General features: G+C 38.4%; 2 protein-coding genes, 1 long non-coding RNA gene and 1 pseudogene across 11 annotated transcripts; 1 reads left to right on the forward strand and 3 right to left on the reverse strand.

Moving 5' to 3' along the window:
* Positions 1-15448: 15448 nt before the first annotated feature.
* Positions 15449-699530, reverse strand: TAFA1 (TAFA chemokine like family member 1). 7 transcript variants are annotated; one of them, XM_032458120.1, is made up of 7 exons: positions 699357-699530; positions 697130-697281; positions 627267-627417; positions 439561-439681; positions 117635-117772; positions 23802-23926; positions 15449-17920 (listed from the first exon to the last, which is right to left on the reverse strand). In XM_032458120.1, the coding sequence occupies exons 4-7, from the start codon at positions 439676-439678 to the stop codon at positions 17831-17833; spliced, it is 471 nt and encodes a 156-aa protein (XP_032314011.1). In that variant the 5' UTR covers positions 439679-439681; positions 627267-627417; positions 697130-697281; positions 699357-699530; the 3' UTR covers positions 15449-17830. The 7 variants fall into 7 exon arrangements, with proteins under 7 accessions (XP_032314011.1, XP_032314008.1, XP_032314006.1 ...); XM_032458117.1 differs by having other exon boundaries at positions 117635-117775; positions 627270-627417; positions 699357-699529; XM_032458115.1 differs by having other exon boundaries at positions 117635-117775; positions 699357-699529.
* A 60-nt stretch (positions 699531-699590) lies between these two features.
* On the forward strand, positions 699591-943147 carry SUCLG2 (succinate-CoA ligase GDP-forming subunit beta). Of its 3 annotated transcripts, XM_032458113.1 has the most exons (11): positions 699591-699742; positions 749145-749286; positions 816909-817008; positions 817911-818001; positions 822444-822596; positions 823890-823979; positions 831127-831223; positions 839920-840081; positions 842236-842378; positions 922965-923085; positions 942041-943147. In XM_032458113.1, the coding sequence occupies exons 1-11, from the start codon at positions 699659-699661 to the stop codon at positions 942154-942156; spliced, it is 1299 nt and encodes a 432-aa protein (XP_032314004.1). In that variant the 5' UTR covers positions 699591-699658; the 3' UTR covers positions 942157-943147. The 3 variants fall into 3 exon arrangements, with proteins under 3 accessions (XP_032314004.1, XP_032314005.1, XP_014421157.2); XM_032458114.1 differs by lacking the exons at positions 922965-923085; positions 942041-943147 and adding an exon at positions 847693-847828; XM_014565671.2 differs by lacking the exons at positions 699591-699742; positions 749145-749286 and adding an exon at positions 789573-789612.
* LOC116657086 lies at positions 849576-868198 on the reverse strand. The gene is made up of 3 exons (XR_004312020.1): positions 868188-868198; positions 863935-863936; positions 849576-849663 (listed from the first exon to the last, which is right to left on the reverse strand). It is a non-coding gene; the product is annotated as an uncharacterized LOC116657086 (long non-coding RNA).
* Positions 943148-1095229: 152082 nt separating the features above from the next.
* On the reverse strand, positions 1095230-1095802 carry LOC102516827 (annotated as a pseudogene).
* Between the last annotated feature and the right edge of the window lie 57631 nt (positions 1095803-1153433).

The following is a 1153433-nucleotide window of genomic DNA, read 5'->3' on the forward strand; positions in this document are numbered from 1 at the left end:
GATTTCAACATAAGAATTTGGGGGACACAAATATTTACTCTGTAAAACACCCCCACTCCTGCCTCCCTATTCTGGGCCACCGTCATGTCTCACCTGGATTGTGATCCCAGCCTCCTGACTGTCTCACTGCTTCCATCCTTGTACTTCACTCTCTATAATCTATTTTCAACAAAGCAATCAAAGTGAATTTGTTTTAAAGAAAATCAGAACCTGTCCCTCTTCTGCTCAGTACCCTCCCGCAGCTCCCCTCTCACTTGGAGTGAAAACCCAAGTCCTCATTATAACCCACAGGTTCCCACATAATACAGGTGCTCATGACCTCCCAACCGCACCTGCACTGCAATTTACCTCATTCATCTGCTTCTGCCACGCTGATCTTCCTTAGACTCAGCAGGTAAGCACCCACCTCAGGGCCTTTCCTCTTGCTGCTCCCTCTCCTCCAGAACGCCTCCCTTCAGATACTCTCAGGGCCAGCACCCTCATTTCCTAAGGGTCTTTCCCCTAGAGTCACTTTTTCATTGAGGCCATCTTTGACCCCCTGACCTCAACCCCATTATCTGACAATTCCTTCCTTGCTTCCTATTATATTTGACTAGTGTGTCTGGTTTCTTCTGCTAGAATGTAAATTTTATGAAGCAGGAATTTTGGATTCCCTCTTGAATCCTCAGAGGCTGGATGAGTACCCGATACATAGTATGTGTCAAAAAGTATTTGTGGGATAAATAAATGAATGGATAGCTAAAATAGAAGACAGGGACACAGAGTGGAGAGCTAATCTGAGGACGTGTGTGCGAGATGCTTCAGAGAAGGTGTTGCTCCAAACCGAAGAGAGGGAATGGCTTTATAGATGCAGGGAACAGCAAATATGTACGAAATAGTGCTAGGAGTTAAAAAAAGAAGTTGAGATAAATATACTGATATAGAACAATCTTGAAGATATACTATTTAGTAAAAAAACACAGAGTAATGAACAAATACAACCTTATTTCTATAAATAAATAGGAAAGCAAAGCTCTAGACTTCCGTATGCCTATTTGTGTCTTTGTAAACATATACACAGACACACACCTAGAGAAAGGTCTGGAAGTCTATGCCAGCACTTAAACATTTTTTTCTCTAAAGGGCCAGACTGGAAGTATTTTAGGCTTTGCAGGCCATATGACAGTTTCTGTTGCATATTCTTCTGTTTTTGTTTTTAAGCAACTCACTCAAAATATATTAAAAAAATTCTTAGCTCATGGAATATATAAAAATAAAATCCTATGAGCTCGCCGGTGTTGACTCTGGATCCAGACTTGGGTTAGTTACGGTGAAGGCAGTGGTATGGGAAGTGGGGAGGGGTACCGCAGCTTTTTTTCCCTCTGTATGCTCTCTATTGTTTGAATTATTATTATTTTTTTCAGGGCATGTATTCCTGAAATGTATGGGGGAAAAAAAAGTGTAATAAAATAAATGAATGGGAAAAAGCTTGGTGCACAGTAGCTATTCAAGAAATGTTTTTTCAATAAAGGAATGAATTTTGAATGAATGAATAACTAAATGAACAAATGAATGCATGGATTCATGTGTTTCCAGTGCTTCTGTTCCTCTATGTTTTGTGTGGAAGGAAGGAAGTGGTTTGTGATGGTCTGGGGTTAACAGTGGAGGGCCCAGGAAAGATCACATAAGATTTTCAAATTCCACCTACTAACTTTGCATTTTTCGACATTATCGGTTTGCCTAATATTAACACTGGAAAACCTGTTAAAGAGTCAATTCTTTGCAGTAAAACCTTTTAACCTAATGCATTGCATTAACCTTTGATTTGCATCAGGCTTTAGTGCAACGCACTGGAGGAAAGCTTAAAATAATATTTGGTTACTTCCATGGTTTTGTTCCAGTGGCCATGAATATGTATTCATATTAAACCCACTTGTCTAGGTATGAGCTGCTCTGTATGCTCAATGTATTAAACATTTTGTAGAAAAAGCATTTTAAGGCTTCTTGGATTTTTGCAGAAACCTTTTCTTCAGTGGCCTCTTTGCAAAGAAGCAAAACAAAACACATGCACGTCTGCGTCCTCGTGGAGACAGGAAACTGTATTTTTGCTTCTTCAAAATGCTGCTTATATTATAATACTGTAAATTTCAAATTGTCCTTGAGATTAGTGTCTAAATTGCTAATAATTGTTTAAAACATCCCTTTACCATGCTTTAGCACGCAGCCCATGTGGTTTCATAAAAAAGCATATTTATCATCATCAATATAAATCTCATTAAAAACACACATTAGGCACCCATCTGTACTGTTCTGGTACTGTACCAAAGGACTTTGGGGAAAAGAAATCCACAATGTAAGTCTGGGAAGGCCTTTAAAAGTCACTGTCAAGATTTATTTTAATTCCTGAAAGGTTTTAGTCTCTTAAATATCTGGATGTTTTCCCCCACCTTTATTGAGATGTAACTGACATATTACATTGTGTAAGTTTAAGGTGTACAATGTAATAATTGATGATTAAATATCTAGATTTCCTCCCACCCCCCCATATTTGTGGAGAATTTTCACTTTCTACTCAGTTGATTTCCTAATTTCGTTTTTTAAAAAAGTATTTGACCAGAGTCCACATTGCACTGTTTTAGGCTAGAGTTAGCACGGTCACATGAGCGTTTCCTTTGGCTTTAATTGAAGCTGCCAAACTTGCTGGGTTGAATTCCCTTTAAAATAAATGCTAAAATACAGCATTAACTATCCATGAGCAAATATCCTACCACAATATGTGAACCACCCAATATTTTCTTATCATACTAAAAAGTGTGAATTAAATTATAATATGATGAGAAACTAGCAGTTCGTAGTAATTCCGACTGTGGCAATTCTTCACCAGCGCATAAGAATTTTCAGTGACTGTGAAAAACAGCAGAATGGTTTGAGCCTTGAAGCTTTCTTCCAACAACCAAAAAGGACCCAAAACAAGCAAGCATAGCTAAGCATTTCATCCTGGGAGCAGCTTACTGAATTAATCAGACAAGTCAATTAATATTACGCTCTGTTGCTTCAGGATAAAACATAAAAATGGAAAAATGTGGAGCTGTTTACCATATTGAGATCAAGCCACTAGGAAGACTCTGAATAAAACATCCTCCTTTCTATAAGTACTAAAGAGTGACTTGGCCTGGCTTCTGCTATGAACTGCTATGAAATTCATTTGTTAAAGGACTAACCCCCAACGTGACTGCATTAGAATATGGGGCTCATACAGAGTAATTAAGTTTATATGAGGTCCTAAGAGTGGGGCCCTGATCCAATAGGATTAGTGTCCTTGTAAGAAAAGACACCAGGAAGCCCACTCTCTTCCTCCCGTGAGGACACAACGAGAAGGTGACCAGCCACAAGCTAGGAGGTGGGTTCTCACCAGGAATTGAATCCACCACATCTTGATCTTGGACTTCTGGCCTCCAGAATTGTGAGAAAATAAATTTCTGTTTTTTAAGCCACTCAGCGTGTGGTGTTTCATTATGGCGTCTCAAGCTGACTGACACAGACTCTCCAGTTCTTCTGTTTAGGGGCCTGGAGGAGAGGCGGTGGGGGACACCAGCTGGGGGCTCACCGACTGGTTCTCTTCTTCCTGGGGACACAGCTAGACTACATTTCCCAGCCTCCCTTGCAGTCAGGCAGGTCCATCAGCTCGAGTTCCGCTTCATGGGATGTGGGCTGTCCTATTTCTGATCAGTTCCATAGACGTCCTGCACTTGCTCTCTCTTCCCTCCCTGCAGGTGGGAAATAGAGGCTCAAATGGAAGTTTCCATGAGCTCAGAAATGGTCGAGCCTTTCAGGAATTTTTAGCCTTGAGTCCGTGGCTGCCTGATCTATGGATAAAATTCCAGGCGTTCATGAGCTTGGCTAGAAAAATATTCCACCTCTATTTTTCATGAAACTCTAACTTAAATTTACCATTTCCTTTTGTGATGAATGTGGACAAACAACCACAATGATGTAAGCACTACCTATGACTGTCATCTAGAGAAATTACTGACACTTCACATCATGGTACCGTCACTGTAGATACTTTGAAAATTTTTTTCACTTACTACTGTTTTAAAATCATGGTAGTTATTAAACTCGTTGCTAGCTTTTGTTATTGGATGATTTAATAAAGAAGCAGATATATTATTATGTCACATTTAAAAAATACTTTGAGAATTGAATTTAATATGATTTTCTTTAAATCCTATATATTGTATTTTACGCATTTAAAAACTATTGTCTTGAAAAAGAGTTGGCAAACTTCATCAGACTGCCCAAAGGGCCCAAGGCACAAATACATTAAGAATCTCAGTGCCACATGAAAGGAGCCTGTGACGTGATGCTGTCAACATCTGTTGAGATAATCCACTGAGACTTCGAAATTGTTGTATTTGTTAGACTTTTGACACAAAAGGATTTATGCCTTCCAAGACATGGGTTGGCAAAGGTTTTCTGTAAAGGGTCAGATGGTAAACATTCTGGGCTTTGCAGGCCACACATTGCAATAAATTGCAATTTTTCAGTTCTGTCCTTGCAGTGCAAAGACCACCACAGGCTGCATGTAAATGAACAGGCATGGCTGGATTCCAATAAAACTTTATTTATAGACACTGGAATTTGAATTTCTTGTAATTTCGACATATCACTAGTATTATTCTTAAAAGTTTTTTTCAGCCATTTACATATATAAAAGCCATTCTTAGCTCATCAGTCATACAAAGGCAAGCAGGGGACTGTAGTTTGCCAAGCACTGGTCTGAGACACGGGTCAGGTGGAACTTCTGGGGAGGATTAGGGAGTGTAACTGTGTTAACTGCCGAACCTGCTGGATGACCCAATTCAGCCACGCAGACCTTACTGGAGATGTCCCCAAATGGCCATGTAGAGCAATTCTGCACTGACTGCTCTTCATCAATCTAAATGCTTGTAACACCACATATGTCCTTAATTTTTAGTGATTCCCCACCCTGGCTGTGCTTTAGAAGAACATGAGGGGAATTAAAAAAAAATATGGAGGCCTGAGCCTTACACTGGACCCATTCAGTCAGGATCTCCGGGCTCTAGAGCTGCACACTGGCGTTCTTCCAAAGCTCCCAGATGACGGGTGTCCAGCGAGGGAGGGAGCACCACAACACACGTGCACCGTCCCTGGCCCGTGCCCACAACGCGGCGTGAGCCAACATGGACATTCTCTTCCCAGGTCCCCACTTTCTTTCATTTCTATTAGGTTGAAAACAGTGCATATTTTGGTTAAATAAATAGAAAACTTCTTCTCTAACACGCACCATGTCATCAGGCCAGTGCTGGTGCCAAATATGAAGGACTGGAGGTAGCCTTTTGTCCAGAAATTGACAACTGGTACTTCAAGGAACAGTTTTGTCCACTTGTCTTTTTAAAATTCTTTTTCTGCTCTTCCTCTTTCTTTTTTCCCCCTTCTCAGGCTCTCTGCCTCCATCCTTCTCTCCTTCTTGGCTCCTTCTCCATCTCGTCCTTCCAACATATATTTACTGAGAATTTATGGTGTGATGTGGATTCTAGATGTCCTGAGAGTTGTTTTGGTTTGCCTGTGCATAGCCTTAAAAAGGTTTAATTATTTCCCACCATTTAAAAACAGGGAGATTTCACTGAACCACTAGAGGAGATGGAGATACTGAAGCTTTCCTCTTGGTCACAGTCAAGTTCAGCTGAGTAACAGGGTCCCTTTCCACTGGGAGAGAAGGTTCTTTCTACGTGGCTATGTTCTCACTGTTTCCAAACCTCTTATACACCCCTACACTTCTTCACGTAGCTGGAAGTTTTCACCCTGTAGAAATTTGAGCTGTGACCTCCTACCTGAGCCACTTAAAAAAAAATCCATAAGCTGCACCTTTCCTCTCACACCTGCAACTAAGTGCCGAGTTCCTATGTGAAAGCAAGACATTCCATCATCATCCGTATCAGAGGTCTGCCAGCGATAGCTTGCACACCAAATCTAGCCTGTCGCTTGATTTTGTAAATAATTTTGTAAATAAATTATATTGGAATACAGCCCAGTCCATTTGTTTACGCATTGTCTATGCCTCCTTTCACGCTCTGATGGCAAATTTAGCAGCTGCCTACAGAGTCTAAAATAATCACTTTCTGGCCTTTTACAGACAAAAGTTTGCTAACTGATGATCTAGGTATCTTATGTAAAAAATTTGTATATCTGGACGTCTGTTAGCACCTGGTTGATTTCATGTTTAGCTTTTCCTTCAGATATTTCAGATTGTGGCATCCACTTTTTCTCACGTGGCCCATTAGCCACGCAGAGGTCCTGGTAGGGGGCAGCAGCATCATTCTCCCGTCTATTAGGAGACAGCTTCAGTAATAGGGAACCAATGCGGAGAGACGTTACTGGCATCTGTTGTTATTCTTTTACTGAAATACCTTTGCCTTCATACTAATTTGTCACAGTTATTTTTTTTTTCAGTCAATTGTTCCTTGAAAGAGCCATTAAGAGAAACATTTTATTTCATCTTATTATGTAAATGTTACTTTGCTAGGAGAACAAAATCATTGCTCGACTTGACAGCACATTCCCACTTACTCCCAACCTCATCGAACCATACTGTGCGATAGGAACTGTGATGGAGGGAAAGAGCTAATGGGTGGAGGGCACCAGACCATTTTAAACACTAGGACTGCAGCTAATCGACTTGAAACGTGGGTAGGATATTATGTTTATTTTATGTCTCCAGTCAGCAGGAAAAAAGATCCAGTTTATTGGGTTAGAGCAAAAAGCTTGGCAGCAGGAAGACACCCATCACAGGGCTTAATCCTCCTCCCAGGAAAAGCTAGTCTGACCGGAAAAAAAAATTTTTTTTAAGTTTCTTCTTTTATCTCCATCTTCTCCCTACCTCTGCTCAACCAAAAAGGGCTCATGAAAATAAGATTTGTTCCCTATAAAGTGCTCACTCTGTAACGCATTCCCAGTCTGCCTCTGTCCTAGGCAACGGGCTTTCTGATGAACTTCAGAGACTGTGGTTCCAATCAAGAGAAAACATAACAGGATATAATAACTCCCCGACCCCGATTAGTTTGAAGCAAATCATATCTTCAATCAGCTGTCATGGATGGAACTCATGTGAATCTTGACCCAAAAGATTCACTGAAAAATTATAAAACAATCAGAAGGACACAAACATCACTGACTTGGTATTTGATGATATTAACGGCACTGTTGATTGTTTATTAGTTTTGAGAATCATATTGTGATGATTTTTGAAAAAAAGAAATACCTTATCTTATACAGTATGATATATTTACAGATGAAATAATATGATTTGCTTTGAAATAATCTGGGGTGGGGGGAATTGGTGGGGATGTGGATGAAACAAGGTGGGTCATGTACTAGCATTTGCTAAAGCTGGGTGGTGGGTAAACAAGTATTCATTGTATCATTTGATCTTCTTTTACTTGTGCTTGAAATTTTCTATATTAAGAAAGGCAAAAAGAACTCCAGCACGGAACAAAATGGAACCGGAAATCTTCAAGCTTGTTCCGGGGCTTTGGCCTTAGAGCTGCAAGTTCTAAGAGCACACAGGGTAGAGTGAGGACTTGAAGACTCACTTTTTAATCAAATGCTTAATTTAGGTTTGCAGTTTAGGACTTCAAAGCCCCCTCTATTAAATCCATGTGTCTCACATAACTCAAATGTCACTGAAATCTATTAAATATCTCAGAAGTTACAAAACCAACGTAATGACCACCATTTTCTAGCAAATTGAAAGACTCTCCCCAATAGACTTTTAGCCTATTCTGAGTTACTGTAAGAGTGGGTTTGATCTGACCCAAATCTTTATTCTTAGAAATCATCTTGAATAAATGTGAAATGCTGAGTGATCAGTTTGAAATCTGAATTTCACCTTCATCAGAGAGATGATGAATTGTATGTTCGGATTAAAATACTTGACAAAAAGAATTTGTATTTCCAGTTGTAGAGTTTCCAGTGCTTATTTTAGGAAGCCAAATGGAATTATCATTGAAAAATTTCAGACATGTCTCTAACCCTACTGAGATTTAGAAGTCTACTACGGTGTTTAGGAGGAGAAAGGCATTTTTTAATAAAATGCCTTCTTTTCTCCTCTCTTTGGGACTATGGTCAATGTTTAAGCCAAATTACTGTTTCATCAAAACCCCATCAAACATGCAGATGTGGTTCACACGAGGCTGTAGAAAGCATTTTCACAGTGATTTCGGTCAGTGGCCAACAGGCTGGGATACTAGTTTTGAAAAAGTCTGCGCTTCCTTGCCCACCTCTGCTAAGTTACTCTCAAGGCATATTTTATTTTAAAAAAGAATTGCAAATAAAAATGAAGTATTTGGAGAATTTTAGACTCTCACTATTAGAGACATCCTTGTGTGTACCAAAACTTAGTTGGGGAATTACTGACTTAGATCCTGATTTTAAGCCTTCAGCGCTTGGAACGGGCCAATTCATGCAACAAAAATCTGAAAAAAATTCTTTTTGTTTTCTTTCTTTTGTGACACCAGTAGCCTCTGGTGCTACCTCAGCTCTGCAAACAGCTACTTAATTTCACATCTGAAGCCTTCCCATGCCTTCAGGCTCTCATACCTGCTTTTTTAAAAGCAGAATCAAGTCAGAATAAAAAGTCTTTGAGAAACAGAAAAACACCCTAAATAGCTGGGAAGTGCTTCCCCTCCACCACCCAATTTCAAAGCACCCTTGAACTATGAAGTTGTTGAGTTCCTTCTTGAGAAACATATCATCGTTGAGCCATTAAGGGATGTTGCAAATTCTGACAAATGCCACGCATCCTAATAGTATTAATTTAAAAAAGAAAACCCAAACAGAATCCTGTGAATATTCCATGGGTCACTGGGTAAGAGTACATTCTACATGGCTATCTTCAAAGTCGAACGGAACGAGAGAGAGAGGCTGGTGAAAGCAACTGATACAGCAGCTTAAATAGTCCTTGAAGGGGTCCCTAAGCGGTGGTGAGTGGTGGCTAATTATCAGTTTGGAAATCCAGAAAGTCACAGTGCAGAGTGTTTACATGCTTTGATTCTTTTTGCATGCTATTAAGAACATAGCTCTCAACGAGGGCAGTTACCTTACCCTCAGGGGCCGCGTGGACACTGGTGCAGTGATTTCTTGTTAACAGGGGGTCATGGGCTGTTACTGCTATGTGGGAGGCGGGGGGAAGTGCAGTGCAAGAGAGAACTTCTGCTCGAGGGAGAATTACGGTCCCGGTGAATTCTTAATGTTGCACTGAAGATTAATATAAGTGAAAAACCTGTTTATAATGATCTGAGCTCAGAACTGAACTCAGATACAAAAAAGTAATATTTTTGGATATGTTAAAAAAAATCGAGGCATAATAAGCATCCATAAAATCCACCCTTTAAAACAGTGTATCAGCCCATGGTTTGCAGTCTATGCACAAGGTGGTGCCACCATCACTGCTGTCTAATTACAGACCATCTTCATCTACCTCGCACGGCCGATCAGCAGTCACTCTCCCATTCCCCCTCTTCCTGCTAGCCCCTGGAAAGTAACCTACTTTCTGCCTCTATAGATTTGCCTGTTTTTCTGGACATTTCATATGAATAGAACCATACAGCACGTGACCTTTTGTGCTTGGTTTCGTTCACTCAGCAAGTGATAGCCAAGTTCATCCACGCGGTGGCATGTATCAGTACTTCCTTCCCTCTTGCGGTCGAATCACAGTCTATTGTATGATAAGCCGCGTTCCGTTTCATCCGTTCAACTGATGGACATTTGTGCTGGCCAGATTTTGACATATGCTAAAATCACTCAGAAGTGCAACTGCCATGTAAATGAAGGCAAGAGTGTCCTGTTTTGCTCTGACTTTTACTAAGACTTAGTCACCATTTTGGAAAAATTATATTACCAATAGGTACATGGATTGTGAATTTGAGTCAGTAATAAACCTATTTGTTTGTATTTACAGATGTGTTTTTGGTTTTATGTATATACACCTTTTATTTAGTCTGTATTTTAAACTATAGTGTATCAACAGTACCTGGATGAATTTTACTTCTCTTAAATCTAAACTTACGATGCTCAAACCTTTAGGTATTTCATTACATCTATGATATTATATGCTAGAGAATTTACAAAGTAAAAGAAATGTTATTTTATTACAAATTGATTCTTTCATTTGTTTTATATTTGTGCATTATATTAATTTTTTTTTGAAATTACACAATTGGGGAGGTCATACTATCCGTGAATTTCATTTCAGAAGAGTGAAGTGATGTCCGAAGGGGCCATTGGATCTTTCAGGGTTGATAATCACTGTATCAAGGCAGGACTATAAAGAGATTATCTTGCAGGGCGATGCCCCTTTGACATAAGCCACACGTGTCTTTGGCGGCATTTGTATGCATTCAGGCCTTGCTCAGCTCCTGAGGGTATTTGGGAAAGCGTTCTGCATTTTGCTGTCAGACGCTGGATAAATTCACCATAAGGACAAATTAATTAGCAATGGTCATGGCCCCTCTGAGTTAGCACTGACTGTTCGCGTTTAACAATTTTCTTCCACATAAGGAAAACAAAACTTGCAATGAAGTAAAGAAATATCTGATGGTCTTTTATTTAGGCATTCCTGAAAAGAACACTGAGATCATAAGTAGTGCATTAAAAGTGAAATGTGAAATAGAGTTGAGAGATTTTTGTCTAGACAAATTCTCACTTACCGAATTAGCCACTACTCACAGATCTCATTGCACTTTAAAATCTGGTACATAATTAGATGATGTCTGTAAGTTGATAAACCACTTAAAGACAGTGGAGACATCCCCGGCTAAAATATTCAGTGACTTGCTCAATTTTACATTTTTAAACAAATTCCCGCCTTCAGCTGTTTCGTTTTTGACCTATTTGGCTTTGGTCTGCTTCCCTGTTATCCAACTTCCAGCTGGAAGTTGTAGCTCTACCTGACCGAACATCCCTGAGGTCTTTTGGCCAGTCTCTGTAACAAGGGCTGTTGATTTATTATAAAATTACTGTGACTCCAATTCATTTTCATCATCACCCCCTTAATGCTCTGTCTGGTTAGTGATGAAGCTGGCTCATTCCAGGTGTGGCCAACTTACTCTGAAGAAACAGATGCCACTGAAATTGGGAAGGAGGACCTTTTATTTCTTTGCTGGTGAACAATGCTTCTGGGGCAGGGCAGGGACATTTGTCTGTCTAAACCAGGCCATCTGGTTACAGGCAGTTGGAGCTGCTCTTCAGAATTAAGAATTTGTTACATCATAAGCATCTGACATTACAGAGTATCTTTAATTCCGTTTTCACTCTACTGATAAGACATTAGGCTCAGATAATCACAGATGCTGAGAAACACAAGATTCCTTCGGCACGAATCCTTCTACAGCACCCCTAAGCATTCTCCTGGTCTAGGTTTGAACACCACTCATAACAAGACACTCACAACCTACTAAAGAAAGTCAATCAGGTAAGTTGTTTTTAAACAGAAATACATTTAGTTATAAATTCTACCTGCTCTTTAGAAACTAATCCTTCTTCTAAATGGTAGACCTTCAAATATGAAAGTGCAGCTTCTCATTTCTGACCTGCTAGTCATCGACCTCCCTGAAGTGTTTATAATCAAAAATAAATGCTTTCCTCTGTCTACTTGCTTGAACTTGATTTAATCATGCGAGGTAGTCCACGACCAGTTTGACTGTGGATCTTCTGTAATACTGGTCTATATAACCACGTCAACACTCTCTTTCACACGGTTGATAAGAAAAAAATGCCCAGGACACAGCTGGGACAGAACTCAGGATTCTGCTACTAGAAATCTTTCTCCAGGAAACAATTATTCTGTAAATTCAAAACATCTAAATATGACTATTCATCATGCCATTAGCTCACGTAACTTTTTACTATCATCCAGCCTTCTCTATAACATACCAGGGAACAGTAGACTATAAAGAACCAAACAGTAAATATTTCAGACTTTCTGAGGATAAAACCTCTGTTGCAGGCACTCAGCTGCTGTTGTAGTGCAAAAGCAGCGACAGCCAGTATGTAAACGCGTGTCTATGTTACAATGTAATTCTCCTTACAGAAACAGGCAGCGTGCCAGATTCACGTAAGGCCATAGTTTGCCTAGACTCAGACCTGGCAAATGTCCAGATATAACACGTCCCTCAGGTAAACAAACAAACAAACAAACCTTAGACTAGTTAAAGAAAAGAGAGAGGGCAATGAAAAAGTTGTCTTGCAGGGTATTTTTCTCAGTAAACCCAAGTTGGCTCCTGGTGATCACTGTTTCCCTAACTATTCCCCACAAATTCCTTAAATGATCTACTCTGGAATTTTGCCCTGGGCTGACCTCAGGGTCACTGGTCTACAGTTTTCAGAATCCACTTTCTCCTTTTGACAGTTGTAACTGTATTTAACTTATACCAGACTTTTGGCGCCTCGCCCAGATACTTCACAATTCCCTAGAACTGGCATGGTAATTATATGACAGGTTTTTCTCCCCTTGGTACTAGAAATGCGATTTCCCTTATGCACGCAGTGATATGCTGCAGCTGGCTCTCATTGGCTTGCGAGGGTCAGTCATCTCTTCCCCATGTGATGTTGGCAGCCTGAAATCAGCCATGGTGGGAGTATTTACACCTCAGAAATCCTAACGTGCACAAACCAGGGTTTTATTCCTCCCCCCATCCCTGCACGCAGGGTGCCTGAATCATTGAGGAGAGCTAGACGCTGTCTTACCAGTCTCTTCCCCGACCTTGAGTTTACTTCTCTCTTAACAATATTCCTTCCAGACATTTTTGCCAGAAGATAACTTTTGTTGACATAGAAGAAACAGAAATAATATAGTTGCTTGAGAAAAACTTGAATTTTCTATCACTTATACATTATTGGCTTCACCCAGTAGGTGTGTCCTACTTGCTTTGAATGTAGCTACAAAAAGTTTTTTACGTTGACCTTAACATTTCTGGAAGTCAATTTAAGTCAATCTGACTCCTTACATCCTTGTAGGACAATATCCTTAGAAGACTCCATTACTCTTATAGTCTTTCCTGATTATTTGCCTTTGCAAAATCTTCTACTTATGCTCTTTAAAATTTCAAACTGGTACTTTAACTAGTTCACCATGTCCCCCCATTGTTATGATGTGCGGTTGCCTGCACAGAATCCCATTTCTGGGAACCCCTTCAAGAAGTTTAAGTCTGTCAGCACCAGCTGGTGGGATCTGCTGACCTTCCACTGCTTCCTTCCAGTCCCGAAGCTGGTGATCCCAAAGGCTGAATCAATGGAAGTTTAATCCACTTACTCTATTTCAGTACAAGTGGTTGACCTCTTTTTGGGAACTTGGCATGCCCCCAGTCTAGCATAACCAGTATCCATTGCTGTACACATAGTGTTCTCAGGGGCAACAGCAGGAAAGGTTGCAGGTTATAGGCAGTGGACTGCAAACTAGCTCTATTTCCATCATTTTTCTTCCCCCACCACCAGAGGAAGCACGTGAGAATGCAAATCCATGAGAATAATGTGATTTTAGGTCAGATTTGGAAACTTGTGCCTCATAGACAGAAAAGTCTTTGGTCAATCTTTTAATTAAAGTTCAATTGGTTATAAATATGTAAAATTTGGAGATTTTATATAATCCTCTGAATTTCTGGATTTTCTTAAGAAAAATCCCCCAAACAGAAGATCTGGGCCATATTAGCTCCCTAATGCTGCCTGGCAGCAAAAGGCTGGGGCCAAGTGCTGGCTGCTGGAACCAGCCGTGTGCCACTCCTCCACCCTCCTCACTGTGTGCTGAGACCTTACGGGTGACCCTGGTTAGCTACCTTGTGTGACCTGGCTAGCTTCTCTGGGCATCTATGTCTTGTAGACCCTGTTTGAGAACTACCCATGAACCAACAATAATTGCTTTAAAAATGTATATTGCTTTAGGGAAAGGAGCTACTTCCAACTCACTTCATGAAGAATGGCCACATATCCACGTGTCACGGCCTAAAGGTTGAGAATCACTGTCTTAAGGAAAGTCTGGGCTCAGGTTTTCCTCACGGTTTGCATGGGAGTCTACCTCTGGCTACAGCCTCTCTAAGCAGATGGAATTAGGGCTGGATGAACATCCCCTGATCTATAAATAAAGCTGGTTATGGTTGGGCTCCTGGCTTTCATGTTTGCTAGTTGGTTATTATTTTAAAAATTTTTAAATTGAAGTACAGTTGATTTACAGTGTTGTGTTGGTTTCTGGTGTACAGTGCGGTGAGTCAGCCATACATATACGAACATTCTTTTTCATCATAGGCTATTACAAGATATTGAATACAGTTCCCTGTGCTATCCAGTAGGGCCTTGTTGTTTATGTGTTCCACATATAGTAGTTGGTTATTATTTTTTAAATAATGTAACTGGTGACCAAAATCAATAAATGAGAGCTTAACATTTTATAAAAAATGAAAACAAGCTACTTAAGTAAATTAAATAAATATGAGCCATTTATGGACCAAAGATGTCAGCATAATACAACATCCACTGAGATGCTCCTGAGAGCTTTTACAAGGAAAAAAAAACAAACCTGGCCAAGTCACCCTAAAATGTGTGTGTGTGTGCGTGCGTGCGGGCATATACACAATTAGTGGCTTCCTCTTTAATTTACTTTGAAGTATGAACATGATTCTATTTTATCACTTCTGTATCACGCCCGTGAGTACTAGGAAATCAGATTCTATCACTGTGCACAAGACCTGAGTTCTCACATTCCTTAGTATGCTTTTTATCTTGTTTCCTTATATTTAGAAACTAGAGGGAAGTGGCTTGAGCCCTAGACTTTGCAAGGCACTAAATCTTTTATTTAGAAGGTAGGCAGCTCGTGAAATGAGACATGACACACATCTTTGTCAAGCAAATTGGAATAGATTTTGAAATGGGACCGTCAAACTTAATTAAAGGAGAAGCTCATATTATGACACAATATTTAACCTTCTAGGAAGAAGTGTGTATCCCACAAGGTGAGGAATGTGTGGATCTCCTCACATAAACAGTTTTTATACCCTTCGTAACTTACTTTATCAGTGACAATGGCAAGGAGGCATAACATACTGCACTATAAAGTCACTGTATTGCTTGGGGAAAGTTACACTGGATTTGATCAGAAAAAGATGTGAGTTGTGTGTTGGTGGAAACATTCTTCATCATTCTATAATGGAAGAAAAAGATCATAAAACTTCTCGATGTGCTTCCTAATCCATTAGTGGATAAATGTAATTACACACACACACACACACACACACACACACATCAAGAAATAAACTTCACCTTACTTGAAAATCTTTGCCTTATGAAATAAGTCCTATTTCCCTTTTTACCAAGAGCGGGGCTCTGGATGAACCCTTGGCATTTGCTCTAATTATGTTACGATATTATTCACTGTACTTGACGCAAAAACTTAAAATCAGTATTAGTCATACCACACTGAGCTCTTTATTAACCAGAAATACGTGATATCAGTTTTTAAACCATACATGTTCAGATTCCATAGGCAGATGGTAGCTAGTGAAAATTCCCCAAACTGGTGCAAGTTAAATTTAAACACAAGTTGAGGATTCACGCATTTGGGTAAAGGACTTGGATAAATCCAAATTGAATTTGGTGACATCGACAAATATTTGCACCTGCTTTATTGGATGGTTGTTTGATTCTGATGTGGTCTTTTTTTCCCCTCTTCTCTCTTCTTCCAGGTCTTTCCAGGGAAGCTATTACATTAAGCGACCAACAGGAAATGAACTAACAGATCTGGACCTCTAGACCAATTCCTTCATCGCCATACAGGCTGTAGTCACAGAACAGAAAAAGCTCTGAGCCCCACGTACTGTGAATCCTGGCAATGGTCTGTATGCTCGAGACCACGGGAAGAGAATATCCCTTTATCTTCCCATTGCATTTTTAGTCAGGACTAACGCTATTCAAAGGAAATTCCAGAAAGCACTCATCTTCTAGAAAAGGCCACGTGGTTAGGACATTTTGGCCAATAATGAGGCTTGCAGAGTTTTTCAAGGAAATAATCTCATTTTAGCTAATCTTAGTTAAGAATGTTAGAAGATTTTATGAAAAATCCAGATTTCTGGTTCTCTTGAAAAACTGAAGACATGACGATGCAGTAAAGATATCCTCAGACAGAAATAATTTCTGGTAACTTCCCATCAGGCAGGCAATGAGTTCTTCATTAGTCAAGGGACCACCCAACATGCCTGGATTCTGGAAGTTCTTTACTTGGCTCCCTCTGGGCTAGTCTTTCCTGAAGATACACAGTGTCTTTTGGTAAATTAAAGGCTTTTGAGGATTTCTATTTTATCTTGTTGAAAACCTTTTCCTCGATATATTTGAATATAGTTTTTTGCCTCCACATTTTGGGATGTACTGTCCTAGATCATTTTTTGGGTTTAGGATTTCAGTTTGCACTCCAAGATTTACAGATGAAAATCAGTTTCTAATACATTTCTTGGTACATGGGTATCGGCCAGAAATTCAAGGAATTCTGATTTGCTGGTATGAATTCTATGCTGCCTTCTGGCAAATATTTGTGGAAGTGTCTGGGAAGCTCAGATTTTGCAAGGAGGATTCCATTTCCACTTTTGGATGCTTTTACAGGCATTCAAGATGCAGAATAAATATACTTGGTTGGAGTGTTTATACAGTTAATTAGACTTAAGTGTATTCTGGGAGAGATGAAGGAGCCTCTGGATTTTACCTGAAGTTTAACTTAAAAAATCCACATTGGGGGACCCACTGTGCTGCCGATCCAGTAAGAGCCCCTAGTAATATCTATTCTGGAGAAAAGGCTTTGGAGAAAAAAACAGATAAACCTCCAATACGATAGGGAAAGTAACAGGGGTATATAGGGCTATTATCCTCTACCAGGTAAACTAGAACTTAACTAGAAGGAAACATAAGCATCAGCTGAGTAACTCTCAAAAAAAGAAGATGGGCACGGATGTATTTTTTGGGAGGTGAGCGCATTATGTATCATCCAAGTGACCACTATGGAAGCCTAATAATAGGATTTGACATTTCATCTTGCTGGCTGAGGACACTGAACTTGTGGGAATGGATTTCTAGTTTTCAAATTATTAAAGTTGCAAACACTGGTTATGATGGCAGCAGTGACCTTGTGCAAAAAATTCTGGCGGACTACGTGTCCCTGAGCATGTGTTCTCTGAATTTGGCTAGAGCTGATACAGGAGAAATAAAGGGCAAATAAAGAGGACAAGTAGATTTAGAAAGAAGTTATTTACCACTTTAATAGGCCTGTCCAACATTTGGTCACATAGATTGTTCTGGAACCTCAGGGCTTTAACGGTCTTCTCATCTCACCAGAAGAGATCTGAACACTCTTGGAAAAAAAAACAAACCAAATATAGAAAGAGGTGCGTTGATAAGACTTGTTGCTACAGCACTATGTACTTCAATGATGTCAGACTTTGGGTTTAATCAGAGGACATTTCTGCAGTCTAGGACGGCTATGCAAAGCCTTAACACGTTGTATTTACATAGCTGAATACAGGGACCCACATTCTACCATAACTCGGCCAGAGTCTTGACAGCATGGTGGAGCAGTGCCCTCAGGAATCCTCACTTTTCTTATCTGTGGAAAAGCTAGTAGTTCTAAAAATATTTTCCTGGAAGAGGTTAGAAAGGTTATTATATACCAGTTGAATATAAAGTGTGGTTAAGTAAGCCAAGCTTGCATGCTAATACTGCACAGGGTGGAAAGCAATAAAACAGGACGCTGAGCTCCTTGGCCATCCGGTAGAAAGAGAAGGAAGCTCCTGATTCAGAATCGTTATGATGCCTCAGATTCCAGGAGTCCACATGCAGCCGGCCGTCCAGCGTTGAGTGCCACGTTGACCTCTCCAAAGGGCACATATTTTTCCTTGCCGATAGAAAAAGAAAGGACAAGAAAACAAAACCAAACGTCCAAAACTCAAAGAGGTACGCCAGTCTCCTCAAACTGTGGTACTGTTCGTTTTTTGAAGAGAATATATAATATTTCAAAATATTATATATATACATATATTTCAAATGGTACAAAGTAACTATAGATCCAAATTAGAAGACAGTTGATTGTTCTTCATAATCCCAAAAATTTGCATTGAGAAACTCCCCCCCCCTTTTTTTTTCTTAAACCCACTTTCCATGGTGTTGCCCAAAACTCCAGGTCTTCTCATTATAGGATACTTCGTGACACACAGTGAAAGCACTGTGATTATCTGGTAACCAGTCAAAGTGCAAGTAAGAAATCCATTTGGCTTCTAATGTATAAGATGTTTTAAATTCTTAAAATGTATTTTCCGCAGAGGTGGTTTTCCTTTACTACTATAACAAATGCTTCCGTTAGGTTCTTGGATGAATCTGAAACCAAAGAAAGAAAGAAAGAAATTTCAGGGAGAAAAGAAGAAAAAGAAGGGACAAAGAAAAGAGATTAGCAGAAAATGAAGACACCTTGAAATTTTAGGATGTTCCTTCTTTCAAGTGAACTGAAGTGAAAAAATGTTAAAGGCTGGAGCAGTAGTTCTCAAACAGTAGTCAAAGCACATGGACGGGCCACCATATTTTTATCAATTCATTAAATTAATTTTGCAACAAGTTAAGGAGATAGAATCTTGGAGCGATGCCTAACTGGGACTGGGGTCACAGGCATGTGACCTATGAAGCTGCAGACAGCCCTTTGCTGAAATGGGCCCCACATTTGGTTTAATGACCAAATTGAAATTATTAGTAATTTTTGAACAAGAGGCCATGTGTTTTCATTTTGCACTGGATCCTCCCTGCAAATTATGTTGTCATTCCTGTGTCTGTCTGATGAGAATTTCATGAGTAGGAAACTCCATGGCCTTGTCATGCTGGTCTGTTGTAAGATGCAGAGGGGTGACATAAGGTGAACTCATTGCCAAGGTTAGACCACATTTGTTGAGAAACCTGAGAGATCTTTGTAAGGTGAGGAACTGTTCCACTCAGACAATGACAAAGCACAATCAAGGGTGTACTCTTATAACTACTAATGCCATTTAATCCACTCAAATATGGTCCCAAAGATTCTTATATTCAACAAGATGCATGCACAGAGAATCACTGGTTTAGAGTATGAATGATGATTCTAATAGAGTTGAAGATTCTGCTTTGAAGTTCTAGGACAGCAGGCATTTATCTTCATCATCTCTTAATTCTTTATAGCCTTAGAAAAAGAGTGTTCTGAGTCCAGGAGTGAAATCCATTTAAAGCTTTCAGGGTTAGGTAAGAACAGTAATACGAGTCTGCATTTGAAAGTTGGTTGGGCCAGGGGCAGAATGTATGAGAAATCTTCACAAATTTCTATTTATTCTCTCCATATAAATAACAGATCCTTTTGAATCTTGGTTTCCTACATTCCAGTGGTCTTTATCACATTTTGTGCTCATTGTCTTCATTTTAACCGAATGGAAGGAGAAAGTGACATTTTCCAAAGCTAAACAGGAATTGCCTTTCTTTTATTTTGTACCGAACCCCGCACGGTCCCATCCAACCTTAGGTACAGGGCAGAACAGGGGCTCTGCTATGTCCACCACCTCATGCCCAAGACCTTAACTTTAGATAAAAGAGGCTTCATATTATTTATTGGTTAAAGACATGAATGAGCTCGCTTTGCTCCAACTGGGATAGCATAGTTTATTCTTTAAGAAGATAATTTGCTCTTCCTTCCTACAATCCCTAAAGACCCACAGCCCCTCCCTTCAGCCCCAACCTCTCTCTGACTAAAGGCATTTCTTGCAAAACGAATAGACTAGCAATCAGGATCATAAAGGCTCTCAGAACGTTTCAGACCTGGTGGAATTTTGAGTGAAAGAAGCTGTAATATGTCCAAGCTGGTCCTTTACCCTTCAGCAGTATAAAAAACCATCAGGGTGATTTAGAATGGGTGGAGATACGCAAAGTCAGAGTCACTATATAGAAGGATGGGCCCAGGAGGCTGTGGACAAATGATTGTGGTGAGTTGTGTTGGGCTAGTCATTTAAAACACCAAATTTGACAAGACAGCTCTTGTGGTTAGCTGTGTAACCTGAGATCTGTAGCTTGCCCTTTTAGGGGGTGAAACTTGACTCTACATTGTGCACTGTTGATTTCCTCCCCAGTCGGAAAGACATTAATGTATTGCGTTGGAGGAAATCCAGAGTTGCTTGATACTTCCCAGGGTATTAGACCAGATTATGTTCTGGTGTTTTAATCTGCTAATTTTCCTTCCCAAGTGATTTTGGATTTCTCTCCATTTTATTCTCTTCCTCTTCCTGTCCCCAAACAACCAATGTTCACTTTTTACATATAAATTATTACAGTTTGTCAAACAACTTATTTTCTCTGCGGGGTACTTTATCTTTCTAAACTAAGTCATTGATCCTGAATACAAAGATTATAGATATATTCCTGGACATACAGCGTATAGCCTTCTCAATTTCAAACTTATGTTTTTTATATAGAAGTTTAAAGAAAAGAAATACATCAATGGATATCTAAACTATAGGTAAAAACCTCTGGTTAATATTTGGGTTGGTTAGTCTTGCTACAGATTACTAACAATGCAATTTAATAAAACAATAGAAGCAATGATCAAGCAGAATGGGGTTAAAATTTAGCCAAGAAACTTCACCCAAATGCACCAAACTTCTCCCCAGAAAGTATGTTACCAGCTTTACTGTACCACGGGCTGGATTTTTAGAAAACCTCTCAAGCATGGCCATTTTCTCTGTAGGGTGGCATTCAGGAAGCTTCCTCTTTCCCTATCACTTATTCTTTCGAATCTCCTGAAAGGGAAGCTTTCACTTAATTCTGTGTATCTTTTCTCCTTCCTTCTGAGTTGCATTTTCACCCAAATCCATTTTCCCCAAGCTTTTCTTCAGAATGTGGCCTGTTACCCTGGCTAGTCCACATTCTTGGGTGTCTGGTTATTTAAATGAAACACTGAATTCCTACTCTTCCTCATCCTAAAAAATTAGCATCATAAAAATATAAGTTAGACCACCCTTTGAACCGTCTTTTGTTTATCCACAGTTCAAAGACTGCTGAGAATTTTGGCTCAGGATGATTGATTGGGAAGTAACCCACATAATAGGAAGGTTTTGGGGTGAAAAAAAACTATACAGGGAGAAAGAATGATGTCTCAGGAATCTTTCTTGCAAATTTCTTTACACTGGAGCTACTTAAAAAAAAATAACAGTGTGAAGGAAACTCCCAGTTGCCATTAGCAATCTGGGTATGTTTCTTCGAGTTTTTGTTTTAATTTTTTCCTGAGAGCACTCTCTTTCAATCAGGCTTATACATAAGAACAAAAGAAGTGATTTTCTTTATTTTTCCTTTCACTTTAATAAGAACTTGAATGCTTTACCCTGAAGATTCTTAGATAAAGAACAATGAAAACATATGATGCATAATTAAAGCACATCTGTGAATTACATTGTTTCAAAAGCTAAATTGCTAGAGTCAACATTTGAAGTGTGTAGGCATATTTATACTCTGATGGGGAAACATACACAGGGCATACTCGAAAAACTCACATAAAACCCATTTTCAGGGCATATGATCTAAGGACTGGTGTTCGCTGTTTGTATAGAATGGAGCTCTTGTACGTATCATCTGGACTTAATTGGTGCCTTTTAAAAGTGCTTATTTCATTGTGAATTTCTTTGTAAGGAAGTGGGGAGAAACTGTAGGTCAGTAGTAGCGTTTGGGTTTTCTCAAGGTTTAAAACGATACAGCTTTTTCTAATGTCATCTTTTTCTGTCTCTAAAGACAGACTCGAGAATTCTTAGTTGACCTGTGTGCCACTCACAGGGCAGTAGAGTAGACTCTTATTTCCATGCCTGAAATGAATGCACACATCAGAGCAGGCGCATCCTCTGCTTTTAAACTGACTGCAAGGACAATTTATTTCTCTCGCACACTCAACTGTCTGGACTGCATTCGGCCCACCCAAGGCCATACTGAACCCAGTGTGTACCAGGCTCTTATACCCTGATCAGATTTTGTACCTCCACCTCTGTGATGCTGGAGAATGTCCGTGATGTATTTACAACATGTCTGATGGTTTCAAAATATACTTTACAAAGTGACGTAAGTCACCAAAAAGTAGCGTTAACAATTTCTGTGTTCTGTGTGCTTATTTTCAATCTGCCCAAGAGTTTCCTTGTTGGTATTCTTGGGAGTTTCACATGTTTAAATTCTGAAATATTTTGACTTACATTATTGTTCTTTACTGAGTTTCAAGTCTAGAGGCACCATTGGAGCGGAGCTTACCATCCATAAATGGTGATCAGTTATCATTTAGAATAGGGATTGGACATTTGGCAGAGAATATGTCAGCAGTGCATTTATAACAATCGTGACTGGATTCCACTCACACTGGCCAAAATTCAGAGTAGCTTAAAACTAATTTGTGAGGGTAACTTCAAATTATTTGGCAAAATCATCTTCAGGCAAAAATGTAACCAAAGGGAAACCTGAAATCCATACTCCACCAGCTAATTAAGGTGATTCCTGGGGGTAAGCGGCACAAACGGGGCTCATTTTTGCATACTCTCTTCTGTAGGTGTCTCACTGACATGAAGTATGATCAACCGGTGCATATAACGTGCACATTAACAAGCGAGGACAGTTTAGGCATCACTCCTGCTGCAACCTAGGGAGGTAGAGCTGCTCGCTGGCTAACCTGGTCAATACCAGCAACGGAATTTGACACACACAGTCTCCACTTATTTTATATATGGAAAAATGACTTATAAGATATTATATTTTTTGTATCCCAAAGATGCAAGAACTGATTTTTTTTTTTTTTTTTTTTTTTTTTTGGAAAAGACAGTGCAGCGAAGACTCATGATACAGGGGCTGGAATCAGAGATCCCCTTTTAAATCTGAGTTTCCCCCTTTAGAAGACTATCTACTGGGATCTGTAACTGGTGGAGCTTTCTTTAAAATATGCCCAATACCTTAAAATACATACACACATAAACAGGGCTGACATTCATGTCGTATAAACACATATCACCTTACGGGTTGTTAAAATACTGACAAATGTTTGTACTAGTGAGTCAGTAGCTACTGTTTTACGTGCCCTCAGCAACCCCTCTCCACACCCTCATTAGAATTCCCGGGCTCTCTTATGGTCCAGGATTTGTCGGGTCAATGGCTGGCCTAGCTGGGCCTCTACAACCTGCTCCAGCATCATGACACCGATTTTAATGAGCTGGGTAGCCCTCACCATACAGGTTGGTCTGTGTTTTGAAGCCAACTCCTGACTTAACCAGAGAAAGCAAGGAATGATTATTCACATCAGAAAACCTTTTCACTTCCCTAAAAGGGCATCAAAGAATTCCTTTAAAGGACCTTTAGAAAATGGCTGTACTTAAATGCAGAGCTTTTCAGCAAACCATCTGAATGAATTAAGCAAGACCCTTATTTTATTATCTGTTCTGAGCACCATAAATGTCAGATGAATTATCCAAATAACTACCTTCACTGCTCCTCTCCCCTTGGGCTCTGGCAACCCAGCTTTATTTAACAGCAACACTAAACTGCAACAGGATGAAGAAGTCAAGTTCAATGTCTAACTTCTCTTTGATGGATGGACATTGATCTGAATGGTTCAGAATAATTTCTGTTGGGGGGAAAGGCTTCTTGCTCTCCTGCTTAAAGCTTCTCTGGGTGCTGTTCGTTCAACACAAAGGCAAACAGTGCAGTTGGCAACATGCAAGAGATATTTGGAAAAAAAAAAAAAAGAGAGAACTTACTCTCGTGGTCTTAATTTTATTGCCTGTGGCGCACATCCATCCGGAGTTGTCAGGAAGCGTCTTGCATTCTTCTCCTTCTAGACAAGGCTCCATCTCACACCACCATTTCCCAATCACGATGGAGGCTGCGCAAAGACAGGAAACAGGTATAGCTGCAACTCATCCAAACAACCTGGGCACGAGGCTGTGTCCCTCTACAGATGTTAATGCTCTTTGAAACATGTTAGGTCCTTTTTAGCCTTTCCTGATTGGCTGAGAATGTTCTATTAAGAAGAGCAAGATTTTAACTTAAAGGTCTTACAATGCAAATATAATTATGCTGTCCGGTTTCATCAAGCCACATTTCACCCAAAATCTCCTTGTGTGATGAAAACATATGGAACGGGGACACATTTTTTGGAAGAACTTTTGTATTAGGTTTGCAGATCAAGGACCTTGTACTTTTTTTTTTCCCAGTGAAAGGGACAAAAGTGCTAAATGTTCCTCAGAATGACTGACTGAGCTATTCTTTTCAGAGAGGCCAGTTTCTCTACCCAGCATTAGGGTTTCTCTCCCAGCCTAGGGCCTTTGAGAATTTCAAAGGTCTACCAAAAGAAAAAAAAAAAAATGACTGAAAGTACAAAAAAAAAAAAAAAAAAACAACAACAAAAAACACCCTGTGAAATAAAAACCAAGTGTCATAATGAATGAAACTACTTGTTTACAGTCCAAAATATATTTGATATGAGCTGTGGTTTCCTTCTAATATGTTTGATGTGCTGAGGGGGACTTTCAAAACATGAGCCTCTGAAGAACACAGCCCTGCTTTTCAGGGTGATACCAAGGATGACTGTCTTAGGAAGCTGGCAATGAATTCAGGGAATGTATGTACCACACCTTTTTTTTTTGATAATGAGATTTTATAAAAGTAGGGACTAAATTCACTCAGTACAAATTAAGCAGCTCCACATCTTCTTTAACGCCTTGAATGAAAATTATTTCTGCACAAGCACAGGTCATTTCTCAAGCTCCTCAAGGCATCAGATTTTTACAAATCCACCTGGGCTCTTTCTTGCAAAATCCTCAAATTATCTGCGATTGTTTCTTTCATGACCCTTTCCAGCTGGCTGTCTTTACACGGGGCTGGAACTCTGATTCTTTCCACTATTCCTCTCCCAACCCCTCCCACCTCAAAGATGAGTCTCCACCATGACGTTTAAGTCTTACAACCTCAAAGAACCTCAGTGACATCTCTTAATGTCACAGAGAATTAATAATAAAATGAGATAGAATCATTGCTACGGTGAAGCAGAGGCACATAATAATTTTCTTTGTCTGGTGTTCACTAGAGGGGTTAGATTGCTACCTTAAAAGCAGCATGGTTTAAGCATCCAGACATCTATCTGCATTCAGGCTTCCTCCTGCTACATTTTTCTTATTTCAGTCTTCCCCTCCTTTTGAACCCAGTCTTCCCCAAGCTTTCCTTCAAAGAATGATTACTCCACAGGATTTCATATGCAAAATCATGTCTACTCTATTATACGGTCAATTTAAGGATTTTTTTCCCAAGGGTAACTTTGCCTGTATTTGATGGACACCTTCTATGTGGTCCAGACCAAATCACATAAAATGCAGCTCCATTGGAGAGGGCAAGCAGAGGAAGTAAAATCTCATGAATAGTTCTATCCATATGCAAGACAGCATGATATTTTGGTAAAACGCAGGCTAAAAAGAGAAAATACAAGTCCTCCACAGGGTCTAAAATGATTATGAAAGTTTTGATTGTTTTTCTTTTTAATAGCAGGGCTCTGCGTCAGGGCATGGAGTCAAGGAAGATTCTAATCATGGGTAAAAGAGGCCTTATTTACGTGAATTAATAGGTGACAATATTGAATAGGAAAGTACATATTTTGGCAACAAGAAAAACATATGCAGTGTGGAAAGGCTACAAAAACAAATGGCAAAGCTTCCAGTAGCGTCAGATACAAGTCTGACTGAGGGTGTTTATCAAAGACCTCCATTCTGAGGCTCCCTAGTGGCTAGAGCTCTGTCACAGAGAGGCCAGTCACATTGGCCACACTTGTCCCCTTAAAGGCCACCTAACATTTCACTATTGCTGCCCTGAATCTAGACCATCAAGAAGGGAAACCCTCTGATCTGAGCTCTGAGGGGAAGGTGTCCTTTCCCCACAGTCTTCGATTTAGCTTTTGTCACAGAGGCACACAAATAATGAACCACTGCTGCTAAGGTCAGCCGTCAGCAGCTTTGCCTCTTTCTAAAGGATCCCATTCCATTTTCTACGCTGCTCTCTGCCCTCTCACAGCTGACCTACTTGGATCCAAGCTAACAAAGCGGTTTCTCCTCTTTCTCTCAAGCATTCATATCTCTTACATGAAAATGTAGACAGTGGGGAAAAGAATGCAACTCAAAATCTGCGTAACGCCTTTAATTCAAGTTTATAAAGCCCCACTAACTCAGAGGGCAAGAGAAGAGGCTTTCTAAGAATAAAAATGTCCCAGGCCTGCCTCTGGTCTCAAAATGCACATTCCAGTTCCTCTGCTAAATGGACTTTAACGATTTGGCACTAGCGTCTGGCTTAACAGAATCCAGTTCATTCTTCCAGTGTTGCTTTTCTAAAGGCGTTATTGGACCTGTTTTTTTTTCTGATTGGTGTATTACATGGTGATTTTAATACATATTATTTTATGTCCTACGTCAAACTGTAGTCTCTCATCCAAACTTTTTAATAAACTCCTATTTCCCTAATAACTTAAAAAATTTCACAGAGAAAGGATTTTCAATTTGCCTCTTCTTCTATTAAATTGGAAGCTACTGAAAAATCTTCTGATATTTGAACAAGGAGTGATCAATTGGATTTAACAGAATGAGCTAATATTTATTCTGTTTAGTTGTTTTTAATAGTTTTTTTCTTAGAGATGTAATTATAATAAGAAAAATGTAAATATAAATAATTTTAAAATATCTTGAATTACAATGGTCAGTTCAATAATAAAAATGATAACTGACATTTCTGAATGCTTCTTATGTGTTCCTGTGTCTGGTACTTTTAAATGTATGATCTTAATCTTCAAAGCAACTCTATAAAGTGGGTATTAATATGAACCCATTTTCAGATGAAAAAACTAAAGCCCAGAAAGGTGAAGTAACTTTCCCAAGCTTACACAGGTAGAAAGTGCAGAAATTAATACACGAGTCCAGGCTTGCTTAACAACAAAATCCATGTTTTTCATCACGATGGCGCTAATTCATTCTAGCTTTGTGTTCGAACCTCATAGGTCTCTTAAAGAAAAACATTTATTGACTGCCTGAGTGAATGAATGAGTTCTCTCTGCTCTGTCATTATTGAAAATAAATTTCACATCAGCACAAACACTTGTGGAAAACCAAAACATTTATTTTCTTGTAAGATTAACTTAAAAAAAATAATCTGGGGAAGGGATGGTTGATCAGACTTGTTTCTTCCTAGTCTGAGCTACACAGTGCTGGAGTTCATTAGCTGTAGCATTTTGACAGAAATTCCTGCTAGACAACACTTTCTGAATCCATGAGAAACTTATGAGGTAGACAGATAACTGCTCTAAAGACTTTTCTCTCTTAGAAGAACTGAGTTAGTTGAATACCAGCTGCAAAACCCAACTCTTTCTCATCTGTGGTGATTATGAAAGAGGGTCTTAAAAGTCCCTTTTAACCCCGAGGTCCTGGGGTTCTCTCTATGAATGTGCCATGTTCAGGAAAATATCTGATCTTCAACTTTTTCAAGAATCTTCATTTTTCCTTGAGAGGTTCTTAAAATCACTAAAGCCACTTTAATCATGTGTCTTGATTTCGCCCTCATCCCAGGTCGTATTGCTGTCCAGCAGAACAGAATAGGGACTGTAAAAGGAGAGTTGATCCATCTTTCAGTGGTAAATCCTAGATCAAGCAGAAATCCCTTTCTTTTGGGTGTTGTTATTGCTCACTTTGAGGAATTTTCCCATGGAAATAGAATGAGATATAATAGGCAATGAGTTTAATAAATATGGAAATAAACATATTGTCTAAGAACTGCAGTCCCTTTTCCATTGTAGTAGAGAACATTTGAGATTGCAGTTCAGCAAATGTTTACTTGGTACTTTGCACAGTCAAATCACTACCTGGTTTACTGAGAGAGATAAAATAATGAACATGATATAATCCCCGTCCTCAGAGCTTATAACTTAGCACAGGGTTTCTCAACATGGCACTGTCGGCATTTTGGCATGAATTACAGTAAGGAGATATTAACGAACGCAGTGCTCCTCTAGTAGTAAATATGTTACGTGCTAGAAAAGCAGACTGCACACTGGGGAGAAGGAAAAGAGAAACCCTTAATAAGATTGTAGAAATTCCTGAAAGCAAGGAGCTTAGGCTTTAAAAAGTACATATTTTTAATTAATTTTTTTTAAAGGAAAGGCGAGTCATTGAAGATTTGAGATTCTGTGAGCAAAGGGTGGACATGACGACAGATTTAGTTGGAAAAGATGAATCCAGCAGTGAAATGCAAGATGCAAGAAAGAAGAAGCAAGCACCTGAAATGCCAGGTAAGCACCACTGCACTTAAACAGAGAAGGGGTAGGTCTTCATTTGCAGCTGCCTGCTCTAGACCGGGGAAGAAGGGCAGAGCTTAAAGAGATGCTAGGATAATCAAGGAAACAAACATTACTGCCAGTATCCCCATCACACTAACTGTAACCCTAACCACACTGGACTGTAATTACCAGCTTACCGGCTCACATGCCTGCCTACTGACTAGGCAGTGAATGCCTTGAGGGCACGGATCATACCACATTCATCTCTGAATGGCAGAGTAGCTCAAGACAGGTTTAGCATTTATAAATGAATGAATAAAAAAAGAAAGGAAAAGAGAAAGAAGAAAAAGAGTACCTATATCGAAGGATTGTGAGGATCACGTGAGAAAGTCCACCCAAGCACTTAGCAGAGTGTCTGGAATTCAGCAAATGTTTGATAAATATTAGCTATTATTATTATTAGCAGCAGCATTTTTATTCCTCTAAAGAATAAAATTATTTCTAAAGAGAAGAGATAATTCTTCACAAAGTTAGTGAGGACACCATTGTTCTTCGATAGATACTATGCCAAACTCTCAGCTTGCTTCTGTGACTTATCAGAGTTTGAACATAAATTAAATGGTTGAACATATGATTGCACTCATGTTCCCAGAAGTAGATTATAAGTACATCAATCAAGACAAATTTCCAGGCTCATTTCTGTACAACCTGTCATGCAATTTAAAGCAATGGCTGGGACTCCGCTAGAGGGGCGGGACAGCTCTCCAGCCTCCCTTTTTGCACAGGTTGTTGAAACAGCTGTTATGATGCTCTTCTTCAAAAGACTTGCAGCGACTCCCTGTGTATTATTGTCTTTGTCAAAGCAAACAGAAAATTAAAGGCATTGAATAACATTGCCTGTAGACATTCTAAGCTCCCTGTTTTCCTGTCACGATCACATTTAAGGATAGGATCCAGTTTGGAAGCATGAGGGAGTGATTCAGACTGTAAGCTCGTGGGTATGTGATAGGGTGATCTGGATTTGAATCTTAACTCCACCGCTTACTGGCAGGATGACTTCAGAAAGTTCTTTGCTTCAAGTCTCAGGTTCCTGAGTCATAAAATGGAGCTAATAAAAATCATGACTGGTTATTGTGAATTTTAGATGAAATAAGGTACTTAGCATAACACCTAATAAACTTTATACTCAACACATGGCATTTATGACTATTATTTATCCATGTGTCCTCCATCCAGCTACAAACGCATCCATGCAATTATCTTCATATGCCTTATTTTTAATAGATGCATATAGTTCTGGGATGCATTTTTTTTTTTTTTTACTGATTAGACTATTTCTTCATGGGATCTGCAATATATTTCAGAGACGCATGGAGTTAATCGCTGATGATGGGATTGATTAGCATTGCTTCTTGTCTACAAATTCTATTCTAGCACTTTTCAAACTGAGGCAATTTTATCTTGGTGAGGGTGGAGGTGAGGATGTGGGTTGTGAAATGGGCAGTACTTAAAACCACAAGATAAGTGTGGGGCAGTTTCCTTGAGTGATTGCTTTCCTTGAAGGTATTTGAAGACAAAGGTTATCTTCTATTTATTCAAAAGCTGTTCATTCAATACTGTGCTGGACATGAAACAGGGACAGTTCCTACCCTAAAGTGGTGTACAGTCTCTTGTCAGCGATAAACAGTATGTGTAATGGTGGGATAATATATATTGACAAATTGTGATACGTAAAAAATATGAGGTGCTTTAAAGTCAACAAAGTCCTCACTGAGGAGGTAATTTACCCACTAAAGAATCAATCAAACTGTTTCCATATTAAAGCAAATAAGTATATTTAGTAAAGGGGTAAAGGGCTAACTTTTGCCAACTTAAGGAAGCACTAGTTCCTGCCAAAAACACTCTTCCTCTTTGTGGGCTGGACCCCGGGGCTGGGGCCCCTGGCTTATTTTGTACTTTTAATACGTGATAACTCTATTCATGAATCCGCTTAGAATTCAAATATTAGATGTTGGTCTTGCTTTCACTAAATTGATGGTTTTATTTTAGAAATAAATTCAGCTTTTTTTTTTTTTGCATTTGTGGTTAAGAAGGAACACAAAGAATCAGTTATTAGATAAATTTCCTACTGAACATCCCTTATATTCTCAAATTTAACAGTCTGTATTTAAAGAGTGACCCTGAAGTTACAGTAGACAATAAGTATAATTTTGTTGAGATAAACCATTTTGATGTTCGTATTTTTACCAATCAGAGTAAACTTTACATTTTCCCTCCCTAGTTTTAAAGGAATATACATTCTTTTCCAAAATTCAAAGCCAACAGATCATTAGCAAATCTAATGAAAATATATGTAACTGCATTAGGCAGAGGTGAATGGCTACATTTGGCTATGTTTTCCCCTGACTTTCTCTCTGACTATTCCTGACACAGCATCCAGGATGATCTTTAAAGACGCAAATAATTTCATATAAAACGCTCAAGGGTTTCCACCATACAGAATAAATTCAAGATTCCTAACAATGGCCTTCAAAGATCCACGTCACCTCAAATCTCCTCCTACCTCTCCAGCCACGTTTTCCATCATCCCCGCTCTCACTTGCCATTTGGTGCCAATCTTTCTGTCCCTCTAGCTCTTCTGCAAACCCATAAATCTCTTTCAGGATTTCGCTAAACCCTCTGACTGGGTCGTGTTCTCCCAGAATTGACATTCACCAGGCCGCAGTTCAATTGGGCATTCTCAGAATGGCCTTGCTTGACAACTTACCCAAATTCACACCCACGTGACCTTGCCACTCTCTCCTCACATTCTGCTTAGGATTTCTCCTAGCACATACTACAACCCAAATTCACAGAATCGGTTTTGTCTGCTGGGTATTTTTTTTTTCCTTCCCAGTTGATGGTAAGTTCCATGAAGGTTTGGAATTTGTATTTCCAAATGGCTAGAACAGTGCTGGCACACAGCAGGCGATCAGTATCTATCAACTTAAAGTGGTTGAATACACGTATATACTAACACGTACATAATATAAATAATTCTTGAAAAAAGTCAGATCATATCACACACGCTGTCTTGTACCCTTCTTCTCTCTTTAAAACCTAAACACTGAATCATAAACATGCCCCCATGCTTATTAATAAAGAAAATGAACCATTATTTTAATGTCTGCCTCATATCCCATAGGAGGGTTGCGTCTTAATTGGTTTAACCAATCCCCTACTGTTGGAAATTTAAGTTGTCTCTCTCTCTCTCTTCTTTTTTTTTTGTTGGATGGTTGGTTGCTATTAGAAAGGATGCTTAATGAACAACTTTGTATATATAGATATATATATCTTTGCAAATATAGTTATTTCCCCAGAATGAATTCCAAGGAGTGGAATTTCTGAGTCAACGGGGTAAAAACGTTTACTACTTGTGATGTGTGTATTATAAAATTGTCCCTGAGAAAATTTGTAATAACTGATATTTCCCACCAGAGGTACCCATTTCTCTGAACAGCTTCATCAACACTGGTTACAGTTCTTAATGATTTTAGTGAGACATGAATTTTGCTCATCTTTTAGGGGTGCACTGATATTTCTCGGAGGTCCCTAACGAATAGGCTGTACCCACTGCATACGCATCGCTCAGGTAAAGCTAACTCAGAGTGGGGAATCTTGCTATTTCAGAACAAGCAATGCATTTATGTTCATCCTCCTGGGATTGTGTATCCCTGTGATTGCACGTTTGTTTGATCCACTTACATTCATGGCAACAAAATGGGGAGAGGGGTAACCTTGATGTGGGTGTAGAGAAGAACTCCAAAGTGGTTCTGCACTTTAAGCCATAGGGAAAATCAGATTTGAAAATGATATTTACAAGCAGCTTTGAAGCCACACGTACATCTGTATACCTTCTGGGTGCTGGGTCTCTGTGTTCTTACTTTAGAAGTGCATCCTTGAAGGAAAATACTTGGATACAGGCATTTTCTCCGATTTGAAAAGGTACTTTATAAGATGATGATTAGATTCTACAATAAAGTTCCCCCTAGAATCGCCACAGATTTACCATATTCAAATAATGTTAGTGAAGTGTCCTTTTTTTTTTTTCTTTTCACATGTAAGGTAATCACTTCTATAGTTACTGATATATTAAAGTATCAGTTTTGGTTGATTCCATTTTGCAACCAATCCTGAAAATTAAATTCTCCCCAGAAAATTCCTGGCATTAAGTTCTGCTGCAAAACCAGCGCTCGCAATCTTGGCAGTAAAGGGGAAGTTGTGCACTGATTGCAAGGTCTTTCATTTTAATCTCACGCCCACTAGAGAAGATTGATATAAATAAAATTTAAATAGAAAACACATTTCAGATGCCAGCAGTGAAAAAGACTTTGTCAGCCTAATGAAAAGGTATCAATTTTCTCTATTTTATTCAATAAATTGTGAGTCATTTTCTAAGTGGATTAGATTAAAGGAAAATTCAGACTCCCAGAGAGATGCTCTTGGCTCTGGCGGAGATTTTAGACAAGGGAGAAAGAACAGGGCACACGAAACCTCTTAGGTCTCTTCAAATCTATAAAAATGGATAGCAAATAGGAGTGAAGTGTCTCTAACTCTGAAGCCACCTATTGCCAAATCCTGGGGAACTGAATGGGAAACATTATTCCTCTTATTCTCTTAGGATTATTCTCTTATTCTCATAGGTGGTTGATGGCATTACAGCTGAGAACACGGAAATGTTGGGACGAGTGAGGTCTAGATGGAGAGCATGTGGCACTCAGTGCTTTATGTGCTGGTCTTACAGATGCTTGATAAAACAAGACCACAGCACGCTACAATGCACTGTGCTCACACAGTCTTTGGGGGAAGACTTTGATGCCTTCTGATTTATTATAATTAAGTTAAATTCAGAAAATATAACCTGACTTTCATGTGGGGATGAAATGTATAAACACTGATCACGGAACACTCTTGGATCTAATTTTATTTGTGTGTATGTGTTTGAAATGGCAAAATAATGTGACAGTTGGTTATTTTTTGTAATGTGCTAAGAACTGCCCAATATCTTTCTGGTCTATGCTTCCACTCACCAATCCTATGAGAAACAGAAAATAATAATCACCTGCTTTCTTTACTTTCTCCTACACAACGCCATAAAACTAGCATGCTTATTTTGACGGAATTGCTGGGGTCATTTGGAAGAGTTCAGTTCTGCTTACTAGAAAATATTTATAGGCTATCTGCTCTGTGCTTAGCACCACTCAATACAGGCAGTCTGAGCTACAAAAAGCATGTCAGAGCTTTCACATGAGTTTTAAAGTAGGTGAGCATGTGAGAGATGATATAAGGTCCTTCTTTTTAAATAATTTCTCTAATATCACACAGCTGCACTTAAACAGCCAGAATGAGCCTTTAGAAACTGCCAACATACAAGGGAAATTTCACAATATCGGCACTTTGCAACTAACCTTCATGTCCATGATAGGATCAGGAAAGCCGGAAAATCAAAGAAAGCCAGGAGTATAAACATAGCAATGATTTCGACGCACCCTGTTGCAAAAAGTTCAGAATCATCATTCTACTGCCTCAAGCCACATATCCCCTACACTTCTTGCTAAATTGAAAAACTGTAAGTTTAGCTAAATTGGGGGCAGGATGTAATGCATTGCCAAAGTTCTACAGCAAAATCTAGAAACTAGAACAGTTTTTTTTTTTTTTTTTCCAATCCGAGGGCTAAGATTCTCTGAGGGAGGTGGCGAGGGTTGTGGTTTAAGGTAGTTTGAAAGGCTTTCTTTAAGAGCAATAGTGATGTAGTAATTCTGATTCATTTTTATTTTTTGTATTTACCGCCTCTATATGTCAGGTGATTCTAAATTTTCTGATTGTAAAAATGGCCACACATTCATCCTCTCTCTCTACGTCCACCCCTTGGTAACGTCACTTTACCTCTCCTCCCATCAGGAAGTGGAGTCTACGTCCCCAGTCCTCCTGTCTGGGTTTGGGCGTGTGCTTTGTTTGGCTAATGAGAAGTCAGCAAACATTACGCAAGAAGAGGTTTGAAAGTACTTTTGCTAGGGGCTTGTTGCACTTTGGAGCCCTGGACTGACCATGATGACAGGTCACGTGGAGCAGAGAGGAGATGTCCTATCTGAGGCCCTCCTGGACTCATGGGGCTGCCAACCATCAGACACGCAGCGAGGCCATCCTAGACTCCAGCTCTACCACGTCACTGCTTGCCTGATCCTCAAGGCTCTGACTTCTTGTCTTGAATATTTATATGACAGCCACAACTTCAATGACTTATCATGAAGGAAAGTTCAGGAAAATTGCTTCAATGCTGACATTTATGTCATTAAACCGATGTCAGTAACCCACACCTCTGGACTTCCTGTTATCCAAGAAAAGTCAATTCCTATTACTCAAGCTACTACAGTTGAGTGTTCTATTCCTTGCCACCTGACACAATCCTAAGTACAGCTGAAGGTACACAATAAATACTATGGACTAACTGAATGAAACAGATGAATCCTGTTACTCATATCAAGGCCAGATCACTGCCATTTCTACCCACTTAGTACTAAATATTCACAATGGCCAAAGAGTGATTTTTTTTTTTTTGGCATTAAAATTCAGAAGTAGGGTGGGAAGGGATCAATTGGGAGTTCGAGATTTGCAGATACTACTCTATTTAAAATAAATAAACAACAAGTTTCTACTGTAAAGCACAGGGAACTATATTCAAGATCTCATAATAACCTATCATGAAAAAGAGTTCAAAAAGGAGTATGTATATGTACATGTATGACTGAAACAGTACGCTGTACTCCAGAAATTGACACAACATTGTAAACTGATGATACTTCAACAAAAAAGAAAAAGAAAAAAGAAAAAAAAATTCAGAAATTCAGCTGACCTATAGACAATCCTGAGATGGCTTTCTGTCCCCATGATATGTCTCTCCAATCTGCATGCACAGTCACAACGCACCAGATGCGGGAGGCAGAGAACAGGCATAGCTGTATGTAAATCAGGCATTTTTCCCAGAGCATTTCAGTGTCAGCGGTAATGTTGAGTTTTCTTAATTACAATCCAGATCTGCTCACAATGGAGTAATACTAATTGTTATGGTCTAGAGAAGCTAAATTCAATTTTACTAAACTATTAAGATTCAGTTGGATGTACTATTTGGGCAAGAAAAGGAGAGTATATAGAAATTGCTTTCGTGGTGAAGTATTTTCTGAGGTTTGCTGCAGCAAACCTCAGAAATTGGGAGAGGAATGAAAATCAGCCATCAACAGAGAAAGGGATACAGGGCAACTAAAGCAAAGGCTTCTAATATTATCTATTGTTGATTTAACACCATTTCCTGTTCTACCTGTAGCAGGCTGAAATCCATCTCTGCCTGAGTCTGAGCCCTGGGGACAGAGTTTGAAAATCTTTTTGAATCGATACAATTTAGGGAGAAGGCAGGTCTAAAGAATTTTTCTTCTTACGCTCTGAGTTTCTAGGCTGACTCTAGCCCAAGCACCAAGATCAAAAACCATTTTCATTGTACTTTCTGAGATGACACCTTTTCTCAAAGTGAAAATAATCACCGGCACAACATGGCTTAACATGAAATTTTGTGCAAACGCATACTGATTTGTGTTACAGGATTTTGTTGGTTCATAAGAGCCCCTTTCCACAAGAAGAAATACACCAAAATTGCCTCCTTTCAATTATAAATCTTATTATGCAATAACTCTGGTGAATAATCTCTCCCCTCAATTTGAAAAGATAAAGCACATACAGTATGTAAATCCATAAAATACATGCATCCTAATATCAATTCATTTCTGAAGTGCCTCAGGCCATGCAATGCAGTTGATACAAAACTCCGAGGCAATCGTCAGTAATCTTCTAATTAGCCCTTTCCTATTTGTGGTTTAGACCAAGGAGCCCAACATCTTGAAACAAAGAGACAAGTATCAACTCATATTATTTGGGAGGTGAGAAAAATTACTGATATTCCGAAATTAGCTGTAGTCTTATCTATATTGATTGCTAAAGTTGTTGCCATGCAAAGATGTAAGAAGCAGGCTTAGGGGACAAATAAAAATTAAGGTGAAACCAGTATTGTCTTTGTCTGTTATTTGGCCTCCTTCGCAATAATTCAACATCTCCCCTCTCCCCCGATAATGATACTTGGGTTTACCTTTAAGGAAACAGCCTTTCAGTCTCTCCATTCATGTGCATGTGACCTATTTCCAACCTCTTTGCATATCCCCTCCTGTGTGCCTCTGCGATTGGTTCAGATGTGAATGAAACTAGCCAGTGAGTTCTAGAACTTTGACTGGTCCTTTTGGGAGAAAGAAACTCTCTTTCCCATAAAGTTGCTAAGCTGAAAAGTCATGTATCTGAAGTGTCCAGGACCCGTAATACAATGTAAGTGCTATGTAAATAGTTGTAAATACTACGTCAATTCAAGTTTTGCAATTGGAAACTTTCTGGAATTCTTTTTCCTGAATATTTTCCATCTGCGGTTGGTTGAATCCACAGACGTGGAACCCCTGGATATGAAGGGCCAAGATACATATAAAGGTACAGACCAATGGCTGATAAAAAGCAAGTCCTCAAAAACCTCAGCCCTTGCTATTATGATACAAGTAAACGTCAGCTGACCTCATACAGTTGTAATTCAATTAAACATAAATATACTGCATTCCTGGTACTATACTGGGGCTGAGGACAAATTGAAAAAACCGCAGTTCATGCCATTAAGGAGCTCTCAGTTTAATAAAAGATATTATAGCTTAATTGTAATCAATGTCAATGGTCAGTATAGTGATAAATTAATGTAAATAAATTTAAATATTTTGAAATCATAACATCTATGGGGCACTTTCTGCAGGCCAGGCTCTGTGCTCACTGAATCGTGCCGATCCTATAATGTAATTCTTATAATGGTCCTGGGATGTGAGCACTGTTATTATCCCACTTTATTTTAATTTCTTCTTCAATTAAAAAATAACTTTAAAAAATTAAAATTTACTCTACTTTTTTGTGGGGGGAGGTAGTTAGGTTTATTTATTTTTAATGGGGGTACTGGGGGTTGAACCCAGGACCTCATGCATGCTAAGCATGTGCTCTGTCACTGAGCTATAGCCTTCCCCGACAAAATTACTTTATTATTTTGCCCTGTTGGTGGGAATGTGAAACGGTGCAGCCATTATGTAAAACAGCATGGTAGTTCCTCAAAAATATTATTATCCCATTTTAGAGAAAAGGAAATTGAATGAAAGAAAGGTTTACATAACTTTGCCCATGTTCACACAGTAAGGGGCAGAATTGTGAATCAGGGGAAGCAACTTCCTCCAGAGCAAATTAAAGGTTTGTGAAAATGGTGTCTCAGATTAGTGCTGCAAGATGAATAGTAATTTGCAAAGTAAGCGAAGTAGTGATGGATAATCTCTTGGAGGTCAAGCTGTGCACAACCTAGATGTGGGAGCTAGAAGGCTGTACTCCAGGAACTATTAGAGATTCCGCATTTCTGGAGCAAAGCACGTGTGCCTGTTTGTGAGTGAATGAGGGAAGGTCAGGTTACATGTGTTGTAGGTACTGTGGAAAGTGATCAAGGTCTTCTTAATTAAGTAGGCTTCACAAAAATGCAGAGGCTGTGGCAAATCAGAGCTGCCCGGAGGACAAGGGAAAGGATCACTTTTGATCTGGAGCAAGCTCTCTCTCATCCTAGGGGACACTGTTTCTCTGTCAGATGAATTTCTTCTCCTGGGCCATGGTGCTGCATTTGGAAAAGTGCAACTGAGTGGATGGCGCTGGGGATGGATTAATTCATTTGGCAGAAGCAAGCAGTCTGTCCACATCGAATATTTCCTTCAGTTCAGATCTCCATCAGGGGTAGCCTGGAGGGTGTCTGCTCAGCGTCTGTATCACTCCTCCGACTACAGGTCACATGACCACAGGCTTCCACAGCTTTCCCTGCACCCAGGCTGCAAAACAAACTGGGCATCCTTACTTTCTAGACAAGGAGCCAGGGCAGAAGAAACTGCAGGAACCCGTGACCCAAGGAAAGAGCTCTACCTGAATTTTAAGCCATCGGGGACTGCTTTTAGGAATTGCTTCTTTTACTTAAACAGTTTTATATAAAAAGGGAACTTTATTTCCTTGCGATCAGTGATAAACCAGTATCATTTGTTCTAAGGTCAAAAATATAAACTTAGAATGAAAAACAAGGTTACTGCATCTAGTTAGATACTGTTGTCCTCCTAAAGTGATGTCCTCAGTCTGCTTTAAAAAACTGGCAATGAGTAAACTGTAGAGAGGTGTTAAAGACACAATAGCACCAAACTGAGCCATTCTTCTTCAAGATATCAGGCAGACAGGAAGAAAGTGAAAAAGGAATATTAATGAATATTAATGAAGTAATGATTTGTTGTTATTTAGTGCCATGTTCCATCATTACCTAAAGTGATCTCATTTATCGTCAGTGGTATGACCCCTGCACACTGGACACAATGAAACAAATCTTCTCTCTCTCACTCTCAGGCTCTCCATCTCTTTTATCTTCTAGTAACAGGAGGGAGAAAGAACTAGGGCTGTCCTTTGATGCCACACAATATCCTGATTGCTTTCAATCCAAGACCACATTTATTTAGATCAAATTCAAGAACTAGACACATTAATTAGAGAGATAAATAAATGAAGCTTTAAAATAAGAAAGAGCTGCAACATTAGTAGCTTAAGTTTTTCAGCTGGTGTTCCCATCAAAAAAAAAAGTGTATGAACCAAGGCTAACATTTCTTGAAGGACAGCTCAGTTTCAGCCTTGTCTCCGTGATGAAAAGCACTGGACGGAGAAGTCATCGGTCTGGTATTTTAAGACACATTTCATTGCTGGATTTGGAAGACAGCTTCCAGTACCTGAATGTCCAGGAAAAAATATTAATCAATCAAGTTTTATTAGTGATGACCAATAAAAGAGAAAAGCTAAATTCAGCCCTAAAATTTCATTATTACGATGGGTTGAGCGACCTCCAATATTCCTTAAAAGACTGATGGCCTTGAATGCTGAGCATTCTGAGAGAAATGAATTTTGGAGATGAAACAGGAAATAGTATGTCACCGCAGAGATGCACAGAGGCACCCTCTCACGTGAACAGAGAGTGAACAAACTGTATCTGCCTTTATTGATCGAAGCAAACAATGTGAATTGGATTTTGGAAAGTAATAGCCAGCGTAGCCCGCAAACAATGCTTGGTTTCTACACATTTAGAAACCTCTAGGCTACTGCGTTCCATGCTGCTCTCAAAGGGGGTGCTGATTTTAAGAGTAGCTCATGTTTACAGCTGAAGAGTTTTCATTAGGAAAGAGAGGGGTTTCACATGTGTTGAGCAAACCTTAAGTGCTTTATATACAGAGTATTTCATCTAATGCTTGTAGCAACCCTAAGAAGGTTATTATTATCCACATTTTACAGATAAGGATGGAAAGGTTCAGATTTTAAGTAATTAGCCCAAGCTAATGAATGGCCAAGAAAGGATACAAACTCAGGCTTTTGTGAGCCCCCAATTTTTACGTTTTTTTTTTTCTTAAATTCCAGAATGCTTGTTGGAATCACAGGTTTGGTGATGCCAACATCAGTTTGTAACATACCTGTTGTTTTTACAGATCTAGCGCCTGCTCCCTTGTCTTTTGCTAACAATAACCCTAACTTCCCTTTGGGGAACTACTCTCCTTACAATGTTAGTCTGATGTTTTGGATGGAGCTGACCCCACCCCTTGGAAACAGAGATGATATGATCACACTTATCCAGTCAGATCACTCTGTTTCTCTGGAGGTCAAAGATTGCTGCAAGAAAAAAAAAATATTAGCTATTCCTCTCATTGAGAAGTATCATTCCCCTCCTGCTGAAACTGGGCTGGTCCTAGCGACCAACCAAATGCAGCAGAAGTGATATTCTAGGATTTCTTAAGGTGGGTCATAGACAGACAGTCTGGTGGTTTCTACCCATGCTTCTTGGAATCCTCCCTCTGGGATTCCTGCTCCATCTTGTTCAAAGTTCGACTACCCTGAGACTTCCACGCTGGGAGGCAGAGACACATTGTTGATCATCCCGGCAGAACCCATCTTTCCACCCACTCACTTCAGGCCAAGGTAAATGAGCCATTTTGGACCAGACCAGTCCAGTCTAGTCACCAGCTAACTACCACACTGTGACCTCTGTCAGTGTCATCTGAAACAGAAAAATCAACCTGCTGACACATCCAAAATACTAATAAAATCATAGGACATAATAAAACTTCTATTGTTTTAAGCCACTAAATGTTGGGGTCATGATGTAGCATTAAAAACTGGAACAATCTCTTTGGCCACAATGACTGGTTTGGAGATGGGCTATGATCTGAGTCAACCAATGACACTCATTCCAGGAGTCTTGCTAATTCTATTGGGAAAAAGAAACTCTCCTTTCATTGTTAGGTGGTGACCTGGTAAGGTATGAAACTGGCTCTGCGGGTGGCATGTTTATTACTACTGGAGCACAGCTTGTTTGAAACAGGCCAACAGAGAAGAAAACAGTAGAAGTTTGGAGAGAGAGGGAGTGATGTCTGAAGACACTTGTAGCCTTGACCTTTTATTTCACAGCAAAATGAATTTTTTGTTTAAATCAATTGAATTTTCTTTCTTGCCACTGAGTACATTAAAAAAAAAAACAAACCTAAAAAAACAGCCTTCAAAACCACAGAACTGATACTTATAAATCCAAAGAGCCAGAGAGATAGAAGTAAAATGAATAAGAGGAACTACTCTCAATTAAAAGAACAAGAGAAGTTGTTGAAATTGAAAGAATGACCAATGAAATAGACCTCGATAGTCTACTATTTACTACTTTTTGAAGATCATGACTTCAAAAAGGGGGTAATAAAAGCACTAAAGGAAATAAGGGAACCCCATCCAAAAATGGGCAAAAGGACCTAAACAAGCAATTCTCCAAGGAAGAAATACAAAAGCTCAACAGGCACATGAAAAAATGCTCAATATCACTAATTATCAGAGAAATGCAAATCAAAACTACAATGAGGTATCACCTCACACCAGTCAGAATGGCCATCATTCAAAAATCCACAAATGACAAATGCTGGAGAGGCTGTGGAGAAAGGGGAACCCTCCTACACTGCTGGTGGGAATGCAGTTTGGTGCAGCCACTGTGGAAAACAGTATGGAGATTCCTCAAAAGACTAGGAATAGACTTACCATATGACCCAGGAATCCCGCTCCTGGGGATAAAGCAGAAGGAACCCTACTTCAGGATGACACCTGCACCCCAATGCTCATAGCAGCACTATTTACAATAGCCAAGACATGGAGACAGCCTAAATGTCCATCAACGGATGACTGGATAAAGAAGAGGTGGTATATTTATACAATGGAATACTACTTAGCCATAAAAACTGACAACATAACGCCATTTGCAGCAACATGGATGCTCCTGGAGAATGTCATTCTAAGTGAAGTAAGCCAGAAAGAGAAAGAAAAATACCACATGAGATTGCTCATATGTGGAATCTAAAACAAACAAACATAAATACAAAACAAAAACAGACTCATAGACATAGAATATAAACTTGTGGTTACCAAGGGGGCTGAGGGTGAGAAGGGATAGACTGGGATTTCAAAATGTAGAACAGATAAACAAGATTATACTGCATAGCACAGGGAAATATATACAAGATCTTATGGTAACTCACAGAGAAAAAAATGTGACAATGAATATATATATGTTCATGTATAACTGAAAAATTGTGCTCTACACTGGAATTTGACACAACACTGTAAAATTATTATAAATCAATAAAAACGTTAAAAAAAATTAAAAAATAAAACAAAATTTAACCTCTCAATTGCACTAGGTACATTCTAAGGACTTAAGAACTATATTTGGCTGTGGGTACCATGTTGGACAGTACAGAATAGAGTATTTCTATCACTACAGAAAGTTCTATTGGACAGCACTGGCTTACCGTACCCAATATTCCATCTGCCCAGCATTTATCAGACAGCCCACCTACACCATCACCAGCAGCAACCCTGCCCTTCCTGAAGGAGTTAGCAACTCTGATCACTACATCTTTTTCATGTCTTATGCTCATCAGTATGAGGCCCTTCTGGAGGTCATGTAAAGTGGAATTGAAATCATAAGAAGACCTGGATTCTAATCCCATGTCTGATACTGAAGTAGGTGACAACTTCAGCCAATCATGTTTGTTATTAAATTGAAGATTCTCACCTGTAAAGTGGGAATACCACTCACTATACACAGTTGTTGTTGAGACTGTAGGAGAGAACATTGGTGCTTTGAAAAATGTACAAAGGTCAAGATTAACAAAGCTCTTGAAAAATTAATTTTTTTTCTCAACAGGAACTTGTCAAGATCCAATTTTATAGTTAACCCAGTCAAGATCATGAGCTCTGACACTGGATAAAACGATTATTTTTTAAAATTTGTTTTAAATCCCATTTGAGTCACTTACTACCTGTCCAATCTTGGACAAATTTTTAAGCCCTCTTAACCCCATATTCATCATAAAACTGAAGGCAAGAAACCACCTAATAGTGATGCTGTGCTGATGAAGTGAGGTAACTTGATTTTAGAATTGTCACTGGCGCACAGAATGGACTGAAAACCATCAGCTAACCCTTCTGGCCCCTGGGTGTCCCACAGGCCACTGCATGGCTTTCAATCAGTATATAGGCAAGGTGGTTCCAGGAGTGTATCTGGACTTCTGATGGTGGGTAAAGAAAATTACAGAGAGCTAATGATACTAGTATCTAAGTTTTTAAAAGTACTTTTTTTTTTTTTAAGCTCGTTGCTCCTTATGCGTTATATTGATAAAATAGTCTCTACTTTTAAAAGTGAATGAAGAATTTTTTAAAGAGTAAGTTTTGTGCAAGTGCCTGGGTTCTACACTGTGCGAAATCTAAGTCCACTGTATGAGGAGAGAAACAGAACGCACTCTGTAAGCAGAGCGGCAGGTCGCGCCGCTCCGTGGCTGCATGGGAAGAGATTGGGACTTGAGCGGCGGGATCAGCGAGGCCTAGGTTTATGCCGCTTGGATTAAGGTATGTGACGTCTGTAAACCTTGGTGGTGTCCTCTTTCGTCAAACAGGAATAATCATAGTGTTCCTGCCTCAGAGGGTTGTTTGAATGATTATATATTAAACAGTTACTATAGAAAGAACTTAGAGGAGGGCCCGTCATATGTAAGTGCAATAAATGTTATTAATCAGGATGATGATGGTCGTCACTTACATTATCCAGAATCATAACTGGTACATAACAGGTGCTCAGGTAAATATTGGATGTCACCTACTATTTTCTACCATAATTCTAAAATGATTTATTTCATTTTAATTTTGACTTAAACTATATTGAGAGTTACAATAAAGACAGACAAATGATTTCAGTAAATTAAGTTTATCTAAGGTACCTAAGACTACCAGGAAAAAGTTAAATGGTTGTAAATCTGGGGAATATTAATCTTATTTTACGAGTAATATTCTTTTAAAATTTAAAACTGTGCATTGTTTTTTTTCACCATGTAATTCTTAATATCTATGTTCTTAGAGTAATTAAGAGATTCCTCAAAATCATTTTACAGGATGAAAAACTCATGATATTTACCCAGCTCACACCCCACTGCCTCTATTTAATTAATTTAGATTTTATTGTTTTTGATATAAGAAAAATGATTACCTTTTCCAGTGTATCTCTAACCAAGTTCTAGAAGGAATACGAAATTTCAACTTGTCTGCTCCTAGAAATACGTGATTAGCAACCCAGTGAAGCTATGAAGATAATTACGTTAATCACATTTATGGCAACTGCATTTGCTAATAGTGTTATTTTCACACTTCTTTTCAGACCTATTGCTTCATGTTTAAATTCATCACAGCAAAGGGCTGAGCCTTATTTCCATATTTATTGCCATCCAGATCCTGATACTATATGTTTATTTAAAAAACAGCAATGGGTGTAATCTTGAATGCGCAAAGCAAATGAAATATGATTGCAAAAGATCTAATGAGTTTTTTCCCCTTTCAAGGGGCAAGGCAATAGCTGGCAGAGTGGAGAGATGTATTTGCATTTGAGTCTCCTTAATATACATCCTGGAAAAATCAATACAACAGGTACTTGACCTTCCTCTTGTTCTTCTGAATAAGCAAGAACACACTGAAATCAAAAGGTATAAAATCATAAGGAATGCAACGAACTGATTTACATTAGGGAGCAAATTTCTAACTCATACTTATCTGATAGCCAAAGAAGAATAAGAACTTGCCTATTTCTTCCCCTTACTCTTTGGTAGAGCTCAATAAATCTGCCAGTTCCCTGCATTTTTATTTTTGTTTTATTCATGTTTTCTCTTTACTATGCAAAATGATACAGGGGAAGGAACATTGACTTGGGAGTCCAAATTCCCCAGTGTAAGTCTACAGTCTATTGTTAATTAACTGTGTCACCTTGTTTGACTTACTCAACTTCTTTGAGTCTCCATTTCTGTATCCTAAGAAGTGGGTGAACTCTGAATTTTTAATACAATATAAAATTTGGTAATATCACATGGATAGTTAGGAGCATAGATGCCCTGACACGTGACCGGGATGTGTGATGGAACATGCAGTCAGCAATGAATGGCCCTCTGGGATAACGAGGAAGCGAGCTACTCTTCAGCAGACAGGAGGATGAAATTGTGCTTCCTCTAGCTCCAGGTGGTATGAACGGGACAGAATTTTCTCTTCAGAATTCTCTACTTTCTGAGTGGAAGCAAAATTATCAAAGGGAGGCTCTGTACATGTGCGTCTGTGTATGAGTGTGTATGTGTGATCATACGATCATCTGATCATCTGAAAGTCTCCGAGTGCCAGGCACTGGAGATACAGGGATGGCCAAAGTGCTGTCCACCTTCATCCTCTGAGCTCCTCAAAGTCAAGGGGAGACAGTTGAGTTAATGGGCAATTGCAATTTCGTGTAATTAGTTCTGTAGCAGAATAAGCAGCGCAGGTAAAGGGCACCAGAAGGTCTTGGAGGGTGATTAGGAAGATTTCTGTTAGGAGATAGTGATGCAAAGGAGGAAAGGAAGGAGCACTGGAGCAGAAGGACCACCTTTGCAAATGCCTAAACATGAAAAGCAGCAAGGAGGTGGGGACAGATCATTAAGGATCTGAAAAGGCATATTGATGGCACTGGATTTTATCCTGTGATCATGGGGACTCCAAGTTACGTATAACATGGGTCTCTTCCACTCTGAGTCCAGAAAGGACATAAACTAGTTGTAAAAGCCCTCTGGAACCAGATGCCTCGGCAAAATGGGTCTGGTTCCTTTCAGCCTCATTTTATTCTCCGTTTCAAGATCCTATTTTTTTGCAATGCATCTCCCATCTCCTACCTCCTGGGCAGTGTCCACATTCTGGGGAACCTTCCTTTACTTTTCCTTGTGTAAGTTCCCTGACATTTTCTGAACGGGAATGAACAAGAAAGTACTCTCACGGGATAATGGCTGATGAGACTAGATATACTACCTTTCCAAGGGGCTTTGGGTTTTTAAAACAATTATGCTCCTTCATATCTATGGCGGGTGGCTCTCCCATGTTTCCAGGAACATACTTTGACCTTCAGTGTCTGCTTAATAGAACGCCACTCTTCTAACCTTCTACGAGCAGCAAGACACACTCTGTGCCTAGCACCATATAACTCACACATTTTATAATCTGAAAGCCTTTTCTCATAAACTTTGTTTGTAAGTAGACATCCTCAGCTTCATCAGGAGTGACACTTATTTCTTGATCATAGTTTGATCCTTTGAGGATTGTGATACACCTGTGTATCATAGCACAAGGGTTAAACTACCAACCCTGGACCTTGCTGCCTTTGGAGATACTTCTGCTTTTACTGGCCGCTGATATTTTTGGTGATGAAGATGGGGAAACTTTTAAAGCTCGTTAGCTTAAAGGTTAAGAGGTTGGATGGTAAATCTGTAATAAGGGGATAAGAAGAGGGTTGGCAGCCACCATTCCGATTTGGTAGAGGATTTCCTTTGCCTTTTAAAGAGACTGAGTCAGATGTCAGGACACTGATATATGGTGACATGAAAGGGACAGCTGCAGGTCTCTTGTGATTGTGTGCTGTGTGGACCAGGTGAAACTCATCAAACCAGTGAAAGGCCCTGTGGCAGATGGGGCAGGAATGATGTGGCTGCCATGCTTGAGTCCAAGTTACAATTCTAGTTAAGGTGCGCTGGGAACACAGTCTGAGCCCGGGGAGGTCGTCCCCAGCACCATGGCAGATAAACGCGTACTGCCTGCTCGGCCAACAATTTGTGCCAAGAGCAACTCAGCTTAGAATGAGGGCAAAGGAGCCCTGCTAGTTTTTAGAACAAAGGTCTAGGAAGCCGTTTCTCGTAGGCTCCACCAAGTGAGCTGGGCTAGGGGAGCTTGGGTGTACAGGACAGATCCTTGTGGAAAAATGCCTAAGAGGATATACAAACTCCATCGCTGGAAAGATTTACCCTTCCCTTTTTATGTGGTTGTACATAAATGAGACTAAAATGTAGTTATTCATCTTTTCCTGGTCCCTTCACCACAAATTTATGCTTTAAACATAGACCCCTCCGAAAGAAAGCACTCCATTAAGTAAAATTCAGTTTGCTGTGCAGTGGATTAACTTTTTTCCTGTGATTATCAAGTTTATCCAGATTCAATGATGATGATGACCATGGCCATCGCCATCCTGGTGGTTAACACCATCACCAATTACTTACTGAATCATTCTTTCTGCATTTCAAATTTCATTTGTGTTTTAAATATAAAAAGAAATCCATCAGAGCCGTTTCACTGGCTTCCTTTCCAAAATACGTATTATTAAAAAAAGATGCCTCTTGTGGGAGAAATGGACACATATTAGCTTTTTGCCAGAAAGGTTACCCTGGCAGGAATGATCCTTGAAAATTTTTTTTAAATTATAAAGATGAAATTCACATACCTAAAACACACTATTTTTGCCATTTAAAAGTATACAATCCAGTGGATTTTAGTGCATACGAAATGTACAACTATCACAACTACCTAGTTCAAGAACATTTCCATGATTTCAAAGGAAACCCTGTTCTCATTAAGCATCAGTCCTCACCCCTCTCTCATCACAGCTCCCGACAACCACTAGGCTTCTTCCTGTCACTAAAGATTTGTCTATTCTGGATACTGCATATAAATGGAATAATAGTGTATGCGGCCTTTTACATATGACTCTCTCAAAAAACATACTTTCAAAGTTCATCCATGTTCTGGCATGTTTCAGTACCTTATTCCTTTTTATGGCTAAATAACAGTCTACTCTATGGTGGTATCACAGTTTACCTATTTATCCACTGATGGATATCTGGATTATTTCTACCTTCAGGCTATTAGGAGTGTCACTGCTAGGAGCACTTGTGTAAGAAATCCGATTTGAATATAGTTTCAGTTCCTTTGGGTCCTGGAGTGACTTTAAGGTTTGGTTTTGAGTCTTCGGACTTGTCAAGACCAGTTCTGGCAACACCAGAGTGTTCTGCATGTTATGTGTCTAAGAGCATTAAGGAGGAGCTGTTTGATTTGGCAGGATTAAGGTAGCGGAGTCAGGGAGGGAGGTGTAAACAGAAAGAGGAGGCTGGGTCTTCCATTAATAAATATAAATTTCTCGTAATTTGCTATATTGCCAGGCGTTTGAGATTGTATCTACTCGCCTATAATTATTAGACTGACCGTCTATATTCATTTGTGTTTCCAGGAATGTGTTCTGTTTCTCTCCAGTTACTCAATGTTTAGCAATTCACCAACTGTCTGAAATAATTAGGACTAATCATCACAAATCAGGATATGTGGGCCCGGCATCTATTAACAACTCTTTCGTGTTTGATGACAGTCTTCGTTTCTGTGTGTTTTAAAGCACAAGAAGACCCATACTTATTTTTCCTGACAGATGTTAAAAAGTGTAATTATAATACTTATCTGTAAAATGGAGTGAATAATAGGGTTAGTGTGAGGATTAAGTAATTTAAGAACCTTTAAATTAAAAGACATCGCCCTTAATGAGTCGCTCATTGTTATCATCATTACTCTTCATTCCACACACAGCAGGAAAAGCAGTATTTTAAAAAGTCAATCAAACCATGTCATCCATTTGCTTAAAACCCTTCACTGTCTTTCCAAGTTTACTAACTCAGTAAAGAATCCGCATGTACGAAGACCCTGCCTGGATGACTGGGCCTCTGACTTCCCAAATGTTTTTGGAGTGTTTTTCTTCTTGCTTACCCTGCTCCACCCACACTGGCTTTAATTCCTAGAACAGAGTAAGATTTCCCTGCTGCAGGGACTTGGCACCAGCCTTTTCCTCTGCTGGGAATATTTGTCCTCTAAGCTTCTCTTGGCTTTTTGTGGAACTTTGCCTTGATAGTGCTTTCTCATAGCTGCCTTTTGCTAAAGGAGATCTTCCATTATTAATCTCTATTTCTTCTCCCTTTTCTGGAGTCAGATGATAGCCTAATTGTAAGTGGTAGTGATTTTATTTCATTACCCACTGACTACTGTTTTGTTCATCCTCCCAAGTCTCTCGAAAGATCGGTATCTAGCAAAGTGTTTAGATATTCATGATACATATTTAAAATATTTTCTAAATAAATAAAATCTCCAAGTAGTTTTTAATTTCCATTTCTGGAAATTAGAGTTAAATAATTATTTTATAAATGTAACTACTTTATACATTATCATGGTAGGTATCATCAATTCTTTTATCATAATGACATTTTTAAATTATTTATTTGTTCCTTTGCATATTTTATTTCTCTTCAGTCCTCAAAGGATTTGAGATGACAAGTTTTTGAAACTTGTGTATGACCTCAATTCACTTAAGGCGTGTTTTGACTTGGCAGTATTCGTTTTTAAGTAGAATCAAGAAAAGAGGAAATTAAGAGTGAAAAGATCTAAATTCTGTACTAAATATTTGAAAGCACTTAGCTTCCTAGAATAATTTTCCCATTCTTTTCATAGCTGAATCTCAATTTCCTTTTGAGAATCACCCCACTGCTACTCCCCATCCATGTGCTTCACGTGTGGGCATGTGACTTTTTTTGGCCAATCACAAACCACTGTCTTCTGGTCACAGTGACTACTTAGAATAGGAATTGGCACACTTTTTTCTATAAGAGGCCACACACTAAATATTTTGCCCTTGCAGGCTACACAGTGTCTGTCCAACTCCTCAGCTCTGCCATTGCATCATGAAAGCAGCACAGACGATATGTAAACAAACATGGCTGTGTTCCAATAAAACTTTATTAACAACTGGTGGGGGACCAGAGTTAGTCTGTGGATTGTAGGTTGCTGATCCCTCACTCAGAGCACTGGTCCTCAAAGTGTGACAGTTTGTTAGGGGTCTACAATAAGATAAGTGCAGAAACTGAGAGTAAATGTTTACAAAATTTTATATCACTTTGACAGAGTAAATTTATGTTTGTGAAATCTAATAAGAACTTGGGCTTGTATTTTGTAAATCCATTTTCCTTTCATTTTTATGCTAATTCGTTTTTAATCGCATTTTACAAAATTATTGGCTCAAGATATATTGGATATTTTTTAAAAGAATAATAAAAAGTTCTTCATGATGGAGAGTTTGAGAAGCACCAGCTTAGAACACAACATGACTTAGGCCAAACTCATCAGCCTGAACCAAGCTGACCCCAAGACTCACATGAAGAGACTCATTTTCTGCCTTGGCACTTAAACCCAGAAACGTGTGAGCCTGGAGCTGTCAGGGACCACCTCAAGGAAGGAAATATATTGGAAGGCACAACCAAGAGGTAGGACCTGAGCAAGATGACACCATTTGAGACCTTGATAAAACCTGTTACTGTTTACTTGTGTTTTGTCTGTTTCCCCAACTAATAAATTTTACCACTGGACTTTGCTTGTATATAAGCCAAAAAACTCCCCCTTCTCCTTAAAAAAAAAAAAAAAAAAAGCCAGCTGGCACGGTATTTTCTGTCACTTGTAATCAAGAGAAGCCTGACAAATACAAATTTGCTTACCTTTTCATTCCATTAACTAATTGTGAGATATTGGGAGAATCACCTCCCTTTTTCATATATTCATTTCCCCATCTGTAAAAATAATGGGGTTTTACCAAATAATACCTTATTACTATTAGAATTTTAAGATGTACTATTATATTTACCTTTTTATGGTTAATTATTTATGTTCTAAATTTAACAGATGAATTTAAGAATTTTAGTTTGTAGTGTGTACTCTGAGAAAAAAAGAAAGAATCCCAAAAAGAAAAATAAAAAGTAAAAATACCCTCCCTTCCGAGAATTTAAGTTTCAGTTATGTCATTGCCAAAATACTTTAAGAAAAATTTGAATGTTTCAATAAACAAAACGTTTAAAAGAAATTAACATATAAAGAGTTTCCATGGAAAATACTGCTCCAAATATTTGTTATTCCCCTCAGTTTGGCCCTGACAAACAAAATGAGTTCCTCAGTATAAATGAAAATTCTGCATGAATCTCAAAAGATATTTTAATACCCAGGCTGCTTTATGAGAGTTGGGAGAAAATGTATCTCTTTGATGATTTCTACAGTTCCATTTTAATGACATGAAGTTGACTTTTTGGCTTTGACCAGGATAAAGGAAAAAATTGTTGCAAAAGCAGGAGAGAAGACATTTACTTCTAGGCTCCAGCCAATCCATGTCAAAAATCCCATTTGCTGGAGATGGGCTTTCAAGGTCCCAGTACCCAGTAAGTATTTAAAAAAAAAAAAAATCTCCTGGACTCATGAAAGTCCCCAAAGACCATTTTGAAGCCAATCACCCCGGCAGCTGAATGCCTAGACACAGGCTTGACTTCAAATGTTTCCTTCTACGTGATGGCCCCTAAAAACCACCAAAAAACTTTGGGAGGTAATTTTAAGATCCAAAATAGGCTTTTAAAAATCCTCCACTTGAACCAGCTTTTGAAGGAAAGTTATCTTTGAGTCTTCAAACTGTCTCACATTTCCAGTGACAGCCTGATCTGTGCAACTACCACGTTTTCAGGCAGGGGTCCCCTTGGCCTTTTTTTTCTGCTTAAAATAATAAACTCTGCTTTAGAGAGATGCAGCCTTTTGGACCCACTGAGCCACAGTGTGCTTTTCTAATCTGGTATTCATATTTTGCACAGCTGTATCACTGTATCCACCTCTCCACACCTGTTTATCCCTGTGATTTTTAACCCAATGTTTGTAGATTATAAGTATCTTTGAGAGTGGGGACATGAAGTAATTCCTTTTTGAATCCCTGTGCCTGGCTCAACAGATATGTGTGGAATGAATGATTACAAAATAATAATACTTATTATGATCGAAGATTCTCTCCATTCCAAGTGCTAGTACAAATACTTTCCATACTTCTAATCCTCACTGCAACCCCATGAGGTAGACACTATTCTTATGCCCATTTTACAGATGAGGAAACAGAGGCACAGAGAAGTGATTTGTCCAAGGTCATACATCAGCCAGTAAGTGCTGAGGCAGGATTCAAATTCTGACTCAAAATCTCTTACTTTTTTCACGATATTGAGGACTGAACTGCAAGCCACGGTTAGTGACGAGTGTACTTAGTACCAAGAAAGGGATTGGTAATCTGAGTCATGAAAGGTAATGCTCTCTGGATTAGCATCAGATCCAAGAGGATCCTTTGAAAAATTCCATTAGTTAGCTACCTATTGAGGATAATCATCCAGTGGCGGGTGACTCCTGAGTATTTCTCTCCATTTATGCTTCCGCTTCCTGGTTCAAGCTATTATTCTCTTCCTCCTGGGCTAGGGCTAGTGCCTCTAACACACATACCCCTCAAGTCCTTTCTATACCCAGCCACCTAAACAAACAAACACACCTTCTGACTACGTCAATTCCCTACTCTAAAACCTTCACCCTATTCTGCATACTCTTAGGAAAAAGTCAAAATCCTCATCTGACTGTAGAAAGTCCAGCTTACTTTTCCAGGATCCTATCAAGCTTCTTTCCCTGTATGTAGTCACTCTCTGTCTACTTTCATTTCCTGGAGGAAACGTGCTCTTTCCTAGTTCAGGATGTTTATTCAGGCTGATTCTTCTGCCAGCCATACCTACAGCCCCATGTTTCCTCCCACCCCACCGTGTCACTCTGACCTGCTGGTATATATATGTCTACTCATCCTTCCTTTTGGTCTCAGACTGGCAAGAAAGGGCTTTCTTGGTACATCTCAATCTCAGATCATATTAGATTCCTCTAATTTATAAAAGCATAGCCTTGTCTTGCTTCTTTCTTTTTTCAACTCTCATTATACCCTTATGATGACTTGTTGAATATCTGCCTGCCTTCCCTGTCGTATCTCCAGTATCTATCCTAAGATCTGTCATACTGCTGATACTCCATAGCTGCTGAATGTATTAATGGGCATATGTTAAATAATTAAAATTGTTACTTCTAAGAGCCATTACCTTAGAGGTGATAAAAAGGCTTAAACTATGTCTTGAAAATGTGAATGGTTGGAGGAGCACTAGAAGCATTTACCTAGGAACGTTGACAATTAGAAAACAATGGTATCATAACAGCTAATATACGCCGAACATTTACTATGTCAAAGGCATTGTTCCAAGCACTGAACAAAAATGGCCATTTTGTTTTTGGTTTCCACTGGCTTTTTCCTGAAGATCAAATCAGAGATCTCTCTTTCTCCTCCTAAAAGCTGGTAAGAAACAGCAATAAAGCAACAGTAGCAGTGGTGTTGGTGATAATAAAGATGATGTTGATGGTGGTGGTGGTGGTGGTGGTGATGGTGATGGTGATGACGACAGTGTTTTTGGAGATGTGTTCCTATATGCTATGGTCTTTATATATGCAGCACAATCATATGTGGTCCCAAGGACCACCAAGTGAGACAGGTAACATTATTACCCACACCGTAGAGATGAAGAAACTAAAATACAGAAGAGTTAAGTACTGCCTATATTTATACTGATAACACAGGCAAAGTCAGGATTCACATCAACCCAGTCTTGACATTCATTTAGTGGCTGAAATCAACAATGTATTTCCATTCTGTGAGTCGACAGGGCTCAGCTGTGTGGCTCTCACTTGGTGTCTCTCCTGAGACCGTAGTCAGCTGGCATCTGTGCATCTGTGGTTATCTAAATGTCTGACTGTCTGGAAATCCATAGTGGCTTACTTGGAGGGTGGGCAGCTGATGCTGCTGTTGGCTGGGAACTCATTTTGAGAGTGTGGCTGCAGGACCTACACATGACCTCTCTGTGTGGCCTGGGCTTCTCACAGCGCTGAAGCTGGGTTTTTGATATGGATCATTCCACCAGGGGTTTTCCATGGTATCAGGAGAAGCGGCAAGACTTCTTATGACCTGGCCTTGGAAGTTCAGAACATGACTTCTCTGACATCCTATTAGCCAGGCAAACACTAAGGAAATCCCAGGTTGAAGGGGAGAGGAATTAAACTCAACCCCTGGGCATGGAGAGAAGCTTATGTGAAAAAAGAGAGAAGAAACTAATGAAGGCCATCTTGGCAACTATCTAGATACCCCAACATGCTATCATTTCCCCTAATTTATTTACACTTGGTACTGTCACTCTCTACAGTGATCATGTTGGATGAGAAGGAAGGCCTTGCTACCCTCCTGCCAGGTCTCAAAGGAGAGTGACTTCAAGCATCCTTTAGACAAACCATTGACACAGTGGTATTTGATTTGAGAAGTTCTGTTGCCTTTTTTTTTTTTTCCTGCTTGAGGGAAAGAAGGTTCACTATCATTCTATTTCAAGAGGCAAGTGGGAAAATCCTGTAGAACAAACAGGAGCCCTTCAAAGGATGCCTCTTAAATCTCTGTCCACGGAGATCACTTTTCCTTTTAAGCCTGTGAAGAAAGTTGGGCATTGCCTAACTTGCTTTGATGTTAATTCCTTTCTCGGTTTCCTTTCTTTCTTGATCCACATGGGAGCCCAGGGAGCATGTGTCTTTCTGAACCCTCACAGTCAACCCTGAGTTGCTTTAGATATCTGTCCTCAGGCAATGCCTGCAGCAACGGAGACTCCGGAGGGGATGGAAAATGTGCCCCCTAATTCAAAATGACTGAGAATGGCAGTCGGTAACTGAGCTGAAAAATTCAGTGAAAACAATAAATGACAAGTTGATACATACACCTCATCTACATTTCAGTATAACTTAAAACAACTAACCATATACACTTAGTCACCAGCTTGCAAATGTAAAGCCAAGGACTTTTCTGGGATTAAGAGTCTAGATTTTGAGGTTCCAAGTAGTCATTCTTGCATAAACTACACTTATTATGCACCGTCCTTGGTGCCATTTTTCTTTTCCTTTAAAAAGTAAAATGAGAACTTAAGGTACAACACAGAATATCTCCAACTTTTTTAGTGATTTTTTTTCCCCTATGTGCAAAAGAGTACTGTTTCTCTCAGAAGCAGCTTTTCCAAGGATTAAATTAGGTGTTTTATATAAAATCAAATTATGGTATGTATGTATATGCGTGACTGGGACATTGTGCTGTACACCAGAAATTGACACATTGTAACTGACTGTACTTCAGTGAAAAAAAAAAAAAAGAAGAAAAAAATTAAATTACGAATTTCAACAGCAGATACAACAGGAATGAACAGACTGGAAACACTGGATCTTGCCAAGTATACAACTCAACTGGTGAGAGGAGCGGTGCTCAGACAAGCTAGAAAATGACCTGCTAGTCAGAATCTCCACTGTGCTGCTGGTTTCCACTGGGGTTTTTGAAAGAGGGAATGGAGAGTCTCCATTCACCTGGTGAGTCAGTTATAGGTCAGTTAAGAGAGCTTCTGCTGTGTTCCTTTGTTTTTCACTGTGGCTGTCACTTAACCTTATGGAAAAATCACATTGTCCACAGCCCAGAAGAGAATTACACTTTTGCCAAGTCCTATGGAATCTAGGCCTAGTTTAAATAAAAACGATCATTTTAAAAATCATTTTCTATGTGCCAGGCACTGTTAGAAGTGTTTCAGATGCTTTATATTATCTTATCCCTACAAAATCCCTATAAGGTTAGTGTATCAGTTAGACATTGCATTAAGCTCCTAGTGCAGGAATAACAGGATAGTAATAATACACACAAGTTTTCTAAGGAAAATAACTTACAAGGTAAACAGCTCAGCGCTTGGAATTAGGAATTCATTCATCACGTGTGACTTCCATTTTCAAGATTATTGCACAACCGAGATGACTACTGGTGTCTTCATAACAGTTTTCTGGCAGCAAAGGGGAGAAGGGAGGAAAGTTCTCTGGGAGAACTATCTAAGATCTAGAACTTACACTGCAAAGGCCACACCTGTCTATGAGGGATGTTGGGGTTCTTTTTTAGCTGTGTGATTTGATACTCAGTGTTAAAATCTGGGTTCTCCTGCAAAGGAGGAAAAGGGTGGATATTGGGTAGCAACTAGCAGACTTATTACTATCTCTGTTGTACAGAGAAGGGAACTGAAGCTTATCAAGGTTAAGATCTCAGTCACCAAGGTAGCAAGTGAAAGCCTGAAATTTATACCAAGTGTGGTGTTATATTTAGTCCTTACGACCAACCCTGCGAGGTTACTAATGTCAACCCTCATTTTCAGGAAGCTCAAACTTAAAAGAGGTTAAGCCCACAAACAATTACATGGCAAATAAGATTAGAGATGGAAATGGAATCTTGGTTTATCAGATTCCAAAGAAGGAGCTCTAAACCATTAGACCACACGAACTCCATGGGGTGCTTTTGGGAAGAGTCAACACAAATTCCATGTAGCATCTTATCCCTCTGTGCATGAAGCCCCCAGGGAATGTTGTTTAGCGCAGGAAAATATCACGCATTTTCAATTTGCAATTAGCAATATGGTTCATTATCCTGAAACCTGTTTTCCAGCTTCCCAATCACTCAGCCTGATCATAAAAATCACCTAAAGTATTTGTCAAAAAATAAATTCCCAGTTCTTTTCCGTAGAGTTTATAGTCAGTAGATCTGGGGTAGAGCCAAGAAATCTATATTCAAAAACTGCCCTGGCTCATCCTTCTAATTAGGCTTATGTGGGAAATACACGTTTTACACGGCTTAAACAAATGCTTTCTCCTTTACTGCTGAGTTCACAGGGAGCTGGAAGGTGAAAATGTTTTCCCACAATAGTCTGTTTTTTTTTTTAAGGCTTTCCTTCCAACAAGAAAAAAACAACAACAAAACGTTGCTTATTCTTGATTTCTCCTGTTTTCTCTACAAAATAAATATGGAAACATCAGAAGCAAACTATCATTCAAACTCCAAAGTCACTTATCTTGAAACTTGAGGATTAAAAAGTCATCCATGAATAAAGTCAAGAATGAAAGACTACAATGAAATGATAGAGAACTTGAGAAGACACTCCTTTCTGATTCATCCATTGGTGTCTTCTTTCATTCACAGAGAGATCAGATGCACTCAGGGAGAAGCGAGGGAATGCAGACTGTCAGAACAGCAGCTTACTCAGAAATGCTCTTTGTAGTCTGCATTCCCTTTGCTTTGCTGCCTTAATTTTTATACGAGAGATTCTCAGCGACATACAGGCCTGCCCTGTGTGTTTTGGAAAGACTTGATGCAAAAAAGGGGCACTGATTGAAATAGAAAAGGGTCAGGAAGAGGCCCTACTTCTTAATTTATCAAGACTCAGGAGGAAGGGGAGTTTTTACAAATCCATTTCACAGAGCAATGCAGCTATAACTGGAGACCCACATGGACCAGTCTCTATAGACAGGCGAAATGTAGAGAACAGAGAGCAACTCATCCTCCAATTTCTACTTTTTGCGCATGTTTCAGTTTCTATCTGGGATTCATAAAATATTAGTACAGAAGTGCTGGTATCTAGATTAGATAAATATACAAGTATATATAAATCGAGGGTATGTTCTCAAAAAAATTTTTTTTAACTAATGAGGTTGGTAATCAACACAATTTGATGCAGAACAATGCTTTATCTTCAGTGAGCTTCAGAATCATGTGAGAGGCTTGTTAAAATGCAGACTTCTGGGACTTACATCCAGAGTTCCTGGTTTAGTAGGTCTAGGGTAGAGGCCATGAAATTACATTTTAAACAATTTGCCAGGTGGTGCTGACACTACCCATCCACACACAACACTTTGAATAGCATTATTCTAGAGCAGTGCTTAGCATACAATTTGGTCTCAGGGTCTTTTTATATTCTTAAAAATGGTTGGGGATCCCAAATAACTTTATCTCTTGCTAGCTACTGAGGCTTACTGGATTAGAAACTCAAACTGAGAAATTAAAAAATATATTTATTTATTAACTCATTTGAACATAATAATAATAAAAATCCATGTTAACATTTTTTATTTTAATGAAAAATAACTGTATTTTCCAATACAAAATAATTCACAAGAAGAGTGGCTTGTTTTACATTTTGCGAATCTTTTTAATGTCTGGCATAATAGAATAAAGTTGGAGATTCATATCTGTTTCCATGCTTGGTTCTTTGTGATATGTTGTCTTCCTTAAAGTAGAAAAAGTAAGTCTGGCTTCCCATAGATATGTAGTAGGAAAAGGTGGGGTGGGGATATGATATTATAAAATAATAATAAGAGCCTTTTAAGATAATTGTGGATATTCTTTGATACCCGAAACTCAAAAAGTAGTCATTTCTCTGAAACCATATCAGTGACCTTTCCACACTCAGTTACATAGAGTTCATTCATCTGTCTTTCACTTTGATTAATCTTGCTTCTAGCAAGATTTTGTAGTACCATGAATTGTTCACTAGAATATATTGATTTACTGAGTTAAGCAGATTCTTCCAAATGTTGGCATATGTCATTATACCGTATTTTTAAAATTGCATTTGTTAATATAACTACCAATCACAGTAGAAAAGTCTTTAAGTATTGAGAACCTGTCAAGCTTAAGTTTTCCAAAATTCTAATTTTTCACTTGAAAGCTTCAGCTTTATCATTGGCAACAAATATTGTCAGTTGTTTTCCTTGGAAGCGACAGGCTTACTTTTTTTTTTTTTTTTTTTTTTTGAGAAAATGTCTGCCAAACACCAAATCTGAATAACCATAGTTTGTCAACTTTTTTGTAAAAATCATGTTCCATACAAAAGGTGGCTAGTTCAGCTTGCTATCTGACCCATTATACTAGCTCTTCTCCTCGAGAAAAGAATTTTATGTAAATTTACCATTTTATCACATGGACTATTTAAAAGATACGTGTTCAAAGGTTTACAGTAAATAAATGAATAATTTTTACTGCTTTATTAATAGCATCCTTAAGTAAAACTGATATCTTAAAAAAATTTTTATTGTGAGCCTGTGTTAGTGAATAAAACAACGGTTACTGGTATATTTTGGTGAAACTGCCGTAATTCATGCTAAGGCAACAAGCAGTTTTACCCACGACTTCTTTTGTACCATTAGTGCAAATGCAAATGCAACGCAAAAAGTATTTCATTATTATTGTGAAAGTAGTTTTGAACATGCAGCTGGCCTAAAGGTATCTAGGGGACCCCTGGGGTCTACATACCACTCTTCAAGAATCACTGTTCTGGAAAATAATATAAAATTGAACTTGGCCTGCAGATATATTTTTCTTTGGCTATTACAGTGTTTAAAAATAATATGAATTAGCGGCACACATTTAATAATCAAGAGCTTTCATATCAAAACCTGAGTTCTAGACTCTTCTTGAAAGATCACAGACCTGGTAGCGTTGGGTCCTTATTCCTGCACGGGGATAATGAGTTAGCTATCCCTTTACATGCGGCAGGCTCCTCTCCAGGTGCCATAATCCCCACTCAACTTATTTCATTCATTATGTTTATCTTCCTAGGTTCAAATCCGTTTGAGTCTGTAAATCCTGGTATTATGACAAAATGGTGCAGAGCAAAGCCTTTGGAGTTGAATACACAAGAGCTAAAATCCCAGTTTTTCTATGCACTGTCTATGTGACTTGTGAAGTTAGCTCAATCTTTCTTAGTCCCAGTTTTCCAATCTTCTGAATGGGGATAATAAAATGAAAGTTGGGGGGATGAAATGAGAAAGAATCTTGTTCAGAGTCTGTCAAATCCGTAAGTGCATACTATATGCTAGTTCTCCCGGTGATGCCAGTTATAACACAGCCATATACTCAGCCTTCACAAGGACCCTAATCAGGTACATGATCTTATTTTAAAGATGAGGACAATGAGATACAGAAAGGCAATCAATAAACAGCAACCTCTCTAAAGCCACCTGAAATTACCAGACAATAATAAATGCCAAGTACTGAGCACTTACCATATTGCAGATAGTATGCTAAGTATCTTATATCCATCATGTCAGTTAACCTTTACAAAAGCCTGTGGTAGAGGTATTTTACTGCCACTGTACAGATGGGAAAAAACGAGGCTCAGGGAATTTAAGCAATGTGTTCCAGATCAACAGGACAGCCTGGTTGTGAACTCACATAGGGCTCTGAAGTTTGTGTCCTAAGTAGTGCCTCCCACACACGGCACTGGTGTGGACTGAAACGTGCTTAGATCCATCTCTACTTGTCATGAACTATCAACGGTGGGGGTGCCCACAAGGAGGACATCTGTGCTAATTACTGCAGGCCTGTGGACATCCAATCACATAGATGCTTCTCTCTGTAGAAATTCTCCAACACACGCCAATGAAAAGAACAAGCAGAAACATCCACAAGACTAAATGTTTCAGTAAGATTAACTTGTAATTTATCACATCACCTTTTTGGTAGAGAGAACAGTTTGACATTGACAGGAGTTTCAACATTTATAGAAAGAAACACACACTTCCACCTTCACAAATATGCCACAATTTGTGAATCATATAAAGAGGCATAATTAACTGGCTGTGAAAAATTAAAACCATGAGCATGGTTTTGTCAAATCTAGAGGTTTTAAATAATGAAAGAAATTCATGATATGGTAAAAAGAAAAGACTTCCCTGATTTCTGACTGTGATTAGAACCACCTGAACTTTGCTGTGGAGTGCTGTCACGTTTCCCAACACCTTTCCTGACATTAGAATATTTTGGTCACATTTCCAGGCAATTGACATTCTCTCTTATTTGCAATTAAATTCTGAAGTTTTCAAACATTCTCTGACCCATCCTAACACTTCCATCTTTTCATAAGTTTAAGAATAACCTTGCTTGGGTTAATTGGATCCCAAAGGGCTGTAATTCTTGATATTTTTATTTCACTTGGTCCTTGGTTGATTGTCAAAACTTACTGGAAATAAAGTATCATGATAAATTCATACTTAGTTTTAAATTGTTTCAGAAGTAAACATACCAACAACACATAGGGTGAGGCCAACTGCCTCTGAAAAGCCACATAGAGCCCTGCTTATGATGACAATAGGCCAGTCAGCCAGATGAGAAATATGTAACTCAGTTGTCCAAATGCCCAGATGTCAAGATTTGGGTAGCTAATTAAATGCTTACCTTCTCTAAAAATTAGTGCTGTGTTGACAACCTTAAACATGAGCCCATTTCACAGATTTGAAAGGTCATCATTGTTAAATGCTTTGCTACGTGCCATGTATTGGGTAAGTACAACCACCTTACAAATGGCCTCTAAAACAGTCAGTTATGATCTTCAATTGATAGATGAGAAAACTAAGGCTTTGAAGATTAAGAAAGTTTGCAGAAACCACTGAGCTAGTAAATGACACAGCTAAGATCTGAACCCATGTCTGTCTGATTTCAAAGTCCAGGCTTTGCTTACGGTGGAGATGTGGTGTGACTCAGGGGCTGCAAGTGGAAATGCTCCCAGGGGCCCGGCGGATGGCCTGAACCTGTCAACATGGTCATGTTTCAAACTACAGGGGATAGCCTGAACTATAAGGACCTGGAGATTGCCTTGCCTGACAGCTTTCAACTCTAAGGTTCTAAAAAGGACCGCATAGGCAAAACATAACATAGTCGCGTGTTCTTCCCAGGTCTGTAGTCTGCTGTCCCGAGGTCGATAAAACAAAGCAAAAAGAATCTCATAAATATGGGTTTCTTTTCATGTAGCAACTCTCACTTAGCCCAAACGAGTTGTTTAGGCAGCTGAAATCTGTTTTAATAAGAACTGAGCAGTGAGAAAAGGTTTCCTTGTTACCAAATTTGAATGAAATATAGGTTAAACTTTTTAAAGCAGGGCCTGGAGTGGAGTCAGTGATTCTGAGCTCTTCCCTGAAATCCTTGCAGTGGCTTTTGGCTGTAGCAAATGACCATTTCAGTATTTAAGTTTCCTGGAAATTGGAGTTCAAGGTGCTAATTAGTGGTGAACTGCCCTCAGGCAAGTGGCCAATGAGAGGGCCTGTATCAGCTAATGAACAAAAAACTGGGCATTCAAATTTAATTGACTTGATATTAAATTCTTTATCAGGTAGACCCAGAGCCTTTTGCAATAATTCTAATTTTGGCTACATTTTTTTGAAGCGGCAAGAGACAGAGAAGAATGAAAATACCTTAGCGGTTCCCTGATATATATGGTAGGTATAGACTGGGTTTCAGTACTGCATCGAGATTGGTTCAGTAAATTCCCATCAGGTATATCAGTCTTAATATCTAAATTCTGACTTTACCAGGAAGGGGAAACAATCGATTGATTGCCTTTTCCTAATTCTCTAAGGAAGCCTGTCGCATGTGTACATTCAGATGTATCTCGACCACCATTACGTATGGAGTGTGTTTTGGGGGTAGAGTGACTTGATGTCAACAAGTGGTTCTTCTGAAAACAACTGGCTGGAATCAGCTCAACATCTGGTAAAGCCAGCTGGCGAGTCTGACAGCTATTTTGCCCTTCTCCCCCGGCTGGCTGGTGTGTGATAAGGTAGTGTGGCTATCAAAGAGATTTTGTAGCCTGTCGCCATGGAAATCGTTAAGACAAGAAAAGACAGTTATTTGTTCTGGGCGGATTAGAAGTCCTAGAGGCTGGGGACTGTAACCAATGAGCCCTTTTATAGCTTCTTCGAATGTGAACATACAGCCGCCTCCACTTCCTTGAAATTTCAATAATCCCCCTACCTTTGCGAGGGCACCTGCCGCCATGGAAGGCAATCAAGGGATGGGTTAAAACAGCCCTGGTTATGAGCCTTGCCTCGAAATTAAACCCCAGCAAACAAATTGTTTCCTTTTTCCCTGAGAAGATTTTAAATCCAATTTATTTGAGGTTTCTGTTTAAATGGAAAATACTGTAGCACCTCATGCAAAGTGAAATCAATCTCTTCAGAAGCAGGAGGAGGTGAAGGGAGAAGGGGAGAGCGTGGGCCAAGTATATGTAGATTAAAACTTGCTTCTTCAAAGATTTTGAAATATGAGAGACTACCTTTGCCTGTAAGATTAATGATGGATCTTTGGGACAGAACCACTCTGTTTAACTGCTTGCCTGGATGCCTAATAGGCATTACAGACTTAACACATCTAAACCGAAATTCCTCATCCGACGGCCCAGCTTCCCCTCTCCTAGGCTTTGCCCACTCAGAGAATGGAACCAAGTTGTTTGTACCAACCCCTAGAAATTGTCTTTGATTCCTCTCTTTACCTCACTCCCCAAATCCAATGCCTTAGCCCTTACCTCCACGAAACATCCCAAATTAATCTCTCTCTGCTACTGTCACCCTGGACCAGTTCCTTGCATCTGGACCAGTGCCGTGGCTTCCTAACTGTTCCCCTGGCTTCCACTCTGACTCTCGAGAATCCATTCCCCACACAACAGTCGGAGTGATCACTCTAAGACTGCACTGCCAACATGGTGGCCATTAAATAAATAAATATAAGTGGCGATCAAGCCGTGGAAATGTGGCTAGTTCCAACTGGGTGGTGCTGTAAGTGTGAAATAGATACTGGGTTTCAGAGACTTCCTACAAAAGGAAAAAGAACGGAAATTATCTTATTAATAATTTTCATAATGATTTCATGTTGAAATTATAATATCCTGGATGTGTTTGGATTAAAGAAAATATATTATCAAAGTTAATTGCACATTTCTTTTTACTTCTTGCTGTGGTTGGCAGAAAATATAAAATCACATATTTCTATTGGATACCACTATAATAAAATAGATCAGATCAAGTTCTTTATATCCCAGTCTATAAAGCCCTGTGTGACCTGGCCCCTGATGTTCTCTTGTGTTCCTCTATAAACTCTAGGCTCCAGGCACACTGCCTTTTGCCTCTTTTTTAAATGTGTGAAAGACATTCTCCTCTTAAAGATTTTTGCTCTTGCTGTTCTTTCTGCTCTGAAGGCTTCTATTCCAGGCATTCACCTGTCTTGGCTTCAGAGAACCGTTTTCCAGAAAGTAAATTTTCCAAACCATTCCAGCTAGAGGAACCCCCTGACTCCTCCAATCATATCATGCCCTTCTTCCTAACAATCAGCATTATCTCAGATTATCTTGTTGGTCATTTGTTTCCTGCCAAATGAAACAGAGACCTCCCTACCCTACCCTATCCCAATTGGGACAAAAAGCAGGATAGTGTGTGTGCTAAATGTGGCTTCACGTCTGGAGGCCGCACAGAGCCTGTCACACAGCAAGTGTTCAGTAATATATTTGTTTAATGGAATAATAGACAATTTGTAAATGTGCTTTCTGCCCCATGAAGCACTGCATAGATCAGGCGTTGGCAAACTGTGGCCCACAGGCCAGCTCTCCCACCCATGCTGTACCATGTCCTGCCACGCCCTCCCCCACCCCAGCCATGCTCGCTGTTTGCATATTCTTTAATGACTACTTCCCGACTACAAAGGTCTCGGAGTTGATTATTTATAAGAGGCCGTATGTGCCCTCTGGGCTCACAAAGCCGAAAATATTCACTATCTGGCCCTTCACGGAAAACTGATTAATATTTTAAAAACTTATACAAGATCCCTTATGAGCTGGGCCTTGTCTGTCTCACTGGCATCCTCTCAAGTCACTTTGTCTCTTCCATCCTGTGCTGCAGCCAAGCCAGACCACTTGCAGAGGCCTGCATGCACCATTCTCTCCTGGGGCTGAACCTTTCCACTTGTTTCCTTGGCCAGAAGTGTTTTTCTTCCCTACATCTGGTGAAGTCCTATGTTAGCTGCAAGAGACAGCAGAAATGACTGACTGGCTTAAGAAAGCAGTTGAATCCAATGGTTCCAGTAACCACTCTGGGAGGAGTAACTTTAGGAATCGCCTGGTCCAGGGGTTTAAACTATGTCAGCAGGAGCTGGTTTCTTTCTCTCCATGGCTGTGTTCTTCTTCCTCTGTGTTGCTTCTAACTTCAGGTAGGTTTTCCTCTGGTGGTTGCAAAAAGGCTTCCAAGAACCCCCAAAGCTATAAGGTTCCAGAAGTCCCAGAGAGACTGTTCTGAATTGGTTCTAATTGAACCCCACGCCCATGTTGGAACCCAGGACAAAGAATGTGTTGTTTTAATTAGCTCAAAGCTAGGTTAATTGTCAGTCCACTGAGTGTGGTCTTCAGACCATTTTATCAGAAGAGGGAGAGTGGGGAAGGTGATCTTCCAAAGGAAAATCAGGAGAAACAGGAAATGAAAGCTGGGTGGCAAAAATCACGGATGTCTGCTACCTTGTCCTTGAAGTCTCAGAGGAACTGCCTTCATCTCCTTTTGGGAGCCTTCACACATCCCTTCACCACCCGGTCTGGTCTCCTGTGGCCCAGGGCTTGCTTCTAGGTCAGCACTGCTACTCCCTACCACATAGTAATTAGTGGTTAACTGGCCTCTTTCCAGCAGAGGCTTCCAGCTTCTTGAAGTAAGACTTTGCTTTTTGCATCCACAGTCTCCAAATACAGTGTCTGGTATATTGGAGAAGCCAAATCCACGCTGATCAAATGTTTCTAAATATGTACCTGAACCGCTCTTTCCTTGAGTCAGGAATAACCATACACAGATCGCATTTTAGGAAGATTACTCTGGCAGTGACTTGTAGAGTCAAGTTAGAAAGATGGTGGCTAGAAGACCATCGCTGTATTATGGAGTGAGATGAAGAGGGGTCAGAAGGGCTGGGCCGTGACAGTAGGAAAAGAGATGAAGGAGCCCGATGTCTGGAAATTCTCTCTCTGTGCCACTCAGCTAGAACAAATCCCTACATTACTGATCAGAGGCTTAGAGCAATGCAAAAAGATACTGTTTATTAGTACCTGCCTATGTGTTAGACACATGTATTTGCCTCATATAAATTAACAAATTAAAATTCAGAAGTCCACAAATGACAAATGCTGGAGAAGGGGTGGAGAAAAGGGAACCCTCCTACACTGTTGGTGGGAATGTAGTTTGGTGCAGCCACTGCTGGAAAACAGTATGGAGATTCCTCAAAAGACTAGGAATAGACTCACCATATGACCCAGGAATCCTGCTCCTGGGCATCTATCCAGATGGAACCCTACTTCAAAAAGACACCTGCAGCCCAATGTTCATAGCAGCACTATTTACGATAGCCAAGACATGGAAACAGCCTAAATGTCCATCAACAGATGACTGGATAAAGAAGAGGTGGTATATTTATACAATGGAATATTATTCAGCCATAAAAATGACAACATAACACCATTTGCAGCAACATGGATGTTCCTGGAGAATGTCATTCTAAGTGAACTAAGCCAGAAAGAGAAAGAAAAATACCATATGAGATCGCTCATATGTGGAATCTAAAAAAAAAAAAAAGAAAAAAGAAACATGAATACACAACAGAAACAGACTCATAGACATAGAATACAAACTTGTGGTTGCCGGTGGGAGGGTGGTGGGAAGGGATAGAGATAGACTGGGAGTTTGAAATTTGTCGATACTGACAGGCATATTTAGAATAGATAAACAAGATTATACTGTATAGCACAGGGAAATATATACAAGAACTTGTGGTAGCTCACAGCAAAAAAGAATGTGACAATGAATATATGTATGTTCATATATAACTGAAAAATTGTGCTCTACCCTGGAAATTTGACACAACATTGTAAACTGACAATAACTCAATAAAAAAAAAAATAAAGTCTCTCAATACCACTTGGGGTAAGTATTTTAGAGACAAGGAAAGAGTTTCAGCAATGATAAGCAAGCTGTCCAAAGTTATGCAGTGAAGTGGGGTAAAATCTAGATCTGAACAAAAATCTGCCTGTAAAGGCTGCACTGTTGACTCAATAGATTTCCTGGATAGAGCCTGGTAAAATCAGAATTCAGGTAATAGTCATGAGCTGAACAAAGAGCTCATGGCTTTGTTGTCACAGGATGTGATATTAACTATCAGATCCAGCAATCAAAGAGACATTGGACATCAATCATGCAGGTTCAAAAACATAATTGTGAGGCAGCCAAGCTTACAAAGGATTCTTGTAATACTTATACATTCATCATTTGCTATATCAAGCAACAGATATTGACAACTGATGGGCTATCTGGCCCATTTCTTGCTTTTAAAAAGCTTACAATCTAAAAGGAAGGAAAGAGACACCTAGGGTCTTAAGAGATTTGTGAAGTTCGTAGAACACAAGAGCTGGAAGGGATATCCCAGATCATTGAGGCCCAACAGTCCCAAACTTCAGCGTGCTACAGAAAGACCTGCAGGACTTCGCTGAAACACAGGTTACTGGGCCCCATCTCCAGAGTTTCTAACTCAGTTGGTCCTGAGTAGACCCTGAGAATTTCTATTTCTAGCAAGTTTCCAAGTGATGCTGATGCTACTAGAATGTGGACCACACTTTGAGGGCCACCGATTTAGGCAAAGTTTCTCATTTTGCAAATGAGATAATCCAAGCCTAGAGAAGTATAAGACTTGTCCCAAACCATGCTTGCTAATGTCACAGCTGAAAATGAGACAAATGATAATTTGTGGGCTCCTCTCCAACGTGGAGATGTCTGCATGAGTTTGTGTGAATATCAGTGTGCACATGTATGTATGCATTTGCTAATTACTATTTTTCTGCCTCTGAAGCATCCACTACTCATTCTTTTGGTCATAACAATGCCTCCCTTCCTCTTTGTTCCTATGATTTGGGTAGAGTTGACATCAAACCCACCTGCAGAGACAAGCATGTGAGGAAAGAATTGGAAATGTCTTCAAAATTTATGTAAACCCTCTGACTGAGCATGCACATTTCCCAGAATCTATCCTGCAAAGACAATCTCATGTTATGTAAAGATATCATACATGGAAGTTTATTCTAGCATTGCTGTCATAGGAAAAAATAGCAAAGAACCAAAAGGTCCATCAAGAAGAGAGTGTTCAGCTGAATTATGGTGGATGCCTGTAATGGAATCTTATGCAGCAATTTCAAAAAAATAAGAGAGATGTGCTGACATTGATTTCTGAAAGTCTTGCAGAACTCTTACTTAGGACATTGAAAAAACTGTAAGATCTGAGAAGTGAGAAAAAGAAAGCTATAACACAGTGCATAGAGCTGCCATTTGATTGGGTATAAAAGTACATGTATTCTCATTAATACACACATAGCACATCAGTGTATGTGTGTGTGTGGCTACCATTTGTAGGGTAGAGCAATATATATATTCTTATATGTGTTTATATCCATACACACACATATACAACATATTACTATATTTGTGATTAGTATGAGGTAGTATATATTTAAATAAAAAATTATAATTTTGGGGTCTCTTTTATAATATACAAGTACAGAATCTGGTGACACTTAGTAGGCACTTTTCAGACTCATTCACTCATGCAAATAGTGTTTTTTGACTACTGTACACTTACATGTTATAGTTCAGGTTGTTCTTATTTTAATGTAAAAAAAACAGTGCTGTTTGCTTCAAAGTGGAACAGAAGGTGAGGACCACTTGAAATAATGTCTTAGAATTGATAGGTTTAATCTACATAAACTTATATTTATTCATCATTTCTTATAGCTTATAAACCACCATGGCACAGAGATGATTCCAGAATTTGAGGGAAGAATGATTATTTCAGCTTTCAGCATCTTAGGGGAGGTGAATAAATATTCATCGACAAAGAGTCCCATGTTTTTCAGATTCTAAGCCTTACCAAAAATAATTTCTACTTGTCTTGTTTTCTTACTTCCCCTTCATGTCATAGAAGTTGCTAGATTTTTTTTTTCTTCTCAAACAGATCGCTGGAAGTCTTGCAGATCTCTCATTTAGGAAGGACCTGCTGACTTTCTTGCTGAGGAGCATGAACAGACCAAATAAATATGCACAGGTGTCCTGAGCACATAATAAGCATCGCTGAGAATTCTCCTCAACTCTACTGTCAACGTGCCACCCCATGTTCCGATTTGTTAAACAAAGAAAGTGGCAAAGTTGGGAGTACCTAATGAGACAGCAAATGCTCCTGCTGTCACCTAGGAGAATCCAAGAATCACAGGAAGTGTGTCTACTCATCCCTCCAAGGACCATCTTCACTCTTGATCTCAGAGACGCCTTCTAGCTCTAAAATCCATTTTATGATTAAAAAATTTCCTCCCTTTTCTGGTGAATAAAGCATAAGACCCAAACCTTTTGTTAATAGATGAACGATCCCCAAGCTGTAGGAGAACTGCTTTTACATTATTAATGGTCCATGCTCTTCATTCTAAACTCCCAATTCTCAAACTCAAACAACAATGAGATACTACTATAGATCAACAGTGTGATGTAATCACCCGACTCCACCAAACTTTTTGATACTAAGTATTGGCAAATATGTGGCGCAACTCAAACTCTCATTCACTGCTGGTAGGAGTATTAGTTGGTAGAATATCTTTGGAAAATTGCCTGGCAGTGTCCTCTAAAGCTGAAAAAAATGCATATTCTTTAACCCAGAAATTTCACTCTTCAGCTTATATCTAGTAAAAATATTCAACATGTTTGCCAAAAGGCCTGTATGTCTATAAATGTACTGTTCATAATAGTCCCAAACTGGAAGCTACTTGGATGCCCATCAAGAGTAGAATAAATCAATAAAACATGGTATGCTCATTTTGTGGAGTCATACTACACAGCAGTGAGAATTAAGATACAATTATTGTATGTAACAACATGGATGGATCTCACAAACAAATCAATTTAAGAAAAAGACATAAAAGAGTATGTATTATATAATTTCATTCATGTAAAATTTTAAAAAGAGTTAAAATTAATACATGATGTTAGAAGTCAGGAGTAGATGGCATGGGAGAAGGAGAAGTTGAAAGGTCACATCTGAGTGCTGCTTTTATGGGTGTGTTCATTTCATGTAAATTCCAGCGGTTTTCCAGTACTATGTTATTAACTGATAATTGAGAAAACGAACAAAATAGCTATTGCAATAGAATTTATTCATCATATAACCAGTATTAAGTATTTTAATAACTGTAACTAACATTGGTATAACACTTTCTGGGTTACAAGTGTATTTTATATCTCCTTAAACATTTTTTTTATCCTGGCCAAGAAAAATTTTTATGAATTTTAAAAGACAGGAAATAATCCACTCGGGGTTAATTCAGGCGAGGCTCAGTTCACACCATGCATTGTAGCCTCAACTGCTGAATAAGCAGCAGGCATCTCACTATGAAGCCATCCTAAGCCAGTTCAGAGAAATGATATTTATCGGGTTTCCTTAATCATCTGAAAATATTCATTCTCACTCTACACTTTCAGATATGTAGTGAGCGGTGAGTAAGTGTAAACTTTCAGATGGTTAAACCTGAATTCTTCACACATTGGCATATCATCTCAAATTCTCTGGTGCTGGGTCTCTGTTTTTAAAGACTAGTTGCCATTTGTGACAGCATGGATGGATCTTGAGGGCATGATGCTAAGTGAAGTCAGTCAGACAGAGAATGACAAGTACTGCATAGTATCACTTATACGTGGAATCTGAACAAAAAAAAAAGTCAAACTCATAGAAACAGAGAGTAGAAAAATAGTTGCCAGGGGATGGGGTTGGGAGAAATGGGGGGCGGGCTGGTTAAAGGGTACAAACTTTCACTTATAAGATGAATAAGTCCTGAGGATCCAATGGGGAACATGGTGACTATAGTTGATAACACTGTATTATATAATTAAAATTTGCTAAGTAAATAGCACTTAAATGTTCCTACTCCCAACAAAAAAAGAGAGATATACATACATCAAATCAGCACAGTATACACTTTAAATATGTTACAATTTTATTTGTCGATTATACTCAATGAAGTTGGGGTTCATTGAGTATAATGCTGAGTTCCATGCTTCTCTTTTAAAACCCCTTGTGCCAAACAGGATGGGTTCTAAGCACTTTCTTACTGTGTTGAATGGCTGCAGGTTTCTGAAGACAGTGGCTGTCTCAGACCTAACAGCTTAAGGTTGGGCTCTGCAAAATGAGAAGCCAACATTTAAAAAGTTGCTCTAGCACGTGGTACCAGGACCTTTTCACATATGACCTTGAACAAGAGGGATTTTCAATTTCAACATCTACAGTAAACGCAAAGGAACAGAGCCTCTTTGATAAGAAAGTAGAATCTTAGCTAACTGGTTCAGCAGATCTCATCTTGGCTGTAAGAAACTCCCCACATTTCTAATATTCAACAGAAAAAAAACACAGTCATACGGAAGAAACCCAGCCACACTAATGTGATAAACAAGATCTTTGTCCCAGGAGTCAAAGTTATCTTTGCCACTTACATTGCTTCTCTCTCTTGTGCTATTTTTTCCCTTCCGCTAGAGACCGTATCTTAGAGATGATTTATTTGGCTCCCTTTGTCTTCATCCCTTTTCTGCCTTTCTATATATGACTCCTGCTTGAATTTGCTTTCCATGGGAAAGTAATAGAAATGGTTGGGAATATAGTTAGGGAAATAACCTTTAAGGATTTATGAAACCAAGATGCTAAACCTGCGATATGTCCAGGTTCTTTAGACAACCATCTCTCTGGAAACTGCATTTAACTATTTCTAATTACCAAAGACCAAGTTTGCACAGTGAATATATCTCTTACTGAGACAGGAAGGAAGAGGGCAGAGCAAAGCCATTAAAGGAATGATACAGCGATTAGCATCAAGATGGCAGAAAATTCAACTCCCAGTTGACCTTGAGGCCCACGATGGCAGGAAATTTAGACTTCCAGTAGACCTTGAGCTTCATTATAAGCTCAATGTAATACATTAGCATGGTCAATGACACTCCCACAGGCACCATGACAGTTCTGAGGCTGACCATAAAAGGTCAAAAAGTGAGCAATGGCCCAGTTCCTGGGAATCCCCACCCCCTCCTCAAGGCAGTTGGAATAATCCTCCCAGCTGTTAGCATATGAAGCTACTGAGCCCATAAAAACTAGCAACACCATGCCTCACAGCCTCTTGCTCTCTCGTCTTCCGAGATAGCCTGCACTCTGCCTATGGAGCATGTGTCTCTCTGAATAGATCTACCTTTGCTCAACTGTGGCTCGCTCTTGAATTCTTTCCTTCATGAAGCCAAGGACCCTCACTTGGCGGGGCGTGTCCCAGGGACTCGACCGAGACCTGGGACATGGCCATCCTTTTGTGCCCCATTTTTTTTCCTGTATCATTACTGAGCTTGACCCTGGTGACTTCTACCAAACCACATCTAAAGCTTCTGGATGTGGATAAGCTTCTGATGGCTGGGTAGCTCTGACCTGCTCCTATGGCTGGTAATAGCCAACTCACCATTGTTTCAGTAACAGGACAGAGGTGTGGAAATCAATCCTTAGGCAAAGTCTCAGATTCTCAAAAGGATGAGTGAACAAGTGCTTCATTCTTATTGCAACCCCTGTTCCTAGCCCCTTCGGAGAAGTGAAGGCATCTGGAACAGTGAAAATGCAGGCTCTGGAAACATAAACGTACATCCTGAGTAATTTCAGTAACATTGGTTTACTCACTTCATCTCCCTAGCCTTTGTTTTGTTATCTATGTATGGGATCAATGATACCTACATAGTGGCCCTATGATATTAGGAAACACCTGTATGAAGTACCTAGAAAATGGTTTGGCACTTCCACTGTAGTCAAGACTTACAATGACAGCTTGGCATTTTATTTATTTAGGGTGATACATTTTCTTACAAATGTATCACTTCACACTAGGCTGTGAGCTAATCTACCTTGTCCACGGTGATCTTCTCCTGGAAGCCTTTCCTTATGCAACAAATATTTCTCTGGTATTTTCTATGTTTCAAGTGCTCTAATCACCGAAGATTTAGATTAGAACGAGTTAGGAAAGGTTACATCCCTTGTGGAGATTATATACTATAATATGTAAGGGAGGGGATGAAGAATAAACAAGCACATAAGTGAATAAAGAAAATGGTTACAGATTGTGATAAGCTCAAGGAAGGAAATAAACAACAACTACATAAAAAATGCTGTATTAGATAGAGTAACTGTGGTTGGGGAACTTAAGTAGAGAGCCTTTTCTGTGCATGTAGCAAAGTTGAAGCCAAGGGATGAAGACCTGGAATAACATTTTTGCCTGAGGCTCCTTGCTTGCCTATCCTACCATAGCAGACAGACTGTAGACCTGAGGCTCCTTGTCTCAGAGAGTCATTCTAACTCTGGTCAATTCCACTTGAGAAGGAGGCAAACCCAACAGGTAAGGCTGTTGCTTATCTGGTGGTAAGCTTCATTATGGAAACAATGCTGTCCACTAATAAGACCAGTAAATCACTAGTGTCAGGGGATAAATGCTGAATATGAAAAAAAGATTGAAAAGTTAAGAAAAATCCACTTAGCAATTTATGCAACCAGAGACATGACAGAAAATTCTTCATTTCCTATCTACGCTGCATTTTCTGTCATCGATTCACATCACAATCACCATCACTGTTGTCTTTGCCATTATTGTCATCATCGTCCACCATCATCACCCCCTTCTACATTTTCTATTTGTCACTGGGAAGAAGTTTAGAACACTAATTCCATTCCCCATAGGTTTTCTGGTTAGATACAGTCAGTGAGAGCCGTTTGAGGGAAGTTTTGTAGGTGGAAGAGACATAGAAGCTATTATTCTCTGGTGGAAATTTCAGGCAGACAGTTCAGATCCAGCTTTCCTGGGCCACTGAGGATTCCCAGGTAGATGAGATAATGGACAGTGGTTTGCTTTATCTCTGTGGGTTCTGAAAATCAACCACTGCGATCTTGAAAGCAGATGGGATCATTTGCTTTCATTTGTTTGCAAATACTTCAAAATTTCTTCAAAGTGCTCTCTCAACCATTTCCTGACTCTCCCCTACCTTAGCCCTCATATCATTTAGGTGAGCTGGTAATTCCTGTATTGAATGTCTAGCTAGTCAAAATATCTAGAGTAGCTTCTATTTTTCTGTTCAAAGCTTGACTGATATACCATTTCCATTATTTATGTGTTGTTGAATCTCATACAAGAAGCAGTCTTATTAGTGAAAGTAGCTCATTTGAAAAGCAGACACTTAGCTTAAAAGTAGCTATCATTTACTGAGGACTTATGATGTCCTCGGCATTGAGCTAATTACTTCATGTGCTTTTTGTTACTTTTTAATTGAGGTAACTTTATATTCATATGCAGTTGTGAAAAACAGAAATCCCATGTACCATTACCCAGTTTCCTCTAATAATAGTATAATATCATAAACAGGATCTTGATATTGATACAATCTACAGATCTTATTCAGATTTCCCTAATTTTACTTGTGTGTGTGTGTGTATGTGTGTGTGTGTGTATGTGTATGTGTGCATTTACTTCTAAACAATTTCAGCACATGTTGCAGGCTTGTGTATCCACCATCACAGTCAAGATACCAAACAGTTCCATCACTATTGGGACTACGTAGGTGCTTTTAAAGTTCAATCTCTACAGTGTAACTGTAGGTGCCATTATTATCTCCATTTTTGAGGTAAGAAAACTGACACTTAGACATTATAAGTCAATGGTCCTAGGTTATGTAATTAATAAGTATTAGAGCCAGAATTTGAATTCAAGTTATTTAACATCTAACCCAATAGGAGAATGGAATTGCCCCCAGTAAGGCAGCCAGTGAAGCTCCCAGTATCTCCCTGAACATCTCTCTGACTTTTCGAAAGAGAAACTAGGAGAACCAGCCTTGAAAGTGAGTAACAAATGATGGATGAATCATGCTCCATTCTTCTCTTGGTTAACATGCCTCCTTTCCATCTGGAGAACAATTAAGTCTCCTGACTCTTTAATAAATTCTTTCTTTCAACATTTAATAATACTGAAACAAAACAAAACATAAAAATACGCCAAATGCATTCTTTTCTCTGACTTCTTAAGTCTTTACCAGCTTTGACCTTAAAAACTGCTTAGAAAAAGGTTGCAATTTGAGTGACTATGGTATACTACTTATTTCTTCTTCTTCTTTTTTTTTTCCTATGACTTTCCAATGAACCAACCACTTTGACAAGGAATAATTTGACACTTTGTGGAATTTATTTCATACTAAAAATGATGTAGCTATTGATGAGTTGGCAGTTTTTAAAGTCATGCAGGCAGCAAACACATGTCTTTCATAGAAACCAGATTTGAGGATAATAGAAAAGTGCTGATAATGTGGGCCCCGAGCCGGATGTAGCTAACCAGTGAGAGAGCGCCATAAATCTCAACACTATTGCCAACTCTCAACTCTTGATGGTAATAGGGGTCCAGGAGAGCACAAATACTGTAATTGAAATCCAGTGATAATCTAAAAACTTCATTTTATCCAATAGGTTCTGTGCCCTCTTGGGCCAAGCTCTTGACAGGAATAGATAACAAGCAGTCAGTGTGACTGATTTGAGTTTCATCTCCTTCCTTCGGTCTTGGCACAACCTAGCAGAGGAGGTGCTTAGCCTGAGAAAGTGCATAATGTGGGAAAAAGAGTCTGTTCTTGAGGGGCTGGGAGCATAATCTGGCTTGTATTCTACAAATACAAAAGCCATCAATATAGATTTCTAAACATATCTCCAGATAAAGTTTTGGACACATAGTCTCAATGTAGGATTGAAAGAAAAATACGTTTTTCATGCATATTTAAGCTTCTGTGCCATTTCTAGACCACCACATCCCTAGTCAAAGTATCATGAATGAATACTTTTTACATTTCCCATTCTTATGGTGTTGTATTGTGCCACTTTCATTTTGTGTTAAATGTTTACATTGTTAGATGTAAGTCTTTAAACTAGTCTAAAATTTTTGAAACACTGTTTCAGTATCTCTTGACTTTCTTATGTGTCAGGACAATCAAAAGGCTTGTGGTATTGGAAGAAAACTGAAGAGAATTTATGAGGGACTGGAGAATTATTTCTTGACATCACTGTAAGCTACATAGTTATCTTTGCTTTTCCAAAGAGAGAGGATATCCATTACGTCTTACTATAATTTATATAAGGCTTACAGACCTCTCTAGTTTTTGGAATACTTACCTACCAATTAACATCGTCTTAGTATGATAGTTCAGTGGTTGACAGGCTAGTGTTCAAACAAAAATATTAAAATCAAAGGATTTGTATAACTGAAAAATTGTGCTCTACACTGGAATTTGACACAACATTGTAAAACGACTTATAGTATACCTCAATAAAAATATGTTAAAAAAAAATCAAAGGATGTGATGGTCCAGTAGGACTTGGAGAATATATAGTTTATTCAATAGTATTCATCATTAGGATAAATAATTATCTCAACATTTAGACTGGAGTATGGAGCACCGGAAAGACTCGTTTTTATATCTAAAAAGGATCCGATGTTTCAAGGTACATAGTCTGTCATATATCATTTACCTTCTGTGACTGCATGAAGGTAGGGATGGGAATAGATACAGTTCAGGATTGTTATATTTTTAAGAGAAAATAAATGTATCAGTCAGGATTCATGAGTTAAGCCATAAAAACAAACTATCCCCTAATCTCAGTGGCTTAAAACAAAGATTCATTTTATCACTCATATGCCCCCTCCATGTTGGCTGGGGGGGTCTACTCCATCTCATTGTTGTTCATTGTCTGGGAATTAGACCAACAGAGTAGCCACCATCTGGAACATTCCAGCTACTGTGGCAGAGGGGAAACTCTCCATATCACCTTATATCAGCAAATAATGCTTTCCTGAGAAGTGAAGAAAGTCACTTCACTCATACCTTTCTCAAACTCAAGAGTGCTACGAAGAGCATAAGTCTACCATGTGCCCAGAAGTGGAGAGAGAAATCAGAAATTTGGCAGCCAGTTCAAGTACAGAGCCTGACACACTCATCAAATGGTAGCTGTTACAACAGCAGATCTACAAGATAATCAGCTCTCAGTACGCTGATGATTGCGGGTCTTTTGGTACAGCTATCTGGCAGAGAGACTGCCTGCTATCTCCCTACTCTCCCAGTATGTTATCTTCTTCTTCCTTTTCAACCAATTCTCCAAATGTTACCTTGATACAGAGATTCCTAGCCAAAAGATAGTATTTTCCAGCCTTCTTGGCAGCTGGAAGTATTCATGTGACTAAGAGCAAAGGTGATATAAATGGAAATGGTTACTCTTAAAAGTAAGGGCCATATCCTTCTCTGTCTTCCTTCTTTTCTGTTGGTTGGAATGCGGACTTGGTATCTGGAACCTTGTCCCACTAGGTAAGTTTGTAATAGAGTTCACTAATGGTAGGAGAACAAGATAGGAGACCTGGCTTTATAGTCCTGTAATATTTCAACCAGACTTTAATTCAGAAATAAACTGCTATATTGTTTAAATCACTACTATTTTGGGCTTCACTGCTCCATTCATTGTTAATTATGAAGAACTGGACAGGGCTTAGCAAATTTACACACCAATATATCTGTTAGAATGCATTTGGGAGAGTGACGTCATGCAGTGTGAGTTGTTCCTTTTTTCTCTCCTCTTTGATTTACAATTGGACATCCATAACCAAAAAGGGTGCCTCTGCACAGCATACCAGGTCACTCAAGAGATCCATACATCTGAGCACCCAAAAGTGGGTGGACTGGATCCTCAAGGATGCAGTGGAGCAGGGGGAGTGGTGGCATATCCAGAGGTGGCAGTGGCACGTCCAGAAGCAGGACAGCACAACCTTTCCGCAGAGGAAGTAGAAGTTGAAAGCAGTGAGTTCGGGTCTGCATAATCGTATGTTCTGCAGGTGGACAGACCCATCACTCTCTCTGAAGAGAGACTGTAGTAAGTGGGGGTGGGCAGTGAGGAAAACGGGACATAGACAAAAGAGATCTGAAGGAAAGCGTCTCCTGCTGTCTGCTCCAGCATTTGGGCTCACAGACTTCTGGGATCTCTTGATTGGAGGATTCCCCTCCTGGGCCGTGGGCATATCCAAAGCCCCAGGCACTAAGTAAAACTTCCCCTACTCTGCCACCATTCTTTTTTCTTTATTTTTTTAAGTGTACTCCCACTCCCAACCTTAGGGGCAAGTGAGAACTAGTAAGAGAAACCCCAAAGTGTGCCATAGCGCCATCTCCTGGAAAACAAAAGGAAGACTAATTTCCAATCGGTGCAACTGTTAGAATCAAAGTAAACAAAGCTTTGCCTAAATAAGAAAAGGGTTCATTACCTCAAACATGATGACAGAGACACTTTTCATCAAACATCATAAAAAATCATGGTAACATGGTATCCAAAAAAAAAAATTTCCAGCAACCAAACCCTAGAATATTATGAACTAACAAATAAAGAATTCAGAATGCTGTTATGAAGAAATTTGATGATTTATAAGAAAACACAGAAAGGTAATACAATGACCTCAAGAAGAAAATCAGTGAACAGGAGGAGTATTTCACCAAAGAGACTGGAATTCTAAACGAGAATCAAACAGAAATTCTGGAGCAGAAGAACTCAATAAATGAGATGAAGAATGCAACAGAATGCATTGGAAAAGAGCAGATCAGATGGAAGAGAGAATAAGCAAGCTGGAAGACAGAAATTTAGAAATGCTTCAGCTGGCAGAGGAGAGACAACTAAGACTTAAGAAAAAGAAAAGAAAAGAAGAGAAAAGAAAAGAAAAGAAAAGAAACCCTATAAGAATTAATAGGCTCCATTGGAAAAGTCAATGTAAGAATAATGGGCATTCCAGAAAGAGAAGGGGTGGGGAGTCAGAGAGTTTATCTTAAGAACTAACAGCTGAGATCTTCCAAAACCTTAGTAAGGATGTGGATAGAACAACATATTATGCCAATGCAAAAAGACCTACTCCAACACACATTATATTAAAATTGTCAAAAATCAGTGATAAAAAAGAATTGCAATGGCAGTTGAAGAAAAAAAGACAATAGCCTACAAGGGAATCCTTATTAGGCAATCAGCAGATTTTTCAGCAGAAATGCTATAGGCAAGGAGAAACTGGGATAACATACTCAAAATACAGGGGGTAAAAAACCCTGCCAGCCAAGAACACTCTATCTACGAAGTTATCTTTCATATACGAAGAAAAAAATAAAGGCTTTCCCAGACAAACCAAAGCTGCAGGAATTCACCAGCACTAGACCCACCTTACAAGAAATGTTGAAAGAAGCTCTTCAAGCTGAGATGAAAAGATGAAAGCACACACAACTCTAATTAAGGTGCTAAATAGTCAGAATTAGAAAACTGTAACTCTTTTTAAGAACAGCATTCTGAACTCTTAATTATTACATAAAGGTTAAAGGAAAAGAGTATTAAAAATAACTACAGCTCTTGAAAGTGGAAAAGGCAGAAAATAGATTGTCTCCTAGGGTTTCCAGAAGTAACCAGTCCTGCTGACACTTTGCTGTTAGCCCTGAAAGACTTCTTTCAGACTTTTGATTTCAATAACTGTCAGAGAATAAATTATTGTTGTTTTAAGCTAAAAAAAACCCTATACAACTTTTTAATAAAATCACAGTATAAAAAGAGATAATTTGGGAAATTAAAAATATAAAAGGGGAGAAGTGAAAGAATGGAAACTTTATATACAAATAAAAACAAATTGCTATCAGCAGAAAAAGGACTGCTTTATCTCCAATATATACATTTCTGATAAACCTCATGGTAACCACAAAGCAAAAATCTAGAACAGAGACACAAAACATTGAAAAAAGGGGGAGATTCAGCAAATCACCACGGAAAACCACCAACTTACAAAGCTAGACAGAAACAGAGGAAAAGGAACAATGGAGAGATAAAATAACCAGAAGATAAAAGGTAGTAAATCCTTACATATCAAGAACCACCCTAAATGTAAATGGATTGAATTCACCAAACAAAAGGCATTAAGTGGTTGGCTGGATTTTTTTTTTTTTTTTTAAATAAGACCCAACTATATGCTGCCTACAGGAGACTCATCTCAGCTCTAAAGACATATATAGGCTCAAAGCGAAAGGATGAAAGGTGATATTTCAAACAAAAAGAATCCAAAAGAAGGCAAGTGCAGCCATACTTAAATCAGACAAACAGAATTTAGTCCAAAAAGGGTAACAATAGACAAAGAAGGTCATTACACAGTGATAAAGGGGTCAGTACCTCAAGAAAGTGTAACAATTGTAAATATATATATTTCCTAAACCTGAGGATCAAAATATATTAAGCAAATAAGAACAGATGTTAAGGAAAAATAGACAACAATATAATAATAGAAGAGGGCTTCAATACCTCACTATTAGCAATGGATATACCATCCAGACAGAAAACCAACAATGGAAATGTTGGATTTGAACCACACTTTAGAGCAAATGAACTTAATGGACGTATACAAAACATTTCAACCACCACAAACAGAATATACATTCTTCTCAAGTGAACACGAAATATTCTCTAGATGGAATCATATAATAGGCCACAAAACAAATGTTAGCAAATTTAAGATGACTGAAGCCATACCAACTACCTTTTCTGACCACAATGTTATGAAACTAGAAATTAAAAACAAAAGGAAAGTGAGAGGACCTATAAATATGTGGAAACTTAAAAACCCCACACCTTTAAACAACCATTGGGTCAAAGAAAAAATCAAAAGGGAAAAAAATTATCTCAAAACAAATGGAAATACTGTGGGGTACAGCAAAAGCAGCTGTGACATAAAAGTTTAGAGCAATAAACACAGATATTAATAAATTGTAGAAACCTCAGAAAAAAAAATCTAACTTTACACCTCAATGGACTAGAAAAAGAAGAACAAATTAAGCCCAAAGTTAGCAGACAGAGGAAAATTTAAAAATCAGAGCAGAAAGAAATGAAACAGAGACCAATATTATCAATACTGAATCAATAAGACTAAGAGCTGATTCTCCAGAAAAGAAACAAAATTGACAAACATTTAGCTAGACTAAGAAAAAAAAAGAGAACAAGTTAAAATAAATAAAACTAGAAATGAAAGAGGAGACATTATAACTGATACAACAGAAATATGTAGAATCATAAAAAACAACAATGAATAGATAAATACCACCAAATTACATAACCTAGACGAAATGGGCACATTTCTAGAAACACACAACCTAGTAAGACTGAAGCAGGAAGAAATAGAGAATCTGAACAGATCGATAGAGAGTAAAGAGACTGAATCAGGAAGGAAAAAAATCCCCAACACAGAAAACTTCAGGACCAGATGGCTTCACTGGAGAATTCCACCAAATGTTTTAAAATCAATGTTTGCAGAATTAACAACCTCCTCAAAACTCTTCCAAAGTATTGGGAAGGAGGGAACACTTCCAGACTCATTCAACATAGCCAGCATTACTTTAATAACAAAACCAGCTGAAGATATCAAAAGAAAAGAAAGCTATAGACCAACATCTCTGATGAATATAGGTATAAAAATTCTCAACAAAATATTAGTAAACTGAATTCAAGAATACCCTAAAAGGATTATACACCATGGCCAAGTGGGACTTATCCCTGGGATGCAAGAATGGTTCAACACACACAAATCAATAAATGTAATACACTGCATCAACACAATGAAAAGTAAAAATCATATGATCATCTAAACAGGTGCAGAGAAGTATTTGACAAAATATAACATCCTTTCATGATAAAGACCCTTAACAGATTTGGCATAGAAGGAACATACATCAACAGGATAAAGGCCAAGTATGACAAACCCACAGCTAATGTTATACTCAATGGGATAAATTGAAAGGATTTCCTCTAAGATAGAAACAAGACAAAAATGCAAACTCTCATCACTTCTATTCAACATAGTACTGGAAATCCTAGCTAGAGTAATTAGGAAAGAGAAAGAAATAAAGGCTTCCAAACTGGAAAGAAAGAAATTAAATTGTTGTATTTGCTGATGACATGATCTTATATATAGAACATTCCAAAGAATTAGTCAAAAAACTGTTGGAAATAATGAACAATTTTAGTTGAGTGGCAGGATACAAAATCAACATACAGAAATCAATCTCAATCGTTTACACTGATGATGAAGCAACTGAAAAAGAAATAAAACTATCTCATTCACAATAGCATTAAAAGCAATAAAATATTTGGGGATAAATTTAACCAAGGAAGTGAAATATCTATACAATGAAAACTATATGACTTTGCTAAGAGAAATTGAAGAAGATACAAACAAATGGAAAGACATTCCATGTTCATGGATTAGAAGAATTAATATTGTTAAAATGGCTACACTACTCAGAGCCATCTACAGATTCAACTCAATCCCCAACAAAACACCAAAGGCATTATTCAGAGAAATAGAAGAAATACTGCAAAATTAGCGCGGAACCAGAAGACCCTGAATAGCCAAAGCTATCTTGAGAAAAAAGCACAAAGCTGAAGGTGTCATGTGCCTGGATTTCAAACTATACTACAAATCCCTACTAATAAAAACAGTATGGTACTGGCATAAAAATAGATTCATCAATCAATGCAACAGAATAGAAACCCCAGAATTAAATCCCAGTATTTAAAATCAACTAATATTCAACAAGGGAACCAAGAATGCCCAATGGGGAAAAGAGAGTCTTTTCAAAAAAAATGGTGCTGGAAAAAAAATTGGAGACGCAGAAAAATAAAATTGGACCCCTATCTCACATCATTCACAAAAATTAACAGATCCCTGAAATAGATCAAGGATTTAAACATAAGATCTTATACCATAAAATTCCTTGAAGAAAATGTAGTGAGGAAGCTCATCGATATTAGCCTTGGCAATGATTTTTCGAACATGATGCCAAAAGTACAAACAACAAAAGCAAAAATCAACAAATAGTCTACATCAAACTCAAAAGTTTCTGTACAGCAAAAGAGACAATTAACAAAATGAAAGACAACTTACAGAATGGGAGAAAACTTCTGCAAACCATACATCAAATAAGGGGTTAATATGTAAAATATATAAATAACTCAGTCAACATAATAACAAAAGCCAACAATTGATTTGAAAATGAGCAAAAGAATAAAATAGACATTTTTCCAAAGAGGACCTCAAAGTGGTTTACAGACACATGAAAAGATGTTCAACATCACTAATCATCAGGGCAATGCAAATCAAAACCACAATGACTTATCACCTCATACCTGTTAGAATGGCTCTCATCAAGAAGATAAAAGACAACAAGTGCTGGTGAGGATGTGGTGAAAGGGAACCCTTACACCTTGTTGATGGGAATGCAAATTGGTTCAACCACTATGGAAAACAATACAGAGTTTCCTCAAAATATTAAAAATAGATCTACCATATGATCTAGCAATTACACTTCTGGGTATATACCCAAAGGAAATGAAAACAGGACTTTGATGAGATATATGTCCTCTCATATTTTTCTTAGCTTTATTCCCAATGGCCAAGAAATGAAAACAACCCAAATGCTCAACAACAGATGAATGGATAAAAAAGATGTCATACTTTTTAAAGAATATTATTCAGTCATGAGAAAGGAGGATATCTTTCCTTTCTCAATAGCATAATGTACTCAAGGTCCATCTATATTAAGTGAGTTTAGACAGAAAAAGACAAGTACTGTATGATATCACTTATGTGTGGAACCTAAAAAAGTTAAACCTGTAGGAAACAGAAAATAAAATGATGGTTACCAGGGGTTTAGGTGGGGAATGGATAAGAGTGATGATGTTTTAAGGGCACAAACTTATAACAAGTAGCAAATAAGCTATAGAAATCTAATGCTCAGTATAATGAATACAGACAATAATATTGTACTTTAAGTACATAATATGATAAGTATTGCTACATTGGCAATCATATTATAATATATAAATGTATCAAAGTAACATGCTATACACCTTAAACTTATACAATGTTACATATCAAATTTATTCAATAAATGAATTTATGAGTAAATGCTTTTGGTTGCAAGAAACAGAACACTCAAATTAATTGTGGCTTCAACAAGAAAGACACTAGGAAGTGTCTAGATGTGGACGACTCCACAGTTTTCATGCACCATAGACTCAAATTCTTTCTTTCTGATCTATGATCCTCATCATGTTAGATCTGGTTACTGTATGGTTATAAGACGGCTGCAAGTTATTTCTAATAGTACTCAAGGCATAAAGAGGAAGGAGACCTTCTGTTATCTCTGTTTTTATCAGGAAGCAATCATATCCTTTACAGAAGTTTGTGATTGCTCTCTGCTCCTCTCGCCTTCCACCCACCTCCTGCCCCAAAAGGAATCGTCTCCTTCCATATCTAGAATGAAGCCACTTAACCTCCTCTAAACCAGTCATTAGCAAAGGGGACTGGAATTACTCTTTCTGGTGTAGGCATCATGACTCATCTCCCAGGGCTGGAGTATGGGCTGCCCTTTCCGGAGAAGAATGCTGTCCAAATAAAATCAGGATTCTATAGATTAAGGAAGAAGGGGATATCAGTGTCTCCCTCAGCAGGAAAAGAACCTCTTTGCTTTCCAACTTTGTCACTTAGCAAGCCATACGGAGCCACATTTTTCCCTGAATGTAGAGACCCACAACACGAGAGGGTCGAAAGGACATCTTCTTACTGCACTTCCTCTCACCCATCCTCCGATCTTCAACTTTTTCTCAAACAGCAGGCATTGGCTACGTTATTTTATAAACAAGTCATACCATTTTGGCTTAAAAACCCACCTAAACCTTCCCATTTCCTGGATGAGAACATCCACACCTCTGTGCTCTACAAGGTCCTACTTGTGACCTGGGCTTCCCTCAGTCCAATGTCTCACAACATTGTCTCCTTCTCTCACTGTTTTCCAGCCAGAATGGACTTGTGGGTGTTCTCCCAAAGTCATGAACTCCGTCCAGCCTTGGAGATCACGAACCTGCTGTCGTGTCTCCCCACAAAGCCTTTTCCTAACTGGCTCCTTCTTGTCCATTCAGATCTCACTTCAGATACGTCTTCTCTGAGAGCTCTTTTCTGGCCATTCAGCGTAAAAAAGCTTCCCCCTCTCCTATTCCCTGTACGTTTCCCTGGCATTGTTGTCTTCACGGTAACTTCACGACTGGAAATGATCTTATTTCTGCATTTATAATTTGTTTTGCATTCTTATTTATTGTTCTATCCCTATTAGACTGCAAGACGAAAGCAAGCCAGGGTGTTGCCCATTTTCTTTGCCTACATAGCTCTAGCCAGGAGATCAGTAGCTGGTATGTGGCCGGTGCTCAATAAAATGAACACATGAACAAAAATTTGAGTGATGGTGATGGTTTTCACGGATCATCCCTACCTACCTAAAGGAAATGGCATGCGATCAAGTTTCCTTTACCTACAAAAATGCAATGACACCCTACCTCATCAAGAGGGTGCTGACTCAAATCTGTAAAGGGTCAGGTGGAGCACAGGGTTTTTTAAATTTTTAATTTTAATTTTTTGATTTATAATGTATTAGTTTCTAGAATACAGCAAAGTGATTCAGATATATATATATATATCTTTTTCATAATCTTTTTCATTATAGGTTACTACAAGCCATTGAATACAGTTCCCTGTGCCATACAGTAGGACCTTATTGTTTATCTATTCTGTACATAGGAGTTTGTATCAGCCAATCCTCAACTCCCAATTTATCCCCCACCCAGTACTTCCCACCCTGGTAACCATAAGTTTGTTTACTAGAAGCATAGCTATTTTTGAAATAAAGTGAAAATCATAAGCCTCTCCATTCACTTAAGGATTAATACTATTTTTAATCTATATAGTTCATTGAATTTGTATTAAACCCATGATTCTTTTAATTATTTATTTATTTTATACCAGTATGCATCTTATTCATGATGGCTATTCAAGAGGCTATGAAATTGCCTGTTAAGCTATGGCCCCATAATTCAGCAGAAATGGCTCAAGGAAAGGAAACCTGAATGCCAGTTCCACAAATCAAACAATATATGTCATCAGATTCTACCTTCACCCAATACTATACCAAATATCAACTGGCAGAGCTTCATCTTAGTTATGCGGACATGCTCAGTTATTATACTGAGCTGTTCTTTTCTGTGTAAATCTGGAACACAGGATACAGACTGAACGTGGAGATGCAAAGAGATTTCACACATGAAAAAGATGGAGAAGACAAGCAATACAAGTCAGCAGGCAAGGATAGGTGGGGGCAGATCCTGGGAGAAAACTAAACTGATTAAACAACTAGAATTTGCATTCAGTTGTCAAGAAAAGGGCTAATAAAAAAAAAAACCAACTAAAATAAAACCTTTTGATAAAAACCTTGTAAGTGACTAAATTTGAAATGCAAGCTGTTTGCATCAGCTCCAAGATAAAACAGTGGTTTTTCCATTATGCTTCAGGAAATAGATGCTTGCTAAATAACTCCTTTAACTTTTCTCTGGCTTCTATTGATTATATCCATAGAAATTAAGAAGAGAAGGCAATTAAGTTTAAAATTTAATGGTGTTCTGCTGCTGTTAATTTACTGGCTGACTCAATCAATGCGCCACCCTGGATAGAAATCTATGCTCCCCTCCATGTGCTAGAAAACTCTGGGATGCCCTTTCAGCCAAAATTATAATAATCACAAGAAACCAAAGAACTAAAAGCAGATACAATACAAAGAGGTGAGAGAGGGACTACAGTTGCTCACAACAGTTTTAATCCATATTTTTAAAGAGGCCATTTAAATTGAAAATAAAAAATGTTTTGAGTGGTTTTGTTTAATCTTAGTACTTACCAATTTTGGAATTCATGAAATGGTGCATGAGCCACATTCATAACAAAAGGTAAATTTTCCCTACCAATAAGAGCTAAAATATATATGTCTCATGGAATTTCAATCTGTTTGTCAGGCAATAAAAAGTTCTGGGTAAGTCATGATTTAATCTGAAAAATGCATAGTAACTTTCCAAGGAGATTATTCCATTTACCATAAGATATCAGCATCTCAGATAACCCCAAAGCTTAAACAGTTTGTGACAATGAACTTCCCTCATGACACAGTTTAAGACAAAACTAATGGTAATTAGATACAACTATAAATAACTAGAGTATCTTACTGTCCACAAAATAAATCTGTTATCTATTAGGTTTACCTAACTTGATTTTCTACTTAATTATATTTTATTAAAAATTAAGTTATGTGTATATGTGTATATATACATATATATTCATGAATACTCAATAATAAATACATAAATAAAAAAGCAAAAGTCTTCTGTTCTCCTGACCTCCCTTGTTTTCCTACTAATATACTGAGAATTTTCCCAAAGTCTTTAAAAGTTTACCTTTTATGAGCCCAAATTTATTCTGTCTTATCAATGCCTCACAATCACTGGCTTTCCTATTTCTGCATAGTGTGATTTTCCCACTTTTGCTACCACGAACTTCCTTGTTGCAACCCAGAAAACAGATCTAGGAGCAATTATTTCTTTTTTCCAAAGCTATTAACCCATTATGCATTAATGGCCAAAGGCGCCTCCTGAATTCTGGCTGTCCTAGGACAAGCAACCAGAAAACCAGCTCAGACAGACATATCTACACAGGATGGCACCACTGGAAATACCCATGATTCCATTGGAAGAGGACAAATAGGATCATGAGGGCAACTGGCCTCTTGCTTGTGAACAGGTGAACATAATAACCAAGATAGGTCATTCTAAATGACATTAAAATGATATGTTGGTGGTAGGTTTGGGCTCTGTCTAGCACCAGAGTTTCCATAAGAACCATAGAGGCCATTGTTATGGAAGGGGTATAGAAATATGGTGAGGGAGGCATATGGATCAAGGCTTCAATCCCATTTCAAGCTCTTACTCCTACCAAGATCTGGGAATACAGTGAGAACAATCAGAGAACCAGAGAGAAGATTAGATGCTGGTAGGAAAAAAAAAAAAAAAAAAACTGGGTCACCTAGCCAGGTCCAACTAGCTAAAACATTTTACATGAAATGTGTACATCTATGCAGCGTAATTAGCGTGGAGCCCTTGAGGACATCCTGGCCAGGTTAGGTGCACTCTTTCTCTTCCCTCTCTTGGACCCTGAGAACAGATTCGATCTGCTTTATATTTTGGATTTTGGAGAAAGATTTCACTTTAAGATACCTTTCTCTTTTTAAATGTATCTAACATTTTTTTTTTTTTGAGAGTTTCTAGTACAGCGGTTCTCAGTATGTGGTCCGAGACCAGTAGTAAAAGCATCACCTGGGAACTGGCTGGAAATGCAAATTCTTAGGCCACAGTCCAGTTCTAGGGAATCAGAAACACTGGTAAGGAGTCTCAACAACTTGTATGTTAATAAGCGCCTCCAAGTCCTGTCTCCTCTTGCCCCTGGCATCCGTGTGGGTAAATGTTCATTCTCTGTGTTTCTGGGCTCCACTCATGGGAAGGAGCAGAGGATGCTTTGAACCTGAACATAGGGGAGAGGAGGACATTCTCACAGAGATCTTGCCTCAGAATGCAGTATCTAAAAATATCATTCAACTTCTTTTATTGGGATGGTTATGCTCCCGCTGGCACCTACCTTGTACTTACTATGCTAAAAGTCTGCCTCTTTCTTGGGCCTGAGTGACAGGATTGAAAGATAAAAATCCTTTATTCATGGAGGAACCAGACTCCAGAAAATGAGTGGTGAGGGGAAAAATAAAATCATCCTGCCATCCTTACATCAATTTCTTCCATGAGGTAAGAGGCAGGACCCTGAGGAATCAGATGGTCTCTGAAGTTTCCTTCCAAATCTGGAATTCTGAGATCTGAAAACGTACATTTTGTCTCTTTCCTTTTTTAACTTCACTAATGTCAGCTAGAACCAATTTCCACTTAAATTTTTGCTGTAGGGAGAGGAGGCATGAAAAAAAAGGCAGCTTTCATTTCCCTTTCCTTCTGAGACCTAAAAATAGTTATTTGTTAAACTTACTTCCAGAGTCGGGGGAAAGACCCTAAAGTGATCCTCTCAGAGATGATGGAGCAATTGCTTACCTCTCAAGCCACCATAAAGGGTCTTAAGTGCATTTATTTGCCTTAATAACAAAGTGGTGATGAATTACTGAGTGAATCTGAACAAACTAATATTGAAAACACAGCCCAAGTTTAAAGATAATGAGCCCAACACAGCTTCAATACGCTTCCCAGAGCTTCAGGTATTTCTGATTACACATGAAAAGCTTATCTTTATTTATCATTTTCTTTTATTTCACCAGGGAAATACTTCATGAGCATTTGACTGGGGCATCTTCAAATCAAAGTCTTATATGGGCAAATGGGGAATTAGGGAAAAAGCAGCACTGAGATTTCTTTGTATTGATCTTATCACTCATTTCAAAGATGAGATAATACTTTCTATCAACTGCAAACACTTTCATTTAGCTCCCATAAAACTAGTATTAGTTCCATTTATTTTGTCCTCAGAACCAGGATTTAGATATATTTATCCAATTCTCAGCACTTGTATTTTGCAAAAAAGAACATTCAAAGCTGAATCAATGGTTACTTCTCCTAGTGCATGAAAAGATACAGAGAACAACAACAACAAATCATGTCTTTGAAATTACTCCCTGTTTAAAAGTTTTATTTCTGTCTAAGATGTAGATTCTGAACTCAAGATCAAAGTATATCAATGTACAAATTTTTCAATAATTTCAAGCTCTCAATACCCTAAAACCTATCTATTACTTTTCCTTTCAAATGTTGTATTGCTTCGTGTCTTAAAGATTGGCAAATTATTACTTGTGGTGTATTCTGTGGCTGACATCCCCCTTCAGGACCATGAGGCTCATTCTCCTGGCCATTGAGATGCCTAATGGCTCAGTGGGAATTGCCCTCAGCTGAAGAGAACTTCCTTGTGCAAAGTCATACTCTACATTCAATGACTGGCCAATGTGAGGATGACAGGGCCTGATTCCTTGCCTAAGGAAAAAACACTCTGAAGGGCAGTCCCAGTGGAATGACTGAGGCTTTGCAATGACTATCCTGCCACTCAGGTCCTTCTGCCAGCCCTGCTTCTTTGCTCCACCTCTCCCACAGGTGCTGATTCTGAGAACATTACTTAATATACCTCCTGCAAGCAAATGTGTCTTAAGGTCTGTTTCCCAGGGAACCTAGTGCCTAAGTTATTACTAAATATAACATGGTTTGCCCTTCCCTGTAAGAGTAGTGATACAGTTTTGAAATAGTGGAAATCACTATTCAAATACGTCTCTACTCCAACCATATACAATTCTCACCTGAGCAGCTCTAAGGGACCTACCTAGGGAGAATATCTGGAAATGTCACAATAGTAGTTGTCATGTTATTTATTCCAAGTCGAGACTCTGTAGAGCCTCTTTGGAAGACTGAGGTGAAGGATACACTTAGAATTGAAATTCAATGTCCTAGTATTGAATTAAGTCAATGTCTTTGGACTGATCACTTCACTTTCCTGAGCCTTCTTAATAAAATGATAAAACAGTGAACAAGTGAGTGATCCTTGTGAAAAACAAAGCTGTAATTCTGGCTTATCAAGTATCCATCTACTAATTCATACAATATGCATCTAATAAGACCAAATGACTAAAACACTTCATGGATTCATCTCCTTAGCCAGGAGGGATGGGGTAAACCATTTCCAAGCATGGTGACCAGGAAAACTTCATCAGAATTACCCAGGATGCTTGTTTAAAATGAAGATTCTTGGATGCCCCACCACCAGACCACTGAATAAGAATCTCTGGGTGGTGATGTTAGGGAAATACCATTTTAAGGAAACTTTCTTGGTAACTCTTATGCAACCTGAAAAGCTGTGGAACAGAGGTGGGTGTCGGGGCTCAAGAAGGGAAAGAAGGTCTGACATAACAGCTATTATGGATTAGCTTTAACAATAAAAAAGAATTGCCACTGAGAGCTCAGGTGAAGATGGATGAAATAATTTCACAGAGTGTCCAAACAAGCCAAGACTTTCTGTACTTCTTAGAAGCTCAGGCACGGGTCTGACGGTAATGGGCTTTTCTACTAATCCAGAGTTGGGGGATGCAGCAACTAGGATACAGTGAGAGAACACAGATATGGAAGAGCTATGGACTGCCAGATTCACAGTTCTGGTGCAAGGCTGTTTAAAACAGCTGACACCAAGATCTAAGACTGGGGAGGGTGGACTCCAAGACCAACTGGGAGCTGATAGACTAGGGGAATACAGAGGGGCCAGAGGGTTCCCAGGAGTGGTAAAATCAAGTTCAGTCGAAGCCATACAGTAGATGAAAGGAACAGAAATTTACAGACAGAGAGGAACATTTAAGAGCCGAAATACATATGGCGACCCTATTTCTTAAAAAGGTGATGCTAGAATCCTGGAAAAGCTGCTGCTATTCTTTTGCAATTCCTAAGTGGACTAAATAGATCTCATATGTTGAAGTTGTGGAATGCTCATTTAAAAACACTATTGCAGACTCTGCTATAAATTTCCAGGTTGCTACAGATGCCCCATTGGTAACAAACATCTGTTAACCTGCTTCTACCTTCACGGGATGCAAAGACTTAATTTTTCACTTCAGTCCTTCTCCTTAAGTTTCACGTATTCAGATGTACCCAGAAGTGGAGTTCAGATTTCCAGCAGAGTGCCAAGGTGAGGAGCCCTAGAAGTTACTGCATATTTATCAATAAAAAAAAAAAAATAAGCATGCAGAGGGTTATGAGGAATGTGCATGCCTTGACTACAATGTAAACCTTGTGGCTAATTGTCATTTAAATCATGGAGTTGATGAATAACATCCCAGGAATAATGAGGATTCAGCTTGACAAATAGTTCTTTAAAAAATTATCTAACACAATTTTGGCATCTTGCTGTTTGTCAAATTATTTCTGTGCCAGATGCTAACACAAAATCTGTTGCCCATTGCCAAGTGGCCGAGCTGCACTTTTTCTCATTAGACAACATTGATAGTTTATGCAGAGAATGTATCAAAATATAACTGAGGACAAAGAAATTTGTATTTGTATTCGACCCTGACAATGCCTGTAGCCACTCCACACCTCCACTGATCTGCTGGTTCAAGCACACTTACACCCATCTTCTATTTTGGGCATCCAGAATGCACCAGTCACTGTGTACAGGACTACAGTGTGCATGTTGATCAGAATGGGAGTGAAAAGTGGCTTGAAGAGGAGCAGTGTTTATACCGTGCACAATTCTCATCATTTTTGAAACATGCTCTGTTTTCTGATTGGAGACATTTTTACATCCTAATATAGGACCTGTCACCTCCTGGCACAAATTACAGGAGGGTGAGAGAAGTCTGCAATGGCTGTCTTGTCAAGACAGAGGGTTTTGGGCACCACCTCTGACCTACTCAAACCCCATTATTCTTAAAAAGAATTCGAAAATCTTGAGTTGGTAACTCTCAAGGTTAGCGAGCACTTACATCTCTAGAGATTAATCCAGTTTTTCAATCTTAGTGAAATAAAGCAATGCCTTAGCAACGAGGGGAAAAAAAGATGAGTATCTGGCTACATGTTTCAACTGAATTTGTATTATCATTCAGAGAGGCAAGTAGATGAGCCCATGATTGACAACTACAGTATTCAACATTTACAATTCCCTCTTCAGGGATATTCCGAATCGATTCAAAAAGAATGCAATGTTTAGGAACTACTCAGGGGTACTTTCAGTAAAATGCTTTAAATAATGACTGTCCAAAGCTTGCTAGATACTTTGTAAATGTCAGAAGCACATTAAATATGTTAAATGGTCATGTCCAATGTCTAGAAAACAACACAGGTGATTTTCAATCCATTTCATACTTGCCCAGGAATGTCTCCCTGGTGGAAGACAAAAATGTCCTCTCTGACTGAGCACACCAATCCCAAATCTTCATCATGGTAGTAGTTCAACTTACCTGGCTACTCAACACACAACATGGGGTGTTATCTGGAGACTAAGGCGTATGCTTTGGAGCCGAATGAAAGTTCAGTGTTCAGTGTGCCCTCCGTGGCAGAGTAAGGATAGCAGGAGGTACATTCATCCTACTGAAGTGGGGTGTAAGAAAAAGGAACTTACCTCCTTGGAGTTCAATTTCTATTCTCTGACCACAGACCATGTCCTTCAGGCTTTCTCGGGCTCTTGCATCCCTACTCTTCGCCATCATCAGGGCGCTCAGGGACCTGGTCCTTTTCTTTTCTCCAAGCCCATCATCCCTTCCTCTGCCTTCTTATTCCTTCTGGGATGGTCATTTGAGTCATTTTCTCATAAGCCATCTGGATTCCTTCACAGTTCCAACCCACCACCCATAGTTCCACATATATCCAGAAAAACCTTGATTCAGAAACAGCACTAAACTGATCTTTTCACTATAAACTATTTGGTCTCTAACCCCAGCGAATCTGAACTCCTCATTGTTCCTTTTATTTATCAGCCAACTCTGTCTCATTCTGTAGTGGTCACTGACTATTCCCAACCTCTCCCTCTCCCCTCAAGCTCAAACGACTCTCACTTGGCATATGGCCCTCACCCCTGTCTCATGGAAGAGTCTAATTCATCACTATGGTCTTTCTCAACTCTCCATCCTGTGTCTTTACACTTGTGTACCTGTGTACCTCTGTTTTTTCCTGTTTCAGCGGTTGACTTTTACTCCTTTTTTTTTCAAAGCCAACCCCTCTGCACTTAGAACTTTATAATTACTCAATAAATACGTTTTAAATTTACAGATGAATGTACAGATGGAGAAAGAAAATGACAGGAATATGAGCTCAGGAATAAAGGTCTAATAGCCTTTCTTTTCTTTGTGATGCAGGAATGCCTTTATCACCATCTTTTTCTCCCTCTGAGAGATCACTGAATCAGTCACTTACTTCCAGCTGTACTCCTACAAGGTTCTCCTCTACTGACAAATTCCTTTAAATCTTAATAATATGTTAAAGTCTTTACCATTCTAGGTACCAATTTCTCTTCTCTCATAATCAACATTTCTCATGCATTGATTTAACAAATGTTTCTTGAGAGCTTATGAACTGTGATACAGTGTGGTTCAAAGAATTGTCAAGGCTCACAATATTTATTTCTTGACTGCCTATGCTTTTTACTAGTGGAGTGACCAGATATAATTGATCATCTCAAGCAGCTTCTTGGATAGGATGTGGGGACAACAGGCATAAACCGAGTCACCCTACTTACTACCCACTGAAGTATGAAAAGATAGTCTAGAAGTAATGAAATCAAGAGCCTGGATCCTGCAGTTAGTCTGCCTGAGTTTGAAATTTTGGTTCCATCACTAACTTGCTGTGTTTCCTTGGGAAAATTACATAGCATGTCTGTCCCTCAGTTTCCTCACTGTAACATGGGGATAACCATAGTACTTCATAACATTATTGCTTTAAATGAGTTAAAATGCAACACACTTAGGACTCTGTGTGCCATGTAGAAAGTGCTATGTCTTTAAGATTGTTATCTGACACTCTCCTTACAATGAAGTTGCTTTCACTAAGATTAACAACAAACTCCGAATTTCCAAAATGAATGGATTAACTTCACCTCTTACTGCATTCAACATTTCTTAAAAATTGACACCCTTGGCCCCGATAATGCCCTCATCTCTGGATTCTTTTCATTCTTGTATGGTTTTTTTTGGGGGGGGGTGTCTATTTCATGGGATCTACTTCTTAAATGGGCTGCTCCCTCAGTATCTGCCCATAAACCGTTCTTGAACCTCAGGCTGTCCCTGACTGATGGAATTCACTCTTACGGCTCCACCTGTCAACCAGCTGCTGATGAGTTAAATCCAAACTTTTAAGCCAGATCTCTCTCTGCTGATTTCATGCTCATGTACCCAACTTTCTGCTAAATATTGACACTGCACGCCCCAAATTTACCTCCAGGTTAGTATGTCCAAAACTGATCTCATCTTCTTAACCCACAGTCTTCCTTCTTTCTTATTCCCTTAGTTGACTGAACCACCACTAACCTCCATGTACAAAGTAGAAACCAGAGAAATCTTCCTTTTCCTCTCTTACCCTCAAAGCCAATGAATCATGACCCTCATGATCACATCACCTGTGGACTGGATAAATCCACTGCTCCTTTCCAATCTCAGCACCATAGCCTTAACTCTCACCCTTCTCATCCCTGTCTGCATCGTAGCAATCAGCCAACTCTTCTCCCTGCCTGCAGTTTTGCTCCATGAAATCCATCTTCCATGAGTCCCTCAGTCCATGCTGTCTCTGGCAGGAGGGGCTGCAAACTCAAAACTCAAAATTTAGGCAGGTATTGTGAGGGAGTGACATATGCTAGCACAAGAAAGGAAATGTTGTCTCTCTTCTTTTTCTTAAAGCACATGGTCCTCTTGATCTATCTTTCACTTTCCCACTTATGACACAGACATGAGTATGAGGAAATATTTCTTTACTATAAGAAAGATGTGCTATAAGCCTGACAATAAATGGCCTCACTTATGTGGGCTCAAGGTTGGCAAGGACACAAAGAGGGGAGGGACCAGAGCCACCTGGAAAGGCCATGTCCAGTCTAAGTGGGATGTCACTAGTTAGCTAAGGCCAACAGATGCTGCATGGAACAGGAACTCAGTGATGTAGGAGCTTCTTTCCCAGAGGGTCACCAAGTTGCAATCTTTTCTTAAAATGTAACTTTGACCATGTAAATCACTTATTAGAGTCTTTCATTCCCTACAGAATACGGTCTAGGATCCTTAGCGCTGCAGGTGAGAACTCCCATGTTCTGACCTCAACCTCTACTTAATCTCTTGAAAATCTCTCTTCTTTCTAGAACTTCATGCTCTGGCAACAGCAAAGTGAGCCTCCTTTCCTGCATTCATATGTTCATACCTTACTTCTGCACTGTTTGTTATGCTGTCTCCTCTAAGGGTAACATCAATACCTCTTTTTATTTTTTTTTGCCTGCATAACTTCCATTTAACCTAAGGTTTGATGCATCACCTCTTACAGGAAGTCTTCCATGCCTCTTTGTGCATTTCCCTGTCACTGCATTTCACTTACTATTTTGTGGAGATGTGTCTGTCTTTCCCGCAATATACTCCAACCTCCTTGAAGGCAGTAACCTGTCTCATTCATTTGTACTTAGGCATGAGACCTATCCTAGTGTGGACACACAGTAGGCAGACAATAAAAAATTTTTTTAAATAGTATGAATGAAAGCTGAGTAACAAGTAACTCAAATTCTTCTATTACCTTGTAGTGGCTTCTTGAGTAATAGTCAAACTCTCTCAGCATGAATAAAAGGGTTTACAGTGTATAGAGTCATTTCCAACTAAGTTATTTTTTCTTTACGTTATTCCTATGAGAGAAGTTTATTCCCACTTGACAGTGAGAAAATGAAAACTCAGGGATGTTAGGAGACTTATCAGGTGATAAATTCTACTTCTTCTGCCTTCCATATTGTTTTCCTTTTATAACATCAGAGCTACTCTTAATGCAGTTCAAAGTTTCAGTGGATATAATTTAGAGGAACTGTGACCTTAAGTGAGAAAAAAAATTGACATCTTCACCTTCATTAACCTTTAACTGAAATTTAGCATCTCCTTTAATTATCTAAGAAGGCAACAAACCACACTCAAATCAGCAGTCTGTGACTCTGTCACCAATGGAAATCACAAAGATTTTCATATCCACAGTAGAGTCGTTGCAGAGTCTTTGAAATGTTGTTCATGCTCTTTGATATTCCAAACTACGGCTGCTGTTAGAGTCACTGACGGATCTTGTGACTTACTGCGTTAATGAAGGAGCACGTACCTTACTCTTACAAATTTACTTCTAAAAATATTTTGACAATTGGATTCTTATACATGTGACTTTCCTGGTTGTCCCATGTGTTTTGTTTTATGCATTTAAAACATTATTCTGTGAAGGGGTCTGTGGGTCTTACAAGATCTCTAAGGGACCCACAACTCAAAGCAGATTAGGGGGTCCTGAGACTTTCTCACTGTGTGGCCCATTCAGTAGGAGGGTACCTCAGGGATGCAAAGGTCTGTCACACACACCCCTGCTCTGTCTGGCAGAAATGATCACACCTTCCACAGACTCAGCAGCAGACTTCCTGGGCTCACAGCCCAGTTCTGCAACGTAATAATATTCAATATGTGGATGGAACGAATCAATGAAATTTGGTGCTTTGGTTCTCTCATTTGTACCTACTTCATTGGACTGTTTCAAGATTAACCAAGTTAATTCGTTTAAATTGTTTAGTTCCATACCTGGCAAGTTGTGTGTCCTGTTTGATTTTTCTGATTACTATTTTTCATATTCTTTCTTTCCAAGCCAGAACAGAGCTTCAGAATCGTTCTCAATACAGCATTGCATCTGTCACTAACAACTGATCACGGGGGACTTGAGAGGTGGCAATTATTTGTCAGCCTTGGAATGATTCCATTTATGGGTCTGGGTGAGCTTCTCCATGGTTTTGAGTTACATTACTCTATAAAAACATACACTTTAAAAAATTTCAACCACTGTCCATACTCATCTACCTATTGTCTATATCTTCAATATAAACTTTTGGCTTGGTAATGATCAGACTAGAAACTAGAGAATTTAGGAGCAAAGGTCACAGGTATTGGGGGGTTGGGGTATTTCTGTAGAGTAGACAAGAGGCTCACTAGCAGAACAGGTGGAATCAGAGAAAGTGATACATTGTGGATGAATCCAGTCATCACATCCAGAAAATTCAGGGCAGGGAATTTGCTGTGGGCAGAGCTGAGTAGGCAGTAGGTTGGCTGTTAGTCCACAGTTCAATCCTGCTCTGGCATTCACACTCCAGGAAGAGTGGGAGAACCCAGGGAAGTCCATTTAGCAATCTAAAGCTCAGTTTTCCTTTCTGTAGAATAGAATAACACTACTGCAAATGCCATGGGCTGCCATGATTTGTGTTGTAGCTGATATGCATAACTTTAAGAACAGTACATGGCACATTTAGGGATATTCAACAAATGCTACTTTCCTTTCCTTTTTCTTACTTTTAAATCATGGGACATTGTTCCAAGATTATAAAGATCCTCTTAAAGTTTCATATCCAAATGGAAACAGCAAATGACTTAACATCACCAAAGAGAATCTGATTCTTCAACTTTTACTGTTGGACAAACTCAAAAAATGCAACGGAGAGATGCCCCTAAGCATGATGATCAAAAGCCAAGGAGTCACCACAATGAAACAGACCTCTCCCTTCTGACTACACCACGCCACTGGAGATTACCTCATCAAGTAAGGATGGTCAGAATACGTGGTTCTGTCCAATGGACACCTTGTTTTACATTTCACGTTTCAGCTGCAAATGAGCGTGTGTGCCTAATTAACTAGACAGGGCAAGTGAACCATTTGTCATTTTGACGGAACCCCTTCGTCATCTCAGAAGGGAAAGCCACTGTGTTTATTCGAGGAGTGAAAAGTTTGCGATGAAAGCTGACTCTATGATTCTTTTTAGATGTAAGTCTTCTATCTATCTAGTAGAAATTGGGTACTGAAGTGTGTAATTCAATTCTCTTTAATTTTCACTCCTTAATGACAGGCATGTATAAATGATTTGTCCTTATAATTGACTGTGCTGCTAGTGAGTTCATAGCTGATCCCTAATTAAAGGTAATGCAGTGAACATAAATGAGTGCAGATGGAAAGGAAGGGGCCCAGTCTCCTGCCAACCTCCTCTATACTCACTTCCCTATTCTCCAGCCAAGGGTCAAACAACTTTTTCTATAAAGGAACAGGTATTAAATATTTCGGGCTTTGCAGCCATATGGTCTCTGTTGCGACTATTCACCTCTTCCATTAAAGTCTGAAAACAGCCAAAGACAATGTGCAAACAAATGGGAGTGTCTCTGTTTTAATAAAACTTTATTGACACAAACAGATGGCGGGCCTGACTGCAGGTGCGAGATGTAATTTGCCGAGCTTGGCTTCAGGCTAGTGGTTGTTACAGGGGCATCTGAAGAGCAGCAGCAGCAGTGCCACTTGGAGGTTTATTAGAAATGCACATTTCTGAGCCTACGCACATGGAATCAGAAACCAGGAAGACGAGGTTCATCACTCTGTGTTTTACGAAACCTTCTAGGTGATTCTGATGCACCACAACAACTGCTTTAGCCTAGGGGACCGTATGTCTGATCCAAATAGAATTCCCTCTTACCCAGTTTATAGCTGGAGTTCATTTCAAAAACTTCTCATGCTGAATGCTAATTTTAATGTCTGCAACTGCATCTGTATTTATATATTTGTTCAGTATAAATTATCCATGGAGAATTCCTCAGGGAAAATCAGTTGCCCATACTTCATTGCTTAGATCATTTGTTCATTTGTTGACTGATTAAAACAATAATCTTGTAAAGCAGATAATCCTTCAGTGCTAAATTCTACAAAGGTGCACATCTTATTACCACACAAATTTGGAGCAAATTATGCATTGTTTGGTGCACAGTCAGAAGATTTTCTTCCAACAGGATTGGACTGATTTCAGATTGCTAAGAAATGGTGACTGCTGTATCCTTCCCTTTCTTCCCTGCTCTGAAAGGGAGATTTTTAATTGATTCTGCCCCTGCTCCAATATCTATGTACTTGGTATATGGGGTCGGGTGAGGGACAGATCACTCCTGTTACGGTTTCTGGGAGGTGAGACTAGAAGAGGAGTCTCATCTAGACCTGATGAAGAAATGACTCATGACTTGGTGACTCTGGACTTCAGACTGTCTCTCTGGTTGAAAGGAAGGGTGTGTTTTATATATGGGGAGATCTCAGGTGGCTGGAGAGAAGTATTGTGGAACAGACACCTAACCAGTTTCCAGATCTCCTGCTCTTACTTCCTTGAGCAGAGGTGTAACTGGGAAGAGGCTGCCCTGCTAGGGACTCTATTTTCCAGCTCCCTTGCAAGTTGGGGCCATTCACCAATGCAATGTGAGTGTATGTGATGTGGGCCATTTCTGGGCCAAGGTGGCTAAGAAGTAGGTGGACCTTCTCCACTGTCTGCCACTTGCTGTGGATGCCCCCAGTAGCCATATGTGACAGAGCCACAGCAGGGAAGGATTGAGGCTTCTGAATCACCTCATGGAGGAGAGCCACCTGCCAGTGAATCAGTGAATCAGTTTTGATGTGCGTGAGAAGAAACTACTGTTACATTAAGCCAATGAATCAAAGAGTTATACAAGACTATGACATCAAATTCCTGCCCCTGAACTCTTATCTGATGCCTGGTGGAGAGAAAGTCTTTAGGAAAGATTGTCTGTGGGAGACCTATTTTATTCCCTTTTCTGGCACTAAAATCTACTTCTGGTTTCAGTCAAACTAGCTGAATACTGATGCCTGCACCAGGCCACTTTGCACACATAACCTCTAGGATTACTTTTACTGACTTGTGGGAGGCCATCAGCCTACACTGAGGAATGTTGGCAAAGCATCCCAGGAATTTTGTGATCTATAGTACAGGTGCCCTCCCCCTCTTCTTTCTTCCTCTATTCACTTACTAGATATGTATTAGCAGCCACTAAATGTCATGCACTCTACTGGGGTGTTAGGGTGTGATGAAGACATTACTCTTTTATATAATATCCTCTTTATTTGAACCTGGAGATAGTTCTCTCTAGCACTATTCCAGGAATATCTGTTTCTCTCTTAAGTGATTGCCTGGATTGAGCTGAGAACTTTCTAAATCTTGTAAGCAATCTTCTTTCCTTCTTTGCATTGCTTGGTAGAAGGCTTAAAGCCAATTTGTGGCCCACTGCTGGCATATTAATAGGTCCCTCTAGCCTACTCTCAATCTTCACTACACTTGGGGCCTCCTCTTGAGTCTTCTACCTTCCTATTCCCTGTATCCTGACTTTTTTCACATCTGTATTACATTTTATCTGTGTTAGATGCTTCCATAGAAGTCACTTTAATCTTTTTTGGAATATTTATAAATGAAAAGGGAGAAGAATAGAAACAGTTTTCAGCACCATGGAGAGGTCCCTAGCAAAGTGGGCCAAATCTGGACAACAGAAGTGGACTTGGCTCTGTCTGTGAATGAGAGCCAAGGGGTCATGAAGACGAGCATCTGTCCCCCTGAGCACCAGGGATTATTAATACCCAGTAACTTGCTGTTCATTTTGGAAGCTCTATGTTGATTTAATCTCACCTTTTCACAGAGACATCTGCTATTGGTTCCGCATTTTGTGTTCAATTCAAATCAGAGCCCAAGTTTTGGAATGGACTCTGAGCAATCCTTTAATTTATCCTATTTCGTATGATATACACCTGCTTGCCTCACATTTGGGGACTATGTTATCAGATGATCAATTAATGAACACTTGCTCAAATTTAAATATTAGCTTGGAACTCAAGAAGGCAATTTGGCCCCAACTTGCCTTTCTAAATGTTTTTTCCTATTACTCCCTGAGGCACCAGCCAAACTATTTGGTGTCCTTGGAATATGCCTTGTGATTTCCATCTCTCTATCCTTGTTTCTCTCATTAACTACATCTGGGTTAGGAATAATAGCTTACATTTATTGAGCACTTATCTGCCAGGTGTTTGTAAATCACTCTACTTGTTAACTCATTTAATCCTTGCGTTGATTCTATCAGGGACATGCTATTATTTTTCCCACTTTTACAGATGAGGAAACTAAGGGCAGAGGGGTAAGAGCTAAATTACTTTCATGTCTATATCGCATTTTATCTTTATCTTGCTGTGTTAGATATAGCCATATAAGCCACCTTTAATGCTTTATGGGGTGTTTAAAAATGAAAAATTAAAAGAGCGAAATAAATCCATTTCCAGAAAGAGCTGGAATTTCAACTCACACCACCTTCATCCCCAGCCCAGGCTCTTGGCCACTACAATTTTGGTTCTCAACTCTGTTTGTACCTTAGTATCTCTCATGGAGATTTTAAAAAATACAAATGCCCAGGCCCCACTCTAGCCCAATTAAATAAAAATACCTAGCGATGTGGTCAAGACGTTGATATTTTTAAGAACCTCTCTGGAAGATTCTAAAGTGCAGCTGGATGAATTCATTGTACTCTTAAGTCCTCCTAGCCTGAAGTACCTCCTCTTCCCAGAGGGTAAGACATCATACTCCCAGTTCCTTTCACTTTTTCTGAGCAGAAAAAACTCTTCCCTTGCCATAGTGATCTTGATGCCTTACCAAGAGTTTACCTGAAGAACCTTGTAATCCTGATCTAGATCTTCGGAATATGCAGCACTCAGGGCTTTCCAGTCCTCTGGCTAATTAGATGCTAGGATTTTCCCTGGGATGCACTTCTCTTGCATAATCTGAGTTTTTGCCAGCAAATCTGATATACTTTTGTTTATGGAGCATAGACTCGAATACCAGAACTGACCTGCATCTTTTCTGGCATTTCTTGGGTTTATTCTCACTATTGCTTAGAAACGTAAGTCCAAGTACAAAGAATAGCAGTTATAGTAAAAGCAACTATCTCTAATTCCTTTGTGAGGTAGTAACTCTAAGAAAATCTAATCATGTCATTTGCTGGCACAAAATCCTTTAGTGCCTGACTCTGTCACTTCTGGACAGAGTTCTAATGCATCAACATGGCTACCAGGGTGCTGCATGAGTTCACCCTCATGACCACTCTGATCTTACCTCTTCCAGACCTATCCCATGGTCTCTCTTCTCTCCCCAGGCATACTGAACATCCATCAGATCCTTGAACTCATTGAGCTCTTTCTTGACTCTAGACTTTTATATATACTGCTCCTTTTGCCTTAAACATTTCTATCACATCGTCCTATCTGGATGCTTAGATCTCAGTTTGGATGTTAATTCTGCTGGGAAGCCATGCAGAGCCCTCTTCTACCCTGGGTTAACACCCTAGCCTCTGCTCTCAGATTATCCTGGGCTAATCCTCATCACAGGACAAATCACAGAGCTTTGAAATCACCCCTTCACTGTCATCTCACCTGGACCTCACAGTTATTAAAATAAGGACCATGTCCAATTGCTCCCTCTATCACTGATGCTCAGCATCAAAGAGCTTACATCGGTATTTGTGGACTGAATCTTCTGATTTGGGAATATTCTTGGACCATTTTCTCTACCATTTTTGCTTTAGATAGGAGGTAGCATTAGACATTTTTCTCTTGAATTCTACATATCCTGCAAGATGACATCCTAAAAAATGACAGGTTTTAGACAAACGATTTTAACTCTGAAAGTTATACCAAAATCCTATCTGTCAGTTAGCAGGCTGCAAGGCCATTTGTAGAGTTAACCCATTATTGAGTATATTGAATAATTCCACCTTTGATAAAAAGTTCTGCTTAGATTTCATCTTTATATGTTTTGTCTCCACTTGGAACACTGGGAATAGTCAACAATGGGATATACTCATGCTTGAGGTATTCTTTTTTGTTTGCATTAAAAGGGAATAAAAATATTCTCAGCATATGAACACAAGAAAAGGGGTAAATAATGTCAAGCTCTTTAACGTACTTTCAAACATCCATCTGAGGTGCAGGATCTGATGAGGTTCTACAATGGTATCTGTTAATACACCATTGCTTGTAAGTAGTAGCCAAGAGAATATTTACACTGTCTTCTAATGAGTGTCGCTTTGTAACAAGCTCATAGCTAGAAGAGGTTGCATTTAGACAGAAATAGAGAGGCAAGGGATATATAAATCTTCCACAGAAAAGTTCTTTAATTGCTGTAAAAATGAACTTAGTCTACACCAGCCCCAAGTTACTATAGCACACACCACTAGCAACTCAAAAGTAACACAACATAAAAACTCATTTATTTGTTTTAGGTTATATAAATGTTTAAAAGAGTTAATCACTATGAACAAAACTAAGTTGACAATCATTATCCTCTCTATGAAGTTAAAAAACACTCGGCTTTTGATTGGCTTTACCCAGTACAAGGACTTCATTTTTCCTCTGCTTTTACCAGAAAGAGAAAACGGAACCATCCTACACTGTTGGTGAGAATGTAAACTGCTGCAGCCACTATGGAAATTAGTATGGAGGTTCCTTAAAAATCTGAAAATAGAGTTACCATGTGATCCAGCAATCTCAGAAAAGACAAAAACTTTAGTTTGAAAAGACATATGCACTCCAATGTGCACAGCAGTACTATTTACAATAGCCAAGATATGGAAGCAACCTAAATGTTCATTGACAGATGAATGGATAAAGAAGATGTGGTATAAATGTGTGTGTGTGATGGAATATTACTCAGCCATAAAAAAGAATGAAATAATGCCATTTGCAGCAACGTGGATAGACCCAGAGATTATTATACTAAGTGACATAAGTCAGACAGAGAAAGATAAATATCTTATCACTTATATGTGGAATCTAAAAAAAAAATGACACAAATGAACTTATTTACAAAACATAAATAGACTCACAGATGTAGAAAACAAAATTCCAGTAACCGAAGGGGAAAGAGAGGGTAGGGATAAATTAGGAATTTAGTATTAACAGATACACACTATCATATATAATACAGATAAACAACAAGGACCTACTGTGGAGCACAGGTAACTATATTCAATATCTAATAATAACCTATAACCACATAATTACAACTTCCAGTTCCTGTAGTCATTATTATCATTTTTCTATATATAAGGGCTGCTAGTACAGTAGAGAATTTTTAGAATATACTTGTGGCTTTAGTATACTGTTTCACAACCTCACGTGCTTGAAGACTTTTGAAGGGAGCAGGACCTGGTGACATGAGAAATAATCAATTTTCCATTATTTCCTTCTTCACAAAATAGACTCTCATGATGCCCATATACCCATTTGAATTTTACACACTACCCTAGATTTTAGGGATGGGCTGGTGAGGCATCCTTTGGTATAGGTATAATGGAATCCTTTTTTTTTTTTTTTTCTACACAGAACACAGCATTGTCAATTCATAATGAAATGAACTGCAGTCAAAGAAAATACATGTTAATCAGGAAGAAAATAAACTGACATGAGCCTGTAGTTAACCACCATGTTTAAATACATCTCAACTTATCAGCCCCTTTACCTGGATGCCCTTTCCAGTATAATGAACCTACTATTTCAAATGTTATCTCAAGTCATACAGTAGAATTAAAATGTGGTGACTTAAAATTTCTATCACAAAGTTTTGGTTGTATGACTTGAGGGTGGTAGTGAGCATTCTTTGCAGCAGAGTGAGTGGTTGAGAGTAAGGAGAGAGTGAGACATTCAGGTGACAGCAACCATGTGGGTAACAGTGTGTGTGGAAGGCAGTGATATCAAAAAGGCCATTTGATTTGCTTTGCTTTGGCATTGTCTGAAGTGTTTGCATGGTGGTTTTGAAATCTGTTGTCAGGTACCACCTAGGGAGATTTTTGTCTAACTAGAGGGCTCTCAAGGCTGTCTCCTCACTATCAAATTCCAAGTTGACTTACCATCCAATTTCCCACAGCAGATTCCCGCATCGCTGCCTTCTCTAAGTATGTAATTAGCACATCTCAGTTTCAAGGACTCAATCTGGAACTGAGACACACAGCTCAGTTACAACACTATTGTTTGGCCCCTGCCTATGTTTTCAGCCTCCTCCTTCAGATGATCTCAGTGTTCTTTGAGTCTCAGCCACAATGGTTTTCTCAAGTTCTTGATCAAAACCCAAGACTTTCGCCCATGCTGTTCTCTGCCTGGAATGCTCTTCACCCAAGTCGCTTAAATTATACCTCACATCTCAGATCTCCTGTCACTTCTCAGAAGACAAAGCTTCCCAGCCTCCTCCAGATTCTGTGTTACCCCTTCCTCTTTGAGGACTGAATCCCTTTGCTTCTGAGCGTGTGGTTTCTACTCGAACAGTTTTATGTACGATTAAAGTAAGCTCTGCCTCCCCTGCTGAACTGTAGGCTCCAAGAGAGCAAGGAGCTAACTGTGTTCGTCCTTATGTGACTGAGTGTTTGGCATAATTCCTGGCACACAGTCTATGCTCTGAAAATAACTGTTGAATGAATGGGTGAGTCTTTCTAGCAGAGAAAATCACAAGTCAACAGAAGATTATACTACATTACGGTAAATTATGATAGATATTATCCAGGTGCCTGAGGGATGCAGAGGAGGGTATCTGTTAGTTTTGGCTGCAGTGGTTTGAGGGAGGACCTTTGGAGGTGGTGCTATAAGTTGGGTAGTGAAGTCAGAGTCAGGTGGGGTAGGAAAGGAGTATGGAGGGCAGATTTTAACCAGAGTGATTAATTAGGGTCAAGTTAAGAATCTACACTGTGGCAGTATTAAAATTAGGAAATGGTGTGAAAATGATGGGTTTGAAATATATGGGATGTGAATGATGATGGTGAGTATGTTGCAAGCTGCTTAAGTAAGCCGAGCATGCTTGCATGGTGGTGTTATTCTCCAAGGACAGGAATGCAAGAACTGGCAGGTACTCTGAACCTTTCCTACCCATGGTCCTGATGCTACCTCCTAACCATCATTGCCGGCAGTTCTTCACTTGGGGTCTCAGATCTCTGGCTACCATGTCTTGGAAGAAATGACTTAACTTCTCTAAACCATCAGGCTCCCCCTCTATAAAATGGGGATAAATAATAATAGTACCTATCTAATATGGCTGCTGTTGTTAAAAATCACAAAGTAATACGTGTTAATACACAGGGTCTGGCACTTAGTAAGGACTCTATAATTATATTAAACTGGTACTGTAACTAGAGTCCCATATAGTTGAAAAGACCACTGCCAGCTGGCAGGGACAGACTTAATGCCTCAAGTTTGCAGAGAAAAGAGAATGAGGTGGGTATCCAGAAAGAGCCCAAGAGGAAAGGTGAGTATCGTCTATGAGAAAGAACTATGAGGACACATACGGCCTCGCTCAGTTTTAGCTGCCTTGAGGCCTGGTATCGTGCACTCTCTGCTCTTGGATCCAGTGACCCTGGTATATTCTCACAATAACTTCCCTCTTCACTTGAGCCACTCTTGAGATGGTTTAGGTTTCTTGCACCTTGAAGTGTGTTGGTGACAACAGGCATCCAGCATAAAGCAAAATTAGTGTGTAGGCACCAAAGGAGACGATGAATGACCTTTTCTGAGTTGGCACTAACAAAACTTGAAGAAATGTGACCTCCCTTTGAATGAGTACTGGATAACCACCCAAACATTTTGCCAGCCTAAGTAATGTTAGCTGATACTGGAGGTGGGTCCAGTGATTCTTATCATTAAATTTTTTTTAAAGTGACACAATAATGAAAATACCAAATAGTACCAGGGATTAGAAGTGAAATAGATGGGATGGGGAAGGTGAGACTGTTCTACTGATGCCCTAGCTCAGCTGGAGAACTTGGCTCCCTTGGGTCTTGTGTAGTTCATGTGTGGAATTTCCTTTCTATGTCCACCCTACCAGTTAAGGAGCCCAGGTCCCCTCTTCTCACTTCCTGGGGTTCATAAGTTTCTCTGAGGTCATCTGTGAAGGGTGGGAGGCTAAGGAGGCTGGTGGCTATGACTCCTGTTGGACAGTCAGTGTGCAATAAACTAGCTGCTATTCATGGATGGTCTTCACTGGAAGGCAACCAAAAGGACATGAAGAGTGTGCTGAGCTACTGTGTACAGAGAGAGGAGAGAGGAGAGAGGCTCTTGGCTGGTGGCTGGAGAGCTGGGCCCACAGGTGGTGACACATCTCTCAGGTAGCAGGGCAGATAGCCTTTGCTCCAGTGAATCACAGTTTTCCTACCCATGTGGTCCTTCTTTTCTCCCTCCCTGGACTCACAGCATCCATATTAGTTTGGGGGCAAAAAAAAAAAATAACCTAATCCTTCAATTTTAGATGAGTTTCTGAATGGCCTCTGAATATAAACCTTAAATATTTGGGCCTCTATTTTCCCTGGTTAGTGGGTTTTCTTGTCTTGCTGTTTGGGCCAACAGTAGGCCCTCAAAAATTCAAGGAGCTTGAGAGGATGGAAGAACTTTTTAAAGTGTTATTTTTCAAAGTGTTATTCATCTGCATCAATTTCTACACAGGCCTCAGAAGGGGACGTAAGTTTTACCACCTCCTTAGATGAAGTTATCAGAATCTTCCACAGAGAAATGGACCAATATCCTCAGCAGCTTCCCGTGCTGTTGCAGAAGGACAGGGCTATAGATTTTACTAGAAGGGTGAAATAATTCACAAGCCTTGCTCGTTATTCATATGGACAGCGCATTAATAACACAGAACCCTGAAATCTTGCCTTATCTAGGCTGGAGCCCAGCTAGAGGGCTGAGGAGCTGACTCCTTAGATTTAGAACATCTTCCCCCATTTCTGAAAAAAAAATTGATTAAAAGTGCTCTCGTATCTGACAAAAACAGGTCTTTGAAAACATTAAGCTTTTTGGAGATAAATGGAAACCAATGACTTTGGAGTTATGTTAGGGAAAATTTCCTGTTGATGATTTTGGAATTCTGTGTAACAAAGTAAATTCCTACTAGATAATCGACAAAGATTTGGGATGTGCTGCACTATAATCACACACACACACACACACACACACACACACAACATACATACCATGAGATGTTTGTGCAGAGAGTTTTTTATTTCTCGAGTGACTATGTAGATGGGCTTTGCAATGGGACTTCCTATATTTAGGTCTAAGTATATGCACTAAATAAATGCACTTTCATGTTTAGTTTTCCCACTGGAAAGGACATCAAAATTCTTAGACATTTTCTTAGGTGATGTCTAGATCCATGAGCCCAATCACGCTGAGGAAATGCAGTGAATTATACGTACAAGAACTGAGGCTAAATAAAGTCACTGTACAGACTTACAATGTATGTGATTTGTACTATGTTCCACAAACATTCAGACTCATCACAAAATTTCCTATTTATCTTCTCCCCTTTCAGTGAACCAAATAAAGAAAGGTGGCTAACTAATTGAGTTTGCAAGCCGTTTATCACTGAGTATGATTTATATGTAATTTTTCTCCCCTCCCTCCTTAATGCTGGGTATTACCAAACGTTTCATCTCTGCACATATTTGACTGATGAAACATTATACTTCAGGGTTTAATTTACATTTCTTCACTTGAGTGATGTTGAGCGTTTTTTTCCATGTTTACCAGCCATTCTTTCATTGAAAGAGTGAAGTGTTCAAGATATTTCCTAATGCTAAAAAATATACCATTTTTTAATAATTTTTTAATAATATGACATCATTTGGATTTACTGAGTTTTATGTGTGTGTATCCAGAGGCTGGCATGTGCATAAATATCATCTGTATGGATGCACAGAAATCTAGTAATGATGGTTCCCCTCTGGCAATTAAGATGTGAGAAGACCAGTGGGAAAGAGGAGGAGAAGGAGGATTACCCTTATTTTTATCCTTTCTTTGCTGTTTTTGTGTATATATATATATATATATATATATACACACATACATAAATATATATATATATATATATATATATATATATATATATATATATATTTCCATTTACACCAGGTTATTACTTTTATATCAAAGAGGAGACTTTTTCCCAACAAATTAATGTCCTTATTAACTTGAGAATAGTAGGAAAATGACTCTGTGAACTAGGAACCATACATTCCACTGTCTTCAGGGATCAGGCATTATTGTGCCAGAGCCAAGTGTGTAATAGGGAGTGGTGAGGCCTGCAGGAAACTGGATTGTCCCATCTAAGAGCACGCAAGGTCAAATTTTCCATTACTCTGCCTAAGGAACAAGCCTGAGGTTAGTTTCTGCCAGTGGGATATCAGTTGGAACCTACTGCTTTAAGCTAACAACAACAAAAAAGTAATGTCCACTTTTGGAATTATGCGAATATCTCAAGCTGAATTCCCATTCTCTTCATTACAACAAGGAACAGAGAGACTTTCTATTAGATAGTCTAAAAAGCCTCCTCAGTTCTTATATATCCTTCCCCTCCTTCCATCTCCTAATTCAGACTTGGATCCCTTACATACCTGGGTGAGAAGAGGTACCAAGCAGGGGAGCAAAAGAGAATTTATATATAATTCAGAAATTATGCCTGGAAATGCCATGATCTCATTAATGATGCTATAGAAGATCCTCTTCTAATAGGAACAACAGAATCTCCTTTCAGCAATGCCTATCGATGAAACCAGCTGAAATCAGTATTCTGTCCACTGAACAAGCTAGAGTTTGCCTTGAAATAACAAGGCAAGTTTCAGAGATAGTCATGAAGGGACCAGAGACAGCTACTGTGGCATGTGGCCCTGAGCCACCACAGCAGTTCATTATCTTGGTATTTCATTGCCTGCGGATGACAAGTAACAAATGGTAGAACCAAAGTAGGTCATCTTCCCTGTCCCCTAAAACATTTAATAACTGTGAATAAAAATAAGGGCTTAAGCTTTTTCATACTGCATTTCTCTGGGAGGTCTCTAGATGATTTCCAAACTGCAGCTGAGCTTGACACATCACTGAGATACTATAAATCACATTACTACCAGGACCCATTGTGCAGTTTTTGGTCAGCCAGTCTTAAGAAAAAGACTGAGCTATGGGCAGAGGAATCATAAGCTAGATTCAGAAGACTTAAAAAAATATTTCTGGAAATAAAAACAAAGTCCATATGGTCTAATACCAGCATGGCCCAAAGTCCATTTCATGGAACATGGGGTCTGCAGGATATAAATAAGTGTTAAGTATGCAAAGGTTCTCTGGTCCAAAAGGTTGTGAAATACTGCTCTGAAGTTCTACAAGTTCCTTGTCTGCAGCACTTCTCAGAGTCTTAAATATGCTATCATGTTTTAGAAGGCTAAGAAGAAGGCATTTATACGCAGTGTTTCTCATATGTATTTCATGCTAGTCTACAGAAAACTCTTGCTGACTTTCAAATTCCCTTCAGTTCTCAACCCTTTTTCTCCATCATGGCTGTCTCTAGGGAATACAATGGTCTGCAGTCAAGAAAATTTTATTATGTATTTTCCAAAGCAGCAATCTTTAGAGGCAATCTTTGTAGGGATTCTGATACTAGAATCTCATACAATGTCACTTGAAAAAAATTGAAGTCTCAACCTACCAAATACATTTTATTTTGTTAAAATTAGTTATACACTATGCGACTGAATATAAACAAGTTGTTTGGAAAAAATGAATGAAGTCATTTTATGGATGGGTGTTTTAATATTCCTTCTAAGCATCCATTGTCTTATCTCTCTCTGTTATCCTTTTCTCTCTGATTTCTTGTTCTCATGCCCCTCTTTGTACATTCCTCCATCTCACTGACTACAGGTCTTCTTCCCTATAATTCTGTCTGCCTTCCTGGGTCTACATCTTTGTGTATTTTTCCTGCTGTCTCTTTCACTCTTATCTTGGAAGCTAAGTATGATAAATGAGAAGCAAAGTATCCTGATATATTGTGGGTTTTTTCTTCACATAAATATCCAGAAGCATGATGACTTTTTCATTATATTCAAGGTATACTTATGGTTAAAGACAAAATAATCTGGAATTTCCATAGCTGTGAAGGTAAGAAAGTTTTGTGATATAAGCTGATCTCTTTTTGTTGCTCCCTCTGGCTGGCAATCCAGCGTAAGAAGACAAGAATACCAGGTAAAATTTGCTGGTAATCAGAGTCATTGAAATGGTCACAGTTTACACTGAATAATACTACAGAGCTACAGTAATCAAAACAGCATGGTATTGGTATAAAAACAGACATATGGATCAATGGAACAAAATAGACAGCCCAGAAATAAACCTACAGATTTATGGTCAATTAATCTTTGACAAAGGAGGCAAGAATATACAATGGAGGAAAGACAGTCTCTTCAGCAAATGGTGTTGGGAAAACTGGATAGCAGCATGTAACTCAATTAAGTAAGAACACTCCCTCACTCCATACACAAAAATAAACTCAAAATGGCTTAAAGACTTAAACATAAGACAAGACACAATAAACTTTCCTAGAAGAAAGCATAAGCTAAACATTCTCTGACATAAATTTTAGCAATTTCTCCTAGGGCAGTCCACCCAGGCAATGGAAATAAAAGCAAAAATTAACAAATGGGATCTAATTAAACTTATAAGCTTTTGCACAGCAAGGGAAACCATAAGCAAAACAAAACAACAACCTAGGGAATGGGAAAATATTTGCAAATGATGTGACTGACAAAGGATTAATTTCCAAAATATATAAACATCTCATACAACTTAATAACAACAACAACAAAGACAAACAAACAAACAACCCAATCCAAAAATAGGCAGAAGACCTAAATGAGCAATTCTCCAATGAAGACATACAAATGGCCAATAGGCACATGAAAAGATGCTCAATATCACTAATTATCAGAGAAATGCAAATCAAAACTACAATGAGGTATCACCTCACAGCAGTCAGAATGGCCATCATTCAAAAGTTCACAAATGACAAATGCTGGAGAGGCTGTGGAGAAAGGGAAACCCTCCTACACTACTGATGGGAATGTAGTTTGATACAGCCATTATGGAAAACAGTATAGAGATTCATCAAAAAACTAAAAATAGACTTACCATATGATCCAGCAATCCCACATCTGGGTATATACCTAATTTGAAAAGATATGTGCACCCCAATGTTCATAGCAGCTGTATATACAATAGCCAAGACATGGAAACAATCTAAATGTCCATCAAAATATGACTGGATAAAGAAGTTGTGAGATATATATAATATATATATAATGGAATATTAGTCAGTCATAAAAATAATCAAATAATGCCATTTGCAGCAACATGGATGGCCCTAGAGCTCATCATTCTAAGCGAAGTAAACCAGAAAGAGAAAGGAAAATACTGTATGATATCACTCATATGTGGAATCTAAAGGAAGAAAAGAGGACACTAATGAACTCACCTACAAAACAGAAACAGAGTTGCAGACATAGTAAACAATCTTATGGTTACTAGGGGGAAGCGGGTAGGAAGGGCTAAATTTGGGACTTTGAGATTTGCAAATGTTAGCCACTATAAGTAAAAACAGATTTAAAAAACCAAATCTCTTCTGTATAGCACAGGGAACTATATAAAATACCTTGTAATAACCTTTAATGAAGAATATGAAAATGAATATATGTATGTATATGCATGACTGGGACAGTGTGCTGTACACTAGAAATTGACACATTCTGACTATATTTCAGTTTAAAAAACCAAAACCAAAAAAACAAAAATGCTTCTAATTACTCAGTGACAATGACCTCAGGAAGGGCAATCAATCAACCATCTCTAAAACACAGAAAGGGATGGGGCAGGTATTGCCCAAAGTAATGGCTGGGCTTTGTTTCTCTTCTCACCCAGATATTTTGGCACCTTGTAAGTAAGCCTTTGGAATATGACATGAGTTTACGTTAGACCCTGATTTGCCCCCACTTGATAAATGGAGTCCCTGGAGTCAGACAGCCCAGTGAGATCTTCCAGCTCTGCTCAAACCGGCTATAAGATTTTGAGCAAGTCACCAAGTCTTACCCTCAGCTTCCTGGAAAGTAAAGTGGGAAAAATAGAAGGCTACACCCTGTGGGGCTGGAATTAGAAGTAAATGAATAAACAAGACTTGAAGGACTTGGAAAAATGGTACATGGTAAGCCCTTGAGAAAATGTTACCCATTATTTTTATTACTATTATGGTAACTGTTTATAATTATATTCCATTATTTTTAAAACTTTGAGGTTGGTACCCTTTTTATGCCATCATAGATCAATTAGAATAATGAAAACATTACTTCACAAGCCCCCTAGAAATTTATTTTTGTTTGTTTTACATCATCTGCTTGGAAAAAAATTCTTCCCTTAAATAAATAATTATGTTTGAGAGTCATCATCGTCTTGTTTACGAGTCTTTGCATTTTAAATCTAGTCCCTGGAAAGTAACTGGAGATTACAGAAAAACTGTACATTAAATTTTCAGTTGGTCTCAACCAAAGATATTGAGTAAGGTGCCCCCCCACTATGTATTTTGAGTTATAGAATAAATAATAAAAGATGACATGGTGAGAATGAGGGTCTAACAACCCATATTCCCTCAGAATAGTGCTAGGCACACATCCAAGGATATAACGCTTTTTAAAATATTTAGAAATGACTGTGCCAAAATTTAAGGTGTCGAGTGTGTATTTTTGGTATTTTCAGTTATTATGTAGTAGAATATCACTTTTAAACTAAAAGTCCACTACTTAAAATTTTCTCCAAATATCACCTATTATACCTTTGAATACATTGTTGCTAGGATTATACTTCAAAATTTATGTCCCACTTAAAATAATCTCATCTCAGGTTTTGAATCTTAAAACAATCCACTATAAGGGTTTTTTTTTAAATCAGAGCTGTTTCTCTCTTTTTGGAAACACCATAAAAAGCAACTGAACTGCAATTTCAGAGGAAAGCAAATAACAGCAATTGGAACACTCACCATGGGAAATGCACTATGTAGGCCAGAACATGTTTAGGACAAATGTGGTGTATGGATTGTCCGCTGCTGTCATGGAGAGAAACTGGTTCCTACCCATTTTTAAGATGAGAAAGGGAAATGCATGAAACATCATAAATGTGCCAAAGTGAGGGGCTAATTCGGTAAATGGTGGTGTATCCACCCTTGAAGTCTTATATAGCTGTTAAAAATAATGTTTTTAAGAGTACTAAGTTGGAAAATGTTCATCATATATTAAATGAAACAAGCTGTTGAGAAAAGGAAACTGTAACATTTGAGTTCAACAGAACCACCTACTATGTGAGCTTCTCTTCAATGATGGGTTAAACCCTGAAGGACATGTACATGCCTTCTTACAAAGCAATGATAATCTCTGAGCAGTAATATCATGGGTGATTTTCATGTATGGATTTTTTCTGTGTTTTTCAAAATTCTGATAATGAGCACACATTGCTGAAGGTGACTTAGGATCTTTAGTGATATCCAGGGGAATTGGTTCGAAGAAATTCCAAGAAAAGATGGTGGCTAAAATGCCAATGTGTTAAGTTAACGTGAAACAAAACTTCATAAAATAATGTCTGCTTCTAAACATCACCCACGCTTCTTAGTATGATAGGAAATTGATACTGTGGGTTAGTGAATACTTGATGGGAACCACACATTATACAAAGCACATTGTACAGATAATTTTCCTTAGTCCTCACCACAACGTTATGAAGCAGAAACAATTATCCCCATTTTACAGATGAAGAAACAGGTTAGGAAACAAATGTGACTTGCCCAAGGTCACTCTATTAGTAACTGCTACAGCTGAGGTTCCACTCTTATCTAATTTCACAGTTCGTGATCTTCGTAACTACACTGGAATTAAGTCATATACCCACTTCATATTTAATTTGCATTCAGAGATCTAGACCATAAAAACAATTTTGATCAAAGCCCACATATGCCAATGGATTCAAAGATCCTGGAAGAGTGGGATGCTATGGAAATGACAAACTGCTTGAGGCCACAGAATACTCTACACTGTATAGATTTTTGCTTGGAAGATAGAGATTAACAGCTCTCTTGCCTACACTCACCACATTAAAGGGCTCAGAGTTTCCAAAGTCAAACTTGTTCTGAGAGACAAAATGTTACCAACATGTGGCTTAACTTTCCAGAGAAACTTAGAGCCAGATGCCACTTCCCCCTCCGCCAGCAAAGACAGTGCAGCCCTTTTTGTGTCTTGCAGCCAAATCCTGAAGGCAATTCTATTTCTAGATCATTAGTGATAAAAATGAGCTGGAAGCAAAATGGGGATTTAGAGTTAACAGAAACAATGCCTTCTTTGGCAGAGAAGAGGAGAAATCATCATGGTTTTATAATGTTTATTGGCTTTTAGGGCCAAGAACGTCCTCCTGTCAGAGGATGAAATGACTTTTCTAGTGCAGCTGCCTGGCTTCCCTGCAGTGGAGGTGCCTCAGTGTGCTGACTGGGATCTAGAACACTAAATAACTATTGTGCAAGTTTCTGAACCTCGGCTCCCCAACTGACATCAAGGGCTGGGTGATGCTTTATTGTAGGAGATGTCCTGTGCATTATAGGATGTTGGGCAGCTTGCCTGGCTTCTAAACGCCAGATGCCAGTAGCATCCCTCTAGTTTTAACCAGTGTCTAGACCAAAACTGGTCTCCGGACATTGCCAAATGACCTCTGAGAACTTCCCTGATTAAGAACTGCTGGTCACAGTGTATCCTTAAATCTGGCTTTTTCAGCTTTTTTTTTTTTTTTTTTTTTTTTTTTTAAGCTTGATCTTCCCAGAGTTTGTCATATGTCACTCTGGCTGTAGTTAATTGGGCAAAGATTGACATGTGACCCAAGCTGAGTCAATCCTATTTAATCTTTTTGGAAAAGGCACTTAAGACACAGGAAGTGAGTCAAATATACTTTGGCAATACCCTGGTGCTGAGTGAGATCAGAGTTGGTACCACTGAGATAAAAGCTTCACACCAACCCCTAAGGTGTGGGGGAATAAAAGCTAAGATCCTTGAAGAGGGAACCAGTCCACACAGAGGAGAATGAGGGAAACCAAGATCAGCAACAAAGAAAACAAGATGACAGCTACCTGAACAATGTATGAGGTTTGGATAGATTTCTTATAATTGGGTTCCCTAGGATTCTTCTATTTTCTTTAAAAAATATAACTTTCTCCTTTCTTGGTACAGCTTGAATGGGCTTCCCTTCTAATCACCTAATAATGTATAGTGAAAACACATAACATGAGCTGATCTAGGAGGTACCCTTCCCCACCTATAGCTAGAAGTGTAACAGTGGACCCTAAGGCAAGAGACTTAGCTTCTAATTCCTGCTGTGACCTGAACGAGAGACGCTGCTTCTGAATTCTGATTCTCTTACTGAAGAATTTGAAGATCAACTCGTGTTTGGCTCTAAAATTATGAAAGATAAAGATGGGGAGAGATACTTGTGATCTCCTTAAAACTTGGACTCTGTTTGACAGGACATATAAATTGTCTTAAAGATGGTGGTCAAGACTCAGTATTAGAATCAGTTACTTTCATCTCAAGAATTAGTAGAGCTATAACTGACCAGTCAGGGGACCAATGGAACATTTCTTTACTCTCCTAAGCCTCAGTTTCTTCATGTTTAAAATAGGAGAGAAAAATGTATCTGCCCCAATGATCTTTGTCTCCAGGTCTTTAAGACTTTGTCCTCTGCCCCCATGCTGGAGAGATACGGCTACCTTGTATAAACAGTAGGATATTGTGAAAATAGTGAAGAGTAACTTCTGAGGTTATGTCATAAAAGATTAGATCACTGTGGCATCTATTCTGTTCTTTCGGATCACTCGCTCTGGGGGAAGCCAGCTGCCATCTTGTGAGGACACCAAGCTCCTTTGGAGAGCTCCATGCACCAGGGAACTAAGGCCACTTGCCAACAGCTATGTGAGGGAACCATCTCAACACCATCCTCCAGCATCAGTCAAGCCTTCAGAACTTGACTGCAAACACAGAAGGAACCCTGAGCCAGAACCACCCAGCTAAGTTGAATCCTTGACTCACAGAAACTATGACACAATGTTTGCTCTTTAAAGCAGCTAATTTGGGGGGAGAGGGGTGTAAATTGTTATACAGCCATAGATAACTAAGATGGTATTGTGAGGATGAGTAAATAAAACAGTACATGAGAAATGTTTAGGACAGGGTTTGGCACATGGTGAACCCTCAGGGCACTTCTATCTGTTCATGAATGTATGGGAAGTATACAGAGCAGTGCCAGGCATAGAGTAAATGCTCATTAAATATGTGTCAAATGAATGTTAGATATTATTACCTTTACTACCATTATCATCACCATTACATAGAACCTCAATCCAAAGTCAATTCCCAAATGAACTGGACCCTCAAATTTACTGACTTGAAAAAATTCCTTTGCATTATCTTCTCAGTACAGCTCTTTGAACAAGCCAATTCCAGAGAAACAAGAATTCAACCTCTGTGCCGACGGCCTGCACTTGTATAACATTCCAGCCCTTTGGGTGCACTTCCTTCATTATCCTGAACCATATTCAGATGAAACAGAACATATGTGTTATGCATGGTGAAGATGTAGGCGAACACCGAGAGAGACACGTGAAACCAGCTACTTACCATCGACGCAGGAAGGTCGGTTTCTTGTCGTTCCAGCCACTTTACCAGGTAGACAGGAACACTTTACTGTTTGTGACCGCTCCTCAATGCGGTTCTTATTACAACATCTGTGTGCGGCTATCACTTCACACGTCCCTCCTTCTGGCAAGAGAGAGAGAATCAGGACATTGATTAGAAATACTTTAGGGGCCATTCAGGCCTGTCAGGGTATGTGTAGAGGGGTTGGAGAAAGTGAGGGAATAGTTTCCAGGAAGCACAATTACCATGGGATTCTCTCCCACTCTGCCTCAGTGTAACATATAGATACATGCGTACATACACATGTATACAAGATTATATACAAGATACGTGTAATCTCAGAGAAGATAGGCATTACAACATTACACTTTAAAGACAACAGAGAGCACCAACAAATAGCCATCAAGAGATGACACTTCCAGGCTGTGTGTACTGAGAGGCAGTGGAGCAGAGAATGCCTAGAGCTAACACAAATAAAGATGCTATCAGATTTAAATGTGTTATATTTTGGGGGCTCACCCCTGCATTATCTTTGCATTTAGAATTCTCTGAGCTCCTGCTAATGACAAGCAACTGACATGCCAGTGATACAGAACCTACGGTGGCAAGAAAACTGCCCAGAAATGAGCTCTCGCTCCCAGTGACTGCTCATTGTCAAGGGGGTTGAATAGAAGATCTAGTTGGGGAGTCATTTCCCCAATCCTGATCTCATCCAAAAGTGTTGGAAAGAATCACTGGAGAAAATCAGTAAGTGCTTTAAATGGAATCTCAAATTACAGACCGAGGCACATGGCTTCACCTAATTGTTACAGGTCAGCTATGCATCCATCAGCATTTACTGGCAACCCAGTGATGCCACTCTCTGCTAGGCTCTTAGCAGCTGCTTTGCTTGACCTGTCTAAAGGCTGGTGAGATTCACATGCAGCTTCTCAACCTGCAGGGCAGCAGGTAAGCCAGTTCTCCAGGGACACTAGATACTCCAAGTGATCCGAAATCAGGAATTGACTTTTTCAACATCAAGTTTGGATTCAGGAAGAATGTTTTCCATTTGACAAGAATGCACCCATAACATTTAGGATTCCTGGCATTAAGGATTCAGTTGACAGTGATTCCTCAAGCATTTGTTAAGTAACTACTGTCTACAAGTTACTGGGTTATAAACTATGAGGGATGTGTCTCCAGCCTGTACATGGTGGGCCCTTAGGAAACACTGGAAAAAAGAAGAGGAAGAAGAGAAGAGAGGAGGGAAAGAAGAAACTTAACACAACTCCATCCTGTCCTGAGACCTTAAAGTGCAAAACAGTGGTTTTCAACTCAAGGGCGGTGTATGGGGTAATTTTGCTATTCACCTTCCCCACCAAAGAGATGTGGCAAAGTCTGAAGATGTTTTTAATTGTCATTACTGGTGGAGAATGGGAGCTAATGGCATCTTGTGGGTGGAGGTCAGGGATGCCTCTAAACATCCCAAAATGCACAGGACAGCCCCCACCCCCAATAAAGAATTATCTGGCCCAAAATGTCAACAGTATTGAAAAGCCCTGGTTTAATATGAAGGGAACACTCACAAGATCTGACTTAAGGCAGACTAATTTTGCCTCCCTTAGCAGGAGGAAAGAACTTCGGGCTTTGAAATCAGCCTGTTTAGTCTGAATCTCAGCTCTGCCCCTTACAATCTAAGTGCCTCAGTTTCCTTATTTATAAAATGGAAATAATAATAACCCTGCCTCATAGGGTTGTGTGAGTATAAACCAAGATAACGTGTACAGAGGTTAGCCCTGAGCCTGACACAGAGGCCGTATCTTCTCCCAATAATGGTAATATCCAGGTACATGAATGTTATATTTCTCTGGGGATGCCATCCCACTTTATGCCCCATAATCTCTGCAAATAGGATTTCTCCAATGTCCCATCCCTCCAGCCACCACCCACAACTCTAATGCATTTACTCAGTTAACTCTCCTTTCAAGTGATTGCAAAGGTCAGTTTCTTAAAGGATATCTCCTCACTTCCACCACTGTTCATTTTGAGCATGCTACACACTTCCTCACACAACTGTGACCACATGTCTGTGACCCTAGGCCAACTGTAAGTTTAGTCAAGGTCAAGGTTGTTGCTTGTCTCCTCACAGCCCTGTCGTCAATAACTGGTATGGAACTATAAACTACTGATGAAGGAAATTAAAGAAGACTTTAAAAAATGGAAAGATAGCCCATACTCTTGGATTGAAGAATCAATTTTGTTAAAATGGTCACACTGCCCAAGGCAATCTACAGATTTAATGCAATCCCTATCCAGTTACCCAGGACATATTTCACAAAACTAGAACAAATCATAATAAAATTTATATGGAACCATCAAAGACCTAGAATTGCCAAAAGCATTACTGAAGAGAAAGAAAGAGGCTGTAGGAATAACTCTCCCAGACTTCAGACAATACTCTAGAGCTACAGTCATCAAGACAGCATGGTATTGGTACAAAAACAGACATACAGACCAATGGAACAGAATAGAGAGCCCAGAAATGAACCCACAAACTTTTGATCAACTAATCTTCAACAAAGGAGGCAAGAATATACAATGGAATAAAGACAGTCTCTTCAGCAAATGGTGTTGGGAAAACTGGACAGCAGCATGTAAAGCAATGAAGCTAGAACACTCCCTTACACCATACACAAAAATAAACTCAAAATGGATCAAAGACTTAAACATAAGACAAGATACAATAAACCTCCTAGAATAAAATATAGGCAAAACATTATCTGACATACATCTCAGAAATGTTCTCCTAGAACAGTTTACTCAAGGAATAGAAATAAAAGCAAGAATAAACAAATAGGACCTAATGAAACTTACAAGCTTCTGCACAGCAAAGGAAACCATAAGTAAAACAAAAAGACAACCTATGGAATGGGAGAAAATTTTTGCAAATGAAACCAACAAAGGCTTGATCTCCAGAATATATAAGTAGCTCATACGACTTAGTAAGAAACAGCCAAACAACCCAATCCAAAAATGGGCAAAGGACCTAAACAAGCAATTCTCCAAGGAAGACATACAAATGATTAATAGGCACATGAAAAAATGCTCAATATCACTAATTATCAGAGAAATGCAAATCAAAACTACAATGAGGTATCACCTCACACCAGTCAGAATGGCCATCATTCAAAAATCCACAAATGACAAATGCTGGAGAGGCTGTGGAGAAAGGGGAACCCTCCTACACTGCTGGTGGGAATGCAGTTTGGTGCAGCCACTGTGGAAAACAGTATGGAGATTCCTCAAAAGACTAGGAATAGACTTACCGTATGACCCAGGAATCCCACTCCTGAGCATATATCCAGAAGGAACCCTACTTCAGGATGACACCTGCACCCCAATGTTCATAGCAGCACTATTTACGATAGCCAAGACATGGAGACAGCCTAAATGTCCATCGAAATATAACTGGATAAAGAAGATGTAGTATATTTATACAATGGAATACTACTCAGCCACAAAAACCGACAACATAATGCCATTTGCAGCAACATGGATGCTCCTGGAGAATGTCACTCTAAGTGAAGTAAGCCACAAAGAGAAAGAAAACTACCATATGAGATCGCTCATATGTGGAATCTAAAAACAAAAACAAAAACAAACAAAGCATAAATACAAAACAGAAACAGACTCATAGACATAGAATACAAACTTGTGGTTGCCAAGGGGGCGGAGGGTGGGAAGGGACAGACGGGATTTCAAAATTGTAGAATAGATAAACAAGATTATACTGTATAGCACAGGGAAATAGACACAAGAACTTATGGTAGCTCACAGAGAAAAAAATTTGACAATGTACATATATATGTTCATGTATAACTGAAAAATTGTGCTCTACACTGGAATTTGACACAACATTGTAAAATGATTATAAATCAATTAAAAATGTTTAAAAAAAGAAAAGAAAAAAAAACTTGTGTGGGTACTCCGTAACTGTTGTCTGAATGAATAAGTCGATTAACGAAAATTAACACCATAATGTTAAGTATCAAGGTCTTTGGACACTGAAGGACGGGAAGACCCATTTGATTTTTGAAGAATTAAGAAGGCTTCTTAAATTAGGAGTTGAAAGGTAGGGCTTCAACAGGGGACGATAAAGGGGGAGCATTTCACTAATGTGAGAAGCTGGTGCATTATTTTAAAACAATCTTTAAATTGTGGAACAGTTTTGGATTTATAGACATATTGGGAAGATAGTACTGGGAGCTTCCATACATGCCACACCTTATTACATATTTCCTATTTTTATTCCATTAATATTACTATGCTACATATGTTACTGTTAATGAACAGCTAGTGATACATTATTATTAACTACAGTCTAGGCTTCATTCCAATTTCCTTCACTTTTACATGATGTCCTTTACCGTTCCAGGACCCATTCAGGACACCACACTAATTGTAGTCATCTTATTTCTTTAGGCTCCTCTTAGCCATGACAGTTTCTCAGACATTTCTTCTTTTTTTGATAGCCTTGACAGTTTTGAGCAGTGTTGGTGAAGCATTTTATAAAATTTCCCTTGAATGGGCTTTATCTGATGGTTTTCTCATGAATAGACTCCAGTTATGTGCTTTTGGAGGAAGACCACAGAGGTAAAGTACCATTCTCTTCCCGTCATATCAAGGGTACGTATTATCAACATAACATCATTCTTGATGTTGACCTTGATGACTTGGCCAAGGTAGTGCTTGCCAGATTTCTCCATCATTAAGTTTCCCTCCTTCCCCACTCTCCATACTGTCCTCTTTGGAAGGAGGTCACTGTGGGTAGCCCAGCCTTAGAGAATAGAGAGATAGGCTCCACCTCCACCTCCTTCCATGAGGTTGTAGTATCCACTACCATGATTGGGAATTCTTCTGCATGGCAGCTGGTCTTTTTTCTCCCACTCATTTATTTATTCAATCATTTACATCAGTATGAGTTCATGGCTCATTGATATTTATTTAGACTTTGGGTCATAATCAAATACTATGTTTTGTGTTGTGTTGCTCAAAATCGTCCACCTTTGGCCATTATTCCAGTTGGTTTCTGTGTCTTCTTCTTTCTTTCTTTTTTTTTTTTTTTTTTTTTTAGCACTTCCTTACTTTCTGATCCTATGAGGTCCTCTTGGCAAATCTTGTATATTTCTTGCCCCAGTCCTAGAACCAGCCGTTTCTCTAAGGAGCCAGTCATGGCACTTTAAAGAATACATTAGAATAGATGGAACTGAGGACCTGACATGGATTAAATGGAAGAGGGCTTCCTTCTCCAGGGAGAGAACCCAGTCTCTGGCAGTGGGGACTATGAAGTTAAGGGCTGATGTGATCTGGATATTGCTCTAGAGTGACAAACATGGCTGCTGTGTTTAGGAGGGTGAAGCAGAAGAAACAAAGGGCCACTGCACAATTCTCAGCAGGAAGGAAGCAGGCTTGAACCTGGGTCACAGGAAGAGTATCTCCCTCTCACCACCTGCCCATCACTGGGCTGACAGTTAATGGAACAGCAGGGCTAACCACACATTCACTCTTTAACCCAGACACCGGCAATCATGTTGCTTTAGCTTCTAATTGTCAGCTACAAGTGCCCCCAGTCAAGTCAGTAATAGCTAGTTCTATACTTCATGAAAATACCACCAATTTTAAAGTCACCACTTCGCTTCAATACAAGACTGGAGCAACGTTTATGATTGAAAATGCACAAGGCATACGAACACTCCCAGGATGTAACTTGAATCTCATCTGATTTACAGTCAAGCCAACAGACACGGTGACAGACACACCAGATCATCTGAGTTATTGACTGAGTTGAATAATACAGACAACGAAGTGGCCACCGGAGGCCCATAGCCAGTTTCTCACCGCCCTGGTGTGATGACGAGTCAGCAGAACTGTGTCATCTCAGTGCTCCTTGCCATGTAGTGAGCTCCGACTTGGAAGCTGTACTTGGCCCCTTGCCTCCATTAATTATGAACCTCCCCAGAACTGTACAAGGTGTTATCCCTATTCTACAGATAAAAAGGAGGTGGAAAAACTTGCCCAGAATCACACAGGTGTGACCCAGTTCTGTTGGACTCCAAACTCATACTTTTTTGTATCTTATCACAAGTAGTCGTTCTTTGTTGATGAAAAACTTGCAAAAGGAGATCTGACACTTTGCCTAGGATAGGTAAAAGGTTGAGTGTTCAACCTGCCCCTCTTCCCCACACAGTGTTTCTGACCTCACTTGCTTCCCCCCTTCTCTCTTTCCCTCTGCTACAGGGACACTGGTCTCCTTGCAGGCTATTGCCTGAACATGGCAGGCATGATCCCTCTTGAAGGATGCTCTAAACCAGTGAGGTGACGTTCTAAATAATAGCCTCATCTGGTCTTGACAGGTTGAACTATGTAGCCCCTAGGATACTCTTCTAGTGGATCTCTGGCTCCCTCTAGCCTTTTCCACCTGTTCTCCGAAATGTCATTTCATCAGAGACACATTTGACCACCCTACTGAAATCGTAATTCCCTTAGCCAGAACCCAGGATCTCGCTTTGTTCTGTGCCATCCCCACCCTGTCACCAGGATACCTGAAACTTTCAATTATAGTATATAATCTATTATTATACTCATTGTGTGTTCCCCACTGCAATGTAATTTCCCCAATGACAAGGATTCTTACTGTTTTCCTTATTACACATTATCTGGCATATTGTTATTAGGATTTCAAAAGTACTTTTAATATGTGTTTCATTTAATCTGCAAAATTGTTCAAAGATAGCAATAGGACTATCAGTGAGCAGGCAGGCTTAAAGCAGCCAAATGACAAAGACACCAAACTAATGGTGTTAATAACAGTGTTCTAGGAATTAACCATTTATTGACTATTTACCATGTCACTGACATCATGGTAGATGCTGTATAAACCTTCCATTTATTTTATGCTCACAAAAGCCCAATGAGATTATGATTACCTTCATTTTACAGAGGAGGCAATTGAGATTAAGAGCAGCTTAAACATCTGCCCACATTTTACTTAGAAAGTACTTGGTACCATCTGGACCAGAACCCAGATCCTCTGACCCCATGTATGTGTTCTGTCCCCAGTCCCATCCTGGCACACACACTGCCATTTCTCTGAAAAGAGCTCAGTGACTGCAAATTGACAAGCGCTCCATTTTCATTAAAACCTTGTATATAAAGTCAATGACCCCAGACCACATCTTCCGCAGGGTCATGGATGATGGATCTGCACACTGGAAGCCAGAGACGCCTTGCTCTAAATAACAAGCTCATCTGGTCTTGACAAGTTGAACTATGGCTTCAATTACACCTGCTGCTCAGGTACCCCCACGTGGAGACCAGAACCAGGTCTCAGAGGACCAGAGGTCCCTGCCATTGGCCCATCACACCCACATCTCCAGATTCCCAAGCTTTATATTTGTGACTGACCTAGCCACAGTCAGAGAAATTTTATCTTTCAGTTTATCCTAACTACAAAACCCTGGTCCACTGACAAAAAAAAATCAGATCTCTGGTAGGAAAAAGTTCACATCTGCAGTCCTTTGATCCGAAGTTTTCAAGTTACTCCTAGCAGGGCTTCACAAATTATCTGAGGGGGCTCAATTAAATCTACCAGAAGAAAGGACAAAGTAACTTTGGATAGTTTATTTTTAATATTCTGTATGGTACCTCAATGTTTTATTTAAATGTTTATTTTAACATTTGGTATAGTCCTTTCAGTATTTTGTTTTTAATATTCAGTGTAATCTTTTCAAGAGATTCCTCTGCTAAGGAAAAAGTAAAAACAACTGTACTGAGTGGATGATCAACTCTAAAGCTAGTATCAAATGACAAGTATTTGTACGATGGCTGGATGGATGATTGAGCAAGATGAAAAATGAACTATAAATCTGTCATGGAATATTGCACAATCAAATGACATGGGACTGACTGTTTCTTGAAAAGTTTGGATGTCTTTGGCATTGTAGTGGATAGTGAGCTGGTAAGGTCTACTTTCCACTTCCAATTTCTATGTGTTGTTTTTTTTCTTAAACTTCATAGCTTTATCAGGAGCCCACATTTACAATGAAAGACTGATCAAATTCTGTGCAAAGAAATAAAATTCTGGACTTCTAGAATAACCACAGGGATAAATTTTTTTTCAAGACCTCTGGAACTGACTGTAGGCTTATTTACTTATTGTCCTCATTAGCTGTTTGCTTGAAAATGGCAACTGGAAATCATGATGTGCCCCAGCCTTGTCCTCCCTGAAAGGGAAGAGTTAGGTTTGTCATAACCCTTTCTGGGCATTAGAAAATTATTCCTTTAAAATTATTTTATCTGCATTTAAAAAAATACCTTGTGAACTGTCCTTTCAAACCTAACTGTCAAGGTTATTGCAAAATGATAATGATAATATTTGTCATGTAAATGTCTTTCAGACTCTTCTTTGGCGCCAATGCCAGTCCATTCCTAAATTTTATCTCAATCCAAGTCAAAACGATTTCAAGATGATCTATGGCCTCTCAAAGCAAAGTCATTTAAGTTGCTCAGAAAATTGTGCTTTCCTTTTTTGCTTATGGATTACCTGGAAACTCAGTTCTTTTCTGGATTTCACACAGCATCTGTAGACCCAGCAAAGAAGACAGGTGAGCTAACCTACTAGCTAATGGTGGAGAATCTGTCATAAAGCACAAGCCAGTATGGAGTTTGTCCGTACTATTCAGACTTCCCAGGTTGTTGTTCGTAGTATCACTTCACCTTGTCTATAGAAAAGACATCTAAGATAAAATATAAGAAATTAGCCTTCTACCCTACAGCTAGCCTTATAAGAGGTCCCATTGTTCTTCCAGGTTAGAAGGCAAATGCAGTAATTATCTGGCTAATGTGGGCAATCAGGAAGAGTTAGATGTGTTAGGTGGACAGTTCTTCCTCCATCACAAAATTTTAAAGCAGTCACTCTGCTTCACACTCCCTTTGCCCACGTTCTCCCAGATGGTGATGGGTGAGTCCCTGCAGGGAAGCTCCCCGGGGAAGCTCTCCACTTTCCTGCCTGCTCTTTTTCTTGGATTTGTCAGCACTCTGAGTACATTATCAAAACCTATTTTTAACAGGAAGAGAAAGTTTCTAATATCCAAAAAGAAAAAAAAAAAAAAAAAGACAGCATTTCAAGATTATTTCTGGCAGCAGCAACTTTCTCTGAGCTTGAGAAGTTAAAAAAAAAAAAAAAAAAAAGCCAAGCCCAAAATGCTCCCAGCAGTGATTCCTCCTTCCCAGGTCCATGCACTACTGTCTGGCCCTATTCAAGGGAGGAAGCACAAAGATGAATTGCTAGAGATAACATTTCTTTTTAAAAAGAGTCCCCACTGATGACAACTATATGCCATGATGGAAGAGGAAGATGAGATTAGGAATGACTGGTAGGGAGAGAGCTAAAATGTGGAAGGTTGGCATCATAAAACAGTTTGCCCCCAAATGGACATCTAATAGAAAGAGCTTGTACCAACCGACTGGATTGCTCTGAGCAGGAAACTGGGTCAACTGTTTAAAAACGGACACTTGTGGGAGGCTGCTAATGTCTCATCCTTTTCATCTGCCAGGGAATTTGACATTCAGTAGTATATTTTGGTGTTGATGGTTTCAGGTCCGTGACCAAGCATAGCTAAGCAATTCGAAATGATCACATCGCCAAGTTGTCTGGGAAAGAAGATCCTAGGGGAAAAGGCAAAGTTGGAATGGAAGAGATCTACCCCTTTAAAAAGAAGCTAATGTAAGTCTAAACTCCGTATTTGGTGTGTGTGTAGGGGGGGTGGGGGTGGGGGTGGGGGTGGGGGTTCCTGTACTCACTATTCAGGTCTTCTTTAGATGGTCTCCTTAAATCATACTATAAGTTAGATCCACTTGCTACAATCTCATATAATTATCCCATAATAATATTCACAAGGCATTATTTTGGACTTTTAAAGAATGTTTTGCTTTTCTTGTAGAGGGTAAGAACAGCAAGTTTTCTGCTTCCCCGCTCTATTCTCATTATTGGGTCCATGTCTGGTCTGCAAATATCTGTTGAATAAAACTCTCCCCCAAAGACTAGGTTTTGCCCCTCACTGTATGTTCTCTTAAGCAACCCAGACTTTTCTTTAGAAGCATGTCTCCTAATTGGAATGCCTGGTTCACTGCCTGTCCATCCTGTTGGGCTGGATACTTCATGGTGGCCAGGACCACATCTTCTTTACTTCTTTATCCCTAGTGCCTGGCATAATAGTAGACATTGACATACTTGCTACACTACTGAATAATTAAATGACTGAATGATGGAAGGAAGGAGAAATGGAAGCAGCAGATGAAGAAAGAAGGAAGGGAAAGAGTGAGATGGGGGAAAGAAAGAGGAAGAAAGGAAAAAAATAAGAGAAGGGAAGACGAGAGAAGAAAGACTGAGTATAAATTAATCCCCTCTGGGGAACCTTTCCTGAGTATCTATTATGTGGTCTTTTCAGAAAATGAGCTTGAATGATAAATGTAGCTTTGCAAAGAAGTGACCTTCTAATACACCTTCTTGAAAAATCAACGTGGAGCTTGGGTTTGGGGGAGAGCCAAAATGTACAAAGGAAAAGCTTTTCATTCTAAGTGAAATGACTGGAAAATGAAATAGCAATTAAGAGGAACCATAAGGAAACTTCAATCCTCATTAATAGTTAAGCCAGGATATATCTGCGTGTAGTCGAGACCAACTTTTGGAGGAAATGAATAAAATGTGATTAAGGCATGTTAAGATTGACGTGATTATTTGGATCCTTGCATTTTTCACTTTATTGCAAATGGTCCCTTTCTTTAAAAGCTGTTATGTGTAAGAAAAAGCACAGGTTTTTTGAGATTCACTTTTATAGGCCTTCTTGATCAAGGCCTTATAAATAGCTCTCTTGGAGTCTATTGTAGCGGATGTCAGAAATGCATATTTAAGACTGTGTTAAAAATGCTTTATTGACCCAATGGACTGGAAGGAAGCTCCAAGTGTCTTTGTAAATCATTGACAAGAGAGACACTAATGGATCTTTAAGCATGTCTTGGTTGAGGAGGGCAAAATGGTTGCTTGATTTGTTTACGCTCGAGATTAAACAAATGGCCATTTCCTCCATTCTAGGATTCTGGCGTAGATGGAGGATAAACAAATGTGGGGAAAAGAAGCAAATTCTGGGCTGGACAGCCATGTCTGAGGCAGTATAGCATAATGAATAAAATACAATATTGTAGAGTCAGGCCCCCAAGGTGCAAGTCCAAGATTGGCTGCTTTATATTACTCTCCACTCTCTGCCTCAGGGTTCTCCTCTGTAAAATGTGGGTAATAATAGCATTAACTTATTAGGGTTGTTTTGAGGACTAAATGGGTATGAGAACTGAATAAGTACAGGCAAAGTAATTATAATAGTACCTGGCTCAGAGCAGGTGTTGAGAGATATTCTGCTGTTAGTAATACTACTAACAGCATTATCGTTATCACCAGATCAGGATTATCAGGGGAAAGAAATCGGACTCTCCTCACCAGCATGGTCCGTTTCCCACCCCCATCTCCTTACTCTCAGCCCAGGCCAATGATGGAGAAACAACGCTTACACTTCACTCTTCCCAAGATAAGATTGCTAAAAGTAATGTCTACCACAATAAAACCAACACGCATCTCCCAGATTTTTCCTTAACAGTTTTTAAAGAAGAAAATGACTTAAACATAGGATATGTTCAAACTCTACTGTGGAAATCATTTTTAATACCTGCTCTAACAACACGGAAATAATGCATCTTTTACTCAAAGATGTACCAGTGGGGTTACAAGAAGAACATTATTGAATCTTTACTGTTCTTTAAATACTACAGAACTTTTACTTTTTTTTTTTTTCCCCTCCAGTGAGGGTGCCTTGGATAGCATTAGGGAGGGGAATCCAAGTAATATTTTGGCTATCAGACTGGCTTGGTGCTATTCTCAGATCTGCCTGAGAATGTTTGGTAAAGTGAGACTGAAAACTTAACATCTCCTTCTGTCTGTTTTCTGCCCCCAAATTTGCTTGCCTGATCTGGATTTGCCTTCAGTCCACTGCAAATTAATACGATCATCGAAATGATTTACTGCCCAGTAGGGAAAGCCACTGAAAGGCAGAGTGGCCACTGAAATAACTGAAGGGGATGCTACTACCTCAAAAGTGGGACATTCACCCTGGATGTTGATGTGAGTTTCTGGAAACTAAATCACAGTATCAGTGCCTTTCAGCTTCCCTGGGTGATGATCTAAAATAAATAAATTGAATTCTATTATTGTGATTAGGCAAAGAGTTGGAATGAAACAAGGCTTAGGAATATAGCTCTGTCCACTGTTCCCCAGTGGGGTGCAACATCCTCAACTTGAATCCTACTTGGATCTCTCCCAGCTCTATGCTTAACCCGACGTCACTGATGCAGCTAGGGGAATGTTTTTCAGGTTTTCCCTTTCCACTGCGAGCCTTCAAGGCTGAAAACGACGTGCAAAGAATTTCTTGAAAAGAAACAGGCAACCCTATTTTATAGGAACCTCACTTCTGCCTATGCTAGTTTCTTTAACATCACCTGAAACACTGACATGAAAGGCTGAATATGCTCATATTTAAATGGTATCTCCAATAATCAACATCATTTGCAAGATGCAATCTCTAAGCCCTGGTCCCTTGTAGGTAAAATGCTTAACTTAAGAAATGTTGTGAGGGTTAGAGATTGTGTATTAACAGTAATTAACACGCTGAGCAGCACACAGTAGGTATGCTATAAATAAGAGCTGACATTCTTCTCATTGTTAACATAAAAAATGAAAACCAGTTTCATAGACAATGCTGGAGGCAGTCTCACCTGATGTGAGTTGTGATAGAAGGACAGAACTGTGAAAGGCTGGAAAATGGAGGCATTCAGCTTTCAAGCTCTAGGACCCTCTCATCAGATGTCTGAACTGTTTGTGCAGTGGTGGGTGATCTAATATGCTTTCTACTTTGCATCTTTGCCTCATCTACTCTTAAGCGTTATTCATTTTTATTCTATGTTTATTTAATGGCATACAAGAAGGGAATACACTCTGAGAAGAAGCCCAATAATATTCATAAACTTCAAAAAATTCTCTTAAAATGCGGTTCTTCTATTATCCTCCACGGGTAAGAGTAATGGATGTTAAAAGGAACATGGGTGATGATAATACACAAACTCCATTACAAAAACATAAAAGGACAGCAGGCAATGTGATGATTTGAAATCCATCACCTAAACACCATAATTATTTCATGACATTTTCCCTTCCAGCTAAACAGCAATACATGCTCATGGAACAGCACTCCCGAGTTAGCTTAGAAGCAAAGACAAGAAGATCAAGATATAATTTGAGATAATCGAGGGAGAAATGGCTATAAAATACTATCCCCTGAAAGAAGCACTTTCATTTTAGGGTCTGATGTCCCCTGGGGGGTCCTCTCACTGAGTCATAAGCTGATCTTAAATTCTAAGTCCTTTTTGGTACCCACAGGAGAACCACATGAAAATCCATAAACATTAGCTTTCACTTCCGTCTATGGTCTGATGACTCTTAAACTTCTATGTGAATTATTAAGTATTATGGAAATCTTTTATACAAACACCAAAATTAGTATTTTTCTTGTGTCTACTGGATTCTATAATTAAGGGTTTTGTGAGGAAGTGGTCCCAATGGCTGGGGCTTGTGTAAGTCCTAGAGAGTCTGTGTGTGGTAGAATGGTTAAAAGCATAGCATGTGAGATTGGATTTTGGAGCCATATTGCCTGGATTTAAATACTGCCTCCACCCTTTGGGAGCCATATTATCTCAGGAAAATCATGTAAACTTTCTATTTTTAGTTTCCTCATCTATCCAATGGGGAAAATAAGAGTCCTTTCGTGATGAGGTGTAAGGATCATGTGTTGCACAGTCCTGCAGTGCACTTAGAACAGAGCCTAAAGTATAAGGACAATCAAGGGTTTGCAATGAATATTCTTGCTGTTATCAAATTTTGCTATTGTAGCTACTAGGGCTTCTCAATGACTGTCTCTGGCTCTGCTGCTCCTGGGCTTATGGCAGCTCCTACTCCTCTTGTGGGAGTGGGGCCATGTGACTCTTTCTGTGTTAAAAGAACTGATGTGTCACTTTAATGCCAAGCATTTAATTCCTTGTGGAAGACTCTCCAGGGCTCTCTTCCTGTGGGTGTGACAACCCAGGTATTTCAGATCAGGGATCAGCAAACTTTTTCCCCTAAAGGTCCAGATAGAAAATAATCTTTGGTTTTCTTGGCCATCTGGTCCCTGTGGCAGCTACCAAACTCTGCTGTTTGAACATGAAAGGAACCACAGACAACATATAAACAAAAGGTGTGGCTGTGTGCCAATAACATTTTATGTATGGAAACTGAAATTTGAAATTCATGTGCTTTTTTAGATGTCACAGAATATTCCCCTTTTGATTTTTTTCCCAGCCTTTAAAAAAGGTAAAGTTCATTCTTAGCTCATGAGCTATAAAAAACAAATGGTGAGCCAGATGTGGCCTGTGGACCGTATTTTGCCCACTGCTATTTTGGATATTTGCTGCTCCAGCAGTTCTAGTTCCTGGCAAACTCCTGCAAACACAACCCCACTGATGAACCGCAATGGGCACGTTGCTTGGTTAAGAAACAAACCTTCATTATTTTAAGCCAATGAGAATTGGGGGTGGTTTGTTATTGCAGCTTAATACAGCCCAATCTGACTAATGGATTATTCTTTAAGATGATGAGAATAAAAGAGGGGTAGTACCCCCGTAAGAGTGCTTAAGTAACTTCTGTAAATATGTTTAATGATAACTAGGGTGGAACCATTCCAAGGCTTTCCCCCGTGAAATGCAATCTTTCAAATCGATGCCTTCCATGAAGAACTGGAATGAGATATAGCTGCTTAGTTTCCTCCTCTGTGCATAAACTTCATCCAAGCCAAGGATCTGGCCATGTCATCTTGGTGTTTTATTGGTTTAGCTGAGAGGTAATCATGAAAGTCTGTATTTCTTTATATCATGAGATTGTGCCTCACATCCACCGCCAGGGAGATCAGAAAACACACATTTAGGGGAAAAGAAGGCAAACAGAAACTCTGATTTGTGTTACACATTGTAGAAGTCATTAACTATGACTCAGGTAGAAAAACTTATTACTTCTCTTTTGACAGTGATGACAATTTAATAGTATTTGACTCTGCTGAGTTACATAAAGCGTCCGGAGGCATTGAAAGGGACTCGTTTATCAAGATGATAAACAAGGATTCATTTCCTCCCTAGCTGCATGGATGTGATCAGAAGTCTAAGGCCATCCAAAATCACTGAGTCTGGCCACCAGGCAGACGTTAAGCTACCTGGGACTATCTGCACTGGAAATGAACTTCATTTAATGGATCTGCTCTATCAGGTCAGCACTAAGGGAGGTATGTTTGCACGAGTGCATGAGCACTGGGGCACGCAGGGTGGACTTGGAGGCTGAAGGGAGGATATTAGTCCTACTCCAGCCCTGCTCTCTGGGAATCTCATACTCACTAATTTCAAACCACAGAGCCAGTTTTGCCTTCTGGGTTGGGTAAAGCAGGCTGGATAAATTCTCAGCATGCTAGGAATGTAGAATGAGTTTGCATGGGTAAGAATAATAAAAAACCCACAAAATAAGTGTTTGTTCTCAGTATCATCATCATCATCATCATCATCATCATCATCATCATCATCATCTGTGGCAGCTATTAATGCCATTCATCATTTCTACTCTGCAGTAGGCCCCTGTTCTTTTACCTGCCCAGCAAACACTCCCACTTCAACCAGTGGCTGCTTCACTGCCTTCTTCCCCATTCTCAGCTCACGGAGTTTTGAAGTTACTGGTTCTACCTCTGACCCAAGAAAGGGTACAAGACTCAAGACTAGCTAAGTGGACTGTGTACTCTCTAGTGACCAAGTGATCGCTACAAGGGCTGGTACCTAGCTCAAGCCATACACAGTGAGATCTAATTGTAAACCATTTATTCTTGGAAAGTATAATTTTTTCCTGCAAGTGTTTTTGATGAAAGAAAGCAAATCTGGAGCTTGCCACTACCTCAGGACCATGATAGAAGAGCATGCAGATGAATGGAATCAAGAAAGAGGGAGGCCAAGTGGGAAAGTGGAGCACTTCCTGCTACCGCCGTCAGTGCTATTTGATACAGCTGTGCCTGAAGCTGAAAGCCGAACTTTAGCCAGTTCATGCCTTTTTTATTTATTGTTTGTATTATATTACCTACCACTTGAAATAAAAAGAGGCATGAAGTACAGTCATACTAAAGGCAGTGAGAAGATTTTCTGCAATTATCCTTCCTTCTTTTCTGTAATTTTCGTTACATGCAGGATCCTATGGTAGGTGCCAAAACTGAACCAGATATCACCTTAAGTGCCACTTCCTGAGTGAAACCTTCCTTAACTTCCTTTATTAGGTCACTCACATCTCCTCCCTCCCATTCTAGACTCTCGGAGTCTTACCCACTTCAGCACACCCATAACTGAGAATTTACATGTGTTTGTCAATACTTTTATTATTGTCTACTTCTTCCTCTAGTGAGTAAAAAGCTCTGTGAGGAAGGGACTGTATCTGTTGTCATTGATCATGTTATCCTGAATACACAGCATAATGCCAAACTGGGAAAATTGCTGTTGCCAACTCTTTACTTATTCTCTTCTTTTTCATAGAGCTAGAATGATTTTGATCAGAGTGCCCATACACCTACACATTCAAAAATATTTTCCTATTCCTCTTAAAGCCATGATGGACACATGACCCAGTTCTTGTCAATGGGATACAAATGAAACTCTGCTGAGGCGATCTAGGAAGACTTCGCTTTCCTTACATAATGACTGCCCCTTCCAATTTACCATTTTTCCTTCTTCCTTCCTGAAATGGAGGCTTGATGGCTGGAACTACAGTAGCCATTTTGTGCCAGTGAGAGAAATGAAGGTCAAAGAAAAAGGTCTATGCCAAGAGAATCACAGAGACTTTAACTTTGAGAATGTTGGGCAAGGTCACCAAATGTACCTCCAGATTTCCTAATGCATGTGAAAAAAAATAAATACCTACCAAACTGCTTAACCTACCATTCACTTGACATTTCTATTACTTGTAATCAAATGTAGTCCTGCTATATTGATGCATGTTAGGATTTTGATAAATACTTTAAAACATATGAATGAATGAAAGGAAGGAAGAGTCCTTGGCTTCAAAGACCTAGTTAGAGAGTCAAGGCAGAGAAAATAAAAATACTTCAAGTAGAAAGAAATAAATATCATGAGAGTGTAGACTCTCTCCATTATTAGGGTTTCTGAGGAATTAGAAGGTATTATCTTCAGTATTATCTTTAGTATTATCTTTAGTATTATCTTTACGCTAATGGTTAAGTAAGACTTGTTGAAGTAAAAGAGTATGATTCAGATGCTTGGTTCTTCTAAGATGATTTGTTCTTGTGGTGATGGGAGATGGGCACTTTAGGTACAAAGGATAGGTTGAGCAAATACCCAAGGATGGAACCTGTGACAGACGGATTCTAGAGTGGCCTCCTGTTCATCCTTTGTCTAATTCCCTCCCCTTGGTGCAGGCAGTACTGTTAGAATATAGAATATAGAATACAGTCAAGATGGTAAGATGCTACTCCTATGATTAGGTTATATTCTGTGGCAAGGATGCTACGATGTCACTCCCATAACTATCTTTTATCTGTATCTCTATCTATATCTGTATTGTTATCTCCATCTCTATCTCATAAAATCTCATTAGCATGCACTACAGAGATTGTATTTCCAATCCTGGCTTTGAAGACTTAAGCTGTGAGAGTCTATGGAAATGTCCACATGGCAAAGAATTGTAGGTGGCCTCAAAGAGCTGGGGTGGCCTCTGGTTAGAAGTCATACAACTTCAAGGACATGAATTCTGCTGAGAATCTAAAGGAAATTTGGAAGTGGCTATTTCCTCGGTGGATCCTCTGAGGGAGAGTGCACGTGTCTGTCATCTCACACCCAATTAGCACATTCTTCCTTAAATGCTTTGGGATCAGGTAGGTAATTTCAGGCTAAAAAAAAAAAATCTCTACTGTATTTGACATTTGATTTCAGTTACCAAGGACATTTCCTAAAAATCAACAGCACTTATAAGATTTAATTTAAACAAATATGAAAACACAGATTTTTGGTCTTTAAGAATCTGATTGTTCACAGAAGAAAACAACTTAATAGTTTTCCTTTACTTTCTTTGTTCTTTTTAGTGTTGTGATGATAAGATAATGGAATATCCCGTCACAGGGATCCAAGTGCTGTTGGTTCCTTAGGGTTGAAATAAAAAGCAGAAGCAATGAAGTTCTCTTGAAAACATTACATTTATAAAGACTTTGTCTCTAGAGATGCACTTTGGCCACGTGATTACCCCCAAGAGTCCTTGGCTAGAATATTGGCTTTATGTCTCACTAACTGGCAAATTCTGACAAGTCACTTAAACTTCCGACCTTTAATTTACTTGTCTGTAAAATGGAGATATTGACTATCCCATTCTGTAGTTAAAACTCACTGTTAATACTTGCCTACATTTTATTCTCTTTTCTTCTGATCACCACGTCAGGTATCCTCTGGGAAATGACCACCCCTACTTTATTTCAGTCCATGAAGAACAGGTGAACAAAGGCTTCCAGGGGTGAGTTTGTGACCTAGATCTGGCCAAACAGCATAGTCCTTCTCCAGCCATAGAGACTGGTCTGAGGATGGGCTCTTGATCCAGGTTGGTTCAATCATACTAAACTTGAGGGCTAAGTGAGAATACTGGGGTGGGAGGAGGCTTTCTTTTTATTGGACTAGAAGATGCAAGCTAAACTTTGGAGAGTTCCTGTGTGAGACTGAGCTGACATGGAGAATGGTGAAGAGATGTGATAGGAAGGGACCTGGCCCTCATGACACATTTGAGCTGTGGGATCCAACGGTGCTGGCTGTACCTCTGAACTCTTTCTTTAAATGTGCCAAATGCATTCTCTTCCTTTTATTTGGATTGGCTTTAGCCATTTAGAATTTTGTGGGGTTTTGTTCATGCCACTTCTCCAACTCTCCAACAACAACTGGTATCCAACAATTCAATTCAATTCATCAATTCAATTCAATTCAATTCAGTTCTGACACTAACTACGTGGAGTTTCTGCAGACTCCACGGTTTTTAACAACTCAGTCCTACAATAGGGACCTCATTTCAGAAAACAGTTGCAATGGGGTGTCCAAACCACCTGCACTTCTGCCTGATTTGGTGATAAATTCAGTTCTCATGACACCTCAGATTCAATAACCTAGAATGGCTCACAAAACTCAGGAAGGCAGTTGACTTACACTTAATGGTTTATTACAAAGGATTCAACTCAGGAATAGCCAAGTGGAAGAGACGTATAGGACAAGATATGGTGGGGGAGTGGGGGGTTGTAAGTGGAAACTCCATGCCCGCTCCAGGTGCTGTTGTCTGCCAGCACCTCAGTGTGTTCACCAATCTAGAAGCTCTCAAAATCCTGTAATTTTATGGAGGTTTTATTACATAGATGTGATTGATTACTGGCCACTGATGATTAATACGACCTCCAACCTCATCTCTCTCCAGGGGCAGCAGGATGAGGATGAAAGTTCCCAATCTTCTAATTATGCCTTGGTCCTTCTGGTGATCAGCTCCCTTCCTGAAACTATCTAGGATCCCCAGCCACCAGTCGTTTGATTAGCATACAAAAGACACTCATTACTTTAGAGAGAGTCCCAGGGTTTCAGCAACTGGGTGCCAGAAACTGGGTACAAAGACAAAACACCTTTCTATGATACCACAGGAATTAAGTGTTAGGGTTCTAACACCGTACTTCATAGAATCTTTGTGAGAAGTGAATTAAAAGATGCACATAAAGCATTTACTACAGTGCCTGAAACGTAATAGGCACACAAATTATACAGTCATTTTTGCTACTATTATTGTTACTATAATAATATTTTCCTTATTATGAAGTGACTGGAATTTTATTATGCTAATGTACATATGGGTCTACAAGAATTGTTGACTATCTCTAAATTTACTGAGAGCAATTGGGAAAGAGAATCAATTAGATATGGATTTTCTGAGACTCCTACTGCAGAAAATGTCCAAATAACTCACCATATTGATTCCTAGCAATTGATAGTTAGACAATCAGGTGAATGGCCTCATGGTCAACTGGATGGGTGAGCCTCTGTTGTCAAGGGATTCCAAAGAGCAGAGCTATGACATGATTGGCAAAATACTACAGTGAAGACTCCTGGGCTCAGTAATCTGCCAAACTTGAGTTTCAACCCCAACTCCACTGCTTAAAGGTCATGTAAAACAGATGCATTTCTTAAACTCTCTGAGCTTTGTAAAATGGAGCTATAAGAACATCTTCATAAGATAATTGTGAAGAATAAACAGAGTAATAAATATGAACAGCTCAGTACAGCTTGACTCAAACTGTAAAACTTCATCATTATCATCACTTTGATGTTTTAATTATACTGACATGAACACACTAGTTCAACCCTAAAGTGATGTAAATTAGATCTTAACATTTTTATGACCAAATAGTATTGATTAACTGTCATTTGAGCAATGCAGAAGCAACATGCAAAAATTGATTAATTTAGGCTTTAAGTTATTTAGAGTAAATGAGAAGTTTCCCCACCTAATGGAAAAGAAGGCAGTCTTTAAGAGTCTCAGTTTATGCCTTTAGATAAGTCATACATAGAGAGTGAATGACCTTGCTGTGAAACACCTGTAAAAAAAAAAAAAATGACCATTCTTCTTTGGTAAGATGTCAGTTTGTCAGCAAACATTTTATGAGTGACAATCTCAACAGCAGAATATGGTCACTGAAGTTTTGAGTTCCCTGAAGAAATAGCCATGTAAGTCAATGATTATAATGAAATAACAGGAAAAACTGGCTGAAAAGTACAGACATTTCAACCTAAGGCTGAAGTTTTCTTCTTCATAGCAAATTATATTCAGGTTAATGGGGTCAACATGGGAATTGAAGCTACTGAGGAGGCACATACCAAATTTCCACTGCTCTCAATAATGCATGAAAGACATTGGGGAGGGATGCTGTTTCCAGTGTTTGTGAAAACGCAAGGTCTTCAGAGAAGAGTCAGATAGAAGGAATGCCTTTCTCCCTCTTCCCTTCATAGATTTACTTGGACCTTTGTCTTAGCCTAGAATGTCTTCCTTCCTACCCAATAACTCCTCACCTCCTAATCTCTCAATCCTAAACTCATCCCTTCACTTTTTCTTTTGTTCAGCATGTTATCTTCAGAGGTTAGAGAAGTGATATAAAATGGAATCAAGAGAACAGATTCTGATCATTCAGGATGTGGTTTCATCCTCAGTTGTGGGATTAATTTCACTGTGGAATCCTTGATAATTACTCTCATGGTAGGTTTCCTTATCTGTTGAATGGAGTTGATTTAAAAAAGAAAGCATGTAGAAGAATAGCCAAAAACACACTAGGTCAAAATTACCATAGGAAATTATTAACTCCTTCATTAGACTGGAGATGCAAACAGTGAAGGAGGCTGTTTGTTACAAGCATTAGAAATACGCGGAGAACAGTAGACTCGGGACTGCCATCCCTTGTCCACTCCAGGGCATTTCCAAGATGACTCATAAGAGTTTGCACTATGTAAATTGTTGTTCATTTGTATTGGCTCTCTTTTTCTTGACCATTTGTGGTTGAACTGAGTATGGTCAGTGCATTCAGAGGGGTACCGCCACTCTTCGTGTTGGAAGTTTAGAGACATAATCAGTTTTACTCTTTATTACTGTTATATTTTAATTTTAAGCCATCAAAAATTTTATGGAACTTTGTTTTCTCTTCACCTGCCTCATAGTCTCAGTTTTGCCTTTTGGCCCAGAAAGCCTAAAGTGTTTCTATCTTGCCTTTGTCATGGAGGAAATCTTTTTCCCTTCTAAGTTCTTTGGCTGATCTAGTAACTAAAATGACATAAAGCAGATTAAGATTAAGCTCTCGTGTGTAGAGAGTTCATAGAAATTTGAGACGCACAAGGAAGGCAGGTAATTAAGGCTTACACAACACCCTGTGATAAGGAAAGGGGTAGGGGCTTGGCGATACAAAGGAAAGGAAGGCCATTCACAGGAAGATGAAAGGAGGTGACTGGAAAACTAAGGTTGCCCTTCGAGGCAGGTCAGTTGATTAGGTGAAAAGGTCTCTCTGGTAATAGCCCTCTTTCCGGCACAGGCCCCCTTTCCAATGTAAATGTAGGCATTTTGTGGGGAGGTAATCTGCTGAGTTTTGATTGCCTTGGCTCAACATAATCCTTAGGCCAAAGAGACATTTTTTGGGGTAGCACATTCTGATCCCTTCGCTCTTTACGGAAAAAGTTTGCTGATTTCTGTTTTAGGTGAATCCAAACTCTAGCTTTTTCCTTAGGCACTGGGTAAATGGAGCAGTGGACAGTGGGAAATGAGCATTTTTGCTGCTGGGTGGAAAAAGCCTGATCTGCCCCGCTCTTCCTCTGCCTCAGAGACTGGGCCTGAAGCTACGGGAACAACAGTGACCATGAACACTGGTAGATCATAGCAGTTTAAATGGTCAGACGTTAGTTCATTTAATCTAACAACAAACCTCAGACTTAGTTACTGTTATTACCTGTTTTGAAAATGGGAAAACAGACTCAGCAAGACTTTCTCAAGGGCACAGTTAGTAAGGATTGGAACTGGGACTCTAACCCAGTTAATCGTGGTATCATGGATGAATCCAGTTAATGGAAATTCATTGAGATATTCACTCATGACTGGTGTGGCTTTTCTCACTGTATAGTATACTTCAATTAAAAAAAATTTTAAAAGAAGCTAATATTGGAGTCTTTTAGCCTTCCTACTTTTAAGAACTCCTTCATCTCAACCATGTTTTCACTCTAAAATAAACAAAGAAATAAATGAAGAAAAACAAAGACCCTCACTTATAACCAGGAAATGTAAGTAAAGCCAGAAATACTTTTTCTTAATCTGTTTTGTAAAAAGGAAAAAGAAGGCTAATATCTAGAGTTTATGTAAAACTCTGTGAGCTTATGTAAAAGCAGACACTCTCAAACACAACTGCAGAATTATTAACAGACATTTTTAGGGGGCACTCTTTGCCAGTATTTAAATGGAGACACTCTTTGGCTCAGTAATATCAATTCTAAAAGTCTCTTCTACTGATAGCCTTATAAAAGTTTACAAAGCTGTATGTACAAAGTTATTCAATGTCACCTTATTCATAATGGATCAAAAAATGAGATAGTTATTAAAGATGATATAAAAATTACTAAAAAGCTTTAATTACAAAGAGGCCAGGCTGATGAAAGTGTTTTATGTGTTTCTTCTGGTACAAAATATGAGCTTGAGCAGCCCTGTCAGATACCGACTCTGTTTAGGCACAGATGGAGTAATTGACAAATCAAGGCAAAGCTACATCACAGACTTACAACTAAACACAAGGTCTTCTGGATCCAAGGTAGACGTTATCCAGGCATGTTGTCTAGAATAGATGCCTACATTTATAAACTCTAAAAATACAGAACTGGCCTTATCAACATGGACTATATGTTAAGATGGCAGAATCCATGATTGTATCTTTAATTAAACAGTTATTTGTACCCTTTGACTCACGGTCAGAAATAGTTTTCTTATTTTCATTGTGAGACAGGAGGAAAGGGGGCAGGGCACAACCACTGAGGGAACGACACAGCCACCAAGGGCAGGACAAACTGGTTAGAACCAAGATGGCGGAAGACCGGACTTCCAGGGGACCTTGAGCCTCACGGCACACCCACAGGCACCACGAAGCTCCTAGGCTGACTATAAAAGGTCAAAAAATGGACAAGGGCCCGATTCCTGGAAATCCCTGCTCCTTCCCCAAAGTAGTTGGAACAATCCTCCCACTCATCAGTATAAGGAATTACCAAGCCCATAAAACCTAACAACTCCGCACCTCGTGGTCGCTCTCTCTTGCCTTCTGAGATGGCCCGCACTCGTCTATGGAGTAAGTATCTATTTTGCCTTAAACTAAACACCCTCACACCTCATGGTTTCTCTCCCTCTTCCCTTTTGAGATGGCCCGCATTCTGCCTATAGCATGTGTATTCCTAAGCCACTCTCCCTTCTGAGTGAGATGGACCGCATTCTGTCTATGGCGTGTGTATCTCTCAAAACACACTTTCACTTTACTATGCCTCGCTCTGTGTGAGACAAGAACCTATTCTCCAGTAACATCTTAGACAAGAACCTATTCTCCAGTAACAGCTATAAAAAAAAGTTCACATAAAATGTCCAATTAAAGTGACCTGTATTGTGGTTCATTAACTTTCACAATAAAAAACCCTTTTCTAAACCACCAACGTACAGTAACATTGGGCCAGTTTCCCAGATAAATACCACTTAACAATGCAAAAAATTACAACTTAATTTTCTACAAAACAGAGTTTCCAGGTAAAGCTAAAGTACTGATGGCTAATCACAGGGAGATCTATGTCCCATTGGATAAAATTGTTGGCAAATTATTAAACTTCAGAAGGACCATTCAAAAGGCCCCTTTTGTCCCTTAAGTCTGTATTCAAAAGAAATCAGGTGGCCATCAACTGTTTTAAAAGGAGCATGTCTTCATTAAGAATGGTTTTGTCTAGTAGAATTGTCCGTTTCACTGCTCTGGAATGCAGGCACAAAGAGGTCCAGACCTTGGGTGATGAGGACCCAGATGGGGTGCTATCTAAATCTGAAGATGATGAGGATCTATTAGGGAGAGGAAATAACGAGGATGCTAGTGGTAAGATGTACAAAGAAATTCATGGGCAGGATAATGAGCTGAATCCAGCAAGAAGGTAATAGAGATAAATGTTAGATACCACATATTAGAAAAAAAAGTAAGTATAAATGGAAAAGAGGCTTAACAGCAGTGTCTGGAGAAAAGAAAAAAGAGAGAGAGGTTTAAATGGACAGTGAATTCAGGATGAAGCCTCTGTGTGATCTGGTTACTAACACTGCTAATGTGCTTTTGGGCTTCATTAATAAAAGTTTAGTACCTAGTTTACTGATTCCAACCATTATTTTCCTCAAATCCATTCTACCCTTTTATAAAGGTAAGGTTTAAATCTAGTGACTCTAACATACATTCATTTAGTGGCATAACCCCTCCAAACCCCTTTTAAGAAGGATTTTTTTCTTTTTTTGCATCTCTCTTCCAGACAAGATCTCTTTGACCCTAACTTTCTGTAATATGAGTTAGACATTAGGAATTTTATTTGATTTCTAAATATATTGCCATGCTGAATATGTCTTTTAAATCTATACAGACTATGCTAATTTTGTGATTAATAATTAATGTTTATTCATAAAATAACATGCGTTTCTTTCATGGTAAGGAAATGTTACCTTCATCTCAGGCATCAGTTTTAATGATACAACCACAAATGGGTGAGATACTTTAAAGACTATAGTCATTGTTTCATATGAAAACATAGAGGTGAATGAAGCACATATTATAAATCACTCTCCAAGGCTGTGGTCTCAGAAAGCGACAGTGAGTTCCTTCACCAAAAAAAAAAAAAAAAAAAAAAAGAGATTTTCATGTTACCGTCAGAAGCTTCATGTACTACTGATGACTCTGTCAGGGAATCCTTAACTATGACAGACAACTCACAAACGACATCCTAAGTGAGAGAAGAAGGAAGATTCTCTGAAATAAATGGAAAATCTGGGAAAATAGATCAACCTAATAACCCCTCAGGCTTCTGTTTCCCCAGCACACATAATAACGCCAGGCATGGAGTGATTTCTAAGTAAGCGTCTGCTGAGGATTGAACGCAAGGTAAAATCGAATCAAGAGTCTCCACTGAGACAGAGTATTTCCATGGTACACTGACACACAAGCACCATGTACGAAAGGTGCCTGGATGGCACTATGTAATATTTTTTTAAAAGGATAAGTAAGTGCTAATTGGGCTTTATAAATACTTTATTGAATAAATGATCCTAAGGAGATGATTTTAAATAACTGGAAAACTCCAAAAATCACTTGACAATCTAACAATGTCTTTCTTAGTATTTTGAAATAGGTCCCTTTTGCAAACTGAGCTGCTGACTGCCATTTTAAATCTAGCACAGAGGACTCAGACCCATAAGGAGCCTAATTATTACTGGAAGCACATTGTTGGGATGTACAGTCACCCGAATTTTCAGTTCTGTTTTCAGTCAACAACAAAGACATCTTTCTGAAGGTGTCGATTTGAGATTCACTCCATCACACTCTTTTTGTGCTTAAGGGCTTCATCCTTAAGAAAGTGTCTATATGCAGACACCAAAAAAGGAACATTCAGGCTGATAGTGTATGGATTTAATTGCTGACTGTACAAAGAAAATTCTGAGCACACTGGCAATCCAGATGTGGGGCAAGTGTGTGTATTTCCATATCAAACCAACAGAGACACTAGAAAATGATCTTTCTTCCTAAACTAAAGGGTCTTGCAAATTAATCTCATGGGAAATTTTTCCTGGGACCTAATTCTTATGCATATAATATATCTGAAAAATGAATCAAAGGGAAATCATACTTTCTTAAACAAAATAAGCTCCCGGCAGGCAACATTTCAGACAGTCAACATTTCAACTGGCTCACACCTACTACCCACGGAGCAGACATCCAGGAGGCCAAGAGGAAAGACAGCCACGTTCTACAATCACAATTCACCAGCGACACAGCTGGACTTCCGGAGGCAACGCTGTTGGTGAAGGCAAATTTTCCCTCCCGGGAAGGGGAGGATGGATACCAATAAAGATGGAAGCGGGAAAACATATCTGTAGCCAGGCCAGCATTACTTGGGCATGTATGGCTAGACCTACATGACTTCTCAGCTCAGGTTAAATAGAACTGATTGGCCCAAACGTGGACTTTTTAAATATGTTCTCTGTGCCAACTACATACAATATTAGAGACAAAGTGAACCAGTAACTAGTAACCACTACATCACTACACACCATCAGAGAACTATCTAACCTAATCTGAGAAATGTGTGTTTGGAATCATGAAAAAAAAAAAGTGGTTCAAGTTATGTCTGTTATTTACTATTGGTGTGACTGATACGTCTATTATTTTATATAATAACTCTAAAAGGTTTTGCTGCTTCTTATGCAAAAGAGGGATGACAACAGTAACCACCTAGTGCTACCGACAGAAAATGTTTTTCATGTTGTGGGGATTAAACTTAGCACAGTACCCAGCTTATAGCAGAGGTCAGCAAAATTTTCTATAAACAGCCAGAGGCTAGATAGTACAAACCTGGGGCTTCAGGAGTCATGTGGTCTCTGTCTCAAGTCCTCAACCTGCCCCTGAAGCCCCGAAGCAGTCAGAGACCACATATAAATGAATGGTGTGATCGTGTTCCAACTGAACTTTATTTACAGAAATGAGATGTGAGCTGGATTTGGCTCAGAGGCTGTAACTTGTAATGGTTTCGAGATGCTCAGTTACAACATTATGAATAAACCTAATTACATCAAATATTTGAAACTGCTTATAATACACTGCATACGATGCTAAGTGCTTCACCTGGATTCATTCATTCAGTTGTCCTAAGGTAGAAACTATTACTATCTTCAATCTGATAGGAGGAAACAGGCCTAGAGATGTTAAGTCACCCACTTCAAGTCACACAGCCAATAGGCTGAAAAGTCAGGATACTGCCCAAGTCCTCAGACTTGGGAGTCTGTCCTCTTAGCCACTCACTGTGGCACTGACTGTTACCTACTAACTCCTCCACTGGAATGCAGTTAAATGCCAGGGGAAAAGCCCGTTTGCCACTGAAGTTCAAACAAAACATGAATGTTGCTCAAGTTTGAGAGAATGTACCATCCATCTTTATGATGAAGATCAGGCAGGTGGAAAATTTCAAGGACCTTCATTAGCTTTACCTTTGACTTCTACCATCATTACATCGGTAGTTTTTCCAGGAAGGTGTTTTCTACCTGTAAGTCACTGTGTACGTTCTCTCAAGGCTGTGAAATTATTTGAAAGACAATGAACTCATGATGATGCTGACAAAGATGGAGAGGGTGGTCTAAATTATTTAGGCCAAAAAGAACTTTAAGAATGATTTATTATAGAGTATTTTCACCTGAAAAGAACCAACATATGATAGTGGAGAATTCATTTAAAAACTTAGAAAAACTTGATTCACCAAGGACTTTGACCTGGATTTCTCCTAGGGAAACAAGTTTTTATGGTCATTGGAAACGTTTTCAAAATGATAAGCAAAAGATTTTCCCTTCTGTGGGGAACAACGTGGAGGACAATTCTTTGCCTGTTTTTCATAACAGCCTAGATGCACGTGCAATCTCATTTCACTCTCAGGCTCTGTTATTATCTCCACTTCACAGATGAGGAACATGAGGTTCAGAGAGGTTAACTTGCCCAAGCGCATGTACTTTATAAATTATGGCACAGTGATGTAATCCCAAAATACTGAGTTCCAAAGTTAAATGATGAAGCAGTTAAACTCTACACTGCAGTGTCCCTTTTCAGCTGAAGAATGTCATATAATTGACAGAGATTGAGAATGTGGAGCTCAAAGGTCCGCATTCCACTTAAGACCAAAAGACAAACCAAAGATAGTTTGACACAGAGTAAATGGTCAGTGAAAAAACATCATCTCATTAAGATAGTGGTTCTCAAACGCTCACTGGGCAATGTCTCAGGGAGGCTTTAAAAACATACAGATGCCTGGGCTGCTTGTCCAGGGATTCTCATTCATTTTTGGACTGGGGAGGAGCTAAAAGCACAGGTCTCACCCCTGACTGTGCATTGGAATCACCTGGAGGATTTCTGTATTTATGTATTAAAAAAGTGGGTGACAGCAAGGGTCTCAAACTTGGCCATATATTTGGGTCACTTATGTGTATTATGCATGTAATTATGCATGTATTATGTATGTAATTATGTATATATTATGTGTATTATGTATGTAAAGGACTTAACACAGAGCCTGATACACAGAAGGCACTCAAAAAGATTAGTTATTATTTTTAGTTAAGAATGTTAAAAATGAAGTAGTAGACTTATCTGTTTTAATGAGTTGAGTTAAACCAGGAAAAATGATTCATAGTTGTCCTTGGAAATCATCTATAAGTTAATCTGATATTGACTTTTTCCAGACATGAGGGTTGATTGGACTTATTTATATACAGAATGTACAGCTCATGACTGCTTTAAGGTCAGGGACAGCATCTGATTCATCTCCATTCTCTTGGCTCGGTGACTTGTATGGTCTAAGCATACAGTATACATTCACTGAGTTGATTCCAAATGTACTTCACGTAGGTAACCCAGAACCCGTCATTTTAATCAACTGTATCCATCAAAATAGGTTTAGAAATTATTTACAAAGTAATAGGAAGTCCTGATAGACATTACCAGCTGATAACATCACTGGCTGGAGCAGGAAACACAAGAGAAAACAGTCCTTTCCTGAACAAAGGGAAGCTCTCACCTTACAGGACAATGGCTGATCAGAAAGCAGAATGAAACACAGGAGGCAAGAAGGCTATTTATGTTTGGGAGGATTAGTGACTGGGTGAGAGCTTTGGAAAAAAAATCTGGCAGAGTCATATCAAAAGAGGCTCTTCTTCCACAAATTTCGGTTTTGATAAGATCAGCACCACATACATTTATCCCCAAATACAAGGATGCTAAAATGTGATTAGCCTATGGAGAGTCAGCAGTGCCACCATCAAGAGAAAAAGGTGGTTGTAGATGTGCTTTTTTTTTTTTTTTTTAAACTTTTCCACTGGACGATGATTTTTCAGGCAGGGAGAGAAGAGGTGTTGAAAGTAACAAGGTGCATAATGAACGTATAGAGAGAGCTCCTGAGGTCATTTAGAAAATATGAAAAGGCTGAGCTGGAGTTCCTGGAAGGGATGGAGACACTCCTCTTACAAGAAAGGATAGTAAGTAACCTAACAACTGGGAGCGCTGGAAGTAAGTGACTTTCATCAATACAAAATCATCAGGTACATGCTTAACGTGATGCTGACACAGTGTGGTGATTTGTAGAAACAGATGGGGAGGAGTTACATAATGTGAAGTAATTGTGGGAATTTCAATAGTCTTTTTACGCATTAAGGCAACACTGAATTCTAGGGTGTTCATGGAGCCAACTTATTTTAATAAATATTAATCTGTGAAAACATTTACAATCAGTAAACTCTCCCTCCAAATCCCACTCTGTATTTGATCGGACACTACAGGGGTATTTTTCTTTATATCAGTGCATATAGACCACAGCTAAGAGGGCAACAGAGAGTGCTTAGTCTGCTCAGAACCCACTCTCCCTCACTCGCCTCCTTCTTACAGAGATAAGCCCCTTATCGCTCTGATCTGCCCATATGATTATAGTGCAAACAATCATGTTCATAAAACTTGACCCTTACATCCCCAGATGATTGGCCAGGAATGGGAAACTGACCACACAGACCAAAGGGAAGACAGGATTCCTATATCTACCTGCTGGGTCTCTTGAATAACCAGGTTTAATCATAGAACTTGTGGGTTTTACCACATGAGTTGAGAAACAGAGGAAGCTATTTTACAGAGTGGAGAGATGAGAGAGGAGGGTGACCCCATCTTTGGTCTATTTCTGAGTCTTAGATGCATTCCTGCTCTTAGGTTCAAGGAGATACTCTATATCCTTATAATAAATTTCCTTCTTGTGTTTTATTCTTGCTCAAGTGGGTTTCTATTCCTGTCAAACAAGAGCCTGAATTAATATAGAAATGGGCTCTAGCTGTTTGCAGAATCCATTCGCTTTTACTCATGAAAGAGGGTTCTGACAAAATGAATGTTTGCTAGGCAGAGTGACCCAAGTGTTCAGTTTGAATGCTGATAAGCATTTGCCTTACATTGGAGTTAGATTTGAAAATCTGGTCTCAAATTAAGATTGGCATATCTGGTCTTCCAGATGGTGGCTCGTGTCTTGATGTAAAATGAAATGACTTCTGCCTCTTACGGTAGCTCGGACATCAACATTTATTACACAGCCAGAGTGTGCTGGTGGTTGCTGTGTAAAACACGCTAGAAAAGGTACCATTTGCCAGGGCTTCCGTGAGGAAAACAAAGCAGCAACGGGGACTGTGGTAAAGGGCAGATGGCTTAGAGTAGATTACCTGGATTGAAGGCTTCTGTTTCTTTGAATAGCTTAAGTCACTTCCCATAAGCTTATCTGAATGAAGCTACACAGAATGGTATGGAGAAAGGAGTATGCTTTTCGAGTTAACTAGGCATTGGTTCTAATCTCACTTCTGCCACTTATGAGTAGTCGCGGGGCTTTAAGTCAGTCCGCACACTTTCTGAGCCTCAGTTTCCTCCTCTGTAACCTGAAAATCATACTATCTTCTTCCCTTAGAGACTTATAAGAAAGATTGGGTGAACCTGGCACGCAGTGGTGATTTACCACACGGTAGTTAGGCCAGGTTGAGCTGCTGGATTTAAATCATTTTCAACTCATTTACTTCTTCTTTCCTTCCACAAGTATATTTTTTTTTTCTGTGGTCTGCTATGTGTCAGGCACTGTCTGAGGGCCTGCAATTGCATCAGTGAACAAGAGCGACACCCATGTCTTCAGGGCATTGCCAATTCAAGGGAAATTATAGAGATGTTAAAAACAAACATAATGAAGGATCAAGCATCTTGGTCTTTGGAAGCCCCTACGAGGTTTTGCGTGAGCAGGCATGCGTCCCCTCATTTGCCGTCATTTTAAATGCAGTCTGTGTGTGTGTGTGTGTGTGTGTGTGTGTGTGTGTGTGTGTATTTTTCCCCCTCGTGCTCATTTTTCAACTACCTGTATGAGGGTTTAATTATTCAGACAACTTTCTCTTGGCCACAGCTGCAAGGCAATGACATGTATCTTCTTTGTAGGCAGCATCCTAGTACTCAATACATGGTAGCGGAAACTTGCAATTGAAAATGGGAGAGACATAGTAACTGCAAACGTTACATGTTGAGGGGCCAATTTTTCCCCACTGAAGCCAAACAAATCCATTTCCATCTCTAGTGGGACATTTGCCCACTGACGGATTGAGGACCTTGCACCCCGGCTACCTATATAAACCTCGACAGTTTTTCAAATAAGTTTTTGTATTTTCCAACAGATTCCTGAGTTCAGCTTCTTGTTAAGGCTACTCCTTTGTATCTTTCACTTCTTTTTTTCTAATCATCAATTTCCTTCAGTGCTGGGTTTATTTTTTTGCCCCTTGGATTGGCTGTGCTATTGCATTTTATTAATTCAAACTTCGTTGCATGCAGGTCTTTGCACTTTATTCCTGAAATTGTGTTTTTCTAGTTCAGCTTTCACTTGCCTCTATCTGGCAAGGCTATGCAGTGTTATGCCCTGAGATTTCTTTACACTGCAATTCCGCACCACCTGCTGGTTCTGTATTAGGCTATTCGTCATGTGATTAGCAATTAGCAAATGGCATTTTGAGCACAAGCCCAGAGGAGCACCAAAGATTGGTAGTCCATCTCTAAACCCACCTGGCCCCCTTCATCAAAGTGCTCATTAACTCACAGTTTGGGGTTCCATGCTGTCAGATTCCAAGATTGACTCTTTTCCACTAGAGTTAGCATCCATGAAAGACTTGCTCTTTACTAGTATGTATTTTCAGCTGTTGCTGACCCGTCACCCAGCCACCAGGCTCTAGGGGATCTCCCAAAACTGCAAGGTTATGGTCTTCCTCTGGGTTTGCCAGACCACACACACATCAACGCTGTCTTGCTGTATTTCCAAAACAAGCAAATGACACCTGATTTCTGTGTTTCTTTGATCTCTTATGAGGCATCTTAAATAATTTAAGTATTTAATTCATAATCAAGTGTGAGAGAAATAAGGAGGTGCTTTCATTAAATATTTTCTATATGTTCAACCACACATCTCTAACTGCCTGCAAAAATTGGTCCACGAGATAATCAATTTGCCTTGAGGTTTTTAAAAGTTTGAATTAGGCACAATCTAATTTCACCTAAGAATTGAGATTTCTAGTTTCTCTGAACAGTATCAGAAGGTTCAGCAACCTTGCATTATCGTGCCCAGGGGAATAATTAGCTATGCTGAAGCTGACTAGTAGTACACATCCCAACTAAAATCAGCATGTGCTCACTTTTTTACCCCAGTCCCCACCACTCCCTTCTGTCTCCAATTTGACCACTGTGGTTATGTTTTCATTTTTTGCATCCTGTATGCATTTGAGGCAGCAACATCTGCATTATGTGATTTCAAGCATTTTAACTTTATAACAATCCTGAGAAACAAAGGCTCAGAGAGGTTTTGTTTCTAATAAGAGTGAACTCAGGCTTATTTATATTGTATCCATGGGGAAAGGGAAAAAAAATCACAATCTCCTCTTAACAGAAGAGTCAATAAGAAAAACAAAATGTCTCTGGCTTGTTTGGCCTGGTATATGTTTTCTTTACTGATTTCTATATTATTATATTAGTTTAGTGTTACAGTTACAGGAAGAAATAACTAACTCAAAATAGGTACAGAGGTGATGGAAGGAAAAGTGGTGTTCTGGAAGATTATACCCCCAAATATCTTCTTCAGACCACAAGATTCAACCACATGATGACAGGCAATTAATTTGAGAGACTTTTTTGTCCCTCTGCTGGACCAGGCTGCCTGGTTTCTTCCCTCTTTGGCGAGAAATTGACACCGTTTGGCAGGTGTCTCAGCACACTGTGTAAGGGGAATTGTGTAAGCATCGATTCTAAGTGCTCGCGGCCTTCTCCCTAGCATTACTTAACTTCTTCAGTGATTAGAATGTCCAGACAATTAAAAAACAAACAAACAAAAAACACACGAAAAAGGAAAAGAGGTTTAACAAAGAGAACAGCCACTCTGCAATTTTCTAAGAGAATTTTTGTGACTCTCACATGTGGTTTCATGAAGACAAGTTCTAATTTTCATAAGGTTTTGGACATCACTTCCCTTCTCTCACACACTTACAAAAAGAACTCCACTATCCCATTTGTAACATCTATTTTCTTTAAGTAGTCAAAGATGCATTTAGATTTTTTGCAACCAAAGTCCAGCCATTTCTTTCATTTTTGTTCAATTCATACTGCAAACCCCCTTTTTTTTTAAATAAATGAAAGTGCTGTAATTTAAAACAAATATGTATTCAGGCATTAAATCTCTTGAGTGTTTTAAAAGCTCAAAGCTCATATGGGTGGTCTTATTTTCTTTTCTATCATCTTAAGGAAAGACTTCTTTTGTCTTTTGAAGGCATGGCACTTGCAAATATGTTGAGAAGGAACCTGGATTTGTTCCTAATAAGAATTTTAGAAAGAGAAGCCCTTGTTTAACAAGAAGATATTTGGAGAAACAATGCAAGAAGCAAAGCCAATTTATATTGAGATTGAAAACAATGTGAGAGAGGGTGATGGCAAATCCCTAAGAAATTGAGGATTTAAATGGAACAAGAGCTATAAAAATAGAATCAGTGAAAGGAGAAAAATCACTCAGAACCCATGTGGGACAATCCTGTCTTTGAACTGTAACTACTGTTGGCTAATAACCAATGGGATGAAGTTGTTGATGGTACTAATTTTTAAATTTGGGTCTCATAAATTTTTTGCCAATTTAAATAATTTGTTTATAAATACACATATTACCTTCACTGATGGCATGATTTCTTTGAAAAGAATAAATAATTCACTTTATTTTTTGTACAATTTTGTTGAACTTCAGCATTAATGTACTGGCATGCAACGTGAGCTAATATATCACCTTTTTCTTCACATTCACTCTAAGAGAAATTCTGATCCAAGGATTTGTCAGAAGCTGATCAAACTGTTACAATGGTGGATGATCTAACAACTTTCCATTACAAAACAATTTATATGCTAGACTCATAGGTTCTATTTGTGTGTGTGTGTGCGTGTGTGTGTGTGTGTGTGTTGTGTGCATGCATGCAAACTATACTGATGTCCCAGAATATCTTTCTCCTAACTACGCAAGTGGAATTGGAATTACAAAAACTGCTTTGGAGAAGTGGAGTATTTGCCATAACAAAACACATGCTATATATTGTATATAATATCGGAAGTTCACAGTAAGTGACACAATATCCATTTATATATATTTTGATACCTCCTACACAATAAATTTAATTTTCATCAGATACTTCAAGTGATTTTGTAACTGCACCACACACAGGTCCTGGGTTTAATATGAAGTTATTCACAGAGGAGACAGCAGAGAAGAAAAGGTATTAACTAAGAATTCAGAATACATGTGTGACAATGTCTGGTTTCTAAATTGCAGCTCACTCCACTGATCTGTTGTCCCCAGCTTCCCTTGAGTTTGGAAAGGGGCTTACTGGGGAAGATGCTGGTGGTCCAGATGGAACAGACTGTTATTTTGTGTTCTCTTCCCATTTTTACCTATACAAATAAGTAAATCTAAAAATGATGCTGAGGAATTGAAGGAAGGATTTGAGAAAATACTAAAAAATCTCAAGATGGTTTCAGGTTACTCAACAACTTGACATTCCAGCTTTCCTTATGAAATACTTCTTTTTATTCTGTATAATAAGATTTTACTTCCTTAGACTATGTCATCTATTTGGTACACAGAGACTTAATGGTTTTAAGGCCCATCAGAAATGATTTCAAGGTCTAGTAATGAGGTCAGTGGTACTTGTGATTCCAAATATTACCTTTCACTGGGAACTGAGAAACACCTACTCTTCTTACTGGACCAAAATCTATAATGTTCAGTGCTTTCCTAGACCAAAAGATGAGTGACCAGAGAAAACCTACATTAATCTAATGCTAATCTAGTAGGTTTGCTTCATCTAATAAATTTCATTTGATTAAGAAATTATAAGAGATATTATAAGAGACAACAATGAGGTTGAGCACATTTTCAAAGGCTACCCAGACTGTCTGAACTTGTGGGGAAAAATTCCTAGCTGTTTCGCTTGGGAATGTGAACAAAATGAAAATTCCAGGTAATTAACTGGCAGAATTGCATGTATATTTACACACAGGATGGCTTATTTTTCATTGTAATTAGCTTTTAGAGCAACATTAGGGATTGAAATAAATGTATGGGAACGTGTACATATAAATAAACTGTTTGCATTTGAGTTAATTTGCTTCACCACTAGATACAGACAGCAGCTAAGTGAGGCATTAATGTTGAACATTAGTTTTACAGACAATGGAACCTGTCCCTCCATCCAAGTTGTTGCCCTTTGTCGTTCTGTTTCCATCCGAGAATCTGCCTTATTAAAACTTTTATATCCCATTTCGTAACTGTGTCTCACAATGGAAGCCATCTGGGGGAGCTTTAAAACTAACCAACCAACCAACCAACAAACTAGTATGTAGGTATAACCACAGAGAGCCTTGTATTTTGTCTGGGGTATGGCCAGGCTACACTATTTTTTAAAAAAGCTTTTCAGGTGATTCTAATGTGTGTCTGAGGTGGTAGAACACAGAATTTCAGTTTGGGTTTCATCAGACTTTTAGAAGCATCACCTTGATGACCACAGCTCTTCCATCCTTATCTCCTCACCTACTTGTATTGCCCTGGGCATGTTTATCCTTTCCTTCCTGAGGGAGAAAAATCAAGGCTTAAGACCTTTGATGGAGACTGCAAGCTGTTAGAAGATCGTCTGATTGAATTTTTGTTTCCTTTTGCCCTATTTTAATCCCACCATTGCAACATAATTAAAGCTGAAAGAGATCTTGCATACTTTCTAAGACACATGTACCAAGTTAAGCAAAGGGCCGCTAAATGGATCACAATTATTTAAGAGTGGTGCTGGTCGTTTACAAGAATTCCCATTTCCAAAGGAGGACCTAGAAGACGTTAGACTCCTAGAGACTTCTGTGCCAGAAACACTCCACTGAAGGCTTCAGGTAGGACTTTAAAATAGACAACATGACCATTTACGTAGTGGCAATGTCCAAAGTGCTCTGTATGTTAAAATTCACTGAGGCAGATTAACTCTGTCATTATCCCTGTTTAAGAGGAGAGGACACTAAGGTTAATTTAGAAGAAATGGAAGATGTGGACAGTAAGCTCTAGAAGTTTGACTGAGTCATGGTGAACGCTCAGGGTGTAATAACTGATGAGAGGTCAGAAAATAAACACCTTTGAATATATCTGGCTTCCTAGTTTTTCATTCAAAATCTTTCTTCTATTAATTACAATGGGTCTTATTTTTCGCACACATACGCTTCACCAGGCACTGTTCTAGGCACTACATAGTCTTTATTTTCCCTACCTCCACAAATCCTAGATAGGTACTATTATTCTTCTTGATTTACAGAAGAGAAAATTTTGGCCTAGAGAAATTAAGTTACTTGTCCAAAGTACTAACTTGGGTTTGAACTGTCTGAACTGTCTGAACTTTAAACTTGTATTCTGAAACTCTGCCCCAAAGGGGAAGGAATTAAATACATCTGTATTCATCATATTTCACTGCTTTCTGAGTCTTTACATTTCCATCCATCCTTTACTATTTCCATTTTAAACACTTCTGCTTAAGAAGAATCAACACCACATTGTATCATGGTTTGTAAACAGAGACGTGATGTAGAGAGGTTAAAAGAGGACTGTGAATTTCTGTGTTTACACCAGCGTCACAGGGCCTATAACCATTTCTGGAAGTGAGAATTCAAGTCATTTCACTTCACACTCAGTCCTGCAACAGTTCTGTCAGGCTCAGCTACCACTTCTAGTGACAGGATGGAAAGAACACCTACCATCTTTATCTGTAATGTCCTGCATGGAAACTTACACCCTTGATATTTTGGGTCAGTGTCCCCTCCCTCCCTTTGCACTCCTCTCATGGCTAAAATTTTCCTACATTCCATTGTTTGAGCACCTTAACAAGCCTTGCCTTCTTCTGTAATTTGGAAGTTCCACAAATATATTCAGATACAGAGATGCCCTTGGTAGCTCTGGTCTTTGCTTGAATAGTCATGTATAACTCTTGGGTCTCAAATCTGAGTGCCGATACCAATTCCATAAGCAGCATAAATATAGTGTTCAGGAATGAGTTTTGCAGTAAGACATACCTATATTCAGAATCTGGATCCATCACTACTTACTTGTGTGACTTTAGGAAAGTTACTGAGGATCTTAGAAAAGAATCTGTTTCCCCATCTGCAAAATGGACCTAAGCATACTTAGTTCACTGGGAAATTCATAAGACAATACATATGATGTTCTAAGTATAGTGCTTGCTTAGTATATGCTAGCTGCTACAATAAAAACAACCCCAATTACTATTATTCTCCCATCTCCACCTACCCTGCCCGAATAAAAGAGTCTTTCAGTTTTATGATCAAGGTTAAGAGCACAAGCTCCTTCACAGACAAGCTGACTGTCACCCAAAATAAAAATTCTATGTAGCAGTGACTGTGCAGCAAATGTCTGGGTTCAAATCCTTGTGCTGGTTCTTTCTGTGTGACTTTTGACAGATTAATTAAATCCTCTGTGCTTCAGTTTTATCATCTATAAAATGAGGATAAGATATTTACATGGTAAGGTTGTTGTAAAGATTCAGAAGTTAATATGAAAAGTCATCAATGTGAAGTCCTTAGAATATTGATTGCCTGGTACATAGCGAGCAGTATGTCAGAGTGAGCTATTTTTATTATTATTTCAATTAATTTCACCCCAAATTCATACTGCAATAGAAAAGTGAAGAATATATAGTCTACGATATTCTTCAGTATATGTCTAAGTTCCCTTACAAACCTATATTTTATGTTATAAACTTTGATGCCTAGAAGTGTTTCCCCTGAAATGAATCTTTGCCTTGATTATCCTTAACCTCCGTAACTAAGCCTTTGCTTCACCATCTTCTTTAAGGTGTCATTTTGTAACATATTATCTGACATTTTGGTGATGTGTCCCTTGAGCCGAACACACTTTGTAGGCTAGGAAATGTATATTAATTGCCATGGATCATTGTTTTCTAAAGTTTTCTGCCAGGAATCTTCAAAAATTCTCGTGAAGTACCCAGATTACCTGGCCTTTCCTTGGGAAATCCGAATTTAGCAAGTCCGTGATGGATCCCAGGAACTGGTATTTTTAAACCCTAGGATACTCTTACCGCTGGATCCTTCAATCCTAATGGCTGACTTGGAGCTGAGGTGGGAGATAGTTACAAGACTTCCAGTTAGATTCATTCTCATTTCACTTTCCGTTGCTACTCGTCCCAGCCCCACTGGGTACATTTCTCAGCTTTTTCCTGTGAGCGATTACTCTCAAACACACAGTGCAATCTTCACTTCTGAGATTCCTAACCTCTAGCAGCTCATGCTTTCGAGCCCCCCAAATCCATCAGGTGGAAACAGTTTTCATGGCATGTTGAACAAGACAGAAGCAATGCGACTCCTGAGACTGCACGGAGGATGGAAAATAGGTTTAAAAAAAATCGTATTTTGGCATCACTGCAACCTTGAGAAGTCCAGTGAGGCCACCTGCGTCTTAGCTTGAGTACCCATACGGAAAAAAGCCATAATTTGCCTTTCTGTTCAGGCGCATTGCACAATTTCACTGGTTACTCTAGGCAGAAAAAGAGCCAGTGCTTTAGAAAGAACCAGGATAGGTCTTCTAAAGAAAATCAGGCAGAAGGCATTTTGAAAATTACCCAAAAATTTTTTATTTATGTTTCCTTCAAACTGCCTTTTTGGATGAAATGCTTAGAAGAGGCAAGGATTTCACTGCCCTGCTCTGGGAAGAAAAGGCTAGCTTAGAGGGCAAGAGTATGCCACGACTCCATGAACTAGCTATGAGACCGTAGAAAAGTCACCTGGCTTCTTTGAGGATTGGTTTTCTCATCTAACAAGTGGGGACAATATTATCTACATCATAAAATTTAGATCAAACTGATTTTGGATTTAGACAACTCTGCAACTCACTAGCACTGCGAAAAATTCACTATCCTCTTGGAGACCAATTTTCTCATAAAATGAGAATAAGAAAAAAACATACCTCACAGATTTTTTGCATCACAAATAAATAAAGCATTATGCAAAACTACCCAACACAAAAGGTAACGAATCATGTATGTTCATGAAATGTTGGTTCTTTCTTTTGCCCTCTTAGGTCACATCCAAGTCTGATATGCTACCATTTAACCCTGTCTATTCTTGCTTAACACTTACTAGAGGCAACTAGTGGATACTGACTCCTCTCCTACAATTATTTAAATATTTGAAGACTATTCTGAGATCATTTTTCAGGTGTTAGTAACTAATTTGAGTTTCCAGCAAAGCTAGATTTTGCCTTATTTACTTTTTAGCATAAAATTGGACCACGCTTTTTCTCCATCATAATAGAAAAGACTAGAAACTTCTATTTCTTGTGAACATTAAACTCATTGATTTAAAAGCCTCTCCCATCTCTCTTTAATATTCAATGAATAATAACTGATAGGAATGAATTTCAGCTTTCATTAGAGTACTATAAAACTTTTCCAGGGTTGTATTGTGTTGTCAACAGGCTCATGTATAGCGTAGTGATTTCTGTTTTAGCGTAAAATGTAAGCATTTCCATATGAGTCAGTGATTTTAGCCTTGTTGTGCCTTCATATGAGGCCAAGCTGTGAATTTAAATAGTAGCATATGTCATATTTATGTGTACAGACAGTATTTCAAATGACTAACTATGAAAATATTAGTGATACCAATTTGAAAATTTCAACCCACCGAGGGAACACTTGTGAGTTAAAAAATCTACACTAGATGACATAGCCAGTGAGTAGCTAATAAGGTGAATTTTGCCCTTTTCCTTCTACCCACAGCCCACTTCTCTGTAAGTGTGTGTAGGGTTCCTAGGCAACTTGGCATCCTGCTCTGGGAGGAAAACTGGAATTAGTTATGCCAACAGTAGTGCTGGGACGCCATGATGTCTGTCACATCGCACATTATGGCTGTAACTAGGCAGACAGCCTTGTAGAGAGGACAAGCATCTATGTTCTACTAAACATTTATATTGTTAAAAGAGCTGCTTTTCGTGGTGCAGTCAGGATTCTCTGGATGTTGTCGGCTTTCATGAGGGTCTGTTGAATAAACAATCTTTGCCAAATCACCATGGCGTTTAACATTGGGAGGCATGGAATTGAAGAGCCACTGAAGTTGGTTATTTACTCATATTGTTCGAGGGGTGAATCTGTACCAATACGCAATCATAGCTGTGAATAATGCAGTGGCATGGACTGAATTCTGATAAATGTAAATTGGGGTCTAAAAACATACACAGCTACCAACAAGAACGGTGAACCCACAAGCCCTTTTGAGACAAGAGTTTCTAAGGGAGGGAAGACGTGAATTTTCTTGTTCAAGTTATCCACGTTTTGTAAGTACATCTCATATCAAGGTCTCCACCAATGGAATCTACAAAAATCGGTGTTTACAAGTATAGGAAAGGTGGTTCCTTTGATGAAAACAGCCCTCTACTTTGACACTGAAATGAAGTTTAGTTCCAGTCATGGTCTGGTAATCTAGGAAGAGGTATTTGGTGGCTGTATTACTTTCCTATCTTGTTGTTAACAAATTATCATAAACTTGGGTGTTTAAAAAAACACAAATTTATTATGTCACAGTTCTGAATTTCAGAGGTCCAGCATGGGTCTCTCTGGGCTAAAATCAAGGGGTTGGCAGGACTGTGTTCCTCCCTGAAGCCTCTAGGGAGAATCTGTTCCCTTACCTTTTCCAGCTTTTAGGGCTGCCCATATTCCTTGGCTCCTGGCCCCATTCCTCTACTGTCAAAACCAGCAACCACAGACTGAGTTCTTCTCACATTCTATTACTCCAGTCTTCTCTTCTGCCTCCCTTTTCCATTATTAAGGACCCTAGTTATTACAATGGGCCCACCCAGAAAATCCAGGATAATCTCCTTACCTTTATGTCAGCTGGTTAGCAACCTTAATTCTATTTGCAACCTAGATTTTTCACTGTTATTTCAGGTAGCATAGTTACAGATTCTCAGGATTAAGAGGTGAACATCTTAGGGGGTAATTATTCTACATACTACATACTACATACCCAAGAATCAGTAGAATCTGTTTGGCAATTTCTGATAAACATGATTTTAAGAATATGTGCCTTTTGCTATAGAACATATAGGGAGAATTTCACATATATGCACGACGTGTTAACAATAAAAAAGGAGATATGTCTACAGAGAAGGGTCCCATAATAGATACATATCTGACCCCAAAGTAGGTGATGGTGCACTGGGCACAAAATTTATGCTGTCAACTGGATTCATGCAAGAAAAAGACTTTTTTTCAAGTGGTGAGACACAGCTATATTTTAGTGGTGGATTAGACACAGCCTTCACAGAAGAGGATACCCGATTAATTCCATGTGTTAAAGTAACTTCTGCCTTAGGCAGGATTAGAGGTAAGTTGAAATTTGGAAGCAGAAAATCAATTCAGAAGAGTCAATGGGTACCAACAGCTTAAAATAACAGTCGTGGAAGGATTCTTGTCTTTTCCATAATGCAGTTGTAAATTTGATACTTCTATATCTAAGAGCCATAATGATATCACTAACATATGCCACAGGGGCTATAATATTGAAGGCTATGAGGTTTACTTTAATAGATGGACAGCATTCATTCATCAGCATTAACTGCAGATGAGGGTGTGGCTGTCTGCAGTGATGGGGTCAGAGACTGGGGGATGGGGTTGACTATAGATTTGAGGGGTGGGAGATGAGGGCAATGTGGACAGGAATGGGGTCAGTTCAAGTCATAAGAGGAATAATGAGACATCGATATGATGGAAGAATATTCAACCATGTAACAAGTGAAGCCATGTCCTATTGTGTTTGATAGATTCCATCAGTTCATGCGTCCTTGAGCAAGTTAATCTATGTCTCTAAGCTTCAGTCCCTGCCTGTAAAACAGAGATGATGATAACATTGGGATAATGCCTCAGATTTGCTGAAATACTAATGAGATCGTTGATGTAGATACCTTAGTACAGAATCTGACATATGATATGTCCTCCATAATTACTGGCTGTTTTTAGCATTATAATTATAAATAGTATTATTAGCTCAATAAGAAGACATGAAAAGACTTCCAGGATACGAAAGTAATGAAACTTAAGATGGAGAACAATCTCATATTTTTTGTAAAAGCAACTCAAAATTATGTATATGGAGAATTCATGTAAGTGTAGAAAAATGTCAAAATACACACACCTACCTGTCAGTGGTAATCCTTAGAGGAGGATTGGATACAGACGTCTTTTATTACCAAGGTAAGAATAAGCAGCTTTGTTGAATCCTGGCTCCCTGAAAATACCACCAAAACAGCCTACTGCTAAGAATCCAGTTAACAAACATAATACTTTTGTAAGAACAGCAACAAAGGATGTAGACCAACATATAATGTGTATCTAAGCACTTCTGTGTAGTATTTGAAGTCTTTCAGAATCTGATCTCATTCTAACATCTTTCAGAGAAAAATCGTCCCTTCAATTTACAAGATTCAAAATCTAAAATAAAATGGAACATCTTCCTCATAATTCCTTGGGAACCAGAATGAATGTAATTGGAAATCCACAAGTTCAAGGAACATTTCCAGCAGGGATGTAAAAACGCCGAATCATTCCACCCTCAGGCTGCCTTTTGCACAACAAACAAGAATCAGAATGCTCGGACAGAATGCAATGGCCCACGGCCATTTCCTTCCCCTGTGTTCAGACTCAGTAACACTTCTTTAACCAACCAATTGTTTAGTTCATTGGCATTTTCTGTGTGGCTGGCTTGGCAGAGAAACTTACATTGATCAGTGTAGGGAGATCTATCTTCACACTAGATAGGGGAGAAATTGCCTAAAAGTAAACAAAGTCATCAAAGCTTTTGGAGGAATTAAATAACAACAATAAAAATAAAACCAAAAAACTACTGTTGTGTCCTCTATCAGCCAAGCGTTTTTCTCTTTACAGAAAGTTCTAGTTATCTTTCTGAGCACTTTGACGACAGGCACCCATCAACAATTACAGTGATAATATATACATCATGACCACCGCTTTGCTTCATGAAGAAGAGCCAGGTTCCACTGGAGTAAGTGGCTGAACAAGAAACATTTCTTGGTCAACCTGTCCTTTTTGAAGATTTCTCTGGGTTTAATTAGGAAAATAGTTATTCCGTTTTTCTAAGTTCTGCATGGTGTCAGGAGACAGATGAAACAAATGTTATAGATACAATTCTAGTCTACTAAGAACTTACAGTATCACTGGGATGGGGAGAGGTATACTTGGCATCTTTATCTCTGTATAACAAAGTCCAGAGTGACATCACCCTTAAAGATTTTGTTCATTTGTTTTATAAACAAGGAGACTGTGCTAGGAGCACAGTGGTCAAACATCTGGTCCTAAAGAGACTTGGATCCAAGTGCCAGCTGTGCCATTTCCTGTGTATGGATTGTTAAACAAGGTATTTACGTTTTCTGAAAAAGTTTTACCTATAAAAAAAAAAATAGCTGGAGGAATTAAAGGAAGTGATGCGTTAATATTCTTAGCACAGACTCTGTCATGTGTAATAATCTCTATATACGAACAGTTATACATTGCAATCATCCTGAGTCAAAAGGATCTGCATTTGAATTCTGTATCCACCACTTTACAACCTTGGGCAGATTATGTAATTTCTTTAAGCTTCAGTTTCGTCAGTACGAGGGCAGTGGGAGAAGCCACCTCTTAGGGTGGTGACGAGTACTAAATGAGATAATGCACACAAGGAGTTTAGCTGGGAACCTGGTGCATGCTTAAGTGTGCAGTGATGGTAGCTATTGATTTTGGAGACATCTTGCTCTCCGGGAGGCTGACACAAAGTAGCTGTTTGGCTGTACTTGAGATGCTGGCTCTACGTGACTCCTTCCCTGCAGCTAAAGAAAGAAGGCAGGCATCTGTGTGTCCCGCTTCTGCCAGACGCAGAGCCTGACTTCTTTCCATTTACACTTATAACTATGCTCTGGGGCAAGATTTAATTACACAGCTGGGGAAACTGAGACTCAGAAACAGTGCTTTGCCTGGGGCCATGCATGCATCTGAAATCTAGGAGTCCATGAGGCAGTAAGCTTCATACCGCTCAGTATCTCAGTTCCTTCTTTATTCTTCTTCCACGCTTCCTGAACTAACCTTTCCCAAGTCATCAAATTCAGAAATCCGGGGCAGGACATCCCTCTACAGTCTGCTGTTCAATGGAACTTTCTGTGATGATGGATATGTTCTATGTCTACTGTCCAATAAAGTAGCCACTAACCATTCGTGGCTATTTTTATTAGCACTTAAGTGTAGCTAGTATCATTAAGGAGATGAATTTTTAAGTTTATTTAATTAAAAATTTTAATTTAATTTTTATTGAAAAATTTTAATACTCATATATAGCTCATGGCAACCAATCTGAAGGCAGATCTACAACCTTCCTGGCAGACAATCATCCAATCTCTGCTCAAACAACATAAGTTACAGGTTGTTCATCACTTAACCAGAAGCCCATTCAGTTGCTTTCTGTCTATGAATGTAAGAAAGACCTTCATCATGTTGAAGCAACATCTGTTTCCCTCTAACTTACTTATTTGGTCCTAATTTTGCCCTGGAGCTACATAAACTATGCTCAATCAAATTCACAAAATAGTAACCCCTCAGATTTCACCATGTTCAGATCTTCATAATTACAAAGCATTCTGGGATCAAGGTATTTTCATGGGGCTATCGTGGGGTTTCAGCATCCTGAAATGATGATGACATGATGATGGTAATGTTCATTACCATGTCCTAAGTACTTAGTTCATGCCCAGCACTGTTTTGACCCCTTTACATAGCTTAGCTCATTTATCTATTAGAACAACCTTAGAGACTAGGTCCTTACTGTTAGCCCAATTTAAGAAAGGGAACAGAAGCAAAGGGAAGTTAAGTGAATTGACCAGTCATACCACTTAGAAGTGGTGAAGCCAGCATTTCAAACTGGGTAGTTTGAATTCAAATCCCATAGTCTTAACCACACTGCAATCTGGCTTCCGAAGACCCAAGTTAAAGGAACTAAAAGAGCACAAAAATCACGCTGCATTTAGGGCTTGGGATTTGGAACTCCTCTGTTCAGTAAGATAGAGTTTAAAGAGAACGCATTATAGAACCAGTTTGCATGAATCGTATGTTTCCCTGAGAATGCTGGCCTGACTGCAAACACTGCTTCCTCAAATGGTCACAATGAAAGGAACCAGAAAAGCTTCCCTTGCTGGGGGATTTCAAACCAAAATGCCTACAGATGCCAGGAAGCTCATAGAAATAAGAGAAGTGGGTTGGTTATTTAAATGTATCTTTATTTTCTCAGATTCATTTTTGTCCTTTTTTTTTTTTGGAAACATGATGTCAAGCTGTCTTCTGATTTCTCACTTTTCATGGAGTTATGAGGACAATGAGTGGCTCACAGCCTCTTGATTGTACCATACGTAGCTGGAGGTGCCAGGTGATGGTAATGGCTACTGCTACTTGGCCCCATTGTCTAGGAGGCAATAGGGAGTAGAGAAGACTGTGGCAAACAGGAGGGCACATGCCCCATCTGAAGGGGCAGTGGTGACTGAGCTTCGGCTTATCAATGCTATGATCAAGTTTATCAAGCTATCCATACAGGACTCTTGTCATCAGATCACCTAAGCTTTCAAGGGAAGTGTGAAATCCAGATCTTGTATGGGAAACATTTCATTTTTAAATACTGACAATTTAATTCCACTTAAAAAAAAATCACTCTGCTGTAAATGCATTATGGTATCCTAGACTAGATATAGGGATAGAGAAAGGACACTAGTGGAGAAACAAATGAAATTCAGATTATTCTTGGTGTTTAGTTTTTAAATAAGTTAAAAAAAAAAAAGATGCTGTGGCCACAACTTGAGGGTCAGCTAATACCTAAGCAGCCCTCCGGCTGCTAATATGCCATCTCCAATCCAGCCCAAGTGTCACATTTAATGATCAGGAAGCTGAGGCCCTGAGATCAAAAAGACTGCTCGAAGTCACGCGAATTAGCCGCAGTGTTTTGTTAGAAACTCCATTTCGTACTGCTCAGGCTGGGACTGATTAATTCTGGAAATGTAATAGAACTTTCTCTTTTCTATTCCACACTTGGAATTTCTCTTGTGCAGTGAAGTACTTATGCATTATGCCTTATGCACGTCACTCGTCAAGCACTTCACACCTGGTAAGACATTATGTGACTGAAATGTTGTGAATCCGGCTGTAGTTTCTCTGCTTTCTCTTCTTCCTTCCCCGCTGGCCTTCCTCCCCTGTGCTCTGCCTCAGGCTTGATTTTTTTCCCTTACTACTTTATTCCTGAATATTTAGAGTTTTCCTTTTATTGTTCCCTCCTTCCCTGTAGCCACTGTTGCATGAAAAGCCAGATTATGCAGCAAACAGTGGCTATGAATACAAAACGGCGTACTTATCCATAAACCTAGTTCAGGAACACCCGTTCCATTAAAGCATCGAGAAGTTTTCAAACCACAAAATAAGAATTATTACTAGAGTGCTCACGCCACAATAGTCACGTTATATTCTTGTGCAAGTGAGCATAAAATGGTAAGGCCAGAATCAGCTCTCAGTGGTTAACAGAATATATGTGTCTTCACTTAAGAAACAGAGATGCTTGCATGCAAGTCCATCTTGACAATGTGACTCCTAGGGAACAGAGAGGGCTTCAGGATACAGACTTCTCATTTGTCCAGAGATGGAGCAAAGGCTTAGGTGAAGTGCTCAAAGCAGGTGGGAAACAAGAGAGTGAAGACTCAGAGCCTTGATATCAGTGGAGGAAAGCAATAAACTTGTGGAGTGAGCTTTTCTTCTCCACTGGGCACAATTCAAGAACTGATAAGGCAGTAACTTCATTTGTCTAAAGGGATGAGATTAGGGTGACAAAGAAGCCATTTTCCAAGTGTGGTGGTTTACTATTGGGCCAATTTGGCTAACCTGGAACTACGTTTTCCAGATTCTCCTTTGCTTTTTGGAACCAGAGTTAGAGTTGGTCAGAACAGAAGTGTGAGTGACATTCTAAAACTATCATAGTTAGAGGTGATCAAAGACAGATGTGGACTCCTGGCTGTCCTCCCTCTCCCCTGCTGATCCTGCTGGTCACTAGTGACCCCAGCTCCACCATCGGACTCTGGGACAGCAGCCTTCCTTCCATGGACTTCTCCATCAGTGGCAGTGGTGCCTCCCCATATTCCCATGCATGCTTCTCCTTGTCCCCTTTCACCAGAGCTTCATGAGGGCTGGTTAGTGATTTTCTCAGATCTTCCAACTCCTCTGAAACCTTCCTTCTCCAGCTTCTGCTGCCATTGTGTAGACGTACTCCTATTATACGTCTCTTATTCCCTAGCACAGGTAGCATTCCTCCCTCCCACAATGAACTCTGCTTGATGTGCTAAGGAATTCTCTGGGTGGTCTTTCCCCGCATTCACTTGACCAGGACAATCACTTCAGTTTCTTATTTAAAACACAGATTCCCAGGACGTACCCACTCCCAATGGATAAGAATGTTCAGAACAGGGGTTTGCTTGTTAAAAGCATCCCAGGTAACCCTTCTAATCAAATAACCTTTTAGCTATACATTCAGTACTTTGGCTGCACATTAAAACCACCTGCCTGGGGGGATTTAACAGGAGCTACTGCTGCCTGGGTCCCATGTCCAGTGGTTTGGAATCCGTTAATCTGGAGCATGGCCTGGACATCAGGACTTAAAAGCTCCCCAGTGACGTCATTGTACAGCCAAGGGTGATCAGCCCTGTCCTGCTGGAATAAAGGTGAGGCACCTATTAAGAGGGAGTATTTTTCTTCCAACTCACTAGCAGAATATGACAGGCACCATATGTCCCAGCACAGGATTCCTTTTATAGAATTTTAAATTCAATGTCCCAGCTACACAGGGTCTCAGTGGCCATTTAACAAAGCCTCCATTTCTGCCCTCAGGTTAGAATACTGGGGCCAGAGAGGTTAATGGGCTGGTCCAAGGCCACACAGCTAGTTATCAGAAGACCCAGCACACGGGTCTTTCTGCCACAGATAAGCAATCCTTTCATCAATGCTTAATTGTGTCTGGAATAATGTTCTTACATGTAACTGACTCTGTTATGAGAAGCACCCTGCTGCTTTTCTCTTAAAAAGGAGGTTAAATTATGTTCGGTAAACAAAAAGGAGGTACAATACCTAAATCTGGTTTTTAGGAGCAGTTTTGCACATTCTGCCACATATGCCAAACACCTTGGGAACTTTTAAAAATGCAGATCCTGGAAGGTAGAGTCAGGAAATCTGTGGTGGGCCCAGGAATCTGCAGTTCCTATCTAATTATCAACCTGCACCCCTCCCATTCTGCATAATTCTGAGGCAAATAGTCCAGGGGCCAGGCTTTCAGAAGCTCTGTCCTGTCATTTGATTCCAAACACTGGTGTAAAATATTCAAATGAAAACAGAATATAGCTCTCATTATGTACAACACAATACTCGACTTTACGTTTTTCCAAATTTGTGCAGAACAGTAAACTCTGAGCACTTCTAGATCGGGGATTATATCCATAGCTTCTAAAATAATGCTCTATCAAACAAAGCCAACTGTAATCATTATTCACCCTCCCTCTCATCTCTATGTGTTGGAATATGACTCTATGGGGTTTAGAAGAAAACGTATATTTATTTCTATAACATCTTTTCATAAGAGAATATCATGTCCAGAAAAATGGGCACTGAAGTACTGTGATATTTGACAGAAAAATTTTGCAATTAGAAAGTATTTTGCTTGTGGAAACAAAGAAAAAAGCAGGCACAAAGGATTTTGAATTTGAAGACAGTAAAGATTGACTTAAGAAAAAAAAATCTCAAAGAAAAGGTCCAGCCTAATAACATGGCCTGTGGGAGAATCTACCTCAAATTTTATGATGCCTTAGGAAAATTTGCAAAATTTCCTGAATACATAGAGAGTGATTCAGGAGAAATTTCCAGGGGAAAAAATCCCCTACACATTATTCCCCTAAAAAGAAACAAGAAGAGGGGTAGCATCAGCCTTCTAATGAGGTTTCTAATTTTTACTTTCCACTTTATTGAGAAATAATTGACATACATCACTGCATATGTTTAAGGCATACAGCATGGTGCTGTAATTTACATGTATTATAATGACCACTGATAAAGTTTTAACATCAGAAATCCAGTTCGTTTTAGGTGCAAAAGCCTTCTAGAACTTTTATCAACCAGGTTTTAAAATTATTAAAAGCCATCCCTATTGCTTTTCCCCCAACCTTCTATTTTATAAGAGTCCTTGATCTTTTCTACTGCAGGTTTTCCAGCCATGCTACTTTTCATGAAGGAACGTGATCCCTGTGGCTGGTGGGGGATTGCAGTAATTCATTCTTACATTTCATGTTGAGTTTTAAAAATTGCTTTCAAAGGTTCTGAAGGTAGAGGAGAGAGGAAAGAAAACAAGGGTCATAAAGAAGGTTGGGCTGAACCATTTCAGAATTGTAGCAAGAAGGAAGTCCTTGATAATTCACTGGTGTTTCAGCTACCAAACTCAAATTTAACTAATACCTTAGGGAAAAAAAAAAGCTTGACTTGGGTTTTACAGTCTGAATATCCCTCTCAAGTGTCCCCAAGGTTAAAATTAGGAATAAAGATCTCAGGTGGCTTAAAATTGGGATCCTATCCCCTAAATTTCTACCTCAAGAAAGCATATGTGTAAGATGAACTAGGCTCTGTTATTCAGGAAGTCAAATACACTTGATGGTAGAAGACAGCTAAGCAACTGAAAGTACACCAGCTAGAAAAAAAATTTAAATAAGGAAAACCTGAGACATGTACTGTATCTAAATCTGTACTCTGGCTTAGAATTTACGAAGCATCCCATAATCATAAATAGAATGATAAATAAAAAGAATAAGTTAGTATAGACTTCAAGGTAAAAGCTCAGCAGTGAGCACTTTACATACAGTATCTCATTTAATTCTTACAGGTTATTATCCTGTATTACTGGCAATGACACTGAGGTGTAGAGGTGAAGTAACTTACTTGAGATACAGCTTGTAAGAGGTGGAAGCCGGAATAAAAAAACTCCTGCCCTTTGTAGCTTTACTGTGAGGCATGTTTGTTTTATAGATAAAATATGTGAACACTCTGAGGAATCAGCGTCATGGAATTCGTAAATGTTAGGAACGAACGGGTCTTCTGACATTGGTGCCCTTTAATGCCACCCCCTTCCCCAACTGAAAATCTTGCAGTCAGCCATTCCAAATAGAGACAGAGAAAGAATCTCAACAGGAGAGTAGTTACTCAGAGACATTACTGGCAAACAAGCTGCAGAGAAGGATAATAGTGGAGACCCCCCAAAAGACCCTTTCAAAAAACAGATGACTGTTGCTAGAATATGTAATGTGATTAAAAAGTAAAGTTCTTATGCTAATGAACTTATCTAGAAAACAGAAACAGATTTACAGACATAGTAAATAATCTTATGGTTACTGTGGGGGAAGCGGGTAGGAAGGGATAAATTGGGAGTTTGAGAATACCAACTATTATATATAACATAGATTTTAAAAAAACAAATTTCTTCTGTATAGATTGTGAGGTTTCCTGCAAGAGGACTCTATCTATAGATTTTATAGATATTCAATATCTTTTACTAACCTATAATGAAAAATATGAAAATGTGTATGTGTATATGTATGACTGAAACATTATGCTGTATACCAGAAATTGACACATTGTAAACTGACTATACTTCAGTTAAAAGAAAAAAGTAAAGCTCTTACACTTACACACACACACACACACACACACACACACACACACACACACACACACACACGAATGCTAGAGCCAGTGATTTTAGAGTGGAGATCAGCAAACTGTGGTCCCATGGACCAAATCCACCTGCATGGGCCAAATGCAGTCTAATACCTGCTATTATAATAAAGTTTTATTGGAACATAGCCACGGTCATTCATTGCTACCATGACAGAGTTGTTCAGTTGCAACGGAGACCATATTTACTGTCTGATCCATTACAAAACAAGGCTACCAAGCCCTATCCTAGAGAATAGCTAACTGTGTCACTCAGGAAGTATTATGGTGCTACACCACAGGGAGATAGGAAACAGAAAGTGTTATGATGTTGCACAACAGTCGAACTGTTTCTAGCTTGGATTTGAAGGCAGAAGTGAGGTTTCCTGCAAAGAGGAACAGGATTAAAACCTCTTGCTCTAGCACCGGGGAGCCATGGAAAGCGCTCAGTCTCTGTAGGGTAAGAGCATGAGAGCAAGAGGGAGCATGTGTGCAGGAGCTGTGGCATGTTCCGAGATATCGCTGTTAATTGGTCAACAGACAACTAGAATTTGCTGAGTGGGTTAAAAGGAAGTAAAACCTTCCATAAAGGCTCATCTAGTGAAGACCGTACTTTCTGCTAAAGTATAAGCACTAAGAACATCCCAGGTGAACAGATGTGTAATAATGGCTGTCACTCCAGAGCTGGTTATCTCAAGGCAGGTGGCATGGGATGAGAGCAAGATCGCAGAACTCTGCGGGAAAACAGACTGGCCCAATACCAAAACCTTTCCTTAGTTAAGGAATGATAGCATCAGTTTCCTCTTAGGAAGATCTGGAGATTTTTACCAGAATTTTGTCCCATGCCTTCTATAGTCTCATCATTTTTTGTAGGTGGGTTTGTAAAGTAAAATGTTGCAAGTTCTTCCCCCTCAACTTCCCAACCCAGCCTTAAGTCAGAACTTGGAAAGTTACATCACATAGATCTTATGTCATGATACTGATTTCATCAGCCCTCCAGCTGCCTTATCAGTTGAATGACTTTACTCCAGCATGATATAAAATATATACACAAATTATATATACATATAGTATATAATAGATAATTATATATTTGTAAAGCATAAATATAGATTATATAATTATACATAATAAAATATATAATTATATAAAATATATTTATAAGTATAAATATATATTATACATAATTAATCTACATAAGTATATATTATGTATGATAAAATATATAAATGTGTGTAAATATAAATATGTCAGGGACAGAAGTTGGGAAACTGGTACAGCTCATTATTTAAGACTATAGAACAACTCTAGCCAGAAAATTTAAACTTGTGCAACTTACTTTGTGGTTTGCAGCCTCTGAAGGCTGCCCTGGAATTTAAATGGGATAATGTGTATCAAGCACTGTGTACAGTGGTGGTCAGAACACAGGGGTTCAAAAAAACGTTAGAAATCATTGTCAACCAACTCTTCCACTGTCTTCAGAAAAATCGAGACTTGAAGAATGTCTCCAAGTACTCTCACTTAGAGACAGTTGTGCCGGGGCCCCTTTGTGACAATGGTCATTGAGATTCTGGGGCCCAGAGAGGGAAATGCCAGGTGAAGTAGCAGCCCCTGCTCAAGAGTGACTTACAAAGAAGCGTAATTCCATTTGGGTGGGCTACTCGTTCCTCTAGTACTTCTACATATTTTAGCTTTTCAGACAGCTCTGACCCGTTGTGTAGCCAGTGAGGTCCCAGAGAAATTCTGTATAGCGAACAGCAACTAAGCAGCCAGACTTTCCTTCTAGAACAATTCTTAGCAGATTTTCAGTTGGCTGGGAAAGCCAGATATGGAACTTAACAAGCTACTCTCTCTTGCCAATCTTTCCCATCTTTGTGCCTAAGAAAGAAAATGTACATTTCATTATCAAGAAATCTCAGTACATCTTCTGACTCACTTTTTCCTACATCCATCCTCCCCCACCAAAAAAAAAACAAAAAAAATGAATTTCTAACAGGATTTTCCAGACTCTTCATTAAAAGGAAAAACAAACAAACAAAAAAAAACCTCCAACACAATCACCCGGTAAACACAACACTTTGCTGAGGCCTCTTTTTAAAAAAATATTTAAAAATTTTTAGCTATAAGAGTATTTTCCAGGCCAGAGCAAAAATATGAATGAGATGGTATCTTTCTGCCTTAACAAAATGCTTGAACATGATCCCCTGGGTCTCCTTGTCAAGCCTGGATGTCACTCTACTGTTCACGTCAACATTCTGCCAGTTTCTCACGTTCCTCTCTGACTTCTTACACTCTGAGTGCTATTAATCCCTCCTTCCATTTTCCTCAAGTCATAGGGTTTTCCTGTGTGAAAGAACAACTCTCTTTCTATATTTGTCCCAGTATATAAGGAAGGGCTTCTATGATGAGGACTCCAGGCAAATGGGAACTACACCGCCACACCTGCCTGGTCCTGGATACAGACTTCTTGGCCTTTTTGCCTGGACTGGGCAGAGATGACATCTGGCCCTGGTTGCCCACTTTGTTCTCATCTTCTGTGGCCTCCTGCCTCAATGACACATCTGTGGGGATGTATCAGGACATAGTGTCTTGAGAGGACACATGTTGGTTTGACCTAAAGTGATGGTCTCTTCCAGGTCCTGGATATAGACTGTTAGAGAAGACTAACATTTTCTTAGACTCCATGTGCTTGTCAGTTGCCTGAGATCTAAATGTGAATGAGGCACTCCATTTTACTTTTTCATTTTAAAAACCTTAAAGGAAGCTAAATGAATTTATGTATCACAATAGTAGTCGGTAACTAAGTGCACAAGTTCTGGCATTGTAAAGCCCGTGTTAGCTTCACCCTGTTATATCTGTTTGCACATCTGTGAAAGAGGAATAATAAAAGAAACTAATTCAGGGATATCTGAAGATACAATAGAAATAATGACACAAAGCATTTAGCAGAGTGCTTGCCAGGTACAGGCACATAGATGTTTATGACTGTTCTCTCTCTTATCTCTGTTATTGGACTCAACTAAAACCTAGTTTTTTTAGAAGCTAAGTGATTGAGCCCCAGTCACACAGCTGGATAAGAGCCAAGTCTGGCTTAGAATCAAGGCCACCTGATATTCAGTTCAATCTGACCATTGGTAGTCGGGGGAGAATTCCTATTGCTAAAGACTCAGACCCCAGATCCTGTCACATCAGAGCTGGCTCACACACACACCTGTACTCTGGAATCCCTCGGTGAGATTTTGATCTAAGAAGCATTGGTGTGTAGACATAGTGTGCAGAGGAGGGAGACTTGGGCTCATATTTTACTTCTACAGATTCATGCCTTAAACCAGAGGTTCCCAAACTTTGTCAGGTCAGTGGCACCCATGGTATCTCAGCAGTTTCTTCACAATACATGCTAGGCCCAAAGAATACTTAACATTTCCATGTCTAAGTCATTACTCCAAACAATCTAGTAAATATTTGTGTCCCCATGGCTTAACAACCATTTCAAAATATAATATACATAATCTGAAAGACAAAATATTTAAAGGCATATTTTATGAACAAAATAGATATTTTGCATATTAATTAATTAATATAATATTTAAACAGATAAATATACACAAATTATCAAACATGTACAATATCATACATGGAATATGTACAACATTTTAAATATGCAAATATTCCTATAAATTTGCAAATATTATAAAATACTACAAAATAATATTGCTGCACAACTTCTGATTCTAATTGGAATCAGACTAGACCCCATCACCCTCATTTCTTGCTCTTCATTGATTTTTTTTTTGATGATAACATGCTTTGGATCGCAGTGACTATTAAAAACCCAGCTATACAGAGATCTGACATCATCAAAAATATGTAGCAAAATACAAAAGATATGCAGTTGAAACTGAACTACCTTGAACTAGAAGTTGGCTTGGTATTTAAGAGATGCTGAGTATCACTCTATCTTACCAGAACATTTAAAATATCTTATAGGCTCTGTGAGATCAATGTAGTGTCGGGGTGACTCAGCACACAGTTTGAGAACCAGGGACTTAAGCCCTTCTCAGCCTCATTGTCCTTACTGACAAATCTGGGGAAGCTACTATATATATATATGTGGCATTTGTGAGGATAAAATTAAATAGTGCAAATGTCAAGCATAGAAACTAGTAAGTCTCAATATTTAGCGTGCATAAGAATCACAGTTCTTTTTTTTTCTTTAATGTGAGTTATTTGTTCTCTATCCTCCAAATTCTGACTCACTGGGGTTGGGAGCTCCCCCAGGAATCAGCATTTTTATTCTCTTTGGGAGATTTGTAGGGAGGCGGTCTGATGACTACGCTGGGAGAAAAACTGCTTGCGGTGTAACATTTATTTATTTGGGATGCATGAAAATGCCAGCCATTTAGAGAAGGGAGTTAGCCGATGACATTCTCTTCTTAATGGGTAATGAGAAAGCTCAGAATGACTCCAGGGGCTGGCTAAGTAAGTTTCTTTCATAAATCCCCCAGGTAATCAGTCTATAGACTCTCACCCACTCCTACAAAGTCCACTTGATAGCCCTTTGGTAAAACAACTAACCTATAGGAAATTTGATCCATGAATAAAAAAAGGCCTTGAAAAGAAAAAGAAAGATGCCTTGAATGTGTGAAGACTCTACTATTAAATCTTACAGGCTGCAGTGCATAAAGTGAAATGATTGTTATTAAATTCTCCACTGATTACAAGGTAGCAGCAGCTCACACTGTAAAGGCCAGATTGGGCCTTTGTGATACTTAACGTTCTAAACACAAGGGAAGTAGACTTGGCCTCTTGAAGGATATTTGCCTACAGCATAATACCAATAATGGAAATAATATCAGATCATATAAAGTTGAGGCTTTTATATTCTCCGCAGAACTGAGAAATGATGAGAGAAGCACCCTGGGAATTTTCCCCTTAGATTAAATATTTGAATCATGACTGTCTGAGACAATCACATTCAGTTTGAAAATTACTTTGCTATCTCAAGCATGCTGAGAATAAAAGACACTTTCGGTATCACAATTAAGACATGAAAATCTTATTTTCTATGGGATTTGTACAGTTAAGGAAAGAAAAAAATATTTGAATGGTACTTAACATTTAAGCTAAACTTAACTAGTTCCATCTTGCTGCCACGGTACGGGAAGAAACTAATTCACAGCCTTTTGGAGATGATTAAAGACACTCGGCTGAACTTCTTAGTTCTAAATACGATCCGACAAGAGAAACAAAACAAAAGCCAACAGGCCAACCATTCTGCTGTTCCACCATCAAGGTGGCAAAACTTAAGATTTTGTAGCATCGTCTTACGTTCACTTCCAAACTCACTTGGGTCTCCAATTCCACTGACATCTAATAAGACCAAGGCCATGCAGGGCAGGGCCAGCACTTACTTTGTGGGTTTATTTCCTTTACCATATTTTTGCCAAGGTCAGTTGTCACTGCTTATAAAGGCCAACCAGCTTGCAGAGGAATTGGTCAAAAGGGTGGAAACATTCCATCCATCATTTATAAGTGTGACTGGCCTTAGGAGAAAGGGGTAACCATTTGATGATGCAATTTCCTTAGCAAGATCCCCTTCCCCAAGGTACCCTCACTCAACTGTCACCTCTCAGTGCTGTTCATTCCCAAGCCACCTTGGTACTGAAGGCTCTTTTAATATGGCTGAACCTTAATTCCATGTCTCCTCTTTGCCTCTTTTATTAAACTCCATCCAAACCGAATAACCATGATTTCTTAGTCTGTATGTGCTAGTCCCCCATCTCTGGACCTTTACTTCTGTGGCTGCTTCTATTTGGGAAGACAGTTTTTGTCGAGTGTTTGATACGACTTCCAATCCATCTGTTTATGACAAAACCAAGTTGTTTTTATAAGTAAAGGTATTTTGATATAAAAGGGAAGTGATTGTGTCAGGATGCAGTCACCAACACGTATGGTTGCCAGTAAGCGTTCAGTAGGTAAGCTCCCGAGGGGGAACACCGGGGGCTTACAAATAAGAATATAGGAAGAAGCAAGTATGGTGAGGGAAAATTTAGACTTTAAATACCCAGAGTTTGTGAAGGCTCTCCAAGAGCATTTGGTCTGAGCAAAGTGACCCTTTGCTGATCTAACCAGCTCTCTGATGACCTTGGGGCATTAGTTCTTGCCTGGGCGACTCTTTGCCAGGTAGTGGCAAAAACTGTGCAATGGGGCCCCACACATGAGATCATCTTGCCCACCAACACCTGCACCTTTGTTTCCTAGCAACATTCTTCAACAGCAAGGGACCTGTGCTTTTGCACTGTCAGTTGGACATCAGCTCTTGGTGGGCTAAGTCATCTCTGCTGAGAACCAACTCATAGAAATGTACACCTTGAACTGAATTTGGACTCTATTCCTTTCATCTCCCCTTGCCTGGAACAGTTGTGTAATTAATCTATCATTGGTTTCAAGTATGTTATTATTGACTTACTAAGAGACATTATCATTTGTACTATTAGCTTGTGAAATGTTTGTAACTCCCACAGTGAACCTGTGCTAAATAAAATGTTGGCAAAGACAGTCTCAGTCTCTGGACATAACTTGCTATGAAACAAAACAACTATCTCACTTTTCCCCAACATCTAAAAGTTAACCTGTTACCCATTATTAATGCTACCTCTTCGAGGAGGGATTCTCTGACTCCCAGCAGTGGTGTATTTCACCTTCCCACCACACTGATGTTGGTTCTGTCCGTATGGAAGGAGGTGGAACCTACAGTGTGCCTCTTCTTTGTCCAAGTCCTCAAGAACCATTGTGTATTAATCTTCTGTTCCTTCCACTGACCATAAGTAGACTATGCCCTAGAAGCTTCCATCCTTTATCTCGAGCCCCAGAAGGAGAAACATGGCACAAACTTGAATCCGACATAGCCTGGATCCAAGCTCAGACAAGCCTATCTGAGAACAGTGAAACTCCAGGCAACTCAATGACCCCTGAGTATACAATAAATTCTTATTTAAATGAACGTTTATTTCAAATAGGTGAGTTTTGATGTAATGAGCTATGCAACGGTATAGTAGCAATAGCTGACTAATTTGGTTATCAGCCATTAGGCAGAAGTAGAAATGATTGGAACTTTTTAAATGACAGTTTGATAAATCAGCCTTGGATAGACTTTGGAATGTGGAAGCAAAGTTTTGAGTCCTGGCTCAAATATTTGTTGCCCCTTTAGCCTTTGTTTTGTCATCAATTCAAAGAGGACAATAATATTTATTCCACAAGTTTATGGTAAGGATGAACTGAGAATACCCATCATAAAATGATTCTTTATAAAGGGCTCAACATAGACTATGGAACATAATAAAAGCTAAAAAAATTTGATAGCTGTAAGTATTATTTTTACTTAACAGCATTTATGGAACATTTACTACTTACAAAAAGCACCAATACTAACTGAAATCTGGAACAGAAGCCAAAAGCATATTTTTAGTCTGGAGTCAGAAATCACTAATAAAACAAAATCACCTGCAAGGCAAACATACTTGGTATTGACTGTAGAGCACAGCCAAAGGCAACTGTTTTGGAATTAAACACAGGTTTGGAACAGGAATTTAGTTTTTGAACACCGCTAAGCACTGACCGTATCAAAAATTCTCTGTCAAATTTGATGGATGAGTTCCATATGTAAGTAAAAATTAAGGCATGGCCTTCTCCAGGTATCGGTAACAAGAGGCACTAAAGATCTGTAGCAGGTAGCCCAGAGCTTATCAGGGAGGAGAGTTTTTAGCAGAAGCTGGGACCGCAAAAACAAATACCCACATCATTAAATGAACCCCAAGCCAAAGGACTTCAACATGGGTTAATCCAATTTGACAGAAACTCACTAAGTGATTAGAGAACTCGACCACGTGGTCTTCAGTGAATTAATGAAACTGGTTGGGAACTCAGTGTCTTAGACATGCCCTAATGCTCTTTTTCAGATGGAGGAAGAAAGATAGGTAAAGAATGTAAAGATAGTAAAGAGTGTAACATTTAGATGGGTGTGTACCTCAACTAATAATGACTCTCCTTAAAAGTCATACTGTCCCCTGTCCCTGTGTCTCCCAGATACTGTTTCATGATTACTTTCAAAGGGCAGCACTGCAACCAGTCTAAGCTGTTAAACGTTAGAAGGCACAGAATCATCTGGAAAGCTTCCTTAAAATGCATATCCTACACAGGACCCAGATACCCTGATTCAGTGGTCTGGAGTGATGACTGGGACTTCTGCTTTCCCCATGTGTACCAGGTGACTGCCAAGCAGACAGTCTGAAGATCATACATTGAGGGTTATTGAACTAAGCTAAGCTGGTGGTCCATGGGCCAAAGACATGCTCTCTGTGCCTCACAGATTTGTTCCCTCTTATGGGTGCCAAAAAGTAGGAAATTTCACAAAATCAAATTTCTGGATTTTCTTTAAAAATTAAGGAGATACAGCAATTCCTGAGCCAGATGTTTTGCATAACAAATATGCACTGGAGGCGAGTGATGGCAAGGTCAGTTGGGAGGATCCTGAAAACGTGAAAACAAGAGACCAAAGGTATTTTCCTGGTAGGGTGGGCTGTCAGAGCCATGGCTTTCAGGTTGAAAGCCCAGAGCACCTGGCATTCTGATAGTCACAGCCACATTTAAAGAAGGCATGCAATGAGCTGGACTTTGTGCTGGAGGCTTTCTGTATATTGTTTCTAATCCTCACAACCATCCTGCAAAGTGGATATTATGTTCTTTATTATAGAATTAAAAAGTCAATGATCAGAGAGATTCGGTGTTGTACCTGAGGTCACACATCTGGCAAAGGATGGTGCCAGCTGGTCTGCCTGACTCCAAGTCTCCCCTTTCTTAGTGATCCATCACTTCCCTAACTCAGTGTATTAAGGAGGAAGACAAGAGCAGAACAAATGTTAAGAGCATAGGGATGGGATTCAGGAATTGCAAAGATTTGCAAATCAAAATTTGAAAAAGCAACTAAATCCTTTCCATAACTAAAGGTTGTCATTCATGTGACTTTCTTCCTTTCTAATGACATTTTTGTTTAAGTAAATAAATCAAAGGCAACTTGGCAATCATCCTGGGAACTGACATCATCCATTACTGATCTTTTAATTTTTAGAATTAATGGAAATTCTTATAATAAGTGGACTCAATGAACTGCTAAGTTTGGAATGTGAAAATGTGCCTTCTGATGCCAGTGTGTGTGTGTGTGTGTGTGTAAAACCGTACATCATAAATTTTATAGGATATTCTTCAACTAAAAAAAAAATTGGCCCCACCGTTCCCATAAACTACTGGAATGGCCTGGAAATTTCAGGTTACTCAGCATCCAAATTCCTTTCTAACTCAACTGTTTTAAAACTAAAAGGGGAACAAAATTCTTCATAAGATCATGTGTACTAACCTCAGGTACAGAAAACTTGGTCTCTATTTGGGTAATCAGTTAATTGTCCGCCATTGATCAGAGTTAGAAATTGGCAGGGGTGCCACGGAAAAATTCATAGGGTGGAAGCCAAAATAGCTGAACTCCAGACTTGATATTCCTGTTCTAGAAAGAAAAGTGATTACCTTCTTTTTATGCCTCTATAAATAAAAGGGTTGGAAATAACTTCTACAATTCTTTTCAGCTCCAAAAAACTCTACCAGACTATAAGAATTATTAGCTTATCCTGTGAGGAGAAAGAAATATTACTCTGAACTTTCTTGTAAATAGAAAGCATGTAACTAAAACCTTAAGGCAAATGCATTTCTTGTGAAACTTGTGAATAATGACTTATGAAGTGTTATGGTCACATGATGAAACCCCATGCACAGTCCCTCAACATGACAAATTACTAACAATTCACTAATATACGGTTCTGTCCTACTTCTGAATATACAGAGGATTATATTTTTCTGCTTCCTTGAAGTCATGCTCATGGGAAGACTAATTCTGGCTAATGAAATATGATTAAAAGTGACATTGGACACCGTGTGGTCAAAGTACCTAATTGCTGGGGCTCAATTCTAACCATCTCATTTCCCACCCTTTGGACAGTTCAGGTATGAGATGGTAGATCCTCCACTGATCTGGGTCCCTGAGTGACTCTGCAGAGCTGAGTATCTCACTGAACCTGCACTGGACACAGAGCATGAGTAAGACATACAACACGAGTAGACACAGAGCCTGAATGTCAAATCACGGGAATGCATCAAAGTGGAGTATAGGATGCAGCTGCGTCGATAGCACTTGGGAGATTGTTAAAAAATGCAGAATCTCAGGCCACACCCGGGAACTACTGAGTCAGGGGCTGCAAGATCACCATGTGGTGTGTACACAAGCGAGTCTGAGAAGCATGGAGAGTCTATTCTGATTTTTCAGTGCTTAATTAACTTTGCCCAATGAAGATACACTTGAAGTATCTAGCTCTGCCTAACAATCATGACCTTCCCTGCTTAAGGATCTTTTTCAATACACTTCAGAACTGTCTCACAAATCTGCCAAATGCAACAAAGAAGTGATTGAAATATATCATGTCAGCGCTGTATCAAAACATACCCATGAATGTCCTCTGTTCCTATCTTGAATCAAGAAAGGGAAATGCATATAAATAGTCTTATACAAATGTGTTAATGACCACCTAGAAGATGAGTGATTTCAGCTTCAGGTTCTCACAAAGAACATGTTTCTCTGCAAGAGAGGTGAGTAGAAGTCTAGTGACCAACTTAGCCCATGATTTTTTAAAAAAGTCTGCTATCTTACTAGTGTCCATTCATTTGTTTATTCAACAACTATTTTGGAGTACCTACTATGTGCTTGGACTATTTTTTTGTTGCTAAAATTCATGCAGCACAAGATTCACAAGTTTAGCCATTAAAAATGTACAATTCAGGGGCATTTTTAGCACATTCACAATGTTGCACAACCATCACTACAATCTAGTTCAAGAACATTTACATTAACCCAAAAGGAAACCCCAGACCATTTAAACAGCAATTTTCTATTCCTTTCTCCCTGCAACCCTTGGCAACCACTGATCTACTTTCTGTCCATATGGATTTGCCTATTTTGATATTTATATAAATGGAATCATACAGTATGTGGCCTTTGTGTTTAGCTTCTTTCATTTAGCATAATGGTTTGTTTTTTTTTTTTTTGCTATGACTCATATAGCATGTATCTGTACTTCATTTCTTTTTATGGTTGAATAATATTTCTTTGGATGGATATACCACATTTTGTTTATACATTCATCAGTTGATAAACATTTGGATAGTTCCCCCCTTTTAGCTACTATTATTAGTGCTTCTATGACAAGTTCTATGTACAAGTTTTTGTTTGAACACCTACTTTCAATTCTTTTGAGGATGGAACCATTTTTAAACCCTAAGACAAACAGATGAAGTTCTTTGTCTTCAAGGGATTAAATCGAGTAAGAGAAAAAGATACTTAACCACTGAAAGTAGAAAATGTCAGAGCCATTGAGAATAGGACCATTAGGTAGTCTTTTAGTTAAATATCTCAGGGCGAAAAATCTTCCATTAAATCAAACAAACAAACAAACAAACAAACAAAACAATATTAGAAGGCGTAGTATTAGTTATATCTGACTCCAACCCCTGATTTTATCTACCACTTACTAGGGGTGCGACTCTAGAAAACTTACTTAATTTCTCCAAGTCTTAATTTTCTCTTTTGTAAATCAAAAATAATGATAGCATATCCTGTTTCACAAAGTTGTTTTGGAGATTAAATGTGATAATATGTGTGAAGCATGATAAAAGCTCAATAAGTGGTCATTACTATCACATGCATCTGAAAGCAAAATGGAGCTGAATCAAGATAAAGCAGAAACATGGTGAGGACCTGGTATATTTCTGTCCCCAGATTTCTCCCCCTTATTTGATTACTGAAATCCTCTACACACACAGTAAGTAATGCTTTTTATGCAATTTGGTGAGACTGGCCTCATATTCCAGTCAAAGAAATGAACACATGAACCAGTTTGGCCAGTCCAAGGACTATCACTTCAGGGAATGGCAAGTGACCCAAGCTGAACTGGAGTTGAAGATGAATTTTTTTTTGTAAGGATGCTGGCAGAGGAAATCATCTCTAGTATCTACAGCCATAAAGAGGATATAACCTATAGCTTCTTTTGGCCATTTACCATGCTGCATGGACAAAGCCAGTTGCATTAAGAAAGTGGTACTGAAAGATGGAGCTGGAGATTCCACTGACATCTTTTGAGCCTCGGGATCCAGCTATGCCTGCAATGAGGCACTAATAGATACTTTATTTACTTGAGTTTATGTATGCTTGCATGCACTTACTTATTTTGCTTAAGGAAGCTTGAATTGGGATTGTGTCACCTTCACCTAAGCTAAGATGAATGCAAATTTAACACAGAAGCGGGTAAATTAACCTGTTTACATAATTCTAAATTCATGAGGTATAAGAAACTTGCCCTTTCTCCATCTCTCTGCCCAGGGAATGATCATAAACATGATAGTTCAGAGATCACTCACACACTGCCATAGGCTACCTATGGTTCTCCTGTTTTCAACTTTACAAATGTAAAAGGCGAAAGATTTGTACAATCTGAAGAGAAACCAGAGTATAACTTTACAAATGTAAACCTCTTCCAAAGAGTATGGTTTACTGGCAACTAATAATGAAGATGCAGAAAGCCAATGGTCATCATGTGAGACTGAGGGCATTAAACAGCAAACACACAGGAATTCTGTTTGAATAAAGCCAAAAAAAAAAAAAAAAAAGACTCTATCAAGAGGAGTCAATGCAGCTTCTGAGCTTTCAAGCCAGCCTTCAAAAAATCATTAACTATCACAGCCTAGAACAGATTTATTCTGAGACAGAATATGGTTTGAATGACAATATTGGGGCAGAGTACCCATGAGGGACAGTCTTTGGAAGCTGAGGCACCAAAAATGGTAGATTAGCTTTTAAGAATGGCCACAACTAAGATTATGCTCTACTCTTCCAAGGATAGCATCACAGTACGTAGTAGCATCACCATGTTGTATTTTTTTCCATTTTGCAAATAGCGTGGAACCAACTTGCCATTTTGTTTTTGCCTTCCTGGTTTTTATTCCATTACATTCTGTTACTTCTCTTGGTTTACCACGAACTCTCTTTTTTCTTAGCTTCCGTGCTGTTATTTCTTACCGTTACGCTCTAATTTCTAGTTTAAATTCGTTTGTTTCTGCTCTTTGGAGCTATAAGGTTACACACATATTCGTTTTATATATAAAGAGCTTATTCTCTGAAATGAATGAAGAAATAAAAAGTGTTCAGAAATCAGTGTTGCCTCAGCATTAACTCACAGACAGAGTGAATTCCAAAGTACACTGCACAATAAAAACTGGGTAATGTATCCATGCCTCATGGTAGCGTGCTGGTTTATGCAAGTCCCTGGAAAATGACCTAAACAATTTGTGATAATCTGCTGAAGCTGAAATGTGCACAGGGCAGCCACACTGGTTTGTTACCTCTCAGAAAATGGCTGAAATGCTTCAACTAGCTTCCTGACCCAGCAGACACTTTTCTCAGCAATTTTAGCTCAAGGGGCTTCAAAGCTGTGTAATAACTACTTTACCCAAATACAAATCTGAAACTAAATAGGATCATCAAGAAGAAGAGACTGTCCTTCTGAAACTGGGTAGCAATTGCTGTGTACAATAAAAATAGCATCTCACCCAACATCAGAAGCAATTTTATGAAATTGGTAATTTCAACGCTCCACACAGCCCAGGCCAGACGCTGGGGAATGCATTTGTGAGAATGGCACAGAATCCCAGTTGATCACCAATCAGCTGATTCATGAAAACGAGGCATGTAGAAAATATAAAAGGCCAGCTATCCAGTTAAGCCCGATGAGAAAAATGAGATCCTAGGCAGCAAAGAGTAGCATCTTTCAAAACCAACAGATTCAGAGGTCAATAACCAATGTTAAACTAAGGTAAGCAGTGAATATGCCCCTGAAGACATCAGATTAAAAAGTTAACACTCTATAATCAGTTATTTCAAAACCCAGATGCCTCCAGTTAAAACGTTCCTCATATTATAAAAAACTGTAGTAACAGTTGTCAAGGATTTGGAGGATGACTAGTATGTGTAGATTATCTTGGTCTATTTATTTCTCCTGGTGGAGACTGACAGCAGATTAAGGCAACCCTATGGCTTGCTTTCAATGATACGATCTATTTGAAAAGATCTCTTCAATGAAAAGTCCTATCATTAATGAGAGGTTGGACGTTTTCATGCATTTTAGTTAATTACAAACAAATGATACTGAACTTTACTCAGAGTAATAGCAACACTTCAACTAATACTGTTTTGCTGAGTGTTTATTTTGTGCCTAGTACTGCACCAAGGATTTATATGAATTAACTCATCTCATCTTCTCAACAAGCTTATGAAGTTAGTATCGATATTGCCCTTTCACTGATAAGAGAATTAAACCCTAGTGATGTTGAGTATTTTGACCGGAGTTCAATGCTGTTAGTAAGTGGTGAAGCCAGGACTTGAACCCAGGATGGTCTAGCATTGGAATTGATACTTATTTTGCCTCTCCTTGACTACACATGCATTTTAGTTTCAAGCTTTTATAAAATTTATTTCTTGCTAAAACCAAGTGGTAGGCCTACAATTCCCAAGGTGTGTGGTCTCTCAGTAAGTCCAGTTTTTACTGACTTGTTAATGTTTCTAGTATTCTTAGGTGCTCTTTAGCTGTACTGACAGAGAATTTTGAAATACAGTCGTCCCTTGGTATGTGTGGGGGTACTCACTCTAGGACACCCTTGAAGATACCAAAATCCTTAGATGCTCAAGTCCCTGATATAAAATGGCATAGTATTTGCATATAACTTAGGCACATCCTCCTTTATACTTTAAATCCTCTCTAGATTACTTATAATACCCAATGCAAAGTAAATGCTACATAAATATGCGTAAATAGATTGTAAATGCTATGTAAATAGTTGCCAGCCTGTGACAAATTAAAGTTTTGCCTTTTGAAACTTTCTGAAATTTTTTTTCTGAAGTATTTTCCATCCATGGTTGTTTGAATCCATGGATGTGGAACCCCCAGATACGGAGGGCTGACTGTATTTTTTTTTTCATTAGGTCAGGGTAGTTTTAAATGAATTACATGTACTATCTACAGCCATAACTCTTAAAAGAAAGTGTATTTATCAGCAAAACAGAGTAAGCAACTATAATAGGGAAGAATAAATCTGACTCAATATTGGATCTATTTCTTTTACTTTAACCTTCGTGTTCTATTGCTTTTGTATAAGAATGTTGCCTATAGCCTGAAATATAGAGGACGGCCCATTCTCAAACCTCTGACCTTTATAGGTGTAACACTTTTCCATTCATATAGAGATAAAAAGTTGCAGAAGAAAGAATAACATTTGTCTTGCTAGACGTTTACAGGAATATTGTAACCTATGTGACCTACATGAACAGCTGTAAGAACAAAGGATTCCGACCACAAGAAGTTTGCAGCAACCAGCCCTGCCCCCTCCCCTTTCAGTATAAAAGAAGCCTGAATTCTAATTCCAGTAAGACAGTTCTTTGGGACACCAGTCCACCATCTTCTTGCTCTGCCGGCTTTCTGAATAAAGTCACTATTCCTTGCCCCAGCAACTCTCCATTTATTGGCCTGTCATAAAGCAAGAAGTACAAGCTCAGAACCTCTCCCCTTCCCGAGCTAAAGACCCTTACAAAAGTATGATTGATATTATTAGTTTAGCTTGATGACAAAATCTCTATTGTTCTTATGTTTTCTATTTCATGTTGGCATAGAAAAATCTTTCCCAGGGACCAGCACTGCCAGGAAGAGAGCTGGGCTTGGAGACTAAAGCTTATACAATTTGGGGGTGGAAGGAATTGTTGAGGAAAAATACCAAATTAGGCCAGATGTGTGATAGTCACTGAGGATGAGAAAATAAATACAAGAATTCCTGGAGTCTTGGAGATGTAGGTGCCCTTTTTTTCTGATATTCCTTTAGGCACTTTATCAGAAATGCTTAGACAGAAATTATTCTTGATTGCAATCTGGCATGCCCTCCCCAGCTGGAAGGCAGTACAGGGGTCTGTGAAAGCGGAGAGTTCCAAAGCTAAAGTTGCATTTGTTCCATAGTAAATCCACCAAGTGCTGGCATTTGGTAAACACTGCCTTATGTCATGCTGCTTCTGAGAATTATTTTTCAAGAAACGAACTCCAACTGATCTCAGGGGCTAAAGGAATAAACAAATATTTATACCATTTGGTTTACCTTCTCTGTCTGATACTTGGCTATTCTTCTCCCATCCTTTTCAGCTTACAACAACTATGGGCATTTCAGCCTTAAAAAATTATAATTTTGGCATCCCAAATCACCTAGTTTCCTATACAAACAGGCAGTTCAATAAATTTGGGCCAGAGAACTGTCAGTCACTGAACTGTGGTTAACTTGGATGTTCTTGCTTCTTTTCTTTGTAAAATTCAACGTTTTATTTTGTTTGGTTTGATTTCTAACTGCCCTCGGTTTTCCTGTGCATTTGTGTTGGCTCCTATTTCCTGTCTCTTCAACCTATTTCCAAGTTCTGGACACTTGAATCTATTCATTTCAGTGAATTTTACACAGCTGGGTAGGTCTGCAGGTGGCAGCTAATGTATTATACAGGCGGCTGCATAAATCCTGATTCATTTCATCTAGAGGAGATAGCGTCTCTCCCTGGGATATGTTTAGTTCACCTGGATCTAGGGCAGACAGCCCTGGTCACAGTGAAGCCAGTGTTTAAGGTGAGATGAAACTTGGCAAAATTACATCAGAATTTTATGTAAATTTTTTGAAACATCTTTTAATATAAGCAATGGTACCACTTTCAAGACATTATAATTATTGATTATTGATCCCAACTGGCTATGGGTTTCCTAGAGGTAGTGAGGCTGTGTGATACTATGGGAGGAACTTAGACCCTACTTAGCTCACCTGATTTGCTTAACTCTCGTCCAAACTTTTGTCTCTAACTATATGAAATTGACTGGGCAAGCCACATCACTCCTCCAATTCTGCAGATGTTAATGAAATGGAGACAATGACACTGATACCTCAAGACTGTGTGAAGGAATTTGCATAATGACTCTCTGGACTATTTTTTTTTTGGAGGGGGGAAGGTAATTAGGTTTATTTGTTTATTTATTTAATGGAGGTACTGGGCATTGAACCCAGGACCTTGTGCATACTAAACATGCACTCTACCACTGAGCTACACCCTCCTTCTTGGATTTCATGAGTGAAGTGTGTGTCTTTCCAAAGGTATATGATGGAGGAAAAGGAAGACGTGGATAGAAATGCAGCAAATCTTACTGAAGCATTAATGTTACTTAAAGATTGAGCTTTAAGTAATATAATTAGTAGATAGGGTAACATCCTATTTTTCTATTAAAACAATTACGGATTTTGAAGCAAAGTGTGAATGCTTTCCATAAAGATATATAGAAGGTCATTTTGGTTTATGGCCCCAGGCCCACCAAATTAGGAAAATAGCCTTCTCTGCCATTAGGTATTATTTGTAAAACTCATTTGTATTTATAAGGTACTCTGTGAGGTTCTGGAACAATCTGAATGCATACATGGCTGTGGAAAAAGATCCCTCTGCCTTTGATAATGGATATAGCTGAAATGCATGGAAACTTATTTTAAGATGGAAATACATCTTTTATGAATGACATTAACCAGGGAGAGAAGAAAGTGATTATTTATTTTTAGGGCCTTTCAGAAAACCTTGGAGATTGCAGTTGGTTATTTCCTTTAAGATGGCAGACAATGTCCTCTTGTGGTTTTCATAGCCTCTAAGTCCAGATAAAGACTACAGTGGGCTGTCAGAGGTAATAAACTTAGAAGACAGGTGGGAAGAGGTGGAGGGGATGGATAAATAATGAGGGAAATGCTGTGGGGGGAGGGTCAGAGAAGAAAGGACCTAGAGAGGGAAAGACAGTAGGAGCAATAAATAAGAGCAACAATGGCTTCCCATTAGCCAAACACTTAGAAGGCATGCAGCTTCCTAAAACTCCCTAGGATTTTTAATTTTCATCTTGTTTCATTATTCCATGTCATTCTTACTTAACAGTTCTCACATACACTAGGGCTCTTTTCCTATAGCTCTCATGTATAATGTGTAAAAAGAAAAGTCTTGAATGTTTGATTCTTACATATTTCAATTTTCAATGTATTTATTAACATACTTTTACTTCCCTCTTTTCTTTCTCCACCATCAAGAGGCGTATTAATTAAAGACATTCCCAAATGAGGTGACAGTAATAATAGCTAATTTGCTGAGTACTCATTACATGCCAGGCAACGAATGCATTATTTCATTAAAACTTACAACTAACCTATGAAGTAGGTGTACCATCATCCCCCATTTTATAGGTGTGACCAAGAGGAATAATAATAGTAGCTAAATTTGTAGGGGGTTTCCCAGGTGCCAAGCAATGCTCTAATTGCTTCTGTGTATTAGATTACATAGACCGTGTAATCATCCTGTGATGTAGCCATGTTATCCCCTATTTTATAGAAAGACCTACGTAAAGATGGGTTAATTGAATTGCCTACATAACTCCGCCAGTGAGCAGCGGGTCACATGTTTGAACCCAGACAGCCTGGCTTTGGAGCCCACTTTTTTAACGATGGTCTATGCTGTCCTCAATGTTAGAAGAAACAGAGAAACTTCTAGCTCACGCTCTGGGAGGAGATAAATGGGGTGGACCTTCTTCACCTCCTCCTGCATGCCTTCCCTCTTTGTCCCCGTGGGAAGAGGGGTTCTTATCTGACAGGGGACCCTGGGGGAAGGAAAGGAGCAAGAGCACTTCTGGCTCCCACTGAGGAAGTGCCTGTTCTCACTTTATCTTCTCGAGATCCAGCCTCTGTGGGGCACCCTTGAGTTGTGGGTAAGTGTCAGTGTGAGGTTCTGGGTGACTGTAGGTGTGAGAGAGTCTTTAGAACATGGCCTTCATCAGAGAACTGCTTGCAAAGGTAAGAGAAGAGGTGTGAAGCTAAAAGAGAGATGGAGATCGGCAGCAGCAGGGAGCTCTGTCTGGTCCTGGGTCAGAAGAGTGAAAGGAGGAGTTTTTAATGGAGACCTGAGCTCCAGAGTCTACCGGTGGAGGGTGGAAGCATGGCCGGCCACTCCAGCAGGGTCTAGAAACATGGAGGAGACAGAGCTGCTGCAGAAGACACTGCAGAGGCAGAGAGGGGGAAACACCCTTGTTTCTCCTTTCCCAACACTTTCCAACCTCCTGTCAGTTGAACCCAGTGGGCACAGGATTCAGGGAAACGCAGCCTCACTGCACAAAGCAGAGCGAGGGAAGGGTGACACGTGGATCTGAGGGTAGGAAGAGTCCAGACCCACATGGTGGGCATGTTCAACATAGAAGGAAAGACACAAGGAAGCCAGATTGTGGCCACATACCTCAGCTTTGTTCTCAACTTGGCTTTATCATTAATAAAGCTAATGTATTATTATGATCTTCATTTGTATGACTTAGATTATCTCTCAACTAACTGGGAGAGAAGAAAAAGGGCTTAATTATTACCTTCTGTCCCCAGACTTATGGTTAAACTATAAGCATTGAAGGATTTCTTTTACTCATATACATATATATATACACACACATACATACACATATACATACATATTCAAATTGGACATGAAGTATTCAAGTGAAATCATCATTTGAGAAGAAACACTATTTTAGTAGTAGTCTCATTACTTGCTTTATCAAAGCTAACAACTATTTTAATGTTACTAGGAAATACCAATTATTTTTATGATAATGAAGACTTTAAATAGCTCAGTAGGATAAATTGGATCCAAACCATGGCTTAGCTAGTTCCTTCCATCTTTGTAATACTAAACTAGAATGAAGGATTTAATCCTTCTAATAAAGAAATGTCTCTTTTGAACTATAAAGGGAAAAAAAAAGATACCTCTCACTCTATTTTGAGGATGATGAATTAATTCTGAGATAGGGATGTGAAAAAAAATGATTTTTACTTGAGGAACAAAGCCCAGAACGAATTTAACTTTGTCAAAATCCTTAGTGGTAACAACGACAGACACCACCAATGCATGTCCAGGTGATATCATTGGATAAACCTTGACCACTTTTTTTATAAGTCACCCACACTGATGCCTTGGATGGCACCTCTAGGTAGGTTTCTTAGCCTCGCGGTACTGACATTTTGGGTCACATAATGGTTTGTTGGCCACGGGGGCTGTCCTTTGTAACACAGAACATTTCACAGCATTCCTGTCCTCCACCCACTAGGTACCAACAGTACTTTACTCCCCATTAAGTCATGACAACCATGTCTTCTTCAGACATTGCCAAATGTCCCCTGAGACGGGGGGGGGGGGGGAGTGGGGCAAAATAACCCTCAGCTGAGAATGTCTGCTCTAGACATTTACTATTATCTTACTGGTGCTATTGTTGATTGTGATGGCACTTTCATTGGATTAGTTCAACTTTAAGCTTTAAAAATCATACGCATTGAACAGGATTCTACTCATGTAGAAGCAATACCCAAGGATCAAATCTTTGTGGGATTAAATCTTTTCATAGGTAACCCATACATGCTCTTAAAGTGAACCAAAAATTTAGTTTCAATATGCCTAATGGGACCCAAGACACCTCAAGTTAAAAGGATGTATTTGTTGAGGATGCTTTGGTAGGAAGGGAACAGAAGGAGTAGAAAAAAATAAATATTCAAATAAAATGCTGTCTTCTGAGATATTTCAACTAGAGTAATTTGTTGAAAAAATGGACATTTATCCATGTTATGAGTTTTGTTTTCTAGCTATGAATTTAAACGTTGGGGTCCATTCCTTTTGTCAGTAGATGCATTACTTGCTGCATCTTTATTGAAAAAGACAATTCAAAATGCTTAAATTCAACTGTTTCTCAGGTAAACAAGCCTACCTGCATCAGATTACCTTAGAATCTTTTAAGCAATCAAAAGGAAAAGTATATTCTTCAGATGTGCAAAGAAACATGTTTCATGTAAAACAAATTTCTCAAGCAGCCTAAGAAAAAACATGTATTCTCTCCTATAACTTTTAATGGAAACTGGAAACAAAAAGCAAATTAAACACCTCAGGAGGAAGAAAAACAAAACAAGAAACCAGTTTATTTCTTATATAAAAACAGTGTAATATTAGACAGTCAGGAAAACTGAATTCTTGTGTATACTAACACACTGTAGTATGATCATGGATAGGTCACTCTATTTTTACGGGTTCGGTTCCTTAGCAGTAAGACGAGAGAGTCAAATTAAGAGATTGCAGGGAGGGGATCTGGGAAGTTGGTTGGTTATGGGGTAGGGCTTCCAGGCACATGTGCTGATCTGTACTCACCAGCAAGAATCCCCCTGCCTGAGTGATCTTGAGATTAAATAGCACCATATTAGAGATTGAGAGAGAGAGAGAGAGAGAAGGGGGTGGGGAGAAAGGAAAATATTTTATATTTCTCCAACTCAAATGGTATTTTATGCACTATTTTTGAATAAAGGGCCCCGCATTTTCTTTTTTGCACTGGGCCACACAAATAATGTAGACTGTAGCTGACTGTCATCAAAAAATGTTTAGAGAGCACCTGGCCTGTTCTAAGTACTGTGCTAGGTACAGGGGACCTGACTGTGAGCAAAAGAAAGCACACCCCAGCCCTGGGGAGTTTGCAATGACTTCAACATTATTACCCTCCCTCTCCTTGTCAAGACTCCTGATAAAGACATTCCCTCTATGCTGGTGAGAAATTAGGAAAATTAATTGTGGTAGATTGAATTACTAGCTTATCAAATATTCTAATTTCCATCCATGGGTAGTACTCCCCCTCCCAGTAGCAGGAAGGTATCTCCTCTCCCTGGTGAACCCAGGAGAGGCCAGGCAACTTTCTTTGACCAATGAAATGTGGGCAAAAGGGTCGTATATGTCACTTTGGGACACAGGCTTTCAGAGCCAGCACACAGTTCTCCAGGGCTCTTTTCTTTCTGCTGTAGTGACCAGCAATATTCTTAACACATGTTGGTCCTTTATCCTGGGTCCCGGGAAGGAAGTGACATAGAGCAAAGCTGCAGCTGAAATGTAGCTTGATTGAGAAACAAACCTTGGCTGTGGCAGGTAACTGAGATATAGGAGTTGTTTGTTAATGCAGCATAATCTAACCTACTCTCACTAATCCACAAATTTATCACATTTCACTTGGGGAGAGGAACCCCTAAAATCTCCAGAGATTTAGCACAAGAGATGGGACCTCCAAACACATAATGTCTCTACCATATCCACGAAACAACAGTCTTTTAAACAGAGTATTGGAATCCTTTTTCCAAATAATTGACTCCCCATCAATCATGTTTAGAGCCATCTCCTGCCAAAACTCATCACCCAATTATTGACTCTTCAATGAATATGTATTCAGTTTAATTATTTTTTGTCTTATCTAGTACCATCTATCTCAAATGTTAACTTGGCACTGGGTCAGCCATGTGCCACCATCACATTGTAAAGGGAAAAACACAAAAGGAAGTAATGGAAGCATAGTCCTAACAAAAACACTTGTGAAATGTTTATTCATTAACATGTTCTCATGATTTTATTTTCATATTTAAAAAAAAACAGACCAATAACGGACTCAAGTCATCAAATTCAAATAATGACACATGGTTCTACTTCACTGATTCACTCTGTACATAATTTATTGAGACCTACTATGTGCCAGGCATCAGTCTATGCACTGAATCCCCTAGTGCAGCATCACGAGTGCACAAAAAGGCCAATAAATATTTGTTGAAAAAATGAAATGAAAAAATGAATTTTAGTATGCACTCAAACCACCTCATAAAAACTATAAGGTTTTTAAATATGTTTTCTAGATCCATTACTTTTCCTTGTCTGAAAGGAAACACCAAGAAAAAGGAGAGAGAAAAAGTCCAGGACATTGCAAGTTAGCAACCTAAAGGGCAGAACATTATGAAAAATTCAAACATTATAAACACATTATTCGGGGGAAGATTTAAATCTAAAGCAACATGAAACAGTATTGATAAAGAATTAGTTTGGTTTCCTTTTGACCTATTCTGAGATATCTTAGGATGGGTGAAATTTCCTGGCCACTGTAATGTTATTTAATCATTTTGATCATTTCTCTCCAGTAGGGTTAAACCTCCTCCTCACTCCCACCCCCAGGTATTATTCAGTTTTGTCAACTTTACAAGTTTAGTAGTACAAGGCGAGTTTAAAATAAACCATTTCAATACGTGCACTGGTCTGGTGATGAGGCAAAATCGTCTTAACTCAACGTTGATGAGTGAATCCCTCATTTAATTACAACTGCAAAGGTTAGAAGCTTTTCATCATACACACATATTCTCTGGGAATTATCTGGCTCAGAAATATAATTAATCATCCTCTGTCATGCTTTCATTATATGCACTGCTCTCTAGAGCCGTCGCTTTCTTCTTTCTTCATTCATATTCCTCTGACCTTCCTCCTCCCTGCTCCCACAGACCTCAGGTGAATTTCATCGACTGCTCAGAAATGACTGGATATTGTTAAACCCATTTGTCAACCACATTATCAGCTCACAAACACAAGATTTCTGCATATGTTTAGCCTTTCCCATATAGAGCCGTTCAAGTATTAACATGGATGGCATCTGTCAATGTTGACAAAAATTAAATTTCGACACTACTGTAAATAATAAAGCAGTCATATAAAGATTATTTCTTGGGAGCATAAGCTACCGGTAAACACGATTTGCATATTGTGCTCACAGCTGTTTCAACATGAGCTGTTTGCTGTGGTTCATTAAAATGATCTGATTTGTCAGATTCTAAGATAGTGGAAAGTTTGATGTGGAACTGTTTAAGGAAGTTCAGGGAAATTTTTGATTTTTACAGCTGTTCACATCTGGCATTAGAAGAAGAAAGTGAATTGAGTCATGTATCTTTGTGAGAACTCATCAGGGTTTTAAGGCTTGAGGATACATCATGAATTCAATTCTAAAGGACTTCAGGGAAAACCAAGTTCCCTGTCCCAGCAAAGCTCACACACTAGCCATGCACAACTCACGGAGTAGGATGGCTCAGGGGTACCATTCTCCACTTAGCGTGAGAGGACGTGTTGGCTTTCCACACTGACTACTGAACATGAAAGAATCAAGCATGCTTTCACCAACCTGGTAGCCATATAAACTTGTCTCTGACAGTTTTCTGTGAAATTGATTTAATTCGACAATCTTATAGCTCTCCTATTTCATCACTTTCCAATCAGAAATCAGAACTAACTGCTCAGTGGAATGGATAAAAAGATGTGGGTTGGCATCCTTTCCTCTAGCAAGAGAACTAACCTTTTCTAGAAAAATGATTGGAAAGTCTGGTTTTCATGGCTTCCAGGGAAGAATGTTCGATGGCTTCGTACTCACTGAAGTCCTCTTTAGAAGAATTTTTTTTTCATGTCTAACTGATGATTTTCTTAATCTATTTTATCCTCTTAATCAATGTTAAGATATATATGTAATTATCACTGTCACTGTCTATTTAATTATCTTGAGACTCAAGAATAATCAGAGTAAATCTACTTTCAGCCAATTCTTTCAAATGATGGACCTGAGGATATTTTTAAATATTATTTGGGATCTTTTCTGTTCTAAATGTTCTCTTGTTTCATTAAAATGTAGGGGACAGGCTGAACTCTCTTATAGGTCACACATTTAAAGACAACTTTTAATATTTTGAATATAAAAGCACTTGCCAAGTGCATTCACAAATGAGATAACATTAGTGACAAAGTGACTCTCATTCATTGACTGGTAGTCATCCTAAATGATTGTTTGGGTGTGTGCAGCCCCCCCCCCCACCCCCGCCCACCGCTGCTTACATCTACTGCGATGCTCTTTCAAAAGTCAATCCCATCAAAAGAAAAATTTGCTAATCTTTTCTTATCCACTAATATGTGATTTTGATGTAGGAAGAATTATATGTAGAAATTAATTTGTGGACCATTAATAGCAGGAGAATCAGAGTAAAAATAGTGGACTGAGGAAGTGATGGGAATGATTATGTGTGGACAGGATGAGTGTGCTGCTAACTCCGCTGTAAAAAGGCAGATATTAATTTCCTTCATGAATAAAATATCCAAATAAAACTGTTCTGAACATAGGAGCAACTCCTCTGTGAGCAGGAACAGGTGTTCCTATTTGAATTTTATGAAGAAACGTGCATTTGCCTCCTCACCCACATGTCAACCATTGCTATCTCCTGGGACCAGGTGTTCAACCTACAGGGTCGTTTCTTCCTTAAGACCTTTCACAGGCTATCACAGGAAAAACAACGATCTAACACCAAACTAAACAAAACCTTCAAGCCTAGGAAAAGTAAAACAGACCTGGAGTCATTTTAATGCCTGACTATGCAGGGATACTCAGACATAATGGACTGGAAATTGCAGTTTTGCTTAATGTTGAAAAATGGATTCCTTCCTACATTTCTACTTATTTTTGTAATCAAACTTGCAAGGCACATTTGTTATTTCTGCAGACTAGTATTTACATCCTCTTTTTTTTTAATTGAATTATAGACGATTTACAATGTTGTGTTAATTTCTGGTGTACAGCACAGGGATTCAGTTTTATATACATAAATATATATTATAAATATGTATATAATATATATATTGCTTTTCATATTTTTTCATTATAGGCTATTACAAGGTATTGAATATAGTTCCCTGTGCTATACAGTAGGACTTTGTTGTTTATTTATTTTGTGTACAGTAGTTAGTATCTACGAATCCTGAACTCCCAATTTATCCCTCCCCATACCCTTTACCCCCGGTAATCAGAAATGTGTTTTCTATGTCTGTGAGTCTATCTCTGTGGCCAGGAATGAACTTATTCACAGAATAGAGACAGACTTACATGCCTTTCTTAAAGCACAACCACCCCTTTACCCCTAGCCCAGGGGCTTCTATTGAAATTGACTTTAACCCCAGGCCCTTAGAGTACAGGGAAGGCCCATAATAACCATCCATGCTCTAGCCTCAGTGACTGGCTTACGCAAACAACCAAGCCAGGCCATCTAGGGCCAAAGAGATCGAGTCCTGCGGCTTCTTTTGCTCTCTTTCCAGGGTAGTTGTGTTCACCTGTCCAGGCTGTATACCGAGGAAGGATATACTGAGGGGGTACCATTTACATTGATGTATCTTCATTATTTTGACATTTTTTTCTTATTTTATCATAACTTTGTTAACTCCAGCAGAAATGATTTATATTTACTTTAACAAAAAAAAATTTTTTTGGCAGATGGTGCTAGGATGTCTTGTTCTAAGAAAATCAGCATATTACGACAATTTTCAAACAGATGAAAGTAAGACTATTGTTTAACGCTGTAGATACAGACCATTATTTATGCATTGACATACGAAGGATAATCAAGTATGAGGATTAAGAGACTACCAGTTTAACATCAGCAAAAACAATGTGTGATTCTAAAGAAGGAGCTTAAAAAGTAGATTCTGGGATGCAAGACAGTACTATACTTCCAAAATTATTCACTTACAAATGTGCTTGCTTAATATTAATTTGGTATGATATTTAAACAAAATTAATGTACGCAACATGATGAGCAACCAAAATTCAGCATATATAAAACATTTGGAACCACTAAAAGAAATAAGAAACTCTTTGAAGAAAAATGAAGTCATGTTTTCAAAATATATACAATCAAAGGTATATCAATGTGAAATATTTTAGCATTAATGTTGACTTTTCCAGCAAAGAAAATATAACTCATTTCAAATATGAATACTGTGATTATACCTTCTGTGATTCAGAATTAAATTTTAAAATACATTTCTTGTTACACTATATTTTACACTAACATGTAACACCTTTAAAGTACAAGTTTATAATAGTTTATGATTCTGTTTGATGAGTTATGTGAAATATTGCAATAATCATGAACTACTCCAACAAGGTAAAATATAAACTTGAAATCGACCAAGGAACATAGTCAAGAACGTGATATTGAGGGGACATCAGAATCTGAGGAGCTAAACTTACACATAGTTTTCTAACCTTCAGCATGTCTCTTGTTATAGTATGAAAACATTCACGGTAGTAATCCACCAGAAAACAATTCCAAATGCTTTGGTCTTAAAACATTTAAGATGTAGTTAAGTTAGTCGATATTGGTCACTGGTCAAGACTGTGATTTCTCAAAATAAAAACTACTTTCAGTCTCCAGCATCACTAGAAAGACGGTGAAATCTATGGTTTGTTGGTGGAGACAACATTCGAAACTATCCTATTTTGACTTTCTGAAAGGAAGATATGTAATTATGCATACCAATTAATATACAGTAGTGTCTTTGCATTCTTAATTTTTGTGATTAAAATTTACACATTCTACTGTATTACTTTCAATAGTATGGTTTCTGTCGATGGTTAGAGTGCTTTATGTATGTTCCAATAACTATTATTGATAAATCACCCACCAACTTCGGAAATTTCTTTGCGAAAGGGGTACCTTTTTCTAAGTTGCACAAATGTACCTTATGGGCTGGCAGCAGGCGTGGCTACTGAGGAAGCAAACTTCCTCTTTCCCAGTGACATGAAGGAGATTATGTAACGCCTGGAGCTGCGAGAACTACCCACCTGCCATGTTAACACCAAGGAAGTGGAGTGTGGAAATGGAGAGAAAACCTGGTCCTGGTGATATAATCTGAGAACTAGATTAAGCCTCCTTTAGTGCCATTCCTCCAATCTGTTCAATTTTCTGGGCTGATACAATTGTTTATCTTATATTTTTGCTCAAGCAGATTTAAGTGGAAAATTCTACCACTGCTAACCACAACATCAAAAATCTAAATAATACAAATTCCATAGAGAGTATTCATTCACAAATAACCATTTCTGGCAGCTAGAGGGAGAATTATTAGGTAAGTAAATCTGTCTTTGATCTCTCATTGTACATATCCTGTGTTTCCACATTTAAGAACATGATTTTGCTATAAGACAGATGTGAGTTCAAACCCCTCTTGGCTACTGATTAGTGCTGTGGCAGAGCCAATGTGCAGATTAAATGAAATAATTTAGGCATATTACCTCAGTTTTAGCAGGTGCTTTGTAAATGTTAATCATTATTATAGCTTATTTCTTCCTTTCCTCTTCAATACACTAGCATCTTTGTCTATACTATGGTTGATTACTACTGAATTATAGATTCATTATCACATTTGACAAATAATCCTTCAGCACCAGCTATATACTTGGTGTGTTCCAGACTGAGGGGACAGTGGTGAACAAGATTGATAAGGCATGCTTTCTACTTTCACAGAGCTTCTGTTAGAGTGGGTAAAAGTGAACAAGAAAACAAATTAACAAACAAAACTTCAAAGAGGGATAGGCACTATAAAGATAATAAAACAACAGTGTGGAATCCACAGCCTCTATGGTGAGGAGTACCTTACACTGGGAAGACTTCTGAGCTTACATATAAGAGATGAGGAAGAATTAACCATGTGAAAATCTATGATGTGAGTATTCCAGGGCAAGGCTGAGGGCTCTGAAGGAGGCTTGGCATTCTAGGAACAGCAAGAAACTGGTGTGGCAGTTAACTTACTGAGGAAGCAAGGTAATAAAGATGAGAGCTGTAGGTAGGAAGATCATTAAAGCCATGTGGGCAACGGTACTAAATTTGGATTTCATTTTAGTAAAACCAATGCTCTTCAACCATCTGGTACTATCAGAGGTGTATATGTGTGCATGTGTGTGTGTGTATGATGATTCAGCCAACTTACTACTTTCTAACAGCACTTTTTTTCTCTCTGTGTGGGAGCGATGAGTTCCAATGCCAACTTGGAGGGTGATGGAAACAACCCCATTGCTGCTGAAGGTAGAGTGGCTCATGGGGTTTTATGAACCAAGAAGAAAATGAGAAGCTTTTCTTTTCTGTATTGCTATAAAGACAATTTATTACACTGTCTATTTTATGCGGTCTGTACAGGAGATGACAAATTCACTAGGAAAAGTAGGAGAGAGTATAGGGAAAAAATAAAAGTAGAAGAAATATTTTTTTTAACCACAAAATGAATATAAGCACCTCTTTAAAGACTAGTAACTCAGAATATGACCATGTGAAGGGCGGCAGCATTTTAACAAAGACAGAATGCAAGAGAGAAGGTGAATTTTAGACATCAAGCAGTATATGTGAGCCAGTTACCTTACGTATGAAGCCTTCATGGGGGCTCGGAATTCTCACAATATTATTGGTTTGTAAATCCTAAGTTTTCAGTACCTGAATGTTCCATTATTTTAATTGCTCATTTTCAAATTAGGAAGTGAAATTGCCATTCAGATCACCAACTTATTACTGTAGTTGGTATTTTGGGAAATGACTACACAAGTTTATTCAACACTCGGCAATATTAAAACTTAGCACTCTCTTTTTAAAATAGATAATTTTTTTGGTAACATTTAAGAAGGTTAACATAGTCATATCAGAAATCAATGAAGTAACAAGGGCAATCATGAATCTCTGGTTCAGTGATTAGCCATTTCTTATGCATCTTTACATACTCCTAACCCTGACCTCAGACTCACCATCTCACGTCATTCCAGTTCTGGCTAAGTTAGTCTCTCACAAATGCTTAAATTCTCCAGATGAAACAAATAAGCTAAATCAAGAAAGGAGACTAGGGTATAATTCAAACCTCCAATTATTTCAAATGTTTTGCCCTGCTCAGCTAAACAAAGCAACAATCAGATAAAACAGATAAATGCAAAAGTTGTTTCAAGGCAAAGCAGAGGCACATTTTCAATAAAACGCACAAATGAGAACTGGATAAAACCAGTAAATTTACATCCAGTAAATCTGAGAAAATTAAGATGCCATGTAATTCATATGTATTATTGGATGTTACTGCTGAATGTAGTAGATGTTACTGATCCAAATATCATATTCCTGGAACTGTAGAATTTGTAAGCTATTCTGTGCTTATATACTTGGAGATTAGTTTATATATAAGACCATTCTAGTTTGGCAATGGGATACTAGAAAAATTATTCAAACTGTCCATCTTCTTTCTCATTTTGCATTCTGAGATTTGGCAAAATTTCCTCCTCAAGCTAACTCAGATAATTCCCAACTTTTGAATAATGAGGTAAATAACAATTTGTAAGAAATTTGCTTCTATCATTGTATTTTAAAATAGACTTTGGTCTTGGAAAATATGGGATGAGAAATATTAGCTAAAGTTAGCAATGTTGATTAGGTGTATTGCTATGTGTTGGGCAATGTATTAAACTTTTAACATATACTATCCCAATTATACTATGTTATTAGCATTTTATAAATAAAGAAACAGAACCCCATATAAATTAAATGGCTTTCCAAAGTCATATGGTGGAGCTGGCATTTGACCAGTCCTTGCTGGCTCCCAAGATTGTGTTCTTAATCACTACTGCCTTGAAATGTCACCAAATGTTTACAGAAAAGGGCGTGCAAATATTTGGCACAAAGTGGTTGAAAACATGCAAATAATTGGTCTTGTGGGGAAGCTTGAGGTGAGGCTGCTGCTGGAATGTGGAAACTCTGGAGAAAGATCCCTTCTTGTACAGTGAAGATTCAGCACCAAGGAGAGTAACCTAGGAAGTATGACTGCTTTCTAGGACAGTCTGGTCCACAGGAGCCTACAATGTGGTTCAAATGCGGGAGACAAATAACTGTTGTTGGAATAGGTTTTCCTATAACAGGGATCCAGAGACTAGCTGGATCTCCTCTGAGATCTGGGTCTACCCAGTGGAGAGAATCAATCAATTTGTATGAGACCAAATTTAAACTCTTCAGCCAAAATATATTTTTGACAGTGTATAAAGTTACACACACGTGCACACACAACATGTGTATTTGAGTTCAAAAAGTGTTTTTTCAAGTTTGAAAGTTACATTTAGGCAAACTTGGGTGGTATGTAAGTCTTGGATGTTTCACAGATAACAGCAGCCTGATAATTACTGTCATTTAATTATGTTTTTTGCAAGGTCAAACTCACAGTTACTTATTTCCCTTGAGGCACAAAATCCACTGGAAAAAAAAAAACTACTCAGTAAAGATGAGGTCCAATGTAACACAACTTTAAAGTCATGCATCCCCCTAGGTAATAAGCCACAAGGTCTCTGACTAGACAGTTATCAGGTACTATTTAACTAACCTTTAGCGATCTCCCAACAGTTCAATCTACTCTTGAAATCTGAAAATTTCTAGTTTATATTTCCTCTGCAAGAACAACTTCAGAGATCTAGGAATTTCCCTTTTCCCTAAGCTTCTGTTATGGATTGAATTGTGACCATCACCACCTCTACTTCCATCCCCTGCCGAAGAAAAGGATATACTGAAGTCCTAACCCCTGGCACCTGTGAATGTGACTGACTTATCAATAGAATCTTTGCAGACAAAATCAAGTTAAGAGGAGATCATTAGGGTGAGGTCTAATCCAATATGACCGGTGTCCTTAAAAAAAGAGGGAAATTCCAGAAGAAAGAGACACACAGGTAAAACACCTTGCGATGACAGAGGCAGAGACTGGAATTATGCAGCTGCACGCCAGGGGGTGCGAACAACTGCTGACCACCACGAAAAGCAAGAAGGAAGTAAGGAAGAATCCTACCCGGTATCTCAGAGGAAACATGTTTCTGCCAACACAACGATTTCATATTTCTAAACTTTAAAAATGTGGAAGAATAAATTTCTAATGTGCCAAGCTGCCCAGTTTATGGTACTTGGTGTTGGCAGTCCTAGGGAACTAACACAGACGTTTCTGTTCTATGTTTGCTTGTTTGCGTGGGAGAAGTAAAATTGAGACATCCCGATAGGGGTTAGCTACTATGTTATGCGGTCGACTCCAGTGACTTTTTGCCTGGCCAGTCAAAACAAACAAAACAAACGAAAATACCCAAGCAACCAAATAAACCTTCCCTGGTAAAGTTTTCCCCCAGTAACAGCACTTTTACTTCCTCTTATGAACTGACCAAATAATTTATTAGCACCAAAGGGAATTTTATTTTCTTGATTCTCCATTTTAAAACAGTGACCTTGTCAAATATCTCTTCAACTTCTTTAAGTAATAATTTTTCTACTGTATTTTGGTGGCCATTTGAAAAGAATAAAGTGGAACAATTTATACAAGATTTATCATATTTCCTCATTACCTGAGGAATGGTTAGTCTTCTGTTATTAATAAAAACCCTGGAAATACGGTATTCTCCTTAAACGTCATGGACATCCCAATGTCTAGAGGGCACATATGACATGCTGCAGATCTAAATCCCACCCCATATTCATAGTTACAGACTAAAAAAAATTACAGACTAAAAAAGTTACTGATAACAGAAAGATAAAATGTTAACCAGGAAGACCTTCAGCTCAAATATACAGAAAATTTCAAAAAGATTTCCACTGTGGTTAGGTATCTGCTTGTACTGACTTGGGCTTTTACAAATAAAACCTTACAGCATCTGAATTTTGGACAGTTTATTCTAAATGCAACCTTCTTCTTAATACATGCTCACATCAGGCATGTATCATTTAAAGCACACAGCTATTGAATATTTTCTACTTTAACGTGAGACGGGATGGAAATATGCTTCCACATGATTTTAGACACCTTCATTTTGCCGTATTTAAATATCCAATTTCAGATTTCTATTATTTTGAAAGAGCTCTGCCTTACTCTTTGTGGGTAAAACTATTACCATACACTTCAATTTTCCACTAATGTAACGTCTACCTTTGTAAAGCAAATACTGTGTTTCAGGTGCAGCCCTAATATTTGAAATTCTAGTGGGTATATTTCCAAGGTAACACAAGGAAATAAAAATTGTTTATTTTTTTCTTAAAAAATGTTTTAATAAGGGGTAGGATTGTGGTTTTTCTAACTGCTTTCATATATATGCCGGCAAACCAGCAGCATCCTATAAGAATTTTGTGTCTTTGTGACATATTTTCAATTCTTCCTAAGAATCTCCATAACCAGAGAATTGGATCAAAAGGCATTTTCTTGGATAAACAAGTTTATAATGTATAGCACAGGGAAACATATTCAATATCTTATAGCTCACAGTGAAAAAGAGTATGAAAATGAATATATGTATATTCATGTATGACTGAAGTATTGTGCTGTACACCAGAAATCGACACAGCATTGTAAACTGACTATACCTCAATTAAAAAAGTAAAAAAAAAAAAGAGGCATTTTCTCTGTACCCTCTTTAGACACTATAAATGGCAACCTTGGAAGTATTATATTAGAGTTGATCAAAAGTCCCCTTTTCCAAAATCTCACGTCATCAATATGCCATTACTTGGAAGGATCTTCATTACAAGTTTTATTAAGAGCACTGTGGTTCTAGAATCCTCGTGCTAGATGACAAATGCGTGTCCTTAAGATGGGTAATACGGTAATCTGGAAATGCATACCGCCGGTGTAGTCATTCATACCGTGGAAGAACTTTCACTCTATCTAATCTGATTCTCGCACTAATGCTGGTGACAGGAGTGGCTTATATTTACTGAGCATTTACTATGTACCAGGTACCTTGCTACATAATGTGAAGGGGATATGTCATCCTCCCAACAATCTTATGAGACAACTGTGTTGCAGAGTTGTAAGTGGCTTGCCCAAGATTGCACACAGCTAGTAAATAGCAGAACTGTGATAGAAGTTGGATATTCTGGCTTTAGAATCGGTATTTTGAGCTTGAGTCATTAGTCCCATTTTACAAATGCAGAAACTGAAGCTTAGAGATTATTTTCCTGGCTGGTTTACGTAGTCAGCAAATGTCAAAGGGGGACTGGGAATTCAAGTCTCCTGACTTCTGGTCAGGGGGTCTTTCTTGCTGGTCACACTGCTGTCTTGATGCTACGAAATCAAAAGGGTTTACTGAGTTCATTTATGTGCCACGCTTTGTCCTGGGTGTGGGGGACACAATAGTGAACAAGACAGGAAAGGACTCTGTTCTCTTGCAACTTTCATGTTCATGTGTGGGAGTAAGTGCTAGGTAAGCAAATGAATAAGAGGATAGAGACACGACATTTTTTTTTTAAAGCTAAGAAGAAAATGAAAAAAAAAGAAAAGGTCATGTATAAGTGGCTGGGAAAGCTCATTGCCATGGTCACCCACCAGCACACACACTCCATTTTCCATAGCAGTTAGCAGTTATTTGGAAATAACAGCTGTGGTTACCAAACAACAGCTTTGCACGAAGAGGTCATGGTAAATTTCGAAGGGAGAGACCAGGGGATTCTTTGAGTAAGAAATCCACTCTTGGACATGTAGATAGTGTCTGACAAATAGGAGATGCTAAAAAAGATTCAGTGAATTTAACTGCCTTTCTCAGGAACTCTTAGAATCTCCGAAATAGTAAAATGTCACTGGGCTGGCTTGGGAAAGAACACCTCTTCATATCTAGCACTTTTATTAATGAGTTGAGGTGTAATGTAATTATTACATTTGCCTTTTAAACTCCAGCCAAGATTATTTAGGGTAAAAGAAAACATCTGTTCCTTGGAAATGATCACTGAAGGTATTTTAAATGGACTTAGGCTTGTATTATATGTGTGTGTGTGCGTGTGTGCGGGTGTGTATACGTGCCCAAGGCAAGCTATAGAACAAATTCTGAATATCTATTGTTTTTCACAGATAAAATAACAAATTTAATATTAGTAATTAATAAAAAATGAACCAGGATAAAATGAACAAAGAATACAAAGCAGAATAAATGTACCAAAAAAAGTCTATCTCTAAAATAGGTACATTTAATGTATCCATCTTTCTGAAACATAATCTCTCTCTCAACTTGGCCTGGACAGTTAAGTGATGTTCTTTCTTGCTTTCCCACATAAGCACCAACTGCCAGTCATCTGATAGACTTCAGACAATTTTCAGAGGGCTGGCTGGGTCTCCAATGCCAATTTTTAACTCAGTTATGACCCCCATCATCTTAAATAGTTCAGGTGAATGCTCACTTTGATTAAAAGAGTCATCTTTTCAGTGCAGAGTTGTACTCTTGCCTTTTAATTCTGCTTTACTTACCTGCTCCCAGCCAGGTAGCTGCTTTGCTCCTCTCTACCTGATACAGCTGCCCCATTTTAATGTCCACATCTAGACAGTATCTGCTGAGCTTTTCCTGAGACTCTCGTTTTATGAGATATATCACATCTTGGTTTTCTGGCATAAAAAGCCACTCAAAGACTGCTTAAGTAAATTCAACAGGCAGTGTTCATATAACGGGATGCTATGTACCTATAAAACAAATGAGGAATTCCTTGTAGGAAAATACGAAATGCTCCCCAACATGTATTAAGGGAAAACAGCAAGAGGCAGAATCATTTACATAAGTGACCTAAGTTTTATCTAAGGAGGATAAAAATAAAAATACACGTTACTTTGCTTGTATTTTCAAAAAGAATGAATGGACGGAAAACCCTAGAAACTAGTCAGAGTGACGATTATGGCAGGGGACAAGATGAATAGCTGACAGGACGTGGATTTAAACGTTTCATTGAATATCTTTTAGTGTTAATTCACTTTGATTTTCAACTATGTGAATATATTACCTTTAAAAAAGATGTGACAAATTTGGGTGGTGGGTACATGAATCTGTGTCCTAATTTTGCAATTAAGTCTAAAATTATTTCAAAACTGAAAGCCAAAAAATAAAAATTTACTGAGTCAGCTCAGAATTTCAAGGAATTAGCACTATTGAAAAGAGAAATAAAACAGACAACATCAAATGAGATAGATAAGGAAGAAAGATAAATAACAAATAACATTTGGGAGAAACAGAGGGATCTAACTATTAACCCAATAGAGAATTCAGGGGCAGGAGTGAAAGCTAGATGGACTCATGATACGATAAAACTCTTCAGAGTAAAAACAACTGCTCTTCATCCCCATCTTTTGCTGGTCTCCCTCACTTTTTCCCCACTTCTTTTTATCTTTATTTCTTCCTCTCTGTCTCTCTCTGCCCCAGTATCTCTTAGTCTCCTTTCTTTCAACCTCCCTCCTTTCCCATGTTTTCCTCCCTCCCTCCCTGTGTTTCGATCCCTCTTTCTATCCATTCCACTACCTCAGCCACAAGATATTCCATCACTGCCATAATTCCCTTCAATTTCTCCTTTCTGTCCCTTCCTGTCAATTTCATATTAATTTCCTTTTCATTTCATTCCATTGCCTTGACTTCCCCTCTCCCAATGGCTTCTCAACATACAGCATACACAATCACTAGTCCATGGCTATTCACAGCCCCTCCAGCCCCAGGACTATAAGGCTTCTCATTTCAAGTAGTTTAAACTAACTAATTAGATAGGTTGAATTCCTACTTGAAATTCTTTGAAGCAGCATCTAAGTGGCTCTTTTTAGAACTGGTGTCCACCTCTGGCTCACTTTTTGTTTATCAAGGAATGTGGGCACAGGCTCTCCAGGAAGGTTTCAGCAAGTACAGACACCTCAGTCAACCTAAAGGTGAAAAAGGACTACCAGATAAGGACAGGGAGAAAAATCGCCAGGTCCAATGAATTAATTCAGCCTGAGATGAAACATTTTTGTCTTATCTTTGAACTGGTCAGAAAAAATAATATCGATTGCAAGAAAGTATTTGAACTAGAGCAAGTTCTTACTGAATGAGAAACAAGATAAAAATAGCACTAGATTCACTGAGCTTGTTGTAAAATAATTAAGTTTCAATACAAATAGAAACACTGACTTATAAAGGATCAAAATTTTTCAAGAAGGAAAGCAAAAGAAAGGATATAAACATGTAGACATATTCTTAATTGAGAAGACCCTAGGAACTTCAAAAAATAAAATCTCACAAAACCCAGTGGTCCCAGGAGAGGAAGATCTGGCTGTAAACCTCTCCATTAGATCATTTCCAAAAGCAGCTGGTAAAATTATCTAGTCTACTGAGGTTGATGTTATCTATAAATAAAAGGGTGATACACAAAACTAAATTTCTAATGCAACAGGTCCCAGGATGTATTGCCCATCAGAATCACTAGCAAAGGTTTTAAGTGATAAAGATGTCTGTGCCCCACCTCAGATCTATGGAATCAGAAACTCCAGGAGTTGGCGGACGAGGTCTTATCATCTAATTTGTTGTAAATCTCACCAGGGGCTCAGGATGAAGATCTCAAGTTGAGAGTGACTATTCTAAAGACCTAAGGAGAAGATTCCACGTTAATTTGTGGTTTGCTTAAAAAGCCGAAGACAGATGTGTGATTGTTTAAGTAGTCCCAAACAGCCTTCGCTAATGAAAAGGAATGCCTTACTAGAATGGGTATTAGAATGAAGATCAGATTAGACTTAGATAAAGACTTAAAGATCAACATTTGAGATGGAATCTACCAAGTCCTGCAGAGTCTGGTCCCTGCCTACTCCTTCTGTGTCATACTCCTGCTTGCTCGCCAAGCTCCAGCTAATGAGTTTTCTTTGACTTTTTTGAATGTCCCATCATGCTTCATTTTACCTCAGAGCTTCCACACATGCTGTTCCATGCACCTGCAAGGTCAACCCTCCTTCTCTCTCCTATGTTAATGTAAAGGCACACACGTGGGCAATGCATATTTTCAAGGAGGAAGTGCTTCCATCTGGCTAAGTCAGTTCAATCACAGAAGCCTTCCTGAACTCCCTAATTAGGTAATTTCTTCCCTAAATCCTTCAACATCACTGTTTCTCCCACCTTTTTATGTTACCTATGACAGTTAACATCTTTTCATTTGATTATTTCATTAACAGGTCTCCCCAGTGATAACAAGCTCCCTAAGGGCAGTAGCCCTGACTGTTTGTTCTCCACACAACCTGAGCACCTAGCAGTGTTTGTACATGGTTAAGTGCTATGGACTTAATGTTTGTGTCCCCTCAAAACTCATAATGTTGAAGCCTAAATCCCCGATGTGATGGTATTCAGAGGTGGGGCTTGGGGAAGGTAATTAGGTCATGAGGGTAGAGCCATCACTAATGGGATTAGTGCCCTTGTAAGGAGAGAGGTGAGAGGGATGATTGGTGTCATGCTGTCCACCACATACTGACAGAGTGAGAAATACAGCCATCTCGAAGCCAGGAGGAGGGCCTTCACTGAGGACCTGATCATGGTGGTACCCTGACCTCAGACTTCCAGCTTCCAAAACTGTGGGAAATAAATTTGTGTTGTTTAAGCCACCCAGTCCATGACATTCTGTTACAGCACCCTAAACCAAGACATGACAGTCATGCAATAATTTTGAGCATATTAATGTAAAGGCACACAGGTGGGCAATGTGTACGTTGAAGCAGGAAGTGCTTCCATCTGGATAAGTCAGTTCATCAGAGACCTAAGGGTGAGCTGGCTGAAAACCAATGCAGGAGGTATTTTTGATTAGGTGTCTTTCTGAACCCTTAAACATCACTTGTTACCTTGTATTCTTCTCAAGGGTAATCTGAATACATAAAATTGATTCTATCTTTCTGTAGCCACTTAGCACAAAAACACCTAGGTGGATTTTCATCAAATTCTAAGGTAATGTTTTGGATTATGTGGTGTAAATAGAGGCTTTAAGGTACATGTGACAGAAATTCATTTAGGGGGCTCCAGGGAGCAATTCAACCGAATAGGTAATAATTCTCCAGAAATGCTGAAACTGAAATTCAAGAACTTATCTACATGGAGAGATATGTCACATATTTTAAAAGGCTGTAGATAAGAACAACAAACATGCATGTCAAATATGAGTTCACAGAAAAAGTTATCAGGGCAGGTGATCCCAATATTAAAATTACATATTTGGCTTGGATTTTACTTATCCTGGGTAATGTTGCTCTGAATTACACTATCCTATCAATTCCTGGACCACTGGGAGAATTATGTATGTAGAATATTACAATTTGAATTTTTGCTGTTGTTTACTGCCTACTTTGACAATTACAGGTATTCTCATGGACTCCCCAAGATAAGGGAAGATCCAGTCAAGAATCCAAATCAGAGGCAATTTTCTTAACTGCTGAGAGGATGGTTTGGTATCATTCCTCTGAATGCATTTCATGGCAAATAAACAAACAAAAATCCTAAATCTTAACCGATAGTGATGCACAGAGATTCTCTGTGCTTTGATCAGGTTCTGCTTCTTTGTGCTTTTTGACAAGGTTCATTTTTCTCCCTGACCTCATTCATAAGAGGGTTGCAAGGAGCACCACCTGGTTGGCCAGGAAACGAAATGAAAAGGGCTTTTCCCACCAGAGTTCTTGACCTGGAAGTTACTCTTCAGATTCCCACAAAGGTCGCTGAAGACTAGCTCCTTTGCCCTGGTTTCCATTCCCCCTGAAAAGCCTGAGACATTAAATAAATACTAATGCTTTATGAACAGAATAACAGCAAACATTAAGCTCATGTGCTAGGCAACAAGCTACGCCCTGTTACATGCAATATCTCATTTAATCTTTACGGAAACCCAAATACACTGATGCTAATATTAGCCAGAAGTCTAGGAGTGGATAGTCTGCCTGTGGTCACATATCTAGAAAGAGGCAAAGAGGAGGTTTTCATCCTTGTCCACCTGACATTTTGACAGCATCTAATTATTTTTCCCTAGGGAGAGAAACTATAACTTTTATTATACTATTAAAGCACCTTATCAACTAGGAATGGTTAAGCACCTTTGGTCTACAGAGAAGTAAATTTTCCAACGCACTTTTTTTATGATCAGGTTCCAGTTGTAAGTACAAACCTAAGGCATTTAGAAGAAAAGAAAGTCAGTCTTTTTATACTACCACTTTAAAGAAGGTACAAAATTGAATATGTAGCTTTTTGGAATTAATGAAGGAGCAGAACAGAATTAATCAATGAAAGGTCCCTTCATCTAAGCTGTGGATAAGAATAGGGAAGTGATTACTTCTTCCTAGGAGCTCTCACAAGATGGGAAAGAAGAGAGAAGCAAAAGATTATAAAAACACTTGAAACCTAAAACTGCAGGTTTCTGAGAACCTCAAACATTTTGAAACATTGCTGGGGAGATGTATGATAAATGAGAAGACCCAAGATTATACTGTATAGCACAGGGAAATATACACAAAATGTTACGATAACTCACAGAGAAAAAAATGTGAAATGTGTGTGTATATGTCCATGAATGACTGAAAAATTGTGCTGAAACTGGAATTTGACACAATATTGTAAAATGATTATAAATCAATAAAAAATGTTAAAAAAAAAAAGAAAATGAATGAATAAATAAAAAAAATGAGAAGACCCAGAAAAATAGCCACAGAGAAGATAGTATGGAAAATGTAGACAGATGATGTCTGGTCCTTCTCTAAATCTCTAGGTAGGCAAGACTAGAGAATTGCATGCAGCTACTAACAATTACATACCCTAAGTCGACTAACTTTGTCTAAGTATGCTTAATTGAATATTTAGAATAGACAATATTTGATGTAATGTGTATGGAAAACATTACAACTGATGCCTAGGCAGACTTTGGCTGGGAGAGAAAACAGTAATGAGAGTGTATACGACATGAATGAAGACAAACTATATTTCATGTTTGCACAAATACAGAAATAAGGTTCTAAATCTTTGAAGGGTATAATTCTCTGAAATTGTGCTGAAATCACTGTTAGAATCCTTACAAAGTTGCAAGACAAGGGTAGCATTCAACTTTTGTAAGAATCTTGAAAAGCAGGTTTCTCCATCAAGTATAAACTCCTTGTCTCAGAAACTTCACTTTTTCTCTCACCTCCTATCAGATCTACCTCCGGGCGGGTTGGCTACCTTGAGTTTCCTCAGAACGAATGGTAGGTACACACTGTACTCATCTTCCTGTGTACAATTTAGCCAGACTGTCCAGTTAGCTTACCGGTTCTAGCCCCATCCAGATGGAGAACCATCACTTATGAAGCACCTTTTGCAAAACCCCACATCCTCCTTGTTCACGCCCCTCAGGAAGGGTTTTGCTACCACCTATTTGACATGTGGTTATATTCTTTTCAGTGTTGGTCTAAAATGACCACATTCATTGCAGCCACCTCTTATGTTTTTATGGAGAAAATAATATACGTGTGGAACTGTATTATTTCCCCATCAGACTATTAACTTTTTAAAGGCAGGGACCTGCATATCATTTCTGTGATTCCTTGAATGGCTGCTGACCCAGAATTCTCTAAATAAACATGTATCTTTCAAAAGCAACAGTCTAGTGAGATTTGTGGTTTTTAGGGATATAAATATCATTCTGGTTTATGATACTTTAAAAATTCCTTAAATATTGCCCAGATTATCTGGGGAGGGTGGACATGTTATTTCAATCTGCAATGTTTTACTGTGTAGATCCTTCTCTGTTTCCACTCTTTCTTTGATATGATGACTTATTATATAAGATTCTTTCAGTAGTAGTACTGAGAGAGGTTAAGACAATGGGGTTCTGCAGGCTGACAGACTTAGCTCAAAACATACCACCACCACTTACTAGCTCTTTGGTTCTTGGGCATGTTACTTAGAGTCTTTAGGTCTAATTTTGTTTTTCTTGTAAAATAGGATCCGTGATGCTGCCCACCTCAAAGGGCTGTTGTGGATATTAACTGAGATGATGCCTGTAAGGGTTTAGCACAGCACTAGGCAAGCGGAAGCCATAACGTCCTTCTCAAAAGTGTCTTCTAGATCCACTAATTGTTTGTAGTTATGGTGTCGAATGGTGTCTAAGGCTAGATAACATCTTACGGCCCTTGACTCTGGTTCTAAATATCTCTTCATCTACTAATGTAATAAAGGAAACTTCAAAGTGAATTTAATATTATTTCAATTGAACAAATATATATTGACTCACATTACTGTCAGATACAAAAGTTTTTATAACTGAAACAGACAAAACTAATATTCCTTGCACATCTTATATGGGCCAGATTCTGTTCTAATCTTTTTTTACATGCATCATTTTTATTTGAAGTTCATTATGACCCTAGGGTTATTATTTTGCCCATTCTACAGATGAGAAAAATAAAGCTTAGCAGGTGAAATAAAACTTGCAAGAATTTACAGCTATTAAATAGAAAGTGGGTTAGAACTTGAAGAAAAAGGAGAGTTTGCTTTAAAAAAAGATTCAATCTATTTTGAGTTGCAGTTTTGAGAGTTATCTATTACTGACATCATCATGGTTGATAACACGAGTAATTTCTCTTTATAATTATTTCTTACATGCAGATCAAAGGTTACAAATGAATAGTTAGACATACTGGGCTAGTGTAATTTCTTTTTAAAGCAGCAATATAGATATCAATTAAATAGCAAATTAGATATACCTTTTGACTTATGTGCAAAGAAGAGAGTTGCTACAGTATTAAATAGTTCTTAACTACTTGGTAGTCAGGTAATTAGGAAGCTGTCAAAGCTTGTTATGTTATCTTATAGCTGTTGGTGTTCAGAATATTTCTTGCTACTCCTGTCTGAATGGGATGTGGTTAATATGCAGCCTCAGTCAACAAAGGTTCAAAGGGGACAATTTAATTACGACTCTGTAACTCCTTAATTTTCAATTATTATGACACGGGGGAACTGCCCTTGAGAAAGGGCAGTTAAAAGACATTTTACCACTTGCATAAGATTGCAGAAATAGATAAACTTGAACAACAACGATGTTTACTGCTTGTCTATTTTTTTGAGTGTTGCAGTAAAGCAGTAGTCTCCAAGGTGTGTGTGTGCTCATTTTAACATGTTCACATGGTAGCAGATTGAAGAACAACTTTCCTAAAGATTATTCTTTACGAAACGCTAATACTAGTTTTGTGGGATCTTAACAGGCCTTCCTCTAAGAACACTTCTATGGAAAAATAAATTTGAGAAATACTGGGTTAAATGAAGCCAAAGAAGTAATTTTTTCCTTGCAGAATTTCTCAGAGATTAAGTAATGTATATATTAAATCATCATGGGAGTTAATAAATAAAATGTCCCAAATTAATTGACCAGAAGATCTTTACTCTGTTTTTCTATAATACTTTGAAACTAGACTTCAATGGAATATTCTCTGGATTATGTTGGTAGGACGAATAAGAATTAAACACCAGGGTACTCTAGTTCTACCAGCGACTTATTTTTTTTTTATCATGAACAAGTCCATTGGTTCACTCGCTCACTCATTCATTCATTCATTCTCATAGAGATGAGTCATATCAACCTTAATCTGAACAAAACACAATTCTTCAGTTTGCTCTACAAATCTTTTTTGGTTTTGGTCTGTTCAATCATAATCAATAATACCATCACTTGCCCAGTTGCTCACATCAAGAACCAAGGAGACATTCTCAAGTTCTCTTTTTCTCTTCCCCATCTGTGAAATTTGAAGGCTCAACTTCTGAAATGTATCTCAAATCCTGCCTCTCCTCTCCATTTTCCCTGCTGCTGCCCAATTCCCGGGCACAATCATTTCTCACCTCAACTACTGAGGCAGAACATTCAAAATGTTCTCTCTGCTTCAAGTCTTGTCCATCTTCCGTATCACAGCCAGAAAGGTCTTTATAAAAGATAAACTAGCCACGCCAAGCCTCTTCTGCAAATGTTCTAGTGACATCCTGTGGCTCTCACACTGACACCAAAATAAATTTCTAGGTGAATGCAGACCTAACTACAAAGGACAAGCAGTAAGTCTTCGAGGAAGTAATAGTGGAAACTATCTTCATAGGGACAAATTTTTAAAATAGGATACAACTCCTCCCCTCCCCTACTAACTACAGCAGAAAAGCTTAATAAATTGGACTGCAATAAAATTAAGAACTTCTATTCATCAAAAGACACCGTTATAAGAGTGAAAATGCAGCCTATATAGTGGGCTTTTATGAACATATATGAGAGCAAGGATTCGTATCTAGTGCTTATAAAAAATGTACATAAACACCACCTATAAATCATACAAAAAGCAGAAACAACCCAATAGAATATGGGCCAGAGATGTGAACAAGTCACCTTAAAAATATACTATTTCTTGACCATACACTTAGTGATAATTCAGTGAGCTATATACAGCTTTGGTATGTGGGTTTTACTCCAATAAATATTGCAAAAATTACAGACCCAAACTCTTCAAGACATGAGTGAACTTCCTTGGAGACTGAAGTAACTTGGCCTAGTTTCAATACTTAGTTGTTATCTCTGCAATGGTCTTCACAAAGCAAGTCAATTTTTTTCTTTGAAAAGATAGACATAGTTCATTTTTTTTTCCCTATAGGGTAGTACTAGCAGAGCATTTATGAATAAGAATTGTATGATTATATAAAGCCCTCGGCATCATGGAACCGTTATTAATAAGTCATGGAATCTGCCCATACAGCAGCATTTAATACAGATGGAGGACTCGCTGTTGTGCTTTGCATAAGATGAATAAACAAAGAATCGAAGAGCAAGGGATATTAATATTTTAAGTACAATATTTAATTTGAAAAGCAGGACAGGGAGGCATTAGCACTGAAATGCAGATAGGATGAGAAATGGAGAAGAGACGTCATTAAAAATGTGGGCTAGGTAAGACCACAAATACAGAGAATTCTAGCCTCACTTGACAAATGGCTGCTCTAACTTGTAGCAAAGGGCAATGTAATCTTCCAGGGGCCAATTCTCCATCAAGCCAAGCCAAGGAAATGGAAGTTTCCCGGAACAGATCTGCATTTTATTTGCCTCATTTCTGCTTTCACGGGATACTTCAGCTTCAAGGCAAACACTAGCCCAAGGATATCTCGATTTGAGCAAAGCTGCTTAAAAAATAAATAAATAAATGTTCTTTTTGTGCCTGGGGCAATTTCAGGGATCACACGTGGGCCTGGAACCATGTTCCGTTTTGCCCTGTGACAGCTGAGCACCCACCAATGGCAGAGAATGATTACCTTCAGGAGCATATTTCTCTATTTCTGCTAATTCTGGGTTAGACACAGCCATGAACTCTCAGCCCTGCAAGGAGAGGAAAGATCACCCATGACCGGAAAGAAAAGTAACGGGAACCGAGAGCCAAGGGGCTTTCAGAACCCAAGGAAAGGACTTCACTAACTGGAGTGTGCACTGGCTCCTCTGCAGTGTCCTGTGAAAACTGGTGTTAAAGTAAATAAAATACGAGGCCTCCAGTCATTTGGGGGTTCTCAGAAAAATAGTAAAAATAATCCCTCTCCCACAGAAACAAAAATAAAAATCAACCATCAAACAAAAATCTTCCCAACATGAGAAGTGTGTCTGGTGAAAGATCTAGAAATGTCCTTCCTTTTAAGGAAATAAGCAAATATAATTAGATTTCACAAATGGGCCTCCTTCAGGGCACGGTGGAGGGAGGGATAAAGAGTCCTGATTGAATGTGTGTACAGTGACACAGGCCCGGAAACACCCACTATTAAAATCATTTCCTCGCATATATATTTTTAACACACTTAAAATGCGTATGAAACCACCAGGAGGGAAATTTAAAGCCCACAGCGGGAGGGACAAGGCAAAGCTGAGGCCCTTCAGTCTGAGCATGGGGTATAATGATCTCAGAGGGTGCCCATTAGCCAGGTTGTTCTGTTTTGGACTTTAAGGGACAGAAAGCAATGCTTAATGCTTCCTGTACCATCAAGGCACAGAAAAAAAACCTCCTTGCCCCTAACTGTGATTTTCACACACAGTAACTTAACTCCGAACAGAACTCATCTGTCTGCTCCTGGAGCCGGGTGGGGGACAGTGCAGGTCAGGGCAGAACAGCAGCAGTGAAAACAAAGCAGCTTGATTAGGTTTTCATAGTTAGCAAGTGATGAATGAAGGGCAAAGAGAAGCCTGTTCCCCATGTAATAGGGTGATCACAGGCACCTCATTTGGGCTGCAGCAGTCCACTTTGGCTGGTGTCAGCTTTTCCATTACACACACAGCTTTTCAGGAAGGTGCTAATAATTCAATCCAGGAGTAAGGAAAAATAAAACCAAAGTAAATTAACTGTGGGCCAAGACCTGGCCAACAGGGTCTCCACTCGGGCATGCAGAGCCCAAGAGAGTGGATCACTTTTAATTCAGTGCTGGAGAAATTACTGTTTTCTGGCATTTTGTTTTTCAGTGTGGTTGACTGCAGGGCCCTATGACTGCTCAGTTTTCCTGCTTGAACTGCAGTGAGCCTCTCTTCCCACTGTAGCACCCTGAGGATGGCCCTGTATGACTGAAACATTATGCTGTACACCAGAAATTGACACATTGTAACTGACTGTACTTCAATTAAAAAAAAAGTGCATTACCATTGAAGAAATGTTTGTTTAGGTCTTCTGCCGATTTTTGCATTGGGTTGTTTGTTTTTTTCATTACTGAGTTGTATGAGCTGTTTGTATATTTGGAAAATTAAGCCCTTCTCAGTCACATCATTTGTAAATATTTTTCTCCAATTCTGTAGGTTGTCTTTTGGGTTTATTTATGGTTTCCTTTGCTATACAAAAGCTTTTAAGTTTGATTAGGTCTCATTTGTTTATTTTTTCTTTTATTCCTATTGCCTTGGTAGACTGCCCTAGGAGAACATTGCTATGGTTTATAACAGAAAATGTTTTGCCTATATTTTCCTAGGAGGTTTATGGTGTCCTGTCTTATGTTTGAGTCTTTAAGCCATTTTGAGTTGACTGGGACTGTTAAAAGTGACACAACTGAACTTACTTACAAAACAGAGAAACTCACAGACATAGAAAACAAATTTATGGTTACCAGGGGAGAAGGGAGGTAGGGAGGGATAAATTGGGAGTTTGGGATTTGTAGACACTAACATATAAAATAGATAAACAACGAGGTCCTACTGTATAGCACAGGGAACTATATTCAATACCTTATAATGGCCTATAATGAAAAAGAATATGAAAAGGAATATATCATATGTATAACTGAATCACTATGCTATAAACCAGAAACTAACACAACACTGTAAATCAACTATACTTCAAAAAAAAAAAAAAAAAAGTGCATTGCCAAAGTGCCTGGCTCTCCCAGCAAGATGGTTTCCTCTTGTTGTATCAGATCACGGAGTAGACAGAGCTTTCAAATTTCCCTTTCTGTTTCACTCTTTTTTCTCGCCTACCCTTTTGGTAAGAGTTAATATTCAATGTTTTCATCGCTCTACCGCCGCCTCGTGCTTCTCCCCTAACAGCCCACTGGGATTGCCCCAGGAAGATGTCAACAATGGTCTCTCAACAGCCCAACTCCAGGGCCTACACAGTGGATGCTCAAAAAATACTTGCTGAATGAAATTCAATTCAAAGGATACTTTTTGCAAATCCTCACTTTCCTGGGCTTTCTGCTTTTTTCTCTCATTAACCCTTCTTAGCATCCCCCAGGGTCTCTATTCCCACTGTCTACACTTTGAGCGTTGGGGGCCCTTTTGTTCTCTTTCGCTGATCTCTTTCAGACTCAGAGTCTCACCTTGAAGGGCCAGAGATTGCCCCCTCCTTTCTCTCCAGTCCAGACCTCAAGTCATGAGCTCTCAGCCACACAGCCAACAGTTTCCTTTTGATGTCCCACTGGAACATCAAGCTGTGATGTTCTAAAAATGGACTCACTTAACTCACCCCTCATGTCACTCTGTTACTGCTTTATTATTTTCGTGCTACGTATTTGAGGCATCTCGGTCATAAAATGGGACTTTCCTCCTGAAATTCAACATTTGGCCTTTTTTTAATCTCATCTCTCTGTTCACACTGTATTGGTTGAACTATTTAATGCAAATCCCAAATACCCTATCATTTCATCTTGGGTCATAATACCCTTATCACAACCTGACAATTAATAATATTACACTTAATATCATTTAGCAACCAGTCCACATTCAGTTTTCCCCAATAACTCAAAAATAACTTCAGTTAAAAAAATCAGGACCCAAAGAAAATCTACATAAAATGCATTTGATTGAAGTTTGTTCAATAATTTTTAATCTGTAATAGCAATCTGTTACCTTCTTTTCTCATGTTGTGTATCTGTTGAAGAAACTGGGCATTCTGAAGGTCATTTCCTGTGATATATCTATGTTAACAAATCACTTCTAGTACAACATACAGGTTTGGGGAATTTTTTGAGGTATAATGTGGGTATAGTAAAGTCTACAAGTCTTTAAATCACATCATGAATTTTTACATATTGGCACCATCCAGATCAATATTGAGAACATTTTCGTCCCCAGAGAGATCCCTTGTGCCCCTTCCCAGTCATCAGCTTCCACCCGGAGGCAAATACTATTCTGACTGCCAATAGTGTAGATTGTTTTTGCCAATTCATGTAATTCACATTAATGGAATTACACTTTATGTACTCTTTAGTAACTTGCTTCTTTCATTCACCATAATGTTTTTAACTCTAAGACAGTGATATTCCCATACTTTAAAGGACAAAAATTAATCTTTTAAGGAAAAGCTAAAGAAGAGAGAATCTTCTTAGGTTCTTAAGGTTAAATCCCAGCTCTGTTTCAGACTACCTGTTAGATCTTGGACAACTCAGTTCAGCTTTCTAAATCACAGTTTCCTCATCTATAAAATGAGGATACAGTCCTGCCTACTTCAAAGATTGTGGTCAAGACTGAATAAGGTAACATACATAACATGCTTAGAGTCCTTAGCTCATAGTAAGTGTTAAAAGTGATAAGTAAGGAAATAGAGCATGGGCAAAAACAATTGGGGAAGTAGTGGGAAAGACAGACCTGCCATCATAAGTTGCTAAAAAAAATAGCTACCTTCAGCCTTAAAGAGGCAGCATATACACTGAAAAGGACCTTAAAATAGTTTTCATTTTCCTGATGCTCAAAGGGGTGGTTCGAATGACTTTGATAAGAAGGAAGAACCAAGTAATGCCAGACATAGGGCCGTTAGGGCTCACAAGATACCAGGGTCAGACGAGATTTCTTCTACAAGTACCAGGAGACGTCCACAGTTTTGTTTTAAATTATATCAGGAGAGGCAGCATAATCTAGTCTCTAAGAGAATGTGTGCTGGAGCTTGAAAACAGGTTGTGAACTCCAGTACTACCATTTACCTGCTATTTAAACTTGGAAAAGTCACTCACTACCTACCCTTTAGTCTCTGTTTCCTCCTATAAAAGGGGGATAATATCTGTAACCACCCCCAGAAAGCAGCTGGGAAGACTAGGCACAAATGTACACACAGTACTCAGAACAGTCCCTGATCAGCAGTAAGTTCCCAACACATGTTGTCCATGATCATCACCACCAGGAATAATAATGAAACGATAGCAAAGTGATCTCACTCCCTTCCAGGGATCCAGAAAAAATACTGACAATTTATTCTAATAGAAAGCAACAAAGTAGAATGATGGTGCCACAAATCCACTCTTGTGAGTACCCTGAGCAATATAAAAACTTCTCATGGAAGAAAAAAAATACAAATTCATCTACTCCAACAGAGCTATTCTATCAAATACAAGGCCCCCATGACTTTTACTGAATTTTAGAGCCAATGACAGATTCTTATGATCAATGGCCTGGATGATTGGAAAATCTGAATATGAATGCAAAGTGGGTTGCAGTTCACCTATATCACCACTGTGCTATATATATAGACTAGAATTAAATGTCATAATTGCATTCTCCTGGTCCACCTTGCCAAATAGTAGCTATATGCTTTGTTAGAATAGTTAGTGTGAAAATTGGTGCCAGGCAAAATCAAAACACCTTAAATAACTGATTCTAGGGCTTGATGTCACAGCATATTTTCAGCATTTCTGATCTGAAAAACACTAAAAATAAAAATCTTACTATGGTAAGAACAACCTCAAGGGCAAAATGGTTTAGTGGAAAAAAGCACTGAGTCAGAAAATGAGGGTTTTAGCCTCATAACATCATTTCTTTTTGTGCAACTTTAAGTTGCTCTGTGATGTATAAGGCTGCCAATTTAGAGCCATTCTTCTCTTTAACCTCCCTGAGTCTCAATTTACTCATCTGTAAAATCTCATTTAAAACATTTATCATGCCTATTAAATATGGTCATCATAAAAATTGAAGGGAACTATGTATATAAACTTTAAAATACTAACATATTATTAAATCTTCAATTGGAAAGGTATGGATTTTTTTATTCCATAAGAATATACCAAAATATTAAGAAATAAGTGCATACCAAGATCAAAATCTTTCTAATCATCTCACTGTGCCTCAAAGACAAGGCAAGCAACTCAAGGACCTGCTTGCTCAAGGCTGGATCAACTCCTTTAAGAGCGAAGGTAGAATGTTTTTAGTGATGATGGGAGGCTGCCAGTTTATACTCATGATTCCTATTAACCAGTAGGTTATCCTGCCTAAAAATCACTCTGCACTACCTGAGGAATTTCCTAATTCACTTACCAGGCTGCATTTATCAAGACAGAATGTTGAGACCACCTAACAGTGAACCACAAAACAGGGCAGAAGAAATGCCACTAACTTTGTAACTTACAAAGAGTGATTGTCAGCCACTGTTGTTAAAGGGATCAATGGTATTGAAAGAATGAGTTGTGGCAAGTGGAGTATCGACCATTGAAAAGAGTGATGGACAATTATAGCCCCAGTCCAACAGCAGTGTGATAAAGGTCACCGCTGAAAGATGTCTCAGTTCTCCCTTCGAAAAGTCCTTTGATGTTTGAGTACCGTTCTCTTTCCTCTCCATTATTCTGTTTTCCCAGGTGGTTCTTTCAGAATCTTAATGACAGTGAATAGCACCGTACAGCAGACATTAACCATATCACTTACATTATTAGGATTTCGTGATTTTTACACCCTGTGTAGAAAGCTGTGTAAAATGAGAATTTGGAAAAATAAGAATGCTATGGAAAACTGCAATTGGCACAGTACTTAAAAGGCAAACACTATTTGTACATTATTAAGACTACAAATTGGAATTTTCCCCTCAAAGTTAAGGAATGAAGGGGGGTTATGGTTCTCTAGGTGGTGTTCATTTCCCACTGTCATATGTACTCTGGAATGAACAACATGTGTCATACCGGCAGGCCTAGCTAAGATTCAGGCATATAACCCAAATGAAAGTCCCATATGATGACTTAACGTTGGACATAAAAAACCATCACCTTGGCATTTCTATGCTTTTATGATATTTCTTTTTGAAATGGGAAATGTCCTATTAAGTAAATGTACTGAATGAAATTCTAAAAAGGAGGAAAGAGAAGAAATTTTTTCTCCAGTTTCATATTATGGGTTGATTACGTGTTTTTTTATGTCTATGTCTTTCACCAGATGATTAGGTCTTGAGAAGGACGAGTATCTCTAATCCGACTCCTGATTCATCTCTGTGTGACCCACAGCCTCCAGCATTGTCACGGAAGAGGTCAAGGTAAATACATGTGGCTGGATACTATGGACGGTTTAGAGAGGGACCAGGTGAATCCAGGGAAGAACATCTGTGCAGCACCATCCATGCATGGCATGTAACGGAGTGGTTTGAACACTCCCCAGTGCACCAGAATGGACAAAAGAATTGTCTGAAAAATAGATTCTCAGGCCCCACTCCAAACTCCATGAATCAGAATCTCTCATTGGAGGGCCCTGGAATCTAAATTTTGAGAAAAGTTGAATATTTTGCAGCCAGTTAGGTTCTAGTCTGTGGAGTGATATTTAAGCATCTTTAAGATCAAGGAGGCCCCTGTGTCTAGGTCAGGCTTAGCCAATGGATTCACCTCATAAGCCCTCTCTGGCAGTGGCCACTGAAGACCTAGAAACTCAAATTTGGCCTGTGGACCAGCAGTATGCCCTGGAGGCTTGCTAGAAATGTTGACTCTCAGGCTGTGTAGCAGATCTATTGAATAAAAAAAAAAAAACAACCTGCAATTGAATGTGATCCCCAATGATTCATATGCATAATTTTTAAAAATATCAAAAAAAAAAAAAAAAAAGAAAAGAAAAGAAAAGAAAGGCTAAAAGGAGCCTGGGTTTCCAATGGAAGTATGGAATGAATCAGCCCTGAATGGTTCTTTTCAAACTGTATTACATAGGCAAGATAAAGGCATTCGTTAATAGTTTTCAGATTTTTCTGTCACTCACAGCAAACAATTCTTCACCAAAACATCACTTAACTATCCAGGGATCCAGGTACATCTGGTATAAGGAGAAGTACGGTACACATACTAACGTATACGCAGATAGGTTTCACCTAAAGAGGCACCTTGTATACCTGGTCCACCATGAATTCTCAGCTTTAGTGCAGTGCCTGGCACAAAATTTAATGAAATAAGAGAATCTATAAAAGAGTAATGTACACAGTTACCTCTAGATTGTGGGATTATGGATGATTTTAATTTCCTTTTGTACACTTGCCTGTATTTTCTGAATATTTAAAATCAGAAAAAAACCTAAAGCTATTTTAAAAAATTATTAAACTCCACGGGAAGCTGTGTGGTACAGCTTCATGATAAAGTGGAACTGTGTTATTCCACAGATTTCAACATATTGCAAATCAAACCTTTCCCCCCTCCGCCCTCCCTTCACAAACTACTTAAAAAATAGAATAGAAACCTGATAAAACTCAATATACATGACGAGAATTGGGCTGATGCCCCATCAGGATGATAGAGGAGGTTTGGTTTACAATTACATTACATATTTATAAAGAAAAATTTTGAAAGTGGTTTCTTTTACATTGATGGATGCCTGAACACTCACCATAAAAAATAATAAAAAATTAAGCATCTTTGTGTCTGCTGCTACGAATGCATGCAGGATGTACAGTATTTCAGCTCAGGGGACATATTTATCATACCTCTTGGGTCAACTTTGCAGACAAACCAACTGAAACCCCTCTGGGTGGTACAACTTCTGCAAGATTTTTGAAAGTGTCATGGCATGAATACTTTTATACTGGTGGTCTCAACTGCACCGTACAGCAATATCTGGAGGCATTTGGGGTTGTCACCACTGAGGATGCTACCAGGTACCTTATGGGCAGGGGCAAGTAACGCTGAACAATGCACAAGAGAGCCCCCGTGACAAAGAGTTGTTCAGTCCAAAATGTTACTAGTCCTGAGATTGAGAAATGCTGCTTTATACATTTTTCCCTTATCTTGCTTCTTAGGCTCCATCCACCCCTACGAGTAACTTGACTGCTTTGACTTCTGGATTTTTTATTGGGGTATTAGATTACAAATTGATTTTCAACATTGAAACTTTTTTTTTTTCTAGTCTTAGAATCTTAACACTGGATAGATGACCACTTTATCTCAGAGAATCCTTCACACAACAAACAAACTGAGTCTTAACAAGTGCCAGCCAGCGCCTCAGGCACTGAGTGCGTAAAATGAGTGAGCAGACGTGCTTTCAGTGCCCTGGAATTTACAGTTGTATCAAGAGAGAAAACGCTTCTCAGCCTTGGGAAGCAGGAGGCCCAGATGGGTGATGGCATTTGAGGGCAGTGAAATGAACTCAGGGCCCAGGTCCAAATTCCAGTTAACCATTTCCTTGTTTATGTTTATCAAACACACAGCACAGTCCTGCTTCCTGGTCTTGGCATAGTTCTCTCTTCTGTCGGAGTTACCCCTTCTTCAGATCTCTTTTTTACTGTCGGATCTTTTGCGTCATTCAAGTGTTGGCTCAGAAGCCACCTCCTCGGAGAGGCCATTCCCGATCATCCTAGCTACTGTCTCCTGTAGGCTTTCTCTCTCCCACCACCCAGTTTCATATTCTTTATGCAAAATGATCTTGCTTAGTTGTTTCAGGTTTGTCTCTCCAACGATGACTTGGAAAAAAAAGTGCCGTAATCCTTCAAGGCCTTGGATGATATAACAGCTGAGGATGTAGGTGGTCTTACTGGAAGCCTCCCTGCCTTCCTTCCCTCCGGTTTCCTGCCACACTGGTCTTGTTCTGCTTCTTCATCAGAACATGCTGTCTCTGAGCCTTGGGACATCTCTTCTCTCCTCCTAGAACTCTCTCCTCATCTTCTGACTAATAGTTATTCATCCTTCAGCAATGATCTTTAAACATGACTTCTTCCACTATCCACAAAGACTTCCTTTCATTTCTACGTTTCTCCCCAACATTACTGATTACGTTTTAACTGCTGGCCCCCTCCACCTGCCTTCTCTTCTGCTGAGAAGCCCTATAAAGCCTGAGTCCTTGCCTTCTGGTTCACTGCTGCTACCCCAGTGCTTACCGTAATTCCTCATGATACACGCTCTACAAATATATGCTGATTAATTTACTCCATCCTGCAGACCTGAAGCTAATTTTTAAAATAAAATCTAAGGGGGTGGTGGGAAGGGACAGATTGGGATTTCAAAATGTAGACTAGATAAACAAGATTATACTGTATAGCACAGGGAAATATATACAAGATCTTATGGTAGCTCACAGAGAAGAAAATGTGACAATGAATATATATATGTTCATGTATAACTGAAAAATTGTGCTCTACACTGGAATTTGACACAACATGGTAAAATGATTATAACTCAATAAAAATGTTTAAAATAAAATAAAATCTAATAAAACATTTAATAACACTTTTATCTCCCCTGCTTTTTTCAAGAAATACTAACTTTATAAACCCACTTCTTCAGTGCTTATGCAAATTGCATCTGGACTGAATGTTAATTTTGCAACAACAACAAACATGCAAACAAGGCCCTTTGCTAACAGGATGGTTTCTAGAGGATGTAACTAAACAAAGAAAGAGGATGCATACAGAGTCATAATCTAATTACACTGAGGCAGAAGCACGTAATCAAACTTCCGACTAAAGCGGCTGACACACATAGACACACTCTACACACACACAAGTTATATGTGAAAAACAATACAAACATCAAAACTTGCACTATTTTTGTGTGGTCCTGATGATTAATGGATGGTGTAACTATACAGTCCCCCAAAGCCCTCCCAGTGAAAAACATTGCTTCCCACTGCAATGCAGGCAAATTCCTGGAGTATCCCAAGGGTGCCACGTCTTGTCCTTGCAGATATTAGTTGTAGAACGATTTTTGCAAAGCACGCAGAGAATCTCACATTGATCTGTGGGCAGTGTTTGAATCTGTAGGCACAAAGGCACTTTGGCTTCTTCCTGAATGTATTGGCATCCTATACTGTTTTGCTCTTCTACTAATTTACCATTTTTATCTCAACACCAGAAAGAAAAATGCTGGAGGAGGTCCATGGCTCTTTTTCATCCTTTGCACTTCTTCATGAAAATCATCATCCTAAAATCATGGAGTGAAACTTAACACTCATAATCTGATTGTATGAAACTTATACTCTGAGTTTGGAACTGGAAAGTCATTTGTCTACCTGACTGAATGGACCGTTTTGAAGCTATTCCAAGTGTAACATACAGAAGATAACAACATTTCAAGGCCAGCCAACTCCCACGGTTCTCTATAAGACATGCACTAATTTCTTACATCTTTGGCTGTCAATATTCCCACATCTCTGCCTTGGGAAAATCCCTGGGAACTGTCAGGGCAAATCATTATGTCTCACCAAAGCCTAAAGGATTTGATGGAAGGCTTGGTCTGGTTTAGGAATATTTATAGGTTGGGACAAAATGTTGATCTAGAAGAGTCCTTAGAGATTGCATTCTACATGTGATGAAACTGAGTCCCAGAGATAGAAAGACATTTAATCAATTCTCACAGAAAGGGGTAAGGCTGGAACATTTCTTCTTGTGCACTATATTATCACCACCTAATGTAGCCCACATTGTCTCTTCTATGGATGTCTCTGACAATTTTCTAACTGGTCTCCCTGCTTCCACTCTTGATACCCTCCCATCTGTTTCTCTACAGTAGCAAAAGTGGTTGTAAACTGTAACTTAAATCATTCTAGTCTCCTGCAACAGTATTTCAATGCACAAAGAAAACTATGCAAGTTCCTGACAACACCACAAGGTCATGTATGATGTGGTCCCTTCCTTTCTCCAATCACATATCATATTACTTTCTCTCCCCAACTCATTACGCTTCAGACATATTTGCTCAGTTCCTCAAATATGTGCTGATCATTCTTACCCCAGGCCCTTTGCTTGGAATGTTCTTCTTTCTCTCCTTTGCGTGCCTGATTCTTTATATCTTAGCAAGTTTTACCCCCTTTTAGAGCCCTTGCTAAGTGGAGATGTGCTGCCCCCATTGGTAATATTTCTGTTTCTAATGTTTTCTTTCCTTCATAACACATAGCATAATTTATAAATGTTTTTCTGTTACATATTTGTATCTCTTTCCCCCAGTTAAAATATAAGCTCTGTGCTTATCACAAAATGAGGGACAGAGAGGCCCTCAGTTACAGAATGAAGGAATGAATATGACTTGAATTCAAAGCTCTGACCTCCCAATCCAGTACATTTCCAACTGTATGAAGATGAAGGTATTCAAAGAAATGCAATTATATTATTTCAGCAGGTTCAGCCACAATTAAATCACTGCAGTAGCCTAACATTAAGCTTTACTCTGTCTCAAAAACATCCAGCATGCTCTTAAAAATGCACAAAACTAAAGGTACCAAAATGTTTTATTGAGAATCTTAGCGTTTTAAAGTCTGAGAGGATCCTAAAGATTGTATTTGAATCTCTTATTTCATAGATGAGGAAACTGCAGCTCAGACAGGTGAATTCGTCATTCTAAGTGAAGTAAGCCAGAAAGAGAAAGAAAAATACTGTATGATATCACTTATATGTGGAATCTAAAAAAAAAAAAAAAAGACAAAAGAAGATACTAATGAACTTATCTACAAAACAAAGACAGACACACAGACATAGTAAACAAACTTATGGTTACCCAGGTCGGGGAAAGAGGGTGGAGGGATAAACTGGGAGTTTGAGATTTGCAAATCTTAACTACTATATATAAAATAGATAAAGAACACATTTCTTCTGAATAGCACAGGGGACTATATTCAGTATCTTGTAGTAACCAATAACGAAAAAGAATATGAAAAGGAATATATATGTGTATATGTATGACTGAAACATTATGCTGTATACCAGAAACTGACACACTGTAACTGACTATACTTCAGTTAAAAACAGGCAGAATCTCAGGCCCCACTCAAGACCTACTGCATCAGAATCTGCATTTTAATAAGGCCCCCAAGTGATTCACATGCTCATTCAAATTTACAGTAGACTGGTCTGGAACTCTCTGGCAAAGTGTGGTCCTTGGTCAGGCAGCATCAACATATATGGGAGCCTGTTAGAGATGCAGAAGGAGGGAGGGAGGAATGAAGGTGGGAAGCAAGGTAAGAAGGGAGGGACAGAAGGAGGGAGGAAGGAAGGGAATTATAGGGTAAGGAAGGGAAAGGAGGAAGAAATACCTACGCTAGCTGGAAACTCTGACATGCCTGAGGTAGTGGGGTACTGAATTAATGTTAGTTCAGTCAAGCAAGGCAGCTTAGTGTAATGAGTTAGTGTCAGCCACTCTGAGAGTTTCCATCTTTTTTAATCATCATGATTACCCAACTGACTGGTTTCTTCCTAACAGCAGGAAAAGTGCAGGGAACATGTGAGTTAAGCCCCTACAGCACATGCAAAAGGAAAGCAGAGTGGAAATGTCAATCAGGCAAGAAGTGGATATTTTTAAGTTTCTAGAAGAAAACCAAAGGGCTTCATCTGACCCTCTTCTCCCCGTGTCAGGGTATCTGGCCTCTACCTACTATTCATCCATTGTCTTCTTTTCTATCATTTTTGCCTTTCATTTCCCTTCACTGTATTTTCTCCCAGTGGGGGAAAAATGATGATAATGCCTGTCAAGGAGAGGTCAAGTAGCGCAGGAACAAAATATCTCAAGGACTCTAATATTTCACTGACAATTGAACTGTCCACCCACCCCCTCCACCTCTCAGCACCCACCGTGCATTGAATCACGGGGGCCAGGCATTTTTTTGGTCTCTGGTTTGGATCTGCTCACCCTCAAAATGTCAAAGTTTAGGCAACGTCTGAAAATAAACCTTACTTCATTGAAAGTGAAATAGTGCAAGCTTCCTTCTTCTTTTTTTCTATCCTGACCTGACCTATCTTTTTTTAAGAATATTATCTTTTGGAGCCAAAACTTTGAACATCTTTTCTGAATAAGAAGGACTCATAATGGCAGTCAAATGCCTTAGAACTTTATTTTTGGGGATGGTCTTATAAAAGAGAGGGACAGAATGAATCTGAAAATATGCCTCACCTTTCAAACACCTCTTCAGTAGAGTCAGAAAATTCCAACACAGAGCAACTAAAACGCATTGTCTGGATGGCCAATGGTGAGGGGGTACAGCTCTTCTAACGAGTTCAGGACCATAAACAACTCCAGAACTAAGTGATCTTTGCCAGTTGACATTCAGAGTAGCATCTAGCAACCTTAATAATATCTGACACTTGTCTAGCAGAGATTTATCTAGTAGTCCTCTCACTAGAGACTACTTATGTGAAGAAATAAGATGAGTCACAGAAAAAGCACTCAGGGGAAAACTAAAGGTAGAATGGAAAAGGTATGTACGCAAAGAGTAATGTAAGGTTTAGCTCTCTCCACGCCTGCCCCTTAAATATTAAAAATGAAATCCTTCAAACGCATGTGCAGCATAGAAGAAAATTTCCAGGAGTCAACAGAGAAATCTTAACACCATCAAATGCTTTCATGAAGCAAAGTCTGCACAAACCTACTATACAAACTCACTTAAATCAAGGCGGTGATAGAAAGCTTTCGTCCATACGGGGGGATTATTCCTGGGATCACTGGGGACACACGCTCTAAGACCCCATGGCTACACTTCAGGTGTTGTCTTCACACCTGACTTTCTGTGTAACTTGTGTGAGCTGCTTGAGCTTTTGAGCTTGAGCTCGGTTTCCTCGTCTGAAATGACTAATCATCTGTCATAGCTCTGACATAGAATTGTTTTGTTTGAATAAAATAATACACGTTAAGTACTTAGTCTGTAAGTATGGGTTCAGTAAGTCTTTACCTGTGTGTTCTGATGGACCAGCTCACACTAACGGGTAGGAAGAAACCTGGACTATTGGGAGTGGAAACTCAAGCTTTGTCCTGTTAATGTACCCCCTGGGAAGGAGGATTGTTTGCATGCCGGAAGTCTAACAAGGAGAAATTGTTTTTATTGGCACCCGAAGCCCCCCTGTACCTTTGGCAATATTCTTGAGAGAAACTAGAGTATATTAATCCACAGAAGCTGCTTTTGCTTGACTGAGCCCAAGAGTGGATATGCCTCATTAAAGACTAGTCAGGCAGGACACGTAGCTTCAAATTATGGTAACAAGCCAATTAAAACCACACACTTACTCCCGGGAGCTGGGCAGCATTCCCTGGAGAGGAGGGCTGCAGAAGGCGAATGCATTGCAGGACAAGGGCAGTCAGGCTCTTTGCATCCCTTTCCCCATCTTCTGCCCGACCCCAAGCATCAGGGATCTGTGCCTGCCTCAGCTCTCATGATAGACCCCTTACTGTCTGTCTTCTGGAACGTTCCAGGCTCCTAATCCACATCAAACAGCTTGAAGCCCTATGTTCTAGAAACGTAGAATTTCAAACCCGAAACAAACCTTGGTAAAGGCAGAATAACAATACTGGGTACACCAGAGAGGTATAGATTAAACCAGTGTCTGTGAAAGCTCTCTGTAAACCTATCCCCCCTAAAAAAAAAAAAAAAAAAAAGAAAAACATGAACCAAATGTCAGCACCATTAATGATGAGATGGAAGTGGGGCTGAGAGTTACTTAGGGTAACTCTTAGGGTGACTCTTAGGTAAAGACAGTAGTTATATGTCTTGTAAAACTCAACTTCACAACACGTGTGGCAATGCTCTCTTCAGTTAAAGATTGTTTCTATCTCAAGCTCATTCTTTGAAGCCAAAGGTTGAACTTCACTCTCCGCCAGCTGCAGGGACCACTTTATCACAGGGTATAACGTGTAAATGATCACCCTGGCTGTAGAGTAAGTTGCACTACATGAAAAAGACGACATTCCACTTGTCTCGACTGCAGCCCAACACGGACCGCTTGTTGGAAATGTTATCCTCACTGTGTATGTTTTCTTTTCCTTTTGAAGTGAATGTTTTAGGTCCTTAACGGCAGCAGCTGGGCACGTGCAGAAAGGACAAAAATTTGCTGACTGGGTCTGGGGAGCCTAATCTAACAATGCAATTCAATTTGGAAACTCAAGATGTTAGCATTTCACTGACTGTATAGTTATTCCTTCTTAATATTCAGAACTTCTACTTCCAGATTTAAACCCTGTAGCATGACCCACTAGAGCTGGGAGGTGTCCCGGAGAAACAGTCCAATGCTACTCCAGCCTGGCACTTTAATTAGCCACGTCCCAGCCGTGCAGCCAGACCCTTCTAGAGGGCTCATTCAGCTTCCTTGGCTCTCAGCAGCGCTCACAGACCATGGGAATGAAGGGACCTGGGTGTCTTGGGCCAGTTCTGTAACAAGCCTCACAGAGACATGCCTTCAAATTGGCTGCAAAGCTGTGCTTTTCTGTTCGTGGGATCTTTCTCAGGCTTGGAGAGGAACCCAGTTAGTTCAGGCTTCCCATCCCATCTGTGCCCCAGAGAAGTTCCTCTCTCTCTAGAGGGATAGATCAAAACATTTTTCTGAGAATTCTGAATTCATAGACATTCCCCCTGGGAACATAAAGTGTGACGTGGCCAAAAAGTCAACAGGCTGGTCTTGATGGGCGGCTGGGGGCGGGGGGTGCATCCACATCCTTAATTAAGGAACAAGTTGCCCTTGATGAAGGGGAGTCATTTTCACATGAAAGGACCTCTCAAATTAGGCCGATGCTGAAAGCAGCAGGGCCCAGGCCCCTTTGGAATACACAGCGAGAACGCTGTGGTTGGATTTCCTAGCAAGAAGTGATTAAGACAAAGAAAATGAAATCAACACATGTTAATAATGGCTGAGGAAAATTAAATAGAGACCTAAGTGATCAGAGCCTCAGAGAGGGTTTTTGATGAGACTCTTTAAAAAGAGGTTCCAAGTTCAACAGAACCATGATGAGATGAAAATAAAAATTGGAATGATGGAAATTAGCCTAAATTGAACACGTTTCTTGCATTGCCAGCTGAACAGCATGTGAATGTCTAACTTCAAGTATGCTATAAAAATGTCCCAATTTTTGTGTACATTTTCATATAAATATGCTCATTTCAAATGGAGAGACATATGTTATTATAGCAGACTTTAATAATTATCAATAAACTTTATGTCTTTTTTCCTAGTTTTATTGAGGTATAATTGACAATAAATGGTTAAGATATTTAAAATACACATTTGATGTATGTAGACATTGTGAAAGGATTTCCCCATTAAGTTATTTAACACTTCCATCACCATACATATTTGTCTCTTTTTGTGTGTGTGAGAACACAAGTTCTACTCTCTCAGTAAATTTCACGCATACAATGCAGTGTTATTAACTCTAGTCACCACGTTATACACTAGATCCTCAGACCTTATTGATAAACTGTAGATAGTGATTCAGTGGCTGTGGGGTGGGGCCTGAGGTTCTTAATTTCTAGAAAGCTCCCAAGTGCTACCGGTGGACTCCGGACTGCATTTGCAATGGAAAGGTGCTAGCGTAGTTTTGATAATATCCTCAGCAAAACATGCCCTGAATGGTGCTGAATGAGAAGCCTTTCTATGTTAGGCATATTTTAGTTGTTACATGACTTTGAAACCGCACCATCAGCAACTGGTCTTTCTTATGCCCTGGCATTAACTTTATCTGAAATTTTGATTTAAAAATAGTCATCTAACACTTAGATTCACCATGACAACCACTCAACAGAATGACTGCAGTTTCTTATTATTTTGGAAAAAGTAAAGAAACATAAAGAAAATGTTCTAAAGAGGAAGTTGGCTATATATTTTTGAAAGTAGAGCCTACTAGTAATATTCAAGAAGGTCAACAACATGCCACATAGGAGCCCTGATTAATAGGAACCAACTTGCGATGTCAACTTAACCATGGCAGCCTTAAACAACCAGGGTATACTAACCAAAGGTCACCCCTGAGTTCTGGCTTAATTTATCTATTTAAAATTTTTTATGTTGTGATCATTTTTAGACTTAGAGCAAGTTATTTCAGAGAGCCCTTGTATACCCTTTTTTAGGTCTGCCTTACTATTAACATCCTATATTACACAGTACATTTATCAGAGCTAGGAAATTAACATTCATACATTACTATTTTTTCCTCTTTTAACTTCTTTTATGGATGTGCATTTCCATTTTTCTAGGGTAAATACTTAGGACTGAAACTGCTGGTTCATGATGTGGTAAAATGTATGTAAATACACATTATATGACACTACTCAGGAGGTTTTCAAAGTGGTTGCTCCTTTTACACTCCCACCGGCAATGTATGAGAGTTTTGGTGAAATCACATCCTTGCCAACATTTTGCATTTTCAGTGTTTCAAAATTTTAGCCATCCTAGTAGGTGTACAGAGGTTCCTGCTAACTCTCTTAATCATCAGTTCACAGTCTAGTTATTATTTTTTCATTTGTTTTGTTTCTTAAAGAAATTAGGTGAGGAGGTCAGAAAAATGGCCCAATGTTCTGGGTTTGTCTGACTGCTTCCTTATGGTGTAGTTTAACTTGTTCCCCAACCCCTTCATTTCTTGTAAACACTTCTGGTGCATTTCATTGTTTTGTGTACATCTATGTTTTTATCTGGTTTAATTTTACATCTGCATGAAAGACGTACTGCTATATTTCTTACAGGGAAGATCTCTTGGTGATATATTATTTCGGCTTTTGCATGCGTGAAAAGCCTTTATTTTGCCTTTGCAAGATATTTTAGTGGAATAAAGAATTCTATGTTGACTATTTTTCTCTCAGTTCTTTAAAGATGTTGCTCCATTGTCTTCTAAAGACAAGATACCAAGTAAGATTTCAAACAAGAAATCTGCTACCATCCTTGCATTTTTCCTCAGTATGTACGGAATGCACCTTTTTTCCTCTGACTGCATTGCTTTATCACTGGTTTTAAGAAATTTGGTTGTGATTTGCCATAGTGTCATTTTCTTTGTGTTTCTTGTGCTCGAGTTCACTGAACTTCTCAGATCTGTGGCTTGTAGCTATCATCAAATTTAGAAACTCTTAGCCATTATTACTGTAAATATTTTTTTTCTGTCCCCTTTCTCATTTTCTCTTTTAGATTTAACGTTGGTACATTACTGTTAAGTAAACTACAGCCCTTATCTGGTTTTCACCAGTTTTCTCACTTTTTCCTTTTCCAGGATCACACATAATATTTAGTAGCTATGTCTCCTTATTCTCCTCTGGTTTCTGGCTATTTCCCTGTCTTTCCTTGTTTTTCATGATCTTGAGAGTCTGGAACAAGTATTTGACAAAATACTCCTAAAATTGGGTTTGTCTGATGTTTCCTCTTAATTAAGCTGGGGTTATGCGTTTGAGGGGAGGATATCAAACAGGTGAAGTGCCTTTCTCATCACATCACCTCAGGGGGTGCAGGATAGCAATGCCTTAGCATTCATTATATTAACCTTGATCACTCGGCTAAGGCAGTGTCTTCCAGGTTTATTCATCGTAAAGTTACTATTTTTACCATTTTTTTCCTTTCCATACTCTCTTCTTTGGAAGCAAGTCATTAAGTCTGGCCCATACTCTAGGGGTAGTGTAGCCACCTTTTAGAGGTATCCAAGAGTCCTTTCTAGGCCCACTGTGTGAAGATATATTCTCAATTGTAAAATGGGAATTCTAAAGGTAATTAACTCCAAAGATTATTGTGTGGATGAAATAAAATCTGGAGTGCCATGCACTTGGCCCTGTGCTTGGCACACTGGATGTGTTCGTTGGTTCCTGCATTCATCGACTCAACAGCTACTTATGAAGTACCAACCATACATTACCCTTTGAGTCAGAATACAGGGGTAAAAAACCAGACACCATCTCTGCCCTTACGGAGTTAACTGTCTACTGGTGAAGATGAATGTCAAACAAACTCATTGGAAAGCATAGCACCACAAATTGGAATAAGTTACACAAAGTAAAAGGTCATTTTCCTAGGTGAGAAAATTAGCCTTATGGTAGGGGGAGGCTAGACTTCAAAAAAGAACTAAGAAAGTTATGCTTAGCTGAGGTTGAAGGATGACTAGGAGAGATATATAGTGTGATAGAAAGATGTCCATGTAGAAGAACAGCATGTGCACATGTGCTGAGGATGGAAATACCTCACGAACCAGGGAGAAGGAGGGCAGAGTCAGAGCGTTCTGAGTGAGGGGAGAAGGAAGATGAAGGTGCTAAGCGTGGAAGTGACACGAGGTGGTGGATGATCAGAATAAATCACACTGTCTGGGAAACAGAGTGGAGGAGGAGACGGGACTGTTGTGGTTAGTACAAAGTTTCAGGGGAGAGATGGTAGCAGCAGAGAGAGAAGGAGAAACGGACGTCCCCACTTGATAAACATACGTCAAATCTCCTCCAGTTGTCTTCTTTTCCCACATCACCTAGCTTGACTTATATTAAAATGAACCCTCCAGACTTACAACCCTACAGTTGAATTTGCCGTCTTCCTATTCCCACAGTCTCCAAATAACATTCTTCGTAAAGCCAAGGCCATCTGTATTAAAGTAGATACAAGACTATGTACATTAAGCAATTCAAAAATAATTTTACAAACAGAAAGCTTTCCATGACATCTTTATCTCTTAGAATAGACACCGGAGACGTTTAACAAAGACCACTGCTAATTATCCTAACAGAGAAATTATTCTCTCAAAAAGACAGTAACTGCACATAAATAACAGCACAGATCAAGCACTATTTTAAATGTGACTTTATACTACAGTGCAAAGAGATACATACAAATGATCACCCCCACTTTACATGTGTGCAAACTGAGGTACAAACATGTTGCAAAACTTAACAATGTCTTGATCTCACAGCCAGTCTATTTGCTCTGAGCCAGTAGGACGTATCTCAGTGCTAACGGAGTTTTGGTTTGAAGAACCCCTGGCATTTCCCTGTGGCTAAAGGAAGACATTTTGAGGTGAGAAAGTATATTTAGAAAATATGGAAACTGTTTGGCAACTGGGCACCAGGACCTCCTGCTGGAAGTCATCCCCAGACCAAGTGAGAATAAAAATACCCTGTATTCCATTCCACATCTGAAACGATTGTTACACTATCCCAACTTAAAGGTAGCTAGAGCAGCCATCTGGCCTGATGTTAGAATCTAATATTTGGGAAATGTTTTAATGTAATTTTCTGGCGCTGATAAATAGTACGTATTGTAGTAATTAAAGCTAGTATTCTGAAAGAGGGCAGTATTAGTAAGTAGAGTCATTAACAAACTGATTCATTAGCCTCTTCTCTGGTAATTAAAAATATGTTTGGTAAAACTGAAATTTCAGGTTTTTTTTTTTTTTTTAACAGACTTAACTGTTTTTGTAAGCCAAAGAGAATGGGCCAGAAAATGTCTGGACTTTCTCTGCAGACACATTAGACAAAAGCAAATCCCGAGAAGCTCAGAGTCCCCTAAACAAATAAGTTATTATCCCTCAGGAAACAAAACAGGCAAACAAACAAAAAAAACTACAAAAATCTCTAACATGGACTTTACTTCTTCTATAGTGATTCCTTGTACTGAGGCCACTGAGCCTGGTAATCTCTAAATGGACATATGAACAACAGTTAGCTCACAAGATCAGAAATAAACTAAGATATACAGATTCCTTCCCAACAAATGTCACATTAAAAAAAAACAAGCCAAAACAAACAAACAAAAAAAACCACTGTCAATGGCTGATCACACATCAAGATCCTCAATTCACAAAACTTCGGTTCACCGAAAGGTTGGTGAATGTTTTTACTTTTCTAGATTTCATGATTAGTTGCTATCAGAACCAAACCAATAAATGTAAAGGGATTACATTTCTCTAAATTCAACACAAACCAGATTTATAAAATAAAGGCTGCCACTTCCAGGGCTACTTTGACTCGGACTAACAAATTTCCTTTTCTATTTATCGTGCTATCTCAGCTGGCACTGTGGCTTTGGCTTGCTGCCAGCAGGATTAATTGGGCATTCTCTGCTTAATCAGACAATCTCATTACTCCTTCCTCCCTGCATGACACCATGACCCTTCATAGAGTCGAGTCAGAAATAAACATTCTAGAAGGTCACTTTCAGAAAACTGGGACTTAATTGTGGTAGACTCACAGCTAAAGATTATGGTTATCTGTCCTAATATTCCTGTGTATCTTTAGCTTTCTTCCACAGAGGTAATAACCATCTATCACAGGATGTCTTTGGTTCCCATATGGATAAATTCCAGCAGTAGTATTTGGAAAGCAGCCTCAGTAATTGCAGCCCCACTCCCCACCATGACAGGCATATGGAAAACTGTTTTATTTCAGAGACTTATGCAAATGATGGCACACGTATCTTCCTTCCAGGTTTTAAAAAATTATTCCGAGATTTGACTGAATTTTAGGCATACATTCACTGACTTTAGTGAAAAATACTTTGAACTTTCCAACCCCACTAACAAACATCATATTTGGTTCAATCTTTATGTAACTGATTTTCACACTTTGCCAACAACTCATTTCATCATCTCCATTGCATAACCTATTGTATGTTGAATTCTCATGTTTTGTCTTTTATCCAGGTTGAAGATCAAGGCCTAATATGATCGATACTAATTTCTCAACATACATATAGCTTCCAGTATAATGTTCAGAACACCAAACAAACTGATCTGGTCTTTTTTTCTTTTTTTAACAGATTTGCCAATTAGGTTTATAGGTTCTATAAGGTAAGAAACAATTTAGTCATAACACAATTGCTACATGATAATGACCTTCAGTTTGGAAGTAGTATCACACAGTACTGACCTTCAATCTGCATCAACCTATATTAGAGGAGGTGAAAAAATTGGTTCCACCCCGTAACTGTGTTATTTATAACTGGCTATTTCACTATTCCACTGATGAAAGAGAAACCTGACCTTCTAACTTAGTTCTATTGGCCAAGAAAAATGTCATGATAAAATTCCCATCAGAGATTTCAGAAGATAAATTCTGTACTATATAGCACGGATGCCAACTATCTGCCAACAAGTTGAAACATGACCCAATCATCGCCCATCACGCATCTCCATTAGGGTGCTCCAATCTGGACAGAGAGCTAAACCAGCACAAGACAGGTAAATGCCAGTGGAAGAAGTAGATGAGTGCACAGAGTCAGTTAGAGGAGTGACAGCCAGAGAAGCCAGTGAAGGTTCCATAAAGGGGGAAGATGTGAAGTAGATTTTAAGAGGTGGGTAGAATTCAGTAATCAAAGAAGACGGGATAGGCCACTTTGGATGGAGGATTAAGGTCCACAAGGTTAGGGAGATGGGATTGTAAAAGGTTTGGTCAAGTATATCAACTAACCGAATATACAGCATGAATTATAAACAGCAATTTTTATAATTCCACAATCTATTCTGAACAATTCTATAATTACTATATCCACCCATTGTTCTAAGTGCATGTCCATGTATTAATACATTTAGTCATCACACCTGGGATATGAGGTAGGTATCATATTGCCTACATTTTCAGGGCAACCATAGAGAGCTTAAGTAACCAGTCAACTTAGGAAGATTACTACGTGTTAAAGGTAGAATCTGAACCTGGGCAGTTCCGCTCCAGATGGTACTTAGAGCCACTCTTCACAAATATTGCCAAAACATGTGAGAATGCCTCCAGGGACCAGACAGGTTATAACTGATGCCTGTGGGTGTGTGACTGTGGACACTGGGGAGAACCACTGAGTTCATATCCCATACAAAATCGGCAGACACCACTCAGCTTCAGCCTTGTGGGAACAGGGACCCAGTGTTGTCAGATCTGGTTGCTTTTAAACAGAAGCCATTAAGCTAATTGTTATGTCATTTTTTAAAAAAGAGCATGTGATATGATCTGACTATAGCCTGCAGGTGACCAATGCGAGATGTTAGGGAAAAGGAGGGATGAGACTGAAAAGGTAGATGGGTACCAAATTGTTGAGGATTCAGAAATCTTGAGCAGATGGAGAATATACAGCTTGAAGCTCAAACAGTAGCTAGACCAATGGAAAAGAAAAAAATACATTCCATGAATTTTATAAGGAACAATTAATTAGATCTGTGACTGGAAGGGGAGATTTGGGGAAAGTTAATTAAGGATGAAGATGAGAAATCAGTCAGCTGAGATTTTGAGTGAGGGAATATTGACAGACTAAAGAAGTTAGTTTCAAGGGTTAAGCTTATTTTTAAAGGCAACAACAGAGCATATACAGATGGAATTACCAACTGAGTAACTGAAAAGCTACGGTGTGTTTATAAATGATTAAGGTTTTGGAATTGCATAGACTCTGCCCCGGCTCTGGGGTTCTCAGATGTGTGATATTGATGAGCTATTTAACATCTCTTTTGTTTCAGTTTCCTTTCAGGTAAATCATGTCACTGCCCTGCTGTCACCCATGTATGGCTTCCCATTTTCCTCAGAAAGAAATTCAGAGTCTTTACCTGGCTTAAGAGGCCCTGGGCCCTTCTTCCAGCCCATATCCCTCCCACCCTACTCAGTATATTCCATTCACAGAGGCAATGTTTTGCTCTTCCCAAACCCTATCTAGCCCCCAGGACCTTTGCACATGATGATCCCTTTGCCTGGAATACTTTCGCCCTGAGTTGACACCATTGCTCTATTTAGGTCTCTGTTCAAGTATCATCTCCCTGACCCTTTCTCCTCCTCTTCCTCCTCCAATTTCTTCTCCTCCTCCCATTTTCTGTCTTCCTCCTCAACTAGAATGCAGTGTTTTTTTCTCATTGCTATGTCCATAGCACCTAGGGTAGGGCCTGGCATTCAATGAGTATTCACTGAAGTGTATGCAGGAATGGAAGTAAGATGCCAAAGAAGGGAATAATAAAAATCCTAACAGAGAAGTGGTAAGTAAAGTAAATGAGACAATGTGTGTGAAGCACATAGCCAGAGAGAACTTTCTTTCAAAGTAGATGAAAAGGATGGGAAATGTGAAGATGGGGACAGGGAACTGGAACTTGGAGTCTGAGATTGTGAACAGGTTTCTGGGCAGTTGCCTATATCCGCTGTCTCCACCCAAACTCTCAAGGTTCTATCCTCTGAATTCTTGGGGAGATTTTTGAATGTTACTCAATGAGAAGTTGATGAGCCACAATGTTGTGCTATTACCTAATCATTTGTTTTGTTTTGTTTTCCTGCTTAAAGATAGCCTACAAACTACCACTTACTGCTGCTTTGCTGATACACTGGAGATTTGGGAATCACATGGTATTAAACCAAAAACAATGAGAACTTGTAAGGAAGCAAATGCCATTTCTATCATATGCACTGTAGTTCTTCCAAAAATTACCATTACATTACCATAATAAGAGAAATTGGGTTCCTTTTCTGATTGTTATGTAATTATGCCCTTTATGAATAGTAATTGACTTTAAAATAGTCCCTTGTCCTACAGGGTTAGGCTCCAGAAAAAAAGGAAATTACTAGAAAAATGCCTTGAAGGATCACATAGCCTTGCCCAATTTGACTACAAAAATTCCATATCTTCTCTGAATTCCCACTCCAGCAATTTTCATTTGGCCTTAAGGGCTGGGAGCCTGAAAAAGAAATAATAAGTGAGAATTTTAAAGTATGCAAGGTAAGTTGTCACTGAGTACATCAATGTTTTGGAAAGAGAGCTAGTCTCTTGAGACTAGGAAACACCACTGGTTATTCCTAAGACGCCTGAACAGTCAAAGTGGGGACAAACCTTGGAATAAAATAGGTACCAGGAACCAGGGTGAGGCAGCAGTACTGTGACTCCTGGTCAAGTTCCCAAGACCCTAATATTGAGGGTAAGAGTACTCTATCTTCTTGCAATACTATCAGCAAGTATGCCTGATTAGTTCAGAGACCGCTTCCAAATGGCGCTGAAATGCCTCAGAATAATTACAGCCAGCGTAGGGGTACCCTAAGTCAGGTACCGTGATAGCAAACCTCTGTGGGGGGTATTATTATTATCCTCACTGGACAGATCAGTGAACTGAGAGCCAGTTTTCTCAAGGATGACACAATTAGCAGGTGGACAAGTTTGGAGTAGAATCATTCCACCAGACAACGAGGCAGGAACGTGACTATAGGTGATGAGAGCATACTGTTACTCACTGAAGTACTTTTTCCTACATTTGAGAGAGAGAGAAAGCTGAAAGAACAGTAAATGTCCAGAGAGCCGTTTCTTCATTGTTCGGGGTTATTCAGAGATGTGGCCTTTGAAGCATATGTGACTGAAACACATGTGTCACACTAGGGGGCCCGCACTTTGGTCCATGCTCCACGTCTGAGGCTGGAGGGCACTTACAAAACACCCAACCAATCTCCTAGTCAACGATTCCTCTCAGGACCATGGTGTGCCTTCCAAACTTCCGGTATGATTTTCCCTTCTCAGTTTTCTTTTTCTTCCTGAGCTCTTCTTGCTTACAGCCTTACCTTCTCCTAACCTATGTCTTTCCAATCTAGCCTTGGCAGATGGGTGGTGGAGGTTGTCACCATGTTGTTTTGTATCCTGAGCAGAGTGGCCACTTCCCCATTTTTTGGTAAAAGAACTTTTAATTTCCTCTGGGGAAGAAGTTCTATCCTTATGCCATTTGATGCAATGGACAAACAGCACTGAAATCAGGCCCTGCCACCTCTGAATTTCCCAGGGACTGTCATTTGATCTAAAGCAGATAACTGACAGCCTCAGAATGGTTACTGACACACCTGGAAAAGCATTTTCCTCCCAGTGGAACTGCTGAGCTAGCAGGGTTGAAGTGCGGAACTCTCCAAACATCTTGACTTGATGGGAAGGTTCTCCCCAGCAGTGAAACCCACAAGAGGAAGACAGAGTTAGGGACCTGGAGGGATCAAGTCCTGGAGATGTCATTAGTTCATGGGTCTGGTTTTTATTTCTAGATTATTTTAGTCACTTGAGCTACTATATTTCTTTTGGTGCTTAACCCAATTTGAAATCGGTTTTGGAAGGGAGGTGGCTTGTGTGGCGGTTATCTTCTGACTAGGCATGCCAGTTTTAAAATGATGTTTACTTTGATGTCTGGTTTCAGTCACTTTATGAACTTTTTTCTTTCCAAGTGGTTTATCTCATCCTTAATTTTTTTCTTAAGAATTTAATTTAATTTCTAGAAATGGCAAGCCTAAGGCAAACTGAAGTCTTCTCTCCACTATTGATCTACAATTACATAGCTTTATCAAGTGTTTTCACTCTGTGGTTCTTATTAGGGTTTGAATGAACAGAACTGGGAATTTCTTAGTTTCATAAACTAAGTAGTCCCCACCCCTGACTTCACAAATAAATCTGTATGTGATATTGCCACTGCATAATGGTTGTTAGGAATTAATGTGATGAATATTTTTAGTGTTTTATAATCACTTCAGCGTCTATTTAACAATCATGCATTAAAAGTCCTGTTCTAAAGGGTCACGTGCACCCTATTCTCAATGTCCAGACCTTAAAAGGATCTTAAAATGAGATTTCCACCCCCCTCCAAAGTTCTGCAATTAAGTAATCTGGATGGGGTTATCTTTAATTTTGCCCATTATCCAACAGTGGTTTGATACTAAAATTAGCTTCAGTTTATAAGGAATATAAACCACAGCCTGAAAATTTAAGTTACCTTTCCAAAATTAGTAAGGGCAGAATTCCAACTCATTTCCCCACAAATGAAGAGAAAGAGTGATCAGACTAATTGATTTGGGCTTGGTGCAGAACACTGCAGAGAGCTCAGAGCCCAGGATGCCCAGCAGAACCTGATCTAATCATCTGACAGATTTTCCCCATTCCCATTCTGTGGTAGAGTCACAGCTAAGGTTGCTGTTAGGAAAAAAAAGAAATCACATAGATGATATTCCTTCCTCCCATAGGGTTTTTCATTCAGCTGGAGTTTAAAAGGAACCTGCAAAAATGGGAAAAACCCAGAAAGCACACATAAAAAGAATAAGGGCAGAGTGAAACATGACCATCCTTACAGCTCTGCAGAACCTGGTCCCAGGGTGCATGGATCCTGACCAGCCCGTCACCTCCAGGCCCCTCAGCACAACCGCACAGCATGAAGGGCTGCAAGTGGCTTCAGGCAAAAAAAACACTGTGAAACCGACAAAGTTCCAAATGCAGTCCCTTTGAGGAAGTCCGCCAGAGTTCACCAGAGCCGGAATGAGGACAGCTGTGAGAAAAAGAAAACAATCTTCCCACACCATTTTGTTCTGTTTTGTTTTTGTGCTCTTTTTTTTTTTTTTTGGTTTGTTTTTAAAGCAGAATAAATTAGAGAATTTCTAGCAATAATGAGGGGAATCTCCTCCAAAGAAAGGGAGATTTAGTTACTATCTGAGGGAACACTCCAGGTGGCCTTTCTTCAAGATGACATGCAACAAAATTCTGTTTCAAATCACACCCATCTTTCAAGATCCAGGGTAGGGAAAGGGAGGAAAGAGAGAGGCCCAGGTAAGAGGTATACACGAGGCAGGGAGTTGTAACAATGGTAATATTATAGCACATATTTACTGAAGTTTATTATGTACCAGGCATTTTGCTAATCATTTTATGTCATTTCATTTCATTATCACGTAAGTCCTGTAAACAATCATACGGCACATTCCTGATGCAGACGCAGAGGCAACAAGACACTCAGCAGAGCTAGTGTTTGAACCCAAGCAGCCCAATTCCTTGTTCTCATCTTTATCATTCTTCTGAATCTTCAGATTTACCCAGTCTTGCCCCTTCTTTACATATGAGAAAGATAAAGCTTTGCCCAGTTTCAAAATATTTTAATTCTGGCATTATGACTCAGATTTGAACCAGTCAATCTGAACAGAAACAGAGATACAGTACTACTTCCATGTAATAGCAATGACAGTCCTCTTTACAACTGGGGACAGTGCTTCATTATTTGGAAAATTCATTCACTGCACAGTCACATTTCATACTTTCAACAGACCAGTGAAGTCTAAAGTCATTTCCTTACCCTATAGAGAAAACACTGAGACCAAGGGAGGGAAACTGAATGACTAAGATCATCCAAGATTCTTTTCTTGGTTCAATTTTGTTCCCTAGGAAGGTCAGGACCACTTGGGAGGATTTTTGGGGTGGGGGGGAGCACAATGAAGGTAATAGGTACCTCGGGGACTGGAGCCCCCTGCCTTAGGATGAAGTGTGAAGTTCTAAGGCACACATGGTTGATTTCACTACCTTACAATCTCCACATGCAGATGTGGAAACAGGAATTTAAACAGACTGATGGGAGTGCCTGATACTGTTGTTGACTCCGGAGATAGAGAAGAGAACCAAACACACGGATCTCATGTCCTCAGAGAGCTTCCATTCCTGGAGACTTTCACATTAACTTTGACCCACACCTCTGCCCTGTCTGATGCCTGAGATGGGCCGTCTCTTACGGCTGTTGTGAAAGACCCACATATTTACTCTTGCTTTCAAAAGACCAGCTCACACATACCACAAAACAAGAAAACAATCAAAGCTAACTCTTGAGGGCAAAGCATTTATTTTCTTTGTGATTTGCACTGGCAAGATGGGCAGGTTTAGAACGGGAGGCTATTCAAGGTCATTCAGCAAGTAATCAGTAGAAGAATCAAAGCAATTCATCATCTGATTTTTGCTTTATCCATGAGAGTTCCTATTTGCAAAAGGTGACCAAGTACCAAATGTTTATGAACGAAAGTAGAACTATGATTAAAAAAACCCTGCTAATCCCCTTCCAAGCAACATATGGTACTAGTGACCCCACAGTTCACTTTGCTTTAATATGCAACATCTAAGCAAGCCTCCATGAAATGAAAAGCAGCACATCAGAAATGTATGGAAATAGAGGACATAACACGTAAATCACAAAGAAATCATTACTACAGGTTAATGTCCGGGGAAATAGCCTATCAAGATTTTTAAAAAGAATTAGCGACTTAATAAATAAGGAAAGTCATCCTTAGCTACATGACCTTTGTTAAAAATCAAATGGCTCTGCCAGAAAGAGAATAAAAATAGCATATGATATCACTTATATGTAGAATCTAAAAAAAGACAAATGAACTTATTTACAAAACAGAAACAGAATCACAGACATAGAAAACAAACTTATGGTTACAGGGTGGGAGAAGAGGGGAAAGGGATAAACTGGGAGTTTGAGATTTGCAGATACTAACTAATATATATAGAATAGATAAACAACAGTTTATGCTGTTTAGCACAAAGAACTATGTTCAGTACCTTGTGGTAACTCACGGTGAGGAGTCTGAAAACGAATGTATGTATGTTCCTATATGACTGACGTATTGTGCTGTACACCAGAAATTGACACATTTTAAACTGACTGTATTTCAATAAAAATATATTTTTAAAAAATCAAATGGCTCTGGGAGAAGTTCTGCTCAATTACAAACTGAATGAAAAGGAGCCAAAACACATCAGATGCTCTGTCTGCCACTATTGGCTTTGCAAAGAGTCTTGGTAAAAACGGATACCAGATGAAGGTACCATTTTATTTTCTAAAATGGTTATAGATAGTATGGCAAATGACCGGCCAAATTTCAGGCGCAGACTCCAAGCTTCCAGATGAATTCTTGAGCTGGAGAAACATATTTTTAAGGGTCTGCCAAAGAGAACATCAATTCTTACTGTACAACATAATCAGGACTTGAAAGATGAAACACTTTGATTCTGAGCTTCCTTTGGTGAGAAACCATTTTAGTATTAAGCATGGTATATGCTTTCACATCAGACAGACCCAGATTCTATCTTTACATCACATCACCTTTGTGACGCTGAATGTGCCTCTTAGTATTTTTCAAACCTTAGTTTCCATATCGCTAAAGAAGCTAATAATATTGCCTGCATGTTTTTTCCCCCTGCAAATAATAAATGGTTAATAATGCAGGTCAAGTACCTGCAGAGTTAATATGCTTGGCACAGAGTAGGTGTTCAAACTTTTCTATTTATTATTATGTAGCACTTGTAATTTATTTAAGGGCTATATATATTTTTAAAAAATCATGCTATAATTTAATGGAGGAGGAATAACCTTTCAACAGATGATGGTGGAGTAACTAGACATCACAGGCAAGAGCCATGAGCTCATACCCTACGTACACAAAAATTAACTAAAGATGCATTATGGACTGAAATCTAAAACATAAACCACTAAAATCTCTAGGAAAAAAAGCAGCAGAAAATCCTCAGGACCTAGGACTAGGCCAAGAATGCTTAGACTTGACATCAAAAGAACAATCAATTCAAGGAAAAAATTATCGAAATATAAAACTTCTGCTCTGCAATAAGACCCCATTAAAAGGATGAAAACACAAGAGACTGAAAGTAAGTATTTGCAAATCACACGTGTGATTGTATATACAATCGAAGTGTGCATTGAAGAGATGAAGATCTTCAAAACTCAACATTAAAAAAGCATCTAATTAGAAAATGGGTAAAAGACACAGATATTCCATGGAACAGAAAGATATCATCTTCAGTAAAATGACAAATAAGCACATGAGAAAATGTTCAACATGATTAGCCACTAGAAAAATACAAATTAAAAACCACAATGAGATATCATTACACATTTAGCAGTGTGGCTAAAATAAAAAATGTTGATCATACCTAATGTCGGTGAGGACTCAGAGGAACTGGATCACTCAAACATTACTGCTGGGAATATAAAATGCTACAGCCACTCTGGAAAATAGCTTGGCAATTCCTTTAAAAACTAGAAGTGGACTTACTGTATGATCCAGAAATTGCAGCTGGGTATTTTCTCCAGGGAAATAACAAATTATTTTTTCAGAATGTGCATAGCATCTTTATTCCTAGTAACTAGTAACTGGAAACTACCCAAATGTTTTTCAAACTGTGGTACATCCATACCATGGAATATTACCAAGCAATAAAAAAGAAATCAACTATTGATACACACACCACCCCAGATAAACCTCAAGGAAATTATGCTGAGTGGAAAACTCAATCACAAAAAGTTGTATACTGTATGAGTCCATTTATATAATGTTTTTGGAATAACACAGAAATAGAGAACAGATTAGCTGTTGTGAGGGGCCAGGATGGGAGAAGGAAGTGGGTATGATTATAAAGGGGTCGCATCAGGGAACCTTGTGCAGACAGTGCAATTCATAATCTTCATTGTGGTGCTGGTTGTTGGTGAAGCTACACATGTGATGAAATTGCATTGACCTACACACACACACACACACACACACACACACACACACACACACACAAGTATACACAGAGCTAGTGTGATCTGAACCACCTCTATGGATTGTACCAGCGTCAACTTCCTGGTACTGATATTATACTATAATCATGCACAAGGTTAACATGGGGGGAGGTTGGGTGAAGGATACATAGGACATCTCTGCACATTCAGTTACAGCTTTCTATGAATCTATTATTTTATTTCAAAATAAAAAGCTTAAAACATTAGGCTGATTTCAAAGCCATCCATTTTATGCAAAGTTCCAGTATGAAACCTGAAGCTCACTGGTGCCTTGCTGTTCAGGAGAGTATATATCAGCTTAAAAGGCCTCCTGAGAAACAGGAGATGGAAAGTGGAGTTCACTTCATCACACTGCTTGCATCGCACATGCACACACGTCTCTGCATCTCACATCGCTGCTTAAGAGTCGCCATCTGTTCAGTGTTATATACAACACACGGAGCGAGATTTTATGTAGACTACATCAGAATTACAGTTTATATAGCAATATATGCCTGCACTTAATTCTCACCAGTAACACTGAAACCAGGAAAAGAAACCACATTTTCAGTTCTATAGATTTGTGATGATAGGCAAATTGCTCCAATTCTCAAATAGTTTTGAATGCAGTGATTAAACTAGGTGATATGAAAGAGTCTAACCTTAATTAAATAAAACTTAATTACTAGGAGTGAAAATTCACTAGCCACAAGTCCTAGAGATGTATTATACTTAATGTACAGTAAAAGCTCATTAATTTAGACTCCACTAATTTAGAACTTGCAACAACTTATGGTGGGTGCTACACATGTCACTATTTTTAATGTTTAAGAAAAAAAGGATTTACTATCTAAACAAATTGTGCAGAGAAGTAGCTAAGGGGAATATTTTAAACGAGCAAACTTTTTAAAGTATCAGTGAGCACTTCAGAAGTTCTTGTGGGTGAGCAGGAATGGAGGAAGGGAGGATGTAGCTCAAGTGGTAGAGTGCATGCTTAGCATACACAAGATCCTGGGTTCAATCCCCAGTAACTCCTCTAAAAAAAGTAAGTAAATACACCTAATTACCCACCCCCCTCAGAGAAAAACCCTAAAGAATGGAGGCAATTATTAGAAACCCTTCTTATCTATTCATCAGGTCACAGGAGGACTTAGGATAGTACAAGAGTAGGGACCAAACCTTAACGAGAGAGTCCCCTAAACTCTCTCATGCTGAGGAAACCCTTTCCTCTGAAAAGCATCTCCAGCTTGCCAGTCTACTAACATGGCCTTGGGCTCAATCACTGCACATTTAGGTAGAACAAGAGGACAGTCAGGCCAAAACTCAGGGCTGGTAGGATAAAAAATAGAATCAACATGACAAAATGGCAAAACAAAATCTCTGGATCCAAATTTGTATGTGTCCCTGCTCAGATAACTTGCCAACTTGCAGGATTTTCCAATTACCAATTTTTTAATGTCTTTCTCACATCCTATGCTTCCTGTTGGTCCTGCTTTTGGCATTGGCTCTGAAATTAACTGGACTTTTGGGGGGGTTTATTCTGCTGGGGAAGAAAAATAAAACCTTTGAATCAAGCATTAAATTCAATTTGATGCCCACGTGCCTGCTACACTCTTTCCCCTGTCTGGTCCCATATTCACCCCCCCATCACCCCCCCCAAAGAGGAGCAAAGTGGTCATTCTCCTAAAAACAGTCATATGAGAGTATAATGATCAATTCACAAAAAGTTAAGATGTGACCACCCAATGAGTCCCACCCAAGCCATGCTGGGAAAAGACTAATTATTTCCTTGGAAAGGCATATTTATTTGGAGTTTAGGGTCATGTTCTGTGTTTTACTTTAAAGTGCTAATATCCTTTGGAAGAATTCATTTGTAAGCTAGAGACAAATTGTTTAAAAGTCATGAAGAGATGGACTTCTCAGCATAGTTTCTTCCATGACATACTGAGTCCAGAGAACCTTAAAAACAAAACACTATTGGAAACCATGTTATTTGTCAAAAAAACATCTCCAGAAGATACTTGTGCCATCTTAGGGTATCTGGAAAAAAGAGCGTAGAAAACCACCAAGCAACTGCTGTATCCTCTGCTCTCTCTTTAAATCTGTAATTAACAGACATCACTCATTTTGTGCTCTTTCTAACCAGATCAAGCATCACAATTTCTATATGAAGTAAGTATTCTAATGGGCAGTTTTATGAAAAAAATAAGTATTATTTTGTAACCCCAACTTTTCCCTTATACCACTGAGAACTGACCTAACCACTGTGAAGACATAAACATTTCATACTCTAGTTTTAAAAAGGCAAGCCAAAACTATTCTGTGATGGTTTTTATTCGTGAAGATCCCCCTCCCCAATCAAAGAAAAATATGAGAATATCCACACCAGAGCTGACTTTATAGCCTCAAAGCTTGCTTTGGCAGAGATAAATGTGGCTGAAACTCAAAATTATTTAAGGCTTTTCACAATTCTGTGTCCAGGGCTGAGCTGCTTTCTGTCTCTGTGCAACAAAGCCTTGACTGAGAAACAGAGGCATGTCTACTTCCCTCCACTTCCAGGACAGACAAATTCATAAGGGACTATCTATGAGTTCTTTAGAAAAAAGTCTTTGTGAAAATGCAAAGCAGCTTCAGAAGGTGTGCTGAACTCTAAAGGGATACAACTAAGACTTCGTCTCCTTATTCCCTGCCCACTTTGCTTCTTACCAAAGAAGGGGGATAGACAGTCAGTGGATTGGCTTCCAGGACATCCAATGTGTATGTTACAGATTCAGGACTCCTGAGTTCCAATAACTTACGGATGAGCTTTCTAACACCAGCTTAAGTCAGCATTAAACTAATTCTTGGACCTTACTTTCTTCTTTATTACATATATTAATAGTAAACTCTTAAACAAAGGCAAAGTGAGGTAAAGGCGAAGGACAGAAATTAAGATGACTCCCTACCTCCCACTTGATTAAGGTATCCATTAAAGTTAATTTTGGTCCATATAAGTATAAGCACACATCTCTGCCATGATTCAAGTCTGTGCCTCACGAAATCACTCCCTAGCAAAAATGTAACAGGCAAAGGGTGATATTTGGCTAAAGCATTTCCATCTGGGAAAACTTTCTTGGCAGTTAGCCTCAATCAGTCCATAAATAAGAAAAAGTTGGGGTATGTTTTAAAGTTTTCACCCCCAAAAGAAATCCACAGACCATTAATTTTCACATATTTCAAACTTAAATATCTATCTAAGGCAAACTAACATTAATCTGTGGATTTAAATACTCATTAAGAAGGCAACATTTCCTTTGGGTAAACTTTATACAATTAGGTACGTATTGATTGGCACCATGGTGTGAAAAGAGACACAAAAATGGGTGTAGTATTACAGTTGTCTGAAATGTCTACTTTTCAGTTAAGACATTTACAAAATATTTAATCACCAGCCATTATTTTGACAAAGGAAAGGATTAACAAAACAATTCTATTCTTCCCTTGGGTATTTAGTCACCTTCTGCCAGCAGCTCATTCTGCCACAGTCTCATTTAAACCCCTACCAAGTTGTCATCATCAGAAAAATGAAACTTTCAAAAAATTAGCTGAATTAGTGGATCATGTAATGTATTATGCATGCAGCATGAAAGCTTCATTTCTAGACAGTTCACCTGAAGGAAATGCATTAATTGGTGGTAGACTCTTGCTGCCTGTCATGACATTTAGCATCAAGTTGCCAATCCCACACAGAGAGTGTCCTGAATTTCTACGCTATCCAGTCTATGTAGCCAATAAGGAAAATTAGCTGGTGAAATTAACAAGGGCCATGAAACCCAAGGTCTAGGTCTCAGCCCCAGGGAAGGGAAGTTCTTCTAGAGTGCTCTATTTCAAGCCTAAGGGTAGTGACTTTTTCTTCTGTTATTCCCATATTACAGTTCCCTTTAGTTCTTAGTAACAAATGTCTTGATACTCCAATCTCCTATTACAGTTCACAAATCTTTATATTGAACTTCCTGTTCCAATTACTCTGTGGTTTCTATTTTCTAACTGGACCCCTACTAACCCAACATCTTTGGATACTTTTACTTTTTTATAATGAGTAAGGATATATTTGTAATTGAACAAAAACCAACAAAGAAAAATTTTAAAGTAAAAAAAAAATGGGAAGGTAAGAAAAATACAGATTCTAATTATATATGAGATCTCTAATTATATTGAGATAATCTACCCCACGATGTGTCATTCCCCAGGATGTCATGAGTTATATCAAAATCACATGAGTTCATACGTACATGCCTAGTTATCCATATGTACCTGATAAAATGTAAATGAGCCAACTAAGGGTCTTTAGCTACTTGAAGATGAATAATCTATGTTATGCATCCTGTATTATAATGCTAATATATGCTAGTGATATTATTCAATGGCTTACTTTTTAATGAACAGTCTGATTTTGATTAAAGCAGCTGATTCATCTCTGAGATTCCTGTTGAGGCCACATTAATTCCAACGCTCGTTTTACAAGCTCTTATTGATGCGCTGTCAATAATCCTCCACAAAGGATTCCATGATCATGCTCTCATGAGAAGGTGCTCCTTTTCCCAACATCACTCAGTTCAGAGGGTCAAGGAAGAGGTTTAAGTATTGCCATCCTTCCATGAAACCACATTTACAAAGCCAAACAGGGACAGGCTAATGGAGGAATAATTAAAATCCACTTTAAGACGTACATTTTCCCATGAATAATATTAATTCACTCTGAATATGAAAGACCACAATTAAAATATTTAGTGCAATAGAGGCTTTCAACAACTCCACCCTATCATTCTTTTTCTCCATCATGTACTTTATTAGCTAATATGAGTCTCCTGAGTAGGTTGGGTCCATTAATATTTCCTTTCAGCACATCTTTTTGTTACTATGACTGTCATAGAGGACATTATCAAATAATGAACGGGAATGAGTTTAACTGGCCTTAACTTAGTACTTTGGTCTCTATAAGAATGCCACTTCCTAATTTCAGCAATGATAGTAATTTATAATTTCATTCTGAACAAGCTAGTTTGTGGAAATACATTTTTTTGAAGTATAAACTATCGTAATCAATCTACAACAAAAACAATCTTTCCAGAGTTTAGCATTATTTGTTTTTTTTAACAAAAAGCTGAGAGTGTTACCCGGTGTGCCCTGAGGAATTAGAGGTGCGAATAATTAAATGGTTCCAGAATTCCCATCTTTTTTGTAAAGTGATCCTTCCCCTTGATTCCATTCTGCTTAATTCTGAGCTTTCAGATGTTCAGACTTTATCAAGCATCAATCTTGCAGAACCCAGTACATTGACAGAGGAGTATGATGCTGTGGTGGTTTCACTATTAATAAGTAAGTACGGCAGTTTGTTAAGACTCCCAGCTGCAGATGCCAAAAACCAACTCAAAGTAACTTAACCAAATAATGGAAATTTATAGTGATCTTAATGAAGAGTCCTGGAATGATTTCAGTTTCTGGAATGAGATATTCAAGCCATGTGATAAGGAATCCATCTTTCTCTTTGCCGTATCTCAGCTCTATTTTTCTGTGCTTTATCTTCAGTCTCAAAAAGTTTCAGTGTGTGTAGTGGTTCTTGGAAGCTCCAGGTTTATGCTCTCCCAGCTGTAAGACCAGCGGAAAGACAGTTTCCTTTTGCCAACCTATCTAGGAAGGTCCCAGGCCTAAGTCTTATTGAGCTACTGTGGGTCACAAAAAGATTTGATTGGCCAGACTTGATCTAGAGAGTGCAGATAAGAGCTGCACCACCCAGCTCATAAGGACCCCCTAGTGTCTGGGAAAAATGGAAATGTGTGTTGTATAGACATATACAGAGTTCTCAGTTTCCACCAGTTATAATTTATTTTAGCTAAGAGCCAACTTACAAGTCAATATTTAACCCTCACAATACTACCCATTTCTCAGAATCACTATATGTGGTTTAAGGATGAGACAGTTGATGTTCCAAAAACACGTAAACACACCCAGGATTTCATAGCTGGTACATGTTAGAGCTGCTGTCAACATAGTAGAGACAAAGTGATCACTCCTGAAGAGCCCCACGGCATGACAGCCTGATCTCTGAAATGCTTTCCACAACTAACATGGTATAATACAGGAAGGAAAGGTGTTCAACTCAAAATAATACACTTATATTGATTTAAATAAAAATAAGATTTCTACATAGCTAACTGAACTCAAAGTCTCTCTACAGAGTTGCCAAATTTGAGGCAGTCAAATACTTACGACCCTAACAGATGCAGCAAATGGCCCCTTCACCTTGAACTGAGGTGAAAATGCTTGTTGCCCTTTAAGGGCCAGACCCTGAAAACACCAGGGAGTATGTGTGTGTGTTCATCTGTGCCCCTCATTCATTCCTTCAAGGGTGTTTATTGAGCGTGGACACGACGCTGTGCCAGGAATTCAAAGCAAGTTGCGCCCAATAGAGGAAAGCTACATGGCTTTAATTGGAAAGTGACCTGTGCTGCCCCTCTGGTTTTCACCCTGCAATTTTCAGAAACTGAGTGGCCAGAGGAAAGCTAACTACATTTACCCCAACCACCATAAACACTGTTTTTTTGTTTCATTTTGGTTTGTTTTTTGTTTTTTTGTTTTTTTTTTTTTTAGCTTCCCAAGGCTGAAAATAAAATATAGGAGAAATGAACCTGCTAGCGAAAAACCTGGGAAGAGATGACTCCATCTTGGAAGGGTAAGCAGTGCTTTGATGGGCCAGGTGACAGTCGTGAAAGGGAACCCAGGACAGAGTCACCTGTGACTGAATCAACAGCCCATCTTTTTGGAAAGAGAAAAGTGGGAACTGTGGCTGCACAGCAGGTTGGAGGGACTGGTGCTTTTTCACACTTCCATTGCACCCAGAGTTAATGAATCCCAAACACTCTCCCTTGGGTTAGCACTGACAACTTTATCTCCAAAGGAGAAGATACTCAACGTGTGAAGTTGGCATTCCCATAGCTCCCCCAACCCCCATATATATCTTCAGGGGATTTTTTTTTAATATAAAAGGAACCTAAACCTGTTTGCTTGGAATCCTGCCAGACAAGCAACTCCCCTCTGAGAACACCAGCAACATCCCTCATCACCCACCAAGTCAGCATCTAGCTCCGTTCTGTGGGAGGCCAGTTCCAAATGCAGTTTCCAAACACCTGCCACTGCTGTTCTTTGATTTCACTCTCAAGTGCCATCCTGGGGAATCTGTTCAAGCAATCACCACTCCGGCTGATACACCACAGAAATATCAGCTGCTGGGTAATCTGTACATATTCCCCCATCCAGTGATGTTCCGCAGAGGTACAGTGACAGTCAGCAAAGCCAGCTTTGGAGCAGTGAGCAAACGGGTCCACAGAAGTCTCCTGGCTGGATCCCACCACTGTCATGGCTTTCTGGCCACTTTCAGTCTTTCCTACTCCTTTTTCTTGCCTTCTTTTTTCTCATCAGTAAAATGGGAGTGATTTAGCGCTGTGGACATAAGGAATTAGCGGAGGCATAAACTGCGGGGAGATGTTTCCGCATATAACCTCTGCTTCGTGAAAAACAGGTCCCTCTGGTTTGAGACAGTTTCTTCGAGATCTTTGTAACCCTGGGAGTCAAAGTATGGGTGCACCCCCAGGAATCCTTGTTATATTGGTCAAAACATATGGCCTTTCAAATCTAGAGAGACAGAGAGTAGATTTGCAGTTGCCCAGGCCTGTGGCTGAGAAGAGGGAGTGACCACAAACTGGGTGTGAGGAACCTTCCTGGGAAGATGCGGATGTTCTAAAATTGGAGAGTGGTGATGGCTGCAAACTCTGTAAATAAGCTAAAAATGATTGTACATTTAAAACAAACATGGTTTATAAATTTTATCTTAATAAATCTGTTAGCAAAAACAAGAGGGACTGAGGGATGGATGGACTGACTGAAATGTGGTAAAGCAAATATAATGAAGTGTTAATTGTCTGAGCTAAGTGTTGGTAATGGGTATTACTGTACAACTTTTGTGCTTTTATGAGGATTGGAAACATTCATAATAAAATGTCAGATAAAATATATTACAAAAACTGGTATCTCCATGCTCAGTGGAAAGGGTTAGGCCTTCCACTTTTCTTTATTTCTGTGTAAATACACAAACCCACATATATATATTTAAATAAACAAAAATGTAAACAAACAAATCCTTACTGTCTTTGAGAAAAATACAGTAAATGTGGTCAGATTCCTGTGCTTAGAGATAGCACTAAGTAAAGAGAGACTGACTGGTATTTCAGCAGCTATGAATTAAGGCACCGCCGTATCTTCTTCGCTGTTCTAAGGATTTTACATATATTATCACATCTAAGTTGTCATAAATAGCTGTTTGAGGCGGACACTATAAATATCTCCACTAGACAGATGAAGAAGCTGAGAATTAAGGGATTTAAAATGCACATGTAAATGGAGGAGTTACAATCTGAAAGACTTGGAAGAATTACTATACTCTGGTCTAATGAATGCACACTGAGAGCTGCTAAAATCATGACAATGATCTCAATCTTGTTAGTCTATTTTTCCCCACCCACCAAAAAGGATGACTGATAACATAAAAAACAAAAAAACAAACAAAAAACTGTCACTATCTTACAATGAGCTCGGCCATGCTGTAGTTTCAGCCTGTTTCTACATTTGAAGAATATTTTGCAACATTGGCAAAAAATATATACACAGTGTGCTACTACTCCGGTTACTGTGGGGTATTTCCCCCTATTTCAACCACAAATAAGAGAATGATGAAGAGATGGTATTTTAGCATTAGGTTTTTTTTTTCTCCTGTTTTAGAGTAAGATACTCTAGCAAGAATTTAAATTGTTTCCGCTAACATATAAGGATATCTTGTATATGTTTATTTCACAGAGGTAATACTGTTGTTTTTGAAGGCTGAAAAAAATAAGAAAGAATAATAGGAAATCCTACTTGCGTGCCTGACTGCCAATAAAGCAAACCAAGGAAGAAACGTTCAGTATGACTTCCAAATCTACTTCAACACAAAATGTTGCTAAGACTCTTGTGCCTACTTGGTTCACAAATCTAAAGGCAGTAGCCAAGATTTCTCAACTTTGATGAATATCAAGCCACCTGTTTTTCAGAAGTTGAGTCAAATGCCATATTTGCCGGGGGCAGAGAGTAGGCGGCCAGGGGGTTAGGAGAGGCAAAGTGAGTGGGAAATCATCTTGGGTAAAATGCATTCTTCTGGGGTAATCCTTTTGGACACAGTCCCCGCCTCCTAGTGTCCTCTTTTCCTTCTTTCTCCCAATTCTGCTTTCTTCAACTTTTACTTAACCCTAGATCTTTGATTGAGACCCAGTGTAGGGATGGAAGAAGGGAGCCATCCTGGTCTGTTTCCTTTGTAAGTTCAACATCAGATCAGATGGTTTTATTCCAGTCTTGGCACATTTCCCAAAGTATTTTGCATGAAGAAGCAAAGAATTGCCGCTTTCAAGTCAATTAAACTTGTGTACACCGAGAACAAGAAATGCTCCACCCTGTGCTAGGCACCAGCACTAGAGAAAAAACAGGAATAGACTTATTTCTTGAAACATTCATAGAGTAACAGGAGAAATGAGCTGGGAAGCAAATTACCAACAAGTCCAGCCAGAGCAAATGAAATAAGTTCAAGTACAGAGCTGTATGGTACTCCTATACAGAACAGAAAATATATGGTAATAATGTATTTGTTTTCTATAGGAGTATTTTTGAGTCTACTTATTGGGCAACCTTGATATACTACTAGTTATATTTATTAAGGGCTTACACCCTATCAGGGGATGTGATGGTGATATTTTTTTTTTTTTTTTGGCCAGGAAATATTTTATTGATCTCATTTTTTTAATGATCTCATTTTATTTCCACAATTCCCCAGTCAGGTCACTACTGTTATTTCCCCCATTTTTACCAATGAGCAAGCCTCAAATACACCTTCAGGCAGTGTTCTCTCTCTCCATCCTGGAGGGCCAGCAGCAAGCTAGCTGCCTAGGCACTTGTCAGCCTGTCTCCAAGTTCAACCCTTTGCTGTTTTCTCCATAAGGCAGCCTCCAAAATAAAGTATGTGCTCAACTTTAAGTTACAGCTCACGATAAAAGATTTCCTTCTGAGGAATCACTTTTCAGTTACAATGTATGGACCTTGCTCCATGGAGCATCTTGGGGTGGGAAAAAAAAAGAATCATTTTAATAAAATGAAAAACCCCAGATGCTCCCAATATTGAGTGATAAGTTCACACCCTGTTTGGGAACTCACCAAGGATTTAAGCCAGATCTGCTGAGAGAAAGTTAACATCTAAGACCAACGTTAGGGGGAAAAATATAACACTCTCTTCTCTATACAGAAGCAATCAGTATTATTTTTGCTATTTTCCATTCAATCTTTAATTTTTCCCCTTGCATGTGGTGGTCTTTTGTGGTCTAGCATTTCCCCCAATTTGCTGTATGGAGTCTTGCTATGCATGAGGTGGCATTCTGCCTTTGAAGTATTCATCCTCTGTGTTCACCTGGAGATTGGCTGTCTCTGACTTGGCAGAGCTTAAAAGGAGCTGGCTGAATTCCAGCCCCCCTAATTATGTTCTAATCTGTCTTTATTCCCTCTCCTCATTTTTCATGTAATGTTCTTAACACAGCTCAAACCACAATTTCATTGCTTTTTAGCAGGAAGGGAAATTAATGGATGTACTGTGAGATTATCTAATGACGTATGATTTATTTTCCATTCTACTCCTGTTATATGAATCCTAAACAGAGATTGCTAGGCTACGAGTTAATCCACATTTTAAAAATATTCTTCTATATGAAATACATTAATTTGCATATAACTAAGATATATTATATATCATAAGCAATTATATGATATGTAATATTTGCATATGTCAGATCTACTAGAAATATTTGCCTCCTGTTTAAAAAAAAATCTTTACATATTTGAAGACTAGGTGGTGCTAGTAATAGTGACACTTACAGAAACTCATTGGTCCATTCGTGTACATCTTGGCTCCCTCATAATAATAATTCTCTAAATGACAAAGGCCAAATCAGCTTCTCTGATGTGCCCTGTGATACCTCGGACAAGGCTGAGTACCCTTTGCTCCTGCAAACTTCTAGCTGGCTTCATGGTGGCACTCCTGGGTGGTCACTGCCTTTTTTAACAATTGTTTTTCCAAGTGTATGCAGGATGGGTGTACCGGAATGAAGAAACAGCGACATCAGGAGGGGCTGAGCTGGGAAGGGACCAGTGTCTGAGAATTACTGGCTCTGTGACTTGGGCCAAAACCCAAGTTTTTCAGATTTCAAAAACAAAGAAAATAATTCATGCTATGTCTACATCTCAGGGCAGTCGAGAGTTGTGAGTAATATAATAAATATTGAAGTATAGTGTAAAATGTGTACTACAGTGGAAGTTAATATGAAGAAGAGGAGGGTGGGGGAGAAGGGAGGTAATGATTAAAATCCTCTCCTATTTAAATTACAAGCTCCTTGAGGTCAAGGATAGTATTTCTCAAGTTTTATGTTTGTTAATATCGTGTGTCTCCTATACTGGAGCCTCACTGAAAGGCACGAAAGAGACACCAGGTCGGGGCGGAGGGGAGTGGAAGCCAAAGAAACATTTTGAAATGATCATTCATAAGCCGGTATAAAATCAAGTCCCTCGGAAGCATGAGAGTCATTCACCTGAGCATGAAACAGGGGCAGACACCCTGTGGTTGGTCCTCGCTCTTTGTTAACAGGGATAAAAGCGTGTCCAACACTTCGGAGCACGTCAGCCCACCTAAGATAGGAAAAGCATTCGTACCTGGCACAGAATCATTTCATTTTGAGCTAAAACCTGACCCCTTGTTTTTAACTGTCTGATCAAGAAGTGCTTAACGGACAGCGGGGGAAGTGCGGCCACTTGTGACCAAGACAATCACAACATTTTCCCATCAATCGGGCCGTCCTTCTTTGAACATAATTAAATTGAACTCTGAGGATGAAACCTGAATTTTACTTCTCTTAGTAAGAAGTGAGTGTTCTGATAATGACTACTCTTTTTGGTGAAACAACTTTTTCAGTCATGTCACCACTATATGTCATCAGTTTATACATGACAGTATCTTCTCTCTCCATATTGCTGGATGGCTTTCAAAGAATTTTCATATGCATTATGTTTATTTGAAGCACACGGCCACCCTGAGATGCAGGTAGTATTCATGTTTCCCTTTCACACTTAGGTTATTGGAGACACACAGACATTAGAGAACTCGCTCAAGATTCCACAAGCTGCCCACTAAGAACAAAGACAAAGAATTTAAGATGTGGAAAGTCAAGCTCAGAGAAATGCGAGAGCCTACCTGAGGTCTCACGGTAAGTAGAAGAGGCAGGGCTTGAACCCAAAGACTGACTGCATGCCCTCCTTTCTTCCCACACTGCTATCTACCCTGCCTACTGGATGCCTGATACAGCACCGAGCACATGGTAAGCGCCCAGGAAATATGCATTTCCTGTCGCTGTGGGTATCCATGCCCTGAGGTGGAGAGGGAGGGCAGACATGTTTAGAAGAGATATGACCTCTCCAAGGTCGCCAGCTGGCCCTCCTTCAGTGGTACCATATTGCCACCACAGGTGGAACTCTAAGGTGATCTGTTTTGACTGTTGCTCTCGTTGGATTTGTTTGGTGGAGGTAAATTTAGTTTAAATAGATGACTCTCTATTAGTTGCTACGAATATATGGGCACAGGATCCTGATTAGACATTAGAGGTTGTTGAAAACTCCCACCGGCACCTCCATGAGACTACAATACACTGAGTCAAACCCAGCTAAGTCAACTGCCATCCCAGCGCCACGCAGTGTCACCACCCCAAGGTTTCTGAAATGTGAAATACCAAAGAGCATAATCACAGACCCACTCCCCCGTGCCTTCCACCTGCCCCACTACACATCTAGGACCCCCTCTTTTATTATTGACTGTTAAGATGAGTTAAAGGCCTTTCAGAAATCATTTGGGTTAAAACGCCTCATTTTAAAGATGAGGGGACTGAGGTGCCAAGCGATGAAGAGGACTGTCGAACACCAGAGCCTGCGAGCCTCAGCCAGCAGGGTGACTGCTGGCCAGTTTCCTCCCTAAGCTCCTTTTACCACGCTGTGTGCTGCACCCTGTAATGAAAGCCACAGGCCACAAAGTTTTCAAGAACCAAGCACACATCTCAGATTTAACATCCCTCTCATTCCTGGATTTTTAAAATACCCAAGCGTTTGCCACAGAAACCAAAATTAAATTAGCAGCCCTTCAGCTTTGATTACAACATTTTTTTAAAAAGAAATTAAAATTTACCTAAATAAGGTGATTTCCTCTGTCAGAGCCTGGACCTTTAAGAGTGGGAGATCAGAGCAACCTCTTACATTTGAAGCAGAGCTAAGTAAGCTGGGGTCACAGCACTGGGAGCAAAGAAACCCACTTAAAGAAATGTCAGCGCTAGTGTTAGTCTTAACTCTTTTGTATAAGCTAGTCTTAAATTTGCCTACATCTACCTTTATTTCCTCAAGGTGATTTAGACATGCATTTAAACCTTTCCCAAGTATTTTAGATTTTATGTTAAATGTGAGCAGTAAACCAGAAAACATTGGTCAGGGAGGGAGATATAAAACACCCTAAAATACCAGCAGATTGTCAAGACTCGCATGGTTAATGGCCATAAAATTTGTGCTCAATAAATTTTATTCTCATTAACCATTTTCCAGAAAAAGAAAACAATGGATTAAGGTTGAGTCAAATGAATCTATTTGATGTGGAGGTATTCATATAAACATGGCCATGCAGCCTTGCATTTAAATTTAAATACAGAAGTTAAAATAAACCAGGGTGAAACCCAGAAAGCTTTGATCAATCACAGATTTCAGCTAATAAATTTGGCTGTGTCATGAATTACGTTTTCCCTGATGAGCATCCATCATGGCCCCAGATAAACAACAGTTATTGATAAGACAAACATTCGTTCAAAATTCTTCATCCAGTCAATCGGCACAGAGGGAAAACTCTTGGATGGCTAAATGTTTGGGATATCACTTAGGAAGTTTGGAGGACCTCTCAAAAATTCTTTTAATTAATTAAATTAATTCATTCAATTAATATTATCCATTTCTTTGTAGGTGAGATTCTGTAAAGACTTAGATTTTTATTACAAGGGCATGGCAATGACATGAAATGTGCATAAGAGTCTTACGGATATATATATATATGTTCATTTACATACAAATTTTAAAAAATTAGAAATGATTTTAAATTTACTTCATTGCTATGACTCAGTTACCTTGGTGACACCACCAAATAACACAATGTGTATAGAGTGCTTAGACTCATGTCTGGGACATAGTAAGTGCTTATTTACTGAAAGAACACTTTGAGTGCGAACTCCAGTTGCTTATTGGCACAGATTTCCTTTCAAGTGTACGTGGAAATATTGAGAGGCTTGGTAAGCACTTAAGTACTTTGGAAGTGCCTAAAAAAAATCACTGAATGGGCCCTCAAAGAAATGACACTGATGACTTAAGTTAGAAAGAGGACCACCCATCCTGATCACCTAAGGTAGTTACCAAACTTGTGTCTGAAAGACTTGCTTTCTTCCAAAAGAGAAATCAAGCCCTAAGGATAAAAAGTAATGCCATAATTAAGGATGCTCAATAGAACATGAATCATATTTTAAAAAACAATACTCCTCATTGCTCAAAAAAATAATCTAAAGGTATGAATTAGAGTAATAATCTGTCAGGATCAGTTGCCACATTGTGAGGGGGAAAAAAATCCTGTACCAATAAACTCTAGAAAGTTAATTCAAAGACATTAATGGATCCAACAGATATTGAATATCCTCCAGGTGGGGGAGAAATACTAGGCTAGGAACTTCAATGGTGAGATGACATGGAAATATAGAGAAAAGTAGCCCCACTCATCACAGAACTCAGAATCTGTGAGAAGACCAGCAGGTAAGGACCAACTCAATTGCCTTCCTTGAAACTCTGCAAATAAAGATACAGCAAAAGAAGAGACGGGAAGGACAATATAGTGCTTTCCTATCTGGCATGAAGTTTTTCTTGTGAAAAGAACAATTAATGAAGGCAGACTTCTTTCTCAGTGACATCAGGTAAAAGTTGCCCGAAAGAACAAGATGAACCTCAGCAGCCTCTCTTAAGCATGTTGCTTGTCTTTCTAGAAACACATGGCACTGTGTGGGTTAACTTTTCACTTGTAAATCAGAAGCACAAACTTAAGTAAGTTAGGCTTTCTCCTGCGTTCTTCTCACCCTCAGTAAAATCATGAAAGTAAAATGAAAGAGTTAGAGGAGTTCTGGCTGGCTCAGGACCAACAGTTATTCATCTAAAGGGAATAAGCTCTTGACAACTGGCCCCAACGCAACCTCCAGGTGTCATTCCCTATTATACTTCTGTGTTCAACAAATACACCATGAATTCTCAATCTACTACACCAATCAGAAACAACTTTTTTGTGCTCAGTTTATATGGCAAATTATTATGAATTTTAGTGGTGCATCTTAAGAGATTGGAAGAATGAAACAACACAGTCACATCATATTTATTGGGTATTATACTCACTGAAAATCTCCCTGCGGTGTATTTGCTCATCCTGTTCCCTCTACCTAAATACTCAGCTAGCAAAATACTATTTAACCTTTTCTAAGATGATTTTCAAAAACATTAATATGCTTTTCCTCTTTTCACTCTGACTTTTTTTTTTTTTTTTTTTTTTGACTCTTACCTCTTTTGTTCCAGTTTATCCATTTGTCTCAAGGTAGAAGAGGAGGGATGTTAGAAGTGTAGGAACAGAAGCCAGACAGGGAGAAAGATAACTTTTTGCTTCTGTTATTAAAAAAGAAAATCGATGTTGTTGCAAAACACTTGCCTTCCAAGCCAGGCTATTTTCTTGAAAAAGTATAATCGAAATTATTTTATTTCTCCTTTAACGTGTCAAGAGGCAATCTAGTCTCTTTGTGTTAGGGTTTTATACAAGGAAGATCCAGACAGAAGAGGCATGGGGACAAGCTCACCTTTTTTTTTTTTTTTTTTTTGAAGTCCTAGGAAATAAGGGGGAAAAGAACAGATAAGAGGAGGGGAGCAAAATTGAGCCCCAGCTATCTTCACTGTAGCCCAAACCAAAATGAATAGAGTTAACCAGATGAACAAATGAAAAACGATGTCTGGTACTGGAACCAGATGGCCTTTGGGGGCCTCTTCTTACACCAGTTTGAGGACACCGTGTGACACAAGATCAGGTAGAGGGAAGTCCAGAGGCTTAGTACCCCTGAGACACATCCCTGAGAGGCTGCTAAGGATGTAACGGAGGGGCCCTGACAGGGGTGCTATAGCAGGAGTAAGAGCTCTGTGGCCACGGCTGGAACGCAAACCATTAAAGCCAGATCTTGATGGAGGTCACACCAGTCCGCACAGGCAGCCATGGTACCATGGAAACGATGTAAGGTTAAGTCAGCCGGGAGCACCACGAGCTTCAGTGAAGCGGAAAGAGACCAAGTCAAGAATCCCATCAACCACTCCTAAAGCCAGCCAGCCGCACAAGCACCAAAGAGATGGAGAAGGGATATGGCACTCAGCAGACAGAGGAACCTGAGATCACCACGACCCAATGGCTTCAACCCATCTTCTCCATGGAGACTGAGAGCGCAAAACCCTTTCACCCACACCCCTAGACACCATCCTAGAGAGCATCTTGGAGGTGGTGATGGAAACCTGAGAAACTGAGCTCTTTTTTCCTAGTCATTTCTGTACAAGATACTGAAATCTCCCTAAAGAGACTGTTGGAACTAACAGATCAGACAGACCCATAAACCTGACTGCACATGCACCCGGAATTATTTTTCACTTCACTAGTAAGTGAGTAAAAGGTTTACGGAAAAGACCATATTAATTATAAATGAATTAAAGAAGCTACATCTCTGCCCATTGAAGTTGTAGTGAGTATTAAATCTGTTACCCAGCTCTGCTCCCAGTCTCAGCACAAATCTCTGGGAATTAACTCAGTTTGAATTAATCACTTCCTGACCTGAGAGCCACAAGATCTCACTTTAGCAATGATTTCATTCAGCCCTGTATTGAAGATAATATTTATACATTTATGTCACAAATGATAAGCTCTTTTAAGCCATGTGTAAATAATATAATTAATACACAATTAAGGGGCCATGTGAAACTTATCACCCGATTTATCAAAATAAATTCACAAATGATTGGAACAGACAAAAATCTCCTTATGCTTTGATAAATGCTATAGCTCTTGTTTTGTTTGCCAAGGTGTCCTGTTTGTTCTGGTAACAAGCTCTAATCCCCAGACTCACAACCAACGCTGAGCCAAACCCAGTACCCATCTGAGTGGGGAGAATTGAGAGTGGCCCCCAAGTTTCCTGCACTCTGGTGTATACACTGCAGAATCTCTTCCCTTGAGTATGAGCAGGATTGGTGGATATGAGGGGAGAGCATTTCCCTATGAGATGACAAATCAGCTGACTGTAAGTTGATCAAAAGGGACATGATCCTAGATGAACCTGACCGAATCAGGTGAACTGTTTAAAAGGTGAAGAATCAGAGACATGTTCTCTGGCAAGGCTGGAAGAAAGCAAACAGCCATGTGTGAGAAGAGGGACCTCCAAAGGGCAGAGTGACTCCTGTCCGACCGTCAACAGGAAAGCTGCTTGCATGCTAGTTGCATGCAGGAACAGGGCTGGAGTGAGAGGTTATATTGACACCTGTGTTTATGTACAACTGCTGTTGGCAGAACTGAAAAAGAGGAGTGACAGAGTGCTCCAATATCACTCCTTCCTAAGCACTGTGCTTTCTAAACTGTATTTTGATATTCAATAATGTCTGTATTAGTAAACTACATTCACAGGTGGATTTAACTCCTCTGGGTTTTATTTTACTATAGTTCTTGTCAAATTAAAATACTTTAAAAAATGTCTTTGGGTTAGAAGGAAACCTATTCTGGAGAGGAATATAAAGTTCATTTCTCACTGTCAAGCTATGCCTAAGATTTATTTTTTTTAAGATATAATAGCTGCAGTCATATTTCCCTAGTGATAAAAAGAAATCCCTTAGTAATCCCTACCAAATCCTAAAGTGCTAAAATGCAATGAAGAGGATTTCTAATGGTAAGTTATAAATCCTTTTAGAGAACATCTTGGTTTAAAATAATTTCAAAAAAAAAAAAGTGCTTAGGAACTGAGTAGTACTATTTAGACATCCTTCAGCAATATCAAGGGCACTGAGAAAGGATTTCACATTCAGAATGGAGAATGTGAAAGGAAGGTCTATTTGTGATAGCCATTGGGCAGTAAGAAACTAAAGCTACCAGTGAAACACAACTGTACAATCTTAAAGCTGCACAGAAATTCAGGGGCCATTCATTCAGTCCATCCCAAATTCACATACTCTTTTACACCAGCTATTGTAGACAGAGATCTAGATGCCTCATGAGGCAATATATTACTCAGGTTAATTAAGCAGAAATTTAACTCAATGTAAGTGATAACCCATATATAAACTTTGCTCCCTGGCACTTGAGAGCATAAGTTCTCTCTCTCTTCTATCTGGATGCACTTCTAATATTTGAATGTAGCTGTTACTATCATAAACTGGGCACCTATAGGACCAGGCATGAAATTTAACAAAGATATGCACATGTAAGACCTAAAGATATGGGATAAGGGTAGTGGTGAGCACTGGGGCAACTTTAATACCATCACACCCCCCTCAACTAAAGGACCAACTGCCACTCATTCCCCTGCCCCACAGGTGGTAATTGGGGAATTAATCACAATAAAGCAGAAATCTGGGTTATCAAGAATAACATTTTCCTCTTTAAAAACTGTAATTAACCTCCGTATTAAGAAGTCACATTTGATCCTTCTAACTACATCGTTCCATCAAAACATGCTGTAAGCTGAGACTAGAACACCACGTATATCTTAAAGCTACTTGTCATTCCATGTTCAGAAGATAACTCAAAATCTACTTCTATTTAAAGACATAGAAAGGGAAATCTTGGGACCCTTCATTAAGTTTTTACAGTTATGTCCTGAAAAGGTGGAATTCTTTACACTGAATTAATGCTGGAAAATTGAAACATCATATCCTGTGGGATGTTGATTCAATGTTCAGGGAACATATGGTTTAAAGATCAGAAGGCATGGTGATACTTCAGACACTCCTCCCAGAAAGCCAACCAAATACACAGCCTTTCGCTTATTTTTGGAGGTTTACCTTAAAGGGTATTCATTTTCTTTAAATCGCAATACCCTTCAGAATAAAAATGATAATAATAACACATGTTAGGCCAATGCAGAGGATTATCATGAATATTATATGAGAAAATAAGTACACTCATTATATAGAGTTTTTGCAAGGATGAAATAAATTAATACATGTAAAATGTTTGGAATGTACATTATCTTAATTATACCAAAATCTCTACTTTAAAAAAAATTAACTATTTTTTAAGAAAGAAAAATACCATAAGATATCACTCATATGTGGAATCTAAAAAAAAAAACAAATGAACTTAAATATAAAACAGAAACAGACTCACAGACATAGAATACAAACTTGTGGTTGCCAGTGGGGAGGGGGTTGGGAAGGGACAGACTGGGAGTTCGAGATCTGTAGATACTGACAGGTATATATAGAAAAGATAAACAAGTTTATACTGTAAAGCACAGGGAAATATATTCAAGATCTTGTAGTAGCTCACAGTGAAAAAGAATATGAAAACCAATATACATATATTCATGTACGACTGAAAAATTGTGCTGTATACCAGAAATTGACACAGTATTGTAAACTGACTATAACTCAATAAAAATAACTATTTTTTGAACAGAAAAATTATGAAGATAGTAGAGTTCCTCCATCCGCCACACCCACTTTCCTCTATTATGCATATCTTTCATTAGTTTGGTACACTTGTAATTAATGATTCAATAGTGACACATTATTATTAACGAAAGTCCATATTCTGATCAAAGTTCCTTCGTTTTTTTCCCCCAATATCCTTTTCAGGATACCATCCAGGATATGTAACATTTAAACGTATCTTCTTGGGTTCCTCTTGGCTGTTAGTTACTCAGACCTTCCTTGGTTTTTGATCAGCTTGACAGTTTTGAAGAGCACTGGTCATAGAATTTGTAGAACATTCCTTAATTTAGATTTATCTGAGGTTTTTCTAATGACTATATTGAGATCACGGGTTTTTAAGAAGACTAGAGACCAGGCTTCCATTTTCATTTCATTATATCAAAGGTACATACCATCAACATGACATCACTGTTTATGTTAACCTTCATCATCTGGCTGAGGTAATGGTTGTCAGATTTCTCCACTGTCAAGGTCTTCTTCCCAGCCCCCTTTTCCATACTGTTTGCTTTGGAAGGAAATCCCTATGCACAGGCCACACCTAAAGAGTGGCTAGTTATGCCTCCTTCTCCTTGAGGGTAGAGTATCTACATTATGTATTTGGAAGTCTTCTACATGGTAGGTTTGTCTATTCTCTTCCATTCGTCTATGTATTCCGCCATTTGTTTATATTAGTATGGACTCATGGATCTGTATTTTAAACTCTGGGTCATAATCCACTACTACTTATATTCTTGCTCAAGTTTTTTCCAGTTCTGGTCATTGGGAGTTCTTTTTGACTCCATTAGTGAGGAGTGTTTGCTTTTTTTGTGCACTTCCTCACTTCTAGCATGACAAGATGTCCAAGGCTCATCCTTGTGTATTTTCTGCCCCAGTCCTTGAATTAACCACTTCTTCAAAGAGCCCTGGATCTTTTTATCAGATGGTAGTATTAGGAACCAGGGTCTGGGAATTAGATGTGTTTGCTGCTAGTGCAAGAAAATATAGGCGTGTATACCACACATCCCCACGTATATGCACATCTAGTCCATACTTCTGTGGATACATCTTTATCAACTAGAGTACAGTGTCTATGTATAGTTTCTTTTACCATTTATTTTACACACTTCACTTATTTCCAAAATTACTTGTCAGTGTTATTTCCCCTACTACTTTCAATGAGGCTGTTTTATGTATTTTAATATGATTAATTTTTTTTATCACTTCTACATTCATCCAGAATCACCCTGAACTCTCAAATGATTTTTTATATTTGCACACATTAAGATTTACTCTTTGTTTTGTAAAGTTCAATAGGTTTTGACAAATGCATTTTGTCAGGTATCCACAATGACAGGATCATACAGAATAGCTTCATGTCCTTAAAAAAAAAAAACCCTGTGCTTCACCTATTCAACCGTGGTTCCTCCTGAATCTCGGGCAACCCCTGATCTGTTTACTGTCTCTAAAGCTTTACTTTTCCCTGAACGTCAGATATTCGGAATTATTCACTCTACAGCTTTTTCAGATTAGCTTCTTTCCCTTAGCAATATGCATTTAGGTTGCCTCCATGTCGTTTCATGACTTGATAGCTCATTTCTTTTTATGGCTGTGGCTTTTGTAGTATAAACATAGCACAGTTTGTTTATATATTCACTTGTTGGAGGATATCTTGGTTGCTTCCAGTTCGGCGTGATTACGAACAAAGCTGCTGTAACATTTATGTGCAGGTTTTTGTGTGGACATAAACTTTCAGGACAGTTAGGTAAATACCTAGGCGCATGACTGCTGGGTCAGTTTTACCACATATATGTTAAGCTTTGTAAGAAACTGCTGAACTGTCTCCCAAAGTGGCCGAACCAGTTTTCATTCCTACCAGCAATGAAAGAAAACTCCCATTGCTCCACATAATCACCAGCAGTTGCCAAGGTCAGTTTTCAGGATTTCAGCCATTCTCATGGCTTGTTGTCCTTCACTGGGTATTTGTTCTGCACATATTTTCTCTCACTCTGTGGTTTGTCTTTCCATTCTCTTCATAAGATCTTTCACAGTGCAGGAGCTTTCTTTTAATAAAGCCTAGTTCATCGGTATTTTCTTTCATGGATCATGCTTTTGGTGTTTTATCTAAAATGTGTCATCAACCCACTGTCAACTAAGATTTTCTCCAACCCACCGTTTTTCAAGAATTATATATTCCTAGTGTGGGAGATTAGTTCAGTGTTAGAACTCATGCTTAGCATGTGTGAGGTCCTGAGTTCAATCCCCTATATCTCCATTTTAAATTTTTTTAAAAAATTTTTAAAAAGAATAACATGCTCCTTTTTTTTCAGATAGCAGCATTAGAATGTGAAGAATAACTGGGTTGATGTCACATAGCTAGAATTTCAACTCGGTCTGTCTGATCCCAGATCCTATGTTCTTAGCAGATTTTTATGTCTCTTGAGATCTGTGTTGCTTAGTGTGAAGAAATCACATGATGCATGGAAAGTTCTCTGGGCCTATGGAGTACGTCTATCTTTCCATTTATTATGTTTTGTTATTATGATTCCTCTTCAGCATGCAGGTTTTGATTTCAGTTATAAGGACACTAATTCATAATGAAACCTCCTTGGCACGCTGGACTGATGGTGCATCACTGAATTTAAAGTAGTTTTACAGAGCTTTATACTGATGTGATTAAATAATGCCGAAACCAGAGTGTCCTTCATTTCACAGATCAGCAAGAGTGTATACAGCCTCTAAGCCAAACTATAACTATCTTCCTTATTATGACACTTGAGTTAAAATTGTAGAGAAGTTCCCATCTGCTACCTGGAGTCTCTCTTTCCTCATCACCATCAAAAGAAAACATCTGGCATTTATTATTTAAAAGATTCTTGTATGAATGCAATAAACAACCAAAGAAGATTCGTATGAGAGGGGACTAGGAATAGCTTATGAAGCATGTTGTAAGGGCAAAATGAAGCTGCTGATGGTAACTTAAAACATTTTTTGATCTCTTCTTGTGTGCTAGACACAGTAAGGAGAAGTTCACATATATAACACTACCTAACCTCAGTTACTATTATTATATTTATTTGAAAACTGAAACAGAGGCCCAAAGAAATTAAGTAACTTGCCCAGGTCACACAGTGAAAAACAAATGGCCTGAGGATTTGAATTGTGGTCTCTCTGAACCCCGAGCCTGTACCCTGAAGCACTCTGTTCTTCTGCCCCATGGAGATCCTGTGGTTAGAAGGCCGAAACTTTATCATGTCAAGTTTCCTGCAAAGGGAAAGACCTCACAGCACCTAAGGAATTAAATGGGAGAATTTTGGAAGACTCCCCAAAATGTTTTACCTATCCCACTTGGCCAGGAGAGTGACAAAGCACCACAGCTTCTATACAGTGAGCTTAATTCCAGGTTGGTTTTATAAGTAGGCCATATTGTCACAAGAATGCTTGGCAGGTTAAGGAATTGATTGTATTCTACAAACAACCAGAAGGAATGAGAAGGCAGACAAAAGCACCTGGACTGTGTTGAGTACTGAGCTGTCACGGTTTGTCAAAGAAAGACTGAGCGCCTTAGGTGAACTATTATTTCAAACAAGCTAATCCAAGAAATCAATATTGAAGTCTTTGGGATAGTTAGACTCAACTGAGAAATAGCTCAATACAACCCAATGGTATAGCACAGTACGTACACACTCACACACACACACACACACACACACACACACACGTGATAATGGAAACAATATTATCTACTTCAATGTCATCCCTTTTAGATAGTCATATGTTCTGTGTATAACAATCCCCATCTGAGGTTAACATAGGCAAAAGTCAAACACTTTTTTTTTATTAAAGTCAAAGTTGAACCAATTCAACATTGGAAGCATATGCTAAAGGCTATTCTGGATTTACATGGAACTTTCTAGATGGCTCCAATGGTAAGAAGATTTAGGCTGGGCACACCCTCTAGTCTCGAGCATTTACTGTGGGTATAATTCCTAAATTGGAGGTTTATTATACAGAAAGATGTGGCATGTGAATTTTGTAGTTTACTGATCAAATTACCTTGAGTATATAAGTTGAGTGTCTTCCTGGCTGGGTGTGGGATTGGTAGAACCCATGGCTATCATCACACCTTCTGTAAGATTTAGTATCTTTCATACACCCAACACCCTACCTTCTGAGTCCGTATGGATTTGGGGGTAGAAGAAGGGAAAGGAAAACTATAACCCTGATTTCCTCCTGAAATATTACTTTTGAAAACTATAAACTGCCAGGCTAGACGGCCTCTCTCTTAATATTTTTAATATGAGGAAGAATGATACAAAAAGGAAAACAACAGCAAAAAATGATGGCATCCATTTATTTCAGAACTGACAATTTGAAGAGAGTAAATAAATGCTACCTTTTAATTCATGGACAGGCTCTGATTTCTGGTTTATATATTTTGATTTTCCCCCCTCAAAGTTGTGTTTGCAACATTCTCTTCAATTTCCCAAGACTCCTGGTGGTCATCCAATAAATTCATTTTCTACTGTATTACCTGGACTTAGTTTCTTTTTCACTGGCAACAAAGAACTGTGAGCGATTATATCACTCAACAGAATCAGGTTTCAATTTCTTTATGAAGTGCAGAGGAACTGATAACATCACTAGGATTGTGTCATATTTTTTTCTCTGTCTAAAATGTTTTTTTATAAATACCATCATCTGCAAGTCAAGGATGCTGATCCCTGAGGAAGGTTACTGAGGGAGACTGTGGAATATCCTGAGAGCTTCTAAAAATGACAGCTCCCCCTTTGGCTGGGAGGGTGGGCTATAATCCCACTTGGCAGGTTAATATCTAATCAACCTCAGCTCTGAGTGTACACATGCAAAACTAAGGAAAGATGCTTACCTGGGTAAGAGATGAGTATCTCCATAGCAACCATCTCCTTTCTCCAACCTCCCCACCATTGCCTCAACTTCTCACTTTGGCTAGCATCATTTAGACATACTTTTAAAAAAGTGATTGACTTTTCAAAAGTGATTATGGTAAGAATAATATTCTACTAGTAGGAGACAAAAATAGTAATTGCCCATTGCAAGGTGAAGACGTCTTGTTCTAAAGCTAAAGACACATGGACCTACAATAAGACAAAAAGAGGAAGAAGATAGTAGCTGAAACTGACCATCTATCTTCTGTCTAGTGGCAAGACCGATGAACAGAACGCATAGAGACCATCCTGTTGCTTCTCTACTAAAACTTCTCCGTGGCTCCCATTGCATTTAGAAGTGACCCACAGCACCCTGTGTGATCTGGCCAGTTTCTATCTCTCCAGTCTACTTCCTACCCTCTCCCCTCCACACAGTGTGCTTTACCTATTCTGGTATTTCTTGAGCTCTTGAATAGGCCAAGTCTTTTCCCTAAAGGCACAAGACCTTGCTCTTTCCTCTGACTTGTCCACCACTCCCCACAGCCCGCACCTGCCCATGTTCACATCACAATTTCCTTAATCATGCTTTTGGTCTTGGGTTAAAAGTGATCTATTCATCTGTGGCTACCCTATCTTATGTAACCTCCACTTGTCAGTTTTTTTCTATCTCAGCTCTTACTCCTTTTCCTTATGATGCTCACCATAACATCCATTTACTTGTTTAGAGTCTGCATCCCCTGGAAAATAAGCTCCATGAGGGCTGGAATCCTGCCTACATCAATCATCACATTGTGTTTGGTGCCTAGAATGGCGACTGGCAGCCAGTAGATTTTCAGTAATTATTTTCAAACATCCAGATTCAGACAGATTCAGATATTAGTATCGTGAAAGTGAAGGCATCAATTAGTATGTGCGGAATCTACTCTCTTAGGTACATCCTTCAAGTCAGGAAAATTATCTAATAATTGAGAAGACCAAGCATAAAATACACTTTGTAAGCAAAAATTATTATGATATACCTACATCTGGTAGTTATCTTCCAAGATGGCCCCAGTGATTCTTGCCCTTGTGTCATTCTCTCCTACACTGAGTAGAGCTAACCTATAATAAGTAAGATATTATAGAAATGGTGGTGTATGATTTCCAATGCTGGGTTACAAAATACAGAGCTAAGACTGCCTTGCTCTCCCTTGGATCACAGACTTTAAGGGAAGCTAACCACCACATTGGGAATAGACCCTAGAAGCTCCATGGAGAGGTCTGAGTGGTCAGGAACTAAGGCCTTCTTTCAGTAACCAGCATCAACTTGCCAGAAATGGTGTGCGAGTTCATTTAGAACTGGATCCTCCAGCCCCCAATAAGCCTTCAGACAATTGCAGCCACGAGGTGCTATTTTGACCCCCACTTCATCAGACACCCTGAGCTGAAACCACCCAGCTAAGCCAGTCCTGGATTTTTGACCCAGACTAACTGTGAGATAATAAATCTCTGTTGTTGCGTTAGCTGTAAGTTTCACGGTGATTTATTATGCAGCAATAGCTGACCAATATACTACTTCCTAGTGTCTGGAACACAGTAAATATTACAAAAATAGTAACTAGCAGCAGCTGCTGCATTAAATAGCAGTGACAGCAGGGTGGCTACTCAGTTGGGACTGGGGAATAATGGAATGTGTGTAAGGAAGAGAACTGTTAGGTATTTATAATCTTGGTCAGCCCTGGGAGGCTGAGACAGTGCATAGTGGACATCAGAACTGGCTCCCTTCATTCCACCAACTCAAAGGGTAAATAGAGGTGACACATTGGAACTTTTAGGTGGTTCTGTCTCTGTTTGGAGGGTAATTCCATAGGACATGATCCCTGGGGGAGCAAATCCCAAGATAACACCCATCAGATTTCACTAATGGATGAACAGCAAGCAAAGCCCTGATCAGAGAAGTGTCTAATTCATGGATATTAATGTTGCTGATCATGGTGGTAATATCTGAATTCTTAGGATGGTCCCCTGAGTTGACATCTATTAATACACACTTTTGTTTTAGAGAAAACACCTGAAGAAACAGGCCTCGTGACAGGCTTGGTTTTCCTGACTTGTGCTGAAATGTTTGCGATGACATCTGCTAAGCTGGATTCAGTTTTTTCAGGTCCTGTTAACTGAATCACACTTCTAAGTTAAAACAAATGGAAGGTGTTAAATAATAGAAAAATCTTCAGAAATAGGACTTGGTGGTAATAGGAGATAGAGTTCCAATTATTTTCTCCTTTTCTTTTCCTCTCAAACACCAGCTCATCACAAGTACAGGTCAGCAAAAAGAAAAAAAATTATCAGGGAGTATGGTGCTTCAAATCATATTTAGCCATGCTTGAGAAAAAAATTAAAATCTAATGTTAATGAGCTTAAAAGTTAGGCCTACAACTTCAGCTACTCTAGCTTTCACATCTTTTGATTTGGAGTGTGTATTTTTGAATTTCAATCTGAGACATTAAATTATACATAAACTTTGTTGGCCTTTATGCTATTTACTATGGCTATTTCTGTACTGTAAAACAACAACAACAGAAATAAATTCCCTAAAACAGCAAACAGGAACAACATAAAGGAAAAAAGTCTTAGGGATGGTGCAGTGTTTGTTGATAGAATGATAGTGTTTCAATAATTTAAAAAAAATCAAAAGCTACTACCTTATTTTTGAATTATTGTCTAAACACATTGGAAGCCAGAAAATCACAAACTGAAACTGCGGAGAACGGACGTATAATATAATCTTGCATTGGGAAGTGGCGAGTAAACTGGTTAAGAAGCAAGAAGGGACAATGGATAATAGGATAAGCCACCCTCTTAACTGGGTTGCCTGTGAGAATCACATTTCTGTGTTGCATTCCATTTGTTGTGAAACCACATTATCTAGCTTTTGTGTAAGAGTCTTGGAAATTACCACTACATAATACAGTATTTGGGAGGGAAGTTTAAGCATTTTCCAGGCTGTATTAATTTTCTATTGCTGCGTAACAAATAACCACCAGTTTAGTCAGTTTACTGAGTTCAGCTCAAGAGATAGTCATTCCCTTAATGAAAGAATCCTAGTTGTTTGAGTAGCTTTTCTCTGTTGGTGACAAAATGGCAGTGGTTCAGAGAGTATTTGGGTCTTTCCTCAAATCTGGCAGGACCCTAACCTGCACAGAAAGGGTTCCCTGAAACTATGCATCCCAGAGAGAAAAGCTGTTCCCATATATACCACAACCATTCTGTCTGCTGTAACCACTTTACCGAAAGGAATGGGAATGTGGCTAAATAACTGATCCAATCAACAAGGTGAGCCCCAACGTTAGAAATGCATGATGCACTCTACTGATACTTCGTGTTGCTGAAATAAAATTACTAAGTTTGTACTGGTGCACAGATCACAGGCAGATGGAAAGGACAGCTCTCAACCTCTGCATCCTCTACACAGCAGTGGTTGGCATACTGCATTTTACCATGGAAAATGGCAAATGTTTAAAAATAATTCCACCTTCTCTTTTCCCATTCAACTAAAAATAAAAATGGACAACATTTACATTCAAGCAAATATAAAGCCAAACAATGAAGGAATTTCCTATCTCTGAAAGCCTGAGCCTCCTGTCACTCCACTGCTATCGGAGGAAGGTACATTTCCAAGAGACAAAACTACAGAACGGGATGGAGGATTAAAGGAAGTGGTGTTATTTACTAGCTGTGTGATCCTGAATAAGCACCTCATTTTTTCCCCTCAATGTCCTCTTCTATAAAATGGGAGTTATAAGAGCGCTGAACTTTTATAGGTGTGATCATCAGATGAGATACGCACAGAGTCTGCCATATAGTAAGAGATTAGCAATTAATCACCATGACTGCTACTGCTAGTACTATCAGAGTAAAGATTTTAATGGAATTTTTATTGCTGTAAAATTGTTGACAACAAATTGCTTCTTGATGATCAGTTGGTGGTTCTTAATGGGTAGCAGTGGGTAGCAGAATCCAACCTGGAGCGCTTGATTTACCACAAGTGACTGGGACCCACTCCCAGAGTTTTTGACTCAGTAAATCTGGGGTGTGGACTTGAGAACTGACCTGACACGTTTATGATCACTGTCTTCTGTGAAGTTTGTCACTTCACTAAGGGAATAGGAAAAAATCATCAATCCCTGTAGTCATATGATATTCTACTGCACAGGTAAACCTTTAACATGTGATATTTTCCACTTTTATGAATTCTTCTGATGGCCTGTGGAAACAGTACTAGTTTTAATTAAATGTGGCATTTTTTGTATCATTTAACCTGGAACACCCAGAGAAAGCATCAATGTGTTGGATCTGGAAGCCGTGCTCAAGAATAGGAAAATTTCAGACAAGAGTAAACATATGGATCTTGGTTACTAAGAAATCATTCCATATTATTCAATAGAGGGAAGTCTCCTCGTTTTTGGTAATCTGGGACTGATAAATGCCTGTTTTCTAAAAACCATCAATCATACTGTTAAGTATTACCAGGCAACTTAGTATTAACCTTGACCTTAAACTTTTCGTTTACTACATACTACATATGTACAGTTTCTGGATTTTATTGATGTTAAATGATTCCACTTTCTTAAAAAAGCATCCCTATCATTTTGAGGAGGGGAAGTCATCTTTGCCAATACAATTTTGGTGTGACTGACCCCAGCTCCCAGCTTCTTTGGAAGTCCTGTGACTTAGATCTGGGTAATCAACATAATTCATTCTTTAAACTACAGTAACCTGTTAAGGTACAAGCATGTAGCCCAAGTTGGTTCAATGAGATACAACACCAACACTTCGGTTGCAGTGAATTGAAAAACAGAACTTCTCTTGGGCTCAAGATAATTAAGATGATAGAATGTAAATCAGGAGCTGAGGACAGCTCCCTTGTGTTCACACAGAAAGACCTTGCCAGACAGCAAGACCGTCTCAGAGGATAGCAGAGCTCAGAAATGGAGCACAATTCATGGTGACATCAATGTCAGCAACTGGATCCAACTATGCCTGAAGCCATGATATCATTTTTGTTTATATGTATGTCAATACATCTTTTTTTCCCCTTATGGCAGTTTAACTTTATTTTTCTATCTGCAACTAAAAGTGCCCTGAATATTATCATTTAGAAATGGTTGTATTTTGAATAAAACATGAATAACTTAATGCATAATTGATAATATTTTACAGCATTTTATGACAAATCAGAGACATATTAAAGAGAAAAAAGACACAGTATTTATTTCATTTTAAGGCTGTCAACTAGCTATTATCTATTTGCCATTGGTTGTCATATCACATATTCTTCTGTTTCTGAGACAGTAGCATATTCTCTACATTGAAAGAGGAGTAAATTCCAATCAGCCATTATCCCACTCACGTAATAAACACATAGTGCATCTCTTTCTTATGTCATAACGATAAACATATTTTAAAATCTACCCCAAATTTATTACTCACCAAAGACTGCCTGTTATTTACGTGTAAACCTGTGGTTTTAAAGTAAAACACAGAATAAAGAATTACAACACTTAAAATCATTCTAATCGCTATGTGACATGTGGAATGATTAAAAAAAAATTTTTGGACCATATATTTAATCATATGGTTGCTGTGTCAGGGTGACTGTATTCTCACTTCCACTGCAAAAGATTCCATTGCACTGTAACTACAGAATGTTTTTGCATGTTTCCTGAAAGCTCAATTGAACTGAAGAGAAAAATCTGTACAATACTTAATTTTGACCCTTTCTCCATATTAATATTATGCTAACCTAACAGATTTTCTTATGAGTGTGAGGAGGACAAATCTTATGACTAATTATTCTTTTTCCTTCATCCATCTTTAGGTGAACAGTAATTCTGGTTTTCTGGTACACAGCTTGCAATAATTTATAGTTTACTCTTTATAATCTATTTCTGTAAAAATTCACATCAACTACAAACAAATGCAGTGGTTTGAAGTTAAGATTATCTAGGGATACTTTCCAGTCTCTGTGAGTCTAAAGTCAGGCTATTGTCTGATGACAGTAACTTAGCTACCAAATACTGATTGCTGGTGTGTGTGCCTTAAATATCCACACTTTACAGATGGAGAAAGTGAGACTTGGAGACGATGTGCCTTGTCCAGAGTCACATCATCCTGATAGACTCCCAGCTTTATTTCCTTTTCCATTCCTCAAACTCCCTTACAGTCATTTACCTCTTCCTAAAGCTTTGAGGACAAAGTCTAGAATATCGCCATGGATACTGGCTGGACAACAGAGATTGTTAAGAGTGGCTGTGAAATGAACACAGCCGGAGCCTCGTTCCTTGCAATGATTTCCATTGGGTTTATCGACTAAGAGTTTCAGCTCATAAAGCACAAACCCCTGTTATTGAACTGATTTAAATCATCTCAGGAAGAGTGTGGTGTCTAAAAATCACCCGTACCTTACAGAGTAAGTTAAAAGAAATCCTCCCTCACATAATCCTTGCATTTCAGTGTTATTAAGTCATGGTTCATTTTCCTGGGCTTACCCAGGTTATGGAATTCCAACACATTATGCACAAGGTCAGTTTTATACTGCACATGGAACTGTAATTGGCCAATCTACTTTATAATTCTGTAATAAAATGTGATTTACTAAATGGGAATAGTTATGCTTGAAGTGAGAGGAAAGAAAGGAAGTGGGTTATAGGGCATCTGGGAGGCCAAATGATACGGTGGGAATAGGCTCTAGGCTAGGAAACTGTAGATCTTGGTTACCTCCTAGATTAGTCATTAACTTACAGGATGACCTTGAGCAAAACACTTCAGCCTTGACAATTGCAGTTTGCTCGTAAGGGAGCTGGAAAAGTTCACTATCAAAATCAATTAAAATTCCACTCAGGAAGCTTGTGAGAGGGAATAGAGTGGACATCTGGGCATCTGTGGTTGTTGCTTTCACTTTGCCCTTCCTTTTGGGATCTGTCCCTTTTCTACTCCATGTGAGTCCCTTGGGCTGTCAGTCCCAGTGATATCTTCCCCATCCCAGTGATGACACACGATTCAGGCTGATATATCAAAGGATTCCTCCCTCCCTTCTTCCAGACACAGTTAGTGGTTCAGAGGTGAGCAATATCACAAAATAGGGTCAATCCGAGTCACTTTTGGACATTCATATGCACATATGAGATGAAGGACTGGAATAATTTTTCTAGGATTTCTCATTTTAAGGCCAGTGTAAGCATGGACCTTCCCATCACCATCTTTGCTACCAGGTAAAGAGATTTTCTCCAATAATTAAACCAACCCAGAGGAAAACAGAGATTCCAAAAAAGGAAAGAGAATCAGAATCCAGATTATGTCATTAGGACCTCTGGATCTGGTTATACCTGGGGTCATTTCTCCTCCTCTGGACTTCCTAAAATGTACAATAAGCGGCCCTTCTTCACATAAGATCATTTGAATTAGGTTTTGGTCACTTGCTACTGACTGAGCTCTGATTAATACATCCAAAAATGATGTTATTTTATCTCTAGAACTGACTACCATGCTGCAATGAAGCAGCTACTCATTAAATCTGTGTTGATAAATTGAATGAATAATATATGCTATGAATGGTTCTGTGGTTCTAGGAAATATGCATACGTCCAATCTTGAAATCTACATTATTAAGTAACATGTGCAAATTTTCATTTTTAAAGACTAACCACAATTCATTCTTTCATTCACTGAGTACTGAACAACTTTTCCATGCTGTGTCCTGAGGATACAGTACTGAACAAAACCCACAGCAATCTCCATACCTACTGTGCTAACATTCTACCTGGACCAAAGTTACATTATATTTAATTACATATAATGTGCATCTCAGAAACATTCAATCCACCTATATTCAGGAATCCCAAAATACAAAATTAACATTATATGACTTACAGATCTCAGCTTTGGAAATGCTTTTCTTTCACCAGTGAATATAGAACCAAGGTCACCATCAGAGCCTAAGGGTATAATATTTGTTAACTTTTTTTTTTTTTAACAAAGAGCTCCTGCTTGCTATTTTGGAAAAGATATATTCATACCTTGTCTGATGGCACATTTCCATAGGCTAATTTTGAGTAATCCCCAGCAATGAAGTTAGATTTAATACAACTACCCTGCCAGCAAGAACTCAACCACCGCAAAACTGACCTTGCCTTCTTTATGATTAAGATGCTGCCACTGAATGGAGAATGAAGACACCATGGCCCTGAATTTTGACTGTTTCCTGCTCCAATACTCATTTCCCGACCCCAGAGGCACTTGTCTGTCTGCCTGAACTGTCAAACTTGCCAGGTAAAAATCAGGTAATTCCAAAAGATACCCCTGATCTGAGAGAGGCATATACTCCACACCGTACCCACTTAGCTCTCTTAAATTTCACCATTTTATTGTTAGGAAAAGCAGTACTGTATGCTGGGAAGATGTATTTTGCAGAGCATAAACGTTCTATTTATGGGCTAGAAAACTTTTCATGCACTATGCTGGCAAATCATCCTAAATAAACCAGTGCGTTGGTAACACCTAACATAGTAAATTATTACATATTTTCTTCAGTTCGTGGCTATATATATATATATATATATATATTCACCAATTACTGCTGGAGTATAAAGCATAATTTCAGGCCTTGCATAAGACAGGCGAAGTGACACATGCTGAAGCTGTGACAGGATATCTCACATGCTGGGCATCCACTATGCTCCCTTGTCCAACAGTTTTTTCAGTACTTTCTCCTAGTGATGAAATACCTCTTCCTTCCGTGCAGGTGACTTGGGCTACCTCTACCTCCCCCAGCCAGAGGGATGGTCCTGTGGTTGGCTGTGATCAAATGACCCCATGCTCCCGGCCAACATGATCTACTCAGTTGCTGGTAAATGACCCACATTAGATGTATTGAAGTTCTTCTTAAGGCTGTTCTAAACAAGTTATGGGGTCTTGTCACTTAGCAGGCACTGAGATGTGGCCATCTTGCCCACTAGGTTGAGACAGCCAGTCTGTGAGATGGGCAGAGACATGGAGCACTGTTTGAGCTCCTGGTTCCAACCATAAACAAAATACAACACAGAAAAACAGAAAGGGGAGGAGAAATGAGAGACAGAAAAATGACAGTATCATTTTTGCTCCCCATAGGCAATGCCACACTAGGTCTTTGAAAATATTTGAAGCATTAATCCTCCCTTTATCTTTTTTCCTTAAACTAAGTGGAGCTTTATTTCCCCAGGCAGAAGAGTACTGAATGTACACTGGGAACAGGTGAGCCAGAACAAATATAAACCCCACGTAAGTATCATCCAAATTGACTGATTTATAGACTGAGTGGCTGCTGGATTCATTCAGTCATTCACACATGCACTGAACACCTACCACGTTCCAGGTGCTGAGGGAAAATCTTTTCTTATAAAGTGAGACACAAGCCCTTTAGGAGTTCACTGTGGAGAGGGAAAGGCAGATGTACCAAAAAGGTATTCTAGTATGACGAGATGGCAGCTTTCACTGCACTGTGAGGGTACCGTGAGGATGAGGGGTCTGATGGGCACATTCCTGGGGGTGAGAATGCTTCCAGAGGACAGGAGTACAGAGCAATCAGCTCAACCCAAGTTATCCATTGATATGAGATTATTATCACCACTGAACTCCTTTTGAGAGCTTAGGGGAAAAATAACAAGTTATATACAAGGGAGCAAGGTCTGGGCTCAGTGGTTGCTGCTTACACTCAGATGTGAAGGGGAGAATCAGGTGTCTGATTCCTGACCAGTTTCCACCCTACCCATTTTTAACGATCATTTCTTCCCCCAAAACCTCAGCTCTCAGATGTGTCACCCACCTTCTAAGAACACTGCTGCCTCTGAAATTCTATGCATTTCTGATGCCATTTGCAGCAAAAGAAAATCTTTTTCTATCCATGAGTGGCCAAGTGCCATGGACACAGGTCATTTTCATAGCAGTAGATTTCATCAAGGAACAGTTACTTAAAATTACTGTGTTCCAGGACCAGTGCTAGGAGCTAAAGGGAATACACAAACACCTAAGATATGGGTTTGCATGGAGAGACAGAAGGGGAAAAAATTAAACTTACATGGTAATGACCCTAATGAAAAGTAGAAATCTCTGTGGCCTGATACAACCAAACCCAACTTTATCATCCTGGGCATGGCTTAGAGCAGGGTTTCTCATCCTTAGCACTACTGACATGTTGGACCAGGTTACGGTGTGTGGGACTACCTTGTGCACTATAGGATGTTGTTCAGCATCCCTTATCTCTACCCACTAGATGCCAGTAGCATCCTTAGTCATAACAAACAAACAAAAAATGCCTCCAGACATTGTCATGTGTCCCATGGGGGATACAAGCATCCTTGGTTGAGAACCATTGGCCTAGAGGTAACGATGTTTAGAAAGGGAAAGTTCATAATCTGAAATTCCAGCTAAGACATGGTCATAAACATCTGTACAGAAATTCTCAAACTCTAATGACCAACCTAGGATGTTGATAAACCCAGGAGTCAGCAGCAGTGCACTGCGGGTAGGGAGAGTGAGGAGGAACAAGAAGCCTTATGTTGTAAATTCCCAGGGCCTGAACTTGCACTTTGAGAATTGAAAAGGACATGAAGCAATTCAGACAGTAACGCAGGGGGCCCAGATTTATACGTAAGCAAATGCATGTGTATTACAGGGTAAACTCAAATTGAGGAGAAGCTTGAAAGAACATTTCTAAATGCTGTGGCCTATTTCCTGCTATATCCCCAACCCCTTCAAACACACACTTACCCTCCTCTGCCATCAGGAGAACGCTGAAGAAGCACGTGAGGACCCAGGCATAAATTAACATTGGGGGACACATCTACGTTAAATAGATTTATAGGAAATTAAATGGTGGTACTTAGAGACTGAGTATCATGGAGAACCTGGGAGAAGACAACGACTGCTGATTGATGGATGATGCTGATGCTCATGCTTCTGCTGCTGCTGCTGACTACAGCACTGACAATGCCTCACTTGTAAGGAACACTTCCTATATAGTGTTCTCTATGAGATGCACTCTCCAAACGAAATGTTACACCAACCCAATGGGACAGCTACCGGCATCGCTGCCATTCTAAGGAGAGAAAACAAGTATTTCACATTTGCCCTCCAGTAGCCATAACAAATTATCCCAAACTGGGTCTCTTGTACCAACACAAATTTATCTTCTTGCAGTTATGGAGCCTAGAGGTCTGAAATCAAGTTGTTGGTAGGGCCATGCTCCCCCTGAAATATCCTGGACAAAATCCTCTCTTGCTTCTTCCTAGCTTTCTGGTAGTGGCCAGCAATCCTTGGCATCCATTGGCTCACGGCTACAGAACTCCAATTTCTGCCTCCCTCTTCACAGGGCCTTCTTCTAAGTTTGTGTGTGTGTTTAACTCCAAATCATCCTCTAACTCCAAATTATCCTCTCCTTAGAAGGACACGGATACCCTTGGAGTCATTGGATATAGGGCCTACCACTCAACCAGTATGACCTCATCTTAACTTGATTATATCTGCAAAGACTGTTTCCAAGTAAGATTTCAATCACAGATACCAGGAGTTAGGACTTCAGGATATCTTTTGGGGGAGACACCATTCAACCTACCAAAGAAAGGGCAATGGAATACTACTCAGCCATTAAAACCGACAACATAACGCCATTTGGAGCAACATGGATGCTCCTGGAGAATGTCATTCTAAGTGAAGTAAGCCAGAAAGAGAAACAAAAATACCATATGAGATCACTCATATGTGGAATCTAAAAACAAAAACAAAAACAAAAAACAAACAAACAAAAAAAACAAAGCATAAATACAGAACAGAAATAGACTCATAGACATAGAATACAGACTTGTGGTTGCCAAGGGGGTGAGGGGTGGGAAGAGATAGACTGGGATTTCAAAATTGTAGAATAGATAAACAAGATTATACTGTATACACAGGGAAATATATACAAGATCTTATGGTAGCTCACAGAGAAAGGAATGTGACAATGAATATATATATGTTCATGTATAATTGAAAAATTGTGCTCTACACTAGAATTTGGCACAACATTGTAAAATGATTATAAATCAATAAAAAATGTTAAAAAAAAAAAAAAAGAAAGTAAGGGCAGAAGCATGACTCCACTCAGGACTCATCTGTACTCTCTATCTGTAAACCTTGTTAGTTAACAAGCATTTATTAAGAAACATTACATGCCAGACACTTTTCTAAGTGTGTTGTAAGTTCTCATTCATTTCGTTAATCTTCCTATCAGCCCTGAGATCCAGGTGCTATCATTATCCCCATGCACAGAGGAGGTATCAGACAGAGAGAGCAGTAGCTAAGCTACTGACTAACTAAGGTCTAAACTAACACTTAGCTAAGGTCTCTCTAGTCTGGCTCATACCCACCCTGCCCTCCTGAATTCTCAATTTGCAAACTAGATTATAAATAACAATTTAAACCCCTAGGACCTAGTTGAGGGTCACTGCAGGTTAAAAAAATATGTATTTTCCAAGTGCAACAAAAGAGTGTCTAGGTAAATGCAATACATGACTGACATGTGACAAAACTTAGTTCCTTTTGCTTTTTTAGCTCAGGTAACCCATAAGGTGACCCTTGGCCCTGATCACCCCATTACTATTTTTAAAAACAGTACCACTTTCTCAAAGATAACTTGAAGGGTAAATTTACTGAGTGCTACCGAAGTCTGCCTATGTTTGCCCATTCAAAAATAATACTCTTGACTTTATTATTCTATTGGAGTCCTAAGCCAACCTCAATCTTGGTTAAAAAAGACCTTTACTAGCTAAAAATGACCAACTTGTTACTTGAAAAAGGCTCCTGATATTATATCATTTCTGAAAGTGATTCATTTCTGATTTTACATTTCCAAATGACTTACAGCATACAAATATTCTTTATCCCTGAAATAATATTCTTTTTAGGTGGATATTATGTGGTCAAAATATCATAGTGTTTGATCATATGATTTAGTTAAAATTTCTGAGTGGAATGTATCTTTGATCATGATTAACACAGCTCTTGCTGCTTAATCATTTGTCATCAGGTCTTCCCTTAGCATATCTGCACAGATACTTCTCTGGTTAATCAAATCCTTTACATTTTTTTCCCCATGATGGTTAAAGAGCTCCAATTTGTGCACTGGGATAGTGTAAGAGGAAAAGGCAGTGGAGACTTCCATTTAATGACAGTTTAGCCATCAAGGTAGATTGGATTATTGTCACCAATGCCTCATTCTCTCCCTATGACAGAATTGTACATGCCCTTTGTCAAATGACTTGGTAATGAGTCCCCTAGTAAGAGGCAGAGTGTGCATCCATCCCTGTCCTATTGATTTTGAGCTTGGCCATTTTATTTGCTTTAACCAGTGGGCAGAAGGGGCAGTGGTTTAAGCCATGGCTTTAAGATACATTGCAAGATACCACCAGCCCTCTTGAGTTTCAGCCCTTTGCCACAGGAAAAGAATACCCCATACAGACTTTCATCTTTCCAAAGTCTTAGAGTGAAGACACATAAAGCCAATGTGAACCTGACACAATCTGAAATATATCCTAACCCAGCCATTTTCCTCCAAGACCAGCTGAATCATGATTGAACTGCAAACCCATGAACTTGTAAATAAATGTTTACAGTTATCAGAAACATGGATTCAGAGGATTGCTTGTTACATAGCATTAGACCAACAGTAACTTGACTAACACAGCCACCATACAGGACAGATACAGAGGAGACTAGTTCATTTTTTTGTAAACTAGCTTTAAAGCCTAGGTACCCTGAGAAACTTGGGAAAAACAGAATTTCTATAAACAAAATCCTATTTTCCTATTGACTCACATAATCATTTCAGACATGTTTTTGCCTGGGGGAAAATACTGTCTTGCAAGCAACAATGAAAGTTATTCTCTCAAGAATGTAGCAGACTCAGGAACTCTGCCTAAGTCCTTGTTCTTGACAATGCAAAAAATGTTGAGTATGAAAACGCACCAAGGAGAGAGGGTCACTGGAACAACACATAGCCTGGCTTTTCTTGTTTCTTGCTGTTTGTTAAAAGTTTCAAAGGAAATCTTTTTGGGGCAAGTTTTCTCTCTATACATTCTATTTCACTTCTTGGTCCCTTTCTGTAATACAACATTCTGTGGTGACTATAGAATTAGGCTGAGCTGATGAGTAAAGTCCAACTTACTGGCATAGAACTTGACCTATCCACAAGCATTTCCTCAGGTATTTCACTCCATCAGTTCTACAGGTAACTACACTAGAACTAAACCAATAAAGATACAAAGATGTCCAAAATCATTGGATAAAACTTCAACCTAGAATCCTTAGTGTACCACAAGATTCAGCTTCAATTTACATGTGAAAATGATTCACTTTGCCTGCAGTCACGGTTTTGTGCTGCTTGAACAGGTTTAATCAATGCTTCCATGATACTAGCATCATGGAAATGCCTTTAAGCTCTAAATCAATGATACACGCTACCCTGAGTGCACTCTCAGCTCTTTGCCTTGTTGTTGGGGATTCTATTGGAGGGATATTAAATGAGAAAGTACACTATATAGACCAACAAAGTATTATAATGTATTTGCCACATTATAATGTAAATGCCACAAATTTAAGAATGAAAAAACCAAACAGAACAATAACAAGATATACACACCACAAACTCATCATAAAACAGCATTCACTACTCCTGCCAAGTGTAGTCTGAGGACCACTCAGATGAGATTTTCTTTAGGGCATGTTTGAAGTCCCCACCTCAGACTAGCTGAATCCAAATCTTGAATTCAACCAGCTATGTAGATGAGTTTTTAAGGTCTCTAAAATATGAATACAATACATGGAATAAATGAAACAACTAGGATGCCAACGTGAGGTGCAGGTATCTGTTAAAATTGTGTCCTGAGATAGATACTTTATGGCATTCATACACTGGTCTCACTGGAAGTTCCTATTACTTTGTTTGAGGAAGCACCAGATGCGTATTAAATTAGAAATAAATGAAGAATTTATATTTTCCTGGTTCATAAAGATACATTAAGTAAAATACTAATAGCCCATGTGGTGAAGTACATATTCTGTTCTCACAAAATCCTCTCAAACACACATGCATTTATTTACTACAATCAGGGTTAAGGCTGTGGTTCTCAAAGTGAATGGGCAGCAAAATCACATGGGTGTCTCCTAAAAATGCAGATGTTCCCACTGACATGCAGCTTAGGGTTGGCACGTTTAACCCACATCCCAAGTGATCCTGAGGCCAGTGGTCTGAAGAACATTCTTTGAGAAACACAGACCCCCTAAGAGGGTACTGTTCCTACCTCAATATTTTCTCTTCAGAAAATAAAACTTATGGAAATCAAGTTCAAATGGATGGGTGGAAGCTCCTGCAGGAAATACTGGGGAATGTTTTCTCAGTGACATACTGGTATCACCTAAAGCTTACCCAACAGTGTAGCCAGCCTCCCCCTCTCAGCAAGATGGCCAGGCTGTCATGTACTGAATGCTAGATAAGCAGTGATCTAATTAATCACTTCTTCCACTGCCGGGTAATATAGCCCCAAAAGAAGCTTCTGATGACTGACAATGCATACGGAAGGAAAAAAAAGATAAAGAATGACAAGATGTGAGGATTCATTAGTATTTCTTCCTGACACCATTCAAAGCAGAGAACAGGCTGAGTCCACTTGACTGATAGTGATTTCTTTGACAGAATCTCCTTCAGGTGGACAAAGACAATTCATGGAGTCACAGCAGCTGGATGTAAGTATCTGTGAAAATTCACTTGCTCTGTTCTAATCCATCCTCACACCAAGCAACCCTCTTCTCTGTAACCAGATCTTCACAGTTCACTCCCATGCCAGGAGACATTCCCTGGATACAGATGACTCATAAAACCAGTGGTGCCAATAAAAATTACAAAAGCGCCAAGAGCAATATTAACGGCAGCTCCCTTTGCATTAGGCCAATGTCCTGCAAATCCAAGGCATCTGGATGAGGGACGTCTAATTATTGTCCTCATTTTAGAGATGAAGAAACTGAGGCTCAGAGAGACTGAATAATTTGAAGGAAGGTCACATTGTAATTAAGGGGAGCCAGTGATTCAGGCTATTTTTATCTGAATATAGAAAATATCTTGTATAATTCTTAACTTGCTCCCCCTTCCTTAATAAAGTACTGGGCATTAACTCATTTTGTGAACTCATAAAGGGCCAGTTCTGAAAGCGGGAAGCTCCACAGAGGCCATAAAATCAGGGTGTTGGATAGAGCTTTGAGTGGGCAACCGTAATTGATTTATGAACTGACATGGGTTCCCAACGCCAGAGCTGATATTCAAACTGGGAATACAGAGCCAGGAATTTGTGACACAGAGATAATAAGAAGAAGGGCAGGGTTCGATGTTATTGAAGATCAATCAGTACGAAGCAACATTTAAAACAAAAGTTGCTCTCTGGGGCTAAATTTCTTATACCAGAAGATACTGGCATGTGAGTAAGTATGTTGAATTTAAAGATTCAAGGATGGGACAGATCATGCTAATACATCATTCATTTTTTTCTTTCATTGAGCTAACATTTACTGAGTACCTACCATGTCACAAGCTACTGTAGATATAATGATGAACAAGACATAGACCCCAACTTCTTTGAATTTCCATTCTATGATTTTACATTCCAAGATTTCAGATCATTTTACAAGGATTTTATTTGGTATAAATCAGCCCCTGAGTACATAATCACTAGTGGTGATCCAACATAATTTGTCTACAACTGACAACTACAGTCAGAACCTAAGAAGACTTGAGCATGGTCCCAAACCACCCCCAACCCATGGCATACACACCTGGTCATTTATCCATTAATGAAATAGAAATGGCAGGCCACAAACAATGTACTTGACTAAAATTACCTGGAATAATAAAAATTAACCCAGAAGAAGCTTTATAGAAGATGTTGGTCAGTGTCAAAATATTATCTTTCCTTACCTATCAATGGTTTGGTCCCCAGTGCAAAAAAAAACCATGGAATCCATGGAAAACAGTGTGGAAATTCCTCAAAAGACTAGGAATAGACTTACTGTAGGACCCAGCAATCCTGCTCCTGGGCATATATCCAGAAGGAACCCTACTTCAGGATGACACCTGCACCCCAATGTTTATAGCAGCACTATTTACAATAGCCAAGACATGGAGACAGCCTAAATGTCCATCAATGGATGACTGGATAAAGAAGCTGTGGTATATTTATACAATGGAATACTACTCAGCCATAAAAACCGACAACATAATGCCATTTGCAGCAACATGGACACTCCTGGAGAATATCATTCTAAGTGAAGTAAGCCAGAAAGAGAAAGAAAAATACCATATGAGAATGCTCATATGTGGAACCTAAAAAAAAACAAAACAAAAACAAACAAACAAAGCATAAATACAAAACAGAAACAGACTCATAGACATAGAATACAAACTTGTGGTTGCCAAGGGGGTGGAGGGCAGGAAGGGATAGACAGGATTTCAAAATTGTAGAATAGATAAACAAGATTATACTGTATAGCACAGGGAAATAGACACAAGATCTTGTGGTAGCTCACAGAGAAAAAAATGTGACAATGAATATATATATGTTCATGCATAACTGAAAAGTTGTGCTCTACACTGGAATTTGACACAACATTGTAAAATGATTATAAATCAATAAAAAATGTTAAAAAAAAAAACATGGAATCCAATTTGGAGTTAAGAAAACCTATCCTCCCCTCTGTCTAAACCACTTAATGCTTAATGGGCACCCCAAAACGACTTTTCAAGAGCCAGGGTTGCTCTTCTGAACATTAACCAATAGAGGAGATACTAGTTTCCAATGGCTATATGGAAAAATATTTAGAAAGACTGCTTAAGAACAGCAAAGAATGTTAAAACAGGCAGGAGAAGAGTAAAGGAAAATTAGTGTATTTCAAAATTCTATTTTTTTAACATTTTTTATTGATTTATAATCATTTTACAATGTTGTGTCAAATTCCAGTGTTCAGCACAATTTTTCAGTTATTCATGGACGTATACACACTCATTGTCACATTTTTTTCTCTGTGAAAAAGCCCAATGACCATTTAAAATAAACAGCCTAGTAAGTGACACAGAGAACCAACATTGCTCTTACAAATGTCTGAGAAAGTTAGGCAGTATCGAATTAAGTTTTTCCTAATTCAGGATTTCCTACACAGGGTGAAAAAACTACTTAGAAATTTGACGGCATTAAAGTTAAAAAAATTCCATTTATTGTAAAAGCAAGCAAGCAAGGAAATACCCTTAAGACAACGAAAAGACAATCCACAGAATAGAATATGCAACACAGATAAGAGAGGTCTTATACTCAGGAAACAAAATAACTTCTACAAATCCATGAGACAAAGCTAGAGAACCCTTTAGAAAATGGTAAAGAATTTTAAGAAGATCTCACAGAATATCTTAATGGCCAGTAACTGTATCAACAAGTGCTCAATTTTATTAGTAATTAATACAATGTCAATTAAAGCCAAAATACCACTGCGATACTCATTAAAATTGCAAAAAGTTAAAAAGACGGACAGAACCAAGTGCTGACAAAAATGTAAAGCCAAAATAATTATCATATACTGTTTCTAGTGTAAATGTAAACTTGGATAACATGTCAGAAAACTGCCTGGCATTTTCCGCTAAAGAGAAAAATGCTTATTGCCTATAATGACCTCAAATCCCACTCCTAAGTATGTACCCAATAGAAATGCATGCTTTCAATACACATGCAATAAATTTCATGGCACTGTTAGTTATAATAGCCCCAAACTGAAATTCAGTATTACAGAGGATATCTAGAAACTGTCATGTAATCATATGAGCAATGACAAACTACATCACTCAAGATAATCAATTTCAGAAACATTTTTGCTGAACAAATGGAGCCACAATGTGTTAGCCCATCATATAAAGTTCAAAAATAGACAAAACTAATTCGTAGGGTTCAAAGTTATGATAGTACCTTGGGCTGGGGGTGATCAGGAAGGTCTGAGAAACACTTCTCAGTCACTGAAAGTTTTATTTCTCATCTCTGTGTTTACTCTGTGATCGTTCATTAAGCTATACATTCATGATTTACATCCTTCTGTGTGTGTTAAGTTTCCAGCCACAAAAATTTTAAAGATACCCTGAGAAGCTGCTTATACAGAAAAAAATGATGTCAAATTATGTGGGGAGTAGACAAAATGGCCACACTCATGTTTTATTCTTTATCCACTCCAAATAATGATCCACAAAGGAATGCAGCTTGAGGCTGAGGGCTTCATTATTGCAAACATACTCCTAATTTCCATGGAAGTTTGGCCCAAAACAAAGAATGAAGACTTAAGATGGGATGGATAGTGAGGAAAGGGGCATGACTCACTGCCTTCCTGAGTTTCACATGTTTTCAAAGATCTGCAAATTACCCACAAAGGAAAGGAGGATGGATGATTTTTAGGAGCCTACTTTATGGGCAAGGCCTACTGGTATGTTTGGAATCGGCCAACTCCTAGCAAAGGGGGAAATTAACATGTCATTTTCAAAAGCCTGAGTTTCCTTGGCAACCTAAAGGAATGTGATACATCCTGAGCACTTAGTCATGAGTCTGGCACACACTAATGTTTGATGAATGAATGGGAGATGGAGAAAGGCAGAGAGGGGAGCAAGGAAAAAGAAGGGGACAGAAACAGAGAGAAGGAGGGGGAAGGAAGGAAAGAAGAGGGAAGGAAACATTCCAGGCAGGTTAGGTACCTGGATAAAGGAGGAAAGTGAATCAGAGGTAAAGATACCTACAGTAGCGTCAACAATGATTTCCAGCTCCAGGTGGGGATGAAACAGCAATTCATTTCAGCAGTGGACACGGGACCCACAGTCCAACACATAAAACACAGAAGCTGGGTGGCTTTGGTTAGAATGAGTAATGCGAAGGTAGAGCCCTGCTTCCTTAGTAACTGATGCCACCAAGGGTTGCTTAGAAGCATATTCAGCAAAGAAGTATCAACGCCTTGACAATTCAAAGGCGCATTTTCTTTCAGAATGAGAAACCTAAAAATGCATGTGTTAGAGGCCACTAAAAGCCACCCTTTAAACGCAATGACTGTGTCCACTTATTAACATCTATTTACTAACCACGACCCTGTGTCCATCTCTGTGCAAGTGATGACGGCGGGGTACAATGGGGAAAGGAAAAAAAAGCCTCTGCTCTCATATCTCAGTAAAACAGGTTTTACTCAACGGTCTATTATTATTATAATGAGAGGTGGCTGTATCACGCTTCAGAGCCCAACAGTACACGTGAAAGAGAGTCTGAGAACTCAAAGACATCTCCACGGTGCTTCTTTGGTTTCAGGCTGTTCTGGGCACTTCCCTGGAACAGTTAGGGGAAGCAAAGCATGAAGTGTTTAAAAATCCTACAACGGTTTCTAGCTGCCCTTAGGACAAAATTCAAAATCTTTAGGATATATAATAATTATTCCCCAATAGTGAGAAATGTATTATAGAAGACATTCAAGGTAATAATAGGTAGTTCTCCAAGGGGGTGGTACATGGCTAAGGCACTAATTCACTCTTGCATGCATTCCACTGATGAGAAAATTGTTGGGTTTTTTGCTTTCTTTCCAAGGAGGAAGTCTCATATTGGGGCTGAGATAACTTTGCCTCCTTCCTCACACTTGCTCCTTTTGACAAAGAGCAGGCTCCAATGCTTAGCATCTTCCAACAGCAATGACACTGAGTTGGAATTTAACAAATTTATTTTGTTTTCCTTCAGCTCATTTTACAAGTGACCTATTTACATGAGATGATACTTGTATGGCATTTACGTAGTAATGTGAAGCTGTCCTTGAAAATAAATTTGCTTAAGAAGAGATGTACAGCAATGTACAATGATACTCAGGTGGAAAAAACAATGTACCTCAACACTGGTACACACAGGTTTATAATATCCTACAGTTTTCACCTCTGCCCAGCCTCCCTTCATGCCACAAATGTCTCCTACTCCCCTTTCCGAACTTTTAAATCTTTTCGTGTTTCAAATCTACCCTTTATTGACTCTGGCCCACAAACGTGATTTCCTCAATTTGGAAAAGTCCCTTCTTTTTCTATTCCCCTCCTTGCCTTCCCGTGACTGGCTCCTATCCTTCAAGGGTCCTTTGAATGTCACATCTTCAGGGCTGCTGTTCCTGCTGTCCCGACAAAGATAAGTTCATGTGCTTGTTTACTGCATGTTTAGATGTTTCTCTTCCCTAATATCCTGGGAGTTTCACAAGAACAGGGACTTTGAGACAACTCCCTGAGCAGAGTTCCTGTCACATAGCAGCATTAAATATTTATCAATCTGAACTGAATGGGGAAAAACAGCATTCTAAGCAGGAAACAATTTATACCAACAGTTGCTCAAATGAAGGCTACAGAACAATTTTCTGGGTGTCTGTACAGAATACACTTTTCTAGCCTTCTTCCCCTTTGAATCTGCCTCATTACACTGGGTTCAGGCACCAACATAATTCGGAAGTAAAATGGTGGTCCACAAGCCATTGTGAGAAATCTGAAGTCTGCACATATGACCATCAACATCTTTTGGGCTTGATACCTTTCTTTTACTGGAACAATTCCACAAGAGTGAGTAGTTAATCTTTGCTCATTTACTCAAACCTAATATTTATTCAACACCTGCTTTGTTAGCAAATGGGAGCTTCTATGCTCCCAGTATACACTTGAGCTAATCAATAGTCCTGATTTAGGGACAGAAGAAAAGATATCCCTTGAACCATGGTAGAATTTTGGATTATCTTCTTGGGGTAAAAGGTAATTTTTATACTTACAAAGGATAAAATTGACTATTATTCTGTTTTTCTTATACATACACGTACACACACACACACACAGAGCTCATCATTTTAAATGTTAAAAAATATGTTGGTATCCCTTCTAGCCATGGTATTTCCAAAATATGAACTGTAATGATTTTCTTAGCCTCCAGCCCTCCAAAGCTCATCAAATCTGATATTTGCTTTCGTGTAGGATTTAGGATGAGATTGCTGTTATGTATCTATTTTACCGCTACAGCCATCCTCTGTCAATCATCTGAGTTATAAATGTTAGTGTCAACTCAGTCATTCGATTCCTTATTCACAGAAATGCATAGAAAAGTTCAGGGAGACTACAGTACATGTCCACTTTCTCTGTCCATTTCCTTTCTGAGGCATATGAATGCAAAATGTCATAGTGACATCCCGGAGAAAAGCAGCTTAATGTTACTGTTTGGATAAGATGTTTGCATTTATTGTTCAGGTTACGGATTAGGAGCAATTACCTTAAACTGTGATGAAGGGCAGTATCTTTCTGAGTATATTAGCTTTGCATTACAGAAAGCCAAGGTTGGCTCATTATCCCTCATTGTGGTTATCTCTGAAGCACATAGCACTACACTGCACATTTATGCATCCATTTTCCCTGACATGTTAATGATGGTTACGACTGTTCTGTATGCATGAACTCCCATTCTCAGAGCAAAGACAGAACTATAGAATTGACTCTGATCTAAATAGAATGTGCTTAGTAGCAAATATGCTATCTTAATCCCTTATGTTACCAAAGCAGGTTTGAAATCACCACACAGGAAATGAAGAAATGGACAGTCCTTAAATTCAAATGTGATCCATGACCAAAAAGCTGTTGCAAGTGGACTGCACAAGCTCTGAAATGAGCAAGTAACCTTGTCTTTCAAGGTTGAGGGCAGCAAACAAATAGTAATAAAGATAAACAGTATCAAAGAGTGTCCTCCAAATCATAGCAGTTCAAATCAGAAAGTCTTTATTATGCCCAAAACATAGTTCCTTCTCCAAATGGGAACTTGACCGAGCTATTAATATGCACCTCACTTTATACCTCACTTGAGACAATACATCTGAAACATAATAAGTTGCTGGAGTCTTCTAATGCATGATAATGCATGCCTTCTAGTTCATTATTTCCTGGTGTTATGACATGGCTGTCCAATCCTGGGCATAATGAGGAGCTCGAGATCTTATATTATCACTTAATGAAGTCCAATTAAGAATTGTTAACCTTTGATCTACGCCGCATACTTAACAGACAATGAGTGGTCCCCGGAAAACTTTAAAGGGCGAAGTTGGGCACAATTAGTCAAAGGATTTTTTGAAAAATAAAAGCCCTCTCAAACCATCATTTTCACCTGAAGCAAGGGCCAGGTGACGCTATTGATTGATGATAAAACTACATTCACACCCCTCAGGTCAAATGTATTGAATATTGCAAGGATATTACGAGAGGATAATTATGTGGGAGGGTTTGTGGAACCACCTGACAATACAGAATCATGATTTTGATCATTTATGTTTTTAACAGTATATCTGTGAACTGCCTGAAGTTACACACAAATCATATTTCTTTTTATTTTCAACTAAATCCAACCCATATTTATCACCACCACACACATGCACACATGCCTCTAAGATAAATAACAGTCATAAAACATGACATTATTAATGAACAAGAAACTCGGTCAAAATTACTAATAAGTGGATATAATGCATAAAGCAATATACTTTTCATAAGGTTTACAGGAATGCAACGTTTATACAAAGAAAACAGTTTGATGGCTACACGACATTAAAATCTGTGTATATGAATAGCAATGCACTTTAAAAGGATGCTCAGGTTAATCTGAAAAATTCAGTATTTCACTTGGAACAGAGAAATTAAGTAATAGCAGAGACATGAGCTGAAGCAACAACCTATCACTAATAATTTCTCCCCATTTCGATATTCAAATATATTTAGCCGTCAAAGTAGTTTTGAATAAGATACTACTGCCTTGTATGTAGCCTTTACTCAAATAGTACAACTTCAGAAGCTGAAAACATGCATGGCACTATCTTATTCATTTAATCTCCAAACTGAGCACAGTAACTGGTACAATACAGGGGCTTTTACAAAGCCTGGTAAATACAAAAATGAACAGTACCCTATTTTCCAGCTGAGAAAGTGATACCGAGTAATCCACTGAGGTTATACAACTTATCAGTAAGAATCACATCTGGATCTTTGCAGGCTGAGTTTCAGCCCTGCTCTGCTTCGTTCTCAGATTCCATCCTACTTTACAGATTCTAGGAGTTGCAACCTCCAGTGTTCTCCCAGCACTTACTAAGAGGAGCCCATGCCAAGTGTCTACGCGATGTCTGGGAGTCTGGTATCTTGGGGACTTGGCATGGTCATCAGCAGCTTCCAGCATTTTTTGTGTCTGAGACACACTTTTGATCATCAGACTATTTGGAAGCACATCTGAAAGGGACTTAAACAGACAAACTCAAATACTGAAAAAAGTAATATCCATAAGCATTTTAGTGTAACAATCTCTCACGACAGTTAACTCCCCCTTGGTCACCCTCCATTCATTTCAGTTACTGAGGACCTCCAACACCAGTCATTATACTGAAACTATGGTCACGGGAATAGAAAAGTTGACAGCCTTGATTTATGTAATCCCAAGGCAAGTTTTTTTGTATGTGCTAGTCAATGCACCATCTTTCTTTGAAGTAATAAGGTATATTATTTATCTATCGCTGCATAACAAATTACTCTGAAATTTAGCAGCTTAAAACAATAGAGTTTCTGTGGGTCAGCAGTCTGGGTCCTCTGCCTCTGGGTCTCTCACAAGCTGCACTCAAGGTGTCAGCCAGGGCTGTGGTTTCACCTCAAGGCTCACCCAGGGAAGGATCTGCTTTTCTGCTCACTCATGTGGTTGCTAGCAGAATTCTATTCCTTGTGGGTTGCTAGACTGAGGGCCTAAGTTCTTGGCTGGCTCTTGGCCAGAGGTCACCCTTGGTTCCTACTCTGTGTACTCCCCCAACATGGCAGCTTGCTTCACAAAAGCAAGCAAGCAAGCAAGCTGGGAAGGCAAGACAGAGGGCCAACAAGGTGCAGGTCGCAGCCTCTTATTAACTAATGTCAGAAGAGGTGGTCCCTAGGTCCAGCCCGTATATGAGGCAGGAGGATTATACAAGGGAGTACAGCTAGGAGCAGGGCACTGTCAGGAGGTCATTTAGAAGCTGTCTACCATATAGGTGATGTTACTGTTCTGCTGGTCAGACACCTAAAAGGCTGCAGAGGTGGGAAGTAAGCCAGAAAGAGAATGAAAAATACCAGATGATATCACTCATACTTGGAATCTAAACAAAACAGAAGACACTAATGAACTTATCTACAAAACAGACTCGCAGACATCATAAACAATCTTATGGTTACCAGGGGGAAAGGGGGCGGGAAAGGATAAACTGGGAGTTCAAGATTGGCAAGTATTAACTAGTATATATAAAATAGATACACAAGTTTCTTCTATTTAGCACAGGGAACTATATTCTGTATCTTGTACTAACCTATAATGAAAAAGAATATGAAAATGAATATGTGTATGTATATGTATGACTGAAACATTATGCTGTACACCAGAAGTTGACATATTGTAAACTGACTACTCAATTAAAAAAAAAAAAGACTACAGGGTCCAGCTAAGTATTGCAAATACTTAAAGCATGTCATACGCTAAGAGAAATGAGGAGTGACAGGGATTACGGCAAACCAGGGGGTAGGTGACGCCTCTAGAAGGGGCAAACAACACACAGCTCTTGCTCTTATTGGCCAAGCAAGAAGGAGGGCTCATTTTTGCCAACCAACTGATTTTTCTAGGGAGACTGTAAATCCTAGTTTCTGTCTTAAATCGTCTGAATTTCAACTGTTGGGACAGTATGAGCTGGCCAAAGAAAATTTGCCTACACCTGGTTCAGCATCCTTCATCTTTTATTTGCTACAACGTCCTCTGCCATTTCTGCTTACAATGTGCCAGCTCCATACTGAGTCTCAGCTCTAATTAAAATACTCTATATCCTAATTTATAGGCAGGAACAGATCTTACACAAGCAACAAAATTTGATGTATACTAGTTGACTAGTACTACATAATGGTTGATGATTTATTTGTGTTCACATAAACACACTAACGAATGGGTGAGGTAGATGAACACACAGGACCCTGTTCTCCTAAATTTCAAAAGCATGTATCTAACCAAAGTTGCCTTATTTGACTTCAAACTCAATTCAAGAGAAGCTATTTTCTACTTCACAGCAGTACATCATGCAACTCATTTATCTGATAACTAATAAACTGAAAAATCCTAGCATTGTAGGGGTATATCAAGAACAGACAGATTAGCTGATGTTCCTCTGGAAACTTTAAAGAGGAAACATTTTCAGTGTTCTCCAGGGGCAGAGCTGCAAATAAGGAATACCTTGAATAAAGCACTAGGTAAGTGCTTGTTACTAGATTAATATTTAAAAATCCAGCAACACACAGCAGAAAAAGAAAACCCTCGGTTTGGTTTCTACAACTTTAATTTCTCTGAAAATACAGGCCAAAGTAAAATGAACAGAAAGGAAAGATGAATAAAATAAATAGGGAAAACATGATGCAAACCAAAAAATCCTAGCGAGACTCCCACTCACTTAGTGATGCTGAAGTGCTAAAAGTTCTGAAGGGTGTTTAGTAGTACAGTGTTGTATCATGCCTAAAAATATTTTCAACCTAGGAAGGAGAAAATTAAGAGAAATATGCTGGTCTAGTACATGTCCTTGAATTTTAAATTTTAAAAATACCAAAAGTGGTGTTTTTGTGCAGGGGAAGTGGAGAGATGTAGAATATAGTTTTCCCAGAAGTAAGTTATGACCTAATGAAATTATGAATGATGCGGTGAATCCCAAAACAACAGTTAAGTGCCCCTCCCCTCCTTCCCTCTCCCCTCTCTCCACTGGTAAACAATAGTTTATTCTATCTTTTTTGTTACATTCATTAGTTTGTTGTATTTTTTAGATTCCACATATAAATGGTATCATATGATACCAGTGTTTGTATTTTTCTGTCTGACTTAGTTCACTTAGTGTAATACCCTCAAAGTCCACCCATGTTCTTGCAAGTGGCAAAACTTTATCCTTTTTTATGGCTGAGTATTCCATATATAGTATATATACTATACACACACACACCCCCCCTACATCTTCTTTATCCATTCATCCACTGATGGACACTCAGGCTGTTTCCACATCTTGGCAATGGTAAATAATGCTGCTGTGAACATTGGGGTGCCTGGATCTTTCTGAATCAGTGTTTCTAAACTTCTTACATGGGTAACCAAGCCCTGGGCTGTCTTGTCCTACTTTCCTTCTTCAGGCTACCCTCCTCATTCTACCTCACCTTCCCTGTGGTAGGTCCAACTCATCTTCTTTCAGATCCCTGGGCGTACCAAGCTCTTTCCACCTCAGGGCACACACACCTGCTGATCCTTCGGCAGGAGTGCTTTTTCCTGAGCTGTTCTTTCAAATACCCTTTGTCCCACAGTTATCAGCTTTATAGATACTGCCTCCTGGAAGCCTTCTCTGAACATTCTGAATTACCATGCCCCTCCCCCTTGTTAATTTCCATCTTAACCCCTTGCTTGCTTGCTTTCTAATGCCTATCATAATTCATGATTATTTGTCTGATGACTTCTTTCCACCAGATTATTAGGTAAATGAGAAAGGGACTCTGCCTACCCTCGTCACCATTGTCCCAGCATCTCATCAGAGTGTCTGGCACAATGGGAACAACTGATACGTATGTGGTGTTTGAGTGAGTAAATGAATAAATAAATAAAATTGAAAAGTCGTTTTACTTAGGCTACTAGGTAACATAAGAATAGCCACCATGTACCAGGCACTGTGATTTGCAGAGTTATTTTAATTTAATAACAATTCTCCCAAGCAGCTACTATTATCACCATTACATTATGGAAACAGAAACAGAAACAGAAGTTTAAAGGCTTTAAGTTATTTGCCCAAAGCCCAGACAGATAGTAAAGGGAGCAGGAACAGAGCTTGAACCCAGTTCTGTCTTCCCCAAGAGTTCCAGCTTGTAACTGTTACACACACCATTAATATTAAGACCCTGGTTGAAAATCATGAGTTTCTAATTATTCATATTGGGACTGCATTTTAGATAACTGCCTAAAACCACATTTAAACTTGGACCCAAGATGATGATGTATCTAATCACAAATTGACTATAATAGGAGTTGATTACTACAGCCAGAAGTCTCAGGGTGGCAAGTTTCTCCCTTCAAAAGAGCAAAGTGATAATAAAGGAGCATCTTTTCTATTTAGGGAGGTTTTCCCTTTAGATGCTAGTTTTGTAGCTACGTCTGAGGAAAGTCAAAAGTGAACAGCAGTTTTCTAAAAGAGCTGGATCTAAACTTTTCTAAGCATTAATGTTGATTTACCAATTAAATGTCCCAGAGCAGTTCACAGGAGCATGCTTTGGTGGCTCCTTGGCAGAAAAATACAGGCAACCAAAGAATTCATGGTGTCCTACTTCAATGAAATATGCTACCGTTTCTGCCTAATTAGAATTACTTTTTTCCCCTTTTAATTGCATTCCTATGCATATTTGTCCCCTTTTATGTAATATAAACAGTAGCACCAGGTGAGTTACTGTAATACTTGCAGTTTGAGTAAGGTTTATGAAGACATCCCTGAAAATACCAGTTCACGATGATCACCAGTCCATAAAACATCTTAATTCAAATGCCACCGAGAATCAGATGAGAAGTACAGCGAATCATAAACAACCAAATCAATTTTCCCACACATTCCTCCCAGATCAGGCAAACAATCGACTCCCAGGTGGAGCTTTTGTGCTGAGTCTCATTCCAGAGCACAACTTTACAGCAGAGTTATAAACCCCTAAATTGCTGATACAGCCTTCATTACTGCTATGCTGGTGACACTGTTCTAATGAACTCTTTGCTATTTTATGTGGCCTGGGTATCCCAGAAGGAGCATTGTCTAAATGTACAAACACACTGGTCAGGGTTTAGAGCGATAGTTTTGGAATAGAGTATTGTGGGGGGGGGGGGTAGTGCAAATATGAATTATGTAAATTTTACTGAGTATGGAATCAAAATGATGACAGTGTCTGCCATTATACAAAAAACACTTGAAATAATGTCAGTTCCCTCAATTTACAAAATTTACTAAGATTAAAAAGGAGACTAAATGATCTGTCAACTATTTTTATATTTACATTATTTTCTCTATTACCATCAACAGCAATAATTTGGCTTTCAAATTATAATACCAGCCACCATTTCTCAGTTCCATGCAAAGCAGTGCTTCTCAAAGTGAAATGTGTTTACCAAGCACTATCTGGTTAAACTTCAGATTTTGATTCTGCATATCTGGAGTGGGGCCTTGGATTGCGCATTTCTCCCAAGCTGCTGGTCCACATCACTGTTTACTTGGAATGGAATTTTTACAAAAGATTTTGGTTACCATTGTACTATTTTTATAACATTCAAAAATCACTTTGAAAATGTATTGGGCGACAGATTCACACACAGAAATATGTGTGTTTTTTTTTTAATTGGAGATACAGTTCCTTAAAAAATGAAGTATCCTGCAACTGGTTACCTAAACATGCTTTAAGTAGTGGTTCTAATACCATTAAAAATCAAAAACAAAAATAGAAAACTTCTGAAAATAATGACTCTGGAAATGAAAGGAGTCGCTAAAAATACCATGAAGAAAGACAAACAACCAGTATGACACGCCACACTGCTCATTTAGGAAAAGAATCCTAAGGAAAAAAAATTAATGCTGAGAAGACAAAAAGCAACACGAAAGTAAAGATTCACATCTCCCATCCTTTATATGTATTCTCATAGGGAAATGAATCTTGAATCCTTCAGGTTTATTAAGTGTTCAAGGTTTTCAAAATATACTTTCTGCATGAAATTATGGACCCTTATATACTTAAAATCTAGGAAAAGATAAAACAAGGAACCTCACAATATACTATTTCCCTGGTTTCTCTTTGTTTCTCTTCAAGTTTGACATCTCAAAATGACTAAATTCTCTTTCACAACATGAGGACAATCTATTACCTTTAAGGAAAATCTTAGGAGGTGGTGGACTCAAAGGCTATAGTCCTTAAGGTCAGTATAAAGCAGCGTCACATAGATATTAGGCCACATTCTGTGACTATAGATTCTAATTTCTATTCTGAAAAAAAAAAAAAAAAAAAAAAAAAAAAAAAGACCAAAGCAATGAACACAGAACACTGCTACTATGCTTGGAGAATTTGCTCAAAATACGTACCTTTATTCAAATATACTGGGAAATTCAAAAATCAACCACACAGGAACATGAGAGGCTGTTAAGTACACTATAGAAATAAACAAACGTTCTATTTTATTTATTGGAGGAATTACATCTCCAACTTGTCAGAAAACATGTATATCTCTAGGTCTGAATTGCCACTCAAGTACCTGCAAAATGCCTTTTGAATGGTTTGTGTGATTCACAACTTTGACATGGTATCAAATGAAATGTTAGTGACATAGCAACACACACAGTAATTAACATGATACGCAGTCAAAGTTTGTGGTACTTCAGATACTTTATAGCTTACGTTTCAGGGATGATGCAATTTTGTTGGGGAGAAATGCAGGGGTCTCAAGGGAAATATTTAAAAGACACAGAGATATGTATTTAAATAGAAAGTCCTTAGAAGATCTTAGAGTAATACAGCTGAAAAATAGTTCAGAAATCACCTAGTCTGGGGAGTTTTACACTTTCTTTTTAAAGCCACACATTGAACAATATCTAAAACACACAGAATCAATAAAACCTGAACTGCTCAGGTTGGGGTCCTTTTGTTTTCTTGTCTTCTCATATTTCCCCCACAGTGTGCCACCTTCTACAACTCCTGAAGATGATAATCTGGACTAGACTGCCCCACCACTGCTCTAATATAACCCCCATATTTTACTCCAGAACTAAGACATGATTTGTCAAATAGCACACGTGAACTTGCAGTCAGAACGTGAACGAGGATTCTAGCTGGATTCTCCTCGTTCTTGGTCCGCGGCAGCATTCCCCCTGCTACTACGTTGCCCCAGTTGATAGGACAGTTCGCTGTCTCTTTGAAATTGTTCAGTTAAACGTTTTGCTCATTGTACACACCAGAGCAGTGATTTCATAGCTTTGTTCTGGTTCCTGAATTCAAATTGCTACACTAAACCCAAATTACTAATCATTTTAATGACATGCTATTTAAGAATTTGAAAGTTTTTTCTTTTTTAAAAACAGCTTCATTGAGATATAACTCAAAAGCTATTAAATTCACCCTTTTGAAGTATAAAGTTGAGTAGTTTTCAGTACATTCAGAGTTTTGCAACCACCACTGCTAATTTTAAAACATTTCATGAGCCCCCAAAGACCTATCAATTAGAGTATCAGTCACTCCCAATTCCTCCCTACCTCCAGCCCTGAAAACCACTAATCTATTTTCTATCTCCATGGATTTTCCTATTCTAGACATTTCATGTAAATAGGATCATATATTATGTGTCATTTTGATTGACTATGTTCGCTTAACATCATGTTTTCAAAGTTTACGCACGTTATAGCATGTAGCAGCACTTTATTCCTTCGCGTGATCAAATAATATCCCTTTCTAGTGTAAATCACATTTTGTTTATCCATTGAGCAGTTTATGGGCTTTTGAGTTGTTTGCAATTTTGGGCTATTATGAATAATGCTGCTATAAACATTTGTGTATAAGACTTTGGATGGATGGATGCTTTCAGCTCTTTTGGGTACACATCTTGGAGTGGAATTGCTGGGTCATGTGGTACTACTCTAAGCATTGGTAGCTAGAAATTTCCCTCTACGCAGCTGCTTTCATGACATCCCATGTTTTTGTATACATTCAGATATATTAAAATGACAGTGTTTTCTAATGATTCTTCTTTGACCTACTGACTACTTAGGACTATGTGTTGTTTAATTTGGAAGTTTTGTCAATTCCCCAAATTTATTTCTGCTATTGATTTATAAGTTTATGCTCTTGTGATTGGAGAACAAACTTTGTATGATTTTGATCCTTTTAAATTTATCAAGACTTGTTTTTACAGTCTACTATACGGCCTCTCATGATGAGTGTACCACATGTACTTGGGAGAAGCATGCATATTCTATGGTTGGTTGGAGTGTTGAATAGATGCTTGCTAGGTATATTTGGTTTCTAGCATTTTTCAAGCTTATCCTACCCATTATTGACAGTGAGGCACTGAAGTCTCCAACCTCTGTTCTTAATTGTCTATTTCTGCCTTCAATTCTGTCAGTTTTTGCTTCATGCAGATTGGGGTTCTGTTGTTAGGCCCGTATTTGTAATTATCTTGTGTTTCTAATTAACTGGCACCTCTATCATCATAAAATGACACCATAAGATGTCACAAAGCTTGCTTTTCTTCCTAATATTCAGCTGTTTTTTTTTAACTAAGTACTTCTTTTGTGGAGAGAAAGATTTTTGGAGGTCCTTACTCCACTATTCTAGAAGGGATTCCTCAAAGGTCCTTTTAAACCTTCAAAATTTATTTTTTCTACAACATACCTTATCATTACTAGGACATCAAACCTTCTGACTAATCACTGAAGGCAACCAGGATTCCACCTTTTGAGAATTTACCACAATAAGTTGCTTTCTTCTATCTCATCACCATGATCTATTCTTGTAGTATCTAGTTAAAAACTAATTTCTCTCTTCACATAACCAACTGAATGAGATACAGATTCATGATCATCACAGAGTTTGGCATGTATCCAGTGCTTTGAACCTTTCATGTCATACTCTTGCCTTTGGTCATGAAATTCTATATTTGTTATCTATTGTTGAGAAACAAATTATCACAAAATGTATTGGCTTAGAGCACTGATTATCATGTATTAGCAATAAAATCCTATCTATTAAACAGATGTTCAGGGCTCTGTGATCAAGCAGCTATTGCTGCCTGGTTTCTGTGGAAAAGGAAATTGGAGCTGCCTGACTGGGCGATTTCAGCTTGGGTTCTGCTGTGCTGCAGTCAGATGTTGATTAGATCTAGGTTATTTACTCCCAAGATGATTTGATCACAAGCCTGGCAGCTTGGTGTTGGCTTGTATTCAGGGGTCTCAGCTCCTCTCTACATGGGCATCATCAAAGGGTGGTCTGAGTGTCATCATGACATGGCAGCTCGTGTTCTCCAGAGTGAGAGATCCAAGAGAACAAGGAAGAAGCTCCAGTGCCTTTTATGACCTCGCTTTGGAAGTCACGCATCACCACATTTGGCACATTCTGTTGGTTACACAATGCCAGCTCTGCATCAATATGGGAAGGGCACAGATACATGGAGATATGAATCCTTTGAGGACACAGTGCAGGCTTACTGCTACAATATCTATTTCACTTAAGACCCTGTGCAGGAAAGGGCATGTGTTCTATCAACAATACTACGACAAGTAAGTGTCATAAATCAAAGAAAGATTATATACTCTGAGAATTGACAGAAGGTAGAGATGGCATCCAACTTCTTTAACAAGGAATTTGGACTAAGAGGGACACTTGGCTATGACTGAAAAATCAGGAAACAGTTGTCTATTTATTAGTCCTAAAAAATACATTTTCAGATATAAAGGAAAACATGCTTAATTGAATTGCTTAGGTCAGAAGCAGATTTGGACTCCTTGAACTGTAAGTTTTCGTCAAAAGACTTTCAACCTAAAAGCAACTTCAAGTTATCACAAATAATTTTGACCTAAACCATCAATACTACAAGTTATTATTCACCATTCTCAACTGCACTAGGATCTAAAAACCAGTGTCTTCTGAATTTCAACTTTCCTAGACTGGAGTAGAGATTAACCAGATACTATTTACAACCAATCAACATCTAAATTATGACTCTTTCCAGAAACATAAAGTTGTATAGTTTTTAACTATTTGTTTTGAACATTGGCAACTGTTTAAATATAAAATGGAGAATTAATACGTGGTTACTACACTATCTGCTTGAATATTCCGAGACTTCAGTAAATGATTTGCCCCAACAATGCTGTTTGTTGCATTTGATTCATAGGTATACACTTACTCATTAAATTTTGAAATTAATGGACCTGTAGTTACAGCAAATGCTACCAGGCTAAGAGGAAAAGAAAGGTGTAGCAATTGCTACCAATTGCTTTGAACCCCAAAAATTAAGCCTATATTCTTTTGCATCTGAGAAGTTTATTGGGACCTATAGACAGCATTTTCTAAACTCATAAGTAATCAAGTGCCCCTAAAATCAGAAAATTTGCAGTTAAAAACTGCATAATAGAGGACTCAGTCTCTGACCAAGGACACTGAAAATGACCTTTAGACCTGACCCCAAGTTTGACGTTGCAGTTTTATACAGGTTTTCCTTTGTTTTTAAGATTTATCCTGGGAATAAATTTAGACTTCTAGAACTTTTACTAATTATCTCAGCCTATGTTAGGTGTTCTTTGCTGCAGTGGTTCTCAAAATCTTCTGTGGTAAGAATTCTCTCCAGTGCCATTGTTAAACACGCAGATTCCTGGGATCCTATTTCCCGAGGGGCTGATTGGGTGGGGGTCTCAAATTTGCATTTTATCTCTTACCAGGCAATTCTGAAGCAACCATCTAAGACGGCACTTTGAGAATTAGATTATTGCCGTATGGCAGTTGCACTTTCAGAGCAGAGAAGGAACATCCTAGGTTCTCTTTCTGCAGACCTGAGTTCATGTCCCAGTCACAGCACTGACTAGCCGTGTGACCTACAGAGGGTCCCTTCACCTTCCCAGGACTCCTTCCTAATCATGGTGAAATTTTCTGTCTTGTGCTGGTTAGTGCTGAAGACAAAGAGGCAGCATTAATGAATGCCTCTGCAAACAGTAAAGCCTCCATAAGTGATAGAAGAATATTCTTACTGCTGAGGCATCTGCCAGGTGGCGAGTTTACATCCTTAATCTTATTTATCATTTAGAAGATATTTACGGCATGTCTACTCTGCATAAGGCTTCACGGCGGATGTACTTCCCCTGGCCTTTCTTCAACCCTGCAAGGGGATTTCACGATTCACAAATAGGCAATTAAACCCCAGTCTCTTCCTGAGAGTTCTGCCCTCCATTTGATATGCAAACTACCCTTTGATGATTAAACTGGCACCTCTGTTCGAAAATGTTCTCTTCCCACCAACCCGGGGAGGGATGCTTTCTCCCATTACGAGCTCCACCAGGGAGGAGCATGTCAGGCTTGGCTTTACAATGCACACTGTTCTTTTTTAATGTGGGAAACCAGACTCCGCCAGCTTTCTTTACATTACTGATCGTGCTGCTGGCCTCTCACCCACTATGTGATGCCTCCCTCTGGCCGCTCCAGAAAGGTGGCTCTTCCTTGCTAGAGATCTTAAGATGGCAAGTTGTGTAGTTAGTGTTCAAATAAGGGGCACATGGTAGAACTCTGTTCATTGTCAGGGAATGCTCTTAAAAAGGCTTAAAGGAATGCTAGCCTGTGTGATTGTCCACCCGTGAGAGACAAAATGTACCAACAGGAAAGAAAAAAGCCATGACCTACTATGATGGGGATAGTGGAACCCTGAGTACAGATGGGTTAAAGATCTACCCTGCTTAAAAATCTTTAGGAATCCCCAATCTCCTTAGGAAAGCAAAGCCTTGTCCCTGGCCAGTGAGACCTTCACAATCGAGTTCCAACGCCACTGTCTACTCTCTGAGCTCTGGTCACACTAAATCTCAGTATCTGGACTGAGCTACAGTCTTTGACACCTGCCTTTGCTTGGACTTTTCCCTCCTCCATTTGCCTTGGCTGCTTCCCCCTCTCCACACTTTTCTACTTTGAGCCCTTGCAGACACAATGAACTATTCCCTCCGCGGTCCTCCCTGATCACCTTCACCAGGTAAACATTTCCCCCTTTGAAGCACACTTGTAGCCCTTGTTTTCCTCCTAGTCATTTTCACTAAAATGTCCAAATATTTACAGAGTACATACAACGTGTCAGGTACTGTCCTCAGTGCCAGGGATATGGAAGTGAACGAAACAAAGCCACTTGCCTCCCAAGCTGAACTACTTGTGCAATGCCTATTTTTCCTGGGAGACAGGAGAGCAGGGTCTTGTCTGTTTAGTTCATCACTGTATTCCCACAGTCTAGAATAGTGCCCGGCACATGGAAAACACTTAATGAACATTTGCAGGATAAGGAAGCTTTTACTTCAATACTGAATTGTACCAGAGGATGCTGATCAGGTACCTGTTTTCAGTAACAGATTACAGGCAATTTATGAGTGAAGGCCCATCTTCTTTACCTTTGACATCCGCAGAAGCAGAGCCACGTACCTGGCATGGAGTAGATATTCTTGAATAAATGATACTATCTAAGCTTTTTGTTTTAGCTACATTCATGCATTTTATACTCAGAAGCTGATTGGCCAACTTAGACAATTATTCATCCTAAGACAGCTTAAGATCAAAGTGTTACCCTAAGAAGTCTTTTTCTAAATGTAGGACCTCAGACAGATACAGGAATAGACAGAATCTGGGGGTGGGGGTGCTCATTGCTGTCGATTAGGTGGTTTGGTGGCAGGTTTGGGGGTTCCCACTTTTTGCCACAGAGATTGTTGCAAACTCAGCTCTATTTTTCACTGTTAGGAAGGTTGGCTGACTTGGGGAGTCACTCATCATGTAGAAGACTCTAAAATTTCAATAGTTGATGGTTCTCCACGCACTAAACTGCATAGAACTCTGGGCTATCCACGTATTTTCAAATTCTCTTTTGAGGGGCTGCACCATGGCCTGAACTTCTTCCTCTCTGCTCTCCATTATCAACACTTGTGCAGAGAGTTCAGGTAGGAACAGCCACCCTTGTTTATTCACAATACGCAATGAAGGGGACAGACACTACCAAGTAGTAGCAGATACCCACAGCATTTAAACAACTGACCTTAAACATATTTTATGGACTTTGGAAGACAAAATACATTCTTGAAATAGTACACCTCAGGGGATCTACAAAGGACTTCTCAGTCACTAAATGTGTGTTAGAGTCGGGGAAAGAGGCAATTTAGTCATAATCCAGGTAAATGGGAAAAAGTAAAATTGTAGGAAAAACATAGACAATTCACCAAGTGAGTAATTGTATGTGAAAACTTGAGAGCTGACTGTAGGAACTGGGTATTAATTTAATTCTCTATGTAAATACCTCTTACACACACACATATGTTTTGCAAAGAGAATGAACGTGGTAGATGAGGTCATGAGGAAAAAGCTAAGAGCAAAAGCCAGTGGAAAAGGGAGAGATAATTCAATGAAAAAAAGGAGAAGAGATTCTGCAAAAATGAGAATCTGTTGAATTTACAGAAACTGGGAATATTCTACATAATACACCCAGGGCAGTTCCCAAGGAAGGAGAAAAGGATCTATTCAAAACTTGCCTGCTGACACCTCCATGATCAAGTGTCAACATTTCAGGTAATAACGTAAGTTACAGTGCCTGAAAGCCCCTTTTCAGAATTCCACTGGAATGTCTCATAGTAGTTCACATACACTCAACAATGTGCTTTGAGATTCTGTTGGAAAAGATACCATTCAGAAGCAAGACCTCCTGTGATAAGTTTCCACCCTCAGAGAATGTTTATGGCCAAATTAGAAACCCTGGAAAAGAGAGATTGCAATGAAGGTGCTGATTCGGCAGTGAATTGCAGAATGGCAATGGGATACAGTTTTAATGATGCTGGAGCTGAAATGCATCATTCCTGAGATTAGCACATCCGTTAAAAAATAAAAACATTCAGCCACCCAAGCTAAAGCATTTTGCCAGTGGTCAGCAAAAAGGGGATTTTTGCATACATAGGAAGACTCGGAGATAATGTCAGGAGATTTAAAAAGAATTAAACAGTTTAAAGACTTAAGTAACTGAGCTGTGATTGTATTCAGTCTCTTTTTGCCTAACATCTTCCAGAAGGGTGTTTTTTAGAAACAATCCATGGCGGATTTTAACACTGTTTACATGGTCATTCCCAATCTTCCAGTAGATTTTCTAGTTTATTAGCAAAAATTACGATATCCTTTATTAGCTCATCTATCTGAAATTTATTTAGCATCCACCATATACCAGGTACTGGGGACACTCTGATACTCAAGATCAGGTCCTACCTCCAGGAACAGCCAACACAACAAGTCATTTTAGCCCAGAAGGAATTATGCAAAAACTGAGGTAAACAGAGAGAACAATGGGAGCTCAGAGATGAGATACCTGAGCTGGGTTGGAGGAGGTCAATGAAAGGAAAGGTTTAAGCCTTGACTTCAGGACCTTAGGGCTCACTTGGCCTTTAGCACACTTTTCTAGAATGGTGAACTAGGTTTATCTAGGTTCAGAGTGCAGCATCAGCTTCAGACACTAGAAAGAGTTTAATGCTTATATATGGGTAGAACCAGCTGACGGAGCAGAGAGAGTAAGTGTTGGCCTTAGAACCAGACCGGTGCTGCAACGTGCCTCACTGTTTACTACTTGCACGACCTTCAGTAAGTTTGTTAGCCTTGAGCTCCCATGAAATAGGAATAATAATACCAATTCATATAAACACTCAGAGATTTGAAGGACATAATTTATGTGATGAGCCTGGGGAGCGCACTAACAATGTACTCAGTAAAACAGTGGCTGCAATGTTGCATCTGCTGTCACAGGCACTTTGCTTACTGGTGTTATTAAGATGTAAGTAATTATGGTTTCAGGTTCAAGTCACCAGGTGCAGGAGAGTTTTCTTGGATCTGCCTATATTTTACATTTCTTAATATAGGATCAAAAGACCCTGCTCATCAAACTAGCATAAGGCAGTGCTTCCTATAAACTTATGATGAAAATGGTTATATTGTAGTTACTAGCCACATGTGGCTACTGAATGCTTGAAATGTGGCCACTGTGACAGAGAAATTGAATTTTTTACTTCATTTTATCTTAATTGAAATATTAATTTAAATAACCATGGTATGGTCTGAATGTTTGTGTCCTTCTCAAATTCCTGTGTTGAATCCTAATCCCCAAAGATGATGGTAACAGGAAGTGGGGCCTTTGGTCAGGGTGGTCAAGTCAAGGGGGTGGAGCCCTCATGAGTGGGATCGTGCCTTACAGAAGAGGCTCCAGAGAGACTCCTAGCCCCCTTCTGCTACATGAGGATACAAGGGGAAGTCTGCGACCCAGAAGGGGGCCCGTACTGCATCATGTCACGACCCTGACCTCAGACTTCCGGCCTCCAGAACTATGAGAAATAAATGTCTGTTGTCTGTAGGTACTTTGTAGAGGAGCCTCAACAGATGAAGACAAACCATGAGTAGCTACTGGCTACGGATTTGGGCAGTGCACTTCTAGAGGGATTGCTGAGCAAAGATACCAGGATCCCGCCAGAGACCCAGTCAATCAAGAAGAACGACGAGAATGTGCATCTCTGTCAAGCACACTAGAAGATTCTTGAGCATGCAGCATGCAGATATTGAGAACCACTGCTCTGTTTCTCTCTGTGGTTTTCATTTCATAGCCATGCACTTGTAGAAAGGCCCTGAGGTTATTAATTGAGAGAAATGTATTTCCCAGGAGGGTAACCTTATGCTAGGAACTGCAGGCAAAACAGAATTTAAGGATGTTTCCATTTTAAAGCAATTTTTGGTATTCTGTAGCCTAGTCAAGGCTTCTGCAATAATTAGGGGAAAAAAACTATTTTAAAAGGATAAAAAAATAGAGAATTTGCACAAAAGAAGTTGCAGGTGGATGGTCACTCTCCTGTGGAGAGATCAGGAAAGCCATCCTGAGGCACGCATGAGGAGAGAAACTGAAAGGGCAGGAGTGGGTGTGGTTAGAACACCGATCTAGAGACAACTGCAGTACTACTAACAGACCTGATGTCTCGTCCAAATAAATGGGGTAATAATAACTATAATATTAAATGAGCATTTACTTTATGCAGAGACACTTAACCTGTGATATCTTAATTTTCCCAATGACCCTAAGAATAGGTACTACTATCATCTTCCATTTCACATCCAAGAAACTGAGTTAAGTAACTTTTTCAAGATCATAGAGCTTGGCCAGAATGGGATGTCAAAGTCAACCAGGGGAAGCAGCAGATCCAGGGTCCCCAGGTAGCTGTTTAATCTTAAATGAGTTGGATTTAAATACTAGTCAAGTATTTGTTGCAGAAGAGATACTGAGAAGACACAAAAGCTGGAGTGACAACATCAACAACAAAACAGTAGCAATCATTTAGCGAGCACTCACTACTGCCCAGCACCCTGGTAGGATTTCATATTTATTACTCACAAATTTCTCCCGGCAATCTTCCAAGTGCTCCAATACAGAAAAGCATGTACCAGCAAAGAGAAGCAGATAGTGCCAACGTTATAGCTCAGTTCAAGCTTTTGTACTGAAATGATACATTCTGTTGATTTCTTAAACATGGAAGCTGTGTCTTTCACTTCTGGGTCATATTAGTTAGTGAATTCAGGAGACTCAAGGGGCATCTTCTGATATGTCAACACCTGCTTGTAGTTTTCCATTATGTGATATTAAGATATTCCTCTATGACCCCTACCCAATACAGAAAGCTGGGAACAGAGAAGAAAAATATCTATACATAATATACTGGGGTGGGGGTCAATTTCTTTATCCTCACAATCTTTTGAACATTAGGCAAGGCTTCCTATTTAATATATCATGTACCGAGTTTCAAACAGACTATATAGTATTTAATCAGAGCTACAGGCAGGGATCATGCTTCAACAGTGACCAATGGTAAATGTATTTTAACAATTATAATTTTTATATCTCCCACATCTCCCAGGAATTGCTTACAAGGACAAGGCAAAGTTAAAACTTTCACTGTAATTTTCTTCTCCCCCAAATAACCAAAGTATTCATTCCTCTGGGTTCTACCCACATCTTACTTAACATATGCAGTCTTGAAAAAGTGGGTTTATTAGAATATACATGAAGAAAAAAAATTAGCATGATACTACCCACCACCAAAGAAACCAGAGATCATCTATTGTTCATTGACAAGTGGTTTCAGTTTATATAGCAGCTCCAATCCCTTGATACTGATGGCTTAGAACACTCAGTTGAGAAAAGTTTGGGGGTTGGCTTTGCGGAGAAGGAAGGTATAGGCATGGACCTATGATGCCTGCAGTGGGGAAAGCAATGGAAGTGGTGGGGCGATTATTTCATATTACTTGCAACTAATTCTGTTCACATTTTTCCTTGGTATTTAATAAAGTGTCTCCCACATGGAAATGTAGTCTAATCAAGGTTCTACAGCAAGACCATAGCAGAAGTGGTATGAAGACGCTTGTTGTCTGCCTCCCAGATCAAAGGCTCACCCACTGCATCAAGGTGCAGTCATCCTGTTTTTCTTTTTGTTTCAAAAATCAACAGTACTTTGTTAAAAATCTAACTAAACACACTGGAAAAGGCTGATCAATACATAGACAAGAACAGTCCTTCAGAAGATTACACAGAAAGCAATTCTTTCATTGCTATGCCCTTGAAAGAAAAGCTACTTTTATTTAAGTTAATAAAGCTTTACTTGTTCTCTAGCCATTAAGTTTATAGAAATTAAAAGTCTTGACTATTTGTCTTTTGCCAACATGAATTTAAAAGTGGCTTTAAAAAATCTCATTAACGTTGTGTTCCTTTTTTCGGTCCCAAGCTGATTCAATACAAAACAGATTACCTCCTGTCTGTGCCACTAAAGTGCACATAAATATTTCACAAACCAATTTATCTACAAATTTTGTCGTTCCTTATTCTGAGTCTGGACGCAGAGCTCACAATAAAACACATAACGTTTTTCAGATAACATCATCATTGAGGCAAGAGTTTATTTCCTTTTTTGATTCTTGCCTGGGTTCAAAATATTCCTATTGGGGTGTTTTCAGAACTTCACTCTGTCAGACTGGTACACACAGAGTAAACGGCACTTCAAGAGAATGACTAGAAAATACTTAATTGAGGTCATTTGATGGTTAGAATGCTGACAGAGTCCACACTATTGAGCTCTAGTGGGGAGGGGCAAATCAACTTACCGTCTCCTGACTCAGGTGGGACAAATGATACTCCTGACGTGAATGAGTCATCCCATGCTTTGTGAAACACATGTGGACAAAAGGTGAGGAGCCCTTATTGCTGAAGTTAGTTAGGAACCTGAAGTTAACAGCTCTTTTATGCTACCATCTCCGTCGAAAGTGAAGTCAGACATCTATCACTTTCAGACGAGTGATTTCAGGCAAAATTTTCTGGAAAAGGTCAAAAAGTAAAGAATTTCTGCTCTGCGGGCCATAGAACCTGTTTCAACTCTTCTGTTCTGCCGTAGCAGTGTAAAAACAGCTGCTTGTAGATAATGCTTCCACAAATGAGCGTGACTGTGTCCCAATAAATCTTTACTGACAAAAACAACGAGTGGGCCAGATTTGGTCTGCACAGCTGTGGCTGGCTGACTCCTCTTCCAGGGGACTGAAGACCATGGGTCTCAAGTGGCTTCTCTCCTGCTCCTGCCCCCAGGAGCACTGCTCTCCCCAGGGCTTCCCCAGATTACTTCTGGTCACCTGGCTTCCTTGCTATCTACCAACTTTCTCCTCCTTCAGACCGGACTGTGAGCTCTCTGAGAACAGAGTTTGTATCCTTCTCATCTCTCTCCCCAGCAAATTAAACAAAGCTTACAGTTCGAGAGGCACTCTAATTGCTTACTAAATGAGTGAGTGATTGAACAAAAGCCAGGCCCTCTCTCAGTGTTTTAGACTCTTCCCTTTAGTCAGCATCTGGCTTGGCTAACTTCAAACATGCGGATATTCCCTTATCAAACTATAGGATTCTCTCCTTACCTCTACACATGCAAAATGCCCTCTCCTGATTTAAAACACATATGTGAAGTTATAGCAAACATTTATTTAAATTACATGAAATCAAAGACACTTACTTTGTAAAAGAAAAAAGGAAAGTGCGAATGGGAGAAAAAAGAGAAAAATAATTTCATTTAGTGGTTAATTCCTGAGCTCCTCTCAAATTTAGGTCATCTCATATCAATGATTTCAGGATTTAAGAGTGTATTTTTCATACTGCATGGCCCTCTGAGCAAGCCAGTAACTGCCATCTTTCATTTAATGGAAGAAAGAGTAAACTTACTATCAGCTGCGGGAGGCTGAAGAGGGATTCGAGGAGGTGAGCTGCCCAACTGGAAAAAGGTGCCAGGAGCCGACATGGAGCAAAACAGCACTATATTGCAGTATAAATGGGGTGGTGCGCGCCCTCAGACATACACACTTCTCCTTTTTTATGCCCACGCATGCGTATTGTTCATAATGCTTACCCATGCTACTAGCGCATGCGTACATTTACCTCTTACCACGTGCAAGTTATTGTGAACTTTGGCCTGGATCCCACGGCCTACTCACTTAAGACTGCCGACACTTACTAACTCTGAAAATTCGTCTGGGTAGGACTTTTTGATGGATGAGTCCTCATACCCATCTCTGACCTGGCATAAATAGGGGCCATAACGTGTCTGGTAGCCAGGTCACCAGGATTCAATAAAGGGATATTTACATCACCTGTGTGAGCAGTTTATACATTTTACACGTTGCAAGCCGAATTTGAAATCAGCACTTGGAATAGAAGCCATTCCACAACACAGTCAATGCTGCAGACGTATGAAGAAGTAGGGACTCCCAGGGAGTGCTGGGAAGCCAGCTGCTGGGACCACGCACTGGAGTGGGCTAGGCGCTTCTGAACTGGCAGTACCGCAGAGCAACTATGGCGGGGCGAATGCCCGTGTAAAAGATGTGCTCAAAACTGAAGCCTATTTCCTGTCAATCTCAGCTATCAGAATAAAGGACCAGCAAAACCATTTGACTGGGGCCGGGATATCTGAGCTGCTCTTCAGGGCAGGTTTTGTAAGGGGGCTAGGTGAAGCCTCAACACAGATTTTAATTTCAGCTGACTCTTACTGAAGGTATTGATCTCTAGAACTTGTTAAATCTCAGGCTAAGAGGATGCATCTGAGAGTGAAAAGACTCAAAAAGTGAAAGCTGCCCAGATCTCACAAGGGCTCCCCATGAGCCAAAATACAAGATACAATTTTTCATGATCACAACCCAAAGCTTTTAAGCCGAGGAACCTTATTTTTGTTAATAAGGAAACCAAAGGAGATGACTAGCTACCCACCTAGCAAGTGATTATGATAAGGACAGTTCTAAAATGAAATATGCAGCCAGAGCTATTTGGAGATAAACTAGAGATGCCAGCCCTCTTTGGAAATGACTGACGAGTCCACATTTGAGTTTTTATTATCTTGGTTAAATAAATGGGAAACATAAAACCTGGGAGATGAGACCATAGGATATTTTAGTCATTTCTATTGATTGAAAGATGGCTCCAAGAGGATTCCAAACTACTAAAAAACAAACAAAATGTATTTTTTCCTGTTTGTGTGCTTTCCAAGCAAGGTTTTTTTCCCTCCTCTCTACAGCAGTTGGGAGAACTCCATTTCCAGTAAAGAAAACATTTATTTGTCAGATGTTCTTGATAGAGCAGTGATCACCTTTTATGCAATTATTTTTAATGTCTGTGGCAATGACTTTCTGATTTAAGACCACAGACCCATCAAAGTTTCCTACTCGCCACTGAATATCGACTTAAGCATGGATGTCAACGGAATGTTTAAGAACATGTTTTCAAGCACAAAGACAGCAAATAAGAACACAGAAAAGCTACTAAATAAAAAAATATATATAATAATCTTCCCAGATCTTTTCTGAATGTGCTCTGAACCCATGTTTTCAAAACCATACTGATTACTTCTGAAGTCAATCTGAACCAAAACACACACGTTAAGCTAGCATTACCTACCACCTCAACATAAAAGTTTAATACTGAAAAAAAAAAAAAAAAGAGGACATTTTCCCCAGGGTTTATGAAGTCAAAAAAGCACAGTAGTTAATGGTGATGGACTCAAGATACCTGAATTCTAAATCTCTGTCATTTATTAGTTAAATATAAACTCTGTGCCTCAGTTTTTCATCTATAAAATGGGGACGTTCACATCTACCTAGTTTAGGGTAATATGAAATAAAGCTAACATAAGACTTAATGTTTTCCCTGGCACATCATTTATACTCAACAAATTGTGGCATTTATTATAAAGGTGAAGATAATAATAATGTTTAGCACTTCAAAGTTTAAATTCATCATCAATCATCCTAGCTCAAAATGTTGGTCACCGAACTGTTTCCTCTTTTGGAGACAATACAAACAGGTAAAAAAAGGTTAACATTATGGATCCACTTACTGTACAGCAGATACCGTGCTGAGCAACATGTACTCAGCTTCTCACCTAGTGAGAACCATAGCCCTATTACCCATTTCCATTTTGCAAATGAGAAAACTGAAGCCTGATAAAGTCATGTAATTTGCCTAAAGTCTCACATTTAACACAAAGCAAATCCAGGAGAAAGCAGCCCCAACAACGGCGCTAGCAAGCAAACAAACAAAATATCGCCTCATTTCAAATTGGACGCTTACGACCTCTAAGTACCAGTGCCTGTAAATTCAGCTCACGTGCCTACCTTTGCGTCTTCATTGCTGCTTCTTTGCTTCTTCCCTGCTTCCCAGGGGCTCTGGATAGAAGGGGTGGGTCTCTCCCTTCCTCCAGACCTCTTCTCAGGATCCTCTTCCCCAGTTCTGCCCCAGCAAAGCTGTTTTGGTGCTTGTGCTTAACTGACCATGGTCTCATCTACTAATGCACCCTGCCACAGCTCCTAGTTTCTTCAAAAGAACTCCGGAATCAGAAGCAGTACCCGTGGGCCAAATGCACCCTGCCTGACACAGGGGATTTAGACCACCTGGTACTTGAAGGGGGAAAAAAATGTAATAACCTAATTATTGCAACCACCTGCCTGCCATCACGGTTGTGTTCTTGACTGCTGCCAGGTGCTAGGCTGGCAGGCTTGGATCAATTAGTAAAATTGTAACCGAAGCTGAATGCAATTAATTATATAACTTTAAGCTGTTCACGTTAATAAACCCCAAATTACTTCACGAAACTGAGATGTAATGGAGAATTGCAGCAAAGAAAGGAAAATAGCTGTGAATAAAGGTTCTGTAAGTATTTTCTTTGGGTTCGGATCTAACTTAATCCTCATATATCTTGTGCACACCCAACTCATTTTATTTACCTATTATTAATAAAAAAGATTCATTAATTTCCAACTTGTGCCCCATGACAGAACGGGGTGTGGCTATTCCACTCATCTCCCGTGATGGAGGATGACTCTTCCTTTGGGCCCTGTGATAGGTCTTCAGTGAGGTATAGGGAAGTGGAGTAGATTATGGACAATGAGGTTTCCAAGTTTAGGGTTTGAGTCCTGGCCCCACCCTTAAATAACTGAGCAAGTGATTCAGCCTCCATTTCCTCCACTGTAAAATAGGGATAATATTAACACTGGAGAAAGTAAGCAAGACAGAGTCTACAAACTGACTGACACAATGACTGGCAGAAAGTCAATACTTGATAAATGCTAAGGGGCCACTACTGTCTGCCGACCTCTGCAGAGTTGAGGGAACTTGGCAAACCTTTAACTGAGGCTCTGTCATAGCTGTAGCTTACCAACCGACCAGGTACTAGAGTGTGATATAGTTGTTAATGACTCAGAAGTCTATCGTATATGGGTTTTTGCCACTTAATGAGGTGTATGTCTAGGCACCAGTAATATAACGTCTTCAAGTCTCCATTTCCATATTTGAAAATGAAGAGAAATGTTACCTAGTTCATAGGGTTGGCTTGATGATTAAATGCAGTAAGGCATGGGTCTGATACACACGACCAACACAGGCAACATATTTATGTATGGGATGATACTTGATTGAAATCATAATTGATATATTTTTTCTCTTAGTATTTCCCCCTGCTTTCACTTCACAATGGTAGCCAAGCCTTTCTATGCTTCTTGCTCCAGGGCTTTTGGTAGGGCAGAAAGAAGTCAAACTAAATGTCTTAAGGGCACTGAAGAGACAATGCTGGAAGTATGAGTGCGTGCGTGCGGGCGTGCGTGCGAGTGTGCGTGCGTGCGTGTGTGTGTGTGTGTGTGTGTGTGTGTTGAAGGCTAGGAGAAAATTATTTGAAAAAGACAGAAGTTTAAAGAGAGAGGAGAACTTACCCTCAGGACAGTAAACAGAAAGGACGTCTGTGGGCTTCCAAAGCAGAGAAATCCACACGTTTTCCTTGCAAAGCCTAGAGCGGTAGCAAGAAGACTAGGTAGGCGACTACATGGTTCCCCAAGAAGGGTGGACCCAGGGCATCGTAGTTTCCAGCCTCAGGATGAGGCTGGGGATCAGAGAAGAAAAACACTGGCCTCAAGAAAATGATGTGGCATGGGGGAGAGGGTAAGATGAGCAGCTGCAACCATAGTGGGCTAAAGAGACCCCATTTTGCAACTGAGTTCCCCAGATTTTACTATAATCTACAAGCGAAAAAAAACCCTCATCATGACTGTAGTGGCTGAATACTCACTAAACCCTTTTCTTGGTCTTGCGTGGACAGAGAAATTACCTTTACCAGCTTTACTGATATAAAAATACTTCCTTGAAGTTAAGGTGGGGCCTTGCAGCTAGATCTGGCCAGTGGAATATGGGCAGAAGTGATGTACACAACTTCCAGGCCTCTAACAGTCTTCAGCTGATGAACTGTCCTCTTCCTCTTTGCTCCTTAGCTGACGGAATGCATAGGACGCACTAGAGGAATCTGAGGGTGTCTTAGAAAACGGGTAGAAGGATCCAGGATCCCTGCACTACTAGATGAGAAGTCACTTGCCAAATATGCAATAAGACTACTGTAAGACTGAGACATACAAACGTATGATGTTAAGCTGCTAAGAATGGGATGTTGTTTATTAGAATGACTACCCTTAATTACTATGACTAATAAAATGCCTGACATCGAATTTTTTATCCTCCCTAAAAGGTGGAGGATAGAAAACAAAATTAAGGTAATTTAAGGGGCATGTAGGAGGTCATATGCATAGATTTATTATTACCAAAATTGGATTTTCTGTGCAGCAATCTAAGTAATCTATGGGCAATAAGTATTACAAAGAGCAAGTATTTTACAGCATGAGTTGTTCTAATAACAAATTCATCAGAGTCATGTGACACGGTTCTCTCACTAAAGAAAAATGTCAAGGTTAGAGTGGCCGTCTCGGCCATCTCACCAGGAGGACACCTAGATTGATCAGACCAGCATCTGAATTGTCACTCACCCCCTTGAGGTCCTCTCTGCAAATATGCATAATGCTAATACCTGGAGGTTTAAAATAAATAAAATATGAACAAACAAAATAAACTTGTCTTTGAGAGCTCAATTTCAAAGCCCTTCAAAGCTATGAGAGTGCTTTTCAAATTACACCTAAGAAATACATCATCTCTCTCCATTTCTTTCAGCTTTCCATTCCACCCAGCCCCTCATCTTGCCAGTTTTCAGATTCTCCTTATGACTACCCTGCTCTCTTCAACCTGCAGCCATTTCTAGCTGGTCCTTGAAAGTGTCCTATGACCTATCATAAACCACTTGACCTATTTCACTGATTTGAAGCATCCGGGAAGTAAATTGTTAGAACACCAAATGGGTCTGGTGTGAACAGTGCACTATTGATCTATATGGAGACACAGCTGACAGAGCACTGGATCACATTAGATTTGATAACATTTAAAAATATTTGCTAAGAAAATCATGCTACATCTAAACGGAGATGTAGGAGACAATGAAGTGGAGCTATGAGCAGAGTGTAGCCTGTTTTATCTCTTCATGGGTAAGGATTCCCACTGATTTGCCTGTCTGACATCTATCCCCCTTTCTTGCAGTACTATGACCCAACCTTCCTTTCAGGAACCAAGCCTCCCTCACTCTCAGTTCATCTGATTCATGAGTGGCTGATTCCACCTTCCGTTCTCTCTTCCTCCCAGTTTCAGGACTGTGGACAAGATCCAAGTTTGGCCAGATCTGGGGAGCATGTCACCCTCTGTCTTCTTTTTGGTTCAAGGAGGTTATGGTAACAATCCAGCTTTTGAGGGAGTTAAGTTGAAAACCAGCTTCATTAGTTTCCGTATCTTAGGTAACTGCAGGTGTGCGAAAATGAATTACACAACTGGTAAAATAAAATTAAAAGCAGCTGCATGTGTTTACAAAACTGCAGCCGCAAATTACAGGTATCTGTAGCATCCATAATTCATCCATAATTGACAATTTTCATATTACTGGAATAAAGAATCAAGTCATGCAGATGATTACTGTATTTGCCTCTCAGCACCAGAGATTTTGCTTCATTTCCTTTGCAGCATCTCAGATGAAATAAATTAGTTTTTCAGGTGGAGTTGGACCTCCAGGTAAAGAACCAAAAGACTGTAAACAACCTAGACCTCAGTTCCGTCTCCCACACCTCCAACTTCTGGTTCTCCGTCAAGCGAGAAGTGAGCTCACACACAAACTTTAGAAACACACACCACGTCCAACTTTGACACTGCTACCTAACTCTAGAAAATTGAGGTAAGTTTTCTATGCCTGTGCCTCAATTTCTTCATCCATTAAATGGGATAATAATAGTGCCTACCTCACAATATTGTTAAGTTTTATTGAGAACTTATTTACAAAACAGAAAGAGACTCACAGACCTAGAAAACTCATAGTGGGAACGGGGGTGGGGAGAGATAAATAAGGAGTTTGGGGTTAGCAGACACACACTACTATATATGAAATAGATGAATAACAAGGTCCTACTGTATAGCACAGGGAACTATATTCAATAGCTTGTAATAGCCTATAATGAAAAAGAATATGAAAAACAATATATATGTATAACTGAATCACTATGCTGTACACTAATACAACATTGTAAATCAACTATACTTTAATACAATTTTTTAAATTTAAAAATTAAAAATTAAAATAAGATTGAGTTAATGCATGTAAAGTGCTTTGAGTAATGGCTGGCACTGAGTAAGTAATTAGTGAATGTTTAACTATTAACAACTCCAAGCCTCAGATTCCTTAACCATCAAATGGGGGTAAAAACCATCATCTCTCAATGTAGTTGTCAAGACGAATAAATGACATAAAGCATGGAAGTGCCTAGTTTACTTCCAGGTACACGTGCAATACTCAGTATTCTAGTCAGTAGTAGACACAGTAATGGCAGCAGATGTACATGAAAAGACAGACTAGTATTGCTAATTAAAAAAAAAAAGTGTGTGTGTATGTGTAAAACTCCCAAGCCTTAAGCGTATAATTTACTTACAAGATTTATTTTTCATTTGCATGTTCTGATGCAGATACCATTGGGGGACTGGATTTTAACAAAGTATCTTGCACTTGAATAAATGTAATCTTAATAAAAATCCTTGTATGAAGGGATGCCCTGTGCATTGCTGGGAGGCCCTCTAGTTCTTTCTCTGCAAAAAGGGCTGACCAGAGCTGCACATGGAATTCTCTGCTACTTGATAAGAACGAATCAGGAGGCTGCTTTAGAAAATCCATCAGAGTTGGGAGAAAAGCTGAACACAGCAGGGAATGCAATGGAGACAGAGCTGAGAAGCCACAGGGGCACAGGCCAAATGCTCTTCTGAAATCTCTGTGACATTCCCCAGAACCGACTCTCAAGTGCCCATCATTTAACAGATGAGAAGTCAGCGGTCTGCCTTGACGTTAAGTATTTTGGTTCCTATCACTGAAATTTAGGAAGATAGGACAATGCAAATACACAGTAACATCAACATAAAATCTCTTAGGCAAACTAATCTGAATGTGTGTCAAAGTTTATTGCCCATTAGTGAAGGACCCAGTAGGTAGAAAACGCTTAAACAGAAATAGACTCACAGACATAGAAAACAACCTTGTGGTTCCTGGAAGAGAAGGGGGAGTAGAGGGATAAACTAGGAGTTGGGGATTTGCAGATACTAATTATTATATATAAAATATATAAATAGCAAGGTTCCAATGTATAACACAGGGAACTATATTCAATACCTTATAATAGCCTATGATGAAAAAGGCTATGAAAAAGACTGAATCACTATGCTGTACACCAGAAATTAACACAACATTGTAAACCTATTACACTTAAATTTTTTAAAAAATGACATGGGAGAGAAAGGTTAAATACATAGACTTCTAGCAAAGTACAGACTGCTGTGTTACTTTAAATAGTCATAAAAAGGTTGGGTTTTTTGGTCACTGATTGAATAAATTTGTGGCACAGTACGGATGGAGCCTTCTTCTGACATGAACCATTGGTCAGAAACAAGTAATCTATAAGAGAAGCAAATGATAAGCAAATCTATCTGTGGCTGTGTATTAGACACACCAGGTAACAAAGTTTCTCCTGCCTCTCCACGAACAGCCAATTTGGACCCAGGCGCTCGGCAGAAGTCAAATACAAGGAGACCGGCAGAAGCAGAGAGTCCTGCCTTTACTCAAATTTCTGCAGCATATAATCCAAGATACCAAACAATGCACTTAATTCTCAGAAAGGTATATGCCATTTTTCTTTCACAACAGGAAGGATATTTCGTAAGGTTACATGTGTTTGGGACAATAGTTTACCAAGTGTTTTCTCTGCAGTAGATCACGCTTACTTTGCATGAGAGGTCTGAGAAGCAGACAGGGCAGGTCTTGGCCCCATTTTATACCCAAAGAACATGAGACTGAGAGGAGCTAAATGTCTTTGCTGAAAGTCTAGTGTTAAATGAATAAAAGAGCCAGGGATGGAACTCAAGTCTAGTACAGCGATGAGAAATTTTTCTTTCAAATATTTTAAGGGTGGTAAGGAAATTCTCAGGTCAGAGCCTGCAGTAAACACAGAGACATGCAATCAATAGCATAGGAGGTTTTGAGGGTGTTTAAAAGTCTTTGTGCTCTGTCCCCACCCAATCTGTCAACTCCAGTGTCTCCACATTCCCAGCCTGACTTAAGACATTTAAATCTGTTTAAACAAGACACCTATTGTATAAATGTAGGCTGAACACTTCAGGAGTTATCATCTTTAGCATTTGCTGTGTCCTCAGATGAAATACTTCAGCTACTGGGACGTCCCCAGGGGAGCTCTGTGAGTAGAATTTCCTCCTGCTCCCCAGTGTCCCTGCTACACATTGGAATCACTTGGGGGAAAGTTCCAAAACTACTGAGGCCTGGGTTCCACCCCTAAGACTCTGATATGACCCATCTACTCTAAAGATACCTGCAGAATACAGAAGGGAAATTCTGTATTAAACCACATAAAGTGTTTTTATGTGTTTGCTAGTTTCTTTATAGTAGGATTTCTCAGAGCTTTTAATGAATTCATGCACCATGTGGGTCTCCAAGACGGGAATTTTGTAGTGTTCAGCAAATTTATTTCACTCCGGGATCCTTTGGGTATTGAACTTCTCCTGGGACTCTTGTTCTACACTGACTTATTGAATTCTGGGAGAGGAGAAGGGATATTTCAGTGGAGTCTGAATTCAGAAAGTGCCATAAGACACCTCCTAAAAAGAAGGAGTGTATCCAAAGAAAGATGTGATGGAGACAACCCTTCTAGTCTAGAACTTTGCTACACAGTGTGGTCCCTGCACCAGCCTCAGAGGCAGCCCGGGGAGATCGTTAGAAATGCAGACTCTCGGGCCCCGTTAGACCAGACTCTGCATTTGGACAAGATCCCCAGGGGAGTCATAGACATGTTAAAATTTAAGAAGCCCTGCTCGGATCCATCAGTGTTTTCAGCCCCTTCCTGGGTTTCGGCATTCTGGCTCTGAGGAAACCTTTACATGTCATCTGTAGGTCCTTCCGTAGCATGGCTTCCACATTCCACCAACAGGCAGGAGAAGCCGGGGCTGTGGCTGTGCTGCTCCAGGGGGCGCCAGTCACATAGAACATAATATGCACAGTGGCCCTGGAGTTGTGTCAACCAAAGAAGTATTTTCTTTTTTTCAAACTGACATTACGCTGTGTGGAAAATAGAGCCTTTGTAGATCCATTTTGTCAAAGAGCTTTAATTCAAGTTCAATAATTCAATAAGAGTTAATAATTTTTGAGCACTTAATAGAGTCTAGACATCTTGATGCCACTTTACAGACAGTATTTTATATTATCAACAAAACGTTCTAAGATATAATCTACTATTATCCCCATTTGCTAATAAGGACATGAGGGTTTCTAAGGGTTTCTAAAGGATATCACACTCAAGGTCAAAGAGCATTAAAAATAGTAGTTGAGATTTGACCCTAAAACCTAACTCCAGAGAGTATGTTCTTACTACAGAAAAACTGGATTTTAAAAAATCTGTAAGATAGACTATGGAGATGGGAATCTACAGGAGAGTTTATGGATCTTATTTGAAGAGAGAGATGAATTATAAAAAGTGTGGTTAAGAGTATGAAAAGGAATATATGTATGTTCATTATGACTGAAGCATTATGCTGTACACCAGAAATTGACACAACATTGCTAAGTGACTATATTTCAACTAAAAAAAAAAAATATATATATATATATGGCTAGAATATGTTCTTAGGGGACAAGGTCTTGGTTTTCCCCAATTTGAATCAAGAACCCTGCATAAGTGGACAATGATGAAACAAATACTTGCTAGGTGATTACAACATCTAATCATATTGATGAATAATTTGCACAGCCATCTTGAAATTTACAAATAGCTACTCTCTGTTTTATCCTCACAGAAGTCTAGTGAAAGGTTTACCATTTCAATTTTGAGGGACAAAGTAAGACCCAGAAATTTAAGAATTTTTTTTCTATAATCTCAAAGTCCAGAAGCAATGGTGATAAAATTCAAAACAAGGTCTTAAAATTTTCAGGTCCTGAGTTTCTTCCACTGCAGCACAACCCTCTTCCCAACCATCATTAAATGTTAGAACCTTAATAATAAAAGACTGTAAGTACATTTTTCATTGGCCAGCCCAGCCTGGACAGCTGACAAACAGCAAACGAGCGGGTTCACGGAAATGAACTGATAAAACAACAATGACAAAATTTAGAAAATGCCTTCCAAGAATTTTTCACACTTCAGCAGACGTTTGGTTCTAACAAATGGTCGATTTTGGTACCTAAGAGCACAGAAAGTTATTTTTCCACAGCCCTTAGGTTTGATTTTTTTTCTCTCCCTTTCAAAAAAAAAAAAAATGTTTTTGCCAAGTTATCTCAAAAAAATAAAAATAAAAAAAAAAAGAAAGACTCCTCCAGGCTTCCTGCCGACATGAAGGGCATGCTGGCTGGTGAGCTGCCTGACAAGCACTATCATTAGCACAGGCCCACAGGGACAGAAAGAGAAAGGAACTAGGCCAGGTCATGGGTAAATAGTGTCCAGGAGTTCTAGGATCAGCGGGGATCTCCAGGGGTCAATTAGTCCATTCCTAAGTCTCCAGGAATGGCTGTCCCTTCCCCAGTAATTTGGCCCACGATACAACAAATTCATTCTCTTTTAGAGAATATTGAGAAGCAGACTTTTCTGTGGATCAACACCTGAAAACACCTCTCCACACTTATATACCTACTCTTGGTCTTGCTTCTCAACTGGGAGTGATTTTGCCCTCCCTCCTTGTCAACTGGCTAGTCACCCAGGGGACATTTGACAATGTCTGGATATTTTCTGATTATTGCAGCTGGAGGGGATGTTACTACTGACATCTAGTATGTAGAGGTGTTTAACACCATACAATTTCCAGGGTAGCCCTACAGAAAAGAACTACCTGGCTCCACAGTGAACACGCCGAGGCTGAGAAACCTACAGAAGAAGGATGGGGAGGGCATTGTGTCTTGCATGCTGCAGTCAGTGTTGGCAGAAGGGTAAACAATGTGATATTTGTCAACACAAGGACCTACCTAGAGTGGAACTAAAGTTCTGTAGTTCAGATATTTCTTCATAAGATAATGTGGAACCCATTGTTTTTGTTTGTTTGTTTGTTTTTGTTTTTTGTTTTGTGTGTGTGTGTGTTCAGAATGACCAGACTCTTTACTGATTAGCTAGTCTTAGCCACTGGACAGTAAGTTCCATGAGGACAGAAACCATATATGATTGACCTTTTATTCCCCAGGGCCTATCACAGGGAATGTCATAGAGTAGATAATTTCTGCAAATTTCTATGTAAAAATTTAAATCACTTAGTTACGTAAAAACAGCTAGATGGAATATCACAAAATCAGGGGCATGTGATTGAGATGGTCTATCTTAAAATTACAGGCTATTCTGTATACATGGTATTTTTGCAAGGCATCTCAAAAAGATGGATAGTCTTCCAGAGTAGTTGAAACCACGCGGTCTTTGTAATTGGGGCAAAACATGCCACGTGTATGAAGATTTTGTAGATTCCAAAAAATAATTGTGGTTCCCAAAGGGAGTCCCAAAGTGAAAACCACAAGGCCAGATTCACCAAATTGTGGATGTTGGTTTTCTTTTCACAAGAGTAACCCTACTGAGTCATGCACTGGTCCACTGCTTGGAAATGAGCCACCTCTGGGAAGAGTGTCTTAAGGAGAATCAGAGCTGGGCAATTCATGGCATAGGGTGTATTTAAAGTGTGCTTGGAAAGCCACCAACTACCAATATCACAGACACAACCCATTTCTGTTTTAACAGGAACTGCTTTAGCCCATCCTGTTAGAGTAGGAGGTTTTGCCAACTTCCTTTAGACTTTAATTGATAACACACAAATCTGTTGCCGCAGATGGTTGGGTGGGCAGCATCTGAAGCTGAGGTCTGGAGAAAGGCTTCCCACCCCCGGCAAATACAGAACATTCAAGAAACTTAGATGCAGGGTGCACCATGGAAACACAAGTGAGGGAAGAGTGCTGGGCGCTACACCAAGGCACAAGGTCTGGATTCCGGGTGCCCCTGCATGAAGAAGGTTACAGACTTCCAGCTTGCCTTTCTGTCATGAGCAAATAAGATTATATGTTTTTGAATCCCAGATACACCAGCCATTAACTATGTCACCTTGGGCAGCTTATTTAATTTGTCCAAGTTCTGCTTTTCCCCATATGCAATAGAGATTGATATTAATACCTCTCTTTTGAGCCTTTAAGGAGCTTGAACGAGATACAAAGCAATAGTCTTTAATTGTATTATTAGTATTACCTCATGTAGAGCTATCCTGGAGAGGATGTCTACTCTTCTGGTCTTAGAAAACTTTTCACTTTTTCCCAATATAACTTTCATGGCCTTGGGAATTCTGAGTGAAGTCCAAGGGCCAAGAAGCTCAGTGACCTCAGATTCTTCAGAGACAACTGATGGAGTCTTATATAATGCCAAGTGTTACCAAAAAAGTAAAAATGACCTAGGAGGGCAGATCTCAGAACGAGGATGGAATTTGCTGAACTGGTCCCTTTCAGTGGCAGATGATTGAAAGGTCAATTAAAACTTCCTGAAGAAATAAACAGGAAGACATTATCAACTCTCATCGTAGATGAGAAGCACGATGGAAAGCTTCAGGCTAGGTCGTATCCAGTTGCTCAAAAGAGATCATCAGAAATCTGCCTTTCCATCTCTTGGCTTTGCTTCCTTTTGTGTTGGCTTCACCCTCAGCAAGGCCCTCTGCAGTGGTGACACCTAGTTGCTCCAAACATATATTGTTCCACTGTCAAGGCTAGGAGACTTAAACGTATCTTTCTCAATCACTCTGGTGAAAGTCTCAGGATTTAGTCTGATCTGCTCAGGCCTTGGTCCTCTGCCTCATCCTGCAGTCGATATCATACCTGAAGCAAGAAGACTGAGAGAGTGTAGGAGTAACCGGGAAAAGGCAGAACAGGTGCTATTCAGGCAGGAACGGAGCATCCGCTGCACCTGCTGACCACATACGTTCTCTTTCTTGACAAAAGCCTTACCTCCCTTCTTTCCTCCTGTTATATTATGTGTGAGTTGAGTTGAGCAACGGTTGAAATGAGAATAGATTGTGGACAGTTGGACTGGACTGGAAGACATTTCTTGTGAGCTATTTAAGTCCCATTTTTAAATGTCCTCCTTGGAAATAGGTGTCGTGTTGCCTGTCTTTCCTGGATCATGAGAAAAGCAGACTCTCACAAGTTCCTGCCAGCCACTGACCTTTGGCTCTCCTTTGACTATTCTCAGACTCTAAAGAGCTAAGGCTGTCAAAGCAAGAACAGGAGACTTAGCTTAGGTGCAAGATTCCAAGAACAAATCCCTGGTCTGATAACCTCATAGGCAATTAGAAATTTGAACTTATTCTAGAACATTTCTTCCATGTCCTTCTCCAACACAAGTCTAGTATGTTTATTCTGAAACCTCTTTGGGGTCACTCCAACTGGCTTTTAAGGATGACAGCCCCTGAACTCATAGTTGGGCACGGTTAATCCTAAGAAGCTGTACCATTAGGTAGTAGAGGGGCTAAATGCTGAGATTTTGAAGTGAGGCAGAGTGGACTCTAAAACTGTGAGCAAACTGCCTTACTGTCTGGGGACCACTTCCTCTCGTTTAGAGATCATGGCAAAACTGGCTCCTTCCCACTGAGCACTTTCACTGTGCCCTACACTACTCTAAAAATGAACTTTCATGCATTGAATCCTCACACCAAATTCCATGAGGCAGGTACCATTATCATCTCCATTTTACAGATGATGACACAAGAGGTTGAGGAACTTGACCAAGGCTGCTCCTCTAGTAAGTGGCAGGAAAGGACTCAGCCCAGGGCCTCACACATAGCAGGCAATCAAAAAAAATTCACAGAGTGGAAAAAAGTTGGTGATACATGCACTTCCTCCATCAAGAAATGGACAATCCAAAAGTAGCAGGTGTCATTTAAGATGACTGAGGAGCAAAGGGTATGGTTCTTAATGGGGAAATGCAGTGGTTTAATTGGGAAGGGCTTTCTGGAAGAGGAGATTTGTTTGGTATTCTAGTAAGACAGCATCACACTCAGCTACCTCTGAAAAGGGTCTGGTCCTCTTACTTCACAGCTTCAGGAGGAGATCACCTTTATAAGCGGTGAGTGAGGAGAGGCACTGGCCCCCAAGCCAGCTGCATCTTCTGCATCAACTTTGATAATCAATGTCAAACGTTGCTGTCACCAAATAACCCTCCCAACTCAGTTGTGAAGAGACAGATGGTATGACAGGCTAGAATATGAGACTGCTTTCCCTCATTTCCATTATGTGTTGTTCACTGCAATTTGAGATGCAAGTGTGAGCTCAGAGTACCACAGGAAAGCCGTGCTGAGTGACAGCTAGTGTTTAGGGGGGACTTAGAATTTCACATATGTTATTTCATTTCATCCTGACAACTGCCCTGTGGGCTAAGTACTATTATTATCCCCATTTTGCAGATAAGAAAACTGAGGCTTACTGAGGGACCTGGTCCAAAGTCACACAGCGCTGGCAGGCAGAGGAGCCAGCCAATGATGCAATGCCTGTACTTGTAACCATTAAATGCTCAGTTTCCCATGTTGACATGGATTGAGGCAGAGCAGGAGATGAGTGCAGATAAGTAAGATGAGCCTTGCTATTGATTGGGAGAGATTCCTATACCAGCCTCCAGGCATCATCAAAATGCAAACGCCAGATCTGGAAATCTGCATGAGCTTAACTTTTTCATGACCTTATGGTATCAAGGTCTTAAAAATTTTGTTTTATCTCAAGAAATTTTCTAGTTCATACTATAAAAAGAAGCAACATAAATGTTCCAATTACAGTAAGCAGTTCCACATATTTAGTTTCAAAACAAGAAGAAAAGGAGAAAAGAAATGGCCACAGACTCTGTCTTCATCATAACTAGACTCCCCGTGCCCACAGTGAATCAATATTTTCCCACAATGTTACTTGTATCCCACTGAATTCCTGGCAAATTCTACAGAGGAAAGTAATGCTTACAGTACATTATTACTTTGGTGTTTCAAGGGGAATTATTCTTTCCCACATATCATTGAAAGAGTGTTCACGTTATAGAACCTATTCCCAACTCTAATTTCCAATGGTGCGTATTTCTCTTCTTACTGCTATTTAAATACATAATTAATTTCTAGGGTTAATTGACCTGGTGTTTGGTATGTCAATGTTTGCATGTGTTAACATAAATAAATATTATCTATAATGATGGATGTAACAACACAGTAGAAATTCACTTCCCCATGGAACTCCCTAACAACAGAAATATGTTGATAGTTCCCAGAATTCTAAATATAACATCAGTGCAAATCTAAAATAAAGGACAAAAACAATCTGATTCTACGTGGCCACACTCAAGGGCAGTAATTCACAGAGCAGAGGAATGCTCATATCCTAGTTCATTTGGAATTTTTCTCTTTGACGGTGGCATTTGGAGTCCCAATTCCACCAGTCCTAGCAACTTCCAGCAATGCCAAACATATCCTAAGTCTACCCTGAAAGATTTGTAATGATTCAGTGCCCTGCTAAATGCAGCCTCACTATTACAGAAACCAGCTGTCAATAATAACAATGAAAAGGACAACTACTAGTATTGCCGAATATACACCATGTGCTCAGCACTAAATGCTAAATGCTTTACACTAGTTATGTCATATAAACTATGCGTGTGTAAGGAGTCTCTACATAACACATAAAGAGACTGAGGCCCTGAGAGAGTAAATAGTTTGCCCATGGTCTACCAACTCGTAAGTGGTAGAGTTGGGATTCCAGTTCAGCTCTGTTTAACTCCAAAGTCTACAATCTTAACAACCGCTCTACAACCAAGTGGCTGGAGAAGCTCAAACTTGGTAACAAACACTGCAGGTTTACTAGTCAGGTTAGGAGAAGCTGTGCTGTGGTAACAGAATAACCCCAGAATCTCCGACTTCAGCCACGAAGTCTGATGCAGGGCAGGCACGTCTCCTGGACACCTGCAGTCCATACATTTATATGTATATTTTCAGTATGTGTTCCATCCTTCTACCCTGTGGCTGCACCACGTACCATGATTCCCACGGCAAGGAAAGTAAAACCTGGGGGACCTCGCACTGACTCTTAAATGCCTCACAAAGAACACGTCCGTTCTGCTCTTAGCCTCTTGGCCAAGACTAGTCACATGGTTCTGCCCAGCTGCAAGGAGATTGGAAAATGTAGGGGGTGAGGCACATGGATATTCACTGAACATCAGATGTCTCTGCCATGTAACTCTTTCCATGACTCTGAGGTAGGAAGAGTTATCCGTTGGGCGTTTGCAAACATTGCATTACATATTTTCAAGTTCGTTGCCCTAATATTTGGGAGGTAAATATCTCGTCATTGAATCCATGTTTTTTTCACTCTGAACGGTAACTAAGATCAGTCATGTGTGTTTGCAGTTAGGGTGTTTGGTGACAAGAAAATACTTCTCATAAAGGTATCTCTGGAGTGGCAAGAAATGGATTTGGACATCTTTATTACCCCATTACCAACACAACAACATTGCCTTTTCTTGCCAAATATCACAGATCCAATTTTCGCTCAACAGTTTTTACGGGAAAATATCAAGCTTAAGTGTCAGCCAGATGTGAGGACACCCATTCGGGCCTTTCTCTACATCCCTCCAGCGATTTACTGTTCATGCCCCTCTTTCTAACCACACTCAGCTGACGGACCCAACTACAGGGCCAAAGGGCGTTCACATCAGAGGAGACAACTTGTGTGACAGGCAACCTTTCCATTCATCCTTCTCTACTTCAGTCCCGAGCCAAGCTTTCAGAATAGGAAAACCTCTGCAGCCACCAGTTTCCCGATCTGAGTTTCTTTTGCTTTTTGTATATTCCAGGACTTTCTATTTTCTAGGACTTGTGCTGTATTACACCTCTGACTGCTGTTGTTCCATACAGGCATGCTGCAATGTGGAATACACTTTCTGGATTTAAAATCCAACTCTCTTTGGCTGAAGACAATCTGATGGGATAAATTATTTAAGAAAGCCACAGCATTGAAGGAAGGTCAACACCCAGTCAATGCTTCCTCTTCCATTTAATCATAAAATTGAAAGAATAATGGAAAAATAGAAGATTTGGAAAGAAAAACAATCAGGGCATTTATATGAAATTGTTGGAAGTGACTGAATTCTTGAGGGGTTTTGTGTGTTTTGTTTTCCTAGTTAGAGGAACCTCTTAACTTATACCACGTGAACAGAGAGATTTTCCTACAAAGTACTCCTATTTCTAGACCTTGAGAAAAGAATTTAGAAAACAATATCCCTCTGACATAATGGAAGATCATTCATTCTAGTGTTTTCACATATCTCTTCTGAAAACACTGTTCTAAAATTTTCCCCTCGGCCAACTGCGCCAGGCCTGAGTGGCTGATGACAGTCTTTAATGAACAGCTGAAAAACAGACTGACATATCCTTGGAAATTTCACCAAACCACTGGGGCCAAAACTTAGTATCGACTGAGATACAAATGAACTGATCCAAACCATACCTCATCAGGATGTTCACTGATGGAACTGAGAATCCAATGTACCAGGTCATTTTTGATCATTTCTATTTGACCCGTATCCATCTAAGAAGGAGGCCAATTGAGAAAAAGAAAAAAAAAAAAATCCTCTGCTCTTCACCCCAGGGTCTGTTGCTCCATCCCTTCCTCCTTTGTGAACTCAAAATGTCTATCCTCCACTTTCTTCCCAATGTGTTCATTTTAAAAAGAGAGACTTCAGGATGGCTCCCTGTGCACAAGGTTGCCATGGTGAAGCTGTTCCAGGTAAAGAATAGTCACTATAGGCAGGTGGCATGTAACTTGTCAGCAGAAATGCTGTAGTAGCCCCAGAGAGATCGTCATTTCTGCCCCGACTAATTTAAATACAACACGATTCTGTGGGTCTCCAGAAAAGGCTCTGCCCTTTTGTGAGTGTGCCTGGCTTTACCGAAAAGCTGTATCCTGATGATTTGGATTTAAATGAAAGCACATTTCAAAACCAGGTACACAGTGTCATATTTAATAGAACCCTAATGGCAATCTTTTGTTTAAAGACTTTTTCTCCTCCTAAATAGGGTTTCAGTGCATTGAGTTTTCTTACAGTGAAATAAACCTGTCCAGTTCTGCCTTCCCCTTTCCCAGGGTGAAGAAAACACAGGTCCATTGTGTGCTGCCTCACTTATACTTTCTTTCATTCTTTTTTTAAACGAAGTATAGTTGATGTACAATATTATGTAAGTTACAGGTGGACAATATAGTGATTTACAATTTTTAAAGGTTATACACCGTTCATAGTCATTATAAAACATGGGCTGCATTCCCCACGTTGTACAATATATCCTTGTAGCTCATTTTATACCTAACAGTTTGTACCTCTTAATCCCCATGCCTATTTTGTGCCTCCCCTCCTCCCTCTCCCCACTGGTAACCAGGAGTTTGTCTCTCATTCTTGAAGAGAGGCATCAGCCAAGAACAGAGCAATATATACAAGTCAGCCTTTCTGAAATCCAATCGTTTTCTCTGCCGGTTGAGCCTTTAAAGAATATGCATGCAAATTAAGATTTCTTTATTAGACTTCAGCATAACTGCCCGAGTTTTAATGAAAGGAAATATATTTCTGTGCACATGAGATACACACACACACTCCTCTAAATATGTGTGAAACGTCCATCTATGGTCATGTGTATGGGTATTGGAATATAAAATGAGAAGAAAAATTGTGATAGCTTGAAAGGAACGAGGAAACAGGGACTGGGATTCCATAAGAACTGTGAAATAAACTGCTCAGCAAGCGCAAACGGCCTAAGCCCCAAAGAATCAGCTTCCAATACTGAGCCTTCAGCAAACACCATTGAAATTTCTTAAGCATCTATTACTTTCCAAGCACAAGCCTTTATATTGCTAACTGCATTTTCTCCTCAGAGGAACTCTATGAAATGATGAATCATAAATAAGAAAAGAGAGACTGAGTGTGGTTAAGCCATTTGCCCAGGTTTCTTCTTTTGCACTGGAGTCCCACTGGGGGTTTGAACCTGGGTCTTGGACTCTGGCATCTGTGATTCCTCCTCCATGCTGCCTGGAAATCAGGAAATGCCAAAGTTCAAATGCAGGACTACAGTCATGCGAAGCACATGTCCCCTCACTGAGTATTGGGACCACGTCAGAGAAGGAATTACAGGTTTCGTTTGGCCAGAACTGGGTACCCGGGAGACATGCAAAGGCTGATATTGCTAGGTGAGTCCCGGAAACCCATCTCCTTACTCTTAACTAAGAGGTGGTGGTGCGCCGAGCTGAACAACTGCATTTACCAGGCTCTCTTACAGATGTGTGTACCTAGTGAGATGGAATTGGAAGTTTTGGGCTAAGGTTTTTTAGCAAAGCTTTTAAAAGGGGTTCTATTTGGCTGACATGTGCCCTTTTCCGCCTGCCTTGTTCTCACTGTCTGGAACACCCATGCAAGGGCTGAAAGGTGGGTGACAAGTCCTAACCATAAAGCAACTCAGAAGGAAGAAACCATACACTAAGAAACCCCACAAACCTGAAGACAATGATTCTTCAAGTCCGAGCTGTAAGTTAAGTCAAAGAAAATTACCTATGTCTTATTTAAACCGCTATTATCTGAGGTTTCTGTTAATACAAAGTCAAAACCAGTCCCAACTAAAACATATGTTGTTAGAACAGGAGAGGGAAAAAGTCAGCATTCACATCCTTGTCTTCACAATAAGAGGATAATCTCCTGGAGGTTAGAGACCCTTCTTCTTGTATCTGCTTTTATATCTCTCCCAGCAGCTGGAGTTTTCCAGATAAACAACACGAGGTTTACGTTTACTTGTTTAGTTGAATCAAGTAGATATTTTAGAGGAAGCATAGAGGAAGGTCTAACTTTCTGGATGCCATTTTTTTAAAAAAAAAGCTAAACCCAATTTAGATACCCTAACTATAAGAAAATGTATTCTGGAGAGATTCCAGCAGGCCACTAACTCTGACTGACAGCAAGAACCAACTGCTCCTCAACCTGACGAAAATACAACCCAGAATCAAATTTGTCTCTAAATGACAGTGGCTCACAAAGGAAGTCTGTGGATCTTTAAAATACACTTGGCAAAGAAACAATTTTTTATACACACACGTACACGCATCAGAGGTCCTGTCAGAAACTCATCCCATTAAGAATTTGAATGCAACTTGAGTGTTGACCTCCTGAATTAACCCCCTCCTTCCTCTACAGAACTCCGTGTCCTTGCTCCACTTCAGACCATCAGACCTATTTGCTGTTGGAACCTACAAATTCCCCTCCAGTCCAGTGCCTCGTTTGCATACTCTCTCTTCCCTTTTGCACATGCCATTCTAGAAGGCTTTCCTCTGCAGCTATGGAATTTTCTCTAAAGCCACAGTCTCCCCGCTGGTAATGGGAACACCACGAACACAACTTCATCCAGCTGATAGGAAGATGAGATAAGATCATCGATGAACTTGCCTGGCGTGGTTTCTGCTACATGAGAGGTATTCAACCAGTAAATATTGGTGGTCTTGATTGTGTGACTCAATTAAAAGTCAATTCTCCATTTTCACTCTTCCTTTATTCCAATCAATTAGTCAATGTATCAATCTATCCATCAATCAACCAATCACAGATTTCCCTGCTAGTTTTCATCATGCGCTGGCCATTTCACCTAATTCCCACCCTTGTCCTGAGGTCTAGCCCAAATCCCACTGGCTCCAAGAGGCTAGTTCTGGCTACTCTAACCTTGGAAATAGCTGCATCTTTTGTCATTCCTTTTTTCCTTAATGCTCAGTCCAATCAATTGCATTTTTACTGAGAATTCTCCTTTTTCGTATGAAATTCATGTCTGCTCAGCTGGTTTCCAAGGTCTTTGAGGGCAAAGATTGGGTCCTCCCCCTCTTTGACTCCTACTGCCTGGCATGGTGTCTAATACACCAGTAAGCTTTTGTTAAATGAAGGCAATTTGTTTGCTTTGGGACTCTGAATTTCTTTGAAACTGGTAACAGGGTAGCTTCTGTGAGAAGGAAACAGAAATACATGTGACCCAAAGAAATGTCAGTGTTTACTGTCTCCCAAGTCATATTTTGAGTGCTTAGGACACGTCAGATACTGGGTTACATGTTTCATATGTTGCCCCTAAGCAGATGGGGAGGTTCTATAATGATTCCTATTTCATAGATGAAGAAACCTAGGTACAGGAGTGAAGTAACATAACCCAGTCCACATCTGCTACATGGCAGAGCCAGTACTCCCATCCAGGCCCCTTGAACCCTAAAAGTTGAACTCTCATCATGATACCAGTGATTCTAAGATAGAAGCTTGAAGGCTGAAGGGTTTTGTGCAGCCCAGCCCCTCGCAGTGGGATTCGCAAACCTTCCAACTTAGCCTGCCCCATAGCTCAGGCCTGGACTTACTCTTTGTGGATTTAATAGCTCACAGCAACCGCTAAAAAGTTTGCTTAAGCTACCTTGGAGCAGCACTAATAAGAAGAGCAGCAGATTGAAGAAGGGCAGCGGTGTGATGGTGGGAAGTCTAAAAATAAAAATAAGGATGCAGGAAGGTTGAGACTTGAAGGTAATTAACCTACACTCTTCCTCTGGGGAGAACAGAAGTCGACTAATTGGCCAGCTTAAACAGTCCTGACAGCCAGCTTAAAACCAGGCTCTCCTTTCTGGGATGAGTGTGTGTTTCCAGGGATGATTACAGAGAGACGACACTACACATCACCCGGAGTGAAGGAGAAGGCGGGATCCCCTAAGAGAAGCTATAACAGAGTCACTGATGAGTAAGAAAAATAACCACCACTTAATGATGACCACACATGTGACCGGTCACATTTGGTGCAAACAATTACCTTGGGAGAGTATAGTACACCAATTCATTCATTTCATATGGATTTTTTTTCCTAAAATGTTTATGTTTTCATTATTCATTAAAGAACCACTATGTGCCATGCTAATTATGCAGGTAATGAGGATGAAATGGTGAACAGTCAGAAAGGGTCTCTGCCTTCATAGACCTTTGTCTTTTATTTGGGAGAGATGGACAGCTAACAAGACAAACAATGGATGAACAAGAAAATAACGGTGTTATAAAGGGAATGGGACAGGGCAATGGGCCAGAAAGAGCCTGAGAAGGCAACAGGGAGGGTTTTATGGGGGAGGTAAAATTTGAGCTGAGACATCCAGGATGGGATGGTACCATCTCTGCAAATATCTGTCCTGTAGAGAATCTTTCAGGCAGAAGAATCCAGAGGTGCAAAGGTCCTGAGGCAGAAAAGCGTTTTCATGTGCTTGAGGAATAAAGTAGGACAGGGAAACCAACATGAGGGGAGTTTGAAGTGGGACAGGAGCCAGATAGGAAGAACTCTGGAGGCTAGGGTATCAACTTAGGGTTTTATTCTAAGAAAAGGTAAGTTTCAGAGGGTTGTACAGGAGAGCACCATGCTGTGCTGTGGACTGCAGTTTAGTTTCTGGGTGGAAAACAAGTATTCAAGGGAACAAGAAGAGAAACAGGGAGATCCTTGAGGAGGCTGTGGGGGAGGCCCAGGTGGTTGGGGGTGAGTGTGGCAGCTGCAGTGATGGAAATAAATGACAAAGTCTGAGCTGTATCTTGGATAAAGAGGAACTCGTGCCTTTTCCCCCAAGACTTCACTACTCCAAATGTCAGCAGCAAACTGCTCAAATGCCTGCAATTTGGGGAATTAAACAATGAAAAAGATAATGAGTTATGTTCAAAACTCCTTCAAGATAAAGATTTTTAAGTGAAAAGACTTAAGCTTTAAGCTTAAGAAGCTTCAGCTTCTTAAATGAATGGCTGCTTTGTTGTTGGTCGACTCTGGAACCTCACTAAAGTGCATTGGGCTCTACATCTACTGGGCTACTCGGCAGGCTAATTGTGAAATTTTAATTAACTAATAATAAAGAAAGTAAAAGGATTTAAGGCTCCCTGCCAGTTGAAACATGTTTCCCAAGTTGAAACATGTTTTCTCAAAGAAATATAAAAGGAAGCACTTCCTAGTCAAATACATGTATGTGCTTCTGTATTGCAGGACTTATCAGGGCCTTTAATGAATTAATGAGCATGGCTCTTTAATGAACTAATGAGTCAGCAATAGTGTACTGTATTTCTCACTTATTTCAAGAAGGAAATTTTTCCTTTCCAAATGCCTGGTTACAACTTCTGTGGAACACAGTTTGGCAAATATTGTGTTATAGAGAAAATGTAAATGACTATTTTTGAGACCAGGAGAGAAAATATATTGTGACTACATTATAATTATCTGTGCTTGGAGAAGAATTACCAGGTTAGGGAATCAACATCTTGCCTAGGTGACAAAAACACAAGGTACTAGTCACAGAATGAAATAAAAAGGGATGACATCCTGGGGATACAGTCTTCCTGAATCCAACAAGAAGCCTCTTTGATCCCCATTTAACAGATGGGAAAACTGGGCCTTGAAGAGGTTGAGTAACCCGCCCAAGTTCATCCAACTGATGTGTAAGCAACATGTGTACTTCTAAGCGTTATACCACGTGGCTCTTCTTAAATGCTCAAATTGAATGTAGCAGTGGTTAGGCTACTATGACTCTGTGCTAACTCTAACCACAAGTAGCAGCAGAGAGCAGAGCAAGGGAGTCAAGGGGTTTAAATCCTGGCTTTCCCACTTACCAACTATGTGATGTTAGGTGAGTCACTTAACCTCTCTGATCCCTGGCTAACTTATCTGCATCTGACAGATAACAGCAATGACCTCACCCACCCTTAGGTTTGTCTTGAGAATGAAATGGAACAATGCAAGTCAAGTACTTAGCCCAGCTCCTGGTAAAATGGGAGCCCCTCTTAATTGTTTGGTCTTATTAGTTTGTACAGTATCGTTTGTGTAATTCAGCATTTTTTTGAGGGGAAGATGCTCTGAAGGGGATGATGGACACCAAAAGTTGAGGAAAAGTTGTGCCCCTTTCAAAGTTTTGATTACCATGATTTATTCTGATGTCAAAGTCCAGGCTTAAATGACAAAGAACAAAAGCTGATATAATCACTTAATCTGGGGAAACTACCTTTTTCTAGAAATCAGCTTTGAGTAAAAGATTTTCTTTTTCTCTCTCTCTCTCTCTTTTTTTTTTTTTTCTTTTAATCTGGGAGTACCCGGTTTGGAGTTAACTCACTGAGCCTGAGTAAGATGAGGAAAATTGGAATCCTAGTGAGAGGTAAGGACTTAGCCGCTGATGACTAAATGATTCCCAAGATACTGCTCTAAGTACCACAGATTTCCTCTCTATAGAGCAGATCCACATTATATCAGGTGAGGATAAGAACAGGGAGGATGGGTGGTGAGACTTGCTAGAAAATCAGGAATGATTTCTGTGCATGTGTAGGGAGGGGGTCTGCTCTGACTACAAAGAAAGCTGCTGATTTCAAATTACAATATATTCTTGCCTTCGTTAGATCTACAGGAAACCAGCTTTGACCTTTAAAACACAATATCATCTTGTTCACAGTCCTTCTGCAAGTTGCTTTTTTACTTAATGAAATTGTTGCCTGGCTAATAAAGTTGTGGTTGAAGTCTTGCCTCTTAGCCATTAACTTCAGGATCTGAGCACAGCTTTCTATTCATTACACTCTTAAGTCCCTTAGCAGCAGGATGCAGGGTCTTGCTTAGAATTGAATTTGGATGGTCTCTGGTCTTGATGAGTTTAAACTGGAGTATAAGATGTAGATTAATATAAAGACCACGTGGAATTAAGTGTCTGGATTCTGGAGTTAGCCTGCCTGGGTTTGACTCTTGGCTCTATTATTAACTGTATGGTGACCTCTCTAAGCCTGTTTTTCAGCTTTGAAACTTGAAAAATAATTATAGTAATGATGATACCTACCCTACTTCAGTGAGTGGTTATAAAGATTAAAGGAGAAACATAGTGCCTGGACCATAAACACTAACTAACACTGTTATCACCACCATCATCATCACCACCAATGGCATTATCAGTAGCAGCAGAAGCAACAAAAATGTTACGGTCCACTCAAACACATTAGCCCAATTCTCCAAGACCCACTGAATGTCTCTTTCTCTTCTTCTTGAATCCAACCATTTTTCTTTTCACCCAAATCCATTTCACTGATTCTCAAGTTTTCCACACTACAACTAGAAGCAGCTGTAAAACTAACAAGACATTAAGCAAAAGCCATTGTGGCAGGTAGCGGAGGTCTTTAACGTTTCCCATTTTTGTCTCTTTCAGATGGCTTATTTCAAGTGTTCTGCCCTTAGTCCATTCTCTGTCCCTCATCTGTTGTCAATGGCCTTAATATTTTATTATGAATCACTACATAAGACTCATTCTCTTTTCAAAATTTATTTGTAAAGACTTCCTCTTCCTCTTTAGTGACCCAGTGAGTCACAGATCTGCTCGGGAACTCCAGAATTCTGATGAGTGAATTTTGCTTATGGTCTGATCAAGTTAAAAGTTTGTTAAGACAGTTCAATCATGAGTTTCCAGCTTGTACTAACTGTTCTTGCAGTGAAACCCTGTTGTACACATTTTATATTTTTAGGCTAGGTAGTAATAATCAATATTCTAAATCAATATCCAGAAACACTGAGTTCATCAGATTCTGCAGATTAAATGTTCTAAAATGCAAATCTGCCCCCTTCAAAAAGGCTAAAATTATGAACGTATTGCATCTAAGAGTTCATGCAAATGAACCTGTGTAACAAAGCAGGGGTATGACCACACTTTAAAGAGCATTCCACATTCTCAAGTCATACTGGGAGGGCTGTTGTGTTACTCTTGGTACCAAATGAGGTGTGTGGGCAAATAAGCCCCCAAATGACATGACGTGCCTTGGATTATAACCTCCTAGCATCCAAATATCGCTCCATAATGTTGTATTGACTATGCATCTGGTCTATAACCTTGTAAGAGGTTTGCATCAAACAGTTCCCCCTCATCTGTTATCCCACCCTGGGACAAGGCCCATAACAGAAGACCAACAACTATTTGCTGACATGTAAAACATTTTTATCTTTGGAAATATACATTTTTGTAATGATAGAGAACCATCAAATTGACCAATTTTTTTTTTCCCTTCACGATTGCAGGGGAAAACTGAATGTTTGCCCGGACTCAAGATGGAAGTACCCTGGTAAGCCACAAGACCCTTCCAAGAAAGATATTGACAGCCTGCTGCCATGTTTCTGGTACAGCATTTAGTAAATCAAATTGAGTGGTACCCAACTGATATACTCATTATCAAGATCTAAGAAGCATGTGTGTTCATTTGTTCATGGAATCAGTCATTCAGCTAGCATTTGCTGTGGGCTGATGGTGTGTCAGACACTTTCCCAGGCACTAGGAACTCAGCTGCAAAGAGAAGAAATGGGGTTTACAGGAGCTTTGCACAATGACACTGGCTTCAGCATTAGGGTTTTAGAATAGCACTTGTCTTGGTTTGGGTCCCAGAAATCAGAGGCTGAGACAAGGATTTATGTACAAGTGGCTTATTTGTAAGGTAATTCTGTGAGACACAAGGGAGAGGGCAGGGAGAGTGATACAATGACGGAGCAAAGCTCCTATTAGGGAGTGTTTTGAATGTCTCTCCTGTAGGCAGTGGGTGCCTTTAAGAAGCACACAGAGCACCTTCTAGAGGGTGGAGGTATCCCCACGGGTTAAGGGTTTCTTTGGGGCTACTCTTACACACAGGATCCCTTAGTGTTGGAAAAGAGCTTGCACCGGACAATCTGAGCATAGTACCTGAGGCAGGTGCTGCCAGTGGGAAGTGACTCTGAGCCCCCATGGCAATGCCCACCCCAGCGGTGGCTAAAACAAGGGGTCAGCTGAGGGAATGAGACATGGGACACCAAAGACAGCGTGACAAGCATTGTTTCACCAAGTTTTTAGTGAAGGCCTGCTTCACTGACTGGCCCTGTGCCAGGATCCTGTTCATGAGCTTAAAAAGACAAAGGGCTTCCACGTCTCCAATTTCACATGTCTACAGGCAGGGCCCAGACTTCTCTAGCCCATTTAGAGCATCCTTCAGCTCACAGCCATAGACCAAATATAAACAGATTTGCTGATAAGATTCTTGTTCACTTTTTAAAGCATATTAAATTGCTAATTTTCAAAACAACAACAAGATGGTTGTAAAAATAACAATAGCAGCAAAATCACTCTCTCTAAGTACTAGGCTTTGATCTAAGTGCTTTACTTAGATCACCTCTTTTAATCCTCACAATCATTCAATGACACAGATACCATCATTATCACCCAGTTTTACCAAGGCACAGAGAATTGATTAAGATATGCCCAGGGCAAAACAGCTAATGAGATGCAGGGCTAAGATTCAAACATATTCAAGATTCTGGACTCACCCCATTATTTTACCTAAGTCCAATGCAAAACCTAAGCCCAAGGCAAAACCCAGGCCCCCATTCCAATCATCTGTATCACTTACCTACCTATTCCTAGTACACAATCAAGAGTTTTCAGATATTATAAGAGCCTCAGTCAATGCCTGGTGGAGATAGACTTAGTTTTTACTCCAGAACTGAAAGGAAATACAGAGCTCATCAATTGAGACCCCAACCCCAACCCTTCATTCCTTATTCATATCCTCATATCCATATGAGGAGGTTCCATGACCCCTGTCTAATGAAGGGAGTGGGAGCTCTGCCTCTGGACTCACGCTTCCTGGGTTCAGATCTTGATTCACAGAAGCAGGAAACATTGGTTTCCTTATCTGCAATTTGGGCATGGTAACAGTGCCTAATGTGATAGATAATGTTTGTAAATTCTATAGCACTGTGTCTTAAACATGGAAAGCAATGGCTATTATCATGATTTTTCCCACCGGCACACATTCTTTGTGAAAGGAGCCAGTGCTCTTCACTTAGAAGGTCATGATGCCCCATTTAAGAGTCCATGATGCTATGGACAGGCTTCCCTCACAAATGCGTATATACGCATAATTTCATACATTCTCAGAAACATCACAACTCACTAAGCATCTCTATGGTCCAAATAGGGGTATCTTTAGCTAGAGCCTGTGAAGAAATTTCCTGTATTAATTAATCCACAGGAAATCTTACCCAAGGAAGCGTTTCAGAAAATATAGGGTGACCAGAGGCTGCATCAACTGCTAAGAGCAATGGGTACAGAAAGGAAAACAAAAAAAAAAAAGAATAAGCTTCTCTCTTTTTAGCCCCTACTAATTATAAAACCCCTATTACCAGTGAGTGGTGAAGCTTAAAGCCAGCACAATTAAAATTTTAATTAATTAAGCCGAAGGCAACATTAACTTATTAAAAAAAAAAAACCTTCTATACATAGTGATTAACATAGGTCAGCAAATCAGCAAATACTGCAAGGGTTTCAACATTAAAAGGACTCTGAATCCTCACACTTGACTTGTCCAGTAGTTTGACTTACAGAACCCAAGAAAGCTCAAGGACAGTGATTCATAAAATTTCTAGTGAATTAACCACTTAAAAAAATTGTTCTTTATCAGAGTACATCAGTGTAAATACTCTTATAGTACAGCTGGTTAAGAAAGTAAAGGTGGCCTGGAGCAACAGTAAAGACAACCACTCTTTGTTATCAACCCTACAACCAAATATCAGGCGAATAACTATATGGTTAGAAATATTTCCATAGTGGATACACCATTATACCAGTTGGTTATTAAACCAACTCCAGACCAAGCCACTGTATTAACTGGGAAGAGATGAACTTATGCTGAAGGAAATAGATTCAACCATTATATTAAAGCTATCATCAAGAACAGACCATGTGCCATTTCAGACTCAACCTGGAAGTCACTGCAAAGATGACGGACAGTCCACCATATTGTCTCGGGCACACGATAGGGAAAGTCCTGTATAATCTCAGGCAGGACCCCCCATAAGGCTGGGTAACTTGTGCAAGAGGAAATGACTGCTTTCCATTCTGCACATTTTTCTCTTCAGTGTCCTTCATCCATCTCTTCCTATTAGACAACATCCCTCTCAGGTACTCTGGGACATATTTAAACTAAGTGGAGCCTTTGGCAAACCTTTAAATGGAATCCTAAAGGCAGTGGCCAACTCTTTCTATGCTTCTTTTCCACCCTGCCCCCCGGTGAGTACTTCTTACCATCTTAACCTTTCTGCACTCAAAACACATCTTAGCATCTAAGGAGGTGAACCTGAAAATTAGTTTGATGGAGGTTTGACAAGGGAGAAAAATAACACACTTTATTATAGCAAGAGGAAACTTTCCTGCCAGAGCTGTCTTGGGTAGGGAGGGGTGGAAGGAAGGGAGGAAGAAAGGAATGAATCTACAGAAATATTTTTAAAAGAGAAGGTTCTTAACCTCATTATTTTCTATACTGCTATTTCTAGTGGGTCACCCCCACTATCCAATGAGTCATGAAATGCCAGTGGGCCAAGAAAATACACACACAAACACACACACACAGATATGCACACACATTCCATGAAGTAAGTTACGGTGAATAAGAGCAACTGAAGTCTTAATATAAAAATAAATAAATTTCTCATTTACTTCATGTTCTGCTTATGGAATTTTAAGCAACTTGCTTTTTTCCAGGCTTTGCATTTTACGATGAAGACATAAACTACGCCAATGGCAAAGTACTAGGCTTATCTTGACATTGGTTTTCATTAGAACGTGATCCTAAATTCACATTTAACTCATTTTCTCTCCTACAGGAGTAAGTGTTCCTGCCATGTGGATTGCTTAACTTGCACGTTACACTTAGCTCCATATAATCTTCTCATTCTATTATCTACATCTCATTTGCAATTCTTTTCCAATCCATGCGTCTCCTGGGACATATGTGATTATTTAATTTTTTCTAACTTACACTGCATAGAAGACAAAATTCCCTCTGGGCCACTGCATCTATAAATAGGATGAAATCTGTACATTACTAGGATAACTCCTCCCGGTATGGGTGTCATTGCCATGGAGGTGATGAAAGACTGGCTATCTATTTGAATGGGCAATCTTTAAAATCATTAGGAGACTTAAATTATATAGAGAGCCTCAGAACTAAATAGCATAAAGAAGAGTTCTATCAGAGACCCAGATAATGTAGGAGCATCATGAAAATTCAACTCTGGAATTAGGTGAAATGAAGCTTGAATTCCAGATCCGTGACTTATTAACAGACCTCAGCTTTCTTCTTTATAAAATGGAGATAAAAAGAACACCTACTTCATGAGATAGAAAGGGGACTATACACCTAAGGATTTAGAAGAATGCCTGGCACACACTGAGTACTCTAGAAACATTAGTTGGTATTATTATAGATACAAAGGACCAAAATACAAACATCTTGCAATCAGTCACCCCTCTCTGCTTCCAAATGATGATTCCTTGCAAAATTCAGGCTCTTATCAAAAATCATAGGTAAGCTTCTTAAGTGAAGGACATTCCATTTTAAATTCATTGTCATTTGCTGTTAGAAATCACAGTGTCTGCTATATTTTAATTGATCTCGATGGCAAAGGTACAATACTGAATAAAATAGTAAATTATGTCCACTCATGATAATACTTCTATATTCAACCATGAACACTGCCTCATTTTGAGAGAAATGGAAAACACACGATTATTGAATTAGGGACACCATGGAGAATTTTGTATCCCAGCTGGTTCATTCGCACTCCAAACACACACTGTTCTTATTCAATTACAGCTCGTACATTCAGTTCAAGAGTGTTCTTCAAAAACCTTGTTAGTGAACTTCAGATTTTTTGGAACACCAAAAATAAGCTTGCATATGTGAAAAAACCACTGACACAGAATAATAAATTCTGCTAGGGTATTTAAAAACAGAGGGAAACATTCTTATTTTTTCTCCATCATTTACTAATTATCAAGCCATAACGTCCTGAGTTCACGCACATAAAGTCTCCACTCTAGTGAGGACTAAATATATATGTTCAGGTATAACATCTGAAAATTCTAAATCAAATCATACCCTATGAATAATTACAATGAAATGCATTATAAAAAGCATTTTACAAAACTGCATTGAAACATTATCAGCAAGGGAACTAAAATATACCTTTCTTTATTAAGACTTGGAGAAATTTACATCCAGGCTTGTTATTCCAATACTGCTGACTCGGTAATGGAGATTAGCTGAGACACAACAAAAGAAGAAAGAAGAAAGACGATTGAAAGAAAGAAGAGACGATTGACTCCATTCCGGATTTGAGTTGCAATTTTGGCTCTCAATCCAAGCTACAAAGTTCTTAAATTGTCTTTAATTAAATTTTCAGGCATTGGTCAGTAAAAATGGAGCCAGACCCTCATGTTCCTAAAGGTGACAGGTCCTTGGGGAAAGTAATTAATCCTTTTAGTATTTCATACAATCCTTTTCATTCTCTTAGGGGAACTAAGTCCCCTGGAAATATCTATTACCATAGATTGTAGAATAATAATCCTCAAAGAAATAAGCTTCCTCCATGAATTTCATGAATTTTCATTCCTGTGGATATCCATATGCAAAAGTTTGATCCTAACTTTATACCATATACAAAAATTAACTAAAAGTGGATCAGATCTAAATCTATGAGCTAAAAATATAAAACTCTTAGAAGAAAACAGGGGATAGGCTTTCTGATATTGGATTTGGCAATGATTTCTTGGATCTGACAACAAAAGCACAAGAAACAAAAGTAAAAATAGACACACAGGAATGCACAAAATTATAAATTGTGAAAAGACAACCAATGGAATGGGAGAAAATATTTACTAATCATATATCTGATAAGGGGCTAATATCCAGACTATATAAAGGACACCTACTACTCAACAACAACAACAAATAATTCAGTTTAAAAATGATAAAAGGTCTTGATTAGATAGTCTCTAAAGAAGGTGTACCAAAGGCCAATAAGCACATGAAAAGATATTCAACATCTCTACTCATTAGGGAAATGCAAACCAAAAGAACAAAGAGATACCACCTGACAGCCATTAAGATGTCTACTATATATTTTTTTTAAAAGATAGAAAATGACAAGTATTAGAGATAGAATCTGGAACCCTTCTGCACTGTTCGTGGGAAGGCAAAATGGTGTATTTGTTATGGAAAATGCTATGGAAGTTCTTCAAAAAATTAAAGATAGAATACTATATGATCCTGAAATTCCACATCTGAGTATTTACCCTAAAAGAAATAAAAGCAGAGTCTCAAAGAGATATTTGTACACTCATGTTCATAGCAGAATTATTCACATTAGCAATAAGGTGGAAGCAACCCAAGTATCTGTTGAAGGATGAATGGGTATACAAAATGTGGTATATACACATAAGGGAGTATTATTTAGCTTAAAAAGGCAGGAAATTCTGACACATGCTACAACATGAATGAACCTTGAGGACATGATGCTAAGTGAAGTCAGTCAGTCACAAAAGGACAAAGATAGCATGATTCCTCTCATATGAAGTTCCTAGAGCAGTCAAATTCATAAAGAGAGAAAGTAGAATAGTGACTTCCAGGAGCCTGGGGGACAGAGGGAAATGCAGAATTGTTGTTGATGGTATGGAATTTCAACTTTGAAAGATGAAAAGGTCCTGGAGATTGGTTGCACAACCATGTGAATATACTTAACACTGTGGAAATGCACACTTAAAAATGGTTAAGATGGTAAATTTTATGTGATGTGTATCTTTACTACAATTGAAAAAAAAAACTGTGTGGGTCACTTAAGGACAAATTGAAAGTAATTTTGACTATATGACAATCTTCATTATGAAGTAATGAAAACCTCTAAAACCTAACTCTTACATTACATTGTGATATTCTACTATATTTTCTGGCTGTTACCAAGTTTTCTATTTATAAATCAATACAATTATAAGGAACTATAAACATCAACAAACCTCGACTTTTTTTGCTACTAAAGAAGAAACGGAGAAACACTCACTTGGAGAAATGGTCTACTGCCCAGTTCATAGACAGCTAATGGGATTACAGACCTAGAAATCAGTCCACATGGTACTTTCTGTTAACTATCTATTAAAAGACAGTGTCCTTCATCCCTGGATGCTGATAACCTATCATTAAATCCAACTGGGGGTTAGAACAAATGATACTTGCCACTCTAATATACCACATTCCACCCTTATTAACTTGGTTTTCCATTTAACTCATAATGTGATACACTACTGCCACTCTTCTGAGAGTGAAAGAGAGCTGGAATGAATCTCATAGTGTGTAATTAATGTGCTCCTGAGAAACTGTGCGTAAACAAATTCACATACTCCCATATCTCATTGTTCTTTAGTATAACCAAGACCCCAGATGGGCTTCAAGAGAAAATGAAGGGCACATATTAACGCAATGAGGGGGTGTAAGTTTCCAAAGAGAGACCACAGTATACTGAAACAATTAATTAAGGGTAACATGCAAAAAGAGAACTTATTTGGGCAAGGGAGAGCTGCTTAGAGACACTAATAAATGATTATTTCATGTATTCAATATTCAACAACTATGGAGAACTCACTGTATTATAGCCATTCTTCTAGATCAGGGATTAACACACAGTTTCTGTAAAGGAGCAGATAGCAAATATTTCAGGTGTTGCCAGCCAGATGGTTTCTGTCTCCAGATCACTCAACTCTGCCACTGTAGCATGAAAGCAGCTATTTAAATCAATGGGCAATGCTGTGTTCCAATACAGCTTTACTTCTAAGAACAGGTAAGGGGGCTGAATTTGGCCCATAGGCCATAGCTGCCAATTTCTGTTCTACATAATTAGAAGACAGTGGTGAACTAGACCCAGAGTACTTATTTGCATGAAGCTTATATTCCAACAGAGAGGCAAGGGGAAAGCAAAGAGAGAGAGAGACAGAGACAGAGGTAGAGAGAAGGCAGGAAGGCAGAGAAAGAAAGGAGAAAAACTTTAGACAATATGAAATGATATATTTATCTCCTTTTAAAGAGAGACTGCTCCAAAATCTTCCAAACTAACGATTTTCAACCTGGCAATTAAATAGATTGTCAAAAATTCAGATTACCGGGCTTCATTTGGGGAAAACTTTCATTCACTGGGTGTAGAGTAGAGCTTGGGGAACACCACTATTAAGAAGTTCTGCAGGTGAGATAGCTGGTCAAACAACTTTTGGTTCTATAGGTATTTCTGAGAATAATTAAAGTATTAATGTTAATTTCACTGATGAAGAAACAGAGAAATAGCGAAATTAAATCAATGATCTACTAATGAATTTGCTTCCTCAACACACAAAAGACAGCATGTGTGCACTATAGATAGCACAGCCGATAAGAATACTTACACTTCACTTATGTAAGAAAACTAATTCCATTTGCATTATGTGTATGATCTAAATTCCATATTAATGTGTAAGAATCTCTCAGACTGAGATATTTTATTAGAGGGTAATTTTACATATCAGTACTACAGGGCACTTCATCCCCAAATTTTGTTTTCCCCAGGAATGTTTCATGGTGACAATAGGACAGGTGTTACACAAGCATTACAAGCAATTCTAAATCATCCTTAGATAGACTGAGTAGGCTTCGATTAGACAAATAAACAATGTTCTTGTCACAAAAAAATGAGAGAGGAGCAGCACCTGGGGAATGAACTGATAAGGTATAAGCACTTTCTGATTTGCATCCTGCCGTGTTTTCTGCTAACATGTCTGTGAGGCTGAGAGGCAGGAAGGGACACACCTGTAGCATGACTCAAGCTGCCCAGGAAGGATGGAGCAAAAGACGCTAAGGGGCACCTTAGCTGATGTAAGATGCTGCCCAAATCACATCAAAACCTCAACCTGGTCCATCAGTGTCATTTCTCACTAATTCTGGGGCCCATTACTTGGGTTGTGGTCAAAACAGGACCCTCCACAGATACCAAAGTTAGTGGATGCTGAAGTGCTTTATATAAAACCACATGAAAATGTCCACTCTCCTGATCTGCAATCCGCCTCTATGGGTTAGTTGAATCCTTGAATATGGACAGCCAATCGTACTAGCATTCTACCTTAGCATTCAACATTCCAAAATGCTAAAGGAGGACTTAAATCCATCTGGTTTACCAAATTTTTTGCTGCATTGACAAACAGGTAACAGTAGAGGGATCAGTAACAGGATGTTGGGTTTCACAATTGCCACTCTTAAACTCCCATGATGCCTCCCTGGGTCTAACATTCCAACTGTGAAATATAACATGCTCACAGCAAATGCCTAAAATATTACTGTACTAATTAATACATTACCACATAGCAAGGCTTCATGTAACTGTCACTCAAGTTAAGAAACAAAACTTTCCCAGCATCCCAGAGGGCTCCTGCTGCTCCATCCCAATTACAGCCCCCTCCCTCCCTAATAAATGTAACCACTGTTCCTGACTTTTATACTTACCATTTTTTTTTTTTTGCTTTTCTTTATACTTGAATCTCCTATGAACTGTAAATTACTATCCAGTTTAGTTTTCACTATTTTTGAGCTTTATATAATTATAAAATAATTATAGTATATATTCTTTACATTGGACCTCCTTTACCGAATTCATCAAGTTGCTGCTTTTAACTGGAGTTTCTTTTTTCCAAGCTGAAGTTGTTTTCATAATTGTATAGTATTCCATTGAAAGAATGTATCACTATAGTTTTATAAATTGATGGATATTTGGGTTGTTCTCACTTTAAGATTATCATAATATGTTGAATCGAACATTTTTGTATCTGTCTCAGTATACAAATGCACATTTTTCTTTTAAATATGTATCTAGCAGCAAAATTGCTGCTCTATAAGATATTTGTATTTTCAATTGTCTTAGCCAATGCCAATCTGTTCATCAAAGTGTTTTATGTCAACTTACATTCCCACCAGTACCATATGAACATTGAATTTGCTCCATATCTTTATCAGCACTGGCATTGTTCATCTTTAATTTTAGCCATGCTGGTGGGACTCTCATTGTGGTCTTGTATTTCCCTAATGAGTGATGAGATCGAGCATCTTCTTATGTTCAATTGGTCATATGCTTATTGGTCATTCATATAATGCTCTTTTGTGCAGGATCTGTTTAAGTCTACTGCCTTTTGCTATCAGTTAACTGTTGCTGAGTGACAACCTATTCCACAACCTAGTGACTTAAAACATACTCAAAGGAGAAATTTTTAGCACTTAACCATTAAGTATAACATCCATGTGTGTTTTCTGTGAATATATTAAAGAAATTCTCTTTGTTATTTCCTAAGAATTTTTTAAACTATGAAATAACATTTAATTTTCTCTAGTTTCCTTGATGCCTGGATTCTTTCATTAAGTAAATTCAATCAAACATTTGGGGAAGAAGTAACAATCATCTTAAACAATTTCTTCCACAAAATATAAAAGATTGCAACAATGCCCAGCTACCAAAGGAAGCCCATTAAACCTTTCAAAACCCCAGAAAAGGGAATTACAGAAAAGGAAAATTATAGGGCAGTCTTATTTATAATACAGATGAAGAAATCCTAAACAAATATTAGCAAACTGATTCCTGCCATATGTCATGCCTTGCAGGGTTTATTCAAAAAATCAAGTTGCTTAAGTTGATTGATTTTTAAGTGTCATACACCACGTTAACAGAATAAAAGAGGGAAGTCATTTCAATTAATGCAGAAAACTGACAAAATTAAATGTTATCTCAAAGTTTAAAAAATTCTTAGGAAACAACAAAAAGAGAAATTCTTTAATCTCACAAATCATATTCACCTAAAACACAAGTAGGTCATATACTTACTCAATGGTCAAATGCTGAAAATTTCCCCTTTAGGTTTGTTACTTTTTTGTTCTCAATTTCTATGTCTATTAAACTCTGGTCAGAGGACATACAGCCTACATGTTGTTGTTTTTTTTAATTTGTAGAGACATGATTCTTCTAAAATAATCTAAATGTTATAACTACACTATATGTGCTAGGGAAAAAAGTGTTTCCTGCAGTTATTGGGTATAGTATTAAACACATCCACTGAATCTTTCAAATCTTCTTTACCCTTACTGATATTTGGTCTGCTTATTATATTACTTACTGAACAAGAGGTGTTAAAACTTTTCCACTCTTCACCAGAACCCACTGATTAATCATATGCCTCATGAAGAGTTGCAATAAAAAGGTATACAGCACCATCCAAGAAGGAATCTAGTCTAAAATAAACTGAACCTGAGTCAAATCAAGTGTGCAGAACTACCTACATATTTACTTGGGAAAGAAAGGGAGAAAAACAAGGGTAAACAACATTATGAAGAAGTGATTGGTTACGCACAGAATACAAGCATTTCGCAGAGTGAAGGCTGCTGTTTATTCACCAGAACAATGGCATGGAAAACAAATAAAAAGGACAAGGATTGTTAAAGAACAGAATATACTAGAGACAAGTTTTTTAATCACTCACTATGATTGTGTGATTATTTCTGCTTGTCATTGTAACCATTTTTCTTTATGTATTTTGAGCCATTTTCCTAAGTGCACACATATTTAGAATTGTTACATCTTCCTGGTGAACTGAGTGTTTTAGTGGGATGCTATTCCCCTTTTTTGCCTCTGGTAGTGTTGTTTTATAGTTGCTTTTATGTTTTATGATATTACTATGGCTACACCAGCTCTGCGTGGTTAGTGCTTTATGGGGTATCTTTTCCTATTGTTTTAGTAAAAATAACCATCTGAAAAATAATTGGCTTTTAATTGGAGCACTTAATGCAATTACTGGTATATTTGTGCTTAAATAATCTATCTTGTTGGTGCTTTAGATTTGTCCTGTCTTATTTTCCCTCTTTCTCTCTTTCCTTCTCTCTCTCTTTTCCCCTATTTCACTATTCTTTTAAAACATTATACTGTATATTTTGCAATTATTTTAATTGTTGCCCCAGAGTTTAAAACATGAATATTTTAACATATTTTAATCTAGTGTTAATTGGTATTTTAATTTGTACCCTCTTCCCCAGGAATTTGAGAATTTTAGAACGCATTAGCACAACTGACCCTCATGTGACTTATATGCTATAATTATTACATATATTAATTCTATATACACAGTTTATATTCATAATCTATTTACTACTTCACTCAATCTTTATTCCTTCTTAATTTTCCAGCATTCTCTCTGGTAACATTTTCTTTCTGTCTGTAGAACTTCCTTTAGTTTTTAGTTTGGATATTAGTGGCAAAATCATTCACTCTTGCTTATTAACATTATTACTTGGTTTTCCTTTTAAAGGCTATTTTTATTGGTCACAGAATTCTTGATTGGCCACTTTGTTTTTTCTTTTTGGTACATTGAGGAAAGTATGTCACTGTTCTCTGGCTTCTATTATCTCTTGAGTAGTCTGCTGATAGATCTTTCCTGCCGAAAATGCGGACCAGGAAACAGCAGCATATTATGTTTTCTTATATGCCTGGTTATCTTTGATAGTGTTGTGGATATTAAAGTGTCATTTATAGAAATAATTTGAGCTTTATAAATATCCTATATTTCTCCATGGAAGACAGTCATTTTTTTTTTTTCAGCCTGGCATCTGGGCCCTAGCAATTTAGGATCACATTAATCCTAGTGTTAGGGACTGAGATTTGGGGGATGACTCAAACAACTCATACTGTGACACAGTCACATCTGGTTTACTTTTGGCCCATCTTCACTCCCAGAATGCCACCCTTCAGGATTCCAGTCCAAAGCAGAAAGGGTTTGTAATGCACTCCACCCCTAGTGGGTCCTGGACTCCAACTTTTTCCATCTCCCCAGTGCTATGCATTGTAAGAAGTACTTCTTGGTCAGAGACCCTCCTCTTCTCAATGGAAAATGGCCACAATTTCTCTTTCTATCACACTTCACAATGCACACATCAGCAAGTCCTATGTTCTGCCTCCAACATACATCCATAATCCATGATTGCTCTCAGTCTGCAATGCCCTCATCACCTCTTCCCTCAGCACCATTCCACCTTTTCTCCTTGTTTCCACCCCTGCCTTCCTTAGTTCATTCACCAAACACTTAAAATCAGCCACACAATCATATCAACCAGATTATGATGTTCCGGGTTTAAACCTCTCTAAGAGCTTCCCCCTGAACTTGGAGTGTCTTGTTTTTCTAACATCAAAACTTTTTACCCTGGCCTTCAAGGCATTCCATCACCTGGTCCCTGCCTTCTCTCTATACATACTAGAATTTTTTTTCTATGAATAATCCAAATTAGTCCAGCCTTAGTTTCTTTGTACTCAGAGTTTCCTTTATTTGATTAAAAAAAAAGTTTCCTTGGTATATCTCATGGCTGGGTCCTCTTGGTCAGTTTCTCCTTGAATATGACCTCTGACAAGAGGCCCTCACTCACCATCCTGTATAAAGTCCTCTTCCCTCAGGAGCTCTTGGGCATCACTTCATTGAATTTTGTTCATAGCATTTACCACAATCTGAAATTATGCTCCGTATTCCTTGCAACAAACCTCAGTCAAAGATATTGTGAAAAGACCTCTTTATTACATGCAGGAGACACTGCTTGAAAATGTCATAATTGATTACAAAACTAAGTCAAAAAAGAAAGGAAGAACATATAAAAGCATGTGGCAGAATGCTGGCACATAGAAGATATTTTAAATATATTTGCTGAAACTGAGAACACAAAGCTCTGTATATTACACATAAATCAGTAATTCAATCATGATCTTTTGAATTCATCCTTCCCTTTGATCCTTCATTCCAAATCTCTCATTTTAATGTCACCCAATATCCTTCCAAAGTAAACAGCATTTTTTTCAAATAATCTGCTTCTAGTAACATATGCAAAGAAACAGTCACATTAGTAAACAAATAATTGGCACAAAAAGGTGTACTATGATGGGGGAAAAATGGGAAAACTAAATATTCTTAAAGACGGGTTCAGGTAAGTACATTATAATGTATCTTAGAGCCTAATTATATGCTGCCTTGAGGAAGACCCATAGATATTTTCATGGAAGAATTTAATGATAAATCATTCATTGAAAAAAATTGTAGATGTAAAAATGATAACGTTTTAATTTTTTAAAATAGATCTCTCTATTTGTATATATATGTAAGTTACGAATACTGAGTGAAACTGGCATTGGGCAAAGACGTTTATTTTGTTTCTACATATCTGCTTTGTTTTACTATTTTACTTTACATATTATATTTTTATCATAACAAAAGACCAGCAAAGCTACTCAGAAATTTAGAATATCACATTCTATTTAATTTCGAACATCTCATTTAGCTGTATTTTTACATCTTTATCTAATCATCAATGACACTGTTCTCAAGGTGTTAAATGTGACTAATGCACTTGTAAGGCTTTCTGCTGTCTAGATTAATTTGTTCTTCTCACTTCATGTCTAGTCTGGCAAGCTCCTCCAGGAAACTCACCACTCACCGACCAATGCTGTGATATCCAGGCACAAATAGGTAGGTGGGGCAGCCAGCAGCTAGAGCACGTCTTAAGGCTTTACTGCATTCAAAAATCTCCCCACTACCTTATCTTGGCTTTATTACCCTGGACATTCTAGAGAGAAAAATTACCTAATTTGAACATATTTTGCCCTGTTTTGTAGTGGGGGAATGTGGGACCTATTGATGCATTAGAAAAATATATTATTTATTACAAGACAGTTCAGCTGGTATACTGCATTTAGAAAAACAGCTCCCACACCCCTTGTCAGAGCAAGTTTCTACATTTTATGATACGAAATAAACACCTGAGACAACAGAAATAGTAAGCTATCATACAGTCACGTGCATCCCATAGAGCTATCCAATAATTATCTACTAAAGGTGATTTTTTTTAACTAACTCAAAATTCTTGAAAAACTTGGCCAGAAATAATGAAACACAATATGATTAGAAAAACCCAATCAGCCTGTTAATCTCTGTATTCCCTGACCCACACATTTTAGCACTGAATCACCAGGGTTAGTTAGGCATGAATAGGTAATTTGGTTTTTAATAAGTGTTCAATAGAATTAGTACCCTAATGACTAAGACAGAACCATCCAATGTCCCCTGTAAAATCAATAAAAACAGAAGTAGTAAATTGGAATAGACACTAAATTATGTACTAAAAGGCTTTAGCCCTTTGAATTGGGATTTGAAACCAGACTTTGTTATCTGATGCCATTGTCTGAGTATCAGAAATCGTGATAATATCAAACCACTCCTAGGAACTTGGCAAAGAGGGAGAATTCTGAGCTCTTAAGTTTGATGTAAGATGCAGCATGTCTCTAAAAACCCATTTGATGGATTAATAGCAACCATACCCTGCCTGGTAATTCAGGAGTACCTGTCATACTCAAAGAATTGGGGTGATGTGGAACCTACTGGAAGACAATGTTGTAGATTCAGGTCCCAAGGAAAATATTTAGTTTAATTCATGTTTGTAGTTTTATTTTTAAATGAGAGAGCAACAGAGACAGGGACTCCTTCATCAGACTATCAACTTCTCTTACATGTAGTGATTGGTCTCACATACATTTTCAGAACAAATTCTTTGTAGAAGAACAAAAAACTACAACACAGATGTTTTTCTGTAGGAAATCTGTTCTTTTTCTAAATGAGGCTCAGTGAGATATAATTTAGATACAATAAAACACACCTGTTTGAAATGTATAGTTCAAACATTTTGACAGAGGTATATATAGTTTATTTTCATCACCCCAAAATTCCTTTGCACTCCTCTGTAGTTAATCCTCTTCCCCTACTCCCAGCCCCTGCAACTACTAATTTGTGTCCCTATAATTTTGCCTGTTCCAGAATGTTGTGTAAGTGGAATCATATAAAATGTTAACTTTTGTGGCTTCTTTCACTTAGTCTAATGCTTTGGAGACGCATTCATGCTATTGTATTTATCAGTACTACATTCCTTTTTGCTGCTAATATATCCATGCACAATTGATAGATACTTTCTTTGTTTCCAGCTTGGGGCAAGTATGAATAAACCTACTACAAACATTAATGTGTAAGTATTTGGATAGACATATGTTTTCATTTCTCCAGCACTGCAGTTGGTAGGCTATATGCAGTGCCGAAACGGTAAGTAATCAATAATTGTATCCCCTCAAAGGAAACTTTTATTTGTAGCATTTGTCAATTTCTGTAATGTAAATACTCAAACCCTAGCCATACTTCAAGCTTCCAATGTGGCATCACTAAACGTGGAGTTAGAGACAGATGTGAATGAGTGGTTTTCAAGAGCTGGTAAGGACTGACTCCAACACAGCACTGGTCAGAGGTGAGTACAGATTTTACTTTATAAGAAACTGCTCAACTATTTTCCAAAGGGGCTTTCACATGTCATGTTTGGACCAGCATTATGAGACTTCAGTTGCTCTACATTCTAGACAACATTTGTTATTGTTCAGATTTTTTAAAAATTTATTTTGGCCATTCTCTCAGGTATGTAATATTATATCATTGTGGTTTTAATGTGACTTTCTCTAATGCCTAATAATGTTGAACACCTTTTCTTGTTCTTATTTGTCTTTTATATCTTTTTGTTGACATGTCTGTTCATTATTTTGCCCATTTTGTTTTCTCACTATTGCATTTGAGAATTTTTTTAATATATTCTCAATACAAGTCTTTTATCAGGTATTTGGCTCTAAATATTTTCTCCCAGCCAGTGAATTATCTTTTCATTTTCTTACCAGTTTCTTTTAAAAAGCACAAGTTTTGAGTATTGATAAAGTCCCATTTGTCATTTTTTTCTTGTTGTTTCTGCTTTTTCTTTTTTTTTCAGTTTTATTAGGTAGAATTATTAGTTTGACTGCACATATACATTATATTGCATGTAAATACACATATACAATATCCTTCAATTTTTTTTGGTTTACATATGTGTACTGATCATTGTTTCTAAGAACAGATTAGAGCTTTATTTTTTATTGTTTCTGCTTTTTCATCCTATCTAAGAAATCTTTGCCTAACCCTAGTTAAAATATTTGTTCCTGTCATTTTTTCTAAAATTCAGATGTCCAGTGCAATAGCCATCAGGCACATGTGGCTATTTAAGTTTAAATTTATTAAAACTAAATAAAGTTAAGGCTTCAGTTCCTAAGTTGCACCAACCACATTTCAAGTGCTCAGTAGCCTCACTGGCTAGTGGCAATCATATCAGACAGAGCAGCTACTGAACATTTCCATTATGGTTCAGTCTTCCTTTTGGAAGGCAGTTTCCTAGAAACTTCACAGGTTTAGGTTTTACATTTAGCCTCTGATATATTCCAACTCAATTTTTGTATATGGTGTGAGGTTGGAGTACAGTTTTTGTTTGTTTTTGCATATGGATTTCAAATTGTTTCAGCAACATTTTTGAAGTCTACTTTCATTTTTATTACCATGTAATTTTTGTGTGTGAAAGTTAGACACGAGGATTTCCCTTTGGCATTTAAAACATTTCTTTCCAAAAAAGGGCACACCTGGGGATAAGATATTAGAGACCAAAAACTGTGGTTGAGTCAGTGCCACCAATTTCCTAGGTGAAAATCACATTCTCTACTGCCCTTTGTCTCCTGAACCAACATCTCTTTCTGACATCCTGTCTGCTAGGGCTTTAGGGGATGGATCTGTGAATATCAGGTAGATTAGGCCTGGCTTACAAAAGGAAGCAGCTCAAATGCAAGGGAAATTTTGCCTTTTACAAAGAAACTAATTAAACAATCTAATCAAGGTAGGAAAATGCCATTTTGCCCTCTTACTATATAAAAATGCTCCTCTGCAAATGGGCCTTTATTAGTGGGAAACAAGTGCCAGTGGCTTTTTTTTTTTTTTTTACTTTAAGTTAGTTTATTTAGTAGAAACAAATGTATTTCTTATATGAATTTTGATATTTATATTTTCCCAGTTTAATTATACTTTAGAGAAAAAAATGAATACTTGATTCTGGGTTTTATTGCAAAGCCTCCCATGGTTTTTGTAGTCTTCCGTTTCTCTGTAGTAAGTAAATTTGATTGACATATCTTTGCTTAAAGAGCAACCGTAGGATTTAGCTGTCCTCACCTTGATTTTGCAAGGTTTTTTTAAATCAATGTGGCAGTAAAATAAGACATGCATTTTTAAACTGGCTGAACATTTTAGAGTTCAAAAATTGTTTTCACACAACTGTGTTCTAGTCCATTTTCAGCTTCTCTGGTATTAGGGAGCTCTAAATTATCATTGGAATATATGTCAACCAACATTTCAGTTTCAAAAACTGTTTAGAGTAGGAGTCTTCAAATTTTTTTCCATAAGCACTAAATTAATAGTAACTATTTTAGCCCTTGCAGTCCATATGACCTCTATCACAAGTCCTTGCTTGACTCTGCTGTTGTAGCACAAAAGCAGCCATAGACAATGTATAAACAATAAGCTTAGTTGTTTTTCAATAAAACTTTATTTGTAAAAATGGGCTATAGGCTTGATTTGGCCCCTGGTTTAGAGTTAAAGTTCTCCACTCCTGTTCCATCAAAAGAGAGAAAATTTATTCCAATGCAATTTATGTAAAAATAAATAAAATATAAAGGTAATTCATTTCCTTTAAAGGTGACTTTATATATTCTAGGATTGTGATATTTTTAATCACAATATAAAAATAATTTTTTCTGTTAATGTATTTCATAATTTTTACTTATCTTTTTCTCATTTAAAAATTCTGTATTTTCCCACACATTGAAAAAAAAACAATAAAATTTTAATTGAATGATGGAGTAATTCTTAGGGAATTGTCCTTGGAATTTCTGGATACCAGTTTATCACTTTGGTAGTTAACGAAACAAACACAGTAGACTCATATTAGTACGAATGTTGGCAGTCTCCCAAGCCTCTTAATGATCAGCATAGGAGACTGGTATAATCGTGGCTACTGAGTTTAGAGTGTGACAATTATAATAAAAAAGGCAATAAAGATGACTTATTATACACAGGATGGTCTAATGTTAGACTTCAAATTCCTATAGTGCACTGGAGTCACATGAATGATACATCAGTAAATTATGTTGATGAAAGACACATGCAGATAAAGTGGGAGCCCTAAGTGAATGGGAAGGAACAATCAGAGACGTGGGTTCAATTGTTGACTCTGCTACTTATTAATCCTGGGATTTGGGAAAATCATTTACACTCTCTGAGACTCAGTTTTTCTCATTTTTACAATGAGGGTAAGAAAAGAAGCTATCTCGTATGTTCTATGAGGATTGAATTATTTGATCCATGTAAGGTGCTTAGGACAGAACCTGGTATAAAGCAAATCTTAAAAGAATATTAACTACTGCTATTACTTACTATTATAGTGCTGAAGCCTGGAGCTTAGAGATTCAGGAAATTCCAATATTCTTCCAATCACTTGCTGATTCACCACCAATAAAACTTACTAAACCTCTGTGCTTTTCCTCTGAGCCTTGGTAGGTGACTGGTTAATGGGCCAAATGCATACAAAAATGTTAATTGCTGCTGCTGCTAAATATGTATGTATTAGCACCCTAAAGAATTATCCATATTGCACCAAATAGTCAATGTCTAAACTTCAGGAATGAATTGCTCAGGCTGACATCGCTGTGACATGTAGTTAATGAGCATATTTGAGAACAAGAAAACTGTTAAACATACTTTCTTCACAACACTTCCTCCTCAGAATTGTTCAGTTGCCCTTCTAAAGAGCTGAGCAGATGATTTTGGACGCCAAAGTCCTTCATCTCCACCCCGGAAATATTTACCCTTTAATCACCCTATCTGTGTATATCTCCAACATCCTTTCCTTACCTTGAGGGAATAAACTCAGGAAAAAGAGAGCCTAAAAACAGGTTCAGGGCCATGTGTACAGAAAATCCTAGGGTCTCAAATATCCAGAGCATGGTGTAGAGGGGAGGGCATGGCTTCTGGAGGGACACAGTCCTTGGCCTGAAGATCCCCATGGGGAGGGGCACAACCAGACGAGGACAGAGCCAGACCCTAACAGCAAAGCCTGGAGCAGGGCTAGTTGGCCTGGGTAGGAGGGTGCAAGTGACTATCAATAACTGATGAAAAATCTAAGAACTAGAGTGTTACGTGACTTTCTTTCTGTCAAGTGATTGAAGTAGATTACTAACTGAGATGGCTTGCAAGTCCAGACATCTTTTTTCCTATCTTCTCAGAAATTGATCAGTAAAGTTTTGATAATCATAATATAGAACAGCAAATTGCAGATTTTTTTTTACATAAGTATGGGTTCAAGACTCAGTCCTAGCTAAAGTTTTACATGTATATATAGCAATTTACTGTGGGGATAAAACAAAGAGAGCCAACTTCTTATGCAGGTTATTAGTTAACTGACATTAAGGCCTGTACCCAGTTCCCCTATTAATTAGAGTAGTGTGAAAAGAAAAAAAAAAAAAAAAAAAAACCCTCCTATACTCATAATTGACGCTTGCACAGCACTACGAGGATGTTGCAAAATTGTAATCCCACAGTTACCAGAGATGTAGGTAATTAAATGGAAGTTAACCAGCAGGTTTTTAAATCCTAAGCGCAAGGTCTTTAAAGAATTGGAAAGTGGTTTGAAGAACTTTTGTTGGGGGAGTGTTTAAAGCCTTCTAAACTTTAAGAGATCCCATCAGCCTCCCAGCTCAAGACAGTCTTGATGTTTCTACCTGAAATGAATTAGCACAGAAGGAAAGGAAGCAAGCATTTCTCTTGAATCTCAAGCCATAACCTCCAGAGAAGAAATGTCAAAAAGTTACTAGTTACCACAACCCCTTTATCTGTATTCTTGTAAAAAGTAAACCAGTCTGGGATACATTTTTGTCTTTCACAAGGCATTTGATTTTTAAAGTAGTCTGACCCTAGCCCGTCTCTGAAGACAAAATCCAGGCTCACCTAGCACTATTTATGCAAGTTCCTCCAACTCAGAGTTGACTATGTTGAGATCTGCATTAACTTGGGTCCCTGTAAGGTATTTTAGGAGTAACTGGCCGCACAGGCAACAGGAGCTGTCTGAAGCTGAGAAACCATCTACTCGGATGTAGGGGAGGAGAGTTGCCAAAGTCTGAAATGGCTCCACTCTGAAATGCCTGAAACCCCCAAGGGAAACCACCCCCGATAGAACTTAGCAGCAACACCACCTCTCGGCTGTATTTCAGCCTCAGCCTTCTCATAAGAGCTGGGCACTGCTGCTTTCTTGTTCCATTCCTGCTCTCCTTTTTCCCTCTGCTTGAAAAATGTTGGTGGCCCTTTCTATTGGATAGCTTCTATAATTCATCATCCCAGGACTAAGAGATCTCACCTCCCTTTAGGGCCTCGCCTGGCTTCTTTCCCAAAGCCAGAACAGGGTCTATAACTCCAGGGACTAGAGTGGTCGGGCAGGTCACTAAGCACACGGTGCAGGTAATGTGTGAAAACACCAGCTTATGTCATTCCCCAGACTTCAGTTTCTGCTCATGGTCTTACCGTGTTCTGACTTGGGCTATAGCAACCTGCACTCTTCTTGCATGATTTCTTAAACTGGGAGCTCCTTAAGGAGAGGGATGGAATTTCACTTATCCCTGATTTCAGAGCAGAGTACCGGGAACACAATACACACTCAGGAAATATCCCTCTATTGATTCGCTGAAAGAATATCAGGAAATATCCTTTTGTTGATTAATAGATTGCTGTTGGGTAAATAGACAGCTGGAATAATGAATGATGACACTGGGAAAAGAACTGAATTGAGCTGAATGCAGTTAAAACATTCATAGCAGACCTACTGACAAGCAGTATCAAACACTAAATTCGGGATTGGGATTAGGAAAGCACAGAATCCATCTGGCAGACCTGACAGCCCCAGGCTACACCAAGACCCTCTTTATAAACATCTGACACTCTTAGAGTCTCTCTCTGCCATAACTATCCTCCCTTATAATAATGTGTATAGGTGTCTGTTCCCCCCACCTCCCTATCACATGCTTCTTCAAGGCACATATCCCATCTTATGGCTGGCATGATGCATTGTATATAACCAGTGACTAGTAAGTATTTGATGAATTGATGAACCAATGAAGGAGGCCCTAGGCAGACATAGGTTCCTTAGGAAATCTCTGAGATAGAGAAATAAATGCCTTTATACATTTATTTTTGGTCTTTGCATTTTATAGCTTGCGGCACTGAAGCTTAGGGAGTTCCAAGGGTTACCCCCAAATGACAAGGGTGGAGCAGCACAGCATAATAGAAAATTATGCCTTTTTGAAGAAAACACTACTCATTTGGATGCATTTAATGGAAATGTTTGAAAAATAGTCACACTTTAAAATATCTTGAGTTGGGAGGCTGTGATTTGTTTTCTTTTTTCTATTTGATGCATTCAGTTATTGACTTCCACCATGAGTCTGCTATGACACTGAAGCCACTGCCAAGTTTCACTTGAAAAAAATAACATGATTCTGCACAATAAGAATCAAACCAATCTTTTGTAGTCAATGGCAATTATGGGTAATGAAGGATTAGCATGTGCTGGTCACTAATAGCGTCCCATGAATCACTTACCATTTCACATTTGAGAAAATGGGAGGGACAACCTGTCAACTCTTTCATCCCTAGTGTGTGGGGAAGCGCGCTCTGGGTCCATATTTATCTGACAGTGGTGGCATGTGGACTGCCATGCTGTAGGGGTTCTCCTGCAGGGAGGCTGTCAAGAATGGCAGAGAGAGCTTCTGCCTTGGCCGTCTGTTGGGCCAAGGTACTATACATTTCCATGGCTCTCTGGTCACCTCTCTATCATCATCCTCACTATACTTCACTGTGAATATAGTCATGTAGCAAGTATTTATTGAGCACTTATTAAGTGCTAGGCTCTGGGCACAGAAGTAACAAGACCAATAAACTATCCTAATCAGTCCTTCTGCCAGACTATAAGGCAAGAAACACATTGCCCTGCCTCCCTCTCTCCTCTCATTATTGAACGAATGAGATAATTCAATCTATATGTATTCAAAGCACCAGATAACTTGTTCTGAGACAACAGAATACAAACCCCAGCTGTACATAAAGAGACATTTCATCTGATGCTCCTTTTAGGACAAACGAGAAATGTTTTGTTTTGCTGTGCCATGCAGTGAACGCAGGCTCAAACACAGACTGGGAAGGAAAACAGAAACAATCATTTATTTTGTTTGGTTAGGAACTAACTGCTCTTCAACCTGAATTGTTGTGGCCTTGAGGCAGATAGATGTTCATTTCAAATATGGGTTACTATGGGAAAGAAGGGTCCTGGGTAACCCTCTCTGTTAATGAAGCTGACATTCTGTAATTATCATCACAAGAAACCCAACCCAGGTTATACTTCCCGTTATGATCTGCACTGTGCTTGTGTGTCCAATGATCATTTCTCTTAGGATGTGCTCATGGTGAACACGGGATGCCAACTGATCTATGGCAACAAAAGACAGAATTCTTTTGCTTTAATAAGAATGATCCCAGAGCATCTGTTATTAAATCTCTCAGCTCAGAGAAACTCGGTGTAGGCAGAATGGTACATTTAGGGAAAGAAGTATTCACTCAGGTCCCCAGACACCGTTTTACCAACTGAGCGTGCCTGGGGGTAGACACATGCTGGATGGTAATTAGATGCTTTCAAAGCACTCCAATCCATCCAATTGCTCTTCACCATGACTTCTGAGAAAAACTTTCCCAAGCTCTCATTTCTAAGCTATATAAAAGTGCTTTATGATTATAACTCTCTGAAGGTATAGGGTATGTATGTGTATATATATACTATTTAGACTTGTTCCATGGTGATACAATGTTTTTTTGGTTAGACATCAAGTTCCTATAATAGTTTCATTTAAAATTTAAGAGAACAAGCTTTATTGTTTCAAATCCCAGCTCTGCCATTTACAAGCTGTGTGATCTTGGAGAAGTACCTAACCTCTCTGAGCCTTAGTTTCCACGCAGCTGGAAAATGTAACAGATCCTCCAATCTTACAGAGTTGCTAGAAGAACAGAATAAGATAATGTATCCAAAACATTTGTAGTACAGTGGGAAGATGGACATCTTTCTGAAGTCTGCTGTACTATTTTGGCAAGTCATTTAGCCTCTTTGAGTCTTGTTTCCTCATCCACAAAACAGGGACACTAAGAGTACCTAATCCATTGGCCATTTTGCCAAGATTAAATTAATTAATGCATGGGAAGTCTTTAACATAGTGTCTGAGACATAGTAAGTGCTCAATAAATGTTACCTATTAACACTGTTGTTACTATTACTATCATCAGCACCACCATCATCATCGTTGAATAATCTGTTGGAGGGTAAGGACCATGGCTTACAAATGTTTCTTCAGCCCAGATCTTGGGAAGCTAAATATTCCATAACATTTTTGGATGATAATCATGGGAATTGCCGGGGGCAGGGCGGGGAGGGGGTGAAATTTCCACAAAGACATGCCAACAGGGAAGGAGGTCCCTGACATTAAATACTCAGATATTAAATCTATAATAAGAAAAGCCAATGAGTTCCAGTATTAATATAAAAAGCTTTTCAAGTCTGAGTGCCCACAGGCTTGAATAACACCAGGCAAAGGTATCCCATCGCAAAAATATCTCTGAATACTACTCTTTGAATTAATAAAAACTTTTTTTTAATGGCAAGACCACTTCAAAGAAATTCAGGCATGTTTCCACTTGAACTAATATCAAGATCCAGGAGTTCTCTCTCATGGGAAGTGAGAAATGAGAGAATTTGTAAGCAGCAGAATTCAGAACCTAAGAGCTATATAAAACATGGGCAGAATGAGAGTGTCCAGGGAACTGTAAACACACTTTGGAAACAGCCAATCAGATCTCTCTGGCTTGAAGACGAGGGACCAGAATGCTGCTTGCTTGAGGCCAAATCACTGAACGGCCTCTAAGAGGGTTACAGCCCATTTCCTGTGATGGGTGGCCTGTGTACACAGCCATAGGAGTGATTCTCTGGGACCATCAACAGTTATATTACAGAAAGACTCCTCATTAACCAGAGAAAAATGTCCACCAAGAGCTAAAGCAAATTCCAGTTATAGCTGAGACTAGAGTTCCTGTTCAATTTCTTCTTTTCACCATTTATTCCCCTGATTTTTCAAATCATTTTATAAGTTGATACCTGGGGACGAGGGACAGAAGGAAACTAACATTCAACGAATACCTGTGATGTGCCAGGTACAATACTATAGGATAGGTAACCCTCTCTTCATTTTACAGATGGGACTACTGAGACTCATAGGGGTTAAACAACTTGCCCATAACACCGAGCTAAGAATTGGCAGAGCAAGAATTAGAATTAATGTCTCTCCTTCTCTCCTTCCGTGAGAACTGGTACAGGTCTATTTGTTCCATGTTGAAACCTCAGTACCTAATAGCCACTTTCTATGCATTCTTCAATGAATATTATGATGACAATTTACTTTCTCACCTATACGCAAGACCTGACTAACTCTTTAATATTTGTTGCTAAATGGACATAGCGGAATTTGTTTCTTTTATTCATTCATGGTTTATTCATTCAACAAATAGTTATGAGACTCTGTTATGTTCCAGGCACCAGAGATACATCAGTGAGTAAAACAAAGATTCCTGCCCTTGTGGATCTTATATTCTAAAGGAGGCAGTGAGATAGTAAGTAATAAACTCAATAAATAAACAAATTATTTAGAATGTCAGAGGAAGATTGGTTAACTCAGAGGCGGTGAATGATTTAAACACCCAAGAACCCATCAAAGTTGGAAATCATGACTGGATGGAATTGGAGTTTGGATAGGTATAATATTATTGAAAATATTAAACTGATGTACTTTTCATTCATCTTAAATCACAATACCCTGGGGCCTTCCTACCCTAGTGGGTTTCAGTGCCTCAGGGAAAGGGCAGGCATCACTGAGAATAACAAAATCCATGCTTCATGTTGACTGTCGGATTAGATTTACTTTGAGTCTGTAACAAGATAATGGTTCTAACAGTCAGGCTTTCTCAAAAGAAAAAAAAAAATTCTCAGAGATCCCTTTCCATATCAAGAGACAAGTCTGGTGACTGTGTCCATGGGGCTTTTCTATATGCCATGGGTAGAGAAAATTCAAGATAGGATATAATATAAGTTCCCATCTAAGGGGAAATAGAGAATGCTTCCAGGGACGTCAGAAACTAGAGTTCTTATTTCTCATCAACCTCTAACCACCCTTGGGGGCCAATGGTCAAGGGGAATAATAAAAACACAAGATATATTGACATAGAATGCCATAAGCCGCTTTCTACCTATAACTCGAAAAAAAATGCTACTAGCAAGGTGCACCCTTCTGATACATGGAAGCTGCCACAGAAAATAAATTGCCACATGGCATCATTGGTCAGAAGGTGACTCCATTAGATTGACCTTCTTCCCCAGGACTCACCACGGTTCTCCATGGATTGCTTATGACCTGGGAAAGATCTCTAAGTATCCCTGGAGTACAACAAATGGTAGCTGAGATTTAAGAACCAAGAATCTGCCATTGATCTTTTAGGGTAATTTTTAGGGTCTCTGTCAAAGCTGAGATGAGGACGATGGACATCAGTTTAACATCATCATAGAGAACCAAGAGGGGTCCCCTGAGCCAGCAGGAGCCAAACAAGACCAAGTCACCGAGTGGCCAGTGGGAAGTGGAAAGGAGAACCAGCCATTGTGCAGAAAGAGAAGTATCACCAGTTGTGGACTTGCATATAGGAAATGATGTTTAGTCACTAGGCTGGACAAGAATGATCTAAACGCAGCCTAACTCTCATCACAAGGAAAAAAAATTTTTTTCTGTTTCTTAAATTGTGTATCTATATGAGACAATAGATGTTCACTAAGCTTACTGTGATGATCATTTCATGATGTATGTAAGCCAAATCATTATATTTTAGACCTTAATGTGATACAGTGTCATCTGTCAATTATATCTCAATAAAACTGGAAGAAAGGAAAAAAATTAAAAAATAAATGTAGCCCAGTAAGAACCCAGGGGATGGTCCAGCCTCCTAGACCCACTCCAGCCTTCCTTCCTTCATCATCACGAGTACACAGAGGCTTTTTTAGTCGACATCTAACACCATCTTGGATTTTGAGGATGGACAGGGAAAACTTAGGAGAGGAAATAAACACACACAAAAGTGACTTTCAAATATTAAGTTGTGAATATTTATCTAAAAAGAGACTGAGCTCATCTGAAGGAGACTGTTTAAAACTAGCAGTGAATGAAATGCCTAAAATGAAGCTATTCCCAGCCAACTTTGTTTAGCTAGAGACCACAGAGCTGAGTTGTAGTATATAAATCCTGATCCCTGGATAAAAGGGCTACTGACTCAGCTATTATGATTTATCCTGCGTTATTCTGTATGCACGTGGACCCAGCTTGGCACATCTGGGGAGTACAATTGCTATTCTGGTAGGTGTCCAGATATTAAGAATTTCTGTTTATGATATCTGAGAGATTTTTTTTTTTTGGAAGGAAGATGTGTTCTTTTGCCTGCTGAAGTACTTAAGTCTTTGAGGAAAAACTGCTTAATAAGCCCCATGAAAGATTTACTTGAGACAGAGGGAAGAATTTATGGGCAGAACAGGGCTCAATTCCCTTCTTCCATTTTTTTTTTAATGTTCTACCTTCTTTTTATATGTTCTGGAATAGCTTATAGCATTTTATTTCTTTTATTTTTTCGGAGGGGGAAGGTAATTAGGTTTATTTACATATTTAATGGAGGTACGGGGATTGAACCCAGGACCTTGTGCATGCTAAGCATGTGCTTTACCACTGAGATATACCCTCCTTCCTCAATTCCCTTCTTCTTTTCTTGCCCATTTTGTCACAGGAGATCTCTCCTTGGTCTAAAACTCTTCTTTGAATAAGGTGAAGTCTTTTCCCCTGCTGGTAACTATTCTTCGTAGTGTCCACCTAGACACATGCAGATCTCTTCCCCAATCATATGCTGATCTCCATTTGCTCAGAGCCTTCTCCTCTGAGAGTCACTTAGGCCTTCAGATCTTTCTGATTTTTGCCCTGAAACAAGTTCTTGTTGACTAAGCTATGTTCCTCATCACATGTATTTCCATTTTAGTAGGTTTTATTCCAAATCTGACTCAGCAATTCAATCAGTGAAGAAATCTTTAGGCATCAGGAAAAAAAAAAAGTTCTTTCATTCATTTGTCAATGCCTTCAAGCCAAAGAGCAGCCAGAACACACTTTAGTTGAACAATGTTGGGTTTACTGTCTTATTGCAAGGAGAAAGAGAACCATGGGGAACATCATGGGTGAGTGGGGTGGGGGAGGCATCAGAAAGGGCTTATTATAGGATTTGGAATGAGGTTATTTGGGAGATAGTTCACAGAAATAGGACCTGGCTCTGATAGTTCACAGAAGTAGGATTTGGCTCTAAATTGGACACTGTCAGGGAAGCTGGGATAATTCTCTGATTAAGGATCTTAATAGTTCTTACCTAGAAGATGAGAGAGAACACACGGCAAGGCTAAAACTGATTTGTAAAAAAGCAACAGTCATACACATTTGGTCTTTTTTGTGATTTGGACAATGTTCATGTTTTTGTCTGTGCTCAAAAATGATTACAGAGTCATTACCTTGATCAGTTACAGTCACAGAAAGGCCTTGCCTAAATGCTGATATTTTGTGAAATTCTTTGTGCTCAAAACCAAGAAAACCAAGGCCCATATGTGTGTGTGAGGCCACCTCCTGCCTCTCAAGGCTGCTTTTCTCTCAGTTTGTTCATTCAATCACTCACCTGTAGTGGTTTATCAAAACTGATAATTATTTAATTCAGTGGTCCACTTACTTGGTATTTTGTATCTTCCTTATATTATTTTTTAAAAAACTCTATAAAGACAGATACCATGTCTAACTGGCTCTTCACTTTATCCCAAGTGACTGCTCAGTGCCAAGGAACAAAGCACCCAGCAAACTGAGAAATCTTGGAAGGTCTTAAATCAGACCCTGATAAGCAAGTTAAATCTTATGGCTCAGAGCACTGAAGAAATGAGAATGGTCAGAAAGTCAGCCAGTTATTTCAGACTCCGAAAAGCAAAACTTTTCGATGAAACATTTTTAAGATATATTCTTAGAAGCTAGCCATTAGGGTCCACTTCTTTATTACACTATTTGTTTCAGATAACTTGCCAAGCTACAAAATGCCAAGTTACCAATGTTCCATTATCCCTAGAGGGAAGTCTCTGTGGGTGACCTGGGGGACCACAAGGGAGGTTTGAGAAGCATTAACTTATACTGTCATTTAAAAGGGAAAATTATTCAACTGTGATGATCAGTTGATTAGAACAGCTGACTAGAACAACACTGGAGAACCAAAAAATAATAATAATAGTAATTCTTTAAGAAAGCTACTCTGGAATAGATAGTTCTTTCAGACCTGTTGTCAAGACATTTCAGTAGTTGGCCCGATTGATATTTAACTCATTAGATTGTTTTGAAGAATAATATCTTTTTCCCATGTGTTCAGTCACATATGAATTTTGGTTGTTGTGGTGGATGGAAATCTTCATAAGGAGTATAGATTTGGGCTTAGAAAAGCAAAGATCTGACTGACACTGATTTTTAAGTAGTATCACCACTAACATCCTAGTTTTCTATGAACTATCACAAGGTTGATTAATTGATTCTATCATCCAAATAAGACTCATCCAGACTCTCTTGATGCCGGACACTTTGCCAGATGCCATAGAAGCAGTAGTGAATAGCAGATGTTATTTTTGCTCTCTGAGGTCTGAGGTTATAGTCACAAAATAAAGGCGACCCTAAGGAAGGAATTACTAGTGAGCTGAATGTTAAAAAAAAAAAAAAAAGAAAGGTACCCAAGGATGACTAGAGCATACAGACGGCCTATCCCAACCCATAGGGTCATAACTGGAGGGGAACAGCATAGGGTACAACACAGGGAACACAGCATTAGCTAAGAGGTCTTTGTATGCCTTTAGAGTTGTACACTCCAATCTTATGTCTGTCATTCCAGTGACTCAAATCTTAATGTAATCTCAAGGTACCATTTCTTAACATAAAAATGAACTGTCAATATCCTGGCTGCAATATTAACTATAGTTTTGCAAGATGTTACCATTGGGGGAAATGAGTAGAGTATACAGGATCTTTTTTGGATATGAATCTACAAGTATCTCAAAATAAATGCTTAATTTAAAAAAAAATGAAACCGATATCTTGCAGGAATTTGTTTCATGTGTTAGAGAGAAGATCTTGAGTTATCAGCCAATGACAGCTTGGCCATCACCATTCCAAAAACACTGAAATTCTCAGCTACTAGGATGTCTGGCTCATATTAATTGCTGATCACAGCTTTTGTGATTCAATGAATGAGAAGGAATTCTTAGTGAGTAGACAGGCTCAGGCTGCATAACATTGGTCATTATAGTGAAATATTCATTTATTGTTTAAGAGGAGCTTTTAGGAGGTTAGCCAGCCAATTCCATTTTCAGAGATAACACATATAACAGCTTCTGTGAGTCATGAACACATTTTTTAACTAGAAATTGTAATTCAAGTCAGGATTGTTTATATTTCTCTCTTTAATATTTTATCCTTCATTCCTAACAAGGCCTAGCCCAGACATCGAGGGACCATGTAAATACAGATGGCTGAATTATTAAAAGCATTCTCTCTTAGCACCTCAAGGACTACCGAAGGCTTTTCTAGTTAACATTTCCATCTAGGCAAGGAAGGTCAGGACCGCACTTCAACCACAAAGATTAGAGTTGGCACAGTCAACCATGATAATATGAACCTTGGGATTCATGGCTCAGTTTCCCAGGAAAGTGTAATTAATAACTCATAGTTACTAAACCTCTAATCTAAATACTTTTGAGGATCTGCTTTTTCTCCTACACCCGTCATATCCTATACTGAAACCAGATGAATACATGTTTTCTCCATATTCTCCAAAATAAGCCAAGCCTCTGTACTGGGTTTTAAAAGTGTTCATGTTGATTAATTAATTCATCAACAAAGCATCTATCCATCCACTTATCCATTCATCCATCATCATAATGAGGAGGAGGACTCAATGTTTATTATCCACTTACTAGATAGCAGGCAGTGTGCTGAAAACTTTATACAATTTATATTCTTTCATTTAATCTTAACAGAAAAGCATGATACCAATCTTACAGACAATTAGATTGAGGCAAAGAAGGATTAGTTGCTTTTATTCAGATCACTTAGACAATGCTGATAATTCCCAAATCTGAATTGCCAACTCTGACCTGTCTCTCTCGAGTTTTAGACTCATATATCCAACCTCACACTTGAACATCTCTAGCTATAAGTCTAACAAGCACCTCACAACCAACATGTTGACCACCCTCCCCTCTACCTCCAGCACTTTGGTCCCTCCTACCTCCATTGGTCCCTCCTGTCCTCCATCTCAGTGACTGACAACCAGTGACTGACAAGCTAGTTGTTCAGGCCAAAAACCGTAGAGTCAACCTGAACATCTCTTTCCCTCTCACCCGACATCCTAGCCACCAGCATATCCAATCAACTCTACCTTCAAAACAGATCCAGAATGTGACTATTTCTCACCACCTCCGGTGATGACCCAGTAATCTCTCACCTAGTCAACCGTAATTGCTTTCCAACTGGTCTTTCCACATCCACGTTTGACTTTCTATAGTCTATTCAAACACACATAGAGATAATAACCTTTCAAAATTTTAAATATCAAGTCACTCCTTGGTCCAAAGCTCTCGCTGTACTGATTGTTTTGTCATCCCTATCTCTTGGCATAACTCTGACAGATGTACTCAATATTCATAAGAGGGTCCTAGGCCATTTCAGTGGTAACTTCCAGTAGAAATAATGAAAAACCTACAAGCTAAGAATGGCTAGATTGGTAGAAATGAGGAATTATCTAGGAATATGTTCTCATTTACAGAGCAGGAGACTGAAGTTTAGGAATATTTGATGACCACTAAGGGTCAAGTAGCTAAGAAGCAGCTGAACTCAATTTCATTCTGAGCAACCCCCCCAGCTCCTGGCCAGTGTTTTATACATGATATCACATGGTCTCCACCTACCTAGTGACTAGGAGTGGAAACCTCTAGGTGTGTTAAAACTGCAAATGATCAATAAAACTAAAATCAATGGAAAGATAAATTCTATGTATTTACCTGTATTACCAGTTTACTCTGGCTGTGGAGACAGTCAAATAATACAATTGTTATATTACTTTTCAGTTGAATTAATATAAACTATGGATGTTTTGTGAGTACATCTTACCATTTCCAAGTCTGTATATAAATCTTACATATATGAAATCTTTTAATGGACTTGGGAAATAATAACCAGAAGTATTAACTGTCTAACTGATGACAAAGACTATCTCAGTAAAAACAAGTGCTACTCTCAACTAAATTTAAGTGATCTTGTTTTATTTATTTATCATGGACATATAGAAAGACAGAAATATGAGCTGTTTCTAACATGGTTGTAGCCCCAGTATGTGGCGCATGGTATCAGCTCAATAAATATTTATTGAATAAATTAATGAATAAATTAGATTTACCACAGAAGTGTTTGTAATAGGCAAAAATTAGAAACAGTATAAATGCCCAGTAGTAAGAGATCTGACATATAATTTATGGAACATTGATACAATGAAATAAAATTCCCATGAAGTAGAAGTATATTTATTTGCTTGAAAGATACTCCAAGGATGATGCTTCATTACAAAAGCAAATTGTAAAAAGTTTATGTTTAATATAACACCTGGTCTTAAATACAAGGATGGATGGACAGGAAGGAGGGGTAGAAGAAGAGCAGAAGGAAGGAAGGGAGGAAAGAAGGAAGGGAGGAAGGAAGAAAAAAAAGAAAGAAAAGAAGGGAAAAAAAGAAAGAAAGGAAGAAGTCTAGAAGGGTATTTTCTAAAATATTTTCTCTGGATGATAGTTATACATAATCTATGGTTTACTTTTATGTTTTTGCATTAATAAAATGGATAACTTGTATGGACTTCATCGTTTTTTAAAATGTCTAGCACACAGAGTCAAATTTTATTGGCAACCTCATGTCTGCTAAATGAAATGCAAAATATTGAGGGTAATTAATTTCTTTCACAGTCACAATAAACAAAAAACCCTCCAAACCAAATGAACATCTATTTCCCAGCATTTTCAACTATTGTTTCAGAAAGATTTCTACTGAAGCATCTGGGTATGAGAGCTTTATGGATTTTTGAAAATCAGATTCAATTCCTTTCTCAATGCAACTCCTGTACAACAGCAGGTATCCAATGGTAACTAAGCAGAGCTATCTGAACAATGCATAAATATTTTATAGTGTGCAAAGAGCCACAAATGCCAAACTCTAAAATGTCTGCAAACATGCAAGATTTCCAGTTCCAAGAGTGTAGTTATTGTCTTGGGATTTGTGGGGTGTCTTGTTGAAGACCCTTTTTATTTTGATGAAACGATGATTTTGCAAGGAGAATAGTGCCCTAACATCTCCAGTTAACCTCAATGATCCTGATCAAGGGGAAAGATTCCTTTTGTAAATCATTTAAGAGAACACTACCTAAAGCCTTTTGTTATCCAGTAACATCAAAGAATTCCTCTCCACCAAGCTACTGTCTGGGAAAATGGGTTTATATCACAATGGCTATGTGGCCACAAGTCTTACAACTTCAGAATCACATATTATTGGCAACAAGCTTTCATTACTCTTTAGGCTAAACTGTAAGTAAATAATAGTATTTCATCTTCTCTTTCCCACACTCACATTACAGAATAAACGGTTTTTTTAAAATAAACCAACAATTCAGATACAAATTTCAAAATCAGAAGAGGAACTTATAGTCAGAATGCCCTTTTATGCAGTAGGTCAGTCTTATGACTTAATAAATGAATATGAGAAGCAACAATTCTGTTTTAACATGCAACAGGCAGAGACACTGACAACATTCAGGCAATAGAGACATATACAATTCACAGCTCACACTGCAGAAATGAAAGGGCAAAGAGAAAGCTGAGAAGTCTGCAAGTGGTATGGACCACCTGGAAAATAACTTGCATCTTCGTGAGTCTCCAAACATAACCAGGACCCTATACAGTGATTGACATCTGACACGGGTGGGGTCCCTCTCCTGGGTGAAGGCAATGTGCCCTCAACAACATGGGCCATGTTCTGGAAATGTATGTGACCACAGAACACTTTGGGAAGTAAGAGGAGGTGACCTTAGGAGGTCTTCATTTCTGGACTACTAAGCAAATCAGCCCATCAGGCAATCCTCCACTTCCAGATGTTGGGATTAATGACTGGCCATTTTAGTATTTACAAATGGTGAACAAAAAAAAATCCCTTCTGGGCAGTAGGGAGAATTGTGAACAGAAAAAAATCCCTTCTGGGCAGTAGGGAGACTTGTGAATTTCAAGTATCAGATGCTGGTTTTCTTCAGAATTATTGCTCAGTTTTGCAATAAAGATCAGGACCTGAGGCTAGAGCTGCCTGTGTTGGGCACATCTATTCCAGCAAGGATGCACGGGAAGCCAGAGTTGCACATCAACGTGTATATCAAATGTGGAAAGAGATTTGAGGGGGAAGCACAGCCCCCATAAGAACACTTCAGAAGAATGATTCTCAAAGTTCTCACACTGGGGGAGTTTATTGAAAACCTGTTCAAACTACTGAATATCTAAAGTTGTAATAAGTCTTTCTCCTAGTCTCTAAGTGACTAGGTAGTCCTAGTGAATTCTAAATATGTGACAGAAACTTGCATTTATTGGCAGAGGTAGATACACTCTTTGAAACGGACAGAAGTTCAAAACAAATAAAATTCACTGCTAAGTGATACAGAATGTATCTTCATCTTCAGTCTCTTCCAAGGGTCGGGAGTGGGGATAATCTGCCCAAAGTCAAATTTGACCACTTACTACAGAAATCTGTTTTGGTGAGTGAGCTAACCTGATGAGAAAGCAGAGACCATGAGGAAACAGAAGCGGAGAGAGAAAATATATCAAACAAAAGTTGAATGAAGGCTAGTTGGTAATGGACCAGAAGCAAGAAACACATCAAAAGAAGCCAAGACCAATAAAGTGGCTGAAGCCTGTAACTGCTGGAGGGAAGAAGGAAAGACTGCAGAGGTCTACAGTGATGCTTTTCCCTCATCTCCAAGTCCCATGAACCTCAACGGTGTAACGGTGCCTGCTCGGATTCTCAGGAGAGCCCCACCATAAGCACTCACTCAGCGGTTCCAGTTGGAATACATCTGTTCCACGCCACTGAAGGAACCTAAATTAAAGCAAGTTTAGGATAAGAAAGAGCAAAGATATCACTTAAAATCTTGCTGCTCACACATAATGGTCATTTTGGAGTATTCATCTATGGTCTCTTTGATGTATAATTTTATTTTAAAAGATTTTCACACAAAATCACAGAAAACAGGCAATTAAAATCCAAATAATTTAAGCAAAGGCAAAAGTAATGATCACCTACAGAATTTAACTACTTAGAAATTAATAGGTGAGGGTTGGGGGTTGCTGAGTGCAGTTAAGTACCCCAGTGAACTTTCTTACTTCTGGCAACGCTTTTTCTTCCTGGATAGGACTCTCCTCTGATTTGAGAGACACTCTCTTATTTGATGTGTGCATGACATAAGGCTTGGCCTTCACACTTTTCTCATTTGGGCTCCTTAAGCTGGTAAGCATTTTGCAACTACAGAAAAAAAAGGAGCGAAACGGAAGGCTATGAACTTCATTAATATTAAATATTAATCCCTCACAAATTGAGGTACAATTTTCCATTAAATGTTAAATGCATTCTTGCAGCATGTCTGAAGGGCAGGTAGGATACCTCCTCCTTATATAGGAGAAAATGGATAAACCAAGAGAGGCAGTGACTTCCTCAATGTCAAAGAGCAGCAGAATCGGTAACAACAAGCTAGGGCTTAATTGCTCTTAAAGTCCAATTTATTCAATTCAGTCCTACATTTATTAGATGCTTCCAAGATAGCTCAAGCTGTGTCAGTCTCTGGGGACACAACAGAAACACAATTCGATCCTGTCTTCAAGGCTTTCCCTATTTAGCGGGACAGGTAGATATGAACAAATTATTATAACGCACTCTACAAAGGAAACTGTCACCATCATCATTGTCATCATTACCATCTTCAACAACAACCTGGGTACCCTTTAGAACTGTCTTATTTTCTTCCCTTGAATTTTATCCTTCCGTCCTCAAAGCACCAGAAGAGTTTAGGCACCATCAGTAGCCCTAGTTTACAGATATGGAAACAAGACTTGGAGAGATTAATAACTTATTTGATGTCACAAAGCTAGATCATGTCATGCTTAGAGCCTGAACCCAGGCTTATCAGGAAGCAAAGTTCATGCTTGTAACCACTGTATTGATGTGTTTCCTATATTTAAGGCTTAGATAAATTGCTCCAGGAACAAAAATGAGGACTAGGTTTAATTAGGAATAGGAATAATGCAAAGACTTCTGATGGCTTACTGGTTTTTGTCAGGGCATTTTGGTATATTGCTCTTTTTTATCAAACTCTGATTCCCAAAGACAACTAGACCAAGAGTCAAAAGACCTGGTCTCTGGTCCCAGCTCTTCCATTCAACCTTCACTAAGAATGCTCAAAGGACAATAGACTAACAATAAAAGCATCTCACAACCTTTCCATGATGCTCATTTAATTCTGCTGATGGAGATTTTTCTTAAATGATGGGGGGAGTTTTTTTTTTTCTTCTAAGAGAAAGAATAGTTCTTGGTTCATCAATAGTAACGCTGACATCGGCTTTATTTTTCTATCCACTTGAGAGAACTGGAAGATGTCTAAGGGTTAGAAGGTTAACTTACTTGGACAAAATCTTAATTGCTGCTTCTTCACAATGTGTAATAAAAGAGCATTTACCTTTAATAACCCCCTTGTTAAAGTCCTTGGGACTTAAAACGGTGTGAAATGAAAGCGATTCATTATAATTCTACTGAAGTGATCTTTTCTTTGTGGAGTTCAGTGTAACATCCTAGTTAGGTTTTCAATATTCTTATCACAAACTACAAGTTGGTTTCTGAATCAGCTAATGGAAAAGGAACAGAGAGGATGAAAACTCATTGAAGATGACTAATAGTCTATTAGCCTAGGAGTAAGAGTCAGAGTCACAGGGTCCCAGACTTCAATGGAAAGCCAAAAACCAGCTCATTTTACCCCCAGTTAGCCAATTAGTAAGGAAGGCGGTAACTATGCAGCCCCTATAAAGCAGAGTCCAAAAGTGGCCAGTCTCAATGCAATATTGTACACAAAGGAAGCAGTCGAATTCATAGTTTTCAAAAATGTTCTAACAGTATATATTGACCCTGGAGCTATCTTCTGTGACTCTGTTTTGTCTAGCTTTCTGTCTTACATGCTAACTGTGCACCTTTTGTCAACTGTCAGTTTCCTGGGAGAGGCCAATCACCCATGATCCAAAGGACAAATGTTTACAACAGAGACATCTTGCTGCAACAATTCTAGACGATTCAGAAATGGAACATTCTGTATGTTAAAAAAATGTCCTGGGGTAACAAATGCAAAGACACCTACGTAAGATGCTTTTCAAGATTTAAGAAGCAACATTCAAAATTCAAGACTGTAATAATCTATCCAAAATAACAAGTACACTGTGATTATGAACAAGTTTAGGAGTCAGACAGGTCTGGATCTGAATTCCGGGTCTACCATAAAACATACTTGTGGATTATTTAATCTCCCTGAGCTTCAGTGTTCTCCTATGTGCAGTTGTGGGTAATAAGAAAGCCTCCCTCACGGAGTCTGGGTTATAAGCTTTGCCAGATGCTTTATATGCTTCCCCCCCCCCCATTTTAGTCTCACTACATCCCTTTCATGTAGGCACTTTAATTTTCCTTATTTTTACTGGTGTGGAAATTGAGACTTCAAGAATTTAAGTATTTGCTTAACGTCATATAGCTAGGAAATATTTGCACTGGAATACAATCCCAGGAATTTGAACTCGAGTGTTAAAGTTTTCAATTATATTCTATACAGCTTCTTAGGTGTACAATGTCTGGCCTATTGAAAGCATCCTCACCATGACCATTGTAATCATTATTACTTCTACTGCTATAATTCTCCAACAGTTACTACCATAACTTCTGCAACTGCTCACTACTGTTTCTACTACCACTACTGTAACTAGTATGTACTCAGGAAAAGAAGGATTGTGCAGGAAATTGTGCCATGTGTCTTTTAAACATGGAAACATTTTAATCCAACAGAATTTTATAGCCAAGTGCTACAGTATGAAATTAGAATGCTATGTTTCCCGGAGAAATTCCCAAGCCAACATGTCCACCCTGTAGTGCTGCATTTATTCATATTTTTATGTTCTCCTTAGATATAAGGTAAATATTAGAAAGGGAAGAAAAGAATCAAGAGGTGCAAAGATAGATATATTTCAATACTGAAACATGAGAGTCAGCACGGAACCCTGGAGAAGCCCACCGTCCCAGTCGAATGGACATCACTCCTAGCATCTGGTCTCATCACGCATTTGCTGTGGAAACTAAAGTAAACCAGTCAGCCTCAAGAGACCTATGTTTTCCCCACAATTAATATAATATTAGGTTGCTTCTAACTCTAATATTCTGTAAATCCATAAAAATGCCTTTTCTTATAATAAAGCCATAAGTATAAGTAAACCTCCCAGACCCCACAACAAATAGACAAATCTACCCAAAGGAGGTCTCTTCTGCTTGTTTATCTTACTATCTAATTAACCAAGAATGAAGATGGCCTGTCTGAAAATATCCTTTGCAAGACTAGAATTTAGATGCAAGTCACTGCACATAGAGTTTTCTCTTCACAAATCCTTCTAATGAGCTGGGGAAAGAGCACAGTGGTCCTTTTTAGAAAAATTTCACTGGAGTTCTTTGTATTCTAACATAAACTAATTATTGCAGAAAGCTGTGAGAAGAGGATAACAGTGCTCTGAGTGCCTTTTATTTGCAGTGTTCTTTTTGGTTTACCGGAGCTTTCGTACGTATTAGGTCATGTGTCCCAAACTTCAGACAACGAGGGGCTCAAACTTTAGACCTGTAAGGTCCAAATGGCTGTAGACATCTCTATGTGCACATCTCCTGGGTACCACAAAGTCCACAGTCCAAAACTAAACTCACTGAGTCTGCCAACACTGTTACACTTCATCTCAGTTAGTGGCATTGCTGTTCGCTAAATGTTCAGCCAAGACAGAAACTTGACTTTTGACCCTCTCTCTTTCTTAACTTGCCCTCAGACAATCAGGACCTGCCTATTTAATCTCTTAAGCATTTCTTAAATATCCTCTCTCTGTCCTTTCACTAGTGTTCGTCTTTCATCTCTTCACCATCTGTCACCTGGAGCCCTGCAGGTCCTCCTAACTAGTGCCCTGGTCTGTCATCTTATTTCCTTCAAACCCATGCTCCACAGATCCACCAGAATAATATAAAAAATATCATCCTCTGATACCCCTGTGAAGGAATCCACAATATAAAACCCAAGGACCTTCAGGACCTGAGCCTCACCTACTTCTAGCCTCATATCCACAACTCTCTGCTCCAGCAACTTGAGTTTGTTTCCCACCTCTGTGCTCTGCTGGGAATGCCACCTGCTGTTACCACATCTGGTAAGTGACCTGGCAGACTCCTCCTCATCCTTTAAGCCTCAGCTCAAGGATTACACCTTTGAATAACAAAAATACAGTAAGAGCAAATAATTAAATCATACTTATAATGTGCCAGGCTAAGCAAATAACAAGTATTAATTCATTCAGTTCTCCCAACGACCGTATTAGTCTAGTGCTATTTTTATTCTCATTTTCTATTGTGAGGACCCCGAGGCACAAAAGTGCTAAATGACTTATTCAAGATCACACAGCTAGCAAATGATAGAGCTGGAGTAGGAACTCAGGCTGCCTGGCCTCAGAATTCTGTTCTTAACCGCTACACCTCACCTCCTCCTGTGAGCCTTTCATGATTTACCAATATCATTCCACCCATCCTGCGGGTAAGACATAGCGACTGGCAACTCAGGCTTTTGTTTTCCATCCCGGGGATTTTTGATGCATATGTATCATTGTTTCCCAACGCACAGTCCTAGCAACACCTTTATCAGAATGCTCCTGCCTGTGTGTTAAAAGCTGTGGAGTTCAAGTTTCTCTTCTTCTTAAAATCATCCAGAAAATGCAGAGTCCTGCAGCTCACTCCAGACCTACTGATTTGAAATCTCGAAAAGGAGAGCCTTGGTATCTGCATTACAAACAATCTACATGGTAGATTCTTATGTGCAAAAACATGGGGATTAAATCAGATAAGGCATGTAAGGCACTCAGCCCATGGTGGTTTACAAAGTAAATGCTCAAAATGTTAGTTCCTGTTGTTATTCTTATTGTTTTTACTACTGTTCTATCCAAGGAGAAGAAACAAGAACAACTTTTCTATTCACGAAGAAAAGGTGGGAAAGGGAGACAGCTAGCATCACACATGGGGTCTTCCTTTTTTTTTTTAACATTTTTTTTTATTGAGTTATAGTCATTTTACAGCTTTGTGTCAAATTCCAGTGTAGAGCACAATTTTTCAGTTATACATGAACATACATATATTCATTGTCAGAGCTACCACAGATCTTGTACATATTTCCCTGTGCTACACAGTATAATCTTGTTTATCTACGTGGGGTCTTCCTTGATCAGACAAAGAATAATCTGGAAGGAAATAAGAAGTTTGTGGTTTCCAGTTCCATGTTCTTTGGGGTCCATCTTAGGGAAACCACAAGGGAAGAGCAGACACAGATACATTTTTATTTTAGCAGCTCTATTCCTGAGAATAGTGGCGCCTACTTCAGTAACATGACCCCCAAGTACAGGAATTGGAGTGATTAAAGATTTAAAAGCTCAGAGCCATCAGCATTGTCATACTATGATGTCTCAAGCCTCAGAGCAGCAGAAATAGCCAGCTAATATAAACAAGAGGAACCTGTCTGAGCTGGAAATAAGTGTCTGATTCTGAAAGAGAAGATCTACAGTGAAGTTAACCCCGTGAGGGCATTAAAGTCCTAGATGGACAGAAGGACATCTTGAATACAGTAGTCCACAAGTTCAAAATCTCGCTCCATGTTGTATTTCTTATTTGATAGGCATCAGTTATTCAACTTGCCTGTTACCTATTAGTCAGTATCAATTTTTTTTTTTAAGTCAGAAGTGTTCATCTAGTGTGGATTAGTTCTTAATCTCTAGTCACTGGTGCCAAAAGCCGGTGGCTAATTATTTAATCAATCATGTCTACAAAATGAAACCTTCACAAAAGTCTTTAAAAGACAGGGTTCAAATTGCCTCCAGGTTGAAGAACACATGCACACGCCAGAAGGGTGGTACACTCCAACTCCACAGGGACAGAGAGCTTCTGTGCTGGGGACCTTTCCGGACCTCACCCTCTGTACTTTTTCATCTGGCTGTCCATTTGTATCTTTTATAATATCCTTTATAAAAAAACTGTTAATAGTAAGTAAAGTGTTTCTCGGAGTTCTGTGAATCATACTACCAAATCATTAAGTCTAAGGAGGGGATTGTAGGAGCACCCAGTTTCTAGCCAGTCAGTCAGAAGTATGGGAGGCTTGGGATTTGTGATTGGCATCTGCCGTGGGTAGGGGGACAGTCTTGTGGGACTGAGCCCTTGACCTGTGGGTTCTATGCTAACTCCAACTAGTTAGTGTCCCAACTGAATTAAATTGTACGACATCTAGTTGTTGTCGAGAGAATTACAGAACCATTTGTGGAGAAAAATATGTCACACAGTTGGTATCAGGAGTGTGGGTGAAAACACCTTCAAAAGAAATAGGTTCGAGAGACTATGAGTAAGATTGAAGCATCAGGCAAGAAAGGTTGCTCAATGGTATGTTTACCTCACAGTAAAGACCTCAGTGCTGGCTTTACACGCAGAGGCCAAGACACTAGGGACTCTCTCAGTCTCTCATTTGGTGCCCTTGTAATGTGCTTCCAGAACACCTGACACATTGCCCATCATAGACAATTTCTCTCATTCTAGTTTAGAAAATCTCCTCCCAAAGATCTCATGTTCAGATTTATGCAATCAAATAAGAAGCTAATTTGCAATCATCCTCAGTAAGCCCCAAATAAAACAAACCAAAACAAACAAAACCTCCTATGATATAAAAGAGAGGTAAACCAAACCTGAAAAACTGCAACCCAACAGCAAGGTAAATAATGGACACTGAGAGGTGCTTCCTGCCCCTGGGAGAGACAGAAGCTTTCTGGTCTCCCCAGTTCTGTTGAGGGCTGTTGTGATTGGGATATAAGACACAAACTAATTGAATATTTGACCAATAGAAAATCATTGGCTAAGTACAAAATTCATAGCTTTGTACATGTTTTCGCTCTGCTCAATGGCTCTCAATTCACTCATGACCCCGTAACACTAGGAGACAACAATGTGAGTGGAAAATGTACACTTACCATGGCAAGTGATAATTAGCTAAGATGTACATATCAAGGCAATTTTTTTTCTCTCAAAAATGCAGACATTTCCCGAAAAGAGTAAGGAAAAAAGAATCTAAATGAAGAGAAAAAAAATAAGGCACTCCTAGGGCTTGTATCTTTGTCTCTCTTACTAAATTTACAACATGAAACAATTTTATCATCAAAATTATAGAATGGCATCAGCCACAAAAGGATACTTCTTAGGCAGAAAATGGAAAACAAAACAAAATACACACACACACAAAATGTTTTCGGAGGAGTTAAGAAGCTTTCCTGGCCAAGTTATGTTACAATAAAATATTAATGTGTGCTCATTTATCATGTGTTAATTAGCAGAATAAGCTGTAGGAAGTCCGGATTACCATGCAAATGTTAATTAGGTCATAATTTATGTTAAGCATTTCTAAGTTTAGGAGCACCGCGTCTCATTTAGCAGCAGTTGAACTTTAGAAATCATTTGCATGTGCAACTGCTCGTTTTCAATTTTAACATGACAGTCACTTCATTTTAATAAATACAAGAAACCGCATTTAAATAATAGCAAATTCAGAGCTAATTTGGTCACAGTCAGTACATTTCCTTGGGAGATGGAAACTCTGTCCTTTAATCACCACCCAGGTGGAAAAAAAAAAAAAAACTTCCAAAGACACTTTTTCTAAACAGCTAAAAGAGCCCTCCCCGCCCCCCAGCAACTCTCCAGAATATTGACGCCCTACTTCTTTTTTGGAGAAATTGTGCACTTTAAAGGTTTTCATATGATCCTGCTTGACCATCTTTACAACCCACTTGATCACGTTTTTATCTCCTCATTTCGGTTTGCTACAGATGCAGCCACACAGCAATATTCTGTCAGTTCTCCCTCACTCTGTTTTTATATATTTGAACTTACTTTTTCTAAATACTTTAATTTTATACTCTTTCTTGCTCTGTTTCACAACAATAAATGATCTCAAGTACTCCTGAATTTTCATAAGAGGACGCTCCAAAGAAAAGGTTGTCCTCATCCCAGATAAGAAAGCTTGCAAGAATTAAAAAAGCAATCCCAGCATTTCTGGAGTGGATAAACTTTTTATCTACTGGCTCAGAGCAGGGCTTCTCAACTTTTTTCATGTCATAGACCTCTTTGGTGATCTGGTGAAGCCAATGGACCCTGCTCAATGTAATGTTTTTAAAACTTGAAATAAAATATAGGATTACAAATGGAACTAATTACAGTAAAATATTATCTTTTAAAATATGTGATATAGTAGTATATGTACTTGTTTATGAATGCATTGAAGAACATAACTGACAGCAGGGTGCTAACTACTGTGATTTTGAAGTATCTCTAGTAATAAACCTAACTGTTATTTCCAGCCATCTGCATTTTAGCAGTACAAAAACACCCAGGATTTCAGCTGATGACAAAGACACAGGGGTACGCCTATGCTTCTGTGGTTTGATAACTATTTCATAATTGAAGGAAATGCTACACTTCAGTTAGAGGATAAAGGAAATAAAGATGTAATTATGTTTCTGCTCAAGTTCACAAAAACTTGAATTCTCTCAGGGTTAAACTACCGATTTGGAGGAAAAATTTTTCAAAACTTCTAAAAAGATTTTAATTAATGTTTTCCTAATTTAAATTTTTACACCATAATTATGAATCATAACGTTTGAAAAAAATCTTTTTTACACTCGACATCTATCTGCATTTTAATACTTCATGTCCATGTGCATGCATCTTTTTCCATATTTGTAATTACGATGCATACCGAATTTATTGTATTTCCAATCGTTTCCCATTACCAGTAGCAGTAATAGTTCAGATACACTCTCAGATGAGAGACGCACTCTGGGCTCAAGAAGGAAAAGGATGTGGACTCAAGACTGGAAAGTGGGTAACATTCCCTTCACCCTTCAGCCTCTCTAAGCTGCTTTTACATATGGGCTTCCAAATAAGCTTTGATTCACACTTTTCTTTTTTAATGTGAATGTGCTGCCAACATTTAAAAACCGTAACTTTCAAATAAAAACTCAGATTTCCAGCTTCTTATGGGCAAGGCTGGTGCTGCATTTCCACATGGCAACAGTCCACTGGAACTAAGCCTGGTTTTTATATAGATTCAACCTCTAGATTTGGCTTCTTCTCCAACTTAATTTTTTTTTTTTTTTGGTTACCTGCCTGGCCCCTGTGGACACTGTAGTTGGCAACCACCTCCTAGGGGATAAAACTGTTACTCCTTAGCTTGTCATTTAACATTCTAAACAACCAGTCCTCTCAATTAATTATTTTCATGAGCTTTTTACTCAAATCAAATGGTGTCACCACTGCCCCAGGAAAAGAACTGGTAACTTTTCCTCTCATAGGGTTTCTTTGCCTTCATTCAACTATTAAGACTGCTTCTTCATTACCTTTTGCTCTGAACCAGGTCATACTTATATTTATAATCACAATTCAAACATTACCCGCATCCGCCTTCCACGAATCCTCCTCTCCTAGTCCAAACTGAATTATTTACCTCCACTCTCAATGTGCATTCAGGGCCTGGGGTTTCTTAGGACATGTCCACCTCCCCAGCAGTTGACTAGACCAGCACAGGGCTCCCCAGTTGTCCTGCCCCACTGCACCCCACTTTTGGGGGAACATGGAAAGCCTCTGCCTCCAACTTACCTGCCCACTGCCCCTCAGGCTGAGCACTGTGGCATTCATGAATCCTTGACCTGGTAGACAGCTTATCTGAGCCTTAACAGAGAAAACCAAACTTAAAAAAAAAAAAAAAAAAAAAAAATGGGGGGGGGAGGGTTTAGATTTTCAGTTCTAAATCTTACGATTTTCCAGTGGACAAAAGCTAGGTTCCTGTGCATATATAGAAAGTCATTTTAATTACTTTTTGTTATTTGAATCAGTTTAGCTAGGAAACCTTTTTGTTTTGTTGATGCTTTGTGGCTGCTGTTTATTTGTTTGGTGTTAATTTCCCACTTAACAGATTATTCTCCGGAAGTTACAGACTAGTATTTTGAGGCCTGCACGTTATTTCCAAAGATAGAATTAACTTTGTTTCTTTGACTGTATTTCTCGCATCTCTTAAAAATATTCATACAGAGTCACAACATTGGGCCTGCAGCCCCCTGGGGCAACTGCTGGCTGAAACTGAGCAGCAGCCTCCCTTAACAAAGGAATCTGACCTCCAGCTGGCTACGGAGCTCACCATTCCCTACTGAAATACACTCGGTCCACCTCAGTGGTCTACGTTACTTGCTGGCCCGTCTCCTCTGAAGCATCTTGGTTTGAGACCACCTAGTCTATGCAAAGATAACATTATTAAAGTAGAAAAAAACATAAATGATAGTCAACTAAGAAGTTTGACTGTGACAAGTATAGTAGCAGAAGATAAACTGACAGCTTCCAAAATAGAATACAAGCATTATTATGCCTGTTATGCATTTGCTGGGAGCAATGGAACTTTTACCAAGAACTTGAGAACAGAGACAATATTGTTTGAGGTGTCATTTCTACTTCTGCCAATAAAGAGGAAAATCCCATTTTGATCAGGGATAAAAGTCATATATCCAGGAAACAAAAAGAGAGAAGCCATGCTTTACCGGTGGTTTACCTTCCCCCTCCTTCCCTGAAGGGTGTTTTGTGGAGAAAAATGACCTCATCCTCAAAAATAGAGATATTTCCTGAACGCTTTTAATGCACCTTTAATCATCAACTACAGTTTTACTCTTCACTTACTTATCTGCTCTTCTTTGGAATCCACATCTCTTCTGAGCCACTGTAGATGATCAATAGTGCTTATGATCTGTGCAAAATGCATCCGTTATTCTAGTCTTAAATCACCACTTTCAAGCTTTGAACAAAACCCTCAGGTTTTAGCAATGTGATAAACAAGGGCACATTTATCATGCCTGGCCCTTTTCTAATACTGTGGATGTACGTACCATTCCCACTTGGACCTAGTATCCCTATGCTGATTCCCACTGTGCCTTTTAGCCTCTGTTTCTCATAAAGAAACCACCCCATCACGCTGCAATTATTCAATCCCTTTTCTCAGGACTTCTGCTTTCCCCATTCTCCTTGAGGCAGATGGACTGAATGTAGAATTGTTGGTGTGAAAGGTCCATATGAACGGAGAAATTTATTAACCACCATACTTTTTTAAAAAAATGTCATTTTATGTCATTTTCATAATCAAGATGTAAACCCTCTTAACTTGAGACTTAATAAATGTCCTCAAATTCTGCCACCAGAAATACGCCATCTGCACACAGCACTGATGAGAATGACAGACTCACACATTGCCCTGTCACAGAGCTTTCCACTGGGAAGAGTTTTATGGTCTCTGCCTTGGCTATTGTCCACTCAGTTCAAACAGGTATTTACTTTCTACAACTGTTAGCTCCATCTCCAAACAAAGCTGAAAAAAAAAAAATCCAGAAAGAACACACACACTTGCTAAAAAGGAATGTGAACCTATGTCAAATTTGAACCTACGTCAAAGCACACTATGGGATCAAGACGAATCGTCCATCTTGACAAGATGCTTTGTGACAGTGGGACTTGAAGGATCCACATTTTCATTATATAGAGCCTACCCGCTAAGAAGAGCAATCAAAAACCAGCTAATTGAATTATCCATGAGCCCATTTAAAGAAGAAATACTGCTCAATAAAATTATACAGCCTCTCCCAAGCCCGCCCCTCCAACTCTTTTATCTTTCCTTGAAGGCATATGTGCCTGACATCCATGACAAAGACCCACGGCTCAACAGAGAACAGGCCCAGGATGCAGGCACAGTTGAAGCCAGTTTCTCCAATGCACAGGGGCCAGGGCAACGTTATTCATCAGAAAAAAAAAAAATCACTGTAAAAATACAATGCACAGATTTCCCGTGAAAGGCCCACAATCTACTTGCTGGTCCAGAATATTCCCTCACTCTCCTGTTTTCTGACTGAAATTCCCCCCAATCTATCTTCTTCCCTCCAAGGTAAAGTGTCATGGCCTCCAACAACATCTTTCGAAATAAAAATACCCATCCGGGTGGTAACAGCCTAAAGCTGTATTAGTTATTTGTATACCCAGCATCTGCACATGTGCACGCAGACCAGCTGGTAAAAGAGCAATGGTAAAGGGGGACAAGGCAATGTGGGATGCTGTATGTCTATCAACACACATCCACATGGTTGCAGTGGTGGGCTTTTGAGGCAGTGGCACCGTAGGTTCAAGGAAAACATGGAGGCATCAAAGATAAACTTCTCTTTCTTACCAGTTTTGCTTGGGCAAGCCCTGATTATCAAAGGAGTAAGCCCTCATAAGCATTCAGCACCAACTCTCTCACTTTAGTCCCCCGAATAGGATGTGAATAGCTGGTTCATCTAGCCCCCATGTGGGGAAGCCAGGAACAAGACTGTGAGCCCCTCACTGCCTCACAGAAATAGATTTATTTGCACCCAGCAACGTAGGCTCAGGTGTTCTCCTAAGTAAAAACAATTACGCTCACTCTGCCATGGCACTTGGGTTAATAATTCCCAACTGAGTCAGTAAATCAAATGAGCACATTTTAACCAAGACCTTATTCCCTCTGAATCTTTAATTTATTTCATTAGGGCTAGCCCTTGGCTAAATGGTGGCATAGACAAAGATTAGCCACAGGACCTTTCCTTTCTGTTTGCTTCCCTATGTCCCAGGCCCCTTCTGTCATTGCACAAACATATATTGAGTGGCCTCTGCTTAACACAGAGATCAGGGACCCTGTGAGGATACCTCATCTGAGCCTGTACTCTCTACCCAGCAGTCTCCCTTTTTGCTCTCTAAACTCGCCTATCCTGTACTCTGCTCCCTCAGAGATTTGTACTTTACCTTTCAAGGTAACTTATTAGTGGGTAGGAAGGTTGACTCTGGGGCCAGGTCACTTGAGTTCCAGTTCCAGTTCTGCCACTTACTATCTCTGTGACCTTGAGCAACTGATTTAGCCTCTCTGCCTCAGTTTCTTCATCTGTGAAATCAGACAACTAACAAGTCCCACTTTACAGGGTTACTGTGAGGAATAAGTGTATTTACGATTAGAGCAGTGCCTGGCACTCTGCAAGCACTCAGTAAGCTTTTGCTATTGCTACTATTACTATAAACGGCACCCAGTGCAATATTCGTCTTATCATACAGTTTTCTTTTTCAAGTCATTAGCGTGAATTTTCTCCAATACTTCTTCTCAGTTCCTGTAGGAAATATGAGGTTACACGTTGATATCGTTCACACCCTGAAGGTGAGAGGAACAATTACTTATTACACAGCATGTGGGCATTTTATATATAATAGCAAACTTCTGCACAATTTGGTCCTATCTTCAGCAATCACTGGGTGGTTTCTCATCCTGAAACATCTCACTTTATGACATTATTTTTCCTGCCACCAGGGCTCATCTCTCTAGGTAGTCAGTGACTGAACTCAAATAGAGAGCAGCCGTATAGAATATTATATGAGACTTTTCCTCTGGCTTAATCATTTAAAAGTAGCCAAACTGTTAAGTTCTGAAAGACAGAAAACTTAGATATCAGTGTTCAGCTCTACCCAAGAAGCCAACTGCATTCTGAGACATTCCTGAATGTGTGGGGCTCTGCATGTGCCCTTGCTGAAGCACATTTGTGTTTTCCTTACCTCTGGAATTCAGCCCTTATTTCAACATATTTTCAATATCAACTCAGGAATGAAAAAGAGCACTAGGTTAGGAGCCCAACTCAGCTGTGCCCACGAATGACTCAAAGACCTTGTGAATATTCATTATCCCCTCCATGATTCTATGTGTCCATCTGGAAAACGGAAAGGAAAGAAAAGAGGGAAAAAAATCTCACAGGATTAATTCAAGTTTAAGCTCATATATATGAAAATACTTCAAAAAGTATGAGATCATCACAAGCATAAAGATCACTATCTTTATGTTACATCCATAATAGTCAATGTTTTTGAGCTCTTATTATGTGCCAGGGACTCTTTTAAATGCATTATATGGATCACCCTATTCAATGCTCATAACAACAATGCAAGACACGTATCATTGTGATTCCCATTTTACAGGTGAGGGAACCAAGACTCAGAGCTGTGACATAACTTTCAAAAGGTCACATCGTGAATAAGCCATAAAGCCATGGAACTTCAATCAGTCACTAGATTTTTGGCATTTATGCTATACTTCCACCAGAAACAGAAACATCCCTGTCGCCATGTTAGCTCCACCAAATGGCTGCAATCTGTTATACCCTGTGTATCAGTTTCATATTGCTGCTGTAACAAGCTACCACAAATGTAGTGGTCTAAAACCACATAAATAAATGATATTACAGTTTGAGAGGTCAGCAATCTGAAGTGGGTCTTACATGGAGTAAAATCAAGGTGATAGTAGGGATGCATTGTTTCTGAAGGTCCTAGAGAAGAATTCATTCTTCACCTTCTCCAGCTTCTAGAAGCTGCCCATCCTGCTTGGTTCATGACTCCTTCCTCCATCTTCAAAGCCTTCAGTCACATCACTCCAACCACTGCTTCTCATCATATCTTCTCTGACTCTGAATGGAGCCTCCCTCTTTCACTTGTGATTACATTGGACCTACCCAAATCATCTAGTATCATCTCCCCATATCAAGATCCTTAATTTAATCACAACTCCCAAGTCCCCTTTGCCATGTAAGGTTAACATATTCATGGCTTCTGTGGATTCAGATGTGAACATCTTTGGGGAAACTATTATTTTGCCCAACAGACCCTTCAATTGCCACATTATAAAATCACAACTGAAGAATTGTTTCTAATATATGAAAATGGAAAGGAAGTAAATTGCTTCCATCCTACCATCTTTTTGGTGACAAAGATTCAGCTTTAAATGAGGCAGTGAGATTGACGTGGTCTAACCAAGCTAGTAGAATTGTTTATGTGGTCAGCAACAGAGGAGGGAGGAAAATACAGCGCATCACCTCTTCCAACATTAATGAGAGGAGACTGGTTTTGGGTGGAGCTCTGTTTCAAGTGCTGGCATTCGGCTGATGGTACAGCCAACTGCAATGTCTCCAGCTATAAAACATTAGACACTACTTGAGTTATCACAGTGGAAAATCTGTAAACGATCTGTTTCTATCCTTGGCTCCTAATTCGGGGTTGTGGACCATCCATTGATTCTGATACAAGAAGGGATGCTCTCTCCTCACTGGAGGAACAACTGGGACCAACAGAATAGCTGGCTGAGGGTGAGAGGAATCAGAAATAGGTGATAGAGGACAGAGAGGTTGACTTCAATTGTAGCTCAAGTTTAATAGCCAGGATTGTACCTTCTCCCCATTAAACCTCCTGTTGCTAGTTGTGTCCAGCCAACCCATTACTATGACAAAGTCAACTTATTATGGGTCATAAGTGCATCCTAGTACTTCCAGGGGTGAGCGGTAACAAATGTCATATTGCTTCTCTACTACCTTCCACATCCTTTGGTGTCTCCAGTCACATTCCAACTACCAATCTCTGCATCCCATGTCCTGAAAGGCTTTTTCTTTTTTCTTTTTTTTCTGGAACTGCAGTCAGGGCATCCTGACCATCATTAACAGGCCGGAAGTGCTTAGAATTTAACACCCTCCAGGAATAGCTCTTCCCAAGCTCTCTCATGAATTGATATGCAAACCTCCCAGTGCCCTTCCCTCCCTACTGGGAAGTTTCTGTACAGGTGTTTTGCCTAATTTCCCAATTTCCCATGAGATTAAGATCTGATTGCTTATGGTATCTAGTTTAATCCTGTCTTGATTGGCTATCTCCCCTCTGCTGTTATCATATTAATGTGTCCTGCACCTCCCAAGTAAACCTGGTTCTACCTTAGGATCTACCTCTGGGGTAATAAGACAGAAGCAGAGGGACCAACTACCTTGCTTTGCTGAGTATTTAGGGGGTTCCAGAACATAGAACTCTCAATTCTAAAATCAAGTCAGTCTTGGGAAAACCATTCCATGTTTGCCAAAACTGAGGGCTTCTTCAGGATGTGGAGCTTTCAGTGCTCCAACCTAAGATAGTGCTGGGCAAACCAACATAAACTAGTCACCCTCGTTGGAAACCAAAGTTCTAGGAAACAAATCTTTGGAATTGGTTTCTGCTGTCAAACTGGCAAAATGGCAATACAATCACCGTTGCTGGTAGTAAGTGGAGGGGTGTGCTGTGATATCACATTTACTAAAACTCTCACTTGAGACTGAATTGTGGTGGGAAACCGCTGGAGGAGGATGCAGCAGTTCACACAATCTCTCTAATGCTTGAGGGATATAATGACAATGACCACTGGAAGGGCTGTGGAATTCGACAGTTGTGTCAAGGACCATCAGTGAGCTGAAAAAGAAAGTGACAGGTACAAGTGAGCTGCACACCAAGCCAGGGCATGTTGGGACAGCCAGAATGACTCCTTCAGCATTTAAAGAAACGTTCATCTTCTTCAGGCTGAGGGAAGATCATGCTGAAAATCAGGGCCAGGACCTGATGCGAGAGAACTGTAGGGAACGTTTAAGTCCCAGCACCAACCAGCCTGCTACATTACAGTCAGGGCACTATGTTACAGTCATGGGACCCTTACATGTGGAATAGGGTTGTCTGGGTAAATGCACTCTAGATACTTAAAAATCTCAGATTCTTCTGAAACCTGTGGGACTGCAGAAGTCACCTACCTCCCATTCTTTCCTCGCCTGGAGATCAAGCAGAAGCTTCACTTGGGAGAAGGTCTTACAGGATGAGACTTTCCTTTCTCTGCCCCTACATTCCTACATACATCAGGAACTATGGTCAAGTTTCAGTGTGGCTTGACTGGAAAAGTACTAACTCTAGCTCGGGAAGAAAAGATTTATTCAGCAACAGAGCTTCAGGACCTGGCTAATAGTTACGTGCAGAAACCAGGTAACATACCTGGTAATGGATCTTGACAGTGCTACACTGTGAGGTGGGGGAGGGGAGCAAAATTAAATCCTGGATAAGGGTGAGTTTATAGATATCGGGTCACCTCCCACACACAAGAGCGGCTCAGGTAATGACTCTTGGGTGTTTAGTGTATAAACATCCCCACTCTCTTGCCCCTTACATGAACCACTTCTGACATGGGTTTGGCACATTTCCCAGAGTTTCCCCATGGGATTAAGTTCCAGTCTCCCACTAAGGCAGGTGGCTCAGTAATGCAGCTCTATTGACTGCTTCCCTTTCTTACTTCTTGACTCCTGGGGGTGTATTCTTTAGCAAATAAAATATTCGAACCCAAATCCTGAGCATGGAGGCCTGAGAGTCTGCTTCTGGGAGAACTCAACCCAAAGCATGGAGGCAAACATCTCATTACTAAAGTTTTAGAGCATATTCTTTAATCTATCATCTCAAAAATTAAACAAAAAGAGAGTAATGCACTTAGTACCAGATTAAGAACTTGATCATAAAATTGTTTCTCCTACTATGCTGTAACCCAAGGTCTTAGAAGAGTATCTGGCACATAGTAGCTACTTATCAAATATTTGTTCAATAAATGAATAAACAAAAGAATAAATGAAAAGGTTAACTCCCACCAATTATGCAGCTCAGGAGTTGGCAAAACTTTGCCTTTAAAGAGCTGGATCATAACTATTTTAGGCTTTGCAGGTCACAAAGTCTCAGTCATAACCAGTCATGTCTGCTGTTGCAATGTGAAAACAGTCATAGGTAACATGTAAACAAGTAAGTATAAGTGTGTTATAATAAAATTCTATTTACAAAAAGAGGCAGCAGGCCAATTTGGCACATGCACCATAGTTTGCTAAACCCTGGTGCAAATCAAAATTAAAACCATACCAAAACTTCAAGTAAGTGAAGAGAAGTCCAGAAGAAATTCTGATTTATCTGATGGCTATTTTGACACTTTTAAAAATATAATTTAAAAAAAACCAGATTTTTTCATTTTTGGTGGCCCTGCTTTGCTGAAAGCTTAAATTTCCATTTGGGTAATTCTATACTACACAAACTACTGTAAAATAAAATTTTATAAAATAAAGAGCAAAGACAGATTTCATTGCATAAAAATAAAATAAATATACCTGAAACTTATATCATATTGTAAATCAACTATACCTCAGCTAATAATTAATTTAAGCAACCTAAATGTCTATCGACAGATGACTGGATAAAGAAGTTGTGGTATATTTAAACAATGGAATACTACTCAGCCATAAAAAAGAATAAAATAATGCCATTTGTAGCAACATGGATGGACCTAGAGATCGTCATTCTAAGTGAAGTATGTCAGAAAGAAAAAGAAAAATACTATATGATATCGCTTATATGTAGAATTAAAAAAAAAATGACAGAATGAACTCTTCTACAAAACAGAAACAGACTCACAGACATAGTAAACAATCTTATGGTTACCGGAGAAAGGGGTTTGGGAAGGGATAAATTTTGGGAGTTTGAGATTTACAAACATTAGCCACTATACATAAAAATAGATTTTAAAAAAGTTTTTTCTGTACAACACAGGAAACTATGTTAAATATCCTATAATAACCTTTAATGAAAAAGAATATGAAAACAAATACATATGTATGTATACGCATGACTGGGACATTGTGCTTGCTGTACACCAGAAATCAATACATTGTAACTGACTGTACTTCAATTTAAAAAATTAAATTTAAAAATTAATTTTAAAATATAAAAAATAAAATAAATTAAAAAAATAAAACTTCTCGAGTGTTAATTAAACCTGCTCTTTTTTTACTTAGAGGCAACTTGTTTCACCCCTCTAACTCCAACACGGGTAAGGTAATAAAAATGGCACTAATAAAAGAAAAACAAATAAAAATTAATATTTTCTAATTTTACTATTAAATAAAATAATATGTAGATATTCTAATTTTATTCATAAAAATGGTAAATTATCCTATGGAAAGTGTGCTCAACATTATGAGCAATCATTGATAAAATTTAAGACAATTTTAAGGTACTGCTAGATCTTTACTAAAGTACTAAAAATAAATAAAATAAAACTGTGTTAACAGTTATAAAAAAATATGGACACCAGGTTTTGGGAGGAGAAATTAAAAAGAGATGGAGTAGACTAGTCAGTAAATCTGATTTTGTTTTTATTTCTTTTGGAAAAGTACCAGTGGACTCCACTAGTAACCTATACTTAGTCCCTAAATGTCAACGTTTTCCACTTATAGAGTAAGTTCTTTATCACAGCTGTTAACATTTAAATAGGTAATCCTGGGAGTATTACTTTAAATAATTCTCAGTTGGATTCTTTTGCCTCTTCCATCTAAAAATTGTCCCACCCCCACCCAGCCACCCTCTTGCACAGCACACTGTTTTGTTCATCACTACACTCATCATTTTCTGAAATGCGTATTTGGAAACTGTGTGTGCTGGTGTTAACAGAAGTTGTGAAGGCTTTGAAATGAACCAAAAGTGACTACTGTCAAATGCTGGATCCCACAGAAATAATCTGATTACATGGAGTGTACACCTTTGATTGTCTTTTGCCAATCTGTTTTGCAACTATGAGAAGAAAAAGTTACATTTTAGATGATGCTGCTGAAATAAATGTTTTCTTTAGAGAACACAGCAAATTGTTCCTGCTTGCAGCAAAGCAAATGAATATTGTCTGGTAGAGATCATAAATCTTTGTAAATCCAATTCTCATTTGAACCAATTGTTAAATATTACTGGTCCCCTCGTTAATTAATGAGTTAAATAAAATCTGTGATGTGCTTATTTTGTATTTGCATGGGAGTCATGGTCTTCTCTTTTCATAAATTATCCTCTACCACTAGGCACAAGATTCAAAAGTCAACCAGACAGGGAACTTTGTCTTGTTCAGTGTTATGCAGTCACATAGAACAAATTCAATAAATATTTGTTGGTGAAATAAATAAATGAATAAACTAAATAGTGATGTCCCAGTAGGAAAGCCAGGGGACAAGCCAGAATATAACTTTCAGGAGTACACTGTAGGGTGTACAAGTTGTGCATTGCTCAGGAGCCCCCAATCAAGGCACTCGGTACTGGTTTATGGTGATGTGTTTTCTCAGAGTAAATGAAGCCTTTCTTCAAGTAGCCCAAAGATTCCACATGGTCTAGGGGAGGATGTAAGGACACTGTGAGGACATTAGAAGACCCAGAGTAGCCATGGGAATCTGGGGAGTTTGAGATGAAAGTTGAGCACCAAAACAAAAGAGGCTGTCACTGATGTTTTGATGGAGATGGCTTACTTAGGGCTGTTGGGTTTTTTTAAATAAAGATTCTCTAGCAAATTCACCTGTCAAGCTGAGAGAAGATCTCAACATTTAAAAATAAGAGAAAGAGGAGGGTCATGGTGATTTCTCGACAGTGAAGAGCTATTAACAATCACTCCAAGGTGGTCAAATTCAGAACACAAAGCATTTCGAATTGAGATAGTCCACTTCAAAAATCATGCTGTCATAATATTGAGAGTTAAACAGGTATAAATAATAGTCTTGCACACTTCTCATTGCCAGATACCCTGGTAATTTATGGAGAAAAGGTTTCCTTAAATCACAACAAAGATGACAGATTTGGGAGGCTGTCCTCTATCATCTCAAACTGTCCTAGATTGATAGAAAGATATGGAATGTAAAGAACATCATTTGTTTTGATAAAAAGATTCTTTAGCAGTTAAAATTGTTTTTGAAGAAAATAAAGCATGTGGTTTTGTCAACTAGGCACCTAGTGTATCTTTTAAATGATAATGTCATTCAAAAATATAGTACTCCATGCTTAAATCTATTTATCTTGACAAAATATTTCCATGCATCTTTTTGAAGCCTGTGAACCAGAAAAATCACGATGACAATTGAAAACTCATGTGAAAAACTGTGACATGCACAGTGCCAAGTGTTAGAGGGTAAAAGTTTAGAAGTGACATATTCTATCTAAAACAAGGTTTTTCAACCTCAGCGCTAGTGACATCTTGGGCCAGAGAAGTCTTTGTCGTACAAACTGTCCTGTGCATTGTAGGATACTTAGCAGCAAGCTTGTCTCTACATACAAGACGCCAATAGTCCCCTCTCCCCTCATTAGGGCAACTCAGAATCTCTCCAGACATTGCCCAGTGACCTTAGGAGGCAAAATCATCCCTAGTTAAGAATAACTGACCTAACAAGCACACACAGTTCTACTAGGTTATTCAAATTTAACTGGTAAATATTTGTGCCAGATCCAAATCTTAGCAAAGATCTCAAGAACTATCTTTTGCCCAACAGAATTCCATTGGGTTCTTCCAGTGAAAAAGCAAAGCAATAATAGAAATAAAAAGGAATGTACTAGAAACATTTATTGAGTTCCGATTACATGCCAGACACTATGCTAGGTCTAGGACATGGATCAACTCATTTAATCCCCACAACGTTATGAGGCAGGTATTCTGATCATGCCTACATTACAGATGAGAATACTGAGGGTTACAGAGAATGAGTGCTTTGCATAAAGTCATCAAAGTAGAAAGTATAAGAGCAGAGATCCAGCACCAGGCAGGTGACACAGACTCCACTTTTACTGTCCCTGCTCTCCTGTCTCCTGTGAAGTTAACACTGTTTTTAATCTCACATTAGATGGCTGTGGAAAAGGATAAATTGCCTCATGGGCCAAATAATAGTCCATGGGTCAAATCTAGCCCCTCGCCTGTTTGAGTAAGCAAAGTTTCACTGGACACAGCCATGATCACTCACGTTTGTTTTGTCTGAGACAGCTGTTACTCTAGAAAGGTAAGTTGAGAGGTCGAGACAGAGACCGTAGGGCTCACAGAGATGAAAAGAATTACCATCTGGCCTTTTACACATAAAGTTTGGTGATGCCAACCCCTGCTTTAGAAACTGAGGAGCTGGTCCCTCCAATGGTACTAGGTAGAGCCTGAATTTGAACCCAGCCCAATCCCATGCCCAGGCTCTAACCCACACAGTCAGACTGGCAGCAGCACAGAGCTAGAGCTTGCTAGTGTCAGTCACTCCTCTTAGTGTTCATATGTGTAAACCCACTGAACCCTCTGAACAATCCAGTGAGGCATGATGATGTGTCCTAGCTGATGCTGTTGGTGCCCAGCCCATATCCCCTCAGCATTCATGTCTACACACTGAGGGCTTTTCTTCCATTACCTGGAGAGCACAGGGCAAGTGGCAAGCACCAGAGGATAAATGACACATAAGCAACCTCCAACAGCTCAGCAATAAATTCCTGAGACTTTACCACTGTTGCTGAATATATGTGAGGACTCTTCTGCACTCACTCCCCAGGTTCCCTGTTTCCCACAGTGGTAACTGGTTTGATAACACCCCTTTTCTTGGCTTTCTTCCTCCCCTCTCTCACTTCCCCATTTCCCGACCCATGTTTCCTAGAAACATTTCCCAAATAAACTACCTGAACTTGATTTCTTATCTCAGAATCTGTGCCTGAGGGAATTCAACTTTCTGTTATTTTCAGAGGCAGAAAACTAAGGCCCAGAGACGTTATGTAACTAGCCCCAAGTCACACAGCTGGTAACTGGTGGTATTAGGATTTGAACCTGGCCATCTGGCTTTAGAATCCACACTCTTAATCAAACTACTCCCAAGTAATAGCCACTTATGGGGACATTCTGGATATTTCTGTTCTCCTTTCTCTACTGTACAGGAAAAATAGACTACGATGAACACTCTTTCAGTTTATTCAGGGAATAAATGAAAGTCATTTCAGAGGGACACACAGATAGAATGCCTTCTCTCTGCTTCTTCCCTGCCCTGTCTGGTGGAGGGGGGCAGTCAGTTTCCATGCCAACACCCAACAGAGAGGGGCATACGCAAATTTTCCTCTCTCTAGTCTTAGAAAGCAGTATCTATACAATCCTTTTGCTTGTGCTCCATTACCAGCCCTGACCCAGAATCTTCCCTGGAGCTCCAAGTAAACCAGCGGGGTTACCATTTCCCCAGGCCTTATAATAGCAGTGAAACTCTGTCCAGATTCCATTACCGAGATGAAGAATCCACGTGTGCCCACCAGCACAAACCACATTTCTATTCATCCCCAGTGTGGGAAAACAAACAGGCTATCATTCTCTTTTCTCCCAGGGATTAAAAAAAATCACACATTTGATTGATATACCACTACCGTAATTCCTCATGTGCAGCCCACAATCCTCATATAATGAGAAGCATTGAAATCATGCTGTCATGCGTACATCCTGCCTGGTGGCAAAGAACTGCTCCCCAAGGGGAAAAGTCCTTCTTCGATAGACACTTCTGATTTGCCCCTACTCCAAGCACTATAGGCAAAGACTTGAGGTTTATTTTCTTTTAATAGCCTAGGTGTTATAAAAAGCAAATTTCTAAGAATATGAGTGGTTTTCGAAAGAGAAAATAAGGAATTAAGCTAGAGCCAATACATAGAGTTGTACATTGTAGACTGTGTGACTGGTACTTCTTAGAATTGTGAGTGAATAATCTGTCCAACTACTCATGGCAGCCCTGCCTTAAACCCATCTTCAAGGTCCATGAACCCTGAATATATCTGTCTTGCCCAATACATTCATCTAATCATGACTATTATGTTATTTAGTATTACTGATTTTCATAAAGAGTATACGAATGCATCCACTTGGCAGTAACAGAGTGCTCAACTAACAGCAGTTATATGTCATAAAGCAGGAAGAAAGGAAACAGGGCATTCTAGGGTTTGTTACCTTAATGATTCTGTGATATCTGCGCTCTGAGCTTATTTCTCTGCAATTACCTTGGCTTCTGTCTCTTGGTCACAAAATGGCTACTGCAGCTTTCAGTATCATCTCCCACAAACACCTGGCCAACTTTATCCAGTCACGTAGTCTGAGAGGCCCTCACAGTAATTGAGTGTCCATCTCATATAGTAGAGGGATAGAGTCAGAAGCTTAGGTTTCTAAAGTTGTAGAGGCATCACATATCCAGAATTACCCAAGAGATGGTATCCTTCTAAAGACTGGATGTTTTGTTCCCTGGTTCCATATGAGTAAAATTTTCTAATAAATCCCTATCCTCCATTACTTAATATAACTGAAGTAAGTTTCTGTTCCTTGTAACCAAATTGCTATAACAAGTCAGTTGGCTGCTATGAGAAAAGGTCATTTCCCTCACGACAGTTTGAAACCAGCAAAATTGCATGGCATTCCAAAAGAGAGAATAGAATCCATGAATTCTAGGGCATCCCAGGGATGGGGGCTTTCAATTCTCATTAAAAGTACCTGCTACCATATAAAATAAAGTTTCCCTGTGATCTTCCATGAAAATTCAGTTGGCTACTGTGCTAATCCTTTGTGATGAACTCCTTGAATGTATTTATTTTTCTCATGTAGTCTGTGTGTTTGATTTCAATGGGAAGAGTGTTTCATAATTGTTTCATACCTGAGCTCAGGTATGTGAATTTATGTCACCATGTCAAAACGGTCATTTTGAATCTGTACATGAGCTTCCTATGTTGGAAGACATGACAGTACCCCATATCACATCCTAGAGTAATCTGAAGGAGAGGAAAACCCTTCTAAGTGTAAATACTTAATGAAGCTAATATGTGCAAACCCACGGCTTGCTTATCTTCATGAAGATGAGATAGTGAGGAGATAAAACTCGACTACTTTGAATATTAAAGCAGTTTTTTATGGCTATTACCCTAGAATGACTAATGAGGCAAAAGCGTTCGATCTTTATTAAGAACAGCATGTACATAATATCTCTATCAATTTGTGATACAACTGGTGCATGCTGAACTACATTTTTCTTCTAAAAACCAATATGCTGTATATAATACTACTTCCCAAGGATAAAGTCATATCAATAGGTTTATTACAAGCATGCTACCTATAGTAATGCTGCCTACAGTAGCAGCATCTACAGCCCAGCTTAGGATCTGGAATCAGTCTACCTACATTTAGTTCCCAGCTCTGCTATTTGTCAGCTCTTTAACCAGCTAAGTTACATAACTTTGAATCTTGGTTTACTTACATATTCAACTGGTATACCTACCATATAGGGTGTTTTGTGAATTAAATGAGATAATCCACGGTCACATTTATCATGATGTTTGAACAAAGTAAACACTTAGTCAATATTTACTGTCATCACAGAATCAGCATACTCAACACTGATCTTAACAGGAAGGCAATTAGACCTTAACCTGGTCAAGATTGTTGATGAATTTCTAGAATGCTTATTTATATGCAATCAATTGCTTAAAAAGTTGAAACTGTATCATTGCAAACTCAGAAAGGGTTATGCGAGATTATTGTGATAACAAAAAAAAATTTAAATAAAGTTGAAATTAAGTAGATTCTCAGATTAAGGAAGCTACCACTTTCAAGAGTCTACATAGCCATGTCTTTGTTTTAGGATGAATTATTTTATATTCTTTAATCAGAGTCACTTAAATATAACCTTACCATTATAGGCAACAATCAAAAATTTTTCATATAGACCTGTTTTTCAATTTTTCATGTAATAGAGAAATTAAATAAAGGTATGGATTGGTTTCAAATTCTGAAAATCACTGACAAAATAACTGTATCCTGTCCAACTTTTATGGTTGCAAAAGCAAATATCCTCGATGGGAATATGGCTTACACAAATAATGGAGATAAGAGAAAAATGAAGGAATTACTGTAAGCTTAACAGGAACCATAAACCTATTAGGGAAAATATGCTGCCAATGGGGCAAGTTAATTAAAACATGTCACTAAGCTAATTCCCCACACTTAAGTAATTAATTTATGACAATATTGCTAGAACATTACTTCAGATTATTTATAGCTCATAGTCATTTATGAATGAAATTTCCCCTAGAATACAAGGTGTTCTTGCCATAAGAATGTTCCCCTTTGCTAACTTTAGTATATTTTCAAAATGGAATAAAACTTGGGAACATAATAAAATGAATGATTAAAGAGCTGAAAAGGATTTAAAAGAACATCTAACAACAAATAAACAACAAACAAATCATAATAAATAATAAATGTAAATCACCTGTGCCATCACTCCCCTCTGTAGTGCCCATGCTAGACATAACCTATCTGAGTGGGCTGGTTCCACAGCTCACAGCCAAACCTCCCAGACAAGATCAGCTGACCCCTAGTTGCATAAATGAGCTACCTAAGGTCAGTTGTAAAGTGCCCCCAGTCAACCTAAGAAGGCTGAAGGAAAAAACATAGTATCTTATGCCCTGAGATTATGTGGATGCTTATTATACAGCAGTAGCTGATTAATAAAGGTACAGTGCACATGATGGTGATGATTACTATCTCAAACAACTTCTATGTGCCAGGCATTTTGCCATTTTATGGTCTAATCATCACAACATTTCTGCAACAACAGTATTACTATTCCCAGTTTAGAGATTGGGAAATGAGACCCAGAAAGTTTTAAAAATATGCCCAAAGTCCAACAACTAGTAAGTGGCTTGTCTATGGTTTGAATTCTGGTACAATTCCCAAATCCCATGTTCTTTCATAAACACAAGACTCAGTCTCTCTCTCTCTATCTAGCTATCAATGTCACTATATCACTGTGAAACAATACAATTTCCCTGAAGAAACTACATACGCTTTTTTAACTGTAAGAAAATCCAGATCAAGGATAAAAAAGGGGAAAATAGGTATTAAGACATGAGGTCAGAGAAGTGATCAAAGGCTGGGTTTTCCAGGAATACCTTGGAAGACCATGTAGAAAGTTCAGATTTTACTATGAGCAAAATGGAGGGCCAAGAAATAGGGAACACAGAAGGTGTTCATCCAAGTATTCACTCAGCAGATACTTAATAAGCACCCTGATAAACAGCAGGTTTCCAATGGTGAGCAATGAAAGTACAAAAGTCCTGACATCATTGAGTTTACAGGGCAGGGAATGAAAGCAAGACATCAATTGAACAACCAAAAACAAAGGTAAAAATAGAACTGTCCTAAGCTAGAAGGAAGAAGTACACCATTCTTCCAGAGCCTGGAGTAGATAGAAGTTGAATGAATGAATAAATGAATGAACAAATTGATAGAAAGGATTCCCATCCAAATCTAAGGGCATGACATGTTTGTTATACATGGTACCAAATGTGGGTCTTCAAAGAGTAGAATCCTGGAACTGAGGGCTGTGAATATCCTCACCTGTATGCTTGAGTGGAAAGGGTAGCTGGGATGATGGAAAAAGAACCAGGTCAGAAAACAAGAGTGATTTTCCTTGAAGAATGCCCACATGCATCCCTTAGAAAAAGCTTACTTCAAAACAAATGCCATCAGCAACAACATAGGCAGTTTTTGAATCTGGCAAGCAGCATCCAAGTGCCTATATAGAAGGACTCATGAAGAAAGAAATCTAGGAGAGAAAAAAAATGGCTCCTACCAGCAACATGAGCCTCTTTTAGGATTCAGAGGGGGAAAAAAGCAAAAACTCCAGCCTCAATTTTAGATGCTAGAGAAAAAGAACTCATAGAAAATTCTGTGAATAATGAACTTGCATTTTTATTTTTCATGTTGTGAATTCAGCTTTTTCTTCAGAAGCAAAAGCAAAATCAATCCACTTTGAAGAATTCTGATCCATATTAAGGGAAATGAGTTTAATTTCTAAAATAGACTAAATACTTCTGTGTTTTGGCTTGGCTAATCTTTTAATCACCTCTCTTAAAAACATCCATTAAAATAAGTATTTCACCAAATACGTATTTCACCAAAAATAAAAATTGTAAGTAATTTCTTAGAAAATAAATGATATTGCCTATTCTATCTGGAGAGCTCTTTACTTTGGAAAGAAATTTTTTTAGCAAGTTCGTCTTCCAATCAATTCTTAAAAACAATTCTTCTCTCACCCCAAATATAAGAACTTAAAGAGGCTCATGGGATCTAGGTGGATTTAAAATGAACAGAACTCAGAAATTATTGAGAAGCCAATTTTGACAGTTTCTTCTCTCCCTCCAATATCACTACCTTTCCCTTCAAGTAAGCAGTAGCAGAGTCAGATAGAAAACAGAGACAAAATATTGAACCGCTAGTTTTTTTTTACATAAAACACCCTACTCTACTCTTCTTCTGTTAACAAAGAAACTCAGAACAGCACAATATAAATGGCAACTGAAATGAAAATTTATGTGCATGTGAAGTTTTGAGAACTAAAACTACAGGCATAAGCCTCTGTACCTCTCATCTGTAGAACAAGAGAAAAATAGCACTAATAGAAGAGACGTGTAGTGAGGATTAAATGAGTATGCATACCTCTATGGGTAATGCACACTATAGCTGATGCTCCATTTAAATATAAATATGTAAAATTTGACATTTCCATTAATCAAAATTGAAAACAATATCTGCTCTGCATAACTCACAGGAACATAACCACTAGATGAACATAAAGGATTATTATGATCTCAAACAACTGTGAATACTACATATTGTTTAGGTTCCCGGATAGGAAATGAAGGCAATAAACAGAATACCTTATAGGCTCAAGGCAAGGCATATAAATTAGGGTAAGAGAAGGGTAGCCATTACACTGGGAGTGGTGGAGTCTATGGGTGAATTACAGCCATCTGTGGGAAAATGAAAGCTCATTGTGCCTAGATCTGCCAATTTTTCCAGAAATGCTAGAACTCTGGATTGTTCTGAATTTTTAAAATATTTGCAAACAACTCAAAAAATTGTAATATGATGGCAATGCTGATAATATCCTGCAAAAGCTCTCTGTGAGATATGTCTGCAACCTCGAGGCTAGGTCAGTTTTCAAACTGTATGTTGTGAAGGATTAAGAGCTAGGTTGGGAGATTAGAAATCATGGTTTATGGTCAACAAACCATACTTTTTTGGGTCCCCAGTATTCCCTTTCTCTGGAATAACTGAATTTTTATCTTCTACATACTGAACTTCCAGATAAGATACATTTTGAATCAATTGGTTCTACTCTTGTAAGAAGTTGGAAAAACAATGGTGCATAGAGGAGAATGTACTAGGGAGCACAGTTTTTGACCATCTTGGACTAGAAGCTCACTCTGTGTCTGTCCTCTTTCGCCCAGCAGCCCCAGCACCTGGTACCATGCCTAAAATAGTAGACACCCCATAAATATTTTTCAATGACTGAATGACATAATGAGCAAAGTGTTAGGTTCCAAACCCTTTTAGCTCAGGTTCATTTTTTGAACTTCTCCACACTTGAGTTATTCCTATCTATTCCTAGTAGGGAAATGGGAGGCAAAATGTATCCTTCAGAGAGAGAGAGCAAAGATTCACAAAATAACCTTGATGAGTGGTTTCATGAGAGTTTCCAGACAAACTCAAAGACATACATGTGTGTTCTCCATGGAAAGCACATAAGTTGAATTCTGATAAACCAAATCAGTTACTTTCATTATTTTTTAACCAGATTATTTTACAAGCAAGAAGGATATGTTTTATGTAAAAGAACCTCAACAAAGAGACTATTAGGAATGTGAACAATCACATATGATGATAGGAAAAGGTGCTGGAATAAAAGTTTTTTTGGTTTTGGACTATAGATTTCTTTATGAGACACATGCCTTTATTATAACTAGCCACAATATTTGTGAATATTGCCACATTATTCTATGAAAATATTAAAATTTAAAAGGTATAATCATGAGATAATTTCTATGGTTGCAATAATCCTTGAAAAACAGAGGCATTGTCTTAATACGATTTTCAAAATAACATTCTGTTTTCACAGTTGTGTAGTCCATAAAGGTGCAAAGATTAAAAGTACTGGAATCTTCATTAGTGATGTGTTAGTGAAGAAAAAAGAAACTGTTAAAATGGAAAGGAATCTGCTATTTTGCTCAAAAAACAGAAATTTTATTTTATAAAAATTAATTAGCCATTAAACACTTGGACAAATGTAAATTGTAAATGACTACAACTGTCGTTTTAAAACTTTAGTGTTCCTCAAAATCTCCTAGAGGGCTTGGTAAAACAGGACTCAGCAGAGTCCCACCCCAGGAGATTCTGACTTGGTAGCTGTGGAGGAGAGAAGGCCCAAGAATGTGCATCTCAAATAAATTCCCAGGTGATACTGATGCTCTTAGTATGAGGATCACACTTTCTCAGCCTCTGGACTAGAGAAAACCTAACACCCTTTTCAAAATGAAGCTGTGGTGGCTTTGGATAAATCATTAATCCACCATTTGAGCACCAGCAAAAATTACATTCTGCATAGTCAGTACTAAAAAAGACATTTTCTTGGACACATAGATTGCACTGAGCTTCAGAGTCATTAGAACAGTGACTGCATTTTTTGACTATTCACTTGAGATCCACCTATAGGAGCAGTAAACGTCCCCTGGGAGAAAGTTACAGAGTTGGATTGTTTATCAAGAGGTCCAGAGAGTGTTTCAAGGCAATTAAAGTAAATGGCTGACTCAGCAGGAAAGGAAGCTCAAAAGGAATAGAAACAGTTCTGGATAGAGCTGAACAATGCAGCAGGTAAGACTGCCTTGCAAAAGAGTGTTTTCCACAAGAACACACACTGAGCCAAAATGCAGGGTCCCGTTAATGAAATACAGACTAAAAAAAAAAGAGAGAGAGAAAGAAAAGATCTATGAATCTAAGAGCTAATTCTTTAAAAGGTAAACAAAATATGTAAGTCTCTAGCCAGTTTTATCAAGAAAAAAAGAAGGCCCAAATAAATAAGTAAAATAAATAATATTAGAAATGAAAGAGAAGTTACAACCAATACTACAGAAATACTAAGAATCATAAGAAACTACTATGAACAATTATACCCCAACAAACTGAACAGCCTAGAAAAAATGGATTAATTCCTAGAAACATACCATCTCCCAAGTCTACACCAGGAAGAAATAGAACATATGAATAGACTAATTACTAGGAATGAAATTTGAATCAAAAATTTAAAAAAAAAGAACTCCCGACAAACAAAAGTCCTGTCCAGATGGCTTCACAGGTGAAATTCACCAAACATTTAAAGAAGCTTTAATACCTATCCCCAATACTCCAAGAAAATTAAAGAGGAAGGAACAATTCTAGACTCATTTTATGAGGCCATAGTTACCCTAGCACCAAAACAAGGCAAAAACTCTACAAAAACAAATTACAAGCCAATATTTCTGATGAAAATGGATGCAAAAAACTTCAATAAAATATTAGCAAACTCAATTCAACAAAGGATCATACAACATGATCAAGTGGGATTTATTCCAGGGAGACAAAGATGGTTCAATATCTGCAAATCAGTCAATGTGATACATCACATTAACAAAACAAAGGATAAAAATCGCACATGATCATCTCAATAGATGCAAAAAAAGCATTTGAGAAAATTCAACATTCATTTATGATAAAAACTCTAAACAAAGGGTCTGGAGGGGACATACTTCAACACAATAAAGGCCATACAGAACAAACCCACAGCTAACATTATACTCAACAGTGAAAAGCTAAAAGTCCTCCTCAAAGATCAGGAACAAGACAAGAATGCCCTCTTTTTCCATTTTTATTCAACATAGTATTGGAAGTCCCTTCTACAGCAATCAGACAATAAAAAGAAATAAAAGACATCCAAACTGGCAAGGAAGAAGTAAAAGTATTTGCATACAGCATCACTCTCTATACAGAAAACTCTAAAGACTCCCCCAAAACTATGAGAATGAATGAATGAATTCAGCAAAGTTGCAGGATACAAAATTAATATAAAGAAGTCTGTTGCCTTTCTGTACACTAATGACAAACTATCAGAAAGAGAATTTAAGGAAAAGAAACCCATTTACAAAGGCATCAAAAAGAACAAAATACCTAGGAATAAAATTAACCAAGAAGGTGAAAGATTTGTACTCTGAAAATTGTAAGACACTGATTAAAGTAATTGAAGATGACACAAGTAAGTGGAAAGATATAAATGCTCATGGATTAGAAAAATTAATATTGTTAAAATGTCCATAGCATCCAAAGCATTACAGATTCAATGTAATCCCTATCAAAACACCCAGGTAACTTCCCAAGAACTAGAACAAATACTACTAAAATTTGTATGGCCCTCAAAAGACCCGAATAGCCAAGGCAGTCTTGAGAAAGAAGAACCCTTATCCAAGGAAGCTGGAGGTATCATACTCCATGACTTCAAACTATACTACAAAACTATAGTAACCAAAACTGGTACTGGCATCAAAACAGACATATAGGTCAACAGAACAGAATTCAGAACCCAGAAATAAACCGACAGTTATATGGTCAATTAATCTATGACAAAGGAGATAAGAGTAGATAAAATGATAAAATCCTAGAAACACAGTAAGACCTATGACACAGGTCTTAGCAATATTTTCTGGATCTGCCTTCTCAGGCAATGGCAAAAAAAACCACCCAGTAATAAACAAATGTTACATCAAACCAAAAAGCTTTTGCTCAGTGAAGGAAATGATCACCAAGATGAAAAGGCAACCTACTTATTGAAAAAAGAATATTTGCAAGTGATATGCCTGATAAGGGATTAATATCCAAAACATAAAAATAACTCATACAACTCAGTACCAAAAACAAATCCAATTTAAAAATGGGCAGTGAACCTAAATAGACATTTTCCCAAAGAAGACATGCAGATGGCCAACAAGCACATAAAGAGATGTTCAATATCATTAATCATCAGGGAAAGGCAAGTCACAACTATAATAAGACATCACCTCATATCTCTCAGAAAGGCTATTATAAGAAAGACAAGAAGTAACAAATGTTGGTGAGGATGTGGAGAAAAAGAAACCCTCATATGCTGCTGGTGGGAATGTAAATTGATGCAGCCACTATGGAAAACAGTATGTAGATTTCTCAAACAATTAAAAATAGAATTACCAGATGATCCAGCAATTCTACTCCTGGCTATTTATCCGAAGAAACAAAAACATTAATGAGAAAAGATATATGCACCACTATATTCACTGCAGTATTATTTACAATAGCTGAGAAATGGAAGCAATATAAGCGTCCACTGACAGATGAATGGATAAAAAGTGATATAGATATATATATACACACACACACATACATATATATATACGATGAAATATTACTCAGCCATAAAAAAGGAATGAAATCTTGCCATTTGCAGCAACATGGATGGAGCTAGAAGGTATTTTGCTAAGTGAAATAAGTCAGACAAATACTACACGATTTTGTTTACATGTGGAATCTGAAAAAAAAAACAAAGAACAAACATAACCAAACAGAAAAAGACTCATAGATACAGAGAACACTCTAGTGGTTGCCAGAGGGTAGGGAGATGGGGGGATGAGTGATTAGGAGGTACAAAATTCCAGCTATAAAATAACTATTTCATAGACATGTAATGTACATCATAGGGACTATTTATAGTCAACAATATTTTAATGGCTTTATGTGGGGACAGATGGTAACTAGAGTTATCATGGTGATATTTCAAATTGTATAAAAATATTGAATCGCTATGCAGTACACCTGAAACTAATATAATATTGTAAGTCCACTATGCTTCAATTAAGAGACAAAAGATGCAAACCAAATTGATAACTACGATCCTCTCTTTAAGGAGAGGTGATTGGTAAAAAGTACTTAGGCATTATTTATAATGTTTCCATTTTTTATATGATGAATGTATTTATGCATTATTCTATAATTAGTAATACTAAAATAATTTAAAGTATGTGTAATTCCTAATATTGATATGAGTAAAACCACTTATAGATGCTCCTGTGAAAAACATACATTAAAAGTCTAAGATTTTAACAATAGAAGATTAAACATATGAATGATGGTATTCAGAAAATAAGAAACCATGCAATCAATACAAAAAAAGCAGTAGTCATCAATCAACCAGTGCTGAGGCAGGGCCTGGACACAGTGCTGAGGACAAGGGAGGCAAAGTTCTTGCCCATCTAGAGTATCCAGTCTATTGAAGAAGAAAGACACTGAGGCAGAAATCACATACAGTGTAAGTTATATACGAGTTAAATGCAGATATTTGTGATAGAGCAGTAGAAAAATACAAAATAGTAGGTACGATAGCATCCCATTTTCAGAAAAACAAATGTAAAACTAAGTAAGTTGATGCATTGTAAAGAAGACGGGAGGTTATATAATGAAATAATAGTAGTAATAACCCTGCGTAGTGAGATTCATTCAAAATCATCTTGGTTAAACATCTACAAGGATCTAAAATCATTTTTTTCTACCTTTAATATAATTTTCTCCTACAAGCACTGACCTTTGTGAAGTTTTTAAGTTTTTTTTTTCTAAAATAGCTTCTACTTTAAACTACTTGTAGTTCAGAAGATTTGACCAATTTCCATCTTACCCAACATGAGACCTAGTTTATCCTTTTGCTGTAGCATCCTTGTTTTGAACTGTTCAGTGGTTAGATCAATACTGCAGCCATCTAGGCGTCATTCATTCATACAATTTATATTTACTGAGTTTCTGCTAGAGCCCACGCTCTGTGCCACATGTATACGCAGAGAGAGACATGGATCCTAGCTTCATAGAGCTTACAGTCCAGGAAAGAAGGCTTATTATGCAAACCACTAGATAAATTATTATACTGACCTTAATAGAGAACTCTACATTGGATACACTGAAATTAGACCTTTCCAACAATGCTGACTAAAGGTTCCTATGACACAAAACCTTGGTTTTCAAAAGCTTTTAATTACTTGCCTCGATTTTTCAAATTCTTTTCCCATCATTCTCCCAAAGTGACTCATTAGAAAAGCACAAGGAAGACTTTTCAGACTCAGTGATCTATTGTTCTTAAATGTGACAATGACAGTCTTTAAAATTATGATAAAATATGGTAAAGTATTCTACAAGGCAAAACAAGAGTACATTAAGCTAAATATACTGTAGGCAAAATCTAGCAGTGGCCTGGAATTTCCTAATGCTTCTTCTGTGGTCTGTTAATGGCACAATCAGTAGAGAAACGTATGTAATATAATAATTCAAATGACATCAGACCTTTATGCAATTATATGGAAAGGTTCTTTGTGGTTTTCTTTGTCTTTGCTTCTGTGTTTCAGAGAGAAGAGATGAGAGGGATCACACAATTTTGTTCGGATTGCATCCCCACTGGCATAGAACGGAATACAGTGAGAATATATTTTCTTCCTCTGTCGTCCTGTCTGGCCATAGATGCTTAAAAAGGATTTGCTACAATTAAGCCTCCAGAGCAGTAAAATATATCTTGCCAGAGACCTTCCCTCTCCATAGTGCCTCTGGAGTGATCTTTCTAAAATGCAAATCTCACTGTGTCTCTTCCCAGCTGAAACCCATTTAGAAGGACCCCTTCCACCTACCGCAGGAAAAGATTAAAATATTTATGGGCTGAATTTTTTTTCACTAAAATTGAAAATAGTTTCACTGAAGCCCATGCATGCACTGCATATTCTTCCAAAAATGGATTGCCTTCTTTACTGAATAGAAAAAACAAAAAGCTAATCCCTAGACATTTTGGGGAAGCAGCAACTGAGTGTAGCTTTCTAACTTTCCAACCTGAACCCAGATTGTGGACTCAGGTACAGTCATACAGGACCCAAGCTTGTGGGTTACTCATCACAGACTTGCTGGATAAAAGTACAAACACCTTGGCATGATACACAAGGCCCTGCAAGCCTATCCCTCACCTCTTTGGCGTCATCTCCAGACGCAAGCCCCTTTATGTGTCGCCTTCCAGCAATTCCACACTATCACAGCTCCCGAGACCCACTGCGCCTTTCACGGCCCGGTGCTCCTCTGCTTCTTCTTCCCTCTGTCTAGGGAAAAGTGCCCTCCTCCCACCTTGCTCTGTCTGGAAAAAATGTACTCATGCTTCAAGACTTACTGCAGCTACCATCATTTGGGTTAATTCTTCCCTAACCTCTCTCAAGAAAAAAATGAATCACTGCCTCCTCCTAGTTGTTTGCAATTCTGTGGTTATCATGCTGCATCCAACTACTGCATGTCTGCCTGTCCCATGTGACTATGGACTTCAGGGGGCAGGACTTAGCTCTACTTTGTTAAGTTCCTGGCCCAGGACTTGGCACTTAGTGGTGCTCCATAAGTGTTCAATAAATGAATAACTGTACAAATGAAAAAACAAAGGGATTCCAATGTGACAGAAAAGTATTCAAAATCCTGTTGATTTCAGTATGGCCATGGACTAGGTTCTTTTTTTCCCCCCTCCAAAAAAATGTGCACCCTTAATTTGTCCCTTCCCACCTCCTCCTCCCACTTGGTAACCACAAGTTTGTCTTCTATGTGTGTGAGTCTGTTTATCTTTTGTTTATACATTCACTTGTATTATCTTTTAGATTATACATATGACTTATATCATACAGTATTTGTCTTTCTCTGACTTATTTCTGTACGCATAATATTCTCAGACTAGGTTCTTCTTAATTAAAGAAATGACTTTATTATAAAAATTTCTGGATTTCTGGGAAACATACTGGCCAAGAAATGGGAGGGGTTGCCTGAGAAGTCAGCATCTTTTGGGGGATCCACAGAGTAGACTCTGTGCTCTCACATTTCCTATGGAGAAAAGAGAAAGGTTTGAGGGCAGAGCAGACAGATGGGTAGGAGAATAAAGGTAGGTGGGCCACCTTCAACAACACTTGTGCAACTAGCCTGACCTCACAAGGACTTACCATGCCCTCCTGACCTGAAGGTTACCTACATCTAAACAGTGACACACCCAGGAATTGATGGACTCATAGAGTGGTACCCACCTCAAAAGACAGAAGGTAAAAATAAAGATAGGTGACACGCTCCATGATTTTAGGCAAAACATACAATCAACTTACAAATGATGCCAAACCATCTTTTTGTTTTATATCTTATTTACTATTTTCAAACTTGCTTGCAGTAAAATTTATTCCTTTTGATAAACTATTCTATGAGTTTTGACAAATTCATACAGTCATGCAGCCAACACCACTATCCCAATATAGAGCATTTCCATCACTCCAAAAAAACTTTCCTCGTGCTGCCAACTAGTAGTTCACCCCACTCCCAACCCTAGCCCTGGACTGCACTGATCAGTTTTCTGTCCCTAGAGTTTTGTGTTTTTCAGGATGTTCTACTAGTGGTATCATACAGGATTTCACCTTCTGTGTCTGGCTTCTTTTTACTTAGCACAATGTAGTTAGCACTTAGCACTAAGTAGTTATTAGCTTAGCATGCAGCCATGCTACTGCATATTTCAGTAGTTTGTCCCATTTTTATTGCTGTTGCATTGTGTAGATATATCACAGCTCTGTTTATGTATTCCCACCCACTAAAGGGCATGTGGAGTATTTTCCCTTGTTAGTGATTGTGAAGAAAACTTCTATAAATATTCATGTCTGGTTTTTGTGTGAACATAAGTTTCATTCTCTTGGGTAAATACCTAGAAGTGGGATTGCTGAGTCATATAGAAAGTATATGTTGAATTTTATTTAAAAAAAAAAAAACTGCTAAACTGTTTTCTAAAGAATGTGTGCCATTTTTCATTCCTATCCAGTTGCTCCACATCCTCAGCAGCAACTGGTATTGCTAGTTTCAGGGGTTTTGTTTTGTTTTGTTTTGTTTTGTTTGTTTTGTTTTGTTTTTGGATTTTGCCATTCTATTCACAGGACCATTGAGAAGGGATACTTGGAAACAGAAGGTGATATTTTAAATAGGTAAACAAAACTTACGTACAATATGATAAAAAAGCAAAGTAATGATATAGTAACAATGCAGAGTGTTCTTTTTACCACATATGTTAAATATTTAACAATATAAGGAAAAGTGTGAGGGAATACAGACATAGAGAGTCTCGGGTTTAAAAAGAACATACGCTTATAGGTGAAGCAACAGCTTTATGCTAAGTGAGAAATGTCTCAACACTGCACAAACGAAATAGGAGTCTTTGGGCTGATAAGACCACAGACTAGACTGGACCACAAAAGTCTGGAAAGAAAGATCTGATTTCAAATAATAAATCAGAGAGATGCCTGGTTTCTTAAAATCCTACTGAAATAAGGGAAGATCTGGGAAAGGAATTATAATTAAAGACTTAAAAAAAAGTCAGGCTGGTGTCCTGGTGGGATAGAGAGATGCCAAAATCCACTGCATCAGCAGCCTTATCTGTAAATGTTGGATGAGTGACTCGGAGGCATCATCTCCAGGTAGAAATAAAGAGGTTTTGTAAATTGGCCCTACGATGCCTCCAATCTGGGCACCAGTATAAGGATAGATGTGTAAATAATAATGAGTAGATACTACGTGTGTAGATTTTTTATTTCCTCTTTTTAAGACAATGTCATATATTTGTCCATCCACACTTTCAGCCAAGCACGCATCCCTGAACTCCTGTCCTCACCAGCTGATACTGCTCCCCTCTCTCTCTCCTCCAAACCGTGACCTGGACAGGGGCAGAGGGGCCTTGGGCCTTATGTCCTGGAACAGAAGGTATTCTCACTCACCAAGCAAGGACATGGAAGGAAAACGGTGACTTCCTCATTCTCCATTCCAAGAAAGACAAGAGCGAGAGGCTGAAAGCACCACTTCATAAAGAAACTCTTCTAGGTTTCCTGCAGGAGGCCAGGCGGGAGTAGTCAATTGAAGGTAATCTTTAAAAGCCTGAGGTCTGGAATCAGATTCTTTGGGCTCAGATCTCTCTCCCCGATATGAGGCATGTGGTGTCTCTGGGCAAAATATGAAGAACTGTATCCTAGTTTCCTCTAAATAAAATGGGCTTAATGATGGTAGTACCTTATAGATTTATGGTGAGGATGAAAGGCATTTACACAAGTAAGGAGATTAGAGTAGCGCCTGGAACATGTTAAGTGTTGCATGTTAGCTCTTATTACTTTTAAGTTGATTGTTATCATAGCATCATCATATATCAAGTGAAGAAGTATCCTAAGGGATCCAAGTCCCCTTTTATGCTAAAATCATATGGCTTTATTTTTACTGTAAGCCCAAGGTACCATTTATTTGGCTCAATCTGTAAATGAGGGCATATCTACGCTTAAGCTAGGGATGGGTTAGCAAGGAGGCAGGGCTACACCTACAAAAGACGCTGCTGCATTCAGCTTGTCGATCAAAGGTGAGCGGTCACTTCGCATTGACTCTCTTTGCTTCTAACTAAACTGTCTTGCTCTTTAGTCAGATCACATTCTCATTTGTTTTGTGGTGATACTGTCACCTGTCCATCCTGCTATTAAAATGACTGATCTCAAAAGGACACTGAACTCCAAACTGAAAGATTCTATTGGAAACCCAATGATAGTGTCAATTTGTTCACCTAGTCTAAGCCAGGGGAGGTTGTAAAGTATATTTCCAGTGTTTATACACTGATAAACGTGTCCCGAACTAAAGATTTTTTGACAGGGAAACATATTCCAGTTACACTGAAGAATAAATACTGCCTGCTTTCAAAAAAAGATTCTTTAAATGCTAGTTTTTCTATCCTATCTATTGCCTTAGTGAGGAAGTGTCCAGCATACATTTAATCCAACAAATCATAAACTGATATTTGTCATACCATGTTGGCTTATATGTATACAAAAGCAGTATGCTATCAGGGGGAGCAGTAAAATTGGATGACGAATGCTCTCATTTAAAAGAGAGACATCTAACATATAATATAATGTTAATATCAATGTCAGAAGTTAAATACTTGCATTATGAATGCCTTTAAAAACACACAGAAAAAAAAAAACCACAACTAAAAAATAAACCCCTAGTAATCCAAGGCTACTAAAAGAAAGACATAAAAATGAATGACTGAGATATATTGTTCCAGATATTTCAGGTGCTGAAAGTAAAAGTACAGTCCCCAACTGTGAGGAGAGAGAGAAGGTGAAGATTGGAACAGCTGAGCAAGTTGGCAGCAAAGGAAGTGAGTATAAAAGCCCAGACATAGAAAAATGTATGAGTCCCCAGTTTCATAAAATCAAATAGCAACTAGGTCAGTGGAAAAAAGATGGAAAACTACAAGAGACGCTATCTATTTCTGTTGAAAATTGAAGGCAATTTAGCCACTTTTTCATTATTGTAAAAGTGTTGCACAACTAGGCATTGCCTTCCTAAATGACTGTTAAGTATATATATTTTTCATCGAATACATATATACATATATTTTCTCTGACTTAATTTTAGAAGAAATGAAAGGATATTACACACAGGAAGGGAAAAAATGGAATGAAGGATTGGGAGGGAGAGAGAGAAGGAACTAAGATGAGGAGGTGACGAAGGAAAAGCAGCAGAGCAAGTGATTAATTCACAAGTGTTAACATCTCCCGAGTTTGTAGACACATGGGTCCTAAGAAAGACCTTTTGGTGTTACTGGGCAGGATGGTATGAGGGTTAGTTTCCAGAGGAACAGATTTCTGTGCTTGAGAAATGGCTTGGGTCTCCGTTGAAGGAGGGGAGAAGCAGGGACGGGAGGGAGGTGAAGAGAGGGGAGCAGAGCAGAGCCAGGTGACGGGGAACAGGAGTGGTTTGGGGTCTGGAAAAACATGGACAAGGACACAGGCAGCGCAGCTGCTTGGAAGCCTGGGCTGAAAAGGAGGATTTTAACAGAGTCTTACTCTGTGTTAAAAATGTGTAATTCCCTTTGTATGACCTCTACAAGAGACTGTCAGTCAGCAAAGGCATACATTATCTTCTGAAACTTTTGCCATCCGGCTGGCATTACTTTCGGATGTGTTTGTGGGATGAGATGGGCTTTAGGATGGGAGCTCGATGTCTACAACTTATATGGGGTGAGGGACACAAGGAGGGAGGACATGGGAATAACAGATCAAAACAAAAGCAGACTAAACGTGCCCTCATTTTATCATTTCATAATTTTAGCATCCATATCCTTGTATATTTCCTTTCTTCTTTTGCTTGCTTGTTCATCTAGAGAGAAGATTTGTCTACCTTTGAGAGCATTATAAAAATACGAAAGTATTTTGAGAGCTTCAACTAATGAATCTCAGGTACAAACCAGATAAACTTTTGGTTTGTTCTGCAAAGAGGAGGCAGCCCAAACCCAGAAACAGTCTGAAAGACAAAATGGTACCTGCTGGAGGCTTAAGAGTAAAAACACAATGAAAGCTCAGAGAAAAGAAAAATACCAAGACTCAATTTCTAGTGTGTCCAATAAATAAATAAGTAAATAAACACTGCAGCTTAGAGAAGGAAAATCTATAAGAAGATTCATATGGGTATAATTTAGAGATTAAGTATGAAAACCATGTCTCCTCGATTCTGGCTCCGTTTATCACAATGGGATATGACTCACACAGTATTTAGATGAGAACTGAAAACAGAGGCCATGGGAAATACAACAGAAGACACAAGTTGTTGAAACTAGCCCTCTGACAAAAATAATATAGCTCAAAAAACTGCATTTGGAATGTGTGTTTATGAGAAGAAGCCTGATGTGTGGTTTTTTTTAAATAAAACTTTTTAAATTGATGGTTTCATTTATTCATGACACTTTTTAATTACTGGGTATGATGCTAGGTTTGGGGATTTACGACAACCCCCACCCCACCAAATAGGGACAACTAGCCAAATGGAAATGATTATTCTCATCTATCTGATGGTCTACCCCTCTGCCATTTACTCCATGAAGGAGTCTTCCCCAGCCCTCGGGTTAGAATCATTACACCTCTATTCAGAGTTTCCTTCTCCTTGACTCATATTATTATTCACTCTTTAGGCATCCCTCACCACATTGGAAGAGCTCTGGTGATGAGGTCTACTTTTACTCATCTTTTTTTCCAGCACCTAACAGTCTTAGCACAGCACCACATACGTGTTGGAAGAATGAAACTGGAATCCAGGTAGGACATAAAATTACTCAGCAGCCACCCCAGGAGCACATTACTTTCACATCAGCTTCTCCATGTAGATAATTCCAGGCCCCAATACATACTGAATATTTATCACTTTTCAATAATGATTGTATTAAAATGTTTCGAACTGAGACCTGCAGGTTTCTGCTCCTAAATAAGCATTTCCTCCTAAAATTGGCTGGGAATTGACTCTGAATAGGAACTTCTGAGTTAAGAAACAATTCCAAAGCTTGGAACTGATGCATGCCAGCCAAATAGGAGCAGTATGTTTTAGTAGCCTGACCACCTCAAGAGCAACAGTGGTTTGTGTTGGTGCAGTTCTTTCTGGTATTGAATCTAAGTCCTTATAATGTAATATATAAGCTAAATTGTGGTCTTTTCAAAACCACTGAAAAAGGGACATCCTTTCTCTTCCCAAGAAGGGTACATTTCAGCCAAGGATTGCTGTTTGGAACAATCAGCATCTTGTTTGCGAAGCCTCTCAGGCAAAATGTACTATTTAAAAGATGGATGGCTTAAACCTCCATTAAGTTGTGTGCTGGTCAAAAGAAAAAAAGCATAAACTTACTTTATCTTTATAACGTGTTTTACTGATGTGACATTACCGTTTGCTGTTATTAATAATGCTATCCATTTTATTTCCAGTTATATTCATTCTCTTGACATTTTAAGTATATTCTCTTATTTCTTCATCTTACAAAACATCAAGTTAACGTCCTGAAAAGAAGTTAATTAGAGGAAGTTAGAAGGGCATTCAGATCATGCCTGATGGAAAGCTGAAAGCAAAGTTCTGCCAAGGTTTTGGGCACTGGATCTCTTTAGACTAAACTGGCTTCTTAGGCAAACATTTTCAGATGTATTTTCCATTGGTTTCCACCTCTATCATCCCGAACCAACTTCTGTCAACTAGGACAAAGGCAAGGTAAGAAAACTAATGTGAATTCAGATGGAAAACCCTATGGGGGAGAGATTTTGTCTATCTTGTTTATTACCATATTTCTAAGTCCTGACACACTGGAGGTGCTCAAAGATACTTGCAGAGGAAATGACAAAACTTAATGTTACTTAAAGTTGTCAGCACTAAGTAACAGAGCACAGCAGCCATTATGTATTACAATTAATATTTAATAATTGAAGGAAGTTCTAGTATTGCATCATGCAAGAGAGTAGCCATGAGTCACATTTGGCTGCTAAGGACTTGAAATGTGGCTAGTGAGACCAAAGAAGAGAGCTTCCAATTGTATTTAATTGATTTAAATTTTAAAACTGATGTGTGATTTCTTACAAGAAAATTTTAAATATGTGTGAAACGACTCAAGTATGTAAATCAATTTTGTCAACTTTAAATTTTATAAAATCTCAATCGAGATCAGTTGTCTCCAATGCAAATTTAGTATCTGAATTGATATGTGCCGTAAGTATAACACACACACCAGAATTCAAAGACTTAGTACAGAAAAAAAGAATGTAAAATAGCTCGTCAACAAGTATCATATTGATTACGTATGGGCATGATATCTGTAGTGGGCTGAACGGTGGTCTCCCAAAAGACACATCCTTGTCCTAATCTCCAGAGCCTGTGAATATCATCTCACGTGTAAATGAGGGAAGACTACCTAACACAGCAAAACAAATGTGATTAAGAATCTTGAGAGGAGGACTTTTTCTGGATTATCCAGGTGAACTCTAATTCCATTGATCAGTTGCCCTTTTAAGAGTGAGGCCAAGAGATATTTGACAGACAGAGAGGAGGAGGCAATGTGGAGACTGGAGAGACGTGGCCACAAGTCAAATAACACCAACATGCAAGAGAAGTTGGAAGATGCAAAGAAGGGATTCTTTTCTAGAGCCTCCAGAGGAGCTGTGGCCCTGCCAACACCTTGATTTTGAGCTTCTGTTCTCCAAAACTGTGAGAGAATAAATTTCTATTGTTTTAAGCAACTATAATCTGTGGTAACTTGTTTCGCAGCCATATTGTGGATATGTCAGATAAAATTAATCTTCTCCATTTTTTAAACTTTTCAACTTTTTAAAATGTGGCTACTAGAACATTTTATACCACTTATGTGGCTCTCATTACATTTCTATTGCTATAGAACAAGCTATCAGAGACTACCTATCTTTCTAAATATTTTTCCTGGAATTTCCATCTCTTAGGTCATATATATAAGCAGAAGCTTAAAACCTTCTTAAATTCACAAAATGATGAAATGTTAGCATGCTACCACCATTCCTTGAATGTGGTTATGTGCAATTCATATTTAGGAACTAATTTTTTAAATATTTCATTTGTAGATATCTCCATTAATTCAAAAACATTAAGCTGGGCAGTCCAGTTAAAATATTAGATGAGAGAACTGGAATTTTGAAAGATTCCAGTAAGATGAAACGAAAGTTGAAATCTAACAAGATAGGAAGTAACAGGGGCAAATGTGAAGTCCACACTGGGGTCCAAAGAGCCAACTGTGAAAACAGGGACTTGAGGAGATGTGACTTCACTGTGGCGTGTGAAAGAGACCTGGGGGTTTTCACTGATGATAAACTCAATCTGAGTTGGCAGGGTGGTAGAGCTGCCAAAACAGCTAATGTGACCTTGGGCTGTTTAAATAAAACCTGGGGTTCCACAGCGATTGTCCTGTCCTAGGTCACAGCTGCACTATTTCATATGACAATCAGTTAGCCTGGGAAAGGATGACCTAGGAGAAACATACTGTCTTTACACCTAAATGGCTCTTTTACAGAAGTCATGCTGAGCTTGCTCTGAAGCCTGCCACAAAACTAAAAGCAATCCAGATGTTCTCCCCTAGGATTCTGCTAAGCAATGTGGCAGGGGAGAAATCTAATCACTTCAGCTATCCAGTATTGAAACAGGCTACCAGAAGAGGTAATTAACAGCACAGATCTTAGAGAAGACTAGCAAAGTCGGTGACTGTTGTTCATTTTACCTAAGAGTGACACCCCAAGATTACTGTGTACCCCTTTCCTGAAACAAGGTCACACAAGTAAGAGTTAAGGCAGTAGTCAGGAGCAGAAACTGTTGTCTAGCTTTGACTCCTAGCTCTGTCATTTGCTACCTGTGTGTCGCTGGGAAAATTACTTAACCTCTCTGAGCTTCTATTTCCTCATCTGGAAAATTGGGATGATAAAAGTTCCTACTTCAGGTTATCGTCACAAGGTTTGGCCATGGACTGGGGGCTTCAGGCCAACCCCTGGGCTCACTCCTGTGGCCAGTTCATGGGGCCATGACCACTGACGCTAGAAAAGAATCATCTCATTTTCAACAGAGGGCTGCAGGCTGGAGAGGGGAATATATGAATACATAATATAACATTTGATGGGATGTAAAAGGAATGGTTTCTCTCTCTCATGAGGTCGTAAAATTTCTTTTACTTATTCATTCATTTAGGTAACGAATGTGTGGTAAGAGCCTTCTCTGTGCCTGTGATAGGTACATCAGAGACCAAAACTGACAAAAATCTCTGCCCTGGTGGAACTTAGATTCTACTGGGGAGAGACAAATAATAAAGGTAACAAATAAGTGAACAGTGCATCGTGTTAAAAGGCAACAAATGCTAGTGCAAAAGGAGAGTGGAGTGAAGGGGAATCCGATGTGCTGGAAGGAGGGTGAAATGAATTAATAAAAGTGGTTATGTGAGCCCTCTGAGGGGAGGCGATATCTGAGTAGAGACTCGAAGGGGGTGAGGATGTGTCCCATGCAGATATCTGGGGAAGAGCTTTCCAAGTAGCGCAAGAGCTGAGAAACAGAGAAGTGGGTCTGTCCTTGAAGGGACGGCAAGGAGGCCAGTGTGGATGTAGGAGAGAGAGCAAAGAAGAGAACAGTAGAAGTTGTCACAGTGGTAATGCGGGCAAGGTAAGGAGCGCTTGGAGTCTGGATATAGTCTGAGTTTAGGGAAGTAATCGTTTTGCTGATGGATGGAACATGAAATCTGAGAGAAAGAAGGGAGCAGAGGGCAATTCCAAGGTTTCTGACGTGAAGAATTGGAAGGATGGAATTGCCATTAATGAGATGAAGAAAACTGTGGATGGAAGAGCTTTGGGGGTGGCGGCAGATTAGTTTTATGATTGTAAGAATTTTACATAAGTCAAAGAAAGGAGTCCCGATTTCAGCATACCTCAGAAGAGTAAACCGGAGGATCCAACTAGTGAATCCACAACCACTTGACAGGGGATGTTTTGAGGCAAATAAAGTGTCCAATGAAAGGTTGGTCTAGATGGTTGCTAGAGTAATTGCTAATTCTTAAGTTACCTAAGTATGATTTTTAAGTAATTTAACAATGTATAACCGAATATATAGGGGGAGGTGGGGGTGCCTGGGCCATGTCCCAAGCAGATAGTCTTGAAGGTCCTTTAAAACCTTGACAAAATAATTACTTCAGCCTTATTCCACCTCTGCGAGGTTAGAGGTTAGATACTGAAGCCAAGTTTAACAAAACTAAACCTGATTTGTGAATGTTTTCTTCTGAACCATCCATGGGAAACAGTACTCGCTAATGACTTTTGTGACAGAAGTGTGGACGGACCAAGCTAGTCTTCCTATATTTTCTTCTCTTCCTTTAGACACACAATGGTGAATGACAGCTTCTTCTGCCTGTCAACACACACTTTTTCAGCTAATAAGAAAAAAAAAAAAAAAAACCCTGTTTGTTAAATAACAGCTCTCAGGAAGCCGAAATCTCCCTGAAACAACTTTTCTTCAGCTGAGGTCACTATGGATTATGGGAGCACTTAATTAAAGGAAGGAGGAGGGGAATGGAACGACTATACTCCTAGGGTTTGAAAATAAGTCATTTAGCACCTAAAATTGCAATGTTCTCTGCTATCTCTGTTTTGCGGGCTTCATTAACTTTTTTTTCTTCCAAAGTCAGCAACCATCTTTACAAGCCTTTCTCTCCTGCTGTCATCAGAGCATTTATATGCATTAATCCATGACAAATAGGTGCATTTGATCCATAACTGATTTCTCTGCCTGCCAACTAGAAACAGACATAGTTCTGAAAAAGACAATAAGAAGAATAAAAAAAATACCTAGGATAATATAAAAATAACATCTACTTTCTAAGTATGCTGTATAAATGTTTCATCTAAAGCAAACAGCAGCATCCCAGATGGTAGAGGATTGAATGCTTTGACCTTTCAGTCACAGGGGGCAATTCTTCTTAAAACAGGGATCAGTTCACAGATGAGATTCACATAAATGAGAGGATGGAGGGAGGGAAGGAGAGTGAGCAAGCAAGGCCGTTAACTGTTCACTATGGAAGACTTTGAGTCTTCAAAAAAGAAAAGTGCAGGATCTCCCATGGCCTCCAAGGTTTGCTATCCATTTACTCACATGAGGAGTTGTGCCCTGTGACAGCCATTCATCAAAAGTCAGCTATGTGAAAACAAAACAAAACTGCATGCTTGGAGTCACACTGCATTTTGTCTTGTTTTGCTTTTCTGGATTCACTGACTGAATTAACCTCTTCTTTACAGACTGAATAACTGAAGCCTCTGGAGCCTTAAACAAATACTGAAATAAGCGAAGGTATCTAAGGTTGGATAGCTAGGAATGAACAAGCGCTGTAACAAAGAAAATACTATTTCCTAACCACTGAGGCATTTTATGGTTGCCATCAACGCTGTTCACCAGATCCCTCCTGCTATCTGCCTTCTGGGAACATGGTAGGATAGCACTTTCTGGCTCCTTGCCGTTGGGTTGCACCATATGACCAGGTCTGGCCAACGAGTTGTGACTGGAAGTGACATGTGCCACTTCTATGATGAAGCATTTATTGGCTAATGTCACCTTCAAGCTCCCTCTTTTTTTCTGCCCTGGTGAACAGTAGATGTTGCTCATAATTCTGAAGTGAAGATCGCATTGCAGCACAGCCTCCAGCCAACCCCAGTGGACAGCAGAATGAGCAAGAAATAACTTCTATTGCTATAAGCTCTCGAAATTTGGAGGCTGACTGGCTACCATAGCATCACCTAACTACTCTGGTATACGCATGTTTCCTTCTTAATTCCGTCCATCACAACTAAAACTAATGATACTGATAGATGCAAAGAATTTTAGTATTATAGTCATTAAGAGCATGGGATCTGGAACCAGATTACCCCAGTTCAAATCCTAGCCTCACCACCTATTAGCTGGACACTTTGGGCAAGGCATTTAAACTCTCTGAATCTTATTTCCCTCATTGGTAGAAAAATAAGAACAAGAGTAGCTGCTTCGCAGTGTTAAATGTATGGATTAATGAAATAATACAGAATTCTTAGCACAGTGCCAGGCACATAGTAGGTACTTAATAAAAATGTATATTTAATATATATATAAATCTTAGACACAGTGGAAGGGGAGGAGTGCTAAATTAATTTTTTTCTTCCAAAGGAAGCTCACACACTTTGTCTCCTATTATAGTCAAAGCATTTAGGTGCATTAATCCATGACAAAGAAGTGCCTTTTCCCTGATCTGCTGGTTTCCTTCAGATTTTTTTAATGCATCCTCCTTTCTGCCTCCAGACCTTCAAAACGCTGTTAGCTTTGCCTGGAATTCTTTGCTGCCCAAACCCCACCTCTAAATCTTGGTCTGGTCCTTCCTAGTTTTTCACGTCTCATTTAAAGCACTTTCTTCACGGAAGATTTGACCCAGATCTTGGACCTTTCCCCCAGCCAAATAACCCCTTCTAGGAAGGAAAGGGGGGACGAACAAATGGTCTTGGAGCTCCTTGGGACGCATGGTAGGAAAACAGGGGTGTCTGTCTTGGCAGGAACCCCACTGTATTTATCTAACACTGGATATGAGATTACAAATACTATGTGAAGCTTCCACCTCCAAATGTTCTATTACAATGACAACTTTCTTGAATTACCATTTTTACGTTGCTCTCAGTTGATGAATAACACCATACCCACTAAAAGGAACTTTACACCAGATCCTATTCACACAAACAAGTACATCAATAGCGCTTTCTGCTTATGATAATAATAAACTACCCTTACTTGTTTTCAACAACTTAATTAAATACAATTAACTCTAGTTTGTTTTGGCAACCTATTAATGTCACAATTGAATATAAATAGGCTCATGAAAAGATTATAATTAATAAATCCTTTACACTACTGTAAAATTACTCTGATGCTCTGCTTGCTAGAAATACTTAACAGCATTTCTGAAGTATGTTAATGAGGACAGTAAAAAAGAGATAATAAAATTTTATCAAATAACTCGTCAAGGCGTCTATAAGGCTTTGACCTCTTCAGTAAAGAGCTCTTACATATTGGATATGGTTCTTAAGAGACTCTGAAACACTAATTGCAAATTTATCATCATCTTACAGTATCTTTAATCCATGCTTCTAACTGTATGGGCTATTCTCTCATGCTAACTCTAATTCCCTAGAGTCTTAAAGCATACGAAACTGACTATTAGCACTTCACTTTTTGTTGTTGCTTTTACTAAGGCTCAAAATATTAGACACCATGTTACTTAAGCAATCGTTAATACACAAATATATCATTTTATATTCAGAGAAAAAATATGGGGTATACATAAGCATACACAAAAATGCTACCCTGGGATTAAAACCCAGGGACATTTAGGTACTAGCGTGTTTATCAGTATATACCTGGGTTTCTTCCTTTAATAGTTGGGTCCTATGATAAAGAGGTGATGGGTTATTATTAGGAAAACACTAGTAACAAAATAAAGTAAGTGAGAAAGTATGGATAAATGGTATAAGAGTTCAGTTGACTAGTGGCTTTTCTAATAGAGTTTTAATAGAGTTATAATCCATTCTGAGAATCACAAAGCACCAATGCTGACTTTTGCACCACTTCTCATTAATGAATTATTGGCCAGATGTTTAAATTAATTAACCAAACTTCCTTATTATTTGGTATCATACAGACTCTACCAAATTACTGATTAGAACACCTTCATCGGTAATTCCCTACACAACCTGCTATTGGCAGGAAGGATACTGTAAGTGTTGACCCGTTCATATTGACCTAGAACTCATGGCTAGCCATTATGTATTCAGAGTGCACTAGCCATAAAATCCCTATCTTTTGCCAGTTCTGAGTAGATAGATTTTTACTATCAAAAGACTCAGATGCGCTCACAAAGTGAGTAAATAAGTCCAAGCTGTAAAATTTCTATATTCATCATTTTTATAAAATAAAATATTATGGGTATATGTGTTAGCATAAATCAGTCCTTGCCTTGACATTTGTATATTTACATAACAATATAACAAGATGCCTTGTGATGGACACCTGCTGTATGACAGGTGTAGAACAGACACCGTCTTTATTCCTTACTTAAGACTTGCCCACACCTGGAGCAAATCATGTGTGACTGAACTAAGGATATGAACTACTGGTTTGCCTAGTCCACCAAGCTGCTCCAATTCCTACAACTTCTTTGGCCAAGAGTTCTTGGTGGCAAGGAGGGTAAGGTCAGGTAAAAAAAACTTCAAGTAGGTCAGCTCTATACCTGATTCCCAAAGGTATATATAGATTCTACAAACAGGGGTGTAATTATCTTGTTTCAAGAACCATCCTAAATACTTCACATGTATTATCATGCTTAACTGTTTAAATCATTATTTTAAATGAGTAAGATGGCCCACCTTGGTGGGGAATTCAACTACATATAAGAACAGCCTAGAGCAAGAAGGGGCAATAAGCTTCACCTCAAAATTAAACAGGTAAGTCCAGGTAAGGCACTACGTGATATTGTAGGTGCTGGATGATGATGGTTCTGGAGGTGGTGGTTGTGGTTGTTTCCGAAATCATTCTGACCTCCTTTAACAATCCAATGATTGGAGCACTGTGATTGGAAGGATTCAGAGGTTGACTCTGGGTTCAAATACAAAGAGTGACATAACTGATTAGCAATGTCTGCAACAGCGTGATCATAGGAAGAGTGGGCTATGTGTCAGGATTTGTTTCAATGACAAGAGGAATTTGAAAGGGAGACTTCTGGTCTGATTCTGAAAGCAATTTCTACCTAACATGTTATTGAGCTACGGGTCTAGCACGTTTCATTTGAAAGACAGCAAAATCCGTATTTTGGCAAAAAAAAGACACTGCTGCAAATGATCAAACCACTTACCAGAAAGGTCAGGCCACTTTACAACATTCTACATAATTTATAAAGTCTCAACATGATAAATGCCAAAAAATCTTATCAAAAAGTTAAATTGCAGTTAGAGAGAATTCTTTCCCAGTGTGAATGATTTATAACTTCATTTTAAGTAAAACAGAAAATCCACACTAAGACTGATCTAATAAATGCAGATTCATCCTATGCTGCTGCTTCCCCTGCCTGGAGCACAGAAAGGGCCTCCAAAGTCCAAAAAAAAATTTATCAGGAGACAATAGCCTTGTAAAAAATATTTGAAAATAAGGTGCTGTTAATCCAACAAGCAAAGAAAACATGCTCTCAGCCAGGCCTGCTTGGAAAGCAAAATTAAGACTAAAGCATTATTCAGCCACAGCAGTTAACACTATTGCATGATATAGCCAAGCCTAAGACACAGTAGCCTGCTAGTGCAGGACAATGCCCTAAAACGTAGAAATTTGCTTTGTAATTAAATTAAGCAGGGGCTAGCTTGCTGATATTCCTAAAAGCAGTCTTGATTGTGGTGGAAAGAGCGCCTGACTGCAAGTCAAGACACTACCCAAGTTTTCCTCTCAGCTTTAGAACTATTATCCACACTTTGCAGTGCTTTATACAATGAGGACTGCAGAATGACCATACAAGGTTGTAGTACAGATCTTGTGTCCTATAGGAAGGAACAGTCCATATCAGTGCCTACACACGGCAGGAACTCAGGAAACGGAGCCGTCATTCAGAGGCCGACAAAATTCCCAACTTTCCCTTCCCACGCTACATGACCTTGAAAAAATGGAATTATTTTATTCTTTAAGATATGCTCTATGGGTAAAATGGAAAGATGTTCTACCTTGCCAGGTTATTGTGAGGATTCAATGAAATATCAAATGCTTAGGATCACTCATGCTTTCACTCATTCATCAAGGATTTAGCCCTTACCCTGTCGAGACACCAAGTCAGGCATCCCCAGACTGCGGGCTCCCTACCCTCACAGAGCTGACGACCTGATGGAGAAAGGCAGTGTTAAACTAGTGATTTTCATAAAGAGGCACTGCTGTTGCTATTGGGGAAGTGTAGTTTTCTCCACCTAGTAGCTGGTCAGTAAACTTTTTTTGAATAACAGATATTGAATTTATTGTGTGTTAAAAATTATTATCCTTAGGTTTTGATTTAGAGATGCACAGTTTCCTCTAATTTAAGAACCAGACTTTAAATAGCAGCAGTAGTAACATATTTTGTCTTTTACTATACAAAGGGAACAGGAATTGAAAGGTGTGAAGGCCTCATGGGACTCAGAGAGTCTGGCCAGAATACAGTTGCTGCATTTTTGTTAATTAACTGACTTGCTCTCCTCAGAGACTCAAATTGTGGCTACCGCACTTCTTTCTTCCATTTTAACCAGCTGTTCATCTGTGATCACCAGTGTATCTTGGTAAGGCGGTCTCTAGATTACAAAAGAATCAAAACAACAGAATTTTGCTTTCCCTTTCATTGCGATGATACAAAGTTTCTCCAACTAGTTCAGGGCTTAAAGCCATTTAGGTCACTGCCCTACCTTATCCCCCTTACTTGGCACCAAGACTCTAATTGCTCTGTTCCCTTTGGTTCAATAGGTTATCCCTGATCTTTTCCCACTAGCTGACTTCCCATCCAGTGTTCCAATCCCAATACAAAATCCACCCCTTCGGAGGACTTCCCAAATCCTCTCTGCTCAGAATGAATTGCTTCAGGCTTTAGGATCAAGAGCACCTGTTCGGTTAGAGCTCCTATTCCAAGTACCTTTGCATCATTGGCATAGAGAAGAATGGGGAGAGGAATCAACATTTCCAGAGGTAATAAAAAGAAAGTTTTGCAACTCTGAGAAGTTGATAGACTCACTAAAGATCCACTGTCTTAAACAGGAGTTACCAGACAGGTGTGGCTTTGTAAATTTAAATTTGATTTAATCACACGTGGGTTCTTTTTCTTGTTTTTTAATGAAATGTTTGATGGCATGCATTTTTGGATAGGAGAGGGTTCTAGAGATGATCAATCAGTGAACCCACATGAGGGACAGTCAAAGACTCCTAACTTGCGTGCTGGTGTCAATCAATTGATAGGTGGTGCCTGGAGAGGATTGAAACAGATTCTGAAATCACATCTAAGCTCTGTGGGAACCATCACTGTGATTGATTACCTAGGCCTGCAATAGATGGAGGGCTGGAGACTGGCAGCTTGTATGCCATAAATCTGCTCTTACTTAGAAACAATCCTGGGAGTAGCTGTCAAAAATGTTGCCCTACAAATGTTCACCCAGTGACCTAGTTTCTCAAGCACATGTCCAGTATGTGGCATCTTGCATTTTCATCAGATAAAGAGATGTAAGAAGCTACAAAAACAACTCGACTTAATAAGACCTCAACTGGGAAGTTTCCAAACTGCATCTTTTCCTGTCTTATATCTTACCAATTTATTTCAGAAAAAAAAAGCCTCTATTTTAGTATTTTTATTTTTTGCTATGTCACATATTTTTAAATTCAGAGTTAACAGGCTGGTCTCTAGTTATAATTTCTTGTTAAAACAGTGGTGTTCAAACTTTCCTGATCACAGCATCCTGAGGAGGTGAAATGTCCAATTCCTACCTATTGCCACTTTCAGTGGGAAAATACTTCAGTAATAAATACTTAGATGCATTTATGAATCACTCATTATTTTTATAAAATAAGATGAGCCTATTAATATGCTTATATATTATAAAACAATGCTCTACAGACATAAAAATAGTTGGAAAATATTACTTACTTTGAGAATTTATGTTGCATAGGTGGACAGGCAGTATATAAACATGACACTGGACATTTGTCATCAAACAAACAAGTTTGAAAGGGATTACATATACATGTTTTACAATAAGGATATAGATGAATCTTTTCTGAACCACAACTCAAGAATGTCTTAAAGTTTAATCTTTAGCAAATTTAAAACCCCCATATGCAAATACGCATCATTACAGACTATAGGGCTAATGAAACAGCCCACAGCAAACTTAATTGATAATGATGAAAATAAACCAACACTAATTTATAATTAAAAAGCAAGGACCACAGCAATTGAAAATCACTAACAACGCAAACAACACTCAAGATACACTGATAACAAATTATCTTCCCCCAAATTGCATGAATTCTAATTATTTGCATGCAGGCACTTTGCAGTGTGTCCAAGAGCTGGCAGCCAGTTTTGTTAGCAGAATACTGAATTAAGGAAGCTCAGTAAACCTTGGTTGCATGTCACTCTTGTAGAATGATAACTCAGTCAGTATACTAATAGGTTGCCTGTGTTCATATACAAAATGAATGTACATAAAATCTTAAATCATTTGCTCAAAGAACAACAGCAACAACAAAACTTGGGTTTCAAAATAAATTTATACCCACTAGTGACTGCAGACTAAATTTTGAGAACTTTAATAAACTATTAAATTAAGGGTTTTATATAGGCATCTCCGTGCCATCTGATGCTTCCCCCTGTTTTATTACATTTACAGATTTCTCTTTCTCCCTAGCCTTAAGGTAAAGGAAAGCTAATTGATTCTTAGCTTAGATTCAAATGGATTCATAGTATAAATCCTCTTTGTTTATCAGGACCCACCCGCCACAACCCCGAGATACCAGTTAGCTGCTTATAAAAGGCTCAGAGACACACAGTATTTTAGCATGTTGACTATAACTCAGAATAGGACTAAACTGTGGGCATAATCTTAAAGCAGGCCAAAATACAGCTGCATAGAAATTCCCTTTTGTCCCCAGTGCCTTCACCTTTCTCCACTGTGTGCATTGCATAAATTCATTAGGAATCATAAAATGGCGAGGGAGACAATCTTGTCTGAGGTCACACCTGGACAGCCTGCAGGTAGGATACAGCCCTGAGTCAAGTTTTGTTTGGCCCACCTGACATTTAAAAGAGAAGGAAATTACACATAAAATTCTAAGCTTCTGACTCGCCTTGAAATATCAGATGAGCTGGTCACAATGAGCCTGTCTCAGGTGTGCTAAGGATGTGATATGCCCTCTAGATGTGCATATGCTCTTAGGTGGCCACAGGTTTCAGCATTTTATAATGTCCGTTATCCAGGCTGATCCAATTATTTTTGTTAGGTACCTGGTCTGTGAAGGTATTTGCCTTCTTCGTCTATGAAATCATCCAGGAAGTGTTCAAATAGCTTTAGCAGAAGGCTTTTTGAATAGACAAAGGTGATTTTGTAATGCATCTTGCTCTATCAAATGGATGAAGTCAACGAATCAGTTCCTTGGGTGGCTTGATGCTTCCTTACTTGGCAGAATACACTTTACTATTTGTGGAATGCATAGATCACCTCCCTGGAGCTGCTAGGCACAATATGAAAACCGCTGATTCCTTCCAACCTTTTTATCTGGAGCCTTGCAGCTGACAACTTAAATGAGATGATCAAAGCTCCAGTGTCCTTCTCCTACTCAGGTGTTCTTTCCTCATCACAATTTTATTTATATATATATATATAAATAAATTATATATATATATATAAATAAAATATATTATATATATTTTAAAGGCTTAAAGTGTTGCTTTCCTGCCAGTATTTGCATTTTTAAAGGATAGAAAGTTCTTACCCAGTTGATCACCAAATATTTATTGAATAAAACACACAATATTTATTCAGTGGGAAGGATGACCTGCTGGCCTGCTGACCCTAATCCAGGATGTTGTCAATTTCAGGAGATTTGAAATACTTTTTCCCCCACACGTGTGGGAATTTATCTAAATCTGGGAGCTGGCATTTATTCACTTCAAAACTTATGACTCAAAGTCGGAGTTAAGGATTTGCAGATACTAACTACTATATATAAAATAGATAAACAACTCCTACTGTATAGCAAGGGAACAATATTCAATATCTTGTAATAACTGATAATGAAAAAGAACATGAAAAGGAATATATATATATATATATATATATATATATATATATATAACTAAATCACTATGCTGTACACCTGAAACTAACACAACATTGTAACTGACTGTACTTCAATTAAAAAAATATGACTCAAAAGGTCCATTCTTCATCCACACAAGTGGGAAATAAGAAACCCTCTGGATGTACACAGACTCAGTGGGTATATATTCTTTGGTATAATAAAGCATACCTAGAAGTGAAGGTAAACACAGGTAACTGCATCAACAGAACAATGGTCTTGGCTGAGGATGTTGGAGGCCTTCCTCCCTTCTAGACTCAGGGGGAGGTTTGGTTGGACTCCTTCCCTTCATGGAGGAAGGATTCACTTAATGAGTAGGCAGATCACTCAGCATATCCATTCATCTGAGAGAAAATCGCTGTGATAATATCATTTCTCTTTTCTTTCTCTGGACCTTTATTACATAAAGTTGGGGAAGGAGAAAGAAATAGTGGGCCAAGAAGGGGTTCCCTAAATGCGTTGAGGACATTAACTTTCAAGAATCCAATTAGTTTATACAAATTGTTAACAAAATAACTCATCTTCCCTTTATCCCAAAGAAAAGAAAAATTGCTTATCTGGTGTTGTTTTCTCCCTGTTGCAAAGATGAAATGAATTTTTCTCAGCATATCAAAAGATTTGAAAGCAAAAGGCCTTTCCCTCTTTGCTAAGCAAAATTTCCTTTTCAGACCTTCAAGACCACATCTATAATATTTTCTTAATTTATAGAAAAAAACATATGCATGTAACTGAAAACCTTGGGGATTCAATTTTTTACTGCATTTGTAAGTATAATCTTTGGCCCATTTCAATTAATGTGATGGCCATCAAATATTGACTAGAGTCAAATATCTCCCCAAAGATACTGCACAGATACAAGCATACATACATACATACATGTATGTATCATATGCAAAAGGTACACTGAGAACTTAATGTTTATATCACTCTCCATTTAAGGTATCTCCTAATCAGAAATACACACACAGACATACGTGCACCCAACCATATACACACAAACACTCACACACAAGTAGGAAAAAATAGAGGAGAGTTTAAGATTTCAAAAGAATAGCCATTCCTTCTTTCCTCAATAATTTAACACATATTTTCTGATCACCTATTATATGCCAAGTTCCTAACTAGAAGTGAGAGATAAAAAGATGAATTTTACAGGATTCCAAGATTATCCTGGCCCACGCTTCTCAATGCATATGACATGATTAGGCACTGTAGATGTTGTTCAAATAAAAAAAAAAGTTTGAAAAATTTTAGTTAAACACAATCAGGAGTCCTATCTGCAAATCTTCCCAGAACTTTCATCTACTCACATGCACTGCAGATCTCCAGGAGAAGATCGTAACATGCAGTGAATGCTTCCCCAACAGTTAATACTTTCTTTCAAGGAGCAGCTTGAGGGAGCAGTGCTTTGTGAACTAGGCAATGCTGGCCTAAACATTTTATTGGATTAAGACTCTTGGAAGGAAAAGGGCCTGATGGTACTTTGCTACCAATACGTCCTCCTTTCTCCTTAAACTGGGAACACTGTTTGATACATTTCTAATTTGACCATAAAACTCTCTATAGCTAATATTTTCAGATTTTCATTAAAAATCAATATACACCCATACTAGAAATGAATCCCAGAACAATCAGAATTATAGGAAATAAAAAGGCTAAGTCATTCCAGTCCTCCCACCAGGTTTAACTAACAGTGTATAAAGAATGCTAATATCTTTTTTGATATTTTTTTTATGTATGTACAAATACTTATTTTCTCCGAAACTATTTTGAAGCTGAGTATTCTGTGCCTTGTTTCCTTCATTTAGCAGTAAATTATGGGCACTTTTCCATAAGAGTGCATTTAAACGTATCTTATCCATTGCAATGGTTACACTGAATGCCACTGAGCAGGCACACCATGATTTATTTTACCTGCAGTCCTCTTTTGATGGAGATGAAACTCTAATTTTTTGCCATTAAAATTATTGTTGCAATGACTAACCCTTAAACATACATCTTTTTAAACCTGTCCAATCATTTTCTTAGAATAAGCATCTAGAAATGGAATTGTGTCAAGATTTGCACATTTTACTTTCCCTTTTGGGACTCACTACAAAATTGTTTTCAAAAAACAGTGTACCAATTGACACACTCAAGCTTCGAGATTTTTATACAGAGTTCAAAATTGGAAGAGTTTAAAATGGAGGTAAGTTTTCATCATAAATGAACTCATAGGAAGTTCAGGCTAATGATCATTTGTGCCACTTTAAGTATTTATTTGCAGTGTTGTATAAAATCGAGGCCATAGGCTTGAGTTCACATAAGTAATAGTATTTATGTAGCATTGTAATAATTCTCTTAGAAATTCATGGGATTAGCAGGAGATCTTTATTTGCATCTACAGTTGATTTTGATATTTTGGGGTCTTATCAAATACCCATAACTGCACTCTGACTCTGGAATGAGGTCAATATCATCAATCAGATGATCAATGGATTATCACCAGCACCAGTTACACCCAATAACAACCTGTCTGCTTCAATCCTTAGGCCAATTCACCACACTTAGCAATCTAGTATTGGTACACATTCTTAAAATGCCAACATGCAACCACTGTTGTTCTCACTATTTCTTTTATACTATAGCTCTAAAACAACCCTGTATTGTAATGCACCTTGCTATTCTAACCCATACTCCTTAAGCAGCTTTCAATAAAGCGACACTGAACAGTGAGGTAAAAATAAGTAAAAGGCATACAAGAATGCTTTTTAATGTTTTAACCAAAAATATCACACTTTAAAATGGATGATGATGCTCAGGATGTAATAATTAGGTCACAAAGGAATACCTCGAAATACTGTTTGCTTCCTATAGCTTTAAATCAGGCCCAGTACAAGTTACCCGGACAATTCTATTTGGAGTCATCTTTTTATACTTCCGTACACCCTTGTCAATAAAATAGCAGTGACTCAAGAATGAATGATTCATTAGACATTTATAACTTCTTGTCTCATGTAACTTATCTTTATAATTTTAAATTACTAAAGAATCCCAAAGATCTTTTCTCACTGAAGTATTTTGAAATGATCCATATTTTATTAAGTTCCAAGGACAACCCTCTACAACTCACACCCCCACACCCCCTACATTCAAAATTAAGTAACCTTTAAAATTGCTGTCATAATTCAGATACACATCAGGGGAAAAACTAATCCTATATTAGAATGTTCCATTTAGCAAACCATTCATCTTTTTTTTTTTTACATGTGACACAACTGGTGATTATCAAGGAGCTGAAGCTATCTGTTTTAATTTCCTGAAACAATGGAACACCACTCTGAGTTTTCATTGTTTGGTCTGTCTTTTTAAAATTAAGTGTCTTTCTTCAAACTTTACTGTATATATTTATAACAGGCCTGAGCATTCTTGAAGTTATTTTGGTAATTTCCTACATAGCTTCCAAAATAAAAACTTTATTTAGCCAAATATTAAATTATTGCTATTACAAATCTGTTAATCGATATATAGCACATTTTACTTATTTCTGTAATTTTAAAATTCACATTCATTGGATTGACTGTTTTAATCTTCCTTAACTAGTGAGTAACTGAAAATAAATGGTGCATTCCTAATACTATAAATATGAAAAATAGGAAGTACTTAGGGACTGCAGGAGAATATATTAAAAATCAGTCCGTTTTCTGGTTAACACATTCTCATTCTGTTTGTGTACAAACCCACTGCATTGAGAAGACAGATCACAAATTCATGGCCTCACAGAAACAGTGTCCGGATATCATGTTCTGACAGCAGAAATTGGCCCAAATCTCTAAACATTTCCCCAAAAGGACCCTGACTGGCTGGTGCCATCCAGGTGCGGCACAGTCTGAACGAGGGGAACATCGCATCAAACTCCACTCATCTGTCAGTGTGGTGGATTATTTCTTGAGAGACTGAGATTGGCTGCTTGGGATCGGAGCACCATCAATCTCACTGTGTAGGGGACAGCGAAGCTGCCAGTAAGAGCCTGGAGAGAGGGGGACCAGCCGTTCCTAAGCAGGTGAGGCGGCAGCTGTAAAGCTTTCACTCTCCCTCCATCCAGGGCTCTGAGTGAAAGATGTGTCACTTTTCACATTTCCCAGATACTTGCTATGCACATGGTGTCCACCCGCTCCTGCTTTATGAAAGAGGTGATTTTTCAAGCTTAGGCAAATGTGGCAAAGCTCAGGGTCTGCTGGTGTCTCATTTTTTCTCATCATGTCACTTGTTTTAACCGATTGGAGAAAATGAGATTATGTTTTTCCCTTTTGCTCATTTATCCAGCTATTTATTTATTTATTTGCTCATTTAAGGGGGGATTGTCACAGATAACTGGCCCTGATTTCTCCCTTGTTTTCATACACATTTCATTAGTGCCCTGAAGATTTAAGACCCTCAGAGAGAAACATCACAACTCTCATCTCAAAAAGCATATATTTACTCTTAAAATCAAAACAGAAGATTGCATTAAAGAAGATTGTATTTCTGACTGAAATAATCTAGAATATTGCGATGTCCAAGATCTATGGCTTTAATCTTTGCAGCTATTGTTGAAAACCCAAGAAAGCTGAACAAACGTATTACACAGAACCATTGGACTTTCAGTTTAATATCATTTTCATCTTTCTGCATCTAGAAAGGAGTATTTATAGTTTCTTCATTTCATCAATGAATTTGAAATGGGTCTCATGTGTATGAGCACTTGGGGTTGAAACTGGTTTTGGTCCTGCAGTTTCTTGGGGCATCTGATGTATAGATGGACCACACACTGATGATAATAAGCAATTATTAACAGTAGACACTAGAGACAATACTGGGTTTAATTGCAGACAGAACCTAATGAGGTGTTTCTCAGTTTAAAATTGCAGTATTTTGATAATAAACCCCATAAAGACATAAGTTTACTTGTAGTTACAAGTATAACATAGCCATAACCGCCTACCAAAAAAAATCTAATGTGTTAACTGATTCTGAGGCAGTCTATGTGAAGGTTCATTCCAAACTGTACTATATTTCTTGACTGTATGCTTAGAGCATAAAATAAGACAGGTAGCATTTGGTGGTATATTCTAGCCAGGTACCACCTAGTTAAAAATAACAAGAGTAAAAACAAGATTGTGGCCAACTACGTGGATTATTAGCCATGTAAACAGCAAAACTAATTCAACATCTGTGACATTCACATCAGTAGTCTATTAAGTGGGGATGCCAATAATTCCTGATACTTATGAAGAACTTTACAAGTTACAAAGCACTTTCATGAAGATCATTTTGTTTGCAGTCCCCACAATATCCCTAAATGGAAAACTGGGCTCAGAGAAGAAAAATGACTTGCCCAAGGTCAGTCACTAATACTAAGTGACAGGGAGGATGGCCCAGCCTGAGTTCTGTCATCGCCACATGCCAACACTCCTCAGCTCTGCCAACGCCTCCTTTCAGAATGGTCTGCAGTTCAAATGAGCCCACGTTTTGAACTCACATGGAAGTTGTCATGAATTACGTGAAGGTGCTCACACCTCCTCTAAAAGGCTACTTGGTATGATTATTCTCTGCACTGGGAGACATTTATCCTCCTTGGGAAATGGGCTATGGAGGTGAAATCAGACCCACGTCTCCAGTGGCGGTTATTTGCTGTGTGATCTCAGACAAGTCACCTAGACCCTAGGAACTTCAGTCTCCTGGGCAGAAGGGAGAGAAATTACACCTTCTTGGATAAGGATTAGGCCAAACCTTGTGAATTAACCTTGAGAGCGTACCTAAAACACTCACATTAGTTGTTTTTGTTATGTACACTTATTGTTAAGTATTACCAGGATTGCAGATTTCTCGTATTATTTGTATGACTATGTAATAAGTCAAAGACATTTTTTTGCCGGAACCGATTGGTGAGCTACTGATTGGAGGTAACCTGGGGATTCCAAAACCCACGTTTGTTTTTCCTCCAACTCGGCACTGAAGCCTCGGACTCCCGGCGGTGGCCGCTCTAGACTCAGGACCCGCGAGGCAGAAATCACAGCGCGCAGCAGCTGCAGAGCCGTTTCTATGCCCACCTGCAGGGGCACCAACGCCCCTTCGCCTTCCTTTCCCAACCCAGGGCGTGGAGAACGAAGGCGGCTGGGGCCCAGAAGCAGCCCTGGGCCTCTGCCCCAAACTCAGCCCCCGCCAATCCCCTCCACCCTGAGCGGCCCAAGCTCCAGCATCCAGCTGGCTGGCGCGCTCGCCTGCAGCCCAGTGCCGGCGCGCGGGAGGAACCGGGCTGCACTCGCGCTGTTGCCATCCTTTCCCCAACCAGGAAGCAGAGCCCCGGGAGGCAGCAAGAAGCGCCCTGGGAGATGTTGCTGGAGGATAGTGCCGAAGAGCCCAGGATCGATGCCCAGACAGACTGCGGAGCCAGGGAAAGGCAAAGGCATAGACGCGGAACCACGTCGCTGGAGGAAGCCGGGCCGATGGGAGGAGGCAGGAAGGGATTTGGAGAAGGGGTCGGGGAGGAGGGGAGATGGAGACCTAGGAGCACTAGAGAACTAAGGATCCGGAGCTTGGCCGCGCAACTGGTCCCCTGAGCCAGGACTTGGAGATCAGGTTTGGTGGGGAGGGGTGGTGAAGATACAGGGTGGAGTAAATGAATGCAAAGGCTGAAGCAAGGCAGAAAATGGAAGGAAATCTTTCCGACAACCAGGGCAGGTGAGGACAATCGAGCTGGGGAAACAGTAATAAGAAAGCTGGAGAGGCAAAAGAAAGGAAAATCCAGATTGAAGAGTGAGGCCAGGGAAGGGTCAGAAAGATTCCTTGAACAGAAAAACGAAGAAAGCAAAATGCATCTGGAACTCAAAATTCAATATAGGAAAAGAAAATGAATCACACTAAAGGGAACTTGTCCCTGAAACTGCCAAGAGGGAGAGAGGATTTAAAAAAAACAAAAAAGGCATGGAGCATACCAGAAGAACAGAAAGAGAAGGAAGGGAGAAAAGAGAGGAGACAAATTAAACCGGAGAAGAAATAGTAAGTTACTTTTTAATTTCTTTTTCACTGACAAACTACTTCCAAAGTTAATTCTGGCACTAACATCCCCACAAAATCCTTAGCCATATACACACGGAGATTATGGTATCTTATACCAGATAAAAATGCATCCCAGGGACATGCACACTTTATCAGTTGCAAAGATCATATTTTGCCTCCCTAAAATATCCTCAAGTCTTGAAAGTTATCCTACATTTGCAGGATATGTTGCTATGGGCCAAAGGATCCAAAAACAAATGACTTCTACATTTTAGGTGAGTGCCCAGGGGTGGGGGGAACTCTTGGAGAAAACCACCTTTTCTGAGAAGAGTTTTCTTAGAAATACCTCCAAGGCATTTTAGTATCCCCCACCCCTTTCCCCAAAGCATCCAGCCAACAATATGTCTTAGAATTCAGAGGCAACCTCCCACTGAAAAAAAAAAAGCTGTAGCATTTTCTGTCACTTGCCTTCAACCATCTGTTAGAAGACAGCGGTGAGAGTGGAGGCTGTGGTGGAGGCAGCTTCTGACTTACCTGGTCTGTGCAGGTGGTGCTGCTGGAAGGTGTGTTGAAGGGATCCGTGGCAGAGCAGCATCGCACAAGCGCTTATCCACAGATACAAGACCCAGGACATCGCAGAGACCATTGCCATTCTCTAAAGAGAACATTAGACAGGAAGGATTACCCCCAGCTCCTTCAAGCCCCCAGCTCCGTCAGTCCCACTGATGAGAGAAAAGGGGGGTCTCAAACGTCATGTCCCTTTGCTACTTTGCTGGCTGGAATTAATGACCCTGCAGAGGTCATGCCTTGAGTGGGACTGAGGGAAAGCACTTCCCAGGCAATCAGGAATCCAGTTTTTGAAATCCTGCAAAACCAAATTCCTCAGCTCGCCAAAATGCAGAAATAAAGTTTCTGAATATCAGTTAGGCAGTTTGAAACATGGTATTCTGACTAAACAACCTATTTTACACAATAATCTTTAAACTATAGTTATTCCAGGCATTGACTGCACACTCCCGTTCATTCTAACTTCATTGCAAGTCTGACATAAGCCTGGAAGGAAAGAGTGGATTCTTTTTTTTTTTAATTCTACAGTCATGAATTTTTAATTCCAATGCTGTCTTCTAAACTAAGTAATCATTTCTCAGAGGCATGCTGTAATCTCCTGATAGAACCGGTCTTTTTGGCTGGACTTAAAATCAGAAGGAATTGCCTTCAGCCAGAATGAGTTTCAGATACAAGATCTGTGCTTGCCTCCTAGAGCGAGCCATAATTTACAATATTGCTTTGCCTCCTAACATCCCATTGTGGCATTTGTTGTAGTGCTGATGAATATGCATAGACAGGTGGTGTATGTATTTATGGACGAACACCCACCTTTTCTCAGGCTCTGAAACTTTGACAGTCTTATCTGTACCTATAAGAATCTTAGGAGCCACAAAGGCTCAACTGCACTACATATTGTCCAAATTCTCAAACAACACCTTATGCTGCATTTCATCTCTGCCAAATAAATCGAACTTGAAGCATCGTCCTTACTCAGCCAATGATGTGGAAGCATTTTCAATACAAGAGTCCAGTTAAGTATATGCTTTTCCCTTAGAGAGAGATTTTGGAACCAAGGTTGTTTCTTTCTTTTTCTTTTTTTTTTTTTTTTCCATTTTTCCACTGTCAAATCATACACTTCAAGTATTTCAACAGTACATTTAAGACCTCCTAGTGACCACCCAGTGTGGCTTCTTTATTAGTAGAAATTGGTACTCTTTCAAAAACTGTGATGTTCAGAAAGCAAAAAATATACATTATATGTGTGTGTGTGTGTAGACATAATACAAGATAATTTATGGGTTTTAGGAGAGGGAGACTTGGTCTGTAAGAAGGGGTTTTAGAACTATAATAGACAAATGGCGACAACCATAATTAAGTGCAAAGTAGGAAAACATTATTTTCAACAGCATGGTGCCTTTCATGCCCCAGTCTGTGATTCAGATGGACTATCACTTTGTAATTAGTTTCACAGCCCACTGTTTACTTTTGTGTACAACGGATTTAGCTTCATTGTCTTCAGAACTATCAGTATAACATAGATGCATTCTCTTCAGTAAAGATAAAGAGCAACACCCCTCCTCTGAATTCCGAAATGAATTCATTTGGGAGCCTTTTGAAAATACCCTGCAAATTATAGAAAGACAAAATAGACGTGATTGTGGCATGCAATGACTGTTTGTGAATTTCAGCTAAAATGCACGAGGAATTCATCTAAACTTGAAACAAGCCTTCCACAATCAAAACTTAACAGTTTTTCAATGACTGCTTTCTCTTGCTTGTTTCTTCACCCACATAGATCTTAGCACTCAAAACGATGGCTGTGGCTTGACATTTGCAGTATTTTCCTCCTTTTTCTTTTATTCATTTAACTTTCTTTAAGGCTCAGCATTACTTCCAAGGTTCCTGCCTATTGCTCTCTGTGCTCACTGTCTTACCAAGAGGTTGTCTCTCTATGAATAGGTGTTTTCCCCCACATAATGCAACCAGCCTTACACAGTTCTCTAGATCTTACTCAATAGGTTACAAATCTGCTTTCTGAATCTTAAATCCTTAAAGAGGCTTCTTACCTGAAAAATCCAGCCAAGAGCAGAATACTCTATTAGTGGTCATTGGAAAGCTCTAACACTTTCTAAAATCCATCTGTGCCACAATTTGAGATTTTTTTTTTAAAGAGCTTCCCACTAATCTTCTTTATCAGGATTAAAAATATATATGTTTTTCGCTTCCGATGCTATTTCCACAGTAAAGACATTGGGTTCATCCAGATTGTTTTGTCAGAAGAAGAGCCAAGGTTGGAGTGCTGGAAACCTTGTCATTTTCACCTTTAAATCATCTCCTGGCGTCACCTCTGCCTGACGAGACCTTTGAAGTGGTGGTGAGATAATGTGCAGTTTCCTGATGAGAATCAGTTTATAGTTAATGATGGACCATCCCCACTCCAGTGCATTCGGGGCAGAGTAAGGCAGCAAAATGTGGGAGCAGGCTGCTATACAGTGCTGTAAGTAGCAATAGTCTCTTTCAATACATCCCTCCTCTGTAAAGTATCACATGTCTTAAAGTGACATTACCCTCTATTACAGCTACAGTGAATTGTAATACCTGCCCACTAACTCTTCAACAACTCAAGCAGCACTTTAACACTGTATTGCCTGGTATGTTCTGTAAGTTTTTACCCATAACGTTCACTTGCTGCAAGAGCAACGAGGGAAGGAGAAACAAAGGAAAAAAGCATCCTGCAAAATACTGATAGTGTTCATGGGTGTTAGACTTATACCAGCAAATGGGAAAATGAAATATAAGCCATTTCTTACCTCTTAATGTTCTTTTAACCAGTAAGTTAACCAAAAATACTGTTGAGTTTATACAGATTTAAGTCTGTCGATTGTTTTGGCAGCTAAATCTGAAAATATGATTTATCTAGAATACAATATAGATGTTTATGTGTGTAAACCCACAACAAACCTTCTGAGTTTTTGAACATGTTTAATAAATAGAAATATGTCATTTTCAGCACCGACAAAGGAATTTTGACAAAGGAACATGTTCAAGGCATTTTTTAAAAATTTCCTTCTCCCTCAAATAACATGCTGGGCTAGGGGGAAGAAATACTCAGAAGTTTAACATTTTGTTTCCAGTACTATGGTCTAGACACTTTCTTCTTTAGACATACAGTATGATTGTAGCCAAATGTCAATGACGCATGTAAGGTGACCTGGTTTTCACTTATAGATTGCACTACTAGCAATGATTCATTCAAAGAACTCATTCGGTTATTTCATGAATCACTTATAAAGCACCTACTATGTGTTAGATGCTTGGTAACAAGGCAGAAAACAAGGCTGATGTGATCTCCACCGTCCTAGATCATACTGTCTAGTCTTTCATGTTTTTTCCCCTAAATCAAGGTGGTTCTCCTAATATTCCTTCCTCAAAAACATTTTCAAGGGCCTCAGAATACTCTCTTGCCTTTCACAGGTGTTATAAAGAAGGTTTGATGCTACAGTGCATCTTGGGAAACCATTCCCTTCTCTCCCGTTACACAGAGTGAAGGAGAGAGAGACCCTTCAGACGCATCAGTCTTCCCCACTGCTCTTGCACAGCTGCGTGATACACACAGAATAGCTCTTCGGAACACAACGACTAAAACTTATCATTAAACAGTTTTCAAGATAACAGTAAATACTAATCTTAGAGTAAGTCAAGAGTGCCAATGTTCTAGTTGGCATTGCATGTTTCATTTCTGTGGGTCGTTATTGTTGTGCTGGTGAGTAGGTACAGAAAGTTTACAGTGACTTGCAAAATCAAGACAATAATCATAACAGCAGTAGCAGCAGCTAATGTGTATTAAACCTTCGCCATATGCTAGCATTGCTCTATAGTAACAGAGTAAGGTGTAATTTCATCCTTTTTACCAACCCTGTAAGATAGGTATTACTATTACTGCTGCTGTTGTTGTTGTTGTCTCCATTTCATGGATGGGGAACCAGAGGGTGAACAGAGAGATTAAGAACTTAGCTCAAGGTAATATAGCTACTAAGTGTTGGAGCAGATTTCAAACCCTGGTCATCTGGGTCACGAGCCCATCTCCTAAACACGACGATAAAATACTTCATGGAAAAAACAACCCTCCAAAATGAACTATTGAATTTTCTTATTTCTTTGCCATCAAGACAGTCTCAAAAAAAACTCTTATTCATTCATTAATTCAAGACATATATTCAGTACCTCCCAGGCATTTGAAATATTGAAATGTGGAAGACAGTCTTTGCCTCAAGATTTTTTGGGTTTGTTTTTGCTATGCTAATACATTAAAATTGAAAGGAAGTTCCCATTTGCTAACAAAAGCTACCATTTTGAAAACTATAAATTATGTTTTTCATTTCTAGGGATTAAACTAAGGTTCAGCATAGTTACTTATCTACAATTCAATTCAATTTCATAAACTTGAAACACATACTAATGGATTATGTTCAAGGCACTCAAATAGGCATTGTTAGATTTTTTTTAAAAGACTGGAATAAAGACTTTCGCTTTCAGGCTCAGGTGGATTTCTATATATGTGTGTGATGGAACAAGAATATCAACCTAGTTCCATTTTTTTTGTTCCAAATATTTTGTTGTCCATTGTATTGCAGCCAATGATCTTTTTTCCTAATAATACAAGCATCAAGAAATATTGACATTTAAGGCAATTTAGTCTATTCTCCTAACTCAAAGCAAAACTACTCTCACACCTTTCAAAGAAGTTGGGTCTTCCTACCTTCTGGCCATGGTAGGATTCCATCACCTGAGCACTATATTGTTGGATGGGCCATAACGTTCTGGCATATGAGGTGTCAGCAAAACTGATGGTACCTTTTTGAGGCGGGAACATTTAATTGTTGAAGCAACACCCTCTACATCTCTCTTTGCCTCTGGAACAAGGACTAGCTGCACTATCTGCCTGGATCCTTGAGAGGCTACAAAGAGCAGAAGCCCTCCCCTTGCCCCACCAACCCACAGGGATGTACACAGTGAATAAGAACTATTCTGTTCTTTACACAATTGGGATTTAGAAGCTATTTGTTATTGCAATATAACCTAGTCTGTCCTGACTGATGAAGACTTTACCCTATATTGATCGTGTATTAATCAAATTTTTATGTTCCATATACTGCCCTAAGCTCTGAGGCGATAGCAGTATACACACCAGACCCAGTTCCCACCTTCACAGAGCCTCCTGCTATAGAAATCCATTGGAGATGTTTGATCAGAGCAGTGATAAATCCAAAGCACTGATTATTGAAGCTGGAATCCCTTAGAGTTCTTATAAGCCAAAAGTTATAAACTGATCACTCCTGTGGCCATGCCTGGCTCGGTCATTTAGTTATATAAGCACAATGTTGCAAAAGGCAAGGTCTATAGCATGATTGTTTTAGCCCTTCCAGCGTCTTGAATTCAAGGTACTTATGCAGCTGGGCTGAACTCCTTAATGATATACATTTCAAACACAGCATCTGTGTATTTGTTTATGTAAAAAAGAGAGAAAATCCTATTCATCAGAACTTCTCCCCATGGAGAAATCCACATTTATTCAAAAGAAAGTCCCAATGAAAATAATCAGGGGTGAAAGCTGTAACACTCAGAATGCTTAAATAGCCAAGAATGTTCAGCACACTGCCCTGCACAATAAAGGCAGGGGGAGAGAGGGCTGGAGGGGTAGAGACTTTCTATATCCTGTGGAGTGTGACTCTTCTCTGTGTCTCTTCAAATGATTATAAAAGTCTTAAAATACAAATACTTCGTGTTATTAAGTTAATTGGGAAACCCATTGAAGGGGTGATATCCTGGATCCAGGCCTAAAGAACTACCAGTAAATCCATCATTCCCCTGGTTACCATGCTTTGCATTTCTGGCATTAGAAATAAAAGCCCTCCTTACTTTAGTCCAAGAACCATCCACTTAATAATTTGGCTAATTTGAATTCACAAATGTGCAGGGCAAAAAAATTTGAGACATGCAAGATTTTTAGTCTAGGCACATTTCTAAATTGAAAAATAACTGAAGGAATTTAAATAAATTATATCTGGACTGAGAAAGGTGCCAAGTTTCAGTCCAATGCAAATTAAAGTGGCTTAGATGTGCGCCATTTAAATCAGTTCAAAGTATTTCTTGAAATAACACATTTTGGTTATGGTTTTATAATGCTGATGTTTTTCCTTGTTCCATTTCAATTGGCGGATGGAAAGGACAGCACGGATAAACGTATCACTGTCCAGGCACCTTACCTCTAGTCCCTATGCCTTATGTAGCACTGAAGCCCAGTTTCTCTTTTCTGCAGTCACTGCAGCTACCCACCAGTTGGTTGACAATGTCTATTTTCAAACCCTGATCATGAGACAACAGTATACTTTTTCCCTTGGCTAAGTAATCATGTTACCCTATCTTTCTCCCATAGCCCGACTGCATAAATCATTTGTGTTATATCAATTTTTTTCTGGAACTCACTGGAAATTTTCCTGTCTACCATGGTGTCCTAGTGTGGGCACCATACCAGATGCACAGCAACATCCCTAGCTTGTCAGTCTTACTCTGGGACCCAACTAAAGGGTATATCCTCACTTTACTTACTTCTCTATTCTGTGACCTGCATTATTTCAAAATATATTTAAGCTGAGGAAGAGGATAATGAAGAGAAAGCAGATGAAGTACAGCAAGAGAATGGGAGTTAAAATAATACATGATATTGATGATGACTGATGATCATATAATAATAATGATGCAGCCGCTGCTGTTGTCTTAATACCTATTTGGGGGTGGGGGGTGACTCTCTCTATGTGTCAAGCCCTGGCTAAGCATTTACATGCAGTGTCTCCTTTAATACTCACAAAAGTGCTGATAGGTCTATATTACAGTGATGTCTATATCATGGGTGAAAATGCAAATTTCAGAGAAGTTAAGTGACTAAACTAATGTCACACCTCTAGTAAGTCTGAAAAACTACGAATCAAACTCATATTTGATTTTTGGAGCCTAAGCTCTAAGCAACCAAATTCTAGGCCAGCAATTTTGGCAAGAAACGATAAATTTTAAGTGATAAAGGTAAAAGTAAAGTAAGACGAGCTTGACGTGAAGTTTGAACATGGAATGCAAATCATCATGAGATACAGAGGAAGCACTATTTTCACTCTAAGCTTCCTAGCAGTAGATGTGAAGAAGAGAAAAAATATTTCTTGAAAATCCACAGCATCCATGAGGAAAACAAACAAACAAAAGCAAACAAAGAAACAAACAAAAACGGCAAACTACTGCTTATGAAAGAATAAAAATGATTAATGGTAAGAGAGAATGAACAGGGGCTGAATCATTCATTTTCTGTAAAACTGGTGATTCTCAGTTCTACAATTTGGATCTGGATACATAAGGCAGAATTTTCAGTAACTGTAAGAAAAGGGAAAGGGAAGACACAGTTTCTGTTAGGCTGGAAGAAAAGATAAACTTCATGCAGGAATCTCATTTTTCACCTCCAACAGGCTATCTCTACAATTACTTTATCAATTATAATTCCTCATTGCTTATCTTGTCTGTCTTCCAGGCAGAAGAAAAAGAAAGAATAAGGTCATTTCTTTTGTTCTTCCACATCTTGTCTCTTTATTCTCTTTTTAGAACGGAAAGAAAGTTGAAACCACAAACAGCTTCACCTCCGTCTCACTAATCAAAGTAATAAATAAACCGTCTTGTTCGAGACCAAGGGGTCTCTTTACTACAAGAAGATGAATATATATTCTAAGCACAGAAAGGTTGTGAAAATGACTGCTTTGATGATAATAATAAAAACAGTAACATGATTTCTATGGTTCATGAAACTCACAGAACCACAGCTGGATTTATAATCACTATCCCCCTCATACCCACTCTGATCTAAGAAGTGGCCCTTCATGCACTCAGTGGTTCAGCCAGAAATGAAGAAGACTGCCATCTCTCTCTGCATGAAATCCTCCATTCAATCAGTCACTTCCTATTTATCTGACTTCCTGTCTGTGTCTTGAATCTGTCCATTCTCTCCCTCTCCATTCAAATATCCTCACCCAAGCTACTATCATCTCTCACCTGAACTATGACAATACTTCTCTAACTAGTCCACTTGCCTTCAGATGTGTACCTCCCACACATCTCTGTCTCCACTTTGCAGATGGAGAGAATTGTGTTTTAGATGCATGTTGATCATGCCACCCTTGTTACTGAATAACGTTTTAATGGATTTTCATGGAGCTTAAAATAAGGCCCAAATCCATGACCATAGTGGAGAGGGCTCTGCGTGAGCCGGCCCCTGTATATTTCTCAAGTCACTGTGGCAGATGCTCTTGCAGCCCTCAAGATATAGTCTCTGTAGCCTTAACTACCCTTGTAAGTAACTAATTCTGGAATTACTTAATTGATACCTGCTTTATCTCTTTACCAGAATCACCATGAGAGGAGATCCAGCATCTTGTTCACCACTGGATCTTCAGAATCAAGCACATATTTACTACATGGTATATAGTAGACATTCAAACATTTGCATGTGTAATGAATAATGATGAATGAATCAAAAATAAAATATAAGTTCACTATCAAGATGGCCTGTACAGTGAGCTGTTTTTCTAGAAATAAGCAGATTTTGTGCTCTCCCCAAGAATTTATTCATTCTTTTGGGTAGCACACGTGTATGAAGTGGTGATACATATTTAGGATTACTGCCTTGTTCTGTTTGAGTCTATAATTATGACACTAAGTAAAGGAAATTGGCCCCTATTTTGTTTAAACCCTTACCTACCTACTTCTAAAACCATGTTGGATTTTTTTTTTCCTAGAGGGGAAAAAAAAAAAAATGAAACTGTCCTAAATTTTCAGCCCTGGTTCTTGGTATTTGATGATATCCAGGTATGATCTGATGGTAGAGCTCACAGCTGATCCCTAAAGAATAAAGAAAAGTCTACAAATGTTAAAAATCAAAAGAAAGCACTTAGAATTTCATTACACTGAACCTAGAAGAGACCTTCCAAAAAAAACCTCCCAGCCCGGCCTCTCTGTTCTAGAGGAAATAAAAAGAGCTAAGAAAGGGAAGAGGCTTACCTGAGGGAACACAGTGAGTTCACTGGTGTGGGTCACATCTGAATACAAGTCTCATCATCTGGTGTTCTCTCTGTCTCTCTGCCTCTCTCTCCCTTACAGCACTACCCAGTAGAACTTTCTGTGACACTGGAAATGTTCTGTGTCTATGCCAGCCAAGATGGTAGCCACTATCCACTCTGTGACTAGCAAGCACTTGAAATGTGGCTAGGGCAACCAAGGAGATGAATTTTTTTTTTAATTTTAATTTTTATTTCAGTTCATTCCATTCATAGCCACATACGGTTAGTGGATTCTGTTCTAAAATATACCAGCCAGGTTAAGGAAAATAAAACATTCAAATAATTTTCAGTAAGCTAGAAGAAAATAATTTGTAGCAAGCTAGAAGAAAATAATCTTCAGTAAGCTAGAAGAAAAAATTGAATTACCTGACAGTAGCCTGCCAAAACAAGGATAACATAGAAGAAAGTAGAATGTTACAAGTAATGGAAACAAACAAACAAAGCAATTCAAACTGAAGTGAATAATAAAGAAGGTATATGGTTTCTTACAGGTTGACAGTTCACAGGTGGGGCTCACCTCCAGGTGAGTTTGACTCAGTGACTCCGCTAAGCCATCAAGGATCTAGCTCATTTTCAACTCTCCCTCTGCCATCCAAGGTGTCATTCTAAGGCAGGTTCTCCACTAGGGATGAGACATCACTGCCAATAGCTATCTGGGCTATGAGCTTCTCCATCCACATAAAGGCAGCACAAAGGACTGTTTTGAGAAGCTCTCTCAGATGAGCAAGGAAGAGTCTTTCCTAGCTCCCCTCAGCAAACCACTTCTCACATCTCCTTAGCTTAACTTGGGTCACTTTGCCCTCCCTGAGCCAAAGACCTTGGCCCGTGGGGAAAGATCACAGTGTTGGACTTACAGCCGCACCACAAGCCCCAGACCCAAATCAAGAGACAAATCAGCTTCCTCCAAAAGAGATGCACGGAATGAGAGGGGTTTGATATGGAAAGGAAAACGAGGACAGTAATGAGGAAGAAAGGATGAATATTAAAGACGTAATCATAGACGTAACCACATGTGGATAAATGCCAGACGTAACCCCATGTGGACAAATGCCATGTACTTTTAGGACTAAGGTACTTTGCCATTTTTATCATTTTTTCCTACTTACAGAGTAATATAGTCATCTTTTGGAAAGATAGAAAACTTAAGATCTAAATAGAAAGATTTTTAAATCATCTAGAATCTGTCACACACAAGTTACCAGTACTCACATTTAAGTGTACAGCCTCTTAACACATTTCCAAACATGCCTAATTGGTTTTGTTGCTTTTTAAAAAATTGTCCTTTAATATATAATACGTTTTATGATTTGCTCTTTTTCTCTGAAAATATCACACTTTCCAATGTCAATTACTATTCCTTTAACGGTGACCTTAATCGACATAACCAACCTAAGGTACTTTTCTTTTTCTAAACATTCCACATCCCTTTATTGCTTGTAAATTGTGGTTAATCTTACTTCTGTGGCAGTAAATTTCCTCCTATGCAAAACAGAGAATTAGCAACAAGAATATTGTTCTTTTTTCTATAGGATCCTGTATGACACCAGTGGTTAACTGCAACAGAAAAACATAAATTCCCTTTGCCTGGTGTGGGCTTAAATTCTATTAATTTTTCTTGACACCCAAGGTTTGTATCTGGTCTGCCTTCAAGTAAATTTCTCTCCTGGTTTTTGTCTTATTATTAACATGGCTGATTATCTGTTCTCTTTTGTCTGGTTAGAATTTTAATTATGGAAAAGAGATAATTTCCAGAAATAGAAAAAATATAGAAAAATAGGAACATATATCTTTTAACCCATATCTCCTTGGGCCTCCCTCCTTGTATTTCTTTATTCTTTGACTTGGTCAGTGAGGCAGTATAACAGAAGAGCTAAGAGAATGGACTCTGAAGTCAGCCGGCTTGGGTCCTACATTCAGTAACAGCTCTTACTGTCGAATCCTATTCAAGTAACTTCACCTAACTCACTTCACTGATACCTAATTCAAAAGATTATTGTCAGGATGCACATCAGAGTGTCTGGCATATAAGTCTCTACATACTTTTAAAATTAAATTTGATTTCTATGTTCTAAGATTTAGCTTTAAATTTTAAGGTGCTTTCCTACCTCTCTCTGCCTTTGCAAATTCAACTTTTTCAACCTGAAACACCCTTGCTCCTTTTCCATTTCCACTTACCTTTTCTGTTCCCCTTCCTTCTCCTAAATCAACTCACTTGTTTACATTTGGTTCTGGTGCATTATTTTTATGGAGTTTTTTCCTGGCCTCGCAAGTCTAGGTTGGAAACCCCTCCTCTCCACTTCTGTAAGACTCAGTGTCAGCCGCATTTGCTTCAACATCTACTGCTCGGTGCCATGTCTATTTACTATTCTCTTCACTTTACTAGACTATCTTTCATTTCCACATCCCAGGTAAAGCACAGTGCCTTTCAGTTCTTCAAATATTATGCCTCTTGACTCAAAGGTTTTGCACATTCCGTTCCCTCATTCTGGAATATCCTTCCATCTATTTTTTCCCCACATGACTCTTTCTTATCCCTTTGGTTTCAGAGGAACTTTCCCTGACCTTACCATTCCGTGTTTGAAAACATGCAATGGTTTTCCAACTGACAGAATACAAAGTCTGATTTTTTTTTAAACCATAGACCACAGGGCCCAGCATAACCAATGTCTGCCCATATTTTCAATCTGAGTATTAGTCCATTCTCCTTACCTACTTCCACATCCACCATGCTCCAGTCACTCTGGTCTTCTCTCAGTAGAACATTCAGGTGTTCATTCATTCAGCAAGTATTCATGCAACAAACCCGGTACAGGGAACAGAACTCAAGAACCGGTACCCAGGATAATCACTGGCCCATCTCACACCCTCTGAATACTCTCTAGATTCAGAGTCTTTGTACATGCTCTGAACTCCTATTTTATTCATCACTGTTCACTCACCATCTGGCAGTGTACCTGGCACACAGTAGGTGTTCAATCAATATTTATAGAAGAGATGAATAAATGGGTGTGTGAGTAAATGAATACACATAGCCATTTCTCATTTATTCATGTTTTAAGTGTTTTGTGAATTTGCAGCAGTATTCTAAGCAAGCGGTTGGCAGTGGGCTGAGCAGGGAGGAGGCTGGAAAGAATTTTAGATGATGTGTCTGTATGTGTATGGGTGTTTGTGTGGGAATCTGAGTCTGAAAATGCCTAAATGTGCATCTCTGACCACATCCCCGTCCTGGTGAGAAAGGCTTTTTGCATTGCTTCTTGTTTTCCCTCATCCACCCTTCTGTCCTTTTCTCCTAACACACCATATTGAAAGTAGGCCTTCCCCACTCTTGGTTTCCACCCTCACGTTCGTACTGCAATGAAGAGCATGTGGTATCTCTGGGAGTCCCAGCCTAGAGAAGAAAATCAAGCAGTTACTAGTTTAGAGTAGAAGAGAAGAGAATTATGGAACAGAGTTCAAGGGAAACCTGGGACATGATTGGAGGGGGTAGGACAATGTACTTGAGCATGCTCATACTTGGATCCCCTATACCAGAGGTCTTCAGGCTTGACTGCGAGTTGCAATAACCTGGGTAGTTTTTAAAACTCTAAACGCCCAGGAACCTACCCCAGAGCGATCAAATCATGATCTTGGCAGGTGAGACTCAGGCAACAGTATTTGTCAAAGCTCACTGGGTGGTTCCAATGTGCAGCCAAGTTTGAAAACCACTGCTCTAAAACACAAACTTACTGCAGTATGTCTCTGGTCACTATGACAACCCCATAAATACCTGTGATTCCTTGTTAATTAGTTGCCAACTAATAGGCATGTTCTTTGTGTTTAACAGATTTAAGGTGAGTCCAGTGTATGGATCTTCATTGAAAACTTACTATGTGCTTCATGTGATAATAGTTACCATATAAAACCTCTGTTTCATTAATCTGGGGTCTTTTTTCCTATCTCCTATTTAACTGCATAGATTATGTGAACCTTAGATGTTCCAAGCAATGGTTAGTAAACTTCATGATTGCTTCCCTTACGTACATATCCCTCCTCCTTGATTTTCTATCATTGAGCGACAGCCCCCTTGGCTGAGCTAACTGCTGGTTCTAGGAGTCTCCCCTGTGGCTCACAGTGGCCCCATCCACTCACGGTGTTCTGAGATGAGCATAAAAGTCAATTTGTGCCAATAATATGTGAGGACAGGTTTGCAGAGATCTCTTAGACACTTTTTCATTCATCTCATAGTTTCAGGAAGTGATTTTTTTCTCTTCATCCAGACCTGAATAAGGAAGTAGGTCATTGACTAAGAGTCATTAACTGGAGACCCTGAAGGGGTGCCAACCTTAGCACGAAGCTGATACTGTGGAAAGCAGAGTGAACACATAGGAAAAATGTCCTTGGCTGAATCAAATAAACTCTGAAGTCCACTCAACACTAGACTTGCCCAGTAATAGTTTAAGGCAGTTTGAGTGTGGCTTTCTGCTACTTGCAGCCAAAAGCATCCTAATTAACAGAGCATTAAGAGACAACAACAATGGAAATATGAAACTAAAAATATCCTGTAGATTACTTAACCAATGCTATCATTTTAAAAATAAGATTAAGCCCCAAGGAGCTGAAATGACACATGTAAGGTAACACAATCTACCTGCCCTGATGTTACCTAGAATTGGGCCTCCATATTCCCAGACTGTTGCTCATTCTACTGAAGTATAAAGTCTTCTTCATTGCAAATATTTGCTTTAATTTTCCCATGTTGCTAAATTAGCTGGGATGACCCTAATTTTTAAAATGTCATTCAATTTCCTTGGAAGGAACTCTCTCTAGAAATAGAAATTCTCAGCCCTCTCTCAAAAGACATGCTCAAAGCCTATAGAGACAGTCTGATTTTCAAATGTCGACGTCATGAAAGAATATGCAAAACTGTTGAAAATATATATCACACAAGCCACCCCCAACCAAAAAAAAAAAAAAAATTTAAAGTTCTATCCAGCTAGGCTGCTTCACTAAATGATGTTGCTGAATATATAAAATACTTGAATCTAAATTTAAAAATGCTCCCCTCCCCTTGATTAACCAGATTGTCCCCTCCCCTATATATAGGAACGCTATGTGCCTGAGCCCACTTGCCATCTGTCACCACATTTTCCAAACTTCTCTTCCACCCCCTCCTCTTACACAATCTTATCACATAAAAATATTAGATTTCAGGGATTTGTATAATTTCATTAAATTTTCTGAGCCAAGTAAAAATAGAGCAAGTACTGGTATATCAAATTGACTCCGTTTTTGAGTGCCCAATACATATCCATGGTACCCAGTGATGCCCTTTACGCAGAACTCATGCGCCCAGGAGTAACAAGAATAAATCTTTCCCCTTATTATGGTATTTCATATTAGGAATTTGCAGGTGTTTCCCATATTGCAGAGAGGAATTTGGATAGTTTCCAGAGAGTCCTGACTCATATACCATCATATTGCTTTGTTTATTACCTTTTGTAAAGTTTTGTTAGTTTTCTCAGATCATTAGAAAGACACTTACAAGCCAGTTGGGAATTATCCATGTTGCTGTTCCCCCTCCACAGTGTGGGAAATGATTCTTAACCATCTGAATATAGGGCACTGTATTCATTTAAGTGCTTAAAGACAGAAGCTTAAGAGTCTTCTCTGGTTGCTCTCTTTCCTGCTTCTCACATACAATCCGTCCAGAATCCCAGCTGGTGCTTTTGTTTCCAGACCCCACAGGAGGACTTTGAGGAATGACCAGGGAGATTGGATATAAAGTATCAAGTCTGCTACACAATGGAGAATTGTTTAGGGATGGCCTTCTGAGCCAGGTTCTTTCCTGCTTCTCTGCATATTCAGTAGAAAGGAAGCTTACAATGAATAGCCTTTCTGCCTTTCTCCCCTCCCTACCCACAGTGGTTTTGAAAGGTTCATCAATCACAGTGCCTCAACCATTCTCTGATCACAGGGGTACTCACATGACTGAGGCCTGACCAATCAGAAATTCCCATGCCTTGTCAACAGAGATTGGTCCAAATGTAGGCATAGTACCCAAGAAGAACCCTGGGGAGAAAGGGGTTTGCTTCCTTTCTAACACAGACCTGGGGCTTCTGGTGGCCATTTCTACCTGCCATGAGGAAAAATTCTGCCCATGGCAGCAGAGAATACAGTCATACACAGAAGAGAAAGAGACAAATTAGGACTGAAAGACAGAAAAGGAGAAGAGGCAATGGGATAAGAATAGAATCTAAATCAAGGGTTGGCGAACTATGTCCTGCCTTCTGTTTTTGTAAATTAAGTTTTATTGGAACACAAATACACCCATTTGTTAATGTATTATCTATAAATGCTTCTATGCTACAATGGTAGAATTTAGTTGTAATAGATACCAAATCCAATTGAGAATGCCTGAATGAGGATATATGAAGTATCTTGTCCTTTTCAAAGATCTTGTAATTTACTGAAGGACTAGAAATGCAAATACATATTTTTAACAAATGAGGTAATGGGAAAAAGCAAAATACAGAATAAAAATAACCTATAATGAAAAATAATATGAAAAATAATATATATATAATTGAATCACCTTGCTGTACAACAGAAGCTAACACAACATTGTAAATCAACTGTACCTCAATAATAAACCCCCCCCACAAAATCTAACAAAGTAACAGTGATAACAAAGATGTTAAAAATACTACTGATGATGGCATCTACCATTTATTGATTGCATATTATGTTGATCCTTTACATAGACTTTCACTCATCCTCTAAACAATCTTGCAAGGTAAATGTATCAGTTAGGATAGGACAAGTTTTGCTGCAATAACAACCAACCAAAATATCTCTTGCTACATATCCATGGTGGATCAGTAGAAGGCTTGGCTTATTGTTAACAGCCAAGATTCCCAGATGATGGAGACTCCTTCCCAACACATGCTTTCATCTTTGCCACACTTAAGGAAGAAATCATAGCAAATTGCATACTGCCTCTAAAAAACTGTCCAAAAGTGAAAAACAGCACTTCCACTCAGATTGTATTAGCAAAAACAAGTCATGTAACTATGCCTAAATTGAAAAGTGCTGATGCAATGTAATGATACCAGGTGCTCAGAAGAAGAATACCAGGAATTTTCACCCAAATAAGTACTGGGTAAACACCTTTCCAATGAGGAAATACATTAAAAGAAGTTAGGGAGACATCCTCAAAGCCAGAGCTAATAAGCAGTAGTGTTTGAATTGATCCCAAGTCAGTATGACTCTAAATTCCAAGCTCTTTTTATGTTGTACCATGTCAGTGCCCTTTCTTATCACCTTTGTGTTGGAAAATAGTAGAGTTTACTGACGAAAGGGATAGTAGGCTTATATGACTGAGGACCAAGAAAGAGATGTAAAATATTTAGACTTGATGAGTTTTCCAAGAGGAAACCCCTTTATCTTTTTGATAAGGACATTTTACATCATGTAAGCAGTCTTTAAGAAGGACATGGATGGCAGTTTTGACTAGAGAATTGGATCTGGGGTGGGATGATTAGGGGGAAGGGAGGGCAATATGGAAACATAATGAAATAAGGCAATAAAAAAAGACAGGACTGGAAGAAAGATAAGGGAGGTTGAGAGAGAATTAGTAGTTGGAAGCGAGATTTTAGACTGAGGCCATCCGTGTTCTTGAGTACTTTAAGCATAATTCTTTCCTAAAAGGTTCAGGTTCAAATATTTATGGGACAGAGTTACTATTTCCTTTAGAGGCTTGTCAAAGTATACAAGAGGAGGAAAAATCTGTTTGTGAAGGGAGTTTACAGTATACTTAAAGTTTATCTTAAAAATAAATAGGACTTGATAGATAGGGCAATAAACAACAGGCCCCACCAGGAACCTGCCAGGAGCACTAACAGGAAGCACCTGTAGGCTGCCAAGAGCCAGAAATAAGAATGAACAGTTCTTCCTGTCAGAGAGTCACAGCAACATTCACAAACCAAAAGGATATTTGGGGTGTAGCATCTCTAAGTTAAGATCCTCTCTGTCATGAACACACTCACAGTTCACGGGGAAAGCACCCACACAGGTAAAGTCACATCTGAATCAGATGTTGCTGACTCCCTTTAGCTATGTTTGGTTTTAGCCTGAAATTGTGACATGGCATACAAAAATCTGTACAGACTTTTAGAGAAATTTAATACCACAGTGATAAAAAAACTTTGCATGACCTCAGTAATTAGGAAGCATATATGACCAGAAAAGAGTCTGTGTGTGCACCCCAGATATTTATTATTTTAATATTTATATTTATTAAATTCCCAAAGTTAGGGATAATTGTGTATATGTGTTGGGCATGACCACAGGAGTTGAGGATACAGATGTGAAGAAGAAAAACAATCTCTACCTTCATGGAACTGCCTATTTTAGTGGAGGAGAAAAATGATAAAACAAATAAACAAGGTGACTAAAGATCAGACTAAGCTATATAAAGCTATGGAAATAATTACATAATAGCAAACCTAAGGACAAAGAGTGGGACTGACTTTAGGCAGTGACCAACCCTTCAGAGGGGGGAGCTTGAGCTAGGACTGGAAAGGTAATAAGCCAACCATGTGATGACAAAGCATGATATATATTTGGTCCTGTTTCAATTAATAAATACTTTTTTTCTGGAGACAAAAATATAATAGAGCTGAGTTACAAAGCTCATTGGATGAGGACTCAAGAGATCTGAGTCTCTTTTCTGCCACTTAATAGCTGTATGCCCTTAAGCTAGCCACATAAACTTTACGAGCCTGGATTTCTTCATCTGTGAAATGTCTGGGTTGGACCCAAGGATATCTCAGGTCTCTTTTGGCACTAAAAGTTTGTATTACTTCTTCTCCTATTCCTACTGTATGTATGTGTGTAAGAGTACATGTGTACACACACACACACACACACACACACACACACACACACACACACACACACAAAGGACATACTAAGTCTTCTATTTTCTAATTATTGAAGGGAATGGACTCTGGGCAAAATAAGAAATGCTAATTCAATATGATTTCAATATAAGTGAAAACCATCATGCTTACCTGTAGCCTCTTCCCCAAATTCCACTTTTGCTGAAATACCACATTAGCTATTCCACAAAGGTCCCTGGGGATAAATGTGACTACCATATCTTAGAGGATACATCCACACCCCTCTCCCAAACTACCTGTCGTTGGCCATAGCCTCTGATACTCCCAAGTACATGTGGCTCTTCCTCCTTACTCTTCCCCCAACACACCCCAGTTCAACCTCATCTGTGTGGACCAGAAGTGAACATCCAATCAAGGAAAAAGCTAACCATAGGCTGGCTACTAACCTGGGAAATAAAGGGAACAGGTGAGTCAGGCCAACCAATCTACTTCCAAGGAATTTGGGTTTGGGGTAGGGAAACATTAGGTTGGTAGCAAGACACAAATTAAGGACACATAAGGGGCTGCCAAGACATAATGATGAAAAAGCATTCAAGTGAAGTCTGTGGACTAATTACTGTGGAGGCCCCCAGAGCTATTTAGATCCAGACCCACTCCCCAGCTTCATCTCCCATGAGGCCCTGGCATTACAGAATTTCCTGTCCCCTATTTCTATGCAATTTCTCCGTGTCCTATCAACAATCCCCATTTCTACTGAACCAGCTTAACTGGATTTCTTTCAGCTAAATCCCATTCACTAAAACAAAGAGTGGCTCATTCAATAAATAAGCTAGACTCCATGGAGATGTTAACAGGGAGCAGATTTAAAAATAGGAGGAATTAATGAAAATGGGGGAAAGGCTCTGCTTTCAGGAAATAGAGGTCAGACAGCCAGGAGATGCCGGCACAGGGAGGTGTGAATGGCACCTGAAGTAGAAATGGGTTCCAGAGAACATGCAGTTTGGAGGATGCTCCAAAATTGGTCTGGAAGGGCCTAAAAGAGATGAAGATGATGGAAAATTTTGACCTACAATTTTGCTAACGAGCAGTGCTTAACTCTGTAGGAAATAAACAGCCCCCCAAAGCTCTCAGACATGCTTGTCTTTCTCTCCACTAACCTTCCACCCAGCACAATGCATAATATATAGTAAAAAGAGGAAAAAAAGAATACCCATTAGTCTGTCTTTCAGGAAGCACACAGGAAGACATTTTCCCCGAGTCTCTTTTTAAAGAACACTGTATTTTCCCACCCCTGTGTAAGTAACTCTTCAGAAGTTTGTCTTAATTCCCTGGCTTAGGCTCCTCAAACTTGAGGATCACGGGGAGGCAAAGCAAGCTCGTCGTTTTTCAGAAGAGGATGGTAGGGAGTGATCGTCCAATAGTCACTTCCAACTGCCATCTGTGACAAGTCTGTAAAACATTCCGTTTGCATAATATATTGGAACTCTATTAAAATACAGCACACTGTTACAAGAAGTGGGAATATTCTAAGTCAAATTATGTCTCCTCATAAAACCATCCCCCTAGTACGGCAACAAAGCAGCGTTCTCCTGTATCGCTTTAAATAAGAAAATCCACTGCTCAAGGAATTACTGGGCACTAAGCTTAGTTTCATCCAACGCTGTGGACATGTTGGGAACCTGCAAGAGAGTAAGGCTGAGCAAAGGTCATTTAGCGGAAAGATGCCTGTTTGGATTGAACATCTTCTCTGCTCTAGGGTAAGCAAGGACAGAACAGCAATCAGTTTACAGAAGCAGGCACTAGGTGCCATCCATAATGCAGACCTATATATCTGACCCAGAAAGGCTGTAGCTCCTGTTTCCAGAATAGAAAAGTGTATATCAAAAACTTCACCTGTAAGAAAAGATCTTTATGTTTAGTAAGAAGTGGGCCAGCAAACTGATATCTTGACAGCATGCTGAGGATTCTAGCAAAGGAGGATGGCGGCTACTTGGATATTTTTATTTTTCCCTGCCCCTGTCTCTAAAATACCGATGACATCCTTGCTCTAAAAAAGGACACGTTGTCTAGGTCGAGAATTTTTTTAAAAACAGCTAATACTCTTACAGCTTCATACCCAACTGCAGCTGTAGTTTTTTAAAAGCACCAGGGTAGCAAAGACCATGGTTGTTAATTAATGACCACCTGCAACACCCCAACATCTTATCCATATTTCAGTGACCAGTTGGGGGAAATCTGAAGGAGAAACAGGACAGGAGGTAGGGTGGAAGAGGGTTTCTTACCTTCAGTGTTTTATTAGCCCAGTCTAATACAGTCATTTGAATTATCAATGAATGGCTGTAACTTTACCATGAAAGTATTTCTATTGAAATGCAAGCCCTGGAAATAACCTTAGGAGGCATTTTTTTAATAGTTTGATTCCAACTCTGTACCAGGCACTCAACCTGGGGCTGGAAAAATTTATAAATGGTTTTCCTTCCCAACCGCTGTAATGACAGCCACTCCCATGTCACACTTCTCCCAAGACAGATGGTGAGAGAGAGCACAGTTTACTGTTCAGTTTTAATTCACTGCTGTCTTTTGTAAGGACAGCCTCTAAAGAGAAAAGCTGAAGCCATTCTGCCTAATTTTAACAATACCGGGATGAAACCTCGTGTTTTAATACTATGGGTCACTTCCCTGGAGTGTTTTATGAAACTTGCCTTAAATGTGTCACCCAAAATTCATAACTGATCAAATTTAGACACTCCCCTAAAAAATAAGTACAAGAGAAGGCTGTCATTTTCTGTGCCATTCCTGACAACCGTCCACCTCTTGATTTGGGCAGGTGTTTCACATTTTCACATCTGTGGCTCAAACTGTTTTCATGGCTGCAGCTCGTCTATCCTATGAGGTCACTAAAGAGAAGCAGAGGTCCACCAAACTCTTAAATAAGCCACATCTAGATTTGTGCTGTCCTTCAATCAGATTAGCAAGTGCTGACCAAGACCTAGCCGCAGTGCTAACTGCTTACATTCTTTAGCTGGGTTCATCTCACAAAGCTGAAAGATTAAGGCCATTTTATAGATGGGAAAATGGGGTCTCAGAGGGGTTAGGTACCTCTTTCCAAAGTTATATGGTTCATACATGGCTAAGCAGAAATGCAAACTTGGGTGTAAGCTCACAGCCCCACTTTCCCACCTACCTCGCTAATCAGCTCTTTCACGAATTCCATGACTCAGGGGCATGCTTACTGGGGGCTTCTTTTCCTTCCCTCTAGCGTTTATCTCCCGATAGACTCCATTCATTTTCAGTTTCCAAGTGAAATTACTCATTGGTCATAAATTGAAAGAACTGCCCCCAAACCCAAATCTAGAAAATAGAGAATTAAGGACATAATTAACACTATAAATAGGATATTTTTTTTGATGGGAAGATGAATAGGATAAAGAAGTAAGCCTCTTTAGGATATTTAAGTATTTATTTACCAACAATTCATTTAATACGTATAGGTCCATAAAAAATTTCAAGAAAAGGTACTTAGGTGTATGGATTTTCTATATAATAAAATTAGTTTTCTATCAGTTTGTCTCCTTGCCCCTTGCATCACATAAAAAAAATCTGCATGAATTTTCACTAATTTTGGAGAATACAGTTTTGATGGTCTGAGTGAAAAACAGCCTACGTTCTGCACCTAAAGTTGGATTCCTCCACAAAGAAGCCTGAGACAAAGTCTTGGGAATTTATCTGAGAGATGATTCCAGGAAGGAGGAAAGATGAAAGGAGAAAAAGCCATAGCTGTATTACTGAACTGGTGATGGCTGTAAGTGACTAGGTTCATTCCTACTAAGGACCGTCTGAGAAGAATGGAAAATGTGTTTCAGAATTCTCCCACCAAAACCCAAAGAGTCTGGGACATTTACACATAGACTCTCATCCTCCATTAGTTGAGAGTTGCTGTGGGTATTACCTTCCCCGCATGTAAGAACTATTCATGGTTTTAGGAAAAGTCTTGAGACAGAAGAACAGAGAGATTCTGGGGGCATTTGAGGTAAGATGCCATCAGCATCTTAGGAAATCTACAGCTGTAATTACAGATGGACTACAAACACACATATATATGCCAAGTTATGTATCCAAAACTGGGACCTATCAAAAAGACAGAATCTCATCCTTCACAGCAGCTAGAAATGAACTGCGGCATAAAGACAAATTTATGAATTTGTTAATCAAGAGAGAAAAACTATTATCCTCATATGCATGCCAGTTCCGTTGGGTACTGCCTATGTGCCTACGTGAGTTCCACATGTTTTACATGTATCATTTCACTGAATCCTTCCCACAACTTTATGCCACAGGCACTATTTTTATTCTGTTTTACAATAAGCAAACTAATGATGGAGGAGGTTAAGCCACAGCATTTTAATACACCAAGGGGACAGAACACCAACTCTGGTTCAAAAACATGCTCACATCAAATGTCATCAGGGAAGACACCTTGAGTCTCACACACTGATTTGCTGCAAACAGCTTCACAGGTGGACAGCCCTAGAGAATATTCCCAAGCCAGCAGCTTTAAGGATATATTTATTTAATTACAGTTTCTGATTCTCTTCAGCAGTGATCAGCACACTAGCCACTCACAAATAAAAAGTTTTCTCAACATCTAGTCAAGTTCTCTGGGAAAACAGGACTCAAGTCAGAAACGTCTCATGGGTATTGAACTGTCAAGAAACACACCTACTGCATATCATAAGATCCACTCATAAGAAAACAAGTGCTTATGCAAGAGTACCTGAAGAGAAGTTCACACTAAAGGGAATTATGTTCTTTAAAAAAAAAAAAGTATTTTCCCCTCCTGCTGTGTAGTACCATTGTGAGGCTCGAAAACCGAAGCAGGCTTTTACAATTTGTTAACTTAATACCACCACTTGAGTGTCAAAGACTTGTGAGCCCCACGCAGAATTTACTTCTCTTTCATGGTAACTAATGAACTCCCCCACCTTCTTCTTTCTTGGCTTCCAGTACAGGTTTTGAATGCCGTGGAGGAAAAAAATGGAAAAACAAGAGACAATGGAAAAGAAACTGCTGAAAAATAATGGGTAAAGTTATATCATGTCACACTGAGCGTTTTTATTCTGATTCATTTAACTTTTTGAAGCAGGTCAGGTGGGTAAACGTTGTGGGCATGACTGAATGAGTCCCAGTGGGTGATACAGTAATTTGAAATACTCTTAACGATGCCAAACCAAACTGTTACAACATGATGCTTGGCAATTAAGACATTTATCCACCCAGATTGGTATTATTTTCTTCACTGTTTATGATAGATCTTTTTGCGATTTGAGTTTCAATTTTGGCTCAACTAGAGGAATTTTGTTAAATTGTTTTCAATTCTATTCTATTAGTTACCCAGTTAATTCAATTTCTGAGGATATGAAGTCATACTGACAAGCAGACATGCACACTGCCACAGAAATTCTTTCTGTGTTGCTTAAAAGTATAAAAGTGAATAAAATAGAAAGAAAAATTACACACCTAAACAGCATAAACATAAAAGGCTATGGACTTAGGTACAATATGAAAGTTGGCTTGTCCAGCCTGTTAACACATGGTCAGAGATGCCAGTGTCTTGTCTGGCTCTTTAATTTTTCTCAGAAGGTCTTAATTTGCAAAGCGTATGGTTCAGTTAATAACTGGCCAAAGCATACTGGCACACAAATTTTTTTTTAAATCAGAGCCTACCACAATGAGTATGTTTCTCTCTTTTTCACGATAAGGGGGAAATGGACACCTTGAGTTTTTTGCTTAGTCTTCAGCACCTCTCTGACACTCTGATACTGTGTGCTGAGTTATGGGTGGACATAATCTGGGGGCAAGGGCCATAGTTTTCATTAAATTCTCAAAGGGGTCTGGGACATTTCTTTATAGCATATACATACACGCACACATACATACACGCACAACCACAAAGCAAACAAACACAAAACAAGAGCAGGAGAAAATGAACAATCATGATGAGATGGTCTGATCTTTAATTAGTTTTGTGGAATGGGTCTTAAGTGACAAACCACTGGCCTTCATCCAGGAGTAACCAGTCACCCATTCTATGCCACAGTGTCTGATCCACATGAGAAGAACTCTCTGGGTTTCCATTTCAGCAAAATGTCCTTCTCCTGAATCCCTGGGCAGTATTCATGTTTTGATGATAGCCAGTCTTACTAAGTGCTTGAATAGTCCTCTGTGCCAAGTTCGTGGCTCACATGCAGCAACTATACGAGGCTGTAAGATCTATGTTTGTATGACTGAACTTAATCCCAGAACGTAATGGTTTTCCTAGACTTACGTCCGCCTCCCTTGAATATTTATATAATTATTCTGTGCCTTGTGTATTTCTCCAAGATGCTTTAAATTCCTGTGCAAATTGAAATCATGAGATAAAGTTCCTTGTGAGGAAAGTTAAACCTGAGCAGTTAGGTCATTCCTATTATTTTGGTGCTGACCTTGCTTCATTTTCCCTCATTGCACTTACATCTAACCACCTGACATTACATTACACATCAATTTGTTTATGGGTTGTGTCTGTAACCCCAAAAGACAGTAATGGAGTCATGCTCAGGCAGGACATTGCCTAACACGTCCAGCATTGTATCCCCAGTGCCTACAATAAACTGTCACTATTATAGGACTTCAGTGGAGATTTTTTGGAATGAACTCAATTATCTGAGTTCACAGAATAGGTTAGTGACCAATTGTTCCCCAGGGCCCAGTCAGCTAACTTGTTCCTCTGGACTGCTTTGATTCCTCCTGATGAACTGTCCCAAATGTTCAAACAGAATTGCATTTAAGTTTTGCAATCTCCTAAATTCAGACAGAAATCTGTTCTATATAAGTGAATGTTCCTTATTTAAATAACAATATAATTCTTACCACTTGTTTTAAATGATCCTAAAAGGAGGAAATCACTGGCTTTACAAGAATTTTATAATTGGATATCTGGGTACCTTTTTGCAAAGGCTAATGGATAAGTATTTATTTTTCTGTACAGCTGCTTTTGTATAGTGCCTTGAAAGGAATTCTTATTAAACTTTTAAAGATATTCAAAACAAGCTCTCTTTTATGTTTCTAAAGAAAATGAACATGTTGTTTGTAGCCTTTTACCAACTTCAGTTTCATGGCCCTTAAATCATCATTTACGCACTCTCAGTGTTCAGCAAAGAACAAAATAAGTCCCACAGAATTTGTGGTTTGTTTTAAGGACACATGAGAGTACAATTGAGAACCATGCAATTCATAACAAATTCAATCTAGACAAGACAGCATACCATTAAATGCAGCTCCACCTCCTTCTCCTTTCCCGCAAGAGACTGAGGCATGGAAGTCATTCGTTCAAATATGAAATTCATGAAACACTTTAATTCTACGGCAGCCATACACCAAGGACCAGAAAAATCATTTCATCTCATAATGTTTTAGAGACCCCAGGCAAATGTAAACAGAAGATGCCATTAGACATTAAGGATTCATTACAAGCGCTAAAGAGCTAGACTGAAAATCTACTGATTTATTTGGAATTCCATGGGGTTCTGGTGGGAGATTTATTAAATTATTTATTAAACTTCAACAGAAAAAAATTACCACTTACGGCATCTGAACATAGCACTTATAGGCTTGCTTATTTCACACCATGGTTTATATTAAGTGATAAAATACTTGGTAAAACAGCACCTAGTGTCTAACATTAATTCACCAGTAGTGATTCTTATTGCAAGGCTGCAGCTCTTCTGTAAGCTGACTCTCTAATGATTAAATATTCCTAGGATCTCACAGTAAGATTTACCTTTTGACAGTGAGACTTGTCTGGATCCCAGAGACCAAGATTTGATTTTTATACAGAGAGAATGTTCCTCTGTCAACCAATGGCCTCTGAGAAAACTATCTACGTAATTTTATCATAATTGGTTCTATATATTCATCTTCCAAACTTTTCAAATATGTAGCACAAGCACTAGATACTAGTGCTTCTCTTAAATGTGTTCTTGCCAAATATTTATGCAAATAAGTTACATATAATTCTAGGTATGTGTTTGCATACACATTCATATATTATGCATATCTGTCCACGCACCCAGCTATTGGGAGCATCTGTATACATCCAGAGATTGTGTGTCTGTACACACACAGACATTGTGAGCAAAATGGAAATGGGGAACTAGAATTAAGCCAGGTAACCCTAATGAACAGTAGGAATTAAAATTAGAGGATGGGATGAAGAACACTAGTGGTGATACACAGTAATCAGGCAGACAAAGGATCCAACAGTATAGTTAAAAGATTATGGGTTAAAGTCCCCAAAGGACAGATGACCAAATGAATTTGATCTCAGATAAATCTGGGGAATAGGGCCTCTAAGCTGATAATGAAATAGAATTTAAAAAGTTATCTAAATGAAAACAACAGTCCTTTGCAGCAGGACCTGTGGCTATTAAGACTTGATGACTGAAAAGATGGGAAGAGATGTGTAAAGCTGATCACAGGGAAGACGGGGACAGCACAGGGGAACTGTGTCTCTGTGATGAAGGCTGGTTGTTGCATCGGGGGTCCTAATAAGTGGGAAAGGGAGACAAGAAAGAGAGGGTATGTGTTAAAGTCAGAGGGAGAGCTTAGAACATGCTATTTTGCTGGCTTTCAAGATGGAGGAATGGGGCCACAGCCAAGAAATGCAGGCAGGACCTAGAAGCTGGCAACGGCAAGGAAATGGATTTTCCTCTAAGGTCTCCAGAAGCATCCCAGCCCTGCAGATCCATTGATTTTTACCCCAATGGGATTTCTGGTCTACAGAACAACAACAACACAAAGTGTTTCTCTTTTAAGCCACTAAGTTTATGGTAATTTGTTATAATAGTAATAGCAAACTACTACACCCATTCTTACCAGCAGTACCCACTTTCCACATGAATTTTCTAAAACTATCTTATTTTGTACTCACTGGACCTAGTAAACTAGAAACAATATATTTGGTTTCAATAAAATGTATTTGTCTTCCATTCTTCCTTCCAAATCTTTAAATTATGAATGAATGATTTTTTTTAATTTGTGGGGAATTTTTTTTTTAAGCTAGAGGGATCCAGAGAATTTGTGCTGTCTACCAATCAAATTTGGCTGTTCAAGTCTTTAAGCCCATGAGAACTCATATTAGTTTAGATACATTACTTAAGATAAATTTTTTAAAACAGTTTAATAATAAAGGGAGAAGTTGATTTTTTTCATTCATTAGCAAGCAATTAAATTAATTCAATTTTCTTTTATGTAATTTTAAAATTATTCAGTCTATTAATACTATGTCTGTTAGATTAACGATCCTGAAATGTGTTTGATCACGCGATGCTTTTGCTGGGAGATAAAAGTTAAGCTATGGTGTCTCTAAACTGAGAAGAAGCAAAAAGTCATTTTCACACTCTATTTGACATTCTTTCTCTGTTTGGTCTTTCAGTCAATTTACATGTCACTCAAGGAGGTGTGTTTTGATATATTGTCCATTGTAACCCAGTTAATGCCTTCAGTTGTATGTTTATTCCCACTAAGATAAACAGACCAGGGCTCTCTGAGGCGTCTTCCCAGGACTCCAGAATCATAAAGCTTGGACTGCCTCCTTTCTGTGTTGGCATTTGCTGCCAATTAGAGTTTAGATTCAGCAAATGCCTCCAATTCACCTTCATCCAAGACTAACCGAAAGGACATAGTTTGTAATCCTTTTCCATTGTCACTTTGCTTTTAACAACCACCACAACAACAAAACTAACAAGGAAAGCAACAGAACACAAGAACGAGCACACTAGTTTTGGAATCAAACTAGCATTTATACACCGGTTCTGAGTCCACCTGCCATGTGACCTTAGACAAGTAAGTTAATCTTTACCCATCTTTTACCTAGTAAGGGAGAAGTAACAGGATTTCTTTTAGTTGCTCATTATGAGGATTAGATGAGATATCGTCTTCAAAGCTTTTGCACAGCTCCGGTCTGGGGCAATTGCTCAATAAAATGCCACTGTTACTCTTTCCTCTCTTAAATTTGAGTGCAAGACATGACTTTCAACTTTTTTGAGTGGAATCTTCTTCATCCGTTAAGTAAGGGAGTTTGACTAGATAATGATCTGCCATTTTCCATTTAACACTGAAATTCTAAGAACAATATAAACATGAAGAACACAGTTGCAAAAGTGAAGGGATATTTAGGTAAAGGATGTGGAAACACAATAACAGTATTTAATATGTTTCTACCACTGTTTTTTATTAATAATCACTCCCATACTAGCAATGAAGTTCTATTGTACCATAGATCATTTGGAAATACAATGATCTGTGAGGTTTCTTCAATAAAATTTTATAATAAATTAAAAGCTAGTATTTATTATTTATGTCTGACACTGTTCTGTGTTACATACATACTAACTCATTTGATTCTTGAAAAACTCTTATATATACATTGGGAAAGTAGTATATGTGTGTATATATATTTACATACAACATTTATAAAGTTATATATGTATATACATATAAAATTTCTCTAAAATAATACCCTAATATATATTACATATATTATTGTATATATTTATATATTTTATAGTTGTAAATAATTAATATAAACCCTAACATACATGTATATCTACATGGGGAAAAATATATATATACACATATATTATATATATAGTAGATAAGGAAACTCAGTCAGAACCTTCCCAATGTATTTATTCAGTAAAATTTTATTTTATCACTGAATTATTATCATTAACATTAACATTTATCATTAAGTTCTAACCTTGCAGGATAAAACAGATTTGTGATCTAACCCTCTCTCTACATTTTTACTTTTTTTTTTGGAATACACTGGACTTTTAGGACACACCTGAAATTCTAATTTGAAAATCATTTCAAATAAATTTTTAAATAGCATACCAGGGTTTCGATAAAACTGTAGAGTGCCAAATACAGTAAATAAACAGATGACTATGTTAATATGAGGGTTAATTATGGGCATAAAAGTTTCAATCACTTTAAAAGAGAAATCATGGTATATAAAGAGTGAAATAAGGAAACTATGCCCAAGAAAAATGACAACTCTAGGGCAGTACGGTCCAATAAAAATGCAGTGTGAAGTATACCTGTGAGCCACGTGTGTTATTTTACATTTTCTAGTAATCACATTAAAAAAATTTTTAAACAGGTAAAATTGATTTTAATGATATGTTAATAAACACATTAGATCCAAAATATTTTCACTTCAACATGTAATATTATAATTATTCATGAGATACATTATGTTCCTTTTGTCATACGAAATCTTTGAGATCCAGTGTGTTTTTGATCCTTACAGCACATCTCAGTTTGGACTGTCTACATTTCAAGGGCTCACCAATTACATATGACTGGTGACTACCAAGCTGGACAATATAGGTTTAGGTCTGTCCAAATTGTGGCAAATAACTAACAATAGGTAAATCTATAAAAATCATGTATTTACTTCAGTTTAGAGATTTAAGAATTGTTTTAATAAGGTACCTCCCGTTTATATAGAAATCCCTGCTAGTTATAGGTAATAGGTTCCAGCCTCACAAGTTTGGGGATTTGCAGGAGGGAAGGGAAAGAACACGTGGCAGAGGCAGGGGGTCTAGAATCAAGTCTTGGCTTGATTAAGTTATTTAAAATGCATATAGTTCCTTTCTCTCACCTCTAAATTGGGGGAAATTACATATTGTATGTACTTCTCGCGCATCGTTTTGAGGATCAGATGAAATAATTTAAGTGAAATTGTAGAGGATACGGTATAAAGAATGGTAATGATTGATTGTTGTTGAGATAGTGGTGATGATTAATGGTTAGTGATGTCAGCATTGTTGTTCTTCTTAAACTAAAATCTACATTAAATAATCCTTCCATAAGAAAAATAATTCTAAAAATAGATCTTAAATCATTAAATTATAAAATTATTTAAAGTAGAATTGCCAACCAGTTACATAATTATTGAATTTGCTAAACAGTTGCTTTTATTTTATTTAGTCACCAAAATTAGATCTTTAGTTCTAAAAGTACGTCAAGAGATAGAGGAGGTAAGCACGAGGAACATAATGGAAAGGGTGATTTATATTTCCAGGAGTTGTATGAAATGGAAATGTATGACAGGCAAGGGAAAGGTCATTTTGACTATACTATCCTAATACATCACTCCGTCAGCATTCTGTGTCAATGAAACAGGTAAACTGAAGGGATATTATATTTTACCAGGAAGCAGGAAATTTTAATAAGAAATAGTTTAATTAGTTAATTACTGTCATTAGTTGGATTGTTAACAATCCATTTATTCTAGGTTGGCTTATCACAAACATCAAATCCTTTTCTAAGTAAGAGTACATGATTATGCATGTTGGAAAGTAGTTAAAGAATTTTAGGGAAAGCCTGCAGTTAAGTATGTAAATTGTAATTTACACCTTCACTTTTGGTAACAGAAATGTCAGGCAAAGCATCATGAGAGAAAAGTTTGGACTAACTCACATTTTTGCAGTTTCTTCCAAAAGTTTTGTTATATTAGTCCAAATAAAGCTGAGGATACATACTCCTGATTTGAAAAACAACAACAGTGTATCTTAAAGTTCTATATCAAAGAATAATAAACAGGTAAAGTATTATATATCTGAGGACAAAATACATCCTTCATCTTTTGATTTGGTTTAGTTAGAGGAATTGTGTTCTCAAATAAAACATTTTATAGAAACTCAGTATGTAAAACAAACTAAAGTGTAAGTTAATTTTATGTTCAAATTTATATTTTCTTATTAGTTTCAATCAATATGAAGGCAATTTTGATCAGTTAAAATATTTAAAATCACTTTAAGATTTTTATCAAGCTTAGATTTTCATTCTCTGTACCTTTATATACAAATAGATGTAAACATTAGGATAAACAATGTGAAATTACTGATACTGACCAGTTATAACCAATTATTATGACAACATCATGTAGTTCAAGGTAACAGTGATAGTTGTGTTTGTTTGTGTTTCTTAAGTATTTCCATCTGTGACCTTTCTATTGGGGAAATTTGTTTCAAAGTTAAAAAAAAAAAAACTAGCAGCTATCTGCTATTTCCAGGAGATACACCTAAATTTAGAGATTCAGAAGAAGTTAAAGACAAAGGATAGATAGGTAAATATTAACTAGAAGAAAATGGCTATATAAATAAAAATATTAGACAAAATAGACTTTAGACAAAAATAATTCATAAAAATAGTAATAGTTTAACACTAAGCATGTCAACTACAAGATGAAAAATTGGCAAGTTCACCATCAGAGTGGAAGGATGATGTACCTTTGTACAAGCAGTAGAAGAGTTAGCAGGGATATAGAAGATTTAAACAACACAATTAGCAAGCTTGATCAGGTATACCTAGAATCTACTTGGTCTTCCTGAATTCCTTGACCTGCTTTCCAGAGGAAGGGGGAAAATCCACAGCTCCCTGTTTCCTTGATTGTGTCTAAATTTCTGCATACATAGACTACAGAAGAAGTGTGGGAGTGACAGAGGCACAGTCAGTCCTCAACAAGCATCACATGGATACCCCTGGTTAGCTCCCTTTTAACAAAGTGGTGCACAGTGACCCAATTCATGACAACAAGTAAAGTCCAATTCTACATTCTATCATGCTTAAAAGCATTGCTGAAACTATCCAGAACAGGACAGTGCCAGCACATATCACACACATTCTTACCACCTCACTATGTGCTGTTCTGCCCTTAGGAGACCTATGCCACTGGCATTTCACTGAGTTTGTTCTCACCCACCTAGTTTCAAATGAACAGACAAGTGAGTTTCTGAATTTTTATCCAATGACACTGTGCAGAGCTAAACAATCCCTGATCATTAACATGTTCTCAAGATTTTCACACATGGTCTATGCATTGAAATAGGGTGTGTGTGGCACAGGGAACTATATTCAATATTTTGTAATAACCTATAATGGAAAAGAATCTGAAAAAGAATATATATGTGCATAATATATGTATTATGTGGGGTCATACCCCTGCCAGCAAGTGTACAATCCAAGAACATGCACAAATAACTAGCACACACACACAAACACACACCATGCATGATATATGTATATCACTGAATCACATTGCTGTACACCTGAAACACTGTAAATCAACTATACTTCAATTTTTAAAAATTAATTAATTAACTAATTAATTTTAAAAGGAATAGGGAGTGTGTATCAGAGGGTGGGGGTGGTATTTCAAAGTCTGCACAAAAGGAGTTTGCGAACCTGGAATTTCAACGTGTTCAAAACTGGTTCCAGGTATTATGAGAGTGTATGTTGGGTTTTATTAATTTTTTAGGTACTTAAAAATACAGTTAAAAATAAAATAAGAATAAAATGTACTAAGAACCATTGACGCACTCTCAGCAGAGCCCAGCTCAGAAAACCACCAGGCTATGATACTGAAGACTGACACATAGACACACAGGAAAAGGAAAATATACTTATATTGGGTATTTCCTACCAAGGAGTTCATTTCAGCCATCATATGTTTATTAATCATGCTAGTCAATGTGGGGGTCATACCCCTGCCAGCAAGTATATAATCCAAGAACATGCACAAACAACCAGCACACACACACAAACACACACCACGCATGACTCAATGTTAAATACTAAGTGCAGGAAAAATTTCTGCCAACATTTATTCATTGATTGGTTTAGTAATTCAGCTCATATTTTAAAGCTCCTACCAAGTGTCAGGCACCATAGTAGACACTGGAGATGCAACATTGACCAAGACAGATAAGATTTCTGCTCTCATGGAGCTTAAATCCTAATCAGAAGAAAGACTAAATCAAGAAAAGAATGAACGAGATTGTTTCCAAGAGTGCCAAATTCCTTGAAGGAAATAAAAAGACTATATGCTGGATGCAGTTTTGCAACTTCAACCCTATTGACATATTATGTCAGATAATTTTTTTTTATGTGGTGGCTGTGCATTGTTGGATGTTTACTAACATCCCTGACTTCTACCTTCTAGATTCTAATAGCACCTTCTCAGTTATGAAAACCAGCAAGATCTTCAGATGTTGCCAGATAGCTATAGGGGGACAAATTCCTCCCCAGTTGAGAACCACTGTGCAGGAGTGGCTGGAATGAGAGTGGATTTTTTGGTTTTGTTTTTGTGGGTTTTTATTGGATAGTCAAGAAAGACCTCTTTGAGGGGGAAAAAAAAAGCCAACCAGGAAATATTTGGAGGAAAGCTTTCCAGGCAGAGTTGAACAATAAATACTAAAGCAATAAGGTGATAATGAACTTGAAGTCCTAAAGGAGCAGACAGAGGCTTGTTTTACGAAAGCATGGGGCGGGAGATGGTATCAGAGAGGCAGACAAGAACAGATAAAGCTTTACAGGCCACAGAAGAGAGTTTAGATTTTTTTAAAAGGGTGATGAGAAGTCTGGAAGAAGGAGAGAATTTCAGGTTAGCTGTAAAGAAAGAAATGTTTCTAGCGAGACCTTTAAAGGCAGACAGGCCTGGATTTTTAAAGGCTGGGGTGAAAGACAGCATATACGGGTATTGAAAAAGGATCAGAGAGGAGAGAATGTGGCTGGGGTGGGGCAAGGTGCTGAAATAGAATTCCAGAATTGTCAGAAATGTAGAATCTAATGCAGGAAGAAGGGACTTTTGAGGGGAATCTTCATTTCCAACCACCACAGGGATAACAACTCAGAGGAAAGCTCTCAAGGAGAGAGTGTTCTAGGCAACATATTGACAGCAGCTGTGAGCTGTGGGACCCACTGTATGCGTATGGACTGTGGCTCAGCCCCAGACGTGCCCCTTTAGGGAGGGAGAGCCCAAAGCCAAGTGCAGGCTGAGCTACCTACTAGGAGCCAGAAACCAACAGTTCAGGGACTGGTGACGAACAGCACAAAGATGTCAAAAGCTTGATTCTAATACATTCTTTTTTTATATTGAAGTATAGTCAGTTTACAATGTTGTGTTAATTTCTGGTGAACAGCATAGTGATTCAGTTATATATACATACATATATATTTTCATATTCTTTTTCATCATAGGCTATTATAAGATATTGATTATAGTTCCCTGTGCTATAGAGTAGGACCTTGTTGTTTATAGTATCCCAATTTATCTCTCCACTCTCCATTTTCCCCCCTGGTAACCATAAGTTTGTCTTCTAAGTCTGCGAGTCTGTTTCAGTTTTGTGAATAAGTTTATTTGTAACTTTTTTTTTAGATTCCACATATAAGTGATATCATACTATACATTCTTGTTAGAGGTTCACAGAGGCAACATTCAGACCAGTAAAGACAGAGGTAATAAACTGAAGCTATTGATTGCAACTCCCTCATTGTTCCATTACCACTACCAATTTTTAAAGTATTGGCATGTATGAGGCACTGTTCTAAGTGTTTTTCTCATTTAACCTTCTGAACAATCCTATGAGGTAGATTCTCTTATTTTCAGCATTTAAAAAAAAAAAAGGCCCTCTGGAGCCTGGAGATATTTTGTTACCTGCCCACAGAATCTGAAACCTAAGTAGTTCTGACTCAAGTCCAATCTCTTACCCACCACATACTACTCAGATAAATCAATCAGTACCATATACTGCTCAGATGAAGCAGCTGACAAAGGTGGAATCATGTGCCAAAGGTCATACCCAGCTAATGTCTGTTTGAGGAACAATTTGTAATAAACTGCTAGCATTTGAACACCTCACAGTGTCAGTTATTTTTCTAAGCTCTGTATATGAACTATGTTGTTTCATCTTCACAAAACCCATGAGAAGGTCTTATTAGTTATCTCATTTTATAGATGAGAGACCTAAGGGCTAGAGATCTTAAGCAACTTGTCCAAAGTCACACAACTGCAAGTGGTAAACTTGAGATTGTACTTTAGACAGTCAAACACCCAGGTTTTCACCATGAGCACAAAGCAGGAGAACCCAGCTATCTTCCAACAACAGGAAACTATTTCAGAAACTCTTACATTGTCTTATTTGGTCAAAATAAGTCATATGATTAAACTAATGCAGCATTATTTAAAAGAATTTCACAAAGAAGGGCATCTGATAATGTTCTGAGCAAAGGCAATCCCTTGGAAAACCTCCATTACTGTGTTTCTGTTTGTGCAGAAGTTCTAAAAAAATATGATAAATTCATTTGTTAATTCATTTCACACGATACCTTAACTCCTAAATAAGCATAGGGAATAAGGGCTTGGTATATTGATTCTGCAATCTCTTTTTAATGTACAGGCTAGTTAATGAGTTTAAATATGTCCAAGTTACTCCAGGTAAAGGTCTGCCCCCTACCCAATTCATACCCCCCACCTCCAAATCTTCTAACCAAACACAATTTGAGAGTCAACAAAGCCGCCGAGTTGCAGAAGCTACAGTTTTGGAATCTGTGGTTCTGCCTGATGTAGGAACGCAGTCTGTTGCTATCTATGTGCAAGCATACTTCCCGTGGCACTGGTGTGATGTAAGAGATTTACCTAATCTGTTGGTGATCCAATCTGGTGAAAGGTGTGTATTCACACACAAGAAAACTGAAGGTATTTAAAGGCACCTATGAAGCAGTAAGACAAAGCCAGTACTTGGCATCAGAAGCTGCAGATTTGAGTCCAGTTGCACCATTTACAAGCTTTAATATTAGGGCTTTTCATGATCCTGGAGGCAACATAATCTGGACCCTGACTACCAGGCAGATTGTAGTGCAGATCAATAAAACAGTGTGTGCATGGGTGGTTTCTGGACTGTATGATGATGGTCTAACAACGAAGGACGACATTCATAATAGAGATGCCGAATAGCTGTTACATTGCTGACTCCTCACTGAACTAGGGAGAGAGTCTCTCTTCCCTGTCCCCAGGTCCCCAGGTCCCCAGGTCTTTTTGACAACGGCAGGGAGCTGGAGCCAAGTTGACTCAGGCCTACATGTTCTGGAGCTGGAGGAGAGACTAGGTCCATGAGAGTAAGATATTTATGCTTGTGGCAGCTGCTCAAGATAGAAACTGAAATTTCTCAGTGTTTTAAGGCATTAAATCCAACCTAAGTACAACAAGTGTGAATGAGATAACCTTCGCAGACCTGGCAGCAACATCTTTGAACTCTTTAATACTAATTATACCAATAACAGTAATAGCAGCTCCTTTATCAGTGAACCACTTTTGCAGGCAAAATGCTTTAAGGCTCCTAGGCTTAAGAACAATTATTTACTCTCAGTTCTCTAACTGCATATTGGCCGAGCTCAGACAGGCAGTCCTGACTCAGACTGAGTCCCACTGGGGCTTGACTTCTCAACCTGAGTTGGACTCAGGTGTTTTCATTCTGGAGCCTAGGAAAAGGGGGCAGCAGCTACCAGGGGCAAGAGCTTGGCAAGGCAATGGCAGAGGGGCCAGGGAGCCTGTGTGTGAGCACATTTCAGGCCTCTGATCAAACCTGTCGAGGTCATATTCACCAGGCACTTACTATGTGCTCAAGCAACTGTGTACTAAGAGCTTTACCCCCATTCTTCCATATAATTTTCACAACAACCCTGTAAAGCAAGGCCTATTTTTATCCTCATTTAAAAGACAAGGAAATGAAGGTAAAGAGTAATTAAGAAGCTTTCCCAGTATCCTGCAGCTAGTAAACAGCGGGGTCAGGATTTCCAGAGAGGCAGTGGGACTCCAGGGACTGCAGAATTTACCACTACATTGGATCAACTGCTCACATCCTACCCTAGCAACACTGCCATTAAAATGGAACTAGTTTCAAAGTGTTGAATATATATGGGTTCTCATACCATGACACTTGAAAATTATATGAATTTTGTTTTATTTATGTTACGAGATTTTTTTAAGTTTTTTTTTTTACCTGAAATGTAGTTCATTTTACAATGTTAGTTTCAGGTATACAGCAAAGTGATTCAGTTATACATATACATACACATATAGATTTTCTTTCAGATTCTTTTTCATTATATGTTATTATAAGAAGTTGAATGTAGTTCCCTGGGCTATACACTATGTTCTTGTTTACTTTATACATAGTAGGGTGTGTGTGTCTGCCAATCCCCAACCCCAAATTTATCACTATATAACATGCATCAACCTTAAGATGTCCAATAAAATCAACACATGAATTTACTACCCAGAAACTAGAATATTGCCAATATCTTTGTATGCTCTATCAACTTTCTGCCTCCTCCCTGAAGGTAACCACTCTCTTGAATTTTCTGTTTATCATCCTCTGGCTTTATTAAACAGATGGCTCATATATGTCTGTGTCAAATAACTGTGCTTGGTTGAAACATCAACTGTGCTGTCATACCTATACACAGTTAATCCATTTTTTATTTTTGTATAATAGCACATTTAGTGACTATCATAATGTATCAGTTATCCTATCAATGAATATTATGCTATTAAAAATAATGCTTCTATGAATAATCTCACTAATAATGTATTGGAATTCCTTGTATGCCACATCCTGGCCAACACTTGGTATTGTCAGACTCATAATTTAGGGGAAGTAAAATAATATTTTATTGTGATGTTAATTTGTATGTCCATGTTTACTAAGAAGTTTGGGCACATTTTTCTTAGGTGTGTATGTTTTCTTTTCTGTCAACTGCTTATTCACAACCATGGCCAATTTTTCCATTGGGTTATCTTCCTTACCGATTCATATCAGTTATGTATATATTATATTTATTATATTTATATAAAATTGTCCATTATATGTATTACTAATATCTTTTTTCTGATGCATTTTGTCTTTTCATTCTCTTTATGGTATTTATCAATCTTTTCCTGCATAGTTGTACTGACTAGAATAGTGTCTCCCCCAAATTCACGTCCATTCAGAACCTGCGAGAAAAGAAATTTCTGTGTTTGTAAAGTACCCAGTTTGTGGTAATTTGTTATGGCAAGAACAAGAAAGTAAAACAATGGTTAACAATTTTTGCGTTATAAAAATTTTTTAAGTCCTAAAGCTGTAAAAATATTCTATTTATTATCTTCTAAAATTTTAGATACTTGCCTTCACATTTAAGTTTTTAATTCATCAAGTACTAATTTTGTTTATGGGTACGAGGTAGGGATCCCATTTTATTGTTTTGTTGTTTGTTTTTCTGTTGGGGTAATGAACTGTCCCAGCACCATTTATTGAAAGGTTCATTTTTTTCTTTAAATTTGCAACAGTTCCACCACATATGAAAGTGCCAGTTAAGTTTGAGTTTCTTTCTGGGCTTTCAAGTCTGTTCCATTGGTCAGATTGCCTATCACACTATTGTGAGCTAATTATTATAAATTTATTATACTTCTTTTATGGTAGAGCTAATGCTTTCATGTTCTTCCTCTTTTTTTTCTTTGGAAGTCTCTAGGTTGTCCTCAGACATTTGATCTTCCATTAAAATTTAAAATCAGCTTGTAAAGCTCTTTTTTTAAAAGTCTATTGGGATTTTGATTAGAATTTTATTTAATCTGTAGATTTTATAATATTAAGCCTTCTTAGTTATAAAAGTGATTGTATATTACTATTTATTTTTTAAAACAAAGTAATAAAGTACTATACTTTTCTGCCTATATCTTGTCTTGCACATTTATTGCTGAATTTATTTCTAAGTTCCATATATCCTTTGTTACTAATGTAACATTATCTTTTCAAAATTGTGTTTTATCAATTTTTGATTGATATAGAGAAACACAAATTTTTCATTGTTGGTATTACATCCACCTTGCATGGTTTTGATTTGCATGTTTCTCATGATTCCTGATGTTGAAAACCTTTTCAGATATCTGATGGCTATCTGTATATCTTCTTTGCAGAAATGTTTATTAAGTTATTTTACCATTTTTTAATCAGGTTATTTGGGAGGTTTTGCTATTGAGTTGTAGGAGTTCTTTATTTTTTTGGGTATTAATCTATCCTATTCATGTCCTAGTGAATATGACCTTATATTTTTTGGATATTAACCCTTTATCAAATACATGGCTTGCAAATACTTCCTCCCATTCCACAGGTTGCCTTTTAGTTTTGTTGATTCTTTCCTTTGCTGTGAAGAAGCTTTTTAGTTTGATGTAGTCCCACTTGTCTATTTTTGTTTTTGTTGCCTGTGCTTTTGGTGTTATAGCCAAGAAATCACTGAAGAAATATTTAATGTTAATTTACCTCTGAATCTCTGGAACCAGCTATATTGAAAAGATTAATAAAAGAAATAACGTCTAATAAAATGGGCACATGCCAGCTCTTTAATAAGTGAGAATGCTGTGGAACTGTCCTAAAGTGATATTAAAGTGTCTCTCTCTGTGATTCTAACAATTTTTGCTTTATATTTTTATCCTATTTTGTGAAGTGCATACATGTTTAGAATTATTACATCAACCTAGTGAGTTGAGACTTTTACTTTTATTTAATGACTTTTATTATTGGAGTTATTTTTTTCCATATACATTTACAGGCATAAACTATACATGTTTATTTTCTAGCACAGTTCCAATGTCAAAGAGCTGGCCCTACTGGATATAAAGATAGACTTTTACTTGTCAAATATCTGATTATTTTTGACAGCTTCAAAAGTTGCTTGCTCATTTTTATTCCATCTTTTGTTTTCATAACCAGTCCATATAGTAATTTATATTCTGTATCTGATATTCCTACATCAAATAACTAGGTGTTTAAATTTGATGGCTAGCTTGCTTTTGCTGACCCTCACTCATGGTGGCTTATGAGCTACTATCGGTTGACCTTAATGCGTTGGGAACCTGAGGGTGCAACAGTGAGGATACCATGTAGGATTTGCTTTTGCTTTTGCTGCAAGTCAAGGGATACTATTAGCCTGGGATGACTTTATATCTTCCCAGGCCACAGTCTTAATCTAAGAATCTCAGGCTCTGCTTGTCTGATCACCCTTGACAGTCATGCTCTTGTGAAATCTAGAGATAAACAGTACACAAGTGTATATACATACATAATCTGTGACAGTGTATCAGATAACTATTCTACAGCAGTTTATATCCTCCTTGTCCCATCACTCATTCCAGCTCCTGATGTCATGGTGGTTTTCTTCCAAGTTTTGACCAGATTTGTGCTGGCGCAAACTCACAGCGACTCACTTTTTTCAAAGGTTGGCTCAGTTTCCAGCATTTTATTCTTTGCACTCTCAAAGTCATGAAATGGCTCCAAGGGTTCCTTTAATATGAAGGTTTTGCCAGACTTCACGTATCTCCTGCTTCTTTCCCCAAATTTTATCTAAGTAATCGTAACATGGGGTAACTAAAAGAAGCTGCTTGATTCCTGGATCTGTGACGTAGTTAATGTCCATGGGGCTACTTCTGACCTTGGAGGCTGGGAGCAGATGGATATCTGTGTCTTCATCCTTAAGATGAATAGCTTAAGTAAAGCCCTAATCTATTAAGATTATTAAGATTAATAGCTTTATAAGAAGAGAAAGAGGAAGATCTCTATCTCTCTCCCTGTATGCAAGCACACAAACAAGCATGTGAACACACAGGGAAATTACGGTCACCTACCAAACAAGAAAAGACGCATCACAATGAAATCTACCTTGTCAGCACCTTGTTCTTGGACTTTCCAGCCTCCAGAACTGTGAAAAATAAATTTCTGTTGTTTAAATCATCCAGTGCGTGATATTTTGTTATGGCACTCCAAGCTGAGTAAGACAAGGTGTTTTATTTCTTTGTTACAAAAAAATTGTATCAAGAGTAGTTTAAACTCCACTTGTCTTCTTCTTTGCATCACAGAACTTATGATACTGAGCCAGCATCTTTCCATGCCTTGGAAAATTGTCAGACTCCTTTCTAAGTATGAATCACCTTGTAACATTTTATCCTTGAGTTTCAATGTTGTGAAATATCTCCAAGAGTTCCTTTAATGTGAATTTCTTTTGCTGATGTCACTTCCTTTAGGACACCTTCATATTTTCATCACAATCCCTTTCCTGATTTGTGTTGAGAAATTTGCCTTCACTAAGTTCCTCTCCTGTACATTTATGTAGCTTAAATGATGGCATTTTTATTGTTCAACAATTTGAATCCTACGTCTGAAAACTATTTGCTATGTGACTTGACAAATGACTTATTCTAATTTTTTTTGAGTCTTAACATCTTCATTTGCAAAATGGAGCTAATAACAGCAATTAACATCATTTTTTAATTTTGTTTTGTTTTTGTTATCATTCATTCGCCACTTATATACCAGCTAGGATGCTAAAAATATTAATATGGTAACACCTAGGAAAAATTATTTAATTTTCCCTTTTCTTTATAGATGTATTTTACATACAGTTTGGTAAATGTGTGTTTTCTTTAATTGAAGTATATTTTATTTACAATATTGTGTTAGTTTCAGGTGTACCACAAAGTGATTCAGTTATATACTTCTTCAGATCATTTTCCATCATAGGTTATTACAAGATACTGAATATAGATCCCTGTGCTATACAATAAATCCTTGTTACTTATCTAGTTTATGTACAGTGGTTTGTATCTATTGATTCCATACTCCTAAGTTATCCCTCCTGTACCCTTTTCCTCTTTGGTTACCATAAGTTTGCTTTCTGTGTCTGTGAGTCTGTTTCTGTTTTGTATGTAGATTCATCTGCATTATTTTTTAGATTCCACATATAAGTGATATTATATAATATTTGCCTTTCTCTGACTCACTTCACCAAGTATAATAATCTCTAGGTCCATCCATATTGGTACAAATAGCAGTATTTTATTCTTTCTTATGGCTGAGTAATGTGGTTTCTGTTTTTTTGGTTTCCCTCAATGTTGGTTTACATGTTTAAAAGACACTCTGCTCATACCAGTTGCTGTTTATCCATAAGATTAGAATACTGTTCAGGAAAGTCATGACCTATATATGAAAATGAAAAGATTCATATGGCTTATTTTCAAAGAATAATTAAAATAATTAGTGTTTGAACTGTACTTGGCTCAATACTTGTTGTGATCTTTCCTTTAAGGTTACTAGAAATGCACCAACTCATATAATCAAGTCAAAATTATGTCATCTGAAAATAACCATATCTTTGATTTATAAAGTCTTTTGCAACATAATTCTTACACTGATAAGCATCAACTTTCATAGTCCTGCCACCACTACTCTTCTTTGTAGAGTAATACGGTCCTTCTGTAATTTCTATTGTATTAACTTTTTCTTACCTATTTATAATTTCTTGAGCAATTCATAAAATGCTATCACTGACTTTAATAATTATACTTCCCTAATCAAATACCAATGAAAACTTAAATTATCCAAAAAATCACATACTCTCTAGAGATTTACTATTTTGATAGTTAATTTTTTGAGATATAAAACTGGAACTTCCTTATATACATGGCTTCTTTTTTAACTAAGCATATGCTAAGAAAAGGAAGCCACAGGTGTTTCTTCCTCATAGAATTGGATTGTAATACACAATGCTGCTTTGAAAAGACTGTTTTCAAACTTAAATCAGAACTTGATCATATTTAGGAAAGAAAACCACAAGAATCAAAAAAAAAAAAGATTGTTGCATTAAAAAGTTTGTTTTTTAAATGAATATAAAGCATGGGTTAGTTATTCCTAAGAGTTTGACAAGGGAGGAATTAAAAAAAAAAAAAAGCCACAAACCTAGCTAACATAGCTTTTCAGTTAAATCTATAATTTTCCTGGGAAACCTCCTACACTGCTGGTGGGAATGCAGGTTGGTGCAGCCACTGTGGAAAACAGTATGGAGATTCCTCAAAAGACTAGGAATAGACTTCCATATGACCCAGGAATTCCGCCCCTGGGCATATATCCAGAAGGAACCCTACTTCAGGATGACACCTGTACCCCAATGTTCATAGCAGCACTATTTACAATAGCGAAGACATGGAAACAGCCTAAATGTCCATCAACAGATGACTGGATAAAGAAGCTGTGGTATATTTATACAATGGAATACTATTCGGCCATAGAAACTGACAACATAACGCCACTTGCAGCAACATGGATGTCCCTAGAGAATGTCATTCTAAGTGAAGTAAGCCAGAAAGAGAAAGTAAAATACCATATGAGATCACTCATATGTGGAATCTGAAAAAAAAAAAAAAAAGAACATAAATACAAAACAGAAACAGACTCATAGATATAGAATACAAACTTGTGGTTGACAATGGGGAGGGAGATGGGAAGGGACAGACTGGGAGTTCAAAATTTGTAGATACTGACAGGCATATGTAGAATAGATAAACAAGATTATACTGTATAGCACAGGGAAATATATTATAAGATCTTGTGGTAGCTCACAGGGAAAAAGAATGTGACAATGACTATATGTATGTTCATGTATAACTGAAAAATTGTGCTCTACACTGGAAATTGACACAACATTGTAAACTGACTATAACTCAATTTTAAAAATGTAAAAAAAAAAAAAACAAGAAATTGTGATATACGTATACATATATATGTACATATAATGGAATACTACTCAGCCATAAAAAAGAATAAAATAATGCCATTTGCAGCAACATAGATGGAACTAGAGATTATCATTCTAAGTGAAGTAAACCAGAAAGAGAAAGAAAAATAACATGAGATGACTTATATGTGGAATCTGAAAAATTGACACAAGTGAACTTATTTACAAAACAGGAAGAGACTCAAAGACTTAGAAAACAAACTTATGGTTACCAGGCGGGGGAGGGAGTGGGAAGGGATAAATTGGGAGTTCAAGATTTACAGATACTAACTAATATATATATATATATATATATAATAGATGAACAACAAGTTTATACTATATAGCACAGGGAACTATATTCAATATCTTATAGTAACTGCTATAAGAATATGAATATGAAAAAAAGAATATGAAAATGAATATATGTATGTTCATATATGACTGAAGTATTGTGCTGTACACCAGAAATTGACACAACATTGTAAACTGACTATACTTCAATAAAAATAAAAAATAAAAAAGGAGATAAAGGAGTGGGCTAAAATAAAAAGCATTTTATTGCCTTTGTGATATTATCAAGCTTTATATTTTCTAAGAATGCCTATATGAGGAATCAATCTATATAATGTGAAGAGAAAATTAGATTCCAAGGAAGGCAGCTGTGCTACCAAACGTTGAAATATCTGATTTATAGACCCAGAGCCCAGAAATAGTTGGGTCCTGCAGGAAGCGATGGTGCAGATACAAGCCGTCGGTTCAAAGATCACAGGCCATGCCTACTCAGAAGCCAAGTTATAGGAATAAGGACTCTGCATCTCTCAGAGTTATGCCTGTGGCTTGATGATTGCCTGTCTAGAAATTAGCCTTGAAGATAGTTTATTGCACCACAAGCACATCTAAATTCCTTTAAGCAGCCAGTACAGAAAAAAAAAATCCTAAATTTTTGAAACAGTTTTTAGTCTGTACCGTATATTAAAGAAATACAGGTTGTTTGGGTTTTTTTCAATACATTGGTTTGTTTTCATTTTACCACCCACTTCAGATGATGCTAGCTGAATCCTAAAAGTTATCAAGCCAATAAAATAGTAGCAAATCATTAAAAGAAATTGAACCTGCAGGTCTTTTTTTAAATAATCAGATTAAATTCTCAGTGCATTTTCTATCATAAAAATTTCAAAGCACTTAAAATCTGGCACAGATTTTTTTCCAGCGATGTTACAGGAACTAATGTGGGAGGAAGAAGGGGAGGGGAAGGTGGAAGAAAAGGAGGAGGACAAAGAGGAGGGGAAGAAAGAAAAAAAAGAGGGGAGAGATGAAGAAGGGAGCAGAGTGAGGGTAGGAGGAGGAGAGGGGAGGGAAGAAGGAAGGCAACTGAGGTAACTTACTCCCAACACTTTCTTCCATGAAGAAGCAATTATACAAGAGAGAGACTCTTAGATGGCTTCTGAGGACTACGATACATTCTTATATGGATTTTAAATTAGAAGATTACTGGGCATGCTGGTTTTATCACAGATGAGGCAGCAAATATTCTTAGAACACCAGCAAATGGGCTTCAGAGAATTGTATACTGAAGATACAGTGATTGCTACAAAACTAAACAAATACTTCTGGCTTATTTCTTATTAGATGAGAGGCTATAAAATGCTGACCATTTCCAAAGAGAAATCTGATACAGAAAGTCTGTCTGAGGAAACATTACCTTGAACATCTGGGGGGATGGGGATGGGAAACAGTTCACACTATTTTTTTTACCTCTGTTATATTTCTTCTTCCTGATAGTTTTGGGAATAGCATCATGTCCTATACTCCTCCAGTTACTCCAATGCTCTGAACTTTCTGTTTCTGCCTGGCAGGGATTCATCAATCCACAATTTTTCCACTATTAAATCTACTTCTCAATATAGGTCGTTTGAGTCAAAATTACTCAGTTATGGATAAAATATAACCCTCCACTAGAGGGACATTTTTATCTCAACATTCAGAGAGTTGCCTTCCTAACATTCCCCAGTGTTAATGGAGGTTAATATGCATAACTCCTCTAGAAGACACTATAATTTAGAAATCTGCTCTCCCCTTGATAATTAGGCATAACTTCCATTAACATAAAATGAGAATTATGTGACTTAGAGGAGGCATGATGAGACCCCTTAGTTTAAACCAATAGTGAAAGTTGTGACTTCTCCATATTGTGAAAGTCTCCTCTGACAGCCTACCAGCATTTATGAAAATAACATTACCCCCATAGCTGATGCCTTGAGCCCAAACAGTGAGCGAAAGATTAAAGCAGTCTATAGCAAGCTTGCATGTTGTCAGCATCATTGAACTTCCCTCATCTTTTATTTTAAATAATGGTTTGTTGTATTTCATAGTAAGAGAGATTGACTTTGCTAGTATACAGTTGACCACAAGTGACAGATTCATTTTTTTAATCATTATCTCTTATTGCTTTTTACAGAAGGACCTGATGAAGCTTTTACCCAGCATCCTAACTTAAGGTTAAATCACTATAAATAGGGACTATTGTACATATTTAGCAAGATATAACTGCAAATTTGGGCATCTATCAAACACTAAATGAAAACCATAACACTTAGACAACTCTGATCAAAAAATAAGTTTTTATAATATTGAAAAATTCACTACATATCCAGGTGGCATACTACAGACGTCATTTAGGAATTGTTACCTTTAAATCCTCATGTTTTCCTGGTCATATTTACACAATCAAAGACAAGCATATTATCCATATCACCTGTTTCAAAAACTGACATTTAATACAGCCCCACCAGCTGAGCTCATGGATTTAGGAGACATCTTATGGGAATAGTTCATTCAGACAACCCTTTTAAGTAAATCCATACATGGAATTCAACGGGGAGTGAAGGATTGGGAAAAATTCTTATCGTAAACAACTCTGAGGCACTAAAATGTATAAAATAAATCAGCTAATGTATTTTACTCCTAAGAAAGTATACTCACTAATGAATTATGTACTCTTATTTTAGACATACTTAGAACAATTTTAGTTATTTCACTTCCGTGTATAAAAGCTACTGAAAAAAACAAATGAGAAAGGGAAGAGGGGCCAGTAAGACACACTTTCAGCAAGAAGCGGCATCTAACACAGGGAAGGAAGAGAAAATAATATAGCATCTGACACAAGCATTCAAAGCTCTCAGGGATCAGAAAGGGGATTTCTGGGATCTCATGACACCACTGTTGTCCACAGAGTTCCATAATAGCAAAAAAAAAAGATAATCCTAAATTATCTTACACAAAACACAAAATTCTGTTCAAAATACTGTTTAAGTTGGCAGAGAAAGCTATAATTCATTGTAGAAAGGCTTTCATTTTATGGCTAAGTTTTTGTTGTTGTTTTAAGGCTTTCCTCATAGAAGAGGCAACTATAAGTTGCAAGCAAGTAGCTTATGAGGACTCAGACTTTCGAACATCATAGAGTCAATAAGGTTACTGTGTGTGCTGTGATTATGAACTATCAGGAATCTATTTTACTCAACCCATACAGAGCCCCTAACCCAAAACAACTGCTAAGAAAGGTGCATGGGGAATGAATGACCTTACTAAAAATACTAGTTAAATTTCTTCTCCATTCAACTTCATTCATTCATTAATCCAGTTGCTGATGACAATGGCTGTTAGAAATGTTTTAAACCTATGTCATATATAGTCTTCCACATCATACCAAAACACAGCTTTAACAAGAAAAATGGACTACAATGATGACAGCAAACACTTCCCTAGCATTAGCTAAGTTTTCCATATTACTTCATTTAATCCTTACAACCTTCCTGCAAAATAGAGACGATTATCACTCTTATTTTAGAGATGAGGAAACAGACACTCAGGGACTCACAGACAGTAAGTAGCAAAACCAGGATTCAAATGCCAAAGTTTCCTCCAGGGAAGAGACAGTCAGCATTTCCACTAATAAGGATTTTCAAAAAACATAAATGAACTATTTTAAGTATCATGAGTGCCAGTTATCCTAGATTCAGATTTATCAGTGTGGTGTATTTAAGTTTAAATAAAGTTTTATATATAAAGCTTTCCAAAATTTGTCATCGTTTGCTCCAAAGGACTGACATTGCCTATAAATAGTTCAAATGCAAATTTCCTCAGTGGGCCTAAATGTCAGAAATATCAGATAGACTGGTATGCAATGGCCTAAGAATATTTTCTGTTAAGTCTGGTTTATCACGCAACATTCAGATATTAACATCAACAATGGATCATGAGAAATAAAACTGCAAAAATACAGGAAAGTGCCAACCATAAGAAATGAAAACAGTGGCATGTATGAGAAAAGGGTCTTTCTCAAATCACTGTTGAAAACGCTGGGTTCTTTTGGTCGCAAATGGCAAAAGGAAGTGTGAGGGATTTTTTTTCCTGTTTTTGTCCTGAAGTTTTATGTTTTAGGACTTATATTTAGATTTATGATTCATTTCCATTTAATTTGAGAATGGTATGAAATAAGTTATAGAAAATTGACAGAAACTTGCTGGTTTAAAACAACATAAATTAATTTTCTTACAGTTCTTTATGTTAGAAGCACAATATAGATCTCACTGAGTCGAAATCAAGTTGTCAGCAGGGCTGCGTTCCTTTCTGAGGCCTTTAGGGGAGAATTCATTCCCTGCTCCTTCTAGCTTATAACGCCTGCACACATTCTTTGGCTCATGCCCTCTTCCTTCATGGTTCCTTTTAAAACCAGCAACACTGAGCCCAGTCTTTCTCACTTTGCCATCTCTCAAATTCTCTTCTGCCTCCTTCTTTCTCTTTTAAGGAATCCTTGGGATTATATTGGGCTCACCCTCATAATTCAGCATAATCTTCCTATGTTATGGTAAACAAAGTTAATTCCATCTGCAACCTTAATTCCTCTTTGCCATGCAGCCAAACACATTCACAGGTTCTAGGGATTAGGATGTAAGCATTTTGACGGGACACAGGGCATTATTTTGCCCACTACATCAACTCTACCAGGACCATTTTGTTGAAAAGACTCTCCTTTCCCCACTGAATGCGTTTGGCAACTATGTGGAAAATCACTTGACCATGGACATTCGGGTCTACTTCTTGTCTCTATTCTGCTCCTCTGATTTGTCCATCTTTTAAACATGACCATAATATGTCTTGTTCACTGTCCATTTATACTAAGATTGATATAGCTTTGAAATTAGGTAGCATAACTCCTTCAACTTTATCCTTTTTCAAAATTATTTTGGCAATATCAGGCCCCTTGTATTTCCATATAAATTTAGAAAAAGCTTGTCACTTTCTACAAAAATCCTGACAACTTTGGTGAGAACTGCACTGAATCTATCTATCATGGAGAACTGACATCTTAACACTATTTCGTCTTCAGTCTGTGAACATAGTATCTCTCTCCATTTATTTAGGTCTTCTTTAATTTATCTCAGCAATGTTTTGTAGTATTTAGTATAAAGATCCTACACACCAATCTTTGTTAAATTTATTCCTAAGTACTTTGGTTATTTCAGGTGTCATTGTAAATGGAATTTTAAGTTCATTTGAATTTCATTTTCTAACTGTTCATTACTGACTGGTGTTAGAAATATAGTTTTGTATATTGACCTCATGCCCCATGAGGTTACTAAACTTACTTGTTCTAATAGTTTTTAAAATATTTTTCTTAGAATTCTCCACACATGATAATGTCATCTGCAAATAAAGACAGTTATCTTTCTTCCTTTCCATGGATGCCTCCTATTTCTTTTTCTTGTCTCACTGCACTGATTTGGTCCTCCAGTATAATATTGAATAGAAATGGTCAAAGCAGACATTCCAGACTCATTCCAGACTTTAGGCAAACATGCTTAATCTTTTACTAACTATGGTGTTTACTGTGAATTTATTTGTAACTGCTCTTTACCGAGTTGAGAATGCTATGTGAGGATTTCTATCATGAATAGGTGTTAAATTTTTTCTCAAATTTTTTTTAACTATTGAGATGACTGAAACATTTTTCTCCTTTATTAATATACGTTAAATTGATTAATAATGAATATTAAATAAATCTTGAATTCCTGGGACTAAACTTTCTTATTTATGGTGAACAACTATTTTTATATAGTGCTGAACTTGATTTGCTTGTAAAACGTTAAGGAGTTTTGCATCTATATTCATGGTAGATATTGGTCTATAGTTTCTTTTCTTGAGCTATCTTAATCTACTTTTTGTATCTGTGCAATCTTGGCCCCATAACGTGTGTTGGGAAGTGCACTCTTCTACTTTCCGAAAGAGTTTATGAAAGATACGTATACTTCTTTAACTGTTTGATAGATTTCACTAGTGAAGCCAGAAGGTCTCACATTTTTCTTTCTTGGAGCATTTTAAAATTATGAATGTAATGTCTTCAGTGGACGTACAGCTATTTCTTCTTGAAGTTGTTTTGGCAAATTGTGTTCTTCAAGGTATCCGTCCATTTCATTTAAAGTGTCAAACTTATTGGCATAAAATTGTTCATAATATTCCCTTTCTTGATTTCTGCTTTTATTTTTATTATTTCATCACCTCTTACAGAATTTAATTTGCTCTTTTGCTAGCTTCCTATGGTGCAAGTTTGGAGCTCGATTTGAGGTGCTTCTTCTTTTAAACACAAGCATTTAAATCTATAAAAGTGCTGCTGAGCTACACTTTAGCTATATTCCCCAAAATTTAATGTTTTGTTTTCATTTTTATTATATTCAAAAAATTTCTATTTTTTTCTTATAATGCTTTTACTGTGGAAAATTTTATGTAATATAAAATTTACCTTTTTAATCCTTTTTAAATGTACAGGTGCAGCTCATTCTACTGCACTTTGCTTTACTGGACTTTACAGATACTGTGTTTTTCACAAATTGAAGGTTTGTGGCAACCTTGAATTATTAGATGATGGTGAGCATTTTTGACATAAATGCTATTACATGTTTAATGGAATGCAGGATAGTGTAAACATAACTTTTATATGCACTTGAAAACTAAAAAAATAACGTGTGACTCGCTTTATTGCAAGATTTGCTTTATTGTGGTCTAGAACTGAACCTGCTCTCTGAGGTATGCCATACAGTTCAGTGGCATTAAGTTCATTCACACTGTTATGCAACTACCACTTCCAGCCGTCTCTAGAACTTTTACATCTCCTAAACTGATTCTCTGTACCCACTAAACAGTAACTCTACTTCTCCTTCCCCTAGCCCCTAGAAACACCATTCTACTACTCTGTCTCTCTAAATTTGACTACCCTAGATTTACCTCATATAAGTGGAATAATACAATGTTTGTCATTTTCTTTCTGTTCTGTTACCAGAGAACGTCCTTCATAGGATTTCAGTACCTTTGTACTTACTGAGACTTGTTTTTTGCCCCTGAATCTGTTATATCTTGGTGGAATGTTCCATGAGTTCATGAAAAGAATGTATATTCTGTGTTTAGGTACAGACTGTTTTATGAATGCCAGTTTGGTCAAGTTGGTTCTTTACTGTTGTATATGTTTACTGTTGTTCTATTTATTCTATCAATTACTGAGAGAAATATCGAAACTTCTAACTACACTTGCTACTAGCTGTTAAATTGTCTATTTTTCCAGTTCTGTCATTTCTTGCCTTATTAGGTACATAGAATCTATAATTGTTTTATTGCCTGTTATATTAATCTTTTTTGCACCAGGTATCTCTCCTTGTCTCTATTAGTTTGTCTTAAAGTCTAATTTATATGATATTAATATATCCATCCCCTTCTTTTTTTCTTACTATTCAAATACTATACCATTTTCCATCCTTTGACTTTCAATATATTTGTGTACCACATACGAAATGCATCTCTTGTAGACAGCATATATTGAATCCCTTTTTCTTTAACCCAACAAGCTTTGCCTTTGAATTAGAATAGGGAATCTATTTATAGTAATGTGATTGTTGTATAGCAGTATTTTAATCTGCCATTGTGCTATTTATTTCCCATTTGTCTCATCTCCTTTTTGTTCCTCTTTTCTTTCTATCCTATCTTCTCTGGTCTTCTGAAAATATTTTTGTAATCCCTATTAACTTTTTTCCCCAAAACATGAAAAGTTTAATCTGTAACATAAACTCAGAGGTGTTTACTGAGTGAGTCAGATATGATTAATGCATATGATATAGTGATTTAAAGTTTGCATGCTAATTAAATCACTTGTCACTGTCGCCTAATTCCTTAGCAGACTTTATATTTACCAAAAAAGAGAAGTCATACTTATCACATTATCTTTTAATGCACATATATCACTTAAATCTTATTCCCTGCCATTTCTTTCTATTCTATCCTTACTGAGTTACTGCTATGTAATATCTCTGTACCTTTGCCCATAAAGTTCTCTCTCACTGCAAACCATTTTCTCTCTGGCAAATTTCTACTCATACCTCAAAATCTAATTCAAACTACCACCACTCCCTGAATTTTCCCATAGCATTTTGTATATACTAAACACTATTAACTTTTGACTATATTTCTTTAACTAGTTTTCATTAGTTGCTAAGGAATAACAACATGTATTGTTAACTTATGACAATCTACTTACATTTAATATTGAATTATTACTTTTATTAAAATATCAGGTCTTGAAACAGTGTAATTCCATCTACCCACCATCTTTTGTGCCATTGCTGTCATAAACATTAAAGCATCTTGTAAAACCTACACTGCATTTTTTTTAAGAAATTAAGAGGAGAAAAAAATTACTTGCATAATCTTTTATATTTTACAGAAGAATCCTTTCCAGTGCTTCTTACTAACCTTGTTACCACCTGGTGTCATTTTCTTTGAACCTAAAGAAATTCCTTTAGTATTTCTTGAAGGGCTAGTTTGCTAGCAATATGTTTTCTAGGTTTTTCTCAAAAAATTCTATTTTATTGTCATATATATAGAATACCAACACTAGCTATCGATTTCTTGAGTGCCAGGGGGTTTTGTTTGTTTGTTTGTTTGCTTGGTTTCATTTGTTTGTTTTACTTATTCTGCACTTTGAATATGTAAGTCCAATGTTTTCGGGCTGGCATCACTTCTGGAGATATACCATCTATTGATCATATCGTTGGCTCTCTGCATGCAAAGTGTCTTTATTCTCCTGCTGCTTTCAACATTTTCTCTCTATCTTTGGTTTTCAGATGTTCTACTATAGTGTACTGAGATTGAATTGTTGGGTATGTTTCTCTCTGTGTGTGTGTGTGTGTGTGTGTGTGTGTGTGTGTGTGTGTTTATTTGAGCTTACCTGAGCTTCTTGGATTTCTAAGTTAATGGATTTCCCTTACCAAATTGAAGAAGATTTGACAATCTATTTTTTCAATTTTTTTTTTCTTTTCTCTCTCTCTTTGTCTTGTGGGACTCCATTTGCACATATATCAGACTATTAAATATTGCTCCACAGTTCTCTGGGGTTTTGTTCACTTTTGCTAAATATTTTTCTCCATGTTGTTCAGACTGGGTAATTTCTACTGATAAAACCTTATTCACTGATTTTTTTTTCTTTTGCTATTTCAAATTTTCTGTTGAATTCACATAGTGAGATATTCATATCCAGTAACATACTTTATACTTCTAGAATTTCCATTTGCTTTTTTTCTTCCAGCTTACATCTCTCTGTTGAAATTTCCTATCTGTTTACTCATTAATATTATATTTTTCTTCAGTTATCTGAATGTGTTTTTTATTGAGGTATAGTCAGTTACAATGTGTCAATTTCTAGTGTACAGCATAATGTTTCAGTCATACATATACATACATATATTTGTTTTCATATTCTTTTTCATTATAGGTTATTATAAGATATTGAATATAGTTCCCTGTGCCATACAGAAGAAATTTGTTTTTTATCTATTTTATACATAGTAGTATTGGCACATACCAAACTCCCAATTGAATATATTTTAAATTGCCTCTTTGAAATCTTTACTCAATACATTGTCAGGGCACACTTGGTGTCAGTCTCCACTGACTGTCACTCATAGTTAGTCAAAGTAAGGCAAATCCAACTTAGGCACTTTCCTACTTCTTTGCATATCTAGTAATTTTTGCTTTGAAACTGTATGTTATAGGGTATATTTTGTACTGATTCTGGGATATTCTGAGGATGATTGGGTTTGTTTGTTTGTTTTTGTTCTAGTAGGCAATTTACTTGCCCAAAATTAAACTGTGAAATAGTCCTTCCTGTGATATGCAGCAGCTGGTATTTGATCAATTTTTTTGGCTTCCAGCTGCTGGCTCCACCCCTGGGAGTCTCTGTGCCTGAACAGCTATCAGCCAAAGATTTGGGTATACTTTACATTCAGATTTCAAGGTTCACTCTCTCTGTGGTTATTTTGCTTCTTGGGTTTTCCTCTAAATTTCCAGATGTTTTTCCAACCTGGATTTTACACCTCTGACACTTAAGAGAAGACACAGTTCTGTTTTCTGCCACTCGGGTTGTGTGTGATTTGGAGAACACACTCAGTCAGAAATGCAGCAAACTCACAAACCTCACCAACAGCAATTCTGAATTTTAGCGGCAGCTGATTCTCTAGTTTCTATTTCACTTTTTTCTGGGCTTCCTTAATTCCAAGTATATATAGTTTTGTGGTCAGTTAGGAATTTGGGTAAAGTTTATACTCAGATTTTGGACTTTAGTACCTTTGCAGCTTTTCCATTTTCAAAAGTTCCTCTTTGATATTAAGAAATTTCTGTGCTCTGAACTCAATCATTTGTTTCTTCCTACTGGTAAGGGTAGTTTTTATTGAGATAATCGTAAATTACCTGAAGTTGTAAGAAATTATAGAGAGTATCCTTGTATGCTTTACTCAGTTTTTCTCAATAAAAACATTCTGGAAAACTACAATACAGTATCACAACCAGTGTATTGACACTAATATAATATACTTATCTTCTTCACTTAGCCCGATTTTACTTGTGTGTGTGTATTTCACTCTATAAAATTTTATCACTTGGGTTGTAGGTCTGTGTATCCACCACTACCGCTAAAACACTCAACAGTTCTATCTCCACAAGGATCCCTTGTGTTGTCCTTTTATGATCATCCACCTCCCTCCCACCTCATCCCTTCTTAACTCCTGGTAACAACTATCTGTATTCCATTTCTACAATATTGCCATTTCAAAATATTACATGAATAGAATCTCATATTATGTAATCCTCTGAGACTGACTTTTTTCATTTAGCGTATTTCCCCAGAGATTCATCCAAGTTGTGGGCTACATCAATAGTTATTTTCTTCTTACTGTTTAGTAGTATTCCATGGAATAAATATACACACAGTTTGTTCAGCCTTCACCTGTTGAAGGACATCTGGCATGTTTCCAGTTTTTAGCTATTAGGAATCGAGCTACTGTAAGCATTTGTGTTTAGTTTGTTGTTTTTGTGTATTTGAACATAGGTTTTCATATCTCTGGGATAAATGCCCAAGAAAATAATTGCTGCATCATATGGTAATTGCATGTTTAGTTTGAAAAAAAAACAACTGCAAACTCTTTTCCAGAGTGACTTTATTACTTCTCATTCCTACCAGCATGAGTGATCAAGTTTCTCCATCTCCTCATCAACACTTGATGTTGTTACTATTCTTTATTTGAGCCATTCTAATCAGTGTATAGAGATATCCCATTGTAGTTTTAATGTGCATTTCCCTGGTGGACTCATATCTAGAATATACAGACGACCTTAACAAACAATCAATCAGAAAATAAGCAAAAGACATGAAAAGACACATCACAGAAGAGGGCATACAGATGGCAAATTCTAGATACAAATCTTTTTAAACTATTTTCTGCAGGAGGAATTACCTGACACCTTCATGTCAACATCACTGAATTGAAATTACATAGAAAAACATGTATAGCCTTTGTGTAATGTAGAGTTTCATTATGTATCTGAACATACCACTATTTGAAACAAAAACAGGCTGTGTAGATAAAAGACTAGAAAATATATTCCAAAAGATATAATGATTGTCCTTTTTTATTCTAACATCAGTGCTTTTTGTTTATTTTCCATTTCTTTGTTATAGTAGTTGGTTAGAAAGTTATCCCCATAATTACTAAATTATTCCAGCATTTTTATTAGGTTACAAATTAAGGTTCAAAATGTGTTTCTTAAAAAGATTAATGAAAATTCCATCTCAAATATTATGTATCATCACAGAAATTTCTACCTATTCCTCAACTCAACTTTGAAAAGGTAATACATTTCCCTAAATCTTCTGAAACCACAAGGGACTTCAGATAGGAAAACATATAACTTTTCTATCATTAGTCAAGCGTTTGGGTAATGCTTCCTTATGGATTTAGTGGTGTCATCCACGCAAATAACATGCACATAGCATATTATTAACTATAGTAGCATCTCATGAATAATTGGGGCAAGTTTTAATCATCTTTTAAAGAAAGGACTTTAAGGCTGGCCTCCTAAAATATTGAAATCAGTATGCAATCAATTAAGGTGAAATACATCTAAGGAATATTATACAAATAGAAGGTATTTTTTTAGTTGAACATTTTTAAAAGTACTTTCACACATGATAAATAAACATTAAGTAATGAACTAAAACTTTTATGGACATTTAGGCAGTCTCTTAGAATAAGCTGGGCCCTGGGCAACTCTTTCTAATTTGCTAAAAATGACACATTCAAGTCATAGTGAGTCAATTAGAATTTCCTATAAATGCAGTGAAAATTCTGGATTTGCTTAGACAAATCTGCATAATCCATTTAAAATTTATTTTGGTTTATTTTCCCCCTAGGACCAACAGAAAAATCTGTCCTCCCCCCAAATCAGTAAATCCAGCATATTAAGTTCAGACTTTTAGACTCAATTATTATACATAACATTCCAGAAAGTTTGCTTTTAAATTTATAAAAGTTCTTAAACACCTATAATTAAAAGAGAAGTAAAAATGACTTATTAGATAATCACACCATTCTCATGTCAAGACTGCAAAATTCTGAAATCCCTGGGTGGAATGTATAAACCTTTCATCTTCACCATAAAGCCATTAACATTTAAAAATTGGCAAGGTTGGCATTTCATGTAGTAAATAACTTCTTATAATACTGCCATCCACACATCAACGCCAGTGGCCCATGTTCCAACTTGACCTGACTGCTTACTGAAGTCGTTGAATATTACTTTTAAGAATGTTCTTTTTGCCTGGAATAGGAGTTTGGGAGAAAATCCTGAGAGTACAAAATTAATAGTTCATGGGCTGATGATTAGTGTAGCTTTAAGAGCTCATAAATTTGAAGTTCAAATCATGAATACTGCAAACACTCCTCTAACACACGAGCTCCTAAAAACACAGTGGACCATAAGGAAAGAGTTGAGAAGGGGTAGTTTTTTAATTTTATATATTATTCATTTCCCATTGGTTTTTATAACAAACAACTATTCAAAGGAAATAAGCTGTCAAAGAAAAGTTACAGTTAAAGTAATCTTGGAGGTGGGACTAAATCAGGGAACAAGGAAGACATTTATTGGTACAGAAAAGCTTGCCCCCAACAGGTAGAGCAGTGGCTGGAATGGAGGAGCTCTGGTTTCCTTCCTGTCTCCAGGGGAAGAGAGCTAGGCATTTAACTCACTGCTTCTGAAAGACGTTTTAAGTTATTCGACAGGAGTGAAACACGGCAATATGGTTACACTGATATTACAAACCTCAGCCAGTCCTTCAAAGATTTCTCAGGCAGCCAATATCCTCAATTTATGTCATCTAGTAAAATGTTAGTTTCTGCCTTAGGGACCTTATTTTAATTTGAAGACATCCCATTGAGTATTACGCATATATGATGACTTTATGCCTGAGGACTTTTCCCTCTTGGTGCCATTTCCATTTAGGAAAATGTGACTGAACAGGTACATATTATACCTTGATTAAAAATACCCAGTTGGCTGCTTAGAAGGTAGCAGGCACCATATGATGCACTGGTCTCATCATTTTTTTCCAGGGACACATTTTGCAGGGACAGACTTGAAGGACTCGGGGTTTGTACAAGCTCACTCCCAGGGCATTGAGGTCTCTGACAATAAACATTTGTGTATATCCCCAGCAGTGATACCCATTGACCTAATGCTAGCATCCTACAACACACTTCTCTAAGATACTCCAAACACAGATGGATGGTCTTTAATTTCCAGTTCTTTGCTTTCACCGCACAGGCACGGTGACCTTGCAGGCAAATCGCTTCCAATGACTGCTCTGTCAGTTACAGTGTCACCACGAGTTTGAGGTGACATCTGTCAGTTTTGCAATAATGTTCAGGGAGATAGTCTACTAATTCCTCATTTACATTTTTGAAATTAATTAAAATTCAAAATTATGAATTATCTGTAACTATCCAACTGTGGTTAGTAAGACATACTTTTTAGAAATGTGTTCACACTTCATGGAGGGGTGTTTCATCACAGGGAAGCAACGATAAGGGAAAGGATCAAGTGAGGCAGAAAGGAAGGGAAACCATGACCAAGGAGTAGATTACCAAGCTGGCCTCCACTTCTCCAAAGAGCACAGTGCATCATCCAGGCACTCAGAGGTCCCATGGGACAGATATGAATTAGAACATCAAGGGCAATAGTAGCAACACTTTATTTGATGGCCCATTGCCCTCTCCTGTCACTCACTGGCCAAAGTTCTCCTCATGCGCTATTTCCCTGCACCTTTGGGTTATGGTACAAAGCCCTTCCAGGCAACTACTGGCAAAGCCAGAGCTCTATGGTCCAGACCCAGGGCTGGGAACTGCTATGGATTCTACCATAGTGAGTGCAGTGAAGTTCATGCAGTGGTCTGGCTTTTGCCCCCAGAGAAGGAAAGTCCCCCAAAACTTTAAAAGAACAGGAGCCTCCACTGCAATCATTCTAACAGAAAGTCAGGCAAGCAACTGACACCCACAGTGAGAGGGTGCAGGCAGGCTGAGCAGGTATGCGGAGGTGTGTAACCTGGATCTCATACTCGCTCTCATATTAAGAATCCATGGTGCTTCCTACGATAGAAGAATTTGATCAAAGTACTTTTCCAGGTGTCTTTGAGGAACAAAATGTCATCATGATTATATAGCAACAAGCGCTAACTGCACTATTGTTTGACCAATTGAAACCCTAGATACGGGGAACTGCAGTAAGATGTCAATAATCTTCTTGACTTTCAGGTGTTTTGATCTTCAGAGCTGCTTTCACACGTTAGTGAGTCCAAGTCAAGCGTGCCGGTTTGTGATGGCTGAGGGGCATGGCTGCTTGGAAGCAGGGGATGGATGCAAATGACTTCTGCTACTACCCTATTTTTAAGAAATGCTGCAGGCACTGAAATCTAAAGCAACAGGTAACATTCTGCAAAAAAATATGTCCCACCAGCTGGTGCCACTAGTTGGTCCTTCTCTCTTATAGTTTTTTTGTATCAAAGCCTCTCTAGGGTCTGGCTGGGCACATAGCTGACTATGCTGTGCCTGAAATCACTTTCCTAGCTCTCCGCCCAATTAGGTGCTGTCCCCTGCCTTCTTCCACAAAAATGTACTTGTCCTCAACCTCCGATTGACATGCACAGCTCACTATTGTGTCTTATTGTCGTGTCTTCCCGAGATCTCTAACTTCCTGCCTAAATTAGTCCTTTTTGCAATCAGGAGCATATTACCTATTTTCTAATAATGGCAAAAAAAAAAAAAAAAGCTGCTTCGGTGGCAGTGACAGCAATGAAAATGGCATTAAAATTATCTGTTTCTTCATGTGTGTCAGCTTGAAAAGCTCTTCAAGGACAAGAACCATTTCTTACTTAGCTTTGTATCCTCACTCAACACCCAAGCCAGAACCTGCCATATTGGAACTAATCAATAAATACCTGTTGTATAAATGAATGGCACAGACAAGGTGGAGAAGATCTGCCCTAAAAAGCACACTTAGAATAGTAGGAAGAAAATTCATATTTTCATAAAATACAGCTATGTGAATAAACACCATGAGAACTATATACACCCTAACATGGAAATTTGGTTGAAAGATCATATAATAACAAATATATTCATACACACATATAGAGATATATAAAGGAAAACATTTTTAAAAATACAGCCAAACATAAACAATAGATACCTGTGGCCAGTTGGATTATAGGTAATTTTTATGCTATTCTTTATATTTTTCAGATTTTCTAAAATGAACATGTAGTATAATTTATAATTTGACAAGTGATGCTATAAAAAGCCTGCCCAAAATTCAATGGAGAATAGAGGAGAGTGAAGTAAAATAAGAAAAAATCATCTTATAATTTATCAAAATATAAGAACTGTACCTATTAGGGTACTACAAATAATAATTATAATAAAGATAAAATAATGTACTGGACATCAGACTGAGGGGGAGCAAATTCTCTGCCTCAAATATACTTCTGTTATATGGTTTTCTAACATCCCAAGACCTGCACCATGAGACTGGTGAGGATAGAAGAAACTCCTCAAAAAAAAATCCTAGAATGAGGATGTGGGGCAATAGGATAATACACTCAACTACTGCACATGTTACACTCCCAGCTAGAAAGGGATTCAGTCTCCCTAAACAGAGCCTTGCTTCCCAGTGATAGAAAGCCATGTTGTGCTCCTTGTTCCAAATTCTTGCTCTGTGTAAATATCTGAAATCTTCTTTTTTTCAAATCTTAACACAACACAAAACCAAACAAGAGGATCAAACGGTCTGTAGTATCAGCTGCAGGACTTTAGAGGAGTGGTTCTCAACAGGAGTTGATTTTAGCCTTCAGGGGACATTTGCTGCTATCTGGAAATATTTTTGGTTGTTAGAGCTGGGGAGGGGGACAGGTGCTATGGGCCTCTAATGGATAGAGGTTCAACATCCTACAAATCTACAGTGCAGCCCCCAGGATGGAATGACTTGCCTCAAAATGTAACACTACTTTAGAATATCAAAGAACAGGTTCAAAATGAGAGTTACTGCCTCTACCAGTGCCATGAAAGTCGGGTATTCAAAAACCACAATGGAATGGCCACCTCCAGGCAGGGAAAGGCATAGGTAACAGAAAACCACCATCATCACAACTGCTGGTCTCAGAGCTACACCCTGCTTCCTAGATCCATAATGCCAAGAAGACAAATGGGATGTCCTTCGCCCTAACCTGAAACTACAATCCCATATTCACTCACTGGAGCATCTCAAGAGAAAAATCAAGGCTTCCCCTGGGGGGCTCTTGAGAAGAGCCAAAGCACGGAGGAAGAACAGAAATCAAGAACGTTAGCACAATCTAAATCAACAGATGCTGGGGAAGGAAGGCTCTACTTTCCCAACTTGGCACTATCAAAGGAGTGCAGAACAGAGACTGACTGAGTTACCTTCCTGTATCTACAAGATCTTTCTTATATTTATATTTAAATGCAATCAGTGTTCCCCATTGGACCTGCTGTCATTCCTGGCTTTGTCATTCCTGAATTCTCAGTCTGACTGGTTTCTCAATTGGCTGGCTTTAGTTTTCAAAATATTTTTCTTCCAACAAGGAAGATACAGTGTAACATAATTACATTCTCTGACTTTTTTTTTTTTATGTTTAATAATGTCTCTCTGTAACCATGAGAGATAAAAGCAACTTTGTCAGGTACTATTTCCTTGGGTGGTACCCTCTCCGTGTCAGAACACTACAGACACTGCTTCCTGTCTGCTGGCATTCGACATTGCCATGTTACCATGGGAAGGTCTGAGGCCAGCCACATTCCCTCCACGAGCACATGATTTTCTCTTTATGCAGAGAAATCTGAAGGACTGAATGGGTCCCAGGGTCAGTGTGTCAATGTGTGCTCGCTGATCTGCAGGTGTGGTTCTTTCTTCATTTTAGGCTTTTTTTTTTTTTTCCTTCTGGAGAAATAGCCACCTCAGAGAAATCAGCCCTTCTTAGGCTAGTTCTTTTAGTTTTATTTATCTCTTAGCATTCTTACTGTTTTACTCTCATCAGGATTCACTATGATTATGTTTAGTCTCCCCTCTATGTCAATAATTTAATCTTCAATGTTGATTCTCTTCCTCAGTATTTCTAATTACTGTGTCTGATCTGTAATAGCATCGTTTTAGTACTAGATTTGTTTCCTTGGGTCTACAAATTACTTTGTTATTTGTGTAAACAATGACATAGAAAATTGCAGGACTCATGAAGACATACAAATGGCCAATAGACACATGAAAAAAAGCTCAGTATCACTTATTATTAGATAAACGCAAAGCAAAACTACTATGAGGTATCATGTCACACCAGTCAGAATGGCCATCATTAAAAATTCCACAAATGATAAATGCTGGAGAGGGGTGGAACAAAGAGAACCCTCCTACACTGTTGGTGGGAATGTCATTTGGTACAGCCATTATGGAAAACAGTATGGATAATTCCTCTAAAAAAATAAAAATAGACTTAATCCAGTGATCCCACTCCTGGGCATATATCCAGTGGAAACTCTACATTGAAAAGATACATGAGCCCCAATGTTCATAGCAGCACTCTACAATAGCCAAGATGTGGAAGCAATCTAAATGTCCATCGACAGATGAGTAAAGATGTCACACACACACACACACACACACACACACACACACACACACACACACAGGAATACTACTCAGCCATAAAAAAGAATAAAATAATGCCATTTGCAGCAACACAGATGAACCTGGAGATTCTCATATTAAGAGAAGTGAGCCAGAAAGAGATAGAAAAATACCATATGATATCACTTATATGTGAAATCTTAAAAAAAAAGACATGAACTTATTTACAGAACAGAAAGAGACTCACAGACATAGAAAACAAACTCATGGTTACCAGGGGGGAAAGAGGTGGAGGGGTAAGATGGGAGTTTGGAATTTACAGATACTAACTGCTATATATAAAATAGATAAACAGCAAGTTTCTTCTCCCTGAGTCTACAAGGCTCACACATGCTACAGCATGAAGAACACAGAAAATGAGAAAATACAGTTAATTCAATTGGCCCTGTAATGAATGGCTTCCAAATAGACAAACACAGAATCTAAGGAAACAGAACAACCAACTCTTAGCATGTCAGGTTTTGGTGATCTAGGTCCACACTTTAGGATATGGGCTAAGACCAAGATTTTAGTTGAGAAGACTGCACACATTTCTGGAGGCTGGCAAGGATCCCCAGTGTGAGGAACATTTTCTCCGCATTACAAACACTGTTAGCCAAGGTGCCCTGCCCTCCCCTGGCCTGTGGAGAACAATTAGACAGTTTCCCCAAGTATATGGATTTTAAGAGAAACAATTCAAGATTGGAATCCAGTGGCCCTATTTCATCACATCTGAGGGGACCCGAAATGACTGGTCATTCGTCCATGCCCCCTAAATCCCTGACATTGATTTTTGTCTTTTTCTAAGCCTTAGATATGGCTATTCTCTTGACTCTTTGAGCCATACCATATTTTTCCAAAAAGTTTTTTTTCTAACCCAAGTTAGACAGAGTCCATTTCTGTTGATTTCTATCAAATAAATGTCTTCTCTAATAATAATATTAAAGAGAAGCAAAGGGAAAAAAGCTTGACTAGTAATTCAGCGGTGTCAATTTCACAGTCAAGTTGTGTTTCTGTGACGTATTGGGTGCTAAGAATCACAGATCGATAATATCTTAGTAAAGTACAATCCTTCATTTTGTCGCACTCAGGGAAGAATTCATTTTGTTTGGGAGAAGTCAATGAAAGAAGGTAACTAATAAAAATTCAGTGTTTCCTCATAGTGATTTAGGCTTTTGCTGAATTTGAAATTTTTATGCCAATACTCGTTGGGTCACTGATTTAGACAAATTAAAGGCATAAATCATATGAAAGCTATAATTGCTAGAGTGGTGTGGTTTTCACTTTGTATTTATAAAATCTATTTGTCCTGCTCTATTTTATTGTGTCTCTTTACCTGGCTTTGCTGTTCTGCTAAAACAGTTTCTTCCTTTGGATATCCATGTAGGCACTGCTTAGAAACTATGTTGAATCATAGTTGGGGCATGCTGGGCTGTTCTTGTTTGCCAAACAGCACTAACATCTTTAAAAGGAAGCCAGCTTTTCTGCGGTAACATTCATGATATTAAGGATCCATGGAAAAGTCCTTTGGGAGATATCTGGGTTAGTAAGTACCTAGCCAGAACATTACAACGTAGAATTCTTTTTAAGAGATTTGTTTCCTAATTAATAAGTAATTATAAATAATAGCTACTGTATTAATTTATTGGGCATTTATTATATGGTAGGTAATGATAAAATTAAATTTATTTTCCTATGTAACTGTCTGATTTAGGAATTCATCATGCTCAATTTATGGATAAGGAATGTGACACTTAGGGACCATAAGCAAAGCTTCAGAATCACACAGAGATAGAGCCTGGATTTGAAACCAGATCTGGATGACTCAAAACTCATTGCTTCCAACAACTCTACCATTTTGGCTCTTCCTCAGCTTCCTGTTTCCCACTTAAATGATTCAAAATGTGTGTATATTCATATTTTACACTTCCAATAAAATGAAAGCACACATCTTTCTGTGAGTTATCATAGAGAACTGAAAATTCTCTGCTGGGGTTCGACTCTTTTAACACTCTGGGCCATCTATCCAATTTCAGCATGGTTGTTGGATATTTATATGTGGATACCCTATAGGCGTTGAATAATTCCTTTGAGAAGAGCTCTGATGAAAGGACACTTTCCAAGCATTTTTGAATTTGAACCATCAGGCCACCCACACTCTCCAGTAGGGCAGCAAGGGGACCATAACAGTGAGCAAGACTGACCCTTTTCTTGGCTGAATCATGTTCATCTTGTAGAAGAAAAGAAAGTTACATGATAGAACTTGAGATCTGAGAAGACTCTCAATACAGTCCATCCTTTCATTTTCCATAGGATGAAACTAAATCATATTCAATGATACACATTCTTCTTAGCATATTGTAGTTTTTTTTTTTTTGCTCTTACTTCCGTCTATGTATTTGTGCATTTATAAATGTGACACAATGGAGTGTGCTAATTAAACACAGGCTCTGAATTCAGAACACTTGGACTGAAATTCTGGCTTTGTCACTACTAGTTGGATGTCCTCAGAGCATGTAATCCAACTGCCATGTGTCTCAGTTTCCTCATCTGTGAAAGGATATCAAAGTTTCTACTTGTTTCACAAAGCTTTTGAGAATTAAAAGGGTTAATACTTGCAAGACATTTATAAACATTTTAAAATTATTATCAATTATTGATGAATGTTGGCTATTATTTTTATTTTGTATACACATCCAGATAGGTGTCTCAAAGTGTTCAGAGAGCATTTGATATTGAAAAAGTACCCTCATAAAATGACTTCCAATAAGAATCACCAGACACACTGGGCTCAGATATCAGTTGGCCTAGGCTAACTTTTACTGCTGTGCGAAACAATGCCAAAATCTCATCGGCTTGCAACAACAAAGTTTAAGTTCTGGATCACACTTCACATCAGTGTCAGTACAGGTAAGCCCAGGCTGCACCACATCTCATACATGCTTCATCTTTGAAGGAGCAGCCCATGTCTGGGACTTGGCCAACTTCATGGAGGGAAAAAGGAAGTACAGGGGAACCAACAACATTTAAAGTTTTGACTTGAAAACAATACATATCACTTCCACTTGCATTTCACTTACCAAAGCAAGTCACAGGGCTTAACCTAAACTCAAAGGATCAGGGTTGTATAATCATCCCTCAGAAAAGAGAAAACATTGTGAAGAATAATTATATTGCTACCATACCCAATAATAATAAGCATTTATTGAGCAACTGCTGTATACCAAGCATTGCTCTATATGATATGAGACACATTTTATCTCATGTCCACGAAATTCTGGGAAGATAGCTGTTTTTGTTCCTTCTCTATGAATAAGGAAACTTACACACAGGAAAGTCTGATTTATTCAGCCACAGTTCTTGCATTAGGCTCGGCAATGAGCTGTGTATTACATCTCACTGTGAAGGTACAATGATAACCAGCAAAGTCATGACCTTTATCTGCAGGGAACATGAGATTTGCAGCAGAGACTAGTTAACAAATAATTATTTGATTGCAATTGTGACAAGGGCTCAGAGAAGAGGTACAGGAGGCTATGAGAATAAAGGTGGAGAGGAGTCAAGCAGAGTTTCTGAGATCTTTAAGCTGAGGTTTTCCCACCTACTATCTGTGCAGAATATAGGCAATTTATTTAACCCCTTGTAGCCTCAGTTATCTCAATTACAAAATGGGAAGAGAAACGATACCTCCTTTTGACTTTTGTTAAATGAGTTTGCTTTTGTAAAGCACATAAAACAGTGCCTAGTACACAATCTGTGTTTAGTAAATCTTAGCTTTCCTTTTTGTTATTAAAGCACACAGAACAGGAAACACCGTGGCATATCTGTTGAGCAATCAGGTGTCAAGGTGGTCAGTTAGGATTAGCCAAAATGACAGCAGCAATCAAGACTTCATTCACTCCCTGTGTCAGCGGGACTAAGACGCAGAAGGGAGGCGCTAAGTCCCCACAGTTCTACTGCCCCCACCCCAAGGGACTGGATTGGGCAAGGATCAGGTGGACTCAGTGCACACGGGGTAGAGTCATGTCACCCTGGAGCCCCGAACAGAAGGCTCCTGAATCTTTATGGACCCTTGGGCCAGGGGAGGGGAGAGAGAAGGAGACAGGGGCAGGAGTGGAAAGGTACCACGTCCAAGGGGAGAAGTACCTCAGCCACAGCCCCTGTTTAGGAGGTGTCAGCAGAGGCGTTTGGGGTAGGAATCAGATGTGCAGAAGAGCATGGCTGACCCAGGGCGCCCGAGCCTTGGCTGCAGCTCCCTCCAGAAGACTGCAGTGCCTGCCTGTGTGCCAAGTCTGGTGTAGGGGGAGAAACACCTGCCAGGAAAAGCCCGGTCACTGTCTATGGTTGGGTTTGAGAGAGCATACGTTGAATTTGGCTTGGAAACAGACTCCTGCATTTTTGGTCAGAGCTATGAATTTGGGGGGCTGAAATTTTCCCCGTGAATTTTCCCAGCTGCTGATCTGACTGTGAGTGGAGTAAGAACTACAGCAGGTCAGCTGGAAGGGTCTCTTTGCCAGTATCATTGTTTGCCTGTTTGTTTCTTTCAGTAAGATCCACCTCATCTCAGTGGTTTTGGAGCCTGACTTTCCAGCAGGTGGAAGTCATCGCTAAGGGCCCCCAAACAGCTCAGTGTCAGGCAGGATGAATTTCCCCAGCTGTATCAGCCCCCTAGGAGTCTGGGGCCTAGGCCCCCATAGAGACGAATCCTGCAACTTCTTTCAACAGAGCAATTAAAAGGCCAGTGTGACTGAAGTGAAATTAAATGACAGCTTAAGATGAGGCTGAAGAACGGAAAGGGACAAGAACAAAGTGTAAGTGAATCAACCAATGTCATATAGCTAAATCAAGAGGGAGTCAAAACGCAAAGCCATGTGTGCCTGGTTCCAAAGCCTTGTTCAGTGTGTTGAGCCAGATGAGAAAAAAAAAATCATTTGAAGATGATGATGGCTGAGCAAACAGGGAACAAAAGGAGAACGTGGTGCTATTAAACAGAGTTCCTTGTCAAAAAGAGAGAAAATTTTCATTTGAGATCCTAGAATCACATTTTGATCTTTTGGTCTTAACAGTGGAGAATGAAGCTCACAGGGCCATTGAGCTGGTGGGAAATGACAAACCAGATGAACAACCTGAATCCAACAAGCTATGAGGGCAGATGTGGCTAATACCCTCTCCAGCACTTAGACTGTCCGTGCAACACAATGAGGGAAAAAGTAAATCTGAGTCAATGATACATCTGTTCATAAACTTCCATTTGTTAAATATGAAGTGAAATTCTGACAGCCATAAAACAGGGTGAACAGTTGTGTGTTTGTATTAAAATATCATTGAGATAAGCAATAACCAGCAATCCGAGCAAAGGAACATCTGTGATATCATCGCGCTATTTCTGCCTGAGTCATCTCACGATGGGAGAAAACACAGGGAAATGGAGTTCTCACTGCAGTGTTCTTAACTGAGTTAAGAAAAGGCTCTGTTTTTTTGATCTTCCCAGGGTAGGCCCTAGAGATGCAACAAGTATTATTTAAAAATAAATTTTTAACTGATTGTTTTAGTTCTCGGCATAACAGGGATTGCAACCTACCAAAAAGAAAAAAAAAAAATCTGCCCTGACAATTCTGATCTCCTGGAGTGAAATGTGAGTGCCTAAAGTCTTGTAATTAATGAATCTGTCTCTAAATTTCTAGTTTTTGGAAAGACTTCTTTGTTTGACCTCTGGAGAGGAGAGTAGTACCTCAAACATATTTGATAATGCTGTTTCCCACGTTCTTGCCATTAAGAAAGTTTAACTAACAGGCAAAACACACTTCCACAACAAGTCGTACTAAGATGCTCAGTCATTTGTTAACTAACTCCCTTGAATAGGGATGAGAAAAAAAAGACACTCATTGCACCTAATTATATTCCTTAGAAGAGTATTGAATTAATAGAATCAAGGTTCTGTATTGCAAGAACCCTTAGAAGTAACCTATGGTGGATTTTTCATTATATAGGTGGTAAACCTGTACCTACAGAAATGAAATCACCTGCTAGGTCTACACAGCTGGCAGATAGGAAGGCACTACAAAGTTAGAGAAAAACTTTGAGGTCTACCATGACTAGATGTAAACAATGAATTTGTGGCCTTGAACAAATTATGTAATCATTCTGATCTTCAGTCTATTTGTCTATAAAAGGGGGAAACCTTACAGAGTCTTCTCTTGTAGGATTCTTGCCTAGAATAAATCAGATACTATACTTAAACTGCTAAGGCACAGCACTCTATTTATAAATACTCAATAAATAGTTCTTATCACCCTGGATAGAGCTGGGGAAAAAAAAGTAGAACCCAACATAGCCAGTTCACTGTATTGTTATTTCTGTACATACATTTAACAAAAAAAAAGAAAAAGAAAAAAGAAAGTCAAAGAGATCTATATCTTGAAACACTCTGTCACTTTTTCTGGATGTATCTACCGAGCTAGTGAGAAGCAGAAGCATATTCTTCTAAGGGTTACCAGTATGCCCAAGACAGTCTACAGTTGAAATCACAAGGTATTTAGCAAGACTTTTTCAACTCAAACTTAACCTGAGGATTGACTGAATGCAAAGAACTAACTAGATTGATCAGATGATCCTGCCACTTAATTATCTAGGTGGTAGAGAGGAACAGGTAATTTTTATCCTTATCCCTGACAAGGTAAATCTTACCAGCTGGGTTTGGTACAGTCATGCCTTGTATTCACAGGGTCTGAGTCACAGAAGACCTCAGTCTTCCTAAATCTCTATCGAAAGCAAAGAGCCCAGAGCCCAAAAGTCCTTCATGCAGGCAAATTCAGAGTCAGACACATAGACAGAATGTGGAGCAAAGTTTAAAGGCAATGATCTGTGTGCTCCTCCATTAGATTATAGGGATCCCTTTAAAAATGACTGTCAAACAGAAAGATACAAAATAAATCAGCTGGTGACTTGAAACAGAAATTTACTTTTAAGTAGTACAAACTCAAGTCATCAACTTAAATTTGTGTTCTTTAATAATATAAGCTGCAAATTTGTACAGTACTTTTTATGTATACTTTATTGATTGGACAGCACATTAGAAGTACAAAACCTTAAATAACTCATTAGAAATACTGAAGGCTTAGAAGGGTTTCTATACTTCTAGTACATCATCCTATTTAAATATAAACTACTCGATTTACAGATGTAATAAATTTATACCTTTCTTCCAAATGCTCAGCCCCTCTACTAATAAATTGATCTTCATGATATCTCTAAAAAGTCAGAATGCAATGAAGGTGTTTTACCTTCATGTTCTATGTTGCACACCATGGAAAGAATTACTAGTGTGAATGATGTTCATTGTGGCATAATGGAACTGGTGCCCCCTGGAGGTGTGCAGTATAACAGCCCTGTTTGCTTCCCAAATGGTGGCCTCCTTTTAGACATGTTAATCCCAAATTATTCCAAACTTTTGTCACCTGTGTGTTCTCCTATAAACCCTTGCTTTGACACAGACAGCATCTCTGTTCTTGCTTTGTTTTGAGTTCTTATAGGTGTTGATTTCAGCGAACACCTGAGAGATGCCCAGCCCCCAAGTTCTAGAAGCTCCATGTACCTCAGAGATCTCCCTGGCTGCCTGACAGAAAAAATATCAGAGATATGTAACGCTATCAGTATGGCAACTCAATAGCCAAGAGTTGGCAAAAATGAAACCATCCCGACGTGAAAACCTAAACTACCTTTAAAATCTCACAGGACTCACATTTCCAGCATCTGCAACCCCATAAGGCATTTACAGTCAGTTGCTGGTATCCATAAAAATGTGCATAGAATTTGGCAGGAATTGTCGCCAGCAGGCATCCTGTAGACAATGATGGTCTGATTTTTAAGTATTACTTTGGATTTTTATTTTTATAAATGTATTATTTAACATCATACAGGAACCCATTTGTCATCCTTAATTATAGTTTACATTAGCGTTTATATTGATTGCTTTTTGATTGACTCTGAACTCTTTGTCCAGTGACAAAAAAGTAATTTCCATGAGAAACTGCCATTAGTTACTTTCTGTGCTGTTTAAAATATGCCTTTTAAAAATGCATGTTTTCTGATAGCTTGGGCAACAATCATTTTTTAGCTACATCTAACCTCTAGTCATTAGGTTATGTGAGTAAAATAATATAAGCTTTACACGTAATTTCTAAAATAATTTAGAACCTACACTTGCCAACTGGTGTTAATGTTTTGCAGTCTGATTTTCCCAATAATGGAATTTTTAGTTACATTATCGCAAAATGTTTGAATTTATATTTATACCAAATGAAAAAGAAACACAGGCTAACACACCATTTCTCCACATATGGTTTGGAATTCCATGGAGGAGTGCTTTACAAATCAGGGGCTCCTTTTCAGGCCTAATGAATCAAAAACTATAAAGGTTATTGTGATGGATTAGTGTTTGGTTTTAAAGATGAAAGATAAATATGATGATGATGGTGATGCTCATTTTAAAAGTAAGGAAATAAAGGTTCATTAAGTGAGAAACATGTCCTAACCCACTTACACACTGAGTAGTAAGGCCGGGACTTAACCCCACATGTGTCCAACACCAAAGCCTATACTTTCCCCCACAGACCTTCAAGATACACCAAATTATACAAAATTTATAAATGTATACAAATTTATATGAAAGATTTACAGAGAACATAGGTAAGACAAACAAGGCAGTCAATAACAACCTGAAAAGGGTGGGAAAACAGAAAGAGAAGTTTTCTCAGGACACGATAAAGAATTCCTATTGACCCCAACTGTAGGTTCCTGTTAGGTTTTAAGATTTAACTCAGGGAGCAAGCTCCATATTGGGAAACATCTTAAGGGTCAGGTTGAGGAAAATGCTGTAAGCAGTATAGCAGTTTCTGACTAAGGATGCTAGTCTGCCTACTTCTCTGGACACCCTCACTTCAGACACCATCACCTCTCCATTGGACCATGACAGCATTCTAAGCAGCCTCTCTGCCTTCAGTCTTGCTTTCCAAATGCTCCTGCCAGGCTGTGTTCACAGTGTGATGGTTCCAAAATGAAAATTTCATGTCATTTCTTTGCTCAAAACCCATCTTGACTTCCTGTTCCCTTCAGGATAATGAAACCCAAGGTATTTCCCATGCCTTCCCCAGCCTTTTAAAATCAGGCCTGACCACACCTGCTTACTTGTCCAGTCTTTGTCTCTAGCAATGTCCTTCCTCTGACTCCACCCAGGCTTCCGGTCGCCCAGTACACTCTGACACCAGACATACAGACTTTTTTCATTTCTTCTCAAAGCTATGATCTTTTCTCCCAGTTGGCCCTTCCATATCCTGGTCCCTTTGCATAGAATCTTTTATATCATTCCTACACATTTCACCACCAACTCTCACTTTTCCTTCAGATCTCCATTTAAATACCATCCTCCTCGACCCCAAACCCATCTGCCAGGCACATTTACATATTATCTCCCTTACTTCTTCTAACATTTATCTCACTGTGTCATAACAAGCTTTGTGATTACCCAAAAACCCCATTAGAGGTAGTATTCCCTTAGGGTGGGCTCCAGCTCTGTCTTATTTACTAGGGAATCCCTAGTGCTTACTACACTGCCTGCCAGTAATTTCTCAACAAATGTTATTTGTCAAATAAATGAAGAGATGGATGGATAAATGAATTTTATGGAGGAATGTGACAAGACAGATGAGAGGGGGTAGACGTGACAAACATAACAAAGCAGCTTGGTCACCTTGGATACCGGAACCAAAGAACAGTATATTTAAGACCACAATATATGAAAGCACACTTTTAAGGAGAAAAAAATAATCTATTTCTTCATGTTCCTATGGGTGTCCATAAAGTCTGGAAATACCAATAATATTTTATTTCCTTTACTTTGAAGATTTCTTTGATGACATTACATAATAATAGTGATATATTTGCCTATGTTTCCAGATTCTTTTGGACATCTATAGACATAGGTATTAGGCAAATGACTTTCACAATCCCTGCTACCCCAAGTTCTGCCTGATGTGGAGACACTTGCAAGCTCTTCTGGTCAGAGAAAGGGGAGAATTAATTGACAGGAACAGGCTGATCTGGAATGTTTTATTTATCTCTACCTGCGGGGTGGCCTTTTCTATCCATGAATTCTTCCCACCTCTGTCTCTAGCGAGTTGCTGTGCTGTGACAGGCTCGGGGAGCACACTGTTCAACAGAATGTCTGGGGTCATACAGATCTAGCTTCAAAGCCTGGCACAGTTAGTGTGGCTGTCGAACATTCTAGGTCTCAGTTTCTCACACACAACCCTGCACACCCAAATATTTCTGCAGCACCCATGCACTGGGACACGGACTCATCCCCTGATGTTGTGTTTACTGGAAAGAGGACCATCAACAAGGGATGATTTTCCTCAAAGCATCCTCCTGCTTTTTAAAAAATTACATTTAGAAGGAAATTGTAAGTTACTCTAGGGTGAAGGGATAATACGGGAGGAGACAAATTGAACAAAAGGCTTGCCTACTTAGAAACCAGACAGTTGTTGACCATAGCAGGTCATAGAGGCAGAAAGGAAATGAAGATCTAGAAATTTCCAACAGTGCAAGAGAAAAAAATCTTACGCATGAAGGAAAGCATCCTCCATGTATGCTACAAACTCAGTACAACCACCTAAAAGTATATACAAATCATGGTTAACTACATTTATCCAAGTGAGGGAAACTTTTCACATTGGCTTCATGTGCTGTTTACATTTGTTACTTTGACAATGTATTACTATTATTTAAAACAAATGGAAACGTGCTAGGGTGAATTGTTCTGTAAAAGGAGGGACCTCAGTCTATTATTCTTAGTTCTTTCGCTCTAGGCCCAGAAATCTTTCCAGAGTTTCTTTTTTTTTGTATTTTTATGGCAATAACCACTTCGAGATGTTGTGCTGTATATGCATCTCTTTAAAAAATATTTCTCAATCAAATATTAAATTCTTCAGCTTTTTGTTAATTTCTAGAATATTTCAGGATTGTGGTTTATACTACCACTCCTTTTCAAAGGAAAATCACTCTTTGCACATTTTGCCGTTAGAGCAAGAAACATACTCCTCTTCAAATTGCCTTTTTTATTTTTTATTGTTGTGTTACAGCACAACCTTCTGTGTACAGCATACAAATGATAGGTGGAAAAGATATTGTGGGTTTGCATGCAGAATAAATATGGTTTCATTTCAGTAGTTGGTGAACGTTTCATAAAGCAGGAGTTAGAAAATGGAACCATTTGAATATTTGGGGAGGCTTCGATATGTATTCACTGTGCATGCATATACATATTTACATGCAATTTTCAGCACTCTTATTTATAAGCAAATAGCCAAAAAGGCAATTATTTGTATGTGCGCCAATATGACACAGTCAATGGTTTGGAAAATATAGGCTAGTTAACTAACTCATTATTGTAAGTAGAAAATGCAAGTAAGGTATATCAGCTATTTGAAATGTAAGCCACTGAAGCCAGAGAAATTCCTTTAGAAACAAATTTAGAGGCTATGTTTAGATATAAGTCCTCTCACTTTTGTAATATTTAAGAGAACATGGAATTACCAAACATTTTGAAAAAGGCATTTTAGAGTAAAATGTAGCCCGGTACCTTCCTAGGAAAGAAGCCAGCAAATCAAAACCAACAGATTTCTTGTGATTTCATATTTTAATTCGTAGGCATATGATGTCAGCTGGACTGAAGCTTCTAATGCAGTTAGTCACCTGAATCACGAATGGTCACACCTGCAGAGAGTGGTAAAATCCACCTAATGAGCCCTTATGTTAGTGTTAGAGTCTCTGTTGAAGTCACATATTTGAAATTACCCCAAAGAAGTATCACGAGGAGACAGACCTACTAAAGGAAGAGTTGCTTTGGCAAGTTAAGGTGTCATACGTGTGCGATGGACACAGCCAGTGCTTTGCTGATGCCCATCCTGCTGAAACAGTGAACGGAGATGACGGATCTACCATTCGCATCCTCTTTTCAGTCCATCACCAGAACATTATTAAAACCAGTCAGGCAAAACCCATTAGAACAGCACTCATGTAGGAAACAATGCCCAGGTCTGCTTGGTTCACCATTTTTATGCACTGCTACAGGACTATAAATATTCATCGTAATGTAACTGAAAATTATTGAAGTGAGAAAAAAGAGAAACAGGGAAGCCATTTGCTTCAATTCATAAACAGCATCTGTTGGGAAGTTATTCATAGATTGCTTCAGGGCCTGCCGAGCAGCAAGCCCACGGAAAAGGATGCCATTGCAAGCAAATTGGCACAAACTGCATGGAGATGCTATTAGACATGATTCACTGACAGCCAGGAAGAGTGATCAGGCACTGGGTTGTTTTATGTGTTCTTTTATCACTGGGACACAGAACTACCCTGCAGCCAAAGTCTCACACAGTTCAAATTAGAAGACCAACCTTCTAAGTGTATTAAGGCCTACGTAGCAACCAGAGAAAGTTAGAAGCAGCAGCTAAACTCTGGATGACAGAACTTGTCCATCTGCCCACACCTTAGGCACACTTCAAATTCTGCCTGTACAACCTGGCAGAGGTGAATGTCCCTGGTAATACACTGCCCATCAAAAACATTCCAGAAAAAAGTTTCTTGAAGGTTGAGGCTCAATTCATGGTGTGTTACCCTGAGAGGAGTGAAACTGAATGCTTACTGCTTACCAAACCAATGTTAAGAAGAAAAATTAGCAAGGAAATTTTTCCAATTTGGCATTAGCAGTAAAGTCATATTTCATCAAAAACAAAAAACAAAAAACATGGATTTATGGCTTCCTAGTCAAAGCCCCAAATTCAGTTCAAAGAAAATAAACACAGCAAGAGCTTTCAAATGTGAAGTGATCATGAATAAAATAGATGGGTTGATTTAGTAACTGTTTGTACTGGTATACTGATTTATGTGTTTGTGGTAAAAAGGCATCTTCAACACTGAGAAAGAAAATATTTGTCTCAGATTTGGGGTGTTTTTTTGGCAATGCTGAATGTCATCCATTTCAGGCTGAACCCACTGATCAATCTCAATATCAGTAAAAGAGAAAGAACCAGACATAATATATCCCCTCATAAGAGACCCATGTGTATGCATGGACACACACGCCTACACACACAGAGAACCGCAGTCACATCAAGGCTTTGGATCTAATTACTGTTTTATAGGAAAAAACAGGGGACAAGAGAACACACTGGGAACACCATGGAAGTGCAACCAGCAAAATCCAGACTGTGGAAAACTACAAGACAAATAACCTGGGTTCTCCTGCAATAAAATTGCAAAGAAAATAAAGAGGGTACAATGTTCACAGAAGCACTATTTACTTGTTTCCTCAGTACTTCATCTGCTCCTTCCATCCCCACATTGTTTATTTTGGAGACTATACTGCAAAATGTCTCTAAAAGATAAGAACTCTAAAAATATAATCACAATACAAAAAATACTAAGAGTAATTTCTTAAAACCATCAACTCTCCAGTCCATGTTCCAATTCACCTGATTACATACCTACATTTTTTGCAGAGGAGGGGATGTAGTTGGTTTATTCAAATCAGGATCCAAACTAGATCTCATGCATTGCATTGTTGATATATCTCTTAAGTCTCTCAATCTCTGGGTTTTTTCTTGCCTGGTTTGCATATATCCAGAAGGAACCCTACTTCAAAAAGACATCTGCACCCCAATGTTCATAGCAGCACTATTTACAATAGCCAAGACATGGAAACAGCCTAAATGTCCATCAACAAGATGACTGGATAAAGAAGCTGTGGTATATTTATACAATGGAATACTATTCAGCCATAAAAATGACAACATAATGCCATTTGCAGCAACATGGATGTCCCTGGAGAATGTCATTCTAAGTGAAGTAAGCCAAAAAGAGAAAGAAAAATACCGTATGAGATCGCTCATATGTGGAATCTAAAAAAAAAAGAACATAGATACACAACAGAAACAGACTCATAGACATAGAATACAAACTTGTGGCTGCCAGAGGGGAGTGGGGTGGGAAGCGACAGACTGGGAGTTTAAAATTTGTAGATACTGACAGGCATATGTAGAATAGATAAACAAGATTATACTGTATAGCACAGGGAAATATATACAAAATCTTGTGGTAGATTACAGTTAAAAAAAAAGTGACAATGAATATTTGTATGTTCATGTATAAATGAAAAATTGTGCTCTACACTGGAGATTGACACAACATTGTAAACTGACTATAGCACAATTAAAAAGAAAAAGAAATGTGGGCTCAAACGTAGAAGTATTTATCAATTTTATAGGTAAAATGGTATCTTGTTTTCATTCTTTAATTATGAGTGACATTGAGTATCTTTTCATTTGCTAATTAACCAATTGTATTTCTTTTCCTGTCATATACCTTTTTTCATTACTTAGTTTTATATTTTTTCATCTTCTACTTATTGGTTTGTAAGAACACTTTGAACCTAAAAGAAAATATGTTATCAAGCTAAAAAAAAGAGTTTGCCTGGTTTGATCATTACTGAAGCTAGGTAGTAGGAACATGGGAATCTGTTAGCCAATTCTTTCTACTCTTTGAAATCTTCCATAATTTATTTTCATAACTTCATAGCTATTTTATCTAGTGTTTTGCTGGAGTTGGCTCACACCTACATTGGCTCATGAGAGCTGATCATTAAATTTTCAGAAATTTTATAAGCCTGTTGTTAACCCATTGGTGGCTTGAAATGAGCCATTGTAGGTGTACTTACACCATGGAAATCAGTTAATCATACAATCAAGCCTTTTTTTTTTCCCTAAAGAACGATTGTTGAATATTAACCAGCACATTACTGCTCATGACCCCAATGCCCAAAGCACAGAACTCTATATGAACACTGGAAACCTTCTCAGCAGTAGTACAAGAAACTGGCTTATCAGCATAGGTTTTTTTCTTGGCTCTCCCTCCCCATTGCCACCAGTTTTTAGTTACCTTAGATCCCAAGGTATGGCAGTCCATGGTGCCACCCTGGAACATTCCACCTGGGCTCCAATCATTTCTTCCTATCGTACGTCCTTACCATGTCTCCTTCTATCAGACTTATTCAATCTATGGCCCTTCTCCTTCAAGATGTACTGTGACATAGCACAGTGCTCAAATGATGAGATTAACTGATCCTGGCTAAGTAGGAAGATGCCTGAGTCCTCCAGAAATAATTTTCTTTGGAAATTTCTGATCTTTTGGCAGGCTTAATATTCTGGAGTAATTTTATATCTCTAAAGCTCTTTCCTACACATTGGTTCTTTACCTATTTATTCTTGATATTTACTAAGTGATGGCTTCTTATATATACAAGATAAACCCTCATTAGTATGTTGTCTTATTAAATCCTCAGAATGAAAATATGGGCTGATGAAGGGGCTGGAATTTTCCTCCTCTGACAAGTAAGGACATAAAAACATAAGAGAAGTCAAGTGTCTTATCTAAGGCCACCTGGCTAGTAGAGACAAACTCAAGACCAAGCCTAAGAATCCACCATGAGATAGATCTATCATGAGCCAACAACTGTTCCACAAACCACCCTTGATCGAGTGAACAGAACAGGTTTTCTTCTCTCCAAAGGCAGATTTGGGTAAACATATGCACCACAAAGAAATTTTTTTCCAGAGGCATTTTTCTTTCCACATACATGAGTATGAAGGCTACTAGGTACTCAAATGCAGTCCACAAGCATGTATTGAGTGCTTCCACAATGGAGCACCTGTCACATGATATCAGGAAGTGAAAACATCCTAAATTTTAAGTGAAAGGGATGCTGGCTCCCTGTATTTATAGTTAGCCTGGATTGCCAAAAGGGTGTGTTTTGTTTGAAATACTATGATTTGCAAAATGATGTGTTTGTCATTACTGGTTTCTTCATGCATTTCAACAGAAGCCATGCCAAGCTTGCCCAGAACTATTTAGGAGGCTAGGGCTGTTGTGCCATATACATCTAAATTTACTGCATTTGCATCCTTCTCAAACTAGATGAGGAAGACAAATAATCCCATCCACTCTTGTGGTTTCCTTCTGCTTTTCTGTGACTATTAATTCTAACTTGAATCCTGCAACTGAGAGAATGGATGAGTGTGGGGGGCAATGGCTGAGTAAGGGGGCAGAATGTGATCTCCATGCTAACGCTAGATAAAGGAGATGTGTTCTGTGCCTGTGCATTCTTAGCACAAATTTGACTGGAAATTAAGTGTCCCTAATTGCTCATTAATTCCATTATTCCCTTGTTATTGGGAATTTATTATTGACCACCTGCATATGCCAGGGACTGTGATTACAAACTTGGGATATGACAGTGACAGACCTCAGTCCCAAGGAGCTCACAGAGATGCCAAAGGGAGACTGACAAGTAAAAATGCAAGCATCTTACAGCATGCAAAGTGCCAAATACCAAAGAGCTCAATGGGAATACAAAGGAACAGCACATAACCTTTTGCCTGAGGTGAGAAGAAACATTCTTAGAGACTGGGACATCTAAGCTAACACCTGAAACACAAGGCGAATTTTTCCAGTGAAGTCACTGAGCTGGGGGAGAAGACACTGCAGGCACTGGGAACAACATATGCTGAGTTTGGGAAGCTTCCACCCTGAGACGTTCTGATTCAGTAAGTCTGAAATGAAGTCCAGGAAAAGGAATTTTAAACAAGGACCTCTGAGCGATTTTCATGCAAAGGATTCATAATTCTGAGAAGATCGGAGGCAACATAGTAGTTCAGAATGGAAGCAGTTCAGAATGTGGTCATCCCAGAAAATGTGAAAAATGTGTCTCAGGTATCTCTGCAGCCCCTTCTTTGCCAACATTTATATCATCAACTCAAGCCATGTGGATCAAGCACCTGCCCTGTGTAAGTGTGGGAGGCTAAGAGTGCAGCTCTAGAGGTGGACAAGGTGTCTGTCAAAGTGGAGAGAAGAGCCAGATGAGTGGTACACATGAGGCACATACTACACGATGTAAAATATGAAAGGAAGGCTTCCTGGGTTGCAAGAGGCTGGACTAGGACTTGTGGAAAGGGTGGAACCTGTAAGGGGAGGGTATAAACATTTCAGGTACTTGAGATTTGTAGTTTCAAAGTCTGGGTTGAGTCTAGGTTTGACAACTTCATAGCTGTGATGTCAGCCAGTTGCAAGACTTTGTTTCAGCTTCTTCATGTGTAAAATGGAAATTCTGATAATCATTTCAACTTGGTACGACCACTATGTAAAGTAAATGATCTGTCAAATATGTATGTGCTCTGATACACAGTAAGTCCTCACAAAATATTTATTGAATAAAAAAAAAGAAAACTACTTTTTATTACTAATCTCTCTAGGGGGTCCCAATGTTGCTACAGCTTCAATAAATATCTTTACAAGCAATGACTTGGTATTTAGCAATGAGCTCTAAAAAGCTTATATGTTATCACAGACCCTCGGCTCTCAGCTTCAAGGGACTTCAAGAGATCATTTGGTTCCCGCAGCTCTATATTTTGCAAGAGGCAGAGTAAGGTGCAAAGGGCAGAGATTTTGGAATTGGATTATCTAACTTTGAATCCTGACTCACTATTTACCAGCTGTGGAAACTTGGATGTCTTTCTCGAACTCCCTATATTCAATAATACAATGAATGTAAAACTCTCAGGATTGTTAACAAGCCTTATTGAGTCATCCAATCAAAAAATAAACAAAGGAATTGAGTATGTGCTAAATGTGAGAAACTGTTCCAGGGTCTGAGGATGAGCAGTGAAAAAAATGGGAGAGCCTTGTCCTCATCTAGCTCATGTTAAAAAGAAAAGGCAGGTGTGTTATTTCTTTAGGGCTCTATAACAAATTACTATATATATTGGGTGGCTTAAAACAGAAATTTATCCTCTCATTGACTGGAGGCTAGAAGACTGAAATCAAGGTGTCCAGAACACACACAATACTTCCTCCAAAGGCTCTAGGAAAGGATCCTTTCTTGACTCCCCTAGCTTCTGGTGGTTAACAGTATTCTTCAGTGTTATCTCATTTATAGACCCATTGTCACATGTCATTCTCACAATATGTTTGTATGTCCAAATTTCTCCCATCTTATAAGAATACCAGTCATTGGATTTAGGGCTCACCCTAATCAGCATGACCTTATCTTAACTGGATTATAACTGAAGAGACCCTATTTCCAAATAAGGTCACATTAACAGGTATCAGAGGTTAGGATGTCAACACATCATTGGGGGGATTACAATTCAATCCACAACAGTAGGTAACGGACAACCTGACCATGTAATTTCTGGTAGGCTATCCCAAGATCATGGCCTCCAAGAGGCCCTCAGTTAACATGGGGTAAAATATTTTGCTCACATTTTTCAGATAAGGTTGCTGAGTTTGCCTTGCTCACCAAGGATGACAAAACTGATATAATGAAAACTAGAAATCTGGTCAAATAACTCCTCATAAGAAGAAGGCTCTCTTCAAACAGCAATGTCTCCCAAAATAGATTATTCATATGCCTTACGGTTCCTAAAAAAATTTTAGGTGTTAAGTGTACAAACTTCATTTTTAATATTATGTATTTATTTTAACGTGTGTTAGAGGAAGTATTACCAGCACTTAAAACCCATGATTTCACAGATAACACTTCTTATGATGTGCTTAATATGGAGTTGTCATTTAAAACAATTAGCCACTTAAAGTAAATCAATTCATAGGAAAAAATGAGAAAAGAGTGGGTAAATGGCTATAGCAAAAAATACTGTAGCACTTGGGTGACTCAAGTTTCAGAAATGCCACACTCCCACATGATATTTCTTTGTTTCATCTGTCATACAAACTAGCATTCTGGCCAAATATCTTGACAAGGACCCAACTGGCAAAATGCAGTTTGGGAAATTCCCTAGTTGGGGTATTAAACATAAAGATTATAATGTGTCTTTATTTCAGCTGCCTGTGAAACTGATGATCACTTCTCTCAAATCCACATCTCTAATGTCTCTGATGCTTAGTTTTAAAACTTAGTATTAAGATGCAGTAATCAAGATTATGCAGTAATGGCATAAAGATATACATATAGATCAAGGGGATCGAATTAGAAATCCAGAAACAAACAGATAAATGTCTGGTCAACTAATTTCAACAAGGATGCCAAGATAATTCAATTAGGAAAGAATCATCTTTTCAACAAATAGTACTAGGGCACCTGGACACATGCAAAAGAGTGGAGTTGGACATCACCTCATGTGATGTACAAAAATTATATTACATCCTACATAGGAAAGGGGTATATTATCCATATTGTGTGTGTGTGTGTGTGTGTGTGTGTGTGTGTGTGTGTGTGTGTTTGTGTGTGTGTTTGTGTGTGCCTGCAAATATTTTCTTTCATTCTTGGAGTTATCTTTTAACTTTCTTGATGACGTCTTTTGATCTATTTTTTCTTTGTTTGCACTTTAGGTGTCATTGCTAAGAAACCATTGCCTAATAAAAGATCATGAAGCTTCAGATCTGTGTTTTCTTCTAAGTGTTTTACAGTTATAGCTCTTACATGTAGGTCTTTGATCCATTTTTCAGTCAATTTTTGCATATAGCATTCTCTCAATTTTTGTTTTTATCAGAGCAACTTAATTTCTCCTTTATTTTTGAAGGATAGTTTTGATGGATTTATTGGTTATCTGTCTTATCTGAACACAATGACTGTATCACCCACTGCCTCTGGCATCCATGATTTTTGATAAGAAATCAGTGGTTAATCTTGTAAGGGATGAGTCACTTCTCCCTTGCTGCTTTCAAGATTCTCTTTGTTTTGCCTTTCAACAGTTCAGTTATGTTTTGTCTAGGTGTGAATCTCTTGGAGGTTATCCTACTTAGAGCTCACTGAGTTTCTTGGACTTGTAGATAAACATTTTTCACCAAATTTGGGAAGTATCAGCCATTATTTCTTCAGATATTTTTTCTACTCATTTTGCTCTTTTCTCTCCTGGGATTCCCATTGTGTGTGTGTGTAAATACACTTGAATGTCCCACAGGTCTCTAAGTCTCTGTTCATTTTTCTTCCTTTCTTTCTCTTTCTGTACCTCAGATTGTTCTCAATTGACTTGTCTTTAAATTCAATGATTCTTTCTTTTACCATACCAAATCTACTGTTGAGTGCTTCTGGTGAATTTTTAAATTTCAGTTACTCTGCTTTTTGACTCCAGAATTTCTATTTGGTTCTTTTTATATATATACAATTTTTATATATTACTGGTAGTCTCTGGTGAAAAACTGTTCTTATATTTCATTTGATTTCATAAACATGATTTCCTTTAGTTGTTTTGAATATATTTAAAATAGCTGATTTAAAATCTTTATCTACTTAGTACAACATCTTCCTCAGGGACAGTTTCTATCAATTGCTTATTTCCTGTGTTTGGGCTATATATTTTTGTTTCTTTTCATGTCTCATAATTTTTGTTGAAAACGGGACATATGAGGAAAGTGAAAATCATATTTTCCCTCCTCCCCAGAGTTTGTTATTACTGCTGATTGTTGTTTGTTTAGTGACTTTTCCTGAAATAATTTTGTAAAATCTGTATTCTTTATTTTATTTGGTAAATGAAATGTCTGCTCAGTTTGTTTAGCAATTGCTAATTATTAAACATGTTTCCTTAAACACTTAAAACCAATAGGCATCTCAGGCATTGTTGAAGGGCTCCGTGTGCATGGTGGGGCACACCTTAACACACAGCCAGCCAGTTGAGAACTTTACCTTAGTCTTACTTTCACATTTACATAGAACCTGAAGGTCAGCCAGAGGTGAGAGCTTAGGACATAATCTCAGGTCTTTCCCACTCACACATCCTTGGGTATGTGCACAGCCCTACACTTGTACATGGTTTTCTAAATTCCAAGAGATATGTGGGAGTTTTTCAAAGCCTTTATGGACTTCTCATTCCTCAGCTTTTCCTTCTAAGCTTTTTTTTTAGCCTATTGTTTGCCCTAACTGTTGCCCATTGCCTCAGGCAGCCATAAAGTTAAACATTCACCTCTGCATATTTTTAACAAACATCCCCAGGGAAAAGGCTTTCTTCACTAAGGCATTCTTCACCTGCTATCTGTAAGTCAGGCCAAACAAAATCCAAATAAAAATAGCTCTGCAGGTGGGGTTTTCTCAGGAACCATAAAACAGGTCAAATAATGACAGTTTTCTGGGAACATGGAGTCAAAGCAGCTCTAACCACATTCTGTCTTCTCATTCTTTCACCGTGATTGAGATCTGTTGGTTTTCAATGCTACTGTGGAGCTCTAGGAAGGGAAATGGCAACAAAGCAAGTTAAAATGCAACAAAGCTCACTCTTCTGATGAAGACTCATCTGTTTTTCTTGAATTAACATTTCTTAGGTTGCTACAAGCCTTTATTAATTTCCAAAGTTCAGACAAAGTTGATTCAAATAAAGTATACAGTTTTCTCGCTGCTTTTACGGAGGAGAGGAATTTTGGAAGTCCTTACTCCATCATTGTCAATGATGTCACCTGCGTCCTTTCCTCATAAATATACATGCAGGGTTGACTTCTAACCTGCACTATGCTGATTTTCTCCTCTTCCCCCCCCCCCTTTTAATTCTCCCCCTTATTTTACTTCTGGAGAATACGAAGTGTCAGAGTTGGATAAAGACTCCAGTGTCAGATTTGGTAATTGTTAACAAGATGCAGATCACTGAAGGCCAAGTCATGTTTTATTCATTTTTGTCCCATCCCAAATAGTGACTATTCTTATAACTATGCTATTCTTTACACCAAAATAAAACTACTACTAATATGTCTACTAAAGCACACATATTGACATTTATGTCCTGATATTGAGAAAGAAATACAAAATGAGACCATCACAAGTGCTCAAGCAGATAAATGCAGGTCAACTGCTTCCTTTTCAATCACATCAAGAAACACATGCTCCCTCTGCAAGGCCTCACCCCACCAATAATCCACTTTTCAGCTTTTACTCAAATTCACCTTTACTTCATAGCCATTTTCCCAAAGAAACAAAATTGCTATTATTATCCATTTTAATCAATTGATAAATGTTACTGAATATAGGAAACATCAAAGATATCTAAATCTCATTGACATTTCGATGCTGGGCAGATAGCTAGGTTCACTCAATAGCTAAATGACACATTCTTTCACCTGGTCTGACAAAGTTGAAAATTATTATCTGTTATGAATCTTTGAGCTCACCAGTGCTTATCCTAAAATCTAAATTTCTGAGTAGCAAAGACCAAACAGTTTTATGCCAACTTCAGAGATTTTTATAAAAATTAAAATGCATTGTAGAATACGAAACAGCCAGTGATTCATAAGAGCAAAAGCAGCATTCACCAGCCATTTCATACGCCCTTTCCCATCAAGCCTGGCAGTGTCCTCAATGCATCCCCAAATTCCAAATTCTTTTCTGCCTGAGGGAAGGAAAAGTGTTTCCTCCTGCCAGAGACAGCCAAGATGCTGCAGAAGCAACAGCTGGCCAGAAGTGATTCTCCCTTCTGTGGAGCAAGCCAAGTCACAGAAGTAGATCATTATGTTTCTAGGTGAAATTCCCAGATTGGTAATTCTTTCGGCTTTTTTAACACTTCTTTTGTCTGGTGAACGTTTAGCACACCATGTCTCTATATTCAAAAGTCTAGCGTTTATGTAACCTAACCAGAAATTCATCTGAATGAATAGGATAATGAAAATTATTTCAATTAAGTCTACACTGTCAACATTAAGGCTAAATCCCATAACATAGTACCATACTACAATTAACACACAAAAACATACACAAATTAAGGATGGTTATAGTTCTGAGGTCTCACTGGCAGTTGGGAAATGGGAACTTGTGTTTTAGTATAAGAATTATTCGCCAAATGGACACTTAGTATTCCAAATTTGACCACAGTTTCTGGTCACATTAGGGAATTCATTTCCACTTATTACCTAAATATTTATGATTTAGAAACTTTGAGTATTTTGTTAAATCTTGGGGCTAAAGTGTAAATGAAATTTATTTGTTGTTTTTTTTAATCCACTATGTTAAAAGAGGGTCCCAATCCCCTATCCCAATCAGAGAATAGCCCAGGCATTTCCTAATTGCTCAGTGAGGCTATTTTGATCTGTCAAAAGTCAAGGTCACCAATATAAGTGGTGACTGCTCCATGGACACATTTGTCTGCCTCCAAGAGCGGCCTGAAACATCTGGCTGGGACAGAAACTCACAGCTACCTTGGTCATGACTGCAGACAGGTCCTGAATGATATGGGTCTGGGGAAGAAACATACACCAATGTCCTGGCCACTCATTTTAATTCAAAAGGGAGATAAGGAAGTAATAACCTTTCTCCTAATGTGAATTCCAAGGAAGGAGCTAAATAAATTTTGCCTCTACTCTATCCAGGCCACTATTAATCTATACAAATACTGGTCAATTAAATTAGATTACACTTATAAAGTGCTTGGCACCAGGGCCTGACACATAGTAAGGCTTCCAGTAAATCTCAGTGGCAATTGTAAATCATATTCTGAACTACTTAATGACATTTTGCATTCATTTAAAATTCCAATGGAGAAAATGACCTCAGGGCAAAGACACCAGCACAACAACGCTCTTTTTAAACACATCAGGCATCATGTAGTTTTTCACATGCCTGGGGTGTTGGGTGTTCTGCTTTTGCACATGTATGGACATGATGTGGGTGTCTGTTTGGAGAGGACAAAAAGAATATCAGCACCTAAAAAGGTGAGGGGTTGAAGGCATATGATCACTTAATGAAAGTGAAATGGTAAATGCCTCTTAATCTCTCCCTTGTGGATACTGTATAGCCAACGAACCAACCAATAACATTTGAATCTTTGAACAACCATGGATTAAACAATGACATTGTCTCAATATCCTTTGTGCATGAACCCTAAGTTAATTTCTGTTTTGAGCTTCATTTCAGGAAAATAACTGCCTTTGCAGTTAATATATCTGCTTTCTATTTTCAGAAATCACACTTGAGTCACTTGTTATCTTTCTTTTGTTACTTTAGCAGCTTTAGAGTTATACCTGACTTTATCACCCAGGTGGGTAAAATCTGCTCAACCAATATATGGAGTGCTAAAAACATCAACTCCTTATGCCTTCTCCAGATGGTTTGGAGATACCTTACCCTACCCAGTGCTTGAAATTGCCTTGGTTTATAAAGGTATAAAAAATGGCATAAAATAGCACTTACAAGATAGCAATCATAAGAGAGCAATGTAGCATAATGGCAGAGTGTTACTTACATTCAGAAAACTGGGGTTCAAATCCTACTTCCCCTCAGTTACTTGCCTCTTTAGTTTCTTAACATCCATGATACTTTCTTTGCCTTTGCTCCTACTGTTTGCCTAGTCAGAATGTCTTTCCTTTTCTCTCTTTTTACCTAAACCAAGTCTTTAGTCAAAACCTTCAAGTTTCACACTCTTGGCAGGTCCTTTGTCTGTAGACAGCTCATGTCAATTACTAGATATGTCTCTCCAATGACACTGAATTGCTCAGGAGAACTTGGGACCATAGGTGGACTCATCAAAAGAAAGTGTTTTGGCACCTGGCACTTAGGCTGGAATAACTGAGGAGTGAACCTGTTCTCTCAGTAAGCATGGGGCTTTCTAATTGCCATATTGACACCCGAAAGGTAGAAGTTTTCTGACATTAATACCAGTACTGAGGGAAAAGGTTTTAAGATGAAGACATACATAATTTGAATACCTGGGTCCAATCATGTCTGAAGCCATATACCAAGAGATTTTTCAATTATACTGAGCAATAGATAACTTTTTATGAACAAGCCTACCTGAGTTACTTTTCCCTCACTTGCTGCTGAAGGTCTGCTGACTAACACACCTACAGTATTCTCAGTGCTGAGAATTAAATAGCAACCCTGCCTCACTGAATCAACATTCTTGTGAAAAATATCAATAAGTCAATGAGTCCTGACAACTGCTAACAGTGGGTAAATACGGGAGCTCTGGGAGCACTCAGCAAGAGCACGGACCCAGTTTAGGGGAATCAGGCAGGGGAAAGCGTCTCAGAAGAGACAACATCATATGGATTCCCTGTCACCTGTTCTTCAGGGGTTAAGTGAAAGATGTTACACGTTCATCCTCAGACTGAGTGCCCAGTGAGTAATAATGTTGCCACCTAGCCATAGGTATTATCACTATAACTCTAAAACTGTAATTTTTCCTTAAAATTCCCACCCAGTAAGATGTTATCCCCTCATTCTATTTTAATAGCTAAATTTGCATTATTCATGATTATTGCCTCAAAAACATACATTATCACAGCTGTTCAGCCATCACATACATAGTTTCCAATCCCACCACCCACTCCCAATCAGAATTTTGGCCATGGCCCCAGTTGGTACTGAGAGAGAACACATAAACGTTAAATACTATAACAATCTGTGGTGGAAAGGGGAGAAAAATCAGCAACTGACAGTGCTGCAAAAGTGTAACCAGGAAAACAAAAATATCTTATCCAAGTGCCCATTTTTTAAAAGTAATACATTCTGACACAGCAATTCTTTGATAGGTTTAGTAAACCTCTCAAAAAAGCTGATGGAATGGACTCAAATAAAACCTTTCTTTTATGACTTACTGAAAAACTAGTAGAGTTGGTCAGGATTTGAGCAGTAGATTAAATATCAGTAATCAATGACGCATGAATTTCCATCCTTTTAAAATATATTTTTAATTACATACCAGAAATTATAAGAACTGAAAATGTTTAACCTTAGTTAAAATTTTCAAACAAGTCAGAATTTCAAGCAATAATATTAGATGGTTCAATATCTGGTCGTACAGATTTTTCCCAATCCATTTGCCCTTTGGTAGCTAAGTACAAAAGATTTTGTGAGGAATTACACTCTAAGAGATCCAGGATAGAATGTTGTCAAACTGTCTCTTAAAACACCCTTATGAAGAATGAATGAAAAAATAAAACTTAAAAAAAAAAACCCTAAAATATAGAATTCTGATGAAGATCTCCTTGACCAAGATACTTCAAACTTGGAGGAAAATTTGAGACATGAGTCCACAAGGGTAAGGCTGATGTGATAGCCAGTCTCCGAGACAGTCTGCAGGTTTGTTTGCTTGTTCGTTTTTTGCATTCTGGTATTTATGCCATTGTGTAGTCCCTTCCCACAATGAATAAGACTGGCCTGTGAAATCAATAGAATATTACGAAAATAAGAAGTGTGACTTCAGAGTTCAATAAAGACATTGGGGCTTCTGCCTTGCTTTCTCTTGGGCCAGTCACTTAGCGGAAACCCAACTGCCATACTATAAGGACACTCAAGCAGCCCTCTGGAGAACCCCAAGTAGGAAGAAACTGAGGCTTCTCACCAATAGCTAGCACCAACATCCCAGCCATGTGAGTAAACCGCATGAGAAGATCATCCAGACTCAGTTAAGCCTTGACAGCTACAGCCCTGACAGACATCTTGACTATGATATCACCAGATACTGTGAGCCAGAACTGCCCTGCTAAGCCACTCCCAGATCCCAGATCCACAGAAGCCACGCGATGATAAGTGATTATTGTTGTTTCCAGCCACAATGGTCTGCAGTAATTTGTCATGCTACAATACATAACTAATTTACCAGGCAGATAACTTATTCATTTCTTTATTCTCTAGACTGTAAAGCTATTGTTTCTTTAGCAACAGAGTGAAAAGTGTTCTAAATATTTGTCAATGCTGACCACTGTTAATATATAAAATGCATAATATTCCTTCAGCAGTCTATGCATCTCAAGCTTAGGATCTGAAAAATGCCTGAGGTAGAAAAGGTCTATCTATACTTCCATTTGGTACATTCTGTTCTAAGGCATTCTCACATGGTGGACAAATAGCCCGTCTACTCCACCTGCAAGGAACAGTTTGTGACAAAGATGCTCACAATCATCCATGCATCCAGAACATCTCTCTGCGCCCTGACCTTCAAGGAATCATAAAGTAGTAAAATTGGTAAAAGATCATAAATATGCTCAAATTCAACCCCTCTTTAACATGCCAGCAATAAGTTCTTCAAGATAAGCCTGAACGCTTTCCATGACGGAAACTCATTACTCATCAGAATTCATTCACAATCTCAAGCAAATTTACCCAAGTAAAATCTCTCTCTTCCTCTGAATTCCAACTACTGGCCTCAGACGCTGAGTTAAGTTCTATTTCACTTGATTGGTCCTTCAGATCTCTGAAGAAAACGTTATCTTCCATTTGAGTTCTCTTTTATGGGATCAAGTGTCCAGATCCAACCACTCCTCAAAAGACATAATTGAAGCCTTGACAATCATGATGCTTTTCTCTGAATTTTCCCGTTTCTTTTTAAACAGGGCCCAACAACTAGCAGCCTATCAGTCTGTGGATGCTTTTTTTGTTTTGTGTTCTTTCCAGAGATTTGAATTTGGATACTCTTAGATGTAGCATACCCTCTTCAGTTCCCACAGACACACACAACTCCTTCTAGTCTTGCAGATCAGTTACTGTCACCTGTTTCTTACCTATCTGGCCATTGCTCCCATAACATAATAAATATCCCTAATGTACAATGGGTTACAACTGCTGCTGCTCCTGTTCAATATGCCATGGTGGGGCTGATTCAGAAAGCTTCTCGTGGTTATTATTGAGAGGGAATCAGGACTTCTTCAACTTCTTGCCTCATTCTTAAGTTAACAAGTATCTATCAAGCATCTCCTGAATGTCTCAAACCGGGAGCTGTGTTGAATAATACAGGAGAAAGCTAGTCTGCCTATTCTTCAAGACCAGGAGGAGCTTTCCTGCATCAACCTGGCACATAATGATGACTCAACCCGTGTGCTAATAGGGAAGGGAGCAACAGATACGGTCCTTTACGTTGGATATGAGACCAACAACCAGCAAATCTCAACAGGCAAAATACAGGCAATCAATACCTGAAAATTCTAAGCAGAGGAAAGCTGTCTACTCCTTCATACAGTTAAAGGGGGAGACATGGAAAAATAAATTCCTCACTGGGCAATAGTGAGTCTGCTCAGTCCACTCCATGAGCCCCTTAAGAGAATGACCACTTTGGATGTGTGCAATCAGTGCCTGGCAATGGCTAAGGCTGCTTGCTCCCCTGTGTTGGCAACCTGAAGAACTAGAAGATTTGGGGGATTGTTTACTCTGTGATTTAGTGGTGATATAAATTTGGGAGACTTAGATCTAAGGACTCTTTACCTTTCTATTAAGGAAAAAGATACAGTGGGTCAAAAATGTAGGCAGTGAGTTGTTCTCAGAGAGGAATATTAAGGAGAAATAAATAATCCACGGCACACCTCAAGAGGTCTGCCTTTATTGTTTGTTTCACGGTACACACATCCTTGCAAGCCTCAAGGAGAATAATTACTTCTCTAAATATCAGCCAAAGAGGGGACAAAACCCAGCACACAATAGCACTCGACTTTTAATTCCAGTGACAGCTAAAACACCATTAAACCGTACTTCAAGTCTTTGAAGTGCTAAAAAGTTCACTCAGAAAATAGTATGTGGCCATGTATCCAATTTAATAGCTAATGCAGTTCCCTCTCTGTCTAGTTGAGAGGAACATTCAAAGTACAAAGGAGTGGTGCGGGAAGCTTTAAAGACCCAAAGTAAAGTAACAAGCCTTTCAGTACGAGTTAACAGGGAGTGGGGACATCATAACCTGGTCCCACTTCATCGCCATTATCCACCCATATTAGACACTCTTGAGAGGCAGGTGAGATGACTGGTTAGCAGAATAAGCTCTCTCCAAGTTTAGACAGACCTCAGTTTGCCTCCTGCTCTGAAGCCTACAAACTGTTGTCTTGGCTTAATCACCTAACTTCAGCGACATTCAGCTTTCTTATCTAAAAACTGCAGGTAATAGTGTTGACTTCAGAAGGTTCACAGAAAGATGCAATGAAGTGATCTTCAGTAATCATTGTAATGCCAAGCCACTATTTACTGAGAGCTTACCATGTGCCAAGCTCACAGCTAAGGGACACAGTATCTCTTTTCATCATAACAGTGGTATTCCCATCACAAGAGAATACTGAAAAACAGCAAATTTGAGGAGAAATGATCTTTGATTCCATTTATGACATGTTAAGTGTGATGTATTATTAACAGGCCAGAGGGAGAGAAAACATGGTTTCACCTTGGTCTTCAGGTGTCTGAGCAACAATTCAGGTCTTCCTTAGATAAAGCCATCTTGGAATTTTAGACTTTTCTTAACTGCCTTAGGAAAGGAGCCCAAGTTCTAGATATGACCTGACAATACTGTATACAGGAGCTCAAGGCTTAACCTAAGACTGCATCCCCTATTTAAGCAGCTGCATTATATAAGGCAGTGCTTGTTGGCATCTAAGACTTCTGTATTTTCCCCTCATAAGTAGATTTTAATCCCGATCATCCTGGTATCATTCTTGGATTTTTGATGCCTCCAAAACTTTGTTGTAATCAGAATTAATCTTAAGGGAATTACTCACCCTTTTAGTTGAGCTCATTAGGTTTCTATTTTCATTTTGGCATTTTTCACATTAGCCCTCCCTCCCAACTGTGACAAAACCACTATATTGCAAGGAATCCTTCATTTTAGACTTTAAGTTCCTCCTGCCCCACAAAAAAGCTCACTTAGTTCCTTATAAAAAGAAATGGGAAAGCATTTCTAACATTACTTGGTATGTCACAGCCACTGACATGCCATTTCCTATGATTTCTAACATTATCCACTGAACAGCAACTGACATACTGTCTGCATCAACCTGCAGGATGAAATATCTGTACCTCTGTCTACCCAAGGCCTTACTTCCCAGGCCATGAAGGAAAATGTACAACATAAGAAATTTCAGGAATTTATTAGTTTTAACTGACTCTAGTCAGCAAAGGCGTATGGTCACATGGCACCAAGTCGGCACCAGGCACTCCCTTACTTGAAAATCTAACTCTGTGTACAAAGTGAGGTGCAGTTTCTGCAGCTGGAAATTGCTAATGAAAAGGGGGTTTCACTCTCAGGTTTGTGAGTCATTCCTGTGCACGTTTAACCTTGTATGATTAACTGTTCCACTTTGGACGTGGCCAGATTCTCTCAGGATGTTAAATGCACACCCTTCTGCTTCCTATACCCTGACACAAGAAATAAAGCAGGAAGCTATATCAAGAACAGGTGAGAAGAAACCTATTCATCAAAAATGTTCATGTCAAATGTGAAAGCCGAAGTTTTTTACGTGGAAAGAGTGGTTTCCACTTTCTGTAGGATCACAAAGTACTATGTTCAAAACTCTTATATGAGGACAAACACTATTTAAAGTAGCTAACCCCATAGCTCACTAGATCCTGAGAAATAAAGCTATGAATGGACTATAAACAGGTATTGGTTCCAAATACCAGTAAAGTTACATATAGAACATACCAAAGTTTCTTTTAAACTGAGAGCAAAAACAAATGCCTAGGAATTTGCCTGTAAGCCATGAATTTCAGAGTGTTCAGTCAAGGATTAGTAGCGGTTATAGTTTTTAGAAATTTGCATGGACTTTTAAATGTTTTATTGGCTCATTTCCATAACAACCTGTAGCAAAGACAAACCTTGTGACTTAATGTTTTTTTTTCTGAAAGCTATCCTTTGTGACATTTTTCTAGTATCATTTTCCTAAGAATACTTCACAGACCATTGTTCACTTCCTGTTCACTTCCTCTAAGCTCAATGAGTAACAGCAGGATTTTGTCCTCAGTCCCACCCAGCTGTGCCCCAGAACTGTACAGACTCTAAACGCCACAATCTGACTCATTACTTAAATTCTCTGAGCCTCAGTTTCCTAAGCTGTAAAATGAGGAGTGAGATGGTTTTAGACCTTTCACAATGTTTTAATAAAGAAAGTTAGCTCTTTTTCTTTTTTCTTTATGAAAATGAAAGATTAATTCTAAGAATTTCCTTTCTTAAAATTTCTCCAGAACCTGCTGACATGGTTTCAAATTTAAGTTTATGATTTTGAAGAAAACACAAACTTTTGGGGGTTACTAGTAACTTGCATTGTAGACTTAACACTTTCCTGTCAACTGTTAAAGAAGAAGAAAAAAATGTTTACCAAAAAAAAGAAAAAGAAGAAGAGGAAAGGGAAGAGGCAGCAGAGGGAGCAAAGGAAAGTAGACAAATTACATAAATTTTTCAAAAAGCTCTAGGAGGTTAGAATCTGATCCTAGGGATCTAATCTAGGGACAACTGCTTTAAAACATTGAAGACTGTCTACCCAGGAAGATCCAGCAAATTCTTAGAAGGATCACCTGGAATGCACGGGTCACACAGACCCACAGGTCATGTGATAGATGAGTTATCACTCTCATCACTAATTGTCCAGCCATTGCTGAAGGAATAATTTACTAGTTGATCTTCCCTGGAAGTGAAAAGAACAGAACATCACCAATAAACACCCAGCAGGAGTGATGCCTAGTTATGGAAAAAGACTTTGTAGGTTTCACCTGATTGGCCCAGTGATGCCCCATGAATATACCTCTCAACTCCTTAGGGAATCTGTAAGCCTCTCAGACGATAATGAGACTCTGGCTATTAATTAGGGTGATGATGGAGAAGTTCTAGCTATTTGCACTTGGTGGGTAGATGAGGTGAAGTTAAACAATGAACCCAAGATTCTCATGCTGGATGAATGATTATAAAATTCATATTAATTCTTATGTCATTAAATTCTTGGGAAGATTAAGTGAAGTGACTTATGTGAAGTTCTTGGAATTGTAAGGATTCAAAATGGTGGCTATTTTCATCACCATTACTGCAGCTGCAGTGCCTCCTTGTGTGATGCGGCATTAGGAAGCATAGCCTGAAATAAGAAAGGGGAATAAGTGGCAGGGTATACCCTGGAACCTAGTAAGAGTTAGTCTTGGTCATCATGAGCTGCCAGCAAATATAAGATCAAAAGGTCACTGCAAGAAAAGCTGTCTCAGAATTTTATACTTTTGACCCAGAAATAACCTTGAGATCATCTATTTTGACCATCTCTAGCTATAGAGGTACAAACACTGATGAGAAGTTAAGTTTCCAAAGATGTGTTTTCAATAACTAATTCCCAAGAATATGGCATATGATATACACCCCTGATTTTCACCAGCCTAGGTCTGAGGACTTCGCTCTCAAGAATCAATTCCATTGAAAAGGTTTTTTTTAAGTCAAAATGTATTAATCAAGACCATTTGAATTGCAAGGGAACTTCCATTCAAATTAAATGAAGCAGACAATGCACTGGATGACTTAAGTGAAATGGCTGGAGTACAAGAGCTTCAAGGAAGAAAGGACTCAGACATTCAAACATTGTCTTCAGGCTCAGTTTCTCTCTGTTAGCTTCATTTCCTTTGGGTTGGCTTCTCTTGGGTAGGTTCTCTTCTTTGGGATAGTCAATACAGAAGCCCTAGTTGAAGAATGACTTCTCTCTCACAACAGTTAGACCCAAAGCCCCAAGACTGAGTGTCTTTGTCTATCTTGGTCTTTCTGCTCTATCTCTGACACAAGCATTGTGACCAGAAAAATGGTCCATGTTGATTGCCCTGGCCAGCGTCACATGGCCATTCCTGGAGATGGAAGAATAGTCCATCTTACCACAAATCAAATGAATGAGACTGGGAAGTTATTCCCCTAAACTAATTGAGATGCTGTTAGAAGAAAAAGAAAAAAAAGATGCAGGGCAAGCAAAACCAGCAGAAGTCCACTAAAATTACTTTTGTAAGAATACAAAGAATGGTAGGATGGACAAAACCCAAGTATAATTTCAAAGTTCTTCAGGATACATTATTGTTGTCAGAGCACAGGCAACAGTCCAACTCTTAAAGCACTTCCGCAGAATGCAAAAGGTCAGAGGTCTGAAGACTCCTGTCTCTCATCTTTCTTCATAGACTTAAAAATACTAAATCAAGCATTTACAGTTAAATTGTGGTTCTCTTACTATCGTAATGACCGGTTTTATGCAATCAGATTGGTCATTCAATCGATCCCACTCAGAAAGACAAGCTCAGACATCAAATTGACCTTTTCAGTCTAGGATTTTTTTAAGTCCCAGACAAATGCCTTCTTTATTCTCAGTTATGGTTTTCTCATTCATTTTCTCTTCTGCTTTTTTCATTTCCACTCTTCTCTTATGCACCCTTCACTCATATATACATTTTCATACAGGCCCTTGAATTCAACTTTATGTTCTCCTTTACTTCCTCTGAGTCAAATAAAGACCTTGATTAAATTTCACTCTATTCCATTTATTCAATAAATATCTGTGTTTCAGACACTATTTTAGGTGCTTGGGTCATAGCCATAAACAAGGCAGATAAGATTCCTGTTCTCTTGGAAGTTACATTCTAGTGTTGGGAAAAGACAAATGTATCACCTACTTGTGCAACCTTGTCTGCTGCTATTCACCAAGACTTACAGTCATCATAAACTCTGAGTAGCTCTTCAGAGCATATCTGATTTGATGGTCCCAACTGACTGTGGGAGGTAGAACAAGTTTCAGTGCCCTCATTTCAGGTCACTACAGATATGACTGAACACAGGGATAAAGCAAGATCATTAATTTAATCATTCAAAAAATATCTACCTTTAATATGCCAGATACTATTTCAGGCTTTTGGAACAATCATATTGGCCTGGGCATTAACCTCAGGAGTTTAGTAAGAGGACATCAGTAAATAAAATGACAGCTAAAAACATATGAATTCAATTACTGGTGGACTTAAAATAGTTTTCAACATTTCTGACTTGAGTCTACCATCCTTATGTATAGCATCACTCCTCCCAGCAAATGATCACCTGACCAAAGTCTCTACAAGGATGAGGCACCAATGACAAAAGCCATCCTCACTGCCTGCTACATAGGGCAGATCTGAAAAAAGAATTCATAATTCCCAGTCAAGACAATGCTGCCACTTCACAAGGGTCTCCAAGGACTGCACCTGTTCCGACCACCTCTACTGTTTAACACCGTACAGGTCTTCATGATGCAATGTGACAGATAAGGTGGACAGGACAGGATAGGATGGGCAAGTGGCAACCCAGCTTCCACTCAGGCAGTCTGGTTCCAGAGACAAATCTCCCCACCATTTTCCTGTGCTGAGAAGCCCTTAATGATGGAAAAGTACAATTCACAAAAGAAAAAACAAAATTCACCAAAATGAAAAGTTTCAACTTACGGATAATGTGAAGATAATATAAACAAGTGACAGAATACAAACAGTTATGTCTAACGCACACACAAATAGGAAACAGTATTCAGAAAAGGTAAAAACGTCTACAAATGAGTTTAAAAAAATATGAGCCAAATATATGAACAAGCAAAAAAATGGAAACCCAATAGCAAAACAAACAAACAAACAAAAAGCTCAGCTTTAACTAGCAACCCAAAAGTACTGCCTGTACAAGTAACAGCAGAATACCAGTTCATAATTCTCAAATAGGTGGGAAAAAAGTCTGACTTTGTAAAGCAGTGATAACAGTGTACACTTGTGGAAGGACTTGAGTTGCTGCAACCACTTTTGAGAACAATTTGGCAACATATCAGTAATTTTTAAAAAGAACAGTCTCCTACTCAACAATACATTTCTAAGAATATAATCTATAGAAATTATTGCACTTGTGTCCCAGAAGACTGTCTGAGAACGCTTATTCCAGCATTTGTGAAACTGTATTATAAACAACCCAAACATCCATCAGTAGTGGAATAGATAATTAAGATGGAATGCAGTAGAATTTAAAATGAAAATAACTCTACCTATGTGATTCAGCATGGACAGAAATCAAAAGCATAATGCCGAGTGAAAAACATACTTTGTAGATGGTTACACATAGTATAGTATAATTTCTGAATACTTTTAAATACTCAAACAATGCTGTATATATATATATATATGTATGTATATATACATATATATATACATATACATATATATGCATCATCAAATTTTTCTAGAAAATAGAAAAATATTTTGTAGAAAGAGAAAAGCAAGACCTGAAGTACACGGCCCTAGCTCAGGAGAGGCTGGGAGAGTAAATGCGAATAGGGAGGGGTGGAGGGAATGAATATTACCTGTCATGTTACGTTTCTTTTACATTAAGAAATATGAAACAAGACTGACAAAGTAATTTTCTAAAATAGTAATTCTGATGTTATCACACTGTTTAAAATCCTCAATAGTTGCTCATTGTTTCTTAGAGGCAAGGGAAAGTACTGCCTATAAAGACTGAACTTTTCTTAACTTTGCTGCCAAGTCTCATACTGCACAGTTTCCCTTCTCTCTCCAGCCTTTCCGTCCATCCTACACACCAGGACCCATCTGGCCCAGACAACTTTTCACGTGGTCACCTTTCTGAGAGGACTGCCCGCCCCTGGCCTTGACGCCCCCAGTCCAACTCATCCATCAGAGCTTACTTCCAGTACAGTGTCTTCTGGGAAGCTGCTGCAACAGATACCTGGCCCAACTTAGACCACATTATTTGGCTCAATGCTTTTAGAGGAAATCTCGATACTTTCAGAACATCACTTTAGTCAGTCATTGGGGGGTTTAAATTCTATTGCAGCATGTGTCTGCTAACTCACACTCATGGTGAGCTGTTTTCTTCATAAGCTATCTGTGAGATTTTTCCCTTCTTGCTCCACAAACAAAGCAACCAGAACTTTAACACACGCTCTCCTCTCCTGTTTTCAGTCTGCCTTGTTTTTTTCCAGCTTCTGAGAATTTCATTGACTTTTGCAGGAGTTCAGCTCCACCTCCTCCTTACTGTATTTCATCCCATTTGAAACTGGAGAATTTCGTGTTATCCTAGTACACAATATTACAAGAAATGTAATTTCTCCACCTCAGAATGTAAATGTGTACTTACTCTATTATTTAAGAAAATGCCTCCATTTCACTATGTTGTAATCTCCTTGAGAGAAGGCAGTGTATGTATTTTGACTCATCTCTGCTCTCAGAGGGTTTTTTTTTAACAGTGCTGGCACAGAGTAGGTACTCAAAAAACATCTGTTGAACGACTGAGCAGATCAGAGCTGGAGGGTAGGGGTTTTTCTTGGAGCACTTTGCAGAAGAGCAGGCTGATAAAACTTCACCAAAGGCTGTATGACAAATTCCAAGATGTTCAATGTTCTCCCAGGCACTGGCAGATGAAAGCCTCAGAGTCTCTGATCACCAGAAAAATGTGGCTCTCCCACTAGTCTAATGTCATTAATCCTTAATGCATTTTTCACTCCATCCATCCCACACTTAAGTTTCCATATTCTTCATTAATTCTGACATCAGCAGGCTGAATTCCTCTGAGGCCCAAGGCACTAAAGCTCTCCCTTCAAATACCAAAGGCACATTTTTTTTTAAAAGACAGGCATAATTTTTACCCGCAAGATTTTGTGTAACAATATTACCAATTAGCCTCTTGTACCATCCAAATAAATTGCCTACTAGTCATCACTTTAAGGGATTAATTGACCGTGCAAATACTTAGAGGCATAAAATTCTGCTGCCAAACAGAGACCTAGTTAAGGCCTCTGTAAGTGTTTCTCCTTGGGAGCAAACTCCTTTATATTTTAGTCGTATTAGATCATCTGAATGAAACTTATAAAGTCCACTTAACGTTTTCTGTCCTGAGGATGATTCTCAATTTAGTTGCTCTTTGCCATCTGAGATTAGACTTTCTTCCGAGATTTCACACAAAGCAGGCAGGATGTTAGAAGGTAAATGTTAGAACTACAGCTGGTTTTCTCCATCTCCCCTTGAACCTTGGGAGACCAGCCATATTAGAATTCCCCTTGACTTCTCTGAGCTATCAACAGAGTGAGTGTTGGTAATGGGAAGTTTCTTAAAAATCCTCTAATTCCAAGGAAAGGTTAGGAAAGTGGATAAGCAGCGTCTACTAGGTAGGGTTCCAGCAGGAAATAAATGGCACAGTCAAATAGAATAATGAGGAGAGTTAATAAGAGGACTTCTTACAAAAGGTATAAGAAAAATCATTAAAGGCTATAATAAGACCCTGATGGTAGCACCAACAGAGCTGTTCCCTCCCCTTAGCTGGAAGGGGCCAGGAGAGGGAACAGTTAAGAGAACTTGGAAAGAAAGAGACACATGGAAAGGACCATCTTCCAAAGAGCTGCGATCTTTGGTCAAAGTGGTAGCCAGTCCAAAGTGGTCCCTTAAGGAGGGAGCCAAGGGAATAACATGTCCCAGCCTCCCCCTTCTTCCTTCCTCTCGTGTCCTGCCAGGGCTTTCCATTGGCTGTTCCCAACAGGAAGCCAGAAAACAAGGGAGTCCGCAGACCTTGGACTCCTGAGAATTGAGGATGGTTAAAACACAACAACAACAACAACAACAACAACAACAACAACAACAACAACAACAACAGAACTTGTGTATGTATCTGGAGGGTAAAACAGAAGATATCTAATACAGCAGGGATCAGCTATATCTATGGAGGACTCCCAAAAACACAGATTCGAGAAACAAACTCCACTTTTAACTGATCTGAATCACAGCAAAAGTCAGAGGCACATGAATTTTGAGGAAACTACATAGGCAATTAGGATGACTCCCTATGATTAAGATTTATGACATCTTTAGTTTAAAATCCTGATTTTAACCTTTATTTTACAGCTCTTACCATCCCAGAAAAACCAAAAATCTTGGTGCTGCAAATCTGACTTTGTACCACTAACATTGATTTTTATTGATTATTGAAAAGTGATGGGGATATTGAGGAACCCAGGCTTTCAATCTGGGGCATATTCACCCTGTTCACACCGGTATTGCTGTGCCAATTATTAAACTATTTACACACTTTTAGGATGGTAAATAGTCATTACTATAGGTTCCCAAGTCTCCAACCTCTACCCCAGCTGCCCAGACCTTCTTCAGTCCAGCAACCAAAGTGTTGACACTGAGAGAGACTAATATCCCAGCACCCAGCCTGACTAAATATTTTGAATATCACATCACAGTTTTCAACAGAAGATTTGTTCTACTCTTCAATCACACTTTACCTTTTAACTAAGATTTCTAAATTGTAAACTTGGTAAATCTCTAGTGGAATTATTAATGAACCAAATAGCCAAAGAATATTAGCAAATAGATAAGGGTGCTGTACACCAGAAATTGATACAACACTGTAAACTGATGATACTTCAATTAAAAAAGAGACAAAGGGCTCTGCTCACCAATCAGCTGGATGGTTTGCCCCTAAGTTAACAGCAGTGAATTATACATCTTTTCTCTGTATCAGTTTTCAACACCAAAAGCCAGTTAAGTGTCAAGCTTGAGTCCAAGAATAAACGGAGGAACATAAACCCAAGAAAATGGCATTTGCAGTCAGAATCCTGTGTGCAAATTCTGCTCTGTCACAACCAGCTGGTTGACCTCGGTGAAGTTATTTAAACTCTAGGTCTTGGTTTCCTTATCACATAAAGATCAAAAACAAAACAAAACAAAACAAAAACAAAAACAACCAAAAAGCCTATTCACAATATTTCTGGTCAAAGTACCCTTATTCAAAATAGACCTCATCTTGATTGTTCAGTGAGGAAGACCAAAGAAAGGAAGAAAAAGAAGAAGAAAATGAAAAAGTTAAAATAAGCAGAAAAAAATAGTGACAGCATATAATCCAGTGTATAATCACATAAATAGTAAAACACCTGCCATGTATAAAGATATTATGTGTCACCAACCATATAGCAGCGGTTTTTCCACACATTTTATTTTCACCCAAATCCTGTTAAGTAATATTCTTTAACCCACTGCACCAAAGGGGAGATTAAGCTCTGAAAACAACATGTTCAAGAGCACCCAACAGCAGAAACCACCTCCTATCTCTGGTTTCTTGGACTCCCAAGAGATGCTCTGACCTGCTGCTTATGACAATAAAACCATCAACAGGGAGGGAGGGGTATAGCTCAGTGGTAGACTACATGCTTAGCATGTACGAGTTTCTGGGTTCAATCCTCAGTGCCTCCATTAAATAAATAAATACAATTTTTTAAAAAAATCAACACATGGTTCCCATGATTATAAATAAGACATTTAAAACCGCTTGCCAACCAGTCACTTCCATCCCACTTCAGAAAAAAAGAGAGAATGACTGAGTATTGGTTTTTAATGGGAGACACCTTTGAAACCGTAATACAAAGAAAGGTACTTTTTCTGAAGACCTCTGTATTTACCTGGATTTGCGAAATTCTAGATTTCTAATATGCAGAAAGGGTCAGTCTTGTAAGTGCTTTAGAGAATTGTTAAAAAAAAAAAAGCAAAAATAAAAAGCTAAAAATAAAAGATATTGATTTCTTTCTGCAAGACTTTGTTTACATGTTTATTAACTTGATCAACATCAAAGTACCTGTCTCAGGAATTCTAGTTGTATCGAGAGAGCAGTTTCTCAGGAGACTGAAGGCTTAATCACATGATTTTAGTTCCTCCCAACTCTTTTCCATCCCCACAGTAGGTAGATTTGATTTTCAATCCCCCATCACATCTGAGAAAAGGGCCTCATGGGATCTGATAATCTACTATTTAACAAAGACCGCTATGGTGACAAGAATAAAATACAGTTCATTGACTCTCAATTTTAGGATAAGAGGAAAGTTTTTTTTTTTTTTTAAATCAATGTTTTTCTGTTTATAAAAATAAATACATTGACTTTGTTTCCTACATTTTAGGATTTATAGAAAATGCATCACTGCAAATCGCTTTCATCTACTCTAGGACTGTAGAGTCCCCAAGAGCCTCTGCCTCCTAATCTCAGGAAATCCACACAACAGCCACATGAGGAGCATGTTAATACAACCCTGCTCTTCAGGGAAGTTTAGGGATTTGTCTAAGGTGGTAGTTCTTCAGAATGGCGGCTCGTTAGAAAGGCAGAGTCTGGAACTCCACCCCGACCTCCTGAAGCAGAAACGTGGGGTTTTAATAAGCTCATCAGGTGATTTGGACTCATGCTCAAGTTTAAGAGTCCTCACTCTACACCAGATGTCTTAAATTTGCCTGATAAAACTCACATAGGATATTATTCTTCAAACTAGGCTTTCATAGGTTTCTAGCCTATGAAACTGATCAGCCTCTGAAAACCCCCTCAACAGATATTCTATCTCAGTGGGTCTCAGATCATGTTACCAACTGAATCGTTTTCCCCAAAAATTCAGATGTTGAAGCCCTAACCTCCAAGTTCCTCAGATTGTGAATTTACACGAGGGACACAGGGACACAGAGAAAAGACAGTGTGAAAAAGCAACACGAAAGCATCTGCAAGACAAAGAGAGAGGCCTCAGAAGAAACCAGACTCTGCTGGTACCTTGATCTTACACTTCTAGTCTCTAAAATTGTGAGAAATTAATTTCTGTTATTTAAACCACCAAGTCTGTGGTTTTTTGTTACAGCAAAGTATCTGCAATCAGCACCGCAGATAATTCTTGTAATCCAGCAAGTTTCAGAAACTCTGCCCCTCACCCTTTCCACCCAGATATGATCCCTCAAAACAGCAGCCTCAACATCAAAACCACTGAATCAGAATCTGTATTTTAACAAAAATCCCAGGTGATGTACATGCCTAGTAAAGTTTGAGAAGCGCTTCCCTGAACCACAGCCTAGGGTTACCATATTTAGAAAATAAATATTTGCAATATTTGGGACACATGCATTCATGCTTGTATATATATGTGTTTGTGTATATACAGAGGTAGACATATATATACTAAAAAAAATTCATTGTTTTTTCTGAAATTCAAATTTACTTGGGCATCTTGTATTTTATCTGGCCACCTTACCATAGCAGCCTCTCCCAGGGTGCTGAAGGAAACTGGACAGGTTCACCAGAATGATGTCAGGACAGTATAGCCGTAGACTCAGCTCCGGCTTCTAAAAGCATTCTTTAGGACTGTATGTTTCTTATCCCAAAACTGAATAATGTAACAACACTCCAAAGGACTGACATTTCTATTAGTTGAAAGAAGAGCAAATCTCAATGATCTTGTCTAATCTTCAGGTACGGAAATTTCTCACTGAAAACATCTCTATCAATCCTCACCCTTAAAGCTGACAGCTTGTTTTCTAGAAGGCAGCCCTGAGTTCTGGGCTCCTCATGACCCAAGTAGCCTCAGAAACATTACATGGTTGTTTCTTGTGGGGGTGCCATACCTCTCAAGGTTAAAATGGCAGGTCATTTATTTTGTTATTTTTGAAAAATCACGGAAATGTTAGCACTGGAAAAAAAATGTAAATTTCTGAGCTTAACCTCATGGCAAAGTGATAGTAGTCATAACAACTGCTATTCATAGAGCAGTTACAAAACCTCAGAGTAATTTACATTCTTTCAAACTCCCGAAAGAGTGGGTATGATGACCTCGTTTCCATAACAATAACATTAATCTTAGTGATTATTTACTCTATACTGGGCACTATGCTAAAGTGCTTTACTATATTACTCATCCTATCCTCACACTAATTTTCGAAAGTAGATACTATTATTTGCCCCATTTTGCAGACAGATAAGGCAAGTTATTTTGCCAATGTTCCGAAATCTGATAAATAATTGAGCTAAGGTTCAAACACAGGCAAAATATCTCCAAAGCTTTCATCACTAATTACTGACTCTATCACCTGATAGAGGAGGTGTCTCACATTCAAAAAACCAAATCCATTTCCCTGATGTCAGAACTGAAAACTGTACCCAAGCCTGTGCTTTTAAACATCATTATTATGTAGATAAATGGGAAGCCTTAAGTGGCTAAGGGGGCAGGCTGCAGGGTCCCAGTGAGCAGTGACTCAGTCAGTGCTAGGAGTCAGCCCCGAAAAGCTTCAGTTCAGAGATTTCCCCCTTATATCAACATGGCAGATGGACAGGAGACAACAAATGCAGCAAGGTCACCAGGCAATCCAGGGTTGCCATGACTGGTCAACTGGATCTCCAGGTGGTGGCACTGTATGGACAAAGCAGAACTCAACCAGCAGGAAAGATCAAGAGAAGACACATAGAAGTATGTCATCAGTGCAAGGGCTCAAGGGCTAACATTTGCAGAATATTGGAATATACATATTAGAGTATGTTTAGTCATTCATTCCACAAGCACACATGCTCGTGCTCTCTATACACCAAGCATTCATCCACTCTCCACGAGTCGACCTCAGTTTCAATAAAAGGGTACTTTAGACATACCTCTTCGACCTTAACAAAAAATATTTCTTGCACATCATCAAATAGTAGTAACAACCTCTAAGAACTTTTGAATTTGCAATTCAATAAGAGGTACTTTTTCATTTAAGTTTACACCACCATATTTACGTGTATTATCATATCTTGACCCTAGTGTCTACTAGCTGTGTGAACAGTGAGCAAGTTACTCAACCTCTCTGAGCCTCAATTTCCTCATCTGTAAAACATAGGTACAAAGACTATCTAGCTCAAAGGGTGGCTGTCTGGATGAAGTTAGTCAATGTGTGTAAAGTAGTAGGAAGGGTGTCCGGCACATACTAATTGCTATAAAGTGTTACCAATTACTGACAAGTAAACTCAGGTTTCCAGACAAGATTTTTTCGAGTATGGTCCCTGGACCATGTCAGTCAAAATCTCTTAGGGTGCCTGTTAAGAAAAGGGGATTCCTGGACTTAGCTGGTTATTATGAGCGCCTCTGTTCTCCAGGTGATTGTTACGCAAGTACACGTTCGAGAAGCCCTGTCTTGGAGGATAAGGTGGCCGTATCTTTGTCACTCAGCAGTGGTAAGACAGACAGTTCCACCAAAAAGGGCTCAGGCCCGGTACACATCAGAGTGCCAAACAGAATGGAATTTTAAGTGGTTTTCCACAGTAACAAGTTGCCCTAGTAACAAGCAGAGCCAGTATTTCAATGCACATTTGTAACTGTTCAGGTCAGCTCTCAGCCACCCCACTAGCAAGAACAGAATTCTACCCAGGAGAGACTCACCCGCCTCTGAAGTTGGAGTGGAATAAAATCCCTCATAGCATCTTGTTTCCTCGTGCTGGACTTCAGGTCACCTTTTTCATGAAACCAGAGCATCATTTCTGGCACTCATTTACAGTGATCTCTTACTCAGAGGACACTTTAGTGAACAGCAGAGCCCTGAATCCGTGCTGGAAGGGTGGGGCTCCTGGCGGCCTGCCCAAGTCAACCTTCACAACTCAGGGCACCTGTCTACCAAGTAGGGCCTCACTGTGGGGCAGCCTATAGTACAGATCAGCGCTCACACCGGGAGTGCCGCCTACACCCAAGACGGCCTTCTGGCCCAACAATTTCCCTTCTGAGAAGTTTTTTTTTAAATGGGGGTTTTTAAATAGTCAGAAGAGGCAAAGTTCAACCAGCTACAGCTGTTTAACAGATCAGTGTTAAAGATGGCAAATAAAGGGGATAGGGGCTGCTTTAGATTAAAAAACCCTTAAGAGATAATAACAACCAAAGGTAATTTAGGTTTTAGATTGGGTCCTGATTCTGGGGAGAAAAAAACTGTAAAAGATGTAAAAGGCAGTTTGGACAATTAAGAAATTTTAAAAATAAATGTGTGTTAGATGATATTAGGAAATTGTATTTAATTTTGTTATGTATGATAATGGTATGGTGGTTATGTAGGAGAATGTCCTCATTTTTATGAGACACTGTAGTATGAAACTGTCATGATGGATGTGTTTTACTTATAAATACTCAAGGAAAACACAGGTCAAGCAAATACAGCAAAATGTTAACAGGCTAAATACAGATGCTAGTCATGTATTTGTGTTCGTTATACAATCCTTCCTAATTTTCCTTGGTTTGAAATTTTTCATAGTATAAAGTAAATTAAAAAAAAATGAATGGCACAGGTTGGGCCCAGCAAATCTACTTAACTAGAAGTTGGTAAATATTCATTTGTTTATTGAATAAATGTACCAAGCGCTAAGAAAATAATTAGGCAGGTATTTAAGCTGATTATTGCAGTGTTGTATATAATAGGTAAAAATTAATTTTTTGAAAAGCTAAATATCCAACAGTTAGAATCTGTTACGCTATAGTTCACATGTATAATGGTGAGGTGTACATCTCCTAAAGACAATAATATAGGTGTCTGTTTGCAAAGTCATACTGAAAGATGTTCAAAATAAAATTGTTATGTGAAAAAGGCAGATACAAAACAGCATGCATGCTGTCTTTGTAAATGTGACCAGTTTCATAGAACAAATGATGTATTTACTTAATAATGATTTTACAAGCTAATGTGCATTGAGAACTTACTCTTTTCCCCTGGACCACAATATAGAATTATTTCATAATTATCAGCATTTTCCAGATTGGGATATTGAAGCACAGAGAAGTTAAGTAACTCGCCCAGAATCATCCAGCTAAAAGTGAATTTGAACCCTGGTCTGTGGCATTTCCAAGCACAAAGTTTTTATGCTCTGCACTGGGCCTCCACCCAGGCAGACAACAGGACCCAACACCAGCACACTTACCTGGATTCTGGTCATATGGTGGGACGATGGGTAATTGTTTTCCTGATAGTTTTCCCTATAGCTTTTATTTTTCCTATAACATTATTACCTGGGGCTTCTTTCGTAAGTTTAGGAACAAATCATAAAGATAGGAAAAAAGGCAACAATGAGCAGAATTTTCCTGATCTGGGCCCAGACATTTATCATCATCTGGCTGTAGGATGCTGAAGGCTTACTCTGCTACAATCCTGGGAGTCTGTTTCTAGTTACCTGCTCTAAATTTCTCTGTTTACCTGTGCCTGGCTTAAACCCAGAGCGCTGTCTAATTTTGTCAAGCCTTCTTGCCATGATGAACTTCCTTTGTAATACTATCTTCCACTTCGTTGTAAGGTCGTATTTTCCAAAGATGGCCATAACAACATTTCTCATCCCAACTGCTTTTCTTAGTATGTGACTTACATGTGACTTTTCTACCCCCCGAGCAAGAGGTGGTGTCTATACCCCTTCTCCTGAACCCGGTGGAATTTTGTGACTGCCTTGATCAAAAGTATGGCAGAAGTGATTCTATGTGACTTCCCAGGCTCATTCAGTGAAAGACAATAGAGCTTCTACCTGATTCTTTCTCTTAGGGATGCTTACATTTAGAACCCAGACACCATGCTGTGAGGAAGCCTAGATCACATGAGAAGGCCACGTGTTGATGCTGTAGCTAGCAATTCCAGCCGAGATCTTAACCAAGAGCCAGTATCACCTGCCAGGCATGTGAGGGAGGCAGTCTTTGAAATGACTCCAGTCCCAGCACTATTTGACTGCAACTACGTGAGAGATTCAAGTAAGAACCACTAAGTTGAGCCCTATCACCCTCCAGAGCCATGAGACAGAATACAATAAATTATTATTTTACATCACAAAGTTTGGGGTATTGTGTTACGTAGCAATAGATAACATACAAAATGTTATAGTACATTCTAGTTTATAAATCATTTCTGCATTCATTCTCATATAAACCTTATAATCCTGTGGGAGTAGATAAGATAACAAGATTCTTTTTACACAGGAAAAAAAACCTGGGCTTTGAGAGTTAGGAGTCTAGGATTATAAATATCAGAGTCCTGAGTCTAAATCCTATTTGAGGTATTCACTAGTTACATGATTTTAGACAGTTTACTTAAGTTTTGGGAGGCTCAGTTTTTTCATCCATAAAATGGGTGTAATAATATTACCAGCCTTACAGGGCTGAGCTGTGGGTTGTCTAATGCATGTGAAGTAATTAGCATTACCCCATCTCAGTAAACACTTCCAATTTTCAGGGCCAAAACCTTGGCAGTATCCTTGACTCCTTACATTCAACCATCAGCATATTCTAGTAGTTCCAGCCTCAGAACACATGCAGCACCCCATCCCTTCTCCCAGTCTCCTCTGGTCCAAGCCCCAGTCATCCCTCTCCGGCATTAGGGGGACCGACAGCCTCCCCTCTCTGCCCTCACCTGAACATGAATCTGTTCTCAGTACAGCTGCAGAAGTGATCCCTCAATCACTGAACCACATCCTGTCACGCCTCTCCTCAAAATCCCCAGGGGCTCCTTATTCCAGTCTAAGCAGATGCCGAAGTCCTTACAATGGACAGTACATGCACATCTGGCCTCTATTATCTCTCCCACTTTATCTGCTTCAATTCTTCCCTCTTGCCCACTCCCCATCTGCCTGGCTGGACCACTCACTCATCTTCCATGTTCCAGCCTTGGACCCTTTGCACTTGCCATTCCCTTTACCTGCAAGACTTTTTCTCCAGTTGTCTACTGGGCTCATGCCTGCCCCTCCTTAAAGACTTTGCTCAAATACTGGCCCTAACTGGGGCTTTCCTGGACCATCATATTTAAAATTGCACCATCCTCCCACCACAGCATTTCCTATCCACCTCCCATAATTCACTTTCTCTAGGGTGCTAGTCCCCATTCAACGTATCATATACTTCAATCTATTATTTGTTTGTCTAGCTGTACCCGCTCCTACCAGAGTGTTGTCTCCTCAAGGACAGAGATTCCTGCCAGTTTTGTTCAGTCCTAAAGTTCCAGAATATAGAGTAATACTTGGCACATAGTAGATGTTCAATAAACATTTGTTGATAATGAATGAGTGCCTGACAAATGGCAAAAACTTAAAGTACACTATTATCCTATTATTCATTGGGGTTAAAATCCAAGTTTTCTGACTCTATATTTACTCTGTATCTACTGTAGTAGGTTGAATAGTGGCTACAGAAAACAATTTGACCAAGTCTTAATCCTCAGACATGTAAAGATGACCTTATTCGGTAAAAGGGTAGGGGTAATTAAGTTAAGAATCTCAAGATGAGATCAGCCTGAATTTAGAGTAGACCCTAAACTGGATGACAGGTGTCCCTATCAGAACAGAAGAGGGCATGAAGAGGGTGGCAGAGATTGAAGTGATGAATCCACAAGCCAAGGAACCCCAAGGGTTGCCATGTGGCTACCAGAAGCTAGGAGAGAAGTGTGTTATGAGATGAATTGTTTCTCAGAGCCTCCAGAAGGAACCAACATGGTAAACACCTTGATCTTATACCTCTAGCCTCCAAAACTGTGAAAGATTAAATATCTCTTGTAAGCCGTCAAGTTTGTAGTAATTTGTTACGGCTGCTCAGGAAACTGATGTCTCCTTGGACACTAAACTGGTATGTGGTCTGACCCAAAAATCTGGACTTGACTGCATTTTGCCAGCAGGTCTCATCGTCACTACACACCCTTTCCACGTGGCCAAGTACCCTGGCACAGCCTCTGCTCTAGTCTGTGCATGGTTTGGGCCCCCTCCCTCAGCAGACCAGCCTGGCAGTCAGTCTTGACACTTCCCAGCTTGTCCTGACTATGACTTGGTGCTGCTGCGAGTTGCTGATAAGGCTCTTTGGTCCTGTCTCTGCCTGTGCTTCCAACTCCTGTCTCCAAACCTGAGTGGATTGGATGCAGTACAGCATCTGGAGCCAGAACAATTGCCCTCCCGAGCCCTAGCCTGTCTGCGGGGCTGGCTAGGAATCACCCAGGGTTCCATACCTGCCGGTGATCTCACTGCCCCTCAGAACCCCTTGGCCAGACCGCATTAATAAAGTGCTGGAAGTACCTTAGGTTTCTGTAACTTCTTCCAGCCTGATGTCTGCTATGATGTTTAATTTATGTTGTAAGAAATAAAAGGAGTGCCCTCCTCCCTGCTTAAAATGTTGACATCAGCTGAGATCTGGCACTGTTGTTCCCGTGCCATGGAGACAAAGCATCCGGAGGAATATTTTCTGCCTGAATCCAGAAAAAGGTTTAACAACAGCCTCCTCCCGACAGGTTTGGAAACAGCATCATTTCAGATTTCCCAAAACCTCTAGATAGATTAATATTCCCCTATGCAGACAGGTAGCTAAACTTCAAAACCCCTTTCTTCTCAAACTGCAAATGGGGATTGGCAACTAAACAGATGGATTTCCAAATGTCTTTTGCTCTCCATTAATCACGCTGCTATGACGTCCTTCCCAACCCACCCTAATTTATCAAGTTGTTTCTCAATCCAGGCCAGATAAAGTAGGGACACCCACCTCCTTTCCATAGTTCTTTACACATTCAGTGAGAGGTAAACCGTTCCTTCAGAAAAATAAATAAATAAACAAAACACCCATCAAAGGGAAACCTTTATCTCTTTGAATAGGTGAAGGCTGAGAAAAATAGTTTCCTGTTTGTGTTGAAGATTTTTCAGTCCACAAAAGGAATTTTATTCAATGGAATGAAGATGTATTCAGTACTCCTATGCACTTAAAAGAGTTCAGGAAAAGCCAGCTCCCCTCGCCTGTAAGCTCCTGAAGGACAAGGATCTTTCTCTGTGCTCAATGTAGCCCTAGTGCTTAGAATGGTCCTGGCACACAGTATGTGCTCAATTAAGACATGACGAGTGTTGAATCCTAGGAAATAAAGCAACTGGAGATTCTAAGAGAAACCTGACAGGGTATCCTAAAATTCCAAAGCAGCAAGGCCTTTTTGGGATTATCTAGTCTACACCTGAAATTTTATTAATGATCAAACAGCCAGCACTTCTTGTTGAGTACCATGCACTAAGCTGAGCACTTTAAATGTGTTGCCTTGTTTCATCCTATCACTACTCTCATTATGCATATGAGGAGATGAAAGATCAAAGAGGGTAAATAACTAACCAAAGGTCACACAGCTGGTGAATAGACAAGTCCAGATTCACACACAGTTCTTTTTTTTTTTTTTTTTTGGCTTTTTCTTTCTTTTTTTTTTTTTAACATTTTTTATCGATTTATAATCATTTTACAATGTTGTGTCAAATTCCAATCTAGAGCACAATTTTTCAGTTATACATGAACATATATATATTCATTGTCACATTTTTTTCTCTGTGAGCTACCATTTCTTTGAAGCCAGGACCTGTACCCTATAATTCTGTGCTATGTTGTCATGTTTTACAGTTCAGTAAACTGAAGCCAAGAAAGAGGAAGAAGCCATCCCAATTGTAAAGCTAAAAAGTAAAATAGAGAGCTTAAATTTAGCATTACTGGATCTCTAAGCCATTAGTGTTCCTGGTGCAACACCACACTGCCTTTCATCACTAGGAATTTTTAAACTTCAGCTTTTCTCAGAAAAACTGCTTTCTCATCTTGATACTCTTCCCCCTGGTGTTGAGAAAGAAATCTGTCTGGTACCTTTAAAGAAGAAATTTTTCAAAAATCAAAAAGTCTTTGGGGAAAAGGCAACATGTTTGATAACCAAAAGAAAAAAAAAAAGACTTTTATTCACACAGAAAAAGTTAACCTGTTTAAAATATTAATACAGTGTTTATATACTGCCTTTCTTCCAGGAACTGAAAGAGTTTAATATAGCTCATTAATTCTTAGACTATTTCTGTGAGGGAAGAAAGCAAGCATCATTATCTATATTTTAATGCAAGGAAACTGAAGCATAGAATCAAGAGGCGAGTCAGGAAATAGAGCAACTTCAGATTTTAAGCGAAATGTGAAAGACAAGATCATTTAGTCAAGCTATATCCAGAATGTTCGCTGGATGTGGCTCACTTCTCTGAAGTACGTTGATCTTTGTTGAGTAGTAGATGCCTTAAGAAGCCCTTGGCATCATTGCATTCATCAGCAGACCCTATGATTTACAGCATTTTCTCAAAGTGAATGTCAGAGTAAGTGATTCTCAAGGTTAAGCATGGATTGGAATCACCAGGAGGGAAAAAAAAAAAAAAACAGATCACTGGGCCCCTGTCCCCAGAGCTTTTGATTCAGTAGATCTAGAGTGAGATCAAGATTCTGCTTTTCCAAAATCCCGGTCCAGGGACCACACTTGAGAACCACCCATCTAGAACAGTGTGCCCTTGCAGAGGATCCTACAAGAGTTCAGCATTCAGACCTAGAAGCAAAGCTGTGCAGTTCTGTTAATTAATGTAATTAGTTCTTTTATATTTAAATTTATTCTTTGGGGAAAAAAATGGAGATGGTGATAATAACAATTTCACCCAATGTTGGCAGAGAGAGAGCATGCTCAATAATTGTTGGCTATCCTCATTTTGTCATGACTCAGGCTACAAGTGCTTAGCAATCTTCCTTGATGCCACAGAGCCCTCACTAACAAGGTATATAAATTAGGAAGTATCCCCTCTAAGAAGTTGGGCAGTCCTTAGGGAAATTAATATCAGGCAGAAATCTCAATTATGAAAATGATCATGAAACTTGTAGGTCCTGAAACTTTGATCAACGGGTACATTGCTTTGGGATATAAACTTCCAAGACTTGCTTTAAAAGTCCCATTAGCCAGGGTAGAAGACCCTAACTTTGATACATTTCCAGAGAGTTAAGTAACAAATTATCAAATTTTAACGATGCCAGCAAGCATAACTATGTTTGATGGAGGTATATTCAGTAATGCTTAATAAATCTGAATTTTAAGAGAAGAGATTTTCCTCCATTCCTAGGTTACAGCTGTCCTCCCTGGCTCCCCACCTAGAAGAAAAGATGCTGCGTACATGCTGGTATGCTGAAATTTTTACCCGAGTTTCCACAATTTAGCCAGAGAAATGGAGGATTTAGTACTAGCTATTTATATCAAATCCCTTAAAATCTCCATTGCTTGAAAGCATAATGGAGGAATTATTCAGATAATTTATGGTAAATATTTATTTCAAGTAGTTGATAGGTCTCACATTGCTCCTGGCATTTGATGTGTGTGAACAGGCAATACTGCGGATTTTTAAAAACAGTTTGTGAGACAGTGCTAGTGCCAACATCTCGTAAATGTCCAGTTCCAAGCCTCTCCCCAGCTTGTATCCTCCCACAGCCTACAAGGACGGCCATGCACTCCATCCCAGGCCACTATGGCAGGGCATTGATTTCACATTTTTGTGCACAAAGTGAATTCCGGAAGGAAAGTACATAAACTGGTCCTAAATACAATACACAGAGCAAATGTGGTAACTTTAATGGCCCCTAATGAATGACATTGCAGGTATCCACGCCCATCTGTAGCCCTCTCCCCTCCAATCTGGACCCGCTCTGTGACCAAGGGAACATAGCAGAAATGCTGATGTGCCTGTTTTGTGCTTGTCTAAAGACTGCCCATGGCTTTGGCTTCTGCACTCCAGGAGAAGCCTGCTTTCAGGTAAGACCTGACTAAAACTGCCTTGCTGGGAGAGGTCCAACCTAGTCACATGGAGAGGCATTTGTTGAAGAGAACTGAGGCTCCACCAAGCACCCCAGTCAAGCTCCCAGTCGACAGCCAGGACCGAACCGCCTTGCCAGCCATGTGCCTGAGGCCATCTTGGAAGAGGAGCTCCAGCCCCTTTAGAGCAGCCCAACTGTGATTTGAGAACAAATAAATAAATTTCTATTTGAGCCACTGAGTTGGGTGTATTTCATTAAGCAGCAACTATAGATAACTGAAAGAGCCAACTGGAAGGACAGCCCGGTGCTGTTCAGCATGCGTGTGCTGTGTGAAAATTCCTCTTGATGCAGCCTTCCCCAGCCCACAGCATCGCTTTCTGGTGCTTTTTACAGCATGCTCATTCCAAATGAGCACTTTTGCATACATTATTTGATACCAGGTTCTGATAACGATTTTCTTTTTTTTGTTCTGTTCTTACCCCTTTTGGGCAGATATTTCTATCAGGAAGAAACCCAAGAGGAGTTATTTTGTTATCTGATTCTAACAGTCCAATCATCTAAGCCTGGAATTTAATTACATCTCATATTCATTTTTATTAGGGGAGCATCAGAAAGAAAACTGAATGGTCAAATATACAAAGGTCATGACTTAATTAACCCAAAAGTCTCAGTGCATTTAAAACTACATGCGCCTCAGTGCATTTGGGGGCTGATGTCACAAAGCAGTGACTCTAAAGTGACCCGTTCCATCCTTCAGCCTTGCATCACCTGCCTTGGCAGAGCTACACATTTCTGTAGACTATGGGGACGATGGGGTACCATCAAAATTTCTAACCTTTCATCGGTAAGGCTATCCCTAGTTTTTCCAAAATGAGAGAAAGCACACAAAATCCAAATGTGTAGATCAGCAAACTGTCACTAGGTAAATATTTTGTAAAATCTAATTTTGTTCTCTTTTAAACCCCAAGGAAATGTTCATACATATCTGGTTGTAACAACCAGAGAATTCCTTTAAAAGGGTCTTAATTCTCTATGGAATCATTTCTCCAGATTTCATATCCCCTTTAAATCTTTCTTCTCTCCAGAGAATGGCAGGTGTTTACATCAACTGTTTGCTAACTCCATCCTGCAACTAGGGAGACTGAAATATGTATTAAGGTTTTGTGCTTACCTTTGCAACAGTGGGGTTTTTCAAAACTTGTGCAAACAGATACTTTAACCTCATGAAAGGTTTCCTGGGAATTGAACATGGAGACACACACACCAAGGGAAATGAACTGCACTGTTTGCATAGCACATTTGTCTTCTGCTGCCTATAGGGAGGAAGCGGGGAAGCATGCTGGATAGGGATTGAGACAAGTTGCACTTGGACTACAATTAACTCCATGGTCTCCTGGGAACATTATTGCATGTTGGAACCTTAGTTTCCACATCTGTAAAAAGAGACTAGAACTGCCTCCCCCAAAATGAAGCAAAGTCAACAAAATGTTCAAGAAAGAGCATTGACATGTGCTCTACAAAGAGCTGAAGTTATCATTACTAGTATTATGATAACAATCTTAATTTCCTCTAAATTTTAAAAACAGCCACCATTTGCTGACTATCTGTTATGCATTTTTTGAAGGGAAACATCTTGTCTTGCATTGGCAGTTGTGTGAACATGGACAAGTTACACTTTCCTCCCTAAGAGTGTTTCCTCCTCACCTGATGTGAAGGCATTGTCCTGAGGATTGAATGAAATGACCTCAGAGGAGATCGCTGACTAATTTAGCACTTGCCCTGGGTACCAGTGATGTCCTAAGATTCTCACTGCTTCAACCAAGGCTTCATCACCACAGAAGATTCTCTTTCTGTTTTAGCCTTCTGACATCTAGCTCCCAACATGGAGCAGCTGCTGTTGACACCTGCCCTGCCCCAAATCCGCTCAGCCCAGCTCTGACTTGACCTGACACTGCAGCAGACAATTCCTGGCATGCTGGTCATCTCCCATTTCTCATGTCTTTTTACTTTGCCTCCTGGGACTTTCTTTGGTGCCCAGGAGCTCACCGAGCCCAGGCACTAGGATAAAAGCTCATCCAATGATGCATCCGAGTTGGCAGATAAATAGCCCAGCTTCTTGCTGAGGCATTTCTAACCTGCTTTCTAGAAGATTCCTCAGACAGTGGACAGGAAGATGGAGATTCAGCTGTTTATAGCTGTAACCTGCTCATCAGCACTGCTTTAAATAGGTTCTCCTCCATCCCCACTCTCTCTTTCCCTTTCCTTCCCTTGAGCTTCTGGGGATTACTCCCCAAATAGACAAACTAGCCAAAAGCCATATCCCAAGGTGAGCTCCTACGAGATCCAAAATCAAGAAACCACTCAAAGCCTGGGACTGGTGCTGATTTACTGAGCCTGTCACCAGCCCATGCCTGAGCTGTAAGGCAGAATGGACACTTGAGTGCCTGGCATGTTCAGCTTCTAAAGTGAGAGTAATCACCCCAGTTCTACCTCCGTGGCATTCTTCCCTTCTATATTCTCCAAGCACCTGAAATCTTCTTAGATACATATACTAAAAGGTTTTGAGAAGATGTCTGCTACTTAGTACTTCTTTTGTCAACAGAAGGAAGTACACCTAGTTCCATATTCCTTTGGCCTGTAAAGATGCTGTGAACACTTAAGCAGCATCTTTATCTTTACTGTTGTGTCTAAAACTCCGTGTGTGAGTGCTCAGAGTCCCCGAGTTCCCAACATGTTTGGCTCAACATCAGTCACAGTAATAATTTGCCTTTAACCACCCTGCTCTTCTGCCTTCTATAGCTCACACACCGCTCCCTCCTTCTCACCACTCTGCGTTTTTCACCACTCTGCATGATTGCCCACTATTTTTATCTTTTCTCTTAATTTTTTCTTTTGAAAATTACATATATAACCGTCCTTTGATTTTCATTTCTTTATTTTTTTTACTTGTTTATTTGATTATTTGGGGGTTTTTTTCTTAAAGATTTAAATGTATTTGTATGCCTCTCTGGTCCCATTCTTCACCAGTCAGTCCCACACAGTTAGCCAATTAATCCACTCCAAATACCATTTTCTTTACTTTTCTGCAATATTTTATTACAATCTTCTAATTCATCCTACTTCTTCCACTGGAATTATTCAAAATGTGATCCTTGAGATGTTGGTAGATATTCCACTTAAATAAAAGAAAAAGTACTCAGTAAAACTCAGTAATTCAGTTTTCTTTTCTTGGAGGAAAAAGAGAAGAGAGAAGAATTTGGATGTTTAGAAAAGACTGTAATTCCATAAAGAAATTGGGGGAAATGCTTTTTGGAAAAAATAATTTTTTCTTCTGAAGCAACCAGATATCTTTGTTTTTATGCCTAAAGTTTTGTGAAGAATACTTCTGGAACCATCAAATTAAAATGCTAAATACTGAAGAAGCCTAAAATGTTACATATGTTACAGCCTAAGCATTTTCTTGGAAGCTAATAATTTAGTATCAAAGAGGTAAGGCTCTTCCATTATGATCCAAGTTAAAGTTTTAGTCATCCAGTGGATAGGAGAAAGATAAGAGGAAACAATTTTACAAGCAAAGAGTAACTTTAGTGTTAAAGGTGGTTCCTCATGACGGCAATGGTATTAACCATAAAAAACCTTTAAAACATTAATAATTTGAGACTATGTGCCAAAGATGGTGGAGCTGCAATGTGGAAAAGTCAGAACCCACCTCCCTACACATACTCTTTAGAATGAGGTGAGTGAGCAAGAAACTTTATTAGGTTTAAACCACTGAAATTTTGAGGTTATCTGTTATTGCAGCTAGCATCACTTACACTGACAGAAACCCTGAAATGTGGCAACATAGTCAACATTCTATAGTGAATTAAGGGGACAGCAATTCAGTATTCTTTCTACTTAGTGATACCACTCTATTTACAGGAGACTTCATCCCTTTATCTTATTTTTAAAAACTAACTTGTAAAAGGTACCTGTTTGCAAGTAGTCATTTGTTTACTTTCATAGCTTACCTTAGGTAAATGTAAAAACTGTATGATCATGATATCAAACCAAGTCATCATATCATAAAGTTGCATTGGCAACTACACCAAAACATTTAAAGCAGCTCTATAACACAGCACTTTCAGATATATGAAGACATTGCTTAAATTTTCTATTGTTACTCAGTAATAGGAGAGGACAGCCTGACATGACACAGTCAAAGGGTTCCAAAGTCCCAATAGTAAGAATTTAATGTACTTTAGACAATGCTCTCTCCTCCCTCACACCAATTCTTCTACTCTAAATTTAATTATATGGGTATTTCTTACTTTAACAATCCCACAATGTAGGGCATAGTGTCTTTAAACACACTCCTAAATAGAAACCTTAATCAATCACTGTGTTTTGGATCAGAGCCATGTCTACAGGATAAATTGGAATGGAAGATAAATGATTCTGCAGAGGGACATTCACCTAAATAGTTTTATTCTCGGTAACAATGACAGTCCCCTACCTGGGGACTAGAATAGAATGGAACCTCCTGGGAAGTTGGAAGGGTGAGATGTCAGTAAAGAAAAGTCAGCCCCTACCTACTGAAGCCTTGCCAAGACTAATCTCAACCAAGAGTCAAGGATCTCAAAAGCAGAAGATAGAACAATGGAGACATTAAGAAAACTTTCCTTTCTTTCTTATTTTAAGTGAGGCTGAGACTAGGATAGAAACTTAGAAATTCATATCTAGGCAGGGAAAAGTCAGTAAACAAAAAGCAAGAGCAAGGAGACAAGCAGTCAGATCTTAGGATGAACGAGGGGAGGCACAGGCTTTACACCCAAGAGATGGACCTTGTAGAGGAGAGAGAAAGATGCTTATGGGGGCAGAACTTAGAATTTTAAAATGCTAGGTTTAAAGCCTAATTCTGCTACTATCAGACTATTGGGAAGTCACCTTTTGAAGCCTGTTTCTTCACATGTATTATGGTAATACGGAATTGCATCTGAAAGGATTTCAGATAATGTAAATTAACTTATGAAAATTCAAATGTAAGCTCTCAGCAAAGAGAAGAAACAATTTAATTAGTGCAAGAGTTTTACTAACCATTAATAGCAATGGCTGTGTGCTCCAGGGGGGCTTGGACCACTGTTCCTGCATCCCATGTGCCTCTCACAATGTATGCTATAGACGAGACGCCTCATGAGGTCAAGAACTTATCTCTCTGGTTCATCCCTGTATTTCCAGTGTCTAGAATATCTGTCATGTAGGAGGCTATAAAATTTGTGGAAGGAATGCAGGAAGGAGAAAGGGAGGAAAAGAAAAAGGAAAGAAGAAAAAGTAAGCATCTTGTTGTACTGTGTCTTTATTTTTTGGTATGCCATGACACCCAAAGAGAAGCCATCCACTTGACCAGTTATTGCGTGGAACAAAACACAAATGAATTCTAATGTTTGTGGGGAAAACTAGCTATGTTGGACTTTTGAAAAGATAGAATTCTCAGGGGTAATTCTGACTATACACAAGATTCAGCTTATGTACTTCAGAACCCAACTAACTGAGGCAATACAGATGCAACTCTACTATAATAATAGTCATAACAATGCTTGCATAATGTAACTTACCAGGCTCATATAAGAACTCAATAACACTAAAATATAGAATGGTGTTCTGCATAATAATGTTGTAGAAGGCAAATGCCAAGTAAAAATAATTTGTATTTTATCTGACTTCACCTAATCGTGTACGCTCTTGTATCAAACTCTGTTACATAACACAACTATGGTATATACTTTGTATAGTTACCTGACAAAAGGAATTTCTATAGTTGAACTACTGGAGGTAATGATACCCAAAGGACAGGAAAATTAGCCAATGAAGGAAATATCTGCTACTCATTCCATCAACCAACTTAGCCTTGCAGTGCTATTGACATTTCCATCTCAGCACCGTGGTGTTCGTCAATAGAGATGCTCACAAACAATTAAAAGCTGTTGCTACCATTGTGAAGCTTGTAAGCATGTATTCATTACTATTTGTGAGATGCTTGATAATCTAATGACAACTCAGTTGGTCAGTCACTGCTTAAATCCTGTGGGTTCATGGTTAAGGGAGCCACCTGTGTCTTCAGACACAACTGAGTTCAAGCTCAGGTTCTCCACTTAATTATCGTATGACTTTGGACAGATCATTGACATCCCTCTTTGTGTTCTTTTTTTCAGCTGAAAAATAATATGCCCACTGTGCATCTCAAACTTGGTAAGGCCTAAAAAATACAAATAGTGTTACTGTATGATCCAGCAATCACACGCCTGGGTATATACCCGGAGAAAATTCTAGGTTGAAAAGATATATGCACCCCAATGTTCATAGCAGCACTTTTTACAACAGCCAAGACATGGAAGCAGCCTAAATGCCCATTGACAGATGAGTCGATAAAGAAAATGTAGAATATACACACAATGCAATACTACTCAGCCATAAAAAGGACTGAAATAACATCATTGGCAGCAACATGGATGGACCTAGAGATTATCATACTATGAAGTAAGCCAGTCAGAGAAAGACAAATATTATATGATATCACTTATATGTGGAATCTAAAAAAAGACACAAATGAACTTATTTACAAAACAGAAGGAGACTCACAGACATAGAAAACAAATTTATGATTACCAGAGGGGTAAGAGGGGAAGAGGAAATAAATTGGGAGTTTGGGATTGGCAGATACAAGCTACTATGTACAGAATAGATAAACAACAAGGTCCTACTGTATAGTACAGGGAACCATATTCAACGACTTGTAATAACCTGTAATGAGAAAGAATATGAAAAAAAATATGTGTGTGTGTGTGTATACATATACATATATATATGTGTATATATATATACACACAGATATAGATATCTGACTGAATCACTATGCTATAGACCAGAAACTAATACAACACTGTAAATCAAATATACTTCAATAAAAAATGGGGCAAAAACTTGATCGGTTCTCACCAGAGCTCTTCAGTTCTCATTCTAACGCTCATACTGTAGTCGGGTCCACGTATATGGCACTACCCCAGGTGATTAAGACAAAAACTTAAGCATCATCATTGATGCGCTTCTTCCCTTTACTCACTCTCTGTGGGCTCTTCTTCCAAAATACATTTCCTTTCTAACAACTTCTTTTCTCCCCTACCACACACCACTGTAACTTTTTTAGAACTTCAGTAGCTCCCTAACTTGGTTTATTTTCTACTCTTAGTTGTTGTCATAATGATTCATTTTAAGCCACAAATCACAGCATTCCACTATCTTTCTCAAAGTCTTTTAATGGTTTTCCTTCCCATCTCTATTAGTATAAACTTCAAATTCCCATACCGTGCCCTACAGAAAGATTTTGCATATTCTAATGATCACTTTCCTCTGTGAGTTCATCTTCTACCTTTTCCCCATCACTTATTACTCTCCAGGTAGACTGTCCTCTATTCCTCACACACATCAAACATTTTCCCAACTGAAGTCTTTCCATTATTGTTCTTCCTTCTGTCTGGAATGCTCCTCTGGGTACTTATCAACAGTCTCATCCTTGAGTGCTCAGTCACCTCTTCAGAAAATCTTTCCATAACAATCTTCACTACAAGTCTCTTGCTTTTTGTTGGTCTCAATAACCCCAATCTTTCTAGAAACTACCCCAGTCATAATTAGCTTGTTTATTTATGTAATAATTTTCTCACAACTAGAAAGGAACTTTCATGAGATTGAACTTATCATGACTGTATGCCAGTATGTGACACATAAAATGTGTTCAACAAATGTTTTTGACTGATGGAATGAATGGTAGAATAGAGAGGAAGGGGTATCTGGCTGGGTTGTACATATTGAAGACTAAGATTCCCAAAGATAGCTTTGACTGTACATAATTTTACCCCTGTACACTTAGAACCCATCTCCTAAGCAAGGTATAATTCTACTGCAATCCTGTATGTGTGACCTAACTTATTAGGCTTATGGAAACTCAGTGAGATTAAAATGCATAACAGGCACTTTTACAAAATATTAAGCGCTCTGCAAATGTTACATGTATTTTTATTATTATCAGATGTTAATTCTTGGTGTATCCTTTTATATTAACACTGGTACATAATAAAACCGAGTATTCATGTAAAAGAATGGCTTTAGAGACAAAGAACAGAAAGTCCATTCCAACCCTGCTTAAATGACAAGGGAATTTATTGGCTCAGATAACTGAAAAGTCCTGCAGGACTCAGAATCTGTTTCTTTGTGATTCTCTCGCTTCTCTCTTTTTGTCACAGTTGGCTTCATCCTTGAGCTGGCAATGCCAAGGATGCCATAGTCTGCCTCGGCAATGTGCACAGCCAAGGGAAGCCGTATTTTTCTGTGGCTTTCTCTTTCCCAATGCTCTTAGCAAGCATCCCATCCTGTCTCCTTTGCTTATACAGAGTCATATGTCATTTCCTGAGCCAATTCTTTGGTCCAGGAATGGTTGGTTGTTTTAGGCCTGAGCTCCTACACCAATCACTATCAAAGAGATAGGAGACAAATCAGACTCCTTCTGGAGCTGGAGACAGGCTTGCTTCCCCTGAAGCACCGGTGTTACAAGGAGGCAATGTAAATGCCTAAGGGTAAATGAGGCAGGAAGGGGCAATATATCTACTATGTTTATGAAGATTAAATGGCCTAAGGCAGGTAGAGCACTTAGACAATACCCGAGGTATGGAAAAATGTTCAATAACACTAACCACTCTCATTGGGATGAAAACAAATCTGTTTTTCTAAGTAAAATTCTAGGTTTGGGCAACAAAGAATTGATGTCAAACCAAGAGAAATTATGGTCTCATATAAACCAATTCAGTAGATTTTTTCACTTGACTTGAGGTTAGGTAATATTGTATATTTTCCATCTGGATTTTGGTCAATCAGTATGTTTTAGTATCTATACCATGAAAGACATGATCCAAAATACTGCATAAGACATTAACTCTAAAGTATAGCTTTCTCTAGAAGCTTGGAAGCTAACACATGACAAAGCCTCTAAGTCAATGTACAATAATATTCTAAGTTGAATATTAAATAAGTGGTATTATATCAACATGCAATAATAAGGTAAATACTAACATTTTATGTCATGTAAATATGCATATGTAATATGTTTATATAATAACAGAAATACTAAGTGAGTGGTTGACCACAGCAGTGTTTAAAAGCCTGGGCACTAGAACCATGCAAAATAGGGTTTGAATCCTGGCTTTTGGATTAGTATCTGGGATTAGAACTCCTTCCCTAGTTTTAGTCCCCTCTCTTGTAAAACATCCCTACTTCATTGGGTTGTTTAAATAAAATGAGCTAATCCAAATGAGTGCTGTCGCTGCATCTGGCACATCGTGAGGACTCCATCAAGGTTAGTTACTCTTAGAATCACCATCCTCATTATGATTCAGTTTTATAGAATTCCAAAAAAAAGAAAAAAAAATGAAAGAAAAGAAAAAAGAAATCAAGTAAAATAGCCAGGATCTGGTCTTAAAGGAAGTGTAGGGTTCAAACGGGAGAGGAGATAGCTGGCTACAAAATCACAAGTTAGACTTGAATATTCTGTAAAGAGCTCAAACTGTCTAGGGGGCTGAGATTCATGTGATAATCGTATTTGCACAGCATCATCTCCCAGTCCTTCTATTTTTAAATCCAAATAGCTATTATCTTCCCTCACTCCCAGCCCCAACTCAATTCACATATGCTTTTTTTTTTTTTTTTAACAAACAGGGAAACTGAGACTGGTAATTAAGTACATCAAATCCCTTCTCACTATGAGGTATGTTCCAAGAGGGAAGAGACCTGTTCTTATTTGCTATTGAAATACAAGAAAGGAGCACAGTGCCTAGCATATTCAAGTGCCCTATGAATAACTACTGAATGGGTGATGATGGAGTAGAAATAAATGAGTTAAGAAAATGACTTGTTTAGAGTTATCTGACTAGTAAACAGCAGGGATGAAACTGGACAAGAACTTGGGTCTGCTAACTCTCAGTCTTTCTTCAATGACTCCTGGCTCCCTCCATGTAAAGGAATTACAAGAGAGGAAATTGTTAAAGAGCGTCTCTGGAGAGTACAACAGTCAGGAGCTCAGGTGAACACACAAGGAATTGATCCATTGTGTTCTTAGGGCAAATACAGTGCAGTGGGGAAGCACACAGGTCTGGTTAAAACCTCAGTTCCTCATCTAACGTGGTTCTGTGACTTTGGGTAAGTTATTTAACCTTTCTGTATCTTATTTCCCTCATCCATAAAAAAGGTGTAAAATGATAGTGCTTAACACACAGAGTTGTAATGACTAAAGGAAACAATGCCTGTATATTACATAAAACAGTGCTTAGAACATAGAGAGCACTCAATCAGTGTTAGCCTTACTACTTAGAAAGATGGAAGGACCTATATTTTAGAGCACTGTGTTTTCTTATTTGCCCTGCCCCTTGGCCCACTGCATCTGAGTACATGCAACTCGGAGTTCTATTGCTCCCCTGTCAGAGCCTTTGACATTTGCTTTCCCAGCTCTAGGAAAAGTGATCTCATAGAAGGAGAAGGGTGGTCACTGCCTCACTGAAATCACTGAATTCACCCTAGGGAAGCAATCACCTACCTCATCAAACACATGGTTCAAACTAAGGAAAATGGCCAGTGTTCAGTTTCCATGAGTCTGATACTCAGGACCAGCTACACATTTGTGAAGCCCAGGGCAAAATGAAAATGTGAGTCTTCTTATTAAAAATACATCAAGAATTTCAAGACAGCAACACAGAGCATTAAACCAAGTATGGGACCCTTCTGAGCCCATGTACAGGTTACACAATCATGAAACCAGGCCTGCAGATGCTTTCAACTCTACTTCTCCTTTTGGTTTTCCTTTGTAGTCCTCTTCCTATGACTTTTGCCCCTAACACCTGGCAGAAAATGTTCCTCTCTCCCCACATCTCTGCATTAAACTTATCTTGCATTTTGGAATCCAACTTTGGGCTCCACCCCTTACTGGCCTCTATGCCCATAGGCATGATGCCTAGCTCTCTTTAACTCTATTTTCCCTTCTAAAAATTGAGGATGATGATAATAGCAGCAACCTTATAGACATTATGGGGATTGAAAGAGCCAATAATTTAAAAGCTTTTAAATAGTATATAACACACTAGTTCTCAACCCTGGCTGTATATTAGAATCACCTGGAAACTGTTTAAAAAATGCCATTTCCTGGGCCCTACCCATGACCAATCAAATCAGAGTCTTTAGGGGTGAGCCCACGACAACTATAGTTTCTAAAAAGTGCCCCCAAGAGATCTGAGTGAACAGGAGAATTGGGTGCCACTGGCCTTGTATATGATAAATGCTCAATAATTAATAATAAAAATATTAAAGGCTATAATAAATAATAAACTACAAATACAAATAATATAATAATAAATAATAGATGCTGGCCAGTTATTATTACACAGCTGAGCTAAACAAAGAAGTAAAATGTCCTACATTTCAGTTCTTCCCCTGGATCAACTCTGCATCTGGCTTCTTTCTCCCACTCTCATGTGCTTTGATCCAGCAAGTACCTGCAGCCAATATAAATCAATACCAAAGATGTCTTACAGTGCTCCCACTGAGACAGCGGTACCTTTGAATACAGGTCTTCCCATTAACCCAGAGATGAGAGGGGAAATGTCAACTCCTCCAACAGGGGTCCTTCCTTTGATATCAGGGTGGTGTGTATTCCAAAAGCTCAGCACTCTGTGGGTTTTGGGGGGCAGGGAGGACTTCAGTCAAGTCACCAGAGAGCCCTAAATAATGCAAAGCGAAGACAGACAAGGCAGTGGTGAGAATGTTAATTTCTTGAGCTTGTATTTCTTTCCTATCAGTGCAGATAATCATCTTTTTGAAAATGTCCTTTTGTCATATTTACGATGGTGACACATCCGTTATGAATACAGTAGCTCATTTGCAACATGACCTGACAAATATTGAACATTCTAGGCTACATTTAATTCCAAGGTAACTAAAATCATTTGTGTTTCTTAGTAACCAGAAATGGTTCTGATCACATGAAGCTTGAAATAGTAGGGCCTTCTACAACTCGTCCTTCATGGTGAATCTACCAATTCAGACCTGGAATGGGACTGGAGTAGGAGGTGGAAGAGCAGTCAGCTGATAAGTCTGTCCTTGAGATCATGAAGCTCTCAGTCTCAGGCTGAGGTTCACAGACACATTGTCAGAGGGGAGCTGGCTGAGTCAGTCACGAATAGTTTCCTAACTGAAATCCACTGACGTCCAGCTAAAGAATGGGTTTCAAGACCCCTGGCTTTTGGGACTCAGAATATAAAAGCTGATATGTGAAGACCCTCAGAGACCCCAGTCCCAACATTCAACTGTCAATACCTGTTAGCTTTGCTGAGACTGTGAGACTAAGAGAAATGAGCAGACACTGCCCAGAGCTGCTTATGTTCTAGTTGGCTCCCTAAATTCTAAAACCTGAAAAGGCAACTCTTAAGGTTTCTGACAAAAAATACATAGGTTAAGATGGCAAAGGAATAATCATAGTCAGAACGGTGTTTTTAGTAAGTTTTGAAACCACTGTGAGTCCTGAAGTTAATTTAGTAGGTCAAGACAAACATTTATTTCTTTTTAGAACAGAATAGACTCAAAAAGTAGACTAGATCAGAATGCTTTCCTTTCAGTTAAGTGAAATGTTAGGATTAAGTATTGTTTTCTAAACGTTTTGCTTTGTTTACATGCATTTATATGTGTGCATATTATTAGGTCATAATGCAAAATGGAATTTTTTGCTATGGTTCAAGGTCCAGAAAAATGAAATTCAACAAACTAGGGGAAAGTGTTCAGGGCAGAGTAGACAAACTGGAGACTCACAGGATATATATGGCCAGTTAGGAATAAGTGAATTGGGGGTTTTATTATCGTCATTGTTATTTTGTACTGTGGTTCACAAAAAGAGATTTTGAAAAAAAATATGAGTTGATGCGCAGTAGTTAAAAGTCAGAAAGCTTTATCTTTTAAAAAGACAGATTTTTCAGCTCCTCTTCAAATACCAGAGTATCTGGAAATAATCACCCTGTATTCCCACAGGCCAGGATGTTCCAAATAAACTTCTTACCCCAAAATGAAAAAAGTCTCATAGGTAAGTCAAGTGGATCCATTTCTAAGTTATTTTCTATCTATGGGTCCTTTGACTTGACAATGATTTTTTTTTTTTAATCCGCATTTGCTCCCGCCTCAACCTACATTTCTGGCCTTATCACTCACCCATCTTCTATTCTAGCCATATTATAGAGTAACTTACCTGAGGATAGTTCCCACCATCCTCTGGCTGGATGGCACTCTCTCTCCTCCCCAGCCCCTCTGCCAATTCAATAAAAGCTTTATCAAAGCCCCGTTTAAATAAGTAGACCTTTCAGAAAGCCTTTTTGCCTCTTCTGTTATCTCTGGTTGTTCCCATCCCTGAATTCTCCTGGTACGTTATACCTCTCTACTGGCCTTGCAGTACTCATGATTCTCCAAAATGTATCATCCTTATTTATCATCATCTGTCTCCCTGAGCAGGTCATGAGCTCCCTGAATGCAGGAACCATGTCACATTTGTCTCTGCTTTCCCACCCTATTGCTCAGACCAGTGAATTGTATAGAGCAGATACTCAATAGTTGTTTGACAAATTGGATTACAGAAAAGCTTCAATATAAGGTTATTCGTTATAGCATTGTTTCATATAGCAAAAAAATTGAAAACAATCCAACTGTCCATCTGTTGAGTTTGAATAAATCAATTATGCTACGTCCAGACAATGGAATACTCTGAGGCTATTCAAAATGCTTTAGATCTATATTTAGTGATGTCAAAAGATGTTCAAGACGTACTACAAAGTAAGAAAATAACTGACAGAACCATAGAGGGAGCATTATCCAAATAATCTTCAAATAGACATTTCTATGTATAGAAAATACCTGAAAAGATATTCATTCATTCATCTTACAGGTATTTATTAAATGCCTACTATGAGTCAAGGACTGTTCTAAGAGCTGCATACATAAGAGTAAACAAAGCAAAATGTCTATGCACATGGAGATAACATTCTAGCAGGAGAGACAGTAGAGAGAAAAACTGTATTTAAGATAATAATAAGTGCAACAAAAGGAAATAAAACAGGAATACTGAATTAAAAGTGATAGTGATAGTGCAGGAAACACTTCAATATTATATAAGATGGTTAGGAAACACCTCTCTAATGAGAATTTCCACAGAAACCTGAAGTAAGACAACTCGTCATGGAAGTATCCGGGGGAAGAGGATTCCGGGCAGAGGGAACAGCAAGTATAAAGGTCCTGAGGCATAAGTGTACTTGGTGTGGTGGGATAAAGTGAGTAAAAGGAGAGGTGGTAGGTGATGATATCAGCAAATTAATGGGAAAGCATGTTATGTGATGCCCCATAGGGGACTTCGATATTTACTCTGAACCGAAGGAAAAGACTGTCAGGTTTTAGAAAAATAATCAAGAGACTGGTAATGGACACACTGTGTTCCAAATGGGAGGGAGACAGTTGGATACATGATCTAGACTTCAGGAGTGAATTCAAGACTAGTATTATAGATTTGGAATGGTATTTAAATCCATTTGCTAGGTAGTTGAAACTACCTTGAAAATAAATGCAGAGGGCCAAGAGGTCTGAGGACTGAGCCACTCAGGGAATGGAAGCTTAAATAGTTCAGCAAAACTTACTTAGAAGGAAGGACCACTGAGGAAGCAGATAAAGGAAAGTGGTATGTGAAGGGAGTCTAATGAAGAAAGTATGCCCTTAAAGAGGAGGATAAGATAAATTCCATCAAATTCTGCTGAAAGGTTGAATAAGGGGAGGACTGAGAAATGACCACTGAATTTTGTGACATGAATGTCACTGGTGACCTGAATAAAAGCAATCTTGGAAGAATGAGAGGGACAAAAATCAGAATAAATTAGGATCTCAAGAGAGAATGGGGAGGCAGCATTGACAGTGAGTTTATACAACTCTTTCAAAGTCCTTTCAAAATTAAGAAATATCAGACATATTGACACTCATTCTAAAAATCAACTGGCTTTTTCTCCACACACACAAAAATGTCAATGTCATAAAAGGAAAAGAAAAGCTGAGGAGATGTTCCAGATTAAAACCAAAGTGTCATGTCCACTAAACTGTATACATGAGTCCTGATTGAACCCTGGAACAGGGAAAGATTGTTATAAGTAACATCCTTGAAAAAAATGACAAAATTTGAATGTGGACTGCATTTTAAATCAGAGTATTCTATCAATGCTAAACTTCCCAAATTTAATCACTGAATTATAGTTATGTAATGGAATGTTTCTTGTTCTTAGGAAATACATCCCGAAGCACTTAGAGGTAAAAGGATACGATAGATGAAACTTACAGTCAAATGGTTAAAAAATCCAGTAAGTATATATACATGTATGTGATTATGTAAAATAATAGGCACACATACATGCAGAATATAGAAAAAATACATATATAATCTAGGGGAAGCATACATGAAAGTTCTCTGTATTATTCTCATAATCTTTCTGTAAATTTGAAATTATTTTGCAAAATAATTTTTGAAAATGTTATACTGATTATTTCTGAGTAATGAAATAATGGAATTTTTCCTATCTTCTAATCTCTATTTTCTTTTTCAACAGCAAACAGGGATCAATTATTTAAAAACATAACTATTTTAATGACATTTAAAGTATTTAATAAAATATATCAATTAACATTATCAACCATTCAAAAGGGCAGTGTTTTAATGATCTTAGTAAATACTAACTTCATGAGACATATTTATCAGATATTTTGAAGTTATACAAGATTTATAATAGCTCTCTAATGATGAGATTATATACTCACATCTGATACCTTGTGGGCCAGTGGCCACTTACCAAGAAAGAGGAAGTTAACCCATTGGGCTTTTGCTTTAAGTATTTTAATATTTATTATAATGGTAACACATCAAATAAATTAATAATTTTGTATTTTCCTTAACTCAATTGCCAGACCTTTCTTTAGGTCTTAAATTATTATCTCATTTTTTATATGTTTGCTTGATTATCACAAAGGAGAAATCTCAAAAAGCAACTAACAATATCCTTTAGTCTCCTTGAGAGATTCCTATAGGGAATCTGTGAAAGAAGGGACAGGATTAGAGTAATCAGAGAAGATCTGTTCAGCCAGATTCTCACCTGGGGAAAATCTGGGTTAACGTGTCATAGCTATCAGAACAAGCTTGCCATTATCATGAAACAGATTTGTAGTAGAAACTGAATAGCCACTTGCTGATTAATTGTCAAGAAAAGGAAGAAAGTTTATATCAGAGACAACTTGACTTTGCAAGATCTAGCAAGGTTACCATCAACTCTCACCGACTCAGAATATTCAACGTTGGCCATAGTGTTAGGAAGCTGAGTGGAATTTTCTAAAATGTCAATCCATCTAACAAGAAGGATACGATAACTCTGCTGACCGCAAGACTTGAAGCACTTTATTGATTTAACAGCCAAGTAAGAAAGAGAAATGTGGGGGGAAAAAGTAACCAGTTAAAGCAGCATGGCAGACTAAACAATGTAATTGAGCCTCAACTAAACGTGAATAAAAATAAATAAAAATATGAGTATCTTTTCTATTGCTTTGACAAATTGGCAAAAAGGTAAGAATTCTCCAGAGACCTAAAGTTAAGGGAAAAGAAGAGTCCAACATGGTAAACAGAGGACCAGGGCTCGCTGTTACCCCAAGGGCATCTTCTGAGCCTAGATAACTCTGAACTTCACTTTTCTTGGCCTCACAGGGAGTTGAAGACACAAGAAAAGTCTTTCAGAGTGGGAAGCCTAGTAGGAGATTCCACACATAAACCTGAGCTAGAAAATTACACCCTCAGCAGGCAAACTAGAAATAAAACTGTACCTCTCAGGAGTAGAAAATAAAATTAGCCATCTAAACCTTGTTTCTGGATGGAAGCTAGGAGGAAATATCTAATATTAAAAAGCAAAGAGCATACATGATACAAAAATAATAATAATAATAATAATAACAAGTTTTCATAAAGGATAAACAGTGAAATATGGAAATTTTTAAAGGATAGCATTTGCAATAGCACCAACAAATGAATCTAGCCAAAGATGTACAAGACCTTAACAATATCAGAAACCTGTGGAACTTTATTCAGACATAGTCAATAATAGCTAAATAAATGTAAAGAGGTACCATGGTTCATAGGCGGGAAGATTCAATATTGTAAAGATATCTCTTCTCCCCAAATTGATCCATGTATTCGAAATGAACAGGTTTTACTTTGAAACTTGACAAGTAGATTCTGAAATTTAAATAGCAGGACAATGACCAAGAACAGTCAAAACAGCCCACAAAAGGAAATACCTAGTGGAGTCATCTGCCTTACCAGATACCAAGAGTTATAAAAATCTGACATTTATGAAATAATGGTATTGGTCCAGGGATAGATGAACAAATTGGTGGAACAGTGTGGAGAACCCAGAAACATATTCACACACATATGGAACTTCCACTGACAGGTTAGTGGGAAATAGGAGTTTTCCTATAAATAGTGCTAAAACAATAAAATTGACTCATAACTAAAGCAAGGCAATTCCATGTGAATTAAAGACTGAGAGAAGAACAGCAAAAGTACAACAGTTTTAGAAGGCAATATAAAAAAAAATGCCTTCACCATTCCATCCAAGGAATTCTCCATTTTTTCTGGAGTTGATCCTGTAGCGTAGAAGGATTTCTTAAATACAGTAGCAGTAGAAGCCATAAAGGAAGAGAGTTAAGTTCAATTACATTAAAATTAAGAGCATCTGTTCATTTAAAACACCAAGTGGTGGAGACTATGAGTGCTCCCAAACACCAACATGGGAGTACTCCACACTTCCCAGCCTCCTTTGAGGCAGCACAATCAGAGGCAATTTGGGCAGAAGTGACGGAAGCCACTTCCAGACCTCACACTTAAAAATACCCTACACAGTCCTCAGCTCTCCTCCCTGGCCGTGTGTTTTCTAAGGCACAGATGAAGATGGAGGACCACTCTACTAACATCAGACTTTGTTATCCACTGAGGTTCAAGATTTATTTGTTCCCCACATATAGTCTAACCTATACTGACTGATAAACACCATAGAGAAAATGACAGCCACAAAGTGGAAAAGCCATTTTCAGTACATCTACTTGATAAAAGATGAGCATCCAATATATATTTTTAGACTTCTATGAATTAATAAGAAAAGGATAAACATGTCAATAGAAAAATGGTCGAAAAGATTTGAACAGCCTCTTTCAAAACGGTCAATAATCACATAAAAAGATATCAATTTCTTTAATAAATGAAAAAAAAAAAGATACCTCACCATTTGCACTCCCAACAGAACGACAAAATTTTTTGAAGTCTGACCCTAGCCAGTGTTAACACAGGTATGGAACAATAGGAATTCTCATTCACTGCTAATGGAAGTAAAAATCAATACAACCACTTTGGAAAACATCTTAGCATTACTTAACTGAAGTTAAAAAGCTCATACATTTCCACCCAGTGACTCTGCTCTTAGGTATACACTCCAGGCCAGTGCTCTCCTATAGAACTTTGATGTTGACAGAACTACTCTATAATCTGGTTGTTCAATATGGTAGTCACTTGCTACATGTGGCTCCTGAGCACTTAAAATGTGGTCAGTGTGACAAAGGTCTAGGATATTTTATTTTAACTCACTTTAATTTTAATCAAAATATTTACATGAGCTAATGCATTGGATAGCACAGGCCTAGGCCTAGAGGGGAAGAGAAAAATGGGCCACTTATACTTCTGGGAAGAAAAAATAGATCCATTTTTCTTATTCCTCCCACTAAATACAACTAAAATTATGGTGGAGTTAGGGGAGGAGATATAAATGACTCTGCACTGTAAAGAGACGGCAAACCAGTTGGGACCTAGGGATCCTATTATGAAGATAAAAAGATAAACTAAAGATAGGGAGAAAATATTTGCAAACCATATGTCCAACTAAGGTCAGGCATTCAGAATACTTAAAGAATTCATAAAACACAACATTAAAAAAGCAAATAATCTAAATAGAACATGGCCGAAAGACATTTCACCAAAGAAGATATATAGATAGTACATAAGAGGATAAAAAGATATTCAACATCATTAGCTATTATGGAAATGAAAATCAAAACCATAATGTGATTCCACTGTACACCTAACAGGATGGGCAAAATAAAACACAATGGCAACACCAAAAGCTGGCAGGGATGAGAAGAAATTGAATTACTCAAACATGGCTGGTGGGAATGTAAAAATGGCACAGCCACTTTGGAAAACCATTCAGCAGTTTCTTAGACAACTGAAGATGTAATTATTATATGACCCAGCAATTGCCTTCCTGGGCATTTACCATAAGGAAATGAAGAATAAGATTTACATCAAAACCTGGACCCAAATGTTCATGGTAGCTTTATTTGTAATAGCCAAAAACTGAAACACCTGATGGTGTTCAACAGGTATATGGTTAATCAAACTATGGTGCACCCATACCACGGAATACGACAGCGAAAAAAAGAAATGTACTATCGTTACACACAACAAGCTGGATGAATTTCCAGAAAATTAGGCTGAACTAATAAAGTCAGTTCTCCAAGGTTATACAGTGTAGAACTCCATTTACAAAACATTCCTGAAAAGAAAAAAATACAGCACTGGAGAACAGGCAGGATTAAGGACAGAGGTAGGGTTTGAGGAATGTGAGCATGGCTATCCTTGGGCTGATGGAGATGTTCTGTATCTTTAACTACAGCAATGTCAATATCCTGGCTGTGATATTATACTAGAGTTTTACAAGATATTCCAACAGAGGAAACTGGGTAAAAGTTATGTGGACTGTCTCCATATTATTTGTTACAACTTCATGTGAGTACAATTATCATAAAGCAAAAACTTTAAACTTTAAAATACTGGAAAGAACTCGAGTTACCCATCAACAACAAAATGCAGAAATACATTGTTATATATTCATTTACTCATTGGAATGCAAGCAAAAGCAAAGCTAATACATTAAATTCAGTAAAGGTTATTAGCTCTGAAGGGAAGAGAAAGAGATGATTTTAGGGATGGGCACTTAAGGAGATTCCAAAGCAAGAGTAATATTTTCCCCCATAAACTGAGTAGTGGGTACACAGGCATTCATTGTATTATTATTCTTTACACTTTTATTATACTTTATAAACTTTTACATGTATTTTATAAATTTGAAAAGACTTGAAATTTTAAAGTGCTTTTTCAGAGTAAGAAAAAAACTTCCATTATAATCTGTTTTTAAAGGACATTTTAACTGTACCAATAAACTGTAAATTAAAAACTCCACGTTTCTCAATAATAAGTGCTGAATAATTTCAACAAAAAAGTAAGCAGTGCATTTAGCAATTAAGATTAGAATTTATATTCTTCTTCTGAAAAGAATGTGTCAGACAACAGAAAAATGATTAGAATGTAGTTAGAGACAAGGTAGCCATGAGACATGAGATAAAAGATGAAAGGGAAACACATAATTTAAGGTAAAAAAATGAGGCAATTTTTTTCTAAATGCAGGTACCATAATGATGTTGGACTAGGTTTTAGAACAGCATTGGGAAAGGGTAAAACTTGTTGAAGTTCAAAAGCAGATGGGGGCTTTACTATTTTCGATGTGGAGGACCCAGGTGGCTCCAGCCATCAATCAAATGTGCTAGTGTTTCAGTGTTTGAATGGCTTTAAGGAAAAGGAAGAGCATTCAGAACACATCACTCAATGAAGGAAGGGCCTGGAGAAGTCTATGAAGGATGCAAAACCAAATCGTTAGGGCAGGGGATACGAGAAACAGAAATTTAGTGGAAGTGTCTATCAAATTCTGAGCAAAGTTCATATGGAGGAGGGAAGATAAGCCTACAGCTGGCACTGCTTTGGGGGCTAAATGAAAATTAACAAGTAATAGCAGACCCTTATTGAACACTTACAGTATTTCAGGCATGTTGCTAAATGATTTACATGCACTGGTTCATTTGATAATCACAGAATTCTTCTGCAATGGACTATTATAGATGATTTCATAGGTGAGGCATCTAAGACTCAATGAGGCTGATGGCTTACCTGAAGTCATGCCGCTAAAGAGGAGCAGAATCAAGACACAGACCTGGATCTGTCTCGCAGACTCCAGAGCCCGTGCTCCAAACCACTGCACATTCCGCTTCAGCATCAAGAAATGGGAGAAGCGAAGAAAAGTTGCAATTAAGAGTGTCCTCCTGCTTAGGAAAGGAATGGAAGGCACCTACAGCAACCACACGAATAACTTAATATTGGTCTACATTAGTCAACTGCCACAAAGTTCAACAGGTGTAAGCTTTCAGTTTTTAAAGTGATTCAATGGTTAAGGTTCCCACCCTTTCTTCTTGGTCTGTTTTTTTCATTTCATTGCTATCATCTGTACCATGTTGTAGGCTGTGGAAAAAATCATATACTATTTTTGTATGCATGTTGTTATTCATTTAGCAGTGTAAGGGGTTGGGGGGAAGCTGTGAGGAACCCCCAAAAGTATCAAATTGTAACATTTTTGCCCACTTCATGCGAGAGGACTTAACATGAAGGAAGGAAATCCCGATGAGGTCTAGGAAAGAAACTAGGATTTCTCAAGCAAAGTACTTAACATTTGCATCTGTGTGAAGAAGAGCACACAACACCTTTTCTACATATTTTGAAGAAGAGCAGGAATCCCACTTTTTACGGTTGTTTGGAAAATGAAAAGCCTTTTTTCCAAACACCAGCAGCAACCTGAAAAAGTAGTTCTGTTCTTATGAAGGGCGGATTTTTTTCTGAGAGCACAAAACGAACTTGCCCTTGGTGTAATATAGCAATGCTTCTCCCCATCAGCAGAAATAGCAACACATTTCCTGCAGCTCAAATTTGCAGTTTCTCTCGGAAAATATCTTGGGTTTTGTATATGCATATTTATAAAATGAAAATAACTTGATTCGCTGGCACTCTGGGCCTGGAAGCAGAGGGGTTTGGGGGAGAAATATTCCTAGGGGTTCAAGAAAAAAAAAACTAGGGCTTGAGAAGGCAAGAGAGTGAATGGAAAAGACAAGTCAGGCCTCTGGAAACAGAAGAAGGTACAGATGTTAACAGTGCAGATGTGCCAGGGAAAGAATACAACTTTTCTACTCAAGATACGATAGCATGAACTTGAAAACCCCAGCCGCCTGACCCAGATGGCGGAGACTCTCACGTCTGCCAGTGCAGAGCTGAAGGTGTGTCTGTAGGCAAGCTGGCTGGGACTCCAGCCAGGGAGACAGAAGTGAAGCTGGGAAGGAGACAGAGGCATTCTGAGCCTTTCTAACAGAGGTGCCCTTCAGAACTGGGTTCCTGTCTACTTAGGTGGCAGCAGCCTACAGAAAAGCGGGGGGATTACTCGATCTTTGTGCCTCCAGTTCCACTCTCTACCTTTGTCTCTTGTTGTTGTTGTTGTTGTTGTTATTATTATTATTATTGATGGAAGGAGGAAACTTCATCATGTTTATTCCCCAGCTCCTTCCCTGCTAGGCTGTGAGGCCACAGTGGCTGTTCTTCTTCCAAGGCCACAGCTGGGGTTGGGCAATAGTAACTGTTTCCCGATGTTGCTAGCAGTGGGGAGCTTCACCGTCTCTTCTGGCTTCTTTTAACACTGCCCTGAGTTTTATAATGATCCCTCCTCACCATCAACTCAATTACCCCATTTGGATGTTTTATCTGTTACCTCCAGGACCCTAACTTGGTCAGTAGATTTGTTCTGGCTAGTGAGTCCTAGAAAGGCAATCTGAAGAGGAGGAAAGTGTAGTTGTGATGATGGGAGAGAAACCTCCAGGACAACCTGCTGTTCATGGTCCTTGGCTGTCCTCTAGGAAAGCAGCACTACTACCGACGCCATCTGGCTTAGGTTACGGTGTTGCAGAAATTAAGAAAATGACATTGGGTGTCATTGGGAGCTTGGAGATGGGAAGCAGTATGAGGTTATGGAAAAAACAACAGGCTTGAGGGTCACACAGACCTGGATCTGTTACTTAGTACTGTTGTAGCCCACCCAAAAGTTACTTAACGTCTCTGAAACTCATTTTTTTTTCCATCTATTTAAAAGATAATAGTGCTTACATCTTAAGGATTTTGTGTGATGGCTAATGATTAAGGTAACAGATGCAGTGCATCTAGGATGGAGTACAGAGAATTACAGGTAATAGGTCATTGTTAGCCCCCTTCTTCCTTCTCTGTTTCTCAGCAAGAGGACAAGGGATGGAGGGCAAGGCCTGAAAGAATAGATGGTTCTGCTGGGGAGAGGTGATGACAATGCTGGACTATTGTTTTGCTAGTAAAAGGCTGTGGTACCCAGGGGAAGGTGCACCGCACTGGTACCAAATCTGGACTCAAGGTTTAGAGCATCCACAAAGTCCACAGACTTTATGCAAGGTGTCTCTCTTCTCTGAGCTTCTATGTCCCACCAGAAAAGCGAAGCCTCTGGGCCAAATTGCCCCTTCCTAAGGTCCAGTCACAGTCCAAAATTAGAAGGAAGACTAGAGAATAAGGAGGGGAGGATATGCCCCCTTAACTTCCAAAAGGAAAATAAGGAAGGCGATAGAAATGAAAATCGTGCATTACATTATCAATAGCAAAAATAATGTGTTGGCAGGCCATAAACTAGGATCATTTGTATTTTGTTTGACCTTCTCTGGAGGTGGTTTAAGATTTCACATTATTCGACAAATTTAAAAGTCAGGAGACATATGAAAATTCACATTATCAGCTTCTTTTGAAGGTCTTTCTGTACCATCCCACCCCCACCACACAACTTCCTACAGGGTGACAGTGGCCAGAGCTGAGTAACCTCTGACACCCTCAAAGAGGACCTGCACCCCCTGTTGGCCACAACCTTCACCTGAATCACTTCACTCATACATGTTACATGCTAGGCTCCTGGAGACATTTGAGTGCCTGACACTCAAAAAAAATTAAGAAATGTTAAAGGCTCAATATTAAAGGCTCTCCAGTAGCTTAAAAATTGCCTCCTATTGTCATTAAAATAGAAAATAAAAATAAAAACTAAGAGTACATTGGTACAATACAACTGATAACTGACCCAGGGAACAATTCAGTGATATTATTTTGCCAGCAAGAATTTGATTGTGTCACCTCTTACATTGTTGGTCACTTTTGCCAATGAAACAGCCACATTTGATTCTAAAAACTAGTAAATGAGGGGGGAAAAATAAGAAATACTATCTTTTCAAAGAGAACTCTATTTCCAGGTAATAATAGTTGATTCGGGGAAATTCCACTTTATAGAGAGGAATCTAAGCTAATAATTGCAGAAGGAATGATAGAAATAGGATATTATTATTTTATAATGCCCCATGATAAGCACTAATGATTGCTAACTCCACAAAATAAGGCAAGACTGGATGTTAAATGCACATAATACCACCTAAAGTGTTCTTAGCAAAAAAAAAAAAAAAAAAAAAAATCTAAACTGGGTCTTATCAAATCTGTAATTCTAACAATCTCACCACCCACTAAAAAACAAAAGGGACAGAGAAACTGGTTAAATGATACCATGAGGATACAGCAAAATCTAGACCTTGGAAATTCTATGCTAATTTAACAAATATATACTAAGGGAAAAGTAAGGGAGGGAGAGAGATCATTCATAGATTAAAAGAGACAATACAAATCAGCTAAGGGCAATGTATGGATCTCATTTAAAACTTGAATCAAGCAAACAGAAAGTTAAAAATAAAGTCATAAGGCAATCAGGGGACATTTAAATATTGAGTGGATGTTCAATGGCATTCAGGAATTAATGCCATTTATTTGGTATAAGAATCACACTGGCAGGATGGCTGGGGGAGGGGGGAGGGCACTGAAGTTGGGTATGTCCCTATGCCCGGAGCAGTTAGGCTCTCATAAAACCTCCACAGGTTAGGCTCTGGTAAAACAGTTTCACCTGAGATCAGGTCTTGCTGAGGAGAGTAGAAAGCTCTGGTGTATTTCAAAATGGTTCCTTTTCCCTTCCCTGTGCCAGAGTATGTGGGGCTGGTTCTCCAAAACTCACTGTGAGGACCTGATGGAGCTCCATGGGGTAAAACTAACAAAAATGCGGGGCCCCCATATGACTGGGTTCCCCTGGGGTTTTTAACCCTCAGAGTTGCCCACACTGAGCCTCCAGCAATTCACAGTTCAGGCTTTTTCCTACGTGGGCACTGGTTCCCAAGGAGGCTTCTGCTGGTGGGTTTCTGCTTCAGTGAGTTATGCTTCTCTGTACCCACTTGTTTGTCTCTCCAATATTGAGGCAGTGGTTTGACTTGTGACCTCACTTCTCTGACATATACAAAAATAGTTGTTGATTTTTCAGTTTTTTCAACTTTTGACTTGTTAGGACAAAGTGGCAACTTGTAAGTTCTGGCCAAAGACTAGAAGTCTACTTTTTTTTTTTTTTTTAAAGCGTCTTTATCTTTTAAAGAGATATGCAGAAATACCTACCGGTAAAATGATATAATATCTGGGATGCCACAAAATAATCTGAGATAATGGGGATACAGATGAAACAAGACTGGCCACAAGTTGATCATTGCTGAGTTGGTGTTCAGTATATTATTCTCTATATTTTGTATTCATTTTCAAAATACAGTTTTTAATGTGTCCTCTTTTTTATGCCAATAGCTATCTCTCTCCAACAGTCAGGTCCATTTCCCTCCCTCCCTCTCTTCCCATCCTTTTCTCCAAATACCTTGTAAATATTGAACACAGCTCAATGGTGTCTTAAGAGAACGAAAAATACCTACACCTTAGCAGTATTTCCCATACTTTAGTCCTTCACACTTCACTTACATCTTGAATACCCCATGCTATTATCTTCATTAGTTTTTTAACATTAACTCTTTTTCTTAATTTTGTCCTAAGAATATTATCCATGAAAGCAAAAGAAAAGCAGTTCTAGCAAAATTTTAATAGATATAAAAATAAATCTCTAACCAGTAAAATAAAATGTATTGGTTAATGTACCTCTTTAAATCAGTTTTCACTCTACCAGAAGATATGTGTGCTATCCTCTGGGAAATACTGTACTAGCGTGAGTGATGGTCACAATCATGGAGAGGTACATAAACTGCCCCCACAGCACCCTTGAAAAATATAAGTCATATTATACCTCCTCTTTCCTGTTCTAACATTTATTTGGAAGATGATTAAGTGGCAGAATTAGAATCTCTTACTTCTCTAGTATAGCAATTTGTCTTAAATCTGAATTTCTAGTAGAAATTGCACCTACATTACTATGCAAATTCCCAATAGTTTCAGAGAATTCAATTGTTATCCTAGCTGTCCATCACACAAGAGAAGTATACAGACATCTTTGCTTCTTAAGAGATGTTTCACAACTCTAACTAAAAGAAGGAACTACTGCTTTGGATTCGCTTTGTTTTTAATTTATCTGAAAAGAGAACTCGGAATGAATTGATCAGAAAGGATGGTATTTTGTTTCTGAATGCAGTCATGTAAAAATCAATGTACATATAAATGTGGCAATCCATACCAACTGTGTTTGGAGTTCTGGTTTCTTTTTCACTGCCTAGATTGAGTTTTCTTTCATTGGATCAGTGCTTTAGAGACTTCGAGGGGGGAAAAAAAATAGAAGAGAGCAAAAATTTAGACCCTGATTAAATCATATAGAACTTAACAAATGACAATTCTTTGTTTCTTTGGTTATAGCAATGCAACAGGACAAGCAGCTTAATGATTATAAGAAAATAAATGCACCAATAAATTGGTCAGTTACTACTACCACCATTAAAACAAGATCTTATGGTAGCTCACAGAGAAAAAAATGTGACAATGAATATACATATGTTCATGTATAACTGAAAAATTGTGCTCTACACTGGAATTTGACACAACAGTGTAAAATGATTATAAATCAATAAAAAATGCTAAAGAAGCAAAACAAACAAAAAAAAACCCTGTTTATTCACTACTGGGTATGGAACAAAATCCATGAAATCCATGTAAGAAAATGCTTCAGAAAATTGAATGACTACTGAATACTGGAACCTCATAAAAAGCAACCAGGAAAATTTGTGTAATGCACCAGGCTTTTAAATTAGCCTTAAAACAATGAACATCAATTTTCAACCTTTTTAGGTTATTTTACATCAAAGAATGTGATGAATGTTGCAATATCACTTTTTACTCTGGTGCAAAAAAATATTATTCTCTGTAGACATTACAACATAAAACAAAAACGCTTTTATTACCAGTAGCAATGATGTGACAAGCCTGATAAATGCTAGTTTAAGATTCCTTTGGGTTTTGGCATCCCTTCACACTTATTTTCAAGTTACTAATAGATTCTGTAGGTTTGACTAGCCATCATTTAAGAGTGTCATTTAGTCTGAAATGACAGAAAAGTCAAATGTTCTTAAATGTCCAATTTTTCTCTATTCCCTGACCGAGTTGCTAATGACTAAGAGTAATATCTTTTATTCATGTTGTCTGAGTGATGAAATGGTCATTGCCAAATGATGAATATGAAGCAGAGACGTTTTCATTTAACACTCTTAAAAAAAACTTTTAACAGGAACCTGGCTACCCTGTTTTAGGTTTTCTTTTTTTAAGACTTGGATTGACAGATAAATTCTTCCAAATGAATGGTCCTTAAATACCCCTCATGTAAAACCTAGATGTGTTACATGAAGCCTGCTACAAATGGTTGGGTTATAGGCTAATTAGTGTGGTGAAGACCAAAGCATGGTTTTACTGTTTTCTTTCACACTGGGGAGGTTTCTAAAATGGTGACAATCAGGGACCTCCATGTAAATAGTTAATGACAAAATGCTCTCAAGCAGCATTTTCTTTGAAAGTTACATGTTATATGAAACAGTACATAATAGCCACACTGGGTATCTCTGGGCTGGTTACTATGAATTTTGAAATGTAAATAATGAGCTCAGATCCCTCAGGTTGAAATTTAACTCTTAATATTTTGACTTGCCATTTGACAAAATGTAGCTTTTTTTCTTTACAAACAGTTCCAAAGAAGCTTTAGGCATCTCAGAGCCCGTACAAAACAGTGCTTATCGTTGTAGGAAACTTTCATTTCTTCATTTACTAATTCATTCCTTTTTTTTTTTTCTTTCAACTGTATGCCAAAGCACTGCGTTATACACAAGGGGAACAGTGGTGAACAAGACAGACATTTCTCCTTTCTTACAAAGACTATGCCAATGGGAATTTAAATAACGAACAATAAATAAGGCAGTTCCACACAGTGAGAGAGTGGCAGAAAGGGATGGAAGGTTGGATGCTACTTTAGATAGAAGGGTCAACAGAAAAATTGATGACCATGAGCAGTGATACTCAGAACATGTTCCCTGGACCAGCAGCACCTGCATCACCTGCATCACCTGAGATTATAATAGGAATGCAAATTCTTGGGTCCCTCCCTTGACCTACTGACTCGGACACTCTAGAAGTAAGCTGAGCTGTCTTGTTTCAACAAGCGCCATTCCTCACCTCCCAAGTGATTCTGACACACCTTTGCATCTTGAAGTTCTGGTGACTTTTAAGTGATAGTCTACCTTCTCTTGATGACACATCTGCTCCCACCTTGAGTTATTTCCCATTTCGTTGATCCTCAAGAGAATCTAATTCCTTTTCTCACAATCTTTCTTAATCCTACTCCAATGAAGTTTATGTCTATACTACTATGTTGAAACCGCTCATGCCAAAATCTCCAATGACCTCACTTTGCTAAATCCAAAGGATTTTCAATTTATATCTTACTTGAGTTATTCACAGCATTTAACACAATTAACCAACCTTCCTTCTTGAAGCACTTCCTTCCCTTGGTTTTCTCTTAACTTACTAACAGATCCTTTCTGTTGGACCCCTTCACCTGCTCCATTTGTAAGTTGCAGCACCCCAGAGCTTAAACCTAGGACCTTTTTCCTACCCTATCTACAGTTATTTCCTCAGTGATCTCATTTAGTTTTACAGGTTTGAATGCCATCTATGTTTTCAACTCCCAAACTTAGATCTCTGTCTTTGAGTTTTCCCTAAACTTCAGACTTCCACTTTCATTGTAGATATCTAAAGAGGCATCTTAGTAAGACATTAAAAGAACTGATTCTCTTCATGACACCTGCTTCCCCGTCTCAATAAATGAAAACTCCACCTTCTGAATTACTCTAGCCCTAAATCTTGTAGGCATGCTTGACTCTTTCTTCTTGTTCACCAACATATAACTTTTCAGTACATCCCTCCTGTTGGCTTTGCCCTCAGAATATATCTAGAATCCAGCTACTTATCACTACTACCACTACTATCATTCTGGCCCAAGCCACCACCCTCTCTCACTTGGATAATTGCACTAGCATCCTAATGGGTATCCGTGCTCTCACAGTTGCCCCCTACAGTCTGGGTGACAGGCAGGGTCATCTATCTCACTCAAAGAAAACTGCAGCATTTTTACAATAAACTACAAAGCCTCACGTGATCTGGACCCCTACTGTCCCTCACAGCTTCTCTTCTACCATGCTCTCTCTTACTCCCTCCACTCCATTCACATTGGCTTCCAAGCTTCCCTCAAACAAGCAGGCACGCACCTGCCTCAGATCTTTGCAATTGTTCTTCTGACAGTGACACCCTGCAGGGTCTACTCAAATGTCTTCTCAGTGGTGACTTGGGTCCTACTTTACTTTCCTGCTTTACTTTTCTCCAAAGAATGTATTTCCCTCTGAGATTCTACATAATTACTGATGTGATTTTTTTTATTCTCTATCTCCCTCACCAGAACTGAGGGCAGAGACTGTCAGTTTTGTTCATTTCTTTATCTCCAATGCCTAGAACAGAGCTTGGCACACAGCAGATTTTTCAATAAATATTTGCAGAAAGAATTTTATGCTTCAAGTCTTAGATCAAATAAATACTCATCTGCTCAGGGCGGTTTAACCCATCCAAAGTATCTTTCTACACCCCTGTTCTCTAGCCAATGACCTGTTTATTTCCACCCTGTGAGTGTGAAGATCTTGCCTATCATGTGTGTTTGTGCTATCTTATGTTCTTTATTTGTATACAATGTCTTCCTCCCAAACACACCAGATTGTTTACCCCAGGACCTCATGTATCCTCACAAAGCTTAGCATAGCACCTAACAAGGTGGAGCACCTCAAGTATTTTTCATACAAGTGTGGAAAGAAATAAAGTGCTTTCAAAAAAAGAAAGAAAGAAAGTGCTTTCTCTATGCTCTCGTGGTATTGTCCTATATAATCCTCATATCAAACCTCCAAGTAGATATCTTGGTATTGTCCTATATAATCCTCATATAAGACCTCCAAGTAGATAATGTCATATCTATTCTCTTTATGAGAATACCAGAGCTCAGAGGAAGCTAATAATTTGTCCGACGTCACTTAAAAAGCAAACCACAAAACTCAAGGCAAACTCTAAAATCCATTCCCCTTCCATTACATTGCTCTATAGGGAAACCAGCCAAAGGGTCAGTAGGATCTTTTTGACATAACACCCTAATTTGATGAAAAAAGATATTTGGTCTAAGGTATTAATAATCAATTTCTTTTTGTTTACCCCTATGACTTTACTGTTACTTTAAAAGAGTAATTTAATATTTTACCCCAAATGAATAATAAAGATATTTAGACCTACGGGAGAAAGACACTTGGGAAAACAAAGCTTTCATTCCCATTAATGACTCCAAAAGTAGCTAGTTATTTTGGACTACATCTAGGGGATGGTGTAGGGCAGGGAGGGGGCACTGAATTTGGAATCTAGGTCTGGCACAAATTAGACTTTGAGAAGAATCAAGTCACCTCTCTGAGAGGCAATTTTCTCATTTAAAAAGTGAGGATAATACCTACTTTGAAGAACCACGAGGTAAAAGTAATGACAAGGGCTGCAAATTGTCTGGTGTCACCTCGGTGTCCTCTACACTGCACAGAAAGAGCCAGAATAATTCCCACAGTCCCCGCCTCAGAACATCTCCAGGTTGGATTCTGCAGAAGTGGGGAGCAGAACGGAAAAGCAGGTGATTGCTGCAAACAGGCATTACAGCGGATGTGAGATCTGCAGCGGCTTCCGGGGGTGCCCTCGTGCATCCCCTGCTTCAGTGCTGTAGGAACCAAGGTGCTGGGCGGCATCTTCTGGGACTTCCTCCCCTAAGTAGGGCAGGCTGAGCCATTGGGGGCCTTCCCAGAGCGCTTGAGAGTCACAGCGGCACTTCAGTGAATGTCTGCCCGGTTCAGGGCTCCATGCTGAGATGATTAGAAATAGCTTTCCTGAACTTTCTTCCATCACACTTTCCAAAAAATTGCACAAGCCTCTAATTCCCTAAATTCAGTCTTTTTATACGGGAATCCACAGAGTGATTTCTGTTTACCCAGTGAAACCCTGAGTCCAAACAAGAGTAACCACATACACATTACACGTGCAGTCCAGGGCCCGGCACTGAGCTATGCTCTTTCGGGTGCCCCATCTCCTTGAATTCCTACAGTTGCCCTGTGAGGTACATGCTGACATTAGGTCCATATAACCTATAAGGAAACTGAGGCATAAGGGGGTAACGCACACACAATTTCTAAGCACCAAAATGAAGATGAAATATGTGTCTTGGTTGAGGGTGCTATAATAAAATACCATGGACTGCGAGGCTTAAACGACAGAAGTTTATCTCCCACATTTCTGGAGGCCAGAAGTCCAAAGTCAGGGTGCCAGCATGGTCAGATTCTGGTGAGGGTCCTCTTCTGGGCTGCAAACTGCTGACTTCTCCTAGTACCTCACATGGCATCAAGAGGGCAGGCGAGAGAACTCTGGAGCCCCTTTTATAAAAGCACTAATCCCTTTGATGAGGGCTCCACCTCATGACCTAATTACTTCCCCAAAGCCCCATGGCTTGGGTGTTGAGATTTCAACATATGAATTCTGGGGAGGACACAAGCATGTAGTACTTAAAAGTAAGAAAGTACATTATAAACAGGAAAGCACTGTCCAGAAAAGATCTGTGACCATATATTCTTTCCTGGCATGATTTCCCTTAAACATGAGAACAGACCCCTCCTTCTTCAGGGAAAAGGTCCTCAAAGATCCTCAATTCTACAGTTTCTCCATTCTGACACTACTGATATTTGGGGCAGAACAATTCTTTGCTTGTGTGTGTGGTGGGGAGGTTGTGTGCGGGGAGACTGTTGTCCTGTGCATTGCAGGATTTTTCACAGCATCCCTAGCCTCTACCCACTAGATGCTAGAAGCACACCCTACAGGTATAACAACCAAAATGCCTCCAGGCATTGCCAAACGTCTCCTGGGGGAGGAGGGAGGGGTGGGCAAAATGCGCCCTCCCTGCCGCACCCTCCAAGAACCACTGAGTTGGAGGCTTCCTGCTCAGGGACTAGAGCTGTAATGGCCACAGATTTGGCCTTCATTGTGATGCCCTCACTGGGTTTCTACACTCTGTAAGAGCAGACAGACTCTGCAAGGAAGTGGATGCTTTTACAAAACCTGAAAAGAAGATGCAGAGTATTGTGCTTAGTACCCCATTTGGTTCAAAAACATAGAAACTGGCCTACAGTAGAAGATATGAAAAGATGCTCACATTCATTACATTGGGGATATGGGCTGGAGCAAGAGTAGGAGAGATGATGAGGTTTTTTTCTAAATGTGTTCTTGCTGTGGTTTGACTTCTCAGAATGAACAAAACTTTTCCAAGTATTTTTTCAAATAGTTTTATCAATTACAATTAAACAGGTGGTAATAAATAGAGCACCCAGTATTATGTGCAGTCCTCTGGTTAGACACATGAAAGAGACCAAGATGAAGAACATAAAGTTCCTGCCAGAGCCACAAACCTTTTCTGGAAAGATCAGGAGGTTTAAAAAGCTAAGAGAATGTTCTGGGAATGTTCTTGGGTGTTCTGGGAATGGGCACTCAAGGTTGTGGGCCCTAACTTAGCAAAGTGCCAAGTGAGAAATTAATTCTGAATGCATCAATGCCCTGCATCCTAGCAGTCCTCTGTCACATCTTTTCTTGATTACCTTGTAACCAAGGTAACCACTCTGCAAGTTACCCAGATCACAGGCAACAGGACCTTCATTCCCCACATTCAAAGTGCTAACAATCCCCTCTCCCTACTTACTCTTTTCTCACTTCAACCATCTTCTCCACTCCTGCAGGGGCTAGATAAGTTCTGCCCCAAAGGAAAGCAGAAAGAATTACTGATTCAACTGACATTCAGTCATCCACTCAGGGTGTAAGTCCCTTGAGTTAAGGACTATATTACTCAACTCGAGAAGCTTGCAAACATTCAGTACGTTTCTCAAACTGAAAAAAAAAAAATCACTGGGATCCACACAAAACATACTGGGTCTGAATGCAAGGGCAGGAACAGTGGTGAAGGAATCTGATTTTCAACAACTCCTCAGGGAGATAAATCTGCGAATAAAGTATAACATTTTTTATACACTATGCATTAAAAAATACTTTTTAGTCATTCAAAATTGATTCAGGTGAAACCAAGTGACTCCTTCATTGAATGCTGGAGTATAAAGAGATGTTTAGTTGAAAAAGTGAGAGTTTTTCAAGCTTAGTGTTTCCCTTCTGTAAACCTCTGTGATTTGGGTAAAAGCAGAGTACCTTTCAAATCAAAGAACAGTCTAAAAGGGCTTTAGATATGGATCTGGCTTTAACATCATGGCAAATGGCCCCAAAATTTCAGTTTATTTTGGAAGTTAAGTGTAACATCTGGGCAAACTATTAGTCAACTCCATTCCTCTGAGAAGTGTTCGAGAGCAAATGATGATTTAAAAACATCACCAGAAGGTCATTTCATCACCTTCCTAATTTCATTTTAGAGGATCTAAATTTCCTTTTACCTGGATGTCTGCCTGGAGCAATCAAATCATCTCCGTGCCAGCCAGGTGAAGGGGACTGATATGTCAATGTACTTCTAAAAGCATCTGAGCTTTCAAGTTCTAAGTCACCAAAAATTTCAAGCCAGGTTCTAACTCAAAAGGGATGTGCTGGAAATTATGATGTGCAAGGGGAAGGTGGCTGAAACAAATGAAAAGATTCTCAGCACACAATAAACAGAAGGAAATAGGTTTAAAACAGTAAATAAACATTAAGCAGTCTTTATAGGAAGATGGTTAAATTAAATTTAAACTGAAAGGATGAAATTTTTGGAAGATGGTACACTAAAGACTTCATTTTAAATTATACATTTTCATCTAAAGTGCAAATTGTATTAAAAAGGCCCTATTTTATAACTGAGCACTGTTTTCACTTTATGGAATATTTTGCATTGTATTTTAATTAAAGTTATAATTACAGAACTAAATATAATTAGCTTCTTTCTTCAAAAGAAATTAGAAGTGAACTTACTTTATTAAATTTTCAATTTGTTTCCTGCAATGTTACGTAGTTTATTCTAATTAATTGAAGGAGAGCTCATAAATATTTTATCAACATGGGAATGTGATTAAAAACTCAAGAATTTGTCCCTTGATTTTTTTATAAAATTTTATACCCTTAATTTTTGGTTTGTGCTCAGATGTATGCAGATGAAGTAAAAGGATGAAACCCCTTGACATATTCCCCCTTGACTCAGTGCTTAGCCTCCAAGTTGGTTGAAGCATTTATTTGGTCCTCCATTTTCTTTCCTTTCGGGTCAGCATTTTGAAGTCATTTTGAAGTCTTCCCAAAGGAGGAAAGGAAATTGGCAGTCTTTATTCATCTTTCTTGAGTAGATACAAGAGTTGATACCCTACGTCAATACCAGACATGATATCTCTGTCTGCCTCCACTGCCCCTACAAACCCTCCTAAAATATAATTCCACCAGGACAGGCACTTCACTTTTTGTTGGCTGTCCATCCACAGTGCCTAAACGAGTACCCAGCCCAGAGCATGTGCTCAATAGGTGTTTGTTGAGTGAGAGCATGGATCCAAATTTTCCAAAATTTGTCCCTCTAAAGATTAGTTCTAAAAGATAAGTAAATATTCATTCAAAGATATCCATGTTAAGTTAAGGAAGAATACTTAATTTCTTTCTTTTTGCATTCCAGTTTTACTGAAGTATAATTAACACATAAAATTGTAAGAATTCATAGTAATTTGATACACGTATACATACTAAAAAAGATTCCTTCCATCTAGTTAATTAACACATCCATCGCCTTACATACTTATCTTTTCCTCTTTTTGGTTGGTGGGAGAAAAATTAAGGTCTACTCTCTTAGCAATTTCAATTATACAAATACAGTGTTATCAACTATAGTCACCACGTTATACATTCGATCCTAAGACCTTATTCATCTTGTAGCTGAAAGTTGTACCTCTCCCTATTCCCCACCACCCGCCGACCCCAGGGCCTGGCAACTGCTTTTCTACTCTCTCTGTGTTAAAAGATAAAAAAAAAAAAAAAGAAAAAAAAAAAACTCATAGTCTTTCTTAACAGAAAGACTTTCAGGAAGGGGATCAAATGTGTAATATTACCCATTCTTATTTGACCAGGAACAATTTTTTTCCTCTACTGGCTATCTTATGAGACTAGTGTTTTGCAGAACATACATTGGGAAATGCTGCTGTATGTCTGTGGAGCTCTGGGAAAAAAATTTTAACTTTGAGTTCTTGACAGTGGGGTCAGTCGTGTTCCTCAATTTATATAAATTATCTTCACTGCCCCACGGTGTAAGGTCCCCATCTTGATCAAATGACTGACCAATTGATTCACCTTTACCTACATTTCCTTTTCCCCTTCCCCTAAAGGCAGTCATATCATTATGTTTAATGTGTATACTTTTGTTCTTATATACCGTCATGTTGGGCTGGGAAGAGTAGAAGAGAAAAAAAATGACACCTCTGAATATTCTTTTGTATATAGTTTGACTTTCTGAAGCCTGCAATCTTCTACATATTAATACATACATACCGGCACGCATCACATACATACATCTGGAAAGAAAAGGGGATGACATGGAAGAAAACTGAACCACATAAATTCAATTGTATTTCAAACGAATGCCATAACTACCCTTAAGTGGAACAGCAAGGGATACAGGAAAGAAGAAAAAGAAGGAGGGAGGGAGTAGAGGAGGGAGGAGGAAGGAAAGAAGGAATTAATCCAAGTAACTGACTATACACCCTCAGTTTGTGGCAGAATGGAGTGGGGTGGGGTGAGGGCAAGAATTGCCAACAAACCTTGAACTGTTTTTAATGAGGCTTGTTTTTTGTAATGGTATGGGCAAAGCAATTGAGAACTATTTTGGATGTATGATAAGAATGAGCCAGTGAATAAATCTGGGAGCCAGTTTTTCAATCAGGAAGACAGTACATAAAACCATGAATGAGGAAAGACAAGAAAGAACCCTGTACGGATGGTTTGGAAACTGAGGATGTTGATGTAAATTCATAATTTTGAGATATGCATATGTATGTGCAAGTGCACCCATACACGTTTCGGCATATATGTACAAAAGTGTACTATGTAAATGGGTGAATGCATGCATGTTTCCTACCTCTGTGCACTGAAAGGCCCAAAATGCCACACCCCAGCCACAATGAGCACACCTAGAGCCAAGAGACAGGATTTAATACCGTTCCCCACCAAAATGAACCAGGAATCCTCAGAGCAATCATTGATGCCAGGGATTGGATGGATAGGCACAAGATAAGCCTGGAACATTCTGGTATGCCATAAAGTAAGCCTCCAAACAATTGATGAGGGCATGTCCCAGAACATAAAAGTCAGCTTAAAGATGCTCCCACTAGCCAAATATGGGACAATTTCAGCACCAAAATAATTAACTGTATGTAGTAATCTACCAAAAGCCATTTGGAGAAAAAAGAGAATTCGTTATTCCACACTGATAGTAAATAGATCAATAAATAAATAAATAGAGGGAAAGAGAAGACTCTTGCTTACAGCAGAATGCCATGTGCTACCTAATAAATGTGGAAAGAGTGCTGGCATAGAAAATCAGCATTTTGTAATAACTGTAGTAAAAATTGGATCAGGCAAGATTTATGAATGGATGCTAACATTTGGGGGGAAACTTGATGAGGAACAGAATCTGTGCGTGCTCTAAAGTGTCTCCCTACAGCTTGTTTATATGTTTCAAGGGGAAAAATATCGACTATACAGTGGAGAAATCAGACAACACCTTGACTAAGTGTTCAAAATTAACACCCCCAATTAGGAGCAGATGCGTGTTCTACCTCCAAGTATGACACCTCTGAGAGGGACACACCATCATCCCCTATGCAGTTCTGGCCAAGAATCACAACCTGAACACAATAATGAGGAAACAAAGTCCAAATGAGGAACATTCTATTAAAACAAATGGGTATAGAGGAAGATTGTCATTTTTTAAAAAATTGTCAACATTGTAAGTAGCAACTAAAGGCTGGGGAGATGGTATATATTAAAGGAGGCAAAGAGAAGTGATAACTAAATGCTATACTTGGCAATAGACGGGGTCTTGTAATGGAGGAGGGGAAATGCTATACAAGATATCTCTGGTCAACTGATACACCTGGAATACAATGAAATTGTATAAATATAAATTTACAAAATTGGTAACTATGTTATGGTTATATATGACCATATTGTTAATCCTAGGAAATACACAATGAAGTATTCTGGGGTAAGTGGTCATGATGGGTATAAATTATCCTCAAATTGTTCAGAAAAAGAAAATGTTACAGAGGAGGGAGAGAGAGAGACAGAAAGAGTACATGTGCTGATGACAAACAAAAAGGAATAAAATATTAACAACAGATGAATCTGGATAAGGGGGTCTCTGAAAACTCTTCAAACTATTCTTATTCTTGAAATTATTCTATTTATATTACATTATTCTGTATTATTCTATCTACTCTATTCTTGAAATTATCTCCTAGTAAAAATGTTAAATTAAAAAGACTATATGTTTCTTAAAGGCATGGTCTCTCCAGAATGGTGATGATACTGAAGCTGGGTGATGGGTGTATAAAAGGATCAATATTCTATTCTGTGTACTTTGTATACATTTGAATTAAATTTTTTCATAATAAAAAGCCTTTTTGTCTTTCAGAAATGATTTGACTTGTCATTGGTTTTTTTTTAATTGAAGTATGGTCAGTTTACAATGTTGTGCCAATTTCTAGTGTACAGCATAATGTTTCAGTCATACATGTACATACATATATTCATTTTCATATTCTTTTTCATTATAGGTTACTACAAGATATTGAATATAGGTTCCTTGTGCTGTACAGAAGAAACGTATTGGTTATCTATTTTATACATAGTAGTTAATATCTGCAAATCTCAAACTCCCAATTTTTTTATGGTTTTTATTTAAATGCCTGATCATGTGTTGACCAGTGGCCATTTAGAAGGGCTACACTGGAGATATTTTAAAACTCCATGGCACTGGATAAGTGCCTTCAAACCTGCAGCTTGCATGGCCTCCCAGGTCATGTAGTCCAATAATGGTACTCTGGTCTTTGTTTTGTTTTTTTTTTAATTACAGTTCGACTGCACATACACATTATACTGCATGTAAATACATATATACAGTATACTGCACTTTTTTTTTAGTTTATATGTATGTACTAATTATTGTTTCTAAGAACAGGTTTGGTCTTTGTTTTTGTCTTATTGAGCCCATTCAATCTCTCTCTCTCTCTCCTTCCCTCTGTCTATGATGTTTAGAAACACTTATTCCTTTGGGCAGCCCATGGTGGTGTGATAAAATAGGACACCTTCTGGCTTCTTCTTGTCCAGCTGTTTTTTCACTTTCTTCTAGATTTTTTCTATCCTTTTTGGGTCACTTGCTTAATATCACCCTATTCCCCCACAGCGTAACTATGTTTTTTCAAAACACTTTCACACACAGAACGTCATATCATCTGTAACCAGATGGGAACAGACTTAACCACATCAACCTAAACCAGCAAAGAACCCAGAGAGATGGCGAGTTCAGTGTCACCAGGAGCGAGAATTAGAACCCAGCACGTTTTCGTCTATATGATACCCTTGCCCGATTAACAGGATGCTACATCATGGCAAATGGCAAAATTATGCACGGTCTATGTCTATTAATAGTTTCTGGTAAGCCTTTAAATAACAGCACTAGGCTTGTTTCTAGTTGATGATCCACTCCAGCACCTGTGTCTTTTTCTGCTGTGACTATGCATAGCCTGGCTTTCCCAGTCTTGGAACTGTGTCTTTTGCATGTGTCCGTATTGACTTCGCTTCCATATGAAATATTTACATATGTTTATCACTTTGTCATCATTTAGCATGGCATCTGTTTGCTTAAAATGAGTCAGGTCTCAGCCACAGCAGCTTGTCAGATTGGCGTGAGTATCTAAAGAGAAGGGGAAACTGCCTTTCGGTAGATTCCTTTAAAAGTGAGTTACTTTATTAATTATTACCTGACATTTCATTATTTTACACTCTCAGATGTGTTTCCACATGTTTCCCTTCATTTTCAGACTTATAACAACCCTGTGAGATATGTAAAGCAGCTTTTATTATTCTATTTGACAGCTGTGGAGTCACAGTCTTGGAAAGTAAAATGATTTGGAAAAAGTCACAGGGCTGAGTCCATGATGACTTGGGTCTTCTGATTCTTAGACCTGTGATCTTTTCAACCAACATGCTGAGTCACATCATTAAAATAAACAGTAAAATGTGATGCTTTGCAAAGCCGCTAGAAACTAATTTTATAATTAAATTAACAGCTACTGTTTAAGTATTCATTTAAATATATATATGTTATATTATATATATAAATATATGTTATATATATATATATATAACAGAATATTAAACAGAATGTTTTCCATGGCTTCTGAAAATCAACTAAGTCCCAAAGAGGCAATAGGTAAACCTTATTCAAAAAAGGTGGCCAGCTGGTCCTTTGACCCTCCCCAACAACACAGGATCCAGCCCACGTAAGCAGAAGACTAGAGTTAGAAGAAACTGGTTGAATCAGGATGGTTGTTAGCCCAGTGGCCATCCCACCAACCCAAGTGTCAGAGTTCCCAGTAAGAGTTTGGAGGCTGAAAAGAAGATGAGCAGCCTAATGTCTCATTCTCTAGCAGACTGCTTTCATGTCTACAGAAAAATCTTAGCACTCTCCTCCTCTCCCCTCATCCTGCTCTACACAGAACTCAGTGACAAGATTCTTGAAGGAGTTTCACATGTGTTCCCTAAGTTTGGGAGCATCTGTGAAATAAGAAGCTGATACCTGTTTCCTGTTTTCTGAGGCTGGGCAGGGATGCTGGCTGGAAGCAGCCCCAACAGCAGAGAGAGGGGAGGTCAGCAGTGGAAACAGCCTGCACACCCAGTGCACAAGATTCCCATGCACCAAGTACCTTGGCTACCTGGCTCAAACCATCCTGATGGAGCCACTCTCAAGATCCGCCCATGAGAGGAGCAGAGGAACCCCGTTAGAAGTAGGCTATGGTGTGGGTCACTGAAGGCAGCAGCTGGTCAGTGTTACCAAACCTCAAACCAATGGAGGACAACCATTGTTGAATAGTTGCCCCCAGTGTCCTTGTCTTAAGTTAAGTTCCCTAGAGGTAGAGACTGAGACAGAAATTCAGATGTGTGAAAATCTGCAATATAGACATCTCAGGAGAGACTGTAAAGGCAGGAATGAAAGAGAATAAGGAAGGGGAAAGAATCAAGTTAGATATAGTCACAGGTAAGCCTAGCCTTGTCCTGATCCATGCTGAAGAGGGTTCTGTGGCATAAACCACACAGCAGAATCCCTTGGAGGTGAAAGGCTGGCCTTGCGTGTCCTCAGATCTGTCAGTCAGTGCTACTGGCAACTGGAATAGAAGGGTAAGCTTAACCTGAGGACAATTCTCAGGAAAAGGGGTGGGGAGGAGCAGCTGTGGGCCACCCAATACTCAGAGTAACTGGAGGACATGTGCACTGGGCCGGTAAAGAGATCCAATTCAAGCACCAGAAGAGTCTACTACTCTCCCTTTCCTCCAAAGAGAATGTTCTAAGGTCTGTTCCATGTGGCATTTCAGAGACATTGAGCCCTAGTTACTCATAGTAGTGGCCTGCCCATACATAGCTTTTAACCGACTATTTCTTTCCTGTCTCCCCATTTCTTCACTTGTACTACCTGGAACCACCTCTCAGAAAGACTAATTGCACCCAAATTCTTGTGTCATGGTCATTTTGTGGAAACTCAAAAGTAAGACAATTACCAGGAGGAAATTATTCGTATCACTCAATACGAATAATTATAGCCATGGTTGTCTATAGCCATGGTTTCCAAGTAGATCACCTTAAAGAGGAAGGAATTGAAAATTGTATTTGGAGAAAAAATAAACAATGCTTTTTCCTGTTTGTACCTCCCTGAAATTTAAGTTGATTAATAAACTGATACCTATGCATTTTCTCATTTAATTCTCACAGCAGCCTTCTGAGGTAGGTGTAATTATTTCTACATTACACATAGGGAAATAGGTTCAGAGAAGGTTAGTGTATTGCCCAAAGTTTCTCAGCTGAGATTCAAATTCAAGTAGTCTGATTTTAAAGCCAATATTCTTATCTACTGAACCAGATCACCTTCCTTAAGGTTTCAGAAACATGAAACAGATGTTAATTTCCTCATTTCTAAAATTAAATGTCAGGCTACTAAAGCAAACCTTCAGACAATGGTGGTGGGAAGTATACTTTTTCATGTGGTGAAGGGGTGCATTTTTCCTTTTCTAATATAGCCAGGAAGATGAAAAGGGCAAAAAGTATGTTCTGTTGTTAAACTGACAGCATTATTGATATTTTTCAAATTATTACAAGAAAGACCCAGCATTCGCATGTTTTATTTAAGGCAGTTCCTGCATTGTTTGGATATTACATTATTTATGTCAAAAGTGGTATATTGGATGAACATTTATTCACCCAATAACATTTATTAGTTACAACCAAGCAGTTTTAAGACACAGAATAAAAGATTGGAAAAAGGTGGGAAATAAACCAGTGTCTTATTTCTCTGGCACTCTTCCTGACATGTAGACATTTTGTTCAAGTTATAAACTACATTCCCAACGTTTGCTCTATAGGGTTGACACAATTCCCAAGGCTGCTGGCTTCTAGGAATGACTATTAAATCAGCCAGGTAAGTGGAAAGATGTCAACCACAGTTTCCATTGGGGAGACCATGCTGTACAGTGATTAGGGTACAAACACTGGTGTCAGAACAGTGTTTGTTTGATTTAAATTAGGCCTTCCCACATATCTGCTAGGCAATCTTAAACTGGTTACTTAAGCAGCCTTTAAGACTCAGTTTTTCCAAATGAAAACTGGAGACAATAATAGTTGCTCCATGATACGGTTTGGGAAAGATCAAATGTGTTATGTATGCAGAGAGGTTACATGGCACCTGGCAGCAGAGTGAGCACTCACTAAATGGTATCTGTAATCAATTTTTTATATATATATATATTTTTTTTTCTGATTAGAACAGAGTAGGAGGGTACTTGGTGAAAACAAATACTGTTCATTTTGCAAAGATATGGCTTAGTAGGCATGCCATACTTTCCTTTCGCCACCAGCTAAATGCCATAAACATATTCACTGTGCAACGTATATTGGAACGACTGTATTGCTGACACTGTTTACCTGGGACAATGACACCTATTAACATTACCCTATGTGGTGACTTTTGGGGATTAACCCTCTCCCCTGGGAAAGCAGCAGAAGTAGAGAGGAACCGCAGACACAGTGGAGAGAGAATATATATATGCCGATATGGAGTGCTGTAAACTTACATCACCATGAATCTGGGATGACAGCAGAAGTCACTGAAAGGGAAGCATCAAATGAATTACACAGGCCTTCCCCAAGAAGTGGCAATAAAACAGTGGAGTACCCTTTGCCATTTCATATATTTCATCATGCCAGAAAAATTCAGCTCAAGAATTTCGTCTTAATTTCTCCTCATTTTTAGCCTCTTTCTTATTCCCCTCACCATGTGACTTCAGAATTTATTCTCTCATTTGACATATATTTATTGAAAGCCTTCTCTGCTGTATAGAAGTCCTCGGAGGGCATTGTCAAGCTATAAGTGTAAGTTATGGTAACTATTTCCTTTGATACCTCACAAAATTAAACTGTTTTCCTATTATAAAGGATGGATACAAAGAGAGCCAGGTAAAAAATAAATGTTTATTAAGCATCGTGTGTAATCACTCTTAAGCCAACACCATTATTTTATGTTAAATAAGAGTAAATGCCAACTGATTTTATGGCTGAACTTGTCAAATTGTTAATACTCTAACAAGGAAGGACACTAGAAAATCATCTCTCATTTATATGGTGAAACCACAAAGCTGATTCCTCATGAGTGTCTGGGGCTGTCATAATTATTTAAATATGTGGTGATCTAGCTATCCAAGTCATCCTGGAGGCCCATTATCTTCCTGATTAAGAAATGTCAGAAATGGAACATATGGTATACACCCCCCACAGCACACACACATACCCTGTTAATTGATCACAGTGCTTTTTCCCACTGAATGTTGGTACTGCCTTGGAATCCTTCTCAAACCAGCATTCCAGGAAATGCCTTCCACTGTCAGTGTGAGCACATGAATTATATCTATCAATGATATAACAATATTTCCAGTTGATGGGGGAGGGGATCCTTTTTAAACTTTTTGGCAAACTGAGTCCTTCAACTCCTTAAATTTGTGCATCTGGATACACAACCCACCTAGAGTTTAAAAAAAAAAAAAACTAGCTCTTTGAATGGAGAAGGTTCTTATTTCATCTCATAATATCAAATGATTATTAAGATAGCCTTATTTGCATATTCCACAAAGATTTTTATTCTGCTTTCATTTATCAAGGAACTAGAAGAACGCTGGGGCAGCCATGTTTATAAAAAGAAGTACTTGTATCCACCAATCCTCACCTTGGCATACTGTGGAAGTGAGACTCTTAATATACCAAATTGTAGGTTCTGATTCTGAGCACACAGCCTCAAAATCAATGTAGCATTTTCAGTAATTTCCAGAAAAAAAACGCAAGGAACAAAAATATCTTCTATTTAAGATAAAACTCTTGCTTATTTATCTAAAAGGAAAACTCTTAGTAGTCCTCCAAAACCCAGTTCAGATATCATCCCCTGTGGGAAGGCAGCTTTGCTCATCTCCTCTGACCATTAATCATCTGTTCTAAGGGGTTTTCTTTATTGCTTACACAGATACCCTCATCAGTCTTCACTGTGTCCCCTACCAGATGGGCAGCTCCTTAAATGCCAGGAACGTCAGCCATTTCCTTGTCCTGTGCACCCAGCACAGTTCCTGGCCAAGAAGCTGTACTCACTAAAATTATTAATACTGTAGTAAACAGTATACTCAATTACAAACACAGGGAATCACATTTTTAACCAGATATTCTTGAGAGATATCAGAGATGGTGAAAAATGGTAACGAACAATTGACATAAAGAAGGTCAAGAGTGTTGGAGAGAAAGATCTAATCATTCATTCATGACTCAACAAATATTTATTAAGTGTCTATTATAGCAAAAAGAAGAGAGCATGGATGGACCTCCTGCCTTGTAGAAAGTTATCTACCACCCAACACAAGTAAACAAGTTTTTGATCACCAGCCACAAAGAAACTCAGGGTAATAAGTAAGTATAAAGATGAATTGTTGAGACTGGAGAGCTTGATCAGCATTAACAAACCACGTCAACAACTATGATGCTATACTGATCCTATTCCTGGACATTCCATCAATTGTTGAAGACAATTACATAAGCTTTGACTTCAAGCTTGAGAGTTATAAAAACTCTCAAAATTGCTTTATGTCTGTTGCAGGAAGATGATAAAGAGAAATGTTCACCTTAGCACCATGAAGAAAAGTTTTTATACTGCTAAATTCACTTAAAAAAAAAAGCTTAGTAATATAAAAAAAAGCTTAGTAATCTAATCTTTTATATCTACAGATAGATTAATTTTTATTGTATCATGCTTGTAAAACTTGCATAATCATCTGAGCCATGTTTCAAAAAATTAAAGCAACTAAAAACCAAGAGTCTCCAATGTCTCTTAAATTTGGAACATACATAGAAATCTGTGTGTGTGTGTGTCTGTGTGTGTTCACGTTGATCTAGATACTAGGAAAAGCAAGCAGACAGAGCAAGGACTTTGAAGTCAGGTAGGTCATTGTTTAAATTCTAACATGGTCCCATGCTAGGTGGGTGACTTTATGGAAAATTATTTCACCTCCTCAAGCCTCTTTTCTCAGTCTATTTATATGACTGCTCTAACAGCCACAAGAATAACATATATCCTATTAGGTTGCTGTTTGGTTATGAAGATTTTAATATGTCAAACTCTTAGTAGAGAACTTGACATATGGCAAAAACTCAATAAATTATAGCATAATAAAAATACTATTATTATAACTATGATTGTTATATTTGTGTACCCTAAACCACTCTACCTCTATCATCTATCCCCTCAACTCTTCCCCCAGCCCTACAGTCTGTAATAAGTCATGGTGAACGGAGAAGTCATTAAGAGCAGGTGAAAATGGGAATGGAGGGTCCCTTAGTAATGGCAGCACAGATATTAATGACATCTTTTGAATCACTTTCATGGACTAAACTAATAAGTGTATATAGAAAACTTATGATAATGTATGGCTGTCATTTATAAATTAGGGATAAAATAATGTCTTCTTCGCAAGCTTATTTTGAAAATAACATATAGTATATATAATTTATGTAGCACAGCTCCTGAAACACAGTAGACACTCAAATTGGCAGCCATAACTATAAATACTATAATTTATAATGTGTATTTATTGTTCCCAGGGTGAAAATGATGATTAAAATTAACCTTTAATTCCAAAGAGTCCCTCTGATGGGATGTGATAAAGGTGTGAAACTTTCTTTCTCAACATCCTCACCTCCTTTTGCAGCCCAGGTCTTCCTGTCCACGTCAGTAGTTCTAGGACATCCAAGAGGGTCTGGGAAAGCTAACAACCTCAAGAAGTACTTCTAACAACTCTAGACGGACTATTCTATAAGTAGCTGTAAGAACACAAGAATCCAGGTATAAAGTGGGCTGCTCAACTCACAGTTAAAGACCTTTGATTCTTTGTGTTTTCTCCTTAATCCCCATGGGTTTGGTTTTAAGTAGAGCTGGGTCACATAGAATTTTAACAAAGGCTTCTCTGAAAATACAAAAGAACTATACTTTCTGTATTATTATGTAGCCTCTTTTATGAACTTACTTTATAGAGGCATTTAGTTAAATAGGATTCTCTCTTCTCCAAATTAGTACAGAATCTACTTTACTTTTTTTGGTTTCAGCAATGTTTCTAAAATTCTTCCCAAATTGTGATTCATTTATCCCAATTATAATTCCATGAACAGAAGATAGACCACAATATGAAAATAAGAGAGAGACTGGAAATATAAAATGGTATAGGCACTCTGGAAAACAATTTGGCAGCTTCTTAAAAAACTAAACATGCAACTAACTACCATATGACCCAGAAATTGCACTCCTATAGAAATTTCTTAGAGAAATGAATTTATGTTCACCCCCCCCCAAAAAACAAAAACTGTACACAAATACTCATAGCAGCTTTATTTGTAATAGCTAAGCAATGGAATCCGCCCAAATGTTCTTCAACAATTGAATGGTTAAATAAACTGTGGCACATCCATGCCATGGAATATGACTCAGTAATCAAAGAGCTAAACTGTTGATATAAGCAAATATTTCAGATTATGAATTATGAGTATATGCTGAGTGAAAAAAAATCTCAAAAGTGTACACACTGGTGAGTCCATTTTTGTAACATTATTGAAATAACAAAACTTTTAAATAGAAGACAGATTAGTGGTTGCCAGGGGTAGAGGCAGGGTAGGGGGCATGGTAGGGGCAGGGAAAGGGACTGGAGGATAGCAAGAGGGAGGTGGGTGTGGTTATAAAAGAGCAACACAAGAGACCTCTGTGGTGTTGGGACTGCTCAGTGTCTGACTGTGGTGGTGGACACAAGAACATAGACATCTGACAAGATTGTATAGGACATGCAAATGGGTAAAAATAAAACTGGGAAAATGTGAATAAGATTGCTGAATTGTATCACTGTCAATATCCTAGTTATCATATTATAATGTAACTTTGCAAAATGTTACCATTTGTGAAAACTGGACATAATGTACATGGAATCTTTCTGTACTATTTCTTACAACTGTGTCTTAGTCTACAATATCACAAATTTTTTTTCAATTAAAAATTAAACTGAATGTGTATAGTACAGGGAATTATAGCCATTATCTTGTAATAACTTTAAATGGAGTATAATCTGTAAAAATTCTGAAATCACTATGGTATATACCTAAAATTAATATAATATTTTAAATCAACTCTAGTTCAATAAAAAAAATTTAAACTAAGTGCAGGCACTAAGAAAAAGGAAAAAACTTTTTTACAATGTCAGTGTTGAAAGGAAATTATACAGTTCAAACCTCTGGAAAATTCTTGCATTATTAGCTAGTGATTGCTTAACCTCTATTTACTTGAACCAAGAGAAAATTTACCTCCTCTGGAGGCAATCAGTAACAGTTTTCCTCAATCTGAAAAGTTCTTCCTGAAATTGAAAACGGAATTTTTTTTTTAAAGAAGCTGCATCCATTGTTTCTACAGAGTAAATTTAAACCCTCGTGCACATGGCATCCCTTCAAAATCATAAAAAGAGCTCATTTTTTGCTCTGAGTTTGATTTTCTTTATGACAGTCTCAGTTATTTTTCCTCATACTTCATGCTTTTATGCTCCTTCTCCACCCTAAACAGTTCTTCTCTAAACACATTCCAACATCACCAGTTTTTCCTTAGAGCAAGTGCAGTGTTCTAAGTGTGACATAAACAACAGAGAGTAGTAGGGCTGTGACTGTTCTTATGGATGGGGAATAGAGGAAGGGAAATAAGTGTAATTATAAAAGGACACCTAAAACTAGGGATCTTCCTGGTGATGGAATTGTTTTGTAGCTTGACTGTATCATGGTTAATATCTTAGTTATAATGCTGTATGGTTCTATAAGATGTTACTGTTTGGAGAAACTGAGTAAAGGGTACACAGGATTGCTCTGTATTAATTCTTAAAATTACACGTACATCTACAACTATCTAAAAACAAAAAGCTTAATTAAAACAAGAAAGAGAGGAGAGCAGAGACTGCTTCAAGTTCTAAGCTGTCAGAGGAGGTTGAATAGTTGCAAAAACAAAGCAAAGCAAAGCAAAAACACTCAGACTCCAACTGACTCTGGGTGGGTGGGTCAGAAACAGATGTTAATATTTGTGAGTAAATATGCTGGAATGGTTTATGCTTGGCTCCAAACTGCATACCCCACCTAAAAAAAATTAGTATATGAACTCCAACATCTGAATATATGGAGAGGTATGCATATCTGTAGCACACATTTGGAGAAGCATTACACTCTCCTGATACCGTGGCTTTCCAGAATTATATCTAAACACATCAAAAATCTTGGTGTTCTCCATGATCGTTCTCATTTTTCGACATCTCATGCCCAAGCTAACAGTCAATTCTGTTGTCTCTGCCTTCAAAATATATCCAGAATCTGACCACTTTCTCATCCGTTTCACTGCTACCATCATCTCTCACATAAATTACCCTAATAGCCTCATAAATGGCTTCTACCGTCACCCTGTTCCTCTACAGTCTGTCTTCAGCAGACAGAGTGATCCTTTAAAACACATCAGATTGTGACATTCTTCTCTTCAAAACCTTTTGATAGCTTCCAAACACAAATACTATTATGGAAAAAGTCAAAATCCATGCCAGCGCTTTCCATGTCCTCCATGATCTAAGTCCCTCTATACCTCTCTTGACCTTGCACCTTCTACTCTTCCCTCCCTCCATCCTTCAGTGCAGCCTACTCTTCTCTTTGCTGTGGTTCAGATATACCAGTCAAACCCCTGCCTCAGGGCCTCTGCACTGGCTACTCTATCTTGGATGCTCTTCCCTAAGATATCCACATGACTAACTCCCACATCATCTCTAGGTGTTTGCTTGAATGCCACCTTACCATCACTCCTTGCTCATTCCGCTGCTTTTTTCTTTCAAAGAACTTAATACCATCTGCATATTACTTATTTATCTTATTTCAGTTTATTAGTCTCTACCATTAAATGTGCTTTGCTCACCAGCACAAGAATATTGCCTAGGACACAGAAGGCACTCTACTGAAAAAGCTAATGAATAAATAAGTGAAATGAAGGAATAAGGCATTTCCATAATAGGAAATACTAGAGATTTTGATAAAATTCCCTTCTTTCAAATCTAAGCCAGAATCCCCCTCAATCCTGCTTGTTCCTTTCTACCATGTACAACTCCTTCACTGAATTAATAAACTCCTCCACAACACTCACAGCTTCGTTTTTGTTCTAATTGCTCCATGTATGGCTTGTCTTTTCATGTAAATTAGAAGCTCAAGAGTAAGAGCCAGTTCTTGGTTTTTTGGATTTTTTTTTTTTTTTTTTTTTGATCCACCCTCATTACTGGCAGAGAACAAAGCTCACCAAAGGTATTCACGAGGTAAATACTTCTTGACTTGATTCCATCCCTGGATTTCAAGATCCCTCCTATATTGTCCTCATTTTGATATCTACTTTATAGTATATTTAAATCTTACGATGATTATGTCTCTTTTTCAAATGTAATTGAGTGCTGATGACATCATTCTGGCTGCACAAGTTTTCTACTGATGTGATTAAATATAACCTTTCACCACCCACCTCACTAACATTCCCCAAGCAGTAGAATCTGTCACCATGTTCTTATCATTAGTTGACTTTGGAAGGTAAGGGCTGTCACCAAGACTATGTAAGTCACAAATGAAAGAGATTTCACGGCAAGTTCACCATCAGGGAAGGGGAAAAGGTTTTGTAGCTCGCAGAAATAAGGAAAGATTTTCGATTAAAGCCTCCTGGCTGTGGAAATTTTACCTTGCCATGCATAATGACTGAAGCAACCATTTGCACTAAGCTTTAGAAATGCAGATTCAGAGAATTCATTTTAAAGCAAATCAGAAACTTATCTTTTTATCTGACTGTTTCTATCCTTAAATGTCACTCCAAGTTTAAAGCTCTTGAATACTGTTTTATGTAGAGTCCTTAGAGATAACTTTGTATGTTGCAAATTTGGTTTGTATAGCACTGAGTTTGAAGAAAGGACTAGGGCAGTATGAAAAACCATAGGGAATGAAAATTCATAAAGGAGACTCTACTGATAGAAAAAGAGGACAGGCAGGAAAAAACAAACCACATTTCTCTGAAAGGTAATAAAATACTGAAAGTGCTGGGGGAGGGGGATGATCCTAAAAATCATTTATTTCAGCCTCTTCACGTAATGCAGGCAAATACTTCTGTCTAAAATGGTGAAATAAATTGTGCAAAGGTCACACAGTGGTTAAGGACAGAATTATGATTAGAATCTAGCTCTCCTATCTCCCTCCCAATTTTTTTCTCTGACATCAGCATTTCTCAACCTTAGCACTACTAACACTTGGGGCCAGATAATTCTTTGTCATAGGAGACTGTTCTGTGCATTCCAGGACACTTACCAGCATCCTTGGTTTCTCTCCACTCATGTCCCCTCCCTAGTTGTAACAACCAAAAACATCCCCAGACCTTCGAATGTTCCCTGGAAGCAAAACCACCTCCCCACAATTGAACAGTGGTGTCAGACCACCGTTCAACATGATTACCAAGCAGGAATAACTGAGAGGTTTCCATTTCCAGTGCAACAATCTGTAAAAGGTTCTACACCCAATAGGTACTTGTGCTAGTCAGAATTCTGGCTGAAGTGGCAGAAATCCATCTGAAACTAATTTAGACAACGTGGTAATTCACAGGCTAGCATGAACCAAGCATGCTAGGGGACTGCTCCAGGATCTGTCCACTGATCCTTTGCTTGTGTCAGTTCCCTCTAGTACATCTTATTATCTCAGGCCCTTCATCTGGGAGTGGACACAGATCTGGAGTCACTAGTCCACAGTCCAGAAAGAACAATCTTGCCACCTTCAGTCAAGAAAGTTCTAGAAAGACAATGATGGGCCCAGAGTGGGTCATGTGTCCCCACCCTATGGTCAGGATATGGCTGCTCTGTTTTCACCAGAATGGGGGTGGGTGCAGGTGGAGGGGGTGAGGGATACTGATCAACAGCATGATAACAGCAATGATAATAACAATAATAATAATGATGGTAATGATAATAATAATACAAATAATATAAATAACATATAATATATATTATAATATATAAATAATATAGATAATAATGATAATACCAGTGTCCCCCACAGTGCTTTGAAAATAACTATTCTATTTGGAAATGACTATTCTAATTTATGTTACCACTTCCTTTAAATCCATATATATGCTATTAGGTTGGAGGCTCTTTCAAACCAGGTGGAATGCTCATGCCTCCAATGGCCAGTTTCTTAGCAGTGAGTGTTTTTGCTGTTAACAAGGCCTGCCCCTAATATTCATTGGGTCCAGAGCAAGATGGCAAATGAAACTAAATATTTTAAATCTCACATAACACACTAAATGTTAAATAAATACAGTCTTTATTCCCACATTGACAAATACATCCTCATAAAGACCTGGAAGGTGAGGTTTAGAACTTAGACATTTCAAAGTCCTGGCTGTTCTGCAGTAGAAAGTGGTAGCATGGGAAGAGCCATCCTCCAGCCCCCAGGCCACACCCCGCTCATCCTTCTTCACACAAGCAGCTTCCTCTCATACTGTGCGAGCCTGTACATCCAAGCCCCACCAGCGCGCCCTGCAAACGACTGCCTCTGGCACACCCTCCAGGTCTACGGCTTCCATACAGGCAGCATGGTCTGTCCTGCATGGGAGAGACTCCGAAAGGAGCTCACACAGGCTCTATAAGTGGAATCAGGACCATCAGAACAGGAATTCCAGGTCTAGGTACCAAGAGCATGTTCTACAATGTTGTGCAAGCACCATGTGTATACACATCCCCCAACCACATGAACTCCTCCCCTGAGGAGGGCCAGAGGTGGGCCTTTTAAAGCATGGGGCCCAGGGCTTCTCTTGACAGGATCTAAGGGCACTCCTAGGTGGAGAATGGTAAGTGTGTTCTGCACAAAACTTCTGACTTCCGTAAAATAGTACATTAAAAATGATGCACTTGTGGGGAAAAAAATCACAGTTAAGGGCACTCCAAACCTATTCAACTTTGCAACCAAAACAACAAAACAACAATCAGTACCTTGGAAGAGAATTTGAACAGCTGAGAAAGCACCTCAGTGAGACTGCCTCAGAGGAGTTGGAAATAAACAAGAAACAATACAATGCAAATGCTGGCTTGTGGGCAGAGCCAGTGCTGAAGGAAAGAAAGATCCGAGTCAGCAGGGCTGCTGCTAAGGTGGGCACAGCAGGAAGTGAAATCTGCTACAAGACAAGAGCTGGGCGCAGTGGAGGTGCTTCTCTCTGGGGAGGATGCTAGAGGTAGGCATTTATTTTAAATTTTCTTTAAAATGGAGTTGAAAAGTCTCCTGCATGAAGAACAAATAAACTGAAGGTCTTTCCTTTCCTGATGATGGTTATAATTCTCCTCCCATCCTTCCAGCTTCCACTGCCTAAGAAAAAGCATGTGTAACTCCAACATCATTTTTGTGTTGAATTGGTATCATTACCTATTAGCAATTGTATGTGAACTAATGAGTGTTATGGAACCATGTAGTAGCAGAATAGCTAATTTTTCTTTGTTCTTAAGATAATTATTTCATTGATGATGATTGAAAGAATGAAATATGTACCATCTGTCACTCAACTGGAAAATGTGTATTTCCCACCCCTCACAAATGCGTGTCACACAATTCCACATCTTGTTCAATACTCCATCCAAATGCCATCTATTGCCACATGCTTTTTTGTTGTTGTTGTTGTTGTTAAATAGTAAGGAAATTTTCATTCAAGACTATTGTAGGGGAGAAAGACTGAACTCAGATCCCAAGAAAAGACAGCTGGGAATGTACAGCCAGACTGAGGATGTCAGTAGATGGACAGCTACTAAGAGGAGCTGTCAAGGGAAGGAGGATTCTTGCTAAAGGTAGGCCAAGGATGAGCCTGTGGATGAGACCTAGCCAGGAACAGGGCTCAGGGAAGCCCGACTAAAGTTCGGTCGAGGAGATCTTCTTTGTCACCGCCCATCACATTAGCTGCCAGTTTCAGGGAAGCTTATCTCTCTCCAACCTATTTCTATTTCTTCTCTATGCCCCAGCCTCTACTCCCTCTCCTCTTGTGACATCCAGCATAATTATTCTTACTGGATCTAAACTACAAATGCTATTTTTTTTTCAAATTGAAGTATAGGCAGTTTACCATCTTGTGTCAATTTCTGGTGTACCCAAATGCTTTCCTGACTGTTATAAAGGGATCTCATCTGCTCCTGCCAATGCCACCTTTTTACCAGCCTCTCTCCACATGTTCCTTAAGTTATTTATACAGCTGTACTGACTTCTTGAGAGCAAAATTTAGGCTGTATTTATCTTTCCATAGGTCACTGTATCTCATCCAGGGCTTGGCTATGGGAGGCATTCAATAAATGCTTAAGCAAATAAATAAAATCTTGAATCTGGAAGCCACACTGATCAAATTGCCTTGAATGATGTAAATTAAATGGCAACCCTTATCTTTATCATCTTCCCACTCTTTGCCATCCCCTGTGAAGCTGAACATCCTATAGAAAAATAGACAACAGTAATACAATGCAATAATAATTACGCTAGCATTTTTAGAGAATCAGGCATGAAGCTAAGTGCATAATGAGTATTAGCTCACTCAAAAATCATCCTAAAGGTAAACGGCAGTACCCCTATTTCATAAATAAAGAAGCTGATGGTCAAAAAAATTAATAGATTTGTCCAAGATGGCATAGTGGAGGTGATGAACCTCACTGATTAATCCTCTGAATCTCAAGTCCTCATTTATAAAATCAAGACAAATATTTTCCTTGCTGACCTCACAGAATCATTATGAAGTTGAAGTGAGCTGCAAAAACCACAAGAAAATATTAATTTCTTACGTTTGCAATAAAAAAAATTAGAGGTTTTTAAAGTGCTTTCACATGCGTCAAGCATTTTAAAAGCCTTAGGGTTCTGTACAAATGTAAAGATTTTTAATCTCCTATGCTATTTTTAATCCCCTACATGTTTTAGGCACTACAAGGTAACAGTAGTATCAACAGCTAATATTAAAATATGCTAAGCTCGGTGTTAAGAGCTTTACATTGATTGTTTTAATTTATACTAAGAAGAAAAAAGAGGTTACTATCCTTAATAACCCACTTTTAGGTAAGAGAATATATATTAGCAATTTGCATAATTCATTTTAGTACATTAGCAGGTCAGGATTTAAACTTACTTACACTATTTTAAAAAATAATATTTCATAACAGAATTCATTCAAGACATCTGATAATGACAACATTGTGTAAATTCAATGTACGTGCACTTGTCATTGATAATGGTAACCTAGCGGTATGGATGGATGGAGAGATGCTGAAACTTCAAATAAATTGTGTCCTCAAAATCATCTAAAAAAAAGTTAGCTGGATTCTTTTGAAAAATTCTGTGTATGTGAATCATTTCCATTAAGGAATGCTTCAATTTGCCCAACAGTTATAATACTATAGAATTATATATTTGCAAGTAAAATATTTCTAAATAAAATTAAATTGTGGATGTGTTGAATAGAGTAGTCTTTTAAAAGAGCCCTGAAAATAATAATTCTATGAAATAACAACCAAAATGTAAATTACTCTTCTAAGCTCTACCATAAGTTAATATTATTATGTAAAAAAATTTCTCAAGGATAATACATGCTTTTATTAACAAATTTTATTTTTAAAACAGCTTTAAATTTACAGAAAAAATTGAGCAGATAGTACAGAGTTCCCATATAGTCTGCCAACCCAGCCTTAGCACACAATTACCCCTGTTATTCATCTTACATTAGTACAGTACATTTGTCACAATTAATACACCAATGATACATTATTGATACTGAATCCTATACTTTATTTAGATTTTCTTAATTTTTACCTAGTATCCTTTTTCTGTTCCAGGATCCCCTCTCAGATACATTTAGTCTTTGTGTCTCCTTAAGCTCCTCTAGGCTGGGACAGTTTCTCAGACTTCCTTAATTTCAATGACCTTCAAACGGTATCCGTCAGGTATTTTGTACTGTGTCTTTCGATTGGGCCTCTTCTGGTATTTTTTTCATAACTATACTGAGGTTATGAGTTTGGGAGGAAAAGACCATAGAGAAAAAGTGTTGTTCCCTTTACATTATATCAAGTGTACATATTATCCATCCACATTATTTGCAGATGTTAATGACCCTGATAACCTGGCTGAAGTAATGTTCATCAGGTTTCTCCACCGCAAAGTTACTTTTTTCTCCCCACCTTTCCATATTGTACTTTTTTGGAAGGAAGTCACTATGCACAGCCCACACTTAAGTTATAGTCCCATTTCTTTGGGGTCTAATAACTACATATTTATTTGGAATTCTTTTACTTAGGAGATTTATCTATTCTCCCCTCACTTAATCATCATTTATATTATGTATATGTGTGTAAATATACATATATTCATGAATATATTGAGTTATAATCCAATACTATTTTATTTTCTTGCTCAAATTTTTCCAGCTTTGGTTATTGAATGTTATTTCAATAGGCTCCTCTGTTCCTTTGACATGATGCCACCATTGTGATATTTCATACTTTATAATACAGCCAGATTTTCCTGTCAAGTCTTCATTGTTCCTGGGATCCCCTAAGCTCCCAAATTATTTTTTTTTAATTTACCTACTTTGTGGTTACTCTTTGTGTTGTAAAGCTCTAAGACTTTTGACAAATGCACACTGTCACATATCCAGAATTACAGTATCATGGAGAATAGTTTCACAGCTCCCCAAATCCCCTCTGCTTGACGTATCCTTCTCTTTCTCCATAACCTAAGCAATCACTGAACTTTTTATTCTGTCTATAGCTTTGCTTTTTTCCTGGTCATATAATTGGAATCATACAACATACAGCCTTCTCAGATTGGTTTCCTTCACATAATCATATGTATTTAAGTTTCCTTCATATCTTTCCTTGGCTTGACAGCTCATTTAGTTTCACTGCCAAATCATGTTCCACTGTATGGATGTACCATACTTCATTCATTCACCTATTGAAGAACATCTTGGTTGCTTTCAGTTTTTGGTTATTATGAGTAAATCTGCTATAAGCATGTGTGTGCAGGTTTTTCTGTGGACATGTTTCCAACTTAACTGGGGAAGTGCCAAGGAGCAAGACTGCAAATGACACATAATAGACTGACAAACTCTTTTTCAACAGGGCTGAACCATTTTACCTTCCCATCAGCAGTGAGTGAGAATTCCTGTTGCTCTGCATTCTCAGTAGCATTCAGTATTGCTAGTCTTTTGGAATTAAGCCATTATAATAGGTATATGCTGGTATCTCGTTGTTTTTGTTTACTACTTCATAATGATGTATGATCAGCATCTTTTCATATGCCTGTTTGTTATTTGTATATCTTTTTTGGTGAGTTGCTTCTTCAGATCTTTTGCTTATTATATAGAGTTCTTAGTTTACCTTTTTATATTTTGGATACAACTCTTTGATCAGATACATATTTTCCAAGTATTTTCTCCCAATTTGTAGCTTGTCTTTTCATCAACTTAAAAATGTCTTTTACAAAGAAGTATTTTTTAAATTTAATTTAAAATTCAAGTTAATTTTTTCTTTTATGAATCATGATTTTGATGTTACATGTAAAAACCTAAATGCCAACCCCAGGGCCATCAAGATTTTCTCCTATGTTATCTACTAGAAATGTTATACTTTTTTGTTTTACATTTAGAATTATAATCCATTTTGAACAAACTTTTTTGTGAAAAAATGCAACGTATGTATCTACGTTTTTTGGTTTTTTGTTGTTGTTTGCATACGAATGTCCTAATTTTCAAAGACCACTTGTTGAAAAGACTATGCTTCCTCAATTAAATTGCCTTTGCTCTTTTTAAACAATCAGTTGACCATATTTGATTTCGGTCTCCCTCTGGGCTCTCTCTTCTGTTGCATCGATCTATCTGTCTATTGTTTCACCAAGATCACACTGTCTTTATTCAGTAGCTTCATAGTACTACCTAAGTCAGGTAATGTCAGGTCTCCAACTGTGCCCTTTTTTTTTGATTTAACATTGTGTTAGTCATTTGGGGTCTTTCAAATTTCCATATAAACTTCAGAATCAGTTTGCGAATTGCCACAAAATAGCTTGCTGGGATTTGATTGAGATTACACTGAATCTATTGATAAATCTGTAAAGAACTGATATCTCAGTAATACTCAGTCACCCTATCCATGAACATGGAAGATTTCTTCATTTACTTCTGTCCTCCTTGATTTCTTTCCTGACAGTTTTAGTTGTCTACATATAGTATAGATCTCATACATATATTGTTAGGTTTCTAATTATGTTTTTCTTCTCTTTTCTTTGGTACAAGTATTATGCTGTACAGTGTTTTCAGTTTCTATTGTCAGTTGTTCATTGCTGGTATATAGAAAGACAATTGACTTGTGTATCTTAACCTTGTGTCTTGCAACCTTGCTATAATCCCTTAGTTCCATGAGTTTTGTTGTTGTTATTGTGGTTGATTCTTTGGGATTTTCTAAATAGGCATGTTAACATGTCACTGGCAAACAAAGACAGCATTTTTCTCTTTTGCTTTTTCGTTCCTAAGCTGTGTACCTTTTATTTCCTTTTTTTGGTTTGTTCTTCCCTAACTAGGACTTCCAGTAGGATGTTGAATAGAGTGACTTTAATTGAGCATAGTTTATATGATTCCACTTAGTCTCATGTCTTAGCATATCAATTATACTTCCTTCTTTAATGTTTTAGTGGTTGCCCTATGGTTTGCAATATACCTTTAAAACTAATCATATCCAACTAACACTGCTATGCTTCCTGGGAAGTGCAGGTGCCTTATAACAGAGTGCTCTCACCTCCTCCCTTCAGTCCCTTATAATACTGCTGTCATTTACTTCACTTATCCACGTGCTATAATTTACTTTCATGCATTCTTTCTCCAATTCTCTTCCTTTCTTTATGTAGATCCAAGTTTCTGACCTATATCATTTACTTTCTTTATGAAAACTTCTATTAACATTTCTAGCAGAGTAGGTCTACTGGTGGCAATTTCATTCAGTGTTTGTTTGTCTAAGAAAATCTTTATATATCCTTCACTTCTGAAGAATAATTTTGATGGGTATAGAATACTAGGTTAGTAGGATTTTTTTCTTTCAACATTTCATATACTTTATTCCATTCCCTACTTCCTTGTGTGGCTTTGAGGTTTTTGACAAGAAGTCTGATGTAATTCTTAGCATTATTCCTCTATACGTAAGGTCTTAAACCCCTTGCAGCTTCTTTCAAGATTTTCTCTTTGTCTTGGGTTTTCTCCAGTTTGAATATGATATGCTTATGTGTAGATTTTTGGTATTTACCTGCTTGCTGTTCTCAGAATTCTGGATATGTGGTTTGGAGTCTATCATTAATTTTGGAAAACTCTTGGCCATTATCACTTCAACAATTTCTTCTGCTCCTCTTCCTCTTTTTCCTCCATCTAGTATTCCAATTATTCATATGTTATACCTTTTGCAATTGCCCTACAATTCGTGGACACTCCAGGGTGGGTTTTTTTCCATTCATTCCTAACTTTGTATTTAAGTTCGTTAAGTTTCTACTGATGTATCTTCAAGTTTAGTGATTCTTTTCTTATCTGTGTCCAGGCTACTGATGAGTTCATTAAAGGTATTCTTCATTTTGTTAGTGTTTTTTATTTCTATCATTTCCTTTTGATTCTTTCATAGTATTTTCATCTTTCTGTTTACATTGCTCATTTGTTCTTGAATACTGTCTGCCTTTTCCATTGGAGCTCTTAATATAATTAATCATGTTTTTTAAAAATTCCCTATTGAATTATTCCAGATTCTGTCATATCTAAGTTTAGTTCTGACACTTGCTTTGCTTCTTCAGACTGTTTTTTCCTTCTTTTTAAAATGCCTTATAGCTTTTTGTCGAAAGTTAAATGTGAAATATCAGATGCTTATCAGCATATGCATATGGATATCAGATGCTTCCATTTCCTCTGGTGTTCTTGTTAGCTTCTTCCACTGTTGGATTTTCCTAAGAACTCCTTCTTAAATTGGGTCTGTGTCCTGCAGCTCTTTCTGTTGTAATCCACTGGTATTACTCTGGAGCCCTGTTGATGTGGTAATAAGGCTGGGGTGAGGGGCTGGGAGGGTCATTCTATAATTGTATTATTAAATACCAGTCTTTTAATGGGCCTGATTCCTTGGGTTGTGACCTTCAGAAGTGTTTCTTAGCCCTTTTTTTTCTTTCCTTAGGTGACAAAGAAAGACTAGAGGGGCCTGAGGCTAGCTAACCTTTCCCCAAGTTAAATAAGGCCCTAATAAAGTAATTTCCCTTGAAGAGTAAGCCATTGTTATGGAGAATGCCCTAGCAGTACTTCAAAAGGGTAAATTTCCCCCTCCACCTGACCAAAACATGACAGTGTTTCCTAGAATCATTACTATAAAAATCTGGTGGGCTTCTTAAAGGTCAAACTCATGAATGTGAGGGCCTTCTTAAGATAGGACTCCAAAAGTTTCTGACTCTCAAGTCAGTCTGCACATAGTCTTCAGCAATTCATTCCTATCAGTCTGTGGCTCTACTGTCTTCTCCCCCAGGTAAGTTGATCTTGACTGTGGTTCTCTATATTCCTCTCTCTTACCAGATTTTCAGATGGTGATTTGCCTTGGGGCCTCAATTCTCTGATGCATCTAAGAAAAGGCATTGATTTTCAGTTTGGTTAGCTTTTTCTGTTGTTGTAATGATGACAGTGGTTAACAGTGGCCACTAAGCACTTTACAAAATGTTGGAACTGAAACTGGAATTCCATGCACTACATCTTTAGAGCATTCATTTTCTTTTCTTTCCTTTTTTTTTCCTTTTGGAATCTTTTTTGTATATTTCTAATTCTAATTCACAAAGCTGTTGGTCTTTTGAAAGGCTTAGTGAGGGTGACCCTGGAATTAAACTCATGCCCCTTTTAACTCCATTATTATAATATTAAATCTTGCACTACAAGTCTATGAAAATTTTATTACAAACAAGAATGCTGAATTTCAAAAAGTTAACCCTAGAGAAGAAATAAGAATCATTAGGGTCCTATGGACTCATTGTCTAGTGGTCCTGTCTCTGTACACTTTCAAGATGTAAGTACAGTCTCTAATTCCCTTTCAGAACAATATGAGATGTAAGACTGCAAACCTAGTGCCATTCTATTAATATTTTATCTTCTTGGAAAAAAATTATAAATCTACATGATCTAGTATCATACACATTCACCTGATCCTCTTCTTCGAAGACTCTACCAAGAGAAAACCATTTTAAGGTATTAAAAAATTACTTTTTTCTAGAGTAAAAAGTAGAATGAATTACAATATAAAATTTCATTTTTTTCAATTGAATATATCCCCACTTTAAATATTCAGGAGTCTGATTTCATTCCATTGGCTTTTAAATGATAGGTACTTCCTAAAACCCAAGTGACTATTTATTTATTTAGTCTGTTACTAAGGAAATTTGCTGAAATGATAAGCATTCATGTTGGTAATATGTGCAGTGTTTAAAGAGAACATCAAAAATGTATGGAAAAGAATGTAAGTTAAGCCAGCAGTATGTCTTTGAAAGGAGACTTGATTTGGGGCCTCTGATCTGTGTGCTACCCCATTTCTCTACTGAAAATAAGATGTTCATTTTTAGGCACCTAAAAGTCTGAACTCTTAAGAAGCTGTTCTCTAGAACCAATGTTGGTTTTGTCTCCCACCCCTTTATAGACAGCCTTTTTTGAAATCAGTTTGCTTTGGGGCTAATTGTTTAAAAGCCATGACATCATTTCTAGGTTAAATACATGTCTGTATTATTCTCAGAATTAAAATCTAAAAAAAAAAAGGAGAAAGAAAAAAAAAATCAGTCTTTGAGTACTATGTTCAATTTATGGAAAAATGTCTAGAATACTGAAGTATTTCCAAAGGCAAATCTTCAGTGTGACAGATGTATAATAACATCCATAGGCTGAAGGGTCTTAGAAAAGCATCCTGTAGCTACTTTAACAAGAGTACTGCATCCATAATTCAAGTGAGTATATTGAAGCTTTCTGCTGCCATCCAAGAAAGATGGTTTTCAAAGCTACAGAGTGCAATAATCTAATATTCCTTGTGGAGAGTTCCATACATCTCATATAGATTTTACACTGGAGATCCTTTCCATGCTGAAATCCTCAGGAACACAATGTGCTATTTTCAGAAAACACATGTTTATGCTATGTATTACGTCTGGAGGCTTGGAGGATAGCCATCAGATCATCAAGTTGAGGATGTATTTCTAGTTAGACTTCTTCAATATTGCAGTGGTCACTGCAAAACAAATGGGTGTCTAAATGCTTCAAGAACTTCACTTTTTGTGTTCAATCTATTTTTCAATGGGAAAATGAGTTTGACAATCAGAGTGTACCCCTGGTGAAAGACATAACGACCCTAAGAATAAGTCAATCATTTATTTAAAGAATGGGACTTGAGAAATGAAATCAACTTCTGCTGAATTTTGTTGCAGGCCAAAAGTACTGAGTTTCATAAAGTGGCTTAATCATTTACCACTCTCAGAAAATGATGGTGCCATAATCAACCAGTAAAGGTTAGTCATTGTAAGTTCTGAGTAACACTACGATGCATTGGAGGATGATGTAGCCAAGAAAAAGCAAAGTTAAGTTTCAATGGGTAAGTGTATGCAATATACTCTATAATCAGAATCTAATTATGGGAAATTCTCCACCTACAGTAATCTTCAAGTAACTACCTCCCACTCCAATACTTCCCTTCTTTCTTTTATAGATACTACCAAATGACAGTGTATTGCACTGCCTAGAATTTTGGACTAACCAAAATGGTATACAAGTTCCTTTCAGGGGTGTGCCAGTCACTGAATGGAGAAAATGCTCATTGTAGAGCAGAGGACTCATTACAATCTAGGACTATGCTACCACAAGATAGACATGAAAGAATATTTGTTGAACAATTAAAGATATCAATGAATAAGCAAACAAATTAGTAGATGAACTGATTAATTAGTAAATAGATACATTTTCTTCTGACTGGTTTTCTTTCCCCACTTTTTATTTCAAGGCTATAGGGTTTTTTTTTTTTTAATGAACTTTTCATTATAGAATAGATTTAGATTTATGGAAATGTTACTAAGATAGTACAAAGTTCCCACATATTGCATATCCTTCTGCTATTGTTAACATCTTACATCAATATGGTATATTTGTCACAATTAAAGAACCAATATTGATGTGTCATTATTAACTAAATCCCATACTTTATTCATATTTCCTTAGTTTTCACCTAATACTCTTTTTCTGTTCTAGGATCCTATCTCAGATACCATATTACATGCAATTGTCATATCTAAAGATTCTAAAGAGTTAGGCACCTCTTAGCTTGGACAATTTCTCAGCCAAGTTTATAATGACCTTGGGTGTTTTGAGTACTATTCAAGTATTTTGTAGAATGTCCCTCTATTGGGCTTTTTCTGGTATATTTCTCATGATTAGACTGGAGTTACAGGTTTTTGGAAGATCACAGAGACAGCAAGCCATTTGCATCACATCACATCAAGGGTGCATGCCATCAGCATGAGTTATTACTGATGATGTTGACCCTGGTGACCTGGCTGAGGTAGTGTTGTCAGCTTTCTCCACTGTAATTATTCTCCTCCTTTATACTGTCCTCTTTGGAAGTCACTGTGCACAGCCCACACTTAAGGAGTGGGGAGTTATGTTCTACCTCCCTGTGGCAGTGTCTACATAAAATATTTGTAATTTTCTGCACAGATAAGTGTCTATTCTCCAATTTATTTGTTTATTTGGTTGTTTATTTACATCAGTATGGACTCATGGATATTTATTTTGTGCTTTGGATTACAATTCAGTATTACTTTATTTTATTGCTCAAATTGTTCCAGTTTTGGCCATTGGGGGATCTTTCATTTCACTTTTGTGTCCCTGTGACACAAAACACTGTGAAAGCTTTTAGTTTTTTTTGTTTTTCCCCAAAGCACTTCTTTACTTCCCGACTTTACAAGATGCTCCAGGCTCATCTTGTTTATTTCCTATCCCAATGCTAGAATCAGCCATTTTTTCAAGAAACTCTTGTTCCTTTTTTTTTTCTTTTGGACAATGGCATTAGAAACCAAGATCTAGGCACTAGATTCTATAGGGGTTTGTTGTTGTTGTTATTGTTAGCTTATGTGTTTGTTCATAGGGAATTGGTAATGTTTTCTCTGGTGGTCACCATGTGTAACTTTTGCAAATTACAATTATTTGCAATTACCTGCAAAATGGGTATAATAATTCCTGCTTCATAGTGTTGTTGTATATTTTAAATGAAGTAACCAGCATAGTGTCTAGAGTAAAAGCAAAACAAACAGTAGCTGTAAGTGATAATGTCAATTTACTAGAAATGAAGTAAATAATAACTTTGTTTCCAAAGCCAATTTTCATTCTCTAGAGATTTTGTTTTTGTTTTGAGATGTTCTTATTGCCTATTTAAACAGACAAGAAGTTAGAGACTCTAATTCTAGGCCTATCTCTGATGTTAAAAAGAATTTAGTCAAATCAATGTCTCCTTTTCTATAATGGGCATAAATAGTATTTACTCAATATTGTGCCACTGGGTTGATCTGCAGGTAAAGCTGACACAAATCAATGTTTATACAAAGATATAGGAGGCAGTATTACCATGATTTTTGTCAGTATCATTAAAAGAACTCTGGTTCATTTGATGCTTCACTTTTTTCTCATTTCCCCCCAAAACTATTTACCATACTATCTCAAATGTTTCCTTTAATTATAAATTTGAGTGATACTAGGTTTTTAAAGACTGGTGTCCAAATTTAGATGTGACAATTGCTTTCAAATTCTATTACAACAAATACACATCAGGCAACTATATTAGACACTTAACATTTAGTTAACATTTTTCTAATTTGTCCACAGATAGTACTTTAAGGTAATGAGCCCTATTGGTTCTTCCTTGAGAAACTTTAATTAAATCAAATGTAACTATGTCCACTAAGTAACCAGGCCATAATGAATGTGGAAAGATAGATATTTGACACTGCAAGGGATGACAGGGAAGTATAGCATCTTGAAAAGGCCCTCATATCAAATCACTGATGCAAAGCAGTCGACTACCGTCCTAAGCTGCAGGGCCATCAACTGTCTAGACGTGATCAGATATCAGAGTTGACGGGTTTTGCAATCTGATCGTCTTGTTCTCCTTTTACCAAGGTAAAGGCAAGGCACTTCACCACATCTGATAAACTACAGGCAGTGTCCGTATGACCACAAGATTGATGTGCATCTCCTGAGGTGTAAGAGATTGATACAATTATTTACCTGTGGTCTGTTTGTTGGGAAGTATGGATAAAGTAGAACGAATATTTATTTCTCAATCCTTTGAGCCTCACTTCCCTCAGGATAGCAGTCATATCCCATGTGAAAACACTCTAAACGATCTTAAGATCGAATGGAAACATGCTGAGAAGGAGAAATGAACTACTTTCCCGTGCTTGATGTGTTAAAAGTCACTATTCCTTCACTAATTCACTTCCATAAACAGCAAATTCTATTTTAACTATTTGTAGGCAGTGATCACTGTTTTTATTATTTATTTAAAATCTATTTGCAAGTCAGGAAGTGGTTAATAAAATTTTTCCTGTACATTATCTGATCTCTTAGTCCTTTAGTATATCTGATTTCTGACGAGTCAAATATATTAAAAAAAAAAAAAAACCCTGAGGTAGATGTGGTCTTATTTACAGATGCATGTTTATTTTAGATTTGCCATTTTAACTGATTTGTCAATTTCTCTTTTTACCTACTCTCCTAGCTCTCTTTTTTTTTTTTTAACTCCCTTAATAGCATGAACTTCAAGGGTTAATTAATGCCAAGGACAGACTGAGAGAAAAGGCTCAAAAATCCACATTACATGTTTTACCTGGAAGTGAAGGTAGGTTTCAGAGGAGAGTGGAAAAGACATTTCCCCCCATTTATTGTAAGTGTTGTGTTTGATTTATATCTTGCTGCTAATAGCATGGAAGAAAGAAGGAGTTCGAGAGTTTCAGAAGTTAGGCAATTCCCTGAAGAATCTGAAAGACTAGAAATCCCACTGTCTACTTTTTCACAGTTGGAATCAACAATGCATTGGTTTCTTTGTCTGGGCTTCTAAAAGATCATTAAGAACCAAACAGAGGATCATCAGAGATTCTGGTGGACTTGGAAGCAACATGTGACAACGCATTGCATTCTAGGGCAATCTACTTTCAAAGGCAAATAGAGAAAGTCAAATTGAGAATATAGAAAAATGCAAGGAATTCATCCATGAAGCCCATTTTAAATATCCCTTCCTCTCCAATTCGCCTATTTTAGTGGAGAAGGGGACATGACCTGTCACTCCATGCCCTTGCCTGATGACCTTGAAGTTCATAACAATGGCCTACGCAGGAGAGTCAGAGGAATTCTTCACTGTTCAATGAAGCCATAACGTGTAAGCCTCTTCCTTCATGGCAATGGTGTCCAAACTGAGTGTCTCAGCCAAGCCATGCTCTTTAGTAAACTAAAGTTTTCAGCTGACAAAGTCCCAATTCAAACACACAATTAAAAATGTATTGACATACCTACATTTTCTCAAAACAAATACACACAGGAATATATAAAGAACTCCTAAAAATCAATGAGAAAAAGAGAGATACCTCAACAGAAAAATGGGCAAAAGACTTAGACACTTCATCAGAAAGGATATCAAAATAGTCATTATATATCAATAAGAGGTGCTTTACTGCATGAGTTGTCTGAGAAATGTAAATTGAAATCCCAATGCAACATTGCACCACCCCTAGCAGAATAATTAAAATGAGTAATATGGAAATTACTCAGTGCTGATGGGAAAGTGGAGAGACTAGAACTCTTCTACCTTGCTGGAGGAAGATCCACTTAGGAAAATGATTTGGGACTACCTAAGAAAGCCTAATATATGCATTCCCTATGGCCCAGGAGTTCCACTGTGAGGTTCAAACCCAGCAGTAATATGGGTATACATTCACCAAAAGACAGATTCAAGAACGTTCATAGCATCACTATTCATGACAGACAAAAACAAGAAATGTCATCAACCATAGACTAAATAAATTCTGTTAATAATTATGCAACTGAAAATTACACAGATGTGCAAATGAATCATCTAAATCTACACACAGTAGCATGGAAAAATCAAATAAGCAGAAAGTTGGATGAAAGAAGTCAGATGAAAAAGGGTACACAGCATTTGATTACATTTCTAAGCACTAAAAGATGAGGGACTAATATAAGTTGTTAAAATTCAAGATAATATTTATCTTTGGGGAGTTGAAAGGAGGCAAGAGGCAGGGATTTGGGAAAGCTGTAAACTTTGATTTCTTGACCTGGGTGCTGGCACATACTTATGACTAGTTTTTTAAAATCCATCAACTTCTATTTATGATTTATGATAAAATATAAAATACAACAATTGGCTTTTTTAACTGAAATACCCAATATTTATCCTCAGGAATAGCTCCACAGATGCCATCAGTGATATCACGCTCTCACTCTCTCTCTCTCTCTCTTTCTTCATTGGTTATTGCCTTGGAAAGGGTTTCCCTGTATGATGTCAAAATGTCCACTAGCAGCCCCAAGCTTACATGCTATCCAGTTAAAAATACACAGAAATAGAGAGCTCCTCCACTCTTTCTTACTATGAAGATCAGGGAGCTGAGTCACACTGGATCAAACTGAGATGCATGTCCACCCCATGTGAAGCAGGAGGGGCAGGGTAGTGGGACACAGTGAAAGACAAGAACTATGTCATATGCTCATCTCATCATCTCCCATTTCTGGAGGTTAACTGCACTCAGCTAGTTGTTCTTGCTGGCGTCTCACAATATGATTGCAGTCAGATAGATTTTGGCTGCTCTGGACTCATCTTTTAAGACTTCCTCCTCACAGATCTGTGAGAAAAGACTTGGACAGCTGAGGCTAAGGGGCATCTCTCTCTATCTCTAAGTAGGCTTTCCTCATGGCCTCTCCAGCATGGTGGCTCCAGGGCAGCTAGACATGATGGCTTGAATAGAGACTGAGATGCCAAAAAAGGCATAGAGATAGTGTATAAATATATGGAAAGGTACTCCACATCATAAATCATCAGACAAATGCAAATTAAAACAACAAAAAGATACACTACACACTATTAGAATGGCCAAAATCCACCAAACACTAACGAGAATGTGGAGCAACAAGAACTCTTATTTATTGCTAGTGGGAATGCAAAATAATACAACCACTTTGGAAAACAGTTTAGCAGTTTCTTACAAAATTAAACATACTCATAACATATGATCCAACAACCATACTCCTTGGTATTTACCTGAAGTCTGAAAACTTACGTCCACATAAGAAGTTGTACACAAATGTTTATAGCAGCTATACTCATAATTGCCAAAACTTGCCCTTCGGTAGGTGAATGGATAAATAAACTGTGATACATTCAGACGACGGACTATTTTCCAGTGCTAAAAAGAAATGAGCTGTCAAGCCATATGAAAAGATATGAAGGAATGTTAAATACTTATGACTAAGTGAAAGCAGTCAATCTGAAAAGACTACATACTGTATGATTCCAACTATGTGGCATTCTGGAAAAGACAAATTGAAGAGACAGTAAAAAGATCAGTGGGAACCAGGGTTTGGGGGAGAGGGCAATGAATAGGTGGAGCACACAGGATTTTTAGGGCAGTGAAACTACTCTGTATGATACCACGAGAGATACATATTATTATCCATTTGTCCAAACCCACTGGATGTACAACACCAAGAGTGAACCCTCAAGTGAACTATGAACTTTGAGAGAGAATGATGTGTTAAGGCAGTTTTATCATTGTCATGTAACAAATGTACCACTTTGGTGAGGGATGCTGATCATGGAGGAGGCTATGCATGTGTGGGGGCAGGGAGTAAATGGGAAATATCTGTATTTCTGCTCGATTTTGCTGTGAACCTAAAACTGCTCTAGAAAAACAAAGCATATTTGTTTTGAGAGGGAGAGAGAAAGAAACAGCATAAGCCGCATCATCTTCTATGACCTAATACATGGTTTGGCCAACAATGGCCTGTGGATCAAATCTGACCCTCCACTTCATCTTACAAAGTTTCATCAGAACACAGCCAAGCCTGTTTGTGCTACATGTTATAGTGGCAGAGGTGCTTAGTTGTGGCAGACGCCAGGTGGGTATGGCCTGAAAAACCAAAAATATTTACTATCTTGCCGTTTACAGAAAAGTTTGCTGACCTCTGACCTAGTCTCAAATATCATGCAGTGTCATTTCTGCTGCATTCTATTCGCTACAAGTAAGCCTTGAAATCCAGCCCATGCTCAAGGGGAGAATTTGTTGACGTGTGCTAAGAGGACAAATGAGGGTGCTGTTGGCTAAAGAAGGGCTCAGAGTTGCTGAGCTGACCCAAACAGGAACCCGCTCTGAGCTGAGAAGGTCTATTTCAAATTCCCTTGGCAGGTTAACTGAGTTGAGAAGGTGAAGACGGTGCGTTCTTTTTCCAAGTTAGTTAACACCATTGCCCACACCAGGGTGGTAAGAACAGAACTTGTTCCTCTCCAAATTACTCCTATTGCTCAGGGGCACTGACACTGAAGTCATTCTGACAGCCTTTACAATGCTCTAATTGAACTGCCCTCACACAGAAGAATTGCTTTTTGCAAAAGGAAAATAGCTGGGAGAATTACCAAAGTGGCATATCAGAAAAAAAGCAACATATTCTTGGGCTTTTGAAATGTCAGACTTCTGGGCACCAATTTATCTGACTTACATTACAGGGCTACAAACAGTCAGAAACTCTTATTTGGCCATTTTTCACAATAAAAATACATTTCTAAGTGCTATTTTAGCTCAATAATGATTGTACAGATCTATTTATTTTGCATTTGTGTGTGTGTATGTTGGGGAGGGGGGCATGTCCCTGAGTAATAACTTGCCATAGCGACGTTGGGCAACAGAGGAGAATGTATAATATTTATCAGATTGGACCACTTGCGTAGTGAGAAGAATGTGATCTGGATTTTAACAAAATGCAGAGCATTCAAAATCCACATGTAAAATTGAGCAGTCACTGAGCTCCTTCTGCAAGAATATGTCTCTGACATCATCTCTCCTACACAGAGTAATGGAGATGGCTGAAGGCCATTGTTATAATCACGAAGAGATTTCTTTTGATTGTATTACACCTAGAGAGACAGCTTAAAAGGCGGGCTGGAAATGGAGGGGGGTCCACCACTGCAGGAGAACAGCAGACTCCTTTTGATCAGCCATACTTCTCACATCAGCAGATGCATACATAGCATCTTAAGAGAGAAATACTGGTCAGCACAACCTTACGAAACACAGGCCAGATATTGGCACAAATGGTATCTTTGTCACCTATATTTCAAGTGTTCACGTGAATAGGAAATTTTTTTAAAGTACCTTTCCTCAACAAGTGCTTTATCTAATGAGAGATTTGGGCACCTGCACCATGCATTATAATTCAAGACACCATGTGAAGAAGGCCTGCCAGAGTAGGTGCTCAGCAAGCAGAAGGTGGGAGGGAGCTAACAGTTATTTAGGGCTGACGCATAGCAAGGAATATGGTACATGGGTTACACATATTCAATCCTCACAATAACTTTATCAATCATATTACATTATTACACTTATTTGAAAGGCAAAGAAAATAGGGCTTCATAAAGCCACGTAACTTGTTCAAAGTCACATCAGTTTGATTCTGGAACCTGAATTTAAACTAACGAAATCTGGTTCCAGAGCCTGTGATCTTAACTATTATGTATTACAGCCAATGAATGGATGGATAGATGGGTAAAAGGATGGATAGAAGGACAAATGGATAGATGGATGGATGGATGGATGGATGGATGGATGGATGGAGGGACAGACTGACAGATGGAATAACAAAAATACTGTGGATCATGTAGGGGAAGGAGTAAGTTCATCTGACAAGCTAGTAGAGAAAGCTAAACAGAAGAGGTAATGTTTGACCTGAGTCTTGAAGAAGACAGATGTTTCCAGGTGGAAGAGAGGGAGACGGACTTACCGGGCTGGCAGGGGAGCATGAGCAAAGACACAGACATCCAAGTCTCCGTGAATCTAGAGGATGATAGGTAGTCCTGCATAACTAGAGCACAGGTCATCCACATTAGCAGCCCAGAGAAGAGGATGCTGAGTGGAACTACATGGTAAAACACTCTGAAATGTCATGTTGAGAAGTTTGAGTTTCCTTCTGCAGGGAGTAGAAAACCTTCAAAGATTTTTTTTTTAATGATAGATAACATTTATTGAAGACTTAACCTGGGCCAGCCATGAAGTGTCAAAATCCCCACAAGAACTGTATCAAGGTAGGTGCTAGTTATTATTCCTTTATTTCACAAGTAGTGAAGTTGAGGTTCAGAGAGGTTAAATCACTTGCCTAAAGGCATATAGTCTAGAACTATTTGTATCTGTATTTGGTCCCTGGGAGCCCTCCAGAGCTACAGAGCTAAAAAGAGAAAGAGAGTGGCATGATTTTTATCTGTGCTTAAAGAGAGAACTACAGCAGCAGTGTAGATGAGGATAAAACTTAAGACAGAGAAACTAATTAGGAGGCTGTTCATGTTTAGACAAGAGAGATTGGGAAATGAGCTAAGGCAGGGATTCTCAGCTTTGGCACTATTAACATTTTAGGTTGGATAATTCTTTGCTGTAGGAGCCTGTCATCAGTACTGTAGAATATGTAGCAGCATTCCTGGCCTCTACCCAACAGATGCTCTGTAGTATCCTTCGTCAAAGTGTGACAAAGAAAAATGTCTCCCTTGAGGGCAGACTGTCCCTGGTTGAGAACCAGTGAGTTAAGGCATTGATGGGGGATTGGAAAACAGGAGATACTGCAGAAGTAGGATCAACAGGACCAAGTGATCAAAAAGATAGAGAGCTCAAAGACATGTCCAAATGTGTAATACAGTCCTGGTAATAGTCAAGACAGTAATAGACGCAGGGGTTCAGCTCAGGGTCTGGATTTGGCAGACCTGAGTTCAAACTCAGCCCTGCCATTTAACACTGGGGATAATTACTTACACTTCCCAGGTCTTAAAAAGAAGATCCTAATAGCGCTTACCTCCAAAAGTTGTTGTGAAGACTGAAACAGAATACCATGAGTCAAGTGCTTAGCAGAGTTTCTGGCATGTAGTATGTGCTCAATAAATTGTACTACTAGCCAGTATGGGGAACACAAAGAAGCTTCTTCAACCCCAGGTTGTAGAGTTTGTGGTTTGAGAGTTTTTTAGCAAGTGCATATTGTGAACTCTATAAACAATTTTCCACTCAATGAAATATCTCTCCCAACTCATCAAAGTTAAGTTGAAAAAAAAAAGAATATATAACTGAATATTTGGTTTATATTAATTGTGAGTGTCTGGTATATACAGTATGTACATATGTGTGTATCTCTGGGTTTCTAGGTATACTTGTGCATGCACACATACACATATACAAATCAGATCACTGGAATCACACTAAAATGTTCATACTAGTTATTACTGGATGTAAGATTATGTATTCAATTTTTATCTCTATTTTCCTATTAGCCTTTATATTTTTTCTTTAACGAGTAAGTATTACTTTTATAAATAGGAGACAAAGCTAAATGTTCTAAAATATCTTCCTTTAAGATACATAGATTGAAATTCTGTGTCAGGCATTGTCTAGAAGCTAAGGATACAATAGTGAGAACCCCTCCCCCAACCACACCACACGCACATATGTACACAAGGGAACAACGAAAGCAAAAAAAAAAAAAAAAAATCCTTAAACCATGTGCGCACACGAGAAAGGTGTAACTCGAAAAATCAAGTTCAAATGTAACTATTATATCCCAGAAGAAACAAAAATGGTGGGCTTTGGTGACGCCATCCTAATTACGTTTTTAAGTCTGACAGAAGAACCAAAAGAATTTTCTATTCTTCCTGCTTTGCGAGGGTTCAGTGGGAAAGCCCACTGTTCTTCCCTTTTTAAGGTTTTGCTTCCCCTTGTTTATAATTCGTATCCTGAGGGAATATAATACTATTTTGCAATGTCCAAATCAACCTTGAGACTAATTAGTAGGGCTAGCTCCCCTGGAAATTACAATCTTCCACAGGGAGACTTATTTCTGTAACAAAGGCTTTCTTTAGACAGCATATATAAGGGGTTTTATATTTCAAAGTACAAATCCTGGCCTCCTTGCACATTCAGGGAAATTTTGAACAGTATGTATTTTTCTGAGCTCCCACAAACTTGTAGAAACAATTTGGGCCTCAGGAAAATTCTCCAACATCCTAACTGTGTGTGTAAGTAAGATGGAAGTGCCTGCATGTGACTCACTGTAACAAGGAGGTTCTGGCTCAAAGTTGTCACTCTCAGTTTCAACTGGTGTCTGTGTGAAGAGTAATGGAAATGATCAATTAAGGATGCTCACTCTATCCTCTGTATCCTTTTAAATTAAGTACATAAAGAAATGATGGACTTTATATAGATGACAGTATAGGCATTCTGTGTCTGCCCCCTGTCATTCATTCTCACTGCTGTATTTCTGGAATTAGGATTCATGTTCTGTCATCTTGAATATTTTAATACTTTGCTGATCTCGAGCGTGTTTAGCCATAGGAGGACAGCAGTAAAATAAAATTTTACAGCCAACAAAGTCCTTTATACCTAAAGTTTATTGCACATTTTATATTTTGGTTAACAACACAGGGCTCCTTGAGACTCTGAAATAAACATAGCCTCCACAAGTCGCAGTTGGCTTGTGGTCTTTCATTTCTTATTGAGAGTTGATTCCATCATCAAGAGAGAAAGAATTCCTGATAATTGGCCAGAGTGGCTGCAATTCTATCAGACAGGTGCTTCTTTTTTTGAAAACTGTTAAGACAAGCTTAAAGCTCCTCTGTGGTAGAAAAATGCCCCATTTTTATTTTTGCTCCCAAAATGCAGGCATGCTCCATTCAAAGTGACTATTTACCATGGATGCCCCAGTTTTCCTCAATATGGTGAGGATTACATTCCACTTCAAGCAATAAGTCAGAGGTCAGTCAATTGAAAATCTGTGAAGGAGCCCACTGACTCCTAAAGTAGTTGATATTTTCCAGCAACAACTTTTCTTACTGTTTGACTAGGGTCTATAAAATTTTATGATAGTGACAAAAACTATTGTTTTGTGTAGGGATGATTTTTTTTTTTGAAGTAATTAATGTCACCTTATTTTTGTTCTTTCGTTTGCAAAGTTGGCATGGTGGTCCAAGAAATGAATAAGGAATTTAATACAGTGCAGGATATTAGAGTAGTTTCTATTGTTCCCTGATTGAGCTAAATAACTGGTTTTGGGATTTTTTTGGTGGTGGTTGTTGTGTGGAGGAATAAAAAGCAAACAAACAAAAAAATTCTAGGTTTTCCCATGAGACAAACTGCAGAGAGAATTGGCATCCCAGAATAGTATAATGTAAGAAAACACCATCTAACTGGCGTCAATTCCCAGTTCTGACACTATTATTGAGAGGAGAAAGAAAGCAAATTATTTGGTTGCCCCATAAGTTAAAAACTGATTTAAAAAAATGGATTAGATTAGTTTCTGAGGTCCTTTCCTATTCCAGTTTTCTGTAGTTCTAAATAAAACACATTATAGGTATTTGATCCCACCCGTATCATGGTCAAAATTTCATCTGTTCATTCACTCATTCGTATCTCCTACCAAGATTTACTAAACAACCAACATTCATTAAGACCTCATATATCCCAAATTTGTCTTCACTGTTAACACTTCTGAACAGGATATACTTTAGGATATTTTGGGGACAAAGAGTTAAGGAGAATGCTAACTGCCCTACAGAAATAAACCACGATCTCCTTGGTCTTACTGAGCTCTTGACCTATTTTCTTGCCTGAATAGCCAGGAAGAAATTTCAAAAGCCTTTAACCCTACTCAAACTTCGAAACAGAATCTAAAAATATACACGCCGGATAGAAGTTGCTTACCACCTCTTCTTATCTTCAGGGATGAGATCACTGAGTCTCAGAATGAGAGTGGTGTTAGAAGGGTCACCATTTCTGGATGCTGCCTTCAGATTTTCAGAACTCTTGGGCCATCGCTGTCAGATGCTGAGTTTCTATAAGGCCATCTTAAGAACTGAAATGTGCCAAAAAGAGTGGAGTTTAGTCCTTGGATTTTTTAATGACTTGTTTCCCCTGATATCCTTGTGGTCAGGAAGTTCACTGGATTGACTGCCTTTTTTTTTTTTTTTTTATTCAATTTAAATGTATGCTTTCTAGTCTGTCTTCTACTGAAATGGAAATAATGCCTCCCATGCCCCTCTGAACAGCCCTTCTTACTCTTGAATATGGTTGTTGAGGTGCCCTTCAACTATCATTACTGTAAGCCATGTATATTTTGTGATAAGTATAATTAAAAACTGCCCCAGGATCTCCTTAAAGTAATGTGAGATTTTTACATTTTTATATCTGGCGTGGGTGATGTTAAACAAGTAGTAATGGGATGGGAAGGTGGAAGGGATGTCAAAAGATACCCTCCATCCTTAACGCTCCCTTGATGGAAATGACAGCCTTATTTGTTTTGTTAACCAGTGCATAATTAAAAGTCAATATTCAAGATCATAATAAAAATCTGTAGAACTACTCATGTTGTGAGACTGAGGCTTGGAAGGAAAATCCATTAAAACACAGCCATGTGTAATTTGCAAGAAATCAGTAATAAAATGTTTGCTCTCGACATTATCTGCAAAATGGTCTGTATATTACCAGAATAAATCCATATTACTTGGAGGCTGTAGATAAACATCCATAGGCAAAGTTCACATTGAGGTTATCTGCCTCACGCTCTGAACTGGGGAGTGCTATTTGGAGGAGATAAATTGTGGTTTACTTCTCCAAGTCTCAAGTACATCGTGCAGAATGAGTTTAGTTCCTGAGAGGGTATCTGTCATACCCAAACAGAAGAAGAACACCATTACAGGGTTTTACCCATTGCAAAAAGAATACAGCTTTTGTCCGCAGTGGGAAACAAAAGGAAGATTCTTAACAATTAAAAGTCCTGAATGAAACTTCTGTTCACACAAAAAAGGGAGATATTTGATGCTTTGTAAAGCACTGATTCACCAGGCAGTAGAGTGATGTCTTCTTTTAAATCACCAGTCAATTTATTGCTCATGTATGCGAAATGTTCATGAGGCTGTACTCTGGATTTTAAAGTAAGAATAACATTTTTTAAGCATAGGGAAAAAAACCTAATAGCAATTAGAAACACCCTAACAGAGAAGTTTTCAGGAAAGGACTGACACATTTCAAGGCAAGTAAATTAGGAGCTGGCTTTGGATAATATTTGATTTCCCAATGTTAACGAAGGATTGTTGCTTCTCGCCATTTAAATTAGACTCTAAGGTGGTGTTAGGGAGAGGAGGTAAGAACATTCTGTATCTCTATTGTCATTTTGTCTCCAGCCCCACCCCTCTGTCACGTATCTCCAGCAGCAGAAGGGACTTCTCATCTTATCTGGTGATGCTTACTAACATCTCTTTATGGTGAAGTCCCAGTTTTAGAACTTCAGGCTTTGCTTCTGATATGGGGATGGAAACTCTGAAATTTATAAATCCCCTTTCTCTCTCAGTGCACTTAACTTTTCAGGGACTATTCTCACTCTAGGGCAGTGGTTCTCAAAGTGTGATATGAAATCCAGCAGCATCAAGGCCACCTGGGAACTCATCAGAAATACAGATCCTTGGGCTCCACTCCAGATCTCCTGAAACAGAAACTCTGGGTGGGTTTCTGTAATAAGGACCAGTAATATGTCCCTTAGCAAGCCCTCCAGGTGATTCGATGCTCACTAAAGTTGGAGAACCACTGCTATAGGGATTCCAGAATATTCTCTCCAAGGCTCAGAGCCCAGCAATGAGTTCTTTGTCCTGGGTGGTACCTGTCCATCCCCTAAGCAAACGAATGCTGTGGATTTCATCGCTGGGGGATCACAGGGCAACACAACTCACTTAAAAAATTGATTTATTTCATATTTCAGAAACATTAAGCCCTTTATACATATCTTGTCCTGAAAGAAAACTTTGTCAAGTCTATTGTCCCCATTTTCAGTAGGATTTCTTATTCTCACAAACCTATGTCTCATTCTCCTTCATTGCTCCCAGAAAACATAAGCATTCCAAAGTCATCTGCAGCTCTAGACCAATTTCACATTACTTGACACAGAGAAATAATATACTGTATAGTACAGTGAATATAAAACTGGCATTCTGATGACAGAAGTCTATACTGGGTCTCACTGAACTCCCTAAAAACATGTTAGTAAATGATCGTGGTGAGGATCTTAAGACTCAGAAGTGTTTCAGAATCATGAAAAATAAAAACACACCAAGCTATGCTGACTCTAGACTTATTGTAATAAGTGTATTCCGTTATCCTCTCCAGATTTAAAAGTTCATCTCCATGGGTGTAGTTCAGTTCGACATAACTGATGTTGTTTCAGTTTACTGGCAACTCTCTGAGTCCACATTTTGACTCCTCCCTTCCCTTTCCAAACCTGAAAACGGGATTTGGGGACTGAGGCCATGAATAACACTGGGAGGAGGGTTCTTGTATCAAAGTGAACAGAGGAAAGACAGCTAAGGTCTGAGTTCCCAGACTGTGCATGGAGCACTACAACACATGTTAAGAGTGATACAGGATATTTTAAATTGGTAAGAGAAACACAGTGATCCTCCATATCTGTTCACACTGTATGGGTTACTAGCTTACAGTAATTCACAGCTTCAACATTAGCTCCAGCTCCCTTTGATGCTACCTCACCTCTGCAGAGCTGGGTTTTCAGAGGCTGCTGTGATAAAAAGCTAGTTCCCTGCAAAAAAATAGATGTGGAACAGGAAATAGGGCTGTCAGTTTCAAGGGTGTCAAATGTCAAGATTTGGGAGGTTGTGCAGTGCCCAACAGACACATCAGTAAGTAACTGATTATATAAGAAACAAATTTTTCAGTCAATGTATGTGTATTTTTTCAAATGGCTACTAAGTCATTAGGACATAAATACACTATACATTTTAAATTGTTTGGACTAGCTACTTAACAAACAAAATCGTTAGGCATTTCTTTTGCCCTAGAGGTACCATGAACCAAAAAAGTTTGTGAATCTCTGGACTAGGGGATTCTTCTTATTTGAAATGATACAAAATAAGACATTCACCACAGAGGTGAAGGCAGAGGTGGTAGGAGCCAAAGGCTGTCCAACAAAAGCTTACAGACAAGGTCAAGAAGTGGGGCAGCAGCTCTCCTGAGTCCTTCCTTGTCCAAAGCTTGTATTTCCAGCATAGCAGCTATCTTTCTCTGTTTTTGCTTTGCACTATCATGAACTTTCACACATCAGTCTCCTCCATTAGAATGTAAATTCCTGAGATCTTTCCTTATTTGTTTCTCTATTTCCTCAGCACAGCACCTAGAATACTTTCTGAGAGACTGTGTTGGAATCAAGCAGCTTTTAGATTCAGGTTGAGGACCTTCTTTCAGCCTCTTCTTTAGCTATTCTTGGATCCCTCAGATTTCAGGTGAACTCAGAATCTTTGATGAGGCCTCATGCTACTTCCATGCACACTGGTGGCTGAGCAGATGCCAAAACTCAAGGTTTCTTTAGGCTTGAGGCCTTGGGACCAATGGCCTGGTTGGCCCCACCTTGCAGAGTCCTGGACCTGTATATACCCAGTGAATAAATGGATGGATGGATGGATGGATGGATGAAATCTTCAAAAGACTGAACTGTGTTTCAACATCACTGCCATTAGTCTTCCAAGTCAAGAAACCAAAGGTAGCAGACAAGGATGACGTACAAACACTGCTTGTCCATACCCCTGGGAAGTTCTCTGAGAATTATGGTCTTTTAAAGGGCTTCTCCAAAGCCATCAGATCAAAGATTTTGCCTATCTTAAGAGTCATTAAGATCTTTTTATCTTTATGGAAGTAAGACTTCCTGATAAATTCATTGAATATGAAAATACTTTTTTAATCCCCCCTATACTTCCACAAGGTTACTAAATTCTGTTTAAGACATGGTCCTCTTTAATTCATCCATACAAATAAATATGGTTGACCCAACTCTGGTATGTCTGATCATATCTGCCCTGACTCTGCTCCAGGAAGACACTGAGTTATCGAGTAGAGGAAGAAGACTAAGTTTATCAAAATGATTCCCTGTAACTAAAGTTTTTTGAGGCATCTGCTGGATTTTTTGGTGATATGTGTTGCAAATAGATTGTATTTCAATGATCCACTTGTAAATCAGTTATTTGGGACATGAAAGTCATTTTTCCATTAAAAATGTAGTTATAAAAGAAGGTTAAGTTTCCAGCCTAGTCCCCAAACTTATTTAGCCTGTAATTTTGCTAGAATAAAGTATATTCACAAACGGGTTTATACTGCCTTGGTATTCATGGTTAAATAAAACAGAAAAATAAAACTGAATAATAAGTTTCTGTTTTTAAATGTGTCGTGAAGCCTCATGTTTTGAAAAAGGCAGTTTTAAACAAAAAGGATGAGGCAGAGGAAGACTTCTGGAAGATTCTGAAACAGATACTGTAAAAAACCTGAACCTGTAGGATCCTATCCCCAACTCAGAGGAGAGAATTAATCCAGCAATAGCAGCAAGGAGAGCCTGGGTGTTCATGGGAATAATTTGCCCCAACCTCATTCTATACTGCATTACCACCTCCTCCACAGGTAACAGGTATATGTGGATCTATCTTGTAGGCTTCCCTTCCCCATTTGTGGGGTGATAGTTTATCACTATTCCTCCAGGGGAAAAAAAAAGTCTTACCCTACTCTCAGTTCATGAAGTTAACTGATTCCATCTCTGAGGTTAAGAAGTGTGCCGGGAATTTAGCTCTGGGTGGGCCAATCAGAGCATTTCGGCCTTCAACCCACTGACTGGTCGAGATGAGCAGTTGCAATCAGAACCAAGGTTCAGTGACTTTTACCAGGACTCTTGGGGAAAAGATCTTCACTCCTCTAGAGTTTCTAAGCTTGTAAATTATAAGCCTGTTGCTACTTATTAAAAACACACACACACACACACACACACACACAACAAAACAACTGTTGAGCCTACTTGGAAATTAAACCAACACAGGAAGGTAGAGCCAAGAATGTAGAAAGATAAATTCCTCACTACAAATTTTAAACATCTGTGCCTCCGATTTTTCCTTTGTATTTCAGCAATTTTTAGTTGGCTTTCTGTCACTTTCAACCAAAAGAGTTGATTTATTTTCCAACAAATGTCAACTTACAGTGTATGTTTTAGACTACTTCTGTGAGAATACCAAGGAAGATCCAAACAACCTGTCTCCAGATTCTGATACCAACTGGGCTAGATTCCAGAGATTTCCGAGGGGATTTGAATTAGAGGTCACTGGCTACTTTGTTCATATTTCTTGATTTGTGTCTGTTCCTACCATTGATCACCCATTCTTGGTGATGTTTTATTCCTTCCTTCTCCACCTCCAAGGAGATTATATAAATGTAACAAAAAGAGAAAGAAGGAATTATAGAAATGTAACAAAGAATTTTCTTTGGTTAGAGAACTGGAGTTCTTCAACTCTCTTTCCACTGTCAATATATGTATTTTAACAAAACCACTTTAATCTCTCCAGGTCTTTGTTCCCCTATTTGTATATGGAGAGACTATGATTCTGAGATTTCTGAAGTAACTGAAGTTGTAAGGAAAAGGAATTGTGGACTAGAGTTAAAACAAAGGCATGGATAATCTCACTCATGGGCATATAGCTGGAAAAGACAAAATCCCTAATTCAAAAACATACATGCACCCCAATATTCACAGCAGCACTATTTACAATAGTCAACACATGGAAGCAACCCAACTGTCCACTAACAGATGATTGGATAAAGAAGGGTGTGTGTGTGTGTGTGTGTGTGTGTGTGTGTGTGTGTGTGTATACCTATATATATGTGTATATATAGGTATACACACAATGGAATATTATTCAGCCATAAAAAAGAATGAAATAATGCCATCTGCAGAAACATGGATGGACTGAGAGATCATCATACTAAGTGAAGTAAGTCAGACAGAAAAAGACAAATATCACTTATATGTGGAATCCAAAAATGATACAAATGAACTTATTTACAAAACAGAAACACACTAACAGATACAGAAAACAAACTTATGGTTACCAAAGAGGACAGGTGGGGTAGGCCAAATTAGGAGTTTGGGATTAACAGATACACACTACCATATGTAAATTAGATAAACATCAAGGACCTACTGTGTAACACAGGGAACTATATTTAATATCTTTTAATAACATATAGGGGAAAAGAATCTGAAAAAAAAAGATATATACATATATAAGTACAACTGAATCACTTTGCTGTACACCTGAAACTAACAGAACATTGTATATCAACTATACTTCAACAAAAAAAGTAAACTATCAACAGGTGTATTTTATGGTATGTGAATTCTATCTCAATAAAACTGTTTAAAAACAAACAAACAAACAAAGGCTTGAGTACCAGTAAGAAAGGGATTTCCTGAGGTGTAATGAATTGAGCTGAGAGCAGTGGAAGATGGGAACCGGGCATACCCTGGACACAATCCCAGTGAAGGGAAAGACAGTGGTTGGGAGGAGACACTGAGTCAAATGATCCCCTGTGGGAGGGAGCCCATGGGACAGACCACCAGCCCCAGGCATAAGGCACTGTAGATTCATAAAGAGTGTCCATTGATTGAAGGCTATAATGTTCATTTTCACAAATGCACCCACGAAGTCTGTGCTTAATATATCTGATCATTTATGTCACTCCTATGGTAAAATCCAGATGAGAGAACACTTAACTTATTATATCAAAGAGGTAGGGAGGGAAGAGGGAGATTTTATGACAGATTTTTTTTTCTCTGAAAATGAATATATCCCTGGTTAAAATGAGCAAGGATTTTTAACTTAATGGAGTAATTAGTTGACATTTGGTTATAAAATAAACCAATTTTACCATGCTTATTTCTGCTTTTTCTCTAGCAATTCAATGTTGGCAGAAAGGCTTTAATTCCAAATGGAATGGGTTGCTAGTAGTATGTTAACAAGCTACTTAAGACGTTTTTTAAAACCATGTAATAAGTGTAAATTTAAACACAGCTGTAAAAGGTCAGCCCTGAATTGTATGTATAATGTATCTGTCAACATTTCCTTTTGGAAGGCTTTGATGCTGACTTTATTGCTAAAGGCTGCTTGACACCTGTTCTAGGGCGTTCTCTTAACTCAGGTGATGAACACATGAAAAGAAAATCTATGTTCACTTTTGTCTAATCAAGAGAAGCCAAGATATACACTGTAGTAAATTAAAAAGCATTAGCTATTAAAATGACAGAGTTTGGGGGACTTCCACATCAGGAAAGATGGAGTAGACAAACGTCTTCCTATTCCTCCTGCTAACTACAACTGGAAGCCCTGTGTATTACATACAAAAGAAACATATGGGGACTTGGACAGGCGGAGAGAAGACAAATGAGCTGGGTCTTGGAACTCAAGAAACAACAAAGTGGCAAGTTCCCTGGATTTGTTTGGTTTGGGTATTTTTGAGTGTGTTTTTTTGTTGTTGTTGTTTTTTGGCTTCATATATTTCAAGCAGAAGAAACCAGCAACCCAAAAGTTCTAAAAAGCACAGAAAAAAAGTCCCAACAAAATTCTGCTCTCTCCAGCCAAAGGCCAGCAAAAGGACAGTCTAACAAGGCAGAAAACTTTAGAAAATAACTGCTCTACTCCAGCCACACATTACAAAAAATATACATATATATAAATATAAATAAAGTGTTATCAGCAAAGGCTGACAGGGGAGCCAAGATGTTGTTCCTGTCAGGCTGAACAAAGCACTCCAAATACTCTGCTGGGGTGGCATCAAAAGGCAGAGAAGATAGCCAAGACTTTCATCATCACTAGGGCAGTAATGAGCCTCCCTCTCACAATCAAAGATTAGCAAGGAGCTAGAACTCCCATTTTGCCCTGTAGTGTTAGGGAAGCCAGCTAAGACAGAAAGCTTAAGTAAGATTCAAAATCTCATAACATAAATTCCAAAATGTCCAGGTTTCAAGCAAAAGTTACACATCAAACTAAGAACCAGGAAGATCTCAAACTGATTTAAAAAACCCCAACAGGTGCCAACACTATGCTAATATAAATGTTGGAATGTAGATCATCATATGACAGAAGTTTAAAGCAGCCACTAGCAAAAAAAAAGCTTCAAAGAGCAAGAAAGAACATACTTGAAACAAATGAAAAAATATAAAGTCCCCAGCAAAGAAATAGAAAGTCTTTCCAAAGAAAGAGAATATACAAAGAAAAGCAAAATAGAAAATTCAAACCTGAAAAAATACAATAACCAAAATTGTGGATGGGCTGAAAACCAGAATGGAGAGGATACATGAAAGATCACTGAATTGGAAGATAAAGCAATATAAATTACTCAGTCTCAAAGGAAGGAAAATAGTTTTAAAAAATAAACAGCCCTAGGAACCTGTGGGCCTACAAAAAAAAGATTGACCATTAAATCATATCATTGGAGTCCCAGAAGGATAGAAGAAAAACAGCAGTATAGAAAAAGTATTTGAGGAAATTATGGCTGAAAACTTCCTAATTTGACAAAATACATAAACCTACAAATTCAAGAACCTGAGCAAATCCCAAAGATGATAATTTTTTTTTAACCCACAGCAAATGTGTTAGTCTGCTGAGGCTACGGTAATAGAATACCACACACTGGGTGGCTTAAACAACAAAAAATAATTTTCTCACAGTTCTGGATGCTAGAAGTCTAAGATCAAAGTGCTGACTGGGTGCTTTTCTAGTGAACCCTTTCTTCTTGGCTTGTAGACAGCTATCTTCTCGCTGCCTCCTCACATGGCCTTACTTTTGCATGCATGGAGAGACAGAGAGTGATCTGGTATCTCTTTCTCTTCTTATAAGGATAACAGTCCTATCAAATTAGGGGCCATCATATAATCTCTTTTAACCTTAATTACCTCCATAAAGGCCCTATCACCAAACGCAGTCATGTTGTGGGTTACTGCTTCAACATATGAATTTGGGGGAGACACTTAAGTCCATAGCACCAAGAAAGATCTCAGTCAAACTTCTGAAAATTAAAGACAAAATATATATATATGGCAACAAGAGAGAAATGACACAGAAAGGAAAAACTATTTGAATGATAATGGAGTTCTCATCAACAACAATGGAAGTCAGAAGGCATTCCCACATCCTTCAAGTGCTTGGGGAAAAAAAAAAAAAAAAAAAAAAAAGCCAAGCCAGAACCTTATTCCAGAGAAAATATCCTTCATAAATAAAGGAGAAATCAAAGCAGTTCTCAAATGGAAGAAAACTAAGAGAATTTGTCTCCAGCAGTCCTACCCTAAAAAAAAATAGCTAAATGAAGTTCTCTAAACAGAAAGGAAATGATAAAAACAAAAAAAGGAGGTGGAAGGATTAAGAGTATCAGAAAGGAAGAAAGAACACAGAAAGCAAAAATATGGATAAATACAGTAGATTTTCCTTCTCTTCAATTTTCTGATTATATTTGATGATTAAAGCAAAAATTATAACACTGATGTGGTTTTAAATGGATGAATAGGAAATATTTAAGATAATTATGTAATACATGAGGAAAGGGACATAAACAAAGGCAAATTTCTTTAGACTTCACTCAAACAGGTAATATGACAACTTCACAGACTGTGATAAGTATTGTCTACGAAGCCATTTTTGTTTTTACAGTAACCACTAAAAAAGCTATATAAAGAGATACACTCAAAAATACAATAGACAAGTCAAAACTGAATTCTAGAAAATCTTTGAATAACCTACAGGAAGGCAGAAAAAAAGAAAACCAAGAAAAACAAAACAAAAATAAAAATCAGAACAGATAGAAAAAAAATAAAACAATAGATTTAGGTCCTAAGCCCTAACATATTAATAATTATATTAAATGTAAATGGCCTAAACACACAAATTAAAGGAAAGAAATTATGAGGTCTACAAGAAACTTACTTTAAATATAACAATAGAGGCACACTGAAAGTAAAAGTATTGAAAAAGATGTATCACGGAAACATTAATCAAAACAAAGATATCCACATGCAAAAAATGGCACTGGACCCTGTAACTCATACCACGTACAAAAAAAAATTACTCAAATGGATCAAGATGTAAATGTATGAGCTAAACTATAAAAGTCTTAGAAGAAACTATAGTTGTAAATCTTCACAACTTTAGATTATGCAGTGGTTTCTTAGATATACCACCTAAAGTAAAAGTATCCAGAGGAAAAAAAAATAGGTAAGTTGGAATTCATCAAAATTAAAAATTGTGCTTCAAAGGACACTATCATGAGAGTGAGAAGACAACCCACAGAATGGAAGAAAATATGTGCAAATCCTATGTCTGATAAGACTGACAAAGAAAAAAGAGAGAAGGTACAAATTACCAATATCAGGAATGAAACAGGGGATATCACTACAGACCCTGCAGACAGCAAAAGCAAAATAAAGGAATGCTATGAACAACTCTACACACATACATTTTACAATTTATATTAAATAGATCAATTCCTCAAAGAAGCACAAGCTACCCCGACTTACCCAAAATCATTTGAATACCCCTATAGCTATTAAGGAAATTGAATTTGTAACTTTTAAACTCCCAAAAAAGAAATATCCAGACCCATATTGTTTCACTGGAGAATTCTAACAAACATTTAAAGAAGCATTCACACTGATTCTATTCAATCTCTTTCAGAAAACAGAAGATGAAGTAACATTTCTCAACTCATTTTATAAAGCTAGTAATTATCCAGACATCAAACTATGATGAGTGAAGAAAGTCAATCCCAAAAGGTTATACGCTGTAGGATTCCATTTATGTAACATTCTGGAAATGACAAAATTACAGATACGGAGAACAATTGGTGTTTGCCAGACATTAAGGAGGGCGTAGGGAAAAGGGTCAGGGGAAAAGGTGGTGTGGTTATAAAAGGGCAACATGAAGAAACTGTGGCTGTGGAAATGTTTTGGTTTTGCTTGTATCAATAAAAGTACCCGGACCGTGATATTACACATGGTTTTGCAACATTTTCCCATTGGGAGAAACTGAGGAAAGGGTATATTACATTTTCTACGACTGCATATGAATGTGCTTTATGGGTTAATCACAATTATCTCAAAATAAAAAGTTGAATTTAAAAAAGACACTGGGATTAGTATGAATGCAGGCATCTGCTAACAATTACAGGAGTGTCTACAAAATGTATGCTGAGCTCTAGTTAAAAATTAAGTATAGGACAATGTGAATCAAAAATACACACATCTGTCTACAAATTAAATCCTGACAGTCTGAGTATATTCTCAGCTGCTTCCAGCACAGATTTGAAATAGGTGGATTCATAAATTGTCAGTCCAAGATATACTTAAAATGGTTTAATTAAGCCTTAGACCACCTCTCTCTTGTTTTGTTAAATTATTAGAAACAAAGCCTACTTTCTAAATGACCTGCCATAAAAATACATGTGTAAGATATATTATCTGGTTTCCCTATAATTAGAACAACTGTGACAAACCTATACCTTTGACACAAACCTCAAAATAACACATAAAGGTAATAAGTCAAGTGGATTGATGGATGAGACCCTGCAAGGCAGAACCCCTGAGGAATAACAGACAGCAGTTTTCTCAAATAATTCCTCTGCCTGATTCCTGGAAGCAGCCACAAGGAGAACTCAGAATAGGGGAGAAGCCACGTTTCTCTTCATGTCACACTGTTTTAATTGTGTCTCCCTTTAACCACCATCAAGCCCCCTTCTGACACTGAAACTCTGGCAGCAGTATACTAGCTAATGTCTTCCAAGCACTTACTATGTGCTGAACACTGAGCTAGGCGTATATTTAATGGTTATAGTAACCACATGTGCCTGGTGTTATTATTATCGCCAATTTACAAATAAAAAAGGAAGGAGGGAAAGGGGAAGGGAGGAATGTGAAGGGAAGAGAAGGGAAGAAATAACATCCAAGGTCAGAGAGGCCAAATAACTAGACCAAAGTCATACAGTCTAGCGGTAGAGCTAGAATTTGAACTAAGATCTGTCTGAATTTAAAGCTCAAACCTTTAACCATTACTCCAGTGGTTCTCAGACTTTGCTGTACATTAGAGTTGATGGTGAATTTTTAAAAATCTTTATCCCAGGTAACACTTCACACAATGAAATTAGAATGCTTGGAGTAGGAGCCAGCTTCAGGAAGTTTTGAAAGATCAAATGTGCACTCCAGTGTGTAGCCTTTGCCCACAAAGTTCTGCCTATTCTGCCTCCAAGTTTCTAAGTACACTTGGCTCAGCTGAATCTCCTCATCCTGAATCTGGCCCCTGAGAAACTGGTTAGAATTTCTGGATTACCTAGGAGACTCACCTACACTAGGGTTTGGGCTAACCCTAGTAAGTAAAGGCTCAACACCTTTCCTCTCAGATGTAATGATTCAGACTGCAGCTTCGGATGCTTCAGACCCAGAGCAACATGGGAATATAGACATTTGGGGGCCCTGAACCTTTATGGATGGAAGCCAACTTCACACCAGACTTACAACAACACATCTGAAGAGATGTGAGGCCCATTTGTGAGAAAGGAATATAACAAATTAGGACATGTGAACAGGTCGCCACCACACGAACCATTGACTTTCATAAACAAAAACTTCAGCAATGACTTGCAGAGACTCTCAGTGTGAAATGAGTATCAGTTAAGCTCTTCACGGTGGACAAGAGACTGCAGGAAGGGAAATGAGGTGCTGAAAGTAGGAAAAACAAAGGTACGCAGCTAGTAGGGAGTGACGCTGAGATTACATTCTCCTGAAGGATGGAGCTATTGTAAGGACGGATGAGCTAATGCCTGGTACTATCTGTACAGTACCTGCTCTCTGCATATTTACCATGGACAGTCAACAAATGTCTCTTGGGCCATTAGTTTCTTTTTCCTTGTTCAACATGTTCACAGACATTGCAAAATTGGGTGGGGGGGGGCATACAGGTAACATGTGCACGGAAGTTGGTAGACAGAAGAAAAATAGAAAGAGCTATTAAATTCCACAAACCTAAAAGCAAACAATCAAAGTAAATGTGTGTGGCCCAAAATAAACTTCATATTTGGAAGAAATGGAATTTAGCTACCACTCCGTCTGAATCCAAATTTGAGACCAAAGTCAACTGGGAGCCATACAGAACACAGATGCATTCTGACTGCTCACGCATGGATCTCATTAGTTTGTTAACAGTGGCTTGGAAAAAACTGAGATCTTGAAATTTTTCAGAATCATGTTGGCAACTGTCCTCTCACAAATGATCCGAGAAGCCATTTCTTGTCTGGGTTTATACTCCAGTTTTCTTTGTCCCAGTTAGTGACCACATGTCCCTTCTAAAATTTGTCAGGATAACACTTCTGACACTTTTTCTCTTGCATTTAAACAATGATTAAGTCCTGAAAAGATGTCTGCAGCTTGAGAACTGGATTTGCTTGGGTTGGTGATGAGAGAAGAAAATCGTTTCCTTCATGCAGCTGGTATGTGGATGGTGTGGAGGGTGATCACAGATGGTAGGAGGGTCAGGACTCACTGCCAAACAACCTGGGGTGATGCTCCTTTGAGGCCATGGCTGGGAAATTCTGCATCTGAAGCAGGTCTCAGGCATACATCTGCTCTTCTCAAGCAAACATCAGGCCCACCAAGTGACAAAGAGACAAAGCTGAGGGACAATACTCTTTAGGTAGAGAGGAACTCTTTGCAAGGCACTATCCAGTGTACTTAATGAAGGAAGCATTAACTGCACATCAGTCCCTTTAGCTGTCCCTACATAATGTAGTTACTACTTGCTCCAAATATGGCCAGTTTCTATACAGCAGAAGGAAGACATGTTAATAATAAATGTAACATAAGGCACATTGCTCTCCAGTCTCAATATCACTTTATACAGTTAGTAAATGTAACCAAATAGTTCAGCCAATAAATCCACTTGTTCTGAAACAAGTAGGCATTTCAGTAGGAAGTGTACTCATGCATTCTGAAAAGTGAAACTAACACCTAAGATTTATTTACTGCTGCAAAACAAATTATCTCAAAACACAGTAAAGTAACAAGTGTTTATTATCCCATAGTTTCTGAAGGTCGTGAATCTGGGCACAGGTCAGGAGGGTGCCTCTGCCTCAGGGTCTGTCACCAGGTTGCAATCAAGGTAGCAGCTATATCTACAGTCCTCTCACACCTTAACTGGGTAAGGGTCTGAAACCAAATTCACTCACACTGTTGGCAGGCCTCAGGACTTTGGTGTCTGTTGGCTGGACACAACAGTTCCTTGCCACAGGAGCCCCTCCGTGGGGCTACTCACAATGCAGCTGCTTGTTTCCCCCAGGGCAAGGGCTGCAAGAAGGAGCCAAAGAGGGAATAGCAATATGGAAGTCACAGTGTTTTATAATCTAATCTGAGGTGACAGCCCATCATGTTTTTTCCTCGTCTATTCATAGAAGCCAGTAAGACCAGCCCAGACTCAAAGGGAGAGGATGACATAGGGTATGAACACTCACAGGCAGGGATCACTGGGGCCATTTTAGAGGCTGCCTATCACACAGCACAATTCCTTCTTCCCATATTAAACAAGACTGAGATGGGCACACTTTCCCTGCGTTAAACAATACCTAGAACAAATAGTACTTAGAGGCTTGCTCCAGGAAACACCCGCTTCTGGAAGATAAGAGTGTAAACTAAGATAGCTTACTTAGCATGACTAACATCAAATTTTGTTCGTCAAAGTTTCTTCAAGACCCTCCCCTCACTGTGCCCACGACTCTAAAGCTATTATGTCAAAGACTGCCCAATCACAAACAGTGTACTACCTGGCAAGATTGACCTTAAAATCACCCAGCCCATACCCTAAAATGTTGTAAATGTCCTCCCCTCATTTCCCATTTTCAGACGGCACTAAGTCTTTACAAAGGTGGTCATCTCTCTGACTTCAGCAGGTTTAATAATAGCTTTGCATGACCAACAGATTTTTCTGTGGGTCTGCTGAGATGTCAAGAGTTGACAATTTCAAGTATAAGAATAATTATTTGAGTATTCCATTACCAATGAAATGTTGACCCACTGTCACCATAGAATGACAAATAATTTTAGTCAAACTCATTCTGAAATAAAAAAGGAGTAAGATTATAATTAACCTCTTTAAGAAAAGCTACTGTGACATAGTAAACAATCTTATGTTTACTGAGGGGAATGGGGGTAGGAAGGGATAAAATGGGAGTTTGAGATTTGCAGATATTAACTACTATATATAAAAATAGATAAAAAAACAAATGTCTTCTGTGTAGCACAGGGAACTATATTCAATATCTTACAGTAAACTATAATGAAAAAGAATATGAAAATGAATATATGTATGACTGAAACACTATGCTGTACACCAGAAATACACACATTGTAACTGACTGTACTTCAATTTAAAAAAAAAGAAAAAAAGAAAAGCTACTGTGGCTTGCTATACATTCAATTGTTAACGCTAAATCATGTTACGTAAAAGTGCACATTGAATTAGATTTATGGGTAGCAAAAGATCCAAATTAATGTCCATATTTTCTTCACATCATTCTGTATTTTTTAATTCTTTATTGGTTTTGGGGCTTTTGCTGCCCTTCCTTGCCAACCCATGAACAGGGAGATTATAGAATTGTTACACTCCCTTTTTTTCTACACAGGCAAAAATTTCACTAGATCCATCACTCACAAGACAAAATTCTCTCACATCTCAAAATGTTAATTTGCTGTTTCAATGTTTTTAAGCTATTTATAATATTAATATATTTATAATCCATCCTGACTTTTTTTAAAATGAAAATTAAAGTGTCAAGCTCTCTTTTCTTCATACAGTGTCAAAAGCAAACACCCCTGTGATTCATAGCACTTATCTCTAAGGCACTTAATTAAAATGAAAGTGTCTTGTGGGGTGGGATGTTTTGTTGTTGCTGTTAGCTCATGAAAATTAATGGTGTTACTCATGTGAAAATTATAGTCAATACCTAGAATTCTAACATGATTGTGGAATCCAAAACATTAAATAGTCAGATGTCCTTCAGATTGCATCTTATATTTAGATTTGTTTCAGAATATTTGTCTTTACTTAACAGCAGGTTTTCCTCTACCTAGTACCTATCCTAACTTTGAGCTAGAGTGTTCAGTTATAATGATGGAGAAAGTGTTTTTAATATGTAAGAAAGTCATCCTTACATGCACTATTTGTCTTCTAAAGATGATTAATACTGCTAATCTAATGCCCAATTGAATTTATGAATTTTAAAGTTTGGTTTTATTGTTTAAACAGCCACATAGGCCAGCACTGTAAAATAGCACCCATACAATTAGCCACGGGGAATGGAGGGATGTTTACCTTATCTGTAGAAGATTAAGCATTCAACAGGCTGAAAAAATTCTACATTCCAAATTTTTAACTTTTAAAATATACGTAGACATATGGAAACCTGTCTTTATCTCAAAGTGGTGACTTTTGATTAAATAAGCATATACAAAAGAAAGTTTCATCACATTAGAGTAACTTCAGACCTTCCTAAGATAATTTCTCTTTCATTTTAGATCAAAGCCATGCCCTTAAAGCTCAGAACACAAACCCATTGAGACTCTGGGACCTAGCCAACACTTTTAATGAAAAATCACTATATTTTTTCAAGTCCTAGGGTCTTTTAGTCCTTGCATTCTAATGAGTAATTAGTACCACTACCAACCCATTAATCACACATATGGCTGCTTTAATAAGTAATCTTTCCATGAATATAGCTTAAAGATTATGACTGAAATGAAAATGCCCCTGCTTTATCAGCTTATTGATATTCTTGATGAATTAATTCAAGCCCTGTGTTTTCATGTATTTGGAATTGGTTTCACAAAATAAATTATGTCATTTTTCATAAATGTTCATACTCTTTCTCATATTTAATATTCAATCTGATCAAGCATTACAATGTGAAATATTAAGAACCAGTGAAAAGTCTGGATGTCAACATGTAACAGGATAAATCATTTTAAAAGCACAAATCTTTATTTCCATGTGAATCACTTGTTGGTTTACAAATATGCCTCTAAGAAGTGTGTTACATTGATATTTAATGTCCACATGTGTATAATCCCTTCAGCTATAGAAATCCTGGCCCATCCGCCGTCAGTCATTCTGGCTTCCAACTGAGGAATTTGATAGCCAAAAGAACAAAATCAAATTATGAGCCTTTTTTTCCCCCCTGGAAGTGATGTTCTAAGGGATTAAAAAAAAAAAAAAAAAAACTCTTCTGTGTTTTTCCTCTGTGAGTTATAATTTATCTGCCTGACCACTACCACCAGGAGGAGAAGGAACTGGTTTAGACATGAGCAACTTTCCAATACAATTTCTTTCCAGTGCCAACTCCCCAAATGTATTTATCTATCCAAACCATAATTATGAATCTAAACCACTACTTCTAATCTAATGATTTTAAAATTCAAAGTAATAAAACATTGAGAAAAACAATTTGGACAATCAAAAAAGTGCATGAAATAAGTAGTAAAATCCTCCCTAGCACGCTCTTTTCCCCTTTCCTGCTCCAGGGTGGTAGTCATCCTTATTTGTTTTTAAAGCTCTCTCTCTCTACACACACATACACACACACACACACACACACACACACGCAGCATTTTAGGACTAGTGAAAGACTGGGGAAAATCTTAATAGCCATTACTAAGAGACTAATAAATGATTCATCCATATAATAAAATTCTCTGAGGCCATAAGAGACAAGTCAGGAAATCTCTATGTATAAATATAGCAAGGTCTCAAATATACTGTCTAATGAAAAAAGCAAGGTGCAGAACACTGTGTAAACTATGCAACCATTTTTAATTTTTAAAATGCATGAAAATATCTCCAAAAGTATTTTAAAAATAAAACAAATTTGATAACCTTCAGGGAAAGGTATCAAGCGGCTGGGGCAAATGTGGGAAAGAGTTTCAGAACAGATCATCTTTTGTACATTTTTAAATTAAATAAGTAAATAAAATTTATACTAAAATTAAATTTTTAGCCCACAAACAATAAATGCTGGAGAGGGTGTGGAGAAAAGGGAACCCTCCTACACTGTTGGTGGGAATGTAGTTTTTGTGCAGTCATTATAGAAAACAGTATGCAGATTCCTTAAAAAACTGACAATACACTTACCCTATGATCCAGAAATCCCACTCCTGGGCATATACCTGGATGAAACTCTAATTCAAAAAGATACATGCACCCCAATGTTCATAGCAATACAATTCAAAATAGGCAAGATATGGAAGGAACCTAAATGCCCATTGACAGATGACTGAATAAAGAAATTGTGATATATAATGGAATACTACTCAGCCATAAAAAGTAATGATATAATGTCATTGGCAGCAACATAGATGGACCTAGAGATTATCATACTCAGTGAAGTAAGTCAGTCAGAGAAAGACAAACATATGATATCACTTATATGCGGAATCTAAAAAAATGACACAAATTCATTTACAAAACAGAAACTGACTCACAGACATAGAAAACAAACTTATGGTTACCAGGGGAGGAAGAGGGAAGGGAGGGATAAACTGGGAGTTTGGGATTGGCAGATACAAACTACTATGTACAGAATAGATAAACAAGGTCCTACTATATAGCACAGGGAACCATATTCAGTGGCTTTTACTAAGCTGTAATGAAAAAGAAAATGAAAAGGAGTATGTGTACATGTATATTTGTGTATATGTATAACTGAATCACTATGCTGTACACCATAAACTAATACAACATTGTAAATCAACTATGCTTCCATAAAAAGTGGGAAAAATTTTTTTTCTAATATAGCCACTAAAAGGTACAAACTTTCAGTTACAAGACTAATAAGCTCTAGGAATCTAATGTACAGCACAGTGATCATAGTTAATAATAATGTATCATACACTTAAGGTTGCTAAGAGAGTAGATCTTAAATATTCACACTACAAAAAGAAAATGTTAATTATATGACATGATGGAGGAATTAGTTATGGTGGTAATCATTCTGCAATATATAAATGCATCAAATTTAAAACATTGTTCACCTTAAATGTATACAGTGTTATATGTCAATTATATCTCAATAAAGCTGGAAAAATAAAGTAAAATAAAGCTGTAGTTGTGGACTAGACAATGAATCCAACTCTAATTCAAGAGTAGGCTCAGCAGTCATTACTATTCTCCTTGATGTAGATAAATGACATGACCTATTTTCTTGAAAGATCTTGAAAGAAAGATAGATCTGATCTTGCAAAAGTAGAAAGCAACTCTTAGAACTTCAGAATATCAAATATGCACAGCTAGTACCATGTGAAAAAATGAATGAGTGAGAAGAGTATGGGCGACACTAAAAGAAGAACTCTATGTGTGAGGCTCACCCTAGGAAACCGATACGACATTTTTCTTTGTAAATATTTTTTGATGCTCTGTGAAGTCTTTAGAGGATCCCCTTGCACCCTGACCTCACCCCAATAGTGCTTGGAACAGAGCATTTATTACACCACATTTATTACTTGTGTAAACACATTTCTCCCCATGGACTGCATGTGGGGCTTGTGAAGAGACCCTGTGATATTGTTCTGTGCTAAATATTCTCTAAAGGCTTTGTTTTTGCTGTCTATTTATTCTGTTTTTATTTGGGGCCTTAGAGAGACTGACAAATCATGTTCCCCAGCTGGAATTTTCCCTTCACAATACATTTTTCAGGGAAAAAAAAATAACTTACATACATATAGTATAGATCATAGGTTCAGTAGGATACCAATTTCTTTAAAGAGTAAACATAACCTATATATACAAGGACACCTTGCTATCCAAATCTGATCTCTGTGAGGGGGAGTTTACACAGCCATTTCTGATAACAAGGCACTCTAAGTTATCCAAAATCTATTTGGTAGCAGCAGTTTAAATAGTGAAGGAACTATCAGGAAATGTATCCAAATCCATTGGTCTCCTAAGTTCAAATAGGAAACGTACAAAATTTAATTAAACATTGGATGTTTTATCTTAATCATAAACAGCCAAGATGAGATTTCAGAAAATGAGGTGATTTGTACTTTCTTCTCTATTCTCTCTGTATTCTAGAAATTTTCTAAATCAAACTTGAGTGTTTCATTGTGTTTTAAGAAAAGATTTTGAGTAGTGATTTACATTTCAATATTTCTTTAAGAAAAGATCTAAGTCAGTTTGATTTGAATTGTCCGATTGACCATAGGATTGTTGCTCATTCAACATAAAAAGCATCACACAGTGAGAGGAATCTTGATCAAAATAAGCTTTGCAATCATCTGAATATGAAAGATACAGTCTAAGAAATGTATTTTCTAACTGCCCCCAAATCATACTGTACAACTCTAAATAAAATTCATCGTCTTCTTTACTTACTGTATTAAGACAATAAATTTTTGAAGGAAAAAAAGAATCTGTAATGAAAAAGGAAGGAAAATTATTTTTCTCATAATGACTACGTTTTTTAATCAGGTCACTGTGAATTCAATAAAACCAATCTATTTTTGCTCCATCTGCCTTGTTGAGATCAATTCTTCAATTGCAAAAGCAATAAAAAAAAAAACCTTAAATGTCTGAATTAAAATCAATATAATTTATTCCAGAATCCACTCCCATTTTCTTGAAATGAGGCACCTAAGGTCTTTGGAGAATCCCTGCATGTCCACTGATGTGAATGTAAAAATACAGCTAATTCTAAATACAGCAATGTAAATATAACAGTGGCAGAAAAACAGTGAGACATTTATTTGTCTATGGCATGTGGGATATTATGAGAGGCAACAGAAATGCAAATGTCTGAAATATGAATGTATAAGACATGAAACATGCCCAAAAACTTACACTCACGTACAGCTCAGATGGAGCATTTGCACAAAAATACACCACTTGGGGCTTGGGGCAGATCATTCTAACAATACCCCATGATGAGTCACATTCCCTAGACCCATGCTCCACTGGCACTTCTTCTATTAAGAGGCCAAAAGTCAGTTGAATTTTGGCAAGTCTTGTCACTTTCTTTAACCAATAGAATCTGGCAAACGTCACTTCATGCGTGTCCCAAAGCCTGTGTTTAAAAGGCCTTGCAGCTTCTGCTCTCAACCTTTTAAACCCAGAGACCAACATGCCTGAATAAATGAAAAAATATGAGATGAAAGGATATGTAGCAAAGAGACTCAGGTACCTTAATTGCCCCAATGGAGCTGCCCAGACCACTCAAAGAAAGCAGAACTGCCTGACCATTCACCAATTCAGACAGGGAATACACAGAGTTTGGTTTCAGCTGCTTCGTTTTGGAGTACTTTGCTAGGCAGCAACAAGTAAAGCTTCATCTATTTATTCAGCCAACAAATATATATGGAGTGCAAACTATATGCCAACCACCAGCACTGGGAAAACAGGTGAACGTCAAAAATGGTCCCTTTTTCCAGGGAATTTATGTTCTAGTGTTTGAGGGTAGGGAAGAGAAAGACCAATGATTAGAAAACAGTGAAATAAATAATAATCTCACATATAAAGAGGTGATTGCTGTAAGAAAAAGAAAGCAGGAGAAAGAGATGGAGAGTGACCTAAGGTGGGCAGGAGGACAAAGAAGACGGTCAGAGAAGGCTTCTCTGGTTTGATATTTAATCAGAAATCTGAATCCTAAGGAGAAACATACCAGGCAAAAAAATGTGATGGAACAACATTCTATCAATAAGTGTAATCTATCAATAAATGTGGGATCTGGCTTCCAGGCCTGGGGGACAGCAAAATCAGGAGCAGGAGGACAAGGTCTACAGATGATGGGTGGCCAAAGCTGAGTTCCAAGACACAGGTACTGAAAACATCTTGTAGGATATCGTGCACCCCAGTAAGAAGGTCTGCTACATTTCAAGTAGCTAGGATTTTCTTCACTTTTAACATATATTTATCCAGAGACACAAGAATACATTGTTGTAAATGATTCAGTGATAAATTCTCTTCTCTCCCCCCAATAAGGCCAGCCTGCTGTAATGGCTATTTTGTCCCACGATTTAAAAGTAAAGTCTGGATCATTATGAGCTTTGAAAGCTGTCTGTTGCATGGATCCATATTTGATGAGCAAAAAATCACTGCTGGGAGTCATGTCTTCAAAGTAGCTTTGTTTTCACCCCAGGAATCCCTGACACTGGAAGGAAATGAAATTCAAATTTGGGTCTAACGATTAGGAGTTTGGAAAGCAGGTACTGTGAGGACAGCTCTGCAACTGAAGAAGCTGTCACTTGGTCAGAAACTCAGAGGGAAAACTTAGCCAAGCAACAAAAGCCTTTTCAGGGCCCTTCACACCATGCAGTTGAAACAGTAGTTGATTTTACAGCTAATAAGGCGTTAAACCGAATCTCTTAAGCTTTTCATATTGAAAGTAATTGTAAATTGAATTTGCTAAAACAATAACTTAAAGAGGCAAGACTTGAATGTTGTAGGAGCAAATCAAATGATGATGCGGAATTTAAAGACCCACCGAAACAAGTGTCTTCGAGTACTTTATCGATCAGCCAGAAGCAGACCTCGAGTTCTGCTTGGCGAGTGGAATTACTGTGCATTGATTATTCATCATGGGAGTCAGGCTTTAAGGCACTGGCTCCAGGTGGGCTGGTCATTTGCATTTCAACACTTCGACTCTTACTAGAAATAATGCACCTTGAAAAGAGCAGAGAAACAGTACTTCACCTGGGTCCGGGGACTGTGTCCCATGGCTTATAAAAGCATCACTCCAATCTCTGCCTTCTTCCTCACATGGTGTTCCCATTTGTGCATATCTGTCTCCAAATATCCCCTTTGTATAAGGACAGCAATCATACTGAATTAGAGCACACCCTACTGATCTCATTTTAAATCGATTACCTTCGTAAGGACCCTACTTCCAAATAAGGTCACATTCTGAGGTACTAGGGGTTAGGACTCCAACATATGAATTTTAGGGAAGGAGGGACACAGTGATAGTCCAAAAGGGTAGGATATGGCTTAGTATTCTCAATCTTGGCTGTACCTCATCATCTCCCAGGAAGCTTTGAAAAATAGCTATGCCTGGTTTCCACACTCATTGGTTTTTATTTAATTGGTCTTGGTTAGGGAACCAGGCATAAGTAGAGGACAGAAGCATCTTAGGTGGTTCTAAAGTGTAGCCAGGATTGAAAACTAGTCATTAAATGTCTCATTTAGTAGAATATTTAAGAATAGGGTCATTCAGAGGGGGAACTGTAAAACAGATCAACTATTCAAAGCACCATGAGAGTAGAGACTATCTGCACTGATCACCAAAACATCCCTAGGACTTCACAGCATCTGGCCTGTGGTGGCTTTCCCACAAACATTAACGCAAGAATGCATACATGAATACATTCAAGTTATATTCACTAAGCATCCACATGTTAAGCATTACATTGAGCACTGAATAAAGGTAAACATTTTTGGGGTAAGTCAGTGAGTGAATGAAGGAATGAGATTATCTCCAACATTCTCTTTCAGTCTACTTTGAACATGAAATGGGGTGTTATAGTATAGGAATTAGTGTTTTTAGTATGCTGGAAAAATCCACTCTAACAAAAATATTTATTTTAAATCACCTAAATAGCCTGCCTTTTGCCTAGTAAATTCTGTGTTTTTTTCCTTTCTTTTTGTAATGGCTCTTACATAACTAGACCTTAGGGCCACTCTCCTATGGATGCTTACATAGTAGCCAGTGGACTCTCTATTAATACATTTCAAAATCTCTTCATAATGTTCAAAGAGTTGCCACTATGGCAGAGAGAAAGACAAATAGTATGCACATACAAAATTATGATAAATAATGCTTGCATTCAAAGTAATCCCATTCAGATGTCATTACCAATGGAGTAATACAACTTAAGACACAGATATCAGGGTTTATCCTTCACAGTGTTAGTCAGGGATCGACTAGAATATAGAGATGAGCTGTTACCTGTTGAATCTGATCAGTTTTGATAATTAAACTAGATAGTGGTTTTAGCCCAGTGAAAAAGCTTCTGTGGCTTCTTTTGCTGTTGTTTTTTAATAGCTCTAGGGATTACAGGAAACTTCATTCACTTATGTCTATTCACCCATACAAACAAGCCTGCTATTAGCACATACTATATCCTTTATGAAAGTTGCAAAAAGGGATCCAGCTTGGTAAGTAAGTTACAAAATAGATGCCCCTCTTTAGGGCTGCTACAGACGTCTATCAGGGTATACACCACGGTAAGCTGGATTTTAGTGCCTCTTAGCTAGACTTCTTTGTGCAAGATGATAATCATCATATAAAGAAGCCCTGCATCCAACAAGCATCTGTGGGGGGCCTACCATATGCCAGGACCGTGCTGGGCTCTGGAGATACAAAAATGAATGAGATATGGTCCTGTCTCTCTGGAAGTCCACAGTCTACTCAGGCAGACCCAAAGCAAATGAATAACTGTAGGATGATGTAAACAGTGAGGGCAAGAGTCACCAGAGGAAAACAGCAAAGACTCATGGAGGAGGGGATATTGGAAATGGGTCTTTGAAGATGAGCAGGAATTTATCACATAGGAAAAACAAACAAACAAAACAGAGAGTGAACAATAAATGCCAATGTGTGATCACAGTAGGACAATCGGGGGAAACCAAACAGTCCTAGAGAGCCAGAAAAAAGATTGAGTGCAATGGAGATAGCTAGAAAATTAGTCGGGAAATGTACACTGGCAATAGATGACTCAAATTAGCTGGATAATAGATAAAGGTGGGTCTGTTCACTTAAGACAAGGGACAAGATTTGGGTAACCAGGGTAAAGTTAGAAAGCAAGGTGGCTTAAGCAAATCAGCACTGGGAAAATATGCACCAGTTTTTCTCTGAAAACAGGAAATTTCCAGTATCATATGACTTCTGTTATTTAAGCCACATCTTTTAATTACTCGGTTTATCAGATGAAAGGATTTTCAAACGTTTCATGTTGTATTTCATTTAAACTATGTTTTCACTAAAAAAGAGACTGAGGCATCAACCCAGACTGGTCAAGCCATTTTGGTTTTGATTTTTAAATTCAAGGTACAGGATGATTTTCCAACATTTCTTTCTTTTGCATATAAAGAAACTAACGTGGTGGCTGCTTCTGTCAGCACTGCTGATGGGGTGAAGACGCTGTTAATCCTGGGGTATGCACTGCTTTGCCCTGAAGACAGCAAATATTTTTCAGTTAAGCTGGCATACACCCCTCTGAGTCTTTGGCTTATAAGCATGTTTTGTTTTCTTCCCTGTTTGACCTCTGCACAGCAGTAAGAGGTTGTAATAATTAACAAACCCAGTTTATGGTTAGTATTGATTTGACATAACATAATATAACAATTTGTGACTGCCCAGTTTCTATGAAATTTCAAATTTGATTGCTTTTCAGTAAGGCTGTCTGCATTCTTTTTTTCTTTTTTCAGTTGCTTATATTTGCCTAGTGCCTTGAGGCTCTGTAAGTTCCTACTCAGCTAAAATAACATGGAATCTAATTTGACAAATCCAGTGCAGTTTAACTATAAATTATTCTGTGTTATATTCAAAGGCTAGAGGTTTAGAAATTGATCACATCAGCAACGTTTGGCTCTAATTGTGTTAGGTTATTTACTTGATAATGTTCTAACATAACAATTTTCAAAGAGTGTTGCTTGAAAGATAACTTTCTGAAATGAATGGAAGCATCAGACACTGACTGCAAAAGGGAACTGTCAGATTTAAAATCAGTTACAGTCATATATAGGGCCACATTAATTGTGTTGTCAGACTATACAATTGACATAGATCACTGCAATTCTGTGGATTGGGGGCATTAATCATTTTTTACCATAATTCTGCTTTGCTATATGAAAATATCTGTACAAAATTTTGTGAACTCCTTAAGGGTAAATTAAACAGGGCTCACCTTTGCATCTCCAGCATGTGATCTATGTCCACCACACACTAGGTATTCGAAAAACATTTAACAAGCAAATGAACAATAGTGATAACCTCTTTCTATAAACCAAACTCTATGTAGAATGTTTTATGTGAATTCGCTTATCAATTCTTCACACCACCACCATGAAGTAGTTACCATTGTTAATTTTACATATGATAAACAGAGGCTTAGAAAGGTCACACAGCTAGTAAAGGATAAAGAATCGGTTTTGGTAGCTCTAAACTCTGCATTCTTAACTGCTGTGTTATACTAGAGAAGTACATAGAAAATTTCAGCAAATTGTGACTGGTGTGTGTGAATCTTCACTTGTATAGTACAACCACAGCGACAACATGGCCATGGGAATCTGTCTAGGAAATATGCTTCTCTTCTATCACACTCACAACACCTGACACTGAATGGGGAGGGGGGTGTCCCCACACAAAGCAATTCTCTGCAACATTAGCTGGATGTCCTACAATTCAATTCAATTCAAACACTAACCAGAATTAATGCAGATCCCACAGGTTAAGGACTCAGTTCCACAAGTCTGCTCCGCCCCCCACCACCTCAGATGCCAGTCACAAGTCCCAGGTTGTCACCTGTACTTCTGACCGACTAACTGTAAGTCAGAGGTTCCCATGATCCCCTTCTTGGGCTCAGTCATTTGCTAGAGCAACTCACAGAACTCAGGAAAATACTTACATTTATTGGTTTATCATATAATAAAGAATATAATAAAGGACACAGATGAACAGACAGATGAAGAGATACACAGAGTGAAGTCCAAGCACAGGAGTTTCTGAGCCTGTGGAGTTGGGGGGTGTCACCCTCCTGGAGTGTGGATGTGTCCATCAACCTGGGAGCTTTTCAAACCCTATACTATTGGGATTTGTATGGAGGCTTCATCACATAGGTATGATCAATTGTTAACTCAACCTCTGGCCCTTCTTCCCTTCCCAGAGGACGGCTCCAAGCTTCTCATCGTGGTTGATCCTTCTGGTGACCAGTTCGCATTCTGAAGTTATCGAGGCACCACCCACAGCCACCTCATTAGAACAAAACACACTCCTATCACCCAGGAAAATCCAAGGATTTTAAGAGCTCTGTGCCAGGAATCCAGGGCAGGGGGTTTTAAAATTTCACATTATTTCACAGAACTATCCCACAATCCATAGGTGATGATGAGATGCTGCAGGTGGAAGTAATGCTATTGAACAAAAAAGAAGTTGGAGCCTGAATCATGCTAAATGTTTGATATTATCCATGAAATCACTACAACTCTTAATTGTTTCATTCACCTTTCCTGTTGAAGACACAAGGAATTCACTTATCCACACAGGCAAGTAGCAATCACATGAAATTACTGATTTTTTCCCCAAATATTTTTTTATTAATAAATCAGGTTCTTGGGGGAAAAAACATTATTTTGAGTCAATTTTCCAGAAATAGGCAGGTAGCTAAGACATGTGTTAAATTATATTCAATTATAAAAATATGTCTAACTCAGTTACTCTTTCTTAGGGATCAAACTCCTTGAAGGCAAGAACATGACGTAGGGGTTTCTTTTTAGACGTACAGAGACAGAGATAACAGTAACAGTAACATCTAATTACCAGGAATTCTGAGACTCCTTCCTAAAAACCAGAACAGCCCTGATTAATTGATAATTTGGCCTAAAACATTAAGAAAAGTAGTGAAGTAGGCTCTTACCTTGAAAACAATCAGGTCTGAATTCAATCCTGGTTCTGTCACTTACTGGATGCATGCCTCTGTTTCTTCACTAGCTGCATCTAGAACTCCATGGATATGAAAATCGCCCGAGTCACAGTCACTACTGCATTTATAGCGAGTTATAAGCAATAGTAAGAAAATTAATAGAAAAACTGTTTGGATTACTTTCCATCTGCCAGGGACTGAGTCTAGTACACTTACCTCATAGTTAAAACCTTCTAGCATTTACCCTATTTTATGAATGAGCAAATTTAGGCTTAGAGCTAAAGTACCTTACCTAACATCACACAGATAGGAAGTGACTGAACTGGGATTTGAATTCAAGCTATCAAAAGTGCAAGTTAACCTTCAAAAAGTATTACTCACAACTAAGAAAGGTAGGAAGAGGGCAGGGAATGATGAAAAGAAGGAGAGAAGGTCAGAAGGAAAGAAAGGGGGAGGAAATGGAAAGGTTGAGAGACTGGAAGGAAGGATGGGAAGGAGGGAAAACAGAAAAAAAAAAAAAAAAGAAGAAGAAGAAGAAGAAGTAAAAGAAAAGAAAGGGGAGGAAAGCAAGAGAGAGAACAGCCCAGAGTTGTGCTGAGGTCTAAATGAGATACAGTTATAAAAGCACTTTGAGATACAAAAAGCAAATGAGCAAGGTACAATCACAGAATGGCACTACTGGTGCACAGCAGGAAGCGTTGGGAATTAAATGTCAATACCAGTGAACAAAACAAGTGTAAATAAGGCACGATAAAGGAAAGCAAATTAAAAAGAGTGACTTCACTGGTTATTTACTGAAATTATAGGCAAAATTCATTCTCATAACACAGTCAGCGACACAGCTATGAAATTTTCCTTTGTCTGCTGAGTGTAGAGAATGAATGTGCTTTAACAGGGGAAGAGTCTTCCCTGCAGCTTCATTCACAGACCAAAATGACAGCACAGGGGACCTGGCTTGAATCTGCTGGCATCGAACAGAACTCAGCATTCCAATGTCACAAATAGCCCAGGAACGCAGTTATTCCATCAAGTTTACCAGGCAGTTCATACATTGGATCACCCTAAAATAACCCTCCTATTTCCTCTCTACCATTCACAACAAAGAAAAGAAACAATCAGGTGTCAAAGAGTCACTTGGAGATACAGTCAGTGGCTCCTGGTGAATGAATGTATTTCACACAAAATGATTTACCACCTACAGTACAGATTCATTCAACACGGGGGAAATGGGACATTTGGAAGCAGTAAGTGCTAAAAAGAAAGGCAGCCCTGGAAGGACACGGGTGGCAGGCTTTGTATCTAGTGTTCTAAGCAAGACTCCAGAAGTGATCCTGAAATTGGGAAGATTCACCGAGGTACCTTGAGTGCCTTGAGAGAAAGGATCTGAAAAATCTATTTTGTCCTTTAAGCTATAGCTCAAAATCCACTTCATTGGAAAAGTCTTTTGATCTTCAGTCTAGACTAGGTCCTCTGTGTGCACGATCAGAGCAGTTTTCTTCTACCTCACAGACCTTGTAATAATTTTAACTTCTTGCACTTTTTGTTATAACAAATTTAAAAACTCTCAGGAATATTCTCCCATATACTCAACACTCAGATTCAACAATCATTGTAATTTTACCACATTGCTTAACCTACCCTATTCCTTTTCTTTCTTCTTTTATGTTGGTAAAATATTTATTTTTATTTTTTATTGAAGTATAGTTGATTTACAATATTATATAAGTTACAGCTGTACAATGAAATGACTCACAATTTTTAAAGGTTATACTCTATTTATAGTTATTATAAAATATTGGCTATATTCCCTATGTTGTACAATATATCTTTGTAGCTTACTTTATACATAATAGTCTGTACCTATTCCCTGACCCCTATATTGCCCCTCCTCACTTCCCTCTCCCCACTGGTAACCACTAGTTTGTTCTCTTTATCTGTGAATCTATTTCTTTTTTGTTTTATTCACTAGTTTGTTGTATTTTTTAGATTCCACAGATACGAGATATTATAAAGGATTTTTCTTTCTCTGTCCGACTTACTTCAGTTAGCATAATACCCTTCAAGTTCATTCATATTGCTGCAAATGGCAAATTTCCACTCTTTTTTTTTTTTTTTTTTGGTAAACATTCCATTGTACACCACATCTTCTTACCCATTCATCTGTTGATGGGCACTTAGTCTGCTTTATTTTTTGGCAATTGTAAATAATGCTGCTATGAAAACTGGGCTGCATGTATCTTTTTGAATTAGTGCTTCTGTTGTTGTTTGTTTGTTTGGATATATACTCAGGGGTGGAACTGCTGGATCATATGGTAGTTCTATGTTTAGTTATTTGAGAAACCTACATACTCTTTTCCAGAGTGGCTCTATGTTGGTGAAATACTTAGAGCAAAATCAGGCATCATGTCATTTCATCTCTGAATACTTCAATATGCATATCTTTAAAATGATCAGTTTCTTTCATAACCACAGTCTCATCCTGGGATTCCCCACAAAAGCAGAGCCTGAAACATGGGTTTGCACATATGTCATTATTTTGGGAAGTGATCCCGAGGAACAATGTGGGGCTGGGAAGAGCAGAACAGGGAAAGAGGGAAAGCCAGTCCAAGGATGCACTGTCAGAGCATCAGCCCTGTTGCACCTGGGTTTGATTGTGTTGAGGACTTTCTCAGAGGAGCTGTTGAATTTTATTTAAATTGTGCACAGAGTGACTGAAATGGGGTATGCTTATCCACTGGTTCCCATATGGTCTGTGGTCAGGGATGCCTCATGGGCTAGGTGTTAACTCTCTTACACTCCCAGGTTTGCAAAGGAATGCTTCAGAATGAGACTGAATAGCTGGAAACCTTTCTCCAGGTGATCTGCAGGAGGCAACAGAGAAGCCAGGAGCAGAAAGTGACAGGTCTATGGGCAGTTTAGGGGAGGTGCTATCAGTTTCCACCTGCACAGCTCTGGGTACAAGAGCAATAGCTGGAGGAACACAGAGCTGAGAGGACCAGATCCAGGACATAAGAGGTGCCTGATGGGTTCTGAGGCCAAGATGGCAGAGTAGTAGAACGCTCGTAGCTCAGCCTCTCCCACAGATACACCAAGACTCACATCCACAGACCCACTCAGCCAACCAGAGCACCTGCAGAACTCCGACAGAACATTGTCCTCTTCAAAAGACAAAGACACCAAAAATCTGGTAGGAGAAAGGAAAAAAAGGAAGACGAAAGGCAAAACAGTGTGGGACTGGGCCCGCGGGGAGGGAGCGGCAAAGGAGGACTGGCGCTCGTTCGCTGGGTCTCCCCCTCTCCAAAGGAGAGGCCAGCAGGACGGAGGGGGAGCCTCCGAGGCTCGGATCTGTACGGAGCAGCCCTTGACCGACAGAACTAAGTTAAACGGGCACAGAGGGTCCCTGCGACACCCAGCCCGAGACCCGAAGCCAGGAGCTGGGGGCCAGGACAGGCTGCCCAAGCCAGGCAGAGGACGGGGACGGCTGCACTGAAGCAGCCCCGGGGGACTGCAGGGTGCTGCGAAACGGGGGTGCACAGGGCAGAACAACCTGGGCCCTCCATAAAACAGCACGGCTGATGTGCCCTGGGCGGAAGGGTGCATACACCCATCTCTTAAAACCCACGGAAGGTTTTCAGCGAGGAGAGGCAGGGCTCAGGCACAGCTGGCAGGAACGCTGTGCTGGGAAGGGGAGCGATCTGCTTGCTGACAGGCACTGGGAGCAGCATAGACAAGGGCGCCAACGGAGAGCCTCTATAAACAGCAAGCCGAGCTCATGAAAAACAGCGAAGACAGAAAGACTTCTCATTAAGAGCACACAGTCTCCAGGAGAACACCCCCCTCCCCCCACTTTTTTTAAAATCTGTTTTTACCTGTTGTATTTTCTATTAACTATTTAATTTTTACTATTTAAACAATTATATATCCTCCCAGTTTTAATCCCTTTAAAATTTTTCTTTTAAAATAATATTATTTTTAAAAATCCACAACATGGCATTTTTAACTCTCTTGGATTTGATCTCCTGTTATTGATTATACACAGGTTTCAAATATATTTTTTTCCTCTTTTCTCCTATTTTAAAGGTTTTTAAGAGACATCTCAACCCGATTGCCACTCTGCTTCAACCTAATCTTCAATTATTCATTATACACTGTATTCAAATCTTTTTTTCTCCCCCTTTTCAAAATTCTCTCTTTATCATATCTTTTTTTATTTGTTCTATTTTTATTACCTTTTTAATTTCTACTTTCTAAACAATTGTATATGCTTCTAGTTTTAATTCCTTTTTAAATTTTTCTTTCTAAACAATTGTATATGCCTCTAGTTTTAATTCCTTTTAAATTTTTCTTTTAAAGTAGTTATATTATTATTTTTTTAAAAACCCACCTGATTACATTTTCACTTCTTTTGGTTTTGATCTCCTGTTATTGATTATAAATAGGTTTTAAATATCGTTTTTTGATCTTTTTTCCTTTTTTTTAAGGGTTTTTAAAAAAAGACGTTTCAACTCGAATATTAGTCTGATTCAAATTGTGCTTCTATAATTGATTATACACTGTTTTCAATCTTTTTTTCTCCCTTCTTTTAAAATTCTCTTTCTCTCTCTCTCTCCTTTTTTTATTTTTTAAGTTTTATTCCTACATAGGCATTAGATAGATAAATAAATAAACTCCTTTAAGGACCACAATAGATAACTTATACTCCATAAGCCACAGTGCCAGAGAGATATGAGCAAGATGAAGAAGCAGAGAAACCATTCCCAATTAAAAGAACAAGAGAAATCCCCTGAAAGAATGATCAATGAAATAGACATCGATAACCTACTAGATCTAGATTTCGAAAAAGGAGTGATCAAAGTATTGAAGGAACTAAAAGAGATAGTGTTTAGAGATATAAAATATGTCAAAAATGAAATCGAAGCTATAAAGAAGAGCCAAGTAGAATTGGTAAACTCATTGGCTGAGATGAGAACAGATCTAAAAGCTGTGCAAAGCAGACTAGATAATGCAGAGGAACGAAATAGTGACCTAGAAGACAGGACAACAGAAAGCACCCAATCAGAACAACTGCAAGATAAACAAATGAAAGCAACATAAGGGACCTATGGGATAATATAAAGCATGCCAATCTTCGCATAATAGGGGTCCCAGAAGGGGAAGAAAGATCAAAGGGGATTGAAAAGGTTTTTGAAGAAATCATGACTGAAAACTTCCCAAATTTAAAGAAGGAATCAGATATCCAAGTACAGGAAGTTCAAAGGGTCCCAAACTGGAAGAACCCAAACAGACCCACACTAAGACATATCATAATCAAGATGGCCAGAGTCAAGGATAAAGAAATGATCCTAAAGGCAGCAAGAGAAAAAAAAGAGTGAGTTACAAGGGAACCCCTATAAGGTCTTCAGCTGATTTCCCTACACAAACACTACAGGCCAGAAGGGAGTGGCAGGATATAGTCAAAGTCCTGAATGAAAAAAAGATGCAGCCTAGGATACGTTATCCAGCAAGGCTATCCTTTAGGATAGAAGGAGAGATAAAGAATTTTACAGACAAGCAAAAACTAAAAGAGTTTAGCAACATTAAACCCATGCTAAAAGAAATACTGAAAGGTCTACTCTAAATAGAAAAGAAGCAGGATGCTACAGAAATGAGAAACTCATAACTGGAAAGGTGATAACTCATGAATTACAAATGAAATAAACAAGAAACTGTAAAAGAAGACATTTAAATCATTAAGAGTGGGAAAGGGAAGCAAGAAAATATAGAATTTTTTTTCTTTCTTTTTTAAATTTTTTGTTTTCAGTAGGATGTGTTCAAGATATAGTAATGGGCTAACAGACTTACAGAAAAGGATAACCACAAGCCAAAAACTTACAAGGGAGTCACAAAAACTAAATAAAATCCATAATAATACAAAGGAAAATTACCAAACCACAAAAGGAAGAAGAAAGGAACAAAGAGGAAATACCAAATCAACTGCAAAGGTAAGTTCAAAATGGCAATAAACACATCTATCATTAATTACTGTAAATGTTAATGGACAAAATGCTCCAGTTAAAAGACAGAGTGGCAGACTGAATAATAAAGCAAGAACCTTCAATATGCTGCATACAAGAGACCCACTTTAGAGAGAAGGACACATATAGATTGAGAGTGAAAGGATGGAAAAGGATATTCCATGCAAATGAAAAAGCCAAAAAAGTAGGTGTTGCAGTACTGATTTCAGACAAAATAGACTTTAAAAAAAGGCAATAAAGAAGGATAAAGAAGTACGTTTTATAATGATTAAAGGAGTGATACAAGATGAGATTACAGTCGTTAATATATATGCACCAAATATAGGAGCACCTAAATACATAAAACAATTACTAACAGAGATAGAGGGGGATATTGATGGGAATACAATCATAGTTGGAGATTTTAACACCACATTAACATCACTAGACAGATCTTCCAGACAGAAAATAAATAAGGCAACAGAGAAACTAAATAATACAATAGAAAAATTAGACTTGGTGGATATTTTCAGAGCATTACACCTTCCAAAAATAGGATATACATTCTTTTCAAGTGCATATGGAACATTTTCCAGGACTGATCATGTACTTGGGCACAAAAGAAACCTCAGCAATTTTAAGAAGATAGAAATTATCTCAAGCACCTTTACTGACCACAATGCCATGAAACTAGAAATCAACAACAGAGAAACAAAGGAGAACAAAAGGAAGGCATGGAGATTAAACAATATGCTATTAAAAAACCAATGAGTCAATGAGGAAATCAAAGTTGAAATTAAAAAATACCTTGAGACAAATGAAAATGGAAGCATAACCCCACAAAATTTATGGGACACAGCAAAGGCAGTGCTAAGAGGGAAGTCTATAGCGATACAGGCCTTCCTCAAAAAAGAAGAACAATCTCAATTAAACAATTTAACCCACCAACTAAAAGAATTAGAAAAAGAAGAACAAAAAACCCAAAAAGGCAGCAGAAGGTAGGAAATTATAAAGATCAGGGAGGAAATAAATAAAATAGAGATTTAAAAAACCATAGAAAAACATCAATCAAACCAAAAGCTGGTTTTTTGAAAAAGTAAATAAAATCAACAAACCTTTGGCCAAACTCACAAAGAAGGAAAAAGAGAGAGCACAAATCAGCAAAATAAGAAAGGAAAATGGAGAAATTACAACAAATGAAATAGAAATACAGAATATCATACGAGAATATTATGAAAAACTATATGGAACCAAACTGGATAACCTAGAGTAGATGGACAAGTTTCTGGAAACATACAGTCCACCAAGACTGAACGAAGAAGAAACTAACCACTTCAACAAACCGATCACTAGAAATGAAATTGAAATAGCAATAGAAAACCTCCCTACAAATAAAAGTCCAGGACCAGACGGTTTCACCGGGGAATTCTAACAAACATACAAAGAAGAACTCATACCAGTCCTTCTCAAACTCTTCCAGAAGATTGAAAAGGAGGGAATACTCCCAAACTCATTCTATGAAGCCACCATCACCCTGATACCAAAACCAGGTGAACAGACTACCAAAAAAGAGAATTATAGGCCAATATACCAATATCACTGATGAACATAGATGCAAAAACCCTCACCAAAATATTAGCAAATAGAATCCAACAACACATAAAAAAGATTACACATCATGACCAAGTGGGGTTCATCCCAGGGACACAAGGGTGGTTCAACATACAAAAATCAATCAATGTAATACATCACATCAACAAGAGAAAGGACAAAAACCACATGATCACCTCAATAGATGCAGAAAAAGCATTTGATAAAATTCAACACCCATTTATGATAAAAACTCTCACCAAAGTGGGTATAGAGGGAACATATCTCAACATAATAAAAGCTATATATCACAGACCTACAGCCAGCATAGTACTCAACAGTAAAAAACTCAAAAGCTTCCCACAAAAATCTGGGACAAGACAAGGATGCCCACTATCACCACTCCTATTCAACATAGTCTTCGAAGTCCTAGCCACAGCAATCAGGCAAGAGAGAGAAATAAAAGGGATCCAAATTGGAAGAGAGGAGTAAAAGTGTCACTATATGTCAGCGACATGTTACTATATATGGAAAACCCTAAAAGGTCCACACAAAAACTACTAGAGCTGATTGAAGGATTCAGCAAGGTAGCAGGTTACAAGATTAACATTCAAAAATCAGTTGCATTTCTTTACACTAATGATGAATCAACAGAAAAAGAAAGTAAAGAAACAGTCCCCTTTAAAATAGCACCCAAAGTAATAAAATACCTAGGAATAAATCTAACCAAGGAGGTGAAAGAATTATACACAGAAAATTATAAACCATTGATGAAGGAAATTAAATAAGACTTTAAAAAATGGAAAGATATCCCATGCTCTTGGATTGGAAGAATCAATATTGTTAAAATGGTCACACTGCCCAAGGCAATCTACAGATTTCATGCAATCCCTATCAAATTACCCAGGACATATTTCACAGAACTAGAACAAATCATAATCAAATTTATTTGGAACCATCAAAGACCTAGAATTGCCAAAGCATTACTGAAGAGAAAGAAAGAGGCTGGAAGAACAACTCTCCCAGACTTCAGACAATACTATAGAGCTACAGTCATCAGGACAGCATGGTATTGGTATAAAAACAGACATATAGACCAATAGAACAGAATAGAGAGCCCAGAAATGAACCCACAAACTTTTGGTCAACTAATCTTTGACAAAGGAGGCAAGAATATACAATGGAAAAAAGACAGTCTCTTCAGCAAATGGTGTTGGGAAAACTGGACAGCAGCATGTAAAGCAATGAAGCTAGAACACTCCCTTACACCATACACAAAAATAAACTCAAAATGGATCAAAGACTTAAACATAAGACAAGATACAATAAACCTCCTAGAAGAAAATATAGGCAAAACATTATCTGACATACATCTCAAAAATGTTCTCCTAGAACAATCTACTCAAGCAATAGAAATAAAAGCAAGAATAAACAAATGGGACTTAATGAAACTTACAAGCTTCTGCATAGCAAAGGGAATCATAAGTAAAACAAAAAGACAACCTATGGAATGGGAGAAAATTTTTGCAAATGAAACCGACAAAGGCTTGATCTCCAGAATATATAAGCAGCTCATATGACTTAATAAGAAACAACCAAACGACCCAATCCAAAAATGGGCAAAAGACCTAAATAAGCAATTCCCCAAGGAAGACATACAAATGATCAATAGGCACATGAAAAAATGCTCAATATCACTAATTATCAGAGAAATGCAAATCAAAACTACAATGAGGTATCACCTCACACCAGTCAGAATGGCCATCATTCAAAAATCCACAAATGACAAATGCTGGAGAGGCTGTGGAGAAAGGGGAACCCTCCTACACTGCTGGTGGGAATGCAGTTTGGTGCAGCCACTGTGGAAAACAGTATGGACATTCCTCAAAGACTAGGAATAGACTTACCGTATGACCCAGGAATCCTGCTGCTGGGCATATACCCAGAAGGAACCCTACTTCAGGATGACACCTGCACCCCAGTGTTCATAGCAGCACTATTTACAATAGCCAAGACATGGAAACAGCCTAAATGCCCATCAATGGATGAATGGATAAAGATGTGGTATTTTTATACAATGGAATACTACTCAGCCATAAAAACCGACAACACAATGCCATTTGCAGCAACATGGATGCTCCTGGAGAATGTCATTCTAAGTGAAGTAAGCCAGAAAGAGAAAGGAAGATACCATATGAGATCGCTCATATGTGGAATCTGAAAAACAACAACAACAACAAAAAAAAACAAAGCATAAATACAAAACAGAAATATACTCATAGACATAGAATACAAACTTGTGGTTGCCAAGGGGGCAGAGGGTGGGAAGGGATAGATGAGATTTCAAAATTGTAGAATAGATAAAGAAGATTATACTGTATAGCACAGGGAAATATACACAAGATCTTATGGTAGCTCACAGAGAAAGGAATGTGACAATGAATATATATATGTTCATGTATAACTGAAAAATTGTACTCTACACTGGAATTTGACACAACATTGTAAAATGATTATAAATCAATAAAAAATGTTTAAAAATTTGAAAAAAACAAAAAAAAAAGAAAAGAAAAACAAAAACAAAAAAAAGAGGTGCCTAATGCAGCTATAAGGCTATTGCCACAAATTTGAAATTCATCCCAACTCCTTGGTACCATCTAATACTCAGTACAAACTGAAATTCCCCAAATGCCTCAAAGGTGTCTTTTTAGAGCTGCTCTGGTCTAATCAGAATCCAAATAAGGACTACAAATTATGTTCTTAATTAGTTATTACGTCCTCAATTATCTTTTACTCTAGAACAGTCCTCTCTTCCCTTTTTAAATGCCATTGATTTATACAAAAATCATGTTCGTTGTCCTGTATACTGTTCTACAAGTTGACTTTGCCACACTGGGAAGTCATTTCACTTATTATTCTATCCCCAGTATTTCCTGTAAAGGATCATAGTTCTACAGGCTTTATTAAACTCAGATATAAATTTTATGCCAAGAAGACATTGTAATTGAGAACATGTGCTTCAGAGTACATCCCATCAGAAGACACATGTGGTAAAAAGAATGTGGTCCCTAAAAAGATATATCTACATTCTAACCCCCAGAAACTGTGAACATTTGCCTTATGTGGCAGAAGATGTGATTAACTTAAGGTTGGAAAAAGAAGAACTTATCCTAGATCATCTGAGTGGATTGTAAATGCAATCCTGTGCATCTTTATAAGAGAGGGGCAGAGGAAGTTTGGGACAGCCCCACAGAGGCATGTGAAGATGGAGGCAGAGTTTGGGGTGATGAGGCCACAAGCCCAAGAACCTCCAGGGCAGTAACCAGAAGCTGAAAGAGGCAAGGAATGAATTCTCTAGAGTCCCTGAAGGGAATTCAGCAGCGCTGATTTCAGACTTCTGGCCTCCAGAACGCTGAGACAACAAATTTCAGGTAACAGTAGGGATGTAACAGCCTAAGCCCTTTATTGCCAAGTTCCCTAGGAACTTTTCTTTTAATGATTCCATTCACTGCTGAATGTGGCCTGCATTAATTATTATTTAAGGGTAATAAAATGGTAATTTGGAGTTCTCTCATCTGTTTCCCCTTTATTAGTAAGAGCTCTTTCATAAAGAACTTTCCCTTGTCAAATTGGGCTCTTTGCTTTTCCTAAAATGCAGTTCATACAAGAAACACTAAGGATAAATACTTAATACTTCTCTTTTAATTGCTATTTTCCAAGTAAGTAATTGGCCATGATAATTTTTTTTTTTTTAATTTTAGGACATCTTCCTAAGAGCAGTTTTAGGTCTATAGCAGAATTGAGCAGAAAGTATAGAGGTTTTGCACATATCTCCTGCCTCCCACACACACACTGCCTCGTCCACTATCATCATCCCCCACCAGAGTGGTACATTTGTTGCAATCAAGGAAGCTACATTGACACATCATTATCTCCCAAAGTCCCACAGTTTACATTAAGGTTCACCCTTGGTGCTGTACATTCTATGGATCTGGATAAATACATAATGGCATGTATCCACCATTATAGTAACATATAGAGTAGTTTCACTGTTCTAAGAACCCTCCGTGCTCCACCTATTCATGACAGTAATTTAAATTCTTATTTGTGTCATTGTTTAGTATCTGTTTCCGCTGCCAGAGTCTAAACTCTGTGCAAACAAGAAAAAAATCTGTCAACCTCCTTCACTGCCTAATCTGCCCTGCCTGTCACAGGGAAGGAGCATACCTAAGATATTTTAATAAGCAAGAACTTCCACTGTCCCTGAGAAATCCCAGGGCCCCACGAGGAATGTGGAGCACTCCCCTTTCCCCTCTGCTTGCCTTCTCTTTTGATTTCAAGCAGTGAAATTACTTTCGGGGATTTTTTTTTTTTTTTTTTTTTTTTGCTCAAGCCCAAAAGCAAGGAAACAAAATCCTCTCAGGAAGATTCAGCAACTCCTTGTGAAGAGAACCAAACTTTGAAGGGAGTAGGATCTCACGGCTGCTTAGGTAGAGCTTTTGGCATTATTTTTCTCACCAGAACCATCTTTTAGGATGTTAGAGTGGGGAGGGGCTTAACCATCATCTAGCCAAGTGCTTTAAAACAACAGCATTTCAGAACAGCAACCACGATAATAAAAACCATAACAACCATAACAGTAGTAATAATACACCATACAAATCCCAAGAATATCTGAATCAGCATCTTCAGTATCCACATTTTAAGCTTTTCAGGTAATCCTGACATAGCCTATCTTAGCCTTGGGCTTGGAAAATACCGCTATATTTGCAATATTTTCAAGTGAATAGTTAATAACAAAACCTTTAGTAAAACATCAATAGGTGTCCAGAATGTGTTAAAAAAATTAACCTCATTCTAAAAGTGCTGAGAGCCTCCTAAGGGCCAGGGATTGTTCTAGAAACTGGGGATATCGAAGTAAATAAAACCAAAAAGGTCCCTGCCCTCATGGAGCTTATATTAGGAGAGAAGAAGTGCATAAAATGAGCTAAAAATAAGTGAATGATAAACATTTCCACACATACTGTAATAGCCTCTCCTACCTTTTTAAGAAAACCTTGGGGCTTCCTGGGACAAAGTTTGAAAATGTACCTTCTCTGCAAGTACATGGAGGTGCAGAAAGAAGTGAGTTACCCAAGCTCACAGAGCCTGCAGACCCTGGAAAACCAGGGCTTCTGAGAACATTCCCTTGGGCCTTGCCTGTACATGGTTCTTAATAGAGGAACCTGGATGCTTTGTTCAGCTTGAGTTTTCACAAGTTAACAAGGCTGAGGAGAGGAGGATCACTACTGGACAGGAGAACAGGAATAATAATCTACGCTGGACAGCCCCTCTCCAGATCAGCCAGGAGGCACAGGGGTTCAGGGGCAGGGGTCTGTCTGGACACCATTTAGTCCAGGGTTGCCAGCCTGAATCGGTATCACCTAAAGGGCCTTTTCAAGCTACCTAGTCCTAGAATTTTGTTCCTGTATATTCTCATTCTGTGGGATGAGAGTGGGGCCTGGGAATATCTGTTTTATGAATCAGAGGTGTTTTTATTTTCTGTTTCTTGTGCAAGTAACAAACAAAAGCCAACTCTGGCTTACTTAAGGCAAAAATAAATTATTTTGGAAGATTATGGTGTGGCTCACAGAATCACAGGGAAAGGCTAAAAAAAAAAGACCTTTAAAAGGACAAGAATTGGAGCAGCTCTAGGGGCCTGTGTAATAGCAGTTAAAGGCTGGATTCTCCACAGGCCCCAGCTGGAAAGAAACAGCCCTACTATTATCCACACGTGTCACCCCACTCAAGATCTCATCACAATGGGAAAGAGTGACTAACCTATCCTAGGTCACATTCCTACTTCTCAGCCAGGTAAGAACAGACACTTCCATTGTCAATCCCATAAAAACTACAAATAATAGTGGCAATTCATCAAAGACAAAAAAACAAAAAAAACAAAAAAACCAAAAAAACAAGATGCTGTTACCAGAGAAGGGGGCAAGGATCCTGGCAGGTAAAAAGAGCAAATGTCCTCTTCAACCTCCCCAAGTGATGCTGAGGCACGGCCAGGTTTAAAGACCAAAGGCTTGGTTCAAACCTCAGGCAGATATTTGAACTCTGCCTGCAACAGACTATCAACGTGCTTGAAAGTAACCGTCCCAAGATGACCCAGAGATCTTTCTTCTGGAGTGAATATACCTGTTTTTTTTCCAAAGGAGTCTGCCCTCCCTCATTGCTCTGTTGCATAAACAGGGTATCTCACTGCATGGACAGCATCGGTTGTTCCCTTCCCAGCCCAGTCTCCAAGCTCACAGTGGCGTCTTGTTATTCCTTAGATACACCAGGACATGCCCACCTAAGTTCCTCTGCTCTTGCGGATCCCCTAAGTGGGACACTCTCCCCAGAAGCCACACAGCTTGCTCTCTTTCTTCCTCATTCAGTTATTTGTTTTAACGTTGCCTATTTAAAAATCAACCTCATCCACCTGCCCCAACAAGCCCTAACTCCCTTCCCACTTTTTGTTTTCTCTGTATCACTATCTGACATAAGTTTTCCTAAGGTATTTGCTCATTGTCTGCCTTTTCTCTCTAGAATATAAGCCTCTTGAGGACAGGAAGCTGGTATGTTTTATTCACTGCAATACCCCACACTGATAACAGTGCCTGGTGTACTGTAAATGCTAGGTAAATCTCTGATGAATCAATGAATAAATAAATACATGTATAAAAGTCCTTGAAACATCTGTGTAAGAATCAGCTGCGGCAGTTTGTTTAAAATTCAGCTTTATATCTTTATCTCCACCTACTGAATTGGAACCACCAGTGGATGGAGTCTGGGAACCTGCATTTAGAATCTTCCCCAGTGATGCTAATGAACACCAATGTCAAAGAATTGCTGTTTTAGCATTCTCCAAAACCAGCGTAAGCCCTCTTGCATGTTACGCTCCATTGGATTCTTGAAGACAGCTCTTCTTACCTCTTCTTCTCACTCATTTTGAGTTTTCTTTGTCTTAGACTGAATGGTTCAAGTGCTACACTTATCTTTCCAGTGAGAGCCCTCACTACCCCCAACAGGTTAGGCTGTGTTCTCTGAAAGTACCTCCGTATTAGAGCAGTCTTGGCTGGGGAGTGAGTTTCTAACCAACTGCTCTCTTAAGACCCTGCAGAGCTTTTCGAAAATTAGTTCTTACACATGAAATTATGCCATTTGTCCTTCCCTAACTCTTTTGGGAAGAAGTTCAAAAAGACTGAAATGTTGTGTTGTTCAGGCCTGTGATCTCAGAGTAGAAAACACACCCAAGCTGTGTTTCTGCCCTGTGTATTTGTGTCTTGTGAGAGACCTGAAGGAACATCTGTAAATGAGCCTCCAATAAATCATTGTTTGGAAAACAATGTGTGATGGCAAGACAAAGAGTACAAATGAGCTTGTCAAGAACAAGGAGGAGATGTAAAGGAACTACTGTCAGGGTATGCTCTGGGCAAGAGGTAGACAATAACACAAAGACTGGCTTCGGGAGGGCCCCAAAATAGCATACAGCTTACACTCTACCCTGAGTGGGCTGGACTTCATTTCATCAAAATGAAAAGGAAAATGGTGCTTTAATACAGATTTTCATTACAAGGCTATCTATTGTGTAGATGATCTGTGTTAGCTAACTGATGGTGCTACTGAGTTTTCTTGTATTGTTTTCAAAAACTGAAAAGCAAAGTAGGCAAAAATCTGGAGGTGAGCCTTCCTGCAAACTAGATTATGAACTTGTTAACTGACTCACAGAACCAGTGTTAATAGGCAGGATAATAGCTCCTCCCACCTCCTAAGACATTCACACCCTCATCCTCAGAACATGGCATGAATATGTTGTTACATGACAAAAGGCAGATGTGATTAAATTAAGAACCTTGAGACAAGTGGAATATCCTGATTCATCTGGGTGTATTCATTGTAAACAATATAATTATCTTTATTATTTATTATCCTATAGTTCTGCAGGTCAGCAAGGGTCAAGTCCTTCTCATACTTTGAATCTCTCTGACTTCTCACTTCTCCAACCCCCAGCTGGAGAAAGTCATCTGCTTTTAAGGGTTCATGTAATTAGAGTGATCTGCCTGGATAATCCAAAATAATCTCACTATTTTAAGAACTGAAACATTAATCGCATCTAGAAAATCCCTTTTGCCAGATAAGGTAATACATTCAGGGTTCCAGGGATTAGGAGAGGACAAGTTTTGGGGGGCATTCTGTCTACTGAGGTGATCAATTAAGTTTGGAGGATATGTGTTTTATATCTTTATTTTGTAGATTTAAAAGTCATTAATATTTTTGAAGCCTTGAGTCAGGAAACATTTTCAACTTTTAATACACAAGTCCTCAAGATTATTTGACCACAGAAACAAGCTTGTTTAGACTTGTAGACATAGTAAACAATCTTATGGTTACTGGGTAAATGAGGTGGGAAGGGATAAATTTGGGAGTTTGATATTTGCAAATGTTACCCACTATATATAAAAATAGATTTTAAAAAAACCAAGTTGCTTCTATATAGCACAGGGAATTATATTCAATATCTTGTAATAACCTTTAATGAAAAAGAATATGAATGAATATATATGTGCATGACTGGGACATTGCACTATACACCAGAAATGGACACATTGTAACTGACTGTATTTCAATAAAAAGAAAAAGAAATAAGCTTGCTTATATAAACATAGTGCTTTTTAAAAATATTCTGCAGAGTTGGTTTCTGAATAACACATTTGAGATATGGACTTTTCCCTGTATGTGTATGATTTTATATTTCAGTGTATTTTAAAGATTTAAGATCATATCATATATTTACTATTATAAACTACTTTTTTGAGTTATCACAATGCCATTAAGTATTCTTCTAAACCAGGGATCAGCAGACATTTTTCTTGAAAAGAGTCTTATAGTAAATATCATAGACTTTCAGACCATACCGTCTGTATCACAAATATTCAACCTTCCCATTGTAGAGTGAACACACCCTAGTTTTTATTATCACTGTACTATAAACTACTGACAAAAAATTCTTCAATTAATATTATTATTTTAGAGATAAGAAACTAAGTCTTAATGAAGTTAAACAAATTGTTGAAGTTCATACAAATAGTAAGTTTTGGAGCCAAGGCTCAAATTTCTTTTTTCTGGCACTAAAGCTCAGATCTTTACTGGAAACTGCCTCCCTATGCACTGAAGAGCCAGTATATGCTTAATGTCTAACCAGAAATTGAGTTTAGGGTGCAAATGCAACATTCACTTTTGATTGGCTGTTTCTCTTCTTGATTCTTCTATGACTGTGATCTCAGTTTCAGGACAATTAATATCCTTAAGTCTCAGGACAATCACACTTATGTTATAGGTGGGTCATAATCAAAAACCCTAAGTGTAATACCAGTGAAGTAATTCTAGAATAGTAGACATTCTTTAACAGCTCCATGACTAATACAGTATCCTTTCCAACATGGTCTTACAGTTATTTATCACAGGTCTAACTCCCAATGTGACCATTGGCAGGTCTTTCTGTTTCTAGGATGTTAATTTTTCCATCTGAAACTAAGAGTCTTAGTCCATAAATCATCAAGAAGGCTATCTCTGAATTCAAAATTCTAATTCTGTATCAACAAAGACATTCTTCCTCCAAGTTTCCCACTCTTATAGAGACAATCCCATGTGTTTTTGCATGGTTACAGAATGCACACTTCTTCTGTTGATACATATGTTAAACCAAATGCCCAACTTTGTAGGATTTACAACCTCAAAGATTAAGGGAAGAATCGTCACAAACCAGAGGAGAAATGAATACCTGTGGCCATCTTCATTTCTAAAGAATTTGTAAACAAATCCATGGATGGATGAAAAGATTTTCAGGGAGTTCACCTGTGATATTCTGAAAATGGAAAGGGAAAATAAGGCATGCTGAATCTGAGAATGTCACCAGATCTGTACAGATGGGAACATCAGTGAACAAGTATCCATATGCATGTTTTCAGGTCAGATGGAAAGCCACTGAAAATAGACCAGAAAGCACTAAATCCTGACAGGGAAGCATTTGAAAGAGCAGAATTTAAACTCAATCTCAGTAGGTAAAAAAAGATTCAACATCATCCTATTTCCCTAATAAGATATGACTGTGACATGCTGAACATTCAGAAAACAAGAGGAGCCCAGCCAAGGGGAGAAACGTGGCTTTGGATGAACACATCAACAAAGAACGAGTTCCAGGCTTTCCCAAGAATTCATCAGTCCAACCAATGCCTGCTTCAGAGGAATTGCTTTTACCATTCACAATGAAAGAAAAAAGTAAGAACTGTTTCCACAAAGTTGTAGTTATTGAATTTAAAGGATAGTGTTATCTTCTTGGATTATGTGCTTTTGTTGTTGTGTGTTGTTGTTGCAAAAATTCCTTTCTTTTAGATGAAATGAGTAACTGATAGCTGGATTGGTTTTTTTCTTTATTGTGTTCACTTAAAAAGATAAAAGTAGTTTGTCAACTTTCTATCAGTTTCATCAAAAAAATTAATTACCTTGAAATCCAAAAGACAAGGGGGCCTGACTTATTATGGGGTGCTTGGGTGCTGTCACTTTGTGGGGCCTCACAATAGCTTCATTGTTGAAGGCCTGTTTGAATCATACACTTTACATTTGTTATTTATAACTGTCCTCAGAATCCTGTGTTGCCATTCATAGTTTACAAATATGGATGCTGATGGCTGTAGAAGTCAAGGGTCAAGCCTAAGATAAAACAGATATCAAAATGGCCATCCCACCTTATATGTCATCAGGGAAATGCAAATTAAAACAACAATGAGAGACCATTACACACCTACTAGAATGGCCAAAATCTGGAACACTGACAGCACCAAATGCTGGTGAAAATGTGGAGCAATAGCAACCCTCATTTACTGCTGGTGGGAATGCAAAATAGTACAGCTATTTTGGAAGACAGTTTGTTTCTTACAAAACTAAACATACTCTTATCATATGATCCAATAATTGAGCTTCCTTGGTATTTACCCAAAGGATTTGGAAACCTATGTCCACATAAAAATCTGCATATAAATTTTTTTTTAGGTAACTCACAGTGAAAAAAAATGTGACAATGAATACATATATGTTCATGTATAATTGAAAAATTGTGCTCTACACTGGAATTTGACATAACATTGTAAAATGACTGTAACTCAATTTAAAAAATGTAAAAATAAATAAATAATTTTTTTAATCTCACTTACAATTTACTAACATATGTGAAACATTAACATGTAGGATATGTCAAGTCAATTTGTAGTTACTATTTTAGAAATTTCTTTTTTTATTGAAGTATAGTTGATGTACAATATTATGTAAGTTACAGATGTACAATATAGTGATTCACAATTTTTAAAGGTTAGACATGTTTATGGCAGTTTTATTTATAATTGTAAAAACTAGGAAGCAAAGATGTCATTCAGTAGGTGAATGGATAAACTGTAGTACATCCAGACAATGGACTATTTTTCAGTACTAACAAGAAACGAGCTATCAAGTCATGTGAAAAGACATGAAGGAATGTTAAATGCATGTGACTAAGTGAAAGCAGCCAATCTGAAAAGACTACATACTGTATGATTCCAACTATGTGGCATTCTGAAAAAGGCAAAACTACAGAGACAATAAAAGATCAGTGGGTGCCAGGGTTAGGGGAATGGGGGATGAACAGGTAGAACACACAGCAGTTTTAGGGCAGTGAAACTACTCTGTGTGATACCATAATGAGAAATACCTATCATTATACATTTGTTCAAACCCACTGAATGCATAACACCAAGAGTGGATCCTCATGTAAACAACGAACTTTGGGAGATGATATGTTTAGGAAGTTTCATCGTTGTGATGTAACAAAGGTGTCACTTTGGTGAGGGATGTTGATCATGGGGGAGGCTATGCATGTGTGGGGGCAGGGCATACTTGGGAACTTTCTGTACCTTCCCTTCAATTTTGCTGTGAATGAAATTGCTCCACCTCATGTAATTCAATATCAAAAAAATAAGCAACCCAATAAAAAATGGTCAGAAGATCTAAACAAACATTTTTCCAAGGAAGACATACACACATGTGCTGATAGGCACATGAAAAGATGCTCAACATCATTAATTATTAGAGAAATGCAAATCAAAACCACAATGAGGCATCACCTCACACTGGTCAGAATGGCTGTCATCAAAAAGACTGCAAATAATAAATGCCGCAGAGGGTGTGGAGAAAAGGGAACTGTCCTACAAATTAGTGGGAATGTAAACTGGTGCAGAATGTAAGCTGTTTTATGGAAAACAGTATGGAGGTTCCTTAAGAAACTGAAAATAGAGTTACCATATGATCCAGCAATCCCATTCCTGGGCATATATCCAGAAAAGGTGAAAACTCTAATTTGAAAAGATAACATGTACACCAATGTTCATAATAGTCCTATTTACAATAGCCAAGACATGGAAACAACCCAAATGCCCATCAACAGACTATTGGCTTAAGAAGATGTGGTGTATTTATACAATGGAATATTACTCAGCCATGAAAAAGAATGAAATGCTGCCATTTGCAGTAACATGGATGGACCTAAAGAATATTATACTTAGTGAAGACAGACAGAGAAAGACAAATAACATAAGACATCACTTACATGTGGAATCTAAAAAAAAATACAAATGAATCTATATACAAAACAGAAACAGACTCATAGACATAGAAAACAAACTTATGGTTACTGAAGGGGAAAGGGAGGAGAGGGAAGGATACATTAGTAGCATAAGATTTACAGATACAAACTACTATACATAAAATAGATAAGCAAGAAGGATTTAATGTATAGCACAGAGAATTATATTCAATATCTTGTAATAACCTATAATGGAAAATAATCTGAAAAAATATACATATATAACTGAGTCACTTTGCTGTATACCTGAAACTAACACAACACTGTAAATCAACTATACTTCAATTTAAAAAGAAAGAGTAGAAAAGAAAAGTTCTAGTAAAAAAGAAACTTCTCTAAAAAAATTAAGTATTGATTTTTTAAAATTCTTAATGGGTGCCCCCAGTGGCTCTGTCCTTTTACATAAGGAATGCAGCTTCAGACACCTGATCACATATGGCAGAAATCTCAATGTAGACTACTGAAAATTGGCAAGACTCATTCTTAACTTCAAAGGAAAGCAAAGGGCAATCAACAGATAGACACTCATCCTTACTAGTAACCTCCATGACTCAAATGTTAACATTTTCTCCAAAAAGCAAGGAAGATGTAAGTGATTTTAAATGTTTATATGTCTTAATGTGGCTCAGTCTATCAGAATGCTTCATAGTATTTTGGATATACTCCACTTTGGAAGAGCTGGAGAAACAGCTGGCAGCCTTTTGTGCATTTCATTTTAATTTGAGGGGAGGGGGCATTTGAGATCTGCAATTAAAAAGAGGTTTGGCTAAGATGAACTGATGTAATTCACAATTTAGACTTATTTGAGGAAAATAACAACAATCACATTTGCCATGGACAGCAGTGGAATAAACAATGGGGAGAGGGGAGTACCAGCTTGCTGATAGTCCTACAGATTAGGAATTAGAAGGGCAGGGCAAACATTCAGGGACAATCATTTAATATTTTATGAAATAAAGTGGAGACTTGGCTGGACAATGTTTTCAAAGGGATTCATCCCGGAAACTGATACTGATGGCCTGTGTGTAGCTACAACATAAAGATAGGTGCAGTATTGAAAGAAGGAAATATTTCATACTGAATTGTTAAATTAAGTGATCTGAAAGCCATGGAACCAGTAATCCTAGAGGAAATCCTTCCATTTCATCCTTTCATAGGAGAAAACTCAGAATTCTCACGGTATGGGATTTTAAATCCTGGGAGAATATAAATGGCTGAGCTTACTTGGTGAGTCATTCCGGGTCTGCAAAACCAATATTTACCCACTGAGTGGTTTTTAAGAAAGTTTATGTCCTCGTGAGGCTTACTGCCACATTGTCTCTCTGAAAAATCCTCTAGTGTTGCAAGTGAAAGAAACAACGGCAAAACGTGGTTTCCTTCCAAGTGTTTGGGGCATAAAAAGGAGAGCAAAGTTCAGTTTAATTTCCCATAAGATGAACTCCAGCTATGGGTCAAAGTTTTGAATTTTTCACTTAAACAACAAACATGGAAGGAATAATAGTATCAAATACCAAACTGCATTTTACTTCTTTGGACAAAGCTGGTTTCCCCTACCTACAGCCCCTCTGCCATGAAGATTAGGTCAAGAAGCTGAGGCAGTTTAGCCCAGGGAAGGAGAAAGATATAAGATCAGATCTCTCTAAGAGGGAAACTGGGAACCTCTTGCAAAGCTGCAGGAAGGAGTCTTTGGGGAAGACTCCTCCTGGAGGGCAAGATTCCAGAACAGTACTGTCCAGTAGAAATGTAATGCAAACCACATATGCAATGAAATTTTTTCTAATAATCACATTGCAAAAAGTAAAACTAAACAAGTGAAATTAATTTTAATAATTAGCTCACTTAACCCAACACAAAATATTATCATTTTGATATCTAATCAATATAAAAGTATTAATCAGATATTTTACATCTGCAAAAGCCAGTATATATTTCACTGGATTTCATTTACAGCAGATTTCATTCAGACTAGACTTATTTCAGGCACTCAATAGCCATATGTATTGGACAGCACAGATCTAAATTAAACTGAGTTTAAATTCTGGGGCAGTTAAAATCAGAAGAACCCAAATGACTTTGACTAGACAATTCTGTCTTCTTATTTTCTGCTACAAATCTGGAATAATGGTTAAAGAGAGAGGAAAGATCGGTATTAGGAAAATTTTGTAAACCATGGGATTATTTAATTTGTTTATCTGATTTTTCTGGGGTGTTACTTAGAAAACCAGACCCTGCTACACATGTGTATTCGATGTCTAACATGCATAAGGGACTGGATTGGAATATGGGATTGGACTATGGGATTGGACTATGGGAATGCAGTGATGAGTAAGACAGTCAATGATATTTGATCTTATGAGGCAAGAGTGTAGGTGGGGACAGAAGATGAGATGAGGAAGCTAAGCTGGGGCCAGTTGGTGAAAAATATGGAAGAGTTTTTATGAATTATTTGCAGGATTAGTCTAGTCTAGCCACCTGCTGATAGCACTATAGTGTGGCAAAAATTCCCACAATACTAAAACAAACTTCTTCTGCAGCATTATTGATTTCCTGTTTTAAGAGCTTTCAGAGAGCAACCAACCATCAGACAGCCAAACAGTGGTAAGGGACAGTACTCATTCTTTGAGCCTACTGTGCATAGCTGTTGAATTTTCCCCATCTCAGTTAACTTTTTACCTCTTAAATAAAGTTACTGAGAGAACCATAAATGCAAGAAATAAGATGAAAATGTGCTGGTTTACATTTCACCCCCAAATAATAGAATGAGCTTTTTTTTAAATGAGAAGAGGAGTGGCAATCTTGGCTCACTGTTATCATCAAGCCTCTTTTCAAGGACTTCTTATCTCCTGAAGCAATATCAAACACACCACCCAACTGGTGATATTAATGCATAAATCCCAGGAATACATCTGGAAATGTTTGTGCTATAAAAAAAATAGAATGTTCCTGACTAATATAGTACTTTATAAATTCAATGTGCATATAGCAATAACAAGTTTAGAGAGTGGCAATAAACTAAACAAAACAAAACAAAACAAAACAAAAAAAAAAAAAAAAGGAGGGGAGGATAGTTTATGAAGCTTATAAAGGCATTTATTCCAGCATTTGGGTAATTGGAAATTTGATTATGGCCAAAACAATTTGGGTCCATGTTAAAACAGAGCTGGTGCAGTGTGACAGTTAATAAAATAAACACTAGAGTCAGATAAGCAAGGATTTCAGTACTTGCTCCTTTTCTTGCTAGAAAGTGACTTACCTCTCTGATCCTCATATTTTTCAGCTGCAGAATGAAATAATAAAAATAGTACCTGACTCTGAAGCTTCTTATGAACAGTAAGGGATAATTTAAAGGAATGCCTGACACATGGTAGAAAGCTCAATAACTAATAGCTATTGTTTTATCTTTTGTCCATTGAGCAATTATTGAACAGCAAAGTTCTGGAAATTCAGAAGTTAAAAAATAGGTGACTTGAAAAAGTTCACTGTTTAATCTAACAAATATTTTCTATAAAAGCATCCATCATTACCTAGACTTAGAATAGATGCTGTCTACAGTGATGGTCATGTTTACTCATGCCTTTTCACATAGCCCAGGGTTCCTCAACCTTGGCACAATTGACATATAGTGCTGGTTAACTCCTTGTTATGGGAGGCTGCCCTGCACATTGTAAGATGTTTAGATACATCGTGTGCCTCTACATACAAGATACTAGTACTATCTTCAGCTGTGATAACCAATAATCTCTCTAGACATTGCCAAATGTTCCCCAGGGGGTGGGAGGACAGTGCAAAATCATCCCTGGCGGAAAAACCACTAGCCCAGACTGATGGTGAATGTGTTTCCAATTCTTCATAAATAGGTAGGTATAAACTGACAGAACTTAAAATAGAAAATATTTTATGATCTAAGTTAGGGCTTTTAATTCTTATTTGTTAAGGAGCTGTTGCCTAAATCATGCCAGTACAGGTAAGGTTCTATTTAGTCACCAAACCCAACTCCACATCTATAACTTTGGTGGAGTTGTCACCTGCTCTACAGTCATCTGAATCCTGCCCCTCCTCTGTACTCCAGTAGTCTCTTTCCTAATTCAAGTGCCTCCACTCTCATCAGAGCTACTGTATGGCTTCAGCTGGTCTCAGAGCCTCTTCTCTCTCCCGACTCGTCCTACTCACAGTGAGCAGACTGATCTTCCCAAACGCAGCTCTGATTAGATACTCTCCTCCTCAAATACCTACCCTTATTCTGGGCAGTAATTTACAACTGTTTTATTGGCAGTGATTGAGTAACCAATTCATCCCGTTTGTTTTCAAGACTTCCCCAGTTTTAGTTATTTCAGCATTGTAAGATTGAGGGGATCCCTGTCGAAGGAAAACTAGGGTGATGAGTGACCCACAGCAGTGAGCCCAGTTTATTTCCAGACAATTCTGTGGAACTCCATAACATTCATAAGACATGAATTTTGGGCTAAAAGTCAGGTGGGTGAAATTTGTGATAACTCTTTATTTTGATTATTTTTTTTTAAATGCAGCCTAAGTTCTGATTTCTGTCATTTTTCTGACAGTCCCTCATTTTTGTAGAAGAAAATCTCAGTCTGACCTGTGACTTCTCACCTTCAAGGTAAGCCACAGTACTGGGATCCTAAGCAGAGCCAACAGGTGAGGGGTAGAGGGACTTCCCTGGCCCTCAGTCAAGCATGAGGCCTGGAAAGTGGCTGCTGAATTTCCCACTGTCCCTGTACCCTTGGCCCCTCCAGTGCAAAGGCCTCTGCTGCTGCTTCTTTTTTTTTTTTTTTTTCCTCTGCTGCTTCTACGTCATGTCCTCCACATGCAGCTTTAGTTCTGAGGCCTTGCTTCCTCCGAAGCAGCCTGGATGGGAGGAACTCAGGGTCTCTTCCCTCCCCAGTCTGGTGGAGTCCCCCCACCTTAGGGGGTACAAAGGGGAAATTATAATCTCCCCTGTGCCTCTTTAGCACATTTCAGTGTTTCTGTAGATTTTGTATTTTTTAAATTTTCTTCCCCCTCTTGCAAAATTTAATCCAGAGGACAGTAAACTTGGAATCTTGGGCTGACAACAGCCCCATGTGTGGCTTGCCCAGTGTTTCTGTTTGTTTAAGTTTAAATTTGAATTCATTAAAAGAGAAAAGTGTTCCACAGTTTTTCACGTACACTAATATTCCTTAGTTCTCCTGCACCCAATCCACTTGACCTGTTTCCACTATGAGCCTGATCCTTCCAGGCCTTTTGAATTTCCAACTCGTGTCCCCCACTGTGGAGATATAAAACAGGCAATGAGCACAAAGCAAACCTCTGCATGAATGGAGAGAAGTCCAGAGAGGAAACATAACAGATTCACATCTCTGAATACTGTCTTAGCCACTGATGAAAAGACAAAGCAGCTGAAGTGTAGACAGGATGTCCAGAGCCCTGACTCAGCCTCACGAGTTGAAAAACCCCAAGTCTGCTGAATGAATGCAGATCTTTACAGTGACATACTAGCCTAGTCATCATATGACAGCCATCTCCTTTTGTCATCTTATCCCCCTCTCAGCCTCAACAATCAAACTGTGTAACTTGCTCTTCCCCGTACCTGCCCTGCCCTCTCTGTCCTGAATGATTTAGCTTGTTATGTTTCCTCCATCCCTGAATGTCCTTCCTACTGATTTCTAGTCAGAAGCTTAATTATCCTTCAAGTGGGAGCTCAAACTCTATCTTCCTATGCTTTTATAAAAGGTTCTTGTCACCTTTTCAGGTGTATCCTCCTCCACCAGCCGTTAGTTACAGGAATTCTGCAAGAATCCTAGGCCCTCTCCTTGGATCCCCAAACTTCTCACCCAGATAACTGCACCCATGATCACAGCTTCAATTATGACTATTGGGAAGATGGCCCACATATGTATATTTCTAGCTTAGGAGTGACCACTTTAATTGCCTTCTGACATTTTTTTGGTTATTTCAAAGGCATCTCAAGATCAACTTAACTAATGATCTTTCTCTACTAAACCTGAGCTACTTTTTCAATGAATGATGGCCACCACTAACCAGCCATGCTGTCAGCCACCAGAAATCTAGGTTTCATCCAGGATGTGCCCTTCTTTCTTACACTCCATATGTAAACCACACAAATGGGGCCTTTTTTAAAAGAAGGTGATGACCTGATCAGATCAACTCAAAATGGACTTTCTGACTACTGCAGTGTAAACTATTGGCATTCGGATTTCCTTCTTTAGTATTTTTGGAAAACATCACTCATCAACTCTGGGGTACTGATAGTTTGAATTTCAGAACTGGTCAGACTGAGAAGGTAACTATGCAAGCCAGTGGTATAACTTTCAGTTAGAGTCCGAGTCCAAGTCTGAAGGCAGGAAAAGAGTGATGTCTCAGCTCCAAGACAATCAGGCAGAGAAAGACTATTCTTTCTCACTTTTGTTCTACTTGACCCTTCAATGAATTGCATGAGGCCCACTCACACTGGGGAGATGTTAATCTTATCTAGAAATACCCTCACACACACACACATCATGAGATAATGTTTAGCCAAATTCTGCAGACCCTATGGCCTAGTCAAGCTGACACATAAAATTAACCATCACACAAGCTGAACTTTGCCATGTTCCTTCATACCTGGTTTGGCCTTGCTAATTCATTGACTTCTACCCTCATGACACACCAGTCCAGGTCCACTAAAAAGCACACATACCTTTCTCCTCCTCATCAGAATAAGGTCTGCCTATTCCCAGAAGCAAATGTGTTTTGACATTAACCTTTCTTCAAAGAAAAGGAGAAAGCCATTTAAAAATTTCTGAAAGTTAATTTCATGGAACACCTGTCCCATGAGATATGCTAGGGGAAAAAAAAGAAGTTTCTTGACAATTAAGGCCTATACCCCTGTACTAGTTTTCTGTGCTATATAACAGAGTACCACAAACTTAGCAACTGAAAACAATGGCCACTTATTATCTCACAGTTTCCATGGGTCAGGAGTCCAGGCTTGTCCTGGCTGGGTCCTCTGCTTAGGTTCTCAAGGGGGTTTCATCACACTGTTGGCAGAGCTGTGTTCTGTTCTGGAGCTCAAGTTCTCTTCCAAGTTCACGTGGTTTTGGGCAGAATTCAGCCAAATGGAGATTGGATCAAGGCCCTCAGCAACTAGAGACAGCCTCTCTCCACAGGCAGTCACACATGGTTGCTTGTTTTTCAAGGTCAGCAGGACAATCCCAGTCCCTCTTTTAAGGTTTTTTTGCCTGATTCAGTCAGGTCCATCCAGGATCATCTCATTTTTCAATTCAAAGGCAGCCCTTTTGCAACACTTCACATTTGCCATGTAATGTCGCCTAATCACAGACACGATAGCCCATCAGGTTTCACAAATCTCACCCTCACTCAAGGAGAAGAGACTATTGGGCTCATATATCCAGGGGTTGGAACCTTGGGGACTATCTTAGAATTCTGCCTACCACAACTCAGATTCAGTTTGTGAATTAGCATGTTACAGCCTCTGAAAAAATCCTACAAGAAAGAAATCCGGTTGACTTTTTTCCACCTATTGTTCTTCAAATTCATTTGATCTTATTTTCCCAAAACATCCCCCATTGTCCTTGAAATTAGTCTTCTGTGTCATCTATGTCATGGAATACACTGGAAGGGAAAAAACGTGGACTATGAAGTTAGTCCAAGATTGAAATTCCCAATCCTGTCACTTCCCAGTGCCTTCAGTTTGGGCAAGTTCCCTGGCCTCTCAGAGCCTTGGTAAAATGGCTGCAGAATAGCAGTACCTGCTACTCAAGTTGTTACAACAATGGAATGAAAGTAAATTATGTCGTGGGATGCTCCAAGCACAGGTTAGAGATCCAATAAGGAAAGAAGCCTGTGGGCCACTCCCTCTCCTTTTTCACATGAAGTTTTATTAACAATTACAAAATTGATACTGTATTGATGTCAGAGTGTATAAGTTTTCAAATATCAGACTTGAAGCTCTGTAACATTCTTAAGCTAAAAAATCTAAAATTTAATCTTAAGAGGAAGAATATTTGTTCTACCCATGATAATTAATTTTTGTTTTAAACAGTCTCTCGTCAATATTATCAGATTATAATAAATCCAAAAATAAATTATTAGCACATGTAGGTAGTTTTGGTGTTCTTCTTAGCTACTAAAAGAACAAAAACATGAAACATTTGGTGTCACCGAACAGGTTAAAATTGATTGAGATGTCACAAAAATGTTAACTACCACTCCTTTTATCAAGCAAAATAATATGGAAAGCCTTCAACCATATAATGAAAAGCATAGACTACTTAGGAACAAGTGCCAAGTTTTAAAGGCAAAATGTTTGACATTTAGGCAAACTTGCAGGGCAGTGTCTGAATGGCAAGACTAAACAGGACTGATTATAAAGGTACAAAATGGCAAAATTGTAGGTAATATTTAAACACTGCAATAATTGTGTGACCTTCAGCCAAGTATTTACCCTTAGTGTCAGTTTGCTTATCTAAAAAATGGGTATAATAGCATCTGCATCATAGGCATGATATAAAGATAAAATAGATAAAAACTTGGGTGTACTGTGTGTTACTTCAATGCAGAGTTAACTATTGTATATGTTTAAGCTATCATTTGATCTCAAGTCCTGCTGAGTTGTACTTTTAAATCCTTGAATTAAAAGTTGGGAATGAATTCTGGAAAACTTTAGACTGAAGTTCATTTTGGACCTCTTATTAATAGGGAAAGAAAAACAGCATGCTTGTATTATACAATATCATTAGCCATTAACAGAAGGGAGAAAATGCAGAGAATATATTACTCATAAACAAAATTCTAAATGGAATCCTTTGCAATGTATCCCATGAGGCATCTGTAGGTCTTTAGGGACACAACACAATTTATTGAATCTTATGTGCAAACTGAAACTCATATTTGGAGCAATGCATTAAGAATCTACAGATCATTTATTCATGCTCTTTGCTGAAGGAATTGCAGAGATCACTTTTATTATACAAACGCTCCTTCAGTGATTAAAATTCCTCCTCTTTGGCGAGAATAAGAAATGTAACTTGCTCTAAGACTGATAGAAAAATTGCATATATTCAAGAACAAGGAAAGTGGTGTGTTTATTTGTGTTATCATATTAAAAATATAAAATATATTGGAAATTCCTTGAACTTCCTTCCTCAATAATGAGTGGCACAGAATGAAAGTGTTTCGCTTAGAGCAATTTCATCTGTAGACCATCAGTGAGGCCAGAGTGAATGGTTGAAAGAAACATAAATAGGGTATCATTTTGATATCAGTCCTGCAAACACAGCTAGGAGAGCTAATGCTCATTTTAAACTGCATGTCAAGGCTTCAAAAGAGGCACAAGAAATTAAAAAAAAAATCATTGCAATGCAACCAATTTTTATTGGAGCTACAATGTACCCAGTTCTTTCCTGAGCACTATCAAATGCATAGGAAAAAGAGGCTGGCATTTCCCAGGGCCACTAGGTAAGCTTGTAATAAAAGCGCACACCACAGCACCAAGGGGCCTGGCCTGAGAGTTTTCATAGTGTACAAAATAGAACTGGGAGTCACTCAGAGTTGGGGGCAATCTGAATCTGCCACTTAATGTGAGAACTTGGATGAGTTTCTTAACTTTTCAAAAACTTGATTTCTTCATTAGTCAATTAGGAATGAATATACCTACCTCTTACATTAATTATGGGGATTGCATGCGTTAATGTATATGAAACACTTAACCCAATATGCTGTAGACATGCAACAGTGGCTGCTGTTAGGACTTTTCTAGTTACTGTCTGTCTTTGTTTGGCTTTCCCCAATAGCTGCCTCTAAGACAAAGATTTTGGTGCAAGAAGTTAACTTAGGAAGTAACTTCAGAAAGCACACAGTAGAAGGTTGGGAAGGGAGACAGAGAAGGGAAGGAAGACATTAACAGGTGATTAATTGAGCAGGTGACTGTTGGGGGTAAATGGGGCTCAATCCCACTGGGAAACTTAAAGAGACAAAGTAGATCAGATTCAGCATTATCCCACCTAATGGCGAGGAAGGTGGGGTATTTATCCACCAACTCTGTTATTGGTTGAGGACTGTTTCTGGGGGGCATGACCTTCCTGTACTTCTAGTCTGTTCTGCATGCTGGCCCAGCCTGTTCCCAAAGGCACAGAAAGGACTTCAGGCAGAAAAGAATCAAAGGGATTTCAGTAACAGGCCTTTCAAGTAGAGAAGTGAGCACTTAGGGGAAGTGGGCAAAGCTCCAACAGATCTACTACATTCTCCATAATCTACTACTTTATGACCTTATTATAATATAGGTAAAATCTTTCAAAATATATTCTTAGGCACATTCTTATCTGAAGACTTTAAGTTAGCAAGATTGAAGCATATACATCCTCTGAGTGAGTGGACTTAGAACTTTTAGTTCAGACATCCAGATTTTACACAAGGTTGGTTTGGTAGATGCTCTCACATAATTTTCAATGGAATGGGAGAGACTGGATAGACACAGGTAGAAAATGTAAAGTTAGAAATTTAAGATACCAAAGTAGGTGCAGTGGAGTTTTCTAAGAAGTGAGAAGTGAGGTTTTGTCATTGGGAAGTCTGCTAAAATTCCTAATGCTTTCAAGTAGTATCATTTCCCAATTTACTCTGAAACTTCACGGGATCTAATAGAACACACACTTCGCACTGACTTCCTAAATTATCACCTGCGTAGCTCAGCAGTAAAATGGACAAGTGAATTGGTGCAGCAGAGTGAAAACAGCTGGAAACATCTACTGTATTATTCTGTTTTGTTATGTTTAAGAGGAAGAGAGTAGGAAATGGGTTATTTCCCAATTGTGGCATGAAGAAAGCATCAAAGCTGAAGGCAAGACTTTTAAGTAAGAGTTTAAAACTGGAAAACACCTTTTGAATACGTAAATTTTGCTAATTAGAATGGATAACAATCAATTATTACGTGTCTAATTTGTTTTCTTAGAAAGATGGGGAGAATAGAAAATAGCACATGCTTTGCTGAGGGAAAAACCTGCAACCTAAGCTCTACCACTTACAAGCTGAGTGATGAGGTAACTTATTTCACCTCTCTGAGCCTAAATGCCTCTTTTGTAAAATGGGCATAATAAAATAATATCCCACAGTATGGTGAAAAGAATATGACAAAAAATATATAATATGATACATAAAAGTGCTAGAGTCCATTAAGAGGTGAACAGATAAACAAGTTGTGGTATATCTTTACAATGGAGTGTTAACCAGCAATAAAAAGGAATGAATTATTGTTGCACAAAACAACATGGATTAATCTCAAACTAATTATGCCAGGCCAAAAGACAAAGAATGCATAATGAAGAATTCCATTTATGTAAAATTCTAGAATATAAAATAATCTATAGTGTCAGAAAGCACAGGAGTGATTGCTTGAGGATGGAGGAACCAGGAAAGGGAGGGAGTGATGGGTTGGAAAGAGAAACTTCTGTAGTGATGGAGATGTTCATTATCTTGACTGCAATGATGGTTCCATGGGTGTATACATATGTCAAAATTTATCAAAATTACGCTTTAAATATGTGTCATTTATTGTGTGCTAATTATCCCTCAATGAAGCTGTTAGGCAAAACAGTGTTAGGTGACTCTGTAGAGTCTTAGTAAATTAAATTTTCCTTCTCTAAAAGTTTATTTAATTTTCCTTCTCTAAATCTGACCTTGACTCAACTTGCTTGGGGTCAGATTTGGTGAGTACAAATCAAGTGAAGCTGTAGAGAATTCAAATTCATTATTCTGTCTGCCTTTCTTGTTCCTGTAACGAGATCTTCCCTCTTTCTGTAAACTGTTCCTCTTTGGCTCAAAAACATGACTCTGGTTGGGGTTACCAATCACAGAGAAGAACAGTGTGGGCCCCTCAGGGATGGCCATATGCCAACAGACACCAGTGCTGTGTGCCCCACCTCCAACTTCCTTGGGTTATGCTGCAAAAGGGTAGCCTCTGCAACCTTCGGCAGAGGTTTGCCCTTGGGCTACTAGAGCTGCCTCACCTCCAGAGAACCAGAGCTGAAAGTGCCTAGGAGATTATACCCCCTCGGGGCAACCTATAGCCAACTACTGGTGCTCAGGTGCAAATCCCAGCTCCCTTGCTTCCACATGGGGACAAACTCTGACATGCAGTTTATGTTCCAGAGCTCCGTGTGAGATCAGAGGGAGGCTGGCATTTTATGTGAAATTGCAGCTTTGACAGGCTCTTTTCCCTTCTGTATCTTGTTTCTTCCACTTACTTATCATTTTCCACTGAGAGAACTTCCTTAATAAAACCACCTGTACTTGATTCCAACCTCAAACAGTAATGGCAGCTCTTTTTGGCCCTAGAGAAGTGTCCAGGAACAGAACTGGGACTCTTGCTGGCCCCATCAGAATCTTTTTAGACAGTTTTAGAACTTGAGCTAGAGGATGAGGGCTTTCTTTTGTCTACAGTCAAGAGGAGGTAAGGATGCGACACAGGAGCTCCGAGTACCCAATTTCTTCATCTTGTGAAAAAACTATTTTAAAAGAATAAAGCCAAACTGAGCGAAGCTCAGACCAGAGATGGAGAGAGACAGAGAGACAGAGAGACACAGACAGACAGACAGACACCTCATCCCTTTATGATATTTGGGCCCATGGTGACCATTATATTTCAGAACAGACACTCTTTCCTTCTGGGATGTTTTATGTTGGCCAATAAACACCCTGAGTTTGGTTTCAGTTTCTGACACTTGCAACAGAAGAAGTACTGATCAAAATTCCTGGTGAGCAGTGGAACCAGGACTTTCTGTCCTTGCCATGTGACATTAGCTAGATGCAAAGGTTAGAACAAATTAGATCAAACAGGTGAATTGTTCCTATACAATTAGGCCATAGGCAATAGCCAATATTGCATGTTCAGAATTTTGCCTTTCAGAAATAGACCTCAAACAGATTTCACTTTTTTCTGGTATAGAAATAAAACTTTTATTTTGAGGTATAATCAAATACTTTGACAATAATTTTCATACTCTATGTCATTTGTTTTTAGTAATTTGAACTGATTTTCTTTAGAATACCAGACTTTCGCTTTGCACACACTGAGGATATAAAACACTAGGGGGAATCTGCAGGCTAATCTTAGGTTTTTTCCATTAAAAATTACACGTTTCTCTGAGATATAGAACAATAACATAACAACCCGTTTTATCCTGGGGGAAAAAATGATCTTAATGGCACAGACTAACAGTGATAGTATAAAAATGACTTCCTGGGAAACTTTAGCTCAAAAATGCTTTGAACCTTTACTAAATTGGATGGATAGCAGGATCATTAACTGCTTGGAGAACTTTCAAATTGAAATTTGCTATTTTGTGCAGAATACTGCAATGGTACTGCCTTGGCTAAAATCAGACTAATGACATGAGAATTACTATTTTAATTCATTTAATGATTGCTTTATGACTTAAAACTTTTTTGCTTCCTTCTTGCTATGACTTTTTAATGAAATTAACCTACTAGAGATGAGATGAATAAACTGGACCACATTTTATGCAATAATCTCTGTTGTTCTCAGTTGGATATTTGGTGGGGGAGGAGATATATCTGAGATTATGAAAGTTCATAAAAGGAGGAATGACCATATAAGTGTTAAATTTGTGCTCTGATTATACCAGTGGTATAAATATTTATACCAGGGGAGATTTTGCTCCTTCTCCCCTGCCCACCACCCACCCATCTCATCTCAGGGACATTTGTCAGTATATGGAAACATTTTTGATTGTCACAACTCAGAGCTGGGCAGGATGGGGGGAGTAATTTGCTACTGGCATCTAGTGAGTAGAGGCTTAATTAAGCATGCTAATAAACATCCTACAATGCGCAGGACAGCCCCTACAACAAAGAGTTATCCAGTCTAAAATGCCAATAGTATTGTGGTTAAGAAACTCTAATTTATACTCTTGCTACCAAACAATCCCTTTCTTTCACCATTTCTAGCTGTACCTGCAGTGGTTAAGTGGTCACCACTTGCAGAAGATCTGTGTTCATCATACAACCTCTAGTTCAGACTCTGGATTCAAAAGTCAGTTGTGCCACCTCCTAGCCATATGACCTGAATCACTGCCTCTCTGCAAGTCTGTTTTCTAATCTGTAACAGAAAAATGGCATTTATCTCATGGGCTATTTTGAGAACTGAGTCAGATAGATACTCTTAGTAAATACGCTTAACACAGTGACTTCACATAATACAGACCCAACTCCATTCAGCTGTTGCTGTGTTCATTACTATGAGAAGAACTTAGGTGCCAGTATGGGGGATGAAGCAAGGTATTTTGTTTGGTCTGTTTTAACAAAGCCATTTTGACACCAGGGATATTCTGATGTAGCCTAAAATATGAAACACTAAAATTTCATTTTAAAAACTCGTGCATAACTGCTACCACAGACATCTTTCGTTCAGTCTTAAATCCTACCCTCTTCCTTCTCTTTAAAACTGACACCTCTTGTCCATCCCTCATTCTCAACCTGCCTGTCTTACTTTTGAACCTCAGTCAACTCTCACCTTCTCCCCCTCTTTGTGCCTCCTTGAACTCCACAGTCTTCAAGCAAAAGTTCCAATCAGTTTATATGACCAGACATTATAAGCTACAGGGCAAATTTTGTCAGCAGTCTTGCCTTTTCAAGACTGCCTTTAAAAACAAATTTACTTTTTCATTTGTCTGCCTTTAGATAGGACACATACTTGTTGCCATGGTCCCCACGACTCTTTATTCCCTTGTGTGGCTTACTATTTTATTTATTTAGGTTTTCTTGTTTTGTGTCCTAAAGGCAACCAGATCTGCCATTTGTGGCAGGAGATGCTGTAGGAGGATGATGCTGTGGGAAGGACTAGGGACCGCTACCAGGAAGAGCTGGGCACTTCAGTGCCAGGCTCAGGAAGGTGGAGAAAAGAATGGCATTCTGGTACAGGACAAAAGCTATGACCAAGTGTGCCAAGGTGGAATGTATAGGGCCTTTTCTGAGGACAAAGAGTACTATTCAAGACTGACTGAGCAAACCTTCCATGCAGCAAAGCTACTGAAGGGACAGAAATGTGTATTTAAAGCAGAGATTCAATAACCTTAAGCACCAGGTGGAAGAATTTTGATTTAACTTGTAGTCATGGGAAGTATTAATGTTTTAAAATAGGGCATAGAAATGATAAGATGAAAAGGATCTTTTGATTGCTTTAAAAAACATTTTAAAATTATCAATATGTGTTAATTGTGGTAAGCTTAGAAAACAATAAAGAAAATAAAAATCACCCCAATGCCACCTCCTAGACTTCAAATCACGGTTACACATACACATACTTTTAATAACAAAAATTAAAGTAGCAAAAATTTTAGATTTTTTTTTAAAGTTTGACGTATCAATAGGTTTCCTATGTCATTAAATGTTTTTGAAAGTACTATTTCTGATATAATTGCAGAAGTAAGCAAATATCTGTGTTCACTGCAGCAATATTTGTAATCCAAAAACAAGCACTAAAAGTGGAAACCACATGACTGTATGTTAGTAGGAGCAAATAATCCTGTTAATTCATTCCACAAATATTTTCCGAGTACCTACTATATGCCAGGCACTGTTTTAGGCATTGGGAATACAATAGAAAACAAAGAAAACAACTGAGCTAACATTGTAATGAGTTTGTATGCTGGTGCAAGGTTTTTCATAGTTTTTCTGTAAAGGGCCAGATAAACATACTTTTAGTCATGAGGCTTCTGTTGCAACTACTCAACTATGCCACTGTAACTGCGAAGCAGCCATAGACAATACATAAACAAATGGGTGTGAGTTCCAATAAAACTTATATACAAAGACAGGTAATGGGATAGATAGTTAGATAGATAGATAGACAGATAGATACATAGATAGGGATAGAGATAATATATGTGGATATATATATACATATATATATATAGAAAATTTATAGATAGAACATTTGTTGAAGAAAACTTCTTAAAGAAATAAAAGAAACTATTAACCATGGCTACCACCTTCAGAAAGTTAAAAATCTCAGTGTGCATACACTGCTTCTTTAAATAAATTTAAATTTTATAATATGCTTTTTGGTATTGTTTAATATTGTAGTGTGTTTCTTTAATTAACTATTCACCAGCTGTGTGGTTTCCAAATTTTCATCATTAAATATATTGCTGCAATTAATGTCTTTGAACAAAAACCTCTGACTGTAAATTTAAGTATTTGTTTAGGATAATCCCCAGAAATAAAATTATTTGACTAGAGGATTTAGACTCTTAGGCTCTGGATAAAAATTGCCAATTTGGCCTCTAGAAGGATGTAACAATTCACACTTCTACTGATAAGATAGAAAAGTATTAATTTCCCCCACAATTGTACCCACATTGGGCATTTTTATTTATTTTAAAACAACTTTAATAGGGAAGAGTATCTTTCATTTTGCATTACTTCAGTGCAATCAGTGAAGCTGGCTCTTCTTTTTCTTGTTTATTGACTACTCCTCCCTCTTCTTTTCCGAATTTTTTATTTATGTCATTTGTCCATTATGGTGTATAAGAGTTTCTAGATACTTGAACTATTTCTACATAAAATTTTTACTCTAGTCTCCTTTCAGTTTCTCCCTTGTGGCATTATGGGCTTCATTCTTTTGGACACTCTTGCCTTCACTTTGGTGTAAGGTTATTCCTTTCTTTTTTAATAGAGTTTTTGAAAGGAAATTTACAGAGGCTTGTAGCATGAAGAAACTCTCCAGGCAGGCTCTTCTTTGAGGTAGCTAAGCTCTTCTTAGCCTCCATAGCTGCCCATTGACTCTGGCAGAAATTTGGTAACATTATTTTTGTCTACAGTATCAAGAGTTTTCCATGTCCTTTCAGCCCAAGGTTATAGAGATCCGCAGTCCATCGAGGTACACAGGACAGAACATTTTACCTACTTCCTTTGCAGAAGCCAGTGCATCTTCTTCAGGAGCTGATCTGCCATTCTGACTTGGCTTTCAGTTGATTTACATCTATAACAATTATATGTTTGGTCTTCTCAGAGCTCAACAGAGCTTGATATCAGAGGAGAAATCACTATTTTCACCACTTCTATTTACTTCTTCTTAAAAGTATTAAAAAAAATTTTTTTTAAACCATATGTAGGTTCCACCTGATTCTCTTCTCTTGCTGCCACTAATCTTTTACAACATATCAAATAAAAACCAACTAAGCATATACTTCCTGATTCTTAGCTTTCTTCATGTCTCCACTGAGAAAGTTCAGGGGCAGCTATTTTACGACTACATTATGGGCCTAGACTGTGGGGATATTTAAAGTATACATACTGAGCTAGAAATGATACAAAATAGGATAAAATCCAATAATTGAGTTTTTTATGAAAACAGGCAAGAGTACAATTTAGAACCATAGTTTGGAAACTTTTTTCTTTCTTTCTCACTCCTTCTCTCTTTCTCTCTTCTTTTTTCCTCAGGAGCAGAGCCTCCCTTACTAATAAAATCTCAAGTGCCCTTCCTCCCACCCCAGATAAAACGCTGGTATGAGCTAATCTGGTCAGTTTAAAGTGAGAGACAATGTAGTTTTACTCGCCCCACCTCTCTGTGAACTCCCTGGAAGTCACCTGCAACTTTGCAGGACAATCCCTGCATCAGAGATCTGCTTATCTCTCTGCCCTAAGGCTTTGTCTAGCGGCCAGGAGCATAACTGTTCTGACCAGCTCTCAACCAAGGAGACATGAGAGTTGGTGGACAAACATGACCACTTCCTCAGTCCTCAATGGGACGATTATGAGGTACATTCCATACACAAAGTGTTCCTTGAAAAAATGAAACCCAACTGACTACAGCCTGTTTCACCTTCCCTGTCTCACTTCCCCATCTCATCTCCCCATTCCGTCACCTGCTGCCTAGGATCTGCTCTTAAATAAGCTATTTGTACCTAAATTAGGAACCCAGTTAATAAAACTTGTACCTAATAGAAACCCAATTAATAAAATAATGGGATGGTACAAAGTATGTACATCAGTTAGATAGCATAGACCCGTACTGGCCAGTATGGCAGCCACTAGCTATGTGTAGCTATTCCAAATTAAATACAAATTAATTAAAATTAAAAATTTACTCTCTTAATTCCACTAGCCACATTTCAAGAACCCAATAGCCATACAGGGCTGATGGCTATGGTACCAGACAGCACGGGCACAGAACTTTTCCATCACTGCAACAAAATCTATTGGATAGTGTTGGCCTAGATTCAATTCCAGATTGACTGAGATTGGCCTCCTCCTAGTCATTATCTCAGGCAACTTAACTACTCTCTGCTATGAGGCCCAGTTTGCACATCTGTAAAACAGGGCTGTGGTGAGGATTGAGTAAGAATGTCTGTACAGCTTTGAGAAAGCACGTAAGTGTTCAATAAATGTAGGGGAACAAGACAGAGAAGGACGTGGTAGAGAGATAGGTCTTGAAGGCACCTAAGAACTCTGAGGAACAGTGAACAAAACCACTAGTGTAGTGCGTGACCCTGGGGAGGTTATTTCCCTCAACAGTCCATTCTTTTTAAGGGTACTGGCAAATTTCTAGACATTCATGAATCTTCGTATTTTCTTATTAGGGTGATTTTTGCACTGGTTTCATCTTCATTTAGTTATCCTTTTAGCCAAAATCAGTTGGGAACCTCCTGTCCTCCAGGCATTGTACTGGGTGCAGAGTCATAACAGCGAAGAAGTCACAGTCCCTGTCAATGTAGACTTTTAAATTCTGAAGAAAGATGAAGACAAGAAACCAATGGGGTAACTGCCTAGTGATAACCACTGAGATAACCCCCAGCCTTGCCTTCAGGGAGGCTTCCTGAAGGGGGGTGACTGAACCATGAGGCATGAGAGGGCCCCAGCCTGGTAGACAACAGGGAAGCATTGTTTCAGGCAGAGGGAACAGCATGGAACCTTCCTTTGGAGCCTCACTTCATGCTCCTTGTTTTCATGGAGTAATCTGATTTCAGAGGGGTAGGGAAAGGTTAAGGAACATAGCAGAAGTGGGATAAGAAATGGAAAGGAAGATTAGAGAGAAAGAGGGGAACTGGATGATTGTTGTCCTTTTCCTCTCACCTTCTCAAGGTCTGACCTTCTGGGTCAGTGCTTCCCCCATCATGAACAATGGAGTGCCTACAATACAGATGGGGAGCTGGGAGAGTTACTTATAAAAATGTGAATTCCTGGGCCCCAAGGTGGACCAAGATGGCCTGAATCAGAACCTTTGAAGAATATAGCCCCAAAGGCCTTAAAAAAAACAAAACAAAACAAAACAAAACAAAACAAAACAAAACAAAACAAAACACCAACCAACCAAACAAAAACCTCTTAAATGAATTCTATTAAGAACCACTGCTGTGACTGCTTACTTCCTGATGAAGCAGGGCATTTGAAATAGAATGCCTTTAATTTTTATTTTAGTATTTAAAAGAAGGATGTCCTAATAATATTGAAAGTGCTCAATTCCACGGCTCCCAATTGCAGTGGGAATGTAGATTTTGTTTCCGAAGGGAATTTTTTCCCCACAATCTAGTGCCATTTTTCTCTTTCAGTCCATGTTTCTCCACTGTCCCTTGTATAAATGTTTTTCAGTACACTTTTACCATCTTCTTCATCCATTTCCAAATTTCCCGACCAATAGAGTGCCATCACCTATGTTTCTTTCGTTACATCCTGTTCTCCACTTTTAGTCTTTCAGCTGACCTTGCCCTTGAATACTCTTTCTCTGGGTTTCTGATGTTCCTTACACTTCTTTCTTTTTCATCTTAACTTTGACCTGTTACTATGATTCTAACTTGCCTCCCCTGAATTCTCTCCAGGATATGGTGAGAATTTCTCTTGAGTCCACCTCATTTTTGTCAGAGGAGGCATTTTCAATTTCAGTTCCTTTTATTCTATGCACCTTATAATTTAAATACGCTGCTGAGAAACACCATCAAAATTAATCATTTTAATGCATTATTGAAGAGGGGAAAAATAACTTCAGCACAATGGAAGTTCTCTCCATGCCACTGGCAAATCACACCGCTGAAGCACTGGTTAAGATGGCTGTCATGAACAGCAACAGAGATATTACCTGTGTACATAATGAAAGGCCAAAGTTTCTTTGCCCATAAATTCAAGAAATCTGCTATCCATTAAAAAAGAAATAACCAAACGAAATCCACAAATGCCCTTTATTTCCTCGTTGTAATAGTGATTTTCATTCCTGATAGGCAGCAGCATGAACTCAAATATGTTATTCATGAAAATTAGGGTTGTTTCTTTAAAAATTCTGTTCAGTTCTACAGGTTATAATGATTTTGTATTTGTCAAAAGGTTTTTATGTTTAAATGAAAAGGTAATGATAAACAGCCATTGGAACTGCTAGATGCATGATCCCTACGCTAGGTTTCCTGACATGCCTCTTTGGTAAATCAGGGCCCCAGGAGTTATCAGTGTGGATATGAAAATAAGCACATTATTTCACTGTTAACATGCACTGCTAAGATGAAAGGGAAGGTGCGTGGGCCTACTGATGTTTTTATTTTCCTTCCTGGAACAATTAACTCAGTAAGAAACAGTGTAGGCAGGGTGCTCTAAATCCAAAGTTTGATCAAGGAGTTTTGGAACTTAAGATTTCCAATGCATGCAAAGTTTATGAGAAGTGCTACATTGTTAACTCCCAGTTCAAATAAGATGCTGTCATACCTGGCTTTCATTTTACTAATGGGGAAAGGCTCACAGACGTAAATAGTAAAGAAACAAACATGAAAAAGGATTTCTTAGTCAAATAAAGAAGGCTGGTGGATAACAGCCACTGGGATCTTGAGTGCTTGACAATGCACTGGCAAAATAGGTACTATTCATAGAAAAAGGATTAGGGCTGTGAAATAACAGGTCACAAGGTCACAGAGCTTTTAAATCACAGTATCAGGACTTGAACTCAGTTTGTCTGTCTCTATGCTTCAATCTGATCCCACATAGTACAGTTTCAGTAGAGCTACTGCCTATGGCCAGAGTTACTACTCAAGCAGTCCACAATTGAAATTTTGACAAAGAACAAGCATAGAATAGCTGTTTATTCATCATTAGCCAACGCTTTTACATGTCAGGGCTGATCTAGCCCCCTAGTACAAGATGGATTTTGTGCCCATGTATTGAGGCTCTCTGAAAGCCGCTAGCCGTCACCTTTATCTATGATTTATCAGATTTTCATTCTACATTTAGGAACCCGATGGAAGAAGGCAGAGTAACTTATCTCCTATTAATTCACTGGAAAACTTCTTAAGCATTTGCCAGTATAATTCGGTTTGTTTGCTATTTTAAAAAATTTTAGTTCTCAAACTAAAAGAACCCCTTGAGAAGATTATTCAAAATGAAGATCTCAGACTCCACCCTAAGCAATTCTGACTCAGGAAGTCAAGAGTGGAGCCCAGGAACCTGCATTTGTGAAATTCTAAAAATATAATGGCTTCCTGACCATGATCCTCTGTCCTCTTCCTGGAGGCAGCCACTTTAGACTCTTTTAATACTTTCAACTGGCATGTACACATCTCCACTGTTCTCCAGTGCTCTCAAGATAAGTTACCAAGTGTCAGGGGTCTTTTAAGTCATATCTCAGATTAGCACTGGTGTTTCACATGAGATATCAAACAAATATTTACAAAGAACTTATCAGAGGAAGAAACATAACACTTATTAAGCCCCTACTATGTGCAAGGCCTTTACATACAACATCTCATTGGATACTTACTACCTTTATATGAAGCAGGTAGTTCCTCAGGTCACAGGCTCATAGAGGGTAGAGGTGGGGTTTGAATCCAGTCCAGTTTCAGAGAATCCAGTACTCATTTCAGTAAAAAGCAAGTGCAGAACTCTTTGGTGGAATTCTTGACCTCAAAAAGCTTTCTATTTAGGAAAAAAGAGTAGAAAATAGGGAGAAGTATTAGGAGGAACTCAGTAAGTGTGAGTCATCCTACATGTGTTTACTGCACACTTTTTCTGATCCTGGCCCAGTGTTAAGCACTGAAGATACCATACAAAGGTCTTTTTGCTCCATCTCCCTCAACCCCTTGGCTGCAGAGATGTCAGAATAAGAGAATGTGGGTGAAGACATTGAGGATCTGATGACACAAGAACTGGACCCCAAAGCTGAGGACCAGGCAGTCTTCCCACTGAAACAGGAAAAGTCTTGTGATTCTATTCAGCTGAGAAAGTCCCCAGTTATGCACTAGTAGATAATGAATCCATACCCATCAAAGATTGCCACATGTACTTGAATGGTAATCAGAAAGCCTCTGCCTACTCTACTTCCAAAAATCCTGCCCAAATAGAAAAATCCTATCCTAATAGAATAGAATACTCATCAATCAAAGTCTGTCTCAAGGGTTTCTCCTTTCTCTACAAAGTGCACTCCCTTTTCAAACCCTTTCAAGTCTCTGCTGGAAGGAAAGTGATAGTAGCCAACTCCCTTGCCATAGTACTGTCTGAATAAACAGCCTTTGATTAATTCTACAGGTGGTCTGCTTCCTTCTGACAACATGTTCAAAGCTCTCACTACATTTAAACATTCATTCTGCAAACATTAATAAGAGTCTCTGCTCCATCCTAGCTAGCCGGCAGAACCCAGAAGGATTAACGATGGACAAGGTGGGAACTCAGATCCACTCATGTCAAGAGAAGGGTGTGGTCAGATTCCAGCTTTGGGGACTGATCCCCAAACTGTGACCCTGGGCAAATTACATAATCTGCCTGTGGGGCAGTTCTTCCTTTGGGAAAATGGGAATAACGCCATCACCCTTACAGGGTCCCTGTGAGGACTAAATGACCCATTTTCTGAGACAGGAGAGTACATACAATTGGAAAGAGCACAGGTTTGGTGCTGAATAAAGAGGAATCCTTGAGTCCATACTGACACAAGTGAATACAATAAATAAAGAAATGTCGGAAATGGTAAAGCTCTTCTCAGAAACAGTAAACTAAAAATGTTGAAAGGGATGGATTTAGACAATTACAATTTTGCAACCATCATAGTATTAATCTATTCAAGAAATAAACATCAACAGATGCTAAATCTAGCCAGCAAAATTGTGACGAAGAATGGGCTATAAATCTATGTATCCATCTATCAAAAATAGACAATGAGGCAAAATGTAAATAAGTGGTAAATCTGGGTAAAGGCTATTTGGGCGTTTTGGGTAATATTCTTGCAACTTTTCTGTAGACCTGTTTTGTCAAAATAAAAATAAAAACAATAGGAGGGACGTAAAGAAGGAAACTAGTAGAAAGAACTGCCTAGTTCTGCTATATTGTACCTTTTTTCACAATCATAGGCCCAAGAATAAAGCAAGGTTAAAATATTCTAAAATTGGGGCTTAATAGTGTGGGGAGACGAGAGTGTGGGCTTGAACCTCATTTTTACTCCTTATCAGATTTGTGGCCTTGAGTAAGTTAAACTAATCTCTCTGTGCCTCAGTTTCCTGCTTGGTGAAACAGGGATTTTACATTGGTACCTACTGGAAAGGTTGCTATGAAGACTAAAAGAGTTCATATTTATAAAGTGCCGGGGCAGATATTAAGCGTAATTGCTACACTTACTTTTTATTACATACACAGCGCTTAGAGTCACCTCAACTCCAAATAAACGGTCTGCTCTTATTCTGGTGATAACTGGCTTAAAAATCCTTCAATAGCTTTGCCTTGGTCTTCAGTAAAAGCTAAAAAAAATTCTTACTAAGAGGTAGCGGGACTCCATGGACCTCATGAGACCCACTTGCCTCCTCCGTCCTCCCTCAAGCCTCAGCTCAAACCGTGGTTCCCTCAGGAAGCCGCGGGGCCCTCAGGAATAGCCCGAAGGCGTCCCTCACGTGGCGTCCGCGGCGTGGGCCCGCCCTTCGCGCCCTCACTGCAATGGCCAGTGTTCGTTTGCGCCCGAGCAGTTCAAGCCCCCACGACCCCGGGGCTTGGGCTCTGTTTTTGCTCACCATTGTGACGCGGGGTAGCACAGTGCGAAGGCCACCGGGACTTTGAAGGCTAAAAGTGAACTTGGGGGCCGAGGTCGGGGGAGGCACAGCTCTCACAGGTGCGGCCCGCGGCTGCGGCCGCGACCCTGGGGCAGCAGGCAGCCTGGGAAAGGGGTGGGGAGCGCGGGGCCGTCCGGCCCCGCCTCCCCCTTGCCCCCTCCCTCGCCCGCCCCGCCCCGCCCCGCCCGCCTGCGCCCCGCCCCGCCTGCGCCCCGCCCCGCCTGCGCCCCGTCCCGCGCCCGGCGCAGGGTTTCCTGGTTAAGATGGCGTCCCCAACGGCTGCGCAGGCCTGGAAACTTCTGCGAGACTTGGCGTTCCGGCCCCCGCTCCTGGCGGCCAGGTCTCAGGTGAGCGGGCCCGTTCGCGAGAGCCGGAGAAGGCCGCTGGCGGGGCGAGCGCCTGCCGAGCCCTTCCGCCTCCCTCTGTCAGCCTCCTCCTGGCTCCGGGGTGCGCGGCCTCAGGACGCCGCACCTGTGGAGGGGACGCGCGGCGCTGCGCCGCGCCCTGGGCTCTCTAGGGACCCCGGCACCCCCGCACCGAGTGTGGGGTCCCCGGCCGAGGGGGGAGGACAGCCCGGGCCACCTCCCGGTGTCGGCCACCCGACTCCGAGTTGTCGCTGAGGTGGGTTTCCGCAGTTCCCTGGGGAGCGCCTGGCCCGGTACCAGGTGCCTCAGGCAAGTTCAGAAAAAGTTCCTGGGACGGGGGTTTTGGAGCCCTTAGTTTTTAGTATGTCCACTGAAAGAAAAATGAACGACCTAAAAGCTGAGAAATACATTTTATTTGAGGTATTACTGAGAACTGTACCCTGAGGAACCGTTTCTCAGATAGGTCTGAGGTACTGTTCCAAAGAGGTAAGGAAGGAGCGAGGATTTTTTACCCAAAAACGCTTGTCCGCGACCATTAAAAAATTACTGCTAGAGATGGATATCTCAAGTTAATGATTTTAGTGCTCTATACATGGGTAGGTGTGGGAGTCCGGGCTCCTTGGAATTATTCCTTTGATATGATGCGTCTTAACTATCCTGTTTTTCTCCATCCTCAATTCCCCTCTGGGCGCACCGTCTGGGGCGGCTGCGGTGGCTGCTGGCTTGATGGCAGGCAGTATTCGATTACTGAAGTGACGGGCAACGTTTTTTGTCCACAGTCACCTGCTTTGGCAGTTCTGCTTTTGTCTCTCTCGAGTGCATTTTTAGGCCACGTGAGAAAGATGCCTGGAAACCCACCCCAGCCTGGGTGGTTTCGTAACTCACCTCCTGGAGTGAGCTTTCTACAGGCTGCCTGCTTTCCTGGACTTTGGGGTGCCTGAGTTGATGAAATGCGGGGATCAAGGAGAAAGGTGGGAAATGCTCACCCTCAGTTCAAAGAAAAATCAGCCCTGCCACTAAAACACATCAGAGCATTGGCCCTGTTCTTTCTCCTTTTTTGTGGAGGATAAAAACCTAGGAGAGCCAGTGTTGTGGATGCTAAATAGCTGTTAGAACTTGTCCTTCAGTAGGTTTTACCTTCTACAAGTGGCAAGAGTCCCAGTAGTCAAAAGGCCTTTGGGGAGTTATGAGTTGATGATGACTGTTGCAGAAATCACTCAACCACTGGACTTCTTACTCTCCATAAATAGTATCTCTTCCCCCTTTAAAGGACTGTGTGGGGCTCAGCCACAGCAGAGCAAGGTCATTGTTGTTTTACCATTTTTAATTGATATCACTCCTGCAGTTTTAACTAGAATAGGCATAGTAGAGTTTTTAAAAAATTGAAAGATAGCTACTAATGATTTTTTGAGTACTCTGAGCTTTGATTAGAGCTTTTAAAGACATCTGAAAGTTTTTTTTTTCATTTCTTCACTTCTCATTTGTCTGTTTTTGTTAATGTAAATTTAAAAGGTGCTAATACTTAATACTGTAATATCTTATTAGGCACTTGACAGTATTGTGGGATAGCAGAAGGAATGGTGGTTTTGTCTAATTAAAATTACTAATAACTGTGGTAGTAGAGTAAGGAGAATACCTCTAGGTGATCAAGTCCTATTCATTATTTAAGTGTTATAAAAAAACAAGAACCGTGGTGCTAACTATGAGAGTAGACTTGAATTGATGAGACACAGCAGGCCTTGGGCAGTGAAAACTCAAAGCAAAGGAAATAATTGTGCAGAGAAATGCAAGTGTTTAGTTGAAGTATCATAGGGCTTCTTGCCCTATGATACTTATGATACCTCGCAAGAAATGCGAGCCCAAACACAGTATTCTAGAGAATCTGGATGGGGATAGATACATTTGGTTTGGCAAGAAAACTGGGTAAAAAGATCTCTTACCTCACTCCATGTGATAACTTGTTTGTAGATGATGTGTTAACGTATAAACACAAGTTTAGGAGATGAGAATTTTTTTCTTTTAAAGTCAGGAATGGTAAACAGTGTTCAAGAACTGGAGATGGGCATTAGCAAGCATCAGATCCAACTGGCTCATTTCACAGGTAGAAACGTTGAGGCCTAAAGACGTTCAAGGACTTGTTTGAGGTTATAAAGTTTGTGGCAGAGCTGATTCCAGATTAAAGATTTACTTTTCAGTTTCCATTATAACAGGCTGTGGTGTAGGTTGCCTTATGAAAATACATTATATCAGCATGTAAGTTAGTCTGCATAGCATAGAGTAACTATCTAACATCCAATCACCAGCACTACTGACACATTTTATTTCCTTCTTTACAAACATCTTAGAATTGGCAGTAAAAATAAGGTGAGTACTGCTTGTGATTTGTGAAGAACTGTTTTTATATTCTTGGCCGTTTCTTTGTATTTGCTCTACCTAATACTGCTTTTATGTTATTGCTACTTACTCCCTTGCCCACAGCAGACATTACACTTGAATGTGACCCTTTTGTTTCAAGAAATCCTCACCACATGTCCTAGGAATCTGTTGCCACTCTTGGCTCAGACCTACTTTGTACTAGGCCTTGTGCAAAACTGTTGTGTGTACAGAGATAAAAGCACAGTTTCTGTTGTGGAAAGTGACTTTAACCACTCTCACAGAGGTACCACAGAATGACACTTTACCCTCTCCCTATAGCTAAATTTAACATTTGACACATATTCCTAATGCATAATGTCATTAAGATTTTTTAATTTCCTCTGCTGTTGGCTTCACTGTTTTGACTTTTTATAGACGTTATATCCTTAAAGGGCCACCCTTTAACCATTGTTTATTTTACATATATTTTAAAATTCAGGCTACACCTGGAACAGGACTGTTGTAGGTGCTGATATTGGGGATTGATAAAAAGGCAGGCAGAGAATCTTGGCCACATGATACTTTATTTTAATGGGGCTGGGGAAGGGCTAGACTGTACAGACATAAACAATAATGAAAATGATTTCAGCCAATGATAAGTGCTATGAAGAAAATAAAACAGGGTCATGGGATGGAGAATGAATAGCTTGGCCAGCGTGGCGGGTTGTAGATTAGATGATCAAAGAAAACCAATTTGACAAGATGGTTTTTTTGTTCTGATTTAAGTTTTATTGCAATATAATGCATGAACTAAAAATATTTCATATTATAAGTGAACAATGTGATGAATTTTCACAGATTGAACATGCCCAGGTAGGCCAGTCCATATCTAATAATTTAGCAGCAACCCAGAGGGCCCTCTGGTTCCTTCTTATCACTGTCCCCGCCCAGAAAAGGGTAGCCAGTCCCCTGAATTATACTGCCATAAACTGCTTTTGTTCCTTTTTGTAATTTATGTAAATAGAATTATATAGTGTGCACTCACGTGCTTAACATTATGTGTATGAGATCCTGAAGGTAACTTTTTTGGAACTGAGTAATGAAAAGTAGGAAAAGTAGTCAGTGAGGTGACACTCTGTGGAAGAGAGGACAGCAGGTACAAAGGCCTGTGGTGAGACCTGAACTCAGCACGTCCAGGCTGTTAAAGAGGGGAAAGTGGTCGTAGTCTGAGATGTAGGCAGGAGCCAGATCAAGTGGGGACTTGTAGGGTCTGATAAGTTTTTAAAAGCTTAGAGGGTTTGAATGGCTTGCCCAAATTTACTCAGCTAGTAAAAAACAGCTAAATCCCAGTCCTGACTGCCAAACACCAGGCATTTAATTGCTGTACTGCGTATCCCCTATTGTAAATAGTGTAACACAACAAGGCAGAGCCATGGTGGGCACAGAGATGCGTCTGTTCTGTCCATCACATCGCAGGGGAGATCTTGGCTGAGGGCACTGAATTTAAGTGGTTAGTAGTAATGTAAGCATGATTTTGCCTTTCAGTACATTTCCCCTCTCATGGCTAAGTGAAGTTCACCGAACTGTTCTGTTGCAAGAGAAGCATAGACATTGTAGGAAACACTGGCTTTAGAATCCTTGTTGTATGATTCTCTACAAAGCCCAGAGCTCCTGTCGAGGATCTCCAGGAGGAATGTGTACTATTGAGAGAAATGGAAACCATGGCCCTGCTATTACATACTTCAAAATAGATGGCTCCAGCTTAATCTTCTGCTTTTTCTGAAAGTGGGAGGAGAGTGGATGCCTGGCTTTTAGAAATGAAGGACTAAAGGTTACATGCAAGTTTTTATCAGCTAATTGAGACTGTGGAGGCTGCATTGGAAGTTGTGACTTATATAGATCCACCTTCTTGCCTAGAAGAATGAATACCTGACTCTTTTCTTTTTAAAAATGAAGTACAGCTACAGTTTCTGCTGTTAGAAAAGGAAATCCATCTCAAATAATTTAGATGCTAAACTATTGACTTCTGCATGGGGAAGGTCCTTAAGTGATAGTTCTTGTCCCACATTGGTTTTGTTTTATTGTAAATGAAACGTTTCTTTTATGGGTGAGTGATTCTTACCGACCCATAGTGGTGAGAATTTTGCTGCCGTTGTATCCTGGCCCAGTTCTGTAGTAGTCCTGACATATCTCATATTTTGGGGAGGAAAAGAAATTATATCCATAACTTAAGATCATTTGTCCTTTGACTCTACTATTCACTCAATCTGGAACTGTCACATGATTACATCGTTTTCTGTTACTTGATGAAAAGTTTGTTTGCCTGAAGAACGTGAGAGATTTGTACCCATTTGAGCAAATGGTAAAGTCAATATACTAATGATATTTTGGGAAATGACACCAGCATTAGTCTGGTAAAGAAGATAGAGAGGAGGGCATGCCAGGTAGAGAGGATTGTGTGCAAAGGCAGAGGGGAGAGAGAACAGGGGGAGACGAGTCATGGGGAACAGTTTAGTGTGAAGGAGAGGCAGGTGTGTAACAGAAGTGGAGGGCTCATGGCGATCTTTTAGGCAAATGAGGAAGGAAATAGGAGCTGTAGAAAGCCCAGAATTTGGCACAATGTGCAACTACATAAGAACATCAAGCAGATACTGTTCATTTAGTAAATATTTTCTGAGCATTTAGTCTTTGCCCAGTGCTATTCGTTGTAAGCTCCCTGAAGGCAGAGACTATGGATTTAGTTCTTCACTGTAAACCTAGTGCTTAAAAGCATGCTGGACATATAGATGCCTTTAATAAATGAGTGTTGTACAAGTGAGTGAGTGCAGAAAGAAGATACACAGCCCTACCCCCAGGGTGCTCATAGCCTAGCGCCAAAATTGGCATGTAAACCAGTGATTAACTGTTGCATTGTTTGAGTGCTGTGGTAGGGCTGTGTTCTTAGTCTTCTATGACCCTGTGCTTGGTCCTGCATCGGGGCATTTGCTGTCTCCTCTGAAACACTGTTCTCTCCTCTCTGGTCTCCTGCCCTGTCTGTCCTCTCCCATCATTCAGCTTTCTGATTCAAATTGAAGTCTTCCCACAGGGCTTTTCCTAATTATCTTATCTGACTCACCCTCTCCTCAGGGATTGTTCTCTGCCCCTTGCCTGCTTTACCGGACTTTGTAACACTTTACCTAGTGGTTTACTCTGTGTTTTATGTTTGTTTGTTTTCTTATCTGTCTTCCTTTCTCTCCCACAAATGTAAGAATGTAAGCTCTGAGGGCAAAGATTTTTTCTTAGGCACTGCTGTTTCCTCTGCCTGCCTGACCAGGTAAGCTTTTATGGTCTAAATGAATGCATGGGGCATACAGAGAAAGGAGAGGCAGATAAGTAAGTAACAGAGAAGCTGAGGGATGATGCAGACAATTTAGGCAAGTGAGGCAGGAAGGGACTGTAGAAAGTTGCTCCTGAAAGGGCTTTCATAATAATAGGACTTCACATTTCATGACAGACCCTGTGCAAAGTGATTTCTGCACTTTATTTCTTTAACCCTTAAAATGTTACTGCAGGGGAGGTTATCCTATCTTCATGTTGTATAGGCACATGGGGACATAGTGACCTGCTTAAAATTACAGTGCCAGGGAGTCACCTGCCTCATGCCGATAAGGCACTTATGCTGTTAAAATATTAAGCCACGTTGCCAGAGGGTCCTATTTGGGCTGAACCATCTAGTCATGCTGATTGCTTTCCTTTCCTCATCTCTTTGCCCCTAAGTGATGGGCTCCTTGGTCACTTGGGCTTGTGCTTACTTAGGTGGACAACACTGATTCTTATCTGGCTCTTACCTGACTTCTCCTTCCCTGGGTCAAGGACTTGGGAATCAGAGTAACAGGAGAAAAGGATATGAGTTCTGCATTCAAATAGAACTAGGTTAAAATTCTGGGTCTGTCAGTTTCTTGGTCTGCAAGTTATTGCACTTGACTGACCCTCAATTTATTGTTCTATGAAAGGAGATAATTCTTACAGGTGGTTCTAAAGATTAAATAAGATGATGTATATGACATATGGCATTATGGTTAAATGGTGGGCTCAGTGATTATTTCTCTTGCAGTGAGTTTGAAGCTAAATTTACTTGCATTATTTTAGGCTTTATTAAGCCAGAATAATTCTCCTTTCCCAGATTTGATAAGCATTTATTGTTTGCTGCCATCTCAGGATTGGGTACTGGCTTGGTGTTTCCAAATGTTTTATTTTATTTAATCCTGCAGGAACCATGTGAGGTAATTATTCTCAGTTTACATCTGGGGAACTCGAGTTTTGTAGAGTTTAAGACCTGTCTCCTGGCTAGAGTTACCTTCGTCATTCCGCACACGGAATGAAGGTCTGGGAATCATCCTGGAAGTTGTTCATTCCAGAAATGTTTGCACGTCCTGGTGTTGACTTAGTAGCCATGGCTTCTGGACCTCATGTGGGTCAAAGATTTGAGGTGAGGGGACACCAAACGAGTGGACTGTAGTCACACCGTGTACCAAAGGACAACTGGCACATTCTCTTCACTGTCTGAGCAGTGCAAAAGACTGCCATCGGGGATTCAGGAATGGAGAAATTGTGAAACTGCATTTCCTTTGGAGGGTGGGTTTTGGGGAATAGTAACAGTGGATGGAGTTTCCTGATATTCTCAGTTCAGACTTTAATCAGTGTGCTGATTATGTGGTCAGCTTTTACCCCTATCTAGAAATTATTCCAAAAGAATAGGTGCTAGTCACAGAGGCATAGATTTCTAACATTTATATCTAAAATTTATTTATTTTCTTAAATGGGAGGAATTTGATGTAATATATGAATTGATATTGGAGACCATGTCAAAGTGTAAGGAATAGGACTGTGTAAGTTTGTGACCTGTGGATGAGGGTCTGACATCTCTTTTTCTACCCCTATCCTTTTCTTCATGTGCTTACCCTGTTTCCATTTCTGAGTGCCTTAGTCCTAGGGTTGTTCCTCAATGATGCTGAAGAATTTCAGAAAGGCTGCCTTGTGGAGTTTGAGGCTGGGGAGCAGTGAGAAATGAACCTGGAGACATAAGTAGGGGCAGAATTCTCCTGATGTTGTGAGTCTGGTCATGAAATTAAGGTTTGTTTTTAAGTGCAGTGGGGAGTCATTGAAGGGTTTTAGACAGTGGGGCAGCAGTGACAGTTTTATGCTTCAAAGTGTTCATTCTGCATGTAGTGTGGAGAGGGTTGGAGGGATACAAAAGTGGAGACCATTTGGAGACTCTTGTGCTGAGCCAGTGCCGGGAGTAATTGTGTCATTGTAGTGGGCATGAACCAGGACTGAAGTCAGAAGGCCTGGGTTTAAATCTTGCCTTCAACACCAGTTATCTTTGTGATGTGTGACAGTTACTTACACGTTTTATTATAAGATTCACTTTTTTTTCTTTTTCACATTTCAACATCTCTGAAAACTCTGTGTGTTAGTACACTTGTGTTATTCTCTGCCCCAGCCCCTCCAATGGTACATAAAATGGGAGAATGTGAGGGCTTGGACCAAAATTAAGGTTACCACACATGATTTACTTCTAAATCAGGATACTTTTGAGAGCGAACACGAGCACTGTGACTGATTACACCCAGACAGCAGGTATAAGAGAAACGCAGACTGCCTGGAAAACCGATACATGGTCCCTCGAACTAAAATGGACTAAATGGTGGCAGTGGGAATAGGAGAGAAAGATGGGTGTTACTAAGGAAATAGGCTGGACAGGATTCATGCTTTCTCTGCTGGGTCCCCATTGCTGGCTTCTTCTATCGACTTCCATAGAGCAAAAAAGGTGATAAAAGGCTGTTTACTGTCCCTGAGTGGAGAGGGTGTGAGGAACTACTCTAGTTATAAAGATCCCTGCTTATCTTTGCCGTGGAACCATGTATTCTGTCCTTATGCCCGAGTGTTCTCTGGACATGTTGTTATGGCCTTAGAAAAAGAACAGGCAAATAAAAGAGGAGAAGTAGAAAGACCTATAAATATGCCAGGCTCGCAACTTGCAGCTTTCTAAACTTGAGCGCAGTGAAGAGCTTTCCCTAGCCCCAAGCCTACCTTATCCAACGTTCATGACATTCTGGACCCTGGTGGTTTCATGCAGTTTGGCTTAGTTATTTTCTTCTGTGCTCTCAGTCTTGTGTGGACAATGCAGTTGCTTATTAAGGCTTCTTTGGTTGAAAGATCTCCTTGGACTTATCTCAAGGGGTAAAAAAAGATTTTATGAAAGGGGCACGTACTAGAACTCAAGACTAATCTTCGTTGGTATTGGCTCCACTGTGCCTTTTCTGTTCTGTTAACTGGTTGCTTACTCATGGTGACATCTCTTTATAACTTCCACTTGCTCATAACTTTGATTATTCATTCCTTGGCCAATTCCGACTTCCTAACCCTAACACATCATCCAACTTCTCTCTCCCAGAATGTTATAGTTCTAATGATAAGAACATCTCATTGGTCTAGCTCATCCATTTGCACTCACGTTTGGGTCACTGGCCAGCTGAAAGACTGGCTGGTTTTGTGTAGGGTATCCATCTCTTACCACCTGTGACTGAAGTGGGGAGGACTTGGAGAGGAGCAGGACCACGGCCCCCTGAGTAGGAGGGCTCTGGGTGCATTGTTGGTGGGATGGCCCAATCCATTTAGAGAACCACTCTATTTTCTGTTCTTCAGGAACTGCTGCTAACTTTTCCATCTTCTTTTCTCCTAGTTCACATGTTCATAGTTGCTTTGTTTCCTTTTTCACATTCCAAATTTATGAAGATTTTCTTACTGTTCACTTTGCTGGTCTTAGCTGGACTAATTTACCAAAAATTATGGTGATGGTAGTGGGCCTTGTTTTAGACTATTCTCTTATGATCACCATGAAAAATAATTCTCAAATGGAGTGTCCTGGAAAGTCAGCTCATCCATCCAAATAGCCAAGTGAGTGTGTCCAAGATAAATGTAGTTGACAGGCCTGAAATACTTCCTTAGCTTTGCTCAGAACAATATTCCGAATTGAAATAACCCAACTTCTCTTGATTCACTTCTCCTTCATACTCCCCAAAGAGGATTTGTTTGGGTCCTTTTGCCTCCACACCATATTGGGCAGAGCTTCCTTGAAGCCTCCTAAAGAGGCTGCTGGCTCCACATTAGTCCCTGGTGCAGGCAGCTGGGACTCAGGGCACAGGATTTGTTTCACTCAGACTGTGAGTAGGAAGGCCATATATTTTATCCTTAAACCTGGAGCACTTTTGATAGTTAATTATGCCAGGATAATAGGCATAAACCAGGAATGGAACCAGACTACCTGGGTTCAAATCTTGCCTTCAACACATAGTAGATTTGTGAATTGTGAAAATTACTTATGTATTTCATTGTAAGACACATAGTGTCTTTTTTTCACATTTCTTTTTCATATTTCAACATCTCTGAAATACAGATGTGTTTTACATTGTGTCATAGGTAGATTGGCAGGTTTTCCCAGTGATACATAAAAGTGGTGCAAAAAAGTTGTTGGTTCTTAAATTTATGAAATTTCTCTGTGCCTCAGCTTTCTCAGCTGTAAAATGAGGGGAGATACAGTATTTACTTCCCAGAGTTACAGTGAGGATTAACTAAGGTCATGCGTACCATGTTAGCACCATGCCCTAGATGGTCAATAAATATTAGCTATTGGTTTGGTATTAGCATTAACTATAAAAAATTACAGTTATTACAATTATGATTAAATTATAGTTAATTAAATTATATAAAATGATTAAATTATATTCAACTTAAATGTGTTGATTAAACATTAATTAAATGAAATATATTAATTGAAAATAGTTAATTAAAATATACTGATATATTAAATATAGAATTAGATTATGGTTACATTAATTATAACCAGAAAGGCTTTATTTTCATGAAGCCTCCTTCAATGTTTTCCCTGCCTTCCTCCTAAATCCCCTTAACACTGCAGCTTGCAAGGAGGATGAGGAATGTAAGCACAGAGTAGGGAATCACAAGAGTCAAGATGGGGAAGTGACATGGAGGGAGAGAGAGGCTCCCTGTATTACCTTATTGGTGTCAGGAGTGGAGGAATACAGTGAAGTCCCTTGAGAGAAGAACTTTCTTGCACTCAGCCCCAGATTGGTAATGGAGACCAGCTTTTATCAGAAAATATTACAGTTTTCACCTTATTGATGAAGTTTTCTTCACATTTTTATAAGGAGACTATCTCTGTCTTTTCTTTGGTGTCACCATCTTTTGCTGGTGCTCTCCAAATTGCTGTCAAGATGACCACCCGGACTTTGAAGGACATATTTGGGTTAACTTACCTTTGAAAAGAAGGGAGGGAAACCACATTTAAGATGCACTCTTATACCAGCCTTAGGGCTTACAAAGGCCTTTAATAAGTAATATAAAGAAAGCTGGTAATTATTAATCATTTTTGATTATGCAAATAAAACTATTAATCGTTGAATATTTCTTTGTTACGATTCAGAATTCTTTTTAAAGTGATGTATCATTAAAATTGAAAGCCAACAATACAGGGAAAGAAAGACTTTTTCAGTTTTTAACCTTTTCATAATTAGCATGAAAAAATAAGTGTGCTATTTAGCTAATTAGAAAGACTAGATAAATTTTGAGATAGTGAAGTTGTAAACAGATTGAGTAGCTGAATGTTGAGTAGGTTAATTTGAAATGGAAGTGGAAGTTTTGTGGTAAGTCCTTTGGGGAGGCTGAGCCTTAGGGTGTAGATTCTAACACTAATTCTGACATATGAATTTTCTGTCACCACCAGGCAGTTGTCCGACACAAGCTGGGTGTCCCACAATCCACTTCAGTTCTGAGGCTCCTGACCTGTAATAGCCTTAGATCCCACAGGTTATGGGCTCAGTCCAACAAGGCTATCCCCACCCCACTCCAGAGGCCAATCTCAAGTCTAGGTTGTCACCTGTACTTCTGACCTTCTGGCTTTGAATGGGAGGTTCCCATGACCCCCTCTTCAGTTTCTGTTATTTTGCTAGAGTGGCTCACAGTATTTAGAGAAACATTTTACTTACTAGATTACCAGTTATTGTAAAAAAAAAAAAACTATAACTCAGAAACAGCCAAATGGAAGAGATGCCCAAGGCAAGGTGTATAGGAAGAGTTGTGAAGCTTCCATGCTCTTTGAGCATACCACTCTACCTAAATCTCCACATGTTCACCACCTTGGCAACTCTCCACTTCTCCTGGTTCAGGGATTTTTATGAAAGCCTCATTCCATAAGCATAATTGATTAAATCATTGGCCATCAGTCACTGAACTTAATCTCCATCCCCTCTCCCCTCCCCTGAGATGGAGGGATGGGACTGAAAGTTCCAACCCTGTAATCAGCAGGTTGGTTACCCAGGCAAACAATTCCCATCCTTAAGTTATCTAGGGGCTTTTCAATAGTTGCCTCACTAACTTAACAAAGACACTTTTATCACTCTTTTCACTGAGGAAATTCTAAGGGTTTTAGGAGCCCACTGCCAGGACTAGGGATGAAGACCAAATGTGTATTTGTTATAAATCAAAGAATCACAGGGTACTTTTAGGATCAGAGTACCAATTCCAGAACTCCTAGCAGGCATGTTGTGAGTGTAATGGGTGCTTTTTTTGTTTGTTTTTTTCTCGTCGGTGTATGGTGAAGCTTTTATGAATGGTATAAAATTGATTTTATAACTATATTTTATATAAAATATAATTTTAATGTATGAGAAGACTTAGAGTTAAAATATAGATAAAAGATGAGAGGGAATTATTGAATTTTCTTTTCCACTTAAGTGCCCCAAGTGAGTACAGCATTTTGTTTCTCTTAATATTGGCAGGATATCAATAACTTTATGTTTACAGTAATTCATGAGTTACACTTATTCCTTTCCTGAAGATACTCTGTTCTGTTTTACAGTATGAATCTACCCCCCCCCCCCATACTTCAAAGTACTTTTTTAATAGGTCAGAGAAGAATCCCTTTCTTGGAACTTTGAGGTTTTAAGTAAGCAACATTGTCATAATTTAAGTAAACTTAATGAATGCAAGGCAGTGTTTTTGTGACTGAATTTTGAGATGTTGAGAGAAGTAGCAAAGGAATTGCTTTTTTTTTGTATATATATTTTTATTGAAGTATAGTCCATTTAAAATGTGTCAATTTCTGGTGTACAGGATAATGCTTCAGTCATATATGAACATACATATATTCATTTTCATATTATTTTTCATCGTAAGTTACTATAAGATATTGAATATAGTTCCCTGTGCTCTACAGTATGAACTTGTTGTTTATCTATTTTATATGTGTTAGTACCTGCAAATCTCGAACTCCCAATTTATCCCATCTCACTACCTTTCCCCTCTGGTAACCATAAGTTTGTTTTCTATGTCTTTGAGTTCATTTCTGTCCTGGAGATTGTTATTCTAAGTGAAGTAGGCCAGAAAGAGAAAGAAAAATACCATGTGATATCACTTATATGTGGAATCTAAAAAAAAACAAAAGAAAAAGAAACTTATTTACAAAACAGGAGTTGCTTTTTTTTTTTTAATTGAAGTACAGTCAGTTCCAGTGTGTCAATTTCTGGTGTACAGCCCAATGTTCCAGTCATGCATATACATACATGTAAGGAATTGATTTTTTTTGATTCAAAGTTTCGACCTCTGAATGCCTTTTATGTCTCTGAAACCGTGTTATTGCTCCCCAAACTTATAAAGATACAAAAGATACGAATATGGGTGTGTGTGTGTATGTATATATGTTTTTTTTATTTTTAAATGTAAATATTTTACTTTTTTATTGTGGTAAAATATACACAACATAAAATTCACTATTTTAACCATTTATAAGTGTACCTTTTTGTGTCATTAAGTACATTTACATTGTTGTGCAACTATCACCACCATCCATCTCCAGAACTTTTTCAACTGAAACTTCTGTACTCATTAAACACTATCTCTCCATTTCCCCCTCCCGCCAGCATCTGGAAACAGCCATTTTGCTGTTTCTATAAATTGAACTACTTTAGGAACCTCATATGAGAGGAATCATACAATTTTGTCCTTTGTGGCTGGCTAATTTCACTTAGCATAATGTTCTCAAGTTTCATCCATAGCATGTGTGAAACCAAATCCCCCTAAAACTGAGTTCCTCTGCCAAGTTTATGATTAACCTCTCTATCCAAAACTTTATTTCCTTTCTTGTCCTGCTCCTGTTCCCCTCAAGATTGGGAAGTATCAAAGATCAGGGGGACTGAAACTGAACAGGATCCTGAGGGGCCCTCCCAGGTACAAAAGCCTTTCCAAAAGTCTTATGTTTCCTATTTGTAAAAAAAGATTTCAACCTCCTAGACTTCCCTTGAGTTCCTAGGGGCTGATTCACCAGTTACTAATTTGGGAAGTGAGGGAATGCAGAAATAGAGGAAAAGCAGTGGAGAAACAATAGTGCAGCCATAAAGCAGAGTCCTAGTTCCTCCTCAAGGGGTTTGCGTAACAATCTGATCCATATCTTTGAGTTGTCCTCTAGGAACTAAGGCCTCCCATCCAGGTGGAGGATGGTAGCTACATGTGGAGACACCAGACTGGTTGGAACCAGAATGTTGATGAATGAGATTCCTGAAACACCACCCTGTTACCTTACCACTAACCAGTTGAAAGAAAGTCATACACCTTGGAGCTGTGACCCCAAATATTACCTTTAAAGACTCTTCTCTGGAAACCATCCAGGAGTTCAGGTCTTTTGAGCACAAGCCACCTGTTCTCCTTACTTGCCCCTTGAAATAAACCTTTCGCTGCTTCAGACTCCAACATTTCGGTTTGTTTGGCCTCACTGTGCATCAGGCTCTCAGGCACACAAACTTGGAATTGACAATGTATGTTAGAATTTCCTTCCTTTCTAAAGCTGGACAATATTTCATTGTATGTATATATAACATTTTGTTTATGCATTCTTTCACCAGTGGACACTTGGGTTACTTTTACCTTCTAGCTATTGAGAATAATGCTGCTGTGAACATAGGTACAATGAATATATATTTTATGTTAACATTCCCTTGAGTAGAAATGTTATTTGGTGTATGGTTTTAGCTACATTTTCTACTTCCTTTATTTGGTTAAAATGTCTTTTGAGAAATACTTTTACAGTTAATATTTTATTAAATATTCATAATCACCTTTTCTTCCATTGGGGATTTATTAACTGCATAATAGTTTCACTATTAGGTCCAGAAGGTAGGTTGGTAGGAAGCTTGGGCGTATAAGACAGCTGTGCCTTTAAGGAACATCCAGACTGGTCTGGTGGAGCTCAGTGAGAAATGGGCAGTATGTCGAGGATTGTGTTTGGTGTTCAAGAGGGCTTCCCAGGGCTCTCTGGGCATACAGCTGTACTGCTTCTCTTGGACTCACCTACACAAGCTGTTATTAGTGTCTGTCCTGAATAATCTGAAGTTAGACACCTGACATTTATCAAGCACGTTCCCTGGGCCAAGTGTGGTACTGTGCACCTGAAGAGGACTGTCTCCTTGAGTTCTCATAACGACCCTAGGAGGTAGGCATTCTTATTGCTGTCACTAAGCCCATTTTAAACAGAACAAAATGTGGTTCAGAGATTTTAAACAACTTCCCTGTTGTCACAACTGTTGTCCTGCACAGCTCCTTGCTATGTCACTCACATTGGTTTCTTCACTTGTGCCTGTTATGGGTTGAATTGTGTCGTCTCCAAAGTTTGTCCCTTTAAGGCCTAACCACCAGTACTTCAAAATGTGATCTTACTTGGAAATAGGGTCTTTATGGAGATAATTAAGTTAAAAGGAGATCATTAGGCTGGGCCCTAATCCAGCACGACTGGTGTCCTTATGGAAGGGGGAAATTTAGAAATTTCCTGCAGAAATGCAGGTGGGGAAAACATCATCTGAACACAAAGAAAGAGATAAGGGTGATGCATCTACAAGCCAAGGAACGCCAGAGATGGCCAGCACACTGCTGGAAGCTAGGTGAGAGGCATGGAACACATTCTCCCTTACAGCCTCAGAAGGAAGCAACCCTGAAGAAACCTTGATCTCAGACTAGTCTCCAGGACTGTGAGATGATACCTTTCTCTTGGTTAAGCCACGCAGTCTGGTACTTTGGTCGGGCAGCTCTAGGAAACACATACTGTGCCCCTTCGTGCTGTGTGTCATGCAAGCTGCTTGGCTTGTCTTGAGCTTTCCCACCTAGACGTTTTTGGAGGCTCTGCGCTTATCCTAGAGATGCACATCTTCTTTTTGTGGCTGCTTAGGAAGCTAGACCATGAACCATGATCACAAGTTGTCTTGCTTTCAGAGGCTTCATATACTTGTTTTGGAACCAAATGTTACTTCCCACTGCCCTGTTTGTCGGTGTTGGATTTGAGAAAATCTGATCATTTCTGAAAGGGAAATCAATTTAAAAGAGGAAGAGAAGAATATTCCAAGGAATAGAGCACAGGCTTTTGTACCACCTCCCAATTAGGAGTTCTAGAAGTACTTTGAACAGGAGAAGGAATTGGAATAAAAATAGAGCTTTACTTATTCAGATGTCTCAATTCTGGTATTTTTCATTTTGCTTAAATAAAATAACAACAAACCTCATTATTTTTTTCCTCACCCAGTTCTTACCATTCTCTATTCAGACAGCTCATCCAAGGTTAAACATAAAAAAAAAAAAACCCTACATTTTCAAACTTGTGTTACAGACTTAAAAAAAAAAGTTATATAACTTAATCCAGCTGATTTTGTAATCAGAAGCATAACGCCAAGCACTGTTTTTTGTCAGTAGTATAAAGTTGAAATTTATGAATAATCAGCATGCAATCAAAAGCTGATTATAAATGAACAATAATGAACATAAAAGTGAAATCAATTCTGAGGGTTATAATGGAAGTAAAAAGGAGTAATAGCAGTAGTTGAAAAAGGGGAGTAATAAAAAGAAGGCATGGCTATGCTAACAGGCAAATAGTGGATGAAAATCAGCCAGCAATGATGTTCTATGGAATTCTCAAAGTTTTGGGGAGAACAGGGGGAACAAACATTATAAAAGAGTAAAAATCTATATCCTTGTATAGATTTACTGCCATTGATGAGGTCACCTGGGAAACATCATAGTGGATTGTTAGGAATGAACCACCTCTTGATTCTAGATAACTGGAAGATGGCATGGAGAGGAAAGGGTCAATTGTGTCTGTTGCTGGCCCACTGATCAACTGTGTGGTTTTATGTAAGACATTCAACTTCTCCAAGACTCAGTTTACTCATTAAACTTTTTAACTTGTATTGTACATCAATTAAGTGATAGGAATTGTGCCATGTCCTAGACATCTACACAACTTTGCAACATGGCTACTAAAGCAATGCTTCCTATAGCATGGGGGGCATACTTTGGCACTGCACAAGACTAATACAGGGATGCAGCATCAAATACCAATGAATCACAGTGAGGAAGTTACTTTCTTTGAAGGTTTCTTTGAAACCTTAAAATTTTGTCAAGAAGAATTATTTGGTTCTGTGCCAAAGTGCTTTTAAGATCTTCAGCTCAGGACTTTTGCCTGGATTAGTGAGAATTGATTTTCTTTTATTTTAAAATTGTATTGATATCACCTCCTAGTAATGCAAACAGCATGGGTAGTGATATGAAGTACTCTTTTAAAATAAAATTCTTTAAAACCAGTCACATAAAGACACTGATAATATTATTAGTGTTCTGTGGAAATAGCAAGAATTGTGTGTGAGTGATTATCATTTGGGGAACTTTGAACCAGAGTAACCCTTAGATTTCTCTTAGCTTTTGTTTCCTGGTTGCAGATCCTGAGAAAAGAATTCATGTGAAAGTCATTTTTGAGGGAGCTATTCCTAGGAAAATCTGGAAGATTATTGGGGAAATTGAACCAGCAAGAGAAGGAGGCTGAAAAGGGTATGTTATTAAGCTGAGTCTCAAGGAGGGATAACTTTGCTTTATTTCCAAAGGCAGGTTTGGAGACAGTATATGGTTACACCTCAGAGTTGTCTCAGTTAGGGGAAAGGAAGTTTGGGTATTTATACACACTCATCCCTCCCATTGGGATGTAAATTTCCAGGGACATCTGGGTCATCATGCTCAAGGTCAGGTTGGCGTCAGTACCCCATGACAGAGAGCGACAGGGGCTGACTTTCGGGAGTCAGAGCACACCAAGTCTGTGTGCAAAAATGGTGGAGGAATCTGAGACCATGTGGGTGGAGCACTGATGGCATCTGCTGCAGATCTCTCACATTTAAGTGACATGTAAGCCACTGACTAGCCTTGTGCCTTGGACTTTGGTTTAAGCCTTTGTATCTTGATTTCCTCATTTAGGTTAGAATAATAGTAGAACTTATCTCTGGGTTTTTTTATGATGCTTAAATACCAGTATTATGGATTTAATATTTTTCTTGTAAATCTACACATTGTTTTTTTTTTAATTTAATTTTAAATTAAACTTCCAAGGATATTATTGCTTAAGGTAAGTTAAGCCTCACCTTAGGCAATAACATCCTTGAAATTATGGGCTTGATAAGTAATTGATCTATACTTCTTTCCTAACATATTAATAAAAAACACACAGAGAAGAGTCCTGACACAGAAAAAACACTGATGTCAGAACTATTACCTGTTTACTGAAGCTGTCTCTCTTTTTTCTCCAAACGCATGGCTGCACTGCATTTCTTAGCCTGCCTTACAGGTGGACATGGTCATGTGACTAGAGGTGGTGTGGGCCAGTCTAGCTTGTGAAGAACTCCTGTATGGTTCCTTTATGCTCTTGTGCCTTCCTTTTGGCTGAGATGGTGATAATCGAGGCAATTTGGAAGCCCTGTGGTCAAGATGGCACAGCCTCTGTCAGCTGGGTTCCTGAGGAACCCTGATGGAGAAGAACCCACTACCTACCTGTTCGCCCTCCCAGAATTGTGACTTTAGCAAGGAGGACACTTTTGTTCTGTTGAGGCACTTCGTGTTTGGGTGTATTTGTTACCATAAGTTATCCTACCTGAACTGATAACAGAGCTCAGAAAATGTTGGCTAAAATCCCACATACAACCTTGAGCCAATCAGTTTACCTTGTACATAAAATGGGAATAATTAGTGTGGCTTCAAGAGTAGATGTGAGAGTCAAAATAGAGATGAGGAATGCTTGGTGGAAAGTGAAGAGCTCTGCATAGAAAGGAGTTATTATGGCCTTTCGCTTTGTGCCTGTGAAGAGGAGGGAACAGGAGATTCTATGCCTTTGCAGCTGAGATTGCAGGGCAGCGTTATTTGGCTGCCATTCTGCTCTCTGAGATTATTCTCTAACTTAACAATATTTACAGGGTTCCTCCTTCCTTATGGCCCCCATTACGCTGGGTATGGTGAACTGGGGGGCAGAGGAAGGCCTACATTTGCCTCGCTGTGATTCAAAGACAGCTGGTGGCACCAGTGATGTTAGGGATACCTAGATGAACATTCTAAATGTTCAGAGTTATGCATTTTATATTAGAAAAAAATATATAACTCATATTCTAAACCTGTGATTTCATACATATTATTGCTTAAAGTGAGGCTAAAGTAGGTATTTAAGTAAAACAGATAGTAGACTTAAGTTTAAGTAAGTCTTCGTACTTTTGGTAAAGAGCTGTAGAAAAAATTAAGGAAGTTGGGCTTGGGAAGTACTATAATAGGCAGAGCCCCATCTGTCTTTAGTTGTTCATCTGTCTAGTTTATTCATTCAGCAAATAATATTCAAATACCTACTATCATTTAGGAATATTTTTAGTTAGGGATAGAACATGAGAAAACAAACAAAAAAATCTCTGCTACCTTTCCAGTGGAGAAAGAGGGGCAGTAAACAACATGTTAGGTAGGACAGATGAAGTATGTGCTATTGAGAAAAATAAGGCAGGAAGGAGAGAACGAGAGTGTGGGTAATGGGTTTGTGCCTTTAATTAGAACTGATAAGCTGGCATTTAATCAAAGATCTGAAGGTGGGAGGGCCGTGGAGAAATCTGGGAGGAGAGTGTTCCAGGAAGGCGAAGGGGCAAGTGCAGAGGCCCTGAGACGAGGGTGTGTGCCTGGACATGTTTCAGTAACAAGTAGCCATTATATCTGGGGAGAGAAAGGAGCTTGGTGAGATGGACAGTGCATTATTTTCCTACAGTTGCCATAAATTACCAACAACTAGGTGGCTTATGACAGAAATTTCTTAAGAGTTCTGAAGGTCAGTAGTCCTAAATCATGGTGTTGGTAGAACTTGTGCCCTCTGAAGGCTCTAGAGGAGAATCCTTCTTTGCCTCTTAAAGCTGCTGGTGACTCCAGGCATTTCCTTGGCTTGTGCTTGCATAGTCCCAGTCTCTACCTCCGTCTTCATATGGCTTTTCCTCTCTCCTGGGTACCATCATCACTTTTTTTCCCTTATAAAAACACCTGTCATTGGAATTAGGGCCCACCTGGATAATCCAAGATAATCTCCTCTGTAGATCCTGACTATAGTTACACTTGCAAAGATCCTTTTTCCAAATAAGTTCATATTCAGAGGTTCTTTGATGTGAATCTTGCAAATGGGACTGCCATCCAACCCGTTACAGGCAAAATCAAGGGTATTACACGTCTTGAAGGACCTGTAGGGAGTTTTAAGGACTTTAAGTTTGACTCTGATAAGTGAAGTGTTTGAAAGATTAGACCTAGCTTTTAAAGAGACCTAAAGAAGGTCCTTTCCTGAATAGAATACACTGTGTATGTGAGCAGGGAGACCAGACAATAGCCCAGAGAAATGAAGATGGCTTGGACCAGAGTGTTGGGTATAGGTGATAAGAAGTGATAGGATTCTGGAATCATTTTGAAGGGAGACTCAGGACTTTTTGATGGATTGAATATCAGGAGTGAGGAGGGGAGAGAGAAGACTGAAGGATGACTCAATCCTAAGTAATTAGCAAGATGGAGTTTACTTATCAATTTTACTCAGCAGTGAAAGGGTTCTTAGACAGCTGCTTTTAAAGTATGGATTCACAGAAAGTTGCAGACAGTACAGAGAGGTCCCCTAGTAGTTACATTTTATATAATTAAAAATTTTCCACCAAAACTAGGAATTCAGTACTGATACGCTGTGTGTGTATGGTTGTATGGCAGTTAATGACAGGTGTAGATTTTTGTAACTGTCACTACAGTCAAGACACAGAACTGTTTCATCACTACAAAGATGTTCCTCATCCTAACCCTTTATAGTCATCATCCCTCCCTCACCCTGCTGTTCCTAATCCCTAGTGTCCAGTAATCTATTTCATCTGTTTACCATCTCTGTAATTTTGCCGTATGTTCTATAAGTGAAATAGCACATTATCTGACCTTTAGAGATAACTTTTTTCACTGAGTGTAAATCCCTTGAAATCCATCTGATTGCGTGTATTTGTTCCTCTTTATTACAGAATATTCCATAGTATTAATGGACTATAGTTTATTCATCTATTGAGGGGCATTTTGATTGTTAAGTTTTGGGCTTTCAAAAGTAAAATTGCAGTGAACATTCATGTACATGAATTTTCATTTCTCTAGGTAAATGCCTAGGAGTGCATTTGCTAGGTCGTATTTTGAATGTATGCTTGCTTTTTAAGAAACTGCCAAACTGTTTTTCATATTGGCTGTTCTGTTTTCATTCCTACCAGCAATGTATGTGAGATCTAATTTTTCTGCTTGTGTACTATCATTTGATACTCTCACTATTTTAAAATTTCAGCTGTCTAACTGGTGTATAAAAATACCTAACTGTGGTCTTAATTTGCATTTCCCTAATGGCTAGTAATGCTGAACATCTTTTTATGTGCAGTATTTGCCATCTGCATATCCTCTTTTTTGAAATGTCTCTTCTGCTCTTTTGCCCATTTTCTAAATGGATTGTTTTGTTTTTAATGTTGTTTTTGGAAGTTCTTTATATATTCTAGATACTAGTCCTTTGTCAGATGTATGGTTGGCAGATATTTTCTCCCAGTGTATGGCTTTTCTTTTATCCTTGTAATAGAATCTTTCAGAGAGTAAAAGTTTTAAGTTTTGATGAAGTCAGTTTATCCATTTTTTTCCCTCTGATGGACTGTGCTTTGGGTGTCATGTCTGAGAAGCCTTCACCAAGCTTTAGATTTTCTCCTGTGTTATCTTCTAAAAGTTATTATAGTTTTACATTTAAATCTATGATCCGATTTTGAGTTAATTTTTATATAAGGTGTGATGATTAGATTGTGGTTCATTTTTGGCCAGTGGATATTCACTTCCTCCAGCACTGTTTATTGGAAAGGCTATTCTTTCTCCATTGAGTTGATTTTGCTTAGAAAACTTGATTCTTCTGATGAAATTCTGGGATTTTAGAACTGCTAGGTATCTTTGACATCATCTCTTACATGACAGAGCAAGTAAATTATAGAGAAGTTAAATATGGAAAACCGGTCACAGTGCCTTGGTCAAAGTAGAAACTTGAACCTTTGTCTTCTGACTCTCATTTCCAGACCCTTACAGCTTCTAACTCCAGTGAAGTAAATGTATGTGGGTGTTTGGGTATATTTTGTTTTTGATGCAAACTCAGTTATTTGTATCTTTATTTTGTGTCTTTACATGACATCATTTACTTTTTAAGCTTTTCTGAATTAAGGGCCATTTGAGATTCTGGAAAGAAATATTGAACACTTGTCTTTAATGTTCCCATGGGCCCTGGGCTAATAAACTGTCTGAGCTCTTGTATCCATCTGCATTAAAAAGATATTATTCTCAAAACTTAGTATTTTGGTGAAATCAGTTTATATATTTTCTTCTCAGAAGCTTTCTTCCTACAGTTTTGAAGTATAATGGACCACAGGAACCTGGAAAATGTACCCATCAGTGATAGATTCTGTACCATTTATAGCATACTGATCAAATAAAAATGGTTGAAATGGGTTCAGGTAGTGGGATGACAACAGATTTGTTTCTCTCAGCTGCCTTTCTGCAGTTCTCTAAGGAAAAAAATTGCTAGAAGCTCGAGTTTTCCTTGACTCTTTATAAAGAATCCCGCACGTAGATTGTAATTCTACTTCATTGGTGGTTTATAGAATCTGAGGACTGTAAGGAACTTTTGAAATGATTCAGCCCTAACATGGAAGCTGGGGCCATTTTATATGGGCAATGAAAACTTGTTTATGGTTACTGGGAACAGAAATCTGTGAGATTCTTTTTTCTTTTACACTAGAATATGGCTGTTATATGGAATCAAATTGGTATTTTAAAGCCTTTGTTTTTATTCAGCTTTAGTAGCAAATACTGTTAACTTAGACTCTAAAGCAGTATTCGTAGTTTGGTGGGTTAAAAACACAGGCTGGGAATGAGGAGTGGGGGATATAGGGAGAGGTTGGTAAAAGGGTACAAACTTTTGATTTTAAGTTGAATAAGGGCTGAGGATCTAATTATAACATGTTGACTGTAGTTGATAACACTGTATTGTGTATTTAAAATTTGCTAAGTGAGTGGAACTTACATGTTCTCAGAAAAAAGAAAGATGAAGGATAGGAAGGAAGGAAAGTTTAAGAAGTATATGAGGAGATGGAAATGGATGTGGTAATTAACTTGATGGTAATCCTTTCACAGTGTGTACAAATATCATATCATCATATTGTATAATTTAAATGTCTTCCAGTTTTGTCAGTTAGACTTCAGTAAAGCTGGGGGGAAAATTTAAGCTGTAGAAAGGCAAAGAAAACAAAACAGAAACAAAAACCAAGGCTCTGAAGCTGGCCTCCTGGATTCTAATCCTGGCCCTGGCCTAACTAGCTGTGAGGTAAAACTTTATTTTCCTCATGTGTCCATTGAGGAAACAACAAGGGAATTGTGAAGACTTTCAAAGGTAAAGACTGTGCAGGGTACATAGTAAGCTCTCAATAAATGGCGGTGGTGGTGATGGTATTAGTAGTACTAGTTGTTTCGTAAGGAATGATAAAAATCATATATTTTGTCTTTTAAAGTTGAATAAGTTGAACATTTTCTTAATATACCACTTTACGTATGGGCATGCTGTAAGATTGGATTATATAGTATGCTATCTTAAAATAGCAAGCTAGGTAACTTATAAATACCATGTAACTGACCAGTTTGGAAAGTTAAGAATCCATTCTGATAATACTCTCTCTGTATCATCAGAAGCCTGTCTTAGAGAGTAATCTTGGTCTCATGCTGTGTATGGACAGCCATCATATTTCCTCTTCCAACCCACTATGAGCCCCCTTTCCTTTTCTCCTCCTGCATGTGGACTCACATGCAAGCACACTCATGTTCATAATCACACTGAACTGTGAGGTCCCTTCAAACATTGGACTTGGACTTCCTCGTGGTTTTGTATGTTGTGCTTCCTCTGCTGGAATTCCTTATTCTAACACCTCTGTTGTCTTCAGGATTTAGCCCAAATGGTACTTCTTGTAATGTTTTCTGTGTTTCTCACTTACGTTTCTCCTCCACCTCCAGCGGCCAGGTCTTTTTCATCTTTGCATCTCTAACATGTAGTACACCTAGGTTCTATAGAATGAATATGTCTAATTGCTGGTTAACAGAGGCTTACACTTAATTGAAGGCAAGGAATTTTCTGCTTCTGATGAATAATTAGTAACTTTAAATAGTAACTTTAAATTATCCAAGAGAAAGTTGGGGTGTCTGGATAGCATCTTCACAACTTGAAAAGTTGGGGGAATTATTCTATTTCTTATTTAATAAAAAAGTGCCCATGAATAACTGATAAAAATTTAATTGAGGGAATAATCAGAAATTGCTTCCAGGCAATCTCCTCTGCCCCCTTCTCCATGTGAAAAACCAATTACTTCACTCTTTTACTTGAGGAACTCTTTAATCAGTGTGATTTGGAATAAATTGTAAAGGAGAAGTTAACAGTTGATAGTTTAATATGTGTTCTTACTTTTCAGGGCTGGGGAGCTTTGTGCTATGCCTGTAGTTGGTTCTTTTTGATTATTTATAGTTATTAGCCTGCTTTTCAGTGAATTAGAATTTATTGTACTAAATGGCAACATTGCAGATAAACATGGGCGTAGTTGGAAAAGCTTTTGGTTCTAATGTGAGGTGAGTTTTATAGAGGATAGAATATTTGAACCCTTTTTTTGGTGGTGGTTCTAATCTGGCTTTGTATTTAGTTTCCAGAGTCTACCTATTTGTTACTCATATTTTCATTTATTTTGTGATATTAAATGAGGGAATGAATGACATTAAGATTAGAACTATTTGAGGATAGCAGAGCCAAAATCTAATTTTTTCTTAAGTATTTCATTTGTTTGGCTATGAAAAATGTTCCAGGGGATCCTTTTGATTTAAAAGAATGTATTATTTTGTCATTATTTGGATATTTTGTGCCTCTTTGCCCACCAGTTGTGTTTTTTTCTATGACTTGTCTGTTTTAAGTTTTTATTAACTATCTCAAAATAAGATGTCTTCTAGCATGACAGGTAGCAATTGGCTTTATACCAAGACTTCAGTTCTGCTAGGAATTTAAGAAGAATTAAAGAAATTTTTTTTGACAGTTAAGTAATATTTTGAAGGTATCAAGTTGCCAACATAAAATGATTGATATAAAGCATAGTCTAGGAGAAAACCTATAGATATCAGATATTTTGAATGATCTGAACAGGTAATAATATATTTTTAATATTCTTATTTCTGGATAAAAAAATTTCAGTTGCAGTTATTGATAAAAAACTTAGAAACTGTCAGAATAATATTAAAAGGTCATAAGGATCCTCTGCAATCACCTGTGCTGTAGAGAATGCCATCGTGAATAATAGTGTGGGCCTTTTCATTATTTTGCACACGTGTGCATCATATATGTGCATGCATCTTAAACAAAATTAAGATCATACTAATTAGATAATTTTGTTATTTCCCTCCCACTTGACATCAAATCAGGAGTGCTACCCTATGCATTAAATTTTTTTTGCAAGTATTATTTCTGATGACAAAGGATTTGGAGGAAAAGGAGGCTGTGCTCACACAGATGTCCTCATTTGTTTTGTTATTTGCTTATTAGTGGGCATTTGTGCAATAACAAGAACATATCCCTGATGTTCTACTGTTTTAATGTGATGAATATTCTTGAACATAAATTTCTGTTTACTAATCAGAAAAATTTTTAAGATGTTTTGTCAGATTGCCCTTCAGAAAGGCTGCGCAAATTTACACTCCTGCCCATGGTGATTAATAGTAACAACAATAATAATGGTTCCTATTTATTGGCAGTTTGCTATATGTTATGTGCCACATCCTATTCTAAGCACTTTGTATGGATTAACTTATTTATTCCTCAAAAACTTCTAGCTTCCTTTCAGAGATACGGAAATCAACATGCTGTATGTGAGAATGTGTGTTTTTTTTGTACCCTGACCAACATCAAAAATAATTTAAAAGTTTCCCTGTTTATTAGATGGTAAATAACTTCTTATTGTTTCAGATTGCATTGCTCTGCTACTACAAAGATTGTACTTTTTTTTTAATCTGCCAAAAAGCAATTATTGTATTCCTGTCTTAGGAAAGAATTTGCTCATGAAAATCTCCTAAGACAAATTTTAAATTATCATGAGTCAAAAAAAAATACTCCTTATTTCAATAGGAAATTTTGGAATGCGTGCCTGAGCTCCAAAATTAATACCAGTTTATGCTAAACAACACTAAACCTTGTTAAAATGGACACAATTTTTTCAGGAATTAAAGTCAGTCATCATAACATGGCATAACAAGATGGTTTTCTTTCATTATTTACACTATATAACGCATCTGTACCCTGTGTTCTTTTGGCTTTTTTAAAAAGCTTTACATATAGTGCACTGAATATTCTAAAAGTATTCATTGATACTCACTGTTTGTGTAATTGAAATTTTAATGCAAGCCCCATTCAAGAAAACCATAAAGCGTACAGAAAAAAAATCAATGAAAACAATGCAAGTGATAAATGAGATAATTAGAAAGTATTATGGACTAGCAAACCATGAGCACACTTACATGAGTTATACAAATATAAGGCTGCTTGCATGGTGTTTCTTGTTTCCCAGCTTTCAGCTGCTCACAAGGCATGAGATATCAGAAATGATCCTGATAAGTATAAATAAATGCCGTATAAGTTGAACCTGTTGGATGAAACTCCTCATTAAGTTGACTTCTTGTAACATGATGGATATATCTTAGTGTCCTACTGTGTTATAAGTAATTGGGATTGGGGAGGGGGATTGAAGGTTATTTCATGTCATGTGGCTCAGGTAAGCATTTTAATTGAGTTCCGCAGATGGAGGGTTTGGTGCAAAGAAGCAATGTGATTAGATTTCAAAGAACCGCTTTGACTATTGAATGGAGAGTAGATTGTAGCTACAAAAGTGGAGGTATTAAGTGCAGTGTTAGGAGGCTGTTTGGAGAGTCAAGTGGAAATGTCCAAGTGTGATTCTTAGACCAGCTGTATCAGGATTTCCTGGGATACTTGTTAAAAATGTAGATTCTTCAGTCCCCTTGGATATAACCTATGGTTAAAACCCGGGAATCTGCATTCTGCCAAACATCTTCCATGTTGTTTTGAGAACCACTGATCTCGTGATCTGTAGGGTCCATTTTAGCCCTTGCATAGGGGGAAAAACCACTCTTGGGTCTGTTTTATGAATATTTGAGTAAAGGAGAACTATTTTAATACCCTTTCATGAGAAAGCATTTTGAGATTGTGTTTTGAAAAAAATAGGGATCATTTATAGGTTGCTTCATAGTTACCATGCATTGCCCTAATTGCTTTAGATAACTTTTTTCTTAAACCTAAACCTTCCACAACTGGGCAAAAGCAGCATTAATAACCCAATTCCTAGATTAAGAAACTGAAGTTCATTGAACTTGATGGAATCATTTTCAGTTAGAATGCTTTTGGCTACCGATAAAAAAACTCTTGACTCAAACTGGCCTAAGTAATAAAGGATTCATTATCCCAAATATCAGGGACTCCATAGTAGGTTGTGCCCTAGGTTGGATGATTCAGTGGCTCATGTATATTATTGAGATTCCAGGATCTTTGCATTTCTCTGGTCTGAAGGTTTTGGCAACGGTTTTGCCTTTACTTTGGAAGCAAGGTGACTTTAGCATTTCTGGAAGAGAGACAACATGCAGAGAAAGAATAGAGTTGATCTCTTTTCGTTATTCTTCTAAGGGAAGGAAGTTCTTACCATAACCTCCCATCTCACTTGTCTCTGGGGAGGATTAGGTCATATGTTCATTGCTGAACCAGTCCTTGTTAGAGAGCTGGGGTTCCCATCATTGGCTGGGACTGCTGAATGGTTTAGAAAAGATCTGGGAGTTACAGTGTCTACTACAGCTGCGCTGCTGGTGAGTGGCAAAGCTAGAATGTGAACCCTCCCTCTGTCAAACTCTAAAGTCTACTAGATTGCTCCTATGCCATATGCCTCCCTAAGTATCTTTCTGCTTGCCATAAAGGCTTCCAGTTGCAGCTCTCCTTATTGATTTCTTTTTGGGATTGGACCAGTGGCCTTCAATCCCAAATTATGGTCAAGTATCCTTTTGCTGCCTTTCATTATGGACCAAGCCTGCCCATCCCCATGTGAGGATACCTCTTGATCCCTGGAGCTCATAGCCAGGGAAAAAGGACCGCATTTACATTCAGCTGACTGCTACCCCAAGGCAGTTGGAACAGCTGTACACTGTCAGCTAAGAGGTGAAAAGTCAAGTGTAACTACATTCTGGTGATGTGTTGATGTGTGTCAGCCTGTAAATGATGCAGGAGGCAGTTTCTGAGCCTTTCTAGAAATAGCACAGCCCCAAAAGGGCCCACTAACTGCATTTTTTTCCTTGATACTCACAGCATTGCTATGCAGTATGTACTGTCATTGTCATTATCATTATTCTTAGTTTGCAGAAGAGGAAACTGAAGCTTAAATAAGTTAATAGTTTACCTAAATTCACCCACCATGTAAATGATCAAGTCTAGATTTGAATTCAGGACTATGGGACTTATACTTTTATGTCAAGCTTCTTAAAATTGTGAATACAACATGTGTGCAGTTTAATTTGTAATTATAAGGTGAACATTCCCAGGTTCAAAACAGAAAGTTACCAATATCCCAGAAAATCCCATCCTCACTCTTTCTGCTGATTGGTTATCATACTACTGAGTTTTGTGATGCTCTTTCAGTTGTGAAACTTATATTCCTAATTACTCTGCGTAATTATCCTCCTCAGCAAGCCATAATGTGGCTATGTGAACCAGAAATCAGAGGCATAGATGCTCTCCTTCTGTGATTGTATTTACCTTGGCCAAGTTACATCTCTCCAACAAAGTCAGGCATAAGGTTAAAAAACTTCTAAAAATCCCCATCCACCATTATACAGGTAAGGAGTTGGTTAACTAGAACAGGAAAACCAGATTGGAGGGCAGGTTTTGGTTGCTTTTTTCTTTGTTAATTTAGTATTATGGTTATAGAAACCCTTAACAATTTCCATGACAGACTTCACTCATTTTGAATAGCAAGTGTTTTGTTCATTTATATAAGTCAGTAAATTGCCCCTATACCTTATTGATTAAAATGTCCTAGCTCTTGAAGGACTCACGAGTATAATTTCTCTGAGACAGACTGTACTTGAGTTTTTTAAAATGCACCATTGAGGTCTGTGCATGATAAAGTGGAACCAAGTGGTTATTAATTTTTCATTGAAATCTTCTGAATAAGTGTTTTCTCTTGGTTGGTTTCAAAAGGAGTCATATTCCTGAATCTAATTAGAGGCAGTTCATGTACTGTGGGCTTATTAAGATTCAAGGCACTTTTTTATTTTAGTCTGTCTGATATCCCTTTTTAATTTCACTTAGATTCGAATTACTCTAAACATCATCTGGGCATATTGAAGATACTCAGTGTTATTAATAATGATGATGTTGACGAATCTGTCCCATCTTATTCTCCTTTAGTTCCATAACCTTATTCTTGATCTTGGCTTGTGAAAACGTGGGACTGTGCCACTTCTCTTTTCTCTTCCTGGGGCAGACATCAGTAATCGATCATGACACTATTCTGGTGGGCCCAGACAAAGCCCCTAGGACTCTCTGCACGTAGCACTCCAAGCAGCCATTCCCACATGGTCAGAGTTAGCAGACCCTTTGCCATTCCTATTCCTAATGTTGGCTGTCTTAGGTCTAGACTTGTGTATCTCTCTTTTTGACCTTCTGAGTAAGTTACATTATCAGCTGTTTTGTTTTTTTCTCAATTTCTGCCCCAGACTTCCATTTTGCTACCCATTTAGGTGAAGACCTTTCCCTTTATTGGACCTTTCTGTATTACCTTACTTCCCATGGATACTCAGATCACTCAGGATAGTGTGTGCATCTCCGAATAAACTACTGGACTCATTCCTTGATTAGCGTTCATTCATTTCTTTGGCATTTGTTCTTGAAAGTGACTTCCTGTCTTAAGGTGAGAAGTCTTTCCTGTTTCAGTAACATGAACTCTCAAAGTACTATCTCTGCTAATGAGTTAGTGTTTCTTGGCTGTTTGGAATAGAAAAGGACTTCTCTGCTTGAATCCCTCCTGCATATGTATTAGACAAGACTCCTTTCCAGTATGGCCATGTAAGCCCTTAACAGACTGAACTTTCTATAGCTAGTGACTGTATACTGTGAAACAAAATGCAAAAACCAAGAACTTGTAGGCTCTGGAGAGTGAAGAAAAGCAGGGAGATCCTGGAGGGGAGTGGAAATTAGAAGGGACAGGCATACTGAGTATCCAGTTTTTACTTCCAGCTTTTTCTTGAGAGCAAGCCACAATGGTGTCTAAAACTCCTTTAGAAAACCTGTAGTCTTTCTGGCCTAAAGAACCAGAGGACAGAGTTTGGGACAACCACAACAGCTGGAAAGGGAGGGGTTATCCTGGAAAGGAGAGAGACAGCGGGAGTGAATCCTGAATTCTGGGCGTAAACTCTGCCCAAGTCAGAAAGCATCCCCTGGAGAATATGTGCAGGAGACTGACTGCAGGTGTCCCAGCTAAAGTGAAAAAGAACTGAACTAAGATTTGAGCTGCTGCCCGAGACAGCGTTTACAGTTTGAGTCTGCATATGAGTCATGCCTGAATCACTCTTCACTGAGAACTCGTGTTCACTTGTGTCTGATACACACAGTGTAAATATGCTCTTTTCCCAGTGTTCAGGTGCCTGTCTGAGTTTTATATGCTTTGTTCACAGTTCACAGTTGTTGGGCTTAGAAAGCAGGCAAGAGGTGTAAAATATTTAGAACTAGTCAAAGCCTCATCCAAGGCAGGAGTTTGTTATGAGATTTTAAGGATGATGGTTTTGCCACAATTCCCATTTCTTTCACAGTTATTGGTGTGTTGTGAAGATTGCCCTTATGTATTCTAATGTCATGGTAAGAATGCATGATGTCTCTTCAACCTGGTGTTAGAAACAGTCTCTAATGTTACAAAAATCACAGTAATAATAAAGGGGAACAGCTGACATTTTCTGGGCTCTTATTATACAACAGGTACTGTTCTAGACACTTTTTACATGTAGTAACTAATTTTATTCTCAAGGCAATTCTGTTTTATTATTTCTACTTTATGGTTGAGGAAATAAAAACCTACAGGTTGAATACGTAGCCATAAAGTGGTAAAGCCAGGAGCCTCGTGGAAGTGGTGGGTAGGTTGGTCTGATTTATATTTATGTGGACACTTAGAAGCATGGTTTGAATTGAGAGATAGGGATAGTCTGGACTGAATTCCAGTAGGTTCCTGAGCAATGTGGATGTGAAAAATACCATTTTCCTGCTACTGTGTCCTATCAAGTTTACTGGCACGAACTTGGTAGGGAAAAGATTTAGAAATAACTACGTTGGCCCAAAGATTGAATCTTGATTTAGTTGAAGGGATAATTAGTGAGTAGTTAGCTTATCTCAGTTGAGTTAGATTATGCCTAGGCAATTGTTTATTGACTCTTGTGGTTAAAATACCCCTGACATTTTTATTCATGTCAAGGAGCAAATTATTGAGTGTAGTCAGTTAGAATGAAAAGATGTCAATAAATTACTTATAAGATAATTAATAGTTTACCTGTTTAGACTAGAATTCTTGAAATCTGCTGAGAGTCCTGCAGGCTTTTGAACCTTGATGATGGGAGTGGTCCTAGTCAAGAGTTGGTGATGGAAAGGGGAATCCTTTCCTATTATGGCACCAAAGAGCTTTTAATGGTACGCTGAGCACTGCGGTATACTGGTTAGATGACATAGAATCTCTGTGGATACAAAAGGAAGTTGTTATACAGTATTAGGCTTAGAGCATATATAGAAGGTGTCCAGGATGGAGATGTGTTTCTCCTCTGTTCCATATTGTTCAGACCACTTCCGGAAATTTGTCATCTTCTGAACACCATGATTATAGAAGAGGCACTTAATTCCAGTAATGCTTATATTGGACTAACAGATAACATACAAAACAATGATAACCTCTGGACAAAATATGCAACATATGAAAGAAATACTAAAATATTTGAAGGTGTTACAGAGTAACCAAAATTAGGCAGAAACTGGAGAGACTTCTATCCTTGAAGGAAGGGAACTGTGCTGAATGAGATCCACATTTACACAGCTTTTCCTCTGAGGGCCCTTCCCAGCCCACACAGTACATTAAGCAACTGTCCATTGAAATCTTACTTTTTCCTTTTTGCCTGGACAAGTTTGAGGCTTTACTATTTCCAGGAAAACTTGCTGGCCCTGATAGGAAGCATTATTCTTTGATTGATATTTATTACTAGATCTTTTCCTGGCATTTCATTATGGAATATATACTTAATTTCATGTAGACTTAGGGACTTAACACTATTCTGTAGGTTATGAGACAAGAGGAAATCAAATAGAGAATGAAGGAGTCAGGGTATATTAACCATATGGGTATTGGTTTAGTATCCGGTTTTTGAAAATATGCAAAATACATTTGCTTTATCTCTATTTTAAAGGTTTGACCCCTGTGTAAATGACTTCACTACAGAAACTGATTGCAGGGTATTGCAATGTTTTTGAATATTGATATAATAAATATTTAATGGATACATTTTGCTAGTAAGTACTTCATCTAACATGGAATTAGAGATATTTTACCTGAATCAGCCTGTGAAACAGCCAGAAAAACATAATCATGTCCTTTTGAATAACCTTAAAAAACATTTTACTTTTCATTATTAATTTGTTCTTGCTTTTTGGTTTCTGGCTTCAGCACATTATTTTAAAAATACAGTACCTGTGCATTCATCCTTTTACACTTGTGAGTTCTAGTGATGAGGGTAGTAGAAAAGCAGAATTGTATGAGTTCAGATTTGTATTTCAATATGAAGAATTATGAAGCATCTTTGTACACATTCATTAAATCTATAAAAAACCAAATAGATTCTTTGTTTGACTGGATGTTTATGGCAATGTAACAGTTACAATAATGAAAGCATTTATTGAGTGTCTGTTTTGTGTTGGGTACTGTGATACCTACTTCAAAGACAGGGTCTCATTGGTGACAGATGATACCCTGACAGTATAGTGATTAAGGTCATGGTGTCCACAAATTTGCTTTGAATTCTTTTTTTTTTTTTTTAATGTTTGTAGTTCTTTTTTTTTTTTTTTTAACATTTTTTATTGATTTATAATCACTTTACAATGTTGTATCAAATTCCAGTGTTCAGCACAATTTTTCAGTCATTCATGGACATATACACACTCATTGTCACATTTTTTTCTCTGTGAATTATCATAACATTTTGTGTATATTTCCCTGTGCTATACAGTGTAATCTTGTTTATCTATTCTACAATTTTGAAATCCCAATCTATCCCTTCCCACCCTCCACCCCCCTGGCAACCACAAGTCTGTATTCTCTGTCTATGAGTCTATTTCTGTCCTTTATTTACGCTTTGTTTTTGTTTGTTTGTTTGTTTGTTTGTTTTTGTTTTTTAGATTCCACATATGAGCGATCTCATATGGTATTTTTCTTTCTCTTTCTGGCTTACTTCACTTAGAATGACATTCTCCAGGAGCATCCATGTTGCTGCAAATGGCATTATGTTGTCGGTTTTTATGGCTGAGTAGTATTCCATTGTATAAATATACCACATCTTCTTTATCCAGTCACCTGTTGATGGACATTTAGGCTGTTTCCATGTTTTGGCTATTGTAAATAGTGCTGCTATGAACATTGGGGTGCAGGTGTCATCCTGCTTTGAATTCTTGAGACCTTGTAAAAATGTCTTATCCTCCCTGTGCTTCAGTTTTCCACCTGCAGTTGGGGATAATCCTTCTCCTACCTTGCTATTTCCAAAGTAATGCACTGGGACAGAGTTACCTCCCCTGGTCACTTCTCATTAATTAACGTTCACAATCATCATCATAGTGGGGCAAGGGCTCAAAAGCAGGTCTCTCTCTTTTCCAAATCCATGATTTTAATCATGTTACTGTCTATCTAAGCATGCCTGACATAGTAGGTGCTCAGAAAATGTGCTCTGAGGTGCATCTTCCCTGTAGAGTTTGTGTTTGAACTTCCATATATGGCAGAATGTAGAAAGAATTGTCTTCGCTTTGTAGTCTTAAAGATAAATAATGGGTCCAGGGGCTGAAACACAACTACTAGAACTGTTAGTCCAGGGAAATGCCTGCTCTTGTCTAATGTAATTTATTGTCACTAGAACCGTTGGTGTTTGTCTGCCATGAATGCAGTTTGGTGGCCCCAGTTTTAGACTGAGATCATTTTATCAGTGGTCTTTATATCTAATACATTAATCATCATTCAGCAAATACTTATGAAGCACCTGGTACGTGCCAAGACTCTCCAGGCAGGGGGATGCATTGGTGAACACATCGGGCCTGGTTTGTGCCTCCGGGACTAAGATTGTCTCCTGGGACATGCCGGACGTTGACATATCACACAGATACATAATCAGCTGCACTTTGAGAAGTGCTTTGAGGGAAAACAATGGGCTCTTACAAGGTTAGCCTGGGAGTGGAGTGCTGGTGTAGGTTTTAGTAGGGGTCAGCAAACTTTTTTCTGTGAAACACCATACAGTAAATATTTTAGGTTTCTGGTCCTGACATTTCTGGTTGTAGTCACTCAGCTCTGTCATTGCAGTGTGACAGCAGCCCTTGACAATTCGTGAAGGATAGGTGTGACTGTGTTCCAGTAAAACTTTATTCACAAAGTTGGGACGGTGGGTGCATATGTCTAAATGGGCTGTAGTCTCCTGACCCTTGATTTAGGGAGTCAGGAGGGGTTTTCTGGAGAAAATTATTTATTTGAAAAGGTAGCTTATTCCCTTGGTACAGAATTCTAAAGCATAGGGTATTATAGTAAAAATGAAGTCTCTCACACACCGTGTCCTTCCTCAGAGGAGAGTACCCTTGCCAGTTTGGGGTGTAGTGTTCTATGTGTATTATTTATTATATAATTCGCACCTATAAATTAGAGTGAACTTTTAAAGGCCATTTATCCAGTAAGCTGAGTTAGGCAAGTTTTATGTGGAAAAAGCTGGTGCTGCTTCTGGCTCTTTTGCTATTCACTGATGAGATGAAGCTAGGAATTCTGCTAATATTTAGTCTTCTTTTTCCATCAGTAATGGGACACAGTCTTTCAGTACTTAACATAGATGAGGATTTGGGAAAACTAGTGTCTGATCATGAGACATTCTGATAAGAAAATGATGAGTGTGAGGAGAAGGGGCACCTCTGGAATTGCCATAGAATGACTTAGAAAAATGAAATTTATAATCTGGAACCTCTCATGCTGCTTTTACTTTTGTAATTTTAGAGAAAGAACTGTTTTCAAGTAAGATTGTGTGTGGCAGTCTGTGGAAAATGTGTGCAAAACCTGGATCAGATAGCCCTTTTGTGAAAATTCCCATCTTTATTCCCTGTCATGGAATCACATGCTGAATGAATCCATGGCTGTTTGGGAATTTCCTGAGTGGTAGGAGTGTTTTTTGTTCTTGTTGTTTATAAGGAGCCCCTTCAACCCCACCTGAGTTTATGCTGATGAGGTGACTCCTGGTTGATCTGAAGATAGTGTTGAGGGAGAGGCTGGCCACACTTGGAGGGTGGAAACTTCCAGTCTCCTCTGTTCCCTACCTCCGAATAGAGGAGAGGGCCTGGAGATGGAGTTCAGTCTGCAAGGGCTAATCATTTTAATCAGTGGTGTCTATGATTAGGGGAGCTTCGAGGTTGGTGAACACATGTAAATGCCTTTGAGGGCAGCATGCCCTGAGAAGGCATAGATGCCCCGTGCCACCCCCTACCCTGCCCGGTGCAGCTTTAACGTTTATTCAGCTGTTGAATTGAATCCTTAGTAATAAACTGGTAATTGTAAGTAAAGCCTTTCCTGAGTTTTGTGAGTCATTCTCGTGAATTATTAATCCTAAGGAGGGGCTCATGGGAACCCCCAAATTTGGGGTTGGCAGGCAGAAGTGTGGGTAGCCTGAGAATATAATTTGTGGTTGGCATCTGAAGTGGGGGCAGTCTTGTGGGACTGAGTCCTTAACCTCTGAGATCTGTGTTTACTTTGGGAGTTAGTGTCAGATTTGAATCCTGGGACACCTAGTGGGTGTCAGAGAATTGCAGAATTAGTGTGGGAAAATGGACACATATTTGGTGTTAGAAAACACCACACAGATTTATGTAGAGCCTATAAAGTAGAATCAGCTGCTCTTGGAATCCACTGCTCCTGCCAGGGTGAAGAGCTGTGGCTCGGGGCTCTGGTGAAAGAACATCACACGTGCCAAAAGGAGCAGATACCTTCTCCATCCTCCAGCCTTTTAGTCTCCAGTGGTGTCTCATCTTGGCAGAACCTAATAGGAAGCCAGCTGGCCAAGGAGGAAATAATTTGCAGAGTGTCAGTCGGTGGAGTGGTGAGAACCTGGAAGGGTGGTTTTGGAGCTGATAGAAAATAGCTTAATAACTGGTACATCACTGACAGAGCCCAAGTGTGGGCCCTCTTTCTCTTTCTTTAGAGGGGGGAGGTAATTTGGCTTGCTTGCTTGATTGATTGATTTAGGAAGTATTGGAGATTGAAACCAGTGCCTCCTACATTCTAGGCATGTGCTGTACTACTAAACTATACCCTTCTCCTTTGCCTTGAATTTTAACTTCTATGGGCTAGTCATACAAATGTATGTAAAATTTAGCGATTCTGTGCCTCACCAAGTCTGGCTAAAGAAACTCGAATTATTGCAAGAGAAGAGATGAATAATGTGAATCAAGATCTGACATGTACTTTTCTTTCATAAGTAGGACATTTTATATGGAGTATTGGACAATCAGACTTAATACTTGAGATTGTAATTTCTCCTACAAATGGAAATTCTGACAATGGAAACGTGAAAAAGAAACTTTCTAATGTTGACATTTTTCTTAACAGACAATTCTAAAATTTCGCTTTCCATAGCAGTAATATTTCATTCATCAACAAGAATGAAGTGTTTTTCTAAACACAAATAGTGAGCTTGGAACCTTGCAAACACCAATTATCATACTGTACAGTGAACCTTTAAAATGTCAGAGAGACGATTTCAGGAATTTCCCCAGCAAAGTTCTTTCATTTACTACTCTCCAAATCATTTCTTCAGCATGCCAGGGTGACAGGTGAACCTGTGAGATTGAATTAGGTAGGTCGCTCAAAACTACTGCTATAAAGAAGCCATGAGAAGTCCATTTCTATCCGGTAAATCCCATTAAACTCAAATGTATCCTAAACTATTAAGTGCTATTAGATTGTTAGAAAGAGCATGAGTGGGTTGATTGAAATAAAGTCTGTGCCTTGCAAGCTTTCAACTGAATTTATTGGAAAAGACTTCACGGAGTAATTTAAGGCAGGCTAACAAATTGGGAACTGAAGGGGATGGAGCTGGGAGGGTGGCAGGGCTCTATTGAGGAGCTGAATCTCATGCACTGAGTTGACACATGTGACTCATTGTAATTGCCATGCTGACCACATAACAAAGCACCTTCATATACCTTATCTGTTTGTATCCGCCCAGCAGCTCTGGAAAGCTGGGTTTTCTGCTTTACTAATATCTCTGCTTTGCTTGCTCAGGGTCACAGGCTCATTCGAGGTGATCTTGAAAAACACCCCTGTAAGTCTCACAACAGTGATATGTTTGGGCAAGGTGGTTGATGAAAAATATCTACCATTTTCCCTTCTCTGAGATTATATATAATTTACTCTGATGGCATGTGTAAATGTATAAAATAATTGGCTGGAGTTAGTTGAGCAATTAATGGCCTCAGAACAAGATTGAGCCCTGGCTGTCACACTGTTGCACTGTTTTGAATTTGTTTTCCAGTGAGTTTTTGCATGAAGAGTATTCTTGGAACCCCAAAGCCCTTTTTTGCTGCCACAGAGACTTGCTTGAATGAGTGGAGGAAATCACACACGCACATTTTTATGAGGTGAAACAATGACCTAATTTCCAGGAAATTGCTAGTTATTCACTCATGCCAGAAATGAATAGGAACTCAACTTTTATTAACATGAACCTTTCATGAGAGTAAGCCACCTGGCGCAAACCTTAGAAAGTTCATGGGGAAAAGCCTGTATCCTCCCCTCCTTCCCTAAGCTCACCTGGTCTGCAGAGCTGTTGTACTGGTGTGAAGGAAAGGCCAGAGCACACGGGTGGATGCTTCATGCTGACTTGCTGAGGCATTGCCAGCTTGGCAACAGGTGTAATAAGGCCTCCAGAGCTCAGCTACTCATGTACAACATGAGCTGTTGGCCAGCTTGATCTCAGTTTCTTCTTAATCTTATTTTTTACTTTTCATGATGAAAATTATTTTTTTCCAGCTTGCCCCCTTCTATTTTATTAATTAATTAATCCATTTTAACTCATGGAACTAAGTGGTTATTAAATTAATTACATTATGTACATAACTGTATTTAGAAAAAAAAATGGAGAATGGTGAGATTAATACCCAGTCATCTGTGTGTTCACTATAAAGACGTTTCAAACATTGCTTTTTTCTCATATTTGCTCAGATTGTGTTTAAAAGACATACAGTGTTACTGATATAGCTGAAGTCTCTTGGTTATCCTTCCCAAAACCCATGCCCTTCTCTGGCCCTCTAACTTAGTCTGTATTCTAAACTTGGTATGTCATCATCCAAACTGTTTTGATATGTCAACTTACATGTGTTGGGGAGGGAAAAAACTTTTTCCATTACCATCTTAGGTTCATCTTCTAGGACCTGTAGATTAGGCTGACAAAAGCAGATTAACAAGAGAAAAACAAAGAAAACTTTATTAATAGGTGCACTGCCCACACCTGGGAGCACTTAGTGACGAGTAAGTAACTCAGAGGGGTGGCCAGAACTCAGGCTTATGTAGCATTTTAACAGAGCAATAAATCTGTAGGAAGTGACAAGAAAAAGGAAAAAGACTTTGAGCTTCTAGGGGCAGCAAATTGTGAGAAGGTAAATATACGGGAGACACTAAGGAGAAGTAAGGACTAGTTAGTAAGGTTCCTTGTGTTTGACCCCTCTACTACTGTGTGTGCCGAGTACAGATGTCTCCTGTGATTAAGAATCATCCTGCTCTTCCTGGTGTGTGTGTGTGTGTGTGTGTGTGTGTGTGTGTGGTGATGGGTGAGGTGGGAACGGAGAGTTTTTCTTGTTTCTGCTTTTTTTCAGTTGCCTTCAGCTCAAAATAATCCTTATTGCTGAGTGACATATTTTGGTGTGGCATAGTCTGAACTGTTTTAATTTGCTTCCATAAGATTGTTTAATATTATTTCTTTCCTGTTTCAGTATGCATATTCTTACGTGCTCTTCTTGTCTGTTACTTGCTTGTTTTTCCCTCTCTATGTTTTGCTTTTGAAATGCTATTTGCGTTGATCTATTTCAAGTGTTGGCTCATTTGTTTGAGCCATTTTACAGAATTCCATTGGATATGCCACCTTTTATTAATCCTTAGTTTTTATTTCTTTCTTTTTCTTTCTTTTTTTTTTTTTTTTTTTTTTTTTTTACTATTCCTGCATGGTGTCTCTTTAATCAAGGGAAGCCATGTGTTTTTTCCTTGGAGAGAAACTGCAGATGGGCCACTGTAGCAGGATGGTGCTACAGCAGGGCAGTTTGCCTGGTGCCCGCTGGGACTAATATTAAATAGTGGAAGAAGGTTATAAGATCAAAGGCCTAGCAGCTCTGATGTGGTGGAATGATGTACAGCAGTATCAATAATGAAGTATAATGCAAAGGCCAGTTTGGGCCAAAAAATCCAAGGTTGATATTGTTTCTAAAGAGGTGCTTTTTTATGACTAGCAGGTACATAGAACTCACCAGGTTTAATGAACTAACTGTGTACAGTGTCTCTCTGTGTTGTATACTTGTGTATGTGTGTCTCATACTAGATTGAGCTTTGCTTCATCACCATACTCTACAGAATCCCTTTATTTCTCCTTATTTCCACCTCTACCACTGCCCTTCTCTGTGGTCTAGTGAGGGGTCTGCAGATGGTGGCCTACCCACCACATCCTGGTTTTGAAAATAAAGCTTTATTGGAACACTGCCGTGCCCATTCTCTTTTATATTATCTATGCCTGCTTATGCTACAAAGGCAGAGTTGAATAGTTGCAACAGAGACTATCTGTCCTCAAAGCCTAAAATATTAACTATTATTTGGCTGTTTACAGAAAAAGGTTGCATACTCTGGTCTGGTTTAATGCTGCTCTCTTGCAACTGGTTTCATTCTGTAAACAGAAGGCAGAGTGACTTTCTAAAATGTGAATTTGATTTTCTCACCTCCCTGCTTAAAACTCTGTAGTAGATAAAATCTAAACTCAGGACCTTAGCTTATAAGCACCTGCGTGGTCTGGTCCTTGCTCACCTTTCCACCCTGGTCCCTCTAAAGCGTACCCCTTGTTCTGGTTATGCTAAGCCTTTCCTGTCTCAGGGCCTGGGGACATGCCTACTCCGCTTCTCCCCACACTTTCTTCACATGTTTACCTCCTTTCTGTCTTCAGGTCTCTGCTGGATGTCCTGTCCTCAGAGTGACCACTCAGGCTACTGGTGGCCGCTGTTATTCATCATGTATATTATATTTCCTTCTTAGCACTTCCCACTCTGTAATTACATGCTTCATTGATGTGCTCACGTCTTCCCTGCCTCCCCTCTGAGGACACAAGCTCTGTGACAGCTAAAAGCTTGCGTGTGCCGTTGACCAGTAGATCTTGGAAACCAAGCATGCTGACCACCACGTTGCAAAGTCCCACAGAGAATTGTTGATTAAATGAACAAGGTATAGGTTCTGCCTGTTTCCTTGGTAGGGTTAAATACAAGTATATGTTTATGCTAACTTAATTTGTTTTCTTTCTCTATATAAATTAATCTTGCCTACTTCTGTTGACAGTGGAAACTTAAGGTGATTTTCCTCTGCAACATAATTGAGCTGGTGTACTCTTCACCAGGGAACAGGCAGGCATTTTGAAATGATGCTTCCCAGTATTTTTAGAGCCTTTTATACATTTGTTTCTGCTGTTGTGTTAATATGCTAATGTTTATCAAGGCTGTACATTTTTCTCCTTTCTTCCTTACTGCTGGCAGTATGGAGTTATGGAGTGAACTCTCCTTTGGGCATTTGTCCTTACTACAAAGAGTTTTACATTTCTTTCCTCCTTAAAAAAAAAAATAGGCTGTGTTTCTTCTGAACCTAGGATAAAAAGAATGAGGCTGTATCTTTGGGAATCTTAATTCTTTTGACTTAGTGAAATCCATCCAGGAGCCTCTCTCTCATTCAGAGCGTCTCATTTTTCCCTTGAACCTTTTTCAGTACAGTTCTATACCATCCTGAAGTGAAATTTATAAACCAGGGCCTCCTGCTTCTCCTCCCGCCCCAGTTAATTTCACTGCTCAGGACCCATTTCTGTGGGCTGGGAGGTGATTCACCATTTCTGCTTCCTTGAAGAGCACAGAGTTTGAAGTCAGGCACACCTGGGTTCGAAATAAGTCTCTGCCTCTAATCACTTAGCTTTTCTGAGCCTTAATTTGCTCATCTGTAAAATGGGCTAGTGCCAGTTTCTTTCTTCCTAGGATGGCTGTGAGAATTAAATGACGTGATGCTTGTCTGGGATCTAGTACAGTTCCTGCAGCTCCATGGCACTCATACATGACAGCTAGTATTTGGTTTAGTTTTTTAAAAGTAGTACTTTTCAAGGTACTCTACAAGAAGAATGAAATCTAAGGCGGCAACCAGCTATGCCAGTGTCTGGATAGTCTAAAGCTCAACTTTCAGTTCTTTCCTGGTAGCACAGATAATTTTGTTTTTGTAACAGATGCTGCCCCCCTTACTGGGGAGCTTTAGAGAGGTGATACATCAGGGATGCATTGTAAGTGGGGCCAAATGGCTTTGGGCTCCTAGTCTGATCCTTGTCTAATTGTTGTAAAAAAAGAGCTCAATTATTACTTCTCTTGATCAGTAAACTTTAAAGTACTTTTCCTCTAGCCATCTACTCTAAATTCCACATTCCATCAATACTGTTTCTCTAAGTACCACACCATCTTTATTAGTGTTCCAAATTTGTCCATTGCTTAATTTCCCCTTCTTCTAAATGGAAAATTATATATTTAGGTCAGGAATGGCAGTATAGTTTTTGTCTGTGGTAGTTCTAAGGATTGACATACAATTTACAGAAAGAAAAAAAACTCAGTTGTAGTAATAGAAAGCTCCTGCGTATTTTAGGGAGAGAAACTTGGATTCTCATCTTGACTCTCACTTAATCAGCTGAATGGCCTTAGACAAGTTACTTAAACTTTCTCACCTTCAAAACTCCTCATCTGTGAGATGGGGATATTCTGGCTTAAATGAGAAGGAAAGTAAATTCATGTAGCACAAACAGCACATTTTAAGTTGCTTACTGAATGTGAGATTGTGTGGTCCTTCCCCTTGTAAATTACTGTTATGTCTCTTTCTATAATTGTTGCATGAACTAAGTATAACATTGCACTAATAGAGCTTAAAAATACCTCTGTAAGTGCATTTAAGGTAAGTAGCAGGACACTAAAAGGGTGCTTCTTTATCATTTATATGATCACCTGCTATTTTTATTCTAGTGATTACTAAGTGTTTCTTTGTCACACTTTTTCTCCCCCTTTGTATTTCTGCATTAAATAATAGTAACTAACTTTTTTTTAGTACTTATGATATGCTGGGCATTGTTCCAGTTGAGTTGCACATATGAACTCATTTAATCTTCACAGCAACCTATGAGGGTGGGCCTGTTAGTTTCCTCCCTTTTGTAAATGAGGAAACTAATTTGAGCTACCATTTCTCTCATCCATAGTGGGTAGCGTCCCTCTGTACCCTTGCTGGAGTTCAGGGACTCAGCACAGGGGACTAATTCATTGGTTAATTAATTTCCTTACAGTGTGCAAAGTGGGCACAACCTAAAAGACAAGCGTCCAGTTCTAGACAAAAAGGATGCTGTATTTTGAAAGGTGACCCACATGAAGACCCCACACTATAGCCTCAACACACAGTAAAATGTAACAGATACAGTACCCACATTCTTGCTCTTTCTTCTAAGTCTGGCATTTTTCCTTTCCATAAGCTTAGGCTTCTAATCATGATGCTGCTCTTTATCTGTTTCTTTAGCATCTTTACTTTGTGAAGGAGGAGTTGACGTGCTGGCATTATCATATTAAGGGCTAAGCAGAAGAGTACTATTATTATCCTTATTATTATTATTTTCCTCTTAGAAACGGGATCCCACTTAATCTCTTTTCCAGGGCGACAGTGAAGTGACTTCTTCATTAGAGCTTGTTTTAGACATGCAGACCTTTTACTTTATGATACTCGTATTGAGACACATTGAGTTATATCTGTCTTTTCATTTGCACCAACACGTTTATTTGAAGTGTAGTACTTCCTAGGTAACATGACTAAGGTAGATTTATGGATGCTAATTTGCATACAGAATAACACTTGCAAAAACTAAAATATAAGAAACAAATACCGACTCTTGGCCTGCCACAGCCCACCGAGCATCTGCCTTCTTTGCCTGTAATGAGAGGGACATACATTTTCCTCTGAGTTTACAGCTAATTCCTTGTTTGTATTCCGCTGTCGCCATTGGTATTGAGAGCTTGAAATGATGTTTAAGAGCCTCTTCCTATCTAACAGCAGGAGTTTATATTAGAGATTGTAGTTTGGTGTAATAGAAAAGGCAAGCTTTTGCTCCCCCACCTCGATTTCACACCACATTTGAAGAACCCCTGCTACATTTAAGTAAGGGTACAAGCCCTTCATTTTCCAGACAAGTTAATGGACTCAGGGCTATGCATTTGAGATATGCATTTGATTAATCCTCTCAATGTTGTTTTTGAGTTGATTGATTTTCATTACACAAGTAATAAATGTTTTTTTCTATGAATTTTTTAAAAAATTAAAGATTAGGTTAAATCTTTCTTTGATTACCATCTTCCTCATCTGCCCTCCTCAAGTTTATTGGCATTAAGCTTGGTGAACTTCTTCTGGCTCTTTTCCTATACATTTACTTATGCATATATATAATCTTAAAAGACACAGAATATTGCTTTGTGTATGGACATGTGTGTCTGAGATATAAATATTATTCTACTTTATGTATTGAAAGAAACTTGCTGGGTTTTTGTTTTGTTTTTGTTTTTGTTTTGTTTTTTCCTGCTGTTTTCTTCCAGTAACATCCTTGAAGAATAATCAGTGTTAGACTGTTCTTACTTATGTGGGTCAGGTGAATCCAAGACAAGGGTCCTCCATGTAGTATCTCAGTAACCCATGCTGTTTCAACCCTATGACTCCACCCTCTCCACACACAGCTCCTAGGTCCTTGCAGTCTCTGCAAAAGGGTGTTGGAGGGTTGCACATGGTTGCTGCAAAGTTTTGGCACACTAGGTGTGAGACAACTGAGAATGGAGGGGCACATAGGATACTGGTGCTAGTGTGTTGCCACAGGTATTTTTAATGCTTCATATAGTTTGAATATATTGTTTAATTAGCCAGTCTCCTGTCTGATGAGTGTTTAGATCATATCCAACTTTACCCTTTATTATGTACAGCACTGCACAGAAGAGCCTTGTACATATTCCTGGTACACACTTGAGTGTTTTGCTTAAACACTCAAGTTTAAACACTCAAGAAGTAGACTTTCTGGTTCAGAGGGTGTGAGTGTTTTAGTTACCATCAGTGCTGTCACACTGTCTTTGAAGGTCATTTCACTGGTGTTTGGTTTGCACGGATAGTGTATGAGAAAGCCCATTTTCATCATACTTTGACCAGCAACATTGTCAGACCATCATTTTGTTCTCCCTGTCCGATGGCATCTTGGTTCCTTTTGGCAAAACAGCTTCTCAGTTTTGTTTTAATTTCTTCTTTTCCTGGTTACTCGTGGGTTTTTGGCTCTTTCTCACACTCCATTATGTTGTTTTCCTGAGTGAAGCAATAGTGTGGAAAGTCAGGCTGAAAAAAGACAGGGAGCGCAGAGAGCCAGTGGGCACATGCGGCTCCCAGATTATGCCTTTGCGGGACACGTAGCTCAGTGACATTTCTTTTTATACTTCATTTATTGATTTTTTTTTCCTCCTGTGGTGCTATTTTAGTAGTCTGTACACCTCTAATTTTAAAACCATGGAGTGAGGCTTGCTTTCTCGGTTGTATGATTTTTTTCTGTGTAGCTGTCTAATTTTGTGCTTTGAGTTCCTTGTGAATTTTGGCTGCTTAGTCATTGTCTTTTTATCTCTTGGTTCTCTTTGTCCTTTCCCTCATTTTTCATTCTTTTTCTTCTGCCTCTACTCCCTTGTTCCCATAGGCCCTTAAATCTTTATTCACAGCTTTTCTTTTAAGTTGTATTTTCCCCTTCCCTTCCAAGTTTAGAAATTCTTGCTCTGTCAAAGAAACATGGAAGGGAAGGGAGTGGTGGAAAGGTCAGTGCCCAAATCCAGAAGGAGCTAAACCCAGGTGCCCACCCACTCCAGCTGTTTTGAGAACACGGTGCTGTTCCTGATATGGTCCCTCAGCCAAAATCTGTATGAAAGAAGGAAAGACAATTGGAATTCATCCAGTTCTCACTCTGACTCTATCTAGCTCACTGTAGGGTCCTTAAGCATGTTACTTCGTCTTTAAGCCTAAGGATTTCTGACTAAAATGAGGAGGTTGGACCCCAGTAGTCCTTTCGTACCTGGGAACCCCAATATATGAAACATGGACTGCCTGGCAGACTGCTGCAGAGTAAGATCCCAGAGTTGTCTTTATATTGGGCCACTGCCATTCCCCTTCTGCTGTGATGCCTGGAAGGAGCATCTTCAGGCTCTGTGGAACACTAGGCCATTTAATAGACTCTTAACAGGGGAAGATAATTCCGCCAGGAGATAGCAGGAGTTATGGAAGGAAGGGCTGTCTGGAGGGACCTGGAGCTTTAGAGGAGATGCAGTCACTGCTGGAGTGGCAGCCTGACTCAGAAAGAGGAAGCTGGAGCCTGGTGTCTTCTCACAGTCCAGTCTCTGAACCCAGTCTCAAATTTAGGCAGGAGCCAGTTGACAAAGAGCACAGGGGACAAGCAAATAACTGGCAGAAACAATTGAAAGGCACTGGGTCAGATGATCTTTAAACTCTCTTACATTACTCACATTCCAGAGTTCCTAGATTCCGTGGGAGATTCATGACTTCAGTGAAGATCTTAGCCTGGGGTTTTAACTGGTAGCTCTTCCTGCGAGTTGAACTACACTACTTCTGTCATTCTAGAGTCTTAGAACAGCACCCGTTCACACCTCCACTTCCGTCTCTCCCAAAGCCTGAAACAGTTACATTTTTCCTTACATGTGCTGTGCTAGTGTTTCATTGGAATCCTACTCCTGGTAGATTTTTGGCCTTTTGAAGACAAGAATATGATCTTGCTTGTGCCAGTCTCAGTCTTTATCACCAAGAGGCCTCTGGGAATATAGGGCCAGAACAGAAACATAGGGAATCAACAGTATTATAGTCAATCAATCCCCAGGTCAAGAAAGAGAGAACTTGGATGTGTAGGAGGGTTGGCAGTCAGATGTTGGGCCTAATATGTCATGCATGCACCATGTGTACTCACACCTTGCTAGTGGAACTAGTTACACAGCCTCATATAACTTCATCTGGAGGCAAGGAAGTGCCTGGAAGGAGGAAGTTAGGAATCTTTATTAGTTTACATTAATGATAGGTAGAGAAAGATAATAATACTTGACTTTTTATGATTTTTTTTGACCATTAGGTAATATAAATGCTTAGTATAATGCCTAACACGTGGGGAATGTTCATTCAGTAGTAGTTGGAACAATTAATATTGTTATTTTTATTCAGCAGTTGATTACATTTTCAGTATACTTCACACTATCCATCTACTTAATAACTATTTCTCTTCTTTTTTTCTTCCCCATGAAAATGCAGAAGTAGACTTACCTTGTACCTCTCTAGACGTATCATAAATTCTTAATGATGAAATTGAGTTAATGAAGTTTTAGACTCAGTCAGGGACCCCATGCTTCCAAGTTTAGGATTGACAAATATAGGTAATTGTTCTGTAAGGTGATCATTTTGTGGAGTGATAGCTTGAGTATCAGCAGTCGCTTTGGAACTCTGTTCACTGCGTTGGTTTTCAATTTAAGAGACGCAGACTTTAAGCAGCTTTTCATTTTGAATCAGTACAGAAATAGTCAATATATGTTGTACGTCTATGAAGCTGGTGTCTGGATCAGTTGCAATTAGTTTGCAGCAGATTGCATTAACATATCCAAAATTAATACAGTTGGTGTTCTGATGAAAAGAAATTGACCACAACCACACTGTGGTTGTTTTTAGTCTCTCTCAGATGTTCTTTTCAAACAGTATTTCTTTTCTTCTTCTGTTACTGGCTTTAAATTGGTTTGTCAACATAGACTTAATCTATTGATCCTTCCCCATTTGCCTTTTAAAAGTGGTCCCAGAATATGGCACATACCTACTGTTTATTCTTTCTTTAGGGGGCTTTTACTAAATGCTTTAAGCTTGAATTTTTCTTAGCATGTTACGTGAGGTGCTGTTAAGACTGCTAAGGCGACAAGGATGTTCATTTTTGAAATGTGTTTCTCAAATACTAATGTTTCATTAAGTCTTAAAATTTCAGAATTAAGATTAACAAATCATATACAGTTAAATTATTTACAGTAAATGATGTGAGCATTGCTTGTCTGGCAGTTTATTTTTATCTTAGTATTACCTGTTTCTAAAGAAAAAGTGCAGGCAACTTCAATATTAAAAATATCATTACCAGTATTTATAAAGATGGAACAAAGAGATAGCTTGAGGCTTGATCATGTGGAAATTTGATTTTTTTTTACAAGTGTGTGTAAATTATGTTACGTATTTTAGATCTGAAGGACTTTTACTTTTCTATTTTTAGAGAAGATCAGTTTTTGGAAATGAAGAATTATCTTTATCAGGGGAAAAAAAGACACAAGGCAGAATTTATTCATTTGGCTATCTAACTGGTAATTTTTGAGTATCTTCCATATACCAAGCACCATCTCATTCTTCATAAAGACACAAAGAATTTGAAGACACACTCTGCCTTGAGTAGAACGCAGTCTAAACTGTAAGGTTCTGGAGCCTTGTTGGAATGCCTCTCATCCAGAATAGTTTCATGAGTGTATTGTAGCTTGGAGATCCCAGAAGAAAATGCCATTTTCAGGGCACATTGGAGGTCCTGAAAGCTAATGGCTCCATTTGTAAAGCCCTGCGGACCTCAGTTTATGGTCTGTGTGATACTGCCTCGAATATCCACGTAGGCCCTTGACTAAAGCCCCAAGGAGGTGTGTCAGGTCCTGCCACCACTTGTCTTGTGATCCAGTTGTGTGATTGATTTTTTTGTGTGTGTTCATTAATGGCATCATTATCCTACCTTCTGTGAATAATGGTTCCTTTGCATCATAACTCATGGCTGGTAATGAAACTAAATGTATTCATCTTTTCTTGCTTTATTCTTTACTTTTAAAACCAAAGTTTATGGATTTGATAGGGAATGCTGTTGATCTTATAGGATAAAATGAGAATTTATTTGTTCATGTCATGTCTTTTGATTATTTTCTTTCAGTGCAAATATAAATAATTGATTAGTGCATATTGGAAAACCACTTCTACATGATGCTTAAGCAGTTTCTTTGATACACAAGTTACAATTTTTAGGGACTAGTAGTTTAATTAATGGCGACTCTTTCAGGTTATTGCATTCAACTTTGCTGTGTGAAAGAGATAATCTGATTAAACACATAATGACTACCTAGAGTTCATTCAAAACCATAGCAAAGAGATGGGTTAGTCTGTGGCCCATTGACCTCAAAAAGTTAAAACAAGTTTTTTGAGATACCTTCAGTGATAAATGATGCGTATACAGTTACTAAAATAATGCTATGAGCTTTATTTATTTGGGATGGAGATGGGAGAAGGCATATGCTATGTAACAGCGTCCTTAACATTTAAAAAAATAAAGCTTTTATTGAAGTACTTATAGACTCACAGAGACCTGTGGAAATAGTGCAGCAGTCCTGTGTGCTCTTCACCCAGGGTCCCCTAGCGTTAACATCATATATAGTTTGAGTGTAATGTCAAAACCAGGAAATTGACCTTGGGACATTCCTGTTAACTAAATTATAAACTTTATTCATTTGAGTGTGTGTGTAGTTGTCTTTAACACTGTTGGTTAGAAAAGCAATTAACATTAAGAATTCATTATAGATTCTTTTTCCTTTTGCCTCTAATATCTATGTTACTGATTGCCATTGGAGGTTCCTGTAAGACTGGCTCTGTAGGGGGTAACGTAAAGCTCAGTGGTGGAGTGTATGCTTAGCATGAATGAAGTCCTGGGGTTCAATCCCCAGTACCTCCATTAAAATAAACAAATAAGTAAGCCTAATTACCTCCCCCTCAAAAAAAAATAGTCTTAAGAAAAAAAGACTGGCCCTATAGGCTGACTTATTTTTCTTGCTACTAATATGTGTTCTTATCTCTCCCCCCAATTTCTTTAGGCAGTTCAATTAACTCCCAGAAGATGGCTGAACCTGCAGGAATACCAGAGCAAGAAACTGATGTCTGACAATGGAGTGAAAGTTCAAAGATTCTTTGTAGCAGACACCGCGAATGATGCTCTTGAGGCTGCTAAGAGACTAAGTAAGCTAATTCCTAACAGGTGAAATACACCTTGCCCAAATTAGTGAATTCACAGGTAGTCATTTCCCACTAGTTAAATTTCTTTGTTGCAGGTTACACTAACAGTGACAGGTACAGTGGAGAACTTTTGAGTTACAAGGGCAAAATGCCTAATTAAGAAAACTTTATTTTACGTGAGATACCAGCATATGAGATGTCATTCTATGGTAATTTTTTCAGAGTTTCTTACTCACCATTTCTTCTAGTTCTCTTATCTGTGGTTTAGTGACTGGGAGAAATATAGTTGAAGGGTGTAAAGTGTCAGAGAGAAGCCCATTGCAGGGTAAGTCAGGCAAGATAGTTAGCATCTTTTATTATGCCTCTTCGAACATGGGAACAGTTCCCTCTGAGTGACTGGAGGAGAGAAAGAGAAGAATGTGCATTTTGAAGTCAATTTGACATTGGTTCAGCGTGTTACCCTATCATTTATCAGCTCTGTAAATTTGCATAAGTGCCTTTTCTTTTCTGTGCTTCAGTTTCCTTGTCTGTAAATGAAGGCTAATGTATTTATCTCCCAGTGCAGTTGTGAGCCTTAAGGGTGAGTGCACTCTGGTACATGGTAGAAAGTCTAACTTGTTTCCCTAGTGATTAAGAAATTAGGACTCAGATTTCCCTGTATGTTTTTCAGTGAACATTCCTTCTGGTGCTGTATACACTCTTGTTGTCAGTCTGAATTAGCACCGTCCATTAGAAATATAATGTGAGCCACATAAGTACTTTTAAATTTTCTAAGTCACCTTAATAAAAGTAAAAAGAAACAGGTGAAACAAATTTTAACAATATATTTTGTTTATCCCAGTCTATTCAAAATATTATCATTGCAGCATGTAATTAATATAAAACAATTTTCAAGGGGTTATTTTATATTCTTTTTTTTTTCCCTAATGTTCACAAATCTGATTTATATTTTGTATCTCCAGAACATCTCATTTCACACTAGCCACATTTCAGGTGCCAGAAAGACACATGTGTCTTGTAGCTCCCCTATTGGACATTGTGGATCTGGACCCTAGAAGGAGGTGCATGTGCTTCCTTTGCCTGCAACCTTGGAGAGCAGTTGTTTCCCAGTAAAAATGAAGAATAGAGCATATGCTCACTGGCCTTGCCCAGGCAGCTGTAGCAAAGTTTGAGAGTGCAAAATAGGGGCAGGCTCCATATTTCAATTTTCTAATTTTCTGTGCTCTTTTAAGAATAAGCAATGAGGTACTTCAGCTATAATTGTTCTTTTGTCTCCCTTTCGGACTTCTCCCAGGTGCTTATATGCCAGATCCCTTCTCTGTCATGTCAGTTAAAATGTATACTTATTCTTTTTTTCAACAAATGTGTATTGTCAACCACGTTTTAGGCACAGCGGATGCAGCTGTGGAAGATGAGCGAGCCCTTTTTCTTCTTCTAACTTACATTCTAGAAAATAATGACTTTGTAATTTTCAGATGCTAAATGTAGAAACTGAGGGCAATTTATTTTTTAAGAAATGAAAATTGGTTTCATTTTCAAAAACTATCAAAATAGGTTTTGATGGTTAAAAAAAGAAAATAGTAAAATTAGACCTAAACCTGGATGAGAGTTCCTCAGTGAACTGTGGTAATAGACTCAGTAAAGGTTAGTGTTCCAATCTCTTTACATGAAAGGATCATTTTTATTCTATACTCCTGTGGTTTGGGGATTGGGTAATGAGAGCAAGAAATGTAAAGTTCAAGTTGATCTTTAGTCTTCATTTTCCCTATTATTTTCTTAAATGTGATGACACGCTAGTAGTCCAGGTCTAAGGACCCTTCCTAAGGGAATTCTGGAAGCTAACTGATTACCCCCCACCTCCCTTAGGTGGCACATAGCTAAGAGGACTTGCTGTTCAGATTTTCATAGAGATTCGGACTTAACTGAACTGATTGGCTTCTCAGTCATGGATTTGTTTTTTAAGCATTTATGTAGCCACCACTTTGTGATGGGGACTGCATACTGTGTGTGCCAGACAGGATTTTTTCCCTGGAGGAGTTGGTGAGGTGATGTTTATATTGCTAAGGCAGGGTGAACAGAGGAGGGTGAGAGATGGACAGTGAAGCCAGTTTAAATAGAAGGAAGTGAAGATTGAAAAATGAAAATCAGTGTTTTAAAAAGCCATTTTGGTTCTTGAAGAGTGATTTCTAAGGACAGTTATACTGGATAAAAGGGCTGAGAGTGATGTGGCTGCATGTGCGCCTTGGCCAGTGCATACCTGCGGTAATTCTTTAGGTGGGGTGGTCCCGGGAAGGCCTCCTCATGATCCTGCGCTGGGATAAAAGGGATTTTAGAGAACTAACCCAGGCACCTCATTTGCTGAATGAATGAATAATCCATCTCTTACTCAGTGAGTAGTTTTGGTAGCGGAAGGTGTCCTCTGATTTTTGTTGTTGAATAGACAGTTTTGATCAGAGAGGAAATTTATACAAGTCTAGTTGGTTAAAAATGAAACAAGTTGATTTGATATGAAAGGAAGTATGTACATCACTGAGATTGTTCAGAGAGAGCAAAACAAGAAGAATCTGGCAAAACTTCTCAGTGTTTATGTTCTTATCACTACAGGATTGTCAAAAAACCAAGAGCACAATTGCAGTTTTACCAAATAGATTTGAGGTTCAGGTTAAAGATGGATCACACATGTATCTTTCTGATTGCCTTGAAAATGGGACCTCCACCTTATAATTACAGTATTTTAATGAGAAAAATTATAGAAAATAATAATATGCATAATGTGCAGTGAGTGCTATACAAGATTTCATTGCTGTCAACAGCAGCAGCGGCAGCATATAATTCCTAAGGGTTCACTGCTGTTGTGATTCATATTCATAGACAAATCAGAGATGTGATAATCAGTATTCTGTTGATCATGTATTAGGAGAATTCATATTTTATTTTGGAAATTTTGTTAATGATTGGAATGTATTTGCTTACCTTTCTACTTCATTGATATTTGGGTATGTTTTGAAATAAAATGACATTTTATAAAATGTTTTGAAAATATATGTTGCATTAACCATGCCTGTGGTTTCCAGTGTAATCTCTGGGTCATCTCACAAATCTTTTTATTTGTGTCTAAAGTCACATTCCTGGTTTTTTATTTGCCATCCTTTGGTGGGTGTCTCTGCCTCTCCTGGCCCAGGTGGAACCTGTCACCTTTCAGTTGCTCCAAACTTTCTCTCCCTCCTAGCTCTCCTCGCTTGCTCAGCTGAGGTACCTCTGTATCATCTTTAGTGCCTCTCATGTCTGTCGTAGCGAATCAGTTGCCACATCCTGCCATTTTTAGTGCAGCATCATTATTTTGCTAAAGCAAGGAAACAGGCAAGATAAAATTAAAGACTTGCCAAGGTTGTACAGCTAAAACTGACAAAGATGGGATTTCTACCCAGCCAGATTAGATTTAATCTCCTCCCCAAGCTTTTTTCCTCTTTGCTAACTTGATGATGTTCTTGGGAGATTTAAATATGTGAGTCAGCATTTTAAAGTAGGAGAAGCATATTAATAAAATTAGAAGGTTGAATTAAAACTAGATGTGGCAGATTCTAAGGCGCAATTTATAGAAACTGTGTAATCTGCAGATATTTTCTTAATGATTTATTTTGTTGTATCTCTTTGGGCAATGGAATGTTTTGCTGTGTAGCCATATGGAAAGCTTGTTAATTTGAACATTTGTTTCAAATGGGTAATGCAAACCTTTCGTTTCTGAAACAATTAACGATAATAAGATATTGATAGTAATACTGATATTGCAGAGAAAATGGACTTTTGTCTGAGAGAATAAATTTGTTTTGGTAAATTAAGTTTTTAATATATGGATAATACTCATTTCTGTAGCAGTTCTTACGAGCTACCTTTTGTAATCATGCTTTCAGAAAGAAATTGTTTCCATTGCCCACAATTTTCTCAGGAGATTTATTCATTACATGCTCATGCTTTTCTTCTGTATGGATTATATTTAACATATACAATCAACAGATAATTACAAAATTCCTACTGTGTTCATGACTAATTTTTATATTGTCTTTCAGTTCTCTTTAAAAATGGAGGATTATGTCCTTCATAACTCAAAAGGCCTGTCTTAAAGGAGTATGTGTATAAAAGCATAGATGAAACTTATCTAAAACCACCGCTTTTTAGTTTTTGAAATTGCCACAATTTATTAATTATTCCATTCATGTTGATATGAAACTCTCAACATTTGATTAAGAAGATTGCATTTCAAAAACTCACAGTTTTATTTTTTTGCCAGTAAAGAAATTGAAATATGAATGGATAAATTAATCTTCTGAGCTAATGACATGCATCCTAAAATGGAGATAAGGAGCTTTTATTGAACTCCGCCAGCTTTGGATTACTTTCAGCTACTAGATGTTTCCATTTGTCAATATGATAACTTACTCTTTTCATTTTATATAATCACATTCTGAAGCCTGGTGAATTACTTACACCATTAAGGAATTGTATTTTTTATAAAAAGGGAACTGCTGCCCACTGACTACTAATTGACATGTACTGTTAATCCTTTGGGCAATTAAATACATCGCAAGCCTCCTTGATTGTTTTGGCTTTGTCATATGATATTATGTGGTTAGGATCTTGCAAAAAAATCATGTAACCTTTGTGTTGAGATGGTGGTCATGATTGTCTTATAATGACAAGTCAGGCTAACATTGATTACTTGGTAGTAAGTCTTCATTTTACCACCCTGTCAGCTCTCCATTATTTTGAACCTGGTGTCAGGAATGCAAAGAAGCAAAGGTGATGGCAAATGCAGGCCAGCAGAGGCTGAAGCAGTGTCTGCTTTCTAGGATTAATGATGGTGACTCATCCAGACAGAAAGTGTTTATCATAGGTCCTGAGACACAGTAAATGCTCAATAAATACTATTGTTACTCAAAAAATTTTCATTTGCCTGTATCTACTTACAAATGCTCCTTAAAGGAACGTCTGAATTAACGTTAAAAGCTTTCCGTAACTGTGATTATAAAGAGGATCCCATTCAACAAATTGTAGACTTTAACAGTATTTCCTATTGTATATATTTTGAAAAAAGATGCCCTCTTTCATAAAATGTTCTTTTCTCTTCTTCCTGAGTCTGCACATGTAAATGGGGTTTCTCTGGTCATCTCCTTAGAATTTCTCTGTGCTAGAATATCTTTTCCTTACTGTCTTATGGTGTTCACTGAATAGAAGCAGCAGGAGACCTACTGAGTAAAGGGAGAGATCCAGACAGGCTGCAGGCAGGCAGACTTTATGAGAGTGCACATGTAGCTTCCTGTCAGTTTCCTTAGAAACAAAGGAGAACAGGGCTTTGAAAGTCAATGCCTCAACTTGAATTTTGACTGTATAATAAGGCAGGGATTAATTCTTCTTCTCACATTTTAACCAGTAAAAATAATACTGGTGAAATTTAACCTCTAGCCTCTTGCCATGTTCCTGGCATCATGCTGAACACTTTGTAAGCATGATTTCATGTAATCCTCATTTAAACCAAAGGGAAGGCTTTCCTTTAGGGATTGGTTCCAAAATATCATCAGGTCCTGTGTGTCCATGATTGTGTATCCATGGTGACTAACATAATTTAACGTAATTTCATTCGGTCTTTTCAGTGTGTCATTAATGGAGTTATTTATTAATTTGTTTTTTAAAGCTGCCTCATTATGAATGAACAAATAAGTTATGTGCATGGTCTCATTTTCCAGGTCTTCCCTGTGAATTATTTGTGCCTGGGATCTTTGATTTACCTCATTGTATATAATGGTAGTTCTTAATGTCCAGAGGGTACCTTATGGGGGTAAATATAGAGAAGCTTCGCCTGCAGTAAGCGAGCATACAAGGTAGCTTCTTATTATCCATCTCTCTGGACATACTGGCCTTTTTAAGAAATCTTAAGCATAAACAGACAAATCTCTTCTGATTATCAAAGGAATGTGCTCATTATTTTGATTTTGGAACATACAGAAAAACAAAAAGAAGGAAAAACCTCCTATAATCCCATTACCCAGAGAGAACCTGCCTTAATATTAACATTTCCCTCCATATTTCTTATGCGTTCATTCAGTCAGCAACATTAATTTCTGTGCACGTATTCACATAAATATAATTGAGAGAGAATGCTTGTTTTTAACTTTGAGAAAATACTATGCGTATAGTTTTGTATCCTACTGTTAAAATTCCACATTATAACATGAGTATTACCTAAATATTAAATATATTTTTCAAAAATATTATTGTAATGGTTATATGGTAATCCTTTGATTGACTATGTTATTTCCTATTGTGACTTATTTAGACTGTTTCTTTTGTTTTTGTAAATTGGGGAATACTAGCTATGTAACCCATAAATTGCCTGATTCTCAGTAGCTTGATAGAGTAAGGAGTTCTTAGTCACATAAAAGTCCAATATGGTGTTGTTGGTCTTCAAGTGGTGACTCATAGCATAGATACAGTTTCCTTTCATCCTTCACTATGCCCTCTTCAACACGTAGCTCCCAAAGATGACCTTGGATTGTATTTGTTCCAGCCACTTAAGAAAGGAAAAGAGCATGAAGGATATCATGTGGAGGTTTTGCACAGAATGCATCACTTCAGCTCATGTTCTGTTGTCTAAAATTCATTAGATGGTAACAATGAACTGCAGGAGAGACTGGGAAATATAGTTTGAATGCATGCATAGAAAGAAGAGGAAGTGGGTTTGGTAGCAGTCTCTGTAGCTTACAGAATTTTGGGGGAATTTGTCTCCTTAATTCTTGGCTTAGAACAAGCATGGATTATACAATCAGAACATCATTCTAGTTATACTTTGGTTACCTAAGCTACAGTTTTCTTGGCTATAAAATTGAGGCTAACAATACATACTTCAGTGATTGATTCTGATAATAAAAGACAAACATGCCTCAGATAAAAGAGGCACTCACCAATTTACTTTCCTTCTTTCCTTCCTCCTTTTTTGGTCTGAACAGAGTAAATGTTTTGAGACATCATAAAAGGATTATAGTAACAGCTATTAAAAACATGATCAGCAGATAAAATCGCCCAGTGCTTTTGCAGTAACACCCAAGTGTTGAACTATATTTAGCCTACAACTCGTTAGATGATTTGATAATGAATATATTACTTGTATACTGTTGGTTGATATTTTCTAGGGAGATGGCAGTATATGAGGTCAAAATTTGCATAATTTTGAAAGAAAATGAAAATCGTTCTTTCTCTACATTGCAACAGAATAAATATTACCTAAGGAATTATACTTTTAAGATGCTACACTATTACCCAAGGTGATTGTTACTGGAGTTGGCAGTGTTTAACAGATGTTCATAAACAGTACTAAGACTCCACTTGAGTTTTCTAGGTTACTTAGAAAAAGTCAGGAAATGAACTGAGAAAATTTTGAAAAATATATTGCTTGATCTACCTTAGGATGAAAACCAGATGAATAAACAAGCTACCTCAATTTTTTTCCTTTCATTCAACATGGAACAAGCTAAGGAATTTATGAGTCTGTTATTTCTCTCAAATTAAATGTGGGCCAAGTATTAGAATTTTTGTTGTCTTCAAGCTTTTATTTGTGTGAATATATCAGCCACTTCAGTATGAGGAACAAGAAGCAGATGGGATGTTGATAACAGGGGAAAAATAACAGTGTTGAAAGTATTTGATATGCAAAAATCAAACTGTTCCCAGAGTCTTCAGGTGCTAGATGTAGCACTGAAAAACAACTTTACATAGATATATATTTTTTCTTTATAAATAACTTACATGAGCATCATAAACATGAGAAAATCTTCATCCCTTTCTCACTTGGCTCTTGCTCAGAATCCCTTACTACTCTTTCCTGTTTGCAGATTCACAATTATCAGGTTAAGGAAGTTCCCTTCAAATCCTTGTTTACTGAGTTTTTTTTTTGTTTTTGTTTTTGTTTTTTATCACTAACTGATGTTGAATAAGGTTATGCATTTTCTGAACCTATTTAGAAAATCACCTGTCTTTTCTTTATAATTTATTAATATAATCAATTACATTGATTGGTTTTTGAATGTTGAAGCAGACTTGAATTCGTGGAATGAACCTTCTTGGTCAAGATATGTTGTCTTTTATGTATTATTGAATTCCATAATATAATATTTTGTTTAGAATTTTTGTGTCTATATTTCTGAGGGCTATTGGTCTCTAGTTTACTTGTTTTTGTAATGTCTTTCTCTGGTTTTGCTGTTAGCATAATGTTGGCTGCATGAAATGAAAAAAGAATACCACACATCCTCACCCTACTCCATGCTTCCTGCCTCTGGCAACCACCAGTCTGTTCTCTGTATGTATGAGTATGGTATTTTATTTTTTTTTAGATTCCATATATAAGTGAGATCATATGGTATCTATCCTTTTCTGACTGACTTATTTCATGTAGCATAATGACCTCAAGGTCTACCCATGTTGTCATAAGTGGCAGGATTTCCTGCTTTTTTATGGCTGAATAATATTCTCATATCTATATCTATGTCTGTAGCTTCTCTCATCTTTATCTTTTCATCTGTTGACAGATATTTAGATTTGTGCTCATGTCTTGGCTATTGTAAATAATGCTGCAATGAACATGGGGCCACATATGTCTTTTTGAGTTAGTGTTTTCATTTCCTATGGATAAATACCCAAAATGGAGTTGCTGGATCATGTATCAATAGGTTCTGTTTTTAACTTTTTGATGAACTTCTATACGGTTTTTCATAGTAGCTGCACCAATTTTCATTCCCACCAGCTGTGCAGATGTTGTCATTATATTGCTGTGGTTTTTGCTGTTATAGTAAGTGGTGCACTCCTCATCTCAATGTTGAGGGTAGAGGCTATCAATTAACCTGTGATATCTGTTTCTCAGAAAGAGGAAGCACATTACTCACGAGATAGTTTTGGGCTGACCTCTCATGCAGTACTCTTCATATAAGAAAGAGATTATATGTGTTCCTGTAAACCAGGACAGATTTCAAGATCATCTGGATAGAACATAACTGCCTCTAAGCATAGATGTCTGCTTTGTCTGGGTAGACTTAGATACATCTGTTGTTTCAGAACTATTATTAGTAGCAATTGCATTCACTCTTGAAACTGTCTTCCTTTAAACAGTGAAGTATGTGATCACCTTACTTGAAGAGTAACTTTAAGAATGACTCCTTGATAGCACCTGTCCTTAACATGAAGCCTGTTTTGTGGAATGGAATATGGGGACGGCTTCCAGTATTATCCCATTAATTCATGCAGCTTTTAAATGAAGGATGAAGAGGAGATGAAAGGGACTTCCTGGTACTCTTAGGGATGACTGGAGGGAGCAAGGTATAAAAACAGTTGTGTAGGACAAAGCTTGATTCTCCATTCCAGGGCTAAAGCTGTTTCCCTTTCTTCTTTGCTTTCCTGGTACTCTGTAGTGTGGGTTCTATAAGTGGTTACTGAATGGAAAAATTAGTAGAGAACAAATACTCCAAGAAATGTTGTCTGTTGGTTAACAGTTGCCAAGCGGGACTTCTCTGATGTACATACCCAGTGGGTTTTCTGCCATGCCACTGGATCATGTTCTTAAGCTGGGCTTAGAGAGAAGGCAAAACAAACAAAACATGGGAGCAGAAGCCCCATGGCCATGGTAGGAAGGTGGAAAGTCCAGACCGGAGATGTCAAGTCAACAGCTTTGCCTGCTGCCAGTTTTCTGGCAGAAATTCGTGCAGAGTTTTCTTCAGGCTGGTCCTCTTGATGAATGTCACAAAAGAGCCTTGATCAAAATGTGAGGATGGTCAGGTTTTCTGATATTGCCAGGAACAAGTTGACTTACACAAAGACAGTGTCACTTTCTGCCAGGTTCTCTCTGAGCTCTAGCAGTTCATGGTAATGAAAGTCCCTGGTCTGTGGTCACTTTTTATTCTATTTACATCACCAGCTCTACTTTTAGTAATAGAATCCCTGGATATGTATTCATTTCAATAAAATGAACCTCAAGAGCACTCATTTCAGTGCCATTTTTTGTTACTTCATTTGCCTACTTATCGAAAAAAATAAATATTCTACAGTATTAGACAGTAGCTTTCCATCCTCACCATAGTGTTGTGTTTGTTACACTCAGATAAAATAAGAGAGTAGACTATAAGGAAACTAGGGAAGGGCTCAAAAATCCTTATAATTTAAGTAATTTTTCTATGTGGTGTTATTTCATTTAAGAGTGATTGGATGCCTGAAACGAGTCAGGCACTGAGGTTGATTGGGCACAAGGATGGCCAAGAATGGTTGGTGCTTCCAAGATGTTCACTGCCTTGTAGAGAGACTGATATATAAACCCCCTAGGGATACAGTGATGGCAGAAGCTTGCCTAGATGGGCACATAGCAGCGGAAAGGTAGATGCTGGGTGGTCAGGGAAAAATTGCCTTTCTGTTCTGGCTCTGTTAAAACTAATACATTTAATGAACAAACTTTATTCTTACCCTAGAATAGAAACCTTGGCCTTATTTTTATTTCTCTTTGGTTCTGATGGAAATGATCTCTCAAAATGATTGGTGAGATACTGGCAATACTGGGTTTGAGGAGAAAGAAGTCATAATTTAGATCATTTTGCTGTTTGTACGTCAAGGTAGTTGCCTATAGGAAAGAGAGAAGTGTGCTATCTAAGGGAAGTGTAGATGGCTGCCTTCAGAGATCAAATGCTGTGGACACCAAGGGATACTACTTTGAATAAACCTCAGATCTCTCCTTGCCTTTGTATTGGTAAACTTTTGGGAACCCAATCAGAATTTCAGACTAAAGAGGTTGGATACTCACCATTCCAAACTTATGAGAATGATGTATAAACCAAAATCAAAACCAGAATGTTTTTCCTACAGCTGAAATGTTCAAATCTGCCATCCTGTTTGATGTCTTAGAAGGCAGATTTGTCTTGTTTTACCTTTGCACAGGTTTTTTTTTCCCCTTTGCAAGCAGAAGAGTACGCTTCAACAAAAGCTAAGACTTTCATTGACTCGTGTATTCAGTAAATATTTATTGGGTGCATGTACTAGGTAGTGGAAAATACAACAGCTAACATTGTCTTGAGTACTCTGTGTATGTTTAATAAATGCTGTTAAATGCTTTGCCTGCATTTTCTAATTGAATATTCATAAGACATTTCCAAGATGTGTTATCCTCATTCTTGGTTTATAGGAAGAATCCTCTAAGTGGCCCTAAGAGGTTCACATAGGCTGGACTTTGAAGTTGCACCTTTGCTAACTACACTAGTGGGCTTCACAAATTCCAGGCAAAAATGAAGCACCTTTGTGCAACAGGAAAGCAAAGTCAAGGGCCCTTTTCTTCTGAGCCCAAAGTCAAGGAACCAGGACCCCTGGCATCCAGAACCCTGTTCAGAAATTGTTTGCCTTCACCCAGGGACTCTGATGCATCTCTTTATACCTCTTGCTCTCTAAAGCTTGATACGAAGCATCCTACATTGGGCAGGCCCCTACCAGAAGAGCCCTCCCTTCCTACTTGAGGCCATCTTGACATTCTATCTCCTGGGTTGATTTTATTAGTCAAAACTCAGGAGCCCTGGTGTCTCCCCTTCCCCTGCTGTGAATACTGACAGCAGCACCCACTAGCTGAAGAAGGAACTGGGCCTGTTGTGTTTCACATTACAAAGATATGCTCAATGTAGAAACACATACACTGTCGTGATTCAGTGCCTTTTAACTTCACAGTTGTTGGAATTTAAAGGGGTCTTTTGTGAACAATGGATAGCTAAAATTTTCCACTACGTCCATAGTATGGAACCATAACTAATGATTGCGAATCATTCTTTCATTGCTTCTGTTTAACTTCTGTAGCTAAAAGGCCAAACAAGTTTTTATTTGTTCAGCTTCCTTTGATTTAAGCAAAGTACTTTCAGTGATGATGGGAGGTTGCTATAGGATTTTGATAATGAGGTACTCTTTCATTTGGAAAGAATGATACAGCTAAAAGTCGAGTATAATTCCCTCTGTTTTTTATAAGCTTATGTCCGGCTAACATTTCTTCACCATTAAATCCCTTTTGAACTTTTAATTTAAAAACTGTATCAGTGATTGATAAACATAATCTATAGTGCTACTCTTAGTGATTTTTCACTTTCTGTTTTCAATAATAAGAAAGTCTTTTACACTTGAGACCAGATTTACAGATTAACAGATTTTCTGGACCATTGGGCACCATTCAGTTGATATTCAGTAACTTATTTAGGAAATATTTTGAATATTTGAGCTTGGTGGGGATAAAAAGTGTAAGCAAATTAACAAATCAGAGTGCAAGAAGTCCTATGACAGAAATAAACGAGTGGTAAAATCAGAGCGGACTTAGGATGGTGAAGAAAGCCTTCTCTTTCTCTGAGATTGTTTATTGGAAACAGTTTTGTCAATTTGAGAACCAGGAGGATCAAAAGACAGTGAGGTGAGAGGGAGGGAGGAGCCCAGATCATGCAGGGTTTTGTGGGCCCAGGTATCTGGATTCTATTCTAAGTGAACTGGGAAGCTACTGAAAGATTCTGATAAAACTCATGTCAAATAGGTATCATCTCAACAATGCTAGATGCCAAACCATCCCCAAGCATCAGTGAGTCATTTGTTCTTGCTCAAACCTCTGCATATTGGCTGATTCAGGGATGCTGCACTGGGCTTGGCTACAAGGTTCTGTTTGGGTCCAGGTCTGCTCCATGAGTCTTTCATCCGCCTTGGACCAGCAGGCTAGCTGGGGCATATCTTCACAGGAAAATGGCCAAATGCAGGATAGCAAGCCTAACCACAGGCATATGTCAAGCCTCTCCTTGCCACACCGTCTGCTACTGGTTAAGCCCAAAGACAAATGACCAGGGCCTCTAGTGGAGGGAACTGCAGGAACACATGGCAAAAGGTATGGATCCAGGGAAGGGTGAAAAATGGGGCTAGTGATTCATTTGACTTCAAGCAATGACCTGCTTTTATCTATTTTATAAAATGTTCACCAGTTGAACTAGGGTGACCACCTATCTGTGAGCGGTTTCCTGGGCTGACAGGCCTTTTGGTGATAAAAGCAAGAAAGTTCCAGGCAAATTGGGATGAATCAGTTACCCTATCATGGATTGACCTGTGGTGAGTTGATTAAGGGGGCTGCAGGAGAAGTAGGGAAGAGATAGGCTGTTAGGATTATCCAAGTAAAGAAGATAGTGGTTGGATCATGAGAGTGGCAGATGAGCAAGGGAGATGTGGATGTCTTAGGATATATTTTGGAGGTAGAGCTCATGAGTCTTGCTGATATATGGGATGTGGTGGATGAAAAAAAGGAGTTGAGAACATGTTAGACCAATTGAACATACTCTTTGCTGAAATATGATGATCTGAGTAACCTAAAGAGTAGAATGGCAAATTGTAATAATTTTTGCAAGGATATGATAACAAACTAGTACTTATCATTATATTCTGTATTATAGTCATGTGATATGGTATTTCTGTTGGAAACCACGCCACAGAATAAATGTGGAGCTTGCTATATAGAGACCCAGTCCGTTGATAGTATAAACAAATCATATCAGAAAAATTATTGCCACCAACAGAAGGAATCTTCCTAATGCCTTCATTGGCTACCCCAGCTCACCATAGCGCTTTGTTCCTATAGTGAGCAAGCAGGCCATGGATATTGGAGAATGAATGTGTTCTCTTCGTTTTGATTTGCCGAGGGCTCAACCCATCATGATCTATAGTTTATGTTTACATCAGAACACTATCTCGAGTGACATTGTGCCTGGTGTGGTGTAAAGAATGTTTGAACAGGATTCAGAAAGTCTCAGTTTGAACTGTGTCTTTCATATTTATCATTTTATCCCCCACTTTTTTTTTGTGGGGGAGAGGAGCATTACATGTTATTGTGATTAGATACTGCCAGTTCCTTTTCCCCACCTGTTTAGTTTGGTATCTTGAATGATGAGGAGAACCAGTTCCCCAGAACATTCAGGGATGCTGGGGGAATTTACACTGAATTAATGCCAGTTTACATGTGGGCAATGCCATTAAATACTTTTGTGATCCTGAATAACTTGTTTGTCATAAATGGACTCAGTTTGTTCCTCTGTGAGTTGGGAATAACAGTTTAAGGATATTGTAAGGATCGCATGAGACTTTATATATGAAGACACTCTATGAGGTTCTGTCAATAATATTCTCTTCCTTCTCCATCAGGATGATCAGTATCCAGGCCTGAATTCATATGAGCTTCATTTTTTTCATCCACTGTACCTGTGCCCTTATATGTGGTGGTGATGAACACGTATTCACGGAAGGCATAGCAAATTAAGTAACTAGTTTCTAATGGTTCTTGATTCTTCTACTTACCGCTCTGGACTGTTGGCTGCCTCTATGAAGCCAGACTTCCTGAATTTTTCTTACAATTTTCTGGCATGAGATCTTGGGCATGCTACTTAATCTCTCTGCGCCTTAGTTTCCCCTTCTAAAGGACTAATAATATTTGTTGTGTCAGAGACTTGTTGAGTCTCCTCTCTATGTTCATTGTGTTAACAGTATTAGATCAGTGCATGGAAATTATAACCATTCAGTGACTGTTAGCTCCTTTATTATTATTTCTGTTACTGTTTACAGGTAAGTTCGCTAATTTACTTGATTTGTAGACCTGAGAGTGGGATAGAACTATCTGGCTATATAGAAAATTGTAAAGTCTATGTTGTTACAAACTCTAAGGGGTACTTTGATATAGATTTTCATTATTTTTTGGTGATTTTTTATTTTTCTAGTGGTTAGTGTACCCCCATTTGATGAGTGTAATGCATTGTGTAAAAGAATTTTGATCATCTAAAATGCAGTCTTTTTGAATCTCAGTCACTGGAATCTTCCTTTGGTTTCCCTGATCCTGTATGGGCCAGAGTCCATTTTAGCTTTCACTGCACTCTGGCTAGCTTATCTCTCTGCTCTTTTTAAGTTTTTGAGTTTCTCTTCATTTGTCTTAGCTTCTTTATATGTTCTTTTTGTGCTCTTGATTTATTAAATCTCCAAGATCATCCTTTCTCTGGAGTGAGAGGAGAGGCTTCTGGATGGAGAGCCTTGGAGATCTAAAACAGCCCCAGGGGTATACTTCATGTTCAGTTCATTCCAGAAGCTGATTAGAAATCAATAAATGCACAGCACTAGTGTATATTATGTGCTTTTCCTGGAAAACAGATCTGTATTCAATGGGCTAAATAGTAGAAGAGGCATTTTTCAGTTGGCATGCCTCTGTAACTATAAATAACTATAAATAATTCTAGAAGGTTTTTTCTTTGAAAAAAAAAAAGAAAATTCTCTTTTTTAATGTCTAAAGTCTTGGGCAGTCTGGTATGTTTTTCTTTCCAGAAGGATGTGAAATGTTGAAGGACAGAGAAATAATTTTATGAGTACTTAACATTCTGAAAAACAAAATGAACAGCAAAACTCCATCTAGCTCAAAAGTTTCTCAAAGGCCATAGCAGCTTTGATTGAGATTGGCAGTGGAAACTGTCATGGTTCTTACTTGCTGGAATACGTAGGGAGGCATGTGGAAAAGAACACAATATAAATATTTTTAAATTATGCTTTTTAGAGATTTTTATGTATGATATCATTTGTTCTTCACATAATATGAGATATTGGCCGAACAGGAATTATTTCTCTTTCTGCAGTGAGGAAACAGGCGTGGAGAGCTCACAGGACTTGAGCAAGGACTCACAGTGGCAGATAGGCCCACCCCCAATATTTGTAGGACCAAATAGAAACCCACATCCCATATGTTCAGAATACAAAGTTGTAAATCAAGCTAATAGTCTATCATATAGACTAACGTGTATCCAAAATGGAATCAAATGTGAAGAGTATACATAGGGGGTACCATGTTCTTCCCTTGGAAGGCCAGATCTTGAGAAGAGGCCCACACTGGGCCATTTGGGCACAGACTTCAAGGGAATCGACCCTGGGCACATCCCCTTGGTTTAATGGACTCCTTACCCCATCCTATCTTTAAGTCTGATTATGAGGCCAATAGTGGGGTGTCCAAGATACAAGTTCAATTCAGATGGATTGTTTGGCAAACTTCAGTCACATTATTAGTTAATTTAGAGGAAAACAAAGTTTGTTCCTTCATTCAGTATGCATTATGTGCAGGTACTCAGAGCTGGAGATGTAGCTGTGAATAAGACATCTCTTGGGAAATGTCTGAATTCTAGTGGGAGGAGACAGAAAATAAGCATGTAAACAATTACAAAATAATATCCGAAGATGATCAATGCCATGAAGAAAATAAGATAGTAAGTCAATGATCTAAGGGGAGGGGACAGGAGGGGCCGATGGTCAAGCAGAAGGCTTCTCTGTGGAATTGAATTTGTAATGTGAATGCTGAACAGCTGCAAGAAGCTCTAAGGGAACAGGGTTCCAAGCAGATGGAACACATGGGTGTTGGCCACGAGCTTGATGGCTTGAGGGGACAGGAAGATCATCATGGAGGCTTGGGTATTGTCGGTTGTAAGGTGGAAGGAGACGAGGTTGGAAAGAAAAAAGGATCTAGGAGGTCTCTGGGGTATTGTCAGGGATTTGGATTTTTTATTTTCCAGTAGGATCCCTTGACCATATTAAACAGGAGAGTGATAGTAAAACTTCCTGAGATGCAATTCACTATGTAACAGTTAACTCAAAGTGGCCTGTCAAAATTTTAATTATTTTGCCAATGTGAAAGGAAGCCCCTGCCATACAAATCCCCCCTCTCTTACACTAGTTGAATGTCACAGATATATTTTGTGGACATTTTGAAGACTTCAACATTGGTGCTTCTGGTAAGTAATGTGAAAAAAAAGATCGTATATTTAGCTATCAGGTTTCATATCTTTTGCTAAAAATATGGAACCAAGAGAGCTCTAAGCATAAATACAGGCATGCTCTTGGTGCTGGTTATTTCATTACTATTCTTAGGTGCCAGATGTCTTCATCTTCGTGTGATTTATAGTAATGTAAGTAATGTGTTGGAGACTAACAAATCAAAATCTCATTTCAGATGTGTGACACAAATGTTGTGTGTTGACTTACTGTTTCATGTGTTAGATTTCTGATACAATTCTTAAAATACCTTCTTGAAAGGAGTAACAGGAAGAAACAATTGTGGTACAAGATACTCAGCTGTTTGTACTTTCTCTTTGGTATGAAATTGCTAATAAATTCTTAATTGTGTTAAATAAATAGCATTATTAGTGTACCTCAATGTAGGGACACTCAACAGTTGAAAATCTTTTGATAGCAAAGGACTGAGAAGTAGTTTGATGCTTGTTAAGAGAGAACAAAGACCAATTTTAGTTTTTATTTATTATAATGATTTTTTTTTTACTGTTAAAGATACTTCCTCTACCATAACCAGACGTGTAACGTAGAAGCAGCTGCATGAAATTTTCATTTTTATGCATAATATTGGAAATCTTAGACAAGGTTATTGTATGTTTGGAAAATGAAATGATCTTTTCCTAGTCTGAACAGCTGTGTAAAACAGAATGATAACATCTTCTCTTGTCTCCAAGTGACCATCTGTTTTTATGAGATTTGACAGGTAATTTATTAATTTTAAGAGGTTTGTTTTAGTGAAATGTTGGCAAACGTGCTTGTAGCAGATTTTTAGGAAATACTGTAAAGCTCTGGAATTTTTCAGGGCCTTCCTAAAGGGCTGGTGGAATCTTTAAGAATCTTTTTTCTTGTATGTTTTGAATAGAAAAAAAATTTGCCAATGAATAGGGGCTGTAAGTTTCAGCAACACATTTGATAGTCGTTCATTTTGGTTTTGGGTAGATTTAGGAATATTAACTGTTCGATTAAGAAAAAGTTTATTGAATTTTTTCTTTCATGTTGTTTCTGTTATTTTTTAATATAAAAGTTAAAGGATAAGTGGGGATAAAACAAAATAATAAAAATTAAGTGGTAAGTTGCTTTTTAAACTCTAGTCATCCTTCATTCCAACTGTCACTGCACTTTGTTAGGGTCCTTCTGGCATCTTCTCAAATCTTGCAAGAAATGTCAGCTCTTTTTCATGTTCATCTGTCACTTTTAAGGTGTCACTGAATTACCAAGGCTGAATGCAAAATGATGCGAAACGCCACCGTTATTAATGCTGACTGCAGACGCATGTGGGAATTCTTTATGATAGGCCCTTACTCGTGTCTTCATACTTTATTTATTCCAGTGTGCTTAGCAAGCCAGCCTGGCCTTGTTTTTCTCCAGGTAGATCAGATGGCTGGAAACTGTCCTACCTATTTTCATTTGGGAGGCTGAAATATTTCTAAGATGAGCAATCATGCTGGGTGAATAGAGTGGAGCTTCATCAGTTTCCTCTCTGCCTCTCAGTCACCAAGTGATGCTTAAGAAGACTTAATCATTTTTAGCTCAGTTCTACAATCTGCAAAATGAGGCTTATGACATTTTCTTCTCTACTTCACTGGAATAGCATTAGAAGAATGAATGAATGTGGATGGTATTGGCTGAGTGTGGCTTTTCGGGGAATTTGAGGTATGATCAATTAAACAAAACAGTTTAAATTATGGTCTATAATAGGGCACTTGATAGTGGTGATGAGGATAATGATGATGGTATTGTTGGTGCTGGTAGAAGAACAGGAGTAATTATTGTATAAGTAGGAGGCATCTTAGTGTAGTGACTAATCCCAGAGATATTCTGGAGCCAGACTATCTTTGTTTCAATCCCTCTCCTGTCATTTACTAGTTGTATGACCTTGGGAAAGTTAACTTAAATCCCTGAACCTAGTAAATGTCAGATTTGGGATCTGAACCTATGGCTGTCTTGGCATGAGTTCCTAGCCACCATACTATGTTACTTTTAAAACAAAAACCAAAAAGTCCCAGAACATGTTCTAGAGCATTTGAAAAGGTCATCTGACAGAGCATTTAAAAACACTTGAAGCCAGAAACATCCTTATATTCTTTAAAATACTCATTAAAAATTTTAAAAAGGACCCCACAGGGTCATGGATGTCTGACCAATTGGGGAAGGTAGATTAATTGGCTGCCTGAGGATGGAGGTTTGGTATATTGGACTCTTCTACAAAGCTTCCTTCTTTCTGATCTCTCACAATAAGTGAATCTTGTTATTATGAATAGCTTTTTTTTTTTTTTTTGAATGAAAGGCTGCATTCACAAAAAAGAATTTTGTCCCTTGCACTCTAGGTTGTTGTAGGGGCTTGTTGAGAAACAAGTCTCTGAGGTTAACTGGCACTGTTCTCTGAATTTCATAGTTTCTGTCCTGTGAATCTGGTGATAGAGATTTGGCCACAGCATGGAAAGAGCCTCTCCTGATCTTCAGTAGCTACAGCTCCTGAGGAATGTATTGAAAGTTGCAAATAAAATACTCTATCCTTCTACAAAAGAGAAAAAAAGAAAAAGAAAAGCCTGAATTAAAAAGTGGAAATAATGGTTTCTTTTGGAATTACATTGCATTTATTTTAATGCAAAAGCAGTTCTGATAAAATGGAGGAGACTTTTTGTTAGTTGAGGCTATAGGATAGTTGACGTAGGCATTATTTTGTAAATGTTGCGGTTAATCTGTCATGGGAATAATTGAAATAAACATTGTACTAGACAGGAGATTGAGAACAGCAGAAAGCATTTTTGCACGGCAGTGATTTGTGCATTCCCGGTGTGGTCAGCTATTATATTCCAGCAGCTTATTGGCACTGGTGGCAGCTGGAAACAGATAATGGAGTGACCTTGGTCCAAAGACTGTCCTTTGCCTGCTCTCTAAGTATCACAATGCTCAGCATGTACTGATGTTCACAGTGTGATCGTTTTTTCATTGTACCTTCCCTTACCCTGTAGGAGAGCAAAAGGGAGCAGAGGGAAACATTGAGTGTTCTCTTCATGTTCCTTCCATGGCCATCACCATGTTGATTCAGAGTGGATTCAAGGGAGAGCTGGATCCAAGGCAGTGATAGTCTCATTCAGAGATTTGTGTTGATAGGTTAAATTAGAAAGGTTCTGAGGTGTGAATGTGTGGGGGGTAGTCAGGGGATAGTTAGGAGGCAGGAACAGGCTAATGGGAAGGTAAAAGCACAGTAGGAAATGAGGTCACATTAGGGTTCTGGGAATTTAAATCCTGTGGAACCCTGTTAGCTATTGGAAGGAGAGTGACTTTAAATTTGCGTGAGAAGAGAGATCACTTTGCAATGGCTTTATTTATTTGTGATTTTTAAGCAAATGATTGTCATATTTATATATCATAAAATTTACCCATTTCAAGAATATAGTTTAATGACTTTTAGTAATAAATTTACTGTGTGTTGCAACCATTGCCATAGTCCAGTTTAGAAAATTTTTGTCCTCCAGTAAGATCCCTCATGCCTTTTTATTGTTAATCCTGCTGCAGACAACCATTAATCCACTTTCTGTTTGTATAGATTTGCCTTTTCTGTAAATGGAATCATATAACATGTAGTCTTCTCTCTGGCTTCGTTCACTTATTATTTCTTTGAGATTCATTCATGTTACTGAATGTATTTGTTTCTTTTCTGAGTTTCTAAATAATATTTTTTGGATTAGTATCCATTGTATGGATATAGCACATTTTGTCTATTCACTCACCAGGAGGTGGACAGTTAGGTTGTTTTGAAGTTTTGCCTATTCTGATTAGTGCTGCTGTGAACATTTACCTGCAAATCTTTGTGTGGAATTTGTCTTTATTTCTCTGGGGTAGTGTGGTAGGCAGAATTCTGGGCCCATAACCATCACCCCTGATGTTGTACCCATGAATATGTGCCTTTATTTGGCAAAGGGGATTTCACAGGTATAATTAAAGTTACTAATCAGTTGACCTTAACATAGGGAGATTATCCTAGGTTAATTAGGTGGACCCCATGTGATGACATGAGCCCTCAAAAGCAGAAAAGGAAGACAGAAAAGGAACTCAGAGATTTGAAGCATGAGAAGGATTTGATGCAGTGTTGTTGGCTTAATGAAGGGCCACATGTCACAGAAATGGAGACCTCAGTCCAACGGACATAAGGAACTGAATTCTGCCAATAACCACTAAGCTTGAAAGATGACCCTGAGCCCCAAATGAGTATCATAGTCCTGGCCAGTATCTTGATTTTAGCCTGAAGAGACCCTAAGCGGAAAGTCAAGTCACACCGTGCCAGGCCTCAGACCTACACACACTATGTGAGATAATAAATGAGTGTTGTTTTAAAACATTAAGTTAGTTGTAATATGTTATATACATAGTCAAAGGAAACTAAGAGAGTGTATCCCTACAAGGGAATTGCTGGGTCATATGGTAAATTTCTACTTTAAGGAACTTCGCAGTAGTTTTGAACAGAGGAGTGACATGATATTTTGAAAGGATCCTCTGGCTCTGCTGAAACTAGCCTACAGAGCGGTCAAGGGCAAAAGCTGGAAGACCAGGAGGCAAGACATGATGGTGGCTCTGACCAGAGTTGCTCCTACCTGAGTTGGAGTCAGGATAGAGTCGTGGATGAGAGAGGCATCTGGAGTGATTTGGCCTTCTCCTAAAGGTGGCATGGTGGGAGATGATGGTAGGGTCTGAGGGCCCTCTGTAATTGAACATTCTAAGACCACTGGTCAATCTCAGGTGGAGTCTGAGTCCTCAGAGGAAGTTGACAGTGGTAAAAGAAAGGCACTATAAGATATTTTCTCTTTTATCATTGCATGTAAATAAGCATCCCTTACCACCTTAGACAGCTAGTTACTAGTGAGGGTGATGAAGTTTGACAGAGGAAAATGAACCTCAGAATGAGTAAGAGAATTGTCTTAAGAGAGAAACATAATGCATCATGAAAGAAAAGGTGGTTTTGAGGGTGTGGAATGTCATTCCATATAAATGTATGTACAGTTTATTGATATATTATGCATATTTCAAAAAATTCCTAGTACTTACTTTCAAGTGCTAAGTACAAAACTTTCAAAGGACTTTTTTTCAGCTTGATTTGACCTGAGATAAGCAAACTCCTTAATTTAGCTTCCTAATTTGGGTATTATAAGTTCATTTTATAGTTCTCCAGTTTTTTTGAAGTGCGGTGATGACTCACTCACTCACCATTTTGATATCTGAAATAACGGTGGAAATCAGTGTTCCCTGACTGAATCCCATAAGCTTCTTTGGGTCTGCATACACATTCTTCTTCTCTCCCTTTGGTACTTTAGTGTCACCTCATGTCTAAGGCTGCTACTCTAAGAAACTTCTCTGACCATCCATGTTCAAGTTAGGTCTCCCCTTGAGATGCTGCCACTCCCAGCACCGTCCTCATCTTACACTTTTGTCTTTGTCTGCTTCTCATCTATCTCCATAACTTGATGTTTGGCTCCGAAAGTTCAGGGCTCAGTGTTCACCATTGCATCCCTGGGGCTAAGAACATGACAGCAGGAAGTGCTCAGTAATTACTAGTTGAATTAATTAAAGAATCACAGCTATTACTTTATTGCATGCCCTTCTCTTTTTAAAAAAATACTTAACATTCAATCTCTTAGAGAAAAAACAAGTGTTCAGGGAAAGTCACTTGTGATTGACAAACCTCCCAATCCTTTTGACAAAACAAATGTTGGAGAAGAGAGTACACTCTGTTGACCACAGATGTGTGTGTGCCACATCTGGTCGCCAAGATCCTTTTCATTGTAAAGGAAACAGCCATGTGCTAAGCACTTTTGGTCTTGAGCCTTATTAATTTGGCTTTGGATCTTTGGAGTTTGCTCTTGAAGAAAACTGCCATGGAAAAATCTAAAGATTGTGTCAACCAACATTGGTTATATGCCTTACTAACTACCCTTGCATCACTGCACAGAAATGTATGTGTGAGAAATGTGTTATCAGAAAGTGACTGGACGGCCCAGTATTTAAAGGATAAAGTACTCTTCAGAGGGAACTTAGTATGGTTTACTGTGCAAGGTACCATGGAGGGGAAAAAAACCTTGATTTCAGGAACACAAACTCAACCAAGTACTTGGGATCTCATTTTCAGAGGGTCGTGCCTAGGCTTTCTGTTCATGCACCTATAGGTTTGCGCAAACAATTCAATTTTATTTGACATTTATTGGGTTACACTTGACATTTCCAAGTGCAGCAGATTTTTTTCTTTCTTTCTGATAGCTCAGTTGTGAAACAATGATTGACACTCTGTAATATTTAGCTCAGTTGTGTTCAACACTGACCAATGATAAGTTTTAGAAGATGAACCAGTTTCAAATTTTGTGACTCACTGATGACATTCTCACCCTGAAAGTGGAGATAATATTAATAGTTAATCAAGGGACTGTCTCCGCTGGTGGTCTGGGGTCTCAGGCTTTATTTCTGGACTCAGCACTTTGGTCACACTGTGTATATCTCTCACTGTCCTCTGAGGAGGCACTCAGCAAATATTAGGTTAAAGAATAAATACAGACACTTTGAGGATGTGACTTTCATTATCTTTTAATTAATTTATTTGGCAATTTTTTCCTCAGTTAAAAAAAAAGGATCACTAGAATCATCCTACCCAGAGATCTCTACTTCTGTCAGTTTGATTTATAGCCTTCCATACTGATGTATAAATGTGTAACTGCATGTACACAACCACAAAATGTGGCTTATTGTGTACCTACCTATTTATTCTATTTAAGACATCAGGGCCGTCCTTACCAGGGAGTAGAGCTCTACACCATAAATATATACAAAATCATTATTAGCTACATTTTACCTTATTTAACCAGTCCCAGTTTCTTAGATTTTTAGGGTGCATTTTCCCCCTATTATAAACAACCCTGCTGTGAACATCCTTAGTCCATATATACTTGTTAACTTAGGTGATTAGTGCTGTAGGAGAGGAATTGCTGATTTCTGAGTATGTGATTTTTGAAAGTCTTTGATCCTTACTGCCCATGAAAGATTGTACCAGTGTACACTCTTAAATTCGGGTGAAAGATTGAGTCACTCTTAGTCAAAGTGTATATGGGTATGCCTGTTTGCCCACATCCTCTCTGAAGTTATGTATTGTCATTCGTTTTGCGTGTTTACCATCCTGCCTACTATTGGAGACCACTACTAATTCTGATGGAGAAATAATATAGCAAGCAGTATCATGTTATAGAGCTTATATTTTATATATTTGAGACCTAGCTATATATTGTAACTCTTTGTACCAGTAAGTTTAGATTGTAAGCTCCTTGAGGACATCGATATATTATAACCAGTACGTGGAATAGTATGTGCAAAGTTGTACACAAATAGATCTCTGATGGCTTCTTCTTCAGTGAAACAGACTTCACAAATTGTTCTCCTTGTGAGTACCCCATCTCTGTAGGCATTTTCCCAAAGTTTATCTTTAAAAACAGGAGTTTTCACTCCCCTGAATAATGCTTTCTCATGCTATTCTGCTGGGCTTTTAACCCAAAATTTTTTTTCTTTTTCTTTTTCTTTTCTTTTTTTTTTTTTTTTTTTTTTTGTATTGAAGTCTGTTCTATCTTCCTGCCATCTCTTGCCATTATCCAGCATATTTTATGCTCTCCTGGAGAACTGATTCTTTCTAGGTTTTTTTTTTTTTTTAATCTTTAGGTTCCACATGTAAGTAATTTGTATTGGACATTTATTGGATTTTATTTATGTAAATAATGTGTTCGTATAATATAGCTGACAGCAAAATAAAACATGGATTTAGGAGTGATGCTTATAATTTTTGTTCTATCTCTGCTTCTTTTGGTAACATTGTGACTTGGGAAAGTCAGAATACCTCTCAAAGCTCTTTACTCATATGTAATTTTAATAAAACAATCTGTTTGCTTCATAGGGTGTGGAAAAGATGAAATGAAATTTCATGAATATAAAAACTCTAAAAAAAAAAAACCCAGCTCTAAAGTACTTGAAAAAATGACAGGTTTTATTGTCTTGCAAGGAGAAAAAGAGAGTCCAATTAAGTTGCGGACCAGATTTAGGAATGCAGACAACCAGGAGGCTGAAAATACAGAGGTTGAGTCAAGCTGGGAGGCCAAAAGTTCAGACAGTGCTTAATGGAGAAGCTCAGTAGTAAATAAAGGACTAAGACTGGTAGGAAAATATGGCAAAGTGGCCTTATAATTAGGGAAAGGGCTTGATCGAAATTGCCCTGGCCAGGAATATTTTGTATATTTCCCTCTTGTAAAATGATTGGTTTTCTATGCCTTGATGTTTTCGGAGCCCTGTGTTGAAGTACCTGGCTGTGCTGAGAGCAGGTGAAAGTATAAGGAAAGCTCACTTTTACTGAACGTCTTTTGTGTGCCAGACATCATATTAAATACCTTCTCAAATATCACTTCCTTTGAGTTCATGCAGTCTAATGAGAACACATTTTACAGGTAAGTAAATAGTTATTATTATTCTTAAGCCTGTAGTAATAAATAATCACAAAACGGGTGACTTACAACAGCTGAAATTGATTCTCTCACACTTCTGGAGGCCAGAAGTCTGAAATGGAAAAGCAAATACTTGGTAGACAAATGTTTGCTGGTTCATGAAGAGACACAAAGAGGAATTTTTAACAAACAGTCTTTGCTAGGTTCTTCTCTGTCTGTCATACGTAGTAGTCCATACTGTAATTATCTAGGATGATTTCTTCCTTCTTAGAATGTGTTAGGAGGGAGATCAAAGGTTCTTCCTGAGCCTTTTGAGCCTTAATTGTTTTCAGCTCAAAATAATTTGTGTGCCACAGAGACACATTTTGGGTTGGCCAGTTTTGCTACACTGTTGTTCGTTCTGGAGGCCCTGAGGTGAAATTCTGTTCCATGTGTCTCTCCTAGTGTCTTTGGTTGCCACAATCCATGGAGTTCTTTGATTTGTAGGTGCATCACTCCAGTCTACTCCAGTCACTTCCTCTGTCTGCAGGTTGCTTTCATCTCTGTTTCTCTGCCTCAGATCGCCTTCCGCCTTTCTCTTATAAGGACACCTGTCTTAGGATTTAGGGCCCACTTGTGCACTCCAAGGTGATCTCATTTGAAGATCCTTAACTTAGTGCAAAGACCCTTTCCCCAAATAAGGTCACATTCATAGATTCTAGGGGGCATATCTTTTGGGGAGCCACCATTCAACCCACTCCAGACAGTGACCACAAATCAATTGCCTGATAACTTACAGATTTGATATCTAAATCTTGATTTTTAGATATAAAAATAGTGCTTTTTTCTTGTTATACCCTGGAAGGAAAGCTGGTATAGACTCGGCCACATCCTAGTGAAAGGAGCAAAGCTTCCCACTTGCCAGGACCTGTACTGTTTTTATATACATTATTCCATTTAACCTTTGTCAAGGTGAAAAAAAATGCACAACCTGAAAGTTGATAATTAATGTTGTATTTGGCTTACATGCTAAGGCCTTAGGCCCGGGAGACAGCCTCTCAGATTCTGAGGGACTGTTCTGAAGAGGTAAGGGAAGGGCCAGGATATAAGGAGTTTTTGCAAGAAACAAACAAACAAACAACCCCACCCCCACCCCCCCGCTGCAAAGCACCCGATAATTAGAACATCAAAAGATTATTGTCAATTAGAGAAAAACTAAACATCTCACATTATTGAATTTAGCATTTTTATATGTATGGGAAGGTACATGAGTATGGGGTCATTGAAATCATTCCTTTGATATGCACCTTAACTATTCTAGGACCAGTGTCCTGTTTTCTCCATCCTGAATCCCCTCAGCATGCACCACTGAAGGCAGAGGGGGCCGCTACAGGGTCTGATGGCTTGATGGCCTCAACATCCTTTGTTTACTGATAACGCAGGTGATGTTGTTTGTCCAGTACCCTTATCCCAGCCCCTTGAGGTGAGATTTTAAAACAGGTATGTGTGGCACCCATTTTACAGATGAGAAAACAAAGAGTTTAGCCAAGACCAAACACCTAATAATTGAAAATGAAACAACGTTCTGTTTGACTACAAAGCCTGTGGTCTTAACTAGTGAGTTATACAGGACAAGAACCAGTGATCCTGTTAGAAAAGCCTGTTGCATAGTTCTAGTTTACTGTGTCTGCCTGTGATATGAATGAAATGGACATGGCTAAAGGTAATGATGTGTGCTTTCTCTATGCTGCTTGTCCTGAACATGCTGAAATAAACAGAGTAAGGAATATTTGCTTTGTATTCTTTATCCTATGAAGTTTGATGTTTTTAAAAAACTCTTAGAATATATTTATATAGTAGCAGAAGATTTTTTTTTATTGAAGGGTAGTTGATTTACAATATTATATTAGTTTCAAGTATACAGCATACTGATTCAGTATCTTTACAGATTATACTCCATGAAAAGTTACTGCAAAATAATGGCTATAATTCCCTGTGCTGTAAAATATATCCTTGTTACTTGTTAAATTTATATGTAGTAGTTTGTGTCTGTTAATATTATTTTTCTAAAATGCCTCTGCCTTCTTCTGTCTCCCCTCTGGTAACCACTAGTTTGTTTCTATAGTTATGAGTCTGTTTCTGTTTTGCTATATACATTCATTTGTTTAATATTTTAGAGTCTACATTTAAGATATCATATAGTATTTGTCTTTCTCTGTATGACTTATTTCAAAAACATAGTATTCTCTAGGTCCATCCACATTGCTGCAAATGACAGAATTTCATTCTTTTTTTAATGGCTGAAAAATATTCATTGAATATATATACTACATCTTCTTTATTCGTTTGTCTGTTGATGGACACTTGGGTTGCTTCCATATCTTGGCTATTGTAAATAGTGCTGCTTTGAACATTGGGGTACATGTGTCTTTTCAAATTAGTGTTTTAATTTTTTTTCCAGCTATATACTCAGGAGTGGAATTGCTGAATCATATGGTAGTTCTGTTTTTTTGTTTGTGTGTTTTGTTTTGTTTTGTTTTGTTTTTGGAGCAACCTCTATACTGTTTTTCATAGTGACTGCACCAGTTTACATTCCCATCAACGTTCTTTTTTCTTCACATCCTCTGCAACATTTATTTTTAAAGGTTTCGATGATAGCCATTCTGATAGGTATGAAGTGATATCTCAGTGATGTTTGGATTTGCATTTCTCTAGTGATTAGTGATCTTGAGCATTTTTTCATGTGCCTGTTGGCCATCTATATGTCTACTTTGGTAAATGAGTGTTCAGGTCTTCTGCCCATTTTTTGATTGGTTTGTATGTTTTTTGATACTGAGTTGTATGAGCTGTTTATTTATTTGGATATTAACACCTTGTCAGACATATTATTTGCAAATATTTTCTCTCATTCTGTAGCTTGTCTTTTCACTTTGTCAATGGTTTCCTTTGGTGTGCAAGAGCTTTTAAGTTTAATTAAGTCCCATTTGTTTACTTTTTTTTTCTTTAGGAGATAGAGCCAAAAAATACTGCTACAATTTATGTCGAGTGTTCTGCCTATGTTCTCTTGTAAGAGTTTCATGGTTTCAGGTCTTACATGTAGGTCTTTAATCTGTTTTGATTTTATTTTTGTATATGGCATAAGAAAATGTTCTAATCTCATTCTTTTACATGTAGCTGTCCAGTTTTCCCAGAACAACTAAATGAAGAGACTGTCTTTTCTCCATTGTATATTGTTGCCTCTTTTTGTTGTAGAATTGACCATGATTTTATTTCCGGGCTCTCTGTTCTGTTCCATTGATCTGTTTGTCTGTTTTTGTGCCAGTACCATACTGTTTTGATTACTGTACCTCTGTAGTATAGTCTGACATCTGAGAGGGTGAAACCTCCAGCTTTGTTTTTTTCCTCATGATTGCTTTATCATCTTAGGATTTTATGCTGTGCCTTGGGAATTTTAGGATTATTTGTTCTACTTCTGTGAAAAATGTCATGGGTATTTTGATAGGGATTGCATTAAATCTGTAGATTGCTTTGGGTAGTGTGGCCATTTTAACAATATTAATTCTTCCAACCCAAGAACACAGGATCTTTCCATTTCTTTGTAATATCTTTAGTTTTCTTCATCAGTGTTTTATAATTTTTGGAGTAGAGGTATTTCACCTCCTTGGTTAAGTTTATTCCTTTTGAAGGGTTTTTTTTTTGTTTTGTTTTGTTTTTGCTTTCTTTTTGTGATACTACATTATTAGTATATAGAAAAGCAACAGATTTCTGTATATTAATCTTGTATCCTTCAGCTGTAGTGAATTCATTTATTAGTTCTAATGCTTTTTTTGGTGGAGACTTTAGGACTTTGTTTATAAAATATCATGTTATCTGCAGATAAAGACAGGTTTACTTTTTCTTTTCCAATCTGGTTGCCATTTATTTCTTTTTCTTTTCTGATTGCTGGGGCTAGAACTTACAGCACTGTGTTAAATAGAAGTGTCAAGAGTGTGCACCCTTGTCGTGTTCCTGAATTTAGAGGAAAGGCATTCAGCTCTTTACCATTGGTATGATGTTAGCTGTATGTTTGTCATAAATGGCCTTTAATATGTTCAGATATGTTCCCTCTATTCCTACTTTGATTAGAGTTTCTTCATGAATGGATGATGAATTTTGTCAAATGCTTTTTTTGAATTTATTGAGATGATAATATGATTTTTATCTTTCTTTTTGGTAATGTGGTATGTCACACTGATTGATTTTTAATGCTGAACCATCATTGAGACCCTGGAATAAATCCAACTTGATCATGATGTATGATCCTTTTTATATGTTGCTGGATTCAGTTTGTTAATATTTTGTTGAGGATTTTTGCATCAATACTTATCAAAGATAATGGCCTGTAATTTCCTTTTTTAGTAATAGTGGAATTAAATAACAATTAAATAAAATAAGGTTGGACAAGATTGTAAAACATCCCTTAAATTGAGATTTGCCAGAGTATTTCCCAGTGTAATGGTTCTCCTCTCTTTCTTTTGCCCTCCCCCCCTTTTTCCTGAGTCTTTAATCATCCTGATTTTTTTAGTCTTGTGGTACTGTACTGGCTGACACCTATGCTTTAAATATTTTTAATATATTTATCTATCTTAGAATAATAGGCACTATTTTACTTACAAGCCAATGTTATGTGTTCCCCTGTGAACAAGTTTTTTTTAAACATACTAACATTATTTTAGAAGATGACATTGCAATCTGGTGTTGACAATTGACATGGACTTCACATCCCAGAACTGAGTTCAAATTTTATTCTTCTGACAATACCCTAATTTGTTTGAAAGTCTGCATTGTATTGTGGGGAATTAGTATCCAACTTGGAATATCTTTGTGCTCCTAGAACAGTCTCCTATCAGTTAGAAAGAGAAGCTGGGCCAGAGAACCCCCTTTGGAGGCTTCTCAGTTTATAATTTAGCTACAATAAGTTTATTAAAATCTGCTTGTATTTTTCCCCTTGATTTTATATTACACACAGTGTGAGTGATAAGATTTTTTTTTCCCAGTGATGGGAAATAAAACTTGTTGTTATGAAAGACGAAGTACTTGACTGTGATTACTGTTAGTCTCATCCAATTTCAGGTTTCATCTCAGAAAAACAAAGTTCTGTGAGCACTTGGCATTAATTAAATTAGGTGTAGGAAACTTATTCCTGACTTAAATTAATGCCACTTGACATTCCAAATTCTTCTCTTAATCTTGTAATTGACTCATTTTGCCCTGACTTATAAATTGTGAACTTGGACCCTTTATCCTACCGAAAGCTCAATTGTAAAAGGATCTATTAATGAGGCAGGAAAATTTTCATTTTGAGAAGAAACAATTTTATTTTCATCTTTAAAGTAAATTATAATACTATATATAACTGAAATTTCTAATGTCCTTTTTAAAGGAAACTTTAGTATTTCATGATGTAAATTTTAGCCTCTGGATAATATGATCAAATCCTAGAAAAGATCTTGGGTGAATCCCAGTTTATGCCACACCAGGCGCTCCTGGACCCTTTCACAGAGCTACAACCTCCCCTGTGCCTCCCCCACATCATGGGCCTGTGTGGGCATCTTTTGTCTCCTTAGGGCCCAATCTGAACCATATCAGATCCTCCAAGGCTCAGGCTTGTCCCACCAACTTTTGGCAAACTTTAACCAGTGAGACAAAGGAGACAGAAGACAGATAAAGCTTGCAGGTAAATCCCTTGCCCTGCCCTTCTGCCCCATCTTATGTCCCACCCCACCGCCCTCCCTGATGGATTGTTCCCAGACATGGTGTTTCCTGTGGCCTCTGTGGAGACATCCATCCTCCATGACCAGCCAGCCAACTGCTGTGCTAAGCCCGGGCCACCCTGGCAGCTTACCACTTCGGATTCCTTTCCCTCTTGCCTGCTTTGCTGCCCTGCCCCCCTCACCCTGGCTTCCCTGAGATTTTACCCCCAGGTATAGAACACACTTGGCATGCTTTTTTGAAAATGTTTTCTTGTTCTTTAGATAAGCCAATCTAAGACATTTTGAAAACATAAAATTTCATCGTTATTTTGTCTAAATATTTATTAGGTAACTAGATGATTTTAGCAGTCACAATCCCTTATTCTTGATTAGGTGCCACAATTTCTTTACCTCTTGGATACAAAAAGAGCCTTTAAAATTATATATGTATGAAATATATATTACTGTGTGTTGATTATAGTATTGAATTTATACTATTTATTCATTAGGCAATGTATGATTAGTCATATTAATGAAACATAAGGCATATGATTTTTGAAATGGTACAATTTAAAAATGTTATTCTGTGACCAAATCAGAGAGAAAGGAACACAGAGAAAAGAATATTAAAAAAAAAATCCCCATGTCCTTCCCCTACCCCATCCACTCTCACCAAGCTCTCTTCAGTTGGCTGATGGTATTTTTTGAAATGCCTTGTCCCTTTCTCCTTTTGTTCTTAAGATAGGGAACTAAAGAGAGTATTTTACTCTTAGCCATAAGATTTTAGGAAAATGGAGATTGGATTCGGTTACTCATTAAGATAAAACTGAATGAGAAAGCACATGTAAAAGATCTAGAATAATGGCTGGCTAAACTATAATGTGGCTGCCCCCTGAACTAGATAGAGCTGTATCTTGTTGCCCTGGTTGTATAAGCCTTTATGAGACTTTGACGAGTTCTGTCCTCTCTCTCCCCATTCTTGCCATTTACTGGAAGAGAAAGATCTACTCAAGACAGAAACCTGGTACATCTTTTCTGGCTGTCAGATTTTTGCCCTGAGCTTCAAAAAAAATTATTGTAGGTATCCATTGGTTGAAATGCCACCAGGTTTTGAGTCTCTGCTTTGTAATAATGAGAAGTCTTCTATTTAGCATTTAGTAGCTATGAAAAGATAGTGTTGAAATCAAATTTTCTTCTCACATGTCATTTATTTTCTCTGTGTTCCTTCAGTTAGTCTAAAGCCTTTCACTTAATTTTTTTCTAGCTCTTGATTCTACTTATTAATCAAACTGTGTTCTAAGTCCTAATTCTTTTGTAATGAAGAGTATACCTAGTTTTCTTAAAAGTCCTTTTATTTATGACTTCAGTATGACTATGGACATCTCAGAGAAGTACTACTTGTTTTATTGTTGATTTTATGCTCAGCATGGGATCTTTTTAAACTATTAATTTTCTTCAATACGAATTCTCTTCTCATTAGCTTATTTTTAGCACAAAGTGAACTTTACTCTTAAATTCTCTAGCTAACTTAATTCTTTACCATCCAACTGTGTGAGGTCAACCTGTAGAATTGTTTACACTCAGGTGACTTACCCATTTTGAACTTTTTTGTCTTTTTTTGTCACTTTTTTGGTATTGATAGTAAACATTCTTTTGAACGATTTGGTTATTAATTCTTAGAATGGATCAAGTGTGTTTTCTGTGTTCTCAATCTGTGTGCTTTTTCCCTCTAGCCTGGTTGATATGAGATATTTATATTTAGTTGACAGAGAGAAGTAACTCTCAACTGAAACTCTCTAAAATTAACAGTTGGGAAAAATGAGGCACTCAGTGAGATTCTTTGAGAAGGTTTCTATTTCCCTTGAGATAATCTCCATGTTACATAGCACAGCAGTTTTCTCAGGCAGAGGGTGTTCTTGACATTTTCCAAAACTGTCACAGCTCTGCGAGATTGCTCTGGGAATTTAAAGATGTTTATCTAAATTCATCTATTTGCTATTTAAAGAGGAGAATGTTTCAAAACATTTGTGAATGGGAAATATTTCTTAAAACTATTTGATTCTGAATCAGGAAAATTTCCTAAGTTTACCTTTTTTCTGTTAAAAATTGCACAGATTATTTACTAGCTCACGTCTCTCCCCTCAAAGAGAATCTCTGGGTTATGAATCAGCAGTGTTTCTGCAAATTCAGTGAACCTGTCCTGAAGATAAGACTTGATCTGAGATGATGTTGAGGTGTTCTGTCCTCTGTTCACCATCCTGTTGATTGATGAATAATTAGGTTTATAGTTACAGTCATGTCCATGACAACTTTGGTGTCAAAATATCAAGGAAACACATTTTTCCCAGTATATCCAGTCAGTTGTGCTTATGCAGAAAGCTAGGGTAAAAAGGGCTTAGCTGTCCATGGAGATGGAGTGCCAATCAAGTCTGTTTCGTGAATGTTCCTGTATTTCACGGGAAGAGGATGTAGTGATGGGAAATGCTCACTTCCTCTAGATAGATCCAGAGAATAGCTGCCTGGAATAGAGTAGACAATTGACCTCTTGTCATTTAGTTTCTTCAAATCTGTCTGGGTGAAATTAAGTTTTTTGTTTGTTTGTTTTCAATCCAGCTTTTTGTTTATTCACTTTTGCAAGCATTAATTTGATGCTTTTTGAAGATCACATGTTTCCTACTTGAATGTTTCTCATGGATTTCCTATTTTTCTTTTTTTTTATAAATCATTTTTAAACAACTTTATAGAGAAACATTTTACATATCATTAATTTACCCATTTTAAGTGTAAAATTTGATGGCTTTTAGTAATATTTAAGTTGTGCAACCATTCATCTTAAATAGGTTTTAGAGATTTTCATTCCTCCCTTCCCAGTAATATCCCTGATGACCATTTATGGTTAATCCCCATTTTTATCCCATCCCCAGGCAACCTCTAATTTACTTTCTGTCTCTTGAAGTTTGCCTTTTCTGGATAGTTCACAGATACTGAATCATGATATGTGGCCTTTTGTGTCTAAGTTCTTTTGTGTTGCTGAATAACAGTTCTGTTGTATGGGTAACACTACATTTTGTCTATCCATTCACAGTGAGTGGATATTTAGACTGTTTCCAGTTTGGACCTATTGTTAATAATGCTGCTATGACTATTCATATGCAAGTCTTACCTAGGATTAGAATTTGCTGAGTGATATGGTAACTCTGTATTTAGCTTTTTGAGAAACCACCAAACTGTTTTCTAAAGTAATGTACTATTTCACATTTCTTTCAACAGTGCACAGTTCTTTACCTCCACACCAGCATTTGTTATTTTTTGTCTCTTTTATTATAGCTATTCTAGTGGGTGTGGAGTGGTTTTAATTTGCATTTTCCTACTGACATGTTGAGCATTTTTTTATGTATTCATTGGCCATTCGTCTAAATTTTTGGTAAATTAATCATATCTTTGCCTGTTTTTTGAGGAGACTTGTCTTGTTACTACAGAATAGTAAGTGTTATTCATAAATCCTGAAGACAATCCTTTTATAGATACTTGTTTTGCTAGTATTTTCTCTCAGACTGTTACCGGTCACTTCATTTTTCTAATGGTGCTATTGGAAGTGCAAAGGTCTAGAATTTTGATGAGGTCCATCTTATCACCACTTTCTTTTCTGTACTGTGTTTTGAGTATCATATTGAAGAATTTTTTACCTAGCCCAGAGGTCAAAGATTTTCTTCTGTATTTTCTTCTAAAAGTTTTACTATTTTTAGCTCTATGTTTAAGTCTGTAGTTCATTTTGAGTCCATTTTTCTATATCATGTGAGATGAGGGTCTAAGTTCATCTTTTTGCAATTGTCCCAGCACCATTTTTTAAAATAGACTGCGCTTTTCCAATGAATTGGCTTGACATATTTTTCAAAAATCAGTTGACTATGAGTGTAAGGATTTATTTCTGGACTTTCAGTTGGTTCCACTGATTTATGTATCTATCCTTATACCATAGGGTAGACAGAAAAAGCCCCCCAAAGGTGTCCATGCCATAATCACCAGAACCTATGACTGTGCTGGCTTATATGGCAGAAGGAACTTTGGAGGTATGAGTGTTGAGATGGCAGATTATCCTGGATCACTGGGTGGACTCAGTCTAATCATTTACATACTTAAATATGGAGAACCTTTCCATGCTAGGTCAGAGTTATAATATGAAAGAAGGCGAAAAATCCTTGAGCATGATAGAGACTTGACCCACTGTTGCTGGCTTTGAAGATGGCAGAAGTCAGCCACCAGCCAAGGAACATGGGTGGTCTCTAGAACTTGGAAACCACCCTCAGCTGCCAGTCAGCAAGCAAACAGGGATCTCAGTACTACAACTCCAGGAACTGAATTCTGTTAATAACGTAAATGAGGAAAGACACGGTCTTCCTGTACAGCTTCCAAAAAGGGACACAGCCCTGCTAATACCTTGATATTAGCTCAATGAGACCAATTAAGTAGGATGTTTCCATTAAGTATGATATTTGCTGTATTCCTGGCTGCTTTAATCTGGAGTATATGTTATGGTGCTACAAAATGGAAAACAGCTTACTCCCAGCAAAGATCAAACCTGTTTTCACTGCTCTCATTAGAATTGGGAGAACCCATTTATTCCTTGTTTAGAGTGTGGCTATAAACCAGGTTCTGTTTTTGAATAGGTATGTTCTGTGCGTATATTGTAAGAACACTCAATTTGTGCAAGTACAAGCAGAAATTCATAGTAGTGCTGCTTATAAGTTAAAGAAAGAACCATTTTGATTATCCATTTATTTGTATTTCTGTTTGTTCCTCCATTTGCTCTTATACTTTTTCATCTATTTGGCCTTCAGCCCATCTGTTCTCTCATCCATCCATGAGATAGGAATTAACCCGTGCAGCACACCAGTTCTAGTGATAGGTTTTGGGCCTTGAGAGGGAAAAGTTATGCCTCTTGTTTGAGGAATTCACTTCAGCATAGAGGGTGGTGGAAGACACAGAACAAAAGGAAATAAATGAATCCCTTTTAGTTCTGGGATCTAATATGCACAGATCTGTGCCCTTAAGGAGCTCAAGTATGGGGTAATTTGTAATTTTCTGGGAGATGGTCCTATAGGAGGGAGTCACTTACCTGGTAGTTGAGTTTAACAGGTGCTTGTGTTCAGCTGACAGCCCAGCAGTGTCATCATTGGATTGCGTGGTTTATTTTCTTTGTCACTGCCTCTAACTCTCATGTGTGATATAAATGTTACTTCTTGGGCACACAAAATAGCTGTCATGTATAGTAATAATGGAAGGAAAGAGAAAAAAAACAATAATGAGTAGAGAACACAAATTTTTCAGAGAAAGTAATACTTAATTTGTTGGCAGCTCATATTTGTGATACCAAGGAGTCATCTATCTATTCTGCAAAAAATCAAGAAAAACTGTTTTGTAAACCTGCTGTTTCCAGTGTCCCAGTCAGTACAAATTTTTTTTAATGCTTTTTATTATACAAGAACGATTAAGTGACATAGAATGAACATTCAGCCAATGCTGACTTTGAACCAAATACTTTGCTAACTCATTTTAATATACGACTTCATGTCTTCTGTAAACAATTCTGTGGAGTAAATCTTAATCATTAGTTTCATATTACAAAAGAGGAAGTTGGGGGAGCCAAAGGTTTAGAAGTTTGCCCAACAGCAAACCATGTTGGTTTACGTGGAATGGGCATTTGAACACTCATCCTTGGAATTCAGGGTGCTGCTTCCTCTCTGATTCTAGAGTTGTCATCTCAGATCTGGAGTTTTACCCAGTTATTCTCAAGAGTCTAATGCAGGGGTTCTCAAACTTGACACCGTTGACACTTTGGATTAGGTAATCCTTTGTTTTGGGAGCATTTTTATGCATTGTAGGATGTTCAGTAACATCCTTGGCCTCTACTCCTTAAAATCTAGTAGCATCCCTCAGTTGAGACCACTAAAAATGTGTCCAGACACTGTCAAATATCCTGGGTGAGGGACAAGTTTAGAACCAGTGTGATTTGCAGGCAAATTAGGATTATGTGCAAATTAGGTGCACTGAAGGCTTTACTGTGGCTTAAACACAAAAAATTTACTTCTTACAGTCCTGCAGTCTTGAAATATAAGATCAAGGTGTTGACAGGATTTGTTTCATCCTGAGGCCTCTCTCCTTGACTTACAGATGGCCGCTTTCTTGCTGTGTCCTCACATGTTCCTTTCTTTGAGCCCACCTGGTGTCTCCCTTTTATAGGGACACTAATCATAATGGATTAGGGCTCTACTCCAATGGCCTTATTTTAACGTAATCATCTCTTGAAGGACCTTCTAAAAATGGTTACATCCTTTGGGACTGGGGATTGGGACTTCAGCATATGAATTTTGGCAGGGTCACCATTCAGCCCTTGACATTCTGCCCTCTAGTCTTCCCCCACTTCCAAATTCTTGTCCTTCTTTCATGCAAAACATGCTTACCCCATCCCTACAGCCCCAAATGTATTAATCCATTCCAATGTGAGCTGTAAATCCAAGAGTTCATGTAAGTCAGCCATGGGTGAGACTCCAAATATGATTAATCTTGAGGCAGAAGATTAATCCTCTCCAGCTATGAAACTCTGAAACCAGACAAGCTATCTGTTTCCAAAATACAGTGGTGGGACAGACATAGGATAGAAATTCCCATTTCAAAAGCAAGTTCCAAGCAAAGTCAAAACCTAACAGGGCAAATTCTGTTAGATTTTAAGGTTCAAGAATAATCCTCTTTGTTTTTATGATGCTCTGTCTTCTGAGCCCACTGGGGTGGCGACCCTGCCTTCGGGTTTACTGAGGCAGCATCGCTGCCCTCTCCATTTTGGGCACAACAGCTTTACCCCCACAACTCCTGTCGAAAGTAAATATGTTTAGTTCTGCATATGAGAAAGAGAAGTATTAAGTTTTACTTTACCTTTATATGCTTAGAAGTTGCAGTCAAGATGGCTAGACAGGCATCTTCACAAATAGTTGTAACAAACTAATAAACAGTAAGTTCCCTGAGTATTAGAGAATTGTGTTTAAAGAGAATTGAAAATTCTGATCTGGAGTATCCTCAGGAATATTTTGAGGTTTTTGTTGGCCTCATTTCTTGTAAGAAATAATTGAATTAATGAATCGTAAAAGGAGAGAATTAATGCATTTGCTTTAGTAAGCTTGATAATTTCAGGATTCCAGATAGGATTAGGAATCATAATTGAAAAGTTCAACAGTCTGGTCATCATTCCTAAATAAGTTTTTGATACAATTTTAACTTCTGTAAATAACCTTCACTCAGATTTAGGAATATTTTCCCTAAATAGCTCTAAAATTGTTCTAAGACCTTTCAGTATTTAGTTTTAAAAGCTTGCTGCTCTTGGGAGAAAGAGGCAAGATAATTTTAAGGATTTGAAGTTTGTGTTCAGAAAGTATTTATGACCTTTCCTTAAAAAAAGAAGTCACTTATCTGTTCAAAACCTTGCACGTGGATGTTTATAGCAACTTTATTCATAATTGCCAAAATTTGGAAGCATCCAAGAAATCCTTTAGTAGGTTAATGGATAAATAAACTGTGAAACATCCAGACAATGGAATACTTTTTAACACTAAAAAGAAATGAACTATCAAGCTATAAAAATACATGGAGGAAACTTAAATGCATGTTACTAAATAAAAGAACCCAATCTGGAAAGGCTACAGACTGTATGATTCCAACTATTGACATTATGACAAAATTTTTGAGATGGTAAAAGATGAGTGGTTGCCATGGGTTAGGAGGAAGGGAGGGAGGGGTGAATAGGTGGAGCACAGAGGATTTTTAGGGCTGAGAAACTACTTTGTATGATACTATAATGACAGATACATGTCATTATACATATGTCCAAACCCACAGAATATACAGCACCAAGAGTGAACCTTAATGTAAACTATGGACTTCTAGTGATTATGATTTGTCAGTATAGGTTCATCAGTTGTAAAGAAGGTAGCACTCTGGTTAGGGATGTTGATAGTGGGGAGGCTGTGAGGGTGTGAGGACAGGGGTTGTGTGGGAATTCTCTATACCTTCTGCTCAATTTTGCTGTGAACCTATAACTGCTCTAAAAAATAAAACCTATTTTTAAAAAGACAAAATTGGAAAGCATCATTTTCTGATATTTTCTCTCATTTGCCTCTTTTTGTGTTGCTATGGAATCTCAGGCTTACATGGGGCCAAAGAACTGTATTATTTTTTAGTCTTTTATTATTTTTTTCTTTCTTCCCTTACTTTGCTACTTTAAAATTTATTTGGTGTTTTTCCTTCAGAGTTGTAGCTGGCTGTGTTCCACCATTTGTTGGGAAACCACGTTCAGCACCCTTTTCTCTTTCAAGGAATCATTTTGGATTCCCCTTATTCTGTTGCCTTTTTCTTTAGCACATTTAGGCCCAACTGTATTTTTCTTAAATCGAAAAGAATGTTCAGTGACTCTTACAGTCCTTTGGCTCTTGTGGTCTTCCTCTCAGGTACAGTGAAAGTCATGGAAGACCGATCTCTGAGGTGCCCGTGCTTCACATTTTGGTGGAGTTTCATTTGTACTGACTATTCTTGAGGGAGCTAATCAACACATGTCTTATTCTTTCCTGAGGTAACTAGGAAATACTGTTGTCATCATCATCTTTTCTGCCCCCCCCCCTTGTGTTACATACAGTTGAGTTAACTTTCTAGAGCAGTAGTTTCTGAAAACATTTTCTCAAGAAGAAAAAGGCAGGTTTTCTTTTTGTATAAAGAAAGAAGATGGTTTATGCTATGGGAATGAAGAATCTTTTAATAAAACATTGCCCCTCCTCTGCTTTGGTTCAACTGGGAAAAAATCAATTTTAGTTTCTTCCAGTGAAAGAAAGATCAAAAGGAGAAGCTGGCAGTCTCAACTCAGGGCAAGGTGAGATGCTTGTTTGGGTCCTATCTCTCTGGTGGACTTTAAGCAACCTCTTCCCAAATAGAATAAATTAAAGAGAGACTAGAATTTTCTTCAGCGAGAGTGTGAATAAAGAGCAAAGTGAATAAAAAGATTGTCAGAATGTTTTCAAGTTACTCGTTTCTTTTAGTCTTGAAATTCCTGATATAAGAGGTATAGTTTTCTCATAGTAAAATGTAGCATTACCTTATGTTTAAAAAGGTTTTGTTGTTGTTATCTCATTGATATTTATTCCTCCTTTCCAAAGGCGGTTAAACATATTGTACTTAGGAGACATTAAAATAAAGAATGGAAGAAATCCATAATTATAAAGGTAAGTGTTAAATCTTTAAAATCCTAGATAATTTTATTTTTCAAATTTCTTAAAAATTCAATTTTAATTTAATTTGCTATTGAGAGAAGCGTAGTAGCTCATGTTTACTTCTGGTATATGTGTTTTTAATGAATACAAGTCAATTAAAAAATATAAAAAGTGTATTAGTGGAAGATAGTAGAGAAATTGTTACTTTGCAAGATCCACTCTAATTATCTATTAAGAACATATGTTTTTTACTTTAAAAAAAGACATTATTTTCAGAATTTCTGTAAGTAATTCATGGTCATTATAGAAAAAGTTAAAACTAGAGAGAATTATAAAGAAGGAAGTAAAAGTCACCCATTTAATTTGTTCACAGAGTCGTCCCATTTATTTTTCTATATGCTAGTATATACATATATTAACTATATAGCCTTATTTCACAAAATGTAAGTCATAGTGTTTATACAATTGTAGTCTGCTTTTTACATTAACAGAATGTGAAAACTTTCTCTTATTGTTAAATATCCCTCTGAAACGTAATTGTAATGATTGTATTAGGGTCTTTTAGTTGATGAATTAGAACTTATTTAACCATTTTCCTCCTGTAGGATTTTTGGGTTGATTTCTCTAAATTGACCCTAAATTTGCAACCCAAGGAGTAGAGACAAAACTTTATAAGGTCAAAGACACACTGGAATACTCACCATCTTCAGAGAAGCAGTCATAAAAAAGGCTCATCAGTGGCCTGATGCTTGAGCATCTCCCTACAAGTACTTGTTTTGAGTTTAGAATCTTATCTTAGGGGGACAGGTGTGTGATTCCTTTCGGTAGGCTGTGGACTCTCTGACTGACAGAGCCCAGGTTGTCACCACAGTAACTGAAATGGGGTACACCTTAGTAAAGTGAAGATAAGAAGAAAAAGGAATGATTTTCAGGTATGGTAGACAGACAAGATGGATGAGAATTTTAGAGTGTTTTCGTTTTAAGCAGTGATGTGCTCTGTGGAACCTTGGAAAACTGTAGGGTTTCCGTTCACCCTCTGTCACAGATTCATTCAGCAGACCTGTACTGAGTAACTGCAGTGTCCCAGACACTGGGGAGAGTGCTGGTAACACATGAATGAGGCATAGTTCCTGCACCAGAGGTGCTCACAGGTTATGGAAGGTAACAGATTTCTCTAGTACAAGGCGATAAACATAGTAGTAGAAATATGGTTAAGTTATCCTGGAAAAAAAACCTTAGCTGGCAGTCTGGAAGGCGTCTTGGGGGCCGTGGGATTTCTCATGCCAATGGATTATGAAGGGTATTTGTTTGTATGCCACTGTTCAGTGGTTTGGACTCCAGTGACCAGTGATATGTGTTAACATTTTTAGAAACATGGAATGTTTGTATTTAATAACTAATATTAGATTATAGAGTTGGGGGTAAGCTGAAATCATAAAATAACTGGTTTTCACATAGATACCCCCAAGGCATCCTGTAATGTTACTGTAGACCTGTTCAAAAGAAAACTATAATCAGTAGAATTTTTATTACTAACTTTTTATAAGTTAGGAACTATTAAAAAGTATGTATGTCTCCATCAAAGAGTTTCTGAAATTATTTGTGGAATGAACCCCCTTTCCCCAGCAGAGACAGGACATAAGCCCAGTGAAAGCAAATACCCTGTTTATTATATTTTCTTCTCTATCCCCAGCACCTAGCACAGGGCCTGGCACATAGCACATATCTAATAATGCAGTCATGTCAATTTCTATTCAAGATAAGTTCTGATTGATTCCATTAGACTACCATTACTTTGATTTTCAGGTGCCACAGTTTGAAAATCTAATATATATTCATTATTAAAAAAATCCTGTAGGAAAAATAGAAGTTCTATAATACAAGGTACATTTTATTTTTAATGAAAAGGAAAAATGTTGCTTTAAGGTTACAAATAGCATTATATGTTTATCTCAATTATTATTTTTTTAAATTACAATATTTTTCTACTGGAGTACCAGGATTTCAAGCTCTGACTATTATGTGCAGATTCTGAAAAAGACAGTTAAAACAGGGATGCAAAGCACTCACAAGAGAGGATTTCATTTAGGAAATCTTGTTCATTATGGTTCACATAGAGATTATAATTGTGGTGTTTGGTTTCCACCCAGTTTAACTAATATAGTATGCCACACCAACTTACTTCCTTCCCTGTTTGGGAAGACTCTTTGTAGGTTGCCAAAACTCTAAATCAAGTTCCAATATGAAATATATATCAGAGTGAGTACTAGCAGGAAAAAAAAATCAACCCATTGAGCCCTCTAAATCAGCTCAACAAAGTGTCTATGCTAGGATCTAACACTTCAGATGTAATGTTCCAAGGGGAAGAAAGCTGTCCAAAAAATGGAGAATGTTTACTTCTGATGCTAGCAGCTTGCTCTTTTTATAAGAAGAAAGAACATATGAGATTGGTCAAATGCATTGCTATTCCAGATATGCTTGATTTTTCTAGAAGGAAGTATTATAATCTTGAAGTTTTCTTCCTTTTGTTCTTCCCCCTATTAAAATATATATATATTTGATCCATATGTGTGTGTAAACATACATAGCCCACTAATGTTTTCATGAATTAAAAAATTTTTGCCTTAATAAGATTAGTATTCACAGCAGTAATAGGAACCAACATCTACTGAGCACTTATTTGGTGCCAGGTGTTGTCATAGGGCAGTTTATAAAAATCAGGTCATTTTAATTCTTCAGTAACCTTATGAGGTAAAAGATGTGACCTTCTTCTTTCAGACAAGAAAATTGATGTTGAAAATTTTCATGTAATTTGCCATACTCTTGACCATTAATATCGTATTGCCTTCTTGTGACATAAAACTGGGGGCTTGGGTTGTTAGGGCAAGCATAGAAGATCCTGAAGGAAAAGTTTCAGGACTGAAGATTATGCAGGAAAGAGTTTACAGTGAAAATGTTTATGCTCCGCTCATCTGTCTGAAGGGAAGGTGCTGAAAGGGCACTTGATGGCTTTTAATGAACAATGACTTTTCATCCTTTCACTGACCTGTTCCCCTTATTCCATAGGAATGGAAAAGGGAATGGAGGCAGTGATGTAGGAAGAGGGCTAAAACGTTGGTGGAAAATAAGTGTTGGTCTGGCCTGGTGATTGGGTCTAACTTTATGATCTGAAGTCCCCTGACCAATAAACAGAGGAATGACCTTCAAAAGACGATAGATTGGGCTTTGGAAACCCCTCTAATGTGCTTTGATAGCAGACCAGTGACCATTAGATTTATTTACCTAAGTGTGTGTCATGTGTGTATTTGTCTGCATTTTAAACTGATAAAGACAGGAGTATAGAAACCTAAGATGCACATGATAAACACAGCTATTTCATTTCATCTGAATTTTGAGTGTTCACCATTGAAAAGTGAAACTCTCCAAGAATTTAAATTATTTTCATGGAGGTGGTGGGAATAGAGAGTGAAAAAAGAAGGAAACTGAGGGAATGATTGAAAGATGATTGAATATTGAGGAGGAGAAGTGTTTGATCAAACCTTTGTTTTTCCAAATATTTACTTTTGCTGGAATATGAAGATACACATAATCTTCCAGCTCTTTTTTGTTTATATGGTTAGTTAGTAAAGGAGGTAGGATGCTGCAGCTGCTAAGCTTTGTGCTGTTCTTTTTTCAGGCAAGAGGGTATTTTTTAAATAGTTGTCAAGACCTTTAATATTTGCTTAGTGGTAAATGTCACATAAAATGTTGTCTTAATGTTGGCAGTGTTTAATCTAAAATTAATGCAAGAAAGCAAAAGATATCAAGGAACTGACTTCATTTCCTTGGTGTTCATCAGTGTCCACTGGCAGGAGAGTGAATAACTGCTGTGTTTAGTGGTGATTAACTTCTTGCAACAAAAAGGTAAGAGGCAGGTACTTACTACTTTAGCTTAGTACGTTTGTAGGAGTCATTAGAACAAGATGCAAGTAGCCTCTGGGAATAAGAGAAACTGAATATAATACTAAATGACTGAGAGGGTTGTGTTGCTACTTATAGAAAAAAAAGTTAGCTATCAAAGGGTTTTTTTTTTTTTTTAAATTCTCCAAGCATCTGGCAGGATTAGAAGTCTACCATTCTAGATGAGCAAAGTAAACAACTGTATTTATATTAATTTGCTGATTTTATGTTTGTTGTGCTGTTTTTATATTCACTTTGTGAGTGTGGGTGAGGGCAGAAGGAAGAAAATGGGACTTGGGGGGGGGCTTGTCTGTTTAATGATATTAATAGAATATCAGTAGTGATCGCTGGCACCTAGAACATCTCAAGGTTGGGCAGAAAACCTGGAATTATGGAACTTTTGCTATTTAGTAACTTGGAAGAAGAGAGGAGTTTGTTATTCCCAGGATGTGAAAAGGGAGGTGGGTATATGATCCAGGGATGCTGGAGTTACTGGGAGGAGGCACTAGCAGGTCACCTGAGTTATCCCACAGTGGCAGAGGCTGACTTACTCACGAAGTTGGGTGGTTAGAAATGTGGGAACAGGGACTCATCTGCATTGCCCTCACACATCACTGTGTGGAGGATGCTGTTACGGCAGGGTTGTTTGGGAGAGGAAATCCAGTTTAGAGAAATCTCTTGCCCAAGGTCACAGAGCTAATGAATGGCAGAGGCAGGACTCATGACTTTTATCTGCATGGCATGGACTGTATTAGTTTGCTAGGGCTGCTGTAACAAAGTAACAGCCTGGGTGGCTTCAAAACAAAAATTTAATGTCTTACAGTCCTGAATCCTAGAAGTCCAAGACCAAGCTGTGGGAAAGTTGGTTCCTCGTGAGGCTGTGAATGAGAGTCTGTTCCCTGCGTCTCTCCTAGCTCCTGGAGGTGTGCTGGCCATCTTTGGCATTCCCTGGCACAGAAGCCTCACCGGTCTGTGCCTTTGTCTTCATATGGTGTTTCCTCTATGTGTGTCTGTATCCAAATTTTTCCTTTTTTAGTCATGTTGGATTAGAATCCATCTTAATCATCTCATCTTAACTATTTTTGCAAAGACTCTATCTCCAAAAAAGATCACATTCTGAGTTATAGGAAATTAGGTCTTAAGTGTATGAATTTCAGAAGGACACAGTTCAACCTGTGACTTAGAGTTTTGTTTACAGTCATTATAATTTTATTGATGAAGTTTTTGATACCAATTTCACAAAGTTTTACCGCTGATAATTTTTTTTCTAATAAAGAGACATGTAGATAATTTTTTCACCTGCAAATGAGAATTTGAAGAAACCTCTGACCTCTTGCTTCTCTCTCATAGTTCCTCTGCCAGTCCTGCCTGCAAATATTAGGCACAGAGGAGATTCATCATAAAATGGGAAATAATGAGATACAGTGACATTTTTCAGCAGTCTTCAAAGTAAATCTACACTGTGGTATTATTTGCTCTTACATAAAAATTTGACAAGTTTAGAGTTGCAAATTGTGGAAGACTAGTAAAATTGAGGTTTTTATTTTCTTTCACATTGCTTATCCTGAATATAGTCTTGATATGTTTCACTTTATTTTTTTAACCTTCCAGCTGATGATTCTGCTGGAATTCTTGGGAATTGACAAAATTATACCCTATGCTAAGTATAAAAGGACCATCCATCCAATTAACATGCTAGCCTTAGTTTCCAGAGGGAGAGATCTTCCTCCAGCCCTCCTCAGCCTGGAACAATTATATTCATTGCTTGAAAAACATCACCTGCTTTCATTGGGACTGTGGATTTTCCCTCCTGGCTTGGGCAGATGGCAGCTTTGTTTCAGACATCACCTTTTGGGAATGGGTCAGTAGGAAAGTTCTATTACCAGAAATCACCTGTTTCAAAAGGAAATTATTCTTTCAGCCCAGTTCACTGATACGAAATGGACAGCCCAGCACTTTCTCACAGCTGCCCTGAGACATTCCACCTGGGGAAGAGCAGCAGCAAAACAAACATGCAGGCAGCCAGGTGGGACTTCAGTCCTTACCCAGCCGCTGCTGAGCTAGAAGCTGGAGTATCAGGACATAAATGTGGAAAGTGGGGCATCTTCTTTCTAGAGAGCTACAGATGCTGTTGAAGTTTCAATTTTCTCTGTGGCATTTAAACCGTATAATTTTGTGTGTGTGTGTGTGTGTGTGTCAAAGAATAGAAAATTAGTTTTAATTGTTACTTATGAGGTACCATATGGCTACTCTATAATTCTGGCTTCCCATGGAGCTGCATGTGCATATGGAAAATGAAATTAATTGGAAATCACACCCTGAAATCTAATATTAAGTTAATATAGCTAACAGCTTGTGGGGTGTCCTGATACTCAGCATGATGTAATTGCACATAACAACAAATAACTATAAACTCATACAGGAGACCAGGAGGGATAAACAGAGGTCAGAGGGACAGCCTTTGGAAAGGAATGTCATTAATAATGGATGGCACAGCAAACATCTTAGTTTCTCACTGTCCACAAACACAGGGTAGAGGGAAGCAGTTTAATCATATTCAAATGAATTAATCAACAGTCTTGTGAATTTCACAGCCAAGAAACTGTTCTTTATTTTGCCAGAATAGTATTTTAGTGCGCTAAGGTCACTCTTGGTAGAAGTAGTGATGGTTATTTAAGTCAGGAAATTTCCAAACTTAGCTGTGAATCAAAATCTAATTCTTGGGATTTTGATTCTTTTTTTCTAGATTTGTGAATTATTAAGAAGTGCCGCAAGTATTCCATCATGAACCATGGGAACCCCTTATTTAAGTGATACATCGCACATTACTTGATATATTTAATTGATGAAGCTGACAGCTACTGTTTAGTTTCCTTAATCGGGCTCCCAACTTTAAAACAGAATAAAACGAAAACATAACTTAAGGTTCAGTACTTCATTTGGCACCTAGAAACTTTGAACAATTTGATGTCATATGTGCTTTTCATTAAATTTTTTAGTTTATATAGTCTGTCCTTCCATGACTGTGGACTCAGTGAGAGCACTGGCTGTTTTATTCATCTTGGTGTTCAAGGCTCAGAGTGGTAGGAATTCAATAAATGTTTATAGAGTATGAATTTGAATGTGAAAAGCCGGCAAAATGTTCATTTTTTAAAATAATAACTATATTCTCTATATTATATAGGCATCAGATACAATCTCTGTTCATCTTAAATTGACATTACCAACAGTGTTATATATATATAACTACACAATTTGTGATCTCAGTATTTCTTAAAGTGTCCAGCTTTCTTTTAGGTCATTGAGGATGGGATCTGTGGATTTGAAACCAGGAAGGAGATTTTTCATAGTCTTTATTCTTTTTCTTATGAGTGATAGTTCTGCAAACGTAAGTTACATTGGTGAGAGCAGAGTCTAGAATTCTAGTTGAGATACTCATTGATTGGACTTTTTGGTTAAATACCAATCCAGGTTAGGTCTTTGTGGTGGATGGTCTCTGTGCTTGGTGTAAAAGTGCCCCAAGGCTGTATCTCTGAAACCTGCTCTCATTTCTCTTTTATTGTCTGCATTTTGTTCTGTCCCATGCTCCCCACATTGCCTGAGTATTACATTTGTTCTCCAATTTTCTTGGCCTGTTACTCCCATTCTTCTATTCTTGCTCAGTTTCTGCCTCAGGGCAAGACTGTGTCAAGAAGCTCATAAATGCTGTACAGATATTGTGAGTTGAAGACACCATGTTATCTGCCTCAAAATGTATTGCCTGTGGTAACTGTGACTGGTTTGGACATAAACTAGGTTAACTAGGTTAGGATCTCACTGATGGACCAGAGGAAAGGAAATGATGTTGTTAAGGTAACTGACTAGGCCGAGATGATGGGAAGAAGGATTTTGACTGTAGTGCTGAACAAAGACAAGAAAGATGCAGATACAGTAGCATGATTTGTGACCTGACCAGCAGGGACCACTATCTGTCTCTCAGTCCCAGGGCTCTTCTTCTTTTTGAATAATGGACCCCAAAATCTTTTTTTTTTTTTAGTTTAATACTTTATTTTGAAGTAATTTCAAACTTATGGAGACTTCTAAGTACCATGCAGACAACCCCCATATCACTGTGACCCCAATTCCCCAACTGTTGACATTTGAAAGCAAGTTACAGACATGATGGGTCTTCACCCTCAACATTATGGTGTGTAAATAAGGAATCTCTCCTGTCATCACCATTCAGCTCTCTTAAGTCAGGAAATCATACTGATTGATGCACTACTACCATGCAGTCCACAGAGCTTATTCAGATTTCACCAGCTGTCCTAAGAGTGTCCTTTTCTTTCCTGAACCAAAATCTGAGTCAGGAGCACAGGTTACATTTGGTCATGTCTGTTCATTCTCTTCTACTCTAGGACACTTCCTTGGCCTCTGCCTGGTTTTCAAGTCCTTGTTTTAAAACATCTAGGCCTTTCCTTCGGGGAATGTCTCAGGCTGAGTCCATTCAGTTTCTCCTCATGATTAGATTCAGGCCCTGCATTCTTGTTAAAAAATGCCATAAATGGTCACCTGCTCACAGTTGGTCAAATCAGGAAGTACATGACCTGTCCCACCATTGGTCAAGGTGGTGTCTGCCAGATTTCTCCACCTTACATTTGATATTTTCTTTTTGTGATTAATTAGAATTGTGTGGGGTGGTATTCTGAGGTTACACCAATATTGTGTTTCCTCATCTAACGTCCACCCACCAGCCTTGGCCTTCGTGGACTACTCCTGCCTGAATCAGTTACCTCTGTGATGGTTGCCACTTCGTGGTTCTCATTTTCATATCAAGGACCTATGAATTCTTATTTCATTCAGTAGATTGTCATCCATTCTTAAGGACTCTTGACATGGCTTCATCATTTGTGTGAGCACTTTCATACTTTGTAGCACAAGATGTTCCCATTTCAACTTGCACCTCTCTTGTTCCAGCTGTTGTATTAGCCATTTCTCTAAGAAGCCCTGATTATTTTTAGTAGAGGTAGTATTTGAAAACCACTAGGCATGTAGTTGTGATCATTGTTGTTGAGGTGTCATTGCTTTTAAGCCATTTTGGGAGACAGTTGGGTATGTGTATACACATATACACACAAACACATATGTACATATCTATACATAATATATAAGCACAAATATATATATGTGTATACGTATATAAAATATTCACATTTATTCTGTTCTACATACACACATTTACAAACACACTCATACATCAATAAACATTTCTTTGTGTACGTTACAAAAAATACTGTGTTTAAGTTAGTACCTACAATACTAATCCCGAATCTCAGGGTCCTTTCTAGCCCTCCACCTTTCCATGTTTGGGAATACTTTCTCCAATAGGGAGGAACCTGGCTCTCATCTATATACACTTAGTTTTTCAATCAATTTATTGTAACCTATCGATATCACCAGTTTCCCAAGTATGCTGTTTGCCCACCACCTCCACACATTGCAAACATCGTCAGTTCTGGGCTCAGTTATGTCTCTCTGTGAGGCACCTCTCTCCCTCCCTTAGTAACAGTGTACTCGGGTTCCAGAAGACATGCACCAGTACCTTCTTGGCATTCCCCTTCACCCCCTCAGCTTCCCCTGTTCTCACGTACCAGGGAATCCAAAGGTTTTCACTAAGCATATGGCTGCCTGGAGCAAAGACTGTGTTTCCTAGTCCCTGGCATAGCTGTCTGTGGGCTTATGGTTCGGTTTCAACCAATGGCAGCCAATTTGACTATGAAGTTGAAGTGATACTTTGCGGGACTGTGACGCCAGTTCTTAACAACTCTCTTCAGGACTTTATGTGAGAGAGAAATGAAACTTATATCTTATTTAAAGTTTTTAAATTATTGTTTAAATGTTTTTGGCCCCTCAACAGCTAAACCTAATTCTAACTGCTAGACAAGAAAGAAACAAAAATAATTCTGAATTCCATGAGGCAGTAAAGAATTGTGTAAAGAAAGCCAGCACCAACTTGATAGAGGTCCAGTAAGTGCTGAATTTAATCTCCTTAAATCAAGTGACAAATTGATAGACATTTGAAAGAATTAGAGTAGAACATAAAAGATCTCATGGAATGGCGTTAAAGTTCTCTAGCAGTAAGAAGGCAACTGAAATTCCTAAAAAGTTAAAAAAAAAAAACAAAAACCCTAAAACATAAAACCATATATGCAGTGAGGGAAGTAGCTACAGCCCTACAGAAGGTGGCTGACTTTTGTCTGCTGAAATCAGATGGAATTCAGCAGAGTTAGGTAGTGATATAACCTGAGTGAGTCTGCATTATATACTGACCACAAGACCACCCTGTTTGGGGGACCCCATTTGTCTTGGAAGCTGTTAAAAGTAGTTCTAACCTGTCTATCAGGAGCACATGAAAAATCCCTCCCACCAGGGCTGACAGGGTGATCTCAGTTCCTTGTTGTGATCTCATTTATTACTCAGGATTGAGAAGTGTTTCCTTAGCTATTATGTTACTTTTAGCTACATGTTGGTTGATAACTTAGTAAATAGATGATGAAATTTCTAAAACCCATATGATTAATCCTAATCAGTTATTAATTATCTGCATGTATTGTTTTAGTTGCTATGTTTATAATGTTTAAGAGAGTTTGGCATATTAAAGTAACAAAATAGATGCTAAATCCACTTTATATGTTTAATTGAATAATTGACATTACTCTTGTAACTTTTATGCTGAAAGATAAGGCTTTTCCCAGAGATTATAAATAGTATTATAATGGCTTTAAAATTCACTGAATCTTTTATTGTAATTTGTTAGGAAATTACTGGTACAATTTAGTACTTGAGAAAGTTTTGCTTGTTAGGTCAGACAGTTGACTTGCTTAAGGAAAGAAAATGGATATATTCAATTTATAAATTCAGTTTAAAATGTTAAACAAAAATTAGATGTATAAGTGGTAGTAATTGCTGAAGGGGAGTTTAGTGTGTCCAACTTGAGTTGTTTGAACCTTAATCAAAAGCCACCTTGAAAGTGAAAGTTGAAATTTTAGACTTAGTTGAATGATAAGAATTGCATGTTGAACTCAAAGGCTTATGAAAAACATGGGTTTTAAAAAAAATCTGTCACTTTAGTAAAGCAACTGTTTAATTTCAAATCACAAGTGGGCTCTTCTTTGCAGCAATGCCACCCTAGGTCTCCCAAACACATTGACACAGGCAGTGTTCCCCTGCTACAGTAGCCATAACCAAAGATCTTTGGTGGACAAGATTGTAGTCCTGGCAGGGCTGGATGCCAAGCTGGTTGCCAAAGCTGATTTCTGATGGCGCTGCCTAGGCCATGATGAGGTTGAGGGACTGTCAGCCCTCAGCAGATGAGCTGCTGCCCCAGGCAACAAGGTAACATTCACAGGCCTCCCTTGGTTGGAATGGAAGGTATAATAGAAAAAGCATGGGCTGGAGGTCATAGCCTTCAACACATCACTTATAAACTTTTGAACTGCAATGTTTTCAACGGTAAACTGGGGACAATAATTTCTAAGTTATGGAATTATTGGAAGAATTAGAGATCACAGACACTAAGCACCCAGTATATTGCTCACCACCTAGCAGAGATTTAGACAATAGTAATATTTGTTAGAGGAATATGTGAAGGCTTATGGATTCATTTAGGGACTGTATTAGGCCAAATCAGAGGATGTTAAGTCATAAAGCTTAGAGAAGGTCACGTTCATTAGTTACCTGCTGTGTTGCCTGCATTGTTCAGAGTCCTCACATGGATTGCATTCTTGAATTCACCCAGCAACCCATGAGAGATTTATTATTACCCTCTCGATTTTACAGGGGAAAAAACTGAGGTTTAGAGAGGTTAAGTGACTTTTAAGATTTTACACAATTAAGTGAAAGAATTGAACCAGAATTTGAATTCAGGAACTCTAATGCTAGAGGTTAGACTCAAGTCCACACTTTGGAGTTCCTATGTCGTGGACATCCCTGTCTGCCGTAACAGTGCCACAGAGAAGGAGGGGCCAGTGTTGCCTTTGACTTTACAGAATTCCTCTTTGACTTCTGCACCCCATCAACTTGGACTGCTGTCTTTTTTTAACATGCATAATTTAAAAAAAACTATTGAGGGAGTACATTGGTGGAATGGGCTTTGTTTTATTGTAAGATGCTCAGGTATAATAAATCACGGAAACAACTGGTTGTGTCAACAGTAAAAAGGATTGTTCTTGAAGCTGTTAATTCTTGTGAGTTACCTGATGTGTATGGCCTTTTATTCGGCTCAGAATGGGAGGTTTTTGTGGTTGCTTTTATTGAGTCATCACCTTTTCTTCTAATTAAGACCCCAGAATCCACAGTCAGGAATTCTGATCAGATTTGAAAGTGGGTGGCTTGCCTTTTCCCTGACCACTGTCACCTCACCCCCTCCCAACCTCATTCGCTCCCCCAAGTGTGAATGGGTGAGGGTAGTAGGACGTCCTGCTCAGATGGTGTTGGTGGAGCTTTAGCTCTGAAGTTTGCAACTGTATGTTCTTGGACAGGGGATTTTATTTCTTTGAGATTCAGTGTGCTGATCTCTAGGAATAACATCTTAAGCAGAGGGCTGATGTAAAGATTAAATGAGACAAAGTGTATCAAATCTCTTGCATACTTCTTGGTTGGTAGTTTGTGCTGAATATGTGATGTCTTTAAGACACATGACAACAACCTCAACCACTGTAGTAATAATAGTAGCAATGGCAGTAATGACACTGAAGGACAGAGAGCCATGTGTCTTAACACTGATGAACAAAACGCCAGCCAAGCTCGGTGTCTAGCTTGCTTCTCAGCTCATTTTCCCTCCCCTGAAGGCTGCCACAGAGCTGGAATGGGCCCAGCATCAGTGCTGGGAGAGGGATGTGCTATGCTGGTACAAGCCTCAGCCTGCTAATGAAGCCTGAGGTTGAATAACTCCAGATGGACATGTTCTCCAGTGACATGTTCTTTGCAAGAAAACTTGGCGGATAGGCCAGGGCCACTTGTCCCAGGCAACAGCCATGGATATCAAAAGGGAGATGGACAAAAGTAAGAAAACATTGGAGGCCTTGGAACTAAACAGACTATCCAAACATAAATAAAAACATGGCATGCATTTGTGGCAGAGGAATCCTCTCCGGGATCCAAAGATACTGTTTACTTAGAAAAGCAATAGTCTATCTGGGAGCTGATTGAGCAGTGCTACATGTATAGGTTTGGGCTTCTCTTGAACATCTGACCTTTTAAAACTTAATATGAACTAGTATGTTCTCATCAACCATGAGCGCATTATATTGATCATTTCTGAGTGACTGGAAAAAATACAAGAAGTGGGTATCTTATGTATTCTTAACACTTGTAAAAGTCGGTAAGACTTTATTACTTACTGTAAAATGTTTTTGCCTGATGGGCAGCATGTTCATCCTTATCATCATCATCTACTATTTATTTGAAACTTACAATGTAAATATAAGACGTAAGCCAAGCACTGTGTTAAGTACTTTACATGCTTCCCATACCCCCAGACTCCAGCATTTAATAATGAGAGCAACACTCAAAGGTGAGCACTACTTTTATTAGCTACATTTCATGGATGAGAAAATTGAGGTTCTGTTATTCTCTGGCTAAGGTCACTCAGCTGACTAGTAAGGAGCAAAGCCTGAGTTGTGATCCATGACTGACCAGCGGCTCATGAACTTATCCACGTACTCTGATCATCTCCAGTATGTTTTCTTCTTTGGGAAGGGCTTAGAAAGGATGATAGATTTATGTACATAGAAAGGAGATATTTTCATAATGCTGTACTGACTGAATAATACAGGAGGGCTGAGGGCACCTCAGCAAGGTGCTTTACCCTTGTGTCACCCTTATGGAAACTGATGACTTGAAGCACAGTGACTTGTCCTGAATCTCGCAGGGATGAATCATCATGTTTCTCTCATGGATCAGATGCAGCTAATTCTGGCAAGCACAGATGTATGAGCCCTTAGGCTAAGGAACGCCTCGGCTACGTTTGAACTGGAAGATTAGCTGCTGAATTGAGAAGTGGCAGTGTTTTGCCTCTGTCCTCAATTGAGTCCCTCCTCCCGTGAAACGAGGAAGTGGTGGTAAGGCCAGTAAAGCTGAAAGGTGGCATTCTGTGTACATCTCAGGCACTAATATTATCTAATGTGTGATAAGCTCATTTAAAGAATAACTGTTATTCCTGCCTATTTACAGAAATAATACATGTCCTTTGTAGCAAATTTGCAGTCAAAAAGAAGGAAAAAATTACTGGTAATCTCCTGCCCCCTCCAAATAATCAGAGTTAATACTTTGGCGTATTTTATTCCAGATTTATCCTCAGAATGCACATTATATAAGCCTATACTCATATACGTACATATATTTAATGATATATATTTTGGATTACAACAAGCTCCCCTACCCCTGCCACTTAGCAGTGATACTTTTACTGTACTTACCAAGTCAAATAAACATATATTTTGTTTAAATCTGAAAATAGTTTTTCTCTGATTATAAATGGCATAACCAGGCATTGTAAAAAATATGCAGGTAATATCAAAACTGTAAAGAAGGCAGTAATAATCAGTTGAAACTTTACCCCTTAGATAACTGTTTATGTGGATTTTTTATCTTTTTTTTTTTTAAAAGCATTTACACCTGTATTTTCTAAAGTTTGCAAAAGAGTAATGTACTCTTAATTGTAATGCAGGTATGTTTTGACTTTTATCTTCTAAATACTTCCCAGTGGTTTTCTCTCAAAAACCCTAGAGGCTTATGGAAAGTCTCAAGTCCCACCATGTTAAGCTTCAGGCAGTGACAGTGATGAAGGCTAAAAAAGCTTTGGGTTAAAGATGGTCATTTCCATCACTCCATCACTTAAGCATCAGACCAAGGCTCCAGGCATCATCCTGGCTTTTCTGGAGGTTGCAGGAATCCCCAGGAGAATTTACTACTCCTTTCAAAATGAAATAGCTCCACCAAAATACCAAGGCAGACATGGTGCAAGGAAATACCTCTGATGCAGCTATTATTGATAGTTTCCCTAAGCTTACAAAGTATCAGTGCTGGAAAAGTTCATGTTTTAAAATAATTAGTTGTTATCAGAGAAATGCAAATCAAAACTATAATGAGGTAGCACCTCACACCAGTCAGAATGGCCATCATTCAAAAGTTCACGAATGATAAATGCTAAAGAGAGTGTGGAGAAAATGGAACCCTCCCACACTGCTGGTGGAAATGTAGTTTGGTGCAGCCAGTATGGAAAACAGTATGGAGATTCCTCAAAAAACTAAAAATAGACTTACCATATGATCCAGGAATCCCACTCCTGGTCATATATCCAGAGGGAACTCTAATTCGAAAAGATGCATGCTTCCCAATGTTCATAGCAGCACTATTTACAATAGCTAAGACATGGAAGCAACCTAAATGTCCATCGACAAATGATTAAATAAAGAAATTGTGGTGTATTTATACAATGAAATACTACTCATCCATAAAAAAAAAATGCCATTTGCAGCAACATGAATGGACCTAGAGATTGTCATTCTAAGTGAAGTAAGCCAGAAAGAGAAAGATCACTTAAATGTGGAATCTAGAAAAAAAAGGACACTATGAACTCATCTACAAAACTGAAACAGACTCACAGACATAGAAAACAAACTTACGGTTACCTGGGAAAGGGGGTGGGAAGGGATAAATTTGGGAGTTTGAGATTTGCAAATGTTAGCCACTATATATAAAAATAGATTTAAAAAAACTAGTTTCTTCTGTGTGGCCCAGGGAACTATATTCAATTATCTTGTAATAACCTTTAATGAAAAAAATATGAAAACAAATATAAGTATGTATATTCATGACTGAGACATTGTGCTGTGCACTAGAAACTGACACATTGTAACTGACTGTACTTCAGTTAAAAAAAGCAAAATTACTGGAAAAAAGATTACTAGAATAATTAAATATGTGAGTTGATAAAAAGGAATGCTATTTACAAGAAAAAACAATGTCTTCTGGGTGTATAATGTGTACAAATTATGGCAACAATATCGCAATCATCAAAGGCATGGGAATGGGAAAAATAATTAGTTGTTATCAAAGTTATATGTGTTTGTGGTTTTAAAAAAAATACCTTTTGATATCAGTACTTTGCATGTCATTGACTCTGACCAAGGTTGTTTCATGGAGGATTCTGATTTGGAAATGGTCAGGTAGGTGGAAGAGAACTGACTGCTTTTTATACTTCCTTGAATAGTCACCAACCTGTTCTTTGCCTGTCATTGGTAAGGCATTGATCTTTGTGCTGAGGTGTAAGAATTTAATATTTTGTTACGTTTAGTTTCAGCGAAAATTAGGAGACTTAAAGATCCTCATTGTCAGTGCTGCTCTATTTTGATATCTTGTCCTAAGGATAGGCTTGTAATATGCTCTCAAAAACAATAATGTATTTCTTGATCAGGATTTGAGTCATACAGATATATGTGTTTGTTAAAACCTATTGAATAATATATTTCAGATTTGGGCATTTCACTGTATGTAAATTTTATCTCTCCCCAAAGAGGGATTGTAAACACTATCAACTTTAGTTACTGACATATAAGTGCTATAGAGTTTAAGCGTAACTAACTGTGTGATGTCTGCAACTTATTTTGAAATGCATGAAAAAATAAGGTATGCTGTGATGGATGGAGAGATACAGGAGAAAGCAAATGCAGTGAAATGTTAATAGCTATAGAATTTGAGTGGTGAGTGTGTTGATGTTTACTCGTTATAAATGAATGACCATATACTGAGGGCCCACTATGTGCCTGGCACTCTCACTTGGTCATTTTCAGAGGAATGAGGCAATCTCATTCCATATCACGCTGTGTGTAACCCTTCAGTAGAAACAAATACTAGAAAAAGTGTGAGGGGCAAGACTGGCAAAACTGAGAGTGGCTTCACTGAGTGTGACAGAACCCCTCCCCGGCTCTGTGGCTCCCCCTTGGTGTGGCATCTCCTTTGAACTAGAAGTCTCTTCAGAGTAGGGGGACATCTGCTTTGTTAGACATCTTAGATTCCCTAATCGATGTTAATTTAATTCATCATAAAAATCTCTCCTTTTGCATAAGGCTAAGCCATCCTACTTTGAGGTTATCATGTTTTTAGCTTTATGGACAAGTGTCCTGGGAAATCCTTCTAGGGTATCAAGATTCCCTCCCTCTCACAGTGGAATCATGTTTATGCATTATGTCAGCCTGTTCCAAACTCTTGCTAAGAGACAAAGAGAAAGGGTCAGGGACCTGGAAAATCTGCAGCTGAATTTAAGGGCACCTGCACTACAGGATGAAATGAGTGTTTCAGGTAATTCTGTGGATGTGCTGCTTACCTCTAGGTGTCTGATAGCATACTCCTCAAAGGTGAAGTACAGAGTAAAACACTATAGTATTGAGGGAGAATGTGGTATAGAATAAATGTTGGCCAGATTTTGAAAGGAGGGTTAAGTGGGCTGGAGGAGTAGACTTATCTGCTAGCTTTCCAGCTGCCATAATGAAATGTGAATCTTGAGAGTAAATGTCTCCAAATTATTGGAATTTCAAAGAGTATCCTCATCTACAACTGCTTGGTTGGTCAAGTGTGAGACAGGATTTGATTTCTCTGCCACACTAATACCATTGGAGAACTACTTAAAACCTGCCAGAATTTCCTTTTACTTTTTACCAGATATGGAAGCTAGCTTTAGTGTTCTTGAGTATTACAATTGCAAACTAAGCCCCCCAAAATTTTTATTAATTTTTTCCCAAGGAGTAAAATGCATACCAATTTGTTAATTCTTTAATTTCCTGTTTATAACACTTGGCCTGGCTCACTCCAGTATAAATTCTTGCTCAAACTGAGCTTTTTTTTTTTTTTAAAAGATGCAGGAGGTCCCAGAAGAGACCATCCTAGTTTGAATGCTTCAAGGGTAATCAGAAAGGTTGTTCTGAAGACAGTCCAAGAAAGTAGGTCCAGGTTTTGTGGCTTATGAGGTCAGGTGTAGATCAGGTTAATGGAGTGCTCCAATTCGCAGGGATTTAAGTGTATTATTTGGGAGGGGTTCTGAGGAGGATGTGATGAGAGGTGGAATTTTAAGTCTGTGATGATCTTTCTGTCTGTTAAACTGAACTGTTGACACTGAAGTTAGTTATCACAGGTATAGTTGAACATGCACTTAAATAAGTTGGAAGTAATACAGGGAAGGGGTAAGGGAGGAAGGATCGGAAGGAGGGAGGAAGGATCGGAAGGAGGGAGGAAGGATCGGAAGGAGGAAGGAAGGAGAGAGGAACAAAGAAAGGAAGGAAGGAAGCAAAGCAAAGAAAGCTGGCACAGAGGGAAAGGGAAAAAAAATAACTATTTCCCAGGCCTTCACAACCCTTGAAAGTCAGCCAAATGTAAACTCTTCTCAGTTCACTGAAATTGCATGATTTCTTCCTCCAGGATACAATCTAAAGTCCTCCTTGTGTTTAACATTCAAGCAATAGACTTAGATTTCAGACACAATGAATGTATCAGGACAGGCAATAAAAGAGCAAGACATTGCAATTTAAAACTCAATGCAATTTGAAAGCAACATAACAAATTATGCTAGACCACAGTAGATGTGTGTATCATGGGAAAGTGGTTCTGAGATCTTTCATCTCTCTTGGGGTAGGTCATTCCTGGCTTCTGCTTAGCTCCAGAGTGTCACCCACCACTTTACCACTTAAAAAAACCTGCCAGGGTTCCTTTTACAGCAGCATCACCAAGCCGGCACTTGGAATTCTATATCTCTGGCATTTAAAATGGTTGCACATTTTAAGTCTGGAATATGTGTTTATTTGCAGGATGGCAAGGGGTGGACATATATTTTACTCTTGTTATTAAATACCAGCCTAGTTTGTATCTCACTGACCTCTTGGGAGCTTTCATAGCCCTGTTTGAGAATGTACCTGATTGAGGGCTTTTTAAAGACCACTGTTATAAAATTATTGAAGATCTTAAAATTACTTAGCTAAAATAACTAAATTTAACAAAGATCATAGATGTATTTTTTTTCCCTTCTATGTGCTATTCTCGAATCTAGAGAAATAAACTTTAATATGTAGAGGCTTTCTGAAGCTGTGAAATAACAAATTTGAGTGCTGCATCCTTGGAATGCTTTACTGGTTTATTTGAAGTGGTGCTGTAGTGATTTCTAATTTAAACAAGTTACTGAGACAGCCAAACAAATATAGTTAGAAAAGCAAAGTAGCCTTTCTTAGCTGTTTACTGGCTCCCCAGCTTTCTGTACCTAGAAGACTCTTCTTTATGATGCTAATCAAGGGCTCTTCTCATTGTGTCTCTCCTATTCTCTCTCCTGTCCTGTGTGACTTGACTTGATTCCCCTTCTCACTGTACTTCGTTCTTGCCATTTATGGCAAGCATTCTTGCATCTTTCCTTCAGTAGATTCTAAGTTTCTGAAAGGCAGTGATTATGACTTTAATCTTTGAATTTCCTAAGATGCTCAATGGATGTTTTAAAAGGGTGAAGCGTTTTTATGCCACTGTCAGTTTTCTTGCATGACACTTTAGGAAGTCATGTTGTAAGATGTTGAGCCATGTTTCTTCAAGATATTTTCTGGAGACCTCTTCAAATATAGGCATCCCTGACGCCATACAGTAAAGTTATAAAGGCTGACACAGATAGGAACATTTAAATATTCAAGACAAAGCACTATAGATAACTGCCTATATTTATCTCACATTTTTAAATTCTCATAATTTTAAATTAAATTTTAAAATTTAAATTGTGACAACACATGATAATTGCAAAAAATTAAATCAAGACTGAGGAACTATAATGTTCTACCCATAGTATTCCTCCCTATCCCCTTAAGGTAACCTCAGTTAATAGTTTGGCTATTGTCCATTTAGATTTCATTATGACTATATTACTTCACAAGTGTGAGCAATTATTTATTTTTAAATATTAATCATTAAGGTCAGCTTAAACCTTATAGTGGATGTGGACATTTTCTCATGTTTATACATTAACATAAGTTTAATCATGGTTAATAGATATGTGTATTGTATTATTTCATCATGTGGATGTATAAAATTTGTTTTTCCAATCCCAGATGTCCAAATGCTGATGGACATTTTGGTTGTTTTCAGTGTTTCCCTAATAATTACATTGCAGTGAAAATTCCTATTTCTGAAGTTGATTTTCACAAAAGTGGGGTTGCTCTACCAAAGGGTGTTCTGTAAGCACTGGGCTGATGGACCTCCTAATTGTCTTAGAACATTCCAGGTTTCTTAACCATCATGAATTTTTTAGGAGCATGGAACCAGATGCCCGGTACTATTCCTTAATTTGCATTGGGCTCAGGAGTCTGTGAGAAGGATTTTGAATGCACTCTGCAATTGGGAAATCAGAGGCTGTCTGGAGAAAGATTCTCTAAAGAGCGGTGCTTGTTAGAAAGGCAAGGGCTTCCTGAGAGATCTTGATGAGTGAGGAAAGGAGAAAGCTGGACAGCAGGAGCTGCAGCTCTGAGGGCACAGAAATCTCAGGTTTTATTGTTCCTGAGTCTCCCCTGAAGAGTGTGTCCTCTGGGATGGAGACCAACTGAAAAGAAAAAAAAAAACTGTCTCATTAGGGGTTCAGCCACTGTGCTTGACAAACCCCCCAAAAGGACCCACTGGTGAGAAGCTGAAGGATCTTCCTTGACTGTGGAGAGGGAGCAGCCTAGAGGATACTGACGATGTGGTCAGTCGACCACTCATGGCAGAGTGAGGACAGCACACAAACAGTTGAGCGGGTTCTAGATAGTAGCGTGTGAGAACATCCCTCCCCAAATGGAGGGCCAGATAGAGGAATTGATTTCAGTAAGAGAAAATGGGGAATAGGCAAGATTTCTAATTAAGAAGGTGGAAGATCTCAGAATACTAGTCATATGGCTGTGAAAATGAAAGAAACATCTTTAAATATGGGTGCAGCCAGGCAGGGTATATATTACATATATTTTAAATTTCATAGTCTTCCCAGGTGGCTCTGAAAATAAAACCTTCGTGAGTATATCGTCCCATATCAATCTAGGCATTGCCTTCTTTTCCTCCTGTCTTACTCATCACTGGTTCAAATCAGCAAGAGATTGGTTACTTCCAATTGTCTGTTACTGGAGGAGGGATGTTCCTGGCCCAGAATAGGTTCTCAAGCCACTCAGAAAAATGTCAAGAGTTCTTAAAACCTGCAACAGTTGTGGGCTTTGCTTTCAGATGCCTTTATTATCAACTGTGGTGGTAATTTATACTGTGTCAACTTGGTTAAGGTAGAACTCAGTTTCTCAGAATCCCCTTCCCTGTGTAATTCAGGTTAGAGTAGGCCAAATTTGAGATTTGCACAGAACTTGGAATGCAGCCATTACTCTCTGATGTGATGGACAGATGTAGACATGCTGGCAAGAGAGTCCAACTTGTCCTTGCTCTTTGGTGCTCTGTGTTCAGCTATTTTTCCAGCTGCTGTCCTTGCTGATCAGTATGGACTGAACTGCCTCATGAGACGCTTGACAACAAGTTCCACACCTTCTCCACAGTTCCTGGCTATGCTGGTTTTTCAGATGGGCTGGTTGGTGACTCCTGTGATCCTTCAAACCCCACTATCAAACCTTCCCTTTCTCAACATCTCCTGCAGTTGTCGGCTTTAATTCCTATAATAAACTCCTTGTCCATAACTTACTGTGGTTTCTGTTTCTCTAATTGAACCCTAGCTGAACACATCTTTGCCTTGAAAATCAGTAAGAAAATGATTTTTTTAATAGTCAGTTTTACTTTTATTATTCCTTCCTTTCACATGTACCACAAAATAACGCAGAAATACTTTTGGTGTTCATAAATGCTTTTCATCTTCCATGACTGCTTCCAGGATCTGTTGAAGTTACAGATGTTATACAGGTATTGTTATTATTAATGTGTATAATTATTCCCTACTGTAATCTATATAAAACACAGTAGAAGTTTCTTCTTCTGAAGAAACTTGTTTGTTCTGAAAAATAGCCTTTTTTTTAAGTGATTTCATTTGCAGAAGATTTGTTAAATGTCCTGTGGTTGCAATTTTATAGTATTAGACATTTTTTTGATTAGCTCCAGGTGCTTGAATTAGGTCACATTATTTCTGCGATCAGTGTTAGGAGATTCTATCCTTAACCTTTCTAATAGAAATATATCTTTTAGTCTAATAGGCAATATGTAAAATCGGTTTATTAGTATTAAACTACAGAAAGAGTAAGCTTTACAACTGAATCAAGACTTTCTGAGGTAATTTTTATTGAGCTTTAAAAATTTTATCACCAACGAAGTGTGTATTAATGGTTTTGAAAGTAATTAATAACACAAGTGACAAGATCAGAAGAGTAGGGTAATTTATCATTATAGATTTTAATGAGGCCTATAATGTAGTATTAATTATACAATATTTTAAGACCATGGCAATTGAAAAAACAATGATTTATCAAACTTTAACTTAGAAATTTTTATAGGAACTAACATTACAGTGATTCCCTGAAAATAAAATCATGTTTTATGTTAAGAGAATATTATCTTCTTTGTAATCAATAAACTGTTTAAATGGACATTATCATGTCTGCACATTATCCAGATGAAGGAATTATATTAGATAATGTGAAACTAATTGGCTTCCATATTTTATATGAAATTAAGATTTAAAACTTATATAAAAGCCTTACCAGTAAAGAATTTCTTAATGTCTCCCTGGATAACTTCCTGTTTGTATTGCAAAACTCCTGTCCTAGAGATTGTCTTATTTCCATCTTTTTTGTATATTTGTAAATCGCTGTTTTAGGTATGTACAATTTAAATCTTTAATTGTAGCAGTCTGATGGAGAGCCAAGTATCCCCAATCCTACTTCACTCTAGGGTTGTGACCAATGGTGAAATGACTTACTCTCATGCCTTAAATGTTTGGAATTCTCTGTCCCAAAGTTTGTGAGCCCATGTTGTTTCAGTCTCAGAGATGCCATTGGACATGTGGAAAGAGTCATAACAGTTTCATCTTGTTCACAGCCACCTAGTCACAATTTGAGGAAATAAGGGTCAGTCTATAGGAGATATTACAGTAGTGACTGAAGATGGGTAATTCTAAGTTCGGGTTCTAGGATCATAGTGAAAACAGAAATTAGTTATTTCTTTTGGGAAATTGCTACTTAGGTCTCTAACTTATCACCATATAATTGTATGTTCTTTATCTTCATCTTTTCATCTATTTTTTGACTATTCTCATGCCTCCCCTTCCCCTTTCTCTTTGCTTTCCAGTAGTAGATAAATTGGAAATACATTTTAACTTTCTCTATTAAGAATTCTGTCAAACTTCATGAAAGGTGATCACCATACTAGAAATTACACAATGTAATTGTGCTGAAAAACTGAATCTTTGAATTTTGCTTGTCATTGAATCATAGAAGTTGTATTCCCCTCCCCACCCAAACTCCAGTGCTATTGACTCAAAATAGATATTCATGGAGGTAGTCATCTCACTGCAGTATTGGTGCTACATTTTGTATTTAGGGAGTATTATATTTGGAAAGAGAGCAATGCTGAATAAAAACTGGTTCAGTAATATAAATATTTGATTCATCACCAAACTGTTTAAAAAGGACATTTGGCAATGACTTACTCTTATTGACAATCTTGACCAACATTTTCAGACATTTGCTCTGGCCAATTTATGTTCTGGTTCTGAACTATGTTTTGTGCACTTTATTTAAATATATATATTTTCAAAATTCCAGCTCAGGTGAGTTAGTTTTACAAAGCTTGACTAATTAAAAACATTTCTTATTTATTCTATTTGGGTTGTGCTTTCCTTAATGAATTTATGTATTCTTTTAGATTTAATAATGCTTCCAAGAATGTTTATTATCCAGTATTAGACTGTTGATGAACTCTGAAAATTGGTATAAAATCGTCTTATTGTAATGAGGATAACACTTGTGCTGGAGAACGAAAGGAAAACAGTGAGGAAGCATTAATTTAATGCAGCTAGTAGAGTGAAGACCACAGCTTGGATTTTTTTTTTTTTTAGGCTGTCTTAATGTCTATAAATATTGTTCTCTGAAGTGATATGGTATTTGAAAGTCTTACATATCTATTAAGTTTATCAAATATGTCTCTTAGAGTACTTTTTCTCCTAAAATATTTAAGAATTATAATAAACTGATTTACATCAAACCCAGTAGAAATCTAGCCATAACCACTGCTCATTATCAGAAACTCACTGGGAAAGAAACAGAATAAATTGAATGTGTTCCATCTTTAGGCCACTGCATGCAAGAGCAGTAGTTAAGATCAAGGGATTTGGAGTTGCTCAGAACTGGGTCATACCAGAAATACGGTTATCAATGTATAGTGCAATCCTTTTCCATACAAAATCTATTGGAGGAGGTTCCCCCATCTCCTTTTAGCTTGATATCTTAATATATGGTTAAATCTTCTTGCATATTCACACAAAAATTGTGTTTCCTGTATGGGGTAGTCTTTTGTAATTCTGGTTGGGAATAGAGAGGTAACGTTAAAAAAACAAATTTTTGTGAGTTTTTGGAGAAATCAGATCTTTAAATAAAATGGAAACTATGGCATTAAGTGTGAATCAACTTGGTAAATTCTGAATGAAAAGACTAGTTTCAGCACTTTGAGTAAATAACTACATGAATTAAATTACGTCATGTGAGTTTTCCTCAAAATGAGAAAACCTTGGTTTACTTCATGCTACTAACCTGCTTTGTTGATTTAGCAATTTGAAACCTAACCAGAAGAGAGGACTATAGTGAACTTACCTTTGGACTGTGGTATAAATTGTAGAAGATGTACCTAGATTTGATACAGTCTTTTTCTTTTCCTTTTTCTATTTGCCCCAGTGTGTGGCTTCACAGTCTCCAAAGTGTTTTCTTGGTCTACCAACTGGGAACTAGGAGTCCTTTGACACGTGGTCAGTGGTGATATGAATAATTCACAACATTTCATTGAGGTTACAACTGTTTCTGTGTCTTGATGGTTAGTGCTTATCTAAAGCTCATCTAATCAAGCCTGTGTAATGCCAGTTAACAGTGCCCATTTAGGTAGTATGTATGGCTTTCAAGTTTTGCTGCTGAAAACCTTGGAGAAGAAAGCATCTCTGTTTTCTGATGATGAAGATATGAAAAATGAGAATGGAGTAGAATGGTGTTTATCCTTTTTAACATTTAAAGAGATCACAATTAAAAACTTGAGCAGACAGTAAAAAGTGTTTTTCCCACTTGGTGTCTTCAAAAGAGAAATTGGAAATGACTTTCTATATACCACTGTTTTTGTTAATTGCTGGAAAAAATTATAATGATGATAGCTATCATATTTTGACTTTTTTTTTAATGTGCCAGGCTTACCTACTCTTTTCATATATTTGTCTCATCATCCTAACACTATAGATTACTTTCTTATGACCATTTTACAGATGGGCATGCTACTTTTAACTTTCTGAATCTCATTCTCCTCTTCTCTATAAATAAAGTGGTAGGTGGAGCTGGAATTTTTAACTCAAGTCTGTTTTACTTCACAGTCCTTGCTCTTACTACTACTCTTACACACAGTAACCTAAATATGCAATAAATGTATTTTACTTGGTTCCTTTCCTGGTACAAGTTTCTGATAATGAGCAGTCACCACAGCTTGCTTGTCTTCTACTCAACTTGATGGGAACCAGTTTATTATAGGACATGGTTTGACTGATGTTGTAATGGTTCATATCCAGGGCAGAAACAATTATCAGAGGATATAGAGGGCAGCAAAAAAGAAGCTATGTTTGCTTTTGACAGAAGGTGAACTCTGGTTTCTTGAGTGTGAGCAAATATGAAAGAAAGGAAGACCACCCAATAAAGACAGTGAACCTTAATAATCTAATTACATCAGCTAGAGTGACTATCTTACCCAGTGCCTTAAATAGTGTCAAATCCTTCCGTAGCTCCCCATTGCCTTCATGATAAGACATTCTGTTGCTTCTTCTGTTTGAACCTTTGCCTGCTTGCCTGTGAGGAATGACAATGACAATGACAGTAATAGTTGAAATAGACCACACTTACGGACCTTACATGAATGGTGGCAGATTCCCATAATTTTTACTATCTATGCCCAAGTGGAAATAATCCTTCTGATTCTTTGCAATATACAAAGGTAGTAAATAAACTAACTGGTAATGGCAATACTCTTTTCATTAATCATAAGACTTTTTAGGCTCATGGGACATTAACATATATTATTATATCTAGTTCTTAAAACAATCCTCAACATTGTTTCATAATTGAGTAAACTGAGTCTCAGAGACATTAAGCGACTTGCCCAGTGTCACAGCTGGGCAAGGAATGAAGGCTCAATTAAAACCTGGACGTGTGATTCTATACCTGGTATGCTAAACCAGAAGACCATTACAGCCATATAGGAGATTGTCTGACTTAGTTCTCTGATTTTAGACAAAACTGAATCAGAGAGAATGCCAGCTGTGGCCTGAAGATGTGTTCTGTTCGGTTTATTAAATATATTTGATTTGGGGGCTACTCTTTTTTCTTTTTGTTGCTTGGATAGGGAAGCATTCTTGGTGGCGGAAGGCCCTTGTCTATCACTGGTTGCTTCGCACACTCAGCTTTCCCACCAGGCCCATAAAGATATTTGAGTTTATGACTCTGCTCTCAAAGGTCAAGAGCAGACAGTTCACTCTTTTCTGAGTATGTTGAGAAATGAAGATTCCATAACCACTTTCCTCTGGAATATTTTGTAACCCTGCCAACACTGAAAAAATATTGCTTGCTTTTTTTAATCCATTTCCTCCTCCCTTACCCCGCCCTACCGATATATAGAACAACTGCTCAGAAAACTGTTGGTTTCCAAGAATATAGTTATTAAATACTCCCTTTGCATCTTGTCTTTAGATCTTTCCCTACTTAAACCAGTCGTCCCTTTGACATCCAGATGGCTGACAGGTAGTTAGCTCCTCTGACTGGCAGATTGGTGCCTCTGCCACACGGGAGTGTTGTCACACAGTAAAATTAATACTTCTGACCTGGATTTATTTAGCATCTTCTGACACTCAAAAGAGCAAGGAAACACATGCCTTGCTCTCTGTAGGGATGGTTGAGTATTGGATTAAACGGGCAGGAAATATTTCGGTGCCCTCCATAAATAGAATTTGTATTTAGGTGCATTGATGTTTTTTGTAGTTCTTTATTGTTTTCATTTTCGAAGTTGGTTTGAGAGCTTTTACAAGTTACTTTTGGAAGTTATGTCATTACCACTTCCCTTGTTGCTTAAAAAAAAAGATTTTAAATCAACTACTAACTCTGGGTTTTCTTTTTCAGATGCAAAAGAAATTGTTTTAAAAGCCCAGATCCTAGCTGGAGGAAGAGGAAAAGGTGTCTTCAGTAGTGGTTTGAAAGGAGGTGTTCATTTAACAAAAGAGTAAGCCTAGAGGTTTTAATTCCTTGTCTTTGGGCCAAGCAGTTATGGAAGATCCTGCTCATGACTGAAAGGAGCACTGAGAAGGAGGGTTGGGGTAGGAGTAGGAGCAGGTGGTAGTAAACAGAGGAAACAAATTACAGGTAGAGGGCTCTGGCTATGCCCCAGTTTTCCTCTTCCTCCCATGAAAGGATTTTTGTTCACTAATTTGAAAACTTGACACCCTCTCTGCCCTAAACAATCAGCAATTCATCATAAATGTTGGAAGTAATACCACTTATAAATTAACTGCTGCTTCTATGAGCAAGAAACTACAGTGGCTTCCCATTACCAGTGGCATCAGTGGTCCCTCCTGTCTGATAGTTCAGGTCTTCCTTTATCTGACCTGTCTGTTCAGGTTTGTCTTCCATGTCTCCCAGCACTGAACACTTTCTTCTCGTCTCCTACCACGTAACTTTCATGTTTACTTTGATCCTTCCCCTTCCCTGTATCCCCCTCTTTGGTCAGTACTTCCCAAATTGCCTACGAGCAAGTATTTGTTATTCAGCTCTTACCTGAGTCTGCTGTGCATCTCATTGTTATCTCTCTAGTATGACTAACTTATTTGGAGGAGAGGATAGCAAAGGTAAGCAAACATCAAGCTTCTTTTCATTCATTCATTCATTCATTCATTCATTTGTACATTCATTCATATATATTTTGGGCTCACTGAGTCTCTGGTACAGTGCTGGGCACCTATAGTATGTGAGCAGAGAATCCCGTGGATTCTGTGAAGGTGGAGATGGACCCTATATAGTGTAGACATGAGACTATAACACTGATTATGCTTTTAAATGATTTTCAACATAGATATTTACTTTATTTTGTTTTTTTCTCTCTCTTTCTTTTTTTCCCTCTCTCTTTAGCCCTAAAGTTGTGGGACAGCTGGCTAAACAGATGATTGGTTATAATCTAGCAACAAAACAAACTCCAAAAGAAGGTGTGAAAGTTAACAAGGTAATATGAATGCTTTGGGTCATTGTCTGCATATGTGTTAAAAAAAGAAAAAATTATGCTTCAGTTTTGAGAGAGTCTAATGAAGCATTGCACTTTGGCAACGCGCCATTTTATTTGTCAAACTTCATATAATCTGTTTAGTGTGTGGTATGACTTCAAGGAGAAACAAAAAGGGTTCTAAAGTAGTAATAGTGTTTGTTATCATCAGTATTTAGTTAAGGTGAGTATGGATGAGTGATTAAAATAATGCTTTTCTCTTTCAGAACACAGACACATTCTGTTTAAAGCTGAAAAGAGCCTGGTTTGGCAGCTCTTACACTCAGTGAGGGGCATGCTCTGCTTGCTCACAGCCCCGCCCTGTACATCAGAATTACTGCACCTGCTATGATTGTTTTCCAAGTCCCCTGTAACTTACTCTGAGATTATGACCATTTGAGCCACTGTTATCAGTGGGAGTATGTTGTATTAGTGAGGTCTGTTGGAACACCCCACGTGTTTATAGGGTACACACACACACACACACACACACACACACACACACACACACACACACACAGTAAAGCCCAGAGCAAAGTGGCCTGCCTCGGTCTTCAAATTGTGGGTGGCAGAGCTGAAGCCAGAGCCTAACTTGCCTTCCTATCAATCCGTTCACCTTTGCTGGACCCTCTGGTATGTATTGAGGCCCCAGAACTGGCTGCCTGATTTGTAGGATCTAGCACAAAGTAAAATGTGGGACACTTGTTCAGATTTCAAGTCAGCTACAGCAGAACATTAAACCAGATACCAGCAGTGGGGCCCTTTTGAGTGTGGCGCCCTGTGCAACTACACAGGTCACACAGTCCAGGCCTCCAAGGCACGGGTGGTTAGAAGGCCCCGTCATGACATTGTAACAGTGAATTAGGGCTCACATTTTGGGGAGGCAACTGTCTGCCCTGTGGACCTAGCATCACAGATGATAATCTCCTCCTTTTGCCCTGCTTAGAGAAACTGAGGCAGTACATTCCATTTTTACTTTGCAATGTTGTGTGGAAAATTCTTGATATGACCAAAAAAAAAAAAATCACCACTTGTTTCTTAGCATACAGTGAACGTGTCTGTTTTGGTCCTGAGGGACTGAGCTGGAGGGAAATGAGGATACTGTCGGCAATCTTCCTGTAAGAGCACAAAGCCTTTCTAAGTGTTAAGAAAGCCCACAGACAAAACTGGTTCTTGTTAGTTCCCTTTCCCACTGCTTCTCAGGTAGATGCAAGAGCTGTTTAAATCTCAAAGTGTTATTTTTTTAATTTCTTTTTGTTCAGCCCAGCACCATACTTTTATTTCCCTTTTAAATCTGGTTATGAGCCTTTACCTATGTAACTTCTTCAGAATTTGTCCCCAGGGGACATGATTAGTAGTTTTGTCTGTAGGAATTTGTTGTTTTATATGGACACATGGGTTTTTAGATTAGAGTTTGTGATACCTTTAAAAGGCCTATAAAAATACACAAAGAAAATTCACACTATAGATACGCATTAAAATTAGTTTGTAGGTAGGTTCCAGAAATACTGGAGGTAAGTGCAACCTTGTGAATAGAGTCATTGCCAGGAAACTACTAGAGTGATTTATTTTTAAGTAGCTTTTTTTTTTTTTCCTGATTGCAAAAGTGATTGATATGTGTAAAAATTCCAATAGTACAGATATGTAAAAATTAGAGAGTAAAATTTCCTTCTATTCTCACCACGCAGAAATAATCACCATATATTGTTTTGCCCTTTTTCTCTGTAATGTGTGTATTACCACATTTCTGTAATGAAAACGTTATATTCAACTTTAAGGAACATGCATTTTCAAACTTATGGAATCTTGGACATCAATCAGAAGTCCCTGGATTATAGAAACTTTAGATTTCTAAGTTTGTTCGAGAAACTGTTTAAGCACGTTATATATCTCTGTACACACTGGATATTTTTTTCCTAAGCCTGTACCCATGTGTCTGTGGTGTGTTCCTTAGGATAGGAGTCAGGGAGGTGTGACAGTGCTACTCATCATGTGCTCCCTGATGCGGTGCCAGTAATGGTTACTGTTTTGCAGTGAGATAAGTTCAAAACTGAGTATACTTTTAATCTTATCTGATCGCGATCCTGTTACAGATAGTTTGTGCACTGGCAGTCATCCACACGCAACAGTTTAAGTAGCATGGCATATGAAAGGGAAAATAAAACAAACAAAAAACCAAAATAAAAACAGGGTCAGTGGTCAAATAGGGTGAAGTGCATTTAAAAGCTTCCCATACTGGAAGACTCGACAAAAAGGCTGTGTTGATGGCATTGTTTGTGTCAGTCACCCACAAAGATTATTGAAATGTGTCTTACTGAGCTTCTCATGGCATGAGCATTCATGGAGTCCATTTAGATTGTCTCTATAACAGCCCCTAAAGTATTTTGACAGCCTGGATCATATGAAGGGCATCACAATGTCCAAAAAAAAATCTGGTCTGTATATAAAATTTCTTAAATGATCTATTGATAGTCATCATTTTCTTGGGAAAGTTTTGTTAAAGAGTAATATGTTATTTCTACCGAGCAGGAGCTGTTTGAGACAGCAGCTGGTCTTTACAAATAGAAATTTGATGGAGTGCAGAGCACATCTGTCAACACTTTAGAAGATTAAGAATAGGACTCTTGAATGACACTTATCCTAAAAAGTTAAATGTTGTGTTCCTTCTCAGAATAACTACTGAAAGTTATTAAATCTGGTTCACTAGACTAGTTCAGATTAGAAAGTGAACTCGAAATCAGAATAATTCTATGAAAATCCTAACACTGTGTACCAGGAAACATTTCTTAAAAACTCTTGAGCTACCGTTTATGACAAAAGAATCACTGTGAAGCCCCTTATAGAGTACTTTATTTTTAACCAATGATAAATTCCAGAAAAGTGTGTGAAAAAAAAAAGGAATTCTGTATTCATTACGTTATAACTTTCTAGGACATCATATATTTATCCCATTTCACATGACTTAAAAATTAGTGTTTTGTGACTTCTGGGTAGCTAAAATCTAACATTACTTAATCCATAACTTTTTTTTTGGTGAACCCTGTTACTGAACTACTTTCAGGAAAAGCAGTGTAAGTACTTTTATTATTTTCACTTCTAGTACTGATTCTTTGTGGGTCTTCCTATTGTCTTTTAAAAATCATCTAAGACATCTTTTACTGTTTTTTGTTGGGAGTGTAAACTGGGACAGTTTCTCTCTCCAGGGCAGTTTAATAGTACTTATCAAAGTTTTAAATATGAAAAATCTAAAACTGATCTATTTTGCCTTTATATACCTTGTCCATAGGGATAGTAAAACAATTGAGCAAAGATATGTGTACAGAAATAATCACTGAAGTAGAATTTTACAAACACTGAAGTCCACATAAATGTCTATCAGACAGGGACTTGGCCAAGTAAGTATTGACGTATTGCTACCATATAGTCACAAAGAAGAGAGAAGACATTGTGCAATCCAAGTTGTAGTATTAAGAGTAAAAACAAAATGAAAGAAAGTCATTCAAGTATGTGTAAGGCATTCAAGTACGTGCCGTATGACTCCATGACTGTAATGCTCTCAGACACAGAGGAAAAAGGTAAAAAGTCTGTGGTGGTTTTTCCTGGCAGGGCTGCTTCATGCCATTTTTGAGGTTATGCAGAGCAAAAGGACACCTGGCTGAGGCAGTACGTGGAGAAAGAAATCCTTCCATCAGTTTGCCTCCTGCCCAGTCGTGGTCCTGACATGTGACTGCATCTTCCTATAGGGGCTGCTCTTTCTGATGATCACAAAGGTTCCGTACGGAACCATGATCACCCTGACTGCTGGGGCCCATGGGGTGTGTATGAGCAGCAGAGGGCTGCTTTCACTGTCTCCTTTATATACTTTTAGTATAGTTTGCATTATTTTTGAAGAAGCAAATATTATGTTTGTAACTGAAAAGGAAGTATAAATTGAAATAAAGATACTATAATCCAAGAGACAGAAGTATCCAAACATATGAAGCATCAGACATACCATAAAAAGAATCCTTCTTTGGCAACCAAACTTGGTTTTCCACCAGTGCAATCTGAGAAGAATCAGTGTAGTAATATGTATGTACTGTTAATGTCTCAAATTAAAATAACAGCTGCTTCCCTGGAGTTTTTCTTAAGTGTCAGGGTTTCTCAAGAATGAAGAAAAGAAGATTAAAGTGGGAAGCTTCCTTGAGGCAAACCGAATACCTGTCACTTGAACAAGTTAACAGGATCAATTAAGGAGGTGAAAATGGGCACGGTGCACCATGAGAGCAGAACTCTCAAACCTCACGGGGTTTAAAGAGCCCAAAAATGAAGCTGTTTGATTTGTGTAGCAACTTTGTATAGATCTCCAAGTGGAAACTGGCTCCATTTAATGCTGACTTAATTTGACTTTCCCACTAATGTGGTAGGTGATGGTTGCTGAAGCCTTGGACATTTCCAGGGAAACCTATTTGGCCATTCTGATGGACCGGTCCTGCAACGGCCCCGTGCTTGTGGGCAGCCCGCAGGGGGGCGTCGACATTGAAGAGGTGGCAGCTTCGAATCCAGAACTTATTTTTAAGGTATGTTTAGATTTCTCGCTATGCTGTGTTCACTGATTGTTGCTGTACAAGCTATTAAAGATTTAATATGGAGGCTGAACCTGGTAGCAGCACGTGTGTCTCTGGGATTTAAGGCATGAAGATACTGAGTCCTTTTTCTTACTGGGTATCCCATTGAAGGTTGGGTAGAACCAAAGTATGTACTTTTCAAGGCCTTTTTCTTTGCTTTTTCTCTCCCTTTATTCTTTCCTCTTTCCTGGCTTTTCTTCCTCCCTGGTTTCTTTCCACCCAGCCTGCCTCAAGAATTAACCAATGAGAGAGGGCTGTGATATTTCCATTTATTCTTTGTTAACTCTACTGCACTTAACAGTACATATGATCGAGAAATTCTCTCCTAGAAAGTCAGGTGTGAATTGAGACTGTCTTGGTGTCTTTCAATACTGTTGATGTAAAGTAGCAGCCTTCCAAGGCCCAGCGTCTATCAGTTTGTTTCATTCCTTTAAATCTGAGTTCTTAGGGTCAAAAAAAATCACATAAAAAATTTCTGGTGGAAACATTCATTATTTCTTTTAGAAAGTGATTTTATTTCCCTCCAAAAAGCAAGAATTTTATTTCTTGAACCTCTTCACTCACATAAGGAACTAATACTTTGGAGATAGGCTTTAAAATATTTTCACTAATGTTGCATATTTAACTACACTACCTTGGAAGTTAAATTGAGACTTTACATGCTGGCTTACCAATAATACCTAGACATTTTTGAAATTAACAGGATTTAAAATAAGCCATTCCAGTTTTTAAAAGAATACATGAAATGGTATATATGAACAGTGCTCAGTATCTTGGAGTGAATGACCCTTTGTAGAGCTAGGGTATTAATAATTATCATCGTCAATAGATTGTTTAAATCATAAGGTAATATTTAACCTATATATGACAAGCTCTAAACTTAATAGCAATATTAGGCAGGAAAAACTTACTTTGGAAGCCTTCCAAAAATGTCATAAAAATTAACTGACTAAATATTCATCATTGCCATCTGTATAGTAATTAAAAGTGAAAACTGGCATCCGATTGTCTTGTCAGCATGCCACCCTGAAGAATTATATGGTTTTTGGAAAGGCTGTTTTATAGATGGTCTGCTAATTAAAATATACCCTATAGGCAACTGCAGTGGCGCAGCTCACAGATCTCTGGAAAGGTGCCATACTTGAATTACTCATTTGCAAATAAATACTAAGCATTTTATTTTGAGGTTGTAAATCTTCTCATTTGACTCTGTGAATTTTGCTCATTTGATTCATTTTTTACTAGGAGCAGATCGACATTATTGAAGGGATAAAGGAGAGCCAAGCTCAGCGGATGGCGGAAAATCTAGGCTTCCTTGGGCCTTTGAAAAACCAGGTACCTGAGCAGTTGGATGCCAGAGTGTCTGACTTGTTTCAGAAAACATTTGGGAACTTACTTAATTGCCTTTAATGTTTGTAACTACCAGGAAATAGGATAATTTATTGTTGCCTATTTTTTTCCTCCAGTTGTTTATGATGAAAAGTATTTCCCTGGTGTTCCAGAGAGGATAGTTTATGGCATGTGTGTTTATATATATATTGGTGTGTATGTGTGAGAGTGTGTATTGCATTCAGACACATACACTTTGCTATGTACGTTGGTCTGTTTATTTTTTCTGCAGCATTGCAGCTCCAGTACATAAATTATAAGAAGCAAGTAGTTGTTAGAAGCACAGGCTGTAGAGTCAGGCAAGCCTGAGTTTGAGTCCTGTACTGCTACCTAGTACGTGTGTGATTCAGACCATCTGAACGTCAGTTTCATTGTCTGTAAAACGGAGGTGATGAAACCGCAACTGAGAGGGTTGTTAGGAGGACTGAGTACACGGATGTGTGAAAGTGTGTGTTCAGTACTCTGGAAAGGTCAGTTATTATGGTTATTAATAATATACATTGCTTAACTAATTGATATTCTTTCATAGCTCATGGGCATTTGAGGTGAATATTAATGGCCCAGAGGTGTTATTTCACTGAAAATAGCTTAAAGCATGCCAATTTAGTAATTATATCCCTTGATTTCAAAGACAGAAAAAATGAGCTATCAAGGGAGAGAGTCTGTCTTGAGCATCACACTCTTGCACTGCCCTTGGTCCTTTCCATGGAGTCTGATTGCATGTCTACATAGGCGGGCTTCCTCTTCTCACAGTTAAATCAGAAGAACTTACTGGCTACTTTTTTTTCCTCCTCCGTTATTGAGAGAAACAACCTCAGTAACTCCAGATTGTGTGTGTGTGTGTTAATGTGTGCATGTGTGTGTGTACTGTCCCAGGGTTGTAGAATGGTTATAGAGAGTTCCCTTTAATTTAGTTGGGCAGCATTCTTCCAGTAAAACAGTAGATTGTGCACTCTTTTTTCCTCTGCTTTTACTTTTTCTTTTGATTGATTCTATCTCTAGAAGGTTGAGGGTCATAATAAGGCAAATCATAGAAGGGTGAGGCAGAGTAAGACTTAAAAAAATATTTGTTTAAATTAAGAAAGAACAGCACTTAATTGAAGATGGGGGGAAAGTCTCCCTTTGAAAGCAGAAGGTTCAAGATGGTCGTAGAGAACAGGATCATCTGGGGCTAAACCTCAGCAGGAGACAGAAAGAGCCAAGATTCATTGGACAATTAGAGGAATTAATCGTCATTTCTGAGACTGGCAAAGAGCTGAAGCTGAAAGGGGGATTCTGGAGTATCCCTGGGTAAGGGCTGCAGTGGTTGGTTCCACTTCCAGAGAATGAGGCCACTAAGTACATCAGCTGGTCACTTGACATTTATTAAGTGGCTTCTTGTATAGGGTGGTGGTCTCAGGTAGCCAGTCTCCATATAGTCACTCTGTTTTAGCTACGCTAGCCTACAGTCAGCTCCAGAATGTGCTCACTAACCCTTTTTACATTCTCCACATCCCTTTGCACATCTGTATTTCTCTCAGACATGTGCAGTCACCTTTGCTGGATCTTAATCTGCACCACGTCAGGGTCTTGGTCGATCTTGCTCACTTCTGTTGTTGCCAACAAACTGCTTGGTGCGTATATTAGATGCCCAAGAAGCATCTGTTGTATGCGTGGATAAGTGAAATATCACATCTAGAATGTCTATTTGGAAGAGATTCCTAGCGGGTCAGGAATGAGTAGCTGTAAGTGGCAGAGAATAAAACTGGAGTGGGCAAAATCTGCCGACCACATGGTTTAAAAGCTCAGGAGGTAAACATGACAGAGAGTTCTAGAGAAGACAATAATAGTATTATGTACATCATAAGATTCCCCCCTGGAACATAATGTAAGAGACAATTAAGAGTTATTTATAGCTCTTAAATGGTTGAATCATGCTTTCCCAGTACCCCAAACACTCTAGGTTTTAAGTCAGTTACCTCTGAAAGGAAGAAGAACATGCACATTCTCAGGGGGTCATTAGTAGCTATATTGTCACTATATTTTTAACTTAACATAGCAAGGAAAGTAAAGTGTTTTAATACCTTTTTTTTTCTTTTTTCATTGTGATCTACATGGGCAGATCACATGTAAAAGCTTTAAATCTTTGTTTGATGAGCAAAATTGGACCAAGCTCCTTTGGGCACTGCTCACTCTGCTGAACCTTGGGGAACAGAGGTGATGAGAAATGACCATTGTTCCCTAGGGGCTCACAGGGCAGTGGTCAGCCTGCTGACAGTGAGCACAGGAAGAGGGGGTGTGAAGGAGAGAGAGAGGGTGATCTCAGCTGTAGTTGTGTCGGAATGTGTTCATCTGGGGGCACCCAATGATACCAGTGCAGTAGAACGTGGACTGCATGGCACAGGAGCACGGGGCAGACTGTGCTGGCGCTGCAGATTTGGAAACTCCTGCCTTACAATGCTTCCTCCAGTCATGCGGGTCAGTGAAATAGTACAGAAAGCCGGTGTTCTGTGAGCAGAAGAGGCACCAGAGAAAAGACATTTCTTTAAAGGGTCAGCAATTAGTGATCCTTTGGTAAAGAACTGATATCTCACAGGCTCCTGTATTCAATGTGACTGTGAAAGTTCCTTAATTTTCATCTCAGATGTGGTTTAGGCCTTTGGAGGCGCCTCACTTATTGCTGAACAACATGTAAAATGATTTTCTTAGAAAATTATTAATATCTTTCCTGTGACTCATGCCTGTTGTCTCTAAAGTGTGATGTATTAATATTAGATTTAACAGAAAATAAACATCACCTTGCATAAAAACCTACCAAGGATGTATTCTTGGTGAAAATAACTTTTCAGCAAGAATTGGCTGAAAAGACTTAAGCCATGGAAAGCCGAATATAAGTACAATCCACAAGTTCCTCAAGCATATCTTAATTGTCATCTATAGTATTAATTTCTGAAAACATAGGCACCATGAATTGTCAGCATGTGGCTCTAGGATTTAAGCTGATCAAAGTATCCCATAAGCCAAATTAATACAAGATCACTGACCCTTCTGGGTGTGGTTTGCACCTCTGGCTAGCTTTAAGAGCTGTATATAAATATTGATGACATTAGTTTCTGGAATGCAGGAAAAGTTTTTCAAAATTTTTTCACCTCTTAAAACATTTTTGAAGACATTGATAAATATGTCAGGGTTTCATGCATGTTGCCCCAAGGATATTTGATTTCAGGCATTTAATTTTTTTAATTGTTTCACAGATAACTTTAAAGTAAATTAATTGTGGCCAAAAGGGAAGAAATTTCCTGTACAGCATGGGTTACCAACTGAGGAAGTAGGTGGTACTAGCAAACTGGTTGACTGCATGTTAACCAGCAAAATGTTTTCTTTGACTTGTGTTTAATCAATTTTTAAAATTTGGACACATTTCGAAAACAGGGGAACCAACCTCAGCTTGCCACAGGCCCTGCCATTTCCTATCATTACACCTGGGCAGACTGACACGTTTTGCCTGGATAGACTTTATAGTCATTTGGTGTATTGCCTCTGGAATAAGGCACGTTCTGTCTCCAAGCTAGGCTGGTTCTCTCTTGTAGATTTTACAACATAGATTTATAACATATATCCCTTGTAGATCTTACAGCACAGATCTAGTTCTGTTCCAAAAAATGTTTATAGTCCATCTTTGCACAATAATAAACAATTACAGTAATGAATGGCCCCCAAATGCTGTGTTAATGTGTAGTTACAATGGCAGTAACATGAGAAAATTCAAGCTTCATGCTAAGCTGGGTTAATATAGGCTTAAGAAGTTTTGAAGTGACCCAGGTGTCCATAGATGAATGAATACACCGAATGTGGTGTATATATACAGGGGATGGTTGTTCCGCCTTGAAAAAGAGGGAGATCCTGACATGGGCTGCAATGTAGGTGAGCCTTGAGGGCATTGTGCTAAATGAAATTAGCCAGTCACAAAAAGACAAATACGTGACATTCTGTTTTTATGAGTTATCTAGAGTCATCAAATTCACAGTGCTGGAAAGCAGACTGTTGTTACAGACTGGGGGAGGGGAGGGTGGGGAGTTGTTGAATGGGTATAGAGTTTCAGTTTTCAGGAGGAATAGTTCTGGAGCCTGGTTGTACAGCATTGTGAATATCCTTGACACTGCTGAACTATACACCTTAAAATGCTTGAGATTGTGAAATTTATGTTATGCGTATTTTAAAAAAAGTTTTAAGGTAGCTGGGATAAGATCTTATATGTGTATGTACCCAGAAGTTATTTCTATTATATGGTTTTTCCTTATTGTTAAATTAATTATTTCAGCCAGTATTTATTGAGTGTTGACTCTACAGAGGTTGTGTAAGGATGGTGAATGCTATGGTGTCCAGGGTAGGCAGTGTGCCTCTCAATGCAGTTCACATTACAAGCTCGTATTAATAACCTGGAAAATCCCTAAAAACACACACCAAAAAATGCAAGAATGAATCACTTATCTGCTTTACAGCATAACTCAAAGAAAATCCATTTGGATAAAAAAGTAAATATTAAATAAAGGAAATCTTAAAAGAGTTTTTGGAAAAAAATAATGGTAGAATTGTTTTAACACTCTCATAGTGGGCCTTAAAAATCTGACAGAAAGCCAGAAGCCGTAAAAGAAAAGAATGACATTATTAGTATCAAATTTTGATTTGGCAGAAGGAACAAAAACATGCGGAAAAGATAAATGCTAAGGGAGAATAATGTTTACAATTTCTATCAGATAAAGAACTAAATTCCTGCATGTAAAAATGCCTCACATAAATTACTGTGAGGAAGACTAAAATCTCAACAGAACAAATGGGCAAAATTCACAGCAAAGGAAATATAGGTGTCTCTTAATGTCATAAAATAATGCTCAAATTCATTCATAAGAATGATTCAAATTAAAGCCATATATGAGACACCCATTTTTACCTAGCATTTGGTAAAGATTCAGATAGCTGATGATTGTGAGTAGAAGAACGGTCTATGATGCTGGTTTGTAGGAGGGGATGTTAGTGAAATCTTCTACTAGGAACAATTTAAGATAATCTTTTATTATTTAAAATGGCCACCCCCTTTTTGCTCCACTCCAGGTAATTTATTCTACAGATGTTTAGTCACATATATGATATATGTACAGAGATAAGTAAGGCAACATTTGAAGTAATGTCAAATTACTGGAAGCCATATGGCCATTATTTAAGAGACGGGTTAAATAAATTATGATACATCCATACAATAAGATATTATGCAGCCAAAAAATAATAAGATTGCTTTCTTTGTATTGCTGATGAAGGCTCTTTGAAATCTATTAAGTAAAGAAACAAGGCATAGAACCAAGTTTTTTTAAAAAAGATGAATGAAAAATGTACATATGTACATATGTAGAGCTATATCTCTCAGTGAAGCATCAATCAATCAAGTGGGTGCTGCAGGAAGACAGATAGGGAGCTTTGTGGCTGGAGAGTCTGGTGAAGGTTCTGAGGGGGACCTTTGTGTACCTTGGGAATTTTGTATCATACATACATGTATTATCTAGCCAGAAGAAAAATTAATGTTGAAAAATACTCAGTCTTACTCATTATGTATATTTGTTTATGTCCACAGAGTTTCAAATTAGGATTTAAGAAAATTTACACGTATGCATAAGATAAATTAAGGTAGCACAAATTATGTACATCTCCAAGAGTTCTTCAGTCAGTACTGGAACAAAGAAATCACTCTCAGTATTTACCACAGTGAGACTTTATTCTAGGGAATGGGTTACGTGGGTGCTACGAGAGATGAGTTTTACAGTGGACAGAGACAGTACAGAGCTAAACAGCAACAGAAAATTGTTGCTACCTGTGTGCTCAATGAACAAAGTGAGGCAGTGGTGTTACTGGACTTCGGGTTACAGAAGTTGAGCTCCTGGTGGGAGCTAAAGGCAGAGGAGCAGATGCTGCCCCAGGCAGAAAAAGAAGGGTGGAAATATTTGGTATTTCCCCTTCCACCCACCTTCCTTCTCCCTCTGCTGCTTCACATTGGCTGAACTGAGCTTAAAGCCAGGTGGCCCAGGAGCCTTGGAAACTCAGTGTACAAGTGTCAGCTCCCCTGATAAACAGAGTAGAGATGGGGAAAAGCCAGAAATGGACCCGAGGCTGAATAATGCAGGACAGAAACAGTGAGCAAAAAGGTGGCAAGCGGAAAACCATGGCTGGGAAATAAGATGGAGCCAAGCACAAGACTGAAAGCCAACATTCTGCTTTGATTTGCACATTTCAGTCTTGCTTTGCTGCATCACAGGCTGGGTTCACTGCAGGTGCAAGCTTTCCAGGGCGGTGTCACACCTCATTCGTGATGTCTTCCTTTAGCTCCAAGCTCACACAATGCCAGCCTGCTGTGACATGGGCAATTAATAAATGTTGGTTGAAAAGAATGAATGAGTGAGTGAATTACAAGCAGAGTGAGAAAAATGAAGTCAGGGGTACAGCACCAGGGAAACTGTTGGATATTCTTGCTCTTTGTGCTTTATGCCTTTGGGACAAACTGTTTTCAGTTTAAACTGTGCTATTCTGTAACTGTGCTGTGTAGGACTTTAATCCTCCTGTTTTGCAACAATTTCTATTAGACATTCAGTAATTGTTGTTTCACAGATTATAGGTTTGGATTGATGAATATAATAACAGTTTTATTCCAGTATAATAAGGAAAACCTAGTCATTATAAACTCTCAAAATCATTTTTACCTTTTATTTAAATGAAGCTTGTTTGTATTAATGATTAGAGCTCATATTGCGGTATAGCTTAGCTAATAGGGACATGATAATTTTCAAAAAGATTAACAACATGTTTAGGCTGTACTGAAATATTTTGTTTTCTTGATAATGGTCTTTTCTGGTGTCTGGAAGAAAGTTGAGCAATTCTTTCTAATGAATAGCAGTTGAAATTAAAATAATTACGCTTTTCTGTTTTTCCCTTCAGAAAACCTAACTGAAAATAAAGACATAACTTGCTGTTTTTAAGGTTTCATTAATCCAGCAAAATGAATTTTTGTTTGTTTGTTTGTTTGTTTTTACTGCTTTCATGTAATTTCATTTCACTTGATCACATTTAGGCTGCAGATCAAATTAAGAAGCTGTATAATCTCTTCCTGAAAATTGATGCTACTCAGGTGGAAGTGAATCCCTTTGGTGAAACTCCAGAAGGACAAGGTAAAAAAAAAAAGAGAGAGAGAGAGAACAAATGAATGTGATTATTTATGCAAACTCTAAATTGTACAAAAGACTGTAACAGCAGCTTTGCATTACTTTCTTTCAGTAATAGTTTCAAATGCTCAGGTGATGCAGTTGAACATTACAGCACTTGAGTTTGTTTGTAGCCAAATGCCAAGCCTGAGAGGAAAGTAGTTCTTGTTTTATTTAGAAACATCCATCCATCGTCACCTCCTACTTTTCAGGCCCCTTACTGCTGCTACAGTGGTGAAAATTTAGGTGGGAACAGGAGCCACAGCCCTTGAGTGTAATGAATGCACCTGTTTTTATGGAGCTGGAGCTGTTGGAAGCGTTTCAGTTTGCCCAAGTCTGTACACAGGTTCACCCCATGTCTCCTGCTTGAATGATGTCATCATAGTGAAGCCCCTAATGCCCTGCTGTCAGACTCCTTCCCGTTACTTGGTTTAGCAGCTTTCCCTTCAGATTGGAGAAGGGGATGTTTTTGTGGGGAAGGTTTTTTTCTACCCATCAGATAACTTTTAGAGTATAAATAACTCTCTTATATCTCAGCACCTACCACCCTTGCACTGTGTCTTGAATACAGCAAGTATTCTGTAAGTTCTTATTAATTTGAAAGCAAAAGCCTGAGAATATACGTGGGTTTGGGGTGAGGGGTGGGCTATCAAGGGGACAGGAAGAGTGATACCAGAATGTAAATTCCGTGAACCTTGTCTTTTTTAGTATGTTTCCACTCCAGTGTCTTGCTGCTTAGCATGTTGTGGGCAGCCAAGAAATAAGGATTTTCTTAAATACCCATTAAGTTCAAATACAAATATGTTATGGACCAGCATGGATGGTACAGTGTTTTCTCCTTAGCATATATCAAAGACTGTATAGTCAGACTCAGAAAACCTAAAATATTATGTGCCTGGAACCCAGAGATGCCTGGGATTGCCATGTTCCAGCCAAACACCTGGGCTAAGCCTCAGGTTTTTCCTGTTTGTTTTTGTTTTTAAATCCAAGAGTGGTAAAAATGATACCTATGTTGTAGAGTGGCTGTCAGAATGAGGTGACTAGTGTATGTGTGAGCATCCATTGTCTGATACAAAATAAGCTAGTCCCTGACCCTCATAAAGTGTAGTTGTTCTTCTCAAATAGTATTAAAGTAGTCTAGGAAAAGTGTAGATTTTATATTTTTGTCTGTTTGTTTTTTTTATTTTGTTTGTTTTTAAAATTTTTCGGATTGGGACAGGCAATGAACTCATGTTTAGGAAGCCATTGAAATTAACAGACTTCATGGTTTACACAAGTGATCACTGGATAAAATTCTGTGATTTGTCATTTATAAGCAAGCTACGTTTATTCTTAAATATTTTAAAAATTGCATTTGTCTGTAAAATCATCAGTATTTGGTAGAGAGGGGAAGAAAACTTTCTTGAACTCATACATCAGGCACTGTGATAAATTTTGTATGTCTTCTTTTTTTATTGTTTATCATACATTATAATAACATGGTATCCCCATTTTATAGAAGATTGCAAAATGAATGTGCCTCCCCTACGGGCAGCTAGTTACTGGAGCTGGGATTCAGACCCTTGTCTCTTGGACAATTTGCTTTCTTGAATTTGCTTTCATCAGAGTGATCTAGAAGTAGTCTCCAGTTTGAGAATATCAGTCAAAATTTTTGCTTCATTGAGTGGCTGATAATTAAATCCAAGAGAGGAAGTTCAGTATAAGTTCTTAAAGGTGTCATGTATTGGTTTTCAAACTAATATGCACAAGAATCTGGATTATTTCATATTAATAAAAGAATGGAAATTCAGCCATGGAGTGGGATATAAATGACATTTTCACTGAACTTTTAGGGAAGTTACCAGTCACAGATTGGTCCAGCAGCAGGAAACAGGGGTGTGAGAATCTTTACGAGTGTCTGTAAAACTTCGTGAAATCTAAAATTTTCTTCTTAATTATTAAGAGAAAGAAAAATTATTGAACCTTTTTGAAAGAATCATTATAAAATACATTCCATGTATACAGTTCATTAAAACATGTCTTATGTGATTTTTTAAGAGCAGAATTATCTTTAGCTATTAATTTGCTCATTGTACCATAGAAGTTCAGCTGTTGAATTATAATCACTATTAAATGAGTATGTTGGTTTATAACTCTAATGAGCATTAGTCAAATTAAACCCAATTAGAAAATGTTGATTAATGACTAAATTGTCATAGTCCCCTAAAGCAATCCTTTAGTTAGGAGCTGTAACAGCAGTCATTTCCATCCTAGCAGTACTGATAATACTTACAATCAGAATATTTAAAATTGTTTCATTTAGATCAGTAATAGCAAAACATATAACCTTTTCCATTTAAATTTTGTAGGGGAGGATATAGCTTGAGTGGTAGAGCACATGCTTAGCATGCATGAGGTCCTGGATTCATACCCCAGTACCTCCTCTAAAAATAAGCCTAATTACCTCCCCCCTAAATAAAATAATTAAGTAATATAATAATAAATAAATGAAATGTTAAAAAATAATAAGGTCATTAAAACTTTGATTTACAATTACTCTTTTAATTCAGAAGTTTAAGAATCTTGGCATCACACCATACTTTTTCCATTAAAAAGTTTTACTTTGAACTTACTCTAAATTCAACTTCTTGGTAAAAGAATTTCTTCAGTTTTCCGTTGCTTGATGAGGAACATTTTTTTTAAATCCAGGTGGCTTGTCATATATTTGCATAATAGATGACATATGGTCGAGTGAGTTACATTGGCCTTGATAACATCTATGCTTCTAGGTCACCCATGGAGAATTTTTGGCATGGAGAAAGAACTGGACTCTAAGAACTGTTTTTTTTTTTCCCAATGTGATTAATAATCTGATTCAAAGAATATAAGTTGGCACAACTGACTGTAATGTAGTTTAGTGACTTTTAGTTGGGATTATAATGGTTGTTAGCAGCAGCCTAGTTTTTGTTTAAAAGCCCCCTGGAAACAGGGGCACTTATTTTACTTGCATTTCAGGGAAATTTAAGGAGTGGACTGGCTTAAGTCATGAAGGGAATCAGGGATTCTCTGATCTTCCTGCCCTGCTTGCCTCTAACAGCATCTTTGTCAACTAGCTTCTCTGGACCTGTCAGCAAAGATGGCTCCCCATTCTCATCATTCTCCTCCAGCAGCCAAAAACAGTCCTTTCAGATGATGCTGATTGGCACTGCTTGGGTCACATGTCTGCATGTAGACCACTCACAGAGCTGGAACCACATGGTGCGGGAGGAAGGCAGTTTCTCAATGGAAAAAGGGACACTGAGTCAAAACATGGCTTCTAGAATGGTCTAACTTTTATTGAAATGAAAGTAAATCATTAAGTAGTCAGAGAGAAATGAAATATTTTCCTTGCTTGTCCAATTACAGTGCCAGATTTAATGCATTAAGCCTGTAAACGAGTAAGAAACAAAGTGGTTTTTTTCAATCATTTACCCATTCATTCATTCATTTATTTATTTTGTATACCACTGTGAGATTTTTGTCCTATTTCATTTTGTCCTACTTTTAGCCAGATCTGCCTGCACACAGACTCCTCCCTTTGGTGTCTTTAAAACAGTTTTTTCATTGGGGAGGGTGGGCATTTTGTCTTTCAGGGTCTGTTTGGCAATATCTAGACAGACTTCTTTTTTTTAACTAAGATATAATCGATATATAATGGTATATTAATTTCAGATATATAACAGTGATTTTATCTATATCTATGTCTATATCCATGTAGTGAAGTGATCACCATGATGAATCTAGTTAACATCCATTGTTGTCACAACTTGGGGTGCAGAATGCTACTTGCTTCTAGTGGGTAGAGGCCAGGGATGCTGCTAAACATCCTATAGTGCACAGTGCAGCTCCCCTCATAAGAAATGATCTCACCCAACACATCAGTCATTCTGAGATTAAGAATTCCTGCTCTAAGACATCTTTATCAGTTGGAGCCCAAATCCATTCACCAAGCTAAAAGAATAAAACCCGATTTAAAACCGTGACTTTCTGGCCAAGATTCTATGAGAATTAAGGCTGGGTGATCTAAAGTTAACTGGCACATCAAATTCCTTTTTTTCCTTTCAGATTGATTTCCCTAAATAACCACCCTGTTGCTCTATGTTAGCAAGTGCCCATGTTGTTGGTGGGTGTTTCTCTGTTTCTCTCTTTATACACAAAGCTCTATTTTCAAGAACATTCTCAGTTCTCTACCTTCCCCCGAAGCTCCCTCCCGCCTAGTATCTATTTTCTCTTTTCAGAGCAGCTAAAGGAAAGTTCTCAAAAGTAGGCAACTCTTGGAGCATCAACATTTAACGGAAAGTGGGACTAACTTGGAAGTATCAGCATTTTAAAGGCCATCTTGGTGAAGTGCATTTCAGTAGCATGTTACGGTTATTTATCAGAAATCAAATTCAATACATTGCTTAAAGACAGATTATTTTTCAAACTAATTATGACAATCTTATTTCCTGCTGCTTTTATGTTTCATTTATGTGTGAGTCTCCCTTCTGAAATGTATTTTCTTTTTAATTCTGCGGCACATTTCTTCTGTTAAAACTCTAGGGTCAAAGGCTGCTAATTGTCAGTCATGTTCTTCATCGAGGTTGTTGAATTAGCAGTTCACAGGATCTCACACCATTAAACAAAATGACAAAAATACCCTATGAATATAAGTACCTCAGCTTTCTTTGATATTTGTTCAGAAGGAAAATTCATTTGTATAATCTATCAAGCATATAACAATGTGCTTTTGATGGTGAAAATTGTTTTATAAATATTAATAGGTGTGTTTTTTCACCCACTTTGTATACAGAGTGGCCTTTGTTCAAGTTGAGTTTTCTATAGAATTGATGTTTCATTAATGTGACATTGAAAGTCTTAATATCTGAACCAAGCTCAGTACCTCCAAAAATACATTTTACCATAGTTTGTTGTTTTATTAAGTGAAGAAGCCAAGGTTTGAGCAAGCAAGTTTATTTTGTTGCCTTACTGTTGACATAGACAATCCATTTTTAACCCACCAGTTCTGAAAGTATACTTGGAAGGATTTTACAGGGGGAAATTAGCATAGAAAAGTCAGTCAGTATTCAGGGATTAATCTGCTCCTTTTATACAAGCTGCAAGTTTTTTTTTTTAATGTTGTTTGATAATACTTCTTTGTTTTCATGCTAAGTAGGTTGCACTTTTCTAAGTTTCTCCTTCACTGGTACAAATATGACACCTGTGACTATTTCATCAGTTGTTCAGGCAGGACACAAATGTGATGAGAACTGTGACTTTGCAGCGGTTAGTAACCTTTTTCTGTAAAGGGCCAGTTAGTAAATATTTTGGGGTTTGGGGGCCATGTAGTCTCTCTTGCACCCACTCATCTCTGCTTTTGTTTTGGGATAGCATCCATAAAAGCATGTAAACGAATGGTTGTGGCTGAATTCCAATAAAACCTTATTTACAGAAACAGGTAGTGAGCTGGCCTGAGTGCTCTACTCTGCCACCCCCTGACCTAGATTTTTACTTGGGGCTCTTTTATCCCAAGTTTTAGCCACCACAGCCTTGTGCAAAGGTGTGGTATGATTCAGGGGTCGCCAAGCCATCTCTTTCATCAACATCCTGCAGGCAAAGTCTCCTTCCCTGTGAATTATGAAGCCTGAAATGCCAGCCATTAAAATTCTTCCTGTGGGAAAATTCTGATGTGTTCAGAAGATGGTTATTTTTATTGAAAACCATAGGTAGCCTGTACATGGATAAACTCCACTAGGCATAAGTTTAGATTTAATCTGAACAGCAGTCTAGGATTGTCAGGGAGCGGGACAAAGTACAGGTCATATTCTGTGATAAGAAGAGAGGAGAATCCTATAGCCTAGCCTGCAGCAGTGTGGAGGCCTAAGAAGGCACTGTGCACGTGGAGGATGGAGGTGGTAGTGATAACCACAGTAAAATATGGCTGAGTCATAATGACCGGTGGGTGCCAGCTGTCAGTGAGTCTAAGTGATTTGCGTACCATCTCTCCTTCCATCAACACGGTGCAGTAGAAAATACTCTGGTCCCCATCTGATAGACAGAGCCACTGGTCTTGATGGCTCCCTGGTTAAGAAGTATGAGAGCTGTAATTTGTAACCAGGTGTTTTTGATGCCAGAGTCTACATCAGGTGGTCAAGTTCAAGGGAAAACTTTCAGATGGTATAACATTATAAACTGAAATTGTAAGGCGGGAAAGCACTTTGTATGTTTGGGACCACTTTTGAAATATTTAGTATGCATAATAAATATGTGTCTAAGAGAGTCCTTGTCCTTCATTAAAGTGCTTTATCCCCCCTTGACCTTCACCCTCCCCAAAAAAGATTTTAGGCATTAAGGGTGGCAATTCAGTTTTGGATGTCTTTCTTTGCTCATAAGTTGCCTTACTTACTTCCTATTTATGCAGTGCTTTTAACTTCTCAGAGCACTTGGACATATATACATGACCCTAATTAGGTTGTTTAATTTTCTCTACAGTGGGAGAACAGTTGGTAAGGGGCCACTGTAGCTACACTTTTATCCCACAGATAATGATACCTGTAGATAAACCTTTTATTTTACCTCACAGTCGTCATCTTTAAGCCCTGGGTTAACTCTGAAGTTCTCTCAAGATGGTCCCTAAGTACTGAACTCGTTTCTGTGCTTGATATGTATCATACTACAGGAAAAAGAGTCTTTTGAAAATCTGACTTTGCAGGCATTTAGCTTGGGACTGCCTTCTGAACTTTGCATACATGTCTGTTAATTATGCTCTCTCTCAGGTAGCTTGTAATTGTAATCTTTGTGAGGGGCAAAGATCAGCCTGGACCTATACTGATTTACTGGTTTATTGATCTTCACCAAGAATTCTTTTATTTGAAACTCTTCACTTAGGAAGTCAATTTGGTAGCATTTGCCCATTCATTCTGAACATGTTGGTTACAAGTAATCTTACCAATGAGTAATGGAGGAGCTAAAATCACTAATAAACTAATTAAAATATATTTATAAACCCAGTGGACAGCCAGGAATGAAGTTGCTTTCCTATTGATTGTTATACCAGTCATTAATTGCTGAGAAAATGCTGCTGTAGCAAGAGAGAACATTGACTAATTCCTTTGGTAATGTAGGATCCCATCAGGATTTCAGTATTCTGGAAAGTAATTACTCATTTGCTCCAAGTAGTCACAGTGTGTGGACATTTTGTGGCAAGACAAGGGACTGAAGCAGACATTAAATTCCATATGAGAGTCTCTTGTCAGTCCGTGCTACTTCAAATAATTTGTGGTTTGGACTTTTATTTATGCGGCATATTCTTAGATGTTAATATGCCTATTCTGCACAGTTACCAAAGTGCTCAATTATTGTGGTAGAGAGACCCTTGGAGAAACCCTGTACTTGGGGTCTTTAACTCCAGGATGCTACTGTGTAATAATATTTTCTTTTCATAGGAAGCAGGTGGAAGTAACAGATTATGGTCATTGATTTGGAGTGAAATATACAACAGTGGTTGCTTCCTTTTAAAGAGTTAGCTGCCTATCAGCAATGATGGAGGAGTATGGGCAATATCTAAATTTATGGTCAGAGATCCCTGCCTATCGGTATCCCAGTACAGTAAAAGAAGTTTATGATGGAATGTCATCATAGACAACTAATTCCTACTCTAGGGGATGTAATAGAAGGGAGCAGATCCTAGACACCAGGCACACCTCCCCTTCCCACTGCAATTGCTCCCTGATTGTACATATAGAAGATTTATAAATCAAGGAAAACTGTGGTCCATTCCTGTCAATGAGTGAGTTTCACTGTGTTCAGGGCTCTTCAGTGAAAAGAGAGTTAGAGATTTCTACCAGCACCAGACAGTAGAGACCATGGTGCTAATACTTCCTGGCAGCCTTCCATTATAACTGACCAGTGTTGGTCTCTTAATTGTTTGTAATCTGAATCCCAAGAGTCATAAGATGGTCTTGCTCGCATCAAAATGATGGTCTAGTTTTAGCAGACCCCAGAGTAAGTCTGTCCCCAGTTGAAGGATTGTTGTTTCAGTTTTCCAGAGAAGAAAACTGAGGTCCAGAAAGGAAGTAGGTTATTTTTATCAAGGTTACAGAGTTAGTTAAGGATCAAATACTTAAAAAAGAAATATATTGATTATGGCCTGTTGTTCTTTCCACTAAATCTTCCCAACATATTAGTGAGGATACTGATTAAATAAAAACTTCACTTTGCAGCATCAGAAGAAGAACAAAGGAGGACAGCAGGATTAAGCATTATCATCTAGTTTTTCTTTGTGTTGAAGGGAAAGGTGATGATCAGCAGTTAAATACTAAAAATAAGAAATGTAGTAAAATAGCATGTCAAAGCTGTATGTGGCTGTGCACTTATGTAGCTTTTAATGGGTGATGGCAACTTAAATTGTTGTTTTATAGGAATCAATAGATGAAAGTTACTGTGCTTATTATTAGAACATAAGTCCCTTGAGAACAGGGACTGTGTTGTGTTTATCTTTCTAGCCTTAAATTTTAAAGGTCAAGAAAGCCTTAATGGCTTCTCCTGCCTGTAGCATAAGAAAGAATGACAGTATTTGACTTTCTTTCTCCTGCATTGTCAGCCTGGAGAACTTAATTTATAGACCCTTAAGAGATATTCAGTTATTTTCCTTTTTTATTTATCAGTTGTCTGTTTTGATGCCAAGATAAACTTTGATGACAACGCAGAATTCCGACAAAAGGATATATTTGCTATGGACGACAAATCAGAGAATGAGCCCATTGAAAATGAAGCTGCCAGATACGATCTAAAATACATAGGACTGGATGGGAACATTGCCTGCTTCGGTAAGAAAGCAATTATATCAAAAGAATGATTTGTGGATTTTTGCAGAATTTAGGGACCCCTGATTTCTGAAATGTTATTTCCTAATAGCAAGTAAACACAGGAAATTTTTGTAGCCAAAAGGTCTTAAGAAACAAACCAGTATTTCTTCCTGATGTTCATTTTGGCTAATGATCACTGGTTTAAAGCTGGGTTTCTCAGTTCTGGCCCTAGGAATGAACATTATGGGTGGGATAATTCTTTGCTGTGGGTCGCTGTCCTGTATTGCATTGTCACCAGTTGTGACAACTAAAAATGTCTCCAAGACATTGCTAAGTCTTTTGGTAGGCACAGTCACCCTAGTTGAGAACCACTGTTTTGAATCATCTCAGCTAAACTTTGACTCGTAAAAGTCAGCACCTTTGCTACTCCAGTCAATGTTAATATGCTAGGAACTATTCCAAAATTTGGTTTATAATAAATTGCTGTCTTAGAGGAAGTAGAAGAGAACACAGACTTTAATCATTATACTAAAATTTCAGAGTCTATGAAAACCAAATGGTAAAATGTTTACTCCATTAATGTCAGTTTAGTAGTAAAACAATGGATTTTATCATAGTCATCTAAATTTGTGAAATTGGCTTATTAGCACAGATAAGAATAGATCTGTACAGGCTATACAATTTCTTTTATTGTCCACAGCTTATAGTACTGAGATTTATATGCTTCTCTGTTTCTGGTGGAACCAATTCATTGCACTAGAAACTGAGGTCTTAATCTTAATGGAATTAAAATAAGAAAGATTTGTAGCTCATTAAACCAACAGTATCATTATATTCAGAACTGAACAGACCTCATCCAGTAGATTGCTGTTCAATACAATAGAAAATGACATCCAATTACAAGTGATACCAAAAGCTCTTTCTTTGCAGTTGGAGCAAAAACTGTAATGTACCAGATCACTCACATCATTCAAATTTTGATAAGCTAAAATGCTCTCAATATTTGTACACGTTTAGAAAGGGGAAAGATATAATGGTGTGTTTAGAACAAGTTAAATACATTTTCTTCGTAGCCTCTGTAGGAGTGTGCATGTTTTGACCAAGTTAGTAGTCTCAGAAGCTATGATTAACACATTTCGCATTGCTTAAGATCCTATATAAATCGTTTTTACTGCAGTTCCCACAGACTTTTAATTAAATTAGTCACAGTTCATAGGCTTACCTGGGAAATTCAAGAGTCAGAATAGTGAAAGGTACTTTACCTGGAGAGATTCTGCTGTGTTCAGGAGATTTTTTTTTTTTGTGGTGGTGGGAACTTTCTAACCTAAGGAAAATCATTTCCTAAAATTAAGCATAAGAAGCAAAAGAAATACAGTTGATCAATAATAAAGCTTAACTCTGGAAAATTAAGAATTTTGATGTTAAAACTCTTTTCTTAGTTTCCTAAGAAAAGCTCCTAAGGTGTTAGTACATTTTGGTTCTAGTTTTAATGATAAGGTTGCTGATGAACATTTCTTAAATTAATTTGAAAAACAAACAGGGGTTAGGAATATTGTTTTGATGCTGTCATTTGTTCATTTGTTTTCTAAGTTTCTCCAGAGAACACATAAACATGCATAGTTGCACTAAGTGTAAAAAAATGTGGAGTCCTATTGAAGCTGGGACCCCTGTCGTTCACACTCAGAGGGATACCACATTCAAAGGAGCGTATTCTCAGCAAGCAAAAAATTAAAAGAATCACATTCTTTACTCAAATCTCTTAAAGAATACAAAAGAATTAATTTATAGGCTCTAGCAACTTTTCCTAGCCTTTTTCCTCTCTTTCCCAGTTTCTCTTAAACTCTATACTTTCCAGAACCTAAAACTCATCTCCTAATAGTCCAAATTGACTATTTACTGAAACTCTTTTCTTTCTGTTTCCCAGATTGATTTAAGTTCTCAGTAAATCCTTCTCTCCTTTCCTAGGTCTTTTTTGTTTATTCTTTTATGCACATTTCCTGATTCTTTCTCCTTAAAGTATGTGAATTTCTCCAGTTGAACAGAATTCCAAGCACAGTGGAAATTGGCCTAGTAATGACAGGGTTCACTTTTTGCAGTATGGGGGAGGGACAAAGTTTATGCACCCTTTCATGTTGCTGTCTTTATCCTGTCTTGTGTGCCATTTGCACTTCACAGTGAATGGTGCTGGACTTGCCATGGCTACCTGTGACATCATTTTCCTGAATGGTGGGAAGCCAGCCAACTTCTTGGATCTTGGTGGCGGTGTAAAGGAATCTCAAGTGTATCAAGCATTCAAATTGCTCACAGCTGATCCTAAGGTAACCTCTCTTTTTAGGGAGATTGTATGATGTTCAGATTTCTCACCATCTATAGCTACCTTGCTCGTGCTGCTAAGGGTTCATAAGCCAACACATGTACTTTGCAGCCCCAGATGCAAATCCTGCCTTATATCCTGCTGGAATATGTGATGATTTAAATCATCTGGGTGAAAGGCTCATAAGTGACCCCAGAATCTTATTTCAGAGTTTGTGCTTACGAAGTTCTGGGAGGTGGAAGGAAATTAAAATTGAAGTGTAGTGCATACAGGGAAACATTGGTTGGCATGAAATATTATTTGGGTATTTCACACTGAAGCAATTAGTTCTACACTTACGTGATTTATAGAGGACTGAGTCTCAGATTCCTTCCATCAAGAGGCTGACGGTATTATAAGATGAAGACAGAAGAAAATTACAGGATTATAATATAGATTACTGGAAAATAATGACCCCACCTCCTTCTGTATGCTTTTTAATTTTCATCTCTGATGACTATGTACATTATAGTTTGTAACAAATGCTCTAAGTAGCATATAATGTTGCTTCATGGGCATCTTTTCTTCTTAACTAGAATGGACCTCTCACACCGATGCTAGGTGAATAATAGGTATTCAATAAATAATCAGTTTAAATACTAATATGGTTTGTTTCCACTGTAGATATTCAGTTGTCTTTGATAACAAGGTTTAGGTGAATATCATTACATGAAAATAACTAATATTTTTTGAATATCTGATATATGTCCTTTAATTAACAGTTCTGTGGTATAGTGTATGTCACACAATCATATGATTGTAAACTTTATTTGAGAATCATTATCTGAATTTAGCTACAGTATATAATACATTCTTTTGGTTCCTGACATATCTGAAGACATGGGAAATCTGAACCGTCACTAAGAAAATCATGAATGAAAACAATATCAGAATTTTTTGAAAGAAATCTGATCTGAACTTAATATGGAAGCTTCCCATTCATAAGTATACTGGTATTTGGGGCCTTATATGCATAAAATTTTGTTTTAGGTTAGTGGTATGCTTATCTGTTTTCATTATGACTTAGTTGGTAACCTTATGTTTTTGCTAAACCTCTTCCTTCTCATTCACACATATGCATATAATGGTTAAGCATTATCATCAACTTACCTTCATTTCTCCAGTGCTTCAGGAATAGCTAAGTTCCTGAAGTCCAAAGTTACACAACCATGAAGTGTCTGCAGTTGATTTTTCTGTTTATGTAAGCACTTTGTTTTCTTTGGTTAAGTAGGAACATTATCGGAGGCTCCCTAATCATTTAACTCCTTTATCCCTCTTTCCTTCTTTTTCCTAAGAATCATTTTTGTCCCAGAGATTTTTAAACCTGTTGAAATCTATAAGTACCATGGACATAACAGACAGCTCTTTAAACCACTTGAACCACAAAGTACCCAGAGGACAAGCAGCTGCCATAAAACGCTGAACTTTTAGTGTCTACTGAAATTCAGTGCTAGGAATAACAGAGAGCTATGGAAGGATTAAATCTACCAGGACAATCATTGCATTTTCTGTCAACTGTCTTTTCTTAGTGGCTGATCCTGAATGTTAATTTTATAAAAGTACAGGAAGAGAATGAAAAATCACTTGGAAAGCATTAAAAAAAAAAAAAGCAGTTTCTTCAAAAATGTTGACTTTACCCTATAGAATATTTTCATACTGCTTAGAGTATATAAACTTTTTAAAGATTGGCTGTCATCTTGGGTGGATAAAGGTATGTGGGAGTTATTTTATTTTTCTCATGCTATATCAGGAAAATGAATGCTTGGCTCATCTCACAGTACATTTTCCAAATCTTGAAATTTCAAAGCCAGTTAAAAAGCATAGAAGTGCAGTGGCTATTTTCAATCCTGGCATTGTTTCACAGATTTCAGAACAGAGGCTAAAATATAGTATAGATGAATTGATTTGATCTTGCAAGGAAACTGGTTATAGTTCTGGCAGTAATTATTTCAAGTAGAATCTCATCCGGTTGCCCAGAAGCAGAGATTCCCCAGAGCCCAAAGCTAATTATTTCAATGGCATTGATTTTCTTGTTAGATATAGGGAACAGTCAGTTGAATATACTGAAACTCAAAATTACAGAAGGCCCGTTGTTAAACCTAAATCAACTGCTGCTAACAACTACTTGTTTGTCATATGTACAAGCTAATTCCATTGATCAAGTAATAAACATCATCATTGAAGAAAAATATTATGGATTGACATATATTTCCACTCATAATGGCAGCCGTGGAACTGAGACTTGTATTCATTTTTGCCTGACTAATAGTCCAAATGCCGATTTTCATTGGGATCCAACACAAGTGCCTTTATGACTAATGCTTTCCTTATTTGTTTGTAATATACATAAAATGAAGTTCCTCTGCCAAACTGTCTAAAATAAGAATGTTTACAAGATAGTTCACTTTCTAAACTGGATTCCCATGAAGTGTATCATTAAATATTTTATAATTCTCTTATTTTCCAGCTGGGCTGGAGATGAGAAAAAGGTAAGAGTTTGTTCTGCTGGTGGTAGAAAAGATCTGATCTTATCCTCATCATTTTAACTTAGAGGATTCTAAACACTAGTAGTCTTAAAATCCCAGGGAGTAAAAATGATATAAAATAAAGAGTAGAAGTAGAATTTTGTGATAATCTATAAAGAATTAGAACACATTTAAAGGAGAAGCACTATCAAGAATGTTACCCCTAGGTTTTTTTTCTCTGAATCATGCTTTGACTTTTATTTCTAATTCTAATCTTAGAATTCCAAAGGTGTAGAAAATGAGTACAACAACATCTGGAGTATGTAAAACATCTTGCAAAAATGAATAAAAGGAAATGACAGTTGATGTGAATCTCAGTGGTAAGCTTGGCTCTATTGTCCAGAGTTAAGCAAATCTGTTGCCCTCTAGGAGGCCTGATTTTGAAAAGCAGTAGCATATGATTAGCATTAGTGAAGTCACCTCAGTTGATTGGACTATGCTTCCTAGTTTAGATCTAACTTAGAGTCAAATTTCCAAAGGCCTTTAAATGTCTAGGAAGAAATGTGTGATAAAAGAACCAAGTACTAGTTTAAGAAGGAAGGGATTCTCAGTGGGGCTCTGGTGCCAGGCAGCTTGGGTTCCAGTCCTGTCTTTACTGCATATTGGCCATACGACCTTAAGCATGTCCTGTAACTTCAATGTGTCTTGGTTTCCTTTTTTATACTGTGGAAATAACAACAGTACTTACTACCTCAGAGGATTATTTTATTGTATGAATTGAGATACACACACACATTTCCCATTTAAAGGGGCAAAAATTTCACATGATGGTATCATTTAAAATTTTTAATAAACTTTTATTATTAAAGTATAACTTACATAGAGAAGAGTATACAAATCCTAAGTATGTAGTTCAATGAATTATCACAAAGTGAACATATCCTTGGAGCCTCTTACCACATCAGGAAATATAACATGACCAGAGTTGTGGACTGAATGTTGTCTTCTCGTAATTTATATGTCGAAATCCCACCCTTCAATGTGATGGTATGAAGAGGTGGGGCCTTTGGAAGATAATGAGATCATGAGGGTAGAGCCCGCATGCATGGGATTAGTGTCCTTATGAAAGAGACCACAGAGAGCTCTCTTGCCTTGTCCACAATGTGAGGACATAGCTGGAAGACAGCCACCTGTGTATCAGTATGGTGACACTAAATCTGCCGGTGCCTTGACCTTAGACTTGCCAGCCTCCAGAATTGTGAGAAACATTTGTTTGTTGTTTAAGCCACCCAGTCCATGGTAGTTGGTATAGCAGACTGAGTAGATTAAGACAGTCACCATCCACTTTTGGCCTCCCCACTGTTCTCCTGATACCCTGCTTTCTCCCCAAAGATAGCACTGTCCTAACTTCTAATGTCATAGATTTGTTTTGCCTCGTCTTGAGCATAGTACAAATGGAATCATATAATGTGTGTACTTTAGTATTTGCCATCTTTCACTTGACTTTTATTTCTCAGACTCACTTGCATTTTATGTAATAGTGGTTCACTTATTCTTGCTACTGTGTAGTATTCTGCAAGAACTTTTCTGTCATCTGTGATAGACATTTGTGTCATTCTCATTTTTGACTATCATGAGTAATGTTGCTATGAACATTCTCATACATGTCCTTTGGAGCACATTTTTGTGGTGTATATACTTGGAACTAGAATTTCTGGATCATAGGGTCTTCATGTGCACAGCTTGAATTGATACTGCCAAACAGGTCTCTAGATGTGCTAGTTTACACTCATGTAGGTGTGTATGGGAAGTCCAGTTTCCCCACACCCTCACCAACATTTAGCACAGTCTTTTCATTTTTACTCCTTCTGGTAGGTATGTGGTCGTAACTCATTGTGGTTTAATGCCTTTCCCTCATAACTGATGAGGGTGAACACTTTTTCATGTGCTTATTAGTTATTTGAATATACTCTTTCAACTTCTGTCACCTCATGTGTAATGTAAACATGAAAATAATACCCCAAAGCATTGTTGTGTTATCATCTAAGATATATGTGGAAGTACTTGGCAAACCTTTCCTAAGCATGATGAAAACTTAAGTGTTGGTTGTTTTTTTTTTTTAGTGTTCATTTTGATTATCATTTTCAAGGCCTAGATTTAGAATTATTGAAACAGTGGGAAATAAATGGTCATCTACAGAAATGGGAGCTGTCTGAAACAGTTCAGTGACACAGCGTTACTGCCTGTGTTGTTTTGAAATTGATGGAATGTGTAAGCAATTCAGTAGCTTGCAGTGACTCTCCCTTCAGAGAACCAAGAAAATATAGTTTAATAAAGGGAAGATTAAATTCATGTTTAGAAGGACCACAAAATACAAATTTGAGAAGAGGCCAGCTGCTTTAGCTCTGTGGTAAGTGCTTCAAAAGTCTTTAGAATTTGAGGCCAGAGAAGTAAAACTGCATACTTTATTTTCACCATGGGGTTTATTCAGATGTTTTAAGTTGTAATAAATGTTTTAGAATTAATCCGTGCTAAATACCTCATATATTTTTAACTCATACATTTAGAGTGTATTTAAAACAAAACACAATATTGTCTTTTTCTCTTATATTCATGCTTGTATTAGAGGCGTGAAGCAAAACTCATTTCATTACACACTATGTGTATTTGCTGAAATGCCTTACCTGCGAGGGAATATTTATTTCTGGGGGTAATAGAACTCTTGTAGGTATTTATTTTCAAATATAATGTCCAGTACTTTTTAAACATGAGCATTATTTTTGAAATGACTACCCTACATCTCTATTCTTACAGGCCAGTTTGAAAACAAATTCTACTTTCATATCGAGTTGGAAAGCAGCCATTCTTTATGGCGATCATCTACCGATAGCCTGATCTGAGAAGAGTAAAAATGATTTTGTGCTTATGAAGCTGCAGCCTGTCATTTGGTTTCTTCTTCCCCCAGAATAGCCCTTGTTTAGGGTAATCGCTGTGTGTATTAGGGTAACCACTGTGCATATCCAGGAAGATGGAAAATCATCTTCCTCAGGCTCATTTCTCCTCTCATTGGTTTTCCTACTGCCATGAATTCATAAATGTTGATGATTTTGTATTTCTTTTCCTGACTTCCATTTGACCCAAATTTCCAAGAACGCCTGGCTCTCCATGTCCAACCTACCTGCCAGTACTTCCCAGTAAGAGCTGGTTCCTGGTGAAGGCAGTTGTTTCTGTGTCTCACCCATGGTCGATGTGTCTGCTAGCTACTGCATTTTCAAAGAATCCCTTCTGGAACACTCTAAATCTATTTTCATGCTCCTTGCTGACATACTCTCAGAAATAAATCAAAAATAAGGTTTGTACTCTGCTCTGCTTCTCAAAATTCAGATTTTAATGTGCCTTGTTCTGTTTCACGACGAGTAATTTAAAGAATTTAACAGACGCTGGGCTATTTTAGTAAATTTTATATTTGGTCCTGGCATACTCAGTAATTGATTATGAATCCTGTATGGAGAGGCCTTTTTAGATTGTTAAAGAGAAATGGACTACTAATCAAATTATAATACCATGTAGGTTGGGAATAATATATACTTCATAGAGGAGTTAGGGATTTTTTTCCCTCTTAATGTCATTGCATTGAGAAAAGAAATCATTGAAACATGACAGGATATATTTTCTATTGTTACATATTTTCTATAGTACATTTTTTTTACACAGTGATCAAATATCGCCTGGATTAAGGTCAAGCATCTCTGAATCTGAAGAATAATCTTATAATGGTAGAGTGATTAAGGCTTCTGAAGGTTTTACTGTTACTGTTTTTGAGGTATTGTTTTAGAATCCAAATAATGCCTGGTAGAGGAATCACTGGGTGTGGGAGTCAATTTAGTATAATTATTCAGGAGAACAAGGTTAAAAACCAACTTTGAACTGTGAAGGCGTCTGATTCCTCTGTTCTGCAGAAGTGAGCTGTAGTGTGTTGGGATGAGCCCCAGTGGATCAGGAGATTGAAGACACTGTAAATCTTTTTCCTTCTTCCCTCCATGGCGCCCCCACCCACTGCCAGAGGATTAGGAGTTAGGAATGATTGTCTTGTTCCTAAAAGAGCAACATGTCCATATGGGCTTGCTGAAGAAATTGGCCTGACTCACAGTGGCTTCTACGTAGTGCTCTGTCTTTATGTTAGGGTGTTTTATTAAGCAGCATCCCATTTCCCCTAATTATTAAGCTAGGGAAACATAAAACATAGAAAAGTAAAAAATATGTCAATTACATATACATAGACTTTTTAGTGAATAAAATGATATTCATTTAAAACTAATATCAATATAAGTGACACTATTATATAGTCTGCTTTTTTCACTATTTTGGTACTTTTTGCCTATCTTTGTAAAGTACTCTACAACATCTTTGGTGACTAAACAGTATTTACTTGTATGGATATATACATTTAGTTAACCAGTCCTCTGTTACTTGGTATTCATAATGCTTCCAACTTAAAATAATGCTGCTGTGAACCTCCTTGTATTCAGAACTTTACAGATAAGTCAGATTATTTACTTAAGATGGACTCTTAGACGTGTGAGGGTAAAAATGTATAGACATGCTAAAGTTTTCACACGTATTGCCAAATTATCTCAATACTATTCAAAGGAACATGGAGGACTTTTAATCAAATAAGTTTTCCTACATCCTGGCCATAATTACTGGACTACTGTCATGAGAGGTAACATTTTAAAATTCTTTTTCTTTTATTGAGCATTTTTGATTACTTCTGTTATAACCTGCCTATTCATATCATTTGCCCAGTTTCCCATTGTGATCTCACTCTTTGTCATAGAGATTTACAGTGCAGGTGTGTGTGTGTGTATTTTGAAATCAGGGGAATGGGTCCTTTTATATATGTTGCCATCTTTTTTTTTTTTTTTTTTTTTTTTGGTCCATCTTGTTTCTTTCTTTGAATTGGTCTATATAAATTTTTATTAGCTCACTATATGTATGTACACCTGAAATTCTGTTATGTATTATGTACTGAGACCAAGTGATGCATATTATTTTTCTTTGCTATTATTTAATTAGTTTCTCATGAAACTTTTAGTAAGACTTCTTAAATTTATTGCTTCATGAATCACCATACTAAGGTACAGTTTCAAGTAGAAACATGGTATTCCCTACCCCTCCCACATAGGGTACAGTTCTCCAAATCCAAATCTCATTTAAAGCAAGATGAATGTTGTGCTTTTAGGAGGCATGTTCCTCTAGTTATTAATAAGATTTTAATTTATTTCTATGGAATGTTTTTTAAAATTTTGAAGGGATTTCATTATACCTTAACAAGCATTTGTTTCAACCAGTGTTCTTAGTACGGCTGATCTCCATCATTTGCAGACTCCATATTTGCGAATTTACCTATGTGCTAAAATTCATTTGTGATCCCAAAATCAATACTCACAGTGCTTTCACAGTCATTTGTGGAAGTACACAGAGCAGTAAAAAGTTTTAATTATCTGACATGCTATTCTCAGTTAAGGTCAAACAAGGCAACCTTCTCCTTTTTTGTTTCAGCTCTCCAACAGTAAACAAATGTCATTTTCACAATGTATTCAGTGCCCCCCTTTTTCATGTTTTTATCCTTTTTGGTTTGTGATTTCACTGTTTAAAATGTACCCACATGTAGTGTTAGAGTACTGTCTGGTGCTATGTGTGTTACAGAGAAAATACATGTTCGATAAGCTTTGCTGAGGCATGACTTATAATGCTATTGGCCACAATTTCAATGGTAATGAATCAACATGGATATTAAATAAGGTATCCTTAAACAGAAACACACAGAAAACACAGTTATATATTGATTGGTTGACGAAAATGTTATGACCAGGGGCTTGCAGGAACCTAACCCTGTATGTCCTCTAGGAACAGTGGTTCAGTATTCACAAATTATGTGTTCACTGCAACTTTATAGACCATAACTGCTCTGAATGATGAGAATTAGCTTTACAATGTTTTAGATAATTACAGACAGCTCTTTAGAGATTTTATGCTAGAGATACTCCATTTTATATTTTTTAGAAAGGACATTCGGGATCCCCTAATATAAAGTAAAAATAAATCTTTTCTTTTCATAATTTGCATTTATATTTATCCTAAAGGGAAGTGTTTTGATTATGAGTACCTTTGGAATGTGTCACTAATGGCTTTTGAGACATATTACCTTTATACCTATGAATAAAGTGAATAAACCTTGAGAACATTTTAATTTAGCTTTTCACTTTTCAGTTAAGAATGATTTTGTTACTGAGATCCCTTTGCTTTATGCCTGTTGAAGGTTTTCTTTACATTTAAGAAAATTGATCACTTTTCACTTTTATAAATTCACCTTTCCTACTAGAAGTATAAGACTAAAAAATTGTCTCTAGCTTTATTCCCATAATACGACTGCTATTACGCTTTTTTAGATTTCTTTCCAGCATTATCTCTGCAGATCTTCTTCATAAGGTTATAATTAGAACGTCCTTCCTTTTGATGGCCTTTTTTGTTAGGCCAAAGTTACATGATATACATCTTCTCATATTGTTATCTGGGTTCCCTGACCATGAATTTTATTAGCAGTATTAATAATGAGCAGTGTTTTAAAGGCTTCTTTTTATTTGGAAGATTATTTAAAGAAGCCTAGTATTTAAAATCTCTTTCAAAAAGTGTGTAAACTTTGTAAATTGGGTTTGCTAAATCAGGGTACAATATAGTTGACAAACAAATGCAACCATAACAAGTATAAAAAGCTTTGTGGAATAAACAGACTTTTATAAGAATAAAATAAGAAAATCAATGTAATCTGTAAGACCAAGCTAGATACCTCTTCAGTGTTTTATGCATTTACTACCTCCATGGACTGCTAATTTGAGTTTGTTTTAATTATCTGGGGATTGATAGTAAATCATTTATTAATATTTGATATAGTCATTCTGAATTGACTGGGACTCTGAAATACCTAAGAATTTTAGAGGTGTCCTAATCCCTTCCTGATAGCTCAGTTGAATATCTTCCTGATAAATATAGTCCAGTAAGGTAAGAGTTAAGGATGAGACTTGCCAGAAGTAGGAAATAAAGTCACCTTTATTTTTTTTAATGCTTTTTTGTCCAGGATTCTCAAATGAATTATTGTGCTAAAGAACTTCTTAAGAATCCATTGATTTCTCTTTTCATTCTCTTTTCTTTGTCAGGGAGTAACATACTTTAAGCAAATTTCTAAAATAAATGTGTTTTTAATTAATCTCTATAACCCTCATCAGATGCCACGTTGGTGATGATTTGCCCCCATTTTCCTTTTCTATATGATATTTACAGTTTATAGTTGTCACCACTTAGTCATCTCCTTTATTCATTCATTTCTCTTTTTAAATCTCATAAAGTTACCTTGAAATATTCTTTCTTTGTTTTTTCCCTCCCACTTATTACTGCTTTTTCAGTAAACTTTCCATCTGCTTCATATTCTTTATAAATAGCTAAAGGAACAGTCTTTCCTTGAGTTTTTTTTTTTTTATTTTAGTCCATAGTTTTGTTTTGTTCAACTGTTGTTATGTACTTTATTATTTCTAACCACCCTTATGGCACATAGAACGTAGTAGCCTCTTCAAAAATGTCTTTTCAGAGCAAGTTGTTATTGACAGTCCATGTTTCTTTATTTCCGTGTAAGTAATCTAGCCGAATGTTCTCAGCCAGGAAGAAAAGCGTGACGAATCAATGAGTTGACTTTCTGAAACAATTCATTTCCTATTCAAGTGCCAATGCACATGTTTGGCAAGACTTGAATGGAATGGGGCAGTCTGGTAAGGACCATAGTCTTGAACTAGACTTGTCCTACAGGGCCAAGTGAGAATGGACGGATAGACCTCTTTGCAGAGGGTGGAATGAGGTTTTATCCAGCATCCACACACAGTAGCTACTATAGAGAATAGTTGATTATGCAGGGAGGATTGTGAGAGTGGAAAGAGGATCATACCTGAGAACCTCATGTTAGTAGAAGACAACAGGAGTACAAACATAGGGAGGCAATTCCTAAGTGGTATTTAGGGAATACTGTTAACAAGTAGCCAGTGTCACAGTTTGCAGGCCATAGTGCAGGGATCAAAGTATCCTGTACGCAGAAGCTTGGTTCTAGGAGGCTGGACTACCAGGCAGGTAACTAAGGTAGGAACTCAGCCATAGGTACAAGCCACTGTGTCAACCATGAGGTTGACTAGGCTCATCCCACAGTAAGAATGACTTTATTGAAGCAGGGGATATCCCCTGCCTATTGGGAAGCAGCTCTTCCAAGACCCCTTTATGAGGTCAAGACTAGTTCTTGAGACAACAGAATGACTAAGCTGAACAGTTCAGAAACATTAGCTGAAAAGGAATATAGTGTGTCTATATGCCAGGCATTCTTCTAGGCACTAAAAATAAGGTAATGATTGAAATAGAGTCTTGCTCTCTTGGAGCTGCCATTTTAGGGGAGGTAGATAGGCAATAAAGCCAATGAGTAAATAAATAGATTTTATAAAACAAATACCTAACATACTGGTTGGTGATACTTGCTAAGTTGAAAAATAAAGTTGCAGAGGGGGCCTGAAAAATGCCAGGAGTTTATTATTTTCGATAGGTTTGTCCAAGGAAACCTCTAGATAAGTTTTACCTTAGAGAACAAAATGCCATAGCTGTTACATGATTTGGAGTCTAGATTTGTGGGAAATGACATATTTGCTACTAATGAAGGAGTCTGTCCGACATCTACATCCGTTGGAGCTGCCCTGCTTTCCTTTGTCTTTACTCACTACTTCTTTGCAAAAGTGTTCTAAGCAATGTTGCTTGCTTTATTATGGATCTAAAAAAAAAAAGGTTGTGTTCACTTGAATAGTGTATGCTGCTACTTTAATTTGGGTGGGGACTCTCTTGCAATTAGAGGTCCTTTGTGAACATCGAAGGATATTTTATTTACATATCCAGGACCCTCTCCTGGGGATGCTTTGTTACCACCTTTAAGTTCTTATGAAATGGAGCACTTCGAACACACGTATTAGTTAGCATTCCCAACAGGCAGCTGGCACAAATCCTAGTTAATTATTTTTCTTCCAGTTTATCTGTGAATTCTTTCATTAGTCGTTATCTGTAAGCATTCTGGACACATCCCTTTTTCTCAATTAGAACTCCAGTAGAATATTTTTGAGCAAGCATTTAGGTGTCTGCTCAGAGGCCTTAGGATCATAAACAGTGAACAGAAAATCCATTTGGAGTTTTAACCCATGACCTTCTAGATTTCACTTGCTCCTTTATCCCAAACAGTACGTTTCTGTGAGAAGGAGACATAAGCAACTTAGAATCTTCACTGTGTTGATGTGATGAAAGAATGTTAGCATTTAGGTAGCAGGCAGGTGGGGAAATGCCCAACTCATACTGTATTTAGATGAATTCTGATATTTTTCTGTGTTTTAAAATCTGTGATTAGTCATTGTACTTTGTAAGTGGAACTTCTTCTCCATTAAGCTGAACTTCCAGGTAGCTAATCCATATGCTGACAGTGTTGAGCAAATCCCAAAGCAAAGGTGTTTGCTATTCAAATGAGAAGAGTGAAAGAAGCAGAAGTAAAAAATACAAAAGCCAAGAAACATGAAAAGAGACTTTTGCTGAAAGAGTAAATTCTACCATTCCATTTTTCTCTCCAAATACAACCTTAAAACACTGCCTGTTGAAAGGTGCACCAATTAATCAAACAATGCAAAATTTCTTAGGTAAGATAACAGGACAGAAATTAGAGCCCCACATCCTATCTTTCTCTTCCTAGTGGACACAGCTTGGTATTCCCACGTCCAGCCAGCAGTCAACAAATACTTCTTGATTACCTACTGTGTGTCACATTCTGGGCTGATTGACACAATAGGAAACCATCCAATATTTGATGTGATTGGTTCCAGTGAGGCTGTCCTTATCAGTTTCTTCTGATTGAAGTCATCCCTTTAAAGCAGAGGAAGACATGTCCCTGACAGATGTAGTCTTTTCTCAGGTCAATAAAGATGCAGTATAAAGCACCTAGTGTACATGAGGTCACAGCTCAGTCTCTGGGTTCACAGAAAAGAGTCTGTGGACCCTCACTACTCAAAATATGCACCATGGACCTTCAATGTTGACATCACCCTGAAGGCTGTTAGAAATGCAGAATCTCAGCCCTATCCCTGAGCCATCAGGTCAGAATTTTTGTTTTTGCAACAGATGATTCCTATATACATTTGCTTGAGGAACACTTGTCTGGAGCAGGAGCAGGCAAACTACAATTCACAGCCAAATTCTGCCCTACTCCTATTTTTGTAGAGAAAGTTTTACTAGAATATTCATTTTCTTAACGAGTTGAGTGGTTGTGACAAAGACTTCCTGACCCACCGAGGTCTAGGATAGTTATGCTCAAAATGTGACATTGGACCATTGCCAGTTTGTGTAGAAGTGCCAGTCCCTGGGCTGTTTTAGGTTTGTGATAAGTACAGAAACAGAGTAAGTGTCTTTGATTGCAAATTGCCATTGCTGTGACACGCAAGTGGAAGATCAGTTTTCTAGCAGTTCATAATATTGTATTGTACAAAAATATCAGTCTGTGACTGTCAGGGAATTAAAAAAAATGAATCCTTCACCAAGGATTATGTAAGAAGCACTACTCTATGAGTGTAGATAAATAATATGTGCATAAATGTATGGTATATTAACCAGACTTGCTAGGTTTTTGGCGACAGACAATAAATTCTGATCTAAGGCGGGGAAAGGAACGAATTGGCTTGTGGCTGGGAAGAATGCTGGAGCTGCTCACAGGAATAAAGAGAAGCTGCAGAGCTCATAACAGTCATTCTCAAATTTAAGCAAAAGTGAGAATCACCCAACAGGCTCATTAAAACACGGATTGCTGGGCCCCACCCCAGAGTTTTTGATTCAGTGAGTCTGAGGGGGCCCAAGAATCTGCATTTCTAAAAAAGGTTCTAGGTGACACTACTCCTGCTCGTCCAGCCTCTTTGAGAAGCACTGAGTTACAGAAAACTGGGCTATGGGAATGAAGCCCGAGGACTGAGGGAGTCTCCAACACGCAGGTTTGCTCCTGGATCTTACTCGAGCTATCACCAGGTGGGAGGAATATAACCTCCTGGGCCACTCTGCTTTAGCTCCTGGGATCATGTGTTCTCACCAAACTGAGAGTCTGCCCCAGCCTTCTCTTGGGCCATACAGTGGCCCTGGGCCAAACTCCATTTGCACTTCTTACTTCTTTCTCCATGTACTCTATACCCCCATGTATTTTTAAGATTTTTATTCTCTTATTTTTATATCAAAATCTCTTCATGAAACTCAGAGGGACTTTATCAGTTCTCAAGTGACTTTTTTATCCAAATGAGAATTAAGGATAATCTCCTAGGCAAAATTCATCAGCTGGGTTTGTAAATGCATTTTTCTGAAGATCAGCTCCCTCGTGGAGAATTTTACTTCTTTTCTCCCTAAAAGTAGAATATAGCAACAAGTTGAGTAATTTTCAAGTGACTTTCTACAAACTTTATGAAATTACTTCATCTTAAGCTCAGTCATTGAAGTAGATCTAATTCATTTTTTTCCCGATTAAGTTACCATCGGCTGCTGCTTTTCACAAGAGATTTCCTTCCTATTATTGTTCTCCTTGCATTTAATCTCTCTTGGTACTTTTCTTCCCCTCTCTTGATTTGTAAGTGTTTTGCTGTGGTTCAGTCTCCTGTCTGTTCTTGTTACAAAGTACAACCTTCATTTGTTATCTGGGTTCCTTGTGCTATTTGGGCAAAAGGGAAGTGGTCAGATCTTTTAGTGTTTGACAAATGTGATAATAGAGTGTTTCAAGATGAAGATACTGAGTCAACTTTTATGTTTGGTCAAGAAAATTGACTCATAATGATACGTGACATAAGGAAGGTCTTTACTGAGTTTTCCTTTGGTATATATGGGGAATGAAAAATCACTGTTTCATAAAAAATGCAATTTAGCATTTCTTTATCTTGATGGCTTTTTGTGCAGACTCCTTTTATAGAAACTCTGTGGTTAGAGAATCAGCATGTAACTCTCTCACTATTAGACAACTCATCTTTATGTCAGCCACTATTGGGGAATTGAGATCTGCCTGCTTTTCTTTTAATTGTTATCTTTAGTGTCAAGCTGAGACGTCATTGCTGTTTCTTCCCTGTCTGAAGTTGTTATCCTGTTAGTCTTCTTATCTCCCTTAGAGAGTGGACTAGACAAGAAACAGGACATGAGCTAGTTTTCATCGCTCCTTGTAGTTCTTCTGCGTCTCTAGTTCACTGCATCCACTATACAGTGGAGTCACAGTCCACATGAAGGTAAGGCTCTAAAGACAGTACATAAGGCAAAAAATATGTATAACCAAAATTAGCATTGAAAATCCTTTTAAGTTACTGTACATCTTAATCTTTTTAAGCACCAGAGTCCCAGTAGTGTGGTGAGATGCCGATCCAGTGAGCATTGGGGAATGAGCAATGGGATCTCAGTCCTTCCCACCTCCCTAGGGACTCGTGTCCTTTGAATGAAAAACAGTGCGGTTACCCACTAGATACTACTCATTAATTTCAACTCTTTCTCACTCACTTATCCCATACCCATGCCTGTATAGGTGAATTCATTTAAATTAAATGTGTGTGTGATGTGACTAATGTATGAGTTGAGACAAAATAATATGCTAGGGAAGCAATGAGGAGAGCAGTAGAAATGAGGGACCAAAAAGTTGCTTCAAGGTATTCTTGTCATGCATATTAGACAGTCTAAAAAAAAAAATATATATATATATATATTATACACACACACACACAACTCTCAAACTAGAAGGGTTATTATGTAGTAGTTAAGAGTTTATACTTCATTGGCCGACAGAGCTCAGCTGAGATCCAGCTCTGCCAGTTCCCAGCTGGGTGACCTTGGGCAAATTGATTCATCTTTCTGTGCCTGACGTTTAATCTGTGAAGTGAGTTAATAATTTGCCGTGCTAGATGAAATAGCGCATGGAGTGATTAGCTCAGTGCCTGGCACTTGGTGGTCATTCCATAAAAGCAGTGGCAATGGTGGCTGTCCTCAAGGTGGTGGTTGTTGTGTTGGTCATTTATGTAATAGGGGCAGTTGGACAGCCTTTGCCACTGGCCAGGCACTGTGTAAACTAGTTGGTAAGAAAAGGGATTCTAGAGCCTGGCTGTCTGGGTTTGAATTCTGGCTCTCTCACCAGAGTGTGACCCTGGGCAACTTAATCTGTGCCTCAGTTTCTTCATGTGTCAAATGGATATGATTTTGTACCTGTCTTAGGTTTGTGGTGATAAGTAAGTGAGTTAATATTTGTAAAACCCTTAAAGCTAGTTTCTGGCACATAGTTAATACCTATACAGTTGTCCCTTGGTGTCTGTAGGGGATTGGTTCCAGGAGGCCCTGCAGTTACCAAAATCCATAGATGTTCAAGTCTCTTATGTAAAATCTCATAGTACGATGAATACAGTTGGGGTTTGCATCCATGAGTTTCATACACATGAGTTCAACCAACTGTGGATCCAGATTTCTTTTTGGAGAACCAGACTATATAATTGTTAACTGCTGTTATTAGTATTTATTTTATTCTTTCACTTTGGCATGGTTAATTATTTTTTTCAACCAAATAGTTGCTGATTGTACACCATATTTGTGCCACAGTGTTAGGAGTGGGGATGTGCATCCTGCGTGTACAGAGCTTAGTGTCGTGGGCCAAACAGACTTTGATCAAGTGTCTTACCAGCTTTCTAATTACAGGCTGTGATTGTGAGGAATCCTGGGAAGAGGCATCAGAGACAACAGAGGGTAAAGAGATGAATACGATCTAGACTTTGCTTTCAGAAAAAAAGAAAAAAAATGGCCAAAGAGGGAGTATAGAAAGACCTGGATTCTCATACTTGCCTGCACATGAGAAGCCCCTGGGGAGCTTTTAACACTTCATGTGCCCAGGCCATTCTCTAGACCAGTTCAATCAGAATCTCTTAGAACGGGAGGGGTACCAAGGCTTCAGGAATTTTTAAGTTCTGATGAGTCCACGGTGCAGCCAGTTTGAGAAAGAAGGATGCAGAAGGCACTGCTCTGGGAATGTGTGCCCAGTAGGTACAAGAAGCTTTCTGTTCATTTGTAGATTCAGGAATCAGGTCAGTTTTTCAGGGAACATTATAAGCAGTTACTCTGGTTTTAGAGATCTCTTTGAGTTAATCACAAGAAAGCACTCTTGGCTTTTCCATAAGACCAGAATCCAAAGCTAGAACCAACTACCCTGGTTTTGCTGAGTATGGAATTATTTATATCCTTCTGATAAAAATATCCACGAGTTTCAGTTTTCTCTTCCTTAGTTTCCATTGCTAAGGTTTCCACAAATACTGGCTCCTAACCACCTGAAGTCATTAGGCTTGGTGACTGGTCTAACCTGATGGCTACTTTGCTAGGAGAATGTTATGAGGCCAACCTTGTCCTTATCTTGCATGAATGTGGACCTGACTCTTGATCTCTCAGAATCAACATATAAAACATTAAAACGGTTAAAATTGTGTTTGTAAGTGAGTTACACAGAAGTTGAATCCCACCAAAATAAAGTAGATGGACAAAATGAGCTTTGCACTGAGAGAGAGGAAATATATATTCGAGTTCTGTGTCCTAAGAGAGCTTTTCTGTGCCATAATCGGTGAAGTTATCCTTCTGGACAGTGTTTCAGGTTCATAGCTATTTAAACTTTCAAAGGAAAAAATAGTCACTTATGAAAGGTTAGATGGAGGCAATGCATGTGCACAGTGTATCATGGTTGGTGATGGAACTTTTGTTTCATACTCAGTAAATAATTTAATGTAAAGTGTTTGGACTACAGGCCTGTCTTTTCACCGCAGACTTATAATAGGATAAATGACAGTGAGCTGGCAAGTCCCAGGACCTCGAAATTGTTGGTTCTTGCTGCTCCCTGGTGGCTGTCCTCTTGAATTCTTCTTTTGGGGGACAGATTCACTAATCAGAACTTTCACACCCATAGCTTCTGTTACATGGAGGAGAAACTCAAAGTTTCTCTTGCCACTGTTAAAATGATGAAACGTAACTCAGTTTTTGTACATGTGAGAGAATATTTTCATTGGTGAGCTCTGAATGTCTTATGTTAGCTAGGCTTTATATCATTTTTATTCTTTACATTTTGCTGACATGAAGTAGACTTTAACTGACTGCTCATACCCTGTCAGGGACTGGTTGCCGGCCTGTGACTTGGGAGCTCAAGGTTACTATCCTCGATGACATTTTGTTGGTTATGCATCCCATTTACTTACGTAGCACTAATGCAAGTGGCTTGACTCTTAAGACTTCAGCACTTGTGTTTGTATTCACTGCTTGGTGGCAGACATGCTTTCTCCTTTTCCTGCTTTCATCTTTTTCAACCAGGAAAGGAAATGGCATTTAGACTGGACGTGCATACCCTGTTGTTGTCATGAGTGAGCAGTTCTCAGGATGGAGAAGGCAGAGGCTTGTCAAGTGTGGGTTGTGGGGACCACTGAATCAGTAGGTCAAAAGAGATGAAGTCCCAACCTACACACCCGTGTCTCTAACCCTTCCTCAGCCTGGGGTGGGGCTTTCCTGAGGGAGAAATCTCTTGGAAAATTGGAAATGACCTGGATGTTCATATGGGGGCAGCAAAACAAACAGATGAACAGTAAAGATAAATTAAAGGATGCCAACATTAAGCCAGTAAAGCGTGTGTTTTAATTTGATTTTAAGAGAAGCTTCTTTAAAGATCTATTTTAAAACTTTGTATCCAACAGTATTTTAGAATTGAGTGAGACCTTCTAAATGTGAAAGAAAGCAATATCATAAGGCGAGTTAAATTTGAGCAAATATAGGAAGATTTGGCATGTTTTTCTGAAAGGAGGCCAAAACCTTTATAGTCACCCAGCAAATGAAGTCTTGTCTCATCTCTGTCAGCTACTTAGTATATCCATGGAAATCCATAGAAAGAGACCAGCAAGAACGTAGCAAATAAGCTGTCTTTGCGGGTGTTATTTTGAGGCATTTCAACACAGCAACATTCCTCTCTTCTATGTATAGGAAATGTAAGTTCTAGAAAATGTTAGCATGTCAGCACGTTCTGAGTCTCATAATTTCTGTGAGCTGCAAAGTCTTGAAACATCATGACCACAAGAAGATGCTGAGGGCTTTCTGCTGTTTTCTGTCATTAAGGACACCCTTTACAGAAGAGCACTGCAGGCCTAAGAAGTCAAGAGACAATTGTCGGTATGAGCTCTTGTTCCATTCGCTTGAAGCAAATAGTTTCAATTAAACACCATTCACAACTTTATTGCTGTGCTTAGCAAGCCTTGAAGTGTTCCAGACTGATCATGCTGATACTCAGAAATTATCTGTAGAAAACAGCCGTATGTCCTTCCCAAACAAAATCTTTTAAAAATAAAGACAGGTCAAAACTCAAATAAAACTAACCCCCGAATAAAGTGTTCAATGTCTGTTCTTACAATCCTTGCACTTTGCAGTTAGTTAAGATTCTTAATGACCACCTAGGAGTTTGGTGCAGAAAACATTTTTTTTTAACAGTGTCTAAAACATATTTTTAATACTCATTCTTTTTGGAGATAAAAATTAATTTCCACATCACTAATTCTTAAAAAAGAAAACTAGAGAATTAAATGTCTGTGAAATTTACTTCATTTCCTAAATAATTGTTCCGTAATTTAATCCGTGGTCAGTATGGAGTATTTGGAATGCAGAAAAGCACACAGTAGGACATAAATCACTCATGAATCCTTAGCTCAAAGATAACTATTATTTAAATTTGGCCTGTCTGCTTCCATTGTTTTCTTTTTCTTTCTGTATAAATACACATATATTTTGAATTAAATTGGGATAATACTATTTTTTCTACCTAACAATACACTGAAATAATTTTACCACATCATTAAATGTTTTTCTGAAACAAGGTTTTTAGGGCTCATGTTGTGTTCTATTCATTGAATACACTCTTATTTTTGGTCTTTTTCGTATTGTTAAGACATTTAGCTGGCTTCTTATTTTTTGTTGCCACCATAATGTGACCATCTTTGTATTTTTGTGGTATTAGTTTTTGCATGGAATTGGAATCATAGTGTCTTTTTTTCCTTTTGGGGTCAAGAGACTATATTAAATGTTTCTTTTTTTAACTCTACACCTAAATATGAAATAATTTTATATTTTGTCCTTCCTTTGTTGTACTCTGGCAACTAGTTAGTTAATTGAACTTGGTTGGCTTTCATTGTTCCCTGAACAGAGTGTTTTGCTAAATGATCCCAAATGTTAAATAAAAAACGATTATCAAATAGTTGCTTAGATCTTAACAGATGTCTTTAGAAGGTCTGTATATAATTGGAGGAAATAAATCTTACTATAATAGTGACAGTTAGGTAAAAACTAATTATTATCATCAAGGGCGTTTCATTGTAAGACAACCCAATAAATAGAATCTGTGATAAAATACAAAAATGACATAAAAATCTAGCATATCTTGTAACAAATATGTGGTCGTCAGATTTTGGATCGAATAATAAATAATGATACTTGTGAATTGCTACAAACTTTGCATCCAGTAAGGAAGGAAACATTATCCTTTTAAAAAATATCCTTAATGTATAGTAATAGAATATGAACATGTGCGTTTTCTAGACTTTACCTTTCCATATATTGAGGAGATGAATTATTACTATATTAAAATTGCATCAAATTAAAGTCTAATAAAAGAGCTTATTTGCCATGTTCTTTTTGGACTCATTTGATGGATTTTCATGGATGCACAGTGTAGATAATTGAGATGAAACCGGGCTTATTTTTTCCACTGATATTATTAGTTAATAATGTAACACTAAATTACCTTTTCACTTATTTTGTATGTTTTAAACCAAGGCCACCAGGCACTCTACACACACAGAAGTCTTTTGTGTACTTTTCTATTGGTAGCATTAGGATGATTTTGTAAGTATCTATGTGGGTCTGTGTGTCTCTGTGTTTACTGTTTTCTTTAATCACATTATGGCCTCTGGGGAAACAAGTTTCTTACAAGTACTTTTTCTTCACAACTGCTATACAGAGGCGGAAAGCCATAGATCTGATTTGTTTCACTAAAGTACATTTTGTCGGCCAGTGTCCTGGTGGATGGAGTCACAGTATCCAGTTAAAGGATGCAAAGCTCAGGTTTATTGGGGTCATTTTTAGAGGTCCTGACTGAGAATAACACAGGCCGAGGTTCTCCCTTAAAGCTTCTCTTCCTTATAATCATTTCTCCCCAACCTTTTCCTTTTGTATCCAGCCTCAGAGAAGGCAGGACCAATATAGATCAGGCCAGTTGTAGCCATTTATAGAGTAAATACCATATGTTCTCTGTCTTTCTCTCTGCTACCTTTCCTGAAATTTTAGAAGAGTGAAGTTTTCTGGTTTCAGTGTCATAGTTAAGTTAAGAAACTTGGATTTAGAGAGTTGGAGTGGAGCATAGGAGAGGAGGGAGCAGTTATGATATTCTAACATCATTAACTTAACTTGGATAAAGAAGCCCTCAATACCATCATTCTGCCTTACTAAGATTTGGGGGCTCTCATCTCAGCTAGTAATAGTGGTCACATTGCCTTCCCTTACTTTGTTGCCACATTATCTCCATCATTGTCTTTGTGTGGCCAGTTCAGACTCCAGGACTTCAGAATTCCGTGGGTGTTCTGGCCAACTATCTTTTTTATACCATCCTAATAATATACTGGTTCTGTGATTTTTCATAATTATTGCTCAAACAATTCTTATTTATTTTAGAAAGTACACAAAAGCAAACAGATGAAGACCACACAGATCCCAACACTTAGCATCACGTTGTATGTTCTTCAAGTTTTTCTTACCGCAGTATTTTAAGTTCCTGTGATTTCTTGCGTCATAGAGCAAAATGCTGACCTCCCTTTTTGCACAAGCCGTCCCAGCTTGCAGGTCTCCTTGTGACAAAAGAATGGAGTATTTCAGATCTGCCACAGCTGTGCTTGGAAAGCAGTTCTCCATTTCTGTGTGTTTGGTGTGTAGAGTGAGTATGGTGTGTTGGGCAAGTGTGGCAGTGGGCAGCTGCCCATGTAAGTGATAGTCATTGAAAACACTTGGGCATTTTAGAGGAAAGCATGGAAATGAAATAAGAAAATGCAATTACAGACTTGGCAGAAGCTAAAGCATAAGAAGCTCATCACATCCACATCTTTGGTTCACTTGGGCCTGAGAAAACCAAATGAAATGTGAAAAATTCATGTAAGGTTGTTATTCAAACCATGCCATTCTTTTTATTTTCTTTAGTTTATTAAATTTAGCCATATTCCGCTCCCTGAATTAGGTCACATTTATGTGTGGACTCTACCTTTAAGCTCATTTTGTGAGTTGTAAAGTTTAAATTGAGAAAGTTAATTCCCTGGACATCATGCTCAATTTTTTTCTTTTAATAAGCCAAGATGTTTCTGGACATGTGAAGCGTTAAGTAAGGTCTGAGTTTCACTTCAGGGCATCCTGCACTTGAATCTCAAAGACCTCTTATCTAGTCAGATTCCCCATTGACTCTCCTGGAGACCCTCCCTGAGAACCACAGTGACCATAGACCCATCCCTCCTCTTACTTGGCTCCCATCCCCTCTCAGGATACAGTTTCTAGCACCCACCATGGCTCCCAAGGCTCCATGTGAGCCAACACAGCCAGCTCTCCAGCCCAACTGGTGCCCATTTATCTATTCTGTTTGATTTGATCACTGTCCTCTTCTTCCTTCCCGGAGTGTATGAGCACATCTCCATCCTCAGAACTTTGCCTAGCCTGCTCTTTCTGCCCCTAAAGCCTCCCCCTTTCATATTTTTCTTTCTTCTACTCACTCTTCAGGTCTCAACCTAAATGTAATCATACAGAGAGCTTTCCATGAACCCCTCAGACCAGGTTGAAGGCAACAGTATGTTGTTGGTTATGACTTCTCAAATCATACCCTGCTTCTTGTTTAATTATGTAATCATATAGGGAATTTGGCATTCGATTCTGTTACAATTATCCACTGTATCCTAACAAATTACCCCCTCACCTCAAGTGTAGTGGCTTTAAATAGTAGTTCATTCTTATAGCTCCTAGTTCTGTGACGTCACTGGACTCAGCTAGGTGGTCTTGCTTGGAATGGGTCATGAAGCTGCACACATTGGTGGCTGGAGCTGGAGCCATCTGAAGGTTCAGATGGCTTCCTCACATGTCTGATGCCTCTCTCCACATCCCACCTCATCTCCATGTGGTTTGATCTTTCATGGTGGTCTCAGAATGATCATGTGTAATGACTGGCTTCCAAGAGGTAGGAAATGGAAGCTGTCAGGTCAGGACTGTCATTGTGTCACTTCTATTGCATTTTGTTAGTCAAAATCACAAGTCCTATTAAGATTTAAGGAGGATGGAGAAACAGATCCCATCTCTTAATGTGAGATTGGCAGAATCACATTGCATGTGTCATGGGAGATACTGCTTCAGTATCTTTGAAAACTGTCCAATTCCCCCGGCTCAGCTATTGTTCATGAAGGTAAGGTCCACGTCTTACACTACATTGGTACAAAGGAGGTCCTGAAAATATATTTCCAAGCAAATAAATGAGTAGCAACTCTGGAGAAATTCTTGGAAAATACAGGGTTCGTCCAGGAGACAGATGCAAGCCAGCTGCATCTCTTGCCTTGTCCTAGGTTAAACTCCATACTCCACCTGCCTCACCCTTATATCTTTTAGAATTTGTTGACATCCAGCATGCTTATATTTCATAAATTTGCTTCTCATGTAGCACTTGGCTAAGCAACTGTATTGTAGTTATTTCCTCTCCCATCTGTTTCCCTCAATGAAGATTCATGAGGCCAAGCATTATTTCCTTCCCAGTACTTAGCTCTGTGTTAGGCAAGACAGTGTGGTGGTTAAGAACCTGGGCCACTTACAAGTCAGCCTGAGTTGGAATTCCAGCTCTATGTCTCCTAGCTTTGTGACTTTAGCAAGTGACTTAACTCCTCTAAGATTCATTTTTATCCTGCCAGTAAAATGGGCATATTAGCAGGAACAGTTCCATAGCATTGTTATAACTATTAAATGACATAATGAGACGTACAAAGCCCTTAGCACATACTGTTTGTTATTGTGTGTTCCCAGTAACTCTTGGTTGTCCCATTACACTGGTGTAGTCATCACGCAGTAGGTTTTTGTTGAGTAAGTAAACGTTTTAGAGTTTTCAAATACTCTCTTTCAAGAACATTCTACCCTATGCCTATTCAAGGTAAAATTAAAGTTTAAGTTTCCAGAGGCACCATCCTTTTACTAAAACTTGATTTGAAAAATCTGTCATCCTAGGCTTTTTCATTTGGTATTTGTACTGTGTTGTCTGAGGGCAGTGGGGCTGCTTTTTTCCTCACTTCACTTGTCAGAGTTGTTCTCTCAAGAGCTTAAGTGGGAATGATAGGTACATGCTTTGATCCAACCCTTTGCACTTGGTAAGAAAATTATGAGAAACTGAAAAACTTCATATTCCTCACTGTTTGAGAATAGAAAAATATATCTGAGCTGTTATTTTGATTTGTAAAGTTTAAGAGATTCTGGCTTGTATAACAGAATTTAGATTTCTGAGGGTAATTACATATTTAAGTGTATTTACAGCATTGACCTCAAGGTATAAGAGAATGAGAAAGTTGTGGAGAACATTTTATAATTCTGTAGATGGCTTTGAAGGCCAGAGGTCATTAATTAGTAAGAAAGGTCCTCGTCTCTGAATTCGTATCACTGGGAATGTTCCCTTTCTCAATTCTTAAAAACAAATTAAGTATTTCTACTTTTCAGAATCCTGAGTTGTATCTAAAGTTATAATAGACTAGATTTAATCTACTTTTCCCCTTGGAAAAAGATAGTTGAAGATTTATGTTAGGAAGCAGACTTTCTGCCGCCTCCCTTTTGTAAGCATGTTATGTACCTTTATCTTGGGAGTTCCACCAGGTAATATTTCATACTTGACCATCTATAAGTTTTCTGTTTGTGATCAGTCCATTCTGTCAATATCAAACTTGTTTGCACTGTGGCTGAGCCATCACTGTTCACCAGAATCTGAGCATTTCTTCCTGGAGATTGTAGCGTCTGATCTTAAAGGAAGAACAGGAGAACAAAGCACGGGTTTTGCCGTGTAGAAATCGATAGCGACAAACTTCAGTGCCATTTCATCTTGCCAGATGCCATCTTGATAGTGCTACTGCTTTTCCACGTTAGTAATAGCAGAACATCAGATTAAAGTTCCCTCACAAGAGAGTGGTATAAATTGAGATGTTCATTTTTACTGCCTAAAAGCTACAAAGTCAGTTAGACTACATGGAGGCAGTCAGCCACGTTCAGTTCAGTGTTCTTAAAAGTTCCTTTGGCTTACCTGGTAAGTTAGTGTCCATTTATTAAATCCATATTTTAAATAATAGATGTGAAACACTGACCAGAGTTTAAATTGCTTTGTTAAATCAGAGTACTTGAGCAGGAATACAATCTTGGGATCCTGTGTATTACTACGAGCACTGGTTGCTGAGAAATGCACTGGGAATTCATAAGGTTGAGTCTTGATTCTTACTGACTGTAATTATCTGTATACTGTTAAGTCTGTGTTTCTCAAACTTGAGTGTGTCCCAGAACTACCTGGAGGGCTTGGTGAAATGCAGCTTGCTGGGTGCTATTTTAGATCCTTTTCTTTAGTGGTCAGTGCCAAGAAGACAATAAAACAGGATGAGGTGATAGTATGTTGGTCAGATACCACTAAAACAGGATTCATATATAAGGGCTTTATTTGGGAAAGTGCATTTGAAAGAAAATGAGAGGCCAGGAGAGGCAGGGAGGGCCAGCAGACTGCCCTGAGGTCTGCGCCTGAGTGAGGCAGAGAGCGAAGGAGGGTTGGGCAGGGGAGTACCAGTGCCGGCAGGCAGAGTGAGGACTAGGAGTGTCCTGGAGCCTTAAGTCAGCAGACAGAGGGGTCCCCTGTCCTCTGGGAGTGGGCCTCCCTTAGTGTCCCTCCAGGCCCGGTCATTGGCTGGGAACAGACCAGGGGAAGCGTGGCCTCGGCACCATTGCAGCCGGTCTTCCTCCTTGTAGTTGCAGATCCGAGCTGCTTTCTCATGGCCTCACCAGCGAGTCAGCAGTGACCAGAGAGGGCATCTTCCTGGGAGGACATGTGAGCTGAGACCTGAGCAACACCAAGGACTGAACCTGTGTTGATCTGGGGCCACATGGGAAGAGCAGGGGGAGCAAGCGCAGAGGCTGGGGAGCAGAAGAGAACTCAGGGTATTTCAAGGGCAGAGCCAGTGAGGAGAACCGAGGGAAAGGTGAGAGTTAGGCTACTGCAGTTTAGGAAGGACTTGTAGGCCAAATTGGGAACTGTACATTTAATTACAAATAAAATAAGAAACCTCTCAAGATCGTCAAGCACCAGAATGATGAAATCTGAGACAGAGTTGGGGGTATGCGTTGTGGAAAGGGGAGAGAGAGAGAGAGAGAGAGCAGAGAGACCAGTTAGGACTCTAGTTGATGTTAGTTTAGGCAACCCAAAACTATCTTTTGAACAGTTTTGGAAACTTTTTGGAAAATTATGCCTTTGAAGTACATCCTTTTTCTCCTAGCCTTTAGGATTCTGAAAATATGGTAGGTAGTCTACTTACATTAGGGAAACAGCTGTAGGCACCCTGCTTTCCTGCATCCGCTCCCATCATGTATTTATTTCAGGCCGTCTTTCTGTCAAGCCCCACTTCCGATTCATCCTCGTCACATAACCTGTTTCCCTACTCTGTGCCCCTTGGGTTTTTGACACCCTGTGGTGGATGCAACCTCACTTTTTCTTTCATAGACCTTTACCATCACATTCAAACTAGCTGAGATGCTGATCCACCTATCTCATTTCTCTTTCTACATATGGTCTCAAATTATATGTGGTACCACTCCCAAGGGCAAAACTGAAGCAGAACATTAGTTAATATATGAAGGCAACTTTTAGAGACAAACAAATGAGTGGTATTTGGCTAAATTTAATTAATAAGAATAATTTCTTCTATTGTGATGGTTCTAATGCTGACCTCTCCCTGCCCCCGCCCTGTGGCCCAGTGTGTGTGAAAGGTGGAAATGTGTGTTTTATTTTGGAATAGGGGCCGTCTAGACTCCTGCTCCACCCCTGGGCACTCTGTCCTGCTTGGAGCTAACAAGGGCTTTGACACTGAGTTTTTTTCTGTGCGTTTTGATTGTGTCTTCAGTAGTCACAGTGAGTGCAGAATAAATCCTAGCCATGATGCATGAGATCTGGAGCTGTACCTCTTGAAATGGAAGATGTCCCCATTTAAAGAGCTGCCAGCCAGAAAAGCATTATTCCCTTGGAGGGTGTGTGCACGTGCTTGTAAAATTTCACTCCCATGAGGACTTCTCACCTTCATTCAGTTGTGCATTTTTCTGCTCTTCCTGCACCTGGGGAGCTCTCACCAGCAGGGAGAAGTTGGTGCTTAGGCTTTAAGTAAAGCGCTGATTGCCCTGTCATTCAGAGTGCTGAGAAACTAGGAACTTCCAAGATTGATTCTTGACAGAATAATTAGAAAAGTGTCACTTTCACTAACGATTTGAGCACTCTTTAAAGGAATGGGCCCAGGCCAGGTCTCTGCTGTCCAAGCCTGGAGGTTAAATGTTCAGGAAGACAAAACATAGTGTGTCACGGGGGAAGATTGCTTCAGATGTGTGGGAAGGGATGGCCCTCCAACTCTGAAACAAGGACACCCGGTTGTCTGGGCTTTTGCAGATGTGTTTCTCTGGCCTTTTGCCAACATTGCTGCTGTTTTAATACCTGCTTGAGATTATTTTGCTCTCTGTTGGTTGTCTGCCTTGCAGTGATGTGTGCAGACAGCTGGCGAGGCAGCTTTCTCCTTGACCTTTCTGTAGGCATGACACTTTCTATCTCCTCATTTAGAGATGGCCCCTGGCCCTTGCATAACCTCAGAGTCCCAAAGCCAGGATCATTTCCAGACAGTGCCAGTCACATGATCAGGGCATTGTTTTCCAGACTTACACTATCTCAAGTATAGTGGGACACCAGTGTGTACGCATGAGACAGAAGAGGAAGAGGGTGGCCTCATGATGTAGGCAAATTAATTGCTTTGAGAAGAAAGAAATTAATTTATGTGTTCTGCTTATTTTATAGGAAAATATAAGTCAGGGAACTTAAGCATTTATAACACAATAGATGGAGATAAAGAAAAATTTCTCCTATTTTACATCCTTTGTCACAAATGCTTTCCTTTTTCAAACATAAATTTTGGGAAGAAAATAATGCTCTCTGTGTCCACATCTGTATGTGTGTACAGGTATTTTTAACACTTCCTGGACATCAGAATCTCTTGGGCCGGATCTGAGAAATGCTGACGTCAGCCATCATTACGCAGCAGCGACCAAAAGTGAGGAATTTGCAATGCTGGGGGTGCTCTGTATATGAGACAGTGAGCAGAATACTTTCTTTGTGTTAACATGTGTCTATTTTATAAATCAGAAAGTTGTCAGTGGTCTTTAGCCACTTTGTGGAGTAGACAGTTTAGAAAGGAGGTTGTGATTACTTCATCCCCCAATTGTCTTTAACAAAATCCATGAAAGAGCAGAAGCCACAGCAATGCACCCTCAAGCTCACATCTTAGGAAGTTGCTTTTTGTCAACGCTCGCAAATGAGAACTAGTCCCCATTTTCTGCAGATTAAATTCTAAACTGTTGAGTCAGATATTTCAGAAGCTTATATCATCAGGCAGACAACCTTACCTTTCACTACTAGTGTAGACTCTACCATCTGTTCTAAGTACCCTCATTCCAGAATTCTTCCTCTCCTGCCCAACTTTGCCTGCCTCAGTTATCACTACTGCCTTGCAAATTTCCCCAAACTGTGTGAACTGGAGGGCATCTCCCTAATCAGTGGACCTCAGCTAGAGGTCACATTGCTCCCCCTCACCCTGTCCCAGGGGATGTTTAGCAACATCTGGAGACATTGTACCAACAACTTGGGGTGGCTGTGCTCCTGGCATCTAGGGGGAAGAGGCCAGGAATGCCACTAAACATCCTGCAGTGCACAGGACAGTCCCCACTATGAGGAATTAGCTGGCCCAGGTAACGAGACTGAGAAACTTTGTACTACATGGAAAGTCCTTTTGTCTAGTTTATCATTGTCTTCTCAGTGTCTCATATGTAGTATATGATTAAAAACATTGAAATGAATACACAAACCCCTTCCTTCTCAGAATGCCATCTTCCTTTCTGTTCTTCCATTATAGTTATATGGAAATCTGATTACATTTTATGTTTTTACTTTACAGAATATCACTTAAATATATAATCTACACTTAAGATTTCAAGCAGATTTATGGAGTTGGCAAAAGGAAATGGGAAATGAGTTGGCTTCAGTGCATTGTGAATGTTCAAAACCCTGAGTCTTGTTTGGGGTGTTAAACTCAGGTACAACATGGGTAATTTGTTAATGGTCACATTTCAGTTTTCTTCATCTTGGTCCTTGAAAGAGAAACATAAAAAGGTATTTTCTTATGTGCCCATTAAAAGAAAGGGCAGTCTCTCTGTTTCAGAATTTCTAGTCTTGCATGTGTACAGGATGTCTTTTAACAGGAAATGTGAGGGTCGTGAATGTGTTGTGTCACTGAATACACCAGGGCCTTGGGCAGAGTGGACTTGAGACCTGATCCCTTAGCTTAGAGACCTGTCTCTCCATTTCCCCTTCCCCATCTGTAAATCTTGCTCAGAAAAACTCCAGAGAATGCTCAGCAAAATGTTCACATTGGTTATACTATCTTTGAGTGGTGCTGTTGGGGAGTGATTTTTTTCTTTTGTCTTTTCTATATTGTTTTAATTTTTCCTCCTCAGTGGACATGTAGTATTTTTTACAACCAAATGGGAATCACTATTAACATATAGAGTCAAGATGAGAAGCCAGATTTCCTATCTCTTTCTCTGGTCCCATTAAAAGTCAGTGGGTTTAAAAAAATCATATTCTACAAACAAAATTCTACTACTGGTTCAAAATTATGGTAAATTATAACTATGGTAAATTAAGGCACTCCAGTTATTTGAACCTTAGTTTCCTCAGCTGTGAAATGGAAGTACTAATGACCAGATCAGGGTAATGAATAATACCATTGTGCTCAGGAGGGTACTGTAGTCCTGCCTCTCCCTAAAGATGTGCAGCCTCAGAAAATTCACTTCCTGACTCTGAAGTCAGTGTCTTCTCTGTAAAATGGAGTTACTATAACCCTTGCAAAGTTGATATGAAGTTGGTTATTATATCCCTTGACAAAGAACATGGTGTTCAATAATTTGTATATACTGCTGCTACTTTCTGATATTAATGTTAATTATTATTTTATTGTTACTATCACGTGATTATTATATGAATCGAATTATAACTTTTATAAGGAAGTTCTTCAGGTTTAATTTATTATTACCACTTTTTAATTTCATTTATGCTTCTGTCACTAGAAGTTATAAGACCTCAATCAGGGATGATTTACTCCCAAGACATTAATTGGTGTAAGACAGATTATTGGGATATTAAATACCAATTTATTATTTCTTCTTTAGTAACAACATCTCAACAGAATTTCAGTTTGTGATATTTTTCAGTCTCCCTTTCAGCTAGGTAGAATCATGTGACTGCTTTCTGGCCACTGAGATATAAACCAAAGTATAGTGTGGGACTTCTGGCATGGCTGTCTTTAAGAAGTTGAAGCAGTTAGGAAAGAAGCCCTTTTGCCTTTTCCCTGTCCTTCCGTGCTGCTTGGAATGCGTTTGTAATGGCAGGAGTTCCAGCAGCACTCTTGGACTAAGATATAACCTTAGTGTGGTAGCTTTGCGTGGTAAAGGAGAAAGATCAAAGGGGTCTGAGTCCCTGATTGACTTTAGGTAGTGTCAAACTAGCCCTGGCCTACCCACCACCGGTCTTCTTCTATATGAGAGAACACATACTTGTATGTTTTAAGTCTCTGTATTTCTTCATTCTTGTCTAATCCAGTCTTGCTGCTGAGAGCTTTGGCATACTTTCTCTCATTTACCATGGAATAATTCCAATATTTTTGTTTTTCTGAGGTAAATTTCTTTTCCAATATAATGCAAATAAATAAGTTGACTCACATTTAAACTGGACTTTTGAGCAAATCAGTAAACCAAAACTTTTGTAGGAAATGCAAAAGACAGATGTGTGTTGTTCCTTGATTGTGTTCTAGGCTTATTTGGAAGAGGAAATAGTTCTCAAGAAAGAACTGGTTGGCCTGTGAAATGCCAGTGGAAACGCATGGTGTGTGTGTGGTCTGCTGTTCAGTACATGTTTTTTCTAAAGGTGGTACCAGTATTTCTGTAAAGCTGTTGTGGTGTTTTCCTTCAAACAGATGGTTGTAGTGTGAATCTGGTGGGTTCTTCATATACATCGACTAGAGAAAGGCCATGGAGAATATTCTTTTGTTCCAGAAAACTAAGAACACTTAGTTTTTTTTTCCTTCTACTTAAATGTACTTTGTCAAGCAGACCATGTTAATTTAAATAGTAGTAAAAGCAGAAACTGTAAAAGTGTGGTAACTCATTCATATTAAAACATATACACACAACACAGCTGCCCTTTGAATGGTTCACTGGTCGCCAAGATCAGGTGCCCGCTGAATTAAGAGTATTTGGATAATTGACCTTCCATGTGAATAAATTAGAATAGATTAGATTTGATTGACCACATAACAATTTAAGTCATAAAAAGAAGTCCCTTTCTCCTTCTAGGCTACTTTGTTGTGTTGAGTCTCAAAGGTGATTAACCATGTGTTTTTCGTGTTGGAAGAATTTCCTAATCACAAATTAGCAAACTAGAAAGGAATGGTAATACATAGATGTGCCATTTCTTTTTTAATTGAAGGACTCAAAGGACTATATGACAGACTGAGTTGTTTAAAGACATTCTAGAAGGGCAGCCTGCTTAGGATGTTTTAATATGCACTGAACTGCTCCTTCCAGCCTGATGTGGTTGTTACTGTGATTCTGATTGCTGAGGCAATTGGAATGTGATGTTCCTGGGGTACTTTTTACCCTTTTGACTTTTGCTCACTGAGGACACGTGCTAATAATGCATGAGATGTGATGTGATGAGGACCATGCTACATAAGCAACAAACCCAGGATTACTACTTTAAACAGAGTTGCAGAATTGAAAAGGATCTTAGACACCTAATGGTTTCACTTGCTTTTCTTTATAGGTGAATAGACATAGGCCAGTAAGAAGAAATACTCTGTCCTCAGATCAGAAACTAAGCTATTGGACGTTGCATAATGTACAGAATTGTGCTTATTCACAAAGCCCTAGCCTTAGCTCCTGCACTTACTGATGTGTGCCCTTATTCAAGTTAAATAAATCCTTCAACAGAAAGAGGATATTGGTAGCACTTAATTTTTTAGGGTTGTTGTGAGTCTGAAATGAGACAAATGTCTATAAAGCACTGTTTTGGTTATTATAGCTGCGTAGCAAAATGATGCCAAAATGTAGTGGCTTTAAACAGTAATCATTTTATTTTCTCATAATTCAGCGATCTGGTTTGGGATCAGGTGGGCATTTCTCCTACTCTTCCTGGTGTTCACTCTTCTTGGCTGCATTCAGCTGGCAGGTTGGCTGGTGGCTGGGCTCAGCTGTGATGCTAGGGCCATTGGGCTCTTTGCTCATCTTCCTGTTTGAGGGTCTTTGCTTCTTCACGTGGTCTCTCCATGTGGTCCCTTCTTCTGGCCTTTCCAGCAGAGTAATCAGACTTATTACATGGCACCTCAAGATGTCCAAGAAGACAAGAGCAGAGACTGCCAGGCCATCTCAAGACAGGACTAGAACTGGTGTATCTTTTCTGCCACATTCTAGTAGATAAAGCAGATCACGGAGTCAGCCAACATTCAAGAGGAGGGGACTGCAGTAGATCATAAGTGTTGACATGGTTCGATGTGCAAAACCAACTCAGCAGACCATGACAGGCACCCACCTCTATGCCTGGTGCATGCCAAAGGCACAATAAATGTGAGCTGCTCACTTTTGATGTAGTGGTAGTACTGAGAGTTGTTTTTATTGTTTAGTGTTCTTGTCATAAGTAGGCATGGATGGAAAACAGCTCTTAATAGAAGTTTTCAGAGATTAAATAATTTTATGTCTTTTATCTCTTAGTTTAAATCTATCACATCACTATCCATAGTTCTCCTGGAATATCCACTATAAAACTATAGATGGAAACATACTGTTTTCAGTAGGGCATAGAATAAATTCCCTAATTTGGTATTTTTCCATTAAGTTCCCTAATTCTCTAATTCAAGCAGGTCTGGGGTTTGGCCAGAGAGTGTGCATTTCTAATCAGTGTGACATTGAGAATTATAAAACTTAAATTGTTTCACATTAGAAAGTTAATTTCTGCATATTTTCCCCATCAAAAAAATGTTTTACAGTTCCAGTAGATATCAGTTTAGACTATAACATTTTTAAGAACAACAAGAAATGAAGAATTCCTCTTTTCCTGCAGTGTGATTCTTCACCAGTTTCCAGCTGATTTTTCCTGCTGCTAATGTAGAGAACTGTACTTGGAGGAGCAAGGCTCCAGTCTACAACTGTCTATTTAGTAGAAGCCCTGGCCTCTACTATTAGCGGCATCTAAAAATGGGTATCTTTAGGTTCATTTCATTAAGAGTAAGTTACTAGAGTATTTTGTGGAGGATATTTGGGAAATGTTTGGATTTGATGAACCGTCTATCTAATGGTCATATAACATTATTGTATGACTGCTTGAATGCTTTCTATTATACAAAAGCTCTTTTTATAATTATTAATTTTATTCATTCATAATTTTAAAATTTCAAAAAATACATAAGGGTGTAGAGAAGAAAGGAAAATAAACTGATAAACTGGAGTCATTTGTGTCAGCATTAATTTTTGGTGTGTATTATCCTAGATGTTTCATTTTAATATTTTCCCCCTAAATGCTTTTTCCTCTGTAGCAAATATGTGAATTTGCTTTTAAATATTCACAGCTGAAAGTCTTCAAGAAACTTTGAAGTTTAACTGAGTGAGAGAGAGAAAGAGAGAGATAACATGGTCCATTTTTCCTAATATGTTTTAAATGTTGAAAAGCTTGAAGTTAAATTTTCCTTCCTTTTTGGTTTTGATTCTTTCCTGTCTGGCTTACATTGATTTCACCTCCTTTTGTTTCTAATAAAGGCTGAAAATATCATACTCTTGTTGAGTTGAATGTGTTCTTTCCTGTGTCCTCACATTGCTTAGACAATGCAACTCTGTTCCTATTATCAGTTATACCTTCCCTGCTATCTATATTCAATCCAGTGTTCCAGAAAGCCTTTGAATGAGGATTTTTACTGGGACTGAGTACACAAACATCTTGTTTAGTAACACTTGAGGAACATTGATTTCCTTCACAGAAGAACCTATTTTCCTGTGGTTTCTCTGTTATTCCCTCTATAAGAGCTGCCTGTAATATGACCCTTGCATGTAGTGGGTCATATATTTTCCACCTAATTAATTATTTTTTAAAACTTTTTTTTTATTATTTTGATTGCTAGTAAGGGCAATGAGTCCTTCGTAGTTTCATTTAAGATAATCATCTACTGACACAATGACCAGACTGGATATCAGAAGTCCTACCCCATAGTTTGGTTTACATCTCACTGCCCAGAAATTAGTCTCAAGATTCCAAGTTGAAAGGGTGGCTGAAAAATATCATAGAATTGACATTCTGTTGGCAACTAAGGAAGAACTAATGTTTGATACTTCAGTACCTCTGCCTTACACCAGTTAATATCGTGGCAGTGAATGATCACTGATGGAGGTCTTATTACTTCCAGTGGTTTAATGGTATACCTAAAAATAACAATAGTGGTAATAATACCTTAAATTTAGAGTGGGTAAAACACTGGGTAAAACAGTGTCCCATATTCCAAATATCCCTAAGGCTGGATGTGAGTGGCATGGTTAGGACTTAGAACATTATGATGTTCTCACTGGGATTGGAGCACTAGGTAGGAGGACATAAGTGGAAAGATTCACCAGTTTTGGTGCCCATATTTGAAAATCTTCAGTTCTCATTTTTCCAGTTTCTCTGCCACATTTCCTAATAAGACATCAATGTCATCAGTGTTTTCCTTCACCCTATACCTGGAGCACAGTATAGTGTATTTTGATTAGAGTGATTACTTTCACATTGAGAATTATAAAACAGAAGTTGTTTAAGTTGTTTAAGTTGGAAAATTAATTTCTTCATATTCTCTCCACCAAAAGTATATTACACTTCCAATATGTATGACTTTAAAACATTCCATTTTTAGGAGCAGGAAGAAATTAAAAATCTCCTATTTTCCTCCAATCTTGATTGTGGAAAATAGGCTCCCCTTTTAGTCAGGGCTTTTAAGATGAGTTGGCTAGGCAGTCATGAAAGATGCTCATAGTAGTTTATGCCCCAGATCCCAAATGTATGTCAGGTGCAAAATAAGGCCTAACCTGCAGGAGGATGGACCACATGACCTCTACTTACAGAAAGGATACTAGGGATGAGCCAGAGGTCTCCACAGTGTCCTTTTTACTTTAATCCACAGAGCTCAGGTTCAAGTTGTAGATTTAAAAATACTTGATGTAAGTCAGAGGAATAAAATACAAAGAAATAGAAAACTTGGAATACATAAATCCCTAAGAACCACATACAGTGTGTGAACTTTGGTGGATCCTGATTTGGGTATGTGTGACTATAAGACGTTCTTGGGATAATTGGGGAAATTTCATTTTGGACTGCATAGTACATAATAATAGGGAGTTATTGTTTGTTTTCTTAGAGGTTATTATACTGTGATTGTGTAGTAGAATGTCCTTATGCTAGGAAGTGCATCCCAAAGTGGGATCAAGCAAAGTGTCATCATATAAGTAAGTTTCTCTGAAATTGTTCAACATGAACAAAATAATACGGAGACAGAAATAAAATGGGTAGAGGGTATGTGGGTATTCTACACAACTATTTCAGTCTTTCTGTATTTTTCTGTGTATTTAAGGTTTTTTGATCATTCAAAAAGTGGAAAAGCATTGCTTAGTAAATACCAGTATAACCATGGTCTGTTGCTCATGCTGCTCTCCAGTTCCAAAGCTTGCATTTGATTATCATTTATTTAACATCTGCTTTTATGCCAAGTAGTGTTCCAAGTGCTAGAAATATGTAAATGAGTAAGATATTGTCCCTTTACTTCAAGAGCTCATAATTTAGTATGTTTCTTTTGCTACTTTTATTTAATTCTAAGCCAAATTCTTATAAAATCTTGGGAATTAAAATTAAAATTTGCATCTGCTTACACCTAAGAATTTTTTAAAGCTATGTATAGTGATGTAAGGCTGCTGGCAGTCAGCCTGGTAGCACTGAATTTTCTTGATAAGTTTTGTGTAAGAACATTAGGCAGTAATGAATATGTTTAAAGTGTTTGAACACAAAAATGTGACAGTGACAGCCTTGGGTGTTTACACAAGTACCTGATGACATTCTGTATGTATTTAGATATATTTCCAGTATTTGCAGTTAGAGTTGTATTTGAACTGGATAGTCCCATTTGTAAACCATTTGCATGTGACCAGTGAAGAACTTTTCAAGAGGCAGAGCCTTCTTATGAGCCACGTGGCTGATAGGGATACTCCATTAAGGAATATCAACAGTTTCCCACTACCTGAAAATAGCTGTATTGAAAGAGATTTTTCCTTCTTTCTAATTTTTAGTCAGGCAAAATAACTGCTGTCACTCTACACATTTTCTTTGCATTATTCCTTTGAAGAAAATGTTCACATAACCCAAGCATCATAGCATTTGAAACTCAGTGTTGCAGTGCTTGCTGATCAGCTCCAAGGTGAAGAAAGAGAAATATGCTGAGAAAGAAAGGCAATACAGAAGAAATAAATGAAGGATTTTCAGATTATAGTTCATTTAAGAAACTCAAAGGAAAGGGAGTAGGAAAGTCTACTGTAGACCTTAATCTGTGACTCCCTTTGAAGAGGAAATAATACTAGAGGTTCCCTTTAAAACACATTAGATCATGCAGGTGCAAATACAACTGATTATCCTAGAAGACTCTCACATATCCACCAGATCTGCAAAATTAAAACAGTATTCATGACATGTAAACAAAGCTACTAGTTGAACTATAATTTAAAATGTAGACCTGAATAGAATTTTAGCTGAATGACAATTAGATGAATTTATTAGAAGTTGTCTCTGAGACACAGGAGGGTTGGATTTAGTAGCCTCTACTTGGTAGACACTCAATAAATATTTTGGGGGCTAGGGTATGGCTTAGTGGTAAAGCTCCTGCTTAGCATGCACAAAATCCTGGGTTCAATCGCCAGTATCTCCATTAAAAAAAGAGAAACCCAACATAATAGCGTTTTTTTTTTTAAGTTAAAAAAATTAAAAAATTAGATATTCGAATGGAAGGAGAAAAGAGAAGAAAAGAAGAAGGAAGAGGGAGGGCAGGCAGGCTAAAGTAGATGTGGAATTATTTTGTAAACTTGATAAGGAACTTGTGATAATTAATTTAGAGACTTACTGAAAGCTACCACTTTTCTCTATATAAGAAAGAGTCAGAAAAACTAATAGAAGGCAAAGTATTTTTAATTTGTTAAGAGAACATTTCCAGCCTGTTAAACAATACAGAAGCACTCATTTAGATAAAATCATTGTGATAATTACAAATCAGTCTCATCTTTTTAAAAGCAGAGCCAAATTTTAGAGACTATTCCAATAGAATATATGGCCATACATACTTGCAACTCATAAAATTTTAAAATATTTTGATAATCTGTGCTGTGTGTATTTTGTTCATTCCCTATGTTAATATAAAAGAATGAGGATCTCTTATAGGCATCATGAATTGGGGAAAAAGAATTATGGGGTTCTTGAACTTGGTTGTCTCAAAAGCACCTGGGGAGGTTTTTTTGTTTGTTTTCCTTTACGGTGGAGAGGAATTTCCAGAAATTCTTTTCTGACTGCTCTAGAGTGAGTCTGGGTAAAGTATCTTTCCAAGTTCTCAGGTGATTCTAAATAATTGAGGATAACTAGGCTAGATCAAAATTCAGTTAAACTAGCTTCTACGTCACAGCACTGTTATTTTTTTCTATGACTTGAACAGTTCATGCAGTTGTCCTCATCATTTTCAGAATCCTCATCCTTTCATTAACAGGGTTGGCATGTACCAGTAGTGTTAAGTATTTAGAATTTTGTGAGCAGGTTGTTAAACTACTGATAACTTGAAATTGGCCATGGTTGGATTATTTACACCATGGAAACTGGGGTTTATGCCCCAACCCGGGGCCAGTTTACCAGCCCACCACAGACTATATTATCATTAAAAGCCCTTTCAGAATTTAAGGCTGTATGATTCTGTGATTTGTAAGAAAGCAGTCTTAAGTCAGACATTCTGAGAGATTTAACCATCGTTTTAAATTAACTCCATGATACTGTAGGCGCAGGAATATTTTCCCTTCTTCCTTTCTAGGTTCTTTGGCTGGTCTAATAAATAAACTAACAAAAAACAGGTTAACAGGAAAAAAACTAATTTCATATGTAGGAGATCCCCATAAAATACGAGAAAAATACTTAAGCCAGGCATTTGAGACTTACATGCCATTCTGAGCTAAGGAATAAAGTGGGGCCTGGGACTTCAAAGGGAAAAAGTGTAGTTCACAGGAAGATAAGAGGAGCAGATGTTTGGTGCTTAAATGTTTGTTCTGCCATAAAGATAGGTCTTTCATATAAACAGTTACCTGTGTTAATAGCTCTCTTTCTGGGCCAGGTCTCCTGTCTAAATTCTTTAAGGTAGTTAGGGGAGAAGTAAAATTTTTCTTGAATTTACTGGGTCTTAACTGCCTTCAGCTCAAAACTATCCACATGCCAGAGTGGCACATTTTGGGGAGGTCTATTCTGCTCCCCTTCAAATAATTTTCCCCAGAAATAAGAAGTCTAAGGAAGAGGATGAAAATTTGTATCTATTAGAATAGTCATTTTAATAGAATACGCTTGTGTTGATGTTTACGTCAAGAGCTGAAGAACTCAAGGATACCGGAAGGGTGATGCCTTCTAGGGAAGTATAATATGAAGTCACTAATACCTAGTTTACCATTGTTGGAGATACTCTTCTGTAGATTGTTTAGAATCTACTGGATTTTTGTTTTATCTTTCCTTTCTAGTAGCTGGTTGTTAGAAATAGTTTCATCTTGGTTGTCTAAAGACTAGCTTAGACAAGTAAAGACTTAGTATTTCACTTAGTGTATCCAGTGAAAATCTCGACCTTGCAAATATTGATTCGTTTGTTAAACTCTCACTTATTAAATATTTGAGCACTTGTCGCTGAGGAGGTGACATTTGAATCGTATCTAAATGAACAAGATTGGTTAAAGGAAATGTGGGGAATGCATTCAAGTAGCCAAAACCACAGTTTGAAAAGCATGGAATCATGAACGGTGTTAGAAGAAACATACATGAGGTAAGAGAAGGCTGCTGTAAAGATGAGACAGTGAGTAGAATGGTTCAATTATAGGACGTAGAATCAGGCAGATGTGGGCCAAATTTATCTCTGCTACCGTTTGCGCACTATAAATTGAGAGTAATAGGAAGACCTTCCTCTGAGAGCTCTTTGAGATGTGAAATAATCAAGTGAAATTCCTAGGACAGAACCTATCATATAGTTAGCACTCAATAACACTAGCTGCTGGAGTTCCCTACCCTAAGGTCAAAGGGTGAGTGAGGATCAGGCCAGGAACGGCCTTCAGTATGTCATACAGAAGTCTTAGGCTCAGTGCTGTAAGTAAGGGAGATTGTAAATAATTTTTTCAGGCAAATTACGTACTTGTCTGTTAGGGACTAGTTAGAGATAAGGCAGAAAGCTGAGGATGGGCCAAATGCATTAAGAAACCATCCCTGTGAGCAAAGGAGTTATGAGATGATCATGTTATCTTTTAGAACTGTGTTTCCAAAATTGTGAACTGGGATCTCTTGTGATTCTTGTGAAACTCTCTGTAGGTGGTTAAATAAAATCATTTTATGCTGTGACTCCAGCATGGATGGAAAGAAGTTGAGATATGTGATAAAGGAAATAGAGCAAATGCTGTATTGGTGGTCTCTAGATGATGGGTACATGGGTGTTCTCTTTTAAGGTTTTTTTCACCTTCCCTGTATGTTTGAAATTTTTCACAATGCAGTATTGGAAAAAGTGAGGAAGTTTATTCACTCATTCTCTTCAGTTCTTGAAAATCACGAGAAGGTCTCTTGGTGCCATAAAGCACTGTGCTTTGGCTCAGAGTCCCTAGCAAGATATATTTAGCTAGAATTTAATAAAAATACTGTATCCTTTGCATTTCTTGTTATCTTCAATTTAGGGTAATTAATACAACTTCATATTGTTGATATTGATGCCATTTCCTCTTCAAAGAATATATTCAAGGTTTAAAATATTCAGCAAACAATAGACAGTTGGTGCATTGGTGTGGCAAAAAAGTCATTGTAGAGGTGGTGTGCACATGACTACCCTAGTGAAAGGTTGGTTATTGAAGCTTTTTAAATGTCAGACTAATTTCCCAGAAATTAAATTATTCAACTTCAGCCTCTACAATTAGTATGAGTGCAAAAGGAATACAGTTTTGGGGTTTTAAACCTCCTCTGGCCACTGTTAAACTTCTATATGTGGTGACGGCTGCCTGTCTCTATGTTCACATTTGCTTCAAATCTTATGAAAGCTAAGCTCCAAGATAAAGCTCATTGGTTTTCTAGTGCTTAAGATGTGGCACCCTTTACTTATTTTCAGAAACATTGGCATATTTCCTGGGGAAAAATATGTGTGCGTGTGTGTGTGTAGTTGAAATAAGAAAGAGCCACTTAATTAGAGTTATTTGCCAAGCAAGGCCTGGCCCTGGATTGGATATAATATGTCTATTGCAGTTACTTTTTATTTATAGAATTTTCTTTTCTTAATAGAATTTTAAAAACAATGTAAAGTGTATCACTCGTACAAAGTAAATGAACAATAATATGTTTCTGTAAAAACAAAAAAGCAAGAAATATTCAACAAGTTAGATAGTGTTTTTATATTACTTCCATCTGTCTATTGGTAGGATTTTATGTTCATTACTATCTCAATGGAATTTAAGGTTTTCTCCACTATGAGAGTTAATAGGAACACAGACAAGCAATCAGAATAACTGGAATTTACCCACTAAAAGGGAAAACTATTTTTCATACATGACATTTGAATGCAGTGTTCTCATGCAAAGTTCAAACAATATGAAAGTATATTGTTTTCCAGAACCAATTATAGTTAGAATTTAGATGTAAGTCTTCTCACTCTACACTTTGCGGTGTTTACGTGTATGTACATATACATACACACGTGTGTTTTAATTTACTCTTTAAATAAATGGACCCATCTATTAAGTGTTCTTCTGTGACTTGAATTTTTCACCTAGTAATAGATTATAGAGAGCGTTTTTTGTTAATATATGTGAAACTACTTCATTCTTTTTCATGACTGTATAGCATTCTATAAAATAAATGTTTGATAATTTATTACCAAGTCACATCATGCTGGATATTAGGTCATTCATAGTTTTTCATTTTTTTCCCCAGTGACCATTGTTAACTATGTGTCTTCATGAACATTTGTATTTTTGATTAATTGTTAGAAATAAAATTGCTAAAACAATGTGAATATTTTAACTTTACCAGCTTTTTAAAATAGATGGTCTCAAGTTTCTATGAACTTTCTTCTCCATTGACAAATATATTGATCTGGAATATAGTTTATTGGGATGTAATAATCCTATGGTGGAAGTTAGAGTTTCCTCTTAGAGTATCTTGCTCATATTTGCTCTTTCTGTGCATTGTGTTATAGTCTGCATCCCTTCCCTCCCCACAGTACCACGTTCCTTCCCACTTTCCCACCCATAGGTTGTGAGCACATTGAAACCATTTTTGTAGCTAACTCCATCTGTCCCAGTACCTGCCATGTAATAATTGCTCAGTGAGTATTGAGAAGACGAAGGGAAAAAACCCCACTCCTACACACTTATAAAATCATAATTTTTTTATATTCAGACAGTTGCTCTTCTGTAGTGACTTGATAACATTTCCTCTCATTGATGGGGTTCAACTTTATAGTGAATTTTTTATTTAATTGCAGTATTTTATGGTACTTCTAGTATTATCATATTTGGGAAATGAGGTAGAAATTCTAGAAGGGAGTAAGAAAAACAGTTTTTAAAAAATTAACTGAGTTTTATAGACCTTGAATTTTAGCGTGTTACCCAGATGAGTGTGATTCCTGTTAACATGTGCATCTTGAGGATACACATTAAATAAAACTAGTGAACCAAAATACAGTGTATTTTCATGAGCTAATTGCTGCGATGATTTTTAAAACTTGTTTGAAAAACTTATGTTGATCTTTAGGTTGTAACTGTTTTCTTCCTCAAACATAGATGATTATATAAAATTTGCATCTTATTAAAGAACTATTAATAGAGATCTATAATTAATAGATATCCTGGTTTTAATAACTCACAACTGCAAATATTTAAAATGAATAATGAGTTTCTTAGTTATATGTATATAAACATATATATTTTTCTTTTTAAAGTGAAATGCCCTTTTGATGACCAACATGCTTTCAGTCTGTGGCATTGTTTTGCCTAAAAAGACCTGCACGTATGCACATACCAGATAGATCTAATTATTATATACATATGTGACTCTTTTATAATGAGAAGGGAATATTCATTCTGTATTTGTTTTTTTATTTAGTCTGAATTAGGACTGGGACATGATTAATTACAGGGCAATATTTCTTGTCAAGTTGTGAATAAATATGTTTAACATTAGTATAACTGTTTACAAACAAGAAAAGCCATACTGCTTGCCAAGCAGTTGATTAAAAAATGCATTCAATTTATCACAGAGTCTCTGTAGGATAGATCTTTACATTTGTGTGGCTTGACATTTAGTAATTAAATCTCTTTAAACAATTTAATTAGGCTGAAGGCCACCCAAAGCTTTTACTCTCATCTTGAAAACACTTTCTGCTATAATAGGCAGAAAGTGTTAGGGCATCCATTGTAACTTTCACAAGAGTCTTAAATCTAGAGCAGTGCTTCTCAAACTCCATTGTGCGTAAAAATCACCTGAAAAGCTTCTTAGAACATAGATCCTTGAGCCCCATCTTTAGAGATTCTAATTCAGTATTTTGGAGTGGGGTCTTTTAAGGAGTTCTAGGCCTATACTCAACTGCTAGCCTAAGAACCATGCTTTGGAAACCACTCTACTAGGAAATGATTTGAAAGTAGACAGCCTAATTGATCTTCCCTAATGATTTTTTAAAGCAAACTTTTAAGTCTAATATTTGGCAGGTGTTTCAGGTACGTTAGAATAAGATACTTGAGTAATGAAACAGCAAGTGTTTTTACAGAAGATTTGTGAGGAAGAACAGAAGCAAGCAGTGTGGTTGCCCCTTCATTTCCCTTTCATTGAAAGCAGGGGGGAACATTCTGAAAATTATCCTTAATTACTTTCATGCCTTCTCCAACTTCCCTAACAGCAAGTATATTGAAGTGGTTGAGAGCTTCAACTCTACCTAACTTCCAGCTGTGTCACCTTGGGTAAATTACTTTATGTGTTGTTTATCTATTGCTTTGTAACAAAATACCATCAAATTTAGCAGTTTATAACAACATTTATTACCACTTACAGTTTGTAAGCATCAAGAATATGGAAGCACATTAACTGAGTTGTTCTGCATCAAGGTTTGTCATTAGGTTGCAGTCAAGTTGTTGATCAAGGTTGCATTTTTGAAATATTGTAGTGTATGCTTTCAAGCTCGCTCACATAGGTATTTGCAGGAGGATTCAATTCCTTGCCTTATGGGCCTCTTCATAGGGCTGCTTATGACATGGCAGGAGAGCACATACAAGACAGATTCTACAGTCTTTTTATAACCTATTTAAAACAAGATTCAACTGAGTAAATTTAAAAATCAAATTAGCTTTATTCAGTGATTCATGAATAAGGCAGCATCCCATCTAGCAAACAGAATGGAACTCCAAAGAGCTGTATAAGATGGAAGGCTTTTATAGGCAGAAAGGGGCAGGAACAAGGAAAAAAGCAGATTATCTCATCTTTGGGGAGTGGAAAGGTTCTATTAGGCAGTGACCTCACTACTGCTATTCAGGAAATTTCAGACTGACAGGTTAAGACTGTGTTCTTGGGAGAGACAAACTTCAATTTGTTTATGTATTAAGTCTTGGTTTGCTTGGTTGTGCTTCATGGGGCTTAGCACAAGTGGCTCCATTTGGGTTCTATTGTTTCTTTATAATAGTTCCCTGCTTTTGATCAGATTCTCAGCTTAACTGAAAGATGTGATCAAAATTTGAGGCATTTAGTATCAACCCTAGCTCTGCTGTTCTGAAATTGTCTCAACTTTTATTGATCTTATGTTTGATATTTGCAGATCATGATTTTTCCCCCCCTGTATCTCTGTGATGTTCACAGATCCTGATTTCAGGATCACAATTTTTAAGTCAGTCATTCTCTTTGTTCCTTTTCTGACATTTCAGTCATAGGAAGATCATTTGGTTGATCAGCAGCTGCAAAGATGGTTTTAAAGCTCTTGAGAGAATAAAACACTCTAGGGAGATTACTGTGATTGTTTTAAGCACCATTGTTTAGAATGCACTTTAAAGCCATGGTCCCCAAGACCCAAATCAGTCAAAATCAAGTAAGTCAAAGGAAGAACCCATTGAAGGAGGCACCTTTATAAGCCAGGGAGTCTTATGATTTTAGTAATCTTAAGTGAATTTATGAATAACTGAGTTTCAGCTTCTCCAGAAGTGTTAATCCAGGTACAGCAGATGGTATTGGCCACAGCACAGACACCTCCTTGCTCATCTAAAGGATAATCAGGCTCTATCCTATTACCAAAAACAACCTTGACCAGAGAGTCTAAGGATTTTTGTTGGACAGCTGTTGCTTTAGCAGTAGATTCTGTGATACTTTCAAGAGTTAAGGAGAAGTTCCTGATTATAGCCTCATTTCTATTTACTCCTGACCAAGGAAGTAGGGCATGTCAAAGGCAGCAAATCCTAAATCATAAATGTCTCCTGATAATTCTCATTTGGATCTATAGCTCAGGACTAGCTAGGTGACAGCCATGGACACCTGTTCAATTTTAAGGGTCTGTAGACCACATAGGCAGTTTTATTCTGGATACCCTTACCTTGTGTCCTTTTCTTTGCATAGAACCTAGATGCAAAGTTCCCCAAACTTGAGGTTATTCAGAGACCAGTGAACGGACGAGGGTGTCTCTAGCATACAAATACAGCAGTCTGAAAGGTTACACCCCTCCAGTCCCCACCTTAGCAATGGTTGGGAGATATGGATGATGGTGCCGTCTTTCCAGGCCAATGCCAGAGTAAAGGAAAGAAAGAGAAGAAGAGAAGATTTAATGTTTAGTTAAAATATGAAGCCTTGATCCAGTGTATTTAGAGGAAGGAAACAAAGCACCTTGATGTCACTTCTCTCCAGCATTTGTACAGGACCAGATGTTAAGTGGTGTCTTCATCAGCTGTGAGATGTATATACGAAGTTGAAGTCCCTAAAATTTGGCTGCCATGTGGGTGGTGAGAGATAGATATCTCAAAGATAATCACAGTAAAACTAATTAATCTGCATTAAACTTGGCCCAATTATATACGTAAGTGCAGCAAGAATAGTGATTGACTACATAAGCTCTCTTTAAGGTTGCTTTGCTGGAACCCTGTAAGCAAGGTACCAGGTAGATTTTTCCAAGGGACTTTATTGGCTCTATAAAGTGAGCTTTATTTCCCTAAAACTGTCTGGTCATATTTGAGTCTGTGCACATCTCTCTCAAGTAAGACATTTCAGTCAAAACTTTGGTTATATAAAGCAATGTTTCCAATTGTGTCCTGTTACAAGAAGAACAGATACTTCCTGAACTTATGTAACTATTTTGCCATGAAAAAATACTCAAGAATTTCCAGATTCTGGAGAAATCAGGGAGAAAAATCATTGGTACACTTTACAAATTGTAAGTCATAGATGGCTTAAGAGAAGAGGTTTTATTAAATCTAGAAGCACAAAACATTAAGGAGCCAGCAGTATTTCAAACAAGAAGTCATAAAATTATAATCATCCTCAGTTCATTCAGTCCCATATTATTAATTCTTGTTCTTTTGAATCCAGTTTTTTTCCCACTAGTTCTGGAAATTCTCATCCAGTTCAGTTTTGTGACCTTCAAGTTACCAGAAACCTGTGTTTGCCAAAGTTCTTTCCATGAATCTCCTTAAAGATGAAATACTTTTGCATAAATACTTTTTCAGAGCACCAGAGTTAAACAATAACTCTCTGAAAATGACAGAAGACTTTTTAAAAATGTTCATTGTTAAAGATCTGGTGAAAATTTGTTATCATGGAATTGACAAGGAAATTTGGTTATTTCTGTAACATATAACATTTTTTAAAAGATAACTGGAATTATGATGATGATATTATACCAGGAAATATCAGACTTTAGGAATTTTATACAGTTTCTGGAACAGGAACACTTATATGCCTATACAAATAACAACATAAAGAAGGCTTAGTTTTACTTCTTACTTGACAGTGGCTCCCACGTAATTAAATAAGCATAATTACCTTAACATTTCCTTTTTTATAAGGAGAGAGAACAGATCTTTTGAGATGTTCCAGGAGCCCTCTTGAAAATCCCAAAGTTAGTTCTCAGCCAGAAAAACTTCATTTGGATTTGATTTGGGGAAATTTGTCAAAAGTATTAGAGATTTTGAAAGACTTGGTCAAATAAAGTCATGGGTCATTGTGAAATGATAGTTATCCATTTAACCATAGTGACAAAGACTTTGAAGATAAATATAGTTGTTTTTTTTTTGAATAGAGAACACTCAGCTCTCTTCAGTAATCAGACACCTAATAAAGACACAGGGATTTATTTTGACAAGACATAAAATCCTTGTTTTCTGGCAGATTACTTAAAAGCTAAAGAAAAACTTTTCACAGTTTCTTTTCAAGAGCAGGACTAATAGTTCAATAAAACTTTGTTCTTTAGCAGAGAGAGAACTAAATTCTAATTTTGTACTCACTTACTTTTGACCTTAAAACTCATCATCATTTTTTTACATAAATAAATTCATTCCAATTTTAGCCAGCTTGACCATGCATAAAATTCTTTCCTCAAGATTCCTTGTCACAGATCTACAATTTTGTTTTCTGTTTTCCCTTTTCCCTATTTTGGGACACCTTTTTCCTCAAAAAAATGCATTTTAATTTTTTATGTCTTCTTTTGCTGCAAACACACATCCCACTTTTCCTTGCATTTGGAGATGTTTCCCTTATTATTTCATTAGCTTTAATTTGAAGTGCACACACACACACACACACACATACATAAATATATATATATATATATACTTAACCCTAAAATCCTTAAATTTTAGTGACAGTAAACTAAACTATTGGGAACTATTTTTTATATTAGCATCCTTTGGCTTGACAAGTTTATAAATCCTTTTTGTAATTTCTAGAAACATGTTTTCTCACGGTAAAATTTTCATTTTGGCGCAGAACATGTTTACTAATAGACCCAAATATCTTTGTTCTGAAAAATGAAGCCAAAAATGGATAAACGTATGTTCAGTAATTAATGTTTCAGTACTTTATCATATATGGGAATAATCTGGATATTCAATGAATTTAACTTAACTCATCATGTAACTCAGCTTTGCAAAACTTTAGGTTTCAGGTTACCAAAAAGACTTGGGGAAACTGTCTCAAAAGTTCACTTAAAAACTTTTTATCCTGCTCACATCTATTTAATTTATGTGTTCTTAGCAAAGACTACCCACAAAAACTTCGTTAGACATTAGATAATGCCATCCTAAGTTATTTTTTGGCTGACAAATTTTTTTAAGAGATCCAGGAACTTATTTGACTAATAAACCCAGGTTGAATAAAAGTTTTATTATTTAATGCTGATAACTAAAAAGACATGCCCATCTTAATTAAACCAACAACCTTAAGCTGCCTTTTATACCAAATATTTTCTCAAATCACTTGGACCGGAAATTCATTTGTTTTAGTTTTTGTTATATTTCTGAGAATTTAATTTATGTAAGTGCTTAATTTTTAAGCCAATTAAATAGAACTCTTTTACAAATTAATTTTAGCAGTATATAGACAATATCATACATCTACACCACATGTATATAGACACACATAAATAGATGCAGTTACCTGATAGTTTTACTCTAAAATTCTAGTCATGAGATGGGTATGATAATGCAAAGCTTACTAGCTTATAAAAGAACAGTAGAGATAAATTAAATTTAACTACTCAGATGGCTAAAGCTTTTTAGAAGATACTTAAAGATTTGTATTTGTCCTTGACAAGTAATCTTAATGTAGTTCTTTCAAGAAGGGCTTTGGTTTCCTAAGGCCAGAATTTTTATGCTTGCAAGCCTTTTGAGATAATAGGGATAGTTTCAGGAATTCTAAAGAGAAGTAGGTGGAATCTGAACTGCCTCTAGAGCTGTATTTCTGGTTTTGCAAAGATTTGCAAGGTGACCGTTGCTTTCAGTTCCTCAAAGAATTAGGTTTTAACCTGGATGATGAAGGAGTGACATACTCATCACCTTTTTTGTAATGTTTTTCTTTCCCTCTGGGTAGAAGAAAAGCCTAAGAAAGAAAATTTCCTATTAGTCTCTGGATATCAGCTTCCAATTTGGCCAAATTTCTGATCATATAGTTATTAAATTCCTTCAGATGTCTTGTCAGGTTTCAGATAAGACAAGCAGTAAATATTTCTGGCAGTATTAAACAGCACCATGAACCCAAAAGGTGTCCTTAAAGAGGGGGCAAAGGTTATTACCTTCCCAGGATCCAAGAGTCACTCTCAGCAATACCCAAAAGAAAGAACGGAGAGCCTTCAGGTCCCAGGCAGGCAGAAAGCTAAGCTACATTCTTAGGACATGAAATGACACAAGCATGAAGGCAATAGCTATCCCTGGAAGAAAAAGGATCAATAGCCTATGGATCTGAAATAAAAATTAAGCATGGAGTTTTATTTTCCTCTCTCAACTGGGCAGAGATCTATAAACAGAGATCTCGGAAGCTGACTCTGGTAAGAATTTTCACCCTTGGCCATCTTCTACCATTTTTCCTAGTTTCCTCTGTGGGCTCCAGGATTTGACAGGATTTTTCATTAATTTTAGCTATGTTTAGCTGTTTAAAGGAATAATGTAGCAGTTTACCAGAATATCACTCAGAATTTCATCAACTCAGAGGGGCCCATACAGAGGCTATCCTTTGGAAGTAGAATGGGATTGTCTATTAATACCATAAACTTGGTGGACTTTAGTTTATGGTTGTGTAGTCTTTTCAGACTGGCAAAACAATTCAGATAGATTATTACTTGAATGAGTACTCAAGTAAAGGAGGATATAGAATAGCAGTAGGAGTTATTTCAGACTTAGAATCTGTTGTTTTAAGTATCTCTTATATCTCTAATTTTTCATTAGCCTTTGCAGCAAATCTTTCGATGAAGCTACTTTGGGATTTTGAAGGCTTTTGGAGATTTTTGCATGCCAATTAAAATAGATAACTCATTCTGTTTGTTTGTTTGGCAGTCCTTGCTTTCAAGTGTACTTCTTACATGATCTTAAATAATTGGAGTGTTCGTCATAACAGCCTTTGTAATTATAGATTTTTTATAGGAAGATTTTGCCATTTTTGTAACTATTTCTAGTTTTTTGGACCATAATTTTGAGATATAAAATAAGCAGGTGTGCCAGGAGGTGTCTTGCTTAACTCTTAAGATTTTAAAGATGAAATTATTATTGTTGTTGTTGTTGTTGTTGTTGTTGCTGTTGTTATTGTTGTTGTTGTTGTTGTTGTTATTGTTGTTGTTGTTATTATTATTATTATTATTATTATTATTATTATTATTATTATTTTAGGTAGGCCTTTGGGTCTCTGAGAGCCAGACTAATACCTAAAAGTGATATGCTGACAGGTTGGGAATTGTATAGTATTGTTCAAGTGTACCTTGTTGCACAGAAGTTTTCTTGAGATTGACAGTTGACCTACTGTCAGTCTAACCCATTCCATGAGCCTTTGGGTTAGCTGGCAAGCACTCCAACAGCTTTTAAATACTCAGTGCATGCTCACCAATTTTTTTTACCTAGTCGCTAAGTCCTGCCCATACTCAAGTGGAGAAGTAAGTCCCATATCTTTTGAAGAGAATATGAAAGAAGTTTTGGATGTATCCTTAAAATCATCACACTATATTAGCATTAATTTTCTCATCCATAAAGTGGGAAAGTGAGATTTGATAGGAGCTCATTAATGGTAGGTTTTTTGTTATGGTGATGACCATAGTCTTTAATCATCATCATCATCATTTCTTAGGAACCTTACACTCCATCGAAGTGTCTTGATGTGTGAAATTCTCCCCACACAAATCTAAATTTTATTAACTGTCACATATCATAAAAAAGTCTTATTTTTTTAATGAAGGAAATAAACTCTGATAATAAATCCAGACTCTATATAACCAAAGAAGTTATAGATTGATATTCTTATGATCATGGATAAGAACATCTGTGATAATTTATTCCTGAAAGACTAATAAAAGAATAAATTGCATCACTATGTAGGATATATCCCTTTAACACACATGGTGACTCTGTCAGGTACCTTAAAAAGTATCATACCATTTGGCCCCGTGATCCATCTCTTATGAAAAATAATGCCAAAGTTTTTGATGCAAAAATGTATTTAGCACAGGGTATTTTTTTCGGTTGGCAGCCTCCAAGATGGCCCCTAATAATTAATCCCCATCTCCTGATAGTCACACTCTTGTGTAATCCCCTCCCATTGAATGGCTGGACCTGGTGACTCACTTGAACAAATAGAGATGGAATATTAGGTTATATAAAGACTGTGACTTCTGTCTTGGGGGCTACCACTCGCTGTTTTTATATATGATAAGTATGATTTTAACTATTCCTGGGATCAATCTTTGTCTTCTCACCCCAGAAATATACTAGGAGAAAATATACAAAGTAATGGTACTATGTCTTTGAGTGTTAAGACTGTGTATGATTTGTTCTACTTTTCTGTATTTTTCTATTCCCTTGCAATATAATATATTACTTTACAATGTAGAAATGCTTAAAGAGAAAAAGAGAAGGTAAGGAAGACCAGAGGGAATGAACAAAGTACCTGTAGATATTTAAACACATGTAACATTTGAGAAATATTTGATTGTTTTGGGAGAAAAAAGTTGTGAATTTATGCATTTGTATTTAAGTACCTACACGGAAAATATATAATGTGATTCACGATTATGTAATATTTAAAATTTGTATAGTGGTCATACATCACTTACAGTAAGAAAAATAAAGCAAAATGAAGTGTTTACAGAAAAATACTGGTGAATTTTTACCTAGTGCTCACAGATGAGAAGTGCTATGTAAATCCACAGTAATATTGATACTTTAGTGTCAATTTGGCTTGAGTCTTGTAGTGTAGGCAACAGAATTTACTAGCACATCTGTACTAGTTCATTTCCAAGATCTCAGTCCTTTAACCAGTGAAGAATTTTGGCTTGTTGGTCTTGTTTGGAAACACGGTTTTTGTAAATGACATTCAGGGATGATTTGCTATCTAATAACCTTCTCATTGTTACTTTGCCTTCCATATTCCAGTCCATTCTGTAGCATGTTGGTGCCTTTCATGATGGGTGGTTCCATCTCTTGTGGAGTCTGCTGTAGGTCACTACAATGTGGCTGTCTAGCCAAAAGCTGAGGAACAGAAACATTAAATAACTTCAGATTTTTCGGGACTAGTTACTTTTTCTCCAGCAAGAACTGAGACAAAGCAAAGTTCTATTTCTTTTCTTGTTCATTTGTTATTAGCAGTGGAAAAATGTGTGTTTTTCCCATTTTTGAGCCCTTTGTTCTTAAAATTACCTGTATCACTTTGCCAAAATTGGGGTTTATTACATGTATTTCTGTGATGCTTACAAATAACATTCATTCTTTGTTTTTTTTATTTTATTTTCTGAAGTGGTGAAACCAAAGGAAATAGTCTCCAAGATACCAAATTTCCTGGAATTCCAAGTTTTTAAAAATATATCTTTACTAGATCATATGCATCTCTCTGACAGCAAATACAATTTCAGAAGCCGCTTTTGGGGATACCATTTTTTCATATACTCATGTTTCTAACAGAATTAGAGCTTCACCTCCAAAATGCAAGAGGAAGAGAACATTAAACTATATTAAATGATTAGTGCAGATTTCATTTGGCTGCATACATACTTGTTCCTAAGTTATTGAAGGGGAAAAAAAGGCATAATTAAGAAGCGCATATAACGTTCTCTAGTCTGTACGTGGCTAGTTTAAAAAAATTGATTGCTTTTAGAACCCATTTTTCTTTAAAAAAAATACATTTTAAAAGAATGTTTTGTTTATTTTGACTAACTTTTCATTCTTACAATCTTAGAGCCACATATGTATGGACATAATTGTGGGCTAAAATAATATGTATTCTTTTTAATCAGTAAGATGATGTATGTACATTCTCCCCACTGTGTCTTAAGAGCTCTTTCAATTTGAACTGTGTAGTAATTTTGCATTTTCATTTTCTCTGATTTAACTGATGTCTATAAATAAAGGCTGCAACTTACTTTAATAATAAAAAACCCATTATCGCCATGTGGTGGAGATAACGTATTATCGTTACTACCATTAACAACTGCTGGTGTTAATAATACGTATTTTCTGCTTCATCCCAGAGCAACCTGCAGTTGAAGCAAAAGATTGAGGTATATAGTCTTTTAAGTTTATTCTTTCAATGTTTTGTTCAAAAGGAAAATAATTATTTAAAAGATGCCGAAAGCACATTGTTTGGGTCTCAGTCAATATTACAAGTGAGCAAACTGTGCTCATGCAAGTGTACTTGTGATTTGCTGAGAATTTTATGGAACAGTGCTCCTTCAGCCTTCATCATCTGTGGCTATACCACCCAGTGGAGGAGAGAGATTACTGTAGTTTCCCACTCAAGAAAATGCATAGAGATGCCGCTTAGAGAAAAGCCATCATAGGGCTGACCCTGAATCTTCATTTAAAAACTTCATTCATAGATTTAACAATTTAGTTGTGATCAGTTACTTGAGATGGACTCACCTAACAACTGACAGGACACGTTGAGAACACACACTTGAGAATAGTGTAATGTAGGGGATTAGACTTGGCCCAGCCCTTGCTGGCTAGTTCTCTTGCCCATTTGTTTGGAATGGAAAGAGGAAACAAATGAAGCCTTTGCGTCTCATCCTACCACATGGTATGCATGTGCACATGTATACAAAAACTGATAAAGAAGGAAATACATTTTTTACATGAAGTGTTTACTTTGTACTCCGATTTGACCACCATCATCACCCCTCTCCCCAGCCAGTATAAAATTTCACAGCTGGCTTTCCCCTTCTTCCATCCCAAGCATTGAAACATAATTTTGGTATGTCTTTCTGTTTGGTAACCTGTATGCAGTTTTAAATTGAAACTATTTTAGCTGTAACTCATTACATGATTCTGTAAGAAAAGAGTAGTGATCATCATCCTTTGCGTGTGTGTGTGCGCATGTGCATGTGTGTGTATGAGAGAGAGAGAGTGTGGCTTTTTGCTTTTCAAAGAGATTTTGAGCTGATTATTTTATTTGACCAGTTTGCCTATGTAGCAGTTATTCTCACTTTAATGATTTGAGAATGCAAGGTCAGCACTCCTGAGACCCATGTCTTCCCACGTGTTTTGTCAACCTTTGGATCTGCAGTGACATCTTGGATTTGCTCTCATTGCTCGACTAGACAGACTTCCCATTGGTATAGAAAACTTTTTCTTTGTAATTTTTTATAAACAGAAATGAAATCAGCTATTAAACCAGCAAGTAGACAGTTTAAAAAAAAACATATTTACAGATGGCTGTTAGAGAGCTAGACTTAACTAAGCATCTCACTGCAAATTTATACCCTTTTTGATAAATCCTGCACCTCACAATCCCTGGCTAATATGACCCTGGTTTAGTCTTCAGACCTTAAATTTAATTTACCCAGTCTCTGAATTTATTATTAATTCCCTAGGGAACTTCAGTCCCCCTGGGTGTTTCAGCAGTTTGCTCAATCGGCTACAGTGTTAGGCTCACTCTATCTCACTACTCAGTTTGTCTCACGTCTCAGTTTTCTTTAGGAAGAAACAGACTTTCTTCCCCACACGGTGGCTAGAAAAGAAGATCACTCAATAACTTGATCCTGGTTCCCTTTCTTCTCTCTTCTACAACTTGAAAAAGTTTTCTCCCATCAATACCTACCCTCTACCCACCAACTTTTAATTGTTTAGAGGGTGTCACACCTCCTATCTAACATGTCTTTTAACTGAATAAAATTGATCATTTTTAGCCAATTTCGACTGCAGATTAGGTCACAACTAGTAAAGGGAATGAGAAAATAAACTTCAAGTAACATTCCAGCTAAATATTTTTAAATTTATCAAACATATGTTTGGGTAAGCAATATGAAGTGGTTTCTCTTTGAGGTCCCACTTTAAGATTTTTAATATGGTTATAATATTTTATTTAGGTAACTTTTATAGATATGCTACTTTGAACATTTACTAGGGGATGGCTAGCAGAAATTCCCCCCCGGAAGTACGGGGATAAGGACAAACAGTAGACAGACTGTTCCCTAACTTAAAGAACTGTCCAGGTACCACCTCATTTATATTTCTGATCCACTCAAATGACTTTAAGAGGATAAGAAAATTCAGGAGCTATCAGGTCTGCCTTACAATTTAAAGCAACTCAGTAATGTGTACTGAGCTAGTGATCCTTTTGAAACGCTGACTTTGGTGTTGTAGGAAGAGACTTCAAGGTGGAAGGGTTGCAAAAATAACCAAGGTTCCATTTCTGCCCTCAGACATATTTGGGATAGGTAAATCATGTTGGGTGCCTGGAACATTCACAGCTGACTACAGAAAGTTTCCTTCACAGCTGTTTGCCCAGAGTTTTATATTACTGCATGTGAGTTTGTCTCTCAAGTTTGGCCTTGATGGTTATAAAATTGTACATAGTACAATACATAATAGTATTATCACCTATAGAACTTTCTTAAGCACCCGGGACAATGGCATTTACTAAGTCCATTTGCTGTCCATAAGGAAATCAGCCAGTTACTGGCTATTTGTTTATTGAAGCAGGTATAATGAATCAGCAAAATAATAACTAGGAATCCAAAGTTACCAGATTTTAAGATAAAGATGCTGTTATCTGCCGAGGGTATAGCTGATTAGGTAGTTAGGCCCCCAGGTGGTCTCCCATTGTTAAATCTGGCCCCAGCTTGGGCACCTTTTGACAGCTGAAAAATGTAATTGGGACAAAGGTTGTCTGAGCAGACCATCCATCATCCCTTCCTGCTATTCTTAAGGTCACTTGCCCTCAGTGTATGACCCAGGGAGAGTGGACTTGGTCTCTAGTGCCCAACCAAGCCACAAGTTGCTGACTCCTAAGTGATTAATATTTATGTTTAATTTCAGTTTGAAGGTTGCACTGACTTTTCCTACTTGCTAGGTTTCAGGGATTAGTTTCAGGGATATAACATGCCCAAAGAAATAGTGCTGGCCAATTACTTTCTTGATAACAATGTACTTCTGAGACCAAGCATTTGTGTCCATGAACAATAAAGAAAGTCTGGGTCTTGAGTTTGTGGCCTGGTTTCTATTGTTAACTCTCCTTTCAAGGGCTTCTCTTCCTTGAAATTATTTTAAAACCTGATCTCTCTCATAGCAATAGCTTCCGTTTCACACGTGAATTGGTGGGCTACTTTGAAAGGAAGATATCTTTTGTTAAAAAGAGAAAAGCAATAAAAACATAAAACACGTATCTATGATCAGAGTATTATTTAGGTAAAAGCTATCCTATCTCTCCGATAGTGTACAAAACCTTTTTCTTCAGTCTTACTATAATAAGGTTAATATACAGGAAAAGATCATACTGTGAATTATATTCCTAATATCATTTTTATATATAGGCAATATCATTTTTTCTTATGTTGGCAAATAAGCCTTAATCAAGTAGATATTTTTTGCCACCAATTATAATTAACAGAAAGACGTGTATTATTAAGGAATCAAATATTTATAAATGAGACATTTTGATGCTGGTAGAAAGTTTGTCTCTTTAAATATGTTGAGTATGCTCTTCACAGTCTTAATTCAATATTTTTTACTTAGCAAATCCTCTTAGATAATACAAAAGTAAATTTCAGATAAGACCACATACATTCTGAAAAACTGGAGTTTAAAAACAGGAGTTACAACTGTTTGTGCAAAGAGACATTAGCATTTTGAGAAATAATCAGAGCAATCTATCAGCCAGCACCTCCTTGTATCTCTGTTTGCTATCAGGATTTTTTTTGTAATTGTACAAACCACCCGTTATGACTCTAAGGTTCTAATATAACATTGGGTTTTGTAGATAGTGAAATAATAGTGATAATGGGGTTGTGTTATTTGTTTCCTTGTTTATTCTGTTTGTGTTTTAGCTCAGGAAAAAGTACTATAAAATACTGAAACTTGACAGTCCTCCATTCTTGTCTAATGTCCTCAAGTAGAACCCTTAACATTCTCCATTACTCTCTAATACAGAGTCTTTCACACAGGAGTTGTGTCTTATTTTAAGAGAGTCAATTGCTAAATGTATTGTATTCTAGATTCTAGATTGCAGGAAGGCAGGGTCTCCCTGAGCAGCAGTTCCTTTTTGAATGTATATTAAACTGCTTTTGAGCTTATGATAACATTTTACAGATCTCAATTTGAGACTAAATTTCTTTTATTTCAGATTGCTGGAATCCTCGATAGCCATAATGTTAAGCAATACTATGTTGTCCAGTAAAGATTTATTTCTATTTTCAAGGTTCCTTATGTTAATTCTAGAAATAATTAACAGACTTAAAACATAAATGTGAGTCAGTCCACTGAAACTATATAGATCTTATGCTGTGTTCCCAGAGTGATGCCAAGTACAAGAAGGTGGTACCAAAGAATAGGAAACTCTTTACCCTGTAGTTAGTTAAAAGACAAGTTAAATTCATGAGTCAATTAGGAAGCTGTAAATCATAGCAATCTTATATGGCATTGAATTTAAAACTGACAGAGCACTTAAACAGATGTGAAATGATTTTCTGGTTTAAATTGAGGAGGAAAGGAAGGTGATTGTGGGTTGAAGACTTTGAGTAGGCACAATGAGCAGATTCTTGGAGGCAGGAGAAATGTTAGAAGAGTAGAGGAGAACGAATGTGACCTTTTATACTGGATGATCAAGCAGGAAAGACCCGTAAAGAGATTGTTTCCTTTGGAAAAACGTGGAATGATAGGTAAGATATTCAGATAGATAAGAAGGGCCTAAGCCATGGAGGCCCAGGACAGCTGTTATCACTTCCCATCCATTGTTGCACTGAAGTAGTGTTCATTTGGAGTTAACCGTCAGACATTAAGCCTAGTGATAATGATGGTCATAATGATGGTGGTATTTGTAATGATCAACAGTTATTGAGCTCTTATTGTGTACCAGGCTCTTGTACTTTTTGTGGATTATTGTACTTAAAGGCATTATTATCATCTAATTTATAGCCAAGAAAAGGAGACTAGAAGAGGTTCATAACTCACTCAAGACCACAGAGCTAGTATGTCATAAAGCCAGAATTTGAACGCAGGCAATTTTATACCATAGTCCACATTCTTAAACACTTTCCAGTATTACCTCTGAGCAGTAAGTATTTGCAGAGAACAGCAATTTGGAGGCACCATCATACATGTTTACAAGGGACATTCATAACGAGTCCATCCAAAGGAGGCTAAGTAGGATGATAAAGAATCCTTGAATCCCTGTGAAAAGAAAAGAGACATCAAGAAGATTATCTGTATGAAAACGAATATATGTGTGTATATGCATGACTGGGACATTGTGCTGTACACCAGAGATTGACACATTGTAATTGACTGTACTTCAATTAAAAAAAAAAAAAAGAACAGAAGATAATTAATCCGGTTTGTGAGGGAAAGTGATAGCTTTGTCCTTATATCCCCCTTTGTTCTTCTCTCCAGTCTTGGTGAGGTGAGTTCCCTCACCATTATATATTCTAGAGATTGAGGAATTATGTAGAAATGTTGAAGTAAATTGCAGAATTATTCCAGATGGATGGGACTAGTTTTACCAGTGACAAGAAAGTTCTTAAGAGATGCCATTCAGTCGTCTTTTTTGAATGAGACATTATTTGCTTTTACATTCCACTAAAACAGTCCTTGAAGATTAAGTACACAGAAAACAGATTCAGGGTATGTATAAATGTCTGTATTAATTTTGAGCCAAATTCATGGGATCCTTTGGAGACTTCATGAAACAGAGAAAGAAGAGGAGAAGCTGGCATATGGGTAGTATTGAGGTTAGTCCTGTTACTGGTTGAGACCTAAACAACAGATATGCAGTATACCTTCTTTTCTAGACTATTCCAAGATATGCCACTGTTTTAATTAATGGTGTTTTAGGGACAAACCCCCTTCAGTAAAGGAAGACATCTGATTTTGATGTCAGAAATGTTAAAATGTCTAAAGGCTTTTATCTTAGAGTTAGAAGACACAGAAAGAAGTTCTGCCCCAGTCTGCAAAATCTTGTGGGGCAAAAAAAGAAAGAGAAAACCAGGCAGATTTTGACAGAGGCAATATGATTTGTAGATATTTTGGCTTTAAGAGGTAAAGGTGGCATGAGGAAGATAGAATCAAAGGCTAGGTATAGAAGGAGTCAAAATAAAGCTAGTGGGTATCAGGAAGGAATGCTAATATCTGGACTTGGGTACACTGATCAATTCAGCATATCTGATGGAGGCTACATGAAATCATTCCTTAATGTCCACCCATTAACTAACACCAAATAAAACCAAATTAGCCTTGGCAACCCAGTCCAGTGCAAGTAAATCTACCTTCTTCAGCCTAATAGATCTGTCTCCAAAGGCACTGGTCACATCACCCTACCACCCATTCTCAGATCTGGAGGCTTCAGCCTGATGTGATTGGTGTCCTCTTAAACTTCTGACTGTCAACTATCCCGCTTGGTATAGATGAATGAGCTTTCAATGTAAACTTTTAATAAGATGCACAGACAATAAAAAGTACATGTTCATCCTTGTAGACATCATCCTAAGTAGATGGTGAAGTAGCTATTAATTGGGAGCTTTACCATGTATATATAAGGAGATAATCTTAGTTGAACTATGCCTTTGAAATCTCTTGCTCTCCAGAGATCAGATTTACCACTAGATTATAACATCACTAAAGGCGGAATATGACTTCTTGGTCACCAAATTGCTCTGTCCCCACATCTCAACATTGTAAGTTCTTGGTATATTTTTGCTGAATGTTCTTTCTTTTAATATCCCTGTGGTACTTTATTGCTCTCCAAGACCATTTTGAGGGGGGAGGAAATGAATGTTGAAACTTAGTCTCTGAGAGTCAGGTGGAGCTGACAGACACTCCTGTTTCACATTTGCTTGCCTCCTTTTAGTTAACTTCTCCCTTCATTGAAGAAATGTACATACATTAAAACTCATTAATGTACAAATCTTCAATGCTTTAATTCTAATAATTGAAAATGCTTTCATTGACACATTCAGCTCCTCAACACAACATTTTAATTATTTTCCAGTCCAGTTTATGCCAAAAATGCAGTTCAGTTCTGACAATGTCTCTATACTCTAATTAAACTCTTTCAATTTGCAATTCTTTTTATTAATCTTCATTTATCCAAAGCCAAATTTGGCCTATATATGTAGTGATGGATGACAAAACATTGAGTTTCTAATCCCTGTTCTCACAATGAGTATTACTTTATCATCTCTCCTTTTTGTAGTACTAGAAAGTTTATATACACCTATCACAGTGGAGTTGTTTGGCACATATTACTTGATTATACATTTACTGCATTTGTGCAAGAATGTTTCTCCAGGATTTCCTAAAAGGATGATGCAATTGAGGCCATGAAAGATGAAGAGAGATTTCCAAGTTCCCATACCTAATTCAGGGCAGAGTAACAACCCAAGTCTCCCACCTGACTAGTAGTGAAATGTTTCCTATGCTTGCTTCTTTGCTTGTTTGTTTTTTACTTAAGGAGGATTATTTGAGGGAAATATAAATATAAAAAGCTTTCTTTTAACATGTACAGTAGTGAAGTCTACGGTATCCTCAAGGTGGCAGGGCACTGGGTCTCTGAACATGATAGGTGGTATACCATGTTGGATGAGAGTTTGAGCTTTATGGTCAACTAGACCTGGATTGAAATTTCAGCTTGGATATCAAGCAGCTGTAGGATCTTGGGCAAGTTACTAACCTCCATGCCCTCCCATGTCAACACCTGAACCTGTTATGAGGATAAAGGACCTAATACCTATGGTGTGCTTAGTATATACCTAGCATAGACTCATGCTCTTGACAAAAAGTTAATTCTTAACGTTACACGTTTACCTGAGATATGGTTATTGACAAAACTCATATGTGCCTTAAGGTGAAACTAGGGTTACTGCAATGGAATAGGACAAAATGATAACCATGTTTCTTATTAATCTCTAGTTGGAACACAACAAGCATGTGTATGTGTGTGTATGTCTTGGCTTGTTTAATTTTTACTGTATCATGCTGCCTAGAGGAGGATTTTTTAAAATATAAAAACTCCTCGGTATGTTTATACGCCATGTTGTAGCACAGTAGTAGACTGGGTAGTACCCTTGGGTTCCCCTTATTGAAGAAATTAACAGAATTAGAAAAAGAAGAGCAAAAAACCCCAAAGGCAGCAGAAGGAAGGAAATAATAGAAGATCAGAGAGGAAATAAATAAAATGGAGATTAAAAAAACAATAAAAATATCTATCAAACCAAAAGCTGGTTTTTTGAAAAAGTAAATAAAATCAACAAGCCTCTGGCCAAATTCACAAAGAAGAAAAAAGAGCACAAATAAGCAAAATAAGAAAGGAAAATGGAGAAGTAACAACAAATAAAATAGAAATATAGAATATCATACGAGAATATTATGAAAAACTATATGGAACCAAACTGGATAACCTAGAGGAGATGGACAAGTTTCTGGAAACATACAGTCCACCAAGACTGAACCAAGAAGAAACTGACCACTTGAACAAACCGATCACTAGAAATGAAATCGAAATAGCAATAAAAAACCTCCCTACAAATAAAAGTCCAGGACCAGACCGCTTCACCAGGAAATTCCAAACATACAAAGAAGAACTCATGCCAGTCCTTCTCAAACTCTTCCAGAAGATTGAAAAGGAGGGAATACTCCCAAACTCATTCTGTGAAGCCACCATCACCCTGATACCAAAACCAGGCAAAGACACTACCAAAAAAGAAAATTATAGGCCAATTTCACTGATGAACATAGATACAAAAATCCTCACGAAAATATTAGCAAATAGAAAACAACAGCACATAAAAAAGATTATACATCATGATCAAGTGGGGCTCATCCCAGGGACACAAGGGTGTCTCAACATATGCAAATCAATCGATGTAATACATCACATCAATAAAGGACAAAAACCACATGATCATCTCAATAGATGCAGAAAAAGCATTTGATAAAATTCAACACCCATTTATGATAAAAACTCTCACCCAAGTGGGTATAGAGGGAACATATCTCAACATAATAAAAGCTATATATGACAAACCTACAGCCAGCATAGTACTCAACGGTGAAAAACTCAAAAGCTTCCCACTAAAATCTGGGACAAGACAAGGATGCCCACTATCACCACTCCTATTCAACATAGTCTTGGAAGTCCTAGCCACAACAATCAGACAAGAGGGAGAAATAAAAGGAATCCAAATTGGAAAAGAAGAGGTAAAAGTGTCACTATATGCCGATGACATGTTACTATATATAGGAAACCCTAAAAGGTCCACACAAAAACTACTAGAGCTGATTGAAGGATTCAGCAAGGTAGCAGGTTACAAGATTAACATTCAAAAATCAGTTGCATTTCTTTACACTAATGATGAATCAACAGAAAAAGAAAGTAAAGAAACAGCCCCCTTTAAAATAGCACCCAAAGTAATAAAATACCTAGGATCAAATCTAACCAAGGAGATGAAAGAATTATACACAGAAAACTAAAACCATCGATGAAGGAAATTAAAGAAGACTTTAAAAAATGGAGACATCTCATCCATGCTCCTGGATTGGAAGAATCAATATTGTTAAAATGGTTACACTGCCCAAGCCAATCTACAGATTTCATGCAAACCCTATCAAATTACCTAGGACATATTTCACAGAACTAGAACAAATGATAATAAAATTCATATGGAACCACAAAAGACCTAGAATTGCCAAAGCATTACTGAAGAGAAAGATAGAGGCTGGAGGAATAACTCTCCCAGACTTCAGACAATACTATAGAGCTACAGTCATTAAGACAGCATGGTATTGGTACAAAAACAGACATATAGACCAATGGAACAGAATAGAGAGCCCAGAAATGAACCCACAAACTATTGGTCAACTAATCTTTGACAAAGGAGGCAAGAATATATAGTGGAATAAAGACAGTCTCTTCAGCAAATGGTGTTGGGAAAACTGGACAGCAGCATGTAAAGCAATGAAGCTAGAACACTCCCTTACACCATACACAAAAATAAACTCAAAATGGATCAAAGACTTAAACATAAGACAAGATACAATAAACCTCCCAGTAGAAAATATAGGCAAAACATTATCTGACATATATCTCAAAAATGTTCTCCTAGGGCAGTCTACCCAAGCAATAGAAATAAAAGCAAGAATAAACAATTGGAACCTGATTAAACTTACAAGCTTCTGCACAGCAAAGGGAACCATAAGTAAAACAAAAAGACAACCTATGGAATGGGAGAAAATTTTTGCAAATGGAACTGACAAAAGCTTGATCTCCAGAATATATAAGCAGCTCATATGACTTAATAAGAAAAAACCAAACAACACAATCCAAAAATGGGCAAAAGACCTAAACAAGCAATTCCCCAAGGAAGACATACAAATGATCAATAGGCACATGAAAAAATGCTCAATATCACTAACTATCAGAGAAATGCAAATCAAAACTACAATGAGGTATCACCTCATGCCAGTCAGAATGACCTTCATTCAAAAATCCACAAATGACAAATGCTGGAGAGGCTGTGGAGAAAAGGGAACCCTCCTCCACTGCTGGTGGGAATGCAGTTTGGTGCAGCCACTGTGGAAAACAGTATGGAGATTCCTCCAAAGACTAGGAATAGACTTACCGTATGACCCAGGAATCCCGCTGCTGGGCATATACCCAGAAGGAACCCTACTTCAGGATGACACCTGCACCCCAGTGTTCATAGCAGCACTATTTACAGTAGCCAGGACATGGAGACAGCCTAAATGTCCATCAGCGGATGACTGGATAAAGAAGAGGTGGTATATTTATACAAGGGAATACTACTCAGCCATAAAAACCGACAGCATAACGCCATTTGCAGCAACATGGATGCTCCTGGAGAATGTCATTCTAAGTGAGGTAAGCCAGAAAGAGAAAGAAAAATACCATAGGAGATCGCTCATACGTGGAATCCCCTCCCCCCCACCAAAAAACATAAATACAAAACAGAAACAGACTCATAGACATAGAATACAAACTTGTGGTTGCCAAGAGGGCGGGGTGTGGGAAGGGACAGACTGGGATTTCATAATGTAGAATGGATAAACAAACAAGATTATACTGTATAGCACAGGGAAATACATACAAAATCTTGCGGTAACTCACAGCAAAAAAAAAATGTTACAATGAATATACGTATGTTCATGTATAACTGAAAAATTGTGCTCTACACTGGAATTTGACACAACATTGTAAAATGACTGTAACTCAAGAAAAAAATGTTAAAAGAAATTAACAAAGAAAGATCAGTAATTTTACCTTATGGTACATAGATTTCTTTAAGTCAATAGCAAGAAAATATTGTACTATTTCCTACCCTGTCCTGCACTCATGCTTAATAACATCCTTCCTACTTTCTTTTTTATTCTTTCTATCACCTCTCCTGAAGCCAGATAGAAAACTTTAATTCACCTATAGGCAGTCTAATTTATTAGTTCTAGACTATAATCTTCCTTACTTACTGCCATTTATGCTACAGTGCACTGTTAACAAAAGAAAATATCAAACAATTTGTAGGTCAGTACATTTCAGTAAGATCAGTCCATTGCCCTGCATGCTTTACAGGTAAGCTGCCCCAGTTATGTTAAATGCCTGGCCTTACACTGGGCTGTAAGTCTCCTAAGACTAAATCCAATTTCATTTTTCCCAAATTTTCTTCTGAATTTGTGATGGCAAGCAGGTATTTAATGCCTTACAAATGAATTGGTTTCAGAGTGGTATAAATGATAAATCACACTAATTGGGGTTGTTGCCTGTATCAGTGCCCAGCTTCCCCATGACCCCTAATACATGCTGATTGGTTCACTTTATAAAGCACTCAAACCATCCCTGCCTTCTCAATGTCTTTAATGTCTCCCTCCACCTTTTATTAAACATCTTAAAGTTATATATGCCTCTGTGAAATGATTGCACAATTCAGCAGCTTTTGAATTATCTGATCTGATGATACATCTTTGCCTTCTAATTTTTTCCACCTCCTCAGTTACTCTATTTTTTCCTGCTGCTGATCTTCTATTCTATGAATTGTATCAATAACAGTTTTTAAATTGTTGTAAATTAGTTCGGCACTTATTTGGTGAGGGCTTGTTTTTGACAAGGAACAGGAAATTGTAAATTATACTATCATAAATCGGAGATCAACTCAACATAATTTCTCTTCTCATTAACTTCTGGGAAAAAATACTCCCCATATCAGACTTTAAGAAAGGAATCACTAAGATCTGAGTTCAAATCATTTGTTTCCTCTGGATTTATGAGCTATATATATTAAAGCATATCTGGAAGAAGACCCTCCTGGCTTAAAGGACCATAATTTTTATTAAAATTATAATTCGTGAGGTCAGCCACACTTCTTGGAGCCAGCAACAGACAGTTGGATGGTGTCGCTCACATGCAATTTGGAGACCAAGTTCTTATGCTTATTCCTAATAAGTCAGAAGTGTATCCTCTCAAAGGTCAGTTGAGAGGAGTAGAACATCTTTATCAGGAGAGACCGAGATAACCATTGACCTGGTGTTCTAAGTAAGGGTGTGATGAGTTATTTCTGTAAAATTAATGACATGATTTGGAGCTACTTTAATTTGTTTTCCTAAACAGGCTTTAAATAGAAAATCAATAACTGGCTTGAGTAGAATGAAAGCTTACTTTCATGGTAGTGCTGAGGTTAACAGCCTCTTGGGCCTAGCACAGTGCGTGACCCATAGGGAGTGCACAATTCTGAAGTCTAGCTGACTAAATTATGCTTTTGCAGTGTCAGGGAGCAAGCACCCTGGAAGGTTGAGTGGCATGCCATGGTATCCTGTCTCTGGCTTTGCTGTGCAGAATTTTCTTAATGTGTGTAGAGGGCACATAACTATTTAAAAAGATGCAAAATCAGGAGGGCTATTATCACTTGAACACATTTCCCATAACATTCATCTGTGTGCCGTTATTCCCAACTAGGTAGCTCTCTTTGGAGCAGGAACAGTCTCTCACTGCCCTTTGTTATCCCTGAGCACCAGAATAGGTCCAGGCCATTTGTGCCATTATCCTATGAGGGAAAATTGAAGGCACAGGATATCCTGCCTCTACAGAGGTAGCCATTACCCAGGAGGATGGAGGCTCCAAGAGGAAAAGTCTGCAAGGCAGATGAGATAGCCTACTGGGACTAGGCTTGAGGGCTTCAAATTTCAAAGTCTGTCCCCATCTCCAACTCCGGGACTCCTTTCTCTACTCTGGATAGGAAGGGAGTCTTGTGGTTATTTTTTGGCACTCATTGTATTTAGGTCAAAGGAAGAGAAAGTTGGTTACAGAGACAGCTCTTGTCAGTGTTTGTCAGCACTGTCACGTGGAATAAGGAATTCACCTTATTTTTCATGGAAGTATCCCTATGTAGCAGTTAAAGCTTTTGTAGTCAGACCACCTTTGTTGAAACCCTGTCTGACTACTAATTAGCTGCTGAGTGTTGCAAGTTACTTTACCATTCGGAGCCCCAGTTCTCCTATCTCTAAATACAGTGGTACTAAATCATACCTCATAGGAGTTTGATAAAGATTAAATTACTTATTTGTCAAGTAAACACTGCCTAGCAATAATGGCAGTTACTGAGTACTTATCACTTGCCGATTACTGGGCTTTGTGTTTTACTTGAATTATCTCATTTAATCTTGGCACCAGCCCTGCAAGGTAGATATTATTACTGTCCGCATTTTATAGAAGAAACTGACGTCCAAAGAAGCTAACTCATTCACATAGTTTGTAACAGATAGAGCCAGTATATATAGGTCAGATGTCAGAATCAGAACCACATGGGTGGAATTTGATAGCACCTGAAAATCAGGATCTTATGATATTTATCTTCATATCGTACCTCCTCTTTTTGAGCAGGAACCAGGACAGCAGTTTGTTGTGTGTTGGTTAAGTTCTCCCAGTATGAGGATTAAAAAATAATTTTCAAACCATTACAGCCATGACAGTGGAATGGGCCACCTTGCAAAAGAGTAAGCTTCCTATCTTTGAAAAGGTTCAAGCTGTGGCTGGGTGACCTCTTAGGTCTTGTCTGCTTCTAAGATTTTATGGTTCATTAATTTCCTCGGCATGTCCACGTTACATAAGGTGCCTTTCCCTGCTGAAGGAGAGGGGAAAGAGTACACATCTCTGGGTTATTTGTTAAATTGTTCCACCTTCACTCTTATAAAGTTTAATCTCCTACACAGGATCCTACTATTATCTTGTCTAAGCTTTACTCAAGAATCAGATTCTCATTTCTGCTTCTATTTTTAGTTTTGAGAAGCTGGTTCAGTTCTTTGTTAAAAAGTGTTGTAATTATCATGTAGCACCATTATTAAGAAATGTATAATACAATATGAATGGAATGCTAGCTGAGTTTATGTGAATTATTCCGTGTTTGAGAAGGAACCACTAGATACTTCTTCTGATTAAAATTGTTTAAGAAAACTGCAAATGTACAGTTTTTCCACCCTTGTTGAAAACCCTTGGCATTGTCTGAGCAGCTAGCAATGATGATTGCCCTGAAAATGAGATTTCCATGGCACTTTCTAGGTATTCTAGATCTTTAATTATTTCTAGTATCAGTGCCAAATGAAGCATTTATGAAAGAGCTTACAATTAAAACAAGTAGGTTAAAATTTTATGCTTACATTGGTGAAGTGTTAAACGTTATATGGTAGTACTATTTTTTTGTTGTTGTTCTGGAGACAAGAATTCTCTTTGCCCCAGTTTTTCATGACTCATCTTTTCTTAACTCATCTTTCTTATCCTTTGAAACTTCCTCTTTGGAGAATCAAAAAAGCTTTCTTCATCATTTTTTTCCTCCAATTCACGAGAGCTCTTCTTAAGTGGAAGAAATAATGTTAGTTTTTCTGCAGGGATTGATTATAAATTCCTTCTCCATGCTGAATTACACTGGCCTCTAGTGGGTACCTGTCACAATTATGTTTCATACTGCTTTTCCCTTAACTCACTTATTGTAACACTGTACCATATATTTTAGTAATTTTTAAGAATCTATATTAAGCAGTACAATCAGAATTGTCAGGGTTTGAAGTAGATTTTGTCATGAAATTGATTAAACTTTATGTACCTTATGCATCTATCAAGACAGCCATTTGGAACTACAGCATAAAACTGGTCTGGAATTCCTGTTTTCACACTGGGCAGAAATTACAGTCCTTCCAGCTAGCTGAGAAGGACTTTGGAATGGAGCTAGATGACATGATATGAAAGGAAACTACAGATCACAGTGTGCAACAGGAATGGACATTATGGGAAGTGTCAGCTTAGTTGGGGCCACGTGAGAAATGGGAGACGGCCTTAGCTAGTCTTGAGCAACTCAGAAAACTATCCCAGGATTTCTGGACTGAAAAGTTAGACGTGATTTTCAGGGTAATCTTAAAAATAAATAGAAATTTAAAAAGAGGTACTTCAAGGCATTTGTAAAAATGTCTGAAAGTCCAAAGAACTTCACTTTGGTATGACATGAACAGTCATTAAATAGATCTAAGACTACCCTTTGGATCTGTCTAGCATATAGGAAAATACACATTCAAGAAAGTAAGTCATACGGAGGAACTGTGTGAGATGGGTGACATGGGCTTCTGCAAACAAAGGAATTTTTGTCCAGATGTTTCAGAGAATAAAGAGCAGTTACAGGTATAGGTAGAGAAAAGGAAGCTCTAACATATTAGATAAAGCAAATTGTGTAGATTCAGGTAGTATGTGTGCATGTCTGTCCTTACCTTGTGCTGCTCACTTCTGGAAAAGTTACGTGGATCTTACGTGATTTGAGAGCTTCTGTTTCCTTCCCTGCATTTTTTCTCGTATGTAAAGCCATCCTACACATACTCCCTTGGGGTGTATCTTATTATTGACTATTAACAGCTCGATGACACAGTTTATTTACTTGATAAAACAGAGTAATGTGACTTTTGTGATAAATGTTGCACTACTTGCAACTAGGTCATTGGAATTTCATGGAAGTTAAACATCATTGTCGGTCCAAGGCTGCAGACCTGCATTTTTACTTACTAGCCATCTTTTCAGGTTTGTCTTCCTGTTACTTGTGTTCCTTTTTTAGACAGGCTAGGAGGCCACACGGGGTCTTGGACTTATTGAGCCTATCTTTCATTATGCCAAAAATAAGGATTGCAAATCTCCTTCTAGGTGGGCCTTCCTTCATTTTCGTTTGCAGTTAATAAACCAAATGAAGCCATTTCAGTGCTGAGAAGCTCGTTTTCATCTGACAAGCTATCATTTGTTATTTACAATGGACAGAACCCATGATAATAAAGCTTTTGGGCTTGTTTTCCTTTTCCTGCCTTTACCTTGAGTGTAGATCTAGAGAGTTAATGAGCAATAATTTCAGATTTTTGGGTTTTAGACATCTCTCAGAACAAGAGAAAGAAGTGTTTGAAAATATACATTAAATGGCTTAAACTTGAGTGTTCAGACTTTTCCCCATATATTTTATTGTTTAATTTGTGTCCATGACTGTATTGTAGAGAGAGGAAAGCTAAACAAAAATTAAGCTTCCAGTTCTAGAAGTTTCTAAAGAATGGAGTTCCTCAAATTCAAGCTGGTCAAAATGGAATGTTGTTATTAGTCTTGCTAGGAAATTATGGCTCACTTAACTCAGTATATGGAGGACAGTTTATTTACAAAGAGATTGATAATGAGAGTGTGAGTAGGGTGTACATAAACCATACGAGAACATAGAAGAACCTTGGGCAAGTCTGTAATGAGGACTTCTTTGAGATGATCAGAGACCTTTTATGGAGGGGCTCCAGTCAAGAGGGACCTGGAGGAATAGAAACACTCTGACTTCTTTCTCCTCCTGCCACGGCTTCCCAGTTTCCAGACAGGAAAGGAGCCCATTGATATAGCCCCTTGAGTCACCCTTCAGGACCCAGAGGAGCAAGGTGGGAGTGAACCTGGAGAGAGACACAACCCTACAGCACAGATAGGTCTCAGATGACATCCCTTTGATTGTCAAGTATGTGCCTCAGGGAATAGAATGTTCTGGAATCCTGTTGTAAAGGGAGTCTAACAACTTGAGAACTCAACTGAGGTCTGCAAAAGGTTAACTTTGGGTGGTAGAGCATATGGCCAATCAGTAATTTAGACACTGAGGTGCAAAGATTTTGGTTAAATTTCATTCCTAGCAGGCTGTGAGGAGTGCTTTGCCATTGTAGTTTTTAATTTACTTCAGACATGGTATTCTGACATTTGCTGAACAGCTAAATAAATAGATCAGACTTCCACACAACAGATTATAGCAAGGTCAGACAGTGATACCAGTAATTTTAAAATATTTTCTACAGCTGAGGATTTTTTTGGTGACAGTGACATCTGATGTTGCTAGTAGACGTTGAATGAATTCTGTAGAGTCCTCTCTTCCTGATTTTAAATATTACCAGGCACCAGTCCTGCCCACACTTTTCAGAAGAGCCCTGAATCAAATGGGATATTCGTTTTTATAATTACAGATGTTTTAATGGGTAACTTCCTTGGAGTTTTTTGTCTGTTTATTTTGCTTAATTTACCAGAATTTAAATTTTTGGTGCTAAAGAATATTATCTTCAGTGATGGTTTTGGAGTTTAAGATTCTTGGTGTAAGATTTGGGGTTGGAGGTCATGTTACTGAGATGAATAAAGGGTGGGATTTTAGGAAATAAATTGGAAGCTTGTTTTTACATAGAAATTGGCAGTAAACTGATTTTGACAAATATATTGGTGAGATCTGTAGATCTGTTATAAAAAGAAACATTTGTATGTATTTTTAAAATTATTTTACTTAAAACAATTTTAATATCAATTTTAGTATATAATAAATAGCTTGTAACTTACTGAGATCTTAGCTGGAAGCTTATATTTTTACTTCTCTCAGTCACATTTTTCTTGTAGGAATTTTAATATGAATCTTTGTCAACCCTTTGTTTTTCCAGGAAACTAAATGATCAAATAGGTTTGAACAGATGTATGAAGCATCATAGAATCATTATACGCCACCTTCATCTTACATTAGACTTGTTACTTACAGAGACAGTGGGTTTTGCTATTAACTAAATTTATCTTCATATCTCTGGTGTGAAGTGTGAATCTGTGTGGTCCTAAGTTTTGGCTCTGTCTGCGTAGCTAATTTCTTTTCTTTAATTGATGTCAGTCATGAATAAAGGCAAAGAAATCACCCAAAGAAGGATTTTTTTCCCTGTGGAGATTATGTTGCAACAATAGATGGATAGATATACTGTTTATAGATTAATAAATGGGTCCTTTACCAAGTTGCCAATTTTATGGGTGTTCTCTGTATTAACTCTGCAACTAATGATGATGGAGTACACGTATTCACATTCATCAAGATGACATAAGTCTGAGATGATTGGACGAACTACTGCTCAGAAAGAATGTGCCAATAAATATTCTTAATCTGTAGCAATGTAGCTTCCATTACAAATAAAATATAGATATTGCATTATGAGCAATGAGTATCCTGCCTTGAAAGCAATTATCTGTTAAGCTGGGGAGGCAGTTTTGTAACCAAAATATTTCTTACCAGTCAATTATAATAGCTCATTTCTTAAGTGAGAATTCTCTCTCTCATGTTTCTTAAGTCTTTTGAGGTTTCTGGTGAAAGAGTAGGACCAAAATCCCTTGCTCTGTTTTGTTTCTTTTAGCTTCATATGGCTCTGTGGCCAAATTACACATCATAGTAGTTTTTGCAAAAGGTATTTTAAACACAGGGCACTCAAAAAGAACCTTGCATTTGCCATTCTAAATGTTCAAGTGGTTTTTGTAATCCTGGCAATGGTTCTGATTCTCAGCTCAAAAGTATATGTAAAGTGTCTCTGTAAAAGAGAAAAACATGCCTGTGCTGTTCCTTTGAATCTCTGTGTTCTTCAGTCCTGTTAACTTCTTGTTTCCTGTGCCTGCTTATAATGCCAACCAGTATTTCCATCTTTAGATTTTTCCTTCTCCTTAAAATCTTGTTAATAGCTGATTTTACCACCATGTTTGCTGGCATCTGGGGAAGCATTTGAATCCCACCCTTGGACTGGCTGAGGCATTCATGGTTGCTGCTCTTGGTTATAAAGGCCTCTAGTTTTACAGATACTTATAAATATGATCTAAATGGTGCAATGATAAGTGTCTTTGGGGAGAAAGACCCTTGATCCCTGTGGCACCTAACTCCCAACAAGCTCCTAAACAGCTTTCTTGATGGTTCCCTGGGGATCAAATTTTCAACTCTTTGACTCTTTTGCAAAAAAATGACTATAATAGGGTGTTATAAATTAGAACACAAATCATCTGCTAAAGCTCTAGAAAGCTAGAATCCATACAAATAGTATGGATTCAAATAGACCGATGATTTTTTTTCTTGAAGCATTACATAAGCCTCATGCCTCATAGAACACACTTTAGAAAGCTTTGATTTAAGGAGATAGGCTTTTGTCTTGGGGGGAAGTAATGGCTTTATAATTTTTATGATTCAGTATTTGTAGTATTTTAACCTGGTAAAATAAACCAGTATTCATAATGAAAGTTGTCTTGGTTCTATCCAGTGCTGGAAATCCGTATTTAATTTTTTTTTCATTTTAGTATACCTAAACATGCATAGTTAATTAACATAGATTGTTAGTGATCATGCTGGATGTGAATTGGACTTTTTGATTGTCTGATATTTTCTTTGTAAAAGTATTGGAGGAGAGACAATGTTGATAGACTAAATCTTTTAAGTACTAATTATCAACATACGTGTTAGGTAACTCCAAAGTTAGGGAGACAAACATATAACACACTTGCTTTGACTCTTTCCCCCTTGGCCATGGCAGGCATTGCTAATAGGTCACAGATCTCTTACTATTGAACCAGGAAATGTCTCCCTGGTCTTTTTCAATACAGCTCTTCAAATAGCTGCTCACACAGAGTCAGTGTACCTCCCACTGGCCATTCCATCACCTGATATTTAATAACTATCAACAGTATGTCTCTAATGGCATAATTCTCCATTAGAATTTTCCTGATCATAAATAGAGAAATAATAGCATTGGCAAAGGGATAGATTTCAGTGCATCAGGAAGGGGGAAAGAGTGGCTTATCAGTCTGCAGAGAGGGGTCTTGTAGGGACATCTATCCCAGTTCAGGACAGACCCTGGGCTTTGAATTCACTCTTATAACATCATCACCTCTGTGCAGTCCTGTTTATGTAGGGATTGCTAACCACAAACTCTGGACAACTCTTTTATCAGTAAACAGGGAAAATCTTGGACTGTGAAGAATCGAAATCACTGGTCCACAAAACTATAAAAGATATCTTACCTCTGATCTATTTTAATTGAGCCAATGAGATTTGAAAGCAAGAAATAGTTGGACACCAGAATATAGCACTTAGATCTGTGCCCTTGAAACCTGGAAATAAGACCAAAATAGAACTGAGGCTCTTGATTAATCATGAAAGTGACTGATTATAGAGAGACAGTTGGAAGTTATAGAAAGACCGTGGGCTTTGAAGTAAGACTGACTTGGTCCAAATCCTGACTCCTTTGCTTAAAGCTTTTCACCCTTGAGCAACTTATTTAAGCTCCTTGAGTCTCAGTTTACTTGCCAGGGAAGGTTCCTAGCACCTAGGAAAAGTAACATGCAATGAATGCTAATCCTCCGCACCATTTTACTTACTCGAGTGAGGAGAAGAGTGCAGGATATACATATGGTGAAGAATTTAGGAAGAATTGAATAGAACAAGGATGAATTAGACACAATTCCCTTGTTTCACCCTGGCTGTCTCAGGGGTCAAGCTTAATGGAAACGGCTCCCCAACCAAATATTGTTCATCCATCAGACGTCATTTATCAGTTTTAGATTAACTGATAGATATTCCAAAATTGGAATAAAATGGTTGGGTTTATTTTGATTAATTAAAAATGCCAAAATGTTGTTTGGGAGTAAGGTTGATATTTAAGATATTTCATTTAAATTCAGACTTTTTCAAGCTAGATTATTTACTCACTAAAAGTTGTTTTTTTCCTTGAAAGAAATTTAGAGGGCTGAGTGGGAAGGCATTTGTCAAGAAACACTGTTGTTTTCATATCATTTGTAGATTTGTACACCATTTGCTTTAACCCAGGGATCCTAGGGCTTCAATTTGTATATAAAAAAAAAATAATTTCAAACTTCAAGAACAAACCTAAGTTAGAAGAGTAAGCTGTAGAAGCTCACTAAGATTTCAGCAAAAGGCAGATCTGGTCCCAGCTGAACTGATCTGTCAGCTTTATTTGTAAGATTACAGCAAATCCCAAGATTGAATCCCTCACCTGAATCCCTTCCTTATTGAATGAATCCATTTCGACTCCCCTCTAATTTAGCAGAGTGTTTTTATTAAAGCCAGGCATGGAAACATCAATTATCCAAGCTGCATCTAATTTCCTTCAGCATTTATTTCCCTTCGTTGGCTGCCAATGGATTAGAAGACATGATTAGAATTCAACAGGAAAATAAAAACAACAACGAAAAAGAGAAAAACAGTTCCACAAAAACAGATGCTTAAACAAGAGCAACAACATTCAGAATTAAAACAACTTGTGATTAAAAAAAAAGTCTTTATCTTGCCTAATGTAAACATGCCTGCTTGATTTGCATCAACAATGCCTATTGCATTGGGACAAAATTAGCATGTTGAATTACAGTAAGAGACAAAACCCAGTAGCTGCACTTACTATGCTTAATGTATATACTACAGTGTATTTTAAATGCAGTATAGTATTTAACTATTTGCAGTAATCATTGCAAAATGGCTGGCTCATTGCTGAAGTCTTTCTGTTTTTTCACTTCCAGCCAATGTCAAGGAGAGAAAAAGAATAAAGCAAAGGCTTTCAGGTCATTTTCATGAACTTGTTAACGGTACAGGTTTGTTTCAAAGGAATGATATTAAAGTTGGAATGGACACATTTAGTCAGCCACCACTATAGTTTAGGTACACTAATACTGTCCGTGAAAGCTAGCAAATGGTCCAACAAAGGAAGAGAACTTAAAATCCAGAAAGCCACTATCAAAGAAATATCAAATGATATAAAGGAGGAGTGGTTGCACTGAATTTGAGGATGACCATCAATCAAATTGTGTCTATGTCGAGGGGTGGCACACCATGGCCCATGGGCCAAATCTGGCCTCCCACTTGTTTTTGTGAATAAAGTTCTATTGGAACACATTTCTGCTTATTCATTTACATATTGTTTATGACTGCTTTAATGCTGCAACAGCAGAGTTGAGTATATGAGTCTGGCCCCTAAAGCCTAAAGTATTGACTAGAGCTTAACGGAACAAGTTTGCCAACCCTTGGTGTATGTCCGTAATACCCTTAAGGTGGCCCAGCTGTTCCAGATGTCCCTGCTTGTGGTATAGTGAAACAGACCTTGGTTGTAACTATGACTCCGTAATAGCTAAGAACCCCTAAACTCTGAGAGCCATCATCTATCCATAAAACAGAGGTGGTAAAACCACCTTTCTTATAAACTTAATGTGAGTACACTGTGGATGCTGAATAAATGATAGTTCTCTTCCCAGCCTCCCTGAAGTTTGCGTAGGTATCTTGAAACCAAAGACTTCTTAAACCCGTCCTTGTGGCATCTGCTCTGTAAGATTCTGTGTGATTAGATTCCTGCTAATCTGTGTGTGGTTTATCTCATTTCCCACCATCCAGTTTGCAGGCCTCAGCCTCCTTATACTCCTTCAGGTTCTATTCATTTTTTCAAAAGCACCAAGTTTTTCTGCCCCCTTGACCTTTGCGCATGGTATTCTCTTGTCTTTAAGTAATTACTCTTCATTCCTCTTATAATCTGTATAGCCTCTTCCTGACTGTCTTCATATCCTAGGCTAAATGTCACTACCTACAAGAAGCCCTCCCTGACTACGCAATGTCACATGGGTCGTGTCCTATGATCTCAGAGTGCCCAGTGTCTCCCTCCCCTTAATAACCAGTATCACAGTTTGCAATTTCAGATATAGATGTGGAAAATTTTTTGTCTTTTTTTCTTGCCTGCCTAGCTACTGACCACATATACTCAGTGATTAAGAGATCTAGCACAGGGTAGGCCCTCAAGAATGTATTTTGATTAAATGACTTACTTTTCATTCAGCAATCTGACAATATTTGCATTTCATTAAAGGCAGTCAGGGTACCTTTAAAGAAAAAGAACTGAAGTTTTGATCCTGATGGCGTACTGGCCACATAATTTAGTCCAAGTTGTTTTTAACCTGTCTGAGCCTCTCTTTTCTCATCTGTGAAATGGGTTAGGTAATATCTACCTCACGTGTTTGTGGCAGAAATCAGCTGTGGTAGTGAATGAGAAAATACTAAATAGATTACATATTGCAGGATCAGTAGATTTGCTGGCTTCTGGAAGTAGGTAAAGCTGTAGCCCCAGTGATTCTCCAGATCTTCAGTACCCTCAGTTTTCTTATCTATAAGATGGAGATAATAATTATACTCACGTCATATATTACTTATGTGTTAAATGTGTTAATATAACTAAAATAATTAGAATACTGCCTACCACCTGCTAAATACCTAGTAAACATTAGCTATTGTTGTCTTTGTGATCATTATTTAATATCTTGATTTTTAAAAATAGCAAACACTTTTCTGGGGAAAGTACACATTCAAACAAAATTTTGTAAATAGTTGCAAAGGGTTCACAATTCCCCTGAAACTCATACTCTGTGCCAACTGCACATGCTGTATGTTGCCCTGTGCCATTAGCTGCCTTTAGGGCCAAATTCTAAAGAGGCAGCTTAGTCATCGGACTTCATAAAATTTTGTCAGAAATATTGTTGTGTGTGTGAACTTATCTGACTGAGATTCCCTCAGGTTCATTAGATACTCGAAAGGATTACGTTCCCCAAAAAGGGTTTTTAGTTGTGATTTTTGTTTGTTTATTTAGGATTGAGAGGAGCTTGATAAATACCAAAGGCTGTTGCTTTTCTTCTTTTGAAGTGCATTCTTTACTTTTAGCGTGGGCCGAAATCTGCAGCCAGAATGTATTTTGCAAAGCCAAACACACACAAACATTTGAAAAACCTGCATTTGGATTGCCCAGCCACCTGCACAACTGCCAACAGCTGCCACAGACCCGCCTTGGGAGTAGCTGTCTGGGGTCCAGGGACATGTGCAGTGGATCTGGTTCCATAACTGCCTCACGAGATGATCTTTACTTTTGTGAAACAGTAAATAGCAACTCTTATAATCCTTACCCGAGAATTTGGAAAGTCTTGCTCCTGAAAGCATTTAAGAATCTTCTGAAAGAGTCTTGGGTTCTTAAATAGACCTAGCACTGACTTTTTTTAAAAAAACATTCCCTTTGCCAGAGGGGGAAGAAAAAAACTATTAAAAGTTTCTATTGGTATTATCATGGAACAGCAATTAGGGGTTGTCATAATAAATGAACACGTGGGGCACACATTGACAATTTGACACGCTTTATAAATGCTAAATAATCATAATGATGTCACAAGGCTTTCATTTTCAAACTGTCTTTATTTCATTCTCAGTTTGAGATTGCAGATTACAAGTAGTAGTTAATTATAGAAATTGGCCCAGAGTGAAACTTTAAATCAGATTTCCATTAAAGTGCATGACTGCAGCAAATCACTTTATAGGAGGAGAGAATGATATCTTCTCTGGTGATGTGGGGTCTTCCCACCACCCCGGTGGTGATCTCCTCTAAGTGCTTGGTGGTACACCACATGTCCTAAACCATCCCTTTTCCCTGAGCTAGGCAGCCTGTGTCCTTCTGTGTCTTGCTCTTCTTGTGAAAATCCTAACTGCGTGGTCAGTATCACTCACTCGTTTTCTCCTTTCCTCTCTCTCCTTCACATTCTCTCATGCTTTCTGTCTCTCTGCTTCTCTTTCTTGCTTTCTCTCTGTCTCTTATGCTCTCACAAACTTGCTTTCTATTTCTCATCTCGTGTTTGCTCATTCGCTCACTCTCCTGTCTGTCTCTGTCTCCCGTTCCCATCACTGCCCCTCTACCCCTGAGGGAAACTTCCAAGACTTGACTTCACCCAGCTCTGGGAAAGGAAGGGATAAGCCAAAGAGCCAAGTGGCCATCCCTGTCCTCTGGCGCCTGCCACTCTTTACCTCATCTGCGTTTTCTCACGTTACTTCCCCATTCAGCCTGTGGTCCCTGAATGAACCAAGTTAGGTGACAGCCTTGTCTTCATTCTGGCTGTCCTCTTTTTACCTGAGTTCCTGGTCTTTCTTCCTCTTTGTCACCTGGAACATCACTGCCTCCAAAAGGCCTCTCCCACCCTAGCAGCCTGCACTGCTGGTAGTGCCTGATGTTAGCCCTGTGAGACAAAGGAGCCAGGATTGTAATTGCCAGTTTACTGGTCTGATTCTCAAACTAGTCTTTGAACTCCTTGAGGACAGTGATGACATCTTATACATCTCCATATCCCAAGTACTTAACCCTGTGCTTGGTACAAGGGAGATGGCCATTAAGTATCTATTGAAATTAATTTAATTCATTCACTCTTGAAACCATTATTTATTAGGTGATTATGCTATGTCATGGATTGTGCTAGCTGCTGATAGAAAAACTACGTAATCCTCTTGTAGAGGAGCACAAAGGTGACCCACCCGGGGTGTTGCATCTTGGGGATGGAGATGCAGTGTGACAGGTGAATATACTACACAGGAGAACAACAGTCCCTTTCTCAGCACGTCTGACAAAGCCGAGTATTCCTCCACCATTGGATAAGAGGACCTTTCCTTGGATTCAGTACCAGTTGAAGTGGTTGGCTTACTTTTAGGTACAAGTTGTTGTATGAAGAGTATCTGTTTTTATTTGTCAGATGCTCATTAAACACAATGAGATACTGACATGAAAGACTTATGGAAACTGATACCAAAAGAGACAACTCCAGATTCACAACTCATATTTGACACTCACTCCAGGGCATACATCTCCTGAGCAGCGCTGGTTCACAGGGCCATGGGCATCTTCCCTCTTGTGCCTCCCTCCTGCCTGCGTGGATGAATTCTTGTACATTTGATGTGTGTGATGTGACTACTCTGTAGACCAGTCACACTGTTTCAGGTGGATTAAACAGAGTAACTCACCCTAATTTGATGACACAGAAAAGCTTCACCATTGACATCTGAATGTGTCCTTAAAGAATGTACAGATTGGACCATGGCAGAGGTGCACAGGGGCCAGTGTACGCTTTACTGAAAAGCTTAGTTCTTCTAGAAAAACCAAGTGAGCCTCAGCTGTTCCCGAGCTTCTGTCTTGGACCCTGTGGAGTCATTACTGCTCTTGAGCAATTTTTTTTCTTCCATTGTTCTGGCAAGCTTCTTTCCATCCAACAGCTATTTGGAAACTGCTGCTGTACCCGGCCTCGGTGCTAACAGCATTTAATAGCTGTCATTAGAAAGCAAGCTTCTGCTTACCAGTAGGCCTGCTGTGAATGGTAATGGGAGATTTCTTTTCTGGGAGTAGCCCCAATCTCTAATTGGTTTGAAAAATATTGCTCATTTATTTTATTCTTAAGACGTTACCTTTTTATTGAACTTCAGTAAGTCTGTGTTTCTATTATATTCAAATTTAACATAACTACAATCTATTGAAAAGTTTTCCTACTTGTACTTGCTGTCTAGGTAACTTGCCCACTTCCGTCCTTGCTTGTTGAAGTAAATGCGTGCATAAATACAGGCATGTGATAAGCATTTCACATGCGTTATCTTATTTAGGCCTTTCAACAACCTTATAGACTAGGTACTCTTATTCCCATTTTGTAGGTGGAGAAACCGTATTCATGATGGGATATGTCCCTTGCCCAAGGTTCCAGCTCTAGCAGCTGGCATGAAGGAAGAATCAGTAAGCAGTCTAGAGGCTGACGTTGAGCTTCACCACTGCTCCCTGTTAGCTTTGTAGCACTAGTACACATAATGTAAGTTCTCTGAATGGTTTTATCCACTATAGAGGCTAACCATCACTGCACTTACTGTACCGTATTGCAAGGGTCAAAATAAAAAATGAGGGTTCATGTACTGGCACTTTTTAAAGCAGTTAAGTACTAAACAAATGTAAGGTCTTCTTTCCTCATATGTTTTTGTGTAGTTAATTTAGCATACTGAAATAATGGGATTTAAAAATGGCATGCAGCACACACATATACGCTTTGCAATTAGTGTAGCATAATTTAATTGTGACTCCATTGTTGGAATTTTGATGCCTCTAGCTTGATGAATAGCCATTATCTGTGGGTGTTATCAATTAATCTAGATAATGAATTCTCTTCATTATCTCGTTTTTCATGTTAATTATACAGGATTTTCTTATACCTATTTATCAAATCAGGACAAGTACAGTTTATTTTTTTTTTTTGGCCCACATGCCTTTGAATCTGGAATATGTATAAACTGGTTAACAGAATGGGTTTAAATTCCATTTCTGAAAATTTCCAGTCAGTGGCTTGACTTTTCTTACATCCTTACTTGTGGTAATAGCTTGTATTTCTTTAATTTGGGGGTCTTTTTTCATCAAAAAGGTTGTTACCAACGATAATTAAACTACCTCTGACTTTTGAGAATATATCTCTAGTATATCAATGAGGTATTAAGGAGGTGTAGAAAAATTTGAATTTTTACTTATTAATATAAAACAACAAATAATTAATGTTACCAGTTTTTAAATAGTACATGAGGCACCATGACAAGTGAAAATTCAAGTATAAACCATGGAGAGAAACATAAGTACATGAAATTTTAGATGACACTACTCCAAAAAGAAGAGTTCCAGACAACTCTATAAGACAAAGCAGAAAACAGTATGTAATAAATGTGTAGTAATTGATTTCATTTTGAGTTCAGAGAAGTGATTGATAGGATAATCTGGGTTAATACAGCAGAGTAGTAGAGTTATATATTGATATTTATTATTTCAGTGCAAAATTTTAACTTTCTTAGCATTTTCTGGGCCTTTTGTTTTATACTTTATGTTTTGTGTTTTAAAAAAGGGGGAGTCTTATTTTGTCTCTGTTCTTTAGCCAGTTATTTGAAGGAATCTTGACTGCAGCACTTTTATGGGCACCTTCCTCTTTTGGATTTTAGGTTGAAGCCATCCTGGTCAATATTTTTGGTGGAATCGTCAACTGTGCCATCATTGCCAATGGAATCACAAAAGCCTGCCGGGAGCTGGAACTCAAGGTGCCCCTGGTGGTCCGGCTGGAAGGTAAGTTACAGTAGATTTCCACAGTGCCAGCGGCCCCTCCTTCAAGTTCAGGTGACTAGCCTGCTCTGCTCTCACAAACTTCTCGAGACAACATAAGGAAACTCTGGATTACATAAGATGAGATAAATGCAGTGCAGCAGTACCTCTCTGAGCTTCTGCTATGGATTGCAGCTCTCTAAGAATGGCATATGTTGTGAGTCTCCAAACAATTTTCCAAACACACTCCGGAGTGGAGACCTTTTATCATGACTCATCTCATGAGATTAGTATTCTGGGAAGAACACTCTGAGAAATGCTGCTCCAAGAAGTACTCATCATGAGAGAGCAGTGGGTCTCAACCTTTTTGGTCTGAGGACTCCCTTACTTACTAAAATTGAAAACACCAGAGAGCTCTTTTTTATTTTGGGTTATATATGTCAGTATTTATTAATTTATTTAATTTATTTAATAAATTAATTTGGAAATAGGAATAAATACTTGGAACTTTTTAAATACTCATTTTTGTAATAAAATTTTAATTTTTATATTATATATTTTATATGTAAATATATATACTATATATGTTATGAAGTATAACTCTGTCTTTTCTAGATTGTGGTAAGAATAGCAACATTGTTTTATGGTTTTGCAGATCCCTTCCATATCTAGCTTAATATTTGCTTCTGCATCAGATCTGTTGCAATATGTTGTTTTGGTTGAAGTATATGAAGAAAATCCGGCCTCATAGAGCTATGTATCTGGAATAAGGAGCAGTTTTTAATAATCATTTCATATAATTTTGAATATTATTCTTTGATACTACACTAAAACCTAAAAAGTAATAGTTTCTTTATCAAAGATTAGTTTTAATATAGAATCTCAATTTGTACTCCATTGTATTAAAATCCATTGGCCTGCTTCACACATTAAATGGATTTTGCACATACATGATTTATAACATCATGCATTGATCATATGGAAAATTTTGGATTATGCAGGTCTTCCGAAGGTTAACACATTTCAATATACAATATCAAAAAATTGACATCTTCTAATATCACAACATTATCAGAAAAGCTTCTCACTGTTGGGAAGCTGTCAAGGTGGTAGATGAAAGTTTTCTGGAATGCTAATCTTTGCTTGAAAGTACAAATTTTCTCATCATCCACAAAACAGTCAGTTGTTTTCCTTGAAGTGACAGACTTCACTCATTTTTGAGAAAATGTCTGCCAAATAACTAAATCTGAACAACCATAGTATGTTCTTTATTATTCCAAGAAAAGACAGTGTTCCATGGAAAAGTAAGTGGTTTAGCTTGCTGCTCAGAAATCACATACATGCTTTTCCTCAGAACAGCCATCGTAGTTCAGTGTGCAGCAGAGTGCTTTCAGTACACTTCTCATTTGATCACACAGAGTATTAAAAAGATGTGTACTGAAGGGTTGAAATTTAATAGAATTAAATTTTTTTCTTTACTGTTCATTAAGGACATTCTTACTTGAAAGTGGCAACTTTTCCTTGTGAGTATGAGGTGGTGAAAAATAAAATGAACCAGTATACTTTGGTGCTGCTTAATTCCATGCAGTTTTACCCACCATTACTTTTGCTTCATCAGGACAGATGTCAACAGAGTATTATTATTATTATTATTATTATTATTATTATTATTATTATTATCATCATCATCATCATCATCATTATCATTACTACTACTACTACTACTACTACTACTACTACTACTACTACTACTACTACTACTACTACTACTACTACTACTACTACTTTAAAATAGTTTTTATATCAGGGACCTCCCCCAGGGTTCTGTAAACCACACTTTGAAAACCATGGTAGTAGAGAAGTGAAAACAGACACTTTATTATGAGAATTACACAAAAATCCTGTCCACATGGTCAACGAGTTCAGATTACAGCAAGCAAGCAGCTCATTGGGTAGACTTCTGCAGTTTCGTTTTGGGGACAGCTTAATTTCCCCCATTACCACCCTGGTACTGTAATTCCCTAGAGACCTTTTCTCCTCAAAGTTCAGCCATATTTGACCTATTACAGAGCCCCATCTTCCTTTGAAGTCAAGCCTCTGGAACAGCTGGAGCGTGTTTTCCTCTGTTTGCTTCTTTCTTTGTGTCTCTTCCTTCTCTCTGCCAGTCTCCTTCCTCTCTACCTCCCTGAGACTCCACCTCACACCCTTAGATCTTCACTTTATGGGTTTAACAGAAGTCATGATCACAAAAGAAAAGTGAAATAGCAGGGTCTCCTGCTGGCAAAGCTTAATGTGGACAATCAAACATATGATTGAATTAAAAGTTCTTAAAAATGTGGATGCACTGTAATTTATCCCACTAAAAATAATTTCAGTGAAAGGAAAATGGCTAGGCTGCGGTGAAAAGAAAATTGATCAAGGAGTTAGTGGGTTCCTCAGGGTAGGCATAATTCTGATTAAAATGTTGATCTCAAACTGTTTTCAGGGTCACAGTCACCAGTGACCCTCAGATTTTAACTGTCAGCTCTTCTTATGTTCTTAAAGGGGAGCAGGTTTCCATAGCAAATCATACTAGTGTCTGTCACTTGGAAAGAACCAGAAATTAGTGCATGCTGTGGTGGACTCACTCTGTCTAGTGATCCTCCCCTATATGTGTGTTGTCTGTAGGGACCCATAATTAGTAGCTGGTAGTGCATCCCTAGAAAAGAAATTTACCCCACTTTTAATTTTTCCCAAGAGATTAAATGGAGCACTTATTTTTATACTGTACTTAGTATTCTGAAATACTATGGAATAATAACCTATCATTTTACATATCCCTATCATGTGTATCTGGATGATACACATGGTGAGATATGCAAAATACCACATCCAAGATTATCTCCCTTCATAATCAGTATTGGATATATCAAAGGTCTATCTGAGCTACTAGGAAAAAGCTTTGAAATGTCCACATCTGTTGGACAATCAGACTTGCATCTTTTAAGTTAAAGCACTTCCAAAGTATATGCCTGTGTTTTTTTTTAAATTTATTAATTAATATGATAAATACCATATATAAGTCACTGAGCTTTGGACATTAAGGAGAATGCATAGAAATATAAGAAATGATCTCAGTTACTAGATAACTGGGGAAATAAAAAGAAAAAAATTAACAATACAAGCTAATATCTATAAAATATTATCCAGTGTTTGTCCTAATAGAACCTGCTTCTGTCTTAGAAGCAATAGCCATCAGGGTATCCCAGATAACCACCAGCCTGGCTTGTGGAATTGATGATGAGCTCACAGAGGATACTGGGCGCCAGATTTATGTTGGCTAAAAACATCCATGGTGACCTTTTTTTGCTACTCCCCTTCTTTCATGTTAAAAGCCCCTATCCTTTCATAAGCACCTAGGAGAGAAAAAGCAGGAGAGCTTTTGACTTTTCTGGAGTACTCACTGGTATTCTTTCTTCCTTCTGTGGGAGTTGTCATCTGACATGATAAATGTCCTTAGATAGGTACCAGCACTCACAGTCCCATGGTAATAGCAGGGACACTTGCTAATATCCTTATATGTGATTAATGGGAGAAAAAAGCAGCCCCACATCATGATAAGACCCACCTCAAAATTCTGTTGGTCCTGCATAATATACAGGGGATGATGAACAGTTCTGCTCTACCTCTACTCTTATCTCTGATGATAGATTTTTAAAAATACAGAAATTTGTAAATGGTGTTATCCATAAAAATCCTGTAAAGGGAACTAAATACAAACCAAGCCTATGCTCTTTATGCTAAGTGATGCAGACTTCTATAAAGTATGCCCCCTTAAACTTTGCCTCTTGTAGTTCAGCCCACTTTCATTGGCATACCTTTTTGTTAAGTTTACTAGATATTGACTGCTATAATTATAGTACATTTAGAGATGTGAGTTAGCAGAGAAATATTATAAAAGGAGAATTTCCAAGTTGAATATGGAAATAAGTAAGATTTGAATCTCTGGAAAGGAAAGAGGTAGGAAGAAATTTAGTAAAAGATCAGAAGCAAGTCATCAGAGCAAGTCATATTTGGGAGTTAATACTAAGATCATAACAGTGACAAAGACTGAAAGCCAGGACCTGGACAGATCAGAAATCTGTCCTGGAGAAAGTAATGGCTTTGCAGGAACATGTTACAGCTACAAGAATTGAGTGGGGAAATCAAATTAGTAGCCAGAATCTACATTATTAGGTAGACTCCAAAATCAAGGCAGATTTGCCACATAGAGGCAAGAGTGGAGTAGAAGTAAGAGCAGAAATATAAAAAGAGATGAGAGAAAGTGGGGAGCTAGGTTTTTAAATCTGTGACCAGGAGAGCAATAGCATAGTTGGTGGACTTGAGAAAGCCAGAAGTGGAAACTAGGTAGAGAGAATGGGAGAGGATTGCATTGGGTATAGTTATCCTTAGTTTGAGATGAAGCTGTACTATCACATGGAATCTGTGTGGAGATAGAGATGGAGGAATACAGGGATGATCCAGAGAGAGGTATGATGGGCAAATGGATAAGTCACCCCCAGTTTGAAGACTCTCAGTAAACCACTCTCTGGACTTGCTGCATCGCATATTGTTCACCTGCAACACAGCTCAGTTAAAATGAGAAGCCAGCCAAAACCAAAAATCTCCTGTCACAGAAAATCTTGTTGTCAGTACTTCTGAGGAGGGAAAAAAGTTGCTAACTACAGGGCCCTCTGAGGATTTCTCTTAGACTCAATCTAAATTTTTCATTTGCTTTCCTCAGGGTCAGAACATAAATTCTGCTCCTCTCCCAAATCTCTCTGCATTCAGTTAGATTTTACCTCACCTTAGAGAACTGATTTGGGTCCCTCTGTTTTGCTAAATAGAGCAAACTCCTCATTTTCTGTGGTGACAGAGAAAGACAAAGTGGTATAAAGAAGCAGGAACATTCTGGACAATTCTATTGATAGTTTCTGTTTAACTTGATATAGCACTGTACTCGTTTTAGCTGATCAACTTCAAAGTTACCTTTATTCCTATTAATATTAAAATTGGTCCACCGTCCCAGGACATACACCACTGTCTAGCTAGTAAAAGTGAGATGAGAAAGGGGTGATCACCATCCCAGCATCTGTGAAAAGCCAAGTGACACATAAAAACTAAGTGTGGTAGAAAAATCTTACTGGAGTCTGAATTACAATAATAAATAATTATTATTACTAATGTTTATTAACTGCTTTCTAAGTTTTGAATACTCTGACACATGGCTGTGCATTCTGAACAAATGTGTGATTTTTAATGACGAAGATAACAGACATTTCAAAGCCTGATCATGTAACTTGCTACTAGCTTAGTATCTATTTCCTGTAAATAAAGAAGATAGCCTCTCTTGGTTGTTATGTGGCCATTTGGAAATGTGGCCATTTGGCATAAGTTTCACCAATTTGTGGCCCACATTTTAAAGACTGTTGCCATACATGATGTATTAGATATGTCCTAATGTAGAAAGTTTTAATCAATCAAATCATGCTTGATTTAGTAGGATTTTGTGGACAAATCTATGTTCTCAGCTGTATAATAATTACAAGCTGTTTTACCAGCGGATAAGGAAAGGATTACTCTTCTCTTTGAAAATGGTAACTTTATAATTACATGTATTTACTTGCCTTATCAGAATAGAATTTACCAGCTGAGACTCAGGATTATTTTTATTTAAAAGACTCCTGGGTAAATTGAACAAGCACATTTTTGGGGAGAGTTCAGCTTTTGTAGACAGTTGTTTCTGGCAAATAATCAAAGAACAAATAATCCGAAATGAGTTTTATTTTTTCTTTCCTTTTTAAAATGTGTACATATTTGGCACAAAAATTACCGAGATGATTAATTCAGCCCAACCCGTGATACCGCTGAGAAATGTTCAGACATTTATTACAACTTAGTGTATTCATTGTGCAAACATGTTTTAGCCAAAGCTTTGGATTTCATATGGGTAGTTTTATGGTTCTGGATCAGAATCTGTCAAAACTTAAAGAGAAGTTTTCTTTTTTAGAATTCATTTTTCCTTATTACTCTCCCATTTCAATCTGTAGCTAACCTCTGTATCTCAAATATGCCTGAAGAAGAATTTGCTTTCTCAGGTGCTCATTATGATTCCAAGTTAAGCTCATGAGGAAATAATAGTGAGTCTAGATGATTTGTAAATTGGAATCTGTTTCCCTCAGCCAAATTGTCTCAATTTCATTTTTCCACCCAATACCAAAAGTTCATTTCAGCAACAGACATTTTGCTCCTCTTTTGCCAAGTGTCTTAGAAGCAGCAGTTCCCTGTCCTTATCCTTTCTGATCTCTCTGATGTTTCCTAAACTCTCTCCAAAGTTGTTGAGAACGTAAACATCTCAGAATCAGAAAGTTTATCTTGAGTTTCTTTTACTTTCTTGATAATGAGGCATCTCTTCTCCGTGGACACTTCCTTATCCTTGCTTCCTGAAATACTGACAGATGGGAGCCACAGTCAGAGGAATGCAAATCAAGTGTCCTTAGCCTGGACCCAGGAAGATTACTACGTGATGCTTTGGTCTACTTCAGGGGAAAAGCAACCCTGAGCACTCAAGCATTAAGAGACAGCCCCAGAGTTTTCAGCTGTGTCCATCTACTTGGCAGCTGTCCATTCTGCAAGCCTTCCGTTATGCTGGGGTGGTAGAACCAGAGAGGAGAGCCATGATTATTCCTCTGACTCCCATCAAAAAGTCAGCCTTGGCAGATTGACTGTGGCCCACTAGCTTGGAAGAATTTTTATTCAGGATGTTCGAGCCCTGGGTTTGCAGCTTGCACTGTGAGTCAGCAGAGACTAAGGGGACCCCCACTGAGTGGTGGCACTGGCATCTGGCTCTGTGTCTGATAACACCCTGGCCTCTTTACCTCTTTGCACATTTCCCAACTAAGCTCTGTGCTGAGCTTTCATCTTTTCTTCCTTTCTCAGTCCCTGCTTCCTTGCAAGAGGCGATGGACCTGGTCCCCACCTATACCCCAGCCTCTCCGAGCCCACCTTCTCTTCTCCCTATGTTTCAGTTCTGATGCTGCTGTCATAGGGAACTTGGTTCCTGGAGGTGGGTTCGACATTTTCTGTCAGGGCACATCTCTTTTCCTCTCCCTGTTTGATTCTCATTGTTCTTCTGTTCCCACTCTCCCGGTCCCTACTATCTGCACACCCTATCCCTCACCTAGCTCCTGCCTCACTGATGTCGACCCACCACTCCGTCTCCTCCCTCCTTCACTGTCCCCTGTGGGTGCTTCCGTACTGGGAGCAATTTCACTTCACCTTGACATCTATCACCTCTCCTCCCTTTAAATTACGAGCACCTTTTCCCTGTGTCTCCTCCTTAGTCATCATCACCAAATTAAACCAAATGAGACATCAGAGACAATCCTGTTCTGTCATCAAGCCTTCAATCCTCTCATTGTCTAAATTGATAAACTCTTCTGAATGTGTAAACTTTGCCACTTTAACATTAGACCAAGTCTCTCAGGCCCTAACCTAAAGTATTAGGCTCGTTAAAGCTTTTTTTTGTCTAACACTTAAGGTTTCAGACAAAGAATTTACTATATCTGACGATTTGAGATTTCATTTTACCCCTAGATAGTTCATGTGACTAACTGAAATTTATATCGTTTCTGACATGCACTGCCTTACACAAGAAAAAGCCTAATACACCTTAAGTAGTCATTGTAATTACAGGACTAGGGCCCCTTAAAGGAAGATGAGGAAGATGGCCTTTGTATTATGCAGTATTTTATTTTGTTTGGTCTTTTTGGATGTAATGACTTGAGACTCTCCAACTACCTTAGTCAAAAGGAGGTTAATTGTAAGGCTTTCATGGAATTGTACCTGGAAAGCCCCCTACTCTGACTTTCTTACTCCTTCTTGTTCTTTGTGCCTCTACTCCCTTAGCCCCTTGCTAAGGCCAGTCTGCTCCCTCTGGGTTCCCTCGAAGTCCAGATCCTACATGTTGCCAGTCTGTTAAGTCCATGTAATAATCGTCACCCCTGCTGTCCACACCAATCCAACGAGGCCATGTCCTAGGGGTCTTTGAGGGGACCCAGTAGGTTCTTCCTCATCTGAGTTCTGATTCTGCTGCGAAGCAGGAAAAAAGACTAAGGAAACCAAAATATCACCTTCATTAATGATACAGAAGCTAAAGGAGCTACCTTATTGTGAACCAAGAGTGACAGCTTTCTTACTCTGAATCCCAGATCCAGGCAGCTCCGCACAGCCAGTTATGGCCACTGCTGGACCTGGGCAGACCTTCCACTAGGGCAGAGCCCTGAGTGACAGAGGGTGAACTGGGCTGCCTGTGAGCAGCACATCCAAGGGAAGTGCAGAGGAAGGGCTTGGGGTACACATGCCAGCTTCCTCCTTTCAGACATTGCAGTCAGATAAGTCTCTCCACTGCCCCTGCACAGCCAGAGACAGTCACAGAAGAAGGGAGGAGGGTTATGCTGATGGCTGCCTCTCTGAGTGGAAGGAAACCCTCCCCTCATGTACATCACAGGCTATTAGTCTGCCTTAGGGGGCAACTGCCTTTTGGTCAGGTGCCCGCCCCAGTCTACGAAGTGGGCTTCCCTTCAAAATCAAAAGCCTGAAGTTGTTTTCCCCAGCAGAAGCTGGGTTTGGGGCACTCTAATAAGGAGTGTGGCAGGTATGGGGACTGGCATGTCCTGAGTCCTTCTTATCACATCACAATATCATCACCTGCTCCCTTGAGTATTTTCCGAGTGACCTGCCTCAGTCTCCTTATGTAACATTTGAAAGTCATATTTGATCAGCCATCAAAGAAAGAGAGAGAGAGAGAAAGAGAACACATTTCCATCAAGGAAGAGACACAGGTAGATTGTGCTATTTTACAGATGAGGAGGTATGCCCTGGTAATAAGCCTCTCCTGGAGAGCGCCACCTTGAGGTTGCCCAGAGGTAGAGCTACCTAAGCAGAAAGGCTCACATTGTCATGGAATGTTCTAGGATAGGGATAACAAATAGCTTTCACTTATGCCACCTTCTATTTATTGGTAGTGGCTGCCTGCAGTGCTGTGCCAAGAAAGATTCTGAGGCCATATCCCAGCTCAGCAGAAAAGAGTTCTGCGGTCTTTGTTGTCCATCACAGATGTGGGTAAAGAGAGTGTGAGGGCGCTTGAGCCAAGTATTGGCCATTGTTAATTCAAAGAGAGCATAGGTGGAACTTTCTTCCCTAGAAATACAGCTGCCCCTGTATCAGAATTAGGAAGCAGGGGCTCCAAGCTGGGGAAGCACCAAATGAAACTGGGTTCTTTATCTTCTGCATCCACAGGGCCAGAAATTTAGATTGTATAGCACAAAGGTCTGTGGACTTTTTCTGTAAGTGGCCAGATTTTAGGCTTTGTGGGCCACGTATGCTTGTCGCAGTACCTCAGCACTGCCATCATGATGCTGAAGCAGCACAGACGATTTGGGAAGGAATGGGCACGGTTGTGCGACAGTAAATCTTCTTTTACAAAACAGAGAGTGGGACAGTTTGTAGCCTGGTGTAGAGAAGAGGCAGCATCAAGACCTAAAATTCTGGAAGCTCCCCTGGGTATCTGTGTCTGAATCTGCCCCCATCCTCAGCTCTGAAAGATCTTGTTAAGAGCCAACAAAGCATTTGGCAGGCAGTATTAAGCTCTCAGAATATAACTCCTTCTCAGGCAAATATTAGCAAGACGTCCACTCCGTCCTTCCTCTCGGGTATGTTCAGAACCTGTGCAGTGATGCCGTCATGTCACTTCTTAGGCAGCAGTGAAGTTCCAGAGTCAGCATTGCAGACGAAAGTCTCACACCACCAAAACTACCTTTGAAATTCCTGCAGTCATCTGTAAATTAGAATATACATGGATTGAAAGCCATGAGGTAGATTAAAGGAAGGCATGAAAGGGAGGTCCACATGCAGATGCTCAGGCATGTGAACGTTTCTTTAAAAGTGCGGTCCCAGCCCAGCAGGTACAGAACTGTAAAGTGTTCTGCTTGCCAGGGGGTTCATTCCACTGTTTAATATTAAGGCTCCTGTACCTTTGGTTTACCTTAATATCTCTGTTGCTTTTCTGAGAGTTCATATAGTTGAAAGCAAGAGTGTAAGCACTTACCCTAAGCCTTCAACAGTGATATGTTAGACTTGATTCTAAATGTGCTTGCGTGATCATAAGCACAAACTCATCATTCACTGAAACCAGGTTGTAAAGAACCTGGCCATCGGCTTCCTGCCACTGCCTGCTATCATCACAGGAGGGACTGTCACACTCAAACCCTGGGCATCGGTTTTTTTCTTACCATGGGAGAAGAAATCATTGAGGCAAATAGGTGGGCGTGATACAGCCCCACAGGTTCTCTTTTGTCATCTTTAATTTGTATAAAATGTGAGGGGTACTAGTATTTCAGTAAGATTCTCATCCAACTATGGTAACTTTCTCAGGTTGCTCAGCTAGTCAGCCACAGGGCCAAGTTTAAACCTCAGCTTCCTAATCTGTGAAATGGGAATAAAAACACAACAGTCTCACAGGATTATTGTAAGGAGCAGATTGAGTTTTAAAATAACCTAGAATGAGTGCTGGCTCAGTAAATAAATGTTAGCTCTCATTTACATCTGAGCTCTTGTCCACAACTCGACTGAGGCCACACGGCTGGACCCCATTGGCTGCCTGCAGGGTGCTCAGTATAGGATTCCCGTCGTCCCAGACACTGATGGCCGCTGACCCAGCAAGGGTTTACCTCTGATTCTCAATGAGTTATTCCATTTCTAACAGTACAATAACAAGACATGAAAGATGTGATAAGCTTTCTAAATGTATGTGTCACCAAGAAGATGGACGTCTTCTATCTGATTGTCACTAGAAAGAATAATGCGGGAGGAGTGAGGGCACAGGGACAGTGAACATTTGAGGAGGGATCTGCTGCTTTAACGAATTTGGTTTGCTTCTACTGACCTCTCCCATCCCGTGGGGAGAAAAAGAAGACTCGGTTGCTCAAAGCAGGGGTTGAAACGTTTTAAGATTTATGAGCCATGCCATCTCTGTCACAGCTCCTCAGCTCTGCCATTGTAGCACAAAAGCAGCCACTGCTGGTCTGTAAATGAATCACTTTGGCTGTGTTCCACTGAAACTTTATTTATGGACGCTGAAATTTGAATTTCATGTAATTTTCATGTACCACAAAATATTATAATGATTTTTTCCCCCCAACTGTTTAAAAATGGCAGAACTATTCTCGGCTCACAGGTGGTACACAAAGAGGCAGCGGGCTGGATTTGGCACCCGGAGCCACAGTTTGCCAGCCCCGACTTAGGGCACCAGACCGAGAGTCAGACCTGTCATGGTTCACTGATTGTTTGAGCAGATTATCTCCATCTCTCGGCCTCATTTTCCTCTAGTGAAAACAAGAGACTTGTCCTAAAGAATCCCGAAGATTCCTTCCAGCGCTAAAAGGCCAAGGCTGCAGTCATGGTTGTCGTGTGCTTTTGCAGTCAGACAAACCTGGGTTCTAGTCTTGGCTCAGCCTCTGATTTGCTGGGGGATGTTGGGCAAGTTCCTAAGCCTCCCAGTGCCTCAGTTGCCTCCTGTAAAATGGGGATAAAAATGATGTCGACTTTAGGGTCTCTATGAAGATTAGAGTGATATGATACTTGTGAACCCCTTAACTCATATATCCAATAAACATTTACTGTACCTAGTATATACTCAGTAAGTGCTAACTGTTGTCTTCTTTTAAAAGAAATGAGTTCCTATTAAAAATAATTTTTAAAACTCAGCTTTTATACACTTTCAGACAAGAGATTGGTTTTCTTCACAGGCCTGTTGATAAAAGGCTGGCTTGTGTCGGAGGGGAGGAACTACACCTTTTGAACAAAACCCTATAATTTGTGTCCACTATTGCTGTCTCGTCTCTGATGTAATAAGAGCAAAGAACAAATTTTGATAAATTAACCTTGCATCTCTGTTTATAGCTCTCTCACTCCACCCAGTGGCAGGAAGTCAGTGGTAAATTGTGCAGAAGAGATGGAAAATTTTTTAAGATTTTAATAATAATTATTAATTTTTTTTATAATATCCTCTGCCAGTAAGCAAGATTTCATTTTAAAATCGGTCCCCTTTGATTCTCTGTGTGTTGCCACTTTGAAGGCATGCAGTGGGTAGATAACCATTTAGCTGAGCAGGTTTCAACAAGCAGATATTAAGTGCCTGAAGTTCGACCAGTGTGAGTTGATCAGTTATCTGTACAGGTGGTTATTAAAAGTATTGTCCTGCAGCCTCATTAAAAAGCAATGCAGTGTTTAATAAACATTAGAACATGTCAGCAGCACAATTTAAATGTGGGGAAGAGATCAATTTCCTTTGTAATTGGGTGCACAGGCATAAACACTCTGGACCTCTTGATTCCATATCAGAGTTTAAAGCAGCTCTGATGGTTTCTATATAGAAATAAAGACAGGGGAGGGGATGGAGAGGAGACGTCAGCCACTTGGTGAGCCAAGAAGAAGCTAACCTGAAATACTCACATAATATCATTAACAAAAGGCATCTGCAAATTAGTAAAGCATTTGTCAAAGGCTCCCTCTTTTCACTTTTTCTTTTGACTGGCCTCCTTTCAGTGACTGCTATTTTCCTTGTTAACCCTCTTCTCTGTGTGTTCCCACTTCCCCTTCCAGCTGCTCTCTCAGCCGGAACAAGGAAGCGACTGGTAATTTCTCTCCAAGGCGGGGGCTGCCATGAGCAGCAGGCTCTGCCCTGGCTTTGCTTCTCCCTAGCCAAGGAGAAACTGAGGAGGCTGCCTGGAGGCAGGGCCAGGCAGGGCTGCTGCACAGGGACATGGCAAGCTCCCTGTTCTCTCTCACTCCCTCTATTAGACTATTCTCCTTCTGGAGCCTTCTTTTCATGTGTCTGTCCCTCTCTGGGTTATTCTGCTTGACTCTCTTCACATGTCTCTGGTGCCTTTCTCTCCTCCTCCCTTTTTCCCTCTCTCTGTCTCTTCCCTCTCTCTGCCTCTCCCCTCTCTCATTCTCTTATCCATCTCAGTCTCTGGTCCCCTCTCTTTCATCCCTTCTGTCTCTTTTTTTGTCTCTTCCCCTTCTCCCTCTCTGTATCTTTCTTTTTCTCTATGCCTCTCTCCTGCCTCTTTCTGCATCTTTCTTTTTGACTCTCCTGCCTCTATCTCTGCCGTGCCTTCTGTCCCATCTTGCTCTCTGTGAGTGATTCTCTCTCACTTCTTTGCCTCTGTTTCTGACCCCTCCCCTCACTTTCTTTGACAGATTTTCATCTGACCAAGGCCCCTCTCAGTGTGCACCCTTTCTCCTCATCGTCCTGTGCCTGAGGTTTGTACTTCAGTGTGAGGCTCCCTTCCAAAACTGCTGGGTTCTGAGCATGCCTAGTATGTGCTTAATAATTAAGGCTGTAATTAAAGTGTAACTGCAAGTATAATTAAAATTCACTTTAGTGGATCCTGGAATTATGAAGCAATTAGGCATTTTGATATGGCCGTGCAGGACCAACTGGAGGAGAGAATGGCCTGCATTTGTGTGGAGCTGTCCACCCCTCTCTCACCCAGGCGCTGCTCACTGGTGGTTAACCTTGAGTGCGGCCTCACTTGCCTGGGAGGCAGGAGTGACAGCAGCTTGGAGTCCTCACTCAAGGGCACTCAGTCCAGCCAGCTGCTATGTGGCCCTTCTTAGAGAAAGAGGCCACAGTGAAAGCCCCTAAGAACTCTGGGAAAGCTCAAGAACAGTCCTTGTTTTCCATCAGGCCTTTTGGAGTTTCTGTGTCAACCTTAGAAAAAAGAGTTATTTGGGGTATGGGGCCAGCAAGGCAGCAATCAGAAGAGGTCTCACCCACACTCACCGCCTCAGGCACACTTTGTATGTATGAACCTGTCCGTGGTTATCCATTCTGTCCACAAGCACATCCTGTGTGGGGATGCTGTGCTGAGCCTAGAGGCACGCGGGTAAGCGTGCCTCACCCAGTGGGAGCCCTCATGAAGCCTATGTTTAGTGGGGACGAGAGCAGTGTCAGTAAGCAGTCACAGCAGGGCTGCAATTTTAGACGTATGAGATACTCTGAAAGCTCATTTTCAGTCCCCTGTTCTGGGTTGGGGGTTGGGATGTGGTGACAGGAAGGCATGCCCAAAGAAATACCATTTAAACAGACAGCTCATGAAAGAATGGTGTCCGCCAAGCAGATAGGGCAACAGAGCTCCGGGGAGAAGGCATGGCAGGCCAATGGCCCAGCTTGCCTGCAGGTTTACGGATTTCTATGTCAGTCATTTTCCTGCCTTGGTAATATCTGGTGCTAAGTTAGATGTTGAAGAGAGTATTAATTTAGGAAGCAGCTTAGTTAGGCTAGTTGATTACAAGGAAGAGCAACCCATTTATCTCAAAAAAAAAAAAAAAAAAAGGATGGTAAAGAGCTTATTCATCCATACACATGGAAAGGAACTCAGAAAAGTGAGCAAACAGTTCTCTCAATGGGCAGAAACCATAGGAAAGCTGACACCCGGGAAGAGGAGGATCTGAGTTAGAGGCAGACCTCAGGAGCGTCACTCCTACACTTATCTCTTCACCATGCTGTGCATGTGTGCAGTGCCTTTCTCTGCTTGCATGTGACTGGTAAGTCCCTTCCATGCTACAACTTTCTATTTCACAAAAACTACACATCAAGATTCTCAGGAGAGCGAATCTAATTGGACAAGCTAATAACCATTGTCTGTATTGGGACCACCCTTGGATCAAGTACAGTTAGTGTCTTGGGAACATCGGCGATCTGCCTTGGGACTGAGAACACCCCATGGTCCCTCCTAAGCAGGGACAGTGAGGACAGCAGGTTTAGCCAGAAGGGAGATTGGAAAGAGCAGACATCCTGGTCATACCTGATCCATACTCTTGAATAATTTGTAGTCTCATAGTTCAGATGAGCTTCTGCACGGGAAAGTGCTGTGTCTTTTAATGTCACACAGGAGTCACCAGGAAATCAAATTGTGTCAGAGGGGCACAGGATTCTGAGACTGAATCCTGTCAGTCAGTCACTAAGCTCTTGACTTAAAAAGAGGGGAAAAAAAAAAAGGACTGATTTATAAACACCAAATTCACAAGGTCATTGTAAGGGTCAAATAAAGTACCATGGGGGACTTTGTAAATGAGGGATTTTTTGTTGTTGTTGTGATTATGGTGATGATGATGACATATATTTACAAAATCCTGAGAAATTTTTCAAGGTTTACAATGGATATTTCAAGCATTAGTGCCGGAAATCATTCAAGCCAGTGAGAGATCAAGTTGAATGCTCATTCTCTGTTTCCTAGCTATTACTCGTCTTGCTCACTAAACTTTAGTCTTTAACTTATGCATGTCCTCTCATCTATAAAAGGAAGATAATAATAGTAGCTATCTCAGGGTTGCTTCTGAGGAACGCATGAGCTCATTTACTTAGAACTCCAGAACAATGTGTGACCTGTGCTAAGTGACAGCTGGCATTACTGCTTTTATTATTATTATCACCACTACTAGCACAGCTAATTCCTATATCAGTCCAGTTAGAGAGTGCTTGATAGTCGTAGGGGAGATCTGTACCCACAGGAGGAATCAGCCAAGGCAAGGAAGATTAGAAGATGAGGATGTTCAGGCAGATGAGTCTGTCTCTTGGGGTGATGCATGAGTTTCTTGAGAAAGGAAGAAGAAGAGCTTTTTGTATCTTAACATAGATTTCTTCCCTGGCAGACTAGAGGTCAGGTGGTAAGAATGCTCTAGTCCACGTCTCTTTTGAAGGAGATAAAGATTTACACATTTAACTTTCATTGACCTTCTGGTCCAAAGACCTATTTGATTCTGTGTCTATCAGGACTTTGATTCACACTGCGTCCTTACTCCATGAAAACGCTGCCTACAGATTAATGTCAGAATTCCTTTGTCTGGTTCCCAACACCTGCCACAGTCTGACCCTCTGTCTTACTTTTCAACCTCTGGGACTGTGGCTGAAACTTTACAAAATGAATCGAAATGCACGCTGAGGTTGTTCTTAATGATAATAATAAATCTTTACATCTGCATTAAGTTAAGTACTAATGTGAAACAAATTGCCCTGAAATTTATCTGCTTAGCACCAGAAACATTGGTCATTTCAGTGACCAATGAGGAGTCTATGGTGGAGAATCCAGAGGTGGTTTAGCTGGGTGTTCTGACTCAAGGTCTCTGGCAAATGCAGTTGCAGTGTCGGCCAAGGCTGGAGTCCTGTCACAGCCTGCCTGGGGGAGGGTCGCCTCCAGGCCCACTCAGATGGTTGTTGGCAGGATGCAATTCCTCATGCACTGTTGGACTGAAGGCCTCAGTTCTTGTTTGGCTTTTGGCTGCAGGCTGCCCTGAGTTCCTTGCATCATGAACTTCGCCATAGGAAGCCCATAACCCACAGCATGGCAATTGGCTTTATCAACAGAAAATCAGAGGGAGCAAGACAGAAATCACAGGCTTAGTCTCAGAAGTGACGTTCCATCACTTTTGCTATATTCTTGTTCATCAGAGGCAGGTCACTGGCTCCAGCCCACACTCCAGGGACATGAACACCAGGATGTGGCGGTCAATCATTTGAAACACATTTTAAAAGGTGCCTCCCACACTTAAAAAGTAATATGTTAATTAAAGTAAAGCTTACTCCATAACGACAGATACATGCTGAAATGTCAGAGATAATATCATAGAAGTTTCTGTCATTCCTATAAAGTCTGAGAGGGTGAGTGAGCTGAGCGGGCTGCTCTGCTCCACAGTCATTCAAGCATCCATGCTGAAAGAGTCATTGCCTCAGAAAAAATATGCCTTGCAAGCTTTTTCTGGCTGGCAGTGTTCCAGAAGGTAGACAGAGGAAAATGGAGGAGAATCACAGTAGGTATGTTTAAGAGTGTGTGTTTCATCTCTGCTCATACTGTATTGGCCAGAAGTCACAGGACCCCCCATTGGCAGGGGCGCCTAGGAAGTGGTTCCTGGTTGGGCAGCTGCTTTCCAGCAACAGCTCCCCCTGTAGCAAAGCAGCATGAATCTTCAGTGGACAGCCAGCCACGTCTGCCACAGAGAGTTTGCCATTTACCAGATGCTTTCATGTGCATTATTTCATTTGCTTCTCATGGCAACCTAAGCTACTAGCATTATTATCCTCACTTTATAGACAGGGAAACAGACCAGCGTATCGTTAGGACATATCTGGAGCAAGCAGGATTCAAGTCCCATCATTGCCAGTTAGACCCTGTGTGTCTATGCAGTTCTTTAACCTCTCTGTGCCTCAGTTATCTCATCTGTGAAACTGGACAATGAGACCTATTCATAGTCATTGAACAGATTTCATAAGCCACATATAAGTCACTTAGTGTTATATCTGGCATGTGTGTTTAGTGAATATTAGTTATGAAGAAGATGGTCACAGTGTTATATCTGGAGATAAAGAAGTTGAAGCTCAAAGGAGTTAAATGATTTACCCAAAACTATACAGTGAATTCAGAGCAGAGCCAGGATGAGAGGCTGGAGATTTTAGATAACAACTTTTCTACCTTTGGAGTTCTTGCTTGCCCTAGAGGTTGTGTGGAAGCAGCAGCGAGTAAGCCTTGAGCTGAAGACACAGTGCCGGTATCCCCTTCACCACGGCTTTGGTGGACCCCAGGTCCCCGAAGAGTCAGCACTGCATCACCTTCTCAGCTCAGCTGTTCCTCCTTCACTCGGCCTTTGTCTTTTTGTGTGAAACATGCTGACTGAGCACTTCCTTTATATTTGTACTCTGAGGTCCTCCGAGTTCTATATTTCAAAGTCTTTGTTTATAAATAGGCTTTGTTTTGCTAACTAGATAAAAGCATAGGAGATGATACAAGATGAGATATTTCATTAGACACTTAAATTTTATCACATTTCTCCCAGAGGCTTCTTCACACTGAAAGAAAATAACAGAAAAGCATTTCACATGTTTAATAGTCACTTAAGCACACATTTGGGTGGGGTGGGTTGGCCGGCAAATGCTACACATCCACCAGGAAGGGCCAAGAGATGTCATCAGAGGCTACAATGCTCATTTTCAGGGCTTCTGCCCTTTTCATTGTATAGAATCAATGAAGGAAGGATTGTTGAGGAGGAATCAGACATGGACACATTGAAAACTGTCACTGTCTCCAAGGCACTGGATCCATGGCCTTAAGTAGGCAGATGCCCTGAACTTCAGAACTCAGATCGTCATGACTGGCACCTTCATTTCAGGAGAACTTTACAACAAATGGCTTCTGATATGGGCCAGAATCACATTAAATGCACTTGAGTGTGGATTATGAGCAGATGTTTCCACTTTTATCAGTAAAAAAAAAAAAAAAAGTCCATTATTCTCTTGCAAGTCCTATCTTTCATTCTTTTTTTCAAGCTGGACCATCACTTGATGTACATCTAGTCACATAATCTTTCCACCTTGTGAATGACATTGATTAGCACCGATATTTAATTTACTTCTAGGTGAAAAGCTACAGGTAGATTAGTCCTGAGCATCCTTGTGTGTTACTCCCAGTATTCCATACAATCCTGACTGCCTGATTTACCATTCTCTTGCTCATTTTTTGCAAGCTTTTTCTTCAGATTCTGTATTCAGACTACTCAATCAAGGGATTTCAGGAGATTTTCCTCATTCAAATTAGTTGAACAATTGGTTATTCTTTGTTCACAGTCTTCTAAGAACCTCATTATTTCCATTTTTTTAATGCTAGAGAAAATATAGGCAGTATCTTTATAATGCCAGGCATTTGAGATGAAAAGAGGAAAAAAAATTGTCGTCTGGGTATATCTAAATAGCCACATCTGGATCACAGAAAGCTGAACTGAGTTGTAATTAAGTTGTGTTAGTGAGACTCAGGCATCCCTCGATTTCAGGTTGTACGAAACTCCCCAGGGCACCACTTCCAGTTCCATTTCAGTGACTGTACATCATCCCCCCACCCCTTTCCAGGAACCAATGTCCACGAGGCCCAGAACATTCTCACTAACAGTGGACTCCCCATTACTTCGGCCGTCGACCTGGAGGATGCAGCCAAGAAAGCTGTGGCCAGCGTGGCTAAGAAGTGATGCCTTTGTCCTGATCCCTCAGAGGAAGAAGTGCATTTTCCCATTAAAAGGGATGGTTCTCTCATCACTGTGAAGGAAATGGTTATCCCATTGGGGGAAAAATAGGTGGAAAGGGAGGAGAAAGAATCTCTGTATTAAAAAACCTTGAATCTGTATTTTCTTGAATAAGATATTTTGACAGCCTACATAATCTGATTTCCCTTATAGCCTTTAATAGACTAATGCCTTATGTTCTCATACTTTTCCGTCCTGGCGAACCAGCTCAGTAGGCATTGTTTTACCAACTTCGAGGAGCAGTCTGTGTGGCCAAACAGCGTATATGCATATATACAGCATTTGAGATCAGGCCCTGGTTCACTGACAACAGTTTTGGTGAACATTTTGTCCTGTGTAATAAAAACAAAATCACAGTCTGTAAAAACCTCTGACAGGGTTACATTTAACAGATTAACCATCAAAAAGGTGCAGCTAAGACATTCAAACAAATAGCTGTTGTAAACTGCAACAGTTTTTACAGTGTCTAACTCTTACATGGTTGGAAAATCCACAACTATTACAAAATATATTTTATGATGGAAGATCCACAATAATACCATATACATGTCTCCTACCATTTGCCTTAATATTGAATAGACTGTTTACCTCACACCAAAAATAAAGCCAGAAGCCTTATTTGGGACTTTGGAGCAGAAGATTCTCTTTTAATATCAAAACTGAAGGATGCTGATTCTTACAGAAATCTCTGATTCAGTCATTTCAAGATGAGACAACATTGAAGATCAAATTATGCTGTGAGTGTCACTGTCTTCTCTCCCTTCCCTTTTCCCCCCAGAATCTACTACCTGGGAAAGTGTAATTGAGAGAATATAGCTTTTTCACATAATATTCATTTTTGTGGTGGGAAAGAATGTGAATTAGATTTTTGTTTAAATATTGGTAATTTTTGTCTGTACACAAATTCAAATAAAGTTTTCTGTTTTGTAAACACCAAGATCTGTGTACTTCTCATTTTAGTCAGTTTAATTCTTCAAACAATTTTTCCTTCTACTAAGACACTGGCCCTAGTGTCTTAGGCATATTTCCAAAATTAGAAAATTTGGGTTGTCCCAGGATTATTCAGTTCGACTCAACTTTATCAGCAACCATATTTTTAGGAGATTGTTTAGTGAAAGAATAAAAATTATATACACAGCGAAAGCCCAGGTAAGTGTCGCAGCTAACAGGTTAAAATGTGACCTCAGTATAATGTAAAGGAATGTGTAGACGTAAACTCCTCCCATTTAAGGCTGAGGTGCCAACAGTAACGGTTTTCCTCTCAGTGTACAAATGTGTGTCACAAACCAAGCTTTTTGGTTATTGTTTTTTGTTTGTGTTTTACTAGTTTTTACATTGTTCTCATAAGTTTCATATCTAGACAAAAGTTAAAAAGTCATTATTTTATAGATCCATATTTGCCATGGAGAAAAAACTCATTTGATAGATTAATCTTATGTCCTTTCTTAATTGTTATGCAATGAATGAAGAATATTAACTGTCTTTTTAGATGTGTTTTGGTTTTTGATAGCTTAATAATTAGTTAGTATTGTAAAATAATATATATTTTGTCAATTAGACCAAAACTAGATATTTGAATTTTTTGCCTTTTGTAAAGGCCTGTGTTCACATAGCTGTATATATTGATGTTTCTAATCAACCTAGTTTGGAGGAGTGGATAAAGAAATTAAATCATTCATGTGATTATTTTGTAAAAGAAGCAAAAGATATTTCCTTGCTTAATAACAAGAAAATGGTCCTTTATTTTCAAATAAGTGTTTTTTTCTTTTCTTTTCTTTTCTTGGAAGCTCCAAGTATTGAGTTTATGTTGCTTGCAAGGTATCTCTGGTGCTGAGCCCAATACAGTTTCCATAAATTTTTATAGAATGAATTACTGGTATATGTGTAGGCACAGCTATACTGGCTGATGGCACAGAGTAGAATTTGGGGCAGCTGGTGTTGGTGGTGGATCTGAAGTCCATATATTACCTACTCAAGTGTGCCCTATATTTCTGACCTTCCAGTGTCCCCTTCATGTGTGTCTCAGCTTTATGTAAGTGTGAAAAATAATCTCCTTTAAATCTGATCAGTATGTGTTAAACTTGGCCCTATCCTAAGCAAGAATATCCATGAAAGGAGATGACAGTCTAAACATGGTACTCAGTATCCTAGAAGCTTAAAAAGTAGCCACACTTTTTACCCAAACTGCTTTGCACACAAGATTTTAATGGACTTGCTAGTCTACTGTGTCAGTCTCCTAGCATCAGACTTAGAGGAGATTAAAGTACTAACCCTCCCACTTATCAACATTCATGTCTTTGAGTTGAATAACCTCTTATATTTGTATGGACTCTTGTAGTGGCAAAAACCTAACTCAAAGTTAAGAGGAAAGGTTGGGGTGGGAGAATTGTTTTGTTCTTGTAATTACAGAAGACAGAGGTTTTTGGTTATAGTTAAGGCTAGATCCAGAAACTCAGGGCCTCAGAACTTTTACTTGGCATCTCAGACCAGCTTGTCTCCCTGTTGGTTTTATTCTTGGACAGGCCATTTCTACAAGGTGGCAAAATGGCTGCTGGCCATCCCAGGTACATATTCTCAAGCTTAGCATCCCTTGAAGAGAATGAGGGAGGGTTGAGAAAGTGAAAAGGATGAAAGGAAGAGAGGGAGGAGGGGAGAGACAGATAAAGAAGAGGAGGGAAGTAAGGAAGAGGCTGAGGGAAGAAGGGAAGTTGGTTGGTTCTTCCGGTAATTCTAAGAAACACCCCAGAATTGAGATGATCAGTTTTAGGTCAGGAATCTAACCCTGAACCAGTCCTTGTGGCTGGTGGTTTACAGGGCTCTGATGAGTCCAGTCTGGGTTTAATACCCACTTGTTGGCCTGAGAATGAGATTACCCTCACTCAAACTGCCAGAGCTGAGAGTCAGGAAGGGAGGAGGGGTAGTTACATAAGAAAACTGGAAATTTAATAAGAAAACTGTTTCTGGAAAGGAAAAATAAGACATGATAACCACCATCATCAACTATAAAGCAATGAGGCTGAACAAATTATTCCATAAGGGTACTTCCAACTCTGGAACTTTGTTTCATTCTATTAATTTCTCACAAGATCTGTGGAGTCCGTTTTTTTCCCATGCATAGACGTTACCAGGATTTTTGTCTGGATGCTAATTGAGTCATCTAAATATTTCACCTTAATTTTTTCGTTTGTTTGTTTTAAACAGTAATATCCACATAAGGAGTAATGGTGTTGAGGCACTTAGCTCAATTTTGGTTTTCTATTTAAGTTGTAATTCAACTCATTAATTAGTAAAATAGCTAGGAAACTTTAAATGACCTGACTAGATCTGTGAATCACTTCTAATTAGTTCTTTTGCAATTTATATGCTTTGTCCATTCCTCTCAGTTTCCTTTCTGCAAGAAAAAAAGAATTATCCTAAAGAATTATGTTGTTTTTATATTCAAGGCCGTAATAAAAATGAAAAGAAAAAGTATGCTTTAACATTTCTAAATTCAACATTTAAAAACCTCATCATCTGCAGGATACAATACATATTCAAATAATTAAAATAAATGAGAAATAATATAATAGTGATTTTAAAAAGCAGTGTGAGGAAGAGCGAGGAAGGAAGGATATGTTCTACATGTCCTTCTAGACTTGGAGTTGGCAAATTAAGGCCTGAGGGACAGTTTGAGTAAATAAGCTTTTATTTACACATAGCCATGCCATTTATTTACATCTTATCTATTGTTGCTTTTATGCTACAACAACAGAGTTAAGTAGTTGTGATAGAAATTTTATAGCCCTAGAACATTTACTATTTGTCACATTAAAGAAAAGTTTGCCAACCCTTTCTGTATATAAATTTTAAAAATACCTTATTACCCCCCAAAATGATGGCACAGATGATAGTTTCCAAACCTGGGGAAGTCAGATTTAGGCATTAAAGTGAAACAAATGAGTAAATAAGAAATATGATCTCTGATCTTTGCGTTTTAAACCCTGTGAGAATTTACTAGTCTACAAAAGGCCGTTTGCCAATGAAAACCTTTTTAGTGATGTTAATTTGCTTCTTTCCATCACCACAAGAACTGCCTGCAGATAGCTTGGTATGCTTTTGAACATATGCTGTTCTTAACTACTTACAGGTGTGTTGGAATAATGTCAAATCAAGGCTATCAATATCAAACTCCCAGAGAGCTGTACCTATTGAGTCATACTCAAAGTTGTCCTTGCTAGAGACATTTTTACGCATAATTTAATCTTGGGATTAAAGAAGATCATAAGAAAGCAAAGGAAGAAGTGATTTCAGGGCACCCGATCCTCACAACATTGCTGTAAAGGCATTGTTCCATTTTGTCATTGGGGAATTTAGTAACATAGTGAGATAAAGTTGCTCTGCCAAAGTTGCGTAGTTAGCGGCAAAAATTAAGGCTTCTGGACTTCTGCTTCCTGTAAAATTCCATTTACCTCTAGTGCATTGCTGCCCAGTAGAACTTTCTGTAATAATGGTTATGGGAAGTATTGGATGCTGTCCAATAACACTAGCCACATGTGACTATCGAGCACTGAGAACTGAATTTTAAATTCTGTTTAATTTCAGTTAATTAATAGTCACGTGTTGCTGGTAGGTACCGTTTTGGACCACACAGTCCTGTAGTCTAAATCTGTTTGGTTTTTATGCATTATTTTCATATCAGAAGAGCTCAGTTTGATTCAGTGCTTACTGTGTTCCAGGAACCTTACCTTTGTTACCTTAATCATTCGTCCTAGCGACCCTATGAATCTATCATTCCTGTTTTACAGATGAGATCTTTTACAGGCAGTATGTATCTCAGGAAAGGTAATTACATGACCAAGAACGCAAAACCACGTGTGGCTGGTCATGATTGAAACGCTGATCTTCCGCGTCCAAAGCTATATAGTGCCTTTTGTTTTAAACCTATCAGGACCCAAATTCAGTATAGTTGGGCTGCCGATAGCAATGGATAATTTGAAAGAATGTTGGGGGCAGAGAGGTTTAGTGAGCTGAGTTCTTGAATGTTTTGCCTTTTTAGTGTACCCCATACCTTGGGAAGCAAACTTTAAAAGCTGAAAAATTGCGCTATGTAGTTGGACAAGTTGTATGGACTCCAGTGGGAACACTACCTTCCAACGCTGACAGTAAGGTGTAAGGCAGGGGCCACCTCTGGGGCCTAATTCCAAGTGCCTTGTTAACTCACTGCCTTCCCTAACATACAAAACCATGACCACCCACAGACAAAAGGCAGAAGGGCCGGAGAGGTGAAGGCTGGAAATAGTGTAGTATTACCATAACAGTAGCAGAAAATTTAGTTAGCAATATCATTCTTATGGAAAATTTAGGCCCAGAAATCTTGTCTCATATTTTGATACTCAAAATAGTTCAATTGAAATCTTAGGTAGCTTATGCCAGATTTGTCAAATCCAAAAATAGAATTTATAAGCCAACTATGGAAAAATTTTTTTTTCTTATTCCTCCCTTGTGTGTGCAAAGGCAGTGCATGGAGACATGCTTTTTAACTGGGAGATCTTCTAACCCTTTCCTAGCTAGGGGAGAAACAAATGAAGTACAGTCATCACATAGCAGTCATTTAGAGATCTGTTCACAGAGAATGGACAGAGACTGGGATAGACTAGAAGATTTGGAGGTTCTTATTTGGAGTTTATTTTCAGTTGTCTTGTAATGTTGAATATTCATGTACTCTATATTCTTATAATTATTTTTCTTGAGCAAAAAAGACCTTGATTTAAAAGTGCAAGCTACAGATAAAGACTAGATAAACAGGACTCTATTAAAATTTTAAAAAAATTGTTTGCAGAAAATTTTTCCAAGAAGTGGAAACTACCCAAATGTCCATTACCCAATGACTGGATAAACAAAATGGAATATATCCATATTCATCAACAGAAAGGAATGAAATACAGGAATGCTACAGTATGCATGAACCTTGAAAGCATTATACCAAATGAAGGAATCCAGTCACAAAGCCCTCATGTTGTGTGATTCCATTTTTAAGAAATGTCCAGCGTATGTGAATCTGTAGAGATAGCATGTAGATTAGTAGTTGCCAGAACCTGAGAGGAGGGAAGAATGGGGAGTGACTGCTAACAGTTTTCTTTTGGGGTGACAAAAATGTTCTGAAATTAGATAGTGGTGATGGTTGCAGAACTCTCTGAACATGCTAAAAACCACTGAACTATATATATTTTTTAAGGGTGAATTTTGTAATGTATGAATTACTTGTCAATAAAGCTGTTCTAGATGTAGGATGGTAAGTAAGAGGCCTTGTATTAGGAATTGCATAGGTTAATAAAAGCATAGGTTGAGTTTTATTTTCATCTCTTCATTTATATTATCTCGTGGATACAGTCATGTGACCTTACCAGTTGGTGATCATTTTGTGCATGTGTTCAAGGGAAAAACAGTAACCTGGCTTTCTGGATTCCAAAGAAAAATCTATTACTTTTTAAAAGACATATGGACCTTTATTTAAGAAGTCATTTTTTCCCACCTTCATCACTATGTCTTGAAACATTTAAGTTTATTGTTCTTTAAATAACCCCTACTTTTATATAGCTGCTTTAAAAATTGCCTTTGAAGGATGCATTTTTACACATTAGTTAAGTAAGAATCCTTTAAATTTCTGTTAATTGTTTAGAATGTTATACAGCTTGTGTGGATACATTGACATTTGTAAGTTTCCATATATTGCCTGTGGATTTCAAAAAATATTTGTAAAATATTTGAATGCATTGAAATACATTAAAGTATTTTTATGGTTTTATTTTTTAATTTTTACAAAAAATCCAGATATATTAACAATAAGAATGCTAATAAGCAATGTTGGCAAGAATATAAGGAAATAGATACTCCCCTTTCATTTGGCAATTGACGTATAATCATTAAAACCTTTCTGGAGGGCGGTTTTTTGGATGTGTTTCCTCAGGCAAGGGAGACAAAAGTAAAAATTAATAAATGGGACTATGTCAAAAGCTTTTGCAAAACAAAGGAAACTATCAACTAAGCAAAAGGCCCCATACTGAGTGAGAAAAGGTATTTGCAAATGATATATCCAAGAAGGGGTCAATATCCAAAATATACAAAGAACACAACTCAACAGCACAATTACACAACCCAGTTTTAAAATGGGCAGAGGACATGAATAAACCTTCTTTCCAAAAATGACATACAAATGGCCAACAGACACATGAGAAGATGCTCAACATCACTAGTCATCAGGAAAATCCAAATCATAATCATTATAAGAAATCACCTCACACCTGTCACAATGACTGTTATCAAAAAGACAACAAATAACAGGTGTTGGCAGGGAAGTGGAGAAAAGGGAATTCTTGTGCATTATTGGTGGGAATGTAAATTGGTGCAGCCATTATGGAAAACAGTATACAGATTCCTCAAAAAATTAAAAATAGAACTACCATATGATCCAGCAATTACACTCCTAGGTATTTATCAGAAAAAATCGAAAACTAATTCGAAAAGATACATGTATCACTGTGTTCATTGCAGCATTGTTTACAATAGCCGACATGTGGAAGCAACGTATATAACCATCAATAAGTGAATGGACAAAAAAGATATGGCGTGTGTGTGTGTGTGTGTATATATATATACATATATATATACACACACACACACACACACAATGGAATACTACTTAGCCATAAAAAAATAAAATCTTGCCATTTGTGACAACATAGGTAGACCTAGGGAGTATTATGCTAATTGAAGTAAGTCAAACAGAGAAAGACAAATACTGTATGATTTCACTTATATGTGGAATCTAAAAAACAAACGAATATAACTAAATAGAAACAGTCACAGATGCAGAGAACAAACAGGTGATTGCCAGAAGGGATAAGGGTGACAGAAGCAGAGAAATAAGTGAGGGAGATTAAGTGGTACAAGCTTCCAGTTAAAAAATAAATGAATCACTTGTATGAAATATACTGTATGGTGAATATAGTCAGTGATTATGTAATATCTTTGTATGGTGACAGATGACAATCAGACTTACGGTGTTCATTTCGAAATATATAGAAATACTGAATCACTGTGTTATGTACCAGGAACTTAACATAGTTTTGTAAGTCAATTTTACTTCAGAAACAGTCAAACAACAAATTCATAGAAAAGATCAGATTTGGAGTTACTAGAGGCAGGGTTTGGGGGAGGAGGAAATGGATGAAGGTAGTCAGAAGGTACAAACTTCCAGTAATAAGATTAATAAATATTGGGGATGTGGATGTACAAGATGATTAATATAATTAACACTACTGCATATTATATATGAAAGTTGTTAAGAGTGAATCCTAAGAGTTCTCATCACAAGGGAACAATTGTTTTCTTTTTCTTTTGTTTTGCATCTATATGAGATGATGGCTGTTCACTAAACCCATTTGGTAATCATTTCATGGTGTATGTAAGTCAGGTTATTATGCAGTACACTTTAAACTTATACAGTGCTGTAGGTCAATTATATCTCAGTAAAACTGAAAAAAAAAATACAAAAACTTTTTTAATGTTTGTAGTTGTGCCTCTTCGGGTTTGGAAATGGCTGCTGCATAGCAAGAGGTGAATCAGGAAGAGGGAACACCTGGGTTGATCTATCTGAAGCAAAGGCTGGAAGCTCTGTGCTGAAAGCAGGAATGATTTGATGTCAGGATTTAGCAGTAACTTTTTGAATCAGTCTTCTCAGCCAAGGAAATAAAAGCACAAGTAAACAAACAGGACCTAATTAAACTTAAAAGTTTTGCACAGGGGTTAAAAACCAATGAAGTGAAAAGACAACCTATAGAATGGGAGAAAATATTTGCAAATGATATGTCTGATAAGGGGTTAACATCCAAAATATGTAGACAAACTACTGTGTATAAAATAAAAAAGATACAAGGACAGCACAGGGACAACAGCCAGTATCTTATAATGACTTTAAATGGAGTATAATCTATTAAATCATTGAATCCCTTTGTTGTACTTCTTAAATTAATATAAAATTATAAATCAACTATAATTTTTAAAATGTTCATTATTATGCTGCAGAAGAGCAGTAACAAAAGAATATACGAGATCACTTGTAAAATTGTCTGTCTTTATATTTATATATATAATATATAAATGAAGACATATATGCAAACAATTGATCATAAAAGGATATAAACTAATTTTGTTTTCATTTAACTTATTAGTTCTTAACTGGGGGGAATTTTGCTGCCTTAGGGACATCTGGCAATGTGTGAGATGTTTTTGTTTGTTACAACTTTTAGTAGCACTGAGGATGCCACTACACATCCTCACATACATGACAGCCCTACATAAGAAAAAATCATTCAGTCCAAAATCAATAGTGCTGAGATAGAGAAACCCTGATTTAACTGTATTTACTAATTTACTATAGTAAATATGGGTTACTGGTATTATAATAAAAAATAAAATTACCAAAAGAAAAATACCGTATCAAGTGAATCTAGAGAAGAGTTTGCTTAGTAGGTGAATGTGTTCAAGTTAAAAAGATAAAAATTCATTTATATAGTCCATTTATATAGTCCTTTGTTAGGGGTCTTGGATTAATTTGCGATGTAAATATTGTCTAAGCGAAAACTTAGTATGTCATACTGTTTTTTTCAATGATGTTCTATTTTGGTAGAATAAATATCAAATTGTAAAAGAAAAGAAAATATAGTCAACATAGACCCAAGTAGCTTGTTTTTAAACTGGTCTATTTAAGATTTTAAAATCTCATTCACTTTACATTGTAGTGTCTCAGAATAGATGCTAATTTTAGTCTTAGGCCTGGGGTTGGAATAATTAGTAGTTCTCAACTAGTATGTATTTCTTGGATATACCCCCCGATATTACTCAATACATAGAAATTTAATTTTTTTTTCCTACACTGTGATATGTTAACAGTGTTTCATTGTTCTTTGGAGTCCCTTAAACCTTTGAAGTGTGGCGTCTGAAATTCTAATGCTTGAAATTATGCCACGTTGGGTCCAGTGATGCATATCAAACCGTATGTGGATCTATGTTGAGGCATTTAGTGGGGGTAAAACTTGCTGTTCAGGAAGAAGCACAGTGTAGGGACAAGCCAGCACAGCAGAAACATGACTGGTTAAAGGGAGCATAACAGACTTGGCCTCCTGCATATATAAAACAGTGTGTCCAAGACATGCAAAAGCTCCTCCTAAACTGCACCTCAGTGCCAGAGAGGACCAAATGCTGCTGAAACTTGTCATCACTTTAGTGCTCAGGTTGCAGATGTGGCTGGTCTGTTGCAGGTTCTTCTGAGTCTTTTCATCCTTGGCAACATAATATTTAAAATTCTAGTATTTGAAAGTGTGCCATGAACACAAAATCTCCTCAGGATTACGGTCCCAGCAAACATCATTTTAAAATTAGAGCTTGAAAAATGTAGCTAATTAAGTTTAATTTGAACAAATGTTTATCTAACATCTGCTCTTCCCCTGTAACATGACAGCTGCTGGGAGAAAACGGTACATAAGGCAAACCCTCTAGTCAAGGAGTGGATAATCCAGATGTGCCTAGAACTACTCACTGGAACTTGACAGAAGTGATAGAAAATGAAACACTTGAAAAACCTGAGAAGAATTTTCTATAAGTGATAACCATGCCATGTGTTCATGTAATGTTATGTTGATGTGAGGGATTTTATGTCTTTGGGGGTGGATTTTATGCATTAAAAAGATTTTTCTAAGATTCATATTGGTTTAAACATAAATAATTGATTAAGTCATAAATTTTGAAGCCTGCTTCCTAAGCTTACAAATCTCCTTATTCTATTTGTAAATCTGTCCAATTTTAACAAATCACTTTTAAGAGGACTTTGATTCATGTGTAGGTCTTTTTGTGTGTGTGTGTTGGGGGGTGAGGTCACTGACATTTTATTTGTTTTGCTTTTTTTTTAAATTGAAGTATAGTTGATTTACAATATTTTATTACTTTCAGGTGTGCAACATAGTGATTCAATTTTTTATAGATTATACTTCATTTAAAGCTATTATAAAATAATGGCTATATTTCCCTGTGCTGTATAATACATCCTTTTTGCTTATTTATTTTATACATAGTCTATAGTGTCTCTCTCTTTTTTAAAACATAGTCAGTTACAGTGTGTCAATTTCTGGTGTATAGCATATGTCACAGTCATGCATATATATACATATATTCATTTTCATACTATTTTTCATTAAAGATTATTATGAGATATTGACTATAGTTCCCTGTGCTATACAGAAGAAATTTGTTTTTTATCTATTTTTATATATAGTGGTTATCATTTGCAAACCTCAAACTCCAAAATTTATCCTTTCACACCCCTTTTCCCTCAGTATCCATAAGATTGTTTAGTATGTCTCCAAGTCTATTTCTGTTTTGTAGATGAGTTCATTAGTGTCTTTTTTTTTTTTTTTTTAGATTCCACATATGAGTGATATCATACGGTGTTTTTCTTTCTCTTTCTAGCTTACTTCACTTAGAATGAGGACCTCTAAGTCTATTCATGTTGCTGCAAATGGCATTGTTTTATTCTTTTTTATCACTGAGTAGTATTCCATTGTATAAATATACCACTACTTCTTTATCGAGTCATCTGTTGATGGATGTTTAGGTTGTTTCCATGTCTTGGCTACTGTATATAGTGCTGCTATGAACACTGAGGTGCATATATTGGGTCTATTTTTAAGCTTAGCAAAATTTCTTTAAACACTCAAACTGTGCAAATTTAATATATCCCATTTTATTTTTGAGTTTTATCAATTCATAATAAGCCACCCCAAGCACCTAAGGAATTCTCTAATAAATTAAATTAAAGTTAAAATAGTTATTCTTAAATTGTCTTCAATGTACTGGTATTATTTATATACTTAGTAAGGTTACAGTTTAAACCCCATCTCTTTTTCAAGTGCTTAGACACACATGTTAGATTGGAAATACGATGCTGACTTGTTATTCTAAGCATTTCTTAAATGTGACAAGTGCACAAAATACCTAATTTTACAAAAAAAGTATTGAACATTTGCGTGTCTTAAACATTTCTCTGCTTAACTCAATCTTCCTGGAGTAGCTGCACATATAAAGGTTGTCAGTTTGGCCTGACGTAGAAGGGTTGGACACCTCCTTACAGCCTGGTTATAGTGGAAGTCTGGGCTCCCCACTCACTCTTGCTGCCTTGGGGTGGGTCACAGGTTATTTCTGTGGTTTCTTGCTGAAGTAGAGAAATGATGGTTTAAATGTTTTCTGTCTTTGGAGGCTGTTCCTTTTCTTTTCCTTTAGCTAGAGAGAACAGACTTTTGTAGGGGCTTTTCTTGTCTCTACTCACTGGCATTTCTGGGTTGCCAGTTTCTCCACTTCCAAGTTTGGAATATAGGGAGCAAAAGGAAAACATGGGAACCTCACCACTTTGTTCCTGGTTTCCTGAGGTGCCTGGGGAGATCTTCACCTTTTAGAGTCATCTTATGTTGTTTAATACATAACATGCAAGATTTTTAGTTGTACTTAGTGGGAGAAAAAGAGGAAAGTGCATCCACTCCATCTTCCCAGAAGTGGAAGACCCCGCTTCATAGACTTCTGAACTGAGTTAATTTAGGAGAAAAAAAGGTCATTGTTCTCTCTAATCTTTTTGCTAAGTTGCTCATTTTGGTTTTGTTTTTTTTTTTTTTATCATTTAAAAATTAAAGTCATGCTTTTTGTTAAAATTTTTGAAATTAAGAAAATTAAAAAAAAGGAATTTCTCATAATTCCACTGCTAGTATTCACATCTTGGTATGCTTCCTTTTATTTATTTTTTAATGTCTCGATATAGAGATGGATGGATTTGCTTTACTGTTTAGGATTGCACTATGTGCAGCTTTGTATCATTTTTCTCTTAAAATTACATTATGTTCATTTTAGCAGCTGCTGTCACCTCTTCACTAATTATCTTCTGAAAGCAGCAATCCACATACAGAGCTGAGATGAAAACCTGGTAGTCAGATATCACATATGCCCTTTACCTGGACAGTTCTTTTGAGAAATAGTATTACTATATGGTGGTACAATTTTGAAAGCCTGCATTTCCAGGAAGGAATAAAACTTTGCTGTGTTCTCCTACATTTTTTAAACCCATGTAAAAATCTTGTTATTTGAAGGAGTTAGTATCAATAACCATGGAGGCTCTAACCAACAATGAAATTACTAGACATCTGTGAATTTCTGGACCCTTTGAGAAAAGTGAGCTCTTAGTTTAATCTATCCAAAGACATAGCCCAATGGATAATATTTCAGAGTTCTTAATTTTCTTTCTTGGATGAATGAGAAATGCTCAACTTGAACTCATGTCTTTGGTTTGGTTTGGTTGGAAGAAGAACTTGAAACATGTTTATGCAAATGATTTATTGAGATCAAGTTCTTTGGAGAGAAGCATAAGAGGAATGAGAGGAATAAAATAGTACAAGGAAAAGGACTAGACAATGATGTAGTTTCAGGAGAAGTCTAGCCTAAGCCAGATCCCATGGGAACTCTAGAGTATCATACAGATTGCATCACAGAGGTTGTCTCATCCACAGCAGAGCAGGCTGGACTACTGAATACCTGCATCGTTATTAGTTATGGGCTCCCCTTGGAGAAGAGGGCTGGTTTGGGTAACCTCTCAGGTGTTTTCTGAATAAGGCAGCTCCTGTCACTCAGGGCATTCCTCTGGAGAAGGATACAGATGTAAGTTGTTAGCTGTCATCACCCACAGAAGAGGGGGGACAGATGCATTTGCTACAACTTCTTTCTTTATTCAGTAGAAACTGGTGCTAGTCCCTGTATTAGGTACTGTCCACTGCATTAGGGCACAATGGAGAACCAGATAACAGTTGTATGCTCTAAACTCTTGGGCTTTGCAGTCTAGTGTAGGAGGCAGACTTAAAATCAGTACTACAAAAATAAGAGTACAACTAATAGCAGAGATGTCAGAAAAAATGTTGTAATATAAAGTAATATAAATCTCTGGTAAAAAAAAAAAATTTGTCTTACCCCAGGATCGAAGGAAAGGCTTGCCTAAAGAAGGTGCTTTTGAGCTCAGAACTGAGGAATAAATATACTAAACTGAGGAACTGGCTAATAAGGGACTAGGGAGAGAAGCATAATAAGAGACAGTTCCAGGTAGAGGGGGAAATAGTATATGCAAGGATCTTGTGCTAGGGTACATGGCACATTCTCTTAATACGTCTAGTGTTGCTGGAGTGCTAAAAGCAAGGGGGAAAGCATATTCAGACAATTGCCACATGAATGTTGTATAACAAATTTGCTCAAAAATCAGTGGATTAAAACAGTGTTTATTTTACTCATGAATCGGAGGCAGTGATTTAGGCTGGGCTTCTTTTGATTTGGATCATTCATGTGTCTGCAAAACAGCTAGCTGATGGGTGATTTAGGTCGACCTTGGCTGGGACACCTGAGCAACACCTGTCCTGTATGTCTCATCCTTCAGTGTCCTAGCCAGGGCATGTTCTCACAATCACAGAAGAGCAAGAGCAAAACCCTAAACATGCAAGCATTGTTTTAGGCATTTGTTTGCATCACAACTACTAATTTTCCGTTGGCCAAAAGCAAATTATATGACCATATTTAGAATCAAGGTACCATAAATATACTCTGCTTCTTGGTGGGAGTTTCTTAAACTCCCATGTTGAAAGGCATGGATACAGGAAAGGCTGAAATATTGGGCCGTTGTAATCAATCTTGTAACAGAGAAGTGGGCAAGGGCCAGACCATTTTGGACCAAAATGTACCAAAAGTTTCCATGGCCCACACAATTGCCCATTTGCAAGATTGTGGCAGAAATCTGTCTCATCTGTCTCCTCAGCCCTGCCTTAGAAATTAACCCATCCCATCAGCTGCATCATTTTCCTTTTCATCCACAGGCTGCAGTCATACTGCACGTAACCCTTGTGCTTTTTGTGCTGTATCCATGATTCACAGTTTCTATTTCCCTTCCGGTATCACTAGACTTTGTATTTAATGTACATTCTGCATTCCTGTGAGAAGCTCAAAGTGATTTATACTCCATGCATTAACTAAGCTGTCAGCTACTCCTTTGAGATAGTTATGTATCACAATAGATGGTAGAGAGCTCTATAACAGAAAAGTATAATTACCATTTATACATGCAGCCCAGAGAGGTGCCAAGAGATTCTTCAGTGATTTTTTCCCCCAGTGTTTCAGAAGTGTCTCAGAAGTGTGAGACTGAGCAATTGGCTCCATGAGTCCTGACTTCTACTCTAGATTATATTATAGTCACTCTATTCTGTTTTATAAGAAAATCCTTTGTGTAGTGTTGATTTCTGTAGGGGAATAAGAAAACTCACCAGTTTTATGCGGCCTTAGCCAAATGTCAGCCACCTGAGGGGGTCACAGAGTTGTTTTCCTCACAAATGATGGAGATAAAAGAAAAAAAAGAAGTGTGGTCCTCATAGCATACTCTTCCAGCGGGAGAAAAACCAGTAATACATTATGTTCCATCAATGAGTGGGAATAACAGGGCATTGTAGATCCCAGAATCTTGTATATCTAAATATATCATAAGAAAAAAAGTCATTACAAGAATTTATGACTTCAATTTCAAGTACTCTTATGAAAAACAAGAAAGTTGTATATGTTAAAAACAAAAAACCAGAAAACTCAAATGGGAATATAATAGTCTTCAAGAATATATCACCAGCCAAAATCTAAGTAAGTGTCCCATTGGCATCTTTTTATGTTAAAGGTTAATTTTACTAGGATACTTTTGCTAAGTGCTTTCACAAATTAAAGAATATTGTCAATTTTTTTTAACATTTAACTTTAGCTACCTGGTAATTAGAAAATTGAAGAGCATTGATTATACCTGCTCAATTCCCAAGAATATTTTGATTGTATCTAGGTAGGAAATTTGTGGAAGAAATGTACTTTGATTTTGGCATTTGAAGAGCTATGGGAAAGAAAGGAATTTTTAATCAAGGACTATGATCATATTTGCTAAGAGTCTTGGCTTCTTTGTTAGATGGAGAATGGGCCGTGGGTCCTCTCTCTTTGGACATCTTATGTGACATGACTTTGAATTCTGCTCATTGTTCAGTACTTTGATGAGAAGGAGGCAGTGAGTTCAGAAGATTCTACAGGTGTCATCCTGTGACAGTTTCTCACCATCCCTGGTTCTTAGAGTACATTTGCTATCAAAGAAAGAATGCTGCTCAGATTGTTTCATTTTGTTTCGGAATAAAAGCTGTGGATTTTTCATTGAATCCCTTTTTAAAATATAATTAAGGAACTGCTAACAGAATGTTATGTCTATTGGGATTCTTTTGGCTCCAACTCATAGAATACTTTTATAAGAGTTAATTAAACAACAGGGAATGTATCACCTCATATAACAGAAATTCAAAGGTAGGGTAGTTCTGGGGTTGGTTATTTTAGGGGACTCTGCTATATCCTTGTTAGCGTCTCTGATTTCCTTGGTTTTGTTTTCACCATCCAATGTGGCTGCCACAACACCAAACATCAGTTCTTCAGACAACATCCAAAGACAGGAAGGAGGATTCCTTGTCTTATGACATGGCTTAAGAGTGGGAAAGAAATTTTTTTTATGGAAGAGTTTGAGAAAAATTTCCCCTTTTGTCACAAAAGTTGTCATATAACTATTCCTACCTCAATTATTAGCAAGAGGAATAGAAATACCTTGATTCTCAGATTAATACATTTTTAATATCTCCAGTGTCTGTCTCCTTTTTGTTCCTATTTTTGTTTATTTATGCCATGTCTCTATTTTTTTTTTAATTAGTCTTTCTAGAAATTTGTTTTCAGAGAACCAATTTTTGGTTTTGTAACCCTTCCTATTGTATTTTTGTTTTATTCATTTCTTGATAATGTTAATGTTTTTCTTCTGCTTTTTGGATTTATATTTCTAAAAGTTTTTTCTAGATCTTCAGTTTAAATACTTGCTCATTTATATTTAGTCTTTCTTGATATTGAATATACACATTTAAACTTATCTCTATTTTTTATCTACTTCTCAAAATTCTTGGTTTCCAGTTTAGCATTATTACTGTAATCTGTAATGGTAGTGAAAGTTTGAAGTTTGTTAGTATTTCTTTAAGACATAGTTAATTACTATAAGTGGCATATTTGTTTTTGAAAATTTATTGGTACGGAATTCATATATGGCTATTAAATCAAACATATTAATTCTATTTCCAAATCTCCTCTATCTTTATTAAGTTTTTTGTTAGCTTGGTCTATTCATTTTTAATAGAATTGGATTAAAAGTTCCCAGTTTCAGTTTGTCTTTATATATATTTTAGGTTATGTTGTTTGATGTGTATAAATTAATGATTATTATATCTTTGGGAGAGTTATTACTTGTGTTATTATTGTTAGTATTCTGCTTATCCCCAGTAATGCTTTGGACTTAGATTCTATTTTGTCTCATGTTTTATTATTACCCCAGGTTTTGGGAGGTTACCATTTTACTGGCATGTCTTTTTCATTTCTTTACTTCTAATCTTCCCATGTCTTGTTTTAGTTTGTTCACTGTAAAGAACATATACCTGGATTTTGTTTTTTTTACCCATTTTGAAAATTTCTATATTTTAAAAAATGAATTTAATTTACTTATATTTATTGTGATAATTGGTTTATTTGTGTTTATTTCTATAATCTTATTTTGTGTTTTCTGTTTATCATGTTAAAATTTTTTTTATTTCTCCTTTTCTTCGATAGAGTTTGCTATATTTCTTTTTTTAATACAGTATTGCTGTATGGTGAACTGATGCTGTAATAGGGTGAGACTTGTGGGAGCTTTGGGAGGATGAATGAATGTTGCATTTGGAAGGATGCAGATTGTTGGTGATCAGAGGTCAGAATGTGGTAGGTAGAATTCTAAGATGATCCCTAAGTTCCCCACCTTCTGGTGCACACATACTGTATAATCTTATTCTCTTGAGTATGGGCAGGACTGGCAAATATGATGGGATAGCATTCCAGTGATTAAGTTACATTATAAGGCAAAGGTAAGGGATTTTACATATGTAATTAAGGTCGCAATCAATTGACTTTAAGCTAATCAAGAGGGAGGTTATCCTGACTGAACCTTGTCTAATCAGGTGAACCCATCAAATGAAGGTCTAAAGGTCAAAAACAGGTCAGAGAGTTTCTCCTTCTGGTCTTGAGAAAACAAATAGTCATGGTATGAACTGACTATGGAAGGGGCTACATAACAAGGACCTGAGTACACCCTCTAGGAGCTGAGACCAGTCTTTAGCCAATAGCTGGCAAGAATACCAGGATTTCAGTCATACAACTGTGAGGATGTGAATTCTGCCATCAACCTGAGAAAAAATGAAAGTGGATCTTTTCCTATCAAGTTTCGGATGAGGATGCAGCTCAGCCAACACTTAGATTGCAGACTTCTGAGACCCTAAGCAGAGAGGACCCAGCTAACGTGTACCCAAACTCCTGACCCATAAAACCCAAGATATTGAATGTATTTGTTTCAGGCAGCTTAATTTGTGATAATTTGTTATACAGCAGTAGAGAACATATACAGAGGGCACACATTGTACTCATAGTAGCAAACCTTGACTTTTTACCCACATATGTATTTAACTGTAACTATTTTAAACAAATCTGAAATTTTATATGTCTGTCCTCATTCTTATGACAATTTAATTAACCAAACTACTCTCTTCCCCCATCTTTGTTTTCATCTAACATAATGTTGTTTAATACATACCCATAATAGTCAATACTTAAATTTACTGAAATATTTCCTCACTTTCTTTACCCATCATTGTATCTTGTCTCCTAAATCTGTCATATTTTATTATTTAAATGCCTTTTACTCCTTTATTTTTGTCTTTAAATGTCCTAAACATTTATTTTGAAGTCTTTGTCAGACTCTTCTATAAAATAAATTTCTTCAAGAGTGAATTTTATCAACAGAAACCCCAGTATTTTAATTTTTGTTTGTTTTGTTGTTTTTGCCTCTGTATCTCCTTCTTTTCCTTTGTCTCTCCCTCTTTAGTTGGTGACATTCAGCAGCTGGACCCTTAGTCTTTATACTGTCACTTTGAGGCTCCTTCTTCCCTGAGATATCAGTGATACTGGCTCAGTTTCCACTCACACAGCTCTGTCCTTGTCCTCTTGCCCCTAGGGTTTATAGCTTGCTGAAAGCTTTAGTCCCATGTAGTGGTGGGCAACTTTTTCCCTAGCTACCCTAACCCTAGCTTCTAGTAGTGAACCTGACCCCAGCTGCCTATCTTTTGTGGATCTCACTATTAACACGTAGGAGCCTAGCTCTTGGCAGCCACTAACCACAGTCAGAAACAAAGTCCAACCAAGAGGCTTGCAGCTTCAGCTCCGTTTATTACTTTGTATTTCTGTCCTATTTTTGGTTCAAGATATGCTTATCTTGTTTTTGAGCTGCAGCATATCTTATTGCTTTTCTTTTTTCATATTCTGCCTGACATTGTTATTTGCTTAGAGCAGAGGAAGTATACCAGTGCTTACATCTTAGGTTCCATCTTGGCCAGAGGTCCCCTGAATCTTTAATCCTCACTACTATGCTTTGAAGTAGCTATTATCATTTTACCTATGAAGGACCTGAGGCTCAATGATGTTAAGCACTTTTCTCAAGATTAGATAAATAGTGCATTGAAAGGCAAAATACAAATTAAATTTTTGATTCTAGGACATAAGACCTGAACTTCTGAATCTTGACAAGATGGAGCTATTGAAGATACAAATAAGATGAAAGTGAATCATCTGTGGAGGAGCACCATGGAGCCCATGAGGTGACTAGTCCATAAGAGAGTTGGATTATAGCCTAAAGGAAGAATGTGTCTTCTGTGGACACAGGAGACATGGAGAAAAGGGAAGGTGGTATGATGGAGAGATCTCAAAGAGGATAAAATGTTGGCTGAGAAGCCTAAGTTGCTATGTAAATTGTTATTAAATTAGAAAGTGAGGTTTTTCTACTCAGAGAAGGTGGGGCCAGGAATGGATATATGTAGGGTGAAGATAGAAAGCAATCACTATGAGAGATTTGATTAAAGAATCTGGAAAGAGAATATTTAATCTAATCAGATCTGGTAAATTAAAGGAACCGAAAATAAATGTAAAAAGTTGGATCCAGGAGAATTTTTTTAACTGTTTATTCTCTCTAATGCCTCAGGCAAGTAGATCAAGGCATTTTTGTCAGATTAGACAATGTTCCTGTGGCCCTATCTATGTTCATTGCAAGTGTTTTCAAAGAAGATCTGTTCTTACATATTTTCCTCTACTCTCAGTTTTCTATACTGCCTAATATTAACAGCAAGAGCCAGGGTCACTGCATACCTTGGTTTGACTCGGATATCCTTATTTACACCTTTTATTCCTCTCTAATTATGAATAGTACCCCATCACTCTCAAAATCAGCCAGACTTGTATAATGAATTATATGTCCACCCTAATAATCACTGTTATTAATGTTTATGTGCCAGATCTGTGCTCAACATTTACATGCTTAATCATATTTCACTCTCATATCTACCTCATGAAGAAAAGTACATGCCTATCCCCATTATTAAATGTATTATTTCAGTCACTGAATATTTGTTAAGTGCCTACCATGTGCCAACTAGTAAATGTGGGAGACAAAATTATGAGGGGGGTAGATAATATCCTTACTCTTCCGCAGCTTGAATTGAGATTTAGAAAAGTTGAGCTACTGGATCAAGATCACACCATTTGCAAAAACCCAGGATTTTGACTGTGTTCAATCTGACGTCAAAGCCTAAGTTTAGCCATTACCTATAGTAATGGTAAGTATTTTAAATTAGATATTATTGAATGGGCCAGGTAGCAATATAAATCTACTATCAACATGTGTCAAATTTTAGTAGCAGGTTAAAACATCTTACACAGCAGTATTTTATGGTGAAAATATTCGATGCAAAATTTTAATTCCAGTATACATTGCCATTTGGCCTAGTTATCATTCTATTACATGTTGAGAAAGATTAAACCAAAATGGTCCTTATTAGAAAGATTGAAGCTGATATGACGATGGCCCGCCCAGGCACTGGAGATCTTTTTATGGGATTTTTGTCAACATTGAAAACATTTTTTTTCTTTAAAAGCAAGTGCATCCAGTTTTCTGTAGCACAGAGCCTGCAAAGATAGCCCTTTATGGTATTTTACAAAATTACCTCTTTACAGATGATAAAAATTACAGTGTTCAGAGTATATCAAAAACTTTTAAAGATATTGATTGTAAGGCACTGAACACATAAATCGCTAAAAGGAAGAGTAAAAATTGGCCCTTTTGATAGGGGAAATTTTATGTTAGTATTTATCAATTTTTTGAATCAGAAGAATGATAAAAGTGGTAACAGAGGTGTTAATATTAATATTGGGCTGTGTGAAGGGGCCTTGGATTACTTTCCAAGGGAGGTCTGAAATAGAAAAATGGAAACCTGAGAAAACTGCGACTACTAGTCAAAAACTCCACTATTCAGCGATCAACCAGTGGTAGAATTTCATTTAATAGCCTCATGAAAGCATTTGTTAAAAGTACTTTATCTAGTAAATAACAGGGTTTGTTTCATCCAAGCTAAAGTAATTTTATGACTTTATAGCTATTATTTTGTAATTAGTAAGTGTACATTTTTGCTGTTACTTTCTTTGCATTATTCTGTCAATTTACTGAAATGAGTAAATGGTTAGAAATAGTTCAATCTTAAAAGTAGTGATAGAAAAAAATAAAATTATTTACTTTTCATTATTTACTGTAGTTTAAGATGAAGTTGTAAGCATGAAGACTGAATACAGACTCTGAATCTGTGTTTGCTGGGACAAGCAAACTTACAGGTGTGAGGAGATTACTCAGAGCCAAACCAGCAAGGTATGTCTAAGAAGTACAGTGATGAACATCTGGAGGTTGGGTTTTATTGGACCATAGCATTATCAATTTTTTACAATGATGCCATAATGTATATTATGTTTTTATCTTTTCCGAATAGTATGCTGGTAAGCTAATTGTGTTTTCTCAGAAAAATATGAAGTGAGCTTTCCAGTACAAAAATGTGTTGATAAAGTCAGAGAAGGGAACAAGACTACAACAGAAGCATCATGCAGGGTTGCATCCTGATGTCAAAAAGCATCAGAGTTGGTGATGTACACACTTGGGAGAGAGAACTGAGTGAACTTTAGGCACAGTTCCTTTCTCAAGTGACACTGATGGCCATTATATAATGGATATGGCATATACTGGGGGACACAAAGCAGCAGTGTGTGAGTCAACAGGTTAAATTACAGTTGGATACCAGGCTAATATTCCCTACTTTGTGCATAGTATATACTGTGAGAGAGAAGTGCTTAATGATTTTCTGTTTAACAGTGAGCATCCATTGTACAGAGGAGATATTTTATTTGATTAATAGTCATTAGAAGGATATGAGGTGGAATAGAAAATGTACACTATCATCAATACTAAAAGAGCACCAACTGACCATGAAGCAATGAAGAACTTTGAATTAAACACGAAAAGTGGGGGAGAGAGGGAAAGTATTGTAGAAAATAATACAATCCACTTTATGTGTATGTGTATATGAGTACATATGTAGCTGAAGCAAAGTTTCACAAAATAATAACTACCCTTACTGTGTTTGATTCTTTCTAATATTTCCTGTTCTATTGTGTCTTATTTTTTTAAATATTGGTTTCAACTCACTAAATTGAATATTTGACTCACTAATGGGTTACTATTAGCATTTTGAAAATACTGTGTTCTAATAGCCTAAGCAAGTTCTTGGAGTTTTTGAGTGTCACCGTTGGAAAGTGAACAGATCCTTGATTATTGCTTTTCCTTACAGTTGTATGAGACAAGCCCATCTTTCTGTATTCTGAATTTAAGGATATGTGATAGAAAGGGTAGAACACTAGAGTAAGGAATTGGAGAGCTTAGTCCTGGCTCAGCCGCTGAATGACTTTGTGGCTCATTCACTCTTTCTAAGCCTCAGTTTCCTCGTCTGTACCATGTGGATATGACAGCTGCTGAGCCTACCTCAAGTGATAAATGACACATGGCACTTGGCACTGTTGTAAGCACCTTACATTTTCTAACTCATTGAACCTACACAACTCTGTAGATAAGCACTACTGATTTCCTCTTTTTACAGAAAAAGAAACAGGCACAGAGAGGTGGTTAATGATTTAGAAGTAATGGATCTAAGATGCAAAGCTGCGCAGTCTGACTTCACAGCCTTTAGGCTAGTTGGCATCTATCACAGAAAATAACACTTTTCAGTTGTGGGAAACCACCACCTTTAAAATTGTGCTGTATTATTCTTGTTGTTCATTTCCTGGGAAACTAATGGTTTGTTTTTGACTTTTCAAAAAGTGTCCCTGGTGAAACTTGCACATCCACTAGCAGTGAAATTGGCACCAATTCTGACGAGCAGATGTCTTGGACCAAAGTCAAGACGCGAAGCCAGATGTCGCTTCCTATTCACTTCTGGCATACCCATTGGTCTGCTCAGTCTCTCTCCTGAGGCAGAGCAAGAACCAGTAAGTTAGGCTTAGTGAGCGTGGCTGTACATTTGCCTAATAACAGTAACAACTTCGATCACTGCCCATGGACCCCAAATGTTAGATTATTAAAATTCAACCCCATTCAGCATTGGTATATTAATTTTGCTGGTGTGTACAAGTAAATGAGGGTCGTCATCTTTCCTGTAGGTTTATAATCCTGATCTCCACAATGTAGTCATTATCCTGAATTGCTTTTTAAAAGGCTTATTTACAGTGACATCCAATCTTGCTACAGTGAGGTCATTCTTCCAGGAAAAAACTGAGAAACACCAGATTTGTGTTAAATTTTTTTTTCTCCTCTTTTTTTCTTAAGAACCAATTTTGTCAGGCTCAAAACAAAGCATTTGAGAAAGCAGTTGTAATGAGAGAACATACAGGGAACTCCCTTTTTCTGAGAAACTATTCTAGGGAAGAAAACTCCTTGTATCCAGACAAAATTTTCACCTTATTTTGGATCCATTCATGACTTAATGTGTCAATGTCTGTTTGCCTGTCTAATAGAGGAATACTTCTCAATGATATGTGAAATCTGCTTTGTGAAAGAAACAGATAAAGTATTTAGTGTTTACCAAAGCTATCAAAATATTTGTGCCATCACTTGGCATTGATATTCTAATCTAGAAGAATTAGAGCCTAGCAAATCTTAAATAACTTGGCATATTTTAACATTATTTTATAAAATCAGCTTTGCAGTATAATTTACATACATTAAAAGTCTTCTATTTTAAAAGTACAAAGGATGAGTTTTGACAAATTTATACAGTAATGTAACCACACCACAATCATGATGTAGAACATTCCCATCATCTCAAAAATTCCCCATGGGCCCCATTACAAACAACCCCCTCTCCCCACTCCTGGTCCTTAATGGTGACTGATCTACTTATTGTTACTATAATTTTGTATTTTCTAGAATGTCATATAAATATACTCTTTTAAACCTTTTTTAACAGTTTAATGAGCTGTATAATTCATATACTATACAATTCATCCATTTAAATTGTACAGTTCAATGCTTGTTTGTTTTAGCATGTTCAGAGATATGTGCAACAATCACCACAGTCAGGTTTAGAAAACTTTCATCAACTTTAAAAGAACCTCTGTACCCTTTAGATATATTTAGATACACCCTCTTAACTCTCCATTCCTCCAGGCCTAAGCAGCTGCTTGCCTACTTTCTGTCTATAGAAAGAACACATTTCCCTGTTCTGGACATTTCATAGGAATGGAATCACATAACATAGTCTTCTGTGACTGGCTTCTTTCATTTAGCATAATGTTTTCAAGGTTCATCCATGCTGTGGCATGTTATCAGTACTTTATTCCTTTCTGTGGCTGAATAACATTCCATATCAATATATCATGTTTTGTTTATCCACTCACCAGTTAAAGGATACTTGGGTTCTCTCCCTTTGAATGAATATATTATTATGAAATACTACAGTGAACATTCATGTACAACTTTTTGTGTGAACGTACATTTTCAGTTCCCCTTGGTGGAGTGGAATTGCTGAGTCATATGATGACTGTTTAATTACTTGAGAAAATACCAGAATGTTTTCCAAAGCATCTGCACCATTCTATATTCCAGCCTTCAGTATGTAAGGATTCTATTTTCTCCATATTCTTTCAGCATCTGTTATTATCTGACTTTTTTATTCTAACCATCCTAATGGGTATGAAGTTATATCTAACTATGGTCTTGACTTGCATTTCCCTAATGACTTATGATATTGAGCAAAATGTCTATTTAGATGTTTTTCCTATTTTAAAGTGTGTTGTCATTTTTATGAGTTGTATATGTATGATTTGTACTCTTTGGTTAAGTTCATTCCTAAGAATTTTCTTCTTTTTGATGCTATAGTAAATGAAATTTTCAAATTACATTTTCAGTTAGTTCATTGTAAGTTTATAGGAATATAGCTGATTTTTGTATTTGATCTTGTATCCTCTTGTTAAACTTATTTATTAGTTCTAAAAGTTTTTAATGGATTTTTTTTAGGATTTTTGTACATATAAGGCATGTCATCTACAAATAGAAATAATTTTACTTCTTTCTTTCCAATCCAGATGCCTTTTATTTCTTTTTTCTTGCCTAATTATCCATACTAAATCCTCCCATACAATGTTGAATAGAAGTGAATGAAAGCAGGATACCATTGTCTTATTCTTCCTATTAGGGAGAAGGCTTCAGTCTTGTACCATAAAGTATGATGTTAACTGTAGGTTTTTCATAGATGCCCTTTATCAGGTTAAGGAAGTCCCCTTCTGTTCTTAGTTTGTTGAGTGTTTTTCACATAAAAGGATGTAGCGTTTTGCCATTTGCTTTTTGGCATTTATTGAGATGATTATAGGACTTTAAAAATATTCTACTGAAAGTCAGTGATTTTCAAATGTTTATCCAACTATGCATTATTTAAAATTTTTTTAATTTATTTTATTTTATTGAAGTATAGTCAGTTTACAATATTGTGTTAATTTCCAGTGTGCAGCATAGTGATTCTGTTTTATATATATATATATATTGTATATATATGTATATATAAAACTGAATGAAGGAATATATATAACTTTTCATATTATTTTTCATTATAAGCTATTACAAGGTATTGAATATAGTTCCCTGTGCTATACCATAGGACACTGTCATTTATCTATTTTATACATAGTAGTTAGTATCAGCAAATCCCAAATTCCCAATTTATCCTTCCACCCCTCTTTTCCCCCCTGGTAAGCCTAAGTTTGTTTTCTATGTCTGTGAGTCTGTTTTTGTTTTGTAGAAAAGTTCATTTGTGTTATTTTTTTGAATACCACATGTAAGTGGTGATATATGGTATTTTCCTTTCTCTTTCTGGCTTTCTTGCCTTAGAATGACAATCTCCAGGTCCATCCATGTTGTTGCAAATGGCATTATTTTATTATTTTTAATGGCTGAGTAGTATTTCATTGTATAAATATACCACAACTTCTCTATCCAGTCATCTGTTGATGGATATTTAAGTTGCTTCCATATCTTGGCTATTGTAAATAATGCTTCTATGAACATTAGGATGCATGTATCTTTTCGAATTATTTAGAGTTTCCTCTGGATATGTGTGCAAAGTGGGATTACTGGATCATACCATGTCTATTTTTAGTTTTTAAAGGAATTTCCATACTGTTTTCCATAATACTTGCAACAAACTACGTTCCCACCAACAGTGTAGGAGGGTTCCCTTTTCTCCACACACTCTCCAGCATCTGTCATTTGTGGATATTTTAATGATGGCCATTCTGACTGGTGTGTGGTGATACCTCTTTGTAGTTTTGATTTGCATTTCTCTGATAATTAGCGATATTGAGCATTTTTTCATGTGCCTACTGGCCATTTGTATGTCTTCATTGGAGAAATGTTTGTTTAGGTTTTCTGCCCATTTTTAAATTGTTTGTTTATTGAGTTGTACAAGCTGTTTGTACATTCTGGAAGTTAAGCTCTTGGCAGTCACATCAGTTGCAAATGTTTTCTCCCATTCTGTAGGTTGTCTTTCATTTTGTTCATAGTTTCCTTTGCTGTGCAAAAGCTTGTAGTTTAAATTAAGTCCCATTTGTTTATTTTTACTTCTATTTCTATTGACTTCAACCATATATTCTTGAAATAAATCCCATTTGGTTGCCCTGTGTTATTCTTTTTATATTTTGCTATATTTAAACTACTAGTATTTTGTTAAAAGATTTTTGCATTTATACTCATAAAAAATATTGGGCTATACTTTCTGTTTTTGTAATGTCTTTACCTGGTTTTGGTAGCAGGATAATCCTGACTTCATAAAATGAGTTGGGATATGTTCCCTTCTCTTCAGTATTTTGGAATCTTTTGTGAAAAATTGATATTCTTTAAATATTTGGTAGAATTCAGCAGTGAAATCTTCCAGGCTTAGTCTTTTCTTAATGGGTAGTCTTTAGTAACTAATTCAGTCTATTTACTTGTTAGTGGTGTATTAAAATGGTCAGTTTCACCTGGAGTCAGTTTTGTTAGTTTATATCTTTCTAGAAATTTATACATTTCATCTAAATTATCTAATTTTTGGCATATGATTGTGTGTAGCATTTCTTTATAGTCTTTCTTATTTCTGTGAGTTCAGTGATAATGTCCCTTCTTATTTCTGACTTTAGTAGTTTGTCTCTTTTTTATTCTTGTCACTCTAGCTAAAGGCTTATAAATTTTGTTCATTTTTTCAAAGAATCAGATTTTGTTTATTATGGCTTTTTCTATTATTTTTATATTCTCTATTTTACCAATTTATGCTCTAATCTTTATTATTTCCTTTCTTCTGCTTGCTTTGAATTTAGTTTGCTCTTTTTTCCCAGGTGTTTTAAGGTGGTAGATTAGATTGTTGATTTGAGATTGTTCTTTCTTAATATAGGGATTTACAGTTATAAATTTTCTTCTAAGCACTGCTTTAGTAGCATCATAAAAGTTTTAGTAAGTTTTATCTTTATTAGCAGTCTCTCAAAAGTATTTACTGTTTTCCCTTTTGATTTCTTCTTTGGTCCATTGGTTATTTATGAGTGTTTTGTTTAATTTCCACTTATTTAGAATTTTTTTTGCTATTGATTTCTAATTTTATTTTTTTATGGTTGGAGAGCATACCAAGTATTATTTCTATCTTTTCAAAATTTGTTGAGGTTTGTTCTATGGCATAGCATATGGGCTATATTGGAAATAGGTACTTTTTTATTTCTGACGTCTTTCATTTAGCATAATGCTTTGGGATTTATTCATGGTGTTGCATTCATCAGTAGTTCTATTTTTAATGCTGAATACTCCATTGTGTAGATATGCCACAATTTATTTATTCATTATATAATTGATGTATATTTGGTTTGTATCCAGTTATTGAATATTATGAATAAATCTGATGTGAGCACTTGTACACAAGATTTTGTATGGAAAATATTTTATTTCTCTTGGGAAAATACCCAAAAGAGGGATCCCTGGATCATTGGGTATGTGTATATTTAACTTTATGAGACAATGCCACACTCTTTCTCCAAACTGTCAATAATCATTTGCATTCCTGCTAGCTAATATTGAGATTCTACCTCAACATTCTTTCCAAAACTTAGTATTATTGGTTATTTTAACCATTCTAGTGGATGTAATGGTATTTAATTGTGGGTTTGATTTGCATTTCCCAAATTAATGATGATGTTGATTATTGTTTCATGTACTTATTTGCCTTAGTGTATATTCTTTGGTTAAATGTTAAAATCTTTTCCCATTTTTAAAATTGTATTTTTCATAATCTTATTAATGCATTGTAAGAGTTTTTTATGTATCCTAGATAAAACAATTTTTTTGTCAGATAATCTTCTTGCAAATATTTTTCCCAGTCTGTAACTCTCTTTTCATTTTTATAACACTGGGTTTTAATATTGTTCAGCATCAAAATTCTCATTCATGGTTTATGCTTTATGTATCTTAGGAAACCTTTGCCTAACCCAAAGCTACAAACATTTTTCTCTTATGTTTCTTTCTAGAAGTTTCTCATTTATTTGTTCTTGTAGCATTTTTATAGGATTTCTTAGAATATTCTGTAAGGACAATCATGTCATCTGCAAATTAAGAGGGTTTACTTTTTCCTTTCCAATCAGTGTGATTTTATTATCTTTTTTGCCTTATTGTGTTAGCGATAATGAAATATAATTTAATGTTAAACAAAAATATTGAGAAAGGCTATCCCTGAATTTTTCTGTTTTAGAGGAAGCAAACTGTGTATGAATATGAGGTGAAGACTACTGTAGATGCCTTTTATCAAGTTAAGGAAGACCCTTTCTTTACTATTCCTAGTTTACTGAGAGTTCTTATCCTGACTGGATGTTGAATTTTGTCAAATGCTTTTTCTGCATGTCTTGAGATGGACATTTAATGATTCTTTTTCAATCTATTAATATGATAAATTTCACTAATTTTTAATGTTAAACTAACCTTGCCTACCACCTGTGATGAATCTCACTTGGCTACAATGTATTATCCTTTCTATAAATTGCTAGATTCATTTTGCTGTTATTTTCTTAAGGATTTTGGCAGCTATGCTCAAAAGGGATGTTTGGAATTATCTCTTCTAATAGTGTCTTTGTTTTTAATATTAGGGGTCTAAATGGCCTTACAAAATGAATTGAAATGTGTTTTCTTCTTTTCTGTTTTCTGTCTGATCTTATCTGGATTATTATTATTTTTCTTTAAATATTTGGTTGAATTCACTGGTGAACACTGTAGTTTTCTTTGTAGGAAGGTTTTTAACTACAAATTTGTCATTTTTTTTGTTTTGAAATTGAAAATAAAACAAAGCAGCACTTTGTTTTTAAAGTGAGTTTGAAAGTTGCATCTGAATATCAGTGCAGTAGTTATAGACATTACTTCCTTCTCTATATCTTTCATTTTCTACAAGTATTAAGACTCACTTTTTCTTCTAGGAATGCTATTTTAAATCACTTTTTGTAGTGAATGATTATTCCTATAACTGTGTGGATTGCCTACTACTGAAATGGGAGTTTCAGTTTACATTTACTTGTATTATAGTTTAATTTTCTATTCAGCTAATTTAGGAAATGTGTTCAGTTTCATTGGAACAGAGTACAGCTGTATGGGTGAAGGCTTCTTTCAATTTGTATATTGAATCCTGCTAAATTTTTTTTTGTGTTATCTTAAGGATCGTTACATCAATCACGTTCATGCTGTTCTCTCTGAGTAAGATTTGGGCTTATCATCATCCATTTTCTACTCTACAAAGAGGATTTTAGTACTGCTGTTTCTAAAGAGCAAACTGACAACGGAATGCTATTTTCAGTGTATGCGAACAGACATACACTTATATTCATATTTTTGTATCTCAAGCAAATGCTTGCTTCCTGGAAACTATCATTCTGGCCATTGTAGCTTATAGACCTTGGCAAATCAGCTTCTCAGAATTGTGAAGCTGATTGTTGCAGGTACATCCATAGGATGAAATCGTTGCTGGTAGCTCCATAGAGAGCTTACTCATAAGCACATCACTGTTAAGACTGCTCTGTATTCTTCTTAGACTTTATTTCTGTCTACCTTTATTAAGGTATAATTGACACATAACATTGTGCATGTTAAAGGTGTACAGTGTGTTGGTTTGGTACACTTATATATTGCACTATGTCACCTCACATCTGTTAGAATGGCTGTCATCAAAAAGACAAGAGATGAGTGTTGGCAAAGATGTGGAGAAAGGGAAACTTTGTGTACTATTGGTGGGAATGTAAATTGGTACATCCACTATGGAAAACAGTATGAAGCTTCTTAGGCTTTAGAAGCTCCAGCTAGAAATAGAAAAGATACATGGTATACAGTTGTTTTGCCTAATCAGGTAATAGGACGAACTAGAATTCAAAGAATGTTTCTGGCTTGTGTGTATTGGCTTCTGCCTATAACTCTGATAATATTTTTAGATTATTCATGCTAGACCCTCTTTTAGACCTTTATTCTTTCCTAACTAATGCCATTTCCCCCTTTATTCATCCATTGTTCTATGTATTTTTCCTCCCCTTTAATTCCTCCTTGTAACAATACCTCTTCAGTAAGAAAATTAAGGCAATTTGCTATTAACTTTCTCAGCTTGGTGACTTTGTATAGTTTATCCTTACATCCACTTTTTTTTTCTTTCCATTCAAAGAGAATAATATTTACTGCTCTCCACAGGGTGCCCTTATTGGTATGATTACCAGTAAACTCTATATTAATAATTCTAAAAGAAAGTAAACTTCTGTACTGTATTTATTCCTCTATCTTTGGAGCTCAGATAAAATTAAAAATAGATAAAATTCTCAGAATATTTTTATTGGTTGCTACTTAACCTCTTTATTTAAGTCTCATTTATTGAAGTAAAATTTATATAGAATAAAGTGAAATTATCTTACTGTAAATTTCAGTGGGTTTTGATAAACAAATATAGTGCTGTAGTTACCACTATAATTAAGATACAGAACAGTTAGAGCATCCCCGAAGTCCCCCATTCCTCTTTGTCATCAGCCCTTCCCCCCACCTCCAGCCATAGCAAATCACTGTCTGTTTTCTGTCTCTGTTGTTTGCCTTTATAATAATGTCATATAAATGGAATTATACAGTACTTAGCCTTTTGAGTCTGGCTTATTTTAATTAGCATAATTCATTTGATGGTCATCTATGTAGTTGCTTGAATTAGTAGTTCACTCCTTTTTATTGCTGACTGATATTTCATTGCCTGGATGTACAATTTTTTTTTAACCCATTCATCAACTGAAACATATTTGGTTGAGTGGATTGTTGAGTTATATGGTAAATGTATGTTTAACTGAATAAGAAAATGCCAAGTTGTTTTCCAAAGCAGCTGTACCATTTTTCAGTCCCACAAAAACATTTAAGAGTTATGGTTGTTCTGTATCCTCACCAGCACTTGGTAATAACAGATTTTTTTTTTAAATTTAAGCCATTCTTATAGTGTGTAGTAATAGCTCACTGGGGTTTTAATTTAAAGTTTCCAAATGACTTACGATGTTGAATATTTTTTGTTCATCTGCTTATTTGCCACCTTAGGACTTGGTCTACATTACCATGATGAATAATAAAATAAACTTATAACTCCTAGCAGATGCTAGACCTTATCTCATAGAAATAGTTATTTGGGCCATGGTACCTGTTACATAGCTGTGTTAAAATTAGTCAGGGATCAGTGGATGTGGAACCAACCTCAGCTAGACTTTGTCTAACTGATACTTGTCTTAACTTAGATTGCCCTCCAAAAACAGCATTGGAAAAGGGCTTGCATGTAGTCATATATTTTTGGAACTTATCCTGAGGGAAAGGATAGAGGTAGGGGAAGATGAAACAAAGATCCAAGAGTGCTGTTGAGCTGATCACTTCCGGGCAACCACAGCTCAGTTCTGGACAAGATTTAGTTTCACTTGATTTTCTTCTTCTTCAGTTTTTTTCTTCTCTCTCTTCTTCCCCTCCTCCCTCTATCTTTCCTACATTTCTGTCCATTCTCCCATTGTTATCAGAAATGCATAGTAAAGAGTGAAGAAATATCTATCGTCCAGAAAAGAGAAAAAAGACCCACTTAACATCAAGATGCCTAAGTCTATGAGCAGTTTGAGGATAAAAAAATTACGCCTTGTTCGTTTTGTTCAATATTCAACCAAAGAAAAGAGGGACAAAATTACAGATGGTTGCTTAGGTTGAAAACATTCTAAGAGATTATAAGCCAGTTGATGACAATAAATTTGAAAACTTAGATAATGTAGAGAGAGTCCTAGAGAAAAATACAACTTACCAAAAAAAAAAAAAAAATTCAGCCTAGGTACACAGCCCGGAATATAGTAGATGCTCAGAATTCATATTTTGAATGAATTAATGAATGAAGGAGGCATTAGGCCATACCCAGATCACCAGAAAGTTCTTTGCCCCACCCCCTTTTTTAAGTCTAGATACAGACAAAACTATGGAGTGAACAATGCTACAATTTTTAAACACTCCTGAGGTTTCTAAAAAAGTTATTCTTGAGATTTTCTCGCTTGCTATTTATTATATAAAGTGCAGACGTCACAACAGGTCACCACTTCTTGCACTGCCTGCTCCAGGCTCTCAGAAAGTCTTTTTACCTCAGAATAGAATCTATGGAAATTTCTGTGTTGCATTTGCATTGGAAGCCTGTGTTAGCAACCAGTGTTCCTCTCCCTATAATTCAGGCTCTAAGACACCATTCTTCTCACTCAGGCCTGTGAACGGTGATCTATCCACCCAAGTTAGTAATATTAAATTTATGCAGGTAGGTTTTCAGCATATTTCCCATTTGGAGCTGCATTCTTCTCCTGTAGCCTGCATATGAACAACTGCTTTAGTTATAAATGTTTCCCCATGAACCAGCACTCTAGGTGATAGAAATGAAATTTATTGTATTTCTTACAAAAGTCTGGCGTGAATCCCACCAATCACCATGACACGTGGCTGAGAAACCACACTTGCCTTTGCACCTGCTGTTTTATTTCTGTAAAGTAAATTGGAAAAACTTAAAAAACCTCTAATCAGGTAATCTTTTTAAGAGAGTGGGCAGAAGATTATTGAGTGAACATATTCCTGACTGGCAAGGAGCAGAGGGACCAGTTCACTCAATAGAATATGGAAATGGCCACATTCTACCTTGAATAGTAACAGTAATAATTAACAATGCTGTTTTTAGAAAGCAAAAAAAAGGGCAGCAGAAAGCATGTCCTGTATTTTAAAATACCTTTCAAATCTGTCTTCTTTCTGATCCCTCACTTTTTTCTTCCTACTGGCATATGAAGATCTTGTTCATATCAAATGAATTGCTTGAAATAGAGATTTTAATTCATGTATCTCACCGTTGTTCATGGATAAAATGAAGGTGCCAGTTTGCTGGTCTGTTGAATACCAGTTCTCTCTCTCTCTCTCTCTCACACACACACACATACACATTCCCTCACTCATTCACACCCACATAAACTACATGGATTATCATTTGTAATATTTGCAAGGCAATTTACCTCGGAAAGCATTTCCATCAGCCTATTACATCTCATTTGGTCCCCACCACCTGTCTGTAAGTAATTATCATACCCATTTTCAACGGTGGAAGCAGATGTTCAGGGAGGCTTGGTGACTTGAACCCAACTTGTCTTACTTTTGACTTGTCTTACTATGCTTGTGGGGTTAATGAAATCATCTATTGCAAATGGTTAATTTAAGGATTACATAAGGCAACACACATGGAGCACTTAGCACAAGGCCTGGTACATTGTAAGAGCTGAGAAAACAATAGCTCAACTTACAGATGTCCTAGAGGAAATTCGTATCATATCAGATACTTTTGTCTGCCCCTTTCCCCAGCCTAGTGAGGTGATGTATCTCCTTGGGTATGTTTCTCAAAAGATCATTTATCTTAACCGGCCATTAAATAATACTGCTTTTCAAAATGATATGCATGTACTTTTAATCCAGGATTTGTGTGTCAGTAACCTCCATAAAAAGACAAGTTGGGTATGTCCAGTTCCAGCATAGAAATCCATGTTAAAAGTATCCACACTGGGTGTGTTTTTATAAAGCGCACTATATTTTTTTAATTATCATACCTTAATTTAAAATTCTAACTTCGGAAGTTTTTACATTTGTATCAGAAAATGGTTCATAATACCTGTCATAAGTCAGGTCGCTCAGGAAGCACACTGTGAAACAGAGATGAGCATGTGGGAACTTTATTGGAGAGATTCCCAGGGATCAGCACCTGTGAGACATGTGGGAAGCAGGGTTGGGCAGAGAAAGGATGTTGCAGGTGCAGTAGAACCTCAGCCTGAAGCTGAGATGCCCATTCAGAGTTGACCAAGCCCTCATCAACCAGTCATTGTATGCAGACCTTCTCTGACAAAGGGCAAGCCCTGGAGGCAACTGAGCAGAGACCCACAAGCCACAAACACTTCTAGCAACTGAGAGTGAGGAATGAGGCAGGCCTGAAGAGGGTGTCTGCAACACACCCCAGTATCCCCTGCACAACAGCATCTGCTTCGAGTCCCTTGCTGCACCTCTGCTCTGTGCTTTTGTGTTCTTGATGCTTCCTTGACCTCATTTTAAAAAAGATGGCAAGCAGAATGACGTCTTGAATGCTTTCCTTTTGTGTTTGTCATTGTGATTTTATTAGCATTTCTTTTGTCCCTTTACCTTTAAAGACAATAGAATTAGGAGTTTTTAATCTAGCTGGACTGGTTTCCAACTAATGGTAATAATTTTGGTAAGGCCAAAGATCCTGACAGGAAAGTAATAGCACACTCAAATGGGAGTAACTAAGAAGAGTTTAAGGAAGGGACTATTTAGAAATGAATGGGCAGAGTTAAAGGAGACTAACAATGAGTGATGAAATCCTCGTTTGAGCAACAGTGGAGATCTATCACTGCCCCTGAGCTTGAAGGGCAAGAAGAGGGAGAGATTAAGGAAACTGGAGAGAATATATAGTCTGACAAGGGCCATGCTGTTTGGAAGAGGAACACCACCACTAACAAGCCAGCAGGGAAGATGCTGGGTAAATAAATGCCCTGACCTCACTCTTCTGCCACTTTCTAGTCTCCTGCTGGTGTCACCCATCAGCTGTCCACAGCCAGAGCACAGTCGGTGAGGGAGCCTGTGGATGAAGTCCATGTGGGTCAGCCTCCTGGGGGAATAGCAAGATAGAAGAGATCTGGAGCAGCAAGTCAGAGGTCTCCCTTTATGGAGTTGTGCCACTTCCATTGCCATTCAGATTTTTAACATCCAGGTCGGTTTTTGAAGCCTTTTTCTTCAGGGTCACCTCTAGTGCATACCATCCTCAATTGCTTCCATACTTGCCTCCTACAAATCCTTTCCCACTTAATAATCAGAATGCTATTTTTACATCACACTTCTGCTATACATTTGCTGAAAAAGTTCTTGGTATCTGCCCACTGTTCTTAAAAACAAAGGTCAGTCATTTAACGTTACCCACCAGATTCCTGGTCTGGTCCCGTGTACACCTGCCCCAGCCTCATTCTGTGCCTGTCATCCCCTTGTGCACATCTCTCAGGTCCTTGAACAATCCATCCTCTCTCCACCTCCCCATCTACTGTTCCCTCTCCCTAACACACTGGGCCTAGTTAACCTTTTCTGCTCCTCCAGGAAACCTTCTCTGGTCCTTTTTCCTCTACTCCAGAGTACTGCACGATCCCCTGGCAAATGTTGTCAGAGCACCCTCTACATTTTCCTTCATAGCACTTTTCTAAATTTGCAATTTTATAGAACTGTTTACTGTTCATTTTCCCTTAGACTATACATTCTTGGAGGACAGAATGTAGCATAGTGTCTTCTGGTACATAGTGGTACTCAGGAAAGATTTATTGAGTGGATGTATGAATGAACATCCAACTGAATGAGTGATTTGGATTTTGTGGGAAACTTGACAAACTAGATAGCTCACACCTGTTTAAAGGAGTTGGTATAAAAAATCCCTGCAGATTACAGGCTCAAGGAGTAAAGTGACATGAGTCTCATGTTGCTGGAACTTTCTGTGTTTTAAATGATATCAGCCATAACCTTTATCTAATGTAAAATCCCTCGATTTTCAAATCTTAGTAATTAATTCCAGTTTGTTTGAAAATACTGTGCAATCCAAGGAAAACACTGTGTGGACTGAATTCATCCCAGGGGCTAGTTGTTTTAATTCTTAGTATACTCAGCTTCAGAGAAGGTAAAATTTCACATCAGAGTTTCTCTGTTTAGCATGTAGACTCAAGGCATTTTTTTCTAATGTTACTAATATTAATAATTAAACTTAAATTTCTCCGTAATCAATTAATGGTCCACCCTAGCTTTCACGTAATCATAATAAATCAAGATATTTTAAAGGAACAATTAGGCAAAAGATAAGATCTATGGAGTAGTCAAACATTGCTACTAAAAATATGAATTTGTAAACATTGGCTCATCTAGCCTTTTTAATGATTACTTACAGAAAATGCATTAATTAAAATGAGTAGTGTTGTTTTCTTAATGGCAAATAATTTTTTCATGCACATTAAACTTTGCTTGAAGACAGGTTGCACTGGGAGAAAACGTGTTTCTGTGGAATTCATCGTTCATTTCAGCCCCTGCTTCTGTTTTGACCCACTCAGTATGCAGTTACTAAAAAGTGCTACATAGTACAAGTGCTGAAGACAAGAAGTGGAAGGGAAACTGGGGGATGAATATACCGTGGAACAAGTAAGGCTACCATGGAAACTATCTGAACAGTATATAGCATACTTTCAGAAGCATTGCACAGATTTTTGAATACCCTTAGTGAAAGGGATAGATTTGAGCTCTTTACTTTTTAAGTAAATGCAAATATTTATATTGCATGTTGTATATAGCAGTTTCAGGGACCCATTCAAGATGCAAATATAATCCCTTCAAACCATTTGGTATTTGTCACTTCATGTAGACTCCCTCTAGGTAAGTAGGTAGGTTTTCTCTTTTTAAACTAATAGGTCTATTACATTTTGAGGAAGGTAAATAATAGGTGCAGTATTCTTTTAATTTTATTGCAATAATCCATAGAGTATTCACTGAAAATGGGTGAGGAAGGTGAGAAGACAAAAGAATCCCTAGCATAAAACTTCCTTATTAAAACCCCATATTGATTTGTTTGACACTTGACCTGAATCTTCTACCACCAGTTGTTAGAGAAATCCCAAACTCATGGGAAACCATAAAACCTTCAGGAATTTCCACTGCCATGTCTTGTTAAAAATATGTTTATTTCCATATAAAAACATATAGTAGTATACTTCATCCACAATAAAGAGACTAATTAAATACCAGTAACTAGAATAAGAGAACATATGAGTGAAACACCATCTGCCTCTTCTTTTTTAAAACATTTACTCTGATGAGAAGAATCTAACAGTAGAAATAAAATAATTTAACCAGATTTAATTACTGGCAAAGTTGATGTGGTAGGCTACTGTCTGGTCTCATCTCTACTAAAAGGTGTTAATAGTTTCTATATTCTCCTCAGTAAAGTACAACGTTGTCTCAAAGTCAGTGCTTTTTAGTAGTTAATTGCATTTTCTCGGTAGATTGTTCAGTACTCTTCCAAAAGCTTGCTCCTTTTCTCTGCTCCTTCCCCATTGTCAACATGGTGACAGATGGGATTGAATGACATCCCCCTGACTCTCCATCTCTGGAAATTTAATTTCTTTTAACATCAGTGCCCTGGGCTGTTGTTTCTTCCCATTGCCCTCCCCTCTTTCCACTCTGGAACACATTATCTCGTGAAGTATGGCAACTTTGTTGCACCCTCAAAAAACAGAATTTCTGTGGTCTTTTGCCCTTCTTTGTAATCACCAATCCATCTTCTTTTCCCATTTCCTAATTGCTCTAGGTCCTCCTATTCCATGGGAAGATATTGGTATTATCTTGGGTCACAGGGTTTGAGATCCTTCCTGTAGCTCAAGCTTTGGGAAATTGCATATACAATACCATTTGCATAGTAAAGTCATAGCCATGCTTCTTTCAAAGGTGATTTCATACTTCTGCAAGTGCAAGGAAGCTGAAAATAAAAAGAATCTCCCAATTGTGTGCTATATTAGGGGATTAAAAATAATATTACAGAGTTACTACTGAAGAATGCATACCCTCAATTACTGAGCTGAAATTTGTAAGAAAATATGAATACAAAAGCAGTCATATGCCACCTAATTTTTTAGCCTTTTCTGTATTAAGAATATGGGATAGGTGTTAGATGCCAGAAACTATAGCCTCTAGAAGCTAGAAAGGGGAAACTAGGAGAGCAGAAAATTATTCAGTAGTTTCTGCCTGACAGTCATGATTAAATTCCCCAGTAAATTCATCAGAGAGCAATCTGAAACCCTGAGCCCAGATTATGTCATATTTTGGTATAGCTATATCACCAGTATTTCACATGCCTTAATATTTCTGCAAATTTTGACTTTTTACTTATTCAAATTGGTAATATTAGTCTGAGTATTTTATAGTTTTCAAGAATTGATTTCAAGAATTGAACATTCTCTCAGCATCCCACCTAAGCCATCTACTCTTATTTGTACCAGGATACTTAAATACAAACCACATAAGCTGATTATCTTCCATTCACCCACCCAGATCCCTTGTATATCTTTGTTTCCCTGGCTTTCTGTCCCAAGAGACTGCCGTGAGCTTTATTGTCCTTTGGCTTCCTTTTGATTTCAACCACTGGGAGCCCTAAGAGGAAATTGGAGTGGGGAGAAAATACATAGAGAGGGATTGGTATTTATTCTTCCTCCCTCTGAGGTTGCCTTGGCCTGCATTTTCTTTAATATGCTCTGAAAGTACAGTTTTCTGCGTGACTCTCACCTTCCAGGTGGTGGTAACTGCTCTCACTGTCACTGCAGACCTGCGTGAGAGCTCGGCTACCATTAACACTTTATTCTTGCAATAACTTTTTTGTAAATAGCATTCTGTAGTTTTTTTGTAGTTTCTGTAAAATAAACCCTCCTTTAGTTATCTTAATTTGAGTGTGCTGTTTTCTGCCAGAGCTCATCGATACACCAACTCACCAATTATACACTTGTTTTGATTACTGGGTGTTGTATATGGTTTGTATTTAATATTATTAAATATGATCATCTTAGCAATGTAGATTTTGTAAAAGATTAGCCTAGTTTTGCCACCTTGAGAAATGTTAAATAACAGACCACCATAAAATACTCAAAAATAAATTTAACTGAAAGGTAAGCAAAAGCTTGAAGGAATTTAGAACAAAAAATAAGATTTGCAAAAAGTTTGGAATTGGCTCCTAATATTAGCAAAGATTACTAGGGCAGAGGCTGGGTTTAGATAAATACAACTCAGGAAACTTGTGAGCTATTAAAAAAAATCTGACCTTCATGCCCTTGGAGTCCTATATGAGAAGTGAAAGGAGAATATTTGAAGAATCAATTGATGAAAATTTTCCAAATTTGGCAAAAGGTATACACCTACAGATCCAGGAAGCTGAGTAAATTCCAAACAGGGTAAACCCAAAGATGTCCAAGCCAAAAATACATCATAATCAAAGTTCAGAATACTAAATACAAAGGAAGTATCTTGAAAGCAGTCAGGAAAAAAACAAAAAAAACATTTGTCATAGAACAAAAAAATCCAAATGACAGCAGATTTCTCATCAGAAATTATTGAAGCCAGAAGAGTTAGCACGTATTTTTCAAGGTATGTGATCAGATAAAGGAAAACTAAGATTCTGTTGCCAACAGACCTACCCTGATAGAATGGCTAAAGAAAATTCTTTAAATAGATAGGGAAGAATAAAAGAAGGAATCTTGGAACATCAGAGAACAATGGTAAAAGCAAAACATAATAGATTTTCCTTCTCTTCTTGTGTTTTTCCCAATTATGCTTGACAACTGCAGTAAAAATTATAACAATATCTAATGTAGCTCTCACTGTGTGTAGAGAATAGATATATTTGATAATTCTATTCTAAATGGGGGAGGATGATGAGATGCAAAGTGAGGTAAGATTCCTACATTTCATTCAAGTGATATAATGGTAAAATGATGATGACACTAGTAGAAATGAAAGGAAAATAGGCAAAATTACAATAATAATTGAAGACTTCAACATTCCTCTCTCAACAATTGATAGAGCAACTATACAGAAAATCAGCAAGGATATATCATCAACACTATCAACCAACAGGATCTAATCAGAACATGCAACTGAATTGCTTTTCTGTACACCTGAAAGTAACATTGTAAATCAACTACACTTCAGTAAAAGTAAAATTTAAAAAAGAAAAGGAAAAGAAACAAGCACACAGAACACTCCTCCCAATTATAGCAAAATACACATTCTGTTTAAGTATTCACAGAACATAGACCAACATACGCCATAGCTGGGCCATAAAATAAACCTCAACAAATTTTAAAGTATTGAAATAACACAGGGTGTGTTCTCAAGCTGGAAATGAAAACCAGAAAGATCACAGGAAACTCTCCAAACACTTGAAACAAAACACCACGCTTCTAAATAACCCATAGGATTAGGAAAGATGAAATGCCTCATATCTTCCTAGGAAACTAGAAAAATAAGATCAAATTAAACCCAAAGCAAGCACAAGGAAGGATGTAATAAATATCAGCCCTGAAATTAGTAAAATTGAAAGCAATAAATAAAGTCAGGGAAACCACTGAAATGACTATTAGTATGTGAATGGTTATACCACTTAGCAATAAAAAGGAATGAACTGTTGAGAAATGTAACGCCTTGGAAGTCAAGGACATTATGCTGAGTGATAAAAGCACATCTGAAACATATTCTATGATTCCATTTATGTAAGATTCTCAAAAAGACAAAATTGTAGAGATGGGAAACAGATTAGTTTTCCAGGTGTTAGGAACAGTAGAACAATGATTATAAAGGGGTAGCAAAAGTGAGTTATTTGTGATGATGGAATAGTTCTGTTTCTTGATTGTGGCAGTGGCTGCACAAGTCTACAGATATGATAAAGTGGGAAAGCACTATATGTACACCTTTTACCAGTTTCCCTGTTTTGATGTCATACTGTAACTGTTAAGATGGCTACATCTTAACAGTTACAGTATGTAGCCATCTTAACAGGGTGTAGGGACATCTCTGTACTATACAGTTAACAGATGTAGCCATCTTAACAGGGTGTAGGGACATCTCTGTACTATCTCTGCCACTTCCTGTGAATCTTTTGTTATTCAAAATTAGTAGTTTTAAAGAATGCTCATTGGATGAATTTCTTTTTACCTTACTAGTGCCATGCATGTTTATTGTTTATAAACAATATGAATACTTATGAATACTCACTCATGAATACTTTGGTTTGAATACTTACTAAAAACTGAAGGAAACATCAGAAACCAGTTTTTAAGTTCTGACTTACCCACAGTTCAACCTGGTAATTTTGGGAAAGTAAATTGACCTCTGTGAGGGCTCCCAATGATACATAAAGTTGTATTTGGTCGACTGTGTCCTCTAATGTGTTATGCATGAAGCCAAGGAGACTGCGCCTGCTGGTGCCCATAGAGTTCTTGGGAAGACCACGTAATACATCACCATGGTTTACACATTCTTCACTAAGTCTGGCAACCCTGTATGGGGTGGGACCGTGTTTGAATAGATCCTCAAAGTGTGGTCCTTCGAGAAGCAACAGCAAGGTTTGAAAGTTTGTTAGAAATGCAGAATCTCATACCTCACTTCAGACCTACTGAATCAGGATCTGCACTTTAACAAGATTCCCCAGGTGATGCACTTGTGAATTAACATTTGAGAAACAATAGACTAAAGGAAGTGGACACTCTGGGGATCTTGAGAGCACAGGTTCGGTCTGAAGGGGTGACTGTTCCATGTCCAGTGCTGCCCAGTTGTTGTCACTGCAGGACTGTGGGTCCAATGCTGCCAGTGTGTGTGCATATGTGTGTTGTGGATATGTGCAAGCATCTGTGTGTGTACATGCATGCATGTATGCTTCTGTGCATGTGTGTATGTGTGCAATGTGTTTGCATATGTACGTGCATATATGTGAGTATGTGCAGGAGTGTGGGCATGTATTCTGCGTGTGTGTGTAGGTGTGTGCACATATGTTTGTGTTCATTATGTGATTACAGTGGGATTCTAGTATTGCACTTTTCCTCTCTCAGCAGCTAATGAAAATCTTTAGCCAAAAGTTTTAATCTCCTTTGAATGTCTATCATTCTTGTCCCACTCCAGGACACGCTAAGGTAACCAGTTCTTCATTAACAGAAATCTTGTTACTTCACCAGAAAAACTCTAGCTTCAGATGCAGATTAGCTTTTAAGTAGAATAATTTCGCCCCTAACGTTTAAAGGAAGGCATGTGACTCCTCTGCAGAAGGGCTTCTCCTTCTGATTGCTCGATCCAGTTGTTTTCTGTCTCTCTCCCATAGATATTTTTTTTATCTGTTCTGCTTGAACTGCGGACCCAGGATGACTTTCAAACCCCTTTCCGCTGGAAGGACAAGCTGATAAAGTCCAAAGTGTAAAGATCTTTCTGATTCTTGAAACATAAACTTGGTGATACACTCCTCCCATTTGCTATAAAAGCCCAGAATTTTGCATTATTACTCTGTTACTTTCTCCTTCACGTTGGTTATGGCAAAATGTGCGCACGTACACATGTGGCTCCAAGAGTTCACAGGCTCACGAGCGTGTATAACCATGTCAAAGGCAGGGAAGGACCAGTGGATGAACCATGGAAGCTGTATCAGAGCCTCTGTGCCCAGCTGTGCTACATGGCATCTGGGCAGCTGGGATCCCTTCAAGGTGGGGAGTGGCATTGTTTTTTGAGGAGACTGCTACAGAGTCCAAACTCGTTCTACTCGCCACACAACAGGCCAGTCAATCGGGAGGCCAGGAGTTGGGGCAAGGAATAATGACTTTATTCAGAAAGCCAGCAGACTGAGAAGATGGCAGACTTATGTCCTGGGGAACCATCTTACTCAAGTCATAACTCAGACTCCTTTTATACTAAAAAGGGGAGGGGGTGTGAATGATTGTTGCAAACCTCTTGGTGTCAGAATCTTCTGTTCTTGGAGCCGTCCAAATAGGTCAGGTTGCACTGTTCTTGTAAACCTCCAACAAAACAAATACTACTTTCTGTTCTGCAACTTTTTATCTCTATATGAATGGAGAAGTGTTATACTGTTAAAGGTCAGAACCTTGATAATGAGGCTATCCTGTATATTTTAGGCTACAGGCAACATTCTTTTACAAAAGGTGCAAAACCAGCACGACTAAGCATGGGAAACAGCACAGGGTTATAACTAAAGGAACGGATTTAATATGGAGTCAGATTTCTTCCCTATTACAGGATGACCCCTTCTATCTGATGAGGCCAGAGTCTCCCCAGTGTCTTACTCTTGACTTGATAGATTGATATATTTGACTGGATGAATCATATTTGACAGTACCTGTCCCTGGTTTATAGGAAAGAACATTCCATTCATGTATATTTTAGCCATTCTTTTAAAAATTGCCATTAAATTTTCCCTAATGCAGAAAACGCTATACTTATAACCATTGGAATTAGATGTATTTCCTCAAAATCAATCATTTTGTACTTAAAATTTACATGAAATTTCCATTTTATCCCTTAATGTATCCATGTTTGTTAGAATTTTAAGTTTCAAATAGCATGGAATAAAATTTATACCTTTAGTAACTATGCCAGTTTAATAAGTATAATAGTAGTTTGTTCATTAACTATTTTTATTGCTTTCCAATTTTTCTTTGAGCAATGAATAATAAAACAGTGCTTCAATTTAAAACAGAAAAACATTATAAAATATTGTGTCCACTTTAAACATACATATGTCCATAAAATCTTTTTTCCTTATATATTGTTACAAAGTAGTTTCTTCAGCTCTCTCATTGTAGCTTGATTTGTAAGAGATTTCAACAACATCAACCAGGAACTTTCTCACTTTTTACAAGCTGTTGTACTTGTTTCACATGGTGAATACACACAAGTGGATATAATCTATAATCAGCCTTTACATTCTTTGGCAATAAATGGGACACTCTGGGACGTGTTAACAACTCTAGTATCTTCCTGTTACTTAAGTGGCCCAGAAGAGATAGCAAAGCTTCCAAAAGAGTTTAGCTCTCTTCCAGAGAGAAATCTGGCTCATCTTCTCACAAATAAAAAATATATAGACACTTTGAGTAAGCTTTATGATTGCAATACATGAGAATATCTATTCCTTTCACTTTCCCCTTGTGAAAATTAAATATAATTGAACATTTATTTTAGAATGGAGAGAAAAAGAAAACCTGTGTTCCCTGAACATGAAAACAAATCAAGGACATTTTCCCCCTAAAATTTATTTGCATCTCTGCCTTTTTTCAGCCTCTATCTGTGAAAGCATAGTTGTAGTAAGTTCCTATACTCATTCATCAGCAAACATTGATGGAGGACTTACTATGCAGGTATGACAGTGACCAGGACAGACATTGTCCTTTCCTTCATGACACTGACATTTTCATGGGGAGATAGACAAAGAAAATTGTCAACAAGCAAAATCATTGCAAATTTTAATAAGTACAACACAAGAAATTGCTTAACAGGACAAGATTTGCTCCAGGTATAGCAAGGAAGAAAGGTCTCTTCAAGGAGAGGCTATTTTAGCTGAGATAGGAGGAAACAAGCAGGATAAAGAGGGACCCAGGCAGAGGGAACAGCAGGCCTTGAAGGGAAAGAACTTGAGGATGGCCAAAGGGTGTGGGTATAATGTTTTGACTTTTACACATGATTAGACAGAGTTTAATGAATTTGGATTTATTCTAAGTACAAGGGAAGGACGTTGAAGATTTTAAGCTAGATCAACATAATCTTATTATTCTGCCTACCCTGTGGAAGATGCATTAGAGGAGGCCAAGGAAAGAGCAATAACTCTAAAAATAAAAACTTTTTTAGGAGACCAGGCACCCAGGGATGATGATATGAGCCAGGATGGAGTTAGAAAATAATTGACAACTTTATGATATGTGTTGGAAGGGAGAATTGACAGAAATTGTTGATGGCTTAAAAGTGGGAGGAGAGGTAAAGATGTAATAGGGAGGAACAAATCTGACTCCATATTAGATCTGTTTCTTTAGTTCTAACCCTGTGCTCTGTTTCCTGTGCTTAGTCATGCTGGTTCTGCACCTTTTATAAAAGAAATATACAGGAGAGCTCATTCTCAAGCCTCTGACCTTTAAGGGTATGACACTTTTCCATTCATATAGGGATAAAAAATTTCAGAACAGAGGACAACATTTGTCTTGTTAGAGTTTACAAGGACGTCATGACCTGACCTACTTGGACAGCTGCAAGGAACAAAGGATTCCGACACCAAGAAATTTGCAACAACCATTCACACCCCCTCCCCTTTTCAGTATAAAAGCCTGAATTCTGACTTGAGTAAGATTGTTCACCAGGACATTCATCTGCCATTGTTATTCCTTGCCCCAACACCTCGTATCCCGATTTGTTGGCCTGCCATGCAGCAAGTACAATGAGTTTGGACTCACTAACGATGGAAGCAAAGACGATTCCTCTGTTTCTGGCTTGAGTGTTTGAGTGGATCTTGGTGCCTTTTACTGACTAGGACAGATTTCATGTATGCACAAGGAACACACTTATGCTTACTTGTTAGTGTTTCAAGTGATGTTAATCATACAACATGAGACGTTTTCCTTTTATCTTATGCTTAGTGATTTTTTATTGCATCATAAATATAGATTTCTGCAGTTACTGATACATTACATGGATACTGTGGATCAGTTGTTGTTTTTAAAAGTGAGGGAAAGACTTCTACTCTTAAAAGCAGTTTCTTGCCTATATCCAATGGATGTGACACTAACTTTTAACATGGAAAAATAAGCACAAGAGTTGATGTAAAGCTTTCTTTGAAGTACCCATTGTGTGTCCATAATTCACCCTGAAGAGCTGATACTGTGATAGCAAGAGACCTCTCAAATATATTCATAACAATATACAACCCTAGATTTCTGTTTTATACAGGTCAGTGGAGAATCATCACTGCTGAATCAACGTATCTAACTTCTTGAATGTCTGAATTTAAAGAGAATACATTCCTGCTAAGATTCCTATCAACTCTCGCTGATTATGTTTCATAAAAGCAAATTTTTGTACAGTGGGCTTTTAAAAGAACCAATTTTCTGCTTCTCTTGACTATATGAGACATTCAGGAATTAATGAAAAAAAGCTATGCCTGTCTGGTTTGTAAGCATCACAGTCTTATTTCTGCATAAATTCTCACAGGTCAACTCAAAAAATAGTTCAGGGTCAAAATCTCATCTAGTCACCTAGATTAAAAACTAATTTCTCTAAAGTATATCCTATATTGAAGCTTTTTCATGCAAATAAATAGCAAGGGCCTTATCCTCTCTTCCTTTATTAGTTGGGCATGTCATGAATTTGAACAGAACATTTTGTTCTGTACTCTAATTACATGCGTTATCAGGAAAAATCTATTCCTTGCATACATATCATTAGAGGCAGCTCTGAGAGTGTGGGTCTATCACAGGGCTCGTCACGGCAGTTCATCGTAATGTTGACAGTTTAATCTTTTTGTTTCATACAAGATTGAAAGTCGCTTGATATCCATTTCTTTATAGCTCGGACAGTGAATCCAATCGCACTCAATGCGTATCTAACTACCGTCTCTCTCGTGAAGATGGACTCCATTTTCCCAAATATACTAGGCAATTATCTCCCGTTATGGGGAAAATACTCTGTTGATGAGAAAACCCAAGAAAACTGATTTTCTAAAAAGTAACATTTACTCACAACTAAGTGACTGAACAAGAGGAATCAACGATATCCTTTCCCTTCTGACGAACAGACAAACCACACTAGTCACCACCTTTTTGGCTGCTTGAAGACGTGGTTCTCTTGGGTCATTTGGTTTATTGGCTGTCGAAACGTGATGGCTACCTTTGAAATGAAATGACTTTTCAAAATCCTTTATTGGATCTCAGGATATGTCAGTAAAAGAAAGAAAAAATAAACAGAATGTGGACACAAAGAAAAACGACCTTCATTCAAAAACTATTTATTAAAATGATAGTACAATGCACTTTGTCCATGAGGTGGTGAGTCACAAATAAGAAATATGGGAACCTGTAGAGCTGTTGAAATTTAAATTATGTGGTAGCTTTCCAGCAGAAACGCAACAGTAATTTAGAGTTCGGCTCTCCTGGCTGATTTATGTTTCAGTAAACAAACGAAAGGACTTTCTTGACTGTGGTGCCATCCACAGGAAAAGATCCACATGGATTGAAAAGAATGTCAGGGAATTGATGTCGTTTATTCCTCTTGTTTAATATTCTTACATATTTCATCCACACTTATATTTATTTATATTGAAGACCAAATTAATATGAATGAGAGTCAGCATGTCCCATCAGAATATTCTGAAACACTGCACGTTAGAATAGTTGGCAAATGGAGCTTCAGAATGAGGAAGCACTTTTCAACTCTGTGCAGTCCTGCAAAATTTCTGGTTTAATTTCTGAACCATGTCTTGAGTGTTATTTCACCACTGAGATGATTTTCCAGCAAGTGCCTAGTACTGTGCAAATGAGGACATGCTTTGTTACTCAATAAAAATGAGTAGAGTGGTTTTGAATAGAAGTGAAAGTCTTGAAGAGTGAGTGGTCTTAAATTTTGGAGGAAGTGCCTCTTGAGCTTTTTTTGACAGGAGCAGCAGAGAACATCCCTGCTGTGTGTTCAGGGTGTCCCTCTTGCCTTGTCCTCCCTGAAATGAGAGGAGCCATTGTCACTTCCTCATTCTCACCAATGTCACAGCAGTCACTTTAGGAAATAGGAGATGCTGGGAAGCTTTCCTTGGAGTCCTAGGCCTTGTGACTCAAAGGCTCAGAGGCGGATAATGAGGCAGTAGGGTCAGGGATAGGGTCAGGTGATGTAAAGGTTGGGTATCGTCATTTGGTTGTCTTGGCCCAGGGAAACCTGAAGAATTGATGGTGGGAGGCAGTCCCACTTGCCCTTCTCAGTGCAGGTGATCAGTTCAGCTACTGGCTGTCATTGCCTGCCTTGGGGGTGATTTTTTATGGTTTTCTTTTGCTTCCTATGTTGTTACTCGTGCTTCTGGGTGTATGGTCAAGCAGTCAAACCTAGAAGGTTTCTAAGAGGCTCTTAAAGATGTTCACTTTCTGTCTCCTCAGCTTTTCTCTTCTTTAACCAAAGTGAGGCTGTGTATCTAATTCATTCTCATAGAGGCACTTTGGGAAAGAGTCTGTGGGTCGTTTGATGCTATTCATGCTAGTTATACTCACTGTTCTTAAAACTCAACTTGTTGGAAGCTTTTTTTTTTTGAATTCCAGAGACTTGCCCTGGGAAGAAATATGTTAGTTAATCAATAGCCACTTTCATCCCTTCTCCCCTACTCTGATGTTAGTCAGCAGTTGCAACAAGGTAATCACAAAAACTGAAATGCTCCATCATATCCACTCCTCAAATTGAAGCCATAAAGTAAATGAGTTGTGATGGAATAATGATCAGAGAGTAAGAGTACGTTTCAGGAAAGAATATTTCTTGACCTTTTCTAAACAGCGAGTATCTTCTCAACCCTAGAGGAGAGGTATAATTTTTTTTTATAGTGTGAAAATATCTAAGGACATTAAGAAGAAATCAAATACACAGGTAGAGGGAATATGAGAAGAGATTAAGACTGCAATTTAAATTGTCCCTTAAAGGTTGCAGACTTCGTTTCCTTATGAGTTACAAAAAATCCATTCAATTTAAGCATGGCAGCTACTTTTGAGATAGCAAAGACTTATATTTGTAATGTAGTGACTGTCTAACGATTAATAAGTGATATTTAGTTATGCATTAACAGTTGCTACTTTGGGCTTTTTCACTTGACAGATCAGATAAATTATACTTTATATATATATATATTTTTTAATGTAAATGGGAGTAATATAAATATATCATGTTAATTTTGGATAAACATACACATTTGTATATAAATATAAATAAACAACCTTATACCTTTTACATGAAAATGTGCACCTATGTTTATATATATACACATACTTAATGAAAGTATCCTTTTTGCAGATGCTGTTCCTTTGGTAAATACTGTTAAAGGGCATCTTCTAAACTGTGAATAATATATGTGCCCAATTGCCTTTCTGCATAAATGTAATTAAAAAGGAGAATGAGTCAAAGGTATGCTTCCAGCTTCTAGTTGATTTTCATAGATATTTGGTAATGATAAACTGAGCAACCAAGTATCTGAATAAACTGATGTAAATTTTCATACCATGAGCCAAATTATAGCTCTAGTTAAACACAAGCTAAATAGACAGCTAGTATGCTTTTAACCTGAAACATAGCCTCAGTAGTGCTTATAATTACAATATTTTAGGGTTTTTTGGCGGTGGGGAGAAGAGTGGGTATGTGGTATGGAATTTTTACAAATATTCTTCTGTTCAATAACATCATAGAAAGAAGCTTTAGCTTTGTAATCCGTCTCACTTGAGCCTGGGAAAGCCTATTTTCATCACTTGATTCCCAGGGAGGCCTGGGAACATTACCACAGCCCAAGCACAAGATAAGGATATATTTTGCAAATTCAGTGCAAACTAGATAACGAAAATCCTACACCTCGTGGAACTTATTTTCTAGTAGGAGAACGTATATGACATATTATATGAATTTATATATGAAATTATATGGCATATAATTATTCATAATAGTTTCTTATGATCCATATATTTCTGTGTTATCAGTTATATCTCCTTTTTCATTTCTGATTTTATAGATTTGAGTTTTCTCTTCTTTTTCTTAGTCTAGCTAAAGGTTTGTCATTTTTATCTTTTCAAAAAATCAGCTCTTAGTGTCATTGATATTTTTAGGCTGATTTTTTAAGCCTCTGTTTCGTTTATTTCTGCTCTGATTGTTGATATTTCCTTCCTTCTGCAGACTTAGGGTTTAATATTTTCTTTTGTTTCTAGTTCTTTGAGATGTAAAGGTTAATTTGTTTATTTGAAATCTTTTTTTTTTCCTTCTTTTTTTTGTTGGAGGGAGGTAGTTAAGTTTATTTATTTTTTTAAATGGATGTACTGGGTGTTGAACCCAAGACCTCGGACCTTGTGCATGCTAAGCACACACTCTGCCGCTGAGCTATACCCTCCCTCTTCTTTTTTCTTAACATAGGCATTTATTACTACAAATGAGTCTCTTAGAACTGCTTTTGCTGCATCCTGTATGTTTTGGTATGGTGTGTTTTCATTTTCATCTGTCTCGATCTATTTTTGATTTTTAAAAACATTTTATTGACCTTTTGGTTGTTCAGGAGCATTTTGTTTAATCTCCACATAATTTTGAATTGTCTAGCTTTCTTCTTGCAGTTGATTTCTAGGTTTCATACCATTGTGGGTGGAAACAATGACTGATATGATTTCAGTCTTCTTAAATTTATTAAGACTAGTTTTGCAGTCTAATATATGATCTATTCTAGAGCAAATGTATTCTGCTGCTGTTGTATGTAACATTCTATATATGCCTTTTTGGTCCTTCTGGTCTAACATGTAGTTTAAGTCCAGTGTTTCGCTACTGATTTTCTATAGGGATGATCTATCCATTGTTGAAAGCAGGGTACTGAGGTATTTTACTATTACCATATTGCTGTCTATTTCTCCCTTTCAAGCCTGTTAATATTTGCTTTATGTATTTAGGAGGTCCAATGATGGGTCAAATATATTGAAAATTGTTGTATTTTCTTGATAAATTGACCCCTTTAGATAATGATGTAATGACCTTCTTTGTCTCTTGTTATAGTTTTTGGCTTAAACTCTGTTTTGTCTAATATAAGTATAGATACCCCTGCTCTCTTTTGGTTTTCATTTGCATGGGATATCTCTTTCCATTCCTTCTCTTTAAGCTTGTGTAAGTTCTTAAAACTGGAGTCTCTTATAGCCAGCATATAGTTGGGTCTTGCTTTTTTATTTATTTATTTATTTTTTCCTAATCCATTTGGCTACTCTGTCTTTGATTAGAGAACTTAATCCATTCATATTTAAAGTAATTACTAACAAAATAGGTTTACTATTGCCATTTTAAAAATAGTGTTCTGGCTGTTTTGTAGTTCCTTTGTTTCTTTATTCTTCACTTGCTCTCTTCCTTTTTGAGTTGATTCTCTGTAGTGATCTGTTTTGATTCCTTTTTTCTTTATCTTTTGTGTACTTACTGTAGATTTTTGCTTTGTGGTTACCATGAGGCTTACATAAAACACCTTATAGTTAAAACAGCCTATTTTCAGCTAATAACTTAACTTTGAATGCATAGAAATCCTCTACATTTTTTACATTCCTCCCTTGCACGTTTTATGTTTTTGATGTCACCATTCACATCTTTTTACTTTGTCTATCCATTAATAGATTATTGTAATTGTAGTTTTGTTTAATACTTCCCCTCCATTCCCAGACTTTAATATCTTTATATCACAATGATAAGTGATTTATCCACCCCTATTACAACATTAGAGTATTCTGAATTTAACTCTATGCTTACCTTTACCAGTGAGTCTTAGCGGGAAGCCCCATTCAGCAACACCAGCATACATCTTATTTGCCTGGGTCACTTAGCCACCTCTAGCTGCACTGGAGTCTGAAGAAGTACGTTAATGTTAGCCAGGGACATAATATTTTTGCCTGCACAAAATCAGAATGTTAGGACAAAGGGGAGGCAGTAAACAATGTCTACCATCCTATTAAAATGCTGCTCTCATCGTTCAAATGGTTCAGTCTGGAAGTAAACCAGGTCGTTGATGCTCATGGACACATCTGTGTGGTTCTTTACTTTCCCTTCTTTATTTTAAGTACAGCCACAGAGAGAGTAGGTCCTTCACAGAGATTTTACATGATTGCCTTTATCTTTTCATGGCCTGTTTCCCTTATAAAACTGATGCAGTTATTTAGCCGGAAAGGCTTTCCCAGCATGTCATATTGGAGCATGGCATTATTGGCCCACTACCTGGTAGAGTTGCATTGAGATTTCTGTCTTCCAGAGATGGAAATGAATTGTCAGTGAGCCATCCATACTCTAATTTCTCTAGGACTTTTTGGTCATTTCTAGACATCTTAGAGGGCATAACCCATGTGTGAAATAGAAAAAGGCAAAGTTAACTGAACCAGACTTGTCCTCGTCAGATATATTATCCACAAGAAGACCAGAGTAACAACTGAAAAATGTACTTCTGATCATGTCATTACCAGATGTCATGGTAGTTTTTTGCATCCCCTCCCCTCTGAATGAAAATAATACTCTAACTCCTTAGCATGGCATTTAATGACCTCCGTAATTTGATCTCTTCCTACTTCGCCACCAACTAGTACTCACACTTGCCCTTTAGCCTCAAGTAGCATGAAATTGCCTGCCTGTCCTTGTCTCTATCATACTGTTTCCCTCTACTTTGCCTTTATTCTTGCTGTGACCTCTTTCAGGAGTGTCCACCCCCCACTTCCTCACCTAACTACCTCTTACTCATTCTTTAAGTCCGTGGTTCTCAGCTGGAGTAATCCTCCCCCATACCCAGCCAACGGTCATTAGGGAATGTCTGGAGACATTTATGGTCGTCCCAGCTGAGGAGACAGTACTCCTGCCTCTAGTGGGTGGAGGCCAGGGATGCTGCTAAATATGCTGGAATTCACGGAACAGCTCCCTACAGCATAGAATTATCCAGCCCAGAATGTCAGTAGTACCGAGGTCAAGACAAGATTCTTAAAATGTTGGATCCTCCAGAAATAGAAACCTTTTTCTGAACTTTCCAAGTGTCTCAGAAACCTCCCTTAACGTTGCCATAAAACTATTGAGACTTAAGAACCTTATACTTCGGTGATTAAGAGCTTAGAGTTAGAGCTCTGATATTGAGTTCAGTTTTACCACTCTGTGTCCACTGGCAGGTTACTGAGCCTCAGTTTCCTTATCTACAAAAATTGGTGTCTAATTCACAGGGTTATGGTGAGAATGAATGAGATAATGTATGTACAGTGCTTAGCACGGTGCTCAGTACTCAGTGTAGAGTCCCTGCTTTTACTCCTCTTATGGTCATTACTGTGCTTACTTATTTATTACTCTATTTTTAGGATTAGAGATAGATTTACCAAGACACAGTGGTGCTTAAACTTTAGGGCCCTTCATTTTGCTTGGGGCCGTTTCAGTGCCTGTACCTTATTCTGTATTCAAGATTTTACATTATTTTCTTAAAGACCACCCCTCCCCCAGGCTTCCTCTTCCCAAAGTATAAGCTGCAGGCCATAGAGAATTTAGACTTTGCCTCTGGTGTCTAGTATAAAGCCTTGATATTGGGACACAGTAAATATTCAGCTGTGGCAATAATTGTAAGCAAGTTGCCAACCAGCCTGGGGAGAAATGTGCTTATCCATTGTTGTCTGGTTTTTAAAAAACTTTTCAGGCTTAAGCTCACATTGCTGCCCCTCTCCCTTGCTGTCAGGGTCCTCTAGAAGGCACTGCACCCTATCATTCAGTAATCAATAGTATTCCTCTCATTTTGTTCTCTCTTTTCAGTTGAAGATTCACTGTTGTCACAAGGACAATGAGGAAAGAAAGTAAGTGCTATTCCTGAATTGTTTACTGAAGAGAATTCTGATGTAACTGCAAGAGCAAAGCCCTGTTTCCATGGGGACTGTCTAGGTCTCAGAAATGTTTGTTAGCACAAACCTCAAGTTATTATGGTATTTTCTATACAGTTATCTGACTTGCATAGCTCGTACCTTCTCAACCTCAGCTGACTGCATCATCCCACCCTGCAATTTCAGTAATAAATACTTGTGTAAGTGTCTGTGACTGGCTTATAGCCTTCCAGTGTCAAGGTTGGTATGACAGAAAGAAAGAGATAGACAGGTCACTAAGGAAAAAAAACCCATGTTGGCTGAGTAATTCCAAAGTCTGAGCTGGCATTGAAAACTATGTTTGGCATTGGAATTCTGACCACAGGCAAGTCCAGTGACAGACACCTAATAAAAATGTGAAGTTAATAATAGAAAAAGGATTGCAAGAAAATTAAACTCTTGAGGTAGCAAGACGCAAATAAGAATGAGAAATAGTAATGCAAATATCAAACTTTTCTCACAATACAGCTGATTGTTCAAGGAGGATACCTTATAGTTTTTCTTCCCTTAAATTTTGTATCTAATCATTATCTTATAGCATAGATCTTTCAGACTAGAAATCACACAGGTCTTCATTGAGAAATTGTAAGCAAAATCTTATCCTTGACTGATTTCCATCAGAAACTGCTATTTTCATCAGTCTTTATTCTCTAATATTAGGATGTAGGCCCGGGAGGGAACAGCCACATTTAATCATTTTGACCTAAGAAAAAGTAGAAGATGAAGCAAAAAAGAAATGTTTCATTATTAGAGAAGCTCTTACCTGCTTGCTTGTGAGCCTCAATTTCCTTATCTGTAAAATGAGATGAATTAATACTCACCCATGAGATTGTTGCAGAGTATAAATGAGGTGAGGCATGGGAGAGATCTGTATCATGGTACTTTCTCCTGAGAGACTCTTTTCCGTGGACCCATTGCTTTAATGAGCCATAAGGACATGCCAGTGGTTTCCACATTGATGGCTCCAGCCCAGACCTCTTTACTAAGCTCTAGGTTCAACATTCTGTGCTCTCAGAACATCCCCATTTGGCCTTCTGCAGGGCACCTTCAGTGCACACCAGCATACTGAAATCACCATCTTTCCTCCAACACCTGGTCCTTTCCTAATATTCTTCAACTCATAAATGGCATCAACATTTATAGGAACAAACCAGAAAACTAAATGTTAATCTTCCCATCTTTAGTGACTTAATTCTTCTGAGTATATAAAGCGTTCTGAATGTGGTCGCAGGTTTCCTTACTGCTATGAAGATGGGAATATAAAAGAAAAGCAGAGATTATTTTTTTACAGAATACAGGTTCTTTAATAAAGTACTCTGTATCTGAAGCAGTTTAGCACCTGGAGTTATATACTATTCCCTGATCTGCTAACCTGCTGCTAGGGAACTAGTACATAGGCAAACAGTGCTGTGAAAAGGAGATTCTGTATGTGAATTAGACATTATTTTGTTTATTTTAGAGTCCTTAAAAAGGCAAAGGAAAATCAATAGACTTTAGAAGAACAAAACAGGAGAAGAAGAAATCAGGAAGAAAGAGTTGAAATGCTATTTTCTTGCCTCCAAACACACATTACATTTATCAAAGGAAATAATATGCCTGTTACAAAGGTTTGTTACTGCCTTTTAATTTCTATTCAATAACATCACTCAAGTAGCACTATGCAGCTGTTTGGAGAACATGAAACTAGCTTGAGAGAATGTTCAGTTGTGTTTACAACTTGATTTTATTTCTCATAGGAATATATTTCAGTATTCACACTTGCTACTGATCTCTGATTTAGGATTTCTGTTAGAATTCTAACTTTTAAAAAAAGTGGTATATAGAATTATATAATTTAAGGCTCAGTGGGATATTTAGGATTATCTAGTTCATCACCTTCGTTTTTGAAAGAAACTGGGGTGCAGCGAGGTTAAGACTTACCCAGAGTTATCTATAGAAGGCCAGAACTGAATCTAGAACCTAGACTTTGTGAATTCCTTCCCTCTGGGATTAGTATTCTCTATTTTAGTTTAAACATTTTTAACAAAAGAATTCTCTCACTTAAAGTCCACTGAGGAATTTGTTTTGTGAAATTCTTTTTAATGCTTCAGGATGCTCTGATCATAGTAAAAAATAAACAAAATTGATACAAAAACAAGGAAATAAGTGTTGTCTCTTGACCATTTCATTTCCATGTTGTTCTCTCTCCATTTTCTCTGAATGCCCTCTGCATCTACCTTTCTGAACCTTCCCATGACCTTTATTCTTTTACCAATTGCTGTAGACTTATCGCTAATAGCCTTTTGAATTCATTACCAAAATAATCTAAACCTATTATTAGAACATTTATATCCTCACTTGTCTACATCTAAACATTAAACTTTCATTTAAAGTTGAATCTAATGAAATACATTTTAAACCTCTTGGTAACTGGCTTCTTAACCATCTTTTTTAAGGAGTTGAATTAATTATTAAAATAACAGATTATTTGCCTTCAGATAAACTGCTTGGTTGGTTTTTAAAGCCAATTTATATGGGTAGACAGCCTGCTGTTTCCTGCATATTAAAATTCAGAATACACAAATAGATCTCAGCTTTGGTTAGCTTCAATGCAGATCTCACATAATATGATAGGACTCTCAAATCCGGTGTTCCCACGTGAAATCCACATGTGAGGTGTGTGTGAGTATCTCACACAGTAGCACAAGATCTCACAGATTAGCAATGCTGTCTTAATTGGGAAGTACCAGGTACTGTACAGTGATACGTAAAAGAGGACAAATGCAAATTTTTCCAGGTTAAACATAATTTTTAACTCCACCACCCCCATATATAAGCAAAATCAGGCAAATATATACCAAAGCAGGCCTGGGAATATTAGTACAAGTTCATCCTGATGTTTCTGACTTGACTGAAGTTTCTCTCAGTGGCCTGGAAGTTAGAGGTCTCCGCTTGCAAAGGAGCACTTGGCCTCTGGTCACTCTGGTTGGTTTAGAAGTAAAGCATTTGAATTAATCAGAGCTTCTGAGTATCAATACTTTTACCAGAACTATTGGAAGGGAGATTCTTTCTTAGTATGAGAAAAATACAGTTTTTCTCTAGTATGCACATACACAATTTACATATCTTTTAATTTATAATTATATAAGTCTCACAAAGAACTTTAAATGAAATAGCCCATTCTTTCATCAGATATGCAACTGATAAAATATTATGCTGGTCAAGATGTCTTTCAGTGCTAACAGTCATTGGTTTTAGGTCTCTCCCCTAATTTTTATTTTTTTAGGGGATCAAATCTGTAATTGCTTTGGCCTTTATATTGTAAAATATAAAGTAGATAGTGTTATATACAGACCATTTTAAGTTGCTTATTGACTCAATTATTTCCTAAAACTCCTCTCCCCTTTTGTGGTATGAAAGAACAACAAGGCTGGGGTTTGCCTCAGTGGTTTATTTCTTGGCTCCCCTGTATTTGAATTTCTTTTTTCCAACCCATACAGCCAAAACTCAGGGCAAAAATGAAATCATGTCACGTAGGGGTTAGATAAAATTATGACCTCCACCACTGGCATTTTAGAAATTCAAACACAGTCATGTGTCCCAAGTGACTTCACACCCATGACTGAATGGCAATGAGAAGACTGTATGTGTATTTCCATATTTATAACATCAGTGAATCACTTTTTCTTGAGTTTATTCTTTTTTGTATTGCATCCATTCTTCCCTATTCCTGATATACTAATACCTGAGTTCCTAAGAGGAGTCACTCCTCCTGCTTTTGTTATTTCTTCATATTATTTGTCACATGACCCAGGCTTGACCAACCACTGCATTGCACTGGAACTTACCAGAGGCTTTAAGATTTATATTCCAGAACTTTTATCAGAATAATAGAGTTATTAGAAAGGAGGAGTCTTCTTTCATCCATTGGACTTGAAGCTGGGCAGATGTCAGCCTGGAGCAGTTGGCTCCTGAAGCACACAGTGTTGGCTTCCCCATAGTCCCTGAGCTCTCACTATTTCCATGCTATTAGACCCAATGGCGTCCACCTGCAAGCCACTATATCTCTTTCCCCAAAGGCTTTTTCTGGCCATGGCAGCCAGTCCGCTCAGCTGGCGTATTTATAGGACAGTCTTCAAGTGCCAGAAAATTTATGCTCCCAGAGCAACTTTCCATCAGCGACTGACGGGAGTTGGTGAATCAAAACCCCAGGTCCCCCTTCCTTTGCTTGACAAATCTCTGAAGTATGGACTTGAATTATCAATGTTGAGCTATTATTTGTTACTTGCCTTTGCATGGATATAAATGTGTGTATTTACACATATGTACAAGGGCTTATTCGTGAGGAATCCTAGTGGAATCATGTGTGGGAAGTGTTACCTTGTATTCCTTGTGTGAATGGGCTGGGTAATCTGTTACAGGGCTCCGTGGGAGCTGGTTCAAGGTGATGCCCGCTTTCAAGGGCGGGCACGGTTTTCCACATCCTGGGATTGAGTGATTTTTGTGTGTTTACAGATGCCTCAACTGGGATTCTAACTTATTTGAGAAATCTTTTTACCATATGAATAATGCCCCAAGGCTCTAAAAGAGAAAAACATGCGCACTTTGACACTAAAATTTATGGGTTTCCGTACAAAACATTACAATGGGGAATTTTTAAAAATTAATTTGTATTCAAGGCAGCACAACGTGGAGTATTTGAGGCATTTAAGAATTTTAAATATGAGGGAATGTGCTGAATGGGGAAGCTGTTCATTTGAAATAGCGTGTCAGACTCTAGAACAGGTGGGGTAACTCGACTTTTTTTTTCTTTTTAATGAAGAAAACGTTGCAAAATTGCATTTTGCTTTGCCCACACAGGAGCACTAAGAAACCAAAACAGCAGCCGTCACCTCAGCTAAAGAGCTCTGAATATGTAACACTGCAGTCACTTCCGCACATTCAACGCAAGCCACCATGCGTGTTTGTAAACAGCTAAAAGGCTGAGCTAATCTTAAGCAATACACAAATGAGCCATCTTGGAGAATGCCAGTCGCCTGCAAATAACTTTCTAAAATTGCTCTCCAGCACTAATTGAAATCATAAATCCTCATCACATTCAAAGCCCAACCACTATATTGCATTAGCTCACTACAGGTCTTAATCTTCTTCTTCTCTGGCACTTTCTTGCTGTATCCTTCTTCCTCTTGGAATAGCTACATTTATTATTACAGTTCAGACACCTTGTGATATCCCTGCCAGAGAGCTATATAGCATCTCTGTATGTGTGCCAATACGAGGGCATGCTAAATAGGAACACCTACCCCATTCCCATTGGAACGAGGTCAGAAAATGTCAGGGAAATATATTTTCATTCATTTCATCGCAGATGCCTGTAGATAACATAGATTGAAAGAATATTTAAATTCTGTTTTGTTAAGACAGGCTACTTCTGTTATATAGTGGAGCAGGTAGGAGGTTATGGTTGCCTCTCGACAGTTTGCCAGATGAGAAAAATGGCTTTGCCGACCATCTGACAGCTTTATTCTTGTGGCTCTGGCAGAAAAATAGGCAAAAAAGATTGCAGAGGCGGCTGAGTGGAATACAACACCACAGTTCAGAAAAATATTAACTGGTTGTAAAATGAGTGGGAGGATATAGTAAAGGAGCTGGCATTTCAGTTATATAAAATCACTTATTACAACATTTTTATAGCCAAATTATGCTCCTTTTCTGTGCTGTATCTTTGGGCCTGTTGCCCGGAATAGATGGTAAAGAATCCTTCCACAAGGCACGGAATGTTTATATGGAAGCAGAGAGAAGGAGCAGCTATGAATCATTTTATGGCTGAATTATGCTCCTGATCCCAAGGAAGACCCCCTGGCAGTTTAGGTCTGATTTTATAGTAGGCCCTGTGCTTTTACAGAGCTATTCCAGCCCCATTTATCTGCCTGCACAACCCCTCCTGGGCCGTCTAATGGACACCTGTAATTAATGTGGAATGCTCTGATGCTGGAATTGAGACAAGTCTATTTGAGGCCTTAAAAGCTGAGACAACAGTGTAGACGGCAAGTTTTCTGTTCCTGGAAGCAGAAAAGACAGACAATAAAGTATTTTCTTAGATGACAGCCCACCTGGGAAAGTCATCCTCACTCCATCTCTTTTAGCCAGCCTCCCTCATTAAACACAGAAGAGAAAGTGTCCTCTCAGCCCTCTTGTAAGGAGTAATGAGGATGTGGACATTCCCTTAAGAAAGCTCTTCTTTGGCATAAAAGCTGAAGAACACAGACCATGTAGGCTTTGCAACAATCCATCATATAGAAACAAGAAGTATTAAATGTGTTTGTTCAAAGAAAAAAAATCAGGAATGAAATATTGGGGAAAACACTGGCTGATACAGAGTTAAGTAGTTAAGTAGGTCTTCATCCTGCGGGACTTCTCAGGGCTTCTAATACCCTAACATGCATTTCAGATCTTCAAGAAAGGAATGTATCCATTTCTGATATTTATTTTACCATAGGCCTCTTTATTTTATGGCAGCTTGCTTGTGGTCAGTGTTCCTTAGAGCACTCTTAAGAAATAATGCCCTTCTTTAACTAGGATTCTTTTATACAAAGAGAAATGATGTTCCTTTAAATGTCAGGCAGGTTTAAATACTCACCTCTTCAAAATTGTTTTGGAATTCCCCATTCTCCCCATTCATCATAGAATAGTGATCAATGCCTTTACTAATTTATTTATTTGCATTCAAGTGACAGTTGGTCTCATCCCATATTTTCTCCCTTTACTTAGCTTTCCTTGCCTCTCAGACTCTAGCCAAATTGCTTTCTTGCTGTTCTACATATACACTTCGTATCTCTCTTCTCTGTATCCTTGAACACAATACTTTGTCTTTCTGCAACAAGCTGTCTTCTTACTTCTACCTATTTGGGACCTAGCCGTTTATCCAGAATCATGCCAAGTGCCGCTTCCCATGAACCCTTCTTCATTTTTGCTGTTGGGAACCAGTCTTTCCTGCTTTAGTGTTTCTGTTGCATTTGCTGTGGACTTCTGCTCTGACTGACATCAGCCTTCCCATGTCTGGTTGTTTACTAATTTCCATGAGTTCTTTTGCTTGCATGTGAGTTCCTTGAGGGCTGGGATGATGTCTTATTCATCTTTGGGCACAGAGCCTGTTTCATTGTCAGAAAAGAATCTAGGTCAAGCTCAAATGAGATATGCTACCCCTGGACCCCATTTTAACTGGCCTTTTTCTTCAGCTTTCCTGCAATGTTTTTGAAATGTCCAGGCCACAGGGTGATGGCAGGTTCCACCTAAGAGCTGGCCTAAGGCCACCCTCACAAGTCTGCATGGACTATGCTGTGCTCCAGTGATACCCTGTCTGTTTCAGAACTCTGTCCTTGACACGGTGCTCCTGGCTGGGAGACAAGATTTCTTGGGCCTTTCTACTTTACCTACAGAATCACTGTAGATTTACACTTACAAGGCTGAGCCTGCAGGGTTGAGGGAGGCAGTTGAATTCACAGGAGGGCTAATGGACCCCTCTGTCTCAGATCTAGCAAGCACACATGTGCACAGCTGTGTCTTGATCATGATGCTGTCTCTAGCTCTTCCCTCACTCACAGTTTTGAAGCCCCTTCCCAGCACCCTCATGATGACACTTTTCTTAGGTGGTTTTGTTCCCTGAGGCTTCATCACTGAGTACTAGCTTAGTTCCACGCTCTGCAAATTGAGACAATTTTCAGCTTCACATTTAGTTTCTTTGCCCGCCTTGGGCTCTGGGAGCCCCAGCCTAGGTCAGAGGCCTGTGCCTTCACACTTGATCAGGACACACCTGCAGTGATGTCACCTCATTCCAGGAAGCAGTAGAGTAGGGATTGAAGAGTACACCTGAGTTCTGGATGCAAGGTATCTGGGTTCATATCCTGGTCCCAACGCTAAATAGCTGTGAATTTGGGCAGATTAACCTTTGTGACCTTAGTTTACTTAGCTTTGAGATAAGATAATAGTAATCCTATTGTACAGGGGTTTTGTGAGAATTAGAGAAAGTGACACATGTGAGGCCCCTGGCACAATGCCTGGCATGTTGTAAGTGCTCAAAAATGGTAGGTTTTGTTTTTATTTTAGAATACAATGGAAGGACTAACTTAAAGCTGGGGGAGCCCCTGGGCAACATGTTTAATAGTCGCACTGTCCTTCTCTGTGAAATGGGTGTGTTCATCATCAGTCGTTGTGTAACAGACTACCGCAAACACACATTTACTGTCTCAGTTTCCCTGGGTCGAGTCCAGGCACAGCTTAGCTGGATCCTCTGCAAGGCTGTGATCAAGATGTCAGCCCCAGCTGGGTTCTCCCTGGAGGTTCCAGGGGGAGCTTTCACTCCCAGCCTCCCTCAGGCTGTTGGCAGAACTCATTTCCCAGTGGCTGTGGGACTCGTGGCCGTTTGCTTCTTCTTCAAAGCCAATAATAGAAAGAGAGAGAGACTCCAACAAGATTACACTTGTGTAATTTTGTGATCACTTGTGATCAACATGTCCCATCTGCTTTGCTGTGTAACTAGTTCGAAGCAAGTCAAAGGCCCCACACAAATGCATAAGTATGGCGGCCTTCTTAGTGCCTGTCCTCCACAAGGGGATGGTACCCAGAGACACGGTCTCATGGGTTGTGGTGAGGATTAAATGAATTAACAAACATAAAGTGTCTGGCACTTGGTCAGTGTTCAATAAGGGTTTTCTGTTTCTAATCAGGCCTGTGAGTGGAAGAGGAAGTTGGGTTGCAATGAATGAATGAATGAATGAATGAATGGGGCTACATGCAGGATTCATAACTGGGTAGATTGTTCCCAAGCAAGCTCTGTGCATGGCTGATTTCCCCAGTGGTTTCAGATCAGCAGCTGTGAGCGCTGCCGTGGGTGGTGTTGAATGTCAACTGTAGGTGGGTATTACTTGCCTTAGTCATGTGTAACTAATTTAAAGCACACTGTATTTTCAGGCAAGTGTCTGTAATTGCCACTTTTGCTAATTGTGAGAATGACTTGTTTGCCATCTTCCCTCACAACTCTGAGAAAGTGAGTCAGGAATCGAGGAGGGGGTTTGAATGAATTGTCTTCCTCCTGTGTGAGGTACCAAAGTACTGGTCTGGCACCACAGGTTGACTTGTAGGCAAAGTTCAGACAATGATAGAGCTAGGAATCAGCTCAGAAATACTGTGGCCAGGCATAGGATCCCTGGTCCACAGACACGAAGTACAAAGAATGAATTTCCTCTTTTCAACCCAGTGCCTCTTCCATGCTTTGTGCTCATCCAGCTTTGTGCTGGATGCTCAGGGTACAGAGGGAAAGAAACTTAGACAAAAAGCATGCTTGTGGAATTTTTCATGTACATTCCCCAGATTCTTTGACACACCTTCCATTGAGGGGGAAGGGGAATTTATGTCTCCTCTTTGAATCTGGGCTCCATGACTGTTGACAAATAGACTATGGCAGAAATGATGCTGTGCCAGTTTCCAGTCTCAGACCTTGTGAAATGTGCAGCCTCCACTCCCTGTCTCTTGGGATGCTTGCTCTTGAAATCCAGTCACCATGCCACCATGGAGAAGCCCTGTGCAGATGAAATAATGGCCAGCATCACCTGCCAGTCATGGGATTCAGCCATCTCAGATGTGTATCCTTCAGCACCAGGAGAGCTGATACCATGTGGAACAAGAGTGAACTGTCCCCATCAACTCCTGCCCAAATTGCAGATTCATGAGAAAAACTGTGGCTCTGGTGTTTCGAGTCACTAAATTTGGAGGTGGCTTATTATCTAGCAATAAATAGCTGGGCCAATGCCCTTGCAGTCTGGAAGAGGAGACAGACACTGATCAAAGACTAAAGCTGGCAGTATCTGTCTATACGATGTGATCATTGCTCTGCAGGCTAAGAATATTTGTGAGACATTCAAACAAGGAGCCTCTGACTTAAGTTATACAAACAGGGAGGGCTTCTCTGAAGAAGTGATGCTTAAGCTGAGATTGAAAGGTGTTAACTGGATGATACTGGGGCAAGAAACAGCTGTGCAAAGTCCTCATGGTATGCAAGAGTATGAGATATCTGAAGAAGGGAAAGAAGGCCAGGGTGGATGGAAGAGACATGGGGGGAGCAATGCAAGGGGCCACAGACAGCATGGCAGCATCCAGATGTTAGAGTGGGCCTGTCCCTGTGCTCAGCGATGCTCTGAGTTCTCATGTGGGAGCAGTATGAAACCATGGGGCTCACAGGCATGTGCCGGATGAGTGGGAAAGAAAGTAGGGGAGCTTGACAGGGATTTGGTGTAACCTGCCCATCTTACCTGCAAATGCAACCCACAGTGAGTGACCACACTGCTGGCACCAGGTGGAAGGGTCTTGATTCAGTAAGGAGTTAACTGTTTCCTGGCAGAATAAAGCCTGAAAGACTTTTTCTTAAGAGTTCTAACTCCTTTTCCAAAGTGCATTTCTCAGCTGACCTAATTCAGTAGCAGTGTCTATAGGAGTTTTTAATAGATTCACAGGGGCGAGTGTTTCACAGACCGCTCTCTATTTTTACATGTTTACAGTGAAGAAATTATTCCTTCCAGCTAAGCATACATGCTGGCATTTTGGCTTGCTTTCTCTCCTCTTGCCTTCCGTGTAGATGAGAAAACATAGAGCAGAGGCCCTGACATACATTCATTCATGTGTGTGAGGAGAGTTGCTTCCACTGTATAAAGTCCTCCAACTTTTTTGATTGTCCCTTATTTTTCAGGCAGCAACTCCTGCCTTAACCCTCAGATTCACCCCTTCCTTCCTTTCCATGCCCACAGTATGTCCACATCCCTTCACACCTCAGTCTCAGCTTCAAGTAAACAGCAAATTTTTTGAACACCTGTTGTGTACCAGACACTAAGTGCAGGAATGAAGACTAGTGTAACCTGACCAGCGCAGTGGCTCTCAACCGTAGCAGCATCTTAGAATTATTAGAGGGGTGGAGGAGAGAGGAGGTGGGGAGCATTAAAATATGTCAATGCCTTGGACCTATGCCCAGAGAAGGGGAGGTCACAAATAAGGCAGAGGAGTAGGCCAGAATGATCCAGGTGGTAATCAGCCAGACTCAGAGACAGTGGTACAAAATCATGCTTGTCCTAGTACACATACAGATGGTTACTTGTAGAAGGTAGATAAATAGATAGATAGATAGATAGATAGATAGATAGATAGATAGATAGATAGACAGACAGACAGACAGACAGACAGACAGATAGATAGATAGATGTATATATACTCACATTTATCCCCTTGCGCTGTCAGCTAAGAGGACCTAGAAGCAATGGTAGTTCAGTAGCAGGCAGCATACCTAGACCCAGATCTTGATGTCTAATACCATTCTCCAGGAAAAGGAACCAGAAATCCTTAGACAAATGGCTGATTTTAGGACTGGCATAGGAAATATACAGGATGATCCTGGAGCATCTTGTGCTAGAAAGTAAGGAAGTGCACAAAAATGAAACACCCAAAACCTCCACAATGATGAGGGTCTGTCAAAGCGGCGCTGAAAGAGTTCCCAGCAGCCAAAGCTAAGATAAAATGAGCAAGAAAAGAAGTAAAGTAGTACTGGATTATAACCCAGAGTATAAAATAAATATCCATGTGTCCGTACTGGCATATGTAAATGACTGAATAAACAGATAAATGGGGAGAAGAGAGAAATGAGGGAACGCTCCTCTGCAGAAGAATTCCACGTAATTTATGTATGCACTCTGCCCTCAAGGAGATGGAGCATAACTCCCAATTTCTTAAGTGTGGACTGTGCATAGTGACTTGTTTCCAAAGAGTATTTACAGTATGGACTGGGGAAAGAGTAACTTTACAGTGAAGAAACTTGACAAAGTAGTATCTCAGACAGCCAGTTGTTCAAGATTGACGTCAACAGTAAGTCTTACTGACAGTACATACTGTTGATGTGATATAATGCAAATAGCACTTTACCTCTGTAATCTTACTCCTAAAAAGCCAAAACTTCAGACTAATCGTGAGAAAAAAAAATCAGACAAATCCCAACTGAGGGCCATTCTACCAAATACCTCACCAGTACTCCTTGCAACTGTCAAGTCATCAAAAACAAGGGAAGTCTGAGAAACTGTCACAGCCTAGAGGAGCCTAAGGAGACATGGAATACCATTTAAAGTGTTGTCCTGGATCCTGGATGGGATCCTAGAACAGGAAAAGGACAATGGGTAAGAAATAAGGAAATCTGAAAAAAGCTTGAGATTTAGTTAATGATAATGTATTGATAGTAGATCATCTATTGTTGCAAATGTACTGTAATAATAAGATGTTAATAAGGGAAACTGTGTGTGGAGTACATGGGAAATCTCTGTACTGTCTGCTTAGTTTTTCTAAAAATTAAAAAGCCTTCTGAGATTAAAAGTAATTTAAAAAATTAAAATCTATTTCATAGTACTTTGGTCAGCCCCATATTGTTTGTCTTCCAATCAACTAAATAGACTGTAAGTTCCTTAAAGATGAGGGAATCTTCTTTCCTTTTTTATTATGTTAGCATATACTGCAAGGTCCCACACACAGTAAGTAAGCAACTATGTTTATTAAATTTATTGCAATGGCCTGATAATGTATAATTTTAAAGTAACATATTTCTTTAATAAAATTGAGGCGGATTTAGTTTAAGCAAAAAGAAGTACATTAAAACCACTTGTGATTAAATGATCTGTAAGAAGATCACTGTTAATGTTTTGATAGTCTAGATATTCCCTATTTTCCACTATAATATTAGATCATGCATCACCTAAAATTCTGAAACCTGTTTCACTAATGGTCTGTTATGAACTTTTTTGCATTCCATAAATAATCTTCTTAAAACATAAGATGAGAACTTTTAATACCTGAATAATGTTTAATTGCTAAATATGCTCAAGAACATAGGGAAGGAAGGAAAGAGGCAGGGTAAAGGACAGGGAAGAGTAGGAGCAGTTGTGGCTGGTAACAGTGGCTGTAGCATTGGATGTCAGGTGTGATGGGAGTTTGACAGGAAGTGGGAAAACTAGTTCTCCTTGCTCCTCTAAATTCACATTTCTGCAAACAAAAGGACCTAGAGGGGTAATTTCAATGTTTCTCCTTTTCCACTGCAAATGAGAAGGACAGATATTCACCAGTAAGTTGAACAGCATCTTCAGTGCCATCTTATTTCTTCATCTCATTAGATAGATATTCCAAGGCTCAGAAGTGGGTTGTCAGACATTGAAGAGCACAGTTGTGTCTTTGAAGAGCCCCATCTTTTTCAGCTTGAAGCCACTTTCTGGCCCATTTGTAAAATGGTAGAGTTTTTCCAGGAAAAAAAACAAATTAAGAGGATGATGGTTTCCTCTCCTGTCTGTGACATACACTAAAGCACAGAGTGACCAGCAGGATACTGGAGTTGACCCCATGTTGCAAATCCTCCATTAATTTCTACCTCGCCACCTCCAAAAAAAAAGTCAAGTTCCACAATGCCCAGGCAGACTTTCCACAGAACAAATGTGAGCTATACTAAGTAATCTTGCCTAGGTTATAGTTAGGGAAGTGTTTATATTTCTTCTTTAATCAATTATCTGGAAGCAGAAAAAGAAAGGCTTTATAAAAACTGGTTGCTGGGTCCCAAATTCTGCGATATCCCTTTGGGACATTTGGAAGCAAAACTGAAGGGAAAACTTTATCTGAGTAGGTTGCTGTGAGTGGAGACTTATTTTTGGCTAGCCTAACAAGGACATTTAGAAACAATGAGTGTGTACATGGGGAGTGAGGGAGACTGGCACGAAAGTGTGGGACTAGCGTGGATTTGGGGTTTTGAATAGCACGTGGGTGACTGCTGACATTTGAGAACTTTTCTCTGGGGTGGATTACAGATGTAGGAATTAAACATGTAGGCATTTGAGTTGGCATTTAGTAATGCCAAATCAACAACTCATTCAATTTGGTGGAAAAAAAAATCCAAGAGTTGATCAGTACTTTCGAGAAAGATACTGGAGAAGTATTCCTGGGTCTTAGGGAATATATATGGCCATTGAAAACCAACCTTTTTGAAGTGCTAGAACTTCAAAATGATGGGGGTTTTGCTGTAGAGAAAATTTTAAGATCCTGTGAGTCTTATCTTGAAATCCATCCCAGGAAAGTTAGTTGGAGAAATAATTTAAGGCCCTTCTTGAAAGTTATTTTAACTCTTGAGAGATTGGCTGTCGCTAAGATACATTCCAGGGAAGAGGTATCAGGTTTAGGTTCAAATCCTCACTTTGTTACTACTTTGATAGGCAACAACAGCAAAACACAGGCAATTGCATGTCACTGTGGTAAGTGCTGGTGATGTGGGAACAGAAATTTTGGGTCCAAATCCTTGCTCCCCAACTTGTTTTAGCTGTGTGACCACAAGCAATTCAGAGAACTTTTCTGAACTTCAGCTTCTTCCTCTTCTGTGAAAAAAGGATCCCGATAATAAATCCAAGACTTACAACCTCTACCATGTTGTCCTATGAAACGAGGAAGATGCCAAAGTCTGTTGTAGAGGATGTAATTACAGTATGAAATGCTGGCACAGACCCCAAATTGGTGTTGCTGTGTGGTTCTAGTTCTGATTGAGGAAGCTTAAGGGACTTAAAAATGTATCATTTAATAATGAGTTGCTTTTGGTTGTTATTGTTATTCACACAAAGCCAGACTGACTCTATCCCTAGAACAAAAAGGAAAAGCTTTGTCTGTTGCATTATCCCATGTTGGAGGAGGTCATCCAGAGGATGTGACCATTGGTTGACCTGTGAACTGGACCCAGACAGTCAGGGACTCCTCCCCACCTCCTCTGTCCTTGGAATGTTCCTTTTCCCTGTTGTTCCCACAGTGGGAAATGTTCAAGGATGTAGCCTCAAGAGAGTAAGGTGCTGAAACCATCTGGACTAATATGTGACTGGTCCAGTTAAGGTCTCTGTATAAACTTCTAAGATTTGATGGATTGGTACAGAGATCTCCTTGTCTTGTGGTCATTCAAGAAAAGCTTCATTAATAAGTTCCCTTGTTTTTTAAAACCTGCCACCTACCAATCTGGAGTGGTCTGCCTCTTTCTTTGATCTCTCCTTGCCCTCCGCCTAGTGGGGTCAGTTTGCTAACCAACACCCAACCAAAGTGCCAACAGTGTTCAAAAATGGAAATGGTTTCCAATGAAGGCTTGAGTGGGCCAAGCACTATGTTTACATAGGAGAAGTTGTGTGTGGTCACATTAAGCAGGTCTTGAATTCCAGACAGTGCAGTGAAATGCCTGGGCCAGTATTCCAGTTGCCTGAGGGCTAGAGAGGGAGAATCTTCCCCATACCTCTCTCTCTGTGAATAAGCTATGAGGTTCTTACCAAGAAGGCAGCATCGACTGGGCCAGACCCCACATCAGTGACACGAAGAGGAGATCAAGGGTTCCCACAACCAGGGCTCCCAGGACACAGGTTCTAGGAATCGCTCCGTTTTGGATTGTCACTTAAATCTTTTTAATTTACACACTCTTGCCTTGTATCTCCCACTAATAAAATATAAGCTCCTTGAAGACAGGCATGTGACTTGTTCATTAGCAAGAAAGCATGTGGCAAATGAGGATATAATACTTGATTTAGAGTTAGAAAAAACAAGTTCAAATCTCATCTCTAAACCATGAGATTCCCCAGACTCATTAGCTGTATCACTTTAGGCAGGAAGCTCTTACACCCCTCTGAACCTTATTTTCTGCTTATGGATCATGGGAATTATTGTGGTCTCCAACAGGATAATTTGCTTTTGTTTAAATTTACTTAGTATTTGCATTATGTGCTGGAATAGGTATGCTTGGTGCTTTATATGTATTCATTCCTGAAGACTCGGTGAGGTGCAGTAGTATTATTTCATTTTGCAAATAAAGTCATTTGCTGTTTTATAGAAACGTTAGAATGCCCTGGGGCTCAGTCCTTGTTTGTTCTCTGCTCTTTTCTACTTAAACTTAGTCCCTAAGTGATGTCATCTGCCCTTATGGCTTTATTTATTTATTTTTTATTGAAGTATATCCTATTTACAATGTTGTGTCAATTTCTGGTGTACAGCATAATATTTCAGTCATACATACACATACATATATTCATTTCATATTCTTTTTCATTATAGGTTACTACAAGATATTGAATATATTTCCCTATGCTATACAGAAGAAACTTGTTGTATATCTACTTTATATATAGTAGTTAGTATCTGCAAATCTTGAACTCCCAGTTTATCCCTTCTCACTCCCTTTCTCCCCTGGTAACCATAAGTTTGTTTTCTATGTCTGCAAATCTGTTTCTGTTTTGTAAATAAGTTCATTTGTGTCTTTTTTTTTTAGATTCCACATATGAGTGATTTCATATGGTATTTTTCTTTCTGTTTCTGGCTTACTTCACTTAGAATGATGAACTCCAGGTCCATCTATGTTGCTCCAAATCCTTATGGCTTTACAACACCATCTAGGGCTCCTAGGACCCACATACCCAACTGCCCACTCAATATCTGATAGGTATCTGAACATAACCTAAGCTGAGCCCTGATACTCCCTCTAAATGTGCTCCTTTTCTAGTTACACCTTCCCGGTAAATGTTCACTCATTCTTTAAATTGCTCAGGCCAAAAACCTTGGCGTCATCCTTAAATCCTCTCTTAGTCTGACCTCCCACATCCAATCCATCAAAAAGTCCTGTCAGCTCTAACTCTGGAACCCTCTTGCCAGGGCTTCTACTACTATCCTTTGTCCATGCCACCGTCATCTCTTACCTGGATTTATTGAAAGAGCTTCCTGACTGATCTCCCTACTTCTGACCTTGACCCATGATGGTCTGTTCTCAACACAGCAGCCAGGGAGATGCTGCTGGGAGGTGATTAGATGATGTGTCCCCTCTGCTCTGCACCCCCAATGGCTGCCTGTCTCATCAGAGTAAACTCCAAGTTTTCACGTGACCAGGAGGTGACCTGACCTGCTGCCTCCTCATGGCGCCTCCAGCTCCATCTCCTGCAGCCTCGCCCTCCTTGATCCTTCTCCAGCTGTCTTGCAGCCTCGCTGTTTCTCCAACACACCAGGCACATTTCCCCCTCAGATCCTTTGTGCTTACGGCTCCCTGTGCCTGGAATTCTCTGCTCCCCTACATCTGTGTAGCTCCTTCCCTCACTTCCTTCAGACTCATCTCACACATTCACCCTTTTCTAGAACACCAACCCTAAAACATCCCACTGCACTTCCAATCCCCTCCCCGATTTGGCTTTCCCCTAAAATAGTGCATATTTCCTTTGTAATAGTCTTTGTCTTGCCCTCTAGGACAAGAACTCAACAAAAGCCAATGTGCCCAGAACTATCTGTGACAGTAGGTGCTCACTACATATTTTTGGAATCAGGGAAAAAGGAAACCAAACCTCACAGAGATTAAGAAACTGCCCCCACTTGAAAAGGTCTAAGAAGGCAATAGTATTTGCAATCTCAGGCTTCAGTTCTCTCAGAGATGGGGAAAGGCAGGACTCAAGTCTCCCTGGCTTTGGTCCACTCATTTCTGAAAGCCCCTGAAGTGCTGTTCTTGCCAAAAAAGTGTTTTCTGGAACTCGGCAAGGGTGCCTGAGTGAGTGACACCCGCCAGGGTGCCTGATGCATAGCAAGCTGACACTGCTAACCCCTGGCATTCCAGATTCATAGCCCTTGACATGACCTGACAGCTTCTACTGCCTTCAGTTCTAAATTTGTATGATCTTAGCATAATTAGCCCAGTTTTTGCCATTCCACAACTGCTAAGTATGCAGTGGCTGTGGTGTGTTGTGGCGCCTCTTGGAAGCAGATGACATATCATGAAATATTTATTAAAAAACAAGTGCCGGCTTTCTTAATTATTGCCACTGCCTGCTTTCCCCTCAAAGTCCAGGAGAGGTGAGTCTGTGTATGACAGAATGGCTTGAATATGATAATTTCCTTTGATCTTTCATTTTCTTCCCATGCGTTGGGGTACATTTTATGGCTTCTTTGAAAAGCTTGACTCAGTCTCACTGGCTGCTTGTTTATCTTCCCCAATCTGCAGTGCCTTTTGTTTTATCATTTACATTTCTCAGGCTATTTCAGATGAATAAATATTGCCCCAACTGCTCTAGTTTAATAAAACTAGTATTGCTCATTTACTCTCTGTGCCAGAATTAGCCAGAAAATATGCACTAGGGTTGTTTCCTGTTTTTGTGTATTAATATAAAAAAAACTCATCTCCTTCTCTGAGACCCCTGAAGTTTATTCTTGAGAGTGGAGAGGCAGATATTTGGACATGAGTCAGTGACCTCGGGTCATTGCTACAGAGGATGCATTTGTCACTTAAAAGAATCACTAGATTTTGGGTGGGTAAGTCAAGTTAGAAAGTGAATGTGCTTCAACTTTTCACAGTGCCCCCTGGAGTTCATGGGAGGAAAATAGAGGCATCATTGGGCGGCCACTTGGTCTCGCTCTTCTCATCTTGGCCTTCCCAGACCTCCTTTCTGTCTTCTCCCTGTTCCTTTCCTTCTTTTTCTCTGGTCCCACAACTCCATTCTCATGTAAACACAAGAAACACTGTTAATGAATTTTCACGTGGGACAAAGCCCAGGGTCTCCCACCTCCACAAAATGGAACCAGAGAGTGAAAAGCCTGTTCTTCATGAAGATTGTAAGATCCTGAACTATGCAGCTACAGTAGGACGTCTCTCAAGTTTCCTTTGCCCTTTCTCCACTGTCCTAAGCCTGTCTCTTTTTGGAGAAGCCAAGGAAAATTAAATGGATAGAAACTTTGGCACTAAGATCTCAAAATACTCATTTATACTCTCCTAATGAGGGAAGTAGAAGCTAGCCCATTTCATAGATGAAAAAGCTGGAGAACTGAAAGCTAAAATCTAAAAATTCAAGTGTAAACTGAGGGTAATTAGAGGGTGTATTTAAAACATAAAAAGAATATGTGTAAATCAGCGAGACATAAAATATAAAAGCGGAATGAATACTGAGAGTGTGCTGTTGAACTCGAGAACTAGAGCAGTACTAATACCATTCAATTCACCTGCAGATAGCCCCAGAGCTAGCTACCGTGCAAAATATTGTGTTTATTATTCCTCTACTTTTTACCAAATAGCATTATCACATTTGTATATATTTCTAAGCAATATATTATTTCTTCTTCTTATTTTCAAGCCCCATACAGTGGTAACACATTGTTAATGAAATGATGGGCTCAAACCTGAGAGGCTCGTTGGTTGGAATTCTGCAAGTGCAGTTGCACAGTTCACGTTCATCCTGGTCCTGACTGCTCCTGGTGGCAATCGCATGCTCCCTTTTGGTATCAGCAGGGACAGTTCTGCAGTCTGTGCCAGCACTGGGGAGAGAGCCAGTTGACCTGCGCTGAACTATGACAAAAGTGTTTTTAGGTCACTGAGATTTGAGTTGTTTTTTTTGTTTTTTGTTTTTTGGTGGCTGATTTTCATTGTCCTAATCAATAAGCCTCTTTCCACTCACAATGATTTTTCTCAGATTTGTGCTTTCTCTATCTCTTGATCAGCTTTGACAGAGACTTGTTGACTTTATTCCTCTTTTCAAAGAACTGATTTTGGTTTAACAGGTCATCTCTATTTAAATGTTGTATTTCTGTTTCATTGAAAAAAATTCCTTCTTTTCTTAAATCTCTATGGTAGTTGTTATTCTAATTCTTTTAACTAATTGCTTAGTTCATTGATTTTCAGCCTCTCTTACTATGTAAGCATCTAGAGCTACACATTTTCTTGAAGTACTAGTCTTGGTCCCGTTCACAAATCTTGATTTGTGGTTGTATCAGTGAGGATAATCTAGATATGTTGCAGTAATAAACAGCTCCTTATTCTCATGTAGTTAAAACAACAAAGGTTGTTTCTAACAAGCCCCCAGTTGATGCTGATGTTAGTTCATGGACCAACTTTGAGTAGCACTGATTTAAATTTATTTTTTTCTTTCTTGCTAAATGGAAACTTAATGTAGTAATAGCTATGAAATAAGCTATATACCTTAAACTATAGAATTGGTAAATATCCTCTATTCTTGAATTGACCTACTCCTTTTACTGTCTCTTCAGATATCCTTTGGGGGCTTATCTTGATGGTGATAATCCTCCTTTCCAAATAGGGAAATTAAGAGATAGAAAGAGATTTCCCCCCAAGGCAGTAGGAGGTATTTGGACCTGGACACTGGCCTCACATGGTCTTATTCAGCTGTCTGGGCCACACATGAAGGCAGTTCAGAGATTTCAGGAGTGTGCCATTCCAGCATGCCCCGATCACTTTCCATGACCTGCCCACTTTGAAAGGCACACAGCAAACAGAAATGCTGTTGTTTAAGCTAACTCTCACAATGTCTACCATGTCTACATCCAACTTAAATGAGTTTTCTTCCATATAAATCATTTTGAGGCGTCTTATAACCCTACCTTAACCACTGGTTGGACCCAAGGTGGACACCTGACTCAAAGTCAGCCCAGTGGGAAAGCACCATGCGCCAGGAATAATGAAGATTAAATGGACTACTCATATTCTCATCCCAGGGAAGCCAGATGTATTGCAGTTCTTGTCTTTCCCAGTTTACCACGTTTTAAGGCTTTTCTTGTTCAAAAGGTGAAAATCTCTATTGTAGCAAGAGAGTTAAGAGAGTTTGTTTTCCAAACCTATGCTCAAAGGGATACTTGATTGTTCAAAAGGTAGAGGCAGCCCAAGAATGAGACGTGGAAAAGGTCTGACCCTGGGCAAAGATGGGTATTCTTAAATAACCTACCACGTGATTAAAAAAAAAAGTAAAATTGTGGATTTTATTACTGTTTTCACAGTTTTTATGAACAAGGCACCGTCTTACTACCTGTCCTGGGACTATACTTGCATCAACTACCATTGGTACTCCATTGTCAAAAGGACAGTCTTCCAGGGGTTGAGGATGGAATTGCTCATCAGAGCAAGAGCCGAGCTCCTCTTCCTTGGGATGATAGGGGAAGGAACATCCTCTCCCACATAGCACCTAAGACAGGCAGATCTCCCATAATGGTGGCATGTGTGTGTTTGGAGAGTGAGCAGTATATGCTGTAGCCTTGGGAGCTAAACTCCTAAAGGGAGTGGGTACCTTGAGCCTCTCTGAATGAATTATAGGAGTTTAGTCAATGACCATCCTAGCTGTCACCCACAATGGATGTGAACATCAGAGGCTCTTTCCCAAACTTGCTGGACTTCCACAGATTCCAAGGCACTTATTCATCCATTTTGCCAAACTGATTAAGATTTTTCTTATGTTGATGGGGCACAGAGGAAGTGGTACTAGTGATTTGATTTAGAAAAAGTAAGAAATGTGATGTTTCCTATATCTGTGTCTCAAGAGGCAAAGTCATACCTATTAAGGTGTCTTATTTTCATATTTAAATTTATGATAACCCCCATGGCTTGAGAAAAGCTGAGTGACTCTTTATTCCTTGCAGCTAAGAGGGATCAAACTGACTCAGAAACATTTCAAAATGAGTCGTCCTCAAATAGCTGTTTGCTGTTTAAGTCAAAGAGGGAATTTACCCAGTTTCACATGGAAGTTAGTCCCTCAGAAAATGAATTACCAGTCCCAGTTCTTTCTTTCTTGTGGTATCTGGCAGGCTCCTTTTCCTGTGAGACATTCTGGGCATTATAGAGTGTGAACCTGAGCCAAAGAAAGGACAGGTGGGTTCTCAGGAAAAGAGTGGAAAATAGGGAAAGTGAAAATTGTATTTCCACCAACGTAGGGTATCTTTTTCTTTCCCTACTGCTGAGCAGATGGCTTATTTGGAAAATCATGCATTTCCCTATAACCTGTCTGAACCTTCTGGACAGCAAGCCACATCCCTTCTGCTGTGAGACTTACATCTCCGGATGGTTGCCAGCCCAGCTGTGACTCCCAAGAAGCATCCTTGCCTTCTTGAACTTGAAGTCCCCATTGGTTTACTGCAGGGCTCCCAGATTTCTCTCACAGTAGGCTTCCAGAAGCTCCTGTTTGCTATACTTGGTGGAGGGATTTTTCTTCCAACACAGGAGGGAAGTCACAGTGTGGATGTTATGATCCCTGATTAATGGAGTCCATTCAGGGCTCTAATGAGAAAGATTTTAATTCTCACTTTCATAATCAAATGCTCATCCTTCAGGATTTGGCTGCAGCAACTCTATCAATTCAGGTAGTATCTTAGATAAAACTGAGAACTAGTCTGTTTTCTGAGTTCACGCATCTTGAGGCATCTTTCTCTGATCCCCGTGCTTTTCCTTGGAGCAATAAAGAACCCATCCCCTACTCTTAACCTTTTTGAATTCTTCCCTCTCCGAAAGCAACATTAAAATTAGCCTGGATTGACATATTCAATGCTGGGACAAATTTAAAATTAAGCATTAATGGCTGCCTTATTTATTTATTGCTGCATAAAATCAAACCAAAATTACTGACTTAGTTAGCAATATTGATACATTATCTCTGCCATTTTCTGTTGGTTAGATTTTCGGAAAGGAATCAGATGGATAGTTGTTGCTTGGGACAAATTATCTACCTTCTTTGGGCCTTGGTTTTTTTCCCCAGTCAAATAAGGTTATGCATTTCTGAGTCTTCTCTATTAAAATACTAAGTCTCCGCTAGCATTTTAAATACTAGACCTGATGCAGCCCCAAATCATATGACTTCCCATCATTTGGCATACAGGCAAAATCAAGGTTTTGAAAAACAGAGTCCCTGACACAGAATAATAAGAGAAGTCACTTAAAATAGAGGTTCTTCAGCAAATCCAGGGCATAGGACTCCTCATTCAATACAATTAAAGCTTTTCAGCCTTGCTGTGGAAACTGGGGCATTCCACCTGGTTCCTTGACTTCTATTTGGTGTATCTTTTACATCAGGAAGAAAAATAAGTTGTCAAAGAATCAAGTAGAATTCTTAAAAAAACAAAACAAAACAAAACTCACTCTAAGTCCTGATCAGGTTTTAACTATGTTTCAGATATATATAAAGTGGAAGTAAAGGTGTAAACTAAGGGAAAATATTAATTTTACCCCTAAACTTGGAGTTTTACTTGGGAAAATATTTAGGTTTTTTTTCTTTTTACCTATGTTAGATGGATTTCCCCCCTCTGCTATAAGAAGGAGGAGTTTCAATGCGATTCATACACAATTTGGAATTATTTTTAAAGATTCTACTTTTTCCCTATCATTTTTCCTAACCTGTGGGGTTATGCTTGAATCTAGAATCTTAGGTTACTGACAGTATTAATGATAGTGATTGAATATGAAAAGTGTACAATATTCTGAAGCCCTCTTCAATCCTCAAATCACTTATTTCTTCCCTCTTTTCTTTTTCCCTTTTCTCTTTCTCCAGGCATCATTTTTATGACTGTCATCTCTACCATTTCTTGAGCCCATCATAAGGCTTAGAACTTTTTATATATTCTCTAATTTTTATGACAACTGAGTCTCATTGTATTGGCTCCAATTTAGAGGTGGGAAAATATAAACCCAGCATGATTAATTAACCTGTCCAAGGTCCCACTTGGACGTGCAAAATGGTAGAATTGGCTTTTTCTGGTCTCAAAACATTTCCCTCATAACGTGCAAGTACTTCATTTATTTTTCAACTCCATCACCAGCACTAGTAATTGACGTTTTTCTCCCCCAAACACACCAAATAACACTTTTCAAGAATTACTTTGTAAAAATAGTTAATCATAATTGCCTAATTACTTTTTTAGAAAATTGACTTTGTTCTTTAGAGAACTTACAGATTTATAGAAAATTAAGCAGAATGTACAGAAAATTCCCATATACCTCCCCTGCCAAGTTTACCCATCATTAACATTCTGCATTTGTGTGCTGCATTTGTTACAATTGATGAACTAATGTTGACACATTATTATTAACCAGAAACCACAGTTTGCATTAGGGTTGTCCTATTCTATACAGTTTTGACAAATGCATTGTCAAGTATCCACCGTTAACAGTATCATACAGAATAATTTCACTGACCTAAAAATCTCCTTGCTCCACTTATTTAACCCAAACCCCCAACCTCTGAGCCCCTGGCAACTGCTCATATTTTAACTGTCTCCATAGTTTTCTCTCTTCCAAATGTTATATAATCAGAATCAAACAGTATATAGCCTTTTCAGACTAGTTTCTTTCACTTAGAATATGCATTTAAGGTTTCTCCATGTCTTTTCATGGCTTGATAGCTCATTTCTTTTTACTACTGAATATTATTCTTCTAGTATGAATATACAGTGGTTTGTTTATCCATTCACCTACTGAAGGGCATATTGGTCGCTTCTGGGTTTTGGCAATGATGAATAAAGCTGCTGTAAACATTCATATGCAGATTTCTGTGTGGACATAAATTTTCAGCTCATTTGGGTGAATAATTTGGAGTATGATTGCTAGATCATATGTTAAACTATGTGTAATTTTATAAGAAACTGCCAAACTATTTCCTAGAGTATCTGTACTATTTTGCATTTCTACCAGCAATGAATGAGACTTCCTATTGCTCCATATTCTTATCAGCATTTGATGTTGCCAGTTAAAAAACAATATTTTTAGCTATTCTAGTAGGTTTGTAGAGGTATTTAAATGTTTTAATTTGCAATTCCCTAATGATGTATGATGTTAAACATCTTTTCACATACTTATTTGCCATTCATGTTATCTTCTTTGGTGAGATACAGGTTCAGATCTTTTGTTCACTTTTAAATTGGTTATTTGTTTTCTCATTGTTGAGTTTTGTGGGTTCTTTGTATACTGTAGACACAAATCCTTTATCAGATACATGTTTTGCAAATATTTTTTCTATCTGTGGCTTTTGTTTTATTCTCTTAAGCCATATTGCTTTGTAACAGGGTCTTCCCAAATTACTGAAAATTTGAAATGTCTAGGTTCTACAGTTTTACCAAATGTTACCAGTGAGTCTAGCCTGTGCTGTGGGGAGAAGAGAATTTGAGGTGAATAGAATATGAGACTGAAGATGGGAAAGACTAAGTCTTCACTTAAATGAGACTGATTAGATAACCAAAAATGACTGAAAATTCACGGAATTAAAGTGAGAGATACTACATAACTTGCTTTATAGCGCCATAGTGAGACTGATGAGCTTTGACAATGCATGGTTAGTAGTGAATAAAGTAAAACTCTTCTATGTTTATATCTCAGTAAATTAAGACCATAATCAAACTGACTCCATATAATGATAATTCACATTGGTATAGTGCCTTCTAGCTTAAAATGCTTTCATACCATTTTTCTCCATTGATCCTTTTACCAGCCCTGTGAGGTACATATGACAAATATTATCATCCTATTTTTTTTTAAGATGAGGAAACTAAAGTTTCAAGTGATGAAATGAGTTACCCAAATCTACATGGTCAGTGATTGGCAGAACCTCTGCTAGTGTCCAAGCTGTATGATTTGCATTCTGTTTCCCTCACTAACATGATGTATTAAGAAAACAGCTTTAGAATTCACATAAATCACAGATGTAAAGGGAATGGTAGAGTCAAAGGAAATTTTGCAAATAGGTAGAGAATAAAGTAAAATGAGAGAGTTTCTCATAGTGAGATCTTTGGTCTAAGGGCATTCAAATTTCCTAGGTACAAGTCTATTAAAAATGCAGATGTTTGGCATTCAGCCCCAGATCTTTTGAATCAGAATTTTAGCAGTTGAGGCCCAAAGTTCTACATTTTTTATAGTTTATTTATTTATTATTGTATTATTTAATTATTTTATTTTGGCGGTGAGTGGGGAAGATAATTAAGTTTGTATATTTTTAGAGGAGATACTAGGGATCAAACCCAGGACCTTGTGCCTGCTAAATATGCGCTCTACCACTTGAGCTGTACCCTCCCCACCCCACTAAGTTCTACATTTTTAGCAAACTCCCTCAGTGATTCTTACTCCTTCCAGTGGTTAAGAGTCAGACACTAAGCCTGCATGTTTCCTCAGCTCTTTTGTTTCTTAGATCTTGCTGAGAACCAGACACAGTACTTTGATAATACTTCGCAAAAGTTATCTCATTTAATCTTCATAACCATGCAAAGAGGGAGGTGCTATTATCCCCCTTTTGCAGTTAAGGAAACTGAGGCAGTGACATATAAGTGACTTGCCCTAAGTCGCACAACAAGTATGTAGAAGAGCTGGGATTCAAACTCAGGCCTGTTGGATGCATGAGCCTGTAAGGTTAACTTAGGCTCCACTACCTCTGTTCATGTTCTGTTTTCATGTTGCCCGGGGTTTTAAACCCTTTGATTCTAGCAAAATGTGTTAGTCTCTCCTGCTTGGAAAAAAAAAAAAATCAAATATACCCAGAGTCAGACAGCTCAGCTGAGGTTACGTAAGCTTCTTTTTCAGTCCTACAAAAGTCATCCAAAGATTGCTTTTAAAGGATGCTGTTTACATACTGATTTAGCTCTCAATAATCTATTAATCTATTAATGTCTCTCTTTTTTTCTATTTTATTCTCAGAGGAAGCAGCCAGGTTTTCTCTCAGCGTGTGTTTTAGTGTGAGGATGTGGAGAATAGGTTGTTAATGGGTTTCCCATTATTGCTTGAGACTTCGCACCCTGAGAACTGGGAGGGGCTAGGGCATGAAGAGGAAAAGGAATCCGTCTCAGGCCATTTTTCATCTTTCTTCTGAAATATCCATTTAGCAAAAGATCCCCTGAAGTACAGACTTCCTCCCCACCACAGGCTAGCCTCAGAATCTTCTCCCTTGCCTGTAACTGACTTAGCCTCATAACTCTAGTTGTCTCCTGGAAGCCATCTTTCACACTGTGGTCCATCTGCTTGGACTATATCGAGAACCCTTGCTGGGTACTGAATAGAAGGCGTTTAGTATATGGATCTAGTGTTAATAAATGCTGTTGTGGGAATCCTTTCACATCATTATGCTGTACACTTTAAATACGTTACAATTTTATTTGTCAAATATACCTTAATAATCAAGCTGAGAAAAATATTCAAGGATCTAGTGTCAGAGGTGTTGGAAGAGCTGAGAATAAACAGGGAAAGGTGAACCAATGCAGAGTTGAACAACTCTAAGAAGGTGCTACTGCAGCTAGAACTGGAGGGACTAGGAGAGGAGATGGTGTTGTCAGAATCCAGGAGTCAGGGACGTGGGAGGGAGCTGGAACCTTGGAGGAGGAGCTGGACCAGGAAACTGCGTGGCTGGGACTGTCAGGTGAAAGCTGGAATTCCGGAGAGGTCAGTGAGAACAGGCTCAGGCAGGGGTTTCCCAGAGGGAATGAGGAGCACAGAGGAGACATGTATTCAGCAAAACCTGGGAACATGAAGAAGAGGCAGCCTCTGATGAGATGGTGCCTAACGCAGAAAAAGCCTCTTCCTTTCTTCTTCCCCTTCAGTCTTTCTACATTGCCTCCCATTGGATGAACCTCACCAGAAACCAGTTAGCTAAGGAGCCTGGGAATTGTAGTTTTCAGTGTTCCAGTTCCTGTGATGCACAGCAGAACATAGAAAGTACAGGAATGGATCTGAGAACAACCAGGCAAATGACCATTACAGACACTAAAGGAAAATGACATCTGAGTGGCATCACAATTATCATTGCTTACAAACAGAGGGGCCACAAAGTCTGGAAACAAAAGAATATATACAACACATGGTTTATTGCCATTACCTTATAGTACATGTGTTTACTGTATAGTACATATAGTATACATTAAATTATATGTTCAAAGTTTTGACCCTCATTAGTACATAGTTCAATGCAGTATGAAAATTACCACAATAATGGCACCTGAATGAGTTTCCATCAATCCCTTCACAGGATTCTGAGATCCGTTGTCTCCCATGACTTATGCTTCTAATTTTCTTTGCATGAACCTGCATTTTTAGCATATCCCAAATGAGCTATGCTCAATCTGTTTTTAAAACAATCATCTATGTTTCCATCTGCCTCATATACATTAATTTATTTAATTAGCTACTGTTGAGCATTAAATTCCACCTCCAATTTATTCCACAGAGAAAACCTGAGCTAAGCTGCAGCAAAGTTAACTTTTTTCCATTTTCACGTGCCCAGTTTCATGACAAGCAACTGAGAGCCTAGTGGTCAGTATGAAGTGAAGAAATAAATTAGGTATAAACTCTGTTGTGTGCTACAATTCATTTCAAAATGGTAGCTTGCACTATGGATATCTAGAAATACTGTCCATCTGGCACTTAAGAAATTGAGAAACACAAGAAGCACTCCCAAAGGATCACAGTTTGAACAGAATTTAAGATTTGAAGTTTATTCCTTATTTATTCAGAAAGAAAAGTTCAAGAAAAGAGGAATATAGTCAGGTTATTAGATCAAAAATGAATCTCAGAATCTTCAGTCACCATGTGTGATGGACATGGCCTATGAGCTGTTTTCTTCTCCACTTTCCTATTTAAAATATTAGTTTTAATACTCACTTTGTTGTCCAAGCTGTAAACCTCAGACCTCCTCACTCCTTACTGCCTCCCATTTTCTCTGGCAACAAGTCTTGAAAATCGTACTTCTTAAGCCTTTTTTTTCAATCTTGGCTGTTCTGCTCATACCGCTGAACATGGCTTTATATCAAATCCACATCTACTCATGCCTTGTCTACTACAATAGCTTCCTAAATGTCCTCCATTTTGACTCATCCTTTATTCAGTCCATCTCCTAATTTACATGCCAATCTATATTTCCATGTGGTAGAGTGGGATTTCTAAAACCCTGGTCTAATCACGTAACTCCTTAGTTAGAACATACATTGATCCCTTTCCTATTAATTGAAGTCTATTAAGACTTGCCCTTGAACACAGAAAAAATTGTAAACTCTTTAGCATGACATACAAGAACCTGCCTTATCTCACCCCTGCCTAAGTCTTTGTAGCTCCTCTCTAGCAGTTTCCCTCTATTCAAGTCCTTTTGTCATTCTAAGGAACAGAGCCTTTTCAGAAGTGGTTCCAGTGTGGATACAACTATTTTCAGGCATCTGTTTTAGTCTTTAGTGCTGTTGGTCAGATACTTCTGGTTCTCTATCTTTGTGGTCCATGGTGGGATCATACTTCCCCTTGTGTTCGGTGGGTCTGTGTGATTAGTTCTAGCCCACGTGTTTTGCGTGGCTGTGATGTTGGTCACTTCAAGACTGAAATATTTAATCACTGGTGCAAGACTTTACAGGATTCTTTGCCTCTGCCACAGTGTTCGACAGTGTTCAGCATTGTGCCTACTCAGTCAGCCTCCTTTTCCAAGCCAGGGGACTAGAAGCAAAGCTCCAAGGTGATAAACGATGAACTTTTCACAGTTAAAAGCTTCTAAGATTTTGCACAGAGATTGGCAAACTTTTTAATAAAAGATCTGCAGGCCACGTCGATAGTTGTTCCTCTTCCTACTACTACAAAATAGAGATTCATTGAATTTACACATTTTTAGCAGAACATAATCTTATTTTTATTAGGAATTAGTTTTCAGAAATGCAGACATTACAAAATATATATAGTCAGCCATGTATAAAATTCAGCCCTCGAAAAAAAATTCTAGCCTGAAGGGTAGCACGAATTAGATCACTGCTGCCCATAGCCTAAATTCACATGACTGCTGTTTTGCCTCCAGTCCAGAGCAATATTACAGGCATTTCAGTGAGTTGGGATACAGCTTCAGTTACCGAATTGCAACCAGCTGGTTTAACTTTAATAAAACATCAAGTTGCTAAATATGTCATGCCTTTTTGGTTCCAAAATTTAATATGTGTACTGATTGCCTACAGTTTCTGGAATACAAACAAAGAGGATATAGAGCAATATGTGTAAAATACTTATTTACTTTAAAGTATTATTTGGCAACATTTGGATCCTGTAAAGTCATCTTATAAACATTTAGGAACTTTTATTAGCACATAATGTCATTTAAAAGTAGAATTTGTACTCTTAAAAGGTCATTGAAAATTTGAAAATGCCCCCTTTAACATTTCAGTCAGAGAATGGTCAGTGTCAGTCAGAATAATCAGTTGTTGGTTGATGGTGAACTCATTTCATTCACAGATTAGCCCATCCCTTTTCTTGGCTCTCAGAAGGGCACTAAAATGTTCAGTTTGTGTGTTCCCTGATGCTGCTTGGGAGGAAAGAAACTTGTAGGATGGTTAGCAGCTGTGTAGAGGCTGGAAGTTAAGGGTGATAACAAAGAAATAATGTGGAGAAGCCAGTAGTATGGGGAAAAGTAGGTTATGAGTTCTAGTGGAAGAAGTGAAGAAAAGGAAAATGCCAGGGTTTAGAAGCAAAGGAAAAGGATAAGGTCCTCAGAGAGAGAATACAGATTGAGAAAAATAAGAAAAATATTTTCATAGTAATTGATCATCCACCAATATGTGGCTGTCAGACTTTGCTATAAGTTTAGTTTTGCTACATGTTGTTCCCATGGCCAAGGACCCCAGGAACATGCAAATTCTGCCTTGGGCCAGCCACCCATTTTCCCCATGAGGTCCTCGTGAGAGGTACATGCCCAGAAGCAGTTATTAGTTCCAAGGTGCCTGTATTATTGTGATTGAACCTAAACACCAAGACAAAGTTCTGGAAAGATGCTTGACCAAGTTGAAGTTTCCTTTTTCCAAAGCCAGTGGAGCCCAATCAGCCTCAGATAAAGCAGATTGTAAGGATGGCTCTGACTGTTACCCCATGTCCCAACTGCTCAAACACAGGACTCTGGTTCAATCACCATGAGATAAGAGTTGTCCAGTGTCTACCAACAATGAGCAATAGAGCTGGACCAAGCTGGTGTAGGTTCCTTTCCAAAGCTACCCACAGGGAAGAAAGAAAGCTTCTGAGGAAAGACAAGATTCCAGGCCCTGCAGGGATAAAAAAAGGCTCTTACCATCTCCTTGGGTTATAAGGAAGAAAGAGAAATAAGGCCATGCTCAAATATAACATGAAAGTTTATCTCCTCTGAAAGTCAGTCCATCAGTATCCTAAAACTTCAGCAACTCTTCCATTCTTTGAAGGCCAAGACTCTTGATACTGACACTATAGAGGTAGAAAGCAGGTTAGGGATGAAAAAGGAAGGAAACAGTCTTGACTCACTCTAGAGACCAATAGTGCCTCACTGAATTCCCTTATGCTATATAAATATACCGTAGACAGAATAGAACAATGTCTACCAAGTGCAATATTTAGGTCATCCCAGACCTTTGTAAGTTTCCATTGAACAAAACTTGTGAATAGTTTGTAATCCTCTGACCTTGGATCTTAAATAGTACCAATATTTTTGACTTTGACCAAACTCCTCGCCCTTATATGATCATTCTTCTTGTATCTGACCCTTTACCTTAATGATCTTCTTTCCAAATGCTGTCTGCCTGCCATCCAGAGATCCCTTACTTCTCTTTAAGTGACCTCACATCTTTAACTCAAGATTTGGATTCTTGATTTTTAAGAGAGTAGGCATTTGAGCAGCCCACATTTTCAGGTAGGAAAGCTTTTTATTTTTATTTTTTTGACAACAATATAAGAGCTACTTACAAGGGACCAGTTTAGCAACATTCATTTTCAAAGTCATTTTCTTTTTATAGGCTGTAAATAAATTTGCAAAATCATGTAACTTCATGGTAATAACATGACCGGGAAATTACAAGGTAATTAAACTCAAAGCATCTAAGTATAGTATTCCAAGAATAATTTACTTCTCTGTGCCAGCAGTCAAGATTTCTTGCTGCTAAGCACTAATGCAAAATGAATTAGTATGGAAAATTCCAAGCTGCCACACTCCAGGAATTATGGGAGGCTGCCCTTGTGGTTGCTGGATGTAACTGATGGCTGCATGGAGCGGAAGCAGTGGTGGTGTAAGAATGTTTGGCAATGACTTGTTACAAAAGTTTATTGTTATTTTAAAGCAAATTCTGTGTTCCTGATGGAAGGCAAATATAGGTATCAGAGTGGCCTATATTAAGAAGTACTGCCCTAAAAGTCAGGGTTCAATCAAACCCGGATGTATCTAAAGTTTGAAAACAGAGGTGATGATTTGATGGTGTAGCTTGAGTTTAGGGATACCACAGGAAAGGCCTGGAAGAGATTTTTCCAGGGTGAAAAGTAAAGTTTTCAGATTGCAGTTTGGCCTGTCCAATCTCAGTGAAAAAGAATGCAACGCCAAGCATTTCTCTTAAATCCTGAGGCCAACTTCCTGCCCTAAAGGCATCTGGCTGATAGACTTGTGGCAGCCATCTTGATACAGGCACTGTTCTCTTGGACCATCCTTACCTGACTCACCAGATGCCTGGCACTGAATGGGCCTCTCTCTCTTCTGAAACGAGTGCCTACGGTCTCCTCCATGTTGTCTGGTTGAGGCTCCTGAGAAGGCGTAAAAAAGAGACATACTGCTCTACAGCCTACTGAAGAGTCAGCGTTGTCTGTGGTGCGTTGTGGCTCAGTCGAAGGGCTGCGCGTGTACTAGAGTCAATATTCCTACCTCCATGGTGCCTTAGGATGGCTGTATCCTCAAGATAAGGTCATTCCTCTTCTCCAGGTGGCCCTCTCATGGAAATTCTTTCTTCTAAGCTCTGAGCTCCCTACCTGCATTTTACCTTTTCAGATCTAAGGATAATAATCATTCCATTCTTATTAACCCTGGGGTACTGCATTACTCCTTGTGGTGTCTCTGCATCTGCTCACGTCTTTTAAATATCTCCTTTATTATGCCCTACTTGGATTATCCTCATTTGAATGAACCATCTGTTTCCCTGTTGGGATACTGACTGATATTTTTACTCATGTTTTGGGGGGAATTTTTTAGTTAAATGTTTGTCATTGATATCTATTTGAATTGTTAAAAGCATGTGGTCTGTGGAATACTAATTCTAATATTCTTTGTAGTTTTCTTTATTTCTGTTTTTGTGTAAGCTAGAATGTGGTCCATTTTTATAAATGGTCGATAAATGTTTAAAAAGTCATATTCATTATATAAGAGGCAAAGTTGTACATAAAATCATCATGTTAATTTTTTAAAGCAGACTCACCAACATTCCTAAGAGAAATTTTTGACAATACCCAAATTTGAAGTATTCCTTAAACTTATGTTTTCTCCTATAAAATGAAGTAACATGTGTTTGAAAAATGTAAGTTAACTCCCAGAGGCTTCTAAAGAAAGAGACATTACAAGCTCTGCTAAGTAGAAAAGAAGACCAGTGAACAGATGGATGCTGGGCTGTGTGCTCAGTTCACTTACAGTGTCAGTGCATCTGGGTCAGACCTGCAGAATTTCAGGTTTCAAGAAAATCATACTTACCTATACTCCAGAGACCTTTGGGACACTCATGTATAATTGGATCTGCAAGTGTCAAATCCATGCATACCAAGTGACTTGTGTCCTGAGAACCTAGTTGATTTTCAGGACACAAGAATCCTGGCCAAGGTATACAATGGCTGTGATGTGGGCACAATCACAGCTGCCCAAGGACAGAGAACACTGGTGTCAGTGTACATGTGTGCAGCATGGAGATGTGGCCTGGAAGGCACATGTGTGCTGTAGCCACAGCAAGCCTCTGAGGACAGGACAGATGTGTTCATACAAACCACAGAGGGAAGAGGAAGGTGAACAATTCAGAGATTTCTACATTTCTTTTTCTCTGGTTTGATTTTGAAGCTGTTCCTTTAAGGTTAGGATCTAAAAAGAGACACCAATATGGATTAAATTTTTAATTGTATGCAAATATTTTATATATTTTTAATCATTTTGCCTGTTTGATTTACTAGTGACTAAAAGAGATCTGATAAAAGTTTTTATTACGATCGTGTCTGTCAGTTTCTTCCTAGAACCTCTTTTCTCATCAATGTAACTCATCTGTCATGTATCCCGTTTCCTGATCTTGGTTCTCCAAGGTGACAGTTATCTCTCAGTTAATTTCCCCTAAATCATTATTGATTGGTTATGAAGTAATATGTTGTTGGAACCCATAGGCTACACGTAGAAAGCCCCTCTACTTCCAAATAGGCTCAGTTCTGAAAGATTCTATTCATAAGTCGGAGATACCACTAATGCCTTTCGTGGCCAGATTTAATGCGCTTTTGATCAGTTGTGTGTCTTTGCTCATATTTATAGCAGCTTTCTTCAATGAGAGTTCCAATCTTGAGAGTGCATAGAGACTTTTCTGCATTCACTCAAATCCCATGTCTTCTTGACAATCAAGAAGAGATAGGATGCATGTTGAGAGTCAGAGCAGACGTGTGTAATTCAGATCCCCCTTCCAGAAAAGACTCCTTGCTTAGCTACAAGGTGTGTGGTTAGCTGATAGCTTCCAGCTGTTTCCTCATTCACTCGACCCTAGCTTTTGAACCAAGATCAAGCTCTTTCCAGAGTAGCCCCTTCCCGTGACTGAGCAGCACCATGGTACCAGGGCTTAACCTTTTCTGCCCTGTGGAAGACTCCTCTAAAGGGCAATCCCCACTCTGTAGAGTCTTGCACGGCTGCCAGATCTGTATACAGGCTGGAGACCCTCCCTGCCCAATTCTGCTTCCTCCCTTTTCCTTTCACAAGTGTTACTTTCCAACAAATCTTCTGCCCTCCTAACTCAGTCTTGGCATCTGCTTTCCAGAGGACCCAAATAACAGCAGAGATAACCAAAAATGTCCATTCCATCCAATTATTTTACTTCCTCTCCTCTACTTCTGTAATTCTTCTGGAAAAATTAAAGATTTTACTTCAGTGCTGGAATTAGTTCTTATTTCAACCTGTGAAGTAATGCGCCCCACAGAGTCACCAATAGTTTCAGGAAACTGTTGGTTCCTGGTACTCTCACAACTCTTGTTCAGTCTCAAGGTGTTTCTTCTGAGTAAACTCAATAGCATCAGGGCACAAATGTTGTACTACAGTTGCCATTATTCTCCTGCAAGGTACCACAAGGAAATGATTCATCAATTCCAGCCAGGGTGCCAGTCTGCATCCATGTGAGGAGACACCATGCAGGGAGAAGCAGTTTTTTAAGCCATTGGAATGTTAAATGGGAAGTGTTTGTTTAGAGAGTTGGAGCTCCAGCTATACCTTCACTGTTCTTGAAAAAGATTGGTATGTGAGAGGAGAGTCAGAAGACTGTGCTTGGGCAGGAGGGGGTCAAAGACTGAAATGAAGCAAACTCTAGACCAGGGCTACCTGGATTGCTTAGAAGACTGAAGGAAGAAATGAGGATGGTAACAGTAAAATCTGTCCTTTAATTATCTTGGTCACTCAGAGGACTGGCTTCATGTGGCCAAAATGCAGATAAGGATGATCTCATCATCCATTTCATACAGACTTCCAGACTTGAAATTCTAGGCTTACCTCAGTAGTAATACCCTAATGTAATCATGGATTTACCATGAATGCACAGGGTAAGCACATATTATGAGATGGGGGTAGAGTGATGGTGCAGGGCTAGTGCTGACTGGCCACAGCCAGTGTGGTTTATAAGGCCTCATGGGGTACTAAAAAGTGGGTCAAACATTTGTTTATCACAGCCTTTTCCTTTGGTTCACAACTCAATGAGGCTGACCAGATCCATATACTTTTAAGCTATTTTATTTTAGTTTCTGTATTAAGATAGTAACAACTGGACTGTGATTCCTCCCTGAATAAGAGAAGAGTATGTGTGGGAATGATGATAAGTTGATACTAGTAAGAGAAAGTGAAGAGTTCAGTAAGCAACTGGGTGTGGGGGCCAGGGGTCTCTATGAAGGTGATCATAGACTCTCAGTGATTGGCAACCAGTCTCATTCCCTCTCTGTCCATATGTCCTGAAGGTAACTCCAGATGCCCTGGTAAAGAAGTGCCTGGGAGGGGTGAACAGATCATTTTGCTGTCATTAATCACTTTCAGACAACTGGTTCCTGGAGCTCCTTCAGTCCTGCTCTCGTGTGATCTGTAGTATCTCCTGCCAGCAAGATGTGTGAATGCTGAGCTCATCCTTGTGCATCTTTCTTCCCCAAATGTCAGTCTCAGAGAACCATCCTCAGGAAGAAAAACAAAATTATCTACCTACCTACATACCTACCTACCTATCTATATATATCTCCTTAAAAAAAAAAAAAAACTTCCTTTACCCATGCATTTTTTTTATTTTTTAACATTTTTTAATTGAGTTATAGTCATTTTACAATGTTGTGTCAAATTCTAGTGTAGAGCACAATTTTTCAGCCATACATGAACATACATATATTCATTGTCACATTCCCTTTCACTATGAGCTACCACACGATCTTGTATATATTTCCTTGTGCTATACAGTATAATCTTGTTTATCTGTTCTACAATTTTGAAATCCCAGTCTGTCCCTTCCCCTCTCTACCACCTTGGCAACTACAAGTTTGTGTTCTATGTCTATGAGTCTGTTTCTGTTTTGTATTTATGTTTTGTTTTGTTTTTTTAGATTCCACATATGAGAGATCTCATGGTATTTTTCTTTCTCTTTCTGGCTTACTTCACTTAGAATGACATTCTCCAGGAACATCCATATTACTGCAAATGGCATTATGTTGTCAGTTTTTATGGCTGAATAGTATTCCATTGTATAAATATACCACCTCTTCTTTATCCAGTCATCTGTTGACGGACATTTAGGCTGTCTCCATGTCTTGGCTATTGTAAACAGTGCTGCTGTGAACACTGGGGTGCAGGTATGGTTTTGAAGTAGGGTTCCTTCTGGATAGATGCCCAGGAGCAGGATTCCTGGGTCATATGGTAAGTCTATTCCTAGTCTTTTGAGGAATCTCCATACTGTTTTCCACAGTGGCTGCACCAAACTGCATTCCCACCAGCAGTGGAGGAGGGTTCCCTTTTCTCCACAGCCTCTCCAGCATTTGTCAGTTGTGGAGTTTTGAATGATGGCCATTCTGACTGGTGTGAGGTGATACCTCATTGCAGTTTTGATTTGCATTTCTCTGATAATTAGTGATATTGAGCATTTTTTCATGTGCCTATTGATCATTTGTATTTCTTCCTTGGGGAATTGCTTGTTTAGGTTCTGCCCATTTTTAAATCAGAGTTGCAACACTTACCTTTTTTACTTTGGGTAACCCATTTAATGGGTTGGATCAAATATAAAATGGGGCTCATGTATAAATGGAGTTAGTGTACACTTGTCTCCCTTACTTCAAAGGATTGTCTTGCAAGCCGTCAAGTGGTATGTTATTGCTACTTACTTATCCCACCTTATAGTACATCAGCATGTGACAAAATGTGTTCCGTGGAACACTGGTCCTTTGAGACGCTCATGAGGAAACAGTGTTGATTTTATTTGGTCTTGGGAAATGCTGCCTGCCGTAGTTCATTCTTAAGAGATTCACAGTGGATGTTAAAAGATCTGAGTCACGCAGTAAAGAACCCTATTTAACTTTGTTTAACCTAAGGTTTCCTAAGCTTATTTGGTGATGGATCCTTTTTGTACTTGTAAAAAAACACTTATTAATGTCCCTAATACAGAGTACTTACCACAGTCATGTGGTGAGAACGTAACAGTAAGATAATTAAGAGCCAGTACAGTTAATTCTTGGGTTAAATCCCGAGTATGTCGTTTACTGATTATGTGACCTTGGAGAAGTTTATTATTCTCTTTGAAACCTCAGGTTCCTTATCTGAAAGATGGGAGTATAATAAATACTGCATTAGGGTTGCTGTGAGGTTCAAATAAGTTCATATATTTAAAGTGGTTAGTAGAATGCTTGATACATTGTAAGCATTCCACGTTTCCTGTTATCATTGTGGATTTCTATGTTTATCTTTAGAAGACAACTTTGGCCTAATAATAATGAATAAGAAGTAAATATACATTTATGTTTGACCAACTTTCTCATATATGCATACTTAATCTTTGAACCCATATTAGTGAATAGGCATTATTGTTATACCCATCTTACAGATTTAGAAAGAAAGGCTAAGAAATTTGAGTATCTTTCATGAGTAGGCAGTATAGGGGAGAGCCAGGAATCAAATATGGGTCACATGCCTTTTCGACTGAATATGTCTTTCCAGTGATTCCAAATTTAAATCTGAAAGCTGTCCACTTAGGAGCTGAGAAGTTCTGTCTTTCAGAAGACAAATTTTGAAATTCAAAGATTAAAGATGAAAAGATAGGAGTTAGAAACCCCTTTATCCATTCATCCCCCAGTGGACACTTTGGTTGCTTCCATACCTTGGCTATTGTAAATAGTGCTGCTGTGAACATTGGGGTGCCTGTATCTTTTTAAACTCATATATCCAGTCTTACATAATAAAGACCATAAATGACAAACCCACCGCTAATATCATACGCAATGGTGGAAAGCTAAAAGCATTTCCTCTAAGATCAGGAACAAGACAAGAGTGTCCATTCATACCACTTTTATTCAACATGGTTTTGGAAGTCCTAGCCACAGCAATCAGAGAAGAAAAAAATAAAATAAAATAAAAGGAATCCACACTAGAAAAGAAGTAAAACTGTCACTGTTTGCAAATGACATGATACTATGAGGACTGAAGATTTTCTTAATTTTCTTTATTGGCACTCAGTTAACCAGAATTCCCCCCACACAGGCATTTTGCTTCATGAGACTGTTAGTACCATAATGATACTTAAAGATAAGTATTGTAAGAAAACTGAAAAATATGTTCAAGTGGGGGACAAAGGGAGTGATGGCAAAGAAGAATGGAAAGGCTTAATTAATACCGGTGACTTTTATTAAAGGTTCAGAGGAAGGTATAGTCAAAATTAAGACAAGCATTTTGCAGAGTAGAGAAAGCCTGTTACTTCCGTCTGTAAGTGAGCATCCAAAAAGTCAGAGAAAATTGAAAAGTGAATTTGTGGGGGAAGTTACCTACATTACACAGGTTCACGCCGGAGGGCACTCTCCTGCACAATTTTCTGAGCCATTTTACCTGATTCTAAGATCTTTGCATTTCCAGGTCTTTTAAATGTTTGTTTTCTCCAGGGCATCAGAAAGAAAATCCCTAGGGCACTTTACATTTCATGTAAGAAAGAGAATTCATTTCCCTTACAGTTTGGAATGGGAGTCCAGTCATATTCCTTATCTGGGGGCCTCTCCAAAATCTTCCCTTCCAACAAGTTCAGGGTTTGTTGGCAGGGAGACTGTTGGCCACAAAAGAGGTAAAAAGAGTAAATGAATAACTAAGCTGGTGCTTCCCCTCTTCCTCAGGGAGTGCTGAAGCATCTGTATCTCATGCTTCTCCAGGCATTTCCGAATGCCCACTGGTGTTGTGATAGTGCTATTTTGTCATTGTTGTTTTATCTTGGATCCCAGTAGGCTTGCATCTTTCTGAAGACCAGTAACTGTTTATCCGTAAGTCTCAAGCAGCTATTAAGTATGTAAGTGGAGGCAAGTGGAATTGCTGCTGAATGCATAAAGTAAATTGATTTGTACCTGTAATTTGCATTTACTCTCCGGTATATTTGACACTAATGTGACTGCACCGCCATGATGAAGAGTAATTATACAAACATTTTTTGCTGACTTTGTGAGTGGCCACGTTGATTGTTTCACTCGATTTTTTAAGCTTGATGCTTAACAACAAGTTGGGAAGTATTTCTTGGTTTTGCTCAGCATCTTCATAGATTAAGTGTCCCAGACCAGTCTTACCAAATAAGCATTTGGAGAAAGGTTTTTGCTAGCGACAGGGGTCCAGCTTACTTTATCGTGAAGGAAGAAATAGAAGATTGCTCAGTTCTTGGAATTTTGCAAACATCTGAATTTGGGCAGGATTCCCCAGAATGAAATAAGAATTGCTCTTCTAAAGTGAATATAAGTGTGCTTCACATACGTAAGAGAGGACAGTCTGTTTAGGAATTTTTTGCTTAACCAATATTGGCCTAGACCCCAAACATCCTGAGCTGATGAAGTCTAGGCTCTCAGTGGCTCCATTTTTCTCTTTTGTAAAATAAATGGGGAAAGTATAGCAGTGTCCTGTGCTCAGCGGACTGCTCACATAGGCATCCATGGGGAACATGTGAAAGAAGCAGTTTAAGGGGCCCCGTTCAAGTCATACCAAATCAGAATCACTGAGGTAGAGCCTGTGTGTATCCAGTTATGGTTTAGAAGGTGCTTTACTCTCCCCTGAGATTATAGAGAAACCCTAAGGGCTTACACGGACCCAGCAGTTCTCACTAGGAAGGCCTCTCATTGTCAGCACATCGTGGTCACTGCTCTAGGACTCCTGTCCAGGACCATGTGTGGATTTAAACAGAGCAGCTCAGTCTGTTCCCCAATAGGCATGGGGTGTGAGCTCTGTGCCAAGGTTCTAAAACCCCCCAGGGCCTGATGTCTGAGGCCTTTGGCATCCACAGCTACTGCATCAGAAGTCATGTTCTTGGGAGTGGTGGTGAGCCCCTGGGCTCCCTCAGCACCCCCGCCATCACAACTGTGGACAAGCCCTGCAGCTCCCAGTACCTACCTACCTGGGCATCCTCGCCCAAATAAATCGTGCGTCTAGGTTAGGTTGGCTGGTAACTGCTGTTTTCACATCTGAAAAGCACACTCAGGCCTAGTGAACTCCTGAAACAAGAAAGCCAAGATTTGGCCAACAAAGCCTTATAACCTTTCTGTGCTGCACCTCAAGAAAAATAGCCCTTCTTTCTCTAAGCCCCATAGGTACACCAAAAGAAAGCACAATTGAGTATTTTCAGAAATGTTCCTGCCTTGCTCATATTTGAATTCACTTTCCTAATGTTTGGTTGATGCATTAGTCAGAGTACTGGAAACACAGGACTAGGATGTGGGCACAGTACAGGGGAACCACTGAAATACTCTAGTAACCCCGAGTTATTATCAGCAGGGAGCAGTTACTGCCCACTGGCCTGAAGAAGCAAGGGAAGGAGCATTTCTGGGGACCTGAAGACAAAGCAGCTGTGGGGAAAGGGGTGCTTTAACCCATTTTGTGGAGTAATGCTGCTTGGAGGACCTGGGGAAACAGATGCCCTGACCTGACTCTCTCTCACACTGGAAGCCAGGAAAGGCAAGGAGGCCTGTCAACATGGCCCAGGCTGGGTGACCTCAGAACGGGGGGCAGAAAAGGATGGAGAGTGGAAGAGGGGGGATGAAAGAGACCCAGCACACCTTCTTTCCACTTCGGTCTTTTTGCATATTAGCTGACCGTCACTGGGTACTAACCATGGGCATTAACTAATAACTAGGCATTTCATACACCTCTAGTTTAACCCTCACAACTGAGCTGTGGGATAGACACGATTATTTTAGGGATGAAAAAACAGAGAGGTTAAAAAATCCAGGTCTCTTTGATTTCAAAGGTCGTTTCATAATCAGGACACAAACTTTATGTATGGAATTGGCAGACCAAACAGCCACACTTTAGCTTGTATTTTCCAGTAGATAATATGGCTGATCCTCTAGGTCTGTACTCAGAATTAGTTGAGTATCATTTTTCTTTGTCAGTTGTTATTACAGGAGCTCAAATCTATCGGGCAGGGATGCTTTGCTTTCTCTCTTTAGCCCTTGTTCATTTTATTTATAAATTTATTTCTTAAATTGTCAACTTTTTTCAGAGTGTAACACGCAGGGAGAAAAGTACTCAAGTTAAGCACATGGCCTGATGAAATTTACAAAGTAATTCACTGTGTAACCAGAACCCAAACCAAAAAATGTAATATCCCCAATCCTGGGAATGCCACGGGCCCTCTTCTAGTACCTGGCCCCCTCCCTACTATTCTGATGTCTAAACACCATTCATTACTCTTGTCTTTAGTCCTTGTTGGGATGCAACAAGAAGATGAACATATTTATTTTATACTTAATGCAGATTTATTCATGATTTACTGTGCTAGATCACAGGACACAAACTATGGCCCATAGGCCAAATACAGCCCACCACCTATTTTATAAAGTTGTGTTAGAACATGGCCAATATCCCTACTTTGGCATAACACAGGTTTTGTTTTACCTGGACAGGGACAGTATGGATCCTCTGGAACTATAATGGATGTGCGAGTGAGCAGCCTGGCAAGAATCATTTTCAAGCACCCAGCTTCCCAGTGCCAGGTGAGGTGATCTGGAAGAACACATCTGAGTCGCTATGCAGAGTCACCCTGAACATTATTGCATGTGTCTGCTTGATAACCAGACAGCGTCTTGCTTGTTCACCTTTAACCTGAGGCCCAGACATGCTCCTTTTCTTTCATTACCCAGGGACCTCTCCCATCAACAGCCTATGGCTATGAATTCTTTATCCCTGTGAGCTTGGCTGCCATATGTGATTCGGACAGAAGATGGAGAGAAGCCCCAGGCTGCGGTGGCAGGTGTGCGCTTCCAGGGAGTACGGTATGTTGACATTTAATATTGTTGGGAAAGGTTTTATTTCCTTTTTTGGCCCTGAGGAGTTTGCAAGGAGTGAACGTTTGGACTTGTCTGGGAAGGAGGAAACCTGCAGTGACCTTTCACTGTTGCCTGGTCCAGAACTGCACGAGAATAGATGTACAGGGGAGTCACACCTGAGCCATCAGTGCGGGCAGAGGTGCTGCCACAGAGGGGGTTCAGCCTCTAGGCCTGCTAGGGGCTAACTCTTGGGTTTTGTGGTCTGATTGGAATGTTATTTTCTTTCTTCCTTTCTTCCTTTCTTTCTTTCTTTCTCTCTCTCTCTCTCTCTCCCTCCCTCCCTTCCTTCCTTCCTTCCTTTTACATATTTCACTGAAGAGAAATGTATCCTCCCGGAGCAGATGTTTCACTTCCCTTGAGTTGGGTTTGTAGCTCTGAGAGGTTCAGTGTTAAAGCTGGTTATTAGAACAGATATCTTCAAACACTCCCTAATCACAGGCTAGGAGCCCTTCGAGCTTTGCATGTTCTCAGCACATCTGCAACAGCAGAACACGGCCTTGCCCTTCTGAGCTGCCCCCTGGAAAGAGAAAGCTTGGGGAAGTTTCCTTGGATTTTGTCTCTCCTTGAACAAGAAGTCTCAGAAAGACTGTCAACACTGATAAGAAAGGCAGAGATTTGCAGAAATTTACATTTATAGAAACCTAATTTACAGGAATTATGGATTCTTTAAACCATGGTGGCAAAACCTTCAGGCGGATTTCCACACACACCACACTACCCTATATCAGAGATGCAATCTGTCCTCTCTGCTGAGCCTGGACAAGACCTCAAACTCATTCTTAACAACACTGTATGTCTAGTAGCTAATATCAGGAAGTAAAATACAAGTTTCAGTGGATTTACCATTCTTGATTTAAGGAATCACTTTGAGTAGATGGCATATTGTGACAATAATGATAATAATAGCTAACATATACTGAGTATTTGTTCCTAGTATGCCAGATATTGTCCTACATGCTTAACATGGATTCACTCATTTAATATAAACCACATGAGTACAGACTTTGTTTGGATTATTATTGCATCATCAGTGCCTACACAAGTCTCTGGAATGTTGGGGACACAGGGCAGACTGGTGTCGCGGATGGTAAAAGAATTTACCAGAAACCAAGAGAAGTTTAAGAACAAAGGAGGGTTTCATAGGGATGCTGCTACAGGCAACAGTGGGCCACACAAGCAAGAGGTGCCTTCGTGTCCACCGAGTGTGAATGGTGCAGGGTCTTTTATTGAGGAAGGAGCTGTGTACACAAAGGGACAGGGGAACAGATTTCTGATTGGCTATAAATGAGGTAATAAGGGCTTTGGTATATGGGGGATAGTGGATTTATGACTCCAGGAAGATGGAGACAGGGGCTGACACAAGCAAGGTAGTGGAATTTATGACTCCGATAAGGAGGAGACAGGGGCTGAGACAAGTCAGCCTGACCTACGTGAGACTAGCCATTTCCCAGGGCTGTTAATCTGCTAAGGCAGACACATTAGGAAAGGGTGTACTTTGTTTTTTTGAGGGATTGCAGGTGGACATCTGAGAGCCCAGGAATGGGGCTTGCAGGGCCTCAGCAGGCACCAGTTGGCACTGCATGGAACATAGTGGGTGCTTGGTAAATCCTGGTTACTTAAATGAGTTCTAGAAATAGTCATTATTACTCTCATATTCCAGATGAGGAACCTGAGGTCCAGAGAGCTTAAATAACTCTCCTAAGTTAATAAAGGCAGGATCCACGATTTGACATTGCTTCAGTGTTTTATTCAGACTTGTAACAAACACCACGTTGCTGTATTGCTTCTCAGAGCAGCTGTGTAATATCTCTGTTCTTATTTATTAATATTTACTCATGTCCAGTTAGTTGGTTATTCAGTCTCGAGGCTTGTCTGTAATCTTTTGCTTCTATTTCTTTCAATATTTTAGAGAGCTATTTGTCTCTGAAAATAAAAGTAAATGTAGGAGTTGACATCCAAATGTCTATGGGATTTAGATAGAAGACGTGATTGAGGGAGGCAGGTCAGGTGGGGACCTGGGGCAGTGGAGAGTACACCCTCTCTGGGCAGCCACTGCTCAGCTCTAGCAGCTGCAGCTGTAGGGAATCCAGGCCAGTACTGCCAAATCTTCCCATTCTCCAACAGAAGTAGGAAAACTGAACTTCCATAGGAAAATACCAAATGAAAGTATCAATCTGAAAAATCCCGTATATAAAATGCTGACAAGCAAGGCAATTTAAAAAACAAAACAAACAACACGTTGCGAGTCAAAATATCTCTGTGGGCTCAATCTAGCCCATGGACCTGTAGTTTGCAACCTGTGAAGGAGAGTGAAATTGAAATAGAAGTGGCTTTGGATAACTGATCCTCTAGTTCTGGTTTAAGAGCATGATGGGAGACGGTTGTTAACTATTTGTTAAGATTTTAGAATAGGGGTTTCTGGGAACTAGAGCTGCGATAATGGCCGTGGCTGAATACTTTTGCCTAGTGCATCATATTTTTCAGTTTACTTCTATATGTGTATTTGAATCTCCCCAGAAGTTATTTTGATGTTCAATTACTTTGTTAATATTAAGCAGCAGGAGTCAAGATTCAGATCCTGTTCTCCCAGTTATCAACCTGGTTTTTCTTCTAGCTACACAAACCTGGAGGGGGGATGACTGACCCCCAACCTTCACAGTTCTTACAAGCCTGTGCTTTCTTATCTCATATATAGTCAAGAGGTAAAAGTCTCCATTAAGTGACAGAGCTCATGCCTAATTTCTGCTGAACGTTCGGATGGAAGAGGAACAGGACAGTCATTTGAGGATGCTCATATGAGTGTTAATGTGTGTTATTCTTGGCAGATCGAGGTTGCTGATTTACATTTGGCCCTCCCCAAATCAGCTCTAATTACAAAAATCCGAGCCGAGCAGAGTGGAGAATTAATGTAATTGTGGCCTAATCATTGTGTACATTCCTAAACACTCAGCTAACGACAAGTGGGTTTGTGGGGTTTTACTCCTCCAAGTGTAGCTTACTGCCAGCAAGAACTGAAATGTAGCATGTTTTGCATGCTCTAAGGAAACCATTTTAAATCAGGTAGATTCGAAAATCATCACATGGAGGGAGATTTTTCCGATCTCTGGTTCTGCGTGGACCCTTGGAATACCAGTTCCAGGCGGGAAGGGCTCTGGGCATTTGATGCCTTTCTGCCAGGTTGTGTATTTGACAGCTGTTCGTGGGTGTCTTTTCCCAGCCACTGGCCTGCCTACTGTCATAAAGCCAATTAGAGTCTCAGGCAATTAATGTTATTTTCCTCAAGTGCTTATATCATGTGGCACTTCGGCATGAAATCTGTGACCTTTGGAAATACAAGCACAAGAAAGCAAATAAGTCTGGCTGTGCACATCCTGTGTTCCGTTACATTATGAAGAATATGAAAATAGATGGTGGTTGCTGCATGCGGAGATGTCGGTGGGGCACTTCATGTCTCAGGGTTCCCACCAGTGAAGATAGGTGCTCACCACAAAATCCAGAGAAACCCTAGAAGGCAGTAGGTATACTGAATAGCAGTGCATTTACGTATGTTCAGCGAAGTATTTAAGAAAAGTGAAATGTGAAAAAGAACATTCAGAATGGCCTCCATAACTAATACTTTACACTAATTTGCCACATTTAAGAAGGATATTAACAAACTGAAAATGCAAACAGAAACCCTGATGTTTTAGGAAGGGCTGGAGAAGAGGGACTGTTGGATCTAGAAAGAGAAGCCTTTCAGGACAGAGGAATTATCTCTAGAAAGAGAAGTCTTTCAGGACAGGTATAGGTACCGTAAACTCTCCGTGGGAAAGCTTGACTTATTCCCAGGGATTCCTTGTAACCCTTGCTTGAGAACACTATGCCTAAAGCATAGGAGATGCTTAATAAAAATTTTTGAATGAGTTAAAAAAATGTTGGGACCAATAGTCCAAGATATTTGTAAAGAGATGAAAACATGAAAGAAGCTGTTATATGCAGTGGGTTGCTCTATGAGATGTGATCCCTGTTACCTGCTTAAGCCAGGGCTATAAACTGGTGGCCTGTGGACCATGACCTGTAGGTGGATGGGTATTGTTTGCTCATTCAGTATTTTCTTAAAGTTGAGTGTTTTTTAAAAAATTTAATTGAGGTGATTATGCTTTCTTTCTCTCTCTCCATCTGTCTCTCTCTCCTCTCTCTCTCTCTCTCACACACACCCACCCACCCAGAATCCTCCATTCTGCATTTCAACAATTGACTGGAGATGCTACTGCTCCCATTCAGTGAAACATGCACTTTTTGGTTTTGCTCAAACCCCACTTTTCCCTATTGTGTTTTTTTATCTTTTAAAAAATTTTTTTAAGTTGAAGTATAGTCAGTTTACAATGTTGTGTCAATTTCTGGTGCACAGCATAATGTTTCATTCATACATACACATATTCATTTTCATATTCTTTTTCATTATAGGTAACTATAAGATATTGAATATAGTTCTCTGTGCTATACAGTAGAAACTTGTTGTTTATCTCTTTTATATGTAGTAGTATCTACAGATCTCACACTCCCAATTTATCCCTTCTCACCCCCTTTTCCCTTTGATAACCATAAGTTTGTTTTCTAGTTGTGGTATATTTATACAATGGAATACTACTCGGCCATAAAAAAGAATAAAATAATTCCATTTGCAGCAACATGGATGGACCTAGAGACTGTCATTCTAAGGGAAATAAGCCAGAAATAGAAAAAAAATACCATATGAAATCACTGACATGTGGAATTTTTAAAAAGACACAATGAACTTATTTACAAAACAGAAACAGACTCAGAGCAGGGAACAAATGTATGGCTCCCTGCTGTGTTTTAGACTCAATTCCATTTCACTCATTGATCTTACCTTCCTTGCCCCTGGAGGTAGTTGAGCTTACCACCCTTGGCCAGATGTGATGGCTGTCCACCTCCTGGTTGTGGTAAAAGTGGTTCCTACGTTGAGAAGGAGAATGCACCAAACTTTTAACTCCAAGATGCCTTGGTTCAGTGATGAATAACCATGCCTTGTCTATCAGAATAAAAACAGTACTGGTCTAGATTCAACCAACATACAAGCACTTCCTTTCAGCCCAGCCAATCCATCTGAAAGAGCACTGCCTCCGTCACAAAATTCCCAGGCCCATATAGGTCCAGGGTGTGCCAGGTGTCCTCAGGATTCCATATCGTATCCACCGAGGTGATTAACTAAATCTGTATCTTCATTTCATCCTTTGCTCCTCTCTTTTCTTACTTACTGGTTTCCGTCCAGCTGCACACAGGTACATCTCTCTGGAGTCAAATCCAGGGGTTATAAGAAGTGGAGGTGGGGAACTCATGGAAATGAGTTTTGTCACCAGTTAGTGACATCAGCATCAGGAAGAGCTGGAACTGAGCCAGCTTACAGGGAGCTGGGAGCAGGGACTTATTTGAAGTTAAAGGTTGCCATGGTTGCACTAAATGCTAATCGCTTTTCATCATACTGGCTAATGGGTGTGGAATTTTTGGCTCAAATTCCTTTCAGCTATTCCAGGCTAGCTCCTGAGAGAGCTACAGAGTTCTGGCTCCAGCTGTGCCCCTTCTTCTTTGCGCCCTTTAAAGAGTGTGAATTATTCTTAGATACAGCCCCCTAAAATTTAGACAATGATTCACAGGAGAGTTGGAGATGCAGCAAGAGTGAAAAACAAACCACCTGCTTAGAATTCAAGGTCCAATTGTTGATAACACACCTAATCAGGTCAAATTGGTACAAAATGCTGCATGTAAGTGTCTTCGGTATCTTACAGATGCTGCATGACCATGGTGGAAAAGGCCAAGTTGTCATATTACTCATTGGGGAATGGGAGGTAGTGAAGCTTTTAGGGCGAATCTAATCTACATTCACCTAACAAGTGCTGAATAAATACCAGCAAGTCTGGAGAGGGCATTTGCCTGGAGTCACAGTATTTGCTGGGTTGAGAGGTTTGTGTTTCCACCATCTCTCAGGTGCCATAAGCTGGTGGCACAATGGCATCATTGGACACACATGTTTTGGTCCCAGAATCAGTGTCCAATATGTCAGGCCATCAAGGCAGATGGCGAGCAGGACAATGTTTCTGAACTTTCGGAAAATCTACCACTTGAGAGTCCAGCTGGGGGAATGCCTGAAATTGGAAAATAATGTAATAGAATATTTGATTTGCCACCAAAGACCTTAGCTGGGAAGACTGCCACAGTGAAATGAGGGGACAGCTTGGCCGACTTTGATCTTTTAGCCATACTCTGTTACTGCCTGTTGGTGGGCTGGGCCCTGGGCTCTCCATGGGGCCCCAAAGTGCCCTTTTACCTCTCCCTCTTCTGAACACTACACATTCACAGGCACACATTCCAGATAAGGTTTGGAGCTATAACCCCAGACTTGTAACATTAGCCTAAAAACAAAAGTCAAAGCCAGTGGTCCCTAGCTGTTACCTCAGAGGGCCTGTGGGTGGCCATCAGAGCGGATGGCAAGGTAAATGAGATGTCATTTCCATTTAACTCAATTTGCTTTTTCTCCATGCTGCCAGCTACTAGCTTGGCCTCTCTCTGAGGCCAAGTTGTCTTTTTGCGATTCACCAGAACCTTTCTGAATCTGAATACCTTGGTCCTCCAAGATTACCCTCAGTGAGCAACTCACTTGAAAGTGTCCATTCACATCCTACTTCTCAGGGTAAAGTGCCTGTCATTTCCCCCCACTCCCCAATATTCTCTGAACTTCTCAGCGTGCACCCTACTATGGAAAGTTGCTTATTTTTCTTTTTATAATTGAAGTATAGATGATTTACAATATTGTGTTAGCTTCAGGTGTATAGCAAAGTGATTCAGTTACATATATAGTTATATTCTTTTTAAGATTATTTTCTATTATAGGTTATTACAAGATATTGAATATGGTTTCCTGTGCTATACAGTAGGTCCTTGTCATTTATCTACTTTATATATGATAGTGTCTATCTGTTAATCCCAAACTCCTAATTTATTCCTACCCTCAGCCCCTGCTTTTCCCCTTTGGTAACCGTAAGTTTGAAAAGCTGCTGATTTTAAACACCTGCAGATCTATTTTCCCCACCTAGCTAAGGGAGCACCCTTGGCAATCCTGAAATGCTGGAGAGTTAATAGTTCCAGCAGCAGCCTTCAACCAGTAACAGATGGGGAGTCAGTAGAAAATACTCCAACTTCTTTGTTCCTTGTTTGGGACAATTCTGTCAAGCTTGTTCTAAATCTTCCCGTAGTTCCTTGGTGGGGTTGATTCCAAGTGTCCACAGTGCCATCTGACTTGATAGCTGATAGCACATTGTTTTATGTGCTTCATTCCTTTCTACTTCATGTACCCACTCCCATCTTGGTGTTTCCCGATACCTCCCAAATTAATTATTTAAATGAATTATTTACATTAGAATTTTCCTCTCAGCCTCTTCTTAGGAGAGTCCAAACTAAGTCAACCTCCATGCAGTAAGGAGGTTGTGCAAGTCATTTTGTGAGATTGTGTATTTGGGGGCCTGCATTTGGCCCTGGGACTTACTTTACCAGGACTTATTGACTCTCCCTGGGAAGCATACAAAAAGCAAAGCAAACTACAGAAAACGAGGTAGATGAACATAAAAAAGGAGGAGGTTGACATCTGTTAGCATACAAAGATGGCCAGCCCATCTTTATGCTTGGTTAAGGTCTATTCCCCAGAGTGAAGTATAACTCCCAAAGAGGACAAACGGAGAATTTTCCTTTAATTTGCATAGAAAAGCTCCAGTCCTTTTGATGGCTCTTTTGGTCAATGATGCCCATTCAGTTGGGGCTGGGGTGGGATGGTGGAGGCTGAGTGCTCTTACTGGTGACCTTGTGGGTGAACAAAGGACCAACCCGGGCACAGAAAGGGGGAAACTGACTGCTCCCACAGAGCTAGTGAAGGGCAACTTTCATCTAGGTCTTCAGTGTTAGGAACTTCAGTAGTTAGAAAGGGGGAATGGGGTAGAGGGTGATAATTATTTGTTCATTCCACAAATGTGTAATTTAGTACCAGCGATGTGGCAGGAATCCTGCTTGGCAAGGAGAAGTAGCAGTGAGCAAGAAAGACAGGACCTTGCCTTCTCGGAATTTGGACTGAAGCTCTATTCATATTGAATTCTACGTAACTCTAATAGACAATAAAGTTTGGGAATAGTTATGATAAAAAATAATTTGAGGGACAGGTGAGGAGGTCACTTTCAATAAGGTGGCCAGGGGAAGCGCCTTCCTGGAGTAGTAATGTTTTGGCTCAGGCTTGAAAGATGAGATAAAAACAGCCATGAGAAGAGCTGAGGGAAGAGCACCCACAAGCCATGCACCAGGAGGCTGTTCGCCAGGCCAGGCTGGTGATGTTTGCAGTCTGGCTGAGAAGCCGTATGGCCGTTCTGATAACTCATGAGGTCCTAGCCCGTGACTCCTCAAGTTCCCACCCCTACACAATCAGCCAACACTTCATTCATCCATTGATTTTCAAATTAGGCTGGGTGTGTCCTCGAGTTACTGGGGAGTTACTCGAGAATATAGTACAGGATATGCCACAGGATAAGCCAAGGGTATAGCTTTCACTTATTCATTCACTCAGTACTCATGGAGTGTCTCCTGTATGCAGGCAGAGTGCTGTACTAAGCACTAGTGTGTAATGATGAGTGAAACAGAGTCTTTGTTTCGTCAAATTGGCGGGTCACCTCCCTAGAGCATCAGCTACACACACACACACACACACACACACAACACACACACACACACAGATTCCTAAGAGTTAAATACAATGGTGGCAGAGGAAGGAATTAGCCCATATACTCTAGGCAATTGTTGTACTCGTTCATTACTTCTAAAGAAACTGAAATAGACATATATACCCTCCAAAGGACTCAATCTAATGGTATGCTGGTGCTAATATCCGTGGTCCGACTTTTCCGTGTATAGTATTACCTCTCAGCTGCATATCCCCCTTCTTTGCACTGCTCTGTGATGCTGGTGCTGGGCCTTGTAAGCATTTCCCTCTACTGACTGGCAGAATGTTAGCCTTTGTCAAAAGAGAACAGTGGAATGGTCCTTCAAGGCTCTAGAGGCAAGAGGTCTACCCTAGGGCTTCAGTCTCCTATTACTTCTTCTGCAGTATGGGAGCTGAGTGATCTATATGGATCAGCTCCAGGGGAGCCCCCAGGTCAAGGCTCTCACCCCTGCCTGCCCAGACCTGACAGTGGCAGCCACTTCCAGAGGCCAGAGTGGGTCTGTGCCCTCTGGCAAGTTTCTCCACCTTCCGAGACTGCATGATCTCCGGTAGCTGCACCCTCTTCCGAGAGGTCTGCACTTTGCCTTGCAGGCAGAAACTTGGGTCCTTTCTTCCTCACTGCCTGCTCTTCCTCAGCACAGAGGGAGGAGCTGCTCTTTGCTCCTACTGCTTCTGGGCCTCTTAGAATCTCTTTTCGCGCCCCCTCCCCCTTTTTTTTGGTAGTTGGCCATCTTCTCCTAGTTTACAATTCTTTACATTAACATTTTTATATTCAATTAGCCAGTGAGGTTTCTGTCTTACGGCCGGTCCCTGACTTGAGACTCAAGTCCAGGATTATGAAAACAGTTCAGTTTCGTTTGGGCTCAAGCAGTTAGGTATATTGAATGACTCCTTCAAAGTAGGAGGGGAAAAAAAAAAGAAAAAAGATCAGTTCACTTTCTGAAACCCCGGGCTAATTTCACAGCCCTGTGTCACGCGAGGAGCCTGTGAACGATCACGTGTCCCCAGGCTTTGCAGCTCTACCACAGTGACAGAGGTGGTTAAAAATTGATGCTGCCATTCCAAAGAGCAGATTTCATTTTTCTCCCAGCTCTGGCTTGCTTCAAGGTTGAGGAAATTATTGGGATGGATAGAAAAAGATCCAAAGCAGCAGCTTAGCCCCTGAGATTTGTACACAGAAAAGTATTCCTAGCAAAGTTAGTAATGTGGGGGCGCTTCATGCCTTAGGACTGCATATTAGAGCTGGTGTGTTGTAGAAGGGACAACATGGGGGCATCTGGCAGTACTGCACAGTGGTTGAGCACGCAGACTCCTCTGGCTGCCTAGTTAAATCCGGGCTCAGCCACTTTTTGTGTGATCTTCACCAAATTACTTCACATGTCTTAGTTTCCTCATCTGTAAAATAGTGACAATAATAGGACCTATATCTTAAAAGGCTATTGTGAGACTGAATGAGTTAACATATAGGAAGTGCTAAGATGAGTACCTGGCACATCGTATGGGCTGTGTTAGCTTCCATGGCGGTGATGGTGATAATGAATGGGGTAAGTGCGAGGAAAGATAAAGGTGGACACAAGAAGAAGAAATGCTGTGAACACTTACTAAATACTGCGTTCCACGTATTTACATGCCACATCTCATTTCATCCTCTAACATAAGATGGTTTTCACACTACAGATGAGGAAGCTGAGCCTTAGACGGGTTAAGCCCCAAATCATAGTTAGCCAACGGCAGAGCCCAGCTGGGGTGGGGTGAGGGTTTTCAGCATGTCTGCCTGGCACTAGGTGGTTGCAGTGCTTCTGATTCACAGATCTTCTCTCCCTTGCCAGTCTTTCCAGGCTGAGGTCACGCCAAGCCCCTGCAGGTTTTCTTGAGAGTGAAGAGTCCCTGACTGTGGTCACTCCCACCTCAGGACACTGCTCCGTGCTGATGTCGTTGCCTGGGAAGTTTCTTCTCCTCCTCCTTACCTAATTAACTTAGCATCAGATCGTTTCCTAAGTGAGGCTGTTTAGGATGATGGAGTCTGTTTATGAGGCTAGGTAGGCTGCTTCCCAATCCCAGTGCCCTGGTGTGGACTGGCCTGCCTGGCAGATGACTTGCCTTTTTCTAATTCTACAACTTTACTTGTGACACTGCGAGTCCACGGGGCAAATACGCTGGAGCCAGAGCCTTTTCCTAATTCACCCTAAGGTTCCAGACAGCCTGTCAGTGATCTGACCTCCTTGCCCAGGTCCATTCCCCTGTTATGAGGTCTCATAGGATCCTTGACCTTGCTTTTAGAGTACTTACCACTGTTGTAATTTTTCCAACTTTTTATTGTTAAAAAATTCAAGCACGTAAAAAAATTGAATGATGAATACAAGGTACACATTTTCATTAACTACCTAGATTCCTGTATTGTTAACATTTTTCATTTGCTTTTACTGGCTGTATACCTATTTATCTTTCATTAAAATTTTGTCACAGTAGAACACCTACAGAAAAATGCACTAATTGTAAGTGTACAGCCTGATGAATGTTTTCAAAGTGAACATCCCTGTTTAGGGGGCTCCACTCTGCCCCTGTGGCTTGTACCCTCCTCACAGGAAGGGGAGCTGCATGGCAGGGGATGTGCACATTCCATGCTCTTGTCCCTATGAGTACCTGCAATTCCAGGTTTTCTGCCCAAATAGCCATCGGTGCACCTTCAGTCCCTGCTTGGTCCTCTTCTCCAGGTCTGTTTCCAAAGACCACATCCCACGAGGCCTGGCTGGCAGCCTGGGGGTTGCTTTTAACTGGAAATGAGAGCAGAGCGTGGACGTCCAGGCTGGGACATCCATACATGTTTATGAAAGGTCCCTTTGCAGTGTGGGATGGAGCCACACTGGGGGCCTTCAGTTGCTCTGTCCCAGACCCCACCATTGTTAGACAGGCTGGCCTGTGTCTTAGAGTCTCAACATTTAGGGGACATGATATTCTGCTTCATTCATTCAACTACTCATTCTTCCATCTATTCAGCAAATGTTTACTGAACACAAGCCATGCCAGACACTGGGGGCCCAGATAGATTATGCAGCAAACAGCTATAAGCATCCCAGGCAGAGATGACATGCAAATCCAGGCAGTCTGGCTTCAGAGCCACACTTGACCACAATGCTATTATTGTAGAATATTGAACCACAAAGGGGAATATGGGTTAAAAAATAAAGCATTGTTTTATTCTCTTTTCTATATTCTACCTCTGCTTACTTCCACCCCTGCCCAAACTCACTGTTCACCAGCAGAGGGACTGTGCATACGCATAGGAAAACCTACATAGAGAACAGCATTCAGGTCAGATGTTGTGAGCACACACACAAGAAGAACCACCAGAGGCCAGAAGCTGGGGCAGGGCGGCTAGGGGATCTGAAGAGATGGGACTTTAATGATGTCTGAAAGGAGCTGGGGACATGCAGCAACAGAGAAAAGCAAGGACTAAGCTACTTGGCAGAGAGGTGGCATCAGCACTTCCCGGTGGCCCAGCACCCACTGAATGACTCCCCTCATGAATTCTGACTCATGCTCAGCACAGCAGAAAATATCCCTGCCAGCCTCCCCTCCCTTTTTCAAGGATGACTGCCGAACCCTGCCTGTCCCCTTTCCCCTTCCTGTCTAGCCCCTGTAAGAACCAAGAAAGGAACTGTTGCCAGTGTTCCCTTAAGGAGTGGTTAGGAAAGAAAAATTGCCACCCCCTGGGCTTTCGACCACTGCCTTCCACCACGAGCCTCTTAAACATCCCCTCTACTCATCAGTGTGCAAACAAAGCATATCAAGATTTTCAGCCTTTTCTGTGGCGCCTTTGAATACACCTTTTACCATCTGTTGGGGGTGGTTAGTCTTCAGTGGGTCCCCCTCCTTCAGCTGGGAGACCTGAAGGAGGAGGTGAATGCAGGCAGACACTTGGAAAGATTTCCTCCAGCCCTAGTGTGTGTCAAAAATCTTTCTATCAGATCTCACTTAAAAGGGGCCTCACAGCCCACATCTCTTGTCCAATCCCACTTGTTAATGAAAAAATAACTCTTTGCGAACAAAGAATTGGCAAAGAAATGCTGGAAATTATACTAAATTTTAGTCATCCTTAATCATCCCCCTCCAGTAAGGCAAGTAGAATAAACTTCTTATAGAGTATCTACTTTAAAATCTTCCCTAGCTGAATTATTTTTCAGCATGAACCAGCAGCAGAGGCTGTGGGTGTCCCAAGAGCGTCCACTCACTTTGACAACTTCATTGCATGCCTCCAGGTCTCCAAACTCCCTGTACCTGCATTTCTTCCCCTGTGGGATTTCTCTGGCCATCAAAGAGCAGGCTGGAAATGCACCTCCCTCCCAGTAGCACTCAATGAGTTTCTGATGGGAGTTGATGGACGGATACCCCAGCTCTGTGTCCTCGTGTGGAATGGCTCTGAGGCAAGGGATCTGTACTGACTCTTAGAGTTTTCCCAGAAGGATTAAGCTTCACTTCCCCATGGTGGTAACAGTTTGACCACACAGCCTTTGTTCCCTGTTCTGTCTCATTCCCCCCAGCCCCAACACAGAGTGCTTTCTAGAATCACCTCCCAGGTAAATTATCTCCCCTCAAATCCTTGTCTTGGGGTCTAGTTCTGGATCCCAAACCAGGAATCTTTGTTTAGCTTTTTTATGTTAGGGAAAACTAGGTACTACAACTTCAAGAAGTTCTTTTTAAGTAGGATAAAAAAGCAATGAGACTGTTTTCCCTGCAAGCAAATGTTAGGGAATTCTGCTTGCTTTAATTTGGAACTAATTGCTTATGTATTTGTTTAGATTGTGTCCAAGTCAAGGCCCTTTTATTTTTAAGTAATTCAAGACCCACTTATGTTAGATATTTTTTTGAAAGCAGGGGCGAGGGACTTTACCATAAAGACACTGAGGTGTTTGTCAAGGCCAGAATGCACCTGAGGCAGAGGGAGGAAGTGGAACTAGGAAGTGGAACTAGGAAGTGGACAGCCATCCTGCTCTTCTTCTGGGACTGCAGGTTCTCTTATTTTTCCTTCATGTAGCACATCTGCTTCTCTTTCTTTAGACCATTTCCCACCGCACCGTATGAATGGGCAAACATGGTCCCGTGATAACTTTTGAGTTTTCCTATTTACTGTTCTACCACTGAGCCAATTCAGAATTCCAGGGAGAGAGCCCTGATTGGCTCACCTTGAGTCAGATGTCATCTCTGATCCAATTAGTGGTGGTGAGAGGGCTGGAGGGGCAGTATTAACACACACCTGCTGGAATGCATGCCTCCAGGGAGCTCAAAGCAGTGTGCTGAGACCTGGGGATACCCCCAAAAGAGTGTTACACAAGCTCAGAAGCAGAGAAGGATAAGAAAACAATTTTTTAAAATTAAAAACCTTTGGTTCTCTGCATTTGGTCGTCATCTATTTGGACATTTGAAAAAATTCCACTACTTTTCAAGGGAGCAAGTTTCTGCATATAGTGTGCAATGCAAAAATGCCCCTACTGATTGATACCATGCCAAAGGTCACTCAACTAAAAAAATGTTCTTATGGTCAGTGAGCTAAAAACAACAAAATAGTTTCTAAAGTACTTTCACCTGGGGAAAGGAGCAAAAATGTAGAGTTTATCCATTACCTGTCATTGGACTCCCAGCCATTCCATTTCCAGTGTGTGTAGTATCCATGTAGAGAGGGCAGGAATGCTGCCCCACTTTGGATGACCTTGGGAGCTAAATTTTCAGTATGTATTATTTTTCACTTCAAGCATGCTTGGATTTGAGTGCCAGCTCTGCCAGTGTCTAGCTGTTTAACCTCTGAAAACCTTCCTTTCCTCATCCGTAAGATGGGGACATTAGTTTGATTAAGTATTCATGCCTAAACTGCCTGGCATACTGGGGGGTGGGTGTAGGAGTACAATTAATGTTAGCTATCGATGTTGTTATTGTTATTGTTATTAATCCACTCTTCATGTAACATTTCTCATTAAAATGTAGCATTTCCCATCAAGAGAGCAATGGAAGCTTACGGGGGGTCGTTGAAATGATGAGTTCCAGGAACTTTCAGCCTCAGTCAAATACTAATTCTCACCTTAATTACCTTTGTGTTAACTTCTCTCTGCTTCAATTTTCTGATCTGTAAAATGGGGATTAATCATTACAGTAGCTGCCTCTTATGGTTACAGTTAGGATTAGATGAGATGTAAAGCACTTAAGACAATGCCTGGCACAGAGGACGTACTCAGTACATGAGAGCCCATAATAGTGATAGTATAACTCACAGCCATAAGAAGTGTTCTTGTTGAAAATCTGCTCTCTAGCCTGCAGGTGAGATGAGGTGAGAGGGGGTCTTTATAGAACTACACATAGATCCTCATAATTCACACACAGTATGTCGCTAGCCCTGTCTCGGTTGAAAGGATATCCCAATAGAATTAGATTAATATCCCAGTTATTAATGGTGAAGCTTAGTGTCAAAAATCGTATTTTTTTCCTCAAGGCAAAAAGAAGCCTGCTCTGTATATGACACTGCTGGGCATAGGCCAGATTTGCTACTTCAGGGTGAAATATTCCAGACCAACAGATTCATGAATATATATTTCAGCCCAAGTTCACTGGTAAGAGAAACTCATATTAGGTCTACTTTTGTCTATTAGGCAAGCCACAGCTTTAAATACCAGCTTGTCTACTTTTTTAATTTGATTCACATTTATTTCTGTGATTCCGATAAACTGCTGTCCTTAGTTGCAAACTTTCTGCTCCACTGCCGTCATCACGTTTGCAGCACTGACCCGGGTACTGACCCTGGGCTGGTCAGTGAACAATGTACAGTTACCTGGACATCAGTTGTCCGGGTGATTGTGATGCAGACTTAGTCTGGAGGACCCCAGGGGTGATGGACATGAGGTCAACTTTGAATTTAGTCCACTTTTAGAGATACACTTTTACAGATATCTGAAAGGGATGATCAAGGAATAAAGAGAATGAAAAGATGAGTAGCTCGTGGCCCCTCTTGGCCATCAGGTATGATAATGACGGGTTTCAAGAGTGCTCTTCCTATGACGTGCAGTCTGTCCACTGGCTTTTGAATCTCAATGCTATAACTCTTTAGTGTACAAACTTAGTAAGTTATTTCATCATCATACCTCTGTTCCTTTATTTATAAAGCGGAGCAGTAATAGTTCTTCCTTCATCAGATTGCTGTGACATTTAAATGAGATAATAAATATAAAAGCACTTAGTATCTGGTACGTAAGAAGCACTCCAAAAAATGTCTGTTGTAATGGCTATAATAATCCTATAATTATATTATATAGATAAGGAAATTGAAGATAGGAAGATGGTAGGGTGAAAAGGTTTCATTGACTCAAATAACATTTAAATTAGGGTTCGTGAGCCCAAAGTCCTCACAGCATTCTGAAGACAGATCAGTCTGTATCACAAAGGATTGGGATTGGGGCCATCCCCCGCCAAACAGGATTGACTAAATTCAGTTTTCAAGTGTTTCCTAAGTGATTTCATTCAGTGAAAACAACTCTTGGCTTGGGTACCAGTCAAAAAATGAGGCTGGCTTAAGTGTTGCATCTTACCCAGTTCTTCTCTCCACCAGCCTGTGTTCAGTGAACCCTTTCCAAGAGCCCCAGCTCATCTAGGAGGGTAAGAGCAACAAAGAGTCCATGTGCTCAGCTCACACAAGCAATAGAATTTTTTGAGTCTCTTCTATAACTTTTGAAATTTTTTAGAGAACCAAGTGAGGGGCCCGAAGATAGGCAGGTGTGGGAGTAGTAAGGAAATCTGTCTCCTCAAGCTGTCTTGAGGATTAAATGAGATAATGTATACAGAGTGTTTCTAGGTACAGTGACAGCAATTAGTAAGTAATCAGTAAGTGGCAGCTTTGCTTGAAGGAAAGCAGTCGAATCAGCCAGAAAAAAAAAAAATGTCATTGTCCAACTCAGAAAAGACTTATTTAATTCCACTTAGGCTGATAAAATGCCTTTAAAGGGCAGAATCAGCATTCATTATGTGTCCCTTTAAGACTGAGGCCTATCCCAAGTGCCAACCCTCACCTTTTGGCAAAGGCCAAATGACCCTTAACTCAGGTACTGACCATGGGATACTCAAACTGCCAGGCCACTCAGCTTGATAGTAGGATTTTTTGGCTTTTAGAAGATTTAATCAGCAGGTTTCTTCTTCAGTAACTGAAGTCTGCATGTGGCAGATTTAGGGCGGTGACCTCTCCTCTGGTGTGGCTTCTGCTGTGCACACTGAGGGGAGGAGTTTCTCTCGAGAGCCCTTCTAGGCAAGCAAACGTCTGGTTATATTGAGGGGATCTCTCAGACCCGCATTCAGGTCCTTTCTGCAACTTCACTAGCCACGTGCTCTTCAGCCAGGTGCTTGACCTCCCCAATTCCTTATTTTCTTGTCAGAAAAATGAAGATAATGATAACAATACCTACGTCAGGTTGTCAAGTTTAAACGAATAATGAATTGAGAGATGAAGGACTTCTCATAGGGCCCAGCTCCTCGTAAACACTTCGTAAAAGGTGACTGTTGTTATTGTTTTCATGGGTATTGTTATTTCTGCTGCTGCGGCTACTATCATTTAGATTTTCCTTTAGATGAGGAAATGGGGTAAGAAGAGAATCTACCATTTAGAGTTATTGTAAGGAATACTATAGATGGACACTGTGCTGAGCTTCTTAAGTGAACATTTATTATAAAAACAATAGCTAATACAACAATCTTATTGCTCCCATTTACTTTTTTACACATTTGGCTTGTACCTTGGTTGAAATAGTGTGACCAAGTGGAAAACTGCCGCAGTCAGGGAACCATTAGTAGTAATGGCTGTTGGCTGACCCAGAATGTAAAGTTTTTCAGGGCATGAAGTTACATCTGTCTCCTCCTTGCTTAGTTTGACGGATTGTTTTAAAGGGTCTAGTATTGTCATACTGAAAAAAAAAAAAAAATCATCAAAGTGTGCTAAGAAAAGGATCTCTGGGGCATGTTAGAGCACTAAAAAGACCTCCCCCAGATAACCCCTATTGTGCAGCTACTGCATATCAGTCCTGCCAGGAGCACCATAAATCACCTCTAAATTGACTATTATGTCATCCTTGGGCAAGGGGAATGACAAATAATGTGGGCCAACCTCCTGGATTCCAGGGAGATAGTTTTCTTGCTCACATCAACTCAGACAGAAGTGCTTGGGAGCAGTGCTGAATTTATGCCCTGCTTTGTTAATCTCCCTCTCCCTTTTTTAATGCAATAAACAAAGAATCAGGGGCAGTTAGTTCTTGCTTCCTGACATAGTGATGGTGGATGAAAATGTGGTTGATTCAGAGATGCTGTCACTCTCTTCAACTGTCTGAAATGCCACAGAGGAAGTAAGAACCTGCTAGGAAGATACACTTTTGCAGATAACTGAAAGGGATGATCAAGGAGTAAAGAGAACGAAAAGATGAGTAGCTTGTGGCCCCTCTTGGCCATCAGGTATGATAATGACAGGTTTCAAGAGTGCTCTTCCTATGATGTGCAGTCTGTCCATCTAATCCTCCTGAGCAGGTGGGGATTGAAAAGTTATTCAGGGGTAGTACTAGGTACCCTTTATGAATTATGCATCTTAAACAAACTCGCACGAACCAGAGCACTCAAGTAAAAGCCTTTTAGCCAGAAGGAGGCCACCGAAGAGCCCAACTATAGATCTCAGTGATGGTTTTTAAACGCTGTGTTTCACGGCCCACATCAAGCAGGAGACTGCCGTGTTGGCTCTGATTCATTTCTTAGTTGCGATCCACTCCCATTCCCCCATGGATGGCCATCTTAACAGCTTTGTTCATCGTGGAGCTTTCAAAAAGCTGCACTCCTTGAGAAGAGAATTACTAGGATCACTGAGTTCTTGTTTTAGGGACTATGATCAGGGAGAAGCAATGTCCCGTGGGCTCCTGAGTGCCACTGCTACCTTAAGTCATAGATTCCAAAGGCAAAAGAGAGAGGATGGGAAGTTGCACATTGTTTAAGAAGAGGACAGTGGTAGAGAGAAACAGCAAAAAGGAAGAGGCTTGGAGAACAGTAAATGCCACCCAGAGATATATAAGGTGTTAATGTCATGGGCTGCTCACCTCAACACAAGACTGGGTTTCAGTGACAGATGAAGTAAATGTAATAAGAAACACACACACACACACACACAGAACTAGGAATCAAGGTACATAGACTTTGAACACTGTCGCCTGCTGGATACCCAATAATCAGTAGCTGAAATAAACAGGACTGGGTGGAATGGAATCAAAATGAAACTATTTGACCCAACACTTACTATCAGCTAATTGAGGGAAGTACGATTAATATCTAACATTTATTGAGCAGTCAGTATGTACTGGGTGTTTTGGGTGTGCGCTTACTTTGTCACATTGAACTCTTTCACCCAGAAGGAAACTCAGGCTCAGAAGGGGCTGAGCAGTTTTTTCAGGGTCATACAGGCAGGAAGTGACACTTCTATGACATATTGACCGGAAGCGACACAGCTGTGATTTGAACCGAAACAGTTCTCTTGCTAGCCCTCTTCAAGATTATGCCATACTATCTGGCACAAGTCTCTTAACTTGTCAGAAGGTGACCATAATCTATGCCTTACCTACCTTGCAAGGTCACTGGTGGTTTCAGTGAAAAAAAGGACTGGGACCCAAAGTGAGCAGTCAAATGCCGCCAGGATGAAGTGCGTTGTCATTATTTGCTAAGTCCAGTCTGTAATCGTGGTTGAAGAGAACAGGCTTCAGGGGAAGATATCTGGAGCCGCGTTTCAGTTGTGCTACTTCCTCACTATGTGACCTTGGGCAAGTTATTGAACCTCTCTGAGCTTCAGTTGCCCCATTTATAAACTGGGGATAACAATGGTCCCGACTGCATAGAGGTTTTTTGAGGCTTAAATGAGATAATGCCTTTAAAATGTTAGGCATAGTGCCTTAGACATGTTCAGCATTCAGCAAAGAGTAACTTCTGTTCATATTGCTTTCCTGCCTCTGTAAGTTAGTTCTCTGCAAGCACTGGTGAGGCTGTGGTTCAAAAACCCATAGCTAGAGGATCCCACACCTGTCCCAGAGCTGCTGATGAGCCACAGTCACTCTGATTACCCTCCTGCAGTACTGAGGACAGCCTGCCTTGAATTAGTGCTTGAGACCTCCTAGGCCATCTTGATGGCTAGATTGACAGGAGCAATGATTGTTCAGCTTCTGATCATCATGACAGCAAAGCCTCAACTTCACTGAAACCACCCAGTCAACTATCTTTGGAGTCTAAGTGTCTTTGGAGTCTAAGTCTTTGTAGGACTGTCTTGTCTAAGTAAAACCCATTGCCCCTTTCCTTGCTGGAAGAAATTTGTCACCTCCTCCCATGCAGCGAATTTAGGGGGCTGTTGCTAACAGCTAGGCTTCATTAGAAAAATAAATAGACCTTTTGTTTTCATTGTGGCCCCGTTCAGAAGAGTATGAAACTTCAGCCTGTGTGACCTAATTAAGGAAATATTGCTTCTGGAGGGACACCTGAAATATAGTTCTGTGCTCATTGATTTGATAAGATATTTGCTAAGCACCTACTATATGCTAGATATTTGGTATAATACTATGACATAAGCCCCAGCATCAAGGCACTGATCTTGCTGGAGAGGCCGATCATAGTAAAATACTTGGCCTGATTTTTTTTTTATCTCATTTTCCGTACCCTGTCTTAACTCCTTCCTAGACTCCAACTTCTAAGGGGTTGCCAGGATGAGCTTTCTAGGATCATGCTACTCCATTCAGTGGATTCATATTGACTACTAAAGAAGAAAACCAGTCTAAGTTCTCAGTGTGCCCCAGGAGACCCTGCACCATCTGACCCCTCCTGCCGTACAGGCCCTAATCCCTCCTCCCTCCTCTCCTAAATTCTCTCCTAACCAGTGTGAGCTGGCCCCTGGGCTGTCCCCCAGCAGGACACGGTGTGTCTGTCATGTTCACCATGCCTACAAGGTAGGGGTGCTTCTAGGCTCCATGCCCTACATGTGCCTGGGTGTCTGGACTTGTCCTCCATGTCTGTTGTCTGGTTACCTTCCCACGAATCCTTCATGCTACAATTCCTGGCCCTTAGGGATAGTACTCCTGGGAACCCTCACTGGACTGTAAAGTCTTCTCTCATTTGATTATAATTTTTTATTATGTGTTTGCTTTCTTATCTGCCTTTCCTACTGCATCCAGTGCTAGATGTACAATAGATGCTGAATGAATGAATAAAATACAAAACCCATCATCTAAAACCACAAGATAATGCTCCTGGCACTCTGATAGTGATACTAATGATAACAAAATATAACCATTTCATTACTTCAAACATGCTGATGTTGAAGTGATTCAGAAAGTCAGACAGTAGCAGAACCAGACCCTGGACTTGAGATTGCAAAGTCCCTGTATGCAGCTGCAGGTCTTGGTCCTCACCATCTGACCTTGATTTTGGAGAGTTAGGGTGTGATTTGAAACCAAAATCCACTGACCAGAAGTGAAGGAAATCACTTATTTGAAATCAATATAATGTAATCATCAATATCAATAATATATATTAATATAATATGGAAATCACTTATTGTTTTAGGAGACCTAACATAGTATAGGCATTTGGTACATAAAGTGATGTTTTCAAATTCTCGTCGCTCAAATGTCTAAAGTGGTAAAAGAGCACTCATGTGACTTCAAATTTTTCCCTTTCTTCTGTCCCAGTTTGATATTATACAAGTTTTTATGTGTATGCATTTTAGCTTCTCTGGCCCTCAGTTTTGCAAAATGTGGGTAATTAGAACGAAGTATTTTTATATAATCTTCCTCCTTCCAGCTTTAAAGATTATTTATGAAAATATTGCATGAATGTATACAGCAATATATGAATGTATCAACTGAACATGAGAACATATTCTCTATCAAGCTTTGTGTCCACTCCTGGGGAGAGCAGAACTATCTGGACAGACTCATGACACTCAGTAAAACTTACGCTTATATTTAGTAACATCCTGTGGTTTTAAACCTGCCAGAAAGCTGAGTATAGAAGATTAAGAGAGAATTATAGTTTCTACTCAGCTAGGTAAATACATATTTAATTACTAACATATATTCTAACAAAAATGTCCAAATTAGTTGACTTTTTTTTAAAATAAAAAGAACAAAGGGCTTCATCTTGACCCCTGGAAGGTCCCCTTAATCATTCTTTTGATCAGAATTTTCTCAGAGGGAGTCAGTCAGTTTCCTGGAATGCCTTCCTTGGCTCACACCTGCCTCCACGCTGATGCTGATGGGGTCCGGGCAGCCTATCAGGCACTCAGCTTTGGAGAACATGTTTAAATTGTTAAATTATTAATTATCACTGTGCTGGCCTGCGCTTCCCCAGCTCACTGCACTTCCTTGTCGGGTTTTAACTTTCTCCTCTTTTGATTTTTTTTTGGGGAAAAGACATTAAGAAGGAAAAACATCTGCCAAAACAGAGCTCACCAATATCCTACAAATTAAATAATTTCCAGTTATTTTAGGCTTGCATTTTAGTTGGTTCAGAAAGGATAAAAATGTTCAGAAACTCTGCCTTTCTGTCTTGATGGCTATTGTATACGGTGCTGCTGTGAACATTGAGGTGCATGTATCTTTTCAAATTAGAGTTCCCTCCGGATGTATACCCAGATGTGGGATTACTGGATCCTATGGTAGGTCTGTTTTTGGTTTTTTGAGGAATCTCCATACTGTTTTCCATAATGGCTGCACCAAACTGCATTCCCACCAGCAGTGTAAGAGGGTTCCCTTTTCTCCATGCCCTCCCCAGCATTTGATGCTTTTCAATTGGAAATATTCTTATAGTCCCTAACTTTAAGTGTTGGGTTAATTGTCGCTTTTTAAAATTCTTGCTCCACATATAATTTTTGTAGTACAGATCATCTAAATCTTGGGCTTTTCATTTGGAATTCTCATTTAATTGAGATCCAGTATATATATCTTTAACTCATTTTTAGAAGTTAAAATCATGAGATGGCAGTATTATTTAATAAGTATAAAAGTCAACTAAATCACCACTAGCCAGGGTTCTCTAGAGACACAGAACCAATAGGATATAGAGAGAGATATGTAAGAGGAGATTGATTATAGAAATTGGTTCACACAGTTATGGGGGCCAAGAAATCCCACAGCATGCCATCTGCAAGCTAGAGAACTAGGAAGGTTTGTGGTACGATTGAGTCCAACTTTATTGGCCTGAGAACTAGGAGAGTTGATGACGTGATGTAACTCCCAATCCTCAGTCGAAGGCCTGAGAACTGAGTGGCTGCTGGTGTCAGTCCCAGAGTCTGAAAGCCTGAGAGTCAGGAACTCTGATGTCTGAGGGCAGGAGTGGATGGATGTCCCAGCCCAAGAAGAGAGAGAGAATTTGCCCATTCTTTGCCTTTTTGTTCTGTTCAGGCCCTCAAAGGATTGGGTGATGCCTGCTTCCACAGAGGAGGGCACATCTCTTTACTCAGTCTATTGAATCAAATGTTGACCTCTTCCAGAAAAACCCTCACAGACACACCCAGAAATAATGTTTTACCAGCATCCCCTAGCTCAGTCAAGTTGATATAAAAGTAATCATCACAAATGCTGTATATTTATTGCCAGTTTTGGCCCTTACAGTCTCACTGGGTTAGATCACCAGTTTGTTCTGCCAGCCATCTTACCAACAATTATTATTGAGAAAATGACCATAAGATGCAGGTAATATGCTAAACCCTGAGCATACAACTTTTAAAGTGATTGTCCGTGCCTCGAGGAGCTTAGAGATAAGACATTGTCATTAAAAGTCGAAGGTCACTCCTGTGTTCATTGCAGCATTATTCACAATAGCCAAAATATGGAAATGTACATCAACAGAAAAATGAATAAAGAAAATATGGTATATACATATAATGGAATATTACTCAGCCTAATAGAGAAGGAGATTCTACCCTTGGCAAGAACATGGATGAACCTGGAGGACATTATGTTAAGAGAAACAGTTTCAGAAGGACAGATACTCTGATTTCACTTAACACAAGTTATCTAAAATAGTCAGACTAATAAGCAGAGAAAAGAATGATGGTTGTCAGAAATTAGGGGAAGGGGAAATGGGGAGTTGCTATTCAAAGAGCATAAAGGGTATAAAGCTTCAGATATGCCAGATGAATGATTTTTAGAGATCTACTGTAGGACAGTGTGCCTACAATAACAACACAGTATTGTGAACCTGACAGTTTGTTAAGAGGGTAAACCTCATGTTAAGTGTTCTTAACACACTTACACACACATACACATGCACACACACGGAGACACAAGGAAATTTTAGAAGTGATGGGTACATACGTTACCTTGACTGTAGTGATGGTATCACCACATTTCATACTATCATTGCATAGTTCTCAAATACTACGCATTTGTCCAAACTCATCAAACTGTATACATTAAACATGTACAGTTTTTCATAAAAACAAAACAGAACAAAACCCCAAAGGTGATATCTGTTATGTGACAAATGACCCATGGCAAGAGTAAATGCTTTATGAATTCATAGGAGGAAACAGATCACTTTGGGCTGGTGTCATCCTTGAAGATTTCTTAGGGGAAGAATTTGAGTTGGAATTGAAGGATGCTTAGAGTTTGACAAACAAAGGAGAGGAGCAAGGGCAAAGAGGTCAGACAGCACGGCGCTTCTGGAGAGCCACGCTGGGCTGCATCACAGAGTTTGCTGTAGGGAGGTGGATAAAAAGGTTAAAAAGCCACGCCTGATTGTGGAAGGCCCTGAAGAGTAAGTAGAATGGGGAGTTAGGCTTTATACTGTAGCCAAATGAATGTTGAACTCCTTAAAATTAAGCTATATGAGAAATTTTATTCATATTAGTGAAATAGAATGAATACTATAGCTCAATTTTTTCTGTCCAGTATGTTTACACTGTTTACATTGGTGGATGTGAAATGGTTGTTTCAGTTGTTTCAACCAAAACCTGAAATTTCAACCAAGCACATCATCTAGCTTTATCAGAGAAACACTTAAATTGCGTATCATCTAAGGAAGAGCCAGAGTTAGAGACAGAGGAAATTTCAACCTGAAGATGTATGTTTGCAAACTGTGAGTCTGCAATTAAGGTTTTTTTAATGTTAAAATCTTGAACATGTTGAAACAAATGATTCAACGTTTTTGACTAATTTGGCTAAATAACCAGTATCTAATTAATTCAGTCTGGCACTTAAAATACTGGTACATACCAGCACAGACTAAAGAGCTTCTCTAAAACTCTGTATCTTTTTTTTTTCCCTCTAGGAGTTCATTCCTTTTAATTAATTGAGAGGACAATTTATATGTATCTTTCCTTTGGCAAATGATAAGTAGTGAGGTTAAAAAATAAACATGCTTAGAGAGAGCTGTCCTCCTCCAAATGACTAGCATGAATTATCAAACATTGCGAATTTTAATCAGAAAACCAGCCTTAATTTGGTTTCACTAGGTCTAAATTAGTGTACACGTCCCCGTATTTCTCATCACCATTTGGGGGATCCCCCTCATCTTCTTTTGAAGGGCATGGCAGAACAGGTGCACATTTATTCCACAGTAAACCAAGTATAGTTGATAGAGGAATCTTTATCTCTGTCTCTGAAAATATAAACAGTCCTCAGACCTCACGAGTATCATGACAAAAACTAGTTCTTGGTGTCTCCCCTCAACGGATTACGCGGGATTGGCAAACTCCAGCCCATGAGCCAGATCCAGCCCACGACTATTTTTGTAAATAAAACACGGCCTCTGTAAAACACAGCCACACTGACTGCCTTACCCATCGCATACAACTACGTACTTTCATGCTGCTACCGAAGACCTGAGTAGTTGTGACAGAGCCTGTATGCCCAGAAAGTCTAAAATATTAATTATCTGGCTTTTTTCAGAAATAATTTCCTGATCTCTGAATTAGACAATTGCATATCATTAGTGTTGTCACTATTATTAAAAATTATTTTTACTTCATGTTACCTTTAAATTTCCAAAGCACTTTTAGAAACATTTCACTTGAAACATCGCCTAAGGTTAACATGTACAATAAAATTGCTTCAGAAATTGAAAGGCCTTACACAACTGGAAGTTTTCTGCTTCCCATTAATATATAAAATCAGGTTATACTAACTGCTCTTATTTTACAAATGAAGAAGCTGAATCTAAAAGAAAAACAAATCGCTGCTTCACAGGACTAGACAAATTCTTCCCATAATATTTGCCCCAGTCTTTTCATGGCCTTGGGATTTCCAAACTGTGTCCCAGTAAGTTATTCATGTGTGTGGGAGAGAAAGGGGTTCCATGATCAAAAAATATTTCTTTCTCTTGAAGTTTACTATAACTGTAAACATCAATACATTAATATATTGAGAATGTATTAATTTCTCAGATTCTGAGAAATTCTGCAATGAAGAAACCCATTTAAATTTATTTTCTTCAAGTTATTTTATTATTTGAGCACAGACATACCTCCTTCCTCTCCGAAAAATAATTTTTTAACATCCCATGGAACCAGTTCAGGAAACTTTGCTTTATATACTTTGATATTGCAAAAGAAAAAAAAAGTTGACGTTAGAACCCAGTTTTTCTTTTATTTTCCAAAGCACAGCTTTTCTGTCGTGTCTTACAATGCACTATTTCTTCTTTAATGTGTAGATTTGCCACAATAGAAAAAATAAGGAATACATTTGAGAAAAGTAGAAAATGGAATAAGCAAAGGAGAATATAGAACACAAGAAATACTGTCCCCTGGCAAAACCTATTGTCTTGCAGGGTAATTTCTTTCAGAGTGTTCCATATGAAAATAAGCTGTTTTGTATAAAAATAAAATTTTAGCGTGCTTTCTGCCAGTTAACCTGAATTTTTTCACTTAAATATTTAATAGACATTGTTTAATGTCAGTAAATATAGTCCTATATTTTCTTTAAATACTTACAGTGTGATCCATTGTGTGGATCTAATGCCATTTTTAAGCATTAGATCCTATGGTTGAATATTTGGGCTGTTTCTTCCTTTATTCAACTAGAGTGAATTGCTAAGGGGTGATGTTGCTAGATTGGAGTGTTTGTTGTCAATATCATTAAATATAAATGTTTGTCTTTTGTCTTCGAGATCTTATAAGACTCAGATGACCGTTCTGTCCCCGCCCCCTGGGGCCTCACTGTGCCTGAACAGTCGACTGGAGCCTCCGTGTATTCCTGTTTCTCTCCAGGCCTCACACCACCTTTCCTTCACAGTTTCTGTGATCTGACCCTTGGTCATCTAGTAGCTTTATCTAGTACCTTTCCTCTAGCAGTTTTGTCCAAGGATGACTGTAGTCTGAATCAGTTTTTTCATTGGGGGTTGAAAAAGGGTATTTTTCTAATCCTACCTCTTAGTCTGTAACTGGTTTTGTTTTGTTTTGTTTTAAAGAAATACAGCAGTATGCAAGAAGGGAGACTGTTCCCATAATCAACAATTCAATAAAGTAAACATTTCCAGCCTGGTTTCATGGGAAGTGGCCAAGTTTTCTTTCATGGAATGAGTCTCATGCAGGTTCAAGTCTCTCCAGGAAGAAGAGGCAGTGCCTTTCTCCACTTACAGTCTAGCTACGGTGCTAGGGTTGGTTCCAAAATGTGGTTGCTGTTAAAAAGGACCTGGCAACAAGGCTAAGAGTACTCAGTTGAATACTCCATGGAATGAAGTGGACAAAGGACAAGCCCAGGATATTAAATTTTAATTTATATGAGTCAAATGACAAAGTCTTCAGAAGATAATGTTGAAGCTTTGTCTAAGAGACTTAGATGCATACACGTCCAGGCACTCAAAGAGCATTACTCTTGTGTATTCCAGGGAGGACGTCTTAGCAGATGAGTCATATAAAAGTATGGTCATTGGTTTACATGGCTGACTTTCCTCCTGTCTAATAATTGGAGAAAACAGTCACTGCCATTGTTAGCAACCAAGGACTCTTGGCAACAACAGCTTTTATCAAAAAGTCCAAGTGTTCCTAATGTTTGAATTCTAGGTACTTTGACAGACTAATAGGGGAGATTTCTTTGGTCAGAGTGTGACCTGAACAATTCTAGATTTCTCAAGTCTAAGAGCCCTTTTCCTATTAAATTTTGTTTTGAAGGTATTGTGGTTTTCAAAAAGAACACATTCTGAGTTTCTTACATTTGTTTTAAAAGTGTGTGTAAAAAATATATCATTATCATTGCTTCATTCAACACAGTGTTGATTGTGTACAGACTAACGTGGGCTGCTTCCCTCAGTCCGAGCTGCCATCACTTCCCATGAAGACCATAAGAGTGACTTATCTGCTTATGCTCCTGTGCCCTTCTGACTCCTTCTCCCCACACATGCTAGGTGATCTTTTCCAACTCCAAAATTATCAAGATTTGGATATGCTTTTTTGATGTACCTGCCTCCTCCCACCGCCGTTTGGCATATTTTAAAATAAATCCTAGGTATCATTTCACATCTATATATTTTATTATGCATTTCTTTAAAAATACGCATTTTTATGCAAGTGTACTGTATTATCCCACACACACAATTAACAGTAATTCTGTGGTATTGTCTAGTACCTTGTCCACACTGAAATTTTTCCACTTGTTTAAGAAACATTGGTTTGTTTGAATCAAGAGACAAACAAGGTCAGAGATTTCCTTGTTGTTCTATTTCTTAGGTCTCTGACGGTTGAGTACTCTCTGCTTTTAATTATCTTTCCATGCTGGTGACTTTTCAAGAAGCTGGATCAGAGAGAGAAAGCTCTGTGAGGAGAAAGTCTAGCTTTCCTTTTTAAGAGAGGAAACTCTCTGCAGAAAGCCAGCCTGCAGTCTTCGTCCTCCTAGAGTGAGAAAGCTGATCTGATCCAGCTTCCCTGTTGGCCTTCTTTTCCCTGCATGGTAGATGTCCCAGCCAACCTTTCAGCTCCTCATTTTGTCCACAGTTATTATCTTTGTGAGTTATTTCATTTGGGTATTGTAAATGGTTTTCTTATAACTCGACCACTTCATTTTTATTTAATAACGGAAATTCTTTTGCAAAGAAATTTTTCATCAACTGGGGCTATTTGGTTACCCTGAAATATAATTAGTATAGGAAAATCAGGATAAATTCCTGAATATTTTCCCTTAATTGCTGGTTTTCAGAGTAAGGGTTTGGCCAGTGTGATCTCTTTTGAAAAATTAAATTGGATCAGATTTCTTCTATCCTTGCTTTGAACCCTTCAAAGATCTCCCCTGTCCTGCAGATCAAGTTTAAGATGGATAGCGTGACCCATGCTTGCTTCTCTGGCTGCATCAGGCCCACTCTCCTTTTTCCTGCACAGCGGCCACACTTGTGGGGAGGGGTGTGGGACTTTCAGTCCTCCACACTCCTCAGATTCGTTCCTGGCTTCCGGTCTTCACATAAGCTCTTCCTTTGTGTAGACACCCTTCTCTCTGTCCAAGGCATGGCTAGTTCTTTCTCAACTTCCAGGTCTTTGCTTAAATGATACTTTTACAGAGTGGTCTTTGTTGACTGTCCAGCTGAAGTAGGTCAGTAGGTCTCTTCTCCCTAATACTGTCTATTATGATGCTGATCATTATCACTATAGCATTTATCTATTTCAAAATTTGTTGTCTCAGTTTCTATTGTCTGTGTCTTTCTAGATGGCAGGCTCCGTGAGGGCAGGGAGCAGACTGGTTTTGTTCACAACTCACATTCTAATGCCTGGTACATTGTAGGCCACCGGAAGGCTCATGTGACACAGGGATGAAATGAGCATATCTTTTCCTCTGGGCTTTCAGGCTAATGAGTGGTTCAGGCTAATGAGCAGTGATAAGTGCATTAGTTAATAATAAATGGGAGCATACTGGAGGCATATCTAATGTGGGTTTAGACCAAAGAAGGCTTCTTGGAGCTCTCAGAGTAGAAGCTGAGCCCTACAGGGTGAATAAGAGTTGGCTAGTGAAAAGACTCGGAGAAATAGTAAGTGCAAGGGTGAATGAGAGAATGGACAGGCCTTTGCCTCTGATCAGATGAGGGCATCATTCAGGGAGCAGGAGGCAATCCAGCTCAGTAGGGTGGGGCGGTTCAACAAAATAAGGATTCTTGGTGGAGAAGTGGGGTTATTAAGGGAGAATGATGAGTCGAGCTTAAAACATTTCCCTGAGACATCTAAGTAGAGGCAGTTGAGTGCATGACTGAGAGAGGAGTGTAAGCTGAAATCAAGATGAAAGAAACAGAAGTACACAGATGGTATAAAGACAATGGGAGTGAATGAAGCAACTTGGGATTTTAAAGTTTGCAAAACACTTCCAGCTGTTTGGATCCTCGTGACAACCTATGAGGGGGGAGGCATGGGTATTATCAGCCCCTTTTACAGGTTAGAAAGTTGAGCCTCAGTAATAGCAAAAGGTGATATTGTATAAATCATAGCTAGTAAGTGGTAGAACTATTACCCTTGTCTTTTTATTCTTCCATCATATTGCCTTCACCTTGATAGAGACAAATAAGAACTATTTTTAGATTTCTAGCCAACATTTTTCATTCTTAGGTTTCTCACTCATTTATTATAATTAAAAAAAAACACATAACATAAAATCATCATAAAATACCATCTTAATCATTTTTTAAGCGCACAGTCTTGTTGATGCCTGCTTTCAATTCTTTTGACTGTGAAGCCAGAAATAGATGTTCTGGATCATACGGTAATTGTTTTTTTGATTTTTTGAGGAACCATCACACTGTTCTCCATAGTAGCTGCACCGCTTTGCACTCCCACCAGCAACATGCAAGAGTTCCCTTTTCTACATCCTTGCCAACACTTGTTGTTCTCTGTTTTTTCTTTGATAGTAGCCATCCTATTTGGTGTGTGGTGGGATCTCACTTGTGGTTACACCTTCCTCTTATCATCTTACTTTGTTTGACTATCTTTACTTGCAAACAAATACTGTAACAAATTGTGGACAAAGTGTTAGATCACTCAGATGGAGAACAATTGACCATATGATTTCCCAAGCCAATTGGGTTTGCTGAAAACAGTACCGTGTGAGCCATAGGAATATTATCTTTGAGAACAGTCCTGTGACTGTGGACTACTCTCCCTTATACATAAATTGTCAGTAATGATACCTTCTCATAGGTTTCAGAATATTAAATAAGATGTTTATAAAGTGCTCCTCATTGTTTCAGCACATGGGAAATGCTCAATGAAGAACAATTATTATTATTAGTTGAATTTTATGACATCTGTGCATCCCCTTTTGTCAAACTGGTAATTATGTCAAAATCAGGAATGTGATTAGTTTGGAATGACCTTGTTCTTGGCTAATCCCTACTGGCCCCTAGTGATCACTGCGCTATTTTGTCAGGCAGCTTATTTAATAATGTAGACTAGCATTCTGTTTTCTCTTTCCAAAATGAGACATTTGCACAGCTCTAATCTTCAGACATATCTTTCCTGGTTGATACAGGCAAGGTATGTTAGTCAAATATTTACATTCGTGATGCAATACTCCCAAGACATCCTTAGGACTTCTGGCTAGCTCATCCATAAATAAATAAATGATACTGTTAGGTCACTTTGTTTTTCTGAAGTCACTCCAGTAACTCCTTGTCAGTAGAGATATAACATCGCAGTCATAAAAATGCTTAAGATCTCAATTTCTAGCTGAAGTGAACTCTCTCTTTCATATGCAAACAATAGTGCACTTGTTGGTTCAAAAAATATAAAAATCAATGAGAAAGATTTAAGGGAGCTATTAATGAGATAATGTCTAGCATGCAGTTTGAGCCCCTGGGAAGAAATGTGTTTAGACCCACAAAGCATTTTTACCACTGTGTTTGTTCATGAGCCATAAATACAGGTGAATTCTTCTGTGAAATCAGGGCCTGGAGGTGGGGAAAGGAGGAGCCAATATTTTGTGTTTATGTACATAGAGATGTTTGTTCATAACCATTTGGATATTTATTTACAATTACTGTTAGAGCACAAAACTGTCTTTAAAAGACACTTGACTGATCTCAGTTTCAAGAAAAGTGACTTCCGGCAATTACGTGTCACTGTTACCCTTGAAACTCAGGACTTTCCTATTGTTTTAAAATTGAACTGTCATATTTAGGTTGGCTTTCAGTCATTTCAGGAAGATTCTGAAGAGTTTTTTTGTTTGTACCCTCACCTATTTCTTTATTGACTTTGTGATTTATTTAAAGGACACTGGATTTCTTTGTACCATCCATCCTCGTATCTAGGACACTCTCCAAGTTACAGATAAATCCAGGAAGACTAAACTAGATACACTTCCTAAATTCCAAATGACTCTGCCTGATTGTCCTTACCTTTGCCTAAATATGAAACAAAAGCCATAAAGAATGTCATAATAGCACTGGTTCTAACTATGGAAAATTCTAATCCTTTAGTCTCTTCAGAGAAATAGAAGATAGAAAGGTTGAACGTGTCATTTAATCTTGAGAGCTCATATTCTAGAGCAGTGCTTCTCAAATTCTAATAAGCATACCAGTCACCTGGAGATCTCCTTGAAAAACAAATTGTGATTTAGTGGGTCAAGGTGGAGTCTGAAATTCTGCATTTCTAACAAACTCCCAGGTGGGGTGATGATAAAGCTTTTTTGATTCATGGACCAAACTTTGAAATGCAAGTATCTAAAATAGTTTAAAATACTGAGATGAAAGACCGTTATTTGAATTGAGCTACGTATTTGGAAAATATAAAGTTGTACATAATATAAGAAGGTTTATGTCAGAATTTAGAACATATTCAAAAGTGAGTTTTCAATGTATGAAAATTAGAGCAAATTATTTGCCAAATTATCCCTTTGAAAATGCATCTCTGGTGCTAATATAGACATTGGAAAGAGAATTTGATACTCCTGAAACTCACTACAAAGATGTTAATGGACCTCATAGCTGCCCAGTTTTGGAAGCATAACATTGTACTTATTTTGGAATGGAAATAACTCCTAATCATGTGAATATTTCATAGAGAATCTCTACCAACTGATTGTTGTTGTTACTGTTTTTACAACATATCAGTTTCCCCTTTAAGCTGACTTTTTTCTTAGTTTTTCTGCTTGTTTAATTTTCTTTTTTCTCCATCTTTTTGAAATACAATTGACATATAACATTTGCATAGGTTTACGGTGTACAACATGTTGATTTGATACACTTATATATTGTAAAATGATTACTACCATAATGTTAGCCAACACCTCCATCACATCCCTCACATCATTGCCATTTTGTTTTCTGTGCTGAGAACATTTACAATCTACTCTCTTAGCAACTTTGAAGTTTATGATACAGTATTATTAACTATAATCACCATGCTGTACATTAGATCCCCAGAACTTAATCATCTTATAACTGGAAGTTCACATTTTTTTGACACTACTTGTTAAAATTCTGTAGACACTAGATTGGTTAAGGAAAAAAAAAGTCCAGAAAATTCATTTTGGCCGACGTTTACTGAATGACTCGTATGTGCCTGGAACTGTAAAGGACACTGAAGTTAGCTCTTAGGGCAAGTAAGACGGAGCCCTCTGCCAATCAGCAGATTAGCTAGTGGAAGAGAAAGGTAAGCACATCACTAATGGCAACTTGTTAGAACTACAATAAGAAGGTATTAGTCAGCTAGAGCTGCTCTAACAAAATACTACAGACAAATTTACTTTCTCAGTTCTGGAGGTTGAAGTCCAAGATTAAGGTGTTGGCAGGTCTGGTTTTTTGCTGAAGCCTCTCTCTCTGTATTGCAGATGGCCACCTTCTCACTGTGTCCTCATGTGGTCTTTTCCTCTGTGCTCATATCCCTGGTGTCTCTCTCTGCATCCAGATTTCCTCCTCTTTTAAGGACATCACTCTGATTGGATTAGGGTCTACCCTAACAGCTTCCTTTTAACTCACTCACCTCTTTAAAGGCCCTGTCTCCAAATACTGTCAGACTCTGAGGCCCTAGGAGGTTGGGGGCTTCCACATAGGAATTTGGAGGGATAAAATTTACTCCATAACAGGAAGGCAAAAATGTTTTTGGGGAGCAATGGGCAGAAAGCAATGAATTATTACTGGGGCCAAGGCAGTCAGATGATACTGCTTACATATAGCATTTGGGATAAGCCTCAAGAGAGGAATCAGATTTGGATTGCATAGGTTAAAAATTAGAGCAAAAGGCAGCATCAGAAGTCTGAAGCATTATTTGAGAAAATTGTTTGAAAAGTGAATCAGAAAACTTGGAAAAGCAGAAAAAAAAATCCCTAATAAAAGTCATCTTCTGCACAATCATTATTATTCTGTTGAATTTTCTTTCCATCTTTCTTATCTGTCTATTCTTACATACAATCACTGTTTAAGGATACATTAGTAACATATGTTTATTTTTCTTTGGATTTTATCTTAAGCATTCTACATATTATATGGCTTTTTTTTACATGATATTGTAAGCATTCTCCACATTTTAGTAGATCTATCAGAATTCATCCAATTATCCCCTTTTGTTGACGAGTCAGTAGCTTATAGTTTTATTAAAATTTTTTTAAGTTTTTGCAGCATTAGATCATTTCAGTGTTTTGGAAATTTCCCTGGCATACTGTCCCAGCAGTGCTACTGATGGGGCATATTTTAAGAGATGTCTCATATTTGTTAAATGATTGGATAAAATGAACATTTGTATAACCCCTGACATATATTGACAAATTACCTTCCTAAGAGATGACACCAATTTTTGTGTCACCAGCAGAGTGTGACGGCACCAGTGTTATACTCAAATGTCACTTCCACTGTGTCCTTCTCCAATGCCCTACAGTAGCCTATGGCTGCCCCAGAGTCTCCAGTCCATGTTGCCTTCTTTTGTTTTACTACCGCCAGGGGAGGAGGGCCAGGGGATTTTGTCTCTCAGGAGACATTTGGCAACATCTGGAGACATTTTTGCTTGTAAGGGGAGAGTGCTTGGCCATCACTGGGTAGGAGCTGGGGGAACAGTTGCCCCAGCCCCCCTACAAAAACCCTAATCTAGAGTGAGAGACAGTCATCAATATCATTTAAAAGCTTCTCAGAGAATTCAGATCATGTGCAGCCATGTTTGAGAACCATTGGAATTTTGGAGAAATGGTTCTCAGATGTCCATTAGCTGAAGAGGCCTATTAAACCCTCCTCAGGAGCATTTAAAAACATGGGTTCTTCTTCCCTAATGACCACCGTCCCTAATGACCTTTTCACCGGTAGATCTGAGGTGAAACAGTGGAATCTGTAGTTTCCAGGAGCTCTCCAGCTGAGTCCACTGAGCTGCTCAAGTTGGAACCGCAGGTGTGCAGAGTGATTAGGAGCTCGGGTGGGAGGGGATAGCCTGGTCTCCCAGACTGTGCATTTAGGACAGTCCCTACGTGATTTTTCCAGAGAGTTAGACTCAGTGCTGTCTGTTTTGTCCCCTTGGACACACCCTGTAGGTGTTTGAAGCCGGAGGGACTGCTGTCGCCTGTGTTTTCAGGACAGCAAGCCTGCGTCCTGGGTGGCACTGGAGGATGGAGACAAGCAGGAAGGAGACCACATGCTTGTTGTTCAAGGATCCTGTTCGTGGGCCCGAGGAGCTCTGCCATTAAGCAGTGAGCTTCCTGCCTCCTTCTCACTGTCTACGTTGGACATGACTGAAGTAGAAGCTTCTGGAAGCAGATGGAAGGTAAGTCCCAGCTGAGAAATGGTTTATTCTGATTTACTCCTATTACTCAGAACAGGATTCCAACAGAGGAGCTAATCCTTGGCATGCCCCCTGCCCCTGGCTCCCTCTCCCACGTGCTCTGTCCCTCATGTGGACTGGATTTAAAGATAGCTTTCAAATACGACTTTAGGTTTCCAGACTCCCTGCAGAGTTCTCAGCTGCACATTATCTGGCATGTGATCTGGGTCATCAGTGTGCTTGTGCTCCCTCAAAATATATAAGCAGAGGTGCCTTCCTCCCACCTTCAGAAGCGCTGGCGCTGGGTAGATTTCAGCAGAGGCTGTCTGCCGGCAGCCCAAGTGTCTCAGGTGAGGGGTGAAGAAATGGGCCTTTGATACATGTTCGCTGTGGTTTATTGATCCTATTAACATCATCTCTTAGGAAAATCGATGCTTCCGTCTTGGAGGGATTATGTAAATAAAGTGATAAAAAAAAAAAATAAACCAAGGCCGATTGTTTCCTGGTGGAAAAGTGAGAGATGAATTAAGAACATTTATGATCAGCAGCAGAGGGCTATTTTGGAGCCCGTGAGGATTTAGAAGCAATGAAAACGGGGGGCTGTGTTTGGTAACTCGGTGGTGCTGGCCACTCTGTGCTTGGAGGGCATCCTTGTCCCAAGTGCCTGGTCTCCTAGTTGTTAATGGTATTGATTGGATTTTCTGCTTTGATCTGATTGCAAACAACATTTTTCACTCCATTTCCCATCAGTTTTATCTTTTGAAGTAAAACTTTGTCTTAACTGACTTACCTAATTAATAAAAGGAGATACTACTAATCATAATAAGGATAGTAACAAGTACTGGGATCTCCTACACGTCTATTCATAAATATTTACCCAGCAATATTTTTTTGAGTACCTATTGTGCATCAGGTACTGCTCTAGGCCCTGGGATATGACGTGACCAAGACAGACAATTCGCTGCCCTCTCAGAACTTGCCTGTTCGGTTGGGGGCAGAAAATAAACAATGTAATATGATGTCAAATATTAATACAATGAAGAAGAAAACAGAGTAGCAGGGTAGCAAGTGAATGGGGTTCAGCTGATGTGGGAGATCAGGGAAAGTCGCTCTGAGATAGTATCTAAGCAGAGACCTGACTCAAGTGAAGGCAAGAGCCGCTTCTATGATGAAATACAGTCCCAGTAATGATCTCCTGTGGGAGGCTGCAAGTAGAGTGGAAAAGCCTCATCTTAGAAAGCAAGATTCTTGGGATTCTGATATTGGCTGCACTGCTGATTAGTTATGCGACTTTGGGGAGTTAAGTACTCTCTCTGTGTACTCTGATTTCTCCAAGTGCAGAAAGGAAATATTCTGGTGCACCTTATAGGATGGTTTTGAGACTTGCATGAGAGTCTAACATTTGAAATACAGTAGACTCGAACATAGGAGAGCCTTGGTGATCGTTAGTTCTCTTCTCCTACCACGCTAGGGATGCTGAGAGGTAGATGGAAAAATACTCACCTCAGCTCACGTCTTTAGAAGGACTGCTGTGCATTCATTCAGTCTGCCAGCGTGTGTTTGAGCCCCTGCTGGGCACTGTCAGGATTACCGCAGTGAAGGAGGCAGCCAGTATCTGATCCTAAGCATCTCCATAGTAGAACATGTTCTATGAGAGCTTTGTATTTTAGGATTGCACACCATGGAGCCAACTGTGTGGGTACAAATCTCAGGTCCTTCCACTTAGTAGCTTTATGAACTTGGCAAATAAGTTAAGTTCTCTGTACCTCCATTTCCTCATCTGTAAAATAGGATAATAATAAAAATAATACCTACCTCATAAGGTTGTCAGGATAATAAAATGAGTTACTGTTTGGAAAACATTTAGAAGAGGGTCTTGAACATGATAAGTGCTATAAGAGTGTTTCAAAATTAAAAATAAAAAAAAAAAATTCCAGGGGAATGACTCTGTTGTGTAGAAGGGGCAGGCTAATCGTCTGGCTTGGACCAGACACTGCTGGGCATGCTACATTTATCACTTCATTTAATCATCTCAACAGTTCATTTTATGAATGAGGAAGCGGAGACTCAGAAATGTTAAACATTTTGCCCCAAAGTAACATGCCTGCTTAATGAAGGAACTGGACAGGTAAACTAAGTTTGACTCTGGAACCGTCTCTTGACCCCTTTTCCTCTGGGAAGTGTTACTGAAGCTACAAAGATGAGCCCAGGAGGGTTCTTGCCCTGAGAGCGTTTAAAGTGGAGAGTGAGAGCTACTAAGTGGTGAAATGATGTGCCTTGGTTCTTGCAGCTCAGAATGAGTCCAAATCCAGGATTTCCAACTCTAAGTGCAGAGCGACCTTGCTGTGCCATCTGTAGAACTGAAAGCAGTAAACGTTGTTAAACGATTCTATGCACAAAAAGTACAAAATAATTCCTGATGTGTTAGAGTGACCAGAAAAGATGGTTCTTTCTGGGAAATACTAAGGAGATTCTCTAGGACTGGTAAAATGGAGAGACTATTTTTTAAGATAAACTTTTTATGTGGGCATAATTTTAGATTTACAGAAAAAGTTTTGAGGATAATACGTTGGTTCCTACATACCTTTCACTCATTTTCCCCTGAAATGGTCACATCTTACCTGACTAAAGTGCATTTATCAAAGCAAGACCTTAACTTTGCTACATTAATATTAACTAAACTACAGACCTGATTAGGATTTCACCAGTTTTCCCACTAATATCCTTTATCTGGGATCTACTTTAGGAAATCCCCTTTTAAACTTAAGACATTTTAACTGGTACCCCTATTTACAAGTCTTGCATTCTGACCAGTGGGTAAAAAGATACCGCATCTCATTGCATGGTTTCCTGCATCTGTTCAGAAAGGAGGAGTTGGAGGCCTCTGAGCTTTAAGTAGTACAGTTCTTACGCAGATTTATTTCCCACACTAAAGAAAAAAAGGATTAATCAATACCACAGGATAATCTCTAAATTTCTTTGCAACAGCAAGAGTCATAAATTCAGTGGGAAAAAAACTGCCTAGATTTCCTCTTTTTTGATTTGTTGATCTAATATTCCAAAGACAAAGGGAATTTGTCTAATTGTAATGTGTTAATTGACCCCTCCCAAGACCGATTTCACTTTTATTTGTAATGCACACCTCTTGGAATTATCCTCTTTGGTGTCTGTATGTGTGTTTCTCAAAGTGGGAGTTATTCTAAGGGGGATGAGTAATACTACAGTAAGCAAATGGAAGAGGTCTTTATGAGTTTCACATTTATTATTATTATATAATTTTGTCTGAAATGTTGGTTAAATTAAATGCATAATGTGACCCTGATATATTTGCATTCATGTGATAGCTTTTTAGTTTGTTTTTAATGGAGGTCTTACTGACCTTGGAGGAATTAGAAAGATTGCTTTCACATGGGTGGTTGGCCTGGGCGTAGTTCTCTAGTGTGTTAGGCAAAAATGTGTTGGTCTTCTTACCAACATGGTGCCGTTCCTCTTTAACCTCTTGTGTATTTGTGTCAACAAAATTAATTATGACCATTAGGGAAAAAAGTACAACACAAAGCAATTTTTATTCATGTCTAAGCTTCCTGGTGTTTTCCTTGCAGTAAGAAGCTCAGGGGAGAGGTTACCATTTGATAATTCATACAGACTTTGCCTGGCTCAGTAACTTTTTACTACACTCCTAGGTCTTCAAGTGCCGCTTCAGTAGGTATCCAGTCATTGTTTATCCCTACAGGTTAAACTGTTCTTGTCCAGTAGGGACTTCGATTCTTGTCTGCACTGTTAAAGATCATTCCCTCTTTTTCTAACTTGGAAGCAGCTATTTTGAGAAGGAAAAACCCAAGGTGTGGACACCAGTGAAATTGGAAATCATCACCCGAAACACCACTGCTTGATGGTTTCCCTTTCCTTTAGTGAATTCACTATTTGTCACAGTTTATGCTTGAGCCTGGCATTGTGGTCCCTGAGTGTGCAGTCTGAGAGTGTCCACATCTTTGAGGGTGGTTTCTCTTTATTAACCATCTAAACCTGTGACACCAGCCGAGTTACTTCTAAGTCTCCTACCTCTTCAGCTTTATTCCTGAATTCCCACACATCTAATGTCTTTTCTTTCTGTCTCTGCGTGTCAAGTTCTTGTGATCCTCCAAGAGCCTGTTCAGTTGGTTCCCTTAATTCCCTCCATTCACCTCTAGCACAGACAAGAAAAATTGTTTATGGTAGAGACATGCATTCTCAGTGGAAACTATATTATCCTCAAGGGAGCAAAAATTGGTTCACAGTTGGAGGGGGGTAAAAAAATCTTACTCTTTATATATAATATATAGATAAACATATAGTGCATGAACAGATAGTCATTATATTTGTCTATTAAAATTTTATGGGAAAGGCAATTAGAAAAAAATATCTATAAAGGATCTTAGGGGGTCAATAATGAAAAAACTCAAGGGACACTGATTATAGACGAGTCCTTGAATCTTCATTGTTTCCGGCACCAGGAGTCATCTCTAACAGCTGAGTCCTCTTAATGTCTTAAAGTAAATAAAAAAAGAGAGTAAGATAAAAGATAATGTCGGTCACACTGTTGTAATTGGGTGGTGCTCTGTCCCCCGATCCTCCCATCACCATGACAAAAAGAAATGTCTTTGATGTTATCTTGTTCAAGGGCTTTGTCTGTCCTTTTGTACTTTCTGATTTATGAAGCCATCAGTAAATTTGTCACTGTGTTTCAAGATCCCAAGTTACCAAAGTTTTTGTGTTTACATGCCTGGACCTATCAGACAAAATGGAAAAATAGGGACATTCTGGAAACAGATGTTTGGAGCAAGCAAAGGAACAACCAGAAATGATAGAAAACTCATCATGTAAATGTGAAGGCCACAAGGAGAAGTGGGAGAGACTAAGCCCCCTCTCCCTGGCCCAGTTCCCTAAAGGGTTGGAAGAAATGAAACATTCACTTTCTTAGCCATTCTTTCAGGTCTGTCCATGTGGCAGATCTAGTAGAAAGTTGCTGGTGTTAAGGATGGAAGTTCTAGGAAAGTTTTTCCTCTTACTAAAAGAAACGCTTGCACTTGGCTCTTTTCCTTTTATTCTGTCTTTGAGTGAAAGTATAATGTATGATGTCAGGATCTGGCAGCCACCTTGTAATTTAATTAAGAGGCAGCAAATTCAGAACAAAATTCCAGCACACTGTGGACGACAGAATGGAAAGAAAGGAAGAAACTGAGTTTTTTTTTTTTTTTTTTATCATATCATTAAATAGCTAAACCACTGTCAGCAGCTTCCCTGATGTTCCATGGAATACTGCACATCTATCCTGCTTAAGCCACTCTTTTTTTTATTGACATATAGTCAGTTTACAATGCTATGTCAATTTCTGGGGTGCAGCATAATGTTTCAGTCATATATATACATACATATATTTGTTTTTATATTCTTTTTCATTATAGACTACTGTAAGATATTGAATATAGTTCCCTGTGTTATACAGAGGAAACTTGTTATCTGTTTTATATATAATAGTTAGTATCTGCCAATCTCAAGTTCCCAGTTTATCCCTTCCCACCCTCTTTCCCCGCCGGTAACCATAAGTTTGTTTTCTATGTCTGTGAGTCTGTGTCTGTTTTGTAAATGAGTTCATTTGTGTCTTTTTTTTTTTTAGATTCCACATGTGATTGATATATAGTATTTTTCTTTCTTTTTCTGGCTTACTTCACTTAGAATGACAATCTCCTGGTCCATCCACACTGCTACAAATAGCATTATTTTATTCTATTTTATGGCTGAGTAGTATTCCATTGTATAAATATACTACATTTCTTTATCCATTCATATGTCAGTGGACATTTAGGTTGTTTCCATGTCTTGGCTATTGTAAACAGTGCTGCTATGAACATTGGGGTGAATGTATCTTTTCAAATTAAAGAAACCAAGCTAATACAAAAGAAAATTATCAAATCACAAAAATAAAAACAGAAACAAAAAGAAAGGAGCAAAGAAGAAATACCAAATCAACTGGAAAACAAAGTTTAAAATGTCAATAAACACACATCTATTTGATAATTACCATAAATGTCAATGGACTAAATGCTCCAATCAAAAGACAAAGTGGCAGATTGGATAATAAAACAAGAGCCTACAAAATGCTGCCTACAAGAGGCCCACTTTAGGGTGAAGGACACACATAGATTGAAAGTGAAAGGATGGAAAAAGATATTCCATGCAAATGGAAATGACAAGAAAGCATGGTAACAATAGTCATATCAGACAAAACAGACTTTAAAACAAAGGCCATAAGGAAAGATATAAAAGGACACTGTACAATGATAAGTAGGTTAAGCCACTCTTAAATGGGTTTTCTGTTACTTGCAGCTAAATGCATTCCTAACTGATATAGAAGATAATGTCAGATGATGAGGAAGGAAAGAGACACAAACATTTTTTTCTGCCCTGCCCTCTAAATCTAACTGAATATTAATCCTCCAGGTTATTTCTATAACATCAAGCCTGTGCAACCTTAGCTCACTAATATTCCTTGACCAGGAATTATTCTGTGTCTTACATTTCAAAGTAGATTGGAAGCTCTGGAAAGTGGAAAGCCAAGGCTTTACAGGGAAGTTTCTGATCATCTCTTCCACTGATTAAATTAATTTAAATTAAATTAATGCGTCTGATTGTGTTCTGCATACTTGGAATTTGGGGGTCCTTAAGCCTCTGAGATAACCACCCTGCCACCCCTGTCCCATCCCACTAGGAAAGAGAAAAGAACTTTCTTCCCTCAGCACCCCTCCTCCACATTCTATGCTCACCTCTCTGTGAAACCAAACATCAGAGGGACAATTAAACACAGAATGGAAACAAACTTTTGCAATGTCATACAGTTTAATTCCTCCTAATAGCATTTTAACTCCTGGCCACTTCAGTAAGGTTTTGCCTTTGTATAATCAAAAGTTCCTTTGAAGGGTTGGTTTTTCTCTTCCTCTCTATGGAGGAGTGATATACTATCACAAATAGAAAAACTGCTAGTAGTTTTAAAAATTTTTTTTGTTCCTACTTATATAAATAAATAATTCTTAATTATTGAGATTTAGCTGAGTTACAATTGTCTAATTCACATTAAAGTGCGTTTTTATGATTAACATAATTTATTTAATGGGCTCGGGGTGAGAATATTGTGAAGACTTTAGGGTCGTCTTTTTTGGTGCAAGTTATTTGGAAACAAAAGAAAATAAAATTCTGATATACCTAGAGATGATGTTTGAGAGCAAACTTCTGTTTTTATGTGTGTGTCTATATATATATATATATATATATAGACATATATATATATATATGGATTTATACAGATAAAGAAATTTATACATACATGTTTATTATATATGTATAATAATTTCAATCTGATAACTACATTTTTACTTAATGTATATTGTTTACATTTTACATTTTTGCATTTCACTCAATATTCCTTGACAACATTTTTTTAATGGTGGCATACAATTTCATTATATAAAAACATAATTTATATTTAAAAAGCTCAGTTGTTACATAATTTTTCTCTTGTTTTCATCAATATAAATATCGCTATCAGGAATACTTTTGAAAATAAATCTTTGGGCATGTTTTAGGGTCATTTTAAATTAATTTGCTAGTGTTTCACAGCAAATTGAAATCTAGAATTAATTAGAATAAACTTACTTTATTCTCTACTCAACAATATCAGTAGACTGTTACGCTATCCAAGGTTATGTCACTCTTTACTGAAGCCATCAATCTAATTCTGGAATACCAGAATGTCAGTATATTTGTGTTTATTGAATTACTGAACTTTCAGACCCCTTCAGGTAAACCAGTCTTACTTCAGTAAATTTAATGATCATTTAGTACTTAAGCAACCAAGAGACTGTATTGCCCAATGATGAAGTGATTCTAAATTTCTAGTAAGATTTTCTGATTTGGTACGTTTAAATGATGGCAGCTTCATTTTTCCACGCAGTTTGATAATCAAGATTGTCGGCATACAAATAGATACATTTCTGCGTTAATGTTATTTTTATGTCTATTAGGCAGTAATGAGTTTTATATAATTGCTTTATAACTCATTTCATATTCATCAACTTATTAATGAGAGAGAGAAGGCTGGATTTGGCAGCAAAATAGTAATAACGTTACATGTAGCAGACCCAGAAAGGAAAAATTTTCGTTAAGTCAATTTTTTGTAAGTAATGCTGCTTCTTATTTTTAATTTAAGATCCAGAATCATATTTATATTCTAATCCTTCTTTACAAATAAAAATCCATTGTGATTGTGGAGAAATTGAAAATGCAGAAAAATATAAAGCAGAAAATAAAAATTAACCTTAATCTTACCTCCTAAGAACTGATAACATAGTGTATTTCCTTCAAATCATTTTTCTGTGCCTCCTGAAGACAAAAGTATGTATGCTATTTTTTTATTCAGTATTGTAACTACTGCCCTATTTTGTTAAAAATTCTTCAAAAACACCATCATAATACTTGTGTGACATAAACCTTTCCCAGTGATAAACATGCCATAATTTAACCAATTTTCTGGTGAGAGACATTTAGATATTTTTTTTTTTAGTAGTACTTCTCTACCAAGAATAATTCTGACACAAATATCCTTGAACTTCTTTGTCAAAATACCAAACTACTAATTCCATAGAATAGATTTTTCTAAGTGAAATAGCTAAGTCAAAGAATATAAACTTTTGTAAGGTTTGGTAATATATTGTCAAAAGAAAATAATTCACACTCTCACTACCAGGATAAGAGAGTCCTGTCTCATCATACCCAAGTCAGCATTGGGTTTTTTTTTTAATTTTGACTAATTTAATAAGCAAAACATTTTTATCAGCATTGCTAATAAATATATAAACATTTCCGTAGGTTTACTGATTATTTGTGTTTCTTCTGTGAAGTATCAATTCATGTCCTTCTGAGAATAAAAAGAATTGACTGTGGGGAGTGGGGAGGGGTACTAAAAAATGTTCACTTAAGGATCATTGAAATTAATTTTAGCATAAATTATACACATGCTCTACTGTGTAAACAACTTGAATACTATTCATTTCAGATGGATAAAAAACTTAAATATTTTAAAAAAAACAGTTCTGAGGGAGATTATGGATGATTTTTATTTTCAGTAAATCTTGAAAAGGCCTTAGTAGAAAAAACAAACAAACAAACAAGCAAAAACCTCAGAAACTATAAAGGAAAAAGTGGGAAAATTGGGCAACAGATTCAAAAGTGCATCACAAGTGGAAGTACATCCCTGATGGTGCAGAGCATGGTTACTGTTACAAGTTTTGCAGAATCAAAACACGAACCTTCTCTTGCTGCAGCTGACCGTGAACTTGTTCACTTAGCAGCTAGGCTGCATTAGCAGTGAGGGCTCTCCAGAACCTCCACTCCTGCTGAACTGCTTGCAGGCTGGGCTCCTTTATCTTGATTCTCTGTGTGTGTATGGCCTGTGTCTCCAAAGTCAGTATAGGTTTCAAGATGGCTGCTTTGGCCCCAGCCACGTCATACACATTCTAGAAGCAGGAAGGAAGGTGGGACAAACAAGAAGAGGATGAAGGGTGTTCTCTGGTTCCTTTTAAGGAAGATACCTCCTGACATTTCTCTATACATATTATTGAACAGAAGTTACATACCAGGCTGTACTCAGCTACAAGCTCATGTAGAATTTGTGGATCCTCTCACTTGGAAAGAATAGGGGGGATAGATATTGGGAGAACAACCAGTAGGTTTTGTTACCCTCTCTGTATATAATAAGCAGTGTTTTCGTTAGTATACATGCCATTGTATTTCATGATAGTTAGAACTAAGGTATTTTATGTTCCTCAAAATACAGTAATATTTTAGTTGACTCTACCTATGGCAAGCAGAATTACAAACAGTAGTGTTATGGTATCTGATATTTTAGAGTTAACAGAAAAGTAATTGAAAGTATCACGAACTTTGCTTCTTGCATCTCTTGTGCTTCTGGCATCAAGCAAAAGAAAATGCCTTTGGATGTTCCAAGTCCTAATTCTCTTCATTATAGCACAACAGGGCATCACAGCTTGTCCTGCAAACACACGCAGAGCCCTCAAGGGGGCCCTGCTACAAAGCTATGCACTCCCTTCCACCCCAGAAGGGTTCTTCCCGGCCCAGTTGTGTGAATTGAGGTAAGTAACTACAAATCTGTTGGGTTTTTTTTAATTGAGATATAGTCAGTTTAGAATGTTGTGTCAATATCTGGTGCACAGCATGATGTTTCAGTCATACATATACATACATATATTTGTTTTCATATTCTTTTTCACTATAGGTTACTACAAGATATACTCACCATTCATCAGTTCCCTGTGTTATACAGTAGAAACTTGTTGTTTATCAATTTTATATATAGTAGTTAGTATCTGCAAATCTCAAACTCCTAATTTATTCCTTTCTACCCACCCTTACCCCTGGTAGCCTTAAGTTTGTTTTCTATGTCTGAGTCTGTTTTATAAATAATTTCATCTGTGTCTTTTTACTAGATTCCACATATAAGTGATATCATATGATATTTTTCTTTCTCTTCCTGGCTTACTTCCCTTAGAATGACAATCTGCAGGTCCATCATGTTGCTCCAAATGCATTATTTTATTATTTTTTATGACTGAGTAGTAGTCCTTTGTATAAATATACCACACTTCCTTATCCAGTTATCTGTTGATGGACATTTAGGTTGTTTCCATGTCTTGGCTATTGCAAATAGTGCTGCATGCACCACAAATCTACTTTTTAATAATTTTTCTTGAAATGCTGGTGAAAAGTTCACAATTTCTCTCTAACTTCTTGTAAGATTCCTGGACCAAATTTGTCACAAGGCCCCAGGAACAGCTCATTTACTCATAAGTTCCTAGATTCCTAGACTGATTTGATGATTTGTTGGCTTTACTAAGGATCTTAATTTCTTCTCATTACTCACTATTCATCAAAACCAGCCATGCAAACTGACGGCTTTACCAAATGACCCAACAAGGGCTTATGTTAACATCCTTTGGATCATCTGGCATTTTGATGGGCTCAGGAAACAACTCAGACATAACAAGGACCCACAGTCACTGTTGTGATTTTGCATTTGCTCGTTCAATCCCTTACACAGTTCTTCCCCAGAGAGGCTGGACGCTGTGTAACTTGGGCCTTTACATTTTATGAAGAGGGGTCCACATTGGACCAAATTATCCAAATTATCACCAAGGGACAATGTGACTACAATTAAAATTGCCGTGTATTTGTTTCCCTCTTAATGACTTTTTGTAACAACATAGTCTTCTTCTTTCCAACAACAACAACAACAACCCAAAATACAAAAAAACTATCTTGAGTATTTTTGGTTTTGTTTTTGTCCTTCTCATATTTTCCTCTAATAATAACAGATGAAATTATTGAAAATACTAAAGTCTGAAAATACTACCTGAGATGCCCCCTTGATTGCATTTGAAGGTTGCTGGTTCTTGTCTACTAGATGCTAAGTTACCTGAAAGACAGCCCAAATGGCTGTGTCGGGAAGTGAGGGGAGAGGGGACAGAGTGGTGGTGGGAAAACCTTAATTACAACACTGTGAAAAAAAAAAAATTCAGATTTTGACTTTTCAAATAGAGTATTGAATCATTTATATTATAAAACCATGATGTTAGCTGTCTTTCCTCATTTAGTTCTTAGGGAATTTATCAGTCTATTTCTACTTACTAACATTTTGATATTATTTAGCTCTGTATTTAAATGATGCTGATACAAGTACATAGTCATAGGTAGGATTTCTCCCTTTTAAGTGAAGTTCCGCTAGGTTGTTAATAGCTCATGACTCTCCAAACTCCTCTAGTTTATAGGAGAAATTATTTAATGAAGATGCAGATTGCTTGTGTAGCTTTGTTAATGTAAATGAGTAATGCATATTGATTTTGCATGGTGTAAAAATCTTTTTATTCATCTTATGCAAGAAAATCTGTTAAAGAATTATTAATGACATGATAATTGCTTTAAGATCTATGCCCTAATTAAAACAGTAAATTCTTTATTAAGTCCTTATTTTAATTAGATGTACAGAAAGACAATAATTTTTACAAGAAGCCCTGTGTAAAATAAAATTACCTCATTTGGAAATGCTTCAAAAAAAAAATCTGTAGTGTGCTCTGCAGAGAGGCAGCTGAGAACTTCCTGAAGTAAAACCACCCTGACTCCATTTCCACTCAAAATTAAGATGTCATCCTGACTGAATAAACTATTCAGTTTAATAAACTCAAATAAACTATTTTACACTTTTAGTGAAATACAACTCATCTGTACCAATAGGTTTCTGCTTCCACTTTTTTATTTAATTTCTGTTCCTTAAAAGTAGATATATTTTTAAAAGTTTGAAAATCTCAATTAAAGACAAGGAGGAAAATGAGCTTTTTGTCATGCAAATTACCTTCCATCAACTTGGTTCAGTTTGTTTTTGCAGTTGTACTTTGCTCTCTTCCTTCAGTTTGCAAGACAGTGCTTTTCAGTGATTTGTCCTGAGTTGTGTGTATAGAAAAACCACAACCGAAATCAATAACTGCCTTCCATTTATCATGTATTCCTTTTCTACCTGCTTTTCTGTCTTTAATTTGTATGCGTGATTATCTGAGGTAATGCTCCCTTGTGGCTAATGACCGCTGACTTGAGGGGGTGAGGTGGAGAGGTTAACATTCAAGTGCAGATCTTGAGCCACGCACTAGGTTGGGATCCTTCACTATTGTTTTTTAATCCTTATAACCACCAAAACTGGGGAAGTATGACTTCCATTTTATAGAAAAAGGAACTGAGGGGTGAGAGCTGCAACCATTTTGATCATTCAAACCAGAGGTCTAAAACTGGTGGCCTGTGGGCAATATCCAGCTTGCCATGAGATTTTGTAAATAAAGTTTTATTGGAACGTAGACACACCTATTTGTTGTTATAACCATGGAGTTTAGAGGATAGTGAGAGAGAGCCTCTGACCTGCCAAACCTAATGTGTTTACTCCCTAGCTCTTAGGAGGAAAAGTTTGCAGATCCCTGGTCTAAACCAAGAGACTCAGAACTGCTCACACAGTTATACCTCCTCCCATTCATCAGACCCTATTGTATAGCACATTTTGTTTAAAATTACATATTTCTTTTTGCTAGCAGACTCTTCTGACTTCATCTCTTTATCTTTTTCCTTTTATTTGGATTCTCAGTATAGGAGCTTTTTCCTATGAGCAATGCTTCATCCCTTTTCTGAGTAGGCTGAAATAACATCTCTTTAGCCTCTCTCTTTGCTGTCATTGTTTATTTAACTCTGATCAGGTTGTTTAACTCAATATGGCATTTTGGACTTCAGCTAGTAAGAGGATTATTATAGCCAAGTATTGCTTCATGTTGCTCTTCTCATAACCTGAATTTCTTTCCTTAAATTTTCCCCAGGACAATGGTTATCTGACTGCTGGAGAAAGAGTCACCGGCATTAACAGTTTAGAAAAGCCAGCAACTATCACATAATAAAAATCAGATCAGAGGAGCATTATGTGCAGTCAGAGGTCCTGTACTTTCTTGCATGTAGAGAAAAGGGAGAGTAGAGGGTGGGGACAGGTTTTCCTACTTAAGACACATTAGTCAATGGATCATATAATGCCAAATAGATCCTCTTTTCTCACATTCGCTGCTTGTTATGCAGAGCAGCTTTCCCTGCAAAAAATGCTCAAAGATAGTGAAAACTGGAAACATTCTATGATGGTCAAGAACAGGTTAGAAATAGAATATCCATGCTGTGCAGCACTGTGCAAAATTAATAATATTGTAGAAGAAAATGCACTGACAATGACACATAGCAGGTTCTTAAATGTGTATGTTAATTTTATGATTTAAAACTTTAAAAAATACCTAATATTGAATATACACAGAAAAATGCATTGGAAGATCTATACCATGATATTAACAGTGGTTATCTTTGGGTGATGAAGTTATAACTGATTCTCTTGGGTTTTATTTATGCTTTTCTCTGTTTTCTCAGTAAATATGTATGATCTTTATAATCATAAGATTTTTTTTTTATGAGATAAAAAGGACACAGCTCGGGGATGTTATGGGTAGCTGGAAGAGTAACCATGCAACTGAACCATTAGTCTCTGTCCACAAGACTCATAAGGAAGGTGAGCGAATGATGGTGCCATTTTGTAAGTGTGGTCCTCCACAAAAGGTATTGGCTCTGCCCCATGCTCTCTCTCAGTCCCCCAACCCTGTTGTGAAGGATTTACCCCACCCTCACAAGGGCAGGCCCTCTCAAAATTCTCTCAGCCTGGACCCTGTTACCTACTTTACTCTCTGCTGATCTGACAAGCCTGTACAATTTATTTGAGGATTTTGTTGAGGTGTTCTTCATGGCCTAGTAAAAATGTGTAGTCCCTCTAGGGAATAAATTTTAAATCAAAGCTATAAAACCAAAATTATCTACCATTTCTCATTTCTTTTGTATCCTTATTTTGGTCTACTTGATCTGCTGAAGATTGGAAAAGTGTGTTCAAAGCTCCTCTAAGGAATAGTTAAGGTAAATGAAATGTTTAAACTAGACAAGGCCTTTATTCAAGGAAGAGTTAGAAAAAAAAGATGAACTTGGCTGCTTTGGGCACCTCAGTGTTCCTGCAACACATAAGCTCCTCACAGCTGTTAAGGGGTGTAGTAAGAGGGGAGACGAGGAGAGACGAGGGTTGGAGAGGGAAGAAAGTCAGCATTGACCTGTTTGTGGAACACCTGCTGTTCTTGGGCTTTTCACAGTAAGTCTAGCATCCTATTCCCAATCAGCTCTGTAAAGATACATGGTAATTAATTGACTGCTAATCAGCCAGGCTGATGCCTCCCGAAATTGTTGTGGCTTTCTTCTGTCTGATGAGTTATCCACTGGATTTGCTTTCTGTCCTTGATCAGACACCTACCACAGAACATCCCTTGGTCTTGGATCCCAAATTGAACTGAAATCAGAAATAAAGTCCAACAAGAAATCAGTCATTTTGAGTGGCGAAACATACTGTGTCCTTTTTCCCATAAGCTCTGTCTAATTTGCAGGGATATTTGGACCTGGGGGGTGATGGGTCAGGGGACTCTTCACAGAGAGGAGGAGGTGACGTTTCCATAGTGGGTGCCCCTATTTTGCTGTGAGCAGAAGGAGGAAGATTTAAAAGCTTGTGATCTCTTGCAAATAGAATTTGTGAGGCGTGAAACTTTTTTATTATCGTCCCTTCCTGTGGAACCTCAACCCAGTGTAATTTTCATGGACAATTAAACTAGGAATAATATAACGGTATTGATAGTAATAATAATAATAATAATAATTAACACTACATACATGCCATGTACTGTTTGAGGTATTTTGCATATACTGACAGTTTTAAGACTTACTATCATTCGTACAATTTTACTTCTGAGAAAACTGAGGCACGGGGAGTCTTGTCCAGGATTAAACAGCTTGCAAGTGTCAGAGCCAGGATTTGAACCTTGGCAGCTTTCTGCAGGCCATTAAGCTACACTGTTTCTTACATGACTGTTAAGTGTGTTCCTGTCTATATGATCTATAGGCAAAATTCAAGAGATAGTTATTGAGATTCAGTGGTGTGTGAGGCACCGGACTAACTGTGGTATTATTTTTTTCTTAGAAATAAATCCATCCCTTATTTTAATTGCTTAGAGTTTAGTAGAGAAATTAAGAAAAGCCTGTAGAGTATACCTAAAGTGCAGAAGGAAATTCATGGTGAGAGAAGAAGCAGAACACAGTAGCAGTGTTCTGACACTAAAGGCAGAACCAGCTGCAGTGGCCTCTAGTAACGTGTAGTGGCCGTGTTCTGTCCTGTCAGTTACACATCCTACTTGTTGTGTTTTCCAACGTCCAGTATAAAGATCCAGAGACTTTATTGTCAATTGTTGTGCCTCAGAGCTGGGCTTAATCCACCTGAAGTGTGTTACCCTTTGTCCCAAGGCTTGTGTTGACTCTAAGGTTTATAAAACACGCTTCAGTCCTAACATGAAGCCACAAAACAGGGAGAATGTGGAAGACGGTGACAGCTCATTCATCACCCTTATTTATTTACTTAAGCTAAATGATGTGTCTGTTTTTTTTTCGTAGCGTTAGTATTTCACTTTCTCTCTGCCTTGCTCTGAGTCTTTGATTTCCCTGAATATAGGAGTGTACTGTACTTCCTCGCGTTTTGAGGCACAAGCTCAATTTGACTTTACCCTGTGGGACCTTAGATATTTCTGACAGTGTCCAAATCTTAACAGTGCAAAGCGTCATGGGAGGACCCAAGTCAAGCACTTGCCACGATGACCTGAGTCAGAGAGGACAGGCCCAATTATTATCAGCGATTATCAATGATCTGGGTTTTTTGGTTTTGTTTGTTTTTTTTTTTTTTTGGTAGTTTTTATTGGACTCCAAACCTCAGAAGCCATTTCTTTCACACCCTCCTGAGTTGACTCCTGTGACAAGGCAGAGAGAGTGTGTCTGGCAAAGAAAATTGCTTAATACAAAGTTGGGTAACTGTAGGTCATTTGGGGCAAGTCCAAATTGTGAAATTTGGTTGAAATGTATTGGTGGGCTAACTGTGGATATGGACTGATGAAATGAAAGCTAGTGCTTGGCTGTATTATGTGACTGTTTAACATTTGATTTGCTTATACCTCAAACAAACAGAAGAGACATATCCTCTGAGAACGATGTAAAAAGTGTGGTTCTTTAACATAATAGGCTTACCAAGAAGTTAAAAAACCACAGTCATATCTGGACTTTGAATCTACTTTGCCTGCGTATCTTATTTCAGACTCATTCTTACCTGATAACATACTTACCCGTCACTAATAAGTATTCAAATCAATTTAAATATGAGTTCAGGTAAAACATAATTGTTGCATCTAGAGTGGGTTAGATGTTTAACATATTTCACAGTTAAATTTAAGTTTAGATTATCTGCCGTTTTGAATTATTTACCCCTCTGCTTTTAGTTATTGCAAAAAAATGTTCAATTTACTAAAATTCTGAGTTTATCTTCAAGATATTCATCCCCCAAAGTATACAAGCAGTATGAATAATTTCATGGCCTATGTCACTCTCTGTGTGGTATTCTAGGATGCAGGCATTCAGTATGAACTCTATTGGGATTCTGTTTTCCCTGGCTCAAGGCAAATATGTTCTTTGAAATGTAGACATGTATAATTAAATATGACTAGTGGATTATGCGAATGAAATCTATTTTTCTTTGTAAAACAACTTGAAAAACAGGACTTAAAGTTCCTCAAGGTTTTCTTTGAAGGTCCTAGTCTATTTAAAATCAATAGTTAGATTCACCTGTACCTAGAATAGAATACACTCTAATATTTATTAATAAAATGTTAACATGTTTAAGTATTTAAACACATTATTAAAACACAGTTGCCAGTTTTGTTCCTTTCAAATATAGTGCTTAATGGATCTAAAGGATCAAACTTTTGAATGAACAAAACATACTTATTCACGAGCAATTTTCGTGATTCACAGGTATAAACAGATTGAGTTTTTTGCTAGGCAGATCAGCAGAATCTGTTGCTATGAATTGTTGATGGTTGTTGAAAAGGCAAAACATGTTAAGGAATCATCTTCTTTTGAATAGGAGGAGCATATTTATATCTGAAGAATAGAGTATCCAAATTCATTGCCACATTCGCAAATGCCACATACATTTCCAATCTTCTGTGCTGAGTGTAATAACGTCACATTAGGACTATGGAACGGGGGGCCATGGCCTTCAGCAGTGAGAGCCAGCTCCAAAGAACAAGCAGAGCCAGGCATACCTCACAGACACCAGGATAGGATGTCCAGGGCCCAGCAGAACAAGGGACATCTCCATGGAGGCCAGTGAGGAAGGAGGGTAGGGTAGCACAATAACCAGAATCATACTGAACATCTTTCCCCCAGCCTTGGGGTGGCACCTTAGTCCTGCCAGACCATCAAGAACCTGGGGAGGCAAAGGAATAGGAGAATGTAGAAGCAATTAGGGTACGTACCAAAAAGAGAGTTATTCAGATGGGATTGTATTGATGTCAGAGATGATATTTGAACCTGGAGGTGATAAGAAGTACTACTGTTTTTTGGAACAGAGTATTTTATATCCTCATTCTACCTTCCAGTGTGTGTACGCTCTGAAGGTGTTTCAAGGTCAAAGCTTTGTTACTTTGTTTACTTTATTATCTGAAGCAAAGCTTCATCAAGTAAAGTTCAGGGTAATACAAGAGCAGAGAGGAGAAGTATGAAACCCAGACGGGGGACAGGCAAGGGAGGGGTGAGATCAAGGAAAGTTTCCCTAAAGAGGGGTTGCTTGAGCATTATCTCAGCATCAGGAAACCAGATGATGGCAGAATAAGCCCCGGAACACAGTCATCCTTGCTTTTAATTTGGTGTCCTTTACACTGCGTGTCTTACTGCCAGCCCGCTACAGCCATCCCGCTCACTGCCTGGCACCAGACACAAAGGAATGATTATAAGCAAAGTCACTCCTGCAAGAAAAGAAAATCTGACCAGTTGTGGATTTGATTTTACTACCTGAGAGCAAAGTCGATTCACACAAATCACAAAGTGGCTTAGAACTCCGGACGAGAAGAACACATCCATCACTGCATAAGCCCAGTGAAGGTCGGGGTTCCATGTGAAACATATTTTGGTGGGATGTTGCAAAAAAGCCCATGTGGAACTGGGGAAGTGCAAATAACTGCTTAATCTGCAAAGGCTCGTCCGTCTCTTAGGAAAAGAGTATAATGGAACAACTGCACATGAGTAATACTAGCCCTCTGGCGGCCCGGGGATGCTGCTTAGCCCGGCAGACTCAGTCCCACGAAGCTAAACACTTTGTTCCCACATCAGCTGGGGCCTCTGCAGACCTGTGTCCTTGGCTCTGGGTCAGATGATAACATAATACTTACGGTAAGGGAGCCAGCGGAACAAGAAACCAGAAGGGCAAGAATGTTTCAAAGCACAACTGTTAAACCCAGGAGACATGCCCCAGGTGTGCCTTGGCCCTGCATTTGGAGTGTCTTATTGAAGAGAGTTTACACATCTCAGCAGAGGGGCCAGGAAGGTCCAAGGTGATGGACACAATTATGAAATGAGTTATTGTTGCCCAGGTTTCCCCACTGCTACTACTGACTGATAGGGGTTATTTGTTCATTGAAGAATGACCAGAAATGCTTATATGGTTCTTCTCATAGTGGGCCTAAATGCTCTTGTCCAGAATTTAGAGATTGTTTGGGGTTGTCGAGGCCATTCATCCTGGCTTGGGGTCTTTGTCACAGTTTGGCCTCTGGAACAAGATAAAATAGAGCTCACAGATATTGTCTCCTGTTCCCCAAATTGCAGACTTGTCCACCCCTCGACACACAGGATTCAGTTAGTAGCCCCTTCCCCACCGCCCCTCCTTAGCCAAAATTAAATTCTGTTTTATAGTTCCCCTCATTGCTTGAGCTTTTAAAAAGTCTTTCTGTTCTAACTTATTTTCTTTGACTTGTTAATTGGCCTTTTACTCAGTGTTTCAACGTACCTCTCCTGAGGTGGCTGTTCTGGGTACTCGGGGAACCTGCCCTCATGGATTCACAATCTAGCAGGGAAGGTTGTGAATTTCTATTTCAAAAATAAGTACAGTTACACAGACTAGTCTACAAAGAATCCAACATAGTATTTCATATTTAATGAGACTATTGAAAGAATTACAAATCCTAGGCACAGAAATGTACAGGGGGATCCTGAGAATTGATGAATTTTCTAGTCTGGTTGGTACAAAAGCTCAGGTAGAAGAGCAAGCTTGTGTCTATATTCTAACCTCATTCCAGGAGTGGAAGCTTGCCTAGGTCTACATTTCAGAAATTTCTCTTAATCATTAAATAAGCCAGTCTCCTCTCAAGGATGGCACAAATGGTAGTCGTGAGAGTTTCCCCTGGGTATTATTTAGAAATTTCATTAAGGTACAAGTAATAGTAGGTTCAACAACAGAGCTGTTAACAAAGTCAATAGTGAGTCATCTGGGGCTGCTGCTGTAGGTCCATGACATCATTAGTGTCCTAGCAGGTTTGCTTTCTTCTGCTCCTTGTATTTTAGGGTATGGCATTCGTTCTCAGGGTCATGATTCTTTTTTTTAATTTATTTTTTATTTTTTTATTTTTTTTTATTTGCTCACTGTGTATTTGGTTGAACTTCCTCAAAGGACTTTCCTTGTCAGACAAGGTGCCATGATGAGCTGCACTGGCGCCTTGTCGAGGAGATCCGTCCCCACGCTCAACCATTCAAAGCTAAGGAAGGAAAATTACAGCGTCAAGAGGGATTAAAACAAGCAATTTGCTGTTTGAGCCTTTCAGAAAGATCTGGAACACCTATGGTTCAGTAAACGGAGGAGTAACTAAAAGAAATAAAAGATCATTTAGTTGCCAGGGCAGTGTGTTCCATAAAAGTAAACACTGCGGAACCCATTTCCTAAAGGGTGCCTCTGGGTCACAGAGGCCTCATACATCTCTTCCAGCCCCATGTGTTCGTGTGCCGTTTCCGTATTCCGACTCGGGCCTGTGTGATACTTCCTTCTGTGCCCTCTGCGGGGTTAGATTAGAGAGGTAGGGTGTTAATGGTGGAGTTGATGAAGATTGAAGACCCACTTTCTTCCCCTGGAGACCAGCCTGATTTGAACAAATTGAGGAGAACAAAGCAGCCCCTTTGTGTCCTTGGGAGAAAACCTGTTCTGTGTCATTTCTGCAGCCAGGTGTGCTACTCCAGGGAGTGGGGGAAGGGGCAGTCTAAAAAGATCCCTGCTGGGGCGGACACAGGTCCTGGCGCCACCTGGGCCCACCGGAGTCACTTCACATGTGCGACTTCTTTATTGGTGCTGCCGGTTGGAAGAGCGTGAGTTGGAACCTGGGCTGGGGGGCAGTAGGTTGCCACTGGGGGCCTGCAGGGTGTGGGGGTTGAGTTGCTGACTGGCCGAGCTGCTGTCCTCTGTCCCCAGTTCCTCGCTGTTTTCCTCCTTCTGGCCGCTCTGCTGCTCAGGACACTCAAAGTGGACACAGTGGAACACCTCATTTGCTATGTTGTGTGTCCCAACGATCTAGATGAAGGAGGCTGGCTGTCTTTCAAAAGTTACTGACTGCCAGGACTTGCAAGAGACTTTGGATCTGCCGGCTACCATGGTCCACTGCTGCTGGTTGGTGGAAACCTCAACGTAGTAGCTATAGCTCCGATCGTCACAGTCCCACAGTAATAACCGTATTGACCCAATCATGTATGGCTGTGCCAGCTGAACCACAATTGCACCACTTCCTAGCTGATGACACTTGTAGCCAGAATCCCAGTCATAATTCTTGGTGTCCCCATTCAGCAAGGCATTTCGGCTCCAACTGACTCCTTCAATCACACTGGCACAATCGGCAATTGTTGCAACGTTCTCCATGAGAACCAATCAGGTTGCCAATTACTTGCCCCATGGTCTTAATTTGGATGTCCAAGTGGTCGCCTTGGTGGATCTTCTTGAGTCCAAAGAGACAGAGCGATAAAGGGGAGAATGAGAAAAGATCAAGGGTAGAAAAGCCTTGGGCTCGGTAGGCTCCTTCATGGCTAGAGCACTGGTCTCTGCGAGATCCTACAGGCAGCGTCAGCCACCACCTAAGGGCTACTTGAATCTGCATGGCGCAGGAGAAACTCCCTGCCACCCTCCAAAGAGAGGGGAGCCATAACCCAATAGGCAGATCAAGATTATGCCCTTTGAGCCCTGTTTATGTAAATGCCCCACTTTTGGGTGCCAAAGATATGATGCAGGAAAACAGATGTGGGGCATGAGAAGGGCCGAGTCCCAGGTCTTGGTTGAGCCCCTGGGATGTGCCCCACCAAGTGTGGGTCCTTGGCTTCGTGCAGGAAAGAATTCAAGAGCGAGCCACAGTTGAGTGAAGGTAGATCTATTCAGAGAGATACATTGAAAGGCAAGAGAAAGGCCACGAGGTGTGGGGGTTGGGTGCTCAGATTAAAAGTAGGTACACTCCATAGACAGAGTGCGGGCCATCTCCGAAGAGGGAGAGAGAGAGAAGTGGCCATGATCCTTTTTTTTTTAATTGAAGGATGGTTAATTTACAATGTTGTGTTGGTTTCTGTTGTACAGCACAGAGATTCGGTTACATATATATATATAATATATTCTTTTTCATATTCTTTTCCATTATGGTTTATTATAAGATATTGAATATATTTCCCTGTGCTATACTTTAGGACCTTGTTCCTTATCTATTTCATATATAGTAGTGTGTATCTACTAATCCCAAACTCCTAATTTACCCCTCCCAACTCCCTTTTCCCTTTGGTAACTATAAGTTTGGCTTCTGTATCTGTGAGTCTGTTTCTGCTTTATAAATATGTTCATTTGTATCATATTTTGGATTTCCCCATATAAGTGATATCATATGGTATTTGTCTTTCTCTGTCTGACTTACTTAGTATGATAATCCATCCATGTTGCTGCAAATGGAATTGTTTCATTTTTATGGCTGAATAATATTCCATTATTTGTATATACCACTACTTCTTTATTCATTCCTCTGTTGATGGACATTTAGGTTGCTTCCATGTTTTGCTGTTGTAAATAGTGCTGCTGTAAACATTGGGGTGCATGTATCTTTTCAAATTAGAGTTTTCATCTTTTCTGGATATATACCCAGGAGAGGAATTGCTGGATCATATGGCAACTCCATTTTTAGTTTTTTAAGGAACCTCCACACTGTTTTCCATAGTGGCTACACCAACTTACATTCCTACCAAGAGTGTAAGAAAGTTCTCAGGATAATGATGCTTAAATGATTCTTGGAGCTTCAGCCATTACATTTGATTTCCAGGTGGAAAGTCAGAAGACAAGGGGGAAAAGTTGTATTTTAAAAGCATATTTTCCCGAAACTCTACCAAACAACTTATGCTTATATCCGAGTGGCCAAAACTGTCTATGTGGCCAGCTTGATTTCCACTCCCTGTAAAATCTGTTAGCAAAGTTTTAAGCAGGGAGTGGGTACTAGACAGACTAGCGTGCTCCATCACCCTGCTGCTGTGACACGAGGAACTTGTTGAAACCTCTTAGCTGTGAGAGAAGGTATGTGGGAATAGCAGCTGGAAATCAAGCAAAGAAGATCAAGGCCTAAGGGCTCTCCCCTCAGAGAGCCACGTGCCAGCTCTGCTTTGGCAAGCTTAAAAAGAAATTTGTGACTAACTTCTAGAAGTTGGTGCTAAGAAGCTTCAACACATTTTTCTCCTTAAATAGTTGGAGTTTTGAAAACCTTGAGGAACATTTTATATGCATGTGTATAACATATATGTGGTTTTTTGGTAGTAATATAGATTTCTAATATCTACTTCATCACATAAACATGGAAGATTGTACACTCCTCTCTTAGAGAATAACTAATGTGGTATTTTTAAAATAGTGACCCAAGAGCAAATTTGCTGATTGAATTATGATACTTATTTAATAAATTGGGGGAGATTTTAATTTTTAAAAGTGACTTATTTTTGGGAGCACTTTTTTCAGCTATTAAATATGGTATCCTACCCTCTACCCAAAATACTCTTCATTTCTTATTATACCAAATATTGGTGGTAGAGGAATATTGACATATGAAAATGCATAATCCTTTACATATAATCCTATCTCATCTTAAAAGCATAACACAGAAACCTGTTTAAATGATGCAGTCAGTTTAAATGAAACGTGCAAAGTTACAATAAATCAACCATTAGCATTAACAAGGGGCATCAGTTAGAGTCCCAGTAGGAAACAGTACACTCAAAGCTAGCTATTTCAAGGAGGATCCCTTTTCAAAGAAAGCATTTACAAAGGTGGGAGTAGGATTTGGGAGAGTCACAGAGGTAGTGCAAGGACCTGGGCCAAACAGTGGAGGGAGAGTTATTAGCTCTTCTAGATCTGAAGGAGACAAAAGTAGAAAGATGCTAGCAGAACATAGAGGGAGAGAGTTGTGTGAGGAAAGTTGTCTTGAAGTAAAGTGGTTTTAGGTCCAGGGACACAGCCACCTCTACTGATCTCAAAGGAGGGAAGCCAAGGAATAAATACCCTGATCTCCTGCTGGAGCTTCCATTAGCCAAATCCAGCCAGCTGGCAGACTGCCTAGGAGCCCCATGATACTGTCCAGCCAGAAGAGCCCTGGGGCAGAGAGCAGAGGGAACAGGGGCGATAGTGGACCTGGAGGGGTAAACAGAAGTCATCCCACACAACAAGTTAGGGACGTGTCCACCTGTCACGTGCAATTCTCTACACCTTGAGATACCAAAGGCTCCTCTTCTTGAGGGAACATGTAACATCATGCTCTGTTTGTCAACCTAATAAATCTGGTATCACCAAGGATATTTCAAAGCTACTCTGCTACCTTTCCAGAAACCACCTAAAAAAGCTAATTAATGGTGCACTCTTGTTAACACATGCAGATTTGATATTATTAGTCTAATTAAAAGGATTTTAATAGTCTCACCCCCCCACTGATTCCTACATATTCCAAAGTAAATTAAACCCATTAATCAAAGTGGTAAAAATGATAAAAGGTACAGGATACAGGCAAAACTGAGGGGAGACTAACAGCCCTCATTATGTTTAATTTTGTTCCCCAGCAAAGGATAATAAATTCAAATTGTAACATCACAGTAAAACATTTAATTATTCAAGAGCAGGGCAAGACACATTATAATTAGCTCCCTATTATGCATCTTCATTTAGGTGGTAATAGATGCAGTTGAGGAGCCCAGCCCGTCTTAAGCTAAAGATTTGAAGTGAGATCTCAACCACTCTGTCACCTTGGAAAAATGTCCCCATTGCCTAGAGCTTGCCTTGAGTTGTGGGTGGGTGACTTGAGGTTTGGTGTTCCTGATTCATTCTCAGTCCACCAGATATCAGCTGAGTGCCAGCTGTGTTAGAGTTCTGGGCCTTGTGGTGCAAACAGTGAACAAGCAGGGTAAGTGCCTCCCCTCATGGATCTGACATGAGGATTGGAACAAAATCCGTGCTTCTTCTCTTAGCCTTGAAGCTCTCCCTGAGCTGTCCCCAACCTGCTACTTAGACTTCATCCTATGCCACCTGCCTCCTTGCTCGCTGTGCTCCTGCCACCAGACCTTTTGCTGTTTCTCCAGCATGTCATTCATGCTTGTCCCTATTTCACATTTGCTCCTCTGTCTATCTAGAATGTGGTTCCCCCCAGATGTCCATGTGACTGTTTCCTTCTTATCATTAAGTTCTCTCTTAAAAGAGACCCCTGTCCTGACCACCTTTCTCTAAAAAAGCACCCCCCAAATCCAGTTAACCTACTTTTAAAATATTCTTTATGTCACTTATCACTATCCAAAATTAACTTCCTTGTTTATTCACTTATTGTTCATCTCTTCACTCATCCTCAGTAGACCACAAGCAACACAGGACAAAGGACCTTGTCTGTCCTCTTCACTGTATTCCCAGTATATGTGTATCCTGGCACATAGCAGGTTCTCAATAAATATTTGTGAGTATGGCTGATCATACTTTCCAGAGATTATGACAGTGATTTCTCGTATCCCACATGTTTTTCTAAAAACTAGTCACATTTCCATCAAGAGGATCTGAAAAGCAAGGGTGCTTTTAATTGGCTTGCAACCAGTAGAGTACGGTGGAAGTGATAGTCTGTAACTTCAGAGGCTAAATCATACAAGGTGACACATCTTGTCTTTGGAGTCCAAATTAACCCCCATGGAAAGGCGCTGAAACTATGTGAAGAGAGTGAGATACCCATTCATATTCCAGCTGCCCCAGCTCCATACTCTCCCAGCTCCAGCCACCATCTGACTTGAAACCAAATGAGAGACCCTGAGCCAAAACCACCCAGCAGAGCCTTTCCAAAATTTCTGACCCCTAGAAATTAGGAGAGATAATAACATGATTATTGGTGCTTCAAACCACCGAGTTTGGGAGTGATGTGTTACACAGCAGTAGATAACCAGGACAGACAATGACAGGCTGACTGAATGAATGAGCTAACAAATGCAGCTTATTTCTTTCCATCAGATTCAGAATGGAGAGAAGAACGTGCCATTAGGATGGAAGACTATGTTTTAGAGATCTGTGTGTCTAAATAGAAATCAAATACTTCAGCAAAATTCCGATATCATGTGCCCCCAATATAATACAGATTCAGTTATTCTGTTGATCAAATACTATCCCCTCCAGAATAGCATAAGACATTTTTACCTACATAGAAATGATGTGAGACAAACTTTGTGCCCAATCACAAGTTAGCACTTTTGCATGGTAGATATTGCTAATTATTTATGGCATTCTTTCTTGCTAACTATGGCCTCACAGTCCTTTCCAGACAGCCATTAATAATTGATTAATGTTGGCACTCGAGATTATTTCCATACCAGCCTTAAGGAGACCCCAACATCCCAAATGATCATCACAGGTTGTTTTCATTCCCCACCCATCACCACCCCTTTCCTGGGATTTCTGCAGTGACATCAGAACTAGGGACAGCAGGAGAATTTTGAAAGTTGAAAGCATTTGGGCTTGTCTGTCAACTCTTCTGCGATTCTGTGGGAACATCTGTTTCCATCTTGGATGAGGGAGGCAGCATTTATTTAAAGGATTTGGAAATTATCCCTGATTGACAGGCAGACTTGGAAATCTCTATTGATAAGAATGTGCAGAGAATTTGTAGAATTGTTGGGATGGTGCAAGCATTTTTGAAACTTTGTCAACTGGTTTCTGTTGGGAAACAGTGGATCATTCGTTCTGAAAGGAATTTTTTACTCATAATTGCTTCACATCTTTGTATCTCTCTTTCTCTTTCTTCCACGTGCATGTGTCTGTTCTTCCATAAAAATTGACGTGGTGTCATTATTCATTTCCATTTAAACTGAGGAAGTCTAAATTCTTTTAACCAAAGGTGTTTATCATCTCAAATACTGCCTTCATCAAGCGATCTGTCCTAGCTCCCTGTACAGTTGGTTACTCTTTCAGAATTCTAATACTGGTTAGCATCTCAGAGACTTTCACTATTCTATGTGATATAATTATTTTTGCAATTACTTTAACTCCTCCAATTATACTGAACTCCTTGAGGGCAGAATCCATTTCTAACTCATCTTTATATTCCTTGCAGAGTCTGCTAAATAAGCGATTCAGAGGACCCTAAATGTCAGTGCTGCTTTGCCACTCAAATTTCTTCTAATTCATCCCACATCTCCTTTTCACAGAAGTCCATTTGTAATCTGAACACAAAAGCATATCAGAGGACCGTTCTGATGAGTGGACTATGGTTGTTAACTGGTGACGTACCTGAGTATTTCACCTACAGCAGGTGGATTTGGAAACGAAGGGGAGGCATATATTGTTTGTCACAAAATTTGGAGGGTTTGGAACTGACGTTTAGTGCCCAGGATCCAAGGATGCTAAAAATTGAAATGTGAGGAACAAATCTATGTAACAAGAAATCGTCCTGCTAAACCATAAGTAACATCCCTAGTGAGACCAATGTTGGACTATTTACCTGGCTGTTTTAATAACAGCCCTTATTATTTTCACTTATTTTATGCCAGACACTAGCTGAAAGATTTACCTACCCAGAATTCTCCAAGTTTAGTGTGCATACATTCACCTGGAAGATTAGTTACAATACAGATGACTGGACCCCACCCCAGGCATTTCTGATTTAGTAGGTCTGGGATGAGACTGAAAAAATGGCATTTTTTTACAACTTCCCAGGTGACACTGATGCTGCTGGTCCAGAGACCACATTTTGAGAACCACAGACCCGCTGATATTTAACATCTTAGTTTAACCTGTTAGTATTTAACTTCGTTATTATCCTCTGAGTTATGTTCTACAGTGTTTCTGTTTTTGAGATGAGAAAGCCAAATTAGAGAGGTTAGGTCTACCACTTGTTCAGAAATACACAATTAGGATGTTATGAGTATTGTTTAATATGTGTAAGAGTGAGCCAAGAGATTCATTAGCTTGGGCAACGTGCAGAGAGGTTGAAGTGAAGGCTCTGCAGCCAGGCTACTTGGGTTCGCTGTATGACCTTGAGAAAATTACTTAAGCTCCCTGAGCCTCAGTTTCCTCGATTTGAAACAGTGATGATAATGGTCCTCTCTCATAGGAGTGTTGCAAAGATGGACTGAGATAATGAATGAAAAGCTTAGGATGTTATAGTAGGGAAGAATAGAGTGAAAAATAGATCTCAAGTTTACGTCCCAGTGGAAGAGCCAGATAATAAAGCTATAAAGATATAAGTAAGGAATGCCAAACACTAAAAGTGCTATGAAGAAACAGAATAGAAGGATGACTTGGAGACAAGACATAGGGATGTTGAGGTCTCCCAGGGCTCTTCCAGAGAGAGGACATTTGAGCTGAGATATGAATGACAAGGAGCCAGTTACGTGAATCTGAAGAATGAGTGTCCCAGGCAGAGGCAAGAATAGGTACAAAGGCTCAGAGGCAGGAGTATGGAAGAAAGCTGGAGCGGCTAGAGTGGAGTGAGTGCAGGGAGTTGGGGTGGGGTTGGGGGAGGCGGAGAGGGGGAATAGTAAACAGGGGAAGGGATGGCATCAGAGATGGCATCATGGTAGTGTTGATTACCACCAACCTCATAGGGCATGATTATGACAAGTCAGCATTGTATTCTAGACAGTGAAAAGCTACTGGAGGGCTTTAAGCAAGGGAGTGACTTGAGTGGACTGGATATTTAACAGATCAGTTTTATTGCTATATTAAGAATGGATTATAGCAAGCAAGAGTGGAAGCATGTAGACCGGTTATGCAGGAACCCGGGAAATGAAAGAGCAGTTCTTATTTCCACTGTGGTTACTTTTGTGGATGTGTTGCGCCTGCAGAAGTAGGCTTCAGAGCTCAGCCAGCCATCAACGCCAAGCTGCCCTCTAATTTCTTCTTCCCATTTGTTTGACAGTGCTCATGTGAAAGGATGCACTGGCTCCTCAATGTAAGTTGTGAAATGTGAAAACTGTACATTTGATGAGATTAAATTTTATATACAGCTAAAAAAAGGTGTAGACCAAGTAGCTTGGACTAGGGCAGTGACCAGAGACATGAAAAGAAGTGGGTTCAGAGGGTCTGTGGCTCCTTGATAGGAAATATATATGGAGGAGCAGGGTATTGGATTTAATAACAGTGTGGAGGGCAATACAGTCTGCTACAACAGGGTTAGCTAAGGTAGAAACATGTTTGGAGTTTAAAATAAAATGCTCTGTTTGGGGGATGTGAGATGCATTACAGCAGGCTACAAGGAAAGTTTGGGGGTTATGGATAAGTTCATTATCTTAATTGTGGTGTTGACTTCCCACACATATATAGAGGCTAAAATTCATCACATAACATGCTTTAAGTATGTGCAGTAAGTCAGTTATACCTCAGTAAACCTGTATTTTACAAAGCTGTGAAGAGGATCATAATTTGCCAGGCCAAAATATGCCATTTTGTCTTAAGAATTATTTTGTACTGAAGACATTTGAGTTCCTGAAATACCATGTCTGCCTAAAAGCAGAACCTCCCAAAAGAACTCAACTGTCATAAATCCCACCCCCGGGAGCAACTCTAGTCTCCTCTTCTGGGAGAGAAGTTGGCACCACACCCAGACAGACATTCTCACAAACTATCACTATCCTTTCTCCCATCTATTCTCCTAGTGGCCCATTTATCTTCCCCTGAAAGTCTTCTGTGTTTCTGTAAGGGCCCCTTCTTCCCTCCCTCTTAAGAAATCATTTGTTCTCCCAGAAGAGCCCCTCTGTTCCTCCCTTTCCCCTAGTAAGAGGGTATATAAGCTTTCACCACTCTTCTGGATATTCACTTCTTTCTGTGATACCCCAGGGCATGTAAAACTAAAATTAATAAATTTGTCTGTCTTTTCTTCTGTTAATCCACCTGTTGTCATTGTAATTCACAAGTCCTCCACCTCCAAATCTGAGAAGATAGAGGAAACACTATAACAAGAACAAGCACAATTGTAAGATGTTTATTCACCAAGTAGAGGTCAGGTAGTTGGTTGGATATATGGGTCTGGAACTTAGCAAAACATATCTCATGAGATTTTTCTTGACAACTTTAGAAATACAGAGGACTTTGCAACCAATTTGTATTAGGGTCCAACTTGTGTCCTTGTGTAAAGGAACACAAAATTAGAAGTTAAACTTGAGTTCTGGTTTCTGTCAGATGTGGGATATCTATAGAACCTTAAATATGCCACTTAATCTCACCATCTAAATATGTTTTGCTCTGATAAAATAAGGAAAGTTGTATTTGACTGTGGGAGGGTAAGGTAGGCACTGCTGTAGAAGCATTTGGAAAAGTAAAATAGCTCCACAAATCTCAATTTCTCTGAGTATTATTCAACAGGAGAATGCTTCAAAGCCTTGATAGTTTGGAAAAAGTCATTGGTCAAAGCTGAGACCAAGAGGAAGAAACACAGATGAAATAGCAGCGTGGAAAGAACAGAGACCTTTATATCATATTTTTTTTTTCTTTTTGATGTCCAGAACTCAAGGCTTTTGTCCTCTGTTAGTCTTGAGGAAAACAGAACTTGGAGGTTCTTCCTGGACTAAAATGTATCCAACGGCATGGTCTGCAAATCATACATGATTGTGTACCTTTTAAAGAATCACTAAATAATTATTATGAGAACATTGGAATGGCAATGGCAGTCAATATGCTAAACATTCTGTGGGTGTGATTTCTCTCTTTACAAAGCCTTCTCTGCAAGATTTACTCTCTTGTTGAGGCGTGTTTAAAACTAAATAAAAAAGACTGTACTGAGCTGGGGAGTTATACACAAATGACTGACTAGTCATTTAAAGACTCATTAATCACTGGTTTAAATCCCAGAGTCTCCAGCATCCAAATTAATGCCTGGGATCTTGACTTGAGCTATGAATAAGCTATCTAACCCTGCATGACAAGGCCAGTGGGTCCTCAAAACATGTGAATGCTCCTTCATTTCAAATACATACATTTAAGCTTACAAATTCCCTAAAACATAAATTGATTCCAAACAAGGATTATATTATACAGAGAGAGAATCCAAGTTGAAGAGAGAGAAAGGGTAGATTCATCGCTACTTGTTAAACAGTATGAGATGTTTAAAAAAAATCATATCCTGTTCAATTTCATTTAGACATGTGGCCCCCCAAATTATCCTACTACCTTGTGTAATGGAAGAGTGATTAGTTCCAGTGCTGCAGGGAAAGCTGCCTTCATTGACTTTTGAAGAGATGGTTTAGTGGACCAAAGTATGACCTACATTAGATGGGCGACTTAAAGAAATTTCAAGGGTAGTTTTAACTCTATACAATTTTCAACTCACGTGCAGTTGTCAGCAGCTGGTGCTGCCTAAGCGGGGATACTGTTGTGAGTGACTCATCCGGTTTGTTCACCTTCACATATAAAGCTTAAAATAGAGCAAGTAAGTGGTCGATAGATGAGAGCTGTAGCAGATTTAGTAGTGGCAACCATACTGGTCCTGGGGTCAAGATCAGTGGTGGTAGTTACAGCAGTAGAGGACACAGCTAAAGAAAGAGCTCTTTGAGCAAACATTAGGGGTTCTCTGAGACAAAACAGAGTTCACTGTCATGTGGTTTAGGTTTCTAGGCACCCTCACTAAGGAATTGTCCTGAATTATTAGGCAGTTTTAGAATCTGCTGATTGTTCCTACAGGAGGTTGTTTCTGAGGGGGTGACAGATGGTCATTTACAGAGAGAGTTCCTTGTTCTATCTATAATGTCATTCCACGGGTGTTTTGCTGTAGAGTTTTCAAGTGGAGCCGTTCATTTATCCTGAAGATTGTTTAATTATAAATTTTTCTAGTACAGTCTAAGCTAAAGAAATAATGGAAACTCTAGATTATGGGAAATTTGCAGTTTCTATCAAGCATTGGGCTGAAACAGAGCTAGAATTCTGTCCTGTGTGTTTTATTATTAACCTCCAGGCCAATTTGGATTAGCTTTTAGGTGTTAAAGGTCAAAAGAGCCTTTTTAATTTTCTACCTAGGTGTGTATGTAAGGATTTTTATAAATATATGGGTTTAGTGGTAATTTTGATTCTTTCTAAAAAATCTATGTTTACCTGAATTTCAGTTGCCAAAACTATTTCTTTCTTGTGACTACCAAAATGAGGGTCAGTAGATTCAAACAGGTGTATTCATGTGCCAGGTACTACATTGTACCAGTTGTGTTATACATTACAAGGTACAAAATGCATTCATATCTAAGATCTCAGTCTATTGATAATGCCAGTAAACAATATCTGCAACGAATGGGAACTGAAAAGTACAGAGGCAAAGGGAACAATCTGGTCTGTCCGCTACTGTCATATAGTAAGTTAATTATCTCAAGCAGTAACATGTATTCAAAATCTGGGCCCCCAAACAAATGGGAGCCAAAAGTTTGTCTTCCCTTTTCCTTTATCACTTCCCCCATTTTTCCTTATGTCTTCCTTTTAAAAATTTTTTCTTTTTTTTAATTGAAGTCTAGTTTATTATAATATTATGTGAGTTACAGGTGTACAATACAGTGATTCACAATTTTTAAAGGTTATACTCCATTTATAGTTATTATAAATTAATGGCTATATTCCCTGTGTTGTGCAATATATCCTTGTAGCTTATTGTATACCTAATAGTTTGTACCCGTTCTCTCCCACCCCTCTCTTGCCCCTCCTTATTCCCTCTCCACACTGGAACCACTAGTTTGTTCTCTATTCTTTCTTGATCGAGAACTTGCAGGGGGAGGTGCTTTTATCCTCCTCCAGAATTAGCACATACTGAAGCCACTACTTGCTCCTGGAGCTTGCTGTTACTCTGTCCTTCACCCCACAACGTAACATGGAAGAGAGAGTAGGGATAATGGTATTTATGAGACCTTCTGCATTGCAGATTATTGGGAACCCGAAGTTGTTGGTCAGGCCTTGTTATGTACGTTATCGACAGGAAGGAATAAATGATAAAATGAGTAAATAGCAGCTTCAGGGTTCAAATGATGGTCTCCTGAAGTCATTTCTTCTAACATTTCAGTTAGCAATTTGCTTATCGCAAAGACTCAGAGTAATAGATTCATTGACTTTGATTTCATTTTGGTAAAGTATACATCATATATTTAGGAAAATATAAAACACACATGCATATTTTAGAGTAAGGGTAAAGGGAACACCTAAGTATCCACTGCTTAGCTTACAAGTGGAATGTTTCCAGGACCCCACATCAGCCACCACCCCCTCCCAGACGTGTCCACTTTCCTAACTCTTGTGATGCTCATTACCTTGCTTTTCTTATAGTTTTGCCGCCCACACATGCATCCTAGACACTGTAATTTAGCTTTGCCACTTTTTTGAAGCTCACATAAATGGATTCTAAGTATATATTCTTTTGTGTCTGAATTCTTTTACTAAATATCATGTTCTTTATTCATCCATTTTGTGTATAGTTGTACTTAATTCGTTTTTATTATATAGTAGTCCATCATATGACTATATCATAATAGTAATTCATTCTTTGGGGAAACATTTTGGGCTTCTCTAGGTTTTTTAGGCTTTTACAAATAATACTTCTCTGAGTGTCCTTGTGTGTGTGTATGTGTGTGTGTGTGTATCTTCTGTTGTATATCTGAAAAAGGTTTTATACAATACACAGAGGAGTCAAGTCTGTGCTATGCATATCTTTACTTGTTAATATTCAACTGTTTTCTAGTTTGTACTGTTAAAGGATATTTTTAATATAAAATCATTATTCTCATACAAATATATAAAATCAAAACATGTCGAAGATTTTATTTAACTCATTAATCAGTGAAGGAACCTATAAGTGTCAGTTTTCTTTGAACAGTCAGTTCAAAGAAAAATCCAAAGAACACACAAATATTTAGGCATCAAGAATGCTGAGAAGAATTCACAAATAAATGCAAAATTGATCAGTGTACATTGGGTAACCATTAATGCCATTCTGCTGGACACAGTTTGCATTTCTATGAAGGAGAATCATTTGTATTGCTATCAGTTTTGTAGTTTACAGAGCTGTGAAATAGCTCAAAGACAATGAAAGACATTGATAACCTGGAAGGGTGCACTAAACGGGCCACTTTTAGTAATCTTTTTGGCCCTTATTAAAATCTTTCATAATTGATCCCCATAGTATCACTTTGTACCCCTTAGCAGTACATGTGAGTTCCCATTCCTAGACATTCTTGCCACATTTGGTAGTGTCAGACCTTTTCATTTTTGTCATTTTGTTGGATGTGTTATGGTATCTCTTTGCAGTTCTAGTTTGCATTTCTTTCGTTACTAATAAAGCTAATCACCGTTTCCTATGTTCATTAGCCATGTGGATAGCCTCTTTTTTGGAAGTATTTATTCAAGCTGTGGCCCATTTTCCCATTGGTTAGATTGACTTTTTTCAGTGCTTGAAGAACCTTGAGCAATCACCCATCTAGTACACCATGTCCCCATCTTCTGTCATTCTTGTAGCACCTTGCAGGATGGGGCTTACCTGTATGCCTGCTATTATTTACTTGATCTATTTCTTTAAATTGACTCATCTTCCTTTTTACATAGTGTATATTGATTTTAAAATGTTATAAATGGAAAACCAGTATCAATTTGCCATAAACAGAAGGTAACAGTTAAACGGATGCAATGAGAGCAAAATCACATTGTTAAATTTTGTTATGTAGATTGAGTCCCATTATCCCACCTCTTTCTCTTTTTCTTTCCAACCCCCAACCCAATGAGGAAGGAAATAGACAAGTCTTAAAGCAGTCTACAAGAACTACTAGCACCAAAAAGACTTCTTCGCTATGCTAATATGAGGGCTTGAGAGAGACTGACACAGAAATAACAATCTCAACATATGATTCAGTGTGATTTAATGCCATATCCAGACCCTGGTCCCACCTAAACTTACACGTTGTAGTCTTCCAAAGGAAGGCTTCCTCATACTTTAGAACACTGATTGCATTCAACCCTCTTCTTTTAGAGGTAGCTGAGGCAGCCCAGAGAGATAAGAGAGAGACAGAATAATGACCTTCCTCCAAAGATGTCTACACTCTAATCTTCAGAACCTACTATTAAGTTACCTTATACAGTAAAAGGGTCTTGGCGAATATGTTTAACGTTGGACTCTGAGATGGGGAGATTATCCTGAATTATCTGGGAGAGTCCCAATCTTATCAGAATCCTTAAAAGCAGAAAACCTTCTTGGCTAGAGTCAGAGACTTGCAGGAGCAGAAGAGGCAGGAGAAATTTGAAAGCTGAAAGGGACTCATGTTGCTGGCTTTGAAAATAAAGGAAACCTCAAATCAAGAAATGTAGGTGACCTGTGGAAGCTGAGAATAATCACTGGGTGACAGCTAGCCAGGACACCTCAGTTTGACAACCGCACAGAACAAAATTCTACAAACAACCTGCAAAGAATGAATGGGCTGGGAAGCAGATATTTCCCTCAGAGTCTCCAGATAAGAGCCCTGGCTGGCCGACACTTTGATTTCAGCCTTGTGGAACCCAGAGCAGAGAAACCAGTCAAGATTACAGACTTATGACCTACAGAACCATGAGATAATAGCCTTGTATTGTTTTAGGCTACTGAGTTTGTGGTAATTTGTTACATCAGCCATAGAAAACCAAATACAGTGACTTGTTGAAAGGTACACAGCTATTTCAAATCACAGCTGAAAGTAGAACCCAGGTCTTTTGTCTTCCAATCCAAGGCTCTTTCCACTATACTGCATAACTATATTGATTGAAAAGATTATATTGGCATATAATAAACTATATAGGGAAGACTTCTTAAATTGTACTTCTCATTCAGCTCTTTCTGTCATGGGGGTCAGTGTGTACTTGTATATTCCAGGCCACATAATTTCAAGAGAGTGAAATGTACTGAATTTTTTATGTTGTCCTCATGGAGCACTGGCATTTGAACCACCTTTGTAGTTGGACAGCTTTCATACTGGAATGTTTTGTGCAAAGTAGCTAATGTCCTGAAAGGTAAAGGGCAGAACATGTGAGTCACACTGCTGAGGAGATAACTCATTCTGCAGAAGGTTAAAAAAAAAAGAGAGAGAGAGAAGGAAGAAAAACAAACCTAGGACAACAAAATTCAGCGCTCTGGTGACTTGAAGCAATCAATTTACAGTTCACACCACTTTTCCAAGAAGGCAGTGGATAAAGGATCAGCTGAACCACTGTCTATTGAATAAGATGTCCTACTGGGGAGGAAATTAAATGTCTCCTGTCAAACACCTCCTGGGCTGGCTCTGATTTACCTAATAAATACAAAAATTTCTCTCTCTGAATAGTAGTTTTGCAGGCAATAAGCTGTTGGCAAGAAAGCTTGGTAGACAGTTATTTCACCCCCATGATCATTACTTTTTTCCTCATTATGTACAAACCACTCCACTGATGTCCAGTGCCGTTGAAGTTGAGGCAGAAAGAGGGCTTTTTTTATGTCTCTGTCACTAACTCTGATAAAGATACACAGGCTTGTGTGACTTTCGGTTCTTGGCCAACACAAGATTAACAGAAGATGCTACTGCTGGTTACCGTAAGTTATGATCACTTCTTAGTGAACCACTGCTCAGGGAAATGGGGCAAAAATGCAAGACTTATGTTCCATTTCAGACTGAAAATTTTTACGTTCTTTTGACAGCTGTGAAGCTCCAACAGGCTGTCTTTTCTCCTTTTGGGGGGCTACCCCGTCATCAGGAGATCACAAAAATCAGCTTCACAAACCCCAGTGTTAAACATAGGACTGGAATCTGAGCTTCTGCTGTGAGCATTTTTGCCCTTTTAGAAAATAATTTTTCAAACTCCTCATTATGCTTTCCTTCTCAGCTGTACATTATTTTACACTCCAAATTTACGGAGAAAAAATAACTATTCCATCTATTATTTTTATAATCAACTTCAGATCTAGTCACTCTATCAAGATGAATTTTATATAAAACAATTAACAAGGTCTAAATAAAATGTTTTGAGGGCAAAACGTTTCTCTCAATGAACACTAAAAAAAAAAAAAAAAAAAGCTGGTGAGGGAAGGGGTAATTAAATATATCCCCAGTCAGAGGAAATCTTACATTGGCAATTTCTGTCAACTCCCTTGCTATCCAAAAAGATGTCCTGATCAATGTAAATCAGAGGCTTGCAAATTGGTGCAGAGGGAAAAAATTGAACCATTCCTGTTCCCACTGTGAAATTTTCCACCGCAGTTCAGCAGCAGAATGGGATCACCCTCAGGTTCCTCCACATCAATATCAACCAATTACATCAGCCTTTTAGTTAGCTGAGCACCTGCTGGGGTGTTGACATGGAAAATGATGGGAGAGAGTCATAAATCTGAGTACTGGATAATTCAGTTTTCCTTTTGGGTCTTAAGCTTCCTTTTCTGTAAAATGGAAGAATTTCTTGAACTAGATAACATTTAATGAATTCTACACTCCATTCAGCAGCTATAACCTGTAGTTCTGTACTGTGGGCTCACACATTACACATAAATATGCTTTCATCTTTTTCATAATTATTATTTTTAAAAGCGAGGCATGCTGATTATTTTAAAATATCCACATAGTACCAAAAAATGTAAAAAGAGTTTAAAAGCCCATCATGTACCCATTCGGAAATTTGTAACATTCAAAGCAATGCCTTTTCAAACTTTTTATTTATAAGTAAATAATTGGATTGTGTAAATATACACACATACATGTATATTCACAAATGTTTAACTTACCTGTTTTTCTCCATGTAGTAAATCACAAACGTTTCCCCATGATGGAAAGTATAGATCTATATAACTTGAACTGCTGGAAAGAACTCCATTATGTAGTTGCATTTAGCCAATGTCTACTGGTGGACATTTAGGTTGCTTCTACTTTTTACTGTTACAGACAGTGCTGGAACGAACATCATGTACACATGTCTTTACCTACTTAAGCAGATTTTTGTGGGGTAGAGACCCATGAGGAGAATTAAAAGACCAGAGCACATACATATTCCTAAGCGTTGTACTGTATTTCCATCATGTGGGCTGTGGATAAAATGTCAGGAGCATGAAAAAGTCCATTTCTCTCCCCGAGGGCTTATTGATATGACTTAGGGACTATGGGAAGTAGACTCAAGCCATGTTTGTACTGGAGATCTTCAAAAAGAATTTGCTTTGAATTTTCATCCTGAATTTGTGATTTACCAGTTTACATGGCAATTACATCTGTGTAATTTCTGAAAGTGCCAGATATACTTAGGTTATTCAGTTCGGCAATGTTGCTATTCTCACTCATTTTGTGATGACACATAAACAGATAATAGTTCCTAAATCTTCTAAATGCTCAAATTTAGTTCATGTGAACAGACCACTTATTCACATAATCCACTGAAGACTCTAAATTGATTGAACTAGCCAACAGAGTTATGATAAAATTAAGAACAGTTTAGTTCTCCTTTTATCTTTCTTTTCCTTCCCTTTCCTTTCTTTTATTTCCATCTGCTTTTTAAGTAAAATATCAGTGATAGGACGATAAAGTAAACAAAACAGGTTGGAAAAGGAGAAGTCAAGTAATAAGGGGTGCTGTTATGGTTAGGGTGGTTAGGGAAGGCTTCTTGGAGGAGGTGACAGGGTTCTGAATGAAGGGAAGAAGAAGCAAGCCCTGTGAATATCTGAGGGAAGAGAGCATCAGGCAATGAGGACAGCAAGTGCAAGAACTCCCAAGTAGAAATATTTCTGGCATTTTGTGAAACAGCAGGAAAGCCAGTATATCTGAAGTAGAGTAAGCAAGGGAAACAATAGTTGAATTTGAGATATTAAGTTTTGATGAGTCAAGTAAAGATGTCAGTTAAACAGTAAGATATAGGCATTTAGATTTCAGAGTGAGCTTGAAACATGAGATTTTTAAATTTGTGAGTCATACACACATAGTTGTACCACATGCAAATTTGTTGTAGGGTATAGCTTGAAAATGGGACAAACATGCGTACATATACAAATTTGTGATATGTGTACGTTGAGGAGTAAGTGTTTGTTTCTGTCCAGGTCCTCTGAAAGGCAAGCACCAAGATAAAATTTAAACATACAAGAGATTTACTGGGGGAAATGCTCAGGAAGGATCAAGAAGGGAGGGAGTAGGTGGAGGCAGAGGGAAACTTCAGACTGCAGACTGCGATGCAGGTCTGACACTTGAGGATGGAGCAAGGAAAGGAAGGGATCTTGGGTGGGAAGAAGTCTTCAACTGCAGCACAGGTCTGAGAACTCTCAGCAGACTGGTGGTGAGTCCACACGCATAGACATCTACGGGAAGAGTTCCACATCAGGCCGGACCCCTGCCGTGTTCTGGTCACCGTGTGTGAGTAGCTCTGGGAGCTCAGCACATGCGTGAGGGCCGTGATAAATCTGAGGGTATAGCAGTTAGAGGCTATCAGGCAACCACACCCTTCTCAGCTCTTCTTCAAGAGAAAGTTCAGAGTGGTCCACTCCATGGGCAACACAGTGTTTAAAGTATATTTTACTTTGTCACTATACAATCTTTTGGCCTTGGAAATCTGACAAGTAAACTTCTCTATTTACTCTTACTTATGTTGGAAATAAATAAAGCTCAATATGTGGTTTGGGGATTTTCTCATTGAAGACTTCATGGTGTAGTGAGATTGAATAAGATTTCTATCATTCACATGATCTCACTTAATAGTGGAAGGATGGATGGATGGAAGCTGAGACATTTCAGAAAAGTCTTTGTCTCTCCAGGCAGAAGGTGAAAGTGATGTGGCTGGACCAGCCTGAGAGTATGCAAAGAAATCATGATTCTTGAATAAAAAATAAGAATTAATAAATTCTAAAGGAGATAAGTGAAACAAACAAACAAAAAAGACCAATACATATCTCCCCGTCCAGTCGTCCATTCTTCCCATACAGATAAAAGCCAGCTTAGGAGCTGAATGAAGTCATTTCTCTTTTTGTCAGTTTTAGGTGTAGTTCCAGTAGCTCCGAGAGTTGACCGGCCTGGTATTTCTGTCAACCAAAGCTGGGCCTGAAAGCCTAGCGGAGTTGATGTGAAAGTAACATTTTTACAAGAAGATGGGGCCAAATCTGCACATATGATTAAGCAGGACAATTAATTTCAACACACAAGTTAAGTCAAGTCGACCAAAAGAATTATGTTGCTACCCAGGGCTGGCCAGCTATTCTATAGCCCAACTTCCAAACACCTAATCTACCAATGATTTTAACCTAGTTTTATCTCAAACATTTTAGCTTAGCGATCTTCTCCAGGACAGAAAAGAAAGGGAGGAGGACGCATGGTGTCCGTCTGCCTGGGTTTGAATTCTGACTTCACCACTTACTAACTGTGTGACCTTGGGCAAGTGATTCCACCGCTCTATACCTTGGTTTTCTTTTCTGTAGAATGGGGATAATATAGTATGCCCGTTATTGATTGCTGAAAGAATTGAAGAATGCATGTAAAGCACATTAGAGTAGAAACTGGCCCCTAGTAAGTATTGTGTAAAGTTACCTGCAAGTATTGCAAACTTTGAATTGAAAATAGACATTTGCCCCCACAATCATTGCACCTTAAAATATTTCTCTGACCAGGGTGCCATTTTGCTCTTCTTGAACAACATATCAGATTTTAAGAAAAAAGAGGAACTTGGGAGGACCGGCTTTGATATTGACACCATTCCTATCTCCTTAGCTTATGGGGGGTAGTCATGAAAACCTCCACAGTGGCAAAGTTTGTGAGGAGGAAAGCAGTGATCCCAACACACTGTGATTCTGTCTTCCAGAGACTTTTTATCTGCACTGCTAATGCTGCATAGATGTTACATTCTAGTTCCATTGACTCATGTCACTCAAAGCACTACCATGGACAGCTATCACTTGTATGTGAGCGTGAACCAGACAGCTCCTCCCACTTCTTTGGAGAACAAAACAGAACATGCATTTTCTTTTTATTTTTATATTAGTGGTTCAACCTTAATTGCATCTGGCATTTCCATGAATATAAGCCAGCCTCATTTAGCATAGGACTTGCATTCATAGAAATGAGAGACTGATTCATTTATCTAAAATCAGCACATGATGAGGGGTTCACACCTGTCTTTAAGGTGTGTTCTCTGTGTGCCTCTGTTCAGGTCTAGCCTGACTTATGTTGAACTGACACCCACCCACTGCAGTGAAATTAGCATACTGATATCCACACATTGATGTTTCAACTGTTGCACACATCCCTTATTTTTCTCTTTTAAAATATTATCCAGCTGTTCCTTGTCAATGAAAAGATAAGCAATGGGCAAGATATTAATGGCAGAGACTCCCTACTGCCAATGGAAGAGAGGGCAGGGTGGTGTATAAGTGCTTATTGGGCAGAGAAATATAAAAGATGGTACCCTTTCCCCCAGGCTGACCAAGAGTGTACTGAATCAATACTCTGGGGGACAGCGCTGGACTATGGGGACCTGCAACTTTGTGACCTTCTCTCTTACTCTAATGGCTCCATTATTATACATCAAAACCTGCCTATTTAAAGACTATCCATCTTAGCATTCCTTGGCAAGCAGAACATTTCTACTTAAGATAATAGTAATAATTAAGCCAACTCCTATTCTGTCAGGTCTCTAGATTTCTATACTTCCAGTGAAGGAGATGCAGTTCAATATCCAGGAATCCTTTATAAAAGTAAGGAAGTCTGGCAAAGAAAGGAGGAGTGTCGTCCTAACAGCACAGATGCGCTCCTGTTGCTGAACAGTTGCTCGGCCTTGTGAATGCTCTCTGCCCCGGTCAGATGCTCAGCTTCTCTGGGAGACAGCTATCCAATCCCTGGGAAGGGACCATCAATCATTATCCATGGGTCAGAATTTCCAGCAAGGCTAGAGGAAACATTTTGATTAATGCCTCCATGGTGACCTGGATGATGCCAAGGGCTGAAAGTTATGGGGAAAATGAGGCAAGAAATAATTGTTTTTTAATAACTTTGGTCATTGTCCTTCTTGTGGCTCTTATCATGAATTCTAAATTTACTGAACAATATTAAAACCCAGTCTAGATACGTTATCATGAATGAGTCCCTGTATCCTAGAGACCATAATGTGAGAATGCTGTTTTGAGCCTCTGACATGTACTGTGTTTGAGGTTTATGCACTTATTTTCATTTTCCTGAAGATTCAAACAAAATTGATTTTATTTGGCCAAAAGAGCCATTAATAGTATAGAAAGTAAGGAAGATGATTTTGATGAGATTTGAACAGTCTTCTTCAAATACTTAGATATCCTTATCTAAATACTCCTGAGTCACAGTGAAAGACATAAGAAGGTCTGTTAGGAGGTTTGATGAAAATGTATACCAACCTAGAACTCCAGGAGCTGTTGAATTCTTCTTCAGTGGTAATGATTAGAACAATGATTCTTTTAGGTAGTGGTCCACACTCCCTTTCTAATATGTAAATGTATAAACAACAATGAATCTGCATCTACAAGTTCTGATGTGTAAGAGTCATCAGTTTCAAAAGAACTTCACTTTCCTGATCTGATGTGATGAGAAAGGCACTTCACTTCTGTGGTATTTGCTTCAAAAACCCGTAATTCCAATCTAATCATAAGAAAAACATCAGGAAAAAGAATGTTGCGGGACATTGTCCAAAATACTTGACTAGTACTGTTCAAAACTGTCAAGATCATGAAAAACAAGGAAAGACTGAGAAACTCACAGATCAGAGGAGACTGGGGAGACATGACAACTAAATGCAATGTGGTGACCTGGACTGGATCCTGGAACTAAAAGAGAACATTAGTGGAAAAACTGGTGAAATCCAAATAAAGTTTGGAGTTTAGATAACAGTAGTGTACCACTGTCCATTTCTTAATTTTGACAAATGTACCATTGGTATTGTAAAATGGTAGCAGTAGGGAAGCTGGTGAGGTATATATGGGAGCGCTCTATATTATATTTGTAGTTTTTCTGTAAATGTCAAAGTATTCCAACATTAAAAAAAAAAAAAAAAAAAAACTCCCATCTAACCATAGCCCTCATTCTACTAGCCTGGCTGGAAATTCAGTCCCTGTCCTTATCAGAGCATCCTGAACCCTCAAGGCATCAGTTTTTTGTCTACAGAAGTTATTACTAAAGTCATCATTGTCTACACGCACAAAGTCACTTAAAACCAGCAACTGTGTTGTCATGTTTGGGGAGCACAGACAAGAATGGGAATCTCAGAACTAGGGTTCATTTTTCTTAAGTTACCTGTAAGTCATGCCCTAAGGCTTTGAGTCCATCTGTAAGAAGCCGCTCATGGGGCCTCCTGACTTCCATCCACTTCTCAGTCTAGGAGTGAAAAACAAAAACAAGAACCCTGTCTTTCTTTTCTTGCCATCCTCAAAGACAGATACCTCTCCCTCCTACTTCCTAGAAGTACCTAAGATCCCATTTTCAACAAGCTCAAACTTTCACCCAAGAAAAGAAAGTCACCTTACTGCCATTTCTTATTTGGACCTGCACAATTCCTTAGCACAGGGAGTACAAAGACTCTGGCTACTTGCTTGGAATGTGTAGAGGGAAAACTACAGCAAAAATAAACACAAATTAATGTATTAATGTATTAATATATAATGTATTACCCTGCCACTTATGCAGTTGCAAACTGCTCTATCAGAGTGACCCCCATAACTTATTTTAAAGAAATGCCCGTAGTTGGGATCCCCTACACTTCTGCCTTCAACCTTCATCTTGCAGCAAAAGAAACTGATACATGGACAGCTCTCCTCTTGCGGTAGGGTGCTTCCTTCCTTGAGTATGGTGTTCCTAGCATCTTTGTGCTCCAAGAGCGACAAGCTCTCTCTGCCACTGCCACCTTGCTCCTCTCCATGGCAAGAGACAATGAGATCATTCAAGGCACAGGGAAGCCTGGAGGCCAGGCAGAGAGCAAGCCCAGGAAGAATGCAAACAGAGCAGGGGAATGTTGATGTTGAGAGGAGGTCAAGGTAGAGAAAGGTCCAGAGTAGAAAATTAAGAAGGAGGAGGCTCTGAAAAGGGATAGAGACTGCATTTGGTCTGGGGAAAACAAAAGCGGAGCAGATCCCTGAGGCCTGGCAAGAGCAATGAAAGAGGTGTGAACTGGGTTCATTGTCAGTATTTACAGAGATGAATCCTACATTCTCGAAACCCTGAAATCCTTTACGTTTCTCAAGGTTAATTGAAGAATGTATCGGTGTTCACACCTTGTTAGCTATAAAAATGGAACTGCTCATGTTGAGTGGGAAGTTTTGGCAGAGGATGAGTCAAAGGGGCAGCACTGCAAACAGTCCCTTCAGAGAGCGGTCATGGTCATCTCTCTAGAGACACGTGTCACACATTGTGACTTTGGAAATAATTCTTGTTTTCCTCCCTTATGTTCCTAATATTTGTGGGGTTGTTGGCAAGAGAATAAATGGAAACCCACACCCAGTAGCTCTAAATATTTAAAAGTTATAAATCAGTCTAACGAACCATTAAATAAAACATCATCTATCCTCCTGCCTTGGCAAAAAAATCTTCATTATGCAAAATCTGAAATGTGTAAAAAGGTATCTTTTCTATGTCAGAGAGTTTGTGGAATATCAAAAGCAACTGCATTTAATTATTGTTGAGTACTGTTCTGGGTGTTCTGTTACTAAGATAGTGGTGTTTTTTGAGTAATGAAATAAAGATAAGATTCTTAAATGATTATACATCTATTATAAAATATATTTTTCTCGCTTTCATTTCAGCAAAATTTCTAGTTATGTTATAATCATAATTTTAACTTTTTTATGTTCTGGTGACAGTAATAAACTAAAGGATTAAAAAATAAAGTGTAATAGCATTCAGCCTGCTTACATTTTAAATATATTTAATGTATTTAAATTAAATGTAAAGCGTTGAACTTAAAATCACTTTCATATGAATTCAGAAAGTTATATTTCTTAGTTATCCAGGAATATTTATAAAGATTGAGACAAAATATTAATCATAATCATAAATTATAACTCGAGTTTATTTTTGTAACTATGATCTTAATTATTTCCTTCCTTCTGCTGACTTTCAGTTTTGTTTGTTCTTTTTCTAATTCTTTTAGGTTGTAGGTTAGGTTTTTTATTTCAAATTGTTCTTGTTTTTTGAGGAAGGCCTGTATCACTATGCACTTCCCTCTTAGGACTGCTTTTGCTGCATCCCATAGATTTTGTGTGGTTGTGTTTTCATTGTCATTTGTGATATTTGTATGTATTGTGAAATTATCACCACAATAAGCCTAATTAACATCCAGTGATATGTAGTTACAATTTTTTTTTCTTGTGATGAGAACTTGTAAGATCTACTCTCTTAGCAACTTTCAGATTTATAGTACAGTATTAATTCTAGTCACCATGCTGTACATTATGTCCCCAGGGCTTACTTTATAACTCGAAGTTTGTACCTTTTGACCACCTTCACCCATTTTGTCAACCCTACATGCCCCACCTCTGGCAACCACAATCTTCTCTGTAACTATGAGTTCAGTTTTTGATTTGTTTGTTTTTTGTTTTAGATTCCACATATAACTGAGCTCATACAGTATTTGTCTTTCTGTATGACTTATTTCACTTAGCATAATTCCTTCAAGCTTCATCTGTGTTGCTGCAAATGGCAAGATTCCCTTCCTTTTATGGCCAAATAATATTCCAGTGTGTGTGTGTGTGTGTGTGTGTGTGTGTGTGTGTGTATCATATTTTCTTTATCCATTCAGCCACTGATAAACACTTAGGTTGTTTCATGTCTTGGCTGTTATGAAAAATGCTGCAATGAGTATAGTGGTTCATATATCTTTTTAAATTAGTATTTTTATTTTATTCAGATAAATACCCAGAATTAGAATAGCTAGATCATATGGTAGGCCTATTTTTAATTTTTGAGACATCTCCATACTCTTTCCATAGTGGCTGCACCAATTTACAGTACACCAGCAGTGTATAAGGGATCCCTTTTTCCACATCCTCACCAACATTTGTTATTTCTTGTCTTTTGATCATAGCAGTTCAACAGATGTGAGGTGATATCTCATTGTGACTTTGATTTGCATTTCCCTGATGATTAGTGAGCATCTTTTCATGTACCTTTTAAGTGGTACTTCTTTGTGTAAGAATCTGCTGCATTCTCACAATCTAAGAGAATGATTTGTAGGAATTAATTTGTCTTATCTTTTACCTAAGCTTTTCTACCACTCAAAATCTTCCCACATTCCATAGCAACTACCCACACATCTTTACAATATTTGGAAGCTATCACCTTTTGTTTTGAATACACAGGAGGTAAAATGAAGCCTTTTCCTGGACATGAAGAGGGTGAACCCCAATAGTGAGTGATTAAGGTTATAGGTTATGCTGCAGAGGTGCAGAGGGCTGGGTCCTGAGTGACAGAAGACCCACATATTCTTTAATATATATTGTTACTATTTTGAGAAGAAAGGCCTCTGATGTGAGGGTCCTAGTGCGGGGGCTCTTCTGGTCCAAGTCCAGGGGCCTTCTTGGTTCCTCTTATTGATCCTGGTCACCATTTGTGATTACTCAGATCCTGCATCATGTATCATTCATTTTTTTAAAGATCTCTTTGTTTTGACAGAGGAGGGATTATATGTGTCACAGCACCCTAATCAACAAAATTAATTTAGGTACCACAGATATTTTTGTGGGTCTAACATCACATATATATGTCTCCTTCTCCTGATCCACTGTCTTAAGGAAGGTATATGAATCACAATTAGTGAGGTGGTTGGTTGATAACACCTTCTGGAAATCATACCCAAAGTCAAATAGCTGGCTGTGTGTAGATGCTGCCTCCTCTTTTTGCTGGAAAATGTGATAGAATCCTGATTCAGTACCTGGGACACGGGTTCTAGAATAAAGATTCTGGCTGTTGAGCAGCAAAATTACCCATATTAACAGCTTTCCAAATGACGCACCTTTTCTCCTTTCTCATGAATCCCCTACACCAGCCCAGCCACCTTGAGGATTACCTTGTCATCTGACATGACAGTCAGAGCATTGTGGGTAGTGAGATTTGGATTGGGACATCTCTGAATTGAGTTGCAGGCAGTCCTCAGGAAGAGAGGACTTTTAGCAACCAAAGGAAATGGGATCCCAGCATCCCTCCCTCCTTTTCATGTAGGACATTCCATGCCTGTCCAGAAGCAAGTCTTGGCCTTAGTCTCCATGTTCCATACCCCAAGACTTTCCCAAGGCTAGCTCCAGATGAGTCACAGCTACCAGCTTCATATCTTCAAAGACTGGATCTCTGCCCTATTTGTTTGAAAGTATTCAGTATCCCAACTCTTCACCTTCTGCTTCTTCTGCATGTCATGGTTCAGAAGGCCGCAGGGCCACTAAGCTGCTAAAAGAGAAATACCTCATTTTAAGAATGATACTCCAGGCCTCTTCTCTCAAAATGCTATGCAAATGAATATGATGGCCAATTTGTCCCCAGATCCATAAGTGCCATGTCTTTTTGTGACTTCTGCTTCCTGTAGAAACCCAGATATACATGCTGTGTCTGTTTTGATGGGCCTTATTGTGCAAGTATCCCTTATTTAGAGGGCTAAATCCTCCAGAGTGCTCAGCTCCTGGACCCTGAAGGCCTAGCTGGACCAAAAGTTCCACAGTCTGCAGGCCCTGGCCTAGCTGCTGGGAAAACACAAGAAACATGAACTCCATATGCACCCTTTACCTTTTCCCTATATGTCTCCAGGGAAAGATACGTCTGAAAAGTCTTGGTCAACATGGAGAAACCAAAACTGAGACCTTGAAGCATTGGGCCTCCATGGGCTTCCTCTTCCTCCGATTGAATGAGATCCTTTCAGATCAGGTACAACCAAGTGAACCACTGCTTCTTGTGAGTCATTAGGGAGAAAAATCCAAGATACTGGGGCTGGTGAAGAAGGAAGCAAATTGGCTTTGGGCAAAGTGGGAAACTCTGTGTTGCTTAGAAGCATTCTAGAGTACTGTTTAACCCTCAGACCAAACTTCCATGGTTAAAATTACATTTCTGCCACTTCATAGCTATATAGCCTATACAAGGTATTTAAATTCTCTGTGTCCTGGAAGTGGGAATAATCACAAGTAATAAGATCTACGTTGCAGGATTATAATCAGGATTAAAAGAATCCATGTCTGTAAAGCTCTTAGATCAATGCTTTGTCCTTATCAAATCCTCAATTAGTGTTATTCAGTGTTATTACTAGTATTATCCATCATAATCATTACTAGCTCTTAGAGGTAGACCATGGCAATGCCTGGTTCCAGTCTATTTCTTCCTGCAGTACGATCACTGCTAACCAGATTTCCAAAGGCTGAACTGCTTCCTGGTCCTTGGGGGATTGATAGGCAGTTGCTGTGTAGAAGACACATCTGTATTCTTTGGGTCCCTGGCTGATGTAAATACATAGCTGGCTGGTAGAGTACCACACTTTTCAGTCATCTGCTTATGAAGACATTAAGATGTAGGTAGGATAGGAATAGATTCCTGAAATGTTATTGCAATCTGAGCTCTGTCTCAGCTAAGGACTGTTCAAGGTCAGGAAGACCCAGAAGGTTCCAAACTAGGTTTCCTACTGGAGACCTCCCCTCCATGGTCCAATCCCAGACTTTGGCCAGTGTTCCCATCTTAAGGATGTGGGTGAGCATCTCTACAGAAGTCGCTCAGCTACCTGCTTCAATATGGTCCACCTCACTCACCACACAGTGACCCCTAATGCTGATATTGGGACTCAGTTTCTTCATAGGAACAGCTGCAGGTAGACCATGGAGCCCCATGTCTTTCACTTAAGTCCTTCTGTCAGGCAGAAGGAAATCAATGCCAGGTAGAAGTATGGAACTGCACAAAGAAATGAAGAGCACAAAAATAGTAAATATGTGAGTAAATAGAAAAGATTTTTTCTGATTTTTAAGAGTCTTTAAGAGATATTTGAGTATTTAAAGCAAAAATAATAACATGAAGTTCAGAGTTCGAAGAAATAAAATACATACTATCAGTACAAAAGATAGGGAAGAATGGATGTTTTCCGGTGTAGTATGTAAAGTGATATAATATTTGAAGGTAGACTGTGATAAGTATTTATTATGAAGTTTAGAGAAACCACTAAAAAAATAAAGAGGAAGAGTCAAATAAGCAAATAGTGAAGATAAAATGAAAAAATAGTCATTTCAAAATAAGACAAGGAAATAGTAAAACAAACAAAAAACAAAGTACAGTTAGACAGAAAAAAATAGTAAAATGGTAGATTTGAATGCAAACATGTTGATAATCACATTAAATGTAAATGCTCTAAACAATCGAATTAAAACTCAGAGATTGTTAAATTGGATAAATAATGAGACTCTACTACATACTGCTTTCAAGAAAACCACTTTAACTATAAAGACACAGATCAGTTAAAATTCAAAAGATGGCAAAAGGCATACCACGCAAACACTGATCAAACAGTAGTCAGGAAGAGCATGGGCCAAGATTTGGCCTTGACTCTCAGCTCTGGTGCCTACTTAGTGGTAAACTTGGGCGAGTCACTTAGCTTCTCTTAACCGCATTTTCTTCCATTTGTTTATACTGAGGATAAGATACCTATTTCAGAGGGTTGTGATAAAATTTAAATGCTTTAATATAAAGTATATGACTTAGTTCCTAGTGTGTATTAAGCGCGTAACAAATCTTAGCAGTGTTGAGTTGTTACTGCTGTTTCTAGGCTCATTGAAGAGCTCTAGGTAAGACCTTCTGAAACAGCTTATCAAATAGTCATGATGTCTAGGAAGTTCTGATTCACTCTGGGCCCTGGGATTCCAGCAAAGGTACAGACGACACTGGTATTTTGGTGGCTGGAAAACCAAATTCTGTCTGCAGTACAGATTCCTTAGGCAGTCAGGGTTGCTGTGGAGCTTTTGGGAAAGATCGATTGGCCTTATCTTTAAGTGGACCTGGGACTGTCTGTCATCCCTGAGCTGACTGGAGGCTGGCTTCACTCAGCCCCCAAGGAGAAAGGAATGTGCCCGTCTTGACAGGGAGATGGCTGGAGAACTGAGTGAAGAAAGGCAGGAGAGACACCTGGAAGCTGCAGGCCTACTCGCTGTCAGTGGGGGAGCGAGAGGGAAGCATCCGTTCTCCCATTTCTGTTGTGACATTACGTAAAGATAATGTAACACAGATGCTCGGGATAAATAATTCAGGGGAAAACAAGAGACATAAAATCCGGGCACTGTGAACAGCAGTCAATGTATCTGCAGAAGCAGCTCCTGTGCCCCCTTGTGACAGAGTCTGCACTTGAACTTTATATCCAGATGTGAATCCTTAATAGGAAAGGGAAAACATAATCATTCCACTGGGCTGCAAGCTGTGTAATGGGTTCGGCCCAGATTGCTGCCCTAAGCACCTGTTTCCAAAGACTTTACCTTTTCCTTTGCAACAGACTGCCCTCTCTCCTGGCTTTCTCTCCACAACCTTCACCCAACAAGTCCACAATTGTTAAACAACTGAATGTCGAATCTTTATCTTATTGAATAAGAATACTTGATAATAAGTAATATAGATTGAGCGTTTGACACATGGCACTCTACTAAGTGCATGGTCTGCTTTATCATGTTTAATTCTCACACATATCTTTGGAAGAAGATTTTCTTTTTTTTTTTTCCGTTTTGGAGCAGGAGGAAACTGAGGTCAGAGAGGTCAAGTAACTTGCCAAAGGCTCTACAGATAGGATGTGGTAGGGTAAAAAGGGAAAGCGGCGTGGTCTGACTCCAGAGCCAGTTCTCTTAATCACTGTCCCACTACTCCATAAGCTATCCAGTAGTTAGGAAAATTATTTCAATGCAGGACAATCTACCAGTACTGGGTTGCTTGTGTAACTGAGTTAGAAGATTCGCAGTAAAGTGATTGTCAGCATGGGCGCCAGTGCCAGGACTTCTTGGTTTCTACCCCACTTCTCCCATTCCTTGCTGGGTTCCCATGACAAGTGTCTTCTCTTTGAGCCTCATTCCCCATCAGAATAACAGGGATCAGGAAAGTGCCCACCTCCCGGATCCCTGTGGGAATTAAATAAAATAATCCATGTAAACGGCATAGACCAGTACCTGAAACATCCTAAGCACCTATAAATACATAGTAGAAATTAGTGAACAGCTGACAAGTGCTTAAGCTTTGGTAAATAGTCTCTTGCTGAGAACAGCAGTAGCCAGAGCTCACCGCCTGTCTGTCCCTCTGTATACGGGAATCAGCTATACACTTATCCTGGAGAAGGTAAAATTAAAAACATATATGAATAAATTAAGAGAGGCTCTGTTCTGAACAATGGTCAGTAACTGTGATATTTTAAAGACTATTATTTCTATTTTTTTTAAGAGGAGGGAAGTAGAAGTTATAGAAGTTATCAAGTGATGTAGTCACATCTCTGCAGGATGGCAGATGAAATTTTGCAATGAGATGGCATCTGAAACAAACATGACAAACATACTTCTTGGAAAAATCAGGTTTACCAGGAATGAAAGTTCACTGAGGCAGTGGTCCAGGATATTGCCCACTGGGACCTTGTAGGAAGGTGTATTAGAATTGAGATGCCTACTGGGTTTGGAGGATGAGCTATTATACAGGATGGCACTGGCCTTTTCAGTATCCCCTGGCTTGACTGACCACCCTGAGTCAGTGAGAAACATACAGGGGGAGAATGACATCACTCACTAGGTGTGTGTATAAACCAAGCTGCAATTTATGGTGGAATCACATCCAAATGCTACCTTTTTATCATTAAAATTATAAAGTGGTTAGAAAAGGACATAAAATCAATCAAATTTCATAACTGAGACTACTGGTTGAGGAGGAAATAGTGCCATCTGAATATTTCCAAACAATAATAGACATCTCTGCTGCATGTAGAGATCAACACACATCTTGGAAGCATTGGTTTTTATGAATCAACTGTTGAAATCACAAGCAAATCAATCCTATTTGACAAAAGCCTCCAAACTATAGATTTTATAAATCAAGATACATAGTGTAATTTAAAACAAGTTTTAATAATTGATTTTCTATCCTTTTATGACACAACCACACTTTTTGAAGAAAGGCTTATATTTAACTCACAGTCAGGAGAATTCCTTTCGCTAGGATCTGAGGTCTGTTTTATAAGCCAGGGTATCTAATAGAGGCCCTTCAATACTACTCTGATTAATCTTTTTTAGACAAAGTCCAAATTTATTGTTATTTACACTCTCCAAAAACCAGGAAAGCAATCGTGAAATGTGTTTTTGTATGTATCCCATAGTACTTGCTATTTTCCCTCTAATTTTGTGGCTGATTGGTTATGTCTTTAAACTGTTAGTCATTCTGTGAGTATTTATCTTATGCACCTCTGGTCATGCTTTTAGCAGGGAAAGTTACATTGCACTTGTATCTTCATGATAGCAGCACTAGTAGAATGTTATTTTCATATTAAGTACTGTGTAAATACTTATTAAATAAATAAATGTCTATCCACTCATGCATGCATTTATACACAAACATACACAGACCTTGAGAGTATGAACAGGTGGGAAAAAAATGGCAAGTAGAATGTTTCAGTGTCATTTTTACGGCTTCCTATTTCATGAAAAGTTGTATACATACTAATTTGCCCTAAGTACAAGGCAATTATATAAATTTCTGAGTTATTCATCCAGTAAAATGGGAGAAAAAATGAAGTAGATCCATATCTGCCTCTCCCCAAAGTCCATTTTGTTAGCCACTTGATTAATCTATCTTTCTGAGAGTTGATCTAACCAACTTATTCCCTTGTAAATGAGGCCAGAGAGGTGAAATGGCCTGCCCAATGTTTCAGAGCAAGTTTTTAGTAACACAGCCAGAACAAGAACCACTTCTCCTGATTCTCAGTCCAGTGTATTTTCTGGCTCTTGGAAGTTCCTTTTCTTTCTCCCCAAAGTTCAGGAATCTTTTCACAGTAGCAAGGGCTTCAAATATCATTTCCAGTTTTCCCCTTACCAAGAAAGTCAGTAACACGCAGTGGTCATAAGGGCACCACGCTGGCTTTAGTGAACACCCTGTGTTGATAAAGGCTGCACAAGGAAGTAATACCTCTGGGAGCATTTTGAAGCCATAAGAAATTCCCAGAGGACTCTGGCTGATGGAGCTCTTGTCCTAAAATTCCCCGAGATCTCCAAGATGTCTCGGAGCACCTTTAAGAGCCCAGGCCTGCTCTTGCATGCGCTGTTTCTCATGCACTAGACCAGATGCTATTCATTTTGGAGGCAACATCTGCTGTTGTCAGGGTATTTAGTGGTTGCTGATTGGTAATGTGAGCAGAATATACTGATCACTTCCCCCCAAGCTCTTTGAAGGAGAAAGAGAAGGAAAAGAGAAAAGAGAAAATATTTATCTGTAACCGCATTTAAATTTGTTTGTCACTGATTTTTTTTCCTGTCTCCCCATTAAACTGATTTCCATGCAGCTAAACAGTTTGTGTAATTATCTATTTAACGCCTGGCTCTGTCACCAGGACATAAACTCCACAAGGACAGGGACCGGGACCATGTCTGTTTTTCCCCTACTGCATTCCCTGGATCCAATTCTGCAATCAATCAGGACATAAACAGTTTGACTTAGAAAGACAAACTCTGAGGGAGACCACAAGAAAAAAATGCAACAGTGTGGATAGATTTACTGAAGCCACAAAATGTTGTCTTACTGTAACAAGCTTTAGGTTCCAATTATTGCTGACTTCAGGAGTGTGCATCAGATATTTGTGTTTGAAATCATGCTGCACACACAGAGAGGTAGAAACCACTAGTTTGGAATTTGAAGAGTAAATTCTTTCCACATTAGAGGAGAAGAGAGGACAAATGGATGAATTACAAGAGTAGCAGAAAGGAGGAAAGCTAATCAGAAAGGTGTGTCCTTTTATAACAAATTAGGATATGTGTATTCACATATCTCACCAGCACAAAGCATCACCTACAGCTCTGGCATCACTTAAGACCTTACACCAAAGCCTATATAGTAATCATGTTGGACTAGAAATATTTCTTGAGTTACCTAGGTAACTCATATCTACTGAGAAGTGGAAAGAAGTATATATTAATTGCACCTAGTAGCTTACACAGAGGAATACTGACAGTTACAGACAGTTTTTGGTAAGCCACTGGGAAAATCAGCCTTGTTCAAATTCTCACGTTAACTCTCAGTCACTAAAGACAATTGAATTTTCATCAGTGCAAGAAACAGAGATTCGAGAGTCACACGCAAGAGAGTTGCACAATTAGATACTGATGGTCCATCATTGTTTCTCTGGGAATGGAAATAATGATTGATGGTTTACTTTCTTTTTTAGTACCATTGTTAAATACATGGTGGCGAGAAATACCAGGCCTTTCCTCTGAAAAACAATAGCAATAAAAATATCTTACAAGGAAGAAACAACAGTGGCCTCTCTTCCTGAAAGGTTTTATGAGTTTCCTTTCCTGGATGAAGCTACAGGTTTTTATTCAGGTATGATAAAAGGGAGTCTGATGGTTTTTTGTGACCTTTTCATTCAGGGCACTATTTTCCACTTAGAAAACTGAGAAAATGATGTCTTCAAAGCCTGGGAAATTTTTTTCCCAGTTTGTCCTCATTCTGGTAGAAAATTTGAAGGAAAACTAAGAGTTATGCTTTTGACCTTTTCTTCTGGTTAATGAGGTTTTTTTTAGCCCAAATCATGTTGGCAAAAGAATTCTACACTTTGATTCCACAGCACATAGGCATTAGAGTATGACATGGATGTGGCATGTAAGGTTTCATGCCTTGCATGTTAATAGAGGGAGGAGTAAGAAAGAGATGTCCTGAGGGCAAAGCAACAGCTCTGTTTTTCTTCACATGTTCATTGCTTTTCTGCCCTCATCTCAGAGGGGATGATACCACCTGAGCAGCTGCAGGCAGACATACCTTGCAACCAAGCTGCAGCTCTGAGAAAGAGTTTAAATAACATTTTCTGCAGAATCCTCATACTTACAGTTAATATTTTGGATCATTTCAAAAAATTTAATCGTGGACTCTTTCCACTTCTTTTCTTGTATGTTGCCATAACAACTAGAATCAGATTATGTTCATAAGTAACTCAGCAGAACTGCATGAACTGCCCTACCAGTGAGTAAATCACTTATGACCTCATCCTCCCAATTAAAAAATATATATATTTTAACTACTCACATATTTCCTGTTCCATTCCATGCTTAGCTGAATTTGTTGCTTAAGAGTTTGGTTTTGATTTTTTTTTTTCTTGTTGGTCGTAGTATTTGAGTTGATAACCAGACAAGTAACTAGTTACCTCTTGGAAAGCATTAGGGAGATGCAGCAGGGGATTGACAGGAGAAAATGAGGTCATAGATCAGCTGGAAATTGATAACCTTGGTAGAGATCAAATTTGTACTCTGACATCATTAGCAGCCCTATCTCATTAATGGAACTGACTGTCCTTTCAGGCATATAAATTTACCTTTTTTTCAGATATTTAACTATTTGGGTCTGCATTGAATCTGCATATTACAGAGCTTAGAGAAAAGAGGTTGACTAGTTGAAAATGGAAGTAGGAAAATGAAATCCCTATACTAGAACTCTTCCCTAAGAAGGCTTCTTTTCATTCATATGAATGGAAGCAGTATCCAGTGCGTTTATTAAAATGGCCATATCAGTTACTGAGGCTGAGGTCTGAAATCCTAGTTATATCTCCTAAAAACACTTACTCTCAGAGAGTGGCAGAGCCATCAAAAGCACCTGTCCCATTTACCTCTAACCACTGTCACTATATCAGTGGTTATATCTCCCAAGGTTATTATATAAAGAAATAGACAACCTCCTCAGAATTTAAATGCCCAAGAGAGTGCAATTTCTTGAAGATTTGAGCTCCTCTTATGAAAAAGTCGTATTTAGAAGGTTCCTATTCTATCCTAAGAGAAGATAATACCTCTTTCCCATTTCCTTTTTCTCTACTCCTGCCAGCTCCAAGGTGCATGAAATTCTTCAAGTTTTTACAAGGTAACACCATGTGTTGTTTTAACAACCGCAATAACAGCCACAGACACCTCAATACTAACTACTTTCTTTTCTTTGGGGAGACTGTAGACTATCAGGGAGGAACAAGACATTTTATTTCTCCTCTCTTGAGAAAGAGAGGACATTGTTGGGTTTTCAGGAGAATCAAGGTATTCCCCTCTGTCTGAATCTGTTTCTGTCTGTTTCTCTCTCTCTCTCTCTTTCTTTCTCTGTGTCTCTCTCACACACACACACACACACACACACACACACACACACACACACACACACACACACACTATATTCAGTACAAACTCAAATATTCAGACATGAAGGAAATAGCTTTTGTGTTTCAGACCCTGCAGAACAGTGGGCTGGATTACTTCAAAGTCAGAGGAAATGGACAGCAGCACTAGAAATTCAAGAAAGAACAGGATTGAGGGCCCTGGACCAGAACAGGGCTTCTATAGAAAAAAGGAAATATGGGTTTCAGGAGTGCCCAGAAAGTGGTAGGGCCACCAAGTTCCACATATTTGTAAAACAGAACAAAACAAACTGCAAACATTTCCATGCCCTAGTCTGGCATAGAGGGAGTAGAGTTACTCACCCTTGAATCACTGTGAAAGTCTGGACAATGAGCATTTCGGTGACCACCAGGGTAAACTGAGGCCAGAGGTCTTTCTCCAAGGTTTCTAGATTCCATCAGCCTCTTGAGATAGTGGAAGGAACAGGAACGTTCAGATAATGATTAGGGTCTAGAGTCAGATTTTTTATTTAAGGTAAAGTGTGGAATGCATATCTATACCAGGTACAAAAATAATTGACAGAAGAGTGTAGGGATGCATTCACCCACGTTCTAGCATTTGTCTTAGGGGTACCTAGAAGCAGATCCTGAGATAAGGATTCACATGTAGGTGATTTATTTGGGAAATGAATCCAGAAAACCCCAGTAGATAAGTGAGGAGTAACACAGGAAAAGAGAGGCAGCCAATTAAATGTGCATTATCAGACCAGTTATTATCTCAGTGACTAATGGTAGATTAATCCTGCTGGGGAACTCTGAGCGTCTCCAGCCTCAGGGTTATCTTGTCTGGAGAAAGCGAGCATGGGCATTTATATGCCAATCCTAATAGTCCTTCTTGATGACTACTCCCAAAGGACATTAATTGTCTGGATTTCTAGCCTCTTCAGTGGGGCAGAGGAAGCTCTGGCCACCAGAAATGCCCTCGGCCACTGGAATTTAAGAGTGTGCTATAGTGGTAATGCCCAAGGAGAAATAGATGGGAGCCCAAAAAGGTCTGCTACAGATTTTGATGTGATCTGGGCTGGTTTTAGTGACAATAAGCCAATAGCTCTCTGTTTATAATCATGCCAATAGCCTAATACTTTTCAGAATTGGAGTCTTTTCAAGAGGGCAGTGAAGTTCTCAAATGTGCTGTAGAAACAGACAGTCTTAGGGTTGGTAGGGAATAGTTATGACCTAGGCCATGCCACTGGTTTTACCAATGAGGTAACTGAAGCTTAGAGAAAGTAAGTGATGTGTTCAGGTTTCCACTAATGAGTGCTGTAAGCTATATTAGCAGCCAGAGATTCTGATTTGCAGTCCAACATTGTTTTGAACAGATTATATGGTCTTTTACTGCCTACTGCCTGTGGCTATTGACCAAAAGAGAATTCAAGCAAAATATTGCAAAATATATACACCATCTGAGTGGGTATGCTAGTAAGACTGATATCATTACTGGGTTATTAGAATGTAACCTCACCCCCCTTGCCTCCTTCTCAATGTTCCATATCGTGTTACAGCCTGGGTCATTAACAGTGACCCTCCTCCGAGCCTTACATGTCCCTGATTCTTTGGCTTTGCTCTGTCTCCTTGAATAGTGTCACCTCTGCTTGGAATGGAGTTCCACATTTTAGCCTCACCAGTTATTTCTCTACTGGATGGGCTTCTATCTACCCTTTCAAGTTCAATAAGATGTCACATTTTGGGGGTCAAACTTTTACTCACACCACATCACAAAGTCATTGCTTTGGCTTCTGCTCCTATGCTTTGCTCTTATGTTTCTTATAATATTTACACTACAGTGTAAGTGGTTGTTTACCTCTTTGCTGTCCTCTTTCCCCCATCTCTGAATTCCACAATGTAAGTTGCTTTAAAAGCAACACGCTTACATTATTCAGGATAGACATGGATTATGCTGAGGTGATAAATGACCCTAAATCTAAATAACTTTTTTAAAAAGTTGATTTCTTGGGTACATTTTATGTGCATCAAGGCTCAGCTGGAGTCTCTCCTCTACATTGTCATCATTCTCATTCATGAACCCAGCCTGGCAGAACAAGATGCATTGTACACTGTTTTGGAGGAGAGAAGGAAAGCACGGCAGAGCATGCTGAACCTTCGACATGGCGATGTTGCATATTGCTGCCCTCATTTCACTGGCCAAATCAAATTTTACCATGTGCCAGGATATTTGTGAGTTGTCTTAGACTACCTTTGTTTTCACCTTGCTTGGTACACAATAGGTATTTAATAAATGCCTGATGAATAAGTGAGTGAGTAAATGGTTATGTATATTTCTTGTATATAAATTTGAGATGTGTAAGCTATTTTGAGTAATGTAAGTTGATGTACATTGATACTATCATTTCTCTCTTTTCACTCACAAAGTAGAATCATTATCATCATCCTGGTGGTCACAATCTATGGAACATTGTATGCCAGGCTTCAAGCCAAGTACTTTATAAACTCAGTCGTCATAACAATACTGTAAAATGTGTATTATTATTATTTTCCCTAGTTCATAGTTGAGAAAATGAAGGTGCAGAGATGTTATTGCTTACCCAAAGCACCCAAAACAGAAAGGGTAAGTGATGGAGTCAGTTTTAAATCCAGATCTATCTGACTCTAACGCCCATGTTTTTAACCATTTTGTTGTGCCCCTCCCAGAACTTCCCCTCCTGGTCTTTTAGTAGCCTAGCTAAGTCTAGTTCCAAAAATGCCCTAGAAAGGATGCTTATTGCTGTCAGACAGTAAATATGAAGTCAGCCAACACTAGTACAGAAGCTAGGAAGGAAGTTTCAAATCCACACTGTCCAAAAGCTAGCTTCTAATATTGGATATTTTGCACTTTTTCTAGCTCTTTGACACTTTGGCTAACAAGTACAAAACCTAAGGTGTCCACTGCAAAAATCCTTAAAGAGGTCAAAAGTTATTACCTGGAGCAATTAAGGACTTTCAGCCCTTGGCTGCTCTCTCTAAAGCTATGAAAATTTAGCTAGCCTTCTGCCTGCTGTAGAATCAAGTTCAGCTCGTATTCTCAGTGTAGCGATCACCCTGCCCTCTAGCGGAAAAATTGCCTGCCTCTGTCCTTGGTTCTGAAATGGCAGTCAGCTGTGAGTCACAGCTGTTTCTCATTATCTTGGGACCTGAAGAGGAATTCTGATCTGAGCTATACTAGTGCCAACAGTTATTCTTTGCTTCTTTTTTCTATCTTGATAAACAGTAGAGCTTATTTCATGTAGCATTTCATTTTTCTTACACTTGTTATTTTGATCTAGGATGTTGGGAACACATAAGCTTTTCTCTTTATACATTCTGATCCTAATGTTTAGGTCTTGTGGCTGTAGGCTATTGTAATTGCCCAGTAAAAACATGGAATAATTACATAAAACATAGAAGGCTTTGAATCAGTCTGACCAAGTCTGAATGTGAGTTTACAAGCTGGGGATCTTTTGAAGACTTGTCTGACTTCTCTGAGTCTCAGTTTTCTCATCCTTAAAATGGAAATATAGCAGAACTTAGAGAGTCATGGGAAACTTTAAATGAAACAATGCTTGTAAAATATTGAGCACAGTTCTTGGCTCCCAGTAATATTTACCAGCTGCTATTGTCATTTTGAGTCAGCTGTTATCATTTTTATTAGTCTTATTATAATTTTTGCCAGTCTTGGAACTGATTTTAATATATCACCTGTCAAGAGCTTACTTACTATAATTAATATTTTGAGAGAAAACCCATAGAAATATTAACTGTCCACTTTCCCATTCTTTACCCCATTGTTAAATAAGGTGTGCAGGACACAGGATACCTGAATCACGTGATCTCAGCTGTTTCCCCCCACAGATGCCCTACTTCATTTATGCTCTTATTTATTATAGAAGGTTGGTTAAATGATTTTTGCTGGAATCTGTTCCTCCTACAAAGTTAAAGGCATTCTTCACTGTTATCCTGTGAACATGTTAAAAGGAATCAGTTGCAAGAAGAAGTTTCTATAAAGGAAAATTTTCTGCCTTCTTTTGTCCCCCCATAATGATTATTATGTAACTTAGTGTGGTTTTTCTCTGTCCTAGCTACTAGAAAATATATAGTCAAACTCAGTTTCTGATAGTAGCATTGAGTTCATCTCAAATGCCTGATATTGCCTGCACTCACTGCCACTTCAGATATTTATTCTATTTTATCATTAACTGGTTTGTTTGTCTTTCCATGCACAGACAACTAAAATTTTATTTATTTATAATTTATAATTTATAATTCTTACAATCTATTTGGCACCAAATTTTGTCAACTGCTATAAATACTTTAATGTTGAGAGGGTATGTATTCTAGACATATAAATAAACCATAATTCCAATTAAGTTACTCTATTCTATGTAGTGAGGATATTTGAGGGATTATTATTGGCAAATAAGCAGCTAACCCCTATGTTGCTATGGATGAAATTAACCAGGACAGAAATTTAGGTTAACATGGTTCTTTCAGTGCTGTTTCTTATGTAGGCATTTAGAGTATATAGCAGGGATACCCAAAGACAAGCATTCTGGAGGACTTAAGAACTTGGGTTAAGACTCAGAATGTCTGTGTGTTTTTCTTATTAACTGTGTGATTCGGACAAAGCGTGTGGCTTTTCTAGTCTTTTTTCCTTACATGTGAGAAAGAGTGGTAGTGATGATAAAATAAGGTCTAAATTAAAGGAGCCTGGAATATAGTAAGCATTCAACAAATGTCAGCTGCACCAATAACTATAATGACACAATAAGAAGAACTACTATTATTATTACTATGACTACTGTATCTTTCCCTGACCATCCTGTTTAAAATTGCAAGACAAGCAAACAAAACTAAACAGCACTCCTTATCTTCCTTCTGAATTTAATTTTTCTCCATAGAACTTATCACCATCATTCATATTATATGTTTGGCTCATTTGTTTATTAAACTTTCATCTCCCCTACCAGAATATAGGCAGAGATTTTTAATTTTTAATTTTCTTTTGTTTTCTTCCATATTCTCAGCACCAAATAATGCCTGGTATGTAATAGGTCATTAATAAATATTTGATGAATGAATGAATGAATGAATAGCTCATTATGGGTAACTACTGTAATAGTTTCTGCTGGGAGGCAGGATTGTTTAACCTAGAATCTAAAAATGATAACAGAAAGTTTAACTGGCACTGCCCAAACTCTACTGTGGAATGACAATGCAGATAATTCATCATAGAGCCAATCTGAGCATAATTATTTGTCACAACTGCAAATACCAGCTGTGAGTTTTAAAGATCAATTTCAAGATTCTCCTTTAAAAAAAAAAAACGGTGTAAACTTTAAGCACTTGACTGAGAGTTCTTACCATGTGACTATGCTCTCTGTCTTGAAGGTGGAGGAGCCCTCATTATTCAGCTATTTGAGTAACATGTCTGTGTTCGTTACAAAACCCCAGTTGATGATAATTAAGATGTATTAATGGTGAACTTTATCATCTAATTCCTGCTGATCTTCTCTTGAAAGTTTTCTGTTGTTTTGCCTAGAAATGGCCATTTTTTAAATATCAGGATTATTACCATTCTTTCCATCTGTAACTTCAAGAAGCTCAGACCATATGAATGTGGAACCCTGTGCCCATTGTTCAGGTGGGCACCTGGGTCTGACTCCCTGCTCCACCACTTACCATCTAGGTATCCTTCGTCAAGTTACCTCTACCTTTTAGTCTTTATTTACCTGTAAAATGGGACTAAGAAGGAGCCCTTTTAGTGTTTATTTATCTGTAAAATGGGACTCAGGAGGCTGTGGTGAAGATGACATGAAATAAACCACATAAAGTGTCAAGCACATAATAAACGCTCAGTAAATATTTGTTATTACTGTATATCCCTAATTGGGCACAGCATCATTTTTAGAGGTCCTGGGAGTTTTAGCTTGACTCTTAGCAAAATTATGAAAAATTGTGCCTTTAGTGCCTCTCTTGCCAATGTTCTTTTTCTTTCCACTGAAGTTATTTCCCTACCACTTACCTCTCCTTAAAAGATAAATGGTAGAAGAATCTACTTCATGATTATTTGTATTTTAATTTGTAAAAGGGGACTGGATTGTTTGTAAAACAAAGTCTGTGGTTGTGAGATACCGTTTTTGATTTTTTTCTCAGCCTTTTGTCCAAAAATGAATTTCATGTAACTTTGTGTAGTTTTCTCTCTGTCCTAACTGGATCCAACCTCAGGGAAAACGTCTTTATACAGCACAGATGAATTCATTTCAAGGTATCCTTCTAGTGTTATCTGTGATACGTAAGAGATACTTCAAAGAATAAGGGCCTAAGAAGCTAGAATAATGGTGCATACATGCCTGCATCCCATAAAACTGTACTTTCCAAATTCATTTGATTGAGCTGGTTCAGGCACGTATGAAAAGTTTTATAGGTGCTGCTTATACAGGAAGCAAAGTTTGGGATTCGGGTCTCATCAGAAATGTATCTGAGGACAGTGGGTACAGAGGAAGGGAAGAGCTACAAACGTAGTTTTTGAAGGTGGAAATGATAGGCTCATAGAGAAATCTAAATTATTTTTTGAAAAATTCTTTGAGATGAATGATAAACTTTGAGACCCAGAACAGCAATTGTGTTTATTATAGCTGTCACTGCCCTGCCATGAACCCCTAAGTTCCACTGACCAGAAGCGTAATTTCCCATAAATCAGCCAGGTAATTACAGCTGAAGATTGTATTTAGAAATAAACAAACTGAATCTAAAGGAAATTATTTATCAAACATTGAAAAATTACTTGTAACAAAGGCATTCAAGAATTTTATACTTGGTCAACACCACCAAGTATAGACAGGAAATCTTAAGTGTGTCAGAAAGAAAAGGCACATTAATAAAGTCAGCTCTTGGTAGGCAAAAGTCAGTTTTTGAATTAGAGAAAGCACTTTGCAAATTTTCTTTGTGTTTTGTTTTGTTTTGGGGGGTTGCTGTTTTATTTTATTTTTCTTCTATAAAATCGTCTAGATAAGAACAAGATTGAACTCTAGTGGTGAAAAGCTGAAACTACAAGCTATTTTAAAATTCCTCTACGTATGAAATAATAGCCCTGGAATTTTGTACCTAAATAGAGGTTCAGGAGGCTGCAAGCCCAAGGAACAGCCGCAGACTCGATCCTAAAAGAAGAGTCTGTTTTAAAGTACCCAGGTTTCCTCCCATATGGTGTGACTGTTATGGCTATGTCAAGGCAGCACGCTGTTCTCGGGCAAGTGCCAAGGGACAGTATTTTTAGATTTCTCAAAAGCAACCACTGAATATATATGAATCTACAAAGATAGCATTCATGAAGTAATGTGCTGAAAATAAGTTTTATTAAGAATTCCTGAAGTCAACCTTGACTATAACCATGTTAATAAGGAACAGGACCAGCCTGAGTTTCATTCATTCAGTTCACAAGCATGAATTAAGCTCCTTCTCTGGGAGAGATGCTGTTGGAGGACAAAAAGAGGTGTTAGGCAAGTGTCTTGCTTTCCTGGGTGGAAGATAATAGAAGTATAGAGAACTCACACAGCCATGTTTACCAGACTAAAAAGACTCCAAAGACTGCTGTGAAGAGAAGCCATCCCATCCTGTGACATTGCCATCCGTTGGAATTGTGTACTACAAAATCTGTGTGTACTTGCCTTAATCCCTGCATAGTATCACACTGTGTCTGAATACCTTGCTTCAGCTTGAAGCTAAGAGTACATGCAGATTTCATCCAGGAGGTAGGATTTGCTGTCCCCAGCACCTAGAGCCATGTCTAGGCACCAAATAAACATTTGTTAAGTGAATGAGAAAATGTGAAATAGAAATCAGAATAGCTTTATTAATCAGCTGACCCAGTTACAAGGGACAGAAACCTAGGATGGCAAAGTTACTTGTGAGTAGAAACAACCAATATACTTTATGAGTGTTGTTTCTCTGGAGTTGTATTTCCCAAACTGTGCTCCAGTGAACACTTATCATGTACAATTCATTGTGCAAAAGTGTCATGTGGGCAAAAAAGATTAATAAATGCTGTATCCTGTATCCATTTCATGGAGATTCACTCTGTGCATTACCATATGTAAGGTTCTGAGCAGTCCTGCAGTTTTATTTTAAAATTTCTTCAATATATATCAGCACAGAATCCTTTCTGCAAAGAGCCTTTTAGTTGAGATACTCACTTGATGTGCAATAATAATTCCACCCCACATTCTTCTGATATGGACACTGTGTATCCTGGCACAGGGGTAGGCAGGACATATGACCCATGCTGGGCAATAGTGACTCTTGATTTGTCTAAGGGGTGGGAACATGAACCAAGCCAGGCTGATCAGGACATCGCCAAGAATTAAAGGCTGAAACTGGGAGATAGACTCTCCTTGTCTTTTAGGTCATGGATCTAATGCTGTAACTTTTAAGTGGCCTGTCTCTTTCACACTCTTTGCTACATGAGAAAGCCTGAGTATGGCAGGAGAGAAGACAATTCAGAGAGACCTACATCTGAGATATAGAGAAAGAGATGAGGAGAAAGCAAATAATTGAGAATAATAGAAAGAAATACTAACCATAGGTCATTCAAGTCAGTAAGTTCAGTCATCCCTGAGGCCAGAACATAGGTAGCAGAATTATATTCTAATGAGAAACTACAAAAATAGATATACAATGTTAAGTAATGATACATGCTTCAAAGGAAAATAAAGCAGAGTAAGGAAAAGAGAATAAAGGAGGAGCTAGATTAGATAGGCTGATCGTGGGAAGCCTCTCCGGGAAAGTGAAATTTGAGCACAGGCTTTCCTGCAACGCAGAAATTGGCCACTTAAACATCTGGAGACAGAGCATCCCATTCCAGTGTATGCAAAGGCTCTGGGAAGGAAACACTGAATTGGTGTTTGGAATTATGTTGAATCAATAGATTACCCTCTTGGGGAAAAGCAAGAAGGCCAAGGATCAAGAAGTTGAGGAAGCATTATTATTCCCATGTAGTGGGGAAAATGTGAAAAACTTGAGCAAGTAAATAATTCTGAGCTGCTAAGCTTCACTAGGAAAACCAAGTCAGTAGCTCTGGGAAGCATTGTTGGAGGTAGATTATAGGGAAGAAGTGGTTCCGGGACTGTGGTGGTTTGGGTAAAGTGGGCATAAGGTAGGGCAGTGCCAGTGGGAATGGGAAGGAGCTCATGTATTCTACACAGGCTTCAAGGGAGAAGAAGGATCGGGAAAGATGAATAGAGTTAACATCCTACATCCTGGTGGGAAAGATGCTTCAGTCACAAATGAAGAAGTCAGGAAGACTGGTGTAAGAAGAATTCAGTGACCAGTGGGTCGTAGAGACACATGAAGCAAAGGGCTTAAGGACCCAAGGAGTGGAAGTGAAGCCACAGAGGTAGGTTAGGCACAGATTCCAGGCTGGGGAGTTTGCCTCTGATGCACAGACTGTTGGGAATAATTGAAGGTTTTTGACCTAGAAAATGACATGAACAATGTAAATGTTTGAAGCCCATAGAGCTCTTCTCTTTCCCCCAGAACATGTCAACACTTTGTTGTTCTATATTCTACTCCTTCAGGACCCTGATATGAGTCAGGGGTCTGATTGCTTATTTGAACAAAGTCACTAATCAATAATAAAGCCCAAATTCCAGAACCTGCGGCTTCCATCTCTCAAACACTGGAAGAAAATTAATGACATTTCAAGTCCCTTGGCTGAACAAGATAGGGTGATACCAGAAGGTGCTATGGCACAGTGGTTTACAGTGTGAACTTGGCCTGATTCTGTCATGTTCTAGCTCTGTGACCAGTGCAGGGCCCTCTGTGCATCAGGTGCTGCATCTGTAAAATGGAAATGATAATGGTACTTATTAAAGGAATTTTCAGAATTAGTAAAATAATCCACATAGAATTCTTAGAGCAGTATCTGACTCTCTACAAAAAAAACATGGAAGTGTCTTTGTTCAGTCAGCTTTTCTACTTATTTCCTACTCTCCATGTCCCAAATCCCCACCGCCCACCATGACAGATCATCAGATAAGAAAAGCTAAATTAATCCTCATAATAAAGAACAGAAACAAAAGGAGGAAGCCACTAGGCTTGGGGTTAGAGAAAGCTAAAGGGAGGATTGGGAGCAGAGTTTGATGCTTTGTAGCTGAACTACCTAATATGGCAGCCACTAGACACATGTGGATATTTAAATTTTAATTAATTTAAATAAAATTAAATTTAAAATTCAGTTACTCAATCTCATAAACCATCTTTTAGTACACAATGACCACAGTGGCCAGTGGCTAGTATATTGGACAGCTCAGCTCTAAACATAAAATTCTACTTCCTGTGTAATTCTCTCCATCTCTAACTAAGAGCTCATTCATTTTTACTGAACAGTATCCTATTATATGGATATAACGCAGTTTGTTTATCCATTCACTTATTGAAGGCCATCTTGGTTGCTTTCAGTTCATGGTGATCCGATCATGGTGATTCAGATCATGATTCAGATCGTGTTGCCCTAAAAACCTTCATATGCTGGGTTTCTTGTGGACATACATTTTCATATTAGTTTGGTAAATACCTAGAAGCATGATTGTTGGAACAAATAGTAAGCCTATTTTAGTTTGTAAGAAACTACAGAACTCTTCCAAAGTGATGATACTATTTTGCATTCACCCAACAATGAGTGAGACTTTCTATTGCTCTGCATCCTTGTCAGCAATTGATGCTTTCAATTTTTTTTATTTCAGTCATTCTAATAGTTATATAGTAGTATCTCATTGTTTTAATTTGTATTTCCCTAATGACAAGTAATGTTTAACATATTTTCATATGCTTATTTGAAATCTGTGTATCTTTCTTGATAAGGTGTCTGTTCAGGTCTTTTGCCCATTTTTTTCTTTGAGTTGCTTGTTTTCTTATTGTTGAATTTTAAAAATATATATATATATATCTTATGTATTATAGATACAAGTCCAACATTAGATATGTGTTTTGCATATGTTGTCTCCCAGTGTGTGGCTTAACTTCTCATTCTATTAACAATGTCTCTTGTGGAACAGAAGTTTTTCATTTTAATAAAGTCAAGTAATCATTTTTCTCTTCCACATATTATGTTTTGGTATCTTATCTAAAGGCTAATTACCATGCTGTTATTTTTCTCTCCATTAAATTACCTTTGTGCCTTTGTCAAAAATCAATAGATTATATTTGTGTAGGTGTTTTTCTGTTTCCTTGAGCTATGTCTCTACTTTTGGCCAGTACCATGTTGTCTTGATTTCTGTAACTTTATAGTAAGTCTTCAAGTCAGGTATTGTGAATCTTCCAATTTTTTCTTCTTCTATTGTTATGACTATTCTAGATCTTTTTCTTCTTCATAAACACTTTAGAATCACTTTGTTAGTATCTACAGAATCTCTTGCTTGGATTTTGTTTGGAATTATGTTGACTCTATAGATCAAGTTGGGAAGTATTACCCTCTTAATAATATTGAATCTTCCGATCCCAAGAACATGGAATCTGTCTCTTTTTATATCTTGTCTGATTTCTTTCATCAGAATTTTGTAGCGTTTTGCATATATACCCTTTAAATATTTTGTTAAATTTAAACCTAAATATATCTCATGTGTGTGCATATTTGTGCATCCATAAATGGTATTTTTAAAATTTCGTGCTCCAAAAGTTCATTGCAGGTATATAAGGCAGTAAGTGACTTTGTGTTTTGACGTTTTATCATGTAACCTTGCTATTTTGCATATTAGTTCCATTATGTTTTTTGTTTATTCTTTCAGATTGTCTATACTATCTGTAAGTAAGGCTAATTTTATTTTTTCCTTTCCAATCTGTATGCATTTTATTTCTTATTGAGCTAGCTAGGACTTCCAGTATGATATTAAATAGTGGGTGGTGAGAGAGGATATCCTTGCTTTGTTTCTGGTCTTGGAGGGAAAGTGTACAGTCTCTCACTATTAAATATGATGTTGGCTGTAGCTTTTTTATAGATGTTACTGATTAAGTTGAAGAAGTTACTCTCTATTCCTAGTTTGCTGAGAGTTAATTTTATGAAGACTTGATGTTTGATTTTGTCAAAATTTTTTTCAGCATCAGTTTATATTACCATACGATCTTTCTTCTTTAGGGTGTTGATATGATGGGTTAGATTGATTTTCAAATGTTGAACCAGCCTTGCATACCTGGAATAAATCCAACTTGATTTATGACTTTTATACATATGTATTTTTACCTGTGTGTATTTATAAATGTGCATTTGATTTGTTAGTATTTTGTTGAGGATTTTGCATCTATGTTTATGAGAGATATTGGTCTGCATGCAGTGTTCCTTTCTTGGTTGATGTCTTTACCTGATTTTGGTATTAGGGCAATGCTAGACTCAAAATATTTCAGAAGTGTTCCACCTGCTTCTACTTTCTGGAAGAGACTGTAGAGAATTGGTATAACTTTTACATTAAATGTTCGGTAGAATTTACTAGTGAATTCATCTAGGTCTAGCTTGCTTTCTTTAGAAGGCTATTAAGTATTTACTCAAGTTATTTAATAGATATAGGGCTATTCTGGTAAAATACTTGTCCATGTGCATTTTGGTAGTTTGCATCTTTTGAGAAATTATTCTGTTTCACCTAAGTTAACAAATTTGTGGGTGTAGAGCTGTTCATACCATTTCTTTATTATCTTGTAAATGTCCGGGAGGTCAATAGTGATGTACCTTTTCTCATCTCTGATGTGATTTGTATCTTCTCTCCCCTTTTTTCTTAGTTAGCCTGGCTAGAGGTTTATCAATTTTATTGATTTTTTTTCAAAGAACTACCTTTTAATTTCATTGATTTTCTCTGTTGTTTTGTGTTTTCACTTTCATTGATTTTTGCTCTAATTTTTACTCTTTTCTTTTGCTTGCTCTAGATTTAAAGTGCACTTCTTTTTCTAGTTTTCAATGGCAGAACTTTAGGTTATAGATGTTAGATTCCCCTTTTCTAAACATGCATTTCATGCTATACATTTCCCTCTAAGAATTACTTTCACTGTATCCCATGTTTTGATAAGTTGTATTTTTGTTTTCATTCAGTTCAAAATAGTTTTAAGAGTTCTCTTGAGACTTCTTCTTCGTCCTGTGATTTATTTTAAAATGTGTTGTTTAAAACACAAAGATACAGAGAGTAGAGTAGTAGTTACCAGAGGGGAAAGGGCGGGGGGGTTGGATAAAGGGGATCAACTGTATGGTAATGGATGGAAAATAAGATTTTAGTGGTGAGCACATTGTAGGGTATATAGAAGAAGAAATATAATGTTGTATGCATGCAACTTATATAATATTACAAATCAATGTTACCTCAATAAAAATAAAAATAAATTAAATTAAAATGTGTTTAATTTTCAGATATTTAGGGATTTTTCATATATCTTCCTGTTATTGATTCCTAGTTTAGTTTCATTGTTGTCTGAGGACATATTTGGTATAAATTCTATTGTTCTAAGTTTGTGAAGATGTGTTTTATGCCTCAGAATGTGGTTTGTCTTGGTGAATGTTCCATGTGTGCTTGAGAAGGAATGTACAGTCTGCTATTGTTGGATGGATTATTCTATAAATATCAATTAGACCCAGCTGATTGATGGTGCTGTTCAGATTGTCTGTATCCTCACGATTTTCTGCCTGCTTGGTCTATCATTTACAGATGGAGGTTTTGGAGTCTCCAGCTGTAGTGTAATGGTAGATTTATCTATTTTTCCTTAGAGTTCTTTTCAGCTTTTGCCTCATATATTTTGATGCTGTCTTCACAGGTGCATATACATTTAAGATTGTCATGTCTTCTTGGAGAATTAGCCCTTTTATAATTATGTAACACACCTCTTTATCCCTGATAACTATTCTTATTCTCAAGTTATGCTTTGTCTGAAATTAATTTAGCCACTATAGCTTTCTTTTGATTAGTATTAATTTGGTATATCTTTCTCCATCTCTTTTCTTTTAACCTGAGTCTTTATACAGAAAATGAATGTCTAATAAAAAATACATAGTTGGAATGTGTTTTTATATCTACAGTCACAATCTCTGAAGTTTTGTCCCCAGTTTTGTTGATAAATAGTTGCCATACATCACTGTATAAGTTTAAAGTATAAGCATGATGCTTTGATTTATATTTATCATAAAAAAATCAGGTATAGTTAACATCCATCATCTCATATAGGTACAATAAAAAGAAAAGGAATAAAAAAAGAATAACAGCAATGTCATTAGAACTTGTGATGAGAACTCTTAGGATTTACTCTCCTAACAAAACAATCTCTGTTCTTAACTGATATTTGTAGACCATTCACATTTACTTGTTGATATGGTTGGATTAATATTGACCATGTCTCTGTTATTTGTTCATTTTACTTACTCCTTATTTTCCTCTCCTATTTTCCTGCCTTCTTTGATTTTAATTGAGCATTTTTTATGATTCCATTTTAATTTCTCTCTTGGAATGGAAACTGTCCTTCTTTTTAAGTATTTTAATGGTTGCCTTAAATTTACAATATATATTTATTGAATATAAGTCCACTTTCAAATAACACTATACTAGATCACAAGTAGTCCAGGTATATAACAGAATATTGCCAATCCCTCCCTCCTATCTCTTGTGACATTGCTATCAATCATTTCACTTGTCCATCTGATATAATCACCCAATACATTGTCACTATTATTACTTTAAACACACAATTACCTTTAGAACAAATTAAAAAATAAGAAAAATAAAATATTTTATTTTGCCTTTATTTATCCCATCTTTAATGCTATACCTTTTTGTATATAGATCCAATTTTCTGACCTACATTATTTTTCTTCTACCTGAAGAAGTTCTTTTGACATTGCTTGCAGGGTTAGATCTTCCCTTAGTTTTTGATTTTCTGATAAAGTTATTTCTCCTTCACTTACAAAAGATAATTTCACTAGATACAGAATTCTAGACTGGAGGTTTCTAATTTCAACACTGTTTTCATCTGCTCTGACTGCCATAACAGAATTTGGTAGACTGGATGGGTTGAACAGCAGACATTTGTTTTCTCACAGCTCTGGAGACTACAAGTCTAAGAACAAGGTTCTGGCCCATTTGGTTGCTGATAAGAATTTTCTCCCTGGTTTGCAGCTGGCCAACTTCTCTCTGTGTCCTCATATGGCCTTTTCTTGCATGCGTGTGCATGCACATATTCCTTGGCACATGTGTATGCGGAGAGGGTGAGGGAAGATGGGCGAGGAAGGGGTGATAGAGAGAGAGGAAGGAGGAGGGAAGGGAGAATGAGAGGGCAAGCAAGTGAACGTGAGAGAGCACCAGTGATCTGATGTCTCTTTTCACAGGACACTAATCCTACTGGATCAGGGCCACACCCTTATGATATCATCTAACCTACTTACTTAGAGGCCCCATCTCCAAATGTGGGATACTGTGGTCAGGGCTTCAACAAAAGAATTTGGGGAAACATTCAGTCCATAACAAATGCTTTAAGTATTTCACACCAACTTCTTCTTTGCATGGTTTCTGATGTGAAGTCTACTGGAATTCTTACCCTTGTTCATCTTTAGGCCAGGTTTTTTCCTCCTTTTGGCTTCTTGCAAGATTTCTCTTTGTCTTCAACTTTCTGCAGTTTAAATATGATATACTTAGCTGTGGATTATGTAGGTGGTTTTGTCTATTTATTGTTTATTTTTTATCTTTATCCTGCTTTTTGACCTCTGAGCTTCCTGAATGTGATTTTTTGTCTGTCTTTAATTTTGCAAAGTTCTCAACCATTATTACTTCAGATTTTTCTTCTTCTACGCTGCCTTTTTTTCCCCTTCTGACATTACAAATACACATATACTACAAATTTTGCAATTGTTCCATACTTGCTGGACACTATATTTTCTTTGATTTCTTTCTGTTTCTGTCTCTCTCTCTCTCTGTATTTCTCTTTGGAGATGTTCTCTTGACCTATCTTCAATGTCACTGAATTTTTTGTTGCCTTATAGAAGACGTTCTTCATTTCTGTTACAGTGTTTTTGATTTCCTTTCTAGCATTTCCTTTTGGTTCTTTCTTAGAATTTCCATCTCTGTTCTCATATTACACACATGCTCTTCCATTTTGTCTACCTTTCCATGAGAGCCCTTAACATCTTAATCATAGTTATTTTATATCCCTGTTTGATAATTCCATCACAAATGTCAGGTATGAGTCTGGTTCTGAGGCTTCCTTTGTCTCTTCAGATTGTAGATTTTTTGTTTCTTTTTGATTTATTTGGTTTGCTTTTTGAAATGCCTTGTAACTTTTTTTTGGAAATTGGACATATTGTATCAGGTAAAAACAACTGGCTTAAATTGGCCTTTAGCGTGTGAGAATTTGTGCTAATCTGGCTGGGAATTGGACTGTCTTCAAAATTTTATGTACCTATAGAAGCCAGAAGCTTCAGATTCCTCTAATGTCCTTGTTTGAGTCTCCCCTCTTGAGTTTGGACTTCCCTAATCTCTCCTACTCAGAGAGAATCTGTTTTACAACTCTTTCAACTCTTTCACTGTTGCTATACTAGAACTCTTAGTGTGGTGGTGTGGTGTGGGAAGGAAGAGTATTTTATAACTTTCCAATTAGATCTCAGTGTTTTAGTGGGCCTGTGACTTGAGCTATGGCTTTTACTAGTTTTTCTTCTGTGCTTTTTGCTCACTACCTCCTACTTTCTTCTCTGGCTGAAGTGTTTCCAGTCTGTTTCTTGAAGCATGAACAATGTTGACTTTATATTTCCCCTTAGATGAGACACGAAGACTAAAGAGGGTTGAGGAAAAGGCCTTATCTCACCTGGGAAAAGGCTCTGGCAAATTTTTTCCTGTGGATTGTAGACCTTTGTTTGTTACTTGGAAGGTTCCGGGCATATTTCACAAAGGTTATTCTTCCTCTACCCCTTCCAGAGTCACAAGGGTATCTTTCTTGGATCTTCACTGTGAGAACCTGCTAGGTTCCTAGATGTAAAGGCCAAGAAAGTATTCAGGCCCCCCTAAGAGTGTGGTGCCCTGGAGTTTATTCTTTTCACACTAGTCTACACTCAGCTCACTCATCACTTTTCCATTTCAATGTTCCTCCCAGTTTATGGCTCCAGTAGCTTCTGCTCCAAATAAGCCAGTCTCAGCAGCGCCCACCTGAATGGCCCTGTCTCTCTATATTTTGTAGTGACAGTTTGACTTGCAACTTTGAGACTCTAATGAGTCCAGCAAAAATCACTTGATTTTTTAGTTTGTCTGTATTTTTCTTGCTTTAATAACCTGCTTGTTGAGTCCCAAGTTCTGTACATGTCTAAGCTGAAATCAGAAGTGATAGTGTAGACCTAAATGAAGTCCTTGTAAGCTATTACAGAGCTGGAATGAGTTTCATAGCTTAGAAGAGACACCCCAGCATCCTCATCCCTCCCGTGGCCTCTGTCCAACTTGAAATAAACTCCTGGAAGCTAAAACAAAGAGCTGTTTTATCCACTCTCTGGGGCTCCTGTGAACAATCAGCTACTCAGGAAAGGGACCCTATTACTTTTCCTTTCTACTGTGAAGGTTGTAGCCCTGAGGTTACACAGATGGTTGTTTGCCTGAGTCCCCAGTAAACAGCTTCTGGGACCCATTTACTGCACCCTGTACTTTCCTGCACAGAAGACTGAGCGAATTTATGTTTATGTGATGTGCTGAGACTCTCCTATTGTTTAACAAGATAGTTGGCCCCAAACAGTGTTCTCTTTCCCTCCAAATGGATTCTGGAGACACCTTGGCCTTGACACTGACAGTGATAGACAGACACCTAATTCAAAACTGTTCTGGATTTTCCTTGTGCCTAGCAGCTGTTTCTATGGAGCAGAGATACATTTGGGGGCCTGCTTCTCATTAGCTTGTACTTCACATATTCACAAGTTACAAGGTCATTACCACAGGAGGTGGAATCACATGCAATAACCTCATCTATAAAAGCAGTCTCCATGGAACACAGGCATGCGGGGCTCTGATGTGTGTATTAGCTTAGGAGGGGCATTTGTTACCTGCGAAAAGCCACAGGGATCACATAACAGATCACAGACATAAAACACAGACTCTCCATGCTCTATATAAAATGGAAAGAAAGGCACGAGAGAAAAATAGGATTCATCACTTATGTTGCACTCTGAGTTGTCTGGGTGGTTTATGATCATTCATTAGTTATTCTTCACAGCACACTTGTGGGGAAAAGTATTGGGTTCATTCAGAGGGAAGAGTGTAAACCTTGAATCAGGCATTGTACCCTCTCTACACCTCTTCCATCCCACCCTGCAAGAATCCCCGGATGGTTGTAACCCTCAGATGATGAGAGAACTCAGATTATATGAAAGGTAGGTAATTTTCTGCTCACAACTTGCATCTGGTAATAGGAATTCTCCTTCAGAGACCTAAAGAAAATACATCTCACTATGGCTCGTTGAAGTTGAGGATGTTTTTTTCAGGCCTTCAACAGTTATGCTTCTGGATTTGGGTGCTGACATTTCTTTTCAGAGACATATTGCCCCCATGGGTTGTTTACCCTTGTTCCCAGTGGTATAAACTCTCCCTGTGGATTCAATTTTAAAACAACAAAAAACAATTTGTCTATTGGAATTATGGGATTGTGGCTATGTTCATAAAAAAGATTTTATCTTTTAAAGAGTCTGCTGAAATACTTTCAGAAGAAAGGATGTGCTATTTGGAATTTGCTTCAAATTGATGCAAGAAGGCTGGGACTTGGAGGAAGGGGCAACTTACAGAAATCAAAACTGGTTATGAGTTGATAGTGTCAAAGCCAGCTAATGGGTTTATGAGAATTCATTAAATTATTCTCTTTACTTCAGATTATGTTTAATAGTTGCCATAATAAATAAGTTAAAAATACTTAGATATGTAATTTTCTAATAGTTTTAGCCTCATACACTATCCCTATATAACAGCTTAATTTTTGTACTCAGTGATTTCTTTTTGTTAATAAATTAATTGCCCAGAGTCAGGGGAAAAAAACAATTTGCCCAGGGATGGAAGGGTCAAAAGTTGGACAATTACTTGGCTAATGAGAACATTGGCTCATCCATCTGAAGTTTTTGCCTATGCTATTTTCAAACATTGCTTCAACTATCCATTTATTCTTCCTGCTAAAACACTGTCCAGATGTCTGTGAACAAGAGACCTGTGCTGCGTGATTGTCTGAGAGAGGTGCAAAACGAGCTCTGTGCTGAAGGCCGACCTCAGAGGTAGCCATTCCGGAGAACCATGCTGCCTGTTTCCAAATTAGGTCAGATCTGAAGAACCAGTAAATAGTTTCTTGGAAGGGGGCCAGAGGCAGTGCACTCTCTGAGCTCTGGATTGAATCAAGGTCTTTATGAGTAGTTTGGAATTTTTTAGGAGAGAAGAGGCCTGCCCATTTGAGGAAACACCCTCCCCATAATTTGGAGTGTGTTGTGACTCAAAAGAAAATTAACTCCTGTTAACAGTGGGCCTTTAAGTTTTCCTCTTAACACCTCAGCCAGTCAATACATGCTTCCTGAGCAGGACACCCAGCTCAGGGGGAGGGGAGGTCTTGGCTTTTGGGTGGAGCAGTGTAGTTTCGGTCATTCAAAGCACCAAGCCATTTCTTAGTTTTGCCAAGTATTTCTCATGTTTGTGGACTGTTTATTGCTTCTGAATCTCTGTTTCCTGCTGTTTAAATTGGAGTAATTATGGTCTATTTTGGAGAGTTACAAGATTGACATGAACAATGAACCAGTGAATTTCTTGGTACATAATCCATGCTCAGTAAACATTTAATGCTATCATAGTTCCATCATCACTCGTCAGCATTGTAGTTGCCATCTTACTTGGGTAAATTGCCTTGTGAAAACATCCAATGCCTCCTGCTAGTTTAGGGGTACCTAGTTAGTTTAGACCCTGAACAGAATTAAGAAGTTGGCATTCTGATCAGTTTTCTTCCCTCCTTTATTGAAGAGCTTTCCCTTTAACCCTGATCTCTCTCTCAGAAAGGAAGTAAACTCTAGTAAGGTGGCTCTACTTTAAATTACTTTAAATAAAAATCCTCCCAGGCATTTTTACATTTGGAAAGAAAAAGCTGATTTTAGAGAAGTGCTCCCCTGAACTCCCTCTCCCTCCCTCCCTTTCCCTCCCTTCTCTCTCTTTCTCTCTCTCTCACAGACACATGCACGCACACTCAGAATAAAACTTCAGACACAGACATAGTCATTAAAGAGAAAGCATTGTTAGAGTCCCTCAAACCATACCAGGCAGGCACACAACTGGCACATGTCAGTAGGATGAATTCTGCATAGCATGGTGTTTGCTGGCTGTTGCTCTATTGCTTATTTCCAGGAGATGAGTTCGAAGTTAAAATTGTGTTGAAGTTCCACGGCTTTATTAATTTATATATCCTGAAAGTGTTGTTTTAAATAAAACCACATTCCTACCAAAAGTGTCTGCTACACCCATTAAAAATAATACCCCCGAGTCAGAAGAATGTTGGATAAAGACCATATATTAAACATAAGCACAGGTTTAGAATTCAGCTCTTTTGTGGAGATTGATCCATTTTTGCACTTGTGTACCTCTTTGACCTTATAGGAAATCTTCGACGTCAGGGCCACTCAAAGGCAGTGATCACACCAACATAATTAGAAAAGGCAAACGTTATGGAAGCAGTTATCTCACAATTGAATTAACTTGGATGATGAAATAATGAGCAGACTAGAAGGTGTATGTGCTCTATTGAGACTTTGAAAGTTTTGATGATTTGAAAAGAAAAGAATGCTTTGGAAGTTGTTCCTAATTGGACAGACATTCTTTGTCTAATTTAGCTCATAGCTGAATGATTTCAAACCACCTTAAATGTGTCTTCAAATTGGGGAAGATCTCTGTTTTGTTGCTGAGATACATACCTCTTCACAAAGCCATGGGCTAAATAAATGTGGGCTTCTCTGGAAGAAGTCAGCTCTGATTGTTGAAATTTTAAATATATTTCTGGACTCACTTTTCAATGTGAGAATATCTAGTTTAAGGCTATGTATTTTTTGACACAACTTCTCGTATAAACATGTTGGTTAATGTATTGACATCAGCCATCCTCAATTACAAATTTGTTCATTCAAATCATTTATTCCTCCATGAAGTTGAGATATGCCCAACAAGAAATTGAGAGTTCTGTTGAGCTATTGTCCCAATTTATTGCTTTTTTGGGCATTGAGGACTCACTGCCAGAATCCTGTCTTGGCTTCTGGTTATCAGTGGGATTAGGGTCCAGCTTTGTTGATGAGTGAAATGCCTCCTCTCAGTCTTGGATGCTGAAAAAGTTGACAAACTCAAACTCTTTTCTTTAAAACGCAAGAGGGAATCTTTTGGATTAAACAGAAAAGGATGCAGTATGGCTCAAAACCAGGACATGATTCCACTGTTCTACTGGTCCATTCTTTACTGCCCCTTGACTAAATTCACCCACAAGATGCCCTAGGATTTAGGGTGTCTGTTTCTAATAACATGGTTGAGGTAAAGATCTATTATGTAGGTTGCCTCCATTTTTATGGCTTATCTGTGAAAGGGAATTTTGAAGTCATTTGTTTACTGAGATCTTGACCAGCAGCATCAGGAACAGGGAAGAGTCTATTATTAGTTACTAGTTATTGGTTACTGGTTATTGGCTGGAATCACAGATGGGAAAGATGGACAGGCATGTGAGGAAAGTAGGTGTAGCCATCTATTCCCTTCTCATCGGGGGTGCCAGAACATGATCCCGGAATGGCTGATCCCAAGCATAGTGAGGAAGTGACATGTTAGCCCCTTGATATGGCCCCAAGTAGCCTCATCCTTTTGCCTCATATGCTATATATTAAAAATTGTCATGTTATATGTAGGAGGGGTTGCTCTTGGTATGTGGTTCTCAACATTAAGCACTCATCAAAATTACTTGCAGGGCTTGGCAAAATGCAGATTTCTGCTGCTCCCCCAGAGTTTCAGATTCAGCAACTCTGGGGCCCAAGATTTTGCATTCTCAGTGGTGCCCTTGCTGCTGGTCTAGGCAACACGCTTTGAGAACCACTGCTCTAGATGTTCTTAGAGACAAACTAAAAAAAGCTAGTGGGATGAGATAAGCAGACAAGGCAGTCGTAGAATGTAAGTCATGTCTTGTCTTGGATTGCTAGCTGGGTGTTAAATGAGAAACTATTCCAAATGATTCCTTCATGTCTCCAGTTCTGCGAATCTTGTGCAGTCTATGATCTCTCCAATTCCTGTATTTCTCCTGTCAATTTTTCCTTATCCCATATCTGGGAGACCTGTTTTCCATCCTTAAGAACACAGCCTAGGACTAGCCCTGACTCAATTCTATAGTACTCCATTTCTCATTTTTCAAAACTGAATCTGTTTAAACTCATATCTTCTGAAATTGTAGGTAGGCTGACCAGTCATCCCAGTTCGCCCAGGACTTTCTTGGGACATAAGTTTCTTAGGACAGAAGACTTTCAGTGCTACAACCAGGAAAGTCTTAGAAAAGCCAGGATAAGCTGGCCATCTTACTTAACAGTGTGACCAAATTTTGGTCACTTCTAAATTTAATAAGTATATGCCTTTGGGTTCTAAGTAATACCCATACCAGGAATGTACAATATTCTTTTTATATATGATACACTTGAATAAAGAACATACCTTTCTAATACATCTTACCTATATATTGTCTTCATGTTAAAAAAAAAATGTTATTATCTACTTCCTTACCAGATCAT

The sequence above is a fragment of the Camelus ferus genome, chromosome 17 (assembly GCF_009834535.1).
Source record: "Camelus ferus isolate YT-003-E chromosome 17, BCGSAC_Cfer_1.0, whole genome shotgun sequence".
Lineage (NCBI taxonomy): Eukaryota > Metazoa > Chordata > Mammalia > Artiodactyla > Camelidae > Camelus > Camelus ferus.

What these genes read in the sequence shown, in the direction of transcription:
- SUCLG2 (XM_032458113.1), top strand. Translation starts at nt 699,659, where the DNA reads ATGGCGTCCCCAACGGCTGCGCAGGCCTGGAAACTTCTGCGAGACTTG. An exon ending in GGTGTTCATTTAACAAAAGA is followed by an intron (nt 817,009 to 817,910) that starts GTAAGCCTAGAG and finishes CTCTCTCTTTAG; the next exon opens with CCCTAAAGTTGTGGGACAGC. An exon ending in CCTGGTGGTCCGGCTGGAAG is followed by an intron (nt 923,086 to 942,040) that starts GTAAGTTACAGT and finishes ACCCCTTTCCAG; the next exon opens with GAACCAATGTCCACGAGGCC.
- TAFA1 (XM_032458118.1), bottom strand. Translation starts at nt 439,678, where the DNA reads ATGGCAATGGTCTCTGCGATGTCCTGGGTCTTGTATCTGTGGATAAGC. An exon ending in GCACCACCTGCACAGACCAG is followed by an intron (nt 117,776 to 439,560) that starts GTAAGTCAGAAG and finishes CTCTCTTGCCAG; the next exon opens with AAGGAGGGACGTGTGAAGTG. An exon ending in CCGACCTTCCTGCGTCGATG is followed by an intron (nt 23,927 to 117,634) that starts GTAAGTAGCTGG and finishes GTCTTTGCGCAG; the next exon opens with CCTCCATCGTGATTGGGAAA.